The following is a 1,153,433-nucleotide window of genomic DNA, read 5'->3' on the forward strand; positions in this document are numbered from 1 at the left end:
CATCCCTGCAATGTGACTCCCTACCCTGAAATGCGACAGTCGTGTCACTGCACTGTGAATCCCTATTGTGAACTGTGACAGTCCCATCCCTGCAGTGTGTCTCCCTACCCTGTACTGTGACAGTCCCATCCCTGCAGTATGATTCACAACCCTTAACTGAGACAGTCCCATCAGTGCACTGTGACTCACTTCCCTGAACCATTACAGTCGTATTCTCCAGTGCCTCCATTCCCTGAACTGTGGTATACCAAACACTGCCATGTGACTAGCTACCCGGAACTGTTACAGTCCTATCACTGCACTGGGACTCCCTGCCATGAATTTTGACCGGTCCATCCCTGCAGTGACTCCCTACCCTGAACTGTGACTATCGTATCATTGCACTGTGACTCCCCACTCTGAACTGTGACAGTTCTATCCCTGCAGTGACTCCCTACCCTGAACTGTGACAATCCCATCACTGCACTCTTACTCCTTGCCCTGAACAGCATTTGCTTGCATTGGCCTTACCTGTAGTGTGACTCACTCCCCTGAATCATGTCAGTCCTAACCCTGCAGTGTGTCTCCCTACCCAGAACTGTGACAGTCCCATTCCTGCAGTGTGACTACCCACCCTGAACTGTGATGATCCCATCCCTGCAGTGACTCCCTAACCTCAACTGTGACTATCCCATCCCTGCAGTGACTCCCTAACCTCAACGGTGACTATCCTATCCCTGCACTGTGACTCTCTACCATGAACTGCGACAGTCTCATACCTGTAGCGTGACTCCCTAACCTGAATCTCAATAATCCTATCCCTGCAGTGTGACTCCCTACTATGAACTATGGCATTTCCATCCCTGCAGTGTGACTCCCTACCCTGAAATGCAACAGTTGTGTCACTGCACTGTGAATCCCTATTGTGAACTGTGACAGTCCGATACCTGCAGTATATCTCCCTACCCTGAACCCTGACAGTCCCATCCCTGCAGTATCACTTCCTACCCTGACATGTGACAGTCCCATCCGTGCAGTGTGACTACCTACCCTGAACCCTGACAGCCCCATCCCTGCAGTGTCACTTCCTACCCTGACATGTGACTGTGCCATGCCTGCAAAAAATCCCTAGCCTAAACTGTGACTATCCTACCCCTGCACTGTGATTCCCTACCCTGAAATGTGACTGTCATATCCCTGCACTGTGACTCTCTAGCCTGAACTGCGACAGTCCTATCCCTGTGCTGTGACTACCTACCCAAAACTGTGACAGTCGCACCCCTTTAGTGTGACTCTCTAACCTGAATATAAACATCCCTGTAGTGTCACTCCCTACCCTGACATGTGACTCTGCCATGCATGCAGTGACTCCCTACCCTGAACTGTGACTATCTTATCCCTGCACTGTGGCTCCCTACCCTGAACTGCGACTTTCCTAACACTGAACTGTTACTCCCTAGCCTGAACTGCAACAGTCCTACACCCTGCACTGTGACTCTCCAACCAAAACTGTGACAGTCGCATCGCTTTAGTGTGACTCCCTAACCTGAATATCAACAGTCCTATCACTGCACTGTGACTCCCTACTATGAATTTTGATGGTCCCATCCCTGCAGTGACTCCCTACCATGAACCCCTACAGTCCCATCCCTGTGGTGTGACTCCCTACCCTGAACTGAATTAGTCCCAACCCTGCAGTGTGACTCCCTAATCTAAATCTCCACAGTCCCATCCCTGCAGTGTAACTCCCTATCATGAACTGCATCAGTCCCATCCCTGCAGTGTGACTCCCTATGCTGAACTGTGACAGTCCTGTCACTGCCCTGTGAATCCCTACTGTGAACAGTGACAGTCCCATCCCTGCAGTGTGACTCCCTACCATGAACACTGACAGTCCCATCCCTACAGTGTCACTTCCTACCCTGAACTGTAACTATCCCAGCCCTGCAGTGACTCTCTAACCTGAACTGCGGCAGTCCCAACCCTGCAATGTGACTCTCTACCCTGTACTGTGACAGTCCCATCCTTGCAGTATGACTCACAACCCTTAACTGAGACAGTCCCATCAGTGCACTGTGACTCACTTCCCTGAACCACTACAGCTGTATTCTCCAGTGCCTCCATTCCCTGAACTGTGGTATACCAAACACTGCCATGTGACTAGCTACCCGGAACTCTTACAGTCCTATCACTGCACTGGGACTCCCTGCCATGAATTTTGACTGGCCCATCCCTGCAGTGACTCCCTACCCTAAACTGTGACAGTTCTATCCCTGCAGCGACTCCCTACCCTGAACTGTGACAATCCCATCACTGCACTCTTACTCCTTGCCCTGAACAGCCTTTGCCTGCATTGGCCTTTCCCTGTATTGTGACTCACTACCCTGAATAATTTCTGGCCTAACCCTGCAGTGTGTCTCCCCACCCGGAACTGTGACAGTCCCATTCCTGCAGTGTGACTCCCCACCCTGAACTGCGACAGTCCCATCCCTGTAGTGACTCCCTAACCTCAATCTTGACACTCCTATCCCTGCACTTTGACTCTCTACCCAGAACTGTGCCTATCCCATCCCTGCAGTGACTCCCTAACCTGAACTGTGGCTATCCTATCCCTGCACTGTGACTCCCTACCATGAACTGCGTAAGTACCATTGCTGCAGTGTGACTCCCTACCCTGAACTGTGACAGTCCTATCCCTGCAGTGTGACTCCCTACCATGAACTGCGGCAGTGCCATCCCTGCAGTGTGACTCCCTACCCTGTACTGTGACAGTCCCATCCCTGCAGTATGACTCACAACCCTTAACTGAGACAGCCCATCAGTGCACTGCGACTCACTTCCCTGAACCACTACAGTCGTATTCTCCAGTGCCTCCATTCCCTGAACTGTGGTATACCAAACACTGCCATGTGACTAGCTACCCGAAACTGTTACAGTCCTATCACTGCACTGGGACTCCCCGCCATGAATTTTGAACGGACCATCCCTGCAGTGACTCCCTACCCTGAACTGTGACAATCCCATCACTGCACTCTTACTCTTTACCCTAAACTGCCTTTGCCTGCATTGGCTTTTCCCTGTATTTTGACTCACTACCCTGAACCATTTCAGTCCTAACCCTGCAGTGTGTCTCCCTACTCGGAACGGTGATAGTCCCATCCCTGCAGTATGACTCCCTGCCCTAAACCCTGACAGTCCCATTCCTGCAGTGTGACTCCCTACCCTGAACTGTGACTATCCCATCCCTGCCATAACTCCCTAACCTCAACTGTGACTATCCTATCCCTGCACTGTGACTCCCACCATGAACTGCAACAGTCCCATCCCTGAAGTGACTCCCTAACCTCAACTGTGGCTATCCTATCCCTGCACTGTGACTCCCTACCCTGAACGGTGACAGTCCCATCCCTGTAGTGTGACTCCCTAACCTGAATCTCAACAATCCTATCCCTGCAGTGTGACTCCATACCATGAACTGTGGCAGTTCCATCCCTCCAATATGACTCCCTACCCTGAAATGCAACAGTCGTGTCATTGCACTGGGAATCCCTATTATGAACTGTGACAGTCCCATCCATGCAGTGTGTTTCCCTACCCTGAACCCTGACAGTCCCATCCTTGCAGTGTCACTTCCTACCCTGACATGTGACAGTCCCATCCCTGCAGTGTGACTCCCTACCCTGAACCCTGACAGTCCCATCCCTGCAGTGTCACTTCCTACCCTGACATGTGACTATGCCATGCCTACAGAGACCCCCTACCCTGAACTGTGACTATCATATCCCTGCACTGTGACTCCCTACCATGAACTGTGACTGTCATATCCCCGCACTGTGACTCTCTACCATGAACTGCATCAGTCCCACACATGCAGCGTGACTCTGTACCCTGAACTGTGACAGTCCTATCCCTGTATCCCTGCAGTTCGACTCCCTAACCTGAATATCAACATCCCTGTAGTGTCACTCCCACCCTGACATGTGACTCTGCCATGCCTACAGTGAAACCCTACCCTGAACTGTGACTATCCTATCCCTGCACTGTGTCTCCCTACCCTGAACTGCGACTTACCTATCCCTGCACTGTGACTCCCTAGCCAGAACTGCAACAGTCCTATCCCTGCACTGTGAATCACTACCCTGAACTGTAACAATCCCATCCCTGCCGTGTGACTGCCTACACTGAACCCTGACAGTCCCACCCCTGCACTGTGACTCCCTATCCTGAGCTGCCACAGTCCTGTCACTGCAATGTGAAACCCTATTGTGAACTTTGACAGTCCAATCCCTGAAGTGTGACTCCCCTCTCTAAACCCTGACAGTCCAATTCCTGCAATGTGACTCCCTACCCTGAAATGGGATGGTCCCACCATTGCACTATGACTCTCCACCATGAACTGTAACAGTTCTATCCCTGCAGTGACTCCCTATGATGAACTGTGACAATCCCATCATTGCACTCTTACTGCTTACCCTGAACTGCCTTTGCCTGAATTGGCCTTTCCCTGTATTGTGACTCACTACCCTGAACCATGCCAATCCTAACCCTGCAGTGTGTCTCCCTACCCAGAACTGTGACACCCATTCCTGCAGTGTGACTCCCTACCCTGAACTGTAATGATCCCATCCCTGCAGTGACTCCCTAACCTCAACTCTGACTGTCCTATCCCTGCACTGTGACTCCCCACTCTGAACTGCGACAGTCCCATCCCTGTAGTGACTCCCTAACTTCAATCTTCACACTACTATCCCTGCAGTGTGACTCCCTACCCAGACTGTGACTATCCCATCCCTGCAGTGACTTCCTAACCTGAACTGTGACTATCCTATCCCTGCACTTTGACTCCCTACCATGAACTGTGTACGTCCCATTGCAGCAGTGTGACTCCCTATTGTGAACAGTGACAGACCGATCCCTACAGTGTCACTTCCTACCCTGAACTGTAACTTTCCCAGCCCTGCAGTGACTCCCTAACATGAACTGTGACTAGCCTATCCCGGCACTGTGACTCCCCACTCTGAACTGCGACAGTCCCATCCCTGTAGTGACTCCCTAACTTCAATCTTGACACTACTATCCCTGCAGTGTGACTCCCTACCCAGACTGTGACTATCCCATCCCTGCAGTGACTCCCTAACCTGAACTGTGACCATCCTATCCCTGCACTGTGACTCCCTACCATGAACTACTGTGTACGTCCCATTGCTGCAGTGTGACTCCCTACCCTGAACTGTGACAGTCCTATCCCTGCAGTGTTACTCCCTACCATGAACTGCAGCAGTCCCATCCCTGCAGTGTGACTCCCTACCCTGTACTGTGACAGTCCCATCCCTACAGTATGACTCATAACCCTTAACTGAGACAGTCCCATCAGTGCACTGTGACTCACTTCCCTGAACCACTACAGTCGTATTCTCCAGTGCCTCCATTCTCTGAACTGTGGTATACCAAACACTGCCATGTGACTAGCTTTCCGGAACTGTTACAGTCCTATCACTGCACTGCGACTCCCTGCCATGGTCTTTGACCGGCCCATCCCTGCAGTGACTCCCTACCCTGGACTGTGACAGTTCTATCCCTGAAGTGACTCCCTACCCTGAACCGTGACAATCCCATCACTGCACTCTTACTCCTTACCCTGAACTGCCTTTGCCTGCATTGGCTTTTCCCTGTATTGTGACTCACTACTCTGAACCATTTCAGTCCTAACCCTGCAGTGTGTCTCCCTACTCGGAACGGTGACATTCCCATCACTGCAGTGTGACTCCCTGCCCTAAACCCTGACAGTCCAATTCCTGCAGTGTGACTCCCTACCCGAAACTGTGACTATCCCATCCCTGCACTGATTCCCTAACCTCAACTGGGAAACTGTGACTATCCTATCCCTGCACTGTGACTCCCTACCCTGAACTGCAACAGTCCCATCCCTGTAGTGTGACTCCCTAACCTGAATCTCAACAATCCTTTCCCTGCAGTGTGACTCCATACCATGAACTGTGGGAGTTGCATCCCTACAATATGACTCCCTACCCTGAAATGCGACAGTCAAGTCACTGCACTGTGAATCCCTATTATGAACTGTGACAGTCCCATCCATGCAGTGTGTCTCCCTACCCTGACAGTGCCATCCCTGCAGTGTCACTTCCTACCCTGACATGTGACAGTCCCATCCCTGCAGTGTGACTCCCTACCCTGAACCCTGACAGTCCCATCCCAGCAGTGTCACTTCCGACCCTGACATGTGACTGTGCCATGCCTACAGAGACTCCCTACCCTGAACTGTGACTATCCTATTCCTGCACTGTGACTCCCTACCCTGAACTGTCACTGTAATATACCCGCACTGTGACTCTCTGCCATGAACTGTATCAGTCCCATACTTGCAGTGTGACTCTGTACCCTGAACTGTGACAGTCCCATCCCTGCAGTTTGACTCCCTAACCTGAATATCAACATCCCTGTAGTGTCACTCCTACCCTGACATGTGACTCTGCCATGCCTGCAGTGAATCACTACCCTGGACCTTGACTATCTTATCCCTGCACTGTGGCTCCCTACCTTGAACTGTGACTTTCCTATCCCTGCACTGTGACTCCCTAGCCTGAACTGCAACAGTCCTATCCCTGCACTGTGACTCCCCACCCAAAACTGTGACAGTCCCATCCCTTTAGTGTGACTCCCTAACCTGAATATCAACAGTCCTGTTGCTGCACTGTGAATCCCTACCCTGAACTGTAACAGTCCCATCCCTGCAGTGTGACTCCCTACCCTAAACCCTGACACCCCACCCCTGCACTGTGACTCCCTATCCTGAGCTGCCACAGTCCTGTCACTGCAATGTGAAACCCTACCCTGAAATTGGATGGTCCCACCATTGCACTATGACTCTCCACAGTGAACTGTGACAGTTCTATCCCTGCAGTGACTCCCTACGATGAACTGTGACAATCCCATCACTGCACTCTTACTCCTTACCCCGAACTGCCTTTGCCTGAATTGGCCTTTCCCTGTATTGTGACTCACTACCCTGAACCATGCCAGTCCTAACACTGCAGTGTGTCTTCCTACCCAGAACTGTGACACCCATTCCTAAAGTGTGACTTCCCACCCTGAACTGTAATGATCCCATCACTGCAGTAACTTCCCAACCTCAACTGTGACTATCCTATCCCTGCACTGTGACTCCCTACCATGAACTGCATCAGTCCAATCCCTGCAGTGTGACTCCCTATGCTGAACTGTGACAGTCCCATCCCTGCAGTTTCACTCCCTATCCTGAATCACGACAGTCCTGTCACTGCACTGTGAATCCCTATTGTGAACTGTGACAGTCCCATCCCTGCAGTTTCACTCCCTATCCTGAATTGCGACAGTCCTGTCACTGCACTGTGAATCCCTATTGTGAACTGTGACAGTCCCATCCCTGCAGTTTCACTCCCTATCCTGAATTGCGACAGTCCTGTCACTGCACTGTGAATCCCTATTGTGAACAGTGACAGTCCCATCCCTACAGTGTCACTTCCTACCCTGAACTGTAACTATCCCAGCCCTGCAGTGACTCGCTAACCTGAACTGTAACTATCCTATCCCTGCACTGTGACTCCCCACTCTGAACTGCGACAGTCCCATCCCTGTAGTGACTCCCTAACCTCATCCCTGACACTACTATCCCTGCAGTGTGACTCCCTACCCAGAACTGTGACTATCCCATCCCTGCAGTGACTCCCTAACCTGAACTGTGACTATCCTATCCCTGCACTGTGACTCCCTACCATGAACTGCGTACGTCCCATTGCTGCAGTGTGACTCCCTACCCTAAACTGTCACAGTCCTATCCCTGCAGTGTGACTCCCTACCATGAACTGCAGAAGTCCCATCCCTGCAGTGTGACTCCATACCCTGTACTGTGACAGTCCCATCCCTGCAGTATGACTCACAACCCTTAACTGAGACAGTCTCATCAGTGCACTGCGACTCACTTCCCTGAGTCGCAGTGCACTGCAGTTGTATTCTCTGGTGCCTCCATTCCCTGAACTGTGGTATACCAAACACTGCCATGTGACTAGCTACCCGGAACTGTTACAGTCCTATCACTGCACTGGGACTCCCTGCCATGAACTTTGACCGGCCCATCCCTGCAGTGACTCCCTACCCTGAACTGTGAAAGTTCTATCCGTACAGTGACTCCCTACCCTGAACTGTGACAATCTCATCACTGCACTCTTACTCCTTACCCTGAACTGCCTTTGCCTGCATTGGCTTTTCCCTGTATTGGGACTCACTACCCTGAACCTTTTCAGTCCTAACCCTGCAGTGTGTCTCCCTACTCGGAACTGTGACAATCCCATCTCTGCAGTGTGACTCCCTGCCCTAAACCCTGACAGTCCAATTCCTTAATTGTGACTCCCTACCCTGAACTGTGACTATCCCATCCCTGCAGTGACTCCCTAACCTCAACTGTGACTATCCTATCCCTGCACTGTGACTCCCTACCATGAACTGCGACAGTCCCATCCCTGTAGCGTGACTCCCTAACCTGAATCTCAACAATCCTATCCCTGCAATGTGACTCCCTACCATGAACTATGGCAGTTCCATCCCTGCAGTGTGACTCCCTACCCTGAACTGTGACTATCCCATCCCTGCACTGACTCCTTAACCTCAACTGTGACTATCCTATCCCTGCACTGTGAATCTCTACCCTGACATGTGACAGTCCCATCCCTGCAGTGTGACTCCCTACCCTGAACCCTGACAGTCCCATCCCTGCAGTGTCACTTCCTACCCTGACATGTGACTGTGCCATGCCTACAGAGACTCCCTACCCTGAAATGTGACTATCCCATCCCTGCACTGTGACTCCCTACCCTGAACGGTGACTGTCATATCCCCGCACTGTGACTCTCTACCATGAACTGCATCAGTCCCATACTTGCAGCATGACTCTGTACCCTGAACTGTGACAGTCTCATCCCTGCAGTTTGACTCCCTAACCTGAATATCAACATCCCTGTAGTGTCACTCCGACCCTGACATGTGACTCTGCCATGCCTGCAGTGAATCACTACCCTGAACTGTGACTATCTTATCCCTGCACTGTGGCTCCCTACCCTGAACTGCAACTTTCCTATCCCTGCACTGTGACTCCCTAGCCTGAACTGCAACAGTCATATCCCTGCACTGTGACTCCCCACCCAAAACTGTGACAGTCCCATCCCTTTAGTGCGACTCCCTAATCTGAATATCAACAGTCCTGTCACTGCACTGTGAATCCCTACCCTGAACTGTAACAGTCACATCCCTGCAGTGTGACTCCCTACCCTGAACCCTGACAGTCCCACCCCTGCACTGTGACTCCCTATCCTGAGCTGCCACAGTCATGTCACTGCAATGTGAAACCCTATTGTGAACTTTGACAGTCCCATCCCTGCAGTGTGACTCTCCACCCTGAACTGTAATAGTTCTAACCCTGCAGTGACTCCCTACCATGAACTGTGACAATCCCATCACTGCACTCTTACTCCTTACCCTGAACTGTCTTTGCCTGCATTGGCCTTTCCCTGTATTGTGACTCACTACCCTGAACCATTTCAGTCCTAACCCTGCAGTATGTCTCCCTAACCAGAACTGTGACACCCATTCCTTTCCTGCAGTGTGAATCCCTACCCTGAACTGTGACAGTCCTATCCCTGCACTGTGACTCCCTACCATGAACTGCAGCAGTCCCATCCCTGTAGCGTGACTCCCTAACCTGAATCTCAACAATACTATCCCTGCGCTGTGACTTCCTACTATGAATTTTGATGGTCCCATCCCTGCAGTGCTTCCCTACCCTGAACCTGACAGTCCCATCCCTGCAGTGTGACTCCCTACCCTGAACTGCAGCAGTCCCATCCCTGCAGTGTGACTCCCTAACCTACATCTCCACAGTCCCATCCCTGCAGTGTAACTCCCTACCATGAACTGCATCGGTCCCATCCCTGCAGTGTGACCCCCTGTGCTGAACTGTGACATCCTATCCCTGCAGTTTCACTCCCTATCCTGAATTATGACAGTCCTGTCCCTGCACTGTGATTCCCTATTGTGAACAGTGACAGTCCCATCCCTGCAGTGTGACTCCCCTCCTGAACACTGACAGTCATATCCCTACAGTGTCACTTCCTACCCTGAACTGTAACTATCCCAGCCCTGCAGTGACTCTCTAACCTGAACTGCAGCAGTCCCATCCCTGCAATGTGACTCCCTACCCTGTACTGTAACAGTCCCATCCCTGCAGTATGACTCACAACCCTTAACTGAGACAGTCCCATCAGTGCACTGTGACTCACTTCCCTGAACAACTACAGTTGTATTCTCCAGTTCCTCCGTTCCCTGAACTGTGGTATACCAAACACTGCCATGTGACTGGCTACCCGGAACTGTTACAGTCCTATCACTGCACTGGGACTCCCTGCCATGAATTCTGACCGGCCCATCCCTGCAGTGACTCCCTACCTTGAACTATGACTATCCTATTATTGCACTGTGACTCCCCACTCTGAACTGCGACAGTCCCATCCCTGTAGTGACTCCCTAACCTCAATCTTGACACTCCTATCCCTGCAGTGTGACTCCCTAGCCAGAACTGTGACTATCCCATCCCTGCAGTGACTCCCTAACCTGAACTGTGACTATCCTATCCCTGCACTGTGACTCCCTACCATGAACTGTGTACGTCCCATTGCTGCAGTGTCACTCCCTACCCTGAACTATGACAGTCCTATCCTTGCAGTGTTACTCCCTACCATGAACTGCAGCAGTCCCATCCCTGCAGTGTGACTCCCTACCCTGTACTGTGACAGTCCCATCCCTGCAGTATGACTCATTACCCTTAACTGAGACAGTCCCATCAGTGCACTGTGACTCACTTCCCTGAACCACTACAGTCGTATTCTCCAGTGCCTCCATTCTCTGAACTGTGGTATACCAAACACTGCCATGTGACTAGCTACCCGGAACTGTTACAGTCCTATCACTGCACTGCGACTCCCTGCCATGAACTTTGACTGGCCCATCCTTGCAGTGACTCCCTACCCTGAACTGTGACAGTTCTATCCCTGCAGTGACTCCCTACCCTGACCCGTGACAATCCCATCACTGCACTCTTACTCCTTACCCTGAACTGCCTTTGCCTGCATTGGCTTTTCCCTGTATTGTGACTCACTACTCTGACCATTTCAGTCCTAACCCTGCAGTGTGTCTCCCTACTCGGAACGGTGACATTCCCATCCCTGCAGTGTGACTCCCTGCCCTAAACCCTGACAGTCCAATTCCTGCAGTGTGACTCCCTACCCTGAACTGTGACTATCCAATCCCTGCACTGACTCCCTAACCTCAACTCGGAAACTGTGACTATCCTATCCCTGCACTGTGACTCCTGACCCTGAACTGCGACAGTCCCATCCCTGTAGTGTGACTCCCTAACCTGAATCTCAACAATCCTATCCCTGCAGTGTGACTCCATACCATGAACTGTGGGAGTTCCATCCCTACAATATGACTCCCTACCCTGAAATGTGACAGTCATGTCACTGCACTGTGAATCCCTATTATGAACTGTGACAGTCCCATCCATGCAGTGTGTCCCCCTACCCTAAACCCTAACAGTCCCATCCCTGCAGTGTCACTTCCTACCCTGACATGTGACAGTCCCATCCCTGCAGTGTGACTCCCTACCTTGAACCCTGACAGTCCCATCCCTGCAGTGTCACTTCCTACCCTGACATGTGACTGTGCCATGCCTACAGAGACTCCTTACCCTGAACTGTGACTATCCTATTCCTGCACTGTGACTCCCTACCCTGAACTGTCACTGTCATATCCCCGCACTGTGACTCTCTGCCATGAACTGTATCAGTCCCATACTTGCAGTGTGACTCTGTACCCTGAACTGTGACAGTCCCATCCCTGCAGTTTGACTCCCTAACCTGAATATCAACATCCTTGTAGTGTCACTCCTACCCTGACATGTGACTCTGCCATGCCTGCAGTGAATCACTACCCTGAACTTTGACTATCTTATCCCTGCACAGTGGCTCCCTACCTTGAACTGTGACTTTCCTAGCCCTGCACTGTGACTCACTAGCCTGAACTGCAACAGTCCTATCCCTGCACTGTGACTCCCCACCCAAAACCGTGACAGTCCCATCCCTTTAGTGTGACTCCCTAACCTGAATATCAACAGTCCTGTCACTGCACTGTGAATCGCTACCCTGAACTCTAACAGTCCCCTCCCTGCAGTGTGACTCCCTACCCTGAACCCTGACAGTCCCACCCCTGCACTGTGACTCCCTATCCTGAGCTGCCACAGTCCTGTCACTGCAATGTGAAACCCTACTGTGAACTTTGACAGTCCAATCACTGCAATGTGACTCCCTACCCTGAAATTGGATGGTCCCACCATTGCACTATGACTCTCCACAGTGAACTGTGACAGTTCTATCCCTGCAGTGACTCCCTACCATGAACTGTGACAATCCCATCACTGCATTCTTACTCCTTACCCTGAACTTCCTTTGCCTGAATTGGCCTTTCCCTGTATTGTGACTCACTACCCTGAACCATGCCAGTACTAACCCTGCAGTGTGTCTCCCTACCCAGAACTGTGACACCCATTCCTAAAGTGTGACTTCCCACCCTGAACTGTAATGATCCCATCCCTGCAGTGACTCCCTAACCTCAACTGTGACTATCCTATCCCTGCACTGGGACTCCCTACCATGAACTGTGACAGTCCCATCCCTGTAGCGTGACTCCCTAACCTGAATCTCAACAATCCTATCCCTGCACTGTGACTCCCTACCATGAATTTTGATGGTCGCATCCCTGTGGTGCGTCTCCCTACCCTGAACTGCATCAGTCCCATCCTGCAGTGAGACTCCCTAACCTAAATCTCCACAGTCCCATCCCTGCAGTGTAACTCCCTACCATGAACTGCATCAGTCCAATCCCTGCAGTGTGACTCCCCATGCTGAACTGTGACAGTCCCATCCCTGCAATTTCACTCCCTATCCTTAATCACGACAGTCCTGTCACTGCACTGTGAATCCCTATTGTGAACTGTGACAGTCCCATCCCTGCAGTTTCACTCCCTATCCTGAATTGCGACAGTCCTATCACTGCACTGTGAATCCCTATTGTGAACTGTGACAGTCCCATCCCTGCAGTTTCACTCCCTATCCTGAATTGCGACAGTCCTGTCACTGCACTGTGAATCCCTATTGTGAACAGTGACAGTCCCATCCCTACAGTGTCACTTCCTACCCTGAACTGTAACTATCCCAGCCCTGCAGTGACTCGCTAACCTGAACTGTAACTATCCTATCCCTGCACTGTGACTCCCCACTCTGAACTGCGACAGTCCCATCCCTGTAGTGACTCCCTAACCTCATCCTTGACACTACTTTCCCTGCAGTGTGACTCCCTACCCAGAACTGTGACTATCCCATCCCTGCAGTGACTCCCTAACCTGAACTGTGACTATCCTATCCCTGCACTGTGACTCCCTACCATGAGCTGCGTACGCCCCATAGCTGCAGTGTGACTCCCTACCCTGAACTGTCACAGTCCTATCCCTGCAGTGTGACTCCCTACCATGAACTGCAGCAGTCCCATCCCTGCAGTGTGACTCCATACCCTGTACTGTGACAGTCCCATCCCTGCAGTATGATTCACAACCCTTAACTGAGACAGTCCCATCAGTGCACTGTGACTCACTTCCCTGAACCACTACAGTCGTATTCTCCGGTGCCTCCATTCCCTGAACTGTGGTATACCAAACACTGCCATGTGACTAGCTACCCGGAACTGTTACAGTCCTATCACTGCACTGGGACACCCTGCCATGAACTTTGACCGACCCATCCCTGCAGTGACTCCTTACCCTGAACTGTGACAGTTCTATCCCTGCAGTGACTCCCTACCCTGAACTGTGACAATCCCATCACTGCACTCTTACTCCTTATCCTGAACTGCCTTTGCCTGCATTGGCTTTTCCCTGTATTGTGACTCACTACCCTGAACCTTTTCAGTCCTAACCCTGCAGTGTGTCTCCCTACTCGGAACTGTGACATTCCCATCCCTGCAGTGTGACTCCCTGCCCTAAACCCTGACAGTCCAATTCCTGCAGTGTGACTCCCTACCCTGAACTGCGACAATCCCACCCCTGCACTGACTCCCTAACCTCAACTGTGAAACTGTGACTATCCTATCCCTGCACTGTGACTCCCTACCCTGACATGTGACAGTCCCATCCCTGCAGTGTGACTCCCTAACCTGAATCTCAACAATCCTATCCCTGCAGTGTGACTCCCTACCATGAACTATGGCAGTTCCATCCCTGCAATGTGACTCCCTACCCTAAAATGCGACAGTTGTGTCACTGCACTGTGAATCCCTATTGTGAACTGTGACAGTCCCATCCCTGCAGTGTATCTTCCTACCCTGAACCCTGACAGTCCCATCCCTGCAGTGTCACTTCGTACCCTGACATGTGAAAGTCCCATCCCTGCAGTGTGACTCCCTTCCCTGAACCCTGACAGCCCCATCCCTGCAGTGTCACTTCCTACCCTGACATGTGACTGTGCCATGCCTACAGAGACTCTCTACCCTAAACTGTGACTATCCTATCCCTGCACTGTGACTCAATACCCTGAACTGTGACTGTCATATCCCCGCATTGTGACTCTCTAACATGAACTGCATCAGTACCATACTTGCAGCGTGACTCTGTACCCTGAACTGTGACAGTCCCATCCCTGCAGTTTGACTTCCTAACCCGAATATTGACATCCCTGTAGTGTCACTTCCTACCCTGACATGTGACTCTTCCATGCCTGCAGTGACGCCCTACCCTGAACTGTGACTATCTTATCCCTGCACTGTGGCTCCCTACCCTGAACTGCGACTTTCCTATCCCTGCACTGTGACTCCCTAGCCTGAACTGCAACAGTCCTATCCCTGCACTGTGACTCCCCAACCAAAACTGTAACAGTCCCATCCCTTTAGTGTGACTCCCTAACCTGAATATCAACAGTCCTGTCACTGCACTGTGAATCCCTACCCTGAACTATAACAGTCCCATCCCTGCACTGTGACTCCTTACCCTGAACCCTGACAGTCTCACCCGTGCACTGTGATTCCCCATCCTGATCTGCCACAGTCCTGTCACTGCAATTTGAAACCCTATTGTGCACTTTGACAGTCCCATCCCTGCAGTGTGTCTCCCTACTCTAAACCCTGACAGTCCAATTCTTGCAATGTGACTCTCCATCCTGAACTGTGACCGTTCTATCCCTGCAGTGACTCCCTACCATGATCTGTGACAATCCCATCACTGCACTCTTACTCCTTACCCTGAAATGCCTTTGCCTGCATTTGCCTTTCCCTGTATTGTGACTCCCTACCCTGAACCATGTCAGTCCTAACCCTGCAGTGTGTCTCCCTACCCGGAACTGTGATAGTCCCATTCCTGCAGCATGACTCCCCACCCTGAACTGTGACTATCCCATCCCTACAGTGACTTCCTAACCTCAACTGTGACTATCCTATCCCTGCAGTGACTCCCTAACCTCAACTGTGACTATCCTATCCCTGCACTGTGACTCCCTACCATAAACTGCAACAGTCCCATTCCTGTAGCGTGACTCCCTAACCTGAATCTCAACAATCCTTTCCCTGCAGTGTGACTCCCTACCATGAACTATGGCAGTTCCTACCCTGAAATGTGACAGTTGTGTCACTGCACTGTGAATCCCTATTGTGAACTGTGACAGTCCCATCCCTGCAGTGTCACTTTCTACCCTGACATGTGACAGTCCCATCCCTGCAGTGTGACTCCCTACCCTGAACCCTGACAGCCCCAACCCTCCAGTGTCACTTCATACCCTGACATGTGACTGTGACATGCCTGCAAAAAATCCCTAGCCTGAACTGTGACTATCCTATCCCTGCACTGTGATTCCCTACCCTGAAATGTGACTGTCATATCCCTGCACTGTGACTCTCTAGCCTGAACTGCGGCAGTCCTATCCTGTCCTGTGACTACCTACCCAAAATTGTGACAGTCGCCCCCTTTAGTGTGACTCCCTAACCTGAATATCAACATCCCTGTAGTGTCACTCCCTACCCTTACATGTGACTCTGCCATGCCTGCAGTGACTCACTACCCTGAACTGTGACTATCTTATCCCTGCACTGTGGCTCCCTACCTTTGACTGTGACTTTCCTATCCCTGCACTGTGACTCCCTAGCCTGAACTGCAACAGTCCTATCCCTGCACTGTGACTCCCCACCCAAACCTGTGACAGTCCCATCCCTTTAGTGTGACTCCCTAACCTGAATATCAACAGTCCTGTCACTGCACTGTGAATCCCTACCCTGAACTGTAACAGTCCCATCCCTGCAGTGTGACTCCCTACCCTGAACCCTGACAGTCCCACCCCTGCACTGTGACTCCCTATCCTGAGCTGCCACAGTCCTGTCACTGCAATACGAAACCCTATTGTGAACTTTGACAGTCCAATCCCTGCAGTGTGAATCCCTACTCTAAACCCTGACAGTCCAATTCCTGCAATGTGACTCCCTACCCTGAAATGGGATGGTCCCACCATTGCACTATGACTCTCCACAGTGAACTGTGACAGTTCTATCCCTGCAGTGACTCCCTACCATGAACTGTGACAATCCCATCACTGCACTCTTACTCCTTACCCTGAACTGCCTTTGCCTGAATTGGCATTTCCCTGTATTATGACTCACTGCCCTGAACTATGTCAGGCCTATCCCTGCAGTGTGACTCCCTATGCTGAACTGTGACAGTCCCATCCCTGCAGTTTCACTCCCTATCCTGAATTGCGACAGTCCTATCACTGCACTGTGAATCCCTACAGTGTCACTTCCTACCCTGAACTGTAACTATCCCAGCCCTGCAGTGACTCCCTAACCTGAACTGTGACTATCCTATCTCTGCACTGTGACTCCCCACTCTGAACTGCGACAGTCCCATCCCTGTAGTGACTCCCTAACCTCAATCTTGACACTACTATCCCTGCAGTGTGACTCCCTACCCAGACTGTGACTATCCCCTCCCTGCAGTGACTCCCTAACCTGAACTGTGACTATCCTATCCCTGCACTGTGACTCCCTACCATGAACTGTGTACGTCCCATTGCTGCAGTGTGACTCCCTACCCTGAACTGTCACAGTCCTATCCCTGCAGTGTGACTCCCTACCATGAGCTGCAGCAGTCCCATCCCTGCAGTGTGACTCCCTACCCTGTACTGTGACAATCCCATCCCTGCAGTATGACTCACAACCCTTAACTGAGACAGTCCCATCAGTGCACTGTGACTCACTTCCCTGAACCACTACATTCGTATTCTCCAGTGCCTCCATTCTCTGAACTGTGGTATACCAAACACTGCCATGTGACTAGCTACCCCGAACTGTTACAGTCCTATCACTGCACTGCGACTCCCTGCCATGAACTTTGACCGGCCCATCCCTGCAGTGACTCCCTACCCTGAACTGTGACAGTTCTATCCCTGCAGTGACTCCCTACCCTGAACCGTGACAATCCCATCACTGCACTCTTACTCCTTACCCTGAACTGCCTTTGCCTGCATTGGCTTTTCCCTGTATTGTGACTCACTACCCTGAACCATTTCAGTCCTAACCCTGCAGTGTCTCCCTACTCGGAACTGTGACATTCCCATCCCTGCAGTGTGACTCCCTGCCCTAAACCCTGACAGTCCAATTCCTGCAGTGTGACTCCCTACACTGAACTGCGACAATCCCATCCCTGCACTGACTCCCTAACCTCAACTGTGAAACTGTGACTATCCCATCCCTGCAGTGTGACTCCCTACCCTGAACCCTGACAGTCCCATCCCTGCAGTGTCACTTCCTACCCTGACATGTGACTGTGCAATGCCTACAGAGATTCTCCCTAACCTGAAATGTGACTATCCTATCCCTGCACTGTGACTCCCTGCCCTGAACTGTGACTGTCATATCCCCGCACTGTGACTCTCTACCATGAACTGCATCAGTCCCATACTTGCAGCATGATTCTGTACCCTGAACTGTGACAGTCCCATCCCTGCAGTTTGACTCCCTAACCTGAATATCAACATCCCTGTAGTGTCACTTTGACCCTGACATGTGACTCTGCCATGCTTGCAGTGACTCACTACCCTGAGCTTTGACTATCTTATCCCTGCACTGTGGCTCCCTACCCTGAACTGTGACTTTCCTATCCCTGCACTGTGACTCCCTAACCTGAACTGCAATAGTCCTATCCCTGCACTGTGACTCCCCACCCAAACCTGTGACAGTCCCATCCCTTTAGTGTGACTCCCTAACCTGAATATCAACAGTACCATCCCTGCAGTGTGATTCCCTACCCTGGACCCTGACAGTCCCACCCCTGCACTGTGACTCCCTATCCTGAGCTGCCACAGTCCTGTCACTGCAATGTGAAACCCTATTGTGAACTTTGACAGTCCCATCCCTGCATTGTGACTCTCCACCCTGAACTGTGATAGTTCTATCCCTGCAGTGACTCCCTACCATGAACTGTGACAATCCCATCACTGCACTCTTACTCCTTACTCCGAACTGCCTTTGCCTGCATTGGCCTTTCCCTGTATTGTGACTCACTACCCTGAACCATGTCAGTCCTAACCCTGCAGTGTGTCTCCCTACCCGGAATTGTGACACCCATTCCTTTCCTGCAGTGTGACTCCCTACCCTGAACTGTGACGATCCCATCCCTGCAGTGACTCCCTAACCTCAACTGTGACTATCCCATTCCTGAAGTGACTCCCTACCCTCAACTGTGACTATCCTATCCCTGCACTGTGACTCCCTACCATGAACTGCAGCAGTCCCATCTCTGTAGCGTGATTCCCTAACTTGAATCTCAACAATACTACTCCTGCACTGTGACTCCCTACCATGAATTTTGATGGTCCCATACCTGCAGTGCTTCCCTACCCTGAACCCGACAGTCCCAACCCTGCAGTGTGACTCCCTACCCTGAACTGCATCAGTCCCATCCCTGCAGTGTGACTCCCTAACCTAAATCTCCACAGTCCCATCCCTACAGTGTAACTCCCTGCCATGAACTGCATCGGTCCCACCCCTGCAGTGTGACCCCCTATTCTGAACTGTGACATCCCATCCCTGCAGTTTCACTCCCTATCCTGAATTACGACAGTCCTGTCACTGCACTGTGATTCCCTATTGTGAACAGTGACAGTCCCATCCCTGCAGTGTGACTCCCCTCCTGAACACTGACAGTCATATCCCTACAGTGTCACTTCCTACCCTGAACTGTAACTATCCCAGCCCTGCAGTGACTCTCTAACCTGAACTGCGGCAGTCCCATCCCTGCAATGTGACTCCCTACCCTGTACTGTGACATTCCCATCCCTGCAGTATGACTCACAACCCTTAACTGAGACAGTCCCATCAGTGCACTGTGACTCACTTCCCTCAACCACTACAGTCGTATTCTCCAGTGCCTCCATTCCCTGAACTGTGGTATACCAAACACTGCATTGTGACTAGCTACCCGGAACTGTTACTGTCCTATCACTGCACTGGGACTCCCTGCCATGAATTTTGACCGGCCCATCCCTGCAGTGACTCCCTACCCTGAACTGTGACTATCGTATCATTGCACTGTGACTCCCCACTCTGAACTGCGACAGTCCCATCCCTGTAGTGACTCCCTAACCTCAATCTTGACACTCCTATCCCTGCAGTGTGACTCTCTACCCAGAACTGTGACTATCCCATCCCTGCAGTGACTCCCTAACCTGAACTGTGACTATCCTATGTGTGCATTGTGACCCCCTACCAGGAACTGCGTAAGTACCATTGCTGCAGTGTGACTCCCTACCCTGAACTGTGACAGTCCCATACCTGCAGTATGACTCACTACCATGAACTGCGGCAGTGCCTTCCCTGAAGTGTGACTCCCTACCCTGTACTGTGACAGTCCCATACCTGCAGTATGACTCACAACCCTTAACTGAGACAACCCACCAGTGCACTGTGACTCACTTCCCTGAACCAGTATAGTCGTATTCTCCAGTGTCTCCATTTCCTGAACTGTGGTATACCAAACACTGCCATGTGACTAGCTACCCGGAACTGTTACAGTCCTATCACTGCACTGGGGCTCCCCGCCATGAATTTTGACTGGCCCATCCCTGCAGTGACTCCCGACCCTGAACTGTGAAAGTTCTATACCTGCAGTGACTCCCTACCTGAACTGTGACAATCCCATCACTGCACTCCTACTCCTTACCCTGAACTGCCTTTGCCTGCATTGGCTTTTCCCTGTATTGTGACTCACTACCCTGAACCATTTCAGTCCTAATCCTGCAGTGTGTCTCCCTCCCCGGAACCTTGACAGTCCCATCCCTGCAGTGTGACTCCCTGCCCTAAACCCTGACAGTCCCATTCCTGCAGTGTGACTCCCCACCCTGAACTGTGATGATCCCATCCTTGCAGTGACTCCCTAACCTCAACTGTGACAGTTGCACCCCTTTAGTGTGAATCTCTAACCTGAATATCAGCATCCCTGTAGTGTCACTCCCTACCCTGACATGTGACTCTGACATGCCTGCAGTGACTCCCTACCCTGAACGGTGACTATCCTATCATTGCACTGTGACTCCCCACTCTGAACTGTGACAGTCCCATCCCTGTAGTGACTGCCTAACCTCAATCTTGACACTCCTATCCCTGCAGTGTGACTCCCTACACAGAACTGTGATTATCCCATCCCTGCAGTGACTCCCTAACCTGAACTGTGACTATCCTATGCCTGCATTGTGACTCCCTACCAGGAACTGTGCAAGTACCATTGCTGCAGTGTGACTCCCTACCCTGAACTGTGACAGTCCCATACCTGCAGTATGACTCACTACCATGAACTGCGGCAGTGCCATCCCTGAAGTGTGACTCCCTACCTTGAACTGTGACTTTCCTATCCCTGCACTGTGACTCCCTAGCCTGAACTGCAACAGTCCTATCCCTGCACTGTGACTCCCCACCCAAATCTGTGACAGTCCCATCCCTTTAGTGTGACTCCCTAACCTGAATATCAAGAGTCCTGTCACTGCACTGTGAATCCCTACCCTGCACTATAACAGTCCCATCCCTGCACTGTGACTCCCTACCCTAAACCCTGACAGTCCCACCCCTGCACTGTGATTCCCCATCCTGAGCTGCCACAGTCCTGTCACTGCAATTTGAAACCCTATTGTGCACTTTGACAGTCCCATCCCTGCAGTGTGACTCCCTACTCTAAACCCTGACAGTCCAATTCCTGCAATGTGACTCTCCACCCTGAACTGTGACAGTTCTATCCCTGCAGTGACTCCCTACCATGAACTGTGACAATCCCATCACTGCACTCTTACTCCTTACCCTGAACTGCCTTTGCCTGCATTGGCCTTTCCCTGTATTGTGACTCACTACCCTGAACCATGTCAGTCCTAACCCTGCAGTGAGTCTCCCTACCCGGAACTGTGACAGTCCCATTCCTGCAGTGTGACTCCCCACCCTGAACTGTGATGATCCCATCCCTGCAGTGACTCCCTAACCTCAACTGTGACTATCCCATCCCTGCATTGTGACTCCCTACCATGAACTGCAACAGTCCCATCCCTGTAGCGTAACTCCCTAACCTGAATCTCAACAATCCTATCCCTGCAGTGTGACTCCCTACCATGAACTATGGCAGTTCCATCCCTGCAATGTGACTCCCTACCCTGAAATGCGACAGTCGTGTCACTGCACTGTGAATCCCTATTGTGAACTGTGACAGTCCCATCCCTGCCGTGTCACTTCCTACCCTGACATGTGGCAGTCCCATCTCTGCAGTGTGACTCCCTACCCTGAACCCTGACAGTCCCATCCCTGCAGTGTCACTTCCTACCCTGACATGTTACTGTCATATCCCTGCACTGTGACTCTCTAGCCTGAACTGCGACAGTCCTATCCCTGTGCTGTGACTACCTACCCAAAACTGTGACAGTCGCACCCCTTTAGTGTGACTCCCTAACCTGAATATCAACATCCCTGTAGTGTCAATCCCTACCCTGACACGTGTCTCTGCCATGCCTGCAGTGACTCCCTACCCTGAACTGTGACTATCTTATCCCTGCACTGTGGCCCCCTACCCTGAACTGCGACATTCCTAACCCTGCACTGTGACTCCCTAGCCTGAACTGCAAAAGTCCTATCCCTGCACTGTGACTCCCCAACCAAATCTGTGACAGTCACATCCCTTTAGTGTGACTCCCTAACCTGAATATCAACAGTCCTATAACTGCACTATGAATCCCTACCATGAATTTTGATGGTCCCATCCCTGCAGTGACTCCCTAACCTGAACCCCGACAGTCCCATTCCTGTGGTGTGACTCCCTACCCTGAACTGAATCAGCCCCATCCCTGCAGTGTGACTCCCTAACCTAAATCTCCACAGTCCCATCCCTGCAGTGTAACTCCCTATCATGATTTGCGTCAGTCCCATCCCTGCAGTGTGACTCCCTTTGCTGAACTGTGACAGTCCCATCCCTGCAGTTTCACTCCCTATCCTGAATTGCGACAGTCCTGTCACTGCACTGTGAATCCCTACTGTGAACAGTGACAGTCCCATCCCTGCAGTGTCACTTCCTACCCTGAACTGTAACTATCCCAGCCCTATAGTGACTCTCTTACCTGAACTGCGGCAGTACCATCCCTGCAATGTGACTCCCTACCCTGTACTGTGACAGTCCCATCCCTGCAGTATGACTCACAACCCTTAACTGAGACAGCCAGATCAGTGCACTGTGACGTACTTCCAGAACCACTACAGTTGTATTCTCCTGTGCCTCCGTTCCCTGAACTGCGGTATACCAAACACTGCCATGTGATGAGCTATCCGGAACTGTTACAGTCCTATCACTGCACTGGGACTCCCTGCCATGTATTTTGACTGGCCCATCCCTGCAGTGACTCCCTACCCTGAACTGTGACTATCCTATCATTGCACTGTGACTCCCCACTCTGAACTGTGACAGTCCCATCCCTGTAGTGACTCCCTAACCTCAATCTTGACACTCCTATCCCTCAATGTGACTCCCTACCCAGAGCTGTGACTATCCCATCCCTGCAGTGACTCCCTAACCTGAACTGTGACTATCCTATCCCTGCTTTGTGACTCCCTACCGTGAACTGCGTAAGTACCATTGCTGCAGTGTGACTCCCTACCCTGAACTGTGACAGTTCTATCCCTGCAGTGTGACTCCCTACCATGAACTGCAGCAGTGCCATCCCTGCAGTGTGACTCCCTACCCTGTACTGTGACCGTCCCATACCTGCAGTATGACGTACAACCCTTAACTGAGACAACCCATCAGCGCACTGTGACTCACTTCCCTGAACCACTACAGTCGTATTCTCCAGTGCCTCCATTTCCTGAAATGTGGTATACCAAACACTGCCATGTGACTAGCTACCCAGAACTGTTACAGTCCTATCACTGCACTGGGACTCCCTGCCATGAATTTTGACTGGCCCATCCCTGCAGTGACTCCCCACCCTGAACTGTGACAGTTGTATCCCAGCAGTGACTCCCTACCCTGAACTGTAACAATCCCATCACTGCACTCTTACTCCTTATCCTGAACTGCCTTTGCCTGCATTGGCTTTTCCCTGTATTGTGACTCACTACCCTGAACCATTTCAGTCCTAACCCTGCAGTGTGACTCCCTACCCCGAACTGTGACTATCCCATCCCTGCCGTGACTCCTTAACCTCAACTGTGACTATCCCATCCCTGAAGTGACTCCCTAACCTCAACTGTGACTATCCTATCCCTGCACTGTGACTCCCTACCCAGAACAGTGACAGTCCCATCCCTGCAGTGTCACTTCCTACCCTGACATGTGACTGTGCCATGCCTACAGAGACTCCCTACCCTGAACTGTGACTATCCTATCCCTCCACTGTGACTCCCTACCCTGAACTGTCACTGTCATATCCCCGCACTGTGACTCTCTACCATGAACTGCATCAGTCCCATACATGCAGCGTGACTCTTTACCCTGAACTGTGACAGTCCCATCCCTGCAGTTTGACTCCCTAAACTGAATATCAACATCACTGTAGTGTCACTCCTACCCTGACATGTGACTCTGCCATGCCTGCAGTGACTCCCTACCTTGAACTGTGACTATCTTATCCCTGCACTGTGTCTCCTTACCCTAAACTGCGACTTACCTATCCCTGCACTGTGACTCCCTAGCCCGAACTGCAACAGTCCTATCCCTGCACTGTGACTCCCCACCCAAAACTGGGACAGTCCCATCCCTTTAGTGTGACTCCCTAACCTGAATATCAAGTCCTGTCACTGCACTGTGAATCCCTACCCTGAACTGTAACAGTCCCATCCCTGCAGTGTGATTCCCTACCGTGAACCCTGACAGTCCCACCCCTGCACTGTGACTCCCTATACTGAGCTGCCACAGTCCTGTCACTGCAATGTGAAACCCTATTGTGAACTTTGACAGTCCAATCCCTGCAGTGTGACTCCCTACTCTAAACCCTGACAGTCCAATATCTGCAATGTGACTCCCTACCCTGAAATGGGATGGTCCCACCATTTCACTATGACTCTCCACCCTGAACTGTGACAGTTCTATACCTGCAGTGACTCCCTACCATGAACTGTGACAATCCCATCACTGCACTCTTACTCCTTGCCCTGAACTGCCTTTGCCTGAATTGGCCTTTCCCTGTATTGTGACTCACTACCCTGAACCATGCCAGTCCTAACCCTGCAGTGTGTCTCCCTACCCGGAACGGTGACACCCATTCCTGCAGTGTGACTCCCTACCCTGAACTGTGACGATCCCATATCTGCAGTGACTCCCTAACCTCAACTGTGACTATCCCATCCCTGCAGTGACTCTATAAACTAAACTGTGACTATCCTATCCCTGCACTGTGACTCCCTACCATGAATTGCGACAGTCCCATCCCTGTAGCGTGACTCCCTAACCTGAATCTCAACAATCCTATCCCTGCAGTGTGACTCCCTACCATGAACTGTGGCAGTGCCTTCCCTGAAGTGTGACTCCCTACCCTGTACTGTGACAGTCCCATACCTGCAGTATGACTCACAACCCTTAACTGAGACAACCCACCAGTGCACTGTGACTCACTTCCCTGAACCAGTATAGTCGTATTCTCCAGTGTCTCCATTTCCTGAACTGTGGTATACCAAACACTGCCATGTGACTAGCTACCCGGAACTGTTACAGTCCTATCACTGCACTGGGGCTCCCTGCCATTAATTTTGACCGGCCCATCCCTGCAGTGACTCCCTACCCTGAACTGTGACAGTTCTATACCTGCAGTGACTCCCTACCTGAACTGTGACAATCCCATCACTGCACTTGTACTCCTTACCCTGAACTGCCTTTGCCTGCATTGGCTTTTCCCTGTATTGTGACTCACTACCCTGAACCATTTCAGTCCTAATCCTGCAGTGTGTCTCCCTCCCCGGAACCTTGACAGTCCCATCCCTGCAGTGTGACTCCCTGCCCTAAACCCTGACAGTCCCATTCCTGCAGTGTGACTCCCCACCCTGAACTGTGATGATCCCATCCTTGCAGTGACTCCCTAACCTCAACTGTGACAGTTGCACCCCTTTAGTGTGACTCCCTAACCTGAATATCAGCATCCCTGTAGTGTCACTCCCTACCCTGACATGTGACTCTGACATGCCTGCAGTGACTCCCTACCCTGAACTGTGACTATCCTATCATTGCACTGTGACTCCCCACTCTGGACTGCGACAGTCCCATCCCTGTAGTGACTGCCTAACCTCAATCTTGACACTCCTATCCCTGCAGTGTGACTCCCTACCCAGAACTGTGACTATCCCATCCCTGCAGTGACTCCCTAACCTGAACTGTGACTATCCTATGTCTGCATTGTGACTCCCTACCAGGAACTGGGTAAGTACCATTGCTGCAGTGTGACTCCCTACCCTGAACTGTGACAGTCCCATACCTGCAGTATGACTCACTACCATGAACTGCGGCAGTGCCATCCCTGAAGTGTTACTCCCTACCATGTACTGTGACAGTCCCATACCTGCAGTATGACTCACAACCCTTAACTGAGACAACCCACCAGTGCACTGTGACTCACTTCCCTGAACCAGTATAGTCGTATTCTCCAGTGCCTCCATTCCCTGAACTGTGGTATACCAAACACTGCCATGTGACTAGCTACACTGAACTGTGACTATCTTATCCCTGCACTGTGGCTCCCTACCTTGAACTGTGACTTTCCTATCGCTGCACTGTGACTCCCTAGCCTGAACTGCAACAGTCCTATCCCTGCACTGTGACTCCCCACCCAAATCTGTGACAGTCTCATCCTTTTAGTGTGACTCCCTAACCTGAATATCAACAGTCCTGTCACTGCACTGTGAATCCCTACCCTGTACTATAACAGTCCCATCCCTGCACTGTGACTCCCTACCCTAAACCCTGACAGTCGCACCCCTGCACTGTGATTCCCCATCCTGAGCTGCCACGGTCCTGTCACTGCAATTTGAAACCCTATTGTGCACTTTGACAGTCCCATCCCTGCAGTGTGACTCCCTACTCTAAACCCTGACAGTCCAATTCCTGCAATGTGACTCTCCACCCTGAACTGTGACAGTTATATCCCTGCAGTGACTCCCTACCATGAACTGTGACAATCCCATCACTGCACTCTTACTCCTTACCCTGAACTGCCTTTGCCTGCATTGGCCTTTCCCTGTATTGTGACTCACTACCCTGAACCATGTCAGTCCTAACCCTGCAGTGTGTCTCCCTACCCGGAACTGTGACAGTCCCATTCCTGCAGTGTGACTCCCCACCCTGAACTGTGATGATCCCATCCCTGCCGTGACTCCCTAACCTCAACTGTGACTATCCCATCCCTGCACTGTGACTCCCTACCATGAACTGCAACAGTCCCATCCCTGTAGCGTAACTCCCTAACCTGAATCTCAACAATCCTATCCCTGCAGTGTGACTCCCTACCATGAACTATGGCAGTTCCATCCCTGCAATGTGACTCCCTACCCTGAAATGCGACAGTCGTGTCACTGCACTGTGAATCCCTATTGTGAACTGTGACAGTCCCATCCCTGCTGTGTCACTTCCTACCCTGACATGTGGCAGTCCCATCTCTGCAGTGTGACTCCCTACACTGAACCCTGACAGCCCCATCTCTGTAGTGTCACTTCCTACCCAGACATGTGACTGTGCATTGCCTGCAAAAAATCCCTAGCCTGAGCTGTGACTATCCTATCCCTGCACTGTGATTCCCTACTCTGAAATGTGACTGTCATATCCCTGCAGTCTCTAGCCTGAACTGCGACAGTCCTATCCCTGTGCTGTGAATACCTACCCAAAACTGTGACAGTCGCACCCCTTTAGTGTGACTCCCTAACCTGAATATCAACATTCCTGTAGTGTAAATCCCTACCCTGACATGTGACTCTGCCATGCCTGCAGTGACTCCCTACCCTGAACTGTGACTATCTTATCGCTGCACTGTGGCTCTCTACCCTGAACTGCCACATTCCTAATCCTGCACTGTGACTCCCTAGCCTGAACTGCAACAGTCCTATCCCTGCACTGTGACTCTCCAACCAAAACTGTGACAGTCACATCCGTTTAGTGTGACTCCCTAACCTGAATATCAACAGTTCTATCACGGCACTGTGACTCCCTACCATGAATTCTGATGGTCCCATCCCTGCAGTGACTCCCTACCCTGAACCCCGACAGTCCCATTCCTGTGGTGTGACTCCCTACCCTGAACTGAATCAGTCCCATCCCTGCAGTGTGACTCCCTAACCTAAATCTCCACAGTCCCATCCCTGCAGTGTAACTCCCTATCATGATTTGCCTCAGTCCCATCCCTGCATTGTGACTCCCTATGCTGAACTGTGACAGTCCCATCCCTGCAGTTTCACTCCCTATCCTGAATTGCAACAGTCCTGTCACTGCACTGTGAATCCCTACTGTGAACAGTGACAGTCCCATCCCTGCAGTGTCACTTCCTACCCTGAACTGTAACTATCCCAGCCCTGCAGTGACTCTCTTACCTGAACTGCGGCAGTACCATCCCTGCAATGTGACTCCCTACCCTGTACTGTGACAGTCCCATCCCTGCAGTATGACTCACAACCCTTAACTGAGACAGCCCCATCAGTGCACAGTGACTTACTTCCCAGAACCACTACAGTTGTATTCTCCTGTGCCTCCGTTCCCTGAACTGTGGTATACCAAACACTGCCATGTAACGAGCTATCCGGAACTGTTACAGTCCTATCACTGCACTGGGACTCCCTGCCATGAATTTTGACCGGCCCATCCCTGCAGTGACTCCCTACCCTGAACTGTGACTATCCTATCATTGCACTGTGACTCCCCACTCTGAACTGTGACAGTCCCATCCCTGTAGTGACTCCCTAACCTCAATCTTGACACTCCTATCCCTCAATGTGACTCCCTACCCAGAACTGTGACTATCCCATCCCTGCAGTGACTGCCTAACCTGAACTTTGACTATCCTATCCCTGCATTGTGACTCCCTACCGTGAACTGCGTAAGTACCATTGCTGCAGTGTGACTCCCTAACCTGAACTGTGACAGTCCTATCCCTGCAGTGTGACTCCGTACCATTAACTGTGGCAGTGCCATCCCTGCAGTGTGACTCCCTACCCTGTACTGTGACCGTCCCATACCTGCAGTATGACGTACAACCCTTAACTGAGACAACCCATCAGTGCACTGTGACTCACTTCCCTGAACCACTACAGTCGTATTCTCCAGTGCCTCCATTACCTGAAATGTGGTATACCAAACACTGCCATGTGACTAGCTACCCGGAACTGTTACAGTCCTATCACTGCACTGGGACTCCCTGCCATGAATTGTGACCGGCCCATCCCTGCAGTGACTCCCTACCCTGAACTGTGACAGTTGTATCCCTGCAGTGACTCCCTACCCTGAACTGTAACAATCCCATCACTGCACTCTTACTCCTTATCCTGAACTGCCTTTGCCTGCATTGGCTTTTCCCTGTATTGTGACTCACTACCCTGAACCATTTCAGTCCTAACCCTGCAGTGTGACTCCCTACCCCGAACTGTGACTATCCCATCCCTGCCGTGACTCCCTAACCTCAACTGTGACTATCCCATCCCTGAAGTGACTCCCTAACCTCAACTGTGACTATCCTATCCCTGCACTGTGACTCCCTACCCAGAACAGTGACAGTCCCATGCCTGTAGTGTGACTCCCTGAAATGTGACAGTCGTGTCACTGCACTGTGAATCGCTATTATGAACTGTGACAGTCCCATCCATGCAGTGTGTCTCCCTACCCCGAACCCTGACAGTCCCATCCATGCAGTGTCACTTCCTACCCTGACATGTGACTGTGTCATGCCTACAGAGACTCCCTACCCTGAACTGTGACTATCATATCCCTGCACTGTGACTCCCTACCCTGAACTGTGACTGTCATGTCCCCGCACTGTGACTCTCTACCATGAACTGCATCAGTCCCATACATGCAGCGTGACTCTTTACCCTGAACTGTGACAGTCCCATCCCTGCAATTTGACTCCCTAAGCTGAATATCAACATCCCTGTAGTGTCACTCCTACCCTGACATGTGACTCTGCCATGCCTGCAGTGACTCCCTACCTTGAACTGTGACTATCTTATCCCTGCACTGTGTCTCCCTACCCTAAACTGCGACTTACCTATCCCTGCAACTCCCTAGCCCGAACTGCAACAGTCCTATCCCTGCACTGTGACTCCCCACCCAAAACTGGGACCGTCCCATCCCTTTAGTGTGACTCCCAACCTGAATATCAAGTCCTGTCACTGCACTGTGAATCCCTACCCTGAACTCTAACATTCCCATCCCTGCAGTGTGACTCCCTACCCTGAACCCTGACAGTCCCACCCCTGCACTGTGACTCCCTATCCTGAGCTGCCACAGTCCTGTCACTGCAATGTGAAACCCTATTGTGAACTTTGACAGTCCAATCCCTGCAGTGTGACTCCCTACTCTAAACCCTGACAGTCCAATATCTGCAATGTGACTCCCTACCCTGAAATGGGATGGTCCCACCATTTCACTATGACTCTCCACCCTGAACTGTGACAGTTCTATACCTGCAGTGACTCCCTACCATGAACTGTGACAATCCCATCACTGCACTCTTACTCCTTGCCCTGAACTGCCTTTGCCTGAATTGGCCTTTCCCTGTATTGTGACTCACTTCCCTGAACCATTCCAGTCCTAACCCTGCAGTGTGTCTCCCTACCCGGAACTGTGACACCCATTCCTGCAGTGTGACTCCCTACCCTGAACTGTGACGATCCCATCCCTGCAGTGACTCCCTAACCTCAACTGTGACTATCCCATCCCTGCAGTGACTCTATAAACTAAACTGTGACTATCCTATCCCTGCACTGTGACTCCCTATCATGAATTGCGACAGTCCCATCCCTGTAGCGTGACTCCCTAACCTGAATCTCAACAATCCTATCCCTGAAGTGTGACTCCCTACCATGAACTGTGGCAGTTCCATCCCTGCAGTGTGACTCCCTACGCTGAAATGTGACAGTCGTGTCACAGCACTGTGAATCCCTATTGTGAACTGTGACAGTCCCATCCCTGCAGTGTTTCTCCCTACCCTGAACCCTGACAGTCCTATCCCTGCAGTGTCACTTCCTACTCTGACATGTGACAGTCCCATCCCTGCAGTGTGACTCCCTACCCTGAACTGTGACAGTCCCATCCCTGCAGTATGACGACTCACAACCCTTAAGTGAGACAGCCCCATCAGTGCACTGTGACTTACTTCCCAGAACCACTACAGTTGTATTCTCCTGTGCCTCCGTTCCCTGAACTGTGGTATACCAAACACTGCCATGTAACGAGCTATCTGGAACTGTTACAGTCCTATCACTGCACTGGGACTCCCTGCCATGAATTTTGACCGGCCCATCCCTGCAGTGACTCCCTACCCTGAACTGTGACTATCCTATCATTGCACTGTGACTCCCCACTCTGAACTGTGACAGTCCCATCCCTGTAGTGACTCCCTAACCTCAATCTTGACACCCTCAATGTGACTCCCTACCCAGAACTGTGACTATCCCATCCCTGCAGTGACTGCCTAACCTGAACTGTGACTATCCTATCCCTGCATTGTGACTCCCTACCGTGAACTGCGTAAGTACCATTGCTGCAGTGTGACTCCCTACCCTGAACTGTGACAGTCCTATCCCTGCAGTGTGACTCCCTACTATTAACTGTGGCAGTGCCATCCCTGCAGTGTGACTCCCTACCCTGTACTGTGACCGTCCCATACCTGCAGTATGACGTACAACCCTTAACTGAGACAACCCATCAGTGCACTGTGACTCACTTCCCTGAACCACTACAGTCGTATTCTCCAGTGCCTCCATTACCTGAAACGTGGTATACCAAACACTGCCATGTGACTAGCTACCCGGAACTGTTACAGTCCTATCACTGCACTGGGACTCCCTGCCATGAATTGTGACTGGCCCATCCCTGCAGTGACTCCCTACCCTGAACTGTGACAGTTGTATCCCTGCAGTGACTCCCTACCCTGAACTGTAACAATCCCATCACTGCACTCTTACTCCTTATCCTGAACTGCCTTTGCCTGCATTGGCTTTTCCCTGTATTGTGACTCACTACCCTGAACCATTTCAGTCCTAACCCTGCAGTGTGACTCCCTACCCCGAACTGTGACTATCCCATCCCTGCCGTGACTCCCTAACCTCAACTGTGACTATCCCATCCCTGAAGTGACTCCCTGACCTCAACTGTGACTATCCTATCCCTGCACTGTGACTTCCTACCCAGAACAGTGACAGTCCCATGCCTGTAGTGTGACTCCCTGAAATGTGACAGTCGTGTCACTGCACTGTGAATCGCTATTATGAACTGTGACAGTCCCATCCATGCAGTGTGTCTCCCTACCCCGAACCCTGACAGTCCCATCCCTGCAGTGTCACTTCCTACCCTGACATGTGACTGTGTCATGCCTACAGAGACTCCCTACCCTGAACTGTGACTATCATATCCCTGCACTGTGACTCCCTACCCTGAACTGTGACTGTCATGTCCCCGCACTGTGACTCTCTACCTACCAACATCCCTGTAGTGTCACTCCTACCCTGACATGTGACTCTGCCATGCCTGCAGTGACTCCCTACCTTGAACTGTGACTATCTTATCCCTGCACTGTGTCTCCCTACCCTAAACTTCGACTTACCTATCCCTGCGACTCCCTAGCCCGAACTGCAACAGTCCTATCCCTGCACTGTGACTCCCCACCCAAAACTGGGACAGTCCCATCCCTTTAGTGTGACTCCCTAACCTGAATATCAAGTCCTGTCACTGCACTGTGAATCCCTACCCTGAACTATAACATTCCCATCCCTGCAGTGTGACTCCCTACCCTGAACCCTGACAGTCCCACCCCTGCACTGTGACTCCCTATCCTGAGCTGCCACAGTCCTGTCACTGCAATGTGAAACCCTATTGTGAACTTTGACAGTCCAATCCCTGCAGTGTGACTCCCTACTCTAAACCCTGACAGTCCAATATCTGCAATGTGACTCCCTACCCTGAAATGGGATGGTCCCACCATTTCACTATGACTCTCCACCCTGAACTGTGACAGTTCTATACCTGCAGTGACTCCCTACCATGAACTGTGACAATCCCATCACTGCACTCTTACTCCTTGCCCTGAACTGCCTTTGCCTGAATTGGCCTTTCCCTGTATTGTGACTCACTACCCTGAACCATGCCAGTCCTAACCCTGCAGTGTGTCTCCCTACCCGGAACTGTGACACCCATTCCTGCAGTGTGACTCCTTACCCTGAACTATGACGATCCCATCCCTGCAGTGACTCCCTAACCTCAACTGTGACTATCCCATCCCTGCAGTGACTCTATAAACTAAACTGTGACTATCCTATCCCTGCACTGTGACTCCCTACCATGAATTGCGACAGTCCCATCCCTGTAGCGTGACTCCCTAACCTGAATCTCAACAATCCTATCCCTGCAGTGTGACTCCCTACCATGAACTGTGGCAGTTCCATCCCTGCAGTGTGACTCCCTACGCTGAAATGTGACAGTCGTGTCACAGCACTGTGAATCCCTATTGTGAACTGTGACAGTCCCATCCCTGCAGTGTTTCTCCCTACCCTGAACCCTGACAGTCCTATCCCTGCAGTGTCACTTCCTACTCTGACATGTGACAGTCCCATCCCTGCAGTGTGACTCCCTACCCTGAACCCTGACAGCCCCATCCCTGGAGTGTCACTTCCTACCCTGACATGTGACTGTGTCATGTCTGAAAAGACTCCCTAGGCTGAACTGTGACTATCCTATCCTTGCACTGTGACTCGCTACCCTGAACTGTGACTGTCATATCCCTGCACTGTGACTCTCTAGCCTGAACTGCGACAGTCCTATCCCTGTGCTGTGACTCCCTACCCAAAACTGTGACAGTCGCATCCCTTTAGTGTGACTGCCTAACCTGAATATCAACATCCCTGTAGTGTCACTTCCTACCCTGACATGTGACTCTGCCATGCCTGTGGTGACTCCCTACCCTGAATTGTGACTATCTTATCTCTGCATTGTGGCTCCCTACCCTGAACTGCGACTTTCCTATCCCTGCATTGTGACTCCATAGCCTGAACTGTAACAGTCCTATCCCTGCAGTATGACTCCCTACCCTGAACCACAATAGTCCTATCCCTGCAGTGTGACCCCATACCATGACAGTCCTATCCCTGCAGTGTGACTCCCTACCCTGAACTACAACAGTCCTATCCTTGCAATGTAAATCCATACCTTGAACTGTGACACTCCTATCCCCGCAATATGACTCCATACTGTGAACTGAGACAGTCCTATCCCTGCAGTATGACTACACACTGTGAAATGTGACAGTCCTATCCCTGCATTGTGACTCCATACCGTGAACTGTGACAGTCGTATCCCTGTGTGTGAATCCATACCGTGAACTGTGACAGTCCTATCCCTGAACCACAATAGTCCTATCCCTGCAGTGTGACTCCATACCGTGACAGTCCTATTCCTGCAGTGTGACTCCCTACCCTGACCCACAACAGTCCTATCCCTGCAATATGACTCCATACTGTGAACTGTGACAGTCCTATCCCTGCAGTATGACTACATACTGTGAACTGTGACCGTCCTATCCCTGCATTGTGACTTCATACCGTGAACTGTGACAGTCCAATCCCTGCAGTGTGAATGCATACCGTGAACTCTGACAGGCCCATCCCTACCATGTGAATCCATACCTTGAACTGTGACAGTCCCATCCCTGCAGTGTGAATCCATACCGTGAACTCTGACAGGCCCATCCCTACCGTGTGAATCCATACCGTGAACTGTGACAGTGTTAGGCAGAATTATATACAGTACCCGTTGGGAACACCACACACAATTAGGACTACAAGTGACAGTACAAATTCACCTTTGGTACACGACTGTACTACACAGTAATGTGGTAGCGATGGCTGAGCAGCCAGACTTATCTCAAGAGCAAGTGAGCAGTATCAATAGTTACACAAAGCACAGCAATTACTATGATTCAAACAAACACTGACTCAAGGTTTCTGAGTAAAAGAATATACATTTATTTACACATCAGTTGTAAAACATTTCACTAAAGTAAAGCAGTTGAAAAATCACACTCTTAATACACTGCACCACCCCCAATAGCTTCTGGAGAAGTTAGGCTCAAAATGAAGTGTGAGCAAAATGGCACTCCAGCAATTTAAAAGGGAGGGAAAGACAAAGTTATACAAGAATTGAGCAGCACCAACAGGTAAGTAAGCAGGGCAATCTAGAAAAAGGAACTACAGTGAGGAAATCAAATTAAAGGGGCCTGACCCAAAGTCAATGGACCAAAGTCTTTGCTCAAGATCAGACAGTTCAGGGTAGTTTGCGGTTAAGTCTTTGCCAAGAGTTCAGGGCGAAGTTCGTTGGCAGAAAAGTTAGCTTAAAGAATGGAGAAGGACAAGCCCTCGGATTGGCGAAAGGTTTCACACACCTTCACTGCGGCTGGACGAAACGAACATCCGGATTTGAACAGTACCCTAAATGGAGAAGAAGGCTGTAGCTGAGGCGGACGCTCCTGGCAGGTCCTGCAGGCTCACAGTTCCTGAAGCGACTGTCGGACTGACACGAAGTAGGAAGACTGGAGGGTCCTGCACTGGCCAGGGAAGAAACCAGCAGCAGAGCAAAGCAACAAATTAAAGGTGTGCTCCTTAAAACGCAAGCAGGGTCCGTTCCTCCTGGCTATCTGGTTCACTGTAGCTGTGCACAGGCGATTCGACCAGAGGAGGGAGGCCTGGTGAGCATTTTAGTGAACTGGTTGTTCCCACCAGCTCAAGGGGAGAAGATTCCTTGCCGATCTTCCCTGTCGTCGAAGTTTGAAGATTCGGACCTGCAGCAGGGCTTCACCGGGAGGTTCAGTCGTGGTAGGGATCGTCTTCTGTCAGCTCCTCTTCGGTTCTCTCGGTCCAGTGGCGACTCTGCCTTTCCAGACCCAGAGACCTGCTTTTTATGCAGTTTTCCTACATTCACACAGTCTGGCTGTCAATCACACAGCAGGGGGGCTGTCCCGCCCGTACAGTCACCACATTCAATCAGATCAGAGTGCGACATGGGTCTCCAAGGAGACCCTGTGCAGGGAGTCCTAAACTCCTCCCTCACATCCTGTCCCCACCCCAGACATACAGACGCCTAAGGAGGGCTTCTGTGCAGAAGCCTGCAAAAGGACGGCGAACAAAGGAACCAAACCTGGTTTGGCGCACAGAATACAACACGAGAAAGACGTTTACAAAAAGAAATGGCAAATTAACCCAGCTGGAAATGTATAAAAACGTATGTGGTCTAGCGGGTATAAGTTCAAGGCTACCAAGATAGCCTAAAACATTACCAAGGCTATTTAAGATAACCGCGGTAGGAAAAATAGGGTAGTTACCACTGCCACCAGCCAAGTCTTAATGAAAAGGGAGCAACACAATGCTCCAAGAGAAACAGACAAAAAGGTATTATTCGAGCACTCTATTTAAGATAGTTTGTACTGGGTCTGTGAGTTTTAAAAGAGACTAATAAAGTCAATGGCAACTTTGCATGTTCTGTGAGACAGTAGTCAGTCCCAGAAAATGGAGTCTGAATTGGGAAATCTAAAAGACAACCCTGTGTCACTGCACTGAAGGTGCTGTGTAAAACACAGTAAAAAGATGATGCCTGTTTGTAGGTGAGGCTCCACAGTCTATGAACACAAAAATGTTGAACACATACAGTAAAACACATGTAAGAGTGGGAAAAAAGGCTCACACTCTTACCAGGTGAAAAAAATAAATCCTAGAAATTCAGCAAAGCTGCTGAGGGACTCAATAGGTAAGGTAAATTAGCCATTCTGGAGAATTCTCCCTAACAGACAGTCCCATCCCTGCAGTGTGACTCCATACTGTAAACTGTGACAGTCCCATCCCTACAGTGTGACTTCATACCATGAACTGAGTCCCATCCCTGCAGTGTGACTCCATACCGTGAACTCTGTCAGTCCTGTCCCTGCAGTCTGACTTCCTACCCTGAACCGCAACAGTCCTATCCCTGCAATGTGACTCCATTCTGTAAACTGTGACAGTCCCATCCCTGCAGTGTGACTCCCTACCCAGACTGTGACTATCCCATTCCTGCAGTGACTCCCTAACCTGAACTGGGACTATCCTATCCCTGCACTGTGACTCCCTACCATGAACTGTGTAAGTCCCATTGCTGCAGTGTGACTCCCTACCCTGAACTGTGACAGTCCTATCACTGCAGTGTGACTCCCTACCATGAACTGCAGCAGTCCCATCCCTGCAGTGTGACTCCCTACCCTGTACTGTGACAGTCCCATCCCTGCAGTATGACTCACAACCCTTAACTGAGACAGTCCCATCAGTGCACTGTGACTCACTTCCCTGAACCACTACAGACGTATTCTCCAGTGTCTCCATTCCCTGAACTGTGGTATACCAAACACTGCCATGTGACTAGCTACCCGGAACTGTTACAATCCTATCACTGCACTGGGGCTCCTTGCCATGAACTGTGACAGTCCAATGCCTGCAGTGTGAATCCATACCGTGAACTCTGACAGGCCCATCCCTACCGTGTGAATCCATACCTTGAACTGTGACAGGCCCATCCCTACCGTGTGAATCCATACCGTGAACTGTGACAGTGTTAGGCAGAATTATATACAGTACCCGTTGGGGAACACCACACACAATTAGGACTACAAGTGACAGTACAAATTCACCTTTGGTACACGCCTGTACTACACAGTAATGTGGTAGCGATGGCTGAGCGGCCAGACTTATCTCAAGAGTAAAGTGAGCAGCATCAATAGTTACACAAAGGACAGCAATTACTATGATTCAAACAAACACTGACTCAAGGTTTCTGAGTAAAAGAATATACATTTATTTACACATCAGTTGTAAAACATTTCACTAAAGTAAAGCAGTTGAAAAATCACACTCTTAATACACTGCACCACCCCCAATAGCTTCTGGACAAGTTAGGCTCAAAATGAAGTGTGAGCAAAATGGCACTCCAGCAATTTAAAAGGGAGGGAAAGATAAGGTTATACAAGAATTGAGCAGCACCAACAGGTAAGTAAGCAGGGCAATCTAGAAAAAGGAACTACAGTGAGGAAATCAAATTAAAGGGGCCTGACCCAAAGTCAATGGACCAAAGTCTTTGCTCAAGATCAGACAGTTCAGGGTAGTTTGCGGTTAAGTCTTTGCCAAGAGTTCAGGGCGAAGTTGGTTGGCAGAAAAGTTAGCTTAAAGAATGGAGAAGGACAAGCCCTCGGATTGGCGAAAGGTTTCACACACCTTCACTGCGGCTGGACGAAACGAACATCCGGATTTGAACAGTACCCTAAATGGAGAAGAAGGCTGTAGCTGAGGCGGACGTTCCTGGCAGGTCCTGCAGGCTCACAGTTCCTGAAGCGACTGTCGGACTGACACGAAGTAGAAAGACTGGAGGGTCCTGCACTGGCCAGGGAAGAAACCAGCAGCAGAGCAAAGCAACAAATAAAAGGTGTGCTCCTTAAAACGCAAGCAGGGTCCGTTCCTCCTGGCTATCCGGTTCACTGTAGCTGTGCACAGGCGATTCGACCAGGGGAGGGAGGCCTGGTGAGCATTTTAGTGAACGGGTTGTTCCCACCAGCTCAAGAGGAGAAGATTCCTTGCCGATCTTCCCTGTCGTCGAAGTTTGAAGATTCGGACCTGCAGCAGGGCTTCACCTGAAGGTTCAGTCGTGTTAGGGATCGTCTTCTGTCAGCTCCTCTTCGGTTCTCTCGTTCCAGTGGCGACTCTGCCTTTCCAGACCCAGAGACCTGCTTTTTATGCAGTTTTCCCACATTCACACAGTCTGGCTGTCAATCACACAGCAGGGTGGCTGTCCCGCCCGGACAGTCACCACAGTCAATCAGATCAGAGTGCGACATGGGTCTCCAAGGAGACCCTGTGCAGGGAGTCCTAAACTCCTCCATCACATCCTGTCCCCCCCCAGACATACAGGCGCCTAAGGAGGGCTTCTGTGCAGAAGCCTTCAAAAAGACGGTGAACAAAGGAACCAAACCTGGTTTGGCGCACAGAATAAAACACGAGAAAGACGTTTACAAAAAGAAATGGCAAATTAACCCAGTTGGAAATGTATTAAAACGTATATGGTCTAGCGGGTATAAGTTCAAGGCTACCAAGATTGCCTAAAACAATACCAAGGCTATTTAAGATAACCGCGGTAGGAAAAATAGGGTAGTTACCACTGCCACCAGCCAAGTCTTAATGAAAAGGGAGCGAAACAATGCTCCAAGAGAAACAGGCAAAAAGGGATAAGTATTAACCCTTTCCAGCACTCTATTTAAGATAGTTTGTACTGGGTCTGTGCGTTTTAAAAGAGACTAATAAAGTCAATGGCAACTTTACATGTTCTGTGAGACAGTAGTCAGTCCCTGAAAATGGAGTCTGAATTGGGAAATCTAAAAGACAACCCTGTGTCACTGCACTGAAGGTGCTGTGTAAAACACAGTAAAAAGATGATGCCTGTTTGTAGGTGAGGCTCCACAGTCTATTAACACAGAAATGTTGAACACATACAGTAAAACACATGTAAGAGTGGGAAAAAAGGCTCACACTCTTACCAGGTGAAAAAAATAAATCCTAGAAATCCAGCAAAGCTGCTGAGGGACTCAGTAGGTAAGGTAAATTAGCCATTCTGGAGAATTCTCCCTAACAGACAGTCCCATCCCTGCAGTGTGACTCCATACTGTAAACTGTGACAGTCCCATCCCTACAGTGTGACTCCATACCATGAACTGTGAGTCCCATCCCTGCAGTGTGACTCCATACCGTGAACTCTGGCAGTCCTGTCCCTGCAGTATGACTTCATACCCTGAACCGCAACAGTCCTATCCCTGCAGTGTGACTACATTCTGTAAACTGTGACAGTCCCATCCCTGCAGTGTCTCCCTAACCTGAACTTTGACTATCCTATCCCTGCACTGTGACTCCCTGCCATGAACTGCGTAAGTCCCATTGCTGCAGTGTGACTCCCTACCAGGAACTGCGGCAGTCCCATCCCTGCAGTGTGACTCCCTACCCTGAACAGTGACTATCCCATCCCTGTAGTGACTCCCTAACCTCAACTGTGACTATCCTATCCCTGCACTATGACTCCCTACCATGAACTGGGACAGTCCCATCGCTGTAGTGTGACTCCCTAACCTGGATCTCAACAATCCTATCCCTGCAGTGTGACTCCCTACTATGAACCGCAACAGTCCTATCCCTGCAGTGTGACTCCATTCTGTAAACTGTGACAGTCCCATCCCTGCAGTGTCTCCCTAACCTGAACTTTGACTATCCTATCCCTGCACTGTGACTCCCTGCCATGAACTGCGTAAGTCCCATTGCTGCAGTGTGACTCCCTACCCTGAACTGTGACAGTCCTATCACTGCAGTGTGACTCCCTACCAGGAACTGCGGCAGTCCCATCCCTGCAGTGTGACTCCCTACCCTGAACTGTGACTATCCCATCCCTGTAGTGACTCCCTAACCTCAACTGTGACTATCCTATCCCTGCACTATGACTCCTTACCATGAACTGGGACAGTCCCATTGCTGTAGTGTGACTCCCTAACCTGGATCTCAACAATCCTATCCCTGCAGTGTGACTCCCTACCATGAACTGTGGCAGTTCCATCCCTCCAATATGACTCCCTACTCTGAAATGCGACAGTCGTGTCACTGCACTGTGAATCCCTATTATGAACTGTGACAGTCCCATCCCTGCAGTGTGTCTCCCGTCCCTGAACCCTGACAATCCCATCCCTGCAGTGTCACTTCCTACCCTGACATGTGACTGTGCCATGCCTACAGAGACTCCTTACCCTGAACTGTGACTATCCTATCCCTGCACTGTGACTCCCTACCCTGAACTGTGACTGTCATATCTCCGCACTGTGACTCTCTACCATGAACTGCATCAGTCCCATACCTGCAGCGTGACTCTGTACCCTGAACTGTGACAGTCCCATCCCTGCAGTTTGACTCCATAACCTGAATATCAACATCCCTGTAGTGTCACTTCCTACCCTGACATGTGACTCTGCCATGCCTGCAGTTACTCCCTACCCCTAACTGTGACTATCTGATCCCTGCACTGTGGCTCCCTACCCTGAACTGCGACTGTCCTATCCCTGCACAGTGACTCCCTAGCCTGAACTGCAACAGACCTATCCCTGCACTGTGACTCCACACCCAAAACTGTGACAGTCCCATCCCTTTAGTGTGACTCCCTAACCTGAATATCAACAGTCCTGTCACTGCACTGTGAATCACTAGCCTGAACTGTAACAGTCCCATCCCTGCAGTGTGACTCCCTACCCTGAACCATGACAGTCCCATCCCTGCACTGTGACTCCCTATCCTGAGCTGCCACAGTCCTGTCACTGCAATGTGAAATCCTATTGTGAACATTGACATTCCCATCCCTGCAGTGTGACTCCCCACTCTAAACCCTGACAGTCCAATTCCTGCAATGTGACTCCCTACCCTGAACTGGGTTGGTCCCACCATTGCACTATGACTCTCGACCCTGAACTGTGATGGTTCTATCCCTGCAGTGACACCCTACTCTGAACTGTGACAATCCCATCACTGCACTCTTACTCCTTACCCTGAACTGCCTTTGCCTGCATTGGCCTTTCCCTGTATTGTGACTCACTACCCTGAACCATGTCAGTCCTAACCCTGCAGTGTCACTTCCTACCCTGACATGTGACTATGCCATGCCTGCAAAGACTCCCTACCCTGAACTGTGACTATCCTATCCCTGCACTGTGACTCCCTACCCTGAACTGTTACTGCCATATCCCTCCACTGTGACTCTCTAGCGTGAACTGAAACAGTCCTATCCCTGTACTGTGACTCCCTACCCAAAACTGTGACAGTCGCATCCCTTTAGTGTGACTCCCTAACCTGAATATCAACATCCCTGTAGCGTCTCTTCCTACCCTGACATGTGACTCTGCCATGCCTGCAGTGACTACCTATCCTGAACCGTGACTAACCTATCCCTGCACTGTGGCTCCCTACCCTGAACTGCGACTTTCCTATCCCTGCACTGTGACTCCAAACCCAAATGTGTGACAGTCCCATCCCTTTATTGTGACTCCCTAACCTGAATATCAACAGTCCTGTCACTGCACTTTGACTCCCTATCCTGAACTGTGACAGCCCCATCACTGCACTCTGACTCCTTACCCTGTACGCCTGTACTGACCTTTCCCTGTATTATGACTCACTGCCCTGAACTATGTCAGTCCTATCCCTGAAGTGTGACTCCCTACCCAGAACTGTGACAGTCCCATCCATGCAGTATGACTCATTTCCCTTAACTGAGACAGTCCCATCAGTGCACTGTGACACACTACCCTGAACCACAACAGACGTATTCCTGCAGTATCTCCCTGCCCTGAACTGCGGTAGACCCAACACTGCCGTGTGACTTCCTGCCCTGAACTGTGACTGTCTTATCCCTGCACTGTGACTCCCTACCCTGAACTGCAACAGTCCTATCCCTGTACTGTGAATCCCTATCATGAACAGTGACAGTCCCACCCCTGCGGTGTGACTTCCTACCCTGAACCCTGACAGTCCCATTCCTGCAATGTGACCCCCTACCCTGAACTGCAGCTGTCCCACCATTGATTCTCCACCCTGAACTGTGACAGATCTATCCCTGCAATGACTCATTACCCTGAACCGTGTCAGTCCTATTCCTGCAGTGTGACTCCCTACGCGGAACTGTGACAGTCCCATCCATGCAGTATGACTCACTTCCCTTAACTGAGACAGTCCCATCAGTGCACTGTGACTCACTACCCCGAACCACTACAGACGGATTCTTGCAGTGCCTCTCTGGATGAACTGTGGTAGACCCAACACTGCCATGTGACTCCCTACCCTGAAATGTGACAGTCCTATCACTGCACTGTGACTCCCTACCATGAATTATGACCCGCCCATCCCTGCAGTGACTCCCTACCCTGAACCCTGACAGCACAATCCCTGCATTGTGACTCCCTAACCTGAACCCTGACAGTCCCATTCCTGGAATGTGACCCCCTACCCTGAACTGCAGCTGTCCCACCATTGATTCTCCACGTGAACTGTGACAGATCTATCCCTGCAATGACTCACTGCCCTGAACCGTGTCAGTCCTATTCCTGCAGTGTGACTCCCTACGCGGAACTGTGACAGTCCCATCTGTAGAAAAGGAGATAAGTACTCCCACCTCAACCACATCACCCATCTTGCCTATATGTTGGGAACCAGAGTGTGAGGCACGTGCAGTACCAGTGAAAATACTGATACCAAGGAGAATCCTGGAAGCAAGGTTCCCATTGAGAAAACCATAACTGCATATGAGACATTATAATGGCCATTTGAAAGAAATCCCAAAAGAAGCAGAGCACATAAATGGTAAAGAAGAATGGTGACATCATGCAGAGCCGTGCTGATGTACATAGAAGAGATGCAGAGACTAGACGATGCAGATATTCTATAAGGCCTCAAGAAAGTATCAACTATAAGTGACATCTTGGGATCAAGATGAAGAAACTTATGCTACAGAACGGATGAAGATATCAAGTTGTTTTACACGTGTACATATGCAAAGAAACGCAAGCAGACAAAGTATTCTTGAGGCTACCTTTATAGTGAATTGATTGTGGCATGCGCCAACATGTACATATATTTTGGAGTGAGTAAAGAATGGATGTTTCCACTACGTACTATAGCAGAGATGGGCAAAAGAAGGAAGGCTTCTTTTCCAGTGTGTCACAGTTAGAAAACAAGTGAATTTCAAAGTGAATCTCAGAAAGGCGAGGTTGGATGAGCCAAGAAACCAAGGCCGTATCAGGCTGGGGTGAGCAGACATTGGATGCAAATCGTGTGAAACAACGAAGCTCCTATTCAGAAGGCACAAACAAAACAAGGAAGACGTCAGAGGTCTATTAGAAAAATTGTATTTTAAATGCACTAGGGCTTGATTTTGTGGTCTTCAGTCACGTGGTGGGATGAAGTTGGACGAACATTATGGTCACACCTACGCATGAGGGCAGAGCTGCCTTCACTCCCCTGAATTCTCCAGAGTAAAGAACACTCCCAAGGACAAGTTCAAAGCCCTAATTGACAGCAGACCTCTGAGGTGATGATATGCTAATTGGCGGGAAGCTATGGTTGGAGACTAGCTCACCAGCACCCGGAAGCCCAGTCTGCGTGCTGCTATCATAGGTGGAAAAGTACTGACAGAGGTTACAGTTCCAACCAATGGTAGAGGACCGCATGACTACGGGTCCTATAGTTTGTGTAGCCAATGGGATGTTGTGTATTTAGTGACGTTCATAGTGACCTGTTTAAGGGGTGGGCTTAGTTGCCCCACCCGATGTTAAGAAATAAATCACTTTCTTTCACTGTCTCAGACTAGTATGGATCGTATATATAGATATTACCTTAGACCCTATCACAACTGCCACTAGGTTTTTGTAGTTTCCCACCTAGAATGACGTTTGTTATACGTAGGTTGACGTCGCCTATGACGATTTCTTGCTATAAAAGAGTGCTTTTCTTAAAAATGCATTGAGAGATTTGCTTTGTGACGTCCGTTGATGTCCGTTGTACTCCCTGTTTTAGATGATTGATATTAAAACAGTTATCCTTTTGCCAATAACCTGAGTCGTTTCTATTATTAATGTTTGAATAATGTCTGCTTCCCCATCCATCTCAAGGGTATTGCTACCTCATCTTAAAGGGCTGGAAGCCTCCAGTTCACATCCCTGCAGTATGACTCACTACCCTGAACTGAGACAGTCCCATCGGTGCACTGTGACTCCCTACCGTAAATTGTGACAGTCCCATCCCTGCAGTGTGACTCGCTGCCCTGAACCCTCACAGTCCCATTCCTGCAGTGTGACTCCATACCCAGAACTGTGACTGTCCCATCCCTGCAGGGGCTCCCTACCCTAAACTGCATCAGTCCCATCCCTGCATAGTGACTCCCTAACCTAAATCTCCACAGTCCCATCCCTGCAGTATGACTCCCTACCATGAACTGCATCAGTCCCATCCCCGCAGTATGACTCCCCACTCTGTACTGTGACAGTTCCATCCCTGCTGTTTGACTCCCCATCCTGAACTGCGACAGTCCTGTCACTGACCTGTGAATCCCTATTGTGAACTGTGACAGTCCCATCCCTGCAGTGTGACTCCCTACCCTGAACACTGACAGTCCCAGCCCTACAGTGTCACTTCCTACCCTGAATTGTGACTATCCCACCTCTGCAGTGACTCCCTACCCTGAACTGCGACAGTCCCATCCCTGTAGTGTGACTCCCTGACCTGAATCTCGACACTCCAATACCTGCAGTGTGACTCCCTACCATGAACTGCGTAAGTCCCATCCCTGCAGTCTGACTCCCTAACCTGAATCTCAACAATCCTATCCCGGCAGTGTAAATACCTACCATGAACTGTGGCAGTCGCATCCCTGCAGTGTGACTCCCTACCCTGAGATATGACTGCCCATTCCTGCAGCGACTCCCTATCCTGAACTTTGACTATCCTATCCCTGCACTGTGACTCCCTACCCTGAACTGTGACTGTCCTATCGCTGCACTGTGTCTCCCTAGCCTGAACTGTGACAGTCCTTTCCTGCACTATGACTCCTGACCCAAAACTGTGAGAGTCCCACCCTTTAGTGTGACTCCCTAAACTGAATATCAACAGTCCGATACCTGCAGTGTGACTCCCTACCCTGAACTGTGACAGTCCCATCCCTGCAGTTTAACTCCCTATAATGAACTGCGACAGTCCTGTCACTGCACTGTGAAACCCTATTGTGAACTGTGACAGTCCCATCCGTGTAGTGTGACTCCCTACCCTGAACCCTGACACTCCCATCCCTGCAGTGTCACTTCCTACCCTGAACTGTGTCTGTCCCATCCCTGCACTGAGACTCCCTACCCTGAACTGTGACAGTCCCATTCCTGCAGTGTGACACCATAACCTGAATCTCAACAGTCCTATCCCTGCAGTTTGACTCCCTACTGTGAACTGTGACAGTCCCATCCCTGAAGTGTACCTCCCTACCCTGAACTGCGACAGCCCCACCCCTGCAGTGTGACTCCCTACCCTGAACTGTGACTGTCCTATCCCTGCACTGTGAATTCCTACCCTGAACATTGACAGGCCCATTCCTACACTGTGACTCCCTACCCTGAACTGCGACAGTCCCATCCCTGCAGTGTGACTCCCCTACCTGAATCTTGACAGTCCCATCCCTGATGTACGACTCCCTACTGTGGACTGTGACTGACAGTCCCATCCCTGCAGCAGTGTGACTCCCTACCCTGAACCGCAACAGTCCCATCCATGCTGTGTGACTCGCTACCCGGAACCTCTCCAATTCTATCCCTGCAGTGTGAATACCTACCGTGAACTGCAACAGTTCTATCCCTGCAGTTTGAGTCCCTACCCAGAACTGGGACAGTCCTAACCCTGCACTGTGACTCTTTACCCTGAACTGTGACATTTCCATCCCTGCAGTGACTCTCTACCCTGAACTGTGAAAGTCCCTTCCCTGCAGTGTGACTACCTACTCTGAACTGCAACAGTCCTATCCCTGCACTGTGACTCCCTAACCTGAACCTCGACAGTCCTATCCCTGCTATGTAATTCCATACTGTGAACTGTGACAGTCCTATCACTGCACTTTGACTCCCTAACCTGAACCTCGACAGTCCTATCCCTGCTGTGTGATTCCCTACCGTGAAATGTGACAGTCCTATGCCTGCACTGTGACTCCCTAACGTGAACCACGACAGTCTTATCCCTGCTGTGTGATTCATACAGTGTACTGTGACAGTCCTCTCCCGGTATTGTGACTCCCTAACCTGAACCTCGACAGTCCTATCCCTGCTGTGTGATTCCCTACCGTGAAATATAACAATCCTATCCCTGCACTGTGACTCCCTAACCTGAACCTCGACAGTCTTATCCCTGCTGTGTGACTCCATACCATGAACTGTAACAGTCCTATCCCTGCAGTATGACTCCCTACTCTGAACCACAATAGTTCTATCCCTGCAGTGTGACTCCATACGTGACAGTTCTATCCCTGCAGTGTGACTCCCTACCCTGAACCACAACAGTCCTATCCCTGCAGTGTGAATCCATACATTGAACTGTGACAGTCCTATCCCTGCAATATGACTACATACTTGAACTGTGACAGTCCTATCCCTGCATTGTGGCTCCATACCGTGAACTATGACAGTCCCATCCCCTCAGTGTGAATCCATACCATGAACTGTGACAGTCCCAACCCTGCAGTGTGACTCCATACCGTGAACTCTGACAGTCCCATCCCTACCGTGTGAATCCATACCCTGAACTGTGACAGTGTTAGGCAGACTTATATACAGTACCCTTTAGGAACACCTCACACAATTAGGACTACAAGTGACATTACAAATTCACCTTTGGTACAAGCCTGTACTACACAGTAAAGTGGTAGTGATGGCTGAGCAGCCAGACTTATCTCAAGATCAAGTGAGCAGTATCACTAGTTACACAAAGGACAGCAATTACTATGATTCAAAAAGTATGACTACACACTGTGAACTGTGACAGTCCTATCCCTGCATTGTGACTCCATACGGTGAACTGTGACAGTCCTATCCCTGCAATATGACTCCCTACCCTGAACCACAATAGTCCTATCCCTGCAGTGTGACTCCCTACCCTGAACCAGAACAGTCCTATCCCTGCAATATGACTACATACTGTGAACTGTGACAGTCCTATCCCTGCAATATGACTCCCTACCCTGAACCACAATAGTCCTATCCCTGCAGTGTGACTCCATACCGTGACAGTCCTATCCCTGCAGTGTGACTCCCTACCCTGAACCAGAACAGTCCTATCCCCGCAATATGACTACATACTGTGAACTGTGACAGTCCTATCCCTGCATTGTGACTCCATACGGTGATCCGTGACAGTCCTATCCCTGCAATATGACTCCCTACCCTGAACCACAATAGTCCTATCCCTGCAGTGTGACTCCATACCGTGACAGTCCTATCCCTGCAGTGTGACTCCCTACCCTGAACCAGAACAGTCCTATCCCTGCAATATGACTACATACTGTTAACGGTGACAGTCCTATCCCTGCATTGTGACTTCCTACCCTGAACTGTGTCTGTCCCATCCCTGCACTGAGACTCCCTACCCTGAACTGTGACAGTCCCATTCCTGCAGTGTGACACCATAACCTGAATCTCAAAAGTCCTATCCCTGCAGTTTGACTCCCTACTGTGAACTGTGACAGTCCCATCCCTGAAGTGTACCTCCCTACCCTGAACTGCGACAGCCCCACCCCTGCAGTGTGACTCCCTACCCTGAACTGTGACTGTCCTATCCCTGCACTGTGAATCCCTACCCTGAACATTGACAGGCCCATTCCTACACTGTGACTCCCTACCCTGAACTGCAACAGTCCCATCCCTGCAGTGTGACTCCCCTACCTGAATCTCGACAGTCCCATCCCTGATGTACGACTCCCTACTGTGGACTGTGACTGACAGCCCCATCCCTGCAGCAGTGTGACTCCCTACCCTGAACCGCAACAGTCCCATCCATGCTGTGTGACTCGCTACCCGGAACCTCTCCAATTCTATCCCTGCAGTGTGAATACCTACTGTGAACTGCAATAGTTCTATCCCTGCAGTTTGAGTCCCTACCCAGAACTGGGACAGTCCTAACCCTGCACTGTAACTCTTTACCCTGAACTGTGACATTCCCATCCCTGCAGTGACTCTCTACCCTGAACTGTGAAAGTCCCTTCCCTGCAGTGTGACTCCCTACTCTGAACTGCAACAGTCCTATACCTGCACAGTGACTCCTTAACTGAACTGTGACAGTCCCATCCCTGCAGTGTGACTCGCTGCTCTGAACCTATACAGTCCCATCCCTGCACTGTGACTCCCTAACCTGAACCTCGACAGTCCTATCCCTGCTATGTAATTCCATACTGTGAACTGTGACAGTCCTATCACTGCACTTTGACTCCCTAACCTGAACATCGACAGTCCTATCCCTGCTGTGTGATTCCCTACCATGAAATGTGACAGTCCTATGCCTGCACTGTGACTCCCTAACGTGAACCATGACAGTCTTATCCCTGCTGTGTGATTCATACAGTGTACTGTGACAGTCCTCTCCCGGTATTGTGACTCCCTAACCTGAACCTCGACAGTCCTATCCCTGCTGTGTGATTCCCTACCGTGAAATATAACAATCCTATCCCTGCACTGTGACTCCCTAACCTGAACCTCGACAGTCTTATCCCTGCTGTGTGACTCCATACCATGAACTGTAACAGTCCTATCCCTGCAGTATGACTCCCTACTCTGAACCACAATAGTTCTATCCCTGCAGTGTGACTCCATACGTGACAGTTCTATCCCTGCAGTGTGACTCCCTACCCTGAACCACAACAGTCCTATCCCTGCAGTGTGAATCCATACATTGAACTGTGACAGTCCTATCCCTGCAATATGACTACATACTTGAACTGTGACAGTCCTATCCCTGCATTGTGGCTCCATACCGTGAACTATGACAGTCCCATCCCCGCAGTGTGAATCCATACCGTGAACTGTGACAGTCCCAACCCTGCAGTGTGACTCCGTACCGTGAACTCTGACAGTCCCATCCCTGCCGTGTGAATCCATACCCTGAACTGTGACAGTGTTAGGCAGACTTATATACAGTACCCTTTAGGAACACCACACACAATTAGGACTACAAGTGACATTACAAATTCACCTTTGGTACAAGCCTGTACTACACAGTAAAGTGGTAGTGATGGCTGAGCAGCCAGACTTATCTCAAGATCAAGTGAGCAGTATCACTAGTTACACAAAGGACAGCAATTACTATGATTCAAAAAGTATGACTACACACTGTGAACTGTGACAGTCCTATCCCTGCATTGTGACTCCATACGGTGAACTGTGACAGTCCTATCCCTGCAATATGACTCCCTACCCTGAACCACAATAGTCCTATCCCTGCAGTGTGACTCCCTACCCTGAACCAGAACAGTCCTATCCCTGCAATATGACTACATACTGTGAACTGTGACAGTCCTATCCCTGCATTGTGACTTCATACCGTGAACTGTGACAGTCCCATCCCTGCAGTATGCCTCCCTACCCAAAACTACAAGAGTCTCATCCCTGCAGTGTGACTCCATACTGTGAACTGTGATAGTCCCATCCCTGCAGTATTATTCCATACCGTGAACTCTGACAGTCCCATCCCTGCCGTGTGAATCCATACCGTGAACTGTGACAGTGTTGGGCAACATTATATACAGTACCCTTTGGGAACACCACACACAATTAGGACTACAAGTGGCAGTACAAATTTACCTTTGGTACAAACCTGTACTACACAGTAAAGCGGTAGCGATGGCTGAGCAGCCAGACTTATCTCAAGAGCAAGTGAGCAGTATCACTAGTTACACAAAGGACAGCAATTACTATGATTCAAACAAACACTGACTCAGGGTTTCTGGGTAAAAGAATATAAATTTATTTACACATCAGTTGTAAAACATTTCACTAAAGTAAAGCAGTTGAAAAATCACACTCTTAATACGCTGCACCACCCCCAATAGCTTCTGGACAAGTTAGGCTCAAAATGAAGTGTGAGCAAAATGGCACTCCAGCAATTTAAAAGGGAGGGAAAGACAAAGTTATACAAGAATTGAGCAGCACCAACAGGTAAGTAAGAAGGGAAATCTAGAAAAAGGAACTACAGTGAGGAAATTAAATTAAAGGGGCCTGGCCCAAAGTCAATGGGCCAAAGTCTTTGCTCAAGATCACACAGTTCAGGGTAGTTTGCGGTTAAGTCTTTGCCAAGAGTTCAGGGCGAAGTTGGTTGGCAGAAAAGTTAGCTTAAAGAATGGAGAAGGACAAGCCCTCGGATTGGCGAAAGGATTCACACACCTTCACCGCGGCTGGACGAAACGAACAACCGGATTTGAACAGTACCCTAAATGGAGAAGAAGGCTGTAGTTGAGGCCGACGTTCCTGGCAGGCTCACGGTTCCTGAAGCGACTGTCGGACTGACACAAAGTAGGAAGACTGGAGAGTCCTGCACTGCCCAGGGAAGAAACCAGCAGCAGAGCAAAGAAACGAATAAAAGGTGCGCTCCTTAAAACGCAAGCAGGGTCCGTTCCTCCTGGCTATCCGGTTCACTGTAGCTGTGCACAGTAGATTCGACCAGAGGAGGGAGGCCTGGCGAGCATTTTAGTGAACTGGTTGTTCCCACCAGCTCATGGGGAGAAGATTCCTTGCCAATCTTCCCTGTTATCGAAGTTTGTAGATTCGGACCTGCAGCAGGGCTTCACCGGGAGGTTCAGTCGTGGTAGGGGTCGTCTTCTGTCAGCTCCTCTTCGGTTCTCTCGTTCCAGTGGCGACTCTGCCTTTCCAGACCCAAAGACCTGCTTTTTATGCAGTTTTCCCACATTCACACAGTCTGGCTGTCAATCACACAGGAGGATGGTTGTCCCGCCGGGAAAGTCACCACAGCCAATCAGATCAGAGTGCGACATGGGTCTCCAAGGAGACCCTGTGAAGGGAGTCCTAAACTCCTCCCTCACATCCTGTCCCCCCAGACACACAGGCGGCTAAGGAGGGCTTCTGTGCAGAAGCCCGCAAAAGGATGGCGAACAAAGGAACCAAACCTGGTTTGGCGCACAGAGTAAAACACGAGAAAGACGTTTACAAAAAGAAATGCCAAATAAACCCAGCTGGAAACGTATAAAAACATATACAGTCTAGCAGGTTTAAGTTTGAGGCTAACAAAATAGCATAAAACAATACCAAGGCTATTTAAGATAACCGCGGTAGTTAAAATAGGGTAGTTACCACTGCCACCAGCCAAATCTTAATGAAAAGGGAGTGAAACAATGCTCCAAGAGAAACAGACAAAAGGGATAAGTATTAACCCTTTCCAGCACTCTAGTTAAGATAGTTTGTACTGGGTCTGTGAGATTTAAAAGAGACTAATAAAGTCAATGGCAACTTTACATGTTCTGGGAGACAGTAGTCAGTCCCAGAAAATGGAGTCTGAGTTGGGAAGTCTAAAAGACACCCCTGTGTCACTGCACTGAAGGTGCTGTGTAACACACAGTAAAAAGATGATGCCTGCGGAGTAGGTGAGGCTCCACAGTCTATGAACACAAAAATGTTGAACACACCCAGCAAAACACATGTAAGAGTGGGAAAAAAGGCTCACACTCTTACCAGGGGGAAAAAAATAAATCCTCGAAATCCAGCAAAGCTGCTGAGGGACTCAGTAGGTAAGGTAAATTAGCCATTCTGGAGAATTCTCCCTAACAGACAGTCCCATCCCTGCAGTGTGTCTCCATACCGTGAACTCTGACAGTCCTGTCCCTGCAGTATGACTTCCTACCCTGAACCACAACAGTCCTATCCCTGCAGTGTGGCTCCATTCTGTGAACTGTGGCAGTCCTATGCCTGCAGTGTGACTCCATGCCGTGAACTGTGACAGTCCTATCCCTGCAGTGTGACTCCATGCCGTGAACTGTGACAGTCCCATCCCTGCAGTGTGACTCCATACCGTGAACTGTGACAGTCCTGTCCGTGCAGTATGATTTCCTACCCTGAACCACAACAGTACTATCCCTGCAGTGTGACTCCATGCCATGAACTGTAGCAGTCCCACCCCTGCAGTGTGACTCCATACCATGAACTGAGTCAAATCCCTGCAGTGTGACTCCATACCGTGAACTCTGACAGTCCTGTCCCTGCAGTATGATTTCCTACCCTGAACCACAACAGCCCTATCCCTGCAGTGTGACTCCATGCTGTGAACTGTAGCAGTCCCATCCCTGCAGTGTGACTCCATACCGTGAACTCTGACAGTCCTATCCCTGAAGTGTGACTCCATACCGTGAACTCTGGCAGTCCAATCCCTGCAGTGTGACCCCATACTGCGAACTTCGACAGTCCTATCCCTGCAGTGTGACTCCACACCGGGAACTCAGTCCTATCCCTGCAGTGTGAATCCATACCATGAACTTCAACAGTCCTATCCCTGCAGTGTGACTCCATACCGTGAACTCTGGCTGTCCCATCCCTGCAGTGTGACTCCATACTGTGAACTCTGGCAGTCCCATCCCTGCAGTGTGACTCCATACCGTGAACTCTAACAGTCCTATCCCTGCAGTGTGACTCCATACCGTGAACTCTGGCAGTCCCATCCCTGCAGTGTGACTCCATACCGTGAACTCTGACAGTCCTATCCCTGCAGTATGACTTCCTACCCTGAACCACAACAGTCCTATCACTGCAGTGTGACCCCATTCTGTAAACTGTGACAGTCCCATCCCTGCAGTGTGACTCCATACCGTGAACTGTGACAGTCCTATCCCTGTAATATGACTCCATACCGTGAACTGTGACAGTCCTATCCCTGCAGTATGACTCCATACCGTGAACTCTGGCAGTCCTATCCCTGCAGTGTGAATCCATGCTGTGAACTGTAGCAGTCCCATCCCTGCAGTGTGACTCCATACCGTGAACTCTGACAGTCCTATCCCTGCAGTGTGACTCCATACCCTGAACTGTGACAGTCCTATCCCTGTAATATGACTCCATACCGTGAACTGTGACAGTCCTATCCCTGCAGTATGACTCCATACCATGAACTCCGGCAGTCCTATCCCTGCAGTGTGACTCCATGCTGTGAACTGTAGCAGTCCCATCCCTGCAGTGTGACTCCATACCATAAACTGTGACAGTCCCATCCCTGCAGTGTGACTCCATACCATGAGCTGTGAGTCCCATCCCTGCAGTGTGACTCCATACCGTGAACTCTGACAGTCCTGTCCCTGCAGTATGACTTCCTACTCTGAACCACAACATTCCTATCCCTGCAGTGTGACTCCATTCTGCAAACTGTGACAGTCCCATCCCTGCAGTGTGACACACCGTGCACTGTGACAGTCCCATCCCTGCAGTGTGGCTCCATTCTGTGAACTGTGGCAGTCCTATCCCTGCAGTTTGACTCCATGCCGTGAACTGTGACAGTCCTATCCTGCAGTGTGACTCCATGCCGTGAACTGTGACAGTCCCATCCCTGCCGTGTGACTCCATACTGTGAACTGTGACAGTCCCATCCCTGCAGTGTGACTCCATACCGTGAACTCTGGCAGTCCCATCCCTGCAGTGTGACTCCATTTTGTAAACTGTGACAGTCCCATCCCTGCAGTGTGACTCCATACCGTGAACTGTGACAGTCCCATCCCTGCCGTGTGATTCCATTCTGTAAACTGTGACAGTCCCATCCCTGCAGTGTGACTCCATGCCATGAACTCTGGCAGTCCCATCCCTGCAGTGTGACTCCATACTGTAAACTCTGACAGTCATATCCCTGCAGTATGACTTCCTACCCTGAACCACAACAGTCCTATCACTGCAGTGTGACTCCATTCTGTAAACTGTGACAGTCCCATCCCTGCAGTGTGACTCCACACCGTGAACTGACAGTCCTATCCCTGTAATATGACTCCATACCGTGAACTGTGACAGTCCTATCTCTGCAGTATGACTCCATACCGTGAACTCTGGCAGTCCTATCCCTGCAGTGTGACTCCATGCTGTGAACTGTAGCAGTCCCATCCCTGCAATGTGACTCCATACCGTGAACTCTGACAGTCCTATCCCTGCAGTGTGACTCCATACTGTGAACTGTGACAGTCCTATCCCTGTAATATGACTCCATACCGTGAACTGTGACAGTCCTATCCCTGCAGTATGACTCCATACCATGAACTCCGGCAGTCCTATCCCTGCAGTGTGACTCCATGCTGTGAACTGTAGCAGTCCCATCCCTGCAGTGTGACTCCATACCATAAACTGTGACAGTCCCATCCCTGCAGTGTGACTCCATACCATGAACTGTGAGTCCCATCCCTGCAGTGTGACTCCATACCGTGAACTCTGACAGTCCTGTCCCTGCAGTATGACTTCCTACTCTGAACCACAACATTCCTATCCCTGCAGTGTGACTCCATTCTGCAAACTGTGACAGTCCCATCCCTGCAGTGTGACACACCGTGCACTGTGACAGTCCCATCCCTGCAGTGTGGCTCCATTCTGTGAACTGTGGCAGTCCTATCCCTGCAGTTTGACTCCATGCCGTGAACTGTGACAGTCCTATCCTGCAGTGTGACTCCATGCCGTGAACTGTGACAGTCCCATCCCTGCCGTGTGACTCCATACTGTGAACTGTGACAGTCCCATCCCTGCAGTGTGACTCCATACCGTGAACTCTGGCAGTCCCATCCCTGCAGTGTGACTCCATTTTGTAAACTGTGACAGTCCCATCCCTGCAGTGTGACTCCATACCATGAACTGTGACAGTCCCATCCCTGCAGTGTGATTCCATTCTGTAAACTGTGACAGTCCCATCCCTGCAGTGTGACTCCATGCCATGAACTCTGGCAGTCCCATCCCTGCAGTGTGACTCCATACTGTAAACTCTGACAGTCATATCCCTGCAGTATGACTTCCTACCCTGAACCACACCAGTCCTATCACTGCAGTGTGACTCCATTCTGTAAACTGTGACAGTCCCATCCCTGCAGTGTGACTCCACACCGTGAACTGACAGTCCTATCCCTGTAATATGACTCCATACCGTGAACTGTGACAGTCCTATCTCTGCAGTATGACTCCATACCGTGAACTCTGGCAGTCCTATCCCTGCAGTGTGACTCCATGCTGTGAACTGTAGCAGTCCCATCCCTGCAATGTGACTCCATACCGTGAACTCTGACAGTCCTATCCCTGCAGTGTGACTCCATACCGTGAACTGTGACAGTCCTATCCCTGTAATATGACTCCATACCGTGAACTGTGACAGTCCTATCCCTGCAGTATGACTCCATACCATGAACTCCGGCAGTCCTATCCCTGCAGTGTGACTCCATGCTGTGAACTGTAGCAGTCCCATCCCTGCAGTGTGACTCCATACCATAAACTGTGACAGTCCCATCCCTGCAGTGTGACTCCATACCATGAACTGTGAGTCCCATCCCTGCAGTGTGACTCCATATTGTGAACTCTGACAGTCCTGTCCCTGCAGTATGACTTCCTACTCTGAACCACAACATTCCTATCCCTGCAGTGTGACTTCATACCGTGAACTCTGGCAGTCCCATCCCTGCAGTGTGACTCTGGCAGTCCCATCCCTGCAGTGTGACACACCGTGCACTGTGACAGTCCCATCCCTGCAGTGTGGCTCCATTCTGTGAACTGTGGCAGTCCTATCCCTGCAGTTTGACTCCATGCCGTGAACTGTGACAGTCCTATCCTGCAGTGTGACTCCATGCCGTGAACTGTGACAGTCCCATCCCTGCCGTGTGACTCCATACTGTGAACTGTGACAGTCCCATCCCTGCAGTGTGACTCCATACCGTGAACTCTGGCAGTCCCATCCCTGCAGTGTGACTCCATTTTGTAAACTGTGACAGTCCCATCCCTGCAGTGTGACTCCATACCGTGAACTGTGACAGTCCCATCCCTGCAGTGTGATTCCATTCTGTAAACTGTGACAGTCCCATCCCTGCAGTGTGACTCCATACGGTGAACTGTGACAGTCCTATCCCTGCAATATGACTCCCTACCCTGAACCACAATAGTCCTATCCCTGCAGTGTGACTCCCTACCCTGAACCAGAACAGTCCTATCCCTGCAATATGACTACATACTGTGAACTGTGACAGTCCTATCCCTGCATTGTGACTTCATACCGTGAACTGTGACAGTCCCATCCCTGCAGTATGCCTCCCTACCCAAAACTACAAGAGTCTCATCCCTGCAGTGTGACTCCATACTGTGAACTGTGATAGTCCCATCCCTGCAGTATTATTCCATACCGTGAACTCTGACAGTCCCATCCCTGCCGTGTGAATCCATACCGTGAACTGTGACAGTGTTGGGCAACATTATATACAGTACCCTTTGGGAACACCACACACAATTAGGACTACAAGTGGCAGTACAAATTTACCTTTGGTACAAACCTGTACTACACAGTAAAGCGGTAGCGATGGCTGAGCAGCCAGACTTATCTCAAGAGCAAGTGAGCAGTATCACTAGTTACACAAAGGACAGCAATTACTATGATTCAAACAAACACTGACTCAGGGTTTCTGGGTAAAAGAATATAAATTTATTTACACATCAGTTGTAAAACATTTCACTAAAGTAAAGCAGTTGAAAAATCACACTCTTAATACGCTGCACCACCCCCAATAGCTTCTGGACAAGTTAGGCTCAAAATGAAGTGTGAGCAAAATGGCACTCCAGCAATTTAAAAGGGAGGGAAAGACAAAGTTATACAAGAATTGAGCAGCACCAACAGGTAAGTAAGAAGGGAAATCTAGAAAAAGGAACTACAGTGAGGAAATTAAATTAAAGGGGCCTGGCCCAAAGTCAATGGGCCAAAGTCTTTGCTCAAGATCACACAGTTCAGGGTAGTTTGCGGTTAAGTCTTTGCCAAGAGTTCAGGGCGAAGTTGGTTGGCAGAAAAGTTAGCTTAAAGAATGGAGAAGGACAAGCCCTCGGATTGGCGAAAGGATTCACACACCTTCACCGCGGCTGGACGAAACGAACAACCGGATTTGAACAGTACCCTAAATGGAGAAGAAGGCTGTAGTTGAGGCCGACGTTCCTGGCAGGCTCACGGTTCCTGAAGCGACTGTCGGACTGACACAAAGTAGGAAGACTGGAGAGTCCTGCACTGCCCAGGGAAGAAACCAGCAGCAGAGCAAAGAAACGAATAAAAGGTGCGCTCCTTAAAACGCAAGCAGGGTCCGTTCCTCCTGGCTATCCGGTTCACTGTAGCTGTGCACAGTAGATTCGACCAGAGGAGGGAGGCCTGGCGAGCATTTTAGTGAACTGGTTGTTCCCACCAGCTCATGGGGAGAAGATTCCTTGCCAATCTTCCCTGTTATCGAAGTTTGTAGATTCGGACCTGCAGCAGGGCTTCACCGGGAGGTTCAGTCGTGGTAGGGGTCGTCTTCTGTCAGCTCCTCTTCGGTTCTCTCGTTCCAGTGGCGACTCTGCCTTTCCAGACCCAAAGACCTGCTTTTTATGCAGTTTTCCCACATTCACACAGTCTGGCTGTCAATCACACAGGAGGATGGTTGTCCCGCCGGGAAAGTCACCACAGCCAATCAGATCAGAGTGCGACATGGGTCTCCAAGGAGACCCTGTGAAGGGAGTCCTAAACTCCTCCCTCACATCCTGTCCCCCCAGACACACAGGCGGCTAAGGAGGGCTTCTGTGCAGAAGCCCGCAAAAGGATGGCGAACAAAGGAACCAAACCTGGTTTGGCGCACAGAGTAAAACACGAGAAAGACGTTTACAAAAAGAAATGCCAAATAAACCCAGCTGGAAACGTATAAAAACATATACAGTCTAGCAGGTTTAAGTTTGAGGCTAACAAAATAGCATAAAACAATACCAAGGCTATTTAAGATAACCGCGGTAGTTAAAATAGGGTAGTTACCACTGCCACCAGCCAAATCTTAATGAAAAGGGAGTGAAACAATGCTCCAAGAGAAACAGACAAAAGGGATAAGTATTAACCCTTTCCAGCACTCTAGTTAAGATAGTTTGTACTGGGTCTGTGAGATTTAAAAGAGACTAATAAAGTCAATGGCAACTTTACATGTTCTGGGAGACAGTAGTCAGTCCCAGAAAATGGAGTCTGAGTTGGGAAGTCTAAAAGACACCCCTGTGTCACTGCACTGAAGGTGCTGTGTAACACACAGTAAAAAGATGATGCCTGCGGAGTAGGTGAGGCTCCACAGTCTATGAACACAAAAATGTTGAACACACCCAGCAAAACACATGTAAGAGTGGGAAAAAAGGCTCACACTCTTACCAGGGGGAAAAAAATAAATCCTCGAAATCCAGCAAAGCTGCTGAGGGACTCAGTAGGTAAGGTAAATTAGCCATTCTGGAGAATTCTCCCTAACAGACAGTCCCATCCCTGCAGTGTGTCTCCATACCGTGAACTCTGACAGTCCTGTCCCTGCAGTATGACTTCCTACCCTGAACCACAACAGTCCTATCCCTGCAGTGTGGCTCCATTCTGTGAACTGTGGCAGTCCTATGCCTGCAGTGTGACTCCATGCCGTGAACTGTGACAGTCCTATCCCTGCAGTGTGACTCCATGCCGTGAACTGTGACAGTCCCATCCCTGCAGTGTGACTCCATACCGTGAACTGTGACAGTCCTGTCCGTGCAGTATGATTTCCTACCCTGAACCACAACAGTACTATCCCTGCAGTGTGACTCCATGCCATGAACTGTAGCAGTCCCACCCCTGCAGTGTGACTCCATACCATGAACTGAGTCAAATCCCTGCAGTGTGACTCCATACCGTGAACTCTGACAGTCCTGTCCCTGCAGTATGATTTCCTACCCTGAACCACAACAGCCCTATCCCTGCAGTGTGACTCCATGCTGTGAACTGTAGCAGTCCCATCCCTGCAGTGTGACTCCATACCGTGAACTCTGACAGTCCTATCCCTGAAGTGTGACTCCATACCGTGAACTCTGGCAGTCCAATCCCTGCAGTGTGACCCCATACTGCGAACTTCGACAGTCCTATCCCTGCAGTGTGACTCCACACCGTGAACTCAGTCCTATCCCTGCAGTGTGAATCCATACCATGAACTTCAACAGTCCTATCCCTGCAGTGTGACTCCATACCGTGAACTCTGGCTGTCCCATCCCTGCAGTGTGACTCCATACTGTGAACTCTGGCAGTCCCATCCCTGCAGTGTGACTCCATACCGTGAACTCTAACAGTCCTATCCCTGCAGTGTGACTCCATACCGTGAACTCTGGCAGTCCCATCCCTGCAGTGTGACTCCATACCGTGAACTCTGACAGTCCTATCCCTGCAGTATGACTTCCTACCCTGAACCACAACAGTCCTATCACTGCAGTGTGACCCCATTCTGTAAACTGTGACAGTCCCATCCCTGCAGTGTGACTCCATACCGTGAACTGTGACAGTCCTATCCCTGTAATATGACTCCATACCGTGAACTGTGACAGTCCTATCCCTGCAGTATGACTCCATACCGTGAACTCTGGCAGTCCTATCCCTGCAGTGTGAATCCATGCTGTGAACTGTAGCAGTCCCATCCCTGCAGTGTGACTCCATACCGTGAACTCTGACAGTCCTATCCCTGCAGTGTGACTCCATACCCTGAACTGTGACAGTCCTATCCCTGTAATATGACTCCATACCGTGAACTGTGACAGTCCTATCCCTGCAGTATGACTCCATACCATGAACTCCGGCAGTCCTATCCCTGCAGTGTGACTCCATGCTGTGAACTGTAGCAGTCCCATCCCTGCAGTGTGACTCCATACCATAAACTGTGACAGTCCCATCCCTGCAGTGTGACTCCATACCATGAGCTGTGAGTCCCATCCCTGCAGTGTGACTCCATACCGTGAACTCTGACAGTCCTGTCCCTGCAGTATGACTTCCTACTCTGAACCACAACATTCCTATCCCTGCAGTGTGACTCCATTCTGCAAACTGTGACAGTCCCATCCCTGCAGTGTGACACACCGTGCACTGTGACAGTCCCATCCCTGCAGTGTGGCTCCATTCTGTGAACTGTGGCAGTCCTATCCCTGCAGTTTGACTCCATGCCGTGAACTGTGACAGTCCTATCCTGCAGTGTGACTCCATGCCGTGAACTGTGACAGTCCCACCCCTGCCGTGTGACTCCATACTGTGAACTGTGACAGTCCCATCCCTGCAGTGTGACTCCATACCGTGAACTCTGGCAGTCCCATCCCTGCAGTGTGACTCCATTTTGTAAACTGTGACAGTCCCATCCCTGCAGTGTGACTCCATACCGTGAACTGTGACAGTCCCATCCCTGCAGTGTGATTCCATTCTGTAAACTGTGACAGTCCCATCCCTGCAGTGTGACTCCATGCCATGAACTCTGGCAGTCCCATCCCTGCAGTGTGACTCCATACTGTAAACTCTGACAGTCATATCCCTGCAGTATGACTTCCTACCCTGAACCACAACAGTCCTATCACTGCAGTGTGACTCCATTCTGTAAACTGTGACAGTCCCATCCCTGCAGTGTGACTCCACACCGTGAACTGACAGTCCTATCCCTGTAATATGACTCCATACCGTGAACTGTGACAGTCCTATCTCTGCAGTATGACTCCATACCGTGAACTCTGGCAGTCCTATCCCTGCAGTGTGACTCCATGCTGTGAACTGTAGCAGTCCCATCCCTGCAATGTGACTCCATACCGTGAACTCTGACAGTCCTATCCCTGCAGTGTGACTCCATACTGTGAACTGTGACAGTCCTATCCCTGTAATATGACTCCATACCGTGAACTGTGACAGTCCTATCCCTGCAGTATGACTCCATACCATGAACTCCGGCAGTCCTATCCCTGCAGTGTGACTCCATGCTGTGAACTGTAGCAGTCCCATCCCTGCAGTGTGACTCCATACCATAAACTGTGACAGTCCCATCCCTGCAGTGTGACTCCATACCATGAACTGTGAGTCCCATCCCTGCAGTGTGACTCCATATTGTGAACTCTGACAGTCCTGTCCCTGCAGTATGACTTCCTACTCTGAACCACAACATTCCTATCCCTGCAGTGTGACTTCATACCGTGAACTCTGGCAGTCCCATCCCTGCAGTGTGACTCTGGCAGTCCCATCCCTGCAGTGTGACACACCGTGCACTGTGACAGTCCCATCCCTGCAGTGTGGCTCCATTCTGTGAACTGTGGCAGTCCTATCCCTGCAGTTTGACTCCATGCCGTGAACTGTGACAGCCCTATCCTGCAGTGTGACTCCATGCCGTGAACTGTGACAGTCCCATCCCTGCCGTGTGACTCCATACTGTGAACTGTGACAGTCCCATCCCTGCAGTGTGACTCCATACCGTGAACTCTGGCAGTCCCATCCCTGCAGTGTGACTCCATTTTGTAAACTGTGACAGTCCCATCCCTGCAGTGTGACTCCATACCGTGAACTGTGACAGTCCCATCCCTGCAGTGTGATTCCATTCTGTAAACTGTGACAGTCCCATCCCTGCAGTGTGACTCCATGCCATGAACTCTGGCAGTCCCATCCCTGCAGTGTGACTCCATACTGTAAACTCTGACAGTCATATCCCTGCAGTATGACTTCCTACCCTGAACCACAACAGTCCTATCACTGCAGTGTGACTCCATTCTGTAAACTGTGACAGTCCCATCCCTGCAGTGTGACTCCACACCGTGAACTGACAGTCCTATCCCTGTAATATGACTCCATACCGTGAACTGTGACAGTCCTATCTCTGCAGTATGACTCCATACCGTGAACTCTGGCAGTCCTATCCCTGCAGTGTGACTCCATGCTGTGAACTGTAGCAGTCCCATCCCTGCAATGTGACTCCATACCGTGAACTCTGACAGTCCTATCCCTGCAGTGTGACTCCATACCGTGAACTGTGACAGTCCTATCCCTGTAATATGACTCCATACCGTGAACTGTGACAGTCCTATCCCTGCAGTATGACTCCATACCATGAACTCCGGCAGTCCTATCCCTGCAGTGTGACTCCATGCTGTGAACTGTAGCAGTCCCATCCCTGCAGTGTGACTCCATACCATAAACTGTGACAGTCCCATCCCTGCAGTGTGACTCCATACCATGAACTGTGAGTCCCATCCCTGCAGTGTGACTCCATATTGTGAACTCTGACAGTCCTGTCCCTGCAGTATGACTTCCTACTCTGAACCACAACATTCCTATCCCTGCAGTGTGACTCCATACCGTGAACTCTGGCAGTCCCATCCCTGCAGTGTGACTCTGGCAGTCCCATCCCTGCAGTGTGACTCCACACCATGAACTGACAGTCCTATCCCTGTAATATGACTCCATACCGTGAACTGTGACAGTCCTATCTCTGCAGTATGACTCCATACCGTGAACTCTGGCAGTCCTATCCCTGCAGTGTGACTCCATGCTGTGAACTGTAGCAGTCCCATCCCTGCAATGTGACTCCATACCGTGAACTCTGACAGTCCTATCCCTGCAGTGTGACTCCATACCGTGAACTGTGACAGTCCTATCCCTGTAATATGACTCCATACCGTGAACTGTGACAGTCCTATCCCTGCAGTATGACTCCATACCATGAACTCCGGCAGTCCTATCCCTGCAGTGTGACTCCATGCTGTGAACTGTAGCAGTCCCATCCCTGCAGTGTGACTCCATACCATAAACTGTGACAGTCCCATCCCTGCAGTGTGACTCCATACCATGAACTGTGAGTCCCATCCCTGCAGTGTGACTCCATATTGTGAACTCTGACAGTCCTGTCCCTGCAGTATGACTTCCTACTCTGAACCACAACATTCCTATCCCTGCAGTGTGACTCCATACCGTGAACTCTGGCCGTCCCATCCCTGCAGTGTGACTCCATACCGTGAACTCTGGCCGTCCCATCCCTGCAGTGTGACTCCATACCGTGAACTCTGGCCGTCCCATCCCTGCAGTGTGACTCCATACCGTGAACTCTGGCCGTCCCGTCCCTGCAGTGTGACTCTGGCAGTCCCATCCCTGCAGTGTGACTCCATACCGTGAACTCTGGCCGTCCCATCCCTGCAGTGTGACTCTGGCAGTCCCATCCCTGCAGTGTGACTCCACACCGTGAACTGACAGTCCTATCCCTGTAATATGACTCCATACCGTGAACTGTGACAGTCCTATCTCTGCAGTATGACTCCATACCGTGAACTCTGGCAGTCCTATCCCTGCAGTGTGACTCCATGCTGTGAACTGTAGCAGTCCCATCCCTGCAATGTGACTCCATACCGTGAACTCTGACAGTCCTATCCCTGCAGTGTGACTCCATACCGTGAACTGTGACAGTCCTATCCCTGTAATATGACTCCATACCGTGAACTGTGACAGTCCTATCCCTGCAGTATGACTCCATACCATGAACTCCGGCAGTCCTATCCCTGCAGTGTGACTCCATGCTGTGAACTGTAGCAGTCCCATCCCTGCAGTGTGACTCCATACCATAAACTGTGACAGTCCCATCCCTGCAGTGTGACTCCATACCATGAACTGTGAGTCCCATCCCTGCAGTGTGACTCCATATTGTGAACTCTGACAGTCCTGTCCCTGCAGTATGACTTCCTACTCTGAACCACAACATTCCTATCCCTGCAGTGTGACTCCATACCGTGAACTCTGGCCGTCCCATCCCTGCAGTGTGACTCCATACCGTGAACTCTGGCCGTCCCATCCCTGCAGTGTGACTCCATACCGTGAACTCTGGCCGTCCCATCCCTGCAGTGTGACTCCATACCGTGAACTCTGGCCGTCCCGTCCCTGCAGTGTGACTCTGGCAGTCCCATCCCTGCAGTGTGACTCCATACCGTGAACTCTGGCCGTCCCATCCCTGCAGTGTGACTCTGGCAGTCCCATCCCTGCAGTGTGACTCCATACCATGAACTGTGAGTCCCATCCCTGCAGTGTGACTCCATATTGTGAACTCTGACAGTCCTGTCCCTGCAGTATGACTTCCTACTCTGAACCACAACATTCCTATCCCTGCAGTGTGACTCCATTCTGCAAACTCTGGCCGTCCCATCCCTGCAGTGTGACTCCATACCGTGAACTCTGGCCGTCCCGTCCCTGCAGTGTGACTCTGGCAGTCCCATCCCTGCAGTGTGACTCCATACCGTGAACTCTGGCCGTCCCATCCCTGCAGTGTGACTCTGGCAGTCCCATCCCTGCAGTGTGACTCCATACCATGAACTGTGAGTCCCATCCCTGCAGTGTGACTCCATATTGTGAACTCTGACAGTCCTGTCCCTGCAGTATGACTTCCTACTCTGAACCACAACATTCCTATCCCTGCAGTGTGACTCCATTCTGCAAACTCTGGCCGTCCCATCCCTGCAGTGTGACTCCATACCGTGAACTCTGGCCGTCCCGTCCCTGCAGTGTGACTCTGGCAGTCCCATCCCTGCAGTGTGACTCCATACCGTGAACTCTGGCCGTCCCATCCCTGCAGTGTGACTCTGGCAGTCCCATCCCTGCAGTGTGACTCCATACCATGAACTGTGAGTCCCATCCCTGCAGTGTGACTCCATATTGTGAACTCTGACAGTCCTGTCCCTGCAGTATGACTTCCTACTCTGAACCACAACATTCCTATCCCTGCAGTGTGACTCCATTCTGCAAACTCTGGCCGTCCCATCCCTGCAGTGTGACTCCATTCTGCAAACTCTGGCCGTCCCATCCCTGCAGTGTGACTCTGGCCGTCCCATCCCGGCAGTGTGACTCTGGCAGTCCCATCCCTGCAGTGTGACTGTGTCAGCCCCACCCTGCATGGAGGAAGAATGTATCTCCAATCTGCAGAGTCCCCAGAGAAGCGTGAGAGAATCCTCTTTGGGGGTGGGGGGCCAGGGGGTGACGCCTGTCCTCTTGGACACTCCCACTCCTGCAGGCTGCCCTCCCCCAGGGCTGGCACCAGGAAGCAGATGACAGGCTGGTCTGCAGGTTCAGGTGCCAGGGCCGGCCTGAGAGCTGGGCGGTCGGGCGGGCGAGGATCAGTGAGGGGGGTGGGGGTGGGGGTGGGCGGGATGTGGACGTGCATGCAGCGCACGCAGTGCGTGCAAGGTGGCGGGTCGCGGCTTCCGGGTCGGCGGGGGAGGGGCTGGGGGTAGATAGGGCGCAGTGGGGGGGGGCAGAGACGTGGCCTCAGGGCAGAAGTGGGCTTGTGATGTGTGAATAGTTAAGACAACTGAAACTGAGCAAGTGGCCTTTTCAGCTGAGACCCCCCCCCAAGGCCGACCCCTCACGAGTCACTTTAGTCAATAGCCGGGATTTTTACTAGCTTGCTTATTTTTTAAATTCGAAGGTTCTTATCTCGCCATCGGTTTGTGGGCAGGAACACTTATCAGGCAGTTTATGTTATAGTGGGTCGTGCAGTGTGTGTCAGTGCTGGGAGGGTGGTGGTGTAAACAGGGCATGTGTCCGGCATCATATTACGTTGCTTTCTGGGGCGTGTAGTCTTCCATTCAGGAAATATCTTTTCAAGGAATCTCTACATGGCGGAATCCTCATAGTTCCTGAAAGCCAAAACCTAAATATCTGCACCAACTCGAGACCGGAAGTTATGCGGCTCCACATCTCAGGTTCCCTCGTTAGCCAAAGTGTGTGATCCTGGGCAAATGATGTGACATCGCTGTGAATCAGCTCCACTAATCATGTGCCCTAGAATGTCTTCGGTTCAGGCTGCCCCGTAAAAGCCCTACTCCTAGTGTTGCTTCCCATCCTGTGTGAGAGTGATAGTAATAGTGAGTAGTGAAGAATCGCAAGGCCCTCACCAGCTATGGCCGTCTTCTGTGTCCGTTTGTGTCATGGTATTTCACAAGGCTTCTATGCTGTGCTAAACCACCACCACCATAGCGAGGGCCCTCAGAGCTCCCGGCTGGGCTACAGGCTGGCCTGCGGTGCACCGCCAGGCCATACAGAGCCTAGCCTGTGGAGGAGAAGGAGAGCGGGGAAGATGAAAGGATGGCAAAGCGGGTAAAATGCCACAGATGTGGCATGGGGTGATCTAGAAGAGGAAATACATGTTCTGTGATAGCTAGGGTATGTGTACTTACCACTAAGCATGGCGTGCCCTCATGTTCATCTGCTGGAGGCCCCCTAGCCCAGCAGCTAACAAGTGCAAAGAACCTTTTTGACTTTGGAAACATCAAAGCAGTTACATTTGTTTAGTATTCTTTCTCTGACTTGTATGCTTTGTTATACTTTACTATGTGATGTAGCTTAAGTCACGCCATGTCACGTTAGTTACACTGGTTCAGGTGGCCTTTTGCTGTGACTGTCTGAGTGTGGTTTCTCCTACCGACCATCTATGAATGCCGTTGGATTGTTGGTGAGAGTCCATGTCTTAAAGCTCAGGAGCATGTTGATGAGTGAGTGTACGGAATGTGCCAGATGGGGGCCAGAGCTGGAACACAAGAGGGTGGCCCTTGGTGGTCTCTGTGTAACTGTACTTAAGAGTAACCAGAGCCAGCACGTACTGTAAATAAGGTAACCCGAACCTTTCCTCAACGAGGCTTATAGTCAGTGTTTCATTTGTAAGAAAATAAGTGCCGGGGCCCAAATATTTTCTAGCACACCTGTGACACTGCAGGCGGGCAGTTCCCCAACATTGCTGCCACCACCCACAACTGCTCCCCACAGTGTCGGCACATTTGGGGTTAAACTACAGCTCGCACCTGTTCATTGGCGTTGATGAATACTCTGGCGATCATTACTTTATAATCAATTGTACCGATATCTATTGCGGACCACTGTGAACACTGGAACGACCTTCTGCCCCCCAGTTAAAGCGCCACACCAAATAGTGTGATTCCTGTAATATTGAGTTCTCTTACCCCTGTCTGAACCATATATGTTATCCCCAAGGCTTTCTCCCCCTGTGCCACACTAAGCCAAGAACTAGGCCGGGGTATTGAGATAATAGATATTTATTTACACACGTCACCTTCTCTGCGGCCTCCAAATATAACCAAAATAGATGGGACACTTTTCGTTTTGAATTTTGACAGAATACAAATCAGGTTTACTCTTTTTATCTCCTGTCCCACAATCTCAAAGTTATTAAATTACACAATGCGTTGTGATATGACAGTGCAATTGTATATTGAATCTGCAGCTTTGTTCCTTCTTTACCCCAAAGCAGTCTCAGACCTTTCTGCTGTGAGTGTCGCGTGCTCACTCCCAGGAGAGAGTGTATTTCTGTCACTGGAGACTCACCCCTGGCTTCTTTTGACATGCAGGGTTTGGGACCATGGAATGGATAGGGATTTTCATTTTTGGGACAAAGGCACATTCAAATGAGAGGCAAGGTTTTGGAAAATGGATTTAATGGGAACATTGTTTTGGACAAATGAACATCAGGTTTTTAGGATTTTCGTTTAGGGAACCCTAGCACATCCACATGAACAGCCGGGTTACCCAATTACATGAAAGACTAGAGTCATTTACTGTGCACTGGATGATCTTTTTCAATTTCGAATTTTGACAAATCCTCGCCCTGTGAAAAATGACCCTAGGGGAATTAATTAAATTATATTTTTAGTTAATTAAGCTAAGGGTATACACACTTTTACCCCCCCACCAATGGAAGAGTACCCACTACTGGAAAGGAATGGGTTAAGACAGACAGATTCCCCTCACACTACAGTTTAAAATGGATGTGGTGTTTTTAGAGGGGAATACATGTTTTATATTTGTAGTCAAACATGGCTAGAGTCTACACAGTTTTGCCCCCCATACCCACTATGCAGGAGGGAGATTAAGTCTGACTGATTAAACCCACACACTTTTGTTGTCATTTGGATCAATCTATATACATGGGAGAACTCAGTTATTGGGCACTCAGGGAAACACCAGGGCTCATCTTTGGAAAGCCCAGGTCTGGTCAAAGGGATGGGCTTCTATCAAGGGTAGTCACCAGCACCCAGTCCTCATCGGACTCATCAAATGACCGGCCCAGTCAGCTTTTAGGTTCTGCCTCCCATGCAAGGTTTAAGGCCTCTCAACGTAGACCGCTTCCTCCCTCCAAGATGGTTTTTAGTCAGCTTTTCTCCTGGCAAAGTGCTACCTCTATGGTTTTGGCAGCTCCCCTACTTTCCCATAGATAATCTAAGTTGATATAGTACCTGTGACATACTCCAAATAATGAATAAGGGGATGTTCCAAACCATTTTCCCATGGATCAAATTGGATATTCATTTTCTCCCCCTCCTCTCTAGTCCCCCTCTCCCAGTCGATAGGGTGAGGGTCTTAGGAGGTCCAGATTATGGCTAATGAGGGGAGGAGAAAAATGCATATTTTTACAATGATATTTAAAGTTGCATTTTTCTTTCTCAGAAAGTCACATCACAACATTTTTCAATTTACAGATACACACCATAAACTATATATTTTCAGATTCCACGACTCCTGCCAGGCCTATTAACAGTAGTTTGATCTTGGCACAACCTTCCTGGAGCACGCTATCATTTGTTGCCCACTATTCAGCAACCTACATAGTTAGAAATATGACACTTCACAATCTAAACATTAATTTCACATTCTTTTAGTTCGCCAACTTTCAAATTTCTATCACTTAGGGGAAGGCCACAATCCTACTTTTACCTACAACTCAAATTACACACATTGCGTGATATGAATATTTACATAGAACTGACAGGCTTTTTGTGATCTTTAATATGAGTCATGGATGAACCTACTAGGATGCGCCATTCTCTTTTTTTTCCAGGATATGGAGTCCCGTGTTGTTCCATAGCAATACATTAATATAGAATTCTTCAGTTTCACATTTCAGAAAGCCCAGGCAGTTTCATTTTCTCCAAAGTCACATGACCTGGACACCTGCTTATCCATGTTGGCTGTTTATGTCACAATCTTTGAAGTTCCATTGCCATTCTCTGTTTGAAGATGCAAGGCAGTTTATTGGGGCCATGACAGTCTTGAAAGATCTGGCCTGTCTTTCCTTATTTGACCCTTCCACAATTTTGATCTGAAAACTGTGTATTTTTTTTAGCATTTTGCTGAAACAGACCTTCATTCCTGGTAGGCATCAACCAAAAGGTCTCTGGGTTCAGAGATCCAGATCCACGGCCCAGCACTTCAATGGAGGAAACTGCAAAAGCAAGCTACATGTATCATTCTGAAAGAAATGGCGTTTTAAATCAAAAATAGGTGTGTTACATGTAACAGTTTACATGTAATCTGGCCTTTCTGTTCATGTGTAATGTATTTCTTTAGTCTAACAGTTGAAAAGACATGTGTATCCGCTCTGTATTGTCTACACACAGGCCGTTATTTATCATGGGAATCCAATGTCCACTTTAAAACCCCAAGCAGGCCTTTCCATTTACATGTCATTTGTTATGTTGGGAAGTAAGTGTTTCTGTTTGTGTCAAATGAAATGTCTCACTTTGGATCACTTGTAGATATAAGTCACACCTTCACTTAGATTTCTAGATTACAGTCTTGTGTTGCATTAGAAGTCAATGTAACATGTTGCTGCCAATCTTGCTCAGTCAACGTGTGCCTTTACATGAAGTCAGCATCTGGAGCAGCACATGTCTCTTTGGAATCCATTGTACACATGTAGCAATATTACCTTTATAAGGCACACTTTCCTTCAACTCAGTGCCTTTCCATTTTGGTAAAGTTGAAGGAGACCCATTTTTTCGCATTTACTAGGCCTCATCCTGCAAAATAAGCATTTTGGGCTGGCCTGCATCTTCCAATGGATCTCATCCAGCAGTCAGCTTTAATCTCGCAGTAGTGGCCTTGCACGGCCTTGTGGGATGTTCCAACCCACTAGTCTATGCCCTGCAACATCACTGTGTGCCGTGTTAATCAAAACAACAGAACGGCCGCCGAAAAGCCTTAAGTGTGCAGGAAAACCTGAAAAATAGGCCGCCAATCCATTTTGCCTATGTCAGTGGTAGCACAGGAGACCACTGCCAAAACCTTTCATTGGGCTGACCACAGAGTAAAATGAAACTACTTGAAAAAGCAGTGCTGCAGTGCAAGGGAAACCCAGAACTGCTTTAAAAATCCGTTTTTCCTTGGCTGTGGAAAGTGCAAAAATCATGGTGCCCAAACATCACAAAAGATCCAATTTCCTTGTTGGGTGTTAAGCATCACTTTATTTAAAGAACCCCCATAAGCACAAGGTCAGGAGAAACATCTTTCATCATCAAAAAATCCACATTCAAAAGGTGCTTGCATGGGAAAAATATGTCAGAGATAGGCGCAGTACTGCCACTCGCCTGTGTCAGAAACTGTCATTTACTTAAACTGTCATTTAAACTTGTACATTAAAATCAAAGTGTGGAAAAGAAGAGACTTCCTATCAAAAACAATATAGGTTGTACAATTCAATCTCTATGTTTTAGAAAGGCTGGAATTAAGAGATTTGTGGCTATATTTGTTAAAAATGTTAATTGTATTTTAGAAAAAGAGTATTTTAAACTTTGTTTTAAAAGTGAGTTAAAGCCAGCCACACTGAGCTTCAAGGACATTCCGCAACTTCTCCCAAAAAAAGGAATCTTCCCCCCTGCTATCTGCTGAGGAACTGGCAGGGACCTGCTAATGGAAGTGGGAGGGGATGTTGGCCTGTTGCTCTGACCAGAGACAAAAGACTCCCTTGACTGAAAGGAAATGTTAATTTGGGTGTCAACAGAAACCAGCTGCTGGCAGGAAGAGGCTCAGGTGGCCCCTGGCTTAGCCAAACCTTGGAGGTGGGGCTAGACTGAATTGTGTATCTGGAACTGAAAAAAAGTATGTTTTTGAGAAAAAGACTCATAGAAAACTGTGCTAAACTGGTAAAAATCTGGAATTTATAAATTGTTAAAATGAAAATGTTGCTCACAAGTAGAAACTACTCTGGAATGTGTGCGATGTTCAGAGACTGAACCACGAAAATGTTGATATTGTAGCAATTTTGATAATGCTAGGAATATGAAAATTTACAGGAGTATGCCCAGATGTTTTGCGCATGTATGTGGAAACATTTGTACAGATCTGGACAGATACGTGCTTTATTCAATTGGGAATGTAAATATGTATTATTATTATTTTTTTTTTATTTTTTTTATTTGATATGGATGATAAAATCATCCTTCAAATATATAGCCAAAAATACAAAAACATTTAACAATTGTTCAATAAAGTTTAGCAACATTTCATTTAAAAGCAAATGAAATGTATTATTGTATTATTAATAATATGTATTATTAGCAAGTTGGTGATATTGTAGATTTGCTTTTTATGAAAAATCGATTTTCTGTGTAGAAACAAAGGGGAGGTTTTTTCCCTGGACCACAAACACAGGGTCATCAGGACACATCATGACACTCTGGTTGCTTCTCAAATCGGGAGACAGGGAATACTTTGACCAATCAGTTTCCTAGAGGGTGGGTTTATGATAATCAGCCTATCCACCCCCTTGGGAAATACATAAATAGGGACTGTTGAGGACCTAGAGACTCACATTCACCCATCAACTGATCTACTGGCGAAGCGCTCTGCAGGAAGAACCCAGATCCAGACTCCAGAACTCTGAAAGCAGAAGGCCAAAATACAAAGCTGAACCCTTCTCAGCTGGCCTTTAAAATCTTGCAACCTGATTTTAACCCCAAACTTACTGATGCTGGGAAGATTCACTGCAATCACACGGTGAATGAACTGGGGCACAGCAATTAGCAACTCATTTGCACTAATTAGATTCAATGTCAGAAAACATGTATTATATATATTCCTGCTGGGATCATTCAAGTAATTCAAACATGTACAGTAAATTTTCATTTTCTGAATTGATGTGAAAAACATATATGTGTATTTTACACCATACACAAATTCAATTGATTCAACAAAACTCTGTCAAAGATAAAAGATACAAGTTTCTACTTCACCTGACAAATATACATTTGTATTCAACACATCAAACAAATTCATGAAATGAGTCCCAATATTGAAGTTGACATAAATTGTTCGGTGTTAATATGACAATTGTCCCCTCTTTGAGCGATTAATCAGACGTGAAATCAGTCAAAGACTTCATGCAACCACATTGTCACAATACTATAAATCCCAACGTATCCCACGAGGACTCAGAATATACTTGGAACCAACTCTCTGTAAAGAGAATCCTGAATTTGTTAAAAGGTGGAGACTTATTTTAAATAAGTGTTCACTGGATCTTATCATCCTAACTATTGAAGAATTATCCAAATCCCTTACAACCATTGAAGTGGATCTTGAGAATACCAAAAAATCTTTGGGTACCCTGATGACAAAAGATGAGTTTACAGCATTATTAGCAGAAGTTGACAACAAGCTTGAAACCTACAAAAGAGAAATTGAATCGAAATAAATCAGAAAATTTAGAAGGGACACGTTGATTATAAATCAAACATAGTCTATACATGGAAAGCTTATTACCAAGAAAGGGACAATCAAAGGAGCTCAAGATCTGCCTGGCAAAAAAATAAGAAAGCACCAAATTCAGGGTCAGTACCGACATCATCTGACGCCACCAGTGCCGAAACAGATAACATTGAAGTCCCAACGGAAGCCGAACCAGAAGAAGCAAGAGAAGATAGAAGAGAGACGAGGGGGTTCAGCCAGATCCCAAGCACTTCGAAACTTCCCGCAGACATCACACCTGTCACGTATTCTTTTTTAGACAGAATAAGACACAAAGAGGGAAAAAGAAAATATCCACAGAGGAAAGTGAACCATCCAATAAAGAAAACCTAGTGGTGAACATTTAAAAATATAGACTGTCCACTTTTGAATGTCAAACACTACAAAAGTGCATTTCATTTGTCCCTCACTACAATACTACCTTATTGAAAGAAAAAATAGCTTTTTTCAAATTGATGAGAAAAATGAAGCTGAAATTGTTCTTTGATGTCATTGATATTCCGTAAAATATCCAACCATCAAAAAATGTGGAACTGAAACCTAAAAGTACATTTACATCACCTGTACAGACACTTGAGTCTTTTCAAAAAAGGGTGCTTAAAGACCTTAAAAAACTCAAATCTCAGAGCAGAAGGAAAGGGAATTTGACCCATAGAGAAAAACAGGCATTAGAACAACTTTGGCAAAATCCAGACATTATTCTGAAACCTGCTGACAAAGGGGGAGCCCTTGTCATTATGGACACCGAGAAATACAAGATGGAACTGTTACGTCAATTAGAAGATCACGACATGTACCTCAAGATCTTTGAAGACCCAACGGAAAGAGTGAGAACTATAATTAACAGAATTCTGGATGAAGCTATGGAATCAGACATCATTACTGAAAAAACGAAAAGATTCTTGAATAATCTATATCCGATCATGCCGGTGATTTATAAAGAAGAGTGATCCCCTATTCATTCTTAAATTACTAAGCATAGTATTGGAGAATAACTTTTTTTGCTTTGAAAAGAGGTACTTTATTCAAATTTCTGGGACTTCAATGGGTGCAGCGATGGCACCAAGTTATGCAAACATATATATATCATATTTGGAAGAAACTAAGGTTATCAATAATCCAAAATGGAACAACAAGCTGAAATGCTTTACTACGTTTATTGACAACCTATTTGGAATTTGGCAAGGGACTGAAGATGAAATCCAGGAATTTCTTGTTTACATGAATGCATTGGCACCAAGAATTCAGTTTACACATAAGGTCAGCAAGACTGACATTGTCTTTTTGGATGTTAAGATATATTGGAAAATTGACAAATTGGCCACACCAATCTATACTAAAGAACAGACAGGAACAGTTTACTTTTGGCTGCAAGTTTTCATCCAAGGAAAACCATTACCATAATACCCTTGAGTCAATTCTTACGCTATAGGCAGATCATTTCTGAGGAAGAAGATTTTGAGACTAAATCAATGGAGCTAAAAGGCAAATTTATAAAAAGAGGATACAGTGAGCAAGTTTTGTCTGAGCATTACTCAACGGTGAAGGAGACTCCAAGAACAGTGCCTCTTAAGGCCAAAGTAAAATCAAAGGAAGATGAGATGGTGTATGTTACCACTTATTCGCAACAAAGCAGCAAAATTAAAAATATCATTAAAAAAAATTGGGAGATGCTGGCGTTGGATCCAACACTTGAAAAATGATTCCCACCCAACCCCTCCATTATTCGCTTACAGCAAGAGTAGGTCATTGAAAGACCACCTAATTAAATCTGATTTCACACAAAAAACAAAAGCGAAAAAGACATACAGGGGTACACTAACGTGCAATAATTGTAATTGCTGCAATAATGTATTGAAAGGTGATTCCAACTGCCATCCGCACAGTGGCAAAAGAATTCCACTACTGCACACATCAACGTGTGACACAAGAAATGTAATATATGGAATAGAAATGCCCCTGTGGCATATACTATGTGGGACTTACCAGTAGAAAAGCCAAAGTTAGATGGGTGGAACATAAGTCAAATGTAAGGAATTGTTCTACCAAATCACCTGTTGCACAACATTTCACCACAAAAGAACATACCATTGCACAAATGAAATTTGTTATTCTTGAATCGGTGAATCTCCCGAGAAGAGAGGGGAATTTGATGAAACTGTTACAACAGAGGGAGGTCTTTTGGATCGAGAAACTTGATACTATGCATCCTCGTGGAATGAATATTGATTGGGATTTGAATTGTTTTCTGTGAGATTTTAAATAGTGTGGGAATTGATGTGACAGTAACATTTTACTTTAACTGGGTGAATGTGGTTCTAACAACCCGTGATTTAATTGTATATGTAATCTACATTACTGTGCCCTTTGTATGAATTCATCAAGATCAAGAATGTGGGTCCTACACCCTTTAGATTCTGAGCTTAACTGCCGTGCTTAAGATTTTGATTCCTAAAATAAGTTACCCGAGATTCAACACACAGTGTTAATATGTATTTCTTTGTTATATTGATTTACCATATACAATTTCAAATGTAGATGTTTGAGCTTTAAGGTGTCAACAACATGTCAAATTTACCTTTAATTTGAGTACCTTCAGAAGTACCAATATACCAAATATGATAGCGGCACTCATAGAATGAATAGCGCTTTAAACCATTCTAAGATGGTGCCCAAATTCGAGCGGCCATTGAAACAATAGAAGGACATTTAGAAGGGAGCAGTCTCGTGGAATCCGCGTTTCCTTTACCAAGACGGCGGTGGAAAGCTGGCAGAGGAGGCATTCATTGAGGAGGGTATCGATTGGAAGAGCAATACTGAGGTACATAGATGTTAAGGGCTCCATACGTACAATTTATGTTGAAGGTGACACTTAGAGTGTGTATGAACCTGATACTTCACTTTGCTATTGTTAACAGAGAATTGCATATAACACACGCTCTTGTGTGATTTAAGTGAGCGAGCAGAAAAACACACCGGATTAGAACGGGGGCACGCTGACTACAAGACAGGCAGGCTGCATCTCTTACAAACTACTTATATCTGATGTTTATAATAATATGAACAACCCCTGAATTATACATATAATATATGTTACAGGAAGGGAATGGAATAACTACCCAGTACATCGCGAATCTATTGAGCCTTCACTACTGATTTAATCAGACTGATTACTGTCACGTAATTTTAGGTAAGCAACAGATTATATTTTTTGAGTTACTTACTATATTAAAGTGAATCCTGTGTGGCGACTGGGGGACCCGACGCTAGGTTTTGGCGCTTACTCCCCCTGAGCCACACGACCCTTGACTCTTGTCTGACACTGATATACACATATTTTTCAGTGACTTTGTAATCCACCTGAATGGAAACATTCGGACTACACTCCAGGTCCATCACTAAGGTTGGTGCCACTATATACCTTTAAGTCATCCACTACTTATATCCACGTAATTATAATTACCACACTGATTGATTTTTTCTTTATAATTAATTGCAGGAGAGATAGAAATAACGATTACCCAATATTTATAACCTGAAGAAGGGCGTTTGTCGCTCGAAACGCGTAGTTGAGAAGAGGGGACAATTGTCATATTAACACCGAACAATTTATGTCAACTCCAATATTGGGACTCATTTCATGAATTTTGTTACAAATTTGTTTTTTCATTGAGAAAGATGTCTTGAATACAAATGTATATTTGTCAGGTGAAGGAGAAATTTGTATCTTTTATCTTTGACACAGTTTTGTTGAATCAATTGAATTTGTGTATGGTGTAAAATACACATATATGTTTTTCACATAAATTGAGAAAATGAAAATTTACTGTACATTGTTTGAATTACTTGAATGTTCCCAGCGGGAATATATATATTTACTTGAATGATCCCAGCGGGAATATATATAATACATGTTTTCTGACATTGAATCTAATTAGTGCAACTGAGTTGCTAATTGCTGTGCCCCAGTTCATTCACCGTGTGATTGCAGTGAACCTTCCCAGCATCAGTACTTTTCAGTAAAGGTAGCACTTTACTCTCTGGGAGCACCTAAAGTCGGTTTATGAGTAGACTAACTATATTGTGAATTGATCAAAAGGTTGAAAATTATTAATTTCAATAGGTGTGCATCTCTACTTTCCACTCATCTGTTTAACCCCAAACTTCCCAGGGGCACAACAAATTGAACAGCCGGGCTGTGCTGTTTTTCTGCTTCTTGCCAAGAACTCTTGCTAGAACCCAGAGGTCCAAACCAGTAGAGCAGAGCTGTAACCCAGAACCACCCGTCAGATCCAGTCCAAGAAGCCTTGCTGAGTGCAGAACCAAGCGCCTGAATCCTGTCTGGTGGCGAGCAGATTACAGTCCAAAACCCTTTGACCAGATCCTGATGGGCCTATTCCAAAACTATAGTTGTGAGTATTTAGCATAGAATTGTCCATAGCCAATCTCTTATCATTAAGTCATCCCATTCAACCCATTCCAACATATCCAGACTGCATTGTAGAATCTCTTTTGTCTGTCCTGAATCCTTCTCTCATCCATATAGTCCTGTGATAATGGTAGTGATAATCATCTTTGCGCTAATATATATTTGCTGAAGAAAGGCAAGTGTCGCAGTGGGCAAAGATCAGACAGAGGCGCCTCTGGACTGGTGGCTGTACCATTGGTATCTCGCATCTTCATAGCCCCCTAGTGTAAAGCCAATCCTTGTATGTAATCTTCAAAAGCACATCTTTCATTTGAAATCTTGACTCTTTTTGAGAAAAATCGACCTTTACTAAAACCTTCATAACTTCTGAACCGTACGTGCTAGGAACGAAATGTAAGTGTCACATTGAAGCTAACATCCTCAGCTTTCACTGAATGCGCGCAGAAAAGTTTGCCGCGATTCTGCATTTGGCTCAATTTCACCACATGCAAAATAGCTATTTCTTTGCATTCAACCTCTGAATTCAGTTTCCTATCTGCCAGCCATTCAATCATCATTGCTAGTGTCTACCTGGAACTATCCAAAGCGGCTCCCACTAGTTCTGAATCCTATTTAGCGAATTAAAGTCATTTTCAGTGTGTTTCCCATTCATTACAAGCCACATTCAAAAGGATTTGACCTGTTTAAAATCAGTCCTGTTTCTCTCTAAGCTTGCTAGGGGGGGTGAGGGGGGGGTGGAATTGGGATTGAAACTGCATTTGTAGAGTGTTTATTCCTGAAACCTGTTTCTCTCCTTCATCTCTATATTTCATATTAGGGGGGATTGAGTAGTATCAGGGGGAAAGAGTGATTACACTGCATTTGATTGAATTCAGATCAAGTTGTATTTCTGTGCTACATTAATTTCCTATAATTGCATTTCATTGAACCTACACAAAGTTTTATTCTATGCTACAATTTTTCTTCTCATCCATACTCCTATTGATTAAAGAGATTGTTGATTGTAATATCACCCCTTGGTGATCATTGTATAAATATTAATAGTGTGATATATTGTTCAAATTCATAAAAGTGTGATATATCTATTGTTGAATTCACAAAATAAATCTTTGAACTTTGCAAAACAACCTACTTCTTGGTTCAGTGAGACGGGGGGGGCAGGCGGTTCAAAGAGAGGGGCGTGATATAAGGGTACATCATTCCGAAATAAAAGAACTTTAGACATAAAAATATACAATTAAGGGTTCCAGCTGGGCATCACACGCTAGGCATTGACTTAGGTGGTGTGCTGGGTTGAAACCACTTACAGCCTCTCGGTTCATATCATTCTGGGGCTGAATTTACACCCCACACAATCTGAGTCTGAGAAAATACGTGCCAGGGCTCAGAAATAAGGGCCAGGGATAATACCCCCCACAAATTAAGCACTGCTTACAGCTGGTCTCTGTCAGCAGTGTATACATCTTACTTTGAAATTACTGGCCCTTTCATCTGTGTTGGTGATGAGGAGTGGTTAATGCTGTTCCCCACCTAAGCGGTTGCTGGATTGATTTAATGTTCTCTGTCCCGAGGCCCGGCAGTAGTCCGTCTGGGAGGCAAAGGATCTTGGGTCAGCATAAAAGTCAGTTTCCCCTTCTTCATCTCCCTGCTCATCCCTCCCAGTAGTTGGTGTTTCCATGACCATCACCCCTTCTGTTTGGCAGTCACTGGCAGCTGGCTAAGCACCCTACATTCTTCATATGGCAGCATATTGCTTCTGGCGATGGTCCCTGCGAACCCTGTGTGAATTGTGCACCCAGATTTTATGGGTGTGAGTAAACAAGACACCAGCCACCTTCAGCCAGTCACACCTGTTTTCTCAAATGGTCCAAGTTGCTCTCTGGACACCTGCAAGCTCATGTGGGCTTCCCTCAGGTGCACTTGTTTGGAGCAGTCTGATGGAAATGTCCATGGCTTTTAGCTGGAGTAAGGAATATATAGCCCTGTAAAGAAACAGTACCTCTAAAATACCTTGCATAGTAGTTGGCGTTAATCAAACATTGGCCCAGCTGAAGGTGCAGATCGACGTATGTCAAGCGTGTGTCCCTGTGTGTATTGCAACGTGTGTCTGTGTGTTTGTGTGTGTGTATATATACAGGCAATAGTTTGAATGAGTGTGTGTGTGTGTGTGTGTGTGGTGTGTGTGTGTGTGTGTGTGTGTGTGTGTGTGTGTGTGTGTGTGTGTGTGTGTGTGTATGTGTGGGTGTGTGTGTGTGGTGTGTGTGTGTGTGTGTGTGTGTGTGTGTGTGTATAAGTGAATTGTGTGCATGTGTTTGGTTGGTGTGTGTGATTTAGGGTCCGCCACACCTTCAGCAGCATCATTCATGTTATTTACACTAAGCAATGCTGGCATACATTGTGTATGCAACATCATGAAAGTGATTTATCAGTCGAATGGAGGAATGTATTATGGTGCAGCATCACGGGGTGATATACAGTAGCTTTGCTGTCATATACCATGGGTGCAGCATCATAAGATATATTGTGGCAATAGAACTACATAAAGCGAGTGCAGCTTGATGAAAATTATTTACAGTGGCAATTCTAGCATATAATGTGAATGCAAGTGAATTGCAGTATCAATACTGGCCTATATCTTGTGGCCACTGTCATGGAAGTAATTTACTGTGAAAATGCTGGTAAAACAGAACATATGTTGTGGCACAGGACATTAACATGATTTACAGCGGACGCAGCTTCATGAAAGTGATTTACAGTGGAAATGTGGGTGTATAGTGTGGGTGCAACATCGAAGTGGTTTGGAGTATGAATGCTGGCATATATTATGGGTGTAGCTTAATGAAAGTTATTTGCATTGGAAATGCTGGCATATACTGTGAACACAGGCATTGAGAATATGCTGTAAAGTGCTCCTGTGTCCTGTTGTGACCTGGTATCTGTCAGGTGTATTCATGTTATCCCAGTGAGCCGTGTTTATATTGTTGGGTTTTTTACCCAATGTATCGCTGTAAAATGCACTGTTTCAACCCATTGCTTGAAAGTTTTCTTCTGGGTGACCTCTGTGGATTGTTGAGGATCCTCACAGCACTCTCTGCCGCTCCATCTTTTTCAGGGGATATATTACCTCCACCGCTGACTTTTAATCTTTTTGGCGCTGCCTCACGAGCCACCTGCCCCTTCCCCAAAAGCTTCCGCCATCACTACTCGTAACCACACCGCCTACTCTTATAGTCTGGCTTTCTTGCGGGGCGAGAGCATTTTAGCTGAGGAGGGCGTTGAGGGCTGTTTCAGGGTGCTATGTGGCAGAGGGGTCTTCTGACAGTGTGGCATAATGGCGGTGTAGGTGGGTGGGTGATGGTGGCATGGCTTGAATAGAAAGGGACCCAGTTCACGACTAATTTGAAAACAAGAAGCAGGTGTGGGTGAGAAATGGAGCACATTGCACTTTGTGCGTTATGTGGCTAGGCGTGTTAGAATGCATGCAGTGCCAGCATGCACACTTGCTGCAGGTAGGCAGATTTCTGGGCCACGCCCACCCCTCTCTGGATGCCAGAGCGGGCGGGCGCAGAAAGCACATATTAGTAATGGCGGCTTCTCGGATTTCAGAGCAGGCACTGCTCAGCTGAGAGGGAGCAGAGCAGGCAGAGGCGCCCTGGGAGCAGGCACCACAGGAGCGGCCAGAGGAGCCGCGCGGAGGCCAGGCAGCACCAAAGCAGGCACCACAAGAGCAAGCAGGAGCTGGCAGGCTGGGACCTGCAGCAAGAGCCACGCTGGAGACCAGTGGCACCGGAGCAGGCATAGCAGCGACCCTGAGGACGAGCAACACGGGAGCAGGCAGGGGAGCAGGCAGACCCACACCGCAGACAGGCGGATTGCCCCGCAGAAAAGAGAGCGTGTACTGCGAGTTAGCAAGCCCATAGCAAGCAGCGGGGCCATCACTGCGAGCAGGCAGAGGGGCCTGCACTGAGGGCAGGCAGCTGAGCCATCCTTTAGGGTAGGTGGAGGCCCTCTGCAGACGAGCCTGGACTGAGTGCACACAACCCCCAGGGCAACTTGCACCCAGAGCAGGCACATACTCGGGACAGGCTATTCCCGAGCACGGAGTAGCCTGCACAGGCAAAGCACGCGAGCAACCTGCCACCAAGAGCCCTTCAGGGCAGGCATCACCCAGCATCCATAGCAGGCAGTGCCCAGAACAGGCTTAATCCAGCAGCCATTGCAGGTAGTGCCCAGCACAGGCATCACCCAGCAGCAGCAGCAGGCAGTGCCCAGAAGAGGCTTCACCCAGCAGTAATAGCAGGCAGTGCCTAGAAGAGGCATCACGTAGATCAAGGAACAACAGGAAGAGGCACCACCAAGACTCGAGAGTAACTGCCCCAGCACAGGCCTCCCTAACTCTCTAGAGTAAACAGGACTGGTAGCAGCCCCTACCCAGAGCCTCTCCGCCTCTCAGCTTCCAGCGCAGGAGCACCCCGAGCAGACTCATGGCACTGGAGTCACGTGACTACCCCCTGCGGGGCCCATAAAGCAGGATGAGGCCCGCACCCTGGATCCAGAGACATCCTTGAACTTCCAGAGGCATGGTGTGCCAGGAGAGCGGCGCCTTGGGCGCGGAGACCAGGCCCCAGAGACTGGCAGGGTGCCACCAGAACAGGGACCCTGACAATGGGACTCTCCAGACACCGGCGAGGCACTGCCTGAAGATGGGCACCCACACCAGGACTGTCCTTATGCCCGTGGGGTCCTCCTTGAGGCCAGCGCCTCGATGCCCACGCCGCAAGGAGCCCATGATGGGAACCTTTCTGACTCGAGCAAGATGCCAAGAAAGCAGGGACGTCCTGGCATCAGCAGGAGGGCACAGGGACCCCGAGAAGGAGCAGCGTTGGGCCCGTCTCTTTGCCCAACTGGATGCCAACAAGGACGGCCGAGTGGACATTAACGAGCTGCGGGAGGGTCTGGCAATGATGGGCATGCACTCCGTCATCAACGCAGAGGAGGTGAGGGGCGCACCCACAGGTGGGCATGGAGGGGAGCCCGTGGGCGAGAGGGCCACCCTAAGGGGAGTAGGGAGTTCTGGGCAGGCACAGTATGAATGAGGGGAGCAATGGATGGGACTGTAGACCTGGCAGATGAGTGGGGTGCTGGCACCTGTGGGCAAGAGGAGAACCCATGGGTGGAAACCAGAGAATGCCAACAGATTTGAGAGGACCTAGGGAAGCAGAGGGTGCAGGGCTGGTTGGTGAGAGGGATGCTCAGAAGAGAGTAATTGAGATGAGGTGGTCCAACATCAGACCTCATCATTTGGTAACTTGGCCGATCTCAAGGCTTGAACCCAACGGGGTAATAAGTAGGCGAGACCGAGCATAATCTCATCAAGGTCCACTCAAAGGCTAAGGAACATAATGTCCAGGCAGAGGAAATCAAGTGAATGTTTTGGAAATGTTGGGTAACAGTCTTATAATAAAAGTATATTCTTGATGTCTCAAAAAGAGAAGAGGTGGTGGGCATATGTCCCAAAGCGACTGACTGTCTGTAGAAGTCCTTACTAAGTCCATATTCTGGGATGGAGACTGGCTCTGACAAAACCGCTCCGGATAGCAGCAAAGGTTGGGCCTGTGGTGCAGAATTGATTGTCTGCATGGTCCTTGAGCTGGAGAAAAGCTCTTTGAGTTGGTGCCGAGGGCATCCAACCAAGTGCATTTCTTTTCCTATAGTTCCTGGGGTTGCTCATGGTGGCAATGCTTGAAGCATTGATGTTTCTCTGATAGATCCTGGGGTGGTGGCAATGCTTGGAGCATTGATGTTTCTCTGATAGTTCCTGGGGTTGCTCATGGTGGCAATGCTTGGAGCACTGATGTTTCTCTGATAGGTCCTGGGGTTGCTCGTGGTGACAATGCTTGGAGCACTGATGTTTCTCTGATAGTTCCTGGGGTTGCTCTTGGTCGCAATGCTTTGAGCATTGATGTTTCTCTGATAGTTCCTGGAGTTGCTCTTGGTCTCAATGCTTTGAGCATTGATGTTTCTCTGATAGTTCCTGGTGTTGCTCTTGGTGGCAATGCTTGGAGCATTGATGTTTCTCTGATAGTCCCTGGGGTGGTGGCAATGCTTGGAGCATTGATGTTTCTCTGATAGTTCCTGGGGTTGCCCGTGGTGGCAATGCTTTGATCTTTGATGTTTCTCTGATAGTTCCTGGGGTTGCCCGTGGTGGCAGTGCTTGGAGCATTGATGTTTCTCTGATAGATCCTGGGGTGGTGGCAGTGCTTGGAGCATTGATGTTTCTCTGATAGTTCCTGGGGTTGCTCGTGGTGGCAATGCTTGGAGCATTGATGTTTCTCTGATAGTTCCTGGGGTTGTTCGTGGTGGCAATGCTTGGAGCACTGATGTTTCTTTGATAGTTCCTGGGGTTGCGCTTGGTCGCAATGCTTTGAGCATCGATGTTTCTCTTATAGTTCCTGGGGTTGCTCTTGGTCGCAATGCTTTGAGCATTGATGTTTCTCTGATAGTTCCTGGTGTTGCTCTTGGTGGCAATCCTTGGAGCATTGATGTTTCTCTGATAGTTCCTGGGGTGGTGGCAATGCTTGGAGCATTGATGTTTCTCTGATAGTTCCTGGGGTTGCTCATGGTGGCAATGCTTGGAGCATTGATGTTTCTCTGATAGATCCTGGGGTGGTGGCAATGCTTGGAGCATTGATGTTTCTCTGATAGTTCCTGGGGTTGCTCGTGGTGGCAATGCTTGGAGCATTGATGTTTCTCTGATAGTTCCTGGGGCTGCTCGTGGTGGCAATGCTTTGAACTTTGATGTTTCTCATATAGTTCCTGGGGTTGCTCATGGTGGAAATGCTTGGAGCACTGATGTTTCTCTGATAGTTCCTGGGGTTGCTCGTTGTGGCAATGCTTGGAGCATTGATGTTTCTCTGATAGTTCCTGGGGTTGCTCGTAGTGGTAATGCTTGGAGCATTGATGTTTCTCTGATAGTTCCTGCGGTTGCTCTTGGTCGCAATGCTTTGAGCATTGATGTTTCTCTGATAGTTCCTGGGGTTGCTCTTGGTCGGAATGCTTTGAGCATTGATGTTTCTCTGATAGTTCCTGGGGCTGCTCGTGGTGGCAATGCTTTGAACTTTGATGTTTCTCTGATAGTTCCTGGGGTTGCTCATGGTGGCAATGCTTGGAGCACTGATGTTTCTCTGATAGTTCCTGGGGTTGCTCGTGGTCGCAATGCTTGGAGCACTGATGTTTCTTTGATAGTTCCTGGGGTTGCTCTTGGTCGCAATGCTTTGAGCATTGATGTTTCTCTGATAATTCCTGGGGTTGCTCTTGGTCGCAATGCTTTGAGCATTGATGTTTCTCTGATAGTTCCTGGTGTTGCTCTTGGTGGCAATGCTTGGAGCATTGATGTTTCTCTGATAGTTCCTGGGGTGGTGGCAATGCTTGGAGCATTGATGTTTCTCTGATAGTTCCTGGGGTTGCCCGTGGTGGCAATGCTTTGAGCTTTGATGTTTCTCTGATAGTTCCTTGGGTTGCCCGTGGTGGCAGTGCTTGGAGCATTGATGTTTCTCTGATAGTTCCTGGGGTTCCTCTTGGTGGCAATGTTTGGAGCATTGATGTTTCACTGATAGTTCCTCTGGTTGCTCTTGGTGGCAATGATTGGACCATGATGTTTCTCTGATAGTTCCTGGGGTTGCTCGTGGTGCCAATGCTTGGAGCATTGAGGTTTCTCTGATAGTTCCTGGGGGTGCTCGTGGTGGCAATGCTTGGAGCATTGATGTTTGTCTGATAGTTCCTGGGGTTGCTCGTGGTGGCAATGCTTGGAGCATTGATGTTTCTCTGATAGTTCCTGGGGTTCCTCTTGGTGGCAATGTTTGGAGCATTGATGTTTCTCTGATAGTTCCTCTGGTTGCTCTTGGTGGCAATGATTGGACCATGATGTTTCTCTGATAGTTCCTGGGGTTGCTCGTGGTGCCAATGCTTGGAGCATTGAGGTTTCTCTGATAGTTCCTGGAGTTGCTCGTTGTGGCAATGCTTGGAGCATTGATGTTTGTCTGATAGTTCCTGGGGTTGCTCGTGGTGGCAATGCTTGGAGCATTGATGTTTCTCTGATAGGTCCTTGGGTTGCTCGTGGTGGCAATGCTTGGAGAATTGATGTTTCTCTGATAGTTCCTGGGGTTGCTCTTGGTCGCAATGCTTTGAGCATTGATGTTTCTCTGATAATTCCTGGGGTTGCTCTTGGTCGCAATGCTTTGAGCATTGATGTTTCTCTGATAGTTCCTGGTGTTGCTCTTGGTGGCAATGCTTGGAGCATTGATGTTTCTCTGATAGTTCCTGGGGTGGTGGCAATGCTTGGAGCATTGATGTTTCTCTGATAGTTCCTGGGGTTGCCCGTGGTGGCAATGCTTTGAGCTTTGATGTTTCTCTGATAGTTCCTTGGGTTGCCCGTGGTGGCAGTGCTTGGAGCATTGATGTTTCTCTGATAGTTCCTGGGGTTCCTCTTGGTGGCAATGTTTGGAGCATTGATGTTTCACTGATAGTTCCTCTGGTTGCTCTTGGTGGCAATGATTGGACCATGATGTTTCTCTGATAGTTCCTGGGGTTGCTCGTGGTGCCAATGCTTGGAGCATTGAGGTTTCTCTGATAGTTCCTGGGGGTGCTCGTGGTGGCAATGCTTGGAGCATTGATGTTTGTCTGATAGTTCCTGGGGTTGCTCGTGGTGGCAATGCTTGGAGCATTGATGTTTCTCTGATAGTTCCTGGGGTGGTGGCAATGCTTGGAGCATTGATGTTTCTCTGATAGTTCCTGGGGTTGCTCATGGTGGCAATGCTTGGAGCATTGATGTTTCTCTGATAGATCCTGGGGTGGTGGCAATGCTTGGAGCATTGATGTTTCTCTGATAGTTCCTGGGGTTGCTCGTGGTGGCAATGCTTGGAGCATTGATGTTTCTCTGATAGTTCCTGGGGCTGCTCGTGGTGGCAATGCTTTGAACTTTGATGTTTCTCAAATAGTTCCTGGGGTTGCTCATGGTGGAAATGCTTGGAGCACTGATGTTTCTCTGATAGTTCCTGGGGTTGCTCGTTGTGGCAATGCTTGGAGCATTGATGTTTCTCTGATAGTTCCTGGGGTTGCTCGTAGTGGTAATGCTTGGAGCATTGATGTTTCTCTGATAGTTCCTGCGGTTGCTCTTGGTAGCAATGCTTTGAGCATTGATGTTTCTCTGATAGTTCCTGGGGTTGCTCTTGGTCGGAATGCTTTGAGCATTGATGTTTCTCTGATAGTTCCTGGGGCTGCTCGTGGTGGCAATGCTTTGAACTTTGATGTTTCTCTGATAGTTCCTGGGGTTGCTCATGGTGGCAATGCTTGGAGCACTGATGTTTCTCTGATAGTTCCTGGGGTTGCTCGTGGTCGCAATGCTTGGAGCACTGATGTTTCTTTGATAGTTCCTGGGGTTGCTCTTGGTCGCAATGCTTTGAGCATTGATGTTTCTCTGATAATTCCTGGGGTTGCTCTTGGTCGCAATGCTTTGAGCATTGATGTTTCTCTGATAGTTCCTGGTGTTGCTCTTGGTGGCAATGCTTGGAGCATTGATGTTTCTCTGATAGTTCCTGGGGTGGTGGCAATGCTTGGAGCATTGATGTTTCTCTGATAGTTCCTGGGGTTGCCCGTGGTGGCAATGCTTTGAGCTTTGATGTTTCTCTGATAGTTCCTTGGGTTGCCCGTGGTGGCAGTGCTTGGAGCATTGATGTTTCTCTGATAGTTCCTGGGGTTCCTCTTGGTGGCAATGTTTGGAGCATTGATGTTTCACTGATAGTTCCTCTGGTTGCTCTTGGTGGCAATGATTGGACCATGATGTTTCTCTGATAGTACCTGGGGTTGCTCGTGGTGCCAATGCTTGGAGCATTGAGGTTTCTCTGATAGTTCCTGGGGGTGCTCGTGGTGGCAATGCTTGGAGCATTGATGTTTGTCTGATAGTTCCTGGGGTTGCTCGTGGTGGCAATGCTTGGAGCATTGATGTTTCTCTGATAGTTCCTGGGGTTCCTCTTGGTGGCAATGTTTGGAGCATTGATGTTTCTCTGATAGTTCCTCTGGTTGCTCTTGGTGGCAATGATTGGACCATGATGTTTCTCTGATAGTTCCTGGGGTTGCTCGTGGTGCCAATGCTTGGAGCATTGAGGTTTCTCTGATAGTTCCTGGAGTTGCTCGTTGTGGCAATGCTTGGAGCATTGATGTTTGTCTGATAGTTCCTGGGGTTGCTCGTGGTGGCAATGCTTGGAGCATTGATGTTTCTCTGATAGGTCCTTGGGTTGCTCGTGGTGGCAATGCTTGGAGAATTGATGTTTCTCTGATAGTTCCTGGGGTTGCTCTTGGTCGCAATGCTTTGAGCATTGATGTTTCTCTGATAGTTCCTGGGGTTGCTCTTGGTCGCAATGCTTTGAGCATTGATGTTTCTCTGATAGTTCCTGGTGTTGCTCTTGGTGGCAATGCTTGGAGCATTGATGTTTCTCTGATCGTTCCTGGGGTGGTGGCAATGCTTGGAGCATTGATGTTTCTCTGATAGTTCCTGGGGTTGCTCGTGGTGGCAATGCTTGGAGCATTGATGTTTCTCTGATAATTCCTGGGGTTGCTCGTGGTGGCAATGCTTTGAACTTTGATGTTTCTCTGATAGTTCCTGGGGTTGTGGCAATGCTTTGAGCATTGATGTTTCTTTGATAGTTCCTGGGGATGCTCGTGGTGGCAATGCTTGCTCGTGAAGGCAATTCTTGGAGCATTGATGTTTCTCTGATAGTTCCTGTGGTTGCTTGTGGTGCCAGCTCTTGGAGCATTGATGTTTCTCTGATAGTTCCTGGGGTTGATCATTGTAGCAATGCTTGGAGCATTGATGTTTCTCTGATAGTTCCTCGGGTTGCTCGTGGTGGCAATGCTTGGAGCATTGATGTTTCTCTGATAGTTCCCGGGGTTGCTCGTGGTGGCAATGCTTGGAGCATTGATGTTTCTCTGATAGTTCCTGGGGTTGCTCATGGTGGCAGTGCTTGGAGCATTGATGTTTCTCTGATAGTTCCTGGGGTTGCTTGTGGTGGCAGTGCTTGGAGCATTGATGTTTCTCTGATAGTTCCTGGGGTTGCTCGTGGTGGCAGTGCTTGGAGCATTGATGTTTCTCTGATAGTTCCTGGGGTTGCTTGTGGTGGCAATGCTTGGAGCATTGATGTTTCTCTGATAGTTCCTGGGGTTGCTCGTGGTGGAAATGCTTGGAGCATTGATGTTTCTCTGATAGTTCCTGGGGTTTGCTCGTGGTGGCAGTGCTTGGAGCATTGATGTTTCTCTGATAGTTCCCGTGGTTGCTCGTGGTGGCAGTGCTTGGAGCATTGATGTTTCTCTGATAGTTCCTCGGGTTGCTCGTGGTGGCAATGCTTGGAGCATTGATGTTTCTCTGATAGTTCCCGGGGTTGCTCGTGGTGGCAATGCTTGGAGCATTGATGTTTCTCTGATAGTTCCTGGGGTTGCTCATGGTGGCAGTGCTTGGAGCATTGATGTTTCTCTGATAGTTCCTGGGGTTGCTTGTGGTGGCAATGCTTGGAGCATTGATGTTTCTCTGATAGTTCCTGGGGTTGCTCATGGTGGCAGTGCTTGGAGCATTGATGTTTCTCTGATAGTTCCTGGGGTTGCTCGTGGTGGCAGTGCTTGGAGCATTGATGTTTCTCTGATAGTTCCTGGGGTTGCTTGTGGTGGCAATGCTTGGAGCATTGATGTTTCTCTGATAGTTCCTGGGGTTGCTCGTGGTGGCAGTGCTTGGAGCATTGATGTTTCTCTGATAGTTCCTGGGGTTGCTCGTTGTAGCAATGCTTGGAGCATTGATGTTTCTCTGATAGTTACTCGGGTTGCTCGTGGTGGCAATGCTTGGAGCATTGATGTTTCTCTGATAGTTCCCGGGGTTGCTCGTGGTGGCAATGCTTGGAGCATTGATGTTTCTCTGAGTGCGAGTTGGTCCTGAGGGTGTCTGGCCGAGGCATACACACTTTGGGTCATCATGCTGGTAGCTATTCCCTATCCCAGTCCTACCAGTGGGAGTTCCTGTTGATAGAGCATGAGGTAGAAGCTGCACTGTGGCTTGCGTCCGTCGTGGCTCTTGATCCACTTCTGTAGTTAGATGTTGACGCAGGGTTGGGATCTTCCTTCTCAAGTCCGAAGCATGCACGTGCATATATTTCCCCCCAACGTGTAGATACATTGTAAGGAGCCGTGGAGAAGACCCTATGAAAGCAACTTGTGACTCTGGCTTCTACAGTTGTAGGTACACAGGGGCTTATCTCCAAGTACTGACCCTTGGTGGATTCCACTCGATCCACGATCGCCTTAAGCTTGCGGTGGTGGTCCAATCACGCTGACCTGGAGTTGGCGAGTTTGTTTGGGAATCTTCTAGTCCTTCTAAGGAGTGTGGGTACAAGCCAAACTCTAGCCTCATGCTGTGTGGTCGCTGAGTCTGGCACGCTTATTGTAGGGTGTGTCTGTAGGATTGGTTACTGGAGCTCGCCCTACAGATCCCTCGCTGAAATGGACCAGATCATCTTGGGACCAGGTGGGAGACGACCCAATAATGATGGCCAATCCTTGCGTAAGCAGCCTGGGGGTTCTCCCCAATAACAATGGCCAGTTCTGCTGTATACAATGCTTCCATAAGCAGCCCGGGGAGTTCTCCCCAATAATAATGGCCAGTGCCACTGTAGACAATCCTTCCGTAAGCAGCCTGGGGGTTCTCCCCAATAATAATAGCCAGTTCCGCTGTAGACAATCCTTCTGGGATGCCCCCGATAATAATGGCCAGTTCCGCTGTAGAGAATACTTCTGTAAGCAGCCCAGGGGTTCTCCCCAATAATAATGGCCAGTTCCGCTGTAGACAATACTTCTGTAAGCAGCCCAGGGGTTCTCCCCAATAATAATGGCCAGTTCCGCTGTAGACAATCCTTCCGTAAGCAGCCTGGGGGTTCTCCCCAATAATAATGGCCAGTTCCGCTGTAGAAATCCTTCCGTAAGCAGCCCGGGGGTTCTCCCCGATAATAATGGCCAGTTCTGCTGTAGACAATACTTCTGTAAGCAGCCCGGGGGTACTCCCCAATAATAATGGCCAGTTCTGCTGTAGACAATCCTTCCGTAAGCAGCCCGGGGGTTCTCCCCAATAATAATGGCCAGTTCCACTGTAGAAAATCCTTCCGTAAGCAGCCCGGGGGTTCTCCCCAATAATAATGGCCAGTTCCGCTGTAGACAATCCTTCCGTAAGCAGCCCGAGGGTTCTCCACAATAATAATGGCCAGTTCCGCTATAGACAATCCTTCTGTAAGCAGCCCGGGGGTTCTCCCCAATAATAATATCGGCCAGTTCCTCTGTAGACAATCCTTCCGTAAGCAGCCCGGGGGTTCTCCCCAATAATAATATCGGCCAGTTCCTCTGTAGACAATCCTTCCGTAAGCAGCCCGGGGGTTCTCCCCAATAATAATGGCCAGTGCCGCTGCAGACAATCCTTCCGTAAGCAGCCCGGGGGGTTCTCCCCAATAATAATGGCCAGTGCCGCTGTAGACAATCCTTCCGTAAGCAGCCTGGGGGTACCCCCCAATAATAATGGCCAGTTCCGCTGTAGACAATACTTCCGAAAGCAGCCTGGGGGTTCTCCCCAATAATAATGGCCTGTTCCGCTGTAGAAATCCTTCCGTAAGCAGCCTGGGGGTTCTCCCCAATAATAATGGCCTGTTCCGCTGTAGACAATCCTTCCGTAAGCAGCCCGGGGGTTCTCCCCAATAATAATGGCCAGTTCCGCTGTAGACAATCCTTCCGTAAGCAGCCCGGGGGTTCTCCCCAATAATAATGGCCAGTTCCGCTGTAGACAATCATTCTGGGATCCCCCCAATAATAATGGCCAGTTCCGCTGTAGACAATCCTTCCGTAAGCAGCCCGGGGGGTTCTCCCCAATAATAATGGCCAGCGCCGCTGTAGACAATCCTTCTGTAAGCAGCCCGGGGGTACTCCCCAATAATAATGGCCAGTTCCGCTGTAGACAATACTTCCATAAGCAGCCCAGGGGTTCTTCCCAATAATAATGGCCTATTCCGCTGTAGAAATCCTTCCGTAAGCAGCCTGGGGGTTCTCCCCAATAATAATTGCCTGTTCCGCTGTAGACAATCCTTCCGTAAGCAGCCCGGGGGTTCTCCCCGATAATAATGGCCAGTTCCGCTGTAGACAATCCTTCTGTAAGCAGCCCGGGGGATCTCCCCAATAATAATGGCCAGTTCCGCTGTAGACAATCCTTCTGTAAGCAGCCCGGGGGTTCTCCCCAATAATAATATCGGCCAGTTCCTCTGTAGACAATCCTTCCGTAAGCAGCCCGGGGGTTCTCTCCAATAATAATGGCCAGTTCCGCTGTAGACAATCCTTCCGTAAGCAGCCCGGGGGTTCTCTCCAATAACAATGGCCGGTTCCACTGTACACAATCCTTCCGTAAGCAGCCCGGGGGTTCTCCCCAATAATAATGGCCAGTTCCACTGTACACAATCCTTCCGTAAGCAGCCCGGGGGTTCTCCCCAATAATAATGGCTAGTTCCACTGTAGACAATCCTTCCGTAAGCAGCCCGGGGATTCTCCCCGATAATAATGGCCAGTTCCGCTGTAGAGAATACTTCTGTAAGCAGCCCAGGGGTTCTCCCCAATAATAATGGCCAGTTCCGCTGTAGACAATACTTCTGTAAGCAGCCCAGGGGTTCTCCCCAATAATAATGGCCAGTTCCGCTGTAGACAATCCTTCCGTAAGCAGCCTGGGGGTTCTCCCCAATAATAATGGCCAGTTCCGCTGTAGAAATCCTTCCGTAAGCAGCCCGGGGGTTCTCCCCGATAATAATGGCCAGTTCTGCTGTAGACAATACTTCTGTAAGCAGCCCGGGGGTACTCCCCAATAATAATGGCCAGTTCTGCTGTAGACAATCCTTCCGTAAGCAGCCCGGGGGTTCTCCCCAATAATAATGGCCAGTTCCACTGTAGAAAATCCTTCCGTAAGCAGCCCGGGGGTTCTCCCCAATAATAATGGCCAGTTCCGCTGTAGACAATCCTTCCGTAAGCAGCCCGAGGGTTCTCCACAATAATAATGGCCAGTTCCGCTATAGACAATCCTTCTGTAAGCAGCCCGGGGGTTCTCCCCAATAATAATATCGGCCAGTTCCTCTGTAGACAATCCTTCCGTAAGCAGCCCGGGGGTTCTCCCCAATAATAATATCGGCCAGTTCCTCTGTAGACAATCCTTCCGTAAGCAGCCCGGGGGTTCTCCCCAATAATAATGGCCAGTGCCGCTGCAGACAATCCTTCCGTAAGCAGCCCGGGGGGTTCTCCCCAATAATAATGGCCAGTGCCGCTGTAGACAATCCTTCCGTAAGCAGCCTGGGGGTACCCCCCAATAATAATGGCCAGTTCCGCTGTAGACAATACTTCCGAAAGCAGCCTGGGGGTTCTCCCCAATAATAATGGCCTGTTCCGCTGTAGAAATCCTTCCGTAAGCAGCCTGGGGGTTCTCCCCAATAATAATGGCCTGTTCCGCTGTAGACAATCCTTCCGTAAGCAGCCCGGGGGTTCTCCCCAATAATAATGGCCAGTTCCGCTGTAGACAATCCTTCCGTAAGCAGCCCGGGGGTTCTCCCCAATAATAATGGCCAGTTCCGCTGTAGACAATCATTCTGGGATCCCCCCAATAATAATGGCCAGTTCCGCTGTAGACAATCCTTCCGTAAGCAGCCCGGGGGGTTCTCCCCAATAATAATGGCCAGCGCCGCTGTAGACAATCCTTCTGTAAGCAGCCCGGGGGTACTCCCCAATAATAATGGCCAGTTCCGCTGTAGACAATACTTCCATAAGCAGCCCAGGGGTTCTTCCCAATAATAATGGCCTATTCCGCTGTAGAAATCCTTCCGTAAGCAGCCTGGGGGTTCTCCCCAATAATAATTGCCTGTTCCGCTGTAGACAATCCTTCCGTAAGCAGCCCGGGGGTTCTCCCCGATAATAATGGCCAGTTCCGCTGTAGACAATCCTTCTGTAAGCAGCCCGGGGGATCTCCCCAATAATAATGGCCAGTTCCGCTGTAGACAATCCTTCTGTAAGCAGCCCGGGGGTTCTCCCCAATAATAATATCGGCCAGTTCCTCTGTAGACAATCCTTCCGTAAGCAGCCCGGGGGTTCTCTCCAATAATAATGGCCAGTTCCGCTGTAGACAATCCTTCCGTAAGCAGCCCGGGGGTTCTCTCCAATAACAATGGCCGGTTCCACTGTACACAATCCTTCCGTAAGCAGCCCGGGGGTTCTCCCCAATAATAATGGCCAGTTCCACTGTACACAATCCTTCCGTAAGCAGCCCGGGGGTTCTCCCCAATAATAATGGCCAGTTCCACTGTAGACAATGCTTCCGGAAGCAGCCCGGGGGGTTCTCTCCAATAATAATGGCCAGTGCCGCTGTAGACAATCCTTCCGTAAGCAGCCAGGGGGTTCTCCCCAATAATAATGGCCAGTTCCGCTGTAGACAATCCTTCCGTAAGCAGCCCGGCGGTTCTCCCCGATAATAACGGCCAGTTCCGCTGTAGGCAATCCTTCTGTAAGCAGCCAGGGGATTCTCCCCAATAATAATGGCCGGTTCCGCTGTAGACAATCCTTCCGTAAGCAGCCCGGGGATTCTCCCCAATAATAATGGCCGGTTCCGCGGTAGACAATCCTTCCGTAAGCAGCCCGGGGGTTCTCTCCAATAACAATGGCCGGTTCCGCTGTACACAATCCATCTGTAAGCAGCCCGGGGGTTCTCCCCAATAACAATGGCTGGTTCCCCTGTAGACAATCCTTCCGTAAGCAGCCCGGGGGTTCTCTCCAATAACAATTGCCGGTTCCACTGTACACAATCCTTCCGTAAGCAGCCCGGGGGTTCTCCCCAATAATAATGGCCAGTTCCACTGTACACAATCCTTCCGTAAGCAGCCCGGGGGTTCTCCCCAATAATAATGGCCAGTTCCACTGTACACAATCCTTCCGTAAGCAGCCCGGGGGTTCTCCCCAATAATAATGGCCAGTTCCACTGTAGACAATGCTTCCGTAAGCAGCCCGGGGGGTTCTCTCCAATAATAATGGCCAGTTCCGCTGTAGACAATCCTTCTGTAAGCAGCCTGGCGGTTCTCCCCGATAATAATGACCAGTTCCGCTGTAGGCAATCCTTCTGTAAGCAGCCAGGGGATTCTCCCCAATAATAATGGCCAGTTCCGCTGTAGACAATCCTTCCGTAAGCAGCCCGGCGGTTCTCCCCGATAATAATGGCCAGTTCCGCTGTAGACAATCCTTCCGTAAGCAGCCCGGGGGTTCTCCCCAATAATACCGCTGTAGCAGCCTGGGTGTTGGGGTGAGGGGGGGGGGGGTTCTCTCTCCACATAAAAGTAGCTGGCCCAGCATCTCTGACAGCAGATTTACATTTATCTAGAAAAAAATCTTTTAACAAAGGAGACTCACTGTACTTGGAACACTACCCAGGGACCTTACAGTGTAAATAAAGTTTCCATCAAAGTCGTTGGGTAAGAATCATGTACTGCTCTCCTCTCCCTGCAGCAGAGCCTTCGCCAGCGGAAATGCTTGCAACATCCAGTCGGGGGCCGGCTCACCTTTCTAGTCCTAAACCTCTCCATCGGTCAGAATGAATGGGATTAAATAAGGGAACCCTGTTTGGGCTTCCAACTAGTAGTGCTAAAGTTCTTGGTTAAAATGCTGACTTTGCGCAGTAACAGGACGCAGGAACAGGACACGTGCGCCTGACTCCATCCGCATCATAACTGCACGCTATGGAGAAGCCCCCCCCCTCACCGGTCCATGGGTGAAATGAGCAGCCGGTTCCCCGCCCCTCATCTGTGGTATGGCCCTAGTATCTGAGAAATCAGTTGAGGCAACAGAAGCTTCCAGAAGCAAAGCGCAGCCTCTGCTACTTGTGAAATCGGGCCTATCTTCTGGGCGCGGCCTTTTCTAGAAGCCACTGCAGCACTTTGTGCGCTAGAGGTGGGCTTTTGGAACGCGAAAGCTTCTTGACAAACAGGTTTCTCAAATTCTAGGTAAACGGGAACTAATGACCTCCTCTGAAAACAACGCGGGGTGTGGGGTGTTTCTCCTCTCAAAATAGCAAAGCTCTTTCCCCGAGCATGCCTCAGGCGAGCCTCGGAGACCTTTCTACACCGAGTGGCGGACAGTAGGGTGCAGCCGGACAGGTAAGTGGTCCCCACTGCAAGGCAAGATGGAGTGCAGGCAGTGGGCCCAAGTGGACAGGAGTGGGGGGAAAGGGCGCATAATACAGGTGGCAAGAGGGGGTAGGTCAGTGTTAGGGGCAGCCGAGACTCTGTATGGGAGCTACCAGCTGTTGGAGGTTACTGGAGAGCAGACCACAGCTGTCCCAGGGCAGCAGACATCAGAGGCTCCTGGGCAGTGGACATCAGAGGCTCCTGGGTAGCAGACGTCAGATGGCCCTGACTAACAGACATCAGAGGCTCCTGGGCAGTGGACATCAGAGGCTCCTGGGCAGTGGACATCAGAGGCTCCCGGGCAGTAGAAATCAGAGGCTCCTGGGCAGTAGATATCAGAGGCTCCTGGGTAGCAGACATCAGAGGCTCCTGGGCAGTGGACATCAGTGGCTCCTGGGCAGTGGACATCAGAGGCTCCTGGGCAGTGGACATCAGAGGCTCCTGGGTAGCGGACATCAGATGGCCCTGGCTAACAGACATCAGAGGCTCCCGGGCAGTGGACATCAGAGGCTCATGGGCAGTGCACATCAGAGGCTCCTGGGTAGCAGACATCAGAGGCTCCTGGGCAGTGGACATCAGACGCTCCTGGGCAGTGGACATCAGAGGCTCCTGGGTAGCAGACATCAGATGGCCATGACTAACAGACATCAGAGGCTCCTGGCCAGTCGACATCAGAGGCTCCTGGGCAGTGGACATCAGAGGCTCCTGGGTAGTAGGCATCAGAGGCTCCTGGGCAGTGGATATCAGATGCTCCTGGGTAGCAGACAACAGAGGTTCCTGGGTAGTGGACATCAGAAGCTCCTGGGCAGTGGACATCAGAGGCTCCTGGGTAGCAGAAATCAGATGGCCCTGACTAACAGACATCAGAGGCTCATGGGCAGTGGGCATCAGAGGCTCCTGGGCAGTGGACATCAGAGGCTCCTGGGTAGTGGACATCAGATGGCCCTGACTAACAGACATCAGAGGCTCCTGGGCAGTGGACATCAGATGCTCCTGGGTAGCAGACATCAGAGGTTCCTGGGTAGTGGACATCAGAGGCTCCTGGGCAGTGGACATCAGAGGCTCCTGGGTAGCAGACATCAGATGGCCCTGACTAACAGACATCAGAGGCTCCTGGCCAGTGGACATCAGAGGCTCCTGGGCAGTGGACATCAGAGGCTCCTGGGTAGTAGGCATCAGAGGCTCCTGGGCAGTGGACATCAGATTCTCCTGGGTAGCAGACATCAGAGGTTCCTGGGTAGTGGACATCAGAGGCTCCTGGGCAGTGGACATCAGAGGCTCCTGGGTAGCAGAAATCAGATGGCCCTGACTAACAGACATCAGAGGCTCATTGGCAGTGGACATCAGAGGCTCCTGGGCAGTGGGCATCAGAGGCTCCCGGGTAGCAGACATCAGATGGCCCTGACTAACAGACATCAGAGGCTCCTGGGCAGTGGACATCAGAGGCTCCTGGGCAGTGGACATCAGAGGCTCCTGGGCAGTAGATATCAGAGGCTCCTGGGCAGTAGATATCAGAGGCTCCTGGGTAGCAGACATCAGAGGCTCCTGGGCAGTGGACATCAGAGGCTCCTGGGCAGTGGACATCAGAGGCTCCTGGGCAGTGGACATCAGAGGCTCCTGGGTAGCAGACATCAGATGGCCCTGGCTAACAGACATCAGAAGCTCCTGGGCAGTGGACATCAGAGGCTCATGGGCAGTGCACATCAGAGGCTCCTGGGTAGCAGACATCAGAGGCTCCTGGGCAGTGGACGTCAGACGCTCCTGGGCAGTGGACATCAGAGGCTCCTGGGTAGCAGACATCAGATGGCCCTGACTAACAGACATCAGAGGCTCCTGGCCAGTGGACATCAGAGGCTCCTGGGCAGTGGACATCAGAGGCTCCTGGGTAGCAGGCATCAGAGGCTCCTGGGCAGCGGACATCAGATGCTCCTGGGTAGCAGACATCAGAGGTTCCTGGGTAGTGGACATCAGAGGCTCCTGGGCAGTGGACATCAGAGGCTCCTGGGTAGCAGAAATCAGATGGCCCTGACTAACAGACATCAGAGGTTCCTGGGCAGTGGACATCAGAGGTTCCTGGGTAGTGGACATCAGAGGCTCCTGGGCAGTGGACATCAGAGGCTCCTGGGCAGTGGACATCAGAGGCTCCTGGGTAGCAGAAATCAGATGGCCCTGACTAACAGATATCAGAGGCTCATGGGCAGTGGACATCAGAGGCTCCTGGGCAGTGGACATCAGAGACTCCTGGCCAGTGGACATCAGAGGTTCCTGGGTAGCGGACATCAGAGGCTCCTGGGCAGTGGACATCAGAGGCTCCTGGGTAGCAGAAATCAGATGGCCCTGACTAACAGATATCAGAGGCTCATGGGCAGTGGACATCAGAGGCTCCTGGGCAGTGGACATCAGAGGCTCCTGGGTAGTGGACATCAGATGCTTCTGGGTAGCAGACATCAGAGGTTCCTGGGTAGTGGACATCAGAGGCTCCTGGGCAGTGGACATCAGAGGCTCCTGGGTAGCAGACATCAGATGGCCCTGACTAACAGACATCAGAGGCTCCTGGCCAATGGACTTCAGAGGCTCCTGGGCAGTGGGCATCAGAGGCTCCTGGGTAGCAGACATCAGATAGCCCTGACTAACAGACATCAGAGGCTCCTGGGCAGTGGACATTAGACGCTCCTGGGCAGTGGACATCAGAGGCTCCTGGGTAGCGGACATCAGATGGCCCTGACTAACAGACATCAGAGGCTCCTGGCCAGTGGACTTCAGAGGCTCCTGGGCAGTGGACATCATATTCTCATGGGTAGCAGACATCAGAGGTTCCTGGGTAGTGGACATCAGAGGCTCCTGGGCAGAGGACATCAGAGGCTCCTGGGCAGCAGAAATCAGATGGCCCTGACTAACAGATATCAGAGGCTCCTGGGCAGTGGACATCAGAGGCTCCTGGGCAGTGGACATCAGAGGCTCCTGGGTAGTGGACATCAGATGGCCCTGACTAACAGACATCAGAGGCTCCTGGGCAGTGGACATCAGAGGCTCCTGGGTAGCAGACATCAGATGGCCCTGACTAACAGACATCAGAGGATCCTGGGCAGTGGACATCAGAGGCTCCTGGGCAGTGGACATCAGAGGCTCCTGGGTAGCAGACATCAGATGGCCCTGACTAACAGACATCAGAGGCTCCTGGGCTGTGGACATCAGAGGCTCATGGGCAGTGCACATCAGAGGCTCCTGGGTAGCAGACATCAGATAGCCCTGACTAACAGACATCAGAGGCTCCTGGGCAGTGGACATCAGAGGCTCCTGGGCAGTGGACATCAGAGGCTCCTGGGCAGTAGATATCAGAGGCTCCTGGGCAGAAGATATCAGAGGCTCCTGGGTAGCAGACATCAGAGGCTCCTGGGCAGTGGACATCAGAGGCTCCTGGGCAGTGGACATCAGAGGCTCCTGGGCAGTGGACATCAGATGGCCCTGACTAACAGACATCAGAGACTCCTGGCCAGTGGACATCAGAGGCTCCTGGGCAGTGGACATCAGAGGCTCCTGGGTAGTAGGCATCAGAGGCTCCTGGGCAGTGGACATCAGATTCTCCTGGGTAGCAGACATCAGAGGCTCCTGGGCAGTGGACATCAGAGGCTCCTGGGCAGTGGACATCAGAGGCTCCTGGGCAGTGGACATCAGATGGCCCTGACTAACAGACATCAGAGACTCCTGGCCAGTGGACATCAGAGGCTCCTGGGCAGTGGACATCAGAGGCTCCTGGGCAGTGGACATCAGAGGCTCCTGGGTAGCAGAAATCAGATGGCCCTGACTAACAGACATCAGAGGCTCATTGGCAGTGGACATCAGAGGCTCCTGGGCAGTGGGCATCAGAGGCTCCCGGGTAGCAGACATCAGATGGCCCTGACTAACAGACATCAGAGGCTCCTGGGCAGTGGACATCAGAGGCTCCTGGGCAGTGGACATCAGAGGCTCCTGGGCAGTAGATATCAGAGGCTCCTGGGCAGTAGATATCAGAGGCTCCTGGGTAGCAGACATCAGAGGCTCCTGGGCAGTGGACATCAGAGGCTCCTGGGCAGTGGACATCAGAGGCTCCTGGGCAGTGGACATCAGAGGCTCCTGGGTAGCAGACATCAGATGGCCCTGGCTAACAGACATCAGAAGCTCCTGGGCAGTGGACATCAGAGGCTCATGGGCAGTGCACATCAGAGGCTCCTGGGTAGCAGACATCAGAGGCTGCTGGGCAGTGGACGTCAGACGCTCCTGGGCAGTGGACATCAGAGGCTCCTGGGTAGCAGACATCAGATGGCCCTGACTAACAGACATCAGAGGCTCCTGGCCAGTGGACATCAGAGGCTCCTGGGCAGTGGACATCAGAGGCTCCTGGGTAGCAGGCATCAGAGGCTCCTGGGCAGCGGACATCAGATGCTCCTGGGTAGCAGACATCAGAGGTTCCTGAGTAGTGGACATCAGAGGCTCCTGGGCAGTGGACATCAGAGGCTCCTGGGTAGCAGAAATCAGATGGCCCTGACTAACAGATATCAGAGGCTCATGGGCAGTGGACATCAGAGGCTCCTGGGCAGTGGACATCAGAGGCTCCTGGGTAGTGGACATCAGATGCTTCTGGGTAGCAGACATCAGAGGTTCCTGGGTAGTGGACATCAGAGGCTCCTGGGCAGTGGACATCAGAGGCTCCTGGGTAGCAGACATCAGATGGCCCTGACTAACAGACATCAGAGGCTCCTGGCCAATGGACTTCAGAGGCTCCTGGGCAGTGGGCATCAGAGGCTCCTGGGTAGCAGACATCAGATAGCCCTGACTAACAGACATCAGAGGCTCCTGGGCAGTGGACATTAGACGCTCCTGGGCAGTGGACATCAGAGGCTCCTGGGTAGCGGACATCAGATGGCCCTGACTAACAGACATCAGAGGCTCCTGGCCAGTGGACTTCAGAGGCTCCTGGGCAGTGGACATCATATTCTCATGGGTAGCAGACATCAGAGGTTCCTGGGTAGTGGACATCAGAGGCTCCTGGGCAGAGGACATCAGAGGCTCCTGGGCAGCAGAAATCAGATGGCCCTGACTAACAGATATCAGAGGCTCCTGGGCAGTGGACATCAGAGGCTCCTGGGCAGTGGACATCAGAGGCTCCTGGGTAGTGGACATCAGATGGCCCTGACTAACAGACATCAGAGGCTCCTGGGCAGTGGACATCAGAGGCTCCTGGGTAGCAGACATCAGATGGCCCTGACTAACAGACATCAGAGGCTCCTGGGCAGTGGACATCAGAGGCTCCTGGGCAGTGGACATCAGAGGCTCCTGGGTAGCAGACATCAGATGGCCCTGACTAACAGACATCAGAGGCTCCTGGGCTGTGGACATCAGAGGCTCATGGGCAGTGCACATCAGAGGCTCCTGGGTAGCAGACATCAGATAGCCCTGACTAACAGACATCAGAGGCTCCTGGGCAGTGGACATCAGAGGCTCCTGGGCAGTGGACATCAGAGGCTCCTGGGCAGTAGATATCAGAGGCTCCTGGGCAGTAGATATCAGAGGCTCCTGGGTAGCAGACATCAGAGGCTCCTGGGCAGTGGACATCAGAGGCTCCTGGGCAGTGGACATCAGAGGCTCCTGGGCAGTGGACATCAGATGGCCCTGACTAACAGACATCAGAGACTCCTGGCCAGTGGACATCAGAGGCTCCTGGGCAGTGGACATCAGAGGCTCCTGGGTAGTAGGCATCAGAGGCTCCTGGGCAGCGGACATCAGATGCTCCTGGGTAGCAGACATCAGAGGTTCCTGGGTAGTGGACATCAGAGGCTCCTGGGCAGTGGACATCAGAGGCTCCTGGGTAGCATAAATCAGATGGCCCTGACTAACAGATATCAGAGGCTCATGGGCAGTGGACATCAGAGGCTCCTGGGCAGTGGACATCAGAGGCTCCTGGGTAGTGGACATCAGATGCTTCTGGGTAGCAGACATCAGAGGTTCCTGGGTAGTGGACATCAGAGGCTCCTGGGCAGTGGACATCAGAGGCTCCTGGGTAGCAGACATCAGATGGCCCTGACTAACAGACATCAGAGGCTCCTGGTCAATGGACTTCAGAGGCTCCTGGGCAGTGGGCATCAGAGGCTCCTGGGTAGCAGACATCAGATAGCCCTGACTAACAGACATCAGAGGCTCCTGGGCAGTGGACATTAGACGCTCCTGGGCAGTGGACATCAGAGGCTCCTGGGTAGCGAACATCAGATGGCCCTGACTAACAGACATCAGAGGCTCCTGGCCAGTGGACTTCAGAGGCTCCTGGGCAGTGGACATCAGATGCTCATGGGTAGCAGACATCAGAGGTTCCTGGGTAGTGGACATCAGAGGCTCCTGGGCAGAGGACATCAGAGGCTCCTGGGTAGCAGAAATCAGATGGCCCTGACTAACAGATATCAGAGGCTCCTGGGCAGTGGACATCAGAGGCTCCTGGGCAGTGGACATCAGAGGCTCCTGGGTAGTGGACATCAGATGGCCCTGACTAACAGACATCAGAGGCTCCTGGGCAGTGGACATCAGAGGCTCCTGGGTAGCAGACATCAGATGGCCCTGACTAACAGACATCAGAGGCTCCTGGGCAGTGGACATCAGAGGCTCCTGGGCAGTGGACATCAGAGGCTCCTGGGTAGCAGACATCAGATGGCCCTGACTAACAGACATCAGAGGCTCCTGGGCTGTGGACATCAGAGGCTCATGGGCAGTGCACATCAGAGGCTCCTGGGTAGCAGACATCAGATAGCCCTGACTAACAGACATCAGAGGCTCCTGGGCAGTGGACATTAGACGCTCCTGGGCAGTGGACATCAGAGGCTCCTGGGTAGCAGACATCAGATGGCCCTGACTAACAGACATCAGAGGCTCCTGGCCAGTGGACTTCAGAGGCTCCTGGGCAGTGGACATCAGATGCTCATGGGTAGCAGACATCAGATGGCCCTGACTAACAGACATCAGAGGTTCCTGGGCAGTGGACATCAGAGGCTCCTGGGCAGTGGACATCAGAGGCTCCTGGGCAGTGGAAATTAGAGGCTCCTGGGCAGTGGACATTAGAGGCTCCTGGGCAGTGGACATCAGAGGCTCCTGGGTAGCAGACATCAGATGGCCCTGACTAACAGACATCAGAGGCTCCTGGGCAGTGGACATCAGAGGCTCCTGGGCAGTGGACACCAGAGGCCCCTGGGTAGCAGGCATGGGGGTCCCTGGGCAGCAGACATCAGAGGCTCCTGGGTAGCAGACATCAGAGGTTCCTGGGTAGCAGACACCAGAGGCTCCTGTGTAGCAGACATCAGATGGCCCTGACTCACAGACATCAGAGGCTCCTAGGCAGTGTACATCAGAGGCTCCTGGGCAGTAGACATCAGATGCTCCTGGGTAGCAGACATCAGATGGCCCTGGCTAACAGACATCAGAGGTTCCTGGGCAGTGGACATCATAGGCTCCTGGGCAGTGGACATCAGAGGCTCCCTGGCAGTGGACATTAGAGGCTCCTGGGCAGTGGAACTCAGAGGCTCCTGGGTAGCAGACATCAGATGGCCCTGACTAACAGACATAAGAGGCTCCTAGGCAGTGTACATCAGAGGCTCCTGGGCAGTAGACATCAGATGCTCCTGGGTAGCAGACATCAGATGGCCCTGGCTAACAGACATCAGAGGTTCCTGGGCAGTGGACATCATAGGCTCCTGGGCAGTGGACATCAGAGGCTCCTGGGCAGTGGGCATCAGAGGCTCCTGGGCAGTGGACATTAGAGGCTCCTGGGCAGTGGACATCAGAGGCTCCTGGGTAGTGGACATCAGATGGCCCTGACTAACAGACATCAGAGGCTCCTGGGCAGTGGACATCAGATGCTCCTGGGTAGCAGACATCAGAGGTTCCTGGGCAGTGGACATCAGAGGCTCCTCGGTAGCAGACATCAGATGGCCCTGACTAACAGACATCAGAGGCTCCTGGCCAGTGGACTTCAGAATCTCCTGGGCAGTGGACATCAGAGTCTCCTGGGTAGCAGATATCAGATGGCCCTGACTAACAGACATCAGAGGCTCCTGGGCAGTGGACATCGGAAGCTCCTGGGTAGTGTACATCAGATGGCCCTGACTAACAGACATCAGAGGCTCCTGGGCAGTGGGCATCAGAGGCTCCTGGGCAGTGGACATCCGAGGCTCCTGGGTAGCAGACATCAGATGGCCCTGACTAACAGACATCAGAGGCTCCTGGGCAGTGGACATCAGAGGCTCCTGGGCAGTGGACATCAGAGGCTCCTGGGTAGCAGACATCAGATGGCCCTGACTAACAGACATCAGAGGCTCCTGGGCTGTGGACATCAGAGGCTCATGGGTAGTGCACATCAGAGGCCCCTGGGTAGCAGACATCAGATGGCCCTGACTAACAGACATCAGAGGCTCCTGGGCAGTGGACATTAGACGCTCCTGGGCAGTGGACATCAGAGGCTCCTGGGTAGCAGACATCAGATGGCCCTGACTAACTGACATCAGAGGCTCTTGGCCAGTGGACTTCAGAGGCTCCTGGGCAGTGGACATCAGATGCTCATGGGTAGCAGACATCAGATGGCCCTGACTAACAGACATCAGAGGTTCCTGGGCAGTGGACACCAGAGCCCCCTGGGTAGCAGGCATGGGGGTCCCTGGGCAGCAGACATCAGATGGCCCTGACTAACAGACATCAGAGGCTCCTGGGTAGCAGACATCAGAGGTTCCTGGGTAGCAGACACGAGAGGCTCCTGGGTAGCAGACATCAGATGGCCCTGACTAACAGACATCAGAGGCTCCTAGGCAGTGTACATCAGAGGCTCCTGGGCAGTAGACATCAGATGCTCCTGGGTAGCAGACATCAGATGGCCCTGGCTAACAGACATCAGAGGTTCCTGGGCAGTGGACATCATAGGCTCCTGGGCAGTGGACATCAGAGGCTCCTGGGCAGTGGACATTAGAGGCTCCTGGGCAGTGGACATTAGAAGCTCCTGAGCAGTGGAACTCAGAGGCTCCTGGGTAGCAGACATCAGATGGCCCTGACTAACAGATATCAGAGGCTCTTGGCCAGTGGACATCAGAGGCTCCTGGGCAGTGGACACCAGAGGCTCCTGGGCAGTGGACATCAGATGCTCCTGGGTAGAAGACATCCGAGGCTCCTGGGTAGCAGATATCAGATGGCCCTGACTAACAGACATCAGAGGCTCCTGGGCAGTGGATATCAGAGGCTCCTGGGCAGTGGACATCAGAGGCTCCTGGGTAGCAGACATCAGATGGCCCTGACTAACAGACATCAGAGGCTCATGGGCAGTGCACATCAGAGAATCCTGGGTAGCAGACATCAGATGGCCCTGACTAACAGACATCAGAGGCTCCTGGGCAGTGGACATCAGAGGCTCCTGGGCAGTGGACATCAGAGGCTCCTGGGTAGCAGACATCAGAGGCTCCTGGGCAGTGGACATCAGAGGCTCCTGGGTAGCAGACATCAGATGACCCTGACTAACAGACATCAGAGGCTCCTGGGCAGTAGACATCAGATGCTCCTGGGTAGCAGACATCAGATGGCCCTGACTAACAGACATCAGAGGTTCCTGGGCAGTGGACATCATAGGCTCCTGGGCAGTGGACACCAGAGACTCCTGGGCAGTGGACATCAGATGCTCCTGGGTAGAAGACATCAGAGGTTCCTGGGTAGTGGACATCAGAGGCTCCTGGGCAGTGGACATCAGAGGCTCCTGGGCAGTGGACATCAGAGGCTCCTGGGTAGCAGACATCAGATGGCCCTGACTAACAGACATCAGAGGCTCCTGGGCAGTGGACATCAAAGGCTCCTGGGCAGTGGACATCAGACGCTCCTGGGCAGTCGACATCAGAGGCTCCTGAGTAGCAGACATCAGATGGCCCTGACTAACAGACATCAGAGGCTCCTGGGCAGTGGACATCAGAGACTCCTGGGCAGTGGACACCAGAGGTCACTGGGTAGCAGGCGTGGGGGTCCCTAGGCAGCAGACATCAGAGGCTCCTGGGTAGCAGACATTATAGGTTCCTGGGTAGCAGACATCAGATGGCCCTGACTAACAGACATCAGAGGCTCCTAGGCAGTGGACATCAGAGGCTCCTGGGCAGTGGACATCAGATGCTCCTGGGTAGCAGACATCAGAGGTTCCTGGGTAGCAGACATCAGAGATTCCTGGGTAGCAGACATCAGAGGTTCCTGGGTAGCAGACATCAGATTTTCCTGGGTAGCAGACACCAGAGGCTCCTGAGTAGCAGACACCAGAGGCTCCTGTGTAGCAGACACCAGAGGCTCCTGGGTAGCAGGCATGAGGGGTCCCTGGGCAGCAGGTGTCCCAGGTTCCTAGATAGCAGTTGTCAGGGGCCAGTCAGCCGTAGGCGGCAGGCTTTTTGGGTACACACCACACATGAGATGTCCACCAGGCAGCCTCGTGCAGAGGTCGCACGGGTGGTCACCAGGCAGCGGGGAGTGTTGCACTTCTGATGGTCGCCCTTGTCCCTCACAGGAGATTCTGAAGGAAGGCGATAAAGACCAGGATGGCGAGATGGACTTCGAGGAATTTGCCCAGTACCTGCAGGAGCGAGAGGGCAAACTGCTGCTCATGTTCCACAGCCTGGACAAGAACAATGATGGTATGAGACCCCCCCCTCCCAATTCACTATCACACCCTCACCATGTCTCTTGTGGTGGTTGTCTCCTTCTGTACCCCCTTGCTGCATGAGACTCCCCCCATCTTCACCCCCACTGCCTCGCCATGTCTCTCGTGGTGGCTGTCTTCTTCTGCACCCCCCTTGCTGCCTGTCTTTGTGGCTGTCTTCCTCTGCACCCCCCTTGCTGCCTGTCTTTGTGGCTGTCTTCTTCTGCCCCCCACCCCTTGCTGCTTGTCTTTGTGTGGGGCTGTCTTATTCTGAACCCCCCTTGCTGCCTGTCTTTGTGGCTGTCTTCCTCTGCACCCCCCTTGCTGCCTGTCTTTGTGTGGGGCTGTCTTGCTCTGCACCCCCCTTGCTGCCTGACTTTGTGGCTGTCTTCTTCTGCCCCCCACTTGCTGCTTGTCTTTGTGGCTGTCTTCTTCTGCCCCCCGCTTGCTGCTTGTCTTTGTGTGGGGCTGTCTTCTTCTGCACCCCCCTTGCTGCCTTCTTTGTGGCTGTCTTCCTCTGCACCCCACTTGCTGCCTGTCTTTGTGGCTGTCTTCTTCTGCCCCCCCCTTGCTGCTTGTCTTTGTGTGGGGCTGTCTTCTTCTGCACCCCCCCCTTGCTGCCTGTCTTTGTGGCTGTCTTCCTCTGCACCCCCCTTGCTGCCTGTCTTTGTGTGGGGCTGTCTTCCTTTGCACCCCCCTTGCTGCCTGTCTTTGTGGCTGTTTTCTTCTGCACCCCCCTTGCTGCCTGTCTTTGTGGCTGTCTTCTTCTGCCCCCCCTTGCTGCTTGTCTTTGTGTGGGGCTGTCTTCTTCTGCACCCCCCTTGCTGCCTGTCTTTGTGGCTGTCTTCCTCTGCACCCCCCTTGCTGCCTGTCTTTGTGTGGGGCTGTCTTCCTCTGCACCCCCTTGCTGCCTGTCTTTGTGGCTGTTTTCTTCTGCACCCCCCTTACTGCCTGTCTTTGTGGCTGTCTTCTTCTGCCCCCCCCACTTGCTGCTTGTCTTTGTGGCTGTCTTCTTCTGCCCCCCTTGCCGCTTGTCTTTGTGTGGGGCTGTCTTCTTCTGCACCCCCCCTTGCTGCCTGTCTTTGTGGCTGTCTTCCTCTGCACCCCACTTGCTGCCTGTCTTTGTGTGGGGCTGTCTTCCTCTGCACCCCCCTTGCTGCCTGTCTTTGTGGCTGTTTTCTTCTGCACCCCCCTTGCTGCCTGTCTTTGTGGCTGTCTTCTTCTGCCCCCCCCCCACTTGCTGCTTGTCTTTGTGGCTGTCTTCTTCTGCCCACCCCCCTTGCTGCCTGTCTTTGTGGCTGTCTTCTTCTGCCCACCCCCCTTGCTGCCTGTCTTTGTGTGGGGCTGTCTTCTTCTGCACCCCCCCTTGCTGCTTGTCTTTGTGGCTGTCTTCTTCTGTCCCCCCCCACTTGCTGCTTGTCTTTGTGGCTGTCTTGTTCTGCCCACCCCCCTTGCTGCCTGTCTTTGTGGCTGTCTTCTTCTGCCCACCCCCTTGCTGCCTGTCTTTGTGTGGGGCTGTCTTCTTCTGCACCCCCCTTGCTGCCTGTCTTTGTGGCTGTCTTCCTCTGCACCCCCCTTGCTGCCTGTCTTTGTGTGGGGCTGTCTTCCTCTGCACCCCCTTGCTGCCTGTCTTTGTGTGGGGCTGTCTTCTTCTGCACCCCCCTTGCTGCCTGTCTTTGTGGCTGTCTTCTTCTGCCCCCCCCCCACTTGCTGCTTGTCTTTGTGGCTGTCTTCTTCTGCCCACCCCCTTGCTGCCTGTCTTTGTGGCTGTTTTCTTCTGCACCCCCCTTGCTGCCTGTCTTTGTGGCTGTTTTCTTCTACACCCCCCTTGCTGCCTGTCTTTGTGGCTGTCTTCTTCTGCCCCCCCCCCCACTTGCTGCTTGTCTTTGTGGCTGTCTTCTTCTGCCCACCCCCCTTGCTGCCTGTCTTTGTGGCTGTTTTCTTCTGCACCCCCCTTGCTGCTTGTCTTTGTGGCTGTCTTCTTCTGCCCACCCCCTTGCTGCCTGTCTTTGTGGCTGTCTTCCTCTGCACCCCCCTTGCTGCCTGTCTTTGTGTGGGGGCTGTCTTCCTCTGCACCCCCCTTGCTGCCTGTCTTTGTGGCTGTTTTCTTCTGCACCCCCCTTGCTGCCTGTCTTTGTGGCTGTCTTCTTCTGCCCCCCCCTTGCTGCCTGTCTTTGTGGCTGTCTTCTTCTGCCCACCCCCCTTGCTGCCTGTCTTTGTGGCTGTCTTCTTCTGCCCCCCCCTTGCTGCCTGTCTTTGTGGCTGTCTTCTTCTGCCCACCCCCCTTGCTGCCTGTCTTTGTGGCTGTCTTCTTCTGCCCCCCCCCACTTGCTGCCTGTCTTTGTGGCTGTCTTCATCTGCCCCCACCCCCTTGCTGCCTGTCTTTGTGGCTGTTTTCTTCTGCACCCCCCTTGCTGCTTGTCTTTGTGGCTGTCTTCTTCTGCCCACCCCCCTTGCTGCCTGTCTTTGTGGCTGTCTTCCTTGGCACCCCCCTTGCTGCCTGTCTTTGTGTGGGGCTGTCTTCCTCTGCACCCCCCTTGCTGCCTGTCTTTGTGGCTGTTTTCTTCTGCACCCCCCTTGCTGCCTGTCTTTGTGGCTGTCTTCTTCTGCCCCCCCTTGCTGCCTGTCTTTGTGGCTGTCTTCTTCTGCCCCCCCACTTGCTGCCTGTCTTTGTGGCTGTCTTCTTCTGCCCACCCCCTTGCTGCCTGTCTTTGTGGCTGTCTTCTTCTGCCCCCCCCCCCCCACTTGCTGCCTGTCTTTGTGGCTGTCTTCTTCTGCCCCCACCCCCCTTGCTGCCTGTCTTTGTGGCTGTTTTCTTCTGCACCCCCCTTGCTGCCTGTCTTTGTGGCTGTCTTCTTCTGCCCCCCCCACTTGCTGCTTGTCTTTGTGGCTGTCTTCCTCTGCACCCGCACTTGCTGCTTGTCTTTGTGGCTGTCTTCCTCTGCACCACCCTTGCTGCCTGTCTTTGTGTGGGGCTGTCTTCCTCTGCACCCCCTTGCTGCCTGTCTTTGTGGCTGTCTTCTTCTCCCCCCCCCACTTGCTGCCTGTAGAGTGGCTGTCTTCTTCTGCCCACCCCCCTTGCTGCCTGTCTTTGTGTGGGGCTGTCTTCCTCTGCACCACCCTTGCTGCCTGTCTTTGTGGCTGTCTTCTTCTGCCCCCCCACTTGCTGCCTGTCTTTGTGGCTGTCTTCTTCTGCCCACCCCCCTTGCTGCCTGTCTTTGTGGCTGTTTTCTTCTGCACCCCCCTTGCTGCCTGTCTTTGTGGCTGTCTTCTTCTGCCCCCCCCCCACTTGCTGCCTGTCTTTGTGGCTGTCTTCTTCTGCCCCCCCCCACTTGCTGCCTGTCTTTGTCGCTGTCTTCTTCTGCACCCCCTTGCTGCCTGTCTTTGTGGCTGTCTTCTTCTGCCCCCCCCCTTGCTGCCTGTCTTTGTGGCTGTCTTCTTCTGCCCCCCCCCCCCACTTGCTGCCTGTCTTTGTGGCTGTCTTCTTCTGCCCACCCCCCTTGCTGCCTGTCTTTGTGGCTGTCTTCTTCTGCCTCCCCCCCACTTGCTGCCTGTCTTTGTGGCTGTCTTCTTCTGCCCCCCCCCTTGCTGCCTGTCTTTGTGGGGCGTCTCTCCCCTGTGTGTCTCTTCTTTGGCCACCCTTGGGTCTTGTCCCCGTGAATTGAACTCTGCGCCTCGGGAGATGCTTGTGAGCTTCGAGGCAGCCTTGGAGTGTTGGCATGAGTGTCCTGCCTTCCCTGCTTCATATCGTGCCATTCGCAATGAATGCCCCCGCTGGCAAGCCCCAGTGTAGCCACGGATCCCTGGCCCCTAGTTCCTGGGGCCCCTGTTTGCCCGAGGAAGTCTATTTGTGTCCCGTAGACCTCTTCTCCGTGTTCTCTCAAGGCCAAGGGGCCCGTGCCTCCTGTGCCCCCTTCCCGCGAGTCCCGTCGGTGCCTTCATGCGTGGGGTGGCGCTGCCTCTGCCTGTCGCCATAGCATGGCACGCGTCCCCAAGGCTGGCATATCGCGATGGGAGAGTGAAGGTGGCCGTCCAGGGAGAGAGACCCCAGAACACTAGTATAAGCAGGGGTCACGCCGGTAAGTAGAAGGGACGGTGTGCGCCATCCATTTCAACTGACCTTTGACCTCACACAGATGAAGGGAGCAACCGCCCAATCGGGACAAATGTCACTTTACATTTTTTTTTATTGAGGGTAAGAAACTAAAGGCTGGCCAAAACAGCAAAGCAAAAGGGGGCGCCCCCACCTAAAATAATGAAGTCCATACCCTCCTGTGCCAGCCTGGTGGAGGCAAGGGGCTCCCAGAGGAAAGTAAAGTGATGAGCCAGGGACCAGATTCCCAGATTCCTCCATTGCACATTTTCTGGGGTAAATGAACCATCTCTCAGTCTCAGCATTAGCCTAGCCTAGGTTTTTAGGGGGCTTTGCACCCCTTTTCTAAAAATGACCAGGTAGGTAGGTAGGTCTGTGCCCGGCCTGCCGGCACCCTTTGAAGAACCTCTTGTTCTCCCTCAGCTATGTCCCCTTCTTCAGGCCAGTGGTGCCCGGCGCTTGGAAAAGCTCAAGATCTGGTGCTTCTGGGCTCCCTAGGGGCTGAGTCTCCCAGAGCTGGCGCTTCTGGTTTCCCTAGGGGCTGAGTTTCCCAGAGCTGGCGCTTCTGGGCTCCCTAGGGGCTGAGTCTCCCAGAGCTGAAGCTTCTGGGTTCCATAGGGGCTGTGTACTTCTGGGCTCCCTAGGGGCTGCGTCTCCCAGAGCTGGCGCTTCTGGGTTCCCTAGGGGCTGAGTCTCCCAGAGCTTGTGCTTCTGCGCTCCCTAGGGGCTGAGCCTCCCAGAGCTTGCACTTCTGGGCTTCCTAGGGGCTGAGTCTCCCAGACCTGGTTCTTCTAGGCTCCATAGGGGCTGAGTCTCCCAGAGCTGGTGCTTCTGGGTTCCCTAGGGGCTGAGTCTCCCAGACCTGGTGCTTCTAGGCTCCGTAGGGGCTGAGTCTCCCAGAGCTGGTGCTTCTGGGTTCCCTAGGGGCTGAGTCTCCCAGAGCTGGTGCTTCTGGGGTCCCTTGGGGCTGAGTCTCCCAGAGCTGGTGCTTCTGGTTTCCCTAGGGGCTGAGTCTCCCAGAGCTGGTGCTTCTGGGCTCCCTAGGGGCTGAGTCTCCCAGAGCTGGTGCTTCTAGGCTCCCTAGGGGCTGAGTCTCCCAGAGCTGGTGCTTCTGGTTTCCCTAGGGGCTGAGTCTCCCAGAGCTGGCACTTCTGGTTTCCCTAGGGGCTGAGTCTCCCAGAGCTGGCGCTTCCGGGCTCCCTAGGGGCTGAGTCTCCCAGAGCTGGAGCTTCTGGGTTCCATAGGAGCTGTGTGCTTCTGGGCTCTCTAGGGGCTGCGTCTCCCAGAGCTGGTGCTTCTGGGCTCCCTAGGGGCTGAGACTCCCAGAGCTTGTGCTTCTGGGTTCCCTAGGGGCTGAGTCTCCCAGAGCTGGTGCTTCTGGGGTCCCTAGGGGCTGAGTCTCCCAGAGCTGGTGCTTCTGGGCTCCCTGGGGGCTGAGTCTCCCATAGCTGGTGCTTCTGGGCTGCCCGGGGGCTGAGTCTCCCAGAGCTGGTGCTTCTGGGCTCCCCGGGGGCTGAGTCGCCCACAGCTGGTGCTTCTGGGTTCCCCAGGGGCTGAGTCTCACAGAGCTTGTGCTTCTGGGCTCCCCAGGGGCTGAGTCTCCCAGAGCTGGTGCTTCTGGGCTCCCCAGGGGCTGAGTCTCCCAGAGCTGGTGCTTCTGGGTTCCCCAGGGGCTGAGTCTCCCAGAGCTGGAGCTTCTGGGTTCCATAGGAGCTGGTGCTTCTGGGCTCCCTAGGGGCTGAGTCTCCCAATGCTAGTGCTTCTGGGGTCCCTAGGGGCTGAGTCTCCCAGAGCTGGTGCTTCTGGGGTCCCCAGGGGCTGAGTCTCCCAGAGCTGGTGCTTCTGGGTTCCCCAGGGGCTGAGTCTTCCAGAGATGGCGCTTCTGGGCTCCCGTGGGGCTGAGTCTCCCCTGGACCTGCCTATCCCTGCCTACCTGGGTGCTGTCTATGTCCCCTTCTTCTCCTTGCTGAACCCCTGTACGCGCCCTGCCGCATGCTCGTTCCTCCTGCCCAAGACTGATCGGGACTGCCGGAACCTTCTTAGTGTGACTATCTTTCAAGCTCCTCATTTCATCTGCCCCCTCCTGATCCTCTTCAGCCCCCTTCTTATTCTCCTCAGATGCTTAATGATACTCTCAGCGCTCCCCCTTTCTTCCTCCTGCCACTTCTGGGCATTCACCTGCCTTCTCTACCCCATTCCCACGTCTCCGGCTTCTTCTCCAAACTCTTTGCCAATGTCTGAAAACTTCTCCAGCTCCTGATAATATTCGCCGACCCTTCCTGCTTCTCACATACCCCAACCTCCTCCTTATGATCCTTGACAGGGTTAAGCTCCTTCATACTATCACCGGCCTCTTGATTCCCGTCGCACATCTGTTTACTGTGTTCACCAAGCTCTCCATCCAGCCCCTCTCCTGTTTTCCAACCTCTTCTGCACTATTCCCAACCTACGCATTAGAGTTGCCAGCCTCCTTCTCGCTACTTCCCAGCTCCACATCTATTCTCCGATGTTCCAGTCTTCGCCCAGCACCTGTCTCTCCTGCCCTGGCCTCACCCAGCCCGCTGGCTCTCTACACAGATGCGTGCATTCTTGGCCTGGCCTCACCCAGCCCCCTGGCTCTCTACACAGATGCGGGCATTCTTGGTCTGGCCTCACCCAGCCCCCTGGCTCTCTATACAGATGGCCTCACCCAGCCCCCTGGCTCTCTACACAGACGCGTGTATTCTTGGTCTGGCCTCACCCAGCCCCCTGGCTCTCTACACAGATACGTGCATTCTTGGTCTGGCCTCACCCAGCCCCCTGGCTCTCTACACAGATGCGTGCATTCTTGGTCTGGCCTCACCCAGCCCCCTGGCTCTCTATACAGATGGCCTCACCCAGCCCCCTGGCTCTCTACACAGACGCGTGTATTCTTGGTCTGGCCTCACCCAGCCCCCTGGCTCTCTACACAGATGCGTGTATTCTTGGTCTGGCCTCACCCAGCCCCCTGGCTCTCTACACAGATGCGTGCATTCTTGGTCTGGCCTCACCCAGCCCCCTGGCTCTCTACACAGATGCGTGTATTCTTGGTCTGGCCTCACCCAGCCCCCTGGCTCTCTACACAGATGGCCTCACCCAGCCCCCTGGCTCTCTACACAGATGGCCTCACCCAGCCCCCTGGCTCTCTACACAGATGCGTGTATTCTTGGTCTGGCCTCACCCAGCCCCCTGCCTCTCTACACAGATGGCCTCACCCAGCCCCCTGGCTCTCTACACAGATGGCCTCACCCAGCCCCCTGGCTCTCTACACAGATGCGTGCATTCTTGGCCTGGCCTCACCAAGCCCCCTGGCTCTCTACACAGATGCGTGCATTCTTGGTCTGGCCTCACCCAGCCCCCTGGCTCTCTACACAGATGCGTGCATTCTTGGTCTGGCCTCACCCAGCCCCCTGGCTCTCTACACAGATGGCCTCACCCAGCCCCCTGGCTCTCTACACAGATGCGTGCATTCTTGACCTGGCCTCACCCAGCCCCCTGGCTCTCTACACAGATGCGTGTATTCTTGGTCTGGCCTCACCCAGCCCCCTGGCTCTCTACACAGATGGCCTCACCCAGCCCCCTGGCTCTCTACACAGATGGCCTCACCCAGCCCCCTGGCTCTCTACACAGATGCGTGTATTCTTGGTCTGGCCTCACCCAGCCCCCTGCCTCTCTACACAGATGGCCTCACCCAGCCCCCTGGCTCTCTACACAGATGGCCTCACCCAGCCCCCTGGCTCTCTACACAGATGCGTGCATTCTTGGCCTGGCCTCACCAAGCCCCCTGGCTCTCTACACAGATGCGTGCATTCTTGGTCTGGCCTCACCCAGCCCCCTGGCTCTCTACACAGATGCGTGCATTCTTGGTCTGGCCTCACCCAGCCCCCTGGCTCTCTACACAGATGGCCTCACCCAGCCCCCTGGCTCTCTACACAGATGCGTGCATTCTTGGCCTGGCCTCACCAAGCCCCCTGGCTCTCTACACAGATGCGTGCATTCTTGGCCTGGCCTCACCCAGCCCCCTGGCTCTCTACACAGATGCGTGCATTCTTGGCCTGGCCTCACCCAGCCCCCTGGCTCTCTACACAGATGCGTGCATTCTTGGTCTGGCCTCACCCAGCCCCCTGGACCTCTCCTCCAACCTTCTCCTTGTACTGTCCCCATTCACCAATCTGTGCCAGGCTTCTGGCTCTCCTAACTCCAGCCCCTTTCCCAGACTGCTGCAATGTCTCCCCAAACACCTACCCCCACCCAAACTCAGCTTTCTAGTTCTGCCCCCCCTCCCATCCCCCCAGCTGGGTTCTTTGTGAGGGTCTGCACCTGTGTCCTGGAATTGCAGATTGTCTGGCACTAATAGGCTTACTCTGGGCTTTATGGGGCGCAGAACATTTCTTTGTCCTGTCTGCCCCGTCACCCCTCCTGTTCCTGCAGAGGACCGCCTGCAAAGGACACAGTGCGCCTGCTTGTGCGCCTGCTTGAGCACCTGCTCGTGCGCCTGCTCGTGCGCCTGCTCGTGCGCCTGCTTGTGCGCCTGCTCGTGCGCCTGCTTGTGCGCCTGCTCGTGCGCCTGCTTGTGCGCCTGCTCCCCAATCATGTGAAACTGACATTGGCGAACCCTTTAAGTCTGAACATCCTCTCTTAGTGTGAAAGGAATGTCCGTCTTTGGTAACATTGAAACTTTGTATCACTCATGAGTGAAGACTCTGCCGGTAGGCAATAGATTGTAGTATTGTATCTTTTCTACATGGAAAGGTTGCTGGTAAATAGTGACGTAGTAACATTGTATCACTCGCAGGGATTCTAGACTCTGCGAGAATTTTCTGGGCTTTTCAAGTGAGCTCGGTTTTTAAAAATATCTTGTGTGCAAAACGGAGTATGGATGAGCCTGTGGGTTTGTTTTTTCTCTCTGTCACTTTGGTTCTTGTTAGTGGGTCTTTAAGGCTCTTCCACTTGGGGAGAGGACCGTAAGGTCCCATGCGTCTGGGACTGAGGGAGGAGGGCCAGGGAATCCTGCCCATGCAGCCCCCAGGCTCATTGCCCTCCAGCTGGGAGAGGCACCAGGCCAAATGGGCCACCCCACTAGATGCTCTCCGAGCTAGTCAGGGGGCTTCATTAAAGAAGAGGACACTGGTAGACAGCTGGAAATTACAAAAGAACTTAACATGTACACATGCAATCTGGCCTTGCAAATTCTTAAAAATTCCTCAGGACCTTTTAGGGGTGAGTTCCTTAGTTTACATACTCGACCTAAGAGAAATGCACTTGACCCAAGGTTACTGGAGACAAAATATTTACCACAGCTTTTTATAAAAAGGTATATTTGGTGCAATGCTTTCATAGCATGCTCACTGAAACTTGTGTTTGTCATTTACTGCAAACAAAGTGTGTTTGCAGTAAATGAAAAAAAGGTTTCTAAGATCACCGTACCCACCAGCAAGGTCGAGTATCTTGCAAATGGTAATCGCCCTTCATGAGAACTACTAGCCAATGCGAGTGCGCTAGTAAATTTTGCGAACCCTGTATAATGGACAGACATGGAAGCATTGCAGCCTCTGAGAATAAACAAATGCTAAAGTACTAGCCAACACCAATACGTTCCAGAGCCCAGTTGGCGCTTCAGTGAACCCAGAACAGGTGTCCAGCTCAATCTGATCCCACATCACTGGATTCTCCCAGCAGTCTCTGGGGCTGCAGTTAGAGTTAATCACGCCGGCTGGTGGAAGAGAGAGCGGATACAACCCAACAAGCCTAGCATCACCTAGAAGTGCTGTCCAAAGCATCCGGCACTAACCTCCTGCATGGCGGACCTCAGGCAAGCTAGAAAAGGGCATGACTCCACGACCAGTGGAGACCGCGTCTGGGGCAGAAGCAACCACAGCCTAGCCATTAGCAAACAGCTCGGCGAAAGGCTGGCACTATGCCACCCACCCAACAGTGCTGGGGCAGAGGAAGGGAAAGGGGGCTTGGCAAGGGACAGGAGGGTGGTGGGCGGTCCATGCGGAATCGCCCCGCAGCGAGAGCACGAGGAGGCGATGGAACAGTGTGGGTCTGGCCATCATGAAAGGAAAAGAAAAGTTGTGTCACCCCCATGGGACCAATGAAGCTGGATTAGGTATGATATGATATGGCATTTATAGCGCGCCTGTACACAGGGTGGGTATGGCGTGTGGCTTGCCTTTGCGGACACCGTTCCTGGTATAGCCGCTTGCATGCAGCCTGTGGGACCGAGGCGGCATTGCTGCGGTGCTGCCTAACTAGTCATTCCTCCCTTCTGGCTGCTGCACGGTAGGGAGTTAGTGGCCCCTATGGGGAGGTCTTTACGAAGCAAGTGAGGCAGACCATTCCTGCTCTGTGATAGGTTGAGGATCCAGGGCACTGAATGGTCATTTTGATGACCAGAAGAGATTGGGCCCTGGTGGGTGACACAGAAGCCCAGGCTGGAGGTGGCGGTGAAGGTGTTGGCGTGCCCAGCGGCTTGGCACCCGTGTTTACTAAGACACATGTGTGTGTGGCGTGTTAGCTAAGAGCAAACGGTGGATGGACGTCGCCTGGGGAGGCAGCTGGGTCTAGCTGAGTGGGGGGATGACTGCAGCCCTAGAAGTGGCTGCCTGGGGGTGGGAGGGCGGGGCGGGGGGTGCTGGCCAGAAATGCAAGACTCTGCTGAGCACTGGGCCCCGCACATCCAGAGCGAGTGGGCGAGGCGCTGGTGCTGTGAGAGCTGGGCCCCTACTGAGCACTCTGCCCACACCGGTGCAGGCCTGGGGCACACCACGCCCCCCCCCCCGCCCCTCCATCAGCAAGCCAGGGGACATACAGAGTAATCTGCGCCATGTCACTGAAGGTTCTCAGGTCACCCATGGCAGCACTCCAAACTCCAAGTACACACCTCCGGACCCGGAGGAGACTAGTGCGTGACACAGGGGAGAACTTTCTAGTACGCCCCCTGCCTTTGCAAGGTGGGGGGCCGGTGGCTACGCCGGTACCATCCTCTCCACTGCATCGCACAATTCTCGTGGTGTGCTGAGCATGTTGCCAGCCATTAGGAGCCCCTGCTGCCTGCCCTTGTGCCACATGACACCCATTGGTGCCCCCTTCTCCGAGACCCGTAGAGAATGCCGAGTGGCCCTTTAAGCAAGTGTCCCGCGTGCAGGGCATACAGGCAGACTGGCACGCGTGCAATGACCCCTCTTCCAGGGCACAGTGGAGGCTCTTCCCTGCAGGCCTGGCCCAGGCCAGCACAGCCCTCTGCCAGCCTCCCTAACGCACGCTCTGCGGGCACCCAGGCTGGCGCGGGGCACCCCCAGGCCAGCCTCAAGCCGGCGAACCTCGACAGCACCTTTCAGTTCCCAGTTCCCTTCCCGGGACAGAGCCCACGACCCCCATGCTCTGCTGATAGGGGGGTGTAACCCTCCTGAGGTGGGCCCAGCTAGGGGTCTGTCCGTGACACCTGGTCCTCATGCTCCCTCATTTCCTTGCGACCCTTCTTTTCTTCTGTGACCCGCCTGTTCCCTTGTGCCTCTCGCCTCATGACCGTATATTCCCATGTGACCCTGTGACCTTGGCTTGACCCCTGCGTGTATGTTTTCTCCCCCCCTCCCCCCAGGGCATATCGATGTGTCTGAGATACAGGAGACCTTCCACAGCCTGGGCGTGTACATCTCCTTCCAGCAGGCGGAGAAAATCCTGCAGAGGTAAGGGCGGCAAGGGGGCAGGCAGCAAGCGTGGCTGCTTTCATGAACTTGGGGCGTCTCCCTCTCCTGAGCCCCGAAGAGGGCACGAGGGCCGAGGTCTGCCCTGCCAGAGAGTGAATGCAGCCTCTCCATGTACTCTGGACTACAGCTCCCCATGTGGTCCCCCACCATTGGCTCTGCTGGCCAGGGGTAATGGGAGTTGAAGTAGGTCGCCTACTCCTGATCTAGGCTATGGGATATGATCTCAGGGCCACTGGGAGCAAGAGGCCGCGGCGCCTTCCATGCGGCGCGTGGGTGGCGCGAGGGCCCCTGCCCTGCAGACACCTGGGCACTCCACTCTACGCTAGTTCCTTCTGGCAGCTAGAAATCCCCATGGCCGCTGGCAAATACACGAGTTTTCTGCTGAAAGCATAAGAAATCAGCTGGCACCTTTACCAAGGCGGACGATAACCAGTGCGGGTCTCCTCTGCCCAGACAAAGTGTAAAGAAAGTGCATGGAAAATACGCAGCAAGAGATGCATGTCTGCCTTTGCGATGTGCGCCAAAGCTTTGTGGCGCAATCTAATTCTCTTGGCCGGGCGGCACAAAGTGGAAACTAGCGCAATCTGTTGCCTTGCGCCCCGTGCACTCTCTGCCCTGTGTCCCACGCACTCTCTGCCCAGTGCACCGCGCACTCTCTGCCCAGTGCACCGCGCACTCTCTGCCCTGTGTCCCACGCACTCTCTGCCCAGTGCACCGCGCACTCTCTGCCCTGTGTCCCGCGCACTCACTGCCCTGTCTCATGGGCACTCGCTGCCCTGTGTCCCGTGCACTCACTGCCTTGTGCCCCGCGCACTCGCTGCCCTCTGTCTCGTGCACTCTATGCCCTGTGTAGCACACGCTCTCTGCCCAGTGCACCCCGCGTACTCTCTTCCCTGTGTCCCACGCACTCTCTACCTGTGTCCCACGCACTCTCTTCCCTACACCCCGCACACTCTCTTCCCTACACCCCGCACACTCTCCTCCCTACACCCCACGCACTCGCTGCCCTGTGTCCCGTGCACTCACTGCCTTGTGCCCCGCGCACTCGCTGCCCTCTGTCTCGTGCACTCTCTGCCCTTTGTAGCACACACTCTCTTCCCTGCACCCCGCGCACTCTCTTCCCTGTGTCCCACGCACTCTCTACCTGTGTCCCTTGTCCCATCTGTGAAAGGCACAGTGAGTAAAAGCAGTGGCTGCGAACTCTCAAGTGGTTAATAACCACTGAACAGGTTATCATGTCTGTTCTTGCGAGAGAGGGGCACCCGCTACCTTTGTAAAACTCTCTTCCCTACACCCCGCACACTCTCTTCCCTACACCCCGCACACTCTCCTCCCTACACCCCACGCACTCGCTGCCCTGTGTCCTGCGCACTCGCTGCCCTCTGCCCCGTGCACTCTCTGCCCTGTGTCCCACACCCTCTCTGCCCTGTGTCCCACACAATCGCTGCCCTGTGTCCCGGGCACTCCCTGCCATGTGGCCCGCGCACTCTCTGCCCTGTGTCCCGCGCACTCCCTGCCATGTGGCCCGCGCACTCTCTGGCCTGTGTCCCACGCACTCTCTGCCCTGTGCCCTGTCCACTCTCTGCCCTGTGTCCCGTGCACTGGCTGCCCTGTGTCCCGCACACTTGCTGCCCTGTGTCCCGTGCACTTGCTGCCTTGTGCTGCGCTCAGTCTCTGCCCTGTGTCCCACGCACTCACTGCCGTGTGTCCCGCACACTCACTGCCCTGTGTCCCGCGCACTCACTGCCCTGTGTCCAGTGCACTTGCTGCCCTGTCTCCCGTGCACTCGCTGCCCTGTGTCCCGTGCACTTGCTGCCCTGTGCCCCGCGCACTCGCTGCCCTGTGTCCCGTGCACTCTCTGCCCTGTGTCCCACGCACTCTCTTCCCTGCACCCTGCGCACTCTCTTCCCTGTGTCCCGTGCACTCTCTGCCCTGTGTCCCACGCACTCTCTTCCCTACACCCCGCACACTCTCTTCCCTACACCCTGCGCACTCGCTGCCCTCTGTCGCGCGCACTCGCTGCCCTGCGTCACGCGCACTCGCTGCCCTCTGCCCCGTGCACTCTCTGCACTGTGTCCTACGCCCTCTCTGCCCTGTGTCCCGCACACTCACTGCCCTGTCTCATGGGCACTCGCTGCCCTGTGTCCCGTGCACTCACTGCCTTGTGCCCCGTGCACTCGCTGCCCTCTGTCTCATGCACTCTCTGCCCTGTGTACCGCACGCTCTCTTCCCTGCACCCTGTGCACTCTCTCCCTGTGTCCCACGCACTCTCTTCCCTACACCCCGCACACTCTCTTCCCTACACCCCGCACACTCTCTTCCCTACACCCCGTGCACTCGCTGCCCTGTGTCCCGTGTACTCGCTGCCCTGTGCCCCGTACCCCGTGCACTCTCTGCCCTGTGTCCCACACCCTCTCTGCCCTGTGTCCCACACAATCGCTGCCCTGTGTCCCGCGCACTCTCTGCCCTGTGTCCCACGCACTCCCTGCCATGTGGCCCACGCACACTCTGGCCTGTGTCCCACTCACTCTCTGCCCTGTCCACTCTCTGCCCTGTGTCCCGCGCACTTGCTGCCCTGTCTCCGATGCACTCGCTGCCTTTTGTCCCATGCACTCGCTGCCCTGTGTCCCGTGCACTCGCTGCCTTGTGCCCCGCGCACTCGCTGCCCTGTGTCTCGTGCACTCTCTGCCCTGTGTACCGTGCACTCTCTTCCCTGCACCCTGCACACTCTCTTCCCTGTGTCCCGTGCACTCTCTGCCCTGTGTCCCACGCACTCTCTTCCCTACACCCCGCGCACTCTCTTCCCTACACCCCGCGCACTTGCTGCCCTGTGTCCCACGCACTCGCTGCCCTGCGTCCCGTGCACTCGCTGCCCTGTGCCCCGTGCACTCTCTGCACTGTGTCCTACGCCCTCTCTGCCCTGTGTCCCGCACAATCGCTGCCCTGTGTCCCGCGCACACTCTGCCCTGTTTCCTGCGTTCTCTCTGCCCAGTGTCCCGTGCACTCTCTCCCCTGTGTCCTGCGCACTAGCTGCCATGTGTCCTGCGCACTAGCTGCCTTGTGTCTGGCGCACTCACTGCCCTGTGTCCCACGCACTCGCTGCCCTGTGTCCCACGCACTCTCTGCCCTCTGTCCCACGTACTCTCTGCCCTCTGTACCGCGCACTCTCTGCCCTCTGTACCGTGCACTCTCTGCCTTGTGTCCCTCGCACTCTCTGCCCTGTGTCCCAAGCATTCCCTGCCCTGTGTCCCACGCATTCCCTGCCCTGTTCCCACGCATTCCCTGCCCTGTCTCTCACACACTCGCTGCCCTGTGTCCCGCGCACTCCCTGCCCTGTGTCCCATGCACTCTCTGCGCTGTGTCCTCTGCACTTCCTGCCCTGTGTCCCACGCACTCTCAGCCCAGTGCCCCACGCACTCTCTGCCGTGTCTCACGCACTCTCTTCCCTATGTCGCATGCACTCTCTCCCTTTGTCCCACGCACTCTCTGCCCTGTGTCCGGCGCACTCCCTGCCCTGTGTCCCACGCACTCTCTGCCCTTTGTCCGGAGCACTCTCTGCCCTCTGTCCCACGCACTCTCTGCCCTGTATCCCACTCACACTCTGCCCTGTGTCCCACCCACTCTCTGCACTGTGTCCAGTGCACTCTCCGCCCTGTTTCCCTCATACTCGCTGCCCTGTGTCCTTCGCACTCTCTGCACTGTGTCCCGTGCACTCTCTGCCCTGTGTCCCACGCACACCCTGCCCTGTTCCCACGCACTCACTGCCGTGTCCCACACACTCGCTGCCCTGTGTCCCACACACTCGCTGCCCAGGGTCCCGCGCACTCGCTGCCCTGTGGCCTGTGCACTTGCTGCCCTGTGTCCCACACACTCGCTGTCCTGTGCCCATGCACGCTCGGCCCTGCGTCCCATGCAATCGCTGCCCTGTGTCCCGTGCATTTGTTGCCCTGTGTCCCGCCACTCTCTGCCCAGTGTCCCGCGCACTCTCTGCCCTGTGTCCCGTGCACTCTCTGCCCTGTGTCCATCGCACTCGCTGCCCTGTGTCCTGTGCACTCTCTGCCCTGTGTCCTGCACACTCTCTGCCCTGTGTCCGTGCGCTCTCTGCAATCTGTCCCGCGCACCGTCTGCCCTGTTTCCTGCGCACTCCCTGCCCTGTGCCCCACGCACTTCCTGCCCTGTGTCCCACGCACTTCCTGCCCTGTGTCCCACGCACTCTCTGCCCTGTGTCCCACCCACTCTCTGCCCTGTTTCCCTCATACTCGCTGCCGTGTCCTTCTCACTCTCTGCACTGTGTCCCGTGCACTCTCTGCCCTGTGTCCCATGCACACCCTGCCCTGTTCCCACGCACTCACTGCCGTGTCCCACACACTCGCTGCCCTGTGTCCCACACACTCGCTGCCCAGGGTCCCGCGCACTCGCTGCCCTGTGGCCTGTGCACTCGCTGCCCTGTGTCCCGCGCACTCGCTGTCCTGTGCCCATGCATGCTCAGCCCTGCGTCCCATGCAATCGCTGCCCTGTGTCCCGTGCATTTGTTGCCCTGTGTCCCGCGCACTCTCTGCCCTGTGTCCCGCGCACTCTCTGCCCTGTGTCCCGTGCACTCTCTGCCCTGTGTCATGCTCCCTCTCTGCCCTGTTTTCCTCGCACTCTCTGCCCTGTGTCCATCGCACTCGCTGCCCTGTGTCCCGTGCACTCTCTGCCCTGTGTCCCACACACTCTCTGCCCTGTGTCCGTGCGCTCTCTGCAATCTGTCCCGCGCACCATCTGCCCTGTGTCCTGCGCACTCCCTGCCCTGTGCCCCACGCACTCCCTGCCCTGTGCCCCACGCACTCCCTGCCCTGTGCCCCCCACCCACTCCCTGCCCTGTGCCCCCCACGCACTCCCTGCCCTGTGCCCCACGCACTTCCTGCCCTGTGTCCCACGCACTTCCTGCCCTGTGTCCCACACACTTCCAGCCCTGTGTCCCATGCTCTCACTGCCCTGAGCCCTGTGCACTCTCTACCCTGTGCCCCGCGCACTCTGCCCTGTGTCCTGCGCACTCTCTGCCCTGTGTCCTGCGCACTCTCTTCCATGTGTCCCGCGCACTCTCTTCCCTGTGTCCCGCGTACTCTCTTCCCTGTGTCCTGCGCACTCTCTGCCCTGTGTCCCGTGCACTCCCTGCCATGTGTCCCGGCCACTCTCTGCCCACTGTCCCGCGCACTCTCTGCCCTGTGTCCCACGCACTCTGCCTTCTCTCCTGCGCACTCCCTGCCTTGTGTCCTGTGCACTCCCTGCCCTGTGTCCTGCGCACTCCCTGCCCTGTGTCCTGCGCACTCCCTGCCTTGTGTCCTGCGCACTCCCTGCCTTGTGTCCTGCGCACTCCCTGCCTTGTGTCCTGCGCACTCCCTGCCCTGTGTCCTGCGCACTCCCTGCCCTGTGTCCCGCACAGTCTCTGCCCTGTGTCCTGCGTGCTCTCTGCCCTGTGTCCTGCACGCTTCCTGCCCTGTGTCCCGTGCACTTTCTGCCCTGTGCCCCACGCACTCTCTGCCCTATGTCCCACGCACTCTCCTGTATCCCCCGCACTCTCTGCCCTGTGCACTCTCTACCCTGTGTTCTTCGCACTCTTTGCCCTGTGTCCTTCGCATTCTTTGCCCTGTGTCCCACGCACTCCCTGCCCTGTGTCCCGTGCACTCCCTGCCCTGTGTCCCGCGCACTCTTTGCCCTGTGTCCCACGCACTCTCTGCCCTGTGTCCCGCGCACTCTCTGCACTGTTTCCAGTGCACTCTCTGCCCTGTTTCCCACACACTCACTGCCCTGTGTCCCACACAATCTCTGCCCTGTGTCGCATGTACTCTCTACCCTGTGTCCTATGCACTGTCTGCCCTGGATCCTGCGCACTCTCTGCCCTGTGTCCCGCGCACTCTCTGCCCTATGTCCCATGCACTCTCTGCCCTGTGTCCCGCGCACTCTCTGCTATGTGTCCCGTGCACTCTCTGCCCTATGTCCCATGCACTCTCTGCCCTGGATCCTGCGCACTCTCTGCCCTGTGTCCTGTGCACTCTCTGCACTGTGTCCCGCGCACCCTCTGCCCTTTGTCCCGTGTACTCTCTACCCTGTGTCCCACGGACATCCTGCCCTGTGTCCCGTGCAATCGCTGCCCTATGTCCCGCGCACTCCCTGCCTTGTGTCCTGCGCACTCCTTGCCCTGTGTCCTGCGCACTCCCTGCACTGTGTCCCGCGCAGTCTCGGCCCTGTGTCCCGCGCGCTCTCTGCCATGTGTCCTGCACGCTTCCTGCCCTGTGTCCCGTGCACTTTCTGCCCTGTGCCCCACGCACTCTCTGCCCTATGTCCCACACACTCTCCTGTGTCCCCTGCACTCTCTGCCCTGTGCACTCTCTACCCTGTGTCCTTCGCACTCTTTGCCCTGTGTCCTAAGCACTCTTTGCCCTGTGTCCCACGCACTCTCTGCCCTCTGTCCCGTGCACTCTCTGCACTGTTTCCAGTGCACATTCTGACTTGTTTCCCACACTCTCACTGCCCTGTGTCCCACACAATCTCTGCCCTGTGTCGCACGTACTCTCTGTCCTGTGTCCCGAGCACTCTCTACCCTGTGTCCCACGCACATCCTGCCCTGTGTCCCGCGCAATCGCTGCCCCATGTCCCATGCACTCTCTGGCCTGGATCCTGCGCTCTATCTGCTCTGTGTCCCGCGCACTCTCTGCCCTGTGTCCCGCGCACTCTCTGCTCTGTGTCCCGCGCACTCTCTGCCCTGTGTCCCGCACACTCTCTGCCCTGTGTCCCGTGCACTCTCTGCCCTGTGTCCCGTGCACTCTCTGCCCTGTGTCCCGCGCACTCTCTGCCCTGTGTCCTGTGCACTCTATGCCCTGTGTCTTGCGCACTCTCTGCCCTGTGTCCCGCGCACTTTCTTCCCTGTGTCACACGCACTCCCTGCCCTGTGTCCTGCACGCTTTTTGCCCTGTGTCCCACGCACTCCCTGCCTTATGTCCCGTGCACTCTCTGCCCTGTGCCCCACCCACTTCTGACCTGTGTCCCACGCACTCTCAGCCCTGTGCCCCACACACTCTCAGCCCTGTGTCCCACGCACTGTCTGCCCTGTGTCCCACGCACTGTCTGCCGTGTCCCACGCACTGTCTACCCTGTGACCCGCGCACTCTCTGCCTTGTGTCCCACGCACTCTCTGCTCTGTGCCCCGCTCACTCTCTGCTCTGTGTGTTGTACACTCTCTGCCTTGTGTCCCGTGCACTCACTGCCCTGTGTCTGACGCACTCACTACCCTGTGTCCCGTGCACTCTCTGCCCTGTGCACTAGCTGCCCTGTGTCCCGCACACTTGCTTCCCTGTGTCCCGCACACTCGCTGCCCTGTGTCCCGTGCACTCACTGCCCTGTGTCCCGCGCACTCGCTGCCCTGCGTCCCGCGCACTCCCTACCCTGTGTCCCGTGCACTCTCTGCCCTGGATCCTGCGCACTATCTGCTCTGTGTCCCGCGCACTCTCTGCCCTGTGTCCCGCGCACTCTCTGCTCTGTGTCCCGCACACTCTCTGCCCTGTGTCCCGCACACTCTCTGCCCTGTGTCCCGTGCACTCTCTGCCCTGTGTCCCGCGCACTCTCTGCCCTGTGTCCTGTGCACTCTATGCCCTGTGTCTTGCGCACTCTCTGCCCTGTGTCCCGCGCACTTTCTTCCCTGTGTCACACGCACTCCCTGCCCTGTGTCCTGCACGCTTTTTGCCCTGTGTCCCACGCACTCCCTGCCTTATGTCCCGTGCACTCTCTGCCCTGTGCCCCACCCACTTCTGACCTGTGTCCCACGCACTCTCAGCCCTGTGCCCCACACACTCTCAGCCCTGTGTCCCACGCACTGTCTGCCCTGTGACCCGCGCACTCTCTGCCTTGTGTCCCACGCACTCTCTGCTCTGTGCCCCGCTCACTCTCTGCTCTGTGTGTTGCACACTCTCTGCCTTGTGTCCCGTGCACTCACTGCCCTGTGTCTGACGCACTCACTACCCTGTGTCCCGTGCACTCTCTGCCCTGTGCACTAGCTGCCCTGTGTCCCGCACACTTGCTTCCCTGTGTCCCGCACACTTGCTTCCCTGTGTCCCGCACACTCGCTGCCCTGTGTCCCGTGCACTCACTGCCCTGTGTCCCGCGCACTCGCTGCCCTGCGTCCCGCGCACTCTCTACCCTGTGTCCCGTGCACTCTCTGCCCTGTGCACTAGCTGCCCTGTGTCCCGCACACTTGCTCCCTGTGTCCCACGCACTCTCTGTCCTGTGTCCCACGCACTCTGGGTGGGAGGGTGAGGCAGCAGGGATGGCTTCTTGCTGTCGTGTTGCTGGTACAGTGATGTAGGTGGTTCTTTGCTTGCCCTGAGAGATTTTGGGGACACTAGCCGTTGGCCAAGTCAAACCTGGCTCCACTACTTTTCTCAACTGGAGAAGTGAGCCCTGATGGATGGTCTTGGTATCCCCCATCCCGCTTTATGCATCCTCTTGACACCCAGCTGCCAATGACCATCCTCCGTGTTCCTACTGATGCTTGTCATGCTGTAACCATCAGGCCCTTTGTCGTTTCAGCATGGATCAAGATGGCAGCATGACCATCAACTGGTACGAGTGGCGGGACCACTTCCTGCTGAACCCACTGGAGAACATGGAGGAGGTCATTCATTACTGGAAGCATTCCACGGTGAGAGGGGTCCCAGGTCAAGAGTGATGCACTACTGGAAGCATGCCACGGTTAGAGGGGTCTCAGGTCAGGAGTGATGCACTACTGGAAGCATGCCACGGTGAGAGGGGTGGAGGGTCAGGAGTGATGCATTACTGGAAGCGTTACACGGTGAGAGGGTGGAGGGTCAGGAATGATGCACTACTGGAAGCATTACACGGTGAGAGGGTGGAGGGTCAGGAGTGATGCACTACTGGAAGCATTACACGGTGAGAGGGTGGAGGGTCAGGAGTGATGCACTACTGGAAGCATTACACGGTGAGAGGGTGGAGGGTCAGGAATGATGCACTACTGGAAGCATTACACGGTGAGAGGGTGGAGGGTCAGGAGTCATGCACTACTGGAAGCATTCCATGGTAAGAGGGGTCTCAGGTCAGGAGTGATGCACTACTGGAAGCATTCCACGGTGAGAGGGTGGAGGGTCAGGAGTGATGCACTACTGGAAGCATTCCACGGTGAGAGGGGTCGAAGGTCAAGAGTGATGCACTACTTGAAGCATGCCACGGTGAGAGGGGTCTCAGGTCAGGAGTGATGCACTACTGGAAGTATGCCACGGTGAGAGGGGTGGAGGGTCAGGAGTGATGCCCTTCTGGAAGTATGCCACGGTGAGAGGGGTGGAGGGTCAGGAGTGATGCACTACTGGAAGCATTCCACAGTGAGAGGGTGGAGGGTCAGGAATGATGCACTACTGGAAGCATTACACAGTGAGAGGGTGGAGGGTCAGGAGTGATGCACTACTGGAAGCATTCCATGGTGAGAGGGCTCTCAGGTCAGGAGTGATGCACTACTGGAAGCATGCCACGGTGAGAGGGGTGGAGGGTCAGGAGTGATGCACTACTGGAAGCATTCCACGGTGAGAGGGAGGAGGGTCAGGAGTGATGCACTACTGGAAGCATTCCACAGTGAGAGGGGTCGAAGGTCAAGAGTGATGCACTACTGGAAGCATTCCACGGTGAGAGGGTGGGGGGTCAGGAGTGATGCACTACTGGAAGCATGCCACGGTGAGAGGGGTTGATGGTCAGGAGTGATGCACTACTGAAAGTATGCCACGGTGAGAGGGGGTGGAAGCCAGGTCATGAGTGGTGCACTACTGGAAGCATTCTACTGTGAGGGGGATGGGGTCAGGAGCATTCTACGGTGAGGGGGATGGGGGTCAGGAGTAATACACTACTGGGAGCCTTCTACGGTGAGGTGATGGGGTCAGGAGCATTCTACGGTGAGGGGGATGGGGGTCAGGAGTAATACACTACTGGAAGCGTTCTATGGTGAGGGGGATGGGGTCATGAGTAATACACTACTGGGAGCATTCTACGTGCGGGGAAGGGGGCTCAGGAGTAATACACTAGTGGGAGTTATCTACGGTGAGAGGGATGTGGGTCAGGAGTAATACACTACTGCAGTCATTCTACTGTGAAGGGGAGGGGGTCAGGAGTAACACACTACTGGAATGGTTCTACTGTGAGAGGTATGTGGGTCGGGAGTAATACACTACTGAGAGCGTTCTACAGTGAGGGGAAGGGGGGTCAGGAGTAATACACTCCCGGGAGTGTTCTACAGTGAGGGGATGGTGTCAGGAGTAATACACTACTGGAAGCATTCTTTGGTGAGGGGGAAAGGGGTCAGGAATAATACATTACTGTAAGCATTCTACTTTGAGAGGAAGGGGGTCAGGTGTAATACACTACTAGGAGCATTCTACCATGCGGGGAAGAGAGGGTCAGGAGTAATACACTACTGGAAGCATTCTATGGTGAGGGGGAAGGGGGTCAGGAGTAATACACTACTAGAAGCATTCTACTGTGAGATCGATGGGAGTCAGGAGTAATATACTACTGGAAGCGTTCTACTGTGAGAGGGATGTGGGTCAGGAGTAATACACTACTGGAAGCGTTCTACGGTGAGGGGATGGGGTCAGGAGTAACACACTACTGGGAGCGTTCTATGGTTAGGGGAAGAGGGGTCAGGAGTAATGGAGTAATACACCAAGGGGAGCATTCTATGGTGGGGGGGCGGGTGGTCAGGAGTAATACACTACTGGAAACATTCTACTGTGAGAGGGTTGGTGTCAGGAGTAATACACTACTGGAAGTATTGTACGGTGAGGGGGATGGGGTCAGGAGTGATATACTACTGGTTGCGTTCTACGGGTGAGGGGAACGGGGGCCAGGAGTAATAACCTACTGGAAGCGTTGTACTGTGAGAGGGATGTTGGTCAGGGGTAATACACTACTAGGAGTGTTCTACGGTGAGGGGATGGGGTCAGGAGTAATACACTACTGAGAGTGTTCTACAGTGAGGGGAAGTGGTCAGGAGTAATACACTACTGGAAGCGTTCTACTGTGAGAGGGATGTGGGTGAGGAGGAATACACTCCTGGGAGTGTTATACGGTGAGGGAATGGTGTCAGGAGTAATACACTACTGGAAGTGTTCTATGGTGAGGGGGATAGGGGTAGGGGTAATATAGTATAGGAAGCATTCCACAGTGAGGGGGATGAGGGTCAGGAGTAATACACTACTGGAAGCATTCTACAGTGAGAGGGATGGGTGTATGAGTAATACACTACTGGGAGCATTCTATGGTGAGGGGGATGGGGTCAGGTGTAATACACTACTGGGAGCATTCTACCGTGCGGGGAAGGGGGGTCAGGAGTAATACACTGCTGGAAGCATTATATGTTGAGGTGATGGAGTCAGGAGTAATACACTAGTGGGAGTGATCTACGGTGAGAGGGATGTGGGTCAGGAGTAACACACTACTGGAAGCATTCTACTGTGAGAGGGATGTGGGTCAGGAGTAATACACTACTGCAGTCATTCTACTGTGAGGGGGTCAGGAGTAACACACTACTGCAAGGGTTCTACTGTGAGGGTATGTGGGTCGGGAGTAATACACTACTGAGAGCGTTCTACAGTGAGGGGAAGGGGGGTCAGGAGTAATACACAACTGGAAGCATTCTTTGGTGAGGGGTAAAGGGGCCAGGAGTAATACACTACTGGGAGCCTTCTACGGTGAGGGGATGGGGTCAGGAGTAATACACTACTGCAGTCATTCTACTGTGAGGGGGTCAGGAGTAACACACTACTGCAAGGGTTCTACTGTGAGGGTATGTGGGTCGGGAGTAATACACTACTGAGAGCGTTCTACAGTGAGGGGAAGGGGGGTCAGGAGTAATACACTACTGGAAGCATTCTACTGTGAGAGGAAGGGGGTCAGGTGTAATATACTACTAGGAGCATTCTACCATGCGGGGAAGGGGGGGTCAGGAGAAATACACTACTGGAAGCATTTTATGGTGAGGGGGAAGGGGGTCAGGAGTAATACACTACTAGAAGCATTCTACTGTGAGATCGATGGGAGTCAGGAGTAATACACTACTGGGAGCGTTCTAGGGTGAGGGATGGGTGTACGAGTAATACACTACTGGGAGCGTTCTACGGTGAGGGGGAGGCTGGTGAGGAGTAATACTGTACTGGAAGCATTGTACTGTGAGAGGGATGGGGTCAGGAGTAATATACTACTGGAAGCATTCTATGGTGAGGGGAAGGGGGTCAGGAGTAATACACTACTGGAAACATTCTGTGGTGAAAGGGAGGGGGTCAGGAGTAATACACTACTGGAAGCGTTCTACGTGAGAGGGAGGGGGTCAGGAGTAATACACTACTGGAAGCATTCTATGGTGAGGGGAAGGTTGCCAGGAGTAATACACTACTGGAAACATTCTGTGGTGAGAGGGAGGGGGTCAGGAGTAATACACTACTGGAAGGGTTCTACGGTGAGAGGCATGGGAGTCAGGAGTAATACACTACTGGGAGCGTTCTAGGGTGAGGGATGGGTGTACGAGTAATACACTACTGGAAGCATTCTACGGTGAGGGGCATGGGGGTCAGGAGTAATACACTACTGGAAGCGTTCTACGTGAGAGGGAGGGGGTCAGGAGTAATACACTACTGGAAGCATTCTACGTGAGAGGGAGGGGGTCAGGAGTAATACACTACTGGAAGCGTTCTACAGTGAGGGGGAGGAGGGTCAGGAGTAATACACTACTGGAAGAGTTCTACTGTGAGAGGGATGTGGGTCAGGAGTAATACACTACCGAAAGCATTCTACGGTGAGGGGATGGGCTCAGGAGTAATACACTAATGGAAGCATTCTACAGTGTGGGGACGGTGTCAGGAGTAATACTCTACTGGGAGCGTTCTACGGTGAGGGGAAGGGGGGTCAGGAGTAATACACTACTGGGAGCGTTCTACGGTGAGGGGGAGGGTGGTGAGGAGTAATACACTACTGGAAGCATTCTACTGGGAGGGGGATGGGGTCAGGAGTAATATACTACTGGAAGTATTGTACAGTGAGGGGGATGGGGCCAGGAGTAATACACTACTGGAAGTGTTCTATGGTGAGGGGATGGGGGTTAGAATTAATACAGTAAAGGAAGCATTCCACAGTGAGGGGGATGAGGCTTAGGAGTAATACATTACTGGAAGCATTCGACTGTGAGAGGGATGGAGGAAGAAGTAATACACTACTGGAAGCATTCTACTGTGAGAGGAATGGGGATCAGGAATAATTCACTACTGGGAGCCTTCTACAGTGAGGGGATGGGGTCAGGAGCATTCTACGGTGAGAGGGATGGGGGTCAGGAATAATACACTACTGGAAGCGTTCTACTGTGAGGGGATGGGGTCAGAGGTAATACACTACTGGAAGTGTTCTACTGTGAGAGGGATGTGGGTCAGGAGTAATACACTACTGGAAGCGTTCTACTGTGAGGGGATGGAGTCAGGAGTAATACACTACTGGAAGCATTCTACGGTGAGGGGATGGGGTCAGGAGTAACACACTACTGGGAGCGTTCTATGGTAAGGGGAAGGAGGGTCAGGAGTAGTACACCAAGGGGAGCATTCTATGGTGAGGGGAAGGGGGGTCAGGAGTAATACACCAAGGGGAGCATTCTATGGTGGGGGGGCTGGTGTTCAGGAGTAATACACTACTGGAAACATTCTACTGTGAGAGGGATGGTGTCAGGAGTAATACACTACTGGGAGTATTGTACGGTGAGGGGGATGGGGTCAGGAGTGATATACTACTGGTTGCGTTCTACAGTGAGGGGAACGGGGGTGAGGAGTAATAACCTACTGGAAGCGTTGTACTGTGAGAGGGATGTTGGTCAGGGGTAATACACTACTAGGAGTGTTCTACGGTGAGGGGATGGGGTCAGGAGTAATACACTCCTGGGAGTGTTATACGGTGAGGGAATGGTGTCAGGAGTAATACACTACTGGAAGCATTCTACTGTGAGAGGGATGTGGGTCAGGAGTAATACACTACTGCAGTCATTCTACTGTGAGGGGGTCAGGAGTAACACACTACTGCAAGGGTTCTACTGTGAGGGTATGTGGGTCGGGAGTAATACACTACTGAGAGCGTTCTACAGTGAGGGGAAGGGGGGTCAGGAGTAATACACTACTGGAAGCATTCTATGGTGAGGGGGAAGGGGGTCAGGAGTAATACACTACTAGAAGCATTCTACTGTGAGATCGATGGCAGTCAGGAGTAATACACTACTGGGAGCGTTCTAGGGTGAGGGGAAGGGGGGTCATGAGTAATACACTACTGGGAGTGTTCTACGGTGAGGGGGAGGTTGGTGAGGAGTAATACTGTACTGGAAGCATTGTACTGTGAGAGGGATGGGGTCAGGAGTAATACACTACTGGAAGCATTCTATGGTGAGGGGAAGTGGGTCAGGAGTAATACACTACTGGAAGCATTCTGTGGTGAGAGGGAGGGGGTCAGGAGTAATACACTACTGGAAGCGTTCTACGGTGAGGGGATGGGGTCAGGAGTAATACACTACTGGAAGCGTTCTACGGTGAGGGGATGGGGTCAGGAGTAATACACTGCTGGAAGCGTTCTACTGTGAGGGGGATGGGGTCAGGAGTAATACACTACTGGAAGCGTTCTACGGTGAGGGGGATGGGGTCAGGAGTAATACACTACTGGAAGCGTTCTACTGTGAGGGGGATGGGGTCAGGAGTAATACACTACTGGAAGCGTTCTACGGTGAGGGGATGGGGTCAGGAGTAATACACTACTGGAAGCGTTCTACGGTGAGGGGGATGGGGTCAGGAGTAATACACTGCTGGAAGCGTTCTACTGTGAGGGGGATGGGGTCAGGAGTAATTCACTCCTGGAAGCATTCTACTGTGAGGGGGATGGGGTCAGGAGTAATACACTACTAGAAGCATTCTACTGTGAGGGGGATGGGGTCAGGAGTAATACACTACTAGAAGCATTCTACGTGAGAGGGAGGGGGTCAGGAGTAATACACTACTGGAAGGATTCTACGGTGAGGGGATGGGGTCAGGAGTAATACACTACTGGAAGCATTCTACTGTGAGGGGGATGGGGTCAGGAGTAATACACTACTAGAAGCATTTTACGTGAGAGGGAGGGGGTCAGGAGTAATACACTACTGGGAGTGTTCTACGGTGAGGGGGAGGCTGGTGAGGAGTAATACTGTACTGGAAGCATTGTACTGTGAGAGGGATGGGGTCAGGAGTAATACACTACTGGAAGCATTCTATGGTGAGGGGAAGTGGGTCAGGAGTAATACACTACTGGAAGCATTCTGTGGTGAGAGGGAGGGGGTCAGGAGTAATACACTACTGGAAGCGTTCTACGGTGAGGGGATGGGGTCAGGAGTATTACACTACTGGAAGCGTTCTACGGTGAGGGGATGGGGTCAGGAGTAATACACTGCTGGAAGCGTTCTACTGTGAGGGGGATGGGGTCAGGAGTAATACACTACTGGAAGCGTTCTACGGTGAGGGGGATGGGGTCAGGAGTAATACACTACTGGAAGCGTTCTACTGTGAGGGGGATGGGGTCAGGAGTAATACACTACTGGAAGCGTTCTACGGTGAGGGGATGGGGTCAGGAGTAATACACTACTGGAAGCGTTCTACGGTGAGGGGGATGGGGTCAGGAGTAATACACTGCTGGAAGCGTTCTACTGTGAGGGGAATGGGGTCAGGAGTAATTCACTCCTGGAAGCATTCTACGTGAGAGGGAGGGAGTCAGGAGTAATACACTACTGGAAGCATTCTACGTGAGAGGGAGGGGGTCAGGAGTAATACACTACTGGAAGCATTCTACTGTGAGGGGGATGGGGTCAGGAGTAATACACTACTAGAAGCATTCTACTGTGAGGGGGATGGGGTCAGGAGTAATACACTACTAGAAGCATTCTACGTGAGAGGGAGGGGGTCAGGAGTAATACACTACTGGAAGGATTCTACGGTGAGGGGATGGGGTCAGGAGTAATACACTACTGGAAGCATTCTACTGTGAGGGGGATGGGGTCAGGAGTAATACACTACTAGAAGCATTCTACGTGAGAGGGAGGGGGTCAGGAGTAATACACTACTGGAAGGATTCTACGGTGAGGGGATGGGGTCAGGAGTAATACACTACTGGAAGCATTCTACTGTGAGGGGGATGGGGTCAGGAGTAATACACTACTGGAAGTGTTCTATGGTGAGAGGGAGGGGCTCAAGTGGGCTTTCCTACTGGGAGCATTCTATGGTGAGAGGGAGGGGCTCAAGTGGGCTTTACTACTGGGACCATTCTCTAGGGAGGTGGGTGGGGGGCTCATGAGTGGCTCACCTCACCTGCAAGAGCACTCCATTTTGAGCAACACAGAGGTGCAGAGGGGTGATGGACTGTTGGGGACATTCCACATTGTGGGAGGGGAGGGGGTGGCTTGAGGAGCGGTGCCTTATTGTGAAGCCTGGAGATAAGGGTCGTATGCAGGTATGAATAAAGGCAAACATGTTATGTAGCGCGTGCCCTGAAGTATCTCCCTCAAACCCCCTTCATGATCAATAACCAGACCCGAGTCAGGCGCCTAGAGGTGAAAGGCGTGGCTTCGGGTGCAGAGTGTTCCTCATCTCGCGAGACCAGCTACACTCCCATTGCCCATCTGACTGCCCTTGGCTCATTGTGGGACCAGCTCGTGTTTCTCACTGTTCCTCCCTCGCCTGGTCCCATCAGCTGGCACTGCTGGCTGCTCCCCCCCAAGTCTCCATCGCCCCGTGTACCCACCAGAGAGAAGGGTGGCACTGTCTGCCCTCCTCTGCTTGCAGGGATGCTTCTCTGACTTTGCAGGGGCAGGAAGGGTTGGGGGTATTAATTTGAGGGTACAGGTGTGAAGGAAGTTGGGGGTCACAGGACTGACGGGGGACGCTGGCAGCAGCTTGAGCTGCACGCACCAGGCTGCTTCTCTCTCTGTCGGGCTTGCAACCCGTCTCTGGGGCAGGCAGGTGGGCACCGTGCCCAAGATTGGAGCGCTCCCCTCCTGCATGAACTCTTAGCTTGCCAAGGACTGCTCTGAGGACAGAGCTAATCCCCGCCCCCTCCTGCCTTTCAGTGTCGAGCATACAAAGGCGGATTACACGGGCATAACTGGGTCACTGGCACGCGCAGGCATCCCTGGCAGAGGCACCGCGTGGACACGCTGGAACACTGAGCGGCAAGCACTGGCTGAGGTACAGTATGCTGACAGCACAACTCTAGCATCACCGGCACAGACGGAGGTGGCTGACAGTACTGGCACGGAACACTGACGAGCCTAACTAGCCGAGGTACTGACACGGAACACTGGCAGGCCTAACTAGCCGAGGTACTGGCACGGAACACTGACAGGCCTAACTAGCCGAGGTACTGTCAAGGAGCACTGGCAGGCCTAACTAGCCGAGGTACTGGCACGGAACACTGACGAGCCTAACTAGCCGAGGTACTGACACGGAACACTGGCAGGCCTAACTAGCCGAGGTACTGGCACGGAACACTGACAGGCCTAACTAGCCGAGGTACTGTCAAGGAGCACTGGCAGGCCTAACTAGCCGAGGTACTGGCACGGAACACTGACAAGCCTAACTAGCCGAGGTACTGACACGGAACACTGACAGGCCTAACTAGCCGAGGTACTGGCACGGAACACTAACAGGCCTAACTAGCCGAGGTACTGTCAAGGAGCACTGGCAGGCCTAACTAGCCGAGGTACTGGCACGGAACACTGACAAGCCTAACTAGCCGAGGTACTGACACGGAACACTGACAGGCCTAACTAGCCGAGGTACTGGCACGGAACACTGACAAGCCTAACTAGCCGAGGTACTGGCACGGAACACTGACAGGCCTAACTAGCCGAGGTACTGTCAAGGAGCACTGGCAGGCCTAACTAGCCGAGGTACTGGCACGGAACACTGACGAGCCTAACTAGCCGAGGTACTGACACGGAACACTGGCAGGCCTAACTAGCCGAGGTACTGGCACGGAACACTGACAGGCCTAACTAGCCGAGGTACTGTCAAGGAGCACTGGCAGGCCTAACTAGCCGAGGTACTGGCACGGAACACTGACGAGCCTAACTAGCCGAGGTACTGACACGGAACACTGGCAGGCCTAACTAGCCGAGGTACTGGCACGGAACACTGACAGGCCTAACTAGCCGAGGTACTGTCAAGGAGCACTGGCAGGCCTAACTAGCCGAGGTACTGGCACGGAACACTGACAAGCCTAACTAGCCGAGGTACTGACACGGAACACTGACAGGCCTAACTAGCCGAGGTACTGGCACGGAACACTGACAGGCCTAACTAGCCGAGGTGCTGTCAAGGAGCACTGGCAGGCCTAACTAGCCGAGGTACTGGCACGGAACACTGACGAGCCTAACTAGCCGAGGTACTGACACGGAACACTGGCAGGCCTAACTAGCCGAGGTACTGGCACGGAACACTGACAGGCCTAACTAGCCGAGGTACTGTCAAGGAGCACTGGCAGGCCTAACTAGCCGAGGTACTGGCACGGAACACTGACAAGCCTAACTAGCCGAGGTACTGACACGGAACACTGACAGGCCTAACTAGCCGAGGTACTGGCACGGAACACTAACAGGCCTAACTAGCCGAGGTACTGTCAAGGAGCACTGGCAGGCCTAACTAGCCGAGGTACTGACACGGAACACTGACAGGCCTAACTAGCCGAGGTACTGGCACGGAACACTGACAAGCCTAACTAGCCGAGGTACTGGCACGGAACACTGACAGGCCTAACTAGCCGAGGTACTGGCACAGAACACTGACAGGCCTAACTAGCCAAGGTACTGGCAAGGATCACCGACAGGCCTAACTAGCCGAGGTACTGGCAAGGAACACTGACAAGCCTAACTAGCCGAGGTACTGGCACGGAACACTGACAGGCCTAACTAGCCGAGGTACTGGCACAGAACACTGACAGGCCTAACTAGCCAAGGTACTGGCAAGGATCACCGACAGGCCTAACTAGCCGAGGTATTGGCACGTAACACTGACAAGCCTAACTAGCCGAAGTACTGGCAAGGAACACTGGCAGAAATCAGAAGCTGGCTGAGGTGATCTTGTCAGCAGTGACCCTGATGGGCCTCACTAGCTGAGGTAATGGCAAGGATCACTGACACCAACAGGTCTAACTAACCAAGGTACTGGCACGGAACATTGACAAGCCTAACTAGCCGAGGTACTGTCAAGGAGCACTGGCAGGCCTAACTAGCTGAGGTACTGGCACGGAACACTGACAAGCCTAACTAGCCGAGGTACTGGCAAGGAACACTGACAAGCCTAACTAGCCGAGGTACTGGCAAGGAATACTGACAAGCCTAACTAGCTGAGGTACTGGCACGGAACACTGACAAGCCTAACTAGCCGAGGTACTGTCAAGGAATACTGACCTGCCTAACTAGCCGAAGTACTAGCAAGGAACACTGGCAGAATGCAGAAGCTGGCTGAGGTGATCTTGTCAGCAGTGACCCTGATGGGCCTCACTAGCTGAGGTACTGGCACAGAACACTGACACCGACAGGCCTAACTAACCAAGGTACTGGCAAGGAACACTGACAGGCCTCACGAGCTGAGGTACTGGAAAGGAACACTGACAGGCCTCACGTGCTGAAGGACCTCTGACACAGACAGGCTTCACTATCTTTTTAAATTTGGTTTATAACAAATCTTCCATAAAAATCATCACAAAATGTATGACATCAATTCATCTCTACAGCCAAAAGCGTAAAACAACAACACACATTTGGTAACCACCTCCACACGTCCTGGTTTTGCAATGTGGACCCAATCAAACTTTAAAATGATTTAAACAGCATCTTATTCCAATTTTGAAGCTGCTTTCACACATTTCAATACGGCCAGCATCATGGGAGGCTCTTCTCCAATTATGTCCATGTGCCAGAGGTTCTCCCAGGACAGTGATTTCTAGCCCAGCACAACATCCTTCCTATGCATACTTCTTAACTCCGATAACCCAGAACATTCCAATATCAAATGCTAAGCAGACTCAACAATCTCAGGATCACGATACACTCTGCAGAAGCCACCCTTCTTCTCCATTTGCCTTCTTGACGTCAAGACTTGCCGCATAGGTAATAGCCTTAGCCTCATGAAGACTTCCCTGTAAGAAGGCGGTGGGAATTTATTAAGATATCCGGGAGTTGATTACTGGGTGAAGACTTCCCTGAAAGAAGGCGGTGGGAATTTATTAAGATATCCGGGAGTTGATTACTGGGTGAAGACTTCCCTGAAAGAAGGCGGTGGGAATTTATTAAGATATCCGTGAGTTGATTACTGGGTGAAGACTTCCCTGTAAGAAGGCGGTGGGAATTTATTAAGATATCCGGGAGTTGATTACTGGGTGAAGACTTCCCTGAAAGAAGGCGGTGGGAATTTATTAAGATATCCGTGAGTTGATTACTGGGTGAAGACTTCCCTGAAAGAAGGCGGTGGGAATTTATTAAGATATCCGTGAGTTGATTACTGGGTGAAGACTTCCCTGTAAGAAGGCGGTGGTAATTTATTAATATATTCCGGCAGTTGATTACTGGGTGAAGACTTCCCTGTAAGAAGGTGGTGGGAATTTATTAAGATATGCCGGGAGTTGATTACTGGGTCTCTGTTCCCACATCATACTACACAAGAGTTTGCATATCAGCCTTTGCTCCTGTGTGCTGATCCAGTCCTGCTCTTATCAGGGGTTTCTAATAGGGTAGACTTCGCTAGATCAAAGGAATCCAATACTACCTCACAGTTCATTTTCCATGAGTTTAATACTCGGTCGACCTCTTTCCTGCCTTCATTGTTCCTGATCTTGAAAGGGAGAGGAGCATCTGTTTCAATGCTTTTCCAATAAAGCGCTAAGGCTCTCCATCCAATCATCGAGGAGATGGATTGTAGCCCCAGTTCATATCTGATAGCTACCATTGGGAGGGATTTTGGTGGATTCAATACCAGCTTCCAAAATTGGCCCTCTAAAACCTCCCAGAAGTGCACGGGTAAATGTACGGCAGTCTCGGTCCCATATATCAGAAGTGGGACCACCTTCTGCTTGTAGAAGGTGAGAGTTGGAATCAATGGAAATGTCCCCATATCTTCTGTGTATCATAAGAGCCTGGGTTGCCCGTCTTTACATTTCATTCTTACGGTTGTCATCCATTGCATTTCTACAGAGCTCAGATTAATTGGAGTGAGAACCTGCCATACATGTGGGCCCAAAGACCATAAGGAAACCCCTAGACATGTGTAGACATTGTGTCCCAGGTGGGCCCTACATATATGACAAAGCTGGGGGAGTTCCTCGGTAACTACGAAGCGATTAGAAGTGATACATTCTGGAGCTATTGCTTCAGCAATGACCTCGAATCAGTGCATATGGCTTTGTATTCGGTCTGGCAGGTGGTCTCAGGGTGCCTGAATAAAATGAGATAAGTCAATTGGGGACCCCATGAGGGAGCGTTAATAGCGGCACTAATGCAGAAATGTGTTATCATAGACCCCATGATCTGGAGAGAGGACTGGGCAGCACTTCTAATATGGGGGAGACACTCGTGTAGAGATCTGGCAAGAGAACTGAGCAGCACTTCTAATATGGGGGAGACACTCGGGAAGAGATCTGGAGAGAAAACTGGGCAACACTTCTAATCGATCTGGTCTCCTACGTCATCCTATTAATCAGCACTTTAGATAAGGGCTTCTGCTAACAGTCTTTAAAATCTAGAAACTGGGCATATGCTCTTATCGCGGCCACACTCACGATAATTCTTTATATTGCTCGGCCACACTCGAGTCAATTTCTTTCCCCTCATATATATATTACACTTTTATTCTGACGTTATCTTTTATCCACCTCCCTCCGTTATCTTCCCTTACTTGTTTTCTAAGCCATGCATGCTTTGACAAAACATTCAGTCTTTTTTACTCACTGTTCGCATGTCTTTCATCTACGGATGCTCGGGATCCCCGCCTTCGTTACCACCTCTCTGTGCCACTCGTCCGATCCGCTACTCGTAGAAGTGGGAGGGATTTTTGGGGGAAAGCAAGCAACCCGTCCCACCTAACCTGCAGGGTTTTTTAATTTATCTATGGGGAGCTTCTCATTCTATCAGCCGGATGGCAAAGCACGTGTGATATTGCCGAGGACCGAAGTTACTTATGTCGACGGTCGATGGGTATCTTTATCTAATCTAACCATCTAATCTCTGTTACCAAGTGAACTGGATGATCTACAAACAGCCCTTTAAGATGAGTAGCAGCACCCTCGAGATAGATGGGGATGCAGATTCATACTGATGCATCAAATAATTAAGACAACTCAATAGTTTGGCAAAGTGAGTCCGTTTAATGACAAGTTCTTAAAACGTAGAGTACAACGAACATCATCAATCGCTTGATCTTCTAGCTTTCTTTACTTTTAGAAAAACACATTATTTATAGCAAAAACTCATCATTGCTGAAGTACAAGCTGCGCACGTGCAAACAAAATCCTACGTGGCAATCTTAAAAACCTAACATGCAACGTGATTGGTTATAGGAAGGTAACTTAACATAGGTACTATATCTGTATATGGTAACAGGGAGAGGAGATTGGAAAATGGCCACTATCAACATCACTAAAAGTACGACGTCCCATTGGCTCTACTCACTATGGACCTTAGATTACATGGTCCACTATGATGGGGTTGGCATCAAACCAACTCATACTTTTCCACCTACGTCTAGCAGCACGCAGAAAGAACATACAGGTGCAGAGAAGCTCGTCTGCGCCCTAGCTTCCCATCAATTATGCTGCAATCAATCATCACTTCAGTAGTCATGTGTCAATTACTTCTTTGTAGTTTGGCCTTGAGTCTGCTCTGTGTTCTCAGAACTTTCAAGGAGTAAGGGCATAGCGGGGATCCATGCATATGTGTGATAGTTTCACCCTTCCAGCCTGCCTTTGTCACGTGACTGGACACCGTGAAATCAGCTTTTCACCGTCTCTTTTCGTATATTTGATTTAATTCTACCCGTCTGTTGCTTATCTTGACCTTTCTGAACAATATCCTCTGTTCTCTTCTTTCCTTAATTGTATCCAATGTCGGCCCATTCCAGTCAGATAAGACCTTGGCTTCTTGGCATGGTCATCCGTTAGCTGAGTTTTGTTCTGTCTTGATTCTTGATTTTCTTGCTGCGACAGACTCCATCTGAGGCCTTTTGTAACCTTTGTTCAATTCTGCTTATGTGCGTAATGGACTTACATTCATATATAAAGTGCTTCTTGAGGTATATACTTGTAAACGTTGGCGATTGCCGCAATCTATTAACTATAACGCATAAGCATGCTTCACAATGTCTTTGCCTCTTGCAGTTACTTGCGTCTGTACACGTTTAAACTAACGAAATATCTTCATCATGTATGTGGCATAGGTTTCTTCATCTTGACATCAACTTCTTCACCTTAGGCTCAAGATGTCGCTTATCCATGGTATTTTGTTTCTTGTCAGTATTCTCAGGTCATTATATCTTCTATATGTGCATCAGTCCGATTTCTTATGATGTCACCATTCATCTTCCTTCATTATCTTCTTTGCTTCTTCAGGTATTTTTTTCAAACAACTGTCATATTGTTTAGAATGTAGGTATGGCTTCTTTAATGGATACCTTACTGTCCAGGTTTTCTTAGGTGTCGGTATATTAACAGGTGCTGTCATCCTGCCTTTTGCTGATTCAACCGTTCTTCATTCGTCACATACTTTGGTGTGAACTCAATAGGTAATGGGAGGGGGGCAACTGGATGGAGTGGGGACGATACTCGACACTTCCTCTTCACCACATTGGAATAACATTGAAGGTCCAGCTGACAAGTGCAGAACATAACAAGGATAAACGCGATGATGGGCATTAACATCTTCACGATCGCGCTCAGCCATGACGGTGCCCAACTAAATGCCAAAGTAAGCCATTCATTGTCCTATACTCCTCCCTCCTTCTTCATGTGAACACCCAGGCCATGGGCAGCTGAAATGATGTGGGACAATGTTGCGTTCTCCGCATCCTCTGGAGGCGCGAATGTGCAGCAGGAATTGACAAACTTTTTGCAAACCACACCTTCCACATATCTATTTTGCATCATCATAAGTCTTAATGCCTGCAACTCAACCTTGATAACGTGGAACCCATTCTCTGTATCATTTGCGAGCTGGAGCCGTTCCCATCTAACGATCTGCAATCATTTGGCATTTGCTGCGGCCTGCACTCCCTGCAAAAGTAAAGATGCAAAAAAGGATTCTGCTGTGCTGATGAGCCTGTATTCTTCTGGTATTTCAGCAAGCTATGTAGAAGAGTCTTTGGATATGTCATTCGATATGTTCATCCTCCTTGGTTGTTGGAACTGTCCTTTTCCTGGCAGGATGTGTGGGCAACAGGCCCTTATCTTCATTTCCGACTAAGGGGAGACTAGTTGGCCCCTCGGCAGGCACTACTATCCCCTCCAGGTGTTCTTCTGGGATTACTAATAGCGATGAGTGCAATGTGGCCAGCGAACAACAGCCCCTCCATGATTGTGAGGGATGCAAGTAAGCTTGTCAGTCACAGACCCAGGAGTAATCCATCATTGCTGCTGTTCCTTTCATCATATCTGTGATCATGAGAGTCCTACTGCAATGTTAGACTGTACCCTTGCTGCGGAAACAGAGTCTACATTCTTCTTCCTTGTGCACTCACACCGGCTTTTCCACTGTTGCAATCCACGTCAACTTTGTGATATGCTCTATCCAGATGTGTGCACAGAAATTGTCCACTCGTGCTATCCTTTCCATGCTATATGTTACCAGTCCTTCAGCCAAGCAAGGTAGTGTGGTGTCCTGCAGAGGCATTGCTGGGGGAGTGGGGGGGGGGCTGCAGGGGCTATAGCCCTGGGTGTTTTGGTTGTAGCGCTGGATAGCTCAGGGACTACAACCAAAAGGCTATAGCTAGCCCCGAATCCCACCAGTCCCGACATTAGCTTAGCCCCTGATCTTTTCCAGAACCTAGGAACACCCCTGGTGTCCTGCCAGTTATTATTGACATGTTTACGCCCTTTCACCATCAGCTATGACACCTCCACACACTTGATGTTTTTTGGATCATTGTTGATCTTCACAAGATCTGGACCCACCATTTGCAGTTGCACACTATGTGCCTGGAACGTTCCCTTTATTCTGCATAGCCCAGGATGAACTAGGCATTGTGCCTCTATAATTGGGACTGCTTGCCACACTAGCATCTTGGGAGTCCCTGACGCGTGCGGAATGAGTGAACACACATAACAGCTTCCATTCACAGCGTTTCTTCCCACTCCACTCATGTCAGAATACAATGAGTTGGTGAACGGGGGATGATGGATGTCCTCAATCACATCCAAACCCAGCCCTTGATACGTGTCATATTTTCTTCGTACCTCTCTTTTCATTATTTTATGCATGCTTTCAGGGATGGCAGCTTTAATAGTGCTATCGGAAATAACATTATATTGTTTCACAATGGTAAACAGTCTCCTACTTGCTGAAAACAACCTTTTCACTGTTTCCCCCACTGTCGTGTTGTGCTTGTTATATTCATTTCATTATTGTTATTAGTGTTCACATTATTACTAATATAGGTAACTCTGCTAATATTAACATTTATATATATTGGGCCTCATTACGACCCTTGCGGAAATGGAAAAATGATGGCGGAAATGCAATACCGCCATCGAACACCGCTCGTTGCGATCATGACCCGTCACCGTAAAGTACGATGCCATTAGCGACACCGCAGTGAACGGCAACGCTAACTGCACCAAGTACGCGCACGCGCGCCTTGCAAAACCGGAATCACCGCCATGGCGCAACGGTACGCGAATTCTGACCCTAGCGGACATGTACTGAACGCCATCAAGCACGTCGTAAAGTACCATTCCGCCATGGCGAGAAATACGGCAACGCGAACCAACCGTAAATGGCCCACTGAGTGCCTGTACTCCACTCCCTGGCCTCATTGCACAACTCCTGGCAGGCGCAATGTACTCACACTATGCAACCAGTGAAATCCACGATTCACCCATGCATGCCAACGTAGAAAAGCATGCAGGGGCTCAAAGCGCCCCGTGAGTGGGCATCCATGTACGGCATGTCACCATAGCCGTACTGACGCAGCACAGGCATGTGAAGGTACAACACATCAAAATGAAAATCAAGAACACATGACACAAAACAACAGTAGTCCCCCATCGCTTGCCACCAGCGCAAGGCAACATCCACAACAGCATCCTGAGGGGGATTGCACCAGCCCTGTACTCATGCCAGTAAACAAACCAACCATCAGCAGAAGCATGTACCACACAAGTCGGCAGAGTGACTGAGCAGCCAGGCTCATCCCAAGAGGGGCCGATGGGAGCTGCAGGGCACAGATGGCATCAATACAGAAGCTATTCCAATGGACATGACCCCAGTCCCCCTCCAACAAACGCACGCAAACACAGCCACCTGTGACCAGCCACATTCTGAACAACCCATCATTCCACCAATCGACCTGGCTGACAGGCACCAGTCGGCCAAAAGCCAATCCCCCGCCCCTGAACAGCACATCATGTAAACAGACACAATGGCAGCCTCTATCCGTGACCATACTGTGCTACGTAGGCAAACGCGGCCAGTACTGTACCACACAACTCAACTCAGAAGGCGGAACACAAAGCAGATCATCACGCAATACATACCGCCACAAAGCGAAAATTGCCACATCACCTGCAAAGAACAACGCAACACGACAAATATCGGAATACAATTTAAATGCACATCCAAATGACAAAGGCCCCACAGCAATTTGCAAAATCCCACCAAAACAACCATCATCACCGAGGGCTGCATCTGCAATAATTGACCGGCTTCCACTTGTGTGACGCCCTGTACCATCATGGCACACAGGGCTTACATCAACGTTCCAAAAGGCAACATGGAAGCGGCAAGAACCGCAGGTCCGTCCCATGAGGCAGGCACTAGTCGAGCTGAAAGGCCGAAATGTTGCACCTAGCCACCAGTACAGCGTAAGGGCATGTGGCCCATTGGCGATCGTCCCATATGATCGAAATGGTGCTCCACTGATTCACCCGAAGCTGCAGGAGTCGAGAGTAAAAACCATCTGGAGGAGTGGCGTAGAGATGGCATCTGCAATAGGGCAGGAGATACCTGTCACCCAAAAGAAACACAAATCAACCGATTGCAATACGGGTCTCATGATGCATTACAATCTTCATTCAACACACCAAATACACACCCATATGCATGCTAGCCCACTCCAAAGGAATATACACACCCCTAATCCAGTATCGAATCACAACGAAACCAATCGAGCTAAATACACCATTGGCAACGTCGGTTACTGTGCATGCGTCCGTCAAGATAGAACCCATGACATGGGATTAGTAACGTGCCTAGACACAAGTGTATGAAGGCGCGTCGAGACAGGGAGGATCCGACAAGGGCAGAGAGACGTATGTCCCACTATGGCAGCCTTGCATCACATAACGCAGGGCAAGGGGAGTGAACCAAAAAACCCATGTACATGGCAGACCCTAAACGGATTCATCAGTCCATGCATCCACACATCATTCCCTCATCCCGCAATGAAAACGCATGAATATTCACTCACATAATATGTGAAACTTCCATCGCGTCTGTGCGTAATGCAGTCCGCAAAAACCACTGTGCCCCTGGCCGGATCTGTAGTGTTGTGAAGCAAGATGGATTTGGGAACGTCCTGCCTCATCGTCCACTACGCTATTGCGCATCCCCTTCAATTCATATCATTCATTGCCTGCTCGTTATGGGCCATGTCCCAAGGACATTCTACAATAGAACGTTACATTTCCAGCCAGACCTGTGGGCGTATCCTCGCCGCTACTTCAAAACCCAAAATGCTGGCCTTCGAATTCCTCACTTGCAACATTACGTCGAAAAGGCTTCTGTGAACGCTTGCATTCACAATTACATCAATGTAGTGCGGCTGTGTGTCATGATGCTAACTGGCTGCAATCACAAATGGGACGCCACGCCCGTCGGTGAAGTACGTTACTGTGCTGCATGAGGGTCGGCCATCGATCGAGCCCTACATACCACTGACTCTTCACAGGTATGTAAGCGGCTGCAATCATAGCATGTGTAACAATGGGAGCATAGCATGAAAATCAGTCAAAGTACATCACACTGCCATCGGGATTTGATACATGATTCCAATCCCAAGATGCCATGCGGCCAAATGCAGCCTTACGTGCGGGCCGTGCTCGACCAGAAGGGATTGCATCTGCCACAGATTCATTCAATCAGCACAGGTGGAGGCCATACAGGCCGACAGCACATATATTGCAGACCCAAACCCCTCCCACAACCACTCCCACTCCAAAATGCTACCGGCAGGACTAGCGATGTTGGGCCTGGGGTACCAGATAGCACTGCAAGTGCTACAACTACAAGAAGACGACGAACAACAACAGGTACAACAACCGGGCGCACAGGGGAGACGGAGGAGGAGGAGGAGGAGGAGGGCAAGGCAGGGTCAGCAAGGCCCACAAGCACTGCCACTACCACCACGCAGGCGGCCCGCAATCCCACGCCTCCGAGCCGATCCGTTCAACCTCACTGCTGAGCAGATCCACACCCTCTACCGTTTGGACCGGGACACCATAATCGCCATTGTGGACATGACACATGCTGACCTCGTGAGCATGATAGATAGCCCAACCGCCATCCCACCCCTACTGAAGGTGGTGTCTGCACTCCACTTCCTGGCCACAGGCACCTACCAGCACACAGTGGGACAGTTGCATGGCATTTCACAGCCACTGTTCTCACGGACACTCTTCCAAGTGCACGATGCCCTCCTGAAGCACGCCGACGACCACATCACACTACCACGCACGTACCAGGAGATTACCAACGCTAAAGTGGGATTCCATGCACTTGGCGGCATCCCGGGTTGCATTGGTGCCATCGACTGCACCCATGTTGAATTGGTTGTCCCACATGCCATGGAGGTCCAGTACCGCAACCGGAAACAATTTCATTCAATCAATGTGCAAATGGTGTGTGACTCCAACAAGATATTTACGCATTGTTGTGCCAGATTTCCAGGATCTACCCATGATTCTATGGTCCTGAGGAACACAAGAATACCACGCTACATGGAGCGACACGCAGGGCACAGATCCTGGCTACTCGGTGAGTCTCATTCCATGCATGACATCGTGGCCCATTTGATGCGTCAATGACCTTGCAGGGGGGGGGGGCTACTTAGCACTATCATTCCACTGACACCCTTTATTCGTCTCATACAGGTGATGCCGGGTATCCACTGAAGAGATGGCTCCTTACACCAATCCGGAACCCACAGGACGAGCATGAGGAGGACTACAACCATGCCCACTCACGTACCCGTGTGGTCATTGAACAGGCATTCGGCCTACTGAAGGCTCGTTTCCGCAGCCTCAGCAGGTCTGGCGGGGCACTCATATACAGCCATGAGAAGGTTTCTAAGATGGTCATGGCATGTGTCATGCTGCACAACATGTGCATACGTAGGAATGTGCCCATGCCCCCTGACGCTGTACTGCATGCACCTGAAGATGATGATGATGATGAGGGTGGGGATGTGGAGGCACCTCAAGGAGTCCATGAGGCACAGGATGCACGTGCAATCCGACAGAGCATCATAGATGCATGCTTCTAGCAACCACGCATGGTGCCTATTACACGGAAAGGGGACCTGTGGCACTGTGTGTGTGTAGTACAGGCACATTGTGGACTGTACGCCTATGAAGGCCTCGTACGCAAATATCAATGTCCACACATGTCATTGGATGATAATGAGGTGCTGTATTGTTGATGTGATTTGATTTATACACCCTATGGACCCGCCACCCAGTGAAGCCCAACACACCCCCTCCACCCTACTACCTCCCCCCCCAACACCAGTGTCCAAATATGCATGCTGTCCGTGGGTAGACGCTATTGCAAGCCCCCTCTACGGGTATCAGGGGCACCCCTGCCCGTGGAGCGCAGGTTCCTGCCAGATCTGCGTTGGGGGCTGCCCTGGACGGAACTTGCCACGGATGAGGTCTCTGCCTGCTCGCGTCCATGCATGTCTCTGAGGGTTTGTGAGAGCTCCGAGGGCACACGGCGCACAGCAGCAAGTTCAGCACAGACGTCTTTGGACGTCGCATGCAGTTCCCCCCTCAGGCTCTCGGTGCTTTTCTCCATTTGTGCTCTCAGGCTCTCGGTGCTTCTCTCCATTTCTCCCCTGAGGCTCTCACTACTTTTCTCTATTTGTGCCCTGAGTGTCTCGGTGGATGTTTCCATGGCTGCCCTGGAACCCCCGCATTCATTTGCATGGTCCTTGAGTAGCGTGGACGCTTCCTGCTGTTGCTCGATCAGCAGGTCGAGGGACTGTTGCCTCTGCTGGGCCATGGACATTTGCGGTGGTGTGACAGGGGGGCTGCTCAACACATGTTGCCTTGGCACAGGACTTGTGGGGGTTGGCCAGTCGACGTCTTCAGGGTGCCCCTGCGTGGTTTCGTCATGGTGTAGGGGATGGAACATGCAGGGAGATTGGGAAAGGTCATGGATGGTACCTACGTCGCCAGCACTGTTTTCCGTGTCGGAGCATGCTGGCATGACAGCTGTGTCACCTATGGTGCTGCTACCACCAGAGGCAGTGCCATCAGATACGTTCTTTGGGGGGACCTGTGGTGCTGGGGTTGTGGACTTGCTGGCTGCTGGGGTGCCTGTTGCAGTCCCCTCCAGTGTGCTGCCACTTGATTCCTGCTGCTGCCGTGTCTTGATCCTTGCACCTGAGGTGGAGGCTCTTGGGACGTTGGTCCTGGCCCTCTTTGCAGGCGTGCTGGTAGGGGTGTCCTGCAGCTCGTCGTTGGTATCGGACCCTGTGGTGGAGTAAAGAGGGGCGAGCGTTAGTTATGGGTCTGTCGGATTCGGAATGGCAACGTATCAAATGCATTGGGGTGGTACATGAGGCTGATTTGGGACTGGGCCTTGGAGGTGGTCTCATTTTCGTGTGGATTGAGGATGCATTCATTTGGCTGCCTGCAGTTAGGGGGTGCATGCTGCACATGTAGGGGTTGTTTATGGCTTCTTGATTGATTTGTTTGTTCATTCGGACTTTTAGAGGGCGCTGTCAGGGCTAAGTATGTATTGCACTATGGGGTCACATGGTACTGCACATGTTCGTGGTTTGTGGATTTCGCATTGTTTCTCTTGGCCAACCTACCTGATTCTCCGGATGTCGGCACTCCTTTCTCCATCCCTCCGACTCCCTCTATGCTCTCCATTCCTATGGTGGAGGCGCAGATTTCCTCCCAGGGGGTCAACTTGATGGGCGACTCTGAACCCCCCCCGGTAGCTGTGGCGATGTTCCTGTTCGCAGAAAGTATGCTGCGTACGCGGATCCGCAGGTCGTCCCACCGCTTGCGACATTGCTGTGGCGTGCGGGGTGTTGTCCCCACCGCACTTACGCGCTGTGCCACCAGGACCCATATGGCCTTCTTGTTGGCAAGGGCCGTCCTGGTCATTTGACTGGAGAAGACGACGGCGGAATTTTCCTGTAGGGTCTCGGTGAGCACGGTCAGTTCCTCTCGGGAGAAGTGTACCTGCCGCTTGCGGTCACACGCTTTCTTGGCTACCTTTCCCATATTTATTTTTTTAACTGGGGTTGCTAACGGGTTGGGATGTGTGTCAGGGTCGGATTTTTTATGGTTGTGTTGGGATTCGGATTTTATAGTTGTGCGGCGTGCTGTTTCCCGTTCCGGCCACATGCTTTTACTTCCGTTTCCGTATATTTACGGTGGCCGTAATTTGCGGTGCACGCTCGTTACGGTGACCGCTCATTACGGTGACCGCTAAGATGGGTGGCGGTATTGCACCTGGTGCAGCGTACGGCGGCGGTAAGGGCCGTTTTGGGGTCATTTCCGCCATCGCAGCCTTTCGGATTCCGCCATGGCGTAATGCTCGTGCCCGATGGGTCGTGATTGGCCGCACTTTGCTCCTTCGTGCTATGGCGGAAACGCTATTTACGCTGTTGCGGTCCGGTCAGTCAATTTCCGCCAGGGTCGTAATGAGGGCCATTGTCCGGACTTCCCCCTATAACATCCTCCCACCAATTTATTTATTTATTTTATTTATTAGCATTTTTAAAGCGCTCTCACAACCCATAGGCCTCGGGGCGCTGTTACAGGAATTGTTTGGTTTTTATCTTAGCGTATTTATAACACGCTTAAATACCCAGAGGTTTCTAAGCACACACCCAGGGATGGAACCTGTGTTGATTTGTGTCGTCTTGCTTCCAAGGTGAACACGTTGCCGATGAGCCATCCTCCCGGGACAATACAATCCCAATAGTACTATCAATATCACACAGAGACCTATGATAATGGTCAAGCCACAATAATAAACATAGGTCCATATTCTCTCCTTCGTGCATCTACACCTCAGATCCCTATTTAACAAGTTATTTACATTAGTCACGTCCATCTTCTTATTTCGTGTAATGAAAACACAGACACACAAGACAACGAAAAGGAGAAATGTACTAGACATACTTTTTAGACAAAGGAAGAGAAAAAGAGAGGGCGAGAAAGAGAGAAGGAGAAAAATAGAAAGAGAGAGAGCAAAAAGAAAGAAGGAAAATAGCACTCCGGAAAAAAGAAATATACAGAGCTAGCAGCTAAGCTTTGGCCTGCCACTGGAGCGTGCTACTGCCCATGTATCGCCCCTGGACACGCCGGTGAGGTAGACAGGGTACAGGTAGTGCTACCACTTGTTTTAAGATAACTGGTGTACCAGTGTACTCTCTGGAGCTGCCCTACGAACGTCGGAGAGGTAGACCCAATAGCGCAATTCATTAACTTTCACTGCGAGGGGAGTACAAAATACCACCTCGTACGGCCCTTGGAACCGGGGGTTATTCCATCTCTGCACAAAATTGCGGACGTATATGAGGTCACCAGGCAGAAGCGGTTGTGTCGTCATATGCTCGGGTTCTGTCACTGTAGTAGTCTCGACATCCCGTGTCTCTGTCGTCACAATCCTGCGAGATGTAATCTGTCAGAGACATATTTAATGGCCCTAGTTAGTGTGGTCAAATACTCTTTTAACTCATCGCCAACACCGCTGCTGCCCTTGGTCCTAATGAAGCTCTTCTTGCATGCGATATGGGGGTATGCATATGCCGGCCAGTGACCACTTTGTGAGGTGACAAATAGTGGTCTTTGCTTAGCTGCGTGCGTAAACTGAAGAGGGCCAGGGGCAAACAGTGCACCCAATTTTTATTCAACGTGGTACTCAGTTTGGAAAACGTGCTTTTGAGGATCCTGTTTATTCACTCCACAACGCCATTGACCTGTGGGTGGTAAATCGAACACATCCGGTGCTTAATGTCAAGTAGTGCTATAACATGCTGAAATAATGCATTGAAAAAGTGTGTACCGTTATCTGACCTTAAAACCTCGCACCACACACCCCATTGATGGGAAACCTTTTTCACTAAAAATCTAGCAGCACACTTGGCATCCGAATGTGCACACGGCCCTTCTTCCACCCACCTTGAAAAAGGACAAACCACTACAATGAGGTACCTGGAGGCATTACAGCGTTCACCCATATCCGCGTAATCTATGTGTAATTCACGGGACAGCCAAATAAAACGGGGCAAGGTGCCCCGTAATATTCATAGTGTCATCCCTGCATTGAAACTTTGACATGTGGTGCAATGTACGACCATTTCTGTAATGCTTTCCTGTATGTTTGGTATAAGCCAGTCCTCCTATATAGCTGCTGCTATGTGCTGTTTCGAACTGTGAGATGGGTAATGTAACTGTTCAAAGTCTACAGCTAGCAGCTCCTGGGGCAGTGATGTCTTCCCAGAGCTCTCTTGCTTCCATAACAGATCTGTCAGAGATTGCTTACAAGCTCTCCGTGACCACAGCTCTTTCTCCCTTTCAGGTGCCCTTCTTTGTAGCTCAATAATCTGGGAGATGGGCAATGCTGTGTAAGGTGCTGGATGTTCCTTTGCGGGTGGGTATTTCATTTGGCAGACACGCCATCATTTTGGCTGCCGTTTTGGCGGCTGCATTCCCCATCAAGATTTTGTTGGTCCCGTAGGTATGGACGGTGCACTTGACGACCGCCACAACAGATGGCAGGGATACTGGGATAATGCTTCTATCAGTATTACTAGCAGTGCTGCATGCTGCACTGGGGATCCATCCGCCCTCCGAAACCCCTGCCTCCTCCAAAGGGATAGACTGGTGTGTACCGTTCTTGTAATGTACACTGAGTCTGAATATATTGTGACATAGCACCCTTTAGATGCTTCGATGAGCGCTATGAGTTCCGCCGCCTGTGCAGAATAATGCATGGGCAACCTTTTCATGACCACCGTCTTATACTCTCCTTCCTCAAATCGTACTACCGCTGCCCCTGTCCGTCATGACCCATCCTCCTGATCAATTGTGGAAGACCCGTCAACAAAAAGTATCTCACCCTCTGACAATGCACAGTCCCTTGCTTTGGGAATGTCGCCTTCCTCCCCCTCGTATGTGGTACAGTCGTCCTATGTAGTGGGCCTATCTGTTAAAAAGGTAGCCGGGTTCACTGTTTTACACCTAACCACATAGATATGGGGTTTAGAAATGATAATCTCATAGGCTGAAGGTCTTTGCGCAGTCAGAATAGATTTTGACCTTTCTAGAAAGGCAATCAAAGAATGTTCCACATACAATGTAACTGAACACCCCATTACAATTGTAGAACCTTTCTCTATCGCAAAAGCAGCAGCTGCTAAAACCTATTTGCATGCAAACTGCCCTTGCATCACTGCATCCAATTTGCCAATCTAATAGGCCAATGGCTTGTGGTCCATAATGCTCTTCTGAGTCAATACCACTGTCATAAGCTGGCCATCTGAATGTGAAAACAAGTAAAATTCCTCCATGTAATCTGGGGTGGCCAGTAGGGGTGCCGAACTAATGACTTCTTTTAAATCATCAAACTATTTTGATCATATCTGCCGTCCACTGTAACTTATGGTCCTTTGTTTTTTTGTGCTTCTCTGAGGGCCTGCAAAAGTGGCCATGTGTATGCCCTGTAATCTAGAATCCATGCCCTACAGTAGTTGCATATGCCCAGAAACTTGTGCATTTCTTTAACTGAGATGGGTCTGGGGGTGGTGCGTACTGATGCTGCCCTATCTGGTAGTATTCTTTTACCATTCGCTGATATGAGCTGCCCCAGATAGAGCACCTCCTGTTGACAATATTGCAATTTGGCCTTGTCGACCTTGTACCCCTTGCAGGCCAGCAATTGTAGAAGAGCAATAGAGTCCCTTTGGCAGTGCTGTTCAGTGTCACTGCACACTAGCAGATCATCCACGTACTGGATAATCGTGCTAGGCACCTGAATATTCCCTAAATCAACATGCAGTATTCTGTTAAAGTTGCTCAGGCTCTCACAGTACCCCTGAGGTAACCTAGTATGTTCTAACTGCATCTGGCCCTGTGCAAATGCTGTGAGGTACCTCGACTCAGGATGGAATGGAATCGAGAAGAATGCATTTTTCAAGTCGACTACAGTAAAATATGTGTCTTCTTTGGGGATGCTGCATAAAATTGTTGCAGGATTCGGAACGACTTGGAATTCTTTCTGCACCACATCATTGAGGGGGCGCAAATCCTGGATCATTCTCCAATTGCCCCCTGTTGATTTCTTGACAGGGTGTATCGCCATATTACACAGAGACATTGATGGCACAATGATCCCCTGATCCAATAGGGCCTGTATTGTATTCCTGATACCCTCCTCTACCTCCCTTGATAATGGATATTGTCTTACCCTAGGCAGCACCGTACCTGGCTTCATTGTTACATGCACAGGGTCACGTCTTTTAGTAATCCTACATCATGTGGATTTGTAGTCAACAACTGTAAAGGCACGTGTTGGAAATCTTTGTAAAAAAACAGGGGTAGAGTTACTACTGCCATCAGGGGGCACTGCACTCTTCGGTACTGTATCATTATGTCACAGGGGATACAAATCTTCAGTATTATCTCGCCATCTTTGTCGTTATTCTCAAACAATTCATCATCCGTCACTTCCTTTAGCTGTACTGTTAGATCTACACAGAGCACTGTGCGCCACTCACACCCAACCCTGTCAATTTCTAACATAACCCTCTTGTCTGAGACCAACAATCCCTGCAAATCCAGTGACAATATTGTTCCCACCACCACCTCAGGTGACACTGTGGGCACTCGCCAACACTGTTTGGCAATCTGGGCACAGCCTCCATGAGCACAGTAATACCATATGTACATTTCAGGGTTCACAGGAATCCTGCAGACTACCACCTCCCTTGTCATTGTGTGTATTATCAACATCGCTCGTATAACACACATCCCAGGTGTGCAGCAAAGTATACCACGATCTGTAAATTATATCATCATGTTTAATTTGATGAGCAGGTCTCTGCGTAGCAAATTAACAGGGGAACTTTCAGAATATAGTATGGGCACCCGCACTACTTTCCTTCCCACCTTTACGTCCTGCTCCTCAGTGTATGGAACCTTGTAAATAGCCCTAGAGATTCCCTGTGCGTCAAGATATTTTCTTGATAAGGACAAATGTCCCTCCATGATACACAATTTTGTTGCACCTGAGTCCACCATAAATATGAACTGTTTATTTCCTATCTCCGCCCCCACCAAAGGTTACTCTTCATGGTCGATGGTCGTTGACAAGACTGCACACGCAAGTGCTCTCTGTGGGCTGTCCTAATCAGGGTATGTATTCATTCCAGTAAACGAGAAGGGGTTGCCCCGCATCACTGCTGCTCCTCTAAAGGGAGCTGTAGCCCCACTTGGTACCCTGTGCACTGGGACAGCACTGCTCTGCTGCTGCTTTGACGGATGCCGCGCTTGCATGTCGGCTGCTTGTGGCTGCTGATTATATGTTTGGTGTTGCCCCTGTGAATACCCTTGGTTCTGATATCCTAGACCCTGTTGTGATTACCCTAGTACTTGGGGCCCTTGGCTATGTTGCTGCAACCCGTAATTATACCCCACTGCAGACCTGCTCTGCATTCCCTTGCGAAATGCCCCCACCTTAAACAATTCCAAAATTGAGATGATCCAAACCCACCCCCCTGGGCCTAAAACCTCCTCTTCTTGCTCCGCGAAATCCCCCTCTTCCTCTCTGTGGTCCTCCTTGTTGCCACTGTTGGCTGGGGTACTGTTGTCCCCCGTTCCACTGCCCTTGTCCTCCTTCAGCCCAGAGCACAGCAATAGTGGAGCTCACAACTTGTTTATTACTTTCTGTCCCCTCTACCTGTACAGGCGTCGACACAGACACCTGAACGACAACCTTTGCCAATTTCTTTTCTACCAACATTGCTTCTTCCACCTGACGCGTTTACGTTGTTTCCCTCTCCCGCTCCTTGATGCTTTTGTAATGATGCTCTATTATACTCTGTATCTCTGGACACCCCTTTGCTTCAATACCTACAATCTTGTCTAACACTTTCTGCACTTCCTTTGGCAATCCTCTCTTAACAATAAAATAGAAGAACGATATTGAATGGCCCTACTGTCCACCCGTCTCTTGCAATTTAAGAATGAATTTAGCTGGATCCTCATCATCCCCCATTGTACCTGCATCAGGGACTGTAAATCGGGGGGTATCCAGGAAAGCCCTCTGTATCGTGTCCCACACTTTTGCTCTAATTCTGTTAAACGATGCTACATCATGTTCAACGTCCCCCAGGGTTACTCCTGGATACCCAGCTTTAACCCACATATCCTCAAACTTTCAAAATCCCCTTCTGCCAGGAGCACCCCTGCTGTTTGCTTTTGAAATTTGTATATCCACTTGCTCGCCCCTGCTGTCAGCTGTGGGAGGGCCTTAATTAAATAGTTCTTATCCATCTGGGGCCAGGGCACATATGGTGTTCTCACCACCCCCTTATGCATTAGGGGCATCTGCATCTTTTCCCCACTTCTCATGCCTTTCTTCCCACTTCAGCTTTTTCTTACTAGCGCCATCCGGCCGGTCCTATTCCTCAACCTGCCCCTCCCCCACGTGCCTACTGCTGGGGGGTACTCTCAGGTGCCACTACACCCCTTTCTTCTTCTTCTTCGTCACCCTGGTTCTCAGTGAACGAGTCACTATCGTTCTCCCTCTCGACATCTCCCACCACCATATCTGATCTGAAATATGTGCACTTACCCCTGCCTCTTCCTTTTCAATACATACATTTTGTATTCCTTCCTGATTCGTTTCTAAACAACAAATCCCCTGATTTCCATTCTCCTGATCCATCTACCGGTGCCCGTACATCCCTCACCTCTCATGAGGATTCTTGTATCCTCTTCAATTCTGTTAACAATGCCACCAACCTGTTTTCAAACTCTCTTCACCTGACACCTGCGGATGCCGATGCTTCAGGAAGGTTTGTGTATGGGGGTAGAGGAGCTGTAGCCTGTGGTGTTACCAGTGCTGAAGGGGTCCTTACCACAACACAAGGGGTCCCTGTCACAACAGGTGCATAAATTGGATTGGTGTACCATTTTGTGGGACATGCTGTCAAGGGATATAATCCCACGCACTCCACTGGCACCCCGCCCTCTTCTTCTCCCTTCCTGCACTTCCCTTCTTTCTGTCTCTACCCCTCTACTCCGTTACCTTGATCTGCTGTGTCTTTGAACATACGCCATGGATCTAAAATGTCTTTTCTTCCCCTTATACGTAGCTACCAAAAATGTGTACATGTGTTCCAAGATGCTCTTGTTGTGTGAGCCCTGCCCTGGCCATGGGCGGGGCATCCTCCCTCCTCCTGTCTCCGCAATCCACTGCTTATGATATTTCTCCACTCTGTCACAAAACAGGGGCAGAGCCTTGTACATGTGTTATTTTATTTTTTGTATTTTTTTTTACTTGAATTTAATCGAAAAGATTTTTTACGATTTTTACAAGAGCTATTTCTCCTTCTACAGATGCGCCTCAGCGCGTTCATGCTGTGATCGTGGAAAGAAGATTTCTCAGCTAAAAAGAGACTCCTATCCTTATGGATCCAAGTTAAGTCACTTCTTTTCTGTGACTTGATTAGCGGAAGAATGTTTTGCGCTGATCCCATGGTGTATGGCGTTGTCGCGACCCGTTCTCAACCAGGTATGATTGTAGTTTTATTTGCAATCATTTCGAAGGCCAGTTCTATCAGTTTCACCATTACGATGGTCCATCTCGTCCTCTCTCCCGATATTAACCGGTTCCATACTGCCTATTCATCTAGCGTGCTAGCCCCTTGTATACAAGGTAGAAGGAATGTGACTCTGTTTGGCCGTGTCTTTGGGCATGTTAGGACAAGGCATTTCAACGTTTCCACTTCCTCTTTAACTTTGCATAGCCGGCAGCTGTTGTCCGTCTTTGGAGTGCGAATTGCTAGGATTTGCTTGGTCATGAGGAAGTTTAGTCTGGCTTTCAAGAATGTTCCTCGCATCTTTTTATTCGGGAATTGCCTACAGTAGTTTAATGGCATTTTTACCTTGTTATACGTTGGGGGGAGATGGGTAAGTAACTTGTTTGCCCTTGCAGAATCTGATGACCGGATCCAGTCCATAAGTTCAATTTTGGTTTTCACACGTTCAAGGTTTGTTTTCAGCTCTTCCTCTGAGCAGGCTATTTTGTTCAGCGTTTCTTGGATTGTAGCCGCCCATTTGTTGAGTGCTTTACAGGTGCCATCTTTTAGTTCTTCTGCAATCACGTTGTATATAGGTAATGAATCTGCCATTATGATTTTTCTGTAAAGCCTCCTCTTGCTTTGCTCCACTGAGGCAGCGAGTGAAACCAGACCTAGTTCCCTTCTTATTGCTGACATGGAGGTCGACTTGGGCAGGCCCAATACTGATTTCCACACGTGTCCTTCAAGTTTTTGCCATGTGGCTTTAGGGACGTTGAAAAAAGCTTCCATTCCATATGTGATAGATGGCACCACCTTGGCCTTGTAGAATTTTATCGCAGGAATAATGGAAAATTTTCCAAATTTTTTGTCGATCAATCTTGTTTGGGTAGTGAGTATTTTGACTTTAACCCATAGTTGTTCTTGCATCGCTTTTTCTGCTGATGATCCGTCCATGGTCACCCCAAGGTATTTAAACTTGTCGACTACTTCTAGCTTTGAATCTTCCAGACGCCATGTCCGCAGGTTCGACCTCTTCGTTGTCGTTTTCTCCATAATCAACTCTTTGGTTTTAACTGTGTTCATTTCCAAGTTGTTTTTTCTCATGTAGTTTGCCAAATGTGTCAATTTTTCGCTGCAGACCAATTGGTGTCTGGTTGATGATAATGGCGTCATCTGCATAGAGGAGTCGTGAGATGGAGCTTTTGCCAATTTTGGGCGGGAAGGCTCTTATTTTTTCTTCCTCGTGCTGATAGTCCCCCAAGAAAGCTATGAACAAGGCTGGGGCTAGAGGACAGCCTTGTTTGACGCCTCGCTGGACTGTTATCTCTTCTGACAGGGCGCCTTGTTTGCTCAGTTTGACTCTGATCTTCGTGTTTTCGTGTAAAGCTGTTATTGGCTCCATAATTGACGTTGGGCATTTCCAATTCTTTAATTTGGTCCATAGTTTCTCTCTGTCGATTTTATCGAAAGCTTTAGATAAGTCTACGAAGGCCAGATAGACTTGAGGTGCCCCTTCTCTTGCTTTTGCTTTCAGGATTTGTAGCATCAGTATGTTGATAGTTGTGCTTCCGTTTTTCTGGAACCCAGTCTGGAAGATGTCAAAACAGGGTGCCTGATTTGCCCAGGTTCTGAAGTGGACCAATAGCTGTGCTGCGTATATTTTTCCCACGATATCCAACAGAGCTATGGGCCTGTAACTTTCCGGATCTTCTCTTCTGCCTTTTTTGTAGACAGGTACTATTATCACCTTTAGCCAAGTCTCTGGGACCATTTTTGTTTGTGAGCAGTGGGTGAAGATTTTACTTATTATTGCTGCCCAGGCTTTCGGGGACTGCTTCAATTCAACATTAGTCAAGCCGTCTGAGCCTGGGGCCCTCGATGATTTCAAGTTATTGATGGTCCGTTCGATTTCCACGCTGTTTGCTACGTTCACCCAAGGGGTTGTTGATTGGCATTTAACTGGTATTACTCGTGAGTCTGGAAGCTGAAATTGCGTCGTTAAGTAAGTCTTCCATCTTGTTTCGTCGACCGCGTTTACCAATTCTGTTGGTTTAACCGGGTTTGATGCTTTAATTATTGACCAGATATCACTTGATTTCTTTGTGCTGAGACATTTCAACATGCTTTCCGCGTCTTGCTGGTAAAGTTTTAGTCTGTGGTGCTTTAGCCACTGTTTGTATTTTTTAGACTCTATACTCCATTTTTCCCAGATTTCTTGGAGATCACATTTTTTTGCGATTTTTCTCAGTCTCCTGACCACTTTCCTTTTTTCCACCACCAGTCTGTCGTAGACATGAGTGTGGGTTGGTTTGCTTCTCAGCTGACTTCCCACTGGTTTTCTGTACGGGATCAATAGCGGTAAGTAGTTCGGACGGTTCCCAGGAGCTTGAGGCCTTGTTGGATCAGGCAGTTCGTATTTTTCTGTTATCCTTTTGATGTCTTCTTCCTTCAAACAGGTTCTTGATTGTTGGTTATTTATGTCAAGGTTGTACTTGTATACTGGATTCTGTGTTTGTGTTCCTAGCCATTTGCATGTCAAAAGATTATGATCACTGTGCGTAGTTTTCTGAACTTTGAACTCTTGGATCCTTGTTGTCAGCTCGGTGGATACGTATATGTAATCCAGGGTTGTTTTGCAATGCAGATTCTCCCAGGTTAGAATGTTCATTTGTTTCGGAAAAAGTTCTGCAATATTCTGAAGACTTCTTGGTTTGGTCAATGAGCCCCATGCGATCCCTCTGTCTCTAGTTGCTTCGCGGGGTTTCCCTGTTTTTGTTTCTTTGTTCACCTCGCTACAGTCAGCGTTTAGGTCTCTGCACACTATGATGTGTGCGTACTCATATTCTGTGTAGAGCGAGTCTAGTAAATCCTCCATCCTGGTACAGTAGGTTTTGGTTGTCATTTTTTGCGGATTCCAATAGGTGTTTATTATGATAATTTGGTTGCTGCGCCTATTCTTCTGCCCTTCAGATTGGTCATACCAGGAGGTCAACGTGACTAGCGTTTCAATTGATTCGTGGAGCTTTATGGGTGTTGCCAGACCTACTCCCATTTTTGTAGCTGTTAACAAACCTGATGACGGGTGTCCAAAAATACCTCTACTTGCCGCCGATAGTTCTACTACGAAACCGCCATGACACGGTTTCTGTTGTAGCCATGTCTCTTGAAGATATATAATGTCCAGTGACCCTAGCTCAACATCACCAGGTCTAGTTAAGTGGACGTGGCCCCTTGTGTTCCAGGAACCCAAGGTAAAGCACTTCTTGCTGTCCTCTAGGTCCTCGTTACGTTGTTCACTTCTTGTAGGTGGCGCTGATCCCTTTAATTGCTAGTTCTATGTGTTAAAATTCAGTGCTGCTTTTATCCAGGCCAATGGCCCTGTGCCCGATGGGTTGCTCCTTGTTTGTGCCAGAGCTGTCTTTGCTGGTTTCGCGTTTCGATTTAAGGAAGAGGTGCGCGCCGGGCTTGCTTGTCGTGTGGCGTATCAGGTTTCTCCTCTTGTTCGTGACCTGTATTTGTCTAGGTCTGTTTCCTGGTGTTCGTTCCTTCGTTGTCTGTTGTCTTTGTTCTTCTCCTCACTGATCCATTTTTGGTTGTCTTTTTGATTCTCGCTTCGTACGTCTGGTATCTCTCTGCTGTATACCTTTTCTTCTAGGTTTTTGCCTATTCTATTTCCTCGATAGTGCTTTTCTGTGCGTGACTTGTAGCGACTTTTTCTTTCCCCTTGGTGGTTGTAGGGGAAGTCATTCTTTTCTCTTTGCGTTTCTGGTTTTATTTCAGTCAGCTCAAACCCATTTTGCTCCATTTCTCTGGCTACGTTCTTGTCCATGTCTTGCAGGCTTGTTTCTTTCACGTGGATGTAAGCCTTCACGATCTTTCCTCTATGATAGGGTTCCACTAGAGTAATGTCTTCTGTTTTTGTTTTTTTCAGTGAATTCATTGTGCTCATTAGTTTCACGATCGTTCTCCTGTTTAAAATCATTTAGCCTTTTTTCGGATCTAGTTGTTCAACTTTAAATATTCGTCTTTGTTTCTCTGTTTTTGGGGTTCTTGTTTTTTGGTGATCGTCGGAGCCTTTGTAAACTTCGTTACGATGTGTGTGGCTTTGACGTCTTTCTCTTTGCTCTCTTTGGGACTTTTGTGCGCCATCCTTCGTCCTTGTTTGCTCTTCTAGAGCTGGCCTCCTTTGACGTTCGGAGGCTTTTCGGTCTCCCTTGCTTGTTTGAACTTTTGGGGATTCTAGGTTTTAATTTCCTTTTGCTACTTTTTTCTGTTCTGTTTCCTGCTGGTTTGGGGTTATCGCGATCAATGAATTGTTGGAGGCATTTTCCCAATGTTTCATCAGGTTTGTGTCACTCATAAAATCTTCTACTGATCGTGGGGTGCTCCTCTTTTTCTCTCTGTTTGTCGATCTCAGTATGTCTTCTTGTATGTCCTTGGTTTCCTTTTCTTTATTTTCTTTAACCTTCGGTGTGTCTTGCTGCTTCACCTTCTCTCCCGATGCTTGGTTCTGCCGTTTGTCGTTATTTGCTAGTTTCAGTACCACCGGGACCTTTTTCTGAGGGTGATTGAGCAATCCCGACTTGATTGAGTATTGCTGTTGGCATTCAGGGCCTGGTTCATTAGCTTTGCTTGCTTCTCGCTCTTCCTCGCAGATATCTACCGTTTCGCCTTTCTGACTTTCGGACTGGTACCTTGTGGTGTACGGGTCTTCCTGACCCCTCTCCCTTTGTAGAAGCTTGATTTGCTTTTTTAGTTCCTCCACCTCTTTTTCCCAGTCCTTATGGTACGCATTGTTTTTTTCCTCTAGTGCTGTCATGTAGTTATCTATATTTGTGACTTTTGTGGACACAGAAGATAATATTGAGGTGTTGTCTTGTATTCCCTCTTTTATTGCTTTGTATGGCTTGCAGTATGGGGCTAAGGCAATCGTTATAGCTGACATGATGGTCAATAGGTCTGTTTTTTTTTTGCTTGGCGTATCTTTTTGCGTATTCTTTCCGGCCTTCTTTTTGTCGATTAATTTCGTTTGTGTCTCTTGCTTGCTCAGGGGTGCGCAATAGCTGAGTTGAGTTTGGTTGGGCTTTCGACCAGTCTAGCTGGGGGCCGGTGAGGCAGTGATCTTTCCCTTGGTGCCTTAGTTTTTGTATTTCTGTTCCTTCGTCTGCGGCCGTCGATTGTAGACTAGTTGGCGCTTTCATCTGATTCCTCAGGGTCCTTTCTTGTGGGTGCTCCCGGCTGACGTCGTTGTCTATGCTTTTTAATGCACTCTCGTCTCTTACTGTGTTCTTTTCATGTTGTTCTTTCAGCGTAATTAGTCTCTGACTCTCTTCTCTTTCCTCTATTTGGCGCCGAATCGCTATGGCCGCGTTTCTTTTTTCCATCAGGGTCTGAGACAGGCCTCTTTCATGTGTGCCTACTTGTAACACTTCTGGGCCTGTTGACTGTTGTCTGTTTCCTGACGTGTCCTCCGGAGCCACTTCTAAAATTTCGGCATCCGACACCTCGTTTTTTGAGTCGAATTTGCGCTTCTGTTGGTTGAAAAAGAATGCTTTCAGTGTGCCCGACAACGATGGCGGTGGCTGCCCTTTTTGCAGCTCTTCATTTCTTTTTTGTAGTTTTGTGGTTCTATTTTCTCCTATCATTTTCCCTTTAATTAGTTTTTCTTGAGTAGTCTTTGTCGTTTTAATTGTATTGATCTTTTCTTGATTCTTTCTTTGAATTGTTATTTTGTTATTATTTTTTCTTTTTTTCTGTTTTAGTGGATACGATTTTCTCTCTGGCTCCGAGTCGGAGTCTGAGGTGGCAATTTCACTTTCATGCGTGCTTTGCTCTGCGCCACTTTTTGGGTTAAGTCTGGGTGTGTTGTTGTTAATCTGTTCAATGTTACTTGTTTGCTGAGTTATATTTTTTCTTTTGGCACCTGTGCTTTCTATCGTGGCACTTTCCTTGATGCCTGTCTCCTCGACAGTTTCTGCTAGAGTTGGGTCCTTGTGTACTAATGCTCGGACAGACTTTGCCGGGTTGCTCCATTGTGAATGTTCGTTTGCCGCCGTTTCCAGTTCCAATGTCGGGCTGTTTACGTGCTCTGATGTCAGTTTCCTTTCGTCGCGTTCTTCCGGGTTGTCAATCCGCCCTCGATGTTTCTCCTGGTCACGCCCCTCCTTGCACACCGTCTGTGTTGGGCTTCTTCCAGCTCGCCCTGGATCGGGCGCGCCTTGCGGCTCTCCGCCATGGCGCTCCAGAGGCTCTAGTGCGCTCGACCTCTCCCGGTCCTCCACATCGCAGCGCACCCGTTGAGGGTCCGTAGTTGGCAGCCCTTCGACTGCCAGTGCCGGAAACCCGCTCGCCATGCCGGCGGTACACGAGGTGCTGCTAATTTTGAGTCCGGGTAGGTCACTGTTTTCAATGCTCCGTTTTGCTTGTATATCGTGTGGGTCTGGTGTAGCTGGTGTATCTTGGTTGTTTACCGCTTTAGCTTTCCTTGAGGGGGGAGGGGGAGCCGGCTTTCCTGTCTCCTCCCTGTGACCCTTATTCGAAGTCTTCCGACGAGCTTTTGGCACTTGTGGTTCTTTATTCATTTCCTGGGTTCCTTCTGCACGGTTGTCTTTGGTTTCAACTTTTTCACCGGTGTTTTGTCACTTCTTAGCCAGCAGCGACTCTGCTCCGTGTCCGTGTCTATGTCTGCAGGCTCAGCTGCACTTGTAACTGCTTCTTCCGCTTTTTCACTTCTTGCTCCTTGTTCTTGGTCTTGTTGGATCGATGGTCTCGCGGTGTTCACAGCGTTCAGGGTCGAGTCTGTGCTCGAGTCCATGCTCCCACTGCTCCCGGGGACTCCAGCAGACTCAACTCTCATCACCAACTCCGCTCAACCGCTCCGCTCTGGGTAAGGGTTTTTAAGCCCTCCCACACGCTGTGTGAAGTAGTAGACAGGGGAGAGAGACTGCATGCAGCGACTCCAGCAGACCCAACTCTCCTCACCAACTCCGCTCATGTGTTATATTGGTGTTCCACCCCCCATGCTACTGATGTCTAACTGTTACTGACCCCACAAAGCCCCTCTAACGCGCCGTGCATGCTGCTGTTTGCTTGTAACAGGAAACGAAAATCAACTCCACCCTTTTCTGTGCCCCTTCCCTACACACATACACCACTCCACAAAACCATCCAATGCCACACCACACCTCGATGCACACAATTACCGCCCCTTCTAGAGCATGTTCTTTATCCAAAAAAACAGAATATAATGCAATAAAATAACAAGGTAAAATAACAACCACTATTTATTCGGTTCTACGTTATTTAATCGCAGGACTTTTAATCGCAGGGTTTTTTACCGCACATTTTTTTTCGAAAAAAAACCCATCTAATTCTTTTTTTTTTTTAGGGGGGTTACCCCCCACAAACCCCCCGTTCACTTTATTTATTTTATAATTCGCTTACACATTTTTTTTTAATTTTTTAACACCCCCCAAAAAAAAACAAGTTTTTTTTCGAAAATAAATGAAAAGTCCCGCAATGAAAAGTCCCGCGATCAAAGGACGGTATACCATTTATTCCAGGCCTTTATGAGACCACTAGTTTTACTTGTATATTCCTCCTTTAAATAATATACTGTCTTGTGGTACCACCTTCACTCCCCTTCCAAGGAGGGGCTCCCTGCCTTACCTTTGCCTTACCTTAGCCTTACCTTATAATGCCTTACCGAAACACTCTCTTCATAGTACACATTTTAACAACAAATAACCAAGACCTCAACCACGTCACATCAACGACCTCGCTCTCCATGCATTTGTCCCCTGCTTGTTATCGCTTACAAGAGTCTACTCACATGTGTGTGCTCATTCGATCTCCTCCGTCACAGTGTTCCAACACCGGCTTTAACTCTTCTGAGGGCCGCGCCGCGCTTCAAAGAGCAGAGAGGAGTTCTCTTAAAATGGCTCCTGCTAAACCACTCGAAACACGTGTTTTTTCGGCACCGGTCGCTGTATGTGGGCACGGCTCCTTCTGGAGAAGCGACCTGGAAGCCTCCGCAAATACGGGGTGTGTTGGGGTCCCCAATTGAAGGCAAGTCCCTGAACGATCACACCAGAGAGAATACAACCCACTAGGGAAGAAAGGCCCAAGTCGATCTTGTAAGGATAACAAGTTTTAATTTTAATCTCACACGCAGATGAGAGCAACAACAAAGAACTCTGCTGCTAAGAACGTTCTGCCGAAAAGTAGTACAAGCATGATCTTATAAAGAAAAATACTGTCATACATGACGCGATACATACAGGAAAAACCCATGCGGCTGGTTGGTGTGCGCTTATACAGGATCCGCCTGCACCATAAGAGATGCCAGGCCATTGGTTCCAGCCCAATCCGTCCGTCTTCTGTCACGTGGGTGCTGCAGTGATCATCCTCTTCTCACGTTTCAGGTCAAAGAACACATTAATTATACTCCTCCCATACAACTACTTTGTCACTCAGAGTGTGCACTTGGCAGGCCTTAAGACAGGCACAAAGGAGGTTCGGGGCCACTCTAACCTTCACACACACATTTCACTCACTCCCTTCCGCGCCATCTGGCTCCACCCTCGTTAAGAACTATAATTTATCCTTCCCAGCACCTCGCATTACAAATTGTAATTGTAATTGTTTATTTATAAAGCACTTATACACAGGTGAAGTGCATCAAAGCGCTTCAAGGCTGGAAGAGAGCAGCGGAATACTTAAGCCTTGAAGTTTCTGAATGATCTTGCAAACATGACTAGCAACTTGGTCTGATGTCCTTAGTACAAGTGCAAGTGTAAGACAAAAAGCAAGGCGCAAAGGGGAAGGAGACAGAGAAAAGCATACAATCCTTTGCTGCCTTTACCCAGCCAACAGTGTTTCAAATAGTGCAAGTGCGCGACAGATGGTAAGGTGATAATGGGGGAGGGGAGAAGGAAAAGGACATACAGAAACAAAAAACTACTGTACTAAGTCTGGCGGACCAGGCCAAGTACATTCTAGGTATCGTAAGTGTCAGACATGAATGAAAGGTAGGGGGGAGAGAACAAGTGCACCCACTCCAAGGCCCTGGGTTAAGTGCCGAGAGGTTACCATTCTCAAGGAATGAGTACATAAGTGCAGAAGTGGTGAGTGGAGTTCAGAGGCTTTGGGGGAAGTGTCAGGACTGGTGGTGGAGCCTGAGGCCTGTGTGGCTCTGGAGGTGCAGCAGGTGGCCAGTCAGCAAACAGAGCTGAGTTAGGGGGAGGGAGGAGGGCAGTGGGCAAGAATAGAGAGGGGGTTAACCAGGGAGAAGGAGAGAGAAGGGAGAAATCACACGTTTGTCGCTCCAACAGTGTGTCCTGTCTGTCCTCTTTCAACATCTCAGGACTTGTTACTTTGGAGTTAGTGGTCAAAGGGCACCTGGTGTCATGGAAATCGGGGATCATAGGATTTAGTCTGTTATACGGGCCATAAGTCGTGGTGGCCTGGGGATGGGCCGGGCCATGCTTTGGCCAGTGTGAGATAACGTGCACACCAGGCGTCACACCCGGCGTATCGCGGCCTTGTGGGGCACATTCCTCTCGGACATCTTTGCAACAGTTAGAACGATGAATAGGCATTTGTGGTGCTTGGGGGTGTGGGCTGTCCTCATGGGAGCTCGGGCATGGCTGGGGATGTGGGCCTAGTGCATGCAATGCTGCATTCGCCGCACAGGCCTTCTCTTTCACCTATGTTTACTAATATCTACGCAAAATAGCAGTGTTGCTCCCGCCCTGCGCAACACTGTGTGGGTAGATAATATTTGATTATGTTGAAGTGGGGTCCTTTATATTGCGGGTGGTATATTGGCCGTAAGTGAAGTGCTGAGGGTTCTGGGGGCGCGCACATTTGGTTTGGAGAAAGGGCTGCTTGAGAGAGGTTGCCCCTGTCTTTCCTTGCTTTCTGGGTACATGATCATGCGTGCACACGCCCCACCCTCCGCTCACAGCAGACAGGGAGGCGGCAGTGGGTTGTGATGAGGGGCGTGCAGCGGGTCTTGGGAAGGGTTGGCCTTTGGCCAGCAGCTGGCATCTGTGCTCGTTTGGCGGGGTAATTGCTCCCGGAAGCTGCTAGTCGGCTGGGTGGCCCTTTGCCTGTTTCATTATAAGGAAGGCCCCTGGGCCGCTGCTATGGATTTCGCCCTCATTTCCGCCTGTATTAATGTGGCCCATACTATCTGTATTCATCCAGTTTTTCTATACACTGGCCCGACTGGGTAAGGCGCATGTATGGAAGCAACACACGCAGGCAATGTCTGCAGCTGCACGTGCACCAGGCCAGCCAAGGGCCACTCCTGTGGTTACTCCTGGCCCGAGACATGTGCTGCCAGCAATTATAGGAACGTTCACACCGTTCTTCCCGCCACATGCTCACTCTACCCTTCCAGTCTGCGCTGCCATTGGCGGCAGAGGGGGGAGCGACGCAGAAAGACCTGCTTCTGTCCGTTTTGACACACAGAGATAGAACGCAAATTGCTTTCCTTCTGTATTGATGTGTACAAATCAATAACAGCCTTAATTAAGGAGGCGGCCAGCTCGTTAGTCAACACCCTGTTTACCCTCTTGGGTCCAGTTGCCAATATTACCAGTTGGTGAGGGCGGCCCCGCCAAGTCGCTTTTATTAGTGGTTCCGGTTCGTGCCTCCTGCTCACCGTCGCCTGCACCGGAAGTCCTATCCAGTGTCACGGACTGACATCACTGTTCAGCCACCGTTTCATTTTTACTGGTGGGGTATATGTTAGGAAGAAAGTTCCTAGGCCTTGTTTCTGCTGCTGCTGGTTTACAGGGTTTTCTTGAGTTATCTTGACTCGCAAGAGGGTAGCGAGGCTGAGCAGTCAAGGCAGAAGGTGAAGCAGGACTTGAAGACGCAGAAAACCCTCGTAAGAAATACACATTAGTCAAGGAAGGTCCACACAGTATATCTGAAACATATGCAAGCATATATGTGCAAAATACAGGGTAGACGCAAACAGTAGAACTCACAGGCTCATGAAACACTCACTTACGTCCTCATGGTCCAGGTACACTTTTATTGACGCTCACAGGCCCGAGCAGGTATTTAAACCCCCAAACACTGTTCATCTATGGCCACCAGTGGATTTCAATAGCGCAAACCTACTCAATGCAGTTAAGTGGGTGCCTTGTACAAGAGCCCACCCCCAGGACAGGAGCATCCCAATGACCACCTGTGACGAATCAACTTCTGGGGCACCAGTTTCTAAACCATCACTCAGCCCCACAACTCTAGTGCAGCAGAAGGGATGCGAACAGATTGGAAACACAAGTCAATTATAAACCTCCTTGTCCAATTTCGGTAACGTAGACGGAACGGCAGGCTTATCTCCGAAATGTTGTGGATCGTGTTGGTTAGTTGCAACAGAGCGAACATACGATTATTACACAATGATAAAAGTGACTGGCCAGTCAAGGTAGTATACAAATATCTACTTCATTGCTATCACAACAGACAGCTCAAACACATTACGAAATACAACCCACCCTGTAAAGGAATGCAGAAGACATACAGTTTCAAAGAAGGAAAATGGATGCACTCTGGAAAAGGACAGGGGGGTGGTTGGTAAAGTGAATAATTGCAACAATTTAAGGATACTTGGTTTCAACACAAAGGGAGCAATGGGTCATAAAATGTCACTAAGGGCCTTTGGAGAAGGACCGGGGGACAGAACCACAAGGTACATTGTGCTTGTAGAAGTTATTGGTGCTCGGCAGCGTCAAGTCGATTTCAGGGTGCTTTGAAGCTTCTGCAACAGAGTTCTAGACGTGAGACAGCTGCGGGTATCAGGCGGCAGGCAAGCGAGCAAGGCTGGACAAACGGCTGCAGGCTGTCCTACACGGCAACTCTTGGTCAGCAATCGTCTCAGTGCTGGTCGACTGATCTGAAGCACTGGACGAGGCGTCTCAAACGCCGTTAGTGACTGCGGCATAACAACAGTCAGCGGTGCAGTGGGTTGCAGCTCGAGGGGCTCAACTGGATCGAAAATGTCCTTTAAGGCGGACATCAGTAGATGCTTGTCGATGCACTCATCATAGCTTCTTCACTGGGCTTGTGTAGTCCTTGAAGGCAGATGGCCCAAAGCTGAGGAGAGTGTTGCAGCCAGCTGCTTTATCCTTGGTTTTGTTCTCTGTTACTTCCTACCTAGGAAGCTTGCTGCAGAGCCTAGCAGGGTTTGGTACCGGTTCTGGAGCTGCTGTGGGGTCCTCTGGATTCAGTATCACCCTCTGTTTCCTGGAAGATGTTTAGGGGATGGAACTTGCTTCCATCTTGGAAATCCTGGCCTTCCTTCACTGGCAGAAGATGGAAGGCAGATTGTACCTTCAGCCAGGGTCTAATGCTGAGGTCTTCTTCCTACTGTAAACTGTTGTCCCAGACATGACAGTTCACTGCCCTTGATACTGAGAGGTAGGATCTGATTTCAGGTTGTCACAGATGCATATCAAAGGTTGTTTGGGTTTCCTGTCTCCTTTGTTAACCTCTGCAGCCAGGACCCATATGGGTCTGTTTGAAGTATACTCGGTTAGTATGCTAATTATGTTAACCGTTGCCACCAGTCTGCAGGACTCAACAAAATGACAGGGCGGATCCATGGAGCCTTTGATAGTTAATTAGGCTGGCCATGGCAGGAGGAAGGGTTTGCCCTCCCCCTTCTGAGAGGACATGATGTACTCTTGGCCATCATATACCAACTAAATATGACATGGGGGACGGCGCCTGTAGGCCGTGTCCACCCAGAGTACACAGGTCTATGTGTATGTTATGCGGTGAACATAGGAAAATGTGTGCGGATTAGCCCCACACTACGGAGGCTGATCTACCATCATTCAATTTCATATATAAAAAAATTAAAACCAGGCGAGCGCACCTCCACCCTGCGCAGTGCCGAATTCTCCTTACACCTCTAGAGGAACAATTAGACTCAACAGAGAAGTCCAGTCACAAAATGGTTATTATCTCAGCCTAGGATGGGAGACTGCAAAGTTGGGTGTCACGACACCATCCAGATGGGAAGGGTCAGCATGGCAGCCCTTCAGCCATGGAACAATGGAACTGAGGTACAGAGGTGAGTACTGGGACCCCCAGCAGGAGATCCATGTAAAGGGGTCTTCTAGGCACACCACAAGTTCAGAGCCTTCTGAGGGCGCCTGGGGAGCAGCAGCCAGAGAGAGTATGGCTGTGCGCTGGATGGGCTGGGGTCAGCACAGGAGCTCTGCAGCACCAGGAGAACAGAACTCTCTCTTCAGGAAGAGTCCAGAGACCTCTGAGATGAAGATGCATTTTCATGACACTATGCTGCAGTGTGAGAAACCTGCAGAGAGGGGTCATTGTGACAGCAGGAAAGGTCAGCTGGATGGGCAAAGTCAGGCAAGGAAGACCCTCGCCTAGGAGGAATGGAGCAAAGCTCCATGTTCAAGTCAGAGGGCCCTTATGATAAAGAAGTGGCATGGAATCATCAGCTCGGTGTCTTCAGACGGGAGAAAGTGCTATACCTAGCGACGGGTCACTGATCTAGCGAGGGGTCACTGACCTAGCGAGGGGTCACTGACCTAGCGACGGATCACAGACATAGCGAGGGGTCACTGACCTAGCGAGGGGTCACAGACATAGCGAGGGGTCACTGACCTAGCGAGGGGTCACAAACATAGTGCAAGGTCACTGACCTAGCAAGGGGTCACTGATCTAGCGAGGGGTCACTGGCCTTGCAAGGGGTCACAGACCTAGCGAGGGGTCACAGACATAGCGAGGGGTCACTGACCTAGCGAGGGGTAACTGACCTAGCGAGGGGTAACTGACCTAGCGAGGGGTCACAGACTAGCGAGGGGTCACAGACATAGCAAGGGGTCACTGACCTAGCGAGGGGTAACTGACCTACCGAGGGGTCACAGACATAGCGAGGGGCCACTGACCTAGCAAGGGGTAACTGACCTAGCGAGGGGTCACAGACCTAGCAAGGGGTCACAAATCTAGCAAAGGGCCACATACCTAGCGAGGTGCCACAGACCTAGCGAGTCGTCACAGACATAGCTAGGGTCCACAGACCTAGCGAGGGGTCACAGACCTAGCTAGGGGTCACTACCTAGCTCGGGTCCACAGACCTAACGAGGGGTCACAGACCTAGCAAGAGGTCACTGACCTAGCAAGAGGTCACTGACCTAACTAGGGTCCACCGACCTAGCGAGGGGTCACAGACCTAGCAAGCGCTGCATACCTAGCGAGGAGCCACAGACCTAGTGAGGGGTCACTGACCTAGCCAGGGTCCACAGACCTAGCAAGGGGTCACAAACATAGTGAGGGGTCACTGACCTAGCTAGGGTCCACAGACCTAGCAAGGGGTCACAAACATAGTGAGGGGTCACTGACATAGCTAGGGTTCACAGACCCAGCTAGGGTTCACAGACCTAGCGATGGGTCACAAACATAGTGAGGGATCACTGACCTAGCAAAGGGTCACTGAACTAGCTAGGGTCCACAGACCTAGCGAGGGGTCACAAACATAGTGAGGGGTCACTGACCTAGCAAGGGGTCACCGACCTAGCTAGGGTCCACAGACCTAGGGAGGGGTCACAAACATAGCGAGGGGTCACTGACCTAGCTAGGGTCCACAGACCTAGCGAGGGGTCACAAACATAGTGAGGGGTCACTGACCTAGCAAGGGGTCACTGACCTAGCTAGGGTCCACAGATCTAGTGAGGGGTCACAAACATAGTGAGGGGTCACAGACCTAGCTAGGGTCCACAGACCTAGCGAAGTGTCACAGACATAGTGAGGGGTCAAAGGCCTAGCGAGGGTCCACAGACCTAGCTAGGGGTCACCGACCAAGCGAAGGGTCACAGACATAGTGAAGGGTCACAGACATAGCGAGGGGTCACTGACCTAGCGAGGGGTCACTGACCTAGCGAGGGGACACAGACCTAACAAGGGGTAATTGACCTTGCGAGGGGTCACAGACCTAGTGAGGGGTCACAGACCTAGTGAGGGGACACAGACCTAACGAGGGGTAACTGACCTTGAGAGGGGTCACAGACCTAGCGAGGGGTCACTGACCTAGCGAGGGGTCACTGACCTAGCGAGGGGGCACACACCTAACAAGGGGTAATTGACCTTGCAAGGGGTCACTGACCTAGCGAGGGGTCACAGACCTAGTGAGGGGTCACAGACTTAGTGAGGGGACACAGACCTAACGAGGGGTAACTGACCTAGTGAGGGGTAACTGACCTAGCGAAGGGTCACTGATCTAGCTAGAGGTCACATACTGCTGTTGGAACAAAGTGCTGTAGAGCATGCCACTGAATGTCTCTGTCGAGAGGATGGTACCAGGTTCCCGGTACCCTGTTCAGTCATCGGAAATAGACCCAGTGAAGGCAACAACCATGCCAGGATGATAGAAGGATGCAATAATTAGATTCTGGGGTCAAGCAGCAGAAATGAGCTCAAGACGTTGGAGGAGCGATTAAATGTCCTGGGGGGTGGAGGGAGGAACTCGCTGGTTCCAACCGGATAAAGGGAAACAAGTCTTGTACATTGTTCCTCTGGTCGTCGGATAGACCATGCCTCACCTTTGTGTTTATTGGAGTTAGAAAGATGCTGGTGCAGAGCGTCCGTCCTCGTCCTCCAGTCATGCACTCATTTACCATTCAAATATGTAGTGGCCATCCAGGCCATGTATCCCCGTCAGACACTCACAGGCACACCCGCGCAGCCACTTTGTGAGCTCCGGGACAGAACTCATGCCACATAAAGATCCTCCATGGTCGATTCAGGTCTCCACAGAATCACACAAGGGCACCAAAGAACAGTTGCCTGGCTAGTAGGCTTCCAGACAACTAGAGGCTACACTTTGCAAGCCACATGGATGAAAAAGGCCTTGTGTGCCAAAATGACTACATCACATATAGACTACAAACACTAGGAATCAAAAGCACAGCCCTATCAAGGATCTCCTCCTTCGTCTCCATCTGGTCACAAATCATGCACCTCGACCAATTCACTTCCATCTCACGTCCAATTTGCAATGGTGTTCCCCAAGGTGCATCCACGTCACCGCTAATGTTCAATTTCTACATACAACCCATCCCCGCAATCATCCGTTCGTACAACCTTACCTGCTACAACTATGCGGATGATACCCAGATCATCCTCAAAATCCCTAAAACCAAAGGATCCGGCAGCCCGGACCTGTCATCCTGACTCCCTGATATTGATCACTGGATGACGACCAACCACCTCATCCTCAACCCTGGGAAAACGAAATCCTACTCTGCGGGAAAATATCTCTCTTCCCCTAACCAATCCCTTGGGCAGAATCCCTAGGACAAGCACCAGCACCCTCAAACAGGGTTAAAAACCTTGGATGCAAATTCGACTCAGATCTATCCCTCATCCAACACGCCACCAGCGTATCCAAAACCTGCTTCTTTCACCTACGGATTCTCAGGTGCATTTTCCCCTACCTCACCTATCCCCACTGCTTCTCGGCTATCAACTCCATCATCCTCTTCCCGCCTTGACTATGCAAACTGCCTTTATCTAGGAGCCCCCACATCCCAACTACGGAAACTCCAAAGAATTCAAAATGCAGCAGCACGCCTGCTCATTAACCTTCCCACCAGAGAACACATCAGCCCTACCCTGAGAGTCCTCCACTAGCTCCTTGTTGCCCAACGCACGACTTTCAAAGCCATGTGTATCACCCATCGCGCAATCCACAACACTGGCCCCGAATTCCTGCAAGACAAAATTGTCCCTTACCGACCTTCCAGGAATCTCAGATCCTGCAATACGTTTCGCCTAGTGATCCCACCGCATAGCTCCATAAGACTTGGTGGCTTCTCCTTCTCTGTCCAAGCCCCAATCACCTGGGATTCCATCCCCTTACACATTCGCAACATCGAAAACCACCTGAAATTCAGGAAGGCCCTTAATACCTGGCTCTTCCCGATACTCTCCTAAGCCACTGCACCGTGAACACTCCACTAATAAACTCCTCTGCCTTTGATCATAACTCAGGGACCAGCAGCTCTCGCAGCGGTTTTCACCTGACACACCACCACTCTCTGCTCAACAGCATTGCCCGCCGTCTAGACCTTCAGGTAAGAAAACAGCTCTCGTTGTGGCTTTCCTGATCCACCAACTTCCCTCCCACAACAACATTCCAACCCTCCAAGCACCCGAGCGAAGCCAGCAGCCTTTGCTGTGGTTACACTCGCCTCACATTTACAGCAAAACCCTGCCCACGAGTCCACATGAGAGACAATTAACGAGATAAGGACTCTGGCTAGCACACACACATCATTAACTATTCACTACCACTGTTAACTCGCATCACTCGCCCTGGGAAGCTCCAACCACTAGCAACCCCGCTCCACCACCCTATTCCCCAAGCAAGGTCCAACAAGCCCTCAATGACTGTTACATTACGGATACTTACTATACAATCGGCTGTAACCTACGGCCTTTCATGCCTAGGCCCCCCTCCAACTACACGAATCAAGGGGTAGCCACCTCTGTTTTGTTTGTTTTATATGGAGAACCCCGGCACCGTGAAATCGGGGCCTTCTACTGACCATAGAGGATTCTCAATTTAGGCGCAGTCTCTCTTGGCTTACTATATGATGAAACGTACTGCAGGGGGACACCCGGGACACTCTACTCAAGGATTCTCTACTTAGCCCTCTACTCAAATTGCACTGTTAGTGTAGGCTCTACCTTGTTTGGCCTTTGTAATTTCACTGTTAGGTGTAGGCCTCTCTCCCAATATGCAGGACTCTCAAATCTACGGTATGTATATCTCGCACCACTAGTGTGGACACAAGCCGCAGGCATGGCCAAGCATCCATGCATGATAAAATACGTCTAGGGCTAAGCATATCCGGCCTAGTGCACACATAGCCATCCAGACTGAAACACCGGACGTACCTCAACACCTCTATCACTAGCACGCAGCGACCACCACAGAAAGGAACTTGGTATAGCTGACACACGAAAACTCTCTCAACAATAGCATTCTATCTCTAACCCTCCGCAGCACCCACCCATGTGTCTGATTTCTCTCTCGGGCAGCTTAGTCAAGCCTTGCCAGCCACCCAAGTCCTAGAACGGCCACATGCACTTATGCATCTCCTAAACTAACCCCCTAGAACTCCTTTGACATCGACTACGGTCACCAAGGGCGTTCAACTAAGGAGAAAGCACATTGAAGCCACATAAGTGGGGAAAGAGTGCTATATAAATAACAAAATACAATACAATACAATACAATACATGTTACCACTGCTCTAAAGTGCACTGCCACCAAACAGAACAAGGACAACTGTCTACCTGTTGATACTAGAGGTTGGCAACAGTACCCCACACCTTTAGGGTCCATAAGAGTCTGCAAAGGGTCACACAGGTGCATCCCCAGCGAGATCTGGATGTAACTCACAGGTGAAAAATAGAAGCACACAAAATATCAGCAAAAAGTGGAGGAAACGCGAAATGTGGGCAAAGGGGATTTCTACCTAGCATCATGGTCCTTCAGGAGTCCCGTGCCGCTGTTGCGTTGCGCAGCAAGTTAATGCCACAAATGTTTGCAGACTGAGCAGGATGGGTACCTGATTGGGAATGTGCACGACCTGCCTTTGCTTTACTTCCCCGCGATACGAGTGCGCCCTCTGCTTCCATGCTGCGCCCGGGTGGATCCAGGGAATACCTACTAATCCCATACCTCCTGAATTTGCGTCTGTTAGAACTTTTGCTTTGTCAGTATTTGAAGGTTTGGGACAGCTTAGGGATTATGTTAATGCCTGCTTTACATTGTGCACAGTCACTCTTTTTTAAGGATTGTAAGGGTGCAGAAGAGGGAGGCTGCCACAAAGGGGGCACGTTTGGGGCTAAAGACCTTTATTGAATAGGAAAGAAAAAGAACACATAACTATCCCTATTCCTAAAAGGGGTTTTCCCTGCCTCAACTAAAGAGATAAGGTGACTGTCAGAATGTTTGTCAACCACCATCCTGTGTCAAGAAACCCTGACTTCTGTCCCTTACACTAGAAAATGAAGAGTAAGGAAGTACTGTTCTGGTCCCAGGAGAATGACTCCCCTCTCCTGGGTGAGGGTTCCTGCTTCATCCAAACATTTCCCAAATCTTAGAACAGTCTCATGTCTCCACATGTCTCATGTCTCCACATGTGGCCAGGGGGAATGACTCCTTCTGTCCCTTACGCTAGAAACTAAAGGGTAAGGCAGTACTGTGCTGGTCACATGAGAATGACTCCCCTCTCCTAGGTGAGAGTTCCTGCTTCATCCAAACATTTCTCAAGTCTCCCCATGTGGCCAGGGGGAATGACTCCTTCTGTCCCTTACGCTAGAAACTAAAGGGTAAGGCAGTACTGTTCTGGTCACAGGAGAATGACTCCCCTCTCCTAGGTGAGGGTTCCTGCTTCATCCAAACATTTCTCAAGTCTCCCCATGTGGCCAGGGGGAATGACTCCTTCTGTCCCTTACGCTAGAAACTAAAGGGTAAGGCAGTACTGTTCTGGTCACAGGAGAATGACTCCCCTCTCCTAGGTGAGGGTTCCTGCTTCATCCAAACATTTCTCAAGTCTCCCCATGTGGCCAGGGGGAATGACTCCTTCTGTCCCTTACGCTAGAAACTAAAGGGTAAGGCAGTACTGTTCTGGTCACAGTAGAATGACTCCCCTCTCCTAGGTGAGGGTTCCTGCTTCATCCAAACATTTCTCAAGTCTCCCCATGTGGCCAGGGGGAATGACTCCTTCTGTCCCTTACGCTAGAAACTGAAGGGTAAGGCAGTACTGTTCTGGTCACATGAGAATGACTCCCCTCTCCTAGGTGAGGGTTCCTGCTTCATCCAAACATTTCTCAAGTCTCCCCATGTGGCCAGGGGGAATGACTCCTTCTGTCCCTTACGCTAGAAACTAAAGGGTAAGGCAGTACTGTTCTGGTCACAGGAGAGTGACTCCCCTCTCCTAGGCGAGGGTTCCTGCTTCATCCAAACATTTCTCAAGTCTCCCCATGTGGCCAGGGGGAATGACTCCTTCTGTCCCTTACGCTAGAAACTAAAGGGTAAGGCAGTACTGTTCTGGTCACAGGAGAATGACTCCCCTCTCCTAGGTGAGGGTTCCTGCTTCATCCAAACATTTCTCAAGTCTCCACATGTGGCCAGGGGGAATGACTCCCGTCCCCTGATGGTAACGTTCCAAACATGACTCGTATTCTTCTTCTGAATGGACCAGGGAAATGTCTCACTTCTCCTGGCATCTGATCTCAAATAGTCCGGGGAAATTACTCCCTTCCGCCGGCTTTTGGACCTTACTTCAGGTCTGGGTTACCAGGATGATTCCCTTCTCCTGGTAGCTTGTTATCAGTTCCTTACAACTAGGGGGAAAGACTCCCTTCCCCTGGTCTTCTTTTCCTTTAGCTTCACACCTACAACACCCAATTCTAGGTGTTAGGAGGGTCCACGACCCTGTTTTCTCTTCTCTGTTGATGTGGCTCGTTTGGTCCACTACTTTGCCAAGTGCTGTGACGAGGAAGATGACTTGTATCGCTTTCTTACTTGGGTCCAAGACCTCGACTTCTCTTCTTTGATTTGACACTCTTGATTAACTTCCCTGACAAGTACTGCCACGAGGAAGATGACTCATAGTTTGTTTAGGGTCCCTGACCCTCCTTTAGTTGTCAGTGGATTTATCTCTGCCACTGTCGTGACAGACTGTCCCTCTCAAGTTTTCTTTATGGTGCTTGGGGTCTTCAGTCCTTCCCTGGTGGTCAATGGGCTTTGTTTCACCACTGCAATGAGGAGAAGGTTTGTAGGGTTTCTGCCCCTGCCGTGCCACCCAAGCATTATGGTTGCAAAGGGGCCTAGGAATAACTGCATGCACCTTCTTGGTGAGCCGCCCTATATCCCCTCCGGGTCTTCCGTGCCACCCTTTACCTTGTCTGGGTTTTCGGCACGTCACTGGGGCTGCCTGGGATGGTGGGAGCTCAGTTCGGCTTCTCCGGAGTCTTGCTGTCCCTGTTGCGCGATGGCCTTCCCTGCTGCCGTCTGTGTTCCTTCCTCCTCTTGACTATTCTGTGCACAGGTCTGCTCCTGCGGACCTTCTGGTTATCAGACGCAGCTGATTGCCAGCGTACTTGGAGCTCTCTCCCTTTGGATCAGCGACGCAAGTTTGAATCTCCCTTGTTCGGTGCGCAATACACATGCAGTCTTCCGTGGCTGCCCAAGACCAAGTGTTTAGTCCATTGGCAATCTTAATACAATGTTGCCAGCAGTGTCTGGGATCATTGTATAAGTCTTTTGTCTCTTTCATGGGTTTCATCTTCATTGCTCCGCAGGTCCAACTTGTCCCAGTACTTTGATTACCCTGCTTTGTCTGAGTATTTTCAAGAACCTTGAGGCACTCTGCCTTATAACGGTACATAGATTTACTGTCTACAAAGAGGTTAGCAGAGGAAGGAGCGTTTAGAGTATGTGAGGGTGTGATGTTCTCATAAGGGCTGTACCTTAGATGGTCGTCCTTCACTCTAGGGGGAGAGTCCCTCCTCATGAGGTCCTCCTGCATTATACCACCCCCAGGGGGACTTTCGGGTAGAGGCCTCACCTTCCTGGCCTCAAGGGAAAGGGTTCCCTCCCGGGAGATGTGACGACATCTAGTGAATCGTCACAGGATCAATGTATTTTTGGGTTAGTTTCCTATATTTCTTTATGAATTATTGCAGGAAATTGGCAAGTGGCAAAAGGGCAGACGGGGCTCAAATTCCAGCTCCACAACAAGTAAAGTATCCGTTCTTTTTCACAAGCGTCCCAATGCCATTTCAACTCCATGGAGCCAGGAACTACACTCCCTAAGCTTCCCGTGGGTAGACCGAAAGGGGGAGTAGATGGCTAGAGGCCCATGGGTAGAGCGAAGTGGGAGTAGATGGCTAGAGGCCCATGGGTAGACGGAAGGGGGAGTAGATGGCCAGAGACCCATGGGTAGAGCGAAGGGGGAGTAGATGGCTAGATGCTCATGGGTAGACCGAAGGGGGAGTAGATGGCTAGAAGCCCATGGGTAGAGCGAAGTGGGAGTAGATGGCTAGAGGCCCATGGGTAGACGGAAGGGGGAGTAGATGGCCAGAGACCCGTGGGTAGAGCGAAGGGGGAGTAGATGGCTAGATACTCATGGGTAGACCGAAGGGGTAGTAGATGGCTAGATAACCATGGGTAGACCCAAGGGGGAGTAGATGGCTAGAGAGCCATTGGTAGAGTGAAAGGGGAGTAGATGGCTAGAGACCCATGGGTTGAACGAAGGGGGAGGAGATGGCTAGAGACCCATGTGTAGAGCGAAGTGGGCTTTCATGTTTCGAGTATAGGGTCATCCGAGTCGGATGTAAGCTTTATGTGACGCTTGCATGGCTCCCTAACATAGATATGTTTTGGCATCAGTAAGCGATGTCATAGTTACATTCAAGGAATATGCCATGAGTAAGTACGGTCATATGAGCATGAATGATCGCTGTTACTGTTATTATTTAGGAAGCAAGAGTGAGCAATGTATACACTAACCTTCTCAGGTGTGGTTGGCAAAAATATCCAGGAAACCAAACCAACAAATATATAGGTGGTCTCCAGAACAACACGTCCTCCTGATGGCATAGCAGGACTGTGAGGCCCCAGGAGCGTGAGGCCCTGTACATCTGCGCAGGTGGCCCAAGCCTTCTGCTGGCCGCGAGGCTGGTCGTTTCCACCCAGCCTACCATAGCCAGTCTGGCATAGCAGAGCTGCGGGGCCCCAGGAGCGTGAGGCCCTGTGCAGCTGCGCAGGGGGCCCAAGCCTTCTGCTGGCCGTGAGGCTAGTACTTCCCACCCAGCCTGTCATAGCCAGTCTAGCATAGCAGGGCTGCAAGGCCCCAGGAGCGTGAGGCCCCGTGCAGCTGCTCAGGTGGCCCAAGCCTTCTGCTGGCCTGAGGCTGGTGATTCCCGCCCAGCTTATCATAGCCAGTCTGGCATAGCAGGGCTGCGAGGCCCCAGGAGCGTGAGACCCTCTGCAGCTGCGCAGGTGGCCCAAGCCTTCTGGCTCCGAGGCTGGTCATTCCCACCCAGCCTACCATAGCCAGTCTGGCATAGCAGGGCTGCTAGGCCCCAGTAGCTTGAGGCCCTGTGCAGCTGCTCAGGTGGCCCAAGCCTTCTGCTGGCCGTGAGGCTGGTCGTTTCCACCCAGCCTACCATAGCCAGTCTGGCATAGCAGAGCTGCGGGGCCCCAGGAGCGTGAGGCCCTGTGCAGCTGCGCAGGGGGCCCAAGCCTTCTGCTGGCCGTGAGGCTAGTACTTCCCACCCAGCCTGTCATAGCCAGTCTAGCATAGCAGGGCTGCAAGGCCCCAGGAGCGTGAGGCCCCGTGCAGCTGCTCAGGTGGCCCAAGCCTTCTGCTGGCCTGAGGCTGGTGATTCCCGCCCAGCTTATCATAGCCAGTCTGGCATAGCAGGGCTGCGAGGCCCCAGGAGCGTGAGACCCTGTGCAGCTGCGCAGGTGGCCCAAGCCTTCTGGCTCCGAGGCTGGTCATTCCCACCCAGCCTACCATAGCCAGTCTGGCATAGCAGGGCTGCTAGGCCCCAGTAGCTTGAGGCCCTGTGCAGCTGCTCAGGTGGCCCAAGCCTTCTGCTGGCCGTGAGGCTGGTCATTTCCACCCAGCCTATCATAGCCAGTCTGGCATAGCAGAGCTGCGGGGCCCCAGGAGCGTGAGGCCCTGTGCAGCTGCGCAGGGGGCCCAAGCCTTCTGCTGGCCGTGAGGCTGGTCATTCCCACCCAGCCTACCATAGCCAGTCTGGCATAGCAGAGCTGCGAGGCCCCAGGAGCGTGAGGCCCTGTGCAGCTGCTCAGGTGGCCCAAGCCTTCTGCTGGCCTGAGGCTAGTACTTCCCACCCAGCCTGTCATAGCCAGTCTGGCATAGCAGGGCTGCGAGGCCCCAGGAGCGGGAGGCCCTGTGCAGCTGCGCAGGGGGCCCAAGCCTTCTTCTGGCCGTGAGGCTGGTCATTCCCACCCAGCCTACCATAGCCAGTCTGGCATAGCAGGGCTGCGAGGCCCCAGGAGCGTGAGGCCCTGTGCAGCTGCACAGGGGGCCCAAGCCTTCTGCTGGCCCGAGGCTGGACATTCCCACCCAGCCTACCATAGCCAGTCTGGCATAGCAGGGCTGCGAGGCCCCAGGAGCGGGAGGCCCTGTGCAGCTGCGCAGGGGGCCCAAGCCTTCTGCTGGCCTGAGGCTAGTACTTCCCACCCAGCCTGTCATAGCCAGTCTGGCATAGCAGGGCTGCGAGGCCCCAGGAGCGTGAGGCCCTGTGCAGCTGCGCAGGGGGCCCAAGCCTTCTGCTGGCCGTGAGGCTGGTCATTCCCACCCAGCCTACCATAGCCAGTCTGGCATAGCAGAGCTGCGAGGGCCCAGGAGTGTGAGGCCCTGTGCAGCTGCGCAGGGGGCCCAAGCCTTCTGCTGGCCTGAGGCTAGTACTTCCCACCCAGCCTACCATAGCCAGTCTGGCATAGCAGGGCTGCGAGGCCCCAGTAGCGTGAGGCCCTGTGCAGCTGCGCAGGGGGCCCAAGCCTTCTGCTGGCCTGAGGCTAGTACTTCCCTCCCAGCCTGTCATAGCCAGTCTGGCATAGCAGGGCTGCGAGGCCCCACGAGCGTGAGGCCCTGTGCAGCTGAGCAGGTGGCCCAAGCCTTCTGGCTCCGAGGCTGGTCATTTCCACCCAGCCTACCATAGCCAGTCTGGCATAGCAGGGCTGCGAAGCCCCAGGAGCGTGAGGCCCTGTGCAGCTGCGCAGGTGGCCCAAGCCTTCTGGCTCCGAGGCTGGTAATTTCCACCCAGCCTACCATAGCCAGTGTAGCATAGCAGGGCTGCGAGGCCCCAGTAGCTTGAGGCCCTGTGCAGCTGCTCAGGTGGCCCAAGCCTTCCGGCCCCGAGGCTGGTCATTCCCACCCATGGCCTTTGCTGGCCGCGAGTCTGGTCATTCCCACCCAGCCTATCATAGCCAGTCTGGCATAGCAGGGCTGCGAGGCCCCAGGAGCGTGAGGCCCTGTGCAGCTGCGCAGGTGGCCCAAGCCTTCCGGCCCCGAGGCTGGTCATTTCCACCCAGCCTATCATAGCCAGTCTGGCATAGCAGAGCTGCGAGGGCCCAGGAGTGTGAGGCCCTGTGCAGCTGCTCAGGTGGCCCAAGCCTTCTGCTGGCCTGAGGCTAGTACTTCCCACCCAGCCTGTCATAGCCAGTCTAGCATAGCAGGGCTGCAAGGCCCCAGGAGCGTGAGGCCCCGTGCAGCTGCTCAGGTGGCTCAAGCCTTCTGCTGGCCCTGAGGCTGGTGATTCCCACCCAGCTTATCATAGCCAGTCTGGCATAGCAGGGCTGCGAGGCCCCAGGAGCGTGAGACCCTGTGCAGCTGCGCAGGGGGCCCAAGCCTTCTGGCTCCGAGGCTGGTCATTTCCACCCAGCCTACCATAGCCAGTCTGGCATAGCAGGGCTGCGAGGCCCCAGTAGCGTGAGGCCCTGTGCAGCTGCTCAGGTGGCCCAAGCCTTCTGCTGGCCCGAGGCTGGTCATTTCCGCCCAGCCTATCATAGCCAGTCTGGCATATCAGGGCTGCGAGGCCCCAGTAGCGTGAGGCCCTGTGCAGCTGCTCAGGTGGCCCAAGCCTTCTGCTGGCCCTGAGGCTGGTAATTCCCACCCATGGCCTTCTGCTGGCCGCGAGTCTGGTCAGTCCCACCCAGCCTATCATAGCCAGTCTGGCATAGCCGGGCTGCGAAGCCCCAGGAGCGTGAGGCCCTGTGCAGCTGCGCAGGTGGCCCAAGCCTTCTGCTGGCAATGATGCTGGTCATTCCTACCCAGCCTACCATAGCCAGTCATTCCATATAGGCCTTCTCTTCCAGTAGATCAGATTATTTATCCGTCAAGCAGGGGCTGTGTCACCTCAGCATAGCCAGTTATTAAAATGGAGACTAAGGGCACCCAGAATCATTCTCCGCAGACACTGTTCTGCCGTAGTGAGTATCGGAGAGGCACCAAAAGGAGCAGGAGTGTCCAGACTCTGTTCCCTCTCCTGTTGGCTTCTTGTTGTGATGAGCTCTGCCTGCATCTGCTGCAAGAGAGTGGAATGAGCAGGTGGAAGGCAGAGCAGAGAATGTGTACCCATGAGTGAGTGGTTCAGGATTGTCAGTTGTCAACCCTGGAACTCTAACTCAATGGTAAACACTCTCTGCTCTGCCTTCCACCTGCTCATTCCAGTCACTTGCAGCAGAGGCTTCTCTTTCTTGTTGATGATGTCATGTGCAGAACAGCACACACTTGCTTCAGGGCTGGCTGAGTAGGTCTGGTCTCAGCTTAAATGCATGCAATGTATGCTGGCTTCCCTACAGTCAGGATTTTTAAACCAGGTGAAGAGGCTGTGGCTTTGATTTATAGGACCAAAGACCCAGGCCTATGGAGACACTAGGTGTCACCAGTGATGACGCAGCGGGCATATTTCCCAGGGACCTGTAAGGTAGCTATATTGGAAGCAAACCATGTTTGACATCATCTGTGATCTGAAGACCCGTTTCGAGCAGATGCATATTTTAGATAGATCAATCTTTAGAACCTGCTCCACTCCTCACACTCTGGTCTCTTGTTATTTCAGGGCCATGTTGCCAATGCAGGAACAGCTAATGCCAGCTAGCGTGCCATTACATCGCGACACTCTCCCCTCAAAACTATGTGTGTCTCGGACCACACCAGGGTGTTACCAAAACTATCACAAGCATATCATTTGAAAATCGTTCAACGCCTGGTGCAATTGTGGTTCAAATACATACAATAAGGCACTTTAATGAAATGTACTTCATTATTGCATGTTTACAGATACTTTTAATTTGAATTCTATAGATTACAGCTTAGAGATGTATTTTATTTAATTACATTTCAGCTTGATCCATTTAACTTGAGTCCATAATGAAAGTAAAACATGTATCGGTGTTTCTCAGTTGAACGGTCCTTCTTGGAGTAAATGTTGGTGTTTTGGTTCTATGTGATCACATAGACCTCTTTTCTAGGTCTTCAGTTTGGTAGACTTTACTTCATCGACCTTTAGTCAATGCTTTCTTTTGTCTTATGAAGGGTCCGACCATGCTCCCTTCCTATCCCAAGTGCCACCCCCAACCCTCCACTCTGCTATCACCAAACATACAGACATATACGTATATATGTGCGGTTCAGCATGTGGCCCCAACTGCTGACCTTCGAAAAGATGTCCATCTAATCACCGCAGACCCCTTGAACCTGCTGAGCCCATGTTAGGCATGGAATCCTTATTGATCTTTCTCAGTTGGATGGTCTTTCATGGAGTGTCGGGTTTCAAAATACAATAATCTTCTGAGTTTGTGGTTGTTTATGTGCAGGTGACTTTTCCAATTGATATCGACACTTCGATGCTGTACAACATGACTGAAGCGGACGCTTGCGTTGTTCTTGTAATTCCCAAGGTATTGGTTCCATTCGAATGAAAGCAAGCAAGCAAGCAAGCAAGCAAGCAAGCAAGCAAGAATGTGGATTTGAAGTAACAATGTCCAAAGTGCTTTCGTGTATTGTCTGCTTACTTCAATTTGTGGCTTGGCCGTAGTTTCTAGTCAGTAGAATTCCTGGTTAAATCCTATGACTTGTTTTTACTTTGTTTTTATTTTATTTATATCGTGCACCATATAACCCGGAGGCGTGAGGGCGCAGAACAGAGAGTATAGCATAGAAAGACCTATAGAAGTATGAGTTTCAACGTTGGGAAGTATTTATTAACTAAACAAGAAGGTTTTAATTCCTTTTTTAGTCATCAGTGAAGTACAGGCTTTATTACATTTGCAAACTTGAGGAGTTGCCTCCTCGCTTGTGTTTGTCAGTATAAGGGTCTCAGTGATCACATCAGTGTTCCTCCATTGTTGTGTTTATAGATGTGAGATTATCAGATGCATCTCAAGGGTTGCGTCCACACTTGTTTCGTTTAGTGACCTTTTTCAAGACAGCCCTTGGTAGGTTCAGTTTTCTGATACTTAGTGAATAAGTTGCTCTAAGAACGTTTTAGCGATTCTCCATTTTTCAAAGAAGAGTGTGGCCCCAAGTCTATTCTGAAATACACATGATATTGTGTACTATGAAGGGACCCAGACCATGCTATTGATAATTTAAAATTAGTAGCAGCCTAAATTAAACAGAGGTTTAATGAATATCCACACTCTTACCCCAAGTGGTTCACATTGTATTTTTTTTAATTGAAGTACTTATTTTCCAACCACTGCGTTGTTAAAAATTCAATATCATTGACTCGCAATACTTGTGAGCTTCTTGTAATCAGACATTGGCCCTCATTACGAGTGACCCCGTCGGGAAAAAAGTGCCTGTAAGAACCGGCACAATTCCCGGACCAGGACACTCCGAGTCTACTGGGAGGGGCTGTGAACTACGGGCAGGCCTGACCTGCCGGTAGTTCAGGCCCCTACCGAGAGATAATTCACTGAAGCACTGGCACTGTTACTGACGGTCCAGTTGCTTCAGTGTGCCTGAACTTACCGTTCCGCTGCCACCCACAGTGTCTACTACTCGGTGCAGAGCATCATGTTGAGGCACAAGTGCTCATTCAGATAGATAGAGAAAATGGACGACGATTCAAGTCCACCATTGGGAGAGTTGGATTGCACTGACAATCTCACAAGCAAAAGGTCGGACACCTAAGCCTCAGAAAAACACAAAGAGCGGACTTTTGTTTATGCTCCCCTTGTGAAATGTCAAACTGCTATTGTCCCGTTTACCTTCTGTAATGATGAAGAAGAATGTTACGTTCTTTTCATACTTGCTCTAGTTACCGCAGGCTTCATCGTATGCATCAGCTTTTTTATCCTTTCAGAAACATAGAAAGCAGACTACAGTGTGTGTTCCCTGCAAATGGCATGGAAAGGGTTTTCGATTTCAAATGCTTGCCTTTCCTAAGGGCAACCTATTGGCTAACTAGCCCAGAACATCTGGCTGAGACTCTGGGCCGCATTATAAGTGACCCGGTCCAGAAATAAAGGTGCCGGTAACTGCGAGTCTGCCGGGAGTGGCACTGAATTACTGGCAGGTTTTTCACTGAAGCACCAGCACCGTTAATAACGGTGCCGGGACTTCAGGGTTCCCATCCCCATGGGAATGGGAACTTACCGTACCGCTGCTGCCTGTGATATCCCGGTAGCACCGGGATGTCAGGCAGCGGTAACGGTAATCCGGGGTTACCAGCAACCTTGTAATGAGGCCCAAAGCTCTCACAGTGGGTACTAGGATCTAACAACACTAATCTGCTCAATGTCCCTAGGACGATGTAGTCCACAGTAGGGTGAACTGCCTTCTATGCCGCAGCTCCCAGGCGGTCGAACGCTCTATCTGCGGATCTCAGAGGTATTAAATCATTCAAGATATTCAAGCGTAGCCTTAAACACATATTTCTTCCTGATCTGACATAGTTGACGGCGCTCATGGCTTGTTACCTGCCCCCCCCCTCTGGACTGGGAGTATTCAGCTTGTTCCTTGATTGTTCCTATGTCTGTCTGTTTGGTTTGTAGTCCTGGTGGGTTGAGCGCCTTTGCCTTTAGGCCTCTCGGCGCTATTTAAAAAAACTCATATATAACTGATTTGCAGAAAAAGGAAATCTCTGCAGCTCAGTTATATACGTTTTTCTAACTCCTATATATTTTTGCAGTCACACTGCATTTTCTTTTCAAAAGCGAATAAACGCATCATTGGGCCTCATTACGAGTTCGGCATTGTGGTATAAATCAGTGGTAATACAGTGGTAACAGAGGTACTCCTACATTACTGCCGCATTACCACACCACCGTACTATAGGTTTGGAGGTAAGGAAGAGGAAACATCTCCAGCAGGATGCTGGAGATAATTCCTCTGTCTTAACGCCCCAAAACAGTCAAATCGATGGTATTACCGCTGGAGGTAATTCCACTGAAATCCCCATGGAGTCCTATGGACTCCAATTAATGGGGACTAGCTCCACCTGTCACCACTTGTAATCCGGTGGTAATACTGTTGGACCTAGTGGTGGTAATGGTTGTACCGTTTGGTGGTATCTCAGAGGTATTACTGCAGAGATACCACCAAACTAGTAATCAGGCTGATTGTGTTTATTCACTGAGAAATCTCATAAATCTGATCATTTTGAGCCGATCTTTGCAAGGTCTGCACTATTATTGAAGAAGGGCTTTCGTATTGTGTTTAGTGTAACGTGTTGTTGTACTATTCCAGGGAATGTCCGTACAGGAGGATGCCATGTCCCACACTAGTCAAAATGATAGCTCGTGCTGGTTCCTGTGAGAACTGCCACCCCATGCGCTATGCTAAATATCAGTTTATTAAAATAACTCCTTCTAATCTCAAGTAAAGGTGGCACTGACCCAATCATACTGCCTTTTTGTTGTCTGTGTTTAGAGCCATATTGACTGCTTTGCATCAGTGTATGAGGATGGCTTCCTCTTGTCTTATTTGAGGTTCACAATTATCACCCTGTATTTTTCTCGTAATCTGTTTTATGCCACACATGTAATATTTAAAGTTGTTCAGTACTGTGTGCTAGCCCTAGTGTGTTGCTAATGGGTGTGATTCATTGGTTTGTTTGGTTGCTCAGAGATGCTATCTTTGAGTGGTCTGGTATATCGTATTTTTCCTGGACACAATGCTGTATATAATAAATTTACTTTTACAGTTAATGAATTCTGTGATTTGTTGTACATTTTTACAAATGGAATATTGTCCACATTTGAAGAACCTTCAGTGTTTTAGTTGTAGCACTGATGAATGTTTTCTTCTGTCCGATGGTAAAATACTTGGGCAAATAGTATTTTGAATATGAGCACTTTCTTTATGTAACCTTTGGTTTTCGTTGTTAGGTATTCTTTGAGATCAATGTCAAGTAAAAATTAAATGCCATGTTTGATATATAAATGATATAAATTGCAGAACTTGTAATTAATGTGGTGCTCGTTCTCAGGTTGCCCATTGTTTTATTACAGTGTATCTTCTTAAGTAGGATGAGGTCTTTCCTGTCCATTCTTTTTACATTTTCTTGTAGACATATTTAGCTCTACTAACATCAGACCAGAGTCCTGGAGAGATAGTAATACTATCCCCATTCATAAAAAGGAAACAGATGTTTACCTAGTTATTATCTCCTTCTAGCAATGCTAGATATACCTTCCAAAATCTTTGCTAGAGTACTTTTGGAAGAACTTAGTAAATGATCTGAAAAACAAACAATATTATTCCTCAGAGTCAGATTGGATTTGGAAAGGGATTCAGTACCCTACATCATTTAGTGAACTAAGACTAAGCTTCCTGCTCCGACTTGTTTTAATAAAATAATTCACAATGTAGATACCTAAATCTACCAAGAAAAAATTCTTATGAGCTCAGTTAGGTATAATTTGCTTGTATAGTTGCGTAGCTGTTGGTATTAAGTGAACATAATTAAAGAGCTTCTTTGCACTCTTCCATATCCTCAAACTGTTATCAATAATGGGCTTTAAAAAAGTAGATCTTCACTCAAATTGATCAAATTTTCTTCTTCCCAGAATGACATGAACAACTTTGCACATGATGGGACCGAACATTGCCCTCATTGCTGTGCCCTCTTTTTGATGTAGTTATTTACTTTTGTTTCATGTAACTAGATGATTTAGTTTGTAAAAGAAATGTTTGCGGCTCAAATTACGAACTGATTTTTTATGCATCTGTAGAGACTTGCTACATCTAATGTTAACAGTAAATATTGGGGATTCCCAGTTTAAGTGCAATAGTTGTAAGGAAATAAATGTAGAGTAGAGATGCACACCTCTATTGTATTCCAGAAATTAAATAATCAGTCAATTCGTAAATAAGTAATGCTGCTAAAAACCACTTTAGGTGCTCCCAGAAAGTAAAGTGCTACCTTTACTGAAGAATATGTGTACTGGGAAGATTCACTGCACAATCACGGTGAATAAACTGGGGCACAGTAACCAGCAAATGTATTGCAATATCTTATTTCAATGTGAAAGACATTTGCATTCATTCAATAATTCAAACAATATAAACTTTCAGTTTTTCTGTTTAAATAAATCACATCTGTGTGTTGTTCCACATCATACACAAATTAAATTAATTCCACAGATTCAGTCTGTTCTTATGAACAAAAATAATTTATTTTAAGCAAAATGTATGGTCGACATGCACTTTGTGTATATACCACTTTCAATAAGAATACACATTTGTCATAAAATTCATAGATGAGTCCCAATATTTGAGTTGACACAAGTTGTTCACTGTTAGTATAACCGTGGTGCCCTCTTCTTAACTACACGTTTCGGGCATTTAACGCCCTTCTTCAGGTTTTAAATATTGGGTGACTGTTCTTTCTATTTCACCTGCAATTAATTATAAAGAAAGCTAAATAAATATTTAAAAAATCATATCCATAAATTCAAGTACTAAGGAACATTAAGGTACTATATAGCACTGACCTTTGTGCTGGACTTGGAGTGTCGTCCTAATATTTGTTTTCAGAAGGATTTGGTCATCACTGAAAAAATATATATGTATATCAGTGTCAGACAGACGTAATACATGGCGTGGCTCAGGGGGAGCAAGCGCCATACCATAGCGCTGGGTCCCTCTGTCGCCACACAAAATTAAATATATCCTATTCCTAGTTATAGAACATCAACTTCCAGCTTACCCAGAACAAGTGACAGTAGTTAAACTGTACGGGTCAGTAGTGAATAACCAATGGAATCCCGGCTTCTGGGGAAGATATGGCGGTACTGTCCTGTAAGATATATTGAACGTGTAATTAGGGGCTGAAAGAAGAAGATGAGGTAGTATATGTCACTACTTATTCCCAACAGAGTAGCAAAATCAAAAATATCATCAAGAAAAATTGGGAAGTACTAGCATTGGATCCTACATTAGAGAAACTATTCCCAAAGCCTCCACTGTTTGCGTATAGCAAAAGCAGGTCTTTGAAAGATTATTTAATCAAATCTGACTTTACAAGAAAAACACAAGTGAAAAAAACATACAAAGGCACGCTGACATGCAATAACTGTAACTGTTGCAATAATGTATTGAAAGGAGACTCTATCTGCCATCCACACAACGGCAGAAAAATATCACTGATGCATACATCAACCTGTGATACAAAAAATATGATATACGGTATCAAATGCCCTTGTGGCATGTATTATGTGGGCCTTACCAGCAGGAAAGCCAAAGTGAGATGGGGGAACACAAGTCAAATATAAGGAATCGTTCCACGAAATCACCTGTTGCACAACATTTTATTGCAGAAAGACATACCATTGCACAAATGAAATTTGTTATTCTTGAATCTGTTAAACTTCCCAGAAGGGGTGGGAACCTGACAAAACTGTTACAACAGAGAGAGATCTTTTAGATCGAAAAATTGGACACTATGCATCCTCGTGGAATGAACATCGATTGGGTTTTGAATTGCTTTTTATGAATTTTGATTTTGTAAAATATTGTGAGAATGTATATGTTAGTTTGAACTTATCCAGATTGGGAGTTATGTGATTTATATTTCGAAAATTACGATGGTATTATTTGTATATTCTAGAAGGTTTTGTCCGTGTAATTTATCAACATTTATCATGCAGGGGTGACTATCCATGTTATGAATTCAACACGTAGCTGTATATGGTTGAACTCTTAAAACATATCACCAGGATAACAATTTAATGCACTACGTAGGGAGACACAATGTGCATCACGCAGTGTAAAGTGAGGCTCTAATGGATAGCATTACAAAGTATCAAATTAGATATTGTATCCAAGGATCGTAGGAAGTAACTCAGGTAAATTTCCGTTACGGGCTTCACAATAACAAAGTAATTAGTTCCAGGAAGGATCAACACCTGATACTTCATTTTTATTATTGCCACACAGAAAACATGCCGAAAACACGCTTACCAGCGAGTGATTGAGCACACATTGAAACGATCCTGGATACCTAAATGTGGAGTGCTAACGCTGACCACAGTTAGGCAGTTCCACCAAACAATAACGAATCTGTCAGGCAGTTTTTAGCTTTAGTCAGCCCCTAATTACACGTTCAATATATCTTACAGGACAGTACCGCCATATCTTCCCCAGAAGCCGGGATTCCATTGGTTATTCACTACTGACCCGTACAGTTTAACTACTGTCACTTGTTCTGGGTAAGCTGGAAGTTGATGTTCTATAACTAGGAATAGGATATATTTAATTTTGTGTGGCGACAGAGGGACCCAGCGCTATGGTATGGCGCTTGCTCCCCCTGAGCCACGCCATGTATTACGTCTGTCTGACACTGATATACATATATATTTTTTCAGTGATTACCAAATCCTTCTGAAAACAAATATTAGGACGACACTCCAAGTCCAGCACAAAGGTCAGTGCTATATAGTACCTTAATGTTCCTTAGTACTTGAATTTATGGATATGATTTTCTAAATATTCATTTAGCTTTCTTTATAATTAAGTGCAGGTGAAATAGAAAGAACAGTCACCCAATATTTAAAACCTGAAGAAGGGCGTTAAATGCCCGAAACGCGTAGTTAAGAAGAGGGCACCACGGTTATACTAACAGTGAACAACTTGTGTCAACTCAAATATTGGGACTCATCTATGAATTTTATGACAAATGTGTATTCTTATTGAAAGTGGTATATACACAAAGTGCATGTCAACCATACATTTTGCTTAAAAGAAATTATTTTTGTTCATAAGAACAGACTGAATCTGTGGAATTAATTTAATTTGTGTATGATGTGGAACAACACACAGATGTGATTTATTTAAACAGAAAAACTGAAAGTTTCTATTGTTTGAATTATTGAATGAATGCAAATCTCTTTCACATTGAAATAAGATATTGCAATACATTTGCTGGTTGCTGTGCCCCAGTTTATTCACCGTGATTGTGCAGTGAATCTTCCCAGTACAAATAGTTGTAAGGAACCCATGGCGGCAACAGTAAAGGCAGACACAATTGATCACAGTTCAAGGGTGTTTATTAAACTGCATAAATGAGTGAGAAGGATGCCTAATCTAAACTAAATCTAAGATGGGAACAAGCTACGACCATCAAATAATAATAAGGCAGTCCTAGTGGCGTCTTCTCAAAGAAAAAGGGCCTATTTTTAAAAACCTATTGCCAATCCTTACCGCTAAGTTAAAAAATAGTGTGGGATAAGGTTCACTAGAAAAGAAAGCAGTGTTCTCAAAATGATAAGTCTGGATGGTATGTCGGGGGTCTCCCTTCCCCACATTCATTAGCACAGGACAGCGGCAAAAGAGAAAATTCAAATATTCTGAAATTGTTTTCAGTTATGCAGGCAACTTACTTTATAATTGGTCTGCATGGAGGGAATGACGTGTCTTTCTTATGAATGTAGTATCAGAACAATGGGGAGTGTTTAATTTCCTCGTATGTTAGCAGTCCATCTAGATTCCATCTCTCAGCCTTATATAGTATGTCCTACTGAAGGGTTGGAATCGTGTTCATAGTCATTTTCCTGTAACAGGTGTAGTGATTTAGTTGTCGCTCCTCGTCTAATATGTACTTATTACGATTCATTATACCAACATTGCTACATTCATCTGCTGGTTTTATTAATATTAATATTATGGCATTTATTGAGCATGAACCAAGCAAAAGAGCACTTTACAAGTACCATGACGCTTATCACATGAAAGAACAAGCAAGCAGAAAACCCAGTACCATGAGGCTTATCACATGACAGAACAAGCAAGCAGAAAACCCAGTACCATGAGGCTTATCACATGAAAGAACAAGCAAGCAGAAAACCCAGTACCATGAGGCTTATCACATGAAAGAACAAGCAAGCAGAAAACACAGTACATTGGAGCTTATAACAGGAAAAAACAAGCAAGCAGAAAACCCAGTACCATGAAGCTTATCACAGGAAAGAACAAGCAAGCAGAAAACCCAGTACCATGAGGTTTATAACATGAAAGAACAAGCAAGCAGAAAACCCAGTACATTGGAGCTTATAACAGGAAAAAACAAGCAAGCAGAAAACCCAGTACCATGAGGCTTATCACATGAAAGAACAAGCAAGCAGAAAACCCAGTACCATGAGGCTTATCACATGAAAGAACAAGCAAGCAGAAAACCCAGTACCATGAGGCTTATCACATGAAAGAACAAGCAAGCAGAAAACACAGTACATTGGAGCTTATAACAGGAAAAAACAAGCAAGCAGAAAACCCACTACCATGAAGCTTATCACAGGAAAGAACAAGCAAGCAGAAAACCCAGTACCATGAGGCTTATCACATGACAGAACAAGCAAGCAGAAAACCCAGTGCCATGAGGCTTATCACATGAAAGAACAAGCAAGCAGAAAACCCAGTACCATGAGGCTTATCACATGAAAGAACAAGCAAGCAGAAAACACAGTACATTGGAGCTTATAACAGGAAAAAACAAGCAAGCAGAAAACCCAGTACCATGAAGCTTATCACAGGAAAGAACAAGCAAGCAGAAAACCCAGTACCATGAGGTTTATAACATGAAAGAACAAGCAAGCAGAAAACCCAGTACATTGGAGCTTATAACAGGAAAAAACAAGCAAGCAGAAAACCCAGTACCATGAAGCTTATCACATGAAAGAACAAGCAAGCAGAAAACCAAGTACCATGACGCTTATCACATGAAAGAACAAGCAAGCAGAAATCCCAGTACCATGACGCTTATCACATAAAAGAACAAGCAAGCAGAAAACCCAGTACCATGACGCTTATCACATAAAAGAACAAGCAAGCAGAAAACCCAGTACCATGAGGCTTATCACATGAAAGAACAAGCAAGCAGAAATCCCAGTACCATGACGCTTATCACATGAAAGAACAAGCAAGCAGAAAACCCAAAACATTGGAGCTTATAACAGGAAAAAACAAGCAAGCAGAAAACCCAGACCATGAAACTTAGAACAGGAACGAACATGAACACAGAAAACCCAGTACCATGAGGCTTACCACAGGAAAGAACAAGCAGGCACAAAACACAGTACCATGAAACATATCACAGGAAATATAAGCAAGCAGAAAACCCAGTCCCATGAAGCTTAGAACAGGAAAGAACAAGAACACAGAAAACCCAGTACCATCACACGTACCACAGGAAAGAACAAGCAAGCAGAAAACCCAGTACATTGGAGCTTATAACAGGAAAAAACAAGCAAGCAGAAAACCCAGTACCACGAAGCTTATCACATGAAAGAACAAGCAAGCAGAACACCCAGTACCACAACACTTATAGCAGGAAAGACCAAGCAGGCACAAAACACAGTACCATGAAGCATATCACAGGAAAGAACAAACAAGCAGAAAACCCAGTACCATGAAGCTTAAAACAGGAAAGAAGCAAACAGAAAACCCAGTACCATGAGGCTTATCACATGAAAGAACAAGCAAGCAGAAAACCCAGTACATTGGAGCTTATAACAGGAAAAAACAAGCAAGCAGAAAACCCAGTACCATGAAGCTTATCACATGAAAGAACAAGCAAGCAGAACACCCAGTACCACAACACTTATAGCAGGAAAGAACAAGCAGGCACAAAACACAGTACCATGAAGCATATCACAGGAAAGAACAAACAAGCAGAAAACCCAATACCATGAAGCTTAAAACAGGAAAGAAGCAAACAGAAAACCCAGTACCATGATGCTTATCACATGAAAGAACACGCAAGCAGAAACCCCAGTACCATGAAGCTTAAAACAGAAAAGAAGAAGCAAGCAGAAAACCCAGTACCATGAAGCTTATCACAGGAAAGAACAAGCAAGCAGAACATCCAGTACCACAAAGCTTATAACAGGAAAGAACAAGCAGGCACAAAACACAGTGCCATGAAGCATATCACAGAAAATACAGTCAAGCAGAAAACCTAGTCCCACAAAGCTTAGAACAGGAAAGAACAAGAACACAGAAAACCCAGTACCATGAGCCTTACCACAGGAAAGAACAAGCAAGCAGAAAACCCAGTACCATGAAGCTTAAAACAGGAAAGAAGAAGCAAACATAAAACCCAGTACCATAACGCTTATCACATGAAAGAACAAGCAAGCAGAAAACCCAGTCCCATGAAGCTTAGAACAGGAAAGAACAAGAACACAGAAAACCCAGTACCATGAAGCTTAAAACAGGAATGAAGAAGCCAACAGAAAACCCAGTACCATGAAGCTTATCACAGGAAAGAACAAGCAAGCAGAAAACCCAGTACCATGAAGCCTATCACAGGAAATACAAGCAAGCAGAAAACCCAGAACCATGAAGCTAATGACAGGAAAGAACAAGTAGGTAGAAAACCCAGTACCATGAAGCTTAGAACAGGAAAGAACAAGAACACAGAAAACCCAGTAGTATGAGCCTAACCACAGGAAAGAACAATCAAGCAGAAAACCTAGTCCCATGAAGCTTAGAACAGGAAAGAAGAACAACACAGAAAACCCAGTACCATGAGGCTTACCACAGGAAAGAACAAGCAAGCAGAACACTCAGTACCATGAAGCATATCACAGGAAATACAGGCAAGCAGAAAACCCAGTCCCACAAAGCTTAGAACAGGAAAGAACAAGAACACAGAAAACCCATTACCATGATCCTTACCACAGGAAAGAACAAGCAAGCAGAAAACCCAGTACCATGAAGCTTAAAACAGGAAAGAAGAAGCAAACATAAAACCCAGTACCATAACGCTTATCACATGAAAGAGCAAGCAAGCAGAAAACCCAGTCCCAAGAAGCTTAGAACAGGAAAGAACAAGAACACAGAAAACCCAGTACCATGAGCCTTACCACAGGAAAGAACAAGCAAGCAGAAAACCCAGTACCATGAAGCTTAAACCAGGAAAGTAGAAGCAAACAGACAACCCAGTACCATGATGCTTATCACATGAAAGAACAAGCAAGCAGAAAACCCAGTACCATGAAGCTTAAAACAGGAATGAAGAAGCCAACAGAAAACCCAGTACCATGAAGCTTATCACAGGAAAGAACAAACAAGCAGAAAACCCAGTACCATGAAGCCTATCACAGGAAATACAAGCAAGCAGAAAACCCAGAACCATGAAGCTAATAACAGGAAAGAACAAGTAGGTAGAAAACCCAGTACCATGAAGCTTAGAACAGGAAAGAACAAGAACACAGAAAACCCAGTAGCATGAGCCTTACCACAGGACAGAACAAGCAAGCAGAAAACCTAGTCCCATGAAGCTTAGAACAGGAAAGAACAACAACACAGAAAACCAAGTACCATGAGGCTTACCACAGGAAAGAACAAACAAGCAGAAAACCCAGTACCATGAAGCTAATAAAAGGAAAGAACAAGAAGGTAGAAAACCCAGTACCACGAAGCTTATAACAGGAAAGAACGCGTGGGCAGTACACCCAGTACTACAAAGCTTATAACAGGAAAGAACAAGCAGGCACAAACACAGTACCATGAAGCTTATCATAGGAAATAACAAGCAAGCAGAAAACACAGTACTGTGGAGTTAATAACAAGAAAGAACCAGTAGGCATAAACCCTGGTACCATGGAGCTTATAACAGGAAAGAACGAGCAAGCAGAAAACCCAGTAATATGAAGCAAATAACAGGAAAGAATGTGCAGGCAGAAAACCCAGTACCATGAAGCTTATCACAGGAAAGAACACGCAAGCAAAAAACCCAGTACCAGGAGGCGTATAACAGGAAAGAACGAGCAAGCAGAAATCCAGTAGCATGCAGCTTATACAGACAAGGATAGTTTGTTTACTATAGTTTATTAAGGTTTGTAACAAGGTTCTTAGGAAGGTTGTGGTGGGCCTGATTACGCTCTCGTAACCTCCATAGGGGATCCCTCCACCCTAGCCTCAGGTGTTCCTTACCCCAACTATGATCCTGAGAATTATTCCTAGCGCCTGTGAATCCCTAATGTCTACTTCTAGGTTGTCTATCTATCGCATGGCCTCTGGGTGTTTCTACTGGGCTTCTCACATATTATGTGTTTTGTATCCAGATGTTCTCTCTACTCCTCTCTCTCCTTCAGGCTCTCTCTCTCACTTTTCTCCACTCCCTACTCTTGTCCCCCTATTTCTTACTACTGCAATCCCTCTATCTCCACACCCCTCGCTCTGTTCTCGTTCTGGACCCTCCTTCCCGCTACTTCTCCCCTGTATGCCTTACCTCTCACCCTCCATGTCCTCTCTCCAGCTGTCTAATGATCTTCTTACACTAGTTCTGTCTCTCACCACTTGCCTCCTCTCCTCCTCCTCACACTCACCACTTCCATTACCTCGGTTCTTCCACCGCCCTCCTGTCACCCCCTTCTCTCTTGCTCTATCAAACACTGACCCAATGTCTACTGACCTCCTCCAATTAACTTCCCCTTCTACTCTAGGTGACCTACTCCCCGTCACACTCTTTCTCAGTCCACCAGTCCCTAGCACTCACACGCCACACTAGTCTATCAAAGTGCCACCACTTTGCCTCTCACATAATACTTTACCAACACTGACACAGTCTCCTCCACACTCCTCTCCACTGCCTGGTCTCTTGGTCCACTCTACTCTGGACCTAAAACAAAAACCTCTCATCCATTCCTTGTCCTGATGGGTTTTTGTAGTCCAGTCTTCCTAGTCCTATTACTCCTCCCTTGCTCCTCGGTCATGTGCCTGCTGGAGCCAATGTCCTCCTTTACGAGTCACCATAACCACGCCCTCTTTTTGGTCTTCAGTGTGACCTCTGGTTGCAAGGTCAGGTTGCCTTTCCCGCTTCACTGTTGTTCCCCCTGCTGTGACATGACGTGTCACAGAGTGTCAAGCAGTCCACGCTGCCTGTTCGGTCTTGCAGTTTCGTTTCACTTCTATATTGCCGCAACTCGTAGCATCTGGGAGCTTCAGTTCTGTAACCCTGTCCAGACACATCGTAGGTAGAACAGTGGTTGCAATAATTTCCCACCACAGAGAACACAGGAGGGAGTCAGGGACTGGGGTCTCTCTCAATTCTCACCACTTGTCAGGTAGCACAGGCAGTGCAATTCCCTGGTAGGTCGCCTACCCCAGGTGGAGAGGAGTCCCCACCCCCCTCTGACAGGGCATGCGCTTGACCCTGTCACACAGAAAAGAGCAAGAAGGCAGAACAACTAGAAGCTTATGACAGGAAAGAACATGCAGGCAGAAACACCAGTAGCATGGCGTGTAAGCAGGGCGTAATAGTCAGGCAAAAATCCAGAAGCATGCCGTTTATACTACGAAGGAACAAGCAAGCACAACAACCAGCAGCATGAGCAAGCAAGCAGAAGGTCCAGCAGCATGCAGTTTATACTAGGAAAGAACAAGCAAGCACTAAAACCAGAAGCATGAGCAAGCAGGCAGAAAGTCCAGCAGCATGCAGTTTATACTAGGAAAGAACAAGCAAGCACTAAAACCAGAAGCATGAGCAAGCAGGCAGAAAGTCCAGCAGCATGCAGTTTATACTACGAAGGAACAAGCAAGCACTACAACCAGAACCATGAGCAAGCAGGCAGAAAGTCCAGCAGCATGCAGTTTATACTAGGAAAGAACAAGCAAGCACTACAACCAGAAGTATGATCAAGCAGGCAGAAAGTCCAGCTGCATACAGTTTATATCAGGAAAGAACAAGCAAGCACTGCAACCAGAAGCATGAGCAAGCGGGCAGAAGGTCCAGCAGCATACCGTTTATGCTAGGAAAGAACAGGCAAGCACAACAACCAGAATCATGAGCAAGCAGGCAGAAAGTCCAGCAGCATGCAGTTTATACTGGGAAAGAACAGGCAAGCACAACAACTAGCAACATGAGCAAGCAGGCAGAAAGTCCAGCAGCATGCAGTTTATACTGGGAAAGAACAGGCAAGCACAACAACTAGCAACATGAGCAAGCAGGCAGAAGGTGCAGCAGCATGCAGTTTATACTAGGAAAGAACAAGCAAGCACAACAACTAGAGGCATGAGCAAGCAGGCAGAAGGTCCAGCTGCAGGTGGCTGACAGTAAGAAACTAGAAGTTGCCCAAATGTAACCCTGAGAATGAATCTATTGTAGAGGGCTGAGTCCTTCCGGCAAGAGCCTGGGGCGGATGTAGATAAATAGTTAGTGGTTGAAAATGTTGAAAGCATCGACAGACAGTGAATACTTATGTGAACATTAGAATACTGCACATGAACGACCCTTGTTGCCAGGGGATAGTTTTCAATGACCAATGTCTTTCTTCAACATGAAAATGGGAGGGGATCTATCATTAGATGGCCCCCCTCCTATAATCCTTTCTGCAATGTTCTTGATTGGCTCAGCCAATCAAGATCGAGGATTGCAAACTAATTTCGTGCGCTGTTATCTAGTATTCGCTTGCTTGGCTGGGTCAAGCACAAGGCTCCCTGGTGAGGTGCTGGTTGCAAACCCTCGCCTCCCCCACGCTGCTCCTTGCCGCTTCAGCCATCCTAGTGCACCCTTCTGCTGGCTCCTACAGTGCATGGCAACCTGCTGGTGTGGTGCCGCATCTCTATAGCAACGCAGCGCTTCATAACCTTTCTGCTTCATGAGAAAGTGAATGTTACCACAGATCGGACCCCTGCCAAGTCCACAGGTGCTAATAGCCATGGCACCGTGGTCCTCCGGCAAAGCTGGGGTTTAGGAGCCCTCAGCCCTCCTTAATGCCTTTTGCTTCACTCAAGATCATTAACTCTGGCTTTCTGGCACATAATGCCAGCATTTCCCTCGGGCAATATAGATTAATAAATTTACAGCACTGCCAGTACTAAATAAACGTTGTCAAAATTGACTGATTAAATTATATGTGCAGACCATGTCCTTACATTTTTCATTGGACCTTTCTGATCTTTTTCTTTCCTTTTTGGGTACCGCATGATGTACACGCCTGACAAGTACGAAGATTGCTTTGTATTCTCAATATTCCAATTATGGTTTGATCTGAGGAAGAACAAACTATGAAAAAAAGTAAAAACAGGAAAACCACAGAGTCCTTGAATGATAAGAGCACAGAACAAGTTTAGATAGATGCGTGTGGGGAGAGCGCTTTACAGCACAGGTGCTCAAGTGACAGAGAAAGCAGAGAAAACGCAGGGGGCAGGAGTGTGCCAAGAGAGCGGCTCTCAATGAGAACTGCTCAAGGAGTGGTATCATTGATGAGGCGTCCTCCAATGACGTATTCAGCTGGGGAGTATAGGTGATGCTGTGAGAGGTTGACGCGGGGCTTTGTGGGATTCTCTACCCATGCAGTGTGTTGTCACAGATGGCCTCAAGATCACACCAACTCTTGAAGAGCGCTCATGGGTTTTATTAAAGGAATTGAAAAAGGGCTCACTAAGGGCCATCCTTCGCTTTCGTCTACACTGGGCAGTTCCCTCCCTAGCCCAGGCATCCTTCAAGCCCAGGGTCTTCACTAGAGAGCGGTAACCTCTACGCTCTTATCACTGCCTGGCTCGTCATGGTGGCCTAAGGATGAACACCCGTTCTCTTTCTATCCCTGAAACCCTTTCATGCTTCTGTAATCCTCGCCCTGATGTTCTATTCTTCTCCTCCTTTCCTTATTCTCTCTTCCGTTTCCTCCTCCCACTCTCCTTTTCCTCTCCCTCCCTTCTCACGCTTTCCCGCTGTCCCTCCGCTCCAATGTTCTATTTCTACTCTCCTGCTCTCTCTGCCACTACTCTCGACATTCCACAGTACTACTCTCCCCTCTCCACACTACTACGCTCCCCTCTCTACACTATCTACACTATTTTTCTCCTACTCTGCCCAGTAGGACCTCCTTTTTCTCCTTTGACCTCACCCGAACAACCCACACCTTCCTGTTTTCTGTGCCTTTTTTTGTCCTGCAGTTACCCCGCCTTTGATTCTGTCCCTCAGCTGGTTCCTTGGGCCTACCACTGACTTTCTTCCCAGGGGCTGGATCACATATACACCAGTGCGTATGACCGGTGTTAAGCCCACCCTGGTGTTTCTAAATGGTGGCACGCTTTACATATAGTCAATTACAGAGTTTGTGTCATGTTTAGGCTTAGTGTCCAGACTGCTGCTTTGAAGCACGGACCCTGCCACGGTCCCGCTGAAGGTATGAACATGGTTGTATTGCGTGTCAGCTGGAGCATCTAGAGTACCAGTTTGGTAAGCGGGCATTCCACAGTCTTACTGCAGGTAACGTTGAGGTTGCCAACTGGCTCCTGGGATGTGTTACCTGTTAAATGTGAGGGTCGCGCTGTGGCTCTGCAGTTCCTCACTAGCTCTCTCCTGGTTGGGTTTCTCACTCTCTCTCCACCGCCAGGCCTTTTGGGTAATGTAGTCCTAAGGGGCAAACAGAAAGTAACTGGCCAGCATTGTATAATACAGGTATGGTGCAAGAAGATGTGTTTTTTGATTGACATAATGAGGCACAGGTGGAAGGGACAGAGACTGGGGCCTGTGCAACTCCCAGACCCTACCTCTGGGGAAAGACTGGCTCTGGTAAGAGGCCTCTGACCCCCGGTTGAGAGGGTTCCCCATCTCCTCTTGACTGCACCAGATTCCTGGGTCTGTCCCAGTGTGGAGTCCACGCCTGGGGAGAAATATCTAGAAGTTAATGGATTCCCGTCCTCAGAAGAAGTTGAGCATCTACTCCCTGGGGCACCACATCAGGAACGATTGGAAACAACTGGGAACTCTTCCAATGCCACATTCAAAATAGAAACCGCCTGTGCCTTGTCTCAGAAGAGCAACAAACACAGCACCATGAGCACATAGTTGCATCCTAAAAACACACCGGGCCTCATTGCGAGGTAGGCGGCAACTCTGAAACACTGTTACTACTGTCTGACATCCTGGTGCTAGTGGCGGCGGAACGGTTATTTCCCATTCCCACGCAGTCGCATAGGACGCCGTGGGAATGGGAAACCCGAAGCACAGGCACCGTTAGTAACAGTGGCAGTGCTTCAGGGAGCAGCATGCCGGTGGGGGCCTGAACGACGTCCGTGCCCCTACCGGCAAACTTACAGTGTGGCCGTCCAGAAAGGGTGCCGGTACGTTGGAACCGGCAGACCGCCAAAACTTTTAATAAGGCCCACCGTCTTCTAATAATCTCAAAACATACATCCGGTCACACTTTATACTAACACATCAACTTATTCACATATTGGAACCAATCCAAGAAAATAGATAAATTAAGGTTCCACCAATGTTGGTTTAATTGTGGTTTATTCTTTGTTATGTTTAATAATAGGTTGACATTCCCAAAGTATATAGACTTCCACTTTTTATAGTTAGCAACCTTAACCTCTTCATAAAAAGAAAATCCTGACTGATTCTTTATAAGGATTGGTGCAAGAGGGGGATACATCCAGTTATTGTGAAAACTAAGCTGCCAAAAGGACCTGCTAAACCTGTGGATCACCAGAGGGGGTGCAGAGAATGCAAGCAGCGAGCCCCAGCCCGCCGGGCGGCTTAAGGCCACTGGATGGCCTAGCCGGAGTGAAGCAAGGGGAACTACACGCTGTTATGCAGTGCAACTGATTCGGTAGCCAGAATTCATTGCATCTTCGTTGTCCAAGCAGTACGGGTGGTAGCCCAGCCAGTCACGAAAGGTAAGTGGATGTCTTCGGCAGATATCGGTCGTAGTTCCTTGTCAGGGGATGCACAGGAAACCCAAGGTAGGTTTGCAGCTGGCACAATATAAAAGATGATGCCTACGGAGTTTGTCAGACTCCACAACCAAAAGAAGCACAGAGGTAAAAATTCACATTCAAAATACATGAGAGAGTGGGAAAAGGGGTCACACTCTCTCCAGGTTAAAAAAATCAAGTCCTCAAAATCCAACAAAGTTGCTGGGAGTCCCTAAGGTGGAGGGAATTAGCACATTTTTGAGAATTCTCCCTAACAAGAACAATGGAACAGGAAGCCAAGGCAGATCCCAATGGTGAACAAGAAGGGATGGGGACCATGTACTGGATAAATAATGAGGAATCACAGTTGGGGTGTGCACAGGTCACAGAAATAAGGGAAACGCAGAACTCTTGCAGATACTGACAGTGCAAACCCATTGACGGGGGCAGTGAGAGCCTCATACAAGGAGTGTACTCACACGAGGCAAGCCTGTGTGGGTCAAGCCCGCACATACAGGGGATGCCTCTGTGGGAGACGAACGCAACACGCTGTTACATGCCATACACTAAAGACTACAGGTAGGATGAGACCAGGGAAAGGGCAGGAACAGCCTGGGGGGGGGGGTATAGGAGCCAGTCTCTGTGCAAAGGAATGTGCAGAGCTACGAAGGTGGACACTATAGAACACTTAGCAGACACTAGGAGCGCCAGAAGGGAATTCAGAACAGGAGAGCAGGAACTAGGAGTGCAAAACACGGAAGCGTGGCACTGGTACCGGTACAAGACAACTGAACAGGGTACTGGGTCATGATACCTGAGCAGGGTACTGGGACAAGATACCCTTATCTAGGTAACAGAAGCAGGCTGGAAAACTGAACTGGAAACACACAAGCTGTGCAAGGCAAGGTTTTAGAACACAGGAGTAGATCCCACTGGAAAAGGTACAAACTGCAGCAAGACAAACAGGTTCTGGCTAAACAGAGCAACGCTTGACACTACAAAGATCCGAGAGAGCAAGAAAAGGACATAGCAAGGAGCAGAAAAGGAGATTGCATGGAAACAGTGCAAGTGACAGAAGCTGGGAGCTGCAGAGACATAGCACAATAGGCGGGAGACTGGGAGCTGCAGGGAATCAGCACAAGAAACAGGGTTAAATGGCTGCATGGACAGAGCTCAAACGAAAAGTGAAAATTCACTGGCATCAGGCATAGAAGTCAAGGCTGTGGAAATAGGAGCAAAGCAACACAGGGGCAGGAATAGGTAACAGGCAAGGCACAAGCAGAATGGTCAGCAAAGCAGTGAGAGGTTCGAAATGAGTTCCAGCTGCATGAGGCCCAGAGCACAATGCATGAACAGGGAGCTTTAGAGTGTGGCAACTCATAAGAAGGGAGAGTGCAATGGTGTTTTGAATGCTGAAGACCATTGAAATGTGTCTGTCTCCTTCTAGTCACTTACCCAGTGTGCATTGAACTCAGAGTTCTGGAGAGTTTCTGGATTGGGCTGCCGGGTTTTCCAGATGTCTTGCAGGTGCATTATATAGACGGTAGGCCATGTTGCTGATAAGACAGGTCCGTGCAGTGAACGATGAAACGCTGAGTTGGGGTCATCTCTGCCAATGAATGACCATGTCCCGCGACACCGAGATCCAGAGAAGTGACTTTCCTATCTCCAGCCAGTCCTTAGCAAGAGACTCTGGGTTCTAGATGCCAGTTGGGTCACGCAGTGACCAACACATACTACTTGAATGAACCAGGAGCACAGGAGGTGAATGGTTCCGCTGTGCCCGCCGAGTCAAGGGAACAGAGCAGCAGTGCTGTTCTTTGGTCCCATGGGGTGAGGCCTGGAGCAGGCAGGTTCTAGCAATGCTTCTCCATTGGATGTGGCAAAGCTTTCACCTTCCTTGGGTGAGTAGCTTTTCCAGCTGCCTCGGGACTGATCCCAGCATTGGTCAAGGTGTTTTGCAGACACCCGTATTCCTATGCAGGTCTCCAGAGCCGGGTGCACATCCAACTTCCAGTCAGGCGCACGGCACCATTCAAACGCTTGACTGCCACCAAGTCAGGGAGGGTCTCCACATGAAAGACCTTCCAGACAAACACATGCATGCGGTTCCAGGAGTGAATCCAAGGCACCCATTGATACAGGCACCAAGACCTGATCCTACCTAGAGTCACACCTGGGGTCACACCTAGAGTCACAGCAAAGCCATGGCCGTCTTTGGCACACACTGGTCTCGTTGCTTGCCAGCCTCGTCGTGCATTCTCACTTGATTTCTAAATCCCCACTGCTATTTTAATGGGATGCTGCAGTAAGAGAAGAGGCCTATTATTGATTGTGAAGGCTGCAAGCAGCAACAGTCTTCTTGTACTCTGGGGACGAGGAGCTGCCACCAGCCAGTGGGTTACGCATGGAACAGAGCAGGCACCCTGCCCAGGAGAAAGGAACTGCAGGCTCCTGTGGCAAGTCAGAATCAGGAGACCGACAAGGTGGCCTTTTGGGATAAAAGAATCTTTATTAGAACAACCAAAACATATGCGGTCCCCTAGTTTCTTGTCCCCAATTCTAAAGAAAAGAAAGGAGGCTAAAGGGGTGCCCGTCTGGATGTCCTACAATGTAAATGAAGTCCACTGTCCAGAAAACCGATTCTAACCTGGTTGCTTCCTCAGCACTGCGGGGAAAAAAATGAACTTTAACAAAAGTAGAGTAAGGGCCTCTGCCCAAAAGGTAAGAATGCTGGCTGGTTTCCGACCCCAAAATGATGTTTCTTTATCAAAACAAAGGGCTCCTTCCCCGGGGCACAGCTCAAATCAGGGCACTAAATGTTCTTTAAGGCCTCCCCTCCTTGGGGCGCCTGTCAGTCTTAGATTGGACCCTTTAATCTTGGTTTTGTCAGGGACTTTGTCTCAGTCTCTGGTTTTCTTCTATCGGTGGTAACCACCTGGTTATTAATACCATGCCAGATATTCTCATTGGTCTTCCCACCAAGGAACTCTGCAAAGCTCTTTCCAGTGAATTAGAGCCTGGGTTTTACCCCTCCCTGGGGCCTTGTGGCTCACACCCCACCTTGGGGTTTGGCTTATTTCAGCCAGCCTAAGTGTCTGGTTCCTCTCACCCCACCTTAGGGTTTCACTTCTCTTACCCCGCTTTGAGGTCTCGGGTATCTCTCTATGTTGGCCCACCTTAGTGTTTGTTTTTCTTACCCCGCCTTGAGGTCCTGGGCCTCTCCCCGCCTGCCTTGTGATTTTGTTGCTCTCTCACCACCTAGAGGTTTCTAGCCTCTCACCCCGCCTTGGGGAATAGCCGGGCATTTCTACCTTCCTGCCAGTTCCTTGCAGCGGCCGCGTACCCTCTGTCTCCATGCGGTACTCCTCCGGCTGGCCCTCCAGTAGGCCAATTCAAGTTTTCTCTTCCGGTTCCTTCCCAGCGTTCTGCGTCTTACGAAGCCGGTGCTCCTTTCCGGCAGGGCTTCTGCGTCGGTTTCTCATCACACAGCTTGCTTGCTGCTTTGTAACTTCTTTTTTCAACTCCCACCTTTTTAATATTAGAACCATGTATGGTGCTCTGAGACACTCTGGGTAGGGCAAGCGCAAAAGAAATATTCAAATAAATAAATAACCCACAAATCTGTCAGTTTCCGGAGACTATGGGGGTCATTACGACCCTGGCGGTACGGGGTTACCAGGCCTCCTTAACGGGTCCCACGAGCAGACCAGCATACTAACAACGGGCCCGTCATTAACGGGCCCATTGTTAGCATGCTCCCCATTCCCACTGAGCCCTATGGGGGCTCGAATGGGAATGGGGATGGGTTCCTGGAATGGGGAAATACTGGGCCCTCCAAGGTCGGAATGGCCCGGTATTTCCCCATTCCAGGAATCCCGACCCGGTACCCGGAATGGGGGTAGCCATGCCGGAAATAGCGGCATGGCTACCTCCAGGGTCGTAATGACCCCCTATATGTGATAACACATATCCCTATCTAGGGATTGCTTGTCCTCTAAGTGGGCGCCGTCCCCAGTGGGATCTCACTTGCCCTGGCCCCTAGGGGGCGTTAAGCTTAGCGGGCTCACCTCCCTAGTCCCAAAGGGTGTGGATTCCTCTTGGGGAGAGGGGACGATTTCCCTGGATTTGTTAAATTCCAGTTTGTGAGCCCTGCCCTGGGCCCCTATGCACTCCTGGAGGCACCTAGTAGAGGTAAGTGGCCACGGAGGCCCTGATCGGGACTCCAATGGGAGGGCCTAGAGGTCAGTCCAGTGACTCCCTGTGTATCCCACATTACCACTCCCACCATTTTCAGGCCCTCTTGCTTGGCCAGCTTTTCCTTGTCTTGCTTGGTCATCTCCTGCTCCCCTCCTGTTCTGTTCTTCTCCATCTCGTCCTCTGCTGTCCCTCTTCTCCTACTGTTCTGTTTCTTGTTATTGCCCGATCCTTCTGTTTGCATTATTTTTCTGCTCCTTCCCATGTTCCTCTCGCTCTCCCTCTTGCCCCTTCCCTTTCTCTCTGCTGACATTTTTGTTATCGTCCTCCCATTCCTGTTATTGGCCCTTATCTGTTTTCCATTCTTTTATTTGCTCGGCTTGTCCCGGCTTCTCCTCTACTTTGCCTGGCTCCTCCTCTTCCTGTCTTGCTCCTCCTCTTCCTCTGCTGCCTTTCTGGTAGCACTCCCTTTCCTGTGTTGCCGCCTCTCTCTGATTTTCCCTCCTCTACTTCATGTTTGTGTTCCTCTTTTTCTATTGTGCTAGTCTCGTATTTGCTCCTACCTATCTAGTCTCATGTGCTCAAGGGGCACTTCCTCCTGCCATACGAATGTCCAATCCTTTTGCCTCTCCCTACCCCTCTCCCGCTCTCCACTTGCTAAGTTACACCCGGTCTGCTTCTTTAGTGCGCTCTCCATCCTCCTTTTGTAAATATTAACTCATTTTTCTATTTCATTTTTCTGGAGCCCATAAAATCAGTGAAGGGTAAACACACATTCTGTACAATGGCCCAGAGCAAGCAAGAAGCCAGGAATTCACACGATGCTATAAACACAGCAGGCGGCCTGTGTGCACCGAGAATGGGTCCAGACACGGGACCTTGATTGTCCTGACCTGTCTTAACGACGTCGTCCGGGTTCGACGACCTTCAGCATTGTTGCCAGGCCATCCCAAAGTCCATTTGCGGTAATGGCCCAAAATGTCACCCTCACAATTGCGACGGCCGAAATGCCCGACTTTTTCTTGATCTCTGGGACATTTTGCAGTTTATCAATCACACTTAGTATATTCACCTTATTTGCGCCCTGCTCACTTTGCAAGTATTTTATTCTTTTCATTAAAGCGCTTTCCACAACACGCTGTCCAGTATAATGGCAGGCGACACAATAGCCAGAAGAAGGGCATGGTTGACAGTGGTTGTATTATTTTTTTAATGCTTTATGTATTAAGTGCTTGACAATGTGACGTGGCAATAATAGCAGCAGTACTACACAAGGCGGTATGTGCAGCGCAACGGCCCCATGGCCCACTACTGGAGAGCGGACCCTAGCAAGCAGTAGAGCATACACTTCAATAACAAGTACACTATATCGTTCAAGGAGGATCAGGGCGGAGACTTGTGTCTCCTAGTCCATCAGCAGTGATTGTTTGCAGGTAGGCTCGAAAGGGGGGGCCAAATGTCTAGGGGCCTGCAGCAGGCCGGTTGCTGGGCGATCCAGCGTTCCTCCTGGGCTGATGCCCAAATGGCATCCCGGAGCCACTGTTCCACGGTGGGGCGAGCTGGTCTAAGCCATAACAGCAATATACAGTGCACAGCCAGAATCATGCAAAGACTAGCACGCGTACGATGGATACTCTGAAGTGGCGAGAACTTGTGGAACAGACAGTGCGGTCCAGCGTCCCAGATACATCAGGGCGGACCCCGGCCCAATACCCCAAGATTCTGGGGCAAGCCCAGAGCAAGTGAGGATAGCCTGCGTCATCTGAGTGGCATCTAGGGCAGAGGAGTGGTCTCGGGACGTGAGGTGCAGTCTAGCCGGTGTGTAGTGAAATCTGTGCAATACCTTAAATTGAATCAAGCGGAAACTGCCATTATGGGAAACCTCTCGTGTCTGCGTGCACATAGCCCCTGTATCAGTGGTGTCAATGCCCAAATCCCTGCCCCAGGTCTCCTTTAACCTGCCCCAGGTCTCCCGTAACCTGGGTAGTGGTGTGCTTATCCGGTCCTGAGGCAGCTTGTACAGTCTGGGTACTATCCCAATAGTCAAAGCACTGTCCATAATCAGTGCCATAAGTGGTTCATCAGGGTGCGACAAGGGGAATTCCCTCCATGTCTTCTTGGCTGGGCGGCGAAGTCCTGCATACTGCAGCCACCAGGATGTCTGCCCGCCAGGATATTTAGGTAGATCTCGTCATGTGACGAAGGAACCCATATCAAACATATCTCCCAGAGTGGAATATCCATCAGCTGCCCACATATTCACGGCAGTTCTGCTTATTTTAGGGGACCCCGGACAGAGGTTCCAGAGCAGTAGATCTCTATGGAATGGGTGAGGGTTATCGGTAAACTGCCATATTTTATCCCATGCGGACGCTGTCGTGGCTGCTGGACTGGCCATCCCGGGATCTTTCTACAATGAGGGTACTATCAAAGAGCATAGGTCCGGTGGTCCGGTCGCGTGCCGCTCGATCTTTACATGTGGGAGTGAAGGGCCCTCAGTAAACCAATAAGCTGCATATTGAGCCTGGGATGCTAACCAGCTTTTCTCGAAGTCTGGTGCCGCCAGCCCTCCTTGATAGTATGCCCTCGTAAGCGTGGTCCATTTGAGTCTTACCACCCCGGCATGCCACAGAAAGCCGTTTATTGCGACCCTTAGTGCATCGAACAGTGCTGCGCCGGGCCATATCGGGACGTTCAGAAAGCGGTACAGTAGTTGCGGCAATACAATCATCTTGAGGAGTGACACCAATACGAAGTTTAACGAAGAGTTGTTGCAAGTAGGACCCAACATTTCGATCATACAGCAAAGCCTGATGTCTCGTGATTATGATCCCGAGATATTTAATCTCAGTGGGAGGCCAAGCCAACCCTATGAGGTCACTCGGGGCGGCAGTGGCGTCTGTCAAAGGAAATAGTTCGGACTTGGCAGAGTTGACCCGAATTCCGGATAGGAACCTGAAGAGGAGGACATCACGCATGAGCAATGCGTCATCTGCATTCAGCGAAATGGTCTCGAGAGAGTCTGACAGCCTGATCCCTCTATGTGCATGCTTTTGGCACATCAGGTCGGCCAGAGGCTCTATGACTACCGCAAAGAGGAGTGGGGAGAATGGACAGCCCTGTCTGGTCCCCCTTCAAGTATCAAATGGGGCGAGAGCAGGTCGTTGGTACAGACCCCAGCGTAGGCAATGTGTAAAGTAGCCGTCTCCATGCAATGAATCAGGGACCAAAGTTGCACTTTCCGGGTACCGCCCAGAGGAACCGCCAGGATACCGAATCAAAAACCCTCCTGAACGTCCAGCGTAGCAGCCACCGCCCCAATGTCAGATTCAACTCGATGTTAAATAGGTGCCTCAGGTTGAGGGCCGTGGAGCGGCCAGGCACAAAACCAGACTGGTCAGGGTGTATAAGATGCAGCATAAAGGGGGGGAGTCGAAGGGCCAGCACCTTTGTAAATGTTTTAACATTGCTATTGATGACTTAAAGGGGGCGATATGAGCCGCATTGCATAGCAGGGTTGCCAGGTTTTTCGGAGTATGGTTATCACTGCCTCCCTGAGTGTGGGGGTAGCTCCCTTCTCGTACAGGACTCATCCCATAGAACAGACAAATGGGGCACAAGGCTAGATCTATAGCATTTATAAAAGTCCATGGTGAGACCATCCGGGCCGGGGCCCTTACCAGAGGGCAAAGCCACGATGGCTCGCGAGATCTCCTCAACCCCCATCAGACTTTCGAGAGCCTCCCTAGCCTCATCGGAGCGTACCGAGAGCCAGAGTCCGTCTGGGAACCCATCTATGTCCGGGCAGGACGCCACATTGTTATTGGCGTAAAGTGCCACATGGAAGGAACGGAACACCTCGTTTACGTCTGGCACAGTGTGGACCAAGGCCCCGGCCGGGTTCGCAATTAGGGGGATGTGGCGGTTACCCTCCTCCTGTCGCACAACCCTGGCCAGCAGTCTGCCCGGGAGTTCCCCTTCACCATACTACCTCGCTGCCCCTGGGTTATCGTGAAACTTACGTTCCCTGTCAGATTGGCCTCTGAAGCTGTCCAGTGCTTCTTTAATTTCACCTAGAAGGGTGGCAGCCGGGTTCGCTGCATATTGTTTTTCGAGTAGCTTGAGGGAGGCTTCACTGTCTTCAATGCTTCGGTGGATTGCCTTAATAATCCACCATACCCACGTTTATTCTAAAATAGTTGTCAACAAATTCCCCCAGCTCAGCCTCGAATACCGGATCTAATGGTGCTTGAGGCTTAAGCCTCCAGGGCCGTCCTGCGATATGCTTCTCACCCCAAGACAGAGTCCGGGTGACTCGGGGAATGGTCTGAGTATTTGCCCCTACTGTCCAGTTTATGAGTGTACCAGCCACAAGCAACTGGTCAATTCTAGAGTGTGAGTCATGCACTGTTGAATAACATGAAAACCCGCTGCACTGTGGATGCAACATTCTGCAGGCATCCACCACCCCCAGCCTGATCTGTTCTTCAAGTATGGTCCGGGCGGCGCTAGACAGCTGATGGGCTCTGTTCCCAGATCGATCAAGATTAAATCAACAATGGTATTAAAGACCCCGCCGTACAAGACGTGCACAAGAGGGTACATTGCCAGTAGGTCTATCATTTGAGAGTGAAAGTCGGGGTCATCCAAGTTGGGCCCGTATATGTTGAGCATTACCACCTCTAGACCAATTAGTATACCGTGCACCAAAAAATAGCGGCCAAGGGTATCTACGTGAGTGGCCTTCAGTACATATTGCAATGATTTGTGAATGAGGATCATGGCACCGTGGCTTTGGGTGGAGTATTGTGTATAGAAACAGTGTTACTCTTCCTCTGCTGGATAGGACACTAACTAGGACTGGTTGATGTGCTTATGCCGCTGTGGTTCCTACCTGGAGTCTCTGTTACTCTGCTGGATAGGATAGTAACTAGGACTGGTTGATGTGCTTATCCCGCTGTGGTTCCTACCTGGAGTCTCTGTTACTCTGCTGGATAGGATAGTAACTAGGACTGGTTGATGTGGTTGTTCCCCTGTGGTTCCTACCTGGAGTCTCTGTTGCTCTGCTGGATAGGATAGTAACTAGGACTGGTTGATGTGCTTATCCCGCTGTGGTTCCTACCTGGAGTCTCTGTTACTCTGCTGGATAGGATAGTAACTAGGACTGGTTGATGTGCTTATCCCGCTGTGGTTCCTACCTGGAGTCTCTGTTACTCTGCTGGATAGGATAGTAACTAGGACTGGTTGATGAGCTTATGCCGCTGTGGTTCCTACCTGGAGTCTCTGTTACTCTGCTGGATAGGATAGTAACTAGGACTGGTTGATGTGCTTATCCCGGGTTGCCAGTCATTTGGTCGAAATCAATTGGTCGACTGGACAACTGGTCGAATCAATTTGGTCGAAAACCAAATGGTCGAATTTTTTTTTTTTTTTTTTTTTACCCCTTTTTTTTTTTTTTTGGGGGGGGTCCCCCCCCCAACCCCCTTTTTTTTCTTTCTTTTTTTTTTTTTAACACGAAAACCCACAAAACACATATATAAATAAAAAAAAAAAAATTCGACCATTTGGTTTTCGACCAAATGACGTCGACCAAATTGCAGTCGACCAGTTTGTAGTCGACCAAATGACTGGACACCCTTATCCCGCTGTGGTTCCTACCTGGAGTCTCTGTTACTCTGCTGGATAGGATAGTAACTAGGACTGGTTGATGTGGTTGTTCCCCTGTGGTTCCTACCTGGAGTCTCTGTTGCTCTGCTGGATAGGATAGTAACTAGGACTGGTTGATGTGCTTATCCCGCTGTGGTTCCTACCTGGAGTCTCTGTTGCTCTGCTGGATAGGATAGTAACTAGGACTGGTTGATGAGCTTGTTCCCCTGTAGCTCCTACCTGGAGTCTCTGTTACTCTGCTGGATAGGATAGTAACTAGGACTGGTTGATGTGGTTGTTCCCCTGTGGTTCCTACCTGGAGTCTCTGTTACTCTGCTGGATAGGATAGTAACTAGGACTGGTTGATGAGCTTATCCCGCTGTGGTTCCTACCTGGCCTCTCTGTTACTCTGCTGGATAGGATAGTAACTAGGACTGGTTGATGTGCTTATCCCGCTGTGGTTCCCACCTGGAGTCTCTGTTACTCTGCTGGCTAGGATAGTAACTAGGACTGGTTGATGTGCTTATTCCCCTGTGGTTCCTACCTGGAATTTCCGTTGCCCTGCTGGATAGGATAGTAACTAGGACTGGTTGATGTGCTTATCCCGCTGTGGTTCCTACCTGGAGTCTCTGTTACTCTGCTGGATAGGATAGTAGCTAGGACTGGTTGATGAGCTTATCCCGCTGTGGTTCCTACCTGGAGTCTCTGTTACTCTGCTGGATAGGATAGTAACTAGGACTGGTTGATGTGGTTGTTCCCCTGTGGTTCCTACCTGGAGTCTCTGTTACTCTGCTGGATAGGATAGTAACTAGGACTGGTTGATGTGCTTATCCCACTGTGGTTCCTACCTAGAGTCTCTGTTGCTCTGCTGGATAGGATAGTAACTAGGACTGGTTGATGAGCTTGTTCCCCTGTAGCTCCTACCTGGAGTCTCTGTTACTCTGCTGGATAGGATAGTAACTAGGACTGGTTGATGTGCGTGTTCCCCTGTAGCTCCTACCTGGAGTCTCTGTTACTCTGCTGGATAGGATAGTAACTAGGACTGGTTGATGAGCTTATCCCACTGTGGTTCCCACCTGGAGTCTCTGTTACTCTGCTGGATAGGATAGTAACTAGGACTGGTTGATGTGCTTATTCCCCTGTGGTTCCTACCTGGAGTCTCTGTTACTCTGCTGGATAGGATAGTAACTAGGACTGGTTGATGTGGTTGTTCCCTTGTGGTTCCTACCTGGACTCTCTGTTACTCTGCTGGATAGGATAGTAACTAAGACTGGTTGATGTGCTTATCCCGCTGTGGTTCCTACCTGGAGTCTCTGTTGCTCTGCTGGATAGGATAGTAACTAGGACTGGTTGATGAGCTTGTTCTCCTGTAGCTCCTACCTGGAGTCTCTGTTACTCTGCTGGATAGGATAGTAACTAGGACTGGTTGATGTGCGTGTTCCCCTGTAGCTCCTACCTGGAGTCTCTGTTACTCTGCTGGATAGGATAGTAACTAGGACTGGTTGATGAGCTTATCCCACTGTGGTTCCCACCTGGAGTCTCTGTTACTCTGCTGGATAGGATAGTAACTAGGACTGGTTGATGTGCTTATTCCCCTGTGGTTCCTACCTGGAGTCTCTGTTACTCTGCTGGATAGGATAGTAACTAGGACTGGTTGATGTGGTTGTTCCCTTGTGGTTCCTACCTGGACTCTCTGTTACTCTGCTGGATAGGATAGTAACTAAGACTGGTTGATGTGCTTATCCCGCTGTGGTTCCTACCTGGAGTCTCTGTTGCTCTGCTGGATAGGATAGTAACTAGGACTGGTTGATGAGCTTGTTCTCCTGTAGCTCCTACCTGGAGTCTCTGTTACTCTGCTGGATAGGATAGTAACTAGGACTGGTTGATGTGGTTGTTTCCCTGTGGTTCCAACCTGGAGTCTCTGTTACTCTGCTGGATAGGATAGTAACTAAGACTGGTTGATGTGCTTATCCCGCTGTGGTTCCTACCTGGAGTCTCTGTTGCTCTGCTGGATAGGTTAGTAACTAGGACTGGTTGATGAGCTTATCCCACTGTGGTTCCCAGCTGGAGTCTCTGTTACTCTGCTGGATAGGATAGTAACTAGGACTGGTTGATTTGCGTGTTCCCCTGTAGCTCCTACCTGGAGTCTCTGTTACTCTGCTGGATAGGATAGTAACTAGGACTGGTTGATGAGCTTATCCCACTGTGGTTCCCACCTGGAGTCTCTGTTACTCTGCTGGATAGGATAGTAACTAGGACTGGTTGATGAGCTTATCCCACTGTGGTTCCCACCTGGAGTCTCTGTTACTCTGCTGGATAGGATAGTAACTAGGACTGGTTGATGAGCTTATCCCCCTGTGGTTCCTACCTAGAGTCTCTGTTACTCTGCTGGATAGGATAGTAACTAGGACTGGTTGATGAGCTTATCCCCCTGTGGTTCCTACCTAGAGTCTCTGTTACTCTGCTGGATAGGATAGTAACTAGGACTGGTTGATGAGCTTATCCCACTGTGGTTCCCACCTGGAGTCTCTGTTACTCTGCTGGATAGGATAGTAACTAGGACTGGTTGATGTGCTTATCCCGCTGTGGTTCCTACCTGGAGTCTCTGTTGCTCTGCTGGATAGGATAGTAACTAGGACTGGTTGATGAGCTTATCCCGCTGTGGTTCCTACCTGGAGTCTCTGTTACTCTGCTGGATAGGATAGTAACTAGGACTGGTTGATGTGCGTGTTCACCTGTAGCTCCTACCTGGAGTCTCTGTTACTCTGCTGGATAGGATAGTAACTAGGAGTGGTTGATGAGCTTATCCCACTGTGGTTCCCATCTGGAGTCTCTGTTACTCTGCTGGATAGGATAGTAACTAGGACTGGTTGATGTGGTTGTTCCCCTGTGGTTCCTACCTGGAGTCTCTGTTACTCTGCTGGATAGGATAGTAACTAGAACTGGTTGATGTGCTTATCCCACTGTGGTTCCTACCTAGAGTCTCTGTTGCTCTGCTGGATAGGATAGTAACTAGGACTGGTTGATGAGCTTGTTCCCCTGTAGCTCCTACCTGGAGTCTCTGTTACTCTGCTGGATAGGATAGTAACTAGGACTGGTTGATGAGCTTATCCCACTGTGGTTCCCACCTGGAGTCTCTGTTACTCTGCTGGATAGGATAGTAACTAGGACTGGTTGATGTGCTTATTCCCCTGTGGTTCCTACCTGGAGTCTCTGTTACTCTGCTGGATAGGATAGTAGCTAGGACTGGTTAATGTGGTTGTTCCCCTGTGGTTCCTACCTGGAGTCTCTGTTACTCTGCTGGATAGGATAGTAACTAAGACTGGTTGATGTGCTTATCCCGCTGTGGTTCTTACCTGGAGTCTCTGTTGCTCTGCTGGATAGGATGGTAACTAGGACTGGTTGATGAGCTTGTTCTCCTGTAGCTCCTACCTGGATTCTCTGTTACTCTGCTGGATAGGATAGTAACTAGGACTGGTTGATGAGCTTATCCCGCTGTGGTTCCTACCTGGAGTCTCTGTTACTCTGCTGGATAGGATAGTAACTAGGACTGGTTGATGTGCTTATTCCCCTGTGGTTCCTACCTGGAGTCTCTGTTACTCTGCTGGATAGGATAGTAGCTAGGACTGGTTAATGTGGTTGTTCCCCTGTGGTTCCTACCTGGAGTCTCTGTTACTCTGCTGGATAGGATAGTAACTAAGACTGGTTGATGTGCTTATCCCGCTGTGGTTCTTACCTGGAGTCTCTGTTGCTCTGCTGGATAGGATGGTAACTAGGACTGGTTGATGAGCTTGTTCTCCTGTAGCTCCTACCTGGATTCTCTGTTACTCTGCTGGATAGGATAGTAACTAGGACTGGTTGATGTGCGTGTTCCCCTGTAGCTCCTACTTGGAGTCTCTGTTACTCTGCTGGATAGGATAGTAACTAGGATTGGTTGATGTGCTTATCCCGCTGTGGTTCCTACCTGGAGTCTCTGTTACTCTGCTGGATAGGATAGTAACTAGGACTGGTTGATGAGCTTATCCCCCTGTGGTTCCTACCTGGAGTCTCTGTTACTCTGCTGGATAGGATAGTAACTAGGACTGGTTGATGTGGTTGTTCCCCTGTGGTTCCTACCTGGAGTCTCTGTTACTCTGCTGGATAGGATAGTAACTAGGACTGGTTGATGTGCTTATCCCGCTGTGGTTCCTACCAGGAGTCTCTGTTGCTCTGCTGGATAGGTTAGTAACTAGGACTGGTTGATGAGCTTATCCCGCTGTGGTTCCTACCTGGAGTCTCTGTTACTCTGCTGGATAGGTTAGTAACTAGGACTGGTTGATGAGCTTGTTCCCCTGTAGCTCCTACCTGGAGTCTCTGTTACTCTGCTGGATAGGATAGTAACTAGGACTGGTTGATGTGCGTGTTCCCCTGTAGCTCCTACCTGGAGTCTCTGTTACTCTGCTGGATAGGATAGTAACTAGGACTGGTTGATGAGCTTATCCCACTGTGGTTCCCACCTGGAGTCTCTGTTACTCTGCTGGATAGGATAGTAACTAGGACTGGTTGATGTGCTCATCCCGCTGTGGTTCCTACCTGGAGTCTCTGTTACTCTGCTGGATAGGATAGTAGCTAGGACTGGTTGATGAGCTTATCCCGCTGTGGTTCTTACTGGAGTCTCTGTTACTCTGCTGGATAGGATAGTAACTAGGACTGGTTGGTGTGGTTGTTCCCCTGTGGTTCCTACCTGGAGTCTCTGTTACTCTGCTGGATGGGATAGTAGCTAGGACTGGTTGATGAGCTTATCCCGCTGTGGTTCCTACCTGGAGTCTCTGTTACTCTGCTGGATAGGATAGTAACTAGGACTGGTTGATGTGGTTGTTCCCCTGTGGTTCCTACCTGGAGTCTCTGTTACTCTGCTGGATAGGATAGTAACTAGGACTGGTTGATGTGCTTATCCCGCTGTGGTTCCTACCTGGAGTCTCTGTTGCTCTGCTGGATAGGATAGTAACTAGGACTGGCTGATGAGCTTGTTCCCCTGTAGCTCCTACCTGGAGTCTCTGTTTCTCTGCTGGATAGGATAGTAACTAGGACTGGTTGATGTGCGTGTTCCCCTGTAGCTCCTACCTGGAGTCTCTGTTACTCTGCTGGATAGGATAGTAACTAGGACTGGTTGATGTGCTCATCCCGCTGTGGTTCCTACCTAGAGTCTCTGTTACTCTGCTGGATAGGATAGTAGCTAGGACTGGTTGATGAGCTTATCCCGCTGTGGTTCCTACCTGGAGTCTCTGTTACTCTGCTGGATAGGATAGTAACTAGGACTGGTTGGTGTGGTTGTTCCCCTGTGGTTCCTACCTGGAGTCTCTGTTACTCTGCTGGATGGGATAGTAGCTAGGACTGGTTGATGAGCTTATCCCGCTGTGGTTCCTACCTGGAGTCTCTGTTACCCTGCTGGATAGGATAGTAACTAGGATTGGTTGATGTGCTTATCCCGCTGTGGTTCCTACATGGAGTCTCTGTTACCCTGCTGGATAGGATAGTAACTAGGATTGGTTGATGTGCTTATCCCGCTGTGGTTCCTACCTGGAGTCTCTGTTACTCTGCTGGATAGGATAGTAACTAGGACTGGTTGATGAGCTTATCCCACTGTGGTTCCCACCTGGAGTCTCTGTTACTCTGCTGGATAGGGTAGTAACTAGGACTGGTTGATGTGCTTGTTCCCCTGTGGTTCCTACCTGGAATTTCCGTTGCCCTGCTGGATAGGATAGTAACTAGGACTGGTTGATGTGCTTATCCCGCTGTGGTTCCTACCTGGAGTCTCTGTTACTCTGCTGGATAGGATAGTAGCTAGGACTGGTTGATGAGCTTATCCCGCTGTGGTTCCTACCTGGAGTCTCTGTTACTCTGCTGGATAGGATAGTAACTAGGACTGGTTGATGTGGTTGTTCCCCTGTGGTTCCTACCTGGAGTCTCTGTTACTCTGCTGGATAGGATAGTAACTAGGACTGGTTGATGTGCTTATCCCGCTGTGGTTCCTACCTGGAGTCTCTGTTGCTCTGCTGGATAGGTTAGTAACTAGGACTGGTTGATGAGCTTGTTCCCCTGTATCTCCTACCTGGAGTCTCTTCTACTCTGCTGGATAGGATAGTAACTAGGACTGGTTGATGTGCGTGTTCCCCTGTAGCTCCTACCTGGAGTCTCTGTTACTCTGCTGGATAGGATAGTAACTAGGACTGGTTGATGAGCTTATCCCACTGTGGTTCCCACCTGGAGTCTCTGTTACTCTGCTGGATAGGATAGTAACTAAGACTGGTTGATGTGCTTATCCCGCTGTGGTTCCTATCGGGAGTCTCTGTTACTCTGCTGGATAGGATAGTAGCTAGGACTGGTTGATGAGCTTATCCCGCTGTGGTTCCTACCTGGAGTCTCTGTTACTCTGCTGGATAGGATAGTAACTAGGACTGGTTGATGAGCTTATCCCCCTGTGGTTCCTACCTGGAGTTCCTGTTACTCTGCTGGATAGGATAGTAACTAGGACTGGTTGATGTGCTTATCCCGCTGTGGTTCCTACCTGGAGTCTCTGTTGCTCTGCTGGATAGGATAGTAGCTAGGACTGGTTGATGAGCTTATCCCGCTGTGGTTCCTACCTGGAGTCTCTGTTACTCTGCTGGATAGGATAGTAACTAGGACTGGTTGATGTGGTTGTTCCCCTGTGGTTCCTACCTGGAGTCTCTGTTGCTCTGCTGGATAGGATAGCAACTAGGACTGGTTGATGAGCTTGTTCCCCTGTAGCTCCTACCTGGAGTCTCTGTTACTCTGCTGGATAGGATAGTAACTAGGACTGGTTGATGTGCGTGTTCCCCTGTAGCTCCTACCTGGAGTCTCTGTTACTCTGCTGGATAGGATAGTAACTAGGACTGGTTGATGTGCTTATCCCGCAGTGGTTCCTACCTGGAGTCTCTGTTACTCTGCTGGATAGGATAGTAGCTAGGACTGGTTGAAGAGCTTATCCCGCTGTGGTTCCTACCTGGAGTCTCTGTTACTCTGCTGGATAGGATAGTAACTAGGACTGGTTGATGAGCGTATCCCCCTGTGGTTCCTACCTGGAGTCTCTGTTGCTCTGCTGGATAGGATAGTAACTAGGACTGGTTGATGTGCTTATCCCGCTGTGGTTCCTACCTGGAGTCTCTGTTGCTCTGCTGGATAGGATAGTAACTAGGACTGGTTGATGAGCTTATCCCGCTGTGGTTCCTACCTGGCGTCTCTGTTACCCTGCTGGATAGGATAGTAACTAGGACTGGTTGATGTGCGTGTTCCCCTGTGGCTCCTACCTGGAGTCTCTGTTACTCTGCTGGATAGGATAGTAACTAGGACTGGTTGATGAGCTTATCCCGCTGTGGTTCCTACCTGGAGTCTCCGTTACTCTGCTGGATAGGATAGTAACTAGGACTGGTTGATGTGCTTATTCCCCTGTGGTTCCTACCTGGAATTTCCGTTACCCTGCTGGATAGGATAGTAACTAGGACTGGTTGATGTGCTTATCCCCCTGTGGTTCCTACCTGGAGTCTCTGTTACTCTGCTGGATAGTATAGTAGCTAGGACTGGTTGATGAGCATATCCTGTTGTGGCTCCTACCTGGAGTCTCTGTTACTCTGCTGGGTAGGATAGTAACTAGGACTGGTTGATGAGCTTATTCCCCCGTGGTTGCTACCTGGAGTCTCTGTTACTCTACTGGATAGGATAGTAACTAGGACTGGTTGATGTGCTTATTCCCCTGTGGTTGCTACTTGGAGTCTCTGTTACTCTGCTGGATAGGATAGTAACTAGGACTGGTTGATGTGCTTATTCCCCTGTGGTTCCTACATGGAGTCTCTGTTACTCTGCTGGATAGGATAGTAACTAGGACTGATTGATATGCTTATTCTCCTGTGGTTGCTACCTGGAGTCTCTGTTACTCTGCTGGATAGGATAGTAACTAGGACTGGCTGATGAGCTTATCCCGCTGTGGCTCCTACCTGGAGTCTCTGTTACTCTGCTGGATAGGATAGTAACTAGGACTGGTTGATGAGCTTATCCTGCCGTGGCTCCTACCTGGAGTCTCTGTTACTCTGCGGGATAGGATAGTAACTAGGACTGGTTGATGAGCTTATTCCCCTGTGGTTCCTACCTGGAGTCTCTGTTACTCTGCTGGATAGGATAGTAACTAGGACTGGTTGATGAGCTTATTCCATTGTGATTGCTACCTGGAGTCTCTGTTACTCTGCTGGATAGGATAGTAACTAGGACTGGTTGATGAGCTTATCCCCCTGTGGTTCCTACCTGGAATTTCCGTTACCCTGCTGGATAGGATAGTAACTAGGACTGGTTGATGTGCTTATCCCGCTGTGGTTTCTACATGGAGTCTCCGTTACTCTGCTGGATAGGATAGTAACTAGGACTGGTTGATGTGCTTATCCCGCTGTGGTTCCTACCTGGAGTCTCTGTTACTCTGCTGGATAGGATAGTAACTAGGACTGGTTGATGAGCTTATGCCGCGTATGCCGCTGTGGTTCCTATTTGGAATCTCTGTTACTCTGCTGGATAGGATAGTAACTAGGACTGGTTGATATACTTATCCCGCTGTGGTTCCTACCTGGAGTCTCTGTTACTCTGCTGGATAGGATAGTAACTAGGACTGGTTGATGTGCTTATTCCCCTGTGGTTGCTAGCTGGAGTCTCTGTTACTCTGCTGGATAGGATAGTAACTAGGACTGGTTGATGTGCTTATTCCCCTGTGGTTGCTACCTGGCGTTTCTGTTACTCTGCTGGATAGGATAGTAAGTAGGACTGGGTGATGTGCTTATCCCGCTGTGGTTCCTACCTGGAGTCTCTGTTGCTCTGCTGGATAGGATAGTAACTAGGACTGGTTGATGAGCTTATCCCCCTGTGGTTCCTACCTGGAGTCTCTGTTACTCTGCTGGATAGGATAGTAACTAGGACTGGTTGATGTGCTTATCCCGCTGTGGTTCCTACCTGGAGTCTCTGTTGCTCTGCTGGATAGGATAGTAACTAGAACTGGTTGATGATCTTATGCCGCTGTGGTTCCTACCTGGAGTCTCTGTTACCCTGCTGGATAGGATAGTAACTAGGACTGGTTGATGTGCGTGTTCCCCTGTGGCTTCTACCTGGAGTCTCTGTTACTCTGCTGGGTAGGATAGTAACTAGGACTGGTTGATGAGCTTATCCCGCTGTGGTTCCTACCTGGAGTCTCCGTTACTCTGCTGGATAGGATAGTAATTAGGACTGGTTGATATGCTTATTCCCCTGTGGTTGCTACCTGGAGTCTCTGTTACTCTGCTGGATAGGATAGTAAGTAGGACTGGTTGATGTGCTTATCCCGCTGTGGTTTCTACCTGGAGTCTCTGTTGCTCTGCTGGATAGGATAGTAACTAGGACTGGTTGATGAGCTTATCCCCCTGTGGTTCCTACCTGGAGTCTCTGTTACTCTGCTGGATAGGATAGTAACTAGGACTGGTTGATGTGCTTATCCCGCTGTGGTTCCTACCTGGAGTCTCTGTTGCTCTGCTGGATAGGATAGTAACTAGGACTGGTTGATGAGCTTAACCCGCTGTGGTTCCTACCTGGAGTCTCTGTTACCCTGCTGGATAGGATAGTAACTAGGACTGGTTGATGTGCGTGTTCCCCTGTGGTTCCTACTTGGAGTCTCCGTTACTCTGCTGGATAGGATAGTAACTAGGACTGGTTGATGTGCTTATTCCCCTGTGGTTCCTACCTGGAATTTCCGTTACCCTGCTGGATAGGATAGTAACTAGGACTGGTTGATGTGCTTAACCCGCTGTGGTTTCTACATGGAGTCTCTGTTACTCTGCTGGATAGGATAGTAGCTAGGACTGGTTGATGAGCATATCCCGCTGTGGCTCCTACCTGGAGTCTCTGTTACTCTGCTGGATAGGATAGTAACTAGGACTGGTTGATGAGCTTATTCCCCTGTGGTTGCTACCTGGAGTCTCTGTTACTCTGCTGGATAGGATAGTAACTAGGACTGGTTGATGTGCTTATTCCCCTGTGGTTGCTACTTGGAGTCTCTGTTTCTCTGCTGGATAGGATAGTAACTAGGACTGGTTGATGTGCTGATTCCCCTGTGGTTCCTACCTGGAATTTCCGTTACCCTGCTGGATAGGATAGTAACTAGGACTGGTTGATGTGCTTAACCCGCTGTGGTTTCTACATGGAGTCTCTGTTACTCTGCTGGATAGGATAGTAACTAGGACTGGTTGATATGCTTATTCCCCTGTGGTTGCTACCTGGAGTCTCTGTTACTCTGCTGGATAGGATAGTAACTAGGACTGGCTGATGAGCTTATCCCGCTGTGGCTCCTACCTGGAGTCTCTGTTACTCTGCTGGATAGGATAGTAACTATGACTGGTTGATGAGCTTATTCCCCTGTGGTTGCTACCTGGAGTCTCTGTTACTCTGCTGGATAGGATAGTAACTAGGACTGGTTGATGAGCTTATCCTGCCATGGCTCCTAGCTGGAGTCTCTGTTACTCTGCGCGATAGGATAGTAACTAGGACTGGTTGATGAGCATATCCCGCTGTGGTTCCTACCTGGAGTATCTGTTGCTCTGCTGGATAGGATAGTAACTAGGACTGGTTGATGTGCTTATTCCCCTGTGGTTGCTACTTGGAGTCTCTGTTTCTCTGCTGGATAGGATAGTAACTAGGACTGGTTGATGTGCTTATTCCCCTGTGGTTCCTACCTGGAATTTCCGTTACCCTGCTGGATAGGATAGTAACTAGGACTGGTTGATATGCTTATTCCCCTGTGGTTGCTACCTGGAGTCTCTGTTACTCTGCTGGATAGGATAGTAACTAGGACTGGTTGATGTGGTTGTTCCCCTGTGGTTCCTACCTGGAGTCTCTGTTACTCTGCTGGATAGGATAGTAACTAGGACTGGTTGATGTGCTTATCCCGCTGTGGTTCCTACCTGGAGTCTCTGTTGCTCTGCTGGATAGGATAGTAACTAGGACTGGTTGATGATCTTATCCCGCTGTGGTTCCTACCTGGAGTCTCTGTTACCCTGCTGGATAGGATAGTAACTAGGACTGGTTGATGTGCGTGTTCCCCTGTGGCTTCTACCTGGAGTCTCTGTTACTCTGCTGGGTAGGATAGTAACTAGGACTGGTTGATGAGCTTATCCCGCTGTGGTTCCTACCTGGAGTCTCCGTTACTCTGCTGGATAGGATAGTAATTAGGACTGGTTGATATGCTTATTCCCCTGTGGTTGCTACCTGGAGTCTCTGTTACTCTGCTGGATAGGATAGTAAGTAGGACTGGTTGATGTGCTTATCCCGCTGTGGTTTCTACCTGGAGTCTCTGTTGCTCTGCTGGATAGGATAGTAACTAGGACTGGTTGATGAGCTTATCCCCCTGTGGTTCCTACCTGGAGTCTCTGTTACTCTGCTGGATAGGATAGTAACTAGGACTGGTTGATGTGCTTATCCCGCTGTGGTTCCTACCTGGAGTCTCTGTTGCTCTGCTGGATAGGATAGTAACTAGGACTGGTTGATGAGCTTATCCTGCTGTGGTTCCTACCTGGAGTCTCTGTTACCCTGCTGGATAGGATAGTAGCTAGGACTGGTTGATGTGCGTGTTCCCCTGTGGTTCCTACCTGGAGTCTCTGTTACTCTGCTGGATAGGATAGTAACTAGGACTGGTTGATGTGCTTATTCCCCTGTGGTTCCTACCTGGAATTTCCGTTACCCTGCTGGATAGGATAGTAACTAGGACTGGTTGATGTGCTTAACCCGCTGTGGTTTCTACATGGAGTCTCTGTTACTCTGCTGGATAGGATAGTAGCTAGGACTGGTTGATGAGCATATCCCGCTGTGGCTCCTAGCTGGAGTCTCTGTTACTCTGCTGGATAGGATAGTAACTAGGACTGGTTGATGAGCTTATTCCCCTGTGGTTGCTACCTGGAGTCTCTGTTACTCTGCTGGATAGGATAGTAACTAGGACTGGTTGATGTGCTTATTCCCCTGTGGTTGCTACTTGGAGTCTCTGTTTCTCTGCTGGATAGGATAGTAACTAGGACTGGTTGATGTGCTGATTCCCCTGTGGTTCCTACCTGGAATTTCCGTTACCCTGCTGGATAGGATAGTAACTAGGACTGGTTGATGTGCTTAACCCGCTGTGGTTTCTACATGGAGTCTCTGTTACTCTGCTGGATAGGATAGTAACTAGGACTGGTTGATATGCTTATTCCCCTGTGGTTGCTACCTGGAGTCTCTGTTACTCTGCTGGATAGGATAGTAACTAGGACTGGCTGATGAGCTTATCCCGCTGTGGCTCCTACCTGGAGTCTCTGTTACTCTGCTGGATAGGATAGTAATTAGGACTGGTTGATATGCTTATTCCCCTGTGGTTGCTACCTGGAGTCTCTGTTACTCTGCTGGATAGGATAGTAAGTAGGACTGGTTGATGTGCTTATCCCGCTGTGGTTTCTACCTGGAGTCTCTGTTGCTCTGCTGGATAGGATAGTAACTAGGACTGGTTGATGAGCTTATCCCCCTGTGGTTCCTACCTGGAGTCTCTGTTACTCTGCTGGATAGGATAGTAACTAGGACTGGTTGATGTGCTTATCCCGCTGTGGTTCCTACCTGGAGTCTCTGTTGCTCTGCTGGATAGGATAGTAACTAGGACTGGTTGATGAGCTTATCCCGCTGTGGTTCCTACCTGGAGTCTCTGTTACCCTGCTGGATAGGATAGTAGCTAGGACTGGTTGATGTGCGTGTTCCCCTGTGGTTCCTACCTGGAGTCTCTGTTACTCTGCTGGATAGGATAGTAACTAGGACTGGTTGATGTGCTTATTCCCCTGTGGTTCCTACCTGGAATTTCCGTTACCCTGCTGGATAGGATAGTAACTAGGACTGGTTGATGTGCTTAACCCGCTGTGGTTTCTACATGGAGTCTCTGTTACTCTGCTGGATAGGATAGTAGCTAGGACTGGTTGATGAGCATATCCCGCTGTGGCTCCTAGCTGGAGTCTCTGTTACTCTGCTGGATAGGATAGTAACTAGGACTGGTTGATGTGCTTATTCCCCTGTGGTTGCTACTTGGAGTCTCTGTTTCTCTGCTGGATAGGATAGTAACTAGGACTGGTTGATGTGCTGATTCCCCTGTGGTTCCTACCTGGAATTTCCGTTACCCTGCTGGATAGGATAGTAACTAGGACTGGTTGATGTGCTTAACCCGCTGTGGTTTCTACATGGAGTCTCTGTTACTCTGCTGGATAGGATAGTAACTAGGACTGGTTGATATGCTTATTCCCCTGTGGTTGCTACCTGGAGTCTCTGTTACTCTGCTGGATAGGATAGTAACTAGGACTGGCTGATGAGCTTATCCCGCTGTGGCTCCTACCTGGAGTCTCTGTTACTCTGCTGGATAGGATAGTAACTATGACTGGTTGATGAGCTTATTCCCCTGTGGTTGCTACCTGGAGTCTCTGTTACTCTGCTGGATAGGATAGTAACTAGGACTGGTTGATGAGCTTATCCTGCCATGGCTCCTAGCTGGAGTCTCTGTTACTCTGCGCGATAGGATAGTAACTAGGACTGGTTGATGAGCTTATCCCGCTGTGGTTCCTACCTGGAGTCTCTGTTGCTCTGCTGGAAAGGATAGTAACTAGGACTGGTTGATGTGCTTATTCCCCTGTGGTTGCTACTTGGAGTCTCTGTTTCTCTGCTGGATAGGATAGTAACTAGGACTGGTTGATGTGCTTATTCCCCTGTGGTTCCTACCTGGAATTTCCGTTACCCTGCTGGATAGGATAGTAACTAGGACTGGTTGATATGCTTATTCCCCTGTGGTTGCTACCTGGAGTCTCTGTTACTCTGCTGGATAGGATAGTAACTAGGACTGGCTGATGAGCTTACCCCGCTGTGGCTCCTACCTGGAGTCTCTGTTACTCTGCTGGATAGGATAGTAACTATGACTGGTTGATGAGCTTATTCCCCTGTGGTTGCTACCTGGAGTCTCTGTTACTCTGCTGGATAGGATAGTAACTAGGACTGGTTGATGAGCTTATCCTGCCATGGCTCCTAGCTGGAGTCTCTGTTACTCTGCGGGTTAGGATAGTAACTAGGACTGGTTGATGAGCTTATCCCGCTGTGGTTCCTACCTGGATTCTCTGTTGCTCTGCTGGATAGGATAGTAACTAGGACTGGTTGATGTGCTTATTCCCCTGTGATTGCTACCTGGAGTCTCTGTTACTCTGCTGGATAGGATAGTAACTAGGACTGGTGGATGAGCTTATCCCCCTGTGGTTCCTACCTGGAATTTCTGTTACCCTGCTGGATAGGATAGTAACTAGGACTGGTTGATGTGCTTATCCCGCTGTGGTTTCTACATGGAGTCTCCATTACTCTGCTGGATAGGATAGTAACTAGGACTGGTTGATGTGCTTATTCCCCTGTGGTTCCTACCTGGAGTCTCTGTTGCTCTGCTGGACAGGATAGTAACTAGGACTGGTTGATGAGCTTATCCCGCTGTGGTTCCTACCTGGAGTCTCTGTTACCCTGCTGGATAGGATAGTAACTAGGACTGGTTGATGTGCGTGTTCCCCTGTGGCTCCTACCTGGAGTCTCTGTTACTCTGCTGGATAGGATAGTAACTAGGACTGGTTGATGAGCTTATCCCGCTGTGGTTCCTACCTGGAGTCTCCGTTACTCTGCTGGATAGGATAGTAACTAGGACTGGTTGATGAGCTTATTCCCCTGTGGTTGCTACCTGGAGTCTCTGTTACTCTGCTGGATAGGATAGTAACTAGGACTGGTTGATGTGCTTATTCCCCTGTGGTTGCTACTTGGAGTCTCTGTTACTCTGCTGGATAGTATAGTAACTAGGACTGGTTGATGTGCTTATTCCCCTGTGGTTCCTACCTGGAATTTCCGTTACCCTGCTGGATAGGATAGTAACTAGGACTGGTTGATGTGCTTATCCTCCTGTGGTTCCTACCTGCAGTCTCTGTTACTCTGCTGGATAGGATAGTAGCTAAGACTGGTTGATGAGCATATCCCGCTGTGGCTCCTACCTGGAGTCTCTGTTACTCTGCTGGATAGGATAGTAACTAGGACTGGTTGATGAGCTTATTCCCCTGTGGTTGCTACCTGGAGTCTCTGTTACTCTGCTGGATAGGATAGTAACTAGGACTGGTTGATGTGCTTATTCCCCTGTGGTTGCTACTTGGAGTCTCTGTTACTCTGCTGGATAGGATAGTAACTAGGACTGGTTGATGTGCTTATTCCCCTGTGGTTCCTCCCTGGAATTTCCATTACCCTGCTGGAGAGGATAGTAACTAGGACTGGTTGATGTGCTTAACCCGCTGTGGTTTCTATATGGAGTCTCTGTTACTCTGCTGGATAGGATAGTAACTAGGACTGGTTGATATGCTTATTCCCCTGTGGTTGCTACCTGGAGTCTCTGTTACTCTGCTGGATAGGATAGTAACTAGGACTGGTTCATGTGCTTATCCCGCTGTGGTTCCTACCTGGAGTCTCTGTTGCTCTGCTGGATAGGATAGTAACTAGGACTGGTTGATGAGCTTATCCCCCTGTGGTTCCTACCTGGAGTCTCTGTTACTCTGCTGGATAGGATAGTAACTAGGACTGGTTGATGTGCTTATCCCGCTGTGGTTCCTACCTGGAGTCTCTGTTGCTCTGCTGGATAGGATAGTAACTAGGACTGGTTGATGAGCTTATCCCGCTGTGGTTCCTACCTGGAGTCTCTGTTACCCTGCTGGATAGGATAGTAACTAGGACTGGTTGATGTGCGTGTTCCCCTGTGGCTCCTACCTGGAGTCTCTGTTACTCTGCTGGATAGGATAGTAACTAGGACTGGTTGATGAGCTTATCCCGCTGTGGTTCCTACCTGGAGTCTCCGTTACTCTGCTGGATAGGATAGTAACTAGGACTGGTTGATGTGCTTATCCCCCTGTGGTTCCTACCTGGAGTCTCTGTTACTCTGCTGGATAGGATAGTAACTAGGACTGGTTGATTTGCTTATTCCCCTGTGGTTCCTACCTGGAATTTCCGTTACCCTGCTGGATAGGATAGTAACTAGGACTGGTTGATGTGCTTATCCCCCTGTGGTTCCTACCTGGAGTCTCTGTTACTCTGCTGGATAGGATAGTAGCTAGGACTGGTTGATGAGCATATCCCGTTGTGGCTCCTACCTGGAGTCTCTGTTACTCTGCTGGGTAGGATAGTAACTAGGACTGGTTGATGAGCTTATTCCCCTGTGGTTGCTACCTGGAGTCTCTGTTACTCTACTGGATAGAATAGTAACTAGGACTGGTTGATGTGCTTATTCCCCTGTGGTTGCTACTTGGAGTCTCTGTTACTCTGCTGGATAGGATAGTAACTAGGACTGGTTGATGTGCTTATTCCCCTGTGGTTCCTACCTGGAATTTCCGTTACCCTGTTGGATAGGATAGTAACTAGGACTGGTTGATGTGCTTAACCCGCTGTGGTTTCTACATGGAGTCTCTGTTACTCTGCTGGATAGGATAGTAACTAGGACTGATTGATGAGCTTATCCTGCAGTGGCTCCTACCTGGAGTCTCTGTTACTCTGCGGGATAGGATAGTAACTAGGACTGGTTGATGAGCTTATCCTGCAGTGGCTCCTACCTGGAGTCTCTGTTACTCTGCGGGATAGGATAGTAACTAGGACTGGTTGATGAGCTTATCCCGCTGTGCTTCCTACCTGGAGTCTCTGTTGCTCTGCTGGATAGGATAGTAACTAGTACTGGTTGATGTGCTTATTCCATTGTGATTGCTACCTGGAGTCTCTGTTACTCTGCTGGATAGGATAGTAACTAGGACTGGTTGATGAGCTTATCCCCCTGTGGTTCCTACCTGGAATTTCCGTTACCCTGCTGGATAGGATAGTAACTAGGACTGGTTGATGTGCTTATCCCGCTGTGGTTTCTACATGGAGTCTCCGTTACTCTGCTGGATAGGATAGTAACTAGGACTGGTTGATGTGCTTATTCCCCTGTGGTTGCTAGCTGGAGTCTCTGTTACTCTGCTGGATAGGATAGTAACTAGGACTGGTTGATGAGCTTATCCCGCTGTGGTTCCTACCTGGAGTCTCCGTTACTCTGCTGGATAGGATAGTAATTAGGACTGGTTGATATGCTTATTCCCCTGTGGTTGCTACCTGGAGTCTCTGTTACTCTGCTGGATAGGATAGTAAGTAGGACTGGTTGATGTGCTTATCCCGCTGTGGTTCCTACCTGGAGTCTCTGTTGCTCTGCTGGATAGGATAGTAACTAGGACTGGTTGATGAGCTTATCCCCCTGTGGTTCCTACCTGGAGTCTCTGTTACTCTGCTGGATAGGATAGTAACTAGGACTGGTTGATGTGCTTATCCCGCTGTGGTTCCTACCTGGAGTCTCTGTTGCTCTGCTGGATAGGATAGTAACTAGGACTGGTTGATGAGTTTATCCCGCTGTGGTTCCTACCTGGAGTCACTGTTACCCTGCTGGATAGGATAGTAACTAGGACTGGTTGATATGCTTATTCCCCTGTGGTTGCTAGCTGGAGTCTCTGTTACTCTGCTGGATAGGATAGTAAGTAGGACTGGTTGATGTGCTTATCCCGCTGTGGTTCCTACCTGGAGTCTCTGTTGCTCTGCTGGATAGGATAGTAACTAGGACTGGTTGATGTGCTTATTCCCCTGTGGTTCCTACCTGGAATTTCCGTTACCCTGCTGGTTAGGATAGTAACTAGGACTGGTTGATGTGCTTAACCCGCTGTGGTTTCTACATGGAGTCTCTGTTACTCTGCTGGATAGGATAGTAGCTAGGACTGGTTGATGAGCATATCCCGCTGTGGCTCCTACCTGGAGTCTCTGTTACTCTGCTGGATAGGATAGTAACTAGGACTGGTTGATGAGCGTATTCCCCTGTGGTTGCTACCTGGAGTCTCTGTTACTCTGCTGGATAGGATAGTAACTAGGACTGGTTGATGTGCTTATTCCCCTGTGGTTGCTACTTGGAGTCTCTGTTTCTCTGCTGGATAGGATAGTAACTAGGACTGGTTGATGTGCTGATTCCCCTGTGGTTCCTACCTGGAATTTCCGTTACCCTGCTGGATAGGATTGTAACTAGGACTGGTTGATGTGCTTAACCCGCTGTGGTTTCTACATGGAGTCTCTGTTACTCTGCTGGATAGGATAGTAACTAGGACTGGTTGATATGCTTATTCCCCTGTGGTTGCTACCTGGAGTCTCTGTTACTCTGCTGGATAGGATAGTAACTAGGACTGGCTGATGAGCTTATCCCGCTGTGGCTCCTACCTGGAGTCTCTGTTACTCTGCTGGATAGGATAGTAACTATGACTGGTTGATGAGCTTATTCCCCTGTGGTTGCTACCTGGAGTCTCTGTTACTCTGCTGGATAGGATAGTAACTAGGACTGGTTGATGAGCTTATCCTGCCATGGCTCCTAGCTGGAGTCTCTGTTACTCTGCGCGATAGGATAGTAACTAGGACTGGTTGATGAGCTTATCCCGCTGTGGTTCCTACCTGGAGTCTCTGTTGCTCTGCTGGATAGGATAGTAACTAGGACTGGTTGATGTGCTTATTCCCCTGTGGTTGCTACTTGGAGTCTCTGTTTCTCTGCGTGATAGGATAGTAACTAGGACTGGTTGATGTGCTTATTCCCCTGTGGTTCCTACCTGGAATTTCCGTTACCCTGCTGGATAGGATAGTAACTAGGACTGGTTGATATGCTTATTCCCCTGTGGTTGCTACCTGGAGTCTCTGTTACTCTGCTGGATAGGATAGTAACTAGGACTGGCTGATGAGCTTACCCCGCTGTGGCTCCTACCTGGAGTCTCTGTTACTCTGCTGGATAGGATAGTAACTATGACTGGTTGATGAGCTTATTCCCCTGTGGTTGCTACCTGGAGTCTCTGTTACTCTGCTGGATAGGATAGTAACTAGGACTGGTTGATGAGCTTATCCTGCCATGGCTCCTAGCTGGAGTCTCTGTTACTCTGCGGGTTAGGATAGTAACTAGGACTGGTTGATGAGCTTATCCCGCTGTGGTTCCTACCTGGATTCTCTGTTGCTCTGCTGGATAGGATAGTAACTAGGACTGGTTGATGTGCTTATTCCCCTGTGATTGCTACCTGGAGTCTCTGTTACTCTGCTGGATAGGATAGTAACTAGGACTGGTGGATGAGCTTATCCCCCTGTGGTTCCTACCTGGAATTTCTGTTACCCTGCTGGATAGGATAGTAACTAGGACTGGTTGATGTGCTTATCCCGCTGTGGTTTCTACATGGAGTCTCCGTTACTCTGTTGGATAGGATAGTAACTAGGACTGGTTGATGTGCTTATTCCCCTGTGGTTCCTACCTGGAGTCTCTGTTACCCTGCTGGATAGGATAGTAACTAGGACTGGTTGATGTGCGTGTTCCCCTGTGGCTCCTACCTGGAGTCTCTGTTACTCTGCTGGATAGGATAGTAACTAGGACTGGTTGATGAGCTTATCCCGCTGTGGTTCCTACCTGGAGTCTCCGTTACTCTGCTGGATAGGATAGTAACTAGGACTGGTTGATGAGCTTATTCCCCTGTGGTTGCTACCTGTAGTCTCTGTTACTCTGCTGGATAGGATAGTAACTAGGACTGGTTGATGTGCTTATTCCCCTGTGGTTGCTACTTGGAGTCTCTGTTACTCTGCTGGATAGGATAGTAACTAGGACTGGTTGATGTGCTTATTCCCCTGTGGTTCCTACCTGGAATTTCCGTTACCCTGCTGGATAGGATAGTAACTAGGACTGGTTGATGTGCTTATCCTCCTGTGGTTCCTACCTGGAGTCTCTGTTACTCTGCTGGATAGGATAGTAGCTAAGACTGGTTGATGAGCATATCCCGCTGTGGCTCCTACCTGGAGTCTCTGTTACTCTGCTGGATAGGATAGTAACTAGGACTGGTTGATGAGCTTATTCCCCTGTGGTTGCTACCTGGAGTCTCTGTTACTCTGCTGGATAGGATAGTAACTAGGACTGGTTGATGTGCTTATTCCCCTGTGGTTGCTACTTGGAGTCTCTGTTACTGTGCTGGATAGGATAGTAACTAGGACTGGTTGATGTGCTTATTCCCCTGTGGTTCCTACCTGGAATTTCCATTACCCTGCTGGAGAGGATAGTAACTAGGACTGGTTGATGTGCTTAACCCGCTGTGGTTTCTATATGGAGTCTCTGTTACTCTGCTGGATAGGATAGTAACTAGGACTGGTTGATATGCTTATTCCCCTGTGGTTGCTACCTGGAGTCTCTGTTACTCTGCTGGATAGGATAGTAACTAGGACTGGTTGATGTGCTTATCCCGCTGTGGTTCCTACCTGGAGTCTCTGTTGCTCTGCTGGATAGGATAGTAACTAGGACTGGTTGATGAGCTTATCCCCCTGTGGTTCCTACCTGGAGTCTCTGTTACTCTGCTGGATAGGATAGTAACTAGGACTGGTTGATGTGCTTATCCCGCTGTGGTTCCTACCTGGAGTCTCTGTTGCTCTGCTGGATAGGATAGTAACTAGGACTGGTTGATGAGCTTATCCCGCTGTGGTTCCTACCTGGAGTCTCTGTTACCCTGCTGGATAGGATAGTAACTAGGACTGGTTGATGTGCGTGTTCCCCTGTGGCTCCTACCTGGAGTCTCTGTTACTCTGCTGGATAGGATAGTAACTAGGACTGGTTGATGAGCTTATCCCGCTGTGGTTCCTACCTGGAGTCTCCGTTACTCTGCTGGATAGGATAGTAACTAGGACTGGTTGATGTGCTTATTCCCCTGTGGTTCCTACCTGGAATTTCCGTTACCCTGCTGGATAGGATAGTAACTAGGACTGGTTGATGTGCTTATCCCCCTGTGGTTCCTACCTGGAGTCTCTGTTACTCTGCTGGATAGGATAGTAGCTAGGACTGGTTGATGAGCATATCCCGCTGTGGTTCCTACCTGGAGTCTCTGTTGCTCTGCTGGATAGGATAGTAACTAGGACTGGTTGATGAGCTTATCCCCCTGTGGTTCCTACCTGGAGTCTCTGTTACTCTGCTGGATAGGATAGTAACTAGGACTGGTTGATGTGCTTATCCCGCTGTGGTTCCTACCTGGAGTCTCTGTTGCTCTGCTGGATAGGATAGTAACTAGGACTGGTTGATGTGCTTATCCCGCTGTGGTTTCTACATGGAGTCTCTGTTACTCTGCTAGATAGGATAGTAACTAGGACTGGTTGATGTGCTTATTCCCCTGTGGTTCCTACCTGGAATTTCCGTTACCCTGCTGGATAGGATAGTAACTAGGACTGGTTGATGTGCTTATCCTCCTGTGGTTCCTACCTGGAGTCTCTGTTACTCTGCTGGATAGGATAGTAGCTAAGACTGGTTGATGAGCATATCCCGCTGTGGCTCCTACCTGGAGTCTCTGTTACTCTGCTGGATAGGATAGTAACTAGGACTGGTTGATGAGCTTATTCCCCTGTGGTTGCTACCTGGAGTCTCTGTTACTCTGCTGGATAGGATAGTAACTAGGACTGGTTGATGTGCTTATTCCCCTGTGGTTGCTACTTGGAGTCTCTGTTACTCTGCTGGATAGGATAGTAACTAGGACTGGTTGATGTGCTTATTCCCCTGTGGTTCCTACCTGGAATTTCCATTACCCTGCTGGAGAGGATAGTAACTAGGACTGGTTGATGTGCTTAACCCGCTGTGGTTTCTATATGGAGTCTCTGTTACTCTGCTGGATAGGATAGTAACTAGGACTGGTTGATATGCCTATTCCCCTGTGGTTGCTACCTGGAGTCTCTGTTACTCTGCTGGATAGGATAGTAACTAGGACTGGTTGATGTGCTTATCCCGCTGTGGTTCCTACCTGGAGTCTCTGTTGCTCTGCTGGATAGGATAGTAACTAGGACTGGTTGATGAGCTTATCCCCCTGTGGTTCCTACCTGGAGTCTCTGTTACTCTGCTGGATAGGATAGTAACTAGGACTGGTTGATGTGCTTATCCCGCTGTGGTTCCTACCTGGAGTCTCTGTTGCTCTGCTGGATAGGATAGTAACTAGGACTGGTTGATGAGCTTATCCCGCTGTGGTTCCTACCTGGAGTCTCTGTTACCCTGCTGGATAGGATAGTAACTAGGACTGGTTGATGTGCGTGTTCCCCTGTGGCTCCTACCTGGAGTCTCTGTTACTCTGCTGGATAGGATAGTAACTAGGACTGGTTGATGAGCTTATCCCGCTGTGGTTCCTACCTGGAGTCTCCGTTACTCTGCTGGATAGGATAGTAACTAGGACTGGTTGATGTGCTTATTCCCCTGTGGTTCCTACCTGGAATTTCCGTTACCCTGCTGGATAGGATAGTAACTAGGACTGGTTGATGTGCTTATCCCCCTGTGGTTCCTACCTGGAGTCTCTGTTACTCTGCTGGATAGGATAGTAGCTAGGACTGGTTGATGAGCATATCCCGCTGTGGTTCCTACCTGGAGTCTCTGTTGCTCTGCTGGATAGGATAGTAACTAGGACTGGTTGATGAGCTTATCCCCCTGTGGTTCCTACCTGGAGTCTCTGTTACTCTGCTGGATAGGATAGTAACTAGGACTGGTTGATGTGCTTATCCCGCTGTGGTTTCTACATGGAGTCTCTGTTACTCTGCTAGATAGGATAGTAACTAGGACTGGTTGATGTGCTTATTCCCCTGTGGTTGCTACCTGGAGTCTCTGTTACTCTGCTGGATAGGATAGTAACTAGGACTGGTTGATGAGCTTATGCCGCTGTGGTTCCTACCTGGAGTCTCTGTTGCTCTGCTGGATAGGATAGTAACTAGGACTGGTTGATGAGCTTATCCCGCTGTGGTTCCTACCTGGAGTCTCTGTTGCTCTGCTGGATAGGATAGTAACTAGGACTGGTTGATGAGCTTATCACGCTGTGGTTCCTACCTGGAGTCTCTGTTACCCTGCTGGATAGGATAGTAACTAGGACTGGTTGATGTGCTTATTCCCCTGTGGTTCCTACCTGGAATTTCTGTTACCCTGCTGGATAGGATAGTAACTAGGATTGGTTGATGTGCTTTTCCCCCTGTGGTTCCTACCTGGAGTCTCTGTTACTCTGCTGGATAGGATAGTAACTAGGACTGGCTGATGTGCTTATCCCGCTGTGGTTCCTACCTGGAGTCTCTGTTACTCTACGGGATAGGATAGTAACTAGGACTGGTTGATGAGTTTATCCCGCTGTGGTTCCTACCTGGAGTCTCTCTTACTCTGCTGGATAGGATAGTAACTAGGAATGGTTGATGTGCTTATTCCCCTGTGATTGCTACCTGGAATTTCCGTTACTCAGCTGGATAGGATAGTAACTAGGACTGGTTGATGTGCTTATTCCCCTGTGGTTGCTACCTGGAGTCTCTGTTACTCTGCTGGATAGGATAGTAACTAGGACTGGTTGATGTGCTTATTCCATTGTGATTCCTACCTGGAGTCTCTGTTACTCTGCTGGATAGGATAGTAACTAGGACTGGTTGATGTGCTTATTCCTCTGTGGTTGCTACCTGGAGTCTCTGTTACTCTGCTGGATAGGATAGTAACTAGGACTGGTTGATGAGCTTATGCCGCTGTGGTTCCTACCTGGAGTCTCTGTTGCTCTGCTGGATAGGATAGTAACTAGGACTGGTTGATGAGCTTATCCCGCTGTGGTTCCTACCTGGAGTCTCTGTTACCCTGCTGGATAGGATAGTAACTAGGACTGGTTGATGTGCGTGTTCCCCTGTGGCTCCTACCTGGAGTCTCTGTTACTCTGCTGGATAGGATAGTAACTAGGACTGGTTGATGATCTTATCCCGCTGTGGTTCCTACCTGGGGTCTCCGTTACTCTGCTGGATAGGATAGTAACTAGGACTGGTTGATGTGCTTATTCCCCTGTGGTTCCTACCTGGAATTTCCGTTACCCTGCTGGATAGGATAGTAACTAGGACTGGTTGATGTGCTTATCCCCCTGTGGTTCCTACCTGGAGTCTCTGTTACTCTGCTGGATAGGATAGTAGCTAGGACTGGTTGATGAGCATATCCCGCTGTGGTTCCTACCTGGAGTCTCTGTTGCTCTGCTGGATAGGATAGTAACTAGGACTGGTTGATGAGCTTATCCCCCTGTGGTTCCTACCTGGAGTCTCTGTTACTCTGCTGGATAGGATAGTAACTAGGACTGGTTGATGTGCTTATCCCGCTGTGGTTCCTACCTGGAGTCTCTGTTGCTCTGCTGGATAGGATAGTAACTAGGACTGGTTGATGTGCTTATCCCGCTGTGGTTTCTACATGGAGTCTCTGTTACTCTGCTAGATAGGATAGTAACTAGGACTGGTTGATGTGCTTATTCCCCTGTGGTTGCTACCTGGAGTCTCTGTTACTCTGCTGGATAGGATAGTAACTAGGACTGGTTGATGTGCTTATCCCGCTGTGGTTTCTACATGGAGTCTCTGTTACTCTGCTGGATAGGATAGTAACTAGGACTGGTTGATGTGCTTATTCCCCTGTGGTTCCTACCTGGAGTCTCTGTTACTCTGCTGGATAGGATAGTAACTAGGACTGGCTGATGTGCTTATTCCATTGTGATTCCTACCTGGAGTCTCTGTTACTCTGCTGGATAGGATAGTAACTAGGACGGGTTGATGTGCTTATTCCCCTGTGGTTGCTACATGGAGTCTCTGTTACTCTGCTGGATAGGATAGTAACTAGGACTGGTTGATGTGCTTATCCCGCTGTGGTTCCTACCTGGAGTCTCTGTTGCTCTGCTGGATAGGATAGTAACTAGGACTGGTTGATGAGCTTATCACGCTGTGGTTCCTACCTGGAGTCTCTGTTACCCTGCTGGATAGGATAGTAACTAGGACTGGTTGATGTGCTTATTCCCCTGTGGTTCCTACCTGGAATTTCCGTTACCCTGCTGGATAGGATAGTAACTAGGATTGGTTGATGTGCTTATCCCCCTGTGGTTCCTACCTGGAGTCTCTGTTACTCTGCTGCATAGGATAGTAGCTAGGACTGGTTGATGAGCATATCCCGCTGTGGCTTCTACCTGGAGTCTCTGTTACTCTGCTGGATAGGATAGTAACTAGGACTGGTTGATGAGCTTATTCCCCTGTGGTTGCTACCTGGAGTCTCTGTTACTCTGCTGGATATGATAGTAACTAGGACTGGTTGATGAGCTTATCCTGCCGTGGCTCCTACCTGGAGTCTCTGTTACTCTACGGGATAGGATAGTAACTAGGACTGGTTGATGAGTTTATCCCGCTGTGGTTCCTACCTGGAGTCTCTCTTGCTCTGCTGGATAGGATAGTAACTAGGAATGGTTGATGTGCTTATTCCCCTGTGATTGCTACCTGGAGTCTCTGTTACTCTGCTGGATAGGATAGTAACTAGGACTGGTTGATGAGCTTACCCCCCTGTGGTTACTACCTGGAATTTCCGTTACCCTGCTGGATAGGATAGTAACTAGGACTGGTTGATGTGCTTATCCCACTGTGGTTTCTACATGGAGTCTCCGTTACTCTGCTGGATAGGATAGTAGCTAGGACTGGTTGATGTGCTTATTCCCCTGTGGTTGCTACCTGGAGTCTCTGTTACTCTGCTGAATAGGATAGTAACTAGGACTGGCTGATGAGCTTATCCCGCTGTGGCTCCTACCTGGAGTCTCTGTTACTCTGCTGGATAGGATAGTAACTAGGACTGGTTGATGAGCTTATTCCCCTGTGGTTGCTACCTGGAGTCTCTGTTACTCTGCTGGATAGGATAGTAACTAGGACTGGTTGATGAGCTTATCCTGCCGTGGCTCCTACCTGGCGTCTCTGTTACTCTACGGGATAGGATAGTAACTAGGACTGGTTGATGAGCTTATCCCGCTGTGGTTCCTACCGGGAGTCAATGTTACTCTGCTGGATAGGATAGTAACTAGGACTGGTTGATGAGCTTATCCCCCTGTGGTTCCTACCTGGAATTTCCGTTACCCTGCTGGATAGGATAGTAACTAGGACTGGTTGATGTGCTTATCCCACTGTGGTTTCTACATGGAGTATCCGTTACTCAGCTGGATAGGATAGTAACTATGACTGGTTGATGTGCTTATTCCGCTGTGGTTCCTACCTGGAGTCTCTGTTACTCTGCTGGATAGGATAGTAACTATGACTGGTTGATGAGCTTATTCCCCTGTGGTTCCTACCTGGAGTCTCTGTTACTCTGCTGGATAGGATAGTAACTAGGACTGGTTGATGTGCTTAACCCGCTGTGGTTTCTATATGGAGTCTCTGTTACTCTGCTGGATAGGATAGTAACTAGGACTGGTTGATGAGCTTATTCCCCTGTGGTTGCTACCTGGATTCTCTGTTACTCTGCTGGATAGGATAGTAACTAGGACTGGTTGATGAGCTTATGCCGCTGTGGTTCCTATTTGGAATCTCTGTTACTCTGCTGGATAGGATAGTAACTGGGACTGGTTGATATACTTATCCCGCTGTGGTTCCTACCTGGAGTCTCTGTTACTCTGCTGGATAGGATAGTAACTGGGACTGGTTGATGTGCTTATTCCCCTGTGGTTGCTACCTGGAGTCTCTGTTACCCTGCTGGATAGGATAGTAACTAGGAATGGTTGATGTGCTTATTCCCCTGTGGTTGCTACCTGGAGTCTCTGTTACTCTGCTGGATAGGATAGTAACTAGGAATGGTTGATGTGCTTATTCCCCTGTGGTTGCTACCTGGAGTCTCTGTTACTCTGCTGGATAGGATAGTGACTAGGACTGGTTGATGTGCTTATTCCCCTGTGGTTGCTACCTGGAGTCTCTGTTACTCTGCTGGATAGGATAGTGACTAGGACTGGTTGATGTGCTTATTCCCCTGTGGTTCCTACCTGGAGTCTCTGTTACTCTGCTGGATAGGATAGTAACTATGACTTGTTGATGAGCTTATTCCCCTGTGGTTGCTACCTGGAGTCTCTGTTACTCTGCTGGATAGGATAGTAACTAGGACTGGTTGATGTGCTTATTCCCCTGTGGTTGCTAGCTGGAGTCTCTGTTATTCTGCTGGATAGGATAGTAACTAGGACTGGTTGATGCTCTTATGCCGCTGTGGTTCCTATTTGGAGTCTCTGTTACTCTGCTGGATAGGATAGTAACAAGGACTGGTTGATGTGCTTATTCCCCTGTGGTTGCTACCTGGAGTGTCTGTTACTCTGCTGGATAGGATAGTAACTAGGACTGGTTGATGAGCTTATGCCGCTGTGGTTCCTATTTGGAGTCTCTGTTACTCTGCTGGATAGGATAGTAACTAGGACTGGTTGATATACTTATCCCGCTGTGGTTCCTACCTGGAGTCTCTGTTACTCTGCTGGATAGGATAGTAACTAGGACTGGTTGATGAGCTTATGCCGCTGTGGTTCCTATTTGGAGTCTCTGTTACTCTGCTGGATAGGATAATAACTAGGACTGGTTGATATACTTATCCCGCTGTTTTTCCTACCTGGAATCTCTGTTACTCTGCTGGATAGGATAGTAACTAGGACTGGTTGATGTGCCTATTCCCCTGTGGTTGCTACCTGGAGTCTCTGTTACTCTGCTGGATAGGATAGTAACTAGGACTGGTTGATGAGCTTATGCCGCTGTGGTTCCTATTTGGAGTATCTGTTACTCTGCTGGATAGGATAGTATCTAGGACTGGTTGATATACTTGTCCCGCTGTGGTTCCTACCTGGAGTCTCCGTTACTCTGCAGGATAGGATAGTAACTAGGACTGGTTGATGAGCTTAGTCCCCTGTGGTTGCTACCTGGAGTCTCTGTTACTCTGCTGGATAGGATAGTAACTAGGACTGGTTGATGTGCTTATTCCCCTGTGGTTGCTACCTGGAGTCTCTGTTACTCTGCTGGATAGGATAGTAACTAGGACTGGTTGATGAGCTTATGCCGCTGTGGTTCCTATTTGGTGTCTCTGTTACTCTGCTGGATAGGATAGTAACTAGGACTGGTTGATGTGCTTATTCCCCTGTGGTTCCTACCTGGAATTTCCGTTACTCTGCTGGATATGATAGTAACTAGGACTGGTTGATGAGCTTATCCCGCTGTGGTTCCTACCTGGAGTCTCTGTTACTCTGCTGGATAGGATAGTAACTAGAACTGGTTGATGTGCGTGTTCCCCTGTGGCTCCTACCTGGAGTATCTGTTACTCTGCTGGATAGGATAGTAACTAGGACTGGTTGATGAGCTTATTCCACTGTGGTTCCTACCTGGAGTCTCTGTTACTCTGCTAGATAGGATAGTAACTAGAACTGGTTGATGTGCATGTTCCCCTGTGGCTCCTACCTGGAGTCTCTGTTACTCTGCTGGATAGGATAGTAACTAGGACTGGTTGATGAGCTTATCCCGCTGTGGTTCCTACCTGGAGTCTCCGTTACTCTGCTGGATAGGATAGTAACTAGGACTGGTTGATGTGTTATTCCCCTGTGGTTCCTACCTGGAATTTCCGTTACCCTGCTGGATAGGATAGTAACTAGGACTGGTTGATGTGCTTATCCCGCTGTGGTTTCTACATGGAGTCTCCGTTACTCAGCTGGATAGGATAGTAACTAGGACTGGTTGATGAGCTTATCCCGCTGTGGTTCCTACCTGGAGTCTCTGTTGCTCTGCTGGATAGGATAGTAACTAGGACTGGTTGATGAGCTTATCCCGCTGTGGTTCCTACCTGGAGTCTCTGTTGCTCTGCTGGATAGGATAGTAACTAGGACTGGTTGATGTGCTTATTCGCCTGTGGTTGCTACCTGGAGTCTCTGTTACTCTGCTGGATAGGATAGTAACTAGGACTGGTTGATGAGCTTATCCTGCTGTGGCTCCTACCTGGAGTCTCTGTTATTCTGCTGGATATGATAGTAACTAGGACTGGTTGATGAGCTTATCCCGCTGTGGTTCCTACCTGGAGTCTCTGTTGCTCTGCTGGATAGGATAGTAACTAGGACTGGTTGATGTGCTTATTCCCCTGTGGTTGCTACCTGGAGTCTCTGTTACTCTGCTGAATAGGATAGTAACTAGGACTGGTTGATGAGCTTATCCCCCTGTGGTTCCTACCTGGAATCTCCGTTACCCTGCTGGATAGGATCGTAACTAGGACTGGTTGATGTGCTTATCCCGCTGTGGTTTCTACATGGAGTCTCCGTTATTCTGCTGGATAGGATAGTAACTAGGACCGGTTGATGTGCGTATTCCCCTGTGGTTGCTACCTGGAGTCTCTGTTACTCTGCTGGATAGGATAGTAACTAGGACTGGTTGATGTGCTTATCCTGCTGTGGTTCCTACCTGGAGTCTCTGTTACCCTACTGGATAGGAAAGTAACTATGACTGGTTGATGTGCTTATCCTGCTGTGGTTCCTACCTGGAGTCTCTGTTACTCTGCTGGATAGGATAGTAGCTAGGACTGGTTGATGTGCTTATTCCATTGTGATTCCTACCTGGAGTCTCTGTTACTCTGCTGGATAGGATAGTAACTAGGACTGGTTGATGTGCTTATTCCCCTGTGGTTCCTACCTGGAATTTCCGTTACCCTGCTGGATAGGATAGTAACTAGGACTGGTTGATGTGCTTATCCCGCTGTGGTTCTTACCTGGAGTCTCTGTTACTCTGCTGGATAGGATAGTAACTAGGACTGGTTGATGAGCTTATTCCCCTGTGGTTGCTACCTGGAGTCTCTGTTGCTCTGCTGGATAGGATAGTAACTATGACTGGTTGATGAGCTTATTCCCCTGTGGTTGCTACCTGGAGTCTCTGTTACTCTGCTGGATAGGATAGTAACCAGGACTGGTTGATGAGCTTATCCTGCCGTGGCTCCTACCTGGAGTCTCTGTTACTCTACGGGATAGGATAGTAACTAGGACTGGTTGATGAGCTTATCCCCCTGTGGTTCCTACCTGGAGTCTCTGTTGCTCTGCTGGATAGGATAGTAACTAGGACTGGTTGATGTGCTTATTCCTCTGTGGTTGCTACCTGGATTCTCTGTTACTCTGCTGGATAGGATAGTAACTAGGACTGGTTGATGAACTTATGCCGCTGTGGTTCCTATGTGGAATCTCTGTTACTCTGCTGGATAGGATAGTCGCTAGGACTGGTTGATGTGCTTATTCCATTGTGATTCCTACCTGGAGTCTCTGTTACTCTGCTGGATAGGATAGTAACTAGGACTGGTTGATGTGCTTATTCCTCTGTGGTTGCTACCTGGATTCTCTGTTACTCTGCTGGATAGGATAGTAACTAGGACTGGTTGATGAACTTATGCCGCTGTGGTTCCTATGTGGAATCTCTGTTACTCTGCTGGATAGGATAGTAACTAGGACTGGTTGATATACTTATCCCGCTGTGGTTCCTACCTGGAGTCTCTGTTACTCTGCTGGATAGGATAGTAACTGGGACTGGTTGATGTGCTTATTCCCCTGTGGTTGCTACCTGGAGTCTCTGTTACTCTGCTGGATAGGATAGTAACTAGGACTGGTTGATGTGCTTATTCCCCTGTGGTTGCTACCTGGAGTCTCTGTTACTCTGCTGGATAGGATAGTAACTAGGACTGGTTGATGTGCTTATTCCCCTGTGGTTGCTACCTGGAGTCTCTGTTATTCTGCTGGATAGGATAGTAACTAGGACTGGTTGATGCGCTTATGCCGCTGTGGTTCCTATTTGGAGTCTCTGTTACTCTGCTGGATAGGATAGTAACAAGGAATGCTTGATGTGCTTATTCCCCTGTGGCTGCTACCTGGAGTGTCTGTTACTCTGCTGGATAGGATAGTAACTAGGACTGGTTGATGAGCTTATGCCGCTGTGGTTCCTATTTGGAGTCTCTGTTACTCTGCTGGATAGGATAATAACTAGGACTGGTTGATATACTTATCCCGCTGTTTTTCCTACCTGGAATCTCTGTTACTCTGCTGGATAGGATAGTAACTAGGACTGGTTGATGTGCCTATTCCCCTGTGGTTGCTACCTGGAGTCTCTGTTACTCTGCTGGATAGGATAGTAACTAGGACTGGTTGATGAGCTTATGCCGCTGTGGTTCCTATTTGGAGTCTCTGTTACTCTGCTGGATAGGATAGTATCTAGGACTGGTTGATATACTTGTCCCGCTGTGGTTCCTACCTGGAGTCTCCGTTACTCTGCAGGATAGGATAGTAACTAGGACTGGTTGATGAGCTTATTCCCCTGTCGTTGCTACCTGGAGTCTCTGTTACTCTGCTGGATAGGATAGTAACTAGGACTGGTTGATGTGCTTATTCCCCTGTGGTTGCTACCTGGAGTCTCTGTTGCTCTGCTGGATAGGATAGTAACTAGAACTGGTTGATGTGCTTATTCCCCTGTGGTTACTACCTGGAATTTCCGTTACTCTGCTGGATAGGATAGTAACTAGGACTGGTTGATGTGCTTATCCCGCTGTGGTTTCTACATGGAGTCTCCGTTACTCTGCTGGATAGGATAGTAACTAGGACTGGTTGATGAGCTTATCCCGCTGTGGTTCCTACCTGGAGTCTCTGTTGCTCTGCTGGATAGGATAGTAACTAGGACTGGTTGATGTGCTTATTCGCCTGTGGTTGCTACCTGGAGTCTCTGTTACTCTGCTGATTAGGATAGTAACTAGGACTGGTTGATGAGCTTATCCCCCTGTGGTTCCTACCTGGAATCTCCGTTACCCTGCTGGATAGGATGGTAACTAGGACTGGTTGATGTGCTTATCCCGCTGTGGTTGCTACCTGGAGTCTCCGTTACTCTGCTGGATAGGATAGTAGCTAGGACTGGTTGATGTGCTTATTCCATTGTGATTCCTACCTGGAGTCTCTGTTACTCTGCTGGATAGGATAGTAACTAGGACTGGTTGATGTGCTTATTCCCCTGTGGTTCCTACCTGGAATTTCCGTTACCCTGCTGGATAGGATAGTAACTAGGACTGGTTGATGTGCTTATTCCCCTGTGGTTCCTACCTGGAATTTCCGTTACCCTGCTGGATAGGATAGTAACTAGGACTGGTTGATGTGCTTATCCCGCTGTGGTTTCTACATGGAGTCTCCGTTACTCTGCTGGATAGGATAGTAACTAGAACTGGTTGATGAGCTCATTCCCCTGTGGTTGCTACCTGGAGTCTCTGTTACTCTGCTGGATAGGATAGTAACTAGGACTGGTTGATGTGCGTGTTCCCCTGTGGTTCCTACATGGAGTCTCTGTTACTCTGCTGGATAGGATAGTAACTAGGACTGGTTGATGAGCTTATCCCCCTGTGGTTCCTACCTGCAGTCTCTGTTACTCTGCTGGATAGGATAGTAACTAGGACTGGTTGATGAGCTTATCCCCCTGTGGTTCCTACCTGGAGTCTCCGTTACTCTGCTGGATAGGATAGTAGCTAGGACTGGTTGATGTGCTTATTCCATTGTGATTCCTACCTGGAGTCTCTGTTACTCTGCTGGATAGGATAGTAACTAGGACTGGTTGATGTGCTTATTCCCCTGTGGTTCCTACCTGGAATTTCCGTTACCCTGCTGGATAGGATAGTAACTAGGACTGGTTGATGTGCTTATCCCGCTGTGGTTTCTACATGGAGTCTCCGTTACTCTGCTGGATAGGATAGTAACTAGAACTGGTTGATGAGCTCATTCCCCTGTGGTTGCTACCTGGAGTCTCTGTTACTCTGCTGGATAGGATAGTAACTAGGACTGGTTGATGTGCGTGTTCCCCTGTGGTTCCTACATGGAGTCTCTGTTACTCTGCTGGATAGGATAGTAACTAGGACTGGTTGATGAGCTTATCCCCCTGTGGTTCCTACCTGCAGTCTCTGTTACTCTGTTACTCTGCTGGATAGGATAGTAACTAGGACTGCTTGATGAGCTTATCCTGCTGTGGATCCTACCTGGATTCTCTGTTGCTATGCTGATAGGATACTAACTAGGACTGGTAGATATGCTTTTGCTGCTGTGTTTCCTACATGGAGTCTCTGTTACTCTGCTGGATAGGATAGTAACTAGGACTGGCTGATGAGCTTATCCCGCTCTGGCTCCTACCTGGAGTCTCTGTTACTCTGCTGGATAGGATGGTAACTAGGACTGGTTGATGAGCTTATCCCGCTGTGGTTCCTACCTGGAGTCTCTGTTACTCTGCTGGATAGGATAGTAACTAGGACTGGTTGATGTGCTTATTCCCCTGTGGCTGCTACCTGAAGTGTATGTTACTCTGCTGGATAGGATTCTAACTAGGACTGGTTGATGTGCTTATTCTGCTGTGGTTGCTACCTGGAGTGCCTGTTACTCTGCTAGATACGATACTAACTAGGACTGGTTGATGTGCTTGTTCCCCTGTGGTTGCTACCTGAAGTCTCTGTTACTCTGCTGATAGGATACTAATTAGGACTGGTAGATATGCTTATGCTGCTGTGTTTCCTACCTGGAGTCTCTGTTACTCTGGTGGATAGGATACTAACTAGGACTGGTTGATGTGCTTATTCTCCTTTGCTTCCTACCTGGACTCTCTGTTACTCTGCTAGATAGGATACTAACTAGGACTGGTTGATGTGGTTGTTCCCCTGTGGTTCCTACCTGGAGTCTCTGTTACTCTGCTGGATATGATAGTAACTAGGACTGGTTGATGAGCTTATCCTGCTGTGGTTACTACCTGAAGTCTCTTTTGCTCTGCTGGATAGGATAGTAACTAGGACTGGTTGATGTGTGTGTTCCCCTGTGGCTCCTACCTGGAGTCTCTGTTACTCTGCTGGATAGGATAGTAACTAGGACTGGTTGATGTGTGTGTTCCCCTGTGGTTGCTACCTGAAGTCACTGTTACTCTGCTGGATAGAATACTAACTAGGACTTGTTGATGTGCTTGTTCCCCTGTGGTTCCTACCTGGAGTCTCTGTTACTCTGCTGGATAGGATAGTAAATAGGACTGGTTGATGATCTTATCTCACTGTGGTTCCTACCTGGAGTCTCTGTTACTCTGCTGGATAGGATATTAACTAGGACTGGCTGATGTGCTTGTTCCCCTCTGGTTCCTACCTGGAGTCTCTGTTACTCCGCTGGATAGGATAGTAACTAGGACTGGTTGATGAGCTTATCCTGCTGTGGTTACTACCTGAAGTCTCTGTTACTCTGCTGGATAGGATAGTAACTAGAACTGATTGATGAGCTTATCCTGCTGTGGTTACTACCTGGAGTCTCTGTTACTCTGCTGGATAGGATAGTAACTAGGACTGGTTGATGTGTGTGTTCCCCTGTGGCTCCTACCTGGAGTCTCTGTTACTCTGCTGGATAGGATAGTAACTAGGACTGGTTGATGTGTGTGTTCCCCTGTGGTTGCTACCTGAAGTCACTGTTACTCTGCTGGATAGAATACTAACTAGGCCTTGTTGATGTGCTTGTTCCCCTGTGGTTCCTACCTGGAGTCTCTGTTACTCTGCTGGATAGGATAGTAAATAGGACTGGTTGATGATCTTATCTCACTGTGGTTCCTACCTGGAGTCTCTGTTACTCTGCTGGATAGGATACTAACTAGGACTGGCTGATGTGCTTGTTCCCCTCTGGTTCCTACCTGGAGTCTCTGTTACTCCGCTGGATAGGATAGTAACTAGGACTGGTTGATGAGCTTATCCTGCTGTGGTTACTACCTGAAGTCTCTGTTACTCTGCTGGATAGGATCGTAACTAGAACTGATTGATGAGCTTATCCTGCTGTGTTTGCTACCTGGAGTCTCTGTTACTCTGCTGAATAGGATAGTAACTAGGACTGGTTGATGAGCTTATCCCCCTGTGGTTCCTACCTGGAATCTCCGTTACCCTGCTGGATAGGATGGTAACTAGGACTGGTTGATGTGCTTATCCCGCTGTGGTTTCTACATGGAGTCTCCGTTATTCTGCTGGATAGGATAGTAACTAGGACCGGTTGATGTGCGTATTATCCTGTGGTTGCTACCTGGTGTCTCTGTTACTCTGCTGGATAGGATAGTAACTATGACTGGTTGATGTGCATATTCCGCTGTGGTTCCTACCTGGAGTCTCTGTTACCCTACTGGATAGGATAGTAACTATGACTGGTTGATGTGCTTATCCCGCTGTGGTTCCTACCTGGAGTCTCCGTTACTCTGCTGGATAGGATAGTAGCTAGGACTGGTTGATGTGCTTATTCCATTGTGATTCCTACCTGGAGTCTCTGTTACTCTGCTGGATAGGATAGTAACTAGGACTGGTTGATGTGCTTATTCCCCTGTGGTTCCTACCTGGAATTTCCGTTACCCTGCTGGATAGGATAGTAACTAGGACTGGTTGATGTGCTTATTCCCCTGTGGTTCCTACCTGGAATTTCCGTTACCCTGCTGGATAGGATAGTAACTAGGACTGGTTGATGTGCTTATCCCGCTGTGGTTTCTACATGGAGTCTCCGTTACTCTGCTGGATAGGATAGTAACTAGAACTGGTTGATGAGCTCATTCCCCTGTGGTTGCTACCTGGAGTCTCTGTTACTCTGCTGGATAGGATAGTAACTAGGACTGGTTGATGTGCGTGTTCCCCTGTGGTTCCTACATGGAGTCTCTGTTACTCTGCTGGATAGGATAGTAACTAGGACTGGTTGATGAGCTTATCCCCCTGTGGTTCCTACCTGCAGTCTCTGTTACTCTGCTGGATAGGATAGTAACTAGGACTGGTTGATGAGCTTATCCCCCTGTGGTTCCTACCTGGAGTCTCCGTTACTCTGCTGGATAGGATAGTAGCTAGGACTGGTTGATGTGCTTATTCCATTGTGATTCCTACCTGGAGTCTCTGTTACTCTGCTGGATAGGATAGTAACTAGGACTGGTTGATGTGCTTATTCCCCTGTGGTTCCTACCTGGAATTTCCGTTACCCTGCTGGATAGGATAGTAACTAGGACTGGTTGATGTGCTTATCCCGCTGTGGTTTCTACATGGAGTCTCCGTTACTCTGCTGGATAGGATAGTAACTAGAACTGGTTGATGAGCTCATTCCCCTGTGGTTGCTACCTGGAGTCTCTGTTACTCTGCTGGATAGGATAGTAACTAGGACTGGTTGATGTGCGTGTTCCCCTGTGGTTCCTACATGGAGTCTCTGTTACTCTGCTGGATAGGATAGTAACTAGGACTGGTTGATGAGCTTATCCCCCTGTGGTTCCTACCTGCAGTCTCTGTTACTCTGTTACGCTGCTGGATAGGATAGTAACTAGGACTGCTTGATGAGCTTATCCTGCTGTGGATCCTACCTGGATTCTCTGTTGCTCTGCTGATAGGATACTAACTAGGACTGATAGATATGCTTTTGCTGCTGTGTTTCCTACATGGAGTCTCTGTTACTCTGCTGGATAGGATAGTAACTAGGACTGGCTGATGAGCTTATCCCGCTCTGGCTCCTACCTGGAGTCTCTGTTACTCTGCTGGATAGGATGGTAACTAGGACTGGTTGATGAGCTTATCCCGCTGTGGTTCCTACCTGGAGTCTCTGTTACTCTGCTGGATAGGATTCTAACTAGGACTGGTTGATGTGCTTATTCCCCTGTGGCTGCTACCTGAAGTGTATGTTACTCTGCTAGATACGATACTAACTAGGACTGGTTGATGTGCTTGTTCCCCTGTGGTTGCTACCTGAAGTCTCTGTTACTCTGCTGATAGGATACTAATTAGGACTGGTAGATATGCTTATGCTGCTGTGTTTCCTACCTGGAGTCTCTGTTACTCTGGTGGATAGGATACTAACTAGGACTGGTTGATGTGCTTATTCTCCTTTGCTTCCTACCTGGACTCTCTGTTACTCTGCTAGATAGGATACTAACTAGAACTGGTTGATGTGGTTGTTCCCCTGTGGTTCCTACCTGGAGTCTCTGTTACTCTGCTGGATAGGATAGTAACTAGGACTGGTTGATGAGCTTATCCTGCTGTGGTTACTACCTGAAGTCTCTTTTGCTCTGCTGGACAGGATAGTAACTAGGACTGGTTGATGTGTGTGTTCCCCTGTGGCTCCTACCTGGAGTCTCTGTTACTCTGCTGGATAGGATAGTAACTAGGACTGGTTGATGTGTGTGTTCCCCTGTGGTTGCTACCTGAAGTCACTGTTACTCTGCTGGATAGAATACTAACTAGGACTTGTTGATGTGCTTGTTCCCCTGTGGTTCCTACCTGGAGTCTCTGTTACTCTGCTGGATAGGATAGTAAATAGGACTGGTTGATGATCTTATCTCACTGTGGTTCCTACCTGGAGTCTCTGTTACTCTGCTGGATAGGATATTAACTAGGACTGGCTGATGTGCTTGTTCCCCTCTGGTTCCTACCTGGAGTCTCTGTTACTCCGCTGGATAGGATAGTAACTAGGACTGGTTGATGAGCTTATCCTGCTGTGGTTACTACCTGAAGTCTCTGTTACTCTGCTGGATAGGATAGTAACTAGAACTGATTGATGAGCTTATCCTGCTGTGGTTACTACCTGGAGTCTCTGTTACTCTGCTGGATAGGATAGTAACTAGGACTGGTTGATGTGTGTGTTCCCCTGTGGCTCCTACCTGGAGTCTCTGTTACTCTGCTGGATAGAATACTAACTAGGCCTTGTTGATGTGCTTGTTCCCCTGTGGTTCCTACCTGGAGTCTCTGTTACTCTGCTGGATAGGATAGTAAATAGGACTGGTTGATGATCTTATCTCACTGTGGTTCCTACCTGGAGTCTCTGTTACTCTGCTGGATAGGATACTAACTAGGACTGGCTGATGTGCTTGTTCCCCTCTGGTTCCTACCTGGAGTCTCTGTTACTCCGCTGGATAGGATAGTAACTAGGACTGGTTGATGAGCTTATCCTGCTGTGGTTACTACCTGAAGTCTCTGTTACTCTGCTGGATAGGATAGTAACTAGAACTGATTGATGAGCTTATCCTGCTGTGGTTACTACCTGGAGTCTCTGTTACTCTGCTGGATAGGATACTAACTAGGACTGGTTGATGTGCTTATTCCCCTGTGGTTCCTACCTGGAATTTCCGTTACCCTGCTGGATAGGATAGTAACTAGGACTGGTTGATGTGCTTATCCCGCTGTGGTTTCTACATGGAGTCTCCGTTACTCTGCTGGATAGGATAGTAACTAGAACTGGTTGATGAGCTCATTCCCCTGTGGTTGCTACCTGGAGTCTCTGTTACTCTGCTGGATAGGATAGTAACTAGGACTGGTTGATGTGCGTGTTCCCCTGTGGTTCCTACATGGAGTCTCTGTTACTCTGCTGGATAGGATAGTAACTAGGACTGGTTGATGAGCTTATCCCCCTGTGGTTCCTACCTGCAGTCTCTGTTACTCTGTTACGCTGCTGGATAGGATAGTAACTAGGACTGCTTGATGAGCTTATCCTGCTGTGGATCCTACCTGGATTCTCTGTTGCTCTGCTGATAGGATACTAACTAGGACTGGTAGATATGCTTTTGCTGCTGTGTTTCCTACCTGGAGTCTCTGTTACTCTGCTGGATAGGATAGTAACTAGGACTGGCTGATGAGCTTATCCCGCTCTGGCTCCTACCTGGAGTCTCTGTTACTCTGCTGGATAGGATGGTAACTAGGACTGGTTGATGAGCTTATCCCGCTGTGGTTGCTACCTGGAGTCTCTGTTGCTCTGCTGGATAGGATAGTAACTAGGACTGGCTGATGAGCTTATCCCGCTCTGGCTCCTACCTGGAGTCTCTGTTACTCTGCTGGATAGGATGGTAACTAGGACTGGTTGATGAGCTTATCCCGCTGTGGTTCCTACCTGGAGTCTCTGTTACTCTGCTGGATAGGATAGTAACTAGGACTGGTTGATGTGCTTATTCCCCTGTGGCTGCTACCTGAAGTGTATGTTACTCTGCTGGATAGGATTCTAACTAGGACTGGTTGATGTGCTTATTCTGCTGTGGTTGCTACCTGGAGTGCCTGTTACTCTGCTAGATACGATACTAACTAGGACTGGTTGATGTGCTTGTTCCCCTGTGGTTGCTACCTGAAGTCTCTGTTACTCTGCTGATAGGATACTAATTAGGACTGGTAGACATGCTTATGCTGCTGTGTTTCCTACCTGGAGTCTCTGTTACTCTGGTGGATAGGATACTAACTAGGACTGGTTGATGTGCTTATTCTCCTTTGCTTCCTACCTGGACTCTCTGTTACTCTGCTAGATAGGATACTAACTAGAACTGGTTGATGTGGTTGTTCCCCTGTGGTTCCTACCTGGAGTCTCTGTTACTCTGCTGGATATGATAGTAACTAGGACTGGTTGATGAGCTTATCCTGCTGTGGTTACTACCTGAAGTCTCTTTTGCTCTGCTGGACAGGATAGTAACTAGGACTGGTTGATGTGTGTGTTCCCCTGTGGCTCCTACCTGGAGTCTCTGTTACTCTGCTGGATAGGATACTAACTAGGACTGGCTGATGTGCTTATTCCCCTGTGGTTCCTACCTGGAGTCTCTGTTACTCTGCTGGATAGGATAGTAACTAGGACTTGTTGATGAGCTTATCCCGCTGTGGCTCCTACCTGGAGTCTCTGTTACTCTGCTGGATAGGATAGTAACTAGGACTGGTTGATGAGCTTATCCGGCTGTGGTTCCTACCTGGAGTCTCTGTTACTCTGCTGGATAGGATAGTAACTAGGACTGACTGATGTGCTTATTCCCCTGTGGTTCCTACCTGGAGTCTCTGTTACTCTGCTGGATAGGATAGTAACTAGGACTGGTTGATGTGCTTATTCCCCTGTGGTTCCTACCTGGAGTCTCTGTTACTCTGCTGGATAGGATAGTAACTATGACTTGTTGATGAGCTTATCCCGCTGTGGCTCCTACCTGGAGTCTCTGTTACTCTGCTGGATAGGATAGTAACTAGGACTGGTTGATGTGCTTATTCCCCTGTGGTTCCTACCTGGAGTCTCTGTTACTCTGCTGGATAGGATAGTAACTAGGACTGGTTGATGAGATTATCCCGCTGTGGCTCCTACCTGAAGTCTCTGTTACTCTGCTGATAGGATACTAATTAGGACTGGTAGATATGCTTATGCTGCTGTGTTTCCTACCTGGAGTCTCTGTTACTCTGGTGGATAGGATACTAACTAGGACTGGTTGATGTGCTTATTCTCCTTTGCTTCCTACCTGGACTCTCTGTTACTCTGCTAGATAGGATACTAACTAGAACTGGTTGATGTGGTTGTTCCCCTGTGGTTCCTACCTGGAGTCTCTGTTACTCTGCTGGATAGGATAGTAACTAGGACTGGTTGATGAGCTTATCCTGCTGTGGTTACTACCTGAAGTCTCTTTTGCTCTGCTGGACAGGATAGTAACTAGGACTGGTTGATGTGTGTGTTCCCCTGTGGCTCCTACCTGGAGTCTCTGTTACTCTGCTGGATAGGATAGTAACTAGGACTGGTTGATGTGTGTGTTCCCCTGTGGTTGCTACCTGAAGTCACTGTTACTCTGCTGGATAGAATACTAACTAGGACTTGTTGATGTGCTTGTTCCCCTGTGGTTCCTACCTGGAGTCTCTGTTACTCTGCTGGATAGGATAGTAAATAGGACTGGTTGATGATCTTATCTCACTGTGGTTCCTACCTGGAGTCTCTGTTACTCTGCTGGATAGGATATTAACTAGGACTGGCTGATGTGCTCGTTCCCCTCTGGTTCCTACCTGGAGTCTCTGTTACTCCGCTGGATAGGATAGTAACTAGGACTGGTTGATGAGCTTATCCTGCTGTGGTTACTACCTGAAGTCTCTGTTACTCTGCTGGATAGGATAGTAACTAGAACTGATTGATGAGCTTATCCTGCTGTGGTTACTACCTGGAGTCTCTGTTACTCTGCTGGATAGGATAGTAGCTAGGACTGGTTGATGTGTGTGTTCCCCTGTGGCTCCTACCTGGAGTCTCTGTTACTCTGCTGGATAGAATACTAACTAGGCCTTGTTGATGTGCTTGTTCCCCTGTGGTTCCTACCTGGAGTCTCTGTTACTCTGCTGGATAGGATAGTAAATAGGACTGGTTGATGATCTTATCTCACTGTGGTTCCTACCTGGAGTCTCTGTTACTCTGCTGGATAGGATACTAACTAGGACTGGCTGATGTGCTTGTTCCCCTCTGGTTCCTACCTGGAGTCTCTGTTACTCCGCTGGATATGATAGTAACTAGGACTGGTTGATGAGCTTATCCTGCTGTGGTTACTACCTGAAGTCTCTTTTGCTCTGCTGGACAGGATAGTAACTAGGACTGGTTGATGTGTGTGTTCCCCTGTGGCTCCTACCTGGAGTCTCTGTTACTATGCTGGATAGGATAGTAACTAGGACTGGTTGATGTGTCTGTTCCCCTGTGGTTGCTACCTGAAGTAACTGTTACTCTGCTGGATAGAATACTAACTAGGACTTGTTGATGTGCTTGTTCCCCTGTGGTTCCTACCTGGAGTCTCTGTTACTCTGCTGGATAGGATAGTAAATAGGACTGGTTGATGATCTTATCTCACTGTGGTTCCTACCTGGAGTCTCTGTTACTCTGCTGGATAGGATATTAACTAGGACTGGCTGATGTGCTTGTTCCCCTCTGGTTCCTACCTGGAGTCTCTGTTACTCCGCTGGATAGGATAGTAACTAGGACTGGTTGATGAGCTTATCCTGCTGTGGTTACTACCTGAAGTCTCTGTTACTCTGCTGGATAGGATAGTAACTAGAACTGATTGATGAGCTTATCCTGCTGTGGTTACTACCTGGAGTCTCTGTTACTCTGCTGGATAGGATAGTAACTAGGACTGGTTGATGTGTGTGTTCCCCTGTGGCTCCTACCTGGAGTCTCTGTTACTCTGCTGGATAGAATACTAACTAGGCCTTGTTGATGTGCTTGTTCCCCTGTGGTTCCTACCTGGAGTCTCTGTTACTCTGCTGGATAGGATAGTAAATAGGACTGGTTGATGATCTTATCTCACTGTGGTTCCTACCTGGAGTCTCTGTTACTCTGCTGGATAGGATACTAACTAGGACTGGCTGATGTGCTTGTTCCCCTCTGGTTCCTACCTGGAGTCTCTGTTACTCCGCTGGATAGGATAGTAACTAGGACTGGTTGATGAGCTTATCCTGCTGTGGTTACTACCTGAAGTCTCTGTTACTCTGCTGGATAGGATAGTAACTAGAACTGATTGATGAGCTTATCCTGCTGTGGTTACTACCTGGAGTCTCTGTTACTCTGCTGGATAGGATACTAACTAGGACTGGCTGATGTGCTTGTTCCCCTGTGGCTCCTACCTGGAGTCTCTGTTACTCTGCTGGATAGGATAGTAACTATGACTTGTTGATGAGCTTATCCCGCTGTGGCTCCTACCTGGAGTCTCTGTTACTCTGCTGGATAGGATAGTAACTAGGACTGGTTGATGAGCTTATCCCGCTGTGGCTCCTACCTGGAGTCTCTGTTACTCTGCTGGATAGGATAGTAACTAGGACTGACTGATGTGCTTATTCCCCTGTGGTTCCTACCTGGAGTCTCTGTTACTCTGCTGGATAGGATAGTAACTAGGACTGGTTGATGTACTTATTCCCCTGTGGTTCCTACCTGGAGTCTCTGTTACTCTGCTGGATAGGATAGTAACTATGACTTGTTGATGAGCTTATCCCGCTGTGGCTCCTACCTGGAGTCTCTGTTACTCTGCTGGATAGGATAGTAACTAGGACTGGTTGATGTGCTTATTCCCCTGTGGTTCCTACCTGGAGTCTCTGTTACTCTGCTGGATAGGATACTAACTAGGACTGGCTGATGTGCTTATTCCCCTGTGGTTCCTACCTGGAGTCTCTGTTACTCTGCTGGATAGGATAGTAACTATGACTTGTTGATGAGCTTATCCCGCTGTGGCTCCTACCTGGAGTCTCTGTTACTCTGCTGGATAGGATAGTAACTAGGACTGGTTGATGAGCTTATCCGGCTGTGGTTCCTACCTGGAGTCTCTGTTACTCTGCTGGATAGGATAGTAACTAGGACTGACTGATGTGCTTATTCCCCTGTGGTTCCTACCTGGAGTCTCTGTTACTCTGCTGGATAGGATAGTAACTAGGACTGGTTGATGTGCTTATTCCCCTGTGGTTCCTACCTGGAGTCTCTGTTACTCTGCTGGATAGGATAGTAACTATGACTTGTTGATGAGCTTATCCCGCTGTGGCTCCTACCTGGAGTCTCTGTTACTCTGCTGGATAGGATAGTAACTAGGACTGGTTGATGTGCTTATTCCCCTGTGGTTCCTACCTGGAGTCTCTGTTACTCTGCTGGATAGGATAGTAACTAGGACTGGTTGATGAGATTATCCCGCTGTGGCTCCTACCTGAAGTCTCTGTTACTCTGCTGATAGGATACTAATTAGGACTGGTAGATATGCTTATGCTGCTGTGTTTCCTACCTGGAGTCTCTGTTACTCTGGTGGATAGGATACTAACTAGGACTGGTTGATGTGCTTATTCTCCTTTGCTTCCTACCTGGACTCTCTGTTACTCTGCTAGATAGGATACTAACTAGAACTGGTTGATGTGGTTGTTCCCCTGTGGTTCCTACCTGGAGTCTCTGTTACTCTGCTGGATAGGATAGTAACTAGGACTGGTTGATGAGCTTATCCTGCTGTGGTTACTACCTGAAGTCTCTTTTGCTCTGCTGGACAGGATAGTAACTAGGACTGGTTGATGTGTGTGTTCCCCTGTGGCTCCTACCTGGAGTCTCTGTTACTCTGCTGGATAGGATAGTAACTAGGACTGGTTGATGTGTGTGTTCCCCTGTGGTTGCTACCTGAAGTCACTGTTACTCTGCTGGATAGAATACTAACTAGGACTTGTTGATGTGCTTGTTCCCCTGTGGTTCCTACCTGGAGTCTCTGTTACTCTGCTGGATAGGATAGTAAATAGGACTGGTTGATGATCTTATCTCACTGTGGTTCCTACCTGGAGTCTCTGTTACTCTGCTGGATAGGATATTAACTAGGACTGGCTGATGTGCTCGTTCCCCTCTGGTTCCTACCTGGAGTCTCTGTTACTCCGCTGGATAGGATAGTAACTAGGACTGGTTGATGAGCTTATCCTGCTGTGGTTACTACCTGAAGTCTCTGTTACTCTGCTGGATAGGATAGTAACTAGAACTGATTGATGAGCTTATCCTGCTGTGGTTACTACCTGGAGTCTCTGTTACTCTGCTGGATAGGATAGTAGCTAGGACTGGTTGATGTGTGTGTTCCCCTGTGGCTCCTACCTGGAGTCTCTGTTACTCTGCTGGATAGAATACTAACTAGGCCTTGTTGATGTGCTTGTTCCCCTGTGGTTCCTACCTGGAGTCTCTGTTACTCTGCTGGATAGGATAGTAAATAGGACTGGTTGATGATCTTATCTCACTGTGGTTCCTACCTGGAGTCTCTGTTACTCTGCTGGATAGGATACTAACTAGGACTGGCTGATGTGCTTGTTCCCCTCTGGTTCCTACCTGGAGTCTCTGTTACTCCGCTGGATAGGATAGTAACTAGGACTGGTTGATGAGCTTATCCTGCTGTGGTTACTACCTGAAGTCTCTGTTACTCTGCTGGATAGGATAGTAACTAGAACTGATTGATGAGCTTATCCTGCTGTGGTTACTACCTGGAGTCTCTGTTACTCTGCTGGATAGGATACTAACTAGGACTGGTTGATGTGCTTATTCCCCTGTGGTTCCTACCTGGAATTTCCGTTACCCTGCTGGATAGGATAGTAACTAGGACTGGTTGATGTGCTTATCCCGCTGTGGTTTCTACATGGAGTCTCCGTTACTCTGCTGGATAGGATAGTAACTAGAACTGGTTGATGAGCTCATTCCCCTGTGGTTGCTACCTGGAGTCTCTGTTACTCTGCTGGATAGGATAGTAACTAGGACTGGTTGATGTGTGTGTTCCCCTGTGGTTGCTACCTGAAGTCACTGTTACTCTGCTGGATAGAATACTAACTAGGACTTGTTGATGTGCTTGTTCCCCTGTGGTTCCTACCTGGAGTCTCTGTTACTCTGCTGGATAGGATAGTAAATAGGACTGGTTGATGATCTTATCTCACTGTGGTTCCTACCTGGAGTCTCTGTTACTCTGCTGGATAGGATATTAACTAGGACTGGCTGATGTGCTTGTTCCCCTCTGGTTCCTACCTGGAGTCTCTGTTACTCCGCTGGATAGGATAGTAACTAGGACTGGTTGATGAGCTTATCCTGCTGTGGTTACTACCTGAAGTCTCTGTTACTCTGCTGGATAGGATAGTAACTAGAACTGATTGATGAGCTTATCCTGCTGTGGTTACTACCTGGAGTCTCTGTTACTCTGCTGGATAGGATAGTAACTAGGACTGGTTGATGTGTGTGTTCCCCTGTGGCTCCTACCTGGAGTCTCTGTTACTCTGCTGGATAGAATACTAACTAGGCCTTGTTGATGTGCTTGTTCCCCTGTGGTTCCTACCTGGAGTCTCTGTTACTCTGCTGGATAGGATAGTAAATAGGACTGGTTGATGATCTTATCTCACTGTGGTTCCTACCTGGAGTCTCTGTTACTCTGCTGGATAGGATACTAACTAGGACTGGCTGATGTGCTTGTTCCCCTCTGGTTCCTACCTGGAGTCTCTGTTACTCCGCTGGATAGGATAGTAACTAGGACTGGTTGATGAGCTTATCCTGCTGTGGTTACTACCTGAAGTCTCTGTTACTCTGCTGGATAGGATAGTAACTAGAACTGATTGATGAGCTTATCCTGCTGTGGTTACTACCTGGAGTCTCTGTTACTCTGCTGGATAGGATACTAACTAGGACTGGCTGATGTGCTTGTTCCCCTGTGGCTCCTACCTGGAGTCTCTGTTACTCTGCTGGATAGGATAGTAACTATGACTTGTTGATGAGCTTATCCCGCTGTGGCTCCTACCTGGAGTCTCTGTTACTCTGCTGGATAGGATAGTAACTAGGACTGGTTGATGAGCTTATCCCGCTGTGGCTCCTACCTGGAGTCTCTGTTACTCTGCTGGATAGGATAGTAACTATGACTGGTTGATGAGCTTATCCCGCTGTGGCTCCTACCGGGAGTCTCTGTTACTCTGCTGGATAGGATAGTAACTAGGACTGGCTGATGTGCTTATTCCCCTGTGGTTCCTACCTGGAGTCTCTGTTACTCTGCTGGATAGGATAGTAACTATGACTTGTTGATGAGCTTATCCCGCTGTGGCTCCTACCTGGAGTCTCTGTTACTCTGCTGGATAGGATAGTAACTAGGACTGGTTGATGAGCTTATCCCGCTGTGGTTCCTACCTGGAGTCTCTGTTACTCTGCTGGATAGGATAGTAACTAGGACTGACTGATGTGCTTATTCCCCTGTGGTTCCTACCTGGAGTCTCTGTTACTCTGCTGGATAGGATAGTAACTAGGACTGGTTGATGTGCTTATTCCCCTGTGGTTCCTACCTGGAGTCTCTGTTACTCTGCTGGATAGGATAGTAACTATGACTTGTTGATGAGCTTATCCCGCTGTGGCTCCTACCTGGAGTCTCTGTTACTCTGCTGGATAGGATAGTAACTAGGACTGGTTGATGAGATAATCCCGCTGTGGCTCCTACCTGAAGTCTCTGTTACTCTGCTGATAGGATACTAATTAGGACTGGTAGATATGCTTATGCTGCTGTGTTTCCTACCTGGAGTCTCTGTTACTCTGGTGGATAGGATACTAACTAGGGCTGGTTGATGTGCTTATTCTCCTTTGCTTCCTACCTGGACTCTCTGTTACTCTGCTAGATAGGATACTAACTAGAACTGGTTGATGTGGTTGTTCCCCTGTGGTTCCTACCTGGAGTCTCTGTTACTCTGCTGGATAGGATAGTAACTAGGACTGGTTGATGAGCTTATCCTGCTGTGGTTACTACCTGAAGTCTCTTTTGCTCTGCTGGACAGGATAGTAACTAGGACTGGTTGATGTGTGTGTTCCCCTGTGGCTCCTACCTGGAGTCTCTGTTACTCTGCTGGATAGGATAGTAACTAGGACTGGTTGATGTGTGTGTTCCCCTGTGGTTGCTACCTGAAGTCACTGTTACTCTGCTGGATAGAATACTAACTAGGACTTGTTGATGTGCTTGTTCCCCTGTGGTTCCTACCTGGAGTCTCTGTTACTCTGCTGGATAGGATAGTAAATAGGACTGGTTGATGATCTTATCTCACTGTGGTTCCTACCTGGAGTCTCTGTTACTCTGCTGGATAGGATATTAACTAGGACTGGCTGATGTGCTTGTTCCCCTCTGGTTCCTACCTGGAGTCTCTGTTACTCCGCTGGATAGGATAGTAACTAGGACTGGTTGATGAGCTTATCCTGCTGTGGTTACTACCTGAAGTCTCTGTTACTCTGCTGGATAGGATAGTAACTAGAACTGATTGATGAGCTTATCCTGCTGTGGTTACTACCTGGAGTCTCTGTTACTCTGCTGGATAGGATAGTAACTAGGACTGGTTGATGTGTGTGTTCCCCTGTGGCTCGTACCTGGAGTCTCTGTTACTCTGCTGGATAGAATACTAACTAGGCCTTGTTGATGTGCTTGTTCCCCTGTGGTTCCTACCTGGAGTCTCTGTTACTCTGCTGGATAGGATAGTAAATAGGACTGGTTGATGATCTTATCTCACTGTGGTTCCTACCTGGAGTCTCTGTTACTCTGCTGGATAGGATACTAACTAGGACTGGCTGATGTGCTTGTTCCCCTCTGGTTCCTACCTGGAGTCTCTGTTACTCCGCTGGATAGGATAGTAACTAGGACTGGTTGATGAGCTTATCCTGCTGTGGTTACTACCTGAAGTCTCTGTTACTCTGCTGGATAGGATAGTAACTAGAACTGATTGATGAGCTTATCCTGCTGTGGTTACTACCTGGAGTCTCTGTTACTCTGCTGGATAGGATACTAACTAGGACTGGTTGATGTGCTTATTCCCCTGTGGTTCCTACCTGGAATTTCCGTTACCCTGCTGGATAGGATAGTAACTAGGACTGGTTGATGTGCTTATCCCGCTGTGGTTTCTACATGGAGTCTCTGTTACTCTGCTGGATAGGATAGTAACTAGAACTGGTTGATGAGCTCATTCCCCTGTGGTTGCTACCTGGAGTCTCTGTTACTCTGCTGGATAGGATAGTAACTAGGACTGGTTGATGTGCGTGTTCCCCTGTGGTTCCTACATGGAGTCTCTGTTACTCTGCTGGATAGGATAGTAACTAGGACTGGTTGATGTGTGTGTTCCCCTGTGGTTGCTACCTGAAGTCACTGTTACTCTGCTGGATAGAATACTAACTAGGACTTGTTGATGTGCTTGTTCCCCTGTGGTTCCTACCTGGAGTCTCTGTTACTCTGCTGGATAGGATAGTAAATAGGACTGGTTGATGATCTTATCTCACTGTGGTTCCTACCTGGAGTCTCTGTTACTCTGCTGGATAGGATATTAACTAGGACTGGCTGATGTGCTTGTTCCCCTCTGGTTCCTACCTGGAGTCTCTGTTACTCCGCTGGATAGGATAGTAACTAGGACTGGTTGATGAGCTTATCCTGCTGTGGTTACTACCTGAAGTCTCTGTTACTCTGCTGGATAGGATAGTAACTAGAACTGATTGATGAGCTTATCCTGCTGTGGTTACTACCTGGAGTCTCTGTTACTCTGCTGGATAGGATAGTAACTAGGACTGGTTGATGTGTGTGTTCCCCTGTGGCTCCTACCTGGAGTCTCTGTTACTCTGCTGGATAGAATACTAACTAGGCCTTGTTGATGTGCTTGTTCCCCTGTGGTTCCTACCTGGAGTCTCTGTTACTCTGCTGGATAGGATAGTAAATAGGACTGGTTGATGATCTTATCTCACTGTGGTTCCTACCTGGAGTCTCTGTTACTCTGCTGGATAGGATACTAACTAGGACTGGCTGATGTGCTTGTTCCCCTCTGGTTCCTACCTGGAGTCTCTGTTACTCCGCTGGATAGGATAGTAACTAGGACTGGTTGATGAGCTTATCCTGCTGTGGTTACTACCTGAAGTCTCTGTTACTCTGCTGGATAGGATAGTAACTAGAACTGATTGATGAGCTTATCCTGCTGTGGTTACTACCTGGAGTCTCTGTTACTCTGCTGGATAGGATACTAACTAGGACTGGCTGATGTGCTTGTTCCCCTGTGGCTCCTACCTAGAGTCTCTGTTACTCTGCTGGATAGGATAGTAACTATGACTTGTTGATGAGCTTATCCCGCTGTGGCTCCTACCTGGAGTCTCTGTTACTCTGCTGGATAGGATAGTAACTAGGACTGGTTGATGAGCTTATCCCGCTGTGGCTCCTACCTGGAGTCTCTGTTACTCTGCTGGATAGGATAGTAACTATGACTGGTTGATGAGCTTATCCCGCTGTGGCTCCTACCTGGAGTCTCTGTTACTCTGCTGGATAGGATAGTAACTAGGACTGGCTGATGTGCTTATTCCCCTGTGGTTCCTACCTGGAGTCTCTGTTACTCTGCTGGATAGGATAGTAACTATGACTTGTTGATGAGCTTATCCCGCTGTGGCTCCTACCTGGAGTCTCTGTTACTCTGCTGGATAGGATAGTAACTAGGACTGGTTGATGAGCTTATCCCGCTGTGGTTCCTACCTGGAGTCTCTGTTACTCTGCTGGATAGGATAGTAACTAGGACTGACTGATGTGCTTATTCCCCTGTGGTTCCTACCTGGAGTCTCTGTTACTCTGCTGGATAGGATAGTAACTAGGACTGGTTGATGTGCTTATTCCCCTGTGGTTCCTACCTGGAGTCTCTGTTACTCTGCTGGATAGGATAGTAACTATGACTTGTTGATGAGCTTATCCCGCTGTGGCTCCTACCTGGAGTCTCTGTTACTCTGCTGGATAGGATAGTAACTAGGACTGGTTGATGAGATAATCCCGCTGTGGCTCCTACCTGAAGTCTCTGTTACTCTGCTGATAGGATACTAATTAGGACTGGTAGATATGCTTATGCTGCTGTGTTTCCTACCTGGAGTCTCTGTTACTCTGGTGGATAGGATACTAACTAGGACTGGTTGATGTGCTTATTCTCCTTTGCTTCCTACCTGGACTCTCTGTTACTCTGCTAGATAGGATACTAACTAGAACTGGTTGATGTGGTTGTTCCCCTGTGGTTCCTACCTGGAGTCTCTGTTACTCTGCTGGATAGGATAGTAACTAGGACTGGTTGATGAGCTTATCCTGCTGTGGTTACTACCTGAAGTCTCTTTTGCTCTGCTGGACAGGATAGTAACTAGGACTGGTTGATGTGTGTGTTCCCCTGTGGCTCCTACCTGGAGTCTCTGTTACTCTGCTGGATAGGATAGTAACTAGGACTGGTTGATGTGTGTGTTCCCCTGTGGTTGCTACCTGAAGTCACTGTTACTCTGCTGGATAGAATACTAACTAGGACTTGTTGATGTGCTTGTTCCCCTGTGGTTCCTACCTGGAGTCTCTGTTACTCTGCTGGATAGGATAGTAAATAGGACTGGTTGATGATCTTATCTCACTGTGGTTCCTACCTGGAGTCTCTGTTACTCTGCTGGATAGGATATTAACTAGGACTGGCTGATGTGCTTGTTCCCCTCTGGTTCCTACCTGGAGTCTCTGTTACTCCGCTGGATAGGATAGTAACTAGGACTGGTTGATGAGCTTATCCTGCTGTGGTTACTACCTGAAGTCTCTGTTACTCTGCTGGATAGGATAGTAACTAGAACTGATTGATGAGCTTATCCTGCTGTGGTTACTACCTGGAGTCTCTGTTACTCTGCTGGATAGGATAGTAACTAGGACTGGTTGATGTGTGTGTTCCCCTGTGGCTCCTACCTGGAGTCTCTGTTACTCTGCTGGATAGAATACTAACTAGGCCTTGTTGATGTGCTTGTTCCCCTGTGGTTCCTACCTGGAGTCTCTGTTACTCTGCTGGATAGGATAGTAAATAGGACTGGTTGATGATCTGATCTCACTGTGGTTCCTACCTGGAGTCTCTGTTACTCTGCTGGATAGGATACTAACTAGGACTGGCTGATGTGCTTGTTCCCCTCTGGTTCCTACCTGGAGTCTCTGTTACTCCGCTGGATAGGATAGTAACTAGGACTGGTTGATGAGCTTATCCTGCTGTGGTTACTACCTGAAGTCTCTGTTACTCTGCTGGATAGGATAGTAACTAGAACTGATTGATGAGCTTATCCTGCTGTGGTTACTACCTGGAGTCTCTGTTACTCTGCTGGATAGGATACTAACTAGGACTGGCTGATGTGCTTGTTCCCCTGTGGCTCCTACCTGGAGTCTCTGTTACTCTGCTGGATAGGATAGTAACTATGACTTGTTGATGAGCTTATCCCGCTGTGGCTCCTACCTGGAGTCTCTGTTACTCTGCTGGATAGGATAGTAACTATGACTGGTTGATGAGCTTATCCCGCTGTGGCTCCTACCTGGAGTCTCTGTTACTCTGCTGGATAGGATAGTAACTAGGACTGGCTGATGTGCTTATTCCCCTGTGGTTCCTACCTGGAGTCTCTGTTACTCTGCTGGATAGGATAGTAACTAGGACTGGTTGATGAGCTTATCCCGCTGTGGCTCCTACCTGGAGTCTCTGTTACTCTGCTGGATAGGATAGTAACTAGGACTGGTTGATGAGCTTATCCCGCTGTGGCTCCTACCTGGAGTCTCTGTTACTCTGCTGGATAGGATAGTAACTATGACTGGTTGATGTGCGTGTTCCCCTGTGGTTCCCACCTGGAGTCTCTGTTACTCTGCTGGATAGGATAGTAACTAGGACTGGTTGATGAGCTCATCCCGCTGTGGCTCCTACCTGGAGTCTCTGTTACTCTGCTGGATAGGATAGTAACTATGACTGGTTGATGAGCTTAACCCGCTGTGGTTCCTACCTGGAGTCTCTGTTACTCTGCTGGATAGGATAGTAACTATGACTGGTTGATGTGCGTGTTCCCCTGTGGTTCCCACCTGGAGTCTCTGTTACTCTGCTGGATAGGATAGTAACTAGAACTGATTGATGAGCTTATCCTGCTGTGGTTACTACCTGGAGTCTCTGTTACTCTGCTGGATAGGATAGTAACTATGACTGGTTGATGAGCTTATCCTGCTGTGGCTCCTACCTGGAGTCTCTGTTACTCTGCTGGATAGGATAGTAACTAGGACTGGTTGATGAGCTTATTCCCCTGTGGTTCCTACCTGGAGTCTCTGTTACTCTGCTGGATAGGATAGTAACTAGGACTGGTTGATGTGCTTGTTCCCCTGTGGTTCCTACCTGGAGTCTCTGTTACTCTGCTGGATAGGATAGTAACTAGGACTGGTTGATGTGCTTGTTCCCCTGTGGTTCCTACCTGGAGTCTCTGTTACTCTGCTGGATAGGATAGTAACTAGGACTGGTTGATGTGCTTGTTCCCCTGTGGTTCCTACCTGGAGTCTCTGTTACTCTGCTGGATAGGATAGTAACTATGACTGGTTGATGAGCTTATCCCGCTGCGGTTCCTATGCAGACCTGGGCTGTTCGCTGTTAAAATAAGTACTGCTCCCAGGGGGAGCCAGTTCAGAAGGTAAGAAGCAAAGTATTACTGTTACTTAATGTTTTTATTGTGCATTTGGTCTATTATAACACTTTAACACATATTTATAAAACCTAAATGCATACTTAATTCTCTGTGTTGCCTCTTTCCCTTCCTCACAGCCGGGCAGAGAGCACAGTGTCATGCCACCCCACTTTCCACCTAAGTCTATGGTGTAGTGATGCTAATTATTCTCCCACACTGTGAGGCTAGGAGGAAAGTCTTGCTCTCCTGAGGGGATCTCCAGCAGAGCTGTCCAGCCAACACAGACACGTGGCAGTCTCGTACCACCTTCCGTCTGTCCCACCCGTCTTAGGCTAACTCAGTCCCCCTGGTACTTTCTACTCTTGCTGTTTTTGCCACCACCTCCCTGGGGTCCTCATCCCCTTCTTTTATCAGTACCTCACTACCTCCTCCTTATATTACGAACTTCTCCAACTCTTTACTCTTCTACTGGCTTCGTCCCTCCTCACCTCCACCATCCGCCACTCCTCCAAAGTTCATGAGTTGTATTGAAGTGCAAACGTCTCCAATCGCCAGCCATAACCTGATCTAACAACTCACACAGGCAGACTGGGCTCCCAGCCTTTCAAAAGGAGATCTCCCCTCCTGGGTGGGCCTCTGGGTGAGGGTCTGCAATGTTGCATTGCGGCTCCCAGCTGTTGGAAGGCTGGAATTGTGTGCGGCTTCCAGTTGTGCTTGAGGGGAGCAGCCTGGGCCTATATCAACCCTGGCGGCCATCTTGGATTTCACATGGGTGTGTGCAGGCCAAGTAGAGGGGCCTGCAGGACAATCCTAGCACCTGCTTCTGGGAATGTAAGTATGGTTGGGTGGGGCGCGGGCATAGGGCATAACATGATTTCCTTGTTTGCAAAAGTGTGTCGGGTAGTTTGGCATGTTTACGGGTTTGCTGTGTTCGCGAGCATGCCCGTGATCCATGCAGATCTCGTGGGAGGTGTGTTGCAGGTCCACATGCCCATGTAGCGTCTGCTAGGGTTCTCATTTTGAGGGTTTGTAGGGGCCAGGGTTTTGAGGACCCTTCCTGTGTAGAGATGGCAGTCTCCTGCCAAGTTACATGGTCACTCACAGGCGAGGGGGAAGTGACCCAGGGCCCTCTCCATTATTCCAACCACTGCCAGCCCCCATTGGCGCAAGCAGGCACCTGGGCCCACCGTGGCACCCCCTGGCGGCCGGGCCACAGAGCAGGCAGGAGAGTGTGGACCACAACCCTTCTAGCGTCAAGCAACACGGTCCCCCTCTTCCCCGCCACCCCAGAGTAAACCGTGCACAGTCCTCCCTACACAAGCCATCATGCCTGCCATCGATTCGCGTGTAATCATACATACAAGAACACGCATTGTCATCCGAGAGATTACCTAACGCACTCGCTGTGTTCTTACTTTGTGGTTCAGTGAACATGAGGCAAATTAACTTTCTATAAGTTCTTGTGGAGGAGCAGAAACGGGCAGTTTGGGTTAATGATTTCTTACTCCCCCTTCGTGCCCCTAGTCTTGGCTTTGCCATTGTGCCCGGGCTCCCGGGCACGTTAACGCCCTGCGTCTAGTCTCCTTGATAGCATCCAGGTTGCCACGAAGAATCCTGCAGCGCATTGGCAAACCTCCAGCCCCCACTGCCTCCCCACCCCATCAGTGCACAGGCCCACTGTCGCTCCTGCCATCCCAGGGCACAGGCCTCGGCCGGCTGCTGCTGCTGGGTGCCAGGAATGCGACTCCCTGGGGCCCTCAACTCCTTCAGCCGAACCAAGGCCCCCTGCGCGCCATTAACTCCCCGGGAAGGGGCTGTGGCTCTCATTAACTGCCCCAAAGGCTGCTTTATGCCGCAGTAATGTACAAGTTGTACTTTTTGAAGCCAGAGGGGATGTTGGGTATGAGAGAGTGAATGTTCCGAGTCTGTGAAGTTGGATTTCTCAAGACGGCAGCCAAGGCCTGGCTGAGAGCCCAGGCAGCGGGAAACCTGCTAAAAGCTGGCACAAACTGGCATAACACCAGTGTGAGCAACAGCAAAGAAAGAGGGGCAGGGTGGGGGTGAGAGGGAGAGACAGCGCCAGTGTGGGATACAGCAAAGGAGAGAGGCACACACAGGAGAGAGAGAGGGATTTTTATATGCACCAAATGAGGGGTGAGAGAGACTCACACAGCAAAGAAACAGGTAAGTGCAAACTAGAGGCCCACACTGGGTAGATGTAGAGAGAGCGTGACAGAGTAGGAGAGTGTAATATGTACAGGGTGATATGAGGGCTTTAAGTGGGCCTGGGCTAGCCAGGGCTCAGTCCCCGCAGTCTCCAAATATTGTCCTTCTGGTCGGCCTCTGCCAGGGATCCCCAAACTGACTTCCCTGACCAGAATTCTTTCCTGCAGTAATGCAAAGGACAACATAAGTGGCAATACTACTCTTCACTAGTAGATGTCGCGTTCAGCCGCGTTTAGAATCACATTAGTTAAAGAAATGTGGTTGTTTTTAAACACTGGCGGAAATACAGGAGAGTACATGGTTTCATTTTTACAGCATGTATTAAAGATTTGTCATTAGATTTATTTTAAATAGTGGGTAAAACTCATTGATTTCTTTCCAAAGAATTGTGGGATTGCATGGTCCGCTGATATATTTTGATTCGATGTTCTATTTTTGATTTGAATATATTTATTTTGGTCAATATTTTGAAGCCCATTAATTATATTTTGAAACATCGTTTAAAGTAAAAATGTCTCCTTTTTATTGAACATATGAAATCTGGATTGGCTCCTTGAGGTCACTCTTTAATTTACACATGCCCCACTTCTTTTAAAGGTTTATTTGCTACTTGGGATGTTAGACACGCCCCCAAATATTGCATCACAACGTGTCAGAGCCCCCCTCCTTTTCTTATCCCACTTAAAGCACTGAGGAGATGCACAGAAACAGGAGGAGAGAGAAAGATGGACACCCTGGAATAACAGGTGGCGGGGGGAGACTCCCTGCAGCCCCCACTTACCCTCCCCAAACCCCTAGACAACCCACACTAATATTGCCTGACCCCAACCGACCATCCACATATTGGTGATAAAATTCGAGGGGGATAAAAGGAGCACAATAGATTCGAGTCATTTTTGGCCGAGCAATAGTCCCAAGGCCCCCTGGGCTTGGGCGTTTTACAAATGTAAAAATAAATAAATAAGTACCGAAGAAAGTCATTACTCGACCAGCCCACAGAGAAATCCCAAATTATGTTTAAATCCTGGTGTTTTGATTTGTCATCCGAACCCATCATTCCCCGATATTTGGCGCATTATTTTGGCAAATGTGTACATGATATCCATTTTGTGAATTCCGAAGCCTGTTGGCACAGATGAAAGGCGTGTAAGCAGATACGCTCGTTTCTGGCTTTAATTTACTGCTGGAAAGAAGTTGAAAAGTTACTTAAATTAATTCCAGAATTGTATGATTAGGTGTAACACAGGCTCCCGATAGAATTTATAATTTTAGGAATTCTTTCCTTACAGTATTTGCCCTAAGGATTTTGAGCTCTTGTAACAACTCCACTAACTTTTCATTAATTGTCACCATAACTTGTACTTCCACTGTCAGATGTTTTCCTCTAAACCGAGGTGCTAGTTCAAGAGGACGTCTGATGCAGTCAAGACTTGGCTCGGCTCACCTGTGGGTAGCGGTGTCCAAGGGCCTGCTTACAGGAGACCGGGAAACAATACAGAGGAACACTATCAATTATAACTAGTCATATGCCAGCACCTTCTAATGTGCTTTTAAAGCCCGAGTGAATTATAGAAAGATTTAGGTCCACAGGGCAAAACTTTCCTTATGTCATTAATGCCAGAATTGGGGTCACCCTGCCTAGGTTTACTGGGGAATCTCAGGAACATCACTGACCCAATCCCTGATCAGCAACCGCGGTACCACATTTTCATGAACATGCTGGTGGCAGTAATGGGATCTTACCTTTCGCTCCCAGTATAAAGCGGGAGAGCGACACAGGCTCTGTGGTAACGAAACAGGCTGGACTGTCGGGGTGTAGTACATCAGCTACCTAGAGTAGAATGACTGCATTGCACTGGCCACCCCAACAGATTCAACGAATACGCAGTCATGGAATATTGACTCCTCTCTTACCCCTGCACCCTACTTGTTACCTCCTTGGGTGCATTTGTAACTCCCTGGGCGTGTTCCCTTTATTCAACGCTCTGTTGGTTTCCAGCTAGGTCCATGCTTCGTAAATCCCTCAGATGCAATATTGGCGCTCTAGCCTTTTAAGGGGCTGAAAGTCTTAGGGTCATGTTTTTCAGAAGTCTTTCTTGTCTTTGAAAATTCGTAATTGCAGTTTGTTGGGCATGGAAGCCCTTCTTGGCCCTCCTTTTGGTGTTTTGTTTGAATCTTGACTTATTTTTGCTGACAGAGAGACTTTGTTACAAGAGGACCTTCCATTTTGGCCGTTCTGCCTACTTGAGCTCTTTGTAAAGCTCACAAAGTAATCTTGGTTGAAATGAAACTGGCTTAGACTGGATGAGGGTTTTTCGGTCAGCTCAGTTCACATCCTTGAGTGTGTTTGTGTGTGTGTGGGTGGAAGTTGATGGTCAATCCTGATTGGATAGATGCTTTAAACTGGGAAGGATTCTGATTGGAAGGCTGGGCTAACCCTCAGCTCTTTGTGTGTTTATTACTAGGGAGACCCTGAACTGTCCTGGAGATTACCCACCTGGAATCTGCCGAAAGGTGCTAGTTAGATGAGACGTCCCTAAAGCTCCTTGAGTCTGGCTATGCTGCCGGCTCCCGATCCCTCTGAGAGCTGACCTCTGCTTCTCCCTCTGAAGGAATCCTGCTTCAGACTCGTCCTCCTTCCTGACCCGATGAGAACAGATGGATCTACATCCTCGGGCCCTGCATCCTTGTGTGGTCTTCAGAAGCTTCCTGTACCCGTCATCCTCGGCGGACGTGAAGTGGGAAGCCCCGCTGCCTTTCTGGAACCCGACGTGGTGGTGGTGCTACTGCTGAAACCTACCTGCTTCTTCATGGGACATCCTGGTTCGGTCCTCTGGAGCTGCTTCTCCTTGTGGGACCATCTTTCATACTCTGCTGAAACCCTTTGTTGGATCAGTGCCACCTTTGATCCGGAGACAGAGGACTCCAGTGTCCCCATTTGCTTCTTTCTACTACTGCCGTCTTGCCCCCCTGCAGGGGTCCACCCAACATTGCTACCATAGTTTTCTCTAACCCGCCATCTCCAGTGGTTCTGCTAGTAGACCATGCAACAAGAACCAGCACTGCGGTCAAAAATAAATCCAACACAAGGTCCGACCTTAACATTCAAGACTCCTGGGCTTCATCGGGGTCTTCCAGTAGTCTCAGCCAAATCCTGGCAGGATTCTGACTTCCAGTCTGTCATTGGCCCTCTTCTCCAGGGTCTTGGCGATTCATGGTCTCTGATTTCCAGTCTGTCATGGGCCCTCTTCTCCAGGGTCTTGGTGATTCATGGTCTCTGATTTCCAGTCTGTCATGGGCCCTCTTCTCCAGGGTCTTGGCGTTTCATGGTCTCTGACTTCCAGTCTGTCATTGGCCCTCTTCTCCAGGGTCTTGGCGATTCATGGTCCCTCCACCCCATTACTGTGGAGTCCACTGTAGCGTTGCGGGGCTTCTTCTCTGGGCATCAAGCCTGAGTCTGGAACCCCTCTGGTGGGCTCCTCCATCCTTGCCCTGTCAAAGTTGGCCTGTTCTGCATCACTACCGGTGTGATGGTAATATTTATTTATTTACTTATTGTGCATTTGTAAAGCGCTTATACAGCAAGAAATTGTGTTTCAAAGCGTCCACAGGGTAAAGGGGGAAGGGAACATGGGAACAACAGGGAAATAGAAAACTGATGTAGAGGAAAGAGGCGGTCCTAAAAGGCCTTGTGAGCATTCAGAAGGTGCAAGTGCAGAGAGAGAGAAGGGATAAGGGGTAGGTGCTGGGAGAATGCACAGGGGGTGGAGTGCCAGGGAGATCAGCCCATTGCAGGCAATAGGTAAGTGCCTGACAGAGATCACTTGGTAAGGTGTGGTCACCTGCCAATACAGTAAGTGCAAACCAGTGGGGGAGCACAGGCCAGTGGACGCCCAAAGGCATGTGCTGGGAGAGGGTGGGGGATGAAGGTGATTGGGTGGAGGCCAGGACCCAGGGGGCACATAAGGCCCTAGCAGGGAATTGCAGCAACTGGGGTTTAGCACGTGAGGGAGAGGGGGGAGGAGGAGCTGAAGAAGAAAGTCTTGGGAAGCTTCTGGAATTTGAGGGACGAGGGAGGCTGTTCCAGAGGAGGGAACCAGCCGGGGAGAGAGATTGGCCACCAGCTTGCTGCTTAGAAAAGCTCTTGACAGACAGAGAGTTGGTGCCGGAGGAACGTAAGGACCTGGAGGGAGAGTATTTGGTAGAGCAAGTTGGAAATAGCCTGGTCCCCGGCCCCAGACAGCCTTATAGATGATGCAGAGGGATTTGAATTTGATCCTAGCAGCAACCGGGAGCCAGTGGAGAGATTTTAGGGCTGGAGAAATACGGTCCCTGAGCTTGAGGCCAAGGATAATTCACGCAGCCCTATTCTGGCTTTGCTGGGCGGGGAGATGAAGAAGGAGGATTGAGGAAGAGGCTGTTGCAGTAGACCAGCCTGGAGACCTTCCTTTTCAGTATAACTGCTAGCTTCCTATGGACTTTGTTCCGTTAAAGTGAATTGTCAAACATTTAAGGCTATAGAAAGGGTTTGGGGCAATGCTTTTGGGTGCAGCTATATCCTATTTGGGTAAGCAGATGTGGGGGCTTTTAATGAAGATGCGACAAAGTTCTTTTTGTTTATTTGCACATCTATTATATATTTTTCCTTGAGAAATAAAGTTTGTTGGGTATGAGAGCTTTTTCGTTATTCAATTTTTGATGTGAACATGTCTCCAAAGTTTTTTGTTGTTCAAGACACCATTTCAGTAAGATTACAAGCCTCTCTTGTATAAACAAATGTTCTAGTCCCTCAAGACGTGTTTCACCGCAAGATGTCTGCGGTTCTTCAGGAGGAAAACGATCAGTTATAGTCCACTCCAGTGTATCTTTCGTATATGTTATGTTCTTTTTTGGTTTGGGAGCTCTTTCATATGTTGATATTGGCCAAACACAATATCCGGGTGGCATCATAGCGACGGCACCCCCAAATAAGTATTCAGGAAGATTCTTTCGCCGTTAGGTTTGTCATATGCCTGCAACTCTCGTGATTCAAACATTTAAGACTATCTAAACTAACTTAAACTCCCTAATAAATGTACTGACCTGTGAAGTTGTATTGGATACATTTTTAGATAGGGTTTGATATTTTTAGGGACACATTTCTGATTCTTACCTCCTGTTTATGAATGACTTGTTTACATTTTAATACTTTCACGGTCCCATAAAACAGCTCAAGCATTTACGCAGCGATGCAATTGTGTGCTGATGATGTTCTTGTGTGTTGTGTCGTCTTGTAGATAATTCCCTGTTTTTATAATACTTGGAGCTATTGTTCAATGCTTACCTGTACTGTGGTTGTTGTTTCTGGTGCTTTGTTACATGTTCATAGTACTGTCACAGATTGCCTAGAGAACACACTGACTCTCGGAGAAGGTTCAAGGGTGCTAGTGGCTGTCCCTGACTGTCGCGTCTTGAGTAAGCCGAGGTGTACCGACTCCCCTGCTTAGTAGCTAGCACTGTTTACCCCTACTAACTAAATACTACCTAGGTGGTAGTGAGGGCCTAAAGGTGATTGCCTTATCTATCTAAACGCCCTTAGTAACTTTCTATTCTAAACCTACTCCTACGTCCAAGTTAGTTTTAAGGGATTTGTAAAACTGTCCCTTACAGGCACTCATGTTCCACTTGGACCTCTTCCTCTCACGCCCTAGTGTTCCTTTTCCTAAGTCTCTCTACTCTCTTCTTTCTTCCTGCTACACTCCTGCCTCTATCTCCTGCCACCTCCTGTCTCTTCTCGTCCTCTCTTTCCCTCTGATGCCTCTCTACCTCTCCAACCTGTGATATTACCTCTTCCTACTACCAGTCCACCCTACCTTCTTCTCAGTCAGCCTCCTTTCACTCATCATCTTCTACTCACTCCCTACAGTACTTCTGGTGCTCTCACTCACCTGGCACACACACTCACAACACAGTAGCACTTGCTCTCAGCAACCTTTACCTCACCTCTTCTTTTAAACACTGCCACACTCCAGTCCACTGTCCTTCCTCCTGCTGGTCTCGTGGTCTGCTGGTCTGCTGCCTCCTCCTCTCCTCTGACCTCACTTGTATAACCCACACCTTCCTTTTTCCTGACACTCTTCTTAACCAACGCCTCCCTTTTCCACATTGGACCGCTGACCCTCGCCAGCCGGGTTCTGTCTTCCCCTCTTAGGAGGTGTTGCAAGGGTCAGTGATGATGAAATGTCTGTTAAGCCCTTCCCCTTTCCCTGCGTGGGGCTGCCATACTCCAACAATGGTGGCTCGTGTTGGCAAAAATCCCTGTTCGTGTTGGTGGGCCATTTTGTAGCAAAGTCCTAGGTAAATGTTTTGCATTTGGTCTGTGGTCGTAGTTGTGTGAGACCTTTTGAGCTCTGTCCCCGCTGCAGGAGCATGGCGCATTCTGCTGTTGCCTGCCAGTGTGCAGCGTTCCTTGCGGCTGCTCAGAGCCTCTTTTTCTTGGCTTGCCGGTTCGCTCTGTGGCATAGAAATCTCAGTTGACTGAAATGCTGCTTGTGGGGGCTCTGATGGCTTAGGCCCTTACAAGTGGGCCAGCCAGTTTCCTGGTATATGTAGCTGCCTGTAAGAATACAAATAAGACTGGCAAGCATTTGCTTTTCAAGGTATGGGGTGAATCAAAGTGGTAAAAGCCAGATTGCAAACAGACCATTGGTGAGGGGAGAGGGATTGGGGCCCTCTCAAATGTCACTCTCCCCATCTGGGGTATGCTGGCGTCTACCCTGGTAAACCACCCTACCCAGACTGTGGGCGCCTTAGTAATACCACCCTTCCACCTAAGAGTGAAGCCAGACTGCTCAGCCACATCACAGTTGTGGAAGTCAGGGCTCCGTTTGTGGAAACCCTGCACACACAGCTGGTCTTCTCAGCCCTCGTGAGAGAGCTTCTGAAAAAACACAGTTCAACACGTGTTGCACTATCAGAACAGGACAGCTTTCTCAGGGGGGTACTAATGTGCAAATGTCCACAGGATATGTGGGGGCATTTCAAAACAAAGCTCCGGGCAGGCTGCAGGACTCAGCTGCCTTGCCAGTGAGGAAGCAAAGTCTTTAAGTCTTCTATTGGGATGCAGTTTTCTAGTGAGGGGCCAGGTGGCCCTTAAGACACTTGTTTAGATGGCCCTGGTGTGCTCTTGGTTCTCTTTTACAACAATACCCAGTGTGCATTCGGTGGCTTGGATAACAAAGGGAGAGGGACCCTTGGTAAATTTGCCGATCTCCCGTTCCTCGCTGATGACAGAGCACTTTTTGAATACTTTCAGTTTATTGACTGTGTGAGGGCATAAGATATTGCTCGAGCCACATTTGTACAATCCATCTGGTGTTGGACATAGCGTAGCCAGTCATGTGTGCATCGGTAAAAGAGTGGTATTGTGCATATTTATTCTTTTAAAACATTATAGTTGGGCTGCCTCTTGTCCAGAAGTAAACACAGGGACACCATGTGTCACTGCACTGTACAGTGAACCAAGTCACTGGAAAGGAAATGTCTTTCACTGTACAGTGTAGTGCTGTGATGCAGTGTGGCAATGCGTTTACTTTTGGTCCGACTTTGAGGAACCATTCTATTCTTGCTACTTTGTAACAGCTGCTTCAGAGTGATGGGGGTTCCTTCTAAAATGTCTGCCAACAGGAGTTAAATTGGGTGCTCATTTCGGGGCTCACCTACATATTTTCTTATGGTCCGTAAATATCCATCAAGGTGCCACTGATGATTACTTCAATGTTTAAAAGAAAAATTATTCATACCACCTCTTGTTTTCTTGACAAGGTTGTCAGATAGTGAAAACAGATGATACTGTTTTTGATGATGGTTGCTTTCCGATATGTCATGCTGGATTAGTTAATCAGATACTGAGTCAAATCCTTTTCAAATATTCTAATATCATTTCAGAATTCTGGTAAGTACGTGAGATTGCATATTGTATTCACTGATGAAAACACAGTTCACCAGCGTGTATTTGGCGGAGTGCAGCAAAAGGAAGGTTTGGTAGAATCTCTTGGCTCCGAGCCGGGCTTTGTTGATGTATCGTTTTATGTTGCAGCTTTCAGCAAATCCCTTAGAGAGCTCTTGGGGAGTTTTTCAAATTCTTTGGATTCTCTGGGGTTCTTTTCCCCCTTATAAATTATAAATTTGTCATAAGGAACGTTGCAAGTGGTCTGCCGTGTTTAGCATGTGAGATTGAACTGCCAGCAGGTGGCTTTCTCTGTAGCGTAGCTTGTGGGCAGTTCTCTTTTACATATAGTTTTAGTCTAAAACGCAAAACTTCCCTGATGGAAATTCATTGTTGTATGTTCAAATTCTTCATGTTGAGGAAGGATGCAGACTATTTGAGAGAATTAGCATCATGTTTCCTTATTAAAATATCGTCGATGCATCACCTCCGAATGACAGCATTCTTGTTTCCATTGTAAAGTTATTTTGGTCCCAGACATGTTCTAACTTATAATTTCGAATGATGAGGTTTGCAGATGCAGGGGCATATTTGGCCCCTGTGGCTGTTCCCTGTTGCTGCTTGCAACGGGAACCTTCATAGCAGAACACATTTTTGTGTAGACTTAGTTCAGGCATATGCACAAGCCTCTTGAGGTGGTCAATGGATATGTTCCTAACAAGCAAACAATAAATAATAAATAAAATGTATGAGAACTAACTGCTTTAAAAAATAATCTGTGATTTTGATGTTTAATTGATGCTGTGTACTTGTGTAAAGTAATGTAATGTCTACTGTATGTAGAATATAGTCTTGCTGCCAAGCAATATTGTCAAGTTGGTGAAAGACATCATTAATATATTTTATATACAAAGCACGAGTATGTTATGTTAACTGTATTTGTTTAGCGCACATTCGCCCGAGGGCATCATGGCGCTGGGGAGATGCGGAGTGGTTCTGAGTTGCTGTTTCTAAAAAAGCAAGGTCTTCAGTTTCCAACAGAAGTTGAAGTGATCAATTGTCTCCCACAGGGAGAGGGGTAGGTTTTTTTCCACGCTTTTGTGGCAGCAACCGAAAATGCACGTCCTCCCTTATGGGATAGCCTAAAATGGGGCACTGCCATCCTGAGGGTGGCTTGCGATCGAAGGGAGCGAGTAGGCAAATAGTGGATGAACTTGGCTTGCAGAAACTCAGCTCCCACGCCATAGAAGGCTCTGTGCACTATGCACATAGACTTCAACATAATCCGGTGAGCAACGGGGAGCCAGTGCAGTTGCCTCAGCAGAGGAGTCATATAAGCTCCGAACGGGGGACGGGTGATAGATCTTGCCACCGCATCCTGGAGCAGCTGCAGGCGCCCAGTCAGATATCCAGGTTGAGCCAAATAGAGTGAGTTGCAGTAGTCCAGTACACTAAGGACCAAGGCAGCAAACACCGGGGCTTCATTGACTGTGGGAATGAAAGGGAGGACCTTCCAAAGAACCCGAAGTTTAAAATGACCGGATTTACAGACCGCATTGACCTGTTCATCCATGATCAGAGTGGCAGAGATCTGCACTCCGAGGTTCCTAACTGAAGGACTGGGGTAGGGAGGGGGCCAAAAGAAGTGGGCCAGAAATCAGCTGTCCAGAACAGTTGAGGAGTCGAAATCCCTACGACCAGGACCTCGGTTTTACTGACGTTCAGTTTCAACCAGTTCAATGTCATCCAAGTTCCTAGTTCCTCGAGACATTTTCTTAACTGGCTGGCCGTTTCAGATTTTGTCAGGTCTAGGCGGATCAAAATCTGGGAATCGTTAGCGTACGAATAAAAATGAAACCCATGTGACACAATGAGGAGCAGGAGGTATCTTATATAATTGTTAAATAATATAGGAGACAGTGCTGATCCCTGTGGAACTCCACAGGAAAGGGGGGCAGGGGACGAGCGAAAAGTGTGGAGAAAGACTGATTGAGAACAGTCTGCCAGAAAAGCTGTGAACCAGTCCAGGACTTGACCAGAGATCCCGGCCTCATAGAACCAGAAAATCAGGAGAGAGTGGTCGACGGTGTCAAAAGCAGCCAACAGATCTAGTAGCAGGACTGCTCCGACATCGCCCTGATCAACAAGGCACATCAGGTCATCCATCACTGAATTTAAAACAGATTCAGAGCCTCTGGGAGGCTGAAAACCTGATTGAAATGGATTGAGAAACTGGGAGGATTCCAAAAATGTAGACAAGAGAGGGGATACCAGTGCTTCCAGGACTTTCATCAGGAATGGCAGAAGTGAAATAGGGCGATAGTTGGCCAGCACTTCAGAGTCCAGAGAAGGCGTCATGAGCAGAGGAATGACTAAGGAGTGCTTGAGTGAGCACAGGATCATTCCCGTAACAAATGAGGTGTTACCTGCTGAGGTGATGTGATTAATTAGGTCAGCAGACGTCTCCTGTAGGAGAGCCAGGGGTACGGCATCTACAGGAGCTGCAGATTTCAGTTTCTGAATAGCTGACAAGATATCCGAGTTGGAGAAAAGGGGAAATGTGGACCAGGATCCGCCCGTTGGAGGGGATTTTACAGAGGCCATGTCGGCCATAATTGCTGTGGCCTCAGTGTTTATGTTGTTGCAATCTTTGTCAGACAAAAAGTAGAGATGGAGTCACATAGCTCCTGAGAGGGCGGGACTGCATCTTGTCCTGTCTTCGGTGTAGAAAGTGATTAGACTAGATCAAATAGGGCTTTAGGTTTATTAATGGCCCTTTCCACCGTCTAACCAAAGAAGACTCTTTTAGCATTCACTACTTCTGTGTTGTAGGCTGCGAGAGTGCTCTGAAAAAGGGTTTTAAGTTTAGAACAGTAGCAGAGACGCCACTTTCTTTCAGCCTGCCTGCAACAAAGTTTACTTTCCCTAAGTTCCTGTGAGAACCAAGGTTCTGGAGGGCGGCTACGTTGTTTGCACAGCTTATGAGGGGCCAGTGCATCCGCAGTAGTAGTGAAGGCGGCTTCCAATGTGGTCAATGTGGTCAATGTGGTCAAGGAGTTTATAACGAGCTGATCAGCTCAGGCTTGGATACACCAAACCAGCTGCGTTTGCGAATAAGAGGATTTACAACAACGGGCGAAGGAACTTTGAGAGGAATGGAAAAGGGCACCATAGTGCTCTCAAACTTGCCTGTATATTATTATAATTATAATTATAATTATTTTTATGGTATTTCTTGAGAACGGACCTGGCTTTGAGAAGCAACGGAGCTCTTTACAGAGGTATACAACAATACAGATACACACCAGAGCGCTTTACAAAGGTATACACCAATACAGATACACAACGGAGTGCTTTACAGAGGTATACAACAGTACAGCTGAATAACAGAGTGCTTTACAGAGGTATACAACAGTACAGATGCATAACAGAGCACTTTACAGAGGTATACACCAATACAGATACACTACAGAGAGCTTTACAGAGGTATACAACAGTACAGATGCATAACAGAGCACTTTACAGAGGTATACACCAATACAGATACACTACAGAGAGCTTTACAGAGGTATACAACAGTACAGATGCCTAACAGAGCGCTTTACAGAGGTATACAACTGTACAGATACATAACAGAGTGCTTTACAGAGGTATACACCAATACAGATACACTACAGAGAGCTTTACTGAGGTATACAACAGTACAGATGCCTAACAGAGCGCTTTACAGAGGTATACAACTGTACAGATACATAACAGAGTGCTTTACAGAGGTATACACCAATACAGATATACTACAGAGTGCTTTACAGAGGTTACAACAACAGAGATGCATAACGCTGCACTTTACAGAGGTATACAACAGTACCAAAACATAACAGAGCTCTTTACAGGGGTATACAACAATACAGATGCATAGCAGAGCACTTTTCAGTCGTACCAACCAGACAAATATACAGCAGGGGGTGAGGGGGTTGGGAGGTAGCGAGGGGGACGTAGAAGGGCTGCAGCTGCACTGGGTGGCGGTGAAGAGAGGGGTGGGCAGAGTCTAGTGAGTGAGGTGGAGCAATGGGCGGCATGTTGGCCTAGGTATTGAGGAGGAGAGACTCCTTCGGGAGGTCGGTCTTGAGTTCTTTTCTGAATTGAAGGAACGTGGGGGAGAGTCTGATGCCTATTGGGAGGAGGTTCCATAGGCCTGTGGCACAGGCAGAGAAGGCTTGTTTTCTGGCCCTTTCCTTTTTGCAGCAGCGGATTTCAAGTCTGCATGTGTCCTGGCTTGTGGTGGTGTTATGTCTGCCGTAGATGCGAGTATCTCAGTGAGGTAGCTGGGTGACTTGATGGCGACTGCCTTATGATGCAGTAAGACTTTAAGGTGATTCATGTGTGCAGTGGGAGCCGGTGAAGGTCTATGCGTGCACAGGTAATGTGGTTGTATCTGCATAGACCCTTGATGAGGCGTGCAGCCGCATGTAGGACACATCTGAGGGGCACAAGGGAGGATGACAAGGTGCGATAGGACCAGTGCTTGAACGGTGGATCTGAAGCTCTCCGGAGGGAGGAAGGGCTTGACTTTCCGCAGGAGGGAGAGCTGTTACCAAGTTTTCTTAGCTATGTGTGTCTTGACGGTGAGATATATATATATATTTACACGTGTGATTGGTGATAGGGCCTTTTCTCGTGATGATTGATGTGATGATTGATCTACAGAATAGGAAAGTCTGGTTCTTGTTTGTGCCGTTTCGGGCGTAGATAGATTGGGCCCGTTATTGGCAGTTAAATGGCCATATATTGATATTGATCATCATTAATGAGGCCTTTCCCTTTCTATAGAGTCACCTTTTCTTGTGCTCCACAGTCGTGGGAATCCCCCTGCATGCCCAATGGGCATCGGCACATGTTATTCCTACTGATGAAGCTGTCCTGGATGATAGGGAAACATCAGGCGATGAACTGCAGTGAAGAATCTTCAAAAGAAAACCACATATGAGACAAATGATCCTAAAATGTCTCATTCACATCAAACAATAAGTAATCAATATTCTACAACAGCCGTCTGAGCAACAGCACGTCCCTTGGATCTATACCTGTTGACGCAACCGACGTGAAGCAATTGCTCCTCTCTTTGCAGCCGCTGGACCAATCCCAGTTCCACAGCATTACAGGGAAGCTGGGCAGAATCTTTATTGGCTGAGGGTAATATGCTCCTGAGGCTGCTCGAAGACAATGTAGAAATCGGTCTTGTGATCGGAGCCCCTTATACACTCGCACAAGAACTGTCAAGTATATAGAAAGCCAACACTGAAAGGTCCAAGCAGCTTCTCTGCAAAGGATCCCAAATTGTTGAAACATCTCTGCTAGGCATCTTCCAGAGATTCTCACTGGCTTCGTCAGCTGAATGGTTCCTCAGAGAGCAAGAGGTTGCAGGAGCAGTGTTCTTAGAGTGCCAACCCTCAGGTGACAGCTGTGAGTATCTGCAGACGGTCTACATGGCAGAAGGGGCCACGGAGGACCCGGTGCTGGAGCTAGGGTACGGTGCAGACCTGACTGGATTGAGGGAGGTGCTGCTTTGGTGTAAAAAGGGCACAAGAGGACTCTAGTGATGGCACTTCAGGTAAGGAGGCCACTCCGGTGAGGGCAGGCACTTTGAATTCAGTATCATCGTTTTAGGCAGCTGAAGCAGGTGTCTCTCTGTAAAAGGAGGGAAAGATATGGCCCGCTTGGGTAAGGAGACGTGGCCAAACAGCACAGGGGGACCGATATTTAAACAGGAAGCAGCCAGGAAGTGTGGATTGTTGGGTGAGATCAGAGGAGGAGAAGGAGGCAGACCAAGAGACCAGAAGGAAGAAATGGTGGAGCATGGAGGCTGTTGTTGAAATAGGTGAGGTATTGGTTTAGTGAGTGTAAAAGTACTGCTGTGTGACTGAACGTGTATGTGAAGCGAGGGAAGTTTGTTTAGTTGGAATACAGAGTATCTGAAGTGGCTGGGAGAGTGAAAGAAGGGTGTGTTGTAGTGAGCGTGTGGAGTGGTAGAAGTAGTTAGGGAGTGAGGAATAGTAGTTGTATTAGGAGAAGGAGGAGCAGTGATGGTAGCTTGGGAGAATTGACGGTAGCAGCGTGGGAGGGGTCGAAGTGAAAGAAGATTGGACCTCAAAGAGTGGAGGCAGGAGACAAGAGGAGCGAAACATCGGAGGGACATAAGGCAGGTGTGGGAGGAGTTAAGGGAGAATAAGTTAGAGTAGAAAGGTTAAGGTGACAATGGTGACAATGGGCATAGAGTGGACTCACCTAAATCCCACTGAGCAAGTGCAAGACACGACTCCAATCCCTGTCAGAACATTTCATACCTGGAAGGAGTTGGGAGAGTTAAAAGGCTCCAGAGGGAGTCTTAGGGAGACACACCTACGATCAGACACGTGACTAGACAGTTGCGGTTACTGTTTCATAGCACTAACCTGGGGTTACAGATGCCGTGGGTGGAAATCACATAAGAGACAAGAGAGAGGGAGTGGGGGCCCTAGCGCCACTTCCCGTAGTCCCTTTTCCAGCCCGGGGTGATACATTGAAGGGCCTGTATTGTTTTGTTGAACCTTCTGAAAACTCCTTACGAAAAGCTGTTTTAAAAATCGAACAAGAAGATGAAAAGCCTTGGAACTGCGCTGAAGTCTCTGCGAGGTATTAAGTCCATCAGTGTCTTTGCACCTACCGGATGCTGGTGCGGGGCTGCAGTCGATGACCCCGGATCTGCAGGCTCTCTAGATACTTTAAGATCAAATCCCAGCCGTTGGCAAAGCTCCTGTGAAAAGTGTCCGCTTTTATGCCCAAATGTGAGGGTAGAGTGTAACCCTTACCAGCAATCCTATACATATACAGCATGCATATATTTGTCCGACAGCCAATCAGTGCTGGTCACCACACAAGCATTCATTCACCTTCCCTTTCCCCCAGACCACCTTTGAGGATGTGCATTACAGCCATTACCTTTCTATAGTCCCCCTTGAGGTGTGAGTCCTGAGCTTGCCATATCTAGGGACCCAAGCTACACCCCCTTAGGATGCCCAGTGAACCTCGCACATATCTGGGTTTGTTTGCGGTCTCATGCAGAAGGGATGCAACCTAGCAGTTTGGGCTAGACTGCTAATGTTGGAGTGGGACCAGGCTTGATTTCCATATGGTCTCTCACTTTCTGTTATGGTGCGGCAGGGTGGAAAATGATGATCTGGAGGGTTGGCCATGCCCACGCCAGACGTTAGGATTCATTGATATGCTCTCATCTATCACCTTTCTGTTTCGCTAGGATCAAAGCCAGCTCCCCCCTTCCGGCACACCTGGCAGCTCCTGGCCTGAGTTGACGTCAGGGAATGGTTTGTGTGGTGATTCCTGGCCTCCACCCAATCACAGAATGGCAACAAAGTTCATTGACTGGCTCTAGATTTCACAACAATTAGGGACTCTGTGTCTGCCTGGGATGAGTTCCTGATCTATGGCGACTAAGGGGAACCTCTGGGGGCTCTAAGGGTCCCAAAGGTCGACAGACATGTGGAACTCACTGGAAGGAACTCATTGGGGAAAATGGAGGATCACAGAGAACAAGCAAATCATTTAGTGGACTCTAAAAGTGGGCAAAAGGTGGATGTATTTCGTTACAAGCACTTTTGCAACTAAATTATTATCACCAAGTCCACCTTCATGGAGCTTCTTAGTTTCCGTAATATTTCAGCAAATGCAGCAAACGAGTCTGCTCTTCTTAGCAGGAAACAAAATGTATCCTAAATGTATGTTCTAGCACATGTGAAAAATGGGCCTCACCCGGACTGGGGGCTTCTTGCATTCAGGGAAGAGGGCCTGCCTCCCCTCTCCTGAATCTGCCCAAATGAGAAGAAGCATGAGAAGGCCTTGCGCGACCCTCACCCACTTGCAGAGCAGGCTGGCATGAGAGGATGGCACTGCTGGTCCACTCTATGACGGAGACTGGTGAGACGGTGGACTCACCTTGACAGATACTGGAGCCGGAGAACAGAGGAAGAAGTCTGCTTCTAAGAACTGCAGGGCGGGACAGATTTGGCAAGGGGAGGGCGGGCAAGGAGGAGAAAGGAACTGGCGCGTTGCAAAGGCAAGACGACAGGGCTGTAGAATGACAGTGTAGTAGCAAGTAGATTTGTGATGCAAGGACCAGATGGAAGGATCTCTTATAGATATCAGAGCCCAGGAAACACATGTCCAAGGTATTGCTCTAGACATCGCAGCATGCCCCACGATTGAACCAACATCTTGCCATGGTCTGGTGTGATGCCCCTGCCTCAATGGGAACGCCAGTGTCTCCTAAAGGATTAGAGCAGCAAGGGTTGTTCTCGTCCCAGAATACAGTGCTTCCACTGGAACTGCGATCCCACCGCTGACAAGAGGGGGTGACCTAATAAAGCTGGTGTTCCTTGTTTTGATTGTTTGAGAAAATAATTTGACTGCCCCGAGCAATGGCTAAAGACACGCCTCATCCACTGAGCACTGAGAACCCTTCATCTTCATGTGTGTGGCTTGAATTGGACGGTTTGACCACATATCACAAAACCTGCTCAAGTCTTCCCTCGCGGGCAGGCACACATTTCCATTCAGTATAATCCCTTTTCAGAATAGCTTGAGTTTCTATTTTAAAAGAAGTCATTAGGTTGCTTAGATTTCTGATGGTATTCAAGCACTGTAAGTTAGCCCGTGGTCTCTTTCCTGTATTCACTGGGAGGCCGCTTCATTGATGACCGGTGCTGTAGAGCGGTAGCCACACCCATTCCTGGGTAGCAGACTGTGAACCTATACTCTGACGCTATGTACTTTCCCATACTGTAGAAAAGGCACTTTGAGGAATCCTTGATTATCAGAATCCTCTTATTACCCCCACAATATGCTTCTTTTCATCTATATTAAGGCCTGGGTTTTCATTAAGCTGCTTCTACTGAGCTGAACTCCCAGCATTCCATGTGACCTCACTGGATTCCATAAGAGCTCACAGTATTCCCTGTGACCTCACTGCCCTCCATCCTGGGTTGCCGCAGCGACTGTGTCAGGCCTGCCCCATGAAGGGCTCAGATGGCAGGCCCTTGTGTGGTTGTCTATTGATCTCTCGCCACAGTGGGGCAGCACAGTAATGGGGCCCGCTCCTGGAGCCAAGTCCCTGTTCTTCTACATCACTTCCAGCTCTGCCCGTTTTGATGAGGATGACACCTTCTGGATCACAGAGCAGTTTGAGGTAATCCCCATCTACTAGCACTAACTGCCACTCCTGCCATGGCCTGTGGCTGCTGCGGTTGCTTGGGGAGGGTGGGGGCGGGTCTTAGTGTGACTTGTGGGGCAAGTTGTCCTGGAGGCTTCATCTCCCAACTTCATTGATACACACCGATCCTGCCCACCAGTGCCTCTGTCGTTTTGGCACTGTGCTCTGTCATAGAACCTCAATACTGCCATGCAGCACTCCTTGCTAATAAGGCACTCAAGCCATACATGGCTCTGTGGATGATGCGTTTCCGCCCTTATCTGGTAGTTCTTTCGTTTTTTCTCCATTGAAGATGTGTCACTGTTCAGAATCTCTGTGGCGTTCCCCTTCAGGCTCTGTCCTTCAGACAACCTCAACAAACCCCAACTTCCCCACCCTACCACTGTGTTTGGTGGCCCAGTCCAATATCCATGACCTTTTCCTGACTATGTGCAGTTGACCTGTCACAAGCCTGAGGTTGAATATATTGGTGGCTGCCAACGTCTGCTAAACTAAGCTGAATAAGGTCCAGCAGCAATTTCCAGAGTTACTTGGTGCGTGGTGGCCTGGTTGCTATGTCATACCCAAGCCAGCAAGATTTCGGATCGTCCGCCTTCCCCCGATCTTCCTTTACTTTATCTTGTTTAGATATACTGCCCCGTCCTCCAGGCTTCTTCCCATGACTGTACCTAAGTTATATTCCCTATAGCTGGCACCCCTGCACTGCACCTTTCTACCCTAGACCCCAGCAGCTCCTGCTTGTGCCTTAAAGAGCCTGGTTAGCTTGACACCAACAACAGCCAGGAGATACTTTGGCTCCTCAAGCCAACTGATACCTAACAAACATACCTATGTGACATTAACTTTGTGTGTTTGGAATGACCTATACATGCAAATCGAGACACATCTATAAGACATTTGAAGCAATAATGGACACAATTTTAAGTTTGTATCTTATGTACAAGTTAAAGCTGTGCACTAGCTCCTTGTCCACCATTGGTTGCTCCTGCTCACTGGTTAATACTGGATACCCATGAGCTGCTTTTGGCTCCTGCTTGTCCAATCCTAATTTCGATCCCTGCCCCAGAGCTCAAAATGACTGCTTTAGGGTGAACGAGGAGACCAGAACACGCCTTTTACACCAAGGATTTATTTAGCTAGCTCCTCCTATGATATCATTTGGAGGCATGGTCTTCTATTTTAGCATGTAGTTACCTATTGCCTCATGTAATGATAGCCGAGTCACCAACTGATGTGCCCTGCACTGACTACATGGTATGATGGTAGTGCCAGAGGATCACCCTGCCTGGCGATGCTGAAGGCAGCAAGAGAGGACTAAGTGTGCATGGGCGGGGTGTGCTTTCTGGGGCCCATGTCTAAGTACAAGCATTCTCAGTGCTCTATTAGTGACCTTTATCTTTAGCCTCTGTTGGGTCCCAAAAAATTGGGACCCAAATCCATTCTCGTCTATGTACACTATTTGGGGTTCCTTCAAAATGGGGATATAAATATTGTGCTAGCTCTTGTAGCCAACCTATTTCTTTTTCCCACCCCTTTCACTGACTCAAGATAGCTTTACATGTAATTCAGCCCCTATGGCGCTTCTCGCTCTTGCAGGGAGAGTCGTTGAGCTTCAGACACATTCTACGTCCTATCCAGTACATTGCTGCCATAGAGCGTCCCGTGGTAGACCAGAATCAGTAGACGGACTAGGTGGCATTACGGTGCAGCATTTCCTTATTCCAGTTCAAGGAGAAACCTATACTGTTCCTAAGTGTAAGGTTTTTGGCCCTATGCTATAAATGTACAAAAGGGTGCTCGTCAGGATGTCCTTACATCCAAGAAAGACCTCCGTTCAGAATCCTATGCTACCTAGGTTCTGACCCCTCCACTATAAAAGAAACAGATACACCCAAACAAGGTATAGTTGGGGCCCTTGGCCCGACAAAAATGAAAGGTTGTTGGCTTCTGACCCCAAACTGTCTTGGTCAATTCAGTCCAATTACTGCCTCGTCTTCACATGGGGACCTCTGGTTTTGTCCCCCACTCCTCCAACTCTTTTCCTTGTATTCTTTCCCAAGGAAGTTCATGGCGTTCTCTCCTGCTAGGCTGTTCTTGGTCTTTACCCCACCTTGGGTTTTGGTTCCTTCACCTCGCCTTATGGTCTGGGTTCTATCACCCTGCGTCAGGGTATGGTATCTCTCACCCTCCTTGGGGTCTGGTTTCTCTGACCCCGCCTTGGGGTTTGGTTTCTCTTATATCGCCGTGGGGTCTGGCTTCTCCCACCCCGCTTTGGGGTCTGGTGTCCCTCACCCCGTCTTGGGGTCTGGTTTCTCTCACCCCGTCTTGGAGTTTGGTTTTTCTCACCCCACGTTGGTGTCTGGTTTCTCTCACCACACCTTGAGGTTTCTTGTCTCACACCCTGCTTTGCTGCTTGGTTTCTCCCAACCTGCCTTGGGGTCTCTGGTGTGTTACCCCACCTTGGTGTTTGGTTTCTCTCTCCCGCCTTATTGTCTCTGAGCTCTCCCCTGGACTTGGCATTATGTTACTCTTACCGCACCTGGGGTCTCTAGTGTGTTGCTACACCTTGGGGTTTGGTTTCTCCCACCCCACCTTGGGGGTCTGGTTTCTCTCACCCAGCCTTGGTGTCTCAGGTCTGCCACCCCGCTTTGGGGTTTGGTTTCTCTCACTTCGCCTTAGGGTCTCATGTCTCTCACCCTGCCATGGGGTTTTGTTTCTTTTGCCCCCACCTTAGTGTCTTGGGTCTCTAACCCTGCCCTGGGGTTTTGTTTCTTTTACCCCGCCTTGGGGTCTTGGGTCTTTCACCCCACCTTGGGGTCTGGCTTCTCTCACTTCACCTTGGGGTTTGGTTTCTCTCACCCCACCTTGGAGTTTGGTTTCTCTCACCCCACGTTGGGATCTGGTTTCTCTCACCATACCTTGGGGTTTGTTTTGTCTCACGCCGCCTTGGGATCAGGTTTCTCTCACCCTGCCTTGAGGTTTTTTGTCTCACGCCCTGCTTTGATGGTTGGTTTCTCCCAACCCACCTTGGGCTCTCTGGTGTGTTACCCTACCTTGGGGTTTGGTTTCTCTCTCCCGCCTTATTGTCTCTGAGCTCTCCCCTTGACTTGGCATTTTGTTACTCTTGCCCCGCCTGGGGTCTCTAGTGTGTTACTACACCTTGGGGGTTGGTTTCTCCCACCCTGCCTTGGGGGTCTGGTTTCTATCACCCAGCCTTGGTATCTCTGGTCTGCCACCCCGCTTTGGGGTTTGGTTTCTCTCACTTCGCCTTAGGGTCTTGGGTCCCTCACCCTGCCCTTGGGGTTTTGTTTCTTTTACCCCGCCTTGGGGTCTCGGGTCTTTCACCCTGCCTTGGGGTCTGGTTTCTTTCACCCGCCCTGGGGTCTCTGTTGTCTTACTCCGCCTTGGAGTTTGGTTTCTTCTATCTGCATTGGGGTCTATAGTGTATTTCCCCGTCTTGGGGTCTGGTTTCTTCCACCCCAGCTTGGTGTCTCTGGGTTCCCACCTCGCCTTGGCATTTTGTTTCTCTTACCACACCTTGGGGTCTCTAGTGTCTGCCTCCTCCTTGGGGTTTGGTTTCTCTCACCCCGCCCTGCGAGTCTTGGGTCCCTCACCCTGCCCTGGGGGTTTTGTTTCTTTCATCTGCATTGGGGTCTATAGTGTATTTCCCCACCTTGGGGTCGGGATTCTTCCACCCCAGCTTGGTGTCTCTGGGTTCACACCTCGCCTTGGCATTTTGTTTCTCTTACCACACCTTGGGGTCTCTGGTTTCTGATCCCACCTTGGGGTTTGGTTTCTCTCACCCCGCTTCGGGTTCTTTTTGGGCTTCACACCTCTGTTCCCTGAGTGCTACTCCTCAGGAGAGTTGGGGAGTTCAGCAATCGCAGCACCACCACCTCAGCTCGTTTCTAGTGTTGTGGGTTGGGTGGAGCTTGACCTGTCTTCCCATGGGCTTCCTACGGGGCCTGGGTGCCTGAGTCCCGGTATGCTGGTTGTTCTTCTCTCATGTGGCAGGTGCTTGGCTTTGCTTCCCTGGGCTGGGCACTTCCGGCTCCTGCTTCAGCGGGGCTGTGAGCATTCCATGTGCTCAGGCCCGGTCTCCTTTGCCACGCCTGCCGTACGTGCTTCCTCTTCCTGCCACACCTGCCAAGACGCGGTCCCTGTGCTTCTTCGGCTCTGCAGTCTTCCTTTCTCTTTTTCTCCAATGTTGAATGGTTCTTTATGTCTCCATTTGGAAGGAGGTGTGACATTCCAGCGTTCACTCGTCCCAGGCAAATACTGGGCACACAGAAGGTCAAAACCACACTAGCTATTCTTACAGGTTTTAAGTCATCAAGCAGTTTAAGTCCCATATAGCCTACAATGATATTGGTGCCTTGAGAATAGGGAGGGTTACATATATCCCTTTCGGGAAATCTCTTGTCCTTAAGTGGAGGGTCACAGGAATAATTTACATTTCCTTTTCCCTTTTCCCTGGTAATATTTTCCATGCCTTTGTGATATGCGTAGTAAAGGCTGGTGGCAGGGAAGCGTGTTTTACGTTTTCCAGTGCACCAGTATGCACCTTATTGCATAGTGTGATTGAGTACCATGCATTGAGAATAGATTCCCTTATGTGTTGTAAGGCCTGTCTTTTGAGCATCTTGCTTTTTGGCAATCCTCCTGCTTTCTCCGGCTCGAAAGTTCCATAGGGGGCATGCACATTCATGGGGTCTGGCTCCACCAGGCAAGTCCTTTGGTTGACTAATCTTGTTGAAGCAAGGATTGACACTGTCCGATCCCAAGTCACAATTCTCCCAGGTGATGTCTGTTGCATGGCAGATGTGGGGTAAGCGGCTTTATAGGGTTGGATATCCTTTAACTGCTTCAGTGGTGTGGGACCTTCCCAATGGTGGCCTGGGGCAAACTCGCCGCCTTGATTCTGGATAAGATAGGGTCTGGAGCCATTCTTTAGGTCGCCCACTGGAGCCAAGGTTCAGAAGACATGAAGACTGCACTGAAGAACCACAAGACTACCGATGAAGTGAACCAGCATTACCCAAGCCATCTACTGGTAAACCTTTGCTTCCTTTTCCCGTACCAAAGAAGACCATCTGCTGTGCCTTCCTCCCTTGGGCTGGTGGGATCCGCTCAGCCTGCATCAGTGCACTGCCATCGAAGGCCTTCAGAAGTGCCCCAGGACCATCCTGTGGGCTGCCGATCCACTGACCAGTCTTCTCTGCTGGTGAAGCTTGGGAGTCAGCAGCTCCTCAACTTGTCGCCCAGAAATACTGTCACCTGCAACTGCTGCTCTCCATCGTGATGAGGGGCCGAATAAGGAGCCTGTTCGCTGCTGCCGCCACCTCGAGCTCATGCGGCTAATCACTGAGCAGGGTTTCTTTGCTGCTTCACTTCACCTGCAGTATCCTGGTGGTATATCCTCATTGTGGGTGTCAGTGGGGCTTTTTTCTTGGGTATCTGACCCATTTATTTGTTTATTTATTTATATATGTATATAGCAACGGAGCCCGCAGGCATTAGGGCGCAATCAAGAGAAGAGGCCATAGCCAGGACCAGAATATTTTCATTCAAACACGGCAGTGTTCAGTTGTTTCCTAAATTTCAAGGGGTCTTTTGTGGTACGCAGTGCATCGTGCTGCAAGTCTGCTGGGACTGTCTCAGAACTAGAGTTCACAACCGCCTCCTAACCAGACCCAAATCCAATACCTTCCCTGGACCACCACCAATGAGAACAATCCCAGCGATTCTGAGTACCCCAAGGACGGTTGCTTGGAAAATCTGAGATTGGGGTGCCCACCTCACTACATCATTGCTGCATGGACATAAGTCCACTCCCTATGAGTGCCCTTTCCTGGCTGTCGACAGTGAAGCCTTGTGTGATGTTATTGGGATTGTAAACCTAATGTTGTCCTAAAACCTTTTTCTTGAAAAGTATACTTTTTTTTACCATTTAAACTTTATTAAGCCCTTTTCTCTGCACACTAACAAGCAGCTCATTATACATTGATCTTATACAGAAAAGAAGATATCATTCCTCTTCTTGGTGCCAGTGGTACTCATGGTACTCATGGTGAATCTAAGCCGAAAACAAGCATGAGATAAGTGCCTCGCAGTGAAGCTAGAAAAATGTAAAGAAAATAAAAGTAGACAGACAGGTGCAAAAATACTCATCGGTTATGACACATGCAAAAACACATACACAAGTAACTTGCAGAGGCTTCTGGGGACGTCTGCTTGCGGTTTAAGTCGCATTCCACAGCTTATAGCAGTGAAAATGATGCCCTCCCATGGGGCGTGTGATGGATATTGGGGTTATCATGCTCGCTTACATGTGTGATTAATGGGGACCAGTCAGCTAGGAATTGCGGCACCCGCTCTCGCATTGCCCCATCGATTTTGCTCATGGTGGCTACGGACCAAACCTGTGCCCACCATTCCCTAATATCTGGTTCTTCCTGGCTCTTCCAGCGTTTCGCTATCACCAGTCTCGCCACCACCAAGAAGTGAGTGACCCAACGAGAGCTTCTGGCTCCCAGTGTGTAGTGACCCTGGGAGTCTTCGTTGCCCAATAGTAACACCAAGGGGTCAAGTTCAAGTTCGAATCCACAAATCTCCTTAATGTGGGCGACCACTTTCTTCCAGAACCCATGGATTTGGGGGCACACCCACCACAAAGGAATGAAGGAGCCAGGGGGCATCCCACACTGCCAGCATTGGGGGGAGAGCTGTGGATTCTTTTTGTGCAACTGTTTTGGGGTCAAGTACCACTGGCACAGTATTCTAAAACAGTTTTCTTTGAGTTGGACCGCCTGAGATGCCTTACCAGCCCTTGTCCAGATATTGTACCACGTTATCTCATCAATGGGCCTACCCACGTCTTCCTCCCACTTAGGCATGTACCTGTGTGGGGCTTTAAATCTGCTGGAGTTCAACACCTTATATAGGGATGCAAGTTTTGCTGCTGGGGGGTCACCTATGAATAGATCTTCAAAGATGGTTGTGGTTGTTACACGTGATTGGGATACCTAATGTCCAGCTGGATATATCCGTATCTATCTGTGTCATTGACCAGAAAAGCCGGTTTGCATTGGTCAAACGTGAGAAGGAGGTTATCTCGAAACAACTACCCAGTCTGTTCAGTCCACCTTCAGACCACCAAAGGAGTTGCCCCCTACATAATCCGGGGGCGGGGGGACTCTCGATTTCCCCATACCCCTGTCTTAGGAGAGGGGAAGGTAGTCGTAGCATATCGCCGTGCTGCTTTGTCCCAATACTCCAGTGTGGTGTTTGTTGTTGAGAGCCCTCGCCCTTCCATTCTTCTTACTCTTGGGAAGAACCAGCACCGGTGATGTATGGGGATCCCAGAGACTCCTGTTCAATGGCGACCCAGTACTTTGGGTTATTCTCTGTGTCTTGACTCTCTAGGACGGGTGCAATTTGAGTAGCAAAGAGATAACTTTCAATATCGGGTACCGCCAATCCCCCCGCGACCCTCGCTGTCATAAGCGTATGTCTAGCAACTCTGGGGGACTTTGTTGACCACATGAATCGAAAGATATGTGTCTGCAATTCTTTCAGTGCTGCCCCAGGCATCCGTATTGGTAACGCTTGAAATGTGTATAATAATCTTGCCAATAGGGTCATCTTAGTTGCCATTATTCTGCCCAGCCAGGAGATTTTGGTGGCACCCCATCTCACTAAATCTTGCATGGCAAAAAATACTTGTGTACGAGCGCAATACAAATAAAATATCACATCATACTATATCATGGTCCCAGCAAACAGCGGCAAAATATTCACTGCATAAAAATCGGTGTATTTCGTTGTGAGATGAACGCCCAAATATTTCATAGAATGGGAGGCCCACGAGAATGGAAAGTTGGATTTCAGACGCTCCACTGTCTCCCGTGATTCTGTTTTTTTGAGGATCGTTGAATTTGAATAATTAATCTTGAAGCCCAAGACTTCCCGAAATCTGTCTAGCAGAGAAATGATATGAGGTAAAGATATTAGGGAGTCCCGCATGTAGAAAAGGAGGTCTTCAGCATAGAGCGCCAGCTTATGGTGGTAACCCGCCACTTTCGCTCCGATAATATCCCTCAAGGAGCGCACTAAACAGGTCAAGGGCTCCATTGCTAGGGCGAAGAGGAGGGGGGACAACGGACACCCTTGCCGGGTCCCCCTTCGCAGGTTCACCGGGTTCGACAGGACCCCATTTACCTTGATCCGGGTAGAGGGGAGGACAAAATTAGCCAACACAAGTATACTAAAATGCGGACCAAATGCTATAGGTATCTTAGATAAGTATCCCCAATCTACACGATCAAACGCTTTCTCAGTATCGATTGAGAGTAGAGCTAGCGACTGTTTATACTGTCGCGCCCAGGCCGAGATATCCACCGTCCGACGAATGTTGTCAAATCCTCGGTGCCCAGGAACAAAACCTGTCTGGTCTGTCGCCACTACTCCAGGAAGTACCACCGCTAAGCGTGTAGCTAGTACTTTTGAGACTCTGCGGGCATTGTAATTTAAGACTGCTATGGGGCAGTAAGAAGAGCATAATGTGGGGTCTTTCCCAGGTTTTTGGAGCAATGTTAGTGTTGATCCCCCATTGATGGTGTAATAGACCCAGTGTCTATAAAGGAATTGAACACTTCTGCCATATGGGGAGAGAGGACTACAGAGAATTTCTTGTAAAACAGGCCGTGAACCCATCTGGGCCTGCAGCTTTATTTCTGGGGAGGGCACAAATAGCTTATATAACCTCCTCTATTGTTATGGGTGTTTCCAATGTCCGCTTGTGTGCTTCGGATATTTGGGTGATGGGGGATTCCAGCAGAAACTGTTACGTTTCCCATGACACGCCCTGTCCCTGCCAGACAGCCCGCAGGTACACGTATCAACACCTCTACACTTCAAAACAAAGGTATCCCACGCACACATTCCGGCATACGGAGGCTGCGGCCTCTCACCCGTTATGCCAGAACATTGTTTTTTGGATCAGGTGTTTACCAGCCTATGCATCGCTGGCATCTACAATGGAAACATCTGCTGGCCCGCAACGTTCCCTATTGTCCACGAAGATCTACACGTCACGTGATCGGGCCAAACGTCACATGGCGACAACACCTCACGTGACTGCATCACCTGACGCACGTCTTATGACCATTCCAGCATCATGTGACCTTCTCTATTGGCTCAAAAGGCGTCCTGAAATCGATAGCGTTGCTTCACAGCTGTTTACCTTCAGGACTTTACGGCTCTTGTTCGCATGCTTGAATCTCGTTACTACGACCTCGGATTTTGTCTACTGGATTGCCTTGTCTACTGGATTGCTTTGTCTACTTCTTGCTTCTTACACGTTACTAGACCTCGGACTCTGTTTACTGGATTGTTCTGTCAACCCCTGGCATTTATTACCCGACCTTGGTTTTTGGAATTGGACTGTCTTACGGATTTTGTTTGTGGATTCAGTGACTTTGGCCATTGGCCTCCTGCTAGGCGTCTGCCTGACCTACATTACCACAAGCCTCTTGTGTGCCGCTATACAGGGTTTGGATCCCAGACACCCACCTTCCGCACCGAGAAGCTCACCAAACCCTCTGTCCCGGGTTCCACTGCCTTTTCCATCAGCCAGCCCTATCTTTTTTGTGCCCAAAAAGGAAGGCGACCTACGTCCATGCATAGACTATAGGCGGTTGAATGCCATCACTATAAAAAATAGGTACCCTATTCCGCTTATATCCACCCTGCTAGATAGGCTGACGCGTGCTTCCATTTTCACTAAATTAGATTTAAGGGGGGCATATAATCTAATCCAAATGCGCCAAGGAGACGAATGGAAGACGGCGTTCTGCTCCCGACAAGGGTTGTATGAGTATACGGTAATGCCCTTCGGGTTATGTAACGCCCCTGCCACCTTTCAGCGCTTCATTAATGAAGTCTTCTCTGACATCCTTGACATATATGTCGTGGTGTATCTGGATGATATACTAATATTTTCATCCTCCCTGGAAGAACACGTCATGCATGTCAGAGAAGTCCTATCTCGCCTCAAAGACAACGCCTTATTTGCTAAACCAGAGAAGTGTTTGTTTCACTCGAAGGAGGTGGACTTCTTGGGCTTTCATATTACGCCCGGCGGTCTTTCTAAGAATTCATCAAAAGTCCGAGCCGTCGTAGAATGGCCTGCCCCGACCACCATAAAACAACTCCAATCCTTCCTTGGTTTTGCTAATTTTTACCGGCGTTTTATCGCCGGTTTTTCTGCCATTGTTTCCCCACTCACGGCCTTAACCAGCCCTCTTGTTCCGTTTTCTTGGACACCCGACCATCAGAAGGCGTTTGATACCCTCAAGTCTAGGTTTACCACGGTTCCGGTGTTGCAACACCCAGACCCAGAACTCCCGTTTATCCTAGAAGCCGACGCCTCCTCTTTCGCATTAGGGGCAGTCCTTTCACAACCTTGTCCATCCACCGGCCACCTACATCCAGTCTCTTATCATTCCCGGAAGTTCGCGTCAGCCGAATCCCATTATACGGTGACCGAAAAGGAATTGCTAGCCATAAAAGACGCCCTCCAGACATGGCGTCATCACCTTCTCGGGGCAAAACATCAGACAGTGATATATACTGATCATAAGAACCTGCAAGACCTAGCTACATTGAAGTGCGCAAACAGCAGACATGTGCGCTGGCATCTATTTTTTGTGGCTTTCGATTTCATTGTGAAGCATAGGCCTGGCCTCTCCCATGGTAAGGCGGATGAACTTTCCCGTTCCCCTGGGGGGGATTCTTTGCCTCTGTTTCCTGATGCAGTGTTAGAAAAAGGTCACGTCATCTGTGTATGCACGCCATCCCCTCCCATTCTTTCCACTATCAAACACTGGGTCTCCCAACACCCCCATGCCTTAACAGAGTGGGACGTTCTACTTCAGGAGGGGGTGCCATTTATTCAAGGTAAACTTTTTCTCCCCACTAGTGAGGTTCGCAATCAGGCACTCGCTTGGTCTCATGACGCTGCAATCAACGGTCACCCGGGGCAAAAGCGCACCCTAGAATTGCTACAGCGGTGGTGCTGGTGGCCTTCAATGAGGAGAGATGTTAAGTATTACGTCAACACTTGTTCGATCTGCGCTCAATGCAAACCATCTAGAGGGTGACCTCTGGGATTGCTCCAGCCACTACCAGTCCCACCCAAGCCTTGGCACACAATCTCTATGGATCTTATCACTGATCTTCCCCGCAGACGGGGCTACGACACAATCTGGGTTATTGTTGATTCCTATACAAAAATGGCCTGCTTTATACCTTGCACAGGAATACCCTCTGCCCCCACATTGGCCCGTCTATTTTTCCAATCCGTTTTCTGTCTCTTTGGTCTCCCACAGGTCATTGTTTCAGATCGGGGTTCCTAGTTCACGTCCTGTTTCTGGCGTGCCCTTACTGGACTACTGGGTATTGATTCCCGCTTCTCCTCTGCCTATCATCCTGAAACTGACAGGCAAACCGAGAGGGTGAATCAGGCCCTGGAGCAGTATTTACGCTGTCTTACTCTCCAGTACCAGGATTCTTGGCTCGACCTACTCCAACTAGCTGAATTTGCATATAACAACTCATGGCACTCGTCTACTGGTTTTTCCCCCTTTTACTCTTTGTATGGCCAACATCCTCGTACCCTTCCCCTTCCTGATTTACCCTCCACCACTCCTGCTGCCAATGCCTGCGCTCGCGACTTGGTCACAGTCCATGCCCAGACTCTTATCCATCTACGCGAGGCTCAGGTGGTAATGAAAGCTAAAGCGGACAGGAAGCGGGTGGCAGCCCCTGAGTATCGTGTGGGGGACCGGGTTTGGCTCTCGACTTTCCTGGATGTCGCAAGCTGCTGCCGCGTTTTGTCGGCCCCTACAGAATTACTAAGATCCTGAATCCTGTGGCTTTTAGCCTTTCCCTTCCCCCTCCTTGGAGGATCCACCCTGTTTTCCACGCCTCGCTCCTCAAACCCTGTCCTGCCCCTACCCGACTCAATGCCCCTCCTGCCTCTGTTTCTGTCACCTCTCCCGATGAGTATGAGGTCAGTGCCATTTTGGGTTCTTGTTTTTTCAGGGGTCTCTTCAGTATCTTGTGGACTGGGTGGGTTATGGCCCTGAGGATCGCTCTTGGATCCCTTCCCGTGATGTGCACGCTCCGGTTCTGGTTGCCCGTTTTCATAGGGATAACCCTTCCACCCCACGGGGTCGTGGGCCTTTGAGGGGGGACTCTGTTACGTTTCCCACGACACGCCCTGTCCCTGCCAGACAGCCCACAGGTACACTTATTAACACCTCTACACTTCAAAACAAGGGTATCCCACGCACACATTCCGGCATATGGAGGCTGCGGCCTCTCACCCGTTATGCCAGAACATTGTTTTTTGGATCAGGTGTTTACCGGCCTTCGCATCGCTGGCATCTACAATGGAAACATCTGCTGGCCCGCAACGTTCCATATTGTCCATGAAGATCTACACGTCACGTGATCGGGCCAAACGTCACGTGACGACAACACCTCACGTGACTGCATCACCTGACGCACGTCATATGACCATTCCAGCATCATGTGACCTTCTCTATTGGCTCAAAAGGCGTCCTGAAATCGATAGCGTTGCTTCACAGCTGTTTACCTTCAGGACTTTACGGCTCTTGTTCGCATGCTTGAATCTCGTTACTACGACCTCGGATTTTGTCTACTGGATTGCCTTGTCTACTGGATTGCTTTGTCTACTTCTTGCTTCTTACACATTACTAGACCTCGGACTCTGTTTACTGGATTGTTCTGTCAACCCCTGGCATTTATTACCCGACCTTGGTTTTTGGAATTTGACTGTTTTACGGATTTCGTTTTTGGATTCAGTGACTTTGGCCATTGGCCTCCTGCTAGGCGTCTGCCTGACCTACATTACCACAAGCCTCTTGTGTGCCGCTATACAGGGTTTGGATACCAGACACCCACCTTCCGCACCGAGAAGCTCACCAAGCCCTCTGTCCCGGGTTCCACTGCCTTTTCCATCAGGGTGTCACTTCCCGTATTTCTAGGTAAGAGGTGCTTTGTTTCCTTGCTGAGTATACCTTGTAATAATCGCACATTATCTGATAACCACTCATTGCCTTACAGCGCTCAAGGGGTCCTTCTGGCAGTTCCCGGTTCCAGACCTGACGGCTCTCAACAAAAACCTGTGGCCTCAAAGACTGCACAGGCATTATATACAAATTGTCTGTGTGGTACTTGGGGAGGGAGGCATTATTAATCTGCACGACCCTCAAGATCTTAACAGAAACGCGTCCTGCTGTGGGCCATTAGAAGTATATGCTGCAATAGTTCAGTATAATACTGTGTCAATATGTCGATTTTAGCCGGTTCCTCATCGTGTAGCTGGTCGCGGGTGTCCCTCAGCCCCCCAATTGTAGTGCTATTTCTCTGGGCCTGAAGCTTATAAGCTAACAAACGCGATGCCTTGTCCGAGGTACTGTAATAGAAATGTTTCGTCCTAAACAGCTTATGGGAGATGTCATCTGCCCACAACGCTTTTAATTCCGCCCTCTGCAACTGCCTGTACGTTCTCCTCGCTCCGTCCACTTTATATTAAGCTTCCCAATCCTGGACTGTCCCCTCTGCCCGGACCCGTTGGGCTGTAAGGATTTCTTTCCGAGCTGACGCTAAACTGATCAGTTCCCCCCTCAGCGTTGGCTTTAAAGCCTCCCATACCCCAGTTAATGATACCTCTCCCGTAAGGTTCTCTTGGAAATATTGGGTGATTCTCTCTGTGATGGTGGCACATATTGCTTGGTCCGCTAATAAAGAGTCATTTAGCTTCCATTCCATGGACTTCCTACCTGCCAGCCTGTACCCGTCTAGTTGCAAAGTAATGGGAGAGTGGTCGAATACCAGCACTACTTCTATGATGGCGGAAGATATTCCTGGGAGAAAGGGCCTAGATACCAAGAAAAAATCGATACTGGAGGAACTTCGGTGGAAGTATGAGAAATGCGTGTAGTCTTGCTGTAGGCGTCTCAATATATCCACCAGGGGCATGTCCCCTATTGCCTACTTAAGAGTAGCCGCTTTGGACACCTCAGTGGGGGCCAATGGGCCGGTCCTATCAACCATTCCCTCTAAAACCACGTTAAAGTCCCCTCCCACCACAAGTTCTCCCCCTTGAAATTGCGCAATATGCGGGAATAGGTGAGTGTAAAACTGATCTTGGTGTTGATTAGGGCCATATACAGACTCAAAGGTGAAAACCTGGCCCGCTAATCGTGAGGTCAACCCAATATATCTGCCTTGGGGATCCTTTAGGACTTTTTCCTGTTCAAAGTGAAGGGAACTAGCTATAAGGATTGAGACCGCCCCACTTTTTTCTGGGTGGAAGAAGCAAAATACTGGTGGGGGAACCAACAGGATTTTAGCCGCGTCCAGTCTTGCTGTAAAAGGTGGGTCTCCTGAATTAGGGCTATGTCAGCTTTCAGATCTACTAGCTTAGTTAACACGCTTTTCCTTTTCCTCAGTGAATTCAGCCCCTGAACCTTCAGTCATCCCCATCCGTCAATATGTCTGCAGCCCCTAGCCATTGTTCAGAGCCCCTCACTGCCCTTGCTCTCCCTGATTCCGACCTCTTCCCTGAGTGCACTATCAGCTTCCATTCGCCACAGAATGCTATTTGACACCTAGTCTTTTCTCTGTGTTGCCCCCTCTTGAGCTGCACAATAACATAAAAAATTAAAGAAAACAAGAAAAAATAACTCACAACCTTAACAACCCCGTTTGGGGTGAACATCAGGCCACTCGCCTAAAATAGGGTGTACTCTCCTAGTGCCCTTATAGTCGTGTAAGTTCACATTTCAATCGACTAAACACAACCTCTGCACTACTATATCCAGCTTTCCCTCCTAAATCATGAGTTCCTCTCACCTGAGGTGACGCCTCAAGTAGGGGCCTCTGACTTCAAGTTCCTCTCTCGTCTGTCCATTGAGGCCCTGCACCAATCCTTCCTTCTGCATTTCCTCGATTGGGAGACTGGGCCCAGGTAGACATCGAAGGACCTTGGGAGCTGCCGTCTGCATGTCCGCTTCCGGTATCTTAAGAGTCTCCACTGCTGCTCGGAGGTAAGTAATTGATGTTGGACATCACCCAGTTGCAACATGATGCGAAAGGGGTATCTCCATCTGTAGCGAACTCCTTTGTCCCCTAGCTAGTTGGTTAATGCCTCATGAGCCTGCGCCTTTGGATTGTCCCTTGAGAGAGATCCTGAAACAATTGGAGGGAGGCCTCGTTGTACTTGAAGAGAGATGGAGGGGGTTCTGCTATAAGCTAGAAGTACAGGAAAGCGACCCCCTTTGACCACTTTGGGGTTGATTAAATCATCACCAGCAGCAAAACCATGTAAGTCCCAGTGCTTTCTCTCCCTGCGCACCTCACTGCAATGCTGCCTGAAGGGGTCTTGTCGTCTCTCTTATTTACAAAACGAAGTAGACTCTGGACCGGCGGACACCGGGTAGACCCCCGAGGGGGAAGCGCTGTCCAATGTTGGAGTTGGCTTCAAGCGCCAACCCCCGACCTTCACTGCAGGGTTATTTCACGCTCATCAATGCCGTTGACAATAAGACAATAATAAAGGGTGGGCAATCTCACGTCTCGAGTGCAGCCATCCGTCATGTATTCATAGGGTGCTATGCATGCAGGATGGACATAAGCCAAAGTCTGCCTACAAAAGTGGTGATCCACTACATCTGTTGAGCTGGGACCACAGGGTTCCCCCTTCCTGGTCTATGCTTCTTAACACTCCTCTTCATTAATTCTCTGCCACGAGGCCCGGGCCTTCAGGTACATAGGGCTCCACGTTCCACCAAGGAGGGCGACTTACCCCCAGCTTCATCTGCTGCTGCTCCTCCGATCGGGCTACCTGCTGCGGTGGGGGGAGCCGCTCGTCCCTCTGCTACCCCCCTGGAGACGTGAGGCAAGATGTTGCTTCTCCGAGCCCGATCTTATGGTGGCTTTCATCCTGCTTTTGTGGCACGGCTCGTCGCTGCTTCAAGAAGGAAGATCTCCACACCCCCGCCTAGGTAACTCGGCCAGTGGCGCCCTACCTGCTTGGCCCCCGCAGCAGGCGCAGGTCCCCGGTCGTGACTTAGACCGCTGCAGTCAGATATGGCTGAGCTGGATCCTAACCCGCTCTCCCTGTCGCGGCCGCCATTTTGCCGATCTCCAAAGCCACAGTATGGGGCTGTTGGTCTGCATTCACCACTGAGCCCCTACGCTTCTATCTCTCTCAGGATTCTGAGATTTTTAATCCCGTAGAGTTGATAGCGCTCGGTTCATCTCTACTAATCTGTGCACTTTTGAGGCTGATATTGCTGTTTATGCTGTGCAGGGCTGCAGAGCTAACAGGCTCACACCACCATCAGCCTCCAGCCAGGCCACGCCCCCAATGAAAAGTGTACTTTTAAAAGACCTTTCCCTCTACCTGTTGTGCTGGGGAAATATTCAGACTTCCTAGATCCCCTCCCCCTTTTCAGGTACTTACCTATGACTGGAACTCAAGTGACATGACTCCCCTTTTAATTATAATGCAGGGTACATTATATCTTCTTAACCATGTTTTCTCCTCCTGCTGTTTTTATTGAAAAGTCTGGTGCTGTCTCCATTTGGGATTGCCTATATCTATGTGTGTGTGCGGGCGCGTGTGTGTGTGTGTGTGTATGTGTGTGTGTGTTTATAGTATTCTTAAGTTTTACCTGCATTTGCATTGAGGCCTAATAAATAGTACATTTTTATACTTGACTGTGTCTAGGGGTTGTTAAGAGTTTGGTAAGACCAAGTGTGAAAACCCATTGCTCATCACCTAGGTTGGCCTCTCAGAGCCCTCCATGGGCGTAATTGTAGGGGGGGACTGCGGTGTTTGTCCCCCCCAACTTTCATGGTTCATTTGGCTGGGACACCTTTTCTTCAGATGTCATGTCCCCCCCAACATTTTCAGCAAAGTTACTCCACTGGAGCCCTCCCACCTGGCTGGTTCTGGAAATCTCCCCTATGCTTGTTTGGTGTATGAACTTCTGGCACCTTCTGAAACTCACTGCCTCTCAACGCAATGTCCGGAATGTGTCCCATACCATAAAGGTTGACAAGCGAAACCTGTTCTTTCAACGGACGAGACCTGCTTTGAAGAGCCAGTTTGATCAGCACTGCGGGTGGGGATCTGCTTGGTGGACAAGTCGAGATGCAAGGCAGTTATAGGTTGCTTACTAGCATTCTATACTGCCGGGCAGCTGGGTCATGCACCCATTGAGCCCACATGACTTTCCCCTCCATTTTAGAACAGAGAAGGTACCTGTTGTGTGCAGGGTTCCTCAGAGCTCTGCTTTGTCCCTGATCCTCTTTAATGTCTAAGTTCAGCCTTTAGCTAAGCTCATTCACGCCTTTGGTCTCCGTTGTTATATCCATGCGGATGACACACAGATTGTGGTGCCTCTCAATCTTCCCCACACTGAAGCGTCAGCCAATTTTAGAAATTGTCTGATAGCTGTTAGTAACTGGATGAGTCAGAATTGGCTGAAACTGAATGTTGACAAAACAGAGGTCTTGGTGGTTGGTTCTTCCAGAACGGCTTCTTCCTGGACACCAGAGTTTTGACTGCTTGCCTTAAGCCAGTTCCCTAAACCGGTTGCCGTAGTTAGAGATCTTGGTGTTAAGATCTCTGCCACTCTATCTATGGATGCGCAGGTGAGTTTGGTTAGCTAGGGGGATTACTTCAAGCTTACAATCTTGTGTAAGATCCTCCCTCTTCTGCCATCTCACCTTGGAACCCCAGTGGCGGCAGCGCCTATCTTTGGAACCTTAGATTATTGTACTGCCCTCTTTCTGTCTCAACCAGCCTACATTTTCCATCGGCTTCAGGTTTTGCAGAACACTACGGCAAGACCCGTGACTGGTCCTCCGCTCGGGACCATATCGCCCATGTTCTACGTAGCCTGCACTGGCTCCCTTTTTCATCACGCATTGTTTTTAAGACCCTGTGCATCGTTCACAGGACTTTTTATGGCCTTGCTGCAGAGTACCTTAAGAGGAACTTCTGTCATATACCGTCTAAAGCATGTCACTCTGCTTCCGATCTCTTGATTCAGGTCCCTAGGTTCCGTTGGACGAGGACTGATGGGCGTGCCTTCTCGGTTGCAGCTGCAGCATTTTGTAATAAGCTCCTGTGTCACATTTGTGATATTGATAATCATTTACTTTTCCATTGTCATCTCAAAACACATTTATTTTCAACCTGTTATTGTACATTAAACACCCCCGTGAAAACGTGTGTTCGATTGTAGAAGAAATCATCAGGTTCGGCGTTCTGTCTGGACAATGGATCAATGGGTCCAAGTCTGAGGTCCTCCCCCTCACTGCATGTGTAACCCCGGGTGATGTGGGTAATGATTTCGCATGGTGTCCCCAAGGGATCAGTTACTTAGGTATCCGTGTATCCATGTCCCTTAATAAGTTATACGAGGAGAACTACATAACGGCTCTCCAAACGTTGGAGCACAAGGTAGACACCTGGATTCGTCTTCCCATCTTCCAAGCAGCTAGGATATCGCTCTTAAAAATGGTTGTCTTACCTAAACTACTGTATGTCTTAAATAATGTCCTGGTTAGGCTGAAGGTCTTGGTGAACAAGCTGATCTGGGCCGGTAGATGCCCATGAATATCTCTAGAGACGATGTGTCGCCCGAGCTCTCTGGGGGGCCTTGAGATTCCGGACCTGTTTTTGTATTTCCTTGCCGCCCAGGCCCAATATGCTGCTTGGTGGTCGATGCCCACTTCCGACTTACCCCACACGATCCTGGAGAAAGCTCTCAATTGCCCTGACGATCTGAAGGGGTTATTGATGGGAACACGGGAGCGTGGTGACAAGGGTGAGGTACAGGCAGTGGCCGTCACCCTTCGGGCTTGGGATCAGCTGGCTGCCTTGACTGGACATTTATCATGTACGGGGCATACCACTCACTCATGAGACAATATTTATACAACATTTCTCCCTCTTACAGATCACGTCCATGGAAGATATAGCTCCACTGGGTAGATTTGTTTCCTGGGAAGACCTCAAAACGAGGGGCGAATGTAACCCGATAACACTATTCCTATATTAGCGCCTGCGCGAGTGCTACGTGCTAAGTGGCCGGAGTTCCCAAGCGCACCACCTCCCTCACCAATTATGGAATATATTACAACGCCAACGACCAAGGTGAGATTGGTGTCCACTCTGTATGGTATGGCCAGGTCTCTCAGGCCCCCCCGGGCGATTCAGTATAGAGAAAAATGGGAGTGAACCCTAGGTAATTCCTTAACAGGTGGGCAATGGGACTCTATTTGTGCACAGACTAAAACTATATCGGTTAACAACAGATTCCGTTTGATACACTTTAAATTCCTTCACCAGGTATACTTCTCTCCCCTTCGGTTGAATAAGCTTTACCCACATAGGCCTTCACACTGTAAGAGATGCAATCAGATTGATGCTGATTTCCTTCACGTAGCCTGGGGGTGCCCTCTAATTCAACCTCTATGGGTAAGGATAGCTGAAACTGTGGTTAAAATACTGGACATGGCCCTACCAATATCTCCTGAGACCTGGCTGCTCGCACTTGTGGAAGAGGGTACGTAGTGGGAAGCGGTTGGTGGGAATGGCTTCTGCGGTGGCTAGATTGCTTATTGCTCAGACTTGGGATGCCAACAGGCCTCCCACCTTCCAACACTGGCTCAATGTTATGGCAACCTGCGAACAAAGAGAAACACAGTTTGCCTCAACGGTCCCTATGCAGTGTAGGCCTAGGGACTACTGCGCAGCTTTCAGGAGCTTTATGTGCGAGGGGCGATCTCCGAGCCCAGCCGCACAGGATACTACTGGGCCATCACGAAATGTTGCTGCCTCATCCTGAGAGTGCTCTTCCCCTGTTAATAATGAAAGATGACAGACTTATCTGGCTATTCGGCCCCTCCTGGGGGGCACTGAGCTCGGACCTTGCGAGAGGGGTTTGAGGTCGGGATGGAACATTTTGATAAGTCTCCAGAGGCGGGGAGGGCTACTAAGACGGCTCTGAACAATTGTGTTGTGTACCAGAATTTAGGCGACATAGCGGATTCAGGGCTTTGTGGGAAGTTGTGTCAGGGTCCTGGAAGGTGCTGGGGGGGGGGGGGGATTGGGTGGCACAGTGCCCCGGTTGGGTTGGGTTTCTGATTCTTGTTGATTTCTGTATGTTGAATTAAAATAATAAAAACAGGTTTAAAAAAAAAAGAAAAATGATCCAGTTTGCAGGAGAGGAAACCAATTCAGGAAAATAACCATATATCCAGCCACACAACAGAGCCACACACAGCACATTCCTGAACTCTTTACTTTTACTGTAGTCATCCCACCCCTATCTCGTGGTGTTCCCCAGGGCTCTTGTGTATCCCCAACTCTATACAATATCTTCACCAAGCCCCTGTTTGATGATCTGGACCATCTTGGTATCACCTACACTAATTATGCAGATGATACCCAGATCCTCCTCCCGCTTTTTGGGGATCATGCACAGAATTGGTGAACAAGGTATACCTTATCATCCAGGCATGGATGGCCACTCACGGTCTCTGTCTAAACGATGATAAGTCAGAGTTGATTATCCTGGATACCTAAGCCAATATCAAAAAACTAGGACAGGAATTCTCCTCATTCAACATAGATGGGAACATCATCCAAGTATCTAAGGATGTAAAAACCTTGGGATTCTATCTTGATTCTACTCTATCACTTGATAAACAGCTAAAATCCCTTGCCTCCTCTACGGCCTACACGTGCAAACTGATAAGACCCCGTAAAGCATTCCTTTCCAATAAGAGTTGCCTAATCCTGGCCAGAGCCTTAATTCTCTCCAGAATTGATTATTATAATTCTCTATACTCTGGAGCTAATAAAAAATAACCCAAAGACTACAAATATTGCAAAATAATGCCCTGAGAGCAGCACTAGGCATTAATAAAAGCTCCCATATCTCTTCCGCCAGACGCCATTACAACTGGTTGTCCACAGAGAACAAAATAAAACTCAAGATGTTATCCCTGTCCCACAAAGCCCTTAATAACTCTGCCCCTAGTTACCTGACTGACAAAGTCCACAGGAGAACATCTATTAGACCAACTAGAGTGGTCAATTCTAATTGCGTGACAATACCGAACTTTAGACAAACTACTATTGGAGGAAATAGCTTCCCGGTAAAGGCTGCTAAAACTTGGAACTCACTACCACAAGACCTCAGAGCGGACTTGCCCTACCTTTGTTTCAGGAAAAAAGTAATTAAATTCCTTACCTCGACTGACCGTTGTTGACCGGTGTTACCTACCTCCTACTGATATTAATCATTAGACCTTTCACTCTACACAGCTGTAAGGCTGATTGCCCTACTTGAACCTGTATAATTTGTAATTATGTGTGTGACCTCATTGTATTTTCTAATGTACATTTTGCTATGATGTAACCTTATAAGTTTCGCATTTGCTTGCCACTGCGCCCTGCTACCCCTGGGACTGGCGCGCACAAAAAGTTAATAAAACAAACAAACAAACAATAAGTCTTGGATTTCCTGAGGGAACCAACCACCCACCTTATGGATTATTATATACAGCCCCCGTAGGACGTGTGTGAAGCCTGAAAGAGAAACGGGAAACACAGTGCAACCCAACAGGGGTCCTCTCTGCTGGCAGCCTTTTCACAAGATCTCAGGGAGCCACAGTGGTCTGGTCTTAACCATATAGGAGCATTTGGGGCTCAGCTGTAATCCCTCCATCTCAAACTGGCCAAGTGGTCTGATCCCGGGCAAAATACTCCCTCTGCACATGTTCACTTATCAGTGATATTTGGGAACACAAAACAGCTAAACAGAGGTACATAACAGTTTATAAAATGAGGCATAACTCCACACTAGCCGTGGTGTGTGTAATATATATATATATATATTTCTGAGGCTTGTGGAATCTGCTTAGATCACATGCTGTGCATAGGCCGACATCTAGTGGAAGCTGCGGAGTATTACAGTTTGTTTTTCGAAGTCGAAAAATGGGCGTCGACACAGGGCGTGCTAGTAATACTATCCCTAGTGTGACGTCCCCTGTACCCATGATCCCTCACGCGTCTAGGATCCCCAGATTGTTTTTTTCCGCCATTCTGGTCGGAAGCACTTCATCGGAGTTCCCTGGCTTTGCCATATTTTCACTCTAAACTAATTCTAATTTGCCCCGTTTGACCAACCTTTCGTCGATCAACATCTCGACGCCGAACCGGGGAGGAGATCAACGTCGAATACCCGACGGATTGGGCCTTGAGGCTTCCGCCTCGGCTCGGGCCTGGGCCGCTGGCCTCGGCCCTACAAGTAGGGAGAGTGGGGGTGGTACACTTCCACACTCGACACCTTATTACCTACACACACTTGCCCGCTGCCCACAGGCGCGTATGGAGGGTACGCCCTTTCAGTTTTGCCCCAAGTGTAATAAGAAATACCCTTGGGTAGATAAGCATGCTACGTGCAACCTTTGCCTACCCAGAGACCACCCCGAGACGGGTTGCAGGGCCTGTAGTAGGTTTAAGGCCAAAACTCTTAAGGACCGCTCCACCAAGCGTTGGGCCCACCACGCCAAGCTAGCAGCTATGGAGGCGGAGGGTACCTTCAGCGACGGCAGCGACGCCGAACTTTCGGACGGCGAGGGCACCAAGGCGTCGAAAGACAGCCGAACGCACGTCCCCGGCCTCGGAAGGTCGTCCGTCCCGGCGACTATGGGGAAGTCCCCCGGCGACAAAAGCGTTACACATACACACGCTAAACACAAAAAATCCACCCGAGATTCGACGTCGTCGAAACCTCGGAAAGAGGCACAGAAGGAGCGGTCCGAAAGGACGTCCTCTGGGCGGTCCCGGTCGAGGTCGCCGCACGACGTCAGGCAAGCCTCCACACTTGCACAGAGTGCCTCGACCATTAATATCCCGGAAGATCATTCGTCCGGAGACGAACACGACTTCCACCCCCAGCCTGCACCCCAGGAAAAGGGTACATCACTTGGGAGTAAAGAGGGCCCAGTTTCGAAGGCTAGTTCGAAAGACAGGGATTCCACCTCCGATCCTATCGACCTCCTCCACGAATTAGGCTTCTCCATCAACGAGAAAAAGTCAAGTCTGGTGCCAAGCACCTCAAAACAGTTTCTAGGAGCTATCCTAGATACTCAGAAAGGATTAACCTTCCCTTCGGAAGAAAGAATTCGGAACATACTTCTGCAAATTCCGCATTATCAGTCAGGTCAACAGATAACAGTACGCAAAGCTATGCGGTTACTGGGCATGATGGCGTCATGCATTTACCTGGTCCCCCACGCGCGTCTGCGCATGCGTCCCATGCAGGAATGGTTGGCGAAACAGTGGTCTCAGGCAAGTGGTCAGTGGGACGATCTAGTGGTCGTTTCGCCAACACTCGTACAGAACCTACTCTGGTGGACAAGAGAAAATCTCGCAAAGGGGAAACCCTTTTACGATCCCGAAGTACAGGCAGTGGTGACTACAGATGCATGCCTGACGGGGTGGGGAGCTCACCATCTCCACCACACAGCTCAGGGTCTCTGGTCTCACTCAGTAGCCAAGAACCACATCAATCTGCTAGAGCTTCTGGCAGTATTCCGAGCGCTGCAGGCGTTCGAGCCCCATCTACTAAACTTGTCGGTGCAGATCAGGACGGACAGCACGACAGCCATGTTCTATCTGAACAAGCAAGGAGGGACTCGTTCGCCAAATCTGTCCAAGCTTGCCCAGAAAATATGGATATGGGCACTCAGACGGAACATCTTCCTGTCATCGCAACATGTTCCAGGGGAGCTCAATTCCCTAGCGGATGCTCTAAGCAGAGACTCCCTCCCAGAAGAACACGAATGGGTCCTTCACAAAGACGTAGTAGAAGATCTCTTCTCTCAGTGGGGTTTCCCCACTATAGACCTATTCGCCACAAGCGAAAACAAACAATGCCCAGGATTTGCATCCAGGTTCCCACAACCGGACTCCCAGGGGAATGCCCTGTGGATGAACTGGTCAGGGATGTTTGCGTACGCTTTCCCACCAACTCCTCTCATCAGGAAAGTGGTGTACAAGATGAACAAGGAATCGATGACGCTCATCCTAGTTGCTCCCATGTGGGCGAGACAACCATGGTTTCCACACCTACGCAGGATGGCGGTATGCGAGCCCATCAGACTCCCAGCCTGGTACAACCTTCTGTCCCAGCAACAAGGTCAAACAGTGCATCAGGAACCCAACTCTATGAACCTAGCAGCATGACTCCTGAAGTCATAGAGTTTGGACATCTCAAATTACCACAGAGGTGTATGGACATTCTAAAAGAGTCCAGGAAACCAAATACAAGGCACTGTTACTTTGACAAGTGGAAAAGATTCGTTATCTGGTGCCAGAGTAAACAAATCAACCCGGTTGATTGCACTCCTTCCAACGTTGTAACATACATGCTCCACCTGCTGGATGCAGGGTTAGTTTTTAACTCTCTGAAAGTACACCTGGCAGCCCTCTCAGCCTACACCACATCCCATAACAAGGTTTCGTGGTGGAAAGTACCAGTGGTTAAAGCCTTCATGGAAGGAGTAAAGAGACTTCACCCTCCTATATCGAACCCACCGCCAGGATGGGATCTCAACCTGGTGCTATCTAAGCTCATGGGGCCCCGCTTCGAACCCATACATAAAAGTAGTCTCAAACACCTGACTTATAAAACGGCCTTCTTAGTAGCCATTACCTCCATAAGAAGGGTCAGTGAAATTCAGGCTCTGTCAGTGCAAGATCCTTTCTTTACTATCCACAAGGACAAACTGGTTTTACGCACACACCCTAGATTCTCACCAAAATTCATATCCAAGTTCCATGTAAACCAGTCCATCGAGCTTCCGGCTTTCTTCCAAAACCCACAAAGCTCAGCTGAGGTGAAACTACACACCCTAGATGTGCGTAGGGCGGTCTTATACTATGTAAATAAAACCAGACCGCTAAGGAAAACAGATCAACTGTTTGTCTCCGTAGCTACAGGCAGAGAGGGGGATCGCGTCTCTAAGGGCGCTATCTCAAAGTGGATTATCAACTGTATACAGCTGTGTTACTCTCTTTCTGAAAAGACTCTGCCTTTTACGCCAAGGGCCCACTCTACCAGAGGCATTGGGGCCACTCTGGCTTTCATTGCAAACGTTCCCCTTGACACCATTTGCAAAGCAGCTACTTGGAGCTCTATTCACACTTTTACTCAGCATTACTGCATTGACACTCATTCCAAGGCAGATACACAAGTGGGACAAGCGGTTCTAAGACACCTGTTTGCTCATGACCCTTCTCACATCCCACCTCCTTCTTCTGGTACTGCTCGCTAATCTATGCACAGCATGTGATCTAAGCAGATTCCACAAGCCTCAGAAGGGATACATTACTCACCGTAATCGTATTTCTGATGCTTGTATCTGCTTAGATTCACATGCGACCCACCCTTCCTCCCCTCCGAGAGAAGGCGCATGGTTGCTTGTAGTCTTACCTTTCTGTCTATCTGCTTGGACTATCTGTACTCACGCTACTCCTCATGCTACCTCATGTCAGGAAAAACACAATCTGGGGATCCTAGACGCGTGAGGGATCATGGGTACAGGGGACGTCACACTAGGGATAGTATTACTAGCACGCCCTGTGTCGACGCCCATTTTTCGACTTCGAAAAACAAACTGTAATACTCCGCAGCTTCCACTAGATGTCGGCCTATGCACAGCATGTGAATCTAAGCAGATACAAGCATCAGAAATACGATTACGGTGAGTAATGTATCCCATATATATATATGTATATATATATATATATATATATACTACCATACAGCATAAATTACAAGTTTTACTATTACCCAACTCAATAGCATAGACTCCCATCTTCAAGTTTATTAATTAGAGAGCAGTACCATGCTACACAGAGCTTCCTGTCCTTGTGAAAAGAGACTTTAGCCAGTGCAGAACACGTAAGCTTGAACATCAATGCTCCCTGTAGTCTACAACGCTTGTGCCCTGGCCAGGTCAGAGGATTGCTATCAGCACTGATTCAGCGAAGGGCGCCGTCAGTAGGAAGGGGCTCGGAGAACCTAATCTGTACCGCTGAGGAGTGACTTCATGGGACTCAGGCATGGAGCGTCCGGTCTAAAAACAAGGATTTGGGAAAAGGCATTCTGCTGAATTAAGGGGGCCGAGAGTGGATGAAGTAGGACAGGGGAGGGAACATCTGATCTGTAGAAGACCTGGTTCTGGAAAGCGCTAATCTGTGGGCTCTAGGTGGTAAGCACGCCCGTAAGGACTGGGGTTTCAGAAGAGTCCACCACTCTGTGGGCTCTTGGTCAGGGTCTTGCTTGGAGAGGCCCTGAGTCTGGAAAGGTCCACTCTGTGGGTGTGTGACAAGATGTATGCTTTGAGAGAGTGGGGGTGGGGTGAGGGGTCCGCTCTTGGTGAGGACCGCACTCAGAGAGTGTCAGGGTCTTGGAAGGAGCACTCTGTGAATCTTGGTGAGGGGCTTGCTTAGGGGAGGTCTGATTCTCGGAGGTTGCTCCCTGTGGACTCCTGCAGGATGTATGCTTCGAGAGGGTTGGGGGATGGTAAGCACCATTCTATGGGCTCTTGATGAGGTGTGTGCTTAGAATCTTCGGGTGGGGAGTTTCAATCTGAATACTCCTCAGGAGGGCTTTGGTGGTGATCTGGTGTGCTAGGGAATGCCAATCCGTAGACTCTCGGGGGAGCTGAGATTGATTGGAGAGGTCTGGGGACTGGAAACAAAAGACTCAAGTGGAAGGAGTATGAGAGGCACACCTGATTTGTAGTCTGGAAAGGGGAGAGGGGTTGACATTGCATGATCAGAATACCATTAGCTGGATAGTCCACACCATTGACTATTTTACGGGCGTCTCTATTTTCAGCTCTCATGAAATCGGGGCTACTCCTTGCCAAATCTCACCCCTGGTCTTTGTAAACTCTGGGTGTATGGGTCATGTCTGGGTAGGCCAGGTGGCCCATCTGTCCACTTGATCCAATCTCACCTCTGGTCTTTGTAAACTGTGGGTGTAATGGGTCATGTTTGGGTAGGCCAGGTGGCCCATCAGTCCACTTGATCCAATCTCTCCTCTGGTCTTTGTAAACTCTGGGTGTAATGGGTCATGTCTGGGTAGGCCAGGTGGCCCATCAGTCCACTTGATCCAATCTCAACCTGGGTCTTTGTAAGCTCTGGGTGTGATGGGTCATGTTTGGGTAGGCCAGGTGGCCCATCTGTCCACTTGATCCAATCTCACCTCTGGTCTTTGTAAACTCTGGGTGTGATGGGTCATGTTTGGGTAGGCCAGGTGGCCCATCAGTCCACTTGATCCAATCTCACCCTGGGTCTTTGTAAACTCTGGGTGTGATGGGTCATGTTTGGGTAGGCCAAGTGCCCCATCAGTCCACTTGATCCAATCTCTCCTCTGGTCTTTGTAAACTCTGGGTGTAATGGGTCATGTTTGGGTAGGCCAGGTGGCCCATCTGTCCACTTGATCCAATCTCTACCTGGGTCTTTGTAAACTCTGGGTGTGATGGGTCATGTTTGGGTAGGCCAGGTGGCCCATCTGTCCACTTGATCCAATCTCTCCCTGGGTCTTTGTAAACTCTGGGTGTGATGGGTCATGTTTGGGTAGGCCAGGTGGCCCATCGGTCCACTTGATCCAATCTCACATCTGGCCTTTGTAAACTCTGGGTGTAATGGGTCATGTTTGGGTAGGCCAGGTGGCCCATCTGTCCACTTGAACCAATCTCTCCCTGGGTCTTTGTAAACTCTGGGTGTGATGGGTCATGTTTGGGTAGGCCAGGTGGCCCATCTGTCCACTTGATCCAATCTCTCCCTTGGTCTTTGTAAACTCTGGGTGTGATGGGTCATGTTTGGGTAGGCCAGGTGGCCCATCAGTCCACTTGATCCAATCTCGCCCTGGGTCTTTGTAAACTCTGGGTGTGATGGGTCATGTTTGGGTAGGCCAGCTGGCCCATCTGTCTACTTGATCCAATCTCTGACCTTGTGGTGTTTGCCCTCACAGGTCCTGGACATCGGCGAGTACCTGACGGTTCCGGATGAATTCTCGGTGAAGGAGAAGAAGACAGGCATGTGGTGGAAGCAGCTAATGGCTGGCGCAATGGCAGGAGCTGTCTCCAGAACTGGCACAGCCCCGCTCGACCGGCTCAAAGTGTTCATGCAGGTGAGACATGGCTATGTGCCCCGGTAATGCATGGCTATATGGCCAGGTGAGACATGGCTATGTGCCCAAATCATCGCCCCTGTGCCAGGCACAGTTTGTTCGATGGAGGAGCGTATGCCCCTCTTTCTTCCTGAATTCTCCTGACATTTGCAGTTTGGTACTGTGTGCCACATGCGTGTGGCCCCTTCTTGCCATCAACATGTTAAATCCCTGCTACTGCATGGAATGTGCCCTTGCCCCAGACCTTTGCGCTACCTGGGGCATGCTCCTTGGCATTGCGCAATGCGTGGTTTCTTCCTCTGGGGCTCTTAATCTTTCTTGCTGTCATGACCCTTCCACACAGTGCTTATCTAACCCTTCCTTGGCTTTCTCACGTAACCACAGCCTGCTCACATAACAACATTAACATGCCCCTTCAATTGTGTGGGGCAACTAAATGGGCTGATGTCAGAACCCTGATTGCATGGCTCATCCCTTTCCAGTGGACCTCTGCATTTGAGGCTGGGAATATATAGTCCAGTGTGACGATTGACTTGGTGTTGTCACTTCTCCCCGGGGGTGGGGGGGCCTTCTCATGAGGCTAGGGAGGGTAGGCTGCTACCCAATATTCCCCCTGGGGGTGGTATAATGCAGGAGGACCTCATGGGGAGAGACTCCTCTCCTGGGGATAAGGATGACCACCTGGGTAAAGGTTGGCACAACACCCCAGACCTAACCTTCTCAAACCTGTTTCCGACCTTTCCACCAAACCTCTCCCCCTCCCCTCGATAGCACTTCTATTTGCTATTGTACCATTATACCTGTTACTTCTACTGAGACGAAGAAGATTGCTCACAATACAGATAGTTAATTCCAGTACTGGCACAAAAAAGATCACCCAAAGCATGAAGATTGCCAGTACTGAGACGAGGTGGCCATGAAGAATGGCTCAGAGAAGATACAAGAACGGTAGAGACTGCTGTGGGGGTGTCGTCCTAAGAGACACATAAAAACTGACAAAAGACTTTGAGAAAGGGAGCTGCAGACCAGCAACATTGACAGTGCAGCCAGGGAAGTTTGAAGAAGACGTGGAGGATGCGTTGGGAAAGTCGAGAACAGTCCCCTTCCAAAGACATGAGGCTGATGACAGGAGTCCTTTGCCCAGTATAGTTGAGCAGGTCAGGATCGTGTCTGGGGCCTGGCAAACGGTGGCGCAACGTCGGAGAGGTGCACTGTACGGTCCAGTAACGGCACCTACACTGTCGGTGGAGAGACTGGGAAGAGGGTACGCAGAGCAGCAGAAGCAAGAGACGCCCGCAGAGCCCGGCATGAAGACGCAAGCACCCAGAAATAACCAGAGAAGAGTCCTGGAGCCAACAAAGGTAACAGACAAGTCACAGGGACTGGCGGGACTGGTAAGGGCTTCAAGGTGCAGGAGAGAGAAAACTCCATGGGAATAAAGATACTAAATATCTTCCTTGTGGCAGTTCTTGGGAAGAGAGTCAACCAAATGGGCCTATCGAGAAGCGAAGGGAACCAAGGGTCTGAACCCCAAACCAAAATGAAATCTATATGGACACGTAGCATCTATCTTGTGGTAGTACTTGTGAAGAGAGTCAACCAAGTGGGCCCAGGGAAGAGAATCAAGGGTCTGGGACACAAACTGAGGTGAAGCATATGTTAATACATGTCATCCTCCTTGTGGCAGTACTTGGCAGGAGAGTGAACCAAGTGGGCCTGACAAGAAGGGGGAAGCAAACAGGGTCTGGGACCCAACCAAGTGCAAAGTGAATATGGGAGGGAGGAACCCGCCAAACAGTGGTAAAGAAAGATCACTGACAGGCTATGGAGAGCCTGGAACTGTTGTGAAAGTTACCTAAGAAGACGGGGAAAGGGAGTTATTCCCTCTGGACACAATTTGAACTTTGGTAAACCCATTATCCAGGGCAAGGGAGTCATTCCCCCTGGAACCAGCTTGAACATTATCAGAGACGCCAGGGGGAGTCATTCCACCTGGCCACTTCTGGAACTGTGCGTAAATCAAGACCAGGGGAAGGGAGTCATTCACCCTGGAACCAGCTTGAACGTTAATAGAGACGCCAGGGGGAGTCATTCCACCTGGCCACTTCTGGAACTGTGCGTAAATCAAGACCAGGAGAAGGGAGTCATTCACCCTGGAACCAGCTTGAACATTATCAGAGACACCAGGTGGAGTCATTCCACCTGGCCACTTCTGGAACTCTGCGTAAATCAAGACCAGAGAAGGGAGTAATTCCCCCTGGTAGTGATTGGAGTAATGAAGAGACGTTCCTTTAAGACACCATGAGAAGGGAGTCATTCTCCTGGTGAAAGAACTTGATTAAGACCCTTTAGTTGTAGTGTAAGGAACAGATGTAGGGTTTTGACGCTGGCTTTGTCAGTTTACGGACATCTGACAGATCCTTTCGTTTTTTATTTGAGTCAGGGAAACCCCTCTTAGAGTTAGGCATAGTTAGGTTTTTGAATTCAATAAACGTCTTTGCCAACCACCATGAGACCTCCTGGTCAGTTGCCTTCTTCAGCAAAGACACATACACTGCAGATCTACCCCTCCACTCTCTGCCTGGTGAAGCGTCTGACCCTCAGAGAGTTAGAGGTGGCTGATCAAAGGTCTCTAGAAGGAAGATGTTTAGGAAGAGAGTTGGATGTAGTGCGGGACCCGGCCCCAGAAGGCCTTGTGGACGATGCAGAGGGTCTTAACCTTGATCCTTGCAGCCACAGGGAACCGGCTGGAGATATGCGGTCCCTGGGCCTGAGGCCAAGGAAAAGTCTTGCTGTCCTGTTCTGGATTAGTGGCAAAGGGTGGAGAGTTGTCGAAGCTAGATTGAGTTGCTGAGGGAAAGTGAGAAAAGGAAGAATACCTCTGAGGAGGTGAAGCTTATAGTGTGACTTCTTAGAGACTTCAGAGATGTAAGGAGAGAAGGAGAGGGTGGAGTTGAAGATGACACCAAGGTTTTTTTGCTTCGCAGGAAGGTGAAGGAAGAGGGCCGAAGGAGGGCAGCCAGAGTGAGAGAGGGAAAGCAGGAGCAGGGGTCCCAATGAGAAGGATCTCAGTCTTACTGGCATTAAGCAGAGATCGTTGGAGGTGAATCATGGATAGACAGTCAGGAATGAGTGAGAGAGGAGAGGAGGTTGAGGGGAGACAGAAAGAGAGCTGAGTGTCATCCGCATAACATAGAAAGTTAGAGGTAATTTGGTCCAAAGGGGCCAAGTAGACATTGAAGAGCCAGGGTGAGAGGTTAGAGCCCTGGGGAACACCACATGTGCAGAGAGAGGTGGTGGAGAGAAAGGACCTAAGTTGGACCTGAGAGGGTCGTTCCAGGAGGAAGGAGGACAACCACTCCTGATCTGTGATGCCCAGGTTCTCACGGAATCGATTGATCAGGATGGCGTGATTGACTGTGTCAACAGCAGAGGAAAGGTCAAGGAGAATGAGGACAGAAGGAAGCCTTGAATCGAGATTAGTGAGCAGATCTTCACGGGTGTTCAGGAGAGCAGTTTCCATTCCTCTGACTGCTCTGAAGCCAGACTGATGGTCATGGAAACAACCAACAGATTCAGTGCGGAAAGTAAGCTGGGAGATGGGCAGCTTTTCCGGAAAGGAGTGATAGAGATCGGGCGATAGTTTGCCAGAGAGGTGGGATCTGCAGAAGGCTTTTTAAGGAGGGGGTGCACAAGGGAGTGCTTGAGGAGAGAGGGGAAAGTTCCAGTGGCAAAAGAGTGATTGCAAAAATTGGCTAAGGCTGGAGCGAGGGTGTCAATGTTGTCCTTGATGATTCTGTAGGAGCAGGGGAGCACCTGTTTGGGTGACACTTTCATAGATCAGACTTGTTTAGAAACCTTGTCAGGCGTAATCAGAAGGAAAGAGAAGGGAGGAGGAGTGGGAGAGGTGGCCAGAGGGGGTCCGAGAGAGGGAGAGGGAGAGGAAGAGGAGAGGACAGGATGTCCTGAGTTTAGGTGGTGAAGTGAGAAGCCAGAGCCATACAGGGGCCCTGGGAGGGAACAGGAGAGGTTGAGACTGCCAGCTCCTTGCAGATTTTAAAGAGTTTGGCTGTGTTGTTATAGGCCGCAGAGATGCAGGCTTGGATGTGGGCTCTCTTCTTACACCACAATGAAAAAACGATAGCGAACGCTCATTTTTATAAGACAGTTTTAGGGCCTGATCACGAGTCTGGCGGTATCCCAGTGGTAATACTGCTGGGAAACCACCTGTGCAAATAGCGCTACCGCTACCCGTTCCAGCACTATTTGCACCGGATCACGAGTAGCGGATGGGCAGTTATTGCCCATCCACCATTGGATCTATTAGCTTGTTAGTATTTTCAATCATTGTTTCATTAGGCAAAAGCATCACCAACAAGGTAATTTCTCTGCATTGAATTTGAGACATCAGGAGACAATATAGACAAAGTAAGGAGTGAACATTTAGTAAGGACTTGCCTAAGAAGTGGAAAGGTTTTATGGAAGACAAGCAAGACATGACTTGATTTCTGGAGGGTGACACCTTAAACCCAGCTCCTCCTGGTTTCTGGGACCTGACACCTCAGGTGTGCAGGCAACTGGAAGGAAAGTCAGAGAGAGACTGTTGAACAATGCTATGAACTACCACTGAGAAGGAGAGACAAGGAAACTGGCAATGGATGGAAACGAGTGGTACCTGGCCAACCCACCGGAATGGGCAACACTAATGACAAGGAGTTCCAGGGGAAGGAGCCGGTGGTCAGCCCAGCAAGACGCGCCAAATGCAGAACCTGGAGTGAAAGTTCCCAGCGCCAATTGAGAAAGTGTGTTCTGTGAAAAGCATTGAATCCTGGAAGTTGGGGGGAAAGTTTCATGTGGCAGATTATAAAGAAATAAAAAAAAGTGCTGAATCGTGAATCTTCCAATTTAAGGTTCCTAGCGACACACTGTGCTACACATTTCTGAATCCTGAAATTTGATTCCAGTGATCCACAAGTGAAAGGCTGGTCTCATAAACATGGATCTATCAGACGAAATCTATTCATTGTGCAGGGATCGAAATTATGATTGAATAAGCAGGAGCTAAAAGCAGCCCCTGGGTATCCAGCATTAACCAGTGACCAGGAGCTACCACTGAGGAACCAGGAGCTAGAACATAGTGTTTAGCAAATCTAACTTACACAGAAGATGCAAACATATCACTTTGTCCATTATTTATGATCCCTTATGCTTTAAATGCATAGAGATGTGTCCTAATGCTTATTTATAGACTGTCACAAACACACAACCAAATAGGGCTGTTTGTTCAGCATCAGTTGGCCTGGGGGAGATAAACGTACCTCCTGTTAGCTGTTGGTGTCAAGCTAACCAGGCTCTTCTAGGCACAAGCAGAAGCTAAATAGCTCCTGCTCCCCTCAATTTCGAACTCTGTCGACGTGAAATTTGTGATCCAAGCCCTGGTTGATCAGTGAGAGTAATATCTGAAACCGCCCAATTTGTGATCAGGCCCTTAGTATTTGGATTTTCACTGCGATACCTGTGCTGCCTTCTCGTTGCCATGCAAAGATGATGTGCTAATGTTCACTGCGCACCCTGCGCTGACTAGTCGTTGACATTGTGTAGTCTGGGTAATGGCTGTCGCACTCCTTCTACGCTACTGGGTTCTTTTCTTTACTCCACTAGAGTTCACAGCATGCCGCGATCACTTGCTGACACTGTCATGCAAGGATCGTTTCAACAAGCAACTTCTCCAGCATGGGGTCTGGCATGGATTCACATGCTCATGAATATTCCCCGTCGTCAGGCTGGGAATCCTCGGTAAAGAAAGAAATCAGTTTCAGTTTCGTTTCTGAACTGTCTTTCTACTAATAACCAATCACTAATCTCTGGGTCATACTTCCCCCAGCCAATGACTGCCCTCTACCTAAGCCCCTCCTCTGGCAGCCATCTTCAGATTTTTATCGCACGTTCAAGTGTTGGGAGTCCTAGTGCTGTAGCTCTCGAGCTTTTACTGCGTATTGCATTTTTCAAAGAGTTTACTCTTATTTTTTCGGTCTATTCGAGCCTCAAGCTCCACCGATTGTTCTACCGATTAACTGGTACCCGTTTCTGAATTTTCTACACCCCTCAAGGGCGGATTTTCGTTGAATTACACTTCTTGGAGGATTCTGGAAGACCTTTGAGGCCTACCCCGATTCGGACATGGCCCAGGACATAGGAGATTCGAGACCTACTGGATTCAAACTGTTCAGGAGCTGCCCAGGATGTGTACTATAGAATGTCTTCAAGGAAGATGAGCACTCCCGGTGCTTCTACTGCCTTCACGCCGACAAGTCGCACGTGGAGGAGGACTGTACATTCTGTAGGAACATGTCTGACCGGACAATGAAGGACCGTCGTATTCGGCTCACCACCTAGCTGGAGGTGAGAAGAAGAAGTCAGAGCAATGTTCTAAGACCTTTGAGGGCGCTCCGGCGATGGGTGCCCAACAAAAGTCAAAACACTGCGAGTCCGCCGGCACCAGGAGCGCCGTTGCGTTGGGCTCCTCAGATGCCAGGCAGGGCGTGATGTCACCGACGCCATGATCCACGAGCCAACACTCTGGTTCGGGGAAAAGGAAGTCGGAGAACTCGGGTAAGCTTCGGGAGATGCCCCGGTTGATCCCCTCGCAGAAAGCCAATGGGGGGCGAGGCGGTGACCCTCCCCCTAAGGTGAAGGCCTCAGACACGCCCAAGGTCGTGAAGGCCCTGATTTACCCAGCGAAAGCCTCGATCGAAGGAGTCGTGGCGGCCCTGACGAAGCCTGTGGAGGCTACCCCAGTGGAGACGGCTTCCGGGCCTAGAGTTTCCCTGCCACCCCGGAGGGAATCATCTTTCCAGCCTATCGAGAAGACCCCTCTGAAACCCTGGGATGAGAAAGGGGGGGCATGGTAGCCATAACAGACATAGATACCACCTCTGAGGATGAGCTGGCTAGCGACAAAAAGATCCTGGACAAGAAGTTCGAGGAAGTCAGGTCCTATGGGAGGGATCCCGACGAGGCGGACGTGGAGAGCAACGGTGGAGCCTACAAGGAGCCGCGGCCCGTGGAGCGAACGAAGGAACCTGCTTCCCAGCCATCACTCCCATCGCAACTGATGCCTACGCCACAGGACAATTCAGGTGCAATCTTGATGGCTTTGCAGACCCTGTGTACGGAGATAAGGACAAGGTTGCCCTTACCCCCAGCGGATGATCCAGCGCCGCCTGGAACGTCCGGGAGCCCACCAAACAAGCGGAGGCGAATCCATCCTCCCCCTCCCTTCCATCCTTCACCCCCATCGCCTCCACCAAGGGATGAGACGGGAACGGAGACGGCGACGATGGGGACGGATGACGACGGTGGATCGACTGGATGGATCTCACATCAACCCCTGCCCGGGCCTCCCCTTCCGACAAAATTGGCTCCTTTCACGCCATGATTGCCAGGGCATCGGAGCTTTTCCAGCTTTGCCCCGAAGAGCAGAAGAAGGAAGGTTTCCTCTACCCACGACGGGAGGCCAAGAGGAAGACCGTCCTCTCAGTCCTGTTACTGGACAACATCTGGGACAAAGGACTGGCACAGCTGAAGAACCCGTCCATGGCTCCTGCGAAGAGGGACCGGTACGAGAAGAAATACCGGGTCCCAGACTCCACCCCTATGTGCCTCAGAGCACAGCCGTCCCCAGATTCGGTGGTCTCCGCGGCAGCCAAGAAGAAATCGGCTGGGGCAACGGCATCAACTTCCACTTCCCCTCCGGATGGCGAGGGGAAGAAGCTGGACGCCATGGGACGACGGGTCATCTCGTCGGCAGCGACGACCATCAAAGCGGCCAACGCCCTCGCGATCGTGTCACGCTACAACAGGAACCTGTGGTTTAAGATCGCTCCCCTTCTGTACTTCCTTCCAGACGACAAGAGGGCCGAAGCCCTTGAAATCCTGCAGGAAGGCGAGGTGGCTTCGGACCACGCCGTCACGGTGGCCACAGACATCGCCAACACCGGTTTTCACCAGATGGGCAACCTTGTTTGCCTTCGCCGGCGCGATTGGCTTAAGGCCACCGATTTCCATCAGGACGTGCAGACCAGGGTACTGGACATGCCCTTCGACAGGAACAACCTGTTCGGCAAGGCAGTGGATGAGTCACTACAGGCCATCAAGGTGGACGCCGAGATGGCCTGGGCCTTGGGTTCTCTCCATCAACGACGGTTGTCCTTTCGGACCTCCAGAGGCAAATCTCAAGGTGCCTCCAAAGGATTTGGCGGCAGTTCCGCGTCGTACCGCCAGGCGGCCCGCTCCTCATCGCAGGAAGCCTACAGAGACCGCAGTAAGGCCAGAGGACACCGTCATCATCGCCAAGGAGGCAAAGGTGGCAAGGCCTCGGCGAAGCAAGACTGAACCGGCCATGATGTCGGGCCCCCACCCGAGCACCCCGGTGGGAGGCCGGCTGGTGAATTTCGTCAGAGTGTGGGAGTCCATCTCCACCGACTATTGGGTGCTAGATGTCCTGGCCCATGAGCACACTCTGGAGTTCCAAAGAAAGTGCCCCCGCCTACCACGCATGGCCAGGAAGGAAAACCACGTGCCAAAGCTGTTTCTGGAGGTATGAGCAATGCTAAAAAAGGGCGCGATAGAACTCGTCCCGAAGAAGCTCCGGAGTATACTCGCGGTACTTCCTCGTCCGAGTGAAGACCGGCGGCTGGCGGCCCATCCTAGACCTTCGCCACCTCAACAAATACATAAAGTCCCAGGAATTACGGATGGTCACCCTTCAGCATATGCTGGGACAGCTGGAGGGGGGTGACTTCCTGTCATTGCTGGATTTGGAGGATGCCTACTTCTACATCCCCATACACAAAGGACAACAAAAGTTCCTACGATTCGTTGTTCATGGGCGACACTACCAGTTCAAGGCCTTGCCCTTCGGGTTGAAGTGGATGCCGATGGTCTTCACCAAGTGCCTTGCCCCGGTAGCGGCACGGCTGCGCTTGCAGGGGATACACGTATACCCCTACCGGGATGATTGGCTCATTCGAGCAAAGTCATGAGAACTCGCCGTCGATCACACAGCGAAGACCGTCCACCTGCTCACCGATCTGGGATTCCCGATCAACTTCGCGAAATCCCACTTGTTACCATCGCAAGATGCCCTGTTCCTGGCAGCCAGACTCGACACTGTGACGCAGTTGGCTTCACCGTCAGAGGAAAGGACGAAGGCCATCCTGGGCAAGGTACAATGGCTGTTGGCCAGGGTGAGGTCCATCAAGTCCCTGCTCGGCATTATGTCATTGTGCATCTACCTTGTGCGTCTATGCAGGTTGCGGATGCGGCCACTTCAGGAGTTCCTCGACGCCCATTGGATGCAAGCGGCGAGCAGCTTCGAAGACAAGATCTCCCTCAACGAGATGTTCCGTCAAGCGATCCGGTGGTGGGGCTCCCGCGCGCACCTCGCTGCTGGCATGGACTTCGCACATCAGGTGATAGCATAGCTCTCAACCATGTGTCTCGCAAAGGCGGGTGAAATCACCCGATTTTGTTTCTGGCGGGTGAGACGCCCATTGGAATGAATGGGCGTGCATGAGGCTTGGCGGGTGAATCAGCCCTTTGCAAGGCGGGTGACACCCGCCAAAAGCGGGTGAGTTGAGAGCTATGGGTGATAGTGATGACGGACGCCTCCCTGGAGGGATGGGGAGCGCACACCGGAGATCTCCACGTAAGAGGCCTTTGGCTCCCGGAAGAGAGGTCCCTGCACATCAACGTCCTGGAGCTCCGAGCTGTGTTCTGGGCCCTCAGGTCTTTCCTTCCATCCCTCAAGGGCAAAGTGGTACGGATCTTCACCGACAACACCACCGCGATGTTCTACATCCAGAAGCAGGGGGGCACCAGATCCCCAGCCCTATCCAAGGAAGCGCAGGATCTGTGGCACTGGGCCGTCGCCCAGGGGATGTTCCTGGTACCTTTTCATCTGGCAGGAGTGAAAAACACTGTTGCCGACTCACTCAGCAGGGAGCTGCACTCTTGCCACAAGTTGGAGCTTCGGCAGGATCAAGTGGACCTTCTATTCCGACAATGGGGCAGTCCCCAGATCGACCTGTTTGCGACGGCGGTGAACACCAAGTGCCAGAGGTTCAACAGCATGTTTCCCCAGCCGGGGAGCATGGGCGATGCATTCTCCTTCCCCTGGGACGGCCTGTTCCTGTACGCGTTCCCACCGTTGCCGCTGCTTCTGCGGCTCATCAATCAACTCAGACGGTCCCGGTGCAGGATGATCCTCGTCACACTGGCATGGCCGAGGCAAATATGGTTCCCGGACCTTCTGGACTTATCAGCGTCCCCCCCAGTCAAACTGCTGACAGACGCAGATCTTCTTGATAGGGAAGGAGGCGCCATCCTACACCACGACCCGGGATCGCTGAACCTGCAGGCCTGGCTCCTGCAGCACTAGAGTTCGGAGGCTACGATACCCTGGCGGACTGCAAGGAGATACTTGCAAAGGCCAGGGCCTCCTCGACTCTTAAGTGCTATGGACATAAGTGAAAGAGGTTCGCTGTTTGGTGCCGTGCACAGAAGATCAATCCTCTATGGATTACGGCCCCTCAAGTGCTGCTGTACTTGCTGTTGCTGGCCAAGGCGGGGCTGGCACATGCCTCCATCAAGATCCACCTGGCGGCTATCTCCCGCTACACCAGAATTCCGGGGCAGTCGTCGCTGTGGTCTCACTGCCTGGTGAAGGAGTTCATGAAAGGACTGTTCCGCCTATTCCCACCGGTGAAGGCTCCGGCATCGGCGTGGGAGCTCAACGTGGTTCTGATCAGGCTCATGGGTCCCCCATTCGAGCCCTTGCACTCGGCACTGCTGAAGTTCCTATTGTGGAAGACAGCGTTTCTTGTGGCCATCACCTCCGCACGATGAGTGGGAGGGATCCAGGCCCTCTCCTGTAAACCTCCATACCTGACATTCCATGAGATGAGGGTAGTGCTAAGGACGCACCCCTCCTTCATGCCCAAGGTGCCGTCGGACTTCCATCTCAACGAGCCCTTGGTGTTACTTGTCTTCTTCCCGTCGCCTTCGTCGCCGGCTGAGAGGACTTTGCACTCGCTGGATGTGGCTAGAGCGCTGAAGTTCTACGTGGACCGCACAAAGAGTCTTCGGAAGACATCACAGCTGTTTGTGAACTTTGGACCTGTGAACCAAGGAAAGGCCCTCTCGAAGGCCTCCATTTCCAGATGGCTCTCCGGCTGCATCATGCACTGTCACCGGTTGGCAAAGACCGTTAGAGAGCCCATTCAACCAGAGCGATCACTGCTACTACGGCGTTCAAAGACCGTTAGAGAGCCCATTCAACCAGAGCGATCACTGCTACTACGGCGTTCCTGTCTGGTGTGCCCCTGCTGGACATCTGCAGGGCTGCTATGTGGAGGTCGACGCACACCTTCACGAGATTCTACTGCGTCGACTGGGATTCCAGGGAGGAGTCCAGAGTCGGCGAGGCCGTGCTGCGCAACCTGTTCGCTTGAAGGTGAGCCTGGTGAGGAGGTAAGAGATGCTTAATGTTGAGTTGTTGAAATGCTTAATGTTGAGCCTTGCCACCTGCCGTGGTTGTGCATGTGTGTACTGCTATGTATTCTTGTATTCATGAGCATGTGAATCCATGCCAGACCCCATGCTGGAGAAGCAACAAGTTACTTTCCTGTAACTGTTGTTCTCCGGCATGGGTCTGGCATGGATTCACATGCAAACTCTCCCTCCTACCCCTCTGCGGCTCTTCTCTTGGTCCTACTGCCACTTTACGTGCTACCAAATCTGAAGATGGCTGCCAGAGGAGGGGCCTAGGTAGAGGGCAGTCATTGGCTGGAGGCAGTATGACCCAGAGACCAGTGATTGGTTAATAGTAGAAAGACAGTTCAGAAACGAAACTGAAACTGATTTTTTTCTTTACAGAGGATTCCCAGCCTGACAACAGGGAATATTCATGAGCATGTGAATCCATGCCAGACCCATGCTGGAGAACAACAGTTACAGGTAAGTAACTTGTTCCTTCTCCAACGTTGGCCTGACCGGCTCTAAATCCCGGCTAGGCAATACGATCCTGCTGTCAGCGCTACATTCCGGTGGGTGGTCATAATTTCGAAAGAAAATGTCGACAGACAAAAATGTCGACAAAAAAATGTCGAAAAAAAAAATGTCGACTTTCGTTTTTTTAATTATATATTTATTTTAGGGGTTCGGGAGTTAAAAAAAAGGGAAAAATTAAAAAAAAAATTAAAAAAGGGGGCTTGGGGGGGGAACCCCCCCATTTAAAAATAAAATGCATTGAAAAAAAAAGTCGACATTTTTTTTTTCAACATTTTTTTTCGATATTTTGACTTTCGACATTTTTGTTGTCGAAATTATCACTATAAACCCGACATTGCATGCACTCTTTTGTTGTATTTATGTGCTTTGCAGTTTTTATCTTAACAATTACTCCCCTTTAACATTAGAAAAACTGTGCCTGAGATTAATTTGTGATGGACTGGGCTTGTAGTGCATTTTCAGTTACAGGTTGCCCAGGTGGGGGGATCCTCATTCAGAATTGTGCCTAGTGGTAGGGGCCAGTAGTCTGCCAATTGTCTAACCAACTTGTCTTCCTCCTAAATCTATGTTTGATATCGTTTGCTGTATTGATTCGTATGCTATTGGAACTGAGTACAGGTGATGCGTTTTAATGAAATAAGAGTAATCGTGGTACCACCTAGAACTGCATATATTTACCATTTTAGAATTGTTGGAGCACCAAGTGTATTATCGTCATTGTGTATATAACCTTGAACCTTATTTATACAGAGACTGTGTTTTAACTAATACCGTGTGTGGACATTCCTTTGTGGGGGTTTGGGGACTACACTTTACTTAGGAATCAGCCTGCATCACCTCCTGAGAAACTAGGCCTTGATTGCTCGTCCATTGCTACCGTAATAGAGAATCTTAGCTGGGGTCCTCTGTGCCTCTCCTCTACCATATATAGAGCAGGAGTACAGACACCCCCGCCGGTCCTTTACACTGGTGGCAGCAGTGTGAGGCGTATGGTTTGAAGAATCAGTGTGTAACCTTGCCACTTACAAAATATCTGCATTTTGTTAAATTGAGGTTTAGTTGTGTACAGGATAACTACATTACAAGCAATGGAATCTTTTGCAAATGGTAGATTTACTTGTATGAGCTTAGAGGCTCTCCAGAGTGCTTGTGAAGCCAGGGAATTAGACTTTGAGGCTAAGTCTAGGGCTGAGCTGATAGCTGCCCTGGTGGACTACCAGATTGATTGATGAAGGGGGGATGTAACCAATGAGGGCCCTACCCCTCGGGGTGTTGTTGAATCTGATTCGGGGAACGCTACCATTCCTGCTACCTCTGTTCCGACCTCCAGCAATGTTTTTTCAGGGGATACTGTGGAACTTGAATTATTAAGGAGGAAATTGGCCTTGAAGTTGGAAATAGAAGCTTAGCTTAAGAAGAGGAGTTGGCACAGCAAGTGATCCTTAAAACCAGGGAACTGGAACTAAAGGATAGGGACCTTGAACTTAAAAACAAGGACACTGAATGTCAGAAAATCCAGCTCAAGAAAGCTAGATTGGAGACTACAGCGAAACCAGTTGAGAGTGTCAAGTCCCCAGCCACCAAGTTTATGAAAGATTTGGTTTTTGTGTATCTGGAGGGTTCTGTCAATATGCTGCTGACCAGAACATTGTAGATCCCTTTAAGCTGGCCAGGCTGGCTGACATGTGGGTCTCCCACCAGGTGTCCCCTACGGACTCCAGTGGAAAGGACCAGGACAAAGAAAAGGGGGCCTCTCAGAAAGCTGTGGAGTCCCAGAAACAATCACAGGCGAATAAACCAAAACCTTCCTCTCCTAAGACCCAAACATCTAGTGGGGATATGTCCTTTGTGGGTGGGAGTAAAAGTAGTGGTCCTCCTGCTGTGAAGCAGGCTCCCAGTGGTTCCAGTACCATACCCTGCATTCCTGGCACCTGTTGGGACTGTGGGGCTCTGGACCACAAGAAGGGTGACCCCAAGTGTAAAGGTAAGGCACTTGGAGTCCAGGCTGTCAGCCTGACCTACCCTTACCCCATGCCTGAGGTGGAGGCCACTGCCCTCCCCGCCTCTACAGGGATCACATTCGGTGCTCCTGTAGAGATGTCCCTAGTGTCCCTTGGGGCCTGGGCCAGTACGCAGAAGTACTGGCGATAATCCCACAGAACACCCGCAGGTTTTTGAGAAGTGTCCTCTTGAATGGCCAGCCTTCTACTGGCTTGAGAGACACTGGGGCAAGCATGACAGTGGTGGACAGGACCTTGCTCAAGCCAAAGGACTATGTAGGTGCTCTTCTGAGAACCACCGGGTTAGCTGGTGGGCCTCCCAAATTATTGCCTGTAGCCTTAGTCAACATTATGACTGGAGACAAGACAGCAAAGATTCCTGTCCTGGTTCAGGACAACGTGCCTGCTAACATTTTGTTAGGAAATGATTTGACGGAAATGGGGATGATCACAGATGGTCTACCCATGGCTGCTGCGGCGGTCACCTGATCACATGTCACACCGGGTCCGGCTGCGAGTCCAGTACCCTCGCCGATGGGGAAACCCAAAGCACGGCAAAGAAGGAAGGGCAAGAAGGCTGCCTCTTCGAAAGGGACCCCTTCTCTTCCTGCTGCTTCTGCAGCATCCGCTGGAATTCATGCTCCGGACGGGCTGGATCCAGTGGTAAACCCAAACTTAACTCCTGAGGAGAAGAGGCAGAAGACCCTCCTGCGGGAGAGGTGCTCAACCCAGAGGCCTGTTGGCTGAAGGGGGAACCTTCCGGGTGGAATTCTGTAAGGGTCAGAGAGAGTGCCACTCTCTCGAGGGTCTGAGGAAACAGGCCCTGTCCCAGGCACAAGGAGAAGTGCCTAGGACCTTCCAGATTTATTGGGAGGGTGAGCTCTTTGTTAGTGAGCCCACTAAGCCTGAACCTGGTGCCCTCCAGAGGTTGGTAGTACCCCAGGTTTACATGGCCTTCCTACTGCAGTTGGCGCATGAGGAGCCCCTGGCTGGTCATCTTGGTACCAAGAAGACTAAGCAGAGGCTCTCTGGCCATCTCTACTGGCCTCGGATGGGAGTACAAGTGGACCTGCCCAACTTGTTAGTTGTCTGGCAAGACTGGAGGCAGTGTCATTGCCCCACTGCAGCCGTTGCCAGTGGTTGGCACGCCATTTGAGAGGGTGGGCATCAGGTGGACATTAGTTCATCCTGGTCTTGGTAGATCATGCCACCAGGTACCCTGAGGCTATACCCCTTAGGACTGTAACTGCCAAGGTGGTTGCCAGGGCTCTCCTGGGCATTTTCACCCGTGTTGGATTCCCTAAGGAGGTTGTCTCTGACAGAGGATACAACTTCATGTCGAGTTACATGAAAACCATGTGGAAACAGTGCAGAGTTACCTACAAGTTCTCCACCTCTTACCATCCCCAGACCAATGGTCTGGTTAAGAGATTTAATAAAACTCTCAAGGACATGCTAGGCACTTTGGAAGAGCCCCTAAGGAGGAAATGGGATCTCCTCCTGCCATGCCTGCTGTTTGCTTACAGAGAGGTAACTCAAGAGGGTGTTGGTTTCAGCCCCTTTGAGTTACTCTTTGGACATCCCGTGAGGGGGCCCGTTGCCTTGAGCCTTGATCAGAGAAGGTTTGGAAGCCACCCCTCGAGGTCCTGCCAATCAAGTGGGGGACTATATGTTAGGCCTCAGACAGAGGATGACACAGATGATGGGTCAGGCAACAGCGAATCTCAAGGCCAGCCAGGAATTGAACAAATACTGGCATGACCTTAAAGCCTTGCAAGTCGATTGGACGCCAGAGCAGGAGATCCTTGCGATGGAGCCTACCAAGCCTCGAGCTGAGGCAGATAAGTGGACTGGACCCTTCAGGATAATCTCCAAGATGGGCGAGTTCAACTATCTGGTTGACATGGGAGTCCCTAGGGTAGCCCCTCAGGTATTCCATGTTAACAGGCTCAGGCCTTTCCACAGGCAAGCAGAAGTCTCATATCTCTTGCTGGCTTCAGAGCAAGAAGAGGACGAGGGTGAGCCCCTTCCTGATTTGCTGCACAGCAACCCTCAGGATGGCTCAGTGGAGGGAGTGCATCTCTCTCTTCCGATCTGATGACAGAGCAGCAAATGGCATGCAAGGCTTTGCTCTGGCAGTATGCCTCTCTGTTCTCACTGACACCAGGCCTTACACTGTAGTGTAGGCACGAAATTGACACTGGTGACAGTGTGCCAGTCAAAAGCAGGTGATACCGTATGCCAGACACATTTAAGAACCACATCCAGGCTGAGGTCGCTAAGATGTTGAATCTGGGTGTTAATGAACCCTCAACCAGTCCCTGGTCCAGTCCAGTGGTCCTTGTCCCTAAGGCAAGTTCGCAGGCAGGTACCAAGGATTGGCAGTTCTGTGTGGACTACAGAGGGGTAATGCCGTCACCAAAACTGATGCGCATACATTGCCCAGGGCTGATGAGCTTGTGGACACCATAGGTGCTGCCAAATTTGTGAGCACCTTCGACCTTACCTCAGGCTATTGGCAAATAGCTCTGACGGACCATGCCAAGGAAAAGACTGCATTCCCAACACCTGAGGGGCTCTACCAGTTTTGAGTAATGTTTTGGGTTGAAAAATCAGAGCACCAAGTGTTTTATCGTGATTGTGTATATAACCGTGAACCTTATTTATATAAAGACAGTGCTTTAACTAATACAGTGTGTGGACATTCTTTTGTGGGTGCTCGGGGACTACACTGTACTTAAGAACCAGCATGCATCACCTCCTAAGAATCTAGGCCTTGATTGCTTGTCCATTTCTACTGTAAGAGAAAATCTCGGCTGGGGTCCTCTGTGCCTCTACTCTCCCGTATAGATAGCAGGAGTACAGACACCCCCCTCCGGTCCTTTACACCCGTCAGCACCCGGACGGTGGTCCTTTCCGTGTGTTTCACAGCAACTTCCCTTGACTTGGCATGAACAACGAAGCACAACGAAGCGCAGGAACTTCCTATGCTTCTCGTGAATGGGGACATGGAAGTAAGTCTCCTTCCTCCAGTTGGCCGAACACGTGCTGCAACGTGACCATCCTGAATTTTTGGGACTAGAGGTACTTGTTGAGATGCTGCAGGTTGAGATTAGGCCTCCAGCTCCCATTTTTTTTTTTACCAAGAAGTATCTGGAGCAGATCCAGAGCCCCGGAGTCACTTTGGAACCAGCTCTATCGGCACTTTTCTTAAGATGGCCCATACTTCCAGCAGGAGATGTGGGAAATGCTGCTCCTGCCAGGCCACCGGTAGTATCTGTGGACACTTCTACTGGAATTCTAGAGTGTGTCCATGGGCGAGAGCATCAAGCACCCATCGGTCGGTGGAGATCTTTTCCCACGCACTGACTAAGCGCGCCAGCCCGCCTCCTGCCAGGGAGCATGGGTGGAGGCCCGATGTGCTGGCCGGTTCAATCTTGCTTCAGGGCCTGCGTGCAGCTTTGGGAGCAACGACGACAGCGGCCACCCCCGAAAACCTTGTAACGACCTCTGTAGGCCTGCTGGGCCATGTAACATAAGGGCTGGTGGTACGAGGATGATACCCCGCCAAAACCCTCCAACGAACTGCCGGAATTTCCTCCTGAGGCACGAAAGGAAGGACGATGTTGCTGAAGCATGCCGAGGGCACGGGCTGTCTCCGTGCTGGTCTTGTTGGCTTGCAACGATTCATCAACGGCCCTCCCAAAGAGATTTTCACTGTTGAAAGGCATGTCCAGGACACTCGTCTGAACTTCCTGCCGAAAGTTGGTGGCTTTCAACCAGCCACGCCGACAGAGGCAGACACCGTTCCCCATCTGTCAGAACGTGTGTCTGCGATGTCCAGGGCCACGGTGATGGCATGGTACGATGCCACTTCGCCCTCCAGGAGGATCTCTAGCGCCTCGAGCCGTTTGTCTTCGGTGAAGAATTCCAGCAGTGGGGCTATTTTATACCACAGCTCCCTGTCGTATCTGGCCACGATCGTAAGCGCATTCGCTGCCTTGACCATCGTTGCCACCAAGTAGATCACCTTTCTACCCACGGCGTCCAACGTCTTCCCCTTGCTGTCCGGGAGAATGCAGACTGAAGATGAGGGATTTGAGGATTTCTTCCTCGCAGCCGCTGAGTCCGGCGAGGGCTGTGACCGCAGGCACTTGGCACCGTTCACACGTCCACCGGGACTGTGTGAACGGACAATAGGTCCTCTTCGTCCGAAGAAGAAATATCTGTGCCCTAGAGCACGGCCGAGTCCTTCACTTCCCCCTGACCCCCATTTGTGTCCCGAGGGATCGGTCTTGGGCTCAGGGATGGCATCCTCTTGGGAGGGAGGGCCACTCTGGGCACCGTTGGGGACACCTGGACCGGGTCAGCCCCTTTCACCTTCGAGAGGGCGGCTGTTAGGGTCCGGCTTGACTGAATTCCACAGTAGCTGATGCTGGCCCCACAGACCCTCACCAGGAGTTCACCTCTCAACCCTAAAGTAAAAGCTGAGCTGAGAACCCCAAGAAAGGGAAAGGGGAATTTGGAAAAAAATAACAACGGAGACACTGCAGCCCTGCAACCTTGCAACCTTCTGGTAGGCTCTGGTATCTAGTAAACAAATACACTTGGTTACTTATACATTAGTGTAAAGTTCCTTTCTTAAATTATTTTTAAAAATACTCTAACTTCTTTACCTCTTAAACCCCTGTTTAAGACTTAGAGGTTAATTATCTGTATGGAATATCTTGTAAACTATGGTGATGCTTTAGTGCATATTGTCATTAGCCATTCAAGTCTCTTTAGTATCCTAAAATATCCTAAAGTAAATGACTCTTGCAAGCACCTTACAGACTTAGATATTCTTCTTTGCTTTAAAAGTTCATTTAACTCTATAAAGTTTGAGTTTTAAATGCTTTTAAATGCTCTAAACTAACAGTCACAAGTAACTTGATCTCGAAAGCGCCGGAATTCAATTTCCGTTGCGCTGAGATCATTACCCATGACCGTTGTGCCCGCTAAGTGTTGGCCTGACACGTTGTGGTCGCCGGAGTTCGATCGCGTTGTGACCGCACGCCCTCAGCAGATATTCTCCACCATTAACTAAGTGCGCTGCGCATCACAGAACTAGTTCCAACCGCGCGTGCGCTTCAGTAACCTATCAATTAAACATTTGTCGTTACAGTATTACGAATCATAATAAAGAAGCAAAACTGTGTACTTAACTCGCTGCCCGAGCAGCAAAGAAAGAGGATATGGTCAGAAAGATGGCAGTGTGTATGATGTGTGCCCTTAATGCTGGCATCATGCACCACACGCCTTCTTGCTCCCCTATGTATATTTATGCATATGGTTTATTTATTTTTTAAATGTATGTAATTGTTATAAAGCGCCAACTTTGCCCATTGGCTACAGTGTAACAAACAATGATAAATAAAACATAAAAGCAAAACAGACAAGAAAAAAGACAGAATTTAACAAATCAATCAAATTACAAGTCTGAGACTCGTATTAGGTAAGGGTGTTCCCAGCTTAATACAAATATTCAGGAAAGAAGGAAGGTTACTCTGGCCCCAACCAATGAGAATGCATACTGGGCCAGTAATTGTGGCCCACTCCTTGATTTTGTCCGTAGTTCTAGAATAACTTTTGCCAATAGTGGATCGTAACCAGGTGGGACTTCTCTCAGCTCTGGTTGATCCACTTTGTGAACAGTCACCATGACCATATTTCTTTGGTCGGCTGTCGGACCATTCAGGAATGGGTCAGTAATCTCTGGCATAGATGACCTACAAATACGTAGGAACCTAGTGGATGAGGAGTACGACAGGTGGTTCATGAGCTTCCTGGATTTCAAAAAATTAGATGAGTCTGCGGACACCTCGAAGGTTGGGATGATGGAGCCATCCAATGTAGCCATCTTAGGCACTGAACCCTGGGTTTCTTCCTTAGACAAAGGTAGGTTGGTAACATACTTCAAGTTAGTTTGGCAGCCCACTTCTGCCTTTTTGGTAACTGTCTGTGTTGCAGTAATGTCTGTTTGGCATTCTCTTTCCATTTTAACTAACGTGAAATGTTTTTCTCAAAGGAGTCAACCCAAACCTCAAAATCCTGGACACTCTCAAATTTGATCAAATCAGAAATAAGGATCTCTTTAACGATTTGCCAATTGTTTTTGGCGTTTGTTCCCTTTGCAAAGAGTTTGGGGTCGGAATACACTTCCGCAAGGACATCTTCCATACTTTTGGAGGGGGAGTGCATTGCATCTAATATCGCAGACGTTAACATGGAGGGCATTTGAATTTCTGGAGACTGCTCAGATCGAGCGTCTCCAGGGGTCCAGTGTATTCACTTTGTTCAAATTGAGTAGTCTCAGAAGGGCCATTATTATCCCTTTGTTGTCCCACGGCGGCAGGGACTCTTTTAGCACAACCTTACTGATAGACGATAAACTGGGGCTTGGCTGCAAGCATCAATCAGCGGAACGGAGGATTGACCAAGGTCGTCAAGTTGTAAATCCCTTTTCTCTTTTTGTAAGCGATGCCTTCTTAAGGAACGTCTGGCTTGAATATCAAGCATGCGGTGTGTGCCTGGCGTTGAAGGTACAGCCAGCTCATCCGATAACAACAGGGAAGGAGAGCCCGCTTCATCACTAGCATATTTAGGGACCTCCAAAGTCACCGGGTGATCGGGAATATGGGGGTTAGAAGACACATCAACAGGGCTCGATGCTATTCTGTATGTAGTTGATCTAGTAACAGGCATTTTGATATAAAGGAGGGAGAGTAGAGCAATAGTACAGGACCCCCCCCTTTGTGCCCACAAAAAGGAGATTAGCTAATAAAGGTGGGCCCAACGAACCAGCTACACCAATTGCAAGGACTTAGCCATTAAATGCACCCAGATGCCAGAATGCACCGAAGCACACAAGCAACAGTGAGCAGTAAGCATAGAACGCCAGCCACGCCGCCAACAGAGCTCACCAAGGCTGACATGATACAAAAGTGAGTCTGGAATAAACCTTTCTTTAGTAGAGAAACATACTTTTGCTGTAGTTGATTTGCAGTCATAATAATAATAGGCCATATTTGGGTTCCTCCACACACAAACGTAAGGGGAAATTTCTTGCGTCTCCTGTTTGAGGTTCACCCTCTGGCCCGGTGCAAAATATAGTTAGGGGTCTTCACCAAATTATTTGCCCTGGGACTGACCACAGCCCTGGGTGGGTCCAATTCTTGGGAACACTGATTCTTCTTCTTTTCTGGATGCTTGGGTCTGTGTAGGTCCGGGGTTCAAGTCCCTGAGTGACCAGATCCTGTAAACTCATTTGTAAAGAGCAAGAGCTGTACTCACTGGACTGTTTTGCTTTTCATGAACCTTCTTTTTGAAAATCACAATCGTGCATTCTTGTTTCTGGGCCCTGTGTTGGTATCCTTAGGGGTTCCCGTGGTTAAAGGTCTCTGCAGGTCCCCTCCTCACATTCACTTGCCTTGTCCCAAATCCTGCTGTGGTGCATCTCTTCCCAGGGCTGCAGGGTCTTGCTCCCAGGCCTGTACCTCACCTCTGGGGTAGAACTGGAACTCCCTTTTCCTCATAGCTGGTGCAGTACCTACTCACTTTGTACCATTTATTCCTATGGAGAACTGTAGAATTTACCTGGAACTCTCCCAATGTGATGTTGGCGTTACCTGCCTCTAGACATTTTTCCTGGCACTCCCTTGGGTCCCTGGGGTTTTAGGCCAAAGACTGGAATTTTAGTGGGTAACAATGATTTGATATGCATTATTAAAACCTTTCATTCCATTCCTGTCAATGTGAAATGCCTGATTGCGTTGTATCACAGTAAGCGCTTGCTGTGTCGATTTTTCTAGGAGTGCAATGGGTTTGCGCTTTGCGTCTACGTGGGTTCTATCTCTTGGGTGGCTTCCGGCTTTGTGTACTGAAGTGCGCTCCCCCTTTTCTCCCTCTAGGTCCTACGTTTACTTTACGGTTTGCGTTTGTATTATTTCTAATACTGTGTCGGAGAGGTTTAGGAATACTCTTTGTTTTCAGTGTTGGCAGACGAGGCTCTGAATATGACTACTTGGAAGTGTTATTGTACTGTGTCAAGGATCCCTTTGTTTTCCCACCCCTCCGCCTTTATGTTTTGTGTCTGTCTCTATATAGTGGACTTGCATTGTAGTGTTAGGAGAGGATTGCGTCTTACCTGATTGTCCAATGTTTTATAAACGTACTTTGTGTTTACTACGTGTTGTACCTCTACTTATAGTATTTTCTTTTACCTGATAGAAATTGCATGTTTAATTCTTAGTACAGTGTATATATATTTCAGTATTCCAGCTTAGTATGTATTCCTTGGTTAACTGTGTGGACGAACTGCACTTCAGTGCCAGTCTTTCTCCCTTCCTTGAGTTACGTCTGAGTGCTCTGCGATAGCTAGCAGAGTCCCTGGCCTTGCCTTTAGGTTCGAAATACTGTCCCACCTGTAGGTTAGAGGGCTACACAGGCCTGACAAGAGAACTGTGCTGCAATCTCCCTAACACCCCAGTACTCAAATGTGGCCTTTTCTCGCACTTACACAGGTCCACGCCTCCAAGAAGAACAGCATGAACGTGGTCAGCGGGCTTCGGGACATGATCAGGGAAGGAGGCTTTCGCTCCCTCTGGCGGGGCAATGGAATCAACGTACTGAAGATTGCGCCAGAGACAGCCATCAAATTCATGGCATATGAACAGGTGAGCGCCTGATTGGCAACCACCTCTAAACTGAAGTATATAAACATTTTCAAATGTACAATGATATATGCTTGTCAATAATGGCATGGTGTCTGGCTTTCGAAAGCAAAGTCACACTATACTTGCGTTCAAATAGGATGCGGCCCATTGTGAGAAGCAGTTACGTAGACAGGGCTTCTTACATGAGCTCTAGTCCTAGGCTGCTGCTAGTTATGCCCCATAACTTTGTGCTGCTGCGCACTGTATGTTCTATTTATTTGTCAGATTCACGTTGCAGCGCTCAATATATTTCCCTCCTTGTTTCTTCAATCTCTATACGCTGTCAAGTCCTTTTGTGGTTCACTCCCTAAGCACATCAACGCATGTATGAGCCGCGCACCGCCATGCCCCGGGGCTCTCTTTCCCACTAGGCTTTTCTCAAGCAGGAACCATTATTCAGGGAACGCGCTCTACCTTTTCCTTATACGCGTGCACCTTTGTTGTAACGCTCGCACCTTTCTTTACACAAGCAGTGTCTTTCTGCAGTGCACTTTGCTACTATCCTCACCTCGTTGGTGGGATACCAGCTAGGCCGCATACGTCAACACGCTCTCATGCTCAGCAGGGTTCTCTACTCTAACCCACGGCCTGATAACTCGTGCTTTCTGTAACGCAGCGTAATTAAGCAGATATTGATCCTGCGCCTCTGATCTTCTGGCTATTCCCCAAACGATTGCTTTGCCAAGTTACACTTTTACTTTTTAAATGAACTGCTAACTTATTGAACCATGGTAAATTCACAATTTAAATTACTCAAACTGAATCCTCTTTGACTTTTATGTTGAATCAATTGACTTCATAAATTCTCTTAGCTTTTAGTTCTTCTTCTGAAGCTTCCTGTTAGAGATTAATCTGAAATTTGCCCTATGTTATCCTGAACTCATGACTGCTGTGACCTGCTCCATTCGTGTCTTGAATGAAAGGCAGTTTAGAATCCTTTTCAAGCTGCCTTTCTTGCCTCCAGTCAATCAACTTCTAGCGCATCTTCTCCATCTTGGAAAGGGACAATCCCAGTCTCCAGTAAGACTTCCGTTAAGGAAACATTGTTTGCTTCAAAAGTACACACACTCACTTCCAAAAACATTAGTAATGGATTGCTAATGGATAAAACATACCACAAAAGTATGCACTACCTTCCCCGTCCTGGAGTGTCTTCCCGCGGTGCCCTGACAGTAACCCCCTCCATAAGAACCTGTCCCAGGGCCAGGCCTACCCGAATTTCATTGATGGAAACTCTTCACTTGTCTACGAGTTTGTACATCCTCAACCAATACCCACAAACTTTCTTCCAGGCCAAATCCCTTCCAATCCACCAAGTACTGCAATTTCTCACAACACCTTCGCAAATCCAAGATTGCCTGCACCTCATACTCATTCCCAGAACCTTCGGTCAAAACAGGCACAGGGTTTTCTTGTAACCTAGTTGTCTTTAATCAAGGATTTAACAGGCTAACGTGAAATGTTGGATGAATCTTTAACCTAGGTGGTAAATTTAACTTCACTGTCACTGGAGAATAAACTTTTCCCACCTTAAACGGCTCAATATAACATGGGCTAAACCTATTCTTCCCTTTCAATGCTATGTTTTTGGTAGATAGCCAGAACGAATCACCCACCTAATATCATGGGGCTGGCCTACTCTTAGAATATCTTGTTACTCAGTTGACTTTTCTGTAAGGCTTCCACCGCTATTCTTAAGTTCTCTCCCATTAACTTCAGTCTGCCCTCCACCACTGGGAACCTAAATTTCCTTCATGATTGTCTCTCTAAGAAATCGTGGGTGAAAACCTTGGTTTACAAAAAACGGTTACAGTAGAATCTTCAGCAGTATTATAATAACAAAATTCAGCATGCCACACCAACTCCACCCAACACGCTCCAGACTTCAAATAGCAATGTAAATACTTCTCTAGCTCCTGATGTATCCTTTCAGTCTGCCCATTGGCTTCAGGATGATAACTTGTAGTTAGTTTGAGATTAATTCCCAGTTCCTTACAAAATGCTTGGCAATATTTTCAAACAAACTGTGACCCTCTGTCAGAAATTACTTCACTAGGCAACCATGAAGCCTCACTATGTTCTGCAAAAAGGCCTCTGCCAAAGAAGAAGCCATAGCTGCGCCCTTTATTGGAATGAAGTGTCCCGCCTTTGTCAGCAAATCTACCACCACTAAAATAGTAGAAGTATATAATCCATGAAAACTGTGTGCCATGGGCGAGGGGGAATCGGTATGGATTTAAAAGACCTGCACGCTTCCTATTGTCAGTCTTGGCTCGAGCACACACTTCACAGGATCTTACATAATTCAAGACATCTTATCTCCTTCATTCCCACCAAAATTCTCGACGTAGCAACTCGAGTGTCTTTCTGTATCTGGGATGCCCTGCTAACACTGAATCATGATATTGGGCCTCATCACGAGTCTGGTGGTAACCCTTAAATGCGGTGGTAGCGCTTTTACTGCCGCATTTAAGGGTCTGCCAGATCATGGCCTTGGCGGATTTCCCTCCAGCTCTGAGCTGGGGGGAAATCCGCAGCAAATTTGCCGATTTACGGCGCTATTACCACTGGCGGGAAACCCTCCGGCGGTAATAGTGCAGATTTTCCCCATTGGGCCCCATGGGGAATGAGGAATTCCCGAATGGGCCCAATGGGGAATGGGCACTAACCGTTCCGCCAAACCTGTTATCCGGCACTAATAGCGCCGGGGGGTTTGGCGGTAGGGCTAATAGCGCCGGCGGTAATAGTGACGGCGTTACCTCCCAACTCGTGATGAGGCCCATTGTTTCAACACCTCCTCCCGTAAACTCTCAAATGGTAGGTATTAGAATCCGAATAGGGAAGACCTTCCTTGACCTGTTTTACAGGATCCTTCCTGGCCCAGTCTTCAGTTGTTCCGTAGTCATCTGGCAAAAAATTTGGTCTGCCAAATCTGTGATCTTTTAAACGTCTCCAACAATTACGTTTTTCTCTGCTAGCAGCGGAAGTGGAACCGTAGCATCCCCCTTTTCACTACCAGGCTGATATCTGAACAAAGCATCTGCTTTACCATTGCTGTGAAAACAAAATCAAAATATCGAGGCTGAGTACCCCAAAAGGAAATACACCGAACACGGGTTACAAAGGAACATACAAAGAACTTTATTTTATACTGAACAGTTTTCCAAGAAAAGTAACAGATAGCTATTGGCCCTCAGTACAACACAACGAACTCCAGCGTGGTTCAGTGTGTTCAGTGAGAGACGCTGTACATTAGAATTCGTCGCTCTTTTATACTATTTGCGAACAAGATGTCCAACCCTACTTCCTGTTAATATTCCTCTAATACATTACTGATCTAGGGTTCATGCCGAGTTTGCATATCCACATGCAACTAGTTTCCCTTTAATACATATGTCAACAAGCCTACACGGCAACTGTGTATTTTAGGATCTCATACAGGTCTTCTCAAACATTAATACAATGTAGTTAAACAAGTGTTCTCAGTTCAGTATTTGAATACATTGTTCTTAACATATGCTCGTGGATTAGTTTCATTGCACGAGTAATCCTTTACACACAGGTCAGCGAAGGACAAGGTCTCAGTTCACAACCTCAACAAGTGGCCTGCTGGCAAGTTACATATTAATTACACACAGATGTCAAGACCGCCATGTTGTATTTCAGAATGACATCGTCCACCATTTTAACTCACAGGGCGACTTTACAGCGAGAACCTAAAATGGCGGATTGACCTAAAATGGCGGCTTACATTAATTCTATGGTCAGGACCTTGCAACATGGATTTCTTCGCAAGTGGCTTACAAGCAGCTCGGCGTAGGCCAATATAAATATTTTCGTTGCAATAGGAGGTACGATATAATTTCCCGTCGGACATTCTGACACTCAGGTTTGAACGTAATGACATTATATTCAGCGAAAAACAAAAACCAATGGAGTTGCTGTGGCGTTAACATCTTAGCTGAAAGTTAGATTTCTGTGATCTGTGAGAACTGACACCTTGTGTCGGGCTCCCAGAAGGTGTCTCCATTCTTCTAATGTTGCTTTGATCGCCAATAATTCCCGATCTGAGATAATATAATTCCTCTCTGCAGGTGAACATTTCTTGGAGAAAAAGGCCACTGGATGGAGCTAACCTGTGTCTAAATGTCACTGTGACAGCACACCTCCCATAGCAAGATCTGACGCATCAGCTGAAAAAAGTTTGCTCAGTGTCTGGGTGTAACAAAATGGGTCCAGAAGTAAACTTCTCCTTTAGGTTCTGGAATGCCTCCTGTGCTTTCATGCTCCAATCAAAATTCACACCTTTCTTCAACAATCTAGTAAGGGGTGACTAGCGAGAAGTCTCTGATGAACCTGCGATAGAAAATGGGTGTTAGCCAATTCAACCCTGCCTGAATCTTAGTCTTATCCATCTCAAGGCCCTCTGGCGAAATTACAAAACCCAAAAACTCCACCCTTTCTGTGTGAAATTGACTTTTCTTTAATTTTGCAAACAGATGGTTTTCCCTTAACTTCTCTACTACCTTCCATACAAGATTCACGTGCTGAATTCAATCTTTAGAGAAAATCAAAATGTCATCTATGTAGACTACAACGAAGATGTCTAGAAATTCTATGAGCACTTCATTAATAAAGAACTGGAAAGCAGCCGGGTTATTGCTTAAGCCAAATGGCATCACCTGGTATTTGAAGAGGCCAAACCTAGTTCTAAAAGCCTTCTTCCATTTTTCTCCTTCCCAAACTATTATTAAATGATAAGCTCTGTTGAGATCCAACTTCGTAAAATTCCTTGCCCCCTGAATCCTATTTTACATCACTGAGATCAAAGGAAGAGGGTAACGATCCTTTATCATGATCATGTTTAAGGCTCTGTAATCTATACATGTTCCCAAGGTTTCTAGGCACAAAGAACAATGGCGAAGCTGCTGGGGACTGAGTGTCAAATGAACCATTTTGCAAGATTTTCCTCCACGTATTATGTTAGATGTTCATTCTCCTTCTCTGTTAATGCATACATTCTGCTGCATGGTATAGGAGCTCCATCTCCCAAATCAATTTTGCAATCATAGGAACAATGTGGGGGCAATTCACCTGCTTTCTGCTCATTAAAACCTCCTCAAAGTCCTCAGAACAATCTGGAAGAACTCCTACAGTCGGCCCTATGACATGCTCATCTACAGCACCTCCTGCCAAACAAGCTCCTACCTCCATTTCCGCAACCTTCCTTTCTCCTTGGGCCCTTCCTAACAGCCATCGTTCCAAACAGTACTGCTAGTCCAACTCCACTGTTCTTCTTCCCCAATCTATTTTAGGATTGTGTAACGTCAGCCATTGCATGCCCAATATTATCTGCCGTTTTGGAGAATCGATGAGCTCAAACGCCATCTCCTCCCAATCCCCACTTACCAGTTTAACTCTCAATAATTCTGTCTCACGAGTAATGAGCTCAGACCATAGTTGAGTTCCATATACTGCTCTGACCTGCGCTGCAGCTTCCTTTACCACTATTGGGATCCTAAGACTTCTAGCCAGGTTCTTGTCCATGAAATTCCCTGTGGCACCCAAATCAATCACTCAAAGACCCCCACACCTCAACTTGCCTTCCCAAAATAAGGATACATTTAGCATAATATGTGGCACTGACGTCTGGATAGTATTTGCCACCAGCTGTTCCTTCGTCAAAAAAGATGAAGGGGGATCCACCAGGGGGCGCAGAGATGGACTGACGCATCTCGGCTCGCCTCCCCAGCAGGGCACTGTTCGAGGGACCTGAGCCCCCCCCCCGACACCCCCAGAGTGAAGAGCCGACACCACCCACGCCAGTACGAAGGTGCCGGGCACCCCCGGTTCGAATTTGAGCCTCGAACGAGGTGCGGAGCCGGAGATTGGAACCCTCGAGTCTCGAAGGACTGAAGTCCCTCCCCCCTGCGGCCCCGCGGCTCCGCGGCGATCTAAGGCGAGCCCGGGCCCGAACGAGGCCTGTAGAAGGCCCTCGCGACTCCTGGCCGGCAGCTCCCGCCCCGGCCCTGAACCACCTGGCGGCGGCGGGACGACCCTGGGGGCAGACGCGGCAGGCCCGGGTTCGGGAGGTGGCCGCACCGGAAAAGCGGAGGACCCCGCTTTAAAAAAAAAAATAAATAAAAAAAAAAATAAATAAAGGAAAAAAATAAAAGAAAGGAGAAAGGAGCGAGCGGATTCAGGCGGCGGTGCAGGAGACAGGCGGTGCCCCTCGCAGGTCAGAACGTACCACATGCAAACCCCCACGGGGAGGTAAGGAGGTCCGGACTGGGGCTAGGCAACCTCCGGGAGAGTGAGACTACCCAAGGGGGAAGCAGGAGAAAGGCGGGGGTGAGCCCCCGGCATGCAGGCGAACCCCGAAGGGGCCTGGGGCAACGAGGCTTCTCCCGTGCAGCGCACTCCCCAGCCGCGCGTTTGAGGCCCGGCTGAAAGAAAGCACCCCCAGCGGGCCTCGCGAAAGGACAGGCTACGGGCCCTGAGATCTCTCCTTCACGTGAACGCCCCCGGGGGCAACAAATACCGACACGGCTTCGAAGGGAGGGAAGTCGAACCATTTGAGGATCGAGAGGTGTGGGGGGATCCCTGGGGGGACGAATCTCCCGGGGCTGCGTCCCTGCCCTTTTGCCCCAAGGCAGAGAGGGCCCCCCCCACCCCCAAGAGGGAGATAAGCAGGCCGCATCGCCCACAAACACCGGGGGGTAGCCCCCGGAGAACAGAGGAACACGGGGAGAGCCTATGACCTGGAGAGAAACCTTGCAAAAGTTCCGCCGCCCGCCTCCCGAGCCCCTGACAGCCCCTGAAATGGAGGCCCAAACGCAACGGGAATCCGCGGATGCAAGCACGGTCACCAGGGGTATGGCGGCCCTATTGGAGGAAATCAGAGGCTTCAGGGCAGATATTACCCTAAGACTGGACACCCTAGACAAAAAGGTGGACAATATCGATGACAGGGTCCAGGCATTGGAGAACACTACAGCCTCGAGCGACATCTTCGAGACACAATTTGACATGCGTTTGTCCGAGCTCGAGAGAAGAGAAGAGAAATGTTCCTTAAAAATTGACGACTTGGAGAATAGGGAACGCCGCTGTAATTTGCGCTTCCTAGGCTTCCCGGAGCATGACGGTGAAACGCAAACGGACATTATCAAGGCCATTAACGAGGTAATAAGAGTGCTGTTTGAGGGGGCCAACACCAACGAACCTACCATCGACAGGGCCCACAGAGCGGGGGCATCCTCCAGAGGCCCCAGATCTGTCTTGGTCCGCTTTCACTACTTCTCTGAAAAAAGCAGGATCCTCGAACTGGCCCGCAAAAAGGGCCCAGTGGAATGGGAAGGGGCCCAGATCTCGGTGTATCAAGACCTGTCGGCCTTCACCTTTGCAAGACGTCGCCTTTGCTCCCCGCTGACAAAAATGCTCCAAGCCAAGGGAATCCGATACAGGTGGGGGTACCCATTTTCACTCTCTTTCGAGTTCGAGGGCTATAAATACGCCTTGATCACTGAAGGCGATATTCAGAGAGTATCTGGCGAACTACTAGACAATGCAAACACGGAGCTGGGAGACCGGGACCAGGAGCGTGGCCCGACGGGCCCAAAAGGGAAGAAAGCTCCAAAAGAAAGGCACAGAGTCCGAGGCCAGAGGAAATTCAGGAGGGTGGCCCCAATGTCGCCAGACCAGCAAGGTAGCTGAAGAGCGCTAATGGAGCCCGACGAATAACTCCGCAATTGACACTGTGAAGGGTGGGTGATGTTACAATTCATAAATCGCATTGATCCTGGGGGTGGGGGGGGGGCTCGAGTTGTTGTTTATGCAGAGTTAATGAGCCCGGAGGGGGGAGACATTGGTGGCCTGGTCGGGGTTTCTGGACAATGCCACGACACAACCAGGCGATTAGGGGGAAGGGGGGAGGGGGGGCGGAGGAGGGGGAGTTGGGTTGTTGGGGGTACAGTTATGGTGCGCCAAGTTTTAGGGATTCTCTTGCACCCCAGGGGCTGTCTCGAGACGGCTATGGGTTGCTAAAGCATCGGGGGAGTAATAATGCTTGCTGTGTTGAAAATGGAGGTATGAGCTTCGATCCGCATTCTAATGGATGATTCACTCCAATCCTTGACAGTGGGGACACTGAATGTCCGTGGACTAAACTCGCCCACGAAAAGGTCGCTACTTATAAGGGAATTTGTGAGGATGAGGCTACACTTCCTCTTCGTGCAGGAGACTCATTGGGTTTGAGGGACGGAGCCTAAGCTCAAGGCCAAAACAATAGATCAGGTGTATATGGCTTCTACCCAGGCAAAGAAAAGAGGAGTAGCTCTACTGGTGTCCCCCGGGGCCCATTTTGGGTTTAAAGCCTCAAAGACAGACCCTGAGGGGCGGTATCTCATGGTAAAGGGAGATGTACGTGGCCGTTTGTTCACCTTGGTTTGCATATACGCCCCAAACGAAGCGCAGGACACCTTCTGGGAAAGTATGAAAGGGAAAATAATGGCATTCGCTGAGGGTACCCTTCTGGTGGGGGGGGATTTCAATATGGTGCTTTGCCCCGAGAGGGATAGGAAATCCGTGAATCCTTGCCCTAACATCTGTCACTACAAAAAGATGGCGCTGACCTTTCTGGAAGTGAATGGGGAGCTGGGTTTAAGTGATACTTGTACACCTAAGACGGGTCGGCACCCTGGCTACACATTCTATTCAAAACCACATGCTGCTTTTTCACGTATAGACTACATCCTGGTAGATTCCTCGCTGCAGGGAGAGGTCTCGAGCTCAGGAGTAGAGACCGTCCCATGGACGGACCATGATATGGTAAAGATTAGGATTGGCCTTCCCCCTCCCCCGATAGCCGGATCCAGGTGGAGCTGTAACGACCTTCTCCTACAGGACAGGGAGATACGCCAAACCCTCCTAACAGCCATAGAAGACTACTTTACCCTTAACGACAACGGGGAGGTTGGCACCATGGGAGTATGGGAGGCATTTAAGGCAACTATTAGAGGCACCCTTATAGGTATAGGGGCGGGGAGAAAGAGGGAGAGGGACCGCGAAGAGAAGGTGCTTAAGGGCAAGATAGAGGCTATTCAACCGGGAGGGAAGTTGAAAACGCAGATGTTTCCTGGGCAGTGGGAGGAATTGCAGGGGCTGCGAGACAGGTTGGCCGACCTTCAGGTGGGTCAAGTGGAAAGGAAGCTCTCATTTTTAAAACAAAAGTACATGGAAAAGGGGGAAAAGGCCGATAGGATATTGGCCTGGAGACTCCGTGAACTTAGGAAAAGCAGGAGGGTGAATTCAATCCACACCCCGGAAGGGGACTCAACCACGAGGGACTCCAAAATAGCAGAACAATTCAGGCTATACTATGAAAAACTATATTGCACAGAATATTCGGGGGATGGGAGGGACATTGACAGATTCTTGGATTCTCTCCCGGTCCCGGGCCTCCTCCCCGACAAAGCTGAGGCGCTAGAAATACCCATTTCCCCCAAAGAAGTAGTAGATACTATAACCTCTTTAAAGAGCGGCACTGCCCCGGGAGATGATGGCTTCACAGTCAAGTTTTACAAGACCTATAGGTCTACACTTGCCCCATTCTTGGCTAAAATGTTCAATGCTGCACTGGTCCAAGGTACTCTCCCACCCACGATGATGTCAGCATTAATTGTAGTCCTACCTAAAGAGGGCAAGGATCCCGCTTATTGCCAATCGTATCGCCCCATATCACTCCTTAATACCGACGTTAAAATACTGGCCAAGCTCCTGGCGAATAGATTGGCAAAGCACCTCCCAACCCTAGTTCATGGGGATCAAGTGGGCTTCATCCCGGGGCGCCAGGGGTCAGACAATATAAGGAAAACCCTCGACCTTATGCACGAGGCAACTAGACAGGGAGTGGAGGGGTACCTCCTCTCGCTAGACTCAGAAAAGGCCTTCGACCGTGTCGAGTGGCCTTACATGGGCAAGGTTCTCCGGAAGATGGGTCTGCGAGAAAACTTTTGTGGGTGGGTCGCAACACTATACAACTCGCCTTCGGCGAGAGTGTTGGTTAACGGGGGTCCCTCAGAGCCCTTTTCCCTTTCCAGAGGCACCCGGCAAGGCTGCCCCTTGTCGCCTCTATTGTATGCCCTGGCAATGGAGCCCCTGGCCATAGCGGTCAGGAACGACTCGGAAATCACGGGAATACAGTGTGGGGAGTGTGACTTTAAACTCTCCCTATTTGCAGACGACATACTGAGTTATTTAACCAATATTCCAAAATCCCTACCGCGGTTGTTCGATCTCATACATCATTTTGGCTCCTTCTCTGGGCTGAAAATAAACACATCTAAATCAAGTATCATGCCTATGGGTGCGGGGGACCAAGACATCGGGAGCAAAGTGGAGATTCTGGGGGTCAAAATTGAACGAAAATCCACTAGATACCTGGGCACCACCATCCCCAGAGATTTAACACAACTATACCAGTGCAACTTCCCGGAGATCCTCGCCCAGGTCAGTAGCGATCTTAAGAGATGGGCACCCCTCACGCTTACCTGGCTGGGGCGCATGGTCACGGTGAAGATGAATATCCTGCCACGCCTACTCTATCTTTTCACAGCCCTTCCCGCTGTGATACCCGAGACCTTTTTCGAGGTGCTCCAATCCCGTATCCTCCACTTTATTTGGAACGGAAAAAGGCCAAGGGTTAAAACATCCACCCTGACCCTCCCAAAGACTCATGGTGGCTTTGGACTCCCCGACTTCAGGATATATTACAAAGCAGCGCAGCTCAGGGTGATGTTGGAGCATATGCGGGACGACATGCAAACGTATTGGACATATGTCGAAGGCATTCACGCTCACCCGAGAAAGGTTAGGGATTTTTTTTGGACCGCTCCTAGGGCTATCCCCTTACAGCTCAGAAGGCATCCTACCCTATCAGCCCTGTGGGCGCTATGGAAACCCAGTAAAGCTAATAAACTACTGACTACTTGGCCTTCGCCGCTTTCTTCGCTCTGGGGGCCTCCCATTGACCTTGGCACAAAGGGTTTCCGCGACACTCAGGCCTGGTCTGATATGGGGTTGGAAAGAGTCTCCCAACTCACACGTGAAGAGGGCTTCATAGAGTATGACAACCTGGCCGAGGCTCTGGTGGATAGGCCCCCCACGGTCTTCGAATACCTGCGGTTGAAAGGGATTTTGTCCCAACCCCGGTGGACCGAACAACTTAGTCGCCCCCTCACCCCATTTGAACTCATATTGGCTAAAAGTACATCTCGAAAGGGCTCGCTATCCAAGCTTTATAGTGTACTGATAACATCAGATCTAGAGGGTAGACAACCCTTCAAACGCATATGGGAGGAGAGATTGGGGATGACACTGGATGATCACACTTGGAGGGCGGTTTTTAAATGCATCTTTACGGGATCCCTGTACACGGCTGCCATGGAACACAGTTTTAAAATCCTCCATTCTTGGCATCGCCCCCCGGCCCTGTTGTCCAGGATGTTTCGGGAAGTGTCCCCCTTCTGCCCTAGGGGATGTCACCAAAGGGGAACCTGGTTTCATATGTGGTGGAGCTTCCCGGTTATACAGGTTTACTGGACGGAATTACTTAGCTGGATCAAGGATATTGAGGGGTATGGTCCGTCCCTGCACCCACTGGAAAGCCTATTGGGCATCCCCATGCCGGAGTCGGAAGTAAATGTTTACCCCAAGGTCATCGGTGCCATGCTGCGAGCAGGGAGGTTGGCGCTAGCCCAAAAATGGAAGAGTGTCTCGGCCCCCTCCAAAGAGGAATGGCTCTGCAAACTCAGGGTGATTTTTACATATGAAAAACTCACAGCAATAGCAAATGATACCTTGTCTGATTTTGCACAAGAATGGACAGCAGTTCTACTGCATGATGATTGTATTTCCATGCGCCTGTAAATGAGAGATTGAACGAGAGAGAGCATGGCACCTTCCCTCCTAGCCCTCAAAGTCCCGGTCTGGCCCCTACCTAATGGTTTCCCGGTTATACCCCACTGTTTCAAGGAATGCTCTTAGCAACCATGTGGTACGCAAGCGTCCCCACCTATGTTATAACTACTAGCAACACTTCTAAACTTGGCATGTTGATCGTTTGGGGGGGAGGGGCTGGAGGGGGGAAATGGGGAGGGGAGTTAAGGTAATGAAAAAGAAAATGTTACTGACAATGTGGTTCATTTTGCTGTTTTTGCCGGTTGGGTCGACCGTTAGGCCCAACCTAAATTGTAAATTGTCAATAAAGATAAATTTAAAAAAAAAAAAAAGATGAAGGGGGAAATCTTCGGGTGTTCAGGACATTTACCCACAAAATGACCACTATCTCCACAACTCAAACAGAGATTCATGGTTATACGTCTATCCTTTTCCTCGTTGGTCAATTTGAGTCTCAGCTGACTCACTCGCACTGGGCCTCCCTTAATCTCTCTCAATGGGAACCCCCCTTAGGTCTCTCACTTCATACCCAAGTTCTGCTTTCAGGAACACTTCTCCTTCTCTCCAACCGTCTCTCATTTATTCTAGCTTCCAGCTACATTACCATACTTATTATTTTCTCATAGGACGTGGGTCTCTCCACTGCAACTGGTCGGGCATCTTTGAACGCTTCACGAAACCCCCTGTAAAACAAGGAAGACCACTTATCCGGCCAACCACTTTCCAAAACTAACGCCCGAAACTGAGTAATATAGGTGACTAGATCTCTACTCCCTTGAAACTCACCATCCACCCACTGTGACTGAGTTCACCTATCAAATATTTTACAAAACTCTGCTTTAAATCAATTCCAGTCCCGTTATTCTGCTGCTCGTTTTCCCACTAAGGGTGCTGAGCAAGCTGTTGCTTCCCCCGATAGATATGAAATTAAAAAGGCCACTCTAGTTGCTTCTGTGGGAAACGATTCTGGTTGACATAGAAAGTGCAATTCACACTGCATTATGAATGTCTTAAACGCTCTCTGTTCTCCACTAAAGTTTTCTGGTGGACCTAAGGGCGTAGCTAAAAATTGTCCCCCAATCCGAGAGCTAACTTCCTGTTTGCTGGTCCCAAACTGCTCTAACGACCCGACTACTACCCCTGGAAACAACTCTGGAGGTTCTCTTTCTGTATTCTCCCCTAAAACAGACGGCCTGGCTAATTCTAGTGCCCATCCTACTCAGAAACTCAACTCCTCAATTTTTGCATTTAAAACTTGAGTCTCCCTCCTGGATTATTTTAACTCCTCTCTCATCTCAGCCAACATCTTTCCCAAAGAACCCAGGTTTTGTTCTACACTGGGTTCCATCTTCACCTGGGTAGGAAAATCAATGTGGACCTTTCAATCTGTCAGGTCCCAGCTTCTGATCACATAGAGGCTGAAGAGGAACCCCAATAAACCCTACAAGGCTTTGGAATCCACAAGATTTAGTGACTACTGCTGAGCCCACAACCTCAGGGCGAAAGAGGAAGTGGATAAAATAAAAAATGACAAGTCTTCTTTTATGGGGCTCTTCCTTGGAACTCCAATTGAACTCTGAACCAAAAGCATGAGGTTTATATTGTGTTATTCCTTACCTCCTGCTCTCTCTACTCCTCCGAAAGGACCTTTTCTGTCTACTTACCCATCTGCCTCCTCTTAGAACTAGTTGGCACCTCTAAATCATCTACTATCTTCTCTGTGCTGTATTTCGTTCTCTGATGAAGATTTGCTAGAGGATTCCCTGATTACTTATTTTTTTTTTCGGGCATTATTTCTAGTCTGTCACTTGTCTCTTGTAATTACTCTGCCTACAGGTCACTACTTCTCTAGTCTGCTGCTAGTTATGCCCCATAACGTTGTGCTGCTGCATACTGTATGTTCTATTTATTTGTCAGATTCACATTGCAGCGCAGAATATGTTTCCCTCCTTGTGTTGACTGACGAGTTCAGACGAGATCCAACAGTACCTGAAATCAAAGAGGTTGAGGAAATGTCACTACTTGGTGCATTCAAAACAGATGTAATCAAAACCAGAAGTACCAACAGTTTTTACTATTCCCACATAGGCATATAATGTTCTCTGGACCGAGAGTTCCTTATCAGAATGGGTGTCTTTGTCCCCCAGAGGGGAGTCACTCCCAGTGAGGCCCCACTTCTCTAGATCCGTAGGGAGGGTCTTGCTTCACGTGTCACCTCCCTAGCCTCAAAGTGGTGACTCCCCCCTGGGGAGAAAGGACAAAACCCTTGATTCATCACAACCTGTTACTTTGGAAATGTTCTTCTCCCCTTTCAATCTATTTTTCATTTTTTAGTCGGATTCTATTTATTTAGAATTTTCATTTGCATATTTCACCCTTTTTGGCTTGTTTATGTATATATTTATATTTGCTGCCTATTCCATTCAGATGTGAGGTTTTTTCTTTGTATCGTTTTTAAAGGAATTCACTGTCTTCCTCCTATTCACGTAGTGTTAGAAGCCTGAAGGTATCCTCTCTCCTTTCCCTACCTCCACCTATGTGGCCAGAGAAAGGCCGAAGCTACTGGATCCTGACCCTGGCGTGGGTATGTGAGGGTGGACTACCTGGTGGGAGGTAACCTAGGGAGAGAAGGTGAGGTGCCCTTAGGTGAGACACTGTATCCCCCTCTTCCCTTTCGTAATGAGTCTTCCCTTCCCAACCCTTTGTAAGCTAATGTCATTCCCTTCCCCATTGTTTAAATGAATCACCTCTTAACACCCACCAGTTAAATACTGGGACGAGGAAGAGGCGACTGACATCAATGCAACCTTTTTCCATTGATTTACACAGTTACTTACACCAGTTAGGTACAGGGACGAATAGGAAGCAAGCAAGAACAATATTTGTATTTGTATTTATTATGTTTATATAGCGCTTAACGCCAAAGCGCTTTACATTATAACAACACGAATGCATAGAAGATGATAACAATAGAAGCAAATTACAAAACATGAATCAAACTAGTATAACAGTATGTAGAACAATTTACCTATGATGATAAACGAGAAAAAGAGGAGGTGAATTAAGGGGAGAGATGAGGGGGACAGGATGGGGAATAGAATGAAGATGCAAGTGAAGGGGAGGAAGCGTAAGAGGAAAAGAAGCAGGTAGGGAGAGGTACGTAGGGGAAGACATGAGAGGAGTGAGAGAGAGGTGAAAGGAGGGGATAAGGGATGTCAGGGTGGGGAATGGAGAAGGAGAGATTTCAAGGAAGCACGGAAGGAGGAATAGGTGGAGATGGAGCAGATAGAAAGAGGTAGAGAGTTCCAGTGTAGGCGGGAAAGGAGCTGAAAGGAGCAGAAACGAGTAGAGGCACATGGGGACGTGAGAACAGTGAGTAGGAAGAGATTGGCAGATCAGAGTGAGCGGGAGGGAGTGTAGAATGAAAGGAGAGAGGAATGATAGGGGGGCGCAAGATCGTGAAGAGATTTAAAGACAAGGCAGAGGAAGTGAAATTTAAGTTGGGAGTGAAAGGGAAGCCAACCAAGGTAAGAAAGCGAAGAGGAAATGGAGTTGTGAGGAGCGATAAGACAAAGGGTACGGATGGCAGAGTGGTAGAGGGATTTGAGGGGGGCAAGATGAGAAGCAGGGAGTCCAAAGAGGAGAGTAGAACAGTAGAAAAGACGAGAGAAGATGAGGGAGGAGATTAAATGTTTAGTGGCATGGAAGGTGAGAGAGGAACGGACTTTACGAATATTGAAGAGGTGGTAGCGAGAGGTAAGAGAAATGTGGTGGGTAAAGGAGAGGGAGGAGTCAAAGTGAAGGCCTAAATTGCGAGCATGGGCAGAGATGGCAAGATTAGAGGAGGGAAAGTGAATAAAAGGAGGGGGGATGGGTGGGTGAAGCGTGTTGGAGCTCGAGAAGGAAGATATTTAGGAGGGAAGAGTTGAAGGTGTTGAGGCCCCAGAAGGCCTTGTGGACAATGCTGAGGGTTTTTAACTTAATCCTCGCAGCCACTGGGAGTCAGTGCAGAGATTTCAGTCCTGGAGAGATACGATCCCTGGGCTTGAGGCCAAGGACAAGTCTTGCAGTCCTGTTCTGGATGAGTTGCAGAGGGCGGAGAGTAGAAGCAGGCAGATTTAGAAAGAGGCTGTTGCAATAGTCCAGCCTAGAGGGAACCAGAGCTCTGGAGACAGTGAGCTTCTGGGGGAAGGAGAGGAAAGGAAGAAAACCTCTGAGGAGGAGCAGCTGGTAGTGTGACTTCTTAGAGACATCAGAGATGTGAGGAGAGAAGGAGAGTGTGGAATCGAAGATGACCCCGAGGTTTTTAGCCTCACAGGTGGGAGCAGGGAGAGGGCCAAGAGAGGCTGGGCAGAGAGTGACAGGAAAGGAGGGTGTGGGTGTGCCGATGAGGAGAATCTCGGTCTTGCTGGTATTAAGGCAGAGATCATTGGCGACACACCACTCCTGGATGGTGGACAGACAGTCAGAGATGAGAGAGGGAGAAGAGATGGCTGAGGGTAGCCTGAAAATGAGCTGAGTGTCATCCGCATAGCACTGGAAGTTGGGGCGGAGCGCAGCAATGCAGTGGGCAAGAAATGCCAGGTATTGGTTGAACAGCCAGGGAGAGAGGTTAGACCCCAGGGGAACACCACAGGTAGAGATAGAGATGGAGGAGAGGAAGGTCCCGAGTTGAACCTGGGAGGCTTGATCGGAGAGAAAACAAGTCAGAAGTCAGCCACGCCAGGGCCTGACCGGTGACCGCCAGTTTATCACGGAGACGGTTGAGCAGGATGGCATGGTTGACCGTGTTGAAGGCAAAAGAGAGATCAAGTAAGATGAGGACACGGTTGTTGGAATCAAGGATGGAGAGCAGGTCTTCACGGATGTTCAGGAGAGCAGTTTCCGTGCTTCTGGCAGCTCTGAAGCCAGACTGATGGTCATGGAGACAACCAACAGATTCAGTGTGAAGTTTAAGCTGGGAGATGGCCAGCTTTTTCAGGAGTTTGCCCAGGAAAGGATTGATGGAAATTGGGCGATAGTTAGACGGGCAGGAAGGGTCGGGAGAGGATTTCTTAAGAAGAGGGTGCACAAGGGAGTGCTTCAGGGGGAGGGGAAGACTCCAGTGGCGAAGGAGTGGTTGCAGAAATCAGCCAGGGCAGGAGCCATGGAGTCAATGTGGTCCTTGATGGTTTTGGAGGAACAGGGGTGAACCTATTTTGACGAGACTTTCATAGATGGGACTTGTCTAGAAACCTCATCTGGGGAGAACAGGGGAAAGGCAGAGAAGGAGGGAGGAGAGGTGGTCGAAGAAGGGCGAGAGGAAGAGCAGGGAGTGGGGGGAGAGGGAATAGGAGGAGAGAGAGGACAGGATGTCCTGAGTTTTAGCGATGAAATGAGAAACCAGTGCCCTGCAGAGGGCCTGGGAAGGGACAGGAGACGTAGAGACTGCGGCAGGATTGGCCAGTTCCTTGCAGATTTTAAAGAGTTCAGCCAAGTTGTTGGATGCCGCAGAGACGCAGGCTTGGATGCAAGCTCTCTTCTTAGTGCGAACAGAGGGCCGGCATTGCCTTTGGAGCAGGTGGCAGGCCAGTTTGTAATTCTGGAAATTGATGAATTAAACATACAATTTTTGATTGGTTTAATGGTGTGTCAAAACTGCCATTATAAAATGTATTGTTAAATTCCAAACTCTAGGAAAAGTTTCCCTGGAAATGATGCAGCCCTCTGGTTAGCGGGTACACCTCCTAAGACCTCCGCTTTTGCTATAAATGTATTTGCCTGTTTTTTGGGCAATAAAGACCCTCATCTTAAAATTAGATGTTTTCAGGGACATTTACACTTTTGTCTGTCTCCTTTCTATCTGGACTAGACCCCAGTGCCCAGAACTTTCTTAAATCCTGACTCTGAACCAGGCCTTTCTCCAGTTTGCTTGATAGGTTCTATGGTCCATTCCTCGATCTTTGTCTCACTCCAGAGATCTTTTTCTATGCCTGAGACTTTTTTGCCTTTATCTGATATGAAATGATATGATGAGGCATTTATAACGCGCCTGTACACAATTGTTTCTAGGTGCGACAAAACAAGGGAGGGAAGACGGGGAGGGCAAGACAAATGATCTTACTAGGCCTTGTGTCATTCAGATCGTGCAAGTGAGACAACGCAAAATGTGGGGGGAGGGAGAGGAGGAAGTGCAGGGAGATGGAAGGGGGAAGTGCAATTAGGGCGGCCATGCTCTGAGTAGAAAGGCAACCTCAGGAGGACAAAAAAACACATCTACTGGCAAAGGTATCCCCAAAGTAGCCCAATATGAAATCACTGCACAGCTGAGAACGGGAAAGCCATGCACCTGACTTGCTTCTTACAAAGCTGCTGATTGGAGCAAATACTGTTAGGGAACTTCTCATTGGGTAGTACGGTGGAGGACTGTCATGCCTGTGCCATGGGCGCATACATTGGCGATCAATATGGACAAATTGTTATTCATTTATCTACAGAAAACTCTTGGATCAACCGCTATTCACTATTTGGACTTTATTTCCCATTTGCAAGACTTTGGTGCTTTTTTATTTTTTCCAGAAAACTACACTTACCATAATGCACTTGGCTATAACCATCTATTCCTGGCTATTCCTATTTTTCTTCATCGGAACTACAATCCCCAGAAGCCCTAGGGATTTGCTATGCTTCCACCAGCTCAGGAACAGAGAGGGAGGTGGCCGATTGTCTGCAGGTGTGCTGAGCCAGGTGCAATCAATTAGCCTGCCTTTGTGCTGGGCTGGGCAGTATAAAGGTTGCTGCCTGCGAGAGCTCAGTCTCTTGCATTGAGAGTCCTTCCGGCACCTTATTGCTTCGAGCTACAAACTTTGTATGCGGTTTCCTGATTTCACCTGCTCTTTGTTCCAGTGCCCTGGTGGGCTCCTGCCTTGCAGTCTGCTACACCCTGCTGCCTACAGCCCTAGCCTTTTGGGCTCCCTGCCTCAGCCCTGCTCCTCTGGGCGTCCTGCCTTGCAGCCTGCTACACCCTGCTGCCTACAGCCCTAGCCTTTTGGGCTCCCTGCCTCAGCCCTGCTCTTCCAGGCTCCTGCCTTGCAGCTGATCACGCTCTGCTGCCTTCCAGCCTCTGCCCTTGCCCTGCTGGGCTCTCCACATTGCAGCCGATCACGCTCTGCTGCCTTCCAGCCTCCGCCCTTGCCCTGCCGGGCTCTCCACATTGCAGCCGATCACGCTCTTCTGCCTTCCAGCCTCCGCCCTTGCCCTTCCGGGCTCTCCACATTGCAGCCGATCACGCTCTGCTGCCTTCCAGCCTCCGCCCTTGCCCTGCCGGGCTCTCCACATTGCAGCCGATCACGCTCTGCTGCCTTCCAGCCTCCGCCCTTGCCCTGCCGGGCTCTCTACATTGCAGCTGATCACGCTCTGCTGCTTTCCAGCCTCGGCCCTTGTCCTCTGGGCTCCCTGCTCTGCAGCCTGCCTCACTCCGGCTGCCTTCAGCCCTTGTCCTCTGGGCTCCCTGCTCTGCAGCCTGCCTCACTCCGGCTGCCTTCAGCCCTTGTCCTCTGGGCTCCCTGCTCTGCAGCCTGCCTCACTCCAGCTGCCTTCAGCCCTTGTCCTCTGGGCTCCCTGCTCTGCAGCCTGCCTCACTCCGGCTGCCTTCAGCCCTTGTCCTCTGGGCTCCCTGCTCTGCAGCCTGCCTCACTCCGGCTGCCTTCAGCCCTTGTCCTCTGGGCTCCCTGCTCTGCAGCCTGCCTCACTCCGGCTGCCTACAGCCCTTGTCCTCTAGGCTCCCTGCTCTGCAGCCTGCCTCACTCCGGCTGCCTATAGCCCTTGTCCGCTGGGCTTCCTACTTTGCAGCTAATCACGCTCCGCTGCCTACTACCTACCTGTTCCGCTGGGTTCTCGGCCTAGCAGCCCTCTACAGTCCTCTGCAACCTTCTACGGTCAGCGGCCCTGCCCCTCAGGGCCCACTCCTTGCTGCCCGGCCCTTCTGGGTTCCTTGCCGTGTAGCCTGCTTTACTCTGCTGCCCTAAGCCCTTTTCCTCTGGGCTCTCTACCTTACAGCCCTGCTCCTGTGGGCTTGCTCATTGCTTTCCTGCTCCTCTGAGCTCTCAACCTTGTTCCTTACTGTCCTCTGCTATCCTATCCTGTTACACGACTTTCCCTTCATTTCCTTCTGCTAGGTTGCTATCAACCCCCTTTTCCTGGATTTGTCTGTAAGTATCTTCTCTTGTACTGTTTGTAGACCCTTTTGTACAGAGCTTGTCTGTTGGTTCCCATCAGTCAACCTCTGCCCCTTCCCTCGTCTCGTTTCTACATTACAGACACCCATAGCTGCTGTTCCAAGCCATGAGCAAACAGCGTGGGCCTCTGTTATAGCAAACTGTGCAGAAGGCTAGAGTTTTTTCCTAAAGTTTGTGGAATACTCTTTTCCTATATCTGCATACACCCCAAGAGGGAATTCATTCTGTACCTTTTTCCTTGCTACTCTTGCCTACTCTTCGTTCTCTTTCCTTTCAGCTGTGTGTGTACTTATCTGTCCACTTTATTTTGGCACAACCACCCAAACCCTTTCTGGGTGTCCTGTGCCACTCTTAATAGAGTGCCATCCCTGACAAGGACTTTGGAAAAAGAGATTTTAGTGTTTTGGCCGTTTCATGCCGTGGCATTGCACATTGCCATGCCAACCACATATTGGGCCTCATTACGAGTATGCCGGTAAAACCGTGTTCATTACCGGCATGCCGGAATGAGCGGGTCCGTGCACGTTTGAACCCGCTAATAGCGGGTCATTACGAGTGCGCGAGCACGCGCGTTCCCCCATGCCAGTAGTGGCAACACCACCATGCCGGTAAAAGGCCTCCAAGCCCCCTATACCGGCATCGCGGGGCCCGCCCATTGCGCTACCGCCTCACACTAACCCGTAAATACCGGCACGGTAATACCACCATGGTATTACCGTGTTCGCAAAAAACAGACCCGGAAATTACGTCATCGCGCAGGAACGGGAAATGGGCCGGCGGCCATCTTTAAAAATCCATTGCCATCCTCAATTACTACCACTACACCCGTGTTGTTGAGTGCCAAAACAGAACCAGGATGTCAAAGGCCACCGGAAAAAGCAAACAAAGCAAACAAAGGAAGAGGAAGCAGCGCTTCTCAGATGCAGAATTGACAATGCTAGCGGACACCCTACAACAGCATGCTGACATTATCCGAAGCACGGACCTGAAGCATGCGGCCCAAACGCATAAAAAACAGGTGTGGCAGGAGGTTGCGCAGAGGGTAACAGCAGTGGGGGTTACCCCAAGGAGTCTCCGGGATTGCAGAAAGCGCTGGGACGACCTCCGCCTCCGTGTGCGGAAGATCCTTGCGGAGAACCGGAGGGCCGCAATGGCGACAGGCGATGGCACACACTCCCCTGTTAAGCTCACCACATGGGAGGAGATTGCAAGTGGATTCATCGATCCAGAATCCATCGAGGGGATTGGAGAGCAGGAGTATGGGGCAGCTACTACAACAGAGGAAGGTGCGTGAACCATCACATCCACCTATAACAAAACATGATGTGACACAAGTGAGGTGGGAGTCAGAATAGGCAAGGCAATTCCCATACCCAAGGCAACATCAACTCACCAACAGAATATTGATTGCCACCCCCTGCACCACACGCATGCTGCGTGAAATCTGTAAACCCATCCATGCCCATGTCCCCCCCACACCTAGACAATCCATTGCCACCAGCCATGCAATCATTGCCAACATGTCCCCTCAGTACACCAAATGCCACACAACCGAAATGAAATCATGCCTGAATGTATCAAGATATAACACTGCCACAAATCACAGCTGCCATTTGGCAATCTCACTGATGACCTGCATCTCTTCTATCCCCCAGGCACCGATGAGGAACGTGGAACCCAGGACAGGGGTTCAGGCACATCCAGTGCAAGCAAGGGGACCAGGGACACCGCAACCCCCTCCTCCAAAAAATTTCCTGAGACCACTCCCAGTGTGCCACGCAAGGCATCATCTCTGCAGGGGGCACCTGCTGCGACAGTGCCAGCTGTACCGCCGGCCACAACGGACGTCCTGTCCACAGAGGTGGTTGAAGAGGCCGAAGAATTTTCGGGATCGCCCAGCCCAACACCCATTGGCCCCCCCTCACCCCTTGCGGAGACAGAGAGCCTGGATGACCCATGTCTCCATGACTCCGACCTAGGGGACTCGGACATCGGCATATTTGAGGACGACAGTGCCCAGGACGAGGGCCCCACGCAGGTGCCTGCCACCACCCAGCCCTCCGCCACCCAGCCCTCCGCCACCCAGCCCTCCGCCACCCAGCCCTCCGCCACCCAGCCCTCCACCACCCAGCCCTCCACCACCCAGCCCTCCACCACCCAGCCCTCCACCGGTACGCCTGCGACAGAAACCCCCTTTGAGGTCCGTCTGGCAAGGGTGGAGGCCCGTCAAGACGAGATGCTGCAGATAATGCGGGAACAGGTCGTTGCCGGTAATGAGGCCATGAAGACCATAGCCATGGCCATTGCCGCAAATACAGCAGCCGTGGAGGCGTCCACGTCTGCATTCAGGCAGTGCATGGGGTCACTGACCGAGGCCCTACTAGCCAACATCAGGCAAGTGCAGCAGCCACACCATGGGTCTGACAGAGGATTGACAATTGACACCTCGACCACGTCAACACCTTCCACCTCTGTCCAATCAAGCCCCGTGCGCTTAACGCGCAGGAGTGCACGGTGCATGGCCATGGCACCCCCAGACCTGAAAGTCGCCAAAAAGTGACTTTTTGAAAAATGGAAGAAATGTGAGGAGTAGGATTGTTGAAGGCAACACTGTTTGTTGCACACATGGGGACATCTGGGATCTGTGGGGTGGGTGAGGGAGTTTGTTGGGCTGTTCACTGGGGTCTGTGGGGTGGGTGAGGGAGTTTGTTGGGCTGTTCACTGGGGTCTGTGCGGTGGGTGAGGGAGTTTGTTGGGGGATCGTGGGAGGGGGGAGTGGGCACAGTTTTGCACTTTCATATAATACACAAGTTTTCTGGAGAACAATCCATGGCTGGACATTGTCATTTTTGGTGTGCATCCATGTAATGTGTTACGGTGTTCAGTCTCAAAATTACAACATTCCCTTTGTGCATTTTCACATTTGCCCAGTGTCTGACTGCCAAAAGTCATTCATGGTCCCTGTGTCTTAAAAGTATTCGTCAATTAGTGCTTGGCGTACAGCATGGCCGTCGCGTGCATCACGTACTGGCAGGGGGGCTCCGTCGCCTCCGTCTCCATCCCCTTCATCCTCACCCGGGCCATGCATGTCAATGTCAGGTGGCAGTGGTACATTCCTTCGGACGCACATGTTGTGCAGCATGACACAGGCCATGGTGATCTTTGCCACCTTCTCAGGCCTATATAGGAGTGCCCCACCAGACCTGCTTAGGCAGCGGAACCACGCCTTCAACAGGCCAAAGGTCTGCTCAATCACGACACGGGTACGAGTGTGCACACGATTGTACTCCTCTTCATGGCTGTTCTGCGGGTTCCGCACAGGGGTAAGTAGCCACGGCCTCAAGGGATATCCTCCATCACCTGCAAGCAGATACAAATAGGTGTGTGTCACTCTGAACTGACACCTTCAGGGAGCACGGTCATGGCAGCAGCTATTAGGTGTGAGCATGCACATGTCCCTGTACGTGTACCAAATAGTCACCTATATGGGATGTATACTGTAAAGAGGTGTGGAACACTGGATGGGGTTGAATAGATGATGCAGGGTGTAAGCATGCATGCTGAGGCAGATGTGCTGTGGCAGTGAAACAATGTTTAGCCTCCAATTCATGCTGTATACTCTTTACTATGCATGGTCACACTGGCCGCATTGGCACAGTTGCCATCCTATTCAGTCATGCATTGCTTGCCATCACCATGGTGCCCCGGTTGTGCCTCTTACTTGTTGTCATCCATTTGCATTATTTGTGATATGTGGCCCAGTGATGTGTCATTTTCCGTTTGGCTGTGTCAGGTGAGCAGTGTTTAGCTCTGCATGCATTCTCCACTCACTGGCTATTGCCACCCAGGTGCACTATTAACCCCCCCTTTCCCACCCTGGTGAAGTATCCCCCCCTTTCCCACCCTGGTAAACTACCCCCCCTTTCCCACCCTGGTAAACTATCCCCCCCCTTTCCCACCCAGGTGTACTATCCCCCCCTTCTGCATCCGCACACATGAGTACCCCACAGCATGGCCATGGGCCTGTTGTGCAACTCACCGAGCAGCCAGGCACGTGGTCCAGCATGTCGCTCCTTGTGACGGGGTAGCGTGGAGTTGCGCAGTACCATGGCATCATGTGTGGATCCAGGAAATCTGGCACAGCAATGGGTGATGATTTTGCTGGAGTCACATACCATTTGCACATTGATGGAGTGGTATTGCTTGCGATTGCGGTACACCGCCTCTATGGCATGCGGGACTACCAATTCCACATGGGTGCAGTCGATGGCACCAACACAATTGGGCATGCCGGCCAGTGCATGGAAGCCTACTTTGGTTTCGGCTATCTCCTGGCCAGTCCGTGGTAGGGATATGTGGGTGCTTGCGTGCTTCAGGAGGGCATCCAGCACTTGGTTCAGCATGCGTGAGAATAGTGGTTGTGAAATGCCATGCAGCTGCCCCACTGTGTGTTGGCAGGTGCCTGTGGCCAGGAAGTGTAGCACAGACACCACCTTCAGTAGTGGGGGGATGGCTGTGCGTATTTGTATGTGGCTGGCAATGTCGTTGTGTATCATGTCCACTATGGTGGTGATGGTGTCACGGTCCAACCGGTACAGGGTGTGGATCTGCTCAGGGGTTAGGTTGAATGGGCTGGGTCTGGTGCGAGGGATTGGTGGCTGCCTACGAGGCGCTGGTGGCTGCGCTGGTGGTAATTGCTGGGCCTGTCTCACCCTCCTTCTCCTCCTGCGTCTCCTCTGTGCTGCCTGTTCTTGCTGCTGTAGTTCTTGTTGTTATTGCTGTTGTTGCTGTAGTTGTAGCAGTATAGGCATGTCCTCCTGCGCCATGATTGCAAATGCTAGTGGTAGCATTTTGGTGTAGGAAGGGGTGTGGTGTGTAGGTGTGCTCCTTTTGTACTGGGCCACTCTGCATTGCCTACACCTGTGGGGGGGTTGTGGTGTGTGGGTGTGCTCAGTTCATACTGGCACAGCCTCCTTTGACTCCACATGTGGGGATTGTGTGCACCTGTGGCAGCTGCCTTGTATCTTGGTTGCTGTTTGCGGGTGGTCCGCGATGCCTGTTTTTCCGGCATCATGCAGCCCGTTATTACCGTGTTTGTGATGCCGGTATTTGCATGTTTGCGTGGGTTGTGATTGCCCCCTATTACCGGCATGCCGGTATTTATTACCTGAGGAGGCGCGTACACGCGCCTATGCTGCTATTAGCGGCACCGTAAATAACGGTGCCGTTAATACCGGGTTTGTGGGTCAGAATGCTACGGAACGTTAAATGATGCCAGTATTTACATACCGGCATCATTTTTCCCTTACCGGCATAACTCGTAATGAGGCCCATTCTCATTTCAGAACCCCCATTCCCTCTCTCTCTCCCTCTCTCTCTCCCTCTCTCTTTACCAAAACCAAAAATGGGTTCTAAACAACATTGCCAGACATTTTGAGTACCCAAAAAGTGTAAAATAAAGGTACTGCTGCCGCCAGCCTGTCTGGGTGCTGTGAGGATCCGCAGAGCGTCCTCACTTCTTTTCCCCCTGGCACCCCCTCTCAGGTGGCCAGGGAAAGGCCATCGCTATTGGATCCCGACCCCGGGGGTGGATATGCGAGAGAGGATCACCTGGGTGGTGGGATCTTGGAGAGTGGGGAGAGGACGTCCCTAGATGCGACACACTATCCCACATTCCCTTTCCTGAATGACCCTGTATCCCTCAAGCCTTTGTAGGCTACTGTCAGCCCTTTCCCTTTGCTTCCCCCCAAAAGTGTCTCCCAAAAACACTACCTCAACACTGGGACGAGGAAGAGACCATCAAGGAGGACACCTTCGGTGAGATAAACACTTATCAGCCGTATATTGTTAATGCAGACACATATCAACCAAATACCAAGACAACACAGAGTTATGCACACTTCGTTTAATTCCATTTTATTTATTTATTTATTTATTTCTCCAGCATGGGGTCTGGCATGGACTCACATGCTCATGAATATTCCCCGTCGTCAGGCTGGGAATCCTCGGTAAAGAAAAAATGAGTTTCAGTTTCATTTCTGAACTGTCTTTTTCCTAACAACCAATCACTGGTCTCTGGGTCATACTGCCCCCAGCCAATGATATGATATATGATATGATATGATATGATATGGCATTAATAACGCGTCTATACACAAGTGTTTCAAGGTGCGACAATGACTGCCCTTTACCTAAGCCCCTCCCCTGGCAGCCATCTTCAGATTTTTACCCCAAGTTCAAGTGTTGGGAGTCAACCTTCTGATTAACGGGGACCCGTTTTCGGATTCTTCAGCGCCCCTCAAGGGCGGATTTCGTCGAGTTTCTTCGTGGAGGCTTCCAGAAGATTCGCAGGCCTACACCGCATGGACCATGTTGGAGGAAAAGGATTCAACTCCTCTGTTCAGGATTTGCTCCAGCTGCGGCTTGCGGAATGTCTTTTCGGACGACACACAGCATTCCGAGTGCCTCTACTGCCTGTACCCGACACACAAGGATGAGGCCAAGCAGGACCGTGAAGGCCCAGGTGCACCCACCGAAGGCCCAGCATTCCATCGAGGGGGTGGCGGCATCTATGGTGAAGGCCGCCGAGACAGCCCCGCAAGACGCGACCCCCAAGGCCAGGGTGTCCCTTCCTCCCAGGAGGGAGGCTGCGTTCCGGCACATAGAGAAGACCCCAGAGAAGAAGATGCCTGTCATCTCCCGAGACCTTCACCGCTGGAAACAAAGAAGGGGGGATGCAGTGGCCCTCCAGGGTACAGATATCTCCTCTGAGGAGGAGCTCACCGGTCTGCAAACCATCCAGGAGGAGGGAAACGTAGGAAGCACGCCCTCCGATGAGCGCGCCGACTAAGGCGACAACGAAGGTGACGACGGCGAGGCCACCGTTGAAGAGCAGCAAGGCGACAATGGCCTGGGCTCCCAGACGGTGCCCAAGCAGCCTATTCCACCTGCACCTCAGCTGCCACCCCCACCTCAGGTACCTCCTAGATACCTCTCAGTGGACATCCTTTCTGCACTGCATACGCTGGTATCGGAGATCCAGACGAGGATGCGTATTGCGCCGGCGGCCCTGTCCGCAACACCAGCGATGGCCGACACCACCACGGGGGGAAGCACCAACCAAGAAGAAGAGGGTGCACCCTCCACCCTTCGCCGCCGTCACCCCCTTCTGCCCCGAGGGATGAGACGGATCTGGACAGAGCGACGACGGACACGGACGATAGCGGTTTAAGGGACCTCCTGTCACTGCAGCCCAAATATTCACCACCGGACGAGATTGGCTCGTTCCACTCGATGATCTGCAGAGCATCAGAACTTTTTTAGCTCGCTCCGGAGGAGAAGAAAAAGGAGGGCTTCTTATATCAGCACAGAGAGGCGAAGAGGAAGACCATCCTCTCGGTCCCACTCCTGGATGACATTTGAGATGAGGGTTTGGCACTCATGAAGAACCCTTCCACGGCTCCGGCGAAGAGGGATCGCCTCGAGAAGAAATACAGGGTGCTGGACTCTGCGCCCAAGTGCTTACGGGCCCAGCCTTCCCCGGATTCTGTAGTGTCCATGGCGGCCAGGAAGAAGTCCTCGGGTGGTTCGGCCTCAGCAGGTGCCACCCCATGGGACAGCGAGGGCAAGAAGTTAGATGCTATGAGACGACGGGTCATCTATTCGGCAGCGACTACCATCAAGGCCACCAACGCCCTCGCCATCGTGGCTCGTTACGACCGGGAGTTGTGAAAAGATCGCTGAAAACGTCTGTTTTTAAAAAAGCACGCTCCTCAGAGTGTTCCTCTAAAGGAGTCTGAGAAAAGTGGCAACCCATCAGTGTCTATCAAAACTGGTAGGGAGACTCGTGTATCCCCTTGTTGCGCGCCTCAAAGCACAGAAAGAGAGCTATCTCGACATAAGTCGAAGGAATCTTCCACGACGCACAAGAAGAAGCCTCTGTATGTTACCTCGAAACATTCACTAACGACATGGAAGTCTTCTTTGAAGGTATCGAAACATTTATGTTCGTCGCCTGACCCTTCAAGGCATGTAATACATATAGAGCCTTAGAATAAACCCAAATTGTCGACGCATTCTTTGCTCTCGAAGGCTGTAAAGTCTATAGCTGATGATCCTAAATTCGTCCAACCCACTCCTAGACCTGATTTCTTTAGGAAAATTGGTTCAATCTTTGAAGAAGTTGAGGAAGAAGAAGATCAGCCCCCTTTTGGGTATGAATATGGAACACCAAATGTTTCAGAGGAATTAATTTCAGATGAATCCAAGATGCAGAATCTTGTGGGGACATTAAAGGAAACAAGTAGCTGGGAAACATCAGCAGAGACAGAGTTTGGTAATCCTGAAATATCTGGTTATACTGATCCCTCGTACAGGGCGGGAATTGGTAAGGTAGCTGCATATCTGGGATGGTCCAGACCTGCAGCTGCTGTGGAGACTGATGACCTCACTGATATCCTAGACGGTGGGCCAGTTAGAGAAGCTGTATTGCCATTTCATGCAGCCTTGAGAGTAAGAGTAATGTAGAACTGGCTAAAACCAGATTCTGTTCCATCTGTTAATAAAGTATTAACAAAATAATACAAGACTGCTTCCATAGACCCTCCATTTTTGAACAGACACCCAACGCCAGAAAGCTTAGTGGTTCAAGCAGCAACAGATTCTTAGAAAGCTGCAGCCTATCCTTCTGCTCCAGCAGATAAAGAAGATTGGAGGATTGACTCTTTGGGTAAAAGAGTATTTATTGCAGGAAGTATGGCACTAAAATCTGCCAATGCTACCAGTACATTAGCTAAATACACACATACTATTTGGGGTGTGGCTGCTCTGGCAGCAGATCATATACTGGAGGGAGAAGAGGGAGAAGGTTTTTTAAGACTGATACAAGATGGCAGAGATGCCATGATGCAATTGTCATGATGCCTACCGCCGGGGACCCAGACTAAGTCCAGCATCCCCAGAAGCAGGCATCAAGTTATTCTAAGCAAGCCCAACAACCTCTGCTAGGTGCTATTTGGGTGCAGTCCTGGCACCTATGGCGCCAGGCTCATATAGAGAGTCAGTCCTGGCGCCATAGGCGCCCGGCTCATAGATTAAAACTTACCTGATGCAGACCATGCTGCAAACTTACCTGATGCAGACCATGCTGCAAGAGATCCAAGCCAAAAGAGGCTTGGAAGGGACTACTTTACCTAGGGACTATTTTTTACTCGGGTGGGGCTGGGGAGGAATACTTACCTGGGACTACTTTGGAGGCTATTTAAACCACGCCCGAAGAGCAGCACACGCTTCGCGTTATTCTGCATCCAGCATCGTAACGCTCACCGTGCCTGCAAGTCTGCATCCAGTCTTCTGCCACGCCCGCCTCGAGCCTGGAGCTCCTAGAAAAAGGGAGAAAGAAGGAGAAAAGGTTAGAACAAGAGCAATACCTTTGATCCTTACCTGAATTCCTGATCCATCGCGCCTTCAAGCTGGAAGAAAAAAGTTATTTTATGTGCGTCGCCTCGCCTGCTGCAGCGCAGCGCCGAACTCACCGGCCTTCGCAGCATCTTCACATTCCACCGCATCCTTCTGCATGTTCCCGTTGCACTCCGGCACCTAAGGGGAAGACAAGAACAGCAAGGTGAGCCAAGGGAATACACAGAGGCAATAGTAGTTACCCCCCCATAGACTTACCTGATTTTACCACCGGGGGTACTATTCCTCTTCACGGGTCGGTGCAGCTTCCACTGCATCCTCGCCGAACCCCGGCCCATAAGGGGAAATAAAAGGACAGCAAGGTGAAACAAAGGGGACAAACAAGGGGAAACCTCCTCACCACAATAGACTTACCTGATTTTACCGCCGGAGGCATTATTCCCCAAGACTTCATACTTTCTCTCAGCGCCTGAATATGGGAGAAAGCAACAGGTTACATATTAACATTATTTTATCGAACTGTGTTGGATAATACAAATCCTTACCAGAACATTACCGGTTGCCACAAGGAACTCTTCAGTAGGGTCAAGATGCAACCTGCAAGGAATCGGAGAAGAGTGAAAGTCAGACATTTGAACTCTTACGAACTACATACTTACGGCTTCTTGCCGGGAATCTCAGAGTCAATATTGTTCTGGAACTCACCAATTCCTTCAAGCCAGTGAAGCAACTGGTTATCTACGCGCCCCTGCACTCAATGCAGGATGGAGAGCTCATCTTTCCAAACCATCAGGTGAGACTATAAGAGGGCACATCAAAGGTGATCAGTGGGGAGAAAAGCGGGAGTGGGGGGGGGGTTAACGCTCAACTCCACGGGTGGTTAATTCCCGTTCTCCATTTGCAGAAGAATATTCCTACGGGCCAAGCAAACGAAGCTAGGTGGGACAGTCCAGTCCGTCATCTCAGCACTACGCGTCATATTGGTGGAGACCGCAGCTGTCCAGTTCAGATCGACGCCCCTGTGGGAGCCAGGTGAGCGTAACAGCAATCCCTACAATCTAGTCTGGATACAGTGGACTCGGTCAGTAGAGCCATAGCTGCCAGCACAGTACTGCATGTCTTGGCTAAGAAAATCTGGCTTTTCGGTGGATGTCCAGGCACGTCTGCTAGACATGCCGTTTGACCGTACGTCTCTGTTTGGTGAGAAGGCCGATAGCAGTCTGGAAAAACTGCAAGCTGCTAGGGCTGCAGCAAAATCATTAGGGGTGGCAATAAGACAACCTCAGTTTACTAGTCAAGGATGGAGAGGCCGTTCTTTTCGTTTCTATTTCTCCGTAACTAGAGGACGAGGTCAGTTTTCACAAAGAGGTCAAAGAAGACCCTTTTGTGGAAGAGGTAGAGGAGGAAGGACTCCCTGTTCAACACCCGCAGAGTAACCCTCAGCTGCAGGTGGAACAACCAAATTACTCCTTCACCCACAAACCTGTGGAAGGAGGCAGATTGTCTTACCATGTCTGGAGTTGGCGAAGTATAACTTTGGATGCATGGGTGCTACAAACAGTAGCAGACAGTTACTGTTCACATTCGTAAAAAGACCTCCTGATTGCCCACCAAATGCACGATCAACCTTGGTTTCAGATCCACTCCTCCAACATTAGATTCTCACCCCATTGTAGAAAGGTACGATAGAATTGGTACCTGTAACAGAGAGAAACCAAGGTTGGTTCTCTCCTTAGTTTCTAATACCCAAGGAGGACAGAGGAGTGCGACCCATCTTGGACTTTAGATGCTTCAACAAGCTCCGCAGTAAGGACAAGTTCAAGATGGTAACTCTTTCACAGACCCTTCAGGCTCTTCGTCTCCAGGATTGGTGGGTATCATTGGACCTTCAGGATACTTATTTTCATGTGCCGATACATCAGAAGCACAGAAGGTCAGCGAGGTTCACAGTTGGCAGTTCTCAATATCAGTTTCGAGTTCTACCAATCAGGCTCACATCAGCCCCAATGGTTTTCACCAAGCTCATGGAAGTGGTGGTAGCAAGTGTAAGGAGGGAGGGGATTCACATTTATCCCTACCTGGATGACTGGTTGAGAAAGATTTCAGAGTACCCAACGTCTTCCAGCCTACGACTTCCTGCCGTTCCTCGACCTCATGGCATCCTGCATTTTTCTGGTGCCAGAAGCCTGTCTGAGAATGAAATCCCTTCAGTGGGCTCTCAGATCCCAGTGGTCTCAATTCTCTGGCCGAATGACAGACCTTCTGCAGGTCGTGACAAAGGTCACATAGGATCTCCTCTGGTGGGCCAGCCAGGAGAATGTGATGAGAGGAGAACATTTTTGGCAACCATGGCAGGAAGAGACAGTTGTGACAGACGCCTCCCCCACAGGATGGGGAGCACACATGAGAGATCTTTCAGTAAGCGGACAATGGTCTCAGTCGGAGTCCAGACTACACATCAACCTTTTGGAGCTGAGGGCAATCAGACTAGCGCTGATGGCCTTACTGCCCTCAATACGGGGTAAAAGTGATCTGCTAATGACGGACAACACAGTGGCCATGCATTCCGTCAACAAGAGAGGAGGTGTAGGGTCACTACCACTGTGCAGAGACGCAATGCAGCTCTGGTTTTGGCCAATTCAAGAAGGAATCCCCCTATCAGCAGTTCACCTAACCGGCGAAAATAACACTGCGGCGGACACTCTGAGCAGGCACAGCACGATCTCCCATGAGTGGGAACTGGCTCAGGAAGTCCTTCAAGAGATCTTCGCTCTTTGGGGAACCCCTCAAGTGGATCTGTTTGTGACCATTATCAACGGAAGTGCAAGCTGTTCTGCTCCAGGGAATTTCCCCAAAGAGGAGCTCTAGGGGATGCGTTCGTAGTGGACTGGGAATTTCCATCTCCTGTATGCGTTTCTGCCAATCTCTGTCATTCGTGGTACCTGCTAGAGATGGCCACCTGCCCTCCAATTCGTCTTCCCCAAAGAGAGGGCCTACTCTCATAAGAGGAAGGTCATATTCTTCACCCAGAGATCTGGACTCTCCACCTTCACACCTGCTGTCTGAGAGGGTGAGATATAAAGATTGGGACCTTCTGGAAGACGTATGGAAGTGTTGCTTTCGGCGAGAGGACCAGCAACTAAATCCCTGTACCGCTGGAATAGATTTAGCAGCTGGTGCAGGGGAAAGAAACTAGATCCTTTCTCATGTAAACCTACCCAGGTTTTGGCTTTCCTACTTCACTTGACCCATTCTGGGTTGCAAGTGGCCACGGTGAAGGGCTATTTAGCAGCCCTTTCAATTTTCAAAAGATCTCCAGATGAGGGATCATACTTCAGAGTACCAATTGTGATAGAATTTCTGAAAGGCTTAACAAATTTGTTTCTTTCATCTCCCTTCATCGTGCCATCATGGGATCTAAACCTTGTACTAAGATGTTTCATGGGAGGTCCTTTTGAGCCTTTACATTCGTACCCTTTAAGATGCTCACCATAAAAACTGCCTTTTTAGTGGCCATCACATCTTCCCGTAGGGTAAGTTAGCTACAGGCCTCATCTTGGAAAACAACCTTTCACGTCCTTCTCCAAGGATAAGGTAGTTATCTTTCCTGCCAAAGGTTGTGTCAGAATTTCATTTGGCACAACATATTGTACTGCCACCTTTTAATCCTCCACCTCATCCATCAAAGGAGGAAGAGAGACTACATCGCCTAAACCCGAAAAGGATACTAAGTTTCTATATTACAAGAAGTGCAAGTATATGCCAAGATGATCAGCTTTTCATTGGTTGCACTGGTCAAAGATTAGGCTTAGCAGTCACAAAACAAACCATCTCTAGATGCATTGTTATGTGTATAACTGAGTGTTACTCGCTGGCAGGCAAGAATTCACCTGCGGGTCTGAGGGCGCCTTCCACTAGAGGGGTGGCTGCTTCCTCGGCTCTAGAAAGCGGTGTACTAGTGAGGGACATTTTCAGAGCTGCAACATGAATGTCCCTGCATACATTTAGTAAATTCTACTGTGTAGATTCTTTTTCAGGAGAGGAAGCCATTTTTGGCACGGCTGTTCTCCATAATATTAACAAATAAGTACATTCTTGGCACCCTCCGCCTAACTCAAACACCAGCATGGGGCGCAGAAGCTCGGCTGCCTGATCCTCTCATCAGGATGAATCTTTTATAAAATAAGACATCAAAAACAGCAATATGCTACTTACCTTCTTTTTGTTGCTGCTTCTCGTCTCCTGAGGCCACTCCGACAGAGATTTCACCAGGAATCGGAGCCGCCTTCAGTCGTATCTGGATCAGTCCCTCAGTGAGGTCTCCTCCTGCTCCGATGCAAACAAAGCCTCCCTGGTCCTGTGCCTTCCCGCCTCTGCGTCCTGCCACCCTGCCCCGGCCCTCATGACATCAGCCGGCCCGCCTCACCTACCTGGGACCTACCGCCGGTGCCTCTACGCTGATCCTGGCACCTCTGGGCCTGCTCAAACTCAGATACACCTACCCAGCATCGTGGCACCCACCTGCCCACCTCAATTACCTGGGCCTTTCCAACGGTGCCTCCATCCACAAATTGGTGCCTGCTTATTATTAAGTGCAGCCACCAAGAACCACCTTTTCTGCCATCCAGCCTTTTACCGCCTGTGGTCTCCTCCTGGGTGGCCTGCCGGGACGGGTGCTGCTGTATGTGTCTCTTCCTGGCCCCGATCATCCACCTGAAACCGCTGGTCCTGAGTCTTCCATCTGTAGCAGCAGCTGCTTGCTGTCAGGTACGTCCACCCCGGCCCGGCACCCCACTCCTCCTCTCCTGTTGGGGACTGCATGCCTGAGCCAGAACCTCCAACTGTAGCGACGTCCTACCAGCAGTGTTTTCAGCCCACCTCTACCACCCTGAACTGCCATCTTGTCCTGGGAGACCCTGCTTCATCACCCCGGGCGGGACGTGTCTGCTGTAGGCTCCCACCTGACTGCGGCTGGAGCCTCCTCATTCTACACTTGGACTGACCTCGCCTCCTTCACTGTCCACTGTCTTCAGCCTCTCCACTGCCCATGCCAGCACAACTCTGGGCCCCACGTCTATTTCCTGCCTCCCTACCTGGTGTGTTTGCCCCGGACTCCCTTCTCACAGCGGCTGGAGCCACTACATTCTGCCCTCCACTCTCTCCATAGTCTCCTGACTACTTCGGACACGCATCTACCCTCCAGCCATGCATGTGACTTCTACTTGCCCTCCTCCTTGCTGTCACTCACCTGCCACATGCCTTACAGTCCCTCCTACCTGACCCCTTCCCCCCTTCAACTCAGACCCAGCAAGTATCGCACTTGCCTACCCTTGCTATTTACCCCTACTGCTAATTCTCCTCCCCATCCTCATCTAAGTCCCCAGCCCAATCCCACTTAGTTTCACACTTGCCTACCTCCTACTGCTCAGCCCCTGCTGCTAATCCTCCTCCCCTCCCTCACCCAGCGTGTCCATAGAGCGTTGGCTCTACTCGAACCTTCTACACTGGTCTCTGTTCTCACCAACACCAGTCGCATCAGCAGCGAGCCTCATAGCTCCACGTATCTCCGAATACTCTGTTATGCAATCTACCAAGCCTCCTTTTCACCACCCTCTCTTCCCCTCCTTTCCCCTCTCCCTCTCTTCCTACCTTCTCCTTTCCCTCCTACTCTCCTTTTCCCTCCTCATGCCCAGTCCCCTCTTCTATCCCCTCCGACACTCCTCCCATCACAATCCCACCCTCTCTCACCGCCCTAATCTTATTTACCCCCCCACTGCCCATCACTCCAGCCAAATGAACATGGCGCTCTGGAACGCCAGATCCATCTGCAACACAACTGCAGCAGTTCTTGACATTTTCTTTTGTCTCACCCTTCATTTCCTATGTTTAACTGAAACTTGGATCCCCCCCATAACACTTCTGTTCCCGCTTCCCTAACCACCTCCTCGTCCTCCTTCTCTCATATCTCTCGCACAACTGGTAGTGGCGGAGGCATTGGCCTCCTCTACCACCCCAAATACCTCTCCTCCACCTCCTCACTATCTCTTCCTTCTTTCCCTACCTTTGAATTCCTTTACAAATCTTTCTCCACTCCTCACCCTATTTCCTTTCTAATCATCTATCGTCCCCCTGGCCCTCTTTCTTCCTTTTATGAAGATCTTGACCACCTTCTCTCACTTATCTCTCCCTCCCCCGCTCCTCTAACTGTTCTTGGCAATTTTAATCTTCACCTTCCTTCTCCCCCTCAACCCTCTCCCCTCTTCTCTATCCTCAACTCCTACCTCCTTTCCTCCCTACCTTCTTCCCCCACTCATTCCTTGGCCTCCACCCTAGACCTCATCTTCAATTCTTCTTACCCTTCTTCCCCAGTCTCCACTCTTCCTGTCTATCTCTCCGACCATGCCTTACTCTCCTTTTCCCTTTCTCCCCTCCCACACTCCTCTGCTACTAGCCCCTCTCCTCCAATCTTCTCACGGCGTGACCTTCGCAACTTTGATCCTTCCCTCTTCATTGACACTTGCTCTTCTTCTCTCCCCTCTCTCCAAGACTTCTCTTTAATGTCAGCAAACGATGCTCTATCCTCTCTTTCCTCTTCTATTTTCTCCTCCCTTGATCAACTTTACCCCCTTTCCTCTCTTCCGCCCATCCCGGAAACCCTCTCAACCTTGGCTCACTCCTCAACTCCTCTCTATGAGGCGCCTTCTCCGACGTCTAGAGAGACTCTGGCTCAAAACCCCCTCGCTTTCCAACCAAACCTCCTACTTCTCTTACCACGCTCTCTTCGACTCTTGTCTTGCCTCGGCTAAACGCTCCTACTACTCAAACCTTCTCCACTCTCAAGCCTCCCACCCTCGCCGTATCTTCCAAACTCTCTCTCGAATACTCTCCCCTCCCACTCCTGATCCCTCCTCCACCTCTACACTTTCCTTGGATTTTCCCTCTACACCCCCCCTCCATCATCCTGCATATCCTACTTCTCACCTATCTCCCCTTCTGAAGTCTCCACCCTCCTCTCCAAAGCACACCCCACGTCCGCCCCAACAGACCCTCTCCCATCTCTTCTTATCCCTAAGATCTATCCTCTTCTTATCCTCTACCTTACCTCCTTCTTCAACATATGTCTTTCCTCAGCTACCTTTCCCTCTGCTTTCAAACATGCCACGATCATCCTTATTCTGAAGAAACCTTCTGCTGATCCCCTTCTCACTTCTAACCTCCGACCCATCTCTCTTCTTCCATTCCTCTCCAAGCTTCTTGAGCATCTCGCCTACTCTCAGCTCTCATCCTTTATCGCCAATCTCTCTCTCCTACCCCCTCCCAATCTGGCTTCTGTCCTAACCACTCCCCTGAAACTGCTCTCACCTATATCCTTAACTCCCTCCTCTCTGCTCGATATTCTAAGCAATCCTCTATCCTTATTCTCCTCGATCTCTCCGCTGCCTTCGACACTGTCGATCATCCCTTCTTCTCCAGACTCTTTCTTCCTTTGGGTTCAAAGACTCCATTCTCAACTGGTTATCCTCTTATCTCTCTTCCCGCTCTTTTTCCGTTTCCTGGGGCGGCCGGTCCTCTCCAACCCAACCTTTAGAATACGGCGTACCTCAAGGTTCGGTGCTTGGACCCTTCCTCTTCTCTCTCTACACCTCCCTCCTAGCCCCTGTTCTCTCCTCGTTTGGCATCTCCCATCGCTTCTATGCTGACGACACTCATCTCTTCGTTTCTTTCTCCTCTCTCTCATCTGACCTTCACCTAAAACTATCTTCCTGCATTACTGCCATAAAAAACTGGATGTCTTCCCGCTTTCTCTCCCTCACCACTGACAAGACTGAAGTCATATTCTTCCCTTCTAACTCTCTCCCCCCTCCCTCTCCTCTGCCTTTCATTCACTTTCCTCCCTCTAATCTCCCTACCTCTCTCCATGCTCGTAATTTAGGCATTCACTTTGACTCCTCTCTATCCTTCTCCCACCATATCTCTCTCACTTCTCGCACCTGTCGCTATCACCTCTTCAATATATCAATATTCGTAAAATCCATCCCTCCCTCACCTTCCATGCTACCAAACTCTTAATCTCCTCCCTTATCTTCTCCCGCCTCTTCTACTGCTCTTCCTTATTGTTTGGACTACCTACTTCTCATCTCGCCCCCCTCAAATCTATCGACCATTCTGCTGATCGTACCCTCTGTCTCCTTACCCCCCACAACTCCATCTCTGCCTCCTTCTCCTCCCTTGCCTGGCTTCCATTTTACTCCCAACTTAAATTTCTGCCTCGTCTTCAAATCTCTCCATGGTCTTGCTACCCATTATCTCTTCTACTCTCCCTCTCGTTCCCCTCGGTCTGCGGACCATTTCCTTCTCACTGTTCCCCCGGCTCCTTGTGCTCCCTCCCGTTTCCGCTCCTTCCAACTCCTAGCCCCCCTGCACTGGAACTCCCTTCCTCTTGCAATCCGCTCGACCACCACCTTTTCCTCATTCCGCACCTCCCTTAAATCTCTCCTTCTTCATTCTCCCCTTTGAAACCCCTTCCCTGTCCTGCCTCCCCTCCCTCCTTTTCCTTCCCTCCTTGACCATCTCACTCCCCTCCCTTACCTCCCACCCTCACCTTACCCTTCCCTCCTCCTATTTCCCCTTCACCCCTGCCTCCCCCACCCCGCCCTATTCCACTACTCTCCCTATTCCCTTCAGTTAATTGCTCTTCTTGCTGTTTTGTTGATTGATTCATATTGTTATTCGCTTCCACCGTTACTATTTATGTTTATGTATTAAGTTGTTCACTTGTACAGCGCTTTGGTGTAAAACGCTTTATAAACCAATAAATACAAAATACAAATACAAACTGTGTTGGGAGTCTATCAAAGATGAGGAATACGTGGGAGGACACAATCCATTCGAAGAACAAGTTACATTCCCATGTTAACATTCTTTCGACTGGATGTTCCTCCCACGTAATCCTCATCGGCCTCCCATCCATCCCCTCTTGCCTAGAATTTCTGTGTCTTACACCTTCCTTTCTCACAACGTCAAGACTATCTCTTCCTATGACACAGCATACAAATTAAATCAGAGGAAAAAACGAAGAACTGAGGTAACAGTCAGCACGCGTGCTCCATATACCAGCATCGACGTCACGAGGGACGCTACAGAGATAGTCGAGGACCAAAATTCAGCGCTGCATGACACTCAACCCTATGAAAAGAATTTCCGAAGCAAGTTGCAAGCAGACTTAAATATATCAAAGATGAGGAATACGTGGGAGGAACATCCAGTCGAAATAACGTTACTACGGGTAAGTAACTTGCTCTTTAGCTTGTATTCTCACCAAAGCCTTGAAAAGGAGCCATGTTGGGTTGAAACACGAGTCGGCTTAAGTGTGTTAATAAATCACCACAAACATGAAGTCATGAGATTTCTCATTTACTCTTAAGAGTTCAATCTAAATTACACAATCCACAATAAGATCCCTGTGCCAGCACCAGATGACTCGGTTCTTACCCAAACCCACCCTAAACATCGCCAAGACGCAAGACCACCATCTTTTAAGAACCCCTCACTGGCAGCAGGATCTACTAACTTATTACAATGATCAGCACATTCTAGTGCTCTACCCACCTCAGAGGTAATAGAGCCATGGGGGTAAGAGTGCAGAGTACCAGTATGGATGAATGAAAGATGAAACAAAGATGAGCTAGATGAGATGCTGGAAGACCACCAAGAAGAGAAGAACAGTAGAATAGTCTTGAGAAAACTAGAAGAAATAAGGAGTTTGGTAGAAGAGGATGTAAGAAGTCAGCGACCTTTACGAGTATTAAACAGTTGATAGCTTGAAAAACGTGTGATAGAAGAGACGTGAGTAGAAAAGGAAAGTGAAGAATCAAAAATAACACCACAATTACGGCCGACGTACAAGTAGACCGAATAGAATGGAAAAACAAGACTAAGAGGGAAGTAATAGAGGGGGAATAGTAAGAGCAGGGAAGAATAGAACTTCTGTTTTTGATGGATTAGGTGGAGATAGTGAGAAGAAATCTATGACTGAATAGCACGAAGACAGACAGTAAATGAAGAGTAAATAGAGTCAATGAAGGAATTGAAAGAAAGAATTATTTATGAATCATCTGCAAAGAGGTGATAAGAAAAGACAAAAAAAGGAGATGATAGAGTCGAGAGGACAGGTATAGAGGGAAAAAAGGAGGGGGCCAAGGACTGAGCCTTGAGGAACTTCATGTGAGAGAGGCAGAATAACAGAAGAGTGGCTAGTCCCAGAGACAGAGAAAGTGCGTCCTGAGAGGTAAGAATAAAACCAGTTGAGAGTAGTCTCCGAAGCCCATTTCAGAAGACATGATAGTGTGATGTATTGTGTCAAATGCAGAAGTACCAAGAGAGAGGAAAGCATAGAATGGCGAGAGGTGAGTAGTGAATTAGTGACAGACAAGAGAGCAGTTTCAGTTGAGTGGCGGAGCCTAAAGCCAGATTGGAAAGGAGGTAAGGGAGAGTGCATATTGATATAAGTGGAGACTTGACAATAAACTAAACGCTCGAGAAGCTTTGAAAGAAAAGGGAGAGGAGAAATAGGACGGTAATTAGAAGGCAAGGAGTGATCACGTGTAGGTTTTCTCAAGATAGGGAGGATTGATGCATGCTTGAAGTACAAGACGAGAGAGAGGCACGATTAGAAGGGAAGGAAGAGGCTCATCAGGAGAGATAGGATGAGCCCTAGCTTAGGCAGAGGAGATATCCGCGTCAGTGAGAGGGTGAAATACGGACATCACGAGGCTGAGGATGTACGACAGGTAGGGGGGAAAATAAGGCGAAGAGGGATTGCGGGGAATAGAAGACCATAGAAGAGAGATTTTGGAAGTAAAGTAGTTAGCAAAATCAGGTGCAGAAAGAGGAAGAAGAAGCAGGATCAGGAGAAGGAGGGGAAAGAATACGGTTTAGGTTCTGACAAAGATGCCAAGGATGACAGGCAAGTGAGGTGAAAAGAGAGTGGAAGTATTGTTGCTTGGCAGAGAGTCATAAGTAGAGTGGAGAGAAGATAAAAGGGACAGGTCAGTTTGTGTCACAGACTTGCACCAACGCCGTTCAGCCTTTTGCAGTGAGCGGCGAGTTGACCGGAGAGTAGCTGACATCCAAGGCTAAGAAGGTCTATATGATGGGGTAAAAGCAACAGAGGGATACAGCCGGTCTAGAGCATCAGTCAGGGTGTCAGGGAGTAGAGAAGAGGGAGAATCAGTCGAGAGAGGGGAAACGATAGAGAGGGGAGAGACAGTAGCAGAAGAAAAAGAAGAGCTATCAAAGAGTCGAAGGTCCAAGCGATGGAAAGTAGAAGGGTAATTGATGGGAAGGAGGGAGAGAAAGGGAGAATGAAAGAAGGGAGTGATCAGAACGGCAGATTTGGAGAGCAGAAACAGAAGCAGAAACAAGGATGATGGAAAAGATATGGTCAAGTTAAGATCCTGATGTATGAGACGGTGGTGTGGGAGCCTGTGGTAGTGAGTAAGAATCAAGAATAGAGAGGAGCAGTAAAGTTGCATGGGTAGACGATATGATATGATATGTACAAGAGATGGTGATTAAAGTCACTCAGGAGAAAGAGAGAGGTAGTGGAGGGTAGGAGGGTCGAGAGAAGAAGGTCAAGATTGTCACAAAAGGTGGACATAGAACCAGGGGGGCGATGTATTACAATGAAAGACAGAGAGGGAGAAGAGAAGGGGGATGTGAGGGGTCAGTAATCCGAAGCGGACAACTGCTTGTATGGTTCTCAAGGTTAAACATTTTATTAACGAAAAATAATGCAAACAAATCCTCGCTAAACCTACTCTATCAGGGAGTTCCCTACCTAGTCTAAGAACTAAGGGAATCACTCCTAACAGAAACAAGCTGCCCTTCACACTAAACAACAAAACATGTAAAGCAAAAGACCAACAACGTAAGTGAGCAAATGATAAACAACTAGTAATTGGGATGACCTTCACCTGTCCCAGGTAAATCCCTTCCCCAGGATTGCTCAAAATCAATTTCACGAAATGTTCAAACAATAAAATAAAGTCTTGAGCCAGTTCTTGTAAGTATCAAATGAAAATAAAAGTTCACCAAGCAAAAATCCACTGGTACAGTTCTTCAGCTTCCAGATGAAAAGATACCTTTCCAATTGTAGACAAGGAAATAGCACCAATGGTAATCCTGGATGTCTTCCTTTCAATTCTACAAGTGTTCGTGACCTCTGTACTACCTCTGGTATAGTTGTCAGATGCTCTTCATAGGTGGTTGTTCATCTCTCAACATCCACCCTTCAACTACTGTCACTGGAGAAGCCTGCTTCTTGGCTACTACTCCAACCACTAATGTAACACCAACTGACGGCCTTATACAAAACCACAGTTCTGATGACTTCTACTGCAACTGTGAGTAAGGTTAGGAAAAGACAAGACACTTGGACTGTAGTCTAAAGTTAGGCAAGGCACTCTTCTTTTCCCTGCTTCAAGGGCTGTCAGCCCTCCTCTGGCCACCTGGGAGGAGACTTTAGGCAGGGTTTCAGCGAGGAAGCCACAGGATCCTTCACAGGCAGCGTTCTCCAAAAGATGAGAAACACAGGCATCCGTAGAAAGAGTAGGAGAAGCCGTAGAAACCGAGAATAGAATACCAACAGCACCACCACATCCAGAAGGGTGGGTGGGGTGGGGGGGGGGAAAGGACTGGGCAGATGAAAGCGCAGCGGGAATAGCGGTGCTGGAAGGAGACAGTCAAGTTTCTGTGTGGCAGAGAAAGTGAAGATTAAGATGAGAGAACAAGTCTAGGACAGAATGGGCCCGTCATTAAGGGAACAAGAGTTTCCAAGTACCACATTAAACGTCTATGACAGGTCAGTCAGAGGAGGATAGGTAAGGTTAGTATAGTTGCGAGAAGCAGGACGGTTGATCTGGGAACAGGGCTGAAAAGCAGGCATAACAGAACGAGATAGGCAGGTTAAACAAAAATAAACCGCAAGAGAGTGGTTATAAATGTGCCAGTAATTGTACCAGCCCGAGGGTCCCTGGTGACGATCAGGGGTGGGCGTATGAAGGGGTGGAGGTCCAGCATGAAAGACAGCACAGTCTGTGAAGTCAAAGAAAAAGATGAAGACCAAAGTAGCAGGAATATAGAAGACAGCATGGCAGGAGCTAAGTTAGGCTGCTACCAGCAGTGCAGCGACTTGGCCAGACTTCGCTGGCCTTTGCCCAGTTAGCTGGTCTTGTAGCTTCCAATTCTGAGGTCGGGGGAGGGGCCTAGCAGGGTTATGACACAGCACAGCTCCCAGCAGAGCAGGGGTAATTGGAGCCGAGCAAGATCCCAGGCTCACCAGCTGGAACGACCACTGAGCAAACACAGAGTGGTAGGGAACAGCTCATGAGGCCAGCCTTCTGTTGTGCTTCTGCCCGATCTCTGCAGGTTTTATTCCCTCCAGGCTCCTCCCAAATCCCACCGGGATCTGTCTGGTTTCTCCATGTAGTGTAGCCGGGTGGATATGCAGATTTCTGGTACCAAGTTGATGCTACCATAGGGTACCATGCTGCTTCTGTGGTGATGCCAGTTTCCTACAATACTCTATGCATGCACACAGTGTCCTGATAATGCCAGCCCCCTGGATTTTCCCAGGAGGGAAAGCATGTCACTCAGGGATTCCACGAACTTTGGGGTCTCTCCAGCATCCCAAATTACCACCTCCAGGATACCGACCGCCCGGGATACCAAGACCCCTCTAGATCTGGTGACAAAGGGAGTGATCCATCGTCATTACACTGTGTGCATTGGCTTCTCCTTTACTCTGACCATTGTGCGAGCTAAACAAGAGTGCTATAGAGAAAAAACCTTTTCATAACACCTTTTAGGCCATGTGATTAACTAGGAATCAGCACATGGAGTAAGTTTGTCTAAAAACATTTTTGCCAAGAATTTACCACTGATGTCCAGAAAAGCAAGCCATCTAAATTAAACAGGGTTCCTCACCAACCTTTTCGAAAAGTGGTATTGATGTACTCGTAGCAAATTTGACGTGATCCGTTGTTTTACGACATCAGAATCTGGTGCATACACATGGCGACCAAGTGGTTGAGGACTTTAATACGGCTCCTGAGCCGCCAACGGTAGCCAGGGAATGGGAGGCCTCTAATGTAGTTGCAGCATTTAGTCTTGCAATGGTAAGAGCCTGCATGGGGTTCTGGTTTCTGACCTGTGCCAGCTTTGTTTGCATAGATGGAGTAGGCAGACGATGTGGGATTTGACTGACCCAGATAGTGCTAGAGTCCGAGGGTGTCTTTCTCAGCTGCCATAGCGACCAAAGAGCAAAATGCACAGCATTGTTTGTTGTGAATTGTGTCATGCGTTTTGGTCCAGGCCATTAGAGCTCTTTGGCAGTCAATCCATCATAATGTAGTCTCGCACCTTTGTTTCAAGTCCTTCATTTCAGTGATGAGCCACTTGGTCATATGTTTTGTAAACGGAGTGTGCAGCTGTCACCTGAATGCTCTTTTTGCTGACTTGACCTATTTCACAACCACGCCACATACACCAGGATTACCTGTGCTACTGCCCTGTGGAACATTTCCATAATGGCTCATGATTAACTGCTTTGCATATTGTTGAAAGACCGCGTTTTGTGAGATTTCCATGTTGCCTATTATGTCAATGAACTCCTTTATTTTGTCGTGGGCAAAGGCAACTGCGCGTTCGTGCAATGATACCATCAGGGCAGACGTCTTCTTCATGTTGAGAGTGGGCCTTAGATTCATCACAAGATGCCAATAAGCTCTGACGAATCTAGGGAATTTGCCTCTTCTTCCCAAGAGGGAGACATCCCTTTTGAGATTAGGGAGGTCAGCCTGCCATGCAAAATCCTGCCTAGGTGACAGGGCAAGTGGGATCCCAAAGGGGGTGACCCACGCTCCCACCTTTAGGGAACAAGGACTCCCCAATGCACCCGTTTACAACATCTCCCATAACACCAATGTCCGAGGTGATTACCACATATAAGAGAGCTGAAGGACATGTTAATATAAGGGGGCCTATAAGCAAGGATCAAGTAAACAAAAGAAAACTACTTACTAGTAAACTTGTACTGGAACCCTAAAGAATGTGCAACGGAGCACTTCTTATCAAACATCGAAAACATTTTGAAAGATGCTCTATCAAACAACTCAATCGACAGTATAATCATCTGTGGTGATTTAAATGTCAAGATCATGTAAAAAAGAGTCGAAAATTCACAAATAAAAGCCAACATCTTCACATTGCCAGAAAACTCCCTACAAAGAGGAAAGAAATGGGCGAACTTGATGGACACTTTCGATCTTCACAACGCCCACTTCTTGGGCAAAGCATCCCACCCGGTCCTCCCAACCTGGGAGTTATCAGGAAGACAGGCTACCCTAGACTATGTCTACCTCTCCAGAAACCTTCTGACGCAGGTCACAGGCTTTGAGGTTATCAGAACACGCAACAGCGACCACAACCTTTTGAAAATGACGTGGACAGCTTCCCGTCTACACATCCATGAGAGCTTGTGTGTCCTGAGATCGACCAACATTGAGACCCACGCCAACTCCACACGTCTGAGGTTGAAAGGCTCAGCCATTACGACACTAACCACAAATGATTGTCAAGCAAAAGCACTGGACATTTTAAGAGAGGCAGGTAGCCTCACGGACTACTGTCCCCTACTACAGCCATACCAGATTTAAAAAACTGGTAGCTGAAGCAAAGTGAAGACCCACCACTATAACAATTTGATACTTAGAGAAAAAAGGCTGATAAATAGACGAGCCACAAGAAAGGCTAGACGTTTTCCTTCTACGATTGATAGAAAAGCAGCTCGGACCGCTTCCAATGTTTATAAGAACTGGTTAAAAGGCTTCAAACTCCAGCTTTATCAAGACGATTCCGAGCAAATGCTGCAAGTACTTAGTGGCAAGCAAACAAAGGCTTTCTGGTCATTGATTACTTCAAAAAGCTCATCAAGTGAGGACGCTTTATCATCCAGCGTCCCAGAAGAAGCCTGGACTGTCCACTTTTCAGCTCTATTCGGCCTACCCGAGAAGAGGATAGAATCTTTGAAACATCGAAGTACCCATTGGGACATCGAACTTGACCCAACTTGCATTGAATCTAAAATTAAGAAACTACAATCATCACTAGCACCCGGCCCTGACGGTCTGTCAAACATGGACTTAAAATCCAACCCGGCAAGCTGGTCTATCCTGATAGCGGAAATCTTTGAATCGTGCATGGCAACTAGATCTATTCCGACGTCCTGGAAGACAGCAAACGTTGTGTCTATTTACAAATCAGGAGACAGAGGCAACCCGAACAACTATTGCGCCATCGCACTCCTCGACTGCATCGGAAAACTCTTCAGATCCTTCCTACTTGATAGCTTCAAGATCTGGGTGTCTTCTTCAGAAGGGTGGGACAATTTCCAAACTGGCTTTAGGAAAAACCTAAGCACCATGGCAAACATATTTACTATCAACATTCTCAAGGCCAGAGTCCAGGAAGGGCCACCCCCCCTGTGCCTAGCTTTTATCGACTTGTCTAAAGCATTCGACAAAGTAAACAGAGAGAAGCTATGGACAAAACTTACCAACTGGAACTGTCCCCCCGCCTTGTTGGATCCTATACAAGAACTTTACTCCGAAACATCTATGAGAGTCCGACTCAATGGTACAGGTCTACTCTCCTCATGTAAGAACCACCCACGCAAAACTTGGTAATACCAGGATTCAGTTGAGCGCGTAGTGTAGCCGTAGAAACCTTCCAGACAATGCAACTCCCAATAGTACAAAGGGACTATATTGGAAGGGGAATTGCCCAGAAGTTTATATGATTCGGAACACACACAGCTACCTAGACAAAGAACACAATGTCAGGAGTTGGATTCATGAAATAAGACATAAACAAGGCAAATGAATGTAGATCAAACAACGTACTCACGTAGGGAACACCTCTGGGCAAGGATAGTAACTCAGGCAGGACAGAGGGCCAGGATAACCAGGATATCAGATTTGGTGCTTGACAGTGTAATATTCTTTGTCGTGGAAAGGAAGATGAAAGGAAGTTCATCCGATGATACCAGCTCCGGAAACAGGGACAATCCAACCTATACCTACACCCGCCGGCACGCGGACGCCTAATGAAAAAATGTACGTGAATAATCCGAGTTTCTTGTGATAAGTTCCAAAAGAAATGTGGAAGGTCCAAAGAACAATGTTCCGAGTGACAGTATTTCGTAAGTAAGAGAGTTCCGTGATAAGTGCAAGAAAAGGTCTGAGACGCCAAATACAGAAAATGCCAGGCAAAAGAATGGTCGTTCGTTCCGAGGTTGAGTAAACAGGTAGAATCCAATACAAGGTTTAAGGGTAGTTCAAGATCAATCCCTGAGACAAAAAACAGGGTCCAAGAATAACAGGCCAGACAAGAACACAATAGGGAGCTCCAAAAATCGAAAATTCAGAAGCAGCGTTCTGAATGCCGGGCGGAGATTTAAACTAATCACGTGACCCTGCGGTGAACGTTGCCATGACGTACTCGTGCACGAACGTGCTCAGGCAACCAACGTTTCCACGGCAACCCCCAGCGTTGTCTGATACTCTGGAAACGCTTCGGCTCTGTGTGTTTTGGAATTGTGGAACGTGTAGTTTTGACAGAACGCTGGATGGAGCGGGGAGCAGACGCTGATTTCTTGACACCTCACCAATTGGTACAAACTGCGGGGTAAAGCAAGGATGTCCCTTGGCACCGGCACTTTACAACACCTACACTGGCGACTACCAACATGCCGAAAGAAATGTAAAAGCTTTTCCCCCTTCCCTGGGCTCTGAAAAGATCAGCAGGCTGCTTTACGCAGATGATATCATTCTAATTGACCAAACGAAGATAGGGCTCCAGCGAAAACTGGACATTTTGAATGAATATCTGAAAACCAACGATCTGGAAAGCAACGCCCTGAAAACTAAAGTGATGCGCCTGATAAAAGCGGCCAAACGAAAAGCATCAGAGGCATGGTTCTTCAACAACGTCCGCCTCGAGGAGGTGGAATCTTTCAGATACCTGGGCACCATGTTCAGCAATAAGATGAATGAGCAACCAATGCTAGACCTCTTCATCCATAAAAACAAAACCTTGACTAATCAACTGATCATCATGGACAAAAAATGTGGTCGCTCCTCAGTCAAGGCGACAATCAACTTTTACAGGATGAAAGTGGTCCCAGCGCTTACCTACGGTGTGGCAGCCATGCCAAGTATTCCAGACTCAATTTGGCCCAAACTGGAAGGCTTCCTCTGGAAGAAAGTCCTCCGACTGCCTATCTCTACGTCAATAACTCTTATAAGAAGAGAACTCGGCCTTATCTCACTCGAAGGCACAGTATCCCTTAACAGCCTGATGTTCTACAGGGAAGTGAGATCATCTAAGGAGAACATCTACACACTAATCCAAGAAGAAATCAAGAAAGGCTCAACAAAATGCTAACAACCTGGATACATAAAAACCAAACTCTCCTAAAAACAATAGGAAGTTCAGAGGACGAGCTTTTGGTTAATCCAACAAAGACGGCAAAAGAACTGAAAGAATTTGACTGGTGCGACACAGCTGAAAGCTCTGAATTCCAAATCTGCGACCCACCTGCCGCTTTTTTCCCAAAAAATAAATGAGCCTATCAGCTATTTACTGAAGTTCCCGAACAAGATCTTTCGTTCGACTTTCTTGAAAGCAAGACTGAACATTTTAAAAACAAACGAGGTCTTGAGAACTCGAGGCAAATCTGTGACTGACTCTTGCCGTTTTTGTCTGAATCAGGACTCAAAGGAGAGCCTAAAACACGTGATTCACCATTGCCCGGGTACCACTGGCAACTGGGAAACCACCTAGGTCACCTCTATTCTGAATTTTCAAGACTGGACGTGGACTATTGGTGGTCTTTCTTGATGAATGGGCTAAGTCAAAGACCAGTCATCGCTGTTGTAAACTTTCTGCATAGTTTGAACTTGGACGCTATCTGTCAATGACCAGTAAAACCTTAAAGGACTTAGCCCTTCGATAAGCAACTGGACAAGCAATTTGAAGAAACAAAATGTGAAAACATACAAATGTTTTTGAGGAAATAGGATTTTCTTTTGTAAAAACTGTTAATTCAGTTAACACAATAACAATAAAAATAAAAAAAAAGGGGGCCTTTAAATATCCTTGGCTGTGCTGCTGACTCCTCCTGAAGGCCTGAACCACCTGGCCAATGGTGTTTTGTTTCTCGGGGCTAGGAGGGGGTGGAGCAGCTGCAAAGTAATGCTACGGCTGGTAGAGAGTTAGCCCAAGCAACGCTTCACACAGTCTGAGCCCAGGCATAGCGCTGAGCCAGTAGAACCTGGAGGCCAGACTACGTCCCATATGTGGTGGGCAAAGATCCCACGGAATGCCACCGACCCCAGGAGGGCTGAGCATCTGAAACCTTGATGTCTCCGCTGGAAGGAGACCAACCCACTGCAGACACAGCCTCCCACTGTGTCTGAGTATGAAACCCGACCGGAGAAGACACTGAAATGAACCGACAGACTGTGACCCGCCGAACCAACATGATCCGAACTGCCACTTCCCCAATGAAGAACACCATGGGTACGCAGTTCACGTTGAGGAGCGTGAGGAGTGCGAGAGAGAGAGAGAGAGGGTGATTCAGTAGACAACAGTTTGTGAAGGTACACCGGCAATTAGAGAGTAAGCAAAAACCCAAGAAGTGATGAACCTGAGTGGAAGGACCAGCTAAGTCACATTGCAGACTTAAGCAAAGAACTATTTGTTTTGCTGAAGGCTTTGTTAGAAGGGGTCAGGAGTCCCCTTTTCCATAAGAAGTCAAGGAACTTTGATTTTTGACATGCACGAGTAGGGCATGGCCTGAAACTCCGACAAGAAACCCAGAGACTTTTAGACTTTGAGCCTCATTATGGGTTGGGCAGTATTCCGGCAGTAAATCTGCTGAAATACCGCCAAAAGAAATTACGGTTACCGCTGCTTGGTCCGGCAGATTTGCAGCCTGATTACAAGTGGTGGTGGCAACGTTAGTCCCGATTAATTTGGAGTCCATAGGTCTCCATTGGGGATTTCAGTGGAATTACTGCTGCGGTAATTCGACCGATTTTGCCAGAAAGTGGGAGGATTTACCTCCAGCATGATGCTTGAGGTAAATCCCCCACTCCAGGGCTGAACTCGTAGTATGGCGGAGCGGGAAAATTGACGGTAATTTTCTCCTCACCGCCATACTCGTAATGAGGCCCTTTGCCCTTTGTCTTGAACTGAACAAGCAGGCAAAAGTCTGAGAGGGGCAGAGTTTTGGGGAGGGGGAAAAGCAGCAACCAGCACAAGCCAAGAAAGGGGAGTAGGGACACTTCTCTGGGCTAAGTTTTATTTTGCTTTCTTAGAGGTAGCCGCAGTTGGCATGATAGCATAGAGGTGAGCGAGGACGAGATTTATTTTTGAAAGACATTCTGACAAGCACACTTTTGCTATTTTTTAGAATAGGTAACATCTCTTGTGTCTGGCCCACCACAAAGCTCTTAAAGGGACGCAGTCACTACAGTGGCTAGTTCCAGCCTCGAAGTAGGTGCAGGCTCGCACAGTGTCCAGGTTTACTGCATAAGAGGCCAGGTTTACTGCATAAGAGGCCAGGCCCGGGTAGAATAACATGTTGGTTTGGCCCTCCTGTAGCCTGCCATACCGGTGGCAGGGGTCCCCTTTTCATCAGAGCATTTGGGACGTGGAACACAGAATCTAGCACTAGGTTCTTCTCATCACACTCGTTAGGTTAATAATGTGCATTGAAATCACCCCCCATGTTTATTACAATGAGGAGAACCCTCTACTGTCCCTCGTCAATAGCTTGCAAGCATTTCCCTGCCTCGAAAGCAACTCATTCGGGATGCAGGAGGCCTTGATCAAGACTATCTCAGATTGATAACTACCAAGGATTGCTTCATTGCAGTTCTAATAATACATGCACACCTGGCACAGAACCGATGGCCCCTGTCAAATGATATCCTTATGCTGATGGCTTCACTCCCTGCAGAGACTGTTTCAGGGAAATTATACACACTCCTGACCATAGATGAGACAAGACTATCATGTTCCAGTAAATGGAACTCCACGGAAGCTGCTGGCCCCACAAGTCCCAATAAGCAACACGCGTGCAACATCCCTGGTGCCTACTGGAGTCTCAGCACCCCAGGGGAAAGGAGATTGGGATAAAATAACTAATCACTCATCCGATGGCCAAAGAGCTGCAAAGGAAAAAGCTTTCCATTTCTCTTGCACTCCCCAGCATCTCCCCCTCCCACCCAGCACCACTTTCTCCTGTGTTCCTGCATACATCCGCTCCATGCCTGGAGACTGTTGAGCGTTGCGCATGACTTGAATGATGCGTTGTTTTTTAGGTCCTCCAAGAGGGATACTTCGGAAGTGACATTAAGACTTGTTGCTGGGGTTGATTAATGCTCAACTAACCATCACTGGGCAAGCTAAATATAACTGTGTACTCCATAAACTGCCCAGAGCTTCCTTTCTCTTCACACACTCATGCTCAGACTTCACTGCACTGTTCCTTGTTTCAGTTCTCTTTTATGCTTGCCAGAAGAAGGTCTTGTTTAGGAAGTGCCTAGTGGGCCATCGCCTGGGATCCAAGGTTCACCTGAGAATGTTCTTTTCCGTTAATAATGGGCCCAGTTTTTTCTTCCACAAAAGGTGTTACACTGACTCTAATCCTCAACCCCTGTTGCGGGAGCTTTCACTTGTACTTCTGGTAAGTAGCCACAGGAACCCACTGACGTGAGACGCTACTCCTGGACAGAGAGCAGCTCCACGTTTGCTGATCTCACAGGTGAAGTGTGTGGAGACGGGGCAGGGGCTGTGCTCACCACCCGTAGTTTGAATTCCAGGTGTGAGGCCTACATGAGACACTCAGTGGGTCCACCAGTTTATGGTTTAGCTTCATACTAGCTCCCAGAAGCGAACAACTTTTTCCAAGAAGATTGGAGACAGAGCATAGGAGGAGGAGCCCAATAACTTTACTCTGACCGCTTAAAGTTTAGTTTGAAGTCAATCCATTTTGATGGGGAAATGTAGCTCCAGTAGCCTCTGCTTCATGTGCATCCCAGGCTGCAGAAGGGTCAGCCTTAGGGATGGGCCGCCCAGGCGACCGCCCGGGGTGCCATTAGACCCCACCACGCAAGCTCGGGGGAGTCTTTCAAGGGCTCCCCTGAGCTGGCGTAGTTGGCAGAAGACACAGCAGGTGCCCTATTGTTAATAAATGCGCCCACAGCAGGTGCCAGAGCGGGGAGTTAACAAAGACATTGGCGCTCATGCCCTCTCCCCCACTTCTTTTACCAGGAGCGCGGGGTGGGTGTCACATTTTTCTTAAACCACCCAGGGCGCTGCCGCTGCTAAGGCCGGGTTGGGCTGCAGTTCACAAGCCCTTTTTTCACAGTTAGGCCAACACTGATGGAGGACTGGGACTCGTTCCCAGGACAAGGATTGATTGCAGGCAAACTCCATCTTGAGTTGGGAGAGGCCTCAAAATCTACTTAAGGAAACGTCATCCACACACATAGGCTGTAACACTACTTCATGTCAGGTAGCCTCCTTCCTGTTAGCCTTAAGACCCTGGAAGAGGTGACGCAGACACTGGGCCGCACCAGGAAATGGCTGCATTTCAAAGCAAAGAATACTCGCCACAGGTGGAGAACCTTACAAAACTCGTTGTCAGGTAGTTTCAACCACCCTTGAGCTTTACAAACTTGAATCAATCAAACAAACGGGGTGATTGCTATGTAAATCTGTTGCATGTGGACCTTAACATTTCAGCAAATATTTGGGGAAATTCTTGCTGTTTCCTTGCTGTTTCCTTGCTGGATCACCTGTTGGAAGCTCCAATGCTTTTAGAGACCTGAAAAGTTGTGCTGAAATGTGTTTCACGCCTGGGTGCCTCCTTGAGGCAATAGCTGGGGTTTATACTTCATCTTTCTTATGAAAGTGCTTCATCTGTTAGTTTTAATGCTTCCATTGGGTGGCAGACAAAAAAGTGCCTGACATCCATAAGCTTAGCTGAAAGGTTTCCAATTTCTCTGAGCTATTTGCAGGCTGTGATGCCAACTCTCAATAGTGGTGTGACAATGGGAGCTTCTTTATTCGGTATGGTATGGTATTGTTTATTTATATAGCGCCTATATACAGGCAAGTGTTTCAAAGCGCTTAAGGAGGGTGGGAACACTGGCAAAAAACAACAGTCACTCATAGTCCTTCAAATCTGAGACGATAATAGTCTGCGCAGGCAGAGTAAGTACATAAAATACATTTAACAGTATGGGATATAGCAAATAGGCCTGACGGCGATTCTGCAATTTTAACAGTACAATTAGGGGTGAAGACAGGGGAGAAACAGATAGACGATCATCAGGCATGGTGCGTACGGATCATGCAAGTGCACAGAGGGTCACAGGGAGGGGAGGATCAAGTGCACCCGGTCCGTTGAGACTGAGGTAAGTGCAGAGAGATACAATCTCTTGGGTACATTTCTCAGTGCATTGAGTGTGGGTGGGGTGTAGGGCCCTGAGGCAAGTGCGAGAGAGGACTTTCGGGGATGTCTGGGACCAGTGAGATTCTGAGGTCTACCAGGCGGCCAGTCAGCATGCTGTAAGGAATAGGAGGGAGAGAAGGAAAGGACAGAGAACTAGGTTAGCAGGGTAGCAGGAGGGAGAAGGAAGAGAAGAAGATCTTGAGGAGTTTCCGGAGTTTCAGGAGATCTGGCTCAAGAGGAGGCATGCTGTAGTTTGCCCCAAATATTAGTCCTTGCCACCTGCAATGAAGAAGGAGCTTAATGGGTCAATTAGCCCGACCCTTAATTACACTCCTGACTGTGCGTGCCCCTAGAAGCGCACCACTTGTTCTTGAATAAGGTATTGACAACAGTATTGGTCTATGATGCGGCAAGTCCCTATGGAAATGTGGCAGTTATACAGTAAACGGAAGAGACGTGAGATGGACGAGCTGGATCCATATCAGTCGCCACACCATAGACGAGACATGATTGAAAATATTAAGGTGTGTACCACGTGTTTGGAATTTTACAAGGTGCCCAAGTCCAAGTACGCCAACCTAAGTCACGCCTTCACTCGCCTCACTTTCTTTCATGAAGTGTGGATTGGCCTCTCCCAGATTCTGAACCACATGTCACTTACTATGCGAGGCTGAGTACATGTGAGGGTGACACGGAGGCCAGCCAAGAAACTAGATTCTGGAAAACCCCGGACTGCGAAATCATATATAGAAAGGGCCCGGCTTCGCGGTGCAACGCTCAGCTCTTGCACAGTTTTGTGGACCCTGTCTCAGCTATTTCGAGTTGGGCTCATTCAATCCCCAAATAATTGGTATGATCTCCCTGAAGATGGATCACATTTGATTCCCTGGGTCACGTGATCCTTTCTTGTTCAAAGATGAGTCTCAGTAGGTCCCAGGTCAAGGCATGAAGATTTACCTTACTGGGAAAATTACCGTACTTACCTTGCCTTTCTGGTGAAATGATTTTACCTTCTTGAGAAAATGACCTTACTTTACTGGGAAAATTACCATACTTTTCTTACCTTACTGAGAAAATGGCCATACCTTACCTTACTTTACTGGGGAAATTACCTTACTTACTTTAACTTCCTGAGAAATAGACCATACCTTGCCTTAGATTACTGGAAAAAATAACCTTAATTACCTTACCTTACTGGGAGAATTACCATGCCATACCTTATCTTACTGGGAAAATTACCTTACCTTAGCTTACTGGGAAAATGACCATACCATATCTTACCTTACCTTCCTGGGAAAATGACCATACCTTATCTTAGCTTACTGGGAGAATAGCCCTACTTACCTTACCTTACCATACCTTACTTACCTTAGCTTACTGAGAAAATTACATTACTTACCTTCCTAGAAAATGACCATGCGTTACCTTACTGGGAAAATTCCCTTATGGCTGAGATTATTTATGTCTCAACCTGGAATTTAAAACAAATACAAGTGGGCGGATGCAATCTTTGTATAATTACAGTACTGGTGGACACCGGTGGTTTCCTTCAGCAGGATTATCAACATTTACTGCTACGTGTTTCCGCTTATTGGTGGGCGATGACTCTTTATGAGACTCTGTCTTGCATTTCATACTGTCGTAGACCTTCTGATCTTGGGTTTCCCTAACGACCTCCAAAGCAGTATTTGACAACGAGATCAGGGCAGGCATGGATGTCCCGTAAGTCTAAAAATACTTACATATGCTATTCAGTTTCTTTGCCTTCTTCTCCCTCCGTAACCATTTTTCTGGAGCTTGTGGATCTGCTTAGATCACAGGCTCTGCATAGTCTGACATCTAGTGGTAGTCGCAGAGTATTACAAGATTTGTTTTTGAAACTCGAAAACACACGTGGACAGGGCGTGTTAGTAATACTATCCCTAGTGTGACATGTACTGTACCCATGGTCCTTCACGCGTCGAGGTCCCTCAGATTGTTTTTTTCCGCCATCGAATCGGTGGCAAATGCAGAGTTCTCTTCCAGGCTGATGCCTTTAATTAGTTGAAGTTTACTTGTAGACTCTCTTTCTTTCCTTATTGTTCGCTTTGCTGCACAGCCAACAGACTGCTCGGCGGCTTAGACCATCATTATCGTCGACAACTGACCGGCAACCAGACGCGGTCTACACAGACCTCTTTGGGCTTCGGCCCTTACAGTAGGGAGAGAAGGGGGAGGTTCTTCATACTGACCTCTTTAGAGAATGCATAGTGTGTCATCCCCTTTCCCTTTTTTTCGCCAATCTGCTCTTGTAATAAATAATGGACAAAACTCCTGTTAAATTATGCCGTACCTGCCACCAAAAATTCCCGTGGAACGGCACGCACCGAGTGTGTAATTACTGTCTCCCGAGGGATCACCCCAAAAATGTTTGCAAATTTTGTACACTCACCGCTGGGCCGCTCACGCAACACAGGCCAAGGCCTCCATCGACGTGACGGAAGACTCGACTGAGGGCAGTATCGGGGTCATGAGTGACACTGAATGCAAGCAGGATTTGTCGTAACCCCATGTGCGGGCCCCCGACTCCAATAAGCAGGCCGCAGCTATGTGATGGAGAAGACACCCGGCGGCCAGAGCTCACATAAGCCCAAGAACACTAAACACATACCCCATGGACGAATTTCAACTGTACCGTCGAGTGTCGAAGCCCACGCAGTGTCCACAGAGAAAGCCTCAGGTACTTCACTGTCCTCTGGGCCATCGCGTATGCTTTCGCCTCATGACAGGCCTCCAATACCAGACCCCAAGGTCGGTTCAGACACTGCACACAAAAAGGCCCTCCTTTCGCGTGCCGTAAAACAGGCACCGAAAGGGGTTTCGGAGTCCCCCAAGAAAACACAGAAAATGCAGCAAATAATCAAAAGAAATGTCAGTGCTTCCCTGCTTGGAGTGAGGTTACCGAAAAGGTCACACATTTCGACGCCTTTGTTCTCGAAAAGCACACAGGCTATAGCTCTCCCCCCACCTCTCTCGGGGGCTATGCACCACAAAGATCAAACTCCCTCACAGGCCATGCCTATCATGTCAGGCTTCCCTTCATGTGACTATACACCTGAACAGTTTAATAAAATCTTAAGGATGATGTCAAGTTGTGTGGACTTTATGGACAGACACCCAGATCAACTGTCCTCCCTTAGAGATGGTTCACAGCCAGGGGCCCCAGCACAGCCGTGCCATGCCAAAAAGCCTTGTCTTGAGCCACAGCCTAGCACCTCTGCTCTAGGCACCCTGGCCTCGACCTACCAAGACTCCTCCCAGGACAAGTACTATGATGACCCCTCAGGGTCACAAGACCCGGGGTCTCATGGAGACTTTTATAGGCTGGGCCAATTCTATGACGACGATGATGATGATATCTACGTAATCCAGTCGCCAGACCACCAAGACCAGCCGGTAGCAGATTCTCCCATTGATGACCAGCTCCAGTACAATGAACTGCTACTAAAGGTGGCACAACACTTTAACATCGACACTCAGGAAGCACAGTTCGACAAAGACTTTGTGAAAGACATTCTGGGGGACAAAAGGTCTGCCACCCAGTTTATTCCGCTCCTGCAGTCTGTACAAAGACATATCCAGCCATCCCTGCCTAGTCTCACAAGGGCGGTGAACCCCAGAATAGAAAAACTATTCAGACCGGCGCCTACTGACCCCCTGTATATTAGGGGTCATCTTAAATCTGATTTGTTGGAGGTCACCACTACCAGAAAGAAGGCAGGCACTCCCCTGGCGTCGGCAGAGGCACCGCCAGACAAGGAGAGTAAAAAGATAGATACTTTCGGGAGAAATGTTGCCTCCTCTGTAGCATACAAAACCAGAATCGCCAACAACACTACGCCTCTAGCTAGTTACGGTGCCACAGATGGGATGACCTGGAACGCCAAATCGAAGCCGTCCCGGAACCCATAAAGGCTCAATTGTTAAATACTATTCCAGTAGACAAGCAGATATCAAACTGCATCCTGAAAAATAGCCTCGATGCGGCAGATAATGCATGACGTATCATAGCAGAGGGTACGTTCACCAAGCGCCACGCCTGGTTCAGACAACCAGGGTTTAAGTTAAAAACTCAGGCCACCCTCCTAAACATGCCGGTGGAGCCTAATGTATTATTCATGAAGACCGTTGAAGATTCCCTTAAGAGTGCCAAGGAAAAATACGGCACTCTCAAATCCCTTGGCCAGTTAACAAATAAGCCCTATGTTCAACGGGGCTCCTCAAACTCTAGAAGGTGAAGGCAAGCGTCCCCAGCCAGCACGATCCTCCCCGTAATGAGAGACAATGAAGGACTCTCCCAAGTCGGGAATAAGGCCAAGACAGAGTGCGGGTGAGCGTAAATGAGAGTTTATCAATCAGAATAGGGCATGCAAAGGACTCTGCAAACTCCGAGAGCGCTCTGCCTGACAATCGCAAAGACACGCGTATATATTTACAAAAAACGTCATAAGAACCTACATACTATAGGGGGCACAAGTTCAATGGGATTGGGTGGCGATGACTAACTATAGGTGCTGCTGCGATGTGGTTGGCCGTGGCTGGAGAACGTCACTGGTCAGCCTCGTGGGTTGGGCTGGGCCTGGCAGGTTGGCAGAGTTCATCCGGGCGGTGTTGTTGTGCCATCGCGGCCGGTGTCAGAGATGAATGTCTTTTCCTGACTTATTTGCCCTAGGACATGCACACCGCAGTCATTCAGTCATTGCAATATTATCTTCTTTAGTAAATCTTCCAATAGGTTATTCTACAGGTTAATGCAACACAGGAGGAATGCACCTTGTGAGGGGTTTAATGGTCATTCGTCAGGGCATGGTTACCAGTGTCCTGTTGACCGGAGCCATAGGTTGAGGGGCTAAGCTTCAGGGCATGGGACGGGCGGTACAAGCCTCCCTGTCTTGTTAGATGTGGTTATAAATGTGCCGCTGTGTGTTGCCACAGTGTTGGGTGTCCTGATTGCACAGGGCCATAAGTCTAAGATGATCTGGTGGGTTGTGGGGTTTACGAGGGGGCGCCTTTGGAAGTGTGGGTTCAGGCAGAGGTTTACTGCTGTGCTGTAAATAATGCAGGTGGCGGCCCGTGGCCTTGGGTGCTGCAGAGGGGGCTACACATCTTTGAAGCGGCTCCAGTCTAGTTGGGGGAGGTGGGGCAGCGCGGCGCGGGCCTCTGCTCTCCTTTTTGGCAGTCTTCGCAGGGTGGGAGGGGAAATGGCCTTGCACATATTTGCAAAGGTATCTTCCTCGCGTGTTGCCGGTTTTTGGAGGCGTAAACATCACAATCATTAGAACACTTTATAATATTTGTTTGATTTACTTGAAAACATACATTTCATTTCGCTGGAGGCGTTTCAATTATATCCAGTCTGAGCACCTTATTCGTACACTATGTTTCAACAATTACAGTATTTAGCTATATGCATATACATTTGCAGTAAGTGAGGTAGCATTGAGGTTGGTGGAGTACATAGAAAATGACCAGCCACCGTATGTGACGGTGGTGGCATGCAAGGGGCTTAGACATACACGCGTGACGAGTGCATTCTCGCACACCCTTCACATGTGCCCCCTGTATGGTTACATTCGTTTTCTTGTGTACTCTAGCAGCATTAGTTCAGTTATGGCGCAGGACCGCGGGGTGTACGGTTTTCAATGATACATATAAGGAACACTCCCCCGGAATGCGTTTATCATTTGCACACCCCTGCAGGAGTGTGGGTCCTTCATGGCTGGTGTCATACACAATTTTACAGGTTTCTTTAGTAAAAGTGGTTGTATGGAAAGTATATACGTGTTAGAAGTGGTTTTTGACATTCATATTTGGGTACCTTTTTGCTTTCATTGGATGACCATTCTACAGATCTTCCCATCACCCAGGCCTTGCTGACCGGGTCACTCTGGGAGCAGTTATACACTGCGGACGGTGAAATGTTACAGTGTTAGTATCTTACACTAGCTCATGTCCGTCCTGTTCGTGGGAACGTGCTCACAGCGGATCTGCCAGGGTGCTGCGGCAACAGGGATAATTGAAACTCTCCGAGGGTGGGGGCCGCGCTACAGTGCCCTACGCTCACACCATCTTTATTAGACAAAATGGTTTCTGAGGCCTAGCTAAATTCAATACGTGTGGGCAATGTCTTCAGCAGGTGAGCCATCCACCACCTGGGCCCGGGTGGTAAGGAGGGGACGCCCGATGAGCCATGGCCCTCACCTGGGGTGGAGATGCAGGCCAGGGGGGTCTTTTGGACCGCTCCTCCCCTACAAAGGTTTTGGGGTCAGGGTGCTCAATGTTCCTCAGGCTATACTCAGGGTGGACAGTCCTCATTTTGGGGCCAATCGCAAGGTCAAAGTTCCTCTTCCAATTTTCAAAGAGGACTGGATCTTCTCTTAGTCGTTGAAGGGTAGATAGCTCAGGACTGCAGCAGGGCTTTACCGGGACGGGGTAGTTGCAGCAGCCGTCGTTGTAGTTCCAGAGGCGACTCTGACTTCTAGCCCAAGAGACCTGCCTGTTATGCGCAAAACCCCCATTCACACAGCCTGGCTGTCAATCATGCAGCAGGGAGGTTGTCCAGCCGGGACAACCACCTCAGCCAATCATGGCAAAGTGCGACTTGGGTTTCCTAGGATACCCTGTGCAGGGGGTGACTACACCCCTTCCCCACATTCAGTCTACCTAGACACTCAGGCGCCAAGAGGAGGGCTTCTCTGCAGAAGCCCGCCAAAAGACAGTGAACAAAGAAGGTGAACCTAGTTTGCCACGCAAAGTAAAACACAAGAAGGACTTTAACAAAAAGAAATGGTGAATTAACCCAACCGGAGCCAAAAGAAAGACGATTTGGTCAAGCGGGTTTATGTTCGAGGCTAATATAATAGCCAAGAACAGTACCACGTTTGTCTAATATAATCGCAGTAGAAAAGTTAGGGTAGATACCACTGCCACCAGCCAAGTCTAAATGTTAAAAGAGAAAAACAATTCTCAGGGAGGTGCAGACAGAAAAGGGGTACAGATTAGCCCTTTCCAGTACTCCATGTAAGATGGGGTGTACTGGGTCTGTGGTAAAAATGACTATGTATAGGAAATGGTAACTTTACCTTTCTCTGGGGCACAGTAGTCAGCCCCAGCGAAATGGAGTCAGAGGGAAGTCTAAAAGACAACCCTGGGTTACTGCACTAAAGGTGCTGTGTAACCCATACAGGAACAGGGGCACCTGGAGTGGTGTGCTCCAGTGCCCAAGATCACACAATGAGTAAAAACACATAGGACAAAACACATGTAAGTGTGGAAAAAGGATGTACACTCTTACCAGGTGGAAAAAATAAACTCCAGAAATCCAGCAAAGCTACTGGGGGACTCACTAGGTGAGGGAAATTAGCCCTAGAAGGAGAATTCTCCCTAACATCCCCCGGGTTGGGATCTCAATGTTGTGCTCTCCAAGCTCATGGGACCACCCTTTGAGCCAATGCACAAGGACAGCCTAAAGCATCTTACCTATAAAATTGAATTCCTGGTAGCTACCATCTGCATAAGACGAGTCAGTGAGCTACAGGTTTATCCGTACCAGACCCCTTTTTCATTATACACAAGGACAAGGTTGCCCTCTGAAATGAACTTAGGTGAGAATCTAGGATGTGTTGAAAGTTCCATGTAAACCAATCCATAGAACTTCCCACCTTCTTTTAAAATCCATCAAACTCAGCAGAAAGAAGCCTCCATACACTTGATGTATGAAGGGCGGTCGTGTACTATGTGACCAAAACTAAACCCCTAAGGAAAACAGACCAACTCTTTCTTTCCATAGCACCTGGTAGAGAGGGTGATCCCATATCAAAGAACACCATCTCCAGATGGATAGTCCAGTGCATGCAGCTCTGCTATTCCCTATCCAAGAAATTCTTATCTTTCACCGCTAGGGCACACTCTACCAGAGGTACAGGCGCTACCTTAGCTTTCATTTCAAACGTCCCTCTAGGCGCCATCTTCAAGGCTGCTACATGGAGTTCCATCCATACGTGCACATAGCATTACTGCATTGACACACACTTTAAAGCAGATGGGACAAGCGGTCCTAAAACATCTCTTTGCCGCGGTACCTTCTAAATTCTCACCTCCTTCTCCACATACTGCTCGCAAATCTATGCACAGCATGTGATCTAAGCAGATCCACAAGCTCCAGAGGGGATACATTACTCACTGTAATCGTATTTCTGGTTCTTGTATCTGCTTAGATTCACATGCGCCCACTCTTCCTCCCCTTCTGGATTAGAAGGCGCATAGATGTTTCTGGGTTATCACTGTTTCTGCTTTATCACATTTGTACTCACGCTACACTTCATGCAACCTCATGTCTGAAACAAATAATCTGAAGGACCTTGGCCCGTGAAAGTCCATGGGTACAGTACACGTCACCATAGGGACAGTATTACAAACACGCCCTGTCAACGTCCGTTTTCGAGTTTCGAAAAAAAATCTTGTAATACTCTGTGACTACCACTAGATGTCGGACTATGCAGAGCATTTGAATCTAAGCAGATACAAGCACCAGAAATACGATTACGGTGAGTAATGTATCCCATTTGCCACTGTGCTCATCTATAGGAGTGTGTTATGCGTGCCTTTCTCTTCTGATCCGCAGGGTGTGCAATATATTCCCATTTAATGAGTTACGTTTAATATTATGCAATGATGGGCTATCCTTCAGCTTCTCTCCCTGTTGTCATGTTGATGTATCCGCGGTTGTTAACCTAATGACCGCCACCCCCACCTCATATGTTACCCTCAACGACATGTGCAGCGCTCCGGTGCTTGCTATATAAAACCCAAATACAAAAATAAATAATGATATGAAGAAGCACTTGTGGACAGGTGCATTGTAAGTAACTTACATCATAATATAGCATAAGCTCTTATTATTTTTCTCGCGCCTCCTTTTTGTGTATTACGTGTATTCTCCGTGTCTTGATTACGTCTCCTCCCTTCTGCACTTAAGTACTTAAATTGTAGCTTCTTTTCTACGCCTGCGGCCTGAAGCTAATGTATTGGGCCCACGGCAATGACATTAACACCCGTAAATACCCACACAGCGCTGCTGAGTGGACATTTACAGATTTAGGGTGGGCCTTGCCCGTCCATGCTTCTGCTGCTCTTCCCTAGTGCTACCGATAAAGCCAGAACTATTGGCAGACAAATATAGATAGAAAGGAGACGGGATGTGGGGAGGGGCACATAGTGGCTGTTTGACATTTTACCCACTGATTGATCGCCCATTGCCACCACCCACTACCCACCCAAAACACTCTTCGAGAATCTCTGTAAACTAGCTCTCTCACGCTCTCTCACACTGCAACATCATACTATGGGCTATTGTGGTAGCACCATTGTTATTTCAAAGTAGTTTTTTGTAAGGTAATGGCTTAATTGCAGCTGTAAATCAGCCTCTCGTGTAATAAAAACGACTTAACCAAGTGTGCTTTCAGACAGTTGATCTATAAGCAACACCTGTTGTTTCTGTTCCTTGCACTCAAGTCCTGTTAAAAACAAGCAATGGCAAAGCCAGCCGACTTGGCTCTTTTATAAGCGTTAGATAGACATTTGCCAGGCACTTCCATTAATGCCCAGACACTCACAGCATACGCAAGGGTGGCAGGGACTGGTATTGAGCTGTTTGTGAGTGACGTCTGCTCTTCAGGCCTGACGCCTTCCTCGTCTCAGGGTAAGCCTGGGGGAGCTCTCGGGAACCCCACTCCTCAAGGAGGTCTCACTGCCCCGTGCCTGGAGCATCGAAATATAATAACTGCCATCGCTGACCTATGTTCAAGGAAGCCACGCGCTGGGTTCAAATATTTGGAAATTGCCAAAGAGATTGGACCCCAGTGTTCCCGCCATTTGCTTCAGCTGCGCCTGATTGGCCCCTGCAAGGCCTTGTCTTTGTAATGTCTATAACATCAGTACTTACCATTGGGCGACGGCCCAGCTTCAGTGCTCTGCTCAGCCAATCAGAATCCTGACCGTCGTGCCCATCATTTCCCAGGTCCTATGCCACCTCCATGGCACCCTATGAGAAACTCGTTATTCTAAGACTCTGGTTGACCTTTGACTTGACCCTACCTTACAGGGCAAAGGCCTAATAACGCGCCCCTTTAAGACCTTAACTTCCATTCAGAGAATAATGTTTGGCAGAAGCAACTGCTGTGGCGTTTGTGTAGACAAGGAATAGGCGTTTTCCAGCCATTGTTATAATAGTAGTGCCCGGCCATGAGGTGGCAACAGCTGGAAATGCTGTTAGTACCTGGGCACACGATGGCAGTGCCTGGAGAATGCCGAGCTAGTGCCTATAAAAGAGCAGAAGTCTTGGCTGGAAAATGCTTCAGTGCAAGGAGCAGATGCAACTGCACACATATTGCTTATAAGGCAAGTGGTTCAAGACACTTGGGTGGGACATTTGTATTTACAGTGGTAATTATGCCTTTAATTCCCAGAAGACGACTTAGAAATAACACTGGCAGAGATTACACAGCACAAAGCGTGATGCTACTGTGTGATAGAGCCAGTGGAAAAGAGATCTGAGCAGGGTGTGTGTTTGGCAGGGAGGGGCAGGGACTGGGTGGGAGTGGCCATACGGATTAGCATGGCCATGGGCAGTCAATGGGTGGTAAAATAGCCAAACGAAACCCACAAGATGTGTGCCCCTCCTCACATCCTCTCTCCCGCCCAGCTGCAGTTCAAAGCAATATTCAGTCACAACTCAAAACTGTTGCCGTGTCAACGCTATAAGTGGTTGAGAAAGTAGCCATCTCACCATCCCTTTTAAAGGAAATGGTTTGATTATGTATGCATTTATAGAAAGGTCAAGTAGCGGCATAAGCCCCTACTGTAGAGGATCCACTCCCCCAAGCAATAGGCTGACAATACAGCAAGTGGTATTTCTGCAATACCGCCTCTGGTATTCCCGGGGTACCAGTGTGCCTGTGGTAAGTGTGTAATTGGGCAGATTTTTGAAACTACCTCCTGCTTTGGTGGTATTTACCTCTGGAGGTATTTCACCCAAGAAGTCCGCGCAGACTGTAATGAGGAGCTTACCTGATATTTTGATGCTACATACCTGCGTGGCAATAGCAGGGCCCTCTGCTGAGGGTCTCCAGGATTGCCTGAACCCCGGCCGTGCCCACCACAGTGCGCCGGCACTCGAAGGCATCTGCGGAGAGGCCTCTCTTATGCTGGAGCCTGATTATACTCACCCCCCCAGGCCTTGCACCAGGGCCCTCTGCTTTCAGCAGGTGTCCTGTTGCCACAGACTCTCGCCAGCCTCAGACACACACCCTCCCTGTCACGACACCAGCAGACACCGGTCTGCAAGGGAATAATCCTGTATCTGGACTAGGACATCCCTGCCTATCCGGATCCTGAGGACATGTGAATTGCAAATGGAGGGAAGTGGATTCTCCAATAATACCCTCATTACGGGTCGGGCGGTAAACCCGCCGCCACTGTTAATTCCGGACCGCCCGATCTCGAGTCCTGCTGGCGGGAGGTGGCGTTCCCGCCAGGTCTGACCTGGCGGGTTTAACACAGCCCGCCTGCAGGCGGACATGGAAACGCCATCACGAGATGGTGCCGGTGTTTCCCTATGGGACTCAATGGGAATGGGGATTTACCGAATTCCGCCTCCGGTAATTCCGGGAGTCACAGAGGTGGAATGGTAATACGAGTCCGGCGGTAACCGAGCCGGAAAAAATGGCTGGTTGCCGCCTGTTAGGGAGAATTGTCATTTCATGGCTAATTTCCCTTACCTAGTGAGTCCCTCTCTGGAGTTGTTTCCTTTCCACCTCTATTACCTGTATTTTGCTACGTGTTTTTACCTGTTTTTGGGATTGTGGGCTCTGGAGTAACTCACTTCAGTAGCCCCCTTCTTTGTGTGTCACACCGCACTTTCTGTCCAGTGGCACAGGGTTGTCATTTAGACTTCACACCGACTCCATTTCTGAGGTGACTACTGTCCCCCCAGAAAAAGGTAAAGTTACCATTAACTTTACTTAGTCAAAACTAACCACAGATCCAGTACACCCCATCTTACATGGAGTGCTGGAAGGGTTGACTCTTAACTCTTTTTATCTGTACCTCCCAGAGAATTGTTTCGCTCGTTTAACATTTAGACATGGCTAGTGGCAGTGGTATCTACCCTAACTTTCTACTGCGGTTATCTTATATAACCGTGGTAATATTGTAGGCTATTGTGTTAGCCTCAAACTTAAACCTGCCTGACCAAATCCTTTTTCGTATGGCTCCGGTGAGGTTTATTCGCCATTTCTTTTTGTTAAACTCCTTCTTGTGTTTTATTTTGCGCGGCAAACTAAGTTCGGCTTCTTTGTTCACTGTCTTTTGGCGGGCGTCTGCCCAGAAGCCCTCCTCAAGGCGCCTGGGTGTCTAGGTGGGCTGAATGTGAGGGAGGGGTATAGTCACCCCCTGCACAGGATATCCTAGTTAACCCAAGTCGCACTTTGTCATGATTGGCCAGGGTAGTTGTCCGGGCTGGACAACCCGCCTGCTGGGTGATTGACAGCCAGGCTGCGTGAATGGGGGTTTTTCGCATAAAAGGCATGTCCCTTGGGCTAGAAGTCAGAGAGTCGCCACTGGAACTACAAGGAACAGAAGAGAAGCGGAGAGAACGACGGCTGCTGCAACTACCCCGTCCCGGTGAAGCCCTGCTTCAGTCCTGAGCTATCTGCCCTTCCACGACTAAGAGGAGATCCAGTCCGGAGTCTTCATCCCTTGAGCTTGGTGGGGATAACCAGCTCGTCTTCCACAGCCAGAAGATCCTCTTCCTTGGTCGAAATCGCTGCACACTGCTGTAGTGGTCCGGATAGCCACCTGCTGAGCTCTTCTGTTTCTAAGGAGCACACCTTTGCGTTGTCGCTGCTGCCAGCTTCATACCTGTGTGGTGCAGACCCCCTTCAGACGTCCTCCTTCACAACGAAGCTCCAGGAATCGTGGGTCTGCGGAAACCAACAGGAACAAATGCCAGGGCACCAGCTGCACCATTGGAATAAGGTACTGTGTTCTACTCGAGGAAACTGGGTGAATCCCTTTTCTTCATCCTCAAGGCTTGTCCTTGTCTTCACTCCTTCTTATAACTTTTGCTTCCGAACATTGACAATATCAAAGTACTCTTGGCTACACTGAATCTTGAACTGTCTAACGGTGTGATCTTCGGCAACAGGTCTCTGGTGTCACTTAACCCTGGCTCCGACCCTTTGACTTTTGAACTCCTGTTTCTGAGTGTTTCTCGATACTGTCTGCCTTACCTAAATATTGCCTGTGATTTTTGCCTCCAACTCCCTCTGGGTATCTCAGGTGCTAAGTGTGTTTTTGCCCCGGTAGCATTTCATGTCACGGATACGCATTTAGTTAGTAGACCGAACTGTCAAAAACTGATCGCAATCGTATCCGCGGTAACGTAACACTGGTTCATTCAAACACAGGGTACTTACCTTGAGACATACTGTACAAAGTGAATTGGTTAGTTGTAGTATATTTAACATGTGGTTTTTGTTTTAGTTTAATAGAAGTGTTGTGTTCATAACGAATGGTTTAAAAATAAATGTACTTATATTGAGTCAGTGTTTGCTTGAGTCACAGTAATTGTGGTCCCTTTGTGTAATCTCTGCTACTGCTCATATACTCTTGAGATTAGCCTGGCTGCTCCGCCACTGCTACCACTCTGACATAGTAGTACATGCTTGTACCAAAGGTAAAACTTGTATTGCCACCTGTAGTCTTAATTGTATGTAGTGGTCCTAAGGCAGCTGGGGAGCAGATGTAAGTGGATCTAGGTCACCTGGCCTAAGCCCCGCCCACCTGGTGCTTTCCTGGGTGCCGCTCCTTTTCACCACATAGCAAGCCCCGCCCACCTGGTGCCTTCCTGCTTGCTGCTCTTTTTCACCACTTAGCAAGCCTCGCCCACCTGGTGCCTTCCTGCTTGACGCTCTTTTCCCTACTTAAGGAGCCCTCCAGCCTCTTTTCCTTTGCAGCTGGGGATCAGGTGTAAGTGGATCTAGGTCACCTGGCCTAAGCTCCGCCCACCTTCTTAGCCCTGCCTCTTCCTTCCTGCTCTTAACTCTTAGATGAAGGGCGTCTCTCGCCCGGGCGTCCAAAGTGAAGGGCAGTCAAAGAAAACGGCTATTGCTGTTTGGACCTGTTCGCACCAGGAGGATCCAGGGTCCGACCCCCTTCTAAGACAGCAGGTAAGCATGCACCAACATGTGTTACCCCTTCTTCCCCACATATCATCCCCACCCTCTCTGGTCCCTCGTGTTGTTCCCTTGTGCACCCCTACCTTCCTGCACACAGGAGTCTGTCCTGATACATTCTGGTTTCACCATCACTGACTTGTGGCCAATGCTGGATTTTACTTTTATGGACTTCATTGATTCACCGGCGTCACCCTTTCTCAACTCTCATGCTGGACTTTCTTTGCATCTTGTACTCATGATGGCCCTGATTCATGCTGTTCCCAACTTCTTCTTGTATCCTGGCTTGCAACATTATGTGTTACTACTGACTTCTGCGATTGTATTCGCTCTCCTCTCTTGCTTCTCCACTCTTTTTGACTGCTTACTCTCTGTTCTCACCTCCCCACCCCTCTCCCTTTTCCCATCTCCTCCCCTCCGCCCCTTACTTTCTTCTATGCACTTACTCTATCAGAATTGTCCCTGGACCTACTATGATAGCAACCTCGTCTGTCGCTCCCCTATCCCCTATCCCCTATCCCCCCTCCCTCCGGCACTATCTGAAACGTTGTCAGGCCTAGTACGATAGTCACTTGTTTTGTTCCTACCCTCCCTTTCTGCACCCCTCTCCTTCACCTTTTGTTTTCCTCTGCCTCTACCAGAAATGTCGTCAGGCCTAGTACTCTATACTACTGAGAACCATTCTCCACATCACCAATTCCGCATGCCTGCCCAGCTCACCCCTTAACTTGACCAGCCTAGGCACCGCATCACCCACCCTCACAGAGCCCAGCACCACAATCATGCTTACCCTACTCGCTCCCCCATGCCTTTCGGACAGGCTGACCAGATTACGATCCAGACTTCCCAAAATACACGAGCCTAGAGCCAGGGACTCCACACAATCCATACTCACACACCGAACATCCATTAGCTCCTGCGCTAACCTTACGCTAAAAAAACCCGAACCTAAACCCGTCAACTCCACTACAACCAACAATAGAGCGCTCAGCACAGCTACCACCCCCACCCCTGCCAAAGCCAAAACCCTACCTATAAAAGGTGCCCTCATCAACGCACGCTCCATGATTGCCCATGCCACGGACATCGCTGAGCTCATTTTAGCTGAAGATCTAGACTTCCTAGCCAAAACAGAGTCCTGGCTTCATGCAGCCGCAGGCCCAGCCCTTTCGCTAGCCATCCCCACTGACTACACCATCATCCGAGCGGACAGAACTGAAGCTAAAGGCAGTGGTTTGGCCATCATTGCCAAGACCCACCTTAACATCAGACTCAACTCCGCCACACACCTCCCATCATGTGAATCACTTACAGCCAAACTACCCATCGCTAACTCCCAAACAATATCCATTCACTTACTATACAGACCGCCCGGACCCCCGGGATCTTTCGAGGAAGACCTCAATGCCATCCTTACCGACAACCTAAAAAACTCCTCACAATGCCTTCTCTTAGGAGACTTCAATTTAGGCTACAAAGACCCCAAAGACAATCAAGCCACTCTCATCAGTAACACCCTGTCTGAACTAGGCTTCACACAAAAAGTAACCAGCCCCACCCATAACAAAGGGAGAACCCTTGATTGGATAGCAGACTATAACTGTGCCGTATCGATCACTAACAACACTCCCCAATCCTGGACCGACCACCACCTCCTCTCCTTCTCACTTGAGGCCTCAAGCCCTACAACCAACATGGCACTAGCCCCAGCCATCCACACGAGAAGCAAAAAAAATATTACAGTAGAAAAACTGATCCCACTCATTCTTCCTACACTAAGCCAACTCCAAGACTCTAATCCCTATGACCTCGTAGAAGGCTATAACAACACCATGCGCATAGCCTTAGACGCCATCGCACCATTGAAACTTAGAAAATCCAAACCAAAAAAGCACCTCAACCAATGGTTCTCCAGCCACCTCAAAACCCTTAGATTGGAAAAGAGTAAACTGGAACAAGTCTGGAGACAGTCTTCGACAGACCATAACAAACTACTGCTCAACAAAATAACGGCCAACTATAAAAAAGAAATCATAGCGGCCAAACAAGAATCCTATAACCAGAGAATCTCCCAATCCAACTCCAGCTCCAGAGAATTATTTACTATCCTGAAAGAATTGGAAACCCCGGTAACAATCCCAGATACTTGTGTTAAAAACAAACAATGGTGCACCAGTGTCCAAAATGCACTAAACAACAAAGTCACTGGCCTTCAAACAAAAATTAAAAACAAGGACTCCCTCACCAAACTCTCCAATCCCATCAACGCCCACTCAAGCCCTCCACCCTCACACCACACACCCAACACTGCTCGCTTCAGCTTTTCCAAAGTCTCTTCTCTCGAAGTAGAAAAAATAATTCTTGGCCTTAAACCCTCCAACTGCAAAGGTGACCTCTGCCCCCCACTAATCATTAAAGACGCGGCACGAGACCTCTCGCCATTCATCACCAGACTCATCAATGCCTCTTTTTCCTCAGGAACAGTCCCCAGTAACCTTAAAGAGTCCTGGGTCCTCCCTCTCCTCAAAAAACCCTCCCTTGACCCGTCCATCCCAACCAACTACAGACAGATTACCACCGTCCCATTCCTGCTCAAGATACTAGACAAGACAGCATACCAACAAATTCAAAAGTATCTTGAAACAAACCACCTTCTAGGAATAAGACAATCAGGCTTCAGACCCCAACATGGAACTGAAACAGCCCTGATAGATCTGAAAGCCCAAATAGACGTCCTTAGAGATAACGGGAAAACTGCATTACTACTCCTGCTAGACCTCTCTGCGGCGTTTGACCTAGTTGACCATAAAATCCTATGTAATCATTTAGACTCAGCTGCCCACTTCTCACAAGAAGCCATCAGTTGGATTGAGTCATTCCTCAACAACAGATCCATGCGAGTCTTCTCCTCCTCTGCCGCCGCCAAACCCATCCCCATTACATGTGGAGTCCCACAGGGCTCGTGCGTCTCCCCCACTCTGTACAACGTGTTCACAAAGCCCCTGTTTGATGATCTAGATGGCCTGGGTATCACCTACACTAACTACGCCGATGATACACAGATCCTCATCCCGTTGACGGGAGATTACAACCAGGATTTGGCCTTGGTGAACAGGGTGTTTCTCATCATCCAGGCATGGATGGCTTCGCACAGTATATGCCTGAATGATGACAAAACTGAACTCATCATCCTTGGTTCTACGTCCAACCTAACCAAACTCGACCACAATTATGCCAACTTCATCATAGATGGGAACCTAATCAAGGTTTCGAAAGAAGTAAAAACCCTAGGAATATACCTCGACTCCTCCCTAACCTTCCACAAACAGGTTAGCTCGATGGCATCCTCTACGGCCTACACATGTAAGCTCATAAGAGCAGCCAAACCCTTCCTCTCCACCCACAGCTGCACTACACTAGCCAGAGCATTGGTATTATCCAAACTGGACTATTGTAACGCCCTCTACATAGGAGCCACCAAACAAATCACCAACAAAATTCAGACGCTACAAAACAATGCCCTTAGGGCAGCACTCAATATTCCCAGGAGGGAACACATTTCCAATATCAGGAAATCCCATAACTGGCTCAGCACAACAGACAAAATCCTGCTTAAAGTAGCATCGCTCACCCACAAATGCCTGAATAATGCTGCCCCACGCTATCTGGCAGACAGAATATGCAAACACACCCCCATCAGACCCACCAGAACCTCCAATGCTAATCTGCTCACCGTCCCCAGGTTTAAACGCACTAAAATGGGTGGCAACAGCTTCCAGGTGAAAGCACCTCAACTCTGGAACTCCTTACCACCATCACTCAGAACTCCCCAACCTTACTCACTTTTTAGACGCAACTACATCCATTGGTTAAAGAACACGAACCACTAACACCTCTAACACCACACGGCTGCTCTCCGCGTTGCATGCTTTAAGAGAATCTGTAAATTTGTAATACTAAACTTGTATATATTTGTAATTCTTTAAATACATCTACTGCATTCTCTCCTGCCAAACTGTACACATGTTCCTTCTTCGTCACACTGTAATTATGTAATGTAAAGTATAATTATGTAATGTAAAGTATAAGCATCCTGTAACCAAGCTTTGAATAACCTTGCTGCTCATGCGCCCTCATACCCTCGGGTCTGGTGCGCAATACAAATGAATAAACTAAACTAAACTAAACTACGGTAGTCGCCTGTATGTTTCCATTTCCTTCCCACTCTCCCCCTCCCTTCCTTATCTATGTCTTAGCTCTTGCACTATCTGAAATGTCGTCAGGCCGAGTATGATAGTAAATTTCACATCCTTACTGTTCATGGCCTGTAAGAATGTTGTCGTATTTTCCCTTGTTCCCTTCCTTGCCTTGAAGCGCTTTGAAACACATTGTGCATAGGCGCTATATAAATAAACTATCATATCATATCATATCAAGGGCACTGCACAGGATTCTGCCTAACACCGCCGGACTCGTAATGAGGCCCACTATCTCTACTATACATAAGGAACTGTATCTGAATGTTTGCATTGGCCTGGACAAAGCCCCTTTAGGGCGAACCTTGTGGCTGCGTAGTGTACATTTTGGCAAACAGGTTTCCAACATTTACTTGAGTGTGATGCTCTCTATACCCGGCCTCTGGATGTTAGCAGAGGAGGCTGTTACAGAGCCCCTGTCTCTTTAAGACAGAGACAGGGCCTCTTGAGACAAGCCACACGGTTCGTGAGGTGGAGTGAGGGAGGGGAAAGCAAAGGTTCACTTTCGTTTATGCTGTTTAATAAAGAAGACGTTACTTCTGCTCGCTGGTGTGCGTCCTTGTGTTACTAGGCCTGAAGCGGCTAACAGAGCCCAGGGTTAATTAAGCATGTGCCGTGCCCGCGTTATCAAGCGCGCTCAATGAATACGTCTACGCACGTTGTGACCGTTTCCGGTCAGCAACGCCGTATTTCCGCCACCCCTCGTCACGTGAGGCGGGCTCCCCCTCGTCACGTGACTCTGCCGGCATACGCCCCTTTGAGGACCACCTTGCTTTAATATGAATATGTCACTGTACTAACACACAAATATGTTTTGCTCAATATTATGTGGGACGTACAATCTGACGTAGGACGAGTGAATCTGAAGAATGAACACCGTTTTGAAACTATAATATTATAATACGTGGTACTTCATTTAGGAATGAGAGCGCCTGCACTGGGGTTGCCCCTCGGCTCTGTGTATAACAATGTGGCCCTCATTACAACACCGGCGGTAACCAATGGCGCTATTAGCACCATGGTTGCTGCCGGTATTGTAACGAGCCCGCCAATGGTAAATGGGAAATACCGCCCCATTCCAAGGTTGGCGGGGTGGTAATTCCCTATTTACCATAGGCCCTTGCCCATTCCCATTTTTGCCCCATAGGGCTCAATGGGACTGGGGAAGGCGGTAATTACGGTACCGCAAATTGCGGTACCGTAATTACCTCGGAAGTCCCTTTGCGGGTCCCTACTTTAACGGCTGGTCCAGACCAGCCGTTAAGGTCGGGAGCCGCAAAGGGACCTCGTAATCAGGCGTTAAGGGTTTAACAGCGCCAACACCTTTTACGGCGCCGTTAAACCCTTAACGCCAGGGTCATAATGACCCCCTGTATGTATATTCATGCAAAAGCCAAATGGAATGCACTTCCGGCATACCGCTGAAGGCAGGTGAAACATGCGTCCGGTACACGCTACTTACTCTATTCAAAAGCAAAACAACTATGTGGCTATTCCATTACCTCCACGTCCAATCTTCCTCGTACCAGTACTTACCTCATGAGGCCCCTGCCTCCAACACAGAACCTTCTTTTGTTTCTTTAAATCCCTATAAATCCTCCCCCACATCCACGTCATTCAGTTTAATTTTTCCTGCCTCCGGCAGGTTGGACTTTTTTCCAGGTGCGGGGTGCCGGGGAAAGACGATTGCTGGCCCCCTGGTGGGGCTGTGTGGCGGGGCCTTCGACTCAGGTGCGGCGTTGCTCCCGGACTCCCTGTGGGGCTCAGGGTCCCGGTTGAGCGGGATTGCCTCGTCCGATTTTCTGCGGGGCTATGGGCCGGCGCAAGGACATCACAGCCCGGGTCCTACAGGGCCCCGGGATGTGGTAAGGAGTTGGGGTATTTGAGAATGTTTGTGCCCTGATTCTCCTGCCGATGGGGCTGTGCGTTCTACGACATGCCAGCTCCTTTTTGATGGTATTATCCTGACATTGCTCGGGAGGCGGATGGGCTCTGCCTCCGGTGGGGGAAGGTGCAGCATTGCCAAGGGCATTGTTTGTTTGGTTTCCCTCTTGGTTGATGCCTTCTGGCCTGTCTTTATGTGTATGGGCGGCGAGTGAGTTGGTGTTCTGTTTGTGTCTGTGCTGCCATGGGTATACATTCTGCTACACTCAGGCACCTTGTCCTGTCCTCTTCCTCGTCTTCCTCTGAGCTGCGCGGGGGACGGAAGAAGGAGGCTAATATGATTTTCCTTGTCCAGAAAGGGATTGAGGATCCTGCTAAAGCCTCATGGAGGGAGTCACGGCCATGCGAGGGGATCCCGGTAGCTCGAGATTTAGAGCATGGGGCCACCAGCAACAACATGTAGCATTCAAGCCACATCTCAGACGTGTGAAAGTAAAATGGCAGATTGAGGGTCAAGTCAATGCTTTAAGGGTTCTCTGAGCCCCTGGTGCCAGTGGAGGGGGCTGACCCTTCTATTCACCGGTATAGGCATACCCCAAGGATGGGGTTGCCGTGTGGTGTCTGATATCCGGGAAAGATTGCAATGACCCGCTTTGTGACCAAACCTTTTTACTATCAGATCCTGTTGAGGTTGATGGTCTCGCCAGCCTGGTGGGTCGCTCCTCTATGTCGGCTGAGGAGGCCATGGCCATGGGGGTTGGTGTGTCTGCCCGGAGGCGTGTACATTTGCAGGTTTGGGAGGCAGACGGGCTGTCCTGAAACCTCCTTTTTGGGTCCAAACTTTTTGGGGATTACCTTGAGGATGATGTGCATGGAGGGTTTGGTGCTGACAAATGTGCTGATGAATTGCGGGGCAAGCCTGCCTCAATGTCCATGGAATATTCCTCTGGCAGGTGCAGTGACTGGCAGGTGTTTCCCTGGCTGCTCGTCTCAATATTTTCGGCGATATGGGGCGGGGCGGAGTCCTCCACGCTCCTCTTGTCCTGGGAAGTCCTCATGGTTTGGACAAGCCAGTGGCGGGTAGAGCCGGCTGTTTTTCCGGTATGGGACCAGTGGTTTTCGGCTTCCTGGTTGCTGGGCTCCATTCCGAGGGGTTATCAAGTGTTGTTCCTGTCTCTACCTGTCCAGGTTTGCATGGTTAGGACTTTGGTACCCAGCTCACGGACCAAGAGGTTGGCCATGAAAACCGTTTGCTCCAAATTATTGTTGTGGTTATCCATCAACCATCTCCCTGTTTGAGGTTGGATTTTCTACTCACAGATGTACCTGGTCCCCATACCTTCAAGGACGTATCGCCTGATTATGGGTCTCGAGGCCCTGAACTGCTTCGTCCGGACGGAACTCTTCAACATGGAGGCTTTGCATGTTGTACATGGGGGGCTTGGGTGACTTCTCTGGAGAATGCGACCATGTGGCTCTGCGAGCCTGGCACATATGGGTTTTCTGTTTTGCAGTGGGATCCTGGCAATTTCAGTTCTGAGTGCTCCCGTCCGGGTTGCGATCGGCTCCCAGAGTGTTCTCCAAACTAGTGGCTCCCCTGGTGACACGTTTGCTCCTGAGGGGAGGTTGGATGTTTCCCTACCTGGACGATTGGTTGACCAAGGTGTCCCTCCGGCAGACACTCATGGCTGATCTCCAATTGGTTTGCCAGTCTTTGCAGGACTGGGGGTTCCTGGAGAACAGGCAGATGTCTATGCTGGCGCCTTCTCAGGATCTAGTTTTCGTAAGGGTTTGGATTTGCACCAGGTTGGAGGGTGTTCCTGTCCCAGGAACAGGCCCATCGCTTGCTGACTGTTCTGAACAGGATTGTCTGGAGCCAGTATGTCTCGGCTCGCTTTTTGCTGGAGTAGCTGGGGCACATGGTGTTCTTGCGTGATTCTGGTTCCTTGGACCCGTCTTTGCTTACGTCCTCTGGTGTCTTATCTTCTCTCCCACTGGCTCCCGACATCTCAACCTTACGGGTGCTTTTTGTCCCCAGTGGTGTGGGGCTCCCTGCTATGGTGGTTGGGGGTGCCGAATCTCCAGGCAGGGGTGTCCCTGATCCTTCCTCCTGTGTCCACTCATGCTTCCGACGCCAGTGGAAGAGGTTGGGGGACACTGGGGGCCTCTCTGCTCAGGAGTTGTGGGATCCGGAGGCGAACCATGGATCATCCATTTGGAGGGTTTTGTGTACCGTTCTCTGGGATCTGGTATATGAGGTGTTTCTGGAAGGCTAGGTGGTTTTGGTCCCGACAGACAATACGACGGCCTTGGCATATGTCAACCCCCCGGGGGGTTCCAGCCACTCCTTGAATTCCCTGGCTGCTCAGATTGGTTCTTGGGGGGTGGATGCCCTCTCAGTGCAGTGGCCGCGGGGTCCCCCTTGTGCTTTCCGCCTCTTCCCCTTCTGCCCTAGGTGGTTTGGCGCATCAGAGTGTCCAGGGCGACTGTGTTGTTGTTAGCTCCATTTTGGATCCGCCGGAGTTGGTTCCCCTCTTTGTTGGCGCTTCAGTCCTGCGGCCCTTGGCTGGTTCCGAAGTGGCTGTGTCCCATTCAAGGGGGGGGGGGGGCTGAGGTTGGGAGTCCGGATTCTATTGGCGTTATGGCTGTTGCTCGGTCTAGGTTGATGTCTCAGGGGTTTTCAGGTCCTGTGGTCGAGTCTATTGTGAATGCTCGTTGCCCTTCTACTCTGAAGGTGTATGGCAGGCATTGGTTCCTTTTCTGGGACCGGTGTTGGTGGTCTGGGATCCCTCACCTGTGTTCTGGTCTCCCCGCTATTCTCCAGTTCCTCCGGGAAGGTTTTGGCAAAGGCCTGACGGTCTCCACGCTTCGTTCTCTGTGGGCTTCCATTGGATTCCTCTTGGGGGGGACTCTGATGGTCGCCTGGATGGGGAGGTTTTGGTGGGGTAGTTGTTACGGGGTTTTCTTCTTCCCATCCCTGTGCTTATAGAGGGCTTCCCCCTCGTGTCTTAAGATAGCTTGAAGGGTACCTTTGACCGCGTTTCTGAGTGTAACATCAGATGTCTTACGCAGTAAACTACCTTTCTTGGTCCTGTCACTTCTGCCCGTAGGCTGGGGGACGTTGGGGCTCTATATTTCCCTCCCCTTTTCCTGAGTGTGCTGCTGTACTCGGTGGTGTTGAGGTGTGATCCAGAGTTCCTTCCTAATGTTGTGTCTCGGTTTCACACCTCTCAGGATTTGGTTCTCCCTTCCTTTTCAGGATCCACGAGCACCATCGGAGGTGGCTCGGCATGCCATTGATGTTCGGCGGTCGGTATATTTGGCGAGGACTGCCTTTTTTCACCTCTCGTGTGGTCTACTGGTTGTTTTGGTCCTACTGGTGCAGGTCGCAAGGCATCTGTGGTCTCCTTTGGCTGCTGGATCCAGGTTGTTGTCTCCATGGCCTATGTGGTGGCGGGGCTGCATGTTCTCGTGCATATTGAGGAGCGGTCGGGTCCACCTGGGGTTTGGGAGGTTCCTGGGCTGCTGCAAGGGGGGTTTCTCTACAGGAGATTTGTAGGGCTGCCACCTGAGTCGTTCAAAGCTTTTTCATCAACCACTATTGGTTGAATGTCTCCAACTCGGGGGCTGGTTCATTCGGGGTTGGGGTTTTTCTCTGTGGGGATGTGAGTTATTAATTATATGTGTTTTTTGCACTGTTTTTGGCTATGGGTCTCATTGTGACCCTTTTCCCCCGTTGCTGCTTTGGTATGCATCATGAGGTAAGTACTGGGACGAGGAAGAGTGGATGTGGAGGTAATGCTCTGATTACTTGGAGGTAATGCTCTGATTACATACCGGTAATCTTTTTTACTCCTAGTTCTACTCTTCCTCATCACAGTACTGACGACGCTCCTCTCCCTCCCTGTGGGAAGGTCGCATGCTCCGGCTTGGTAATATGAAACAGAGTGATGTGGATGTGGGAGAGGAGTTATAGGGATTTAAAGAAATAAAAGAAGGTCCTGTGTCGGAGGCAGGGGCCTCATGCATACTTTCCAACGCTACCGATTTAGGCGGTAGGATACCACTTTTTAAACTGTCCTACCGCCTACCGATTTATTGGCATCAAATACTGATTTTTTTTGTTTGCCCACGCCAGCTCGGAGGAGTCTTTCAAGGGCTCCCCCGAGCTGGCGTAGCGGGAGAAGGCGCGGCAATCAGGCTTTTGATGTCAAAGGCACCCACAGCGGTGGGCTAAATGCGCCCCTCCGCTGTGGGTGCCTTTGACAAAAGACGCCATTAGCCCCCCACCACGTCAGCTCGGGAGAGTCCTCCAAGGGTTTCCTCGAGCTGGCGTAGCGGGAGAAGGCGCAGCATGCAGGCTTTTGATGTAAAAGGCGCCCACTGCGGTGGGGTTAGGGCGCCCCTCCGCCGCGGGTGCCTTTCACAAAAGGCGCCATTAGCCCTCCACCACGCCAACTCAGGGGAGTCTTTCAAGGGCTCCCCCGAGCTGGCGTGGTGGCAGAAGGCGTGGCAGGCGCCTCATTGTCATTCAATGCACCCGCGGCGGCGGGCTCATTCAATAACGATGGGCTGCTGATGCGCCCTATTCCTATCATTACCTCCTCGCCTGACTATTGTTGAAACTTTAAGATTCCTACAGATTTTTGGTCACAGAATGTTGGCATGTATGCCTCGTGAGGTAAGTACTGCTACGAGGAAGAGTAGGACTAGGAGTAATGAAGATTCCCGGTAAGTAATCAGAGCATCTGCTAGCACTAGAGGGCGGGTGCGCGCGAGACGTGCACGCGCAGCATGCAGTCGCAGTGCATGATGGGCGGCGCCCTCTTACTCATGAATGCTCTGCGTGCTCAGGTGGAGCTTCGAGTTCCCGGGGGCCAGAGGGGGCTTGAAACCCCTCCCCCACCCAGGCCGCTCCCTCTCTTTTCTTCTCTACCCCACTGTTTCTCTCTCTGCCCCCCCTCCCCTCCACACCCTCAGGGGGTTTCGCGCGTGGCAGCGCCTTCAATGTGGCCTCCGGCGCATGCGCTTTCAGACAGTCTCATTTGCGCCCCGTCAGCTTGTTTGGTAACATTAGTGGTGGAAGAAGGCATTTTAACACATACATTACAAAAAAATCAATACAACTGTACAACCATTCCAGGTGGTGGAAGTCACCTGCCCCGGCCCATTGGGGCAAACCTTCTGCATATCACGTGTTCATGCCACAGAGGGCACTGCACAGCAGAGGGCACTGCACAGCAGAGGGCACTGCACAGCAGAGGGCACTGCACAGCAGAGGGCACTGCACAGCAGAGGGCACTGCACAGCAGAGGGCACTGCACGGGGCAGCATAAGAAATGACAGACACCCCGGGTCACGCGGCGCATAACTGGTGTGAAACGCATGGCCAGCGTTATTGTTATGCGTGAAGCCACTCAAAGTCCATAATCTGTGAAGTGCGTGCTTACAGGATTTGCCCAGGATCACACGTTGGTTAAATGCTGAAACCGAGATCTGGACAATGTAAGCAACTAAGCACAAATCTCCCCAGTTTTAGGGATGTGAATATCTATTAAGGTTTGCTTTTGGATTTCATGTGCTTAAATATAACATTTTTTTTAAGCAACGCCTTGAAATGAACCCACATTATATAAGGAACTAGCCTTGCATAATAAACTAACTTTACACTTTAGAATTTGGCATAGAAAAATATGTTGACTAATAATAATATCGCTTTATTTTTATTCTCTCCATCCTACATTGAAGGTCACAATAGCATCGTGCAAATTAATGTGAACCTAACAAATCCCCCTTGGGTTTTTAACCCATACTAATTATGTCATTAGCTTGCAGCGTTATGCACCCTTCCCACCCCCCTTCACCTTTCTTAAGGGACAAAGGTCCCTGCTAATAGTCCCCCTCCCTGGCATCAGTGTGTAATGGCTCCCATTGTAATGCTCTGTTCACACAGAGCTGGGTGTCAGGCCCCTGGGAGAGCCACATGGACAGGGCGGGCCCCGGGGCACGCACTACCTTTCTTTTATCTCTTCATTAGGCCTCCATTCCGCTCCAGGCTCTTTTTGGCTTACTGCACAAAAACCCAGACTCATTTAAAAGTGGAAAAGGTCGCTTTAATGTGACAGGCCAAAGCTTACAATCAAAACGCTTAACTGGCTCCATGGCCTAACAAACTAAAGAGATATTTGAACAATCAATTAAATAACTTAAACATTTTCATTTTCCCCCAACAATTAAATAATTAAATAACCAATTTCCTCCCTACTGATCCCTTGGATCCTACCGTCTCCTTGCCCCTTTTCCAGGCGTCCCGCTTTCTCCCAGGGGCCATGCCCCTCCAGGCTCAATACCTGTTCCCCCGGGGTGACCTGCTTGTGCAAACAGCGCCACCCCCTCCTTTCCCGTGTCATTCCCCCATTGTGCTTCCCTCCCTCCACATCAAAAGGGACCATGCCCCCGGCACCAGAAAAACCCTCCCCCGAGGAGTTCTTTCTGCCCCAACCCCCACCCCCCAAATTTTTCTACCTCAAACTGTTTACCCAGTCTCCCAGCCAAGAACCCAAGTCCGCCAGGTAATGATTATTCCCATACACGGACAAATGTACCCCATCCTCTCTAAAGATAAGGAAACCCTCATATGTTATTTCCTTATGGTCCATGACCTGCACCGCCACCGAGGCACAAAATTTTACCATTTCCCTGTTTATCCCCTTCCTGGCCCGCTCTATCGCTCCCTCACTTCTTGCTCCCCTCCAAACTCTTCGCGGCAACAACTTAGTCCACACCACCACCGCTTGAGGCCACATATCCCGAACCCACACTAAGTCCCTCTTCATTTTCTTTAGCAGAGCCACCCCCGTATCTCTCACCAGGTCATTCTCCCCAGCATGCAGCATCACCACCCTTGGAACCCCATAGCGTTCCCTCATCCCTGCCAATATGGCCAGCAGTTGATCCCACCGCAGGCCCCCCAAACCGTGCCATCTCACCACCACTTCCTTGTAACTGCACCCCAACTGCCTTCCAAACACCCTTTTCTCCGCCTCTTTCCCAGCCCACTTCACAATTGAATGACCAACAATCCAAAATTGCACCAACTCCCCCTTCTTTTGCGCAGCATCTGAAACAGAAATTACAAAAATTACTGACAAGTCAAAAATATTACAACAACAACATCTTGCCCACAAAGTCCTCCTCCACCTTTCTTCAACATTCCCCTTTTCCAAAATCCCTGACATACCCCTTGTATTTCCCCGACCTCCAACGCCCCAATCTTTTCACCTTGTCCTCCGAAAAACCCAGTCTGGTACCCTCAGATGCTGCGCCCATCCTAAAAGAATCAGTCCCGAACTCCTCAGCCTTTTCTCCCACCGTCACCAGCACCTTCCGCAATACCCCTAGCACCTGTGCCGCTGAAACCGGCGATCCATCCCGATGCTGAAAAACCAAGCCTGACTTACCCCCACAGCGCTCCTTCCACACCTTGCCTACCTGAACTGGGCATAAAACCTCGCTCCCTCGACCCAGCAGAACCCAAGAGCCCCTTCCCTTCTGATCCGTCTTGGACCTTTTAATCTTGATGTCTAAACCTTCTTCTGTAATTTGAACATCTTCCCATTGCAGTCCCCCTACCCCCCTTTTCCCCCGACCAACTCAGAAACCATGAAGGCCCCAAAAAATAACCATGTAAAACAAGCCGCAAACAGTTCCCCTTCCCATACCGACCAGCAAACTCCCCCCACCACCTCAATCAACCTCTGCAGCAGTTCCGCCGATATCGGCCTCCTCTTATCCTTGTCCCTCTTACTCTCCCTTGCCCATCCTTCCAACATCCTACTCACCATCTCCCCCCCACTTGGTTGAAAACCCCAAAACCATTTCCCGTAAAAGGCAATCCCTGCTAGCTTTCCTGCTATCGTTGCCCTTGACCAGCCCCTGTCCATGCACCTCAGAAGGAAATTCGTGACATCATCCCTCCTCCGCTCTTCCGCATCCCATCTACCCTTCCAGCTACAAACTCCTCCTCTAATAAAATCCTTCCAGGCCCTCTTGTATGACTTCTTAGATGCCGCGGCCAATGAACCCTCCACCAGAGCAAGCGCTCTCAGCTTCCTATCTTCCCCAGCTCCTCCGGAATCTGCTGCCCCTCCTGATCTGCATCTGGAGCCAATCCACGGAATCTCTGCCATTGAAAACAAGATAATGCATCAGCGATGCCATTATCCTTCCCTGGCACATGTGTTGCCTTAAACACCACATTCCATTCCATGCAACGCAGGACAAATTCTCTCATCAGCCTTGCCACCCTCTGATCCCTAGCTGACTGTCTGTTCACCACATGGACCTCGCATTCGTTGTCAACATTGAAGTTCACCTTCTTCTTTTGCAACTCCTTCCCCCACAACTCCAATGCCACTAGTAATGGAAAAAAATTCAAGAAATGCTATACTCCTCCCTTCCTTCAGCCACCTCTCTGGCCACTTTTCCGCACACCACCCCCCCCCAAAACACTCCAAAACCACCGGCCCCCGCTGCATCCGAGAGTATCTGAACTTCCCATGTCACCGGGTCTCCCTGCAACCACATTGACACTCCATTGAAACTCTCCAAGAAGCGCAGCCAAATTCTGCAATCCTCCCTCACTGCCCCCGATACTCTTATCTGATGATGTGGGCACTTTGCTCCCGCCATGGCGCTTGCCATGTTCCTGCAAAACGTCCGCCCTGGGGCCACCACCTTACATGCAAAATTCAGATGCCCAACCAATCTCTGCATCTCCACCAGCATAATTTTCTTGGCCCCCACCGCTTTCTCCAACAGTACCACCAATTTGCTCACCTTGTCGTGCGGCAAGCGTGAGGTCATGGCCACTGAATCCAGTTCAATTCCTTGAAATGTTAACACCACTGCCGGCCCTTCCGTTTTGTCTTCGGCTAATGGTACACCCAGCTCCTCCATCAATTCCTGAAACAACTTTAGCATTTCTCTGCAATCCTCCTCTCTTTTTGCCCCGCTAATGAACAGAAAATCATCCAGATAGTGCAGCACACTCTCCCACCCCGAGCTGAATGAGAAAACCCACTGTAGAAAAGAGCTGAACCGTTCAAACAAAGCACTGGAAATTGCGCACCCCATTGGCAATGCTTTGTCTATGTATATGCGGTCCTCAAACTGCAAACCCAACAACCAAAAATCCTCTGGGTGCACCAGCAATAACCTAAAAGCCGCCTTGATATCGCACTTGGCCATGAAGGCCCCTCGCCCTTCCTTCCTTATCAGCTCCACCGCCTGGTCAACACTTGCATACACAACCCCACATTCTTCCAGGGCAATGAAATCATTAACTGACATACCCTCCGGCCATGACAAATGATGAATCAGTCTGAAATCCCCCCGAGCTTTCTTGGGCACCACCCCCAATGGGGATATCACTAAGTCACCCGGCACGTCATCAAATGGGCCCACTATCCTTCCTGCCGCTATTTCCTTGCTCAATTTTTGTCTTACCACCTCAACATTCTCTCTTGCCGACTTCAAATTATCCCACCGACGCACCCTTGGACCCTGGTAACCTAATCTGAACCCCCGACAAAACCCCTCACTCAAAATCTTAGCCCCTTCCCTATCCGGATAAAATTGCAACCATTTTTCCAACACACCCACTTTAATTGGAGTAAAAGCTTTTCCCCCCAACCCCTTTTCCTGCACCTCTCCCCCTCCCCCTGTCTCCTTGTTGGAAACACTGCGTGAGAGGGTGTTTTCCACCACACTTGCTACACTCGTGCCTGAACCTACACAGGGTCCTTGCGCAGCTATCCTTATTGTGCCCCCAGCACGCTGCTGAGGACTGACCCCTGCCTCCTCCCTCTGCCCCCTCATGGGCGGGGCGACCAAGAAAGGGCAGGAAAGGCACAGGCAGCCCACTTGCTGTGTGTAATGTCGGGGCAGGCCTCGTTGGGGCCATCCATTGCAGCCAGAGATCCATATCTATCTCCCCCCAGACCGCCTGACTGTCCTCTGCCATTCTCGCTCTAAATTCCTCATCATACCTTACCCAGGCAAAGCCCCCAAAGCTTGTGAAAACCTTCCTTATTACATCCATATATTTAAGCAGGGCCACCCAAGCCCTGGGAATTTTTCGCAATACACACTGGCATAAATGATAAACGCCGACGTCCAATTCTCAATGGTCACCGGGACCCTCGGGCGTGAAGCCAGTTCCCTCTCTTCCTCCTTAGACCCCTCCTTCGCTCTCACTTCCCTATGGAGCAATTTGAAGACATCCACAAATTCCCCCGCCTGAATCTTCTCCCTGGTCGCTGCCATCAAGTGCGCCCCAATGGTTTTGTTATCCCCATGTATGGCCATTTCTTCTCCTTTCCTTTCACTTCCACCTCCTTATCTTTACTAGCTTGCACTTCGAGCCCCAATGGCTCCACCACTTTGTCCGTTTGGACCTCCACTGAGCAAATGCTCTTTTCAACCCCCTCGGCTCCAATGGCCTGCACACCAACTTCTTTCCTTACACCTTGAAGACCAGCCCGTTCATCCCCTGTCCACCTATTTGTAACCCCTCTATGCCATGCAGATGACCATTCCCTTTCCCGCTCACCTCTTTCCACACCTGCCATGCCACCTGCGGTCTGGCGTCCACACCGATGCTCCTCCTGTCCATTCTTAGAGGGCTCCTACTGCGGGGACAAAACATGTCAGCACACTCACCCAGCCAATAGTTCCCTTGACCCCTTTCACCCCGTCCACCCTGCACATCCCTTTCCCTATCCCACCTTGAACTTCTTCTCTCCTCCCCCCTTTCCCTTTCCGCCCTGTAATCTTCCACTTCCCATTGCCCCACATATTCCTCCCAACCAACTTCATCACCCCTTGAATACCATTGCGGATGCGAGCTCATGCCCGAGATGAGTTGATGATCTTCTTGCGAGCCCGGGGCGTCCGCCCCGCCACTCCTTTGACGTCTTCTCGGTGGGGTTGTGGAAACCCCTGCCTGGTCCTCTTCTCTCGGGCGAGGCGTTCCGACCTCCACCCTGGAATCCTCATCGCTAGGGGCTGTGCTGCGCCCTCTAGGCTCTCCTTGCGTTGACCGAGGAGGGGCCGTACTGAAACCCTCAACCTCCACCTGACCAGCGGGGGCTGCGCAGCGCCCTCCGCCCTCACTCCTCCTACCCGGGGGGGCCGTTCCGCGCCCCACTCTACCCTCCTCAATTGATGGGGACCTCTCCCTCCTTCTCCCACCTGCACTCTTCTGCAGGTATTTACCCCCTCCTCCCCCCTGCCCCTACTGTTGTTCCCTCGAGCCCCTCCCTTTTGAACATACCCAGCTTCCCTGGGGCTATCAATCCCTTCCTCCCTCCCTGGCTGCCCACCCGACATCATTTCTCCCTCGCCCGCCCTCCTGTCTATCTCCCTCCTCATTTTCCTGCCCCTGGATTCCCAAACCTCCCCTCTCCCCGCCGTAGGGGTGCAAGCCACCACCGCCGCAAGAGCTCCATCTGCCGCAGCTCTATGCTGCGGCCTGCCCCCACTTCCCTCCTCTTCTCCCGTGACTTCCCCTACCGCCCCTTCCAATTGGGCCTTAGTTGCCCTGCTAATGATTTCCAGGGCCTTCCTCAGAGCCCCAGCATCCACCAGCCCCTTCTTGCTTGCTCCCCGGCCTGCCATTGTGCACAATAGTCCGAGTGTGCACTAAAAATATGCCCCTTGAAGCTAGACTAGGTACTCTAAGCCCCCGAGCCGATACCTACCCGTGGACCAGTACCCCTGGCACTGTGCAACCTGAACAAGAAAATAAACTAATCCCCAAAAATATGCTTACCTATTTATTACTAGTATTATCGCTATTATTATTTTATTTATATTATTTTGTAAAAATATATATATATTTTTTTTTAAACCCTATTCCAATATTCTACCCTTGTAAGCACCCCCTCCCCTCTACCTAGGAAATCCCCGAAGCAAAGGGAGCCCCAAACCACCAGAAACGAGCACAAAATAGTGCTGGGTAACTGCCGTGCACACTGCCACCTAGCGGTGCACAAGCAGCACCGCACCACTCCCTCAATAAACAAACACGGTCCCTTTAATGGCGCTGCAATCACCAAGTCCTAACCGTCGCCTGCCTCCCGAACCTTCCCTGAGCCCTTAAGTACCCCCCAGGGAGGCGCTCTGCACCCCCACGGCCACTCGCTGGCCGTGTGCAGCACCAAAAAACTCCCCGGGGGGAAACGCTTCGCGTTCCCCCCGGGGCACCCCTGCTCCACCCACAGCTGTCTCCACCTCGCACTAAGTCCTCTAGTTTATTGCATCCAGAGGTCGAAGGGGCGGGAACCAAAGGGTACGACCTTCCCTTCCTTTCCAGGGAAGTCCACCGTCGTGGCCTTACTTTATGTCTCCGTCCAGGACGGCAATGAGGTCACCTTATTTTTTTTTTGCTCTTGGCCCCTGCTGGGGATTCGAACCTGGGCCCTCCTGCTGCTGGTAACAGTCAGAGTGAGCCATTTCAAGCGCTGGTTCGGCCTGTGCTTATTTGCATAGACTACCTCCTTGGTAAACACAGTCCACAGGCAGGGGGTGGGGCGCAGCTGTCTGTACAGATAATGGGAGTGACTCTACTCCTGGGCACGTCCCTTCGGTGCAGATGTTGGGGGATTGTCCAGGAGAGACTGCGTGCTGTGGGGGCAATCCCGGAAACTAATGGTGCTCGTCCGAAGGCATTTTCTGTCACTGTTTTCTTCAGTCTTGACAGTAGTACTCTTGAAAAACATTGGGTTGTGGGGTGGCGTAGAGGGAAGGCAGGGCCCAGGTGCAAGGTTTGAATTGGTGCGGGCGGGGGTAAGTCTGGCTCTGATTTGGATGTCATGGTGTCGACACTCACTGCCTTGGCCCTTTCCATGATGCTGGCCGCTGTCGCCCATGACACTCTTCCCATGGGCCGCACAGAAGGATGGACTCTCCGGCTGCGCGCTAGAGATGGTTCCACACTTTTTGGCATGTCCCAGGTGGTCCATATGGCCCAGATCTGTGTATTCACCCACTCTCCAGCCTCATCCGCTTGTTCGCCCTCCTCTGATACCCCATGGGAACGGACAAAGGTAAAACTGTGGCTGGGAGGTAGGGGAGTTCCTACCTAAAATTAAACCCAGATCAGCATGAGATGTTGATGGTTAGTGGCAGCATGGCATGGGGCTCTGCTACCCTCCTTCTGGACCTCATTTAGGGGACCATGTGCCAGCCCTGGCTGTCTCCTTGGTCAGCTTGGCTTTCACCTCTCTCCTCTGCCACACATCTATTCACTGAGAAACCGTGGGTCCTATCGCCTCACCCTGGGACCAGAATGCCCTGACCACCATGATGATGGCTGCCAAGTTGGACCTACTTGGGATCTCCTGCCCTCCTGATTACCAGCCTTTCTGCCCCTGTTGGGTGTCCCTGGGGCTCTGTGTCTCCTTCTCTGGCTCTCTGTGTGCCTGCGTAGACTCTTAAGACTGTGTGTGTAACCCCTCCTGCTGTTCCTGGACATGGCCCCCCCGTTCCCTATTACAATCCCGCTCAGTTGCTCCACTACTCCTTGCTCAGGCCGCTTGCATGTTTGTGGAAGGATGGACTCAGGAGATTTGTATTGGCCTCCCTCTGTGACGCCCACCTTACTGTGGACCATCTTCATTCTGGAGAAGAGTCTTTCTCAGCCTATTTCCTTGAACTGTGGGCTTCCGCAAGGCTCCATCCACTCCCCCTGCATGGTACCCCTCCCTGACCCAATCCCCCCTTCTCTTGCTCATTTCAGTCATATCTTGTTGACCCCCAGATTGCTTCCAGATTTCATGGCCGCCCACCCTCTGGCCCGAGTCAGATTGCAACCTGTCTCTCAGGCATCCAGGCATGGCTGGTCCACCAGTCTTCCTCAATGCTGTCAAGATGGCGCGCATCTACATGGGCACTTCTTCTCCTCCATCTTTATCTTTCCCTCTCCCGCCTCCTTGGCCTGGAAGCTGATTGATTTATCTCCCTTTCACCTCAAATCCTTGTAATATCTAAAGAGTCACACTTCAAACTGCACAACCTTGAGTGTACCCCGCTTTGTCACCAGAGTCTCTCCAGGCTAGACTCCTGTGACAGCCTTTATTGTACCCCGCTTTGTCACCAGAGTCTCTCCAGGCTAGACTCCTGCGACAGAATTTAGTGTACCCCACTTTGTCACCAGACTCCTGCGACAGCCTTTAGTGTACCCTGCTTTGTCACCAGAGTCTGTGCAGGCTAGACTCCTGCGACAGCCTTTAGTGTACCCTGCTTTGTCACCAGAGTCTGTGCAGGCTAGACTCCTGCGACAGCCTTTAGTGTACCCCGCTTTGTCACCAGAGTCTCTGCAGGCTAGACTCCTTTGACAGCCTTTACTCTACCCCGCTTTGTCACCAGAGTCTCTGCAGGCTAGACCCCTGCGACAGCCTTTAGTGTACCCCGCTTTGTCACCGGAGTCTGTGCAGCCTAGACTCCTGCGACAGCTTTTAGTGTACCCCACTTTGTCACCAGAGTCTCTCCAGGCTAGACTCCTGCGACAGCCTTTAGTGTACCCCGCGTTGTCACCAGAGTCTCTCCAGGCTAGACTCCTGCGACAGTCTTTAGTGTACCCCGCTTTGTCACCAGAGTCTCTCCAGGCTAGACTCCTGCGACAGCCTTTAGTGTACTGTGCGTTGTCACAAGAGTCTCTCCAAGGTAGACTCCTGCGACAGCCTTTATTGTACCCAGCTTTGCCACCAGAGTCTCTCCAGGCTAGACTCCTGCTACAGCCTTTAGTGTACCCCGCGCTGTCACTAGAGTCTCTCCAGGATAGACTCCTGCGACAACCTTTAGTGTACCCCGCTGTGTCACCAGAGTCTCTGCAGGTTAGACTCCTGCGACAGCCTTTAGTGTACCGCGCTGTGTCACCAGAGACTGTGCAGGCTAGACTCCTGCGACAGCTTTTAGTGTATCCCGCTTTGCCACCAGAGTCTCTGCAGGCTAGACTCCTGTGACACTCTGCAGGCTAGACTCCTGCAACAGCCTTTAGTGTACCCCGCTTTGTCACCAGAGTCTCTCCAGGCTAGACTCCTGCGACAGCCTTTAGTGTACCCCGCGTTGTCACCAGAGTCTCTCCAGGATAGACTCCTGCGACAGCCTTTTGTGTACCCAGCTTTGTCACCAGAGTCTCTCCAGGCTAGACTCCTGCGACAGTCTTTAGTGTACCCCGCTTTGTCACCAGAGTCTCTCCAGGCTAGACTCCTGCGACAGCCTTTAGTGTACCGCGCTGTGTCACCAGAGACTGTGCAGTCTAGACTCCTGCGACAGCTTTTAGTGTATCCCGCTTTGCCACCAGAGTCTCTGCAGGCTAGACTCCTGTGACACTCTGCAGGCTAGACTCCTGCAACAGCCTTTAGTGTACCCCGCTTTGTCACCAGAGTCTCTCCAGGCTAGACTCCTGCGACAGCCTTTAGTGTACCCCGCGTTGTCACCAGAGTCTCTCCAGGATAGACTCCTGCGACAGCCTTTAGTGTACCCAGCTTTGTCACCAGAGTCTCTCCAGGCTAGACTCCTGCGACAGTCTTTAGTGTACCCCGCTTTGTCACCAGAGTCTCTCCAGGCTAGACTCCTGCGACAGCCTTTAGTGTACCGCGCTGTGTCACCAGAGACTGTGCAGGCTAGACTCCTGCGACAGTTTTTAGTGTATCCCGCTTTGCCACCAGAGTCTCTGCAGGGTAGACTCCTGTGACACTCTGCAGGCTAGACTCCTGCAACAGCCTTTAGTGTACCCCGCTTTGTCACCAGATTCTCTCCAGGCTAGACTCCTGCGACAGCCTTTCGTGTACCCCGCGTTGTCACCGGAGTCTCTCCAGGATAGACTCCTGCGACAGCCTTTAGTGTACCCAGCTTTGTCACCAGAGTCTCTCCAGGCTAGACTCCTGCGACAGTCTTTAGTGTACCCCACTTTGTCACCAGAGTCTCTCCAGGCTAGACTCCTGCGACAGCTTTTAGTGTACCGTGCGTTGTCACAAGAGTCTCTCCAGGCTAGACTCCTGCGACAGCCTTTATTGTACCTAGCTTTGTCACCAGAGTCTCTCCAGGCTAGACTCCTGCGACAGCCTTTAGTGTACCCCGCTTTGTCACCAGAGTCTGTGCAGGCTAGACTCCTGCGACAGCCTTTAGTGTAACCCGCTTTGTCACCAGAGTCTCTCCAGGCTAGACTCCTGCGACAGTCTTTAGTGTAACCCGCTTTGTCACCAGAGTCTCTGCAGGTTAGACTCCTGCGACAGCCTTTAGTGTACCGCGCTGTGTCACCAGAGACTGTGCAGGCTAGACTCCTGCGACAGCTTTTAGTGTATCCCGCTTTGCCACCAGAGTCTCTGCAGGCTAGACTCCTGTGACACTCTGCAGGCTAGACTCCTGCAACAGCCTTTAGTGTACCCCGCTTTGTCACCAGATTCTCTCCAGGCTAGACTCCTGCGCCAGCCTTTAGTGTACCCCGCGTTGTCACCAGAGTCTCTCCAGGATAGACTCCTGCGACAGCCTTTAGTGTACCCAGCTTTGTCACCAGAGTCTCTCCAGGCTAGACTCCTGCGACAGTCTTTAGTGTACCCCGCTTTGTCACCAGAGTCTCTCCAGGCTAGACTCCTGCGACAGCCTTTAGTGTACCGTGCGTTGTCACAAGAGTCTCTCCAGGCTAGACTCCTGCGACAGCCTTTATTGTACCTAGCTTTGTCACCAGAGTCTCTCCAGGCTAGACTCCTGCGACAGTCTTTAGTGTACCCCGCTTTGTCACCAGAGTCTGTGCAGGCTAGACTCCTGCGACAGCCTTTAGTGTAACCCGCTTTGTCACCAGAGTCTCTGCAGGCTAGACTCCTGTGACAGCCTTTATTGTATCCCACGTTGTCACTAGAGTCTCTCCAGGATAGACTCCTGTGACAACCTTTAGTGTACCCCGCTGTGTCACCAGAGTCGTTGCAGGTTAGACTCCTGCGACAGCCTTTAGTGTACCGCGCTGTGTCACCAGAGACTGTGCAGGCTAGACTCCTGCGACAGCTTTTAGTGTATCCCGCTTTGCCACCAGAGTCACTGCAGGCTAGACTCCTGTGACACTCTGCAGGCTAGACTCCTGCAACAGCCTTTAGTGTACCCCGCTTTGTCACCAGAGTCTCTCCAGGCTAGACTCCTGCGACAGCCTTTAGTGTACCCCGCTTTGCCACCAGAGTCTCTGCAGGCTAGGCGCCTGCAACAGCCTTTAGTGAACCCCGCTTTGTCACCAGAGTCTGTGCAGGCTAGACTCCTGTGACAGCCTTTAGTGTACCCCGCTTTGTCACCAGAGTCTCTGCAGGCTAGACTCCTGCAACAGCCTTTAGTGTACCCCACCTTGCCACCAGAGTCTCTGCAGGCTAGACGCCTGTGATAGCCTTTAGTGTACCTCGCTTTGTCACCAGAGTCTCTGCAGGCTAGACTCCTGCGACACTGTGCAGGCTAGACTCCTGTGACAGCCTTTAGTGTACCCCGCTTTGTCACCAGAGTCTCTGCAGGCTAGACTCCTGTGACAGCCTTTAGTGTACCCCGCTTTGCCACCAGAGTCTCCGCAGGCTAGACTCCTGCGACAGCCTTTAGTGTTGCCCCACTTTGTCACCAGAGTCTCTGCAGGCTAGTCTCCTGCGACAGCCTTTAGCGTACCCCACTTTGTCACCAGAGTCTGTGCAGGCTAGACTCCTGCAACAGCCTTTAGTGTACCCGCTTTGTCAACAGAGCCTCTCCAGGCTAGACTCCTGCGACAGCCTTTAGTGTACCCCGCTTTGTCACCAGAGTCTCTGCAGGCTAGACTCCTGCGACAGCCTTTAGTGTTCCCCCGCGTTGTCACCAGAGTCTCTCCAGGCTAGACTCCTGCGACAGCCTCTAGTGTACCCAGCTTTGTCACCAGAGTCTCTCCAGGCTAGACTCCTGCGACAGTCTTTAGTGTACCCCGCTTTGTCACCAGAGTCTCTCCAGGCAAGACTCCTGCGACAGCCTTTAGTGTACTGTGCGTTGTCACAAGAGTCTCTCCAGGCTAGACTCCTGCAACAGCCTTTAGTGTACCCAGCTTTGTCACCAGAGTCTCTCCAGGCTAGACTCCTGCGACAGCCTTTAGTGTACCCCGCTTTGTCACAAGAGTCTCTGCAGGCTAGACTCCTGTGACAGCCTTTAGTGTACCCCGCTTTGTCACCAGAGTCTGTGCAGTCTAGACTCCTGCGACAGCCTTTAGTGTAACCCGCTTTGTCACCAGAGTCTCTAGAGGCTAGACTCCTGCGACAGCCTTTAGTGTACCCCGTGTTGTCACTAGAGTCTCTCCAGGATAGACTCCTGCGACAACCTTTAGTGTACACCGCTGTGTCACCAGAGTCTCTGCAGGTTAGACTCCTACGATAGCCTTTAGTGTATCCCGCTTTGCCACCAGAGTCTCTGCAGGGTAGACGCCTGAGATAGCCTTTAGTGTACCCCGCTTTGTCACCAGAGTCTCTGCAGGCTAGACTCCTGCGACAATCTGCATGCTAGACTCCTGCGACAGCCTTTAGTGTACCCCGCTTTGTCACCAGAGTCTCTGCAGGCTATTAGTGTACCCCGCTTTGCCACCAGAGTCTCCGCAGGCTAGACTCCTGCGACAGCCTTTAGTGTTCCCCCGCTTTGTCACCAGTCTCCGCAGGCTAGACTCCTGCGACAGCCTTTAGCGTACCCCGCTTTGTCACCAGAGTCTGTGTAGGCTAGACTCCTGCGACAACCTTTAGTGTACCCCGCGTTGTCACTAGAGTCTCTCCAGGATAGACTCCTGCGACAACCTTTAGTGTACCCCGCTGTGTCACCAGAGTCTCTGCAGGTTAGACTCCTGCGACAGCCTTTAGTGTACCGTGCTGTGTCACCAGAGACTGTGCAGGCTAGACTCCTGCGACAGCCTTTAGTGTATCCCGCTTTGCCACCAGAGTCTCTGCAGGCTAGACTCCTGCAACACTCTGCAGGCTAGACTCCTGCGACAGCCTTTAGTGTACCCCGCTTTGTCACCAGATTCTCTCCAGGCTAGACTCCTGCGACAGCCCTTATTGTACCCCGCTTTGCCACCAGAGTCTCTGCAGGCTAGACGCCTACAACAGCCTTTAGTGTACCCCGCTTTGTCACCAGAGTCTGTGCAGGCTAGACTCCTGCGACAGCCTTTAGTGTACCCCGCTTTGTCACCAGAGTCTGTGCAGGCTAGACTCCTGCAACAGCCTTTAGTGTACCCCGCCTTGCCACCAGAGTCTCTGCAGGCTAGACGCCTGCGATAGCCTTTAGTGTACCCCGCTTTGTCACCACCAGATACTCTGCAGGCTAGACTCCTGCGACACTCTGCAGGCTAGACTCCTGCGACAGCCTTTAGTGTACCCCGCTTTGTCACCAGAGTCTCTGCAGGCTAGACTCCTGCGACAGCCTTTAGTGTACCCCGCTTTGCCACCAGAGTCTCCGCAGGCTAGACTCCTGCGACAGCCTTTAGCGTACCCCGCTTTGTCACCAGAGTCGGTGTAGGCTAGACTCCTGCGACAGCCTTTAGTGTACCCCGCTTTGTCACCAGAGTCTCTCCAGGCTAGACTCCTATGACAGCCTTTAGTGTACCCCGCTTTGTCACCAGAGTCTCTGCAGGCTAGACTCCTGCGACAGCCTTTAGTGTACCCCGCTTTGCCACCAGAGTCTCCGCAGGCTAGACTCCTGTGACAGCCTTTAGTGTTCCCCTGCTTTGTCACCAGAGTCTCTCCAGGCTAGACTCCTGCGACAGCCTTTAGCGTACCCCGCTTTGTCACCAGAGTCTGTGCAGGCTAGACTCCTGCGACAGCCTTTAGTGTACCCCGCTTTGCCACCAGAGTCTCTGCAGGCTAGACTCCTGCGACAGCCTTTAGTTTACCCCGCTTTGCCACCAGAGTCTGTGCAGGCTAGACGCCTGCGACAGCCTTTAGTGTTCCCCGCTTTGTCACCAGAGTCTCTGCAGGCTAGACTCCTGCGACAGCCTTTAGTGTACCCCGCTTTGTCACCAGAGTCTCTGCAGGCTTGACTCCTGCGACAGCCTTTAGATTACCCCGCTTTGTCACCAGAGTCTCTCGAGGCTAGACTCCTGCGACAGCCTTTAGTGTATCCCACTTTGTTTCACCAGAGTCTCTCGAGGCTAGACTCCTGCGACAGCCTTTAGTGTACCCCACTTTGTTTCACCAGAGTCTCTCGAGGCTAGACTCCTGCGACAGCCGTTAGTGTACCCCACTTTGTTTCACCAGAGTCTCTCCAGGATAGACTCCTGCGACAGCCTTTACTCTACCCCGCTTTGTCACCAGAGTCTCTCGAGGCTAGACTCCTGCGGCAGCCTTTAGTGTACCCCACTTTGTTTCACCAGAGTCTCTCGAGGCTAGACTCCTGCGACAGCCGTTAGTGTACCCCACTTTGTTTCACCAGAGTCTCTCCAGGATAGACTCCTGCGACAGCCTTTACTCTACCCCGCTTTGTCACCAGAGTCTCTCGAGGCTAGACTCCTGCGGCAGCCTTTAGTGTACCCCACTTTGTTTCACCAGAGTCTCTCGAGGCTAGACTCCTGCGACAGCCGTTAGTGTACCCCACTTTGTTTCACCAGAGTCTCTCCAGGATAGACTCCTGCGACAGCCTTTACTCTACCCCGCTTTGTCACCAGAGTCTCTCGAGGCTAGACTCCTGCGACAGCCTTTAGTGTACCCCGCTTTGTCACCAGAGTCTCTCGAGGCTAGACTCCTGCGACAGCCTTTAGTGTACCCCGCTTTGCCACCAGAGTCTGTGCAGGCTAGACGCCTGCGACAGCCTTTAGTGTTCCCCGCTTTGTCACCAGAGTCTCTGCAGGCTAGACTCCTGCGACAGCCTTTAGTGTACCCCGCTTTGTCACCAGAGTCTCTGCAGGCTTGACTCCTGCGACAGCCTTTACTCTACCCCGCTTTGTCACCAGAGTCTCTCGAGGCTAGACTCCTGCGACAGCCTTTAGTGTACCCCGCTTTGTCACCAGAGTCTGTGTAGGCTAGACTCCTGCGACAACCTTTAGTGTACCCCGCGTTGTCACTAGAGTCTCTCCAGGATAGACTCCTGCGACAACCTTTAGTGTACCCCGCTGTGTCACCAGAGTCTCTGCAGGTTAGACTCCTGCGACAGCCTTTAGTGTACCGTGCTGTGTCACCAGAGACTGTGCAGGCTAGACTCCTGCGACAGCCTTTAGTGTATCCCGCTTTGCCACCAGAGTCTCTGCAGGCTAGACTCCTGCAACACTCTGCAGGCTAGACTCCTGCGACAGCCTTTAGTGTACCCCGCTTTGTCACCAGATTCTCTCCAGGCTAGACTCCTGCGACAGCCCTTATTGTACCCCGCTTTGCCACCAGAGTCTCTCGAGGCTAGACTCCTGCGACAGCCTTTACTCTACCCCGCTTTGTCACCAGAGTCTCTCCAGGCTAGACTCCTGCGACAGCCTTTAGTGTATCCCGCTTTGCCACCAGAGTCTCTGCAGGCTAGACTCCTGCAACACTCTGCAGGCTAGACTCCTGCGACAGCCTTTAGTGTACCCCGCTTTGTCACCAGATTCTCTCCAGGCTAGACTCCTGCGACAGCCCTTATTGTACCCCGCTTTGCCACCAGAGTCTCTCGAGGCTAGACTCCTGCGACAGCCTTTACTCTACCCCGCTTTGTCACCAGAGTCTCTCCAGGCTAGACTCCTGCGGCAGCCTTTACTCTACCCCGCTTTGTCACCAGAGTCTCTCGAGGCTAGACTCCTGCGGCAGCCTTTAGTGTACCCCGCTTTGTCACCAGAGTCTCTCGAGGCTAGACTCCTGCGGCAGCCTTTACTCTACCCCGCTTTGTCACCAGAGTCTCTCGAGGCTAGACTCCTGCGGCAGCCTTTAGTGTACCCCACTTTGTTTCACCAGAGTCTCTCGAGGCTAGACTCCTGCGACAGCCTTTAGTGTACCCCACTTTGTTTCACCAGAGTCTCTCGAGGCTAGACTCCTGCGACAGCCGTTAGTGTACCCCACTTTGTTTCACCAGAGTCTCTCCAGGATAGACTCCTGCGACAGCCTTTACTCTACCCCGCTTTGTCACCAGAGTCTCTCGAGGCTAGACTCCTGCGGCAGCCTTTAGTGTACCCCACTTTGTTTCACCAGAGTCTCTCGAGGCTAGACTCCTGCGACAGCCGTTAGTGTACCCCACTTTGTTTCACCAGAGTCTCTCCAGGATAGACTCCTGCGACAGCCTTTACTCTACCCCGCTTTGTCACCAGAGTCTCTCGAGGCTAGACTCCTGCGGCAGCCTTTAGTGTACCCCACTTTGTTTCACCAGAGTCTCTCGAGGCTAGACTCCTGCGACAGCCGTTAGTGTACCCCACTTTGTTTCACCAGAGTCTCTCCAGGATAGACTCCTGCGACAGCCTTTACTCTACCCCGCTTTGTCACCAGAGTCTCTCGAGGCTAGACTCCTGCGACAGCCTTTAGTGTACCCCGCTTTGTCACCAGAGTCTCTCGAGGCTAGACTCCTGCGACAGCCTTTAGTGTACCCCGCTTTGCCACCAGAGTCTGTGCAGGCTAGACGCCTGCGACAGCCTTTAGTGTTCCCCGCTTTGTCACCAGAGTCTCTGCAGGCTAGACACCTGCGACAGCCTTTAGTGTACCCCGCTTTGTCACCAGAGTCTCTGCAGGCTTGACTCCTGCGACAGCCTTTACTCTACCCCGCTTTGTCACCAGAGTCTCTCGAGGCTAGACTCCTGCGACAGCCTTTAGTGTACCCCGCTTTGTCACCAGAGTCTGTGTAGGCTAGACTCCTGCGACAACCTTTAGTGTACCCCGCGTTGTCACTAGAGTCTCTCCAGGATAGACTCCTGCGACAACCTTTAGTGTACCCCGCTGTGTCACCAGAGTCTCTGCAGGTTAGACTCCTGCGACAGCCTTTAGTGTACCGTGCTGTGTCACCAGAGACTGTGCAGGCTAGACTCCTGCGACAGCCTTTAGTGTATCCCGCTTTGCCACCAGAGTCTCTGCAGGCTAGACTCCTGCAACACTCTGCAGGCTAGACTCCTGCGACAGCCTTTAGTGTACCCCGCTTTGTCACCAGATTCTCTCCAGGCTAGACTCCTGCGACAGCCCTTATTGTACCCCGCTTTGCCACCAGAGTCTCTCGAGGCTAGACTCCTGCGACAGCCTTTACTCTACCCCGCTTTGTCACCAGAGTCTCTCCAGGCTAGACTCCTGCGACAGCCTTTAGTGTATCCCGCTTTGCCACCAGAGTCTCTGCAGGCTAGACTCCTGCAACACTCTGCAGGCTAGACTCCTGCGACAGCCTTTAGTGTACCCCGCTTTGTCACCAGATTCTCTCCAGGCTAGACTCCTGCGACAGCCCTTATTGTACCCCGCTTTGCCACCAGAGTCTCTCGAGGCTAGACTCCTGCGACAGCCTTTACTCTACCCCGCTTTGTCACCAGAGTCTCTCCAGGCTAGACTCCTGCGGCAGCCTTTACTCTACCCCGCTTTGTCACCAGAGTCTCTCGAGGCTAGACTCCTGCGGCAGCCTTTAGTGTACCCCGCTTTGTCACCAGAGTCTCTCGAGGCTAGACTCCTGCGGCAGCCTTTACTCTACCCCGCTTTGTCACCAGAGTCTCTCGAGGCTAGACTCCTGCGGCAGCCTTTAGTGTACCCCGCTTTGTCACCAGAGTCTCTGCAGGCTAGACTCCTGCGACAGCCTTTAGTGTTCCCCGCTTTGTCACCAGAGTCTCTGCAGGCTTGACTCCTGCGACAGCCTTTAGTGTACCCCGCTTTGTCACCAGAGTCTCTCGAGGCTAGACTCCTGCGGCAGCCTTTACTCTACCCCGCTTTGTCACCAGAGTCTCTCGAGGCTAGACTCCTGCGACAGCCTTTAGTGTACCCCGCTTTGTCACCAGAGTCTCTCGAGGCTAGACTCCTGCGGCAGCCTTTAGTGTACCCCGCTTTGTCACCAGAGTCTCTCGAGGCTAGACTCCTGCGACAGCCTTTACTCTACCCCGCTTTGTCACCAGAGTCTCTCGAGGCTAGACTCCTGCGGCAGCCTTTACTCTACCCCGCTTTGTCACCAGAGTCTCTCGAGGCTAGACTCCTGCGACAGCCTTTAGTGTACCCCGCTTTTTCACCAGAGTCTCTCGAGGCTAGACTCCTGCGGCAGCCTTTAGTGTACCCCGCTTTGTCACCAGAGTCTCTCGAGGCTAGACTCCTGCGACAGCCTTTACTCTACCCCGCTTTGTCACCAGAGTCTCTGCAGGCTTGACTCCTGCGACAGCCTTTAGTGTACCCCGCTTTGTCACCAGAGTCTCTCGAGGCTAGACTCCTGCGGCAGCCTTTACTCTACCCCGCTTTGTCACCAGAGTCTCTCGAGGCTAGACTCCTGCGACAGCCGTTAGTGTACCCCACTTTGTTTCACCAGAGTCTCTCCAGGATAGACTCCTGCGACAGCCTTTACTCTACCCCGCTTTGTCACCAGAGTCTCTCGAGGCTAGACTCCTGCGACAGCCTTTAGTGTACCCCGCTTTGTCACCAGAGTCTCTCGAGGCTAGACTCCTGCGACAGCCTTTACTCTACCCCGCTTTGTCACCAGAGTCTCTCGAGGCTAGACTCCTGCGGCAGCCTTTAGTGTACCCCGCTTTGTCACCAGAGTCTCTCGAGGCTAGACTCCTGCGACAGCCTTTACTCTACCCCGCTTTGTCACCAGAGTCTCTGCAGGCTAGACTCCTGCGACAGCCTTTAGTGTACCCCACTTTGTTTCACCAGAGTCTCTCGAGGCTAGACTCCTGCGACAGCCGTTAGTGTACCCCACTTTGTTTCACCAGAGTCTCTCCAGGATAGACTCCTGCGACAGCCTTTACTCTACCCCGCTTTGTCACCAGAGTCTCTCGAGGCTAGACTCCTGCGGCAGCCTTTACTCTACCCCGCTTTGTCACCAGAGTCTCTCGAGGCTAGACTCCTGCGACAGCCTTTACTCTACCCCGCTTTGTTTCACCAGAGTCTCTCGAGGCTAGACTCCTGCGACAGCCTTTAGATTACCCCGCTTTGTCACCAGAGTCTCTCGAGGCTAGACTCCTGCGACAGCCTTTAGATTACCCCGCTTTGTCACCAGAGTCTCTCGAGGCTAGACTCCTGCGGCAGCCTTTACTCTACCCCGCTTTGTCACCAGAGTCTCTCGAGGCTAGACTCCTGCGGCAGCCTTTAGCGTACCCCGCTTTGTCACCAGAGTCTCTCGAGGCTAGACTCCTGCGGCAGCCTTTAGCGTACCCCGCTTTGTCACCAGAGTCTCTCGAGGCTAGACTCCTGCGACAGCCTTTAGTCTACCCCGCTTTGTCACCAGAGTCTCTCGAGGCTAGACTCCTGCGACAGCCTTTAGTCTACCCCGCTTTGTCACCAGAGTCTCTCGAGGCTAGACTCCTGCGACAGCCTTTACTCTACCCCGCTTTGTCACCAGAGTCTCTCGAGGCTAGACTCCTGCGACAGCCTTTAGTCTACCCCGCTTTGTCACCAGAGTCTCTGCAGGCTAGACTCCTGCGGCAGCCTTTACTCTACCCCGCTTTGTCACCAGAGTCTCTGGAGGCTAGACTCCTGCGACAGCCTTTACTCTACCCCGCTTTGTCACCAGAGTCTCTCGAGGCTAGACTCCTGCGGCAGCCTTTACTCTACCCCGCTTTGTCACCAGAGTCTCTCGAGGCTAGACTCCTGCGACAGCCTTTACTCTACCCCGCTTTGTCACCAGAGTCTCTCGAGGCTAGACTCCTGCGACAGCCTTTACTCTACCCCGCTTTGTCACCAGAGTCTCTCGAGGCTAGACTCCTGCGACAGCCTTTACTCTACCCCGCTTTGTCACCAGAGTCTCTCGAGGCTAGACTCCTGCGACAGCCTTTACTCTACCCCGCTTTGTCACCAGAGTCTCTCGAGGCTAGACTCCTGCGGCAGCCTTTACTCTACCCCGCTTTGTCACCAGAGTCTCTCGAGGCTAGACTCCTGCGACAGCCTTTACTCTACCCCGCTTTGTCACCAGAGTCTCTCGAGGCTAGACTCCTGCGGCAGCCTTTACTCTACCCCGCTTTGTCACCAGAGTCTCTCGAGGCTAGACTCCTGCGACAGCCTTTACTCTACCCCGCTTTGTCACCAGAGTCTCTCGAGGCTAGACTCCTGCGGCAGCCTTTACTCTACCCCGCTTTGTCACCAGAGTCTCTCGAGGCTAGACTCCTGCGACAGCCTTTACTCTACCCCGCTTTGTCACCAGAGTCTCTCGAGGCTAGACTCCTGCGGCAGCCTTTACTCTACCCCGCTTTGTCACCAGAGTCTCTCGAGGCTAGACTCCTGCGACAGCCTTTACTCTACCCCGCTTTGTCACCAGAGTCTCTCGAGGCTAGACTCCTGCGGCAGCCTTTACTCTACCCCGCTTTGTCACCAGAGTCTCTCGAGGCTAGACTCCTGCGACAGCCTTTAGTGTACCCCGCTTTGTCACCAGAGTCTCTCGAGGCTAGACTCCTGCGACAGCCTTTAGTGTACCCCGCTTTGTCACCAGAGTCTCTCGAGGCTAGACTCCTGCGACAGCCTTTACTCTACCCCGCTTTGTCACCAGAGTCTCTCGAGGCTAGACTCCTGCGGCAGCCTTTACTCTACCCCGCTTTGTCACCAGAGTCTCTCGAGGCTAGACTCCTGCGACAGCCTTTACTCTACCCCGCTTTGTCACCAGAGTCTCTCGAGGCTAGACTCCTGCGACAGCCTTTACTCTACCCCGCTTTGTCACCAGAGTCTCTCGAGGCTAGACTCCTGCGGCAGCCTTTACTCTACCCCGCTTTGTCACCAGAGTCTCTCGAGGCTAGACTCCTGCGACAGTCTTTACTCTACCCCGCTTTGTCACCAGAGTCTCTCGAGGCTAGACTCCTGCGACAGCCTTTACTCTACCCCGCTTTGTCACCAGAGTCTCTCGAGGCTAGACTCCTGCGACAGCCTTTACTCTACCCCGCTTTGTCACCAGAGTCTCTCGAGGCTAGACTCCTGCGGCAGCCTTTACTCTACCCCGCTTTGTCACCAGAGTCTCTCGAGGCTAGACTCCTGCGACAGCCTTTACTCTACCCCGCTTTGTCACCAGAGTCTCTCGAGGCTAGACTCCTGCGGCAGCCTTTACTCTACCCCGCTTTGTCACCAGAGTCTCTCGAGGCTAGACTCCTGCGACAGCCTTTACTCTACCCCGCTTTGTCACCAGAGTCTCTCGAGGCTAGACTCCTGCGACAGCCTTTACTCTACCCCGCTTTGTCACCAGAGTCTCTCGAGGCTAGACTCCTGCGGCAGCCTTTACTCTACCCCGCTTTGTCACCAGAGTCTCTCGAGGCTAGACTCCTGCGACAGCCTTTAGTGTACCCCGCTTTGTCACCAGAGTCTCTCGAGGCTAGACTCCTGCGACAGCCTTTAGTGTACCCCGCTTTGTCACCAGAGTCTCTCGAGGCTAGACTCCTGCGACAGCCTTTAGTGTACCCCGCTTTGTCACCAGAGTCTCTCGAGGCTAGACTCCTGCGGCAGCCTTTACTCTACCCCGCTTTGTCACCAGAGTCTCTCGAGGCTAGACTCCTGCGACAGCCTTTACTCTACCCCGCTTTGTCACCAGAGTCTCTCGAGGCTAGACTCCTGCGACAGCCTTTACTCTACCCCGCTTTGTCACCAGAGTCTCTCGAGGCTAGACTCCTGCGGCAGCCTTTACTCTACCCCGCTTTGTCACCAGAGTCTCTCGAGGCTAGACTCCTGCGACAGCCTTTAGTGTACCCCGCTTTGTCACCAGAGTCTCTCGAGGCTAGACTCCTGCGACAGCCTTTAGTGTACCCCGCTTTGTCACCAGAGTCTCTCGAGGCTAGACTCCTGCGACAGCCTTTAGTGTACCCCGCTTTGTCACCAGAGTCTCTCGAGGCTAGACTCCTGCGGCAGCCTTTAGCTGGCCCTCCCTAAGCGCTTACTGCACCTCGTTGAGGTCATCCAAAATAAGGCCTCTTCATAATGGGACGTTAAACCAGCCACTGAGAGGGAAATGTGGCAGGCTGGAACTCATTATTTGGTTACAAGGGATCTTCCGCTGCACTGCCGCAGTTCACTATTATTATTTTAATATTATTACTTATTATTTGTAATAAGCATAAAAAGCCCATAAGCCTCAGTGCGCCAACAGAGAACAAGCAAAACAGAAAGAGAGAAAACAAGGAGGACCAGAGAGACAAGCAAGCAAGAGATCAGCTACCGGAAATAGAACTAAAACAGATAGGACTTAGGATTCTTTTTAAAAGAGAGAATAGACGTCACACTCGCGAATACGGAGAGGCAGGCTGTTCCACAGAGACGGTGCCACATTGACGAACAATGTACGACTTGTTAGTGGAAGTTTTGAACGACCCACTTCTAAGTGTAAAGGGTCCTGAGAGGGAAGGACTCTTCTAGATTCTTGAAACTTAATCGTAGCAGTGAGATAGACAGGTGCCGAATCCTGTAAGGATATATAGATACGTGATTAGTGAGCAAATCTTGTTTTTTATATGATCTTGGACAGGGAGCCAGTGAAGCAAACGCCAAGAGGAGGTGATATGTTCCCATCATTTTGAATGACCTGTAATTTGTTAATGTTGGCTCGAGAGGTTCCTAGAAAAAGTCCATTACAATAGTCAAGCTTGGAACAGTTGATGGCACGCGCCAAAGTGCCACTGTTTTGCTCAGACAAATAAGGTCTGATGTGTCTGAGAAGCTTGAGATGGTATGACCAGGATGATCTAAGGTAATTAGTGAGGGTGTTCATGGATATACCAGAATCCAAGTTAATCCCCAGCGTCTTAAACTTTCCGGACCACCGGGATGGTACAATCAGATGGTTAAAAAAGCATAATGCAAGTCAAGGTTTTTAAGTCCTTGCCTAGAACCCAGAATGAGCAGTTCAGTTTTTGTGTCATTGAGGGCTAGAGAGTTATCTGCCATCCAGCCATGGATGGCAGAATAAATCTGGTTCCCTTTCATGGTGTCTACGTCGTGGTTCCTGGTAAATTGGAAGAGAACCTGTGTATCGTCTATTTCTATAACAGACACCCAGCTGATCCAAAATGTCGAATAGTGGTCGGGTATATATTTTATAAAAGGTGCAAGACACAGACCCTGAGATACCCAAGGGAGTGCAGTGCGGGAGGCTACAGAATCATCCCTGATGACTTTGGCGGTCCTATTACAAAGAAAGGAGTTAACCCATTCAGCCGCGTCACAAGAAAAGTTAGCGACATTAGAAAGTCTTTCTACTACAAAGGGATGATAGACCAAGTGAAATTCTGCGAAGAAATGAAGCGACCGGAGTAGGACAGCATGTCCCTTCTCTAGAATGCTCGTAATATTGGATTTGAGGTCAAAGAGCAAGCTTTTAGTACCATGACCTTCTCGAAAACCTGACTGACCAACGCCTAGAATATTATTGGTTTCCAGATAATGTTGGACCTGAATATATGCCACCGTATAAATGATCTTCAAAAGGAATGGAACACAGGTAATGGGCCTGTAGTTATTGGCCACTGGGGGGGTCCAGGGTTTCCTTTTTTATGAGAGGTGTATTCCATGCAGTTCCTAAACAATCAGGAACAACAGAAGCATCGAAGGAAGAGTAAATGATGTTTGTAATGACAGGAATCACTGCATCAGGGCCTTTCTTTGTAATCGAGGCGGGCCGTGAATCACCACTGCCTGTGATAGGTTCGATTGAACTTAAAATCTCTCTGATACGATCTTCAGAAACATAGTGAAAGGGGAAAGGAAGGACCATGGAATCATTAATGGGACATGGCTTGTTCGACTGACAGGGCGGTAGCTTGGTAACATACCATGCAAGGTTTTTTGCAATGTGTTTACGATGCAGATGAAGTTTTGCTATCATGGAATCTTGAACTGCTTGGCACCAAGTCGTATCCATAGTGATATCAGCATGAGTGACTGCCTTATTTCTATCAAGCGCTTTAAGGATTGTGAACAGCTCCTTGGCATCAGATTTAGCAGAGATAGTACGACTTTCACAATGTCGCTTTTAACGCTGATGATGGCTTTCTTATAGTTGTCAGCTGCAGTGCTATAAATGGCTTTCTTCTCAATAGTAGGGTCTTTCCTCCAAGATCTTTCTGCAGATCTCTCGACTTTACGTAGTTTAACAAGATCGTCAGGGAAATGCTGATTTCTTACTGTCACCTGTTTCAGGGTCTTCTTTTTGACAGGTGCTAAAACGTCAACAGTTGTGGTAACGGCAGTATTGCATAAATTAACCAGATCGAATACATCACTCAAACCTGGTAATTGATGCAGGAATGGTTGAATAGTAGAGTTAAAGGAGGACCTCATGATGTTCTTAATATTACGACTGGAAACAACTTATATCGTTTTTTGTGGGCGGGAAGCATCTAAAACGAATAAATATGTCAGATATAATGGAAAGATGGAGGAACCAAGGACAAGGATCAGAGACAGGAGTAGAGAGGAGAACATTCGGAGTGAGAACCCAGTAAGGGATGTTGCCTTCATTATGAGTACTGTTAAGGGATCCGGACCTAGACCCGGACACAGTGGCATATTAACTGATGCCTATAGACATTTACTATTGTGTACAGATGGTACAATAGCACACCAACAAATAATAGAAAACTAGATGTCACTAAAGAAAATGTTTATAAAGACTTGGATGCAGAGGAGGTAAACCAACCTTTACACTCTCTTCATATTGTATAATGGAGCACCGATTGCACCTGATGAAGGGAGTGATTCCCGAAACGCATTGTGCATCGTATATATATGGATATAAAGGGAAAATTTAAAAATCTAAGTTTCTCAGAACATCATTTTCTACACCATTACCAATAATTTTAACCCATAACTCATGTCTAAATGTACTTTACATGTATTTGAAATGCTCTGGGCTAATTTGTTCAGCAGAAAAGGTGGGCAGGGGACGGGAGTGCCCGTCACTACGGACACCATTTGTTTTCCTATAGACATTTACTTCCAGAAAATAGGAAGAAGGGTTGGGGGAAATCCTACCTACCCGTAAAACTAAGAGGGATTCCCTGCCTCTATAAACCTCAGGACCGTCTGTGGTAGGATGTTAAATAAAAGAGCGTCCTTTGTCCTGTGTCCAAAAACCCTGATCTGGCCCTCACACTCTAAACTCCATATAATGGGCCTCATTACGAGTTTGGCGGTAACCCTGCCGGTGCTACCGGCGGGTTGCCGCCGGACTGGGTATATTTTAACGGTGCCTGACTTCCCGATGCCACCGGGAGATTACAACTCTGGGGGCTCGAGAAGTCAGGCGCCGGTAAAATGTAAGTCCCCATTCCCATAGGGACCCATAGGACTCTATGGGAGTGGGGACACGGAAGCTCTGGCACCGTTGCTAACGATGCCGGTGTATCCGTGACCGGTCTGCCAACCATGGCGGCTGCGCCCGGCAAGGTCAGACCTGTTGGGCACAGCGGCCACGGCAGGCAGTCACATAGTTTGCCGGTCCAGAAACAAGGGTGCCAGTGAGCTTACCGGCACCCTTGTTTCTGGACCGGCAAACTCATAATGAGGCCCAATGTGTATAGGGATGTTCTGGTAAGCTATATACTTGCAGCTTGTTTCGAAAGCTCTTACCATAAAGGTTTAAGGAGCAGAATATTAAAGTAATAAAGGCTTCTGCCAGGAAATGGATCTCCCTTCTCCAAGAATCCTTCTGGACGTTCAAAAGTGGCTCTTTCTCACAATGTAACTGTGTTCCAAAGGGCATGAAACTTCCTTTGAGTTTCCTTCAAGCATGCAGTTTCTTAACAATGTTCAATTTCTCACGCTTTGTCCACCGTCTACCCCTGGTGTACTCTCCCGCCAGGGTATTTGTGACTTTCTTTTCAATCCTCGAAAGGGGTATGACTCTTCCCTGTTGTATCCATATAAAAGCTGCGACTTAATAGAATTAAATGGAAAAGACGAATGTGGTGCAATTCCCTGACATGGTCCAATGGTCAAATCACTGCGCTGATGAGGAACCATGAAAAAGCTTTCAGTGACGTCAGGAACTACGACAATGATATAACCCTGAGTAACCTGGCCCTCATCAACTCACGCAAAGAGCAGATGGAGGATATGAAGAAGAAAGAGGACTGCATGGAAAAGGAAACCCGCTGCAGAAGGCCCGGGAGGCCCGGGAGGAGTCGTGTGAGCTTCAGAAGCAAATGTCCAACTACGGCCGGGATGAAGCATCCTTAGCTAGTACAAAAGCACGCTTGAAGGTTACAGATAAGGAACTGAAGGACCTGCAATGGGAACATGAAGTACCGGAGCAAAGATTCAGTAAAGGGCAATCTGAGAGGGACGAACTCTAAATGAAATGTACTAAATGACACGATTACTCATCTAGGCTTCACCCAACACATTAATCAACCTACACACACAAAAGGAAGATCCTTGGATTGGCTTGCAGATGCCAATTGCAACCTTTCACTGACTGACATCACTCCCTGTGCTTGGACTGACCATCATCTCATTACCTTCTCTTTACCCAGATCCCTACCATCTACCACACGACTCACAAAGTTACCTCAAATAATCTCCAGAAACAACCGCAACATCACTATAGAGAACCTCAAACCTCTTCTCGCGCCTATCAGTGCAGCTAATCTACCCACGCAAAAAAACAACCCAGCAGCCATAATAGACCTATATAACAATACGTTAGAACTAGCCCTCAATCAGATAGCTCCTTTCAAACAACGAAAAGCCTAACCTATTGCCCATTCCAACAAATGGTTCTCAGCAGAATTAAAAGCTCTCCGCAATATTAAAAGAACTGCAGAAACCAGCTGGAGAAAAGCTCGTTCTCTCTCCACTAAAGACAAATTTGCTTCAGCTGCCTCCACCTACAAATCTGCCATCTTAAATGCTAAGAAAGAGACCTATAATTTGAGAATACAAAATGCCAAATCTGGCACCAAAGAACTATTCTCTATACTAAGAGAACTTGAATCATGATTGCCCCCTACAGAGGACTGCATCAAAGACAAGGCCTGGTGTAACAATATCCAGCTTGCCCTCGCTAACAAAATTGCCCTCCTACAAACCAAGATAGAAGCAAAAAAAGCTAGCCTTGCCTCTAAGCAGAACCCCAGCAGCAGAATTAACCACACTACCCCTATCTGCCCATCTTTCCACTTCTCACCAGTCACAGAAGAGGAAGTAATCAAGATAATCGCCAGCCTCAAACCATCCAACTGCAAAGGTGACATTTGCCCAGCATTCGTCATCAAAGATGGTGCTAATGAGTTAGCCCCTCTCATCACCTCTCTGTTAGAATTCTTCCTCTTGGACTTGGCCCTGTAGTGTAGAAGAAGAATTCTTCCTGCTAATATATCACTTTGAATGTGCAAATAAACATACAAAGCAATCTATTGACTGGAAGATTGGATTCCCATCGAGACCTCGTGGCTGTAGAAAATAAACAAGATTGATATGATTAGAACAACTGAAAATGGGTACAGAAATGATTTCTCTAGAGTTACTCCAAACTAACCTGACTAATGTTTAGAGACTTCACAATGGATAAAAGGAAACCCAATAGATGTTCTGAAAGAAGGAAAAAACAATGTGAGCCTATAACCCTGGGATCAAATGAAGAGTGACAATAAGCAACAAGAACCGTATCTTGCTTATAATAATGGAGAAAGTTTACCAGGTGAGACCTTCTTCCTAGGCAGAGCGGAGGCTGTTCCGCGGTACTGCAGCGGCTCTCCCACGGTGCAGCGACGGCTCTCCCACGGTGCAGCGGCGGCTGTCCCACGGTGCAGCGGAGGCTGTCCCACGGTGCAGCGGCGGCTGTCCCACGGTGCAGCGGCGGCTGTCCCACGGTGCAGCGGCGGCTGTCCCACGGAGTCCAATGGTTAAGTTAGTCTCTAAAACGTGGAGGTGAGATAATGTCTTTACCAAGTGCAAACAACAGACGGAAAACCAGAGTGTTGCCAAGTACAAACCGGGTCGTAAATCCAAGCGGACAAGAACAGGAACAGAAGGAAAAGGCCAGACGTAATCAAGGGACAAAAGCAAGAGTTCGTTACCAAGAAGACCAAAGTGTTCAAAGCAGGCAAGGATGATCCAAAAGAGTAGTCGAGTCAGAAAGCCGGGTCAGGAACGTATATTAAACCAGAACAAGAAAACAGGCCAAAAACCGAACGCCAAAGAAAGCTCGATCAGAAGCACTGAACAACGTGGAGGCGTGGTTTAAATAGTCCAGGTCACCTGATCAATGCCGTGATCCCAAACGAACGTTGCGCTTCCTTAGCAACGTATCACGTAGTTTCCATGGCAATCTCCATTCACTGTGGCGAGTAGTGCTTCGATTTGAATGTTCTCTTACTGCGTTAGCGGGACCAAAGTTGCGTGGACCGCTGCGCGTTGGTTCACGCATGACAGTACCCTTCCCTAAAGAACGACCCCGTTTCCTTGAGGCCCAAAAATCGGAGATCAAACGGGGAGCATGAATGTTCTGGACAGGCTCCCAGGTCCTCTCTTCCGGACCATAACCCTCCCAATCCACATAATACATCCTGACCCCTTTGGAAACCTTGGTATCCAAAATCCTAAGCACCACGTACTCCTCTTCCCCTTGTACCATGATTGGAGGAGGACGAGAAGGAAGGGCAGTATCCGGTAGAAAAGGTTTGACAAGGGAAACATGAAACACCGGATGCACTTTCCACTTTGCAGGTAAAGACAAACGCACTACCACAGGATTAATCACAGCCGTAACAACATAAGGTCCTATAAAACGTGGAAGAAACTTCCTCCCTCCAGGTATCCGCAGATTCTTGGTGGACAACCATACCTTATTGCCTACTATGTAAGCGGGAGCCGGAGAACGATGAGCATCTGCGAACCTCTTAGTGTTAATCTGCGCCGTCTCCAGATGTTCTTTCACCCGTCGATGCACTAAACACATGTGTTGAATGCAGGACGATGCCGCCGGATGGCGTGTGGGCAGGACAGGAGAAGCAGGTAACGATCTAGGATGCCTGCCGAACATAGCAAAAAATGGTGAGGAATGCGTCGATGTATGCAAAGAGTTGTTATAGGCGAATTCCGCCATAGGGAGTAATGACAACCAATTGTCTTGATACTGGTGCGTAAGGCAACGGAGATATTGTTCCATGGTGGAGTTGAGACGTTCCGTCTGTCCGTCTGTTTGAGGATGGTAAGCAGTGGAATATCTATCATTGATGCCAAAAGAGGCAGTGAGCGATTTCCAGAAATGAGAAGTGAATTGGGAACCTCTATCCGTGATGATAACAGACGGTAGCCCAAAACGACGAAAGACTTTCCTGAGAAATAGATCAGCCAACTGTGGGGCAGAAGGAACACCTCGAGAAGGTACAAACAGAGCCATCTTGGTGAAATAGTCGATGACCACCCATATGGTGTCATAACCACAGACCGGGGGCAATTCGACCACAAAATCCATTGAAATCATGTACCAAGGATAATCTGGAATCGGCATGGTCTGTAGAAGTCCAACAGGTTTGGAACTGGAGGTCTTGCACTGGGCGCATATATAACAATGAGCTATATGAACGGCCACATCCTTTAACATAGAGGGCCACCAGCACCAACGTTGTAGAAGATCAACGGTCTTCTTGTTACCCGGGTGAGCAGCCAACTTGGCATCATGACACCATTGGATAGCTTTCTTCCTGCTACCCTCATCCGGAAGGAACAATAAACCGTTGATATGGGGTAAACCCTCTACAATGTTGAGGTTAAGTTCCGTAACGTCTGTGGGATGGGTCTTTACCCATTCACGTAAGTTAGTACAGAGAGAAGACTGGAGCGTACACCCACAAATCACCTGATGTGGTAAAAGAAGTGGACCGTCTGATCTAGGGGGAGATGAATCCCCATGTAAACGTGAGAGTGCATCTGCTTTAGTGTGCAAGGAACCGGGTCGATATGTAATGGTGAAATCAAACATGGAAAAGAACTCATGCCACCTAGCATGTCGGGCTGTGGAGCACTTTACGGATTGTAAGGCTACCAGATTTTTATGATCAGTGAATACCTGAATTGGAAAGGCTGACCCCAGTAAATGATGTCGCCAAGTCAAAAACGAGTCACGTACTGCTATCAACTCCCTTTCTGTGATAGTATAATTCCTTTCATAAGGGGTGAGTTTTCTTGAATGGAAGGCCACTGGATGCAACCCTCCGGTTTCCGGACATACTTGAGACAGAATGGCACCAAGAGCAATGTTAGATGCATCAGCTTCTACCACAAATGGTAATTCAGGATTTGGGTGTTGTAGTACCGGTGCACTGGTAAACGCCGATTTAAGACTTTGAAAAGCTCGATCACAAACTCTATCCCAAAGGAATGCTACTTTGCTGCTAGTCAACGCGGTCAATGGAGCAACCAATGATGAGAAATCTTTGATGAATCTCCTGTAAAAATTAGCAAAGCCTAAAAATGACTGTAATGCCTTCAACGTCGTGGGTACTGGCCAGTCTAAAACTACCTTGACCTTAGAGGTACTCATTTGTACACCTTTACCGGATATCTCATACCCCAAGAACTCGACTTCTGTAGCATGAAAGATACATTTCTCTAATTTTGCATACAAACAGTTATCACGTAGCCTCTGAAGAACACGAGCAACATGAACCACGTGGAGATCATAAGATGCAGAATAGATTAAGATATCATCCAGATAAATCACTACAAATTGGTCCATCATGTCATGGAAGACGTCGTTAATGAAGTATTGAAAAGTAGCGGGTGCATTAGAGAGCCCAAATGGCATGACTCTATATTCAAATAAGCCGTACTTGGTTTTGAAGGCTGTTTTCCATTCGTCTCCGCTACGGATTCTTACTAAATTGTAAGCCCCACGGAGATCCAATTTTGTAAAGATTACGGATGATCCCAACTGATCCAAGAGTACAGAAATAAGTGGTATGGGATACTGGTTACGCACCGTGATGGCGTTAAGGGCCCTATAGTCTATACATGGGCGGAGGTCTCCCTCCTTCTTGGGTACAAAAAATAATGGGGAGGCTGCAGGTGAACGTGAAGGACAAATGAAACCTGATTTAAGAGCCTGATCAATATATTCTTTAAGAATGACATCTTCCTTGTGGGTTAGGGAGTAGATCCTTCCTGATGGGATCTTAGCCCCAGGAACCAAATCAATGGGGCAATCATATGGTCTGTGAGGGGGTAAAACAGTACCACCCCCTTCATCGAACACATCCTGAAAGCCGGAATATTCCATGGGCAATTCCCCTGATACTATGGCTCCGATAGTAGTGGCTGTATCCATCAATGGAAGGCAAGGATTGTTTATAAGAGTCTTCCTATCATGACACTTGGTCTCACAGTATTCTGATAAGAACTCAATAGCGCCTGCGTGCCAGTCAATGGATGGATTATGCAGTCGAAGCCATGGTATTCCTAGAATAAGCCTGAACTGCGGAGCAGTGATTAGATCAAAATATATGTGTTCGGAATGTCCTTGAATAGTTTCCATTATCAGATCTTCGGTTTGCTGAACCACCATACCCGATATCAAGGTAGAACCATCAACCGCATTGACCATTACAGGGTTCTCTTTCTTAAGAACGGATAACCCCAAGCTTTCCGCATAAGAGGTATCTATATAGTTTCCGGTAGCACCAGAATCCAGAATGGCGGTGGCATGAACGATCTGCCCTTGAGGTAACCGGAATATCACTGGAGCGGCTACTGGTTGATTGATTGTGGAGTCCTTAGAAACATGAATGCTCGGCAATCGGACTCCTCTCATTGCCGAGCTCTCAAGTTTCCCTGTTTCTTGGTAGGTTTCTTGGTACATGCTTTTAGTAAGTGTTCTGGAGAACCACAATAAAAACACAAGTTGTTTTTCTTTCTATGTTCTATCTCTTCTTGAGTAAGAGGACCTCGTGTAGCTGCTCCTATCTGCATTGGTTCAGGCGCAGTCGTAACTGGGGTAGGAACAGGTTGAAGATTAGAAGCAATACCCCTCTTCTCCCCTTTTCTAGCAGCTTTACGAGCATCAATCTGCAGAACTAGCTCAAGTAGTTCAGGAAAGGTTACTGGAACCACGGGTACCATAGCCAGTATGTCTTTCAAAGAATCCGATAATCCCTTGTAGAAGAGTGATGCCTTTTTATCATCAGGCCACCCTGTCTCAGCAGCCAATTGATTAAATTTGGCTAAATAGGCCAGAAGCGTCAAATCACCTTGTTGTAGATTCAATAATTCTAATTCCACAACTTGAGTTTTGTATCGGGTGTCAAACACCTTACCCATGGCTTCCATCAATGCATCGCAATCAAACAATAAAGGACTGCCTGCCTCCAAAAGAGGATTAGCCCACGCTGCGGCAGTACCACCAAGGTGTGACAACAAAAATGCAGCTTTAGTGGCAGAATCAGGAAATGAACCCGGTCGACATAAATAATGGAGGCGACACTGATTCAAGAAGGTCCTAAATTGTCTTGGATCTCCATGAAATCTTTCTGGCGGGGCCAGAGGGAATTGGGATGTAATATACACCGGGCCGGCTTCTGCCTGTGCGGATTCGATGACTGGAGCATTAGGCATAACTGGTGCTACTTGGGGTACAGGTTGTATGGCGGTTTGTAGTTCTAAGATCTGTTGTTGAGTGGTGGCATGCGCAGTAGCCATGTCGGTTCTGAGATCTGCCACTAATTGAAGAAGATTAGCCAGGGTCTCGTTGGGATTCATTTAATAAGGCTTCTGATTATGTTAGAATTCTTCCTCTTGGACTTGGCCCTGTAGTGTAGAAGAAGAATTCTTCCTGCTAATATATCACTTTGAATGTGCAAATAAACATACAAAGCAATCTATTGACTGGAAGATTGGATTCCCATCGAGACCTCGTGGCTGTAGAAAATAAACAAGATTGATATGATTAGAACAACTGAAAATGGGTACAGAAATGATTTCTCTAGAGTTACTCCAAACTAACCTGACTAATGTTTAGAGACTTCACAATGGATAAAAGGAAACCCAATAGATGTTCTGAAAGAAGGAAAAAACAATGTGAGCCTATAACCCTGGGATCAAATGAAGAGTGACAATAAGCAACAAGAACCGTATCTTGCTTATAATAATGGAGAAAGTTTACCAGGTGAGACCTTCTTCCTAGTCAGAGCGGAGGCTGTTCCGCGGTACTGCAGCGGCTCTCCCACGGTGCAGCGACGGCTCTCTCACGGTGCAGCGGCGGCTGTCCCACGGTGCAGCGGAGGCTGTCCCACGGTGCAGCGGCGGCTGTCCCACGGTGCAGCGGCGGCTGTCCCACGGTGCAGCGGCGGCTGTCCCACGGAGTCCAATGGTTAAGTTAGTCTCTAAAACGTGGAGGTGAGATAATGTCTTTACCAAGTGCAAACAACAGACGGAAAACCAGAGTGTTGCCAAGTACAAACCGGTTCGTAAATCCAAGCGGACAAGAACAGGAACAGAAGGAAAAGGCCAGACGTAATCAAGGGACAAAAGCAAGAGTTCGTTACCAAGAAGACCAAAGTGTTCAAAGCAGGCAAGGATGATCCAAAAGAGTAGTCGAGTCAGAAAGCCGGGTCAGGAACGTATATTAAACCAGAACAAGAAAACAGGCCAAAAACCGAACGCCAAAGAAAGCTCGATCAGAAGCACTGAACAACGTGGAGGCGTGGTTTAAATAGTCCAGGTCACCTGATCAATGCCGTGATCCCAAACGAACGTTGCGCTTCCTTAGCAACGTATCCCGTAGTTTCCATGGCAATCTCCATTCACTGTGGCGAGTAGTGCTTCGATTTGAATGTTCTCTTACTGCGTTAGCGGGACCAAAGTTGCGTGGACCGCTGCGCGTTGGTTCACGCATGACACTCTCTGATCAACTCCTCCTTCAAAAACTCAGTGGTCCCCAACAACCTTAAAGAAGCGTGGGTCCTACCCCTGCTCAAAAAACCTAACCTAGATCCCAACACCCCCACAAATTACAGGCCCATCACCACTGTCCCATTTCTTCTCAAAATCTTGGACAGGGTAGCCTATCTCCAAATACAACAACATTTGGAAGAAAACAACCTCCTAGGCCTGCGACAATCCGGCTTCAGACCAAGGCACGGGACTGAAACTGCCCTCTTGGATCTAAAAATCCAAATGGATGACGCCAAAGACAAGGGCAAACTGGCCATCTTGCTCTTGTTGGATCTCTCCGCTGCCTTTGACCTGGTTGACCACCAGGTCCTCACTCAACACCTCTCCTCGGCTGCTGCATTCTCTCAGAATGCCACTAAGTGGATCCAGTCATTTCTGTCTGACAGGTCAACTAGAGTCTTTGCCCCCCACTGCGGCTGCGGACACCATCCCAATCACATGTGGAGTGCCCCAAGGCTCTTGCATTTCTCCCACACTTTACAACATCTTCACAAAGCTCCTGTTTGACCGTCTTGACGATCTGGGTGTCAGCTACATTAATTATGCCGACGACACCCAGGTCCTCATCCCGCTCACTGGAAGCTATGAAGAAGATGTTGCAAAGCTTAATGATATCTATTTAGAAATCCAAGCCTGGATGGCCACACACAGTCTTTGCCTTAACGACGATAAGACAGAATTGCTTATCGTAGGCTCCCAGGCTCGCCTCAACAAACTGGACCATTCCTTTACCATTGATGGTAACATCATAAAAGTCTCCAAAGAGGTTAAAACACTAGGTGTATACCTCGACTCTACCCTATCACTAAAGAAACATATAAACTCTACCATCTCAGCTACCTCATACACCAATAAATTGATCAATGCCTGTAGGCCTTTTCTCTCCACCTCTAGCTGCCTCACCCTATCTAGAGCGCTGATATTGTCTAAATTAGCCTATTGCAACACACTCTACTTAGGCACCACCACTAAAAACTTGAACAGACTCCAGATTCTGCAAAATAATGCACTAAGATGTGCCCTCAACCTCCCGCGCAAGGCGCACATGTCCACAGTTAGAAAAGAAGTCCACTGGCTCCCGATCCGTGACAGAATCAAGCTATGAACACTGGTGTTCACCCACAAGTGCCTATCACACACTGCCCCACCGTACCTTTCTGACAAATTCTCTAGACACTGCCCCATTAGACCCACCAGAACACCTTACCTACACCAACTAAAGATCCCTAATTATAACCTAAAAACAGCAGGGGGCTCCAGTTTTCCAGTGCTCGCAGCACAATGTTGGAACATCCTCCCCACTACAATTAGATAGGAAGCCGCATTCTGGCCATTCAGAACCATGGTAAAATCATGGCTTCTAGCAGCCTGAACATCCAGACTCTCACCGTCATGACCTGTTAGCTGCCGCTCCCCACCTGTAGTAATGTTCACTCTACCTACAGCATAGTCAGGACCAACCTGTAACCCGGTCCGCATTAGCCACTGTAACTTGTTTTTTCTCTTTGCATATTCTCTGTACATACTGTTCTCGGTATATTTTACTCCTGTATGTAAATATTCAGAGCTTGGACCAATGTACGCTCTGTCTGTTGTACTATGATGTGCGTGGAACGATATGTAACCCTGCTGTACACATGATTATGCGCCCATTTACCTGAGGGTTCGGATGCGCTTTATAAATAAACAAACTAAACTAAACTAAAGCCATTTAGGACATGCAGCAAAAGACTGCCTTAAAAAATCTTCTGGAGGCCACCAGGGGGCGCACAGGCAATGGCAGCCTGAGCGTGCAGCTCCCACTGAGGCCGGGCTGATTTGGAGGATTGAGCCCCCCGACCCCCCCAGGCGAACTTAACGGGGCGACTCGGCGTTGTGAACCCCCCGAGCGCCCCAGGCTCGAAAGAGCGATCTTCGGGAGCCTCGTGGTGCCTGAGTACGGGCCCCAACACACGCGAGCGGAAAAGGAAGACGAGGCCTGGGCATCCGCGGCTCCAGAGGAGCGGAGACGTTTCACCGAGGCCGCGAGGAGACACCGGGCGCGCCGCCCCCGCTCCTCGACCGGCCCCCTGCACCCGCGGGAGGAGCGGCCCCCGGCGGACCGAGAGCACAAACCCGGAGCGCAAGGCGAGCCCCCGCCCCCCCTCCCCCGCCCAGGCTGGAACACACTGCCCAGAGGCCATAGGGGAGTAGGGGATAGGGGGACTGGAGCAGTGGAGCCCCCATTTATTGGGACGGGTCGTTCCTAGGCCCTGAACATTCCTGAAAAAGTCAAGGCGGGCGGCACCACAGAGGGCCCAGCACCCCGGCACAGGATCCCAGCGGAAGAATAGGAGTGGGAGGCGCGAACAGGCCGCCCTCGGGAGTGGAGGGATCTGCCAGTACTGGGTGAAGACGGGGAAGCGGAGTGACCGGACCCTCTGACCAGGGGGAGACCCGGCCACATCAGTCCATTCCCTCCCCCACGGGAGACATTGAGGAAGGCAGCCCCCCTGGGCCAGGCCGGACGGATCCAGTGACCTGCTCCGTCGGGAAACCCAGCTGCCACAGTGAGACTGGAAGGGGTGCAAGGCCCCCGCCCGGCGACGGCGGGGCGTGTGCCCGCCCAACACCGTTACCCCCTCGCAGCTGCAGAGTCACATTAGGGGCAGGTGGGGGAGGCCCGCCCCGGTCCCCCCCTTACCCGCTTCTCTTCTTCACTGCCCCCCCTGTGGGAAGACTACCGGCTGTCCACAGAGGGGCCTACGGACCGCGGTGGTCCCGACGGAGGGGGACTCGGGGTGACCAGATGAACTGGCGGCAAACACTACAGGAATTTCGCTTTCAGGAGGCCGCGAGTAACAGCAAAGTCACGACTTTTAGGAGCGAGATGGCCCAGCCAGAGGGCCTGGCGCCCTCCACAGCAGCAATGGAAAAGGGTTTCACGTCGATCCTGCAGGAGATCAGGGACATGCGTTCAGATATTGCTCAGAAACTCGAAAAAATTGACCAGAGGGTGGACAAGGTCGAGGACAGATTACTATAGGTGGAGACCAACCAATCCTCGGCCGTGTCCCACAAACTACAAACAGACATGCGGCTAGCAGCCCTGGAGAAGAGAGACGAGGAGCGGCCCAGGCAGATGGACGACTTTGAAAATAGGGAACGGAGGAACAACCTCAGGATCTTTGGGGTCCCGGAATCGGACGGTGAAACGGAGAGAGACATCACCCGCACAGTGAGAGACATCATCACCCTCCGGTTTGCGGAAGAGATGACGACGGAACTCACATTTGACAGAATGCACAGGGCAGGGGGCAGAGCAGGGGGGCCCCGGTCGTTCCTGGTCCGGTTCCACTACTACTCCGAGAAAACAAAAGTGCTGGAGGAGGCCAGAAAAGCCCGGCAGATCACTTACAATAATGCCCAGATCTCAATTTACCAGGATCTCTCGGCCTACACGTTGGCCAAACGCAGAATGGGCCACCCCCTAACGCAACTGCTTAAAGAGAAAGGGGTGCGATACAGATGGGGCTACCCCTTCTCCCTGACCTTTGAATATATGGGCCAGAGGTCGACTCTGATTACGGAAGACGACATAAGAGTAGCCATCCAAGACTACATAGCGGACTCGAACCCCCGGAGGGGCCCATCGGGTCCGGAGACGGGCAGACCAAGTGGCCCCGGCCCATCGGGAGACAGGAGAAGGAAAACGAGCGCAGGGAAATTCAGGAAATTGAATACACTGTCGCCAGCAAAAGATGGGGAGCGGAACAACTCTGAGGGCTGAGGACGGGGGCGACCTGTCAGGATCTGGAATGGTGTAGTGATGTCTCGGAAGTTCTACCACTCACAGCGTCCCCATGAACAGCAAGTATAAGGAGGCCAGGGGGGGGACAATGCGACAAGGGGGAAGGGCGGGCTCAAGGCGATGAGCTTTACACAGATGGCCTGGCCGAGGTGGGCAGGCTGGTGGTTCGGCCATAGCCAGCGAGGGCAGAACTAATTGGCTGGACGCCGGGGAGGGGGGAGGGGGACACACGAATGTTGGGGTTGTTCAGTTTTGGACAGGGATTGGGGGGCAGTTGGGGAATAGTTTCAGGCCCACCCAGGGGGGCGGGGAGGGAGGAGGGGGGGAGCACCAGTTACAACCACAGAGCACGCAGAAAAGGGTAGTGAAGGTATGTCGACAAGGAGAGAAGTGATTCTAGAAAATGGCTGAAAGTCTGCTGGCCCTGGGAGTGGGCTCTCTCAATGTACAGGGCCTAAACACCCCCACAAAGAGGTCCCTGGTCTGTAGGGAATTCAGGAGGGCCAGCCTTGACCTCCTTTTCTTACAAGAGACTCACTGGGCACGAGGGAAAGAAATCCTCCTGGCGAGGAATGTTGGCTTCGATAAAGCCGAAATACTGAAATACCCTGAAGGCCGGTACTTGTTGGTACAAGGGACCCTGCAGGGAGCCCCACTCACCCTGGCAGTGATATACGGTCCAAATGAGGGCCAAGCCCAGTTCTATGAGGAGGTGGGGGAGAAACACAAGCTCTTTGTCCGGGGTGGGTTGGTGGTGGGGGGAGATTTCAACATGGTCATGGACCCAACCCAGGACAGGAAACGCGTTGGCCCTCAGTTATCCAGGTCAACGGATGAGATCATGGCCCGGATATTCCAAAGGGTTAACTCAGAGCTGGGCCTGGTGGACACGATCCCGACCCCTAGGACGGGAGCCGCCTCCTTCACATATTATTCTACCATCCACTCTTCTTTCTCCAGAATAGATTACATCTTAGTGGACGAGACCCTGCACCCATTCGTTACCGGTCACAGGGTCGACCCCGTCCCCTGGTCAGACCACGATTTGGTCATAACCACCATTGCAAGGGGCTGGCTAAGCGACAGCAGAGGTAGATGGAAATGCAACAACTCCCTGTTGAAGGACGAGGTCCGCGCTCAGGAGGTGCTAGAGGCCATAACGGAATTTTTCAAATTTAATGACAATTGGGAGTTAGGTCCGCACTCCCTATGGGATGCCTTCAAGGCAACTCTAAGGGGCCTCCTTATCAAAATGGGTGCCCAAAATAAAAGAGTAAGGAATGCCCAGGAGAAATCCCTGAGGGAGAAAATAGCTCAACTCCAGCCGGGGGGCCCTCCAGCAGGTCCCTTGGTTCAAGATCAGCTCACCACTCTGACCGATTATAGGCTCCAGTTAAAAGATCTTCCCCTGTACAAAACAGAACGAAGTCTCCAACTGGTTAAGCAAAGATACTACGAAAAGGGGGATAAAGCAGATAGGATCCTGGCCTGGAAACTGAGGGAGGTACAGAGAGATAGAATGGTAAAGGCAGTGAGGAAAGAGGAGGGGACCATGGGCCACGACATTACCCACATAGGAGAGGCCTTCCGCAGATATTACGAAAAACTTTACTCATCAGAATACAATGGGTGGGACGAGGAGATTCCTGAACTCAATACAAATACCGGCCCTGACCGGGGAGATGGCGGCAGGGTTAGAGGGCCCAGTGACCGAGGACGAGGTGGAACATGCAATTAGCGGCATGAAGGCGGGCACTTCCCCGGGAGAGGATGGCTTCACAGTCTATTTTTATAAAAGGTTTGCTCAACCCTAGCCCCACACTTAGTGAAGGTCTCCAACGCGGTACTAGAGGGGGGGACCCTTCCGGACTCCATGATGGAGGCCATAATTGTTGTGCTGCCCAAGGAAGGTAAGGACCCCACGTAGTGCTCCTCCTACCGCCCGATATCCCTGCTAAACATCAATGTTAAGGTTCTTGCCAAGGTAATTGGGAGGCGGATGGAGAAGATACTACCGAAACTGATCCACGGGGACCAGGTAGGGTTTATAAGGGGTAGGCAGGGCTCAGATAACATCCGTAAAACCATAGATTTGATCCACCACGCCCAGGAGTCAGACCTTGCAGCGAGTGTCCTCTCCCTGGACTCGGAAAAGGCGTTCGATAGGGTCGAATGGAGATATATGGAACTCCTCCTCCAGAAAATGGGTTTTGGTGTACATATAAGGGGATGGGTGGCTGCACTATATAGAGCTCCGAAAGCAAGAGTTGTCGGATCCCTTCCCCCTTTCACGGGGCACAAGAAAGGGATGCCCACTGCCCCCCTTGATATATGTCCTTACAATGGAACCCCTGGCCATAGCAGTTAGATCACACCCGAATATCAAAGGGGTTAAGATGGGCGAAGTGGAATTTAAGCTTTCCCTGTTCGCCGATGACATCTTGGCTTACCTGGTGGACCCCGGCTCCTCCCTCCCCCCCTTTCTGTCCCTAGTGGACACATTCGGGCACTTCTCAGGGCTGAAGATTAATGCATCCAAATCTGTTCTACTCCCCATGAGAACAAGGGACCCGGGCCTAGACCCCATGGGTACACTTCATGGGATAACAGTGGGAAAGGTCTCTATCCGTTACCTGGGCGTCCTCCTCACTAGGGATCTATCCAAACTAGCTCCAACCAACTATGACCCCATTTTGGCAGGAATTACCGCGGACCTCAGGAGGTGGGGCTCAATGATTTTGTCCTGGTATGGCCGCATGACGGCAGTGAAGATGAACGTGCTGCCGCGTCTGCTGTATCTCTTCACCTCTCTCCCAACCAACATCCCCGACCACACTTTTAGGACTCTACAGAATGCGGTCCGCGAGTTTATTTGGCAGGGCAGGACCCCGAGGACCGCAAAGGCGGTCCTGACCCTACCAAGAGAAGAGGGTGGGTTTGGCTTGCCTGACTTCCAACTTTATTTCTGCGCCGCCCAACTGCGCGTCCTCCTGGAGCACATGAGGGAGGGGATGGGCACTTATTGGTCCTACTTGGAGGATATGGATGCTCACCCTCTCAAAGTTCGAGACCTCCTGTGGGCCCCACGCAGGTTTATCCCGAATAGACTCAAAACCCACCCCACCCTGGGAGTTCTCTGGGCAATCTGGAAGGAGGGCCCCCAGACAGCGCACCTAACATCGTGGCCATCTCCGATGTCCTCACTCTGGGGACACCCCCTCAGATTGGGTAACAGGGGGTTCACCAAGGAACAGGCCTGGTCCGACTCGGGTCTGGAATGGGTGGGGCAGTTGTTCCAGGAGGGGGAATTCATACCATATGAGGATCTGAGGGATGCCATCTGGCAGGGGTCCCGATCCATATTCGAATATCTCCGCTTAAAGGGCATCCTTTGCGACCAGTCATAGGGCGAGAACCTGAAGAGGCAGCTAACCCCCTTTGAGAAATTACATGACACAGCAACCGCTAGGAAGGGAGCAGTCTCCGGGATGTACAAAATCCTTAACACTGCAAATTTAGTGGAAAGGCGGGGTTTCCGCATATTCTGGAATGATCTGGCAGGTGAGGTGATCTCGGAGGACGCCTGGTCGCGGATATTGAAGGCATGCGTCCCCAGCCAGCACGATCCTCCCCACAATGAGAGACAATGAAGGACTCTCCCAAATCGGGAATAAGGCCAAGACAGAGTGCGGGTGAGCTTAAATGGGAGTTTATCAATGAGAATACGGCATGCAAAGAACTCTGCAAACTCCGAGAGCGCTCTGTCTGACAATAGCAAAGACAGGCGTATATATTTACAAAAAAGTCATAAAAACCTACACACTATAGGGGGCACAAGTTCAATGGGATTGGGTGGCGACGACTAACTATAGGTGCTGCTACAATGTGGTTGGCCGTGGCTGGAGAACGTCACTGGGCAGCCTCGTGGGTTGGGCAGGGCCTGGCAGGTTGGCAGAGTTCATCCGGGCGGTGTTGTTGTGCCATCGCGGCCAGTGTCAGAGATGAATGTCCTTTCCTGACTTATTTGCCCTAGGCCATGCACACCGCAGTCATTCAGTCATTTCAGTATTATCTTCTTTAGTAAATCTTCCAATAGGTTATTCTACAGGTTAACGCAACACAGGAGGAATGTACCTTGTGAGGGGTCTGGCGGTAATACGTCAGGACGTGGTTACCAGAGTCCTGTTGACCGGGGCCATAGGTCAAGGTGCTAAGCTTCAGGGCCTGGGACGGGCGGTACAGGTCTTTCTGTCTTGTTAGAAGTTGTTATGGATGTGCCGCTGTGTGTTGTCAAAGTGTTGGGTGTCCTGATTGCACAGGGCCATAGGTCTAAGATGATCCGGTGGGTTATGGGGTTTACGAGGGGGGCGCCTTTGGAAGTGGGTGTTCAGGCAGAGGTTTACTGCTGTGCTGTAAATAATGCAGGTGGCGGGCCGTGGCCTTGGGTGCTGCAGAGGGGGCTACAAATCTTTGAAGCGGCTCCAGTCTGGTTGGGGGAGGCGGAGTAGCGCAGCGCGGGCCTCTGCTCTCATGTCTTTGGCAGCCTTTGCAGGGTGGGAGGGGGAATGGCCTTGCATGCATTTCACAAAGGTATCTCCCTCGTGTGTTGCCGATTTTAGGTAAAAACATCACAAACATTTGAACACATTTGAGTGCATTCTTGCACACTCTTCACATGTGCCCGTGGTATGGTTACATTCGTTTTCTTGTGTACCCTAGCAGCATCAGTTCAGTTGTGGCGCGGGACCGCGGGGTGTAGGGCTTTCGATGATACTTATGAAGAATAATCCCCCGGAAATGCTTTTATCATTTGCACACCACTGCAGGGGTGTGGGTCCTTCACGGCTGGTGTCATGTACGATAATTACACAATTTCACAGGTTTCTTTTAGTAAGAGTGGTTGTATGGAGAGGATGCATGTGTTAAAAGTGGTTTCTTACATTCATATTCGGGTACCTGTCTGCTTTCAGCAGATGCCCATTCTACAGATCTTCCCATCGCCCAGGCCTTGCTGACCGGGTCATTGTGGGAGCAGCGATACACTGCGGAAGGTGAACTGTTACAATGTTAATGTATTACGCTAGATCATGCCCGTCTTGTTCGTGGGAACGGGCTTGCAGCGGATCTGCCATGGTGCTGCGGAGACAAGGAGGACTGAAACTTTCTGAAGGTGGGGCCGCGCGACAGCGCGCTGAGCTCACACCATCTCTAGCAGACAAAAAATGGTTTCTGAGGCCTAGCTAAATTTAATACGTGCGGGCAATGTCTTCAGCAGGTGAGCCATCCACCACCTGGGCCCTGGTGGTAAGGAGGGGACGCCCGATGAGCCATGGCCCTCACCTGGGGTGGAGATGCAGGTCAGGGGGGGGTCCCTTGGACCACCCCTCCCCTACAATATTCAGAATAGCTTTTCACGGGAACTTATTCACAGCAGACATGGAACACAACTTCACATTTTGCAGGGGTGGCACAGAGACCCTGTGAAATTATCAAAAATGTTTACGGGAGTGTCCCCTATGTGTCCGAGGGGGTGTGGTCAGACTGGCTCGAGGGGCCACATGTGGTGGCATTGCCCAAAAGTGCAGGCGTACTGGGAAAAGGTCAGGGGCTGGATGGCTTATGTCACCGAGGAATTGCTCCCCCAGAACCCTCTGACGGTGTTGTTGGGTCTCCCGCCGGAGGCCTCGGATGTTTACAGGTACCCCAGAATGTGGGAAACAATGCTGAGTGCGGGAAGGGTGGCACTGGCGCAGAAATGGAAGAGCCCGGAGACCCCCTCAAAGGAGGACTGGCTAAAGAAGTTAAAAAATATGTTCATAATGGACAAGCTAACGGCAATGGTGAACAATGACTCTGGCTCATTCCTTGAAAACTGGTATGGGGTGCAGCAGTCCTGGGGATGGGACGTGCACTGATGCCCAGTGGAGGCCCAGGCGGGGCCCAGTGGGACAAGACTGGGAAGTACCAAAGACATAATGGGCGCCCACGGCCCGGGGGTAGGCGATCGAATCACAGCCATAAAAGATTGTCGACGTTCACATTCATTACCAAGCACTGGACACAAAAGAAAAGTCCAAGTCTCCCAACATTACGGTTCAGGTTTGATTAAGCGGTTAGGGGTGTGGGGGTGCATTGGGGTGGGGGGAGGGAGGGAGGGGTGGGGTTTGTTGGGCCGGTCATATGTACAGCTCTTGAACATGTATGGAGCCCGTTTGTTATATTTACAAAAATGCTAATAAAACCAAAGTTAAAAAAAAAAATTTTCTTGCGCGTAAACTGCTGGCCCTCTATGACACATTGAAAAATAAGGAGGCACAGCTCAGTGAAGCCCTGTCGGCTTCCAACTTGGATCCCAACGCACTCAGCACCGTCACACGCAAGCTCGAGGATGTTCTAGATTCAAAGAGCAATGCCATTAAGGATCTGTAGTATGAGCTAGGTCGGGTGTTCAAGGCTCATAACGATCTGCTCCTGATGTGCAAGGGAAAGCTGCAAGCATTTACGATTCCTGTGGAAGAACTGGTATCCAAACCTCTGGAAAGCATGTGGCAGGTCAAGCCTTTGGCCAGAGCACTGCTGGACTGGTTTCTGGCCCACGCAGTTAAAACAGTATCCTACTCATGCACTTTAATGCTGTTTGAGAGAAGATACCACACGAAAAAAAGAGGGAAAATTCACATCTTTGCTTTATTGGTTGATAAATGATTAATTCTGAAGTACATTTACCTTATTAAAATATATTTTGGAGGGAAAAAAAGATATATATATATTTTGATTGTGAAAAATAAAGTAGTGAAACATTGTTGTACAAGGATACCTGGCAGGAGAGTACACCACGCGATCTAAGTGAGCCAAAAGAAAGATATTCCTGGCAGGAGAGTAAACTAGGATATACAGAGTTTTCAGTTTATGAGTTTCCTGGCAGAGAGTGTACCGGGAGACTCACTTTGAATTGGTATGTTGAAAAGAGACTTGGTTATATTAAGTTCTTGTTTTCTTTGAACATTTTGTTAACCAGAAACTTTCAAAAGACTTGCCTTTTGCCATAATTGAATCTCTATTCTGGAAAATACATTTATTTTCCCATCATGAAAAGTAGTAAAGACTTTCTATTACCTTATCCAAACCAACACTGTAGAAATTATACTTTGTTTCATCATTCTGAGAGACTGGAAGAAATGTTCTCATTTCCAATTCAATCTCATGGAAGGAACATTTCTTTTGTCATCTGGAAGAGAGTATTAGGTAAAAGAGACTTTTGTAATGCCCGCAAGAGACTGGTTTTGACACAGAATATTGTGAATAATTTGCCTGAAATAATCCAGGGGAAGGGAGCTAGCCCTTGAGTACAGGAAGTGTTTTTTTGTTGAAGTTATGTGTTTGAGTTAGTGCGCTTTTCTGTTGAGTTAAACTTTAAAAGATTTACCTTGCACATTTTGTTTGCATGTTTGCTGACCCCTCACACAGGGTATCACTTCACTTCTTATCTCCTCCTCAGTATGGGTCTCATACTCCTTGTTTGCAGGATGCACTGACCTGCCAGGGCTTTATCCTTCTTTATTCACTCTTTCTTTCATCCACGTCACAACAGCTTTCCAACGTTGGATCAATGACCTCTTTATGATAAAGTTTGTATTTGCTTTGCTTCCAATTTTCAAGGTTTGGGTCGCTGACCCCTTTTCAACACTGTCTGTATGTATAACAGTTCCTCTTTTTAAGTTTTCTGCTTTCGTCTCACTTTTAACTATGTTCACATACACATTATTCCTTCTTTTGGAATACTGGGTCTCGACCCTTCTTTCACAATATTCTCATTTGCATCAAGTCCTTTGTTGTTTTCAATGGCTTTCTCTCGTGTCTTCAGCACAACACAGCATTCGCTCTCAGGCACCCCGGTAACCCATTCTGTCTCCCTGGGCTTACCTGGCGACTCTGGTCGTCCTTGCAATTCCTCTTTGGCTTCTCGCTCGGTCCGCTGACTAGGCATACGTCCTCTCAGTCGGTCTGTCTTCGCTTTGGTTTCTCTTGCTCCTGGCGGTTTCTGATGCTCCCGGTTAGCAGACTGCTTTTGGCACGGTCCTTCCTCACACCGTCCTTTTTAGTCTCTATGGTGCGGCTCACAATACTCTGGTGTCTGGCGTCTTTGTCGGTGTTCACACAGGTTGCTGACAGCCTTAGTCTCTTCCACTCTCCTCCATTGCTATCAGCTGTAGCCGTTTTAAACTACCCGACATAAGTCAAAAGTTTCTAAATACTAGAACGCACCATTGGCTTACCGCCGCTAGTCATCTTCATTACTCCATCCCTCTTCCTCGTCTTAGTACTTAAATGGGAGGGGGGCGAAACAGGGTATTTGGTTGGAAAAACCTGGGATTTCTTCCTCTATGTTGCAATAAGCCATACAGGTATGTTGTACAGGTGTATGGGTGTCATGTGAAACTAGGATCGCCTAGCAGATTCATCACCGCAGGTGTGTGCACTTGTTGCGGGTATCTTAGCGAGGAGAACATGTGAAGTAGAGAGGCAGCATTTGAATCGCGGCGGTCAGGTGCCTCATAGTTGAATCCTCTGAGAATGATAGTAGAAGTGGTGGAGGATTTAAGAAAATTGTTCAGCAGACATGGAAATTGATTCTCAAAAAGCTGCATTGGTTCTGGAGGTGGATAAACCAGGAGTAAATAGGTAGTATGGTGATGTATGCGCAGTTTAATATGCAGACATTCACAGCCATCAATTGGGTGGCAATGGACTTTGTGTATATCAAGGGTGTCTTTAAAGATTACAGCAACACCGACCCCCTTGTGCGTAATACGAGCAGCGTGGAGGATATCGAAGCCAGCTGGAGTAGTCAGAGTGGCAGCATGAAAGGCAGCAGAATGTTGCCAAGTTTCAGTAATAGCCATAACACATATATTATTTCAGACTATGAAGTTGGCGACCGCAGTAGAATGTTTAACGAATGACCAGGCGTGGCTCAAATAGGAGGGTATACAGGGTGAGCAAGTTTACTAAGTGAGGTTTTTCCTGGCGTAAAAGACAAAAGGCCAGCTATCTGAGTGGCATTAGGTGTAACTGGTAGTAAGGCATTATAAGTGATAAGACGGCACAGACCAAATTAGCGTAACTGTTGGTCTCTGAAGTGAAAGTGATACTTGAGGTACAGATGTAAAAACGTTCAACATATTACATTGGACAGCCACGGCAGATGACACAGCAGCAATAGTTGCAGAGACTTCAGAGTCAATAGACATAGCAGAAACAGGCACAAGCAAATAGCTGTTGGGGGGACCAGGGTCTATAATATGCAGATGGCCGGGTGCCGACTCGGAAATAGTCACAATATGACACCGTTTTGTCTTGTGCATTTGGGAGAGATGTCTTAAATAGTAATTGTGATTTATCAGTGGATTGCTTAATACTAACAATGTTAGTCATCACATTGTGAGATAAGTAACTGGCAATGCTACAGTGCTGCCGGTGCTTCTAGAAGTGAGGCGAGGACTTGATGCTTAAGATGCAAAGTTATGCTCAAGTTTCTTCATCGTGCTGTCAACAAGGCCAATAGGATTAGCCTTGGCAGGGGAAGGCTTGATAAAGGATTTATAGAACAGCCAAAAAAAGTACCTGAAAAAACAGACAGACAGCAACCTGCACCAGACGCCTGCTTTCGACTAATACGTCACAGGGCGCAATGATTTGTGGGAGTTATAGTTCCCACACCAAGTAATACACTATATCGCAGGAGTCCGGAAAGTGGTGCCGAAAGCAATCACAACACAGACACGGTGGCGAACCTGAGGATGTCAACCCTTCTCCCCTTGGGGGGGAGGGGGACCTTTCCCATGGGGCCAGGGCGGCACGTCCACAGTACAATAGTCCCCCGGGGGGTGGTGCACCAGGGGAGGATCACATGGGGATGGAAACCCCCTATGGGATTGGGCACAACTATTCTCAGGGAAGGCAGTATGCCCCTGCCTAAATTCATCCAACCCTCTTCTCAAATACCAAATCCTCCTCCCCATCTCTAGCGCAAACATGCTCTGTTGCTGGACTAGTCACTTTAATATACTTGACAAATCTTAAATACAAGAGAATACTAAGTATCCTGCATCTGAGTTGAAAGTGAGTACTGTGAAGAAAAAGATGACGGAGAGTCTGATGATCACTCGGGAGAAACAGAGTGATGGTCTAGTTTCTCATGAGATGTAATTTGCCTGATCGAATACAACAAACCAGTTCAGAAGTTCAAAAGCAGCTCAGCTGGGAGACAGAGTGCGAACGAGCCTCCGAGGAGGTACTGCAGGAGCCGTGCACTGGGCGGGCAGAGAGAAGCTATAAGGGGAGCCGTGAACCAAGGGGTAGGAGAGCTGGAAGGATTATTTGTGCTGCTGCTGAGACGTACCGCTGAGCATCCTAGGCTCCAGCGAAACACCTGTGAGGAAGGACACGCCGGGCAGAGAGTAAATGCCTGCAGAACTGCTGCAAGCCCCACCATTTACCTGAACGCTACCGGAGCCTCAAGGAACAATGCAGCTTCCAGGGAAATGCTGGTATCTACTGAGAAGAAGCAAACAGGTATGCGGGATCCCTAGTGGGCGTTGGAGATCTGGGGAAGTAAGGGGGTAAATTGAGATATTGGGACCCTGAAGGGACCTTGCGAGACTTGGACCGGCGCCCATATGGAAATGAAAGTATAAGAGGTTCGGGACCCCGGGAACCACCAAGAGAATAGAATCGTATGCTTGGCAGGAGAGTGAACTGAACGGATATGATAACGAAATCCAAGCGTGGGGCACGCACCCATCTGAAAGGCAAGCTCATAAGTTAAGGAAGCATGCAAGGATCTGGGCACCCTGTGAAAGAGAGACAGCCCCTGAGAGGACATTAGGCTGGCAGGAGAGTGAACCAAGCTCTATTGGGAGCCTGGGTGCCGCACCCATGTGAGATGTTGAGTGGGTTAAGGACCCCGCAACTCATAAAAGGAATCCTACACTCGATAGCACACTTTATCAGGTTGGCATGATAAGGACCTGTGAATTCAAAACACGCATCCCTGGGAATTGTCCTGTGGCGTTTGCCTAAGAGGATAAAGGGGTTCAGAAACTAAGGAAGAGAGAGAAGGAGAAGTCTAGGGGAGAGGAAGCCAACCCTGGAGCTTTGAAGTCCTACATGTGTGTACATAGTTTCATCATCCTTGGATTACCCGAGAGACTGGCAACCTTTCTATTCGTTGGAACTACCAAGAACACTTTATTCTGTGAAGAGATCATCCTCGCTGTCAGGCCGGGGACTGGCCTGGGACTGCGGGTGCGTCGCAGGTGCACGCGCGTCTCGCGGCAATAATACGCGGGAGCCGGGGTGCTAGAGAACCTTCCTTTATTAACATGAGGCGGCAACTGCCGAACTTCCCCCCCGCCCCTCCCCTTCACCCGACGTCACGTCCTGGACGTCCTTTACGTAGCGGCCGCAACGGCGGCCGGCCCACGCATAACGATGCGGGTGGACTGACATCTCCCCCCTTTTTAACATGAGGGGTGCTCCTGTCTCCTTACCCCATTTCTTCTATCAGGCGGAGCGGCTTGATGCGACTCCTCTGAGGGCGCCTCACCCCGCACGGTGTCGAGCAGTCTCTGGCCGGGGTTGCACCGTCCTTTTCTGTTTCTGACTCCTCGGCGTCTCCTTGGTATGGTTCCTCTGAACGGCCATTTCCGTCACTGTCTCTGTCCCATTCCCACCGCTCTACATGGTGGGGCTTTACCCGCTTGAACTGTGAGCTGTTTCGGGTTATCGACGTGCAGTCGCTTCTTTGTGCTGTGACCATTGTTCCTTTCTTATGAGTGATGATGAGGGGGTCGGGTGCGAATGTCGCTTCTTCCTTCCTGTGCTTGGGTTGTCTGACCCATACCTCATCGCCTGTCTGCATAGGATTTTCTCTCGCCCTTCTCTTTCTGTCCGTTGCTTCCTTCATTTGCGCCTTATTCCTCTCGTCGTTGACTCTTGCTTCTCGTTCAAGGCTTGTCATACCCTTGGGTCTTGGGTCCTCTGGTAGCCTTGTGGTGATTGGCCTCCGGAATAGCAGGTCTGCCGGGCATATGCCGGTGGTGCTGTGTGGTGTGTGACGATACTCCCTGAGCAGTTGATTGAGAGCCTGCTCGAACGGTTTGTTTTGGATGTGGGCAATCTGTAGTGTTCTCTTGATGTTGGTCATGAATCTTTCGACCATGCCATTTGCCTGAGGCCATCGGGGAGTTATCTTTTGGTGTTGGAATCCCATGTATCGTGCAAACTTTTGAAACTCGTGACTTATGAAAGTGGGGCCGTTGTCTGACTTTATCACTTTGGGAATCCCGTACGCTGACAGCATCCGGTCGAGGGCAAGGATAACACTCGATGTTGCGCTGCTGTCCACGATCTGGGCGTCGGGGTATCTCGAATGTGCATCCATGAGTACCACGACGTGCGTGCCGTCATTCAATGGTCCGAACAGGTCCACTGCCAGTTCCTCCCACACTTTAGTGGGAAGCGGTGACATTTGTAGCGGATTTGGGTGTGGCGGCGGAGCTACCTGTGCACAGATGTGGCATCCTCCTATGATTGTTTCTACTAGGCTGTCAAGCTGCGGGAACCACACCTTCTGCCGGAGAAGCCGTTTCGTGGCCACTATCCCACGATGTCCTTCATGGGCCAAGTGTATCGTCCTTTCCCGGAGTGCCCTCGGAATGACGACCTTGCACCCTTTTAGCAGTACCATGCCTTCCACCACTGTCAATTCGTCCCGGACTAGATGTAGTCCCTTAACTTCTTCCTTGACTTCGTCCGCTTCTGCCTTTGCTTGCTGCCTCATGAGGGCCCTTTTGTCTGTTAGAAGGCAATGTCTGATGATGCGTAGTGCGGGATCAGATTCCGACTGAGCAGTTATCTCTGCCCATCCTATGGGTAGCGGCTGTAGGTGGTGAATGACGTAGTTAATGTTCGCATCCGCGATGGAGGGTTGAGACACCGTGGATGCCGTGGGGTGCCGAGAGAGATAGTCGGCTGGATTGTCCTCCTTTCCGGGCTGGTGCTTAACCGTGAATTGGCAGTCTTGTAGTCTCAAACCCCATCTGGCTATCCTTGGTGGCATGACGGCTTTGGGATTTCCGTAGATAGTCAGGAGGGCCTGGTGATCCGTGACTATTGTGAATCTCTTGCCGAAGAGGAACAGGTGAAAGTATTCGCAGGCCCATACTACCGCCAGGCTTTCCTTTTCCGCCTGGGAGTATGCCTGTTCAGTGGTTGTCAGGCTCCTGCTGGCGTACGCAACTATGTGGATGTTTCGCGAGTCCTCCGGATCTTTTTGTGTCAGGATGGCACCAAGGCCTACCGGGCTGGCGTCCACAATCACCTCGGTGTCACGCCGGGCGTCGTAATACGCCATGTCTTCTGCCTGTGAAATGGCGCTTCTGATGGCTTCGAATGCCTCTTGACACTCTTTTGACCATACGAACGGCGTGTCCTTTCGCGTGAGCAGTCGAAGGGGGTTGCTGACCGTGGCATAGTCCTTTAGATATCTAGAGCAATAGCTGGCTAGGCCCAGGAATGAGCGCAGGTCCGTTGTGTTTATGGGTGGGGTGGCAGAGTTGAGCGCTTCTACCTTTTCCGGGTCCGGCCTCATGCCTTTCTCCGAGAAGATGTGGCCAAAGAACCTCAGCGACCCCTTGGAGAATTCGCACTTCGCCTTCTTTAGCGTGAGGCCAGCCTCTTCCATCGCCTGACATACTTTGTGGAGCACCCTGTCGTGTTCTTCCTGCGTTTTACCGTATACCAGGACGTCATCCGAATAATTCAGGCAGTTTGGTATGTGTCGAATTACTTTGTGAATCTCTTCTTGGAAGATCTCGGCCGCCGACGAGATTCCGAAACTGAGTCTTTTGTACTGAAATCACCCAAGGTGGGTGACAAACGTGGTGATGTATCTGGATTCGGCTGCAATTTCGATCTGGTGATATCCTTTGGTTAGGTCCAGTTTTGAAAAAACTCTTGATCCGTATAGAAGGTGGATCATATCTGTGATCCTGGGCGCCTGGTGTCTCTCTCTCTCGATGGCGGTGTTGGCTCGGCGCATGTCGACGCACAAGTGGATGGACCCGTCCGGTGACTTTTTGGGGACTGGGACGATGGGTGAGACCCAGGGGGTGGGCCCCGAGACTGGTTCAATAACGCCCATCTTGATCAGTTTATCCAGTTCTTCTTCCACTTGTCTTTGAATGTTGAATGGAATGCCGCGGTAGTGTTGGGCTACTGGTTTGACGAGTGGGTCTATGTGCAGGTGTACTTTCCGGTGTTTTAGTTTTCCTAGGCCGTGGAATAATTTAGGGAAGGTCTGTTCAATTATTTCCGGCTTGGCAAAGTACTTGTGGGCCATCAGCTGATAGAGGATGTGTACCAGGCCCATCTCCACAGCTGTCCTGAAGCTTAGGATGCAGCCACTGTCTGCTTCCGTTCTGAGGATGTGTAGTGGGATTCTCGCGGAGTGCTGTTTGTGAGAGCACCACGCTGTTATGGTGCCTTTGCACGGTAGAGGTGTCGTGGATCCATACGGGTAAATGTCTATTTCAGCCTTCTTGATTTTGGGAGGTGGAGTCAGTGCTTCATAGGTTTGTTCATTTATGATGTTCACCGTGGCCCCGGTGTCTATGAGAAATTTCACCGGCGTGTTGTTTACATTCAATGTGAGTATGGGACTGTGCTGTGTGGCTGACGTGTTAGTCTTGACGGCCCATACGTAGCCCTTTTTTCTCAGGTCATCCCCTGAAGATGGGGTGTCGCTGCTGGTGGGGGATTGCGTTTCTATGTAGCGGACATATCGTCTTCTGTGAGAGCGACGCGTGTCCTCTGACGAGCGTCTGTCGTCCCGGGAGTAGTGGCTGGATCTGCTGCTGTCCTCTCTTTTTGTCGGCTTCCTGTCGCTCTCTCCTCTGGGTTTGGGCGGGCTTTGCCGGCTGTATCGGCGTCTATCTTGAGTTCGGGGTCTACCCTGTGCAGTCATGGGGGCGTTCTTGCACGTGGCCCTGAAGTGGTCCATGCCTCCGCATGCGGCGCATTGTTGTCCCAGGGCCGGGCAGTCCCCAACGTGTGGATATTCGTACCCGCACTTGTAACAGGTGGCCTCTGTGCGTTTCCCGCCCTGGCCGGGGCTTGCGTATAGTTTGTTGACGGATTCTGCGGGTTCTCCTGGCTGTTGGATGGAGACTTTCCCCAGGTTGTCCAGTTGTGAGTCCACGGCGGCCTCCATGCGAGCCAGTGCTAGGATCTCTTCAAGTGACCTTTGTTTTTGCAGGAGCTGTTTACGAAAAGGTTGCGAGAGGCAGCCTGCGATCACCTGTGATCTGAGAGCTTCTTCGTTTGAATATCTGTGAAATTCGCAGTGTTTTAGTTTTATGCGCAGGCGGATCACGAAATTGTCGATGGATTCGCCCTTTTCCTGCCTGGTCGTATGAAATACGTGACGTTCATAGTCGACGTTTGTGTGTGGAGCGAAGTATTCAGATAGTTTAGTGTGGAGTTGACCATAAGTTACTGTGTCGACGTCGAGTAGCTCTCCGGCTATGTCTCTCACTGCTGGCCCGACCGCCATGAACAGTGTGTTCTTCAGTCTTGCGTCATCAGTAAGTCCTATCGCCCCCGTGTAAAATTTGAAGTCCCTGAGCCATATCGTCCAACGGGGCCCCAAGTTTGAAGTGTCTCTAATTTCAAAGGGGTTTGGCATGTGCATCACCTGCGCTGCTCCTCCTTCTGTGTGAGGGGGCGGATTGACGCCTTGAGTGCCGTCGCCACCTCCTGGCGAGGCTGCTGCGGTGCTTGCTCCTCCTGTGGATGAGGCAGGAGTGCTTGCGGTATCCGACATCTTAACCCACTTACCGCCGACCGGTGTGCCTTTAACGGTGGGGTGCGCCTGCCCTCCTTTTGTGGCTGTGGGGTTGTGCCTGCTGGTCCTGCACCCTTATGTAGCTGTGGGGCTGTGCCAGCTGTTCCTGCACCTCTGCTGTGACTGTGGGGCAGCGTCTGCTCGTGTGGTCCGACACCGCCGTCGGCTGTTGGCAGCTCCCTGCTGTCAAACGTCGTGGAGGTGCGCCGACGCGCCGAGCCGCACGATTGCGGTCCTCCCCTCGGCACTCGTGGGCCGTATCACCCTCGTCGCCATTTGTCAGGCCGGGGACTGGCCTGGGACTGCGGGTGCGTCGCAGGTGCACGCGCGTCTCGCGGCAATAATACGCGGGAGCCGGGGTGCTAGAGAACCTTCCTTTATTAACATAAGGCGGCCGAACTTCCCCCCCGCCCCTCCCCTTCCCCCGACGTCACGTCCTGGACGTCCTTTATGTAGCGGCCGCAACGGCGGCCGGCCCACGCATAACGATGCGGGTGGACTGACACTCGCACTGTTAATAGTGTCAGGGTAGAAAGTTGGCTTCTGGGACATGGCAGTGACCAGGCCTTTTAGTTTTGGACTTTCTGACAATTTCACCAGTGTTCTTTGAGGCCGGGAAACCCCTCTTAGCTTTAGGAGTGGGGAGGCATTTTCCAACGTTTTCTTAATTAATAAATGTTGCTACCCAAAAATATGCCACCATGGTCACAGCGCCTTACTTCTGCCCCCTTACAACGGTTAAAAATAAAATGCACTGAGGCAGCAGGGGTAGGGAGCACAAAACTCCCGTTACAGCCGCTGCGCTGCGTCGGTCTGCAGGTTGACACCGTATAAATGTCGAATTAAGTAAAGTTGTCAACAGCACATCTGCGCAGGACCCGGATCGCATCAAAAACCAACAAAGATGCACAGGTGCAGTGCAATAAAAATAGAAACAACAGGGAGAAATTAACTTTACCAGTTCAATTCAGGCGCAAAAAACAGCACCACATTTCGCGCATAGCCCCACGCCAGCCGTGGAAATGCCCCCACGGGCCATGGCATCTCTGAACTGTGGCAACTGTGCCCCACAGTTCATGTAGCAGGAGCCCTCCACCGTAGGAACCCACCGCCATCTAGTGGTTGGTTAAGAGTATTACAAGTTGTTTACTGGAAAGGAAAATAGAGGCCTCGTGAGCAGGGCCACTATTTCACATATGCTGAGCTGTAGTACTCACCACCTCGGTACTAAAGACAGAATCATTTTCCATCCACTCCACTTAGCGCTCCTTTTCCTGTCCACCCTCTACAAAATACAGAATAAAAAAACAGCAGAAAGGTAACTCAGGCGAGTGTAATCTGTTCAGGTAAAAAAAAGATCCATCCCTTGGAGTCGGGGAGTGGATGTAGGCAAAGCTCTGGCTTGGGTCGCAGGGGCTGGCATTAAAGCTGGTCTTTGCTCTCACGAGACAGCCAGCTAGCTCGGGAAGGGCCAGGGAGGCCCGTACAGATGAACGAACTGCAGACTCCCAAGTCCCCACAAAGCCACAAAAAGCTTCCTTGCCCGGAAACAACATGTCACCTTGTGTACCGCTGCCAGCCAGGATGCCACTTTAGTCACTACATGGGAAGGGTTCCACTTCCTCCCAGGCTCATGCCTGAGGGCACTGGCTGATGAGAGAATGGAGGGCTCTGACATAGTCAAATTCCTGCCATCATTGGTCCAAAAATCAACTATCGGGACCGCCTGCTTATGGGTATCGCACAAAAACACGCGGCGAAACTGCAAGTCCTGCAGAATAGCGCAGTCCGTATCGTTCCCAATATCCGTCCAAGAGCGCAAGGGCCCTTCGCTGGCTACCGGTGAGAGGACGTCTGAATATCCCTTTTTATCTATCACACATACATGCATCTGTGCTAAAGGTCCTACCTATTGAAAGAGAGGATTCGGGCGGAACGTCATACTCCGTCATCACGTCGTGGCAGGCCGGAGAGGGCAGGCAGTTTGGTCCTTTGACTTTCCTGCACCTTCCTCTGGAACAAGTTGCCAATCTCTCGGAGATGCCAAACCTCTCTCCTGTCTTCTAAGAGAGCATTGAAGCCTTGCTTTTTTACGGGATTGTATTGCTTTCATGCCCGACCCTCTCCTGCTGATGTCTTGCTTCTCATTCTTTCCTTCTGATCTCATTGTTGGTCTGTGTGTTATTCTCTTATTCTCTGTTTTTATCTTTTAGACTGCTTTCACTTTCTGCTGCTGTGTCCTAGTGCTTGTACTCGGCCGTTCTCGTTTACTGTGTGTTTCCTCTTGTTTGTAGCTCGTTTTTAATCTTTATTGTCGCTGCCTTCATGTTTGTTTGTGCTCATGTTTTTCGTGTGCCCGTTTGGCTTTGGGTCTGAGGCGCTATACAGATGACTAAACTAAACAGGTAGGTTGTCATCAGTTAGGTGTACATTTGCATTTCTATGTTTCACTGGTGGAGATGAAGGCACTTTCATAGGACATCCATGCCAGGTTTTGTGTGGACTCAGGCCGGTCCTCCAGTTGGTGGTGGTCCTTATGCTGAAGAGTACCAAGAAAACTACCTGCGGACACTTCAGGCCAGTTTCCTGACAGATTTTAGACAGCTTATTTTTAGCACCCCCTTTCGCCTCTCCACTGCCCTTGCCTATTGGGCATGGTGTAGGAAGTTGAGATTATGTTGGACGTTGAGGGCATTAAAAAGTTCCTTTACTACTTTGGCGACAAAATGCTTTCCTCTGCATCTGTTTATACAAAGGGGTAAACACAGAATTTAGCACAAAGTCTTCGATTGAAATAACATCTTAACTCCAGAATGCATATGCCCCGATCCAGCTGGCGAATATAGGGCCACTAGAATATATTGCAGATTATTCCGACAAGGTAACAGAACTAAGTCCATCTGATCTCTATCATGCTCCTGCCAGTGAATATATCCTGGAGCACAAGGATATAGTGCAGATTATTCCGACATGGTAACAGAACAAAGTTCATCTGATCTCTATCATGCTCCTGCCAGTGAATATATCCTGGAGCACAAGGATATAGTGCAGATTATTCCGACGAGGTAACAGAACTAAATCCATCTGATCTCTATCATGCTCCGGCCAGTGAATGTATCCTGGAGCACAAGGATATAGTGCAGATTATTCCGACATGGTAACAGAACTAAGTCCATCTGATCTCTATCATGCTCCTGCCAGTGAATGTATCCTGGAGCACAAGGATATAGTGCAGATTATTCTGACGAGGTAACAGAACTAAGTCCATCTGATCTCTATCATGCTCCTGCCAGTGAATGTATCCTGGAGCACAAGGATATAGTGCAGATTATTCCGACGAGGTAACAGAACTAAGTCCATCTGATCTCTATCATGCTCCTGCCAGTGAATATATCCTGGAGCACAAGGATATAGTGCAGATTATTCCAACGAGGTAACAGAACTAAATCCATCTGATCTCTATCATGCTCCGGCCAGTGAATGTATCCTGGAGCACAAGGATATAGTGCAGATTATTCCAACGAGGTAACAGAACTAAATCCATCTGATCTCTATCATGCTCCGGCCAGTGAATATATCCTGGAGCACAAGGATATAGTGCAGATTATTCCAACGAGGTAACAGAACTAAATCCATCTGATCTCTATCATGCTCCTGCCAGTGAATATATCCTGGAGCACAAGGATATAGTGCAGATTATTCCGACGAGGTAACAGAACTAAGTCCATCTGATCTCTATCATGCTCCTGCCAGTGAATGTATCCTGGAGCACAAGGATATAGTGCAGATTATTCCGACGAGGTAACAGAACTAAGTCCATCTGATCTCTATCATGCTCCTGCCAGTGAATGTATCCTGGAGCACAAGGATATAGTGCAGATTATTCCGACGAGGTAACAGAACTAAGTCCATCTGATCTCTATCATGCTCCTGCCAGTGAATGTATCCTGGAGCACAAGGATATAGTGCAGATTATTCTGACGAGGTAACAGAACTAAGTCCATCTGATCTCTATCATGCTCCTGCCAGTGAATATATCCTGGAGCACAAGGATATAGTGCAGATTATTCCGACGAGGTAACAGAACTAAGTCCATCTGATCTCTATCATGCTCCTGCCAGTGAATGTATCCTGGAGCACAAGGATATAGTGCAGATTATTCTGACGAGGTAACAGAACTAAGTCCATCTGATCTCTATCATGCTCCTGCCAGTGAATATATCCTGGAGCACAAGGATATAGTGCAGATTATTCCGACGAGGTAACAGACCAAAGTCCACCTGGATAAACAGTCCATAAGGTGATTCCTAAGGAAGTGCTCACGTTGCCTCAATGGCATGTTCTAATATTGCATAATTATGTTAGAGGGGTCCTGTTGCCCTAACCGTATTCGACTTATCGAGGGCGATGCACATGGAATCCCATGGATTCAATTCATGGGATATACTCAAGCACCTATTCAGCTCAACAAGGCATGAGGCAGTTGTGCCTTTTTTAATTAGCAATTGGAACACAGGACTTCTGCACCGACTGGTCTAGTAATGTGTACAATCACTATTATAGGAGAGTCATTCAATCAACGAGCCTTGAAAAAGACCTGTGTGGGCTGAAACACTTGGTGGCAGTCGCATATGAACTTGTGTGTAGACACGGAATATTATAAAAATATAAATACAGAGAATGTTTCTGTTCATGGTAATTGAGTTCACACACTGGTGTGTGTTGTAAGTAATAGTGTACCAATTAGGGATTGACTTAAGCGCTTTCTTGTCACATGACCCATTCCTCCAAAGTACTAATATGGTAGCCGTGGGGTTACTAATATTCTCTTTTAAGTCCTACTCCTGGCCATTTTTTGTTAGTTCAATCCTTTTGGCTGTGCACAAACATGGGCTCACACGGAGCCCAGCCCTGCACCCCCTAGAGTAGTTTAAACTGGCCTAGACTGGTTTTCTGGCATTGTGGGTGTAACTGTGTGTGTGGAGATTTCTTAGGTCACCCTGATTATATGGCCAGTAAAAACCTTTGTGTGTCTGCTTGGTGTGTGATTGAAGCACTGGCTTGGACACGCCCATGTGTGAACATGCAGATCAAGGCCCATGTGTGTGAACGTGCAGATCAAGGCCCATGTGTGTGAACGTGCAGATCTAGGCCCATGTGTGTGAACGTGCAGATCTAGGCCCATGTGTGTGAACGTGCAGATCTAGGCCCATGTGTGTGAACGTGCAGATCTAGGCCCATGTGTGTGAACGTGCAGATCTAGGCCCATGTGCAAACTTGCAGGTTTGTTTTATTTTATTTTTTTATTTTATTGGTTTAAATACAAACTTTTAAAGTATTACAAATCGTCATCACATTTCATCATAACTTATTTAGGCCTCCAAATACCTATCAGTCCATACTCAAACCTAATCCCTTTATTGATAGTTCATTCAGGTCTGTGATGTCTCTAGTTTTAACATGCTTTCAATCACTGCTAACAGAGACGTCAATGGAATTATTAGTTTCATGTCAATGCCGTTAAACATTCTCTGCCACCAATCGTCTGCACACAAGGATGGGTGTTTTTCACTCCAAGGACCCAAGTATATCGATCACACATTTCCCAGTTTGCGACAGAACAGCACCAGTTGTTTGAGAGACTCCACGTCACGCCTGCAGAATCGACAGCATGCATCTAGGGCTGCATTACGTGGCCATGTACAGAGCCGCTCTTTACTTTTAAAGGCATTTAGACGAACCAACATGAAAAGTCTCCTTGCAATAGGGTTGGGAAACAACTGTACATATTTTTGAAGCATGTTAAATCCCCTTGCTTCACTTGGCGAGTTGACCATCAAACGGTTGTCAGATCTCTCGGAACAGGTCACCTCCCAGTCCGCACGCCAGATTTTTAGTTTTGTTGCGTTGGGGTTATCATGCAATGTTTCCAGGTTGATATCGAACTCCACTAGCAGACTTTCACAGCGATTGACCCACATTGAAACAATATCGTGTCTGTCCAGGGATGCACCGTGAAGAATTTGGAATTGCGGAATTTTCTCACGCGCTCTTGTTTTGCGGTATAAGGCCAACAGATTCCAGTTAATTCTGGTGTGTGGAGAAATTAGGGCTAACTCATACCTTATTCAAGCCATTGACGCGCCTTTTAGTAAGCCTAATGCTTTTGACCAAAACGTGTTCTCTCTTTTTTTTTTTTTACATCTTTTTATTGACATTTTAAGCCAAAATAACAGTAGATTCCAAAGGATTTTTGTTTGTACAAAAAATATACAGTAAAGATCATAGTGTACGTTCGCAGGTCGGGTTTGAATGTGTCCATCGTTCGTTGAATATTGTCTTCTTAAAGACCCCCCCAGCAAACTTTCCGTATACACCCTAGATAAGATCAATTGTGAACATTACATTTCCCAATATAGAGTGTTAATTCCCCAAAAAAACTTGTCCCCCTCTCCCCCCTAACTGAGTTACATAACAAGCACAATAACGTTGACAAGCATTACTCGTGCAAATAAGTCTTCCTCATTAAGCTACACAGCGTCTTTGTGCATGGCACTTAAAAATGACATTAAGAGTTGTACAGTCAGCCTTAACGGGCAGGCTATTGGAGAGCTCAGGAGCTGGTCTCGTCTTCACTGTCTCGAGTGGTTGATAGGTATTCACGTAGTGGGGCCAAATGTCCTTAGGTCTGCACGCCGCCGACACGGATCGAACATATTGTTCTTCAATCTCTTGGACGTACAATAAGTCCTTCAGCCAGGTCTTATGATTTGGGGTTGTTTTAGCTTTCCAGACCTGCAAAATGTTCCTCTTGGCCACCATACCTGCAATAGCTACAAAGCGACGGATCTTGACTGATGTCTTGCCAATGTCTCCCAGCAAGTACTTTAGCGGTGTTGCCGGTATAGAAAGCCCAACAATGTCACTAACTGTCTCAGCAACTTCTTCCCAGAATGCTCTGACCGGGGGACAGTTCCAGTACATATGAATAGAGTTCGCCACGTTGGAGTTACATTTGGGGCAGTTTGCTTGCCGAGCTGGATTACATTTGGAGGCTTTGTGCGGTGTAATGTGCAGGTGATTCAGGATCTTAAATTGTATTAATCGGAAGTTGGCATTTAGCGAGATGTATTTAGTCTACTGACAATATTTGATCCCTTTTAGTGTCATCTATGGCGATTCCCAGGTCCCGCTCCCAGTTTTGTTTCATACAGTTTTTAGAAGGGGTATATGCCTGTGGTGCCCTGTAAAGGCTAGATATAGTGCCTGTAAACCCGTCTTGTGACACGGTAGCTGAAATGAATTGGTGAGGTTCTGGGGCATCTGGAAATGTAAGCCACTTTTTCTTGCATGCTGCTTTTAGCCGGTAGTATTGTAGTGTAATGATAAGACCGGTGCCCAGTTTGTCACGCACTAACTGTAGTATGGCAAACTTTCCCCCAGGGTACAGATCTCCTAGCCTCATCTCTTTATCAGGGTCCCATCATTTTTGAATTGCGGTGTCGAACGAGGGTTCTAACCCAGGGTAGTGTCACAAGGAAAGAAACGGCCAGAAAGGGGTTTCGCATCCCACTCTAGTGAATAGGGACGACCAGGCTCGGACCGTAGAGGCCACCGGATCTATATCTGTGATGTTCCCCTTGACCGTAGAGAACGGCATCGCCTGAATATTGGAAGTGGCCGCTGCAAACCTTTCGGCACGTACATGGGCATGTGGTTCGGCTGTGGTAGCCCAATATTGAGCATAGTGTGCCTGTGCCGCGTGATAGAATAATAAATAGTCAGGGGCCGTCAAACCGCCAGTTTCATATCTTTCACACATCTTCAGCCAGTTGAGCCTGACCCCCCACCACACACAAAAGTGGTGGAAAGTTTTTGCAATTTTTGTAAAAATTCCCTTCTCGGCCAGACGGGGACACCACAAACCAAGTAAAGGAGTTTAGGGACCACAACCATTTTAAGTAGGGTGACTCGGCCGTATATAGACATTGGTAAAGCCCCCCACATTTTGAGTTTATGTTCCAGGGTATGCAAATATGCTTCGTGATTATTTGTAAGGAGTGTTTGTCTGTCTGTGGACATTATTATCCCTAGATAACGTACGGTAGTGGGGGACCGTTTAAACCCAGTTAACGCTGGTGACTGTTTGGTGGCTGGAGTCAGCGGGATAACCTCAGACTTTGCTTGGTTTATTTTATAGCCCGAGTAAATGGAAAAAGTGGAAATCGCATTCATGATAGGGGGTAGGTGTGTCTCAGGGTACCTCACATAAATCATTGCATTGTCAGCGTATAATGAAAGGAGCTGTGGGGAACCTCTGATACGGAGGCCCCTCCATGTGTGTTCATGTCTGATCTTGGCAGCCATACCTTTAATAGTGAGGGCAAAAATAAAAGGGGAGAGAGGGCAACCTTGGCGAGTGCCTCCTTCCAGTGTGAAGGGAGATGATATAGTATTGTTTGTTCTTACTCTTGCAGTCGGCTGCTTGTATAGCACTCGTATATACCCTAAAAATGCTGGATCAAATCCCAATTTGGCTAGGACCAAAACGTGTTCTCTAACGTTGCCCAAAGCGTATGAGAGCAACCAGAGCGCGTTTTCTGCTCCATAAGATAGAATCAGAGACACTTTTTGTTGGTAAACATTCTGCACTGCTATTAAACAAACCTTTCCAAATCTTTTGTGCAAAAGAAGTGCCTGACTAGCCAATGGTCGACACTTTCTCAATAGTCCACAGGCCATCTTAAATACTTGTGCTTATCAGCATGCCTAGATATTTTACGCTGCTTGATATGCGCAAGTGTTCTTGTCCCAACTTCCAGGTGGTCTTTTTGTCTAGCCTGTTGCGTGCCGTTCTTAGGTTTTTGAGCAGCAGGATTTCACATTTTGTCGTATTCATTTTCAATTGGTTCAGGGTCACATATTTTTGCACTGCGTCAAGCTTTCTCTGAAGCCCAATTGGTGTTACATCCAGTATGATCAGATTGTTCGCGTATAACAACCAACTAACGTGCGACGTGTGTAATTTAGGTGGAAACGATCGCACAGAGTTTATGGCAGCGCCGATGTCTGATATAAAGAGACTGGAAATTGCTGCAGCCAAGGGACATCCTTCCTTCACTCCCTTGTGGGTCTTAATCTCAACGGACATGGTGCCCAATTGGTCTAGACGGATTCTAATTGAGGTTCCGGTATGTAGGTCTTTAATTGCATCTAGCAAACCGGACGGACAACCCCAAGATCGCAGCTTTTGCCAGAGAATTTCATGATTGATTGTGTCGAAAGCGTAAGAGAAATCAATAAATGCGAGGTCGACTTTAGTATTTGTACGTAGGGCATCCATCTTCAACAGATTAAAAATTAGAAGACTTAAAGAGCATCCAACGTTTTTAACAAAACCATCTTGTCTTTCATCTACACGTTTCGCTTTTATTGACCATTCAATCAGTTTTTTCTGTAGTACTGTTGCATAGATTGTACCCAGAACGTCCAACAGTGCGACTGGGCGGTCATTTTTAGGGCAAGATCTGTTACCTTTTTTGAAAATAGGTACAATTATTGTGGATATCCATGATGTGGGTGTCTGACGTTGTGAATTTATTCTTTCGAATAATTCCAGACACATTTCGGCCCAACGGTCTGGATGCTGTTTGGTAGTAAAGTTCGTAAGACCATCGGGTCCTGGGGCCCTAGAGCTTTTTGCTTTTGTTATTATCTCTATAATGCCATCCTTTGAAAAAGTTAAAGCCCACGAAGCAATGGGTCTTTTTGAAGGACAAGTGTCTGAGCCCTGTGTTTTTGGGTTTGAATTGAGTTAACAATGATGAATATTCAATAGTCGAACTTTTCAACCGAAATTGGTTAGACAAATGGGCAACCTCGGTTGCATCCAGCATCAGTCTTGTTCTATTGCCTTCTACATGCATCTCCGTTAACCATTTTGAACCTGGCTGAGGGTCGGCCATTAAGAGCTCCATCTTTAATATTTCATGATCGCTATTGCACATTTTGAAGACCTTCAAAGATTTCACACGTGGATGGAGAGCGTCTGATATGAAGATGTAGTCAATGGTATATGATTGATCACCACGCTGCCAGGTTAAGCCCAGAGTTATATCGCCTCGTGTGCACCCATTTAGCATCAATAAGTCTCTTGCATTTAGTTCCTCCAGCCATTCTTTTGCTGGTCTGACCTTTTCAGATTTTAGAGGCTTAAAGTAATCTATATTTATGTCTCCACAGACAATTATACTTACTCCTCGTGTGGATTCTATCAAGCTGTCGATAATTGTCGAAACTTGATCTATAAAAGAGTAGGATCCTGCCCTGTCATGATTCCAGTACAGGTGTACTACTTTCATAAGATCCACCCCGTTCTTTGAAGAATCAAGAATCGATCTTACCTATATCAGAAACTTGGATGTAAGATGAGCAATTTATAGATTTTATTAAGCGGTAGCCCGAAAATCGCTTAATCAGCGTGAAAAAAGGCCAGCCATTGGGCGCCCTGTCTCAGATTTAAAGGCACGGTTAAGGGCGCACTCAAACTCTGAAATGACTGGTAGTTGACTCATCCAAGTTTCTTGTAGGCAAGCGAAGTGAATGTCTTGCAGCCAGTTAGGAGTTGAATAAATGTGAAAAGCCTCTCGTGTTCCACGACGCAAATGTACACACATGCACAGATTCCATTGTTGGGCATTAACTCCGAGATTTACTGTTCAATGATTTTGCAAGCCATTTTCAGTCTCCTTTTTGCTCTTTAAGGACAGGGCTGCTTGAGAATGCCATTCCGGAAGTGTCAACACCATTGAATCCATTTATGGTAATACTAATTTTGTCCATGGAGCGAGTCGTTGCCTCTGGTTGAATATCAACAAATCAAACTTTAAGGGGTCCAGACTTTGGAGATCCATTTAGTTTCTGAGAGTCAATTAACGGTGTTGTTACTGCCGTCGCTAAGTGGGCCAAATAGTTAGAGTGGATCTTCAAAGATGGGAGAGGTTGAGTGCTGTTAAACATTTGAACTGAAGTGCAAGGTGTCGTGAGCTCATTCGCTCTTTTAGAGGCGACTTCCCTTATTTTGTATGTTGCATGTTTAGGCCCACATGTGAATGTGCAGATCTAGGCCCATGTGTGAATGTGCAGATCTATGCCCTTGTGTGAACGTGCAGATCTATGCCCATGTGTGAACGTCTAGGCCCAAATGAGAATGTGCAGATTCAGGACCACGTGTGAACGTGCAAATCTGGGACCATGTGTGAATGTGCAGATATAGGGCCATGTGTGGACATGCAGATATAGTCCCATGTGTGAATGTGCAGCTCGAGCCCACGTGTGAATGTGCAGATCTAGGCCCATGTGTGAACATGCAGATCATCTAGGCCCGTGTGTGAACGTTCAGATCTAGGCCAGTGCAGATCTAGGCTCACATGTGAACATGCAGATCTTTGCCCATGTGTGAACGTGTAAATCTAGGCCCATGTGTGACTGTCCAGATCTAGGCCATGTGTGAATGTGCAGATCTAGGCCCACATGTGAATGTGCAGATCTAGGCCAGCGTGTGAACCTGCAGATCTAGGCCCAGGTCTGAATGTGCAGATCTAGGCCCATGTGTGAATGTGCAGATCTAGGCCCATATATGAATGTGCAGATCTGTGTGAATGCGCACATCTAGGCCCATGTGTGAATGTGCAGATCTAGACCCATGTGTGAATGTGCAGATCTAGGCCGCCCATGTGTGAATGTGCAGATATAGGGCCACATGTAAATGTGTAGATGTAGCCCATGTGTAAATGTGCCGATCTAGGCCCACATGTGAACATATAGATCTAGGCCCTTGTGTGAATGTACAGATCTAGGCCCATGTGTGAACATCTAGCCCCCCAATGAGATCGAGGCCAAGGTCTGAATGTGCAGATCTAGGCTCATGGTGAACATGCAGATCTGGGACCATGTGTTAATGTGCAGATCTAGTCCCATGGTGAACGTGCAGATCTGGGACCATGTGTTAATGTGCAGGTCTAGTCCCATGGTGAACGTGCGGATCTTGGACCATGTGTTAATGTGCAGATCTAGGCCCAGGTGTGAATGTGCAGATCTAAGTCCACGTGTGAACGTGCAGATTTAGGCTCATATGTGAATGTGCAAGTCTAGACCCATGTGTGAATGGGCAGATCTAGGCCCATGTGTGAATGTGCAGATCTAGGCCCACGTGTGAATGTGAAGATGTAGGCCCACGTGTGAATGTGCAGATGTAGGCCCACGTGTGAATGTGAAGATGTAGGCCCACGTGTGAATGTGCAGATGTAGGCCCACGTGTGAATGTGCTGATCTAGGCCCATGTGTGACTGTGCAGATCTAGGCCAATGTGTGAATGTGCAGATCTAGGCCCATGTGTGAATGTGCAGATGTAGGCCCACGTGTGAATGTGCTGATCTAGGCCCATGTGTGACTGTGCAGATCTATACCCATGTGTGAATGAGCAGATCTAGGCCCACGTGTGATTGTGTAATTCTAGGCCCATGTGTGATCATCTAGGCCTGTATGAGAACATGCAGATCTAGGCGCAAGTATGAATGTGCAGATCTAGGCCCATGTATGAAGGTGCAAGTCTAGGCCCATGTGTGAATGTGCAGATCTAGACCTATGTGTGAATGTGCAGATCTAGGCACACGTGTGAATGTGCAGATCTAGACCTATGTGTGAATGTGCAGATCTAGGCCCACGTGTGAATGTGCAGATATAGGCCCACGTGTGAATGTTCAGATCTAGGCCCACGTGTGAATGTGCAGATATAGGCCCACTTGTGAATGTGCAGATCTAGGCCCATTTGTGAAGGTGCAGATCTAGGCCCACGTGTGAATGTGCAGATCTAGGCCCATGTGGGAATGTGCAGGTCTAGGCCCATGTGTGAATGTGCAGATCTAGACCCATGTGTGAATGTGCAAGTCTAGGCCCATGTGTGAATGTGCAGATCTAGGCCCACATGTGAATGTGCAGATCTAGGCCCATGTGTGACTGTGCAGATCTAGGCCCATGTGTAAATGTGCAGATCTAGGCCCACGTTTGAAAGTGCAATTCAAGGCCCATGTGTGTTTGTCTAGGCCCACATGGGAACATTCAAATCAAGGCCCAGGTGTGAATTTTCAGATCTAGGCACACGTTTGAACGTTTAGGCCCACATGCGAACTTGCAGATCTAGGCCCACGTGTGAACGTACATATCTAGGCCCAGGTCTGATGGTGATGGTCTAGGCCAATGTGTGAATGTGCAAGTTTAGACCCATGTGTGAATGTGCAGATCTAGGCCCATATGTGAACGTGCAGATCTAGGCCCATGTGGGAATGTGCTGATCTAGACCCATGTGTGAACGTGCAGCTGTAAGCTCATGTGTGAACGTGGAGATCTAGGCCCAGGTGTGAATGTGCAGATCTAGGCCAACGTGTGAACGTGCAGGTCTAGGCTCATGTGTGAATGTGCAGCCTAGACCTATGTGTGAATGTGCAGAGCTAGTTTCATGTTCGAATGTGCAGGTGTAAGCCCATGTGTGAATGTGCAGATCTAGGCCCATATGTCAACATGCAGATATAGACCTATGTGTGAATGTGCAGATCTAGGTTCAAATGTTTACGTTCAGATCTAGGCCCATGTGTGAACATCTAGGCCCGCATGAGAACGTGCAGATCTGGGCCCAGGTGTGAATGTGCACATCTGGGCCCACGTGTGAACGTGCAGATCTGGGCCCATGTGTGAACATGCAGATCTAGGCCCACGTGTGAATGTGCATATCTATGCCCAGGTGTAATCTGCAGATCTAGGCCCATGGATTAACGTGCAAATCTAGGCTTGTGTGTGATCATCTAGGCCCACATGGTAACATGCAGATCTAGGCCCAGGTGTGAATGTGCAGATCTAGACCTATGTGTGACTGTGCAGAATTAGGCTCATATGTGAATGTGCAAGTCTAGACCCATGTGTGAATGTGCAGATCAAGGCCCACATGTGAACATGCACATCTAGGCCCATGTGTGAATGTGCATATCTAGGCCCAGGTGTGAATGTGCAGATCTAAGTCCACGTGTGAACGTGCAGATCTAGGCCCATGTGTGAATGTGCAGGTCTAGACCTATGTGTGACTGTGCAGATTTAGGCTCATATGTGAATGTGCAGATCTAGGCCCACATGTGAATGTGCAGATCTAGGCCTAGGTGTTAACGTGCAGATCTAGTCCCACATATAAACATGCAGATCTGTGTGAATGCGCAGATCTAGCCCCGGGTGTGACTATGCAGATCTAGGCTCAGGTCTGAATGTGCAGATCTAGGCCCATGTGTGACTATGCAGATCTAGGCCCATTTGTGAATGTGCAGATCTAGGCCCACGTGTGATCGTGCAAATATAGGCCCATGAGTGATCATCTAGGCCTGTATGAGAACATGCAGATCTAGGCCCAAGTATGAATGTGCAGATTTAGGCCCATGTATGAAGGTGCAAGTCTAGGCCCATGTGTGAACGTCTAGGCCCACATGAGAATGTGCAGATCTAGGACCACGTGTTAATGTGCAGATCTAGGCCCAGATAGGAACATGCAGATCTAGGTCCCGGCGTGAATGTGCAGATCTAGGCCCATGTGTGACTTTGCAGATCCAGGCCCATGTGTGGAACATGCATATCTAGGCCCATGTGTGACTGTGCAGATCTAGGACCATATGTGAACATGCAGATCTAGGCCCATGTGTGACTTTGCAGATCCAGGCCCATGTGTGGAACATGCATATCTAGGCCCATGTGTGACTATGCAGATCTAGGCCCAGGTCTGAAGGTGCAGATCTAGGCCCATGTGTGAATGTGCAGATCAAGGCCCACATGTGAATGAGCAGTTCTAGGCCCACGTGAGAATGTGCAGATCTAGGCCCATGTGGGAATGTGCAGATCTAGGCCTATGTGTGAATGTGCAGATCTAGGCCCACGTGTGAATGTGCAGGTCTAGGCCCATGTTTGAACGTGCAATTCAAGGCCCATGTGTGTTTGTCTAGGCCCACATGAGAACATTCAGATCAAGGCCTAGGTGTGAATTTTCAGATCTAGGCGCACGTGTGAATGTCTAGGCCCATATGCGAATGTGCAGATCTAGGCCCACGTGTGAACGTACAGGTCTAGGCCAATGTGTGAATGTGCAGATCTAGGCCCACTTGTGAATGTGCAGATCTAGGCCCACGTGTGAATGTGCAGATCTAGGCCCATGTGTGAATGTGCAGATCTAGGCCCACTTGTGAATGTGCAGATCTAGGCCCACGTGTGAACGTGCAGGTCTAGGCTCATGTGTGAATGTGCAGCTCTAGGCCCACGTGTGAACATGCAGATCTAGGCCCAGGTGTGAACGTCCAGATAAAGGCCCATGTGTTAATGTGCAGATATAGGCCCACATGTTAATGTGCAGATTTAGGCCCAGGTCTGAATGTGGAGATCTAGGCCCATGTGTGAATGTGCTGATCTAGTCCCATGTGTGAATGTGCAGATCTAGGCCCATGTGTGAATATGCAGTTCTAGGCCCATGTGTGAATGTGCAGATCTAGGCCCATGTGTGAATATGCAGTTCTAGGCCCATGTGTGAATGTGCAGATCTAGTCCCATGTGGGAATGTGCAGATCTAGGCCCATGTGTGAATGTGCTGATCTAGTCCCATGTGGGAATGTGCAGATCTAGGCCCATGTGTGAATGTGCAGGTCTAGGCCCATGTGTGAATGTGCAGTTCTAGGCCCATGTGTGAATGTGGAGATCTAGGCCCATGTGTGAATGTGCAGATCTAGGCCCATGTGTGAATATGCAGTTCTAGGCCCATGTGTGAATGTGCAGATCTAGTCCCATGTGGGAATGTGCAGATCTAGGCCCATGTGTGAATGTGCTGATCTAGTCCCATGTGGGAATGTGCAGATCTAGGCCCATGTGTGAATGTGCAGGTCTAGGCCCATGTGTGAATGTGCAGATCTAGGCCCATGTGTGAATGTGCAGTTCTAGGCCCAAGTGTGACCATGCAAATCTAGGCTTGTGTGTGATCATCTAGGCCCACATGGGAACATGCAGATTGAGGCCCAGGTGTGAATGTGCAGATCTAATCCCACGTGTGAACGTGCAGATCTAGGCGCATGTGTGAACTTCTAGGCCCACATGAGAACATGCAGAGCTAGGCCCACATGTGAATGTACAGATCTAGGCCCAAGTCTGAATGTGCAGGTCTAGACCTATGTGTGAATGTGCAGAGCTAGTCTCATGTGTGAATGTGCAGATCTAGGCCCATGTGTGAATGTGCAGCTCTAGGCCCACGTGTGAACATGCAGATCTAGGCCCAGGTGTGAACGTTCAGATAAAGGCCCATGTGTGAATGTGCAGATATAGGCCCACATGTTAATGTGCAGATCTAGGCCCACGTGTGGACATGCAGTTCTGGGCCGAGGTGTGAACATGCAGATCTAGGCCCATGTGTGACTGTGCGGCTCTAGGCCCACATGTGACTGTGCAGGTGTAGGCCCACATGTGAATGGGCAGGTCTAGGCTCATGTGGGAATCTGCAGATCTAGGCCCATGTATGAACGTGCAGGTCTAGGCCCATGTTCGAATGTGCAGGTCTAGGCCCATGTGTGATTGTGCAGATCTAGGCCCATGTGTGAATGTGCAAGTCTAGGCCCATGTGTGAATGTGCAGATCTAGGCCCACGTATGAATGTGCAGATCTAGGCCCATGTGTGAATGTGCAGTTCCAGGCCCATGTGTGAATGTGCAGATCTAGGCCCATGTGTGAATGTGCAGATCTAGGCCCACGTATGAATGTGCAGATCTAGGCCCATGTGTGAATGTGCAGTTCCAGGCCCATGTGTGAATGTGGAGATCTAGGCCCACGTATGAATGTGCAGATCTAGGCCCATGTGTGAATGTGCAGGTCTAGGCCCATGTTCGAATGTGCAGGTCTAGGCCCATGTGTGAATGTGCAGATCTAGGCCCATGTGTGAATGTACAGATCTAGGCCCACGTGTGAACGTGCAGATCTAGGCTCATGTGTGAATGTGCAGGTCCAGGCCCATGTTCGAATGTGCAGGTCTAGGCCCATGTGTGAATGTGCAGATCTAGGCCCACGTATGAATGTGCAGATCTAGGCCCATGTGTGAATGTGCAGGGCTAGGCCCATGTTCGAATGTGCAGGTCTAGGCCCATGTGTGAATGTGCAGATCTAGGCCCATGTGTGAATGTACAGATCTAGGCCCACGTGTGAACGTGCAGATCTAGGCTCATGTGTGAATGTGCAGGTCCAGGCCCATGTTCGAATGTGCAGGTCTAGGCCCATGTGTAAATGTGCAGATCTAGGCCCATGTGTGAATGTGCAGGTCTAGGCCCATGTGTAAATGTGCAGATCTAGGCCCATGTGTGAATGTGCAGGTCTAGGCCCATGTTCGAATGTGCAGGTCTAGGCCCATGTGTGATTGTGCAGATCTAGGCCCATGTGTGAATGTGCAAGTCTAGGCCCATGTGTGAATGTGAAGATCTAGGCCCACGTATGAATGTGCAGATCTAGGCCCATGTGTGAATGTGCAGGTCTAGGCCCATGTTCGAATGTGCAGGTCTAGGCCCATGTGTGAATGTGCAGATCTAGGCCTATGTTTGAATGTGCAAGTCGAGGCCCATGTCTGAATGTGCAGATCTAGGCCCACGTGTGAACGTACAGATCTAGGCCCATGTGTAAATGTGCAGATCTAGGCCCATGTGTGAATGTGCAGGTCTAGGCCCATGTTCGAATGTGCAGGTCCAGGCCCATGTGTGAATGTGCAGATCTAGGCCCATGTGTGAATGTGCAGATCTAGGCCCACGTATGAATGTGCAGATCTAGGCCCATGTGTGAATGTGCAGTTCCAGGCCCATGTGTGAATGTGGAGATCTAGGCCCACGTGTGAATGTGCAGATCTAGGCCCATGTGTGAATGTGCAGTTCCAGGCCCATGTGTGAATGTGCAGATCTAGGCCCATGTGTGAATGTGCAGATCTAGGCCCACGTATGAATGTGCAGATCTAGGCCCATGTGTGAATGTGCAGTTCCAGGCCCATGTGTGAATGTGGAGATCTAGGCCCATGTTTGAATGTGCAGATCTAGGCCCATGTGTGAATGTGCAGATCAAGGCCCACATGTGAATGAGCAGTTCTAGGCCCACGTGAGAATGTGCAGATCTAGGCCCATGTGGGAATGTGCAGATCTAGGCCTATGTGTGAATGTGCAGATCTAGGCCCACGTGTGAATGTGCAGGTCTAGGCCCATGTTTGAACGTGCAATTCAAGGCCCATGTGTGTTTGTCTAGGCCCACATGAGAACATTCAGATCAAGGCCTAGGTGTGAATTTTCAGATCTAGGCGCACGTGTGAATGTCTAGGCCCATATGCGAATGTGCAGATCTAGGCCCACGTGTGAACGTACAGGTCTAGGCCAATGTGTGAATGTGCAGATCTAGGCCCACTTGTGAATGTGCAGATCTAGGCCCACGTGTGAATGTGCAGATCTAGGCCCATGTGTGAATGTGCAGATCTAGGCCCACTTGTGAATGTGCAGATCTAGGCCCACGTGTGAACGTGCAGGTCTAGGCTCATGTGTGAATGTGCAGCTCTAGGCCCACGTGTGAACATGCAGATCTAGGCCCAGGTGTGAACGTCCAGATAAAGGCCCATGTGTTAATGTGCAGATATAGGCCCACATGTTAATGTGCAGATTTAGGCCCAGGTCTGAATGTGGAGATCTAGGCCCATGTGTGAATGTGCTGATCTAGTCCCATGTGTGAATGTGCAGATCTAGGCCCATGTGTGAATATGCAGTTCTAGGCCCATGTGTGAATGTGCAGATCTAGGCCCATGTGTGAATATGCAGTTCTAGGCCCATGTGTGAATGTGCAGATCTAGTCCCATGTGGGAATGTGCAGATCTAGGCCCATGTGTGAATGTGCTGATCTAGTCCCATGTGGGAATGTGCAGATCTAGGCCCATGTGTGAATGTGCAGGTCTAGGCCCATGTGTGAATGTGCAGTTCTAGGCCCATGTGTGAATGTGGAGATCTAGGCCCATGTGTGAATGTGCAGATCTAGGCCCATGTGTGAATATGCAGTTCTAGGCCCATGTGTGAATGTGCAGATCTAGTCCCATGTGGGAATGTGCAGATCTAGGCCCATGTGTGAATGTGCTGATCTAGTCCCATGTGGGAATGTGCAGATCTAGGCCCATGTGTGAATGTGCAGGTCTAGGCCCATGTGTGAATGTGCAGATCTAGGCCCATGTGTGAATGTGCAGTTCTAGGCCCAAGTGTGACCATGCAAATCTAGGCTTGTGTGTGATCATCTAGGCCCACATGGGAACATGCAGATTGAGGCCCAGGTGTGAATGTGCAGATCTAATCCCACGTGTGAACGTGCAGATCTAGGCGCATGTGTGAACTTCTAGGCCCACATGAGAACATGCAGAGCTAGGCCCACATGTGAATGTACAGATCTAGGCCCAAGTCTGAATGTGCAGGTCTAGACCTATGTGTGAATGTGCAGAGCTAGTCTCATGTGTGAATGTGCAGATCTAGGCCCATGTGTGAATGTGCAGCTCTAGGCCCACGTGTGAACATGCAGATCTAGGCCCAGGTGTGAACGTTCAGATAAAGGCCCATGTGTGAATGTGCAGATATAGGCCCACATGTTAATGTGCAGATCTAGGCCCACGTGTGGACATGCAGTTCTGGGCCGAGGTGTGAACATGCAGATCTAGGCCCATGTGTGACTGTGCGGCTCTAGGCCCACATGTGACTGTGCAGGTGTAGGCCCACATGTGAATGGGCAGGTCTAGGCTCATGTGGGAATCTGCAGATCTAGGCCCATGTATGAACGTGCAGGTCTAGGCCCATGTTCGAATGTGCAGGTCTAGGCCCATGTGTGATTGTGCAGATCTAGGCCCATGTGTGAATGTGCAAGTCTAGGCCCATGTGTGAATGTGCAGATCTAGGCCCACGTATGAATGTGCAGATCTAGGCCCATGTGTGAATGTGCAGTTCCAGGCCCATGTGTGAATGTGCAGATCTAGGCCCATGTGTGAATGTGCAGATCTAGGCCCACGTATGAATGTGCAGATCTAGGCCCATGTGTGAATGTGCAGTTCCAGGCCCATGTGTGAATGTGGAGATCTAGGCCCACGTATGAATGTGCAGATCTAGGCCCATGTGTGAATGTGCAGGTCTAGGCCCATGTTCGAATGTGCAGGTCTAGGCCCATGTGTGAATGTGCAGATCTAGGCCCATGTGTGAATGTACAGATCTAGGCCCACGTGTGAACGTGCAGATCTAGGCTCATGTGTGAATGTGCAGGTCCAGGCCCATGTTCGAATGTGCAGGTCTAGGCCCATGTGTGAATGTGCAGATCTAGGCCCACGTATGAATGTGCAGATCTAGGCCCATGTGTGAATGTGCAGGTCTAGGCCCATGTTCGAATGTGCAGGTCTAGGCCCATGTGTGAATGTGCAGATCTAGGCCCATGTGTGAATGTACAGATCTAGGCCCACGTGTGAACGTGCAGATCTAGGCTCATGTGTGAATGTGCAGGTCCAGGCCCATGTTCGAATGTGCAGGTCTAGGCCCATGTGTAAATGTGCAGATCTAGGCCCATGTGTGAATGTGCAGGTCTAGGCCCATGTGTAAATGTGCAGATCTAGGCCCATGTGTGAATGTGCAGGTCTAGGCCCATGTTCGAATGTGCAGGTCTAGGCCCATGTGTGATTGTGCAGATCTAGGCCCATGTGTGAATGTGCAAGTCTAGGCCCATGTGTGAATGTGAAGATCTAGGCCCACGTATGAATGTGCAGATCTAGGCCCATGTGTGAATGTGCAGGTCTAGGCCCATGTTCGAATGTGCAGGTCTAGGCCCATGTGTGAATGTGCAGATCTAGGCCTATGTTTGAATGTGCAAGTCGAGGCCCATGTGTGAATGTGCAGATCTAGGCCCACGTGTGAACGTACAGATCTAGGCCCATGTGTAAATGTGCAGATCTAGGCCCATGTGTGAATGTGCAGGTCTAGGCCCATGTTCGAATGTGCAGGTCCAGGCCCATGTGTGAATGTGCAGATCTAGGCCCATGTGTGAATGTGCAGATCTAAGCCCACGTATGAATGTGCAGATCTAGGCCCATGTGTGAATGTGCAGTTCCAGGCCCATGTGTGAATGTGGAGATCTAGGCCCACGTGTGAATGTGCAGATCTAGGCCCATGTGTGAATGTGCAGTTCCAGGCCCATGTGTGAATGTGCAGATCTAGGCCCATGTGTGAATGTGCAGATCTAGGCCCACGTATGAATGTGCAGATCTAGGCCCATGTGTGAATGTGCAGTTCCAGGCCCATGTGTGAATGTGGAGATCTAGGCCCATGTTTGAATGTGCAGATCTAGGCCCATGTGTGAATGTGCAGTTCCAGGCCCATGTGTGAATGTGCAGATCTAGGCCCATGTGTGAATGTGCAGTGCTAGGCCCATGTGTGAATGTGCAGATCTAGTCTCATGTGTGAATGTGCAGGTCTAAGCCCATGTGTGATCGTGCAGGTCTAGGCCCATGTGTGAATGTGCAGCTCTAGGCCCACGTGTGAACATGCAGATCTAGGCCCAGATGTGAACGTCCAGATAAAGGCCGATGTGTGAATGTGCAGATATAGGCCCACATGTTAATGTGCAGATCTAGGCCCACGTGTGGACATGCAGTTCTGGGCCTAGGTGTGAACATGCAGATCTAGGCCCATGTGTGACTGTGCGGCTCTAGGCCCACATGTGACTGTGCAGGTGTAGGCCCACATGTGAATGGGCAGGTCTAGGCTCATGTGGGAATGTGCAGATCTAGGCCCATGTATGAACGTGCAGGTCTAGGCCCATGTTCGAATGTGCAGGTCTAGGCCCATGTGTGATTGTGCAGATCTAGGCCCATGTGTGAATGTGCAAGTCTAGGCCCATGTGTGAATGTGCAGATCTAGGCCCACGTATGAATGTGCAGATCTAGGCCCATGTGTGAATGTGCAGGTCTAGGCCCATGTTCGAATGTGCAGGTCTAGGCCCATGTGTGAATGTGCAGATCTAGGCCCATGTGTGAATGTACAGATCTAGGCCCACGTGTGAACATGCAGATCTAGGCTCATGTGTGAATGTGCAGGTCCAGGCCCATGTTCGAATGTGCAGGTCTAGGCCCATGTGTAAATGTGCAGATCTAGGCCCATGTGTGAATGTGCAGGTCTAGGCCCATGTGTAAATGTGCAGATCTAGGCCCATGTGTGAATGTGCAGGTCTAGGCCCATGTTCGAATGTGCAGGTCTAGGCCCATGTGTGACTGTGCAGATCTAGGCCCATGTGTGAATGTGCAAGTCTAGGCCCATGTGTGAATGTGAAGATCTAGGCCCACGTATGAATGTGCAGATCTAGGCCCATGTGTGAATGTGCAGGTCTAGGCCCATGTTCGAATGTGCAGGTCTAGGCCCATGTGTGAATGTGCAGATCTAGGCCTATGTTTGAATGTGCAAGTCGAGGCCCATGTGTGAATGTGCAGATCTAGGCCCACGTGTGAACGTACAGATCTAGGCCCATGTGTAAATGTGCAGATCTAGGCCCATGTGTGAATGTGCAGGTCTAGGCCCATGTTCGAATATGCAGGTCTAGGCCCATGTGTAAATGTGCAGATCTAGGCCCATGTGTGAATGTGCAGGTCTAGGCCCATGTTCGAATGTGCAGGTCTAGGCCCATGTGTGATTGTGCAGATCTAGGCCCATGTGTGAATGTGCAAGTCTAGGCCCATGTGTGAATGTGCAGATCTAGGCCCATGTGTGAATGTGCAGATCTAGGCCCATGTGTGAATGTGCAGATCTATGCCCTTGTGTGATCGTGCAGATCTAGGCCCAGGTGTGACTGTGCAATTCTAGGCCCATGTTCGAATGTGCAGGTCTAGGCCCATGTGTGATCATGCAGATCTAGGACCAGGTGTGACTGTGCAATTCTAGGCCCATATTCGAATGTGCAGGTCTAGGCCCATGTGTGAATGTGCAGATCTAGGCCCATGTGTGAATGTGCGTATCTATGCCCTTGTGTGATCGTGCAGATCTAGGCCCAGGTGTGAATGTGCAATTCTAGGCTTGTGTGTGATCATCTAGGCCCACATGGGAACATGCAGATCTAGGCCCACGTGTGAATGTGCAGATCTAGGCTCACATGTTAACTTGCAGATCTAGGCCCATGTGTGAATGTCTAGGCCCACATGAGAACGTGCAGATCTAGGCCCAGGTGTGAACATGCAGATCTAGGCTCTGGTGTGAACATACAGATCTAGGCCCACATGAGAACGTGCAGCTATAGGCCCAGGTGTGAACATGCAGATCTAGGCCCATGTGGGAATGTGCATATCTAGGCACACGTGTGAATGTGCAGACCTAGGCCCACGTGCGAATGCACATATCTAGGCCCATGTATGAACGTGCAGGTCTAGGCCCATGTTCGAATGTGCAGGTCTAGGCCCATGTGTGATTGTGCAGATCTATGCCCATGTGTGAATGTGCAGGTCTAGGCCCATGTGTGATTGTGCAGATCTAGGCCCATGTGTGAATGTGCAGATCTAGGCCCACGTATGAATATGCAGATCTAGGCCCATGTGTGAATGTGCAGGTCTAGGCCCATGTTCGAATGTGCAGGTCTAGGCCCATGTATGAATGTGCAGATCTAGGCCCACGTGTGAACGTACAGATCTAGGCTCATGTGTGAATGTGCAGGTCTAGGCCCATGTTCGAATGTGCAGGTCTAGGCCCATGTGTAAATGTGCAGATCTAGGCCCATGTGTGAATGTGCAGGTCTAGGCCCATGTTCGAATGTGCAGGTCTAGGCCCATGTGTAAATGTGCAGATCTAGGCCCATGTGTGAATGTGCAGGTCTAGGCCCATGTTCGAATGTGCAGGTCTAGGCCCATGTGTGATTGTTTAGATTAAGGCCCATGTGTGAATATGCAAGTCTAGGCCCATGTGTGAATGTGCAGATCTAGGCCCATGTGTGAATGTGCAGATCTAGGCCCAGGTGTGACTGTGCAATTCTAGGCCCATGTTCGAATGTGCAGGTCTAGGCCCATGTGTGAATGTGCAGATCTAGGCCCTTGTGTGATCGTGCAGATCTAGGCCCAGGTGTGACTGTGCAATTCTAGGCCCATGTTCGAATGTGCAGGTCTAGGCCCATGTGTGAATGTGCAGATCTAGGCCCATGTGTGAATGTGCATATCTGTGCCCTTGTGTGATCGTGCAGATCTAGGCCCACGTATGAATGTGCAGATCTAGGCCCATGTGTGAATGTGCAGGTCTAGGCCCATGTTCGAATGTGCAGGTCTAGGCCCATGTGTGAATGTGCAGATCTAGGCCTATGTGTAAATGTGCAGGTCTAGGCCCATGTGTGAATGTGCAGATCTAGGCCCATGTGTGAATGTGCATATCTGTGCCCTTGTGTGATCATGCAGATCTAGGCCCACGTATGAATGTGCAGATCTAGGCCCATGTGTGAATGTGCAGGTCTAGGCCCATGTTCGAATGTGCAGGTCTAGGCCCATGTGTGAATGTGCAGATCTAGGCCTATGTGTGAATGTGCAGGTCTAGGCCCATGTGTGAATGTGCAGATCTAGGCCCATGTGTGAATGTGCATATCTATGCCCTTGTGTGATCGTGCAGATCTAGGCCCAGGTGTGACTGTGCAATTCTAGGCTTGTGTGTGATCATCTAGGCCCACATGGGAACATGCAGATCTAGGCCCACGTGTGAATGTGCAGATCTAGGCCCACGTGTGAATGTGCAGATGTAGGCCCACATGGGAACATGCAGATCTAGGCCCACGTGTGAATGTGCAGATCTAGGCCCATATGTGAACATGCAGATATAGGCCCATGTGTGAATGTGCAGATCTAGGCTCACATGTTAACTTGCAGATCTATGCCCATGTGTGAATGTCTAGGCCCACATGAGAACGTGCAGATCTAGGCCCAGGTGTGAACATGCTGATCTAGGCTCAGGTGTGAACATGCAGATCTAGGCCCATGTGGGAATGTGCATATCTAGGCACACGTGTGAATGTGCAGACCTAGGCCCACGTGCGAACGCACATATCTAGGCCCATGTATGAACGTGCAGGTCTAGGCCCATGTTCGAATGTGCAGGTCTAGGCCCATGTGTGAATGTGCAGGTCTAGGCCCATGTGTGAATGTGCAGGTCTAGGCCCATGTTCGAATGTGCAGGTCTAGGCCCATGTGTGATTGTTTAGATTAAGGCCCATGTGTGAATGTACAAGTCTAGGCCCATGTGTGAATGTGTAGATCTAGGCTCATGTGTGAATGTGCAGATCTAGGCCCAGGTGTGACTGTGCAATTCTAGGCCCATGTTCGAATGTGCAGGTCTAGGCCCATGTGTGAATGTGCAGATCTAGGCCTATGTGTGAATGTGCAAGTCTAGGCCCATGTTTGAATGTGCAGATCTAGGCCCACGTGTGAACGTACAGATCTAGGCTCATGTGTGAACGTGCAGGTCTAGGCCCATGTTCGAATGTGTAGATCTAGGCCCATGTGTGAATGTGCAGGTCTAGGCCCATGTCTGATTGTGCAGATCTAGGCCCACGTGTGAATGTGCAGATCTAGGCCCAGGTGTGACTGTGCAATTCTAGGCCCATGTTCGAATGTGCAGGTCTAGGCCCATGTGTGAATGTGCAGATCTAGGCCTATGTGTGAATGTGCAAGTCTAGGCCCATGTGTGAATGTGCAGATCTAGGCCCACGTGTGAACGTACAGATCTAGGCTCATGTGTGAACGTGCAGGTCTAGGCCCATGTTCGAATGTGCAGGTCCAGGCCCATGTGTAAATGTGCAGATCTAGGTCCATGTGTGAATGTGCAGGTCTAGGCCCACGTTCGAATGTGCAGGTCTAGGCCCATGTGTAAATGTGCAGATCTAGGCCCATGTGTGAATGTGCAGATCTAGGCCCATGTGTGAATGTGCAGATCTAGGCCCAGGTGTTACTGTGCAATTCTAGGCCCATGTTCGAATGTGCAGGTCTATGCCCATGTGTGAATGTGCAGATCTAGGCCCTTGTGTGATCGTGCAGATCTAGGCCCAGGTGTGACTGTGCAATTCTAGGCTTGTGTGTGATCATCTAGACCCACATGGGAACATGCAAATTTAGGCCCACGTATGAATGTGCAGATCTAGGCCCATGTATGAAGGTGCAAGTCTAGGCCCATGTGTGAATTTGCAGATCTAGGCTCACATGTTAACTTGCAGATCTAGGCCCATGTGTGAATGTCTAGGCCCACATGAGAACGTGCATATCTAGGCCCAGGTGTGAACATGCAGATCTAGGCTCAGGTGTGAACATACAGATCTAGGCCCACATGAGAACGTGCAGATATAGGCCCAGGTGTGAACATGCAGATTTAGGCCCAGGTGTGAATGTGCAGATCTAGGCCCATGTGGGAATGTGCATATCTAGGCACACGTGTGAATGTGCAGACCTAGGCCCACGTGCAAACGCACATATCTAGGCCCAGGTCTGAAGGTGCAGGTCTAGGCCCATGTGTGAATGTGCAGATCTAGGCCCACGTATGAACGTGCAGATCTGTGTGAATGTGCAGATCTAGGCCCATATGTAAATGCGCAGATCTAGGCTCACATGTTAACATGGAGATCTAGGCCCACATGTGTACGTTTAGGCCCTGGATGCACAACAGACGGCCCGCAGGCCAGTTGCGGCCCGCCATGCCGTTGTGTCTGGCCTGCCAGCAACAAAGACTTTCCTAATCGAGGGCGGCCCGCAAGCAGCATCGGCCGCCCTCCATTAGGAAAGTCTTTGATTAATTCCGGGCCGGACAAAACACTGGCCCTCATTAGTTCAGTGCACCACGAACCACGCAGCTCCTACGAGCCACGTAGTTCGTGTGTGCTGCACCAATGGAGTGCCAGCATGAAGGCTGGCGTGGCCAGTAAGGCGTGATGCCGAAAGGCATTTCAGCCTTGTCACGCCCATGCCAGCCGTAGTGCCAGAAGCCTCACCAGCGTTCCAGCACGTCTGGGTAAGTACATGGTGGGGGGGCTGTATGTTTGTGTGTGTCTGTCTCGGGTCCGTCCTGATTGTGTTTTTTGTTTTTGTATGTATGTTGAGATGGGGAGGTGGGGGAGTGTGTCGGGTGTGTATGAGTGTGTTTATATTTGTATGTCTGCAGTGTATGTTGAGATGCGGGGGTGGGGTGTGTCGGGTCTGCTTGAATGTGTTTGTGTGCAAGTGCAGTGTGTGTTGAGATGCTGGGGTGGAGTGTGTGTTGGGTCTGCCTGAATGTGTTTGTGTGCAAGTTCAGTGTATGTTGAGATGCGGGGTGGGGTGTGTGTTGGGTCTGCCTGAATGTGTTTGTGTGCAAGTTCAGTGTGTTGAGATGCGGAGGGGGGGGGTGTCGGGTCTGCCTGAATGTGTTTGTGTGCAAGTGCAGTGTGTGTTGAGATGCGGAGGGGGTGTGTGTGTCGGGACTGCTGGAATGTGTTTGTGTGCAAGTGCAGTGTGTTTTGAGATGCGGAGAGGGTGTGTGTGTCGGGTCTGCCTGAATGTGTTTGTGTGCAAGTTCAGTGTATGTTGAGATGCAGGGGTGGGGTGTGTGTCGGGTCTGCCTGAATGTGTTTGTGTGAAAGTTCAGTGTGTGTTGAGATGCGGGGGTGGGGTGTGTGTCAGGTCTACCTGAATGTGTTTGTGTGCAAGTGGATTGTTTGTTGAGATGCGGAGGGGGTGTGTGTGTCGGGTCTGCCTGAATGTGTTTGTGTGCAAGTTCAGTGTATGTTGAGATGCGGGGGTGGGGTGTGTGTCGGGTCTGCATGAATGTGTTTGTGTGCAAATTCAGTGTGTGTTGAGATGCGGAGGGGGGTGTGTCGGGTCTGCCTGAATGTGTTTGTGTGCAAGTGCAGTGTGTGTTGAGATGCGAAGGGGGTGTGTGTGTCGGGTCTGTCTGAATGTGTTTGTGTGCAAGTGCAGTGTGTGTTGAGATGCGGAGAGGGTGTGTGTGTCGGGTCTGCCTGAATGTGTTTGTGTGCAAGTTCAGTGTATGTTGAGATGCGGGGGTGGGGTGTGTGTCGGGTCTGCCTGAATGTGTTTGTGTGAAAGTTCAGTGTGTGTTGAGATGCGGGGGTGGGGTGTGTGTCAGGGCTACCTGAATGTGTTTGTGAGCAAGTGGATTGTTTGTTGAGATGCGGAGAGGGGGGGTGTCAGGTCTGCCTGAATGTGTTTGTGTACAAGTGCAGTGTGTGTTGAGATGCGGAGGGGGTGTGTGTGTGTCGGGTCTGCCTGAATGTGTTTGTGTGCAAGTGCAGTGTGCGTTGAGATTCTGAGAGGGTGTGTGTGTCGGGTCTGCCTGAATGTGTTTGTGTGCAAGTGCAGTGTGTCTTGAGATGTGGAGGGGGGGTGTGTGTCAGGTCTGCTTGAATGTGTTTGTGTGCAAGTGCAGTGTGTGTTGAGATGCGGTGGGGGGTGTGTGTCAGGTCTGTCTGAATGTGTTTTTGTGCAAGTGCAGTGTGTGTTGAGATGCGGAGGGGGTGTGTGTATTGGGTCTGCCTGAATGTGCTTGTGTGCAAGTTCAGTGTATGTTGAGATGCGGGGGTGGGGTGTGTGTCGGGTCTGCCTGAATGTGTTTGTGTGCAAGTGCAGTATATGTTGAGATGCTGGGGGGGGGAGGAGGGTGTCGGGTCTGCCTGAATGTTTGTTGTTGTGTGAAAGTGCATGTTGAGATGCGGGTGTGGGGTGTGTGTCGGGTCTGCCTGAATGTTTGTTTTTGTGTGCAAGTGCAGTGTGTGTTGAGATGTGCAGGGGGTGTGTGTGTGTCGGGTCTGTCGGGTCTGCCTGAATGTGTTTGTGTGCAAGTGCAGTGTATGTTGAGATGCTGGGGGGGGGGTCGGGTCTGTATGTGTGCATGGTGTATGCTTGTGGGTTTGTGTGCTGAGTTGGGGGTGGGAGGTTCAGGTCTGTATGGGTGCGTGGTGTATGCTTGTGAGTTTGTGTGCTGAGTTGGGGGTGGGGGTTTGGGTCTGTATGGGTGCATGGTGTATGCTTGTGAGTTTGTGTGCTGAGTTGGGGGTGGGGGTTTGGGTCTGTATGGGTGCATGGTGTATACTTGTTAGTTTGTATGCAGGGGTGGGGGGTTGGAGCCTGTATGAGTATGTATGCATGGTACATGCTTGGTGGCATGGGGCATAGTTTTAGCATGAGGGGTTGGTGTCGTGGGTCATAGTGTTTCCATGAGGGGTGGGTGTCTTGGGGCATAGTGTTTGCTTGAGGGGTGGGTGTTGTGGGGCATAGTGTTTGCGTGAGGGGTGGGTGTCTTGGGGCATAGTGTTTGGTCAGGGAGTGGGGGCTATGGGGCAGAGTGTTTGCATGAGGGGTGGGTGTCTTGGGCATAGTGTTTGCATGAGGTGTGGGTGTCATGGGGCATAGTGTTTGCTTGAGGGGTGGGTGTCTTAGGGCATAGTGTTTGCTTGAGGGGTGGGTGTCTTGGGGCATAGTGTTTGCATGAGGGGTGGGTGGCATGGGGCATAGAGTTTGCTTGAGGGGTGGGTGTCTTGGGGCATAGTGTTTGCTTGAGGGGTGGGTGTCTTTGGGCATAGTGTTTGCATGAGGGGTGGGTGTCATGGGGCATAGTGTTTGTATGAGGGGTGGGTGTCATGGGGCATAGTGTTTGGTTGAGGGATGGGTGTCTTCAGGCATAGTGTTTGCTTGAGCGGTGGGTGTCTTGGGGCATAGTGTTTGCATGAGTGGTGGAAGTCTTGGGGCATAGTGTTTGCATGAGGGGTGGGTGTCCTGGGGCATAGTGTTTGGTCGGGGAGTGGGGGCTATGGGCCATAGTGTTTGCATGAGGGGTGGGTGTCTTGGGGCATATTGGTTGCATGAGGGGTGGGTGTCATGGGGCATAGTGTTTGCTTGAGGGGTGGGTGTCTTGGGGCATAGTGTTTGCTTGAGGGGTGGGTGTCTTGGGGCATAGTGTTTGCTTGAGGGGTGGGTGTCTTGGGGCATAGTGTTTGCATGAGGGGTGGGTGTCTTGGGGCATAGTGTTTGCATGAGGGGTGGGTGTCTTGGGGCATAGTGTTTGGTTTAGGGGTGGGGGCATGGGGCATAGTGTTTGCTTGAGAGGTGGGTGTCTTGGGGCCTAGTGTTTGCATGAGTGGTGGGAGTCTTGGGGCATAGTGTTTGCATGAGGGGTGGGTGTCATGGGGCATAGTGTTTGGTCGGGGAGTGGGGTCTATGGGGCATAGTGTTTGCATGAGGGGTGGGTGTCTTGGGGCGTAGTGTTTGCATGAGGGTTGGGTGTCTTGGGGCGTAGTGTTTGGTTTAGGGGTGGGGGCCATGGGGCATAGTGTTTGCTTGAGGGGTGGGTGCCTTGGGGCATAGTGTTTGCATGAGGGGTGGGTGTCATGGGGCATAGTGTTTGCTTGAGGGTGGGGGGCTATGGGGCATAGTGTTTAATAAAAATTGGGGTTGAAAAAGGCTCCTGCCATGCCATGGCCACCGCGCCTTCCGCCCCACCCACATTTACTTTTCGGCCCACTATAGCCATCATGTAAGGTACTTTCGGCCCTCTGTCAAAATCAGTTGTGCACCCCTGGTCTAGGCCCACATAAGAATGTCCAGATCTAGGCACAGGTGTGAACATGCAGATCTAGGCCCACGTGTGAACGTCTAGGCCCATATGAGAACGTGCAGATCTGGCCCCACGTATGAATGTCCAGATATGAGCCCACGTGTGAACGTGCAGATCTAGGCCCAGCTGTGAATGTTCAGATCTAGGCCCAGGTGTGAAGGTGCAGATCTAGGCCCATGTGTAAATGTGCAGATCTATGCCCAGGTGTGAATTTGCAGATCTAGGTCCACGTGTGAACGTGCAAATCTAGGCCCACATGTGAACGTGCAGATCTAGGCCCACGTGTGAACCTCTAGGCCCACATGAGAACATGCAGATCTAGGCCCACGTGTGAACGTACAGATCTAGGCCCAGGTCTGAATGTACAGATCAAGGACCATGTGTGACCGTGCATGTCTAGGCCCATGTGCAACTGTGCAGATCTAGGCTCATGTGTGAATGTACAAGTCTAGACGCATGTGTGAACGTGCACATCTGGGCCCATTTGTGAATGCGCAGTTCTAGGACCACGTGTGAACGTGCAGATCTAGGCCCAGGTGTGAACATGCAGATCTAGTCCCATGTGTGAATGTGCAGGTCTAAGCACACGTGTGAACATGCAGATCTAGGCCCACATGTCAACATGCAGATCTAGGCTCATATGGGAATGTGCAGATCGACGCCCATGTATATCTAAATATCCTATTGAGTAGGAGGGGGTAAAGGTGTTACAAGGAGGGGGATACTGCGTCTCGCCAACAGGTGTCCCACTCCCACTCCCCAAAGACCCCTCACCCTGGTGATTCTCCCGCACTGGCCCATCCTTTGTGTCTGGATCCAAAGGCGATGGGCATGCCCTGGCCACCTGAGAGAGAGGCCCCAGGACTAGCGGGTGAGACACCCTCTGGTTTCTCACATACCCTTCCTTTATGGGATATAGCCGCATCTGTTTCACAGGGAAACCGAGAAAGGAAATTGTTAAGACTTGCAAGTCGCGAGGATTAGAGATACCTCCGTCCCCAAATACCGAACAGAGAGATACACACAACTCTCTGTGCAGTCTTTGAGGCCACAGGTGGCAGGTACAGGAACGCCAGTAATCCCAAACAGCTGCTGCAAGGTAAACAAACAATTACATAAGACATTCAGTAATGCAGAGCTAGGCAACAAAAGGAAGGGAGCGTGACAAGAGGGAACCTTACCAGAGTGTTGGGGAGGGATGGTCCAAAGAAGCCTGGCCAAATAAACCAAGGGTCAGCTTCCCAGTATGACGTACCCCATACCGTAGTGAAAGAAGAGTGGCAGCAAGAGGAGTCAGCGGCAGCCGCCTCTGGTGGATGGCAGCAGTCACTGGATGCCCTGAGATGATGGACAGGTGTAGGCAAGCACCTTTCAAGGAAACCGTACTTGGAGTCCAGTACGTAAAGCTGGGTCCAGAATCCGGGTAACAAGAACGTAGTAGCCAAAATCAGAATCCGAAACAGTCAGTGAAACAAAAGCCGTGATTGAATGATTCCAATGATGTTCGCTGAGAGGTAGACAAAGCCAAAGGATGAGGCAAATACAATCCAATAAACGTAATCCGTGGTCCATGACATCAAAGATGTGGTTTGTAGTACAAGACGCCAAACAGTGCTGGAAAAACAGCTGTGAAGCGCAGTAGTGGCGCGAACCAAGTCAATTTAAGAGGTTGCTATGGGAACCTTGTCATGTGACCATTATTTCTGTGTCACGTGACAAGCCGAAGTGCGTGGAACCATAGTAACGCAACACCTCGCCTGGCACGGCGTCAAGCGCCAAGTTGCCAGTGTAGGAAAGAGCGAAATCTCCGGAAGCAATGCCGGTCCTGTTGGGTCATCCGAGTTGTCCAGGAGCACAACCCCACCTGTGACGGAGCCGAGTTGGCATTCCCCTGCTACCGTGATAAAGGGTAAGGAGAGGAACAGAAAGGCGTGATTGAGTGCAAGGCAGGGGCATTCTGGGGCTTAGAGTGCTTGGACCCGGAGTGCATGACAGAAATCAACGTTCCCCTGGTCTTTACCTTTTCATTGTTCCACAGTGAAACAGTAGGGTTGCAGATTTAAGAACCATCGCATGACTCAAGGGTCCAAGTCCTTTCGTTGACTTATCCATACTAAGGGTGAGTGGTCTATGACCAGTGCGAACTTCCTTCCTAGAAGATAGTATCTTAAATGGGTGATTACCCATTTGATAGCAAGAACCTCTAATTCCAACACAGACTAGTTCTTCTCCCGTGGGAAGAGCTTTCGACTAGTGAATAGGATGGGGTGTTCTAATCCATCACTAATTTGCGATACAAATGCTCCTAACCCTGTGAGAGAGACATCAGTTTGTAGCACAAATTCATTTGAAAAATCTACTACCTTTAGGATTGGGTTGTGAGACAAAGTTTGTTTTAGGTTGTAACAGGCATTGTCCTCATCAGTCCAATTAACCTTTTGGGGTTCAGCGTGCTTTAATTTATCCATCAACCTAGCTGTTCTATCTGAGAAATTTGGGATAAACCTACGGTAATAACCAATCAATCCCAGGAATGTCCTAAGGTCTCTCTTGGTCGTAGGTATGGGGGTATCTAGGACGGCTTTCACTTTTTCTCATTGGGGCTGGACACTGCCGTCCCGTAGGTATTTCATGGCTGTCTGAGCCAGCTTACATTTGGATGGATTTGCAGTTAAGCTGGCTTTTTTGAGGGTTCTTATAATAGTAAACAGATGGTCTTCCGAAGTCTTACTATAAATTACTATGTCATCAACATGGGCCCCACAGAAATCAGGGTAGAGCTGTAATAACCGGTCCATAAGCTGTTGGAAAGTGGCTGGGGCCCCACGTAGGCCAAAAGGAAGGACTTTGAACTGGAATAGTCCCAGGGGCGTCGAGAAAGTTGTATTTTCCTTATTAGGTCCATGTACAGGGACCTGCCGATATCCCTTAATTAAGTCTAGTATGGATAGGTTTGTGACACTTACGAGTTTATCTATTAACTCATCAATGCGTGGCATAGGATAAGTATCGAAGGCGCAGATGGTGTTCACCTGCCTGAAGTCTATGCAAAACCTCCACGCATAATCAGGTTTAGTTACCAACTCAATGGGGGAGGACGAAGGGCTTGAAGAGGGCTCGATAATGTTTGCCTTCAGCATTTTTTCCACTTCCTCAATCACTTTCTGTTTTCGGGCTTCTGGGAGTCTATAGGGTTTTAAATGGACCACTTTTCCTGTTGGAGTTCTGAAATAATGATAAGTCCCATGTACTCGCCCTGGTTTCTCGTAGAATACATCAGGGAATGCCATAACCAGTTTGTTTTAATCTCCTTGCTTCTGTCTGGATACTTCTAGGGGAATAAGCTCAGAATTGTTTATCTCCTGTGGTACCAAACAAGACAATATCAAGGCGGAGGCAGCGGAAGGATTTTCTTTCCACTCCTATGAGAGATGTACATGGTAAAGGTAGGTATTTTGTTTCTTGTCAGGTTGGGCTATTATATAGGTACAGGTCCCTGTTTGCTCGAGTACCTCATATGGCCCACGCCACTTTGAGACAAGTTTATTTTCAGAGGTAAGTAAGAGGACTAATACCTTTTGTCCTACTGAAAAGGATCTTAAATGTACCTTTTTGTCATAGGTGGACTTCTGTTGGGCTTGAGCTTTTTCCATGTGAGTGTAGACTAGATTTCAAACAAGTTTCATATGCTATCGCAATCGGGTAGCTGTTTGTGAGCGCGGAATAGATGCCGATTCGTTATCTTCCCAGGTCTCCCAGAGTATGGGCCTCATCACGAGTCTGGCGTTAACCCTTAAATGCGGTGGTAGTGCTATTACTGCCGCATTTAAGGGTCCGCCAGATCATGGTCTTGGCGGATTTCCCCCCAGCTCTGAGCTGGGGAAAATCTGCAGCAAATTTGCCGATTTTCGGCGCTATTACGGCCGGCCAGAAATCCGTGGCAGTAATAGCGCAAATTTTCCCCATTAGGCCCAATGGGGAATGAGGAATTCCTGAATGGGGCCAGTGGGGGAATGGGCACTAACCGTTCCGCCAAACCCATGATTGGGCGCTAATAGCGCCGGGGGGTTTGGCGGTCGGGTTAATTGCGCCGGCGGTAATAGCGACGGCGTTACCACCCAAACCGTGATGAAGCCCTATGTCTAAGACATCTTCAAGGAGTTCGAAAGGAGAGATACAGGTGGATGCTTGAGGAGTCTTTCTTACTGCAAATAGGCCCCAGGGGATGATGCTACCCCAGTACTTTCCATCCATATCTACCATTTTTCTCAAAATCATCTTAGGGGTTTGTGATGAATCCATTCGGAACGGCACAGATCAACTGTCAGGCACCGGCTCTGGTGATACCAGCAGGAGTAGGCTAAGCAGTGCAACAAGGGGTTAAGGATTCATGTCAACCAGGGTGAATAGATTGACAGTATGTGTGACCAATCACAGCCGAAGTTCAAGTGTTGACTATTTTCTTTTTCTCTCTGTCGTTGCTAGGAGTCAGGGGAAGGGGAGCTGGAAAGTGACAGTTATGAATGGGCGTATTGAAAAGCCCGGCTGAGGCGGAACACAAACAAGATTATTTTTCTTTTGTTTTGAAGTTGAATGAAGCGAAGCGCTGTTGCGCTTTCTTATCGTTTATGGTGGCGGACTTGAAGACAGCCGACCGCAGCTGTGAGTGAGAGAAATCGGAGTCGGTGAATGGAGCGGAGCGTAAAGGAGCTGTCATCCCGGGGAGAACGAGGGCAGACGGCCCGACTTTGAAGAAGAAATCACCACCCCTATGAAGGTATGGCGGTAGCTGAAGAGGCTACTTAGATTCTTGATTCCGGGGATTGCACGGCGGGAAGCCACAACATGAAACTGACTCGGAGTCGCCGGGTCGGAGGAGCCAACTGAGGAGGGGGCGGAGAAACCAGAGAGCCACAGAAAGGAGGTGGAGAAAGAGGGTTCCAACGACGACATCGAATTACAGTAAACAGCTATTTAGAGGGACGAAAAGGCTTTCATACGGAAGGGAGGCAGGAGGGGAGAACTGTACGACGGCAAAAAGCACTGAACGTGATGGGCTCTCTCAGGCTGGGTAGCTGGGGGAAAAGAGCTGAGAATACACAAAGACAGTAAAGAGAGGAAGTCCGAAAAGAGACAGACCCAGAGGAGTCCAAATAGGAAGTCCTAAGATAGTTTGGACTGTGATAAAAAGAAATTTAGCGTTAAAGAGAGGAACAGCTGAAAGACTTACCTGAAGAACCTCACCAAATCGCCTGAAGTTACTTCTTGGCAAGGCGGCCAAGAGAATTCAAGATGTATCCTTTACCTATAAAAAAAAGAAAGTTAAAGTTAATAAAAGTGGTTTTACATGAATTAGAATACCCTACTTACAGTCTCCGAGTAATCCTTTCATAAGACAGAGAACACAGGTTTACAAAAAGGAGAGATACAGGTGGATGCTTGAGAAGTCTTTCTTACTGCAAATAGGCCCCAGGGGATGATGCTACCCCCGTACTTTCCATCCATATCTACCATTTTTCTCAAAATCATCTTAGGGGTTTTTCCGATTTTACTTGGAATCATAACATCCCTTTAACAACGTTTTTTCACTGAATTTCATAGTTTTTTATTAGTGCAACTTAACCATAACTTAAACATAACATCCATGATCTATATATATATGTACATTCTGTAAAAAAAACTTTATCAAAGGGACGTTATGGTTAAGTTGCGCTACTAAAAACCTATGAAATTCACTAAAAATAACTTTGTTAACGGGATGTTATGGTTCCAAGGAAAACCGAAAAACCCTTGAAATTCGCCAGTTATGGTAAGCTAAGCAACCATACCTCGCACCACCACCGTGCACTGCTAAAACTAAACACCCAGGACATCAAAGATGACATAACAAATGTCATTGATGACATCACTGATGACATCACATGTCTGTCTCACTCTTTTTTCCTTTGCTGATATATCTAGGCCAGTAACAGTCAGGAAATAAAAATTCACTATACTAGTTTTTTGTACTGAATTTCATAGGTTTTTAGTAGCGTAACTTAACCATAACGTCCCTTTAACAAAGTTTTTTTACTGAAGGTCATAGGTTTCTAGTAGTGGCACGTAACCATAATGTAAACGAACATCTGACTTCATTGCACACCTTTGGAGAATGCCACATGACCATATGCTGGCGCACAGCACGGTGACATGTCCGAGAATCTGTACACACTTAACAATAACATCTATGCCTCGTGGACAGTGTGGAACTACATTTTTTACTGATGTAGGAACTTGCAACTTCAACATTTCCCCTGCACAGCTCCAACACCTATTCGTACTCAGCCATTTAGCAAAAGTACTATTTATCTGAAAACGACATGAGCTAAGGCCATCCCTCCTCCCCAAGAAACAGCACCCCTGCTGTAATGAAGTAGCATGAAAAACACTGCCCCTACCTTACAAATAACACACGCACAACATTTTCCCCCATCCACCTACCCCCCCCCTCCTTTTTGCTCATTTCCATCTGCAACTTTCCTTCTTAGCTGTCCTTCAAAAAAAAAAAAAGCCATCCGTAAACAAAATAAATGTTCCTTTAAGAACCACCTTTCACAGTTAAAAAATATAAATAAAAAAAATCACATAGACTCCATCTACTTTATATTTCTCAGTAAAGTACATAGACGCAATATGATTTTCCAACATTTCCATTTGCAGTTTGTGTTATGCTAATGGGAATATTGTAGCGTTCGTCCTCCGTTCCAGGGACTGGAACGGTGAATAAAGGGCCAGCAGCCCAAGTTATCAGCCCAATCGAAGCGAGAGTGCATAACGCGATCTCTGGATCATTACCCCCCCCTTTCACCCCTAAAATGGGGGATGAATGCCATTAACAATCTAGATTTCCAAAGCAGTAACCCGTGCTACTAAAAAAGAGGATTTTCCGTCCTAAACCCGGACGCCTGTAGTGTCCCGGGTTAGGAAACAAAATCCTTTTCCAAGAAGGCCACCATAGAAAGGGAAGGCGGGTGTTCCATACAGGACCCTTTTTCGGTTTCCATGGCAGTCTGTAAAAAGCAAAAAGGAAACCCTGTTAACATATTACCACGAGCACTTCTTTCTTCCCTTTCAAATGTATCCTAATGTCGAACAACTTTACCACAAATCCAGTCCCAGGTGGACATGGCCACTTTAATCCTATCTTTTCTCCCTTCTGGTCATGGCCAGTAGCCACATTGTGCGGATCATGACCTTATACCATGACCCGACATTCTGCCCACTCCCCATGGCTACAGCCTACCCCTCAGTCAGAAAAGGTATTCCGCTATTTTATTTATTTATTTATTTATTTTTTATTTGATTTAATTGTATAGAACAATTTTTACAAAATTGAAGAGGTGTGAAAAGAAGAAAAGAGAAGTTTCCACGTTAACTGTTCCAGGTTCCCCACCGTCATTCTTTGTCCTGCGCCCCAAACATCTCGCCCGCGAGGCTCCGTCAGATCAATTCTTTTTCAATTCGAGTTCAGGTTCGGAGTCAGGGTCAAATTCAGCTTCCCCCCAGGAGGAGATGAAATAGGGGCGCCTGGCTGGCAAACCAGCCCCCTCTTAACTGACATCAGGTGAGCAGTTTTAACTCTCGGAAGAAGCCCACCACCGCAATCACCCAAGTAGTCTTTTCCCCACTTAGAAGCCGACACCACCATTCATCTTCATCATAGATATATAGATTTTTGAACAAGTGTCCCAGATGTCTCTGGCGGGGGCCCGTGACTCCTAAGCAGTTTAGCAGTAGGTGTTTTATGGTTTCTGCCATCTCTAACTTTCTACAGAATCTGCAGGTTTCGTCCGAAGCCAGTTTTCTTCGGAATAGAACTTCTCTTGTGTGAAGAATGTTCAGGCGGATTCTTAAGAAGTTCGCCCTAAGATTCGGATCTGGCACTTTCACCAAGTAAGACTTAAGTTCGTTCACTTTAGTCAGTTGTAGAGGGAGATCAGTGAACAAATTCGAAGCGGCTGCTTTTTCCAATGTATCAATCCAATTTTGGTGTAGTAGACGCAGTTTGACCTTAGAAGGGTTGTAAATTAATTTGTCTTTAGAACTTCCTACACCCTTCAGAATTGCATCGATCTTTGCCGCCCATTTTGTTAGCATTTTGCATGATCCCGACTGAATTTCTTGATGGATTTCTTGCATAATCAAAGGAGGGCTTGGCAGTAAAGACTTTCGGAATAGCATGGCTTCGTTACGGGTCTCAATGGAGGTCAGCGATTGTAGAGAAAGTTCCCTTCTTATTAACACCATTGGTAGCGAGTCAGGGAGATTAAGGACCTTTCTCCAATAGAATCCTTCCAGTTTTAACCAAAAGGATGGTGGAAGGTTTGGTAGAGCTTCTGCCCCGTAGGTGAGTGTTGGGATCACTTTAGACTTATAGAACGTCACCACTGGCGCCATCGTGAATTTTCCATATTTTTTCAATACTGCTCGGGATTGTGAAATGAGTAGTCTCGCTTTGGACATGATGCTCTCCTGCATCATTGTTTCCTTACTGTTCTTGTTGATAACGCCCAGGTATTTGAAGCTATCCACCAGTTCAAGTTTGGTGTTATTTACCGCCCATGTGAATTTCTCCAACTTCCTTTCGTTTCCGCCCAGAGTCATGATCTTTGTCTTTTCCAAGTTCATCAAGAGGTTGTTTTCCTTCAGATAGGAGTCGAGGTTGTTTATCTGCCTCTGGAGGCCGATCGGAGTAACATCGAAGAGGATTATATCGTCCGCATATAATAGGCGTGAGATCTTGCTGGATCCCAGTGTTGGAGGGAACATCCGGACTCTTGTTTCGTGCTCTTTAAAATCGGCCGTGTATGCGTTGTACAGGGCGGGGGCTAAGGGACATCCCTGCTTTACCCCTCTTTCCGTCTTCATCCAGGAAGATAGCAGGCCTTGGTTGTTTAACCGAACACATATTGTTGTTTCCGTGTACAAGGCCATTATGGGCTCCAGTATCCTTGGGGGACAGGCGTGAAGTTGTAATTTTGCCCAGAGACGTTGCCTGTCTACCCGATCAAAGGCCTGCACCAGATCAATGAATGCCATGTAGATCTTCGGGCTGCCCTCGAACACTTTAGCTTTAAGTGTGCTCACCGCCAAGATGTTAACCGTAGTTCCGACATTTTTCACGAAACCCGCCTGGAAAGGGTCCGACAGGCCAATCACGGAGATCCAATTACTAAAATTATCCAGGATTAGGGCACCAAAGAGCTTTCCTATGGAATCAAGTAGAGCGATAGGGCGGTAATGTGAAGGGTTATCTTTAGCTCCCTTTTTAAAGATGGGGACCAGAATCGCTTTTTTCCATGACGATGGAATGGTCGAGAGTCTGACGCAATTTGAGAAGACCTCCTTGATGAAGAGTGCCCAGAATTCCAATTTGTTTTTTATATCAAAATTGGTTATTCCGTCGGGGCCTGCCGCTCTGGATCCATTGAGATGTATTATTTTCCCTTTGATTGTATTCAGGTCCAGAGGGATTTCCCACCGGTCCCCAGAGCTGGGGGCCTTGCTCTCTTTTTTTTTCTCTTTGACTCCATACAGTTTTTCAAAGTGGGATAGCCATGTTTTTTCACCAATTGAATTTTGCAGTGCCTGGTTCACTACTTTAGAATTACCCTTAATCAGTGACCAGAAGTCGCGTGCCTTATGGCCACTGATAGCGCGCAGCATATTCTCCGCGTCAGCTTGGAACCTATTTGCTTTTGTTAACTTCAACCAGGTTTTATAGGTTTTTGCTGCCTTAATAGCTTCAACCTTCTTACTTAAGGATGTTGTTTTTGCGGCCTCCCGTTGCAATTTTCTGACCCCCTTTCTTCGTGCAACTAGCTGTTCATTGTAAGTATGGAGTGGGACCTTGTTTTCTTGCTTCAACGCTCCTTTTTTCCGATGGTACACTGTCAGAAGGGGCGAGTATTCGATCCGTCTTTCCGGGCATAAATGGGCAACCAGCGATCGTGCCTTATATTGGGTGGTTATGTTGGCAATGGCTACTTCTGACAGTCTCAGCCTTATCCCGCTCTGATTTACTTCCAGGTTCTGAGCGTCGTAAACCGCCTCTCTTCTCCGTGAATACCACGAGAAGGTGAGCAAGTTATGGTCGCTATGTTGCGTCCTGGTAATTGTAAAGGTTGTGAGCAATGGCAATAGGCTTCTCGAAACCTGTATGTAGTCTATAATTGCCGCTTGATCCTCTCTCTCCCAAGTTGGGATGGCTTTAAGCTTCTTCGCATCCTTTTGCTTGAGGATGTACATCTCTCTTGCATTTAGAAGGTTGTGCCACATGTTATTTCTACTTTCGGGCACTTTGGAGTGGAAGGTTAGATCAGTATTCAGGTCTCCGGTGATGATCACGTCGCTGGAAGTAGATGTTATCAGAAAGTCGTCTATTAGAGTCTCGATTTGAGCGAGGAAATAGTCGTTGGTCACTCGCTTTGGGTTCCAGTAGATGTTGATCAAAAGAATCTCTGCACTTTGATTCGGCTCCGAAGAACCTTCCTTCTTTTCCCACTCCAAGAGCGTCGCCAGAATGAATTCTGAGGCCAAAAGTATCTTTGACAATGATAAGCCAGAGCCCACTCTTATGGCAGTAATAAGGCCAGATCTCGGTCTGCCCCTCTCGCTTCTTTGAGCCGGTGAATGTGCCATTTGGAAACCGTCTAAAGTGGGTGGCTCAATTAGCCATGTTTCCTGCAGACATAAGGCGTCGAAACTCCCAAAGTTAACGTCTGATGTGATAGTTAAGTGAGCAAAGCCTCTGGTATTCCACGATCCTAGTTTCAACGATGCTTCTGGGAGTTCCATAGAAGCCCGTGCCTTCCTGAAGGAATCGCCGGAAGGCCCCTCTGGTGGCTACTGCCTTCTGATTTGGGATTTCTGGGAGTGCCTGCTATAAATTGTTCCCTCTGCAACTGGGTCAATTTTTCCCGATAAGCTTCTGCCGTGCTTCGTTGTCCCATCTGTTTTATCAATGCGTTGGAAAATTCTATGAGTTACATTACATGTCGGGTGTGATGCCGGTGAGAGATCCCTCTCCGAACTCACTCTCCTATTCGCATCCCGTCGAGTGTTCAGAATATTAGATTTGCGCCGGATCCGGTTTTCGACATATTTACTGGGAGCTTGTTCCCCGGTAGGAATCTTGTGCAGCAGAGAGCCTCGATCAGGTTCCTGCTGTCTAGATCGATGATAAGACCACTCCTGCGGGGGCGCAGACGGTGTTTTGCCCTCCCTCGCATTTGACAGATCGAAGCCAAGATTGTACAATTTGTCTCTTGCTTTCCAGATTTGTTCTTGAATATGATTCGATCCTATGTGTAGGAACGAACTATCTTTTCTTCCGTTAGGATTCGGTTCCAGGATTTTTATGTCTTTTGTAACATCGATATGTGACAACCGGCTCTCCTGAAACAGTTTGAATAGAGCTTTGCGGTTCAGTGTCCAACTATCCTGTCTATCATGTATTCTTTGCAAATTAAAAGTTCTTGTCGTCGTATTCCTTTGTCTAGGCGGAGGAGAGTGGTTAGAACGGGTGGCTACGTCAACCCGCCGGCCTGGTGATCCCGACGGAGCATGAGCCCTGGTTCTGTACTGGCGTTTGGGTTTGTCAATTGATGGGCTCCTATCCTTTTTTCTGTCATGTTGGACCCAAGGGTTCTTCTCCCCTGGAGAGCGCGATCTTAGGTGAGGGTCTCGGGGGTGGACTTCGCCTTGATTTCTCCCCTGAAGCCCCTTACCCCGCAATTGTCCCAAATTCCTACTTGCTCTTTTTTGTGGCAAAGTAGTTTTTTCCAACGCTCGCGGCAAGGTCGAGGGAGAATCAAGAAGCAGAGCCTTTGATTTCGGTTCCTCTGCTTCTCTGTTTTCGCGACTTTCCGGTTTTTTTCTTTTTTGATTCAGCGCTTGCGGAATTTCTGATTCTGAGTCCTCGACCGTGTAGGTACTCATGTTCATTAGGTCAAGTGAATTCCAAGAATCATCTTGCGACCTCTCTGGACTCCGTAAGGCCTTCTGCGTCTTATCCGAGGGTTTTAGTTTGAAGACTTGGCGATTTTGTATTGGTGGGGTAGGTTTCTCTTGGATACTTTGACCTCTGCTCTCTGTTTTGTCTTTTTGTGCGGGCTGTTGAGGGGGCTTATATTTCGAAGCCTTCTTGCCCTTACAGACCGGTTCACTTTGGCCTTTGTGTTGGAATATTTCAAAGGTAGACGGGATTTTCATTTTGGAGAAGTCTATTGGTTTCGCGACTGATTGGATCGCTGCACTTTCTGGGAGGGCAAATGCAACTGATCCATTTTTCCTTCCTGGTTTACCAGTCGATTCATTCAAAGACTGACCCCCCTTTGAGCGGAGTTCCGTCTGTGTTGCACTTTTCGCCAAAGGTAGTGGTCTGTCAGTGGGCCAAGTGCCCACCTCTATCTCCCGGCCGGACTCGAGACCTTGATTCGTCTCGGGGGATTCTCTCGAGCAAGGCCGATCGATCAGTTGTGTCCCCTGCGCGTTTTCTGTCCTGTTTCCAGAGCACGAGTGGTCGGCTGGTAGCTGGTCCACTACCAGGGATTTGCTCCCCCCACTCGAACTTTCCGTGTCGTCGCCTTTGTGCTGTTGAAAGGCTGTAATGAACCCCTCTAGGAAATTCAGTTTGGTGTGCATATGTGCGATCAGAGTGGTTTGATCTTTTAAAGTATCGCTGATGGCTTCATATAATTTCCCAAATGGTGCCAGCGCGATAGCGACTGTGGCTAGAATAGACATAAGATCCTCTTTTTGCGAGGGAGTTTCCGACACTTGGCTAGGAGGAGGTTCGCCTTGACAACTGAGGGGCGTCGGAGAGCCCCGTTCTTTGGGGTGGCTCGGATTTACCTCGTACGGAGGGCCCACCCCTCTAATGTGCGGTTCCAAGCTGCACTCCAAAGATCGGGGAAAAAAGGGGACGGACCTTTTGGGCAGCGCAGGGGGGCCATTAACCGGAGCCAAGGGTGGGTGTGGCTCTCCCAGTAGGGTTCCTGACAGCCCCAATCCCTCTGCTTGTTTGTTAATGGAGCGCTGGGTGCCAGTAACCAAAGTGGCACTTCCCAAGGTCCCCCTTCCGGCGTCTAACTCGGTATGCGGCTGAGTTGAAACAGTCGTCTTGTCCAACAGGTCACAAGTCCCAGCACCATTAACCGGTTGTGGTATGTCCCTCCCCGTTACAGCTTCTGATCCCGTGTGTATTAAATTTGGACTCCGACTCGCTTGATCGGTTAAGTGTGAAGCACTATTAGCCGCTTTCTCTAAGGATGTGGTCATCTTAACAGGGAAGTTCAGGGTTGAGGGGAGTATGGCTCTATCTTCAACTATGGCCAAAAGCTCTGCATCTGATACATCTTGGTATCCTTCACCCTCCGTTCGTATCTTTTTCCCAAAAAACTCTTTCAGCGTTGACATGCAGTGAGGGATAAGATGTTTTTTACCCCTCCCCTGTCCTCTTTTATACGGGGGTTTGGCCCTCACCGTTCTACGAGAGGACATCTTTTGAGAGCCTCCCGAAAGTTTCGGCAAGTTGCCCGGAATCTCATTGGCATTTGCTGTTGCATCAACCACACCGAGTAAGGGTGGGGGGGATGTACTGGGTAGAAATGGATGTTTTTTCGCTGGGCAGGAGCTGGGCTTCGGAATTCCCGACTGAGAGCGGGGAGCAGGGGGTTGGGTACCCCCCTCTTCCAGGGCAGTCCCCACAATCTCCAACCCCCGATGTTCGTCCCTTCCCTCCTCACCAGCAAGTTCAAACAGCAGTTGGGGGGAGGAAGATGGGGCGACTAGTCCCGTAGGTGTTCTTAAATCCTCCACTGCCGCCGCTCCCTCTGTGTTGTGTATCATAATCACTACTGACTCCCCCGGGAGTGAGGGCGGGATTGGGTCTGTCCGGGATATTTTCCTGCCGCCCTTGTGCGTTGCTTTCTCCGTGAGGGAGTCCAAAAAGCAGGACGGAGACTGGCTCCCCCCCCCTCCACGTTCCGTATAGGGGTCGTGGGCTGCTCGGGCGTAGCCTCTTGCGCTCCCTCCCCAAACAGTGGGAACAACTCCGGGTTTGACGGGCTTCCCCTCCCTGTTTCTGGACCTTGGGCCTCCGTGTTGGGTAAAGGGGGGGGGGAGTGTGTAGGTAGACGCGGGGCTCGTCGTTATTAAGATGGCCTCTTGAGGGATAGTTTGATCGTGTTCTGTAGTCGGCACTATCAGAGATGGTGTGCCCTCCAAGCCCAAGGATTCAATCGGGGGAAACATGACTGACTTACTTCATTAAGCTCCGCTGGGCGATTTGTATTTGCCTGAATCATTTTGCTCGCGTGTTTAATGCGGGAAATCCGTTGAAGCCTCTGAGTGGCCAACTGCTCCACGCTTTCCGGCGAGGTTACATGGTCCTTGTTATGGGTCGGCGGCTGGCGAGGTTTGCCGTTTCTTAGCAAGCGCTTGTCCAGGTCTTCCAACCCAGATTTCCGTTTTACGGAATCGTCCAGAGCAGCCATTCGCTGGGCCTGAGGAGCAGTGGCTCTTTATCAAAGAAGTCTCAGAGTTGGATCAAAGTTGGATCAGCACGCGGTCACGCGGGCCCGCGGACTGCTGACTGCCCTTGTCAGTCCCCTCGCGGTCCGCCCCGCGGAAGACCGTGGGCATGCAGAATGGAGGGCTCGGGACACGCCTCTGAGCACACGCCTCCACCGATGAAGCTGGAAAAAACACTCGAACTCCAGCACAGCGTGCTGGCACCGCTGACCGCCCCCGTCAGTCCCCTCACGGTCCGCCTCGCGGAAGACTGCGGGCATGCAGAATGGAGGGCTCGGGACACGCCTCTGAGCACACGCCTCCACCGATGAAGCTGGAAAAAACACTCGAACTCCAGCACAGAGCACTGGCACTGCTGACTGCTATTTTTTTAACTATATTACAACACTTGTCAAATATGAAAACCTTCCCACATCTCGTCACATAACCAACCTTAATGATATTCTACAACTTTTTGGGATGACGTTCCTCTCCAGCGTAACCAAAATCACTCATAAACACCTACGTACCGTGACGCAGAACCTGAAACTGAACACACAGCGACGTACAACGTAACACGTCACATTTTGAAGTAATAAACTGGTTTTTAAAAGAAAACATTAACTCTTTACAATTTGTAAAGTACTTTTATTTAACAATAAACTGTCCGAGACCATCGGACTATTCCCATTTTCATTCAAATAGTAACTTTGTTTCTTTGGTCGTCATCGAAAATGTTAATCGTGAGGCACACGTTGTTGTTTTCCCATACAAAAAGTATTTGTTTTCGATAAAGGAACCGCTTCTGTCGCACAGTGAATTCCAAGACGTCGGCATGAACTTGGGCCTAGACCACCATAAAAGATGTTATATTACTCCTAATGGCCACTGCAACGAATGGACAAATGGGGCCTACGCGATCGTCCCACAAAACAGTCACGGTTAGACAGCCGGTGATGAGTACGTACATCTGACGTGGGAAAAATCCATCACTTAGCATCTGGAATCCATGGCAATCGCAGTAAGGCAGGATGTAGCTATTAGGAAAACATAACTGAAAATACGTATCAATACCCAACCTTTAGCAAACAATTTAAAAAAAGAGAAAATGAACGTGGAAACTGATACACAAATCGATGTGGTCATACATGACATTTTAAGGAAATATTGCGTTGAACATGGGTGAAACTAGTGATAGCCTACAAACGCCGAGAATTTGCACTCTCCATAACTAAAAAAAAATGACAACTACACAGAAAGATAGTACTTCAGTTACATTGCCAAAATTAATGTTTAGGTAATAAAAAATTAAATCTCATGATTTCAAAAAAGACAAAAAGAACGTGGAAACTGATACACATATCGATGACATTTTAAAGAAATATTAGGGTTGAACATGGGTGAATCTAGTGATAGCCAGCAAACGCGAGAATCTGCACTCTCCATAACTAAAAAGAAATGACAAGTACACAGAAAGATAGTACTTCAGTTGCATTGCCAAAATTAATGCTCAGATAATAAAAAGGTAAATCTCGTTCCGGTGTAAAGTCGTCAAAAGCAAACTTTATTTATATATTTAGCATCTCCATTTTCTTCGTGAAACTCAGACAGCAATGTGCTTGCACCAAAGATTCTTCTTGAACTGATATTGCATGTGCCTTACAAACGTTTTGAATGCATAACCTTATCAAATTATATTTTTTGCAAACTTTCACTCCCTGCATTCCTACTGAATTTTGCCTTTCGCTCAAGGTCAAAAAACAATTGACCCTTATGAATTCAGTCGGATGCGTGGGCCTACTGAGCTCGCAACCATAAAAGCAAAGCAAGTGACCTTTACTCAGAATGCAAATACATTCTGACTTTGCAACAACATGTCTCAACGTATTCATTAAAACTGGTACTCTCATACACTTGCACACCCGCTGTTTCCATCAAACAGTGCAGGTGGCTGCCTCAGATTTCAAACTCTCGGGCGCAAGTCTGACTGCAATATTATTTTAAATACATTGTAACACAGACACAGTAATTCTTTGCCTATACTTTACGGACACTATATTGAGCAACAATTTCCAATTTACCGTATGACTGTGGTGACAGAAAAACACCACTTTTTGACTTCCTGCTGCCACATCCCATCCCAGCCTCATTAACCGTCACCTTCCGAGACAGTATTTCATAAGTTTAACAAGTGCAATGTTGTGTTCTTTTATATGTTTTAGCGGTGATGGCTGCGTACACCAAAACACGAATGAAAGATGGCGGGCGCATCGATACAATCTGACGCACTTCGCGCTCTTAAACATCCAATCAGTGAACACGTCACATGTCCGCAGACATGACGCTACTGATTAGCCAATCGGTATCTTGTCCGCAGAGCGAACAGGGAAGTATGACCGCGGAGCAGACATGGATATCACACATTTTTTGAGATATACTTTTTGGTCGTTTGAAAGAAAAGTACTGGGCGGATTGGCACCAAATTTACAAAGCTCCTGCCGCAAATTTGGTGAAAATCCATCCAGCGGTTTGGGCTGTAGGCGTGCGCAAAGTTTTTCCCCCATTCAGCCTATGGGAAAAAAATACTATTTTGCGACCCCCTGCTATAACTCCCCCGCCCTCCCCGGACCAAACATCACCAAACTTTGCAAAAAAATTCAGAGTGGCCCATATACTTTTTTTGACCTGTTTGGTGAGGATTCGTCCAGGGGGAGCGAAGTTATAAGTCACCCAAAAAGTGCTCTTCCTATGGAAACAACATCTTAACCATAACTACACAGCCACTACCATGGCTGTGTAATATTGCTGACTCTTGTGAATCTGCTTAGATTCACATGCTTTGCATAGGCCACCATTTAGTGGTTGGCTTGAAGTATTACATCTTGTTTTTGAGCATTTGAAAAAGGGACATCAACAGAGCATTCCTGTCACACTATCCTTATCCTACACAGTGCTGGGCTGGCATACAGGGAACTCTTGAAATGTCCTGGTGGCCCTCCAATCCATGACTCTTTTGTGAAGAATTTGTTATAACGCATCCAGTATTATGTTCCAAATACTTAACAATGCTATTTTCCATCTTTTGTTGGGTTTATCTGCCTTTTAATCCCTATATAAGAACAAATGTGTTTTAGAAATAACTATTTGGACCCATTCACTGTTTGGAACCCCCAAATCCTACTTACAGGGTTCTGTTTTTCACTCATGTGAAATGGGGCTTCTTTGAAAAACATCTCTAGGGCCATTTGTTGTTCCAAGTGTACCCCTGATCATACGTGTACCGAGACCCATGGTCCTTCATACATCGACATCCTCATATACACTCCTCTAGTGTATTGAAACTCAGATACATATTTAGTGTATTCTCTTGGTCTGTCTATTTGCTACTGATTGTACCTGTCTACCAGCCTTCCTTACTACCTTGAGTGAAGCCGGACTACTCTGCCACAGCTCCAAATAAAGAGAGTATTGGTTGGATCCCTGTGTTTCCTTTAGATAGGTGGTTTCACGCACCTAAGCAGAGGGCTGTGGAAAAATCTCCCTAACGGGCACATGTGGATATCGGCCCCTTTTGCTCATTTAGTAGGGTGATGCCCTTCTGAAACAACTGGCGGAGTCAAGTGTACAAGTATCACTGGTTTCATGTTCTTTTGTGCTTTGACGGCCACAGGCTTTAGCGCACAATGAATAAATAAACACATGCGTATCTAATGGTTGTCTATAATGCACACACAATGCTCCTGGTATGATGTATAGTGTCCCCGACTCTTGAGTCAAAGCTTCTTTCTCATCCATTCCGTTTCATCCCACCCTGATTCTGGCGATGCCATTTCTTGAAAGGGACAGACATTTCCTGATCGGACGTTCACCTCTTTTCCATTTGCTGCTGGATTTTTGTCTTACAGTGGCACTGCTTTGTCTTTGCAATGAGTATCAGGGGATCTTAGATTTACCCGTGCAACATTTTTTATAACAGAGATTCCCTCCACTCCCATCTCCAGCCACAAACTAAAGATTCTTTTTATATCAAGGTGAAATATTCGCCATCTTAGATCTCACTTCACAATTGCACTTCTCCAGCATGGGGTCTGGCATGGATTCACAAGCTCATGAATATTCCCCGTCGTCAGGCTGCGAATCCTCGGTAAAGAAAAAATCTGTTTCAGTTTCGTTTCTGAACTGTCTTTCTACTAATAACCAATCACTGGTCTCTGGGTCATACTGCCCCCAGCCAATGACTGCCCTCTACCTAAGCCTCTCCTCTGGCAGCCATCTTCAGATTTTTACCGCAAGTTCAAGTGTTGGGAGTCCTTGTGCTATAGCTCTCAAGCTTTTACTGTGTTTTGCCTTTTTCCTAAGAGTTTTCTCTTATTTTTCAGTCAATTCGAGCCTCAAGCTCCACCGATTCTTCTTCCGGTCAACGGGGACCCGTTTTGGAATTTTTCTATGCCCCTCAAGGGTGAATTTTCGTCGAGTTTCTCTTCTTGGAGGATTCCAGAAGATCTTTGAGGCCTACCCCGCGTGGACATGGCCCAGGACAAAGGAGACACCACGCCTACTGGATCCAAGCTGTTTAGGAACTGCCCTGGATGTGGATTGCAGAATGTCTTTAAGGAGGATGAGCACTCCCGGTGCCATTACTGCCTTCACGCCGTGGAGGAGGACTATGCGTTGTGCAAGAACATGTCCACTCGGACCATGAAGGACCGTCGTAAACGACTCGCTGACTGGCTGCAGCAGCAGGTGAGAAGAAGAATTCTGAGCGGTCTTCTAAGACCTTTGTGGGCGCTCCGGCGACAGGGCCCAACATAAGGCAAAGCACCGCAAGTCCGCGGGCACCGGGAGCCCTGTTGATTTGGGGTCCTCGGCTGCCAGGCAGGGCGCGATGTCCCCGACACCATCAACCACGAGCCAACGATCTGGCTTGGGGAAAAGGAAGTTGGAGAACCCGGGTAAGCTTCAGGAGAAGCCCCAGTCGATCCCGACGGAGAAAGCCAAGGGGGGGGCGAGGCGTTGACCCTCCCCCTAAGGTGAAGGCCCCAGCCGCGGGTAAGGTCGTGAGGGCCCTGATTCACCCGGCGGAGGCCTCGATTGAAGGAGTCGTGGAGGCAGTGACGAGGCCTGTGGAGGTTATCCCAGTGGAACCGACTCCTAGGCCTAGAGTTTCCCTGCCACCCTGGAGGGAATCATCTTTTCAACCTATCGAGAAGACTCCCATGAAACCCTGGGATGAGAAAGAGGGGGTCGTCATAACGGACAGAGATACCACCTCCGAAGATGAGCTGGTTGGCGTCACAAAGATCCTGGACAAGAAGTTCGAGGAAGTCCGGGCCTACGGGAGGGATCCCGACGAGGCGAGCATAGAGAGCAACGGTGGAACCGATGAGGAACCGCGGGCCGTGGAGGAGAGGGAGGATCCCACGCCCCAGCCGTCGCTCCCGTCGCAACCGATGCCTATGCCACAGGACAACACAGGAGCGATCTTGATGGCTATCCAGACCTTGTGTACGGAGATAAGGACGAGATTGCCCTCACCCGCAGCGGATGATCGAGCAGCAACTGGACCGTCGGGAAGCCCACCGAACAAGCGGAGGCGAATCCATCCACCCCCTCCTCTCCAGCCTTCTCCTCCTTCCCTTCTGCAGAGGGATGAGACAGGAACGGAGACGGCGACGACGGTGGTGACTGCCATCTCCCATCATCCCCTGCCTGGTCCTCCCCTCCCGATGAAATTGGCTCCTTTCACGCCATGATCACCAGGGTATTGGAGCTTTTCCAGCTTTGTCCCGAAGAGCAGAAGAAGGAGGGTTTCCTCTACCAACGACGGGAGTCCAGGAGGAAGACTGTCCTCTCAGTCCCATTACTAGACGACATCTGGGACGAGGGGCTATCGCTGCTCAAGAACCCGTCCACGGCTCCTGCGAAGAGGGACCGGTATGAGAAGAAGTACCAGTTCCCAGATTCCGCCCTGATGTACCTCGGAACTCAGCCGTCCCCGGATTCGGTGATCTCCGCAGCGGCCAAGAAGAAATCAGCAGGGGTGATGACACCAACTTCCACTTCCCCACCGGACGGCGAGGGGAAGAAGCTGGACACCATGGGACGACGAGTCATCTCGTCGGCGGCGACGAACATCAAGGAGGCCAACACCCTCACGATCGTGGCACGCTAGCTACGACAGGGAGCAGTGGTTCAAGATCGTTCCCCTCCTGGATTTCCTGCCAGACGACAAGAGGGCAGAGGCCCTTGAAATCCTACAGGAAGGCGAGGTGGCGTCGGACCACGCCATCACGGTGTCCACGGACATCGCCGGCGCGGGTGGCTCAAGGTCACCGACTTCCGTCAGGACGTTCAGACTAGGGTACTGGACATGCCCTTCGACGGGAACAACCTGTTCGGCAAGGCTGTAGACGAGTCACTGCAGGCCATCAAGGCGGACACCGAGACGGCCCGGGCCTTGGGTTCTCTCCATCAATGGCGGCCGTCCTTTCGGACCCCCAGAGGCAGGTCTGAAGGTGCCTGCAAAGGATTTGGTGGCGGTTCCGCATCGTACTGCCAAGCGGCCCGCTGGTCGTTGCAGGAGGCCTACAGAGGCCGCAGCAATGCTGGTGAACATCGCCTCAGCGAAGCAAGATTGAACTGGCCGTGACGTCGGGCCCCCACCCAAGCACCCCGGTGGGAGGCCAGCTGGCGAGTTTCGTCAGCGTGTGGGAATCCATCTCCACCGACCGTTGGGTGCTGGATGCTCTGGCCAACGGGCACACTCTGGAATTCCAAAGAAAGTGTCCCGTCAACCGCCCATGGCCAGGAAAGAAAACCATGTGCCACAGCTACTTCTGGAGGTACGAGCTATGCTAACAAAATGGCGCAATAGAACTCGTCCCGAAGAGGCACCGGGGCTCCGGAGTATACTCGGGTACTTCGTCGTCTGAAAGAAGACCGGCGGTTGGCGAACCATCCTGGACCTTCGCCGCCTCAACAAATACATCAGGTCCCAGAAGTTCTGGATGGTCACCCTTCAACACGTGCTGGGACAGCTGGAGGAAGGCGACTTCCTGTCGTCGCTGGACTTGGAGGATGCTTACTTCAACATCCCCATACGCAAAGGACATCGAATGTTCCTAAGGTTTGTGGTCCAAGGGCGGCACTACCAGTTCAAGGCCCTGACCTTTGGGTTGACGTTGGTGCCAAGAGTCTTCACCAAGTGCCTGGCACCAGTGGCGGCACGGCTGCGCTTGCAAGGGATCCACGTATATCCCTATCTGGATGATTGGCTCATCCGAGCAAAGTCAAGAGAACTCGCTGTCGATCACACAGCAAAGACCGTCCGCCTGCTCACGGAACTGGGATTTTTCTATCAACTTCGCGAAGTCCCGCTTGGTACCGTCGCAGGACGATCTGTTCCTGAGAGCCAGACTCGACACAGTGGCACAGTTGGCTTCACCGTCGGAGGAGAGGACAAAGGCCATCCTGGGCCAGGTACAATGGCTGTTGACCATGGAAGTGGCCAGGGTAAGGTCCATCACGTCCCTGCTCGGCATGATGTCATCGTGCATCTACCTCGTGTATCTGTTGCCCAACGGATGCGGCCACTACAGGTATTCCTCGACGCCCGTTGGATGCAAGCGGCAGGCAGCTTCAAAGACAAGATCTCCCTCAACAAGACTTTCCGCCAAGCGATCCAGTGGTGGGGCAACCGCGCGCATCTAGCGTTGGGCATGGACTTCCAGACCCTGGAACATCAGGAAACGGTGATGACGGAGACTCCCTGGAGGGATGGGGCGCGCACACCGGAGATCTCCACGCAAGAGGCCTTTGGCTCCCGGAGGAGAGGTCACTACACATCAACGTCCTGGAGCTCCGAGCCGTGTTCTGGGCCCTCAGGTCTTTCCTCACGTCTCTCAAGGGCAAGGTGGTGAGGATCATCACCGACAACACCACCACAATGTTCTACATCTGGAAGCAGGGGGCCCCAGATCCCCAGCCCTATCCAAGGAAGCGCAGGATCTGTGGCACTCAGCCGCGGCCCTGGGGATGTTCCTGATACCCTTGCATTTGGCAGGAATAAAGAACACCATCGCCAACTCGCTCAGCAGAGAGCTGCGCCCTTGCCACAAGTGGGAACTTCGGCAGGATCAAGTGGATTTCCTATTCCGACGATGGGGCAATCCCCAGATCGATCTATTTGTGACGGCGATGAACACCAAGTGCCGGAGGTTCGCCAGCAGGTTTCCCCAGCCGGGAAGCATGGGCGACACATTCTCATTCCCCTGGGACGGCCTGTTCTTGTATGTGTTCCCACCGCTGCCGTTGCTGCTGCGACTCATCAGTCAACTCAGACAGTCCCGGTGCAGGATGATCCTCGTCGCACCAGTGTGGCCGAGGCAGATCTGGTTCCATGACCTTCTGGACATGTCAGCGTCCCCCCAGTCAAACTGCCGACAGACGCAGATCTGCTCGCCAGGGAAGGATGCACTATCCTACATCACGACCCGGGATCGCTGAACCTGCAGGTCTGGCTCCTGCAGCACTAGAGTTCGGAGGGTACGATATCCCGGCGGACAGCAAGGAAATGCTTGCAAAGGCCAGGGCGTCCTTGACTCTTAAGTGCTATGGACACAAATGGAAGAGGTTCCCTGTCTGGTACCGTGCACAGAAGATCAACCCTCGGTGGATTACGGCCACTTAAGTGCTGCCGTACTTGCTGTCACTGGCCAAGGTGTGGCTGGCTCACACCTCCATCAAAATCCATCTGGCGGCTATCTCCCGCTACACCAGAACTCCGGGGCGGTCGTTGCTGTGGTCTCATGGCCTGGTGAAGGAGTTCATGAAAGGACTGTTTCGCTCGTTCCCTCCGGTGAAGGCTCCGGCTCCAGCCCCGGCGTGGGAGCTCAACGTGGTGCGGACCAGGCTCATGGGTCTCCCATTCGAGCCCTTGCATTCGGCTCCGCTGAAGTTCCTGTCATGGAAGTCAGCGTTTCTGGTGGCCATCACCTCCGCACGACGAGTGGGAGAGATCCATGCCCTCTCCTCCTCTCCTATAAACCTCCATACCTGACATTCCACGAGACGAGGGTAGTGCTGAGGATGCACCCCTCCTTCATGCCCAAGGTGCCGTCGGATTTCCATCTCAACGAGCCCTTGGTGTTGCCTGTTTTCTTCCCGTCGCCTTCATCACTGGCTGAGAGGACTTTGCACTCGCTGGATGTGGCTAGAGCGCTAAAGTTCTACGTAGACCGCACAAAGAGTTTTCGAAGGACTTCACAGCTGTTTGTGAACTTTGGATCTGTGAACCAAGGGAAGGCCCTCTCGAAGGCGTCCATTTCCAGATGGCTCTCCGGCTGCATCATGCACTGTCACCGGTTGGCAAACCGACCGTTGCCCAGCCGTCCAAGAGCCCATTCAACCAGAGCGATCGCTGCTACCACAGCGTTCCTGTCTGGTGTGCCCCTGCAGGACATCTGCAGGGCTGCTACGTGGAAGTCGATGCACACCTTCACGAGATTCTGCTGTGTCGACCGGGATTCCAGGGAGGAGTCCAGAGTCGGCCAAGCAGTGCTGCACAACCTGTTCGCTTGAAAGTGAGCCTGGTGAGGAGGTAAGAGATGCTTGATGTTGAGTTGTTGAAATGCTTAATGTTGAGCCTTGCCACCTCCCGTGGTTGTGCATGTGTGTGCTGCTATGTATTCTTGTATTCATGAGCATGTGAATCCATGCCAGACCCCATGCTGGAGAAGGAACAAGTTACTTGCCTGTAACTTTTGTTCTCCAGCATGGGTCTGGCATGGATTCACATGCGAACCCTCCCTCCAACCCCTCTGCGGCTCTTTACTTGGTCATACTGCCACTTCACGTGCTACCAAATCTGAAGATGGCTGTCAGAGGAGGGGCTTAGGTAGAGGGCAGTCATTGGCTGGGGGCAGAATGACCCAGAGACCAGTAATTGGTTATTAGTAGAAAGACAGTTCAGAAACTAAACTGAAACTGATTTTTTCTTTACCGAGGATTCCCAGCCTGACGACGGGGAATATTCATGAGCATGTGAATCCATGCCAGACCCATGCTGGAGAACAACAGTTACAGGAAAGTAACTTGTTCCTTTTCATGTTCCCGAGTCCTTTTATCCATGTTACACATGTGGATCAATCATTGCATCGGCCACAGGATACATGTCTGATATGAAAAAACATTCTGTCCAGCAACAATATTTCTTTCGAAAGCAATTGCAAAAGAAGGCTTCCTTGATTCTAGTGTGTGTAAGGGTGTAGAGGTAAGGACACAATGGTGGCATATTTCTGGGTATAAACTTGTATTTAATAATTTGCCTCTCTGTCCCTAAAACTAAGGTTTCAACCTCCCCACCCCCGCCCCTCAAAGAAAACTAGTGAAATTGCCATGAAGTCCAAAACCAAAAAGTCTGTCATTGTTGTATCTTAAAACTACCTCTGTCCCTAACGCTAAAAATCTAAGGTAACTGTGCAAGCATGATCTCTTCTCAAAGTAAACAGCATTCTTTGTTCCCAGTCTCTCTGGTAGCAAAAAGTGATGCACAATAAAGTTCCCAAAAGGCCAGATTCCAAAGCTAGGGTTGTGCTCCTTTCCCCTAGACTTCGTCTTATTGTGTGCTTATTCTTTTAGGGTTCCTGAGCCACCGTTTCTCTTATATAAAATGTCACTGAGTAATTCTGAGTAATTCTGAGGTAAAGCGTCTTGTTTCTTTATCCTATCACTTGCGTCAGTTTGCTATCAAGCGTAAGATTCCATTCCCATGTGGTTGCGAGTCCCAGACTTGCAATACTTTGCATGGCTTGGTTCACCCTCCTGCCAAGCCAGTGTTTCTCTTGTAGTGTCTCTGTTTCTTCTCGCAGGGTCACAGACCCTCTTCCTCTCATATGGGTGCAGGCCCCAGACTCACACTGTGGTATTATATCCACTTGGTTCACTCTCCTGCCAAGTACACAGCCCGTTCAGGGCCCCAGACCCTCTTCTTCCAGCTTTCCCGGACCTCCTGACCCTCCGGATACCCCACGTACCTGTTACCTTCCTTCTTACAGGTATCTGTGGTTCCCGGGCAGCTGCATCTCTCTGTGAGGCTCCAGCTAGCAGCGGGTTCTGCAGTGGCTGGCAATCTCCCAACATTCCTCTGCTGCGCCTTCACCTTCTCGCGCACTTCTCCGAGACCTGGGATGCCTAGAGGATTTTCTTGACAGCAACCTGAGTAGTCCTCTCCTGGCAGACCACTGTTGGGTTCTCCCTTTCCTCTTGCATCAGATTGTTGTACTTCTTTGGAACAATCGCTTGTGGTAAGAAGCTACACTGCGTACTCTGCTTCTATGGAGTGATCAACGGACTCTAGGTCGTCTTTACAGTACCAGTTTCCAACTTATATGTAAAATACTTTGTACTTTTTGGTTTCTCAGTCCTGTCATGTGTATTGGTGTAACTGATTTCACAACAAAACACATTAACTCTGTCTAGATAGGGGGAAGGAGGATTTAGGGTTGAATAAGGGGTAAAAGGTAATGAAGCGGGTCATACCGTGTTCTCCAATGATGATCGTCTCCAATCCCATAGAGGGATTCCTTCCCTATGTGAGCCTCCCTCAGTGGCCCCCCTAACCTCCCCAAGGGGGACTATTGTACTGTGGATGCACCGCCCTGGCCCCATGAGAACGGTCTCCTCCAAGGGGAGAAGAGTCAACATCCTCAGGTACGATGTTAAGACGTAGAGCGGGTTTTATACATGGGGTGCAGTTGAGTGTGTTTCACAATGCCAGCCTGTGAGCTGAAGACCATGACTCATGAGCCTCAGTTTTCCTCACACATATGCTGTCACCGGGCATGGCCTAGGCCGTGAACACATATTCTGGGGAGAGATGAGATCGAGCCATGGTGTGCTCAGGCAGCTGCAATGACAGGGTTGCCTGGTTCCAACATGGTGGCCCACTATTTGCAACATCAGTCCGCAGAGCTGCTGACGGCCCACCGAATATCATCACCAAAATAGTGAAACCAGGTGTGGGGACGTGGCCAAGTTCACCAGACCAATTCCCAAACCTAAGAAATGAGCCTGCACAGGTGTCACCGCTCAGATCATCACTATCACAATTACACGGCAACCCAGTGTATAAAAGATGACCAGCGGTTGGGGAGGCTGAGGGAGTTTGGAGATGAGGTGACAGAGCAGAATGGGAGAAGGAGTACGAGGGAAGGAGTCAGGGGAGAGCAAGATCAGGCAGAGGGAGGAAGGCGAGTAGAGAAAAGGAGGAATTGGAGAAGCGGACGAGAACCAAAAACATCAGTGCCAAAGAAAAAAGGAATGCAGAAAAAAGAGCTGTATACAGTAAGTCCAGAGAGAAATCCCAAAGATGGACAGAGAGTTGAAGGGGTTTTAAGAGGTGGAACGCAGAACCAGTGGAGCCTGAGATTGGACAAAGCCAGGGTAACAGGCCTAGGAAACTGGAAAAGCCTGTGGTCCCTGGGGCAGAGACCAGTTTATGTATTTTATTGAATTTCAATAGCGTTTTGCACCAAAGCACTTAACAAGCATAGACAGTAAAAGTAAAATGTAAAATCAAAGTATATGACAGGACACTAAGTAGAGAGTAGAAAGGTCTTAAGGAGAGTGCAAAACAAAGGAAAGGAGATCAGATATCAAGAGGTAGAGTATTCCAGAACATGAGGGTTAGAAGTGAAAAAAAATGAAATCGAGATTGGGCACAAGGAGGTTGAGGGATAGTAAGAAGAAAATGAGAATGGAAGCGTATAGAGCAGGCAGGTACTGTGATGAATTGCAGGAATTCTTCCTTTCTCCCCAAGGGAGAGCCTCCCCTGTTGAGGCTCGGGAGGTGAGCCTGCTCTGCAAGACCCTCCCTAGGGGTCGGGGCAAGTGAGAGAGGGTCGGGGCAAGTGGGACCTCACTGGCAAAGACTCCTTACGGCATACATGCGATCATCTGAGATGCCTAAAGAGTGGGCCCAAGGCAAACATACCGTGTACCATTAGTATCAGAAAAAAGAAGCAATCTCTTTAAGGACAAACCTCGACTTCACTGGGACGAGACTATTTAAAGAAGAGGACACGCTGAGATCAGAGAGAGAATCATACGGCAGCCTGGGAGGATCTGGGCTGCGTAACACAGGCAGGAGGCGGAGCAAACGGGAACCACGGAGCACGCGAAATTCAGAACGGCCATGAACTAGAATACCAGATGCTGGGAAGACAGCGTATGGAATCAGTGAGAAACCGAGGGTGTGAAGAGCCGATACCCCTTGGTGACATGACTGTGAATAGGTTGTGGTTGGTAGGCGGCCCAAGCAACTATGCTGACACCAACCGACAGAGGCCTCTGCAGCAACAACCGGTTGCCAGGAGGAACACGAGACCATCGCACAAAGGAAAGGCGAGGAAACGCTGCCAGATAAACCAAGCAGGAAGGAAGGTCCCATGCGACTGCAGATTCCAGAGACGTTCCCCTTTAAGAAGAGAGGAAATGGGGAGATCGGGCGGACTGTGAGGCCAAAATGGAATTATTACACGAGGGAAGAAACTCGTAATTGTTGAACTTCGAACAAAGTTGATTAATCTGAACTGGAACAATATATGAGGAAACATGCTTGTTAAACCTGAGAAAGACACTATTGATAAGCAGATAAGAACCCCCTGTGAAGATGGGAGAATATTGCAACATTTAAGGGATACAAAAGGGAGCCTAGTAAATAGAGAGTATTACAGAATTAAGTCGCCTCTTCACAAAGAGAGTGAGACAAACATGAACATAAAGTTGGGGAATTCAGACAATCAGAGGAGAAAAAGAAGGTTATGAGAAACCCAGAGAACGAGTTCACTCCAGGTTGACTAAAAGTATCGCGAAAGAGCAGAAGCTACAATTGGAGTCGATTAGAGAGAGAATACTATGGTATACAAACAAAGGAACTGAAGCAGACACCAAATAACCAGGACAAGAGAAGACTAAAAAGGGGGAACAGTGATAATCAAGAAGAGATATCCCAATCCAGAGAAGTTATCACCCAATGTCATACCTGGAAAAAGTGTGTGGATCCAAGGATCAAACAAACTTCACGATTGAACCCTTGAAAGGTAATCCCACAATAAGAAGGAAGACCCAAAGACCTTATCCAAGAATTGCAAGCCCTGTTACAGAAGTGGCTAAAGACTATTTTTCTAATTAGTTTAAAGTGCAATTTGGTTGATTAAAACCTTATACACTACAGAAAAAATATCAACAGAAACAATTACATTTCAATCCTTAAATCAGTTATTTCCAATATAAAAACATATCATAAAAGGAGGGAAGAAGCCCATAGTAAAAGGACAATTACAAATATTTCACTAACAGATATGAAAGGCAGCCCGAACAAAAACCTGTATCTCTCCGTCATAAATAACTGACCAGAATTGGTCAGATTCAATCATTTGAAGATCCCCAACTATATTTACATACCCTTTGTAATACCATTCCTTTAATTTAGGACACATGGTCAGAATATGTCTTACAGTCTCCACCTCTATTTTACAGTGCCTACACAGTCTTTCTGCTTGTGGGATATTTGTCCATGCCCCGGTTACTTAATTACAAGGGAAGGTATTCAGGCGTAATTGCAAGATGAATCTTCTTAGAGCCCTGTTACCTGTTTTTAACAAATATTCTCTCGGGGTGGCAGGTTTAAGACCTTGGAGAGCGTAAGCAGCGTATCATGATTTAGTATAGAGGTATGATTGGTTTTCACACAAATCCCAGATACATGCTTTTTTCTTAAGACTTTTCAAAATGCAAACAGCGTTGTCTTTCTCCATAGGATCCTTGTAACCTAAAGCTTCTAGGAAGGGTAATACTGTATTTTGTAAACTTACAATATAAGTATTATTGAACCTGCCTTCACTTTTATTTTTTTCCTATAAGATTAAGCAGATTTCCTTCCTCCCCTTCCACCGATATTATTCTGAAATAAAGTTTACAGCATCCTATTTTCCACAGAGTCAAGAATGAAATGAGCCCCAACTCACATCTTATTACTTGTATTGGCACAGCATTAGGTAATCCAAGAACAGGTCTCCAAAGCTTCCTTCGAGTTGATCTAATTTACTCAGATATTTACTCTCCACTGTTTCCAGAGCGTACATGATACTGGGAATAATACAACTCTTATATACCTCAAGAAAGCCTTCGATGGAGCGGCCTCGTTTACTATCCATGTATTTCCATATGACATTCCACTTCCTTAGTATTTTTATGTCTACCACCTCTTGGAAAAAATGTATGCTCGGTTCGTTCAGAATGGGCATCCCCAGATATGGGTAGGCCTCGACAGCTTCCAATTTAATAGAATTAACGTGCCATCTAGAGGTACGTTTTTTCTTCTCTTGCTTTGTTGCCCCAAATACCATGATCTTGGTCTTATTGATATTTATATTTAGGTTATTTGCCTCAGAATAAGAGAATAGGCCATTCAACATTCTTTGCAATCCTACCAGGGTTTTATCCATGAGGATAGTATCGTCTGCGTACATAAGTCCACATATTGTTTCCCCCCCACACAATGGGTGGGAAGTTATTTATAGCAGTAAAACTCTCCCACATGTCTGAAACATACACATTATAAAGTATAGACGATGTAACACATCCCTGCTTGAGGCCAGTATTAGTGCTAATCTCAGGTGATAAAATCCCTCCTTAACCCAGACAGATGGACACCGTGGTCATCCTATACATTTCTTCCAAAAAATGGAGAATTCTTGGACAGATCTTTTTTCCCCTCAGTTTTTCCCACAGTCGGACCCTATTGACACAGTCAAAAGCTTTCGAATAATCTATGAAGCACACATATAATTTTTCCCCCTTATCCTTAGAGCCAGCTATAATATATTGCAGCATAGTCAGATTGTCCAGGGTGCTGTATCCTTTTCTGAAACCTGTTTGTTTGGCAGAAAGGAGACCCTTCTTCTTTATCCAGTTGTTCAATCTGTCTACTAACAGGGAGCAAAAAAATCTTACAGCTGCTGCCAGCCATTGCTAATAATCTGTAGTTGTCAGGCAATTTTCTATCCCCTTCTTTATAAATAGGAATAACTATTGCTTTCCTCCAACTATCTGGTATAATACCTGTTTCCCATATACCAGTAAATAGATGGAGGAAGAGCACTGCCCATTTCTGAGGATTTTGTTTTTATAACAATATTAGCCAGCCCGTCTAGGCCAGGGGCTCGCGAAGATTTCATTTTAGAAATAACTTTGAGGATATCCAGGTATACCAAAGGGGAACTTGTCAGTACCATATGAGTTTTTACAGATAGAAATAACGGAGATGTGACTTGTCTTGAAGAAGAGGTCAGTAATATACTGCTTCCAAACATCCTGTCCCACGTCATTGTTTTCCCTATTATCTTCGTCCATCAGGAATTGGCGATATAGGTACCAGAATTTCATTTAATCATGGGTTTTGCATAACTTATATATATGCACTTCGAACTAGTATTATTGATATTATATTTAGAATCTTTTAGCCAATTTTTGTAGTGTGTCTTAATGTTACTAGATCTCTAACTTCTCTCTTTATCGTCTAAGTTCAAGTTCCCGAAAAACACACTTCATTTCTTTTTTCCTATCCTGTATCACTTGGTCAAATTTGTGAGTATGATTTTTACATTTATGTTTTTCAAAATAATATTACTATTCAATCTCCGTATTAAGCCCAGCAGATTTGTAATTGAATTTAGGCTGTTGAGGGCAATGTCCTGACAATCAATGGTGATGTGATCAACAAACCATTGAATGAGGTTTTTATCAGACCAAGTGATCCTGTTTCCCCTTGCTGAAAATGGAATATTCATCACCTTACCTACTTCCCATCTCTGTAATTTTGGGCCATTAGTAAATGTACCCCTAAGGGGTGTATGGTCACTCAAAGGGGTGTCTGCATGTTCAAAAGAGATAATAGAGTGACTTAGGTTTTTGCTCACAAACATATAGTCTATCCTGTACCCGACCTTCCCATTAGTCCATGTTTCCCTAATACCTGACCCTATATTAGGTTCCAAATAATTTGGCCCCAGCAAGACAACAAATTCAGCCATCGGAATCCCTGCAAGATTTGGGGATTCTTCCCCCCAACCAAGCAGTAATCCTGTGTTTCCATTGATACAGTAATGAGTGTTTCATCCCACAGTTCTTTATACCTATCCATCTCCCTTTTGGCGGTGTTGCAATAGGCATTGAAATCCCCTACTATACAAATTTCAGAGTCAGGGCATTCCAATATCCAGTCTTCAATGGTTAGTTTTAGAATTTCCCCAATATTATCCCCCCCGCCCCTGAATGGGGGTAAATGTTAATGAGAAGGAGTTTCCCTGATAGGCTTCCCCTATCTATAACTGCACACATAACATAAGGAGAGTTCCCATACCTCTCATATGGTCTATAAGAAAAGCGATTTTTCACCCCAATGCATAAACCTCCAATCGGTCGGCCCTTTTCACCTTTAGTGGCAACTTTATTCCATATATTATATCCATCCAGTAGCATTTCCCCAGTGACCCAAGTTTCAAGGAGGGCAAATATATAACTGTCCAACAACAGTTGATGCCATCCTTACGGAGTAGAGAATTAAAACCCCTACTATTCCAAGAGAGGAGAGTAAATTCATTATTACATGCCTCATCTCATTTTGGGATAGGTGAGTTTTCCTCCAAAGATCTTGCTTCAATTAACTTACTTCCTGATTCAATGTTAGTCGGAGAAATCCCCCCCGAATCCCTGTTTTTATCGTTCAGATCTTGATAAATTTAGGCGTGGCATATCACAATTTCATAATTATTACCCCATACTCCATTAGAGTACTCCCGTATGAGGTCAACAAAAACCGCAGATCTAAATTGAACAATTACCCAATTTTCCCAACTTCCAATTTCAAGCAAAATTATGGAATCAATGTCCCCTGTGTTAATATTGGTGGTATGTGTGACAATTTGTTCAATATCCAAGCCCGATTTAAAAAAGGGCTTTCATCAGTGGTGGATTTTTCAAAGATCTTAATACTTTACCGGACTATAAACTGGGTTTCTTCTTTCATTCCAACAGAGTTAGTCATTCTAATTTTAGAATGACTATGCATGGCCAGTCGTTCCATCTCCTTAATATATATCTCCCTCTCCTTTTTTGTAAGTGACATATCATTGTTGTTAGAGGGGATAGTAACATCTTTAAAGTTATTTCCCATAGGCACTACGTCCTCCGGTTCTATTTCGTCTGTCATATGTTCATTGCCCTTTAACCAATTATCTAAACCCTTTTTTTTGATTACCACTTTTTTACCTTCGTCCAAATTCCGCTGGTATTCAATAATTTCATAGTGGTTCCCCACTTTTACACATTCAGAGTCTAAAGGCGCAGTGGTGGCGGTGTTGGCGAGAGCCAAAGTATTCTTTTTGACATTCTTTTTGGTTTTGACCTTGGCCATCGCCATCGCCACCCTATCGCCACCCTATCGCCACCCTATTTCGAGTGGGTCTCTTATTTTTTCTTTTACATCTAGTGCGTCTCTTTAAACCTTGGGATACAATTATTTCATCAGCGCTATCACTTGAATTTATTACTTCAGCCAAATTTCCCCTTGAAACGGATGGCTCACTAAGGTGTATTTTATGACTGAGCGTAATCTTTCTCATCTTCTTTTTCGGCGGCCAAAACCAACTCGCTCAGATCTCATAAAGCGTCATTTGCCTCCTTGAAGTACTTTTTTTCCCTATGCAGTTAATTTCGCCAATATTCCTCTACCATAATCCCGAGGGATCTGGTATTATCAATAGTCTGCTGTACCAATGATTTGGTGTCACTCTGATCCTTAAGCAGCTTAGTGCAAATGGTCAGAAGGACATTCATCGTGGTAGTCAGAGCATCAAATTTCTCTCCAACTTTGAGTGACTTTACGCTTACACCACTCCTTTCTCTATTAGGTGTGTTTTCAAAGGAGTTTCCAGTAGAATTCCAGGACACATCCCCCTCATTAGGTTCAACTTCTCTTTGTGCAAATTTATCCAAATCTGGAGTCGTGGACAGATTTGTTCCAATAACATTATTCATATCAGTTTCGTCTACCGCAGAAATATCCAAATCTATTCCCGTTCCCATAGATTGACGCCTGAAACTGTGTACTAATTTCAGCAGATAGTTGTTGTCAATCATCGAGCTATTGGAAGGGGGAGGTTGGAGTTGTACAGTTTCAGATTCATTCCCTTTTTCCTTTATAGTGACATATATATAGCTCTAATACACCTTTAATCCCGCAAGTTTGCTCTTTCTTCCCTCCTTTCTTAGCATTTTTGCCTTTACCCAACTTCAGGGTTACCGATTTTAAAATTGGTGTGGGTGTACTTTTTTTCCCCTTCTCAGACCTAAGGTTGTGTGAGGATGGGCTCGGATCCATGATACTATGAAGGGGAGGATAAACAAGCTGCTTAGAAATAAGGAAGTAGAATGCGAAAGTCTTACAAACCCCTGAGGAGAGGAACCACCCTGCAGCCTACAGGGATAAAGGATCCAAAAAGATCCAAAAAGATCCAAAAAGACACACCGTTACTAAAACCAATAATAGCTACCCACCTAACCAAGGTGGTGTATAGCTAAAGTGCAAGAGTGATTGTGCAAAAAATGCGCCTATGACCTTCAAAAATTAGCATTCATAAAACACACCATTTACTAAGAGTAATAGCGGAGAAGAGATCTTCGCAGCCCCGAAAATAAGATAAAATAAAATCAGGGGATCTTCTAACAGTATCACCATAAAAGGAGCTATCTATAAAAAAGAGGGGCACACATTTTAAAAATTAAAAACAGTAAAAATCCATTACTATCAAAAATTAAAAGTGAACAGAGTCACTATTTCAAAAGTCACACTCGTAACAGAATTGAATTTGACCAGTAATTAGAAACATTAATTACATGAAACTGAAATGATCAGTTAGTTAATTTAAAATGTCACCAATAATGTCCAAAGAAGCAATTCCAAATATCCACCTGGTATGGGAACGCCCGACAACTTAAGGAGCGGCCATAGTCCGACTCTCCCCCCTAACCAGGATGCCCTTTATGTGATGAAAAAACAGATGGCTTGCTTACTTCTGGACCAATCCGCTTACATAGTGATTCTCCATTCACAGATTGCTGGGCACTGTGGCAAGCACTAAAAGATTATAGCACGCCACAACAGGCCCAACAGCCTAACAGCAGTGCGCCCTTGTCTCCACTGCGTGCTTAACGCCACAAGGGTTCCGGCCGAATGTTTTAGTAGCCCACACTTCCGGTGTGGGCGTGGCCTGGCAGCAAGGTCCGCAGCCAAAGATTCAGGGCACAATTTACACAAATGAAAGCAGCGTTTGTGTTTATCGCCACATCAGGATCCAGCAAAATGCACCCAAAGTGTGCCGGCGTTCGTATTAGTAGCCTGCACTTCCGGTGTGGGCATGGCCTGGCGGCAAAGGTCCACAACCAAACATTCAGGGCACAATTTACACAAATTAAAGCAGCATTTGTGTTTAGCGCCGCATCTGGATCCAGCAAAATGCATCCAAAGTGTGCCGGCGTTCATATTAGTAGCCCACACTTCCGGTGTGGGCGTGGCCTTGCGGCAAGGTCCACAACCAATGATTCAGGGCACAATTTACACAAATCAAAGCAGCGTTTGTGTTTAGCGCCGCATCAGGATCCAGCAAAATGCACCCAAAGTGTTTCCCGGCGTTCGTATTAGTAGCCTGCGCTTCCGGTGTGGGCGTGGCCTGGCAGCAAGGTCCACAACCAAAGATTCAGGGCACAATTTACACAAATTAAAGCAGCATTTGTGTTTAGCACCGCATCAGGATCCAGCAAGCAAAATGCAACCAAAGTGTGCCAGCGTTAGTATTAGTAGCCCGCACTTCCGGTGTGGGCGTGGCCTGGCGGCAAGGTCCGCAACCAAAGATACAGGGCACAATTTACACAAATTAAAGCAGCATTTGTGTTTAGCGCCGCATCAGGATCCAGCGAAAAGCACCCAAAGTGTGCCGGCGTTCGTATTAGTAGGCTGCACTTCCGGTGTGGGCGTGGCCTGGCGGCAAGGTCCGCAACCAAAGATTCAGGGCACAATTTACACAAATTAAGACAGCGTTTGTGTTTAGCGTCGCATCAGGATCTAGCAAAATGCCTATTGACTATTTGAAAATAAGATAATATTGGAACTGTAAAGCAAAGCAGAACCCTGCTTCACTAGGAGAAGGGATTCATTCTCCTGATCATAGTTTGTTTTGAATAGTGGTAGGATCACGTAGGATTCGTTTTTGGACAACATATTTTGTTTTGATTTGGACATTTACGTGTGACTGGTGAGCACCTTAGTTTTTATATAGGTAGCGAACACCCATAGCTATAGGGAGAGATATGCCTTATTATTATTTAATAAATCTTGTTGGAAATGTCTTCAGAGTGTCCACGTTCTTCTTGAGAACCATCACATATGGTGTCAGTTGTGGGATACTAAAGCCCTGCGATAGAGACAACCCCCACTGTCCTAAGAATATATGGCAACACCTTTAGATAACCTCCTGCTAATTGGTCATTTAGGTGTGAAACCCTCCCTAGGGGCCAACTCCCACATTCCCTTAGTTTAGCCCATAAGACCTACCACAGTTAGCTCAAAATTCCCAGCCGATTCTGACCAGGAAGAGGGAGTCACAGATAAACTTGGGGATGGTCAAAATTCCCAGAGTTACAAAGAGGTGCTAAGGTGAGAATCATGGGAGAGTTGCGTACCTGAATTCCTGGTTGATCTCGACGGGGCAGCCAGACTGACGAGAAGACCATGTGACACAAGCAACCAGCCTCTCCACCACCCAGAATGGATACTGGGTAGAAGATGGGCCGATTCCCAACGCCACAAGCTGGTTTCAGTGACGTCTGAGCTGTGCAAGCACAGACCGGAGAAGTTGAAGGAGATAATCCTTTATGAGGCGAGGCTCCGGAGTTCAAAGATGTGAGAGCAGAACTCCAGAAGCTGGCACTGGATGTTAGAGAAGTTGAGAGTCCCAAAGAGTGGGAGCCGTACTCCCGTAGCTGGCAATGGATGTTCTGGTGACGAGAGTCCCAAAGAGTGGGAGCCGTACTCCCGTAGCTGGCAATGGATACTGTGGTGACGAGAGTCCGAAGATGTGGGAGCCTACTCCCCTAACTCACACTGATGCGGTGGTGATGAGAGTCCAAAGGTGTGGGAGCTGTACTCCCGTAGCTGACACTGGAGGCTGTGGTGATTAGAGACCAAAGGCGTGGAATCCGTACTTCTCTAGCTGGTACCAGAGGCCGTGAAGATGAGAGTCCAAAGGTGTGGGAGCCGTACTCCCGTGGCTGACACTGGAGGCTGTAGTGATGAGAGACCAAAGGTGTGGAAACAGTCCCAAGGGAGACACTGGAGGGAACCACTGAGAAGGGGCCTGGCCAGGGAGGAGAGGAAGGAGAAGGCAGGCAGGTGAACTAAGGCTGGCAAGGGAGAGGAACCAGGAAAAGAAGGGAAAACTGGCTAGGACCTGGGGAGAAGACCTGGAAGGGGACCAGAACTGGTCCTAGGGAAAACCAAAATGGCAGCAGGCAGGAGGAGAAGGAGAGCTGAAGCAGATGTCTGGGCTGGGCCGCGCTGAGCGAAGCAAAGGAGAGCGAGTACACGATCCGGAACAGAACGCGTTGAGACGCGATCTGCTCCCGACCGCGCCTCCCCCTTTATGGGCCGCCGGTGCCCGCGAGGCCCGGAGCGCAGGCCTGATCGTTGCTAGGCGCCGGCGGACCCAGAACGAGGCTTGAGCAGCAAGCTGCTCCAAACCTGGGCAACCGCCCCACGGCGCATGCGCGGGACCGTGACCGCGGTCTCCGGCGCACACGCCGAGGAGCTGCAGCCCATGTCCCCGGAACTCACCTCCCGGCGCCTCCCCAAGCACGAAAGCGCGAATAGAGGCGCCAGGGAGGAAGAGGGCGAGCAGCGAACCCCGGTCTCCCGGTAAGCGTGACAAGAGGAATACTAGAACAACACCAACCCTCCCTATATACGGGTATCCAGGTAGCCCAAGCTCACTCGGAAGCAGACAAATATCTAAAGCACCTTGGGAAACCAATTGAAATAAAACCAATTGAAATAAAACAAAATCTGATGTTTTACCCTAAGGTTATAGTATCCAAGAAAGGTCCTATCCGAAAAAGTCTAGAGAAAGAGAATTCCTTAGAAAAACCTGTGCCATCCCTTTTCCAAAGCCTGGATACTCCCACTAGAAGAAGCATAGAAAATAAGACCAACCTTCCCCACTCCACCCCTCTGTTTCCCATGTGGCCATATCGCCCAATTCTGTCCCAAGAATGCTATAGAGAAACTGTCAAGAATCTTCCCAATTCCTGGAAATAACGGAGACTAAAACCCATACACACCCAAGATGTCCACCAGCATTGGACACAGTCCGGAAGGAAGAATGCAGTTTAGGCCATCAAGATACTTCCCTACTTAATCCAGGAGAAACCAGCTGCACGCTGTGTTGCTACTTCCTTGTGATATTAGTTGCAAGCAGCCACTATTGTGGTCCGGGTTTCCTGCGAATCCTGAGACCAACCTTCAGCTATGATCCCGACCCCAGTAACACTTTGCTTTTCCCGCTGTGCCTTCTAACCTCGGGCCCTCCACTCCTCAGCTCACTGTCTCTCGCGCACCGCGCACCCATTTTCCTTACCTGCCCGACCTTGCTTTCTCCCTCCTTTTCAGTGCTTTTCCGGGTGCGTGATTCCTGAGCGTGTTGCTCCGGTCCTCCTTGCGGCTTCTCCGCTGCACTACTCCTCTCTCTCTGCATTGATCCTTATTTTCTCTGCCTTCCAGTAGCAAGACTTATCTGGACCACAGCCCCTTGCCATGGAGATCTGTGGATGGTATTACCCAAATTGACCTTTTACAAGTGACCTTTTGTCCTAATTGACCTAATAATAGTAGTCCTAATTGACCTTCTGCACAATTCATCTTTACCTTTATTTTACTGTGTGTGGTGGGTTTGGGGTAATAAATAATCTAATGGGATTGTGTAGGGAGCAGCGGGGGGGTTTTGGATTGAATGGGGGGTTGCAGGGCTTTCCCCCCGCATATATGTCCTAATTGACCTTCATTTCACGATCATTTGTGAAAATGTCAATTCTCCCGCGATCAATTGTGAAAAGGTCAATTCATATTCATCCCTTTGGACATTCTGTCTGCAGCGACCTATTTTGCTCTTTCTGTTTTCTGCTTACCCTCTTGAAATCCCTGCAAACAGACATCTCTGGAAATCCTGCCTCTATTAGGATAGCCTTCGATTCACTCTACTCCTCTCTTCTCATCTAGCCTGGAAACCAACACCATTCCCCAGACAGAAGAGTGGACTAACTACTGTGTTTTTTCCTCTTTAAGGGTTTTTCCCCAATTCTGCAAGGCCCCCTGATTTTCTCTAATCAGGGGTCTGACAGAATCGTGGATTCTCCTACATCCTCACAAACCCGAAGACATCTGCAGGTCAGTGTGTTTCTTAAACAAACTGTGACAGAAACCCATAGAAATAGGGTGGCTAGGGGCGGAAATCTGGGAAAAAGAAATCTACTACTGGAGATGCCAACCATTCCAAACACATGGGAAACACAATTGAAACAGAATTTTCTTGATGTATAAGCGCCTTACAGATGCCTAATAAAATCAAATAAATTAATAAATACAGGTTAATGGGAAATGGGCAAATGCCCTCATCGACTCAGGGAGCCGACAGGCGGCTGTTAGGGCAGACCTCCTCTACCCCAAGGATATACAGGGCATTCTAGCAGTAAAATGAAGCTGTGTACATGGCGATGTCGAGACTTATCCTAACATTCCTCTGTCCTTGAAAATTAGGAATAGTCCAACAACAATAAAGACGGCCATAGTATCTGGTGTACCCGAAGAGGCGATCAACAGAACAGACTTCCCCACTTTCAGAGAACTTTTAACACCTCCCAGGAGAAAAAACCCTTGTACTCTCCTCTGCATTCCTAGGAACCCTCTATCAACCCATCTAATACGTCCATATGGAACTGGGGACAGAATGAGTCTCCTAATCCTGTAGCAACACAAATACAGTCTCAGAGATCAAGGACAGACCGTTGCCTTGTTAAAAAAGATGGCGACGCCATGAAGATAAGGGGAAGGGCATGTATCAAAATGGATGGAATTTATCCCTTCTCTCCAAGTGGGAGAGCCTTCCCCTTTGAGGCTAGGAAGGTGAGCCCGCTCTGCAAGACCCTCCATTGGGGTCAGGCCAAGTGGGACCTCACTGGGAGAGACTCCACCTTAGGGGGCAAGGACTCCTGTTTCTCTAAGAAACTCCCTGACCCTTTCCCCATGACGGAATACATGGGATTGTCTGAGATGCCTTACAGCAATAAACACCAAGACTGGGCCAAAACAACCTTGCCGTGAGTATTAGAGAAGAGAAGCTGTCTCTTTAAGGACAAGCCTCAACTTCACTGGGATGAGGATGTTAAAAGAAGAGGACACGCTGATATCAGAGAGAGAGAATCATGGCAGCAGGGGAGTCTCTCGGGGTGCCGCGCAGCCTGCAATGTTCAGAACTGATCTGAACTAGAGTACCAGATGCTGGGGAGACAGCGTATCAAATCGGTGAGAAACCAAGAGTGTGAGAAACCGAGAACCATTGGTGGCGTGACCACAAATAGGTTGTAATGGGCAAGCGGCCCAAACAACTATGCCAACACCAACCTGCCGAGGCATCTGCAGCGACACTGGTTGCCAGGAGGAACACCAGATCGTCTCACAAGGGGAAAGTGAGAAGACAGTGAGCAGACACCAACAGAGATACCAAGCGAGAAAGAGAAACTAAGCGAGAAGGAAGGCACTGAGCGACCGCAAGCCCTGGAGATGTTCCCCTATGAGAAGAGAGGTAACGGGGAGAACGGGCAGACCGGAAGACCAAAAGGGAATCGTTCCATGAGTGAAGGAACCCATCCCAGTGGAATTATTGAAATCCAAACTGCAAAGTTGATTTATCTGGGCTGTAAGAATTTAAGAGGGAACATGCTAGTTAAACCAGAGAAAACATCTAAGAGACCACTACATAGGAGAATAATCACAGTAAGGAGACAATAATAGTGTGGAACACCTGGGAGCAAAATCACAGTGGGGAGTAAAATCATGGTTAGAGACGCATATGGGCAAAATCACAGTTTGCAGTTAGATCGAAATGACAGGCACCATGTAGCAAAATCACAGTAAGATGCAAAGTCGCAGTGGTGAACGACTAGGAGGACAACTGCAGTGGTTGACATCTAGAAATTAATTTGTAGTCGAAACACCTAGTGGTAAAAGTGGGGAATACCTAGGGCCAAAACCTGTGGGGAGATGTATCTTACCTTATCGATGAGCAGTCTGATGTCAGGCCTAGATGGGTGTGGCAGGGCAGGTAGGTTGTGGCTGTCACTGCAAGCTGCAAAATAGGTGCCTTCTTTAGCTGTTTGCCATCTGCCGGGGAAGGCTTCCCTGAGGACCTCTCTTTTGTTTGGAAGATTCTTAGTGTGAATTGACTTTAACAGATGTGGCATACATCTGTACATGTGGCCACGTTCCTAATGATTTCAGTGAGCTTGATGTGAGCCACTAGCTCTGATCAGGCTTGCTATGAAATCACTCCTTAGGCAATGAATGAGCTTGGCGTGAACCACTAGCGCTGATCAGGCTTGCTATGAAATCACACCTTAGGCAATGCATGAGCTTGGAGTGAGCCACTAGCGCTGATCAGGCTTGCTATGAAATCACTCCTTAGGCAATGAATGAGCTTGGCGTGAACCACTAGCGCTGATCAGGCTTGCTATGAAATCACACCTTAGGCAATGCATGAGCTTGGTGTGAACCACTAGCGCTGATCAGGCATGCTATGAAATCACTCCTTATGCAATGAATGAGCTTGATGTGAGCCACTAGCGCTGATCAGGCCTGCTATGAAATCACTCCTTAGGCAATGAATGAGCTTGATGTAAGCCACTAGCGCTGATCAGGCTTGCTATGAAATCACTCCTTATGCGATGAATGAGCTTGACGTGAGCCACTAGCGCTGATCAGGCCTGCTATGAAATCACTCCTTATGCAATGAATGAGCTTGATGTGAGCCACTAGCGCTGATCAGGCTTGCTATGAAATCACTCCTTAGGCAATGAATGAGCTTGATGTGAACCACTAGCTCTGATCAGGCTTGCTATGAAATCACTCTTTGGGCAATGAATGAGCTTGGCGTGAACCACTAGCGCTGATCAGGCTTGCTATGAAATCACACCTTAGGCAATGCATGAGCTTGGAGTGAGCCACTAGCGCTGATCAGGCTTGCTATGAAATCACACCTTAGGCAATGCATGAGCTTGGCGTGAACCACTAGCGCTGATCAGGCATGCTATGAAATCACTCCTTATGCAATGAATGAGCTTGATGTGAGCCACTAGCGCTGATCAGGCCTGATATGAAATCACTCCTTAGGCAATGAATGAGCTTGATGTGAGCCACTAGCGCTGATCAGGCTTGCTATGAAATCACTCCTTGGGCAATGAATGAGCTTGGCGTGAACCACTAGCGCTGATCAGGCTTGCTATGAAATCACTCCTTAGGCAATGAATGAGCTTGGCGTGAACCACTAGCGCTGATCAGGCTTGCTATGAAATCACTCCTTGGGCAATGAATGAGCTTGGCGTGAACCACTAGCGCTGATCAGGCTTGCTATGAAATCACACCTTAGGCAATGAATGAGCTTGGCGTGAACCACTAGCGCTGATCAGGCTTGCTATGAAATCACTCCTTATGCAATGCATGAGCTTGATGTGAACCACTAGCGCTGATCAGGCCTGCTATGAAATCACTCCTTGGGCAATGAATGAGCTTGGCGTGAACCACTAGCGCTGATCAGGCTTGCTATGAAATCACACCTTAGGCAATGAATGAGCTTGGCGTGAACCACTAGCGCTGATCAGGCTTGCTATGAAATCACACCTTAGGCAATGAATGAGCTTGGCGTGAACCACTAGCGCTGATCAGGCTTGCTATGAAATCACTCCTTAGGCAATGCATGAGCTTGGCGTGAACCACTAGCGCTGATCAGTCCTGCTATGAAATCACTCCTTATGCAATGAATGAGCTTGATGTGAGCCACTAGCGCTGATCAAGCCTGCTATGAAATCACTCCTTATGCAATGAATGAGCTTGATGTGAGCCACTAGCGCTGATCAGGCTTGCTATGAAATCACTCCTTAGGCAATGAATGAGCTTGGCGTGAACCACTAGCGCTGATCAGGCTTGCTATGAAATCACTACTTAGGCAATGAATGAGCTTGGCGTGAACCACTAGCGCTGATCAGGCAGCTTGCTATGAAATCACTCCTTAGGCAATGCATGAGCTTGGTGTGAACCACTAGCGCTGATCAGGCTTGCTATGAAATCACTCCTTAGGCAATGAATGAGCTTGATGTGAGCCACTAGCGCTGATAAGGCTTGCTATGAAATCAATCCTTAGGCAATGAATGAGCTTGGCGTGAACCACTAGCGCTGATAAGGCTTGCTATGAAATCACTCCTTACACAATGCATGAGCTTGGTGTGAACCACTAGCGCTGATCAGGCATGCTATGAAATCACTCCTTAGACAATGAATGAGCTTGGTGTGAGCCACTAGCACTGATCGAGTTTGCTATGAAATCACTCCTTATGCAATGAATGAGCTTGATGTGAGCCACTAGCGCTGATCAGGCTTGCTATGAAATCACTCCTTAGGCAATGAATGAGCTTGGCATGAACCACTAGCGCTGATCAGGCTTGCTATGAAATCACTCCTTAGACAATGAATGAGCTTGGTGTGAGCCACTAGCACTGATCGAGTTTGCTATGAAATCACTTCTTAGGCAATGAATGAGCTTGGTGTGAGCCACTAGCGCTGATCAGGCTTGTTATGAAATCACTCCTTAGGCAATGAATGAGCTTGGCATGAACCACTAGCGCTGATCAGGCTTGCTATGAAATCACTCCTTACACAATGCATGAGCTCGGTGTGAACCACTAGCGCTGATCAGGCATGCTATGAAATCACTCCTTAGACAATGAATGAGCTTGGTGTGAGCCACTAGCACTGATCGAGTTTGCTATGAAATCACTTCTTAGGCAATGAATGAGCTTGGTGTGAGCCACTAGCGCTGATCAGGCTTGCTATGAAATCACTCCTTAGGCAATGAATGAGCTTGGCGTGAACCACTAGCGCTGACCTGGCTTAGTATGAGGAGTCATACTGCGGAAATGGATCAGCACACCAGACCAAGCATGATATCTGTTGAAGGCAAACAACTCAGTGTCTCAGGCAGAACTCCAACCTAACCGCCCCACCCCTTGCAGACTTCTTAGGCAAATTCCTCTACCTTCTTTCAAAAAAGATCATTCAAAAATAAACAACTATTCTAAGATGGGATGCCTCTCTATCTCTCTCTCTCTCTTGCTCCAGAATCATGTTTTCTCATCAAAGTTCTGATTCTAAAAGAAAAGAGTCAAGGATGTCAGGGTATCTCCCTTTATGAAGTCTCTTCTTTCAAAATGTCTTCTGTCTTAGCTCAGATTGCTTGTGAAATACAACAACCCCGCTCTGGTGACAGTTCTTGTAGACATACCTGTACCTTTCTCACCATTTGCATAAACAGGAGGAATTCCTTGTTGACTTTATCATATCGCAATCTGTGATTTGGAAGAGTCCCACTCCCTCTCTTCCCATGGGACTTCACTTCTACTCTCTGTAGCCCCTATCCACTCATGTTATGGTCCTGGCCCTCTTCAATGCCATGCTGAATGCTCATTCCGCCATCTGCCCTGGATTGGGGCCCTTCAGGTCAGGGTATCACCCCATCATTCTCACTGCTTAGGCATAACATTTCTTCCTGCTCTAGCTAGCTAAGACTTTGCGACCCGGGTCTGTCATTGTTAGGCTTTTTGGATTTCAGTACTTTTAGTTGTACTTGTCTTAGGTACTGCAAAATTACTTTGAGCTCTTCTTTTACCCCCGATCAGGCAACTGATTCTTTGTAATTTTGTGAGCTGTAGATTTCCGTTTAGATCATAAATTCAGAACTACAGGTCCAAGAACACAATGAGGTCACCAGGGATGCAGCCGCAAGGATTTGTGTTTTTCTTTGTTTCAAAACAACAATGCACAATATGCATGTAGCAATACAAGGTGTGTCTTTGTTAACATAGGAAAAACACATTTGTCTGTGATTCTTTTTGAGGGAAACAATGGGTAAGCACTGATAAACACAGATTGTGAAAACAAATTAAAACCCTGGAAAAACACTGGTGGAATTGGAAAAACTTGAAAACAGGAACACCTTATCATTGTGTTGCCCACCTCGTAGCATCATCTGACCTAGTTCTCCACCCCATTCTGATGTCCTTCCTCAACACCTCCTGGTATCTCTTTTCTACCACCTCCTGTCATTCTTCTCTAATTGGTTCTTGCTTTCCTGTCCCATCCACCTCCTGGTGTTTTTCTCTGAGCACCTCCTGAAATGTATTTCTTACTCCATCTTGTTGTCTTTCTCCAACCACTTCCTAATATCTTGTTCCAACCACTTAATGATGTTTTTTCTCCCCTCTTGTCTCCAGTCTCCACCTTTCTCTTCCCTCTCTCACACTTTCTTCTGTCTGCTTCCTGCGTCACTGACTCGCTCAGAACTCTTGCCAGCATCTCTTCCTCTGAACCCCCATGCCTACTCTCAAGGGACATTCCTTTTATATGATAGTGGGGCTTCCACTGGGGCTAGTCTTAGGTTTAGGGTCAGCATATGTGCTTGTGCTGGCCCTATGTATAGTCACATGATTGATTATCGTTATTTCTATGTGCAAGTCAATCAATGGCAGGTTCGTAGCTTTGGGATGACTGGCCGCCATCTTAGATTTCCTGTCTGAATACCTCAGTGCATGTATTTGGCAGTTCATTCAGCATTGAGGAGCTGCATCGTTAATCGGACTTGTGGTGAGTACTGTCAGAGCCTCCACATTGTTGGGAAAACTTCGGGTGATATTGGGGCTTGTGTTTGGTGGGACATGGGCTGTGATCATTGTGATGAATCTGATGATGTCATCACTCCTTTCCCAGAGATAGCCTTTCCTCATGTGGCCAGGGGGCGGCAGCTGCTACCTGATCCTGACCCTGGAATGTGACTATGTGAGTGAGGACAACATGGGGGGAGGTGACCCTTGGGAGATGGCATGACATCATCAGGTGAGACATAGTACTCCCCTTTTCCTTTACAGAGGATCCTTCCACTCCCCATGCCCTAATGGCATACTGGCATTATTCCCCTCGACATCTTGATAACCCTACTGACAATACGCCTCAATGTCAGACAAGTAAAGGAAACACTGGGACGAGGACGTTGAAGGGAGCAATGAGGATCGGTGAAGCCAAGAAGCACAGCGCGCGCTCTATTGGGTGCGAGTGTTTGATAGGTGCCGGGACATTTAAAAACCCCAACCAGGATGGAGGAGATAGATGCCCTCTGGAGAAGCTTCATCCTGTTGGTGCTGACCGAGGGACTGCCGACCCGCAGAGAAGACTGTGGAGCCTGGAGGCACAGGGAGAGGGTGGAAGGAGAAGGACTTCTGGAGTGGGTTCATCGTGCTGGGCCCCTAACAGGAAGAGAGGAGAAAAATGCCTGTCAGCCGCATGAACCAAGAGGCAGTACCAGTGCCGCCCAAGCACGGAGAAGTGCTTAGCAGCATAGTGCGAGCCGCGAAGGACGTGGAAGCCGCTAAGCGAAACCAGTGAACCCGTGAATTGGAGATGGAACACCAGAGCGCTGCTTCACGTTTACCACGAGAGGACCGGAGAGTGCCATAAAAAGCCGGTGAGTCCTGAGAAGGGAAGTTGGGACACTGGAGCGCTTCGGCAGCGCCATCAAGGGCAGATAAGAGCCAGTGAAGTGAATGTCAAAAGGAATGATAAGAGAAGCCAAGTTTGCAAGCTTATAAAGTGAACTGTGTGAGAAAGTCCTGGCAGGAGAGTTTGCAATGTGTGTAAAGGGAACTGTACAAGAAAGTCCTGGCAGTAGAGTATACCAGGCAAAGTCAAGTTTGTAAGTGTGTAAAGTAACCACATGAAAGGCCTGTCAAGAAAGTACACCAGGCAAAGACAAGCTTGTGACACAAATTGCATTGGAAATGGAGAAGAACCTTGCAGGGGAATATACCAGGTATCCACGCTGTTTTGGACCTAAGTGGTTTTGTTGAACAAAGAAGCCCAAGGAAGACCCATGCCCATAGGATTTTGAATTGGTTGAATAGACCTGGGGTAGGGAAACATTTCGCTAGAAGTGGAGTGCAATGCCATGAGAAAGTGATCCTCTTAAGCTATTGATGACTTTGACTGTTTTTATTGACCTGTTGTATTGCTGAAGAAGTAACCTGGGGAAAAGAGCCATTCCCTGGAATTGTGACTACTATCCAATGAGAACCTTTGTGTTTGACTGCCACCTTTCTTTTGAACTTGAACATTTGTGCACTTTCAAGGCCAAAGACATTACCCTTAGCACCTTGGAGTTCATTTTAGAGTGTGAGGGCTGGGATACGACTATGGACACATGACCTTTTTACTTTGGGCATCTTGACAAAAGGACAGGCCTTTCGTTTTTGGTTGAGGTAGGGAAATACCTCTTAGTTCAGGTATAGGCCGGCATTTATCAACCTCTTATTATTTACATAAACGTTTATAACCAAAAACATGAGTCCTTTGTGTCCGCGTCTCATTCCTGTTTCATCACAGCATGTGGTCTGCCTTGCGTGGAGCCACATATCTCTTGAGCAAACACTTAAAGGGTCAGCAACACTTTTTCCAGATATGTAGCTGATCCCTGCCACATGGCAGGGACTATGTGAGGGCAGCCAGGGGATCCTGGAAATCCTGCACATACCACCCCCAGGGCCATCATTCACTAGGGTTGGGATTTCCCATGATCCCTTGGCAGTCCAACCAGAAGTGGACTTTACCATTGATGTCACTTTCAATAGCCTGTGTATGTGGTCCCTTGTAATAGGCTGTGCATGAGCTTGGTCCATTATCTGGCACAGCACTGGCTGTGTATGTGATCCCTGTGCACAAGCTTGATATTGATATTTTATTTCTATCGTGCTCATACACAAGTGTTTCAGAGCGCGACAAGGCAAGGGAAGGGGAACAGAGGAGAAACAAAAACCAATTTTACTAGACCCAGTGACATTGAGAATGTGCAAGTGCATGGGAGAGGTGCATGGAAGGGGGAACAAAAGGAGAGTGCGGAGCAAGGATGAAAAAAAACCATAAATAATAATAAATAAATTAATAAATAAAAAGGCAGCAAACAGAGGGAGTGCAGCCAGCAAGTGGCAGTGCTGGGTTTAAGGCAGCAGGCTGGGTAGATCTGATAAGTGCAGGAAGAACAAAACAAAGGGGTGGGGGCTGTATGGGTACAGATACAGACTCCAGTACAATGGGTGGCCCGGAGGCAATGCATGCGGGTGGCAAGAGGAGCAGATACCTGGGCCAGGAGGAAAGAGGGTGGCCAGGTGCATGGTGCCGGGGGAGAGTAGAATCAGCAGGGGGGAGGGGTGGCAAAGGCAGAAGCAAAGAGGAAGGTCTTGAGGTGCTTCCGGGAACCGGAGATGCTTCTCCTCAAGTTTTAGAGTGGCAGGGAGGCTGTTCCGGAGGGAGGCCCCAGCCGAAGACAGAGATCTACCCCCAGCTCGTTTCTTTGAGAAACAACTGACCCTGAGGGAGTTAGAGGTAGAGGAGTGGAGTGCTCGAGATGGGAGGTATTTGCAGAGGGATAGCTAAAAGTATGTGGGACCCAGGCCCCAGAAAGCCTTTTGGACAATGCAGAGGGTTTTAAATTTAATCCTTGCAACCACTGGGAGCCAATGGAGAGATTTCAGAGCTGGAGAGATACGATCCCAGGGCTTGAGGCCAAGGGCAAGTCTTGCAGTCCTGTTCTGGATTAGTTGAAAAGGGCAGAGAGTATAGGCAGGTAGATTAAGAAAGAGGCTGTTGCAATAGTCCAACTTAGAGAGAACCAGAGCTTGGGATACCATGAGCTTCTGGGGGAAGGAGAGGAAAGGAAGAGTACCTCTGAGGAGTTGCAGTAGGAAGTTTGACTTTTTTGATACATCAGCAATGTGGGCGGAGAAGGAGAGTGTGAGAGTGGTCCATTATCTGGCACAGCACTGGCTGTGTATGTGGTCCTATGTGTTAGACTGTGCATGACCTTGTCCATGCTGCAGCACAGAACTGGCTGTGTATGTGGTCCCTTGTAATAGGCTGTCCTTGAGCTTGGGTCATTTTGCGGCACAGAACTGGATGTGTATGTGATCCCTTGTATTAGGCTGTGAATGAACTTGGTCCATGCTGCAGCACAGAACTGGCTGTGTATGTGATCCCTTGTATTAAGCTATCCTTGAACTTGGCATTTTGTGGCACAGAACGTGCTGTGTATGTGGTCCCTTGTATTAGACTGTGCATGAGCTTGGTCCATGTTGCGGCACAGAACTGCCTGTGTATGTGGTCACTTGTAATAAGCTGTGCAGGAGATTGGTCCATGTTGCGGCACAGAACTAGCTGTTTATGTGGTCCCTGTGCATGAACTTTGTCCATGTCGCGGCACAGAACTGGCTGTGTTTGTGGTCCCTTGTATAAGGCTGTGCAGGAACTTGGTCCATGTTGTGGCATTGCCCTGGCTGTGTATGTAGCCTCTTGTGATAGGCTGTGTATGAGCTTGACCTGCGCTGTCGAGACTGATCTGACAATGTGTAGTTTGACTAATTATGCATTGTATGAGCTTTGTCTATGTGCTCAGCCCTGATCCCATTATGCGTTAGACTTTATATGAACTTGCTGTGTGCCACACACACTGAACTGGCAACACCCAGTGCATCATTCCTACAATTATCTATGAACAATTCAGTTTACATTACAGAAATGAGAGAACGGTAACATCAGGACTCTGGTTATTAGATGCTGAATATCCGTGCAGCTACTTCTTCACATTCTTCTTTTCCTCCTTTCAGATTAAAAAGCTGATCCTGGGACAGCAAGAGACCCTGCGAGTGCAAGAGCGATTTGTGGCTGGATCCCTGGCAGGGGCCACAGCACAAACCATCATTTACCCCATGGAGGTAAGCTGTGTTTTGCAAGAGTCTCTGGGAGGCCACCTACTACCATAGAGGCTGAGGATGACTGCTCCCTTTGGCAGCCAGCAGTCAATCCCAGTCCCTGCTCCTTATAGAAGTCAGCAGACCCTGTGGCTGGCAGCAGTCTACCCCAGAGACTGAAAGTGACCGCTCACTAGCAGCAGGGGAGGGAGGGGGACAGCTGACTTCCATAGAGAACAGAGAGAGACTGCTGGACACCATAGAGACTAAACACTGTGGCTGGCAGCGGACTACGCCAGAGACTGAAAGTGACTGCTCACTACCATTCAGATCAGAAACCTGTGGGGGACGGGGTGGGTAGCTGAATACCATAGAGAACAGAGAGAGACTGCTGGACACCATAGAGACTAAACACTGTGCTGTGGGTGACAACTGACTACCCCAGAGACTGAAAGTGACCGCTCACTACCAGCAGGGGCGGGGGGACGGAGTGGGGGGCATAGCTGAATACCATAGAGTCCAGAGATGCAGGGTGACCGCCGCATGTAACAGAGACCAGTGGCTGTTTACTACCATGAAGACCAGAGACAGGAAGTGATCGCTGATTACCATAAAGCCTAGAGACTGAGGGTGATTGCTGACTTCCATAGAGAACAGAGAGAGACTGCTGGACACCATATAGACTAAACACTGTGGCTGGCAGCGGACTACGCCAGAGACTGAAAGTGACTGCTCACTACCATTCAGATCAGAAACCTGTGGGGGACGGGGTGGGTAGCTGAATACCATAGAGAACAGAGAGAGACTGCTGGACACCATAGAGACTAAACACTGTGCTGTGGGTGACAACTGACTACCCAAGAGACTGAAATTGACGGGTCAGTACCAGAAGGGGAGGGTGGGGGGGATAGCTGAATTCCATAGAGACCAGAGACAGAGGGTTACCACTCACTACCATTCAGACCAGAGACCGGCGGTGGGGGGGGTAGCTGAATACTATAGAGAACAGAGTGAGAGACTGCTGGACACCATAGAGACTAAACACTGTGCTGTGGGTGACAACTGACTACCCAAGAGACTGAAAGTGACCTCTCACTACCAGCAGGGGAGTGTGGAGGGCATAGCTGAATACCATAGAGACCAGACACAGAGGGTGACCACTCACTACCATTCAGACCAGAGACCAGCGGAGGCGCGGGGAGGCTGGGGATAGCTGAATACTATAGAGAACAGAGAGAGAGAGACTGCTGGACACCATAGAGACTAAACACTGTGCTGTGGTTGACAACTGACTACCTCAGAGACTGAAAGTGACCACTGACTGCCGTAGAGACTAGAGAGTGGGGGTGTATGCTGACTACTTATTCACCATCTGCTGCATCTCGTAACTATGCACTGCATCTGCCTGCACGCGTCACTTTGCTCAGTCTGGGAAACTCGGATCTAGGTGAACCCACCTCTGCTGTACTTTGTCACTTTGCACTGCATCTGCCTACACCACCATGTATTTTGAATCTAGATGAACTCTACTCCTGCATTTGACACCTACCTACCTGCACCTCGCACACTAACATCACTGTGCACTTGAACCCAGCTACCCTTAGTCACAGCTTGGGCTCATCCTCCAACCAGCGATACCATTTCAGCCTCCACCACCACGCACCTTTGTTGCCAGACCATGATCCCCTGGCTCACCCTTATTATGTTCCCTTTCTGCATCACGATGGGCAACGTACCCTGCACCGGGAACAGCTACATCTCCCACCAGGACGGTCTGGCCAAACTTGGATGCCCAAGACATCACCCCATCCCCTGCCCCACCCCCTACCTGCCCTCCGCGTCCCCCTTCCCAACCACTCACCAACACCCTCATACTTCCCCCATCAACCTGGGCCTCTCAGCCAACATAATACACAGCCACCCTAGACCAAACACCAAACCCCACCACACAAGACTCAACATCAAACACCCTGCCCTATCCAAGCCTCCTGGCCCGACCCCCTCCACCTTCACGCCTAACCTCACAGCCCGCAATGACAGACTAGGCACCAGGCTCCCCACTACAGTTACTGGACCCAATGCCAAACCCAACACCAAAACCAACATAAAAAACAATACGCTCAATAAGCCTAAACCACCCCCACTAAAGGGAGCCCTACTCAACGTTAGATCCTTGGCTGCCCACCCCACAGAAATAGCAGACATCATTCTTACCAACAACCTTGACTTCCTAGCCCTAACAGAAACCTGGCTTCACGAAGCGTCCGGACCACACTTATCACTAGCCATCCCAGGCAATCACTCCATCCTCAGAGCCGACAGACCTAATGCTAGAGGAGGTGGCATAGCGATCATCTTCAAATCCTCCTTAGACTTCAGATCAGCCCCATCAGTATCACTTACTTCGTGCAAGATACTCACTGCTAAATTGCAAACCTCCCACACAAGCACAATCACCTTCCACCTCATATACAGACCCCCAGGTCCTCCAGGGGTCTTTGAAGAAGACATCACATCCCTCATTGCTGAAAATTCCAAACCATCAGCACAAATCGTGATCCTGGGGGACTTCAACCTCGGATACCAGGACCCGAACGATACACATGCGGCATCCCTAGCCAACGTCCTAACAGAACATGATCTCACAGAACTCAATGTACTCCCCACTCATCAAAAGGGCAGAATCCTTGACTGGGTAGCAACTTATAACTGCAATACAATGTGTAAGGACCCCCAACCTCTGGCATGGACAGATCACCACCTGATCCCTTTTGAGGTCGACATCAACCACGCACCACCCAATAAACACCCCCTGGCACCTGCTTTCCCCACCAGAAACAAACGTAACATTACGGCCAAAGCCCTACTACCTCTGGTCCTACCCACCCTCGACTCTCTCCCAGCCAACGCTGACTTAAACCTATTGATTGACACCTCCAATGAGTCCATGGCCAAGGCGATGGACACCATTGCCCCTTTGAAACTACGTAAAGATAAACCAAAAGCTCATCTTAACTCGAGCTCCCCCAGACTTAAATTACTCAGGAAAGAGAAAGCTAAGGCACATCTCAAATGGAAGACTAACCCCTCTGTGGAAAACAAATCTACCCTCACGAACGTATCCTCTCTATACAAAAGTGAGATAATTTGCACCAAAAAAGATATATACAACACCAGGATTGTTCAGGCAGGGTCCTCCACTAAAGAATTATTCAAAATTCTAAAAGAACTTGAAAACCCCATCTCACTTCCAGACACCTGTCTGAAAGACAAACCCTGGTGCACCAGCATCCAAAACGCCCTCAACAACAAAATTACAAAACTCCAAACTAAAATTGAGGACAAACGCCTACAACTCTCCAATAATATGGTCACTAACCCCAGTCCACCACCTACACCCAACAAAGGCTTCACCTTTAAGAAAGTTACCACAGTTGAACTTCAAAAAATCATCACCTCATTAAAACCATCGAACTGCAAAGGAGACAGCTGCCCGGCACAGATCATAAAAGACGCAGCTAGAGAGCTCTCCCCCTTTCATCACCAAACTTATTAACCAATCCTTCATCAACAACTCAGTCCCCAGTAACCTAAAACAATCATGGGTTCTCCCACTCCTGAAAAAACAATCCCTAGATCCAGCCATGCCCACCAACTACAGACCCATCACCACAGTCCCATTCCTTCTAAAAATCCTGGACAGAGTTGCCTACATCCAAATTCAGGAATACCTGGAATCCAACCATCTGTTAGGAATACATCAATCTGGTTTCAGACCTCAACACGGAACAGAAACCACCCTTGTTGATCTCAAAAACTAGATTCATGAAATTAAAGACAAAGGCAATTCCGCGATCCTACTCCTCCTAGACCTCTCAGCGGCCTTTGATTTGGTCAGCCACAAAATCCTCTATAATCACCTAGCCACCGCAGCTGACTTCTCCTCCTCGGCCATCACCTGGATACAATCCTTCCTGGCTAACAGAATATGCGGGTCTTCTCAACAACTGCTGCTGCAGACCCCAACCCCATCTCATGTGGTGTCCCACAGGGCTCCTGCGTCTCCCCCACTTTGTACAACATATTTACAAAGTCTTTATTTGACCAACTGGACGTCTGGGTGTCACCTACACGAATTACGCAGATGACACCCAGATACTCCTCACCATCACAGGCAATTACCAAGCAGACGTCACTCGGATCAACAAAATATTCTCCATCATTCAGGCACGGATGGCCTCTCACGGCCTCTGCCTGAATGATGAGAAAACTGAACTCCTCATTGTCGGCTCACCGAGCAGCCTGACCAAACTTGATCCCAGCTACAATAACATCACGATCGATGGTCACACCATCCCTATTGCCAAAAGCGTGAAAACCCTCGGCTTCTACCTGGATGCCAACACTAACCTCTCAAACAAACTAATATCATCGCCTCAGCCTCGGCCTATACCGGCAAGCTTATCAGGGCCAGCAGACCTTTCCTATCACCCAATAGCTGCCTTACGCTCGCCAGAGCCCTCATACAATCTAAACTGGACTACTGCAACAGCCTGTACCTAGGGGCCAACCAATCCGTAATCAACAAACTACAGGTACTACAAAATAACGCCATGCGCGCAGCCCTCAACATTCCCAGGCGAGAGCATATCTCCACTGCTAGGAAATCCTGCAAGTGGCTCTCCATACGCCAGAAAATTTACTTGAAAACCATCTGCCTTACATACAAGTCCCTTAATCACCTTGCACCACCCTATCTAGCCAATAAATTCACCATGAAATCTGCCACCAGATCTACCAGATCCGCCAACACTCTATGCCTGATAGTGCCCAGATTCCACTTAAAAAGAGCCAGAGGGACCAGTTTCACAGTACTCGCCTCCCAACTCTGGAACACCCTACCGTTCAATATCAAATCTATCGAGTTCTTCCAGATCTTTAGGAAGCAGGTCATTAGCTGGCTCCTGAACAAAGAATAGCACCACTGACCTACTCCTGACCCACTCCTCCGCTGGGTAAACTGCTACATGCATTGTAAATTACTGTATATAGAAATTGCATATTGCCAATCTGCATGTTGTTAAAAATCTAACTGTAAACTGCATTTCTCTTACAATATATGTATGTAACTTTAGCTTGGTTTTATGTATTAAGTATGTAACACAGAGATTCTCCACATCTATGTAACGTCTTCTTAAGCAACCTTCTACCTCTGGGTTTGGAGCACTAAACAAATAAAAAAAGAAAAAAAAAATCCATGACCGTCTCCACACGCAACAGTCCTTCACCCCCCTGCCCCCAGACAGTCCACCGCCCCACCGTTCCAACTCATCACTACAACCTCATCTAGCCCCAACTTTTTGACACTTCCAACATCATTTACCTTGCCTTATGGAGCGCAAAGTCTCTATGCAATAAGACCGCTCGCTGCTGTTTTGGACCTATTCCTACATCTAAATCTTCACTTCCTCTGTGTTACTGAAACATGTATCCCTCCCCACAATACTACAGTACCTGCATCACTTACTTCGTCCTTGTCTTCATTCGCCCATGTTCCCCGCACCACTGGACGTGGCAGCGGCATTGGACTACTATATCACCCAAATTACCTATCTGTTCCCTGTCCAGTACCTCTACCAGACTTTCCCTCCTTCGAATACATGTACAAAATCTTCACCTCACCACACGCTATATCCTTTCTCATTATCTACTGCCCACCTGGCCCGCTTGGGTCTTTCTATGAAGACATTGACCACCTCCTAGGTCCCATCTCACCTAGTCCCACACCACTGATCATGCTTGGTGACTTTCACCTCCATCTCTCCACCACTCACCTAACTTCCCCCTTCCTCTCAATACTTGACTCCTACCTACTTACCCCTCTTCCTACCCCATACACTCACACTTCCGGCTCCACTCTTGATCTAATCTTTGTTTTTTCTTTCACGGCTTCCTCTGTATCTGACTTCCCTAGCTATTTCTCGGACCATTCTTTATTCTCTGTCTCTCTTACCCCCCCTTTCCCCTTCCAATTCCCCCCTCCACCTCCTTCTCCTGACGCGACCTGCGCTACTTTAATTCTTCACTTTTCTACAACACCTGCACCAACTCTCTCGCCCCTTTCACTCATTTTCCACCCTCTCTGCGAATTAAGCTACTTCCACTCTTTCCTCACCCCTCACCTCCAGTCTTGACCAACTCTACCCTCTCACGTCCTTCCGCCCCCACCCGCAAACCCGCCCAACCCTGGCTCTCTCCTCATCTCTCATCTGGCGCCGCCTCCATCGCCGCCTTGAAAGGCGCTGGCACAAGCACCGCTCTCCAGCCAACCAGGCTACTTACTTCTCATACCACACTCTCTATGACAACTGCATTAAATCTGCCAAACAAACTTACTTTTCAGACCTTCTCCACACTCAATCTACTCACCCTCGTCGTATCTCTCAGACCCTTCTATTGCTTCACCTCTATCAGCCACTGATCTTGCTAACTTCTCCTCTAAGGTACAAACTCTACGTTTATTCTACAATCCCCCTAATATATTTCCCCCTCCATCTTTCCCAACCCCCTCCACCACCGTTCTTAACTTCGCTCATGTCTCAGACTCTGGTGTCTCCCTTCTCCTGTCTAGAACTCACCCTACCGCTGCCCCTGGTGATCCTCTTCCCACCTCTTTCATTCCTAAAGTCTACCCGCTCCCGGTACCTTACTTTACCTCCTTTTTCAACATCTGTCTTGCTACCTCTACCTTTCCATCTGCATTCAAGCATGCAATCATCCCTCCCCTCCTGAAAGAACCCTCAGCAAACCCCCTCCTGGTATCAAACTTCCGCCCCATTTCCATCTTACCCTTCCTATCCAAGCTCCTTGAACGCCTTGTTTACTTCCAACTCTCAGCACACATCTCTAATCTCTCCCTCCTCCCACCCACTCAATCAGGGTTCCGCACCCGTCACTCTACTGAAACTGCTCTTTCCTCCGTCCTTAACTACCTCCTCACAGCCCGCTACTCCAAACACTCTTCTGTCCTCATTCTTCTAGACCTATCAGCCGCCATTGACACAGCAGATCACTCTTTACTTTGTAACTCGCTGTCCGCCTTTGGCTTCAGTGGTTCTGTCCTTGCCTGGTTCTCATCCTATCTAACTGCACCTTTGCCGTTTCTTGGGGCGGCTGCACCTCCCCTCCTTTCCCCTCTCGCTCATGCCATCCCCCAAGGCTCTGTACTTGGCCCTTTTCTCTTCTCTTTGTACAACTCCCTTCTTGCTCCTATCATCTCTTCATTTGGAATATCTCACCACTTCTATGCCAACGACACTCAGCTTTTTCTCTCTTTCTCATCCTTCACTCCCGACATTCATCACAAACTCTCATCCTGCCTCACCGCCATCAAATTTTGGATGACCTCTGAAGGCAAGCGTCCCCAACCAGCACGATCCTCCCCGCAATGAGAGACAATGAAGGACTCTCCCAGAATGGGAATAAGGCCAAGACAGAGTGCGGGTGAGCGTAAATGGGAGTTTATCAATCAGAATAGGGCATGCAAACAATTCTGCAAACTCCGAGAGCGCTCTGTCTGACAATAGCAAAGACAGGCGTATATATTTACAAAAAACGTCATCAAAACCTACACACTATAGGGGACACAAGTTCAATGGGATTGGGTGGCGATGACTAGCTCTAGGTGCTGCTGTGATGTGGTTGGCCTTGGCTGGAGGACGTCACTGGTCAGCCTCGTGGGTTGGGCTGGGCCTGGCAGGTCTGCTGGGTTCATCCGGGCGGTGTTGTTGTGCCATTGTGGCCAGTGTCAGAGATGAATGTCTTTTCCTGACTTCTTTGCCCTATGCCATGCACACCGCAGTCATTCAGTCATTGCAATATCATCTTCTTTAGTAAATCTTCCAATAGGTTATTCTACAGGTTAATGCAACATAGGAGGAATGCACCTTGTGAGGGGTTTGATGGCGATTCATCAGTACATGGTTACCAGTGTCCTGTTGACCGGGTATCATAGGTCGTGGGGCTAAGTCTCAGGGCATGGGACGGGCGGTACATGTCTTTCTGTCTTGTTAGAAGTCGTTATGAATGTGCTGCTGCATGTTGCCATAGTATTGGGTATCCTAATTTTACAGGGGCCATAAACCTAAGGTTATCCGGTGGGTTGTGGGGTTTAAGAGAGGGCGCCTTTGGATTTGTGTATTCAGGCGGAGGTTTACTACTGGGCTGTAAATAATGCAGGTGGCGGGCCATGGCCTTGGGTGCTGCAGAGGGGACTACAAATCTTTGAAGCGGCTCCAGCCTAGTTGGGGGAGGTGCAGCAGCGCCTGTTTATACATTTTACAGGTTTCCTTAATAGAAGTAGAAGTTTTGTGGAGAAAATGCACGCATTGCAAGTAGTTTTGGTATTAATATTTGGGAACTTTTGCTTTTATCTGAGGACCATTTTACAGTTCTCTTTTTCACCCAGGCTTCGTTGGCTGGGTCATGCTGGGAGCAGTGACACACTGCGGAAGGTGAAATGTTACAGTGTTGGTATCTTACACTAGCTCATGTCCGTCTTGTTCGTGGGAACAGGCTCACAGCGGATCTGCCAGGGATCTGCGGCCACAGGGATAATTGAAACTCTCCGAAGGTGGGGGCCGCGCTACAGTGCGCCGAGCTCGCACCAACTTTATTAGACAAAATGGTTTCTGAGGCCTAGCTAAATTCAATACGTTTGGGCAATGTCTTCAGCAGGTGAGCCATCCACCACCTGGGCCCTGGTGGTAAGGAGGGGACGCCCAATGAGCCTTGGCCCTCACCTGGGGAAGGGATGTAGGCAAGGGGGGTCTTTTGGACCAATCCTCCCCTACATTTCCCCCCTTTCGTTACTTAAGTAACGAATTCTTTAAATCTTCCAATATCCTACACTCCTCTTCATCAATGATTGCGTCATCCCATGCAGGTGTGCCTTTTATGGACATCCATGCTCTGCACACCCCCCTTAAGCTCTCACCTCTCCTAGCATATTCATCTGGGGTACAAGTCAGGTATATACATCCGCTCTCTCCTTCCAAGTCTACCCACACCTCCTGGTACCATTCTAGTACACGGGGCTCTCTGATGGTGGTATGCCACAATTTATCTACTATATCCTTGTTGTGATACCTAGGCACTAGCTGATATCTTGGTGTATAATCTGTTCCTGTTTGTACCTGCACTTCCTGCATAGTTTGTATTGTACCACGGGTGTTGCCCATTGTCACCATCATCATTGCACCATTAGGTACTGCGTTAGCACAACATCGAAGACCCACCTGGCACAGGCAAAAAATAAAGAGGAGGAACACCACAGCCGGCATCAAAAATTTCACAGTCATTCCCAGCCATGACGGAACCCAAGAGAAGATATTGTCGAACCACGTGCTTTCTTCTGCTCCGCCTTCCATTTTCATTCTTTCTCCTAGGTTATGTACTGCTTCGATCACATGGGACAGGGAGCCGTTGTCTGCGTCTTCAGAAGGTACGAAATTGCAGCAGGCACTTCCGATTTTTCGGCAAACACCTCCATCCATCGCCGTCAGCAGGTCCAAGACATACCTGTTTTGCATGGTCATCAGCCGTAAAGCTCTTAGTTCCACTTTTATTCCGTTGAACCCTTCTTCAGTGTCATTTGCCAGCTGGATCAGCTCCCAACGTGTTATCTGGAGCCATTTTGCGTTTGCTCTGGCCTGGATACTTGGGATGAGTGAGGCAAAGAATGTTTCTGCTGAGCTGAATAATCGGTATCTGTCTGGGATCTGTGCCAGCAACTCTGACGATGCTTTTGATATGTAGTTTGATGCTCGTCTGTTTCGGGTCAGCACCTCTTCCTTGCTCCCGGAAGACAGGACATACATTTGTGACTCTGCAGTGGGCTGGACTGCGCTCTGTTGGATGTTTTCTGGCGTCCTCTTGCTCCCGTCAATGTGGCTTTCTGGAATTACCATTAGTGCTGAGTGCAGAGTGGCCATTGAGCAGCTGCCACTCCATGATTGGGGGAGGTGCAGGTATGCCTGGTTGCCACATACCCAATACGTGTCCATCAGGGCCGCTGTCCCCTTTCTTAAGTCTGGGATGGTGAGGGTGTTGTTACAGTTCTTGTTTGTCCCCATGGAGGCTTTTCCCTCCCCTTTAAAACACAGTTCATAGTCTATTTCCTTCTGCAGCTTGAAGGGTTTTTCAATGGCTGTTAACCAAGTTAGTTTTGAAATGTGTTCCTTCCATACTGGTGTGCACGTTTCTTCTATCCATTGCAATTTCTCTGGTGCCACACCCCTCAGCGCTTCAGCCTTACACATTACTTCTTCGTCCTTCCACTTGTTGTCTGAAAAAAGTGTCCCTTGTATTACAAAAAATGTTTCTTCTAGACATATCACTCCTACCGTCTTTGGGTAGCAAGTTTTCTCGTTCTGCAGCATTCTGAAAGTAACTCCATGTGCCTGGAAGGTGTTCTTATTCCTGCACAACGTGAGATGAAGGAGACATTGGGCATCTATAATTGGCAACTCTTTGGGTAGCAATACTTTGGGTGTGCCTGAAGCATGGGGAATGAGGGAGCAGACATAACAGCTCTCATTTGTTGTTTGTTTAGCTGATGCACTCATATCCGCGTACCATTTATTTGTCTGGTGGGGGTGTCTGTGGGTCTTCCATTTTATCTAGCCCTAACCCATAGTACTCATCATACTTCCTCCTCTCCGCTTCCCTTTTTCGTCTGTTATTTCTTTTCTTAATGTACTTCCCGGCTTCATGGGCGATAGACAAAGTGGGCCCCCCTTTCTCCTTCCCGCCCCCCTTTACCCAATCATCATATAATATTTCATGTGTTGCTGTCATTCTTTCCTTTTCTTCCTTTCTGTTATCTGACAATGTGTTCTTGGCTACGGGGGCAGGCTGGCTGGTGGGGGTGTTATACAACCAGGATATGGCCGAGGGGTTTCGGTCATTTAAACTACGGGCATTGTAATTAGATATTTTTGGCGGAGGCACTGTGTTATTTTGCATTTCACCCTGTAGCCCTTCATTTTTTGAGATGACAGCATTGGATGATGTGGTATAATAACCCCATACAAGTTTAGTTCCGTCCCATACCAAAAAATAACCTTCCTTGGTATTTACACTTGCAGTTGCATTAGTCACAGTAGTACTGTTAATCCCTCCCCCCTCGTTCATCTCGATAGAGATGAACGCTATGAACCAATATGTAACCAGGCCAAACATTATTGTAAAAAACAATGTAACGCACACAGATAATCCACATTCATACGAATATCTGCATCTCTCAGTTAACAACTCTCTAAATCTAATAAATCTATCCGTTGCAGGCTGCCCGTTAGATGCCATGGTAGCTCCTGTCTGAGATATAAAAGTGCATTAAGTGCATGAATGTAAACATTTTGTTGGCACTACCAGTGCCGGTATATATTGAAAGGGAATGGGAATGGGTAGGGCTGTAGTGTTGGGGATGCACAGACAAGGGAGTAGACACTGCATATTTATATCACATCGTTAATTATATATATATATATATAAGTTCCACAAAAGAAAAAACACATTTTTTTTTATACCCTTAGATGCAAGTAACCATGTCAGCCACTTTCTCATTCAGGTGCATTTCTGCCACACACACAAGTTCATAATCAGACATTCTCCTCGTTTGCATTGTTTGCTGTTGTCTGTGCCCCCTCATCCACCTCTTCCTGCACATTATTATATGCCTTTCGTACATCTGTCAAATGTATCCAATACTTCAGGCCCTTCACTTTTACAGCTGTGGGCGTGGAAAACACTACTTCGTATGGGCCATGAAACCGTGGTGCGTTCCACCGGCGCACAAAACTCCTGACATAAATGAATTCACCCGGCATCAGCTGTAGCTGTGTTTCAGGCTCCGTGACAGACCCTGTTGTGTTTCCCTCCTCTCTCGTGAAAGATGGAGAGAGTTGCTTTGATATTGCGCGCGCTGCCCTCGTTAATTTCTTCAAATAATCTGTGAACTCATCTCCCAATATCGCAGCGCTTCTGTGTGCATCTGAGTGTTCGCGCAGTGGGGAGTGTGCTGTGTGCATTCGTCTCCCAGTCACGATCTCGTGCGGGGATAAATGGTGGTCCTTGCTTGGCTGATTTCTCAGCTCAAACAGTGCAAGGGGCAAACAGTAAATCCTGTTCTTTTGTAATGAAAAGCATAGTTTCGACAACCTTCCTTTTAACAGTCCGTTCATCTTTTCCACTACGCCATTACTTTGAGGATGATAAATCGAGCACAATTTATGCTTTATTCCCAACAATGTAGTTACTTCCTTGAAGAGCTCATTTACAAAGTGAGTGCCGTTGTCCGAGCGAATCACGTCACAAATTCCCCAGCGCGGAAACACTTCCCTCACTAGGAACTTTGCAGCGCTTTTAGCATCAGGTCGTGCACATGGGCCTGCTTCTACCCACCTTGAAAATGGGCATACAACCACAATCATGTAACGTGCCCCATTACACCTTTCTCCCATGTCCGCGTAATCGATATGTAGCTCTCTGAATGGCCCAATTGGTTTTGGAATTGTTCCCTGGAGCGTACGTAATGTCATTCCTGAATTGTATATCTGACATGTTGTGCATTCCAGCGTTAATCGAGATATGTGCTCTTGGAGACAGGGCACGAACCACTCCTCCTGTATCTCTGCTGCAATGTGTTGTTTCGTATTGTGTGCTGGGAAGTGTAGTTGTTGGAACGCAATTTCCAATAATTTTACTGGCATTACCACTTTTCCTGAGTTATTTTGTCGCCCCAGTAAGTCTGTCGCCGATTGGCTGCACCCTCCTTTTACCCACATCAATTTTTCATCTGCACTTGCTCCTTCCTGTAATTCTAGTATTTGTGATATAGGCATCATATTGTACCCTTCTGGGAGCTCCTCGTTTATCTTGTGCTGCAGCATGTACTCACCTGCTTCATATTTCTGAAAGTAGGAAGCTTCCTTGGCGACAGCGTCTGCTGCCGCGTTTCCCAAAGACACAACATCTGTGTTGGATGTATGTGCTTGGCACTTCACTATTGCTACCGCTGTGGGATCTTGTAGGGCTTCAATCAACTCCTTCAGCAATTCTGCATGCTGCACTGGAGTCCCATCTGCTCGTCGAAACCCCCTCCGCCCCCATCTTGCTAGACCCCCATGTACTGTTGTCGTCATGTAAGCTGAGTCTGTGTAGATTCTCACTGCACAACCTTTAGCTGCATGTAGTGCTTCTATGAGGGCAATCAGTTCTGCTGCTTGTGCGGAGTAATGTGATGGGAGGCGGTACTGCACTAGTGTCTCATACTCACCATCTTCTAATCTCACCACTGCCATACTGTCATGATCTCTGCTTCCAAAAGGTCAGGGTTTTCCCAACTCCCTTGGAAGCAGATCCATAACCCAGGTTCCCAGTGCCAACCAGTCCCAATTGGGACCTTTTGGACCCAGTCCTGGCGCCAGTGGCACCAGGCTCATAAATATGCCCAGTCCAAGCGCTGGAAGCGCCGGGCTCATAATGCTTGGGTGGACTTACCTGCAGCAGACCATGCTGCTTACTTGCCTGCCAGTTGAGCCTCTGATCCTCTTCTGTTTGGAAATACTTTTCCTGTTGGGTGGGGCAGGAGCCACTCCCTAGATTCAGAACACTGGAACTCTTCTGGAAAGCAGGAACTCTTTTCTTACCTAGGCGTGGCTGTGGAAGGAGACACCTAAGCACTACAGGAGGCTATTTAAACCACACCCGATGGATGAATCTTGCTTTGCGTTATTCTGCATCCTCTGCAGCAGAACGCTCATCGTGTCTTCTGCATCTGATCCTGGGCCTAAGGAAAAAGGCTTACCATCCTGAATCCAGTCTTCAGCAACACCTATAAAGACAAGAAAGAACAGGTTAGCATTACGGGCTTCAGTGACAGCTCTTCACTTACCTGGTCCATCGGCTGTCACCAACACCTCGCGCTGCATTCCGGCATCTGAAAGACAAAGGCTTACCTACTCTTCGTGCGCTCAGGGGGTCTTCACACTGCATTCCGGCATCTGAAAGACAAAAGCTTACCAACTCTTCGCACGCTCCGGAGGCCTTCGGCGCTGCATCCCGCATCTGAAAGACAAAACAAGGTGCGTTTAAAGACATTGGGGAACTTTAATACTCACGTGCCATTACTCCTTTCCACATCTAACCCAGTGGGTATTCCGGCACCCTGCAGCCGCTCCGAACTTGTACCTGCAAAATAAAAAGATAGTTAGAGCGCATCGTGAAGCAGGCAACAAGCGCTTACTTACGTGCTTCCAGGCGCTTCTATTCATCACACGGGCTCCATCTTCAACTCACTTCAGCCCGTCATCCGCCATCGCCGGAATCCTGCAAAACAAGAAACATCATTACTAAAGACTTTAAAGACATTAGAATTACTCGAAACTTACCGTTCGTGCAGTAAACGACGGACAGCAGTTCTCTGAAGTCAAGAGGCCTGCTCCCCTTATCCAGTGAAGAAACTGGTTACAGCACCCTGCCCCGAGGCAGATGGAGAGCACGGCATTCACTTACCTAAGGTGAGAGCGTTAACCTTTGGGGTTCTACAGGAGAAGAGAAAGGGAAGAAGAGAGAGACATTCAATAACCCAGTTCCTTAATCCCATATTTTCTATCTGCAGACATCTTACCCTTCAAGTCAGACATACAGTGCACAGAGGTCCAGCCCAAAGAGCCAGCCGTGTGTTACAAATCACCTTTGAAGATACGGTATACGCCCAGTCAAGACCGGCGCCTCTACGGGAATCAGGTGAGCGTTACAGAACGCAAAGCCTACCACAAAACTCCCGTCCAGGCGCTATGGAAACCTCGGATACCGACCAGCTAGCCCAGTTACTTGGGGAACTAAGGGCAGAAGTGCATGCAGCCCGTCAGGAAACGAACGCTCTAAGAAGGGAACTGATTATTTCCAAGGAGCGAACAGATGATCTCGCTAGACAATTGCTACAGTCACAAGCCGGACAGACCCCGTTACCCGCATCTGGGGGAAATCTTCCTTCTACATCATCTATGAATCCAGTGCAGATTAACCTACCTGGGAATGTACCTCTGGCTCCGCCCGAATGATTTTCTGGTGACCCAAAGAGGTTTGCAGTATTTATCAATCAGTGCCGGTTGCATTTCTTATGCCGGCCAGCAGCCTTTCCAACTGATCAAGCTAAAGTAGCTTTCATGCTTTCGTACCTTAGTGGCAATGCGGCAGACTGGTCAATCCCTCTAGTAAATCAAGATGATCCGGTCCTCCATGATTTTCAAGCTTTTCAGATCAGTATGGAAAAACTGTTCGCAAGACATTCACAGGGGCAGGCCTTGGACAATGAGCTTCTTTCGTTGCGACAAGGTAATCAAGACCTTTTGGCTTATATTGCATCTTTCAACAGACTGATAGTGGAAACTCAATGGCCTGAGGACAAAAGGATTACGCTGTTTTATAGAGGTCTACGTGGAGAGCTCAAAGATGTGTTAGCCCAAGTAGTGAATCCCCCACAAGATTGTTCGGACTATATAGACTTAGTCGTTCAAATAGATCACAGACTGCAGAACAGGAAGGCCGATCGTTCCAAGTTTGATGCTCGAGTATTTTCCAAACCGCCAACTCCTTCCAAAGGAGTAGACTCCGGGGAACCCATGCAAATAGGGGGTCTGAAAGGTCCTCTAACACAAAAGGAGTGGGAAAGGAGAAAACAGTTGCAATTATGCCTCTATTGCGGAAACTCAGGGCACTTTCTTCGAGACTGTCCGGTGAAACCTGCCAAGAAGGCAGTAGGAGCTGCAGTTACCAAAGTTACAAACTCTGAGCAGGGAAACGACCTCGCCCGACAAGAATAGAGGTCCTCTTGCCGAGCGTGAAAACCAGTTCCGTGACCTCGCATTTCGTGATACCTATGGTCCTCATTAGCCCTGATAATCCGGATTGATTACATGCAATTGAAGCTTACGTCGACAGCGGTGCCATCGGCAATTATGTGGATCATGAAATGGTTTTGAGGATGAATCTAACTCTTTGTCCCAAGGCTGTAAAGGACGTCATTACTACGGTGGATGGTACGGAGATAGCCTCCGGGCCAGTAACGCATACCACTCAAGAGGTGACGCTAGTAAGTCAAGATGGACACCATGAGAAGATCGTGTTCGATGTGATCAAGGCCCCTCAGTTTCAGATTATTCTAGGAATACCTTGGTTAGAGAAACACAATCCTCTGATCGATTGGCGAGCAAGAACGGTCCAGTTTCCAGAATGTGTCTCTACTTGTCACCCTCCACCTGGTGTTGCACTGGCAGCAATTTCTTCAGAGACTCCCCAGTTACCTCCCGAATACCTAGAATACCAAGATGTTTTCCGGAAGGATCAGGCTAACTCTCTACCTCCTCATAGGTCTTATGACTGCCAGATAGACCTGATACCTGGATCTACTCCTCCTTGTAGTAGAATTTATGCCCTCACCGAGCCTGAGAACCTTCACCTTCGACAATACCTGGATCAATACCTGGCAAATGGGTTTATTCGTCCTTCCAAGTCCTCTGCTTCTTCAGCTTTGTTCTTCATTCCAAAAAAGGAAGGAGACCTTAGAACTTGTATAGATTATCGCTCCCTGAACCAGATCACCGTTAAGAATAGATATCCGTTACCTTTGATCCCTGAACTCCTGGACCAAGTCAGAAAAGCATGCATATATACAAGGCTGGATCTTAGAGGAGCTTACCACTTGGTACGAGTAAAAGAGGGCGATGAATGGAAGACGGCCTTCCGCACCAAGTATGGGCTATTTGAATATCAGGTCATGCCCTTCGGACTTTGCAATGCCCCGGCCGCCTTTCGATATTTTATGAACGATGTCCTCAGAGAGCTCATAGATGTGTGTGTTGTTGTTTACATTGACGACATCCTCGTTTATTCTTCATCGGAATCTGAACATCGGAAACACGTGAAAATGGTCCTCGAAAGATTGCGTCAACACAAACTTTTCGCTAAGTTGGAAAAATGTGTTTTCAACGTGACTGAAGTTGAATTCTTGGGATTCATATTATCACCTGGCGGAGTGCGTATGGATTCAAAGAAGGTCGATGCAGTTCTCAAATGGCCATCACCATCCTCCGTAAAAGGTGTGCAAAGCATGCTAGGCTTCGCTAACTTTTACCGCAGGTTTATCCCCGAATTCTCTCGAATAGTCCAGCCCATCACTGCCTTGTTAAAGAAAAACAAACTTTTTGAATGGTCTACCGAGGCGGAACAAGCTTTCCAGGATTTGAAGACTAAATTTATCTCTGCACCAATCTTAAAACACCCTCGCCCCGAACTCCCCTACATCGTGGAAACTGATGCTTCAAGCCTTGCCATGGGGGCAGTTCTATCACAAAAGGACCCAGTTCTCGCCTCCTGAAATCAATTACACGATTACTGACAAGGAACTTCTGGCAATCAAGTCTGCCTTTAAGGCTTGGCGGCATTATCTGCTGGGGGCCCGACACACCGTTACTGTGATTACGGATCACCGAAACCTGCAATATTTGAAAACCGCAAAAGCCCAATCCTCTAGACAACTCCGTTGGGCATTATTCTTTGCCGAGTTTGACTTCATAATTACCTATCGACCTGGTACAAAGAACGGTAAAGCTGATGCCCTTTCTCGGATGGGAGTGGAAGAACACTTGATCAACCCTAAACCTGTACCAATCATTCCCGAACAAAGAATTCTGGGTGTAATCGCCACAGAATCCATAGAGGAAGTTAAGGATAAAGCCAGGCAACTTGTAACTCCAGCAGACATACAGAGTTGGCATCTGCAGGGAAAGGACTTTGCAGTAAAGGACAACTTATTGTATTTCCAAGAACGATTATACCTACCCAGCACAGATTTACAGAAAAAAGTAATCTCATGTTATCACGATTCTTTAATGGAAGGACATCCCGGTATGGCCAAGACCTCAGAAAAGATCAAGCGCTACTTCTGGTGGCCGTCTTGGAAAAAAGATATCAGAGACTTTATAATGTCCTGTGGAGTATGCGCCCAAAACAAGAGTCAAAAGGAAAGACCAGCAGGCCTCTTACTGTCAATAATGTCTGTTATGTTTTCTTCTTCTGATGAAAAGTCGAGTTCTCCCCCTTCCCCCAACTCCTCACCTTCCTCTTTCTGCTTGACCTTTCCGTCCTTATGTCGTGGAGGCTTCTCTTTTTTCTTGTGAAGATAAGGACGCCCTCGATAGGATGCCACCGTGCCACTAAATAGGGGCAACGGTGGTTATCCTACCGAGAACGCCTCACAGGGGGAAAAAAGCCTGAAGGCACAAAAAACCCCTAGATGTAGTATTTCAGGTGGATGATCACAGGAGATGAGTTCGCTGATGGGAGAGCAATCCGAAAAGCAGGCACAGAATCTGGTAAGCAGAGATACCAATAATGGAACCAAGGATTGAACCAAAGGCAGTCCGGTAAACAGGCACAGGTCTGGCAGGAGGTAGATCCAAAATAGGCACAAGGGATAATACACAGGCAGTCCGATAGGCAGGCACAGGTCTGGCAGGAGGTAGATCCAATTGAGAGAAAAAAAGGAAGAAAAAGAAGGAAGAAGGGAAACAGGGAAGGGAAGAGGCAGGGGTAAGCTGAAGCAAAAAGAAAAGGAACTAAGGAGAGGAGATGGCTAGGCAAGGACGAGGCAATGCACAAGGCTGAGAACAAGGGTGGAACACAGCTGAGTGGAACCAGCGAAAATGAAAGGCAGAAAGGCAGGAATATCACCAGGTACGGGAGCGGCAGCAACTCAGGAGGGAATCCGGAAACGTTGCAACGCGTATGCAACCCGGAAGTGAAGTGATTTATACTTCCGGGTCACGAACGCGTACAATGACTAGAGCGGTAAGCAGAAGACGAGAAGGGGAAAGCTACGGCGGACAGAACCGCCAGCGGTTCCACTTCCGCCATCCCCGCCGCGGCATGACAGTATGCCCCCTCCTAGGGGGGCCTCCACCCGGTTTACCCGGATGAGAGTGAAAAAACCTTCGGACCAAGAGTGGGGCATGCACATGAGAGGCTGGTTCCCAGGAGTTTTCTGACCAGTGATACCCCTTCCACCGTATTAGGAATTCCAGCCTTCCCCGGCGGTACCGGGAGTCACAGATCTGGGCTACTTCAAATTCCTCCTGGGTCGAAGTAGCAGGCAAGGGAGTCTTCTTCTCTTTACGGGACCAAGTATCTGCATGAAATGGTTTAAGTTGTGAAGCATGAAACACCGGGTGGACCCTCTGAAGGCTTTTGGGTAGTTTTAGACGAAAGGCCACCGGGTTTATGACTTGGGTGACTTCGTATGGACCCAGAAATTTAGGGGAGAGTTTGGAAGGGTGTGCCCATCTCGGTAGGTACCTGGTGGACAACATGACCTGAGATCCTACCCCCCAATCAGGTACAGTTTTCCGAAGTTTGTCGGCCTGGTCCTTATATCTAATTTGAGCCTCGCTAAGGTTGTGTTTAGCCTGCAGGTGAACGTCTTTCAGCAAGGCGAGAGTGGAATCAACTGTGGGTACAGAGGTGGAGATATTAGAGACCGGTAGTATAGACCGGGGATGGTAGCCATAGCTGCAGAAAAAAGGAGTGAAACCAAGAGTAGTCTGAAAAGAGTTATTGTAGGAGAACTCCGCCAGGGGAAGTAGAGTAACCCAGTTGTCCTGTTGAAAGTTCACATAACACCGTAGGTACTGTTCTAAAGTGGCATTTAGACGTTCCGTCTGTCCGTTGGACTGAGGGTGGAAACCGGACGTTAGAGCTCTTTCTATACCCAAACGGCTGCAGAGATTTTTCCAGAAACGAGAGGTGTATTGGCTACCTCGATCTGAGATGATCTTCTTTGGTATCCCGTGGAGACGAAAGACATCCTTGATGAATGTTTCAGCCATGGCTACAGCAGTCGGTACCCTTGTTAATGGGGAAAAGTGAGCCATTTTAGTGAAAAAATCGATCACCACCATGATGCATGTGCACCCTTCAGAAGGAGGCAAGTCCACGATGAAATCGGTCGAAATTACTTCCCAAGGACCGTCGGGAACAGGATTAGGTTTCAAAAGTCCCAAAGGTCTAAGACGAGAACTCTTGCTGCGAAGACAGGTCACGCAGGATTGTACGTAACCGGTCACATCTTGTCGCATCTGCGGCCAATAAAAGTGCCTCTGTAGATAATCCAACGTGCCCTTGATACCTCAATGACCTGCCAACTTGGAGTCGTGACACCACTTCAACGCCAATCTCCGAAATTCAGGAGTAGGTAGATATAATTTGCCTTCCACAAAGTAGAGTCCTTCCTTGACGTCGTAGACAAGGTTTTGTGGGTGTCTCTCAGATTCAAAACCCCCTTTTGAAGCTTCTATCACTTGTCTCAAGAAAGTGGACATAACTCCTATTCGCCTTGTCAAGGGGAACATAAGATCCGGTGTCCTGTCGGATTCGGTCACATAGTCTCCTCTGCGAGACAGAGCGTCCGCGACTAAATTCTGTTGCCCTGGGATGTAGGTAATGTCGAAATCGAACTGCGCAAAGAAGTGAGCCCAGCGGGCTTGTCGTGTGTTGTAGCACTCGTACTGTCGCAGGACTTGTAGATTTCTGTGATCGGTTCTGATGGAGAAGGGGTGTTTACCTCCTTGCAGGAGGTGACGCCACTCCAAACAGGCTGACTTCATGGCCAATAATTCACGCTCTATAACTGAGTAGTTCCTTTGGCTGTTGTTGAGTGTCTTGGAGAAATAGGAGACTGGATGTTCCACTCCTTGATGTTCCTGCAAAAGAACTGCCCCCATAGCTGATGAAGAAGCATCTGTCTCGACAATGAAAGGCCGGTCTTGATCAGGCTGCTGAAGGATGGGGGCGATACAGAAGGCTTCCTTGAGATTGTGGAAGCTATCCTCAGCTTCTCTGGACCAGAAAAATGGTTTGGAGCTTTTCTTAAGTAGAGTGGTAATAGGTCCAGTCCGGTGGGAAAAGTTGGATATAAATTTCCGGTAAAAGTTTGCCAGACCTAAGAATCGTTGTACCTCCTTGATGGATTTAGGTGATGGCCAATCCAATATGGCAGATACTTTGCGGGGATCCATGGCGACACCCTGACTGGATAATATGAAACCCAAACATGGGATGGAGGTTGCAGAAAAGACACACTTGTCTAATTTGACTGAGAGGTGATTTTCTCTTAGCCTCTGGAAGACCTCTTTAACATGGACCACATGTTCCTCCGGAGTCTTTGAATACACCAGTATGTCATTGAGATAGACAATCGTGGTCTGACACAGCAGGTCTGAAAAAAGCCGGTCCATAAAACGCTGGAACACTGATGGGGCATTGACGAGCCCAAAGGGCATCACTTGATATTCGTACAACCCATAGGGGGTCCTAAAAGCTGTCTTCCATTCATCCCCTTGGTGGATCCGGAGGAGATGGTAGGCATTCCGGAGATCCAATTTTGTAAAAATAGTGGCGCCATGAACAGCTTGAACGATCTCGGTGATAAGAGGCATGGGATACCTGTCCTTTATGGTCACCTTGTTTATACCCCTGTAGTCGATACAGGGTCTCAGTTCTTTTGTGTCCTTTTTAGGGATGAAAAACAGTGAAGCTCCAGCCGGTGACTTTGAAGGTCTTATAAGCCCGTTGGCCAGATTGTTATCCAGATATTCCCGGAGGAAGTGTCTTTCTCTGAGGGATAAAGGGAACATCCTACCGAACGGGACCAGTGCACCAGGAACAAGATCCAGACAGCAGTCTTCTGGTCGGTGGGGAGGAAGATCGCTAGGCGTCTTTTCTGTCACTACCTCTGCGTATTCTTGCAGATGATGTGGAAGACAATGTATGAGTCTGGAGTCGTAAACACTGGTAGTTAATACTGTCTCATATTTTGGTTCAGGCAGACATTCGGATCTACAAAAGGTGGACCGAAAACTGAGTACGTTCTTTGCCCAGTCGATGTGAGGGTTGTGCTTTCGTAGCCAGCTTATCCCTAGTATGATAGGGAAATGGGCTGCTCGGATGATGTCAAACGAGATCTTTTCGGTATGTTGCTGGATACTTAGGTGTAGTTCTTCTGTGGTGTGTGTAATCATGCCGGAAATCAAAGGTTCACCATCCACTCCTTCGACTTTCTGATCCTCCGGTTTGGCCAGGCGTGTTATTCCTTTTTGTTTAGCCCACAAGGTATCTATGAAGTTGCCTGCTGCACCACAGTCGAGTAAAGCCTGAGTTGGGACCATGGTCCTACCCACAGTAAGAGTGACAGACAGCACCATCAACCTAGAATCCTCTAGTATACCAGAAGATGCTACCGACAAAGTTGCGTAAGGACTAGAAATGGCCCCTCTGGAGTGCGTCCCAATGCTCACCGAGGGCGCTCGTTTCCCGAACGCCTCGGAGGGACGTCAGGACAGTTCCGTAACAAATGGTTAGAGGCTCCACAATACATACACAGGTTGCCATTCCTTCGTCTCTTACGTTCTTCCGCGGTGAGTGGTGCACGAGCAGTACCGATCTGCATCGGTTCCTCTTTGCTTTGACGTGAAGGTGGTAGAGAAGAAGGCAACTGGGCTTCTAATGGAGAGAGACTGTAGAGTTTGTTCTTCTTTCTTTCTGACCGTCGTTCCGAGAGCCGGAAATCAATCCGAAGAGCGGCCGTGATGAGATCCGAAAAGGAGGACAGACGGTCGATACGTGCAAGTTCGTCCTTGAGATCCTCTCTCAACCCTCGACGGAAGATGGTATATTGGGCCTGTTCCTGCCAGCCAGCTTCGGCGGCTATCTGTTTGAATTTAGTGATATAGGAGAGAAGATCTGTATTTCCCTGGCAGATGTCTAAGAGGTCCTCCGAGGCCAAAAAAGTACTTTCTGTGCGTAAAAATGTTTGCTGCAGCAAGGTCTTGAAATCATTATAGTTCTGCAGCACAGGATCTGGTTGGTTAACCAAAGGGGTGGCCCACGCCAGGGCATTACCCGTCATATGGGTAATCATGAATCCTACTTTGGCATGATCCGATGTGAAGGTCTGCGGACGGAAGGAAAAGTGGAGATTACAAGCATCTAAGAACTCCTTGACTCGTTTCGGCGATCCATCAAATTTGCCGGAGACCAAAGGGAATGACGGTAGGTCTGCAGAGGGTCGCTCCCGTTCGTTCATTCTTAATTGCAATGCTGCGTTGGTTGCCTTAAGGTTCTGAACCTCCAAATTAAGGTTTTGGACGGCGGCTATAAGTTCCTGAACTTGCTGGGGGGTTGCCATCTCAGTTTCTTGTGGGCGTTGCAAACTGTCAATAATGTCTGTTATGTTTTCTTCTTCTGATGAAAAGTCGAGTTCTCCCCCTTCCCCCAACTCCTCACCTTCCTCTTTCTGCTTGACCTTTCCGTCCTTATGTCGTGGAGGCTTCTCTTTTTTCTTGTGAAGATAAGGACGCCCTCGATAGGATGCCACCGTGCCACTAAATAGGGGCAACGGGGGTTATCCTACCGAGAACGCCTCACAGGGGGAAAAAAGCCTGAAGGCACAAAAAAACCCTAGATGTAGTATTTCAGGTGGATGATCACAGGAGATGAGTTCGCTGATGGGAGAGCAATCCGAAAAGCAGGCACAGAATCTGGTAAGCAGAGATACCAATAATGGAACCAAGGATTGAACCAAAGGCAGTCCGGTAAACAGGCACAGGTCTGGCAGGAGGTAGATCCAAAATAGGCACAAGGGATAATACACAGGCAGTCCGATAGGCAGGCACAGGTCTGGCAGGAGGTACATCCAATTGAGAGAAAAAAAGGAAGAAAAAGAAGGAAGAAGGGAAACAGGGAAGGGAAGAGGCAGGGGTAAGCTGAAGCAAAAAGAAAAGGAACTAAGGAGAGGAGATGGCTAGGCAAGGACGAGGCAATGCACAAGGCTGAGAACAAGGGTGGAACACAGCTGAGTGGAACCAGCGAAAATGAAAGGCAGAAAGGCAGGAATATCACCAGGTACGGGAGCGGCAGCAACTCAGGAGGGAATCCGGAAACGTTGCAACGCGTATGCAACCCGGAAGTGAAGTGATTTATACTTCCGGGTCACGAACGCGTACAATGACTAGAGCGGTAAGCAGAAGACGAGAAGGGGAAAGCTACGGCGGACAGAACCGCCAGTGGTTCCACTTCCGCCATCCCCGCCGCGACATGACACTTACACCCTATTGACATCCCACCTCGCCCTTGGCATACGCTTTCTATGGACTTCATCACCGATCTACCTCCATGCTCCGGATACAATACGATTCTAGTAATCGTGGACTTATTCTCCAAGATGGCGCATTTCATTCCGCTCAAAGGCTTGCCAACAGCAGCAACTCTGGCCCGAGAATTTCTAGAAAACATCGTCCGACTGCAAGGTTTTCCTTCGGTTCTAATTTCGGATCGAGGTAGTCAATTTATTTCTCATTTTTGGCGAAGTTGCTGTCGGTCGGCTCAAATTGATGTGAGACTATCGACCAGTCACCACCCTCAGACCGACGGACAAACCGAGAGGACCAATCAAACTCTGGAACAGTATTTACGCTGCATGCTGCAACAAACTGAAAAAACTTGGAAAGACATCCTTTGGATAGCCGAATATGCCTACAATAACTCTGTCCATTCGGGAACTGGGAAAACCCCATTTTTTCTTTTGTACGGCAGTCACCCTCGAACCTCGGAGTTATATTCACCCAAGCCTTTAAGGAAGCTGTTTCTCACCTTCAAAGGGCTAAAGAACAATACAAGAAAGGAGCAGATCAACATCGGAAGGAAGCCCCTCAATATCAAGTAGGGGATCAAGTCTGGTTATCCACCAAATATCTACCTCTAAAAGGGCCACGCACATTCAAACCAAGATACCTTGGTCCCTATTCCATCACTACCATAGTAAACCCAGTAGCGGTCAAGTTGGACTTGCCCCAGCACATGAAGATACATCCGGTCTTCCACGTCTCTCTATTAAAACCCGTGCAACCTCAAACCCGACTAACTAAATCTCCAAAACCTATCCTAGTTGATGGAGAACTCGAGTTTGAAGTCAAAAGCATTCTGGACTCCAAGATCTCCAAATCTAAACTATTTTACCTAGTTGACTGGAAAGGCTACGGCCCCCAAGAGAGATCCTGGGAACCTGCTGAATATGTCCACGCTCCTCGCCTAATCAAAAGATTTCACCGAACATTTCCTGACAAGCCAAAACACCCGGAGAAGCCCGGTTTGGGAGGGGCCTTGAGGGGGTGGTACTGTCATGATCTCTGCTTCCAAAAGGTCAGGGTTTTCCCAACTCCCTTGGAAGCAGATCCATAACCCAGGTTCCGAGTGCCAACCAGTCCCAATTGGGACCTTTTGGACCCAGTCCTGGCGCCAGTGGCACCAGGCTCATAAATATGCCCAGTCCAAGCGCTGGAAGGCCGGGCTCATAATGCTTGGGTGGACTTACCTGCAGCAGACCATGCTGCTTACTTGCCTGCCAGTTGAGCCTCTGATCCTCTTCTGTTTGGAACTACTTTTCCTGTTGGGTGGGGCAGAAGCCACTCCCTAGATTCAGAAAACTGGAACTCTTCTGGAAAGCAGGAACTCTTTTCTTACCTAGGCGTGGCTGTGGAAGGAGACACCTAAGCACTACAGGAGGCTATTTAAACCACACCCGATGGATGAATCTTGCTTTGCGTTATTCTGCATCCTCTGCAGCAGAACGCTCATCGTGTCTTCTGCATCTGATCCTGGGCCTAAGGAAAAAGGCTTACCATCCTGAATCCAGTCTTCAGCAACACCTATAAAGACAAGAAAGAACAGGTTAGCATTACGGGCTTCAGTGACAGCTCTTCACTTACCTGGTCCATCGGCTGTCACCAACGCCTCGCGCTGCATTCCGGCATCTGAAAGACAAAGGCTTACCTACTCTTCGTGCGCTCCGGAGGTCTTCACACTGCATTCCGGCATCTGAAAGACAAAAGCTTACCAACTCTTCGCACGCTCCGGAGGCCTTCGGCGCTGCATCCCGCATCTGAAAGACAAAACAAGGTGCGTTTAAAGACATTGGGGAACTTTAATACTCACGTGCCATTACTCCTTTCCACATCTAACCCAGTGGGTATTCCGGCACCCTGCAGCCGCTCCGAACTTGTACCTGCAAAATAAAAAGACAGTTACAGCGCATCGTGAAGCAGGCAACAAGCGCTTACTTACGTGCTTCCAGGCGCTTCTATTCATCACACGGGCTCCATCTTCAACTCACTTCAGCCCGTCATCCGCCATCGCCGGAATCCTGCAAAACAAGAAACATCATTACTAAAGACTTTAAAGACATTAGAATTACTCGAAACTTACCGTTCGTGCAGTAAACGACGGACAGCAGTCCTCTGAAGTCAAGAGGCCTGCTCCCCTTATCCAGTGAAGAAACTGGTTACAGCACCCTGCCCCGAGGCAGATGGAGAGCACGGCATTCACTTACCTAAGGTGAGAGCGTTAACCTTTGGGGTTCAACAGGAGAAGAGAAAGGGAAGAAGAGAGAGACATTCAATAACCCAGTTCATTAATCCCATATTTTCTATCTGCAGACATCTTACCCTTCAAGTCAGACATACAGTGCAGAGAGGTCCAGCCCAAAGAGCCAGCCGTGTGTTACACATCACCTTTGAAGATACGGTATACGCCCAGTCAAGACCGGCGCCTCTATGGGAATCAGGTAAGCGTTACACATACCCACATGTTTCTCTCCTGTGTCCACGTCAATTGATGCTGACCCGTCTACGAAGTACACTTCCCCCTCGCTCAGAGCATTCTCACACACCACTGTGTCCTCCCCTCTTTCTCCTGTGTAAATCGCACAATCATGTTCCTGCATGTCCTCTAGTGTGCACGCTTCTGTAATGAATGTTGCTGGATTCACTGTCCTGCATCGCACCACATGGATGTTGGCGCTGGACAATATTATTTCACAGGCGGTTGCCCGCTGTGTTGTCAGTGTGCTTTTTGACCTCTCAAGTATCGCAAATAATGAATGTTCCACAAACAATGTCACAGGGCATCCCATTACTATTGTGGCACTTTTCTCGATTGCGAACGCGACTGCAGCGAGTGATTGCTCGCACGCGAAATGTCCTTGCATCACAGCATCCAAAGCTCCACTATAGTAAGCCAAAGGTTTGTGTCCTAGTGACGTCTTCTGTGTCAATACAGCTGTCATGAGTGTTCCCTTGCAGTGTGAGAACAGGTAAAACTCGCGCCCATAATCAGGATCTGCAAGCACTGGAGCGCTTGAAATCAACTCTTTTAATGATTTGAAGGAGGCGCTCATTTCTTCCGACCATTCTATTTTCTTGTTCTCCTGTTGTGCCTCCTTGAGCGCTTGTAGGAGGGGCCTCGTGTATGCTGCATAATCTAATATCCATGCTCGGCAATAGTTGCACATTCCCAGGAATTTCTGCATCTCCTTCACTGTTGTGGGTTCTCCTACTGATCTTATTGCTTCTACCCTGTCGGGGATTATTCTTTTTCCATCTTTTGATATTAGCTGTCCCAGGTATAGAACTTCTGTCAGGCAGTACTGTAGCTTTCCCTTGTCTACTTTGTACCCCTTATTGGCCAATAGGGTCAGGAGTGTTATTGAATCCTTTCTGCATGTTTCTTCGTCCTGTGCACAGACGAGTAAATCGTCTACGTACTGAATGATTGTACTCTCAACTGATAGGTTTCCTAAGTCTTCATGTAGTATGCGGTTGAATATGCTCGGGCTCTCACAGTATAACTGCGGTAATCTGCAATGTTCATATCTCTTCCCCCCTAGTGTAAATGCTGTCAGGTATCTGCTCTCTTCAGCCAGGGGATGGAGAAAAATGCGTTTTTCAAGTCGTCCACTGTGAAATGTGATGCCGTTTTTGGGATGCTGCATAATATTGATGCAGGGTTCGGGAACAAAGGGAACTCTTTATGAATTACATCATTTAGGGGGTGTAAATCCTGTATCATCCTCCAAGACCCTCCCTTCGCTTTTTTGATTGGGTAAATACATGTGTTACATGGGGAGTTTGAAGGCACTATTATCCCTTGTGCTAGTAGTGCATTTATTGTCTCTTTTATCCCTTCTTCAGCTTCACGGGACAATGGATACTGTTTCACTCGGGGTAGAATTGCTCCTTGTTTTAGTTTTATTATCACAGGTTGTACTCCATGCAACAACCCTACATCATGGGGGCCTGTTTTCCACAAATTATTTGGTACAAGCCTCATGTCATCATCAAAGAATGACGGTGGTGCTCCCACCACTGCCATCAGATGAACAGGGATTTCCCTAGCTTGAATCAAAATGTCACAGGGCATTGCTATTTCCATTACTATTTCACCATCTCCCTCTGAATCTGAGAAGAGATCCTCATCAGTTAAGTCTCTTAGGGCAATATTGGCATTCGTACACAGTACTGTACGCCACTCACATCCTTCTATATCTATTCCAATCACAGAAATCCTTTTCACAGATACCTGTACAGCGTGCAAATCTAATGATACCACTGATCCTGGTGCTGTGTCAGGGCACACTATTGGGCGGAAGAGGAACTCCGCTGGAATCCTCCAATCCATTCTTCTTAGCTCAGGAATTATGAGGGACAGTGTCTTTAGTCCTTCAATAAACATTTCCTCGTTTACTGGAAAACCTCGTATTTCTGGTGTGGTTGTGTGAGCCTGTACTACCAGCATTACACGTAATGGGCATATTCCGGGTGTTGAACACACTATACCTCTCTCAGTGAATGATATCGTCATGTTGAGTTTGCTAAGAAGATCCCTCCCTAGTAAATTTATTGGCGAATGTTCATAATACAGTAAGGGTGTTTTCACAGTTTTACCTCCTACCGTCACATCCAATGCTTCTGTGTAAGGAACTTCAATTACAGCCCCAGAGAACCCCTGCGTCTCTAACTTCCGGTTAGATAACGGGAACCGGCCCTCCCTAATACATGATTTCTCCGCTCCCGAATCCACCATGAATATGAACTGCTTGTCTCCTATCTGCGCCCCTACCAATGGTTCCTCTGATGCATCGTAGGTGGTAGATAGAACTGGACACGCAAGCGTTCTCTGTGGGCTGTCCTATGTGGGGTGTTTCATTGCCCCCCCCTTGGTTGAACACACTCCCTTAGACCACCGACACGCCCCTATAGGGGGCTGGTGCTGGTGCTCCATTTGAAGTTATTGCAAAAGGGTTGCCTGGCGTGTAATGCATAGTGTCATTGTTTTGTGGGTGATTCTGTGTTCTGTATTGATGCCCCTGTTGTTGTTCATTATACCCCTGGCCTGCGTTTCTTTGTTGTTGTCCCATTGGGAGACCATATGGGCTCCCCGGATGGGGATGGCCATAATGTTCTGCCTCTTGAAATCCGTTGTTGGGTCTACTTCTGCACTCCCTAGAATAATGTCCCCATCTCCCGTAGTTTCAACAGCTCCCTTGCACTCCTCTGGGACCCTGCCATCCATTTCCTCCCATTCCCCCATACCCATGTCCACCTCCTCTTCGGCCCCTGTACCCACCTCGTCCCCCTCGAGGGGCCCACTCTTGCCACTGCGGACCTCCGCCCTGCTCCTGCTCGTTCCACTGCCGCTGTCCTGCTCCTGCCCAATTAGTTGCCATCCTTCCTTGTATTGCTACCAGCCCCTTCTCTTCCTCATCTCCCTCACTGCTGTGTGGGAGTGCGGCTACTGCTGCTGCGACCTTCACCAACTTTGTCTGCACTAGTTTCGCTTCGTCTGCCAATCTTTTCTGCGCCACCTCCTTCTCCCTTTCTTTTATTCGCTTACAGTGGTGCACTATTATGCTTTGAATCTCAGGCCATCCTTTCGCTTCAATACCTGCTATCTTGTCGAGCGCCTTTTGCATCTCTTTTGGGAACCCCCTCTTTATAATGAAGTAAAATAACAATGTCGATTGATACCAGGGCGTGCCCGTTTCTGCTCTCCACATCTCTTGTACCCGAAAAATGTAATCCATAGCATCTTCCCCGTCATTCATTGTACACTGCATTACTGACTGTAAGTCTGGGGTGTCTGGGAACGTTTCCCGCAAGGCATCCCACACCCTTGCACGCACTGTGTTAAAGGAGGCCCCATCATGGCGTCGCAGTCTAATGTTACTCCTGGGAAACCGGCCTTGACCCATACTCTATCAGCCTGATCCCCCACTGCTGATACAAGAAAGCTCTTCACATCTCCTATTGCTAGGGGTACTCCGGCAGTGTGTTTCTCAAAGGCTCCACTTGCTCGCCCCTCCCGATAACGGGGGCAATAACTTTTGTAAGTTGGCCTTGTCCATCTGAGCCCAGGGTATATAATTCGGCCTCCCTCCTCCCCTATGTATTAGCGGGAGCTGAAACTTCCCTTTCATTGTGGTATCTGCCCCCGTCTTTGTTCCTGATGTTCCCAATGATGCCATCTTCCCCACCCTGTTTCTTAATCGCCCCGTCCACTCATCATCCAGTGTTCTCATTGAACATGCACCATCCAACCCTTCGCTTCCCCCTCCCATTGCCATGCTCAACCTGTCGCTTTCCTCCAAATCGTCCCTTATATCACATAGTAGCTCCTCCCTGTCCCCTATAGGCCTTTCTTCATTGTCAGTACATCCCTCTCTTGTCTCTAGTTCAATTATTCGGGTTGGTTCTTCTTGGATTCTGAACAGTATCTCACCTTTTTTCCACCATTCTTCAAGTGTTCTACCCTCGCTTTGTGGTCTAGACGCATGCTCTGATCTCGCTGCATTAAGTGCTGTTCGCTCACATATGCTTTTTATCCTCGAGAGCTCATCTTTGGCTATCGAGAGTCTTGACTCTAGATCGTCTGTTAGCTTTTCTATGTCCACCCTTGGTGTGCTCACCTGGGCTCGCTCCCTCGTACTCTCGTATGGCGGGGGTGCCGTTGGGTTGTGGTAGTTGTCGGGGGAGGCACATAAGTGGGGTCACTGTACCCCTCTGCGGGCACTGGCTTGTTTAGTATTGGGTATAAACTTATTATCTCTATTGGTGGCTCTTCGTCTGGCAATGCTTTATCATCCTTGGGTATCATTAGTGGATTGTCAGTGGTAGATGGTAGATCAGGATTTAATTCTTGTGCCTTAGGCGGCGGTATCTCTTCAAACAACCTCCAGAGATCTAATATTTCTCTCCTATTATGCAACTGCTTCCCCTTGTATTTCAAGCAAATGCATGTAGCTACCATATCTAGGACGCTTTTGTCAAATTAACCCCCTTCGGGCCATATCTGGGGCAACCCCTCTCCCTTCAACTCCGTGATCCATTGGTCATGATATTTCTTAATCCGCTCCGCATAACCGGGTAGGTTCTTACAAGTATGTGATAAGGGTGTTTCTGCCCCCATAGTTTGTGCCCTCCTGGTACTTATGTGTCTCTATGTATCTCAATATCACAATGTAAACGTAACACCATGTGAGTCCTCGTATTTTATGCCTTACTCAATAGTGGGGGCCTTTGTGTTCTTTCTCTTGCCTGCACACCATAAGAATGGCTGTACACAGCCTCTATTCTATCTTCTTTGGGGGGCACGTACAAGAGCAAACCATCAGTAATCTCGACAATGTTAACCCAGAAATCAAAAAGATGCACACTCACTTCACCTTATTCCACTTGTCTTTATAAAGCTTTGTCTGGCCACACTTACCATGACCACTCAATGGCTATACATTTATGACCATTCTTACATGCCCATCACACCAAATTATCTCCTGACGGAGACGATGCGCACACACCCCTCTGTAACACTCTATTCACAGTTCAATTTACCCTCCCTTTCCTCCCTGGCCGGCTGTCCCTGTCCGTCTTATTCAAATATATGTATATATATATGTATAGGTTTGATCTTCACTCTTACAGTAAAACTCTCTGTTTTTCACGTTATCTCTATCGTTTTGTACTAATCTCACTTTTATTTTTCCCACAACCCTAAAGAAAAGAATAGAAAGAATAGCAGTCACTAATATATTCTCCGTGTCTCCCTTTGCTAGACACTTTTATCTTATTTTCTACTTCTTCATATATTCCCAGTACTAGTCAAGATAGCACTATGCGGCGCCGCCTTCCACCCCCTCTCGGAGCTAGGTTCCCGTCACTTTTATCTCTTATTCACCTCTTAATCCTAATGGCCATATGCAAAGAAAAAGTAAAGAAAGTTTAAGATGGTCCTTAGTAGACCTACGTGCCCCCCTTTTTTTTTTTTTACCCCGCCTCGTTCCCTGTCCTAAATTCCCTCCTCTCCTCCCTTTATGATCGCTCGCACTCAATACTCACATGCCCGTCTTAAACCGATAGTCTCCGAAACTGGGTTCGTCCAGGCAGTGCTGCCGTCCGCTCAACAGTCAGCCCCGGCTCCGGCGAGCGGTACTCAAAGGGGATTTTTCAACCAGGATCCCGTACCCTCTCTCTGTTGAGTGCGCACTTCTGAGCGTACCGGTCGCCGTTGGCGGGCAGCCTCCCGGAGCCGGCGCACCGTGCGTATCCCTTTTCGACCGGAGATTTTCGTGCCAAAAGGGGACGGTAGTGATAGGTTGGGAAAAAATAATAATAATCACGCTTTCGGGGTCACCACTGAAGACAAGCGTCCCCAACCAGCACGATCCTCCCCGCAATGAGAGACAATGAAGGACTCTCCCAGAATGGGAATAAGGCCAAGACAGAGTGCGGGTGAGCGTAAATGGGAGTTTATCAATCAGAATAGGGCATGCAAACAACTCTGCAAACTCCGAGAGCGCTTTGTCTGACAATAGCAAAGACAGGCGTATATATTTACAAAACACTTCATCAGAACCTACATACTATAAGGGGCACAAGTTCAATGGGATTGGGTGGCGATGACTAGCTATAGGTGCTGCTGTGATGTGGTTGGCCTTGGCTGGAGGACGTCACTGGTCAGCCTCGTGGGTTGGGCTGGGCCTGGCGGGTCAGCTGTTTTCTTCCGGGCGGTGTCGTTGTGCCACTGTGGCCAGTGTCAGAGATGAATGTCTTTTCCTGACTTCTTTGCCCTAGGCCATGCACACCGCAGTCATTCAGTTATTGCAATATTATCTTCTTTAGTAAATCTTTCAATAGGTTATTCTACAGGTTAATGCAACACAGGAGGAATGCACCTTGAGAGGGGTTTGATGCCGATTCATCAGTACATGGTTACCAGTGTCCTGTTGACCGGGTACCAAAGGTCATGGGGCTGGGTCTCAGGGCATGGGACAGGCGGTACATGTCCTCCTGTCTTGTTAGAAGTCATTATGAATGTGTTGCTGTAATGTTGCCATAGTATTGGGGGTCCTAATTGTACAGGGGCCATAAGTCTAAGGTGATCCGGTGGGTTGTGGGGTTTAAGAGAGGGCGCCTTTGGATTTGTGTATTCAGGCGGAGGTTTACTGCTGGGCTGTAAATAATGCAGGTGGCGGGCCGTGGCCTTGGGTGCTCCAGAGGGGTCTACAAATCTTTGAAGCGGCTCTAGCCTAGTTGGGGGAGGTGGAGCAGCGCGGCGCGGGCCTCTGCTCTCTTGTTTGGCAGTCTTCGCAGGGTGGGAGGGGGAATGGCCTTGCACATATTCACAAAGGTATCTTCCTCGTGTGTTGCCGACTTTAGGTGAAAACATCATAAACATTCGTACCCTATACAATTCTCATTTGGATCATTTGAAAACATACATTTTAACTTTGCTAAATGTCTCTCAAATATGGCCAGTCTGAGCACATTATTTGTACACTATGTTTTAACAACTACAACATTTAGTTATATGCATATACATTTGCAGTAAGTGAGGTAGTAGTGGGGTTGGTAGAGCACATAGAAAATGACTCGCCACCGTACGTGACGGTAGTGGAACATAAGGGGCTTAGACATACACACATGACAGGTGCATTCTCGCGCGTCCTTCACATGAGCCCTCTGTATGGTTACATTTGTCTTTCCTTGCACTCTAGCAGCATTAGTTCGGTTATGGCGCGGGACCGTGGGGTGTAAGCTTTTCAATGATACACATAACGAATAGTCCCCCGGAACGCTTTTTATTATTTGCACACAACTGCAGTGGTGTGGGTTCTTCATTGCTAATGTCATGTAAACATGCATTCTACCATGTTTATACATTTTACAGGTTTCCTTAATAGTAGAAGTTTTGTGGAGAAAATGCACGCATTGCAAGTAGTTTTGGTATTAATATTTGGGAACTTTTTGCTTTTATCTGAGGACCATTTTACAGTTCTCTTTTTCACCCAGGCTTCGCTGGCTGGGTCATGCTGGGAGCAGTGATACACTGCGGAAGGTGAAATGTTATAGTGTTGGTATCTTACACTAGCTCATGTCCGTCTTGTTCATGGGAACGGGCTCACAGCGGATCTGCCAGGGAGCTGCGGCCACAGGGATAATTGAAACTCTCCAAAGGTGGGGGCCGCGCTACAGTGCGCCGAGCTCACACCAACTTTATTAGACAAAATGGTTTCTGAGGCCTAGCTAAATTCAATACGTTTGGGCAATGTCTTCAGCAGGTGAGCCATCCAGCACCTGGGCCCTGGTGGTAAGGAGGGGACGCCCGATGAGCCATGGCCCTCACCTGGGGAAGGGATGTAGGCAAGGGGGGTCTTTTGGACCAATCCTCCCCTACACCTCCCACTTTCTTATCCCAAACGCTGGGAAAACTGAAGTTCTATTTTTTCCCACTAATGTCCTCCTCCCTCCCTCTCCTCCTTCCATTCTCTTTCTTCCCTCTCATCTCCCTATCTCCCCCTCTGCCCGCAATCTTGGTCTCCACTTTGACTCCAATCTCTCCCTCGCTCACCACATCTCTCTTACTTCCCGGGCCTGTCGCTTCCATCTATACAACATACGCAAAATTCGTCCCTTTCTTACTTTCCACACCACTAAACTTCTAATATCTTCCTTAATCTTCTCTCAACTTTTCTATTGTTCCGTTCTGTTCTTTGGCCTTCCTACCTCACGTCTGGCCCCTCTTAAATCAATCTACCATTCGGCCATCTGTTCTCTCTGTCTTCTTTCCCATCAGGACTTTATCTCTTCATCCCTTACCTCACTGGGATGGCTCTCCTTTCACTCAAGTACAACTTCCTCTGTCTTGTCTTCAAATTTCTCTACGGACTTGCCCCCTCTTCTCGCATCCCTCCTCACATTCTATTCTCCCTCACGTTCTTTCCGCTCTGCTGATCACTTCTGACCTACTGCACCGCACGCCCCTTGTGCACAATCCCATTTCCGATCCTTCCAACTTCTTGCGCCTCTTCACTGGAACCTTCTCCCTCTCTCTGCTCCATTACTTCCTACTCCTCCTTCTGCTTTTCTTTAAAAATGCACCTCCTTCAGTCACCTGCCTGACTGTTAACAGCTGATTCTGAACACCATCCCATGCTGCGCATGTTTGTATCACTGACTGTTTCTTTGTAAATGTCTTTGCATATTGTTCTTTGCTACATGATTCTAAAATGGTCTCACATTGCTTATGTTATGTAATGCATATTGTTCTCTGTAAAGCGCTTTGGTTAAAAGCGCTATATAAAATTCAATAAATACAAATACTATAGAGGCCAGAGGCTAAGGATGACTGCTCAGTAACATTTGAGGCCAGTGGCATACAACATTCACGCCCTCCCCTTTGATACCAGTTCCAATGGGTGTCTTCTGACTGTCCATTGAGACCAGTGACAAAGGGTCCCTTATGCCTGTTCATAGAGATGCATGCTGTGGGTGGCCTTTGAGGTGCTGGGAGATTGGTCTTGGTGACTCAGTGTCTCTGCAGTGGCTTTAGAGAAAGTGACTTATGGTTTTGCACAGAGTTTGTGCCAGACTGCCCAGAGATCATTCCAGTTGCCTTGTGTCCATGTCACTGCATCAAAGGGCACGCTGCGGATTGATCTGCTGTTTCATGGCTAGGCATGGGACATTCTGCTCTTGGGTCTGTCTGGTGTGGCAGAATGTCAGCCTGCGGGTGTTGTGCCTTTGTATTCCTGCTAACCACTCTCTCCCCCTTCACAGGTGCTGAAGACCCGACTAGCACTACGCAAGACTGGTCAATATGCAGGGATGGCAGACTGTGCCAAGCAGATCCTGAGGAAGGAAGGCTTGCGTGCCTTCTCGAAGGGCTACCTGCCCAACATGCTGGGCATCATCCCATATGCCGGCATTGACCTGGCGGTGTATGAGGTGAGTGCGTCTGCCGTGATAGCCGCTCTGGCTTTGGATGGGTTCAGTGTAGAGCTGCAAGCGGTGACTGCTCTTGGACTAGTGCTGTCCTGTGTATGGGATCACTGTATCAGACACCGCTCTGGCTTTGGTTGGGTTCACTGTAGAGCTGCAAGCGGTGAATGCTCTTGGACTAGTGCTGTCCTGTGTATGGGATCACTGTATCAGACACCGCTCTGGCTTTGGATGGGTTCACTGTAGAGCTGCAAGCGGTGACTGCTCTTGGACTAGTGCTGTCCTGTGTATGGGATCACTGTATCAGACACCGCTCTGGCTTTGGATGGGTTCAATGTAGAGCTGCAAGCGGTGACTGCTCTTGGACTAGTGCTGTCCTGGGTATGGGATCACTGTATCAGACACTGCTCTGGCTTTGGATGGGTTCATTGTAGAGCTGCAAGTGGTGACTGCTCTTGGACTAGTGCTGTCCTCTGTATGCGATCACTGTGTTAGACACCGCCCTGCCTATCTATGGTGCTGTCCTGTGTATGGGATCACTGTGTCAGACACCGCCCTGCTTATCTATGTTGCTGTCCTGTGTATGGGATCACTGTGTCAGACACCGCCCTGCCTATCTATGGTGCTGTCCTGTGTATGGGATCACTGTGTCAGACACCACCCTGCCTATCTATGGTGCTGTCCTCTGTATGCTATCACTGTGTTAGACACCGCCCTGCCTATCTATGGTGCTGTCCTGTGTATGGGATCACTGTGTCAGACACCGCCCTGCTTATCTATGTTGCTGTCCTGTGTATGGGATCACTGTGTCAGACACCGCTCTGCCTATCTATGGTGCTGTCCTCTGTATGGTATCACTGTGTCAGACACCGCCCTGCCTATCTATAGTGCTGTCCTCTGTATGGGATCACTGTGTCAGACACCGCCCTGCTTATCTATGTTGCTGTCCTGTGTATGGGATCATGTGTCAGACACCGCCCTGCCTATCTATGGTGCTGTCCTCTGTATGCTATCACTGTGTTAGACACCGCCCTGCCTATCTAAGGTGCTGTCCTGTGTATGGGATCACTGTGTCAGACACCGCCCTGTGTATCTATGGGGTTAGTGTATCTATTGTGGCTGTGTATAGGGACTCTGCATCTGACATGGACTCTCATTATGCTGTGTAAGTTGCCTGCACTATCACTGACCTGGCAGTGAATGAGGTAGTGCCTTTGTCATGAGTGCTGTCCTTGTGTCTGCAAGTGGGCACTGAACTAATGCAGAGTTATCACATGTTGTTGGTAGGTCACCGTAGTACAAATTGCTTTCTAGATTTTGAAGTAGGCATTGACATGGATGTTAATGTTAATGTTAATGTTAAAGGACATTTGTACCGTGCACTATCGCCACCGGAGTGGTCCCCTGGCGCACTGGTGGCTTTGAAAGAGGAAGGGAGAGGAGTTAGTGGGAGGAAGCAGGAAAAGTGCAAGAGAGCAGTGATGTGCTGTTGGCGGCTTCAGCCCGGTGGGTTTGTTGGCTGGGTCTGGGGTGTTTGCGGCCGGTAGTCGTTGTGTACTGTTGTGCGAGTCTATGTGTGTTTTTGTTTTGTTGTTGCAATGTAGTGAAGTTTGTGTGGTTTGTTGTGCTGTAGGTTTGTGGTTGTGTTTGGTTTGGAGTTTGAGAGATATATGCGGAGGGGGGAAATTGTTAGTGCAAATTGATTAGTTGGCATTTCTATTCTCACTTCAGGCGGTGGGCTTCGGCTTCTGTAGTCTCCTCATATGGGTTTCGGGAGCACCCCAGCGCCTCTGTCCTGATCTGGGTCCATTGGGCCTTGAAGGTCCCTTTCACATCTTGCCCCTTCCTCCCTCGCAGCCCTATCTGTCTTTCCTTCCCACTCATACGGCCAGTGCACCTGCCAATGTCCATAGCTCAGTTATTGTGATGTTTGATAATATCCCGACAGTTTCACAACACTGTGGTACCTGGTGGGAACTAAGGGGGGAGTGCGGGTGTTGGGTGGGGTTGTTGACTCCGTCTCCATGGGTGTCGCCTGAGTTCCACTCTATACTTGGTGTCACTCGTCCGGGTGCCATGGGAGCTACCCGGTCGGATCTGGGAGTTGTCCGTGTCCACTCTAGTTTAGTCATCCCTTTTCCTTTCTGTTTCGGTTTTCAGTTTGAGACTGTGGTGTTGAAGAGCCAGGTTTTTAGTAATTTCCTGAATTTTAGGTGATCTTTGGTGTTTCTTATTTCTTTTGGGTGAATAATTAGATTTCTGTATGAAGTGCCTGCTTCCCCCATCGGGTTCAGTCATGGAGCACAGAGGAGAAAGATTTGGCTCAGAATGTCTCAAGAACCAACTATATTCAACCTCATTGTTCACACAGTAGGTCACGTGGAAACCGCTGTGTGCTGGACTTTGAAAACTACACAGGCAGCACAAGTCCGAAGCTTTGTATCCCCAGGGCAGGTCGAATGTGATAATGTTTGTAAATATTGCTGAGAATTATATATTTCACCACTCTTAAGTGTTTTGGCAATACAAACACAACACTGTTTAATATTTGCCTGAGGTGTAATCAGCCCTGCAGATATGGTGTGCAGAAGCTACTTTTACTCCCAAACAATAGGCAAATACTCCCCAAAAAATGAAAATAGAGAGTAAAAATAATCGGCATGAAGAAGCTACTAATATTACTGCCTTATTGAAAGAAGTAAACATGTATCTTTTCATGTGCATAAATAACTAGGTGCAAATGAACTATTAATACAAAACGTTTCCGTTTTCCAGTTAAACCATTTTTAATCGCTTATAAAATACTCCCATTGGGAAATTCATTTACTTTTTTTGTCCCTAAAAAATCTTTTTACTTCCAACTTTAAAAAACAGCAAGTAAAATACTCCCAACTTCAAAATCTTATCTGGAGCCCTGGGTTTAATCGCTGCTTGCTACAACACAAACTCGGACCTGTGGGCCTACCGCAGTACCACAAGGGCATAACATGCACGACTTACAGAAGGGTTAAGCCCAAAACCCTTAAGTCAGGGGAGAACAAAATGGGGGTCCGGCTTGCAGTCATACATTTGAAAAAAAGAATGTGAACTGAACTCTAGGACGAGTAAAGGTGTGGGCAAAGTGTCAAAGAAATGAGAAATGTTGCCTGTTTTTCAGGGAGTCGTGCATTTCTGTCATACACCCGTGGGATCTGCTTCCAGGAGTTCAGCGTATTATTTGTCAGTCGAGGATTCGACAGAAGCCATGGATGAAGAGCCAGAGACTAAGCAGACCGATACTGGGTATAGGGAACTTGAGACTTCGAGGACTCGTAAAAAAGGAGGTGGAGACCATAATGGAACCACCTTCAGTCTAGCTACTTCACCTAGGCACCTGAGAGTGCACCATTGTCTGCAAAACCACCACTTAGAAAGTGATTGACGCAGCGGGACAGCATCAGTGAAAGTCTCGAAGCACAGAAAGTCAATTTCTTATTACTATAAGACACCAAGGTTGGAGAATACCAAAAAGGAGGAAAGAGGACGTAGCTATGCAAGGGTATAGGAGGGACACAAAACAAGTTATAGCTTCGAACAACTCCTAATCTAAATAGGACCTAATGTCCTGAGTCCAGGTTTTCCTATGCGAATATGGGGTGCTTGCATTCCTAACCACATGGCAGTAAAAGTGGGGGTAATTCCATTACCACCACTTTTCCCGCACCACCAAACTACAAGTTTGCCGGTGGGGTTTGACTGATTTACCTCCAGCCAGGAGCTGGAGGTAAATCAGGCCTCCGTCGGCAAAGAACAAGCAGTATTACCAGAAATTCCCCATTCCATGGAGTCCTATCGGACTGCATGGAATGGGGAATTACCGCAGTTGCCAGCACCTGTAAATTCCCAGTCATACTGAGATATCAGTCATCGGTAACGGTAACTCTGTTTGCCGGTATTCCTTTGGGATACCGGAAAACCTGTAATGACCCCGTGAGGATAATTAGATAAAGAGTTTGGTTCAACTTAACAAACATAAGAGATTGACAAGCAATATGTTGTCTACACAAGTACACATTCATTACTTATCAACACAGATACATTAAGTTAAAGCACTAAAAAGTAAACCAGCCGATGTATACACAGATACACGCACAGTTTGGTGTCCAAAATGGGACACAAATCTCACTTTAGAACTTAAATAATTTCAAAGGTAAAACTCTTATTGTGTGGGGGGGATTTTAGAGAAGATTATCATGGGCCTTTTAAAAGTAACTGATCTTAGTGAGTTCTGGTATGTCAGAAGAAGGAGGCGACAAAGAGGTGTCATTTCTACCTGTGATTTTATTCAAATAATAAACAAAAAAAGGCCTATCTAGCCCTACCAAAAAGGGTTTTTCCCTACCTAACTGAAATCTAGCTAGGGTGTTCATCGTCAGTGAGGTAGTCCAAATCAAAATAGTCTGCCCTCCATCCAAAATCTACCCTACGCTGAAGCTACCGCTAAAGATTGTAACAGCAAAACAAAAAGAGGTTCCAGGAGAATGAATCCCTTCTCCTGGAAAGGCCTTCTCAGCCGTAATAAAGATAGTTCCTGAGACGAGTATGATGAGTCTCTCGGGATTCTTGTTTCTACTGTTATCGTTACTTGGACGAGTATGATGAGTCTCTCGGGATTCTTGTTTCTACTGTTATTGTTACTGGGACGAGTATGATGAGTCTCTCGGGATTCTTGTTTCTACTGTTATCGTTACTTGGACGAGTATGATGAGTCTCTCGGGATTCTTGTTTCTACTGTTATCGTTACTTGGACGAGTATGATGAGTCTCTCGGGATTCTTGTTTCTACTGTTATCGTTACTTGGACGAGTATGATGAGTCTCTCGGGATTCTTGTTTCTACTGTTATTGTTACTGGGACGAGTATGATGAGTCTCTCGGGATTCTTGTTTCTACTGTTATCGTTACTTGGACGAGTATGATGAGTCTCTCGGGATTCTTGTTTCTACTGTTATCGTTACTTGGACGAGTATGATGAGTCTCTCGGGATTCTTGTTTCTACTGTTATCGTTACTGGGACGAGTATGATGAGTCTCTCGGGATTCTTGTTTCTACTGTTATCGTTACTTGGACGAGTATGATGATTCTCTCGGGATTCTTGTTTCTACTGTTATCTTTACTTGGACGAGTATGATGAGTCTCTCGGGATTCTTGTTTCTACTGTTATCGTTACTGGGACGAGTATGATGAGTCTCTCGGGATTCTTGTTTCTACTGTTATCGTTACTGGGACTAGTATGATGAGTCTCTCGGGATTTTTGTTTCTACTGTTATCGTTACTGGCACGAGTATGATGAGTCTCTCGGGATTCTTGTTTCTACTGTTATCGTTACTTGGACGAGTATGATGAGTCTCTCTGGATTCTTCTTTCTACTGTTATCGTTACTGGGACGAGTATGATGAGTCTCTCGGGATTCTTGTTTCTACTGTTATCGTTACTTGGACGAGTATGATGAGTCTCTCGGGATTCTTGTTTCTACAGTTATCGTTACTGGGACGAGTATGATGATTCTCTCGGGATTCTTGTTTCTACTGTTATCGTTACTGGGACGAGTATGATGAGTCTCTCGGGATTCTTGTTTCTACTGTTATCGTTACTTGGACGAGTATGATGAGTCTTTCGGGATTCTTGTTTCTACTGTTATCGTTACTTGGACGAGTATGATGAGTCTCTCGGGATTCTTGTTTCTACTGTTATCGTTACTGGGACGAGTATGATGAGTCTCTCGGGATTCTTGTTTCTACTGTTATCATTATTGGGACGAGTATGATGAGTCTGTCAGGATTCTTGTTTCTACTGTTATCGTTACTGGGGCGAGTATGATGAATCTCTCTGTATTTGTGTGTAAGGTTTTGCCAACCTCACACCAACCCTCCAACTTCCCACCACCTACCAGGTTGATTGTGGCAGCCGTGGTGGACCCAGAGGTACAGACTCAGGTAGGGTGCCCATTATGTTTTTACCACTCAGTAATGGCGTCAATTCTATTTCTGGTCACTTACGGAGTCACAGGCAGTGCATCAGTGATCCGCTACTTCAAGCAGCGGCATTCGGCTGAACATGTCTTCTATTCCGGCTGCAGCGGGTAACCCTTGTCCCTTCAAGGCATCTATGATTCCTTTTCAGAAAGGATCAAGGGCCTCGTTCCAGGACGATGCATCCACGCTTCGTAAGCGGAAGGATTCCAGCATCTCATTTATGGGCAACTCATTAGGTAATTAGCACTCGCATTATTCAACTTCCCTCCTCCTAACACCCAGCAAGTGTGGAACGCTCACAAAGAACGTTGCGCTGAGCCTAGTGTGTTCCCTCAAGACACTTTGCTTCCAGAACTACCTCCTCCTTATGAATACACCGAACCCTTGGATTCTGATCTAATAGTAGTGCTCCATTATGTTTGAGAATTTATGTTAAACCCAGAGCATTTCCTTATGGATTGGATTGTCGCCACTATAGCAGACTGGCCCACCTTTTTCAGGAAAACACCAAATCAAGGGGAGCCAAGAGGGAGGGCACAGTAATATTCAGCCTCTAATATTCTCCTCTGTCTCACCCTGTGTGCAGTTGTACAAGCTCCAAGACCAAAACACTCCTGCACTACTGCAGCATTCTAACAGTACCAAGGAGGGGAGTAGCAAAGGGGATTTTGGTTATATAACCATACCCCCTTTTCTTTTCCAGCCTTGGTACCCTGTCATTTTGGTTATATAACCATACCCCCTTTTCTTTTCCAGCCTTGGTACCCTGTCTGCATGACTTCCGAAGGCCCACGTCTGTATCAATTCCCGACAGAATACAAGACCATTAATGACCTTCCCGAACCATGGGGACCCTGTTAAAAGAATCGGCAGAGTCCATGTTTAATCTACAGTCAGAAGTGAGCACTACTCGACAAGAAAATGCAGTCCTATTTCAAACAATAACTGTATTTCAGAACAAGGTTGACTCTATGATAAGTAAGAGTCCCATATTTGGTCCTTTGGTAACCACATCCCAGCCTAGCTGACAAAAGACTCCAAGCACCTCTAAGGCAATATTGACCCCAGCCACTCTTGCCGCTCCTGGTAAAAGCCCAGGCCCTAATATCCCTACCCCTCCTATGCCCAGTAAATACAGGGGAGACCCTAAAGAATTCAGAACCTTCATTACCTAGTGTAAAAAACACTTCCTGAATCGCCCTGCTCTCTATGCCTCGGACTTAGCCAAGGCGTCTTTTATCCTGTGTAATCTCGAATAGACAGCCTTATCTTGGGCTACACCGTTTATATATGCAAATGACCCCATCATTAACAGGTACAATGACTTTGTTGAGGCTTTACAGACCATGTTCGGCAGAAAGTATGTTGCCCAGTCAGAAAAAAGTTAATTGAGCGAATAAGGACCTACTATGGTGTATCACGCAGTTTCAGAATCTCGCCTGATGATGTTCAACTTACCCTCTTCTTAAAAGGGTTGAGATAGTGAAATACTCACACAGAGTCAAATAGTCACACTACCAGCCACCCTAAACGTATATGTTACCCTAGTAATCAGATTGGATCAGCGATGGTAGGATCGCAAGGGGCAACGCAAATGCTTGGAATGGAGAAGAACACCTGTTCCATTGGAGAGAGAGAAACCTCCTTCAGGGTCAGAGTGGGAACCCATGCAACTCAGTAGTAAACGAGGACCAGTTACCCCCGAAGAATGAGAAAGGTGAAGAAAAGGAAACTTGCGCCTTTATTGTGGTAGCCATGACCACCCAGTTCAAATCTGCCAGAAAAGACCTCTACCAAAGGGGGAAAACGGCAATGCTCGTCCATAGATGGAGGGACAAAGGCGAGCAATAAACCGGTCCCTCCACAAGTGAAAGCATCGACCGACTCTGTCACCCCTTCAAGGAGCTACTCGAGACCTAACAGACGTGATGGCGATGATTGACAGTGGAACCACAGACAGCTTCATTGATGTCACATTCGCATCCATCATATCAGTAGACAGATCCGATCTTATTTCAGGACCCATCATGCAACAAACCATACCACTAACCATGGTTTGCTCCCAACCCCATCATGAGGTCATCCGATTTGATACCATAGCAGCCCCTTACTGGCTGCAGTCTCATAACCCCTGGATCGATTGGAAGCACCATAAACTCACGGGTAAAGGAACAGGTTGTTCCCCTCTCTATCATGTCCCACACCAAGGGGAGAATGTTCCTTCTACATTACCAACTTGTGTAGCATTAACTCACATCCTGGGTCTAGCCCTTGTATTTAAGGACTTTGCCAATCTTTCCGATCTGATTGAAGCCAATAAATTACCAACACATCAGCAATACGACTGTGAGATTAAACTGTTCCTAGGAGCCCAAGCACCCTTTGGAAGGATTTATGCCCTCACCAAAAAAGCTAATGTAGTGTTAAAACAATACATGAAAGAAAACCTTGAGAAAGGATTCATCCGGCACACCACCTCCCCTGCTGGCGCACCCATATTCTTCATACCCAAGAAGGACGACACTGGACTTTGGCCATGTATTGATTACAGGCAGTTGAACGATATCATTATCAAGAATCGATGTCCTCTACCCTTCATTCAAGTTCTCCTGGATCAAGCACGACATAGCAGTATTTCCACTAAACTGGATTTACCGGGAGCTTATAACTTGATACGAGTAGCAGCAGGAGATGAGTGGAAGACCGCATTTCATAATAGATATGGGCACTATGAATATCTATTCATGCCCTGGGGGCTATGTAACGCCCCAGCGGCATTACAACATTTCCTGAACAATATATTCTGGGATATACTGGATGTTCCTGTAAATTCTATACTAGGTTGTTCTTACACCGTCCAAATTAAAAAAACACTGGGATAAAGTTGCAGTTCAGGATCCTTTTGAATGACTTAAATGATGCACTCTGTTACAGGAATTGTTACAGTTCAAGAGCTCTACAATGACTTTGAATAATGCACTCTGTGACGAGGAAAATAGCAGTTCAAGAGCCTTTACAATGTTTTAACTCCATGACGAGCAAGGTTTCAGTTTTAGCACTCCACTCTCATGCAGAGTCCTTATTCCCTTTCACTGAGTGTGGAAATCTTGAAGTTGTTGTGCACCACAACTGTTGAGGAGTTAACTACTTTCCTCTTAACGCGCATATGCGCTGATGCTGCTTATGTTTGCTTTGTTCGCAGAGAAGCTGTAAACTTGCTTCAGGGTAACGAACGGTTGCGAGCACTTGCCGCTTGAGCTCGCCTCCTGTGCCCCACATGCCTTCTAACCTCAAGCATTTTTGGAGCGAAACACAGCGTGGCACTAAAGGGACTTGCTCTGGTATTTTCGGAGGCTTCTGTTGCTCTTCTGAGCATGTGCACGTCCTGCGCATTGACTTTATAGAAGTCAGCGAAGCGCCGCTGTTCACACAAGTCTTTCAGCATACAAAATAAAGTGTTCTCACACTGCTGCTGCCGATCGGCAAGTAACTAAGTACAATATTTACAATTACTTCAAACAACACCGCAGTTGGCTAATTTGCTTTTTGTGGATTACTATGGCAATTACTCAATCTGTCTCTTTGAACTGGTACGCTCCCACCTTAGGACCTCTGATCTCCCGAAAATCTGCTAACACCAAAGTCTTCTTGCTTCTGTAGAAATTCTTCAGATCTCTAATTAGGCCTTAGTTAAGGAGCGTCAGAAAACATGACCAGTAACTGACATTCTTGTGTTGAAAGGCAGGTAGACAATCCAAAACACATTCTAAAGCATTGTTTGTTGAGCCAATCAAATTAGTTCACTGCCCTCCTTCTCCAGCATGGGGTCTGGCATGGACTCACAGGCTCATGAATATTCCCTGTCATCAAGCTGGGAATCCTGGGTAAAGCTGCAGGCGGAGGAGAAGGCCGAACTGTCCAAGAAGGCCCAGGCGGCACAGGATAAGTCTTAGTAGACGATAGAGCTAGTGGCAGCTGCTCTCTCGAAAGCTAAGGGAGCTGACCCTGAGACGGTTGCCCCCACAGCACAGAAGGTATCCCTCCCTCCAAGGCGCGAAGCCGCCGCTGTGACTTTGACTAGGTCTGCTGGCTCTCCCATCAGGGTGGAAAAAGGGATGGGGGGGCAAGGAGGCCCCAGATTAGTCTCAGGCTGACGAGGACCTGTAGTCCTTACACACGGTCCACGAGGATGTGGAAGAGGATGGCAGCGAAGACAAGCGATGAGGGTGCGGTCCTAGTGTTTCGATCACGCCAACTCTGCCGACGGATGTGTTTCTGGACATCCTATCAACCCTCCACACCTTGGTGTCGGAGATCCAGAAGAGAATGCCACGCGGGCTGGTTCCAATGGTCCCCCAGGCACCCGATTAGCCACCAGCGAAGAAGAGGAAGTGTCATCCAACGCCCCCATTTCAGCCTCCACATCCGTGTCTGCTCCCTGACCCCCAGCAGACCCAGGCACGGGTATGGGGACAGATACAGCCACGACGGACGACAACAATGATATTGTTGCAGTGGAGGGGCAGGTCCCGCCAACCTAGGGCATCCCCACTGGACGAGGTGGGGTTGTTTCATTCCATGATCGCCAGAGCCTCAGATTTGTTCCAGCTTGTGCCAGAGGAAACCAGGAAGGAGGGTTTCTTGTACCATTGACGCATGGCGTAGAGGAAGACAATCATGGCGGTACCCCTCCTGGATGACGTGTGGGAGGAGGGCCTGGCCCGCTTGAAGAACCTTTGCACGGCTCCAGCCAAATGGGATGGGTTGGAGAAGATGTACTGGGTGCCCAAATCTGCATCCAAGTGCCTGAGATCGCAACCATCGCCGTATACAGTGAAACGGTCAGCTACCCGTCATCATCATCTTCAGTCCCTCCGGACAGTGAGGGTAAGAAAACGGACGCCACGGGAAGGAAGGTGATTTACATTGCAGTGTCCACCCTCAAGGCGGGCAATGCACTGGCGATCCTAGCCAGGTATGACAGGGGGCTGTGGTACAAGATGGGTCCAATTCTGGAGTTCCTCCCAGATGACAAGAGGACGGAGGCAATTGCTCTCTTTCAGGAGGGGGAGGTAGCGTTTGAATCACGCCATCACAGTGGCACTGGACGTTGCCGACACAGGGTTCCGGCAGATGGGTAACGGTGTCTGCCTTTGTCGCCAAGGCTGGATGAAGGCTTTGAATTTCCTCCAGGAGGTCCAAGCAAAGGTACTAGACATGCCTTTTGACGGAGATAACCATTTCGGGAAGGTCATCAACGAGTGTAACGCTCACCTGATTCCCGTAGAGGCGCCGGTCTTGACTGGGCGTATACCGTATCTTCAAAGGTGATGTGTAACACACGGCTGGCTCTTTGGGCTGGACCTCTGTGCACTGTATGTCTGACTTGAAGGGTAAGATGTCTGCAGATAGAAAATATGGGATTAAGGAACTGGGTTATTGAATGTCTCTCTCTTCTTCCCTTTCTCTTCTCCTGTAGAACCCCAAAGGTTAACGCTCTCACCTTAGGTAAGTGAACGCCGTGCTCTCCATCTGCCTCGGGGCAGGGTGCTGTAACCAGTTTCTTCACTGGATAAGGGGAGCAGGCCTCTTGACTTCAGAGGACTGCTGTCCGTCGTTTACTGCACGAACGGTAAGTTTCGAGTAATTCTAATGTCTTTAAAGTCTTTAGTATTGATGTTTCTTGTTTTGCAGGGTTCCGGCGATGGCGGATGACGGGCTGAAGTGAGTTGAAGATGGAGCCCGTGTGATGAATAGAAGCGCCTGGAAGCACGTAAGTAAGCGCTTGTTGCCTGCTTCACGATGCGCTCTAACTGTCTTTTTATTTTGCAGGTACAAGTTCGGAGCGGCTGCAGGGTGCCGGAATACCCACTGGGTTAGATGTGGAAAGGAGTAATGGCACGTGAGTATTAAAGTTCCCCAATGTCTTTAAACGCACCTTGTTTTGTCTTTCAGATGCGGGATGCAGCGCCGAAGGCCTCCGGAGCGTGCGAAGAGTTGGTAAGCTTTTGTCTTTCAGATGCCGGAATGCAGTGTGAAGACCTCCGAAGCGCACGAAGAGTAGGTAAGCCTTTGTCTTTCAGATGCCGGAATGCAGCGCGAGGCGTTGCTGACAGCCGATGGACCAGGTAAGTGAAGAGCTGTCACTGAAGACCGTAATGCTAACCTGTTCTTTCTTGTCTTTATAGGTGTTGCTGAAGACTGGATTCAGGATGGTAAGCAATTTTCCTTAGGCCCAGGATCAGATGCAGAAGACACGATGAGCGTTCTGCTGCAGAGGATGCAGAATAACGCAAAGCAAGATTCATCCATCGGGTGTGGTTTAAATAGCCTCCTGTAGTGCTTAGGTGTCTCTTTCCACAGCCACGCCTAGGTAAGAAAAGAGTTCCTGCTTTCCAGAAGAGTTCCAGTGTTCTGAATCTAGGGAGTGGCTCCTGCCCCACCCAACAGGAAAAGTAGTTCCAAACAGAAGAGGATCAGAGGCTCAACTGGCAGGCAAGTAAGCAGCATGGTCTGCTGCAGGTAAATCCACCCAAGCATTATGAGCCCGGCGCTTCCAGCGCTGGGACTGGGCATATTTATGAGCCTGGTGCCACTGGCGCCAGGACTGGGTCCAAAAGGTCCCAATTGGGACTGGTTGGCACTCGGAACCTGGGTTATGGATCTGCTTCCAAGGGAGTTGGGAAAACCCTGACCTTTTGGAAGCAGAGATCATGACAACGAGTCCCTGCAGGCCAACAAGGTGGATATAGAGACCTCCTGTTCCCTTGGCACCCTCCAGGAAAACGACTCTTCTTTTCACTCCTCCAGAAAAAAGTCGGGCAGGTCTTGAAAAGGTTTCTCCTCATTGTACTGCTAGTTTTCCAGATCCACAACTCAGGAAGCCTACAGAGGCCGTTCGCAGCCCTACAGTGGCAGAGGACAGCATAGCCGTCGCCCGCAGGGCAGGGTACCGAAGCAAGCCTGAACCGACCAGGACGTCGGGGCCCCACCCGTGCCCCCACGTGGGAGGCCAGCTGATGAGGTTCATCAGTGAGTGGGAAAAGATCACCACCGACCGATGGGTGCTGGACGCTCTTGCCCTAGGACATACCCTGAATTTTCAGCACTGGATGTCCACGGATCCCTCCTATGGCCTGTCAGGAGCAGCACATCCCTCAGCTCTTAGAGGAGGTATGGGCCATGCTATGAAAAGGGGTGATAGAGCTGGTTTCACAGTGACTCCAAGGCTCTGGAGTCTATTCCAGATACTTTTTGGTCAGAAAAAAGACACATCCTAGACCTACGACATCTGAACAAGAACCTCAAGTCTCTGAAATTCAGGATGGTCACGTTGCAACACATGCTCGGGCCACTGTAAAGAGGGGATTTCTTGACGTCGCTGGACTTAGAGGATGCCTACTTCCACGTCCCCATTCACAGAAAACACTGAAAGTTTCTACGCTTCATAGTGCAGGGACAGCACTGCCCATTCAAGACCCTACCCTTGGGCTTGAAGTCGGCCCCCAGGGTGTTCACAAAGTGCCTGGCACCAGTGGCGGTCCATCTGCGTCTATGGGGGATGCACGTATACCCATACCTCGACGACTGGCTCATCTGAGCCCGCTCATGAGTGTTGGCTGTCGAACACACAGAGGCGGCCGTCAAGCTGCTGACAGATCTAGGATTCTCCATCAATTATCCAAAGTCCTGCTTGACACCATCGCAGAACGGCCAGTTCCTGGGAGCCAGACTCAATACAGTGTCCTACCTGGAGCAGAGGGTAGCAGCCATTTAGGGGAAGGTGCAGCAGCTGTTGTCGATGAAGGCGGACCCGGTGCGGACCATCAAGACGCTGGTCGGCATGATGTTGTCCTGCATCTACCTCATCTGGCTCAGCAGGTTACAGATACAACCTCTTCAGGAGTTCCTGGACACTCGCTGGATACAAGTGTCCAGACGCTTCCCTGGAAGGCTGGGGAGCCCACACCAGGCATCTGCACACCGGAAGCCTGTGGCTGCCAGAGGAGAAGGATCTCCATATCAACATTCGGAGCTACGGCAAGTGTTCTGGGCCCTCAAGTCATTCCTCCCGTCTCTCAAGGGCAAGGTGGTGAGGATCTTCACGGACAACACTACAACAGTGTTCTACATCAGGAAACGGGGGCACTCGATCCCCGGCGCTCTCCAGGGAAGCGCAGGACTTGGGTCGCTGGGCTGTTGGACAAGAAATGTTCCTCATCCCTCTTCACCTAGTGGGAGTCAAGAACACTATTGCGGACTCTCTCAGTAGGGAAGTATGCCACGAGTCGGAACTTCGGCAGGACCAGGTGGACCACATCTTCGCCAAGTGGGGTAGGACCCAGATCAATCTGTTTGCGACAGCGATGAACTCCAAATCTCAGAGGTTTGCCAGCAGATTTCACCATCCGAGGAGCCTGGGAGACCCGTTCTCCTTCCCTTGGGAAGGGATGTTTCTGTATGATTTTCCTCCGTTGCCTCCCCTGATACAAGTCATCACCACACTCAGATAGTGTCAGTGCAAGGTGATACTCAATGCCCCGGAGTGGCCGAGGCAGATTTAGGATCTGGACCTTCTCAGCCTGTCAGCGGCGCCTCCTGTTAAGCAATCAGCGGTCCCGGATCTTCTCAGCAGAGAAGGAGGTGCAATCATGCATCACAACCAAGGATCACTTGGCTCCTGCAGCCCTAGAGTTTGGAGGATATGAATTGTCTGTGGACTGCAGGGATGTCCTCGCCAATGCCAGGGTGTCGTCGACTTTGAAGTGCTACAGTCAAAAGTGGAAGCGTTTCGCTACATGGTGCCAGTCGCAGAAGATTACCCCTCTGGGGGTCACGGCCCCGCAGATTCTTCCTTACTTGCTATCCTTGGCCATGGCTCTCCTGGCACACGCCTCGATCAAGGTACATCTGGTGGCTATCTCCTGCTACACTACGTTTTCAGGAACGTCTTCACTTTGGTCTCATCAACTCGTCAAGGAGTTCCTCAATGGACTTTTTTCTCAATCTTTCCCGCCAGTGAAGGCTCCTGCCCCTCCATAGGAACTCAACATGGTTCTGACGAAGCTCATGGAGGCCCCTTCGAGCCCATGCATCAGGTCCCTCTAAAGTTCCTCTCGTGGAAAACGGCTTTCCTTGTGGCAATCACCTACACCGAGAGGGTGGGTGAGATACAGGCCCTATCCTGCAAACAGCCATACCTGACTTTCTATGAATCGAGGGTGGTGCTGTGGACGCACCCCTCTTTCATGCCGAAGGTTCAGTCGGAATTCCACCTCAACGAACATTTGATGTTACCTGTTTTTTCCCTGAAACCTTTGTCACCGGCTGAAAGGGCCTTGCACTCGCCGGACGTTGCTTGTGCACTGAATTTCTACGTTTCACACACAAAGAGTTTTCAAAAGACTTCACAGCTGTTCATGAACTTTGGTCCTGTGAACCATGGGAAGGCCTTGTTGCTTCCATCTCAAGTTAGCTCTCTGGCTGCATCATGCACTGTCATCGGTTGGTGAACCGAATGCTGCCCGGCCGTCCGAGAGCCCACTCCACCAGAGCGATTGCTGGAGTGACGGCGTTCCTAGCTGGTGTGCCCCTGGACATCTGCAGGGCTGCTACGTGGAGGTCCACGCACACCTTCACGAAGTTCTACTGCATCGACAGGGATTCCAGGGAGGAGTCCAGAGTCGGCCATGCAGTGTTACACAACCTGTTCTCTTGAGGTGAGTTTGTTCCAGAGGTAAGAGTTAATTGCTTCTGTTGAGGCTTGCCACCTCCCGTGCATTCGTTATTCATGAGCATGGGAATCCATGCCAGACCCCATGCTGGAGAAGGAACAAGAACCATCCTTCCTCTCATTCAAACATGGAATAAAAAACTGGCTAATTAACAAACCTCTCCAATAAGGCCCCACCCATCTACCGTGCTGCCACACGTGTGTCTCCACTCGTTGTTACCTATTCCCTTGCACTTATCTGTAAATGCAATTTCTTGTCTGCATACCATCTGTAACCGCTGGTCACACAATTTGCCCTGTTTGATTCTGTATCCCTATGCATGTAACGTTTAAGCCTTGTCCAGCGCCCAGCTACCTCATGGTTCGGTGCGCTTTATAAATCATAAACAAATACAAATACTTACCTGTAACTATTGTTCTCCAGCATGGGTCTGGCATGGATTCACATGCGAACTCCCCCTCCGTCCCCTCTGCAGCTCTTCCTGGTCATACTGTCACTTTACGTGCTACCAAATCTGAAGATGGCTGCCAGAGGAGGGGCTTAGGGAGAGGACTGTCATTGGATGGGGGCAGTATGACCCAGAGGACAGTGATTGATTTAGAGGAGGAATACAGTTTGTAAGTGAAAGTGAAACTGTTTTTCTTTTTACTGAGTATTCCCAGCCTGACGACGGGGAATATTCATCAGCATGTGAACCCATGCCAGAACCATGCTGGAGAACAATAGTTCCAGGTAAGTAACTTGTTCCATATTGACTTGGGATTCTACACTAGCCTTAATTAAGAGGCCTAACTGCAAATGCCCAAACTCTATCTTTAAATGCCACATCTGACATGAAGCCCTTCCAAAACACCTTCCAATCCTACGAATAACTACTGGCCACCTGCAGGGCCTGACACCCACTAAAACCATCAGGTAGGTGCCGGGTGTATACGGAGCAGGCCCAGACACCGGAGTGGCCCTGGGACAGAGGGCGATCAAAGCCAGCACCCCTGCTAAAACCACTAGGCGGGTGTCTGGGAAAATACCGAGGTGGCCTGCGGCTGATTGGAGTCCGAGCTCAGAGCACTAGCGGGAGCTTGCTTGAAGGCACTCGGGACCAACAACACCAAGTCAGCGCATGAGCTCTCCCATCATAGGGGGGAGCCATAAGACTAGGAAAGTATGGAGTACTGACACCGGGGGACTAGAGTTGGCGAGCAGCCCCTACAAATCTCACACAGGGGCATCATAGCAGCGGGAGTGACTGGCTGTCAAAGAGGGGATGGTGCAGGGGGTTTGTAGGTATGTGGACCTGGCATCAAGTGGAGGAGAGGCCACAAGCAGCAGGAGAGACCCCTTGTGAGGAAGGAGGGGCTGGATATGACAGCAAAGCCTAAGTGAGCCATGGGGAGCCCCGGATTGCTTAATCAGACCACGGGAGAGGATGGGGAGGGCCCTTGAATAAGAACATTAGAGCCACAGTGGACATGAGTCAAGGTGGACGCTTCACACTCTAAGGGGAATGAGCTGGGACTGGAGGAGACGGTGTAGTTGGAAGGGGCAGAGTGGATGGAAGATGTTTGGATGAAATAGAAGGAAGTGTGCCAGAGCATCGCTGGGGTAGGAGGTATAATCGTAAAGTGTGCTGGGATCTGCCATCGAGAGACAGGAGGAAACGATGGGACCCACGGTCAGAGAGCTGAGAGCGTGCCCTGAAACGAGAGTCAGGGTAAAGGCCTGCAATACCGTCCTTAAGAGCACCCCTGAGCCCTATCTGAATGTGCAGAATGTAATGGGACCACAAAGGAGAGGACAGGTGGAGAAGAGCAAAGCGCACGGCGTGAGGAAAAAGAAGTGCACCACCACACAAACCCAGATACGATTCGAGGGGGACCGAGGTTATGCTGCTAACGAAGGAAGACTTGGGCTCAGCACTGGCTAAATTTAAAAGTGACATCACAGAGACAGTCATGTCAGAGGCTGTGCATATTAAGGAGGATCTGTCTTAAGCAATAGCGGGGAACATGAAAGACATCGCGGGATTGGGAGACAGAATAATGGCTGTGATGGGGCAACTCATGGAAATGGTCAAGAAAGTCCCAGACTTGTCACAAAGCGAGCGCAGAGGAGAAAATACTGATGTTAGAAGAACAATGCGAGGACTGGGAAAACAGGTCGAGGAGGGAGAACATCAGAATCACAGATTTGAACGAGGGCATGGAAGGAATGGATTCAGAAGAATGCATTATTGGACTGTTTGAGGGAGTGGTGGATGATGGACAGAAGCAGAAAATGGAAATAGAAAAGGTGCACTGGGTGGGTAGAAGGAGGAATGGTCCAGGGGCAATCCCGCAAGACATTCTGGTGAAGCTGCACATATTTAAGGACAAGCAGAGGGTAATGAACACTGTAAAGCAACGAGGGAAAGTGCACATCAGAGGAAGCGAGGTCCAACTATTTGATGACCTGGCACAAGTGACATCAGCCAAATGGAGAGCGTTCAAGACTGTTATGAAAGCGCTCATAAGAAGGAGCCTAAAGTACAGTTGTCTCTTCCCGAAAAAGCTGAAGGGAAATGAAGAAAAGATTATTGGCAGAGTGTAGGAATGGATGAAGCTCTTGGGGATGATGTGACAGGAGGAAGAAAAGCCGACTGGAGAGACACAGAAGCGAGAAAAAGCCCAGAAGCAGCAATCATCCTGTGCAGGTGGAGGGGGACTGCAAATGCTTTAGGCTCACAGTGGCAGTATAGATGGGGAACACAATGAGAATTGGTGTCAGCATCAATAACAGTAATGGAAAGATTGCTTGGGGGATTCTAGGTGGCTTGGTCTTATCTTGAGTGGCTGCAGGGACTAAATGAGGCCACAGATGGAATGTTCTGCCAGTCCCCATTCAGATGATTCTGGGTGGCTTGGCAACCATCGCCATCTCTTCTCAGCTGCCTTCTGCGTGGTTGTGTTTAATCAGTAACATGCTTTATAGTTTGGAGTGGTCTGTGATGAGGGTTAGTTCTGTGTAGTGGTGCCATGTGCCAGCCCATGCAGGGGCACTATGTGCTTGTGGGTTTCCAGCCCTGAAGTTCGCCAGTGGCAGTGCTGGACGTTGGTTGTGTATGATGGTTCTGGATGTAGTTTGTAGACCCAAGGTGGGGCAGGTAGCGCTCCAGCGTGGCCGGCTGGAGACCAGCTGGTGGCAGTGGGTGGTGGAATGTGTTGTGTGATGTCTTGGTGGTTGTGGTTCGTTGCAATGTTAGTGTGGGACCGCTGCCTGAATTTTAGTTAAGCCTGGTTGGACAACCACTGACCCTGCTGGTTGAGCAGATGTGCATGTATGTGTGTGATTGTGGTGTGTGTGGCGTGCAGTCCCGTTGTATAAGTGCATCTTGCGTGGTGGAACCAGCCATACAGATAAGGGGTGTATCGGCCACTTTTACTCCCCAAAAATAGGCAAACAATCCTCAAAAATGAAAATAGGGAATAAAAATACTCCCAACAAATATTAAGAAACAGACACTTAGTACGTTGTACCCCTGCAATCACCCAAACAGTTCCATGGATAGGGTTGGACCAGTAGTGCACGTTTAACTTGAGAAGGAAACTACTATTATTGCTGCATGATTGAAAGGAGTAAACATGCATATTTTAATGAGCAAAATAACTAGGCACAAATAAATAATTATTAAACATCTTTTCCAGTTAAAACATTTTTACCCACTTATATACTCCCATTGGGAAATGGCCTTACATTTGTACTCCCCAAAAAATCATTTTAATCCCAATTAAAATAAATAGGGAGTACACTACTCCCACTTAAATGTTATCTGGAGCACTGGGTGGAACGGAAGGAGGTGTGCTATGATTGGGTTCCTTGCTTGGCCCTGCTCCCTGAATGCATGGTGTGATGTATGTCATGAATGGAATGTTCTGAGAGTGACTGGAATGTTTGTGGTTGAATGTAATTCCACCCAGGGCAGTTGAAAGATGTTGCCTTGATTGTGGGAGCCAATGGGCTCTCCTCTGTGCTTCTTATCTCCTGGTGTACCTGTATATCCTGTGAAGAAGGAGAGGTCCCACTGCCCGCCCAGGAGTCATTCCACCACCCAGGGCAAGGAAAGCCTGCGAGTGCCTGTGTGCCTGTCTCCCGTGTTGTGTTCTCAGCGTAAGGAGAGTTGCCCAAGGTTAGCATGGCGCCTCCAAGATGGGGGCCAGAAGTGAAAAAGAAAATGGAACTGCACTCCTGACTATATGGAGGGAAGCTAAGGTTCTACGGCGGAATAGATTGTCATATGGAGCTCCTGTGTTGGAGTTTGATGAAGGTGCAGCTGATGCCTCGGAGTGCCATGTGTGAACTTCGCACCTGTCCCATGGAGTGGATGGCACCTTAGCTTCGGTGCCGTGGGGGGCATCCGCACCGGCAGCCGTTGCAGCGTTTGTAGGGGGCGAAGATCCTTTCCCCCTTGAGGCATGTCTGCAAGTGGTGACGTCACTGGGCTGGTGAGTGTGTTGATGATCTTCCCCAGTGTTCGGAGAGCTGATGGAGGTGACGTGGGAATCCCAGCATTACAGAAGGGCACGCTCGTCGCAGCAATGAAGTACTTGCTTCAGTTTATGTGCGGCATCTTGACGGCCACGGGACAGCTGGAATATGAGGATTGGAGTGCCAGCTGCAGTTTGCCGCCAGAGGTGCTGTGGTATGGGGAAGTACTGTTCCTTCTCAATCCGAAGGACGAACATAAGCATGTTTTTGTTTTGCTGTGATGTTCAGCGCGGGTTAGTGCACTGCAACATTTGTTGCTCGCAAGATGACATGTGAGTCGGGGCGCTCTGCTTGGCGGTAGGCTGGGCTGCCTTTACCAGTGGGGTGCCCTTGAACGCAACAAGTTTGAGGATTTGTAGGTTGACTGATGCTGCCTGGCACAGCATGGACTTATGGACTGGACATTTAAGGATATGAGTTCTGTCAAATATCTAGTTGTAGGTCTTTTCAGCAAGGACTGTTATCATTAAGTTAATTCCAATGGAAAGTAATTTTCACTATTGAATTTGTGGGTGCGTTTATTGTTCACTTACTGAATGAATTGTATATTCATTTGTGCACTTTATTGCGCTGCACTGTGTGTAGATGCTGTAGTTGGAGTATGGCATGAGTATGGCATGACTTATTTAATGAAATGCATGTTTTGTGTGTGTGTCTTAGTGCTGTGGCATGTGTTTTGGTGATGATGCCACGCACTTTGGCAGGAATGTTAGGTGACATGCAACAATTGGTGTGCATGTACGTTTACGTACGTTTATGTGAGTGATGAGTTCTGGAGCTGTTGTCTTGCATTTTGCACATGAGTTTAGGATATGCAACACTTGGTTTGTGCATGTGTAGTTTTGCTGATGTGGTATGGGATGCCTTGTTCGGTCGAGTTGTTCGATGCTGCAGAGACACAGGCTTGGATGTGGGCTCTCTTCTTAGTGCGGACAGAGCGCCAGTATTGCTTTTGGAGCAGGCGGCAGGACAGTTTGTCAGAGGATACGCAAGAAGCTAGCCATTTCCTCTCAGCCACCCTGCACTTGCGTTTGAGAGTGACGAGGTCAGAGTCATACCATACGTCACACTTGGCTTTGGGCTTCAAGCGGATCTTCTCATGACAAGGGCAAGAACATCAAGAGTATCAGAGATAGAAGAGTGGAGCATGGAAAGGGCTGTGTCAGGATGTGAGTTAGCCAGAAGAGGAGGAGGGGGAGAGAAAGTGGTGGCCAAAGCCTCACCTGACACACACTTCATGGGTCGGATGACCGAGAAGGTAGGTGACAGTGCTGGAGTTGGCTTGGCCTGAGGGGTAGAGAGGGAGAGATGGGAGGAAAGGAGAAAGTGATCACTCCAGGAGAGAGGAGTGGTGAAGGGGATAGAGAGGAGGAGGTCTGAGGAGATCAGAAACCCAGGGTGTGCCCTTCAGAGTGAGTTGGGCCAGAGAGGAGAATAGAGAGTGAGAGAGAGTCGATGTGGTCGCAAAAGAGTCCAGAGGAGGGACAGGAAGCATCCAGGTGGATATTAAAGTCTCCAAGAAGGAGGAGTTGAGTGGTCGAGGCCAGGAGGGAGGAGGAGAGGTCCACCCACTCAGAGAGGAAGGAGGCGATCTGACTAGGTGGTCGAAGGATACTAGCCAAGGTAAGAGAGTCACCAGGAGAGAGATAGCCTGCAGACAAGGCATTTGAAAGAGGAGTATGCCTGCATAGGAATGACAGAGGCAGGAATCCACTCCGGGAAGATCAAGGCTACACCCCCTCCTGAACAGTTGGATCTGGGCGCGGAAAGGGTCCGGTAGGCATCAGGAAGGAGAGTGTCAAAGCTTGTGACAAAGCTGCCCGTGAACCATGTCTCGGTGAGTCCAGGAGGCGGCAGATGTCAGCGGAGTGTTTGACAGCTGAGCAAGAATTGAGAGTGGCAATATAAAGAAGGTTGCCAACCTTGAAAGACTTCCGGGGAGGGGTACAAATCAGAGGTACGCCCTGCAGAGGTGTAGAAGGAGCCTGAGGGGGGGCAGAAGAGGAAGGAGAAGAGGGCAAGGTAGCCAAGGAGGAGGCAGAGGGGGGGGCAAGGAACCCAAAGAAGGGAGAGATGGGACAGCAGGAGAAGAAAGGAAATTGATGAGGTGCTGGGAACGTCTATGAAAGAGGAGAAGGTTGGCCTGGGGGCCTTGGACCAAGACGGTGCCATTCAGGTAAACATTAATGATGACCTTAGAGGATAGGAAGGGGGCCAGGAGGGCCTCCCAACGAGTGCAAACATTAATGGGAGACTAAGAGAAAGGAGAGAGCACAGAGACCATATGAAGAGTCCATAGGTCTGGCGAGGGAACAACAAAGAGGCTGTCAATGAGGGTCTGTCTGGAGGAAGCACTGGTATATGTGTCAGCGATAGGAAGGCCTGGGTTGGAGACCAGGATATCCTTTTTGAACTTCTTCCTACCAGACTTAGTGAGGAGAGCAGGATAGTTGCTAGAGAGGCAGTTTGAAAAGATAAGAGAAACAGAGAGCACCATAGAGTAGGTGGGGGAAGAGGAGAGAGGAAGAGGGGTGGAGGGAAAAGGTGGAGGAGACACTAGGGGAGAACACAAGTAGGGGTTGCAAGCAGACGAGACAAAAAGGGACAAGACAATAGTGGTCGATTGACTAAGTAGACAAGAGCTCAGATGGTAGAGCAGGCAGAAAACAAGGTAGTCCAGTAAGCAAATCAGGTTACCAGGGCATCAGCAACAGAGCCGTCATTAAAAAGAGAACCTAGAGGTGGGTAGAGCACAGCAGAACACAGAACAATATACAAAATAACAAAGCAGTCAACAAATGTAAACCTAGAAAAAGGAAGAATGCAGCAGAACACAAAGCAATACAATGCAAAACAGGGCAGTCAATGAGTAAGAGCAAAAGGGGGGGGGGGTGCGAAGTGTACCATTGCACTTAGATTATTTTCTTTGTGCATTTCCTCTTTCATTCCTGGTCTTTCTCCTGAACCTTGCTCACTTTGACTTCCTATTCTTCCCTGGATATTTCTGATGCTGTTCTTGTCCCCGCAAGTGCTTGTGTAATTCCTTTGTTCAGAGTTTGGCTGCTGGGTTTCCAGCAGGCAATCTCTGCCCCTTTCCTTTGTCGCGTTTCTGTATTGTACTATTTGTCATTGTTAACGGTGTGCTGATTCCTGCTTCAGAAGGCAGTGCTGGACCCGTACAGGCTTCAGTCTTGTGAGTACTGTTTCCTTGTTTGTGCCTTAGGGTCCGGACACAGACACCCAACTCCTGCTGCTCTTTTCCATGAGCATTCAGAGTGGGGGAGAGTAACCAGCTCAGACGGCTAGAGTTTCACCAGACCCTGTGCGAAACTCTTCCCCCATTCACCTCCAGTGGGAACCTAACGTGTTTGTCTTGCTTGTAGTCCCTGAACCTTCCTGTTCACGGCCTTTGTTGCCTGTCGGTAGTACTTGCTTATCCTTTCTTGTCTGCAGGACTCCTTACACTCCCGTTTCTTGTGCACTTTTCTCCCCTCTGCGCTGTGGGCACGTATCTGCCCTCAAGCCCCTGACAGGATGCAAGAGCCTTATTATTCCCCTTTCCCACTAAGGGTAGATACATATAAGCCTAGGGTATCTTTAAACTAGAAAAAGAAACCCATGCATAAGACTGCTGGTTCACTCACCAATGACAAGAGAACTGCTCGTCTTAGAGAAACATGGATTTGAGAGAATTGCTTTTTGCGTGTTGCTTATTATACCCAGTGGCTCAGTGATCCAACAATGTTAGATTACAAAGACCAACATGGGTATGACCCTCAAATACTATCTATAGATGAACTGCAAGATGAGAACCACTTTTTGTAAACATTACTAGCACAGCCCATAGACACCCCCACATCTTTAGTGCTGCCAATAACATGCACATCAATTCAGTTAGCCTCTCTTGGCTTTAAACAATGTTTGTACAACACTCTAGCCTTTGGCAGTACTTGTACCTATCTTGGCTTGAGCAATGCTTGTTTCACTCTTGGCTTGGGCAATGCTTGTTTCCTAGAACTCACATTTATCAATGTTCAGTCATTTAACTTCAGTGCTACATTATTTCCAACTGCTTCACAATTGACTCTTCGATTAATCTTTAGCTCAGAATCACTTTTAAGCACGTCACCAGTCTTTCATCTGTTTTCCCGCAGTATTTGTATTCAATTAACATAGTTTTACTCTTAAGCAAATGCTATTAAAGAAGTTCATTCATAGCCGAGTGCTGCTTTTGTGGCATTCCATTGACCGACAATCAACAGTCGGTTTAATACTGCTTTCGCTCACACGTGAGTGATTCTACTTGGCTACAGTTGCCTGCCTTTGTTTTGCTCAAGGGAGCAGAATCACTGGCTTCTGGCTGGCTCTCTTCGCGTGCTGCAGGAATTTAACTGGTTCTGACTCCATTTGAAAATACACACTTCTCCAGTGAAGGTGTCTTTGTTCCTGCCATGCAGTTAAGGAGCTCGTCTCCCTCCTAAGACCCTCGGCTGCACACCAACTTTCAGCCACGGTCTCTGGCACGCTTCTTTCTGCGCAATCTGTGCAATCACGTTCACATGGGGAAAAGCAATCTTCCTTCATGCCTTCTACTGCGCAACCTCTGCACCTCCAATTTAGGGGGAACAAGACCCTCTCAGGACAACCTTTTAAGCCTCTCTGCTTCTCTCAGGTGTGGGGCATTATGCCTAACAAGCTGACTATCCCTGTGACGTTGCTCTAGGGCCCTCTTCCTCGCCCAGCAATTAGGGGGTTATAGGACGTGTAGTCCCCAATAACAAAATTAGGTTTTCTTGATAGCTGTCTATTTTCAAATGCAGATTTACTTCTCTTAAATACATTTAAGGAAAGATCACAAGGGTTTGCTTGAAAAGGGGAATGTAGTTTGTTCAAGCCATTATTTATAGGTTTCCTCTCACTGTACCTCTGGGAGTAAGGGAGATTTGTAACCTGTGAAGTCTCAAACGGTCTTTCCTTTCTTAGGAAGTTCACACCAGCTTTACCCACATCAAAAGGCTTAATGTGTGGTTCAGACACATCATAACGACAATAAGCCATTACGTGTCTTCGTACCTGAAAAACGTTCTTCCCTTTTAAAAACAAATACTGTGTCTCATCCCACTCCATCTCCTCACTGCCCTGTGCCTTGTCTCCTCCCAGGTGATCCTCCCGCAGAGCACCACCCCCAAGCTCAGGATCAGGAAGCGTCTGCCTTTCCCTGGCCACCTGGGAGGAGACTTTAGGAAGTGGTTTAGTGAGGGATCTGCAGGATTCTTTACACTGATGTCATTTGAGCCCCATTACAATTTTGTGTATCGATACTTAGTCTACTAACCTTCTATTTGATTCGATTGTATGCACATTATTGTTATTATCGACACATCATGGACCTTGCTAAAAAAGCCTGCTTTCAGCTGCACCTCCCTGGATGCATTCTCGCTTTCTTCACCTTCCCTCAGAAACTTAATGTCTCCAGAGCTATGGTCCCCTCAAGGCTGGACCACTGAAACCCCTCCCTTTGCCCCCTTCAACTAATTCAGAACAGGACTGTGAGACTTATCCTTGGGCCTCAAGCCCAGGGATCGCATCTCTCCAGCCCTAAAATCTCTCTACTGGCTCCCGGTGGCTGCCAGCATCAAATTCAAGACCCTCTGTATCTTTCACAAGGCTTTCTAGGGCTGATGCCCGCACTCCATTCAACTATCTCTCCCTAAATACCTCCCTGCTAGAGCCCTTCGGTTTTATAGTTCCAACTCTCTGCATAGCAGATGCTTTTCCAAGCAGAGAGTGGGGGCGAGGGGTAGATCTCTACCCTCCGCAGGTGTCTCCCTCTGGAATGGCCTCACTGCCCCTCTCAGACTTGAGCTGGATCTCCTTAAATTCAGGAAGCTTCTCAAGACCCTCCTTTTTTCTTCTGCCTTCCCTCTCCCCTCCCCTGCTAATGTCCCCCTCTGCCTCTTGACTGGCTGCCTGGTTCCTTCAGATTCTTACAGGGCACCAGGACCTCCTCGACCAGTCTACCTTTGCACTTGATCTCCCCTGACCCTCCCACCCTTCCTGCACTTGCCCCTTCGGGTCTCCTCCCCCGGCACTAGCTTGGCTGCACCCCCTGAGCCCTCCAGCCCGCTTCTCGAACTTGCTTGTGGCCCCCTTTTCCCTGCACTCTCTGCTTTCCCTGGCTCTGGCCTCCCCCGGCACTTAACCCATGACCCTTTCTCCCTGACCAACACTCCCCCGCACTTCTCATTACTGCACTTGCACAATCCGAATGTCACAAGGTCCAGTAGGATTGTTTTTTTGTCTTGTCATCCCTGTTCCCCTGCCCCCCCTGCCTTGTTGCACCTTGGAACACATTGTGTATAGGCGCATTTCAAATATCCAATAAATCCATTAAATACATGAATTGTACAGAGCGTATATATCACCAGGATTCTTATCTTGATGGGAGGAGCTGAGCTCATATGGTCCAGGGCTTCTACTGTTAGGCCCCAGGCTGGTGGATCTGGGGCCTGAGCTGGTGATGCACTGGGGAATGTGGGGGTTTCCTCTGTATGCCCCATATGGACGTGATATGACCGAGCATCGGTTACTCCAAGGTTTACTGCAGTCCCATTACTCAGCCAAATCCATTGGACTCCTTCCTAGTAACATGTGCTCTCTTGCTGTTTTCCCAGGGCAGATGCCTTGGAGAGTCGCCCATTGTTCCATGTTCATTCAGACTTTATTCTCCTTGTCGTAGACACTGAAGAACACCTGGCTTCAAAAGTACAGCAAGGACACAGCCGACCCAGGTGTCCTGGTGTTGCTGGGGTGTGGGACCATCTCCAGCACCTGCGGACAGATTGCCAGCTACCCCCTGGCCCTGGTGCGCACTCGGATGCAGGCTCAAGGTGAGTGGTCCTTCAAGGCGATGCCATGCCAAGGATGCAATGGAGCAATTAAAGGGTTTGCTACATGGCGGATGGCCAGCATCAGGAAGTAAGCGGGTGTCGGCATATTGGTTCTTATGGACTTCAGAGTGCATGGAGATGTGTTAAGGGCACCTCTGGGAGGCCGGTAAATAGGGTACTTTGTATCGGCAGGCACCCCATTAACTCCTCTTCTCTCATTCTTCTCAACAGCTTCAATTGAGGGGGCTACTCAGTTCTCCATGCTTGGTCTCTTCAAAAACATCTTGACCCAAGAAGGGGTGTTTGGACTGTACCGGGGCATTGCTCCTAACTTCATGAAGGTCATCCCTGCAGTCAGCATCAGCTACGTGGTGTACGAGAACATGAAGTTTGCTCTGGGTGTTACATCAAGATGAAATCCCTAGTGGTCCAGTAACCTGATCTCCACCCACCAATCAACTAACAGTGTGAGGGTATAGGCATACTGGTGAGTCACATTAACAGCCCTGGCAGGGCCCCTAAGATCTGATTTGTATCACCCGACCAGCTCCAATGAAAATCTATGATTTAGTCTATCCAATAGTGATTTGTAAAAAATCCCTCAATCACCCAATCAGTACCAGGCAGCCATCACTTAATGATCACCCAACCCACATTCTGCAGAGATAAATCCACGTCAGACCAAAGCACAATGTACTGATGTGCCACCAAACAGCTATGGTCTCGATCCAAGAACCGGTGACCCAACAATAAGCAAAGATTGTACAAAAGGAGCCGGGCAATGATTATAAAACCTATGTACCACCTAACCAGTAGTGAATAGCTGATCATCCAACTGGAGCCAGGCAAAGATTCCAAAACCTGTGTACCACCTAACTAGCAGTGAACAGCCGATCATCCAACTGGAGCCAGGCAAAGATTCCAAAACCTGTGTACCACCTAACCAGTAGTGAATAACTGATCATCCAACTGGAGTCGGGCAAAGATTCCAAAACCTGTATACCACCTAACCAGTAGTGAATAGCCGATTGTCCAACTGGAACCGGGCAAATATGCCAAAACCTGTGTGCCACCTAACCAGTAGTGAATTACTGATTATCGAACTGGAGCCGGGCAAAGATTCCAAAACCTGTATACCACCTAACCAGTAGTGAATAGCCAATCGTCCAACTGGAACCGGGCAAATATGCCAAAACCTGTGTGCCACCTAACCAGTAGTGAATAACTGATCATCGAACTGGAGCCGGCCAAAGCAGCAGTGAACACCGATTATCCAACTGGAGCCTGGCAAAGATTCCAAAACCTATGTACAACCTAACCAGTTGTGAACAACCGATCATCCAACTGGAGCCATGCAAAGATTCCAAAACCTTTGTACCGCCTAACCAGTAGTGAATAGCCGATCATCCACATGGAGGCGGGCAAAGATTCCAAAACCTGTGTACCGCCTAACCAGTAGTGAATAACTGATCATCCAACTGTAGCCGGGCAAAGATTTCAACACCTGTGTACCAGCTGAACAGCAGTGAACAGCCAATCATCCAGCAGCGAACACAGATAATAACAAATGCAACTAATTTGCGCTGCCAAATAATTAGGAACGAGCAGCACCCACTCATCGAGACTCAGACTAGGCTCATTCAACCAATGCATCAATGCAGCTAGATGTTCCATAGAATTCAAAGGCCCATTCACCAACCAGCTGTGAATATTGACAACACAATCGGAGCAGGGCAAAGTTAAGCACATGTATTAGTTTCCGGTCCTGCTGTAGCCTGTGACCAATAACTCATCCATCATTTATCTCATTCTGAATTCTAAAATAGGAAGTGGTCCATAACCTACCCAACTCTTGCCTCTGACAAAAGAACTGTTTCATCACTGGGCAAGCTTCAACTTCTGGTACGCAAACTGATTCATCACTCCTCCAGCTCTTCACTCTGACAAAGGAACCGATTCATGACTGAGAAAGCTTCAGCTTCTGGCACAGAAACTGGTCCTTCACCCAGCCAACTCTTCACTCTGACATCGGGACTGGTTCATCACTGGTCAGGCTTCAACTTCTGACACACGAACTGGCCCATCACCCAGCCAGCTCTTCACTCTGACGAAACAACTGGTTCATCAGTTGTCAGGCTTCAACTTCTGGCACACAAACTGGTTCAATGCTCAGCCAACTCTCCCTCTGACATCGGAACTAGTTCATCACTGCACAAGCTTCAAACTTTGACACAGAAACTGGTCCATCACCCAGCCAGCTCTTCACTCTGACATCGGGACTGGTTCATCACTGGTCAGGCTTCAACTTCTGGCACACAAACTGGCCCATCAACCAGCCAGCTCTTCACTCTGACAAAACGACTGGTTCATCAGTGGTCAGGCTTCAACTTCTGGCACAAAAACTGGTTCAACGCTCAGCCAACTCTCCCTCTGACATCGGAACTAGTTCATCACTGCACAAGCTTCAAACTCTGACACAGAAACTGGTCCATCACCCAGCCAGCTCTTCACTCTGACATCGGGACTGGTTCATCACTGGTCAGGCTTCAACTTCTCGCACAAAAACTGGTCCATCGTCCAGCCAGCTCTTCACTCTGACAAAATGACTGGTTCATCAGTGGTCAGGCTTCAACTTCTGGCACACAAACTGGTTCATCACTAAGCCAACTCTTCCCTCTGACATCAGGACTGGTTCATCACTGGTCAGGCTTCAACCTCTGGCACAAACTGGTTCATCACCCAGCCAGCTCTTCACTCTGACACAGAGACTGGTTCATCACTGGTCAGGCTTCAAATTCTGCCACAAACCGGTTCATCCCCCAGCCAGCTCTTCACTCTGACAAAGAGACTGGTTCATCATTGGTCAGGCTTCAACTTCTGGCACACAAACTGGATCAGCCTTAGCCAACTCTTCCCTCATCTGACATCGGAACTAGTTAATCGCTGGGCAAGCTTCATCTTCTGACACAGAAACTGGTTCAACACTAAGCCAACTCTTCCCTCTGACATCAGGACTGGTTCATCACTGGTCAGGCTTCAACCTCTGGCACAAACTGGTTCATCACTCAGCCAGCTCTTCACTCTGACAAAGGGTCTTGTTCATCACTGGACATGCTTCAACCTCTGGCACAAACTGGTTCATCACCCAGCCAGCTCTTCACTCTGACAAAGAGACTGGTCCATCACTGGGCATGCTTCAACTTCTGGCACAAACTGGTTGATCACCTAGCCAGCTCTTCACTCTTACAAATGGACTGGTTCATCACTCGGCAGGCTTCAACGTCTGCCACACAAACAAGTTCAACACCCAGCCAAGTCCTCCCTCTGGCATCTGAAATAGTTCATCACTAAGGAGGCTTCAACTTCTGACACAGAAACTGGTTCATAACCCAGTCAGCTCTTCACTCTGACATCAGAACTGGTTCATCACTGAACAAGCTTCAACTTCTGACAGACAAAGAGGTCCATCGCCCAGCCAGCTCTTCACTCTGTTAAAAGAACTGCTTCATCACTGAGAAAGGTTAAATTTCTGCCGCCACACGCTGGCTCATCAGACAGATAACTGCAGCCTCTGATTCAGGAACTGGTTCTGAGTGCTAATCAAGCACGTAAGCAGCTGTGACAAAGTACTGATAGAGAATGCCTAGTCCAGCCTACGTCTAGGAAGCAAACCCGCATCTACGGTACTGGACCAGTGGCAAGCAGTGCTTCTGGTCCATGTCCCCATTTTTTCTGCAGTTTCCACCAGAGGAGACCGATAAGATTGTAGATGTTATATGTTAATGAGTGGAAAAAGACTCTGAATTTTACAGACAGCAGCCAAGAGCCTGCATACCTTTGAAAGCACACAGTGAGCCGCCATCACACGCACTGAGGAGTGATGGTAGTTACTACACTAGGGCAGCGTCTTTGACCCTGTCATTCGTAGATGGGTCCCGGCTGCTCACCTTTCTTAAGTATCGAAGGCAAAAGCAAAAGAAGTGATGATATTGATGCCTGAATTGCTGCCATTTTACGCCAGAGCCTACCCCCCGGCTGACCTTTCACCTTGTACCATGCTTTACACCCAGGCAGGGGGCATTGATGTGTTTCCTACCTCTCCGCCTGTCCTGCTCCAGCCGTGCATCCCACCCCGTGCCAGAATATGAATGTCTAGAGGGAATTCCAAACTAGATCCCATCCCCGCCCACCACCACCAGTGCCTGATGGGAAGATGCAGTTGCACTTGCCATGGGAAGGGGGAGCAGGGGAAGTGTGGGCCACACACCCTTTTGCTCAGCAGAGTTCAGGAGTGGCAGGCCAATCATGTGCACATGTTGCATACGGGTACCATAGGGATGGTTTATCTGCAAAGCTGGCGTGCTCCTTCCTGGTATTATGGGCCATTTTTGAGCCATGCCACCATCTTATTCTGGAACTTTGGTAGCTTGTCAAGGGTCAGAGAGGCCAATTTAAAGTGTATTCCTACGCTTATCATTGGACCCTGGCGCTGGCTTAGTCTGAGTTTCTTTCAGACCATTTTTTCTTGGGTGTTGAAGGCTAAATGACTTGAGTGTGTCTTTGGTTCCTGCTTTTCTCTGGTCTTACCTCGGATTGTTGGTACACTGGATCTTGGGTGCAGTCTCATCTTTTTTATTTTTATGTTTCTTCGGTGTCACCCATTCTGTAATCCTTATTGGCAGCTACCATTGATGTTTGACACCCACTTGCCTTGAGTCTTGGATTGCTTTTTTCATGAATCTTTGCTGCAGGGGGTGTCGTGCTGTAGATCTTCCGGGCTGCGCTGCCTGGGGTCTATGGATAGGAGCTGGACTATCACCCATTCAGCTGTTGTAAGGTCTCCCTTGGGTCTCTGGGATGGACTTGTTAGGGGTCCCTTTGACGGCTTCATCTTTGGCTTCAAAGCTATTTTATCTTTGCAGAATGCATATTGTAAAATTTGAGGACTGACTTATCCATGGGATCTGAGTAGGGGTTGGCATATATTATGCCCTTGTGTCTGCTGCTTGCCGGCTGTGCGGTCCTAGAGCTGGCATGTAATGGCTGGTTGCATGCGTAGGATAGGGTGATAGGGTAAGTGTGCATTAGGATCTGAGGAGGGTTGATATATGACCTCTTGGTTTTAGAGGGTTTGTAAGGAGAAGGGGTCATGGGCTTCGGCTCTGATAGCAGGGCGCGTATGGTGTTTTAAAGGTGGCGTGCAGATGTTGTAAGGCGGTAGGAGCTGAAGGATTCCTGGAAGGTGGATTTGTATGGAGATACGCGCGTTCCAGCTTTTAAACATATAGCGGGGTCCTGGGCGGGTCCTGTGCTTCCGCTCTGGTGAACAGAGCTCTAAGGTGATAGAGGCCGTAAGCTTCAGCTTCTGTTAGATTTGGCTCTAGGCAGATGGCTGTGAGAGCCTTGTGTGTTTTCTGCTTTTCCACTAGAAAGCCTCCTGGCTGCTCTTGCTACTTAGCCCCTTCAATCTTATGTCTCCTCTTGGCGCCACCGCCTCCATTGAGATATTGAAACTGGAGCAGGACAGACACTCTTTAAACAAGGATTCGTGCCCCCTCGCCCAGCACTGCCCGCATCTTTGTACTTGGCACACAGTGAGCATTACATGTGTTTGCACTGACCTATCCTCATTAGCCCTGGCCCTGACCAGTCCTAATCATTCGCTCATCTGAGGGCTCAGACCACTTGATAGAGACTCTGAATGTATGCACGCATCACATTTCTGAATGTTTTAACTTTATGCTCTGCTGAAAAAGCTAAAGTCTGTGCAACCCCTGGACTCTGGACACATGATAATCTCTTGAGGTAACTTGGGGATGCCCCCGGGCCACAGAACCCCCACAGAGCTCGGGCAGTGGCCTTAGCTCTTAAGAAGCCACGTAGGACTCTGCTGATGCCACTTGACTCCAAAGAAGCCACCCTAGACTTGAGGGGAGCTGCTGGACAATTGACGGGCCTTTACATGCGACACAAGAGAAGCATCCAGCTCTCTGCAGAGTGTTGGATGCACAGCGCACAGCTCCTCAGAATTCCCGAGCTCTGCGGCGCGTGACTGAGAACCACTGGATATGTTCCCAAGAGATGATCTGTTGGTGGCATGGGGATGGGTGGGGTTAGAAACTGTTTATTTACTAATTATTTTTGTGAATGTATTTAAAGAAAGAGAATGTAACATCCACGTGCCTTTCCAGGTGTCATCTGTAAATGATGAATGAAGAGTACTGGCTGGAGAGTGTAAGTCCTCAAGTCCTCAAGTCCTCAAGACAAGGGGCCTCATTCCGAGTTTGGAGGTAGCCATGGTGCCCGCATACCGGGTACGGTTTCCCTGAATGGGGAATTACCGGGCCATTCAACCTTGGAGGACCCGGTATTTCCCCATTCAGGGAAGCCATCCCCATTCCCATTCAAGCCCCCATAGGACTCAATGGGAATGGGGAGGGAGCTAATAACGTTAATAGCTCCCTGGTCCTTTAGCGGGGCCCGCTAAGGGCGGCTGCTTTTACCAGCCGCCCTTAGCGGGACCCGCTAAAGGACCTCGGAATGCGGTGGTAAGGGGTTAACGGCACCGGCATCCTTACCTGCACCGTTAACCCCTTACTGCCGCACTCGGAATGAGGCCCACGGTGTTTTAATTGAGGCAGATTGTTCGACATGAGAGTGGGTCCATAAGCAAGGGGTCAGATATTCTGTTGAGTAGATCTGAATAACGGGTGTAAAGGTGGAAGCTGGTGGGACAGGGCATGCCATTGTGTACCTAGGAGGAGACATGTCATGGAACATTCCAGTCACCTTGTTTCACTTAGGGATATAATATCCTGCATACCAATGTGAGGTGACGACACCTGCTCAGGCTGTGAGTATGTTGGGAGCGGCTGCAGGCCACTATCGCCAGGCATTGGGACTTCACAATGACTAAGCAGGTTTAGGGCAGGTTAGCTCACCTTTGTATGCGGCCCAATGAGTTCATACTGCTACCCCACCAGTGCTTGGATGATCTAACGTAGTGTGTATTGTGATATTGCCATCGATAGGGAAGGATGCAAAAGCTGGGTCCCGGCCTTTAAGCCGATGTGCGGATCCTACAATGAGGAGCTCTGTTTTGTCATCGTTCAGGAGGAGATGGTTTTCAGCCATCCAACGAATTGCGTATTTTATTATTTTCAAACCTAATCAACAAAGAATATTGTCATAACTATAACCATGCATGACATCATTTATTTATTTATTTATTGCATTTAGGTTAGCGGAGTCTAGTGTGTAGTTCCCAGTGAGCTTCAGCAAGAATTGGTGTGATGATGTGGTCCTCCATGTTCAGCACCGTGAGGCAAACACATCAGGTCATAATTTATTGAGTATATTACACGCATCACCACTGCACATCATCACTCGTACACACTCTCACACCAATAAAGCCGGTCAGGGAAGCCTCAGAGCTGCACAGTCATTCTAGAAAAGGCAACACTTCCCCCAAGCCAATCTCCAGGACATTGGGTTGGGTGTATTCTAGCATGTTGCCCTTGGTCATTATAGCAAATAAGCGTATTCATCCACGTCGCCGCAATCAATATATTGGCGACCGGGCAGGCCAGCCCCATCAAGCGCCTGTCTCTCTTGCATGCATGCCCAATGCACCCCAGAAGGCAGATTTCTGGTGTCATTTTCTAAAGGTTTGGCAATTATTTCCCAGACCTCAAATTGCCAGTATTGGGGGCTGCTGCCAGGCCACATCCAAGACGTTAGGAGATGGTGAATAGCACCCAGATCAGTTTCCCCTCGTAGTCCGTCAGCTCGACAGGTGTATAGTATTATTGATGCAAGCATTTAAACTGCATGCCTTCATGCACCACTGCTTATCAGATCATCACTGACCCACTAACCCAGGTCTGAGACCTAACTCTGCCTGTCCAACATCACTTACCACGATGCAATGTCATTGACAGGAGTTGTACACTAGAGAGTTGAACATGGAAAACAAATAACTGTAGAATATTGTGCACTTGACTTCTGAGACTTGTCCAATAGCACCAGGCAGAGTTCAGAAAGACACTGCAAATTCTGGGATTCTGAAATGCCAACAAATGCAGGCAAATGTCCACGGACGAGCAGAAGACACCCCTGGCTGGAATATCCTGCTCAGGCGTGCTAAGGACCAGACATTCAAAGGGGTACTTGGTGTAACCTAACATACATCAATACGCACACAATCATATGTAAGTGGCAAAGACACACACAATACATGTGACACTCCAGGAAGCTGCTATGAACCTACACAGCCTCAATGGAACAAAAGTAGGTGGACAGTCACCATCAGACAAAAAAGCCTCAGAGCTGGACCGGACTAATGATACCTCCAGAAATAACGAATAATGCAATTCAAGAGGAATTCACTGGGAAGGGAGGACCAGCTTAGCAAAGCAAGGGGTCCACAAGGCATTGGCTCCTGCGCGTATACCTTTAGATATGCCTTTGGCAGGAAGGCCATCAGGTTCTCACTCACTATCTTTTGGTCTCGCCCTTGTGCAGCGAGCGTGTCACAGTCCTGCTGATGCGCCTGAACTATCAGTACTTAACTACAAGTTAGCAGACATTTTGCGACTAAAATACTGTTCCGTGAAAATCAATGCCCACTATGCAGTTTGCCTCCATGCATGCTTGTGCACCGGCCATGCATGCTTGTGCACCGGCCATGCATGCCTGTGCACCGCCCATGCATGCCTGTGCACCGCCCATGCATGCTTGTGCACCGGCCATGCATGCCTGTGCACCGCCCATGCATGCTCGTGCACCGCCCATGCATGCCTGTGCACCGCCCATGCATGCTTGTGCACCGGCCATGCATGCCTGTGCACCGCCCATGCATGCTTGTGCACCGGCCATGCATGCCTGTGCACCGCCCATGCATGCTTGTGCACCGGCCATGCATGCCTGTGCACCGCCCATGCATGCTCGTGCACCGCCCATGCATGCCTGTGCACCGGCCATGCATGCTTGTGCACCGGCCATGCATGCCTGTGCACCGCCCATGCATGCTCGTGCACCGCCCATGCATGCTTGTGCACCGGCCATGAATGCCTGTGCACCGCCCATGCATGCCTGTGCACCGCTCTTCCTTGTGTTCTTTGCTGTTCATCCTTTATCCGACTCTGCGCTGCAGGAGCTTCCCAGCAGATGAGTTTGAATCCTCCACCCAGTCCCAGACCTTAAGCCACAGTAATTGATCATTACATATATGGGCCTCTTTCTGGCTATACTCTCCACCGTCTCTCGCCGGAGGACAGCAGACTGTCTGGACCCATTGTTGTAAATCCTCAGTTCAACCACCGAAGTCTTGATAAAGGCCAGATATATCCCTTGTATTGACAGCACAGGATAGACACACAAGCAACTCACAGAAAGAGGCAATAGGAAAAGTATACAGCGCATGGTTGGGTTTCAGGTTACCAAAGACACAACATCAAACCATTGTGGGGACAATATTCCTGATCTGTACCCCTGGCAAGAAACCCTGAACCTGTTTCTTTTTACTAACCTATTTCTCGGATGAGTATTAATCCAAGGGCTTATTGTTGAGTCAAAATCCAAATGGTGGTGGTTTTGGTGTGAGCCCTGTGAGAAACCTGACTAGTCCCAGGTGATCTGTCATCCAGGTGGCCAGGACATGGCCATGGCTGTTGGATCCAGTTCCTGGGGGTGGACCAGTGAGGGAGGATCACCTGGATGGGGGGTTCCTCAGGAAGTGGAAGTGGGACACCGACGGGTGAGACGCAGTATCCCGTTCTTATAACACCTTTTCTCCATCCTACTACATAGAATACTCAAACACTCTATCCCCCTTTTCCGATACAAACATTTTGCTACACCACGAAACACAACAGACTAACACTAGAGCTGTTTACCTGACATGTCCCAACAGAAGGGTCAGGCAGAGTCAGGCAATTGTCCAGAACCACACACACCTGACGGCCCTTTCCCTTCCCCACAGGGATAAAAGGAAGAGCACAAGAGCACACTATGAGCAGGGCAGATCGCACGACGAGACAGCTATCCAGGCACGGCAGTTCAAGAGGAGGAGAAAGGCAGCGAGAACTGGAAGGGTGACAAGGATAGAAGCAACCTTGCCCTTTCCGAACCAGGCCCGCGAAAGATCTGTGGAAGGAATCGTAAGACCGTGAACAATAGCAGACGTGTGTTGCAGTAGATGTCAATGGTACACAGAGCCCTCCTCTGCTGACAACCAAGCCAGGGAGAGACACTTGCTACCGTGGTTCCGTCCCTTACTCCAGAGACAAGAAAAGCCAAGCTGTTCATCACAGCCGGTGAGTCAAGGGGAGAACTGATAAGAAACCGAACTGTGATGAATACAAGTTGCAAATGGCAAAATAAGGGAAGTTCAAAGAACTGTTAACAGTAAGGAAAAAACAGATTCAGGGGGGTCCGGCACCACATGGGTGCTCATCCAAGAGACTCTGGTTGATACATGTTTGTTGAAACTACCAATACCCGAAGGCCCTAGGCGAGCTGCAAGGAAAAGGTCAAAGTGGTCATACAGGAGTCTAGCACAATCCCCGGTAGAGTCGAAAGTCTTTGACCAAAGTAAAGTTGGCAAGAGTGAACCTGACGGAGGGATGCCGATGTAAAAAGGTGAAGCCTAAAGTCCCAATAAACAGTGTGTTGACAAAAGTGAACCTGACAGAGGGATGTCCACAGTGAACTGTTTAAAAAGACATTAAGATTTGTGAAAGCCATAAGTGAAATTAATTTGGAAAGCCGTAGTGAACCCGATGTAGGCAGGCTAGCATTCGAGAAGGGTCTGAACCTGGAAGAGGGGGATCAACGTACAAGCAGAAAGGAACTTTTGTTTATTATTTTGAACACAATTTTTTGAACACTGTCCATCTCTTTTCCTCCATCTATTCTTTCTATCCCTCCTTCTGCATGTAATCTTGGTCTTTATCGCAATTCTAATCTCTCGTTTACTCACTACATTTCTCTCACGTCCCGCTCCTGTCGGTTTCATCTCTATAATATTCGTAAAGTTTGTGCTTCTCTTAATTTTCATGCTACTAAGCTTCTCATTTCTTCTCTTATTTTTTCTCAGCGTTTTTCCTGTTCTGTTATGCTATTTGGCCTCTCAACTTCTCGCCTTGCGCCTCTAAAATCTATCTATCATTCTTCAGTACGTGTCTTCTCCCCTATCGTAATTCTATTAGAGCATATATTGTTTCACTTGGCTGGCTACGCTTTCATTCGCAACTTAAATTTCATTTCCTATGTCTAGTCTTTAAATCTCTCTATGGTCTAGCCCCTGACTATCTTGCTGCACTTGTATCTTTCTATACTCCCTCTCGATCTCTTCGTTCTTCCTCCCTTTTCCGGGTGAACGTTCCCCCCCTCCTTGTGCCCAATCCCGTTTTTGTTCTTTTCAGCTCTTTGCTCCTTTTCACTGGAAAGCTCTACAGCGTACTCTTCGGTCTATCTCTGTCTACTCTCTCTTTCATGTCTCTTTGAAAAAACATCTCTCCATTGTTCCTAATTGTTAGCTACCAGAATTGATGTTCGACCAATTTAACTGATCATTATTGTTGTCTTGCTTAATTTTAACTCTGTGCAGAGCTTTGGACAAAGGCGTTTTATAAAATACAATAAAAATACAAATACACATCAGGTCCTCGGAGGCAAGAGACTTTTTGTAGAAAAGAGACAACCACCGACGGTCTTGATATCTGAGGACAGAACTGTAGTCTTTTGCTGGGAAAGCTTGAGTGTGTGCTGTGCTCAGGAGTCCCGCCTTGTCCCGTGCTCAAAATGTGGGGAAGGGAGACCCCCGGCTAGCGCATTCTGACTTATCATTTGTGAACACGTCTTTCTTTCTTTTTTTTTCTAAACGAGTTTATTACATTTTCAACAATACAAATAGATATCAGAATACTATTCAGTTAATACAGCCTATCTTTAACAAAAACTATATATTAAAGAAAAAATGGCAAAATTCCCTCTTCCTTTAATATGATCTGAAACATAGAAGGTTAAATTAAGGAGTGTGGACAAGAGGATGAAAAGAAAAATAAACCTGAACACCCCACAACAAGAAGGAAAAATCTATCTACAAATGTCATCAGATACATATTTCAGTCTATGAATATTAGCTCAGGTTCATAAAAATAGACTTATATTAATATACAGATTTCCTCAGATCGCCAACTCTTCTCTATCTTTGACAGTTAATCCAATTCCAAACTCAGAAAACCACCCCATACTTTATGGAATAGCCTCTCCCTCTTCTGCAGGGACATTACAACTCTCTCAATATTTCATATTGAGTACATTTCCTCCATCCATGATTCTGATGTTGGGAATACCGATGATTTGCAATTACGCAGAATTATCCTTTTCGCAGCCAAAGAACCTTTCAAGATCCATGTAACTTGGTGACACTGTATGTCCTCTAGACCAGTGTCTTCACCCAGAATCAAAGTTTCACAGTTAAACTCCCTCTCTTCACTCAAAACTTTATTCATCACATCGGTAATCCCTTTTAAAAATGCTCTCACTCTGTAGCAGTCCCAAAGCATACGTTCAAGAGAGCCTCCCGAAAGTCCACATCCCCAGCATGCATTTGTTGAGCTCAAACCTTGCTTGTGCATGCGCTCCGGAGTCCAAAATACTTTATTCAGTAATACTTTATTCAGTAATTTCACTTGTCGCGCTCTTTCACAATATTTAAGCACATTCTTTTCTTGAAACACAGTGCCTCCCAACGCTGCTGTGTCATTTCGTCTTGTAGGCAATGCCACCAGAAGGTCAAGAGCTTGTCATTTCCTCCTGAATTTCTGCTCAAAAGATTATACATCTTTGATGCCATATGGTCCTGTCCGCCTATGTTCTTAAAAGTAACCATAAAATCTGATGACGCAAATGCTGACAAATTCACTGCACCTTAGTTTTCGATATACCCCATAAGTGCATTCATCAAGACCACATTTTTACCTCAGATCTCGAAAAGATAGCCATTTTCCTCCTTCAAGTAGGTCATCAATCTCCCTTACCCTTGCCAGAAACCAATCAGACCAAAAAACAGTTTTGTTCTCAATTTTGACTGCGGGATTCAGCCATATTGAGGAAAACTCATTAGGCCCGGGACCATATCTAAGGTTGTGGCCATCACTCTCCAGGTTGATCTCAGAAACTCAGTCAATGCAGATCTCTCACCCCAATCTTTGTTTGTGGTTGATAGGACTGCTGCAGGATTCAGCGGACCCACCATGCTTGCTTCAGCAATGGCCCAGTCCTCCAAATTCTCCGATATGAATGGTAGGAAGTGTCTTGTTGAGAAAGCCTGATGATATTTTTCGAAACTTTGGATATTTAATCCTCCTTTTTCATTTTGGATATGTAATTGTCATAACTTCAATCTAGGTTTTTACTTCTTCCATCATTTCACTGATGTCTCTTGTAAGCCATATTCCTAGATACTTCATCTTTTCAGGGCACCACTTGAAGCCTAGGTTTTGTAACATCAAACCATTACTCAAATGTCTGCAAGGCACCGCTTCAGACTTAGACCAGTTGATTTTATCATTTGAAATGGAGCCGAATGCTTCAATGAAACCCATCAATGCAGGGATCGACGATGTTAAATCCTGTACAAAAAGATGATCATCTGCATAAAGCCAAAGCTTCTGTGAAACTACACAAAAGTGAATACCGGCAATTCTGTTATTAGATCTGATTGCCACCACCAATGCTTCTATTGAGAGTACAAAAAGCATTGGCGACAGCGGACAACCTGGCGAGTCCTGCGATGCAATTTGAACTTAGATAACATTTTGCCACTAGTAATCACTTCTGCCGTAGGGTTTTTATAAAGCAATTTTATGCAGCTCAAGAATTCAGGACCAAAATTCATTCTCTCCATTGTTCTGGATTGAAACTCCCATCGAACACGATCAAAGGCCTTCTTTTCAGAAAAATAACATCTCCCAGCATCCCTTGCAAGAGAATGAGCCTTCACCAGCTGAACAGACGTTTCCCAGAATGACCGGGAGCCGGTAAACGGCAACCGGCAATGTTGGAAAGAGAAATCGCTCCATTGCCTGATTAACTGCAACCAGCAGCATTGTGAAGAGGAGCCGCTCCATGAACCAGAGACAGTGGAGGGCTGCAGGCACACAAAGCACTTCACAGACACCTGGATAGCTGTGGAATGGCTCCCCAGTCAATAGCACGGACTGCCAGGCCTACAAGGCCCTCACACAAACTAGGGCTTGAGAGCCATAACTCACCACCGCGTGCTGCCATTACAGAACACCGGTGGACCCCCCGCGAGCTAGTGTCAGGTCACACAGGCACTTTAAGGTGTTTCACCAGGTTGGGGAGGTTTTTTCTGAGATATAGGAGACACACCCTGTTCAGTAGTTATAGAAGCTGAGTATTAAGAGTACAGGCTGTGTGGCAGTGTTGTTTTAGATGAAAAATCCCCCTCTAGATCAGATGTCCTTAGCAAGGGTTTGTCGCATTGCCAGGTGACACCTATCTGTTTTATTCTTTTTTTTAAGACTAAGTGTCTTCCCTAAGGCATTGGCTTCCTGACTGCCTAGGGTCTTTTAACTCGCCCTCTCCTATACCCAATTAGTGTTCTTACGGAATTAGTGATGGTGCCTCCTTCCGCCCTGCGTCACACTTTCTCTCTCTCACACGTACAGTCTCTTCTTGCCCCACCACTCTGTTAACCCCTACATCTCACATTCTGCCTTCCTATCTCCACCCTTAGATGTTACCCTCCACCTGCTACTCAATTCCTTCACTCTCTCCTGTCGCTCCTTCCAACTACCTTCGATATTGTGCTCTCCTACCTCTGAACAGAAAGGGGATTTTAGAATTATGGAGGATTTGGCGCATGTTCCCCCTGACACAATAAAAACAATGAGTGGGACACAGTTAACATATGACCCATGTCGACCTACGCCCATTGTCCCAAAAGCCCAGGGATGTTCGCCCCGATGACCAGAGCACCCACAGCGCAGCAACCCCACGAAGCAACAAGCAACAAGTTACAGAAATCTCTCGTATGTCCCACTGCCTACCTCTGCTCCACCTGCATTTTCCACGCCTGCACAGATTGAGAATATCCCAAACCCAATAGCATCTGCAGCCGCTCGAGCTCAAGTGCGTAAGAATAAGAGCGGAGACCACACAGGGATTTAGAGGAGGCCTTAAACAAGACAGAACAAGAGTTAGCTGGACTGAAGTTGGACACAGGGGATGGGCAGAGAGCCCCCTTTGGAACTGATGAATGGCGAGCAGGAGACATTCTGTTCATAATCAACAGTACGGCTATTAGAGTCGTGCATGTAGAGACAGAAGGTAAGGGATAGCCCTGTTATGTTATTTTATGTTATTCAAATGTGTAGCACGCACTATCACTTCAAGACATCTTGGCGCGAGAATTCCAAGGACACAACTTACCCACAAGCTACTAAATCAAGAAGGTTTTCAATACACGCCTAAATTGAAGATGTGTTGAAAGTGCTTCTGCGATCCAGATGCAGACCATTCCACAGCTTGCCAGCCGCATAGGAAAAGGCCCATCCACCCACACGGGAGAGACAAAGCTTCTGGATTACCACCAAATTGGCATTACCCGAGCAAAGACGCCATCCGGGTATATAGGGGCAGAATTATTCCAAAAGCTACTCAGAACTCGTTTCAGTAGTAGTCCGGTGAACCAGGCACATAGATTTGAACTTAATCCTATGGGCAACTGGAAGCCAGTGGAGCGCACAAACACAGGACTTAAGTGAGCTCCATAGGGAGAATTGGTGGCCACCCTAGTTGCTAGATTTTGCAGCAGTTGCAGGCGGTGCACTCTAGCTGTGGTCCATAATGGCACAGACTATGGAAGGTGTGGAGGACCCGAGCACAGTATATATTGCAGACACAAGAGATGTGGAGGGCAGAAACAGGGGAACCGTGGGACAGGTGCATAGCATTCTTCTATTACAGGGTAAAGAAAGGCCTCCCCAAAGAAGTGTAAAAGGTACTAAATACAGTGGTAGGCATTGAAGCAAAAGGGTGGGCAGAGTTACAGTCCATAATTGTACACCATTGTAAGAGGGTAAGGGAGAAGGTAAAGAAACAGCAGAACGAAGGAAAAAGAGAAAGCAAAACTAGTACAGAAGAACTTTTAATTCTGGTGGGTTGGTTTTTTCGAACGAACGAACGAAGTGATTAACATGCAGCCAAACAAGCAGGAGGGATTATCCCAATAATAAAAAGGCGAACGAAAAGAGAATAAAATAGAAGGAAGCATGCTTTGAAACCTAGCCCGGATTTCAAAAAGGCTTATAAGCCGAAACATGTTTAAACCATGAGGGTTTGACTCATAAGTGCTGAAACATTGTTTGAAGCAATATAGGCAGATACATCCAATAAGGCTTGGTGCGTCTTTCAAGGTGGGTTTCCTTGAGGAAGGGGGAGGTGGGTAACAGGATTTAGGAGAGGCAGGGGAGGATTTGGACGAATGGGCCAGAGAGCCAAATATGGGGCAGTGTTGGACCTGTGGGAGGATGGGCCACTCTTTGCGGGAGTGCAGACAAGCGGCTCCATTTGATCCATGCATACCTCACTACGCACAAGGAGGAGAAGTTCCCTACCCACAGCCACCTGCCACAGCGCCTCTGATTGCCCTATATGAGGTGCCGCCCTCAGCCCTCCCCTACCTGTTGCCCAGACACTGTATCCACAACTGCGCCCACCAGCATCCAATGTGAAGTCCATGTATGCTGTACATCCAGCACTTCCACAGGCCCCTCAAGTACCTAATAATATCGCGGTACCCCACAGGACGGTCGCTAATAAACAGGGGGCCAGTGTGCTGAGGGGAACACATTCGCATTCCAAGGTACGAGCACCTATCCAGATTTGGACAGCCCACAGAGAGCTTTAGTGTGCCCAGTCCTGTCAGTCTCTGCCAACCCAGAAGAGGAACCATTGGTGGGCATGGTGATAGGAAATAAATCATGTGTTTTCATGGTAGACACCGGAGCAACAAAGTCATGTATCAGGGAGGAGCATTTCCCCTTATCAGTTGAAGTAATGGACATACAAGGGTTTTCTGGGGCAATAAAATCAGTTCATTTACAGATAAATTACCCATTAAGGTAGGTGGCAGAGAGGTAAGAGCACCCCTGTTGTTCTCAGCAGTGTGCCCTGTGAATTTGCTGGGGAGAGATGTGCTAAGTAAATTGAACATGACAATATCATTACAGAGGAAGGTGTTGTTTCTTCGACCCCTGGCATATGCTGTATAAGAGCGACGGTTATTGTGCATGCATTTGGAAATGAGGGAGCAACCCGGGGAGCACCGAAGCACCTAGACTTGTTTATATATGGGGTCACAGTTTTGCTCATTGCCGCGCCAGGCATGGCCGGAAGGCCATGGAGGGTACCATCAGAATTTTTGTTCCGGCCAGCCTTGCCCCAAGACCACAAAACAGGGACAACCATTACACTAGACCTGGAAGGGGTAGTGGTTGCAGGAGACAGAGTTCTGCTGATAGTGGCCGATGCAGAAGGGGGAGAGTGGCACACGGTCCTATGTATTGACATCCCAACCATTGAGGGAGGTATCAGATAGCCAACTGTTTGAGGACGCTGCTAATGATGGGTAAATTATATTAGAAGTGTGTGTCCATGTGAGATAATGATTCAATATCGCAGTGTACCATGTCCCATCATGCTAGCTGGCATTCTTGCATCATTTACCCAGGACGACTTGGCACAAGTATTAGACTACTTGTGGACGAGTAATCCCCATGACGTAGGGCTGTAAAAGAGTGTGGCAGTGGTAAAGCCAGGAGTTATGCTACCCAGGGTAAAGCAGTACCAGCTATAAACGTAGGCAGATAAGGGAATATTCGACACCACCACAGCTCTATTACACCAGGTTAATATAGTGCCCTCAGAGTCCCCATGCAACAAGGCCATATACCTGCTCAAGAAATCCAAGTGGCCCAGTTGGAGGATGATTCAAGATTTACGCCCCTGAATTTCAGGTTGCCCCAGATACCACAACTATACTCGGTAACATATCTACCACCGCAACCCACTTCACTGTCATTGACTTAAAGAATGCATTATCTCCATCCCATTGCTGCCCGATTCTCAATACCTCACTGTGTTTACCTATCACAGGAAAAGATTCCACCACACTAGGCTCCCACAGGGGTACTGTAAATCCCCCAGCATTTTCAACTGAGTACTCCACGCTGATTTAGGGAATATGCAGGTGCTCAGTGTCATACTACAATACGTTGATGACTTATTGGTATGCAGTGTGAATGAACAACAATACAGAGAGGACTATGTTAGGAATATGTTAACAGACAAAGGGTACAAGGTGGACATGTCCAAACTGCAATATTGTCAACAGGAAGTTTTACATTTAGGTCAACTTATTCCCGTTGATGGTAAATGAGTCATGCCTGAGCACGCAGCTGCAGCACACATCACACCACACCCAGTAAAAGTTAAAGACATGCAGAAGTTTCTAGGGTGCATTTATTGCAGGACATAGATTTTTTACTACACCCCATACACAAGGCTATTGCTACAAAGACTGAAGGACGCCCAAAAAGCGAAAGGCCTCATTACATCAACAGAAGAAATAATGACATGTTTTGAAGAGCTTAAAGATGTGATCAGTAATGCCCTGTCCTAGAAAACCCAGAGTACACACGTGAATTTTGTTTTCCCATTCAGATGGGCAGATGATGACAGCAGTATTGACACAGAAAAGCACTATGGGTCACAAGTCTCTGGCTTACTAGAGTGGAATGTTAGATTTGGTGATGCAGGGTCAGTTCCCATGAGAATAAGCATTGGAAGCCACTGCCTTTGCCATCGAAAAATATGCAACAATTACCATGGGATGCTCAGTAACATTGTATGTGGAACACGCTGTGTCTGCAATCCTTGAGCGGTCTAGATCCACATTGACTAAAAAGAGGGCATCCGGCTACGAGGTGATTTTATCAAAGCCATCCTTTCACATTGTGAGGTGTAAGACAGTAAACCCAGCCACATTTCTCACAGAGCCAATCGTCGAGGGTGATGAAGTAAATTACTTTGTTACATATGAGGGCCCAGAGGATGACATGCCCAAGGCTAAAGACTGCGCTCTTGAGGAGGGGGAAGTATTTGTTGTGGATGGTTGAGCAACCATAGAGCAGGAGACTGGTAAGAGGCACACAGGGGTGGCAGTGGGCCGGTTAGTTGATGGACAGTATGAGGTATTGGTCCAGAAAAGATTGCCCATACATTATTCAGCACAAGCTGCAAATCTCATTCCCCTGACTGAAGCACTCAAAGCATCCCAAGGGTGCCAAGATACAATAGATTCTGATTCAGCATATGTTACTACCACTGTGCATTCTGGATTATCCCGATGGAAGGGAGAGGGTTTAGGAGAGCTGATGGCTCCCCATTACAACATGCAGCTCTACTAGACATGCTCATTTATGCTCCCTGGTGACCCAGACCTGTCACGGTCGTCAAATGTGCCATACATACTAACAACACAGACCCAATTTCCCTTGGCAACGAGGCAGCCAATATAGCAGCATATATTCCAGTACCAGATATTACTGTCTACCCAGAAGTAGCCAGCTTGCAGATACAATTAGAAGTCTTGTATACTGCAGTACCAATCACACAGCTCATAGAGATACAGGGTCAGGCACCCCACTAAGAGAAAGAGTTGTGGGGAAAAAAGGGACTGTATGCAATCACCCAATGATCGTATTTAGAGACAGGCATGGTATCAACAGTTAGACACAGACACAAGATATCCAGTTGGAAATCCTTTATTCAAAACTTCAGGATTGGAGTAACATCTAACTTGCCCTAACTCTAAGAGGGGACTTCCCTCAACTGTTGTATCTAAGGCCAGTCTGTGTCCAAAAGTCCAAAGTAAAATGCTGTCTGTGTCACAACGTATACTTGCCCTTACTCCTAATACTTACTATGTGTTGGAATGTTCATACTAAATAAGTGTTCCAAAATCATATGACAGTGTCTTTCAGGAGCTTCTCACACAGCTCCCTTCCCCAGGTTCCAGACACTCAGGGAGTAAAGTTCCACAAGGTTTCAGGCTTTACTTCATGTAAATGTCACAGTACCTTAAGAACACACAGTGACGTGTGTTAACAGCTCACAGTTCTTGTTATTCTCCACTTTACAATCCTCCTGTTTGGTTTTCTCAAATGCACAAACAACAAATATCCTGCTAGTTTCTTAGCCTTCTCTTGCCTGAGCTCAGAAACCAGCATTTTGTCTTTTCCCTTAATGTCCACAGTACCGTTTAGACTCAGGGTTTCCTTCCCCAAGTCTCAGCTATTAGGTGTAACTGTTATAGTTATTCACAAACACTTCTCGGTTCTGTTCCCCACCTCTGTGTTTCACTTTCAGACTCCCCTTGGTCTGGCGCAGTTGACGGAGTAGATGATCCAGCCATAACAGGTTGTGCAACCCGGGGCCTGAGGCTTCAAGCTCTGACCCCTCCTTGTCAGTTTACTTAGTTTACTAGGATTGCCTGGGCTTTATTTGTTCTGGCCCTTTAAAAGTATTCCTCTCTCATGTACAGCCTTCTGCCGTGTTTCTCAATTGCCAGTGCCACTTTGCTCGCACTTCGTACCCCACACAGCTCCCCTCGGGAGGTCAATTTTCTTTTTTCAATCCACCAAGACTTTCGTAAATGTAATGTTCCTTACGCGACCACTCCAAAACTTTGTATCACACAAGGTTCGATTTGTTCGTCTTGCCTACTTTCACTCTGAAGGCTGTGACAATGGGTTTTTCCGTCCTGCGCCTTCATTCAGATACTCTGTGTTTCCTCTTACCCAGTCCGCATTTTCCAATGCCTCAAAATCGTGGAGAACTTTAATAATGGATTTCCTTTTATTCCGCTTACTCTAGCTACATAGTATTTAGCCGCGCGCATCGCATTGTGAGTCTCCCTGTACTTCAGACTCACCGGCAGTGATTTTGGTAGCACTTCCAGAGAACACTGCAGCTGAGGCCAGGGTCTCACCACCTGCCTCTCAGACACTACTGACCATGACAGGAGAACGTGCACGCCCGGCTTACATTAGGGAAGGCCAGCCTTATCCACGGCCTTCCTTTTTTAACCACACTGGCTTCCCGGAGACATGGATCCCTCGCATCTTCACTCCGGAGCCTCTGCTCTGCCAGAGGGTAGCATGCTGACTCGTCAGTCTCCTCCAGCTGGTTTTATTTCCATCTCCTTGCTGCTGTCCTCCAGAATGCCATTTATTTGCAAGTCAGGGATCTTCTGCTGAACTCAGCCATGCAATCTCCCTGTTTCTGTGTCTCCAAAGGCTGCTCCCTGCACTGCTGAGTGTTCCACCTTTTATACACCTGAGCCCTATCAAAGGGTTTCAGGTGTGAGTCTTGACCTCCCTTGCCTGACTTTCATTAGGCCAATTATTAGGACATGCCTGACCCTTAGGTTTCCTTTTCTGTTCGTCAGTACTGGGGTGGTGTTCAATAGAGTGCAAGTGTGTAGAATTGCTGTCAAGTGCCTGACTCTACCTGACCTTATTAAAGGGACAGTCTAGTGGTGTAGTGTAGTAGGCAGCTCCAGTCATCTTCCTCCTCTGAGTCTATAGGCACTGCGCCCATAAGTAATCTGCATTACTCTCATGTGTCTCTTCCTCGTCTCAGGTTGTGTTAGAAATGGGGAGGGGAGACCGGGATAAGATTGACAATGGCCTCTACAGACTGAGGGATAGTAGGGTGATTGATAATAAGAAAGGGGGGATACTGAATGTTAGGGAGAATTCTAATTTATGGCTAATTTCCCTCACCTAGTGAGTCCCTCAGCAGCTTTGCTGGATTTCTGGGGTATATTTGTTTCCACCTGGTAAGAGTGGGAGTTTTTTTCCCACTCTTACATGTGTTTTGCCATGTGTATTTCTACTTTTTGTGTGATTTTGGGCTCTGGAGCCACACCACTCCATGAGCCCTACTTTTTGTGTGTGTTACACAGCACCTTCAGTGCAGTGATACCAGCTTATCTTCGACACTTCCCCCTGACTCCATTTTTCTGGGGCTGACTACTGTCCCCCAGAAACATGTAAAGTTGCCATTAACTTTATGTACTCTCTTTAAACTACAGACCCAGTACACCCCATCTTACATGGAGTATTGGAAAGGGTTAGTTCCTACCCCTTTTTGTCTGTGCCTCCTGGAGCTTTGTTTTGCTCCCTTAACATTAAGACTTTACTGGTGGCAGTGGTCTCTACCCTAACTTTTCTACCGTGATCATAGTAAATAAACGTGGTACTGTTTTAGGCTATTGTATTAGCCTCGAACATAAACCGGCTTGACCAAATACATTTTATTTTGGCTCTGGTCAGGTTTAGTCACCATTTATTTTTGTTAAAGTCCTTCGTGTGTTTTACTTTTCGCGCCAAACCAGGTATGCCTTCTTTGTTCGCCGTCCTTTGGCGGGCTTCTGCCCAGAAGCCCTCCTTTGGCGTCTAAGGGTCTAGGAGGGCTGAATGTGTGGGATGAGTATAGTAACCCCCTGCACAGGGTCTCCTTGGAGACCCAGGTCACACTTTGTGTCAATTGGCTGAGGTGGTTGTGCGGGCCAGACAACCCCCTGCTGGGTGATTGACAGCCAGGCTGTGTGAATGGGGGATTTTGGCATAAAAGGCAGGACTCTTGGGCTGGAAGTCAGAGTCGCCACTGGAACTGCAAGAACCAAAAAGAAGCGGAGAAGAAGACGGCTGCTGCAACTCCCGAATCCCGGTGAAGCCCTACTGCAGTCCTGGGCTATCTACCCTTCAACGACAGAGAAGATCCAGTCCGGAGTCTTCTTTCCTTGAGCCTGGTGGGATCAACCAGCTCACCTTCAACAGCCAGAGAATCCTCTTCTGGGTCGAAATCGCTGCACACAGCTGTAGTGGTCCGGATAGCCATCAGAAGAGCCCTCTCTTGTTTTAAAGGAGCGCACCTTTTATTCACTGTTGCTTCGCTGCTGCTGGCTTCATCTCTGGGTAGTGCAGATCGCTCCAGGTGTCCTCCTTCTTGTCCCCATGACTGAAGCTTCAGGAATGTGAGTCTGCAGGAATTCCCAGGAACAACTGCCGTAGCACCAGCTTTCTTCATACGAATAAGGTACTGTGTCCGCTTGGTCATTCTCTCCGTCCGACCTTGAGGAATCGGGGTGAACCCTTTTCCTTTCCGAAGGCTTGTCCTTTCTTCCTTTCCTCTTATAACTTTTGCTTCCCTTTGACAATATCCAAGTACTCCTGGCAATCGTTAATCGTGAACTGTTCTAATCGTGTGATCCTCGACAACAGGATTTCTGTTCCATTTGACACTGGCGCAAGTCTATTGACTTTTATCTACCTTTTAGAAAGTGTCCTCTGTTTCTCTTTGCCTTGACAAAAGTATTGCCTATGATTTATATTCCCTATTCCCTTGTTTTAATTCTTTGCGCTAAGTGTGTTGGACTTCAGGTGTATTTCTTCCCGCCGGTACGCTTTATTTTTCGTAGGACTGAACTGTCATTACTGTCAAAAAGTGATCGCGTATTAACCCCACGTAACGTCTTTCTTTCGAAACACCGGTCTGTCAAAGTCTAATGTACTTACCTTAAATTGATCTAAACAAGAGGAACTGGTTGTGTGTAGCATATTTTAAGTTTGGTTTTATTTAATAGAGGTGAAATGTGTTGTGAACAGATGGTTTAAAAATAAATGTACCTATATTTTTTTTAACCAGAAACCTTGAGTCAGTGTTTGTTTGAGTCACAGTAATTGTAGTCCTTTGTGTAATCTCTACTACTGCTCATTTGCTCTTGAGATAAGTCTGGCTGCTCAGCCATTGCTACCACTTTACTGTGTAAAACAGGCTTGTACCAAAGGTGAAATTGTACTACCACTTGTAGTCTTAATTGTGTGCAGTGGTCCCTAAGGGCACTGCATATGATTCTGCCTAACACTGGTGTACAGCGGTGGGATTTTTAAGTATAGTGACCACACTTAGAGTGCTGCTATTACCTTGGGTCAAATAACCACAAGGCTAAACACCACTAAAGTCTATTAAGGAAAAATCATGTCAAACATGGAAAACTACAGTGAGGAGAGCCTCTTAAACTACAATGCTGAGGTTTTGAGAAGTATGTTTAGGGATCAGAGCCTCTCTGGTAAAGGAAAGAAATCTGAACTGGTTGCTAAATTATTGGGAACACAAAGTCTGGAGAGTGGGTCAGAAGGGCCTACCCCCCCCCACCCCTCCAGCAAATGTGGATACTGATGTTTCTGATTCTGAGAGTGTTGGACTAGAAGGAGTAGATGAGTCTATGTCAGAAGGCCCTACAACTCCTCTCCCTGCCCAGAAACCACAACCTCTGTCCACAGGGACCCCATCAGGTCCTACACTCACTCCTGAATTTATTGCACTTGAGAAAATGAGACTTGAGTTGGAAGTGAAACGTATTGAGGCACAAACTGCCATGAAACATCAAGAGTTAAGGCTCAGGGAAAGGAGATGGCCCTTGCTTTAGAGATTAAGAAAGTGTCTTTGGAAGATGCTTCTCTCCCAGAATCTTCTAGGTCTTCCAGCCCTAAGAGACCCCATATGCCAAAGGAAATTATTGGTATGTATGAGACTAAACTTGATGTTTTGGATTGGTTAGCAATGTTTGAGTACAATCATGGGATTCAAGGTATCTCAGGGAATCAGCTGATTCCTTGGCTTTTCTCTAGGCTTCCCCCTGTTGCAAGTGATGCTGTAATGGAGTTGGGGGAGGAGGATAAGCAGGATTATGAGTGTGTGAAGCTAGCTTTGATAGCTAGATTTGGGAAGACCCCTTCCCAGTACCTTAAGAGGTTTAGGACTCTAAAAAAGCTTGATGGTACCCCTTGGGCTACCCGGGTGTGTGAATTTTTGAAAAACTTAGATGGTTGGGTTAAGGGTTACAAAGTGAACACTTATGAAGGTTTGAGGAATCTTGTGATGTTGGAGTCTATTTTTGATGTCTGCTCTCCTGAGCTTAGACAGCACTTGGCTGATTCAAAGGAGATAAATCCTAAGAAGTTAGCTAAGGCTGCTGACTTGTGGGCTGCCAACAGGGCTACTCACAAGGATTCTGGGGCAACCCAGAAGAAGGATGAGGGAAAGCAACCAAAGAAAGATAACAAGGAAAATTCCAATACCTCCCATCCAGAAGAGGTCCCCAAACATAACCAGGGTAAGCCACAAGGGAATCCAAATAGGGCTAGTGTACCTCCTGGTGCTAAACCAGAGGTAGGTCAGGACAGACCCCCATTCCAGAGAACATTTGGTAAATGCTTTAGTTGTGGGTCGACTGATCATGTGAGAGGAGATCCCAGATGCAAGGGCAACCCTGCAGGGGTCAGCACTACCTCCTTACCCTTCTCTCCAGAGGGAGAAGTACAGATGGCTAATGCTCACTTTCACTTGTTTGCTGAAGAACCTTTGGCTCTTCAAGCAACGGTATCCTTAAAGTCCAAGGGTCTGGGTAAGAAACCACATAGTGATGTGTATGACCCCATTCCTGAAAACTCTAAGGAGTATTATGTGGACAGTGTTCTTGTCAATGGCCAGGACACCCCTGCCATGAGAGACACTGGGGCCAGCAGAACAGTTGTGGACGAAAGTTCTTCAGGCCTGAGGATGTTGCTAAGGCACCCAAAGGCCCCACCAAACTTGCTGGAGGCCCTGTCCAAATGGTTCCTATTCTACCAGCTCTCATTCAGTATAATATATAATATATTCTTCAGACCAATCTCGCTTCTCCCCTTCCTCTCAAAGCTCCTCGAACGCTTATCATACTCTCAACTCTCTGATTTCGTCTCCGCTCAATCCCTTCTCCCCTCCTCTCAATCTGGCGTCCACCCTAAGCACTCCACTGAAACTGCTCTCACATATGTACTCAACTCTCTCCTCACCGCCCGACACGCTAAGCAATTCTCTATCCTCATCCTCCTTGACCTCTCTGCAGCCTTTAACACTGTCGATCACCCCTTACTTCTTAGCACTCTGTCCTCACTTGGCTTCAAAGGCTCTGTCCTCTCCTGGCTCTTCTCTTACCTCTCCAACCGATCCTTCACTGTCTCCTGGGGTGGCAGCACCTCCTCCAATTTCCCCATGCATTATGGCGTTCCCCAGGGATCTGTACTCGGACCTTTCCTCTTCTCTCTCTATACCTCCCTTCTTGCCCCCGTCATCTCTTCTTTCGACATCTCCCACCAATTCTACGCAGACGATACTCAACTCTTTTTTTCCTTCTCCTTCACCTCTGACCTCCACCACACTCTCTCTTCCTGCCTCACGGCCATAAAAAACTGGATGTCATCCCACTTTCTTTCCCTCAATACTGACAAGACTGTAGTGCTTTTCTTCCCTCCTAACACTCTCTCACCCTCCCCTCCTCCTTTCATCCACTTCCCCCCTTCCAATCTCCCCATCTCTACCCATGCCCGCAACCTTGGCCTCCACATCGACTCCTCTCTCTCCTTCTCCAGCCACATCTCTCTAACCTCACGTACCTGTTGGCACCACCTCTTCAACATCCCCAAGATCCGCTCCTCCCTCACCTTTCATGCGTCTAAACTCCTAATCCTCTCCCTTATTTTCTCCCGTCTTTTCTACTGCTCCTCTCTTCTCTTTGGCCACCCTACTACTCACCTGACTCCCCTAAAATCCATCAACCTCTCCTCCATCCACACTCTTTGTCTTCTCGGCCCTCGTGACTCTATCTCTACCTCTCTCTACCAACGCGGCTGGCTCCCATTCCTCTCACAACTGAAATTTCAATTCCTCTGCCTTGTCTATAAATCTCTCCATGACCTAGCCCCCCCTTATCTCTCCTCCCTTCTCTCCTTCTACTCTCCCTCCCGCTCTCTCTGCTCAGCTGACCTACATCTTCTCAACGTACCCCCTGCCCCTTGTGCCTCCTCACGTTTCCGCTCCTTCCAACTCTTGGCCCCCCTCCACTGGAACTCCCTACCCCTCTCTATCCGCTCCTCTCCCTCCTACCCATCTTTCTGCTCCTCCATGAAAGCCCTTCTTCTACACTACCCCCCTGACTCTCCTTCCCTCCCGCCCCCCATCCCTACCCATCACTTCCCCTCCTTCCTTCCCCTACATCCCTATGACCTCTTATCAAACGATGAATGCAAGCCCTTCCTCATCAATCCCCCCTGACTCCTTCCCTACCCTCCCCACCTATCCTCTACCCATCCCTTCCTCTCCCACCTTCCTTCTCATCCCGATGACCTCATACTGGAAGCTGTAACCACCTAAGGGTTTTATACTCTCCCGTGAACTCCCATCTACCCCCTTCCCCCCTTTCCCCACCTCCTACTGAATGAATTGTTCCATATACTGTATCACTGGTTTGTTTCAATTTTGTAAATGTGCTTCTTCTCATGTATTGTTGTTATTCTGTAAAGCGCTTTGGCGTAAAGCGCTATATAAAATCAATAAACATAAACATAACAAAATGACAGTGAGGATCCCTGTCAGTATTCAGAGTGAGGTGCCTGGGAGAGTCCTTTTGGGGAATGATCTAAAAACTCTAAGAGTAGTGTCCAGTATCAAATGGTGTGTAGGTCATATAGTTTACAAAGGAAAACCTTTGATTTTACCATTGAACTCCAAAATGCTGATGGTCTCTCTAGGATGTTTATTACCGACTAGAGGTATGAGATCAATTCAGGAGTGGATTAGATCCTCCTGTCCCTTAGTCGGGGGGGGGGGGCGAGTGTTAGCGAGAATTCTCATTTATGGCTAATTTCCCTCACTTAGTGAGTCCCTCAGAAGCTTTGCTGGATTTCTGGGGTTTATTTTTTTCCACCTGGTAAGAGTGTGAGCTTTCGTTCCCACTCTTAAATGTGTTTTGCCATGTGTATTTCTACTTTTTGTGTGATCTTGGGCCCTGGAGCCACACCACTCCATGAGCCCCACCTTTTGTGTGTGTTACACAGCACCTTCACTGCAGTGACACCGGGTTGTCTTTGAGACTTCCCCCTGACTCAATTTTTCTGGGGCTGACTACTGTCCCCCAGAAACATGTAAAGTTGCCATTAACTTTATGTAGTCTCCTAAAACTACAGACCCAGTACACCCCATGGTACATGCAGTAGTAGAAATGGTTACTTCCTACCCCTTTTGTCTGTGCCTCCTGGAGCATTGTTTCGCTCCCTTAACATTAAGACTTGGCTGGTGGCAGTGGTCACTACCCTAACTTTTCCACTGCGATTATAGTATATAAACGTGTTACTGTTTTAGGCTATTTTATTAGCCTCGAACATAAACCCGCTTGACCAGTTTAGTTTAGTTTAGTCACCATTCCTTTTTGTTAAAGTCCTTCTTGTGTTTTACTTTTCGCGCCAAACCAGGTTTGCCTTCTTTGTTCTCTGACCTTTGGCGGGCTTCTGCCCAGTAGCCCTCCTTTGGCGTCTGGGTGTCTAGGTGGGCTGAATGTGAGGGAGGAGTTTAGTAACCCCCTGCACAGGGTCTCCTTGGAGACCCAGGTCGCATTTTGTGTCAATTGGCTGAGGTGGTTGTCCGGGCCGGACAACCCCCCTGCTGGGTGATTGACAGCCAGGCTGTGTGAATGGGGGATTTTGGCATAAAAGGCCGGACTCTTGGGCTGGAAGTCAGAGTCGCCACTGGAACTGCAAGAACCGAAGAGAAGCGGGGAAGAAGACGACTGCTGCAACTCCCGAATCCCAGTGAAGCCCTGCTGCAGTCCTGGGCTATCTACCCTTCAACGACAGAGAAGATTCAGTCCGGAGTCTTCTTTCCTTGAGCCTGGTGGGATCAACCAGCTCACCTTCAACAGCCAGAGAATCCTCTTCTGGGTCGAAATCGCTGCACACAGCTGTAGCGGTCCGGATACCCATCAGAAGAGCCCTCTCCTGTTTTAAAGGAGCGCACCTTTTATTCACTGTTGCTTCGCTGCTGCTGGCTTCATCCCTGGGTAGTTCAGATCGCTCCAGATGTCCTTCTTGTCCCCACGACTGAAGCTTCAGGAACCGAGAGTCTGCAGGAACTACCAGGAACAACTGCCGTAGCACCAGTTTTCTTCATACGAATAAGGTACTGTGTCCGCTTGGTCGTTCTCTCCGTCCGACCTTGAGGAATCGGGGTGAACCCTTTTCCTTTCCGAAGGCTTGTCCTTTCTTGCTACCCTCTTATAACTTTTGCTTCCGTTTGACAATATCCACGTACTTCTGGCAATCGTTAATCGTGAACTGTTCTAACCGTGTGATCCTCGACAACAAGATTTCTGTTCCATTTGACATTGGCGCAGGCCTATTGACTTTTATCTACCTTTTAGAAAGTGTCCTCTGTTTCTATTTGCCTTGACAAAAGTATTACCTATGATTTCCATTCCCTATTCCCTTGTTTTAATTCTTTGTGCTAAGTGTGTTGGACTTCGGGTGTATTTCTTCCCGCGGTACGCTTTATTTTCGTAAGACTGAACTGTCATTACTGTCAAAAAGTGATCGAGTATTAACCCCCGGTAACGTCTTTCTTTCCAAACACTGGTCTGTCAAAGTCTAATGTGCTTACCTTGAATTGAATTGATCTAAACAAGAGGAATTGGTTGTGTGTAGCATATTTTAAGTGTGTTTTTATTTGATAGAAATGAAGTGTTTTGTGAACAGATGGTTTAAAAATAAATGTACCTATATTTTTTTTAACCAGAAACCTTGAGTCAGTGTTGGTTTGAGTCACAGTAATTGTATTCCTTTGTGTAATCTCTACTACTGCTCATTTGCTCTTGAGATAAGTCTGGCTGTTCAGCCATTGCTACCACTTTACTGTGTAGTACGGGCTTGTACCAAAGGTGAAATTGTACTTGTAGTCTTAATTGTGTGCAGTGGTCCCTAATGGCACTGCATATGATTCTGCCTAACACTGCATCTCACCCTCAGGTATCCTCTTACCACTCCCCAAGGAGCCCCTGCTCAGGTGATCCTCTCGCACTTGTCCGCCCCATGGGTTGGGATCCAAAAGCAATGGCCCTTCCCAGGCCACCTGAGCAAAGGATTGGAGGGGAGAACATGTGAGGACACCCTCAGGTTTCTCACATACCCTTCCCCTATAACTCTGGCTTCCCGCAGAAGAGCTACCCTGTTGGTCAACTGGAATTTCCCTTAGGAGAACAGGGTCTCCTTTCAACATGGTATCCGACTCATACCTGGGATGTTTTGGTTTTCTTAGGCAATGAAATTCAGCACTAGAGGTTCTCATCTTTATCTTCGCCACTTGTGAAACCCATTGAGCAAATTATGGCACACTGTTTCCTATAATTAGTTGGGTCGGGAGGTCGGGAACCACGGTTACCACAAGAAGTCATTCTTATCTCAAGATGGAAATGGGAATCAGCACTTGTAGATGTTTCTCCAGATGGCCACGGACTTAGCCTATCTTTCCCAACTCTGTTCCAATATTAAGGAAGTAAGTCTGCTCTTAGAGAACACCTTTCACTCCCGGTGTCTAATTGTGCCCAGATATTTCTCCCTTCTAGAATCACAGGTACTTGATAGGTGGTTTTATCCCAAGTATATAACAAGGTGTGGGATCTTTCCTCATTTATCTTTTCCCTGGGTGGAAAAGGGACATCCGCCTTCTGGTTTAAAGGCCAATACCTTGTAAGGTGACCCACTTTTCTACAGGAATAGTATTGGCAGTTGGAGGAAAAAACATTTGCCCCTTTTTAGTTTCCCAGGGAGGTGTTACTGTCATTGTGTGGGTAAACATAATGCAGCTACACTCTGATTCTGCCTCTTTGGGGTGTTCTAAGATCTGTGACTCATAAGGAGGTCTTAATAGAGATGGAGTTTCTTTCTTCTTGGGACTCTTGTTTTACATCCTTGATCATCTACTGATTCTCCAATGGAAGATACTAACTCAATTGAAGGAAGAAGGTGACTGAACTCTTCCCATGAGGATTTTAACTCTGGAAAGGGAATACTTAAGTCCTTGGAGGGATTCACTTCGGCCTCTCCTTTTCCTATGAGACCAGTCTCCTCCGGACCTATACTGAGAGGTATTTCAAAAGTTAACAAATTTTCTCCCTCCTGATCTGAAAGAAATGATCCCAAAGAGGGTTCTAACCCTTCCCCTAAAGAGTCAAGTTCGATGTCAGTAGGAGACAACGACCTAGAAGAGGGTGTCTCTGGGATTCGAGACTCACAAGGAGATCTCCATATGATATGATATATGTCATTTATAACGTGCCTGTACACAAGTGTTTCTAGGTGCGTCAAGACAAGTGAGGGAAGACTGAGGGAAGACAAGACAAACAATCTTACTAGGCCTTGTGTCATTCAGATCGTGCAAGTACGACTATGCAAAGTGCAGGGGGGGAGTGGAAGAAGGAGGGGAAAGTGCAATCAGGGCAGCATTGCTCTATGTTCAGAAAAGGCAGCGCAGCTCTGGGTAAGTGCAAGGAGGTAGGGGACTGTAGCGATTACAGTTACATGTCATGACCTCTCAGAAACACCCATTGTGGTCTAGTGGTCCTGGGTGCAGCCCAGGGCTATATAAGCCCCGCCCTGGGCCATACCCAGCACTTAGCATTTTCTCCGGCTGCAAAGGACAAGCAGCGTAACGCTTGCCCTGCATTCAAAGTCTCCAGGTGTTACAAGGCGATATCCCTGCTTACCTGATCAGATCCGGCTTTGCAAATACCTACGTGTTGGGACGCTTTCACAACCGCTTTCCCCCATCACTCCCTGTGGCTCCTGCAAGGCAAGAATTCACACGTTAGTAGTTCAAACTGCTTCTACATGCGCAGCAGCATCCCTCAGCAGCGTTCTAGATGTTCTCTGCATGCCTCTTCATCCCTTATTTTCACCCGCTTACCTCCGAGTCACTTCCTCCTGCTTTTTCATGTCAGAGGCCGCTTCTACAATCAGCTGGCTGGAACGCGGCAGGAATCCTGTAAAGGAGGAAAGATAGAAAGCGTTATAAGGACCACTCTACCAGCTAGTACTCATTCATCAGCAGCGCGCCATCACCCAGCAGCATACAGAGATTATGCACAGTGCAGCATTCTAAGGACATCCATAAGGACATAGTAGTAACTTGCCAAACAGGAACTCACACCAACCACAGCATGTGTGCCGCAGCATGTCCGGGCTCCTTCTCTTCTAGTGAAGGAACTGGAAGAAGCCATCTCTTCCAGTGAAGCAACTGCAAGACCGCAATCGCTCCAGTGAATCCTGCTTAAGATTACAAGGTGAGCCTATGCCCAGCTTGCCTGCCAGCCAGTCCAACTATGGGAAGTGGGGGCTGGGTGGGTGGTACAAGGAGACACAAGGCCCTGCATCTCACCCTTGCATGGTTTCATCACCTGTAGGTCCACCCGGAGGGGCGCACCAAGATCATCATCCCGAGAGCCTCCAAATCACTCCCAACCTACCATGTGCTGGGCTGTTTTGCTTTTCAGCTGGTCAGTGGGGAGGGAGTGGTTTGGGATCAGCAGCCAGTAGCTAGCCCAGCTTCACCAAGACCCGCACATTCAGCGATCCGGACCAGGAATTCCTGCAGGGCATCAGAAGTAAGCGTTACATAACGTGTCATGGCTTCAGAGATCGACCAGTTATCCGCACTGTTGGGCGAACTACGGGCAGAGGTCGGAAACGAACGCCATGAGGAAGGAATTAGTCGTTAACAGGGAAAGAACAAAATAGCTAGCCAAGCATCTGACTAGGACGCAAGCCAGACAGACCCCCTTACCCAGCCCACCTGATGGTGCTGCAGCAGCTCTCCCTTTGATACAAGCCACCACCCCGGCCACCAGGCCTTTGGCCGCACCCAAGAGATACACGGGGGACCAGCACAAATACGCTGTCCTCATGAACCAGTGTCGGCTCCATTTCCTGCGCCGTCCAGGGGCGTGCCCGACCGACCAAACCAAGTTGGCCTTTGTCCTGTCGTATCTTGGGGGGCATGCCGCCAGTTGGTCAGTGCCGCTGGTCAACCAGGATGACCCAGTTCTGTATAATTTTGCTGGTTTTCAGCAGGAAATGGACAAGCTCTTTGCTCGTCGAACCCAGGGACACGCTTTGGATGGGGAGTTGCTGGCCCTTCGACAGAGGTCCCAGGACCTTTTAGCATACATCACTACGTTTAATCAGCTGGTGGCCGAGACCAATTGACCCGAAGACAAGAGAACTATCTTGTTTTACTGAAGTCTCCGGAGCGAGTTAAAGGATGTATTGGCACAGGTTGTGAACCCACCTGAACGATGCGCAGAATATATTGATCTGGTGGTACAGCTGGATTACCGGCTACAGGAAAGGCGGTCTGACTGCTCCTGTTTTGAAGCCCGACCTCTGTACGTACATCCTCGGGAAGTTCCCCGAACAACCGAAAACACGCCTGAGTCCATGCAGTGGGAGCCCCGGAAGCAAGCATTGCAGAACCCAAGGAGCCGTCGGAAAACTCTATGGCTCGACAAGAGTAGAGATCGGCTTGTCGGGAGAGGAGAGGACGTCAACGGTCTCGTACCTTACAACACCAGTAATCCTACTATGCCCCAAACAGCCTCAACGGATGCATGCACTAGAAGCATACATTGACTTTGGAGCGGTAGGAAACTACATGGACATCACTGTGGCTCTACGAATTGGTGTGCCCATCCAAAGACGAGAAAAACGGATTACATTGTGTCTGTGGATGGAACTCAACTGTCCTCCAGACCAGTAACCCAATGTACAGGGGAGGTTGTATTGCTATGCAATGACGGCCACTGGGAGCACATAGTCTTTAATCTGATTAATGCACCCCAGTTCCAGTTGATACTAGGTATGCCCTGGTTGGAGTGCCATAACCCGGCTATAGACTGGCGAACCCATTCAGTAACATTCTCGGCCGAGTGTGCTCGGACATGTTATCCAGCTGCTGCATCTGTTGTTGTTGACAAACTGAAAGTCCAAGAGCTAGGAGCCAACAAGGAGTCCAGGGTGGTGATCAGTATCATGGGACAACTACCACCAGAATATGAAGTCTTTCAAAAGGATCAAGCCAACATTTTGCCGCCCCACAAGCCTTATGATTGCCAAATCGACCTGGTGCCGGGAGCTCAAGTACCGTGCTATTGTATATACATGCTTACGGAGAAAGAGAATCAGCATCTGCGCAGCTACTTTGACCAGTATATAGCCAATGTGTTCATTCGACCATCTAAGTCACCCGCCTCATCAGCCTTTTTCTTTGTCCCAAAGAAAGAAGGAGACCTCAGAACATGGGGCTGAACAAAATCACCGTAAAAAAAACGGTATCCTTTACCATTGATTCCAGTACTGTTGGACCAAGTAAAGGGGGGGCGAGGATCTACACAAAACTGGACTTTAGAGGAGCCTACCATCTGGTTCGCATGAAGGCCGGGGACGAGTGGAAGACACTTTCTGCACAAAGTTCGGATTATTTGAGTACACTGTCATGCCCTTTGGGCTTTGCAATGCACCGGAGGCATTCCAGTTTTTCATGAATGACGTTCGGAGAGAATTACTGGATGTTTGTGCTATTGTGTATATCGACGACATCTTAATCTACTCAACCATATTGGAAGAGCACATACACCATGTCAGGGTGGTTTTGGAAAAGTTATGCCAGAACTATATGTCTGTGAAGCTTGAGAAGTGCGCTTTTCATGTGACCAAAGTGGAGTTCCTTGGATTCATTCTGACTCCCCATGGTATCCAGATGGACAATCGCAAGATGGAAGCAATTCTACAGTGCCCTTAACCTACCTCTGTCAAAGCAGTCCAAAGCTTCTTAGGATTTGCTAATTTTTACAGGCGATTCATTGCAGATTTCTCAGTCATAGTTCATCCCATTACCACCTTACTTCGAAAAAACTGCACGTTTCAATGGACTACAGAAGCTGAGCAGGCCTTTATACAACTGAAACACCGGTTCACCACTGCCCCAGTGCTCAAGCACCCGAACCCTGAACTCCCGTATCTGGTCGAACTGATGCTTCCAATGTGGCTATGGGAGCAGTTTTGTCCCAAAGGGATCCTGAAACCCACCAGTTACATCCAGTAGCGTTTTGGTCCAGGAGATTTAACCCAGCAGAGTTAAACTACGCCATGACTGGTAAGGAACTACTTGACATGAAAGCCGCCTTTAAAGAGTGGCGTCATCATCTCCTTGGAGTACATCATACAGTCATAGTGCTTACAGACCATCGCAACTTCCAATTTCTGCAGACAGCCAGGGCACAATCTCCACGCCACCTATGATGGGCCCAGTTCATCTCAGAGTACAATTTCATGGTGACCTACCACCCTGGTGTGAAGAACGGGAAGGCGGATGAGTTACCTCTGATTGGTTGGGATACTGATAGTGAAGATGAATATGCAAGTCCTGCGCCCATACCAATCATACCAGAAGAAAACTGTTGGGAATCACGAAGGTCAGTTCGCCCTCATTAGACGAGCTACATTACACGGTCAGAAAACATATGGTACCTGAGCAAGTGCAACCCTGGGTCTCTCAGGGAAATCAACAGACGGATGGCCTTTCGTATTATCAGAATCGCTTATACCTACCACATCCTGGGATGCATAACCAAGTCATTGAAACATACCACGATGCACTCACAGCAGGGCATCCAGATATAGAAAAGACAGTGACAAAGGTCTGGCAGCCCCACCTGCATGCATGAGCTTCGCATTAGTCTGCTTTCTGCAACGTAACGCTTACCGCTGCCTGAAGCGCTCTACCTGTTTCCAGCTTTCATCTCTGCACGCATCTCTTCAGGTTCCAGAACATCTTCTTCAGCGCGCACCTTCCTGAATCCAACCACATCATCGCTCGATGAGCAGCTCACCTGACTCCAGCAACTCCATCGCCGGACGTGCAATTTACCTGTCTCTGCAATCCCATCGCCTGCAGCGCATAGAGCTTACCTGATTCCCATTGTCATGGGAGTCGGCCGCATACTCACCTGTTCCAGGCGTCTAACTACGCGGGAGTCTTCTTCTCGCCCAGCATCCTCACAGATCCTTCCATCCAGCGTTCGCCGGTAGGTCTCCGGATAAGCTGCTCTCCATCTAACGCCACCAGGCCATCCCTGCAAGAGGAAAGGAACACACAAGGTTAGAGACCTTGTTCAAGGTTCAAGGTTGTACGCAAGGCTCATGTGTTGCGCTTGGTCGCGCAACACATGAGCCTTGCGTACAACCTTGAACTTCCACTTACCTGCTAAGTGGGAACCTCGCAATCCCCTCTGGCACCATTAGGACTCGCCTACAACACCGCAACTCCACGTGGCCATCTTAACACCTATTGGGGAGAGAAAAGACTTTACAACGATTACGGACAATAATCATTGGCAAAAGACATTGCAAAGGATACAGACAATAATCATTGTTACAAACACTTACCTTCAAAGAGGTTCGGTCACAGCCGGTCTGGGCCGCCACACACAAAGACCAGTGAAGCAACTAGGTCCATCAATGGTGCCCCTGCTGATGAGAAGCAGGATGCAGAGCTCATCCTTACAAGAAAACAGGTGAGACTTTATGGGTAACCGCATGCTCACCTCGTTCTGGAACGAAGGGTTCGAGGGGAATCACGATCCAACCACAGCATTCTCACTGCCTCTCGTATTCTCTCAGGGGCAGTGCCAGCAACCAGAGCATCCACACTACGGCAGCTGGGGAAAAAGGCTGATCCAGGGGAGCCAAGTCCAGGGAGGGCTCCAACCGTGCCCCAACGCCCCGCAGAGACCAGGTGAGCGTAACAGAATGCAAAGCCTCTCTGAAACTCTGTCTGGGCGTTATGGACATGTCGGAAACTGACCAGTTGGACCAATTGCTGGGGGAACTGCGGGCTGAAGTACATGCCTCTAGACAAGAGACTAATGCCATGAGAAGAGACCTTATTGTCGCCCGAGAACGAATGGGCGATCTGGCGAGACAGATGCTTCAGACTCATGCAGGGCAGGTTCCATTGGCCAGAATCGCACCAAACCCCTTGTCGCAGCCATCACCACCAGTCCAAGTGGTGCTCCCGGGGGCTGTGCCATTGGCCCCGCCAGAACATTTCACCGGTGATCCTAACAAATATACCATATTCATGAACCAGTGTCAGCTTCACTTCTTATGTCGTCCTGGGGCCTTCCCTAATGATAGTGCAAGAGTTTCCTTTGTACTTTCCTACTTGGGAGGCAGCACAGCGGATTGGTCCATACCATTAGTAAATCAGGATGATCCACTACTTCGACATTTTGGGTGAGAATTCCAACGGGAATTGGAAAAGTTGTTTGCTAGGCACACCCAAGGACAAGCCCTAGATAAAAAAAACTATTGTCCCTCAGACATGGAAACCATGATCTGCTGACTTATATTGCCACTTTTAATCGTCTCGTAGCACAAACCAATTGGCCCGAAGAAAAAACGACCACACTGTTTTATCGAGGATTGCATGGGGAACTAAAGGATGTGCTAGCCCAGGTGCTCAACCCCCCCGAGTGTTGTGCGGAGTACATCAATTTGACGGTACAATTGGGCCATAGGTTCCAGGACCGAAAAATGGACCACACAAGAACTGAAGGGAGGTCGGTTTATATGCGACCCCGGGATAACCAAGTTAAAACTCATGAGCCAACAGAACCCATGCAGATTGGTGGATTATGGGCTCCTATCTCCAAGGCCGAGAGGGAAAAAAGGAGACAACAACAACTTTGTTTATACTGCGGCAAAGCAGGACATTTCCTCCGGGATTGCCCAATAAAATCTCCCAAGAAAATAGTAGGGGCAACGGACAATGGCAACGATGAGAAAGAACAAATCCCGGAAAACTCCAACGCCCGACAAGTGTAGGGGTCCACTTGTCGAGCGAAATGAAGAAAGCTGTACAGACCTCACACCTGGTCATTCCGGTACTCCTGGTCCACCACCAACAACCATCAAAGGTACATGCCTTGGAAGTGTATATTGATAGCGGAGCGGTGGGAAATTATATCGATCAGGACCTGGTTGCACGGATAGGCCTTCCCCTCCAGCAGAAACTACAATCGGAAAACGTCACCGCAGTAGATGGCTCTCAGTTGTCATCCGGCCCAGTGACGCAACATGCCGAAAAAGTTATGCTGATGTGTCAAGACGGTCATCGGGAAGACATTTCTTTCGATCTTATTGGATCCCTCCACTTCCAGATGATTCTAGGAATGCCGTGGCTAGAAACCCATAACCCCAAGATTGACTGGCAAACGTGAGTGCTGACCTTTCCTCAAGAATGCACCAAAAGTTGTTACCACAAAGGCGTGAAGAGCCTGAAACTCAGGACGAAACCTATCCTGGGACTCTCTGGTGCCCTAACCCCGGATCATTTGGACTATCAGGAAGTGTTCCAAAAGGAGCAAGCAAACACCCTGCCTCCACATAGACCTTACGACTGCCAAATAGATCTGGTCCCTGGAGCACAAATTCCTTGCAGTCAAATTTACACTCTAACTGAGCAAGAAAATCAACACCTGAGGACTTACCTAGATCAGTACCTAACTAACGGATTCATCCGCCCGTCTAAGTCTCCTGCCTCCTTGGCTCTCCTCTTCGTACCCAAGAAGGAGGGCGACCTCAGAACATGTATAGATTATAGGGCGCTGAATCAAATCACAGTTATAAACAGATATCCTCTGCCACTCATCCCTGAGTTGCTTGATCAGGTGAAGAATGTGCGAATCTACACGAAACTAGACCTACGAGGAGCCTATCACCTTGTGAGAGTTAAAATGGGCGACAAGTGGAAGACAGCATTCCGAACCAAATATGGGCTTTTCGAGTGTCAAGTTATGGCCTTTGGATTATGCAATGCACCAGCGGCGTTCCAGTTCTTCATGAACAATGTGCTTCGCAAATTGTTGGCCATCTGCGTCCTTGTTTACATCGACGACATTCTTATTTACTCAACGTCCAAGGAAGACCATGTTGGCCATGTAAGAGCAGTTCTGGAGCAGCTTCATCAGCATCGGCTGTTTGCCAAATTGGAAAAATGCTTCTTCCATGTCACGGAAGTTGAATTTTTGGGCTTCATGCTTACTCCACCAGGAGTTCACATGGACACACGCAAGGTAGATGCTATTCTTCAGTGGCCATCCCCAACAATGATCAAAGGAGTGCAAAGTGTGCTCGGATTCACCAATTCCTACAGGGGCAGTATTATCACGAAAGTACCCCGAGACGGGGCAGCTACATCCCATAGCATTTTGGTCCCGTAAATTTTTTGCACCAGAGATGAACTATGCAATCACAGACAAGGAACTACTAGCCATTAAAGGAGCCCTCAAAACCAACCTGGAGACACTACATTCTAGGGGTGAGACACACAGTTACAGTTATCACAGATCACCGTAATCTGCAATACTTGAAAACTGCTAAGGCCCAATCTTCGTGTCAACTTCACTGTGCTCTTTTCTTTGCCGAATACGATTTCATTATTATTTACAGACCAGGAGTGCGTAACGGAAAAGCAGACGCCCTTTCACGCATGGGAGAAGACAAATATGCCTTCACACCATCTGGACCGGTGGCCATTATTCCCGAAGAACAGATTCAAAACCAGATCACTGCCACCACCTGCTGGCAAGACTTGAAGACCAAACTCCAATGTGAAATGGATCAGGCAGCCCAACAGGAATGGTTGACTAAAGGAGACCAGTACTCCATCAAGGATAACTTACCCTATTTTCAGGGAAGACTATATATACGGGACAAAGAAGTACAAAACAAAATAATAGCCAATTATCACGAGTCGTTAGTGGAAGGACATCCTGGAATTGCTAAGACTTGAGCCAAAATTCAAAAGAATTATTGGTGGCCTACTTGGTGAAAAGACGTTGCGCAGTTTATTGCAACTTGCTGTGTTTGCGAGCAACACAAATCCCAGAAGTCAAGCCCTGCAGTCTTGTTACGTCCATTAGCGGTACCACCAGCACCATGGCATACGCTGTCTATAGGCTTTATTACCAATCTACTACCCTGCAATGGGTTTAATACAATCCTGGTCATAGTAGACCTATTCTCCAAGATGGCACATTTTATTCCGCTAAAGGAGCTTCCCACTGCTGCTGCTCTGGTGACAGTATTTTTGGAGAAAATCGTCAAATTACACGGTTTCCCGTCTGTATTGATTTCTGACTGTGGAACTCAATTCGTCTCAGCTCTCTGGAGGAGGTGTTGTAAGATAGCCCAAATTGACCTTCGTTTGTCCACGAGTCACCATCCCCAAACCGATGGTCAAACGGAAAGGACCAGTCAGACTCTGGAGCAATACTTGAGGTGTATGTTACAGCAGACAGAAGGGTCCTGGAAAGGCATTCTGTGGTTAACCGAATTTGCCTACAATAATTCTATTCACACTAGCACTGGACATAACCCATTCTACACAATGAACGGTCGGCATCCTCGGACATCCTCCTTTGATACGCTTGACGAATTGGAAATGCCAGCAATTACCTTCTTACATAAGACCATTACTCAATCCCTTAAAGAACCTACCGAGAACTTGATCAAAGCCAAGGAACAACAGAAAAAGTTTGCAGACAGACATAGAAGAGAGGCCCAGCATTACCAAGTCGGAGATAAAGTATGGTTGACATCCAAGAAAATCCCATTGAAGGGACCTCAGGCCTTCCGTCCAAGATACTTCGGACCCTATCCCATCAAAGCCATCATTAACCCTGCGGCCATGAAATTGGATTTACCAGCCAATATGCAAATCCATCCGGTGTTCCATGTTTCCCTCACAAGATCTGACGAGCTTCACTTACAGAAACACTAAGTGGAAGCACACCAGATTGCCACAAGGGTATTGTGAATCACCTTCAATTTTCAATAGAGTGATACAGATGGATTTGGGTAACATTGAAGTAGAAAGCACAGTGTTGCAGTATGTGGATGACATAATAATTTGCAGTAAAAACGAAAAAACATGCAGAGAGGACTCCTTAAAGATGTTGACAATATTGGCTGACAAAGGTTACAAGGTAGACATGGAAAAGATACAGTACTGTCAAGAACAGGTACTTTACATTGGTCAGCTTATATCCCAACATGGAAGAAAGATCGCACCACAAAGAGCACAAGCTATTTCGACCACTCCAATGCCACAAACTGTAAGGGAACTGCAGCAGTTCCTGGGGCTCTGCAACTACTGTAGAGCTTGGGTATTTGATTACAGTTCGTACATAGGACCCCTGCTTGAGGCGTTACGGGAAGCTAATAAAGGGGAGAAAAAACTGGGGTGGACGATGGAAATGAAAGAAGCTTTTGATGAATTAAAAGATGCGATATCAACTGCTCCGGTACTGGCATCCCCAGACTATGAGCGGCAATTTTTTATATTTTCACATTGCGACTCAGCAGTAATGAAAGCAATGTTGGCTCAAAAAACAAGCATGGGCTACAAACCCGTAGCATTTTACAGTGGCCACTTAGATCCTGTAATGTTAGGCCACTTCCCCTGCGAACAAGGTCTCGCCGCAGCTGCTTTTGCGGTGGAAAAAGCATCAGCAATCACCATGGGGTGCCCGACTAGACTATTTGTAGAACATGCACTTTTTGCAATATTTTGCAAAGTGTGGCTTGCTACACGTCATATCCAATTGAAAGGGCCCAGGAAGTTTCATCCACGGTATGTAGGTCCATATCCCATAGAGTCCATCATTAATCCAAAAGCAGTTAGGCTGATGCTGCCATCCACGCTTCGCATACACCCAGTGTCACTACTGAAGCCCATGCACACGGGTACTCAAAGATCCCTGAGACAACACCTGCCAGTAGAAGTACAGGGAGAGGAAGCAGAATATGAGGTCAAAGAAATCCTAGACTCCAAGATAGTGGGATGTAAACTTTATTACCTAGTAGATTGGCAAGGTTAAGGCATACTGGACAGAGCCTGGGAACCAGTAGAAAACATCCACGCCCCATGCCTACTGGCACAGTTTCATTGCAAACACCCGGAGCGGCCAGGGGCGAGTATAGCTCTCCTGGGGGGCCTTGGGGAAGAGTGCTGTCATGACCTCTGCCAGACCCATATGTTAAATAAACCTAAATCCACCCTAACCACGCAAAGAGCATCAGGTTATGAGATCATTCTATCCAGAGCCGAACTATCAATTGTTAGATGTAGCACGGTCAACCCTGCCTTGGGGAAGAGTGCTGTCATGACCTCTGCCAGACCCATATGTTAAATAAACCTAAATCCACCCTAACCACGCAAAGAGCATCAGGTTATGAGATCATTCTATCCAGAGCCGAACTATCAATTGTTAGATGTAGCACGGTCAACCCTGCGAGGTTCCTAGCAGAAGTAATTGAGGAGGGAGATTATGCCCATGACTGTACACAAATAACTGAAATGTACTCATGTACTAGAAAAGTTGAGGAAAACGCACTAGAGGGGGGTGAGCTCTTATTTATTGATGGGTCATCAACTATCGATCAGAGGGATGGTGTGAGGAGAACTGGGGCTGCAGTGGTAAAAATGATGGAGGTACCGGTGTGTGTGGCAATGAAATGTGTACAATTACCACAGCATTACTCCGCTCAAGCAGCTGAACTGGTCGCACTGATCTTGGCGTTGAAGGAAAGCTTTGACAAACGGGTGACCATATATTCCACGGGTGACCATATATTCCGACAGCGCATATGTTACATCCACTGTCCACTCAGGGCTGTCGAAATGGAGAAGAAGAGGGTTTAGGAGAGCTGATGGCACTCCAGTGCAACATGCCCTCTTATTGGCTGAACTAATTGAAGTAATTAATGACCCCCAAGAATTAGCTTTAGTGAAATGCACCACACACACCAATGGTGAGGACCACGTCTCGAAGGGAAACGCAGCAGCGGACGCACATGCGAAGTATGCTGCATACTTTGTTGAGATATGGAACCCCCCAGAGTCACAGAGAGGGAGAGGGAGGGGAATGGCTAAGGAGATGTTGATAAGAGAAGGGTACACCCATCTCCCAGCCACACAGATTATGGAGTTACAAGCGGCTGCACCAATGGCCGAAAAAGAAATATGGGTAAAAAGAGGATGTACAATGTCCCCAACCGACGCACTATGGCGCCAGGGTGGCACTGGAAAGGTTGTAATACCATTGGCACTTTTGAACACCGCCCTGAACCAACTACATCATCCAGCCCACACAGGCAAAGAAGTAATTGCAGCACGAATTAGGGAAGACTGGTTCTGCACCGAGTTAAATTTGCATGTGTCAAATTTTATCAGTAATTGTCTCACATGTCAACAGTTTACGGCCGGCCACACTCTAAAGGTGATAAGAGGTACTATACCCCGGCCAGAGGGACCTTTCCGGCATCTCCATATTGACTATGTTGATATGATCAATATATGTCAAGGAAATAGGTATATGATTGTAGTAGTATGCCCATTTTCTAGGTGGATTGAGGCAGGGCCCTGTTCACGCCCAGATGCATTTAGAGCAGCTAAGTTCCTAGTGAGGGAGGTCTTCCCCAGGTGGGGAGTGTGCGAGGTGTTAAGGTCAGACAATGGCCCACATTTCGCAAACGAGATGTTTCAGCACATTACATCACTGCTGAACATTAAACATAAATTTGCATGTGCATACCACCCACAGGCCAACGGTGTATGTGAACGCCTGAATGGCCTCTTAAAGGAGGCAATTGCAAAGATACAGCAAACAACAAAGAGGAGTTGGTTATATTGTCTTCCATTAGCCTTATTTGAGCTAAGGAATAGGCCAGGGTCCGACCACCACCTCACTCCCCATGAGGTGGTTACCGGACGTCAAATGCGCCTTCCCCTAACGCCAACGTCAAGAGCATTTACCGACCACGAAAGCACTGCAAGTGTTCTTGGTGATGAAATGTACCAATATGTGTCTTCTTTGATTACTAGTGTAGTGTTTGTGTCTCAACAGCTCGAGCGCACACGGGGCGGGTCTAATAGAAGCCAACAAGAAGACGCGGATAAAGAACTGGAAAAGGAAGGACTGTGTAAGATTGCTAAAGGTGACCACGTACTACTTCGCAACTTCAATAGGAAGTGGAACAGCCCACGCTTTACTGGTCCCCATCTGGTAGAGGAGGTATCAACAAGAGCAGTAAAGCTACAGGACAAGCGTTCCTGGAACCACCTACACGACGTAAAGAACAACAGACCCGCCCCAGCACCACCGACAGGTCCATTGAGAGAACAGCAACAACATCGACAACGGAAGAAGAAAGTTCTACCACAGCCAGCGTCCCAAGTATTCCCATACCTTGTCACTCCCCAGACTCCCCAGAGACAATAACCGAAGAAGAAAGGGGTGATCCCCATACAGCCCACCCCATGATCACACGCTCAAAGAGTAAAAGCCACGCCCACCAGTTGAACCCAAAAACCCCCTGCCCACCATCCACTGACCCCTGTCCCCATTACAGTAGTAACTGAACTAAAGGACATTGCCTTGCACAAATGCACATGTAAACACGTGAATGCTCTCTTTTCTTTTCTCTCGCACATGCAGGAATCGCGTATTATTGTATTGCTAAGAAAGTAGATAACTAACAAATTCACTGCCCAGGAGTAGATGGTACCCTCAGACGATAACTACCCAGAAGAATTGTCACACCAATTTGTATATGAAAGAAAAAGGCCAACGTACCTGAAAAGGAAAAGGGTACGTGTCTACTACACAGCGTTCCTTTTGGCCATAGAATACTCGATGCCCCACCTCCACCCATACTTGCCTGCCCTAAGAGATAGATCGCTTAGAGTAGCGTGGGAACAGCTCTTCGCCTGGGCACTGAATGACTATTTGATAGGGAGAGCTTAAAAAACAACAACTAACATTTAATAACCAGCATATTAAGAATTTTCAAGAGGGCAACTCTAACGTCGCAAGAATACACTGCCGGACTGCAGCAAGGTAAGAGCAAAATGCCGGTGAAATTAGCATATGTAATAAAAGTGATAGGGATTTTGATAATCACCGGGTTCGTAGCTGCCTCTGTATGGCAGTACAGCTGTACTATCAATATTGTTGCTGTACCCAAACCTAACACACCCCCATCCCCAGCTGCAACAGGTGTTACGTCAGGTGATATTAGTAAAATTGCGCACAAGCAAAATAGAGTGCAACGCAGCACATACTCAGATAATAAAGGTATTGACAATTATATACAAGATTCAGCACACGTCTCAAACAACATATGGTATCAACACATGACCCGCATTGGTAAGCAGACAACAGAAGACAGCTGCTACGTTTGCTCATTAATACCATACGCCATGAGCGCTTCTCGAACATTTGTTGCCACAGAAATAGACGAAAAAACAGCACGATGCATAATATACTTGCCACTGTTACAAACGAAAGGAAGATTTTAAGGGACAGTGGTGCATATGACGTGGAAAACACGAGACTCATACCCATACGAAAACAACTTCCTCAAGACTTATTTGAGTTACCACAAGAGCAGTTTACATGCTGAAGCATTCAGATACATAACAAGTGGTCCTGCAAAAGGAGAAACGAAGAAAGTAACACTGCAGTATTTATCATGTGATTGGTACGCCACTGAAGTTCCTGGTAAACTAGGATGCTGGGAGAGGCCACTGGTGACGATAACGGGGAAAGTGTACTTGGACAACAAATGGGAGATAGGAGTGGTTGGCAGCAACATGGTAACAAAAGAAACTATTTCAACTATCGATGCACACAACCACAGATGTTGGACGACTTGGATCAAATACGTGCCTATGCTCACATGGATAGAAACGGATGAAGACCCGATAACAATACTGCCGCTGACTGCGCCTAAAGTATGCTACCAACATAAAGGAGAGGTGGACGTAGGATACAACACCAATTGTGGAAGCGTGATGGAGTTACCTGAGGGGGGAGCAGGAACAGCAGTGATAATGGACCATTACTGGGCCTGTGGAGAATGGCATATCACACACTGCCTCCTCTGTGGAATGGTGTATGCACGATGGTGCACGTCAATGTACCATCACTAGTGGTACCCCAGAAGCATGTGAATGTGGCAAACTTTCCCAAAATGGATGAAGGGGACAAGAGAAATAAGAGATCTGTACCACCTCAGGAGGAGCCAGGGAACAGGACCAGCGGCAATGATACTGTCCTAAATAGACGGAAAAGACAAGGAGAACCTCTGACAGGAAATTACCTATGGGGAAGGTCGGAAACGGCACTCACTTCAATCCCGCCAGAACACAGACTATTCAGCAGAGCAGCAATGTTCTTCTCCTCAATAATCCATCCGGGACTACAGGCTTACGCAAACGCAAAATGGCTCCAGATAACTAGATGGGAACTTATGATGACCATCAATTCGACAGTAAACGGATTCAACGCAATAAAAGAGGAGCTGCGAGCAATAAGGATGGTAGCACTGCAGAACAGATATGTATTGGACCTCCTCACTGCCATGGAAGGAGGAGTTTGCGCAAAGATAGGACAATCATGCTGCACATTCATTCCTGCCAACGATGCTGACAACGGTACACTGACAGAAGCAGTTTCACAATTGGCCCAGTTGCACTCCAAAATGGTGGATGAAAGTAAAGGTGTGAAAAAGGATGAGAGCTGGTTTTCGCTATTATGGTCATGGATGCCATCTTGGCTGTCAGATGGACTGAAAATTATAGTTGGTTGTATTATTTTGGCTGGAGCTACACTGATCATAATAAGATTTTGGAAAGCCCGGAAGGCACGCACCACTGACGAGTTGCTTGAAATGGTCGGTATGCACCCACTGATGCCAGCAGATGACGGCCAACACACAGGCATAATAATACAAGAGAGAGAGAAATTGCGCAACCAGATCATCACCAACCACCTGGACCCACCATCGGTGAAGGTCGAGAACCCAAGAAACCCCAGGAGTTACATAGGGAAATGGGTATACTGTACTCCTGGAGGAACCTGTGAATATATGTATTGGTCGTTTGAAGATCATGTTAACCATTATGGACATTTAGGAGGAATAACTAAAATATGGAGAGTAAGAGGAGATAACGAAAAGGATATGTTTGTGGTCGACAAGTCGACCAGAGGGGGGACTGAAGTGGGAAAATGGAAAAACAGGCTCCCATCTTCCCCCTCTCGCGCCTGGCCTAAAGGTTCACAGCCCAAGCACCCGCCACGAGAAGAGTTTGCCCATCTACCAGACGACCAGATACCCTTGTACAGGAACATAAGGATGTGTCCATCTAACTGCCCAACAGTTCGCCCTGCCCATGCCGATGCCTGCGGCATGGATCAACTAGACTAAAAACTATACGTCATTAGAGATGCCATGACGACCTAGCCAACGGATAGCACACCTGTGCCAACATACACACTGGACACTCCCGCACCAATCTACACAAAGCATATACTCAGTGCTATGACGTAGGCAACAGACATACTCACGGACGTGCATCTTTATTATTTTCCACATAGGCTCTCAAAATGCAGAAACGCAAGACGCACCATGAACTCATCTAAAGAGCTTGCTTACGCTTCTTCTAAACCTAGGTGCCATAATGAGAATTATAACGAAGACACGATACTGGTCATAAGACAATATGAGACTATAACCTAAAGCGCCTGTGCACCAAACGGTTCCACCTATACACCAGGCCTAAGTAGGCCGCAAGCAAGAGCTCCCGTGGACGTTAACAGAACAAGAGTCAGGTTGCTGATCCTGCAGAATGAGCCTGGCGAAAGCAGACAGCCAAGGTCGTAATGTTGCAAACCCACATTCCAAAAGCAGACCATCAAGGGCACGATGTTGCAACCTCGCACGCCGTGCACCAACATCAAAGTCGCACCTGCAAATTAAACCAAGCACACAGTGGAAAAACAATATTAATTGTGCAGAATTCTGCCTCAAACACGGTCCCACCTCACGTGACCAAGCCGAACCTGACGAGATGCCAAGCCCAGGAGGAAAGAGGCGTCTGGATCCCTCGTTACAAGACACAGGCAGATACACTTGAAAGGATCAATGGACATCTGCGACAGTGGGAGTAGTCGGCCGTCCAGCTCATGAATAAGTCTTCACATTGTCTGCATGTACCCATAGTGAAACATTGTTGCAAATTGCAGGTACACCGAGAGCTGGGAACAGCGATGGTCCCAGGCTGGGAAGCTCACGGGCGCACCAATCAGAACATGGGGCTCTTATCACTGACGCCATTAACATTAACCAATCATTAGGAGTCTTCATGTAACAATTCCCATGTATCTAATTGTAGGGACAACCCAGATATATCACCTGACTAACCCTCGTCCACTCATATTATTCTCTATACGTATGCTATACTAACCCTACCACTCGAGCAACCAATTAAGAGTGGCGATAGGTTTTTTGTTAACTTTCTAAAGTGACGCAAGTAGCGCGTCATACTACAGTAAAAAGGGCCTGCGAGCCCCACGATTGTGTGTGTGTCAGGTCAGACGCATATGATCCTTGACCCATCCCTGCCGTTTGTGTTTAATAAACAGCAGAGTCACCTTGCTTCTTGTGTGTGTCTCATACTCTATCTCTTTTGGGATATACGGGAGGAGTTGGGGCCTCCCTGCCCGGAGGTCTGCGGACGGCCCGGCCGACCCCGGCAGAATTTCCCCCCGACAAGTCATCACCCACAGACAGACGGCCAGACCGAAAGAACGAATCAAACTCTTGAGCAATACCTACGATGTATGCTTAGTCAAGTAGACTCAAGTTGGGTGGAGTTACTATGGGCCAATGAATACGCATATAACAACACCGACAAGTTCCACAGGATTCTCACCATTTTTCTTCCTACATGGGAAGGGCCAAGGCACCACAGCCCTTGACCCTCCAGTACCCCTAGAAATGCCTGCTGGTAGCACCCTAGACACAAGCATTAAGGAAACTCTGAAAAAGGCCACTCAGGCCCTCCTGGAATCAAAGACAGCTCACAAGCACTTTGCAGATAGAAAGAGGATTAAGGAACCCAAGTACCAAGTGGGAGACAAAGTGTGGCTTGCTACACGTCGTATCCAATTGAAAGGGCCCAGGAAGTTTCATCCACGGTATGTAGGTCCATATCCCATAGAGTCCATCATTAATCCAAAGGCAGTTAGGCTGATGCTGCCATCCACGCTTCGCATACACCCAGTGTCACATCTGAAGCCCATGCACACGGGTACTCAAAGATCCCTGAGACAACACCTGCCAGTAGAAGTACAGGGAGAGGAAGCAGAATATGAGGTCAAAGAAATCCTAGACTCCAAGATAGTGGGATGTAAACTTTATTACCTAGTAGATTGGCAAGGTTAAGGCATACTGGACAGAGCCTGGGAACCAGTAGAAAACATCCATGCCCCATGCCTACTGGCACAGTTTCATTGCAATCACCCGGAGCGGCCAGGGGCGAGTATAGCTCTCCTGGGGGGCCTTGGGGAAGAGTGCTGTCATGACCTCTGCCAGACCCACAGTGTAGGAAGGATCTGGGCTTCTAGGTATGGCTGGTTGGCGCAGGTTGCGGCTTGCAGCTGGTAGTGCCACCTCCAAAATGGCAAAATGGCCACCGGCTTTGGACACTAAGTGAGAGCCAAGATGGCCCCTGGCAAAGCCATTCAGAAACATCCATGGTGGTCTAGTGCAGCCCAGGGTTATATATGCCTCGCTCTGGGCCACACCCAGTGCTTAGCGTTTTCTCTGTCTGCAGAGGACAAGTAGCGTAATGCTTGCCCTGCATTCACAGTCTCCAGGTGTTACAAGGCGATATCCCTGCTTACCTGATCAGATCCGGCTTTGCAAATACCTATGTGTTGGGACGCTTTCACCGCAGCTGAAGTGTTCTTTCCACCGTCACTCCCGCGGATCCTGCAAGGCAAGAATTCACACGTTAGTAGTTCAAACTGCTCTTGCGTGCGCAGCAGCACCGTCAGCAGCGTTCTGGCTGCACTCCGCGTGCCTCTTCATCCCTCATTTTCACCCGCTTACCTCCGAGTCACTTCCACCTGCTTTTTCACATCAGAGGCCGCTTCTACAATCGGCTGGCTCGAACGCGGCAGGAATCCTGTAAAGGAGGAAAGACAGAATATGTTGTAAGGACCACTCTACCAGCTAAAGGACTCATTCATCAGCAAGCACCATCACCCAGTAGCATACAGACATTATGCACAGTGCATCATTCTAAGGACATCCATAAGGACATAGTAGTAACTTGCCAAGCACGAACTGAAAGACAGATAACCACCATTCCAGTAAACTAACTGGAAGACCGCAATCGCTCCAGTGAATCCTGCTTAAGATTACAAGGTGTGCCTATGCCGAGCTTGCCTGCCAGCCAGTCCATCTACGGAAGTGGGAGCTGGGTGGGTGATACAAGGAGACACAAGACCCTGCATCTCACCCTTACATTGTTTCATCACCTGTAGGTCTACCCCGAGGGTCGCACCAAGATCATCATCCCGAGAGCCTCCAAATCAATCCCAGCCTACCGTGTGTTGGGCTGTTTTATCTTTCAGCTGAACAGTGGGTAGGGAGTGGTTTGGGACCAGCAGCCAGCAGCTAGCCCAGCTTCACCAAGACCTGCACATTTGGCGATCCGGACCAGACACTCCTGCTGGGCACCAGAGGTAAGCGTTTCATTACAGCCCCTAAGTGCACGGTAGGCTCGGAGACAGTGCAGGGGAGACTGATCATGAGGATCCTGGTACCCAGTGAGACTCTGGGGGTACCAGGCAACCAGTTGGCGCAGCAGGCAGGTAGGTCAGCAGGGGAGAGAGGGAGAGAAAGCAGAAGAGAAAAGGAAAGTCTTGAGCTGCTTCCGGAACTTCAGGTCATCCGGCTCAGGTTTGAGAGGGCCGGGAGGCCATTCCAGAGGGAGTCACCTGCAGAGGAGAGAGATCTACACCCCACTCTCTGTCTGGAGAAGCGCATGACCCTAAGAGAGTTGGAGGTAGTTGAGCGAAGAGCTCCTGAAGGAAGATATTCTGGAAAAGAGAGTTGGATGTAGTGCAGGCTCCGGGCCCCAGAAAGCCTTGTGGATGATTCAGAGGGTCTTGAACTTGATCTTTGCAGCCAGTGAGAGCCAGTGGAGAGGGCTGGAGAAATACTTTCCCTGGGCTTGAGGCCAAGGGTACGTCTCACAGTCCTGTTCTGGATTATTTGCAGAGGGCAGAGAGTAGAGGAAGGCAGATTGAGAAAGAGGCTGTTGCAGTAGTCCAGCCTAGAGAGAAACAGGGCTCTGGAGACAGTAAGATTCTGGGGGAAAGTGAGGACGGGAATAGTACCTTTGAGGAGGTGCAGCTGGTAGTGGGCCTTCTTGGCAAGGTCTGTGATGTGAGGAGAGAAGGAGAGAGTGGAGTCGAAGATGTCACCAAGGATTTTTGCCTCACAGGAAGGCGAAGGAAGAGGGCACAAGAAGGGCGGCCAGAGTGAGAGAGGGAAAGCGGGAGCATGATTCCCAATGAGAAGGATCTCCGTTTTACTGGCATTAAGGCAGAGATCATTGTAGGCGCACCAATCCTGAATCATGGATAGACAGTCGGGAATGAGTGAGAGAGGAGAGGAGAGGAGAGGAGAGGAGGATGAGCGGAGCCTGAAAGAGAGCTAAGTGTCATCCCCATAACACTGAAAGTTAGAGGAGAAGGAAGAGATTAGGTGGGCCAAAGGGGCCAAGTAGACATTGAAGAGCCAGAATGAGAGGATATAGCCCTGGGGAACACCACGTGTGGAGAGAGAGGTGGTGGAGAGAAAGACCCAAGTTGGACCTGGGAGGGTCAGTCCAGGCAGGAGGAGGTCAACCACTGCAGGGCCTGATCCATGATGCCCAGGTTCTCCAGGAGTTGATTGATCAGGATGGCGTGAATGACCTTGTTAAAAGCAGAGGAAAAGTCACGGAGGATAAAGACAGAAGGAAGGCTGGAGTCAAGATTAGAGAGCAGATCTTAATGGGTGTTCAGCAGAGCAGTTTCTGCTCCTCTGGCTGCTCTGAAGCCAGACTGATGGTCATGGAGACAACCAACAGATTCAGTGGGGAGAGTAAGCTGGGAGATGGCCAGCTTTTCCAGGAGTTTGCCCAGGAAAGGAGTGATAAAAACCCTTGTGTACAGCCATGTTATAAATGCCACATCATATATCAGATCATAGTGATCGGGCGATAGTTTGCCGGACAGGTAGGATCGGTAGAAGGCTTTTTAAGGAGGGGGTGCACACGGGAGTGTTTGAGGGGAGAGGGGAAATATCCAGTGGCGAAAGAGGGATTGCAGAAATCGGCCAAGGCTGGAGTGAGGTGTCAATGTGGTCCTTAATGATTCAGGCGAGCAGGGGAGCACCTGACGACACTTTCATAGATTGGACTTGTCTAGAAACATCATCAGGTTTTGTCAGAGAGAAAGAAGAGAAAGTAGGAGGAGTGGGAGGAGAGGGAGAGGCGGCCAGAGGGGGGCCGAGAGAGGTAGAGGGAGAAAAAGAGGAGAGCGTGGACAGGATGCCCTGAGTTTTAGTGGTCAAGTGAGAAGCCAGAGCTGTACAGAGAGCCTGGGAGGGAACGGGAGAGGCAGAGACTGCAGAAGGATTGCCCATCTCCTTGCAGATGTTAAAGAATGTAGCCGTGTTGTTAGAGGCCACAGAAACGCGGGCTTAGATGCAGACTCTTTTCTTGGACAATACAGAGTCTGTATTGCCTTTGGAGCAGGCGGCATGCCAGTTTGTCCCTCTCAGCCACCCTGCACTTGTGTTTCAGGGCGGTGAGGTTGGAGTCATACCAAAAGTTGCACTTGGAGGTAGGCTTCAGATGGATTCACATGACAGGGACAAGGATGTCCAGAGTGTTGGAGATTGAAAGATGCAGGGTAGGGAGGGCTGTGTTAGAGTGTGAGTCAGCTACAGGAGTAGGAGGAGCAGAGAAAGTAGAGGCAACCACATCCACTGACACACGCTTCATGGGCCGAATCTAGAAACATCATTAGGTGTTGTCAGAGAGAAAGAAGAGAAAGGAGGGGAATAGGGAGAGGCAGCCAGAGGGGGGCCGAGAGAGGCAGAGGTCTATTCTGCCTCCTTTGCTTGTGCCTTCATTAGTTCATCTTCTGCATCTTAGGGACAGAACTCCACACTATGGTCCCAATCCCCACCAAAATAACTACATACCATGCAGGAGGATTCTAATTCCTCTGATAACTCAGTAGATAACACAGAAAGTGATTTTCTCCTCTTCTATTGTCCTAGAGAATCAATTGTTGGGTTGTCTTGCATAATCTTTTGCTCTATTTGTGTTGTCATGGAAGTGGGTTCTAGTGAGAGGAGCAATAACTTAGATGGTACTTTATTTGACCCTCCAGAGGAGGTTTCCCTATGACTGGTATTTCTTCCTTTCCTTTCAGGTGGCAATATAAATGTTCCAGGACATTGTCATCCCCTATTTCTCCCTTGTTCTTCCCAGTAGAAAGTTCCCATGGCACCTCCTTTTCTAGGCTTAAGAATTTCTCCCCCCTGTTGGCAGTAGCGATGTTTGGTATTGGTTTACTATCCTCACACCTAACTTCCATTCTAGATGGGTCATTGACAGATGTTTCTGAGAAAGATGACTTTTGTTCCCTATGCTCAGGAGGATCTTCTATAGGGAGTCTCAATTCTTGCCATGAGGGATCCGGGCCTTCTAAGGAAATGAGCGGATAGTCAGGTGGCGACTTTTTATCTGACAAGGGTGTTAGTTTCAAAGACCTATCCCTCTCAGGGTAAGAACTTTCTTCCCCTGCTCCTTCAAACCGGTCAGGATGATCCTTCAAATATATTTGGGGTATCAGGGGTCTTCTTGGATAGGGTGCAAAACATGCTCTCATACACAAGGTATCCCACCACCTCACCCATATTGGTTTCTATGGGAGCGAAAGAAAAGTTGAGCAGAACAAAATCTCAGCTCAACACTGCAAGAAAGAAGAGGTAGTATTTTTAATTTCTCTCTTTCTGCAGAGTATCACATACACGACTGAACAGACAGATCAACTTATTTGTAAATCCAGAGAGATTAAGATCTTGTCTCTCCCTGTTACCAGATAATCTTAGAGACACAGAAGGTGATAGATATTACCTTCCACCACTTTCCTTTCAGGAGGAATAGCCTGTGGGACCAAAGGATGAAAGGTAACCCCCATTCTATAGGTGGAGTCTCCGCGGCGCTGGTTAATTTCTTTCTCATGGGAGAATAACTTGTTAGTGGAAAGGAAGATTGTGTCTCTTTCCTTGTGGCTTCATTTTGTCAGGGGGTTAGTTTTTAAAGGCTATTGTCCTTCACACGTGTGGTGTCCCTAACCTATATCAGTTGAGCTGTATCCCATTCCTTACACCATATGTGAGGCAGACAGGCACAGACACAAGAGATCCAGTTGAAAAACCTTTATTTAAAACTTAAGGATGGTTGTAACGCCTAACTTGCCCTAACACTAAGAGGGGGCTTCCCGCAACTGATGTATTTAAGGCCAGTCTTTATCTAAAAGCCCAAAGGAAAATTATGTCTGTGTCACAACCTATACTTTCCCTCGCTTCTAATACTAACAATGTGTTGCAATGTTCAAACTAAATAAGTGTTCCAAAATCATATGACAGTGTCTTTCAGTTGCTTCTCACACAGCTCCCTTCCCCAAGTTCCAGACACTCAGGGAGTAAAGTTCCACAAGGTTTCAGGATTCACTTCAAGTGAATGTCACAGTACCTTAACAGCTCACAGTGACGTGTGTTAACAGCTCACAGATCTTGTTATTCTCAGCTTCACCATCCTCCTGTTTGGTTTTCTCAGATGCACAAAAAAACAAATGTCCCGCTAGTTTCTTAGCCTTCTTTTGCCTGTACTCAGAAAGCAGCACTTTGTCTTTTCCATTTATGTCCACAGTAACGTTTAGACTTTTAGAAGGGTTCCCTTCCCCAAAGTCTCGGCTCTTAGGTGTAGCTGTTGTAGTTATTCACAAACACTTCTGGGGTCCCCTTCCCCACCTCTGTGTTCTACTTACAGGCTCACCCTGGTCTGGGTGCAGTTGTCATACTGCACGGCCCACCCATTACAGGTTGTGCAACCCGTGGCCTGGGTTTTCTAGCTCTGCCCCCTCCTTGCCACTTAGTTTACTAGGCTTGGCTGAGCATTTTCTGTTCTGACCCTTTAAAAGTGTTCCTCTCTCATGTACAGTCTCGTTACGCTCACCTGGTCTCTGCAGGCTGCTGGTCCTTTTCGGGTGGCGGGCGATCTTCCCTTGGTCCACTGGTTGTAATAGCTCAGAACAAGCTCTGTGGGGGTTACTCCTATGTAGACAGGGAGATGGTGATGAGTTGAGGGCAACCCTGGGTTGTGCTACATCCCCTCCCGTCCCTTCCAGTTCGTACCCCTTGTGAGTGCCTATGCTGGGTGGCACACCTGGTAATTTGGAATGCTGGACTCTCCGTCCTGCTGTTCTTGCAGGGGTGCAGTTCTTTTTTGGGCCAGTTACTTCACTGATCGCTGATGGGGACTAACCCAGGCCTGCTGTGGTGTAGTCCTGTCAGTTGCTGCTCTTTCCCCTTTCCGCTTGTTAATTGTCTCTGTCCTTTCAATGCTCTCCTTATCTTTCTCCTTATTGTTTATTCTGTATGATCCGTGTTGTTCGTTCTTTATGTTCCGTGTTGTTTGTCTCATTCTGTGTTGTTTGTTCTGTGCGATCCGTTTTGTTGTCCGTGTTGTTCGTTCTGTGTGATCTGTGTTGTTCGTTCTGTAGGATCCATGTCGTTTGTCCTTTATTCTGTGTTGTTCATTCCCATATTCATGGTCCTTGTCTAACGTTGTTTTTTTCTCTCCCCAGGTGTTGATGCGGCTCTGGATTCGAGGGAAGGCAAGCAGGAGTGGCCGCGGTAGTATAGGCGGAGCCGCAAGTTCCAGTAGTGAAGCCCCGGTGCACAGGATGAAGCCGCGGTATGCAGAGTGGATCAAGACACAGGTATGTAGAGGTAAACACGCCCGCAGCGCTTGATTTCAAGTTGCTAACCTTACTCCCTTCTTCTCTTACAGCGATCACGGTGAGGCGTTGGATTTGAGGGGTCAGTTCTGCGACTTTCTTGGTTTCACCACTGCTGCTGGCTGAGTCAGCTGCAGGTCTGTGGAGGTGAGTGTTGCTGGAGACAGGATCGCGGTGAGCATCACGTTGCCGCAGCAAAGTAACGTGAAGCACGGATAAGGGCAGGGCTTATATAGCCCTCGGCTGTTTAGCCACGCCTTCAAGCAGTCTGGCTGGGCATGCCCTGCCACACCTAGTGCCAGATGCACGTGCAGAGTGGGCCTGGAACGTTCTCCATAGTTTAGTCTTTCTCATGAGCCTGGCGCCCCAGAGGCGCCAGGACAACACCTATCTGGCTCCATGTTGTATCCCACAAGGGATTCGGGAGTGCCCCAATGAACCCCCCATACGGAGGCAGATGGGCAATTGTGCCCCTGACTGAGTGGCCATGACAGCACTCCCTCTCAAGGCCCCTCTCAAGGGCGGTCCTTCTTCTGGTCCGGGTTTGGTTGGATGGTCGCAGTGGAACCGTTTGATCAGCCGTGGAGCGTGGATGTGGTTGCTAGGTTCCCAGGTTCTGTCTTGAGGCCCATACCCTTTCCAGTCCACAAGGTAAAATAATTTGGTCCGGACACGTTTGGAATCCAAGATGTTTTTGACCTCGAATTCTGGTTCATCATTTACGACCACTAGACTTGGTGGTGTATCGATCTGTATGCCGGGTTGTACAGGTTTCAAAAAGGAAACGTGGAACACTGGGTGGATCTGCATGTTGGATGGCAGGTCCAATTTCATGGCTACAGGGTTGTCCACAGTCTTAATGGTGTATTGGCCTAGATACCTTGGGCAGAGTGTCGGGATCCGTTCATAGGGACATATTTGGATGCCAACCATACCGCGTCCCCCAACTTATACGTAGGTGCCTCCTTTCGGTGTTGGTCCACACATTTCTTTTGCCTGTCTTTGGCTTTGCCCAGGTGCTCCGTGGCTTCTTTGAGAATCCGCGTGATGGTAGTGTGAAGAATAGCTACTGCTGGCATCTCTAATGCCTCTAGTGGGTCAAAGACTAATGTGCGAGGGTGTCGTCCGTACACCACGTAGAAGGGACTCTGTCTGGTACTGGTATGTATGGAGTTGTTATATGCATATTCAGCTAACCATAACACGTCTTTCCAGGTGTCTTCGGTTTGGTGTAGCATGCATCTCAAGTATTGCTCCAGTGTTTGATTTGTTCGTTCCGTTTGCCCGTCAGTTTGGGGATGGTGGCTTGTGGATAGTCGTAGGTCGATTTTAACGAGTTCACAACTTCTTCTCCAAAATTTGCAGATAAACTGGCTCCTTCGATCTGATACCTGGGCTGATGGGAATCCGTGTAATCGGATGATTTGTTCCAGAAATACCTTAGCCAGGGTGGAGGCATTCGGAAGCACCTTCAGTAGGATAAAATGAGCCATCTTTGAGAACAGGTCTACTACCACTAGACTGGTATTTTAGCTCCAACAAGGGGAAAGATCTGTATTAAAGTCCAATGATAGTGTGTGCCAAGGTGTAGTTGGCACCCCTAAAGGATGTAAGAGACCCTTAGGTTTTTGTTTTTTGGATTTGTTCTGTGCACAAACTCCACAGGTTGTGATAAACCGGATGACATCTTTTCGCCAAGTTGGCCACCAATATCCCTTTTTAATCTTTGCTTGGGTCTTAGATATGCCCGGATGTCCTTCCACAAGGGAGTCGTGGTAACTGGTGATTATCTGGATCTGCAGATCCTTGTTTGGGATGTAGAGGCGCTGTTGGTAATATGGTAGTCCATCAGTAATGGTGTAAAGCTTTCCTTTTGCTACCCATTCTTGTTGTGCCTTCTTGCTCATACAACCTTGAAGTTTGGTTTTTAGGTCGTCCAAGGCTGCGGGCACTGTAAGAGTACCTAAAATCTTTTCCTCTGGGATGATTGCCACTGGATCCTTTGTAGCGTATGCAGCGTCTCCCTCTCCCATGTGAGGCAGGGCGTCGGCCTTGCTGTTGTGCACTCCCGGCCTGTACGTGTGCACATAATTGTACTCGGCAAAGAAGAGCGCCCACCTGAGTTGACGGGAGGATTGCGCTTTGGCCCTTTTCAAGTACTGTAGGTTGCGATGATCCGTTATCACGGTGACTGTATGTCGGGCTCCTAGGAGGTAGTGCCTCCAGGCTTTGAATGCTGCTTTGATCGCCAACAGTTCTTTATCCGTGATTGCGTAATTCATTTCAGGTGGGGTGAACTTGCGCGACCAGTATGTTATTGGGTGCAATTGTCCCGTGTCGGGTTCGGTTGAGAAAGGACTGCTCCCATTGCAACGTTGGAAGCATCGGTTTCAACCACATATGGGAGGTCTGGCCGAGGGTGTTCCAGAATTGGTGTCATGGTGAATTGCTTTATTAGCTTCTGAAAGGCTTCTTCCGCTTCTGCGGACCAGCTGAATGGCTTGTTTTTTCATAATAATGAGGTGATTGGATGGACAATTTGGGAGAACCCTGGGAATAAACAACAGTAGAAGTTAGCGAATCCAAGCATGCTCTGGACCCCTTTTGTGGATGTTGGTGAGGGCCAGTTGAGGATGGCGTCTATCTTGCGAACTCCATGTGGGGTGAGAATAAAGCCTAAGAACTCGACCTCTGTTACATGGAAAAAACATTTTTCCAGTTTGGCGTACAACCTCTGCTGCCGAAGTTTTACCAAAATGGCACGAACATGGGTAACATGGTCCTTTTCAAGTATATCAAGATATCGTCAATATATACCAGGGTGCAGACGTCCAGTAGTTCCCAAAGCACGTTGTTCATAAAGAACTGAAATGCTGCTGGGTCATTACAAAGCCCAAAGGGCATGACCTGGTATTGAAAGAGGCCATACTTCATACAAAAGGCGGTCTTCGATTCGTCCCTTTTTTAAACTCTTACTAAGTGGTAAGCCCGCCTCAGGTCCAGTTTTGTGTAAATCTTCGCATCCTTAACCTGGTCTAGGAGTTCCGGGATGAGTGGTAAAGGGTATCAATTTTTTACAGTTATCTGGTTGAATGAGCGATAGTTGATGCAAGTCCTCAGAACCCCCTCCTTCTTGGGTATGAAGAAGAGGGGTGAGGCCGCAGGTGACTTGGATGGACTGCTAGGCCATAAAGACCACATATGGAAACTAAGGCACAATAACCATATATCCAAGTGACATGTCAGACACAAGGTTCGTTTTGCAAAGAAGTCTGGTTTATTTCAGTATTCTCAGTCGGCCGACTGGTTCTCAATGCCTCATGACATGTGTTCCCAGACCTCGTGAGATGCGAGAGAGCGAGCAACACTCAAGCAGCAATATATATACATTACATATAATCTTTACGAAGGCAATTCGATCTGCCCACAAACGTGTCATTCAGGCTAGGGTTCGGTGATTGACAATCATGACAATTATGACACGTTATGACAAGTCTTCATTCAGTCTAAAAATAGTTATTCTAGCAAAGGCAGCAGAGACAACTTTCTGTTATGGGGAACATGGAGCTTCTGGTTGAGAAAGGATATTGTGTTCTCAGCAGGGAAAACATTCCTTATTACGTTATCTGTATGACTTGTGTCATGAGCTAACAGGTCAGATAGTTCTGAAGCAAAATACCACTCTCCGCGAAGGAGCACCACTAAAAGAATATATTTCATGTTTTAACTGCCTTTTACTACAGCGTTTCCAAGACAGGCCGGCACCTGGACTACTGATTAGATGCGGCTTCTGCTTGGTTTCAAGGACTTAGTGAGAGAGAAAAACAATGTATTTCTGCATAGTTTGACATTCCTGTCTGTGTTAGTATTTCAGCATTCAGGCTGTGGCCTCGCACTGTGTGCGAGTTCGAAGCATAGACTACATTTGCAAAGTGTTTTGACAGAAAGGGAAAAAGCAAATGGTCGACATTTCACAAAATGGATGCCCTCTGGTTACATTGACGATTCTCTCACTGTGATGTTTGTCACATGATGCGATTGGTTTTAGGCCAACATACTATACATACTATAGGGTTGTTTCTGGTCTAACAAACCCTCCTTTTGGCCGTAAGCCAAGAGCATCATCCATACATTGCGTCTTCAGCGGACCCCATGTCCAATTCCGAACTACCCATACTGCTGTAATCGTCATCAGAAATATTAATTGCCATAAATTCTTTAATTATTTAATTTTCGTGTTGTGCACCTTCACTTAGCATGCGAGAAGCTTTCATTTTGATCGCATGTACACACTCATTTGTAATATGGGAGCAAAGGACTGTCAGGAATTGTATGCAGCAACAGCAGAACATGAGGATTCCAAATATCATAGACAACATTGCAATTAGTTTCCATCCCCATGATCGCAGCAGTTCCCAAACCCATGAACCTATATTCAGATTCCAATCACCTGTGGGAACATGTAGCTCAGAACTTAGGACATGCAATGTTTTTATTGCTTCAAATATCATGGGGGAGGAGTCACTTATGAATACACAGCACGCTGACCCCACCAATTTGCATACCCCTCCACGATCAGCCAAAATTATATCAAGGACCATTCTATTTTGAAGTGCAATTAATCTGATTGCTTTTTGTTCCAATGTCATATTATAGAGTATATCTGTAGTGCCATTTATCGTTTTTTCTAACACCCTGGACAGTTTCCTTATATTCCACGAATGTATTGCTTGCCCCCAAAATGCTATAAATGATTTCGTTATATCCCCTACTATTTGCCCTGCGGTATCATCTCGACGTGGACGAGATCTAGATAGTTTTGCTATCTCAGAAGTTTTGGAAAGAAATACACCAGGCAGAAGTATACCTAAATAACAGGTCCCTTGGTCCCTTCCCAAGTTCTAGGTAACAATGGGTAGGCCTGATCTCCACATATAAAATAGACAGAACCTCCTATATATATATAATGTTTTTTCTTCTTGCTCAAGCACAGCAATGTTCATGCATCTAGTGAATGTTCCCACTGGGTGGGAACCCTTTTTCCGTAAGCAGAATGGGACAGAACGGGACAGAACGTGGACTATGATTAATAGTATAGGAGGGAGGCACAGCATTGTTATTGCCTACAGGAGCCATTTTAAAACCGATTAAGGACTTGTAAGGCCTAGACAGCCTATCTACTGGACTTGTTCTTACCGTGTTTATTTTGCTTCTACTTGTAAAACCGGAACAACCTAACGGTTCTAACACCAATCTCTCAAATTCATTTATATTTGTTCCATCAAACTGACCAGTGATGCTATCATTCCATTTTCCGGAAAATAGCGCTCTCAATGACGCATAGCAGGCGGTATTAAGTGGCAAAGTATGTACATACCAACCCATTCATCTTTCCCCGTGCTGGGGTAGATGGGAACAGATCCAACAATTGGACCTATTCAAAATAGCATGAATCATATTCATAATCAATAGCAATGTATTCTTATCATACCCTTTTCTATGTTTCACTTCTTCTGAGGGGAGAGTATAAGAGAGCACATGTACTGGGCTGCTCGTCGTAGGAGCATCGTTAGCAGTCAAAAGAGAGTTCAAAGGATGTACAGTTTCTAGATACCAAAATATTGGGATCAGTGTAATCAAAATGCAAAGCGGTATCATAATCATTAGCATATTATTCTTTCCGAACCAAGTCTTTCTAGGAACTGGCTTAGTCTCTATTTCTATATCATCAACAGCATTGGTGCAGGAGGGAGCAGGAGCGAATATAGGCATTGTCTGTAATGTTTTTCTCAGGCAAAGTTTTCAGTATCTGTCGGGGAAAGTTCTCCACAGCAACACACGTTAGCAGCAAAGTGTTCAGGCCAGTTCAGGCTAGCCTGCTTAGCAGATGGCAGCAAGCTGATGTGAATTTGCACAGAGCTCCAAAAAGGCAGGAGCAAGTATCAATTCGATAGTGTTGGTACCAATTGCCTCCGCTTGTTCGTGCTAGGTTGCAATGGTCCTTCACTTTTCAATGGTAGCACCAGGAAACCGCATGTCAGAGCTTTCAATTTGATCCAACTTGATACAGCTCATACGCTCCTTTTCCCTAGGCCTCCTTTCCCTCTTCATCCATGCTGGGAACAAAGGCAAAACAGAAACGCTGATCACTTCCGATTTTGTGAATGTAGATTGTACCTCATAGCTCCAGGTACAGTATGATCGATGAACAATGCACTCTCATTTCCAGATGCAAGATCAGTGCCAGCTTGCGATGCAATGAGTGACGATGAGGCAGAAGTCGAACAAAGTTGAGGCACCTTTGGCCTTTCGATCTTTGTTGCAATATCCCCAGGCCCTTTCGTGGGTTTAGGAAGCACTTCTGGCAGAGAGCTGGCGATGATATCTTTGTGATCAAGTGCAGCTGCCTTTCTTTCGATGTTTGGATCATCAAGCTCTTTCTCATGTGGCAAAGAAAACAGAACTCTTTTTGTGTGTGTTGCGAGGATCCAATGCTTGCGTCCATTCACTCGGACTGCAGTCTGCGTAGCCAGCAGCACCTGGAAGGGTCCCACCCATTGCGGTGCAAGTCTTTCAAAATTCATGATCACGTCCAGTCCCCAGGCTGCAGACAATGTCCTGGGCCGGTGTATCTGATAGGAAGAGCCTCCTGCACCTGCTGATGAATCAAATGCAAGTTTTGAGTCAACTGTCTACAGTAATCAATGAGCAATGGGTAATTTATATCCCTCAGCCGTTTCGGCCAAGGGGCATTCCAGACATTCGCTGGTCTCCCCATCACGTTTTCGTAAGGGGAGAGACCAGTCCTCGCCTGTACAGTTGTGCGCATGCACAATAAAGCTAGCAGTAATGCATCCGGCCATTTCAAATTGCTCCCCGTACACACTTTGCTTATTTTATTTTCCAAGATACCGTTCTGGCGTTCCACCAAACCGGTACTCATCGGGTGTCTGGCCGAATGGAATTGTTTACCAATTTGGAGACCAGCACAAATTTGCAATATCACGGCCGCAATGAAGTGTGGGCCGTTGTCTGTCCATATGACACGGGGCAGGCCGAAACGGGGAAAGTATTCCTTTAGAATGGCTTTAGCTGTGGACACAGCTGTACAATCTTTCAGGGGATAGGCCTCTACCCATTTGCTAAATGTGCAAACCACCACGAGAACATACTTATAGTTTTGACACCTTTCCATTTCTATGAAATCAAAATGGATGACTTCAATTCTTCCTTTTGTCTCTTGTTCAGTAACCATTAAGCAATCATGGGGGAATTGTTTTTCACCCCCTTTGTCATTTGGGGGGGCATTAACTCGGCTGGATTTAAAGCGGAACACCTCATCATTTGGATATGTGGTGCAAATAGAACTATTTCATACCTTGTTAATCTGGCTGATGTAAGGTGTTGCGTCTGCGTTCTATTTAAAAGAACGTCCACTGAGTGGGGCACCATGACGGTTAAAGCATGACACAAAACCATCCCCTCTGTTTGTTTTTCTGACGCAGCGGCTGCAGCAACAGCTCGCAAGCAGCGTGGCAAAGCACATGCAACATGATCAAACGTGGAAGAGAAGTAGCTGCATGGTCTATTTCTCCCTCCTTGTTCCTGAGTCAAAACAGCCAAAGCACAACCATTGTTTTCATGCACAAATAACTTAAAACTCTTGTCGTAATTTGCCGTGCCCAAAACCGAGACAAACATAATGCAGTTTTGAGCAGGTCAAATGCTTCCTGACATTCCATGTTCCATGGCAAAGGTAAGGTAACATCTTTCCTTGTCAATGCCACTATTGGTTTCATGATCATAGAAAAACTAGAGATCCACTGCCTACAATATGAAGCCATGGCAATTAAAGCCCTGGCTTCTTTCTGCGTATTTGGAATAGGCATATCAGAGATACTTTCTATTCTTTCTGGTGTCAATCTCCTTCCTCCTTCGAAAGGAGGTAGCCCAAGTAGGCCACTTCCTTTCGACAATATTGGAATTTCTTTAGCAAAGCTTTGTGTCCATGTACTGCTAAATGTGTCAATAATGCAACTGTACTTTCTTTACAAATTTCTTCTCTGTCTGCTGCTATTAATAAATCGTCAATGTACTGTAATAAAACACAACTTGTCGGTAGTTCTAGCATATCTAATTGTTCTTTTAATGCTCTACTGTAAATACTTGGACTTTCAGTGTAGCCCTGCGGAATTCGTGTGAATGTAAATGAATGTCCTCCTAAAGTAAAAGCAAACAAATATCTTCTATCTGGATGTACTGGAATACTAAAAAAAGCATTCTTCAGGTCAATAACACTAAAATACGAAGCAGAAGCTGGAATCATAGTCAAAATTGTAGTCACATCCGTGACTAATGGAAATTGCGGATCAACCACTTTATTTACTCCGCGTAAATAAATCAATTATAAAAGGGTAAGATGACTCATTACCTCCTTTCTTGTAAACCGGAAGAATCGGACTATTGCAAGTACTACCAGAAGTTTCTTCAATTACGTTTCTTTTAACCAAATTGGATACAATGCATTTCAACGCTTTTTCTCCCTCAGCTGAAATTTTATATTGCGGAATACGTGGCAATGTAATACCTTCTTTCAAAATAATGTTCACTGGCTCTACTTTCAAACAACCAACATCATTATCGTTCACTACCCATATACAAGCTGGTACTTTACTCAATTCAGTCGGTAATGGCTTAGATAAAAATTTGCGATACAGGAGTCTTTTGTGGCGATATTGTCAAATACACTCCATCAGGAGAACAATAAATGACCGCATTCAATTTCTTCAATAAATTTAATTCCAACAAATTTTCGCCGCAGTTTTTTCATCAATAGAAATGGGCAAGACTCTGTGAATGGACCTAGTGTTATCGGCACTGGTTGTGACACTGGCCTAATTACTGGTGTGCCTGAGAACCGTACTGAGACATTTTTATGCCCTGACAGTGGTATATCTGGAACCCGCTGATGGTCAATCGAACATTGTTGTGCACCTGTGTCCACTAAAAAAATGAGCTCCCTATTCCCAACCTTCATTTCTACGTAGGGCCTTTTCTGGTCTACAGGAATAGATACTGGTTCCAACCCCTGTCTCGGGCTGTCCTACTAAAACAATACATCGTCAGATGTAAAGTCACCAGAGTAATATGCATGTAACGCTCACCTGATTCCCACGGAGGCGCTGATCTTGGCAGGAAGGTGTCTGTGACTCGAAAGGTGATGTGCAGAACCCGATGGGCTTCTGGGGTCGAACCTCTTCGCACTGTGTGTCGAACTCGTAGGGTGAGGTTTCTGCAGGTGAAAGAATATGGGGGTTAATGGTCTGGGTTGTTCAATGTCCCTCTTCCTCTCTCTCCCTCTCCATAGAGCCCCCAGGTCAACATGCTCACCTTAGATAGGTGAATGCTGGGCTCTCCATCTGCGTCTGGTGCAGGGCGCTGTTGCCAGTTCCTTCACTGGTGAAACATAGGCCTCTTGGACTCAGAAGACCGTTACCGTCGTTAACTGCACGAGCGGTGAGTTTCCAGACACCTTTTTGGTCTTTATAGTCTTAGGTGCAAGGCACGTTAACATTGAACAGGACTTCGTATAATGATTTTCTCCCTTTTGTCTTGCAGGACTCTTGAGGAAGATGGAGTGAAGCGCCTGGAAATGCGTGAGTAAATGCAAGCGCTCTAACTGTCTTTTCCTTGCAGCGTAGTTCGTGCTGAAGAGCAGGCGTTCTATTGCGAAGAGCGTGATGGGCGTAAGTAAATACCTGTCTAATGTCTCTTCTTTTGTCTTTCAGAAGTTGGTTTGCAGCGCCGGAGTCCGCGGAATGTCCGTAAGTAGATACAATGCTTTTATCTCCGCAGGCGGCGATGCAGTGTGAAGAAATCCAGAATTCACGGAGTGCCGGTAAGTAGTGACAATGCTTTTGTCTTCGCAGGCGGAGGTGCAGCGTGCCGAAAATGACCGCAGCCGATGGATCAGGTGAGTAGCACTGCGAGTTAAGGCTGCCTTGCTAACCTGCTGTTTCTTGTCTCTGCAGGTGCTGCTGTCGACTGGATGCAGGAATGGTGAGTATGCTTCTTGCAGATTCAGGATGCAGGAATGGAGAGTATGATTCTTGCAGATTCGGGATCGTAAGAAGAAAGGCTGGAACAGACTCGGTGAGCGTTCTGCTGCAGATGCAGAATAACGCGAAGCACGTTTCGTCTATCGGGTGTGGTTTAAATAGCCTTGGAGTGATGAGGCGTCTTCCTCCACGGCCCCGCCTAGGTAAGAAAAGAGTTCCAGTTCCAGAAGCTTTCCAGTGCTGAATCCAGGGAGTGGAGCTTGCCCCACCCAGGTAAGAAAGTAGTTCCTGTTCACAGAGGACTTCTAAGAGGCTGGTAAGTAAGCAGCATGGTCTGCTGCAGGTAGGTCCACCCAAGCATCTGCACACATATTATGAGCCCGGCGCTTCCAGTGCCGGGACCGATGATTCTGATGAGCCTGGTGCCACTGGCGCCAGGACAAGGTCCAAAAGGTCCCCGTGGGGACCGGCTGGTGCCTAGGTTTAGGGTTAGGGGCCTGCTTCCAAGGACGTTGGGCTGGTCCTGGCTCCTTGGAAGCAGTGATCATGACAATGCATTGACTGATTGTCAAAAATATTCCCATCACTTGTACTGTTTTGCTGTTGGTTCTGATTCTGGTTCTGATTACCCTGGTTATTCTGAAATTGTGGCGCTCTTTGGTTTCTATTCTGTCCTTGTCTCCCCGGACGACCTCTATTCTGTCTTCTTGGTAAGGTCCCATTTCTATTCTGTATATGCAGGCACTGTGCTCGCCAATGACCTTCTTGTCTACAATAGGCACATTGATTAATCCCTATTGGACCTCCTGGCATATTGGACGTTAATGCAAATTGGACTCTGGACAGTGCATTCCCACCACCTCTATTATTGTTTGCTACTTGCTGTAACAATACTCTTGTCTTCAAATTCCCTTTTTCCCTTAGTTCCTTATCCTTTTCTGAATTTACTCTGTTCTCATAATACTGGGCCATATGTAATACTTCACTTTGTGTTTTTGCTTGCCAAGCACTTTCGGATGTCATTATTAAACTTTGAATTTTCGGTAGCAACCCAAGGACAAACTTATCAACAAACAATCTCTTCCCGGGTTCAGTGCTTAGATCTTGACCACTTAAATCTGCAAATACTTCTTCAAATCGATTAATATAATCTGTCGCTCCTTCCTCTTTGCCCTGCAAACAAGCAGTCAATATGTCCTAAACTATTCTTTTCTCATGCACTAAAGTTTTCAATTTCTCTACTATTCGTGATGGCAAAGCCAACATTACCTGTGGTGGCTTCTCTCCAGCCTTTCTCTCACTATCAATTCTAGTCAAATTCTCCCATGTGTCGCCTAACATCGGCGCATCACTTATGTTTCTAACCTGTTTCCATATGTCTACAGGAAGCAATAAATTAATGTCACTTAATGTAAAAACAGATGAATTCAAAACAGATTCAAATTCCTTATAGAATCCTGACGGGTTCTTCCTAATATCAGGGATCGTCTGCTTTATAGTATTTACCTCTTGCTGTTATGACTTGATGGTCGTGAAGATTATGGGGCCTCTATCCACAAGTTCCACTCAGAAAGATACAAATAACTTCCTGAGCGATCCTTGAGGCCACAGGTTTTTTGAGTGCCGAAGAACGCCAGGAACCCGTAACACCGGTGACCCCTTGACCGCTGTAAAGCAAGCAATGGGTCAGTACAATTGCAAACAATACACTGAATAGCGAGGTAACAAATATCAAGGGGTTTACCAAGGGTCTGGGGACAGGAAGAGCACAGATGAGAATGGAGGTGTTCCGTGTGGCTGCAGAGTGTAGCAAGCGGCAGCGGGTAGGCATAGATAGTTGTAGAAATAGGCACTGCAAGACCTGTATGGAAAGGATACTCCAAAAGGTAACAGAAGAGGAAATCCGAAAACAGTCCGTTAAGAGTTCCAAGGTCAAAAGCCAGCCAAGTTCGTTGAAACCAGGGGTAATCCAGGGGGGTAATCCAAAGGAATCCAAAAACACAGTTCAAAGGTCCTGAAACAGCAGAGCAAAGCAGCATCCAAGAGCTTGACAGAGGAATCCAAGAAGAACAGTCCGTAGTCCAGAATCAAGATGTGGAGACAGGAAGACGCCGAACAGTGCCGGATTGGGTCAGCTGTGAAGCACTGAATGAGCGTTCCTTCTACGGTTTTAAAGGGGCCTAGGAGTGTCACATGACCCCATCACGTGACTGATGATGTAGCACGTTTCCTTGTCACATGACCCAAGTTTTCAAAAACGCTGCCGGGTCTTCCTGGCGGCGTGTGAAGGTGACCAGTGGATGGTGTAACACTTGCCTCGAAAAAGGGACATGTACAAACTGTGCAATATAATGGGCTTCTATTGTTCGCGCTGGAGTTCCTCCAGAAGAAGCAACTTCTACATTTGGGACAAACGTGGGAGGCACCTCCCTCATGGGTAATTGCAAACTAGGCGATTCTACATTCATTCATCTATTAAGCAACAAAGCTAAATCAAGAGAAAAAACAGCCGTTCCAGTTTCAGGTGAAAATGCTTTTATATATTGTCATTAAATCAGCGGGACAACATATCTTATTCTTCATACATTCATCTTGTAGGTACTCTACCATAACTTGCAGTACTTTTCTCTGCATTTGTGGTGTATACTGACTAAACGTATCATGCACTTCAATTGGGGAAATGGCGGCATCCGTAATCCATCTAAGCGCATCTCGCGTACAAATTCGCCTCTCTTCACTAACAGATTTCAACGGCGGTAAAAACCATTGCTGAACATATGACATATGCAGTTTATCTTTTTTCAATAGCTCTTTATGCAATCGATCAAGTTCTCGCTTAAAGACAAATATTCGGCTTACGTGATCTCGTACTTTCATCGCATCATCTCGCAAATTCGACAGAACAACCAAATCGCGCAACTCTTGCGGTACCACTGTATCAGTCAAATCACCCCATATTTTCACAAGATAATTCCCCATGCATTCTAACAATACCTGTTGTTCACCAAGGCCTCTATGATCAGATATGGAACTTTGCACAGCCACTTCATTGTCATCATTCAGATACGTTTCGGCCCACTATTTCAGTTCTTCTTTCCTTTGCTAATCGTACTACGAGTCTGTCTAATGCTTCCTTGCGCAGGCCACATCTCTGTAGAACTGCCTGCTAACGGGCAAACTCATGCTCTGGCGGCAGTGGAGGAAATTATGTCACAGGCACAGAGGGAGAGGAACGGCTTACTGCAGATGGAATAACGGGAATGGGAGGTACATAAGGAGGAGGTGCAACTGGGTCAGTACTTTGATGTTCATTTCTTCGCTCATTTAATATTTTATTTATTAATTCATCTGATGTATGCAAATCTTGCTGAGGATATATTTTCTGTACATCTAATTGAAAAGCCCTGTCCATGTTCCTAATGGCTTCTGTCTGCTGATGTTGGTCATGTTCTAGAGCTTTCTCTACATTTGTTTTATGTCTACGCGCATGTTTCTCCCTACTTCTTAATCAGAGATTAGCTTCCTTCGTCCAGTCTCTTACAACGTTGAACGCTGCAGGTCGGGCTTTTTTTCGTAGCAATACTGATTCTAGGTGTTCTATACGTGCTAATTCAAAGCTCCCATTATTAGGACACTGAAGGTCTGATACGCGTCTGGTCTGCCTATGCCAAATGGCATTAAACACTATTTATGTACATTTCATGTGCTGGCGACCCTTTGGGTGGCTCGACCTGGCCAGTTTCCAAAGATTGTCTACCGCAGTGAAAAAACCTCACTAGACAGGAAGACAGTTTCCCAGGCATGGTTAATTCTTACCCCTTTTCTCACCCTGGGCGTTTGATCTTGCAAGAGCAACTCTCAACCAATATCAGGACGTTTAAGAATTGGGGCATGACTCACCTGATAAACCAATTTGTCACTCAGGACGCAATTCGCCCGTATACAGACGCAACCAAGAATCGCTGTGACTGCGTGTCTTGCTCAATCTGCCTCGTCCCAGGACCCTCGCCTTGATGCTCTCTGGGCGCTGCTCGTTGATCAGGGATTGGCTGTGGTCAGATCTGCGGAGGAGTCTCTCATCACTTCCACAGGGGCGCCCCGAACAACTTCCGATCCCAGCTCGAAGGCTTCGTCCTCGAATCGTTTTTGCCTTCTTCAACTTCAACATATACGATGGAGCATTAGTGGGAGGGACCCTGTTCGGGCGCCATATTTGCTAGGCCATAAAGACCACACATGGAAACTAAGGTACAATAACCATATATCCAAGTGACAAGTCAGACACGAGGTTCGTTTTCCAAACAAGTCTAGTTTATTTCAAAGTATTCTCAGTCGGCCGACTGGTTCTCAACGCCTCACGACGTGTGTTCCCAGACCTCGTGAGATGCGAGAGAGCGAGCAACGCTCAAGCAGCAATATGTATACATTACATATAATCTTTATGAAGGCAATTCAATCCGCCCACAAACGTGTCATTCAGGCTAGGGTTCGGTGATTGACAATCATGAAAATTATGGCACATTATGATAAGTCTTCATTCAGTCTAAACATAGCTATTCTAGCAAAGGCAGCAGAGACAACTTTCTGTTAGAGGGAACATGGAGCTTCTGGTTCAGCAAGGATATTGTGTTCTCAGCAGGGAAAACATTTCTTATTACGTTATCTGTATGACTTGGGTCATGAGCTAAAATGTCAGATAGTTCTGAAGCAGAATACCACTCTTTGTGAAGGAGCACCGCTAAAAGAATATAATTAATGTTTTAACTGCCTTTTACTACAGCGTTTGCAAGACAGGCTGGCACCTGGACTACTGATTAGATGCGGCTTCTGCTCGGTTTCAAGGACTTAGTGAGAGAGAAAAACGATGTATTTCTGCATAGTTTGACGTTCCTGTCTGTGTTAGTATTTCAGCATTCAGGCCGTGGCCTCGCACTGTGCGCGGGTTCGAAGCAGAGAATACATTTGCAAAATGTTTTGACAGAAAGGGAAAAAGCAAATGGCCGACATTTTACAAAATGGACGCCCTCTAGTTACATTTACGATTCTCTGACCGCGATGTTTGTCACATGATGCGATTGGTTTCAGGCCAACATACTATACATACTATACGGTCGTTTCTGGTCTAACAGGACAAATAAAGCCATTTGCCAGGTACTGGTCAAGGTATGTCCGCAATGGAGGTTCTCTTGCTCGGTCAGGGCATAAATCCAACTTCCGGCGATCTGGGCTCTGGGTATGAGGTCTATTTGGCAGTTTTAGGGCCTATGTGGTGGCAGAGTATTAGCCTGTTCCTTCTGGAAGACGTCTAGGTAGTCCATGTATTCTGACGGCAGTGAACCTGTTAGACCCAACATGGTCCCATCCTTCAGTGTTGTTTTTCTCTGTTCCCCAGAGAAGGATCCCACATTGTAGCAGGTTTCAGCAGTCCTTGGAGAATGCCAGAACTCTAGTACGCCAGTCAATTTGAGGATTGTGGGCCTCTAGCCAGGGCGTCCCCAAGGTCATCTGGAACTGTGGGGCCCCGATGAGATCAAAGGTAATGTGTTCCCGGTTGCCACCCTGACACAGAAGCGTGACCTTTTTGGTGTAATGTGTTACTGGACCAGAAGATAGCTGTGAGCCATCAACTGCCATGGCGTTTTCCGATGCCAGTGTAACGCTCACCTGGTTCCCACGGAGGCGCGGCGTCGAAGGCGCAGAACTCTGAAGATGGACAGGAAGGGCCACTCTATTCTGGCTTCCCTGGCTCGTTGGATACCCTCCTGTGCGTGAAAAGGGAGTATTACCAACTGTGGAACAATGCTCAAGCCTCCCACTCCCTTCCAACCCTCCACGATACCTCCTCCACGATTCCCCGTGAAGCCTCACCTTAGGGTTTGGAAGGATGAGCTCTCCATCCTGCTTCTGATGCAGGGGCGCGTTGAAACCCAGTTACTTCACTGGATTGAGGATTGATGGGAGTTCAGGTAAGCTTGACTGTTCAGGTAAGGCGCTGTAAAAGTTCTGTTCAAAAGTTCAAGCTTAATAATAATGTTCGTTGTCTAATTACAGCAAGCGCTAATGCTTATGTCTTTTTCCCCTTAGGGGCCGGGGTTCGGAGTGCCGGAGATATGGCGCCGACCCGAAGTGAAACAGTTCTGGATGAGCGCTCAGGTAATGTCTTTGCATTCGCTCATTCAATGTCTTTGTCTTTTTTCCCCATAGGGGCCGGGGTCCGGAGATGCCAGGAAGCGGCAGGACCCGAAATGCAGTGGGAATAATCCAACAGGTAAGACTTAAAAGGAAACTGAGCTTTCCTTATTCCTTTTCTCCCTCTCACCTTTGTTCTTGTCTTTTTTCCTCTAGGCGCCGGGGCGTAGCTGAATCCGGAAGATCGCTGCTGAAGATGGAAGCGCCTTGCAAAGGTGAGTAAAATGCAGCGCTGCAGCGATCGAAAAAAAATGCCTTTAAAATGATGTCTTCCTTTTCAGGGCCGTTGGAGAAATGACTCCGGGATGCAGATTTAGCAGGTAAGGGCTTTTCTTCTCCTATTCTCTTCCTTTCTCCCCTTGCAGGTGTTCCAGGGTGCTGGCAGGCGTGGCTGAAGTCAGGATGCAGGAGCTGACACAGTGAGCGTCCAGCTGCTAGGTGCAGAACAACGCGAAGCACCTGTGGCTGTTCGGGTGGGGTTTAAATAGCCTTGGAAGAAGTTCCTGGTATGTATCCTTCCACCAATCAGGTATGTATCCTTCCCCGACCACACCCGGGTGGTGAAGTAGTCCTACAGGTAAAGTAGTCCCATTCAGGCCTCAAGAGGGCCTGGATGAAGCAGCAAGGTCTGCATCAGGTAAGTGTGCACCCAAGCACTTAAACACATATCCTCTTCTATGAGCCTGGCGCCTAAGACGCCAGGACTGGGGTCCGCTATGAGCCTGGCGCCTAAAGCGCCAGGACTGAGTCCAAAGGGCCCCGACTTGGGCCCGCTGAGACTTCCCTGGGGAAAATGATGTCTGCCTCTGGGGTTGCTGGGCCCGGCCTGGCTCCTTGGAGGTAGGCATCATGACAGTACCCCCCCTCAAGGCCCCTCCCAAGGTCTTTTCCTGCAGGGGTTTTGGTTTGTGCGGGAATCTTCGATGGAATCGTTGAATTAATCGTGGTGCGTGAACATAGTTACTGGGTTCCCAAGATCTTTCCTGAGGTCCATATCCTTTCCTATCAACAAGATAGAAGAGTTTCGACTTAACTATCTTGGAATCTAAAATGTCTTTCACTTCGAATTCTAATTCTCCATCAATGTGGACAGGGCCTGGGGGCTCAGACAGTCTGGTTCCAGGTTGTACTGGTTTTAGAAGAGATGCGTGAAAAACGGGATGAATCCGCATGTTGGATGGTAAATCGAGTTTAAAGGCCACTGGGTTGATAATAGCTTTGATGGGGTAAGGCCCAATGAATCTGGGATTAAAAGTTCGCTGACCCTTGAGGGGTAGATGTTTAGTTGCTAGCCATACCTGATCTCCTACTTGGTAAGGAGGAGTTTTACTTCGGTGCAAATCAGCGTTTTCTTTATACTTTTTCTTGGCTTGCTGTAAGTGGGTTGTAGCTTCTTTGAAGGCTTGGGTTATTGTGGAATGTAGGTGATTTACCGCAGGCATCTCCAGGGTCAGAGGTGGATCTAGGTCAGAGGTCCGAGGATGGTGACCATACAGGGTATAAAAAGGAGTCTGTCCGGTTCCAGAATGCACTGAATTGTTGTATGCATATTCTGCAATCCAAAGGATGTCTTTCCAATTTAACTCGGATTGGTGTAACATGCACCGCAGATATTGCTCGAGAGTCTGATTGGTTCTCTCGGTTTGTCCGTCGGTCTGGGGGTGGTGGCTGGTGGATAACCGCACGTCTATTTGTGCTAGTTGGCAACATTTCTTCCAAAAGTGGGAGATAAATTGACTTCCACGGTCTGAGACTAATATGGAAGGGAAACCATGTAACCGCACTATATTTTCCATAAATTCCTTGGCCAAGGTGGAAGCTGACGGCAATCCTTTTAAAGGGATAAAATGGGCCATTTTGGAGAATAGATCCACTATTACGAGAATCGTGTTGTAACCACCACAAGGTGGCAGGTCAGTTATAAAGTCCATTGACAAGGTGTGCCAAGGTGCTGGTGGAATGTCCAAAGGTTGAAGTAGGCTGGCTGGCCTTTTCTTTTGACTCTTATTTTGGGCACAGATTCCGCAAGACAACACAAATGACTTTATGTCTTTTCTCCAAGAAGGCCACCAGAAGTGGCGTTTGATCTTTTCTTCTGTTTTCGCGATACCGGGGTGTCCTTCCATTAATGATTCATGATGACGGGTAATGACAAGTTCCTGCAATTCTTTACTTGGCAGAAATAACCGCTCTTGGAAGTAGGGTAAATCATCCTTAACTTTGTAGTGAGGACCCTTTTGACTCCATTCCAGTAAGGCAGAAGAGTCAAAAAGCTGTTTTACTTGAGCTTGGATGTCCTCAATGGTTTGCAATGAAGTCAAGCCCAGAATTCTTTGTTCCGGTATGATTGGCACAGGTTCTAAACTCGAATTGGGTTCTTCCATGCCTATCCGGGATAAGGCATCTGCCTTACCATTCTTGCAGCCAGGGCGATAGGTAATTACAAAATCAAATTCCGCAAAGAATAAAGCCCATCGGAGTTGTCGCGAAGATTGAGCTTTGGCCGTCTTTAAATACTGCACATTTCTGTGGTCCGTTATTACGGTGATGGTGTGTCTTGCACCGAGAAGATAGTGACGCCAAGCCTTGAAAGCTGATTTAATAGCCAGTAGTTCTTTGTCGGTAATTGCGTAATTGAGTTCAGGTGGAGAGAATTTTCTGGACCAAAAGGCTACAGGGTGTAGTTGGTTAGTTTCTGGGTCTCTTTGCGACAGGACAGCTCCCAAGGCCGAACTGGATGCATCGGTTTCCACGATGTAAGGGAGATCTGGGCGCGGGTGCTTCAATACAGGCGCAGAGGTGAATTTGGTTTTCAGGTCCTGAAAGGCTTGTTCAGCCTCAAGAGTCCATTCAAAGCGTTTATTTTTCTTTAGGAGAGCTGTGATGGGTTGAACAGTTCGAGAAAATTCCATGATGAACCTTCGATAGAAATTGGCAAAGCCAAGCATGCTTTGCACTCCCTTCACAGAGCTAGGAGATGGCCATTTGAGAATGGCGTCCACTTTCCGCGAGTCCATTCAGATTCCTTGAGGTGTCAGGATGAATCCGAGAAACTCCACTTCTGGGGTATGAAAAACGCATTTTTCGAGCTTAGCAAATAATTTGTGCTGGCGCAATTTCTCAAGAACTGCCCTAACATGGTTTCTGTGATCAGATTCTGAGGAGGAATACGCCAGGATGTCGTCAATATAAACGATGACACAAACATCGATAAGTTCCTGAAGAACATCATTCATGAAGTACTGAAAGGCGGCAGGTGCGTTGCACAAACCGAAGGGCATTACTTGATATTCGAAGAGCCCAAATTTGGTGCGGAATGCAGTCTTCCACTCGTCGCCCTCTTTTATACGTACCAGGTGGTAAGCTCCTCGGAGATCTAGCTTGGTGTACACACGAGCATCTTTTACTTGGTCGATAAGCTCAGGTATCAGGGGCAAAGGGTAACGATTCTTAATCGTTATCTGATTTAGGGCGCGGTAGTCAATACAGGCCCTAAGGTCTCCTTCCTTTTTAGGTACGAAGAACAAAGCGGAAGAGACTGGTGACTTTGATTGGCGAATGAGGCCATTGGCCAGGTATTGATCCAAATACTGGCGCAAATGCAGGTTCTCAGGTTCAGTAAGAGCATAAATCCTACTACAAGGTAGTTGTGCATTGGGTACCAAGTCGATTTGGCAATCGTAAGATCGATGGGGAGGTAAGGTGTTAGCCTGCTCTTTCTGAAAAACGTCTTGAATTCTTGGTATTCAGATGGTAGCTGTACAGGGGTGGAAGTTACAGAGGCTAGACCCATAGCTGGATTCCTTGGGTAACAGGTTGGTTCACAATCAGGAAAAGTTATCTTCTTTGCTCGCCAGTCTATTCTCGGATTATGTGTTTCTAACCAAGGGATACCAAGAAGTACTTGAAATTGTGGGGCCTTGATCACATCAAACACGATTGCTTCCCGATGTCCGTCCTGACCCACCAGAGTGATTTCAACTGTGGAATGCGTTACAGGCCCTGAGGCTATTTCGGTTCCATCAACTGTAGTAATTACATCTTGGGTTACTTTCGGGCGGAGAGGAAGCTTAATCCTGGAAGCCAATTCACGGTCTATGTAATTTCCAATAGCTCCACTGTCTATGTATGCTTTTATAGCATGCAACTGCTGAGGCTGTTTTGGGTTCACAAGCACCATTGGCATGACAAAATGCGAGGTCAAAGAGTTTGTTTTCAAGCTCGGCAAGCGGACCCCTACGCTTGTCGGGCTAGGTCATTTCCCGAACCAGGTGTCAATAACTCGTTATCAGTGGCTCCAACCACCTTCTTGGGTGGTTTAACTGGACAACTTTGAAGAAAGTGACCGGAAGTTCCTCAATACAGACAAAGTTGCATTTGTCGCCTTCTCTCTCGTTCCTTCTGCGTTAATGGTCCTTTAACACTGCCTTTTTGCATAGGTTTGGAAACGTCAGTACTGTTGGAGTTAACGTGGGTCTTGATAGGTACTCTGGTTTCATACTTGAGCTGATCTGCTTTTCTATTTTGAAGTCTGTGATCAAGTTGAACCACTAAGTCTATGTAGTCTGCGCAGGCCTGGGGTGGATCTACTATCTGAGCTATAACATCTTTAAGCTCTCCGCGCAGGCCTCGATGAAACAATGTGATCCTTTTATTTTCAGGCCATTCGGTTTCCACAACTAGTCTATTAAAGGTGGCGATATAGGACAAAAGATCCTGATTACCTTGTCGTAAGGATAGCAGTTCGTTGTCAAGGGCCTGTCCCTGCGAGTGTCGAGCGAACAATCTTTCCATGCTGGCCTGGAAGCCCTGGAAATCCCGGAGAATGGGATCATCCTGATTTACCAATGGAATAGACCAATCGGCAGCACAGCCACTGAGGTAAGATAGTACAAAGGCTACTTTGGTCTGGTCGTTGGGGAAGGCCCCGGGCCTGCATAAAAAGTGTAAACGGCATTGGTTCATAAAAACGGCATATTTCTTGGGATCCCCCGCAAAACGTTCCGGCGGGGCCAAAGGCATGTGTCCAGGTAGATTGATTTGTACCGGGTTATTCGAACCCATTGTTGTAGAAATATCTCCGGAAACAGGTAAAGGAGTGTGCTCTGCCTGGCCCTGCAATAACCTTTTGGCCAGATCATCAGTTCTTTCCTTGGATAGGATTAGTTCCCTTCTGAGAGCATTAGTCTCCTGGCGGGCTGAGTGCACTTCTGCCCGTAATTCCCCTAAAAGATGGGCCAGCTGATCTGTCTCGGAAGTCTCCATAGCGCCCAGGTGGGAAATTGTGGTAAGGCTTTGCGTTCTGTAACGCTCACCTGGTTCCCACAGAGGCGCGGCGTCGAAGGCGCAGAACTCTGAAGATGGACAGGAAGGGCCCCTCTATTCTGGCTTCCCTGGCTCGTTGGATACCCTCCTGTGCGTGAAAAGGGAGTATTACCAACTGTGGAACAATGCTCAAGCCTCCCACTCCCTTCCAACCCTCCACGATACCTCCTCCACGATTCCCCGTGAAGCCTCACCTTAGGGTTTGGAAGGATGAGCTCTCCATCCTGCTTCTGATGCAGGGGCGCGTTGAAACCCAGTTACTTCACTGGATTGAGGATTGATGGGAGTTCAGGTAAGCTTGACTGTTCAGGTAAGGCGCTGTAAAAGTTCTGTTCAAAAGTTCAAGCTTAATAATAATGTTCGTTGTCTAATTGCAGCAAGCGCTAATGCTTATGTCTTTTTCCCCTTAGGGGCCGGGGTTCGGAGTGCCGGAGATATGGCGCCGACCCGAAGTGAAACAGTTCTGGATGAGCGCTCAGGTAATGTCTTTGCATTTGCTCATTCAATGTCTTTGTCTTTTTTCCCCATAGGGGCCGGGGTCCGGAGATGCCAGGAAGCGGCAGGACCCGAAATGCAGTGGGAATAATCCAACAGGTAAGACTTAAAAGGAAACTGAGCTTTCCTTATTCCTTTTCTCCCTCTCACCTTTGTTCTTGTCTTTTTTCCTCTAGGCGCCGGGGCGTAGCTGAATCCGGAAGATTGCTGCTGAAGATGGAAGCGCCTTGCAAAGGTGAGTAAAATGCAGCGCTGCAGCGATCGAAACAAAATGCCTTTAAAATGATGTCTTCCTTTTCAGGGCCGTTGGAGAAATGACTCCGGGATGCAGATTTAGCAGGTAAGGGCTTTTCTTCTCCTATTCTCTTCCTTTCTCCCCTTGCAGGTGTTCCAGGGTGCTGGCAGGCGTGGCTGAAGTCAGGATGCAGGAGCTGACACGGTGAGCGTCCAGCTGCTAGGTGCAGAACAACGCGAAGCACGTGTGGCTGTTCGGGTGGGGTTTAAATAGCCTTGGAAGAAGTTCCTGGTATGTATCCTTCCACCAATCAGGTATGTATCCTTCCCCGACCACACCCGGGTGGTGAAGTAGTCCTACAGGTAAAGTAGTCCCATTCAGGCCTCAAGAGGGCCTGGATGAAGCAGCAAGGTCTGCATCAGGTAAGTGTGCACCCAAGCACTTAAACACATATCCTCTTCTATGAGCCTGGCGCCTAAGGCGCCAGGACTGGGGTCCGCTATGAGCCTGGCGCCTAAGGCGCCAGGACTGAGTCCAAAGGGCCCCAACTTGGGCCCGCTGAGACTTCCGTGGGGAAAATGATGTCTGACTCTGAGGTTGCTGGGCCCGGCCTGGCTCCTTAGAGGTAGGCATCATGACAGCCATCTTATGACGGAAGGGAAGGCCAATCCGGCTTGCCAGGTCTTGATCGATGTAATTACCAACAGCTCCACTGTCTATGTATGCTTCCAGGGCATGCAGTTTAGACGGTTGTTTGTGATTGATCAAGATCACTGGAATGACGTGGCTGCAGGAGAGAAGGATGGAGGGGGTTTGCGTCCCATTAGGGGGATATTCTAAGGCCCAGGAGGGACACCGTAGCGAAGCCACGCCCCCTTCTTGACTTCCTCTCCCGCCACAGCCTGTCAGGTTGAGCCCACGGGGGAGAAGGGCGCTGGTGTTTGCGTCTCGAAAGGGGGATATTCCAAGGCCCGGGAGGGCCACCGTAGTGAAGCCACGCCCCCTTCTTGACTTCCTCTCCCCGCCACAGCCTGTCGGGTGAAGCCCGCGGGGGAGTGTCAGTAAAGAAAAAGTAGACACCCCTCAATCATAAGGCAATGTACTTTGTTGGCAGAAGACCACTGCCTCATGTGTTTAGTATTAGAAATATATAGCCATAAGCTTGACTAAAGTGCGGCCATTTTAAGGTGACTGAAATTGTCATTTTGTTTTCTCTAATGTTTGCTTTTTGCCTTCTGTTAAAACTGCTTTGCTGAAATATTATTCTGCTTCACTAGTGCATAACGCAAGGCCGCTAGAGACATGTTGAAACATAACGCAGCAACCCAGACAGAAATGCCTGGTCTCCTCCCTCACATATCCTTGGAAGTAAGCAGCAAGGCATTCTAATCAGTACACAGGTGCCAGCTAGTCTCGGAAACACAGTCGAAATACTAGAAGCGAACATTAAATGACTTGAATTATGCTCTTCTTTGCGGCCCCCCTTTCCTGAGCCCTGTAGAGCCCTGGAGAGCAAGCTGACCCCCAGTACACGAATAGAAACTAGGAGATAGCAAGGCCTGGAATGTGACCCTCCCCTGCACGCAGCTTGCTTGCAAAAACAGAAGCATTGTGTTCTTGAAAACAAAGACTTGTGTCTGTGACATGTGGTGCATGATGTTGCAGTCCACAACTCATTGTCCACAGTCCTTTAAACAAGAAAGGCAAGACATGTCAATTAAGTTATTTCCAGCAACTGAATCATTTGAATGTGCAGCATCAAATATTTGATAACTAGCCAAGTCTGCATCGTGCCAGTTCAGCAAAAGTTATTAATCTGTTGGACACCTTTCGCAGGTTGCAGAACAAATGTCCTCATACGTCATGCATGTTAGCAGCATTGAGTGCGGTGCAGGACACGTTCAATGTTCGCATATTTCATCACGCAGTGACTCGCTTTCTCTGAGAATGCGTCTGCTTGACTGATCAGTGTCACCCGCAAATTGCACACATCTACTTCAATAATGGCACGCAACTGTCTTGCTTTTTTGCCTAGGCAAAATACAAACAGAAATGTTAGGATTTCATCAAAAGTACAATGTCAGCGTTATCCACCCCTTCCCTTAACACCACCCCCATCTTCAGAAGTCTCATCAGGTAACTACACACTTTATCATTGCTACTGCAATTATTTGTCACCCTTCTGCATGTTTCTGGGGGCTTATTTACACTCAACCATACGGGGTGTAACTGCCTAATCACAAACTCATTTGTGCAATGCGATCATAGTTGGTCAATGGTACTTCAGACTGATCCGTGCTTTTACAAAAGCCATATAATAAGTACCCAGGTCGCACTATGCTTTTCTTTTTCACCAAAGCGATCACGAATGCCAGGCGCCAACTTGCTTCCAGTGTCTCATGATCTTGATTTAGGTTGCCCTGCTGGCATCACTCCATATTTCAAAGGTAAAGTCTTTCAGTCCCATATCGCCTGCAGTTGCATAAGCAGCTTTGTTTATTTTTTCTCCATACAGCTAGTGTCTTTCAAGCCTCTGGTTTTTTCACTTATTATTTTTTTTTTCAAAGGGTGTTTGCTGATTTCTTGGACCACCCCTTTGAGCGCGATAGTCTAAGTCAGTTTCTTTTGTTGCTTCAACAAATCATTCATTCTTGCACTAAGCCGTGAGGCTTCTGGATCATGGCTAATGTGCAGTGTTCATGTTGTACTCCAAAGCCCCGCTCTGCATGTTGTCTCTTGCAAAACGGCTAAGCGCTTTTGTCAGTTTTGCTTCCATCTGGAATGCCATAATGTCTTTGTCAGTTACTCCAGCCCTGGTAATGTAGCTTGCATTTTTAAACAGCTGTGTATTTTCACTTCTCAAAGCACCTAGAGGTTTCTTCTCCCGTGCACAGCGCTTTACTTCAGTTCACATCACATGGAGCACTGGAATGCAGCTTGCACAGCAATGTCTCTTGAAATGGGCAGCTGTCTTTTCTTAGCCCATTCACAGATGCACAGGTTCCCCAAATGTTCAGATGTGATGTGGCCATCTGCCATTCTGCGTGCAGTGTTTGTTTTCCTTCCAGTGTTGATACTGGGCAAATTCTTTACTTCTGCAAGCTCTGTTATTGCATGCTGTTAGAAAGCATGCGTACATCAGCATGTATACGGTAGATTGTGTTCTTTTTATTTTCTCACTCACAGCAATTATTGCCTTCAGTTCTGTTTCAGCATTTCTGTCTTTGCACCCCCCCCCCTCCTCAGTTTTTTGCTCACACTGACGGTGTCTCTCACAGGGGATGGAATGCAGGAATGTCATTGTTTATCTTTCCTGTGCACATGGCAGCGCCATACCACGCAGCAAGCTTATCTCTTTGCCTATAACACTTAAACTGTGGCGGCTTCAATGGAAGGCACTCGTTTCAGACAGTTCATCCAGATTAACTCTTTCATGCACTGCTCCAGCAACTCAGAAAAGCTCCCATATCTGAAACACCATTTCACTAAACAGGAGCGCAGTATTCTGCTTTTGTCTGCCTTCCTCCAACAGTTTTTTTTTCTTTGCGCACCTCGCCCAAGACAGTGCAAGTTATCTTCAAGGCACAAGCTCTGCACACACAGCAAGACTCTTTTTTTCAAAAGAGGCACTTTTTCTTGTCATCAGATTCTACTCCATGTAATTTTGCAAAATGTCAAAGCGTCTTTTAGCCTGTTTTGAACTGATTAATGTCCCATTTAAAAGCATACGATTTTTTTCTCTTCTTCCTCGTAACCTTGTAGTTTGGCTTCACAAGCTCACTCCAATGCAATGTGCGATCTTTCAAAAGAACCCGCAACCCACTAAATCTTTGTGCTATCTTATCACACACAGATTTTTCATTCTGTTGTACCATTGCCAGAATATAACCACTTATTTCAGTGCATTTAAAAAATGCCATGTGTAGTGCAGCTCCATGCACATTTTATTTCTTTCTCTGCAAGAGCAACCCACACTCTATATTGCTTGTGGGCTGTTAAATGTGTCAACAACATTTTTCACCATGTATCACAGTCAACAGGTCACTATTTCCAAAAACATACATCACTTATAAGGCAACAGTACAAATCCATGTCATAGCGTGGGAACAGTCAAAAATACTCCAGAGGCAATTTAGAGGCAATTTAGAAAAATATAAATTGTTTTTCCCCCAAGCCATTGCAAACTGATTCTGCAATTTCAAATCAATACACAAAAATCGAAAATCCAAATAACATTCACTCACTTTCTTTTTTAAGTGAGTCTCTCACCCATTATAAACATGGCACAACTAAAATGCAATATAACCATTTTAGTGTGTTTCCTTTAAACAGAATTCGCCACCAGCACATGGAATTTACAGTTGCCAAAAGAAAAACAAACCCTTTAGGCTCTCAGCACAGATGTTACTCTTTCTCCTAAGCACGGCTCATTCCCCACGTTATCTTCAGGAATGTCAACACTTCAAAAGCATACATTAAAAAAAAGCGAACCTTCGCCTCCGTACATTACAGCCCCCCACTCGCTAGCACACTGGGGCTGAGTCAATGGTTAGATTACTATTCACAATTTGCATGTCAAATCCTTGCAACTATTTTCCCTGCCCTCATGACAGAATAGAGTTGAGAACTTCGTCTCACTTTGCATTTCAAATTACAACTTTAAACTGGGGAAACCGCATGATAAAATTCTTTCCTAATTGAACATACATCTTTCTTGACCATTCATCGGAGCACTTTAAACAAAGCCATTTCCCGCTTGTTAATCGCCTTGTACTCCCTGGCTCCATTCCCAAGCAATAAGTCAGTCACGACTGATTTACTGAAGGGAGTCTTAACCACACAAGCTATCGGCCACGGCAAGCCGACACAACGCTGCTGTCTTTTGAAGTCTCAGAGCTGCAGTGAGACCACCAAGGAAATGTGACAGCCTGCTCCTCACTCTGCACTGTGTTCTCTCACACAATTTGTCATTTCACAGCAAGGCACTGCTCTTCACAAATCCCCAAGCTGCCACCAAATGTCTTGATATGGGCAAAATCTTCCTCGGGGCCAGCCCTTTGAGAGCAAAAAATACCCAATTCAGCCCAAAATACAGGTTCTATTGTGCTGAGCAGTGAACTCATGCTAGTGACAAATGACACCTTCAATAAGTTTTAGTATTTATTCTAAACAGTGAATTTCATATACATTTTGGGATTCAAGTTAGAGAAGATTACAAAGCACAAAACTTAGAGAAATGCAAAAATATAGAACTTAGAAAAACATAGAGAAACATAGAGAAACATAGAGAAACACAGTCTTACGCCCCTTCAATCAGCACTGGGAGACCCTGGCCCTCATAAGCTAGCTGTAACAAGCCCCGCTCAGAGGACAGCACTGCTGGGTGCCGTCAGAGCTCCAATTCCGGGCACTTGATCTTGCTCGAACCAAGTCCACAGGACGATCTCCCACCTGAGTCATGTGAGCATGCATATTTTATAATCTCGTGCTGTCTGTCCATGACGCACAGTTCCAGAACTTTCCCTGTGCAAAATATAGGCTGGCTCATGGAAAAACCCAGCTCTGTAAATTTCCACTGTGCTCCTTCTTCTGAGCCCCTCCCTGGAGCCCATCTGCGCGAAAGCTCAGGAATGTCTTATCAGTGCCTTCCCAGAGAAAGGGAGATTAGTTTACAGGGCTACCGTTAGAGAGGCAGAATATTCTAAGGGAAGCCGAGATGTATTAACCCTATTAGAGCAAGCTCTAAAAGGCATGCACTCATAGTTTAGTGTTCATAGCGCTTAAGACTGGCTATCTAAGCGCTATATAGGTGCCATAATGTTCCAAACACTCCAATATTGCCTATTAGCTACAGAGCTTGGGGCCCTCGCCATGCCTGCATAATGTGACCTATCACTCCTACTAGGCCTGCATATTCCTTGTAGCTCACTACTGCATAATGGAAGTGCTACAACAGACTACTGTCAGCATTTTTGGCACATACTTTGAATACACTATTGGCTTTCAGCGGCTAATGCTGTCATCTAAAGCCCTGATTGGCAAGGTTGCAATTTTGTGTATCACTACACACCCCCATACGGGAAAGGGCATCGGCCTTCCCATTTTTCACCCCTGGTCGAAATGTAATCACCTAGTCATATTCAGCAAAAAAAAGAGCCCAGCGTAGTTGTCGTGAGGATTGGCCTTTGCCGTTTTTAGGTATTGGAGGTTCCGGTGGTCAGTTATTACGGTGATTGTGTGTCTGGCGCCCAAGAGGTAGTGCCGCCATGCCTTAAAGGCTGACTTAATGGCCAGGAGTTCTTTGTCTGTGTAGCGTAATTCAGTTCAGGGGTGTGAATTTACACGACCAGAAGGCAACAGGGTGTAACTGGCCCGTTTCGGGGTCCTTTTGTGAGAGGACGGCTCCCATAGCCATGCTTGAGGCATCCGTTTCCACCAGGTATGGGCGATCAGGGCAAGGGTGGCGTAAGATTGGGGCAGATATGAATCTTGCTTTGAGTTCCTGGAAAGCTTCCTCGGCTTCTGTTGTCCACTGGAACTTTTTTTTGCTTTTCCTTAGCAATGACGTGATGGGATGCACGATTTGCGAAAATCCTGGTATGAACCGGCGGTAGAAGTTTGCAAAACCCAGCATACTTTGAACCCCCTTGAATGAATTTGGGGATGGCCAGTTCAGGATAGCATCTACCTTGTGTACATCCATTCGGATTCCATTCGGGCTGAGAATAAAGCCCAGGAATTCCACCTCAGAGACGTGGAATGAGCACTTTTCGAGCTTGGCGTAGAGCTGGTGTTGACAGAGTTTCTCCAATACGGATCTGACGTGTTTAACGTGGTCCTGCTTTCATGCGGAATATACTAGAATATCGTCGAGGTACACTAGAGCACAGACATCGATCAATTGCCGTAGGACATCGTTCATGAAGTATTGAAATGCAGCAGGCGCGTTGCAAAGGCCAAAGGCCATTACTTGATATTCGTACAAGCCGTATTTGGTGCGAAAAGCGGTTTTCCATTCGTTCCCCTGTTTTACGCGAACAAGGTGATATGCCCCCCTCAGGTCTAGTTTTGTGTAGATTTGGGCATCTTTGACTTGATCAAGCAATTCAGGGATCAGTGGCAGGGGGTAGCGTTTTTTTACGGTAATCTGGTTCAGTGCACGATAGTCGATGCACGTTCTCAAGTCCCCCTCCTTTTTCGGTACGAAGAATAGAGGACTGGCTGCTGGAGACTTCGAGGGACGGATGAACCCGTTGGCCAGGTATTGGTCAAGATGGGCCTTCAGGTGCTAGTTTTCTGTTTCCGTGAGTGTGTAAATTCGCCCAAAAGGGATTTGTGCGCCGGGTATCAGGTCGATTTGGCAATCGAATGGTCTATGCGGTGGCAGGGTATTAGCCTGTTCTTTCTGAAAGACATCTTGAAAGTCCTGGTATTCACTTGGTAGGGTGCCGATTGCCACAGTCGCAAGCGTGGAGGTTCTGGTGTCTGTTGGTTGTTTCTCTTGGCGATAACATGTGTGGGCGCAAGTCTCGGGAAAGGCCAATTCTTTTGCTCGCCAATCGATTCGAAGATTGTGAGCTACCAACCATAGCATTCCAAAAATCAACCGGAACTGTGGTGCCTTTATGAGGTCGAAAACGATAGATTCTTGGTGTCCATCCTGGCACAGAAGGGCTAAAGCTGCAGTGCATTGGGATACTGGACCAGAAGCTATTTCTGTGCCATCGACAGTGGTAACAGTGTCAGTGGTTGATTTAGGGCATAACGGAAGCCCCATCTTTGCCGCAAGATCCTGGTCGATGTAATTCCCAACGGCTCCACTGTTAATGTACGCTCTTACTGCGTGCATCCGAGATTGTTGGTGATTGATCAAGACCACAGATAGTGCAAAATGGGAGGTCTGTAGTTCACTTTCTTCGCTCGACAAGTGGACCCCTACACTTGCCGGGCTGGGGATTCCGATTCGTTGATGGTATCTTCCTTGTCCGTGGCCCCTACTGCCCTCCTCGGTGGCTTCACAGGGCACTCTTTAAGGAAATGACCTGACCTTCCACAATACAGACATAACTGCTGCTGTCTCCTTTTATCCCTTTCCGCTTTAGTCAAGGGGCATCTGACCCTCCCGATTTGCATTTGTTCTCCTGAACCTTCCGTTATGCGGGCAGTATTGTCCTTTGAACGCACATGCACAGGGCGAGGGTCCGGTCTGGTTCGATCTGCTCTTCGGTCCTGCAACCTACGATCCAGTTGAACAACAAGGGAATGAATTTTGAGCAGTCTTTCGGGGGGTTCACTACTTGTGCGAGAACATCCTTGAGCTCCCCCCGCAACCCCTGATGAAATAACATGGTTCTCTTCTCCACTGGCCATTCTGCTTCAACTACGGGTCTATTGAACGTGGCTATGTATGTTAATAGGTCTTGATTCCCTTGGCGTATGGACAGACGTTCGTTGTCTAATGCCTGCCCATGAGTACGATGGGCGAACAGCTTTTCCATCTCCTGCTGAAAGCCCCTGAAGTCATGCAGCAAAGGATCGTCTTGGGCCACAAAGGGTACAGACCAGTCCGCGGCGCTACCACTCAGGTAGGATAGCACAAAAGCGACCCGTGATTGGTCATTCGGAAAGGCCCCTGGTCTTCAAAGGAAGTACAGGCCGCACTGGTTCATGAACGTTGCAAACCTCTTGGTATCCCCTGTAAATCGTTCGGGCGGGGCCAAAGGAACTGCCCCAGGAAGGGTTATCTGACTGGGATTGGCTGATGGTGCTGGCATCGATGGCATGCGTCCCGGCAATGGTGCATGTCCTGCTTGTGACTGGAGAAGTTGCCGGCTTAAATCATCAGTGCGTTCTTTGGCTACTATCAGCTCTCTCCTCAGGGTGTTGGTCTCCTGCCTGGCTGCATGTACTTCGGAACGTAGCTGCCCCAACATGTGGGCTAACTGGTCGGTTTCTGACATTTCCATGACGCCCAGGTGGATTTTGATGTGAGGCTTTGTGTTCTGTAACGCTCACCTGGTATCCACGGGGACGTCACTCAGCCTGTTCTGACCTCTTACAACCTCGAACCTTTCCCTGGAGTCTACTCAACTGGAGACTGAGCCTGAAACACAGGATTGGTAGAGTTTATCTCCCTATTGTTTCTGTGTGCTTGAACCCCTTCTTCCCTGGGGTCCAACCCTTCCCTTTGATCCACAGCTCACCTTGTTTTCTTGGAAAGTGTGCTCCCCGTCCTGCTTTCAGCGCAGGGGCGCTTTGATTGATGCGGGCTCGTTGCTGCCTAAGCCCCTGAAGTCATGCAGCAAAGGATCGTCTTGGGCCACAAAGGGTACAGACCAGTCCGCGGCGCTACCACTCAGGTAGGATAGCACAAAAGCAACCCGTGATTGGTCATTCGGAAAGGCCCCTGGTCTACAAAGGAAATACAGGCGGCACTGGTTCATGAACGTTGCAAACCTCTTGGTATCCCCTGTAAATCGTTCGGGCGGGGCCAAGGGAACTGCCCCAGGAAGGGTTATCTGACCGGGATTGGCTGATGGTGCTGGCATCGATGGCATGCGTCCCGGCAATGGTGCATGTCCTGCTTGTGACTGGAGAAGTTGCCGGCTTAAATCATCAGTGCGTTCTTTGGCTACTATCAGCTCTCTCCTCAGGGTGTTGGTCTCCTGCCTGGCTGCATGTACTTCGGAACGTAGCTGCCCCAACATGTGGGCTAACTGGTCGGTTTCTGACGTTTCCATGACGCCCAGGTGGATTTTGATGTGAGGCTTTGTGTTCTGTAACGCTCACCTGGTATCCACGGGGACGTCACTCAGCCTGTTCTGACCTCTTACAACCTCGAACCCTTCCCTGGAGTCTACTCAACTGGAGACTGAGCCTGAAACACAGGATTGGTAGAGTTTATCTCCCTATTGTTTCTGTGTGCTTGAACCCCTTCTTCCCCGGGGTCCAACCCTTCCCTTTGATCCACAGCTCACCTTGTTTTCTTGGAAAGTGTGCTCCCCGTCCTGCTTTCAGCGCAGGGGCGCTTTGATTGATGCGGGCTCGTTGCTGCCTAGTTACTTCACTGGAAAGAGTCTGAAAGGTAAGTATAATGATATAAGTATAATGATTCTATTGAACAGTTCTCTAACTTCGTTCCTTTCCTTCCTTAGATGATGGCCGGTGTCCGGGGATGGCGAGGTGCTGCTGAGATGAGTAGCGCTGAAGGTGAGTGAGAGCGTGATGCGCAATGCGACCCTTTCGTATTTGTATTGAACTGAGTTCTTTTTCTGTGTCTTTTAGGTGCTGCGACATTTTCAGTGAGGATGCCAGTTATGAAGAAGAAATGCCTTTGCTCGGTGTTGATCAGCAAACTTCTTTTGGCGATTCTTAGCTTGAAGTAGGTGTTCAGCTGCCCTTTTAAAGGTTTGATAAATGGTTGTGTGCAAGGTGTTGCTGCTGGTATTTCCAGGGTTGTAGGAACGTCCAACTCAGAAGTACGTGGGTGCCTGCCATACATGGTATAAAAGGGTGTCTGCCCAGTGCTGGTATGTAGGGAATTATTATAAGCATATTCAGCTATCCATAATAGGTCGAACCAGCTTCCTTCAGCTTGGTGTAACATGCAACGCAGATACTGCTCGAGCGTCTGATTTGTCCTCTCAGTTTGACCATCCGTTTGGGGATGGTGACTGGTGGATAGCTGGATGTCGATCTGAGCCCTAGAGCAGCATTTTCTTCAGAAGTTAGATACGAATTGAGTACCTCGATCTGAGACTAAAACTGAAGGAAACCCATGGAGCCTTACCGATGCCTTCAAGAAATACCTTTGCCAGAGTGGAAGTATTTGGGAGCCCCTTAAGAGGAATGAAATGTGCCATTTTTGAAAATAGGTCCACGACCACAAGAATAGTGTTAAACCCTTGACTGGGTGGTAAGTCAGTAATAAAATCGAGGGCCAACGTGTGCCAGGGTGCTGGTGGGATTTCCAATGGTTGTAATAGCCCAGCCGGTTTCTGCTTGGATGACTTGTTTGGAGCACTCACTCCACAAGATAGGTTGAATTGGATAATGTCTTTACGCCACGTGGGCCACCAATAATTTTGTTTTACCTTGGCTAGGGTTTTAGCGACCACACAGTCCTCATTATAGAACTAACCTTCGTGGGGAAGCCCAAGACAAACTTAAAACAACTCCCAATGAAGTCTGCTGGGGACGTAATCGAATCAGAATAAAGGAAAGGAATCTAGTCGACCTAATCAAGGGTTATAAGAGGCAAGCTTCAGATAATCCAGAAGAAGTTGATTACGGATGGCTCTTGAAGGAATTCCAAATGAAACAAACTCAAAGAAGAGTGATGAAATAAAAAGCAATCACACTTACAACAGTAATAAGAAAATGGAAACAGACCTATATAAATTGGCTCAAGATGAGAAGAGCAAAATAGAGTACAACTAGATGGGCAACAAATGCTTGCTGCCATCAATTCTTGTAACCCAAGATACCTTTGGGATGTTATTAATAACCGAAAAGAATTTCAATCAGCAGTTGGGACAAATCAAGTCTCAGAAGACAGTTGGTTGGGCACTATACTCCCTTTTTGCAAAGACAGAGAGCCCGGCTCACCTAATAAAGCATTCAACCAATCAATCTTGGTCGATAAAGTTCGACCACATAGAAATACATTAGATGATTGGAAAGCTAAGTTCATCTAGGGCAGCTGGACTAGACGGTATCTCCAATCAAGCTCTCAAAGAAAGCAAAGACAAATGAGCTTATTTTATCAATCTACTACTTGAACAAATGTTAAAAACCAAAACTATTCCATCGGCATGGAAAGAAGCCATTGTGGTCCCCATTTTTTAAAAAGGGAGACCACAGTGACCCGAGGAGTTATAGGCCCATAGCCCTTCTGAACTCCATAGGGAAGCTCTTTGCCTCAATATTATTACGTGACTTGAAGAAATGGGCTTTCCAAGAAAATATCTTTGATAAGAGACAATCTGCCTTTGTGAGTGGAGTGGGCACCACCTTAAACTTATTCATTTTGAACTTGTTGAAAGCAAAGGCACTCGAAAACAAAGAGCATATTTGGGGTTCATTGACCTTGAACAGGCTTTTGACTGTATAAATCGAGAACGTATTTGGGAGAAATTGGAGTAATGGGGGTGCCCGGTAGACATTCTGGAATCAATTCAAGCCTTGTACTCAGAGACATCTATACAAATCCAACTGACGAGAGATGGCACTCTTACTAAGAAACTAAGAACTTTTCGGGGAATCAAGCAAGGATGTGCCCTTGCGCCCTTCGTGTTCGTGTTTTACCTGACAGACATGATTGGCACACAGAATCAAATTAGAGCCTTTCCTCCAACAGTAGAAGATGATATAGTACCATGGATATTATATGCAGACGATATAGTCTTCGTCGATTTACCACCAATCGGACTGCAACGAAGGTTGAACGTATTCAAAACATTCCTGGATACGAATGACATGAAAATCAACGTCAACAAGTCTAAGATAATGATCATGCAATCAGCCCACGGGACCAACAAAAAAAGAGGGGCAGCCTTTACATGGAAAATAGATAATCGTATACTGGAATCAGTAGACTACATTCTCTATCTAGGCATTTGTATCAATCAAAACAATAATGAATCTGGTCATTATTCATTAATTAGGGAAAAACTTGCAAAACTGACAAATCAAGGACAAGCACTCTACCATCGATTTGGTACCTATTCCCTGAAACCAATTGCCATCTTTTTTAAGGAAAAAGTAACGCCTGTGATTACCTATGGAGTGGAAGCACTCCTAACTGTCTTGGAAAACTTGGGAAATCTGTGAGGCCTTCTTCTGGAGGAAAATACTAAAATTACCGAATGCTGTCTCTGCAGCGGTAATACGATAAGAGTTAAGACTGCAATCCTTAACGTGAATCGTACTCTGGAAGACTGTATCAATGTTTCGGAAATTTATCATTGATAATCCTCCTGGCCCGTACGAGTCATGAAAAGGGAAGACAGCAAATAAAAATAAAAATCTGGAAAGATCTTTGCAAAGAGCACTTGGTAAACTTGGGAACTGACTGTGATACGCTAAAGAATAATCCTAATAAGGTCAAAAAGGCTATCTTGATACGAGATTGGAAAGAAACTATTGAACTAAAACGACAGAGTAAGATGAGTCTGAATATCATCTGGGAACGACATAAGTTTAACAAACTGCCTGGTTACCTGATAAACTTTCCATCACCATACTATAGAGATTTGTTGTTGAGGTGCAGGTTAAACATCTTACCATCAAAGGAACTACTTCTCGCGATAAAGCAGATAACGGCCAATGAAGCAGTGTGTCGCTTTTGCACAGACCCAGAGTCGATTGAAACAACTAAACATCTGTTGCTGCTGTGTCCAAAATTAATTGAGGAGAGAAGCATGGCTCTACAGTTCCTACAGTCTGATCTCGATTGATATGGAGAAGATCTGATTTAGGAGCGAATTTTGACGGTCACGTAAATTTGGCAAACAATTGACGCTTTGAAACTTCTTGAGAAACTATTGAAAGTTGATAATGTTTTTCAGTAAATAAGGAACTAAAAGTCAGTTCAGTTTTGATAATTCTCATCTGTGAACTCATGTTTAAAGGTTGAAATTATACAACCATTAAAAAAGAAAATAATAATAATACGTTTTCGGACAACTTAAGTTTCGTCTTGCCTAACCCGAGGATTCATGTGCCTAAGCCTTCCTCAGGGCGTATCTTTATTTCTGTATTTCTCAGAGATATGTTCTATTCATAGGTCGAGCTAAGATAAAACAAACAACAAGTTGGATGTTTTAAATGCAACTATACCTGAGTTGAACAATTTATCATTGTAAAATGTTAAGAAGGTTAGAAGTCACACACACAGTCTTGAAATAAAGCTGTCAGCACAGTGCTAAGGTCTTGTTTAATTCCATTTGTGTTTCTGTTCTATTGCTTTTGTATTTTTTCAACTCTTAGAGACCCCTGCAAGATATACAGAGTCGAGGCATGGCAAGCCCAAGAAGAAGGCCTTATAGTGCTTGAGCTAGTAACTGTGTTTGTAGGCCGAATTTAAGTAACAAGTGCTGCCCCTTACCATCATGGAATCACAGGATTTACGCCAAAAAGGCCCCCATGTATGGCCTTTTGGCTACTAATGCAGCAAAAAGACTACAGTATGGTGTTAAAAAAAATAGCTGCCACCAACCCACTTACCAACTGTAAAGACTGGAGGGGGGTATCTGTACTCCTGCTCTCTATATGGCAGAGTGGAAGCACAGAGCACCCCAGCCAAGATTCTCTATAGGGTAGCTATGAATGAGCAATCATGGCTTAAGCACTCAGGAGGTGATGCAGGCTGGTTCGTAAGTGCGGTGTAGTCCCCAAGCACCCACAAAGGAATGTCCACACTCTTTGTTAGTAAAGACACAGTTCTTTTTATAAATAAGGTTTTGATTATGTACACATACAATAACCCACTTTGTGCTCAGGCAACTCTAAAATATTAAATATATACAGTCTCTATGTGGTACCACACTTACTTCTTAGATTCCATTAAAATGCATAAACTGTAGACAGTTCAAATGACATACAAATCAATTAATAAAGTGAACCAACAATAGACTTAGGAGGAAAACAAGTTGGTTAAACAGTTGGCAGAATACTGAGCCCCTACCACTAGGCACAGTTCTGTATGAGGATCCCCTGTCCTGGGAAACCTGTAAAATAAAGTATATTGACAAGCCCAGTCCATATATTGTCTATTAGAGTCTTATTTCCTTCTATACAAGTTCTACTGCCCCCAATGTACCTGGTTTAGCAGAGCTAGACGTCAGGTCGTCGACGGATCCTTCTTGAGTGACTTGAGTGACTTGAGCCAGCCACGGATCATCGAAATTCCTCGAAAAAAAGGTGAACAAGGCAACGAGGAAGCAGCTTCGGTCCTGGCAGTGTTCATCGACGATTGGTCGTGGACATCCTGCGAAGATGAGGCACGCGGTGCACCTCGACAACGATAGTTTGTTGCCGCAAAGAGTCACTGAAGAACTTTTGCTGTCGGGTTGTCAGTGTCTTTGTGGTCTTCGGGTGGCGGGAAACCCACCGGCGGATTCTTCTCGGTTCATCGGCGGCCTTGACTTTCTCTGGTGGGACAAAGCAGTCGTCGTTGATGAGCGAGGGAGTCCTTGTTTCAAAGTGTTTTTAGGCAATGGAGCATTGCGGCTTCGGTCGTAGGTGGCACAGCGTCAAGCTGTCCCCGCTTCTGGGCAACACGACTTCGACAGGTCTCCAGTGGTTACAGCGATCCTCCAAACCCTGGTCAACGGTGGCGGACGGATGTCCGGGTGCTTCTCTTCGGATTCGTCGATGATCCCCGTCTCTGGTCGACAGTCTTTCAACGGCTGACTTCCAGGGCGCTTTGGCGAAGGTTAGCTGGTGCACGTTGGTCCCTCGTAGCTTGGGGAGAGGTCTCCTAGCCAGGTCCTCTCTTGGATCGGGTTCTTGAAGGCACAGCAGCTTTCAGATTACGTGGAAGGGAACAGCGGTTCACCTTCATCTTCCGGCTCGGCTTCGAGAGTATATTTAAAGTATTTTATTGGCATTTATATAAGTACATAACAACCATCAAACGGTAACATAACAAACAAACTACAACTAATTAACTACCACAGTCTTCGTAGCTCAATATGTTGTTCATAATTGTAGTGGGGGGGAGAGGGGTCGATAGTCGGCGTACCCAAGGTCACGGGGGATGGGTTTTCGGGTTTTCCGTTCTTGGGAGTAAGCCTCAGGCAAGTCCCTAGGGTGAGAGCTCAGGGGGGTTTGTGGTCCGAGGCATATTGGATGTCGCGCACCAGGGCCTTCCATGATTCTAGGGTGTCATTGGAGTCATCATCGTTTGAGTGGATTCCATCCTGCCAGGCTCTGGTCTCTGCCTCCGTCCACTTCTCCAGGTCCTTAAGCCAACGTCCGTGCCTCGGGCCCCCTGGTGATTTCCATGCCATAGCTATGGACCTTTTTGCGAGGATGCAGGCTAGGTCCATTAGTTTGACCAGGTGTTTGTATTTGCTGAGTCTGGGATGGGCTCCCAGTAAGCATTCCTTTGGGTTCCACTCATATCTCGTGAGTCCCGCTTTGGTGCAGGTGCTTTCCACCATGGACCAGAATTTCGCCGTTTTGGTGCAGGTCCAGAACATGTGGATCATGTCCGCTTTATCATTTCCGCACCAGGGGCAGTTCGGCGGTGCTTGTTTGTTAAAGGTAGCAACTCTTAATGGGGTCATGTAAATTCTGTATAGCACATTCAATTGAACTTCTTTGAATCTAATGTTCCTCGACACCTCTTTGGGGTATAGTAGTATTTGCTCCCATTCACTGTCAGTTAGTGTGGACCCTAATTCAGTTTCCCATTTTTGTCTCAGGGACGCGCTTTTTGGATTGGGTCTATCATTTAGTTTGGTATATAAGCAGGAGACCGGCTTCCAACCGTCTGCTAAATCGTACATCTCCTGAAGGAGGGGGTCCGGTGGGGGTTCCTCTGGCCAGACAGGCCACTGTGCCCTGGCTGTCCGCTTGAGGCGGTGGTACCACAGGAATTGGGTGTTCGAGATGCCTTCATTAGCTTGTAGCGATTCAAGTTCTCTGAACATGGCGTCTTCAAAGAGGTCTCCCCATGTGTAGATTCCGGCTCTCTCCCATTTCCTGGCTGTCGCTAAGTCTGCCTGAATTTTGCATACATCCGCCAGGATGGGGGTATTGGGATTGTAGGGATGTTTCAGTTGTCGAAGGAAGCCAATTCTGGCCCATATCTGCCTGCCCAGGGTAACAATCATGGGAACTTCAGAAGTTTGTTTCGTCAGGTTCCAAAGCATTTCTTTAGGGAATAGCTTGGAGGTCGGATGTCGCAGGAGCCCCACTTCAGCTGACAGGTCATCGGAGAGCCATTTCATCGCGTGGCTGAGCTGCGCAGCTAGGTAGTACCTTTGCAGATCGGGTAGTTGTATCCCTCCTTCTTTGTACGGGAGCGTGAGTGTAGGCAAAGAGAGCTTGTGTCTGGACGACCCCCATATGAAGTCCTTGATTAGAGAGTCTAGTTTTTTGAAGACGGGAGGTCTGATGTAGAAACATACGTTCGTGAAGTGATATAAGAAACGGGGGAGAACTATCATCTTGACTATTGCCGCTCTGCCCATTACTGCCAGTGGTAGCTTTGACCAAAAGTTCATAGATTTGCGGAGGGCTCTTACTGCTTTTTCTGTGTTGTGTTCGTGCGTGAGCGCAGGGGTATGACACACTTCGATTCCCAGGTACTTAAACTGCTCTGGTTGCCATTGTATCCGGACGTCTGGAAGGTCGGACTTATCCAGACCCCTGAGTCTGGCCAGTGGGAACGCACACGACTTTAGTTTGCTAAATTTTATCCCAGAGTATCGGGCATAGTTGTCGAGGATGTCCAACGCGACTTGTGCATTGAGCTGAGGGTTATTCAAATACAGAAGGACGTCATCTGCATACATGGATGTTATGGCGTGATCACTGCCCAGCCCAATGCCCGCGTCGAAGTTTTGTTTCCTGAAATAGGCAGCCACTGGCTCCAGGCCCAATATGTATAGCATCGGGGACAACAGGCATCATTGCCGCGTGCCCCGTTGTATCGGCCAGGCTTCGGACACCGTCCCTCCAGTCTTCACTCTCGCTGTCGGTGTATTATACAATACCTCGACCCACTTTTCAAAGCTCTCACCAAAGCCGAATTCCCTTAGCACTTCGATCAGCCACTTCCAGTAGATGGAATCGAAGGCTTTTATAGCGTTCAGGGATAGCACTGCTAGGTCCTCGTCTCGATCATAGGTCTCTGCCATGATGTGTTGGAGCCTCCTCAGGTTCGCGGTGGTGTTGCGTCCTGGTACAAAACCATTCTGGTCCTTGTGAATCATGGTTCCTATCACCCTCGCCAGCCTCTTAGCCAGGATTGTGGTCAGGATCTTGCAGTCATAGTTTAGCATAGCGATTGGGTGGTATGATTCACAGTTGTCGACAGGTTTGTTGGGTTTAAGTATAGGGATGATAATTGTTTCTTTCATGGAGTTGGGTAGGTTTCGGTTTTCGTATGCACCTTGTGGAGTGTTGGGGCAAGGGTCGCTCCATACGCTTTGTAGAATTCTGGTGGAAGCCCGTCACTCCCGGGGGTCTTGCAGGTGGTTAGCGATTTAATCGCCTCCGTCACGTCCTCTGGAGTGATTTACCTGTCCAGTAGCTCTCTTTGGGCCTCCGTCAGTCTTGGGAGCTCAATCTCAGCCAGTGTGGCCATTATGTCCTCCACTGGTATTTTGGTGTCGTGGGTGTACAATCTGGAGTAGAAGGCCGCAAATGCTGAGTTAATGTCTTGTTGCGTCCTGTGGGTTATCCCCCTTTCATCAGTTATTTCAGTTGGGAGGTGTCTTGGGAACTCGCGTTTGCATAGCCAGGCCAACATTCTACCAGGTTTATCTGCTTCTTTGTGTGCCCTGGCTATGTAGGTCGTGTAGTCGAATTTAGACAGTTTATTCCAGGCCAAAAGGCACTCCTCCCGGGTGCCCTTCAGTTCTGTTTCAGCATCCGGCATGATGTCGATTTCGGATTCCAGGTGCGTGATCTTGTTCTCCAGTTCCTCCAGTTCCAGCTTCAGGTGCTTACGGATGCCACCTGCACCTGATATAACTTCTCCCCGTGTTACAGCCTTCATGGCCTCCCATAGTGTGCTCCAGCTTGACACTGAGCCTGTGTTAATGTCTAGGTATTCCTCAAGTTTGGTACCAAGTTCCTCCTTAAATGCGTGGTCTGTGAGTGCTGCGGGTGGCATTCTCCATAGCGGGATTAGCGGTCTGGGTCCCCTAGGAGCCCATTGCATGGTCAGCGGTGAGTGATCGGCTATGGTTCTGCCTAGATACAACGTGCCGTCTACTTGTTGAGCCAGCTCACGATCTATGAACAGATAGTCTATTCTCGTGTGGACCTTGTACGGGGCCGAGTAATAAGAATAGCACCTCTCGGTGCAATGTTGTTCCCTCCAGATGTCTACTAGGTCGAGCTGTTCTATTGCGGTGTTTAGTGCGTTAGATGCAGGGTTATTTGAATGACGGGGTGGTCTGATCTGTCCACAGCTCCGTTCCTGATGCAGTTGAAGTCGCCACCCCATATGAAGGCACTCTCTCTGCGAAGAATCATTTTAGCACTGAGCATTTCGAGGTGTGAGGGTATTCCGTGTTGCGAAAAGTATGAGTTCACCAGGCAGACTGGCGTGGATTCAATGGTACCCCATAATATTAGGTATCTGCCCTCTTTGTCGGCTTCCTAGCCCAGTAGCTGGAAGGGCACAGTCGGGCTCACCCATGTAAACACTCCTCTGGCGAATTTGGAGTATGGCGCCCCTTTCCCGATCCCTCCCCATCTTTCGGATAATTTGGCCATGGTTTCTTCCGTGAGGTGAGTTTCTTGAAGCATCGCTACCGACACCTTTATCCTGCGCAGGTAAGAGTGGATCCGATTCCTTCTCAGGTACGTGCCCATGCCCCTCACATTCCACGTCATCACCTTAAGTTGGAGTGCCATTGGGTTTGTGTCTTGGTTTCATCTTTCCGGTCGCCCCCGTTTTCACGGGGCGGTCCTTCTCCAGGTGGCGAGGCTCACCCTCTGGGTTCTGGTGTTTTCTCTTCCTCGGCCCCCAAGGGCCTCCGGTCCCATGTTTCCGCTCCGCTAATATTTCGAGGACTGTGGTGTGAACAAAACAATTAACAAAACTGGAACTGGTGCGCCCAGCAACGACAAGTTCCTGCTGGTGCTCAGGGGCTCTCGTACCATCAGGACCCATCCGGGTGTCGGGCATGAGGGAGGTCGGTCAGGCAACTGGCCTGTCCTGTACTGTTCGTGGGGGTAGGGCTCTGTGCTTGGCGTGGGCCGAGCGAGGGCCGCATCTTCGTTGCTAACTGTTGAGTGATTTTACTTTCTCTTAGGTCCTTTGCCTTGCGTCCGAGTTGGCTTTATGAGTCATGGCTTCGTCCATGCCTCAGGCGCAGGGGATTCTTCAGTTTTCCGTGGGTTGAGGGTCCTTATCTGTGGCTAGATTGTTGTCTTCCAGCCACATGTTTGCAGCTGCCGGGGATTCCAAGAAGATCGCCCTCCCCTTGTGAATCACTTTCGGCTTCGAGAGTAAGAATCAAGTTTCGACTTCAGCTTCTGAACAATTTCCATCAGTGAGAGGTTCCCAGATATACTGTTTGGTCTCTCATTCACATACAGTTACTGGGAAGGCTCCAGCCAGTCTGGCCTGGACTTCCCCACGATACCATATATGGAACTTCCACCCAACAGCCAGTCAGGGTAAGGGACAAGGTCAGGGCTTCCCAGGACTTTGGGAAAACAAGGTAACAGGCAATAGAAAGCTGAGGCTGAATCAGCTGTTCGTCTTCGTTTTGGATGCAAGGATTCAAATATTTAATTTGCTGCGTTTTCCAAGGCAAATAAGATGGCCGCCTCCGAGGCCAGCACCATAGCAACCAATGCCGCCCTGAAGCCCGGGAACATCACCGCTGCAGGCCCGAGTGCCTATTCGCTCCTCCGACTTGCCTGCCCCTCCCCTCCTGCTTTAAATGGATGGGGAGAGGGCCGTGAGGCGAAGCCGGGAGAAGAAGGTCACAGAAAAAGGCCAGCGCTCCTCTTAGCAGCTCTTCGCTGCCTGCTGTCTGCCACCTGCCACGAAATGCTGCCCGTTTCCCAAGGTAAGAAGATCCCAACTCCTTACCTCTGCAGCCCCATTCGATCACTTCTCAACACGAACGTCTACGATTACGCACGCACACGGCCTCACCTAAGGCACTACCACCGTCGACGAGCACACGTAATCCTCGCCTACAATCTAGATCGATTGCTGCATCTCCCATCGCCTGCCCAGTTGCCTCAAACCCACAAACGAGAAACTGCGCGACGATTGCTACCGCTCACCACCTAACTACCTCTCAAGGCTCTCGCCCCGTGCCCAGCCTAGTCACCAACAAAGCTACCATAGCATCTAACAATCTGCTTACCACCCTGGACATGTGTCCGTCCCAGGGAGGAACGTACTGACTACCAAACCACTGTATCTATGCCTGTGACTCCTGAAAATGGGAGCCCCACTATTGCCAATTCTTCTACCTTAACCATGCAATGTATTGGTGCACATGCCACTGTAGCTATGCCTGTGACCCCAGAAAATGGGAGCCCCACTATTGCCAATTCTTCTACCTGAACGATGCAATGTATTGATGCACATGCCACTTTATCTTTGCCTGTGACCCCTGGAAATGGGAGCCCCACTATTGCCAATTCTTCTACCTTAACCATACAATGTATTGGTGCACATGCCACTGTATCTATACCTGTGACCTCTGTAAATGCTGCCTCCATGATACAAACCACTACTCCTACTACGCCCACCCCCACCTCAAATGGGTCTTGATCAACACCAGGTCTATTAACGCCCATGCCCTAGACATTCATGACCTTATCGCCACCAACGACCTAGACCTCCTCCTGGTCACTGAAACGTGGCTACATGAAGCCTAAGACCCCACACTCTCCCTTGCACTCCCACCTGGCTATGCTGTCACCAGACAAGACCGCCCTACCAAAGGTGGCGGAGCTGCTCTAATAGCCAAAGACTCCACCATCATCAGAAAGATTGACAAAACTACTAACGACAACAGTGATTATCTCCAACTCAAACTCACCATCTCTCACCACTGCACCATCACGCTTCATCTTATCTATCGCCCACCAGGCCCTCTAGGTGTGAGTCTTCCCTCACCCACCTTTTGGCAGACAATCTAAAGAAATCAACAAAAGCCACCCTCCTCGGTGACATCAACCTAGGCCTTAATGACACCAAAGATCCTGCCTCCAAATCACTCAATACATCCCTTGAAACCCTAGGCTTTATAAACACTGTCACAGACCCCACCCACTCCTTAGGCAGAACACTTGGCTGGATCGCCCAGCACAACTGCCCTCTCACAATCACAGGTAATACTCTTACCGCTTGGTCTGACCACCACATCATAACCTTTAATATCCATACCACCAGTTCCCCACCCCACCTCCCTCAACCCCTGCCACCGGTCCTCACAAGAAGTGCCCGCCTACTCACCAAAGAGAGACTCCTACCATTCCTACAGGGACCTGCCTTCAGAACTCCCTTTTCCAACGAACCAGAAACCCTTGGGCAGAACTATAACACTGCCATCTCTGCAGCAATCAACTCCCCTCTCAAACCTCAGAAATCTAAACCTAAAAGCCACACTAATACCTGGTTCCCCAGACCTCCTCAAACTCTGTACGGAAAAACGCTCTGCTCTAGCACGCTGGCAGTCTTCCCATGATGACAAAGACAAACAGGACTTCAAATCACGTTCCAAAGAATATTAAAGGCCATCATCCAAGCCAAAGCCAAATCATTTGAATCCAGAATCACTGAAGCAAAATCCAACACTAAGGAAATGTTTACCATATTTAGAGAGCTTGAGACCCCAACACCCACACCCCAAAACTTTACCAAAGATAAGGCCTGGTGTGATGGCATTCAAACAGCCATGCGTAACAAACTGAACCTGCTTCAAGCTAGAAGTATGACCAACCTACTCTCGCTACCCCCCCTTGGATGCCTACAGGCCCATTACCACCGTCCCCTTCCTTCTTGAAATTCTGGACAATACCTGCAAGTTCAGCACTTCCTCCAGGAGAATAAACTCCTAGGACTGAGACAATCCGGTTTTCGCCCCAAACACGGGACTGAGACCGCCCTACTCGACCTTAAAAACCAGATGGACGACGCAAGAGACCAAGGCAAACCGGTCCTGCTTCTTTTCCTCGATCTCTCTGCCGCATTCGACCTCGTAGATCACAACGTCCTATGCCATCACCTCACATCCACAGCCAACTTCTCCACAGAAGCCAGAACATGGATTACCTCATTCCTGCAAGGAAGAACCATGCAGGTCTTCTCTGACCTAGCCACTGCCTCATCCACCATCATGTTATGTGGTGTACCGCAAAGTTCTTGCCTCTCTCTCACCCTCTACAACATCTTCACTCGCCCCCTTTTCCTCATCCTTGACGCCATGTGGATCTCCTACACCAACTGCGCTGATGACACGCAGATCCTTCTCACACTTACAGGGAACTATGAGGCTGACTCCACGACTCTCAACAACATCTACAACACCATCCAAACATGGATGGCTGCCAACAGTCTCTGCCTCAACTCAGACAAAACTGAACTCCTACTTGTAGGTTCCCCTAACACCCTCAAAAACTTGACGCATAGTTTTGCCATTTCACCAGTTTCTGATTCAGTAAAAACCATAGGCGTCTACTTGGACTCTAATCTATCCATGACTAGGCAACTAAATGCTATTGCCTCCTTGCTGCCTAACATGCAAAACCTCTCAATGCAGTCAGGCCCTCCTCTCCAATGACACCTGCACAAACATAGCTAGAGCCATCACTAGATCCTGGCTGGATTACTGCAATTATTCTCTTCCTAGGAACCTCCACAAAAAACCTTGAGAAACTGCAAGTAATTCAAAACAGCGCCCTACGTGCAGCACAAGGCATCTCCAAAAGAGAGCACATCACTGCCGCCAGAAGAGCATCCAACTGGCTCCCCATAAAGGAGAGGATCATCTTCAAAGCCCTGACCCTCACCCACAAATGCATCCACCTCTCCGCACCAGCCTGTCTGTCTCAAAGAACCCACCCTACCTCCTCCACAAGACCGACTAGGACCTCCTATGCCAACATGCTCAGCATACCTAGGGTCAAAAGAGCTAGGGCAGGTGGCGCCAGCTTCCCCTTCCTGGCCTCCCTACACTGGAACGCCCTCCCCACTTCCCTGGGAGCCGAACCATCACTCACTGCCTTCTGTAAGGCCACGAAAACCACCTTGAACGCCTGATCACCCCTACCTTCTGATGTGACTTCCATCCCTCCCCCAGGGATACTGCGTATTGTGTACGCCTTCTATGTATAATATGTATAACATCCATGGGATGGAAGACGTGTCACAAGCCACGGGTGGAGGTGTGGTGGAGGGAGTTGCAGAAATGGGCGGAGGCTGAGACGATGGTATGGCAAGAGGCGAGCAGCATAAGGGGGGAGGAAGAAGCGGGTACCCTGATGGCATGGAAATTATTAATAGCAGAACTGTTTGGAGCAATATCAGATCCAACAGAATCTGCGGGAAGCGAGACACTGCCACGTGAAGCAGATACAGAATGCGAGGGACAAATAAGCTCATAAAGGGGGGTTGGATAGGGGGAGCAGTGATGAAGATTAATCGGTGAATAATTAAACTGTTGTAAATTGCACTGCCTGTTTGGTTTGTATTGTTGTTTGGTTTGAATAAAATTAATAAAAACTTTAAAAAAAAATATATGTATAACATCCATGCTCTCTAATGCCTTGAACATGTACTTGCTGTAACTAAGTCTCCTACAAGTAACAGCGTCACAATATCCCTGGGCTGTCTGTGCGCTATATAAATGTAATAAATAAATAAATAAATAAATAAATAAATAAGAGCCCACAAGGGCCATCTTGTCTCCTATCAGGAATCAACTGATTCCAATGGTAGGGCCTGGGTATCCCAAAATGGAGGATACTCACAGCACCTGTCAAATTCAACATGAAGCTGCCACCAGCCCATACCCTGCTCTGTGGGTCACACGCAGGTGCCAAAAAACATACACTAGGTATACAGGGTTGTACCCCCACCCATGGGCGCCATAAGGGTATCCCAAGGGTTTCCCAAGGGTCTGTACACCAAACCAAAAAGAGGAAGAGCTGCACTGCCAGAAGTCCCACATGGTCTCCTGTGCAGAAGATAACACAGAACACACATGATAATAGGCCAATCATCTGTGTCATCCTCTGTCTGAGGCCTAACCCATAGTCACCCACTTACTTGGCAGGACTTGGAGGGGTAGCTTCCAAACCTTCTCTGATGAAGGCAAGGGGCCCCCTCACTGGTTGTCCAAAGAGTAATTCAAAGGGGCTTAAACCAACATCCTCTTGAGGTACCTCTCTGCAAACGAACAGCAGGCATGGTAGGAGGAGATCCCATTTCCTCCTTAGGGGCTCTTCCAAAGCCCCCCGCATGCCCTTGAAAGTTTTATTAAATCTCTCGACCAGACCATTGGTCTGGGGATGGTAGGAGGTGGAGAACTTGTAGGTTACTCTGCACTCTTTCCACATCATTTTCATGTAACTCAACATGAAGTTGGATCCTCTGTTAGAGACAATCTCCTTAGGGAATCCAACGCTGGTATAAATGCCCAGGAGAGCCCTGGCAACCACCTTGGCAGTAATAGTCAGAAGGGGTATAGGCTCAGGGTACCTGATGGCATGATCTACCAAGACCAGGATGAACCGATGTCCACCTGAGTGGGACCGACAATGTTGATGCCTACCCTCTCAAATGTTGTGCCAACCAATGGGAATGGCTGCAGTGGGGCATTGACACTGCCTCCAGTGTTGCCAGACAAATGAAACGTTAGGCAGGTCCTGCAGTGGGACTCCACTTCTACTCCTATTCGGGGCCAGTAGAAATGGGCAGAGAGCCTTTGCTTGGTCTTCTTGGTCCCAGGATGACAAGCTAAAACCACCTCATGGGCCAACTGCAGTAGGAAGGGCCTATATACCTGGGGTACCACTAACCTCTTCAGGGCACCAGGTTCACGCTTAGTGGGCTCACTACAAAGGAGCTCACCCTCCCAATAAATCCGGAAAGAGCTAGGCACTTCACCTTGTGCCTGGGCCTGGGCCTGTTTCCTCAGACCCTCAAGAGAGTGGCACTCTCTCTGCCCCTTAAAGAAGTCTCCCCTAGAGTGCCCCCCTTCTGCCAGCAGGCATTGAAGGTTTGTTTGTTTGTTTGTTTGTTTTATTATTTATAATGTGCGAGCGTACCCGAGGGTATCAGGGCGCAGCCTTTACAGGAATTTGCAAAGCTTGGTTACAGTAGTCATAGAATATACAAAGAGACAATAAGGTACACTGATATTATATACATATCAACAATGTGGTACATAGATATTATATACATATGAACAAATGAGCGCACATGGTTACAGTGTGTGCGGGTAGCATGAAAAGGGGACAGCCTGGCACTTGAGTATCTTTGCCGGCCTACGTTTTCAGCCATGAAACTACCTTGGATCAGAAGTTCTGGTAGGGCAGGTCCACTCTGAGATTTGGCGTTAAGGAGTTCCACAGTTTGGCTACTTTAACTGGGAAGCTGTTGCCCCCTATGGTGGCACGTTTAAAGTTAGGGATAGAGAGGCAGTCTTTGGAAGCGGTTCTGGTAGGTCTCAGGGAGAGCTGTCTGTGGAATCTATTTATCAGGTAAGTAGGGGCAGCATTATTGAGGGATTTGTGAGTGAGCGATGCGGTTTTTAAGAGAATTTTGTCGTTGATGGAGAGCCAGTTGTTCTGTTCACTAAATCCTGAGATGTGCTCTCTTCTGGAGATGCCCAAAGCCTCTCTGAGGGCATTATTCTGAAGAGTTTGTAGTTTGCTAGTGGTAGCCTTGGATGTCCCAGATAGAGGGCGTTACAATAGTCTAGGCGGGACCGTATAAGGGCTCTAGTGAGGGTAAGGCAGCTAGTGTCAGACAGAAATGGTTTAGCTGTGCGGATTAATTTACACGTAGATGCCGTGGAGGAAGCCAAGGAGCTCACCTGTCTTCTGAAGGAGAAATTAGAGTCCAGGTAAAAGCCCAAAGTTTTGACCTCTTGTCCAACCTTGATGTTGTTACCATCGATCATGAAAGAGTTGTAGGCAGGGCCAAGTTTCCTTAAACTGGATGTGGTGCCTAAGATGATGAGTTCAGTTTTATCATCATTCAGGCATAGTCCATGTATGGCCATCCATGCCTGGATGATGATGTACACCCTATTTGGCAAGGCCAAATCCTTTCCATAATCTCCAGAAAGCAGAAGGATGATCTGGGTATCATCTGCATAGTTGGTGTAGGTGATACCGAGATGATCCACATCATCGAAAAGGGGCTTGGTAAATATGTTGTACAATGTGGGGGAGACACAGGAGCCCTGTGGGACGCCACAAGTGATGGGTATGGGGTCTGCCGCCGCAGTAGGTGAGAAGACCCTCATGGTTCTACCGCTGAGAAAAGAGGTAATCCAGGTGATGGCCTCGGCCGAGAAGTGAGCTGATGTGTGGAGGTGTGTGCATAGGACAGAGTGATCGACCAGGTCGAAAGCTGCAGACAGAACGAGGAGGAGGAGTAGGGCAACTTGGCCGTTGTCTCTGAGTGTATCGACCTGAGCTTTCAAGTCAATGAGAGCGGTTTCAGTCCCATGTTGAGGGCGGAACCCTGATTGTCATGAGCCTAATAGATGGTGTTCTTCCAAATACTTCTGTATTTGTACATAGGCGACCTTGTCCTGGATTTTTAGTAGGAAGGGAACGGTCGTTATGGGTCTGTAATTTGTGGGCGTGGCTGGGTCGAGTGTGGTTTTTTTTAATAGTGAAAGTACCCAAGATTGTTTCAGATTGGTGGGGATGGAGCCAGTGGCGAAGGAGGCATTAATCAGTTTTGTGATGAAGGGGGAGAGGTCACGGACGGCATCTTTAATGAGCTGTGCCGGGCACAGGTCTCCCTGACAGTTGGAAGGTTTCAGAGACAGGATGATTTTTTCTACTTCGAGAATCGTGACTTTAGAGAAGTTGAAGCGTGGGAGATCTGTGAGCGTGAGCTTATCTGTTGTTTTTGAGGGAAGAGTGTCATTGAGGGACACTTTTTTACGGGAGATTTTACTTTGGAGGGTCGCAATTTTGTTTGCTAGGGCGCTTTGGATTTCTGAACACCAGTTTTTGTCTTTAGTCCAGCTGTCAGGAGGTACTATGGGGGTTTCTACTTCTTTGAGGATGGAGAATAGTTCCTTCATGTTTGATTTCGCTTGGGCTATGCGAGAGTCAAAGGAGGTTTGTTTAGCCAGGTAGATTTCTTTTTTGTAGAGTGTGGCTAGTTTGGAAAGTTTGAGTTTATTCGCGGCTGAGGGGGACTTTTCCAAGTGGCCTCACAGTTCCTTTTTTGCTGCCTTTTGCTGCCTGGTTGGGGTGATCCTATGGATTGAGCACCTCTCCTGCAGGAGGGTCTTCTGGCTCTTCTCCCTCAGGAGTAGAGTCTGGGTTTGTCACTGGACCCAGTCCGTCCGGAGCATGAATCCCAGTGGGTACTGCTGAAGCAGCAGGAAGAGAAGGAGCCCCCTTCACAGAGGTGGCACTCTTACTCTTTCTTCTTCTTGCCTTGGGTTTCCCCTTCGGCTTGGGTACCTGACTGGCAGTCAGACCCGGTGCGACCTGTGACCAAGTGACTGCAGCAGCAGTCAGGGGGAGACCATCAGAGATCAACCTGAACTCCACTAGATCATTGCCTAACAAAATATTAGCAGGTGCTTTGTCCTGAACCAGGACAGGAAGCTTTGCTGTCTTGTCTCCAATTGTAATGTTGACTAAGGCTACAGGTGATCATTTCTGAGGCCCACCAGCTAACCTGGTAGTTCTCAAAGGAGCAAATACATAGTCCTCTGTCATGAGCAGGGTCCTGTCCACCACTGTCATGCTTGCCCTAGTGTCTCTCAACCCAGTAGAAGGCTGGCCATTCAGGAGGACACTTCTCAAAAACCTCCGGGTGTTCTGTGGGATTGTAGCCAGTACTTCTGCCTACTGATCCCAGGCCCCAAGGAACACTAGGGAAATCTCTACAGGAGCACCAAATGTGATTCCTGTAGAGGAGGGGAGGACGGTGGCCTCCACCTCAGACATGGGGTAAGGGTAGGTCAGGCTGACAGTCTGGACTCCAAGTGCCTAACTTTTACACTTGGGTCACCCTTCTTGTGGTCCAGAGCCCCACAGTCTCAACAGGTGCCAGGAATGCAGAGTTCGGTACTGGAACCACCGGGACCCTGCTTTGCAGCAGGTGGACCACTACTCTTATTCACACCCACAGATGACTTATCCCCACTAGATGTTTGGGTCTTAGGAGAGGAAGGTTTTTGTTTACCCGACTGTGACTGCTTTTGGGACTCCTCAGCTTTCTGAGAGGCCCCCTTCTCTTTGTCCTTGTCCTTCCCACTGGAGTCCTTAGGGGACACCCAGTGGGAGACCCACTTGTCAGCCAACCTAGCCAGCTTAAAGGGGTCCAAAATGTTCTGGTCTGCAACATACTGACGCAGCTCTGGTGATCAGGCTTCAGAAAAATGCTCAAAAAGCAAAAGGTGGGAAAGTTCAACACAAGGTTTCACCTTGTAACCCTCAATCCACCCCATCATGTTCATATGTGCAGCACTCACCCAGTCAACCCAAGACACATTCTCTCTTTTCTTATATTCCCTGAACCTTTTAAGGTATTGGGTAGGTGGCTTGCCAAACTTGGCAATCAAAGCAGACTTCATGCCCTCATACTGACCCCTTTCTTCCACACTCAGTTTCAGAATACAGTCATATCCAGTCTGAGGCACTCTGCTTAACAAGCCCTTAGCCCAATCTCTTTTATCACCATAATGGATTGCACAAGCCATTTCAAACGCTTCAATCCATTGGAGGATATCAGAACTCTACAAAACACACCAACCAAATCTTTCATAAACTTGGTGGCAGGGGACCTGACACGCTCAGCTGGTTTGGCTGAAGTCTCCACACTAGCTTTCTCTAGCTGGATTCTCCGACATTCAGTGTCCTTGTTTTTAAGTTCAAGATCCCTATCTTTGAGTATCACTTCCTGTGCTAACTTCTCCTTCTTAAGTACAGCTTCTGTTTCCAACTTTTTATATTCAAAGGCCAATTTCATCCTTAATATTTCAAGTTCCAAGGGATACCCTGAAGAAACATTGCTCGGGTTTGGAATAGAGGCAGCAGGAGTGGTGGCACTCAAAGCAACAGATTCAGTAGCAACCCCAGGGGCAGGGGCCCCAGTGTTTGCCTCCTCCCCATTCATCAAGAGTTTCACCATCGGTCTGGTAGTCCACATGGGCAGCTATCAGCTCAGCCCTAGACTTATCCTCAATGTCTAACTCTCTGGCTTCACAAGCACTCTGGAGAGCCTCTAAGCTCATCCTAGTCAATTTATCATTTGCAATAGACTCCATTGCTTGTAATGTAGTTATCTAGTACACAACTAAACCTCAATTTAACAAAATGTAGATATTTTGTAAGTGGCAAGGTTCCACACTGATTTTTAAAACCATTAGCGTTGCACTGCTGCCACCAGTGTAAAGACTGGAGGGGGGTGTCTGTACTCCTGCTCTCTATATGGCAGAGTGAAAGCACAGAGCACCCCAGCCAAAATTCTCTATAGGGTAGCTGCGGACGAGCAATCAAGGCTTAAGCTCTCAGGAGTTGATGCAGGGTTCTTAAGTACATTGTAGTCCCCAAGCACCCACAACGGAATGTTCACACAATATGTTAGTGAAAACACAGTTCTTTATATAAATAAGGTTTTGATTATGTACACATACAAACATACAATAACCCACTTTGTGCTCAGGCAATTCTAAAATGATAAATATGTACAGTCTCTATGTGGTACCACACTTACTTCTTAGATTCCATTAAAATGCATCAACTGTAGACAGTTCAAATGACATACAAATCAATTAATAAAGTGAACCAACAATAATAGACTTAGGAGGAAAACAAGTTGATTAAACAATTGGCTGAATATTGGGCTCATACCAATAGGCACAGTTCTGTATGAGGATCCCCCCACATAGGCAACCTGTAAAATAAAGTATATTGACAAGCCAGTCCAATTAATTGTCTATTACAGTCTTATTTCCTTCTATAAAAGTTCTACTACCCCAATGTACCTGGTTTAGCAGAGTTCGACGTTGGGTCATCGACAGATCATTCTTGAGTGACTCTCTTTAAGGCAAGAGCCACGGATCGTCAAGATCCCTCGAAGAAAACGTGAACAAAGGCATTGAGGCAGCAGCTTCGGTCTTGGCGGTACTCATCGATGATCGGTCGTGGACGTCCTGCAAAGATGAGGCGTGCGGTGCACCTCGTTGACGATAGTTAGTTTGGCCCAGCAAGGGCATTAGGTTGTCGGCGTCTTTGTGGTCTTCGGGTGGCGGGAAACCCACTGGCGGATTCTCCTCGGTTCGCCGGCAGCCTTGACTTTCTCCAGCGGGACAAAGCGGTCGCCGGTGATGAGCTTCTGGGCAACACGACTTTGATGGGCCTCCAGTGGTTACGGCGATCCTGCGAACCCTGGTCGATGGTTGCGGACGGATGTCTGGGCGCTTCTCCTCGGATTCCTCAGCGGTCCCCATCTCCGGTCGACAGTCTTTCGAAGGCTGACTTCCAGGGCGTTTCGGCAAAGATTAGCTGGTGCAAGATGGTCCCTCGTAGCTCAGGAAGAGGTCTCCTATCCAGGTCCTCTCTTGGATCAGGTTCTTGAAGGCACAGCAGCTTTCAGATTGCGTTGAGGGGAACAGCGGTTCACCTTCTTCTTATGGCTCAGTTTCGAGAATAAGCATCAGGTTTTGACTTCAGCTTCTGAACAATTTCCATCAGTGAGAGGTCCCCAGATATACTGTTGATCTCCTATTCATTCTGCTGGGTCACACTCAGGCAACAATTGGTCAGAAGGGCATTCAGGCAGGCAGGCAGCCAATCAGGCTCACAGTACATTCAGTCCATTCTTCTCCATCCAGAAACTCACAACAAGGAATGTGGATTGGGACAAGCACCCAGCCATTCAGCACTCCACACTGCATTCATACCAGTTTCGGGCTGGGCTGTCTCAGTCTTTGTGTCATATACCAGAAATAAGCCACCCATATCATGAAGTGCATATTGGTCACACACTCCATTCACCCAGGTCCCACCCCAAGGGTGTACCCACAACATACAGTCATTGGGAAGGCTCCAGCCACTCTGGCCTGGACTTCCCCACAATACCATATATGGAGCTTCCACCCAACAGCCAGTCAGGGGAAGGGACAGAGTCAGGGCTTCCTAGAAAGCAAGAAGCCACAGGGGCCATCTTGTCTCCTATCAGGAATCCACTGATTCCCATGGCAGGGCCTGGTATCCTAAAATGGAGGATACTCAGAGCACCCGTCAAATTCAGCATGGAGCTGCCACCAGCCCATATCCTGCTCTGTGGACCACACATGGGTGCCCAAAAACATACACTAGGGGTACAGCGTTGTACACCCACCCATGGATGCCATGAGGGTATCCCAAGGGTCTGTACATGAAACCAAAAAGAGGAAGAGCTGCACCGCCAGGAGTCCCACATGGACTCCTGTGTAGAACATAACACAGAACACACATGATAAAAGGACTACAGGACAAGGACATGGATGCCTTGTCTCTCCAATGCATTTCCAACCCACTTTCGTGGTCAGAGAACTCACCTACGGGACAAAATGTTGTCTGTCCTGGTAGTCATCTGGGCTACCAAGAGCAGTACATCCTAAGGGAATCTGCAGCTGCAGGGGACCACAATAGAAACATACATTCTAATAACCAAGAAAGCCAGCAGCTTGTTTAATAGACTCACATGGCAGGCAAAAGGAACCCCAAAATGGAATTCTGACCTGCCATTCCCCAAAACCCTACAGTAGGCAGTCCAAAAAGACCCAGCCAAAAGAAGCCCTCCCCCTTTTCAGCCCCAGATGATGGGTCTTATGTGAGAGGCCATAGGATCCTATTATGGGGACATCATGGGGATACCTCTAGCACTGCCTTTGCCTCGTCCAATCCTGGGTGTCAAGTGCCTACCTGAAGCTCAACCCGGCAAACACCAAACGGAGCTATACAAGTTACTATGAGAGGTGAGTGAGACTCTAGGAGCTGGGTTGGGCAAGCACCTGCCCCCAGAGGGTGGTGTGAGTGGGAACCCACAGGCTCGCAACACCCACCCTTATTGCACTATTAAGGGTGCTCAAGAATGCTCAGTCAGGGTCTTCCAGTGCTCTATCATCACGGTTACCCGTTAACCCTCCGGGGTCCCCTAGTAACAGACAGCCAAAACCAATCCTCATAGGCCTCTGTGCCCGCCCCATCAGAAGTGTCCAGCTTCCTTACATTACACACATGCACCAGGAAACCTCTGATTCAAACACCGAAAAAAGAAAAAGCAGAATAACAACCACTGCCATATCGAGGGGGCATAATACAGGTCAGCAGAATCACATATGGAGGGTATCAAGAGAAAGAGGGGAAGCAGAAGGGGCTTCACACCAACGCACTACAATGCATAAGTTGTGCTTCCAAAGGGAACACATTAACAATACCAGCACTCCCATCAAGGGTTCCCATCTTCTGACCCACCCGGCTGCCTCACCGCCCCGCCCTTCCCAAGGACACCAGCCCTAGGCTGTCCACACAGCAGCCAGATGTATTGATCGTACAACTTGCATAGCCGCCTTGACCTCTCCATTCCACGGCGGTTGACCAGAGCCTGCCTCTCATCCCTAGAGAGACCCGAAATAAACCCTTCCCAAACATTCAGAAGATTTTCACTTAATAAGAATAGCCTTTCTGGACGCAAGCAGCATTGTGTGCAGAAGCAGGATAACATTATTGTCGTCATGCCAATCCTTCACCCCGAAGAGCATGGCAGCAGGTTCCAGTGCAGCCACCATCCACCGGATTCCAACCATGGCATCCCGTATTAAGCCCCAGAACCTCTGACTCCCCGGTCAACCCAGAAGAGGCGGTCCAGCGTCCCTCACTGCCCTCCAGCCCCTCGCCGCTAGTTTCAATGGCGTAAAATGGTATCTTCGCGTGATCTTATTCTGGATTTCTCTGTTCCCCATGCTAAATGAGACCTCCGAGACCCAGGAGAAGAAGGTGTTACTTCCCCACAGTCTAGCTGGACGTCCATTTCAGCGGGCCACTGCTGCGCCGGAATCGTGTTCTTCCCCACATTGTTTGGGATACCAAGCTGGAAAAGGTCTTTAGCCCAGGGAGTCCAATTTCTCAGCCTCAAGCTCCAGTTTGCAGGATGAGGGGCCGCGCGAGCCCCCGGCTGTTGTCATAGGATAGGTGATAGTGTAGCAGTTAGAGAAGATGAGAGAGATGGTGACCGCCATCTCAGTGAGAGACGATAGATGAGAGAAGGGAAGAAGGGGGGCTGCAACAACAGTTGCTGAACCAACTTCTTGGCAGACAGCATGCCATTTAAAGACAGGACATACACTGCGCACGTCGTCTTTAGGAATTACGCATGACATTAAGGTAAGAATGGTGTCCAGCACAATAACAGTGAACTGACAGCACGCAAGGGTTCAGAAAATCAAAAAAACGCACGTTTTAATTCCATAGTGCCATGATATGATATGATATGATATGATATGATATGGCATTTATAACGCGCCCATACACAAGTGTTTCAAGGCGCGACGAGGCAAGGGAGGGGGAAAAAGGGAGGACAGACAACAATCCTACTAGGCCAAGTGTAACTCAGATCGCGCAAGTGCGTGGGATGGGGAAGGGACAGTGCAGTACATGGGAATAGATAATACCAATAAGTAACGGCCAGCATGTGGCAAGTGCATGGTTAAGTGCAGACAACAGGTGGCAAGGGCTGGTAGGGGGACTGTAGCAATACAGAAACAGTCCCCAAGTGCGGGTGTTGCCAGGCGGGCAGTGCAGGTGTGTGACGCTGGTAGGGGAGGAACCCGGGCCCAAGATCAGAGAGGGTCCAGGTAACCAGTGCAGTTCCGGTTACAGCCAAGAGGTCAGCAGGGGAGAGGAGGAGAAAAAGCAGAAGCAAAGAGAAAGGTTTTGATGTGCTACGCAAAGTGGTCCGTGTATGATACTGAGGACAGCATGAAGGTAACAGTAGTACCAATCTCGTTGATGCAAGTAGATTAGAGAAATGCATGATGAATTTGCTGACTAAATATCTGTTGGTAATTTGTTTTTTTCCCCATATTTTATTTTGTTTTGCTGGCAACATTACGACACATGGATATAATGGTATGTGCTTAGTATTTCTTTTCCTTGAAATGCATTTTGTTTGAATACCATGTATGTACATTCATGAAATAACCATTTGTGAACATCAAGGTTCACCCTGAAGACGGAGAATGTTCTCCCAAATGCATTGGCAGATGAACCTATGATATATGAACATAGGACACGCTGGCCCCTGTTCAAATAAGAAGTTATCATTCAACACGATTGAATACACTTTTTTGACCACTTGAATGACTTTTGATTTGTTTATTCTACATGAACTTAAACATACTGAGACCGTTTGAGAGCCACTGACTAGCTAGGTATTGTGCCCTAGCTTCTTGCATCACTGTATTACGAGCCCAGGTGTCTCTGGACTTTTTTCAGTTTGTTCCTAAGAAAATCTGAACAAATACGTTTTAGTGCTATTAAAAAATAACAACAACAGATTAACAAAAGTGTGGTGCCCACCTATCCGCAGAGCCATCAAACAGTAAGACAGACACAAGGGACCGCAGTTCAAGGGTGTGTAAGGAAGGCCTGGTATCAAACAGTAAGACAGACGCAAGCGATCACAGTTCAAGGTTGTGTAAGGAAGGCCTGGTATCAAACAGTAAGACAGACACAAGTGACCGCAGTTCAAGGGTGTGTAAGGAAGGCCTGGTATCAAACAGTAAGACAGACACAAGGGACCGCAGTTCAAGGGTGTGTAAGGAAGGCCTGGTATCAAACAGTAAGACAGACACAAGGGACCGCAGTTCAAGGGTGTGTAAGGAAGGCCTGGTATCAAACAGTAAGACAGACAAAAGGGACCGCAGTTCAAGGTTGTGTAAGGAAGGCCTGGTATCAAACAGTAAGACAGACACAAGTGACCGCAGTTCAAGGGTGAGTAAGGAAGGCCTGGTATCAAACAGTAAGACAGACACAAGTGACCGCAGTTCAAGGGTGTGTAAGGAAGGCCTGGTATCAAACAGTAAGACAGACGCAAGCGATCACAGTTCAAGGGTGTGTAAGGAAGGCCTGGTATCAAACAGTAAGACAGATACAAGTAACCGCAGTTCAAGGGTGTGTAAGGAAGGCCTGGTATCAAACAGTAAGACAGACACAAGGGACCGCAGTTCAAGGTGTGTAAGGAAGGCCTGGTATCAAACAGTAAGACAGACACAAGTGACCGCAGTTCAAGGGTGTGTAAGGAAGGCCTAGTATCTAACAGTGAAGACAGACTCAAGTGACCGCAGTTCAAGGGTGTGTAAGGAAGGCCTGGTATCAAACAGTAAGACAGATACAAGTGACCGCAGTTCAAGGGTGTATAACAAAGGCCTAGTATCTAACAGTGAAGACAGACTCAAGTGACCGAAGTTCAAGGGTGTGTAAGGAAGGCCTGGTATCAAACAGTAAAACAGACTCAAGCGATCACAGTTCAAGGGTGTGTAAGGAAGGTCTGGAATCAAACAGTAAGACAGACACAAGTGACCGCAGTTCAAGGGTGTGTAAGGAAGGCCTGGTATCAAACAGTAAGACAGATACAACTAACCGCAGTTCAAGGGTGTGTAAGGAAGGCCTGGTATCAAACAGTAAGACAGACACAAGGGACCGCAGTTCAAGGTGTGTAAGGAAGGCCTGGTATCAAACAGTAAGACAGACACAAGTGACCGCAGTTCAAGGGTGTGTAAGGAAGGCCTAGTATCTAACAGTGAAGACAGACTCAAGTGACCGCAGTTCAAGGGTGTGTAAGGGAGACCTGGTATCAAACAGTAAAACAGACACAAGTGTTCACAGTTTAAGGGTGTGTAAGGAAGGCCTGGTATTAAACAGTAAGACAGACACAAGGGCCAGCTGTTCAAGGGTGTGTAAGGGAGACCTGGTATCAAACAGTAAGACAGACACAAGGGACCGCAGTTCAAGGGTGTGTAAGGAAGGCCTGGTATCAAACAGTAAGACAGACACAAGGGTTCACAGTTCAAGGGTGTGTAAGGAAGGCCTGGTATCAAACAGTAAGACAGATGCAAGCAATCACAGTTCAAGGGTGTGTAAGGAAGGTCTGGTATCAAACAGTAAGACAGACACAAGTAACCGCAGATCCAGTGTGTGTAAGGAAGGCCTGGTATCAAACAGTAAGACAGACACAAGTGACTGCAGTTCAAGGGTGTGTAAGGAAGGCCTGGTATCAAACAGTAAGACAGATACAAGTGACCGCAGTTCAATGGTGTGTAAGGAAGGCCTGGTATCAAACAGTAAGACAGATACAAGTGACCGCAGATCCAGTGGGTGTAAGGAAGGCCTGGTATCAAACAGTAAGACAGACGCAAGCGATCACAGTTCAAGGGTGTGTAAGGAAGGTCTGGTATCAAACAGTAAGACAGACACAAGTAACCGCAGATCCAGTGTGTGTAAGGAAGGCCTGGTATCAAACAGTAAGACAGACACAAGTGACTGCAGTTCAAGGGTGTGTAAGGAAGGCCTGGTATCAAACAGTAAGACAGATACAAGTAACCGCAGTTCAAGGGTGTGTAAGGAAGACCTGGTATCAAAGAGGAAGACACATACAAGGGACCGCAGATCCAGTGTGTGTAAGGAAGGCCTGGTATCAAACAGTAAGACAGACGCAAGCGATCACAGTTCAAGGGTGTGTAAGGAAGGTCTGGTATCTAACAGTAAGACAGACACAAGGGACCGCAGTTCAAGGGTGTGTAAGGGAGGCCTGGTATCAAACAGTAAAACAGACACAAGTGACCGCAGTTCAAGGGTGTGTAAGGAAGGCCTGGTATCAAACAGTAAGACAGACACAAGTGACCGCAGTTCAAGGGTGAGTAAGGAAGGCCTGGTATCAAACAGTAAGACAGACACAAGTGACCGCAGTTCAAGGGTGTGTAAGGAAGGCCTGGTATCAAACAGTAAGACAGACGCAAGCGATCACAGTTCAAGGGTGTGTAAGGAAGGCCTGGTATCAAACAGTAAGACAGATACAAGTAACCGCAGTTCAAGGGTGTGTAAGGAAGGCCTGGTATCAAACAGTAAGACAGACACAAGGGACCGCAGTTCAAGGTGTGTAAGGAAGGCCTGGTATCAAACAGTAAGACAGACACAAGTGACCGCAGTTCAAGGGTGTGTAAGGAAGGCCTAGTATCTAACAGTGAAGACAGACTCAAGTGACCGCAGTTCAAGGGTGTGTAAGGAAGGCCTGGTATCAAACAGTAAGACAGATACAAGTGACCGCAGTTCAAGGGTGTGTAACAAAGGCCTAGTATCTAACAGTGAAGACAGACTCAAGTGACCGAAGTTCAAGGGTGTGTAAGGAAGGCCTGGTATCAAACAGTAAAACAGACTCAAGCGATCACAGTTCAAGGGTGTGTAAGGAAGGTCTGGAATCAAACAGTAAGACAGACACAAGTGACCGCAGTTCAAGGGTGTGTAAGGAAGGCCTGGTATCAAACAGTAAGACAGATACAACTAACCGCAGTTCAAGGGTGTGTAAGGAAGGCCTGGTATCAAACAGTAAGACAGACACAAGGGACCGCAGTTCAAGGTGTGTAAGGAAGGCCTGGTATCAAACAGTAAGACAGACACAAGTGACCGCAGTTCAAGGGTGTGTAAGGAAGGCCTAGTATCTAACAGTGAAGACAGACTCAAGTGACCGCAGTTCAAGGGTGTGTAAGGGAGACCTGGTATCAAACAGTAAAACAGACACAAGTGTTCACAGTTTAAGGGTGTGTAAGGAAGGCCTGGTATTAAACAGTAAGACAGACACAAGGGCCAGCTGTTCAAGGGTGTGTAAGGGAGACCTGGTATCAAACAGTAAGACAGACACAAGGGACCGCAGTTCAAGGGTGTGTAAGGAAGGCCTGGTATCAAACAGTAAGACAGACACAAGGGTTCACAGTTCAAGGGTGTGTAAGGAAGGCCTGGTATCAAACAGTAAGACAGATGCAAGCAATCACAGTTCAAGGGTGTGTAAGGAAGGTCTGGTATCAAACAGTAAGACAGACACAAGTAACCGCAGATCCAGTGTGTGTAAGGAAGGCCTGGTATCAAACAGTAAGACAGACACAAGTGACTGCAGTTCAAGGGGGTGTAAGGAAGGCCTGGTATCAAACAGTAAGACAGATACAAGTGACCGCAGTTCAATGGTGTGTAAGGAAGGCCTGGTATCAAACAGTAAGACAGATACAAGTGACCGCAGATCCAGTGGGTGTAAGGAAGGCCTGGTATCAAACAGTAAGACAGACGCAAGCGATCACAGTTCAAGGGTGTGTAAGGAAGGTCTGGTATCAAACAGTAAGACAGACACAAGTAACCGCAGATCCAGTGTGTGTAAGGAAGGCCTGGTATCAAACAGTAAGACAGACACAAGTGACTGCAGTTCAAGGGTGTGTAAGGAAGGCCTGGTATCAAACAGTAAGACAGATACAAGTAACCGCAGTTCAAGGGTGTGTAAGGAAGACCTGGTATCAAAGAGGAAGACACATACAAGGGACCGCAGATCCAGTGTGTGTAAGGAAGGCCTGGTATCAAACAGTAAGACAGACGCAAGCAATCACAGTTCAAGGGTGTGTAAGGAAGGTCTGGTATCTAACAGTAAGACAGACACAAGGGACCGCAGTTCAAGGGTGTGTAAGGGAGGCCTGGTATCAAACAGTAAAACAGACACAAGTGACCGCAGTTCAAGGGTGTGTAAGGAAGGCCTGGTATCAAACAGTAAGACAGACACAAGTAACCGCAGTTCAAGGGTGTGTAAGGAAGGCCTGGTATCAAAAAGTAAGACAGATACAAGTAACCGCAGTTCAAGGGTGTGTAAGGAAGGCCTGGTATCAAACAGTAAGACAGATACAAGTAACCGCAGTTCAAGGGTGTGTAAGGAAGGCCTGGTATCAAACAGTAAAACAGATACAAGTAACCGCAGTTCAAGGGTGTGTAAGGAAGACCTGGTATCAAAGAGGAAGACACATACAAGGGACCGCAGATCCAGTGTGTGTAAGGAAGGCCTGGTATCAAACAGTAAGACAGACGCAAGCGATCACAGTTCAAGGGTGTGTAAGGAAGGTCTGGAATCAAACAGTAAGACAGATACAAGTAACCGCAGTTCAAGTGTGTGTAACAAAGGCCTAGTATCTAACAGTGAAGACAGACTCAAGTGACCGCAGTTCAAGGGTGTGTAAGGGAGGCCTGGTATCAAACAGTAAAACAGACACAAGTGACCGCAGTTCAAGGGTGTGTAAGGAAGGCCTGGTATCAAACAGTAAGACAGATACAAGTAACCGCAGTTCAAGGCTGTGTAAGGAAGGCCTGGTATCAAACAGTAAGACAGATACAAGTAACCGCAGTTCAAGGGTGTGTAAGGGAGGCCTGGTATCAAACAGTAAGACAGATACAAGTAACCGCAGTTCAAGTGTGTGTAACAAAGGCCTAGTATCTAACAGTGAAGACAGACTCAAGTGACCGCAGTTCAAGGGTGTGTAAGGGAGGCCTGGTATCAAACAGTAAAACAGACACAAGTGACCGCAGTTCAAGGGTGTGTAAGGAAGGCCTGGTATCAAACAGTAAGACAGATACAAGTAACCGCAGTTCAAGGGTGTGTAAGGAAGGCCTGGTATCAAACAGTAAGACAGATACAAGTAACCGCAGTTCAAGGGTGTGTAAGGGAGGCCTGGTATCAAACAGTAAGACAGATACAAGTAACCGCAGTTCAAGTGTGTGTAACAAAGGCCTAGTATCTAACAGTGAAGACAGACTCAAGTGACCGCAGTTCAAGGGTGTGTAAGGGAGGCCTGGTATCAAACAGTAAAACAGACACAAGTGACCGCAGTTCAAGGGTGTGTAAGGAAGGCCTGGTATCAAACAGTAAGACAGACACAAGTGACCGCAGTTCAAGGGTGTGTAAGGAAGGCCTGGTATCAAACAGTAAGACAGATACAAGGGACCGCAGTTCAAGGGTGTGTAAGGAAGGCCTGGTATCAAACAGTAAGACAGACACAAGTGACCGCAGTTCAAGGGTGTGTAAGGAAGGCCTGGTATCAAACAGTAAGACAGACACAAGTGACCCCAGTTCAAGGGTGTGTAAGGAAGACCTGGTATCAAAGAGAAAGACACATACAAGTGACCACAGATCCAGTGTGTGTAAGGAAGGCCTGGTATCAAACAGTAAGACAGACGCAAGCGATCACAGTTCAAGGGTGTGTAAGGAAGGTCTGGAATCAAACAGTAAGACAGATACAAGTAACCGCAGTTCAAGTGTGTGTAACAAATGCCTAGTATCTAACAGTGAAGACAGACTCAAGTGACTGCAGTTCAAGGGTGTGTAAGGGAGGCCTGGTATCAAACAGTAAAACAGACACAAGTGACCGCAGTTCAAGGGTGTGTAAGGAAGGCCTGGTATCAAACAGTAAGACAGATACAAGTAACCGCAGTTCAAGGGTGTGTAAGGAAGGCCTGGTATCAAACAGTAAGACAGATACAAGTAACCGCAGTTCAAGGGTGTGTAAGGAAGACCTGGTATCGAAGAGGAAGACACATACAAGTGACCGCAGATCCAGTGTGTGTAAGGAAGGCCTGGTATCAAACAGTAAGACAGACGCAAGCGATCACAGTTCAAGGGTGTGTAAGGAAGGTCTGGAATCAAACAGTAAGACAGATACAAGTAACCGCAGTTCAAGTGTGTGTAACAAAGGCCTAGTATCTAACAGTGAAGACAGACTCAAGTGACCGCAGTTCAAGGGTGTGTAAGGGAGGCCTGGTATCAAACAGTAAAACAGACACAAGTGACCGCAGTTCAAGGGTGTGTAAGGAAGGCCTGGTATCAAACAGTAAGACAGATACAAGTAACCGCAGTTCAAGGGTGTGTAAGGAAGGCCTGGTATCAAACAGTAAGACAGACACAAGGGACCGCAGTTCAAGGGTGTGTAAGGAAGGCCTGGTATCAAACAGTAATACAGACACAAGTGACCGCAGTTCAAGGGTGTGTAAGGAAGGCCTGGTATCAAACAGTAAGACAGACACAAGTGACCGCAGTTCAAGGGTGTGTAAGGAAGACCTGGTATCAAAGAGGAAGACACATACAGGTGACCGCAGATCCAGTGTGTGTAAGGAAGGCCTGGTATCAAACAGTAAGACAGACGCAAGCGATCACAGTTCAAGGGTGTGTAAGGAAGGTCTGGAATCAAACAGTAAGACAGATACAAGTAACCGCAGTTCAAGTGTGTGTAACAAAGGCCTAGTATCTAACAGTGAAGACAGACTCAAGTGACCGCAGTTCAAGGGTGTGTAAGGGAGGCCTGGTATCAAACAGTAAAACAGACACAAGTGGCCGCAGTTCAAGGGTGTGTAAGGAAGGCCTGGTATCAAACAGTAAGGCAGACACAAGTGACCGCAGTTCAAGGGTGTGTAAGGAAGGCCTGGTATCAAACAGTAAGACAGACACAAGGGACCGCAGTTCAAGGGTGTGTAAGGAAGGCCTGGTATCAAACAGTAATACAGACACAAGTGACCGCAGTTCAAGGGTGTGTAAGGAAGGCCTGGTATCAAACAGTAAGACAGACACAAGTGACCGCAGTTCAAGGGTGAGTAAGGAAGGCCTGGTATCCAACAGTAAGACAGACACAAGGGACCGCAGTTCAAGGGTGTGTAAGGAAGGCCTGGTATCAAACAGTAAGACAGACACAAGTGTTCACAGTTCAAGGGTGTGTAAGGAAGGCCTGGTATCAAACAGTAAGACAGACACAAGTGACCGCAGTTCAAGGGCGTGTAAGGAAGGCCTGGTATCAAAGAGTAAGACAGACACAAGTGACCGCAGTTCAAGGGTGAGTAAGGAAGGCCTGGTATCAAACAGTAAAACAGACACAAGTGACCGCAGTTCAAGGGTTTGTAAGGAAGGCCTGGTATCAAACAGTAAGACAGACGCAAGCGATCACAGTTCAAGGGTGTGTAAGGAAGGTCTGGAATCAAACAGTAAGACAGATACAAGTAACCGCAGTTCAAGTGTGTGTAACAAAGGCCTAGTATCTAACAGTGAAGACAGACTCAAGTGACCGCAGTTCAAGGGTGTTTAAGGGAGGCCTGGTATCAAACAGTAAAACAGACACAAGTGACCGCAGTTCAAGGGTGTGTAAGGAAGGCCTGGTATCAAACAGTAAGACAGATACAAGTAACCACAGTTCAAGGGTGTGTAAGGAAGGCCTGGTATCAAACAGTAAGACAGATACAAGTAACCGCAGTTCAAGGGTGTGTAAGGAAGACCTGGTATCAAAGAGGAAGACACATACAAGTGACCGCAGATCCAGTGTGTGTAAGGAAGGCCTAGTATCTAACAGTGAAGACAGACTCAAGTGACCGCAGTACAAGGGTGTGTAAGGGAGGCCTGGTATCAAACAGTAAATCAGACACAAGTGACCGCAGTTCAAGGGTGTGTAAGGAAGGCCTGGTATCAAACAATAAGACAGATACAAGTAACCGCAGTTCAAGGGTGTGTAAGGAAGGCCTGGTATCAAACAGTAAGACAGATACAAGTAACCGCAGTTCAAGGGTGTGTAAGGAAGACCTGGTATCAAAGAGGAAGACACATACAGGTGACCGCAGATCCAGTGTGTGTAAGGAAGGCCTGGTATCAAACAGTAAGACAGACGCAAGCGATCACAGTTCAAGGGTGTGTAAGGAAGGTCTGGAATCAAACAGTAAGACAGATACAAGTAACCGCAGTTCAAGTGTGTGTAACAAAGGCCTAGTATCTAACAGTGAAGACAGACTCAAGTGACCGCAGTTCAAGGGTGTGTAAGGGAGGCCTGGTATCAAACAGTAAAACAGACACAAGTGACCGCAGTTCAAGGGTGTGTAAGGAAGGCCTGGTATCAAACAGTAAGGCAGACACAAGTGACCGCAGTTCAAGGGTGTGTAAGGAAGGCCTGGTATCAAACAGTAAGACAGACACAAGGGACCGCAGTTCAAGGGTGTGTAAGGAAGGCCTGGTATCAAACAGTAATACAGACACAAGTGACCGCAGTTCAAGGGTGTGTAAGGAAGGCCTGGTATCAAACAGTAAGCCAGACACAAGTGACCACAGTTCAAGGGTGAGTAAGGAAGGCCTGGTATCCAACAGTAAGACAGACACAAGGGACCGCAGTTCAAGGGTGTGTAAGGAAGGCCTGGTATCAAACAGTAAGACAGACACAAGTGTTCACAGTTCAAGGGTGTGTAAGGAAGGCCTGGTATCAAACAGTAAGACAGACAAAGGGACCGCAGTTCAAGGGTGTGTAAGGAAGGCCTGGTATCAAACAGTAAGACAGACACAAGTGACCGCAGTTCAAGGGTGAGTAAGGAAGGCCTAGGATCAAACAGTAAGACAGACACAATGGACCGCAGTTCAAGGGTGTGTAAGGAAGGCCTGGTATCAAACAGTAAGACAGACACAAGTGACCGCAGTTCAAGGGTGTGTAAGGAAGGCCTGGTATCAAACAGTAAGACAGACACAATGGACCGCAGTTCAAGGGTGTGTAAGGAAGGCCTGGTATCAAACAGTAAGACAGACACAAGTGACCGCAGTACAAGGGTGTGTAAGGAAGGCCTGGTATCAAACAGTAAGACAGACACACGTGTTCACAGTTCAAGGGTGTGTAAGGAAGGCCTGGTATCAAACAGTAAGACAGACACACGTGACCGCAGTTCAAGGTGTGTAAGGAAGGCCTAGTATCTAACGGTGAAGACAGACAGAAGCGACCGCAGTTCAAGGGTGTCTAAGGAAGGCATGGTTTCAAACAGTAAGACAGATGCAAGTAACCGCAGTTCAAGGGTGTGTAAGGAAGGCTTGGTATACAGTAAGACAGACACAAGTGGCTGCAGTTCAAGGGTGTGTAAGGAAGGCCTGGTATCAAAGAGTAAGACAGGTACAAGTGACGCAGTTCAAGGTGTGTAAGGAAGGACTAGTATCTAACAGTGAAGACAGACACAAGTGGCCACAGTGCAAGGGTGTGTAAGGAAGGCCTGGCATCAAACAGTAAGACAGATACAAGTGACGCAGTTCAAGGTGTGTAAGGAAGGCCTAGTATCTAACAGTGAAGACCGACAGAAGCGACCACAGTTCAAGGGTGTGTAAGGAAGGCCTGGTATCAAACAGTAAGACAGACACAAGTGACTGTAATTCAAGGGTGTGTAAGGAGGGTCTAGTATCTAACAGTGAAGACAGACACAAGTGGCCGCAGTTCAAGGGTTGTAAGGAACGCCTGGTATCAAACAGTAAGACAGATACAAGTGACCGCAGTTCAATCGTGTTTACTGAACTTCAATTGAGTTTGCAAAATGCCTATCTAATCCTAAATTTAAAGATGGGAGTAAGCTATGACCATCAAATAATAATAACGCAGTCCTAGTGGTGTCTTGTCAAAATAAAAGGCCTATACTAATAAACGTATTGCCAATCCTTACTTCTAATTACAAATAGTGTGTGAAACAATGTTATGCAAAAGAAAAGTGTTCAAGAAATGATATGTCAGGATATTCAAGCCGTTGGCTTCCCTTCCCCACGTTTTCAGCACGGGACAAGGCGGCACACTCGAGCTTAGCACACTCTCTGGCTTCTCTAGCTCAAGGATGGAGTTCAAAACCTCAACATCAGGAACTTCTGTGACGATGTCTCTTTACCATTCAAAGGGCTTCATCACGACTTCGGCGGTAACCCTTAAAATCGGCGGTAATGCTATTAGCGCCTTTTTTAAGGGTCCGTCGGATCACGAGTCAAAATACCGCCGGCGCAAGTACAGCCGGCGCAAGTACAGCCAGCTGAACAAGCGTCGGCCATAACAGTACCAGGAACCATTCGCGCTAAAACATCAGCAATCACGAGTCCGGCGTAGGCGCTATTAGCGCCAGAAAAGCGGCGGATAATCCGCCGAAAATACCTCCAGCAAAAAGCTGAAGGTAACAGAACACAGGCCACAGCAATAAGGGCCCAGGTGAAACCAATGCAAATCAGAGGCCTACAAAGGAGCCACCCATGCACAACACACCCTCCCCAACACCATTATACCAGCAGGGAGGAGACAGCAATAAGGGCCCAGGTGGAACCAATGCAAATCAGAGGCCTACAAAGGAGCCACCCATGCACAACACACCCTCCCCAACACCATTACATCAGCAGGAGAAGGGAGGAGACAGCAATGAGGGCCCAGGTGGAACCAATGCAAATCAGAGGCCTACAAAGGAGCCACCCATGCACAACACACCCTCCCCAACACCATTACATCAGCAGGAGAAGGGAGGAGACAGCAATGAGGGCCCAGGTGGAACCAATGCAAATCAGAGGCCTGCAAAGGAGCCACCCATGCACAACACACCCTCCCCAACCCCATTACACTAGCAGGAGCAGGGAGGAGACAGCAATGAGGGCCCAGGTGGAAGCAATGCAAATCAGAGGCCTGCAAAGGACCCACCCATGCACAACACACCCTCCCCAACCCCATTACACCAGCAGGAGCAGGGAGGAGACAGCAATCAGGGCCCAGGTGGAACCAATGCAAATCAGAGGCCTACAAAGGAGCCACCCATGCACAACACACCCTCCCCAACACCATGCTGCCATTTGGAGCCAGGAGCCTTGATGTTGACTTCTACCTGCTGCGCCTGGAGCTACAGAGGCCAGCCAACCAGGCCAGGGCCCTGGGAGTGCAGGGGGCAGTGGGGATGAGGAGAAGGAGGAGGAGAGCAGCACCAGCAAGGCGGCCAGCCATCCCCAGGGTCAGGCCAGCACCCTGGGCCCTGACTGATGGTCAGTTGGTGACAGGATATCGGCTGAACAGGGCAACCATCACCCAGTTGCTGGACACAATCCAGGGTGACATTGGCAGCCGCATAGGCACCAGCACGGCAGTACCTCCCCTAGTGAAGCTCATGTCTGTGCTACAATTACTTGGGACTGGCAGCTACCAACATACCGTTGCCATGATGCATGGAATGGCCCAGTCCACATTCAGTGCCATGCTGGGACAGGTGCTCGATGCACTGTTGAATCATGTGAACGAACACATTGCATTGCCAGCCACACAGGCACAGGTGCACCAGCTGAAGGGTCAATTCTATGCCATTTCCCAAGTCCCGAATGTAATAGCAGCCCTGGACTGCACACATGTGGCAATCGTACCACCCCAGGCACATGAGGCTGCCAACAGAAACCGGAAACAGTACCATTCCCTCAACGTGCAGATGACATGTGGACCTGACCTCACCTTCAGCCACTGCTGTGCCCGCTACCCAGGATCCACCCACGACTCCATGGTCCTGTGCAACAGTACCCTGCCGGCGTACATGGAAAGGCACCGAGGCCAAAACACATGGCTACTGGGTGAGTACAAATGTATACCACAAAGCATGTCAATCCACAACTGATGGTGCCTGTCACAGAATCCATCATTCCCAATAGGCAGCAGCATCACTGCAGCATACACATCCAAGCAGCAAGCAGCTTGCACGATGAACCTTGGACATGTCCAACACAGCAGAACACACCCATGCAGGATATAAGACATGTGGCGGCACAGTGACATATGGAAGCCCCACCACAATAAAGCCTCCTGTGTGAGTAGCACCATGGCTCCCAACACTGACACAGTACAGAAATCCCACCCTGGCCATCCGACAGTAATGAAATTCCAAACCATAAGCTGGCACATCCACAAATGCACCACATATAAGTAGGCCGAGTAATGACAATGTGCATCCCACGAACACTGTCCCCAAAATGGCCAGGGAAATGCATGGAGAACAGTACAGAATAGTGACGACCAGCAAATGTAACTGTAGCCAAATGGATTTGCAATGACACATGAGGCAGCCACTTCTGTCATGCAGAAGTAGATGGAAGGGCCCCCTTATCCTGCGACAAGTGAATGAGTACTGTTACATACAGAAAAATAGGCGTCCCAAATGGCATTGATTCAATCGTGCCCGTAGGACAGCACACTCCACAATGTCATAGGCCAAATGACAAATATGGCAAAATCACATTGATGACAGAGCTCTGTGCACCCACTGGACTTACCTTGTCCCCATACCGGCTTTCTCTCCCCTGCAGGTGATTCTGGATATCCCCAGTACACGTGGCTCATGACCCCTGTGCGTCACCCACACACGGCGGCGGAGCGGGCATACAACCTTGGCCATGCCCGTACACAGATCTGCGTGGAGAGGACATTTGGACTGCTGAAGGCACGCTTCTGGTGCCTCGACCGCATGGGAGGGGCAATGATGTATGCACCAGAAAAAGTTGGCAAAATTGTACTGACATGTGCCATGCTGCACAACATCTACTGTCGCAGAAATGTGCCACTGCCCCCTGATGCTCATGTGCAGCCACCTGAGGATGGTAGTGAGGGCGATAAAGTGCCAGAAGGTGTTGAACATGCACAAAGGATTGGGCTGAGGGAGGGGAGGTTGGCAAGACAGGGATTGATAGATGGATTCTTTTAGAAATGGCTAATGGGTAAATTGGAAATATGTCACTTCAACATTAAATTGCATTAGTAACAATCACTACTGTCCATGCATTGTGATTCTTCTAACGCGATTTATTTTCCGTCCAACAAACCCCCCTAGCCCCAGTAAACACCCAGCACACAATCCCCCCTCCCCCCAGTGAACTACCCCCAAATGTGCAGATAGGCACATGTGTCTTATCAGGGCACCAACAATGACCCCATGCACCACTAGGATGGTCGTGGTCGCTTTCCTTTTCCGGGCCCCTCTGGTGTGTGTGCCCTTAGGTGGCGCATGAACCGGCGCCTAGGAGATGGCTGAAGGGATCCCTTTGTGGGTGTGGTCGATGTCGAAGGGACTGAAGGGGCAGCCATCATGTGCTGTCGCATGAGGTTGTTTCCCTCCCTTGTTTGCTCAGCAGGTGCTGAGACTGCCTCCGTCAACTCCCTCACTCGTTGCCCGAAGCCTGTCAGGGCAGCTGTACATTGTTCAACGACTCTGCGTGTGCGCGCATTGTCCCGCGCATTGTATTTGCACCCATGCCGTATAGATACACTGACAGCCTTGATGTGCCGGCTCTGCACCTTGGCCATTGATTCCACCCTGGCCTGTTTTGCCTCAATAATGTCGAGTCGGCCCATCACTGCTGCCCAATTGACGAAGGGCACCTCTGGTGTGTCTTGTGTTGGCCTGCGACTTGTGTGCCTTCGAGGGGGGTGGGGCTGCACGGCAACATGGCGCCGGTTTGGACTGGGCTGTCTGGCTCAGAGTGCCGGTCTTCTGGGCTGCCATATGATGGCGTGTCCACTTCCGGCTGTGGTGTGCAGACACGATGCACAGGCACATGTCCACTTAGTGCATGGTGTGTGCCTGGGCTTGGGCTTCCCTGGGGTGTGAACATCCCTTCGGCCTCACTGCTTCCGGGAGAGTGCTGTCCTCATGATGGCCACATGGAGGTGTTGCTCCCACGTCGGACTCAGATCCAGACCTCTGTCCCTCAGTATCGGGACTGTGACTGGTGGCTTAGGGCGAGCTGCCGGTGGCCTACCTGCGGCCATGTGGCTGCTGCTGCTGTCTGGTGGGGCTGCGTTGGGGTGAAGTGGGTGTTGGCCTGGGTCATCTCCCTTCCGTACGGCCTCTTTTTGGGGTGGTGGTGCTGGTGGAGGCACGCTGCCGTGGGCGCTGTGTTTGTGTGGCCTCCTCCCCATCATCTTCGTCCCGTTGGGATTGACGTGTGCCTGTGGGGTACATAGGGTGTGGCTTAAGTTCAATGCAACATATATTTGTGCGATGCAGTTCATGCCAACAAGTGTGATTGAGGACAGTATCAATCACGCATTCAACTTGCATTCTGCTCAGTCGCCATGTGGTGCTTGTTGTGAGTGTGTATGGAGGTACATTGCATGGGAATGTTGGAGTGACAAGATTGCATGCGTGGTTGGGGTGTACTGCGCTCTGGGGTTTGTGGGTGTATTCATGCACACTCAAACGCTACGTAGCTGTCCTATGGCTATGGATGTCTATCCCCTGCCCCTGTCATTCATGCACTGCACGTGCAGGGTCGTCTAGGCAGCACTACGGTTCAATGGATGTAGGCCTCACTTATGGGTGTATGCTGTACCTCACACACATTTCTTCGCATTCATTCACTCAGGGTCTGCATGTGTGGTACTTTTAGCTGCATGCATTCGGGGGTGGGACTCACCTGCAGTTGGGTCGATGCCAGTGCCTGCCTCCGCTCCGCCAATGCCCACGATGGTGCCACCATCTATCAGGGCTGTCATTTTCTCCTCCCAAGGTGCGAGTTCGGGTGGGGGTGGGCCTCCTCCAGTGGCCCTACTTGCACTCCGGTGCTGTGACAGGAAGTCACGGACTCGCATGCGCAGGTTGTTCAGGCGCTTGCAGCAATCCTCCCCATCCCGGGGCACGCGCCCCACAGCACTGACCCTTTGGATGATTGATCGCCAAATTTGTGCTCTACGCTGGCCACTTGTTTTGCACTGCTGCAGCTCCTCGTGGTGTATCTCGGCCTCCTCGACCAGTACAGTTAGCTCCTGGTCACTGAATTTGGGCTTTCGCACCCTGTCCAGGGCGGTCTTGCCCCTAGTGCACTCCTGAGACATGTTTTGGGGTTGGATGGCGTGGATGGCTTCCAGGGGCTGTGATATCCGACGGATTGTGATTTCCAAGATGGCTGCCGCTTTATTTCCCCTTCCGGCGGTGACACGTTTCCCACGTGCTATGAGTGTGCGCTATGAGCGGTAGCGCACGGTGCGCCGGATTTGAATGTTTGCGCTATTCGTGATACCGCCATGGACCGGGGCGTGTGCACGATAACTCGTGATCTGGCGGATTATCCGCCGGGGGCCTTGGCGTTAGTGCTATTTACGTCCGGCGGATAATCCGCTGCATTACCGCCGAAGTCGTGATGAGGCCCAAAGTCTCTTATTTCCTAGGGCCAGATGCAATATGATACACATTAAAATTTCTTTCTTCTCAGGATTTCACATACACAACTTCTCGGGTGGGCTCAGACCCACTTTAACACAAAGGGCCTCATTACGACTCAGGCGGTAAGGGTTTTACGACGGCGTTAACAGCGCCGACCCTTACCGCCTGAGTACGAGGTCCCTTAGCGCCATGGCGGATTTAACACCTGCTGGTGTTAAAATCCATGGCGCTAAGGGACCATGGAGTTAATTACGCCACCGTAATTTACGGTGGCGTAATTAACGCCTTCCCCACTCCCATTATGCCCTATGGGGCAAAAATGGGAATGGGGAAGGGTAAATGGGGATTGGGGACTTACCGCCCCGCCAAGGTCGGAATGGGGCGGTAAGTCCGCCAACCACCATGGCGTAAACATAGTTTACGCCATGGTGGTAAAGTCACGGCCCAGGCGGTAACTTACCGCCTGGGTCGTAATGAGGCCTAAAACCTTCGAGGGTGATTTATTGTTCATCGGAGGTCACCCTCTGCCGGGTTCAGACCCACTTTAATACAACGCTTTCAACTGATCTCCCTCTGCCGGGCTCGGACCAACTTTATCTACTTTTCCAAGCTTTCTTTACTTCAAAAATCGAAGACTTTCGACTGTACGCAGGATTTTGCTCAACCCGTCGCAGGACCACTTTGATTTACAATTACTCGTTTTCTTCTTGATATAACCTTTTTCTCACTTTCACTTTTGCCACATCTCAGCTGGATACCTTACAGATACCTTCGATTGAACACTCATGCGGTGCCGGTCCACTCTGTCAAAGGTATTATATCTTGCTTTGAAAGTTCAATCACTCATCAGCAGTTCAACTTTACTTGCGTCTTTTATCACACACGTTTTAACAATGTTTGTGCCAGCACTCGCCATACAATGTTGCTGCTTGCAACCTTGGCTTCAACACAGACATTCTCATATCGGTCTCCCCAACTCACCGCTGTAATTAATTCACTGATGCTGCTTTGTTCTTGGAGCTAAGGTCGGTACCACGGCAGCCTGTGCTTCTCCCCGCCTTCATTATTGATACGGGAGGGCCACAGGTATCTCTGACGTACAATGCAGGATTCTTCAGCGTGGTTTGCTGGTCTTACGCTTTCTGTTCACAAGGTTTCTGGAAAGTAATGGTTTGTGTCGAAACGGTTAAGGGAACTTCCCTCCTTGCGATCCCCTTCTGTTTTGGCGTCTTTCTTCTCTCGTTCAGCTGCCGTTTTGAAACTGCTGTTTCCTCGTGTGCTTTGCCTCGCTCAGAGGGTGCTCTCGTGCTTGCCTTTTATCTGTGTGGGGAAGCTTAATGGAAGTCAGGTGTTGTCTTGATCTGGGCAAAATCTTCCTCGGGGCCAGCCCTTTGAGAGCAAAAAATACCCAATTCAGCCCAAAATACAGGTTCTATTGTGCTGAGCAGTGAACTCATGCTAGTGACAAATGACACCTTCAATAAGTTTTAGTATTTATTCTAAACAGTGAATTTCATATACATTTTGGGATTCAAGTTAGAGAAGATTACAAAGCACAAAACTTAGAGAAATGCAAAATATAAACATAGAGAAACATAGAGAAACATAGAAACATAGAGAAACACAGTCTTACGCCCCTTCAATCAGCACTGGGAGACCCTGGCCCTCATAAGCTAGCTGTAACAAGCCCCGCTCAGAGGAAAGCGCTGCTGGGTGCCGTCAGAGCTCCAATTCCGGGCACTTGATCTTGCTCGAACCAAGTCCACAGGACGATCTCCCACCTGAGTCATGTGAGCATGCATATTTTATAATCTCGTGCTGCCCATCCATGACGCACAGTTCCAGAACTTTCCCTGTGCAAAATATAGGCTGGCTCATGGAAAAAACCCAGCTCTGTAAATTTCCACTGTACTCCTTCTTCTGAGCCCCCCCTGGAGCCCATCTGCGCGAAAGCTCAGGAATGTCTTATCAGTGCCTTCCCAGAGAAAAGGAAAATTAGCTTGGGGCCATGCAGGGCTACCGTTAGCGAGGCAGAGCAAGCTCTAAAAGACATGCACTCATAGCTTAGTGTTCATAGCGCTTAAGACTGGCTATCTAAGCGCTATATAGGTGCCATAATGTTCCAAACACTCCAATATTGTCTATTATCTTACAGAGCTGGGGCCTTCGCCCTGCCTGTCTATCAACAATGCATAATGTGACCTATCACTCATACTAGGCCTGCATATTCCTTGTAGCTCACTACTGCATAATGGAAGTGCTACAACAGACTACTGTCAGCATTTTTGGCACATACTTTGAATACACTATTGGCTTTCAGCGGCTAATGCTGTCATCTAAAGCCCTGATTGGCAAGGTTGCAATTTTGTGTATCACTACAGGTGTGTGTGACGGTCAGTATTTGCCTGACCTCACCTGACCATTGTATTGGGCAGCCCCGTTTCTTGGCACTGGCTGAGTGGGCGACGGCCCGTGGCGCAGAGTAAAATAGCTCAGGAGGGGGCCACCCAGAAAGCTGCTTCTGCGATTGCCGGACAACAGATTAAGCAGCCTGCTGTGCCGGTAAGTACTCCTCTGCCATGTGCGGCTGGCTGATCTCTGCCGACTGCGATGTGTTTGGAATATGCAAACAAAGGATAGCATATTCCAAACACAGCATGTGAGAGTCTCTGGAGACACACACCCTGTGCCCCTCATTCTTTGTGCTGTGAGGAACGCATGGTAAAACAGACACAAGAGATCACAGTTCAAGGGTGTTTATTCAACTGTATTCAGGATGTTAAACTGCCTAATCTAAACCTATATCTAAGATGGGAACACGCGTTGACCATCAAATGAAAAATAAGGCAGTCCTTGTGGCGTTGTGTCAAATAATAATGGCCTGTACTAAGAAACCTATTGCCAAACCTCAAAACTAATACAAAAAGGGTGTGGGATCATTTTTAAGAAAATAAAGACGTGTTTGTAAATAATACGTCAGGGTGCACTAGCTTGGAACTCCCTTCCCGACGTTTGAAGCGCGGGTAAGAAAGGAGCTTGGAGCACAGCACATACTCAAGCTTTTCCAACACGAGTTAACGGTTCCAATGGCAGCAGTCAGGACCGTCGATGGCCAAGTCTTGTTTCTTCTCGAAAGTCTCTTGCCTTCGAGGGCCTGAGGTATTCACAAAAACAAAACAAAAAGTTCTCTTTGCAGTTCACGTCGGCTGATGATTTCACCCTCGGTCCCCCTCTTCTGGGGCTCACCCTTCAAAACTGTTCCTCTTCTTAATGTGTTTTGGGTGATGACTTCACCCCTGGATCTCCCTCGTTTGGACTCAGACCTGTCTCGACTGTTGGCCTCCCCACGCCAAGTTCCTTATGGCTTTCAACAAGTCTACCTGCCAGTGTTCTCACAAAAAAAAGTCTGTTCAACAGTTCGCTGTGAACCTCTCTTACTCGGGTTCAAGTGATTGCTTTACATATTTTTAGGGTGTTAGCCTTCCACCCCTGGATTTCCCTCTGCCGGGCTCAGACCCTCTATGACAAGAGGGACAATGTACTTCTCCTGTCCTATGGTGCCTCTTGGTTTCCACTCTCGGTCAGGCTCGGATTCCAAACAACCAGTGGAACAGTGTACTTCTCTTGTCCCCTCCTCGGCGACTCAATGTCTTTTGAAACAGTTCATACTGGACATTCCTTGCCTTTGTCAACACACTGTTTCTCGGGACTGTAGACTTTGCCCCTCCTCATTAGCATCCCTCTTCTGGTTTACTCTCACCAACTTCACATTCACTCTCACTTGTAATGTTCACGGGATTCACTTTCCCGTTTTTTACTTTCACCATGCGGGATTCACTTCCCTATTACTTTCACAAGTTTGTAGATCAAAGTCTTTCTATTGTACAAGGATTTTACTAGACCTCCAGTATGACCACTTTGACCTCTTCTGGTGGCTCTCCTACGGCCTTCTGGTTTCTTTAGTTTCACTCAAAGCAGCGGGGATGCAGCAGAGTCTCTGGGAGTGACACCCACGTGTTGTCTGGTCCCTCTGCAGCTGGTCTCCCCTCAACACTTTCATTGAAGCCACTTTGTGTTCCTCATTCAACACAGCCCGGCTCTTATCGATTCTCCCCTCGACTCACCAGCTGTCATGAACCGCTTGGCTTTCTGCTTTACTGGAGTCAAGGATGGTACCACGGTAGCAGGAGTTTCCCTCGCTCCCGCTTATCAGCTCAACACACTCTGTGTAACGTTCACATCTTCTGCAAGACAGTTGTGGTATTGTTTTCAGTCTTAGGCTCTCCTTCACGAAAGTTCAGCAGGTCTGGGACGAAAAGGGCAAGGTCACTTATCTCCTCGTCACCCTCTCGCATCCCGTCACCTTTCTCCTTCTTTTGAACTGCTGTGCCTGCTTAGTCGTCTTGTCGTACTGTCTGCCGTGCTCGTAGTGTGCTCTCTTGCTCCACCTTTTATCCCTGTGGGGAAAGGAAAGGGCTGTCAGGTGAGTGTGGTTATCACCAGTAATTACCTGACTCTGCCTGACCATTAGATTGGGACATGTCAGGTAAACAGTTTCATCATTAGTCCGTTTTCTATCACAGTAACAAAAAGTATTCGTATTGGAAAAAGAGGGTGTTAGAGGTTTCGAGTGTCCTACGGGGTAGGATGGCGAAGGTTTGTGAAATAGACCTGAATGACCGGGATGCAGAACAGAACATGGGGGATCGTGGAACCGGCAGTATTCTGTCATAGTAGATTGGGGTTCCAAAAGATGACAATCAGAGGGACGGGATTGGCAGGGTTTGCTGGGTACGTGGAAATAGTGGGGGTCGTGACATGAACAAAGGGGATTGTGGGAATCGTAGTGTTTTGTCCGATCAGGTTGGAAATGCAGAAAAGGATAATCAGAGGGACGGGAAGAAGAAGGATGGGGAGTATTCAAATGGAGACCGGTGAAACAATGATTCTGCTTTTTGGGTGTAACTGGGTTTGGGACTTTACAGGATTGAATACATACAGAGGGGATGTTGGATCGGGGCAGGAGAGTTCTAAGGGCAGGCAGGGAGGCAGATGCAATACAGCCCATGAATGCCTCAGATATCTCACCCTCCTCTCCTTCTCTGGCAAGATACTGCGTCTACCTTTGGCATTCTCCTGAGCATAACCCTGGGCTCCCCTACCCAGGTGATCTTTTCTCGCTCGTCTGCCTTTTGGGTTGGGATAAAAGAAGGTCCTCCCTTTCTTGCCCACCTGAATAAGGTGCTAGGTGAGATACCCTCAGGTATTTCAGTGCTGTCAGCCTTTCAAGTGGGCCAATTTATAAGTGATGGCTCATTTAACAAGTCATTGTTTTTATACAGTATGTGCTTAACGTTTCAGTATTAAGAACTGAACATGGGTCATTTTTATTCACCAGACCAGCACAAGTATCAGTTAGCTGATCAAAACTGTTTATTCTACAAAGAGAATGAACGTGCCACACATAAAAGTTTAAAACTACTTTCTTTATTTTCATGTCTCTTTATTTGACACATCAAAAGTTTTTTTTTTTGGTATATGCCTTTGTAGTTACATATAGCACATCCCTGGGAAAGTTAACTGTCATTTTATTGCTTAGGTATTCTATTGGCTGCTATGGGACATGGGCTAAATGTTATGGTATGTTACTTGGCATTGATATAGCGCTCTATATATTATTGGTATGACCTCAAAGCACTGTTAGGTTGAACGCCCCCGAGAACCGTAGTTCTGGTCAGTAGAGAGAGATGGTGTCATAGGGTGCATGGGTGCACCAGTTATGTGTGCAGCTGCTGTAATTGCCGGATGGTAGCTGCACTCTAGCGTTAGGTGTGGTGCTGAAGATATCAGTTGGATGTGTGCAGTCTGGTGGGTGGACACCCAGACGGGACTCTGGCTGCGTTAGGCCTGAAGGACGCATATGTGAGCAAGTAGGCCGGAATGTGCTCGGCTAGCTGCGTTTTATCGGGGTGATGAGGTGTTCATGGGGTCGTATTCGTATGTGAACAGTTAGGCCGAATTAATCATGCGTATAGCTGTGTTTTAGTTGTATGATGGTGTATAGTAGAGAATAACTGTAGTGATGTGATATGATGGTTATTTTAAAACGCCCGAGACCAGGCAGGTGAACAGGATGGCAGGGAACACAGCAACACACTGACACATAGAGACAGGGGGCTGGGTTTACGGCGACAGGATATATAGCAACAGCATGGGGAACAGGAAAGCAGGGTACAGAGTGATGCACATGTGGGGCGTGATAACATTTACATTTGCATTTCTATCTAGATGTGATTTAGGATAATGTTCACAACTCAAGCAATGTGTGGGACATGCTAACATTGGCACTTCCATCAAGAACCGACTCAGGCTATGATGGGCATTTCTATCTAGAAGCGAGTCAGGCTGGTTGCGATTTCATCTAGGTGTTGCACATGCTGATATTCACAATTCCATCCAATTGTGGGACATGCCGACATTCACAGTTCCGTTTTCAGTATTGATCTTGACGACATAATGTGGAATCAGAAAAAATACAATATTACGGCTGTTACACCGAGCAAAGGAAAATACACTGACACAGGCTTAAAGATTCCCAGAATCTTTATTACAAAAACATAACAGTATTCAAAGTACACAAATAGCTATGTGGCCGTCAATACATCACAGAGACCACCAGCAGGGTTGAATATGAGCAGTGACAGAATTTCCTAGCTGGACATCGACGCATTTATACAATTTGTAAAATGATGTCCAGCCCTCTTACAGGTTAATCATACACTGGGCTAGGGTCGCGCCAGGTTCACTTTCCTAATTTACATATCTCGTGCAAGCGGTTTACTTTTGAACACATTTACTAACACACTCCATCATTATTTAATTTAACATTTACACTCTTTACATGCTGTTTTAATACAGACCAAACAAATGTTTCACATATTATATTTGGATAGCATTACTGTCCTTGTATACTTGTAGTTTAACTTTGCTAATTCAAGTAATACCCTGCTCCCGAGGTCAACAAAGGACAAGGTCTACATGACCCTAACATATAGCCTGAAGGCAGGTTGGACATTAACTCCCCTACAGAGGTTGGAGAGGTTAAGGCAAGAACAAGGACACACGAGACGGCCATTTTAGATTACAGGGTGACTTTGTATAAAACCCCAAAATGGCGGTTTCTAACCTAAAATGGAGGCTTGATTCAAGATGGCGGCTTACATCAATTTCTAAGGTCAAGACCTTGCCGCAGAGAGTTATTTGCGTACAATTTTAAGCAACTTGGCGTAGGCCAATATGCATACAAATAGTTTTGTAATAAGAGGCATAATTTAATATCTGGTTTGACAAACCCTCCTTTTGGCCTATGCCAAGTACTAATAATACTTCTGATTTGCTTGCAAGTAACTCCATGCGGCATCGTCCATACACCCCGAATCATTGTCGGACATATCTATTGCCATTAGGTCTGATACCAGAGTTTCTTTCAACACATACTCTTTGGAGAGCTCCGTTGGGCCGTATATTTTATTCCCTAATACACTTGTTGCTTGCGTGCAACATCCCCCTAATACTGAGCATATACCAGGGAGACACTGTATACAACAACAAAGAAACAGAAAACTTCCCAAGATAATCAGCAGGGCCGAGAACAACTTCCATCCCCATGACCGCAGGAGGTCCCAAAACCATGTACCAAGTTCCCAATTTCCCTCAGGAACATGTACTTCTGAACTAAGAACATGTAGATTTTGGATCGCCCTAAAGATCGTTGGAAAGGAGTCTGGCACGTAAACGCAGCAAGCGGACCCCACTAATTTACATACTCCTCCTTGCTCTGCCAGGATGACATCTAATGCCATCCAGTTCTGAAGAGCCACTAATCTTATCGCTCTCTGCTCTAATGTCATATTATAGAGTATGTCAGTGGTACGATTGATGGTTCTCTCCAATACTCTCGCTAGTCCCCTAATATCTTCTGAATTTGTAATTTGCCCAAAAAATGGCACAAAGGATTTCATAATGTCTCCTAGAGTTTGCGCTGGAGTATCCCCTCTTACACCTCGTCGTGGACGACTCTTTGAAATTTCTGTGGTACTGGCAATAAATACCCCAGGTAATAGAATCCTTAAATAACAAGTTCCTTGCCAATCCCTGGGCAACCACGGAAATTCCACATTACCGCAAACAAAATAGACAGGTTCGCCTACATACAGAGGTCTGTTTTCACTCGTCAAATTCGCAACGTTGGCGCACTTTCTAAAATTACCCATTGACCGTGTTCCATTCCTCTGTATGCAGAAGGATACTGAATCGGGGCTATGGTTAACAGAATAAGATGGAGGCGTGGCATCCTTATTGCCTATAGGAGCCATTTTGAAACAGATTAAAGACTGAAAAGGACGAGACAATCTATCAGAAGGCCTAACAGAAGCAACGTTTGGCTTACTTCTATTTGCAAAAAGCAAGCATCCCAGGGGCATCAAATCATTCTTTTCAAAACTATTTAAATTTGTACCATCAAAGTTCCCTGAGATGCTGTCATTCCATCGACCAAAACATAGTGCTCTAAGAGAAGCGTAACAGGCAGTTTTCAGAGGCAAAGGGTAAATATACCAACCTAGCCCCTTATCCCCATGTTGCGGTAGATGCGTACAGATCGAGCAATTGGTCTTATTAAAAATTGCATGAGTGGCATTCATTATTAACAAAAGGGTATTATTCTGATAATTCCGTCTATGCAAAGAATCTCTAGGCGACAAAGTATGCAATTGCACAGAAGCAGTGGGAATCACAGATACATTTTCAATAGGTAAAAAGTCCTCTAACCGATATGCTTCTTCCGGATACCATAACCCAAACCCAAAAGTCATTACAAATCCAGTAATTAGTACGAGAAGGCAACAATACACTTTGGGGGTCCCTTTACATACTTGATCATTGTCTCTGCTAGTCACATTTTCATCTAAAAGTTCAGTACGAGCGGTAGCGGGTGCAGGCATCGTAGTCTTCAATCGAAAAACACCAATTGTTCATTTGCTGGCAACTCCAGTCGCGGGTCTTCTTAATGTCTTTCCCACAACCCTTAGCCAACAGAATCTTTCTGTACAATCGGGCCAAAAAGACAAGCCCTCAAATGATTTTCTCAGTCGCACAGTCAGACCATGCTGTACAATTACTTCCTTGGGTGCAAATTATATTTTGCAGTTTCTGGTGGGAACAAAGTGTCGTCACTTCCTCCTGGAAGTGGCGAACAGACGGAAATGGGATCAAGAAAGAATTGATCCGGAAGTTCCACTGTTGGGGAGTGCGGAGACAAGATGGCCGTTTTGTCCGGCCTTGCGGATTCTGAAGCGGTCTCCGATTCTCCCTTGTTGGTTGTTGCTGTTTTAGGCACGCTAGTTACAGCAGTGGGAAGAGATTCTGTGTCTTCTATATCGTGAGGCACGGGATGTGGGATACGCTTGGTGTGCGTCGCATGGATCCAGTGTTTACGACCCGCTACCCGCACGGCAGTCTGAGTGACCAGCAGGACTTGGTAGGGACCCCTCCACCGAGGTGTAAGGCAAGATGACCTCTCAAAAACCTTTGTGAGGATCCAGTCCCCCGGTCGTAGACTGTGACCGGGGCCCTCGTAGTGCACAGGTAATGCCTCTCGCACCTGGCGATAAATTGAAAACAGATTTTTTTTCAACTGGTTACAGTAGTCTGAAAGAAGCACATTTTCTATATCCCGTAATGAGCGACTTTTTGGCATACCCCAAATATTAGCAGGTCTCCCCATTACCACCTCAAAGGGAGAGAGCCCAGTCTTAGTTTGAGGGGTCGTTCTCATCGATAGTAACACGATCGCTAAGGCGTCCGGCCATTTTAGGTTGGTGCCAGCACACGTTTTAGCAAGTTTGTTCTTTATAATGCTGTTGTGCCTTTCCACTAATCCGGCACTCTGGGCATGTCTAGCTGAATGGAACCGCTTGTCAATCTGTAATCCTTTGCAAATTTGCAGGATTACAGTGGCAATAAAGTGTGGACCATTATCAGACCAAATGACTCTCGGCAGCCCGAACCTAGGAAAAAACTCTTTCAACAGAGTTTTTGCCGTGGTTATGGCCGTTGCATCTCTAACCGGGAAGGCCTCAACCCACTTACTAAAGGCGCAAATAACAACCAATACATATTATTACACCATTCCATTTCAATAAAATCAAAGTGAATAACCTCAAACGGGACAGAAGGTGGAGCGAAACTTCCTCTAGGAGTCGAGGTATCTTTTCCTACATTGTGCTTTAAAGCAAATCATGCAGTTCTGGACAAAATGCTCCGCAGTTTTGAAAATCTTATCATTGGCCCATACACTGTGTAGCATTTTTGGTACTTTCCGCGCACACACATGTGTCGGACCATGAGCCATAATAACCATCATTGTAATGTAGGCGTCAGGGAGTAACCATTTCCCTTCAACATTGTCTACCCAACACCCATCATCATCCAATCTCCCTGCACCCTCGATCCATCTCTTAATTTCCTCTATGGTAGCATCTGCTTGAATATCTTTTACGGCATCAATACTTTCTCCCAAAGTGCAAACATTTACAATTTCTTTTACAGCGTACATTTCTGAACTAAAATCAGCGGAAGTCTGTTTAGCTATCTGATCGGCAAAGGCCTTCCCTTTTCCTACATCATCTGTAACTTTTTGATGTGCTGAACATTTTATGATAGCTAACTGAACAGGGAGTGCAAGTGCTGAAAGCAATCGCACTATTAAAGTGCCGTGCTGGATTTTCGTTCCGTGCGAGGTTAAGAAAACTCGTTCTTTCCAAAGTCTACCGAAATTGTGGGCCACCCCAAAGGCATACTGACTGTCAGTATATATATTCACTGTACGCCCTTCAGATAGCTCACAAGCTCGAGTTAACGCTATCATTTCTGTGGCCTGCGCAGAGTTATGCATAATTCTTTTAGTTTCCACAACCGTGCTTAAATTAGTGACAGCATAAGCAGCCGTGGATGTACCGTCTGGAAGTTTAAAACAAGAGCCATCACAAAATAGCTCTCCTTGAGGGCTATTCAAAGGCGTGTCTTTCAAATCGATTCTGCCTTTAGTCTCTTGTTCTGTCATATAAAGGCAATCATGTGACGTATCGTCATCATCAACAGTATTTTGTGAGACAGGTAAAAGTTCAGCCAGATTTAATACACAACACCTCCGAATTTGAATGTGAGGGGAAAACAAGATTAGTTCATATCTTGTCCATCGTGCAGAAGTGAGGTGTTGCGTTTGAGTTCTATTCAATAGAATATCTACATAGTGAGGTACCATTAGGGTTAACGCATGACCCAGGACCATTCCCTCACTCTGTTTTACAGACGCAGCAGCAGCAGCAACAGCACACAAACATCTTGGCAAAGCGCATGCTACAGGATCAAGGGCAGAGGAATAGTAGCCGCACGGCCTATTCTTCCCTCCATGTTCCTGCGTTAACACAGCCAAAGCACATCCATCACGTTCATGCACAAACAATACAAAGGCCTTATCATAATTCGGAGTTCCTAAAACTGGCGCCGAACACAGCGCGGATTTGAGCAAATCGAATGCTGTCTGGTGTTCCAAGGTCCATGGCAATGGCAAAGAAATGCCCTTCTTTGTCAAAGCCAGCATTGGTTTAATCGTTAACGAAAAATTTGGGGTCCACAATCTACAATAAGAAGCCATACCTATCAAGGCTCTAACTTCCTTTTGCGTATTTGGGGCAGACATACCAGAAATGGTCTTTATTCGTTCAGGTGTTAACCGTCTTCCCTCCTTTGACAGGAGATAGCCTAAATAGGCGAACTCCTGGCAACAATATTGGAATTTCTTAAGTGAAGCTTTGTGGCCATGTTTTGCTAGAGGACAAAGCAACAACACAGTGCCTTCTTTACAGGCACTCTCAGAATCAGCAGCCAAGAGGAGGTCATCTACGTACTGCAGTAACGTGCAAGTAGTAGGCAACTCAAGGGTATCAAGCTGCTCTTTCAATGCCCTTCTATAAATACTTGGACTCTCAGTGTACCCTTGTGGTGCACGAGTAAATGTAAAGGAGCGTCCACCTAGGGTAAACGCAAACAAATACCTGCTATCCTTGTGTATGGGAATACTGAAAAACGCATTTTTAAGATCAGCAACGCTAAAATGAGTGGCAGAAGCCGGAATCATGGTTAATATCGTTGTAACATCAGGTACAATAGGAAATTGAGGAGCCACAATTTTGTTAATAGTGCGTAAATCAATTATAAAACGAAAGGGAATCGCATTATCACCTTTTTTGTATACTGGCAAAATGGGGCTGTTACATATGCTACCCGTAATCTCCTCAATTACTCCACGATGTACAAAATCAGAAACTATACATTTCAAAGCCTGTTCGCCTTCAACTGAGATCTTATATTGCGGGATGCGAGGCAATTTTACTCCATGTTTCAAAATAATTTTAACAGGTTCAATTTGGAGAATGCCCACATCATCATCATCAATTGCCCATAAGCGTTCTGGAACATTACTAAATTCTGGCGGTAAAGGTCGAGTCAAAAACTGGGAGGAGAGTGATTGCTGAGGTGAGATTGTTAGCCGAATTCCATCCGGAGAACAATGAATTACTGCATGTAATGCCTTCAACAAATTTAGCCCCAGCAAGTTCTCCCCACAGTTTGTGGTAAGTAGAAATGGACACTGTTCCGTGAAGGGACCCAGTGTTATCGGTACCGGCAAAGAGACCGGACAAACTACAGGTGTGCCTGAAAACCCTACGGAAACGTTGGATTGCCCTGACAGGGGAATATTTGGAACCCGCGAATGATCAATGGAACATTTCTGTGCTCCCGTATCTACTAAAAATAGATGCTTCCTATTTCCCACCGCCATCTCAACGTAGAGGCCTTTCTGATGAACGGGAATAGGCGTAGGTTCCAAATCCTGCTTCGGGCAATCCTAGCGGAACAAAATATTATCAAAAGGAAGCTCCTCACAGAGGTACGCGGCAGAAGGGTGATCAAAAATGTTTCTATTATCCACATTTGAAACTTGCTTATCTTGTGAAGGAGGTTGCTGTGATTCTGGTGCAAACTGACCTCTGCCAGGGCCCCCTGCACCTGGGCGACCTCTGGATCGTCTACTCATGTTCCCAAATGACCTTTGCTGTAAGGTCGGACATTGTGCGCGCCAGTGGCCTTCCTGCCGGCAATAGGCACACTGGTTAATGGTTACCGGAGCCAAGGGCGCACTTCCCTGTGGAATGTACTGACCTCTAAATTGATTACCCCCTCTAGGTTTTCTAACAATCTGCTGCAATAAAACTTTAGTTTTCAAGTCACCCTTTTTTTTCTCAAGTTTCTCTTTTTCAGTATTTACACGATTTTCATAATACTGAGCCATATGCAATACTTCTGATTGGGACTTCGCCTGCCAAGCGCTTTCAGAGGACATAATCTGTAACTGGATGTCAGGCAGCAATCCACGTGCAAATTTGTCGACAAACAACCTTTTCCCTGACTCTGTGCCCAAATCTTGTCCACTGAAATCCGAGAATACCTGCTCGAACCGATTGAAAAAATCGGTAGCACCGTCAGACTTTCCTTGGACACATGCCGTAAACTTGTCCCAAATGATTCTTTTTTCTGGAACCATAGTTTTCAATTTTACAATAATTCTATCAGGCAAGGTTAATATCACTTGAGGTGGTCGTTCGCCAGCTGGTCTTTCTCTGTCCAGCCTAGTCATGTTATCCCATGTATCTCCCAACCCAGGTATGTCGTCTATAGTCCTAATCTGCTTCCACAAATCAACTGGCAGGAGTATGGGAAATAATAGGTCAATATCACTTAAAGTGAATACCGACGACTGTAAGACCGACTCTATTTCTTTATAGAATCCGGTCGGATTTTTTCTTATATCAGGAATAGATTGCTTTATGGTGTTCACTTCCTGTCTTGAAAACGGGACACGAACAAACTGTGAAATGTAATGTGCAGGAATTTCTCCGGCTACTATACCTCGTGTAGCATCAGCCGCAATCTCAACTTTCGGGACAAATGTCGGAGGGACCTCTCTCATAGTCAACTGAGAAGTAGGCAGCTCCGAACGCTTACTAAGCAACAGAGCCAAGTCAAGCGCTAAGGCAGTCGAAGAAATATCAATCAAAAAAGCTCTCTTATAAACACTCAACAATTCTGCGGGACAACAAATCTTTCTTCTCACACACTCATTCTGCAGGTGCTCTACCATCACCTGTATCACTTTCTTTTGCATTTCTAACGTATACTGACTATATGTGTCATATACTTCATCTGGAGTTATCGGCATATCCGAAATCCATCTTATCGCGTCCCTTGTACAAATTCGTGCTTCCTCACCTTTTAATTCTCGAGGAGGAGAAAAATGTTTCTGTAAGTACATAATACCTAAACTATCACCATCTACTTCCTCGTTCTGTAACTCTTCCAACTCCTTCCTATACTCAAAAATCCTCTCGACATGCTCATATACCTTCTCCGCAGTATCTCTGGACAACGCTAAGGCGTTCAAATCCCGTAACCCTTGTGGGAAATCTACATCATTTAGTCTATTACACATTATACTTAAATGAGTCCCTAATCCTTCAATAAAAACATTTTTCTCAGGCATATCTTTTACATTTTCGAGTGTGGAAAAAACCATCAGCTTGTTGACACTTCTCCATACAATGTTTAGCGCAAGCAGTCAATTCACTCCTCTTGTCTGGGGACACAGTATTACGAGTCACAACCCTTGGTCTTGTTCCCTGGTCTACTACAAGCGATGCAGGATCACTTGGAAGAGGAAGAGTAGGCACATTCTGAATAACAACAGGTGAAGGCAAGGAGACAGGCAAAGGGGCGACGGCTGGAAAAACAACAGGATGAACAACAGGGAGGATCGGAGGAACTATAGGAGGGTGAACTACAACAGGAAGGGGCAAAGCGCCAGGAGGAGGGACATATGGAGGTGGCGCAGAGGCATTGGGCCTTCGTTCATTAATCAATTCGCCTGACGTATGAAAATCTTTTGAAGGGTAGATTTTCTGAATGCCTAATTGAAATGCCCTGTCCGTGTTCCTAACTGACTCCAATTGTTTATTTTGATCATATAACCGTGCCTTTTCGACACTCGTCATATGTCGACGCATATGTTTCTCTCTACTCTTTTGTTGCTGCAAAGCTTCTGTTTTCCAACTGTGCAACGCGTCAAATGCTGCAGGTCTAGCCTTTTTCTTTACTAATACAGACTATAAATATTCTATACGAGGGATTTCAAAACTACCATTGGTTGGCCACCGGAGATTAGAATTATGTCTGGTTTGTCTGTGCCAAATGTCATTAGCTATACTACCAAAGCCTTTCTTACAGTACATAGTACATGCCGGCGACCCCTCCTGTGGTGCGGGACGGCTATCTTCCAAAGATTGTCTGTCGCTGCGGAAAAATGCCCTAAAGCAGGCAGACAATTTCCCAGGCATATCAAAGTTCTGGTGTTACCTGGTTAAATAATTGTGCTCGCGAGTACAATGCTCCAAATTCAAATTTGTCAGGGTTAGATTAAGAATCGGGGCACGATTCACCTGACCAAAGGACTGGGAGGCCCGATCGGGTTACTAAGGACAATGCAAAGGACCCACGTGTCTGGTGATTTTCGGCAAATTTACCCACCTCAAATATATGGACCCTCGTCAAGATGTCGTCTCGGGCTACAGCTCACCATCCAGGGATCGGATCGTGCAGTTTCGTCGAGGAATTCACTTCTCGTCTTAGAGTGGCCGGTTCTGTTGGCACCCTCCGATCCCGGTCCGATAGCCGAGCCAACCTTCAACGAGACAAAGTCAATCTTGAGGGTCAGTTTTCGGGCACCATCTGTGGAATCAGAAAAAATACAATATTACGGCTGTTACACTGAGCAAAGGAAAATACACCGACACAGGCTTATAAAGATTCCCAGAATCTTTATTACAAAAACTGAACAATATTCAACAAAGTACACAAATAGCTATTTGGCCATCAATACATCACAGAGACCACCAGCAGGGTTCAATGTGAGCAGTGACAGAATTTCCTAGCTGGACATCGACGCATTTATACAATTTGTAAAATGATGTCCAGCCCTCTTACAGGTTAATCATACACTGGGCTAGGGTCACGCCAGGTTCACTTTCCTAATTTACATATCTCGTGCAAGCGGTTTACTTTTGAACACATTTACTAACACACTCCATTATTCTTTAATTTAACATTTACACTCTTTACATGCTGTTTTAATACAGACCAAACAAATGTTTCACATATTATATTTGGATAGCATTACTGTTCTTGTATACTTGTAGTTTAACTTTGCTAATTCAAATAATCCCCTGCTCCCGAGGTCAACAAAGTACAAGGTCTACATGACCCTAACATATAGCCTGAAGGCAGGTTGGACATTAACTCCCCTACAGAGGTTGGAGAGGTTAAGGCAAGAACAAGGAAACACGAGACGGCCATTTTAGATTACAGGGTGACTTTGTATAAAACCCCAAAATGGCGGTTTCTAACCTAAAATGGAGGCTTGATTCAAGATGGCAGCTTACATCAATTTCTAAGGTCAAGACCTTGCCGCAGAGAGTTATTCGCGTACAATTTTAAGCAACTTGGCGTAGGACAATATGCATACAAATAGTTTTGTAATAAGAGGCATAATTTAATATTCCGTTTGACAATAATATATAATGAATGTTCACAATTTCATCTCCAAGTCTGGCACATGCTACCATTCACAACTCCATCTAGGTGTGTGCACATGCTACCATTCACAATTCCATCTAAGTGTGTGCACATGCTACCATTCACAATTAGGTGTGGTACATGCTACCATTCACAATTCCATCTAAGTGTGGCACATGCTACTAATCACAATTCCATCTAAGTGTGTGGACATGCTACCATTCACAATTCCATCTAAGTGTGTGCACATGCTACCATTCACAATTCCATCTAAGTGTGTGCACATGCTACCATTCACAATTCCATCTAAGTGTGGCACATGCTACCATTAACAATTTCATCTAAGTGTGGGACATGCTAATATTCACAATTCCACCTAAGTGTGGGACATGCTACCATTTACAATTCCATCTAAGTGTGGCACATGTTACCATACACAATTCCATCTAAGTGTGGGACATGCTACCATTCACAATTCCATCTAAGTTTGGCCCATGCTACCATTCACAATTCCATCTAAGTGTGTGCACATGCTACTATTCACAATTCCATCTAAGTGTGGGACATGCTACCATTCACAATTCCAACAAAGTGTGGTGCATGCTACCATTCACCATTCAAAGTGTGGGACATGCAACCATTCACAATTCCATCGAGGCGTGGGATGTAACGTGAATTTTTGTGAAAAAAAACCCTAAATTGTGAGTGCGCAATCCTTGTCAGTGTTAAGTTTGAGAACTGTCAGCTTTAGTGGGCTACAGCCGTGGGGAGAGTTAGGTGATTTTCCACTATCACATACAAAAAACTGAGTTTACTAGGCAAGTATATCCTCACTGACTGCGCTCAACTCCTACTAGAAATATGAGCCACACGTTGTTAAAACAATATAGCACTAGGTAAGTGCTTAATTTATTCAATGGTTGGTGTCATGTCAAAGAACAAATGAAAAACACATTGGAGGTAGAACATGTATCAATGTGAATATTGAAAGGTGTCAAACCAATCGTTTGTAACTCATTAGATTAGAACGAACAATTGGAAACACATTGGAGAACATGTATGAATATAAGTATTTGAAGATGTCAAACCATTAGTTTGTATCTCATTACGTTAGAACATATATCAGTGTGAATATTGCAAACACCCTTATTCATCACTATTTTAAGTCATAGACAGTTTATAGTATAATAGGTAGGTATAATTAGTTTTTAGCCACGCCAACACGTGTTTCGACCTTCCAAGGTCATCGTCAGGGCGTACAAAAATCTTTTTAGCTGGTGTGGCATTCGTGTGTTAGCTGCTTCTTAGCGGTAGACGATGGTGTGGTGTTTGAGAGATCAAGAGTATGTGTTTGCTCTGGCAGGTATTATCCAGAACGATCCTAGCTGCGTTTGGCCTGAGGAGAACGCCTAGGCTGGGGGTACGTATCCAGCAGTGTTTAGTTAGAGTGATGGGGAGTATGAGGCAGATGATGGTATGAGAACAGCTATACCGAATGGTGTCATAGTATCACTGTGTTCTAGTTGAGTGGTGGTGTAAGAAGAGAGTAAGCGTGGAGATGCGACATGGTGGTTTACCTTAGGTGTTTGAGATCGGGCCCACTCCAATAGTTCTATGTACTCATCCGTTCCATGTACTCTGACTGTTCCATGCATTACAACGGTTTCAAGCACTCAGAGCCGTTCTTTTCCATGCTCTTTTACACGTACCATGCATTCCAGACCGTTCCATGCACTCCAATCCGTTCCATGCACTCCAATCCATTCCATGCACTCCAATCCGTTCCAAGCACCCTAGATCTGCTCCACTCTATTATCCACTCATACACCTACATCTGAACCACAACCTACATCCGCACCACACTTTTATCTGTTCCGTGCTCTCATTCGTTCCGTGCCCTTATTCATTTTGCGCTCTCATCCGTTCTACGCACTCATCCGTTCTACACAATCATCCGCTCGACATATTCATCTGCTCCATACACTCATCCGCTCCACGCACTCATCCGCTCCACGCACTCGTCCTCTCCACGCGCTTGCCTGGTCTACTCACTCGCCCGGTCTACACACTCGCTCGCTCTATTCTTACATCGCTCTACGCACTCATCTGCTCCACGCATTCATCCGCTCCACGCACTCATCCGCTCCACGCACTCGTCCGCTCCACGCACTCACCCGGCCTCCGCACTGATCCGGTCTATACACTCATCCGCTCTGCGCACCCACCCGCTCTGTGTGCATTCATCTAATTCATCCGCTATTACGCACTCATCCGGTCTACGCACTCATCCGCTCTATAGCAATTATTCATTCATATTGAGGAGGGGTTTTGTCGCACAACAGAGGTGTAGTTTGGGAGTGACGTGAGCCAGTCGAGGGAGAGGGGGGGCGCATTCTGATGTTTCGATCCGGGCACCAAGTTGGCTAGAAACTGCCCTGGCATTGGGACACGTCAGGTATACGGCTCGGCTGTTAGTCTGTTTTCTCTCATAGTGGGCTGTCCATGTGAAAGTGTTTGTGTTGTAAAAGGGGGAGGGGCAGAGTTCCTAAATATCCTACCTGGTAGGATGGGGTAAGGGTGTTACAGGGATGGTGCTACTGCGTCTCACCATCTGGTGATCCACTCCCACTCCACAAAGACCCCTACCCAGGTGATTCTCCAGCACTGGTCCACCCCCAGCAACTGGATCCAAACATGATGGTCGTGTCCTGGCCACCTGGATGACAGATCCCCGGGGACTAGCTGGTGAGACACCTTATGGTTTCTCACATGCCCTTCCCCTATGCGAGGTGGATATACTTTGTGCTTTCGCAAATTCTTCAATTTGAAGATCCTGGATAGAACAAGAGGGAAATATATCCAAGGACTCCTGCATAGTTCACACGTTTCTTTTCCTCCGTTCTGGTAGAGTTGAGGTGTTCCTATTTGTCTTCCCAATGTACTCCATAGACTGGCATCAAGGGGTTGACTCTGGAATTATGTGGTCTCCACATTTCGTGGAAGGCTTTTGGTAAATGGTAGGCTCAAGGGACTCTGTCTTCGTCCTTTCCCACACTGGAGAGGTTTGGGAGTAACAGCTGGAATTCCAGTGGTCTTGGGTTATAAATTCCCTATGGGGAGTTCGAGGTTCTTGCAAGAGAGTGGAGAACGCAGGAAAGTCTCTTCCTACAATGACTTCTTCGGGGAGCCCTGGAATAATGGCTGATGATACTAGATATGACTCCCCCCTGATGTTAATGTAGATGGTTATTTGGGGGTTGTCAGGTTTCAGGTTTCCTATATTTTGGTCATGTATTTTGGTAATTAATTTTAAGTTCCTTAACCTTCCTTGTTACAGGGGGATAGTGTCCCAATTCATCATGGTGGCAAAGAAGCAGGGGTTTGATTGGTCATTAGCAAGCTGTGAGATGATTGGAAGACAATAGTTGCAGCAGGATTCTAAACTGCCTTTCATTGTCACACCTGAAGCAGGAAGGTCCTGTTTCTTATGAATTCTGAGTTTAGGCCCTATACAAGTTATCTGATGATAAATTACCTTGAGTTTGATTCAACTTTCAAGTTAAATCGCCATGGGACAAGATAAGCGGACAATTTGGTGGGAGCGCTGCCTAAGGAAAAGAGACTATTGTCAAAACTATATCTATGAAGTAATTTCAAGAGGAAGTTAAAACTGAACATTTTAAGAACTTGTGGTTAAATATAGTTTAGGTATTTAGTGAGGTTAGTGGAAATCAAATTATCTGAGGCTGATGTTTATTTATAATATCGGCATATTCAGAGCCTGGATGGTTTTCCTGTAACACGCTTTGGACTATTGTATCAGCTGTTTACCAAGTGTAACTGTTACAGTGATTAGAGTTGACAAAGTACTGGCTTTCTTTCGACGTAATGTTTGACAATGGAATGAAATGCTGTTGTGGCGTGAAATCCTTACTTTATTATTGGTCAGATGTTCAGGCGCGAGACGGCTCCGTTTCATTTCCCGTCTATGCGCACTTACAATTGTATAAAGTTAATGCGCATGCGCGTATTACGGAGTAGTTGTTTCAAGTTGCTCCGTCTGTATTTGAAGCCAGTATTTCCTTTTCGCGCACGCGCGCTAGTGAGAGATAGTGTTCCTTCACTAATCTCGGTGTGCCTAGCATTTAGAAAGAGTCAAACGTGATAGGTGCACACGCGCGTAGTGGTGTCAGTGATTAGAGTTTCATCACTGCTCTTTCTGCACATGTGTTACAAGAACTTTTCAAATTAGATTTAGTGCATACGTGTTGGAGTGTCACTGTATCTTTGTTTCAAGATGCTAATGTGCAGACAGAGAAAACATTGTACAATGGGTTCGTGTTTGACAACATTTTGTAATGCAATGTGAAATGTTATGATTTAATGTTTTGCACAATTCTATGTGAAAAGAATATGGAATATAGTGTAATATAACATTAGTCATAGAAAGGAAGGTTATTTTTCAATGAACTCTGAACTAATTCCATGCCAGTAATTTAAGAACACTTTTTGTAGAAGGGTTAAATACAAGATTCATTTTTTTTTTAAATTATTTGAAATACAAACTACTCTGCTAATTCATCTCAAAGGCAGAAAAGGACATACATCTTTTTTTGATAAGAACCTTTTGGTGTCAGTCAGTTTGAACTTACAATTTGCTACCCATTCGTTCACATTTAAAGGAGTTGTTTGTGGAACATTTTAGTCTGGAAGAAATCTTCTAATAAAGTGTCAACAACAGCCAGCTCAAAAGACAATGGGCCTCATTACATGGTAGGCGGTGGACCAAGGTGCTATTAGCACCTTGGTCATGCCGGTAAAATACCGGCACCGCCTTGGAGGAAAGGGGAATTACCGCCCTATTCCAAGGTTGGCGGGGCGGTAATTCCCCCTTCCCCCATTGCCCTTCCCCATTCCCATTTTTGCCCCATAGGGCTCTATGGGAATGGGGAAGGCGCTAATTACGGTGCCGCAAATTGCGGTACCGTAATTAGCACCCTGGTCCCTTTGCGGGTTGGTTTTTAACGCCTGCTAAAAAGCAGCCGTTAAAGTACCAACCCGCAAAGGGACCTCGTAGTAAGGCGGTAAGGGTGTACCGGTACCGGTGCCCTTACCGGTACTGGTAAACCCTTACCGCACTACGTGTAATGAGGCCCAATGTATAATTAGAATAAGCAACAGTCGCTGAATTGGAGTAAAATAAGTTTATCATTTCATCTAAGAGTTCTGGAAAATAATACAAGAAACTTCTTAAATTTACGCCTTTCAGATTTAAGGAAGGCTAAACAGATATTCCTCTCTTCAAGGGGTTTTTGGTGGGAAAGAGGTATTTTGAGAGAAAGTAATTTATTATTATTTTCTCATCCTCTGCAGGTGCTCAGCTGTTTCGAGAGAGAGAGAGCGCGACCTGTGTTCTGTTTTTTATTTTATCCACTTTCCCCTTTTCCCTCAGAGGTGTGGAGATTCCTGCTGTATAATTCAGTAGTTGACTGCACATCTAAGGGGGACCTGTGGGGCCAGCAGCTTCCGTGGATCCAGATTCAGGACATGACAGAATGAAAGGCCATTGATATATCCTCCTGAGCTGCTGAACCCATTAGGTGATCATGGCAGAGTTAGAGAATTTGATTAAGGAACTTAGGGATGATTTATGTATTTCTCATCAAGAGAATGCTAACCTTAGTAGAAGAGTTGAAGAATTGGGGGAAGTTGTATCTCAGATTCAGGGATCTCTTGGACAGCAGGGTTTGGAGGCAGGAGATCTTAGGGGACAGCAACCTCCAGTTTTGTTTAGAGAGGATGCAGGAAGTGGTCAAGGTGCTATAGGTGGAATGAAGATTTTGGGGGTCCCAACTCCTTTGGCTCCACCAGAGCGTTTCAGCGGAGATACAAAAAGATTTCAAATCTTTGTAACACAATGTGAACTTCATTTTCTCTGCAGACCAGGAAGTTTCCCTACAGCTGGATCTAGAGTAGTGTTTATGTTATCTTATTTTACAGGGGAGGCAGCAGCATGGTCTATTTTGCTTGTTAGTCAAAAAAGTCCAGCTTTAAAAGATTTTGATCAGTTTCTGGAAGAATTCAAAAAAATATTTGGAAAAAGACAACTCTCTATTGAGGTTGAGGGAGAATTGTTAGAGTTAAGACAAGGTAATAAAGACTTAACAAGTTATATCACACAGTTTAAATCTTTGGTAATGGAATGTAGTTGGCCTGAGTGTTACACATTGTGGGAGGTGGTCTCTGTGGGCTCAAAACCGGTTGTGTGGTACTCTTCACTACACGACTCCCGAGAATCCTACTCAAGATGGCTTCCGTGCTGAAGGTAGCGGTCTAGTCTTTTCACGTCTCTCTGAGATGCTCTTGCCTCACGTGATCCTTTATCAAACACGGGAGCCGACAACTCCTCGCGTCGCTTCTGTTTCAACAGACGTTCCGTGAGTTCGCTTCTAGGGATTCCAATATTTCTGCCTCTCCTATATGACTTGTCCGACTAACTCTGTAACCTTTTGTTTCTCAGCTCTCGTCTCCGGCCTCCCCTTCTATTCCGGTCTTCCAATCTCTCGGTATTTCTCGCCGAGCCCTGAAATCCATCGGCGTCACAAATACTCCAGCCCTGATTTCATCTCTTCTTAGATACCCGCTAGCCGTAAGTGCCCTTCTACCAGAATTCCCTTCATTTCCTCCCGATTCTGATCTTATTATTATTTCTTGTAGAGCTCTTGTCTCCCATTCACCTCTCCCTCGAGACCCTAGATCAATCATCCTATTCTTCACTCCTGCCTCTGCTGGTGAGATATCTTTACTGTATCATTTAATTACCACTCCCATTCCCTCCTTTACGAGTTTACTCTGAACATTTTCCTTTGTGCATCCAGACGAAGCCTTCCTGCCTGCCTTCCACTGCCACTAATAGAAGACATTCATCAGCCATCCGGATCCACGACACCTCCAGATTCTACCAGGGTTTTCTTCCCTATCGAGGGTTTCCCTGGCGACCATGTTCTTTCCCCTGGTTACTCCCACTCCGGGTCGGAGAGGACAGGGCCATCCTATGGGAGCTTTCACTGCTGCATTTGGTTGTTCTCTGGCAGTCTACTCGATCTGTCAAGGTGAGATTATTCACACTTTCTTAATTATTGCGGGAAGCAGTAATTGAAAAAACACTGAGGATAAAAGAGAGACACTTTTTTATCGAGGTCTTCGAGAGGATTTAAAGGATGCTTTGGCTAACATAGTTGATAGGCCCAATTCTTGTGAAGCTCTAATTGATTTGGTCATGCAAGTGGATTTTAGGCTTAATGAAAGACGTAGTGAGAGGAAGAGGGGTTTGGGTGAGGTCAGATTTGTTCAGCGAAATGAAAAGTTTAAGGAATCGACTAGTAAAGAAGAAAGGAGTAAGGTGGTAGAGTCAGGTGGAAAGAAAAGAGGTCCGTTGACTAAAGAAGAGAAGGACAGACATAGGTCGAATAATTTATGTTTATATTGTGGAAGGAGTGGTCATTTCCTTAGTAATTGTCCTCATACCCCAAAAAGACACCAGACTTTTGGAGCCAGAACACAGGTTGCTGCTAACACTGTTCAGGCTGCTGTACCACACATTACCATGAATGTATCCTTGATTTATGAAGGTATTTTGAAGGGGTCAGATCCAGCTATGACTGATTCAGGAGCAACGGGAAATTTTATTGATAAGAAACTTGCGGAATCTTTACAAATCCCTTTGGTGCGAAAGGTAGTTAGCGAGCAAGTCAGAGCTGTGGATGGTTCTTATTTGACATCAGGTCCAATTACACATGAAACTGTTCCTTTGCATCTGTTTATCGGGATGATCATGGGGAGTACATTTCTTTTGAGTTAATAGATGCCCCACAGTTAAAGATAATTTTAGGGATGCCCTGGTTAACTTCACACAATCCTGCAATTGATTGGGGGAGGAGAGTTGTGAAGTTTAGTTCAGAATTTTGTAAAGAGTATTGTTTTAATTTCAGAAATTCAGTTGTAATGGAAGGAGAGGACACACAGTTTTTGGCCAGTAATGGGGGAGTAAGTCATTTTATTGGAGCAGCTATTGGAATATTGCCTGACTGTTATTCTGATTTTGGAGATGTTTTTGATGAGATAGAAGCTGGGGAGTTACCTCCACATAGGTCCTACGATTGTAAGATTGATTTGGAGGATGGTGCGTTGTTGCCTAATAGTCGGGTTTACGCATTAACCGAGAAGGAGAATGAATATTTAAAAGAATATTTGGAGGAAAATCTAGCTAAGGGTTCCATCAGACACTCTCAATCCCCTGCCGCTTCCCCCTTCTTTTTTGTCCTAAAGAAAGATGGAAAGTTACGAACTTGTATTGATTATCGTTCCTTGAATAAGATAAATGTTAAAAACAAGTAACTTTTACCTTTAATATCTGAAATGTTAGATCCTATTCAAGGAGCTGAAATTTTTTCTAAACTAGATCTTAGAGGGGCTTACCATCTAGCCAGAGTAAGACAGGGAGATGAATGGAAAACCTGAATTGGAGTAAAAGAAGTTTATCATTTCATCTAAGAGTTCTAGAAAAGAATAAAAGAAACTTCTTAAATTTACGCCTTTCAGATTTAAGGAAGGCTAAACAGGTATTCCTCTCTTCAAGGTGTTTTTGCTGGGTGAGAGGTATTTTGAGAGAAAGTACCTTATTATTATTTTCTCATCCTCTGCAGGTGCTCAGCTGTTTCGAGAGAGAGAGAGAGCGACCGACCTGTGTTCTGTTTTTTATTTTATCCACTTTCCACTTTTCCCTCAGAGTTGTGGAGATTCCTGCTGTATAATTCAGTAGTTGACTGCACATCAAAGGGGGACCTGTGGGACCAGCAGCTTCCGTGGATCCAGATTCAGGACCTGACAGGGGTATATTTAGTTATCTCTGTGTACACATATAAATCTAGGTAGGGTTGCATTCTCGAGGTCTGTTGTTGTACTCAAATTGGCCTCCTCATCGACCTTATGATTGCGTAATTGAGTTGGAACCTGAGGCTAAATTGCCCTGCAGTAGGATTTATGTCCTCACAGAAACTGAAAACCGACATCTCAGGGAATAGCTGGATGACATGCTGAAAAAGGGATTCATTAGACATTCTACCTCTCCTGTTTCCTCGCCATCATTTTTTGTCCCTAAGAAGGAGGGAACATTAAGAACATGTATTGATTCCTGGCGGTTAAACTAGGTGACAGTGAAAAATAGGTTCCCTTTGCCATTGATTTCAGTTTTACTAGACAAAGTGAGATCAGCAAAGATATAAACAAAGTTGGACTTAAGAGGAGCATATCATTTGATAAGAGTTAAAGAGGGGGATGAGTGGAAGACTGCATTTAGGACTAAGTTTGGCCTCTTTGAGTAGCTTGTCATGCCTTTTGTGTTGTGCAATGCTCCAGCGGCATTTCAGTTTTTTATGCAGGAGGTACTGAGAGAGTTCATTGATGTTTTTGTCATTGTATATATTGATGACATTTTGATTTTTTCCCTTCTCTAGAACCACATGTGAAACATGTAAGGGCATTGTTGCAGCGCCTACAGGATTATCAATTGTGTGTGAAATTAGAGAAATGTGCATTTCATACGACTCAAGTAGAATTTCTGGGGTTCATATTAACACCGGCTGGTATTATTATGGACAAGAAGAAAGTGCAGGTAGTTACAGATTAGCCTTCTCCTCAGTGTGTAAAGGACATACAATCCTTTTTGGGCTTTGACAATTTCTATCGGAGATTCATCAGTAATGTTTCTATGATAACACCTATTACTCAGCTACTAAGGAAGGCAGCTCGATTTACTTGGAGTGAGGAAGCAGAAAGGGCTTTTCAGGAATTGAAGGTAGCTTTTACAATGGCTCCAGTGTTGAAACATCCAGGCGCGGATAAACCATTTCAGGTAGAAACTGACGCCAGCAATGAAGTGTTAGGGGGGCCATATTATCACAGAAAGATGAGGAAGCAATCTGGCATCAGTGGCATTTTATTCTCGGAAGCTTTCTAGTTGTGAGCGGAAGTCCTCTATAACTGACGAGGGGTTGTTGGCTATTCGGTCTGCTTTTCTTGAATGGAGGCATTATTTGATGGGAGCCAGGCATCAGGTGATGGTGGTAACTGATCACAAAAATCTTCAATACTTCAAGACGGCTCTAACTCTTAGTCCTAGGCAACTTCGCTGGTCTCCGTACTTTAATGAATTTGATTTTGTAGTTACTTTCAGGACAGGAACAAAGAATGGAAAAGCAGATGAATTAACAAGACAAAAGAATTTAGACAATGTGGTGAATGAAGTAAAGGCGATTATTTCCCCAAAGAAGGTCATTGGTGCTATTACAGAGGATTTATTAGGACAAGTGAAAAAAGGGCAGAGGCCACAGGAATTACAGAAATGGAGGACCAGTCATCCATCAAGAATGGTGCGGGAAGGGTTGCCTTATCATGCAGGACGGTTATTTTTGCCTACTAAAGAGCTACAAGACAAGGCTTTGTATTGGTGCTACAACTCTCCCTTAGCGGGGCATTCTGGTAAAAGAAAGACACCGGTGATGTTGGAGAAGTACTTTTAGTGGCCCAAATTAAGAAAGGATGTGGTGGCTTACCTTTTGAAATGTGAAAATTGTGTGCATAACAAGGCTGACCATGTTAAAAAGAGGGGCTTGATACAACCTTTACCGACCCTGGAGAAGACATGGACCCACATCTCCATGGACTTCATTACGGACCTTCCACCAGACAATCAGCATGACACTATTTGGGTGGTGGTGGATTACTTGTCCAAACAAGCTCATTTCATTCCATGGATTGGTATTCCGTGGGCTGGCAAATTGGCACAGTTGTTTCTACAACATATTGTGAGGTTGCATGGTCTCCTTAGGAGTATTGTCTCAGATAGGGGTCTCCAATTTACTTCAAGGTTTTGGCGTGCTTTCTGTCGGATGTTGGGATTCAACTGTGCTCTATTGTCAGGGTTCCGTTGAATGCCTCGTTGCATAAACATAGACGGAGCTCGCGCCTTAACAAACTACCTATTAACCCCAGAGAGCAAACATTTTTGGTTCCAAATCGAGGTGGCCTGCTAAGCCTCAGAACTGTGCTGCATCGTTTCTGGCGCGTCCTTTTACAGAACGCTATGGGTTGCCATGGAAACGTTGGCGGCCATGGTATTCGCGTAGGTATTCAGGCCTACAGCGCCGGCCTGTGCATACGGTCAGGTTGTCAAACGGGAAATTATATCGTACCTCCTATTGCAACGAATATATGTATATTGGCCTACGCCAAGCTGCTTGTAAGCCACCTGCGTGTTGCAAGTTCCTGACCTTAGAATCAATGTAAACCGCCATTTTAGGTCAATCCGCCATTTTAGGTTCTCTCTGTAAAGTCACCCTGTGAGTTAAAATGGTGGACGATGTCATTCCGAAATACAACATGGCCATCTTGACCTCTGTGTGTAATTGATATGTAACTTGCCTGCAGGCCACTTGTTGGAGTCGTGAACTGAGTCCTTGTCCTTCGCTAACGTGTGTAAAGGATTACTCGTGCAATGAAACGAATCCACAAGCATATGTTAAGAACAATGTATCCAAATACTGAACTAAGAACACTTGTTTAACTACATTGTATTAATGTTTGAGAAGACCTTTATGAGAAATCCTAAAATACACTGTTACCATGTAGGCTTGTTGGCGAATGTATTAAAGGCAATCCTTATGCACATAGTGGTATGAACCCGGCATGAACCCTAGATCAGTAATGTATTAGAGGAATATTAGCCCGAAGTAGGGTTGGACATCATGTTCGCAGATGGTATAAAAGAGCAACAAATTCTAATGTACAGCGTCTCTCACTAAGCACACTGAACCACGCTGGAGTTTGTTGCGTTGTAGTGAGGGCCGATAGCTTTCTGTTACTTTTCTTGGGAAACTGTTCAGTATAAAATAAAAATCTTTATATGTTCCTTTGTAACCCGTGTTCGGTGTATTTCCTTTTGGGGTACTCAGCCTCGATATTTCAATTTTATTTTCACAAGGTGACCAGTACTTAAGCCGCACCCTCGCGCACAGCGGTGCTTGTGACTTTGTCTGTTTTCAAAGCTACGTACCTTGTACCTTGTCTTCTTGGCACCTTGAATCCCCGGCCCGCCTTGTGACCTTCCTTGCTTCCTTCTTGTCATTGCTCTCAAGTCTTACCTGTTCAAACCCGGCCCGGAACATCCATGGACTGCACTTGTCTAATCCCTCAAGTCTTACCTGCTCATACCAGACCCGGAACATCCACGGACTGCATTAGTCTAAACCCTCAAGTCTTACCTGCTCATACCAGACCCGGAACGTCCACGGACTGCATTTGCCTAATCCTTCAAGCCTCACCTGCTCATACCAGACCCGGAACGGCCACGGACTGCATTAGTCTAATCCCTCAAGTCTTACCTGCTCATACCAGACCCAGAACGGCCATGGACTGCATTTGTCTAATCCCTCAAGTCTTACCTGCTCATACCCGTCCCGGAACGGCTGCGGACTGCATTCGTCTAATCTCTCAAGTCTTACCTTCTCATACCAGATCTGGCACATCCACGAACTGCAGTTATCTCATTTCACAAGTCTTACCTGCTCGTCGTTACAACCGGAAAACCCACGGACTGCATACATCTCATCTCTTGAGTCTTACCTGTGTCATATCTTTTTTTTGGAACTGTCAAAGACACTTTTGGAACTGTCAAAGACACTTTTGAACATTCAGGACTGTCGCACATCGGCGCAAAGACCAAAGGACATTGGCGCATCAGCGCAAGGATCAAAGAACACCAGCGCATCGGCGCCCGGATCAATTAACTCTTTAGGTGTCCTCGTGCCGGCGGGTATAGGAAAACAAAACATTGTGTTTCCCGGACTGCCACTCCATTTCCAACTCTCCTGCAACACCTAACCAGGTCACTCATTTGGTAAGCACAAGTCCATTTGTTTCTTACTTTCTTGCTATTTTCTGTACTACTGGTAACAGTTACTGTCCTTGCTTTCAGGGTACTCACCAATCTAACTTGGAACTATTCAGTCCCAGTCTGATTTTCTTGTTTGTGAGTATCAGTTCATTATCTTGCTTTGGAGAGTCCATTGACTTAACCCACATGTTACTATCTGGTTAATTTTTCTCGCAGCCAGCTGTTGGAGTACCAGGGTGTACCATATTTTCGGGCAATACTCACCTCAATCTGTCCTTTTGTACTCTTGAGGGGTATATTGTCAGAAAGCCTAAATTGCATCACGACGTGTCAAGCCACCACTACTATACAGAGCCCTTGTGTCATAACATCTATCCACTTGCTATCACCCTCAAACCAATGACTGAAAGAGTTAATCAGACTCTCGAGCAATACCTGAGATGTTATTTAGGAGATGGCATGGAATCTTGGGCTCAGGCATTATGGCTGGCAGAATGTACCTACAATAACACAGAGCATGCTTACTTGGGTATGGCATCCAATGAATGTTTATATGGTCATGAGCAGAACATGATACTGTAAAAACTACCGGAGGTGGAACAGATTCCCGTTTTACAGCAGCGTAAACAGATGCTTCTTGAGATCAGACAGAAGGCACGCTCAAACGTGGAACAAGCTAAGATGGTGTATAAGACACAAGCTGACAAGAAGCAACAGGAGGCCCCAGAGTATCAAGTAGGGGATAGGGTATGGTTGGCTACTCGGAATGTATCTTTGGTGGGGTCCCGTAAGTTTGCACCTCGATTTATTGGGCCACATGAGATAATAAAGTGTGTGTCTTCTACGGCAATGAGATTACGTTTACCAAAGTCTTTACAGGTACATCCAGTGTTCCATGTGTCTGCTTAAACCCGCAGCTCCAGGGATGACCACACAACGACCACCAGCTATTCTTAAAGAAGGCCAAGTGGAATACAAAGTGAAACGCATACTGGACTGCAAAAGAAGACACCAACAGTTATGGTATCTTATTCAATGGCCAGGTTATGGTCCTGAGGATTGCTCATGGGAACCTGATGGTGCTGTGCATGCTCCTAGGTTGGTGAGACAATTTCATTTGCGACACCCGAAGAAACCAGGTCCTGGGAAGAGCCCTGGGAGAGGAGGTACTGTCAGAAATAAGAGCTGAGGCAGACGTGTGGTATTGCAGTTTACCCGGTAATAGAGTTTTGCAGCGTTAACAGGCTATCTAGATAGGAAAACAGCCTGTGAACTTCAATTCCCAGCATCCCCTGGGACAAATGGTAGTTTTACTGTTTGTGCGCGTAACCAGCTGACAGTGATTGTTGTCAGCTTATTAGCAGGCAACGGCACAGCCCATGTGCGGATTATTTTCATTTGGCACGGGCGTTTTCAGGCACAGGAAGGAGGATCCCCTGCACGTTTCCTTGCATGCCGAAGGACTTCAAGAGAAGGGAAGGAGGACCGTGGGCCATGCAGTGCTGAATCCACCAGGGTCCTGGACTACGCGCTACTTCTTCAATCTGGGTCGTCCCGCGGGGCTCCCGGACCAAAAGCTCAGTACTTGGGGGTAAGCTTAAAAATGCTCTGATTACTACGGTCGGCGTTCCGACTGCAGTGACAATGCTTTCCCGGCACGCCACAAGTTCAGTCTCATGTAAACCTTATGTCTCCATTGTTACGCTGGAAAAGAGTGCAATAAGTGTTTTGGCACCAGACCTTTTGAGTAGCATATGATTTTACCCATAGCCATGGTTATAAGAAGCGGGTGGGGAAAACTCAGTTAAGTTTTGGTCATGTGTGATTAGATAACACATGTACTTTCTAATCAGCCAGTTCGGTGCAATATGATTCATGCTGGAAAGTGATGTTATGTACATTTGCTTCTGCCTGCCCCCAGGGCCATGTGTTTGTTTATGTTTATTATTTGTAGTGCGCGCCTAACCCAAGGGTAGCAGGGCGCAAAAGCAACAAGAGGATTGTAAAGCTTAGGTTACAGGGAGCACAATAGATGGAGTCCAACTGAGGTTACATTGCTGGACAACATCAAGAACAATGAAAGCCGATATGTCAAATTATAATTACAGGAAATATACAATATTTACAGGTTATATGATATGTCTAAACATAGAGGATCAGTAGATGTACTTAGTTAAACACAATTTACAGTAGTTAAGTATAGCGCGGCAAGGAAGAGCGTTAGGTGTCATGTTCCTTGAGCCAGAGGATGGTATTAGATCTGAATTGAGGGTAATGAAGGTCTTCCCTGATGGATGGTGGTAGGAAGTTCCAGAATTGTGCTGCTTTGACAGGAAAGCTGTTCCCTCCCGACATAGTGCGTTTGAATCTTGGCACCAGAAGGAGGTTAGAGTTGACCTTTCTGGAAGGGCGGCAGGATGCTGGTCTAGTGAATCTCGTTATCAAGTATTGAGGGCCAGCTCGGTGGAGGCATTTGTGAGTCAGAGAAACAGATGTAAGGAATATTTTGTCTTTCGTTGAGAGCCAGTTGACAGATCTTCTAGTCTCTGAGATGTGGGCTTTCTTCGGGAGGCTTAGTACAGCTCTTAAAGCATTATTTTGTAAAATTTGAATTTTGTTTGTGATGTATTTGTTGCAGCCTACATATAGAGCATTACATTACAGTTCATCTGGGGAGCTCCCCCTTGTTTGTTTCATTCAGCTTGCTGCTACATGTCCTCATGCCTTCATGCTTATATGTTCCATGTGACATGTTGGGTTTTGACTAAATTATGAAGGAGGAACTCCATATGGTACAGGAATCTCAAGAATTCATTAGACAGGCAGGGATTGGAGAACATGAATATGGCTAGTTATGTTTGTGTATGCTAGGTTTTTTCCCGTTGCTCCCCCCCATGTCTATCCCAACCAGGTTTTTTCCTCTACCTCTTTCCGGTTTTCCTAACTACCCCACTCCACCCACAACCTCTCCTTAATCCCTCTTCCCCCCATTGGCTGCCACGTGGTTACCTGAGTTATAAAATAATGTGCCTGTGCCAACCACGGTGGGAGGGTCGAGACCATTCGGCTTCTGTGGTTCGGGGGAGAGTTTAGAAAACGCTTCCCTTGCACGTGTTGTTGACAATATGTAAGGAAGGCATGGTATCAAACAGACACAAGTAATCACAGTTCAAGGGTGTTTATTGAACTTCAATTGGGTTTGAAAAATGCCTAGCTAATCCTAAATCTAAAGTCGAGAGCAAGCTAGACCATCAAATAAAAATAACGCAGTCCTAGTCGAGTCTGTCAAAATAAATGGGCATATACTAATAACATACATGCCAACATTCAGATGCACATGGGAGTGAGATTTTCACAGGGAAATCGGGAGACGCATATTTCCCTATAGGAATGCATTGAGGCTACAGTTATTTTAGGCGGGAGACCGTAAAAAATAGCAATATTTTTCACCCAAGAATCGGGAGTCTCCCGCCTAAATCGGGAGGGTTGGCATGTATGTAATAAACCTATTGCCAATCCTTACTTCTAATTACAAATAGTGTGGGAAACAATGTTATGCAAAAGAAAAGTGTTCAAGAAGTGACATGTCAGGATATACATACAAGCCATTGGCTTCTGTTTCCAACATTTTCAGCACGGGACAAGGCAGCACACTCGAGCTTAGCACACTCTCTGGCTTCTCAGGGCACGAGGATGCAGTTCAAAACCTCAACATCAGGGTCTTCTGTGCCAAAGTCTCTTTGCCATTCAAAGTCTCTAATTTCAGAGGGCCAGATGCAATATGATACACGTTAAAGTTCCTTTCTTCTCAGGATTTCACATACACAACTTCTCAGGTGATTTTCGGTTCACCCAGGGACCCCTTCTGCTGGGCTCATACCTACTTTAGCACAAAACCTTCTTGGATGATTTACTGCTCTGCCCGGGTATACCTTCTGCCAGGCCCAGACCCACTTTAACACAAAACTTTCAAATGATCTCCCTCTGCTGGGCTTGGACCAACTTTATCTACTTTTCCAAGCTTTCTTTACTTCAAAAATCGAAGACTTTCTGCTGTGCGCAGGATTTTGCTCAACCAATCGCAGGACCACTTCCATTTACACTTTTCTTGATGTAACCTCTTTCTAATTTCCCTTTTGCCATGTCTTAGCTGGATACCTTACAGAGACCTTCGATTGAGCACTCACGCGGTGCCGGACCTTTTATCTGCTTGCCTTCCTGTCGGGTCACGCGTAACTCCTGTAGTTTGCACAGCTTCTTCCCAGAGCTCCTGTGGTCCTCCTGTACACTGAGGCGCTGCTCGTCGGGCTGGGATCACGTCTCGCTCTCTGTCAGGCTTCTTTGGCAAGCCATGCTTCCTGCTGTGCTTACTCTGCCACGCCACCGGCCTTCATATCTCGCATCAGCAAGCGTTCTTCCTTCTTCTACGTTCAACCCACCATTCTGGTCTGCCTCTACCTCTGAGTCAGGTCATCATCCTGACACCTGCAACTCATTCCTGAGTTTAAATGTCCCGCTCAAGTGTTGTGGTCTACAACTAGACTGCACATTATGGTTAACGACATTGTTGATCCTTACTAACCCTGGGCAACACATTGTTGATCCTTACTAACCTTGGACCCCTCTTCTTCGTCCCAGTAACTAGGCCATTATGGGGTTTTAATGTTCAATTATTTTGAATTGCTTTGGGAAATAAACATTGGGAAGTGAAGGAATTTTTTATAAAAGGTATTTTTTTTACATTGGATTTTAAACTCTATTTAAGACTGGTCATGACCAATTGGGAAGTCACATTTAATTCCTGATTAGATTACTTTGCACAACATGTTCTTTGGATATTTTCATATGCTATTAAATATTTGCTCAGCATAGGCCGGCGGCCTCTCGATTACTCTAGGAAGAGGCTGTGTACAGTCTCCAGGCCCGGAAGGGGTCCTGGCTTGGGGATACTATGACACACGGGGTTTCCCCGAGTGCAGTAGGCAGCGTGCGTTTTTGGCCTGAGCTCACAGGAACAATAGTATTACACAATTTCCCGCTCCTGTTGGCCGTTTGCGCTGTCAATCATCACCATGACGTATGGACGTTTACGGCGCCGGTTGCTCACGTCCTTTCGCACCAACGTGCGTCCGTCAATGAAAAAACGCCTCTCTCCGTTGGCTTACAACCCCGTCAATCAGAAATTGTTCATTTTAGGTCTTCCCCTCTACGCTCGAGGCTGGGTATACCAGCTCCACGTTCGGCTGCCAGTCAGAGATTGCTGGCACGTTGATTGGACTTGGTTGCCGCGCATTAACGTTACGTTTGACGGAGGCGGGACCGGAAGCCTCCTGCCCGGTGATTGGTGGTGCGCATCTGCGTCCCTTGCAGCCCGGTGCCGTTCCCAGAGTGCAGCGCGCGCCGAGAGGCCTTGTTCCCGCGTTCGCCGTAGAGTCCCCCTCGGCTGCCTCCGCCCGCCATGTCCGACTACAGCAGCAACGCCGCCGCCTCTGCAGCCAGCGGGGGCCCCGGCGCACCCAACTCCGGAGCCGCCCCCGGCGGACAAGGGGGTGCCGGCGCTCAGTCCAACGCGCCCGGCATCCGCAAGGACGCGTTCGCCGACGCCGTGCAGCGGGCCCGGCAGGTGAGGCCTGGCGCGTTCAGGGGAGGCCTAGGGTCTAGCGGGGGCTGCGGGTGGGCAGCGCGGCGCCTCCTATGGGGGAGGCCGCGGTTCGGTGGGGCTCGCGGGCGTCTAGGGGGCGGGGGTCCACGCACGGCGGAGAGCAGCGGCGCGGGGCCTTGTGCGGGAGCCGCGTGGCCGCCCGAGCCCCGTGGGGTTCACCCCTCTCGGCTTGGGGGGGGGGGGCGGGCGCGTCCTGGGCTCTTGGATCCAGCGGTGCCCCTGTGCACGGGGCCGCCTGGAGGCGGGCGGGCGGGCAGCACCCCCGGCTAGCCGCTGGCCGAGTCCCTGGGCCTCCTGTGCTGGAAGGCGGCGCACGTGTGTCCTGCGCTGGTCGCCGTGGCCTGGAGCCCCCCCCCCCGGACGCGCTGTACTGGGGCTCTCTAGCGCCGCTGAGCTAGGAAGCGACGCAGCGCTGTACATTGGGGGGGGGGGGGGGCTGGAGTAGTGCTAGTGGTTCGCTCTTAAAGGCCAGTGAGAGTATGTGGTGAGTAGCCCCCCATCATTTGAGCCCAGTGAGGGGGTGGCGTCCCACTCGGTGCCGGGCTTGGAGCGCGCCGTGCTCCGTGGCCATCTTGCGGGAGGCCGGCCAAGGCTTTGGGGCCCCTGCTGGGTCTGCCCCCCTGGGAATAGTGGTGGGGGTCGGCTCCCTCTCCTCGGCATCAGGAAAGCAATGCTACCTGCACTGGTTCCGTCCCGGGGGGTGCGGGGGGCTCCTTGCAGACACCAACTGCTCCCAGGCGCTGCATTCCGCTCCCCAGGCCAAGTGGCCTCGCGCAGACATGGCTGTGTTTGGGCACCTTGGGTCATTCATACATGGGGGGGGGGTGTGCACACACGTGTAGTGTCCCAGCGTGAGCGGAGCTCCTGCCTACCGGGGTTGCCCGGTCCCCGGAACTGGTCCGATCCAGCTCCCGCTTAACAAACCTCGGTTTGGCCCCCTCCCGGCCCCGCACACTTTCCTGATGTTGTATTTTGTTTACAGATAGCAGCAAAGATTGGCGGAGATGCAGCCCCTCCACCGGTGAACAACACCACTCCGGAGTTTAACTTTGGAGGGCAAAAGAGGCAGCTGGAGGATGGAGGTAAGGCTTGGGATTGCCAGACTGGGTATTAGTCCCCCGCCTGGAAAGAGTTCTTTCGGTGGGCTCTGATGGCCGGCCTGTGCATGCTCCAGTCTCCGCATAGAATTGCCCCCGCTCACCGCCTTTTCATGGTTCCGGTGTCCATTTTATGGTAGTGCTTGGCTTCGCCGTTGGCATTTTTACTGGGGCCATGTACTACTTGCCCCCTCACATTTGCATGTGGATTTTGACTGGTGAGTATGATTAGCATGGTGCTGCTATGTTGGAAACTTCAATTTATTAGCTTTAAATGGCAATGCAAGAGCGGATCCCTTCAAGTAGATTTTTATGCCAGCATATTTTCATTGCCCGTGTCAAATGCTATGGTTAAGGCATTTTTTCTGCGTCACTGTTTTCCTTTTGTGTGTAACCTTTTTGAAGTTCGCTCCATGGCACCCTGTCTTCTGTAAATGGGACCGTGCAAGGTTGCTGGGCACTTCTCACCCACTACATGCACACCATGTTGGTTCGAACGTATGGAAGTAATTCTCTTCTCTCTTCTGCAGACCAGCCTGAGAGCAAGAAGCAGGCTCCCCAGGTTGATTGTAAGTACCCTGTCATTTGGCATAAATAGATCAGTGATGCAATTGGTACTGGCGATGTTAACTTTACGCGGTTAATTCATGGCGTTAATGGAAGCTTGTTTTATGGTCGATGCCTTAATGACGTTCTGGTGGAGCCCACTGTGAAAGATGCCACTGTTTTGTGGCAGTATTTGGCATTCGTCTTTTGTGGTATTGAGGCTCAGACATCCATTTTTATTAACATAGAAACTTGAGCAACGGCGGGAGTCTTTAGTCATTGAATCGGGCCATTGCAACTAGAACAAACGTATTAGAGAAGCACCATGATGCTCTTCAGGCTTCAGTTATAGAAAATGTACACGTGAAAGAAACCCCGTGCTGTTACCTACCACTGGTTATTAACGCCTTAAGCCTTTCTAGCATGAAAAGTATTAAACAGTCTTCCACGGTGGGAATCCACAGGGTCTGTACCCCCTTGCTGCAGTTTCTACCTCAGGTGGGGAATACAACCCATTCTTTTATATTGTAAATCGTGTTATGCAAGCATGACAAGTAAATCCTACTTGGCTTTCTATATTCCCTGGCTCCCTGCACTCTGAACCCTCACTGACCGCCTTTCGGAAAACCCTGAAAACGACCCTGTTCATCTAACAATTACATGGCCTGGCCCTCATTGTATTGTATGATGTATTATGTGGTATATCTGATCACAGGTCACTGCCTCACTGTAACCCAAGGCACAACCTGCACACATTGTAACTAAGTCAAATCTGTGCACTTTACCTGATGAACAGCTTTCCCATAGGTCATAGCTTTATTGGCATATTTTACCACTTAAGATGAACGGCCATAATTCACCCAACCCTTTTCATGTGTATTTAACGAGGCTCTAGATGCAACAAAACAGTTCTTTTGGTTATGCTTTTGCAAAATTGCACCCATATTACATCACCTCCAGTTGATAGCAATTCAAAGTCTGACCTATCAAATAGGTGAAAGCAAGCTACTCAAAGTCTGCATGGGGAAAAGGTGTATGGGCACACTAAGACATGTTTGCAGCTAAAACAATTGATGCTGGATAGCATCAATATCACAAAGGACTATGGGAGAAAGGTGACGTGTAATTTTGCGTGTTTGGCTGACTATGGATTGACTGGTTGGTGTGGCTGTGCCCTGGCAGTTTACAAATGCTATTTACCTGTATAGGGTACATTTCAGTGCACTTGTTAATAAAACAGTTTCTACTTCTGTGCGTTTATTTGCGCTTAGTCCATGTGAACAGTTAGCTTTGAGTGTAAAGCATCATTTGAGATTTTGTTTTCCCCCCATGTTTATTCCAGCGATGGGATCCCAGCTTGGACAGCAGAGCCATCCACCCAGGTATGCTCTAAATGTTATTGGGGCTAATCCTCCCTCTCCCCCTCGGTTCATCTTTCTCTGGGGTTCATCCTTTCGTCTCTGTCCACACTCTCTCCCTGGGGTTCACCTCCCAGCTTTCAGCGGCTGACTCTCCATTTCCATTCGGCAGGTCTAACATGACGGAGGAGTACCGGGTGCCGGACGGCATGGTGGGACTGAGTGAGTATCGGACAGGTGGCAGCCCCTTCAGTGGCGCTTGTCGGACGCCCTGGGCCTGCCTTTATTTTATTATATGGAGACTTAGACCCACAGTTTAGCATGCTCGCCACTCTCCTGAGTCTACCCAGTTGTGGGTCAACTGGCAAAAGGAGCTGCTCTACTTTCTTCTGCTCGGTTGTCCCTGCAGAAGCTGGTATGATTTCAGGTAATTGAGGCGGTAAGGAGGTAGATGTTTGGCCTCTGTGCTCAGATGGCGGTCCAGGTTTGCATGCTGTTCCACACTTTGGTGTGGGGCCTCCTGGAGTAGTGCTAGTGGAGCAGTGGTGGTTGCTTTTTAGATTTTTGTTTGGAGGTAGTCCTGGTAGATATTGGTGAGCTGCTAGCTCGATTTTAATTTTTCTTTTTACCCAAATTGGTTTGATTTAACCCTAATCTCTTGACTTCTCAAGCTCTGCTGTGGCAGTGCTCTGTTTTATGTCGGTAGGAGTTCCTTAGATGGTCTCCCTGTTTTGTTTTCCAGTCATAGGCAGAGGAGGTGAACAAATCAACAAAATCCAGCAGGACTCAGGCTGCAAAGTACAGATCTCACCAGGTATGCGCTGTCGCCCGGGGATGCCCTGTGGTGGTCTGGCGACTTAAACATCTACCTCACTCCCTCGACGGAGATCTTCTACCCCCACAGCCTACCAACGATAAACCCAGTGGCAGGTTTCTTCCGGCCCCTGGTGCACAGGTCTGTGCCTGGGAGGTTGTTCTCCACCCCCACCGATAAAATCACAAAACATGATGGTCCAATCGTTATGCCCAGCTCTTGTGTGGCGCGGGGAGTGGAGTTGCCCACTGACGGTAGCACCTGGGCAAACAACTTTCGGCTGATATGGGTTGCCCTCTGAGTGGGTCAATTATATTCTGTACTCTGGATCTCTGGCCCCTAACATTTCTTGTTTGCTGCCCTTCTTTCCCTTACCGATTCCTCCCATGCTTATACTCTAATGCACCAATGTTTGGGGTTGTCAATTGGGGGTTGTGGGAGGCTGTCTGTAAAATAAAACACCCACTGTAATGCTAATGTTTAAAATATGTTCATATTCTCTACACTACACCTGTTGAGTTCGATTGCTTTACCTGTTACCCGTACCTTTTCTCTCTACTGATGCAGATAGCGGTGGCTTGCCTGAAAGAGTCGTGTCGCTGACTGGATCGCAGGATTCCGTTCAGTGAGTTTCACTTTGCTTGCCTGTTTGATGACTGACGCGTGGGCTGTTTCAGTTCTGTGGCATTCGTGGGGCTATGATATACTTTGGGGTTACAGGCCACTGATCTTTTGGTGGACTACCTGCTTTATGGCTGGGGCGGAGGTATTCAGAAATGTGGCTATATATTCTGGGTCATGGTCATCTGTGTACGTGTTGGTGTTTATAGTACGTTTTATATGATATTGTGTACAGGGGAATATTGGCAGCGCCATGTTTTTACCAAAGTAAGCTATACATTCATTTTTATAAAATGGGGAGATATAGTGCTTGAGTGCCAAAAGCAATGTTTGTGGAGAACCATGACGGAAAAACTGGACTTTTGATCTGGGCACAGGCAGCACAATGTGAGCCAGACTACAAAGCTAGTTATAGCAATAGTGTAGTGATGGGCGAGATTCATAGGGCAGCCATTGATTAGAAGACCAGGCAGGGTGACTGAACAAGCAGAAGGTGTCCATGACGGTGAAGGTGAAGAGCTGGGGGCACATGCGAGGGAGGATAGAGGAATTATGCGAGCGTTAACACATTGCCGGCAATTTCGTGAAATCCACACGGCTATATTTTATTGCACTATTTATGCAAGTCATGTGACCTGCTCTTAAGGAGCATACTTGGCATGTGGGGAAACCTTTGTCTTGGTTTCAAGTTTATAATATGTACTTGTAAAAGTAATGTGCTTTGCCAGCATGGCTGTATATGTATCCATGGTTGCATTTTCCAAACGTATGGATTTATACATGAAATTGTATTGGCAAAAAGAGGGTGATTGGTTTATTGTACTTGCTGAAACTTTTCTTGTCCCAGTGGATGGGCCATGTTACCGTTTCCACAATGTTGCGTAGCCCATCCAGGCTGTAAAGCCAGACTACATTCGTCTCGGCACCCCGAATGCCACTAGTCATTTACCTGCTGCCTGTGCAGCTAAGTGGGATCGGCCTCGGTTGCTTTATGGATAAGAGTGCTTGGATATGTCACTTGTAATGTATTCTCCCCTGTGCCATTTCTAGCTTACAGGTTTATGCCCGATACACAGGATCTGCTTTTTATCTAACTTCGATTCCCCCATCTGATGTGCAACCAGCTTTTTTGAGCCCTGCTGTGCGCCAAAACACCAGTGGTTGTCTGAGCACGGAGACTTCTGTGGAATTTGGCTTTGTGCTGATTCTGGGGTATCGGGTCGATGGGGAGAGGAAAGGGCTTAAGCAGTAGGGAATGTGGCTAGAGATATGGTGGTTCAAACAGTGGTGCAGCAAGTTGAAAGCAATGGGGGTGGTTTGATAGCTTGGACACAGTATATCCAGCCTAAGTAGGCTTGGATAAATTGCGGCATAGTTAAACTTTGTTGGGAGAATGTGTTTTCTGTGTATTACTAAATTAGTGTGTGGCTGTGTGCTCCAGGGTACCCTTGAAGTTGCTGCTTTCTTGGCCTACTGTTCTCTGGTCCCCAAGTGTGGTTTGAGAAACTACATGCTTAACTAAATGAGGGTGGGCTTTAAGCTGCGGCTGGCTCCTCCAAGCCCGCGTCTGCGGCATCCAACAATTCAGCTTAATTCTTTAAAATCTGCAAGGAGCTGGCCGATCCTGCTGCATCTCCACCCCCTTGTTCCCTCCCAGGCCCTCTGGACGACCCTGGCTTATTTCATCTCTAAAACTCAGGACATCCTGCCCTTCCTCCTCACTCTACTTCCTACTTTTCCTCTGGCCCTTCTGTGGCCACCCTGCTCCTTCATTCTATGCCTTGCCCAGAAACCTCATCTGGGGAGTACATGGTAAGTCCGATCTATGAAACTCGTCAAAACAGGTACTCCCCTGTTCTCCTAAAACCAAGGACCACATTGATTCCCTGGCTCTTGCTTTGGCTGACTTCTGCAACCATTATTTGCCACTGGAGTGTTCCCTTCCCTGAAGCACTCCCTTGTGATATGACATTTATAATGCGCCTATACACAAGTCTTAAGATGCCCCTCTAACTCTCAGCTGACCCCCCACCCCCTGCGAACTATCACCCAATCTCCATCACTCCTTCCTGGAAAAACTGGCCATCTCCCAGGTTATTACCAACCACACTGAATTGGTTGGTTGTTTCCATGACCACCAGTCTGACTTCAGAGCTGCCAGAAGCATCGAAACTGAAGACCTGCTCTCAAATCTTGATTCCCAACACTCCTTGATTCCTCATTTTACTGATCTCTTCTGCCTTTGATACAGCCATCCTGCTTAGCGCATGACCTCTTTCCTTTGGTCCTTCCTCTATCTCTACCTGTGGTGTTCACCAGGGTCTAACCTCTCCCTGGCTGTTCAACCAATACCTGCCAATTCTTGCCCACCATGTTGCCACTCTCTGCCCCAACTTTGTTATGCGGACGACACTCAGCTAATTTTCAGGCTCCCTTCCGCCACTTCCTCTCCTTTTCTCACCTGCCTGCTATCCAGGAGTGGTTAGCCGCCAATGATCTCTGCCTTAATGCCAGTACGACTTATCTTTTCTTCGGCACACTGCTCCCTCCTTTCCTATTGCTCTGGCTGGCCTACCATGGCCCTCTTCCTTCCACCTGTGAGGCTGAAAACCGTGGTAATCTTCGACTCACTCTCCTTCTCTCCTCACGTCTCTAAGTCTCACTACCAGCTGCACCTCTATTCCTTCCCCCAGAAGCTCACTGTCCAGGGCTCTGGTTTTCTCTAGGCTAGACTACCAGCATTTCTGAATCTGCCTGCTTCTACTCTCAGCCCTCTGCAACTAATCCAGAACAGTACTGCGAGACTTGTCTTTGGCCTCAAACCCAGGAATCGTGTCTCTCAGGACTAATCTTTGCACTAGCTCCCAATGGCTGCGAGGATTAAGTTCAAAACCTTCTGCATTGTCCACAAGGCCTCCTGGGTCCTCGATACCCAACTCTCTCCCCAAATATCTCTTCTTTCACAAGCTCTTCGCTCATCCAACTCTCTCGGTCAGTCTCTTCGAGTTGGTGGTAGATATTTCTTCGGCTGTAGCCTCCCTCTGGAACAGCTGCCCTGCCTCCCTGTAATTTGAGAATGTATGGTTCCAGAAACACCCCCAGACCTTCTTTGCTTCTGCTTTCTCTCCTCCGGTCACCTGGCTACCCTTTGATATCGGGCATAGGACCCCCTTCCCTGCAATCTGCACACCTGCACTGCCTAACAGGCAAACCCTGCACTTGGACTCCTTTTCTGTATCCCTACAGTCCCACCCACTCATGACATTTGATGTCTGCATTCACCCCTGCACTTTCCACAAGCTGGCCGCACTTTTACCGATTTTTGTTTTTTTTTGTTTTCACTGTTGATACAATGACTGCACTGCCCCCTTCCCCGTCTCTTCCCCCCCCCCGCACTTGTGCGATCTCAATGTCACCTGACCTAGTAAGATCGTTGTCTGGCATCCCTCTGTTCCCTTGCCTTGAAACACGTGTATAGGCACGTTATAAATACCATATATAGGAGCAGTGGTCTTATTTACCCATGTGCGTACTTTGTGTCAACGTTTTTATATGGGGATGGTTGTAGAAATTAGAATGTGGGAGGCTGTATTCGTATTGCTCGATCCAGCCTGATCTATTTAAGCTGGACTGCAGTTGCCATGTCGGTGTTTTTGTTCGCCATGGCTGTAGTCTTACCAGCTTTGCAGGTCTACTGTGGGGATTGTGGTTTATGACCTAGTGACTATCTTTGCCAAATCCTTCTCCTATACTGCACGTAGGTGCCACGCTTTTGCCCCATCTACAGAGCTCTTGTAAACCTTGTCGAATGTCTTCCTGAATAGCTGGAATAACGGTGCAAGCTGAGGTCACTGCTGTTTTTTTTTTTATTTGATTAGGGGTCCATGTAATGCAAGTGTTGCATGTTTCATACCAAATGCTTGTTTGGGCATATTTTGCTCACCTGGCCTTCTGGTTAATGAAGGGCATAACAAGGTGGTTTGTAAATTGATCAGTTCTGACGGGTTCTGCAATAGGCTGTCAAATGTGGAAGCATTTCCCCAGTCTATGTAAGTGGAGTGAGTTTGTAGTCTCAAAGGCATGTGATGTGATCATGGTGCTACTATGACTCGCTTGTTTGTGACCAGGACGAAATGGTTTTCATGCGGATTGTCTCTGTGACCAGGACGAAATGGTTTTCATGTGGATTGTCTCTGTAGCCAGGGCATCAGGCTGACCGCAGTGTCCATGGTTCGAAGTGCCGTGTCTATGGTGGTGCATGTACAATGGTTGGTTAGGCCATGGTGGCAAGGAGGACTTTTTAAACTAAGGTTGTGGTTGTAGATTTGAGAAGTAGGGCGTTCATCTTGTGTGGTGTTGGGTTCTTGCATCACTTTGCTGGATCGCACTGCTAATATTTTCTCTTAACTCTTACAGAAAGGCGAAGATGATGCTTGATGAGATTGTGTCTCGAGGCCGTGGAGGGGGCCCGTCTGGCCAGTTCCACGATAACTCCAACGGTCAAAATGGTGCAGTGGAAGAAATAATGATTCCCGCAGGGAAAGCCGGGCTCATAATAGGAAAAGGCGGCGAGACTATCAAGCAGCTGCAGGTAAATGGTCATCCCTTCTCTAGGATTATGTGGTGGGGTCTAGTCTGAGGGAATCAACCCTGAGCATCTTTATTTCCTAGGAACGTGCTGGAGTGAAAATGATTTTAATACAAGACGGTTCCCAGGGCCAGAACGTGGATAAGCCCCTCCGGATTGTGGGAGATCCTTATAAAGTCCAGGTACTGTAAGCCGTGCTCCCTTTTTGTGCCATCGTTTCTGGGGTCAGATGTGTTCTGTGCAGCCCGGTATCTGCTTCATGGCAAACTGTTGCATATCTAACATTACCTGCCTGCAGGGATGCATTACTGGCTGGAATGCGTATGTGCAGGGAGTAGGATAAACGGGTTAGTTACGACAAGGTTGGGGTGGCAGTGGTAAAGCAGCAGATTGGAGTTAAGTTAATGGAGTGCCCGGTTTTGATATTTTATTTCTGTCGCGTTCATACAAAAGTGTTTCAGAGCGTGACAAGAGGGGAACAGGGAGAACAAAATGGCGTGTTCTAAATGTCACTGGGCCTAGTAAGATCTCAAGTGCATGGGAGAGGGGAAAAGTGCATGGAAGTGGAAAGTTCGAAGCAGAGGAGAAACGGATAAAGAATAAAGGCAACAAACTGGTAGTGCAGCCAGCAATTTCCAAGTGCTAGGTTTAAGGCAGCAGACGGGCTAGGCCTAATAAGTACAGGAAGAAAAAGTGGGGGGTTGTAGGGGTACAGATGGAGACCCCAGTGCAAGGGGTGGCCTGGAGGCAGTGTGAGGGTGGCAAGGTGCAGAGTGCCAAGAGAACAGATCAGCGGGGTAGAGGGGGAGCGAGGGAAGGTGTTTAGGTGCTTCCAGAACCAGTGCTGGTTTTGAAGTGGCAGGGAGGCTCTTCAGAGGGAGGCCGAAGACGGATCTACCCCCAGCTCGTTTCTTTGAAAAACGACTGACCCTGGGGAGTGGAGGTAGAGGAGCGAAGAGCTCGAGAGGGGAGGTATTTGTGGAGGGATAGGTGAAGATATTTTGGACCCAGGCCCCAGAAAGCCTTGTGGACAATGCAGGGTTTTGAATTCGATCCTTGCATCCACTGGGAGGCAAAGGAGAGATTCCAGAGCTGGAGAGATACGATCCCAGGGCTTGAGGCCAAATCTCGCAGTCCTGTTCTGGATTGGTTGCAGAGGGCGGAGAGTAGAGTAAGGCAGTGAGTTGGAACTCTTGACTCTGTAGCTTACGACTGCGCTTTGCTTCCATTCTGTTGCAGCAAGCCTGTGAGATGGTGATGGAAATGTTGCGGGAGCGTGACCAGGGTGGCTTCGGTGACAGAAACGAGTACGGTTCCAGAGGTGGTGGAGGTGGCGGAGGCGGTGGTGGAATAGATGTAAGTTGGAAACTAATTTGAAATGCAACCTCGCATTGACTTGTTTGTGCAGAGTGCCATTGACAAACCGGTCGCCTGCTTGTGTGCTTAAAAAAAAAATATGTAATGTAATTTCACCAAGGACAATGAACCATTGCTAGCTCTGTCCTATCTTTAGGAATCGCACCTGGCTCATCACCGGGTGATGCCAGATACCCAACCGCTGGGGTTTTGCTCCGGTTCATAATCCTTATTTCGATGCATCTATGGAGGTGTAAACTGGGCTTTGGGATTGTGTTCTGAGCACAACTATGGAGCCAGCTAAATGGGTAGTGTCCCATGGTAGCACTGATTGCGATTAGTCTGACATGCGATGGGTCTTGTGTTGCTCTGCTTGTTTCAGGTTCCCATGGTCGTCATGGGGCTGGCTTAAACCATGATTTTTGGCCACTGACTCCTGCAATTGCTGGAACTTGAATTGCGTTCACACTGTTGAGGTTTAACTGCATCCGTACTACAGTGACTGATACTATGGTATCCTGAGTCTACTCCAACCATGTGCTGCGGGCTCAATTAGTGGCAGAAGTGACCCAATAACAAAACCTTGCATGGTGTAAGCTCTACAAGAGGGCTGTGGAGTTATGCAAATCTGTACCAGTGGTGCAGGTAATCTGTACAGAGGACTGAATGCATCTGTTGGGAGCGGTCATGGATTGAAGCTTCAGGGGGTGGATTTGTGTGTATATACGTAGATGTAACAGATCATCCATGCCGCTTCAGTCTGAATCCCTTAATTTCACCTGACCACTCTAGGGTAACGACCCCTTACAAGTTGGCGCAGTGATCTGGATGAGTGTTGTGGGTTTTGTGGTATTGTCAAAGGTTTGGCTCATAATCAGCATTTGATCTTTCACAAATCAGAATGTCAGAGGATCACGTCAAGTGCCATATTATACCTCATCAAACAATACAAATTCTCTCTTGCTAAAGTTAAAATCTAAAGAATATTTAAAACCCATAGCCAAAATGTTGCTACATGGTCTCTGCTCTTATGGAAACATTAACTCCAGCTGCTCTCTATGCCCCACATTAATTTTTTTAGGGAAGGGCATTTAGTCAGAAGATGGTGTGCTGATTCCATCGTAACACTCCACACCGGCAGTAGTATCGCTGTGACCATGGTATAGACAACCATGCTCCGACTCAAGTATTTTCTGCACAATTGAATTTCAAATTGTTCCACACCAAGCTATTGGTGCTTCCTCCGACAGGCACTCACTGACCTATGGATGCCACACATGGTCTGTGCTCCACACATGGTCTGTGCTCCCTCCTTACTTCCCGTTAATGGTGGGACTCGGTGGGAGACCCTCCCAGCTTCCTCTCCTCTAAGGTCATCGATGCTTACCCCTGGCACTGTCCTGGTCCAATGCCCTCAGGCCAACCTCCTTTAATCAACACTTCCACACCTTCTCTACCTTCAGAGCCCCTGCCTCCTCCCCTCTGCAACTACTGTGGTGCATTCTTCCTCAGCTCCCTTGCCCTCCTACTTCCTCTGCCCTCCCATGGGCTCCTACACCACTGCAGGGGGTGCCTCTGATTTGTACCCCCTCCAGTCTTTCAAGAATGGCAACCACCTCCACCTCGCCATTCTTTACACTCGCTCAGCTGTCTCCTAGAAGAACTCGACCATGCTGTCCATGGTCTCACTGAGACATGGTTCATGGCCAGCTCTGTCGCAAGCTTTGACACACTTCTTCCTGATGGCTACAAGATCCTCTCCACACCCAAACGTTAGTAGGGGTGTAGCCCTGATCTTCCAAGAGTGGATCTCTGCTGCATCACTACACAGGCCTACTCCTTTGAAAGCCGGCACTCTCTCAGTGGCTATCTACCAGTCACCTGGTCTGATCACCTACCTCCTCTCCGAGTGGGTGGACCTCTCTTCCCCTCCTGGCCTCAACCACTCAACTCTTCCTTCTTAGACTTCCAACATCCACCTGGATGCTTCCCATCCAGCAACTCTTGGGTGACCTAACTCTCCTTCCCTTCGGCCTGAGTCTCTGCAGGGCACATTCTTGATGCTCTGATCTCCTAGCTTGTACACCCTCTGACAAACTGGCCTGGCGCCGGCTCCTAAGGTGATCTCTTCACTAAGAATGCCTGCGTTTCTGCAGCATCTAACAATTCGGCCGAACTCCTTGAAATCTGCAAGAGCTGGCCAATCCTGCCGCAGTCTCTACCTCTCCTGTCCCTTCTCAGGCCCTCTGTATGGCCCTGGCCTAATCTCCAAAACCCAGCACATACTGTCCTCCCTATCGGTCGCTATCCCCCTCTGGCCCCCTTCTCTGCCTTTCCGCTCTTCTCCCCATATGAGGTCTCTAGACAAAGTCCGATCTATGAACCTCTTCTAAACAGTTCTTCAAAACCATCAAGGACCACATTGACACCCTTGCTGATTTCTGCAACCACTTCTGCAGTACATCCCCTCCCCCTGAGATTCTCTGGCGCACCCTCTTCTCAAGAAGCCATCAGCCGACCCCTCCCTTTTGCCTAATTATTGCCCAATCTCTCCTTTCATTGGGTAAAAAGCTGACCATCTCCCAGCTTAAATTTTCACACTTAATCTGTTTGCTTTCTCTATGACCATCAGTCTGGTTTCAGAACAGCCAGAAGCACGGAAACTGCACTCCTGAACATCAGTGAAGACCTGGTCTCTAACGTTGATCCTAATATTCCAATCCGTTCTCTGCGTATCACTGGTCAGGCTCTGGCCTGGTTTAACCTTTCCTCTAACCATCCCAGGTCCAACTTCCTATCTCTCTACCTGTGGTGTTCCCCAGGGATCTAACCTTTGTGCCTGGTTGTTTAGTTCATACTTGGCACTACTCGCCCACTGCATTGCTGCATCCTACTCCCTTCCAGATGGCACCCAGCTCACTTTTAGGCTCCCCGCTGCCACCCTCTTTCTCGCATCCCTCACCACGTCCATCCAAGTGGTGCGCCGCCAACGATCACTGCCTGAATGCCACCAAGACTGGAGATCCTACTCATTGGCACCCCTCACTCTCTGGCTGTCCTCCCTTGGCCCTCCTCCCACCTGCGAGGCTATAACACCACTCTTCTCTCCTCACATCTGTCTCCAAGGTCGCTGCCAACTGCACCTCAGAGGTACTCTCCCTTTCCTGCCCCTGAAGCGTACACTCGAACCCTGGTTCTCTCTAGGCTCGACTACTGTAACCTCTTAAATCTGCCTGCCTCTACTCGTCCTCTGCAACTCCAGAACAGGACTGCAAGACTTGTCCTTGGTGTCAAGCCAGGGACCATGCATCTCAAGCACTGAAATCCCTCAATTGGCTCCAAGTGGCTGCTAGGATCAAATCCGAGACCACTGCCTTCTGGGACCCGGGAACAATATCGCCAGCTCTCCAATTTCAATTTTAAAAAAATTAAATATGTACTCCGCCATCACTGGCTTGACATAAGTTCACATACAATTTCATAAATGATTTTGAACAATAACAAATTATCTAAAACAGATTATACATCACCTTAAGTTAAAATACCAGCTAACAATTCTCATTACCATCAAGGAGATTCTGCCATATCTCAATTTTCTATCTTGCTGTATCGCTTCAGATAGTTGATTCTGAACTGGCTAAGGCTTTCAGTTACTCTCTTCTGAAGTATCTTCCTACTCAAACCTTTCGCCCCTCGGGTGCAAGCTGGGGGCAGGTCTTTCCTCAGTGGGTGTCTCTCTGGAACAGCCTCTCTGAAAATTGAGCAGAACCATATACAGTTCAGGAAGCGGCTCAAGACTTTACTCGTTGCTTCTGCCTTCTCTCTCCCCTGCTGGTCTCTTGTCTGTTACTGCACTGGTTACCTGGTCACCCTCTGAACCACGGGCTCAGGTCCCTGCCCCATCCCAGTTGCACACCTGCACTGCCTCCGGGCAGCCATGTACTGAGTTTGTATCTGTAACTCTACAGTCCTAATTGCTCCACCATGGGGTCTGGCATGGATTCACATGCTCATGCATATTCTGTCGTCAGGCTGGTAATCCTCAGTAAAGAATCAGTTTCACTTCTGATCTGTCTTTCTCCTAACAACCAATGACTGGTCTCTGGGGTCACTGCCCTCTACCTAAGCCCCTCTGCAGCTATCTTCAGATTTTTACCGCACGTTAAGTGTTGGGAGTCCTTGTGCTTTGCTCTGACTTTTACTGCGTTTTGCACTTTTTCTTTTTACTCTTTCGGTCAACCAAGCTCCATCTTTCGATTAACGGGGACCTGTATTTCGGATTATTCAGCTCCCATCAAGGGCGAATTTCTTCAAGTTTACTTCTTGGAGGCCTACGCCGCGTGGACATGGCAGATAAGAGGCCTCGGCGCCCCTGTTCAAGATTTGCCGAGGCTGCAGCCTGTGGAACATTTCAGACGACCGACTTTCCCTGTGCATCTACTGCCTGCAGTCGGACCCGACTCATATAGAGGATGACTGTTTTGTCAGGACATGGTGCCCCACATGCTGAGCGATAGGCGCAGGTGTCTTCAGTGGCTGCAGGTGTCTCAGTGGTTGCAGGCCAAGACCCCTGCTCTGGGTGAGTCCCGGTAGCATGCACACCCGGCCCAGAAAAAAGTTGAGCTGTCTAAGACCTTTGCGGGCACTCCTCCCACGGGGACGCAACATAAGGCCGAGGGATGAGGCTGATCCTTACACAGCAACAGACGGCAGGTTGTGGGGTAGAAGAGGGTTGCTCATACCAGCGCTGCGAGGCAAAGAGGAAAACTGTACTTTCAATCTTGTTCTTGGATGACATTTGGGACGGGGGTTTCCCTCATGAAGAACCCTTCCTCTGCCCCGGTGAAGAGGGACCGTTGTGAGGAGAAATACGGGGTGCTGGACTCTGCGCCCAAGTGCTTGCGTCCCAACTGTCTCCAGACTCTGGTTTTGGCGTTAGCCAAGAAGTCTTCAGGCCTCTTAGGCGCCATGTCAAACCTGGATGACATCAAGGCCCCCAAGGCGGCGCTTTGACAACAAAACAGGATTGAACCAGCTGTGATGTTGGGCGTGCACCCGTGTGAGTCCGTCTGAACTTGATCAGTGTGTGCATCTCCACCGACCATTGGGTGCTGGATGCTCTCGCCCACAGGCACACACTGGGGTTTCAGCAGATGTCACCATATACCATCAGTGGCCCGGCAGGACAACCACGTCCCCAGCTTCTGCTGGAGGTGCGGGCTATGCTAAAAGTGAGTGATCTAGCTTGTCCCAAAGAGGCTCTGGGGCTCCTTCCTGCCATCCCTCAAGGGCAAGATGAGGGGGGGTGGGTCCCCACCCCTTTCAGTCAAGTTTCCAGCAGTCGCAGATCTTCTCGCCAGGGCAAGAGGCACGATTCTGCACCAGGATCGCTGAACCGGAAGGCCTGGCTCCATCATTAGAGAGGCTACGTTCTCCCAGCAGATTGTGGAGGTGCTTGCCAAAGCCGGAGCTTCATCTACTCTCAAATGCTACAGGCACAAGTCGTTTGGTGCCGTACTTGGATTCCTCGGAGTCAGTGCTCCACAGGTGCTTCTGTAGTTGTCATTGGCCATGGCTGGACTGGCCCATGCTTCCATGGGATAGGAGTTCCGTCAAAGGACTATTTTGCTTGAGGTGAAAGCCCCGGCGTGGTAACTCAATGTGGGTGCTGGGTCCTCCGTTCAAGCCTATGCATTTAGCGCCACTGAGTCGTGGAAAACAGTATTTCTTGAGGCCATCACCTCCGCACGACGAGTGGGAGAGATCAGGCCCTCTTGTACACCACTGTATTAGACATTCCACAAGACAAGGGTAGTGCTACGACGCACCTCTCCTTCATGCCCAAGGTGCCATCGGACTCATCTAAACGAGCCCTTGGTGTTGCCTGTATTCTTCCCGACGTCTTCGTTGCCAGCTGAGGCCTTTGCAATTGATGGATGTGGCTAGAACGCTGCAGGTGGCCTGCACAGTTGCAGGAAGACCACTTTAGCCCTGTGAACCATGTGAAGGCCCTCTCCAAGGCTTCCATTTCCAGGTGGCTCGCCGGCTGTTGGCAAACAGCCGCCCAAGAGCCCATTTTGACCAGACCGATCGCAACTACAGCATTCTGTCTGGTGTACCCCTGCTTGACATCTGCAGGACTGCTACGTGGAGGTCAACACCTTCATGAAGTTCTACTGCGTCGGCAGGGAATCTAGGGAGGAATCCAGTCGGCCAAGCAGTGCTGCGCAACATGTTCGCTTGAAGATGAGCCTGGTGAGGTTAATGTTGAGCCTTGCCACCTGGTTGTGCATGTGTACTGCTATGTATTCATTAGCCTGTGAGTCCATGCCAGGCCCATGCCTGAGAATAACTTGTTCGTTCTGCACTATCCTTGCTTTTATGCACTTAACTGTGCGCTGCTGGCTGCACTTGTTTACTACTTGTCCTGCACTTGCTCCTCCCCTTGGCACTTTCCCCTTCCTCTTGGTCACTGGGCGATCGTTGTTTTTTTTTTTCCCCCTCCCCTACCTCGTTGTGCTTTTGAAACATTAGTGTGGGTGTGCTGTACATAAAATCATATCCCGTTTGAGGGTAGTTCTTCTCCCCCGCCCCCACGTGTCATGAAATGAACAATGCGCTTGTCGGCGTTTACTTTGTCAAATGAAGTCTGCTGTTAACATTCATTGCCATCACTATGCCCTGCATATTTTTTTTTGTAGGGTGAAAGATTGCGATAAAGCGGCCATATGTGTTCTCTGCCATTTATTCCCCACCCGCTTAATCCGGGGGGGGTACACGTCTCCATGAATTGTTTTGCAAGATAATAACAAAACGTCTTAAGGCCATGCTTTCATAATTCACAAGATATCAAATGCCAGGTGACTCATTCCAATCTTGGAGTAGGTGGGCAGTCTCGGAAGTCTCGCGTTAGTTAATTCCCTTAGGCTGCTAGCCCATAATTCAGAAGCATACATAAATAGGCAGGATTTTCACACACAATCTGTTAAAACAAACCGAGTAACCTCTCCCTTCTGTGAGAACTAATGGCACCCAAAAGCTGTGTGGGTTTAGTTTGGTCCACCCTTTTGCCAAGATGACTTACTGGACACCAGACTCCACTTTCAAGGAATTGTCGGTCGAGTAAGATTGTTGCCAAAGCAGGCTGTAGGCCACCTAGTGTCAAACCCATAATCGGAGGTACAGATTAAACATGGGTGCTAATATGCAACCTTGATTGACACCCTTCTCAGTTTGAATCAGCCTGCCATTGCACTATTGCCGTCTAACCGCACTCCACATTGTTTGCTAGTTAGCCACCCCAGCATTTTGAGCTACTAGAAGGGATTCCCTACTTGTCAGTCTGCCTGTGTCAACCGTGTCAAAGGCAGCACTGTAGTCAACTGGCATTTTGCATATGTCCCGGATGGATGGTAACTAATCGCTGTGCTGCATCCTTTTCTGCATCCAGTCTGGTTGGGAATGTTTCAACTCCTCGTATGACCCGTGCAAAGATCTTTGCTGAAGCGTCCAACATCGCCAGCAGGCGATACTTTTGTGGGCCTGCCTGGGAACACTTCAGTACTGGGGTGAGTATGCTGTTATGCTGGGTGCAAGGAACAGTCTGAATAACTGGTGCAATGCCCCTGGCCAGAGAGGAGTCGCAAACCTTTAACAAATTGCACATGCCGTTCAGGTCAGGGCCCGGGAGGATTTACTTTTGCTTATTTTAAAAATCTCATTTTTCTGTGCCATGTTTTATTGCGCACCAGACCCATGGGTATCGGGGCGCATAGCATATGACTTACAGCTTGGTCACTAATCAGTGTAGGCACATAAAAAAAAATACAGCCCAATTACATGACCGACAGATCACTATTTACAGGGTTATTCCATATAGTGGCGGTATATAATCGAAGGATACAGATATATGATGTATGTGGTCTAAAAGCTGGCAGGATTACTTGTCAGTCTTGGAACCCAGTTCTGACGGAATTGTGGGGAAGATTGATCTACTCGGAGAAGATAATTAATTCCAAAGTTGAGCTGCCTTGATCAGGAAGCTGCATTCCCCCAACTATGGGGAGTTTAAATCTTGGGACTGAAAGGCAATTGGTGTTCGATAGTCTTGTGGGTTTTTTCTAATAAGTCTCTCCAGGGTGCCAGGTTATTTATAAATTTGTGAGATGCCACAATCAACTGGATTTTATCGAATTGTTGAGAGCCAATTGTTTCAGTTTCTAAATTATTCTGGAGGAATTGGATTTTCTTAGTTTCCTTGTTGGCCCCAATGTAAAGAGTTACAGTAGTCCAACTTTGACAGAATAAGTGCTCTGGCCAAGGTAATGCAACTATTGTATAGGAAGGGTTTACCTGCTCTGATCAATTTACAGGTATATGCTGTGGCAGATGCCATTGCATTATTGAAGGAGAGCGTGGAGTCCAGGTAGATCCCAAGGTTTTGACCTAGTTAGCGACCGTGTTGTATACTAGCTCTGTAGTCTTCACCCTGCTTTAAAGCACTGTAGGGGGTGTTATGACCCAGCTTAATGGTAATTGATCAGCATCTGATGGTCAATTGCTTAGTTGTAATATCAAGATTCCCTGACCAGCATGTTTAAAATATCAAAAGCTTTATTTGGGACAAACTGGGCAAACGTATTACAACGTGATGTGTTAAGTTTACAGCCAACACGTGTTTCGACCTACTCTATAGTCTTTTTCAAGGCTAACACGTAACAAGTCGCATTGCTGATGAGTCAAAGAATTAATGCTGCCACTAGGTGGCCTCGTAGCCTAGCATTTACATCCACATGTATTCATCAGCTTTCCAATATAAGATTGGGTGCTAGTGAATTGCATTTGGGAAGACTCATGCGTCCGTTGTGTGGCTGTAAAGAATGCTTGACTTATGTTAATGGTACTTGTACCACGCACTGTCAAGTGGTCCCCAGGCAGCTCTAAAGGAGGGTGCGGGGGAAAAAGGTGTGGGTGGGAATAGTGAGTTATGGTGGGATTAGTGAGTTGTGTCCTGAGCGTCAGTTTGGTTTGCACCATTTGCTGAGCTTAAGTGCTGTTTTTGGGTCCGCAAATTCCCATATGCTGTTGTGCCGGATTATGTTGCGGTGTGAAGTACGTGTGGATGGCTAAGCATAGGAAGTTGTTTCTGTATGAAAAGTGCATGCATAAAATGTAGTTGGGTAAGCAGGTTTGTTTTAGCTTTTATTTCTGCGCTGAAAATCTAGGATTATCCTGTGTCTGTTATTTGGCTGCCTAGCTGGTAGGCACATTGGGAGTGGCTTGTTTCCTCTGTAGTACTCTAGCAGTTTGTGTACCTGGTTGATGAGGTTTGTCCCCCCAGCTCCCTCCTGGGGTTGAAGATTAGGTTAGTCTTATGTAATCTCTCAGCGCATCCAGTGGGAGTGGTCCCTTATTGTTGCCTCTGGACTAGCAGGTATATGTGGACCTGTGCAGTGGGGGCGTATGTCACCCCCCTGCCCACACTTTTCCCCCCGGTTAGGTAAGATTAATCGCACCTAGATTTGAGATTCCAAATGTGAAATGGCACACAATGAGAAGACTCCTAGATTTGCATTCAATATTGCAGGATGGTGGTGGTTTGGGATTGGGGTAAGTGTTGGCTATTTCAACCAGTATTCCCTACCTTGTCTGCTGCTGATTGACTTCTGTCTGGTTCTCTTTGCAACTTGTGATCTAATTCGAAATATGACTTATTTTTGTCCAATTTAGCCTTGAAAAGACATGAGCAGGTTGAAACACGTGTTGGCTGTCATGTTTACGCATCACTGCATACATTTTCTAAACACGCCTGGTTTTTGTCCCAAATGGCGTGTTGGTCAGGGCATCCACTTGCTGTTAGGATCTGTGATGTTGGGCATCGCCACAGGTGTCAAGACCTGTGCTGCCCCTGATGCGCAAGTGTTTCACTTGGGTGGAGATGCTTGAGCCTGTGGAGCCAGTCCACATCCTTTTCAATTGCTTAGTTGAACTTTTCCTGGATGCAAGCCCCTTGTCTGAGGTGAGAGTTCATGAGCTAGCCATCCGGCACTTGCTTTAGTTTTCTCCAGCATGGGGTCTGGCATGGATTCACATGCTCATGAATATTCTGTCAGGCCGGCAATTCTCAGTATCGGAATTTTCACTTTCTCCTCTAAACCAATCACTGGGATTTGAGTCATACTGCCCCAGCCAATGACTGCTCTCTCCCCACATCTTCCATCTTCAGATTTTTACTGCACTTTTTTGTAGTGTTGGGACAGTGTTTCAATCTTTGCACTTTTTGCCTTTTCTCGCACTATCAAGCCTGTGTGCTCCATCCAATTAACATGGACCTGTTTTTCGGCCTCCTTCGTTGCCCCACAGGGGCATACATTTAGTTATTCTTGGAAATTTCCAGATATCCATCATGCCCACCCAGCACCAGATCATTTCTGAGAAGGACGGTGCTTCCCTCTTCAAGCTCTTCACCAGCTGCAGCCTGCATAATGTTTTCACGGACAAGCATTACTAGTGCCTGTATTGTCTACACCCAATGTGGGCCAGGGCACCATGCGGTCCACAGGGGCATGCCTCATCCAGATCTAGCCAACCAGAGCAGGCTCCTGAGGGTGCTCCACCCATTGGGGCCCAAGACGAGGCCAAGCGCTGCGTGGCTTGTGACGGTCAGGACGTGTTCATCGCCTCAATCTCCAGCTCTTTGTCGAAGATTTGCTACCCCGGGGAAGTTGCAGGAGAAGGCCAAGCAGGACATGGTGTCCTGCCAAAAGGGCCAGGTTATACATGCCAAGGTGTTTTATTAAGGTGGTTGCCGCCCTCTCGAAGGCTAAGGGGACTGACCGGTCGAGGGTACCCTGGTGGCAGCCAGGGTGGCGCTCCCTCCCAGGTGGGAGATTTCGGGCAGACGAGTGGAGAAGACTCTGGAGAAGAGGATGACGGACCTCAGCCCAAGGCCAACCCCCCCTGCCCCCCCCCCCCCCCCCCCCCCCTTAGGGCCCAGTCTTTGGCGGGCCATCTACGACTGCAGGGATTCATGTGTACCCTTACCTTGACTGGCTCATCCGGGCCAAGTCTAAGGACATTGCAATCGACACACCGTTCTTGCGGTCCATGCTTAACACAATGTCCTGTCTAGCAGCTCTGGCCATTTTGGGGAAAGTTGCACAGATGTTGGCACTAAGATCGTCAGTGAGGGCCATCAAGTCTCTGATTGGCATGATGTTAATCTACCCGGTCCGGCTCTGTAGGTTGCGTATGCAACCACTCCAGGGGTTCCTGGATGCCCGTTGGATCAACATATCCGGAGGTTTCAAAGACTTTTCTAGCAAGGTGTGCACTCCAACATCACTGTGGGCCCAGACTTCCAGAGCCCCCTGTACCAGGAGACTGTCACGACCCACCCTTCCTTAGAAAGATGGGAGTGCACACCGGATGTCTCACACCAGAGGCCTGTGGCTGCTGGAGAAGGCGCTACAAAACATACTGCAACTGCATGCTGTTTTGTGCCCTCAAGTCAATTCAGTCCCTCAAGGGCGAAGTGGTGTCTTCATGGACATCTGGGGGGACACCAGATCCCGGCGCTCTCACAGGCGCAGGAGTTGTGGCACTGGGCCGTCGCCCAGAGGATGTTCCTCATTCCTTTCCACTTGGTGGTAATAAACACTGTTGCCGACTCCCTCAGCAGGGAGCTGCGTTCTTTCCACAAGTGGGAGGTTCAGCAGGATCAAGTGGACAACCTTTAGTGGGGCATTCCCCAATCGATCTGTTGTGGCGATATACAAAGTGCCAGAAGCTTCCCCCGCCGGGGAGCAGGGGTGACGCATTCTCCTTCCCTTGGCCGCCTCCTATATGCGTTCCCTCTGTTACTACAAGTATTCAGAACCGACTGCTGGCTGTCTGAGGGCCCATTCCACCAAGCAATTGCTGCAACATCGTTCTTGTCTGGTGTGCCCCTGCTGGACATCTGCAGGGCTACTATGTGGAGGTCACGATTCTACTGCGTCAATAGGGATTCCAGGGAGGAGTTACAACTGTTGGCTCCTCACCAGGCTCAACTTCAAGGGAAGAGTAATTGCTTCTGTTGGGCCTTGCTACCTCCCGTGGTTGTGTACTGTACCACTATGTATTCATGACCATGTGAATCCATGCCAGACCCAATGCTGGAGAAGGGACACATTTATGTACCTGTAATTTGTTCTGCAGTATGGGTCTAGCATGGATTCACATGCAAATCCTCCCTCCTGCCACTCTTGTTCATACTGCCACTTTACGTTCTACCGAATCTGAAGAGGGCTGCCAGAGGGGCTTAGGGAGAGGGCAGTCATTGGCTGGAGGCATTATGACTACTTTTTACTGACAACTGATGGAGAAGCTGCATTTGGAGCTCTGCACCTACATCAATTAAGTTTGCTCTGTGCAGTTTAATAACCCAAATTGTTTGGAGCTATTTCGTCCCTAATTGTGGTCCAGTAAAGCCTGGCCTGCTACCTGGAGCCACTCCCTAAGCCAGCTTGTGCTTTACCAATGGGTCATTGGCTCAGCAGGGCCACTATATATATATCTAAATCAACTGCTTTAGTGGTGACAAGCAGAGCTACTGCAGCGGACAAAACTCCATCTGGTCCTTGTATGGTAGATGATGATTGGGGGGGGGGGGGGGATTATCCCTCTTCCTGCTTGCATAACATTGGTATGAGGATTTGATATGCCCTGGTTTTAGAATGGCATGGGGCCTGTCTTGGTTCTCTCTGCTTAATAGTTGTGAAACGTTGCTGGGTAATTTTCTTTGTGCTCTAAATAGTTTTAAATATTCATTTATTGGAATGACTTGTTTAAATCTGCCTACAATGAATGGGCATTGAAGATTGCTGCTCCATAAACATTAGATTAGAATGACCCTGGCCATCTGGATTTTCTGCAAGCAAAGGGTCTATTGGGTGAATGTTTGGATTTGCCTGAAAGGTCATGGTATCTGCTCATGGATGGAGCACCAGTTGCACAGATGTATTCAACAAGCAGGTTCCAGAACTAGGCTTGCCATCAAAAATGTGGTGTTATACAACTGTGTTCACTTGTTCATTTTCCCAACAAAATGAAATAGTTGACAGACACAAACTTGCTATAAAGCATGCAGGCAATGCAGTATTTTACATTAGCAATACTGTGATCATGCATTCAATTTTTAGCAGTGGAGTTGCATGACTTAAGTTTGCCCGCAAGATGATCAGAAGCATCATTCTTATCGCTATGGTTTGCAGTTATTTGCAAAAGAAAATCTTGCCTAGCACTTAACACGTCTTTATCACTCGCGACTGGGGAGGATTACTGCTGCCCTCTTGTCTCCATTTGCTGTTTAGAGCTTGAGTAAAAAGTGAAGACACCCCTGAAGCCAAGATTTTAATGCAGGGCAAGCTGTGACTTCATTAAACTGCTAGCTTTGCTACACAAATGGCAATTTAATTTGTGACCAGGGTGCATTTCCCACCACTCATCTGCAGTGATGGCCTCTGCGCTGCTGAAGCAGAGCAGCAGTTTGGAGACACATGCTCCAATATCCCAGTCATGGGGTGCTGTGAACACCATGATGCCGATTTGCTGGGGAAGCAGACCTGCGGGGGGGGAAGGGGCGGCGGCTTGGGAGAGTTGCCAGAGAAAAGATTGGGGTTACTGGTCTAGTATTGTCTCGTCTGAACACCACTTGGGGATGTTTGAGGTGGGGGATTGAGATGGGCAGCTTAGAGTGAAAGGGGCCGATTTCACAAATATCCCAGTAGGCCTGAGGAACTTAACCATCACCCAGGCCACTTATTTTAATATAGACCCATCGACTTTTCGGTCAGGGCGGGAATACTTACAAACTGACTCTCTGAACCAATCACTGAGCTCTGGGTCATACTGCCCCAGCCAATGACTGCCCTCTCCCTAAGCCCCTCTGGCAGCCATCTTTAATTTTACTGCACATAAGTGTGTCCTCATGTGTTGCTCTTACAGCGTTTTTTGCTAGGAAATTCCTATTTTTGTTAGCTAGAGCCAGTGTCCTTTTTGTCTCGTCATCCAGCAAACAGGGATGTGTTTGGCATCTTTCAACGCCCCTCAAGGGCAGGATCGTCAAGTTTTTCTCCAATTCCAGAAGGCCATCGGGCCTACACCGCACCGTCGGGGGATGGGGGGGTTGTCCCCCTCAAAGCTCTGCACCAGCTGCGGTTAGAGGAATGTTTGTGGAGGACCAGCATTCCCAGTGCCTCTGTTGCCACATGGCAGACGAGGAAGATTTCGAGATCTGTTGTGGCTTTATCAAGCATGCTATCAAGGATCAGCACAGCAGATGCGTGGCTCAACGCCAAGGCCTCTACCATGTGGTTCACAGCGGTATGCCTCACCAAGATCTGGCAAGTGAGAGCAGGCTACTAAGTCCTTTAAGACCATGCGAAGCACCACCCTCGTATCGTGGAAAGTCGGGTACAAGCTTCCGGACTGCGGGGAAGGTCCTTGCCAGGGCCAAGCATCTACTCAAGGGCTATGAAGTAGAAGCACTGACATGGTGCCGGACACAGAATATCAACTCTCTTGAGGGTGACTGCCCGGCAGATTATTCTGTTTGTTGTCCTTGGCCAAGGCAGGACTAGCCCATGCCTCCATTGTGCATCTGGCTGATATCTGTTACACCAGGTCTCCGGGCCGGTCTTCTCTTACCGTCTGGTGTTCCTTAAAGGACTGTCGCTCCTGCCGGTGAAGGCGCCCGCCCCAGTGTGGGAACCCAACATGGTTCTGACAAGGCTCATTGGGGGTGTGGGGCGGGGGAGGTTTCTTTCGAGCCTATGCTTCAAACTCCTCCTTTACCTTTTGTGGAAGACTGCTTTCCTCGTGGCGATAACCTCTGCCAGGAGAGAGGTGCTATCCAGGCCCTGTCCTGCAAGCAGCCTTATCTGACTTTCCATGATACAATGGATGTGCTCTGGAGCACCCCCTCTTTCATGGCGAAGGTTATGTCGGAATTCCATCTCAAACTGGTGCCTGGTTTTTTTTTCTGCTGCCTTTGACAGCTGAAAGGACTCCCGCTGATCTGTGCATGTGTGCGCTATGTGGCTTGCACATGGTTTCAGAAGACTTCTCAACTTTGCTCCTGTGAACCATGAATGCCTTGTCCAAGGCTTCCGTCTCCAGGTGGCTCTCCGGCTGCATCTCTAATTCCACTGCCACATGAGTGCCCATTCTACCGAAGCAGGCGCTGCAACGACGGCGTTCCTGTCTGGTGCCCCTGCTGGACATCTGCAGGGCTGCTACATGGAGGTTTACTCACACCTTCACGAGATTTTACTGCGTCAACATGGATTCCAGAGAGTCCAGGGACGGCCAAGCAGTGTTGTTCTGCAGCATGGGTCTAGCATGGATTCACATGTGAATCCTGCCACTCTGCGGATCTTCTTGGTCATACTGCCACTTTACTTGCTACCAAATCTTAAGATGGCTGCCAGAGGGGTGTAGGGAGAGGGCAGTCATTGGCTGGGGGCAGTATGACCCAGAGTTCAGTGATTGGTTTATAAGAGAAAGGCAGTTTGTAAGTGAAAGTGAACTTTTTTTTCTTTTACAGAGGTTTTCCGGCCCGACGACTGGGAATGAGCATGTGAATCCATGGCATCTCCATGCTGGAGAAAAACAGTTACAGGTAAGTAACTTGTTCCTTCCTTGTTTTTGCCCCTGGTGTTATCGTTTTAATTAATACTGGCACACATTACAAAGCTTATATAGTAGAGCACAACATTCTAGTTCCTAAAGCAACCATAATTTCTGCCATGTGCTGCTCATGTCACATGTGACCTCACACATGTATGCAGTATTCCTGCAGGACCTGACATAAGGATTGAGAAAACCATGAGCCAGGTTTCCATGTTGCCTAACGGAGTTGTACCGTTGATCCCATGTACAGCACTGTCCCTCTCCTTTCGCCTGGCACTTCCCCTCCCCTTGTGCGATCTCAATGTCACTTGGCCTAGTAAGATCGTTGTCTCTGTCCTTCTGTTCCCCGTCCTTGCCTCGTTGCACCTTGAAACACTTGTGTATAGGTGTTGCCATATCGTGATGGCTGGGTATGGTTGCTTTAGGACCGCAACCAATTTGTGCTGCAACCCTAATGTCACTTTCAGGTTGATCGCAGTTTGAGGGCCCCAACTGTTGTAGGGGACTAACATTAAAGCCCATGTCCTTCCACCTACTGTAGAATCCCTTGGTGGGGATGGTAAGCCAAGACTGGCTGTACTTGTATCCAGTTTAAGGCACGAAGAGTGCTTGTCCTGGATTGTATGGAGGTGCTGTGCTTGCCAATGAGTGGTTTGTTAAGTTTTGCAAAACCCTTTTCTAAAACAAATTTTAACTTTTCCCTTTTCTGCAGGTCCCAGTGCCCAGGCATTCAGTTGGTGTGGTCATTGGTCGCAGTGGAGAAATGATCAAGAAAATACAGAACGATGCAGGTGTACGGATACAGTTCAAACAAGGTTGGTTTTCCTAACCATGTCAAATTATTGTGCAGAAGGGCTGGGTAGGTGCAGTGCTAAAAGTAGCTGGTTTTGTACTGTGCATGCTACTGCAATGCACTTGGTTATATTCTCATGCTCGTTTTCTTTTACAGATGATGGGACTGGTCCTGAGAAGATTGCCCACATCATGGGCCCACCCGATAGGTGTGACCATGCTGCCCGTATCATTAATGAGCTGCTCCAGAGTCTTCGGGTATGTACAATGAATGTTGCTATGGAGGCATAGCATGGGACTGGTTTGGTACCACACAGCACAAGGACTTCTTAACTATCTTTGGGATCTTGATTGGGGGGAGGGGTATTCTGAGCTGTAAGACTCAGAATGGTTGAAGTCTCCTTTTGGGAGAGACTGCACTCTTTTAATTAGTAGTTTTGGCGATGAGTCGCAGGCAGCTGTTATCTTAACATTGTGTTAAACCACAGTACTCGTGTCCGAGCAGGACAAAGGAGACTTGTACATCAGGGTGCAAAATGTGCACACTCCGCTAGCTATCTTGGTAGGAAATGGTGTGCTGTGTATGTATAGAATTGAAGTGGCGCGTGAACATCCATTTGGAAATTAGAAATACAATGTCTCATGCTAAATATTTCATATCGTTTGTTTACATTTAAAATTAAAATCCATGGTTAGCTAGATTGAACAGCCGGACACTTCAGTTAAACTAGATTGGTTAACGAACGTACAAACTCCAAGCACTAATGCTGTAAACGAGCATGTTTTTATGATCCATAAAATACACATCCATTACAACATAACCTTGATATTCCCTTCCCATAAAAATCAATGTTTCATGTTCCAAGATTACTGCCTTGCTGTTAGTGCCTGACCTTGTCTGAAGAGTGGCACACAGTGACCTACCAGGTTGTCAGTTGTTGGTCTGGGTATCTCAATCCTGTCCGCCCTGGGCGATTTTCAATTTCCATAACGAACAATCGATGCTAGATTCTAGTGTATGGAAATGTTACTTAGTCGCTAGAAGTCCCCACCCCTACACATTGGCATTTAGATCGCTGCACTCGTGAGCCTGGTTCATCAGAATACTTGCTAGGATTTTAGAAGACTGGGTTGCTGTCTCCCAAGAGTATGTGGTAGTCTGTAGGTCAGTAAGGAAGTTTTTCTTTTTGGGGTACTGTTTAAACGGGTCTCTTATTTTGGCTATATTAGGATTCAAAGTCTTTGGTTTTAATGCAGTTTCCTTTTATTACAGACATAGTTGTAATGCTAGTTGTACCACCCAGCGTTGGAATGAGCCTGTAGCCGACGTGGGTGTATTGTGCCCTAACTTCCTGTTTTTGGAAAATCAAGATCGCCCGATCACCAATACTGATGAAACAGGGCCACTCCCCACCCCCTGTGCAGAGCGAATGGGTGGGGTATGTCAAATTTCACCATTGCCAGTACACCGACCTCTGGTCAAAATTTCAGCCCCCTAACGGTTATTGGGCTGGAGCCAACCCTGAACATACACATGTTTACAAATGTATGATGTAGTTTACTACCCTACAGTCCTGACAGTTGCATTTCTTCTATCCAAGCCACTGTTTTGTACTTTGCATGTTAAAGTTTTTAAATTATTTTACAGAACCATGGCAACTTGCAGACTTAAGCATTTGCAAAAAACATTTCCCATCCAAATGTGTCCGTCTACTTCTGCTCCCACGGCCTACATCGCACCCGATCAGTCGATCTTCTCTCTCCTTTATTTGCCGACTTCCATTCTGACCTCATCTTTAGGAGTCCTCCAGGACTTTAGCGCCCTGTTTAGAGATGGCCAAATCTGCTCTCAATTGTCTCCCAAGCTTCCACCCCTTCCCTTGTTCCATGTTCCTGCCTCTCGCTTCCTGCCACACCATCTGTTTGCCCATTTTAATAGGTCTCTCCACCACATCTGCACTGCTGGCCTCGTATGTTCTTTCCATTCCATTGCTATTCTATGTTTTGCCAGTATATATGCCAAGTCCTTAAGCTTAGTCACGTGTCTGGGCCTTGTAAAGCTCCATATCAGACAAGCTTTGGGGATCCAATATCCAGGGTGGCATCTAATTTTACTAATGCTTGGGCTACCTCTCCCCAGAATCTACTAATCTTTTTAAATGCCCAGAACATATGCACCAGAACTGCGTCTCTCCACACTTCGGGCATGAATTGCTGCCTGGCTAATGTGTCACATATAATTGTATCTGTTGTAGTTCTGCAACTAGACACCTTTTTGTGATACACCATGACTCTGCTCCACATAGTCTGACATTGGCTGTTTGTTGTAAATCTACCCAATTCTGCATGTCTGCCCTAATTCTCTTCCTATCTTGGACATCAACTCATATCCTTGACTGTCCTGACACATCCTAAAATGTCTCGTTTAATTGTAAGGGTGCCTCAGTCTCTGGCTATCTGCATCTAACACTCAAGAGACAGGAATACACTAGGTGTTGCCCCCGATTTACATGTTTTTTGTTGGTTCCTCAAAATCCTTGGGCTACCCTTCTAGCACATCTCCCACCTCCACTCTTAGGTTCCCAGTAATTCCTCACATTAGACCTCAATTTGTCTACGCCTTCCAAGTCGAGTGGATCTGCAGGGAATAGTTTTTTCTTCCAGTTGGCAGGCCCTGCTCCACATTACACATTCCGGCACAAGGGCGAGAGCTGCCTGTGGATTGTTTAGCCATATCACTTCGTTCAAAAAACAGTACTTTCAGCTCGTAATAACCTGGATTTGGGCATTTGTCCATCTGACGGCTGTTTGGCCACGAATTGCAACTGGCTGGCTACAAAACATACCTCAATTGAGCAATTCTACTCACCCCGCCGCCCCCCCCCCCCCCCTTGTTCATACGGACTCTGGAGTTTCCACAGTGCCACTTTGCACCATGAATTGTGCCATAAGAAGCTCCTGCATCTACTGTGCAGTTTCCTGAAACTTTTTTGTGGTATCACAAATGAGACATTTGCATAATAGTGTGGTATCTAAAGCACCACCATCTTTAGTAATGCTGCTTGCCCCATCATGGACAATGGCAATCTAGTCCAGAAAGACTTTCTCAATTTTGTTAACCGCATTCTGTATGTGTTCTATCTTGGGGTCCTGATGGATGTACCAAAATGTATCTGTTTCCAACTTGGTAACACCAGTCGTTAGTGCATGGGCTTGCGTACCCTCCCAAAGGGAACAAACTCTACTGTGGGCTAATAGTCTCACATCAAGGATATATTGCAAGTTTGTCTCTGGGTGTTGCAAGTACAGGAGCATGTCGAACATGTCATATAATTGCCTCCCTCCCCGGAGTGACGATCCCCGCGTCTCCATATTCCTCCCACAAGCAGACGGCTAGTTGCTACAAAGCCAAGGTGAAGAGCATCAGGGACCATGGACATCCCTACCTCGTGCACACAGAACTGTCACTGTTCTGATAGTCCCCATGTCTGTTCATTGTACAGCAACCACACCCATTCAATGTATGTGCGCCCTATGCCAAACCTTGTCAGCCAAGACCATCTGAGAAACTCCTTTACTGCATCCAGTGACACCACTGCAACTTACTGTTTCTCCTTGAGTGCAGTCTATCATGTGGTGCGATATTCTCAGGTTATTGGTAGTATTCCTGTGTGGGACATATCCTGTCTGATCTGGATGTAGAAGCTTGGCTATGACCGGTTTAAGTCTGGGCCATGACCTCCGTGGGAATCTTCCCGTCTTGGTTCAGTAGTGACAGGGGCCTGTATGAGCTAAAGTCGATATCCTGATTGTTTGGTTTAAGAAGGGGGGGGGCAGTAATTGACTCTCGCAGGGACCCGGGCAATCTGCCCGAGACAGTGCCTAGTTTAGCATTGCTGGCAATGGAGCGAGGAGTTCTGTCCTGGAATATTTATAGGATTCCACCAGAAGTCCATCCGCGCCTGTCGGTAGTTTTTTATTAAATTATCGTGATGGGTATCTCTGGGCAGTCTCCTCCATATTTAGTTGGGGAGACAAATCTCGGACAATGCATCTTGTATCTTGTATATCGATCGCTGACACAGCTGTTTCCTCATGGGCATAAAAACACTTGTTCACCTCATCTTGGGTCTCACACAACTCAATCAGTTCCATAACTGCCCTAATTGTCTCCCGTTTACTCACTCTTGTATAGCCAGGCTAGCAATTGCCCCGGTTTGTCCCTTCTGCATGTTCTGTCCAAATTGTGTGTAATCGTAGAGTTGTTTATACCTAGATCTGGTGTTTAAGATGGCAGTTTCCCTTGCAGCCTGTTTTATCCTTGGTTGTCTTTAGGTCTTATCAACACTCGTTGTTGGCGTCTGGTGGTTGTCCGTTTCATCATTCAGAAGTTCGGTTGGGTCCTGATGTGTTGTATGTCCAGTGTAGGTGTAGTTTCCCATTTTACTTGTATGACTTTCACTTTGGACTGCTGATATCCTGCTAATGTTTCTGATTGCTATTCTGGTGAGTGATCAGACGTAAGGCGTTATAGTAATTTTGTTTTAGCGGTGGCCTTTTTTTTTTTCTGTCTGGCGCGCATTCCATTGTGGAATGTATTGGCATGGTAGCCTGATGTGATGCCATTTTCTTGTCGCATATCGTTCACCTGTGGCCTGGCATACTGTGCTTCGGTCTTCTAGTGGTTTTTCGTTTTGAATACCTGGGTGTGTTGGGAGTGTTCCTGTGAATCTGCGGTTTGATATTGTGTTCTTTGGGTTTGTGCATATGGTGGTACTTACGTTCTCCGTGTTGTGCCTTTGGTTTTCCTGTTGTGGTTTACAATTGCTTTGATGTTTTCTAGTTTGCAGGGTCTTCTGGCTTTGTTTCATGAGTGGTGTTGGGTCTATGGTTTCCTTATGTTTTGGTTTCCTTTTTGGGTCTTTTATTAGAGGTGTTGGCCTTTGTGTGATGTTGGGTGGATTTTGTCGACATGGTTTGTATTGATGTATTTGTAGTGCGCACCAGGCATCCTGGCGCGAAAAGGCAAAGTTACAGAACTGAACATATACAACAGTGTAAATTACAGTATAGTACAAGAAATTGTGTATATATAAGGTAGATTATAATGGGACATAATTACAGAGGTAAGTAAAACCATAGTGTTACATAGACAATCCTAGTGGCCAGTTTATCATAGGAACATAAATTAAGCGGTGGAGGCAGATATAAGTGAATGCTATAGGCAGAAGGCTGAATCGCGAGAAGCCATGATTTCGTTTTCAAGGGATTGAATGAGGGCTCAGATCTGATGGTGGATGGGAGTGTTCCAAAGCTTAGTGGCGAGAACAGGGAAGCTCACGCCCCTGGCTTTTTGGAGTTTAAACTTCCTCCGTGTTGTGGGTTCCTGTATGTTTATAATGTCTAGTTAGTTTTGGCACATAGTGAGTGCTTTCAAAGGGATACACTGGCTGGTATCAAGGAGAGCATATGCCTATACTGCGTGTGGATGGGTTCCTAGTTCGGCAGGGGACGGCTACGGCAGTGGCTACCCCAGAGTGCAGCGGGAGTGAGATACCAGTGGCTGTACTAGTAAAATTTATCAGGCTGTTTGTTCCAATTATGTTTAATGTACTACCCATGAGAGCAGTTGGAAGTAGTCGGGCAGACCAACTAGGGCACCAGCTGATCTCAACGCTGCAGTGAGATGAGTCTCACACTAAGCCACCCAAGCCTATCCAGAGCATGGTATGGGGTACATTGAATACTTATACAGTTTGTGCCAGACACTATGCATGGGCCATTTGCAAGATGTGGGGCACCTTAACTAATTATGCTGGGTACAAACTGGCCATCTGTGAACTGTTGCAACTTGATAGCCACAACTGCAATTAGCATATCTCGCATTAGGTTTGTTGGCAGTACTTGTATAGCGCACCATCACCAACGGAATTGGTCCCAGGCGCTCTGGCGGATCTGTAAACAAGAAGGGTGGGGGGAGGGTTAGTCGGGAGAAGTGGTGTGCTGTTGGCAGCTTCAGCTCGGTATTCACCGAGTGCTGGGCTTTTGTGCTAGGATAGGATGAAGGCCTTGAGTGCTGTGGGTGAAGTTTGTGTTGATGCGGTGTTGTAAAGTGTTTGCGGATTGCTGGGAGAGATGGTTGTGTAGGTTTAAGTATGCAGAAGATTGAGGGTTGGGTTAGTGGGGTCTGTATCCTGGTTCAGGTACTTATGATTCCGTGAGTTGTATACATGTGGGTTCGGATGTTGCTGGTTCCTCGTGGGCCGACTCAATTTGGTAGTGTTGCGTGGATCCACCTGTATCCTATTGGGTATAGTTTGGATTGGTGGGTGCGTCTGAACCTAATCTTCAGGTGTAGGACTGGGTGGGTGATATGTATTCTCAGGTGATCTAGTGTGACCCTGGTCGGTTAAGGCTTTAGTGGTTCGGGGTTGAGTTGAAGTGTTGCCCTAGTGGATCCGCCTTGGTGAGTGTGTATTCAGACGTTTGTATCCTTCTGTCCTGACTGGTTCTTTGATTCGCGTGGGGTGAACATCCTTGGGACTGTTTAGTTGTAGTTTTGTGTGGTAAGGCATTGTGCTTCCTGCTTTGTATTGGTGGGCCATGTGTAGTGATGCACCCATTGCATTGGGCCCGTGATGCAGTGCTTGCTTTCCCTGTTCTAAGGGCTGTTGGGGAGGTCATAGTTGGGTTAATGCAGAATATGGGTACCTTATACAATGTAGGATCAATGTATGTTATACAATAATGGGTAATAAGAGTGGTGGGGTTTTACTAGAGTACATTAATTACTGTACTCCCCGCCCAGACCACACTTGCCATGTCGGTTGTCTGTGTCCCATTCCAACACAGGCAAACTGATTTACTGGTGCTTCCCTTCACCAGGGAATATCACAGAAGCAAATTCTGCACAGTATGTCCTTCAATCGGATGCACCCTGGCTCCAGTCCCACATTAGCCTCTTTGTATTCAACATTTTCAAGTGTTCATATCCCATAGCCCATCAGGTTGCCAATTGATCTTTGCAAATGTTTAATGGTAAATCTCTGAAAATTGTTAGAATGGGACACATGGCATTATGCAGTGCATTAAATGGCATACTAAAAAAAGAATCCTGTGTTTTGGTGGGGGGAGGGGGTGGCTGGACTTTGCTCCCTGCTGTAAATTCGACTGGTCATCTGGTCACACCCCTAAATGTAATCCCGGTTTGAGTGCCCATGTGGATAACTTGTGTTGTGTCAAATGTTCCATATTTCTAACCTAGGTTGTGTGACTTGTTTGGGTTTTTAGACTGGCCCTCCGGGTCCACAAGGTCCTGGAATGGCCCCTGGTGGCCGTGGCAGAGGACGAGGTCAGGGAAGCTGGGGACCTCCTGGAGGAGAAATGACCTTCTCTATTCCCACTCACAAGTGTGGTCTGGTCATCGGCAGAGGTGAGGGCATGGCTCTTGATGGTTCACACCCTTCCATGGTTGGGGTTCTGTCTGTTCCTATAATCTAATAGACCTCTGGTTTTCCAGGTGGCGAGAATGTGAAAGCCATAAATCAGCAGACTGGGGCGTTTGTTGAGATTTCACGTCAGCCTCCTCCCAACGGAGACCCCAACTTCAAGCTCTTCATCATCCGAGGGGCACCCCAGCAAATTGACCACGCAAAGCAACTTATTGAGGAGAAGATAGAGGTAGGTTTGCTTTGAGGGTGGAGGTTGCATTCGCTTGTTGCTAGATGCGTCATTTTTCGGTGTTTTGTAGCGATGCAGAAGGTTGACCTGTAAAACAGACTATCAAGGCCTATGGCGGTGCACGGATTAAGACCTGAAGTGTTCAGTGGGCGGGGCACAGGAGTAAATGTGGCTACCGGACAAGGATGCTGGCTTGAGGTGGATGGTTCTGAAGGTTGCATGATGTATTTGAGGACCGTGCATGTTTCACTTTGGCGTGCTGATCTGCTGCCACTTATTGGTGAAGGCTGAAGGAACAGCAGGGTGGACGGTTTACTATCCAGGGAAGCTACTAGCCAGCCATACAGTTACTCGCCACTTCAATTCTATACATGGAGCACAACATTCATTACTTGTCGCGAGCCGATCCTCACTAGCCAATGACTAGTGGGGTGCATATTTTGATCCCTGCAGGATGATTGTATGCACTGAGTTAACTTTGCCACTGCATTTTCTGCTGCAGAGGTGCTGTATTGGGGGTGGGTGCCTCGCTTTTCTGACTAATTTCGTAGATTTGAAGCCCACCTTGTGCCGGCGAGGTGGTTCCTTTTTGTATGCTTTCAGAATGGTTACATTCTGACATCCACAGCCAACTATATGAATCGTTCACAAACCTTTCCCACTGAGTACAGTGCTGCTTTACTGCATGTTTGCTGCAGAAGTTCTCAGCAGTGGTATTTGTTTGCTAAAGCTGTAGATCAAATACAAAGCGCCCTGTAATGGTGTTTAAAGAGACTAGAACTGGGCAACTGGTTGCTTGGGTTTTGGGTTGCTGTGGAACAGTGGATGTCATTTAAATGATTTTGCTTATGTGGAGGACTGACCCATTAGCAATTGAGGTGAGGGTGTTTGTAAGGCACTGCACCACCACTTTGCTCTCCTTGTCAGGACGCAGGTTTTATTGCATGTTAATATGCCTGTCGGAATTGCCTGTATATGGTAAGGACAACAGGCCATCTCGATCAGTTGAAGCCTATTCTTAGTATGTTTGAGTGCTTGTCTTGGTTGCACTGACTCCAGCGATGCCTACATCATACTTGATTCTCTTTTCATACAGGCTCCCCTCTGCCCTCTTGGGCCTGGTCCTGGTGGTCCTGGTGGTCCAGGACCTGCTGGTCCTATGGGTCCCTTCAACCCTGGCCCCTACAATCCTGGCCCTCCTGGCGCACCTCAGTAAGTGGAAGCAGCAGCATTTACATGTAGGATTATTGCACGGCTAGTGTGGGATGGATTGTGGTGGCATGTGCAGCTTGTACATAGTTGGGCGTGGGGTTTGTGCTCCACTCGTGGTATGGGAGCAGTCTGCCCTGAAGGTGAGTATGTGGTTATTGGCTATTAGGTGCTGGTCGGACAGTAATTAATGCTCCTGGTAGGAATGTGGGCTGCAGGTGGGTCCTAGGAGGATGACCTGGGAGAGTATGCTAGTACATCGGGTGGAGGAGGGTGAGATGCAGTGTGGACTGTTGTACAAAGGTGCTGATTTTATTTGATTTGTTTTTGGTGATTTGTAGGGCCTCGCATGCTGCTGTAAGGCCGCCTCAGGGCGCAGCAATTGTTTACAAGTAAGCAGACAGCAAGACTATTGTATTGTTCCAGTGGAGGATGTGGGTTGGGCGGGAGGGTTGACCTGCGTGTTTGGCACAATGATTTCATCTTTCTGTTCTGGGGAAGTTGGGGGGCGGAGGGGGGAGGAGAGAGGATACCGGTCACTGATCAGCTGGAGTACTTTGTATTTTGTGCCTTACACGGAAGGCTTTCTTTATGCGTGGCTCAGTGGGTTCTTTTATGGGGCAGGTGAATATTCGAGGCGTGTGCATTGCAGCTCCATAGTAGGTCAGATGTGGTGTTGGATTTTAATTTCCAGTAAGTGGTGCGTGCTTAAGATCTCAAAGGACCAAATAACTGGCAGGAGGAGCGTGGGTGGCTGCAAATGGGAGGGGGGGGGGTTCTGATGTGCTGAGCCATCGTTGGCGTCGAAGAGCCGTCTTTCCCTAACGTCCTCAGATTTTAGCTACGTACTGTCAGAATATCTGTAGTTGACTTGGTATCAAAACTGGTAGCCTAGAGTAGATGTGGGCCATTTGTGTTTTAGTTGCAGTACTTCCGATATCAGTTTGTCGTGGTTGAGGGATTTCTTCCAGTGTTTTTGGGGGGGGGGGGGGGGCTGAACCGGCTTGGTTTGAGTCGAATGCCTTGCTCTGGTTTTGCTCACAGCCCGAGTTGGCATCCTCAACCCAGTTAAATTTGAAGGCCACTTCTACCCAGAAGGTTAAACTGCCTGTAATCTACTTGCACGCTGTACTTGCCAGAATTGCGTGCAGTAGGAGCAAAACCAACCAGGAAGGCTTCCAGAATTCACCGAGGTATGCATTCCTGGGCGAATACTTTTACGGGGACTTTTAGTTTGCCTACCACAATTGGATCACTAGAAGGTAAATCTGAATTACAGAGCCGCACTTAATGCCAAAGATATTGATAATGTATAGTCGTCACAGGCTGAAGTTGAGGTGGATCAATATTGGCGTTGGGTGGGCAGAAGATTGCCTAGGAGTTTTACTTGACTGTAGAATTGGCCTTCCCTCCCACCCCCACGTTGATGGGCAGTGGCTCATGGCGTCTCCCATAGTAATTGTCAAGTCAGTTGGAGGTGGCACTGCCTTTGGGCAAAGTGGGTGCTTGCCTAGAGCACAGCACTTTCTTTAGTTATGTAGGGCGCTACCTGTTCGCCCTTGGGGTTTAAGCCTGCTTTAAGCTGTAGACCATGGCCAGTTCTTGTGCGAAACGAGGACAAGTTTGTGCCTACAAATGGGTTACAAAAGAGGTTCGTTTGACAGACAAGTCTGCATTTTGGTGAGTTTGGGGCATTGCACCACCCTGAATGGCATTTATAATGCTTCTTGCACAGCATTTGTTTTTTTTAACTTGTCAACTTGTTGGCTCCAACACCATCTGCTATGAACGAGTTGTGGTCCAGTGCCTGAAGTCCAGACTGGGGTCAATCCCATTTTACAGAAAGTGCGACCCTAAACAAATTACTTGATTTATGATGCCACTTCCAAAAATGATATGGCTGTTTTACGTTTCCTGTCATGAGGAATGGGCTTGTTGTGGGGTCAGGAAGGAGGAATAGGGTATTGGGTGTTGTTGTGGGGCGGCAGGGTATTTGGCGGATCCATGATTTAGACTCCTACCTCGCTTTTGCAGGTGTACACCAAGCTGATGTTTCATGAGGCATGGGGTTCATGGATTCTTGGTCTTATTTTCTGAAATTATTTATGTGGTTTAGAGTAAAGTTGTTTTGGCGAGCGGTAATCTGGCCTAAATTCTCACTGGGCTTTAAATTGGGTTGGTGGGACCCTTAATCTGCCCATGGTAGGTGCCTTATCTTCTGGTGGTGCCTGCTAGGGTTTGAGGGGGGCGGTTCGGTTTTGTTAGATAGCACAAGGTCTCCTTTTGTAGGTTGTGTGGTTTGACCATCTTGAAGTGCCTCGTTCTCTGCCTGTCTAAAGAGATGGTAACATGCCGTTAAGTGGCACATGCGAGTGCTACAGTAGGTTTGATTGCGACGTGTTTGAAAGGCTGGGGAGCAGCTGCTTTGCATGGAATGTTATCGGTCTTCTGATCAATCTACGCAGATTTGCTTTTCGTGGTGCCTTGATGCAGTGTCTTAACATTTGCCTCTCCTCCAATTTTGCAGCCCTGGCCCACACCAATACACACCCCAAGGCTGGGGAAACGCGTACCCGCAATGGGGACAGCCGGCTCCTCATGACCCAGGTAATGGGGTGGGATTGTATATTGCAAACGAGTGGGATTTTGGGGTGCGCGTGCTTTGGGTGGGGCAGGCAATCCTTTGTCCTTAATCATAGTATCCTGTACTTTGGAGCATTGGCTCCATTAGGGGTGCCAGGCCCTCGACATGTGTTGCACAGCCTTATGTTCTCCTGTGATCACTAGTTACTGCCGAGCCTGTTCTGGAACCTATTCCTTTGTTTCCTCTCAGGCAAGCCTCCTGCACCCACTGACCCAAATGCAGCTTGGGCTGCATACTACACCCATTACTACCCTCAGCCCACAGCCCCACTGCCAGGCCAGCCTCCTGCTGTAGTGGCAGCACCTCCAGCTCAGGGAGAACCACAACAGCAGATGCCTACTGGACAATCCGATTATACCAAAGCCTGGGAAGAATATTACAAGAAAATAGGTAAGTCATGATATTTTATATTTGCATTTTTAAAGCGATCACAGCACGCATTGTCTTAGTTGCATATTTATAACGCGTTTAAATACCCGGAGGTATCTAAGCGCGGACCCGGGGATCGAACCTGCGTTGCTTCGCATCGTCTTGCTTCCAAGACGAGCACGTTGCCGCTGAGCTATCCTCCTGGGACTTTCTAGCTTGGGGGCATGTGTCGTTATGTTGGAAGTGCAGGAACTAGAAATCACTCATTTGTGTGCTGGATAAATCTACTCCAACTTAGAATGTACGTATTTAAGCATGATCTTGCCTGCCAATTGGAACTAGCCTTCAGTCTCCCTGTGCTCGTCCATGAGCTGTGGATGGTTTTCCATTGACCTTTGTGTGGGTGGTGCTTTTAGTCTTGGCTAAATGGTTTGGCTTTGCTCATCCTTGAGTGGCTGTTGGGACCAAGGCTTAAATTGTATTTTTCTTTCAGGTCAGCAGCAAGGGCAGCCAGCACCGCAGCCTGCAGGACAGCAAGACTACACAAAAGCTTGGGAGGAGTACTATAAAAAACAAGGTACATCCAGGCCAGCAGTACTTCTTGCCCTCCCCAATCACGGGACTTGTACTGGGCCCTTCTAACCAGGTCAGGACAACCCCAGGGCTAGAGTAGCACCCTCAGCTTTGGAGGACAAGATGTGTCCCTTATACGAGCTCAGCAGAAACTGCTCCAGCCTCAAATTCCATGGTCCAAATGGGTTTGTCATGGAATTTACAGGCCACTCTGAGCCTAAATCTGAAATCTGTACGTTGTTCATGCTATAAGGACGACATATGCATGTAAAATGTTTTACTAATGTGCCCAAAATGCGCTTTGATTTTAGGTACTGCTCTGGGCTTCGCCACTCAGCCCCACCCAAATAGCCGTACGCACCTACACAAAGGGGGGTGTCTGTGTTGCAATTCCAGCACTGTTAGTAACTGTTCCATTTGGTTTTCTTGTCTTTCCAGCGGCGGCTCAGGCGGCTGCAGTGGTGGCCCCGGCACCTGCACCAGTTGCTCCGGCCCCTGCCCCAGCGCCACCAGGTGCCCAGCCTGACTACAGTGCGGCCTGGGCAGAATACTACAGACAACAAGCGGCCTACTACGGACAAACACCAGGAGCCCCTGTTGCACAGCCCCCTCCCACACAACCGGGACAGCAGGTGAGGGAGATGAGAGTCCTTCCCCAGCCCCCAGAGATGCGCTAATCTACACCCCAGTGTGGGTCCTGGGAATTCGTGACGAGCAGTAATAGCCCCATCCCCCCCTTTTCGGATCTCCATTTGGACCAAGGGACCTCGGAGGAATGCACATACAAGGTGTTGTGGCATTGTCCCAATACTGGTCATGTGAGACGCTGGGAATTTTAAAGTGCGCAAAAGGTCTGAACACCATCGAAGAAGCAACATGGGAGGGGAGAAGTGCACGACTGGACCAAACTCAAAGGAACTGCCCCCTTACATTAGGTGTTATAGCCCCCTCGTCCCTACGCCCCCTTAATCTTCATGACTGGAGGTGGGAGGCGTGTCTGCCCAACACTGATCTTTCTTCATTCTCTCCTGCAGGCTCAGTGACTTGAATGGGACTCCTCATCTGTGACAGTCTTGAGTTTTGGAGAGCACGCTCGCTGCTGTAGAGAAGCCCTGGGGTGGGAAGGGAGCAGTCCGAGAAGGTGATCGCTAGTTTTTTTTTCTCCATTTTAGGACCCCTGGTTGCTCCTTTGACCGTCTAAAACCCGGAGCCCCTTCACGTTAAGCAGTTGTAGAAGATAGGAAGACCTTAAACACCACATTACCCCCTTGCTGAAACTTGGACCGTTTCACGCTAACCAATTTTTTTTGTTTTTAAAATAAACTTTACAAAACACTCTGCTTTTAGTTGGAACATTCCTTGGACAAGGTGTTGTGTCTGGAAAGAACAAACCCTTCCTCGATTTTCCCTCCTTCCCAAAACTCATTTTCAACCGCTGGGACTGGTCTGGTCTGTCTTGTTTAAACGTCTGTTCAAGAGGAGATTAAAAAACAGAAAAAAAATGTACGCTCAAGTTTTTACTTTTTACCGCTCGTTTTTAACTTCACAATAAATGATAAAATCTTTCCCGGTGGTGTTTTCCTGGCTGGTGTCGTCTGTCCTGGTGCTCCAGTGGGGGGAGAGGCCATTGCTGGCCGGCGTCCTTCTGTCCCTGGTGCTCTGGAGAGGTCGTTGCCAGCGTCTTTGGCGCTTCAAAGGGCCATTGTAAATGGTAATGTCGTGGAGGCCCTTTGCAGCACAGATGAAATTCTCCAGCTTGTTTTTTTTTTTAATAGTTGTCGGTAAAAGGCATTGTGTTTTCTTTGTTAAAATAAATGCTGCTTTTGTTTTAAATTATTGCGAAGTGTGTGTTTCCAAAGTCTTCTGCTGGGAATAGGTTTTTAATGGCACTTGTGCTCAAGTACTGGGCGACCTGTGGACGCGGGAGGGAGTGGATTTTGGTTTGGTGGTCTGGTGCCACAGAAGGCTTGCGTGTGCTTGACGTGTACTGCTGTGATGCTGGTCTGCACACGCCTGCTCGCTGCCCAAGTGTGCACCATATGCTCATGGGTATCGTCACGATTGAGTTCCAATCCGAGCACAGCTATGAGGCAACACCACCTCACAGGAGTTCGATCAAGTGCATGATTGCCAAGCAGCATGGCTAGCATTAGGTTAATGACTGATCACCCTTGCTATGCTGAATCCACTTGTATGCTTTAAAATCTGGTCTGGTTAGTTGCCCACTAATCTCGTGTAAAGGCTTTTTATTTTACTCCTAGAAAAGAATTGACACTTAGGAAAACTACTGTGGCATAAGAACATTTTAGATCGTTTTTGGTCTTGCAGGCAGCTGGGGTTGTCTGCAATATTTCTAAACGTTAGCACTGGTCCTTTTTAATGTTTGTTTTATTTGAAATTGTACCCGATAGTGGCATTTGCTTTACTTGCATTGAAAACTGTGCCTGATATCACAATTTGGTAAGTGGTGGGAATGGTAATTGTAGACTATGGCATTTCACCAAATCCCTAGTGGTCCATTTTCCCCCTCTTAAAAAGGGGCATCAGATCGTTTTCTTTAGGCCACAGCCAGCGTATGTAACGGTTCACTGAGTGCAGACTGACACCACCCACCATGGTTCACCATGCTGCAAAGGCATACCGACGTGAAACCAAGCTGTTGACTTTTTCTGCATTGGCTTTCAGTGTGCATAGCAGGAGCTAGACCTAAAACCACTAATTGGCGGCTTCGAGAGTACACATGCCTAGCTACCCCTGTCCCATCTCCCACTGAGTGCAGCTATCCCGAAGCGTATGACCGTAATCCAGGAACAGTGGGCTGGCAAGAATAGACCATCCATTCCAGACACTCCTCTCCTACGCAATAGAGCGCAGCTACACCCCATTCAATTTCTACCTAGCTGCTCCCGTACGAACACCTCAACATCCTGCTAGAAGGCAGCTACACCACGAAAAATGGGCCTTGCTGCACACCTACATCCTGCACAGGTCCAGAAAGCAGTCTTGGAGACCAATCAATAGACTGCACACAATCAACTGATCTCTCAATACCAACACACCAAAGGTTAGGGTGCAGCTAGTCCTATATGGAGAGCACCCTATAAAACCCAACTGAGGGCGTTCAACCCACAAGTGCTTTGAGGTCATACCAATGATCTATATGGGCGCTATAAAAATGCCAAATATCATTGCATAGTGCTGTGTAGCAAGGGGTGCAGTTAGGACATGGCGAGAGGCTAACAGCTCTATAGCGCTGCACGACTTATTTTGCTATGCAGGTTATCGATTACCCTTCAATCCCCAGATGCCGCCAAAGGTAGTGGTTAATCAGCCCTCCCACTTTACTGTCCCCCCTTAGTCGTGGGTTGCAAGGCTACCCGGTGACTGCTAAAGAAGTCTACCGCAATACTACTCTTCCTAAATTCAATGTCATGGATCTCTGCATTAGGACTATGTAGTTTCTTGCTTTCTAAGATGCCATGTTTTGTAGACTGGGAGAAATGGGTTTGCATGGGCTAGGATTTCAGATGAGGAATTTGGGGAAGAACCAGTCTTCAACTTCCTGTCTTGAAGCTGCTCGTACTACTAATATCTTTTCCAGCGTTGTACTCAAGCTCAGGTTTTTCAAGCGCTCGTTTGAGTCCATGTAACTATTGTGATGTCCCCAATATGGTGCCATTTTGGTGAACTACAAAAGGGGGTTGCAATCTTTATGCTTAGTCTGAAGTAGCAGCTAAACCACATGCTTAAACTAGTCGCAGTGATGGCATGCCCTCCACCTTATTAACTGACCACTGAGATGGTGTCTCTTGAAAGTGGTTCTGATAATCAGTTGCTAGTGTGACAATTTCAAAATGTGATCTTGCTGTCCTTGTGCAACATGGGAAGAAACTGAGTATAACCCAGAGTAGATTGTATCTGCCATGATATTGTGAAATGCTTTGTGCCATTTGACAATTTGGCGTCAAACTATTCAGATCAGGAATTGGCTTTGCAGGAGGACTTGCCTGGTCACTGCTTGTATGGCTCCAGTTATTAGCCCATCTATGCTGGCTCAGCAGACAATTGTCCTAGGAGTTTAGGGTGGAGATCTTCATGCCATGTTCCTGTGTAAGGATATTTGGTCTGGACTGCAGTGATCAAAAGCTAACAATCTGGCGGTTTGAGTGTTGCATGTACAACTTGCGCCAGCTTGTAATGTACATCTTACGCACCTGGTTAGAATTGTGAACCTTAGCCTGTGCTAAACCTAGACAGGATTGGGAACTTTTGCAATGCCACACTTTTAGAATCGGGAACATTGGCCTGCCCCAGACCCATACTAGATTGTGAATGTTGGCATTGCTGGACTTAGTTAGAATTTGGCCTGTGCCAGACCCTAACAGGATTGTGAACGTTAGCATGAATCGCTTCTGGATGGAAGTGCAGGTGTTGGCATGTCCCGCACTTGGGTGGAGCTGTGAACATTGACCTGAGTCGTATCTGGATAGAAATTCAAATGTTAACATGCCCCACACGTGTTTCTGTGTACCCGGCTTTCCTTTTCCCCATGCTGTTGCTATATCTGTATCCCTCTCCTGGCGCTGTAAACCCTGCACCATTTCCGTGTCCTGTGTCGCCATGTTCCCTGCCACCCTGTTCACCTGACTGGTCTCGGCGCTTTAAAGACAACAATCATATTACACTACACTTACTCTCTACTATACATCATCATTAAACTAGAACGCAGCTATACCCCAGATTAATTTGGCCTATCTGTTACATACAAATGCGACCCCATGAGCCTCCTCGCCCTAATAAAACACAGCTAGCCGAGCGCATTCTGGCCTAGTTGCTCACATATGCGTGCGTCCAGTCTGGGAGTCCACCCACCAGACTGCACACATCCAACTGATATCTTCAGCACCACACCTAAGGCTAGGATGCAGCTACCATCCTGCAATTACATTATCTGCACACATCTGGTGCACCCACGCAGCCTATGACGCACACTACTGACTAGAACTACGGTTCCCGGGGGGCGTTCAACCTACCTGTGCTTTGAGGTCCTACCAATGATGTATAAAGCGCTATATAAATGCCAAGTAGCATAGCATTGGCAAGGGATCAAGGGGTTTGTAGGCCAAATCTGTATAGGTAAAGGTTGCAGAGCCCTGCAAATTAAAGGACCAGATGAACCGCTGCACCAGTGCATATAAACGAGATGTGAATTGCTGTTGACTCAGTAACTTTGATTTTTATATAACGTGCATTGTCGCAAAATGAGCACCATTAATGTGATTTGCTTGTTGGTTTACTTACCCTGGCGTGTCCTAAGAACAGATGATGGGTGCAGTATAGCAGCTGTACACCAAAAGAGCAGTTCATAATTGTTTGCAGTGCAAAAAAGGCTAACGGCACTCGATAGAAAGTAATCTTGTGAATGACGAGCACATAGCAATGCTTGCCTCATAGCTAAACCGGGGCAATCAAGCGACACTTCTACCGAATTGCTCTGCACCTGGCTGTCGAATGTGCAGAGTAAGAACCACTCTGCTTAGTTTGGTTCTTTGGTCAATGTTGCCGGTAGGTGGAATTGATTGCAGCCAAATGACTGCTTCCAATACCATTTCTTAGCTATTTTGTAAGCATAGTTTCAAGTTACATATCCTTGACGTGGACTGCCACCGTGAGGTAGGCGTTCTGAATAATTTGCTTGGATGTGATTTTTGGGTTTGACATTTAGTTTCAACTGATCATTTGAGGCTTCCATCTTGTGCATACAACTCATTTCCATCAAATGCAATACTATCTATAGATTTGTAGTATCTAGTTGGTTATTTTAACAGGTAAATGGGCAGGTAGCAGTAGTCGTGTGTGAATTTTGATTAGGTTCTGGAGCACATGGCAGTTGGTGTGGGAGCTTGTGCTGGGTGCCTGCTGCGCTCTCTGCCTGTAGTTATACATGTTGTCCTGCGTGTGTTGGTGTCACACCACCCTTATCACTCCATATTTCAACTGGAAAGCTGTCTCTGGCAGCAGTGCATCCTATGACTTAACAGTTGGGCAGGATGGGGTGCCTGCTGTTTGGGAGGGAGTGCTTGGTAGCACTAATTAGCTCGAACTTGAGCAGTTTCATGTGCAAAATCCCAGTTCTGTGTAGCCATGTTTGTGTAGGAATGTGGGGAAAAAACTCATTTTAAATGTGGATACATTGAATGCAAAGAGCGACAACTGCCACACTCACACTGAGCATGTAGTCTGTAGAGGGGTGGGTGTACAGTGCCTGATCCATTATGTAATTTTTATCCTAGAAGCTATTTTTCTTGACCGGATTTCAGAGATTCAGGGCTTGCAGGGGTGTGCCAGTGCAACTGCGGTCTGCGTGTGCAACTGCGGTCTGCGTGCTTGAGGTTTTCTATACACCAAAACAAGCTGCACAGCAGGCTCTTCACTGGGCAGTCAAATGGGGAGGCCATTTGTCATGTGTCAAATGTGTAACCATGGTTTTAATTTTTTGGAGATTTGTTAAGTGAACCTTGTTTATACCTTTGGTAGCTCTTGGATTGTACCCCCTGTTTGGGAGTTGCTCTAATAACCTGGTTAGTAAATGCATATGGGATTTGGGTCCAAGTAGTGCAGATTGAAAGGGCACCTGCAGATGGCAGCTGGTTTAATGTATGTTTTATTCATCCCAAAATGTGCCTTTTTTCAATACTTCATCTGCTTGTCCGTAATTCTCTTCAGACCACTTGGCTTTCCACATTTGCACAATCGGAGGATCTGGCCTTTATGGTTTAGTTTGAAACTGGGTGCTTGCTAAAATAACAGCTTAAAACTGCTTCTAAAAATCACCTTAATTGCATCACCTGTTCATGTTTGTAACCTTAATGGAAATGTGAACTTGTGTGCAAAGATGGGATGCACAGTTCCATTTCTGACTGCTTGAAATCCTCACTTTCACTTCAATTGTATTTCTCAGAGCTCTGGTCGTGCTGCCCCCAGCCAGTGACTGCCTTCTCCCCAAGCCCCTCTGGCAGCCATCTTCAGATTTTTACTGCACGGTCAAGTGTTGGGAGTCTGTGTCTTGCTCTGTGAGCTGATCTGTTTTTGTCAAACGGACCCCATGTGCTGTCTTTACATCACAGGCAAGTGGGGACCTGTTTGTCGGTGAATTTCAAAAGTCCCAACGGCAAGAATAGAAGATTCTAAAAGGTATCCGGCCTACTCCGGACCATGTAGGAGGGAAGCTTAGTTTTCAAGCTCGGCTCCAACTGCAAATTGTGTTTGTAGAGGGCAAACACCTCCAGTGCCTGTTTCCATCCGGATCACAGGGAAGCTGATTGTGAAATCAGCCTTGGGTTCTCCAAACAAACCGTGAAGGATTGTCGCAGTAGGCTGGCGGAGTGGCTCAGTGCCAAGGCCTCTTCCCCAGGCATGAAGTAGGGGCATGCCTCGCTCTGGACCAGCCGGTCCAAAGAGCAGACTTCTAAGTCCTTTGAGGGTCTGTGGGGTCCCAAGACCAGATCTAAGTGCCCCTTTGGTTTCCGTCAGGCAGGGTGTGCTCATCTTCACCATTTGACTCAGCCATCGCTCTAGCTCCTTGAAGAGAATCGGCTAACCCGGCAAAGCTGCAGGAAAAGCAGACTACCGACCTACCCCCAGAAGGCCCAGGTGAAGTCGCCAATAGAGTTGGTGGCAGCTGCCCTCTCGAAGGCCAAGGGGACTGACCCCTGGCAAGGTAGCATGGCAGTGCTCCCTAAAAGGGTTATCTTCTAAACCTTGGCTCTTACGCACAAATGCTTACACAACACAGCCCCCTTGTAACTTAAAATCTCGAATCTCAAACACTGCCAAACCCAACAGCACCCCTTACACCAACTATCACAGTACCTAAGGTCTTGAAAATGCGCTGGAGGCTCCAGCTTCCCCATCATTGCTGCCTCCCACTGGAACTCGCTACCTTTACCTTCATTAATAACCTCCCATCTAGCTGGCCGCAAAGCAACCAAGACTGCTTTTCGAATGAATCTGCCATCCTCTACAGGGTGCTCCCTGTCCACTCACTGTATCCATAAATAAGTATTGGACAGTCTGCTGTTAACTGCTATGCCTATTGTAACCTAGAAATATTTGTACCATGGAACTGACATTTCCTTGGACCAGCGCCTCGATGCCGGGCTGCTACTGCGCTTTATAAAATTAAAAAGTGCCCTGCCTTGAGACGGAAGGCATTGGCCAAGTCAGTGGAGAGGACACCAGAGACTAGGATGCCACCCCTGAGCCTGAACCAGAATTCCTGCGATGCAAAAAAATTGGCAGGGGCGACTAAGAGGCCTGAACCATACCCAGACAAGTAGGACCAAGCATCCGTCCACCTGATCAGGAGGACGTGGGAGACAAACTCAGATGGGGGCGGCAGAAGTGATCGGTGGACCTGCTGATGGGCAGGATCTAGTCAGCCTACCGCCCGACCCATCTTGAGGGATGTCTAGCTGGACATATTTTCGACCCTGCACACTCTGGTGTTGGAGATTCAGAAACAGACTCAAAAAAATTTGCAAGGATAAGTTTTAATTGCACAAAAATAAGGGTGCAAGAAAAGAACTAAAAATTGGTGCGAGCAGTAGATTGTAAGGCGGCAGTACATCATCTCGTAGTGAAAAACCCACGTGGCTGATTGGTGAGACCCTATACAGGGGCTTTCCATAGGGGATGCCAGGTTGCGATTGGTACCAGCCCTGTCAGTCTTCCATCACGTGGGGTCAGCTGTGCTCATTGCTCAGCCTTCAGGGATTGAAGCTAGAGTTCCTAATGAGTTACTATTGCAAGACAATGCTACTGTCATGCACCAGGGGAAACTCTGACTGGTACCGAGTGGATCATGATCACATAAGGTGAAAAGGCAGTTTTCTATGACCACTGGTTATGCCCCGTCACCTTTCCGCCATACTGTATGGTTGTCCCTTGCTAGGGACTGAGACAGACTTACTTCGTTAGGCCCAAGGTAGGGCCACTTTTTTCAATTGAACCACGCAAGGGCAACTCCTTCCCATGTAAATGTCAGTGACCAGGTTCTCGCACCAGCACAGGTACTGAGGCTGCTTCAGCTACCGGCCACCAGCCCAGAGGGCTAGATCCTTCCAGAGACCGTGCGGAGGGACTGCAAGGTTCTTTTACCAGGTGTCCAACCAAGGGGCTACACTCCTGGTACCAGACAAACGTCTGAGGGGGCGCCTGTATACAGCACTTCCGGCAGCAAAGGCACTATGCCTTCCAGGCCTCACCCTGAGGTGCAGGGTTAGACCTCGAGCTCCACTGCCCAGAGTTCTGGAGGAGGCCGGGCCCAGCAAGGCAAGCACAACTCTGGCATGTGGCATGCAGCCTGACACAATGCCTGCCTTAGCCAGACAAAATGGCAGCTCGTCCAACACCACACCTGTTCGGTGAGCAGGTAGTTGGAGTCCCCTACAGCTTATCCTTCAGCTTCGCAGGGCAGATGTAGCCTGCAACCAAGAAGGCAGAGTACACACTGCCCCCAGCAGCCACAGGCTACCCAGTCAATACCAGCCTGCGAGGACAAGTTCTTTGAGAAATTCCTCACGCTCTGCAGGAGCTGCCGTATTTGCTGTTCATCTGGTAGCTATCTCCTGCTACTCCAGAACTCTGGACGGTCGTCGTTATGGTCGCACTGCCTGGTCAAGGATTTCATCAAAGGACTTTTCCGTTCTTTCCCGCCAGTGAAGGCTCTGGCGTGGGAGCTTAATGTGGTGCTAGGCTCATGGGCCCACTGTTCAAGCCTATGCATTCGATGCCACTGAAATTCTTGTCTTGGAATACAGTTTCTTGTGACCATCACCTGCGTACGATAAGTGGGAGATCCAGGCCCTCTTGTAAACCACCTTATTTGACATGCCACAAGACTAGGGTGGTGCTACAGACTCGCCCCTCCTTCATGCCCAAGGTGCCATCAGACTCATCTAAACGGGCCCTTGGTGTTAACTGTATACTTCCTGACGCCTTCGTCGCCAGCTCCGAGGACTTTGCACTTGTTGGGTGTGGCTAGAGTGCTGAAAAAACCTTCTTCCCCCTCTATAAATTTCGAGGGGTGCAGCCAAGGGAGCATGCTGCCACACCTCGGTCCCCTTTTCCGCGTCAACTGGAATTAGACAAATTAACCAGCGCTCCTGTGTTTGGCTTTGGCCATGTAGTTCCACGCCTGGATACTTTTTCAGGTACTCTGTCCTCAGGCATCACGCCCCTCCCCGGCACATGTTGACTTCTGCAGGGTTTAGCAGGTGTCTCCTGCAACAGGCTCTTCACAGCTTCAGACCCCCACGCCCTCTGCCTATGTTGCCTTGGCCCAAACCACGGTTGGCAAGCTTGTACAGCGTGTGGCTCGCTGTCATCGAAAGCGCTGAAGAACAGACTAGCCAGGTGGAGGGAGCTCTTCCAGAAATTGCCTCAAGAACTTCGTGAAACACAGCCAGGCCTAAATTAGGGCTTCTATTTTCCATCGCACTTCGCAAAGGACTCCTTCCCAAAGACACTCCCCCGTGCGGGACGGACCGTCTGGTCCTTGCACGAGCACGTGATTCGAGGCTGCTGCAGCTACCGGCATTCGGGCTAAGGGATCCTTGGATCCTCCCGGTGGCAGTGTTGAGGGACCGCAAGGTTCTTGTATTCTGTCATCTGAGGTGCTCCGGCAATATTGCAGAGGGGCTATGCCCTAGTACCAGCAATGTGTCCGAGGGTGTCTAAACGCAGCACTATCGACCCCCGGGTCGAGGGTGTAACACCTGCCGGGCCTAGGTCCGAGGAGCAGGATAGGCCTTGTGATCCACACACGAGTCTTGGAGGAGGCAGGGCCCAGCGAGCCGAGCAACACATTGGAGGCAGCTTGACAAGATGGCCACTGCGCCAGACAGAGGCACATGTCCGACACATCCCAGGCGAAGAACAAGTGTCACGGTGGGACTGGCCTCAACCAGGTACGTGGCCTACAACCTATCCTTATGCGCAGGGCAGCTTCCCACTGTCCATACGGGCAAGGTATGCAGTGGCTCCTGGCTACCCTATCGGTACCCTTACTACCTCTCCAGCCAGTGAAGAGCGGTACTTTGAGAGGTTCCTTGGGCTCATGAGGTCACCTCAGATGAGGGTTATCCTCAAGGATGCCATCAGGGAAGTCCTCCTGTCTATGCTAGCGGCACCACAAGTGCCTCCATTGGTGCCCTGGCGCAACTGCTGGCTCCCCAACCGATTCCTCCAGCTACTCCACCTCCGCAGGATCCTTGTGATCCGCAGGATACAGATGAGGATCTGGACACGCTATCTCAGCCAGGGCATTCCTCAAACCTCTTGCTGGGCTGGCCGAGTATCTGGGACTACCTCAACCTGAGGTTGAGCAGCCGGCAGAGGGGGTGCTGGCTGAAGTACTCTACTCCCCTCTGCCAAAACAGGGATTCCACTGCAAAACGTTGTAGTCTCCCTGGCCAAGAACTTAAGCCCCACTCGGTCCAGCTGGTCAATTGACGCCTGGATGCCAAATACAGGCAGATGGGGATACGCTCTTGCTCTCGGCCCATCCTCGGCCACACTCCTCAGCGATCGCTGCGGCATCACTGTACTCCAAAGTCTCTGTGGTGCTGCTAGGCAAGGAGAATATCGGAGACGTACAGGAAGAAACTATTCCAACACATTCTTGCATCTTCGTCAGACCAATGCCGATTCCATGCTGGCTGCCGCTAAACAAAGGTTATAGTGAGAAATTGCAGACTGCGTCCTGGAACTCCCTACACCGAGCCAATCACATATTAAGGCATGGCTGGCTGAGGCCAAGCTGGCGGCACAGGACCTCATGGAATCCACATGGCCCATATTGACACCTCTGGCTGTGCCATCTGTATCGCCACAGACCTGAGGGCAGCCTGGCTCTAGGCGACGAAATTCAACCCAGACGTCCAGGAACGCATATTAGATCTACCCTTCGAGGGGGAACTCTTCCACTCCACCACAAAGAGCTGGATAAGAAACTGCTCCCAAACGGCCAAATCTTTATCCATCTTGACAAAGACCACGCCCAAGTAGTACACCCAGTTACAGCAGCACTCCAACAGGTGGTGTACATACAGAGGGTTCTGCGGCTTCCAGGAACAGGGATCAGGCAGCCCGACCGCTCATCTCAGAACCGGTGCAAGCAAAAAGGGGAGTAAGGGCTTTTTCCGTCTCACTCCTCTGCGACGGCCTCAGAGGGAAAGCAGGCATGACTCGCCCCTTTCGGGTCCACGAGTCTCCTTTGGGGGGGGCAGGCTTGCTTCATGCACATTTCTTGCGCCAGAATTTCACGACCACTGCATCCTTTCCATAGTATCCATGGGGTACTGCCTGCCCCTCCCAGCCTCTCCCCTTTGCTCCCTCAGGTTGGGACAGCAACTCTTCTGGCGGAGATCCGGTTGCTCGTAGAGAGCCAGGCAGTGACCGAGTCCCAGCCTCATCAAGGCTTGGACTTTTACTCCAGGATTTTCACCATTCAGAAGAAAAACCAGGCGGGCCTGAGTTGTGCTGGACCTTTCCACCCTCCACCTCTCCTTATCCCTGCAAAAATTCAAGATGGTTATGCCAGCTTTTATTGCAAAGACATGGTCTTTACCAGACTCATGAATACAGTGCCTTGCCTCAGAGCGCTGGGCCTTCACAACCACCCATACCTCAACAACTTGCTTGTCAGGGCTACCACTCCTCCCGTTCCCTTATGAACACTCGGCATGATCTGGGCTTCTCGCTCAATCTCAAGTTGCAGCTGCAGCCCACGCAGACTGACATTCTTGGGCCTCATCTGGGACACGTGCTTCAAGAAGGTATTTCTGTTGGAGGAGAGGTGACCTCGGCTTGGTGGTATCATTTCCTAGATCCCTTGTCGGTGGTCCTATTAGCCGTCCCACACGAGACTGAGTGAGAATTCAGCTGCACATCACAGCCTCATGGAACCAGATGCAGGGCTATCGGAGGATCAACGTTTCTCCAACCCCCCCATCCCTCCACCTGGACCTAACCTGGTGGTCCAGGGACTGCAACCTATGGACGGGCAAGCCCTTTCGGCCGCCCTCTTCGCAGGCCACATTACCATTCTCCTCGCTGGAGGGCTGGGGAGCCACCCTGAACGATCTCTCGGTCCACGGCACCTGGAATTGACAGGAGCAGGAATACCACATCAATTGGTTAGAGCTGAACGCCATCTGGCTTGTGCTCAGGGCATTGCTACCACTTCTCAGCGGCAAGGTTGTCCTCGTCCAGACAACTCGACCAGCATGTACTATGTCAACCAGCAGGGAATCACCAGAACCCCCACCCCCTCTGTGCCGACTGGCAATCCGCATGTGGGAGTGGGCCCTGGAAAATGACGTTTACCTCACAGCAGTCTTCCACCTGGGGGAAGCCAACCTGGAGGCAGACAGGCTCAGAAGGTTGGGAGCGGACAATTTCGAGTGGTGGCTAAACAACCTAGTCATTCAGATCTTCAGGTGGGGTCACCTCAGATGAGGGGGGTTGGTGGGGGAGGCAGGGACATCACCACAGAAACTGGCCCTCAAGAGTACATTATAACTTACTCACTGTAGTGACTAAGGCTTAGTCCCCTTTCCTCCATATGTCCCACCATCCTCCGAATACTGGTGTCATTAGGCAATGTTAAATCTATTTTCGAATGTATCAATGGGGACTGAGGTGTGGCGGGAGGAGTCAGGGCAGCGCATGCTCCCTGGGTTGTACCCAGAGTGGTTCTAAATTTAAAGGGGATGGTTTTTTTAGTGAAAGGTCCCGGCTCCCATCCCTTGGAAGGGACGCCCATGCAGTATGGAGGAAAGGGGACTAAGGACTCTCCAGCATGGGGTCTGGCATGGATTTACATGCTCATTCCCCATCAGGCTGGGAATCCTCAACAGAAAAATCAATTTCAGTTTCTGAACTGTTTATCCTAACCAATCACCGAGCTCTGGGTCATACTGCCACAGCCAATGACCATCTACCTAAGCACCTCATCTGACAGCCGTCTTCAGACTGAAGACGTTGTGTGAGTCCTCGTGCTTCGCTTTTGAGCTTTTACTGCGTTTTTTAGCTTTTTGTATGTTTTTGGTCAATCGAGCCCCTGTGGTCCATCGATCAACCTTCCGACTAATGGGGATCTATTTTTCGGATTCTACAGCGCCCCTCCAGGGCGAGTTTTTGAGTTTCTTCGTGGAGGCTTCCAGTAGATTATTCAAGGCCTACACTGCGTGTATCATGGCGGAAGAGGATTCACCCTCTTGTCAAGATCTGTTCAGACTGCAGTCTGCAGAATGTTTATGTGGACGATAAGCATTCTTTACTGCATGTACCCGGCGAGGAAGATTGTGCTTTTTTGCCACAAGCTCAAGGCTCGCACGCTCGAGTGGCTACAGACCAAGGCCTCTGCACTGGGTGGGTCCCAGGAGCATACCTCTCCTGGATCAAAGAAAGCTGAGTGGGCTTTTAAGTCCTTTGAGGGTGCCCCTCCCGCGGGCATCCAACTAAAGGCTAAGCACAGTCCATTGCAACAAGGAGCGCTCTTGCGGTGGGCTCAGCGGCCAGGCACGCCCAACGTCTCCAGCGACTTAATCAACGTTTAGGATTCTCATCCAAGAGAAAGTCGGACCATCTGGGCAAACTCAAGGTGGTATCTGAGATGGCCAAGGAGAAGTACAAATTCAGCCTGCCCTTGCCCGAGAAGGCGAAAGGGACCTGCTTTACCCGCCCCTTAAGGAAAAGACCAAGCGGGACAAGGGACCGGTCCTGACCGTGAAGGCCGAGGTACACCCAACAAAGGCCCTGCCTTCCTTTGAGGTGGCCGCGGCGGCTATCACAAAGGCAAGAGTATCCCTCCCTCCCTGCCGGGAGGGAGGTGGCGTTCCAACCCATTCAGAAGACCCCAGAGAAGATGCTGGTCATTTCCCCGAGACCATCCCCTCTGGACGGGAAGGGGGGGGGGGGGCGCACGGGTCCTCCAGGGTACAGATCTCCTCAGAGGAGCTTGCCTACCTTCATCCAGGAAGGGGATGGCGACGAGGGAAACATCGAGGTTGTGCCCTACGACGAGGGTGACAACGAAGGCAAGGATACTGTCAAAGGCGACACAGCCTCAGGGCGATGGGCATGCTCAGCGTGTCATGCATCAATCTAAGCCGCCTACATGCCCCTTAGAAACCCTTCTGTGGACATTATATCTACTCTACATACCCTGGTATACAGAATCTGTTTTTTTTTTTCCCTACCCTCCTTATGGCTTCACCCACTGTTCTGGTGCTGGCTGACCTGCTAGGGACCGGGGAACCGCAAAGAGGAAGATGCATCCTCTGCCTCCTCGTCACCCTTTACCACCCCTCCAAGCGATGAGACGGAGCCTGACATGGCAACTATGGGCACAGACTATGACGGTGGGCTGGGGGATTTTCTGTTGCCTCTGCCCAGCTCGTCTTCCCACTAGACTAGATTGGATCTTTCCATGCTATGATCTGGAGGAGGAGGAGGAGGAGGAGGAGGAGGAGGAGGAGGAGGAGGAGGAGGCTCATACCGACGTGAAGCGCAACACCATCCTTTCAGTCACCTTCTAGGAAAGTTGTGACTAAGGACTGGCACTCATGAAGAACCCTTCTATGGTTCCAGCAAAGCGTGATGGCCTGGAGAAAAAGTACAGGGTGCCGGACTCTGCAACCAGTGCTTGCGGGCCCAACCGTCGTCTAACTCTGATCTCTGCAGCGGCCAGGAAGAAGTTTTCTGGCTCTGCGTCCACCCCTTCTGACAACAAGGGGAAGAAGTTGGATGTGATGGGAAGGCGAGTGATCTACTCTGCTGTGATGACCATCCAGGCCGCCAACACCATTGCTATTGTGATTCAAGCTCGCCTCTGCTGGATTTTCTTCCTGACGATAAGGGGTCAGGCGTTGGAGATTCTACAAGAAGGTGAGGTGGCGTCGGACCATGCCATGACGGTGGCCTCGGACATCACGGATACGGGATTCCGCCAGATGGGCAACCGCATTTGGCTTGGCACCTGTGGTTGGCTCAAGGCAACCAACTTTCGTCAGGTCGAGACCAGGGTTTTAGACATGCCGTTTAACGGTGACAACCTCTTCAGAAAGGCTGTGGATGAGTCCGTACAGGCCATCAAATCGGTCACGGAGCCTGCACATGCCCTAGACATGCTACAGCAACGACGGCCGTCCTTTTCGGTCTTCAAGAGGCAAGGCTACCTGCTCCTCAAAGATTCTGCAGAGGATCCTCTGCTTCTCCAGCATGGGGTCTGGCATGAATTCACATGCTCATGAATATTCCCCGTCAGGCCGGGAATCCTCGGTATAGAAAAAAATCAGTATCATTTTTTTCTGATCTCTTTCTTAGTAACCAATCACTGGTCTCTGGGTCATACTGCCCCCAGCCAATGACTGGCCTCCCTAAGCCCCGCCTCTGGCAGCCATCCTCAGATTTTTACCGCACGTTCAAGTGTTGGGAGTGCTTGTGCTGTAGCTCGAGTTTTTGCTGCGTTTTTGCGCTTTTTCAGAAGATTTTTCTAATTTTTCGGTTAAATAGAGCCTCAATCTCCACTGTTTCTACATCTGATCAAGGGGATCCGTTTCAGAGTTTTCTACGCCCCTCAAGGGTGAAGATTTCCGAGGCCTGCCCAGGAGAAAGGAAGCTCGACGCCCGGGAAGCTGTTCAGGACCTGTCCTGGATGCCAGCTTCAGAATGTTTAAGGACGAGCATTTGTTATGCCTCTACTGTCTCCATGAGGACAAGACGCACAAGGAGAAGGACTGTGCGTTTTGTGGGAACATGTCAGAGCGGACCATGAAGGATCGCCACCTCCGTCTCGCCAACTGGCTGGAAGGGAAGAGCACGTCGGGCGAGAAGAAAGTCAGAGCGGTCTTCTAAGTCCTGTGAGGGTGCCCCGGCGACAGGGGCCCCAACAAAAGGCTAAGCACCACGAGTCTGCGGGCACCAGGAGCGCCGAACGGTCGGGCTCCTTGGCTGCCAGGCAGGGCGCATCCTCCCCGGTGCCATCAACCACGAGCCAACGCTCTGGCTTGGGTAAGAGGAAGTCCGAGAACCCGGCGAAGCTTCTGGAGAGGCCCCGGTCGATCTCAAAGATTCCGGCAGAGGGGGCGCGAGGCTTGGACCCTTACCCCCCCCCCCCCAAGGTGAAGGCCCCAGGCATCCAGAAGGTGACGATGGCCTTAATTCACCCTGCTAAGACCTCGATTGAGGATATCGCTGCGTCCCTGGCTCAGCCTGTGGAGGCTACACCAGTGGAGGCACCCTCAGGACCCAGTCTCCCTGCCACCGCGGAGGGAGTAGTCTTTCAAGCCCATGGAGAAGACCCCCCCCACGAAGTCCTCGTTGGAAAAGGTGGGGGAGGGGCTGGTGGCCATCGTGGATACGGACACGATCTCTGAAGAAGAGCTCATCGAAGTCGTGGAAGAGGCCCAGCCCATCGGGAGGGATCCCGACGACGAGAGCGACAATGTCGCCGACAAGGCTCCTCAAGAGCCCTCGCACCTGTCGTTTCCAGCGCCGCAGGACACCTCAGTGGCCATTTTGTCAGCGATTCAGTCCTTATGCTCTGAGATAAGGACAAGGTTGCCCCTTCCCCCGACGGAGGTACCTGAGCCAGACCCGACGGGGGAACCGGAGCCAGGACCTTCGGAGAGTCCACCGCATAAGAGGACGCATCCTACGCCACCTCTCCCACCTCTGCGGCCTGCTCTGCCTTCCCCGCGGTCTACTACCCACGGGGATGATACAGACACGGCTACGACAGGTACAGATGACGGAGGCGACGACGGGATGTTTCCCCGTCGCCCCCTGCTCGGGTGTCCCCGCCCGACGAGATTGGATCCTTTCATGCCATGATTTCCAGGGCATCCAAGCTTTTCCAGCTCTGCCCAGAAGAAAAGGGTTCCTATACCAACAGCGCGAGGCTAAAAGGAAGACGGTCCTCGCCGTACCGCTTCTTGATGACATCTGGGATGAGGGGCTCGCCCTCCTCAAGAACCCTGCCACGGCGCCGGCAAAGAGGGACTGGTACGAGAAGTACCGGGTCCCCGATGCTGCCCCCTTGTGCCTTCGGACACAACCTACCCTGGATTCGGTTGTCTCGGCGGCGGCGGCAAAGAAGAAAGCTGGGGGGGGGCATCGGCCTCGACAACTTCCCCGCCGGACGGCGAGGGCAGGAAGTTCGACACGATGGGACGACGGATCATCTCATCCGCAGCGACGACTAACAAGGCGGCCAACGCCCTGGCTATCGTAGCCCGCTACGACGGAGTTCGCCCCTCTGTTAAACTTCCTTCCGGATGCCAAAAGGGCTGAGGCCCTTGAAATCCTACAGGAGGAGGAGATTGCTTCGGAAATTGGCGACACCGATTTCAGTTGGGCAACAGTGTTTGCTTGAGGCGACAAGGATGGCTCAAGGCCACGGATTTCCACCAGGACGTACAAACCAAGGTTTTGGACATGCCCTTTGACGGGAACACCCTGTTTGGGAAGGCAGTTGATGAGTCCCTTCAGGCCTTCAAGACAGACTGACTGCCCGGGCACTGGGAGTGCTCCAACGACGATGGCTGTCCTTTCGGAGCTCCGGAGGCAGACAAGGTGCCTCCAAGGGATCCGGCAGTTGCTCCTCCACTTACCGCCAAGCGGCAAGATCTTCGTCCCAGGAAGCCTACAGGGGACGCGGCAAGTCAGGTGGTGCCCATCGTCAAGGAGGCAAGGGGGCCTCCAAACAAGATAAGCACCCCGGTGGGAGGCCGGCTGGCGAAGTTCGTCAACATGTGGGAGTCCATCTCCACCGACTGTTGGGTGCTGGACGCCCTGGCCCAAGGGCACGCCCTCGAATTTCAGAAGTGCCCTCGCGTTCCACCCGTGGCCAGGAAGGAAAATCACGTCCCTCAACTACTGTTGGAAGTAAGGGCGATGCTCAAGAAGGGTGCCATCGAGCTCGTCCCAAAGAGGCTTCGGGGCTCCGGAGTTTACTCAAGGTACTTCCTTGTAAAAAAGAAGACAGGAGGATGGCGCCCCATCCTGGACCTACGACGACTGAACAAGTACATCAAGGCACAGAAGTTCTGTAAGGTCACCCTCCAGCATGTGCTGGGACAGCTGGAGGAGGGCGATTTCCTGTCGTCGGACTTGGAGGATGCGTACTTCCACATCCCCATTCTAAAAAGACACAGAGTTCCTCAGGTTCGTGGTCCAAGGGCAGCACTACCAGTTCAAGGCCCTCCCGTTCGGATTGAAGTCGGCACCCAGGGTGTTCACCAAGTGCCTCGCACCGGTGGCGGCACGGCTGCGCCTAAAGGGATCCACGTCTACCCCTACCTGGACGACTGGCTCATCTGGACAAGGGAGCTCGCCGTGGAGCACACTGCGAAGACAGTCCAGCTGCTCACAGACCTGGGATTCTCCATCAACTTTCCGAAATCCCACCTGGTTCTGTCGCAAGTTGCCCTGTTTCTGGGAGCCAAGCTTGACACAGTGGCGCGACTGGCCTCGCTGTCGGAGGAAAGCACCAGGACCATTCTGGGCAAAGTGCAGCATCTGCTGGCCACTGATGAGATCTATCGAGTCCCTCCTCGGGATGATGTCCTCCTGCAATTTATCTGGTGCGCCTTTGCAGGCTTCGGATGAGACCCTAACAGGAGTTCCTCGACGCCCGCTGGATCCAGTCGACGGGCAGCTTCGTGGACCGGTCCCTCAATGAGACGTTCCGTCAGGTGATCCGGTGGTGGAGTACCCGCGCCCATCTGTCGGTAGGCACGGACTTTCAGACCCCAGCTCACCAGGTGACGACGGACGCCTCCCTGGAAGGTTGGGGGCGCACACTCCGGAGATCTTCACGCGAAAGGCCTTTTGCTCCCGGAGAAGTCTCTCCACATCAACATCTTGGAGCTCTGCATGGTGTTCTGGGCCATCGGGTCCTTTCTTCCGTCCCTCAAGGGCAAGGTGGTGAGGATCTTCACCGACACCACCACCACGATGTTCTACATCCGGAAGCAGGGTGGAACCAGGTCCCCGGCCCTATCCAAGGAAGCCCAGGATCTGTGGCATTGGGCCGTCGCCCAAGGGATGTTTCTGGTGCCTCTTCATCTGGCAGGAATAAAAAACACAATCGCCGACTCACTCAGATGGGAGCTGCGCTCGTGCCACGAGTGGGAACTACACCAGGATCAAGTGGATCGACTCTTTTGACGATGGGGCGAACACCAAATCGATCTCTTCGCGACGGCGAATTCCAAGTGCCGGAGGTTCGCCAGCAGGTTCCCCCAGCCGAGGAGCATGGGCGATGCTTTCTCGTTCCCCTGGGACGGCCTATTTCTTTATGCGTTCCCTTTGCTGCTCCGGCTCATCAACCAGCTCAAGAGGTCCCTGTGCAGGATGATCCTCGTCGCCCCGGCATGGCCGAGGCAGATCTGGTTCCCGGACCTGCTGGACTTGTCAACGTCCCCACCAGTCAAGCTGCCGACGGACGCAGACCTTATCTCCAGAGGAGGCGCCATTTTTCACCACAACCCGGAGTCGCTGAACTTGCAGGCCTGGCTCCTGCAGCACTAGAGTTTGGAGGGTACGACATCCCGGCCGACTGCAGAGGTTCTTGCAAAGGCCAGGGCGTCCTCAAGTGCTACGGACATAAATGGAAGAGGTTCTCTGGTGCTGTCAACAGAAGATTAACCCTCTGCGGATTACGGCCCCTCAAGTACTGCCGTACCTACTGTCGCTGGCCAAAGCTGGACTGGCTCACGCCTCCATCATACATCTGGCTGCAATCTCCCGATATACCAGGACGACGGGATGGTCGTCCTTGTGGTCTCATCGCCTGGTGAAAGAATTCATGAAGGGACTATTCCGATCATTCCCGCCGGTGAAGGCTCCTGCCCTGGCATGGGAGCTTAATGTGGTGCTGACCAAGCTCATGGGGGCCCCATTCGAGCCTATGCATTCGGCACCTTTGAAGTTCCTGTCGTGGAAGACAGCTTTCCTCGTGGCCATCACCTCCGCACGACGAGTGGGAGGGATCCAGGCCCTATCTTGCAAGCCTCCATACTTGACTTTTCATGACACGAGGGTGGTGCTGAGGACACACCCATCCTTTATGCCCAAGGTGCCGTCGGACTTCCACCTCAACAAGCCCTTGGTGTTGCCAGTTTTCTTCCCGTCGCCTTAGTCGCCGGCTGAGAGGACTGTGCACTCGCTGGATGTAGCTAGAGCGCTGTTCTACGTGGACCGCACAAAGAGTTTTCGGAAGACGTCACAACTGTTTGTTAACTTTGGGACTGTGAATCAAGGGAAGGCTCTCTCAAAGACTTCAATTTCCAGATGGCTCTCCGGCTGCATCATGCACTGTCACCGGTTGGCAAACCGACAGCTGCCCGGCCGTCCGAAAGCCCATTCCACCAGAGTGATCGCTGCTACCACGGCGTTCCTGTCTGGTGTGCCCCTGCTGGACATCTGCAGGGCTGCGACGTGGAGGTCGACGCGCACCTTCACAAGATTCTACTGCGTCGATCGGGACTCCAGGGAGGAGTCCAGGGTCGGCCAAGCAGTGCTGCGCAACCTGTTCGCCTAAGGTGAGCCTGGTGAGGAGGTAAGAGTTGCTTAATGTTGAGTTGTTGTATTGCTTAATGTTGAGCCTGTTGCCACCTCCTGTGGTTGTGCATGTGTGAACTGCTATGTATTCTCTTATTCATGAGCATGTGAATGCATGCCAGACCCCATGCTGGAGAAGGAACAAGTTACTTACCTGTAACTGTTGTTCTCCAGCATGGGCCTGGCATGGTTTCACATGCGAACCCTCCCGCCTACCCCTCTGCGGCTCTTCACTTGGTCATACTGCCACTTTACGTGCTACCAAATCTGAGGATGGCTGACGGATGCGGGGCTTAGGGAGAGGGCAGTCATTGGCTGGGGGCAGTATGACCCAGAGACCAGTGATTGTGGTTACTACTAAGAAAGATAGATCAGAAACTAAACTGATTTTTTTCTATACCGAGGATTCCCAGCCTGACGGGTAATATTCATGAGCATGTGAATCCATGCCAGACCTATGCTGGAGAACAGTTATAGGTAAGTAACTTGTTCCTTACCATCAACCTTCCCGTTCCTTGGCCCAGGAGAACATGGGCCACTCCAAGAGCTTAGGAGGTGGACGCGATTGTCGGGGACGGCAAGGCGGTCTGTCTACCTCCAAGCAGGAATGAACCAGCTGCGATGTCGGGCCCACACCTGTGCACCCCAGTGGAAGCCCGGCTGGCGAACTTCATCAGCGCATGGAACTCCATCTCCACTGACCAATGGGGGGTGGGTGCTGGATGCTCTGGCCCACGGACTCTAAAATTCCATCTGAAGTGTCTGTGAATACCACTGGTGGCCCGGCAAGAAAACCACGTAACTCAGCTGTTGCTGGAGGTCCGGGCCATGTTAAAGAAAGGGCCGATGGAGGTGGACTCCAGGTACTTTCTCATACGAAAGAAGACCGGGAGGCCCATTCTCGATCTGCAACGACTAAACAAGTACATAAAGTGCATGGTCACTCTTCAGCACATGCTCGGACAACTGGGAGAGGGAGACTTTTGTCGTCGCTGGACCTGGAGGATGCGTACTTCCACATCCCCATTCACATGTGTCACCGCAAGTTCCTGCACGTCATCGTTCAAGGGGTACATTACCAATTCATGGCCCTGCCCTTTGGGCTGAAGTCTGCACCCAGAGGCTTCACGAAGTGCCTGGCGCTGGTGGTGGCCTACCTATGGCTGCAAGGGATTCATGTCTACCCTTGCCTCACTCATCTGGGAGATCAAGGGAAGTTGCTGTTGGCCACACTGCGAGGACCGTTGGATTTCTAACGGATCTGTGGTTCTCAGTGAACCAAGTCCTGCTTGACTCCATCGCAGGATGCGCTGTTCCTAGGATCCTGACTCTACACTGTCGTACCTGGCTTCACCGTCGGAGGAAAGGTTAGTGGCCATCTTGGGACAAGGTGCAATGATTGTTGGCACCAAAGATTGCCATGGTGAGGACCATCAAGTCTCTGCTTGGCATGTCATGCATCAATCTCATACGACTACAGGCTACGGATGCGTCCACTACCGGAGTTTTGTCCGTTGGATACAAATGTCGGGAAGCTTCCAGGTCAAGATCATGCTTGAGAGCCTCCATCAGGCGATAAGGATGTGGAGGGTGCACTCATCTGTCTGGAGGCGTGGAGTTCCAGACCCCACCACACACTCACGACGATGCCTCCCTGGAAGGATGGGGAGCTCACACCCGAAGTCTTCACGCCAGAGGCCTGTGGTGGGCGAGTAGATGTTGCACATCAACGTGCTAGAGTTTCGGCTGTGTTTTGGGCCGTCAAGTTCTTCCGTGCCTCAAGGGCAAGGTGGTGTGGGTCTTCAGATAAAATACCAACAATGTTTTACATCAGGAATAGAGGGGCACCAGATCCCCCAGTTCTCTCCAAAGAGGGGCACGACCTATGGCACTGGGCCATCGCCCAGGGATGTTCCTCATTCCATTTCATCTGGCAGGGGTAAAGAACAGTCGTCAACTCTCAGCAGGGAGCTACGCTCTTGCCACGAGTGGGAGCTTCGGCAGGACCAAGTAAACCACCTGTTCACAGATGGGGCAATCCCCAAATGATCTGTTTGCGACGAACACCAAGTGCCGGAGGTTCGACAGCTGGTTTCCCCAGCCAGGGAGCATGGGGGGACTCATTCTTATTCCCTGGGGTGGCCTGTTTCTGTATGTGTTCCCTACGGTGCTGCTTCGACTCATCAATAGGCAGTCCTGGTACGGGATGATCGTCTTCGTCGCACCAGCGTGGCCGAGGCAGATCTGGTACCCGGACCTTCTCTGCATCCCCTCCAGTCAAGCATCCAGTGGTCACAGAACTGAGTGCAATTCTGCACCATGGCCCAGTATCGCTGAACCTGAAGGCCTGGCTCCTGCAACGTTTGAGTTTGCCGGTTACTATCTCCCAGTGGACTGCAAGGAGGTGCTTGCCAAGGCCAGGGCATCGTCAACTCTAAAATGCTACGGACATAAATGGAAGAGATTCGCTGTTTGCACAGATCAACCCTCTACGAGTCATGGCTCTGCAGGTGCTACCACATTTGCTGTCATTGGCCAAAGCGGGACTGGCCCAGGCCTCCATTGTTAATCTGGTGCCCATCTCACCCTACACCAGATCTCTGGGACGGTTGGTGTTATGGTCACACCGCCTGGTTAAGCAATTTGTCCAAGGACTGTTGGGTTAGTTCCCGGTGTGGGAACTCAATGTTGTACTGACTAGGCTCATGGGCCTTCCATTCGAACCCATGCAGACAGTCCACTGAAGTACTTGTTATATAAGACACCTCTACACGACTGGTGAGTGAGATTCAGACCCTTTCCTATAAGGCACTTTACTACTTTTACGACACAAGGGTGGTACGCACCCCCTCCTTCATGCCCAATGTGCTGTTGGACTTTCATCTAAACGAACCCTTGGTTTTACCTGTTTTTTCAGACTCCTTCCATGCAGGCTGAAGTACTATGCACTCGCTGGATGGCTAGAGCGCTGAATTTCTATGTGGACCACACAGAGGTTCCGGAAGACATCATTTTTTGTGTGAACTTCGGCCCTGTAAACCATGGGAAGACCCTGTCCAAGGCTTCCATTTCCAGGTGGCTCTCCGGCTGCATCAATCATCGTCACCGGCTGGCAAACCGACCGTTGCCTGGCCGTCCGAGAGCCCATTTGACTAGAGCGATTGCTGCTACGGCATTCCTGTCTCGTGTGCCCTTGCTTGACATATGCAGGGCTGCTACATGGAGGTTGGCGCACACCTTCACGAGATTGTACTGCGTCAACTGAGTCCAGAGTCAGTCAAGCTGTGCTGCGCAACCTGTTAGTTTGAAGGTGAGCCTGGTGAGGAGGTAAGAGATGTTTAATGTTGAACCTTGCCACCTCCCGTGGTTGTCAATGTGTGTATTGCTATGTATTCATGAGCATGTGAATCCATGCTGGAGAAGGAAAGTTACTTACCTGTAACTGTTCTCCAGCATAGATCTGGCATGGATTCACATGCAAACCCTCCCGCCTGCCCCTTTGCGGCTCTTCTCTTGGGTCCTACTGCCACTTTACGTGCTACTAAATCTGAAGATGGCTGTGCCAGAGGAGGGGCTTAGGTAGAGACAGTCATTGGCTGGGGGCAGTTTGACCCACAGGTCAGTGATTGGTTGTTAGGAGAAAGACAGTTCAGAACTGAAACTGATTTCTATCTGTTACCGAGGATTCCCAGCCTGACGGGGAATATTCATGAGCATGTGAATCCATGCCAGACCCCCATGCTGGAGAAACAAACTGACCACAAATGTGATGGGTGGAAGGTTTCGAATGAATCTAAACCACTGGCAATTGCTCTGGGCAACCTTCCACACCACCGTTTTTTAGCCCGTCTGCGCCATTGCAAAAGGGGACCAGCCATGTGCAGCCCAGCCCGAACTGCTAGGCCAGGTCCCCTCTGCACAGAAAACCAAGCAACACCAGACATGTTTCGACCATGCTGGAGAACAAAAGTTACAGGTAAGTAACTTGTTCCTTTCCTATTTTGCACCATCTTTACAGCTTTTTCTGCACTTGCTGTACTCTGCTTGCGTTCTGGGCACTTCTCCCGAATTCGAAGGTGCACCCACACCTTAAACATCTTAATCTTTCCTGCACATCCTTTGCCACTCAGTTGCCTCCTTTTGTTCCCTTTCTTCAAGCCCTTTGTTGCCTTGTGGTCCTCCAGGCAGCAGGTGTTTTTGTTTGGCCACGACTACATTTTTCACACCCTTAGCTTCTAGTGCTCACTACATCTGCTCAAATTTATTTTCATTGTCCAAGACCTCGAACAGACTGGATCACGCTTACTCCATATTTCTGCTTTTATTTTATGTACTCTACATCCCGACCCCTCCATACTGCATGGGCGTCCCTTTCCAGGGTACAGGAGTTGGAACCTTTTGCCCCTGGATGTGGGCCTGGGAGCATGTGCTGCCCTGACTCCGCCATCCGGTGCAACACGTCAGTCCCCTTTTCCGTGTTGACTGGAACGTGCTGAATTTACCAGCGCTCCTGGGTTTGACTTCAGCCATGTAATTCCATGCCCGGATACTTCTCGTCTGTCTTTTTATCATTCAGGTACTCTGTCCTCTGGTGTCACGCTCCTCCCCGGTGCATGTCCACTTCTGCAGGGTTCAGCAGGTGTCCATCCTGCGACTGGCTCTTCCCGACTAAAGACCCCCACGCCCTCTGCCAACGGTGCCTTGGCCCAGACCGCGTGCAACACGCTTTCCTCAAGATCTCTGAAGAACAGACTAGCCAGGTGGAAGGAGCTCTTCCAGAGGTCGCCTCTGAAAGAACCTAAAGTACTTAATCAATCATCGATCCAAGCCCAAGGTAGGGCTGCTCTTTTCCAGCGCACCCCGCAAGGGAGACTCTTTCCCAAGGACTTGCCTGCGTGGGAGGGACCCCCTCAGGCCCTTGTACCACCACAAGTACTGAGGCTGAATCAGCTACAGGCTGGGGGGGGGGGGGGGGGAAGATGGAGAGGGGGGGGTGGGGTCAGTGGATCCTCCCAGTGACGGTGTTGAGGGACCGATAGGTTCTTTTACCGGGTCTTCACCCGAGGGGCTATGCCCTAGTACCGGCAACATGGCTGAGGGGGCGCCTATACACAGTCCTACTGGCAGATCTGCAGAGGGTGAAACGCCAACCGGCCTCGGCCCGAGGAACGGGGTAGGCCCCCATGATCCAGAGTCCTGGACAGGGCCCAGTGAGCCGACGCAGGCACGTGGAAGGAAGCTTGGCAAAATCTAGACATCCAGCCGACGCTGCACCAAGGAAGGTGGCAGATGGAGGAACGTGTGTCAAGGTGGGACTGGTGTCAACCAGGTATGTGGCCTACAGCTTACCCTTAATTCGCAAGGCAGATTCCTGCTATGTCCATACGGGCAGTGCATGCAATGGTTCCTGCAGCCGCTCGCTACCCTGTCAATATCGCCTACCACCAACCCGGCCTGCGAGGCCTGGTTCTTTGAATGGTTCCTCGGACTCATGACATTTCCTCAAATGGGGGTCACCCTCTGGGATGTGATCCGGCTCTGCAGGCTCTGGTACAGGTGCCTCCCGGCCTTGTTTAGCCTCAACAGCCTGCTCTGGGCCCCCAACTGATTGCACAGGTGGTTCCGCTCCAGCCTCTGGCTCTGGTTTCCACACCTCTGCTCCCAACACCCCTCCAACCGGACCGTCAGGTGGACAGATGAGGACCCAGACAGAACATCTTCCAAGGCCTTCCACAGACATCTTGCAGGGCTGGCAGAGTACTTGGGCCTCTCTCAAACTGAGGTCGAGCAACCAGCAGAGGGGGTCCTTGCACACCGGCGATCTTGATGCAGAAGAACATAGTTGCCTTGGCCAAGAAAGGTTTGCTCAAGCCTCACTCGGTCCAGCCGGTGAATAAACGCCTGGACGCCAAGTACAGGCAGATGGAGGGGGATACTCTTGCTATCGGCCCACCCTCTGCCACACTCCTCAGTGATGGCTGTGACATTACTATACTCAAAGCCTCGTCGTCCGCCTCCTGCAGCGCTGCTAGGAATGGAGAAGATCTTGGCGGCGTACAGGAAGAAGCTGTATTCCAACGTGTCCTTGCACCTTTATCAAGCCAACACGGAAGCCATGCTGGAAGCAGTTAACCAGGGGCTCTGGCAAGAAATTGCGTATTTCCTCCCAGAGCTTTCTGCACAGCCAATCGTGATACAAGGCGGGATTGGCAGAGGCCAAGATTGTGGCGCAGGACATCATGGCGTCCACGGTGGCCCACATTGACACCTCTGGCCATGCAATCAGCCGTGCTATGAAAATCAACCCAGATGTCCAGGAACGGATCTTAGATCTTGCGTTCGAAGGGGGTGACCTCTTCACTCCACAACGGACGAGGAGCTTGACAAAAAGAATAACGGCTCACAAACGGCTAACATCCTTACAAAGACCATGCCCAAAACGTACACCCAGTCACAGCAGTGATGAGGTAAGGAGCATACGTATGGAGGGATCTGTGGCTTCCAGGAGCGGAGGTCCAGGGAACATGACCGTTCACTGACCCAGCATCAGCACAAACCACAAAAGGGGGGGGGGGCGGGGCGAGTAAGGGCTTTATCCAGTCCCCCTCCTCCAACAGCCTCAGAGGGAAAGAAGGCATGACACCCCTCCGGGTCCACGTGTCTCCAGTGGGGGGCAGGCTTGCTCTCCATGCACATTTCTGGCGCCAGAACTTTGCGGACCCTTGGATCCTCTCAGTATCTACGGGGTACTGCCTACCTAGCCCATCCTCTCCTCCCTCTTCCCCTCCACTCCCACAGGTTGGGACAGCAACTCTTTGGCAAAGATCTGGTTGCTTGTCGGGAGTTAGGCAGTGGAGGAAGTCCCAGCCTCCTAGCGAGGCTTGGGCTTTTAACCCAGGATTTTCGCCTTTCAGAAAAAGAACCAGGCAGGCCTGAGCGTTGTGCTGGACCTTTCCGGCGTAGTCAGGCCAGCGCATGCTCCCAGAGCCGCACCCCCACATGCCTCTAAATTTATAGGGGAAGGTTTTTCTGTCTCCTGTCCCTTGGAAGGGATGCCCATGCAGTATGTAGGAAATGGGACTAGTTACTCCCTACCTCTACAAAAATTCAAGATGGTTACGCCAGCTTTGATAGCGGAGATATTGTGCAAGGGAGACTGGATGTGCTCCCTGGAGCTGAAAGACTCGTACCTACATGTCCCGATATGGCAGCCTCATCGTTCTTTTCTACGACTCGGGATCAAGGGCTACCATTTCCAATACAAAGTGCTTCCTTTCGCCCTCCACTCAGCCCCCAGGGTCTTCATCAGGCTGATTAGTACAGTGGCGGCCCTCAGGGCTAGCACATCTACTCGTACCTCAACTGGCTTGTCAGGGCGGCATCTCCAGAAGCAGTGCAACACACTTCCCACGCTCTCATGAACACACTGCACAAGCTGGGTTTTTCACTCAACCTTAAGAAGTCGCAGCTGCAGCCTACACAGACAGACTTTCTTGGGCCTCATTTGGGACACGTGCTCGGAGAAGGTTTTTCCTTCGGAGGACAAGATCACAGCCATCAAGAGGGCCACGGCACACTTCCTTAGAAGTGACCTCGGCCTGGTGGTACCAACACCTACTGGGTCTCATGGCGGCAGTCCTCTTGGCCGTCCCCCATACCAGACTCAGGATACAGCTGCACTTTGCAGCATCTTGGAACCAGGGACATCAAGTCAGAGATGATCAATGTTCCTCCGTTGCTTCACCCAGACCTTGCATGTTGGTCCAGGGACTGCATCCTGTGGACAGGCATGCCTTTCGAGCAACCTACCCCACAGGTCACCATCACCACGGACTCCTCTCTCGAGGGTTGGGGGGGGCACCCTGAACAACCACTGCGTCCTTCGCACCCAGACCCAGCAGGAACAAGAGTACCACATCAATTGGCTGAAACTGAAGGCCATCTAGCTGGTGCTCAGCCTTCCATCAGGTTATTGAGGGCAAGGTTGTCCTCATTCAGACCACTCAACCAGCATGTTCTGTCAACAAGCAGGGAGGTACCAGATTTCCCCCCCCCCCACACTGTGCAGGCTGGCAGTCAGCATGTGGGAATGAGCCCTGGAGAACATCTGCCTCATGGCCGTCCACCTGCCTGGGGAATCAACCTGGAGGCAGACGGTCTCAGCAGACTAGGGGCGGACAACTACGAGTGGCAGTTGAACAACCTAGTACTGCATGAGATCTACATATAGGGACACCCTCGGGTGGACCTCTTTCCCTCCTGGGGCAACAGGAAGTGCCAACTGTTCGCCTCCTGGCAGGGTCAGGGCCCAGGCTCCCTGGGCGATGCATTCCAGATTGGGTGGGACGGAATGACAGCATATGTTTCTGTCTACACCGCTGATACACAGGGTGATGAGCAAGATCAAGGAGTCTCGCACCTCAGCATCATTCTAATAGCACCATGGTGGCCAGCTAGGCTATGGTTCTCAGAGCTGCTCAGCCTCTCGTAGAGGCCTCCCATTCCTCTTCTGACGGACCCAGCACATCATCTTGTGCAGCAGGGGGGGCAGGGTCATCCACCCCGTCCCCCCGAAACTAGCCCTCACAGCGTGGTTCCTGAGCAGGTCACGCTAGGTCACCTCAGCCTTTCCCAGACTAATCTGGAGATCGTACAGGGCGCCGAGAGCAAGTCTACCAGGGCCCAGTATAAGAGTAAATGGACCAGGTTCTGCCAATGGGCAGACTCTAATGGTATCAACCCCCTTGCATTTACCCTCGACATGCTTTATTTCTCTGCGTGCAAGTGGACGCTTGCAGCGCCACCTGGCAGCCATTGGGGCTTACAGAAACTGAGGAGGAGATCTTTCCTCTTCCAACATTTGACGGCACTCGCCAGGCTCTACCCGCTCATCAAGAGGCCACACCCCATGTGGTACCTCAACATAGTTTTGGTTGCCCTGGCGCGCACACCATTTGCACCAATGGTGTTTGCGGACATCAAGCTGGTCACCATTAAGATGGCCTTTTTAGTCAGCCTCGGCTCGCAGAATCAGCGAAATCCAGGCACTGCTTGTTTCAGAGCCATATACTATGTTTTACAGGGACAAGGTAGGCCTACGGACACGCCCAACGTTCCTACCTGTGCCTTCCACATTCGATCTGAAAGGAACTGGCGCTGCCTATGTTTTTGCTGAGCCCAAAGACGAGGCACAGAGTTCTGCACTGCCTTGTAAGGCGTGCCCTAAATTCGATTTAGACAGGACCAATGACTTCCACAAGTCGGATGCAATTTTTGTCACCATTGGCGGATCAAGACTAGGGTATCGGGCCTCTAAGGCCTCCATAGCCCATTAGATGGTCTCTGCCATCAAAGAAGCGTACGAGGGACCGCATAAACCACTGCCGGCCAACATGCACACCCACACGGTCAGAGCCAAGTCAACGGCCATCGCTTTCCAGCTGCATGTCACCTGGCAGGTCATGGGCCACTGCCACTGCTTCGGCTTTCTGCAAGCACTATTGTTAGGACGCCGGCTCTAGATCAGACGCAGCATTCGGACAGGCGGTTCTTAGGAACCTATTTGCTTAAGGAGGGTCTCCTCTCCACCCTGGGGCTACATTCAGCACATGCAGTATGGAAGAAAGGGGACGGGACATAAGAGTAATTATAAATTACTCAGTTACTCATAGTAGCGAGTAACATACTTAGTCCTTAGTTACCTTTCCTCCATACGTCCCACCATTCCCCCCCACCCCTAATAAAACTGGTGTCATTGACCAATGTTTATCTGTTGTCAACACATCTATGGGGACTGAGGTGTGGCGCCGGAGGGCGTAGTCAGGCCAGCGCATGCTCCCAGAGCCGCACCCCCACATGCCTCTAAATTTATAGGGGAAGGTTTTTCTGTCTCCTGTCCCTTGGAAGGGATGCCCATGCAGTATGTAGGAAATGGGACTAGTTACTATGGTGATTACCTTATAATTTTCCTCACATGTAACATACATTGGTCTCATATGTCATAGGTGTCAAATTGAGCAACTGGACAATTCTTAGCCCAGTGGCTGAATCCTAAACGGATTACCTTCACCCTGCTCACACATGCCAGTAACTTGTTAATAATGGGCAAGACCTCAAAGTATGAGTTTTGTGCTGGATCATCTTAGGGAAATACTTCACCCGTGGCAGCTGCCTCTTGGGCTACCACTCTGCTCCATCGCTTCAGGTGGGCTTTTTTTTTGACTTTCGAAGCCCAAACTCCATGAGCAGTCTCCTTGCAAAACACACATGTAGCTTGGACCATGAATGGCTAGCACAATTCTGAAAATCCTTTCTCCAGCATGGGGTCTGGCATGGAATTCACATGCTCATGAATATTCCCTAATCAGGCTGGGAGTACTTTCTCCTCTAAACCAATCACTTTCCTCTGGGTCATACTGCTCCATTGTTAGGGAGAATTCTCATTCTATGGCTAATTTCCCTTACCTAGTGACCACCCCCCCAAGCAGCTTTGATGGATTTCTGGAGTTTTTTTTTCTCCACTTGGTAAGAGTGTGAGCTTTTCCCCCCACTCTTACTTGTGTTTTGCCTTGTGTATTTGTTTTTGTGATTGTGGACTCTGGAGTACACCACTTCAGTAGCCCCACTCGGTTGTGTTACACAGCACCTTCAGTCCCCCAGAAAAGGGTAAAGTTGCCATTAACATTTAACCACAGATCCAGTACACCCCATCTTACATGGAGTATAGGAAGGGGTTCATTCTTAGCCCTTTTTATCTGTACCACTTGGAGCATCGTTTCGCTCCCTTAATGTTAAGACTTGGCTGTTGGCAGTGGTATCTACCCTAATTTTTCCTACCGCGATTATATTACATTACGTGGTATTATTTTAGTAGCCTCAAACTTTAAACCCGCTAGCCCAAATACTTTTTATTTCAGCTCCAGTTGGGTTTAATCGGCATTTCTTTTTGTTAACATCCTTCTTGGGTCTTTCTTTGCATGGCAAACCAGGTCTGCCTCCTTTATTTGCCAACCTTTGGCGTGCTTCTGACCAGAAGCCGCCCTCTGGCGTCTAGGTGGGCTGAATGTGAGGAACCGAAGAGAAGCGGAGAAGAATACGGCTGCTGCAACCCTGAGTCCCGGTGAAGCCCTGCTGCAGTCCTAAGCTATCTACCCTTCAACGGCAAGAGAAGATCCAGTCCAGAGTCTTATTCCCTTGAGCCTGGTGGGATCAACCAGCTTGTCTTTTCTTCAGTCAGAATCATCTCCTGGGTTGAAATCCGCTGTAGTCCGGGTAGCCATCAGAAGAGCCCTCTCCTGATTTAAAAAGTGCACCTTTTATTCATTGTTGTCTTTTTCGCTGCTCCTGGCCACATCCCTGGGTAGTGCAGATCGCTCCAGACGTCCTCCATCTTGTCCCCACGACTGAAGCCGCAGGAACAGTGAGTCTGCAGGAACTACCAGGAACAACTGCCGTGGCACCAGCTTTTCTCCAACGGAATAAGGTACTGTGCACACTTGGTCGTTCTCTCCATCTGACCTTAAGGAATTGGGGTGAATCCTTTTCCTCCACAAAGATTTGTTCTTTCTTCCCTCCTTCTTATAACATTTCCTTCCATTTGACAATCTTTATGAACTCTTGCCATCTTGAATCTCGAACTGTTCAATGTGTGATCCTCGGCAACTGAGAATCTGCTCCATTGCCGCTGGCGCAGGCCGTTTGACTTTAATCTGTATCTTTGAACAAGTCCTTGAGTCTCCTTGCCTTGAAAAAGTATTGCCTTTGATTTTTTTATTCACTTTTCCCTTGTTTGAAATTAAGTACAAAGTTTTTACTTCGTGAGCATTTCTATCAGCGGGTACGCGTTAGTATCGCAACACCGTCTGTCAAATCCTAATGTACTTGCCTTGAATTTACTGGCACAAGTGGAATTGGTTGTTTAGTGTATTTTACGTGTGGTTTCAAATTTATAGAAGTGAAGTGTTTTATAACAGATGGTTTAAAAATAAATATTTTTTTTTACCTGAAACCTTGAGTCACAGTAATTGAGGTCCTTTGTGTAATCTTTGCTACTGCTCATTTACTCTCGAGATAAGTCTGGCTGCTTCGCTACTGCTACCACTCTAACAGTGTAGTAAAGGCTTGTACCAAAGGTGAACTTGTATTACCACCTGTGGTCTTAATTGTGTGTAGTGGTCCCTAAGTGCACTGTACAGTATTCTGCCTAACAGCCATTTAATGACCAAGAGGACCATCTTCAGATTTTTACTGCACGCTTCAGTGTTTGGGTCCTCAAGTTGCTCTCTGGGCTAATTTAGTGCAAATAGTTAGAATGTAACTTCTGTTTGGTATTTTTGTTGTTGCTTTTATTCAACTGACCAGCAGCAGGGCTGTTCTCCAGCATGGCGTCTGGCATGGATTCACATTCTCATGAATATTCCTAGTCTTTTTGGGAATCCTCAGTAAAAGAAGAAAAATCAGTTTCAGTTCTGAACTGTTTCTCCTAACAACCAATCACTGAGCTCTGGGTCGTACTGCCCTCTACCTAAACCCCTCCTCCGGCAGCCATCTTCAGATTTTTACTGCACGTTCAAGTGTTGGGAGTCCTTTTTGGAAGAGTTTTATTCTATTTTTTGGTCAATCGAGCCTTGTGTTCCATCGATCATCCTGTATAACAGGGACCTGTTTTTGTATTCTTCAGCACCGTGTTAGGGAGAATTCTCATTCTATGGCTAATTTCCCTTACCTATAGAGTCTCCCAGCAGCTTTGCTGGATTAGAAGGGTTTGTTTCTTTTTCCTGCTAAGAGTGAGACTTTTCCCCACTCTTATGCATTTTTGCTTTGTGTGTTCTAGGCTATTTTTTTGTCTATTGGATTTTCTCAACCCCATAGGAACCATCTTTATTCACATGTGTTACACAGCACCCTCCGTGCAGTGACACAGGGGTGTTGTAGTGACCCCCCAAACATAGACTCCATACCCTGGAACTGACTACTGTCTCCCAGTGCATGTAAAGTCTCAACTGACTTTACTAGTCAAATCCTATGAACTAAACCAGTACAACCCATCTTACTATGGAGGTACTGGAAAGGGTTAATAGTTTTTCCCTTAGGTTCATTTTCGAAAGGGTACCGTACAGTCCCTCTCTCAAAGGTTTCTGCCTGGTGGCAGTGGTTACTACCGTAAATATTCAACCGTGAATATTTCCAATGGGATTTTCCCATTGTTCGAGGCTACCACTTTTTCTCTGGCAGCCTCTAACATACCGCCGGTGCATTTTAATATTAACTTGGCTCCGGTAGGTTTTATTTGCCAGAACTTTAATAAACTTCTTTCTTGTGTCTTCCTCTAAACTCCTAACCTAGGTCGGGGATCCTTTGTTCGTCCTTTTGGCGGGCTTCTACCGAGAAGCCCTCCTTTCGGCACCACTGAGTGGGGTGGGTCCATTGTGTGGGAGGGGGAGAAGGACCCGTGGACAGGGTTGCCTCAATAACCCATGTTGCCCTCTATCCTGATAGGCTGGAGGGTCTCCCGCCAAGATGACCACTCCACTGTGACAGCTAGGCTGTATGAATGGGGATCTTTTTGCATAAAAGCAGGGTCCTGACTACTCTAAGAACAAGACGTCGCCACTGGAACTAAGCCGAAGAGGAGCGAAGCCAAAGACATCTGCAACGACTGAACCACCGGTGAAGCCCTGCTGCGGCGTCTCACCACTTTTCTCCACATGACGAGAAAAGATCTTCTGCAAGAGCCTTCTTCCCTTGAGCTGGTAGGGCCAACCAGTTTGCCAAGCGCCTTCCCGGCCCTGCCTTGGTCGAATCTCCCGTACCCTGTACTCGGAGGCCGGATAGGCGGCACCAGTCCACCCGGACCGCGATTTAAAAGAGCGTACCTTTTATTCGTCGGGCAGCACCGTGGCTGGTTTCATCCCTAGGTAGTGCAGTAACTCGAACCTTCCTCCACGACGAGAGCCCCTCTTCCTCTGCTGGATCACCCGAACTGCAGGAACAACCACCACCGCAGGAGCCACTTCTTCATTTAAAGGTACATTGTTCCGCCAGGCCGCCCTTTCTTCGCAATAGCACTAAAGGTGTTTAAAATCCTTTACCTACCTGTTGGGTTGGCCGCCTTCTTAAGATTGTCTCAACTTCTGCATCCACCTTTTCAAAATTGTTAGCTAAAGACTTGACTGCAGCTACAAGAACATTTTGCTCCTGGGCCCTTGCCCTGTACCACTGACTCTGGCACAGTCCTACTGACTCTGGCTACATTTGTTAGAGCTACCTGTCTTTAGATTGATTTTCAACTAGAACTGTGTTGCTGCACCTACTTATAACTACCCTTTTCTTCCCCCTTCTAAACCTTGTGAAATGCCATTTTGCTCAGTTTTCATTGCTTAAACTGGTTCACAAACTTATGGGAAGTGTTGCTAGGGTGTGTAAGAAGGTATTGCTGAATAACTTGTGTTTTCCCCTCCCTTGTGAGAAATTAATAGAGCATCCCTTGTGTGTGGTTTTCACTGCCGTTTTGCTCAGTTTCACTCTGGTTCACTTGGTCTACAATTTAACTAGGGAGTGTGTATATTTTCCCTTTGACTTAATTTAACTTGCTTGATGACTGTGATACAAGTGTTTTATTAGAAGTGTATAAAATAAATCTAGATCTACTTTTTAATACAAAGCTTTGGTCGGTGTTTCCTTGTGCCATAGTACTGTAGGCCTATTGTGTAAACCCTGAATACTGCTCATCTCCCTCTTGAGATCAGGCTGACTGCTCAGCCACGGCTACTAACAATCTTTGTGGTATAGACTGATACCAAAGGGGATTTATTGCTCTCACCTGTGGTCTTAATCTTCTGTAGTGCTCCTTAAGGGAACTGCATAGTATTATGCCTAACACACCCCTCAAAGGCGAATTTCATAGTGTTTCTTCATGGAGGCATCCAGAAGATTCTTCCGGCCTACACTGCATGGCTCATGTCGGACGAGAAGGATTCCCCTTCCCTTTTCAAGCTGTGCTCCGACTGCAGTGTGCAGCAAGTTTACATGGACGACAAACGTTCCCAGTGCCTGTACCCAACGCATAAGCAGTATTGTGCATTTTGCCGTGAACTCTCGAAGCGCACGTTGATGGATCGGCGTTGGCTGCGGGCCAAGACCTCGGCGCTGGTTAGTTCCCAGAAGCATGCCTCTCGTGGATCCGGTAAAGCTGAGCGGGCTTGTAAGTCCTTTGAGGGTGCCCCTCCCGCGTGGGTCTAACAAAAAGCCAAGCACCACGAGTCCACTACCGTTGAGCGCCTTTGTGGCATGCTCCTCGGCGGCCAGGGCACGTTTGACATCCCCAGATGCATTGGTCTCCAGTCAATGCTCTGGATCTTCATCCAAGAGGAAGTCTGATTACCCGGGCAAGCTAAAGGTGACATCAGAACCAACCAAGGAGAAGCCCAAACAGGGTATGTGTCGGCCTACCCTCGGCAGAAGGCCAAAGGGGACTGCGCCTCTAACTCGACCCCTAGGAGAAGGCCAAGCAGGACAAGATGTCCGGGGAGACCATGAAGGCCAAGCAGGCCAAGGGGCCTGACAGTGAAGGCTCAAGTGCACCAGACGAAAGCGGCGCCTTCCATTGGGGTGGTGGTAGCGTCCCTTTCGAAGGCCATGGGTGTGGACCCGCAGGGCGCCCTTCCGAAGGCAAGAGTGTCCCTCCCAGGAGGGAGACTGTGTTCAAGCCCATTGAAAAGACCCCTGAGAAGAGGATGCCAATCATCTCCCCGAGTCATCCCCTCTGGACGCGAAGAAAGGTAGGGGGGCATTTAGGTCCTCCAGGGCATATATTTCCTCTGCTGAGGAGTAGGAACTTGTCTACCTCCAGACCATCGAGGAAGACGGTGGTGATGGGGGGGGGGGAGGGGGGGGAAACGTCAGTCGCGCCCTTCGATGAGGGCGCCGACGAGTGAGATGATACAGTTGAGGAAGGAGACGGAGGGTCTCAGGACGAGGGGGACCTTGACCTTGCTCCTATGCCTCAGCTGCCACCTAGATAACTGTTAATTGACATTCTATCCACTTTTCATACTCTGGTATCCGAGATACAGAAGAGGATGCTGGCGATGCCGCTGCCCGCGGCGCTGGTACTGACCACCCTGCTGACAGGGGAACTGCTGTCCAAGAAGCGGAAGAGGCACCCGCTGCTGCCTTGCCACCATCCCCACAGGTGAGACTTGATTCGGACACGGACGACGGCGGGATGGGGGGGGGGGGACCTCCTGTTGCATCTGCCCAGATCCTGCCTGCCGGACGAAATGGGATTCTTCCATGCGATCTCCAGTGCATCAGAGCTCTTCCAGCTCGTGCCGGAGGAGCAGGGCTTATACCAGTCCCGCAAGGTGAAGAGGAAGACTATCCTTTCAGTCCCACTCTTGGATGACATTTGTGATGAAGGACTGGTGCTCATGAAGAACCCATTTACGGCCCCAGTGAAGAGGGACCGCTTAGACAAGTAGTACAGGGTGCCGTACTCTGCACCAAATGCTTGCAGGCCCAACCGTCGGTGTCTGCAGCGGCCAAGAAGTAGTAATTGGGCTCTACGTCTTCGGCAGCATCAACCCTTGCGGACAACGAGGGGAAGAAATTGGATGCGATGGGGAGGCGAGTTGTCTACTCTACAGCAACGACCATCAAGGCCTCCAGCGCCCTCACTATTGTAGCGTGCTGTGACTGGGAGCTGTGGTTCAAGCACGCACCTCTGGACTACCTCCCTGATAAGCGGGCAGAGGCGTTGAGATTCTACAAGGGGGGGAGGTTGTGTCCGACCATGCCATCACGGTGGCCACGGACATCGCAGATGTGGGTTTCCACCAGATGGGCAATGGCGTTTGCCTTTGCTGCCATGGCTGGCTATAGGCCACCAGCTTTTGTCGGGAGGTCCAGACAAGGGTTTTGGCCGTGCCCTTTCACGGTGACATTTCGGATAGGCTGTGGATGCGCCCCTGCAAGGCATCAATGCAGGCACCGAAGACGGCACATGCCATAGGCACGCTACAGCAGCGATGACCATCCTTTGGTCCTTAGGAGGCAAGTCTCCCTTATCTTCAAAGGGTTATGGCGGGGGCTCCTATTCTTACTGCCAACCCTCCCACTCCTTGGCCCAAGAAACCAAGGGCCACTCCAAGGAGTACGCTTTCGTTGCCAGGGACCCCAAGGTGGCCATTCAACCTCCAGAAGAATGAACCAGCCAGAATGTCGTGCACCCCAGTGGGAGGCCGGCTGGTGAACCTTGTTAGCATGTGGAAGTCATTCTCCACCGACAGTTGTGTCCTAGACGCTCTCGCCCATGGACACTTTAGAGTTCCAATGAAGTGTCCCCATATACCAGTGGTGGCCCGGCCGGAAAACCACGTCCCTCAGCTGCTTCTAGAGGTTCGAGCCATGATAAGTGGCAACCGGGCTCTGGAGTTTATTCAAGGTACTTCCTTCTGCGAAACAATACCGGCGGCTGGAGGCCCGTTCGCGATCTGCGACGACTAAACAAATAAGTCCCAGAAGTTCCGAATGGTGGCTCTTTAACACATGCTCGGACAGCTGGAAGAGGGAGACTTTGTCATTGTTGGATCTGGAGGATGTGTACTTCCACATGTCAAGAGACCTCACTGTCGACAACACAGCGAGGACCGTCCATCTACTGACAGATTTGGGGTTCTCAGTCAATTATGCAAAGTCCAGCTTGACTCCATGGCAGGACGCACTGATCCTGGGGTCCTGGCTCAACATGCTGTCATGCCTGGCCTCACTAATGGAGGAGAGGGTAGCAGCCATCCTGGGCATAGTGCAATGGCTGCTAGCTCTGCAGAGTGCCACAGTGAGGGCCATCAAGTCTCTGCTCGGCATGATGTCATGCATTTAACTAATCCGCCTCTGCAGGTTACGGATGCGCCCATAGCAAGAGTTCCTCGACACCCGTTGCATTCAGGTGTCTGGAAGCTTTCAAGACAGGATCTCGCTAGACGAGGTGTTCCGTTTTGCGGAAAGGTGTTGGGGTGTGCGCTTGTATCTGACTGAGGTGCGTATTTCCAGGCCCCACCGCACCAAGAGACAGTCATGACGGATGCTTCCCTGGAAGTATGGGGAGCCCACACCAGAAGTCTTCACGCCAGAGGCCTGTGGCTGCCGGAGAAGACATTGCACATTAACGTTCCGGAGCTACGTCCAGTGTTTTGGGCCCTCAAATCGTTCCTGCTGTCCCTCAAGGGTAAGGTGGTGCGAGTCTTCACAGACAATACCACCACAATGTTTTACATCTGGAATCAGGGGGCACCAGATCCCCAGCGCTTTCCAGAAACGCAGGACTTGTGGCACTGGGCTGTCACCCAGGGGATGTTCCTCATTCCGTTTAATCTGGCGGGAGTAAAGAACACGGTCACTGACTCGGAGCAGAGAACTTTGCTCTTGCCACGAGTGTGATCTTCAGCAGGACCTAGTGGAGAACCTTTTCCTCGGATGGGGCAATCCCCAAATCGACTTGTTTAAGAGGGACTTGCAATGGCAACGAACACCAAGTGCCAGAGGATTGCCAGCAGGGGATCATGGAGGACACTTTCTCATTTCTTTGGGAAGGCTTCTTTCTGTATGCGTTTCCTCCATTGCCGTTATTATGTTATCAGTCAACTCAGACAGTGTCAGTGCCGGATGATCCTCGTTGAAACTGAAGGCCTGGCTCCTGCAGCGCTAGAATTCGGTGGTTACAATCTCCCGGCGGACTGCAAGGAAGTTCTCGCCAAGGCTAGAGCATAGTCTACGTACAGCCCCAACAAAACAAAATATTGGAAATTACAGGGTACCCGACTTGTGACCAGGTGCCTAAAATCTGTCCTTTTGATTTGGTGGTTTCGGCTGCAGATGGGAAATGCTGGGCCAACCAGTCATTGGCAGCAATGGTAACTCCGGACCAGGAGGCAAAGAAACCATGTGAGAATAATTTACACAGCAGCCTCTACCATCAAGGCAGCAAATGCCCTAGCCATTTTTCTGTTATGACTGGGAACTCTGGTACAAGCTGGGCCGTATCCTGCACTTCCTATCCAAAGATGAGGACCAATCACTGGAACTCTTTTAGAAAGGTGCCTTGGATCACACATCAGTGGTGGTAGACATCGCAGGCATGGGTTTTGCCAGATGGGAAAAGAGGTGTCTGCGCTGTCAATGCTGGTTGAAGGCTACAAACATCCGCCAGGTTAAGCTAAAGATACTGGATATGCTGTTCGGGGAAATCCTTAGTCGATGAGTCTTTCCAGGTAATGGACAGAGATGGAACGTTCCTTGGGAACTTTGCAGCAGCGATGATCCTCATACTTTCTTTCTTCCAGAGGGAAGCCGGAAGATCTTCAATGGGTTATAGTACCCCTTACAGTCAGCCCTTGCGCTATTCCACTAAAGTGTACCGGGGGGTGCTCTCAAGGCAGCGGCACCATCTGCAAGGCAGAACTCCCCCAAGCAGGCCTGAACCAGTTGTGGCTCCGGGCCCCCACTTACACACCCCAGTGGGAGGCCGGCTGGCGAAGATCTGCTCCACCATGGACGGATGAGTGCTGAACACTTTGACAGGGGCACACTTCCAAAGTAGGTGTCCTCGTGTCCCTCAGATTCGGCGGCAAGAACTACATGGACCGCAGCTTCTAGAGCCCATCGCCCAGCGACTCTGGGGCTCGAGTATATTCCAGATACTTTCTAGTTGGAAAGAAGACGGTGGTTGGAGGCAGATTCTGGATCTAAGACGTCAAAGTCTCAAGTTCCAGATGGTCCTGTTGCAGCGCCTGCTTGGCCAGCTTGAGCAGGGAGATTTTCTGACGTTGTTGGACCTGGAGGGAACCTACTTCCTCATAGTCATGAATACAAAACACAGCAAGATCCTCCAGTTCATAGATCTGGGTCAGCACTACCAGTTCAAGGCTCTGCCTTTCGGCCGAAGTTGCTCCGAGGGTGTTGACTAGTGCCTGGCGCTGCTGGCAGCCCATTTGTCTGTTGGGCATCCACATATACTCCTACTTGGACTGTCAAGCGTGCAGCATATGTCTAGTGACTGAGCTGGCATTCTCCATAAACTATCCATATTCATGCTTGAAGCCATCTCTGGAAGCCCTATTCCTAGGTGCACAACTCAATGCAGTGACATGCTTGGGGTCTCCTTCAGAGGAGAAGGTGAAAACCATACAAGGCAAGCTGCAGCGCTTTCGCTGTCCTGCATGAACCTTGTTCGCCTCTAGAAAAATCTCATGCGCAGTCTACAGGAGTTTCTGGATGCAAGTATCTGGGAACTTTATCAACAAGTTCTCTAGCAGGAATTCCGTGGGGCGATACGGCGGTTGGGTGTTCGGCAGTATCTCGTCCAGGGAGCTCAGTTTCCTCTCCAGGAGAGGTGCACCACGAATGCTGCTCTAGAGGGATCGATAGCCCACACTGGACAGTTGCATGCCAGAGGCCTCTGGAGGAAAAGGACCTACACATCAATGTCCTGGAACTTCATGGGTATTCTGTTCTGGGCCCTAAAGTCTTATCTGCTGTCATTGAAATACTAGGTGGTGAGGATCTCCACGACCATGTTCTATAGCTGGAAACGGGGGAGAGAGGTGGCACCCGGTCTCTACCACTCTGAGGCTCAGGACTTGTGGCAGTAGGCCAGTCATAAAGGCATGTTCCGTTTTACATGGCTGGAGTCGAGAAAACCATTGCGGACTTGCTCAGCAGGGAACTGCGTTCTTGCTATAAGTGGGAGCTTCGCCAGGACCAGGTGGATCTGCTGTTTGACAAATGGGGGCGAACCCAGATTGATCTCTTAGCAATGGCAGTGAACAGTTTTGCCAGCAGGTTCCCTCAACTGAGGAGCTTGGGAGATGTGTTCTTGTTCCTGTGGGAGGGACAGTTCCTAAATTCCCCTGTTTTCTGCTCCTACATCTGATCAACACACTCACAGTGCCACTGCAGGATGATACTCGGTCTGCTTGGCTGAGGCAGATCTGGTATCTGGACTTAATACAGCACTCAGTAGCGCTGTCCCCGGATCTTCTTGCCAGAGAAGAAGGGTGATTCTGCATCACGACCCAGTGTCTCTGAACCGGAATGCATGGCTCCTGCAGCCCTAGAGTTTGGAGGTTATGCTTTACCTGCAGAATGCAAGGACATCCTGACCAGGACCAGTGCCTCGCCAATGTTTAAGTGCTAGGGACAGAAATGGAAACCTCTGTGGTGCCAGACTCGGATTAAACCTCTGCATGTCATAGCTCCACCTTCTGCCTTACTTGCTTTCTTTGGCCAAAGCGGGACTGGCTCACGCCTCTAAGGTGCATCTCGCCACCATATCCAGGTACACCAGGTCACCTAGCAGTGTTGTCGCACAGGGTCATCAAGGAGTTCCTTGGACTCTTCAAGAATTTCCTGCCGGTGAAGGCTCCTTCCCTGGCTTGTGAGCTCAATGTTGTGCTAAGCTCATGGAAGCGCCCTTCGAACCCATGCGTCAGGCTCTGCTCCAGTTTCTCTCATGGAAGACTGCTTTTCTTGAGGCTATCGCATCGGCCAGGCGAGGTGGGGATATTTGGGCCCTGTTTTGCAAGCAGCATGCTTTAAGGGTGGGACTGCATGCACTGCACACCCCACCTTTATGCCAAAGGTACTGAGAATTCCAGCTAACAAACCTTTGGTGTTGCCAGTCTTCTTTCTGAATCGGTCTCCGGCAGAGAGGGCCTTGCATTTGCTGGACTTTGCTCGTGCCTTGAAATTCTATGTGGCACATACAAATGATTTTTGGAAATTTTCAGTTCGTCAACTTTGGACCTGTAAATCAAGGAAAGGCATTTTCGAAGGCATCCATATCCAGTGGGCTCTCGACTGCATCATGCACAGTCATTGACTGGCTAGCAGGCTGCTGCTAGGCTGTCTGAGAGCCCACTCCACCAGAGCCATTGCAGCTACGACTGAGTTTCTCTCTTGTACCCCTGCTTGACATCGGCAGGGCGGCTATGTCAAGACTGTCATGATCCCAATCAGAAAACCTAGTCTTCAAATAGACACTCAGGCTAGGCAGAACACATTACAGTAATCGGCAGGTCAAAGGTTGGTGTTGGCCTGGTACATGACATTTACAGCATCCAATCCCATAGACTTCCATGGGTTTCAAGTCATTCTATACTCCTAAAATGGCCTTCTGGAGGATCCATTGACAAGCGGCACAGGACTATTCATTTGTCATTGGGGCCTCTGCTGGAACATGCGCTTTGCCTCTGTTTTGCTGACAGCAGTGTAACGCTACTAGTGGTTTTCCTCATAGAACCTAAAGAAATGAAAGATAAAAGAAATATCAGTTCTTGTGACAATTGCAGGGCATCACAGACTTCAGATAAGACCTGACAGAAATTTTCCTCCGCCGCTGTTATTATTGTTGAAGAATATTTGTCAGTTTGCAGCATTTCCTCAGAAGTTTTACTCTCAGCCGCAGCATCTACCGTCAGAGGTTTTCACTCGCTGCTGCAGCATCTTCTGAAGGTCTTCCCTCAGCATTCTGAAATCCTGCAGAAAACACAAGGCATTTAATGATAAAAAACAAACTTTACAGACTAAGAAGACGTTTTTAATGTGCTTATGTACCTGAAGTTTCCTCAAGTTATCACCTCACAGTTGTTACTGCACTCCACTGTTGAAGATTGCAGTTACTCTAAATTGGCGAACTTACTTTTTTGTTTTCTCATCCTGAGTAACGCCGCAGCCATCCTGCATTCATAGTTTATTCTTCATAAAGAAATTCATCTTTCAAAGCATGCATTATTTGTAGTCCACGCTCCAAATCCCTAGAACCTGCAAAAAGAGGAAAAGAAATTAGCATGCAAGATCTCAAACATTGGAACCATTTAAAACTCTTGCCTATGGTGTCTTCATCTGCTTACCTCCCTAAAGACTCATTCCTTCAAAGAATTACTGAGTTCTTCAGTATACCAAGTTTAGCAATTGTTTCGCCATCTCAACACACCCCTGTTGAAAGCAGGATGGAGAGCTCCACAATTACAAAACACAGGTGAGAAGGGAATTTAGCAGGGGGTCATTTGTAGATGTTTATACACACCATCACAGTTAATAGTTTTTACAGCATGTCTATTGTTATCTGTCTTAAAAGGAATCCTAAAGGCTTCCAGGTCTACAGGCTGAAGGGGTATTACGCTCCCGAGGAGTCCAGGTAAGCGTTACAGAACGCAATGCCAATACTTAAAATACTCCACCTGAGCCTCATGGAAAACACAGAAATAGACGATTTGTCCCAGACTTTAGGGAGATAAGGGCAGACGTCCATGCAGAAAGGTCAGAAACCAATTTTCTTAGGAGAGTTGGTGGTTAATGGGAACGCACTGATGAATTGGGTCACTAATTACTACAGTCTCAAGCAGGACAAGCACCACTTCCTGGTGGTCTTTCACAGTCGGGTTTCTGCTCCCAGTCGTTGTCTGCAGGTGGTTTTACCAGGGAACATTCCATTAGCAGCCCCAGAAAGGTTTATGGGAGATCCAAAGTGTTTTGTAATTTTCATGAATCAATGTAATTTACATTTCTTGTGTTGACCCGGGGTCTTTCCTTCAGATCAGGCTAAGGTGGCATTTGTGTTATCATATTTGGGTGGACATGCTGCTGATTAGTCCATTCCCTTAGTCAATCGAGATGATCCATTATTAAAAAACGTCTCTGGTTTTCGGCAGGAATTGGAGAACTCTTTGCCCATCATACACAGGGACAGGCCTTGGATAATGAGCTGCTCTCTTTACGATAAAGTAATCAAGAATTGTTGGCTTACATAGCTTATTTTAATTGATTAGTAGCAGAGACTAATTGGCCCGAGGAGAAGAGAACACTCTTATTGAGGAATACAAGGAGAACTTGGACATATTGGCCCAGGTAGTGAACCCTCCTACGGGTTGTGCCGAATTCATGGACCTTACTATGCAATTGGATCACCGGTTGCAAGATCAACAAACTGATCATGCCAAATCGGAAAGTAGATCCGTCTGTTCGTTCAAAAGACAGTGGAACTCGTCAAGTGACTGAAGTCATTCAGAACCAATGCAGTTGGGAGGTGTTTGAGGTCCAATTTCAAAAGAAGAGAAAAAAGACAGCAGAATTTGTACCTCTATTGTGGTTCAGCTGGTCATCCTCTACATAATTTCCCAATGAAACCTCCATGGGGAGCCATTGACAAAGCTGACAGGAATATAACAAAAGATGAACTGTCAGAAAACTCAACGCCCGGCAAGTGTAGAGATCGACTTGTCGAGCCAGATGAAGGAAATACAGATCCCCTCATTTCGTTCCAGCTATCCGAAGTAGCGATCTTCAACCTTCCAAGGTTTATGCTCTTGAAGCATATGTGGATAATGGTGCGATTGGAAACTACATGGATTACGAGCTAGCGGGAAAGATGGGTATTGGTATGCATCCAAAGTCTGTGGTAGAGAATGTCACAGCAGTAATGGTGCTCGGCTAATACCCGGACCAGTTATGAAGTGTACTGAAGTATGTACCTTGCTTTGCCAGGATGGACAATGAAAAAAGATCTTTTTGACCTAATTAGTGCTCCAGTTTAAAGTGATTTTAGGAATTCCATGGCTAAAGAAACATAACGCACAGATTGATTGGTGTGCCAAAACTGTAGTTTTCACAGAGGAATGCAGGACTTCCTGCAATGTTCAAGGCGGAACCCTGAAGAGTTACCAGAGATTTCATGTAAAAAACCCACCTTAGGGTTGATGGGAACCCTTCTGTTGGATTATCGAGATTTTAAAGAAGTATTCGAAGAACAACAAGCTAACATGCTGCCACCTCATCGGCCATGAGATTGCCAAATCGATTTGATCCCTGGCTCAAAAACCCCATGCAGCAGAATTTACACCCTAACTGAACAAGAAAATATTAATTTAAAGACCTATTTAGATAATTACCTGGCCAATGGGTTCATTCGGCCTTCTGTCTTGAAATGGGGAACATCTTCCTCGGGACCAGCCCTTGAGAGCAAAAATTACCCAATTCAGCCCAAAATACAGGGTCTATTGTGCCGAGCAGTGAACTCATGCTAGTGACAAATGACTCCGTCAAAAAGTTTTAGCATTTATTCTAAACAGTGAATTTCAGCAACATCTTGGGATTAAAGTTAGAGAAGATTACAAAACACAAAACATAGAGGAATACAAAATATAGAGAAACATAGAACTTAGAGAAACATAGAGAAACGCAGTCTTATGCCCCTTCAATCAGCACTGGGAGACCCTGGCCCTCATAAGCTAGCTGTAGCAAGCCCCGCTCAGAGGACAGCGCTGCAGGGTCCCGACACAGCAGCAGGTTCCGGACACTCGATTTTGCTTGAACCAAGTCCACAGATCGATCTTCCACCTGAGTCATATGGGCTTGCATTTTTTATAATCTTGTGCTGTCAGTCCATGACGCACAGTTCCAGAACTTTCCCTGTGCAAAATATAGGCTTGCTCATGGAAAAACCCAATTCTGTGATGCTCCCTGCTCGCTCCTACCCCACCCTTGGATCCCTTTCTGCGAAAGCACTGGAATGTCCTTATCAGCGTGTGGGCAAGGCCGTACCAGGCCTTCTCAGGGAAACAGGATTTGTTTACGAAGCCATGCAGGGCTACAGTTAGAAAGGCAGAATATTCTAAGCAAAGCCGAGATGAATTAACCCCATGTGAGCAAGCTCTAAAAGGCATGCACTCATAGCTTAGTGTTCATAGCGCTTAAGATTGACTATCTAAGCGCTATATAGGTGCCATAATGTTCCAAACACTCCAATAATGTCTATTAGCTACAGAACTGGGGCCTTCGCCCTGCCTGTCTATCTACAATGCATAATCTGACCTACCACTCCTCCTAGGCCTGCATATTCCTTGTAGCTCACTACTTGGTAATGGAAGTGCTACAACAGACTTTGAATAAACTATTGGCTTTCAGCGGCTAATGCTGTCATCTAAAGCCCTGATTGGCAAATTTGCAATTTTGTGTATCCCTCCATGGCACCTCCTCTATTTTTTGTGCCCAAGAAAGAAGGGGGCCTTTGCACATGCATAGACTAGTGTGCCCTCAACCAGATCACAGTCAAGAAATTGTACCCCTTCCACTCATTCCAGTGTTAATGGATCAAGTTAAGGATGCCAAGATTTTTACTAAACTAGACCTAGTGAGAATCAGAGGAGGAGATGTATGGAAGACTGCTTTCTGCACAAAGTACGGTTTGTACGAATATCAAGTCATGCCTATGTAACGCCCCAGTGCCCCTTCCAGAACCGATGTCCACCTGAAGTGGGAGGGTCAAGGGGGACCTACAATGTCTATGCCCACCCTCTCAAATGGTGTGCCAACCACTGGCAATGGCTGCAGTGGGGGCAATGACACTGCCTTCAGTCTTGCCAGACAACTGACAAGTTGGGAAGGTCCTGCAGTGGGCCTACCACCAACCTCTTGAGGGAACCAGGTTCAGGCTCAGTGGGCACACTAACAAGGAGCTCACCCTCCCAATAAATCCAGAATGTCCTAGGCACTTCTCCCTGGGCCTGGGACAGGGCCTGTTTCCTCAGACCCTCGAGAGAGTGGCACTCTGACGCCTACAGAAGTCTGCCCGGGAGGGTCCCCCTTCAGCTGACAGGCATTGAAGGTCTGTGTGGTCCTCTGGGTTGAGCACCTCTTCTGCCTCGTCTCCCTCAGGAGTTTAGTTTGGGTTTACCACTGGACCGGGCCGTCCGGAGCATGAATCCCAGTGGGTGCTGCTGAAGCAACAGGAAGAGAAAGGGTCCCTTTCGCAGAGGCGGCCTTCTTGCTCTTCCTTCGTGCCTTGGGTTTCCCCATCTGTGAGGGTACCAGACGGACCCGGTGTGACCTGTGATCGGATGACTGATGCAGCACCCATGGGTAGACATCTGAGCTCAACCTAATTTCCACCAAATAATTCCGAAACAAAATGTTAGCAGGCACCTTGTCCTGAACCAGGACAGGAAGCTTCGCTGGCTTGTGTCTAATTGTATTGTTGACTAAGGCTACAGGTGAGAATTTGGGAGGCCCACGAACTAACCTGGTAGTTCTCAGAGGAGCACCTACATAGTCCTCTGGCTTGAGCGGAGTCCTGTCCACCACTGTCATGCTTGCCCCAGTGCGTCTGAAGCCAGTAGAAGGCTGGACATTCAAGAGGACACTTCTCCAAAATCTACAGGTGGTCTGTGGGATTGTTGGCAGTACTTCTGCATACTGGCCCCAAGGGACACTAGGGAAATCTCTACAGGAGCACCGAATGTGTTTCCCATAGAGGGGAGGACAGTGGCCTCCACCTCAGGCATGGGGTAAGGGTAGGTTAGGCTGGCAGCCTGGACAACAAGTGCCTTACCTTTATACTTGGGGTCACCCTTCTTGTGATCCAGAGCCCCAAAACCCCAACAAGTGCCAGGAATGCGGGGTACCACACTGGAACCACTGGGAGCCTGCTTTGCAGCAGTTGGACCACTACTCTTTCCCACATCAGACTTATCCCCACTATATTTTCGCGTCTTAGGAGATGAAGGTTGTGGTTTACTCGACTGTGACTGCTTTTGGGATGACTCCAGCTTTCTGAGAGGTCCCCTTTTTTTTGTCCTTGTCCTTCCCACTAGAGTCCTTTTATAGGAAACCCGGTGGGAGACCCACTTGCCAGCCTGGCTAGCTTTAAGGGATCTAAAATGTTCTTGTCAGCAACATACTGATGCAGATCCGGTGAAGAGTTTCTGAAAAATGCTCAAAAACAAAAGGTGAGACAATTCAACAAAGGTTTTCACCTTTTATCCATCAATCCACCCCATGTTCATATGTGCAGCACTCACCAAGTCAATCCAAGACACATTCTCTCTCCTTTCATTTCCTGAACCTTTTAAGGTATTGGGTAGGTGTCTTGGCAAACTTGGAAATCAAAGCAGATTTCATGTACTCGTACTGACCCCTTTCTTCCACACTCAGTTTCAGAATAGTCATATCCAGTCTTGTTAATGATATCAATCAGGCGATGCACACCTTAGTCTCGGCCTAGTATGCAGCGCACAATTGAAATGCTATGTTTTTGTTAGATTCAATATTGAGATGATACACCACCACTCATATCACACCCCCTTTTCAAATACCCCGGTCACAATGGACCATAAACCAGGCTGGTTGATAAAATGTAATTTTTTTTATTCAAAAGAAATCATACAATTTTTTAATATGGGGCAACAATCACCAATGGGGCGATAATAACAATATTAATGTAATCAGTGCACTTAGTTAGCCTTCTATAGACACATCTACAAAACACCAGGGAATAGGAGCACTTTTTGAGTTTAGGTAAGATATAGAATTTCCCCCAGCAATGTTCCCTCAACCCACAAATAGTCAATTCTAAATGGATAAACAGAAGCAGCAGGTAATCAGGAATGACAAATGGAAAAAAGAATTGAAATCTGACCTTCCCTCCCCAAACAAGAGAAAAACTGATTTTAAACCATGGCAGTGCTAAAAATGACACTCAGAAATGGATGGATGAATGAATTAATGTGTGCAAAAACCTTGAAACAAATACGGTTCTTCACTAAAGCAACAATGTAAAGGTGCAAACAATCACAAGCAATCGATCAGCAAGAGCATACAGTTTGAAAATGAGTGGCAGGTTTTTACAACATGTTGCAGCAAATAACACGTTGGGAATTTGGCAAACTTTGCAAATCCCGACTGAAATTACCAAAACCCGTTTGAATAAAAACTGGTGAAATAGTGTATAGATCATAGGTACAATATGGAAGTGAAATTAGGTCTCTAGCTGGTAAATTGAGTGAGTTATGCCAGAGTGAGGTGCGTTTTGAGTAAAATTGATCGGTGAAAAAGGAAAGTAAATCCAGTTTTGACAAGAACAGTTTTACTCTACACTAGAGCGTTCAGGCTAGCATACCAAAGAGGGACACCGTAAGCTCCAGGGTTGATTCGCAAATTCAACCCTAGTTCCCCAGTGCCCGCCCTGGCAGAACTAGTCTGATCGCTCTAAATAGGGGTAATAGCTTAGGATTTGCACAAGGCACAATTACTACAGAGATGGTGCTAGCACAAGAAATCAAAGGCAGGATTTCAAGAATAATTGTGACAATATTACAAGTTATCAGGATAAGGATAGGATGACTTTGAGAGGGGAACTAAGGACAAGGCAAGGTATACTATTGTTTTCTATGGTTCCTATTGATACTCAAAGTCCACTTTTTAGTTTTTGCATTTTGGACAGTCAGCAGTTCTGGTCACCACACGGATCTGGTCTAACAAAGGACAGCTGGACAAAATCAGCGGGACAGGATCATCTGGGCATGGACTGGTTACCAGGTAGCACTTCTGGACTGGCAATTCTGGTCACTGGATAATATAGGTCATCAGGGTAGCAGGATAGGAGCTGCATGCAGTGAGTGGCGGCAAGCCAAGCTGGATCAGGATGCCAAAAGTACCACCATTTTTCCCTTTGGTTATCTGGGAATTTTAGTGGTTTTCAGAATTTGAGACCTTTTTGGAGCAGGATCAGCAATGCTTGGCCTTGTAGTTGGGATCTGGAGTCTGGATAGATGATGGGTACAGGAACGCAGCGCAGGAAATCAGGAAGAGTGTCTGTCTAGGGTCTTGTCGGGGACCTTTATTTATAATGTCTAGTGACATCATCCAAGTATATGACTGGGGCAGGCTTAACTACACACACCCCTCACAAAAGGATTGGACAAGGGTGTTAGTCTCTGCCTCGCTCTCAGTTGGTTGGATTTCTAAGGGAATGACGCTGGGTTTATGTGGAGTTTTACAATGTCCAGAAACTCCCACATTTACTTTACTGAAAATCTGATTTTGCCAAAAACATACATTTCTTCAATTGCAATGTCTTGGCAAATTAGACACACAGGTTACATATTATGTGCAGCACAGACCAGTCCAATCCTCGGGTCTGTGCGACCTTGTTTTGCCTTTCTGATGCATTTTGGTAATTTTAAATATGAAAGATTTGGCCTAAAATTCCACAACTGTATACACAGATGTGAATTACCCCCAGGGATGTATGTACAAAATTTTATGTTTGCAACATTAGTACTTTCCTTGGAATCTGTCATATTTTGTAACTTCTGTTCCCCATGTGGCAATGAGTTCTACCAAGTTTTAAAAGATAGCCCATAAATTAGATTTGAAACTGAATTTTTTACATTTTTACTAATTCTTGCTACAGAGATAAAACATCTTTAAAGTTTCTTTATAAAATAGTCTTTGTAACCAAAAGGCAGTCCCTTTGTTACTAGATCCTGTTTTTTTTTTCTTCCTCCATCTGCAGGCAACTGTCATTTCCTTCAAGCCAAGGGGGCGGGGCGGGGCGGGGCGGGGGCGGGGTTTGAAGGTTTTATTGACCCTTACACTTGACAGGTTAGTGTCCCAGGACTTCTATTGTCCCAGCCTGGAGCACAGACCAAGGTCTGACGAGCGTGTGAACTTGCTTTGTCCTGGCCCATACAAAGTATTTCAAGCTGTCTGTCTATTTCTACCTCTTCTCCCTGATTTATTACCCGTATCCTGATCTGTCCTTCGGTCCGTTTTTTGCTGCCTTACCTATTGCCGCCAAACCGTAACGGAAGAGCCTACAACACCCATAAACCATCAGAACCTGCTACCAAGACTTCTATTCATCTTTTGTTGGGAGCTGCAAACCATCTACCGCTGCTGCAACTCTTCTTGGTTTTTTTTCAGCCTTTTGCCAGTTTGTTTCGGTGGAGGGACCTCTGGGCTACAGCACACTGGTGGCCACTGTGGCTTCCCACCGAGACAGATCACCCCAACGGAAGGAAGAAGAAAGACACTGGTACCAACAAAAACGGGATGTTTACAGATCGGACTCCAGCAGTACAGGTGAGGAGATGGAGGGCAGTGGAATGGAGGAATCGGAACAGGTGTAGGACAGAGCGGACAAATTTCAAATCTGAACATGTGGCAGTTTCAGATCAGCCACTGGTACCGTTGTATAGACAATGTCATTTTCATCTGGACTGGCACTCTAACCCAACTAACAGCATTCTGGACCTGGCTGAATACCTGTAATCCCAATATCCAGTTTACTATGGAACACAGCAACTCTGAAATTAAATTCTTGGATTTGTCCATACGACCAAAAAATGGCAAATTAGAATGTGATCTGTACCGAAAACCAACAGCTAGAAACACCTTACTACACTATGCCAGCAATCACCCTGCCCACACCAAAGATAATCTACTGTACGGACAATATCTTCAAATACGTAGGCACTGTACCTCGACTGAGGACTACAAGCGACACTCTGAAAGTCTATCCACCTGACTACCAGGAAGAGGCTACCTCAAGAGACAATTAGAACAGGCCAAAAAAAGAGCTCGGAATAGCAATGGACATCCTCCTCCAACTGCAACGAGAAAATACAGATCCTAAAGATCGCCTGACTTGTGTTGTCACCTTTGGGACTCACACTTCACAAATAAAGAAAATCATTAACAAGCATTGGCACATAGTATGCCTGAATCTACCGGGTGAACCAATCCCAAGATTCTCCTACAAACGGGCCAAGAACATCAGAGAACACCTGGTACACTCTCTATTCCAACCAACTAAAAATGTCACCCATACTCTACAAGGCCACTATCCATGTGGCAACTGCGTCGCTTGCCAGTTCACAAAAAAGATGAGAACTTTTCAAATTGGAAGACGAAAATGGACACTCTGGGATCTCACCAATTGCAAGAGCCAGAATGTAATATACTGTATTGAATGCCCATGTGGCCTCCACTACATCGGCCAAACCACACGAGCTGTCAACATCAGAATTTCCGAACACAGGTCGAAAATCCGATGTAAAAACCTAACGGCGCCTCTAGTGGAACACTTCATAACGGCTAACCATACTCTGAATGACATCCTCTGGTGGGTAGTTGAGAAAATTAAAGGAGGCCCTTACATTCAACACAACCTCCTCAGAAAAGAAACCAGATGGATCCACAGGCTTGACACTTATCACCATGGCCTGAATGAGACCTTCCAGCCCGTGATATAAACCGTGCATCTAGGATCTCCCCCATGCCCCCCACCGTACCAATGGTACCTCCCTGCAGTACTCATTCAACATCTATGACATATGCTTTGAGTTTGAGCCATGCTTGCAGACCTAGATGTTCAACCCTGTGTTGCAGAGACTTCAGTTACCATTCATGGAACCTAGCCAGGCTTGATTGCACAGTCCATTTCCATCGAGTGCAGCCACAAAGCATTAGCCACACCCACTAACATAACACTGACCAAATATCACCAGGGTACACATTACCCAGGGTCCTGTGCTCCATTCAGCATCGTAGTCTGACTGTTATCCCGCTGGGTCAGTCCCCACGTTACAGGACTTAATGCATTACCATGATTTTCATTTGCACCCATTGGGGTCCTCGGCCACGCAACCCAACATCCACCAGATGGCTCTAGCCCTATACTCTTGACAATCCTTGTGCCTTACACATAATCAAGGTGTACACATCCTAGACCAATTGGCACTTGAATGCAGGGAACAACACCGTGATTGCCTGTATAGTCAGACATGCCGGGACTGCACCTTTATTTACAATAACTTACATTACCACCAGTCCATGGCACCCCGCCGCTCGATGGACCTTTGAATGCGGTTCGCACTGGCGGGAGCTGTCACTGATGTAGATGCTATTGCACAGACGCGCCCCGCCCCCGCCCCCTGCCTTCCACCCATGCATGATCTCTAAGGCAATGCGCTAAATACCCTGTGTATGCCGCGCATGCACACTTTCCATTCCGGCTGCACGGGCCAGACAGCACGCCCCCCTCACCTTTGCACGGGTCCAGCTGACTATCGCGGCTGCAGCATACAAAACGTTGAGCAAGAGGTAAGCCTTGGCGTTTCTTTGACACAGTAACAAACCTTCAGGCTACCTTTTACCTCTCATGCTGAGACCGCGCTCCTAACCACTCTGCTTGCTCACTGAGACTTAATGATTGCAGATTACTCTCCCAGCACACCGTTTTTAAAATTTCAAAATTAAACATAAAAAAACTAAGATACAGAGTTTTCCTTTTCTTTTAAAATAATAAATGCAGCACATATAGCCATCCAACTGCGGCACAGTACAACCATACTGTCCTAAATGAGGTTCTGGTACCTTGCCTTTGCCCCCTATTTAGGAGTCAACTTCAAGGACTTAAACCAACATTGGCTACCGCCCAATACCTGACGCCTACGGCCTGAGCACATTAAAACAATGACACTGCATCCAGACCCATACAGGTACAAGATACCTTGTTAATTGCTTTTTCAATCAATGTGCCCATGGCTGCATAGTTAAGTGCAGAGTTACACTTACCTTTGTACAATACTATGAGATACCGGTATTCATCTCATGTAGCCTTTTGAATCCATATAGCAACACCTTTATGTGAACCTGACTGAGAATCTTCACATTCTGCTGTTATCTACATGACTGGCCATGTTGTCTGACACCAATCCTGTGTGGGGTGAACCTGAGCACTTGGGATCTGAAGCACCCGCAGGTAAGACACTTGACTGGCGCTGAGAGAATAGATTCACACTAGCAGTGCCCTATTACCACGGGCACCCGCAGTATAATTCCACTCACTAGATATCTATATACACCCTACAGGGTCCTCGATTAGGAGCCCTGATGAAGGCGGACTTGCCACAGCACACCACCGCCGAAACGTGAAGAACACAGGGAACATTTGAACACCTGTATCTCTGTCCTCAGATTCTTTTGTCCAACAAACATCTGTCACGTTGGCATGGATAAGATATCTTGTATTTAATGACCCTGTAGCATTTATTGTTTCTCGAAAATAATTTTACTCTTTTAGGGACAACTAAGCACCCATCTTGGGTTCAATAATGCAATGGACTTATTAAACTTTCAACATGCATTTGAATCCCTCCCCAAGAAAACTGCTTTTGATAGTGATTTAACTAACAAGCGTTGCTCTTTTGTTTTTGCTATGTGTATTGTAAAAATTTTTTTTTTGCATTTTTGAACATCATTGTAAACTGCACTCAATCATGCGTACATCTTTTGTTATGCTAATTGTTGAAAATACATGATTGCACTTTTTCACAACTGTCTGTTGATCTTTTGTTTTCTGTTCAGACACTCACCTGTTATCTTCAGTAACAACATAATAAATATATATTTTAGAAGCACCCAGTACATTCATTTAGTGGGTGGTGATCTACATGCAGCGGCTGATTCACTCATAGGATTTCCAGAATAAGGAAACCTAATCTTTTCTTTGCAAATATACTAGTGGACAGCTTTAAAAGTCTAGTATTTGCCACCCAAAATCTTTGTGGTTCTAAACAGTATCAGTAAGGGTACATTCTTTTGTTTAGATGTGTGACAGAACGGAACAGATGTGTGACAGATTGCAATGCCTAAAAGTTATGGCCACGCCCGAGCAAGTACAGGAATTGCAGGAATTGCTGGGGGAAGTTCAGAGTCTTTCACCGGAGGTGCAGACCCTAAAAAATGAAAACATTACATTAAAACGCATGGTCACCATGCGGGAACCCCTTCCCACTCCAGAACTACCCCCAAAGTTCGATGGTACCTCAAGGAAAGTTAAAGAATGTCTGGATGCCTGTGCAGTCCACTTCACTTTTTGACGTTTGCGTCTAATCAGGCTAAGTGGGGTATCTCATTTCCAACATGACTGGAAACGCCCTGGCCTGGGCTACTCCTCTAGTTACCAGAACAAATCAGATGATGCAAGCTTATGAGGGTTTTAAGACGCTCCTAAAGCAGACTTTTGAACGGCCAGAAATTACGTATATCGCTTGTGAAGATCTCCTAGACGCTCATCAGGGAACCATGGATGTCCTCTCCTACATCTGTGTTCAAAACCCTATCCAAACAAGCAGGTTGGCCAGAGCAAGCCCAGTATGCCATATTCAGATGTGGGCTCAAAGAAGAGATAAAGGACGAGCTAGCAAGGACACCTAGACCCCCCTACGTTTGCGGACCTCCTTTCATCGGTGCTCCAAATAGAGTACCAGATTCTGAAAAGAAAGAAAGAAAGCACAAACTAACATAGAAGACACTGAGACCAGTCCTCTTTCAGGGGAGCACCGTCTTTTGCAGCCACACCGCCCCTGTCCGTCCCTCGAGAAGAACCAATGCAGATCAGTTCTGCACGTGGCCCTATTACTGCTGAGGAATGAAGGTGTCGCCGAGAAAATGGACTGCACCAATTGTGGATCAGGAAAACACTCTATACGAGAGTGCACTGAGATACCCTTCCATAAACAGGGAAACTAATGCCCTCGAGCCTAACCGGGACGAGCGTCCGAGGGTTTTGTTCTGCATCGAGTCCCTATGTTTCTTTATCCGTATCTGCAACAACCCATACTGAAGATTCACGACTCATGGTGCTCACCGTGCAAGTTAGATCTGGCACACAATTGATAGAAGCCTTGGCACTCCTGTACTGTGGGGTAGCCGGTAATTTCGTGGACACAATTTGGGCTGAAAAAATAGGAATCATCAGATTAGAAAGAACAGAGGATCACAAGGTCGAAGAGGTAGATGGCACCCCCTTGTCATCTGGTCCGATCACGCATACCACCGAGGAACTCTTGGTTCGGATCTTCCAACACACTGAGTTGATCACATTTGACATAATAGGAGCAGCCCACTTCCCGATCATTCTGGGAATTACTTGGCTCAGGAAACACAACCCGGTAATCAACTGGACAAAAAACCAGTGAGTTTTGAGTCCGGTTACTGCAAGCAACACTGTTTTTCTCAGCCTGCGTACAGTCAAGTACAAGCCTTAACCTCAGAACACGAATGGGCTATTGGAGTTCACGCATTACCACCAGAATATGCCCTGTACCAACAGGTATTTGCTGAACAAACGCACATGGAACTCCCTCCGCATAGACCGGAGGACTGTGCGATCGAATTGAACCCCAACACATTGGTGCCTTTCGGTCGCATGTTTTCGTTGTCACATACAGAAAAGAAGGTGCTCAGGGAGTACCTGGACAACAATATACAGAATGGTCTCATCCAACCTCGATGTCTCCTGCAGGGGCCCCACTGTTTTTTGTTCCCAAACGGGATTCCTCAGAATTAAGACCCTGCATTGACTTTAGAGGCCTTAATAAAGTTACTGTACGGAATCGGTACCATATGCCTCTTATCTTGGAAGCAGTACAGGGCGCAAGGATCTTTACTAAACTGGATCTTTGCAGTGCTTACCACCTTCTCAGGATCCGTAGAGGAGATGAATGGAAGACCGCCTTTCGAACACCTTTTGGGTTATACGAATACAAGGTTCTGCCTTTCGGCTTAGTGAATGCCCCAGCGGTCTTCCAACATTTCATGGACAGAATGTTCTCAGATCTCATGTTTCTGTCAGTCATCATCTACCTTGATGACATCTTGGTTTTCTCCTCGGATCCCTCACAACACCACCTACGTGTTTCGGAAGTCCTCAAACGCCTTCGCCAAAACAATCTGCTGGCATAACTTGAAAAATGTGTTTGGAGTCACTTCTATTCCATACCTGGGTTACATCCTTTCCGAAAAAGCAATAGCTATGGACAAAGGAAAGGTCTCTGCTATCCTTGACTGGCCAACCCCAACTTCGGTCAAGGAGATACAGAGGTTTTTGGGTTTAGCAACTTTTTTTGCAGGTTTATACTTAACTTTTCAGAAGTAGTATTGGCCATTACTACACTTCTAAAAAAAAAAAAAAAAGCACCAAGCAATTTAAGTGGAATGATACTGCAGAGAAAAGCTTCCAACATCTCAGGGAGCTATTTTGTTCTGCTCCTATTGTCAAACAACCTGATCAGACTAAACCCTTTCAGGTTGAGACCAACGCTACTGCAGCCGCTATTGGGGCAGTGTTAACTACAGGAAGAAGATAGCATTGAACATCCCATTGCTTACCTCTCTCGAACCTTCAGTTCTAGTCAACGTAACTATTCAGTCCTTGAAGGAACTGCTAGCAATGAAGCTGGCCTGCGAGGAATGGAGACACCTACTGCAGGGCAGTGCTCAACCGTTGACTATTGTCAAAGGGGTCAGTAATATCCTCTCCTTCACAAGAAGACTCCGTCTCACCACCCTCCACAAGCTCCTCACATTTGTCCTTCTTCTTGGTTTTCCTCTTCTAGTCGCTTTTGGGTCTCTCCTTTTTTTTTTTATGTAGATAGGGACGTCCACGGAAGGATGCCACTGTGCCACCGTAACGGGTGTGACGGGGGCTAAACCTCCGGGAACGTCCAGATAGGGGAAAAAGCCAACGGCACAAAAAACCCCTTGAGAGACTTCCACGCAGTGGTCATGAACAGGCTTGGGTGAATCAGCAGATAAGTGGAACTTACGGTAGGATGAAGGCGGCACAGGCAATCCGAAAAGGCAGGCAGAGGTCTGGTACACGGGCTGGCTGAAGAGTACAAGGTACGTGGCAGAGGCAATCCGAAAAGGCAGGCAGAGGTCTGGTAAAAGGGCTGGCTGTAGAGAGTACAACGGTACGTGGCAAAAAAGGGAAGAAGCAGAACGATAGAGAGAGTGAGAAAGAAGGAGCAAGTAACAAAACACAGCGAGAGGTAAAACCCGCCAGAGGAAGAACGTAATGGAACTAGCTATTGCAGACCATAGCGCCAGCGGTTCCAAATCCGCCACCCTCGCCGAGACATGACAACTATACGCACTGATCATCGCAACCTAAAAGTCCTGGAAACCATGGAGTGTATCGACTCCCGCCAAGCAAGGTGGGCTCACTTCTTTGCTCAATACGATTTCCGGATAACCTACCTACCTGGCTGTTTAAACACATTAGCAGATGCCCTTTCCAGGAAAAAACACTCAGAGTATCAACCCATCTTATCACCAGAAAGAATGTTCCCAAGGAACCGGTTAGTGGCCCTGGTTAAATCATTCCTTCAACGGGTCACACAGGCACTGTCACGGAACAACACTTAGGTGTTGCCTTACCACCAGGCATAAGGAAGGAAGACAGCTTTTGGTTCAAGGGGAACAGTCTTTTCCATACCCACAGAATCTTTGAGACAAAAGATACTCAACTGTTGTCACGATAACCAGACTGCGGGACATCGAGGTCAAACCGGAAACATTTGACCTGGTCAGACGCTCTTACTATTGGCCTAATCTCAAACAAGAAGTGGCAGAGTATATCAAAAGGTTCCCCGTCTGTGCCAAAAGCAAACATCAGCCTGGTAAACCCATTGGGCTTCTGGAACAAACCCCATTACCTACACGTCCCTGGGAAATTATCTCTACTGACTTTATCGTAGACCTTCCAAAATCCCATGGGTGCACCTGTATTATGGTGACTATCGACTCTTATACACAAATGGGTCATTTCTCTCCCCCCACCCAGGGTGCCGACTGCAGAAGAAATGGTGATAGTGTTTGTTAAGGACGTCTTTGGCCTCCACGGTTTACCCGACAAGATAATTTCCAATAGCCTTCCAAACCTACAAACAGGCAGATCTTCACCGACAAAGAGGTCTGGATTGGAACGTGAATTCTAAAGTCTGGCTTTCCACCAAATTTCTACCCCGTTGGGCTCACCCATCTAAACTGTCTCCTCATTTTCTGGGTCCTTTTTCCATTCTGGCCAAAATCAATCCAGTCGCTTACAAACTCAATCTACCCTCTAACCTAAAGTGCATTAATCCAGTTTTTCATTCTTCACTACTGAAAGCTTTTGTTCCGGGTTCTTAGTCCCAATCTACATCCAACTACAGACACCTCCAGGGAGGCACCGACACAGAGTATGAGGTATCCCACGTTTTTGACTCCAGATACTACAGGGGGCGTCTAGAATACCTACTGGGCTGGAAGGGCTACCCACGGTCTGAAGACACATGTGAGCCTGCTTCCAATGTTCACGCCCCCTCCTGGACAAGTTCCATCGCGCTCATCCAGGGAAGCCCGGTTGCCTCAGACCTAAAAGAGGGCATACTGCCATGCGTCTGGGTACCTGGAGGCTCTGGAATAGGTATAGATGGGGCAGCCATTAATAGTTCCATCACGTTCTGCTAAACGACCTGGTGACAGTCCAGTCTTTCTATTTCACAATGGTGGCTGCGAGGTTCTTATTCCGCTTCCTCCCAGTGTTCTTTGCATTGCAACCACTCCACAGCTTTCGCTCTGTTGCCTCCTGGTTCACTAATGCTCTGAGTGATCATATTCCTTTTTGGGTTACTCTATCTACTTTTCCTCCCTCGTGAACTCCGCTTGCTTCTTCTTCCCTCTCTGCTAATCTTTCTCTTCCGACATTCTCCCCGCTTCGTGGCTGTCCTGCTCTCTCTGAACCGCTGCTTTCTTTGCGGCACCCGCTGTGGCCGCGCCCCCTTTCCCGGTGTCATGATTCCTGCCCCTCATGTCCCCAGCCCTCCAAAATGTCAGGCTGGAGCCAGGCCACGATCACCTACATGGCCCTCAAGGGCGCCTCAATCCCTCCAAAGACCCACTTGGAGTCAGACTTGCCGCTTGTGGCACCAGACTCACTCACTCCCATAGGATAACATTGGGGATTGGACTTGTAGTGCATTGATGGGGACCGGATTGATGCCCCCACATATTTTGGTTCCCTGAACTACACGTGCAGTCTAGTCTTTTGGGTGTGGTTTAGCCCAGAGACACCTGGGATACCCAGAGACTATTTAAGCCACGCCCAGGCTGAGAAACATGCTTTGTGTTTTCTGCACCTGCAGCGTGACACTCACCGTGTTCAGATCGGTCTCCAGTAGGCCTGCATCTTTCTTCTGCGCTCAGCTCCTGCAAGAACAAGAACACTGTTAGGAACAGCCTTACCTTGCGGCGCTTCTGCCCATCATTCATCGCTCCTTCTGTTCTGCGGGCATCTTCGGCGGTGTCATTCCCATCCCGGCACGCCGCTTCCTAAGGAAAAGGGAAAAGAACAGAAAAAAGGCATTAGTAAGCATTCAGCAAATCTTCACTTATTTTTAAAGACTGTGCGAGCTTCAAACGCTTACCTGAATCCCTGGCGTACTGGGGGAACTCTGTCTCCGGAACTTCTCATCCATCCTCAAGAGGGAAAAGACACTCCAGGTTAGCGTGGAAACATCTAGAGGCGCCGCATTTCTTCTTCACAACCGGCATCCACGCAGAAAGTTTCGCGGAACCTAAAAGACACAGAAAAATAACTCAGTTCAATACAAATACGAAAGGGTTGCATCGCGCTCTCACTCACCTTCAGCGCTATTCATCTCAGCAGCACGTCGCCATCCCTGGACGCCGGCCATCATCTAAGGGAGGAAAGGAACGAAGTTAGAGAACTGTTCAAAAGACTCATTATACTTACCTGTCGGACTCTTGCCAGTGAAGTAACTAGGCATCAACGAGCCCACATCAATCAACGCGTCCCTGCGCTGAAAGCAGGACGGAGAGCACACTTTCCAAGAAAACAAGGTGAGCTCTGGATCAAAGGGAAGGGTTGGACCCCGGGGAAGAAGAGGTTCAAGCACACAGAGACAATAGGGAGTTAAACTCTACCAATCCTGTGTTTCAGGCCCAGTCTCCAGTCGAGTAGACTCCAGGGAAGGGTTCGAGGTCATAAGAGGTCAGAACAGGCTGAGTGACGTCCCCGTGGATACCAGGTGAGCGTTACAGAACACAAAGCCTCACATCAAAATCCACCTGGGCGTCATGGAAACATCAGAAACCAACCAGTTAGCCCACATGTTGGGGCAGCTACGTTCCGAAGTACATGCAGCCAGGCAGGAGACCCAACACCCTGAGGAGAGAGCTGATAGTAGCCAAAGAACACACTGATGATTTAAGCCGGCAACTTCTCCAGTCACAAGCAGGGCATGCACCATTCCCGGGAAGCGTGCCCTCGATGCCAGCACCATCAGCCAATCCCGTTCAGATAACCCTTCCTGGGGCAGTTCCCTTGGCCCCGCCCGAACGATTTACGGGGGATCCCAAGAGGTTTGCAATGTTCGTGAACCAGTGTCCGCCTGCACTTCCTTTGTAGACCAGAGGCCTTTCCAAATGACCAATCACGGGTCGCTTTTGTGCTATCCTACCTGAGCGGTAGCGCTGTGGACTGGTCTGTACCCTTTGTGGCCCAAGACGATCCTTTGCTGCATGACTTCAGGGGCTTTCAGCAAGAGATGGAAAAGCTGTTCGCCCGTCGTACTCATGGGCAGGCATTAGTCAACGAACTCCTGTCCCTACTCCAAGGGAATCAAGACCTATTAACATACATAGCCACATTCAATAGACTCGTAGTTGAAGCAGAATGGCCAGTGGAGAAGAGAACCACGTTATTTCATCGGGGGCAGCTCAAGGATGTTCTCGCTCAAGTAGTGAACCCCCCCAAAGACTGCTCAGAGTTCATTGACCTTGTTGTTCAACTGGATCATAGGTTGCAGGACCGAAGAGCAGATCGAACCAGACCGGACCCTCGGCCTTTGTATGTGCGTTCAAAGGACAATATTGCCCGCACAACGGAAGGTTCAGGAGAACAAATGCAAATCGGGGGGTCAGATCCCCCTTGACTAAAGCGGAAAGGGATAAAAGGAGACAGCAGCAGTTGTCTGTATTGTGGAAGGTCAGGTCATTTCCTTAAAGAGTGCCCAGTGAAGCCACCGTGGAGGACGGTAGGGGCCACGGACAAGGAAGATAGCATCAAGGAATCGGAAAACTCCCCAGCCCGGCATGTGTAGGGTCCACTTGTCGAGTGAAGAAAGTGAACTACAGACCTCCCATTTTGCACTATCTGTGGTCCTGATCAATCACCAACAACCATCTCGGATGCATGCAGTAAGAGCGTACATTGACAGTGGAGCCGTTGGGAATTACATCGACCAGGATCTTGCAGCAAAGATGGGGCTTCCGTTACACCCTAAATCAACCAGCGACACTGTTACCACTGTCGAAGGCACGGAAATAGCTTCTGGTCCAGTATCCCAATGCACTGCAGCTTTAACCCTTCTGTGCCAGGGTGGACACCAATAATCTATCGTTTTCGACCTCATTAAGGCACCACAATTCCGGTTGATTTTGGGAATGCCAGGACTTTCAATAGACTCGTCTTTTCTTTCAGAAAGAACAGGCTAATACCCTGCCACCGCATAGACCATACGATTGCCAAATCAACCTGATACCTGGCGCACAAATCCCTTGTAGGTGAATTTACGCACTCACGGAACCAGAAAACCAGCACCTGAAGGCCTATCTTGACCAATACCTGGCCAACGTGTTCATCCGTCCCTTGAAGTCTCCAGCAGCCAGTCCTCTATTCTTTGTACTGAAAAAGGAGGGGGACTTGAGAACATGCATCGACTATCGCGCACTGAACCAGATTACCGTAAAAAATGCTACCCCCTGCCACTGATCCCTGAATTGCCTGATCAAGTCAAAGATGCCCAAATCTACACAAAACTAGACCTGAGGGGGGCATATCACCTTGTTCGCATAAAACAGGGGGATGAATGGAAAATCGCTTTTCGCACCAAATACGGCTTGTACGAATATCAAGTAATGCCCTCTGGCCTTTGCAACGCGCCTGCAGCATCTCAATACTTCATGAACGATTTCCTACGGGAATTGATTGATGTCTGTACTCTAGTGTACATCGACGATCTTCTAGTATATTCTGCATCAAAGCAGGGCCACGTTAAACATGTCCCGGTCCGTATTGGAGAAACTCTGTCAACACAGCTCTACACCAAGCTCGAAAAGTGCTCATTCCACGTCTCCAAGGTGAAATTCCTGGGCTTTATTCTCAGCCCTAATGGAATCCGAATGGATGTACACAAGGTAGATGCTATCCTGAACTGGCCATCCCCAAATTCATTCAAGGGGATTCAAAGTATGCTGGGTTTTGCAAACTTCTACCGCCGGTTCATCCCAAAATTTTCGTAAATCGTGCATCCTATCACGTCATTGCTGAGGAAAAGCAACAAAAAGTTCCAGTAGACCACAGAAGCCGAGGAAGCTTTCCAGGAACTCCAAGCAAGATTCACATCTGCCCCAATCTTACGCCACCCTCGCCCTGATCTCACATGCCTGGTGGAAACGGATGCCTCAAGCATGGCTATGGGAGCCGTCCTCTCACAAAAGGACCCCGGATCGGGCAAGTAACACCCTGTTGCCTTCAGGTCGCGTAAATTCACACCCCCTGAACTCAATTACGCTATCACAGACAAAGAACTCCTGGCCATTAAGTCAGCCTTTAAGGCATGGCGGCACTACCTCTTGGGCGCCAGACACACAATCACCGTAATAACTGACCACCGGAACCTCCAGTACCTAAAAACGGCAAAGGCCCAATCCTCACGACAACTACGTTGGGCTCTTTTTTTTGCTGAATATGACTACGTGATTACATTTCGACCAGGGGTGAAAAACGGGAAAGCCGATGCCCTTTTCCGTATGGGGGTGGAAGAGCAAGGGTATCAGACCCCTGACCCAATAGCAATCATCCCGAGTGACAAGCTCCTAGGAATCACAGCAACCATAACTCAGAAAGAATTACATGAAGAAATCCAAAACCTGATGAGTCCGGAGAAATTACAAGCGTGGAGTGCACAAGGAGAACATTACATGATAAAAGATCGGTTGCCCTACTTCAGGAATCGTTTATTCTTACCAAACCAAGAACTACGAGAACAAGTCATGTCCGGTTATCATGATTCCTTGATCGAGGGCCACCCCGGAATCGCTAAAACCCTAGCCAAGGTAAAACGAAATTATTGGTGGCCCACGTGGCATAAAGACGTTATCCAATTCATCCTATCTTGTGGAGTGTGTGCTCAAAACAAGTCATCCAAGCAGAAACCGTCTGGGCTGTTACAACCATTGGAAATCCCACCAGCACCCTGGCACACGTTGTCCCTCGATTTTATTACTGACTTACCACCCAGTCAAGGGTTTAACACTATTCTTGTGGTTGTGGACCTATTTTCAAAAATGGCACATTTCATTTCTCTTAAGGGGCTCCCAAATGCTTCCATTCTGGCAAAGGTATTTCTTGAAGGTATCGTACGGCTCCATGGGTTTCCTTCAGTTTTAGTCTCAGACCGAGGTACTCAATTCGTATCTAACTTCTGGAGAAAATGCTGCTCTATGGCCCAGATCGACATGTGGCTATCCACCAATCACCATCCTCAAACGGATGGTCAAACTGAGAGGACAAATCAGACGCTCGAGCAGCATCTGCGTTGCATGTTACACCAAGCTGAAGGAAGCTGGTTCGACCTATTATGGATAGCTGAATATGCTTATTATAATTCCCTACACACCAGCACTGGGCAGACACCCTTTTATACCATGTATGGCAGGCACCCACATACTTCTGAGTTGGACATTCCTACAACCCTGGAAATGCCAGCAGTCAAAACCTTGCACACGACCATTTCTCAAACCTTTAAAAGGGCAGCTGAACACCTACTTCAAGCTAAGAATCGCCAAAAGAAGTTTGCTGATCAACACCGAACAACGGCCCCCAATTACCAAGTGGGGGACAAAGTCTGGCTGGCGTCTAAACACGTGTCCATTAAAGGAACCCAAACTTTCCATCCAAGATACCTGGGTCCATTCACCGTCACCTCCGTGATAAATCCTGTGGCGGTCAGACTAGCTTTGCCGTCAAACATGCAGATTCATCCTGTGTTCCACGTGTCTCTCCTTAAACCTGTTCAACCTGGGACCCGGGTAGCAATGCCACCACAGCCAGTAGTAGTCGCCGGGAAGCCAGAATTCGAAGTCAAGGACATCCTGGATTCAAAGTACGTCAGATCCAAATTATACTACTTAGTAGACTGGAAGGAGTATGGTCCACATGACAGACATGGGAGCCTTGTGAGTACATCCATGCACCTCGCTTGCTTAGACAATTTCATCAAAACCATCCAAACAAACCAGACAGAAGAGCCACCTTGAGAGGGGCCTTAGGGGGAGTGGGGGGGGAGTGCTGTCATGATTCCTGCCCCTCATGTCCCCAGCCCTCCAAGATGTCAGGCTGGAGCCAGGCCACGATAGCCTACATGGCCCTCAAGGGCCTCTCCATCCCTCCAAAGACCCACTTGGAGTCAGACTTGCCGCTTGTGCATCAGACTCACTCACTCCCATAGGATAACATTGGGGATTGGACTTGTAGTGCATTGATGGGGACAAGATGGATGCCCCCACATATTTCGGTTCCCTGAGCTGCATGTGCAGTCTAGTCTTTTGGGTGTTGGGTTCAGCCCCGAGACACCTGGGAGTCCCAGAGTCTATTTAAGCCACGCCCAGGCTGAGAAACATGCTTTGTGTTTTCTGCACCTGCAGCGTGACACTCACCGTGTTTGAATCGGTCTCCAGTAGGCCTGCATATTTCTTCTGCGCTCACCTCCTGCAAGAACAAGAACACTGTTAGGAACAGCCTTACCTTGCAGCGCTTCTGCCCATCATTCATCGCTCCTTCTGTTCTGCGGGCATCTTTGGCAGTGTCATTCCCATCCCGGCACGCCGCTTCCTAGGGAAAAGAACAGAAAAAAGGCATTAGTAAGCATTCAGCAAATCTTCACTTATTTTTAAACACTGTACGAGCTTCAAACACTTACCCGAATCCCAGCCGCACTGGGGGAACTCTGTCTCCGGAACTTCTCATCCATCCTCAAGAGGGAAAAGACACTCCAGGTTAGCGTGGACACATCTAGAGGCGCCGCATTTCTTCTTCACAACCGGCATCCACGCTGAAAGTTTCGCGGCACCTAAAAGACACAGAAAAATAACTCAGTTCAATACAAATACGAAAGGGTTGCATCGCGCTCTCAATCACCTTCAGCGCTACTCATCTCAGCCGCACGTCGCCATCCCCAGACGCCGGCCTTCATGTAAGGAAGGAAGGGAACGAAGCTAGAGAACTCTTCAAAAGACTCATTATACTTACCTGTCGGACTCATGCCAGTGAAGTAACTAGGCAGCAACGAGCCCGCATCAATCAACGCGCCCCTCCGCTGAAAGCAGGATGGAGAGCACACTTTCCAAGAAAACAAGGTGAGCTGTGGATCAAAGGGAAGGGTTGGACCCCGGGGAAGAAGGGGTTCAAGCACACAGAGACAATAGGGAGTTAAACTCTACCAATCCTGTGTTTCAGGCCCAGTCTCCAGTCGAGTAGACTCCAGGGAATGGTTTGAGGTAAGAGGTCAGAACAGGCTGAGTGACGTCCCTGTGGATACCAGGTGAGCGTTACACCCGGTTGCTGCGGCGCATCCCCGTGACAGATCTGCTTCAGCTCCACAGCAGTCTGTTTATTTCAACCTTTTCTCCCTGATTTATTACCCGGATCCTGATCTTTCCTTCAGTCCGTTTTTTGCTGCCTTACCTATTGCCGCCAAACAGTAACGTAAGAGCCTACAACACCAATAAATCATTGGAACCTGCTACCACAACTTCTATTCATCTTTTATTGGGAGCCGCAAACCATCTACCGCTGCTGCAACTCTTCTTGGGGTTTTTTCAGCATTTGGGCTTTTTCCACATTGCGGTTTGTTTCGGTGGAGGGGTCACAGGGCTACAGCACACCGGTGGCCACTGTGGCTTCCCACGAGACAGATCACCTCAACGGAAGGAAGAAGAAAGACACTGGTACTGACAAAAATGGGACGTTTACAGATCGGACTCCAGCAGTACAGGTGAGGAGACGGAGGGCAGTGGAACGGAGGAATCAGAACAGGTGTGTGACAGGTAGCACTGGGGCTGACCGGAAGGCTTTCTTTAGGAGTGTCAGGACCCTGAGACTTACTCTCCAGCTGGGACCGGGCTTGGCAATAACTGGGATCCAAATTAATCTCGAGTTGGTAGAGGATGTGACTGCCCATATAAAAGGCGAAAGGTACCCCTCGCACGACCCAACAATTGTGTTCTATGCTTTTGTCACCTCTAGAAATCTTTATCATACAACTGCTAAGCAGAAGATGTTTGGAACACGGAATTTCCAGGCCCCATACCCATTGATAAACTGACACAACAGCGGGCAGGGTCTGGTCTTTTGGGAGTTTCTTGAATAATACTTCGTTGATGAAGCTTTCTTTGCTATTCAAGTCAACTCGGGTGAGGACAGACTGCTTTCCGTCATGTAACTGAATGGGAAAGAAGAGCTGTTCCCCTTTCTTTGTAATGCTAGCTACACTTTGTACTGGTTCACTATCAATTTTGGCTATAGAATTGGGAATTGCAGTTTGTGAATTGGTTATGAATTCAAAAGTATTTCCTTCCAGTGTGGAATGCCACTTGAGACTGGAAGGAAGATTGAGTTTCAGGAAAGCTGAGGAGTTCCCATCACCAGTTTGTTGTCCCACAGCAATTATTGTGATGTTGGGTATTTTGTTATTTTGAAGATGAAATTTGATCTGGTTTTTGTTCAACCTTGTGGCATGTGCCATTTAGACTGTTTTAATTTGATTGGCCTGTGAGTCTGGGTCCAGAGTACGTTATTTACATAGTCTATCAGGGGAGACAACCTACAAAGGATGTCATTCCCTAATAGACAGGGGGTTCCTTATGGAGCCACGACTATAACCGGGTGCTTCATCTTGTGTCAACCTATTTTGATTTCCGGCTCTGCAGTCCCCTCGACAGGAATTTCATTCCCGTTGAAGTTCTGGAGCTGTCCAGGAAGAGGGATGAGAGGGATCTGGTAGCTCTCCCCCCTTCCTGAATTTAGCTGCTCAAAGGCCCTTTTTGACAGAAGAGTGGCTTGGGATCCAGTGGTCACCAGTGCTGGAATTGCACATTGCCCCTGCACTTGGACGGAGGCAGAGAATCTACCTTTTCTCCTCCAATGGGCAAAGGTAATGGGCATTCTAGGCAAGCCGGGTGGCCAATTTCCTTATTTTTGACTCCGACACAGGTATAGTTTGGGCATAATTCTGGGTTGGAGTTAGGGATCTGAAAGAATCTTTACTCTATTTGGGAAGTTTCGGGCTCCCCTTTTTCTGATACTGGGCTGCCCCCCCCCCTTTTGGAGGCAGTCAACAGAATGGGTTGGTGAGGTTTGGGGTTCCTCTTGTGCTTGTTCTGGGCTGCCCACCTTCTAGGAGGCAGTCCCCAGAATTGAGTTGGGTAGTTTGGGAATCTGAAAGGAAAATTTTGCACTCGGGGGGATTCGAGGAGTCTTGGGCTCCTCCTTTTCTGATTCTGGGGTGCTTGGGAATCCCCTTTTAATATTATGTCTTCTTGATGCTCGTTCTGGGATGGGCGATTCAGAATTAGTCCCTACTCCCACCCAGTCTTCATTTAAATCCCTTGGGACCCACTTTTCTTTGGGAGGAGTCCCCCCCCCTTCCCTGAGGGAGATTTCTTTTCCCAGCATCCACGAGGATTCCTCTCCTTCAAATTGGAGGACACAAAATTACTCAAAAAAATGGGTCTATTTGGGTTCTTTATTTCTCCTACCCACCCTCTGTTCCTTGGGTGGCAGGTTTTTGGGGCAGGAGATTTTGGTTCTGGTTCCCTGGGTATCCAGGGGCTTTTCACGAGAGAGGAAGGAAGCTTTCTCTAGGGATTTACACATCCTTCCCCACCATGCCGCCTCCACTGGAACCGGTGAGTTGTCCGGGTTCTCGCCCCGTCATTGTTCTGGGTGCCAGATCCTTGGTTTATGGGGTTCTGAGCCACCGTGTTTGGCTGAGGGTTCTGTTGAGCCCTCAACATGCGACCTAGATCCTGTTAGGTTTTGGACCTGGCGCTCCAGTTGGGACATACGTTGCGGCTGGTACGGGGGTCTCTGGTCAACCCTAGGTGGATCGCGGGAGGGCTAATTATCCCTTCTCCCATAGTACCCTGGATATGGCGAATTCTGGTGACCCTCCACCCTTGGCCTCCCCTCTCCCGGATTGGGTTGTCTGGGTTCCTGAAAGCGGGTAATGAAAGGAGGGTTGTCCTGCAGGTAAGGGTTTTGTGGGTATCGGGGAAAGAAGCTTAACCCAGCATTTGGGGAATTCCTGCCCTCCTGAGGGAAGTTAGGAGGGCTGTTTCCCGGGGCAACACTTACCTGGTTAGACCCCCCCACCTCCTTGGGCCGGGGTGTCAGGCATACCCCACGATTGGTCTGTAGCCCTTGTATCAGGGGCCAATATAATCCGCCGAATTAGGTATCCCATTAGTGGGATTACCTCCCTGACTACCACCTGTTCGTAACTGGCCTTCTGGGTCTGGAATTCTGCTGACTTTGTGCGGGTGTATATTTTGGCTCCCCATCTCTAATTCTAACATGGGGGCAAACTTCACCTCCGCCACCTTAGCAGCAGCAGGGGTGTTGGCTGTTCTGGGGTTTTTATTCGGATTTTTGTTTTCTCCAGGTTTTTGGACCTCATAAATGCAGGTCGCCTGCTCTATGACCCAGTCCAGCTTTCTTTTCTCGTGGTAGTCCCTCACCAGCTGGGTCATAATATACTTTGGGAGGGCATGAAAGAAAGTAGTTACAAACTCCCTGCTCTCTGTGCGCACCCTCCTAGTTGTCTGTGCAAAGGCGCGTTTGAGCTCCTGTACAAACTCTTGTGGGGCCTGATCTTCCCCGCAATGCAGATTGTAGGCCGCTTTGCAAGCCTCCTGGGGGTTCCTGTGGGCGGTGAAGTGTTTCAAGATGGCCACCCTATAGGTGGACCATATTGAATGGTTCTGGTCCTCCAGTCCCGCAAAGAAACTGGAGTATTCAGGGGTGAATGTCCACTTTACATATTCAATACAATTTTGGTTGTCTTTCATATGAAAAGTGTCCATCTGCTTATAGCTCCAGGTGTTCCCAAACAGAATATTTCACATTTCTATGGTAGGGCGTTATGACACTCCTAAGGGCCTTAATCTGCCTAATGGGATCTTTAGCCATAACTCGCTTGAGTTTGTTTGCCTTCTTTGGCTTAGTCACCCGAGTCCACTCGATGTTACTCAGAGACTCAATTAGCTGAGGTCCCCTCATGATAATCTAGGCCCTCCCGGATTCTGTGAGCTTGAGAGGGGCTCGCAGAATGGCAGGGCCCCATTTCTCCGCTCCTGTGGGAAACAGGAGAGTAGTCTTCTGACTCCTCCCTACTCCCAGGGTTGGCAGAGGATTCCCCCCATTGCCCTAATTGGGTAGAGGTCTTCAGGATACTTCTTTTGGGCCTCATCTCATTGGGTTTTTCATGAAATTGGACCAACTGGTCCCTTGGAAAATAACATTTCGGTAGATCTAATTCCCTGACCCTCCCCTCATAGGAGACCTCCTTGTCAGAGACATCAGGCTGAATGTGTGGGTATCTATACAGGGACGCCCTTCCATCAATTTCTGTGGGGTGCTGACCTGTCAGTTCCATCATGCTGGGTCTATTGAATTCTGCCGGCCTCATGGTTTCTGGCTCATGTGAACCGGTAGACTTGAAGCTGGCAGTGTTCACAGTATTAAATGGGTTGGCGTCCCTTAGCCTAGAGGTCCTTATACTATGATCCGGGGTTACCTGGTCCCTCTCTTCCTGTTCGGGATCTCTCCAGTTAAGATTAAATCTAGAACCCTCTTGCTCCAACCTTGCTAGTTTCTCCTTTTCAGCCCCTGCTTCTAGATGAGAAGCAAAGATATGCGCTTTTTGTTCAGCTATCAAGGCTTAACTGGCCTCTATGACCCGCTCTTGCGCTGCCATTTGTTTGTTGAGCCCATCATTCTTTTCACAGAGAGCCTTATTGTCTCTCTGCGCTTCCTGTATGGTCTGGGAATACTGAGAAATGTTCTGCTGCAGAAGATTCACCTCTGGAGTTTTAGCATCTTTGGCCTGGGTGTTCTCTTCTAGAGCACTGTCTACCCATCTGGTGTGCTCCAGTAGCTTCCCATACTCTGTTTTCAGTTCCTTCATTTCCTTTAGTTCCTGGAGGGATAACGCTCTTCCCTCCAACTCAGTTTTTAACTTGCTTATTTCCTGGCCTAGGGTGTCTTTCTCTTGATTTATGGTGCCCCTCTGTTCACTACTTACAAGGAGAGGAAACCCGGTATACAACTGTCTAATCAGAATTAGCAGTGTATACTTTGTCTACATCCGGGGGGATAATGGTCAATGTATAGAAAGACAAAGCTATCAGGCAGGTACCAGAGGTGTCTAACATTAACACTCTTGAGTAAATCCAAAGGTGGGACCAGACAAGGTTTAAAATAACAGTTTCAATTTTTAATAACGAAAAAATCGTAAAATTTAAAACATCCAATAAAATAAATTGGTCCACAGTACAACAATTGTCACATCTAATATATAAAACAACAAAAAGGAATACGTAGCAGGCTAAGATGGCCAGTTTAAAAAGGTGTTACAGAAAAAACAGACACTGCGGGTACGTATCAACCAAATATTATAGTACCCAACCAGGTTTGGATAGATGTGTCATCGATTTTCATCTCGATTACGATTTTTTCGTTATTAAAAATTGAAACTGTTATTTTAAACCTTGTCTGGTCCCACCTTTGGATTTACTCAGAGTGTTAATGTTAGACACCTCTGGTACCTGCCTGATAGCTTTGTCTTTCTATACATTGGCCCCTCTGTTCAGCCAGGTCATCCATTTGTTTTTTGATGATATGGAATTTCTGGCGCTCTTCATCAAATTCTGTTTGAGGGTGGAGGTCTCTCAAGATTAACTTATTATTTTCCTCTCTCACTTCATCTATCTGATTTTGCAACATGGTTTAATTGTCCTGGAAGACCCTGTTATAGTGAGTCTGCTTCTGTTGACTCTCTTCTAGAGAGTCAACCTTCTCCTGACACTCTATTTCTGCTGCTTCTAGTTGGGCCTCTTGATCTGCATTATTTTGCTGTTGGTGAGCCAAATCCTCTTTTAATTTTATGACATATTTTGCAGATTCTACCTCTAACTCTTGGCTCTTTTGTAATGTTTGTTCCAACAAACTTAAATCAATCTGGATTTTATTTAACAGTTCAGATTGATTCTGCGCTAACATTACATTTTCCTCCTGCTTTTCCTGCATCACCCCGTGTGGAGATACAGGTAGGCTGTGATTCTGGCAATTTTGCTTTGCTCCTCGTTAATTTTGGGGTCATATATAGCTCGCTCCGAGCTTGGTGTAATAGGTCACCGTCCTGCCATGTATCCAGGCCCATGGCAGTGACCTGTTGGGTTATGTCTTCTAGCCAGACTTTCTCATTCTGTTCAGGCCACTCACCTCTGACAAATACCTTGTGCAGGAGGTGCTCTTTAGCCATATTGATCTATACTGTTGCAGCCATTTTGGAATGTTCTTTCTTTATTAATTTTGAGGTTGATTTAATTTTACTTTTATAGACAGCCCTGGTGCTTGGAGTATTTGTTTTGAATATGTAAAGGTACAGTGTAATGCAGTATTCACACCACACAAAGTATTAGTACCTTGCAGGTTAGTCTGCTGTGTTAGACTGTCACGGGTGGCAACCAAACTCAATCCCGGACGAGCCCCCAAATGTGTTAAGGATTTCAATCAGGCGACACACACCTTAGTCTCGGCCTAGTATGCAGAGCACAATTGAAATACTTGTTTTTATGTTGGATTCAATATTGAGATGATACACCACTCATATCACACACCCTTTTCAAATACCCCGGGTCACAATGGACCATGAACGAGGTTGGTTGATAGAATGTAATATTTATTTATTTATTTTAAAATTCAAAAGAAATCAAACAATTTTTAATATGGGGCAGCAATCACCAATGGGGTGATAATACCAATAGGAATGTAAGCAATGCACTTAGTTAACCTACTATTGACACATCCACAAAACATCAGGGAATAGCAGCACTATTTGAGTTTAGGTAAGATAGCACTTGAGTTAGAATTTCCCCCTGCAATGATCCCTCAACCCACAAATAATCAAGAAGCAGAAGGTAATCGGGAATGACCAATGGAAAACAGAATTGAAATTCGACCTTCCCTCCCCAAACAAGAGAAAAACGTATTTTAAACCCTGGCAATGCTAAAATGACACCCGGAAATGGATGAATGAATTAATGAATGTGTGCAAAAACCTAGAAACAAATACGGGTCTTCACTAAAGCAACAATGTAAAGGTGCAAACAATCACAAGCAATGGATCAGCAAGAGCATACAGTTCGGAAATGAGTGGCAGGTTTTTAAAACACGTTGTAGCAAATAACACATTGGGAATTTGTCAAACTTTGCAAATCACACCTGAAATTACCAAACATTTATTTAATAGAAACGGGTGAAATAGTGTAAATCACAATGCGGTTTCTGTGTTGGGGTGTAGCTATAGATCATAGGTACAATATGGAAGTGAAATTAGGTCTCTAACTGGTGAATTGAGCGAGTTATGCCAGATAGCCTGAAGTGCGTTTTGAGTAAAATGGAGCGGTGAAAAAGGAAAGCAAATCAATTTTGACAAGAACAGTTTTACTCTACACTACAGCATTCAGGCTAGGATACCAAAGAGGGACACATTAAGCTCCAGGGTTGATTCACACATTCAAACCTAGTTCCCCAGTGCCTGCCCTGGCAGAACTAGTTCGATCACTCGAACTAGGATTAATATTTTAGGATTTACACAAGGCAGAATTACTACAGAGAAATGGCGCTAGAACAAAAAATCAAAGGCAGGGTTTCAAGAATAATTGTGAAAATATTACAAGTTATCAGGATAAGGATAGGATGACTTGGATAGGGGAACTAAGGAGAAGCAAGGTATACTATGGTTTTCTATGGTTCCTATTGATACTCACAGTCCACTTTTTAGTTTTTGGATTTTGGACAGTCAGCGGTTCTGGTCATCACACGGATCTGGTCTAACAAAGGACAGCCAGACAAAATCGGCGGGACAGGATCAGCTGAGCATGGACTGGTTACCAGGTAGCACTTCTGGACTGGCAATTCTGGTCACTGGATAATATAGGTCATCAGGGTAGCAGGAAGGCAGCAGCATGCAGTGAGTGGCGGCAAGCCAAGCTGGATCAGGATGCCAAAGGTACCACAGTTTTCCCCTTTGGTTATCTGGGAATTTTCATGGTTTTCAGAATTTGAGACCTTGCTTGAGCAGGATCAGCAATGCTTGGCCTTGTAGTTGGGATCTGCAGTCTGGATAGATGATGGGTACAGGAACGCAGCGCAGGAAATCAGGAAGAGTGTCTGTCTAGGGTCTTGTCAGGGATCTTTATTTATAATGTCTAGTGACATCATCCAAGTATATGACTGGGGCAGGCTTAACTACACACACCCCTAACAAAAGGATTGGACAAGGGTGCTAGTCTCTGCCTCGCTCTCAGTTGGTTGGATTTCTAAGGGAATGACGCTGGGTTTATGAGGAGTTTTACAATGTCCAGAAACTCCCACATTTACTTTACTGAAAATCCGATTTTGCCAAAAACATACATTTCTTCAATTGCAATGTCTTGGCAAATTAGACACACAGGTTACATATTATGTGCAACACAGACCAGTCCAATCCTCTGGTCTGTGCGACCTTGTTTTGCCTTTCTGATGCATTTTGGTAATTTTAAATATGAAAGATTTGGCCTAAAATTCCACAACTGTATACACAGATGTGAATTACCCCCAGGGATGTATGTACAAAATTTTATGTTTGCAACATTAGTACTTTCCTTGGAATCTGTCATATTTTGTAACTTCTGTTCCCCATGTGGCAATGAGTTCTACCAAGTTTTAAAAGATAGCCCATAAATTAGATTTGAAACTGAACTTTTTACATTTTTACTAATTCTTGCTACAGAGATAAAAAGTCTTTAACGTTTCTTTATAAAATAGTCTTTGTAACCAAAAGGCAGTCGCTTTGTTACTAAATCCTGTTTTTTTTCTTCCTCCATCTGCAGGTAACTGTCATTTCCTTCAAGCCAAGGGGGCGGGGGGTTCCCCATCTTAATTGAAGGTTTTATTGACCCTTACACTTGACAGGTTAGTGTCCCAGGACTTCTATTGTCCCAGCCTGGAGCACAGACCAAGGTCTGACGAGCGTGTGAACTTGCTTTGTCCTGGCCCATACAAAGTATTTCAAGCTGTCTGTCTATTTCTACCTCTTCTCCCTGATTTATTACCCGTATCCTGATCTGTCCGTCGGTCCGTTTTTTGCTGCCTTACCTATTGCCGCCAAACAGTAACGGAAGAGCCTACAACACCCATAAACCATCGGAACCTGCTACCAAGACTTCTATTCATCTTTTGTTGGGAGATGCAAACCATCTACCGCTGCTGCAACTCTTTTTGGGGTTTTTTCAGCCTTTTGCCAGTTTGTTTCGGTGGAGGGACCTCTGGGCTACAGCACACTGGTGGCCACTGTGGCTTCCCACCGAGACAGATCACCCCAACAGAAGGAAGAAGAAAGACACTGGTACCAACAAAAACGGGATGTTTACAGATCGGACTCCAGCAGTACAGTTGAGGAGATGGAGGAGGGGTGTGGAATGGAGGAATCGGAACAGGTGTAGGACAGAGCGGACAAATTTCAAATCTCAACATGTGGCAGTTTCAGATCAGCGACTGGTACCGTTATATAGACGATGTCATTTTCATCTGGACTGGCACTCTAACCCAACTAACAGCATTCTGGACCTGGCTGAATACCTGTAATCCCAATATCCAGTTTACTATGGACCACAGCAACTCTGAAATTAAATTCTTGGATTTGTCCATACGACCAAAAAATGGCAAATTAGAATGTGATCTGTACCGAAAACCAACAGCTAGAAACACCTTACTACACTATGCCAGCAATCACCCTGCCCACACCAAAGATAATCTACTGTACGGACAATATCTTCGAATACGTAGGCACTGTACCTCGACTGAGGACTACAAGCGACACTCTGAAAGTCTATCCACCTGACTACCAGCAAGAGGCTACCTCAAGAGACAATTAGAACAGGCCAAAAAAAGAGCTCGGAATAGCAATGGACATCCTCCTCCAACTGCAACGAGAAAATACAGATCCTAAAGATCGCCTGACTTGTGTTGTCACCTTTGGGACTCACACTTCACAAATAAAGAAAATCATTAACAAGCATTGGCACATAGTATGCCTGAATCTACCGGGTGAACCAATCCCAAGATTCTCCTACAAACGGGCCAAGAACATCAGAGAACACCTGGTACACTCTCTATTCCAACCAACTAAAAATGTCACCCATACTCTACAAGGCCACTATCCATGTGGCAACTGCGTTGCTTGCCAGTTCACAAAAAAGATGAGAACTTTTCAAATTGGAAGACGAAAATGGACACTCTGGGATCTCACCAATTGCAAGAGCCAGAATGTAATATACTGTATTGAATGCCCATGTGGCCTCCACTACATCGGCCAAACCACACGAGCTGTCAACATCAGAATTTCCGAACACAGGTCGAAAATCCGATGTAAAAACCTAACGGCGCCTCTAGTGGAACACTTCATAACGGCTAACCATACTCTGAATGACATCCTCTGGTGGGTAGTTGAGAAAATTAAAGGAGGCCCTTACATTCAACACAACCCCCTCAGAAAAGAAACCAGATGGATCCACAGGCTTGACACTTATCACCATGGCCTGAATGAGACCTTCCAGCCCGTGATATAAACCGTGCATCTAGGATCTCCCCCATGCCCCCCACCGTACCAATGGTACCTCCCTGCAGTACTCATTCAACATCTATGACATATGCTTTGAGTTTGAGCCATGCTTGCAGACCTAGATGTTCAACCCTGTGTTGCAGAGACTTCAGTTACCATTCATGGAACCTAGCCAGGCTTGATTGCACAGTCCATTTCCATCGAGTGCAGCCACAAAGCATTAGCCACACCCACTAACATAACACTGACCAAATATCACCAGGGTACACATTACCCAGGGTTCTGTGCTCCATTCAGCATCGTAGTCTGACTGTTATCCCGCTGGGTCAGTCCCCACGTTACAGGACTTAATGCATTACCATGATTTTTATTTGCATCATGACTTTCATTTGCACCCATTGGGGTCCTCGGCCACGCAACCCAACATCCACCAGATGGCTCTAGCCCTATACTCTTGACAATCCTTGTGCCTTACACATAATCAAGGTGTACACATCCTAGACCAATTGGCACTCGAATGCAGGGAACAACACCGTGATTGCCTGTATAATCAGACATGCCGGGACTGCACCTTTATTTACAATAACTTACATTACCACCAGTCCATGGCACCCCGCCGCTCGATGGACCTTTGAATGCGGTTCGCACTGGCGGGAGCTGTCACTGATGTAGATGCTATTGCACAGACGCGCCCCGCCCCCGCCCCCTGCCTTCCACCCATGCATGATCTCTAAGGCAATGCGCTAAATACCCTGTGTATGCCGCGCATGCACACTTTCCATTCCGGCTGCACGGGCCAGACAGCACGCCCCCCTCACCTTTGCACGGGTCCAGCTGACTATCGCGGCTGCAGCATACAAAACGTTAAGCAAGAGGTAAGCCTTGGCGTTTCTTTGACACAGTAACAAACCTTCAGGCTACCTTTTACCTCATGCTGAGACCGCGCTCCTAACCACTCTGCTTGCTCACTGAGACTTAATGATTGCAGATTACTCTCCCAGCACACCGTTTTTAAAATTTCAAAATTAAACATAAAAGGGGGGCGCTGTTGTGCCCAGCGAAGATGGCCGCCTGATTCTCGGCTCCGTACTGCGAGGCACCTTCTTATCGTGATTCTCCTGTCTGCCCCGGTGCCACGATCATCCGACACTCCAGGGAGACTGCTGGGGAGTCCGGACACCCGCGGTCCAACTGCCGCCCCCGGAGCCGCTCCTGCGGCGGAGATACGACTCGTCGCGGGCTGAGCGGGAGAGAGAGCTTTCCCGTCCCCGCACACGGATCCATGGGATCACAGCTGAGTCCCGCTGCTTGAGGCCTCCTGAGGGGGAGGGGCGCTTCACTCGGTTACGCACTCGCCCTCCCCCACTTGCTACAAGAGCGGCTGGCCTCTTTCTCCCTAATCCTGTGGACGTCGGATCTGGACTCCAGAGCGTTTCGCTCCGCTGCCCCATCCTGGGCGGCGTGCTGCCGGGCGGGTGCGCCCCCGACCCCCACGCTTGACTCCGCGAGGCCGCGCCCCCCACCGGCTACTGGCACGGCAAACCTCATCCTCTTCACCAGGGAGCCCCCCCACTACGGACATCGGAGCGCTCCGCTCCGCTTCCCCATCCTGGGGGGCGGGCTGCACACCACACCACTGGACTCTGGGATTCCGGCTGCGGGCGGTGAGTTCCCCCCTTCCTCCGGGCCCCGATCCCCGGCCCCACGACTCTTATATCCCGGGGGCCGCGGGTGTCTCCGGGTGCGGGGTGAGGCGAGGTGTGTGCGCCCCGGTTCTGCCTCATTCTAACCTTCCCGGACATGTGGCCCGTCGACATGGCAATTCAGCTCTAAGGCGCTCTGAGGAGCCTGCCCCTTCGGCTGCTCTCCCTCCCGCACCGGAGTGCGCTGGGACCACCAACCACCAACATTCCAGGTGTCACTGCTTCTGGGCCCCAATTGCCCTTGGATCCCTCCTTTCACTACCAGCTTTACGGCTTCTATCGGGGGCGCTCCTCTCCAGTGGTCTCTCCCCCGGCCAGCAGCCCCCTCCTCGGGCCCTTAGGAGGTGATAACCCGCACAGAAATATCATCAAAGGTTTCTCACCGAACCCCCCGTCTGGGGGACCTAACCTCCAAGGATGCTCCGGGGCCCATCCACTCGCCTTCAGTGATCAGCACTGTATACCACCCACCTCACTGCACTGTACGGTCGGGGTCTTCAACACCACATCAGCACCTGCGACTCTGGCTACTGCTGCCTCTACTACGGGTCACCACCACTCGGCCCCTGACCACCCCTACAGACTCTCCGGCGAGGTGCTCAGGTCCGCCTGAAGTTTATCGACCCCCTCGTGCTCCGGCGGGACCCCCCATCGGAGACACCATATCCCTTCACTCCTGGTGCTCTGCCTGGGCCTCCCGCCCACACGTCTCCCTAACGATCCTGGTGTCTCCCCTGGTGGCCCTACCCCATCTCTTTTGCATTCAGGGTTCCCCCCCTTTTTTCGGCAACATGTCAACACGAACCGGCAAGAAACAATCCTCCATCAATATCTTCACGAAACCCTCGGGGACCCCTGGAGCTGAGGCGTCATCACTGGAACCTTCCCCCTCACTGTCACTGGAACCATCCGACTCCCAGAAAATGATGGAGTTTATCCGAGAGGGGTTCACCACACTTCATAGTAAACTCGATGACATGAACGGCACGATCTCATCTATCAAGGCACACATGGAGAGGACTGATGGTCGGGTTACGGAGATCGAGACACGGGTGAGCGCCGCCGAGGACGGTCTGGGTTCCCTTCGTGCGGAGGTCTCCACGTTATCTGCCCGCGTTACGGAGGTTGAGAAGAAGAACGAAGACCTCGAATCCCGTTCGAGGCGCAACAACCTCCGTATAATCGGGGTGCCAGAGGATAATATACACGAACCCATGGAAGACTACGTGGAGGGCATGCTACTCCAACTACTCGACTCCCCTAAACTCTCCCCGCAGTTTGCGATCGAGAGGGCCCACCGCTCACTTATGGCAAAACCCAAACCTGGAGCACCCCCACGCCCGATCATAGCCAGGGTCCTGAACTTTCGCGACCGTGATGCACTCCTCAGGGCGGCGAGGGCCAAGGGGGACCTTCTCCTGGGTGCAGCCAGGATCCATCTATATCCAGACTTTTCTGTGGCAGTTCAACGTGAGCGAAAAACCTTCCTGGCAGTGAAGAAGAGGCTGCGTGACCTCCATGTTAAATATGCAATGTTATACCCCGCCAAACTGCGTATCGAACACACAAACCGGGTATACTTTTTCACTCTCCCCGAGGAGGCATCCAGGTTCATTGATGAACACTTTCCTGGCTGAAATGCCCCCTCGGCGGCCACTGACACTTGCTCGCAACAGATCGCCCCAACTGCTGAACTGTCACCGTCTAATCCTGCTTGTCTGAATTTCTGTAATCCCGCTATTACCTGATTAGTCTATTGAATAGCGCCTCATTCACACTTTTGACAAAATGTTGGTTTCACTGTTGTGGTTTCTCACTGTGATTGTTACCCCCAGATTCATTGGCCCTTCACAACATGTCCGGGTCGCCGGGCAGTCTCCTACTCGGTCCACCCCCTTCCCTGATGGGCTTTGGTGGGCCGCCAAATGCTTTTCTCCCCCTGGTTCACCTCTCCTTAGGATTCTCTCTCACAGTTGAGCTAATACGCTCCTTGGTCCAGTGGATCGGTTATACACATTTTTTTTTCTTCAATCCAGTTCTCTTGTTCCACCACCTGCTGCCCATCTCTCCTACCGTCACCCATGGAACCCCCCCTGGGTGGGTACGGGTAATACTAGTGGGCACTATGTTTATCCTTAAATTGCCTTAAAGTTCGGAGCTTCGCCGCCAGGCCGGTACACAGGCCCCCCAGGCGTTGATGCCATCGTGTTTGTTTTGGTTGCTTGGGTGTGGGTTGTTCATCCCTTCGTTTGGGGGGGGGATGTGGGTGGGGGAGGGGGGATCGGGGTTAAATGTTAAAAGCAGCTTGGTATTCTCAGAAAGAGCAGAGCCCGAAGCATCATGGCCCCATCGGCGTTTTCGATTGATCCACAGTAAGCACCGCCCATGGGGAGCACATTTCCACCCGCCCGTATTTCTCTATGGCTATCCCTAGAGGGTCGAGTGGGGAAACCCTGACATTCATGAGTTGGAACGTGCGGGGATTGGGTAATCATAAGAAAATGAGATTACTACAACTTCAAGCCGAGAGACATGGGACTAAAATCCTCTTCCTTCAGGAGACACATGCCTGCACAGAATACTGCGAAAAATTTGCTAAAACATGGGGCCCCCAAAGATACTTCACCACCTATTCCACTCAGAGCCGCGGGGTTATGACCCTTATTCACAGAAGCCTCAGGTACAACCCCATAGCCACGATTATCGACCCCCTGGGCAGGTACGTTTTACTCCACGGTATCCTACAGAATAAGGAAGTAGTCCTGTTGAATATATACGGTCCCAACATTGATGATCCCGGATTTTACTCTGATCTTATAACTCTCTTGGATGGCTTCCCTCTGGTACCGATTCTCTGGGGAGGCGATTTCAACACGATATTTGACGTGGACTTGGACAGATCTGGCTCCAGACCCCGTCAACTCTCCAGAGCGGCCTACACTACACTCTCCTCTCTTCCCCGTTTATCCTTATTTGACGCATGGAGGCTTCTCTAAGCTGATTCCCGCTCTTATTTCTTCTACTCTACGGTCCACGATTCCTTCTCTCGGATCGACAGATGGCTGTTGTCTGATGGGCTGATAAGGAGTGTATCGGGCATGACAATCCTCCCCAGGACCCTATCCGATCACTCCCCTGTAACCGTTACACTATGCTGGGGCCCAGATCGGGATCGATCCAGACACTGGAGAATGAAGCCGCATTCTTTACTCGATTCGGTGTTTAGCTCTGAGATGGAATCGGCGATCGAGGAGTTTTTCGAGATCAATACCAACTCCGTGTCCTCACAGGCTACCCTCTGGGAATCCTTTAAGGTCTACATCAGAGGCATAGCCCTCTCCAAGGAAAATGGCATCCTCAAAACTATTCGCAGGGAGATCGCCGAGAGCGAGGCCACGTTATCCTCGCTTGAAGCGCGGTATTCCCTAGATCCAACCCCTGTAACCCTCGCCTTAATCGGCACTGAATTGGACACCTTCCGCGCTCTCGCGGACCGCGAGCTGAAGTTTCTTGATAATCCCGGGCGAGCGAGGAGGTACGGTGAGGGCGAACGCCCTGGCCGTCTCCTAGCCAGACTCCTCCGCCATGAGTTCGGCTCCCCGCCCATTCCCGGAATTCAGAGACCCGATGGTTCCATGGCCACCTCCCCTGGAGATATCAATGTGGAATTCCTTTCCTTCTACCAATCTCTATATGCACACTCTGACAGTGCCACCGATGCAGAGATCGATGCTTATCTAAATGGTCTCCCACTCTCGGTTCTCTCTCCCGACACCATCAGATCCCTCGAGAATCCATTCACCCCTGAGGAGTTCTCAGATGCTATAGACTCTCTATCCTCGGGTAAGGCCCCAGGCTCAGACGGTATCCCCGTCGAGTTTTATAAACAGTTCAAATCCATCCTGCTCCCCCACCTGGTGGCTCTATGGGAGGAATCGTTGGAGGCAGGCCAGTTTCCCCCTTCACTCCGCGAAGCCACCATAACAGTCCTACTAAAACCTAACAAACCCCCGACTCAATGCGGCTCTTACCGCCCGCTTTCACTGATCAATTGCGATGTTAAAATTTTCGCAAAATTACTCGCCCTACGACTGGTCCCCTACATGCCACACATCATCCACCCTGACCAAGCGGGGTTCATCCCGGGCCGCTCCACTTCCTTAAATCTGAGACGTCTTTTCAATATTATGAGTAGAGTGAACCCTGGCGTACACGCGGTGGCCGCGACCCTAGACATGCAAAAAGCTTTTGATTCTGTCTCGTGGAGCTACCTTTGGCGGGTGCTCGATAAATGCAAATTTGGTCCCACCTTTGTATCCTGGGTCAAGCTACTTTACTCCAACCCCGTCGCTAGAGTTCGCACTGAGGACCGCTGCTCCCCCCTATTCCAAATAGCTAGGGGCACCAGACAAGGCTGCCCCTTCTCGCCCTTAATCTTCGCTGTGGCAATGGAGCCGTTTGCGGACATGCTTCGCCAGAACCATGCACATAGAGGTCTACGTACGGCCGGCTCCTCAGATATAGTCTCTCTATATGCCGATGATGCTCTTCTCTATATCCGCTCCCCCGAAACTAACCTTGCCCCAATACTTGCAGACATTACTCTCTTCGGGCGGATCTCCGGTCTCACAGTGAACTGCTCTAAATCAACCCTTTTTCCTCTCTCACCCAGCACGCTCCCCCCTCCCGATACCTTGGGATTCGCATGGGCCCAATCTAGATTCACTTACCTGGGCGTAGTGGTGTCACGGCATACTGAACGAGTCTTGGACGATAATTTTCAGTCATACCTCACGAACCTTATGATAAAAATACAGGCCTGGAACAAACTCCCGATCTCACTGGCAGGCAGGATAGGGGTACTGAAGATGGTGGTACTCCCCCAACTCCTGTACAGGTTTACTAATATTCCGCTGTGGCCAGGAGCTGAATTCTTTCAGACATTGACATGCTCTCTTAACTCCTTCCTCTGGCATTCCGGTGCGGTCCGCCTTAAGCTTAAGACCCTCTCTGCCCCAATGGAGGCGGGTGGCTTTGGGGCACCAGACTTCCTCAAGTACTGGCTGGCGGCTCAACTCCAGCATACTGCACACTGGTTCAACATATCAGACCCCCCACCCCATGTTAGACTGGAAAGGCTGTCAGTCAGCGACCGTGACATCCGATCTCTGGTGTTCATACCAACCCCGGCGATGCCAGACTCACTGGACCCAGCGACATGCACATCCTTGGCCTTGTCCAAAGCCTGGCAAATGTTGGGCATCACCCATCCCTTTCACGGTAACTTCCCAATTTGGAATTTCCTCCCCGGAGTCCCACGAGTTCCTCCCTCCGTGGTTCGCACATGGGCCGAGGCGGGTTATGAGCTGCTGCGCGATATATTCGAACAAGGTAATTTTATAGAATGGCCCGACCTCCCGGCCCCCCTTAGACTGAAACCCTCCGTCTGGCTTCAGTACTCATCCCTACGTAGAGTCCTCAAGCACAAGTACACAGGCTTCCCAACATTGCCTCCAGACGAGCCTGCAATCACCGAGCTTTCCTCACCTGAACCAATGAGGGGCAAAATCTCCAGATTGTACACCTTACTCCAAACCAGATCACCCCCCACATTCCCCAAACTACGGCGCTCCTGGGAGACAGATCTCGGCCTCGAGATAACCGATGAACGCTGGTCCCACATGTGTGCACGGATCCATGGTGTGTCCTTCAACTCCCGGTTCAAACTGATCCAATTTAAGGTGACCCACAGGTACCACTACACCCCGACCAGGCTACACCACATCTCTAGCGACTCCTCCCCCAGGTGCCCTAGATGCGGCTACGAGGAGGCCGATTACATCCACATGATCTGGGCATGTCCTCGACTCACCCAATTCTGGACCTCAGTGTGCTCCACTACATCGACCATCCTCGAATCTCCCATCCTTCCATCTCCAATGAAATGCCTATTTCATGATTTCCCTGAACTCCACCGCGACTCCAGGAAACTGGCCGGCCTTTGCATGCTACTAGCGGTGCGTACAATCCTACTCTGCTGGTTACGGCCTACCCCCCCCACCCACGCGCAGTGGCTCCAAGCAGCCACATGGGCCTCCGACACTGAAGAATCCTGGGCGGTCCAACAACCCGCCTGCTCCAGGCCTAGAGACATATGGCAGAAGTTCCGCTCGTTCATGTCCTCCACCAACACCGACTCAGATTCTGTATCCCCAGCTCCCTCTCCTAACTCAGCCTTAGGGGGCCCCTGAGCTGTCTTTCATTTACCTGTTATTTCGACCCTCGATGGACCCCCAGGTGCATATGTCGTTACCTTTTCCTTTATGTATCCCATTGATATGTATTGCATGTAACATGCCGATTACCCTGTTTTGCTTCCAAGGCTCTATTGTAATTCACCTGTTTCTGTGTTGCCAAGCTGAATGAATAAACAAAAGTTTAAAAAAAAAAAAAAATTAAACATAAAAAACCTAAGATACAGAGTTTTCCTTTTCTTTTAAAATAATAAATGCAGCACATATAGCCATCCAACTGCCGCACAGTACAACCATACTGTCCTAAATGAGGTTCTGGTACCTTGCCTTTGCCCCCTATTTAGGAGTCAACTTCAAGGACTTAAACCAACATTGGCTACCGCCCAATACCTGACGCCTACGGCCTGAGCACATTAAAACGATGACACTGCATCCAGACCCATACAGGTACAAGATACCTTGTTAATTGCTTTTTCAATCAATGTGCCCATGGCTGCATAGTTAAGTGCAGAGTTACACTTATCTTTGTACAATACTATGAGATACCGGTATTCATCTCATGTAGCCTTTTGAATCCATATAGAAACACCTTTATGTGAACCTGACTGAGAATCTTCACATTCTGCTGTTATCTACATGACTGGCCATGTTGTCTGACACCAATCCTGTGTGGGGTGAACCTGAGCACTTGGGATCTGAAGCACCCGCAGGTAAGACACTTGACTGGCGCTGAGAGAATAGATTCACACTAGCAGTGCCCTATTACCACGGGCACCCGCATTATAATTCCACTCACTAGATATCTATGTACACCCTACAGGGTCCTCGATTAGGAGCCCTGATGAAGGCGGACTTGCCACAGCACACCACCGCCGAAACGTGAAGAACACAGGGAACATTTGAACACCTGTATCTCTGTCCTCAGATTCTTTTGTCCAACAAACATCTGTCACGTTGGCATGGATAAGATATCTTGTATTTAATGACCCTGTAGCATTTATTGTTTCTCGAAAATAATTTTACTCCTTTAGGGACAACTAAGCACCCATCTTGGGTTCAATAATGCAATGGACTTATTAAACTTTCAACATGCATTTGAATCCCTCCCCAAGAAAACTGCTTTTGATAGTGATTTAACTAACAAGCATTGCTCTTTTGTTTTTGCTATGTGTATTGTAAAAAAATTTTTTTTGCATTTTTGAACATCATTGTAAACTGCACTCAATCATGCGTACATCTTTTGTTATGCTAATTGTTGAAAATACATGATTGCACTTTTTCACAACTGTCTGTTGATCTTTTGTTTTCTGTTCAGACACTCACCTGTTATCTTCAGTAACAACATAATAAATATATATTTTAGAAGCACCCAGTACATTCATTTAGTGGGTGGTGATCTACATGCAGCGGCTGATTCACTCATAGGATTTCCAGAATAAGGAAACCTAATCTTTTCTTTGCAAATATACTAGTGGACAGCTTTAAAAGTCTAGTATCTGCCACCCAAAATCTTTGTGGTTCTAAACAGTATCAGTAAGGGTACATTCTTTTGTTTAGATGTGTGACAGAACGGAACAGATGTGTGACAGATTGCAATGCCTAAAAGTTATGGCCACGCCCGAGCAAGTACAGGAATTGCAGGAATTGCTGGGGGAAGTTCAGAGTCTTTCACCGGAGGTGCAGACCCTAAAAAATGAAAACATTACATTAAAACGCATGGTCACCATGCGGGAACCCCTTCCCACTCCAGAACTACCCCCAAAGTTCGATGGTACCTCAAGGAAAGTTAAAGAATGTCTGGATGCCTGTGCAGTCCACTTCACTTTTTGACGTTTGCGTCTAATCAGGCTAAGTGGGGTATCTCATTTCCAACATGACTGGAAACGCCCTGGCCTGGGCTACTCCTCTAGTTACCAGAACAAATCAGATGATGCAAGCTTATGAGGGTTTTAAGACGCTCCTAAAGCAGACTTTTGAACGGCCAGAAATTACGTATATCGCTTGTGAAGATCTCCTAGACGCTCATCAGGGAACCATGGATGTCCTCTCCTACATCTGTGTTCAAAACCCTATCCAAACAAGCAGGTTGGCCAGAGCAAGCCCAGTATGCCATATTCAGATGTGGGCTCAAAGAAGAGATAAAGGACGAGCTAGCAAGGACACCTAGACCCCCCTACGTTTGCGGACCTCCTTTCATCGGTGCTCCAAATAGAGTACCAGATTCTGAAAAGAAAGAAAGAAAGCACAAACTAACATAGAAGACACTGAGACCAGTCCTCTTTCAGGGGAGCACCGTCTTTTGCAGCCACACCGCCCCTGTCCGTCCCTCGAGAAGAACCAATGCAGATCAGTTCTGCACGTGGCCCTCTTACTGCTGAGGAATGAAGGTGTCGCCGAGAAAATGGACTGCACCAATTGTGGATCAGGAAAACACTCTATACGAGAGTGCACTGAGATACCCTTCCATAAACAGGGAAACTAATGCCCTCGAGCCTAACCGGGACGAGCGTCCGAGGGTTTTGTTCTGCATCGAGTCCCTATGTTTCTTTATCCGTATCTGCAACAACCCATACTGAAGATTCACGACTCATGGTGCTCACCGTGCAAGTTAGATCTGGCACACAATTGATAGAAGCCTTGGCACTCCTGTACTGTGGGGTAGCCGGTAATTTCGTGGACACAATTTGGGCTGAAAAAATAGGAATCATCAGATTAGAAAGAACAGAGGATCACAAGGTCGAAGAGGTAGATGGCACCCCCTTGTCATCTGGTCCGATCACGCATACCACCGAGGAACTCTTGGTTCGGATCTTCCAACACACTGAGTTGATCACATTTGACATAATAGGAGCAGCCCACTTCCCGATCATTCTGGGAATTACTTGGCTCAGGAAACACAACCCGGTAATCAACTGGACAAAAAACCAGTGAGTTTTGAGTCCGGTTACTGCAAGCAACACTGTTTTTCTCAGCCTGCGTACAGTCAAGTACAAGCCTTAACCTCAGAACACGAATGGGCTATTGGAGTTCACGCATTACCACCAGAATATGCCCTGTACCAACAGGTATTTGCTGAACAAACGCACATGGAACTCCCTCCGCATAGACCGGAGGACTGTGCGATCGAATTGAACCCCAACACATTGGTGCCTTTCGGTCGCATGTTTTCGTTGTCACATACAGAAAAGAAGGTGCTCAGGGAGTACCTGGACAACAATATACAGAATGGTCTCATCCAACCTCGATGTCTCCTGCAGGGGCCCCACTGTTTTTTGTTCCCAAACGGGATTCCTCAGAATTAAGACCCTGCATTGACTTTAGAGGCCTTAATAAAGTTACTGTACGGAATCGGTACCATATGCCTCTTATCTTGGAAGCAGTACAGGGCGCAAGGATCTTTACTAAACTGGATCTTTGCAGTGCTTACCACCTTCTCAGGATCCGTAGAGGAGATGAATGGAAGACCGCCTTTCGAACACCTTTTGGGTTATACGAATACAAGGTTCTGCCTTTCGGCTTAGTGAATGCCCCAGCGGTCTTCCAACATTTCATGGACAGAATGTTCTCAGATCTCATGTTTCTGTCAGTCATCATCTACCTTGATGACATCTTGGTTTTCTCCTCGGATCCCTCACAACACCACCTACGTGTTTCGGAAGTCCTCAAACGCCTTCGCCAAAACAATCTGCTGGCATAACTTGAAAAATGTGTTTGGAGTCACTTCTATTCCATACCTGGGTTACATCCTTTCCGAAAAAGCAATAGCTATGGACAAAGGAAAGGTCTCTGCTATCCTTGACTGGCCAACCCCAACTTCGGTCAAGGAGATACAGAGGTTTTTGGGTTTAGCAACTTTTTTTGCAGGTTTATACTTAACTTTTCAGAAGTAGTATTGGCCATTACTACACTTCTAAAAAAAAAAAAAAAGCACCAAGCAATTTAAGTGGAATGATACTGCAGAGAAAAGCTTCCAACATCTCAGGGAGCTATTTTGTTCTGCTCCTATTGTCAAACAACCTGATCAGACTAAACCCTTTCAGGTTGAGACCAACGCTACTGCAGCCGCTATTGGGGCAGTGTTAACTACAGGAAGAAGATAGCATTGAACATCCCATTGCTTACCTCTCTCGAACCTTCAGTTCTAGTCAACGTAACTATTCAGTCCTTGAAGGAACTGCTAGCAATGAAGCTGGCCTGCGAGGAATGGAGACACCTACTGCAGGGCAGTGCTCAACCGTTGACTATTGTCAAAGGGGTCAGTAATATCCTCTCCTTCACAAGAAGACTCCGTCTCACCACCCTCCACAAGCTCCTCACATTTGTCCTTCTTCTTGGTTTTCCCCTTCTAGTCGCTTTTGGGTCTCTCCTTTTTTTTTTTATGTAGATAGGGACGTCCACGGAAGGATGCCACTGTGCCACCGTAACGGGTGTGACGGGGGCTAAACCTCCGGGAACGTCCAGATAGGGGAAAAAGCCAACGGCACAAAAAACCCCTTGAGAGACTTCCACGCAGTGGTCATGAACAGGCTTGGGTGAATCAGCAGATAAGTGGAACTTACGGTAGGATGAAGGCGGCACAGGCAATCCGAAAAGGCAGGCAGAGGTCTGGTACACGGGCTGGCTGAAGAGTACAAGGTACGTGGCAGAGGCAATCCGAAAAGGCAGGCAGAGGTCTGGTAAAAGGGCTGGCTGTAGAGAGTACAACGGTACGTGGCAAAAAAGGGAAGAAGCGGAACGATGGAGAGAGTGAGAAAGAAGGAGCAAGTAACAAAACACAGCGAGAGGTAAAACCCGCCAGAGGAAGAACGTAATGGAACTAGCTATTGCAGACCATAGCGCCAGCGGTTCCAAATCCGCCACCCTCGCCGAGACATGACAACTATACGCACTGATCATCGCAACCTAAAAGTCCTGGAAACCATGGAGTGTATCGACTCCCGCCAAGCAAGGTGGGCTCACTTCTTTGCTCAATACGATTTCCGGATAACCTACCTACCTGGCTGTTTAAACACATTAGCAGATGCCCTTTCCAGGAAAAAACACTCAGAGTATCAACCCATCTTATCACCAGAAAGAATGTTCCCAAGGAACCGGTTAGTGGCCCTGGTTAAATCATTCCTTCAACGGGTCACACAGGCACTGTCACGGAACAACACTTAGGTGTTGCCTTACCACCAGGCATAAGGAAGGAAGACAGCTTTTGGTTCAAGGGGAACAGTCTTTTCCATACCCACAGAATCTTTGAGACAAAAGATACTCAACTGTTGTCACGATAACCAGACTGCGGGACATCGAGGTCAAACCGGAAACATTTGACCTGGTCAGACGCTCTTACTATTGGCCTAATCTCAAACAAGAAGTGGCAGAGTATATCAAAAGGTTCCCCGTCTGTGCCAAAAGCAAACATCAGCCTGGTAAACCCATTGGGCTTCTGGAACAAACCCCATTACCTACACGTCCCTGGGAAATTATCTCTACTGACTTTATCGTAGACCTTCCAAAATCCCATGGGTGCACCTGTATTATGGTGACTATCGACTCTTATACACAAATGGGTCATTTCTCTCCCCCCACCCAGGGTGCCGACTGCAGAAGAAATGGTGATAGTGTTTGTTAAGGACGTCTTTGGCCTCCATGGTTTACCCGACAAGATAATTTCCAATAGCCTTCCAAAACCGTGATGTATATTGTGTTCCTCTGTGTCAGCTCCTGGGAATAGAAAGAGCATTGTCATAGGGTATCACCCCCCAAACTAATGGACAAACTGAAAGAGCCAACGCCACATTAGAACAATACCTTCGCTGTTATTGTAATCAACAGGATGACTGGGTGGCACTGCCCTCTACTGCGGAATATTCCTATAATAATGCCAAACACACAGCTTTAAACATGTTACCTTTTTACTGCAGCTATGGGTTCCATCCACGAGGCATCAATCCCATAGCAAGAAGACAAACTAACGTGCCAGCAGTTGAGGCATCCCTGGACAAAATCATAGAGGTGCAATCATCAGCAACAGCCAGTCTCGAAAAAGCCTCCCAAACCTACAAACAGGCAGATCTTCACCGACAAAGAGGTCTGGATTGGAACGTGAATTCTAAAGTCTGGCTTTCCACCAAATTTCTACCCCGTTGGGCTCACCCATCTAAACTGTCTCCTCATTTTCTGGGTCCTTTTTCCATTCTGGCCAAAATCAATCCAGTCGCTTACAAACTCAATCTACCCTCTAACCTAAAGTGCATTAATCCAGTTTTTCATTCTTCACTACTGAAAGCTTTTGTTCCGGGTTCTTAGTCCCAATCTACATCCAACTACAGACACCTCCAGGGAGGCACCGACACAGAGTATGAGGTATCCCACGTTTTTGACTCCAGATACTACAGGGGGCGTCTAGAATACCTACTGGGCTGGAAGGGCTACCCACGGTCTGAAGACACATGCGAGCCTGCTTCCAATGTTCACGCCCCCTCCTGGACAAGTTCCATCGCGCTCATCCAGGGAAGCCCGGTTGCCTCAGACCTAAAAGAGGGCATACTGCCATGCGTCTGGGTACCTGGAGGCTCTGGAATAGGTATAGATGGGGCAGCCATTAATAGTTCCATCACGTTCTGCTAAACGACCTGGTGACAGTCCAGTCTTTCTATTTCACAATGGTGGCTGCGAGGTTCTTATTCCGCTTCCTCCCAGTGTTCTTTGCATTGCAACCACTCCACAGCTTTCGCTCTGTTGCCTCCTGGTTCACTAATGCTCTGAGTGATCATATTCCTTTTTGGGTTACTCTATCTACTTTTCCTCCCTCGTGAACTCCGCTTGCTTCTTCTTCCCTCTCTGCTAATCTTTCTCTTCCGACATTCTCCCCGCTTCGTGGCTGTCCTGCTCTCTCTGAACCGCTGCTTTCTTTGCGGCACCCGCTGTGGCCGCGCCCCCTTTCCCGGTGTCATGATTCCTGCCCCTTCATGTCCCCAGCCCTCCAAAATGTCAGGCTGGAGCCAGGCCACGATCACCTACATGGCCCTCAAGGGCGCCTCCATCCCTCCAAAGACCCACTTGGAGTCAGACTTGCCGCTTGTGGCACCAGACTCACTCCCATAGGATAACATTGGGGATTGGACTTGTAGTGCATTGATGGGGACAGGATGGATGCCCCCACATATTTCGGTTCCCTGAACTACACGTGCAGTCTAGTCTTTTGGGTGTGGTTTAGCCCAGAGACACCTGGGACACCCAGAGACAATTTAAGCCACGCCCAGGCTGAGAAACATGCTTTGTGTTTTCTGCACCTGCAGCGTGACACTCACCGTGTTTGAATCGGTCTCCAGTAGGCCTGCATATTTCTTCTGCGCTCAGCTCCTGCAAGAACAAGAACACTGTTAGGAACATCCTTACCTTGCAGCGCTTCTGCCCATCATTCATCGCTCCTTCTGTTCTGCGGGCATCTTCGGCAGTGTCATTCCCATCCCGGCACGCCGCTTCCTAAGGAAAAGGGAAAAGAACAGAAAAAAGGCATTAGTAAGCATTCAGCAAATCTTCACTTATTTTGAAGACTGTACGAGCTTCAAACGCTTACCTGAATCCCAGCCGCACTGGGGGAACTCTGTCTCCAGAACTTCTCATCCATCCTCAAGAGGGAAAAGACACTCCAGGTTAGCGTGGACACATCTAGAGGCGCCGCATTTCTTCTTCACAACCGGCATCCACGCTGAAAGTTTTGCGGCACCTAAAAGACACAGAAAAATAACTCAGTTCAATACAAATACAAAAGGGTTGCATTGCACTCTCACTCACCTTCAGCGCTACTCATCTCAGCAGCACGTTGCCATCCCCGGACGCTGGCCATCATCTAAGGAAGGAAGGGAACGAAGTTAGAGAACTCTTCAAAAGACTCATTATACTTACCTGTCGGACTCATGCCAGTGAAGTAACTAGGCAGCAACGAGCCCGCATCAATCAACGCGCCCCTGCGCTGAAAGCAGGACGGAGAGCACACTTTCCAAGAAAACAAGGTGAGCTGTGGATCAAAGGGAAGGGTTGGACCCCGCGGAAGAAGGGGTTCAAGCACACAGAGACAATAGGGAGTTAAACTCTACCAATCCTGTGTTTCAGGCCCAGTCTTTAGTCGAGTAGACTCCAGGGAATGGTTTGAGGTAAGAGGTCAGAACAGGCTGAGTGACGTCCCTGTGGATACCAGGTGAGCGTTACACCCGGTTGCTGCGGCGCATCCCCGTGACAGATCTGCTTCAGCTCCACAGCAGTCTGTTTATTTTCGACCTTTTCTCCCTGATTTATTACCCGGATCCTGATCTTTCCTTCAGTCCGTTTTTTGCTGCCTTACCTATTGCCGCCAAACAGTAACGTAAGAGCCTACAACACCAATAAACCATTGGAACCTGCTACCACGACTTCTATTCATCTTTTATTGGGAGCCGCAAACCATCTACCGCTGCTGCAACTCTTCTTGGTTTTTTTTCAGCATTTGGGCTTTTTCCACATTGCGGTTTGTTTCGGTGGAGGGGTCACAGGGCTACAGCACACCGGTGGCCACTGTGGCTTCCCATGAGACAGATCACCTCAACGGAAGGAAGAAGAAAGACACTGGTACTGATAGTACGTTTACAGATCGGACTCCAGCAGTACAGGTGAGGAGACGGAGGGCAGTGGAACGGAGGAATCAGAACAGGTGTGTGACAGGTAGCACTGGGGCTGACCGGAAGGCTTTCTTTAGGAGTGTCAGGACCCTGAGACTTACTCTCCAGCTGGGACGGGGCTTGGCAATAACTGGGATCCAAATTAATCTCGCGTTGGTTGAGGATGTGACTGCCCATATAAAAGGCGAAAGGTACCCCTCGCACGACCCAACAATTGTGTTCTATGCTTTTGTCACCTCTAGAAATCTTTATCATATAACTGCTAAGCAGAAGATGTTTGGAACACGGAATTTCCAGGCCCCATACCCATTGATAAACTGACACAACAGCGGGCAGGGTCTGGTCTTTTGGGAGTTTCTTGAATAATACTTCGTTGATGAAGCTTTCTTTGCTATTCAAGTCAACTCAGGTGAGGACAGACTGCTTTCCGTCATGTAACTGAATGGGAAAATTTCTTTGTAATGCCAGCTACACTTTGTACTGGTTCACTATCAATTTTGGCTATAGAATTGGGATTTTCAGTTTGTGAATTGGTATAGAATTTCAAAGTATTTCCTTCCAGTGTGGAATGCCACTTGAGACTGGAAGGAAGATTGAGTTTCAGGAAAGCTGAGGAGTTCCCATCACCAGTTTGTTGTCCCACAGCAATTATTGTGATGTTGGGTATTTTGTTATTTTGAAGATGAAATTTGATCTGGTTTTTGTTCAACCTTGTGGCATGTGCCATTTAGACTGTTTTAATTTGATTGGCCTGTGAGTCTGGGACCAGAGTACGTTATTTACACAGTCTATCAGGGGAGACAACCTACAAAGGATGTCATTCCCTAATAGACAGGGGGTTCCTTATGGAGCCACGACTATAACCGGGTGCTTCATCTTGTGTCAACCTATTTTGATTTCCAGCTATGCAGTCCACTCGACAGGAATTTCATTCCCGTTGAAGTTCTGGAGCTGTCCAGGAAGAGGGATGAGAGGGATCTGGTAGCTCTCCCCCCTTCCTGAATTTAGCTGCTCAAAGGCCCTTTTTGACAGAAGACTGGCTTGGGATCCAGTGGTCACCAGTGCTGGAATTGCACATTGCCCCTGCACTTGGACGGAGGCAGAGAATCTACCCTTTCTCCTCCAATGGGCAAAGGTAATGGGCATTCTAGGCAAGCCGGGTGGCCAATTTCCTTATTTTTGACTCCGACACAGGTATAGTTAGGGCATAATCCTGGGTTGGAGTTAGGGATCTGAAAGAATCTTTACTCTATTTGGGAAGTTTCGGGCTCCCCTTTTTCTGATACTGGGCTGCCCCCCCCCTTTTGGAGGCAGTCAACAGAAAGGGTGGGTGAGGTTTGGGGTTCCTCTTGTGCTTGTTCTGGGCTGCCCACCTTCTAGGAGGCAGTCCCCAGAAATGAGTTGAGTAGTTTGGGAATCTGAAAGGAAAATTTTGCACTCGGGGGGATTCGAGGAATCTTGGGCTCCTCCTTTTCTGATTCTGGGGCGCTTGGGAATCCCCTTTTAATATTATGTCTTCTTGATGCTCGTTCTGGGATGGGCGATTCAGAATTAGTCCCTACTCCCACCCAGTCTTCATTTAAGTCCCTTGGGACCCACTTTTCTTTGGGAGGAGCCCCCCCCCCTTCCCTGAGGGAGATTTCTTTTCCCAGCATCCTCCGAGGATTCCTCTCCTTCAAATTGGAGGACACAAAATTCCTCCAAAAAATGCGTCTATTTGGGTTCTTTATTTTCCTACCCACCCTCTGTTCCTTGGGTGGCAGGTTTTTGGGGCAGGAGATTTTGGTTCTGGTTCCCTGGGTATCCAGGGGCTTTTCACGAGAGAGGAAGGAAGCTTTCTCTAGGGATTTACACTTCCTTCCCCACCATGCCGCCTCCACTTGAACCGGTGTGTTGTCCGGATTCTCGCCCCGTCATTGTTCTGGGTGCCAGATCCTTGGTTTGTGGGGTTCTGAGCCACCGTGTTTGTCTGAGGGTTCTGTTGAGCCCTCAACATGCGACCTAGATCCTATTAGGTTTTGGACCTGGCGCTCCAGTTGGGACATCCGTTGCGGCTGGTACGGGGGTCTCTGGTCAACCCTAGGTGGATCGCGGGAGGGGTAATTATCCCTTCTCCCATAGTACCCTGGATATGGCGAATTCTGGTGACCCTCCACCCTTGGCCTCCCCTCTCCCGGATTGGGTTGTCTGGGTTCCTGAAAGCGGGTAATGAAAGGGGGGTTGTCCTGCAGGTAAGGGTTTTGTGGGTATCGGGGAAAGAAGCTTAACCCAGCATTTGGGGAATTCCTGCCCTCCTGAGGGAAGTTAGGAGGGCTGTTTCCCGGGGCAACACTTACCTGGTTCGACCCCCCCCTTGGGCCGGGGGAGTCAGGCATACCCCAGGATTGGTCTGTAGCCCTTGTATCAGGGGTCAATATAATCCGCCGAATTAGGTATCCCATTAGTGGGATTACCTCCCTGACTACCACCTGTTCGTGACTGGCCTTCTGGGTCTGGAATTCTGCTGACTTTGTGCGGGTGTATATTTTGGCTCCCCATCTCTAATTCTAACATGGGGGCAAACTTCACCTCTGCCACCTTAGCACCAGCAGGGGTGTTGGCTGGTCTGGGGTTTTTATTCAGATTTTTGTTTTCTCCAGGTTTTTGGACCTCATAAATGCGGGTCTCCTGCTCTATGACCCAGTCCAGCTTTCTTTTCTCGTGGTAGTCCCTCACCAGCTGGGTCATAATATACTTCGGGAGGGCATGAAAGAAAGTAGTTACAAACTCCCTGCTCTCTGTGCGCACCCTCCTAGTTGTCTGTGCAAAGGCGCGTTTGAGCTCCTGTACAAACTCTTGTGGGGCCTGATCTTCTCCGCAATGCAGATTGTAGGCCGCTTTGCAAGCCTCCTGGGGGTTCCTGTGGGCGGTGAAGTGTTTCAAGATGGCCACCCTATAGGTGGACCATATTGAATGGTTCTGGTCCTCCAGTCCCGCAAAGAAACTGGAGTATTCAGGGGCGAATGTCCACTTTACATATTCAATACAATTTTGGTTGTCTTTCATATGAAAAGTGTCCATCTGCTTATAGCTCCAGGTGTTCCCAAACAGAATATTTCACATTTCTATGGTAGGGCGTTATGACACTCCTAAGGGCCTTAATCTGCCAAATGGGATCTTTAGCCATAACTCGCTTGAGTTTGTTTGCCTTCTTTGGCTTAGTCACCCGAGTCCACTCGATGTGACTCGGAGACTCAATTAGCTGAGGTCCCCTCATGATAATCTAGGCCCTCCCGGATTCTGTGAGCTTGAGAGGGGCTCGCAGAATGGCAGGGCCCAGTTTCTCCGCTCCTGTGGGAAACAGGAGAGTAGTCTTCTGACTCCTCCCTACTCCCAGGGTTGGCAGAGGATTCCCCCCATTGCCCTAATTGGGTAGAGGTCTTCAGGATACTCTTTTTGGGCCTCATCACATTGGGTTTTTCATGAAATTGGACCAACTGGTCCCTTGGAAAATAACATTTCGGTAGATCTAATTCCCTGACCCTCCCCTCATAGGAGACCTCCTTGTCAGAGACATCAGGCTGAATGTGTGGGTATCTATACAGGGACGCCCTTCCATCAATTTCTGTGGGGCGCTGACCTGTCAGTTCCATCATGCTGGGTCTATTGAATTCTGCCGGCCTCATGGTTTCTAGCTCATGTGAACCGGTAGACTTGAAGCTGGCAGTGTTCACAGTATTAAATGGGTTGGCGTCCCTTAGCCTAGAGGTCCTTATACTATGATCCGGGGTTACCCTGTCCCTCTCTTCCTGTTCGGGATCTCTCCAGTTAAGATTAAATCTAGAACCCTCTTGCTCCAACCTTGCTAGTTTCTCCTTTTCAGCCCCTGCTTCTAGATGAGAAGCAAAGATATGCGCTTTTTGTTCAGCTATCAAGGCTTTACTGGCCTCTATGACCCGCTCTTGCGCTGCCATTTGTTTGTTGAGCCCATCATTCTTTTCACAGAGAGCCTTATTGTCTCTCTGCGCTTCCTGTATGGTCTGGGAATACTGAGAAATGTTCTGCTGCAGAAGATTCACCTCTGGAGTTTTAGCATCTTTGGCCTGGGTGTTCTCTTCTAGAGCACTGTCTACCCATCTGGTGTGCTCCAGTAGCTTCCCATACTCTGTTTTCAGTTCCTTCAGTTCCTTTAGTTCCTGGAGGGATAACGCTCTTCCCTCTAACTCGGTTTTTAACTTGCTTATTTCCTGGCCTAGGGCGTCTTTCTCTTGATTTATGGTGCCCCTCTGTTCACTACTTACAAGGAGAGGAAACCCGGTATACAACTGTCTAATCAGAATTAGCAGTGTATACTTTGTCTATATCCGGGGGGATAATAGTCAATGTATAGAAAGACAAAGCTATCAGGCAGGTACCAGAGGTGTCGAACATTAACACTCTTCAGTAAATCCAAAGGTGGGACCAGACAAGGTTTAAAATAACAGTTTCAATTTTTAATAACGAAAAAAACGTAAAATTTAAAACATCCAATAAAATAAATTGGTCCACAGTACAACAATTGTCACATCTAATATATAAAACAACAAAAAGGAATACGTAGCAGGCTAAGATGGCCAGTTTAAAAAGGTTTTACAGAAAAAACAGACACTGCGGGTACTTATCAACCAAATATTATAGTACCCAACCAGGTTTGGATAGATGTGTCATCGATTTTAATCTCGATTACGATTTTTTCGTTATTAAAAATTGAAACTGTTATTTTAAACCTTGTCTGGTCCCACCTTTGGATTTACTCAGAGTGTTAATGTTAGACACCTCTGGTACCTGCCTGATAGCTTTGTATTTCTATACATTGGCCCCTCTGTTCAGCCAGGTCATCCATTTGTTTTTTGATGATATGGAATTTCTGGCGCTCTTCATCAAATTCTGTTTGAGGGTGGAGGTCTCTCAAGATTAACTTATTATTTTCCTCTTTCACTTCATCTATCTGATTTTGAAACATGGTTTAATTGTCCTGGCAGACCCTGTTATAGTGAGTCTGCTTCTGTTGACTCTCTTCTAGAGAGGTGCTCTCTTCTAGAGAGTCAACCTTCTCCTGACACTCTATTTCTGCTGCTTCTCGTTGGGCCTCTTGATCTGTATTATTTTGCTGTTGGTGAGCCAAATCCTCTTTTAATTTTATGACATATTTTGCAGATTCTACCTCTAACTCTTGGCTCTTTTGTAATGTTTGTTCCACCAAACTTAAATCAATCTGGATTTTATTTAACAGTTCAGATTGATTCTGCGCTAACATTACATTTTCCTCCTGCTTTTCCTGCATCACCCCGTGTGGAGATACAGGTAGGCTGTGATTCTGGCAATTTTGCTTTGCTCCTCGTTAATTTTTGGGTCATATATAGCTCGCTCCGAGCTTGGTGTAATAGGTCACCGTCCTGCCATGTATCCAGGCCCATGGCAGTGACCTGTTGGGTTATGTCTTCTAGCCAAACTTTCTCATTCTGTTCAGGCCACTCACCTCTGACAAATACCTTGTGCAGGAGGTGCTCTTTAGCCATATTGATCTCTACTGTTACAGCCATTTTGGAATATTCTTTCTTTATTAATTTCGGGGTTGATTTAATTTTACTTTTATAGACAGCCCTGGTGCTTGGAGTATTTGTTTTGAATATGTAAAGGTACAGTGTAATGCAGTATTCACACCACACAAAGTATTAGTACCTTGCAGGTTAGCCTGCTCTGTTAGACTGTCAAAAGTGGCAACCAAACTCAATCCCGGACGAGCCCCCAAATGTGTTAAGGATTTCAATCAGGCGACACACACCTTAGTCTCGGCCTAGTATGCAGAGCACAATTGAAATACTTGTTTTTATGTTGGATTCAATATTGAGATGATACACCACTCATATCACACACCCTTTTCAAATACCCCGGGTCACAATGGACCATGAACGAGGTTGGTTGATAGAATGTAATATTTATTTATTTATTTATTTTAAAATTCAAAAGAAATCAAACAATTTTTAATATGGGACAGCAATCACCAATGGGGTGATAATAACAATAGGAATGTAAGCAATGCACTTAGTTAACCTACTATTGACACATCCACAAAACATCAGGGAATAGCAGCACTATTTGAGTTTAGGTAAGATAGCACTTGAGTTAGAATTTCCCCCTGCAATGATCCCTCAAACCACAAATAATCAAGAAGCAGCAGGTAATCGGGAATGACCAATGGAAAACAGAATTGAAATTCGACCTTCCCTCCCCAAACAAGAGAAAAACGGATTTTAAACCCTGGCAATGCTAAAATGACACCCGGAAATGGATGAATGAATTAATGAATGTGTGCAAAAACCTAGAAACAAATACGGGTCTTCACTAAAGCAACAATGTAAAGGTGCAAACAATCACAAGCAATGGATCAGCAAGAGCATACAGTTCGGAAATGAGTGGCAGGTTTTTAAAACACGTTGTAGCAAATAACACATTGGGAATTTGTCAAACTTTGCAAATCCCACCTGAAATTACCAAACGTTTTTTTAATAGAAACGGGTGAAATAGTATAAATCGCAATGCGGTTTCTGTTTTGGGGTGTAGCTATAGATCATAGGTACAATATGGAAGTGAAATTAGGTCTCTAACTGGTGAATTGAGCGAGTTATGCCAGGTAGCGTGAAGTGCGTTTTGAGTAAAATGGAGCGGTGAAAAAGGAAAGCAAATCAGTTTTGACAAGAACAGTTTTACTCTACACTACAGCATTCAGGCTAGGATACCAAAGAGGGACACAGTAAGCTCCAGGGTTGATTCACACATTCAAACCTAGTTCCCCAGTGCCTGCCCTGGCAGAACTAGTTTGATCACTCGAACTAGGATTAATATTTTAGGATTTACACAAGGCAGAATTACTACAGAGATGGCGCTAGAACAAGAAATCAAAGGCAGGGTTTCAAGAATAATTGTGACAATATTACAAGTTATCAGGATAAGGATAGGATGACTTGGATAGGGGAACTAAGGAGAAGCAAGGTATACTATGGTTTTCTATGGTTCCTATTGATACTCACAGTCCACTTTTTAGTTTTTGGATTTTGGACAGTCAGCGGTTCTGGTCATCACACGGATCTGGTCTAACAAAGGACAGCCAGACAAAATCGGCGGGACAGGATCAGCTGAGCATGGACTGGTTACCAGGTAGCACTTCTGGACTGGCAATTCTGGTCACTGGATAATATAGGTCATCAGGGTAGCAGGAAGGCAGCAGCATGCAGTGAGTGGCGGCAAGCCAAGCTGGATCAGGATGCCAAAGGTACCACAGTTTTCCCCTTTGGTTATCTGGGAATTTTCATGGTTTTCAGAATTTGAGACCTTGCTTGAGCAGGATCAGCAATGCTTGGCCTTGTAGTTGGGATCTGCAGTCTGGATAGATGATGGGTACAGGAACGCAGCGCAGGAAATCAGGAAGAGTGTCTGTCTAGGGTCTTGTCAGGGATCTTTATTTATAATTTCTAGTGACATCATCCAAGTATATGACTGGGGCAGGCTTAACTACGCACAACCCTAGAAAAAGGATTGGACAAGGGTACTAGTCTCTGCCTCGCTCTCAGTTGGTTGGATTTCTAAGGGAATGACGCTGGATTTATGAGGAGTTTTACAATGTCCAGAAACTCCCACATTTACTTTACTGAAAATCCGATTTTGCCAAAAACATACATTTCTTCAATTGCAATGTCTTGGCAAATTAGACACACAGGTTACATATTATGTGCAGCACAGACCAGTCCAATCCTCTGGTCTGTGCGACCTTGTTTTGCCTTTCTGATGCATTTTGGTAATTTTAAATATGAAAGATTTGGCCTAAAATTCCACAACTGTATACACAGATGTGAATTACCCCCAGGGATGTATGTACAAAATTTTATGTTTGCAACATTAGTACTTTCCTTGGAATCTGTCATATTTTGTAACTTCTGTTCCCCATGTGGCAATGAGTTCTACCAAGTTTTAAAAGATAGCCCATAAATTAGATTTGAAACTGAACTTTTTACATTTTTACTAATTCTTGCTACAGAGATTAAAAAGTCTTTAAAGTTTCTTTATAAAATAGTCTTTGTAACCAAAAGGCAGTCCCTTTGTTACTAGATCCTGTTTTTTTTTTCTTCCTCCATCTGCAGGCAACTGTCATTTCCTTCAAGCCAAGGGGGCGGGGGGTTCCCCATCTTAATTGAAGGTTTTATTGACCCTTACACTTGACAGGTCTATTGTCCCAGCCTGGAGCACAGACCAAGGTCTGACGAGCGTGTGAACTTGCTTTGTCCTGGCCCATACAAAGTATTTCAAGCTGTCTGTCTATTTCTACCTCTTCTCCCTGATTTATTACCCGTATCCTGATCTGTCCTTCGGTCCGTTTTTTGCTGCCTTACCTATTGCCGCCAAACAGTAACGGAAGAGCCTACAACACCCATAAACCATCGGAACCTGCTACCAAGACTTCTATTCATCTTTTGTTGGGAGCTCCAAACCATCTACCGCTGCTGCAACTCTTCTTGGGGTTTTTACAGCCTTTTGCTAGTTTGTTTCGGTGGAGGGACCTCTGGGCTACAGCACACTGGTGGCCACTGTGGCTTCCCACCGAGACAGATCACCCCAACGGAAGGAAGAAGAAAGACACTGGTACCAACAAAAACGGGATGTTTACAGATCGGACTCCAGCAGTACAGGTGAGGAGATGGAGGAGGGCAGTGGAATGGAGGAATCGGAACAGGTGTAGGACAGAGCGGACAAATTTCAAATCTCAACATGTGGCAGTTTCAGATCAGCCACTGGTACCGTTATATAGACGATGTCATTTTTATCTGGACTGGCCCTCTAACCCAACTAACGGCATTCTGGACCTGGCTGAATACCTGTAATCCCAATATCCAGTTTACTATGGACCACAGCAACTCTGAAATTAAATTCTTGGATTTGTCCATACGACCAAAAAATGGCAAATTAGAATGTGATCTGTACCAAAAACCAACAGCTAGAAACACCTTACTACACTATGCCAGCAATCACCCTGCCCACACCAAAGATAATCTACTGTACGGACAATATCTTCGAATACGAAGGCACTGTACCTCGACTGAGGACTACAAGCGACACTCTGAAAGTCTATCCACCTGACTACCAGCAAGAGGCTACCTCAAGAGACAATTAGAACAGGCCAAAAAAAGAGCTCGGAATAGCAATAGACATCCTCCTCCAACTGCAATGAGAAAATACAGATCCTAAAGATCGCCTGACTTGTGTTGTCACCTTTGGGACTCACACTTCACAAATAAAGAAAATCATTAACAAGCATAGGCACATAGTATGCCTGAATCTACCGGGTGAACCAATCCCAAGATTCTCCTACAAACGGGCCAAGAACATCAGAGAACACCTGGTACACTCTCTATTCCAACCAACTAAAAATGTCACCCATACTCTACAAGGCCACTATCCATGTGGGAACTGCGTTGCTTGCCAGTTCACAAAAAAGATGAGAACTTTTCAAATTGGAAGACGAAAATGGACACTCTGGGATCTCACCAATTGCAAGAGCCAGAATGTAATATACTGTATTGAATGCCCATGTGGCCTCCACTACATCGGCCAAACCACACGAGCTGTCAACATCAGAATTTCCGAACACAGGTCAAAAATCAGGTGTAAAAACCTAACAGCGCCTCTAGTGGAACACTTCATAACGGCTAACCATACTCTGAATGACATCCTCTGGTGGGTAGTTGAGAAAATTAAAGGAGGCCCTTACATTCAACACAACCTCCTCAGAAAAGAAACCAGATGGATCCACAGGCTTGACACTTATCACCATGGCCTGAATGAGACCTTCCAGCCCGTGATATAAACCGTGCATCTAGGATCTCCCCCATGCCCCCCACCGTACCAATGGTACCTCCCTGCAGTACTCATTCAACATCTATGACATATGCTTTGAGTTTGAGCCATGCTTGCAGACCTAGATGTTCAACCCTGTGTTGCAGAGACTTCAGTTACCATTCATGGAACCTAGCCAGGCTTGATTGCACAGTCCATTTCCATCGAGTGCAGCCACAAAGCATTAGCCACACCCACTAACATAACACTGACCAAATATCACCAGGGTACACATTACCCAGGGTCCTGTGCTCCATTCAGCATCGTAGTCTGACTGTTATCCCGCTGGGTCAGTCCCCACGTTACAGGACTTAATGCATTACCATGATTTTCATTTGCACCCATTGGGGTCCTCGGCCACGCAACCCAACATCCACCAGATGGCTCTAGCCCTATACTCTTGACAATCCTTGTGCCTTACACATAATCAAGGTGTACACATCCTAGACCAATTGGCACTTGAATGCAGGGAACAACACCGTGATTGCCTGTATAGTCAGACATGCCGGGACTGCACCTTTATTTACAATAACTTACATTACCACCAGTCCATGGCACCCCGCCGCTCGATGGACCTTTGAATGCGGTTCGCACTGGCGGGAGCTGTCACTGATGTAGATGCTATTGCACAGACGCGCCCCGCCCCCGCCCCCTGCCTTCCACCCATGCATGATCTCTAAGGCAATGCGCTAAATACCCTGTGTATGCCGCGCATGCACACTTTCCATTCCGGCTGCACGGGCCAGACAGCACGCCCCCCTCACCTTTGCACGGGTCCAGCTGACTATCGCGGCTGCAGCATACAAAACGTTGAGCAAGAGGTAAGCCTTGGCGTTTCTTTGACACAGTAACAAACCTTCAGGCTACCTTTTACCTCTCATGCTGAGACCGCGCTCCTAACCACTCTGCTTGCTCACTGAGACTTAATGATTGCAGATTACTCTCCCAGCACACCGTTTTTAAAATTTCAAAATTAAACATAAAAAACCTAAGATACAGAGTTTTCCTTTTCTTTTAAAATAATAAATGCAGCACATATAGCCATCCAACTGCGGCACAGTACAACCATACTGTCCTAAATGAGGTTCTGGTACCTTGCCTTTGCCCCCTATTTAGGAGTCAACTTCAAGGACTTAAACCAACATTGGCTACCGCCCAATACCTGACGCCTACGGCCTGAGCACATTAAAACAATGACACTGCATCCAGACCCATACAGGTACAAGATACCTTGTTAATTGCTTTTTCAATCAATGTGCCCATGGCTGCATAGTTAAGTGCAGAGTTACACTTACCTTTGTACAATACTATGAGATACCGGTATTCATCTCATGTAGCCTTTTGAATCCATATAGAAACACCTTTATGTGACCTGACTGAGAATCTGCACATTCTGCTGTTATCTACATGACTGGCCATGTTGTCTGACACCAATCCTGTGTGGGGTGAACCTGAGCACTTGGGATCTGAAGCACCCGCAGGTAAGACACTTGACTGGCGCTGAGAGAATAGATTCACACTAGCAGTGCCATATTACCACGGGCACCCGCAGTATAATTCCACTCACTAGATATCTATGTACACCCTACAGGGTCCTCGATTAGGAGCCCTGATGAAGGCGGACTTGCCACAGCACACCACCGCCGAAACGTGAAGAACACAGGGAACATTTGAACACCTGTATCTCTGTCCTCAGATTCTTTTGTCCAACAAACATCTGTCACGTTGGCATGGATAAGATATCTTGTATTTAATGACCCTGTAGCATTTATTGTTTCTCGAAAATAATTTTACTCTTTTAGGGACAACTAAGCACCCCTCTTGGGTTCAATAATGCAATGGACTTATTAAACTTTCAACATGCATTTGAATCCCTCCCCAAGAAAACTGCTTTTGATAGTGATTTAACTAACAAGCATTGCTCTTTTGTTTTTGCTATGTGTATTGTAAATTTTGTTTTTTTGCATTTTTGAACATCATTGTAAACTGCACTCAATCATGCGTACATCTTTTGTTATGCTAATTGTTGAAAATACATGATTGCACTTTTTCACAACTGTCTGTTGATCTTTTGTTTTCTGTTCAGACACTCACCTGTTATCTTCAGTAACAACATAATAAATATATATTTTAGAAGCACCCAGTACATTCATTTAGTGGGTGGTGATCTACATGCAGCGGCTGATTCACTCATAGGATTTCCAGAATAAGGAAACCTAATCTTTTCTTTGCAAATATACTAGTGGACAGCTTTAAAAAGTCTAGTATCTGCCACCCAAAATCTTTGTGGTTCCAAACAGTATCAGTAAGGGTACATTCTTTTGTTTAGATGTGTGACAGAACGGAACAGATGTGTGACAGATTGCAATGCCTAAAAGTTATGGCCACTCCCGAGCAAGTACAGGAATTACAGGAATTGCTGGGGGAAGTTCAGAGTCTTTCACCGGAGGTGCAGACCCTAAAAAATGAAAACATTACATTAAAACGCATGGTCACCATGCGGGAACCCCTTCCCACTCCAGAACTACCCCCAAAGTTCGATGGTACCTCAAGGAAAGTTAAAGAATTTCTGGATGCCTATGCAGTCCACTTCACTTTATGACGTTTGCGTCTAATCAGGCTAAGTGGGGTATCTCATTTCCAACATGACTGGAAACGCCCTGGCCTGGGCTACTCCTCTAGTTACCAGAACAAATCAGATGATGCAAGCTTATGAGGGTTTTAAGACGCTCCTAAAGCAGACTTTTGAACGGCCAGAAATTACATATATCGCTTGTGAAGATCTCCTAGACGCTCATCAGGGAACCATGGATGTCCTCTCCTACATCTGTGTTCAAAACCCTATCCAAACAAGCAGGTTGGCCAGAGCAAGCCCAGTATGCCATATTCAGATGTGGGCTCAAAGAAGAGATAAAGGACGAGCTAGCAAGGACACCTAGACCCCCCTACGTTTGCGGACCTCCTTTCATCGGTGCTCCAAATGGAGTACCAGATTCTGAAAAGAAAGAAAGAAAGCACAAACTAACATAGAAGACACTGAGACCAGTCCTCTTTCAGGGGAGCACCGTCTTTTGCAGCCACACCGCCCCTGTCCGTCCCTCGAGAAGAACCAATGCAGATCAGTTCTGCACGTGGCCCTCTTACTGCTGAGGAATGAAGGTGTCGCCGAGAAAATGGACTGCACCAATTGTGGATCAGGAAAACACTCTATACGAGAGTGCACTGAGATACCCTTCCATAAACAGGGAAACTAATGCCCTCGAGCCTAACCGGGACGAGCGTCCGAGGGTTTGGTTCTGCATCGAGTCCCTATGTTTCTTTATCCGTATCTGCAACAACCCATACTGAAGATTCACGACTCATGGTGCTCACCGTGCAAGTTAGATCTGGCACACAATTGATAGAAGCCTTGGCACTCCTGTACTGTGGGGCAGCCGGTAATTTCGTGGACACAATGTGGGCTGAAAAAATAGGAATCATCAGATTAGAAAGAACAGAGGATCACAAGGTCGAAGAGGTAGATGGCACCCCCTTGTCATCTGGTCCGATCACGCATACCACCGAGGAACTCTTGGTTCGGATCTTCCAACACACTGAGTTGATCACATTTGACATAATAGGAGCAGCCCACTTCCCGATCATTCTGGGAATTACTTGGCTCAGGAAACACAACCCGGTAATCAACTGGACAAAAAAACCAGTGAGTTTTGAGTCCGGTTACTGCAAGCAACACTGTTTTTCTCAGCCTGCGTACAGTCAAGTACAAGCCTTAACCTCAGAACACGAATGGGCTATTGGAGTTCACGCATTACCACCAGAATATGCCCTGTACCAACAGGTATTTGCTGAACCAACGCACATGGAACTCCCTCCGCATAGACCGGAGGACTGTGCGATCGAATTGAACCCCAACGCATTGGTGCCTTTCGGTCGCATGTTTTCGTTGTCACATACAGAAAAGAAGGTGCTCAGGGAGTACCTGGACAACAATATACAGAATGGTCTCATCCAACCTAGATTTCTCCTGCAGGGGCCCCACTGTTTTTTGTTCCCAAACGGGATTCCTCAGAATTAAGACCCTGCATTGACTTTAGAGGCCTTAAAAAAGTTACTGTACGGAATCGGTACCCTATGCCTCTTATCTTGGAAGCAGTACAAGGCGCAAGGATCTTTACTAAACTGGATCTTTGCAGTGCTTACCACCTTCTCAGGATCCGTAGAGTAGATGAATGGAAGACCGCCTTTCGAACACCTTTTGGGTTATACGAATACAAGGTTCTGCCTTTCGGCTTAGTGAATGCCCTAGCGGTCTTCCAACATTTCATGGACAGAATGTTCTCAGATCTCATGTTTCTGTCAGTCATCATCTACCTTGATGACATCTTGGTTTTCTCCTCGGATCCCTCACAACACCACCTACGTGTTTCGGAAGTCCTCAAACGCCTTCGCCAAAACAATCTGCTGGCATAACTTGAAAAATGTGTTTGGAGTCACTTCTATTCCATACCTGGGTTACATCCTTTCCAAAAAAGCAGTAGCTATGGACAAAGGAAAGGTCTCTGCTATCCTTGACTGGCCAACCCCAACTTCGGTCAAGGAGATACAGAGGTTTTTGTGCTTAGCAACTTTTTTTGCAGGTTTATACTTAACTTTTCAGAAGTAGTATTGGCCATTACTACACTTCTAAAAAAACAAAAAAAGCACCAAGCCATTTAAGTGGAATGATACTGCAGAGAAAAGCTTCCAACGTCTCAGGGAGCTGTTTTGTTCTGCTCCTATTGTCAAACAACCTGATCAGACTAAACCCTTTCAGGTTGAGACCAACGCTACTGCAGCCGCTATTGGGGCAGTGTTAACTACAGGAAGAAGATAGCATTGAACATCCCATTGCTTACCTCTCTCGAACCTTCAGTTCTAGTCAACGTAACTATTCAGTCCTCGAAGGAACTGCTAGCAATGAAGCTGGCCTGCGAGGAATGGAGACACCTACTGCAGGGCAGTGCTCAACCGTTGACTATTGTCAAAGGGGTCAGTAATATCCTCTCCTTCTCAAGAAGACTCCGTCTCACCACCCTCCCCAAGCTCCTCACATTTGTCCTTCTTCTTGGTTTTCCTCTTCTAGTCGCTTTTGGGTCTCTCCTTTTTTTTTAATGTAGATAGGGACGTCCACGGAAGGATGCCACTGTGCCACCGTAACGGGTGTGACGGGGGCTAAACCTCCGGGAACGTCCAGATAGGGGAAAAAGCCAACGGCACAAAAAACCCCTTGAGAGACTTCCACACAGTGGTCATGAACAGGCTTGGGTGAATCAGCAGATAAGTGGAACTTACGGTAGGATGAAGGCGGCACAGGCAATCTGAAAAGGCAGGCAGAGGTCTGGTACACGGGCTGGCTGTAGAGAGTACAACGGTACGTGGCAAAAAAGGGAAGAAGCGGAACGATAGAGAGAGTGAGAAAGAAGGAGCGAGTAACAAAACACAGCAAGAGGTAAAACCCGCCAGAGGAAGAACGTAATGGAACTAGCTATTGCGGACCATAGCGCCAGCGGTTCCAAATCCGCCACCCTCGCCGAGACATGACAACTATACGCACTGATCATCGCAACCTAAAAGTCCTGGAAACCATGGAGTGTATCCACTCCCGCCAAGCAAGGTGGGCTCACTTCTTTGCTCAATACGATTTCCGGATAACCTACCTGGCTGTTTAAACACATTAGCAGATGCCCTTTCCAGGAAAAAACACTCAGAGTATCAACCCATCTTATCACCAGAAAGAATGTTCCCAAGGAACCGGTTAGTGGCCCTGGTTAAATCATTCCTTCAACGGGCCACACAGGCCACTGTCACGGAACAACACTTAGGTGTTGCCTTACCACCAGGCATAAGGAAGGAAGACCGCTTTTGGTTCAAGTTCATACCCACAGAATCTTTGAGACGAAAGATACTCAACTGTTGTCACGATAACCAGACTGCGGGACATCGAGATCAAACCGGAAACATTTGACCTGGTCAGACGCTCTTACTATTGGCCTAATCTCAAACAAGAAGTGGCAGAGTATATCAAAAGGTTCCCCGTCTGTGCCAAAAGCAAACATCACCCTGGTAAACCCATTGGGCTTCTGGAACAAACCCCATTACCTACACGTCCCTGGGAAATTATCTCTACTGACTTTATCGTAGACCTTCCAAAATCCCATGGGTGCACCTGTATTATGGTGACTATCGACTCTTATACACAAATGGGTCATTTCTCTCCCCCACCCAGGGTGCCGACTGCAGAAGAAATGGTGAGAGTGTTTGTTAAGGACGTCCTTCGTCTCCACGGTTTACCCGACAAGATAATTTCCGATAGCCTTCCAAAACCGTGATGTATATTGTGTTCCTCTGTGTCAGCTCCTGGGAATCGAAAGAGCATTGTCATAGGGTATCACCCCCCAAACTAATGGACAAACTGAAAGAGCCAACGCCACATTAGAACAATACCTTCGCTGTTATTGTAATCAACAGGATGACTGGGTGGCACTGCCCTCTACTGTGGAATATTCCTATAATAATGCCAAACACACAGCTTTAAACATGTTACCTTTTTACTGCAGCTATGGGTTCCATCCATGAGGCATCAATCCCATAGCAAGAAGACAAACTAACGTGCCAGCAGTTGAGGCATCCCTGGACAAAATCATAGAGGTGCAATCATCAGCAAGAGCCAGTCTCGAAACAGCCTCCCAAACCTACAAACAGGCAGATCTTCACCGACAAAGAGGTCTGGATTGGAACGTGGATTCTAAAGTCGGGCTTTCCACCAAATTTCTACCCCGTTGGGCTCACCCATCTAAACTGTCTCCTCATTTTCTGGGTCCTTTTTCCATTCTGGCCAAAATCAATCCAGTCGCTTACAATCTCAATCTACCCTCTAACCTAAAGTGCATTAATCCAGTTTTTCATTCTTCACTACTCAAAGCTTTTGTTCCGGGTTCTTAGTCCCAATCTACATCCAACTACAGACACCTCCAGGGAGGCACCGACACAGAGTATGAGGTATCCCACGTTTTTGACTCCAGATACCACAGGGGGCGTCTAGAATACCTACTGAGCTGGAAGGGCTACCCACAGTCTGAAGACACATGAGAGCCTGCTTCCAATGTTCACGCCCCCTCCTTATTGGACAAGTTCCATCGCGCTCATCCAGGGAAGCCCGGTTGCCTCAGACCTAAAAGAGGGCATACTGCCATGCGTCTGGGTACCTGGAGGCTCTGGAATAGGTATAGATGGGGCAGCCATTAATAGTTCCATCACGTTCTGCTAAACGACCTGGTGACAGTCCAGTCTTTCTATTTCACAATGGTGGCATTAGTAAGCATTCAGCAAATCTTCACTTATTTTTAAAGACTGTGCGAGCTTCAAACGCTTACCTGAATCCCTGCTGCACTGGGGGAACTCTGTCTCCGGAACTTCTCATCCATCCTCAAGAGGGAAAAGACACTCCAGGTTAGCATGGAAACATCTAAAGGCGCCGCATTTCTTCTTCACAACCGGCATCCACGCAGAAAATTTCGCGGCACCTAAAAGACACAGAAAAATAACTCAGTTCAATACAAATACGAAAGGGTTGCATCGCGCTCTCACTCACCTTCAGCGCTATTCATCTCAGCAGCACGTCGCCATACCCGGACACCGGCCATCATCTAAGGGAGGAAAGAAATGAAGTTAGAGAACTGTTCAAAAGACTCATTATACTTACCTGTCGGACTCTTGCCAGTGAAGTAACTAGGCATCAACGAGCCCACATCAACCAACGCGCCCCGGCGCTGAAAGCAGGACGGAGAGCACACTTTCCAAGAAAACAAGGTGAGCTGTGGATCAAAGGGAAGGGTTGGACCCCGGGGAAGAAGGGGTTCAAGCACACAGAGACAATAGGGAGTTAAACTCTACCAATCCTGTGTTTCAGGCTCAGTCTCCAGTCGAGTAGACTCCAGGGAAGGGTTCGAGGTCATAAGAGATCAGAACAGGCTGAGTGACGTCCCCGTGGATACCAAGTGAGCGTTACAGAACACAAAGCCTCACATCAAAATCCACCTGGGCGTCATGGAAACATCAGAAACCAACCAGTTAGCCCACATGTTGGGGCAGCTACGTTCCGAAGTACATGCAGCCAAGCAGGAGACCCAACACCCTGAGGAGAGAGCTGATAGTAGCCAAAGAACACACTGATGATTTAAGCTGGCAACTTCTCCAGTCACAAGCAGGGCATGCACCATTCCCGGGAAGCGTGCCCTCGATGCCAGCACCATCACCCGTTCAGATAACCCTTCCTGGGGCAGTTCCCTTGGCCCCGCCCAAACGATTTACGGGGGATCCCAAGAGGTTTGCAATGTTCGTGAACCAGTGCCGCCTGCACTTCCTTTGTAGACCAGAGGCCTTTCCAAATGACCAATCACGGGTCGCTTTTGTGCTATCCTACCTGAGTGGTAGCGCTGTGGACTGGTCTGTACCCTTTGTGGCCCAAGACGATCCTTTGCTGCATGACTTCAGGGGCTTTCAGCAAGAGATGGAAAAGCTGTTCGCCCGTCGTACTCATGGGCAGGCATTAGACAACAAACTTCTGTCCCTACTCCAAGGGAATCAAGACCTATTAACATACATAGCCACATTCAATAGACTCGTAGTTGAAGCAGAATGGCCAGTGGAGAAGAGAACCACGTTATTTCATCGGGGGCAGCTCAAGGATGTTCTCGCTCAAGTAGTGAACCCCCCGAAAGACTGCTCAGAGTTCATTGACCTTGTTGTTCAACTGGATCATAGGTTGCAGGACCGAAGAGCAGATCAAACCAGACCGGACCCTCGGCCTTTGTATGTGCGTTCAAAGGACAATATTGCCCGCACAACGGAAGGTTCAGGAGAACCAATGCAAATCGGGGGGTCAGATCCCCCTTGACTAAAGCGGAAAGGGATAAAAGGAGACAGCAGCAGTTGTCTGTATTTTGGAAGGTCAGGTCATTTCCTTAAAGAGTGCCCAGTGAAGCCACCGTGGAGGACGGTAGGGGCCACGGACAAGGAAGATAGCATCAAGGAATCGGAAAACTCCCCAGCCCGGCAAGTGTAGGGGTCCACTTGTCGAGCGAAGAAAGTGAACTACAGACCTCCCATTTTGCACTATCTGTGGTCTTGATCAATCACCAAAAACCATCTCGGATGCATGCAGTAAGAGCGTACATTGACAGTGGAGCCGTTGGGAATTACATCGACCAGGATCTTGCAGCAAAGATGGGGCTTCCGTTACACCCTAAATCAACCACCGACACTGTTACCACTGTCGACGGCACGGAAATAGCTTCTGGTCCAGTATCCCAATGCACTGCAGCTTTAACCCTTCTGTGCCAGGATGGACACCAATAATCTATCGTTTTCGACCTCATTAAGGCACCACAATTCCGGTTGATTTTGGGAATGCCAGGACTTTCAAGATGTCTTTCAGAAAGAACAGGCTAATACCCTGCCACCGCATAGACCATACGATTGCCAAATCAACCTGATACCTGGCGCACAAATCCCTTGTGGATGAATTTACGCACTCACGGAACCAGAAAACCAGCACCTGAAGGCCTATCTTGACCAATACCTGGCCAACGTGTTCATCCGTCCCTCGAAGTCTCCAGCAGCCAGTCCTCTATTCTTTGTACTGAAAAAGGTGGGGGACTTGAGAACATGCATCGACTATCGCGCACTGAACCAGATTACCGTAAAAAATGCTACCCCCTGCCACTGATCCCTGAATTGCCTGATCAAGTCAAAGATGCCCAAATCTACACAAAACTAGACCTGAGGGGGGCATATCACCTTGTTCGCATAAAACAAGGGGACGAATGGAAAATCGCTTTTCGCACCAAATACGGCTTGTACGAATATCAAGTAATGCTCTCTGGCCTTTGCAACGCACCTGCAGCATTTCAATACTTCATGAACGATTTCCTACGGGAATTGATTGATGTCTGTGCTCTAGTGTACATCGACGATATTCTAGTATATTCTGCATCAAAGCAGGGCCACTTTAAACATGTCCCGGTCCGTATTGGAGAAACTCTGTCAACACCAGCTCTACACCAAGGTCGAAAAGTGCTCATTCCACGTCTCCAAGGTGGAATTCCTGGGCTTTATTCTCAGCCCTAATGGAATCCGAATGGATGTACACAAGGTAGATGCTATCCTGAACTGGCCATCCCCAAATTCATTCAAGGGGATTCAAAGTATGCTGGGTTTTGCAAACTTCTACTGTCGGTTCATCCCAGGATTTTCGCAAATCGTGCATCCTATCACGTCATTGCTGAGGAAAAGCAACAAAAGGTTCCAGTGGACCACAGAAGCCGAGGAAGCTTTCCAGGAACTCCAAGCAAGATTCACATCTGCCCCAATCTTACGCCACCCTCGCCCTGATCTCACATGCCTGGTGGAAACGGATGCCTCAAGCATGGCTATGGGAGCCGTCCTCTCACAAAAGGACCCCGGATCGGGCCAGTTACATCCTGTTGCCTTCAGGTTGCGTAAATTCACACCCCCTGAACTCAATTACGCTATCACAGACAAAGAACTCCTGGCCATTAAGTCAGCCTTTAAGGCATGGCGGCACTACCTCTTGGGCGCCAGACACACAATCACCGTAATAACTGACCACCGGAACCTCCAGTACCTAAAAACGGCAAAGGCCCAATCCTCACGACAACTACGTTGGGCTCTTTTTTTTGCTGAATATGACTACGTGATTACATTTCGACCAGGGGTGAAAAACGGGAAGGCCGATGCCCTTTCCCGTATGGGGGTGGAAGGGCAAGGGTATCGGACCCCTGACCCAATAGCAATCATCCCGAGTGACAAGCTCCTAGGAATCACAGCAACCATAACTCAGAAAGAATTACATGAAGAAATCCAAAACCGGATGAGTCCGGAGAAATTACAAGCATGGAGTGCACAAGGAGAACATTACATGATAAACGATTGGTTGCCCTACTTCAGGAATCGTTTATTCTTACCAAACCAAGAACTACGAGAACAAGTCATGTCCGGTTATCATGATTCCTTGATCGAGGGCCACCCCAGAATCGCTAAAACCCTAGCCAAGCTAAAACGAAATTATTGGTGGCCCACGTGGCCTTAAAGACGTTATCCAATTCATCCTATTTTGTGGAGTGTGTGCTCAAAACAAGTCATCCAAGCAGAAACCGTCTGGGCTGTTACAACCATTGGAAATCCCACCAGCACCCTGGCACATGTTGTCCCTCGATTTTATTACTGATTTACCACCCAGTCAAGGGTTTAACACTATTCTTGTGGTTGTGGACCTATTTTCAAAAATGGCACATTTCATTCCTCTTAAGGGGCTCCCAAATGCTTCCATTCTGGCAAAGGTATTTCTTGAAGGCATCGTACGGCTCCATGGGTTTCCTTCAGTTTTAGTCTCAGACCGAGGTACTCAATTCGTATCTAACTTCTGGAGAAAATGCTGCTCTATGGCCCAGATCGACATCTGGCTATCCACCAGTCACCATCCTCCAACGGATGGTCAAACTGAGAGGACAAATCAGACGCTCAAGCAGTATCTGCGTTGCATGTTACACCAAGCTGAAGGAAGCTGGTTCGACCTATTATGGATAGCTGAATATGCTTATTATAATTCCCTACACACCAGCACTGGGCAGACACCCTTTTATACCATGTATGGCAGGCACCCACATACTTCTGAGTTGGACATTCCTACAACCCTGGAAATGCCAGCAGTCAAAACCTTGCACACGACCATTTCTCAAACCTTTAAAAGGGCAGCTGAACACCTACTTCAAGCTAAGAATCGCCAAAAGAAGTTTGCTGATCAACACCGAGCAACGGCCCCCAACTACCAAGTGAGGGACAAAGTCTGGCTGGCGTCTAAACACGTGTCCATTAAAGGAACCCAAACTTTCCATCCAAGATACCTGGGTCCATTCACCGTCACCTCCGTGATAAATCCTGTGGCGGTCAGACTAGCTTTGCCGTCAAACATGCAGATTCAGCCTGTGTTCCACGTGTCTCTCCTTAAACGTGTTCAACCTGGGACCCGGGTAGCAATGCCACCGCAGCCAGTAGTAGTCGCCGGGAAGCCAGAATTCGAAGTCAAGGACATCCTGGATTCAAAGTATGTCAGATCCAAATTATACTACTTAGTAGACTGGAAGGGGTATGGTCCACATGACAAACATGGGAGCCTTGTGAGTACATCCATGCACCTCGCTTGCTTAGACGATTTCATCAAAACCATCCAAACAAACAGGACCAGACAGAAGAGCCACCTTGAGAGGGGCCTTGGGGGAGGGGAGGGAGTGCTGTCATGATTCCTGCCCCTCATGTCCCCAGCCCTCCAAGATGTCAGGCTGGAGCCAGGCCACAATCAAATACATGGCCCTCAAGGGCCTCTCCATCCCTCCAAAGACCCACTTGGAGTCAGACTTGCCGCTTGTGCATCAGACTCACTCACTCCCATAGGATAACATTGGGGATTGGACTTGTGGTGCATTGATGGGGACAAGATGGATGCCCCCACATATTTCGGTTCCCTGAGCTGCATGTGCAGTCTAGTCTTTTGGGTGTGGTTCAGCCCAGAGCCACCTGGGAGACCCAGAGTCTATTTAAGCCACACCCAGGCTGAGAAACATGCTTTGTGTTTTCTGCACCTGCAGCGTGACACTCACCGTGTTTGAATCGGTCTCCAGTAGGCCTGCATATTTCTTCTGCGCTCAGCTCCTGCAAGAACAAGAACACTGTTAGGAACAGCCTTACCTTGCAGCGCTTCTGCCCATCATTCATCGCTCCTTCTGTTCTGCGGGCATCTTCGGCAGTGTCATTCCCATCCCGGCACGCCGCTTCCTGAGGAAAAGGGAAAAGAACAGAAAAAAGGCATTAGTAAGCAATCAGCAAATCTTCACTTATTTTTAAAGACTGTACGAGCTTCAAACGCTTACCTGAATCCCAGCCGCACTGGGAGAACTCTGTCTCCGGAACTTCTCATCCATCCTCAAGAGGGAAAAGACACTCCAGGTTAGCGTGGACACATCTAGAGGCGCCGCATTTCTTCTTCACAACCGGCATCCACGCTGAAAGTTTTGCGGCACCTAAAAGACACAGAAAAATAACTCAGTTCAATACAAATACGAAAGGGTTGCATCGCACTCTCATTCACCTTCAGCGCTACTCATCTCAGCAGCACGTCGCCATCCCCGGACACCGGCCATCATCTAAGGAAGGAAGGGAACGAAGCTAGAGAACTCTTCAAAAGACTCATTATACTTACCTGTCGGACTCATGCCAGTGAAGTAACTAGGCAGCAACGAGCCCGCATCAATCAACGCGCCCCTGCGCTGAAAGCAGGACGGAGAGCACACTTTCCAAGAAAACAAGGTGAGCTGTGGATCAAAGGGAAGGGTTGGACCCCGGGGAAGAAGGGGTTCAAGCACACAGAGACAATAGGGAGTTAAACTCTACCAATCCTGTGTTTCAGGCCCAGTCTTTAGTCGAGTAGACTCCAGGGAAAGGTTTGAGGTAAGAGTCAGAACAGGCTGAGTGACGTCCCTGTGGATACCAGGTGAGCGTTACACCCGGTTGCTGCGGCGCATCCCCGTGACAGATCTGCTTCAGCTCCACAGCAGTCTGTTTATTTTCGACCTTTTCTCCCTGATTTATTACCCGGATCCTGATCTTTCCTTCAGTCCGTTTTTTGCTGCCTTACCTATTGCCGCCAAACAGTAACGGAAGAGCCTACAACACCAATAAACCATTGGAACCTGCTACCACGACTTCTATTCATCTTTTATTGGGAGCCGCAAACCATCTACCGCTGCTGCAACTCTTCTTGGTTTTTTTTCAGCATTTGGGCTTTTTCCACATTGCGGTTTGTTTCGGTGGAGGGGTCACAGGGCTACAGCACACCGGTGGCCACTGTGGCTTCCCACGAGACAGATCACCTCAACGGAAGGAAGAAGAAAGACACTGGTACTGATAAAAACGGGACGTTTACAGATCGGACTCCAGCAGTACAGGTGAGGAGACGGAGGGCAGTGGAACGGAGGAATCAGAACAGGTGTGTGACAGGTAGCACTGGGGCTGACCGGAAGGCTTTCTTTAGGAGTGTCAGGACCCTGAGACTTACACTCCAGCTGGGACGGGGCTTGGCAATAACTGGGATCCAAATTAATCTCGCGTTGGTTGAGGATGTGACTGCCCATATAAAAGGCGAAAGGTACCCCTCGCACGACCCAACAATTGTGTTCTATGCTTTTGTCACTCTAGAAATCTTTATCATATAACTGCTAAGCAGAAGATGTTTGGAACACGGAATTTCCAGGCCCCATACCCATTGATAAACTGACACAACAGCGGGCAGGGTCTGGTCTTTTGGGAGTTTCTTGAATAATACTTCGTTGATGAAGCTTTCTTTGCTATTCAAGTCAACTCGGGTGAGGACAGACTGCTTTCCGTCATGTAACTGAATGGGAAAGAAGAGCTGTTCCCCTTTCTTTGTAATGCTAGCTACACTTTGTACTGGTTCACTATCAATTTTGGCTATAGAATTGGGATTTTCAGTTTGTGAATTGGTATAGAATTTCAAAGTATTTCCTTCCAGTGTGGAATGCCACTTGAGACTGGAAGGAAGATTGAGTTTCAGGAAAGCTGAGGAGTTCCCATCACCAGTTTGTTGTCCCACAGCAATTATTGTGATGTTGGGTATTTTGTTATTTTGAAGATGAAATTTGATCTGGTTTTTGTTCAACCTTGTGGCATGTGCCATTTAGACTGTTTTAATTTGATTGGCCTGTGAGTCTGGGACCAGAGTACGTTATTTACACAGTCTATCAGGGGAGACAACCTACAAAGGATGTCATTCCCTAATAGACAGGGGGTTCCTTATGGAGCCACGACTATAACCGGGTGCTTCATCTTGTGTCAACCTATTTTGATTTCCAGCTCTGCAGTCCCCTCGACAGGAATTTCATTCCCGTTGAAGTTCTGGAGCTGTCCAGGAAGAGGGATGAGAGGGATCTGGTAGCTCTCCCCCCTTCCTGAATTTAGCTGCTCAAAGGCCCTTTTTGACAGAAGACTGGCTTGGGATCCAGTGGTCACCAGTGCTGGAATTGCACATTACCCCTGCACTTGGACGGAGGCAGAGAATCTACCCTTTCTCCTCCAATGGGCAAAGGTAATGGGCATTCTAGGCAAGCCGGGTGGCCAATTTCCTTATTTTTTACTCCGACACAGGTATAGTTAGGGCATAATCCTGGGTTGGAGTTAGGGATCTGAAAGAATCTTTACTCTATTTGGGAAGTTTCGGGCTCCCCTTTTTCTGATACTGGGCTGCCCCCCCCCCTTTTGGAGGCAGTCAACAGAAAGGGTGGGTGAGGTTTGGGGTTCCTCTTGTGCTTGTTCTGGGCTGCCCACCTTCTAGGAGGCAGACCCCAGAAATGAGTTGAGTAGTTTGGGAATCTGAAAGGAAAATTTTGCACTCGGGGGGATTCGAGGAATCTTGGGCTCCTCCTTTTCTGATTCTGGGGCGCTTGGGAATCCCCTTTTAATATTATGTCTTCTTGATGCTCGTTCTGGGATGGGCGATTCAGAATTAGTCCCTACTCCCACCCAGTCTTCATTTAAATCCCTTGGGACCCACTTTTCTTTGGGAGGAGCCCCCCCCTTCCCTGAGGGAGATTTCTTTTCCCAGCATCCTCCGAGGATTCCTCTCCTTCAAATTGGAGGACACAAAATTCCTCCAAAAAATGGGTCTATTTGGGTTCTTTATTTTCCTACCCACCCTCTGTTCCTTGGGTGGCAGGTTTTTGGGGCAGGAGATTTTGGTTCTGGTTCCCTGGGTATCCAGGGGCTTTTCACGAGAGAGGAAGGAAGCTTTCTCTAGGGATTTACACCTCCTTCCCCACCATGCCGCCTCCACTTGAACCGGTGAGTTGTCCGGGTTCTCGCCCCGTCATTGTTCTGGGTGCCAGATCCTTGGTTTGTGGGGTTCTGAGCCACCGTGTTTGTCTGAGGGTTCTGTTGAGCCCTCAACATGCGACCTAGATCCTGTTAGGTTTTGGACCTGGCGCTCCAGTTGGGACATCCGTTGCGGCTGGTACGGGGGTCTCTGGTCAACCCTAGGTGGATCGCGGGAGGGGTAATTATCCCTTCTCCCATAGTACCCTGGATATGGCGAATTCTGGTGACCCTCCACCCTTGGCCTCCCCTCTCCCGGATTGGGTTGTCTGGGTTCCTGAAAGCGGGTAATGAAAGGGGGGTTGTCCTGCAGGTAAGGGTTTTGTGGGTATCGGGGAAAGAAGCTTAACCCAGCATTTGGCGAATTCCTGCCCTCCTGAGGGAAGTTAGGAGGGCTGTTTCCCGGGGCAACACTTACCTGGTTCGACCCCCCCCCTTGGGCCGGGGGAGTCAGGCATACCCCAGGATTGGTCTGTAGCCCTTGTATCAGGGGTCAATATAATCCGCCGAATTAGGTATCCCATTAGTGGGATTACCTCCCTGACTACCACCTGTTCGTGACTGGCCTTCTGGGTCTGGAATTCTGCTGACTTTGGGCAGGTGTATATTTTGGCTCCCCATCTCTAATTCTAACATGGGGACAAACTTCACCTCCGCCACCTTAGCAGCAGCAGGGGTGTTGGCTGGTCTGGGGTTTTTATTCAGATTTTTGTTTTCTCCAGGTTTTTGGACCTCCATAAATGCGGGTCGCCTGCTCTATGACCCAGTCCAGCTTTCTTTTCTCGTGGTAGTCCCTCACCAGCTGGGTCATAATATACTTCGGGAGGGCATGAAAGAAAGTAGTTACAAACTCCCTGCTCTCTGTGCGCACCCTCCTAGTTGTCTGTGCAGAGGCGCGTTTGAGCTCCTGTACAAACTCTTGTGGGGCCTGATCTTCTCCGCAATGCAGATTGTAGGCCGCTTTGCAAGCCTCCTGGGGGTTCCTGTGGGCGGTGAAGTGTTTCAAGATGGCCACCCTATAGGTGGACCAAATTGAATGGTTCTGGTCCTCCAGTCCCGCAAAGAAACTGGAGTATTCAGGGGCGAATGTCCACTTTACATATTCAATACAATTTTGGTTGTCTTTCATATGAAAAGTGTCCATCTGCTTATAGCTCCAGGTGTTCCCAAACAGAATATTAAACATTTCTATGGTAGGGCGTTATGACACTCCTAAGGGCCTTAATCTGCCTAATGGGATCTTTAGCCATAACTCGCTTGAGTTTGTTTGCCTTCTTTGGCTTAGTCACCCGAGTCCACTCGATGTGACTCAGAGACTCAATTAGCTTAGGTCCCCTAATGATAATCTAGGCCCTCCCGGATTCTGTGAGCTTGAGAGGGGCTCGCAGAATGGCAGGGCCCAGTTTCTCCGCTCCTGTGGGAAACAGGAGAGTAGTCTTCTGACTCCTCCCTACTCCCAGGGTTGGCAGAGGATTCCCCCCATTGCCCTAATTGGGTAGAGGTCTTCAGGATACTCTTTTTGGGCCTCATCTCATTGGGTTTTTCATGAAATTGGACCAACTGGTCCCTTGGAAAATAACATTTCGGTAGATCTAATTCCCTGACCCTCCCCTCATAGGAGACCTCCTTGTCAGAGATATCGGGCTGAATGTGTGGGTATCTATACAGGGACGCCCTTCCATCAATTTCTGTGGGGCGCTGACCTGTCAGTTCCATCATGCTGGGTCTATTGAATTCTGCCGGCCTCATGGTTTCTAGCTCATGTGAACCGGTAGACTTGAAGCTGGCAGTGTTCACAGTATTAAATGGGTTGGCGTCCCTTAGCCTAGAGGTCCTTATACTATGATCCGGGGTTACCCTGTCCCTCTCTTCCTGTTCGGGATCTCTCCAGTTAAGATTAAATCTAGAACCCTCTTGCTCCAACCTTGCTAGTTTCTCCTTTTCAGCCCCTGCTTCTAGATGAGAAGCAAAGATATGCGCTTTTTGTTCAGCTATCAAGGCTTTACTGGCCTCTATGACCCGCTCTTGCACTGCCATTTGTTTGTTGAGCCCATCATTCTTTTCACAGAGAGCCTTATTGTCTCTCTGCGCTTCCTGTATGGTCTGGGAATACTGAGAAATGTTCTGCTGCAGAAGATTCACCTCTGGAGTTTTAGCATCTTTGGCCTGGGTGTTCTCTTCTAGAGCACTGTCTACCCATCTGGTGTGCTCCAGTAGCTTCCCATACTCTGTTTTCAGTTCCTTCAGTTCCTTTAGTTCCTGGAGGGATAACGCTCTTCCCTCTAACTCGCTTTTTAACTTGCTTATTTCCTGGCCTAGGGCGTCTTTCTCTTGATTTATGGTGCCCCTCTGTTCACTACTTACAAGGAGAGGAAACCCGGCATACAACTGTCTAATCAGAATTAGCAGTGTATACTTTGTCTATATCCGGGGGGATAATAGTCAATGTATAGAAAGACAAAGCTATCAGGCAGGTACCAGAGGTGTCTAACATTAACACTCTTCAGTAAATCCAAAGGTGGGACCAGACAAGGTTTAAAATAACAGTTTCAATTTTTAATAACGAAAAAAACGTAAAATTTAAAACATCCAATAAAATAAATTGGTCCACAGTACAACAATTGTCACATCTAATATATAAAACAACAAAAAGGATTATGTAGCAGGCTAAGATGGCCAGTTTAAAAAGGTGTTACAGAAAAAACAGACACTGCGGGTACTTATCAACCAAATATTATAGTACCCAACCAGGTTTGGATAGATGTGTCATCGATTTTAATCTCGATAACGATTTTTTCGTTATTAAAAATTAAAACTGTTATTTTAAACCTTGTCTGGTCCCACCTTTGGATTTACTCAGAGTGTTAATGTTAGACACCTCTGGTACCTGCCTGATAGCTTTGTCTTTCTATACATTGGCCCCTCTGTTCAGCCAGGTCATCCATTTGTTTTTTGATGAAATGGAATTTCTGGCGCTCTTCATCAAATTCTGTTTGAGGGTGGAGGTCTCTCAAGATTAACTTATTATTTTCCTCTTTCACTTCATCTATCTGATTTTGCAACATGGTTTAATTGTCCTGGCAGATCCTGTTATAGTGAGTCTGCTTCTGTTGACTCTCTTCTAGAGAGTCAACCTTCTCCTGACACTCTATTTCTGCTGCTTCTAGTTGGGCCTCTTGATCTGCATTATTTTGCTGTTGGTGAGCCAAATCCTCTTTTAATTTTATGACATATTTTGCAGATTCTACCTCTAACTCTTGGCTCTTTTGTAATGTTTGTTCCACCAAACTTAAATCAATCTGGATTTTATTTAACAGTTCAGATTGATTCTGCGCTAACATTACATTTTCCTCCTGCTTTTCCTGCATCACCCCGTGTGGAGATACAGGTAGGCTGTGATTCTGGCAATTTTGCTTTGCTCCTCGTTAATTTTGGGGTCATATATAGCTCGCTCCGAGCTTGGTGTAATAGGTCACCATCCTGCCATGTATCCAGGCCCATGGCAGTGACCTGTTGGGTTATGTCTTCTAGCCAGACTTTCTCATTCTGTTCAGGCCACTCACCTCTGACAAATACCTTGTGCAGGAGGTGCTCTTTAGCCATATTGATCTCTACTGTTACAGCCATTTTGGAATGTTCTTTCTTTATTAATTTCGCGGTTGATTTAATTTTACTTTTATAGACAGCCCTGGTGCTTGGAGTATTTGTTTTGAATATGTAAAGGTACAGTGTAATGCAGTATTCACACCACACAAAGTATTAGTACCTTGCAGGTTAGTCTGCTGTGTTAGACTGTCACGGGTGGCAACCAAACTCAATCCTGGACGAGCCCCCAAATGTGTTAAGGATTTCAATCAGGCGACACACACCTTAGTCTCGGCCTAGTATGCAGAGCACAATTGAAATACTTGTTTTTATGTTGGATTCAATATTGAGATGATACACCACTCATATCACACACCCTTTTCAAATACCCCGGGTCACAATGGACCATGAACGAGGTTGGTTGATAGAATGTAATATTTATTTATTTATTTTAAAATTCAAAAGAAATCAAACAATTTTTAATATGGGGCAGCAATCACCAATGGGGTGATAATAACAATAGGAATGTAAGCAATGCACTTAGTTAACCTACTATTGACACATCCACAAAACATCAGGGAATAGCAGCACTATTTGAGTTTAGGTAAGATAGCACTTGAGTTAGAATTTCCCCCCTGCAATGATCCCTCAACCCACAAATAATCAAGAAGCAGCAGGTAATCGGGAATGACCAATGGAAAACAGAATTGAAATTCGACCTTCCCTCCCCAAACAAGAGAAAAACGGATTTTAAACCCTGGCAATGCTAAAATGACACCCGGAAATGGATGAATGAATTAATGAATGTGTGCAAAAACCTAGAAACAAATACGGGTCTTCAGTAAAGCAACAATGTAAAGGTGCAAACAATCACAAGCAATGGATCAGCAAGAGCATACAGTTCGGAAATGAGTGGCAGGTTTTTAAAACACGTTGTAGCAAATAACACATTGGGAATTTGTCAAACTTTGCAAATCCCACCTGAAATTACCAAACGTTTTTTTAATAGAAACGGGTGAAATAGTGTAAATCGCAATGCGGTTTCTGTGTTGGGGTGTAGCTATAGATCATAGGTACAATATGGAAGTGAAATTAGGTCTCTAACTGGTGAATTGAGCGAGTTATGCCAGATAGAGTGAAGTGCGTTTTGAGTAAAATGGAGCGGTGAAAAAGGAAAGCAAATCAGTTTTGACAAGAACAGTTTTACTCTACACTACAGCATTCAGGCTAGGATACCAAAGAGGGACACAGTAAGCTCCAGGGTTGATTCACACATTCAAACCTAGTTCCCCAGTGCCTGCCCTGGCAGAACTAGTTCAATCACTCGAACTAGGATTAATATTTTAGGATTTACATAAGGCAGAATTACTGCAGAGATGGCGCTAGAACAAGAAATCAAAGGCAGGGTTTCAAGAATAATTGTGACAATATTACAAGTTATCAGGATAAGGATAGGATGACTTGGATAGGGGAACTAAGGAGAAGCAAGGTATACTATGGTTTTCTTTGGTTCCTGTTGATACTCACAGTCCACTTTTTAGTTTTTGGATTTTGGACAGTCAGCGGTTCTGGTCATCACAAGGATCTGTCTAACAAAGGACAGCCAGACAAAATCGGCGGGACAGGATCAGCTGGGCATGGACTGGTTACCAGGTAGCACTTCTGGACTGGCAATTCTGGTCACTGGATAATATAGGTCATCAGGGCAGCAGGAAGGCAGCAGCATGCAGTGAGTGGCGGCAAGCCAAGCTGGATCAGGATGCCAAAGGTACCACAATTTTCCCCTTTGGTTATCTGGGAATTTTCATGGTTTTCAGAATTTGAGACCTTGCTTGAGCAGGATCAGCAATGCTTGGCCTTGTAGTTGGGATCTAGAGTCTGGATAGATGATGGGTATAGGAACGCAGCGCAGGAAATCAGGAAGAGTGTCTGTCTAGGGTCTTGTCAGGGACCCATATTTATAATGCCTAGTGACATCATCCAAGTATATGACTGGGGCAGGCTTAACTACACACACCCCTAACAAAAGGAGTGGACAAAGGTGCTAGTCTCCGCCTCACTCTCAGTTGGTTGGATTTCTAAGGGAACGATGTCTAGTTTATGAGGTGAGTTTTGCAATGTCCAGAAACTCCCACAATTACTTTACTGAAAATCCGATTTTGCTAAAAACATACATTTCTTCAATTGCATTCTGTTGGCAAATTAGACACACAGGTTAAATATTATGTGCAGCACAGACCAGTCCAATCCTCAGGTCTGTGCAACATTGTTTCGCCTTTCTGATACATTTTGGTAATTGTAAACATAAAAGATTCGGCCTAAAATTCCCCAATTTTATACACAGATGCGAATTATCCCCAGGAATGTATGTACAAAATGTTATGTTTGCAACATTAATACTTTCCGTGGAATCTGTCATATTTTGTAATTTATGTACCCCATGCAGCAATGAGTTCTACCAAGTTTTAAAAGATAGCCCATAAAATTAGATTTGAAACTGCGAACCTTTTACATTTTTACTAATTCTTTCCACCGAGATAAAAAGTCTTTAAAGTTTCTTTATAAAATAGTCTTTGAAACCAAAAGCAGTCCCTTTGTTACCGTATCCTGTTTTTTTTCCCCTCCAACTGCAGGCAACTGTAATTTCCTTCAAGGCAAAGGGGGTTTCCCATCTTAATTGAAGGTTTTATTGCCCCTTACACTTCACAGGTTAGTGTCCCAGGACTTTTATTGTCCCAGCCTGGAGCACAGACGAATGTCTGACGAGCGTGTGAATATGCTTTGTCCTCGCCCATACAATGTTTTTTAAGCTGGCAATTTTCACTTGCGTGTCCTGGATTTATGGTGTGTCTCACTTCCTTGGGGAAGTTCCATGGCTGGCAACTGGAATGACTGGTTTTTCTGAGAGCTTGCAAATCCAGCCCATGTATTTTAAACTCTTGAATTTCTTATTTTGGGTCCTGAATTAAAACAACCGGTGAAGGAAGATAGCCTATGTGTGTATTATCATCACTAACCTAAACCCTTTACATTGCTAAGTAAGCAGGTGTCCATTAATCATTTATTTTTAAACAGGGCAATTTATTTCTTCAGTCAGCAAAGCCCATTTTTCCACATGTGTTAAACTGCTAGCATTTCTTTCTTTAAATTCGGTTTGGTAGCTCCCTCAGATTTCCCACACTGTCTTTGCAGCTGTAGTCATTTCCTTGAATGAAGGAGTTTCATCTAAAGCATAGATGCATTTGACGTGACCTGGATTAGAGAGTTAACGTCTCTTTGAACTGCTACGCCTGGATACATTTGGAAAGAAATAAACACATGTTCCCGTGCGAGTGAAAGTAAAGTTGCTTATTGATTTCTTTCGGAAGTTGGTTTGACTGGGCCTGTTACTCGGGAATTATGCCTGGTTTTGGTGAAGCACAGTGAACTATCCTGAGCATGACGGGTCCTTTTTACTCACAGTGGCTTCAGAATGAACAAATGGAATTAGCGTAAAAACAGCATTTTGAAAGGGTGAAAATGTTTCATTTTTAAGTGTTTTTTTGTGGCTTTTGCAGCTAAGCAGTGCTGCCTGTTCACTTGATTCTATATATAGGTTTCAGAACACACTGGCATACTTTTTCAGTTTGCTTGTTCCATTTTGCCTGAAGTGTGCTAGGCAGGATGGTGCAGCCATTTTTTTTGTTGCTGCTAAAACACAGTTTTGAGGTCCTGGTGCGCACAGGAGCCAGAGCAGCCAGGTTACTGTTTCTTGCGTAAATGCAGCTTAGTGATGTTGGGGCAATGCCGCTGAGTGGATCAATATATCCCACAGTCTGAGGCACTCTGCTTAACAAACACTTAGCCTAATCTCTCTTATCAACATCATGGATTCCACAAGCTATCTCAAATGCTTCAATCCATTGGAGGATATCAGAACCCTCTGCATACACACCAACCAAATCTTTCATAAACTTGGTGGCTGGGGACCTGACACACTCAACTGGTTTTGCTCAAGTCTCCCCTCTAGCTGGACTTTCTGACATTCAGTGTCCTTGTTTTTAAGTTCAAGGTCCTTATCCTTTAGTTCCAGATCACTGGCTTTAAGGATCAATTGCTGAGCCAACTCCTCTTTCTTAAGATCAGCTTCTATTTCCAACTTTTTGTGGTCAAAGGCTAACATCATCCTTAATAACTCAAATTCCAAGGTATTCCCTGATGAAACATCGATGGAGGTCGGAACAGAGGCAGCAGGAATGGTGGCGTTCCCAGATTCAGATTTAACACCACCAGGGGTAGGGCCCTCATTGGTTACACCCCTCCTTCAAGAGCTTCACAATCAGCCTGGTAGTCCACCAGGTCCGCTATCCGCTCACCCCTTGACTTATCCTCAAAGTCTAACTCCCTGGCTTCACAAGCACTCTGGATATTTTCTAAACTCATCTGAGTCAATTTACCATTCACAATAGATTTGATTGCTTGTAATGTAGTTATCTAATAATCTACTGTGAAGGTACAGTGAGCAAAAAGCAATGGCTGCGAACTCTCAATGTGGTTAATAACCACTGAACAGGTTATCATGCCTTGTTCTTTCGAGAGAGGGGCGCCTGCTACCTTTTTTGTATTTTTGAAAGGAACTTGGGGTTGGTCACCCTAGGTTACCTGGGGGCAACCAGACGTGGACTCCCTGCTCACTGTGCTTAGAGAGGCTCAGCTTCACCTCACTGATGATGCCCAACAAGGCTGAAACACGTGTATGGGGTTGCTGATGGTACTCTTGTTCAGAGAGGAATTGCCATAGCATTTCGGTGCTGGACTGCCCTCGTGGGTGGGACAAAGACTGATATGCAAATGGATATTTCCCATCTGTGAAGGTACAGCGAGCAAAAAGCAATGGCTGCGAACTCTCAATGTGGTTAATAACCACTGAACAGGTTATCGTACCTTGTTCTTTCGAGAGAGGGGCGCCTGCTACCTTTTTTGTATTCTCAATTTAACAAAGTGTAGATATTTGGTAAGTGGCAAGGTTAGACACTAATTCTTAAAAACATTAGCATCTCACTGCTGCCACCAGTGTAAAGACTGGAGGGGGGTGTCTGTACTCCTGCTCTCTATATGGCAGAGGGGAGGGACAGAGCACCCCAGCCAAGATTCTCTATTATTTGTATCGTGGTCAAGCAACCAAGGCTTAGCTCTCAGGAAGTGATGCGGGCTGGTTCTTAAGTACAGTGTAGTCCCCAAGCACTCACAAAGGAATGTCCACACACTATATTAGTTAAAACAGTCTTTATATAAATAAGGTTCAGGTCTATATGCACAATCACGATAACACACTTTGTGCTCCGACAATTCTAAAATTGTAAATATGTACAGTCCTAGGTGGTACCACGATTACTCTGATTCCATTAAATGGATCAACTGTACTCTGTCAAATAGCATAGGAATCAACACAGAAAAATGATATCAACCATAGACTTAGGAGGAAAACAAGTTGGTTAGACAATTGGCAGAATACTGAGCCCCTACCATCAGGCACAGTTCCGTCTGAGGATCCCCCACCTGGGAAACCTGTAAATAAAGATGCACTACAAGCCCAATCCATGTATTGTCTATTAGTCTTATCGCCTTCTAAAAAAGTTCTACTGCCCGAAAGTACCTGGTTTCGTTCTTCGGTGAAGAAAGATGCGAATGTTGTTTTAGAGGGAGCAGCTTCAATCTTCGCAATGCTCGTTGAGGCATTAGGAGAACTGACCACCAGAGAGGGTGGCTTTGCCTTCCAGATCCTGACTTCTTACGAGCACTGACCACCAGAGAGGGTGGCTTTGCCTTCAAGATTCTGATTTCTTAGGATGTACTGACTACCAGAGATGGTGGCTTTGCCTTCCAGATCCTGACGTCTTGGGATGCACTGACCACCAAAGAGGGTGGCTTTGCATTTCAGATCCTGACTTCTTATGATGCATTGACCACCAAAGGTGGTGGCCTATCCTTCCAGATCCTGACTTCTTAGAATGCACAGACCACCAGAGATGGTGGCTTTGGATTCCAGATCCTGACCTCTTATTATGCACTGACCACCAGAGAGAATGGCTTAGCCTTCCACAGTCTGACATCTTAGGATGCACTGACCACCAGAAAGGGTGGCTTAGCCTTCCAAATCCTGACTTCTTAGGAGAACTGACCACCAGAGAGGGTGGCTTTGCCTTCCAGATCCTGACTTCCTAGGAGCACTGACCACCAGAGAGGGTGGCTTTGCCTTCCAGATCCTGACTTCTTAGGAGCACTGACCACCAGAGAGGGTGGCTTTGCCTTTCAGATCCTGACTTATTAGGAGCACAGACCACCAGAGAGGGTGGCTTTGTCTTCCAGATCCTGACTTCTTAGGAGCACTGACCACCAGAGAGGGTGGCTTTGCCTTCCAGATCCTGACTTATTAGGAGCACGGACCACCAGAGATGGCGGCTATGCCTTCAAGATTCTGATTTCTTAGGATGCACAAATCACAAGAGATGGTGGTTTTGCCTTCCAGATCCTGACTTCTTAGGATGCACTGACCACCAGGAATGGGGGCTTTGCCTTCCAGATACAGACTTCTTGGGACGCACTGACCACCAGGGATGGTGGCTTTGCCTTCCAGATACTGACTTCTTAGGACGCATTAACCACCAGAGATGGTGGCTTTGCCTTCCAGATCCTGACTTCTTAGAATGCACAGACCACCAGAGATGGTGCTTGTATTCCAGATCCTGGCCTCTTAGTATGCACTGACCACCAGAGAAGGTGACTTTGCCTTCCAGATCCTGACTTCTTAGGAGCACTGACCACCAGAGAGGGTGGCTTTGCATTCCAGATCCTGACTTCTTAGGAGCACTGACCACCAGAGAGAGTGGCCTTGCCTTCCAGATCCTGACTTCTTAGGACGCATTGACCACCAGAGATGGTGGCTTTGCCTTCCAGATCCTGACTTCTTAGAATGCACTGACCACCAGAGATGGTGCTTTGCATTCCAGATCTTTGCCTATTAGTATGCACTGACCACCAGAGATGGTGGCTTAGCCTTCCAGATCCTGTCATTTTATGACGCACTGACCACCAGAGAGAATGGCTTACCCTTCCAGAGTCTGATGTCTTAGGATACACTGACCACCAGAGATGGTGGCTTTGTGTCCAGATTCTGACTTCTTAGGTTGCACTGACTACCAGAGATGGTGGTTTTGCCTTCATGATTTTTACGTCTTAGGATGCACTGACCACTAGAGATGGTGGTTTTGCCTTCCAGATCCTGGGTTCTTAGGATGCACTGACCACCAGAGATGGCGGCTTTGCCTTCAAGATTCTGATTTCTTAGGATGTACTGACTACCAGAGATGGTGGCTTTGCCTTCCAGATCCTGACGTCTTGGGATGCACTGACCACCAGAGAGGGTGGCTTTGCCTTCCAAATCCTACCTTCCTAGGATCACTGACCACCAAAGAGGGTGGCTTTGCATTTCAGATCCTGACTTCTTATGATGCATTGACCACCAAAGGTGGTGGCCTATCCTTCCAGATCCTGACTTCTTAGAATGCACAGACCACCAGAGATGGTGGCTTTGGATTCCAGATCCTAACCTCTTATTATGCACTGACCACCAGAGAGGGTGGCTTAGCCTTCCAAATCCTGACTTCTTAGGAGAACTGACCACCAGAGAGGGTGGCTTTGCCTTCCAGATCCTGACTTCCTAGGAGCACTGACCACCAGAGAGGGTGGCTTTGCCTTCCAAATCCTACCTTCCTAGGATCACTGACCACCAAAGAGGGTGGCTTTGCATTTCAGATCCTGACTTCTTATGATGCATTGACCACCAAAGGTGGTGGCCTATCCTTCCAGATCCTGACTTCTTAGAATGCACAGACCACCAGAGATGGTGGCTTTGGATTCCAGGTCTTAACCTCTTATTATGCACTGACCACCAGAGAGGGTGGCTTAGCCTTCCAAATCCTGACTTCTTAGGAGAACTGACCACCAGAGTGGGTGGCTTTGCCTTGCAGATCCTGACTTCTTAGGAGCACTGACCACCAGAGAGGGTGGCTTTGCCTTGCAGATCCTGACTTATTAGGAGCACTGACCACCAGAGAGGGTGGCTTTGCCTTCCAGATCCTGACTTCTCAGGAGCACTGACCACCAGAGAGGGTGGCTTTGCCTTCCAGATCCTGACTTATTAGGAGCACGGACCACCAGAGATGGCGGCTATGCCTTCAAGATTCTGATTTCTTAGGGTGCACAAATCACAAGAGATGGTGGTTTTGCCTTCCAGATCCTGACTTCTTAGGATGCACTGACCACCAGGAATGGGGGCTTTGCCTTCCAGATACAGACTTCTTGGGACACACTGACCACCAGGGATGGTGGCTTTGCCTTCCAGATACTGACTTCTTGGGATGCACTGACCACCAAAGAGGGTGACTTTGCCTTCCAGATCCTGACTTCTTAGGACGCATTGACCACCAGAGATGGTGGCTTTGCCTTCCAGATCCTGACTTCTTAGAATGCACTGACCACCATAGATGGTGCTTTGTATTCCAGATCCTGGCCTCTTAGTATGCACTGACCACCAGAGAAGGCGACTTTACCTTCCAGATTCTGACTTCTTAGGGGCACTGATCACCAGAGAGGGTGGCTTTGCCTTCCAGATCCTGACGTTTTAGGAGCACTGACCACCAGAGAGGGTGGCTTTGCCTTCCAGATCCTGACTTCCTAGGACGCATTAGCCACCAGAGATGGTGGCTTTGCCTTCCAGATCCTGACTTCTTAGGACGCATTGACCACCAGAGATGGTGGCTTTGCCTTCCAGATCCTGACTTCTTAGAATGCACTGACCACCAGAGATGGTGCTTTGCATTCCAGATCTTGGCCTCTTAGTATGCACTGACCACCAGAGATGGTGGCTTAGCCTTCCAGATCCTGTCATCTTATGATGCACTGACCACCAGAGAGAATGGCAAAGCCTTCCAGAGTCTGATATCTTAGGATACACTGACCACCAGAGATGGTGGCTTTGTGTCCAGGATCTGACTTCTTAGGATGCACTGACTACCAGAGATGGTGGTTTGGCCTTCATGATTTTGACTTCTTAGGATGCACTGACCACTAGAGATGGTGGTTTTGCCTTCCAGATCCTGGGTTCTTAGGATGCACTGACCACCAGAGATGGCGGCTTTGCCTTCAAGATTCTGATTTCTTAGGATGTACTGACTACCAGAGATGGTGGCTTTGCCTTCCAGATCCTGACGTCTTGGGATGCACTGACCACCAAAGAGGGTGGCTTTGCCTTCCAGATACTACCTTCCTAGGATCACTGGCCACCAACGAGGGTGGCTTTGCATTTCAGATCCTGACTTCTTATGATGCATTGACTACCAAAGGTGGTGGCCTAGCCTTCCAGATCCTGACTTCTTAGAATGCACAGACCACCAGAGATGGTGGCTTTGCATTCCAGATCCTGACCTCTTATTATGCACTGACCACCAGAGACAATGGCTTAGCCTTCCACAGTCTGACATCTTAGGATGCACTGACCACCAGAGATGGTGGCCTTGTGTCCAGAGTCTGATATTTTAGGATACACTGACCACCAGAGATGGTGGGTTTGCCTTCATGATTTTGACTTCTTAGGATGCACTGACCACTAGAGATGGTGGTTTTGCCTTCCAGATTCTGGCTTCTTAGGATGCACTGACCACTAGAGATGGTGGCTTTACCTTCCAGATCCTGACTTCTTAGGATGCACTGACCACCAGAGAAGGTGGCTTTGCCTTCCAGGTCTTGACTTCTTAGGATACACTGACCACCAGAGATGGTGGCTTTGCCTTCCAGATCGTGGCTTCTTAGGACACACTGACCACCAAAGAGGGTGGCTTAGCCTACCAGAGTGTGACATGTTAGGTTGCACTGACCACCATAGATGGTGGCTTTGCCTTCCAGATCCTGACCGTTTAGGACAGACTGACCACCAGAGATGGTGTTTTTGCCTTCCATATCCTGACATCTTAGGATGCACTTACCACCGTAGATGATGGCTTTGCCTTCCAGATACTGACATTTTAGGACGGACTGACCACCATAGATGGTGGTTTTGCCTTCCAGATCTTGACGTCTTAGGATGCACTGACCACCAGAGATGGTGGCTTTGTGTCCAGATCCTGACTTCCTAGGATGCACTGACCACCAGAGATGGTGGTTTTGCCTTCAAGATTCTGACTTCTTAGGATGCATGGTGGCTTTTCTTCCAGATCATTACTTCTTAGAATGCACTGCCACCAGAGATGGTTGCTTTGCCTTCCAGATCCCGGCTTCTTAGGATGCACTGACCACCAGAGATGGTGGCTTTGCCTTCCAGATCCTGACAACTTAGGATGCACTGACCACCAGAGATGGTGGCTTTGCCTTCCATATCCTGGCTTCATGGGAAGCACTGATCACCAAAGAGGGTGTCACAAGTCTCTCCCCTTCTCACCTGTCTTTCCTGTTTGCTTGCAACCTTCTTTTGTCACTTCTTCCGTACGGTCCGGGATTCATATAAGTCTGCGCTTTACCATCTATGGTGGTCAGTCCGTCCTAAAATGTCCGTATCTGGAAGGCAAAGCCATCATCTACGGTGGTAAGTGCATCCTAAGATGTCAGGATCTGGAAGGCAAAACCACCATCTCTGGTGGTCAGTCTGTCCTAAAAGGTCAGGATCTGGAAGGCTAAGCCACCCTCTTTGGTGGTCAGTGTGTCCTAAGAAGCCAGGATCTGGAAGGCAAAGCCACCATCTCTGGTGGTCAGTGTATCCTAAGAAGTCAGGACGTGGAAGGCAAAGCCACCTTTTCTGGTGGTCAGTGCAGCCTAAGAAGTCAGGATCTGGAAGGTAAAGCCACCATCTCTAGTGGTCAGTGCATCCTAAGAGGCCAGGATCTGGAAGGCAAAACCACCATCTCTAGTGGTCAGTGCATCCTAAGAAGTCAAAATCATGAAGGCAAACCCACCATCTCTGGTGGTCAGTGTATCCTAAGATATCAGACTCTGGACACAAGGCCACCATCTCTGCTGGTCGGTGCATCCTAAGATGTCAGACTGTGGAAGGCTAAGCCATTCTCTCTGGTGGTCAGTGCATAATAAGAGGTCAGGATCTGGAATGCAAAGCCACCATCTCTGGTGGTCTGTGCATTCTAAGAAGTCAGGATCTCTAAGATGTCTAAGAGTGGGAGAAAAAGAGTCTCACTCTTAGCAGGAGAAAAAAAAAATCCAGCCAAGCTGCTGGGGGACTCACTAGGTTTGGGAAATTAGCCTTCACAGAGAATTCTCCCTAACATCCTACTCCTGGCATTTTGGTGAAAGGACGCCCCTGAGGGGCTGGAGGCCCATTCTAGACCTGCAGCGTCAACAAATACCTTGAGTCCCAAAAATTCAGGATGGTCACATTGCAGCACATGCTCGGCCAACTGGAGGAAGGAGACTTCTTGACGTCACTGGATCTGGAGGATGCATACTTCCACGTCCCCCTTCACGAGAAGCTTGGGAAGTTCCTGCGCTTCGTGGTACAGGGAATACACTACCAATTCAAGGCCCTTCCCTTCGTACTGAAGTCAGCGCTCGGGGTGTTTACGAAGTGCCTGGGACCAGTGGCGGCACATCTATGCCTCAAAGGTATAGACGAGTGCCCGTACACCTGATGACTGGCTTCTCTGGGTACAGTTACGGGAGACGGCCGTGCGGCTGCTGACAGATCTGAGGTTCTCCGCCAACTATCCAAAGTCCTGCTTGATACCACTGTAGAACACACTGTTTCTGGGAGGCCAGGCTCAACACGGTCTCCTGACTGACGACTCCCTCGGAAGAGAGGATAGCAGCCCTGCTGGGCAAGATGCAACAGCTGCTGACAATGAAGACCACTGCAGTGCGGACAATCCAGTCGTTGGTTGGCATGATGTCGTGCATCTACCTGATCCGGCTCTGCAGGTTGCAGATGCGACCCCTTCAGGAGTTCCTGGACGCTCGCTGGATCCGTGTCCAGAAGCTTTGCAGACAAGATTGCACTCTATGAGTTCTGTTGAGTGATACGTTGGTGGGGCGTACGCTCGAACATTAACAGGGGCCCAGGTTTTCAGAGCCCCCGTACCAGTAGACTGTCACCACAGACGCTTCCCTGGAGGGCTGGGGAGCTCACCCCGAAAGTCTCCACGCCAGAGGCTTGTGGCTGCTGGAGGAGAGGGATCTCCACATCAATATCCTGGAGCTGCGGGCAGTGTTCTGGGCCCTCAAGTTGTTCCTTCGTCCCTTAAGGGCAAAGTGGGGAGGCTCTTCATTGGGAACACCACAATGTTTTACATCAGGAAGCAATGGGGGCACCCGATACCCAGCTAGCTCCAGAGGCGCATGACTTGTACCACTGGGCTGTCACCCATGAGATGTTACTCATCCCCTTTCACCTCTTCACCTGGCGGGAGTCAAACACATCGCCGGCTCCCTCAGCAGGGAACTGCGCTCCTGCCATGAGTGGAAACTTTGACAGGATCTGTTGGGACCGCATGGGGCAGCCCCAGATCAATCTCTTTGCGATGATGACTAACAAATGCCAGAAATTCGCCAGCAGGTGTCACCGGCCGAGGAGCATGGGAGACGTGTTCTCCTTCCCGTTAAAGGCCTGTTCCTATATGCATTCCCTCTGTTGCCTCTCCTGTGTGTCATCAATCAACTCTGTGCTGATGCAGGATGATACCCGTCGCCCCGGCGTGGTTGAGGCACATTTGGTACCCGGACCTTCTCGGCCTGTCTGCGTCTCCTCTGGTCAAGCTGCCAGTCGTTGCTGATCTACTCATCAGAGGAGTGAAAGTGAACCCCATCTTACAGGGGCATCCCCTAATTATATTGGGGGTACCCCTGATCATGCTCTCACACTAGAGCAAATGCAGCCCTTTAGGGAATTAAGGCCATGAGTCTTCATCTTGCAAGGACAACACATTTAATCTGTACAAAAATGAGGATAGGGGAGAAGAGCAGAGGACTCTGCCCTTCCGACCAGCATTCTGTCTTCCTTGGCTGGCTCCTGCAGACTAATGGCAAGCAGGCGCCTTTACCTTTATATACTCTTGAACTTGGTCACTGGATACTGGCATGGCTCATGCAAAACACTTCTTCTTGCCATACAAGGGAGTCTGCAATCTTCCTTCTTGCCTGGCCAGGCTTACATTTAGGCCAACCTTACTTTAACATACGGCTGCCTCTGCAGGAATACATTGTAGCTTCTATTTATCATCATTTTCTATATTATAAACATTCATACATGAACACACCTTCCCGCCATACTCTCAACACTTCACTCAATATAAGTATATTTTATCTGGACCAGTAATTCTCCTAAAAACTGTTTTAACATAATTCAGCATTTTATGTATGAGCCCCCAGCCTGCATGTGTGTTTTAATAGACAGAGAGCAGCTGCTCAGTTACCTCGTGCGCTCTGCTAGAGCTAGCCGGGCCCCACACAATGCCTGTAGCCTGCTTTTAGCACATGCTGCATTCCTTCTGGCAGAGAGCCTGCTTTGAGATTTGATTTTAAAACTACACGGAATAACATTTACACACGTTTTCAACTAATGGTTATTTGCACCTAATATTTAATACTATTTTCATTTAGTGGCCACCCATGTCTGTATGTGATTATATTTGCATAATAAAGCTTTCTCAGTGCTATAGTTCTTAGAAGTCTTGCCTAATTGTAAAGTGCTTGAGTGGTGCAGGAAAGCGCTAGCTCCTCCCCAACATTCCCCCCTTTTGTTAACTTCTATAGTAACAAACTCATCCCCACCTGACATATCAATAACCCCAGAAATATTAGTTTGAGTTATGCTGTTTATTGTATGACAAATTGTTTTAGATCCCCCCCCCAATTGATACCATCATCTTTGCACTATTAGGGACTATGTGAACACATCATTGGAGACCCAATTGGCACGTGCACAAGAGAACCAAGAAGAACACGATCACATGCACAAGTAATTACTGCTGTCCCCAGCCATGACGAGACCCAATCAAAGGCTTGCGATAGCCAATCTGTGTTCTGAACTCCACCTTCTTTCTTCATTTGAACACCTCAATTGTGCACTGCCTTGATGACGTGGGATTGTGACCCATTATTCGCATCCTCTGGCGGTATAAAAGTGCAGCAGCTGCTTGTACCCCAGGAGCAAAGAAGAAGAAAAAGAAAGTATCTTTTGGGCTAAAACGTCGATACTCAAGTTTTCCTCTGAACAGGGCGGAACAGTCTTTTGAGACAGTTTGATCTCTTCTTTCTTCCCCTCCGTTGAAATCGGCCTTTTTCTGGCAACATACCAAATTCTTGTGATCTGCAAGCTTGTTTTTGCTTCTTTAGGTGCTAGAGTGGCTGTTGGCACCTAGACAGGCATTTCTCCTCCCTTCAGGTGTTCTACCAGGATTACTAGTAGCACTAAGTGCAGGGCGGCCAGTGAATGCTCACCCCTCCAAGATTGTAGGAGGTGCAGGTAGGCTCGGTGGCCACAAACCCAGTAGTAATCCATCACTGCTGCCGTACCTTTCGTCATATCGGGGATCACACGAGTGTGGTTGTACTGTGTTTGCGCCACCAGGAACTGTTCCTTCATTGAGTCTATGGCTCCATGTACTTGCACTGGCTACTTCATTGTTGCAATACGTGTCAGCCTTGTGATGTGTTGGGACCATATTTGCGCATACGTAGTCTCTATTTGGGATATTGCCTTGTAGACAATGGCGGTATTGCTTCTCAACTGCACCCTATGTGCCTGGAATGTGCCCTTTATCCCTTATAGGGCAAGATGTACCAAGCATTGTGCCTCTAATTGGGACTGGATCTAGAACTAAAAACCTTAGGTGCCCCTAATGCGTGCAGGATAAGTGCATACATGCAATGCGCACATCAGAGTACCAGCTATTCAATGTTACTACATTCTAGATGTCAGAAATGGCATCAAAGCCCAACCCCTTATATGAATCATATGTCATTCATACTTCCTGTTTCATTAGCCTCAGAAAACTTGTAGGGGGGCGGCAAAAAGTGAGACATTTTGTGATTGTCTTTTTTGTTTCATAGATATATTTATACTAGCATTATTTCCCAACTGTCCATTTTGGTGCTGCCATCTCGGGTAGCACCATGGGTCGGGAAATATAATCTGTAGGTACTCGCCAACACTTTGTCCCAATTTGAGGTACTGCTTTTACTAATACCATAAAAAATATATATATATATCTAGGACCACAGGAACCCCATGTTCTACTGACTCCCTTGCTATTGCATTGATCTGTGACTAATACATTTCTGAGCAGATCCCTACCCAACACGTTCACATGGCAACTCTCTGAATATAACAAGGGCTCACACTACCTGCCCTCCCACTTTTATATCCAGGTCCTCAGTCTATGGAACTGTAGAAATAGCCCCGAGAATCCCTGCGTGTAAAGAGTTTTACCTGATAATGGAAAGTTCCCCCTCCATGATGCATGATTTGGTTGCACCTGAATCTACCTTAAATATAAATTGCCTGTTTCCTATTTCCACCTCCACCACCTCTACCAAGGGCTCCTCTTCAGGGCGTGCAGTTATCAATAGGATTGGACATGCGAGTGCTCTCAGTGGGCTGTCCTAATCAGAATATGTATTTGTCCCGGGCAATGAAAAAGGGCTGCCCCCGTCATTGTAACTCCTTGGAATGGGGTGCCTGTTCCCCCGCCATCCTGTTAAACTGTGTTCCCTCACCATGCTGTAGTTGTTGCCCTTGCCTGTCAGGCCCATAAGGGAACAGATTTTGACCCCCTTGTCAACTTGCTGATGTCTCCCTCCTTGACGTGATGGCCCATAATTAAATCTCATCCCAGGCCTGTTCTGCACTCCCTTGTGAAATGCCCGTATTTCCCGCAATTAACAAGGGGGGTCCTGGGAGACTCTCTACCAGACATGAGTCCTGGTTACAAGAGCCTTACACAGAGTCTTTAGCTCACTATCTTTCTCAGAGGAGAAATATCCTAAACATATCATTATTTGTCCTGCCCTGGGGAAGTCCAGCACCGAAATGCTAGGCAATTCGCCTCTGAACAAGAGTACCAACAGCAACCCCAGGCACGTGTTTGGGTCTGGTTGAACCTCATCAGTAGGGTGTAGCTGTGCCTCTCTAAGAATAGTGAGCAAGGGGTCCACGTCTATTGAGGCCATGGCACACACTGTGCGATCCCTACACCTTTATGTACTAGAGGCATCTGCATGTCTATTTTGTTTTCTACTCCTTTAGTATTCTTCTGATCGTGAACTACCATGATTAAATCTGGTCTTTTTCTTGGTATGTCCCTCCTCAGTGCCTCTTGTGGCAGGGACGGGTTTCTCACTGCCTCCTATCCTTGATCTCCTCCTTGCCCTGCCTCTTGTTTATTTATACCACCTTGATCTTCCCCTCCATTATCCCTTGTTTGTTCTACCTCTTGTCCCAGGACCGTCCATACCCTCTGCCCATCATATTTTTCAACACAAACATTTCTTATTGCCCCAGGGTTGAATCTAAACAAAAAACCTCCTGTCTTCCAATCCCCTATTTTCTGTACCGGTACCCTTATTTCTGATGATACTACTTCAGGTTTTTGTAACCTGACCAACCTTGTTGTCTATGTATACCCCTATGTATGACCCCCTGGCACTGGGGTCTGTATCTGTACCCATACAGCCCCCCTTTTTCTTCCTGCACTTATCAGACCTACCCTGTCTGCTGCCTTAGACCTAGCACTTGCAAATTGCTGGCTGCACTACCACTCTTTGTTGCCTTTATTATTTATTTATCATTATTTATCTGTTTCTCCTCTGCTTCGCACTTTCCACTTCTCCCCCCTTACATGCAGTTTTCCCCTCCCCCTGTCCCTCTCCCATGCACTTGCGCATTCTCAATGTCACTGGGCCTAGTAAGATCGCTGTTTTGTTCTCCCCTGTTCCCCTCCCTTGCCTTGTCGCGCTCTGAAACACTTGTGTACGAGCGCGCTAGAAATAAAATATCAACGTCTACTGTCTACAAGAGTTTCAGAGCTCGGCAAGGGAGGGGAACAGGGGAGAACAAAACAGCGATCTTACTAGGCCCAGTGACATTGAGAATGCGGAAGGGGGAGGGGAGCAGTGCATGGAAGGGGGGAGAAGTGCATGGAAGGTGGGTAGAAGTGCATGGAAGGGGGGAGAAGTGGAAAGTGCAAAGCAGAGGGGACAGATAAATAATAATATAAGCCCAGTGACATTGAGAACACGCAAAGGGGGAGGGGACAAGTGCATGGAAGGGGGGAGAAGTGGAAAGTGCGAAGCAGAGGAGGCACGGATAAATAATAATAACACAGACCCCAGTGCAAGTGGTGGGCAGGTGGGTGCGGGAGGGTGGCAGGGTGAGCAGGTACCTGGGCCCGGAGGACAGATGGTGGCCAGGTGCGTGGCGCCAAGAGAAAACTGATCAGCACGGCAGAGGGGACGCGAAGGCAAAAGAAAAGAGGAAGGTCTTGAGGTGCTTCCGGAACCGGAGATGGTTCTCCTCAAGTTCTAGAGTGGCAGGGAGGCTGTTCCAGAGGGATGCCCCGGCCGAAGACAGATCTACGCCCAGCTTGTTTCTTTGAAAAACGACTGATCCTGAGGGAGTTTGAGGTAGAGGAGCGAAGAGCTTGAGAGGGGAAGTATTTGAGGAGGGAATGCTGAAGGTATTTTCGACTCAGGCCCCAGAAAGCCTTGTGGACAATACAGAGGGTTTTGAATTTAATCCTTGCATCCACTGGGAGCCAATGGAGAGATTTCAGAGCTGAAGAGATACTATCCCAAGGCTTGAGGCCAAGGACAAGCCTCACAGTCCTGTTCTGGATTAGTTGTAGATGGCGGAGAGTAGAGGCAGGTAGATTTAGAAAGAGGCTGTTGCAATAGTCCAACCTAGAGAGAACCAGAGCTTGGGATACCATGAGCTTCTGGGGGAAGGAGAGGAAAGGCAGAGTACCTCTGAGGAGGTGCAGTAGGAAGTTTTTCTTTTTAGAGACCTCAGAGATGTGGGCGGAGAAGGAAAGGGATGAGTCAAAGATGACCGTGAGGTTCTTAGCCTCGCAGGTGTGGGTAGGAGGAGGGCCAAGGGAAGCCGACCAGAGAGTAAGGGGAAAGGATGGGGAAGGTGTGCCGATGAGGAGGATCTCCGTCTTGCTGGCATTCAGACAATGATCATTGGCGGCACACCAATCTTGATTGGCAGTTAGGCAATCTGAGATGAGAGAGGGAGAGGAGGTGGCCGATGGCAGCCTGAAAATGAGTTGGGCATCATCAGCATAGCACCGGAAATTTGAGCAGAAAATGGCAATGCAGTGGGCGAGAGTTGCCAGGTATTGGTTGAAAAGCCAGGGCGAGAGGTTAGACCCCTGGGGAATACCACAGGTAGAGAGAAAGATAGATGATAGGAAGGACCTAAGTTGGACCTGGGTGGGTTGATCAGAGAGGAAATAGGTCAGCAAGGCCAGAGCCTGATCAGTGATACCCAGGTTTTCACGGAGACGGTTGAGCAGGATGGTATGGTTGACCGTGTCGAAGGCAGAAGAGAGATCGAGGAGGATGAAGACAGAGGGAATGTTAGTCAAGGTTGGAGAGCAGATCTTCACGGATGTTCAGGAGAGCAGTTTCCATGCCATAATCTTCCTTCTTGCATGGCCAGGTTTACATTTAGACCAACCTACTTTAACATACTGCTGCCTCTGCAGGAATACATTGTAGCTCCTATTTAGCATAATTTTCTATATAATAAAACATTCATACATGAACACACCTTCCCGCCATACTCAACACTTCACTCAATATAATTATATTTTATCTGGATCAGTAATTCTCCTTAAAACTCTGTTTTAACATAATTCAGCATTGTATATATGAGCCCCAGCCTGCTTTTGTGTTTTGATGGACAGAGCAGCTGCTCAGTTACCTCGTGCGCTCTGCTAGAGCTAGCCGGGCCCCACACAATGCCTGTAGCCTGCTTTTAGCACAGGCTGCATTCCTTCTGGCAGAGAGCCCGCTTTGAGATTTTAAAACTACACAGAATACCACTTACACGTGTTTTCAACTAATGGTTATTTGCACCTAATATTTAATACTATTTTCGTTTAGTGGCCACCCATGTCTCTATGTGATTATATTTGCATGAAGAAAGCTTTCTCTGTGCTATAGTGCTTAGAAGTCTTTCCTAATTGTAAAGCGTTTGAGGGGTGCAGGAAGGCACTAGCTCCTCCCCAACAGGAGGTGCAATCCTGCATCACGACCCAGGATCACTGAACCTGAGGGCTTGGCTCCTGCAGCCCTAGTGTTTGGAGGTTAGGAGTTGCCAGCTGACTGCAGGGAGGGCCTTGCCAGGGCGTCATCGACTCTTAAGTGCTACGGGCACTAGTGGAAGCGTTTGCTGTGTGCTGCCGGTAGCAGAAGATGAACCCTCTTGAGGGTCACGGCCCCGCTGATTCTTCCATATGTTTTGTTCTTGGCCAAGGTGGGGCTGGCGCACGCCTCTGTCAAGTTGCATCTGGTGACGATCTCCTGCTACACCATGTCTCCAGGATGGTCTTCTCTTTGGTCCCACCGTCTCGTCAAGGAGTTCCTCAAAGGACTGTTTCGATCATCCCCGCCGGTGAAGGCTCCTGCCCTGGTGTGGGAACTCAACGTGGTGCTGAGGTGGCTCATGGAGTGTGGGGGAGCCCTTAGAGCCTATGCATCAGGCCCCCCAAGTTCCCCTCGTGGCCCTCACCTCTGCCTGGAGGGTATTTTGTTTTTATTATTTATTACCTTGGGTATCATGGTGTAGGTTACAGTGGCTTCAGATCTGGTTGCCTATAAGTAAGATGTACATCAACCTGAAGTCACTGATTCAGCTTCTACAGAGCAGGGTGAGCAAAACATAGTCCGGAATTACATTTTATAGGCAATTGAAAGTCAAAGTTCCATTTCTTGGCGTTAATATTTATTGAAAAGCCACACTTTTAATGTCTTTTTGAATTTCTGCTGGGATGGCTCAATCCTAGTAGTATGGGGGAGGGTGTTCCAGATTTTGGGTGCCATTACAGGGAAATTAGTCCCGCCAGCCCTTGTGAATTTGAAACGTGGGATGAAGAGTTGGGAGCTGTTATTGGTAGCTCATTTTCAGGCTACCCGCGGCCTCCTCCTCTCCTTCATCTCTGACTGTCTGCCATCCAGGAATGGTGTGCCACCAATGACCTCTGCCTTAATGCCAGTAAGACTGAGATTCTACTCATCGGCACACCCACTCCCTCCTTCCCTGCAGCTCTCTGGCCGGCCTCTCTTGGCCCTCTTCCTGCTCCTACCTGCAAGGCAAAAAACCTCGGGGTCATCTTCGACTCCACACTCTCCTTCTCTCCTCACATATCTGACGTCTCTAAGAAGTTGCACCTCCTCAGAGGTATTCTTCCTTTCCTCTCCTTCCCCCAGAAGCTCACTGTCTCCCGAGCCCTGGTTCTCTCAAAGCTGGACTACTGTAACAGCCTCTATCTAAATCTGCCTGCCTCTACTCTCTGCCCTCTGCAACTCATCCAGAACAGGACTGCGAGACTTGTCCTTGGCCTCAAACCCAGGGACCGTATCTCTCCAGGACTGAAATCGCTACACTGGCTCCCAGTGGCTGCGAGGATTAAGTTCAAAACCCTCTGCATTATCCACAAGGTTTTCTGGGGTCTAGGGCCTCAATACCTGCAACTCTCTCTTCCTAAATATCTTCCTTCTCAAGCTCTTCGCTCATCCATCTCCAACTCCCTCAGGGTCAGCCGCTTCTCCAAGCAACGAGTTGGGGGTAGATCTCTCTCTGTGGCAGGGGCCTCCCTCTGGAACAGCCTTCCCACCTCCGTGGAACTTGAGGAGAACCATATCCGGTTCCGGAAGCACCTCAAAACCTTCGTCTTTGCTTCTGCTTTCTCTCCCCCTCTCCCCTGCTAAATTCCTGCCTTTATGGGTGATGCTGAGTATTTTAAAAATAGTTCTGGCTTTCATGGGTAGCCAGTGAGGTTCAATCCTGGTCTTAGAGATATGATCACATTTTTTGGTATTCGAGGATCCTAGCAAGAGTACGTTACAGTAGTCCAACTTGGACATTATAAGTGCACGTGCAAGCATTGTGCAGTTTTGTGGGGTCAGGAGTTGGCAGCTCAGTTCAATGAGTTTAGATGTATATGTAGTTTACGCTAGTGTATTAGCATGTTTATTTCTTGTAAGATTAGTGTCTAAATAGACGCCCCGCGTTTTGACCTTATTGAGTATTTTGATGGGCGTGCCATCTATGGTGATGGAGGTGTAGTCTGCAAGTAGTGATTTTATTTTGGCTGGGGAGCCCACAATAAGAATCTGTCTTTTCATCGTTAAGCCATAGACTATTGCTGGCCATCCAATTTTGGATTATGGCGTAGGTTTGTTTACATTAATCGTGTCTTGTTCGTGGTTACCAGTGATGGGGATATGCCGGTAAGATAGCTCAGTGGGTTGAGCGCTCGCTGCTGCAATCTAAGTGATCTGCAGGTCGCAGCTTTGAATCCCGGCAAGGCCAACTCAGCCTTTCATCTGTCCGAGGTCGATAAATGAGTACCAACTTTGGTTGGGATGATACATGTATGTAAATATGTTCTCTGTAAAGCGCTTTGGCTTAAGGCGCTACATAAATAACACATCATTATTATCTGTGTCATCCACAAAGTTTGTGTAGATGACACCCATAGCCTCCAAAGTGGCACATAACTTTGTATAGGCATTTTCAAGATGGGCTCTGCAGCTTCCTTACCTATGGCAACTCGAGGTCTGTTCCGAGAAGAAGGATTTGACCCAGCAAGTGGCTTCATGGCAGAATTTAAAATAATCGGCTAGAGTATTGCATGGTTTGTCATGGTCTACCAAATCAAACGCAGCCGATAGGTCTAGTGATAGTAGGATGCACATGATACCAGAGTCTCGTATTGAGTCCATTTGGATTTTAAGGTCTAGTAACGTTGTTCGGGACTATGACTAGGCCTGAAGCCAGATTGTCTGGCACCTAGGAGTTCATTTTGTTCAAAATGGTTTTGTATTTGGGTGTAAGCAATTTTGTCAATTATTTTCAGTAAGAATGGAACTGTCATTATGGGTCTGTAATTGGTGGGTACAGTGGTTTCCAGTGAGGGTTTTTAGAGAAGAGGGGTGACCCAAGCTTCTTTGATGTTGGCTGGGACATTATTGGTGCGAAATGAAGTGTTGACAAAGTCTGTGATGCTAGGAGTTAGTTGGTGCTCAGAGTTTGATAAGGTGGGCGTGGAAGCAGTCTCCTTTGCAATTGGGTAGGTGAGATCCAGCCCCTTTACTGTAAACCGCCATCTGACTTTTCACAAATCTAGGGTGGTGTTGCGGACGCACCCCTCCTTTATGCCAAAGGTTCCATCGGAATTCCACCTCAACAAGCCTTAGGTGTTACCTGTGTTCTTTCTGAGCCCTTTGTCGCAGGCTGAAAGGGCTTTGCTCTCGCTGGACGTTGCTTGTGCTCTGAAGTTCTACATGGCACGCGCAGAGTTTTCGGAAGACGTCTCAAATGTTTGTGAACTTTGGTCCTGTGAACCGTGAGAAGGCCTCGTCCAAGGCTTTCCATTTCAAGGTGGCTCTACGGCTGCATCATGCACAGTCACCGGTTGGAGAACCGACTGCTGCCCGGCCGTCTGAGAGCCCATTCCACCAGAGCGATCGATGCAACGACGGCGTTCCTGTCTGGTGTGTGCCTGCTGGGCATCTGCAGGGCTGCTACGTGGAAGTCTACGCACACCTTCGCGAGACAGTACTGCATCAACAGGGATTCCAGGGAGCAGTCCAGGGTTGGCCAAGCAGTGATAACCTGTTTGCTTGAAGGGGAGCCTGTTCCGCAGGTAGAGTATTTGCTTCTGTTGAGCCTTGCCACCGCCTGTGGTTGTGTAATGTTGTACTGCTATGTATTCTTTATTCCTGAGCATGTAAATCCATGCCAGACCCCATGCTGGATAAAGAACAAGTTACTTGCCTGTAACTATTGTTCTCCAGCATCGGTCTGGCATGAATTCACAAGCAAACCCTCCCCCCGCTCTTCTTGGTTTAAACTGCCACTTTGCGTGCTTACCAAATCTGAAGATGGCCACTAGGGGTGGAGCTTATGGAGAGGACTGTCATTGGATGGGACAGTATGACCTGGAGGACAGTGATTGGTTTAGGGGAGGAATACAGTTTTAAAGTGAAACTGTTTTTCTTTTACTGGGGATTCCCAGCCTGACTGGGAATATTCAGGATCGTGTGAATCCATGCCAGACCCATGCTGGAGAGCAATACTTACAGGTTAGTAATTTAACCCTTCCAAACATGCCTCCATCAGTGGTTCCCCTGACACTGGAATTAACAGTGGGGATGGGTTTTGCGCTCTCCTAATGTAGAAAAATAAAGGGCTCCTGGCTTGGCCCTGATCGACACTATATAAAGAAAATGATCAGGGTGACTGAACTGATGTGCACTCATAAACTCTATCCTACAAGAAGAGGAAAAACATTACTCTAGATTGAAGTATCAACAATTGGCTTTTTGCCCAATTATTTTAATGCATAAAACCTTATTTTCAAAGTTGTTTTTTAGAGCAGGACACGAATCAATAACAATACAATGGCCCTCATTCCGAGTTTGGAGCCCCATGGCTGCCTCCAAAATCGGTCCGACTCCGGTCTGGTGAAGGGAGTAATTACCGGTCCAGTCCGAGGTCGGCGGGACAGGTAATTCCCCATTCACCAGAGCCATTCCCCATTCCCATTTGAGCCCCCATAGGGCTCAATGGGAAGGAGGAAGGCGGCAATAACGGTACCGCAAATTGCGGTACCGTTATTGACCCCGGTATCCCTTTGCGGGTCCCGTCCATAACGCCTGGTAAAACCAGGCGTTAAGGGAGGACCCGCAAAGGGACCTCGGAATAGGGCGCAAAGGGATTACCAGCACCAGTGTTATTACCGGTGCCGGTATCCCTTTGCGCCCAGACTGTAATGACCCCCAATATCTGTAATCAATACATTGTTGGTCTGTCCAGTTGACTTAGCTGGACTGAAGTGCAAAAAAACATAATTCTATGCATATTTGGTGAACAATTAGCATGTGAACATAGTACAAAAACAGTACAAAATTACAGTGTAGACACTACAGACTGGGGAAATGGGAGTAGACACTGTTTCGGCCATTCATCGGCTGATCCGTAAAGCTGGCAAGTGGTTGGCCTTCACCAGGACGGGCGACAAGTTGAACTGGAGGTATCCTACTGCTCTTGTGTTGTATAATAGCCACGGCATGATCGATAATAGTCAAAACATTTTCTGATTGAATCTAGGAAGAGTCTTGCCACAGTTCTGGTGTTCCTTATATACCTAAATCCCCTGTGTGGAAATCATGTGGGGTGCAGATCTCAAAGTCCATTCACTGGAAGTTTTGATTCATGTTCAAGGTGTGTTATTTCCACTGGAATCTATCCCATTGCAATATTTGACCTCGTAATCGGTATGAATAGATTCCCCTGAGGAGCCGCCTGTAGTATCCGTATGTTGTTACTGCTGTCTTCTGTAAGTGTGTGGAATGCCATGCTCTCCTAATGTAGTAATGTAGTACACAATTTTATTTCAGTATTATACAATCAAACAAGACTTAATATTCTCTTTTATTAACTGTGTATAGGGCAAACGCTTGGGAGTAGCTGTCCATCTCCCAACTAATTCAGCAGTGATTCTGGTGGCTGGCTTCACAACCATCAGTCTGGCTTCAGAGCAGCCAGAAGCACGAATACTACTCTCCTGAACACCAGTGATGACCTGCTCTCAAACCTTATTCCAACTTTCCCTCTGTTCTTATCCTCCTAGATCTGTCATCTGCCTTCGACACAGTCAATCATTCCACCCTCATAAATTGGCTTAGTGAAACCTTGGGCATCACTAACCGGGCGCTGGATTGGTTGACCACCTTCCTCTTAAATAGGCTCTCTCATTCAAATAGGCCAGTTCTTTTCCATCTCACTCGCCACCTCGGCGTCCCTCAGAGCTCGATCCTCTCGCTGTGGCTTTTCAACATTTACCTTGCCCGCTCGTCCACCTGATCACCTACATGCCTATGCGGACGACACTCTGCTCTCCTTTAAGCTCCTGTTCCCCCACCCCCACTCCTGGCTGATTGCTATTCAGGCATGGTGTGCTTCAAATGATCTGCCTTAATGCCAGTACGCCTGAGATCCTTCTTGCTGGGACTCCTACCTCCTCTACTCTCTGGATCCACTCCTTGTGGGCCTATCATTGACTCTTCTTTTGCTCACCTCACTTCGCTGGACTTGTCGAGAAATCACTTTCAGCTTCACCTCCTCAGAGGCATTATCCCTTTCTTTATCTTCCCTGAAAAACTCAAATGTCTCCAGAGCTCTGGTTCTCCCTCGGCTTGACTACTGCAACAGCCTCCTCCTTGATCTGCCTCTTTCCTCCCTCCCGCCCTCTTCAACTAATCCAGAATAGAACTGCAAGAATTATTCCTGGCCCAGGGACTGCATCTCTCCAGCCCTAAAGGCTCACACTTGCTCCCTGTAGCTGCAAGGATCAAATTCAAGACCCTCTGCATCATCCACAAGGCTTTCTGGGACCTGGGTCCACTCAATAGCAAATTCTCTCTCCCTAAATACCTCCCTGCTAGATGTCTTTGGTCTTCTATCTCTACCTCTCTGCCAGTCAGATGCTTCTCTAAGCAGAGTGGGGGGACGTATGAGGGGGGACAGATCTTTCTTCGGCATTAGGCTCCCTCAGGAATGGCTTTCCTGCCCCTCTCTGTCTTGAGCCGGATCTCCCTAAATTCTGGAAGCTTCTCAAGACCTTCCTTTTCAATTCCTCCTTCTTTGCTAGTCCCACCTGCCTTTGTAAGGTGGCCTGTTCCCTCATGAACCTTACTGGGGCAGGCCCTCCTTCGACCAGTCTCCCCTTACCAGCACTTGGCCTTGTGCACCCTTCACCGACTAGCCTACTGAGTTTGGTCCACCTCCCCTCCCTCGCACTAGTTGACCCTATCCCCTTGCCCAAGAACTTTCCCCTCATTGACCTCCCTCGGCACTTGACCACCCCTTTGGCCCTTTCCTTGCACTTCCTGTTTATTGCACTTGCAGGATCCTAATGTCACAAGGCCTAGTAGGACCATTGCTATTTGATATGATAGGTTATTTGTAACGCGCTTAATACCCAGAGATTTCTAAGCGCAGACCCGGGGATCGAACCTGTTACTGTGTCATCTTGTTTCCAAGGCGAGCACATTGCCCCCGAGCTATCCTCCCGAGCATTTGTTCACTTCCCCTGTATCCCACTTGTCTTCTGGCGCATGGAAACACTTTGATGTATAGGCGCATTAAAAATGCTAAAAAAAAAAGATCCCTACATTACTAAAAAATAATATCACTCCATTCGATTAATGACTAATCACAAGATTTTATAATCCATTATTTTTTGTTGCTTTAGCCGATCAGGCATGATGTTAAATAGACAATTTCTACATTCACTAAAATTCCAGTACTTTAAAAATATCCACTATTCGAAACCAGAGTGTTGTGAGTGGATGGATCCAAACAATAGTTCCATTCATGTATATATCCCAAATATCTCCTTTGTGAGCACCTTCGTGCGTTAGATCCCATTGCAAAGACATGCTATGTTAAAGGACATTTACCACCTGAGTGGTCCCCTGGCGCTCTGGCTGATCTGAAAAACAAGTGAGTAAGGGAAGTTAGTAGTACTGAGCGGCGGGAGGCAAGAACACAAGAGCTGTGACATGCTGGTGGCAGCTTCAGGTTGGTTTACACTGTTCGCTGAGCGCAGGTGTGAATTTTCGGTCAGTAGACATGTGCTGTGAGGCTGTGGTTTGTTTCATTGCAGTGATGTAAGTGCGTGCGGGATATATAGGTATGGTTGTGCTTCTTCTAGAGTTTGAGAGGTGTAAGCAGAGGGATGTGTTTTATTGTTGGTTAGTAGTGGTGGTGCTTTATTGTGCCCCCTCAGTTTTGGGCCCCCTGTGGAACATGTCCTTTGGTTTCCCTTTGGTCACCACTCTTACCCCTTCAATTCTAATGCCCTCTGTAGTTCAACTTGGGACATTCCGATCTTTCCTAGGTTTCCGGTAAGGCCCTCAATGGAAACTGGTGCATCTGGATCTCCCGCCCATTCGTATGTCTTTCTACTGCCCTGCACTTTGTTGTGGTCTGGTCTAGTCCACCACTTTGCCATTTGTTTTCATTCCATGGGATTTCAGGGTTGCTCATTCGCTTTTGACTGATTTTGAGTTGGAAGAGCCACGTTTTTAGGGGTTTTCTGAATTTTAGATGGTTCTTCATGTTTTGTATTTCTCTCGGCAGGGAGAGGCACCTTTTTGCAGCTATGCAAGAGAATGCTGATCCACAGTGTTTCCTTGTGTATGGTTTAGGTTCCAGGCGGATGTTGTTGCTGGATCTGAGCGTTTGGGCGGCTGGTAAATGGTGATTTTCTTTTGTAAGAATTCTGCTCCTTGCCAATGGATTGCTCTGTGAGTTATGCACATTGTTTGAATGTGATTTGTTTTTTGACATGCAGCCAATGGAGCATCTTTAGCGCTGCCGTGGTGGGATCCCTTTAAGCGCGAAGTCTAGCCCTTGCGGTCTGTATACGTTTCAGTTTCTTCAGTAGATAATCCAGCATTCCGAGGTATAGGCTGTTGGCGTATTCTATCCTGGACATGAGGGAGATGATGGCCAGTGTTTTGTGCGTCAACGAGAGGAATGGTAGAATCTTTGTTCGTGTGGAGGTGGAAGAACAATTTCTTGATTATTGCATTTACTTGTGGTTCTGGGGTAAGCTTGTTTGTTGTCCATTAGGATTTTGACTATTTTGGATGGTGTGGGCGCCGTTCCTAGTTCTGTGGGCCATGGGATTCATTGGGTGCTTCCTTGGTTTTTGGATATAATCTTCTGTCTTGCCTGGGTTTGTGTTCATAGATTTGTAGAGTTTGAGACAGCGTAGTGTTCTCCTCTTGGACATCTTCGATTTTGTAGATTTGGGTGTCATCTGCAGAGTTGTAGCAGGTGAAGCCATGCCGTTTGAGATTGGTGGAGTTATGTAGATGTTGGAGTGGGGATTGTGAGGATCCTTGTGGTACTCCAGTGGCCCACAGCACGGATTTGAATGGTTTTATCCATAGTGTTTGTTCTTTCGGGAGGAAAATCTTAATCCAGAGCAGTGTCATGTTCATGATTTATTGCACTCTCTTGATGAGGATGTTGTGGCTGACTGTCAAATGCTGTCGAGAGGTGTTGGTGCAGAGTTTGCGTTGGTATCTGGGTTGGTATTTAGGTCATCCTAGTGCCTTCTCTCATAGGTCTGAAACAGACTTGTGCCTGGTCCAATAGTTGGTGGTGTTCTGCGTGTTTGTTCATAGACCTGGGTCTCTAGCAGTTTTGCTGTTGCCGGATAGGGAATGTAGATATTGGTCTGTAGTTGGAGAGGTCTTTCACATCGCCTGTTGTATCCATTAGGAGTGGTTTGATTTATGCAGAGTTGAAAGCCTGCGGTACTCTCCCCGTGGGCAGTGGTCGATGGGGAGCCTGCTTTGTTGCTGTGTTTCACCAGCTTCAGGAATTTCTCCTGATATTTGAGTGGAGCTTTGCAGCTTGTTCTATGGTTCCAGGGTAGGTGGGGCATGGTGCACGGTCTGGGCGATTGGTCTTATATGCCAGTCATTTTATTTTTTAAGTGGTCTGTGAGATTAAAGTACCAGTGTGGTGGTGCATTTCTCATCTCATTTATGATGTTGAATAGTTCTTTCTGGGTGTTGATGGCGTTTGTGATTCGGTTGTGTATCTTTTTGGCTTAGAGAATGTCCTTTTTGTTTGTGTTTTTTTTTATTTTAATTTTTTTGGCCTCTTCGTAGTTTTTCTCCATTCTAAGTTCCTGGTGTTTTTTACATTCTTTTGAGGTGGGGTGTAAACCATCATTCCACTGCTTTTTTTTTTTTTTTTAGATGGGATGGAAGTTTTTTCCAGGGAGATGCTGTCTATTTTGGCGATCCATTTCTGGATTAGGTCTGCTTTTTCATCCAGGTCTGTTCCGTTCAGATTTTCGGTCGGGAGGTTTGTTTTTGTGTTTGCTGTCAGGTGAAGGACGAGGGATTGGCAGTTTTGCTGTTCAGCGGGTCATCTTTTTATTTTCAGGTGTTCTTTGTAGGCTATTGCAAATCCTCTTTTTCTGTTTACCTGGGTACATTTGAAGTTGTCAGACAGCTGTGTGGTGTGACTTTATAGTTGTCATCTAACCAAGTTTCTGTGATAAATGTCTATTCCACTGCCATAGAGTAGATTGTAGATCTTTGTAGCATGTTTGGACATTGATTAGATTGCAGTGTACTTTTAAGTGCTCTTTGTTCTTGGTTTCGTCTTATAGTGGTCTATTTGGCGGGTTTCCAGGATGTGTTTTCAGTAGGGTCTGTTTTGTCATGGAGTAGATCGGCTAGGTTTTGTATTGGGTTCATCACTCCTGGTTCCTCTTCTGTATCAAATTGCCATTGCTGTTGGTGATCAGAGGGTATTGCTTTCCCTCGTGTTCCTTCAGGATGTTTCTGGTCTTTTCCTGTGCAGTCCTGGTATCTTGACCGAGTGTCTAGCATCATTGGTGGGTGGCCCGTCGCAAGGTATGGTGTTAGGATTTTCCCTCCTTTTCGTTCTATTTTCTGTCATGCTTATGGGAGTGCTCTGTTGTCGTGTCCCCATGGTGTTCCATTTGATTTAGTTTTCTTTTGCATAGTCCTGTTCAGTGTCGTGGCTTATTGTGGTCCTTTTGAGTCTTCTAGTTTAATGCGCTTGCGTTCTTGTGTATGGGTTACTGGGGCCTATGAACACCAGCAACACTACGTTTTGTTTGGGTTGTAGTTGTCGTCTGTCTCAATTCCTTTCAGCACATGGCATTCAAACACCAGTTTGTTGCTTTCAATACATCTGCACATTAGGCAAGTTGCATCGTGCCCCCATAACTTCTAGTGTAGTTGTCACATTAAATGTAACACTTGTTTAGCTTTCAATCATATGATTTCTTAAGTAGGCCTATACGTTGGAGTAAACGTGTGTATAATGTGAATGGTATGCTTTTATTTTCGTAGCAAGATCAATTAAAGCCTGTTTTGTTTATATGTTCACAACAGCCCAGTGTCCTTTTAACCCACAGTCCTTTTCTTTATTTACCATGTCTAACCCATTTGGCATGCAATGTATACATATGTCAAAAATTACTCTTTCATGTGTGTCTGTTGGCTGAAGCAAGTTTCCCTAAGAAAGCGGAATGTGCATATTTCAGCAACTTTCAGGCATCAAATACTAATAAAAACTGACCTGGAATTCTAACAACCTGTTCAAAAGGTGTGTGTTTTTTGGCAATCACAAGAGTTTTCAAGCATGATTGCTGTATTACACCAATCTTATGAAAGTGTTTGGGAACCACATTTCAGCACCATGGGTGATGGTCACAACCTTGGCACTGTAGATACTAATGATGGCTTTAATGGCAATACCACTGTATGTCAGCAAATTCAGATTGCTCCAGTAAATTGAGCAACACTCTGCTGTATGTTCAAGATTGCTTTGTCATGTCAATTTCTCATCCATGATAATGCCTAGGTATTTGTATGTATGGACCACTTCAACATTTTCATTATTTTTATTTCCATTCAAAATCTTCTTTATTGGAATAAACAAGCGGAGCAGTTTTGCAAGCATATGCATCTACTGTTAATAAGTGTAAAATAAAGGGGATAATTCATAGTATTCAGCGCACAAGTGGTGCACGCGGCTGGGGCACAGTGTGCGCGTGCGACAGTCTGCGCCAGCCGCGTGTGCCAAAATCCATTTCCGCACACAGCGTATTCATGGATTTTAACATCCATTACCAGCCATGGCGCAGAGGGGCGCAGCGACCCTGCAGCAGTGCCAGTTACGCCCCAAACCCTCCCCGTGCGCCATGTACAGTGCACAAATCCCGTACATGGCGCACAGGCCAGTGGACCAGCATACAGGCCCCAACCACAAAAATGCCTGTAAAACTCCCTGCACACCCCTCCGAATACATGTACCCCGTTGCGCGGGGAGAATCACATGCAATTGGCCCTGTGCGAGCGGGGTACTGTATTACTGGGGTTCGCAGGGAGTTTCACACGTGATTGGCCCTGTGCGAGCGGCGTATGTGTATTTTGAGGGTGCGCGGGAAGTTTCACACGCGATTGGCCCTGTGCGAGCGGGGTACGTGTATTTCGGGGGTGTGCGGGAAGTTTCACATGCGATTGGCCCTGCACGAGCGGGGTACGTGTATTACTGGAGTTCATGGGGAGTTTCACACGCGATAGGCCCAGTGCGGGTCCTCCCAGGTGTGCCCTCTACCCCCTCCACAGCCCCTGCAGGCAGCCCATACCACAGGGGACTATCCAGCACCCCTGGTCATGTCTCGCACGCAGCTCATCCACCATGGGCATGCCCCCCAGCCAGCCCACATGTCACCTTGCACTAGTGATCACCAACTTATGTCCCCCAGTACCCCCACCCACCCAGCAGTGAGGGGCACCTGCCAGCAGGCCCCGACTCATGTCCCCCAGCACCCCCACCCACCCAGCAGTGAGCCTCAGGCCCCGACTCATGTCCCCCAGCACCTCCACCCACCCAGCAGTGAGCCTCAGGCCCCGACTCATGTCCCCAGCACCCCCACCCACCCAGCAGTGAGCCTCAGGCCCTGACTCATGTCCCCCACACCCTCACCCCCCCAGCAGTGAGGGGCACCTGCCAGCAGGCCCCAACTCATGTCCCCCAGCACCCCACCCCCCAGCAGTGAGGGGCACCTGCCAGCAGGCCCTGATTCATGTCCCCCAGAACCCCCACCCACCCAGCAGTGAGGGGCACCTGCCAGCAGGCCCCGACTCATGTCCCCCAGCACCCCCACCCACCCAGCAGTGAGCCTCAGGCCCGACTCATGTCCCCCAGCACCCCCACCCCCCAGCAGTGAGGGGCACATGCCAGCAGGCCCTGACTCATGTCCCCCAGCACCCCCACCCCCCAGCAGTGAGCCTCAGGCCCTGACTCATGTCCCCCAGCGCCCCCACCCACCTAGCAGTGAGCCTCAGGCCCCGACTCATGTCCCCCAGCACCCCCACCCACCCAGAAGTGAGCCTCAGGCCCTGATGCATGTCCCCCAGCACCCCCACCCACATACCCAGCAGTGAGGGGCACCTGCCAGCAGACCCCGACTCATGTCCCCCAGCACCCCCAGCCCCCAGCAGTGAGGGGCACCTGCCAGCAGGCCCCGACTCATGTCCCCCAGCACCCCCACCCCCCAGTAGTGAGGGGCACACGCCAGCAGGCCCCGACTCATGTCCCCCAGCACCCCCACCCACCCAGCACTGAGCCTCAGGCCCTGACTCATGTCCCCCAGCACCCCCACCCCCAGCAGTGAGGGGCGCCTGCCAGCAGGCCCCACTCATGTCCCCCTGCACTCCCACCCCCCAGCAGTGAGTGGCACCTGCCAGCAGGCCCCGACTCATGTCCCCCAGCACCCCCACCCCCCAGCAGTGAGGGGCACCTGCCAGCAGGCCCTGAATAATGTCCCCCCCACATGACATAAAGATGCACAATCATGGCCCACATATCCACCAAAATACCACATCACGCCACCCCAGTCTTGAGACGCAATGATTTCCCAATCCACCCCACACTGACATGCCTATCTCAAGACACAAACCAAAAGTCAACTATGTACATCAACACATGTCCGTCACACACACACATTGGTTGGCATTGATTGTGTAAACCCACATTTTCACATGCATGAACTCAAAGAGCGAATTACACATATGGAAGTAAAATATTAAAATGTATTATGGACAAACATAAAGCAATGAAATGAAAGCATAAAAAAATTGCAAACATGAAATGAAAAGCATGTCCAAAAGATGAGTACATGAAAAGTCTAACCAATCCAAAGAAATCCAAAAGAAAAATAGTCCAAACTCTCCCTCCACCAAAGCAAATCCAAAGGAAACGTAAAAAGTAAAATCCATTAATCCATGGTGAAATCCAAAGAAAAAGTTCCAATAAATCCATTGTACAACTATGTACAATCAATTGTCAAGGGTCCATGAGCCCAACGAAAGAACAGAAACCTATGAAAAAAATGATCTAATAAAAAACTATATACAAATGTGTGGGGCAAAGTCCAAACTCCCCAAAATAAAGGAAAACGAAAATTAAACCTAACACTAAACTATATACAATGGCGGCGGGCTAGTCCGACGGCTCACTTTCCGATTTCCCGGGCCAGGGCATCATCGAACTCCTGCTCAATGTCCTGGAGGCGGTCCTCTTCCATGGCCCAAGGGTTTGCAGGGACAATGCCATGTTGGACTCCAACTCCCTGCGAATAGCCTCGAGGCACTCGGCCCGCCTCAGTGCCTTCCGCATGGAGTTCTCTGCCCTGACCATTGTGAGCTGTGCCTCTTCTGCCCGCCGCCGCTCCGCATCTATACGCTGGCCCAACCGCAGCCACACAGAAGACACACCAATTCCAGGGTCCTCCTGCCCTCTGGCCGATGCCTGCCCCTCTGATGTCGATGGCCCCGAGCCATCATTGCTCCCACCTAGAGCCTGCTGCTGCTGTCCATGTGCCCTGTCCAATGATGCCTGCACATCCTCCATCAGCTGGTCTCCAGTTGTTGTGGTGTCCACCCCTGCTGGACCGCCGACTCCCGACTGTGGCAGGGATGGGATCTCCACCAAGCTAGCTGTGTTGGTCAGGCCAGGTCCACAGGGGGCCCTGGTGGAATCTGGGCCAGAAGACGGCAGGGAGAACGACTGGCGCATCGTCTCCACAGAGGAGGAGAGGTCTGCCAGAGTGCGCGACACATGTAGGAACCCACCGACCTGGGCCCCTCCCAACAGTGCCACGTCGCGACGCTGGTGTTGGTTATGGCGTGCGTGCTCCACCCAGGAAGCACGCACGTCATCACAAATGTCACGCGTGCGCAACGCCAATCAGGACGGAGCCCATACGGTCATGGGACCCCTTGTCTGCAGGTAGTGGAGAGGCAGATGACGTGGCACTCCCCCCTACCTGCGGACGGGCCTGGGATGGGGCATCTCTGCTGGTGCATGGTGGTGCAGTCACATGGTCAAGGACAGCGACATGCACAGGCTCCTCCGCGGTGACCTGTGCTGCCTCCTGACCCTGGCCTTGGACTGCACCACTTGCACCAGTAGTGGTACTACCCCCACCAGGCCCCATGTGCGGCTCAGTAGCGGGCTCCTCCTCCTCTGTGGAGACCACCAACCTGGAGGTCTGCACACCGTCGTCCGCCATTGCAAGCCCCTGTGGGGGCACACCCGGCCCTTCCGCTACAGCCGTAGTGGCAGACGAAGCACCAGTCCCCTTGCTCCCGGATGATGGCAATTCCTGGGAGGGTGGCTGGGCCTTGCGTCGCCACCCGGTGGAGGCATCCCCACTGCTTGGATCCACAGCGCCGTCTCCGCCCTCTTCTTCACTTGACGCTGCGTAGAGGGAGACATAGAACACAAGCATCAGGGTACAGTACAATATTCCCCTAGACAGGAAGCAATAACACATGAGTGGCACTGTCAAATGCCACTTCCATCCTGTCCCTCCACAATATATGGGTGAATGCACGCAACACACATGCAGAAACAGGCACGGCACCTGCAATCAACATCAGCATCCATGTACAAGAGCCTCTTTTAACCAAAATGTTGCCTTCAAACTCACATGCATCATGGCTCACACTGATCCCATGCACACACATCACCGGAGGGTCATGCATCATGGCTTGTACACCACAGACACAGTGGATAGACACAGTGGATACAACGGTGACTGCACTGCATGAGTGAATCTACACATCATCATGGACATGTGTCATGTATCCATGGCGTTTCTAAGTCACACACACACTTCTCAGACACACACACATGTGTACCATACATGTACATAAGAGCAGAACCCATCCCTCACCCCCCACTCCATGTCCAAGAATAGAGACTGCCATGCATTCATGTGTGCATTCCGCATACAGCTCCCCATGTTGCATTGGAACACATGCACCATCCATGTGGTTCACACATTACTGGTCTCGCATGCATGATCTGCTTCTGCTTTTGAAGCTTTTATTATTTGGAGCAAAGCCGGGCCAACGTGCTTTCTCAATAGCACAAAATCGTCTGAATTTGCGCTCCCGCACTGGAATCGCCATTAGAGTACACAAGGTACTCGAAATTCAAAAATGGTCGACGCCTTTCACAACGCCTGATCAGCCTGCCCAGGACACTTCCCCAAGCTACACTGATAGGCTGCCCTGACTATTTCATCCCCCATTGGCTTCCGGCAGGCGAAGCCGGCCCACATCATCAAGGCCCACTACTACAAGGCCAGCACCTGTTTGGTTCCTGTTTGTGCCTGTGTCTGTCATCTGTCAGACCCCCCATCTGTCACTTGCAAGGTAACACAAATGCAACCATGACTTTGCCTTATCTAGCAGAATCACAAATGCATCTAGATTATTGATTTTGCCTTTTGACCACTCTAACTATTGCTTTTACTAGTGGATAAATTGACATTAGAATGCCTCTTAGCTACTGCATCCAAACTGCCTCAACCAGCATGCCCACTGCCTCTTTACGGCATATCTATCACCACATTTGCCCTGATTGCTAAAAATCGAATTCAGGTGACCCATTGCCTGGGCACCCTGCTAGCTACCTATGCTTTTTGCCCTGATTGCTAAAAATTGAATTTAGGTGACCCATTGCCTGTACACCCTGCTAGCTACCCGTGTTGATGTTATGACTGCATTAGTGTTTTACCTGCCTGTGCTGGATTATTGCTGGATTATTGTACCTAGCCCATGATTGCATTTAGCCTGCCCATGATTGTTGCATCTAGCCTGCCTATGATGATTGCATTTAGCCCGCCCATGATAGGTGCATCTAGCCTGCCTTTAAAAGCTGCATTTTGAAAATTGCATTTAGCCCGCCCAAAATACTTGTATCTAGTCTGCCTATGATAGTTACATTTAGCCTGCCCTTGAAAGCTGTACTCTGAAAATTGCATTTAGCCTGCTTATGACAATTGCATTTTGCCTGCCCATGATAGCTGCCTTTATTTTTAGTCAATTGCTACTATCTCAAATTTAGGTGTTCCATCTAAGTCAATTGCCCCATTGCTTCGAGCCACATTGTACCTATGCGCTGCCTACTGCTTTTGAGTCAAATGTACTGCCCATCGTATTTTAGTCAACTGCCATCTCCTCAAACCTAGGTGCCGTCTACTATACCTGAGTTACCTGTCTTATTCGCACATGCTCTAACCTTGATTAGGCTGGATTACACAGCTTTACTTTAGCTCAAACTGCCTACCCCTCCACGGTGACGTCACAAGATGCAAACATTACAAGCCACATTCGCCCTCCTCACATTAACAACACTCCTAGTCTACACACTTAGACTCGCTCCCACCATTGAACACACTACCCTTCAACGTTTAGCCCACTCCCCTGCCATGACGCAGACTCAACCCCAACAATTGATGAATCGTAATGACCAAACCGAAGAACCTCAACAATATAGGACCTTCGAATCTAAACCATGCAACACCAGATCCAGAAACGCTAGACTCCAAGCCAGACTCGCAAAAACTATATAAACCCCGCGCCAGAACGCTGACCGCATCTAACCGTAGCAAACCCACTCCTAATAGGGGTATAGAAAGACCACATAGCCTAAACCTGAAGACACAGAATCCATGTATGCACACCTCTGTCACAACCCAAGAAAAGATATGCACATCTCCATCCACCATCCCACACCTAAAAGGTGCACTAATCAATGCTAGGTCCTTGATTACTCATGCCATTGAGATTGCTGATCTCATCCAGACCGAAAACCTTGACTTCCTGGCCATCACGGAATCCTGGATTCATGCTGCCGCAGGACCAACCATCATGTTAGCAATCGCCAACGGCTACACCATCCTAAGACCAGACAGAAGTGAAGCCCGGGGAGGTGGCATAGCCCTCATTGTCAAATCCAACTTATCCACCAGGCTTGCTCCCTCGAATGACACTAAATCTTGCGAAATCCTAACAGCCAAATTTGCTATTAACAATTCCCAAACCCTCACCATCCATCTTATTTATAGACCTCCAGGCCCTATTGGAACCTTCGAGGAGGATATCTCCACCATTCTATCGCATAACCTAAAACAATCATCACAAGTCATCATGCTTGGGGATCTTAACCTAGGCTTTAATGACCAAAACGACCCACAGGCAAGCAGAGTGACTAACTTACTCTCTGAATTAGGCTTCTCATAAAAAGTACTTCACCCAACCCATAACAAGGGCAGAATACTTGATTGAGTGGCAGACCACAACTGTAATGCCTCCATCCTATCAATCTCCCCACTAATCTGGACAGACCACCACCTTATAACATTTGCTCTAGAAACGGTCAGACCTACATCCACCGCAGTCCAACCAGCACCATCCATCCCGACCAGGAACAAGAAAAACATCACCCCGGATAACCTACTCCCGCTCATCCTACCCACACTTAATTCACTACCAGACAACCTGGACCCTGAAACTCTAGTGAATGAGTACAACAAAATTATGTCCTCTGCCTTGGATATAATTGCACCATTCAAAATAAGACGCAGCAAACCCAAAGCCCACCTCAACTCCTGGCACACCCCCCATCTAAAAACTCTTCGTACCAAAAAAAGACAATGTGAGGTCGCATGGAAACTACAACCATCGGAAGAAAATAAGAGCACTCTGAGAGACATATCTACCCTCTACAAAAAGGAAATACTGTCGGCTAAACGGGAAACCTACAACACTAGAATAGCCCAAGCCAACCCCAGCATGAAGGAACTCTTCATTATCCTAAAGGAAATAGAATCCCCCATCCCAGTGCCTGACAACTGTGTCAAAGACAAAATATGGTGCACTAACATTCAGCAAGCCCTAGCTAACAAAGTGACAACTCTCCAATCTAAAATTGCCACAAAAAAATCCTCGCTCAGTCTAGATACTAAGCCCAAAACAGCTATCACCCCTCCCAAAAATAACATCAGCAACCCTCGCTTCAAGTTCACTAAAGTATCTATTATTGAGACAGAAAAAATCATACTGTCACACAAACCATCTAACTGCCAGGGGGATCAATGTCCAGCCCAACTGATAAAGGACGCAGCTAGAGACCAGGCTCCCTTTATCTCAAAACTCACTAACGCCTCATTCGCAACAGGTTCCATACCTAGTAACCTAAAAGAATCTTGGGTACTCCCATTGCTTGAAAAACAGACGCTAGACCCTGCCATACCCACGAACTACCGCCCGATCACTACTGTGCCATTCCTCTTAAAAATCATAGACAAAGTGGCGTACTCACAAATACAGAACCACCTTGAATCCAACAATTTACTAGGAGTACGGCAGTCTGGCTTCCGTCCCCAGCATGGGACCGAAACTGCCCTCTTAGACCTACAGGCGCAAATTGATGAGCTAAGGGATCAAGGCAAACCAGCCTTACTCCTCCTCCTGGACTTATCAGCTGCATTTGACCTTGTTGACCACAAGGTCCTTTGTAGGCACTTGGATATAGCTGCGCACTTCTCAGAAGAAGCCACAAATTGGATCCAATCCTTCCTCAATAATAGGACTGTGAGAGTTTTCTCCACTACTGCGTCAGCAGACTCCATCCCCATCACATGTGGTGTGCCCCAGGGATCCTGTGTTTCTCCTACACTCTACAACATCTTCACTAAGCCCCTTTTCGATGATCTGGACCTTCTTGGTATCACCTACACTAACTATGCAGATGATACCCAGATTCTCCTACCACTTACCGGTGATTACGACAAGGATTTGGCCTTGGTGAACAGAGTGTATCTCATCATCCAGTTATGGATGGCCACTCACGGACTATGCCTGAATGATGACAAAACTGAATCATCATCAAGGGCACACCCCCCACCCTCAAAAAACTGGTCCCCAACTACTCCTCTTTTAACATTCACAACAACCAAATTACAACCGCCCACGCGGTAAAAACCCTGGGCTTCTACCTAGACTCCACCCTCTCTTTCAGCAAGCAGGTCAATGCAATGGCTTCCGCAACCGTCTATACCTGTAAATTGATAAGAGCAGGCAAACCCTTCCTATCGAACAACAGCTGCATCATTCTCGCGAGAGCGCTCGTGTTATCAAAGCTGGACTACTGCAACCCGCTCTATATTGAGGCTAATAAGGAAGTTATGAAAAGAATTCAAATTTTGCAGAACAATGCGCTTAGAGCAGCACTTAGTATTCCCAGGAGAGCCCACATCACCGAATTTAGACGAGCCAATAACTGGCTTTCTACTCAGGAGAAAATCCAACTAAAAGTCGCCTCTTTGGTCCACAAATGCCTAAACAACGCCGCACTGCAGTACCTCTCTGCGTGATTCACAAGATTAAAACCTACAAGACTCACCAGATCCGCTAACTCCAACAACATATCTATACCTAGAGTTAAATTGACTAAAGTTGGTGGCTGCAGCTTTCAGGTGAAAGCAGCTCAACTCTGGAACTCCCTACCACCCTCCCTGAAGACGGATCAACCCTTCCTCACTTTCCGACACAACCTCATAACGTGGATCAAAAATGCAGACACACAATAGATCATCCACTGCCTAGACTTATTTAATCCCTAGGAGCTTCTGATTAGGACTGTAAATACATGCATCCTCATTTTCGCCTGTTGTATATTCCTGTATATTCTGTATATTATTACTCTATATGTTTCCTGTTTGCTTTATTTGCCATGTGATCTTGTAACCAAGCTTTGAGTTGTCTTATAAAATACGCCCGTTACCCCTGGGTCTGGTGCGCAATATAAGTAATAAAAACAAACAAACAAACAAACAAGACCATGATGTCCCTGCACACACACATCCATACATGGCCTATGTCACACATACAGGCAAGTATCAGACTACCAGCACACTGCAACATGCCCTGTCTCACACATCAATGCTTGGCCACTTACCGCTCAACTCCAGACGGGTCTGCCTCCGAAGGATCTGGGCGTGGAGCGCTGGGCCTACACGTTTCAGGACCCTCATCTGGATGTTGCTCATGCTGACCCAGCACCCCTCTGCATCCTCTGCCTTTGCGAGGCGCCGGGCCTTGTAGAGGGTCCTGGACCTGAAGTCCTCCCAGCGCTTCCGGACGTGCTTGATGTCGTGGGTTGCCACCCCCTCCGCGTTGATGGCAACCACTGCGTCCTCCCAGATCCTCTCCCGCCCTTCCTTGTTGGCACGAGATGTTCCGAAGAGGGCATCATAATGCCCCAGGACATGCTCCACCAGGACACCAACTTCCTTCTCACTGAAGCTGGTGGCCCTCTGCCTCTCTGGCTAGGGATCGCCAGTGGTCTCAGATGGTGTTTGCCCCGACATGGCGACCCCCGAGGCAGGCGTGGGTGGGCAACTGGGTCCTGGGGCTGGGCTGTGGAGCGATGGTATCCCAGTCGGGAGTCTTCTGTTCCAGCAGGGGTGGACACAGCAACTGGACCCCTGCAGATGGCTGACGTGCAGGCACCAACTAGCAGGGCACGTGGGCAGCAGGCAGAGGCAGATGGCTGGTGGGAGCATGCTCAGGGCTCTTGGGGGCAGGAAAATGGCCTTTTGGGCAGGAGCGTGGTCTTCCATGTGTTTTCGCGTGGCCAGCTTGATTTGGCATGTGAAAAAAGTGCACGTCAGCGTAAAATCTGAGGAAAGGCCTTTAGCGCGTAAGCGACGTTACGCGCGCGGGTGTTCCCCACAACGCGGGTGCATTGTGAATCAGCACGTGAAATCCAAGGAAAGGGCCTTAGCGCATAAGCGCGTAAGTGACGTTGCACGTGTGGGCTGGTTTAAAAGGTACGAGTATCACGCTATTTTCTTGTACGTGCTTTTTGTGGAGAGTGAGCGGGTGTTTCTTGTACTTCTTGTCGGTTCACACGCGATTACTTCACAACGTTTCCAGTTCGTACTCCATGTTTCCTCAGACTGCGTTCTTTTCTTCTTTTGGCGGGGCGCGTCTTTTTCACTTTTTTTTTTCAAGGCAGTCAGTGAGTCGCGCACGTCTTTTCCAACTGTGGTTGCCCCCGTGTGTCACGTACCCCTTCAGAGGTCATTGTAGGCTGCGTGTAACACACGTACGCTTATTTTTGTGTTTCTGGGTGCCACAGCGTAGCGCGGGTTCATTTTTCCACGCACGTGGTCTACCAGGGGTTGCGTGCACATGTACTTTTGTTTTTGGGGTGCCTGTGCATTGCGTGGCCCATCATCTTCCCCAGGGGTCACATATAGCCTTGCTAGAGCACTAGGGTACGAATACCATCTAGTACCCTACCCCTTTCACCAAATTGCCCAGGACAACTGTTTACTGCAACTCCCATACGCACAACAACATCAGTGTCATGGTTGGGAGGCGACCAAGCAGTAAGGGAGGCAAAGGTGGCCGACCTCCAAAAGGTGGGCGTGGTGGGCGTGGTAGGGGACGTGGCCAGGATTTGCAGGGTGCCCCTAGAGCCCAGTGTGTGGAGGACCAATCAGGGCCACCTATGCCCCCCCCCCAATGGTTGTGGGAAACGTAGTTGACACCATCCCAGCTCAGCCCTTGTTGGACCGGCCCATTTTGTCACCTGAACCGGCACAGGATGACTCCCAGGCTGACTTCCAGGTCAGCAAGTCTAATCCATGTGTGGTGGTGAAAGTTGCTGTCACCAGGCCACGTGGATCTGGGGCAGCAATGTCATCTGCTGCCCCAAGTAGCCAGGGTGGGGAGGCTGCAGGGGCAGCTGCAGCTCAATCCACCCCAGCTCCGAGTCTCCCAGCCGGGTCAGTGTCGGTCCAGGTCCATCACATCGACGTTGGCCCTGCCAACATCACCCTGCAGCCAATGCCTGCACCAAGACCTATGGTCATTGTGCCTTTACAGTACCCAGTCCATCTGCGCTTCTGCCCCTACTGACCAGAGCGGCGTAATCCACTCAGGATCCACACCACCTTCCAAGAAGAAGGGTGCTCTTGCACTACAGGCTGACACCCAAGACACGGCTACACACACCGGCACGTAAAGGAAGCCTAGCTTCAATGATGCCGAACCTGATGCACTTGTGGCCTATGTGTCGGCACATAGCCGCGAAATGTTGGTGACTGCAGGCTGTAAGACTACGACTGCTCAACGTAGGGCCCACTGGCAGACCATCGTGGACCACATTAGTGCCCTTGGATTTGTGAGGCGCACAGCTGATGATTGCTACAAGCGGTGGAATGACCTTAAATGTAGAGCAAAGAACAAGCTGGCTTCCAATCATGCCTCTACTCTGGTGACTGGCCGTGGGTCTCCACCAGAGGATGACCAACTCACTGAACATGAGTCTGTTGCTGGAACCTTCGTCACAGAGGAACAGATCCAAGGCGTGGGAGACCTACCAGATTATGAGGCATTGTCCGGTGAGTGCCCATGCAAGTGTGTGTAATCCATGTGTATGTTTCTTGGGTGATGTGTAATGATTGAGTGCCAGGTGAAGGTGTGTACTCCTGAGTGGTATGGGTCACCCATGTGCTTCCTCCAAACCATTAACCGGCCTTGGGTTTGGGTATGACAGTATCCCTGCTGACCACAGTAGCCAATTAGCGCCACATTACTGCAGTTGCCCTTGAACAACATTGTTGCAACAACATTGTTCTGATTTTCCAGTGTTCATTCAGTCTGATTGTTTCAATCCTCCCATTTTTGCAACACATTTTACTTCCCTAATGCCACATATGTGACATGCTTCTGCCATAGATTACACCCCACAATGGCCCACATTTATTACCTTGTTATGGGAATGATTTGATCATTCAGGCTGATTGAGTAAGGGCCTGCTCACATTAATTTTTGGGGCCTGTTTGAATGTGGAACGTGATTGTTGTTTCCTGTCATGTTGAAGTGACCAACCATTGATGTATCCATCTGCCTGCCATCACTGTATTATTGCACACTGGATGTGTTGCAGTGTGTGGCACATGCATATTTTGTTACACTATTTTGCATTTTTCATCTCATCATGTCCTCCATCTCACATGGATGGGTGACAGTACTCATTCACTGACATATGGCTGTACTTGTCAAATGTACCATGGCTATGCTACGTGCTATCTGTGTGCTGGCATGTGTCATGTATGTGTATTGGACATGCCACTCACAGGCTAATATGTGATGACAGTGCTATCCAGCATGCAGCACATGTGTTGATTTTCCATCTTGGAGTCCTCAGTGTCTGCTTTATTCCTCCCCTTCCAACTCATTGACAGTGCATGCATGCCAGGGTTATAGTCGTGTGGGACATGTGTTATTCATGTACTGGATCTCTGCCTTGTCAGGCCTATGTGTGTGCTATGGTGCTCATGCCTGTTTCCATTTGTTGTCTTTCATGTTTTTGCAGGTGATGACGCACTTGATGCTGTTGAGGTGGAGGAGATGGTGCAGACCCAGGAGGAATCTCAGCCACGACCGGGCACCAGTGGAGGACGTGGTGTGGTGGTGGGTGATAACCCTATCATCCTGCTGACCATACTGTCCATGGGTGTCTCTGGGTGCACCTCCCCAGACCTCTATGATTCAGGTGCTGAATCGGACAGTGGGACTTATGTGCTGTCACAGGTGAGTGTTTCTGGCAGGGATGCTGTTCTGTCCAACCCACCTGCACCGGGGGTAGGCCCCTCTATGGGGATGTCAGTGTTGTTAATTCTGCCTTTGGCGGTTACGGATGCAGGGTCACACTCAACAATATCTGATCCTGTTCCTGGGCCAGCAGATCAGAGGGGGAATGCAGTCCTGCAGCCTCAGGCAGTGCCAGCACAGCAAGGTGCAGATCGCCTTGCCCCAAACAGGAGTGGTGCCCGCCGACGCGGTGGCCGTACGCCACCAGGCAATACGCCACCAGGCAATACTGTATGGGAAAACTCCATGTACAGTATAGCAGCACAACAGGGAGCATCGGTTGAAATGATGGCTCAGGCAATGGAGAGGGTGGCCACTTCCATTCTCCCCCCTGAAAGGCAGATGGACCAACAACAGCAGGCAACAGACTCCATTTGCCAATCACATAGGGAATACATGTTGGCGTCCAACAGGGACCGACGGGTGGCACTGGAGACTCTGCGCGAAGACATATCTGTAGAGTCACAGGGCCACAGGGAAGCCTTGAGGTTAGAACTCCATTTCCTCAGGGAGACTCTGGGTGAACTTGAGGCTTCCCAAAATTTTAGGTCAGAACAGCAGCTGGAGCAGCTCACATGTTCGCTCTCAGCTGAGCTGCAGGCAACTCGTGAGGAGATCCAGGCATCATGCGAGGCCATGCATGCAAAAATGCAGGCAACCCGTGAGGTGCTGCATGGGGATCTCCGTACTATCATCCTTCAGAACCAGACCTTCAACACCCGCATGCTTGCTGCCATGGAGGACCATACCAGGGCTTTGCGTGGGCTGACTCCCATAGCACCGCCACCTCCTGATGCAGCAGCAGAGGGTGAAGAGGCCGACAGCAGTTCTCCCACAATGGCATAGCCATGCAGGCCATGAGCCCCTGGAGGTATTTTATTTCCCAATATCCACGCAGGTGGGTGTTGGCGTGCACCCTGTCCTCGAACCTCCTGGGTGGCCTCCCCCCACATGGCCATTTTTTTTTTTTTACAGTGTGTTGCCTTGTGTGGCTCCCGTGGGCTTCCACTCTGTATTCCATCTGGGCACATGCAGGCTTGTCCTGTCTTTGGGTTAGATGCTTGAGTTCATGACACACACACACCCCTCCTGCTTCCCCTTTCCATGGGCTTGCAAAGGGTGTGACCAAGTGACAGTGACTTACACAGTGACATTGGGCTCCCATGAGCTGTGTGGGCAGTCTGTAGTTTAAACTGTGTGGACATCCCTAGTGGGGATTGTTGTTGTATTGAACACTGCATGGTGTATTGATATGTGCTTGTGCATCCATGTCTTCCTCCTTATTCAGAAGTACCTTCTTCATGTCTTCACAAGGCCGTCTCCTTTGCAGATGCAGATCATGTTGTATGCAGTACACTGACACATTTGCCTGACACCAACACTCTGCATTTGGAAGGGGTCGATGTGCTGGCTTATTCAGGTTGTAAGACTTGCACAACTTTGATTTTGTACTGTCATATCTTGCCACTGTTTCATCCTGTGTTGCTGTATTGTGTTGCTGGTAAGTATTTGTTCATGTGTGCTGTTTGTTATTGATTACTGGGAGCATATTGTCTGTGGCCTGTTTCCATTTGAGACAGTGTACTTTGTGACACTTGTGTCATGTGTTGTGCATTCATTTGGTTGCTTTCACATTGCATGACATGCCATGGTGTGTTGGGTAGCTGAGATGGGGAGGGGTTTGGTGACATGGCACTATTTTCATGTTGTATTTTGCAAGGGTGTAGTCCTTCATGCAGCATAAATGTGTGTCTTTTTGTGACACAGCATTGGTTGTCTTTCAGTAGGTAGTGATGCACACAATGTAACACTTCCAGGTGACCACTCTCAGGCTGGTATGGTTGTGACAGTTGACTGTCCCTTATGTCATCATCATTGATTGTTAGCTGGTATGTGCCAGGGCTGTGTGCACTCCACAGGGGTGTGATTTTAGGTGAAGTAATTAGCCACCAGCTGCGTACGGGCTGCCTCACCACGTGCCCTTTCCCCTCCCTTGCGCAGCGGGCGTGCATGTGGTTGGGGATATGGGGGCACCACCATGTCCACCGGCAGGCCCCGGCAGGTTGCAACGTTGTGCAGGACACATGCTGCCACTATGATCCTGCACACTACTGGGGGCTCGTATAGCAGCATCCCACCAGAGCGGTTAAGGGATCGAAAGCGTGACTTGAGCACTCCGAATGTGCGCTCTACTATGCCCCGCGTTGCAATATGGGCTGTGTTGTATCTTACCTCGGGTGGTGTGGTGGGGTTCCGAATTGGCGTCATCATGTGGGTGTTCGGAGGGTAGGCACTGTCCCTGGGGAGGTGATGATGGGTAACATTAGTGGGGTTGTGACATTACTCAGTATCTGACATGCATGCATGTGCAGAGGCATTTATACTCACCAAGCAGCCATGTATTGCCATGCCACCCAGCTTCTAGGTCCCGGTTTAGGGGTGGCATTCTGAAAATGAAACTGTCGTGGGTGGACCCTGGATAGTTGGCATATACTGAGGTGATGATTCCCTTGGCATCACATACTACCTGCACGTTGATGGAATGCCAGTGCTTGCGATTTCTATAGATGTGCTCAGTTGCCCTGGGAGGACATAGAGCCACATGGGTGCAATCAATGGCACCTAGCACTTTGGGGAAGTGTGCCACCCGGTAAAATTCCTGGACAGCAGCCTGCCTTTTTGCAGGTGTTCTGGGCAGGTATATGTGCCTGCGTACTGAAGAGCGTGCAGTCATGATGGCTAACACCTGGTGTAGGCAGCGTGACTGTGTGGCCTGTGACACCCCCCGCCCCCCCGCTATGGCACTTGGCCTCTGAAATGAACCAGTGGGGCCAAGACGTGCAGTACATTGAGCACCTTTTCCAAGGGACTCAGTGCTTGGGAGCACAGGGTGGGTGATGTGAGGTCATCCTCCCACTCACTCACCAGGTCGAGTATTATGTGTGGTGGGAACCTGTACCTCCCATACACCTGGTCATCAGGCATCCCAAAAATGCTGGTCCTGGGTGTAAAAATTCTGGGCCTGGCTATCCTCTTCCTGCGGTGTCCCACGACCACTGCTGCGAGGAATGGTTTATTCATCGTAGCGTCTGAGCTTGTTTGTTGTTTGCGTGCACTTTTATGCTGCGCAGGGCCGCGTACGCCTGCTTCCTGCTGGCGTACGTGTTTCCGGATTAGCGCGTCTTTTTCGGCGCACGCGTTTCCCCTGTTCGATTCCATGAATACATGTTGTAGGCACGCGTGTGGGCGTTCCATGCATTTACCTCCTGTACTTCCCCCGTAACGCCCACATTTTCACACGTTGTTCCCCATTCCGCATGTTACGCCCCGTGTTCTGCCCATTTTTGTTGCGTGCGCCACGCTATGTGTGTTTTCGCTGTGCGCATAGCGCACGCCGTTTGTTGACGTGTGTGCCCGCATGCGCCACGCACGGTTTTAGCGCACATCCCAGGATTTCCACACGCACGCACTTCCATGAATCAATGTGCGTGGCTTTCGCACGCTTACGCTGCGATTTTCGCGCTTACGCTGCGATTCGCACACTTGCGCACGCTTGCGCAGTGATTTTGGCGCACATTAATTCCATGAATCAGCCTGAAAATCTCCCTCATTGTCCGAATATCTGCCTGCAGTGTAGGCTTTCTTGACCCTACTACTCTAGGACCAAACAGTATCAACTTGGTATCAATCCTCGTCTTAATATAGGCACACAAAAAAGTCATGTAAAGGAAAAAGCACATAGAGGGTGGATATTTTGGGGGGTCCTGTACATAACCACTGGTTAATACAACAATGAGGTCATCGCATGGGGTTGGTCATATTCCAGAACCATCATGCTCGTTCACATAAGTAACCAAAGGGGCCCATTCTTGGAGGTATCGTGCCGACTCCCCACTGATTGCAGCATCGATTTTGTGCATTGCTGCTAAATAACAGATTCTGGACCAGCTTTCTTTGATGTTTGGGGGAAGAGGGCACTTCCAATTTCTAGCTATGACCATTTTAGCTGCCACTATAAAGTGGGTTATTAGTTTAGATCCTTTCACCTGCGGTTTGTACTGACCTTGTGGATCTCCATCCCCCCCCCGATAGTAACACCAGGGGGTCTTCCGGTAAGTCCAGATTGCTCTGGGCTAGCACCTTTTTCCAAAACATCTGGGTGATCGTGTATGTCCACCACGTGAAAAAAGTGCCGGTTGCGTTGGAACATCTCCAGCACGTGGGGGCGAGGGGGATATGTGGGGGGCATTTTGTGCAGACGCTCAGGGGTTAGATACCATCCGAGTAGCAGCTTAACACCATTCTCCTTGAGATGAACTGATTCACAATACATCGCCGTCCTAGTCCATTTATTGTGTCAGGCCAGCTCATCTGTGGGCCTCCCCTAGATCTTCCTCCCATTTGACCATGCATGTGTGGAGTGACTTGAACCTTTTGCGGTTAGTATTTTGTAGATGGAGGACACTAGGCCTTTCGGTGGGGCTTCGCTGATAAATCAATCTTCAAATTGAGTAGTGTCCCTCTTAACCCGAGTGCTAGTTTTGTGCCAGCGAGCCAATGGTTGAGTTATATAAATCTGCATCTATCCGTATCTGTCACCAAAGTTTGTTTGCATTGTTGAATCATTTGCAAATATTTGGGCCTCTCTGATTAGCCCCCTCCCATCCACCAGGTAAATCTTCTAGTGTCTTATCCAGGGGGGAATTCCCAACTTGTCCAAATTCGTGTGTGGGGGAGGGCAAATTGACTGTCCCATACCTCTGGGCCGCCCCATCCCAATATCTAAATGTTGTTGTAGTGGTTGGATGTCTGGTCCCATTCATGTAGTGGTCCACCCAAGACAGATTGTTCTAGAAGTGCCCAATGTTTAATGTCACTTGGCTTTCCAGAATCAGGGCAATTTGCGCCGCATATAGGTAACTTTCCACGTCTGAAACTGCCAGACCGCCCTGCTCCTTTGCTGCCATTAGTTTTCCTAGCGACCCTAGGGACCTGTGTCTCCACACAAAGTTAAATGTGTCTGAAGCTCTTTAAGGACTAATCAGGGTTCCAGATGGGTAGCGCCTGGAAGATATATAGAATAGCCTTGCCAGCAATGTAATTTTGACTGCTGTCATTCTACCTAGCCAGGAAATCTTAATCTTCCCCCATTTTGACAGTTCTTGTTTGGCTGATGCGAAGAGCTCCATTATTTTAGCCTTGTATAGTTGGTCATACCGGGCTATCAAGACCCCCAGATATTTCAGGGAATCTGTCGCCCATGCGGAATCGAAAGCGCCCTTCAACATTTGTACATGTATATCCGTTTCGGAAATGTAGAGTATGGTGGATTTCGTATCGTTAATCTTGAACTCGGAAACTTTCTGAAATTGCGTTAGGAAGGTAACTACATTAGGATGGGTTTTTACTGTATCTACCATATAGAAAAGCAGGTCATTTGCATATAGTGCCCTCTTGTGTGGATACCCAGCCTGTTCTAGCCCTTGTATACTTGCTGTGGAGCGAACTAACTTTGCATGAGGTTCCATGGAAAGGGCAAATAGGAGGGGTTGTGGGGGCGGCAGTGGGCATCCCTGACGCGTTACTCTCCTCAGTGTCACTGGTTCAGATAAAATGCAGTTTATTTTAATGCGGGTAGATGGAAATGTCAAATTTGCTAGAACCCGCGCCATCAAGTTGGGACCAAAACCAGTCAACACCTTGCATAAATATGCCCAGTCCACCCGATAAAAAGCTTTCTTTGCGTCAATTGATAGTACTGCCATCGTTTTCTTGTACTTTCTGGCCAGATTTATTACATCTATCGTTCTGCGGATGTTATGTGTATGCTGACCCGGCACAAAACCGGTCTGCCCCTATCACCCCTTGGAGCACTGAAGCGCACCGGGTGGCCTAGATCTTAGAGTAGAAGCGTGCATCATAATTAAGAACGGCGATTGGCCTGTGTGAAGAGCATTGAGTAGGGTTTTTGTCTGGCTTACCTATTAAAGTGGAGTGATTTTCCCATAGTGGAGGTGATGGTGCCTGTGTCCACAAATGAGTTGAAGAGTGCTATCTGGGGTGCGAGTATAGCAATTAACTTTTTTATAGAATAGGGCTGTATAGCCGCCGGGGCCTAGGCCTGGGGCTTTGTTGGGAGGGCTCGATCTCTTCAATCGTGACTGGAAGCACAAGCTTTGTTAACTCAGCCTCCGGTATCCTCGGGAGTTGGGCATCTCTAAAGTTCTCTTGACCAGTGTTACCTAATGTTTAATTGTGAATAGGGTTATGTAATGTGATATGATACCCAATTTCGCGGGTTCTCCTAATGTTATGTTACTTTGCATTTATATAGCGCCTTATGTACCATTGGTATGGTCTGAAGGCGCTGGTAGGTTGAACGCCCTTGGGAACCGAAGTTCATGTCAATAGAGAGAGTAGAGAGAGTCAAAGGTGCGTGTGAGCACTGGATATGTGTGCAGCTGGTGTGGGTTTCGTGTGGTAGCTGCTTCTTAGAGGTAGGTGTGGTGGTTGAGAGATCAACAGTATGTGTTCGTTCTGCCAGGATTTATCCAGACCGATTGTGGCTGCGTTAGGCCTGAGGAGAATGCCTGGCTTGGGCGTGTGTAACCAGCAGTGTTTAGTTAGAGTGATGGGGAGTGTGCAGCGGATGTTGGTATGAGAACAGCTATACCGAATGTTGTCATAGTATCTCTGTGTTCTAGTTGAATGGTGGTGTAAAGAAGAGAGTAAGCGTGGTGATGTGATATGGTGGGTTACATGCTTTTTCAAACGTTCTATGCATTCCAAACCATTCCATGTAAGTTGCGCAATTATATGCTCCAGTCCGCTCCGCGCACTCCAGTCCGCTCCACCCACTCCAATCCGTTGCACGCACTTGAATCTGTTCCATGTACTTCAATCCGTTCTGTGAATTTCTAAGTTGTTTTATGCCCTCGATCCTCGTGTTTCATCCGTCCCATCCACATACTTCCCCGTACATTTCACATTTTACACCAGTACCTTCCACATATTTCACTCGTTCCATCCACATACATCACCCGTTCCATCTACATACGTCACCGTTCCTTCCACATACTTCTCCTGGTCCATCTACATACGTCATCCGTTCCATCCTCATACATCACTCTTTCTATCCACATACTTCACATGTTCCTTCTGCTCTTTGCACTCAACGGCTCTTTGCACTCAACGGCTCTTTGCACTCAACGGCTCTTTGCACTCATCCGCCCATCGTACTCATCCGCCCATCGCACTCATCCGCCCATCACACTCATCCGCCCATCGCACTCATCCGCCCTACGCACTCATCTGCCCTACGCACTGATCCGCCCCACGCACTTGTCTGTTTTATGCGCTCATCCGCTCAAGGCACTCGTCCGCTTTATGCACTCTCAACGCTCTATGCACTCATCCGCTCTATGCATTCACCCGCTCTATGCATTCACCCGCTCTATGCACTCACCCACTTTCCCACACCCCTCCGCTCTCACGCACCCCTCCGCTCTCACGCACCCCTCCGCTCTCACGCACTCATTTGCTCCCACACACCCCTCCGCTCTTACGCGCTCATCTGCTTCATACACTCGTCCACTCTACCCATTAGTCTGTTCTACGCATTCATCCACACTACACACTCCTCTGTTCTTACACACTCCTCTGTTCTTACACACTCCTCTGTTCTTGCACACTCCTCTGTTCTTGCACACTCCTCCGTTCTTACACACTCTGTCGCTCTGCGCCCTCTTCCGCTCTGCGCCCTCATCTGTTTTATGCGCTCGTCCACTCAAGGCACTCGTCTGCTTTATGCCCTCTCAATGCTCTACGCACTCACCCGCTCTACGCACTCACCTGCTCTACGCACTCACCCGCTCTACATACTCACCTGCTCTCTCACACCCCTCCGCTCTCACGCACCCCTCCGCTCTCACGCACCCCTCTGCTCTTACGCACTGATTCGCTCTCACGCACCCCTCCGCTCTTACGCACTCATTCGGTCTTACGCGCACATCTGCTTCATAAACTCGTCCGCTCTACCCATTAGCCTGTTCTACGCATTCATCCACACTACACACTCCTCCGTTCTTACACACTCCTCCGCTCTGCGCCCTCTTCCGCTCTGAGCCCTCTTCCGCTCTGCGCCCTCTTCCGCTCTGCGCACCTATCACGCTCTGTGCACTCCACCGCTCTGCGCACTCATCCGATCCTGGCACTCATCCGCTCTATGCACTCGTTCTTTCCACGTACACATCTGCTATATGCACTCAACTGCTTTACCAAGTCGTTCGCTCATATGCACTCATCCGCTCTAAACACTCATCCGCTCTAAACACTCATCCGCTCTATACACTCATGCGCTCTATACACTCATGCGCTCTATACGCTCATGCGCTCTATACGGTCATCTGCTCTATACGCTCATCTGCTCTATACGCTCATCTGCTCTATACGCTCATCCGCTCTAGACACTCCTGCGTTCTACACATTCCTCCGCACTTACGCACTCATCCACTCTACACATTCATCTGCTCTACAATCCATCCACTCAACATACTCTTCCGCACAACATACTCATGCGTTCTATACACTCATCCGATCTACACACTCAACTGCTCAACGCATTCATCCGCTCAGCGCACTCATCCGTTCAACGCACTTCATCCATTCCAACGATTTCATCCGCTCCATTCACTTCGTCCATTCATCGTGCATTATCGATTTCAGGTCATGTCACTTGTCATACGCACTGGATCCGTTCCGTGCTCCCTGTCTGTTTCATGCACTACACTCGTCTCATGTACTTGAAACGTCTTTTATATTTTCCATTTATGCCATGCACTCATACAGTCGGTGTCATCTGTCTGTGTATTCATTAGTCTCTTGTATTCATCTTTTCATCCTCTTCTCTTTATTCCTTTCGCCCTTTTTGTTCATTTTGTCCATTGCACTCATTACTTCCATTCAATTAATTTAACCCTCATTACTGTTTTCGTACGATTTATTCTTTTTATCCACTTCACTGCTTTGATCTACTTTACTCGTTCTATTCTGTTTGTCCTTTTACTTTACATTAGCGTTTATTAGTTGTTGCTTTCTCGCATGGATCTTGATGTTGTATTGTTATTTGTCTTATTGTTATTCAAGATCTAGTAGTCTGTTGGGTTGGTGTCATTGAGATGATGTTATTCAGTTTGGGTTAGTTTGCGTACGGGTTGGTTTTAGGGGAAGAGCCAAGTTTTCAGTAGTTTGCGGAAAGACATTAGATCTTCAGTTAGGCGGATGTGGGGTGGGAGTGCGTTCCACAGCGTGGGGGCCAAGGCTGAGAATGATGATCCGCCTAACCTGACTGAGTTTGTTTTAGGTATGACTTGGAGGAAGGCTGAGCTTGATCTTAGAGTATGTGGAGGGTAATAGGGTTTTAGCTTGTCTTGGATATATTGGGGTCCGGTTTTCTGCAATGCTCGATGAGAAATGCATAAGGTTTTGAAAGTCACCCTTCGGGCCACTGGAAGCCAGTGCAGAGTTTTAAGGGCTGGGGAGATGTGGTCTCTCGGGCCGAGCGCAAGTAGCAGTTTGGCTGCAGCGTTTTATGCTCTTTGAAGTTTATTCCGTTGGTAAGAGTGGACTCCGAGGTAGAGGGGTTTAGCGTAGTCCAGTCTTGATATAACAATTGATTGGACCGCGGTGAGTCTGTTGGGAAAGGAGAGATATGGAAAGATGCGCCTAAGGGTTTTAAGGTGGTAGTGGCAGGACTTTGAGATGTTGTTGACTTGGCGCGAGAGTGTTAGGTCAGAGTCGAGGGTGCATCCAAGGTTTTTTACTGAGTTAGAGGGAGTCGGTGAGTTGCCCATGGCAGATGGCCAGGGTAGTGGGTGTGGAAGAAGTTCAGAGTTGCCACATACCATGATTTCAGTTTTGGAGGGGTTTAACAAGAGGTGGTATTGGGTCATCCAGAGCTCTTTGTCGAGGAGGCATGAGGCGAGGTCAGGTCGGCGGTTGGGTTTTGAGTTCAAGAGTTTTAGAATTAGTTGAGTGTCATCAGCTTAGTTGTAACACAGGATGTTGTGTGAACGAATTATTGGTGAGAGGGTGATGAAGTAGAGATTGAACAGGAGGGCAGATAGGCATTCTCCTTGTGGTACTTCTGTGTCGACTGGTCGGACTTGGGAGGAATAGGTGGAGAGTGTCGTTATTTGGTACCTATCTTTGAGGAATGAAGCTATCCATTTGACAGCGGTTCCACAAATTCCTAGGGAGTGGAGCCGGTCAAGGAGGATTGAGTGATTGATTGTGTCGAAGGCGGCGGATAGGTAGAGAAGGATTAATGCGGCGCATCCTGCCATGATTTTAAGGTCATCCCAGATTGAGGTTAGGGTGGTTTCAGTTCCGTGTCAGGCTCTGAAACCTGATTGTGCGGGGTCTAGGAGATTGTTGGCTTCGACAAAGGCATTTAGTTGGGTGTAGGCGGTTCGGTCAATGAGTTTGGCAAGGAACCTGGTGTTTGAGATGGGGCGGTAGTTTTTGGGCTTGAGAGGGTCGAGGAAAGGTTTTTTTTTAAGAGGTTTGACATGAACCGTTTTGAATGCATCGGGAAAAATACCAGAGGAAAGGGAGTCATTTATGATGGATCTTGCGTGTTCTCCTGCGCAGGTAGAAGCGAAAATTTCTTTGAGGGTTGTGGCTGGGCAAGGGTCTAGCGGAGAGCCGGATGGTTTGCGGGCAGAGAGAAGTTTGAGAAATTGGTCGGGTGATATTGGACTAAAGGAGTCGAACGTTGGTTGTGCAGTGGTCGCAGGCGGTGGGTTGGCCGGTATGGGGGAGATTTGCCTGGTGGATGTAAGAGAGCCAGTTTGGTGGTTAGCGCATTTGTTCTTTCGAGAGCCGTGGCATAAAAGTGGAGAGAGAGTGAGTCGCACAGTGATTGTGAGGGGGTCTGGACGGTGGTAATGCATGCCGGTGTGGTGAATTCGTTGATGATTTTGTGAAGTTCTTTGCTGGGGTTTTTGCAGTTTAGGATTCGTGATTTGTGGGCTTTTTTTGCTTTCCGGATTTCGGCCTTGTACTGATGAAGTTGTCGGGCCAAGGTGGCTCTGCTCTCTTGGGTTTTGTCTTTCTGCCATTTGCATTCTAAGTATTTATATAGTTGTTTAGTGGTCTTCAAATCAGGTGTGAACCATCTAGGGAACAAGCCACGGCGGGCTGATGGTTTGCAAGAGGGTGTGAGCCGCATTAGTGAGGTGTTGAACCATGAGTCAAAGGCGTTGGGGGTTATTTGTTTATTGAGTTGTCTGGTAGGTGGTGGAGACTGGAGGTGTGCGTCGGCTAAGTCAAGAACGATTATCAGTTTTTGATGATTGAGGCGTGGAAGTGAGACTTGAAGATGAATGCTACTCCCCCTCCTCTAGAGAGTTGATTCAGTGGGATGAGGGAGTAGTCAGGGGGGAAGGCTTCATTGGCGATTGGGGCAAAGTCGTCAGAGAGCCAAGTTTCGGTGATGAAAACCAGGTCTGGTTTGTCAGAGGCGAGGAGGTCAAAGATGCTGTGTCTGTTTTTTGCTACGGATCGGGCATTAAATAGGATGCAATTCACTTCGGTAGGAGAGGTGGGTGTTGGAGCTGCAGCGGATGGGGGGTTGGAGGAGAGAGGGTGGAAACTGGAGAGGGAGAGGGGCGGGGTGGTTGATGAATGATGGGAGAAGTGGGCGATCAGAAAAGTTGGCAGGTTTCGGGTGAGAGTGGATGGATGTGTGTGTTAGGGTGATTGGGTTTGGCATGGGGGATTGGAAGGTGGGGTGTGGGTGGTTAGGAGTTTCAGTTGCAGTTGGTGAGAAAACGAGGGAGAGGGGTTTCAGGAAGGGTGAAGCAAGGGGGGATGGTGGTGATTGGGGGAATGAAGTGGTGGGTCGAGACAGGGGAGGCGATGAGTGCTGAGAGATTGAGGGGGACCAGGTACGTTTCCTCTTTAGTGTCTTTGTTGCGATTGGTGTGTGCGAGAGGGTCAGGGGGTCAGATGGGAGAGGGATGAGGCTTCTGTTTTTGCTAGGGCTAGGCATGCGGTTTTCAGGGAGGGGAAATGCTGTGGTCGGCGGCGGATGATGGTGGGGGTTAGTGGGAAAAGCGGGGGGTGCATGATTGCAGGGCAGGGGGTGCCCAGTATGACCAACGTAGGCTAGTCGGTGGTGAGGTTCGGGGGAGCAGTGGTCTTAGGGTGGTTGGCTCGCCATCGTGCCCCTCTGGCTTGGTGTTTGGAAAGGGGCTGGGTAGGGGATGTGAAGGAGGGTGGGATGATTTGGGAAGGGGGGGATGGGAGGCAAGGTTGACCGGAGAGTGGAGGCGGTCCACAGTGGTCGTTTCCAGCCAACCTTGGTGGATTGGGCCCACTCATGGTTAGTATGTGCTATTAGGTGAAGTTTCAGGTGCAACTTACACTTTATGCTGGACTGTATAGGTTCAGGTATGTCACTGGGTGAGATTAGTCTTGGTTTCTGGGTTCCACTAAGCAGGGTGATATTATTTACTTTTTCTAGGTTTTAGTGTACTAATTGTACTAGGACTTCAAGATTTGCAGAGAGGCTATTAGGCACACTTCTAAATTCAGCTTCGCACAGAGAGGATACTGGGGATAAATCTGAAGACAACTGAGAATTCCTGCTTCATAAATGCTACTATGCCACAGACATGCTGTAAATGCGTACTTCTAGACGTAAGGTTACCACAGTAGGGAGATATTAACAATGGTTTAGGTTCTAAGGTTGAGTGGTAGGGTGGAATGGCGTGAAGTAGTTGCTTCAGTCCCCGCCCTTGCCACATTGACTTATTGTTGGCTTCTGGCTTCTCCTGCTGATACCTGCAGATACCATCTGGATCCGCCACTTGTGGGAGACGCTCTTTGTCTTGGGCTCTTAGTCGCAGGGCTGCACGGGCAGAGGGCTGCTCTGGGACGTGGAGTAATGGCCTAGGAAGCACAGTCAATGGGCCAATCAGGGCACAGTGGGCGGGATGGGAGGCGGGTGGGAGAAGGAAACCAGGAAGGGGAGTGGAGGGAGGCAAAATCGAATCACAGGGCAATTTGGGACGCTAAATTACACACAATGGAGGTCGGATGGCGGCAATGGGCCTGCACACTCACCTTTCTTCATGAAGTGAAAGAGGGGACCGGAGCCTGCACAAGTTGCTAGACTCGGGAATCACTCATGAAAACAGCAAATCAGGGCACAGTGGGTGGGATGGGAGGCGGGAGGGAGAAGGAAACCAGGAAGGGGAGCAGAAGGAGGCAAAATCGAATCACAGGGCAATTTGGGACGCTAAATTACACACAATGGAGGTCGGATGGCGGCAATGGGCCTGCACACTCACCTTTCTTCACGAAGTTTGCCCATCCCTTCCCTTAAACCCTTGATTGTGTTTTCTTGAGCTTGAAGTTTATATATGAGAACGGGTGAGGCCTTGTCAGAAGTGTTAAAGTAGAAGTGTTTTGTTTTAAGCATTTTATGGGAGATGTCATCTGCCCATAAGGCTTTCACCTCTGCTCTAGCCACCTGCAGCTTCCTGTAAACACCCTTCGAGTGCCCTCACCCTTATATTTAGTTTCTCATTCTTGTACCTTCTTTTTCACCTAACGCCTTTGGGCTAATGTAGGCTTACGCACTGAATCTAGGCTAATCATTTCCCCTCTTAGTGTAGGTTTCAGAGCATCCCATATGGTCGCTATAGGAACTGTTTACGTTTTCTTGGAAATTATGTGATTCTTAAACGGCACAGTGGGTTTGTTAGCAATGAGTCCAAAGGGTGGTCTTTTTGACCCCTGAGGCTAGAGGTTCCAGTTGTAAAGTGATAGGGGAGTGGTCCGAGACCAGCGCGAGTGCTATACTGGCAAAGTTAACTGTAGTAAGGGCTGGGCGATCAACAGATCTATACTAGAATAGCTCTGGTGCACATGAGGTGTCTGTAATCGCGGGAGTGTGGATGTAAACAGTGCCATATGTCCAGTAACTGTAGATTGTTCATGGCTTGCACGAGTGAAAATACTTTCCAATCATCTGAGCCAGATGTTGGGCCCAATCTATCGTTTGATGAATCTAGAACCGCGATGAAGTCCCCCCTCACCCTCAACCACTAGATCCCTTCTGACAATGCGCTATTTGTGGGAAAACCTGAACATAAAAGTACTCCAGTATGGGGTCTGGCATGGATTCACATGCTCATGAATATTCCCAGTCAGGCCGGGGATCAGTAAACAGTTTTCCTTTCACTTACAAACTGTCTTTCTCCTATAAACCAATCACTGAGCTCTGGGTCATACTGCCCCCAGCCAATGACTGCCCTCTCCCTAAGCACCCTCTGGCAGCCATCTTCAGATTTTTACCGCACAGTCAAGTGTTGAGTCCTTGTGTTTTGCTCCCAGAGCTTTTCTAAGTTTTCGTGCTTTTTTGTAAACAAAGTTTCAATTTTTGTCTAAGAGCCTGTGTGCTCTTTCGTTTCCTTGACCGACAAGTGGGGATCTGTTTGTTGGCATCTTCCAACGCCCCTCAAGGGCAGAATCGTCGGGAGGTTCATCCAAGATTCTAGAAGGCCATCAGGCCTACACCGCATGCCGGACCATGTCGGAGGAAAAGGACTGAGGTTCCCTCTTCAAGCTCTGCTTCAGCTGTGGATTGAGGAATGTTCTACTGTCTTCATCCGGATCACAAGGAAGCAGATTGTGAGATCTGCCTTTGTTTCTCCAAGCGCACCCTTAAGGATCGTCACAGTAGATTGGCGGTGTGGCTCAATGCCAAGGCCTCTACCCCGTGTGGCAAACGGGCATCCCTCACCCAAGACAGGCCGGTGCAAGGAACAGTCCTTTGAGAGCGCTCCATCCGTGAGAGCCCAAGACAAACACTGCAAGTCTGTTTCTGTTGGGATCACTGCACAAGCGGGTCCTGCAACGAGCAGGGCGCACTAATCTTCACTGTCTGCCTCCATCGCAAGTGCTCACTCCAGCTCCTCCTCGAAGAGGAAATCAGCTAACCCGGGGAAGCTGCCGGAAAAGCCGGAGAAGACCAAGACGCAGGGGAAGGTGTCCTCGATGATCCAGCTGATGGCCGCCCTTTCGAAGGCGAAAGGAGCTGACATGGTCCAGGAGACTCCGACAGGTGGGGAGGCTTCGGCCAAACCAGTGGAGAAAACACCGAATAGGATGCCATCCCTGAGACCAACCCCTCGGGACACAAAAAAGGGGGTTCGGAGAGTGGGGGCCTCGACCGTGCTCCAGTGCACGGATATTTCTTCTTTGGATGAGAGTACCTGTTGTCTGTTCACTCTGACCCAGAGGGCATGGGGAACGCCGACTAAAGCAGAAACGCCGAGGAGGATGCCCCAAACGGTGAGGACAACGGAGGGAATGCTAAGGTGGACGGCAACGGCGGGAATGCCAAAGACGTGGGTGCTGAACCCAACCAGCAAGCCTACCCCCCCTGGATTCCTCCCTGGGACGTACCGATGGACATCCTTTCAACTCTCCCCTGTGGCCCCCAGACCCTTGCTGGCAAAGAGAAAGCGGTACACTACGCCGCCTCAACCGCCGCACAAGCTCCCCCCCCCCCGAAAGGAATACAGGGATGGACACGACGGTGGTGCTTCCCCGCCACCGAGGTCTTCTCCCCCGGACGAAGTGGGGTTGTTCCACGGCATGGTCACCCATGGATCTAAGCTCTTCCAGCTGACGCCAGAAGAGACCAAGAAGTAAGGTTTCCTTTATCAATGCCTTGAGACCAAGAGGAGAAGACCATTCCATTCTGGCAGTGACTCTCTTGGACAACGTTTGGGATAAGAGCCTGGTGCTGAAGAGAAACCGTGCCTCAGTGAAAAGAGACAGGCTGGAAAAGTACCGGGTGCCGGAGTCTGCACCCACAGCCCTTGCTGAACTCTGTTCCCCAGGACAGCGAGGGGAAGAAGTTGGACGCTGTGGGTAGAAAGGTGATCTACTCGGCAGCAACGACAGTCAAGGCAGTGAATGCACTTGCTATCCAGGGACATGTTTTCCTTCCCATGGGAAGGCCTGTTTCTGTATGGTTTAAGATGGCCCTGCTGCTGGAATTCCTCCCAGTCGAAAAACTCGTCGAGGCTCTGGAGATCCTCCAAGAGGGCGAGGTGGCATCGGACCATGCCATCACCATAGCCCTGGAAATCGTGGACACAGGGTTCCGCCAGATGGGGAGCAGTGTCTGCCTCTGTCGTCATGTCTGGTTGAAAGCCACCAACTTTCGGCAGGAAGTTCAGATGAGGGTCCTGGACGTGCCTTTCGGCGGGGACAATCTCTTTGGGAAGGCTGTCCAGGAATCGTTGCAAGCTATCAAGACTGACACAGCCCGTGCCTTCGGCACGCTTCAGCAACACCGTCCTTCCTTTCGTGCCTCGGGAGGTAAATCCGGCAGGTCATCCAAATGTTTTGACGGGGGGATCCATGTTGTACCGCCAGCCCTCCCATTCCATGCTCCAGGAGGCCTACAGGGGTCGTTCAAAAGCTTTCAGAGGTGGCGCCCGTTGTCTCTGCGAAGGCCGCATGCAGGCCCGGAAGCAAGATTGAACCGGCCAGGACGCTGGGCCCCCACCCATGCACTCCGGTGGGAGGCCGGCTGGCGGGCTTCATCAGTGAGTGGGAAAAGAGCTCCACCGACCGATGGGTGCTGGACGCTCTCGCCCACGGACACACTCTAGAATTCCAGCGGAAATGTCCGCGGATGCAGCTGGTGGCCTGGCAGGAGCAGCACATCCCTCAGCTTCTGCAGGAAGTACAGGCCATGTTAAGGAAAGGGGCGATAGAGCTGGTTCCAAAGCAGCTCCGGAGTCTACTCCAGTTACTTCTTAGTCAAAAAGACTTGGGGTTGGTGGCCCATTTTCGACCTGTGGCGTCTCAACAACTTCAAGTCCCAAAAAATCAGGATGGTCACGTTGCAGCATATGCTCGGCCAACTGGAGGATGGGACTTCCTGATGTAGCTGGACCTGGGAGGACACTTACTGCCAGGTCCCCATTCCATTCACGAGAAGCATCAGAAGTTCCTGCGCTTCATCGTACAGGAAAAGCACTACCAGGTCAAGGCCTTTCCCTTCGGACTGAAGTTGGTGCCCAGGGTGTTTACGAAGTGCCTGGCACCAGTGGCGACCCTCTGCGTCTACAAGGGATACATGTGTACCCATAATAGGAAGAGTAAGAGGATCCAGATTGGGAGCCCTCACGTACCCTGCACACTATGTAATGTTGTCAAGAAGACATTCAAATGTTCAAAATAGAATTGCTCATTAAAGCACATTCAATTATAACTAATGACAGTCTCAATTTTGAAAAAAGTAGAAGCATTTAATAAAGGAAGAACAAAACAAAAATGTTTTCCTTATTACAGTAGATTGTAAGTATTTCGGCATTAAATGCAAAGAAAGGAAAAGCTTCCGTCAATTCAATGTTCTTGGCTGACGCGTTTCGCGGTAATTTCCTCCTCTTCTTGAGCCTAATTGCACTAGGACTCATTTAAGACAAATATGGCAAAAAAAAGAAATACAGGGAGAGAAAAGAAAGGGGTAGAACCCATGAGTAAGTTTTAAATGGTTATGTAAAATAAACATTATAGAGCAGATAATGGGGGATAATACCCAGTGGTGATGGTTAAATACAAACAGTACAGAATATTTGGGTAGTTGTTAGGTGAGCTGCTATACATGTTATGGGCGGTAATACCAGTGTTCAGTATCCCGCTATTTTTAGACACTAAAGTGTCTTACGGGAGCCCGGTGAGCACCATGTGTCGAGCATGAGTTCACTAATATGTTAAAATTAGGACAACAGTATTCCATTGTATGTAGGAATGGACCGTGCTCAATTTGAGTAAAAACTCACTCGTGTGGTTATCAGGCAGTTGCACAATTTGTAGAGAAACTCATAGCTGAAAGTGCCTTGTACAGCGTATCTGAACACTTATATATTTTCATGATGATAAGACGCTGCGAGCGAATTCTAAAAAATGGGAAAGCAAATATACACTATATAATGTAGATCTGGCAAAAGATGGTATTAATATAAATAATCTGACTAAGTGTAAAGTACCTGGTACAGGTCAATGTATACTCCAAAAGCGCATCGGCCCAGAGCGTGTTGGTTGTTATGGAGATAGTCTAGGGAGGCGTCAGTCAAAAGTTGAAATACAGGTCGCCGGCGTTCATACGAGGATCTTGTTAATGTTCATTGACTCTTGGTCAGTGTCTGTGCTGGTAAATGTTAGGGAGAATTCTCCTTCTAGGGCTAATTTTCCTCACCTAGTGAGTCCCCCAGCAGCTTTGCTGGATTTCTGGAGTTTATTTTTTCCACCTGGTAAGAGTGTACGTCCTTTTTCCACTCTTACATGTGTTTTGGCCTATGTGTTATTACTCATTGTGTGATCTTGGGCACTGGAGTACACCACTCCAGGTGCCCCTGTTCTTGTATGGGTTACACAGCACCTTTAGTGCAGTAACCCAGGGTGGTCTTTAAGACTTCCCTCTGACTCCATTTCACTGGGGCTGACTAGAGTCCCCCAGAGAAAGGTAAAGTTGCCATTTACTTTACATAGTCATTTTTAACACAGGCCCAGTACACCCCATCTTACATGGAGTACTGGAAAGGGCTAATCTGTACCCCTTTTCTGTCTGTACCTCCCTGAGTATTGTTTCGCTCTTTTAACATATAGACTTGGCTGGTGGCAGTGGTATCTACCCTAACTTTTCTACCGCGATTATATTAGATGAACGTGGTACTGTTCTTGGCTATATTAGCCTCAAACATAAACCCGCTTGACCAAATTGTCTTTCTTTTGGCTCTGGTTGGGTTTATTCGCCATTTCTTTTTGTTAAAGTCCTTCTTGTGTTTTACTTTGCGCGGCAAACTAGGTTCGCCTTCTTTGTTCACCGTCTTTTGGCGGGCTTCTGCAGGGAAGCCCTCCTCTTGGCAGCTGGGTGTCTAGGTGTGCTGAATGTGAGGGAGGGGTGTGGTCACCCCCTGCACAGGGTATCCTAGGAAACACAAGTCGCACTTTGCCATGATTGGCTGAGGTGGTTTTCCCGGCTGGACAACCCCCCTGCTGCGTAATTGACAGCCAGGCTGTGTGAATGGGGGTTTTGCGCATAAAAGGCAGGTCTCTTGGGCTAGAAGTCAGATGCCTCTGGAACTACAAGTAACTGAAGAGAAGTGGAGAGAACGATGGCTGCTGCAACTACCCCGTCCCGGTGAAACCCTGCTGCAGTCCTGAGCTATCTACCCTTCGACGAGGAGATCCAGCCCGGAGTCTTCTTCCCTTGAGCCTGGTGGGGATAACCATCTCATCTTCTTCAGCCAGAGATCTCCGCCGTGGTCGAAATCGCTGCACACTGCTGTAGTGGTCCGGATAGCCACCTGCTGAGACTCTCCTGTTTTTAAGGAGCGCTCCTTTTATTCGTTGTCGCTGCTGCCGGCTTCATTCCTGTGTGGTGCAGACCCCCTTCAGACGTCCTCCTTCACAACGAAGCTCCAGGAATCGTGGGTCTGCGGGAAACCAACAGGAACAACTGCCAGGGCACCAGCTACACCATTGGAATAAGGTACTATGTTCTACTTGAGGAAACTGGGTGAATCCCTTTTTCTTCATCTTCCAGGCTCACCCTTGTCTTCCCTCCTTCTTATAACTTTTGCTTCCGAACATTGAGAATATCAAAGTACTCTTGGCTACACTGAAGCGTGAACTGTCTAACGGTGTGATCTTCGGCAACAAGTCTCCGGTGTCACTTAACCCTGGCACCGACCCTTTGACCTTTGAACTCCTGTTTCTGAGTGTTTCTCGATGCTGTCTGCCTAACCTAAATATTGCCTGTGATTTTTGCCTCCAACTCCCTCTGGGTATCTCGGGTGCTAAGTGTTTTTTTGCCCCGGTAGCATTTCATGTCACGGATACGCGTTTATTGAGTAGACCGAACTGTCAAAAAGTGATCGCAACCGTACCCGCGGTATCTTGTTTTGTTTATAACACCGGTTCATTCAAACACAGGGTACTTACCTTGAGACTAACTGTACAAAGTGAATTGCTTAGTCGTAGTATATTTAACGTGTGGTTTTGTTTAAAGTTTAATAGAGGTGTTGTGTGTATAACTGATGGTTTAAAAATAAATGTACTTATATTTTTTACCTGAAACCTTGAGTCAGTGTTTGCTTGAGCCACAGTAATTGTGGTCCCTTTGCGTAATCTCTGCTACTGCTCATATACTCTTAAGGTAAGCCTGGCTGCTCTGCTACTGCTACCACTATAACTTAGTAGTACAGGCTTGTACCAAAGGTAAAACTTGTATTGCCACCTGTAGTCTTAATTGTGTGTAGTGGTCGCTAAGGGCAGCACACGGGATTCTGCCTAACAGTAAAAGAGATGGCATTCAATACTACAAGATCCGCAGTGCTGAGTCTCTCTAAACAATGTGTGTTAGATAAATGAATACCTGTCTGCAAGCAGCGGGTGCTGTGTCTTGTGGAGCTGTTTTTCTGGAAAGCGTGGCGGTTGCCACGGTAATGGAAGTCAATGGACCTCGTGTTGGTGGCCGCCATGTTGGACCAGTAAAATAAGTGACTAGGAAAGTCATGGAGACAGAAAATGGACTAAACGCTATGTGTGTCCATAATGGATTCCATGTTGGAGTGGATATTCAGACAAGGCTGTGAGTGCAGAAACTGAAAGGTTCAGACTTGTGCTCACGATTGGTGTGGAGCGGATGCCCTTTTACATTTATTAATTTTTACATACCATAAATTCTGTATACACATGTGATATCACGCAGAAATAATGTAACAGTGGGAATAAATGCTGATTCAAGTTTCAAACAGTTAATGGGTACAAAAAATATTTTTTTTTCTTTTCTATATAGATTCAAGGTTCCCAACTGTGTAAGTACAACAGTGACAGAAGACCATGTTATCATACATATTCACGGACATAAAATGTGCATATTCACAATCTGTTACAAGTCTATCTCGCCATACATGACGATGGTCTGTGATGCTCATAATGTGGCTGGCCCGCTAGGTAATGTCATGATCTGCATGGGGAGTGCTCTACTATTTGAAGATCAAAATAAACGACCTGAAGAAGGAGAATTAATAAAAAGGTGGGATATTTATGGGAGAAAAACATGTTCATAAGAATTGTAATATTCCTCAGGTCAGCATGCGGCGTACGTGGGGAATTAAGTAGAATAACCATATGACTCAGATGAAACATTTTAATGAAAATTCTTCATTCAGGCCTCTTGGATCTAATGTGTCCAAGCAGTGGATCCAGTACTTCTCACGTCTTGTTAGGATTGATGTGTACCCATACCTAGACTGGCTCATCCAGGCCAAGTCAAGTCGCTGTTGATCACATGGAAAGGACCGTCCGTCTGCTGACAGATCTGGGGTTCTCTGTGAACTATCCAAAGTCCTGCTTAATTCCATTGCAAAACGCGCTGTTACTGGAGTCCAGTCTCAACACGGTCTCCTGCCTGGCGGCCCCCTCGGAAGAGAATAGCATCCATACTGGGTAAGGTGCAATGGCTATTAGCACTAAAGACCGCCACGGTGCGGACTATCAAGTCGCTGCTCGGCATGATGTGTATTTATCTGATCAGACTCTGCAGGTTGCGGATGCGACCCCTTCAAGAATTCATGGATGCTTGGTGGATCTGGGTTTTTGGAAGCTTTGCAGACCAGATTATTCTCGATAAGGAGTTCCATTGAGCGATAAGGTGGTGGGATGTCCGCGCCATCTCCTACAGGGGCATGGATTTCCAGAGCTCCCCATACCAGGGGATGGTCACCATGGACAATTCCCTGGAGGGCTGGAACCCACACCAGACATCTCCACAGCAGAGGCCTGTGGCTGCCGCAGGAGAGTGATCTCCACATCAGAGTCCTGGAACTGCAGCCAGTGTTCTGGGCCCTCAAGTTGTTCCTTCCATCCCTCAATGGCAAGGTGTTGAGGGTCTTCACGGACAATACGCTATGATTTTCTACATCAGGAAGCAGGGGGGCACCAGATCCCCAGCGCTCTCCAGAGAGGCTCAGGACTTGGGGCACTGGGCCATCACTCAGGGAATGTTCCTCATTCCCTTTCACCTCAGCAGGGAGCTGCGCTCTTGCCACGAGTGGGAGCTTCGACAGGATCAAGTAGACCGTCTCTTCCTCAAGTGGGGCAGGCCCTAGATGGATCTGTTTGCGACGGTAGCAAACTCCAAATGCCAGAGATTCACCAGCAGTTTCCACCAGCTGAAGAAATACGGGACACGTTTTCCTTCCCATGGGTAGGCCTGTTCCTGTATGCATTCCCCATTGCCTCTACTGCTGCAAGTGATCTGTCAACTCAAACGGTGCTGATGCAGGATTATCCTCGTCGCCCCTGGCGTGGCCGAGGCAGATTTGGTACCCAGACCTTCTCAGCCTGTCGACGTCACATCCAGTCAAGCTGCCGCTGGCCACGTATCTGCTCACCAGAGAAGGAGGCGCAATCCTACATCATGACCCATGATCGCTGATCCTGAAGGCCTGGTTCCTACATCCTTAGAGTTCAGTTGGTACGAGCTGCTGGCGGACTGCAGGGAGGTTCTTGCCAGAGCATCGACTCAAGTGCTACAGGCACAAGTGGAAGCGCTTCGCAACGTGGTGTTGGCCACAGAAGATAAACCCTCTGAGGGTCACGGCCCTGCAGATCATTCTGTACTTGTTGTCCTCGGCCAAGGTGGGGCTGGCACAAGGTGCATCTGGCAGCTATCTCTCGCTTTGCCAGGTCTCCGGGACGGTCTTCTCTGTGGTCACACCATCTAGTCAAGGAGATCCTGATGGGACTGTTTCATTCCCACCAGTGAAGGCGCCTGCCCCGGCGTGGGAGCAGAACGTGATACTGACAAGGGATCAAGGGGGGGCCCTTCGAGCCTATGTATCAAGCCCCTCTCGTTCCTTTCGTGGAAAACAGCTTTTCTCATGGCCATCACCTCTGCCAGGAGGGTAGGTGAGATCCAGGCCCTGTCCTGCAAGCGGCCATATCTGACTTTCCACAATACAAGGGTGGTGCTGCGGATGCACCCCTCCTTCATGCCAAAGATTCCGTTGGAATTCCACCTCACCAAACCTTTGGTTTTGCCAGTGTTTTTTCCAGCGCCCTCGCCGCCGGCTGAAGGGATTTTACACTTGTTGGATGTGGCGCATGCTTTTAAGTTACATGTGGCACAAATTCCGGACGACACCCCAACTATTCATGAACTTTGGTCCTGTGAACCATGGGAAAGCTTTGTCCAAGGCTTCTATTTCCAGGTGGCTCTCAGGCTGTATCACGTACTGTCACCGGTTGGCAAACCGACCGCTGCCTGTCTGTCAGAGCCCATTCCACCAGAGCGGTCGCTGTGTCGTCTGCCTTGTCTGGTGTGCCCCTGCTGGACATCTGCAGGGCTGTACATGGAGGACTATGCACACCTTCACGAGATTCTACTGCGTGGACAGGGATTCCAGAGGAGTCCAGGGTCAGCCAGGCAGTGCTACGCAACCTGTTCGCTTGAAGGCGAGCCTGTTCCAGAGGTAAGAGTTCATTGCTTGTGTTTGCCTTGCCACCTCCCGTGGTTGTGTAATGTTGTACTGCTATGTATTCTTTATTCATGAGCATGTGAAACCCTGCTGGAGAAGCTAGAAGTTACTTACCTGTAACTGTTGTTCTCCAGCATGGATTCACATGTGAACCATCCCTGCCCCTCTGCGGCTCTTCTTGGTCATAGTGCCACTTTAAGTGCTACCAAATCTGAAGATGGCTGCCAGAGGCGGGGCTTAGGGAGAGGGCAGTCATTGGCTGGAGGCAGTATGACCCAGAGCTCAGTTATTCGTTTATGGGAGAAAGACAGTTTGTAAGAAAGTGAAACTGGTTTTTCTTTTACCAAGGATTCTTGACCTGATGAGGAATATTCATGAGCATGTGAATAAATGCCAGACCTCATGCTAGAGAAGTTACAGGTAAGTAACCTGTTCCTTATCGTGGTGTTGATTTGGGCTGTAAATTGAGACTAGGGTCAGGTGCTTGTATCCATCCTAATATGTAGCCCCACATAGCGACCTTGAGGATCTCTTAATACATTATTATTTATTAATTCATGTTTTCAAAGCCCAATAGAGCCTGATATTAGAATTGCCACACTTGCCCTCCTCTCTGGGGGGAACGAAGCAAATAATTGGTGCAGGAAACATTTGCATCTTGGCCTCGGCCAGTAAGTGGGTCTCTTGCAATAATACGGTATCTGCTTTTAATTCCACCAGTTTGGACAATACCCCTTTACTTTTTGTTGGGGCTTTAAGCCCCTGAACATTCATGGAACATTGGTGTTGCTTTCGATGAACATAATCGATCCACATTGATAACCCTATTTGGGGCCAGCGCTGCGTAATATCAACGCATCATACAGTCCCACCATTTGTGCAATATCTAAATTTGTGAACATACAAAATTAATACTAACAAATCATAAAAATGTGTGTACACTGTCTGGGGAGAGGGAAGGCGCTCCCAATATCCCCTATACACAGTTAAACCTATGAGGTGCTGCCACTAATGCCTGTGCCGCATCATGTGCAGTTAAAAGGACATCTTTCGGGTTTGGTTCTCTGATCGGAATGGACCAGATTGGTAATGGGAAGTCTCTCGCGTCTGGTCAGGTGGGTCTCTGCTTTTCTCCCTTCTGTCCATGGAGGGGCGTCTACGATCAGTTTGTTTGTTCATGCGGGAGCGCGAAGCAGACCATAATTCTGGGGGAGCTCCTGCTCCTTCCTCGTTCAGGAGCTGTTTGTCTTCAGGCCAGATCTTCATGGTGTCTACCGCCGCACTGAGTAGTATATTGAGGATGGTGGCCATCCATTTGAAAGGTGATGTGGAACAGGTATCCTAATCCATATTTTGGACCTTTTTAGTTGTTAGTGGTCGCATCACCATATTTTTGAATGATCGCCTGGGACAGGTCTTGGAATAGATGAGGAGCACTACCACTGAAGTGTATCCATTCTTGGGTTGTAGCTTGTTGGAAAATAAGTTCTTCAATTTAAAAAAATGGACCCTTGTCAGCATGTCCAGTAGGAGGTTTTGGTGCTGCTGGAAGTTCAAGTGTGGGATTCACCTCTGCTTCTCCTAGTATTTCCAGAAACAATGCCCGGACGTAGCTGTGTGTTTTGGACTTCTGTGGGGATACCTCTTATGCAAATGTTATTCCATCGAGCGGTTTTCAGTCTCTTCCTGTCTCATCTACAGAAATCATATGGGCTTCCAATGCTCCCACACTTCTTTCCAGCCGGTCATACGAGTTTGCCTGATCGCAGAAGGTGGATTCCAAGTCCCCCAATCTGGCGTCAGTTTGTTGGACACTTTACGCTAATTCCTGAAACGACCCCTTCATCTCTTGGAGGGTGGAGGCCATCCCCTGGATTGACTGGAGCAGACGCGTTGCATCGCTCTTTCTGGTTGGGTGTCCAAATCATCAACAGGGGGGTAAGTCCGGAGTGGTAGGGCCGCTGGCGTGGGCCTTTGATTGCTGCTGCATTTCTTTAATTGAGGTTGTCCCCTTCTCTGGTTTTCCTGGACTTTTAGATCAGCTAATCCTCTTTTGGCCACTACGCAGGAAGAGGAGGCGCTTAATGTTGGATCCCCCCAAAAGGATCCTTAAGGAACCGTACTGGCCCTAGACGGGGGCCCTCACCTGTAGAGATGGGGGAGCAGTCTGGTTTACTCTAATGCCTCACATTCTGTGATTGCCTAGTTGCCAGGCCTCTCTGCTGGGGCTTGTGTTGGCTTGCTAGCTCCCTCAGCTGTTAATCCCCCTGTGGTTTCTGGTGCTTCCTCCAGGGGGCTTCAGGGTGCATTTCCCTGGTCGGCACGACTAGGCAGAGACTCCTCGTGCTGGTTAGCGGTCAGATCCCACTTACCGGTTCTTAATGGCCCATAGAGGGGGGAGGGGCGTCTGTCCTGGTCCGGAACACCAGGTCTGGGCTGCACTACACGGACCCTCAATCTGGTGCCACTCATAGGATGTAAAGAAGACATGCGTGATCAGGTCCTGCTTACCGCTTCTTGGGGGGCTTGTAGAGCGGGGGGGAGCCTGCCCCAGTCAGGATCTCCAGTTCCAGGCCACACTACTGCCTGTCGTCCCTCAAGCCGGTGTCCCTTGTCTTGTTTGTTTGTTTATTTCTTTATTTGTAGTTATATAGGCATCAAGGTACAAATAAATGCGAATACAGTAAGTAGTACAGGTGCATTACAAAAATGGAGTCAGTACAGCATTCAGGTAATACAGGTGAGGAGTAGTCACAATGGGAGGTGAGGGTCCAGTAGGTTGCTAGGTCAAATAACTAGTGCAGTTGGGCTATAGGTCTTGCATCCAGCTTTGCTTTAGCCGCATTGGGTACGTGGGCTCGCCATCCGATCAGCAGCCAATGTACTGGATCAAGTGTTGGTGGGGCGTTCTCAGATCGGTGTTCCGTCAGGAGGAGGCATTTACGGGCATTCCGGTGGTCATGTTGCTCCTGTGTTGCCCAGGACGGGCAGGCTCGTACTTGGGGACAGCCTTCTTGTGGATGGACGCATTGGTAATCCTGTAGAGTCAGTTCCTCTGATTCCCGAAAGATTCTGGTCTAGAATCTACCATGTTGAGTTCATTAGCTCTAGCAGTGGCATCATCTTGGGGTTTTAACGATTACGGGCTGTCGAGCTCACAGGGCGAGGCCGCCTTCAATCTGTGGCGAAACCATGCCCCAAGCTTTTCATTGTTAATGTGCCAGTTCAAACATTCCAACACTGTGCCCCTTGGGTCTAGAAATCATCATTTTAGTGTTATCAGCACGGTCAAGTGGTACATTTGCTTAACAGGGAAAGATGTGTTAGTGTTTTTTTTTTTAATAGACCCTTATTTATTTGTGTATAGACCCTTAGGAGTGCTGTGGAAGATGGCAATATCAGCGTAGCTGAGCCGTGGTAGGCTATGATCTCCTCCTATTTTAGTCGGAATAATAAAGGGATCAACATGGACCTCACCCAAATCAGATATTAATAAATTAAATAAGGTAGGGTCCAAAATGCAGCTGTGCTTTGATCTACTGTTGGTGGGAATCCAGTCGTTGCAACCGCGGTCATCCATTCTGACTTTCCCTTTGGTGGTAGTATGTAGTGCAACTATCATGTTCCGCAGTCCCTGGGGACTATTCCACATAATTGACTTTTTGTTGGCTTAATCGGTCTCTATTGATGGTGTTGAAAGCAGCACTAAAGTCTAGGTAGGCCGCCTAGGTGGTTTGGTGCTATATAGCCCAGGCTTGTACAATAGTGGTGCCTTTATGGTTTCCATGGTGCTTGTGCCCCTGCAAAACACCATTTGGTTGATGGGTAGAGTTCCGTTGATCAATCCAGGTTTGCAGCTGTAACAATGTATGGGCAAAAATATTCGCAGGAGCGTCCAGCATGGCCTGCATACGGTAGTTGCCAGGTTCAATTATGCTCTCATGGCGGAATTTAGGAAGGATGTTAGTTCTATTTACGCTGCCAAATACTTGCAATAAGGTAGCCCATTTAAGTGGATTTATCTTGAGCTAAGAACTGCATAGTCCATCCGGCGCTGGTCAAGGAGTTAATGGACTTGATATTTAGTATGTCTTGTCGGAAATGGACGAAAAGATGGAATCTAAAATGCCATATGCACGTTTAGTGTGCATTCGGCATAGTAGATGAGATCGAAGCTCTTAATACTTAACAGCGGAGCAGGGGTGTCCCCCGCTACCACAGTTCGGTATTATGGGCTTTGCGGGTTGCAGGGCTGTCCCCCGCATAGATTAAAGGCAGTGCAGAGGACAAACATGCAAAATCCCAAAAGATCGAATTACAAAATGCGGGCAAGTGGGCTTCGTAATTTTGTTATTCAATCTTTTGGGATATGTTCGTATATCCGTCTTGCCTACTATATGCATAGCACCAACTGCATAGAGCCGGCTCATGCTTGCATCAATTGTTTCCACCACCATCTCCTTTCCACTCTCTGACCTTTCCTCACCACCTTTGCCTGTTACTAAAAGATATGCAAACCTTATGCCGTCCCCCTTCTCTCCAACCTACAGTTCTGACTTTCCTCCTTCACACCCTATGCCAACACTGCCTTCTCCAGCTTCCAATCCCAACTATGATCATTCTCCTCATTGCTTACTTTCACCCCAAGTCTCAGCATCCTCGGCCATGGGACACCCCATTCATATGCTCTCTGCACAGACATTTGTTGGCTGCTGGGGAAATGGTGGCCTACCCAATCGCATGAGGACCTTGAACTCTACCTCTCTGCCCTGAACTCTCATCAACTCTTGATGAAGCGAAAATGGAATTTGACTTCACACTCGTGACTCGCAATCTGCCATCCTTGCTGGCTACAGGGCACCCTAAACTCACAAGTCTCAACTCAACTCTCACAGCTAATAACTTAGCTGAACACGTTGCTGCAAATGTTCTATATTTAGGACTCCTGACCTTCCTCCCCTCCCTCCTCCTACATTTTACACTCAGCCTACTCTACCATCTGCCTCCCACTTTAGTCACTAATAATTAGGATGGAGGCTCACCCCTCTTGTGCCCCATCAGACCCTCTTGCTATTCAGCCAATCAAGACTATTTAGTGGCCTCTCACCTCGCTGAACTCTTGAACCTGTCCTTTGACTCTGCTTGCCTTCCCTCTGAACCTGTCCTTTGACTCTGCTTGCCTTCCCTCTGAACCTGTCCTTTGACTCTGCTTGCTTTCCCTCTGAACCTGTCCTTTGATTCTGCTTGCTGAACTCTTGAACCTGTCCTTTGATTCTGCTTACTGAACTCTTGAACCTGACTTTGATTCTGCTTGCTGAACTCTTGAACCTGACTTTGACTCTGCTTGCTGAACTCTTGAACCTGTCCTTTGATTCTGCCTACTGAACTCTTGAACCTGTCCTTTGATTCTGCTTGCTTTCCCTCTGTTTTCAAAACAGCCACGGTCGTCCTTCTAAAAAGGAAAAGCAAGGGGCTGACCCGAACCTACAGTTTATGTTGCCCTGTCTCTCCTTCCACACTACTCTAAGTGCTCGGAAGGGTTGTTCAACTCTCTTACCAGTTTCTTAGACATCCACAGCCTTCGAGACCCCCTAAAAGCAGCCTTTGGATTCTGTCACTCCATAGAAACGGCTCTCATGAATGTGGCCAACTTCGCTTTCAAGAGCTCCAACCTATTCTCTGTCCTAATTCTCATTGACCTGTCTGCTGCCTTTGACACTGTAGATCACTCTGATCTCCTTAAAACTCTTCCTTTTTGGGATTTGCAATAGAGGCCTTGCCTGGATTGAATCCTACCTTGCACCTCGTCAATTGTCACCTGGAGCAACAGCACTTCGCAACTCAGTTCTCCAGCTGTCGGTGTTCTGCAAACCTGTGTCTTTGGTCTGTTCCTCTTTATAATCTACACACCTCTGCTCTTGGGACACTAATCTCTCTTGGTTTCTCATATCAATTCTTCATGGATGATGCCAAATCTTTTCCTGAACTCTATTAATTTCTGACGGTCTCTTGCCATTAAATATGCACTCTGATATTCTACCAAAACACAGGTGCTCTTCCTGGCCAAAAGCTTGCTGCCTATCCAGGTCCCACCAGACACTCCCCATTACTATTCATCTAGAAACCTGTCATCTATGACTTGTCTCACACCTCATCTACTATCTCCAAAACTGGAACCTCAGCTAGCCTCAACCTCTTAGCAAAATCGGGCACCTCCTTCCTTTCTATACTGCCAAGCCTCTCTTACCCACTCTTGTCTACATTTAACTGGTCTACTGTGCCAGCATCCTCTTTTGTCTCCCCACCTATGCTTTCTGTCCTCTCGACAAGATTATTAACTTTGCTACAAGGACTCTCTTTGAACTCCTTCACTACACACCTACTTCCTAGGTACCTTCACCAGGTTGGATGGCTGATGCAAAACAGGGCCAGATTTAAATGTCTTCTCCTGTTTCACAAATCTGTCCATGGTAAGACACCACTGTAGCCTCTATCCAACTCTACATGCCTTCTCGCCTACCCATGTGACTCCTCACCCTCCCTGTGCTTCCTCTCACTTCTGCTCCTGTCTCCACTTACATGGAATTATCTCCCCCCTGGACATCCAAGAGACGGTTCATACGGGTTTGTTCTAAACCAGACTAAAAGACTAGCTCCTGGCCTCAGTTACCCTGTTAACATACCTGTTAGCTAAAACAAATTCCCTCACCTCTAACCTTCCTCTGTTCCTCTTCATCTGCTTCCTCTTCACCCATCATGGCCACATCCTGAATGCAGCTGGCCGTACTGCCTACCAGCACTTAAAGATGGCCAATGTTTATTGTAATAGTCATTTATATCGTGCCTTCTCCTGTTTGTATGGCCTGAAAGTGCTTTCTGGTATGAACGCCCTCGGGGACCGAAGTCCAGGTATGGGGAAAGTTTTCAGTGAATTATGCATTTAACCAAGATTCGGACTTGTGGGGCTGGCTAGGCTCAGGCTCAGTAAGCAACCTGAGAGGATAGGCATGTGGATGGGCCTTGAGGGAGGTCACGACCGTGCTAGTGCAAGCGACTCCGTGCCCAGCTAGACTGACTTTTCTCGTAGGTTGTTGCTGTATTCTAATGGCCGAGGTGTTGAGGCAAGTCTGTAGTTCCTGTGTGAACAGGTTGTGACCCGCTAGACCGAATTCGTCAATCATAGATGCATCCTAAAGTGAATGGATGAATAGCCGCGCCTGTGGCAGATGTCCACCGAAGTGGTGTTTATACATGCCTTGAGCTCTGTGAGGAAGCAAAGCCAGCTGCCTTAGATTATTCTGTAGGCAGGCTATCCATGGCTCAAACCAAGTGCAATCAACTCCTCTAGGTGGCAGACAGGCTACCAAACTAGGATAATGGGTTTCTCTAAGCCTTGGAGACTGGTTACCTTTAAAGACTTGCTACATTACTTCGAGGTTCTCCATATGTTAACCAAAGGGTATACTAAGAGCGAATTCTAGGACACTGGTCTATACCTGCTGTGCATTACAAGGGTAACCTAAGTGGTTAAAAGTGCAATGGAGGGCTACCAGCCTATATGTTAGAGCTTCAAGGCGGGCTAAACATAAGGTGTGACTTATCTAAAGCTGATGTTGGATTGTGTGTAAAGCGTGGACTATGGTTGAGTTGGCAGGGTGGGCCACCGTGATAACTGCTGGCATTCGCCCGGGTTTTATGTATGAGATTTTAAGTGATGTGTCCTTAATCTACGGATGTCCAATGATGTATTGTCCCTGGTGACTGTCCCATTTATTCCCCTCCACAACTGTTGGGAAGGAGGGGACGATCGTCCCAGGCCCACAAGCGGTTTTGGATGCAGCAGAGGCCTGAATAGGTACGGTAGGGGCCCTGGGAAGGTGCAGTAGGGAGGGGGTTGGCGACAGGGGCTATTATGCGGGGAGAGCAGTGCATGCCATGGGCGCACTGGGAATAAATGCCATCTTAGATAATAGCCATATTGAAATTGAGGCTGAATGCTGCGCTGCAGCTGGAAATGCAGGCCCGGCCCACAAACCTAAGTGTATGCATGTGAAAATGACCTATTTTAACATGCATACCCTTGTGAGAGAGGCCACATGGACACTTGTGAGAGAGGCCAGAGTTGTAGAGATTCATAGACCTTTTATTGTCTCATGTTGCCAGCATTTTGTATGCCAGGAGGATTAATGCCATAGCGGGGTTGAGAGCTCCCTGCGAAAAGCGATCCCATGAGGAGGGCACAAGCCACTGACCTTCCAGCATCCCAGCTCTAAGTAATGGCGCCCAGATGACCGCTGCCCCAAGACCCCAGCATTCCAAGGCACCATTAAGTACCAGGCCACCAACCATAAAGCTGTTCGACCACCCCCAATCGGTCAGAAAAAATCAGAAAGCAAGGACAGGCTGCCTTCACCAAGGGTCATGTAACTTGTGCTGCGAGATGCCGGCAGGGGCAAAACAACTAACCTAAAACAAGTGTGGAAAGCTTTAGCAGGGTGCCGATGTGTCTGGAAACAGAGTTGGGAATTGTTAGTTACAATGACCTCGAAGTATCCTCTAGGCCCTTGTCTGCAGTACCAGGTGCACATTAGGTTAGAGGTAAAGAATGTATTGGTTTTCTTTCTATAATGAGAAATTAATTGTAGTTTCTCATCTGACGTGTGAGGAGGAGCCCACGTGGAAGATGGACAGAAGGGGTTTGGACCAATGGGTTGGCATCCCCTATGGAGTAGGTAGCCTCTGCATACAGTCGGTGCAACCAGCCATTTGGATTTGTAACTTGCGTCACTGATGCTGTGCCTTTTTAATGTGTTTGTACTCATTTTGCCAGAACGTTTCGTGGCAGCAGTGCTTTGCTGGCGGATCTCTAATTTTGTGGAAATAAACCTTGTTCTCCTTGCAAGAATTGTGCCTGGCCTTTTTACCTAGTGGGTTGTATTTATTTTCTGGTGTGAGCGTTGAGGGGCTGCTCTACACGTTCTGGTTAGTCTCCCTCAATTCGACCCATTTTAAGAAGCTTGCTGCTTCCCGTCAAATCTAATTTCTCATCTATTGTACCTTCTTTTGTGATCAAGGGCATTGTTCTTCCTGTATAAAGGTTCAACCCTGTTCTCCAGAGTCTTACTAATATGCAGTTCCCAGTCCTTTTGATAAACTTCACCAATCACTAATTTGAGGTTGGGAACAGTAACCACATTCAAAATAACCCATTATCCTTGTTAAGTGAGCAGAGTACTAAGATTCTATTTTCCCGCTCTCTGATGTTGGTACATTCTACGCCATAATTTTATTTTTGTTCATTCGGCGCAAATGTTTTTCACTGCTTTTACATTTAGATGTGGCCAGGGCTCTCTAGCGGATCGATGTGGCCGGGGCTCTTTAGCGGATCGATGTGGCCGGGGCTCTCTAGCGGATCGATGTGGCCGGGGCTCTCTAGCGGATCGATGTGGCTGGGGGCTCTCTAGCGGATAGATGTGGCCGGAGGCTCTCTAGCGGATAGATGTGACCAGTCGCTCTCTAGCGGATAGATGTGGCCGGGGGCTCTCTAGCGGATAGATGTGGCCGGGGGTTCTCTAGCAGATAGATGTGACCGGGGGCTCTCTAGCGGATAGATGTGGCCGGGGGCTCTCTAGCAGATAGATGTGGCCGGGGGATCTAGCGGATAGATGTGGCCGGGGGCTCTCTAGCGGATAGATGTGCCCGGGGCTCTCTAGCAGTCACCCCTATTATCAGCAGAGAACACTTGGGCCTATCAAAGACTCTCCGCCAGAAGAACTGAAGACTTGCCCATGGGGCAAAGTACTATCTTTTAGCAAACAAAATGACTGGGAACACCCTGGAAAAACAAGTATCCTCCGGAGCTCTAGTCTTCTAAGCATGTCACCTGGTTTTATCCCAGTGTGTTGTCACAAGTTCAGGTTCTATCCCAGAAACTCATCCGACATTTACATTGGCCATTTTGGGTGAGCTACATATAGGAGCTATAAGGGTTAGTGCTACCATTGGATAGCCATATCTAGTGACTCCTCCTACGACCACCTCTACTAGTGTCAATCTACAATGTTGCAGGGTCGCAGAGAGAACAAGGCCCTTGCAACAAATTATAGCTCCATTTGAAAGGTGAATCTGGATTGTGCATATGCGCTCCCATTCCTGGTTACCAGACTGAGTGTACCTTTTCAAGGCAATGAACATGGAGGTCTTCTTTAAGTTTGCCATCTCTGATCACCTAGGCCTGTGAGTTAGAAGTTTGCGCCAACACTTGTAACATTGCCTCTGGTGTGATGGGAACAGTCCTCTTTGTATAGCTCGGTTGAATGGGCATTGTCCTGTTTGGCTGGGTCACGTGTGTTGAGACCATGAAATTAAGCTGTCCTGTTTGTAATTATGAGGATTTAGCCAGATTTTCTGCAGGTGGCTCATTAACTAGAACTTTCCTGTCTCCACTTTGGCTGTGTGCCTTGTTTCTGCACGCCTTTGGCTGTGGTGATCATGTCCATCTTTGCATGTGTTCAAAGCTTGTTTCTCCTTTGTCATTCATTTCAGTGACCTATAGCTTCCATATTGTTCCTTATGGCTTCTCCATGTTAGCAGACAAGCATGTGCAAGCTAGATATATGAATACTTTCCATCTTGCGGTGTCAGCTTTGGTGAAAGATGTGAATATAGAGATGTCTGTCCTCTACCTACGTGCACACAAGCATGTGCTTCGTGCCTATGTGCAAACCACTAGTGCATGTTCATGTAACTTCATGAATGGGTGAATATGTACTTAATGTTTAAGTGTGGCTATGTCGTGATGTCAGCGATTGTCATTTTTCTGGCTTTGCAGTCAGTTGACTTGCTTGATCAATGTAATTTCCATATCGTCCAAATCCTCGATTGGGTATGTTTGAACGGCTGTCTGAGAGTAACTGTTCTCACCTACAATTCATCAATGACTGATGTGATGGGCCTAAGGGAAGCACATCTGTTTATCTGCCTTTGTGTTGAGAGTTGAGGGCCATGAGTCATATTTGGCCCTGTTCAGAAATCTCCCCAATCACCTCTGGTCGACTTGTCGATCACACTACCCACACCACTCTGTTCATCTGGAATTTTGGGAGACAAACCTTTGTTATGCCTCCGATGTCCGTAGTATATTGCTTGATCATCCATTCTCCATGTCAAGTAACTGCAGTCTCCACCAGTGTTGCACCAAACCCATTTTCCCCAATAGTCACTGGTGTTGTAGGGGTATTTGAGCACTGTTCCTGTCGGGAACAGAGGATACTGCGTCAGTTGTGATGTCAATGCACTCCATGTCTGCTTCCTCATCTTCAGTCTATCACCCACTTTTACACTTTCTCCACTTTGATTTCACACATACACCGCGACTCAACCACCTTCCTTCCTTTTTTACCACAAAAGACAGCAAGAGAAAATATAAAAAAATGTACTACTATCCAGCCCATTCCTTATATACCGAGCCACTATGTAATACCACTTATTGCTTTTATCGTCATAAGAAGAATACTGGCCCTCATTACAACCCTGGCGGAAAGTAACTGACATGACCGCCATAGCGTAAATAGCGTTTCCGCCATTGCACGATGGAGCAAAGTGCGGCTAATTCCGACCCATCGGGCATGAGCATCACGCCATGGCGGAAGTGCAAAGTCCGCAATGGCGGAAATGACCCCAAAACGGCCCATACCGCCGTCGTACGCCGCCCTAGGTGCAATTCCTCCACCCATCTTAGCGGTCACCGTAATGAGCGGCCAGCGCAAATTACGGTCACCATAAATATACGGAAACGGAAGTGAAAACATGGGGCCGGAACGGGAAACAGCACGCCGTACACCTATAAAATCAGAATCCCAACACAACCATTAAAAATCCGACCCTGAGACACATCCCAACCCGTTAGCCACCCCATCATAAAAAAATAAATATGGGAAAAGTTGCTAAAAAAGCGTGCGATCGCAAGCGGCAGGTCCACTTCTCCCATGAGGAACTCACCGTGCTCACAGAGACCCTCCAGGAGAACGCTGCCGTCGTCTTCTCGACGCAAATGACCAGGACGGCACTTGCGAACAAGAAGGACATATGGGCCCTGGTGGCACAGCGGGTAAGTGCGGTGGGGACCGCACCCCGAAACCCACAGCAATGCAGAAAGCGATGGGACGACTTGCGGATCTTCGTCCGGAGCATACTTTCTGCCAACCGAAACATTGCCACAGCTACCGGGGGAGGATCGGAATCACCCATCAAGTTGACCCCCTGGGAAGAAATCTGTGCCTCCACCATTGGAATGGAGAGCATAGAGGGAGTCGGAGGGATGGAGAAAGGAGTACAGACATCCGAAGAATCAGGTAGGTGGCCCAAATAAAACAATGCTAAATCCACAATGTCCAATCATGTGAAGTACCATGTGTCCCCATAGTGCAATAGAGACACATGTCCAGGAGAACGTCCACATACATTGCCATGATAGCGCCCTTTAAAAGTCAGATTAAATACATAAATAAGTAAAAATCCTTAAAACACCCTCTACATGTGCAGCATGCACACCCTAACTGCAGGCTGCAAAATAACTGCACCCTCAATCCACACGAAAATGAGACCTCCTCCAAGGCCCTGACCCAAATCACCCTCAGGTACCACCCCAATGCATGTGATACATTGCCATTCCAATTACCACAGACCCATAAATAACGCTCGCCTTCCTTTACTCCACCACAGGGTCCGATTCAAACGACGAGCTTTAGGACACCCCTACCAGCACACCTGCAAAGAGGGCCAAGACCAACGGCCAAAGACCCTCCACCTCAGCTGCACGGATCAAGACACGTCAGCAGCACAAATCAAGTGGCAGCACACTGGAGGGGACATCAACAGGCACCCCAGCAGCCAGCATGTCCACAACAGCAGCACCACAGGTCCCCCCAATGGATGCCACAGAAGGCACGGCTTCTGGTGGCAGCAGCACCATAGGTGACACTGCTTTCATGCCAGCATGCTCCGACACAGAAAACGGTGCTGCCGATGTAGGAACCATCCATGACCTGTCTCAATCCCCCTGTATGTTTCATCCCGTACACCATGAGGAAACCACGCAGGGGCACCCACAAGACGACGACTGGCCAACCCCCACAAGCCTGTGGCAAGGCAACATGAGGTGATCAGCCCCTCTGTGACACCACCGCAAATGGGCATGGCCCAGCAGAGGCAACAGTCCCTCGAGCAGATGATAGTGCAACAGCAGCAACTGGCCACGCTCCTCAAGGAGCATGCTGCTGAATGTGGGGGTTCTAAGGCAGCCATTGAAACATCTACTGAGACACTCAGGGCAGAAATGGAGCGAAGTACAGAGACACTAAGGGCACAAATGGAGGGAAGCACCGAGAGCCTGAGGGGACAAATGGAGAGAAGCACCGAGAGCCTGAGGGGGGAACTGCATGCGACGTCCAAAGACGTATGTGGTGAACTTGCCGCTGTGCGCCGTGTGCTCACTGAGCTCTCACAAACCCTTAGGGACATGCATGGACGTGAGCAGGCAGAGATATCATCCGTTGCAAGTTCCGTCCAGGGCAGCCCCCAACGTAGATCTGGGAGGAACCTGCGCTCCACAGGCAGGGGTGCCCCTGATACTCGGAGAGGGGGCTTGCAATAGCGTCTGCCCAATGACAATGAGCATCTCTGGACACTGGTGTTCGGGGGGGAGGTAGGAGGGTGGAGGGGGTGTGTTGTGTTCTTTCGGGTGGCGGGTCGATTGGGTGTGTAATACCATTTCACATTTGCTATACATATATTCACATTAATCCAATGAGATGTGTGGACATTGATCTTTGTGTACGAGGCCTTTCTTGGCGTACAGGCCACATTGTGCATGTTCCAGACACACACAGTGCCACAAGTCCCGTGTCCATGTAACAGCCACCAGGCGTGAGTGCTAGAAGCATGCATCTATGATATTCTGACGATTCTCACGGGCCTCCTGTGCCTCGCGGACTCCTTGAGGTGCTGCCACATCCCCACCCTCATCATGACCATCTTCAGGTGCTTGCAGTTCTGCGTCAGGGGGCATGGCCACATTTCTACGTACGCACATGTTGTGTAGCATGACACATGCCATGACCATCTTTGCAACCTTCTCATGGCGGTACAGGAGTGCCCCGCCAGACCTGCTGAGGCAGCGGAAACGAGCCTTCAGTAGGCCGAATGCCTGTTCAATGACTACACGGGTACGTGAGTGGGCATGGTTGTAGGTCCTCCTCATGCTGGTTCTGTGGGTTCCGGATTGGTGTAAGGAGCCATCTCTTCAGTGGATACCCGGCATCACCTGTATGTGGACAATGAAGGATGTTTGTGTAATGACATTGCTACGTACGCACCCCCCCCTTCCTGCCACGTCATTGACGCATCACCCACCCCACATTCTCATGCATCAAATGAGACTAACCGAGTAGCCAGGATCGGTGCCCTGCGTGTCGCTCCATGTAGCGTGGTACTGTAGAGTTCCTCAAGACCATAGAGTCATGGGTTGATCCTGGACATCGGGCACAACAATGTGTAAAGATCCTGTTGGAGTCACACACCATTTGTACATTGATAGAATGATATTGTTTCCGGTTGCGGTACTGGACCTCCATGGCATGTGGGACAACCAATTCCACATGGGTGCAGTCGATGGCACCAATGCAACCCGGTATGCCGCCAAGTGCATGGAATCCCACTTTTGTGTTTGTAAGCTCCTGCTCCGAGCGTGGTAAAGAGATGTAGTCGTCTGCGTGCTTCAGGAGGGCATCAAGCACTTGGAATAGTGTCCGTGACAATAGTGGCTGTGAAATGCCATGCAACTGTCCGACTGTGTGCTGGTAGGTGCCTGTGGCCAGGAAGTGGAGTACAGACACCACCTTCAGTAGGGGTGGGATGGCGGTTGGGCTATCTATCATGCTGACAAGGTCAGCGTGTGTCATGTTGACAATGGCGGTTATGGTGTCCCGGTCCAAACGGTAGAGGGTGTGGATCTGCTCAGCAGTGAGGTTGAACGGATTGGCTCGGAGGCGTGGGATTGCGGGCTGCCTGCGTGGTGGTAGTGGCTGTGCTGGTGGGCCTTGCTGCCCCTGCCTTGCCCTCCTCCTCCTCCTCCTCCTGCGTCTCCTCTGTGCGGCCGGTTGTTGTAGTCGTTGGTGTTCGTCTTCTTCTTGAAGTTGGAGTACTTGCAGTGCTATCAGGTCCCCCAGGCCCAACATCGCTAGTCCTGTCGGTAGCATGTGGGTGTGGGTGTGGTTGTGGGAGGGGGTTGGGTGTGCAATTTATGTGTTTTCAGGCTGTATAGCCTCCACCTGTGGTGATTCATTCCACCTGTGCCAACTGCAATTACTTTTGGCCGAGCACGTCCCGCACACAACGCTGCAATTTGACGCATGGCATCTTGCAATTACAATCATGTATATGATCCCGATGGCAGTGAAATATTGGTTTATATGTTCATTCTGCTATGGTCCCATTGTTTCACATACTATTTTTGCAGTCGCGAACAAACTTGTGAAGGGTCAGTGGAATGTAGTACTCGATCAACCATGGACCCTCATGCAGAACTGTACCGACGTTCACCGACGGGCGGGGAGTCCCATTAGTGATTGAAGGCAGTTACCATTTTCACACACAGCCGCACTACATAGATGTATTTGTGAATTCAAGCGTCCACAGATGCCTTTTCGACGTGATGTTGCAAATGAGGAATTCGAAGGACAGCGCTTTTGGTTTTCAACTAGCGGCGAGGAGACGCCCACAGGTCTGACTGGAAATGTAACGTTCTATTGTTTAATGTCCTTGGGACAGGGGCCATGACGAGAATGCAATGTTTGATATGAATTGAATGGGATGCGCAATAGCGTAGTGGACGATAAGGCAGGACGTCCCCAAATACATGTCACTTCACTACACTAGTAATCCGGGCAGGAGCACAGTGGATTTTGCAGACTGCATTACGCACAGACTCAATGGAAATTTCTAATGTAATGTGAGTAAATATTCAGGCGTTTTTATACCGGGATGAGGGAATGATGAATGGATGCATGGACGGATGATTTAATTGAGAGTTTGTCATGTACATGGCTTTTTGGAATCTATCCCCTTCCACTGCGCTATGTGATGCAAAGCTGCCATAGTGGGTCCATCATCTATCTGCCCTTGTTGAACCCTCCCTGTCTCGACGCGCCTTCAAACACTTGTGTCTGTGCACGTTACTAATCCCATCTAATGGATTCTGTTTTAACAGACGCATGCACACAAACACTTGTTAGCAATAGTGTATTAACCTCGATTTATATCGTTATGATTCGCAAGTGATTTTTGGGTGAAATTAATCCTTTTGAGTGGGCTAGCATGCATATGGTTGTAGATTTAGTGTGTTGAATGAACTGAGTAATACATATGAAGTTCGGATGCCCATACTATTATTTTTTTTTCATTTGGGTGACAGGTATCTCCTCCCCTTTTGCCGCTGCCATCTGTACGCCACTCCTGCAGATGGCTTTTTCACTCGACACCTGCAGCTTCGAGTTAATCAGTGGAGCACCATTACGATATTATGGGACGATCGCCAATGGGCCACATGCCCTTACGCAGTACTAGTGGCTAGGAGCAACATATGTACCTTTCAGCTGGACTAGTGCCTACTTCATGGGACGGCCCTGCGGTTCTAGGCGCTTCCATGTTGCCTTTTTGAACGTAAATGTAGCCCCTGTGTACCATGAAGGAACAGGGCGTCACACAAGAAGAAGCTGGTCATTTATTGCGGATGCAGCCCACAGTAATGAAAATTATTTGGGAGTTTATGAGCAAATAGCTGTATGGGCTTGGTGATTTTGATGTGCATTAAATTTATATTCAGATATTGACCGTGTAGGCTTATTCTTTGCTAGTGATGTAGCATATTCCAATTTGTGGCGCGATGTATTGTGAGATGATCTGCATTGGGTTCCGGCTTCTGAGTAGAGTTGTGTGGTACTGTACTGGCCGCGTTTGCCTACGAAGCCCAGTGAGGTCAGGGATAGGGGCTGCCATTATGACTGTTTTTATGATGTCATGCTCAGGGGCGGGGGATTAGCTTTTGTGCAACAGATGCCGGTCAGCCAGGTGGATTGGTGGAATGATGGGATTATCAGAAAATGGCTGGTCACAGGTGCCTGTGTTTGCGTGCGTTTCTTGGAGGGAGACTGAGGTCAGGTCCATTGGAATTGCTTCTGTATTCGTGCCATCTGTGCCCTACAGCTCCCATTGGCCCCTCTTGAGATGAGCCTGGCTGCTCAGTCACTCTGCCGACTTGTGTGGTACATGCTTATGCTGATGGTTGGTTTGTCTACTGGCAAGAGTACAGGGCTGGTGCAGTCTCCCTCAGGATACTGCTTTGAATGTTGATTTACACTGGTGGCAAGCGATGGGGGACTATTGTTGTTTTGTCTCATGGAATATTTCAGTTCATTTTGGTGTACTTGAACCTTCACATGCCTGTGCTGCATCAGTACGGCAATGGTGTCATGACAAATATGGATGGCCACTCACAAGGCACTTGGAGCCCCTGCATGCATTTGTTCGTTGGCATGCATGGGTGACTTGTACATTTCACTGGTTGCATGGTGTGACTGCATTGCGCCTACGAGGAGTTGTGCAATGTGGGCAGGGAGTGGAGTACAGGCACTCAGTATGGCCATGTACGGTTGGTTCGCGATGCCGTAATTCTCACCATGGCGGAATGGTACTTTCCGCCATGCTTGATGGCGTTGAGTAAATGTCCGCTAGGGTCAGAATTCGCGTACCGTTGCGCCATGGCGGAAATTACGGTTTTGCAAGGCGCGCGTGCGCGTACTTGGTGCAGTTAGCGTTGGCGTTCACTACGGTGTCGCTAATGGCATCGTACTTTACGGTGACGGGTCATGATCGCAACGAGCGGTATTCGATGGCGGTATTACGTTTCCGCCTTCATTTTTGGAATTCCGCCAGGGTCGTAATGAGGGCCACTGTGTGGTACTACCTCCCAGTCCTTATAAACTGGGGATCCTTTTCCATTATAAAAAGTAGAAAAACAGAAATACGTGACAATTTCCATACATGACCCACTTTTTATCCAATCTACTCAACACATCACCTGAAATCTATTCTATACTATCCAATCTTATGTCTTATCACCAAAAGTGCTATTTTATACTTCATCACCAATACTTTACCGAAAGTCCTATGCCATAATACATCACCAAGTCCTTATTCCATTGACCTCGTACATCACCATACCAGCGAGGCATCTGTGGTAACCGTGACTTGATATGCTGGTAGGTGAAAGGGGGCCCCCTGAGTGAGGTTGAGACCATGACTACAGGTGAAGTTTTCTTTCCAAGATCCTTATATGTGCTGCCCACGGTCATCCAGGAACTCCTGAAGTGGTCTAATTCGGAGTCTGCAGTGTGAAATTAATGGGATGCAGGAGGCCATCCCCAGGAGGGACTTGAGAGATCAGATGGAAGAAATCGTCCGGCGTGACAGCTGCTGGACCTTTTTCATGATGGTATTCACCTTTTCACCTTCAGCTATCCCTCCGCAAATACCTCCCGTCTCAAGCTCTTTGCTCCTCTACCTCCAACTCCCTCAGGGTCAGTCATTTTTCAAAGAAACGAGCTGGGGGTAGATCTCTGTCTTCGGCTGGGGCCTCCCTCTGGAATAGCCTCCCTGCCACCTCAAGACCTTCCTCTTTTCCTCTTCCTTCTCTCCCCTGCTGATCTGTTCTCTCTTGGCACTGTGCTCCTGGCCACCCTCTGTCCTCCGGGCCCAGGTACCTGCTCACCCTGCCACCCTCCCGCACTGCCTCCGGGCCACCCCTTGCACTTGGGTCTGTATATGTACCCATACAGCCCCCCCCCCCTCCCTTTTTCTCCCTGCACTTATCAGACCTACCATGTCTGCTGCCTTAAACCTAGCACTTGCAAATTGCTGGCTGCACTAAAACTGTTTGTTGCCTTTATTATTTATTTATGGTTATTTATCTGTTTCTCCTCTGCTTTGCACTTTCCACTTCTCCAACTTCCATGCACTTTTCCCCTCCCCCTCTCCCATGCACTTGCACATTCTCAATGTCACTGGGCCTAGTAAGATCGCTGTTTTGTTCTCCCCTGTTCCCCTCCCTTGCCTTTTCGCGCTCTGAAACAGAAATAAAATATCATATTATATCATGAGGCGTGGCAACACAGGAGAGAGTGTTGAGGGTGAGCCTCATGAACAGCGAGTTCTGAGCAGGACTTAAGCAAGACTTTGCAAAGTTCACTGAGAACCCCAGTGAGGCGAGAGAGGAGATCGTATCCTTGGCATATTGTGTCGCTAATGGAAGCGATGGGGCGTGCACCAACCAGTCATGCAGATATGGGTAAATGTGAATAGAGATGGCATGGTTGATGCTGCTTCTCCTTCATGCAACAGTAGAAGTGGCTCGTCCTGTTTATTGTCGGAAGATATCAAGGATTGGCCGCCATTTGAGCCAGAGCTCCAGGTCTTAGCAGGATGAGTTTGCCGCTTTGGTGGCTGTAGCGGGCGTAGAGAAAAGCGTCCAGTTATTTGCCTTCCTTGTCTGGAGGTACCATTAAAGGGGATGAAGAAATGGCAGGGCGCTTACGGGCGGATGCAGAGACGACAGTCTGGGTCAGGGCAGGGTTGAGTGTGTAGGAATTTGGGCGCTGAATCTATTATTTTATACTTCTTATCAAAGCAATCTTTCTTGGGCTGCGTTGTGAACGAATTCCTCATGGCTAGAAGGTTGTCTTTATTGGCGTACCTGGGGCCTCGGCAACCCCCTTGGGTGTCATGCATAGAGGGGTGACCCCAAACAAACTTAAGGGCGGAGCTCGGCTTGGCTGCTAGAAAAGAAAAAAAAAAGGTTTGATTTGGGCTGAACTCCCACAGGCACACATTTTATTTTTTTAAGCAGCGTGGAACTTGCGGCTTTCTTAATGGCAGCGTCATATGCTCTATTGGTTGCTAGGCAACAGAGAGCCCACCCTCACGCCAGCCTACAGGATAAGCAGAGGGGCACATGCCCCAGACTGAAGACCAGAAACAGCAGCATCATCATGCGAGATGAACTTCACTGCCAAGGTAAATTTAATAAGGTCGACTTAAGAGTTCTTGGGTGAAATCCTGCCTGAAAATGATGTGTTTTTGCGTGTCTCGCGTCGGTTGCTATGGCTTACTGCAAGCAACCACGCATTGCATGGGCGTAGGACATGGGGGGGGGACAGGGGGGGACAAATCCCCCCCACAATTGTAAGTGGGGGGGATGTACTGTCATTTATCCCACCCAGAATAAGTTTGGTGTGTCGTACAGGGATCTGTTTTTGAAGTGGGGGGAGGGGCTGCTTACTATGTAAGCGGCCCTCTCCCCCCAACCCCCAAAGCATGGGGGCAATACCCTGGGGGCAGATGGGTGATCCGCCCCCAGGGAAGGGGGCAAACAAAAAAAATATATATTTTTTAACGTCGTTTTGGGTGGGGTTGAGTGCGGATGGGGCCACTAGCCACCAGGGATTTTTGCAAGGTGGTGGCCCTCTCCCCCCCACCCTAAGTGGATGGGGGCACCTTAGGGGTGGGGGGAGAGGCCACTGTAAATATTGGCAGAACCCCCAACCAAGATTGGGGCAGTACGTTTTGACCCCCCCCCCCGAAACCCCCAGGGAAAGATGGCCACACACATGTGCCCATTTTCCCCTAGGAAAGGGACAAAACAAAAATAAAACAAATTATAACTTGTTTTGGGTGGGTGTGGGGGCCACTGAACCTCCATGGATGTTTTTAGTGGAAAGGGGTGGCCCTATCCCCCCCACCCCAAATGGATGGGGGGCATCTCATGTAGCCCTCCCTGGGGCCAGATTGCTAGATTGGGGTCATCAGTGGGTTAGCTTTTTCCCTTTGCGCCCAGGTAGGTGCACCCACACATATGAGGTACTGTTTTCGTCGGGACACCTGTGGGAACGCGGGAAGGTAGGACATCTGTTGTTGGCAATGTGCGTTCCCACAGGTGTCCCAACGAAAAGAGTACCTCACATGTGTGGGTGCACCTACCTGGACGCAACAGGAAAAGGCTAACCCACTGGTAACCCCAAGCCTTTCGGCAGAGCAGATTTTGCACCTGTGGACAACATACAGATTTGGGCCTATGGTGTCGAAGCCACCAAGGAAAACAGGGAACCTCATGCATTTCCGAACAGAGGACACCGGTGGGAATCCACAGAGGTCTGACTTGCGCAAATCGCCCCAGAATTTATTACCCACAATCCCTGGCAAAGTCCAAAACGTTACGACCGCCTACATTTGGGGAAAAAAGGGGCCAAATCTGGCTGAGATAACTTATGTAACAAAAAAATGACAAGGAATTGAATGGCGACATACCGAGATCACCAAAAAAGGCCTTGGGAGACATGCCCATGGCAGTTAAGGGGTTAAGACGGTAAAGCCCCAGAAGAGATATAATTTGTAAGACAGCTCAGTGAGTTAATGCTCCAAATGCAGATTATGCACAGGAATATGTAACACCTGTGTTCAGCACCTGGCTTAATCTTCCGGTGGGATCATAGGCAGAGTGAATGCATTCATTTTCCGATACAACATAGCATTTTCCAGGTCAAATGGTTCAGAAAAAGTGGTGGAAAACACTATTACTGTCACTTTTTCTAATTGGCTGGATTTCCGTGCATTTTCTGGGTGGAGCTCGGGAGCCGAGTGGACACACCTTGACCCCCTGTATTTCCCGCTCCACCAGACAAATGCGGCCTTAATGCCAGCATGGATTCTCGTGCTGGAAATAAGGAAAGGGATTCCTCTGGGATCTCCTTGGAAATTAAACCTGGTAAAAGCGGGCAGAGTCCAGAGGAAGCCATTGTCAATTCCGCCAGCAATCGCTAATTGCGCAAGATATTTACACTCTTCCAGAGTGACAAAGCAATGTGATTTCACCTGCCTTTTACGCTAAAATCTCCATTTTGTGGTGGAAAAGTAAAAACTTGGGCCAATGGAAGTGGTCCACTCATACAGTTTAATTTGCGCCTTGATGCTTGGGGGTTTTGCGTGATGCTACACATATAATAAATAAATACATTTAACATGAGCCCAGATAACTGGCAATTTGTGATCAGAATGAGTGAGCATGGCATGTCGCTGGTAAGAGGGTGTCCTGTGCTTCTTGAGTGCGTTGGCAATTGCCCTTAATTTCCATCTCACATTAAACAGATGCTTAAACCCATCAGTGTGGATTGTACACTAATAAGTCGACAGAGGTATTTCAAATGGCCAATTTCGCTCTTTGGGTGACATTGTCAAAGTGGGAGAATGTTGCCCAGAATGTGCCACTTTCTCTGCTGAGTGAATTGTGCCCACCCTGAGGAATAAGTGTGAAAAACCCACAAGAGCACCGTGCCCTGCTCTTTCTGTGTGTGTCTTCCCCACAGGGCGACAGATGGCGACTCAGACATGGGTACGTTTCAGGTGGCAAGACTGTACCCTAGTTGATGTGGCAAAGGATTCCAGACTTCTGAGGCTGATAACATTAGTAGCATTGAGTTACATGCCACCTGACAGGTATGTGTGATAAAGTAGCAAAGCAGAGCTGTTAGTGGGCTAAAGCAGGAGGCAATGTGCACACCCTCAAAGGGTACGTACAACCAAAAGTAAAAGGCCCCTCCCCCCACCATGGCTGTAGGGGCCAGGCTCCAAACCAGGGCAAGAATGCCCTCCAATCATCCATGCCCACGAGTAGGGTACCCCTCGTGCTCCAGGAACCCCGTTGAGCAACCTCTGTGCTTTCCAGGTTATACTAACGTTATTTAAAGCCAGAAGTCTAAAAGGTAATCGCTTAATTGAGCTGGAAATTAGCTCCTGGCGTGATCAAAATGTCTTAACCAAGTGTGACATCATCCCCTTCATTTATAAGCAATATGTGTGTTGTCGCGGTTCTTCATCCGCTGAATTACTGTTAGAAACAAAGGCAAGAGTTGTGTCTCTTGTGTAGGCATTAGGAAGGCAGTTGCCAGCCTCTGGCATAATATGCCCATGTTCTTCCAATATTGGCTAGGTGTTGCCCTCTTATGTCCAGGTAGAACCATTATGGCAGTGACTGGCAAATGCCTTTCCCCGGCAGACAGTAAAGCGGAAATAAGAGGCCAATTCAAGACACGGAACAAATAGAAGTTAAGACAGACTGCAGCTGCCTTTGCTGTGTTAGGGAGAATATGTTGTGTGTTCAAGCAAGGAGGTATGTATTAAGCAAGCAAGAAGTGAGACAAGGGAGAGGCAAAGAAAGGCCAGAGGGGCTCTTTGAATTATGTAACTCTGCCATCCTAGTAACATATGATAGAATCAAATAGATCAGGCTTTGCAGCACATGTTAAACGAGAAAGGAGCAGAGTCCAGCTCTGCATTCAGAATATCAAAGGCAAAGAAAGACTCGGCTCTGAAGCCAGCATGAGATGGAATAAGAGGGACCAGACTCATCGTGAGAGGCTGGCCCAGACCTCGAAGGGGCGCTAGAGAGGCAGCCCACATAGCGGGCTGCCCCTCTGGCCACCCCCCTGGGTCCACATACTCCCCACCTACTAGCCATCCCGGGTTTGACACATCTGGCCGCGGACCTGGGGAGTGCTTATAAGAGGGTGGGCTTGCGATCACTCATCCTCCTTGTTTGCTGTACCACCCACCCCTGTAGGACAGTCAAAGCAGCAACATCACACACCTGGTCCCTCTACTCCCATAACAGGGCTTACTCAGAGGTACAAGCAAGATTTCCTCTTTCTTTGAAACCCCCATCATTCCATTCCAAGAGAGACACACGTCTCCTTGCCCCACACAAACAAGTAGCAACTTGCAGTTGGTAGAAAAAGCTGCAACTCCTTTATTTGGCAGGAGTCCACTTACAGGTGATCTGCCTCTTAACGAGCTGGCGTCCTATCTGTGGCCCACTGGAAGTAAATGTTATTTCCTCTCTCTTACCATGAGCTCATAGCCAGATGACAAATCCAGAAATGCAACATATAAAGACATGTTCTTTGCTGCTGCATCCTTTAATTTTCTGCTGTTTTCTTTTGTTTTATTCAGTGATGATATTTGTAATTTAATATGTACTGCTATTTTAATTTTAATGTTGTGAAAAGTTGAGTTCTTTGACTAAAACACAATAAATACATTTTAAAAAGCAAAGTCCCCAAGGTGTCCTCTGTCCCCCCCAGATTTTATTTGTTTCCTACGCCCCTGACGCATTGTGAACAATTTTTGAAACAAATAACGGTTACACTATATGCTATTTTCCTTTTTGATGAGTTAATAAACAGATTTGCCCTGATTTGAAAAAGACACAGAGATGTGTTGAAACACGTGCAATCAGAAAGGGCCATTATTAAACCATTGTTGAATCACTGCAATTGATGAGTGTCAGAAAATGTCTTATGGCACAGTAAGTGGTGTGTAAGAAACACATTCAAGTCGGTTCGATTCAACGGAGTGGTGGAACTCTGTCTCCGTTGTTTCCCAAACCAATGTGACATTTTTATTCTTAAATTCATTGGTAGCAGAGGTTTTAACGTTGATATCCGCAAAAAAAGTTCCTCATATAAAGACCTATGTTTAATAAAGTGGTTCTATGTTGTACGAGTGTGTTTCTGACGGTATGGATGTAAATATAGAGAGGGGATTTAGTATTGATATGATATGTCATTAATAACGTGCCTGTACACAACTGTTTCTAGGCCCGAGAAGACAAAGGCGGGAAGACGAAGGGAGGACAAGACAACTGTTCTTACTAGGCCTTCTGTCATTCAGATCGTGCAAGTGCGGTAACGCAAAGTGCAGGGGAAAGGGAGAAGGGGAAAGCGGCAGGGAGAGGGAAGTGGGAAGTGCAATCAGGGCAGCATTGCTCTGAGTAAATCCAGGCACGGGGCGCAGCTCTGGGTAAGTGCCAGGAGGCAGGGGACTGTAGGGTTACAGTTACAGCCCCTAATTGCGCAGTAGGCCCGTAGGCAGTGCAGGGGTTCGTGCGTGGGTGATGGACAGAGAGTTGGGCACGCCCGCGATCTACATTGTGGTTACCAGGGGTTCTAGTTTTAAATTGGTCCCTCTGTCCTGAGAGATTTAAAAAATCCTTTATAACCCCTTTCCTGCTTTTGGGAGGGCCGATTCAACATAATGGCCCTCATTACAACACCAGTGGTAACCAATGCTGTATTAGCACCATGGTTGCTGCCGGTATTGTAACAAGTCCGCCATGGTGCAATGGGGAATTACCACCCCATTCCAAGGTTGGCGGAGCGGTAATTCCCCATGCACCATTGGCCCTTCCCCATTCCCATTTTTGCCCCATAGAGCTCAATGGGAATGGGGAAGGCGGTAATTTGCGGTACCGTAATTACCTTCAAGATCCCTTTGCGGGTCCCTACTTTAACGGCTGGTCCAGACCAGCCGTTAAGGTCGGGAGCCGCAAAGGGACCTCGTAATTAGGCGCTAAGGGCCGCGCTGCAGCCTTTTACGGCGCCGTTAACCCCTTAGCGCCAGGGTCGTAATGAGGCCCAATGTGTACATTGTAAGAGTCTGGTGCCATGAACTGCTTGTGCCGCAGAGCCTGCTAGGAGAAGTATGATCTAGAAGGGCAATGCAAGTAAAGGAACCTTTGCTTTCTGCAGGACCAGCCTCACACGGTTTCAATCCAGGAGCAGTGGTGGGAATGGACATTATTTAGTGGGGATACCGTGGGTTCGGGGGGGTGGTCATAGGGTTTGTGTAATCCTATTTTTGTTTGTGGCCGGTCCCAGCTTTTTAGTTTGAAAATCCGGTCAATCTATTTAAACAAAGCAAAACGTGCAGTACATCTGTAATACCAGTGCCTTGCTGTTTGTTTACCTTTCAATGTGTGTTTTAAATGTAGGGACGGGATTTAGCATTCGCTCCTAATGCAGCATGCCATCTTGCTTCTGCCGTCAATTAGCAGCTAAATCCACACCAGCAATACAACATGTCTCTGCAGGAGAGGGAGAGGGAGAGGGAGAGGGAGAGGGAGAGAGAGAGAGAGGGAGAGAATATGCTGTGATGCCACCAAACTGTATTACTGTTACTGCCACTTGCTCTGGCGGTATTACTGCCAGATTACCGGTGGCAGTGTTAGTCACCATTTTTTTTAATTTGTTTTTAATTGTATATGTTTTACAAAAGAAACCTTTACAAAGAAGTTAAGAAGAGGAAAACATTCATTACAACTAAATTTCAGATATACATACAGTGTTTTTTCTTTAAGGTATAACATTAAAAACATAGATCCAATTTCCAAATAGTAAGGAACACATTTTAAAAGAATCAGTGCAATTACAATTCGACATAGTAGTTTGAAATATAAAATACCCAATATATCTTCAAATAACTAAAAAACAGCTTATACCAAAGAGATAGCAGAAATTGAAAATTTCAAATAGACAGGCATAATCATAAAAGGGGGGTGTTCAAATCTAAAGCTTTAATAAAACCTGCCACAGCAAGCCCATCTTTAATGTTAGTAATAGCAAGACACTGTGACCAGATAAGATTGTCAGCCCCCAATTTACCCATCGTATTAAATCTAGCTAAATATTTGTCCCTTAGAGTTATCAAAGCAGTACATTCTAGAAAAAGATGCCGAGAGGACTCAATCACCCCCAAAGTTTTACAGAAGCGACAAGTAGGGTCTAAATCAGAAAACTCCTTCCTTTTATGAAGAACTTCCCTGGTGGGAAGGAGATTCCATCTAAGTTTGAGGAGAAGTGAACGGTAATATCGATTAGGGAATTGAGTCTGAATAAAAGACAACAAACCTCTTTTCTTATGATCATATTTAAGGTCACTGAGAGAGGATTAGGAATGCAGTGTTTCAATTGTATTGCTCCAGTCATGACTAAATAAACACTACTTAACCTTACTGGGATTCGTTAACAAAGTGTCCCTATCAGTGGAAATATCTGACAGGGTCTTGTCACAGAGATCACTGAATGCGTTAAGATATAGATTACGATCCAAAGGTCCCTGGGAGAGAATCGTATGACCCATGTCAACATAGAGGGTATCAGGTTTAGGAGGGAGCAGGGCTGAAAAAAGAGTAAGGACTCTCCAAAGAATCCTGGCTCGCAGTGAAACTAGCCCTAGTTCATATCTTATGGCCACTATTGGAATAGTATTCGGCAGTTTCAAAATTTTCCTCCAATAGATACCCTCGAGAGAGTCCCAAAAAGTCAAAAGTGCCGAATAGTGAAGTTCCATTCCATAAAGTAGCTTTGGGGTGACCTTACCCTTGTAGAAATCTACTACAGGTTTGAAAGAGAACATGCAATATTTATTGTCTAATCTTATGGATTGGGAGATGAGCGGGAGCAGTTTGTGTCTAAGAAATCATCTAAGTTCAATCGCCGATCGTTGGGCCAGAATAAGAAATCCCAGATAGACGATTTTGTGTGCTCTGATGATATTTTCACCACCTATTTTACATACTTTGTTATTCCCTTTTCTCCCCTTTGAGAGGACCATGGTTCGGGTTTTGCTCGGGTTAATCTTCAGCCCATTAAGAATGGCGTATTCTTCAAATTTACAGATGAGCCTCTGCAAGCCAACTTTGGTGTGATTAAAGATAACAAAATCATCGGCATATGCCAACCATGAGAGCCTGAGATCCCCCAATTTAGCGCTCACCATGCCTGTGTTTCCCAGAAAATCACCCACATCTGCCATATAAAGGATAAAAAGACAGGGAGCTAAAGAGCAACCCTGTCTCACCCCAATACGGGTCCTTATCCTTCTGGAAAGAGTTCCTGCCAAATCGATCCTAATATGGACCCCCGAGTTCCCCTACATTGCCATGATAAGAGTTAGAAGACCAGCCGGAATACCCCATTTGGTTAACTTTTCCCAGAGTCTTGACCTAATTACCAAATCGAAGCATTTGACAGATCGATTGAAGCAACATAAAGAGAACCGTCATATTTACCCCAGGTAGAACTTTGTAGGGCAGTAATGATGAGGCTGTTAAGATTAGTTGAATGGCCCACCCTGAAACCTGTTTGTTGTTTCGGGAGAATATGATTTTCTTTGATCCAGACGTTAAGGTGGGAAAGAAGCATAGAAGCAAAAAGCTTGCAGTCCGCATCGATAAGAGAAATAGGTCTATAATTTTTGACCAAAGTATGTAAACCTCTTTTAAAAATGAGAACAATGTGAGCGGTCTGCCAGCTAATGGGTACATTCCCAGAATTAACAACGTCATGGAAAAGTAAGGAGAGGAGGTTGGCCCAAAGTTCTGGTTCAGCTTTGAATGTGTTGTTAGTTAGGCCATTCGGCCCCGGTGCTCTAGATTTCTTAGCTTTAGAAATAAGTCCAAATACTGTCTCAGAATCAATTACAGGCTTCCAGGAATCCTTTGACACATTCTTCCCCAAAGGACCTAATTCTAATCCCTCTTCCCCTGTATCAATCAATTCAGTGTACTGCTCTACCCATTGAACCTCTGGGATAGCATTCAACTGATCGGCCTCCGCCACATCATCTAGTCTGGCCAAAGTAACCCAGAATGCCCTCAGGTCTCATTTTATTAGTACTACAAGCATATGCTCCGCGTCGTTTTGTAGCATAGTGGCTTTTCTTGACTTACAGTAATTTTTATATTTTTGGCGGATGGCTTTAATTTTTATTTTTTTTATCAACCCACTCAGTATCTAGAGCTTGTACACCTCTAATAAGTTTCTGAGTGAGGGCCTTTTCATTAGCCAGCTCTTGATCGAATCTATGAGGATGAGATTTTTTGAAGACGCCCTTCCTAAGCAGGCCGTGAATACTGCTGTGAAGAGCATTAAGAAAACTGTCAAAGTGAACTGTATTGAAGACTGCTAATTTCCAAGAGAAAGAGGTATGATTAAAGGAAGAGATCAGTTTACGGTTAAGTAAACTGATATTTGTAGGTGTCCAACGTACCCCTGTCCCTTGTCCCACAGTTTGGAGATGGCATGGTCCCCCAACGGGCAGAAACTTCATGGGAAAAGGACAGAGAAATGAAACCCGCAGGATACCATGGTCACTAGAAAAAGACCTCGACTTCAGACGAAAGAGGAGTCAGGGAATGATCTACATAGACAGTCTAAAGTAGATGTTGACCACGATCTGTGCCATGTAGGGCAAGGTGAGTTAGTGGCATCATAATAGCCATTAAGACAAATTAGACCAACTGAATCCAAAGCGGAATTCCAAAGACGACCCCGTACAAATTTCAGGCCTAGGCGAGAGTAATCCTCCATAGCCAATCCCAAGTCATCATATTTGGATTCAGAAGAGATAGAGCAATCAGAGTTAAGATCACCAGCCAGAATCAATTTCCCCCCAGGGTGCAGAGATCTCCAAGAAAGAAGCGTATCCGTAAGCCTTTGCAGAAGCGGCTCAAGTGCAGAGATGCCCTTGTGCCAATATACATTAATCAGAAGGAGACTAACCATTAGATCAAGAGAAGTCACCTCCAGGGCCAAGATGCCAAAGGGCATATCCGGAAGAACCTTATTCCTAAAGCCAAAGGAGGTTCTAATTCCTATAAGAAGACCCCCAGAGGCCCTCCCTCCCAGACTAGAACGGGAATTGAAAGCATCCAGGTTGTCTGCAGAACAAAACAGTGTGAAGCCCTAATCATAGTTACAGTGTCCAAATTCGTAAAGAGATGGGAATTACCTCTGGAGTTCCAGGAAAGAAACACAAAGCTGTTCAAAGGGAGAATCTTAGTAGGAAGTTCCGATAGAATCGGATGATACTCATTTCCACAGACCTGCTGTAACCTGAACCCAGTTTCGAGAGTTTCCATTAAATCTTGGCGTAAATTGCCTCCGTTGGGGCTGAGGAGCTCTTTCCGGATGATATACCATAGTAAGGTTTCCCCTATACTCTGGAACCCCTCCATTATTACTGGAAAACTGAATCAAAAGTCTAGTAGGTTTGCTTCAAAACCAAGCTGCATTAACCCTTCCCTGTGCCCCAGAATCAGTTCCAGTAATACTCTTGATTTAAGAACGGTATTACTCACATCTGCCCGACCCTGAATAGGAAAAATAGTACTATCCATATCATAGCTAGAGATGAGTGAGAGCGAGGGTAATTGATGAACATTTTTTAAAAATATTACCACGTTTAAGACAAATTGGCATGTCTTGACCCCAGAGACTGGTAAGCTGCAAAATATCAAGAAGATCTTTCGCCTCTGCTGGTTGAGGTAGAGAATCAGTGATCTTTTTAGTGAACTGAGTTAAGGAGTCAACCTCCAAAATCAGTGCCCCTTGCACCCCTTAATATAGTCCTATTTTGGATTACGTTTGGACCCACAGGGAATCTTTCACATGATTTGAAAGACTTGCTATAATGGGCGAAATCAGGCCCAGGACGATCACCTTCACTGCCCGTAGGAGGGCCAACACTTGACATGCTTGAATGAACTAAATTAGGAGAGTTAGATGCAAATGAACCCCCCGCTGATCGAACTCCCATACCAGTCCCTCATAGTAGGCTCGGTATTGGCAGGATGACCATCAGAAACGGAAGAAAGAAGGGGGTCCAAAGATAAAGAAGGAATAGATGGAGCCCCATCCTGAGGAGGGATTATAATTGGATTAGGCACTACCCCACTAGCAAGATTAGGAACAAGTAGCACCTGGAATAGATGTTTAACCATATCAATATTAACCAAGTTTGCCGCAATCGGAGAGAAAGTGGTCTCTGGATGGAGCGGATCTACCCCAGATATAGAGTTACAAGGGATAGTTAGGGTTTCTGCAGCTGAGGAGGAATCCTGCGGCTTGATAATAGTATTGGTGGTTGATTCAACTGAAGCGTTGGTAGAAATCGGCTCTAGTGAAGTTGAAACTATTATCGGAGGGCTGGAGACCGAAATGTCTACAACCCCCTCAATATTAGGCCCCACTACTGGAGGGACAGTATTAATGGTGATAGAACCATCTACCAAAGGGTCAGGAGAGATAGATAGAACTGGTATAATGGGAAGTGAATTGACTATGGCCGGAATGGCCACCATATTAGGAATAGAGGTCACAGAAACCACTGATTCAAGGGGGTTCCCAGTCCCCTTGGAAATGAGAGAAGAGGTTGTAGGAGCTGAAGTATTTGCCAAAAATAAATTTAAAAAAAATTGATTAGTATATGAAGTAATATTTTTCAAATTCTTCTGATTTTTAGTTTTCTTTATTTGCTGATTAGTTTTTTTTTCTTTCCTATGCAAAGAAAGCCTTTTTGATGTATCATTTCTTTAGTAAGGACGATAGGATCAGATGGATTCTCTGAAGTCGGAATGGATATAGAATCCACAGAAGAGGCGACGTGGAATTCCTTAAGTGGATCGGCCAGTTCTAGAGTCCTCCCCACAGGGGGGAAGACCCTGAGGAATAGAACTGAGAGGATGGCCGAAGGACTCCTCTTGGACTTTCTCCTCCATTAATTCCGTAATGACTTTTGTGTGAGTGATGGGGAGTTTTACCTCCATGCCAAAAACCTCTCGCACACCCTCAGAAGTCATTGAAGGAATCATAGATGGATGATCACAAATATTCTGATCCGAGCATCGGGGGACAGTGGTACCCGAACCCATATCTAGAACTACCCCTTGTGTACTGGACGTTTTCCCAATGAGCACTTTATTAACGAGATGGGCATCATCAGTTGACTGGTTAGAGAGGATGGGATCAGAGCCATGTGTAGGCATTACAGGGTGGTCTTCCTTAATAATTTTAACTAACTCTTCGAATCTATCAACACCCTCTAACCTGGAATAGATTTCATAGAGAAGAAGAGAATGTGATCTAACCTCTGACCATATGTTATCATACAGGCTCACAAAGGAACTCAAAACCATGTTCAGTGCAGAGAGAGTAGGTTGAGAAAGTGTTATTCCATCATCCGCCTCTTTAAGAGTATGATGCAGGATAGACTCGCTGCCATGATCCTTTTTTAAGTCTGGGAGTAGACCCCTTTCTCTCAACCAATTTTGTTTTTCTGTATACTCATCAATAAAATTGATGAGATCAGAGGGAGAGCCCACATAGGAATCATCACAAATTTGCTGGGTGACATTATTTGTATTATTAGAGTTGAGACCCAGATGGCTATCAGCGATTGCCTTATCTGCACATTCTATTATGCTAATGTCATCAATATCCTGAGCTTGAGGGTCTTCAATCTCTAGTTTCTTAACTACATCAACTAGATGAGTATGATCCAATGTGGCCACTATTGGAAGTGAATGTAGAGATTTAACAAGGGTGCTAGTTGCAGTCCTCTTCCCAAAAAAATGTGAGATTTTTTACTCCCTTGGATAGGTTTACCTTGGGTACCCAAATTAGATTTTGTTTTAGGGGTGAGATTAGAAGATTTATTAAGTGGAGTTTTAAACACAATGGATTTCACTGTAGGAGTATTGGGAGTTCCAGTGAGGTTGGCAGAAAGATTGACATGAATAGAGGAGGTATGGTTTACACCCCTGACAGAGGAATAAACATCCGGCGTAAATTTAATGGGGGGAATAACACCGTTCCTATTAACCACAGGGGGGGAGAAGCGATCAACAACCTCTTTAGTAACCACTGATGATTCTGTAGCATTGGCTGCAGAGTCATCCACCATAATAGGCAGTATAGGCGTCCTAGGAAGTGATTGAGCAGGGGTTGAAAGCACAGTGTTAACCATATTGTTGTTAGCGTGATCCATATAACCCCTAACCCCTGGTAAACTACCACCTTCCTCAAGATTAGAGGCTATAGTAGCTGCTAGACGCTCTTCCTGTGTGTCTATGGAAATGTCTTGTTTTCCATTAAAGATGCAACTATTGTAGGCTGGTGTACGTGGGATAATACCCATAGCATTCAGTACCTCAGACCTATTTCTGGCATGAATTTGGGCCTGGCCCAGAGATTTTAGGAGAGAGGAGTCATGGGAAACATCTACTGATATGTGAAGTGGATTACCCGGGGCAGCAGGAATGGAATCCCCTGGTAAAGTAGTCACTGGCGAAGCAGAGGGGAGAATTCCTGTAACAGAAGGAGTAAAAACAAGAGAAGCCTCCATAGCTGCCTGGCTTCGAAGTCCCTTACGTGTCATTCAGACAGAACAAAAACCCAAAGAGGGGCTAGGGGGACTAGAGGGATAAAAGTAAGCAAACTAAACGCAAAGACTAAGTTTCAATACGTAGCAATTTAAAAAAGAAATACCATATAAACAGTCTTTGAGATAGTAAACACTAATATCTAAAATATTGCACTGTAAACAAGAAGCAGCATCAAGCAAATTTAAAACTGCCCCAAAAGCACTAATAAATAGAAAATGTAGGTGGAAATGGATCTATGCCCGACAAATAGGAGATTGAGAATACAAATATGACATAAAATATACTTGTGTTAAGAATGTCCTTTATACCAACAAGGTCAAGTGAAATGATTTAGAAGTAACTTCAATCATCAGTGAAACCCGGTGGTGCACTCAGTCTCAGGGTAGGGAACGCCCGACAGCTTATGGAGCTGCCAGAGTCCGACTCTCCACCCCTAACCCTGAGAACTGGAGATGATAGAGCAAAGAAGTTTTCAGCTCTGGACCCCGGACCAATTTATTCACAGGTCACAGCCAAACAGCGGCTCCAGCCCTTACTGCCTCCAGGGCTCAACACCGCAAGGGTGGTTGGCCTGGCACTAAATGCGGGCTGTGAGTCACGTCATTCGTCACGTGACCGCGACGAAGTCCGCCTCCTACGGGAAGCTGAACCGTTGTCCAGCAAGGGCCCCGCTCACAGTGCGGGAGGGGCGAGAAGTGCAGCAGGCAAGGTAAGTATGGAGTCCGCATGTCACTCCTTGCAAAGAAAATGACACACGCCGCTCGAGCGGTTGGGCCGGCACTAAATGCGGGCTGTGAGTCACGTGATTCGTCACGTGACCGCGATGAAGTCCGCCTCCTCCGGGAAGCCGAACCGTTGTCCAGCAAGAGCTCCGCCCGCAGTGCTGGAGGGGCGAGAAGTGCAGCAGGCAATGTAAGTATGGAGTCCGCAGGGCACTCCTTGCAAAGAAAATAACACACCATTTCTTTTGAGGCCATAGGACTCTATGGGTTAAGTCGGCGGTACTTTTGATGAAATTGGGTGGAAAGTTGGCAGATTTACCTCCATCTCAAAAGTGGCGGTGAATCCTCCAAGTTTCTGTCCAGCTATGAGTTAGGCGGTGCGGTAATGTGGCAGTATACAGTAATACTGCTGAATTTAACCCGCATTCACCTGTCTTAAAAAGGACCCTCTGCTGTACAGGAAGCCAGTGTAGGCTCCTGCGAATCTGGGAGATGGGGGTGGGCCTAGGGGGGTAAAAAGAAGCCTAATCGCTGCATTCTGGGCATCTTGAAGGCGATGCATCTGATTCACTGGAATGCACATAAGAAGGGCATTATAATAGTCTAATTTAGAGTTGAACAGAGCCCCGGTGACACCGGGCGATCTTTTTCAGAAATCAGAGGCAGAAGAAGCTTCAAAAGTTTACGTTGAAATTAAATGGATTTAATGGTCTTGCTGACATGTAAATTGCAACACATGTGCGCCTGCCAGACACAGCCAAGGTGGAGAAAACATTCAGGACTTCAAAGAGGGACGGACAGGGGACACAGAGGTGCATGTCAGCGAGTTGCTTTTTTAGATCCTAAAACGATGTTCTGGGTTTTGGAGGGGATTAATTGGAGCTTATTTTCGAGCTTCCAGCTTTTTATCTTACATGCACACACTAACTCTCGCTCTATTGCTTTCAGAGTCTTGTTTAGCCTAACATAGACCTGCGTGTCGTCGGTGTAAGAATGGTGGCTCAGGTTAAACTGAGAGAAAATATTCACTAAGGGTCGACAATAAATATTAAAAAGTAGAAGAGAAAGGGAGGGTCCCTGAGGCACATCACACCTAACTGGGAGAGGGTCAGAGTAGTGAGGTCCCATTTTGGCTTGTTGAGTGCGATTTATACAATAATGATGTGAACCATTACAAAGAGTCCTCAGAGACCAGTGGTGGGGATGCGCGTACAGCGTCCCAAGCAAGGCGAAAAAGTTCAGGCTGAGAAAAACCTATTTGTGCGTATCTATAACCTCTGCAAACACAACATTAATATATGTGTCAAAACTAACTACATGTGATACAAGCACCTTCTGCGGTGCTAAACACGCTCTGGTCCCTCACCCTCTAGGCAGGCAACAAATCTAGGGGTCCTCTTCGACTCCACTCTCTCCTTCTCCTCTCACATCTCAGACGTCTCTAAAAACAAATCCCACTACCAGCTGCTTCTCCTCAGGTATTCTACCTTTTCTTACTTTTCCCCCAGAGGCTTACCGTCTCCAGAGCCCTGGTTCTTTCAAGACAACTACTGTAGCAGTCTCTTTCTCAATCTTCCTACTTCCACTCTCCGACCTCTACAACTCATCCAGAACAGAACCGCAAGACTGATCCTTCACCTCAAGCCCAGGGACCGCATCTCTCCGGCACTGAAATCCCTCCACTGGCTCACCGTGGCTGCAAAGATCAAGTTTAAGACCCTCTGCATAGTCCACAATGCTTTCTGGAGCCGTGCCCCGCACTATCTACCACTCTCTCTCCCTAAATACTCTCCTTCTAAAGCCGATTTTCAAAAAAGAGATTTGGTGGTAGATCTTTATCCTCTGCAGGTGCCTCCCTCTGGAACAACCTCGCTGCCTCTCTCCGTCTTGAGCCTGATCTCCTCAAGTTGCGGAAACTCCTCAAGACCTTCCTTTTCTCTTCCTCTTTCTCTCTCCCTTTTTAACCCCCTCTCTATTCTTGCCCACTGCCCTCCTCCCTCCCCCTAACTCAGCTCTGTTTGCTGACTGGCCGCCTGCTGCACCTCCAGAACCACACAGGTCTCATGCTCCCCTGGCAGTCCTCGCACTTGCCCCCAGGCCTCTGCACTCCACTCAACACTTCTGCACTTCTGGAATTCATTCCATGAGAACGGTAAACTCTCTGCCCTTAACCCAGGGCCCTGCTGGACTGGGCGCACTTGTTCTCTTCCCACTCCCCCCTCCTTTTCTCTTCCTGTCTGCGCACTTACATGACCTAGAATGTACTAGGACTGGTTTGCCAGGCTTAGTACGGTAGTTAATTGTTTCTGTATGTCCTCCACACCCCCCCCCCTTATCACCACACTCTCTGTCAGGCACTTGCACTATCTGAAACATTGTTGGCCTAGCACGGTAGCTTAAGGATTGTATGGTCTTCTCCTTCTCTTCCCCCCTTCTCACCTCCCTTCTCGCTCTGCACTTGTAGTAAGGCCGTCAGGCCTAGTTTGCTAGTCTTTTTTGCTAGATCATTCGGAAATTTCAAGGACTAAGAATGACTCTGTATTCCCTTGTTCCCTTCGCGCCTTGAAGCTCTTTGAAGCACTTCACATGTGTATACACGCTTTACAAATAAACAATTACTGGTGTGAATGCACCCTTTGAATGACACATTCATGAGAACACAGCTTGGGGTTTTGTGATGCCAATAGGCTGGGCAAAGATTGTATTGTTTATTTGTAATGCGCACTGCACAGCAAAAATATGTTTCAAGGCGGGGGAGAATCGGGGGTAAAAAAACAGTTCTTAAAAGGTCTTGACACATTTGCAATGTGTAAGTGCTAAAGAATGGGAGCCGGAGAGCGGGAGGAGTAGTGCAGGAAGGGGAAGGGATGAAGACAAAACAAAGCGTTCTGACAAGGTCGTAAGACGATTTGGAACGTGCAAGTGCTGAACTTAAAGAGGGTGGGGAGGAGAGAGGAACAGAAGCAAACAAAACACACAACAATAAGTGCAAGGCAAATCTGCAAGTTGCAGTGAGGATAGCACCAGGCATGCAAAGGTGTAAGTCAGGACAGAGTGGCTGCAGCCTGGGGAAGCCTCGCCTCATGGGCTGAGGGGCTACATCAGGCAAACAGACTGGTAGTAAATGCATAAATTGTGCAAGTGTTGTGCATGCAGGCAGACGGAGGGGGGGAAGCAGGGGAATAAGAAAGGCAGGGAACTAAAAACAACAAAAGCAAGGTTGTGCTAGAGGAAGGGTGTACAGTAGGTAAGGCCTCAAAACAGGAGGGGCTCGGAGGATAAGGCAAAATGAATGAAAACAACACCAATATCCCAACCCCATGCAGCAATTAAGGGACATTGGACAGCCAATGGGCTGCACACAGGCATGATGCATCAACCATAAAGTACACTGAACAGCCAATGGGCTGCACACAGGCAAGAAGGTTCAGGTATAAAGTACACTGAACAGCCAATGGGCTGCACACAGGCAAGATACATCAGCCATAAAGTACACTGAACAGCCAATGGGCTGCACACAGGCAAGATACATCAGCCATAAAGTACACTGAACAGCCAATGGGCTGCACACAGGCAAGATGGATCAGCCATAAGGTACATCGGACAGCCAATGGGCTGCACACAGGCAAGACGGATCAGCCATAAAGTCCACTGAACAGCCAATGGGCTTCACACAAGCAAGGCAAGAAGGTTCAGGTATAAAGTACACTGAACAGCCAATGGGCTGCACACAGGCAAGATACATCAGCCATAAAGTACACTGAACAGCCAATGGGCTGCACACAGGCAAGATGGATCAGCCATAAAGTACACTGAACAGCCAATGGGCTGCACACAGGCAAGATACATCAGCCATAAAGTACACTGAACAGCCAATGGGCTTCACACAAGCAAGGCAAGATGGATCAGCCATAAGGTACATTGGACAGCCAATGGGCTGCACACAGGCAAGATGGATCAGCCATAAAGTACACTGAACAGCCAATGGGCTGCACACAGGCAAGATGCATCAGCCATAAAGTACAATAAACAGCCAATGGGCTTCACACAAGCAAGGCAAGATGGATCAGCCATAAGGTACACTGAACAGCCAATGGGCTTCACACAAGCAAGGCAAGATGGATCAGCCATAAGGTACACTGAACAGCCAATGGGCTGCACACAGGCAAGATGGATCAGCCATAAGGTACATTGGACAGCCAATGGGCTGCACACAGGCAAGATGGATCAGCCATAAAGTACACTGAACAGCCAATGGGCTGCACACAGGCAAGATGCATCAGCCATAAAGTACAATAAACAGCCAATGGGCTTCACACAAGCAAGGCAAGATGGATCAGCCATAAGGTACACTGAACAGCCAATGGGCTTCACACAAGCAAGGCAAGATGGATCAGCCATAAGGTACACTGAACAGCCAATGGGCTGCACACAGGCAAGATGGATCAGCCATGAAGTGCACGGAACAGCCAATGGGCTGCACACAGGCAAGACGGATCAGCCATAAAGTACACTGAACAGCCAATGGGCTGCACACAGGCAAGATGCATCAGCCATAAAGTACACTGAACAGCCAATGGGCTGCACACAGGCAAGATGGATCAGCCATAAAGTACATTGGACAGACAGTGGGCTGCACACAGGCAAGGCAAGAAGGTTCAGGCATAAAGTACACTGAACAGACAGTGGGCTGCACACAGGCAAGATGGATCAGCCATAAAGTACACTGAACAGCCAATGGGCTGCACACAGGCAAGATGCATCAGCCATAAAGTACACTGAACAGCCAATGGGCTTCACACAAGCAAGGCAAGATGGATCTGCCATAAAGTACACTGAACAGCCAATGGGCTTCACACAAGCAAGGCAAGAAGGTTCAGGCATAAAGTACACTGAACAGCCAATGGGCTGCACACAGGCAAGATGGATCAGCCATAAGGTACACTGAACAGCCAATGGGCTGCACACAGGCAAGATGGATCAGCCATAAAGTACACTGGACAGACAGTGGGCTGCACACAGGCAAGGCAAGAAGGTTCAGGCATAAAGTACACTGAACAGACAGTGGGCTGCACACAGGCAAGGCAAGAAGGTTCAGGCATAATGTACACTGAACAGCCAATGGGCTGCACACAGGCAAGATGGATCATCCATAAAGTACACTGAACAGCCAATGGGCTGCACACAGGCAAGATACATCAGCCATAAAGTACACTGAACAGCCAATGGGCTTCACACAAGCAAGGCAAGAAGGTTCAGGCATAAAGTACAATGAACAGCCAATGGGCTGCACACAGGCAAGATGGATCAGCCATAAGGTACACTGAACAGCCAATGGGCTTCACACAAGCAAGGCAAGATGGATCAGCCATAAGGTACACTGAACAGCCAATAGGCTGCACAAAGGCAAGATGGATCAGCCATAAGGTACACTGAACAGCCAAAGGGCTGCACACAGGCAAGATGCATCAGCCATAAAGTACACTGAACAGCCAATGGGCTGCACACAGACAAGATGCATCAGCCATAAAGTACACTGAACAACCAATAGGCTTCACACAAGCAAGGCAAGATGGATCAGCCATAAGGTACACTGAACAGCCAATGGGCTGCACACAGGCAAGATGTATCAGCCATAAGGTACACTGAACAGCCAATGGGCTGCACACAGGCAAGATGCATCAGCCATAAAGTACACTGAACAGCCAATGGGCTGCACACAGACAAGATGCATCAGCCATAAAGTACACTGAACAGCCAATGGGCTGCACACAGGCAAGATGTATCAGCCATAAAGTACACTGGACAGACAGTGGGCTGCACACAGGCAAGATGCATCAGCCATAAAGTACACTGAACAACCAATAGGCTTCACACAAGCAAGGCAAGATGGATCAGCCATAAGGTACACTGAACAGCCAATGGGCTGCACACAGGCAAGATGGATCAGCCATAAGGTACACTGAACAGCCAATGGGCTGCACACAGGCAAGATGCATCAGCCATAAAGTACACTGAACAGCCAATGGGCTGCACACAGGCAAGGCAAGATGGATCAGCCATAAGGTACACTGAACAGACAGTGGGCTGCACACAGGCAAGGCAAGAAGGTTCAGGCATAAAGTACACTGAACAGACAGTGGGCTGCACACAGGCAAGGCAAGAAGGTTCAGGCATAAAGTACACTGAACAGACAGTGGGCTGCACACAGGCAAGGCAAGAAGGTTCAGACATAAAGTCCACTGAACAGACAGTGGGCTGCACACAGGCAAGGCAAGAAGGTTCAGGCATAAAGTACACTGAACAGACAGTGGGCTGCACACAGGCAAGGCGAGGTGGATCAGCCATGAAGTACATTGAACAGCCAATGGGCTGCACACAGGCAAGGCAAGAAGGTTCAGGCATAAAGTACGTTTAACAGCCAGCGGGCTTTCAAACAGGCATGGCAGAATGGATCAGCCATGAAGTACACTGAACAGCCAATGGGCTGCACACAGACAAGATGCATCAGCCATAAAGTACACTGAACAGCCAATGGGCTGCACACAGGCAAGATGTATCAGCCATAAAGTACACTGGACAGACAGTGGGCTGCACACAGGCAAGATGCATCAGCCATAAAGTACACTGAACAACCAATAGGCTTCACACAAGCAAGGCAAGATGGATCAGCCATAAGGTACACTGAACAGCCAATGGGCTGCACACAGGCAAGATGGATCAGCCATAAGGTACACTGAACAGCCAATGGGCTGCACACAGGCAAGATGCATCAGCCATAAAGTACACTGAACAGCCAATGGGCTGCACACAGGCAAGGCAAGATGGATCAGCCATAGGGTACACTGAACAGACAGTGGGCTGCACACAGGCAAGGCAAGAAGGTTCAGGCATAAAGTACACTGAACAGACAGTGGGCTGCACACAGGCAAGGCAAGAAGGTTCAGGCATAAAGTACACTGAACAGACAGTGGGCTGCACACAGGCAAGGCAAGATGGATCAGCCATAAGGTACACTGAACAGCCAATGGGCTGCACACAGGCAAGATGTATCAGCCATAAGGTACACTGAACAGCCAATGGGCTGCACACAGGCAAGATGCATCAGCCATAAAGTACACTGAACAGCCAATGGGCTGCACACAGACAAGATGCATCAGCCATAAAGTACACTGAACAGCCAATGGGCTGCACACAGGCAAGATGTATCAGCCATAAAGTACACTGGACAGACAGTGGGCTGCACACAGGCAAGATGCATCAGCCATAAAGTACACTGAACAACCAATAGGCTTCACACAAGCAAGGCAAGATGGATCAGCCATAAGGTACACTGAACAGCCAATGGGCTGCACACAGGCAAGATGGATCAGCCATAAGGTACACTGAACAGCCAATGGGCTGCACACAGGCAAGATGCATCAGCCATAAAGTACACTGAACAGCCAATGGGCTGCACACAGGCAAGGCAAGATGGATCAGCCATAAGGTACACTGAACAGACAGTGGGCTGCACACAGGCAAGGCAAGAAGGTTCAGGCATAAAGTACACTGAACAGACAGTGGGCTGCACACAGGCAAGGCAAGAAGGTTCAGGCATAAAGTACACTGAACAGACAGTGGGCTGCACACAGGCAAGGCAAGAAGGTTCAGACATAAAGTCCACTGAACAGACAGTGGGCTGCACACAGGCAAGGCAAGAAGGTTCAGGCATAAAGTACACTGAACAGACAGTGGGCTGCACACAGGCAAGGCGAGGTGGATCAGCCATGAAGTACATTGAACAGCCAATGGGCTGCACACAGGCAAGGCAAGAAGGTTCAGGCATAAAGTACGTTTAACAGCCAGCGGGCTTTCAAACAGGCATGGCAGAATGGATCAGCCATGAAGTACATTGAACAGCCGGTGGCCTGCACACAGGCAAGGAGGTTCAGGCATAAAGTATGTTGAACATCCAGGGAGATTCAAAACAGGCAAGGCGGATGGATCAGCCATAAAGAGATTGAGCACCTATTGGTCTGCAAGGCTGCAGAGAACAACAAGGTGGGACAGGTGCGTATGAATCGATGCACAGTACGGACTGTGGAAGATCAGCCTGTTCAGAGGAAGACAGTAGTAGGAGAGAGCGCAGGGTAAACAAAATTAAGCTGCAGTTGAAAAGGAGGTTCCAGAAGAGAGAGAGGGCAAGTGGCAGGAAGGTGGGCGGGAGAAAGGCGCACAGGGAAGATCGTGAGAGACAAGAGAGGGAAAGTAGGGAAGAGAGAGACAAGGAAAGAAAAGAGAGGCAGAGGGAGAAAGGGGAATTGAGGGAGGGGTAGGGGAGAGATCAGGAGAAACAAGAATGGGATAATAGGAGGGTAAGAAACGAGAGGAGGGAAGGTGGGGAACATAGAGTGGGGTGAAAGACTGAGTAGCCAACAGGGCCAAAGGTGACAAAGCAAGTAAGGTGGGGGGAGAAGAAGGACCATGGGGAACAACGTGGGGACCCAGGTTAAACTCAGGCCACACGAGGGAGGATGAACTGGCCATTGCCGATAGGGGCAACAGGGCAGAAACACGAAGATGGGAAAAGAGGGGCAGAGTGGGTGCAAGGAAGAGGCATTACAGGCAGAGAGTGTGGTGAGGGAGGAGAAAGACGATGGAAATAGGAGGGGAGCCTCCTTTCCTTGAGCAATCTGCATCAGGAGCAGTGATGGATGTCAGGCACTGCAGCACCATCCAAAGCCGGACAAGGCCAGACAAGAGAAAAAGCCTTAAATGTGGGCCTTGATGGTGGGCCGGCTCGGGGCAAGTCACAATTGTAGAAGGACCCAACTAATGGATTGCGGGAAGGCTGCAATAGAGCAGTTATCACGAAGCAGAGTTTTGTGGGCTCCAGGAAGTCTGCCTCGATGGTCTGAGGTCATTTAGAGCACTACTGCCCTCACCCCTGGGGCAGTCATCCCATGTGAATTACAAAGACACGCATAAACAAAAGCAAATAAATCCCTGAAATTCAGGCTCCAGAGTGTCTCCCTGGTCACATCATTACTGGGCACCTGGGGTTTGAAGGAGATAAGGGGGAGTGTCTGAAACATTCTGTGATTTGGGATAGATAGGAGGAGCAGAGGTGATGCCAATATGTTTAGTACAAAGTCCGGAGTACAGCTTGTGTGCATAGCAGCATCTGGTATAATGAGATGGCCTGTTATCTTATCAAAGCAGAGTTGGCCTTGCCAGTTTACTCTGAACGTGTCTGGATCAGAGGGGTGCACATTACGTGATGGTCACAATGTATTAGTGTGTCAATATGTTCAATGGCCAATCTGTACCAGTCAATTTATTAGTGATGTAGTGGGCCACGTGTCTCGGGGAATGGGTTTAGATAAGGGGCCTCATCACGAGTTTGGCGGTAACCCTTAAATGCGGCGGTAGCGCTATTACCGCCGCATTTAAGGGTCTGCCAAATCACAGGTTTGGCAGATTTCCCCCCAGCTCTGAGCTGAGGGGAAATCCGCCGAAATTTCGCGCTATTACCACCGGCGGGAAATCCGCCGGCGGTAAGAGCGTGAAAATTCCCCATTGAGCCCAATGAGGATTGGGGAATTCCCGAATGGGCATTACTTGTTCCGCCAAACCCATGATCCCGCTCTATTAGTGCCGGGGGTTTGGCGGTAGGGCTATTAACGCTGGCGCTAATAGCGCTGGCGTTACCGACCAACTCATGATGAGGCCCAAGGTGTGGCCAATCGTTCCAGGGACTATAGGGGGCGAGTAACATGTTCTATAGGTGGAAGCCAATGAGGGTGGTGGGATAACTTTGTAACCTATATATCCAGATTCACGATTATCCACTATTTAACCTGTAACTTTTTGTTGAGTGACGAGCTCCGTGTCAGGTCGTTCTACCGGATCATCTGAGACCTTTTTGCATATAATAACCATTGTTTTCCCTTGCATAGAGGCGCAGTGATTATTTGGTCTTTGGATTGTTTTTTATCGTTCAGGTTTTAGGTTACTAGTCTCTTTATGAATTGGTGACCTCAATGTGATCCCAGACTCTTTGTGAAGTCGGGGGTGTCCCAGCCATGCACCCTGGGGCGCGATGCCCATCTGCAGTGACCAGTCCCTGTGCACGATCTGATGAGATTTGCAGGTGCTGTGTTACCAGAAGGCCTGCATGCTCCTTGGAGCGGGTGCTGCTCCCAGATTGTGCAGGATGTTGATGGGACTCCGTATCAGATGCACTTAGGAGAAAGCATAGATAGGGAAAAAACAACAAGATGAGAGTGGGTGTGGATTGTAAAAGACCACGTGGCATTATATAGTGGTGTGCATGAGTGTATACATGGGTGTTAGTTTTAGCAGTGCACAGTGGTGGCGCAAGTTATGGTTGCTTAGCTTACCATAAATGGCGAATTTCTGGGGGTTTTCGGTTTTACTTGTAACCATAGTATGGATAGGTTGTTGTTAGTGCAAAGTAACTGTAACGTCCCTGTAGCAAAGTCTTTTGCACTGAAATTGCTAGATTGTTCTTAGGGCAACTGTAGCATAACATCCCTTTACCAATGTTTCTTCACTGAATTTGATCGGTTTTTATTAGGGCACTGTAACCAGAACCTTCCTTTAGCATCGTTATTTCAGTAAAGGGGATAGGTTTTTAGTAGCGCAACTTAACCATAATGTCCCTTTAACAATGTTTTTGTTAGTGAATCAAAGGTTTTTAGTAGGGCACTGTAACCAGAACGTTGCTTTAGCATAGTGTTTTCTGTAACAGTGATAGGTTTTTGGTACCGCAACTGAACCATAACATCCCGGTAACACCGTTTTGTCACTGATTCCTCGACTGCCCTCATGACGAACTTGTGGAAAGCCCACATTCCCCTGTGTATGAATCCATTTCTGCTACCCCGTCCCTTTCCTAATAGTGTCGGTGTATCTTAGAAATGAAAGGTGTACATGTTAAGTGTTGTTGAGTGTGTGAGTGGTTTTTCTTTTTGTGTTAACACTGCATGGTGAATCTGTGCTGCACATTACTGTCTGAGATTACTGCAGGTAAGCAATATCGAGGTTTCCTAGGGAGACTGCACCTGGCTGGCATATGTGCAATCACAATGCAGGTATCCGTAGGACTCCAGTACTGGCCGCATGGCCTTATCTTCTAATGCATTTTTAATTAGTTGTGGGAGCGCCCGTCTATACGTTGTACATCTATGCACATGCGTAGGGCATCCTCTGTGTGCTGGTAACACTGCCCCTGTCGCCAGCCCTATGGATTCATGCGGTAGGCTACCGCATTTCAAGTAGTCCTGGCGACTACGTGGGTTGCTGTGCAAACCTACCAATTTATGGCTGCAGTATGCCTCGCTGTATGAGGCCCTGCTGGAAAACAAGGAATAGCAACCTCCAGTGTACAGTGGGTGTGTTAAATGTCACGTTCATTTGATTGATGTGCTGCTTGCCTTTCCATGACCCGTGAAACTGACACAATATCTCTGCACTGAGCACTGTGACGGAAATTGTCAAGGGTTCGCCTGTGGGTCGTACAGTTGGAGAAAACATTTAACTGCAGGTGTGACAGTTTGTAGTGAGTCTGCAAAATGGCAAAGCTGGTGCGGCTTGATCACTCACATACTAGTGCATGTAAAGAGAAGTAAGCAAAAAGCAGATTCTTCGGAGCATAAAGAATATCAGTGGTAGTTAGAAAAGTACTGTAGCCGCATGGGTCTCGCTTAATAATTATCTTCCTGCTCCACGTAATGAAACTGCGTTTCCCGATGTTGTAAGCATTCTTGTATTTCAGAATGTATTCATCCCTGTGAATGCTAGTCCTACGGCTAATGCCATACCATGAAGTGTCTGTACTGCATGTGACGAGAACTGAAATCGAAGCACAAGGGACCAGTGGGCAGGGTACTGCCCTTCCAACAATGCAGTAGGGTAATTTCATGTACAGCATTCTCCACATCTGCTGCGGCCAACAACAGGGACACTCCTGTAGGGCAGCAGAGCTTTAAAACATCCTTGCAGACCATATGCTGCGCTACAGACCCTTACCTGGCAAAGGCCATTGTATTGTGCTACTCTACGGAGGGAAGCTACTTGTAAGTGCTTGGGAAGGGTCTGTACGGGAGCATGACAATGACTGCCGCCTTTTTAAGTGGGGGCCACCCAACATTTCCCTCTCTCTGCACTTCCCTATGATATCCCTGTAGGTGCTGCCACTTCCGTACCAGTCTTGCCTTCAGTTCTTTTTGTGGTGTGTGTTACAACACCAAAATAAATAGAAATCAACTGGAAAAAGAAAAAAGTTAAATAAAGAAAGCGCCTTTCAGAGTTGAACAATGGAATTGCCAATGAACGGATGCAGGGTGCCGCGCACCGTATACGCTCCACAGAATGTGTGCTAAATAAAGGGAGGCGTGGCACTGTGGAAAACACTGTAGTGGAATGGGGTAGCAAGGATTCGCTGTAAAAAGAGGTTTTTTTACATGTTGCAGTGCGTTTTGAAGATTTTAAGTGCGCAACACTGCCTACAAAAATTCTTCCTGTACTTCCAAGAAGGGCAGCAAGGCATTTTGGATAGGGCGTACAGAAATCGGAATGGCAGGAATAGTAAGATGAGCGCTATTTGTGAGAAAAACTCTTCGTGCTGTGAAACGTCATATTCCCATTTTTGAAATACGGCATTGGCACATGTCGTAAAAAGGCACAAATAGACTTCTTCACAATGTACCGCGCTTTTTCCATTTCCGGACCAAATGAAAAATAACGCAGCCAGTTCGGTGTCTGCGTAATGCGATAACAAATTATGCATTAGATCGGAAACAGACGCATAACCTGGGCAAGTGCCTCCTTCATCGCAAACGGCAACGAAACTCGTGTAACCTGTGAACTTTTTGCTCCACAATGAAAAACAATAATGTCGACATGATCGCGCGTCACCAAAGTCTCACTAAGACAAACTAAAATCAGTCACTTCATTGTAGGTACTCTATAGCAGTACAAATCCACATGATAGAATCCAAAATGAGCAGCCACTGCACAGTGTTTTCCATTCACTTTCAATCGATGTATTTAGAACTCCCCCAAAAACTGTACACTGTGGCTCGTGAAACACACAGCCATAACCGAATCCTCTGCATTTCTGTTGACAAATACACCATATACCAGTCTGTGCGTACAAACCACACCCAGAAACCTTATTGACCAATCCCGTAGCCTCCACAAGCCCATTTCTATGGCCGCCATCTGCAAAAGGGGCGTATGTGACACGTGCAACCCTGCAACTAAGCAATGTCCGCTGACTTTTCGTGTTGTGACACGTGCGGGAGTGGGGGAATACATTTCAACCAGGGTAGGGGACTTTGTTACTAGTGGCGGCTCTGAAAAGAGCCTTTTTTTTTTTAAAGGTGCTTCCATAGAAACACCTTTTGTTGAATTTTCTATAAGTATTTTTGTGTTTTGTAGTTCAGCTTACAATAGGATCTTCAGTGCAGCCTGTAGATTGTAAAACAAATTATCATTGCCACTGGTCGACAAAGAAATGCCATTTGCCTTGAAAAGGTGTATATATCGAGAACCAATGTTGTCATTCTCACAGGAGAACATCCCAGCAGCACTCAAGAATTCATACATGCTTCTGTTGATGAGGCCCCTTCCGACCTCTGGCTGGCGACAACAATCATTGGAATAGTCCCATACTATTCTTGGTGGTATACATGAGAAAAGCACCTTGGCAGTGGGAAAAATGCGCTTTGCTGCTTTCATAAACTTCTTCAGTTGATGGTACACACGGGAACAAGCCATGGAACCCAAATTCAACGCTCCATAGTGCACGGCCACACCATGTACAGTTGCGAAAGTGGCCACTCGTCGACATTCTGCAAGCAGAACGCCGAAACTGCACACATCGCCACGGCACCACAAAGCCTCCACTCCCTCCACATCGAAATTGCCATAAAAGCCTTTTTCAACAGCATACTGGAACAGATCTTCCACAAAGGCATCATCGACTATCAAAACAGTGTGTCTCTCCATCTCTGCCTGCCACCCTCACTACACAGAGTAATGAAAAATAATATTGCCGCCCTTTCCTGTGACGCACACCCTGAGCACCTGATTGGATAATCCCCCCCACACAGTCCCATTTCCATTGGCCAGCATGGTGAGAAGCGCAGAATGCAGCACATGTGCTTCCCCAAATACCGCGAGGGCTGCGCCGCAGTAAAGCAGAAGCAGCCCTCCTTCCCTTTCCGCTTTGGATTAAGGCGCTATATAAATAACACATCATTATCCACTATTTTTTGTCCATCACTGCCTCATTGGGTACTGTTACATAGTCACAGACACATCCACCAATGGCATCCAAGACGTTCGCATCTAACACTGTCACTTCTGTACAACACTTTATATGTACCATTGCATATTGAGCCTCCAAGTGTCGTGTCATTGAAGAGCACATCCAGTAGAAAGTTCAGTAAAAGAATGCAAGATTTGTGCATCAACATTCATCCACATGAGCACCCATAACCACAAAGTGCAGGTATAAAACATTTTCTGCAGTATGTTTACAACTCCGTTATAAGTGCCTGTGCACACGGTATCTGCCAGTGAGCGTCCATTACGTTCTTAAAAGGGTTACTGTTTTTTTCTCCCATCCACTATCGTCAATTGTCGCTTCAATTGTATATGCTTGCAACGTTTCCATTTACCTGTATCAACCATCGTAATATCAAAACAGGAACTCTCTTCTTTTCATCCGACAATACTACGACTTTATATCCCCACTAACGCATGTCCTTCATAAATCGTAAAAATATGGCACCAGAACCAGCACTGAATGTATGTTACCAACCTAAAACAACGTCCGAAAAGCTCGCTGTCACCATAGCTGTGGATCTGTGGACTATTACAATAGCCTCGTACTAAATCTGCCTGCTTGTACTCTCTGCCCTCTTCAATTCATCCAAAAGAAGACTGCACACCTTGTGTTTGGCCTCAAGCCCAGGGATTGCATCTCTCTGGGACTGAAATGTCGAATGGCTGCATTGGCTCACAGTAGCTGCGAAGAATAAGGTCAACACCCTCTGCATTATGCACAAGGCCTTCTCGGCCCTGGGGCCTCAATACCTGTAACTCCCACTTCCTAAATATCTCTGTGCTTGAGCTCTTCCCACATCTGCCTCCAACTTCCTCAGGGTCACTCGCTTTAGCAAGCAACCAGTTGGTTGTAGATCTCTTTCTTCCGCTGGGTCCTCCCTCTGCAACAGCCTCCCTGAAACTTGAGGAGAACCATTGCTGGTTCCGGAAGCACCTCAAAACCTTTCTCTTGGCCTCTGCTTTTTCTCCTCCTATCCCCTGCTGACTTCCTGGCTGAAACTGAATCTGCCCTGGTTACCTGACCACCCTCTGATCTCGGGCCCAGGCAACCTCCCCCCGCCTGTCGCACCCCTGCACTGCCTTTCTGGCAAACCCTGCACTTGGGGTCTGTTTTCTGTATCCCTAACAGTTCCACCACCACCTGATGTCTGCACTTATCCTTGCACTTGACACCATTGGGCTGTATTTTTACTTATTGTCATTGTTTCTTCTTCCCATGTACTGCACTTTCTCCTCCCCGTCCCCATGCACTTGGGTGATCTGAGTGACACCTGGCCTAGTAGGTTCTTTGTCTCTATCTCCCCTCTGTTGCCCCTCCCTTGCCTCACTGTGCCTTCAAAAAGATGTGTATATGCGCAGTATAAAATGTTAAGATGCTCAAGGCCAAAGATAAGATGGAGCAGAAAAGAATGAGTAGAAAAGAGAGAAGGAAAGAGGAGAAGACACAAGGGGAAGGAAGCAATGAATCAATCTGGGGAAGAGGATTGGCAGGGGGTTGTGAGCAGAAGGTACCTGGAAAGTGGTTTAGGAAAGAATGATGGGTAGAAATAGGAAAGTATGCTGCACACCCCAACAGTCGCTTCTCTTACTTGCAAGTCTCTCTTTGGCCCCTAATGTGCTTATCTGCCCTATTACCTTGATCCTGGCTTCAGTACAGTTTCAGGTATAGGGCGTCCTCGGGTATACTCCTTATTCCTCAGGCCATACACAACCCAGAGATTTCTTGCCATTCTCATCAGTCCATGCCGTTGAATATGAGCCTCTGTGGCACTTTTTTTGTATGAAATAAAAACAACTACGAGGCACTATAGGAGAAAAGAGCACTTGCCTGCTTGGTATGCAATGTCTGTGCAAACACAATTTCACCAGCAGGTCCTCCTTATCGCCTAAAATACAGGGGAGAAACCAGACATTTGCTTTCACGTGTCGAGAAGTTTTTGTTTCCTCAAGCGACATTATGATATGATAGGTTACTTATAACGCGCTTAATACCCAGAGGTTTCTAAGCGCCGACCCGGGAATTAAACCTGTGGTGCTTCCTGTCGTCTTGCTTCCAAGGCGAGCACGTTGCCCCTGAGCTATAACCTGAAACACTCCCGAGACTAAACATTGGGTTGGATTAAAACCCCTCACATACACACACAAGCAGGAAAAACACACCTCTCCACTCGGGAGAAGAAGAACAGGCTGGCCACGGGGAGGAGCACCACTCCAAAGTGCAGCCGCTGGGCTCCGTCCTTCACCACAGTGTTGGCATGTTCTGGAAGATTGATCTTTATACAGTCTCCTGTGTATTGTTCCACAGATTCTTCATTCGTGCCCAAATAACGTAGCGCTTTGCAGTGTAACTCCCTCCTGCAGGTTTCCTCGACTGACGCAGCACAACAGTGAGTCAAGGTGTTTGTTGACGGGAAGCCGGCAGCAGTGTGTACATAAAATGTGCAGAGGCGGCACACTGCACACAGAGAGAGCGTGTGGAGTCCTTCCAGGAGAGAGCAGAGCGCCCGGGGCAAGCCGTGGATGCACGCGACGCCGCCGGAACTGCAGGCGGAAGTGAGCGGGAAGCCAAGAGACATGCGCAGAAGCAAGGCGGGGCGCGAGCCCACGCAGAAGATGGCGGGAAGATTGCAAGGGAGCCCGCAGCCGCCTAGAAGTGTGCCTAGCACAGGCCGAGGTAGTGCACTAGAGCAAGCACTAGCAAGAATGACAGCTGCACATACTATGGACAGACAGCTGAAGGAGACAAGAGAAATGAAAGAAGAAAAACATTTCCAGTTTGGTGGATTTACAAGCTGGTAAGAGATAGCTCAGCAGGTTGAGCACTCACTCCTGCGATCTGTGTTTCATCTGCAAGTTCGAATCGCAGGCAAGCCCAACTCAGCCTTTCATCCTTTGATGGTCATACAAAAGAAGCAACTTTATTTGGGTAGTAATAACTGCATGTAAATGTTACAGGTACATCGCTTTGGCGAAAGCGCTATGTAAATAACAAATTATTGATTTTATTAAGATGGTCAAGAGTGAAAGCCTGTCCAGACTTCGACCTCAGAGGGAGTGGGGGTAGCCAATACTGAGAAATGTGGCAGTTCCACAGCGCATGTGCCCTTATGCTGACATGTCTGAGCAGGCCGGAAAAGATGGATTAGGACTGGCACATCTCTGAATACCTGACGTTTCTCAGCAGCGCTGTTATTGTTACATGCATTCATTACAACAATGCATATTTCTTAAATAAAATAACATTAGGCCGCCGAAATTCAATGATAAAGCAACCAATATTAACACCCTAATTGCACCATAATATTTTACAAAAATATGAAACCATTTGTACCATTATTTCAAAAAGAGTGTAACTGCATACCCCGCTGCGGGTTCCGTAGTGGATTTTATTAACGCACACACTTGCTACGGGTTTCATAGTGGATTTTATTAACGCATACACTTGCACTGCTTAGGAAGAGTATAACTGCATACCCTGCTGCAGGATCCGTAGTGGATTTTATTCACACACCCCCACTTGCACTGCTTCAGAAAAGTATAACTGCCTGCCCCGCTGCAGGATCCGTAGTGGATTTTATTAATGCACGCACTTGCACTGCTTCAGAAGAGTATAACTGCATGCCCCGCTGCGGGTTCCGTAGTGGATTTTATTCACACACCCACTTGCACTGCTTAAGAAGAGTATAACTGCATGCCCCGCTGCAGGATCCGTATTGGATTTTATGAATGCATGCACTTGCACTGCTTCAGAAGAGTATAACTGCCTGCCCCGCTGCGGGTTCCGTAGTGGATTTTATTCACACACCCACTTGCACTGCTTAAGAAGAGTATAACTGCATGCCCTGCTACGGGATCCGTAGTGGATTTTATTAATGCATGCACTTGCACTGCTTAAGAAGAGTATAACTGCCTGCCCCGCTGCAGGATCCGTAGTGGATTTTATTAATGCATGCACTTGCACTGCTTCAGAAGAGTATAACTGCCTGCCCCGCTGCGGGTACCGTAGAGGATTTGATTAACGCATGCACTTGCACTGCTTAAGAAGAATATAACTGCATAGCCCGCTGTGGGTTCCGTAGTGGATTCTATTAATGCATACACTTGAATTGCTTAAGAAGAGTATAACTGCATGCCCTGCACTGCTTAAGAAGAGTATAACTGCATGCCCCGCTGCGGGTTTCGAAGTGGATTTTATTAATGCATGCACTTGCACTGCTTCAGAAGAGTATAACTGCATGCCCTGCTTCGGGTTCCGTAGTGGTTTTTATTAACGCACACACTTGCACTGCTTAAGAAGAGTATAACTGCATGCCCCGCTGCGGGTTCCGTAGTGGATTTTAGTCACACACCCACTTGCACTGCTTAAGAAGAGTATAACTGCCTGCCCCGCTGCAGGATCCGTAGTGGATTTTATTAATGCATGCCCTGCACTGCTTAAGAAGAGTATAACTGCATGCCCTGCTGCGGGTTTCGAAGTGGATTTTATTAATGCATGCACTTGCACTGCTTCAGAAGAGTATAACTGCATACCCCGCTGCGGGTTCCGTAGTGGATTTAATTAACGCATGCACTTGCACTGCTTAAGAAGAGTATAACTGCCTGCCCCGCTGCAGGATCCGTAGTGGATTTTATTAATGCATGCACTTGCACTGCTTCAGAAGAGTATAACTGCATGCCCCGCTGCAGGATCCGTAGTGGATATTATGAATGCACTTACACTGCTTAAGAAGAGTATAACTGCATGCCCCGCTGCAGGATCCGTAGTGGATATTATGAATGCACTTACACTGCTTCAGAAGAGTATAACTGCATGCCCCGCTGCAGGATCCGTAGTGGATATTATGAATGCACTTACACTGCTTCAGAAGAGTATAACTGCAGGCCCCGCTGCGGGTTCCGTAGTGGATTTTATGAATGCACGCACTTGCACTGCTTAAGAAGAGTATAACTGCATGCCCTGCTGCAGGATCCGTAGTGGATTTTATTAATGCACGCACTTGCACTGCTTCAGAAGAGTATAACTGCATGCCCCGCTGCGGGTTCCGTAGTGGATTTTATTCACACACCCACTTGCACTGCTTCAGAAGAGTATAACTGCCTGCCCCGCTGCAGGATCCGTAGTGGATTTTATTAATGCATGCACTTGCACTGCTTAAGAAGAGTATAACTGCCTGCCCCGCTTCGTGATCCGTAGTGGATTTTATTAACACATGCACTTGCACTGCTTAAGAAGAGTATAACTGCATGCCCTGCTTTGGGTTCCGTAGTGGATTTTTATTAGCGCACGCACTTGCACTGCTTAAGAAGAGTATAACTGCATGCCCTGCACTGCTTAAGAAGAGTATAACTGCATGCCCCGCTGCGGGTTTCGAAGGGGATTTTATTAATGCATTCACTTGCACTGCTTCAGAAGTGTATAACTGCATGCCCTGCTGCAGGTTCCGTAGTGGATTTTATTAACGCATGCACTTGCACTGCTTAAGAAGAGTATAACTGCATGCCCCGCTGCAGGTTCCGTAGTGGATTTTATTAACGCACACACTTGCACTGCTTAAGAAGAGTATAACTGCATGCCCTGCACTGCTTAAGAAGAGTATAACTGCATGCCTCGCTGCAGGTTTCGAAGTGGATTTTATGAACGCATGATCTTGCACTGCTTAAGAAGAGTATAACTGCATGCCCTGCACTGCTTAAGAAGAGTATAACTGCATGCCCCGCTGCGGGTTCCGTAGTGGATTTTATTAACGCACGCACTTGCACTGCTTAAGAAGAGTATAACTGCATGCCATGCTTCGGGTTCCGTAGTGGATTTTATTAACGCACGCACTTGCACTGCTTAAGAAGAGTATAACTGCATGCCCTGCACTGCTTAAGAAGAGTATAACTGCATGCCCCGCTGCGGGTTTCGAAGGGGATTTTATTAATGCATGCACTTGCACTGCTTCAGAAGAGTATAACTGCATACCCCGCTGCAGGTTCCGTAGTGGATTTTATTAATGCACGCACTTGCACTGCTTAAGAAGAGTATAACTGCATGCCCTGCACTGCTTAAGAAGAGTATAACTGCATGCCTTACTGCGGGTTTCGAAGTGGATTTTATTAATGCATGCACTTGCACTGCTTCAAAAGAGTATAACTGCATACCCCGCTGCGGGTTCCGTAGTGGATTTGATTAACGCATGCACTTGCACTGCTTAAGAACAGTATAACTGCATACCCCGCTGCGGTTCCGTAGTGGATTCTATTAACGCATACACTTGCACTGCTTAAGAAGAGTATAACTGCATGCCCCGCTGCGGGTTCCGTAGTGGATTTTATTCACACACCCACTTGCACTGCTTAAGAAGAGTACAACCGCATGGCCCACTGCAGGATCCGTAGTGGATTTTATTAATGCATGCACTTACACTGCTTCAGAAGAGTATAACTGCCTGCCCCGCTGCGGGTTCCATAGAGGATTTGATTAACGCATGCACTTACACTGCTTAAGAAGAATATAACTGCATACCCCGCTGCTGGTTCCGTAGTGGATTTTATTCACACACCCACTTGCACTGTTTAAGAAGAGTATAACTGCATGCCCCGCTGCAGGATCTGTAGTGGATTTTATTCACACACACCCACTTGCACTGCTTCAGAAAAGTATAACTGCCTGCCCCGCTGCAGGATCCATAGTGGATTTTATTAATGCACGCACTTTCACTGCTTCAGAAGAGTATAACTGCATGCCCCGCTGCAGGATCCGTAGTGGATTTTATGAATGCACGCACTTGCACTGCTTCAGAAGAGTATAACTGCCTGCCCCGCTGCGGGATCCGTAGTGGATTTTATTCACACACCCACTTGCACTGCTTAAGAAGAGTATAACTGCATGCCCCGCTGCAGGATCCGTAGTGGATTTTATGAATGCACGCACTTGCACTGCTTCAGAAGAGTATAACTGCCTGCCCCGCTGCAGGATCCGTAGTGGATTTTATTCACACACCCACTTGCACTGCTTCAGAAAAGTATAACTGCCTGCCCCGCTGCAGCATCCGTAGTGGATTTTATGAATGCACGCACTTGCACTGCTTTAGAAGAGTATAACTGCCTGCCCCGCTGCAGGATCCGTAGTGGATTTTATTAATGCATGCACTTGCACTGCTTCAGAAGAGTATAACTGCCTGCCCCGCTGCGAGTACCGTAGAGGATTTGATTAACGCATGCACTTGCACTACTTAAGAATAATATAACTGCATACCCCGCTGTGGGTTCCGTAGTGGATTTTATTAATGCATACACTTGAATTGCTTAAGAAGAGTATAACTGCATGCCCCGCTGCGGGTTCCGTAGTGGATTTTATTCACACACACCCACTTGCACTGCTTCAGAAAAGTATAACTGCCTGCCCCGCTGCAGGATCCGTAGTGGATTTTATTAATGCACGCACTTGCACTGCTTCAGAAGAGTATAACTGCATGCCTCGCTGCTGTTCCGTAGTGGATTTTATTAATGCATGCACTTGCACTGCTTCAGAAGAGTATAACTGCCTGCCCCGCTGCAGGATCCCTAGTGGATTTTATTAATGCATGCACTTGCACTGCTTCAGAAGAGTATAACTGCATACCCCGCTGCGGGTTCCGTAGTGGATTTAATTAACGCATGCACTTGCACTGCTTAAGAAGAGTATAACTGCCTGCCCCGCTGCAGGATCCGTAGTGGATTTTATTAATGCATGCACTTGCACTGCTTCAGAAGAGTATAACTGCATGCCCCGCTGCAGGATCCGTAGTGGATATTATGAATGCACTTACACTGCTTAAGAAGAGTATAACTGCATGCCCCGCTGCAGGATCCGTAGTGGATATTATGAATGCACTTACACTGCTTCAGAAGAGTATAACTGCATGCCCCGCTGCAGGATCCGTAGTGGATATTATGAATGCACTTACACTGCTTCAGAAGAGTATAACTGCAGGCCCCGCTGCGGGTTCCGTAGTGGATTTTATGAATGCACGCACTTGCACTGCTTAAGAAGAGTATAACTGCATGCCCTGCTGCAGGATCCGTAGTGGATTTTATTAATGCACGCACTTGCACTGCTTCAGAAGAGTATAACTGCATGCCCCGCTGCGGGTTCCGTAGTGGATTTTATTCACACACCCACTTGCACTGCTTCAGAAGAGTATAACTGCCTGCCCCGCTGCAGGATCCGTAGTGGATTTTATTAATGCATGCACTTGCACTGCTTAAGAAGAGTATAACTGCCTGCCCCGCTTCGTGATCCGTAGTGGATTTTATTAACACATGCACTTGCACTGCTTAAGAAGAGTATAACTGCATGCCCTGCTTTGGGTTCCGTAGTGGATTTTTATTAGCGCACGCACTTGCACTGCTTAAGAAGAGTATAACTGCATGCCCTGCACTGCTTAAGAAGAGTATAACTGCATGCCCCGCTGCGGGTTTCGAAGGGGATTTTATTAATGCATGCACTTGCACTGCTTCAGAAGTGTATAACTGCATGCCCTGCTGCAGGTTCCGTAGTGGATTTTATTAACGCATGCACTTGCACTGCTTAAGAAGAGTATAACTGCATGCCCCGCTGCAGGTTCCGTAGTGGATTTTATTAACGCACACACTTGCACTGCTTAAGAAGAGTATAACTGCATGCCCTGCACTGCTTAAGAAGAGTATAACTGCATGCCTCGCTGCAGGTTTCGAAGTGGATTTTATGAACGCATGATCTTGCACTGCTTAAGAAGAGTATAACTGCATGCCCTGCACTGCTTAAGAAGAGTATAACTGCATGCCCCGCTGCGGGTTCCGTAGTGGATTTTATTAACGCACGCACTTGCACTGCTTAAGAAGAGTATAACTGCATGCCATGCTTCGGGTTCCGTAGTGGATTTTATTAACGCACGCACTTGCACTGCTTAAGAAGAGTATAACTGCATGCCCTGCACTGCTTAAGAAGAGTATAACTGCATGCCCCGCTGCGGGTTTCGAAGGGGATTTTATTAATGCATGCACTTGCACTGCTTCAGAAGAGTATAACTGCATACCCCGCTGCAGGTTCCGTAGTGGATTTTATTAATGCACGCACTTGCACTGCTTAAGAAGAGTATAACTGCATGCCCTGCACTGCTTAAGAAGAGTATAACTGCATGCCTTACTGCGGGTTTCGAAGTGGATTTTATTAATGCATGCACTTGCACTGCTTCAAAAGAGTATAACTGCATACCCCGCTGCGGGTTCCGTAGTGGATTTGATTAACGCATGCACTTGCACTGCTTAAGAACAGTATAACTGCATACCCCGCTGCGGTTCCGTAGTGGATTCTATTAACGCATACACTTGCACTGCTTAAGAAGAGTATAACTGCATGCCCCGCTGCGGGTTCCGTAGTGGATTTTATTCACACACCCACTTGCACTGCTTAAGAAGAGTACAACCGCATGGCCCACTGCAGGATCCGTAGTGGATTTTATTAATGCATGCACTTACACTGCTTCAGAAGAGTATAACTGCCTGCCCCGCTGCGGGTTCCATAGAGGATTTGATTAACGCATGCACTTACACTGCTTAAGAAGAATATAACTGCATACCCCGCTGCGGGTTCCGTAGTGGATTTTATTCACACACCCACTTGCACTGTTTAAGAAGAGTATAACTGCATGCCCCGCTGCAGGATCTGTAGTGGATTTTATTCACACACACCCACTTGCACTGCTTCAGAAAAGTATAACTGCCTGCCCCGCTGCAGGATCCATAGTGGATTTTATTAATGCACGCACTTTCACTGCTTCAGAAGAGTATAACTGCATGCCCCGCTGCAGGATCCGTAGTGGATTTTATGAATGCACGCACTTGCACTGCTTCAGAAGAGTATAACTGCCTGCCCCGCTGCGGGATCCGTAGTGGATTTTATTCACACACCCACTTGCACTGCTTAAGAAGAGTATAACTGCATGCCCCGCTGCAGGATCCGTAGTGGATTTTATGAATGCACGCACTTGCACTGCTTCAGAAGAGTATAACTGCCTGCCCCGCTGCAGGATCCGTAGTGGATTTTATTCACACACCCACTTGCACTGCTTCAGAAAAGTATAACTGCCTGCCCCGCTGCAGCATCCGTAGTGGATTTTATGAATGCACGCACTTGCACTGCTTTAGAAGAGTATAACTGCCTGCCCCGCTGCAGGATCCGTAGTGGATTTTATTAATGCATGCACTTGCACTGCTTCAGAAGAGTATAACTGCCTGCCCCGCTGCGAGTACCGTAGAGGATTTGATTAACGCATGCACTTGCACTACTTAAGAATAATATAACTGCATACCCCGCTGTGGGTTCCGTAGTGGATTTTATTAATGCATACACTTGAATTGCTTAAGAAGAGTATAACTGCATGCCCCGCTGCGGGTTCCGTAGTGGATTTTATTCACACACACCCACTTGCACTGCTTCAGAAAAGTATAACTGCCTGCCCCGCTGCAGGATCCGTAGTGGATTTTATTAATGCACGCACTTGCACTGCTTCAGAAGAGTATAACTGCATGCCTCGCTGCTGTTCCGTAGTGGATTTTATTAATGCATGCACTTGCACTGCTTCAGAAGAGTATAACTGCCTGCCCCGCTGCAGGATCCCTAGTGGATTTTATTAATGCACACACTTGCACTGCTTCAGAAAAGTATAACTGCCTGCCCTGCTGCAGGATCCGTAGTGGATTTTATTCACACACCCACTTGCACTGCTTAAGAAGAGTATAACTGCATGCCCTGCTACGGGATCCGTAGTGGATTTTATTAATGCATGCACTTGCACTGCTTAAGAAGAGTATAACTGCCTGCCCCGCTGCAGGATCCGTAGTGGATTTTATTAATGCATGCACTTGCACTGCTTAAGAAGAGTATAACTGCCTGCCCCGCTGCAGGATCCGTAGTGGATTTTATTAATGCATGCACTTGCACTGCTTCAGAAGAGTATAACTGCCTGCCCCGCTGCGGGTACCGTAGAGGATTTGATTAACGCATGCACTTGCACTGCTTAAGAAGAATATAACTGCATACCCCACTGTGGGTTCCGTAGTGGATTCTATTAATGCATACACTTGAATTGCTTAAGAAGAGTATAACTGCATGCCCTGCACTGCTTAAGAAGAGTATAACTGCATGCCCCGCTGCGGGTTTCGAAGTGGATTTTATTAATGCATGCACTTGCACTGCTTCAGAAGAGTATAACTGCATGCCCTGCTTCGGGTTCCGTAGTGGTTTTTATTAACGCACACACTTGCACTGCTTAAGAAGAGTATAACTGCATGCCCCGCTGCGGGTTCCGTAGTGGATTTTAGTCACACACCCACTTGCACTGCTTAAGAAGAGTATAACTGCCTGCCCCGCTGCAGGATCCGTAGTGGATTTTATTAATGCATGCCCTGCACTGCTTAAGAAGTGTATAACTGCATGCCCTGCTGCGGGTTTCGAAGTGGATTTTATTAATGCATGCACTTGCACTGCTTCAGAAGAGTATAACTGCATACCCCGCTGCGGGTTCCGTAGTGGATTTAATTAACGCATGCACTTGCACTGCTTAAGAAGAGTATAACTGCCTGCCCCGCTGCAGGATCCGTAGTGGATTTTATTAATGCATGCACTTGCACTGCTTAAGAAGAGTATAACTGCATGCCCCGCTGCAGGATCCGTAGTGGATATTATGAATGCACTTACACTGCTTAAGAAGAGTATAACTGCATGCCCCGCTGCAGGATCCGTAGTGGATATTATGAATGCACTTACACTGCTTCAGAAGAGTATAACTGCATGCCCCGTTGCAGGATCCGTAGTGGATATTATGAATGCACTTACACTGCTTCAGAAGAGTATAACTGCAGGCCCCGCTGCGGGTTCCGTAGTGGATTTTATGAATGCACGCACTTGCACTGCTTAAGAAGAGTATAACTGCATGCCCTGCTGCAGGATCCGTAGTGGATTTTATTAATGCACGCACTTGCACTGCTTCAGAAGAGTATAACTGCATGCCCCGCTGCGGGTTCCGTAGTGGATTTTATTCACACACCCACTTGCACTGCTTCAGAAGAGTATAACTGCCTGCCCCGCTGCAGGATCCGTAGTGGATTTTATTAACACATGCACTTGCACTGCTTAAGAAGAGTATAACTGCATGCCCTGCTTTGGGTTCCGTAGTGGATTTTTATTAGCGCACGCACTTGCACTGCTTAAGAAGAGTATAACTGCATGCCCTGCACTGCTTAAGAAGAGTATAACTGCATGCCCCGCTGCGGGTTTCGAAGGGGATTTTATTAATGCATGCACTTGCACTGCTTCAGAAGTGTATAACTGCATGCCCTGCTGCGGGTTCCGTAGTGGATTTTATTCACACACCCACTTGCACTGCTTCAGAAGAGTATAACTGCCTGCCCCGCTGCAGGATCCGTAGTGGATTTTATTAATGCATGCACTTGCACTGCTTAAGAAGAGTATAACTGCCTGCCCCGCTTCGTGATCCGTAGTGGATTTTATTAACACATGCACTTGCACTGCTTAAGAAGAGTATAACTGCATGCCCTGCTTTGGGTTCCGTAGTGGATTTTTATTAGCGCACGCACTTGCACTGCTTAAGAAGAGTATAACTGCATGCCCTGCACTGCTTAACAAGAGTATAACTGCATGCCCCGCTGCGGGTTTCGAAGGGGATTTTATTAATGCATGCACTTGCACTGCTTCAGAAGTGTATAACTGCATGCCCTGCTGCAGGTTCCGTAGTGGATTTTATTAACGCATGCACTTGCACTGCTTAAGAAGAGTATAACTGCATGCCCCGCTGCAGGTTCCGTAGTGGATTTTATTAACGCACACACTTGCACTGCTTAAGAAGAGTATAACTGCATGCCCTGCACTGCTTAAGAAGAGTATAACTGCATGCCTCGCTGCAGGTTTCGAAGTGGATTTTATGAACGCATGATCTTGCACTGCTTAAGAAGAGTATAACTGCATGCCCTGCACTGCTTAAGAAGAGTATAACTGCATGCCCCGCTGCGGGTTCCGTAGTGGATTTTATTAACGCACGCACTTGCACTGCTTAAGAAGAGTATAACTGCATGCCATGCTTCGGGTTCCGTAGTGGATTTTATTAACGCACGCACTTGCACTGCTTAAGAAGAGTATAACTGCATGCCCTGCACTGCTTAAGAAGAGTATAACTGCATGCCCCGCTGCGGGTTTCGAAGGGGATTTTATTAATGCATGCACTTGCACTGCTTCAGAAGAGTATAACTGCATACCCCGCTGCAGGTTCCGTAGTGGATTTTATTAATGCACGCACTTGCACTGCTTAAGAAGAGTATAACTGCATGCCCTGCACTGCTTAAGAAGAGTATAACTGCATGCCTTACTGCGGGTTTCGAAGTGGATTTTATTAATGCATGCACTTGCACTGCTTCAAAAGAGTATAACTGCATACCCCGCTGCGGGTTCCGTAGTGGATTTGATTAACGCATGCACTTGCACTGCTTAAGAACAGTATAACTGCATACCCCGCTGCGGTTCCGTAGTGGATTCTATTAACGCATACACTTGCACTGCTTAAGAAGAGTATAACTGCATGCCCCGCTGCGGGTTCCGTAGTGGATTTTATTCACACACCCACTTGCACTGCTTAAGAAGAGTACAACCGCATGGCCCACTGCAGGATCCGTAGTGGATTTTATTAATGCATGCACTTACACTGCTTCAGAAGAGTATAACTGCCTGCCCCGCTGCGGGTTCCATAGAGGATTTGATTAACGCATGCACTTACACTGCTTAAGAAGAATATAACTGCATACCCCGCTGCGGGTTCCGTAGTGGATTTTATTCACACACCCACTTGCACTGTTTAAGAAGAGTATAACTGCATGCCCCGCTGCAGGATCTGTAGTGGATTTTATTCACACACACCCACTTGCACTGCTTCAGAAAAGTATAACTGCCTGCCCCGCTGCAGGATCCATAGTGGATTTTATTAATGCACGCACTTTCACTGCTTCAGAAGAGTATAACTGCATGCCCCGCTGCAGGATCCGTAGTGGATTTTATGAATGCACGCACTTGCACTGCTTCAGAAGAGTATAACTGCCTGCCCCGCTGCGGGATCCGTAGTGGATTTTATTCACACACCCACTTGCACTGCTTAAGAAGAGTATAACTGCATGCCCCGCTGCAGGATCCGTAGTGGATTTTATGAATGCACGCACTTGCACTGCTTCAGAAGAGTATAACTGCCTGCCCCGCTGCAGGATCCGTAGTGGATTTTATTCACACACCCACTTGCACTGCTTCAGAAAAGTATAACTGCCTGCCCCGCTGCAGCATCCGTAGTGGATTTTATGAATGCACGCACTTGCACTGCTTTAGAAGAGTATAACTGCCTGCCCCGCTGCAGGATCCGTAGTGGATTTTATTAATGCATGCACTTGCACTGCTTCAGAAGAGTATAACTGCCTGCCCCGCTGCGAGTACCGTAGAGGATTTGATTAACGCATGCACTTGCACTACTTAAGAATAATATAACTGCATACCCCGCTGTGGGTTCCGTAGTGGATTTTATTAATGCATACACTTGAATTGCTTAAGAAGAGTATAACTGCATGCCCCGCTGCGGGTTCCGTAGTGGATTTTATTCACACACACCCACTTGCACTGCTTCAGAAAAGTATAACTGCCTGCCCCGCTGCAGGATCCGTAGTGGATTTTATTAATGCACGCACTTGCACTGCTTCAGAAGAGTATAACTGCATGCCTCGCTGCTGTTCCGTAGTGGATTTTATTAATGCATGCACTTGCACTGCTTCAGAAGAGTATAACTGCCTGCCCCGCTGCAGGATCCCTAGTGGATTTTATTAATGCACACACTTGCACTGCTTCAGAAAAGTATAACTGCCTGCCCCGCTGCAGGATCCGTAGTGGATTTTATTCACACACCCACTTGCACTGCTTAAGAAGAGTATAACTGCATGCCCTGCTACGGGATCCGTAGTGGATTTTATTAATGCATGCACTTGCACTGCTTAAGAAGAGTATAACTGCCTGCCCCGCTGCAGGATCCGTAGTGGATTTTATTAATGCATGCACTTGCACTGCTTAAGAAGAGTATAACTGCCTGCCCCGCTGCAGGATCCGTAGTGGATTTTATTAATGCATGCACTTGCACTGCTTCAGAAGAGTATAACTGCCTGCCCCGCTGCGGGTACCGTAGAGGATTTGATTAACGCATGCACTTGCACTGCTTAAGAAGAATATAACTGCATACCCCACTGTGGGTTCCGTAGTGGATTCTATTAATGCATACACTTGAATTGCTTAAGAAGAGTATAACTGCATGCCCTGCACTGCTTAAGAAGAGTATAACTGCATGCCCCGCTGCGGGTTTCGAAGTGGATTTTATTAATGCATGCACTTGCACTGCTTCAGAAGAGTATAACTGCATGCCCTGCTTCGGGTTCCGTAGTGGTTTTTATTAACGCACACACTTGCACTGCTTAAGAAGAGTATAACTGCATGCCCCGCTGCGGGTTCCGTAGTGGATTTTAGTCACACACCCACTTGCACTGCTTAAGAAGAGTATAACTGCCTGCCCCGCTGCAGGATCCGTAGTGGATTTTATTAATGCATGCCCTGCACTGCTTAAGAAGTGTATAACTGCATGCCCTGCTGCGGGTTTCGAAGTGGATTTTATTAATGCATGCACTTGCACTGCTTCAGAAGAGTATAACTGCATACCCCGCTGCGGGTTCCGTAGTGGATTTAATTAACGCATGCACTTGCACTGCTTAAGAAGAGTATAACTGCCTGCCCCGCTGCAGGATCCGTAGTGGATTTTATTAATGCATGCACTTGCACTGCTTAAGAAGAGTATAACTGCATGCCCCGCTGCAGGATCCGTAGTGGATATTATGAATGCACTTACACTGCTTAAGAAGAGTATAACTGCATGCCCCGCTGCAGGATCCGTAGTGGATATTATGAATGCACTTACACTGCTTCAGAAGAGTATAACTGCATGCCCCGTTGCAGGATCCGTAGTGGATATTATGAATGCACTTACACTGCTTCAGAAGAGTATAACTGCAGGCCCCGCTGCGGGTTCCGTAGTGGATTTTATGAATGCACGCACTTGCACTGCTTAAGAAGAGTATAACTGCATGCCCTGCTGCAGGATCCGTAGTGGATTTTATTAATGCACGCACTTGCACTGCTTCAGAAGAGTATAACTGCATGCCCCGCTGCGGGTTCCGTAGTGGATTTTATTCACACACCCACTTGCACTGCTTCAGAAGAGTATAACTGCCTGCCCCGCTGCAGGATCCGTAGTGGATTTTATTAACACATGCACTTGCACTGCTTAAGAAGAGTATAACTGCATGCCCTGCTTTGGGTTCCGTAGTGTATTTTTATTAGCGCACGCACTTGCACTGCTTAAGAAGAGTATAACTGCATGCCCTGCACTGCTTAAGAAGAGTATAACTGCATGCCCCGCTGCGGGTTTCGAAGGGGATTTTATTAATGCATGCACTTGCACTGCTTCAGAAGTGTATAACTGCATGCCCTGCTGCAGGTTCCGTAGTGGATTTTATTAACGCATGCACTTGCACTGCTTAAGAAGAGTATAACTGCATGCCCCGCTGCAGGTTCCGTAGTGGATTTTATTAACGCACACACTTGCACTGCTTAAGAAGAGTATAACTGCATGCCCTGCACTGCTTAAGAAGAGTATAACTGCATGCCTCGCTGCAGGTTTCGAAGTGGATTTTATGAACGCATGATCTTGCACTGCTTAAGAAGAGTATAACTGCATGCCCTGCACTGCTTAAGAAGAGTATAACTGCATGCCCCGCTGCGGGTTCCGTAGTGGATTTTATTAACGCACGCACTTGCACTGCTTAAGAAGAGTATAACTGCATGCCCTGCTTCGGGTTCCGTAGTGGATTTTATTAACGCACGCACTTGCACTGCTTAAGAAGAGTATAACTGCATGCCCTGCACTGCTTAAGAAGAGTATAACTGCATGCCCCGCTGCGGGTTTCGAAGGGGATTTTATTAATGCATGCACTTGCACTGCTTCAGAAGAGTATAACTGCATACCCCGCTGCAGGTTCCGTAGTGGATTTTATTAATGCACGCACTTGCACTGCTTAAGAAGAGTATAACTGCATGCCCTGCACTGCTTAAGAAGAGTATAACTGCATGCCCTACTGCGGGTTTCGAAGTGGATTTTATTAATGCATGCACTTGCACTGCTTCAAAAGAGTATAACTGCATACCCCGCTGCGGGTTCCGTAGTGGATTTGATTAACGCATGCACTTGCACTGCTTAAGAACAGTATAACTGCATACCCCGCTGCGGTTCCGTAGTGGATTTTATTAACGCATACACTTGCACTGCTTAAGAAGAGTATAACTGCATGCCCCGCTGCGGGTTCCGTAGTGGATTTTATTCACACACCCACTTGCACTGCTTAAGAAGAGTACAATCGCATGGCCCACTGCAGGATCCGTAGTGGATTTTATTAATGCATGCACTTACACTGCTTCAGAAGAGTATAACTGCCTGCCCCGCTGCGGGTTCCATAGAGGATTTGATTAACGCATGCACTTACACTGCTTAAGAAGAATATAACTGCATACCCCGCTGCGGGTTCCGTAGTGGATTTTATTCACACACCCACTTGCACTGCTTAAGAAGAGTATAACTGCATGCCCCGCTGCAGGATCTGTAGTGGATTTTATTCACACACACCCACTTGCACTGCTTCAGAAAAGTATAACTGCCTGCCCCGCTGCAGGATCCATAGTGGATTTTATTAATGCACGCACTTTCACTGCTTCAGAAGAGTATAACTGCATGCCCCGCTGCAGGATCCGCAGTGGATTTTATGAATGCACGCACTTGCACTGCTTCAGAAGAGTATAACTGCCTGCCCCGCTGCGGGATCCGTAGTGGATTTTATTCACACACCCACTTGCACTGCTTAAGAAGAGTATAACTGCATGCCCCGCTGCAGGATCCGTAGTGGATTTTATGAATGCACGCACTTGCACTGCTTCAGAAGAGTATAACTGCCTGCCCCGCTGCAGGATCCGTAGTGGATTTTATTCACACACCCACTTGCACTGCTTCAGAAAAGTATAACTGCCTGCCCCGCTGCAGCATCCGTAGTGGATTTTATGAATGCACGCACTTGCACTGCTTAAGAAGAGTATAACTGCATGCCCTGCACTGCTTAAGAAGAGTATAACTGCATGCCCTACTGCGGGTTTCGAAGTGGATTTTATTAATGCATGCACTTGCACTGCTTCAAAAGAGTATAACTGCATACCCCGCTGCGGGTTCCGTAGTGGATTTGATTAACGCATGCACTTGCACTGCTTAAGAACAGTATAACTGCATACCCCGCTGCGGTTCCGTAGTGGATTTTATTAACGCATACACTTGCACTGCTTAAGAAGAGTATAACTGCATGCCCCGCTGCGGGTTCCGTAGTGGATTTTATTCACACACCCACTTGCACTGCTTAAGAAGAGTACAATCGCATGGCCCACTGCAGGATCCGTAGTGGATTTTATTAATGCATGCACTTACACTGCTTCAGAAGAGTATAACTGCCTGCCCCGCTGCGGGTTCCATAGAGGATTTGATTAACGCATGCACTTACACTGCTTAAGAAGAATATAACTGCATACCCCGCTGCGGGTTCCGTAGTGGATTTTATTCACACACCCACTTGCACTGCTTAAGAAGAGTATAACTGCATGCCCCGCTGCAGGATCTGTAGTGGATTTTATTCACACACACCCACTTGCACTGCTTCAGAAAAGTATAACTGCCTGCCCCGCTGCAGGATCCATAGTGGATTTTATTAATGCACGCACTTTCACTGCTTCAGAAGAGTATAACTGCATGCCCCGCTGCAGGATCCGCAGTGGATTTTATGAATGCACGCACTTGCACTGCTTCAGAAGAGTATAACTGCCTGCCCCGCTGCGGGATCCGTAGTGGATTTTATTCACACACCCACTTGCACTGCTTAAGAAGAGTATAACTGCCTGCCCCGCTGCAGGATCCGTAGTGGATTTTATTCACACACTCACTTGCACTGCTTCAGAAGAGTATAACTGCCTGCCCCGCTACAGGATCCGTAGTGGATTTTATTAATGCATGCACTTGCACTGCTTAAGAAGAGTATAACTGCCTGCCCCGCTGCAGGATCCGTAGTGGATTTTATTAATGCATGCACTTGCACTGCTTCAGAAGAGTATAACTGCCTGCCCCGCTGCGAGTACCGTAGAGGATTTGATTAACGCATGCACTTGCACTGCTTAAGAATAATATAACTGCATACCCCGCTGTGGGTTCCGTAGTGGATTTTATTCACACACACCCACTTGCACTGCTTCAGAAAAGTATAACTGCCTGTCCCGCTGCAGGATCCGTAGTGGATTTTATTAATGCACGCACTTGCACTGCTTCAGAAGAGTATAACTGCATGCCTCGCTGCTGTTCCGTAGTGGATTTTATTAATGCATGCACTTGCACTGCTTCAGAAGAGTATAACTGCCTGCCCCGCTGCAGGATCCCTAGTGGATTTTATTAATGCACACACTTGCACTGCTTCAGAAAAGTATAACTGCCTGCCCCGCTGCAGGATCCGTAGTGGATTTTATTCACACACCCACTTGCACTGCTTCAGAAGAGTATAACTGCCTGCCCCGCTACGGGATCCATAGTGGATTTTATTAATGCATGCACTTGCACTGCTTAAGAAGAGTATAACTGCCTGCCCTGCTGCAGGATCCGTAGTGGATTTTATTAATGCATGCACTTGCACTGCTTAAGAAGAGTATAACTGCATGCCCCGCTGCGGGATCCGTAGTGGATTTTATTACTGCACGCACTTGCACTGCTTCAGAAGAGTATAACTGCCTGCCCCGCTGCGGGATCCGTAGTGGATTTTTATTAATGCATGCACTTGCACTGCTTCAGAAGAGTATAACTGCATGCCCCGCTGCGGGTTCCGTAGTGGATTATATTAATGCACACACTTGCACTGCTTCAGAAGAGTATAACTGCCTGCCCCGCTGCGCGATCCGTAGTGGATTTTATTAATGCACGCACTTGCACTGCTTCAGAAGAGTATAACTGCATGCCCAGCTGCAGGTTCCGTAGTGGATTTTATTAATGCACGCACTTGCACTGCTTCAGAAGAGTATAACTGCCTGCCCCGCTGCAGAATCCGTAGTGGATTTTATTAATGCACGCACTTGCACTGCTTAAGAAGACTATAACTGCATGCCCTGCTTCTGGTTCCATAGTGGATTTTATTAACGCACGCACTTGCACTGCTTAAGAAGAGTATAACTGCATGCCCTGCACTGCTTAAGAAGAGTATAACTGCATGCCCCGCTGCGGGTTTTGAAGTGGATTTTATTAATGCATGCACTTGCACTGCTTCAGAAGAGTATAACTGCATACCCCGCTGCAGGTTCCGTAGTGGATTTTATTAACACATACACTTGCACTGCTTAAGAAGAGTATAACTGCATGCCCTGCTTCGGGTTCCGTAGTGGATTTTATTAACGCACACACTTGCACTGCTTAAGAAGAGTATAACTGCATGCCCTGCACTGCTTAAGAAGAGTATAACTGTATGCCCCACTGCGGGTTTCGAAGTGGATTTTATTAATGCATGCACTTGCACTGCTTCAGAAGAGTATAACTGCATACCCCGCTGCGGGTTCCGTAGTGGATTTTATTAACGCATGCACTTGCACTGCTTCAGAAGAGTATAACTGCCTGCCCGGCTGCGGGATCCGTAGTGCATTTTATTAATGCACGCACTTGCACTGCTTAAGAAGAGTATAACTGCATGCCCCGCTGCAGGTTCCGTAGTGGATTTTATTAACACATACACTTGCACTGCTTAAGAAGAGTATAACTGCATGCCCTGCTTCGGGTTCCGTAGTGGATTTTATTAACGCACACACTTGCACTGCTTAAGAAGAGTATAACTGCATGCCCTGCACTGCTTAAGAAGAGTATAACTGTATGCCCCACTGCGGGTTTCGAAGTGGATTTTATTAATGCATGCACTTGCACTGCTTCAGAAGAGTATAACTGCATACCCCGCTGCGGGCTTCCGTAGTGGATTTTATTAACGCATGCACTTGCACTGCTTAAGAAGAGTATAACTGCATGCCCCGCTGCAGGATCCGTAGTGGATTTTATTAATGCATGCACTTGCACTGCTTCACAAGAGTATAACTGCATGCCCCGCTGCAGGATCCGTAGTGGATTTTATTAACGCATGCACTTGCACTGCTTAAGAAGAGTATAACTGCCTGCCCCGCTGCAGGATCCGTAGTGGATTTTATTCACACACCCACTTGCACTGCTTAAGAAGAATATAACTGCCTGCCCTGCTGCAGGATCCGTAGTGGATTTTATTAATGCAGGCACTTGCACTGCTTCAGAAGAGTATAACTGCATGCCCCCCTGCGGGTTCCGTAGTGGATTTTATTCACACACCCACTTGCACTGCTTCAGAAGAATATAACTGCCTGCCCCGCTGCAGGATCCGTAGTGGATTTTATTAATGCATGCACGTGCACTGCTTAAGAAGAGTATAACTGCCTGCCCCGCTGCAGGATCCGTAGTGGATTTTATTAATGCATGCACTTGCACTGCTTCAGAAGAGTATAACTGCCTGCCCCGCTGCGAGTACCGTAGAGGATTTGATTAACGCATGCACTTGCACTGCTTAAGAATAATATAACTGCATACCCCGCTGTGGGTTCCGTAGTGGATTTTATTAATGCATACACTTGAATTGCTTAAGAAGAGTATAACTGCATGCCCCGCTGCGGGTTCCGTAGTGGATTTTATTCACACACACCCACTTGCACTGCTTCAGAAAAGTATAACTGCCTGCCCCGCTGCAGGATCCGTAGTGGATTTTATTAATGCACGCACTTGCACTGCTTCAGAAGAGTATAACTGCATGCCTTGCTGCTGTTCCGTAGTGGATTTTATTAATGCATGCACTTGCACTGCTTCAGAAGAGTATAACTGCCTGCCCCGCTGCAGGATCCCTAGTGGATTTTATTAATGCACACACTTGCACTGCTTCAGAAAAGTATAACTGCCTGCCCCGCTGCAGGATCCGTAGTGGATTTTATTCACACACCCACTTGCACTGCTTCAGAAGAGTATAACTGCCTGCCCCGCTACGGGATCCGTAGTGGATTTTATTAATGCATGCACTTGCACTGCTTAAGAAGAGTATAACTGCCTGCCCCGCTGCAGGATCCGTAGTGGATTTTATTAATGCATGCACTTGCACTGCTTAAGAAGAGTATAACTGCATGCCCCGCTGCTGGATCCGTAGTGGATTTTATTACTGCACGCACTTGCACTGCTTCAGAAGAGTATAACTGCCTGCCCCGCTGCGGGATCCGTAGTGGATTTTTATTAATGCATGCACTTGCACTGCTTCAGAAGAGTATAACTGCATGCCCCGCTGCGGGTTCCGTAGTGGATTATATTAATGCACGCACTTGCACTGCTTCAGAAGAGTATAACTGCCTGCCCCGCTGCGCGATCCGTAGTGGATTTTATTAATGCACGCACTTGCACTGCTTCAGAAGAGTATAACTACATGCCCCGCTGCAGGTTCCGTAGTGGATTTTATTAATGCACGCACTTGCACTGCTTTAGAAGAGTATAACTGCCTGCCCCGCTGCAGAATCCGTAGTGGATTTTATTAATGCACGCACTTGCACTGCTTAAGAAGACTATAACTGCATGCCCTGCTTCTGGTTCCGTAGTGGATTTTATTAACGCACGCACTTGCACTGCTTAAGAAGAGTATAACTGCATGCCCTGCACTGCTTAAGAAGAGTATAACTGCATGCCCCGCTGCGGGTTTTGAAGCGGATTTTATTAATGCATGCACTTGCACTGCTTCAGAAGAGTATAACTGCATACCCCGCTGCAGGTTCCGTAGTGGATTTTATTAACACATACACTTGCACTGCTTAAGAAGAGTATAACTGCATGCCCTGCTTCGGGTTCCGTAGTGGATTTTATTAACGCACACACTTGCACTGCTTAAGAAGAGTATAACTGCATGCCCTGCACTGCTTAAGAAGAGTATAACTGTATGCCCCACTGCGGGTTTCGAAGTGGATTTTATTAATGCATGCACTTGCACTGCTTCAGAAGAGTATAACTGCATACCCCGCTGCGGGTTCCGTAGTGGATTTTATTAATGCACGCACTTGCACTGCTTAAGAAGACTATAACTGCATGCCCTGCTTCTGGTTCCGTAGTGGATTTTATTAACGCACGCACTTGCACTGCTTAAGAAGAGTATAACTGCATGCCCTGCACTGCTTAAGAAGAGTATAACTGCATGCCCCGCTGCGGGTTTTGAAGTGGATTTTATTAATGCATGCACTTGCACTGCTTCAGAAGAGTATAACTGCATACCCCGCTGCAGGTTCCGTAGTGGATTTTATTAACACATACACTTGCACTGCTTAAGAAGAGTATAACTGCATGCCCTGCTTCGGGTTCCGTAGTGGATTTTATTAACGCACACACTTGCACTGCTTAAGAAGAGTATAACTGCATGCCCTGCACTGCTTAAGAAGAGTATAACTGTATGCCCCACTGCGGGTTTCGAAGTGGATTTTATTAATGCATGCCCTTGCACTGCTTAAGAATAATATAACTGCATACCCCGCTGTGGGTTCCGTAGTGGATTTTATTAATGCATACACTTGAATTGCTTAAGAAGAGTATAACTGCATGCCCCGCTGCGGGTTCCGTAGTGGATTTTATTCACACACACCCACTTGCACTGCTTCAGAAAAGTATAACTGCCTGCCCCGCTGCAGGATCCGTAGTGGATTTTATTAATGTACGCACTTGCACTGCTTCAGAAGAGTATAACTGCATGCCTCGCTGCTGTTCCGTAGTGGATTTTATTAATGCATGCACTTGCACTGCTTCAGAAGAGTATAACTGCCTGCCCCGCTGCAGGATCCCTAGTGGATTTTATTAATGCACACACTTGCACTGCTTCAGAAAAGTATAACTGCCTGCCCCGCTGCAGGATCCGTAGTGGATTTTATTCACACACCCACTTGCACTGCTTCAGAAGAGTATAACTGCCTGCCCCGCTACGGGATCCGTAGTGGATTTTATTAATGCATGCACTTGCACTGCTTAAGAAGAGTATAACTGCCTGCCCCGCTGCAGGATCCGTAGTGGATTTTATTAATGCATGCACTTGCACTGCTTAAGAAGAGTATAACTGCATGCCCCGCTGCTGGATCCGTAGTGGATTTTATTACTGCACGCACTTGCACTGCTTCAGAAGAGTATAACTGCCTGCCCCGCTGCGGGATCCGTAGTGAATTTTTATTAATGCATGCACTTGCACTGCTTCAGAAGAGTATAACTGCATGCCCCGCTGCGGGTTCCGTAGTGGATTATATTAATGCACGCACTTGCACTGCTTCAGAAGAGTATAACTGCCTGCCCCGCTGCGCGATCCGTAGTGGATTTTATTAATGCACGCACTTGCACTGCTTCAGAAGAGTATAACTGCATGCCCCGCTGCAGGTTCCGTAGTGGATTTTATTAATGCACGCACTTGCACTGCTTCAGAAGAGTATAACTGCCTGCCCCGCTGCAGAATCCGTAGTGGATTTTATTAATGCACGCACTTGCACTGCTTAAGAAGACTATAACTGCATGCCCTGCTTCTGGTTCCGTAGTGGATTTTATTAACGCACGCACTTGCACTGCTTAAGAAGAGTATAACTGCATGCCCTGCACTGCTTAAGAAGAGTATAACTGCATGCCCCGCTGCGGGTTTTGAAGTGGATTTTATTAATGCATGCACTTGCACTGCTTCAGAAGAGTATAACTGCATACGCCGCTGCGGGTTCCGTAGTGGATTTAATTAACGCATGCACTTGCACTGCTTAAGAAGAGTATAACTGCCTGCCCCGCTGCAGGATCCGTAGTGGATTTTATTAATGCATGCACTTGCACTGCTTCAGAAGAGTATAACTGCATGCCCCGCTGCAGGATCCGTAGTGGATATTATGAATGCACTTACACTGCTTAAGAAGAGTATAACTGCATGCCCTGCTGCAGGATCCGTAGTGGATATTATGAATGCACTTACACTGCTTCAGAAGAGTATAACTGCATGCCCCGCTGCAGGATCCGTAGTGGATATTATGAATGCACTTACACTGCTTCAGAAGAGTATAACTGCAGGCCCCGCTGCGGGTTCCGTAGTGGATTTTATGAATGCACGCACTTGCACTGCTTAAGAAGAGTATAACTGCATGCCCTGCTGCAGGATCCGTAGTGGATTTTATTAATGCACGCACTTGCACTGCTTCAGAAGAGTATAACTGCATGCCCCGCTGCGGGTTCCGTAGTGGATTTTATTCACACACCCACTTGCACTGCTTCAGACGAGTATAACTGCCTGCCCCGCTGCAGGATCCGTAGTGGATTTTATTAATGCATGCACTTGCACTGCTTAAGAAGAGTATAACTGCCTGCCCCGCTTCGTGATCCGTAGTGGATTTTATTAACACATGCACTTGCACTGCTTAAGAAGAGTATAACTGCATGCCCTGCTTTGGGTTCCGTAGTGGATTTTTATTAGCGCACGCACTTGCACTGCTTAAGAAGAGTATAACTGCATGCCCTGCACTGCTTAAGAAGAGTATAACTGCATGCCCCGCTGCGGGTTTCGAAGGGGATTTTATTAATGCATGCACTTGCACTGCTTCAGAAGTGTATAACTGCATGCCCTGCTGCAGGTTCCGTAGTGGATTTTATTAACGCATGCACTTGCACTGCTTAAGAAGAGTATAACTGCATGCCCCGCTGCAGGTTCCGTAGTGGATTTTATTAACGCACACACTTGCACTGCTTAAGAAGAGTATAACTGCATGCCCTGCACTGCTTAAGAAGAGTATAACTGCATGCCTCGCTGCAGGTTTCGAAGTGGATTTTATGAACGCATGATCTTGCACTGCTTAAGAAGAGTATAACTGCATGCCCTGCACTGCTTAAGAAGAGTATAACTGCATGCCCCGCTGCGGGTTCCGTAGTGGATTTTATTAACGCACGCACTTGCACTGCTTAAGAAGAGTATAACTGCATGCCCTGCTTCGGGTTCCGTAGTGGATTTTATTAACGCCCGCACTTGCACTGCTTAAGAAGAGTATAACTGCATGCCCTGCACTGCTTAAGAAGAGTATAACTGCATGCCCCGCTGCGGGTTTCGAAGGGGATTTTATTAATGCATGCACTTGCACTGCTTCAGAAGAGTATAACTGCATACCCCGCTGCAGGTTCCGTAGTGGATTTTATTAATGCACGCACTTGCACTGCTTAAGAAGAGTATAACTGCATGCCCTGCACTGCTTAAGAAGAGTATAACTGCATGCCTTACTGCGGGTTTCGAAGTGGATTTTGTTAATGCATGCACTTGCACTGCTTCAAAAGAGTATAACTGCATACCCCGCTGCGGGTTCCGTAGTGGATTTGATTAACGCATGCACTTGCACTGCTTAAGAACAGTATAACTGCATACCCCGCTGCGGTTCCGTAGTGGATTCTATTAACGCATACACTTGCACTGCTTAAGAAGAGTATAACTGCATGCCCCGCTGCGGGTTCCGTAGTGGATTTTATTCACACACCCACTTGCACTGCTTAAGAAGAGTACAACCGCATGGCCCACTGCAGGATCCGTAGTGGATTTTATTAATGCATGCACTTACACTGCTTCAGAAGAGTATAACTGCCTGCCCCGCTGCGGGTTCCATAGAGGATTTGATTAACGCATGCACTTACACTGCTTAAGAAGAATATAACTGCATACCCCGCTGCGGGTTCCGTAGTGGATTTTATTCACACACCCACTTGCACTGCTTAAGAAGAGTATAACTGCATGCCCCGCTGCAGGATCTGTAGTGGATTTTATTCACACACACCCACTTGCACTGCTTCAGAAAAGTATAACTGCCTGCCCCGCTGCAGGATCCATAGTGGATTTTATTAATGCACGCACTTTCACTGCTTCAGAAGAGTATAACTGCATGCCCCGCTGCAGGATCCGTAGTGGATTTTATGAATGCACGCACTTGCACTGCTTCAGAAGAGTATAACTGCCTGCCCCGCTGCGGGATCCGTAGTGGATTTTATTCACACACCCACTTGCACTGCTTAAGAAGAGTATAACTGCATGCCCCGCTGCAGGATCCGTAGTGGATTTTATGAATGCACGCACTTGCACTGCTTCAGAAGAGTATAACTGCCTGCCCCGCTGCAGGATCCGTAGTGGATTTTATTCACACACCCACTTGCACTGCTTCAGAAAAGTATAACTGCCTGCCCCGCTGCAGCATCCGTAGTGGATTTTATGAATGCACGCACTTGCACTGCTTTAGAAGAGTATAACTGCCTGCCCCGCTGCAGGATCCATAGTGGATTTTATTAATGCATGCACTTGCACTGCTTCAGAAGAGTATAACTGCCTGCCCCGCTGCGAGTACCGTAGAGGATTTGATTAACGCATGCACTTGCACTGCTTAAGAATAATATAACTGCATACCCCGCTGTGGGTTCCGTAGTGGATTTTATTAATGCATACACTTGAATTGCTTAAGAAGAGTATAACTGCATGCCCCGCTGCGGGTTCCGTAGTGGATTTTATTCACACACACCCACTTGCACTGCTTCAGAAAAGTATAACTGCCTGCCCCGCTGCAGGATCCGTAGTGGATTTTATTAATGCACGCACTTGCACTGCTTCAGAAGAGTATAACTGCATGCCTCGCTGCTGTTCCGTAGTGGATTTTATTAATGCATGCACTTGCACTGCTTCAGAAGAGTATAACTGCCTGCCCCGCTGCAGGATCCCTAGTGGATTTTATTAATGCACACACTTGCACTGCTTCAGAAAAGTATAACTGCCTGCCCCGCTGCAGGATCCGTAGTGGATTTTATTCACACACCCACTTGCACTGCTTAAGAAGAGTATAACTGCATGCCCTGCTACGGGATCCGTAGTGGATTTTATTAATGCATGCACTTGCACTGCTTAAGAAGAGTATAACTGCCTGCCCCGCTGCAGGATCCGTAGTGGATTTTATTAATGCATGCACTTGCACTGCTTCAGAAGAGTATAACTGCCTGCCCCGCTGCGGGTACCGTAGAGGATTTGATTAACGCATGCACTTGCACTGCTTAAGAAGAATATAACTGCATACCCCGCTGTGGGTTCCGTAGTGGATTCTATTAATGCATACACTTGAATTGCTTAAGAAGAGTATAACTGCATGCCCTGCTCTACTTAAGAAGAGTATAACTGCATGCCCCGCTGCGGGTTTCGAAGTGGATTTTATTAATGCATGCACTTGCACTGCTTCAGAAGAGTATAACTGCATGCCCTGCTTCGGGTTCCGTAGTGGTTTTTATTAACGCACACACTTGCACTGCTTAAGAAGAGTATAACTGCATGCCCCGCTGCGGGTTCCGTAGTGGATTTTAGTCACACACCCACTTGCACTGCTTAAGAAGAGTATAACTGCCTGCCCCGCTGCAGGATCCGTAGTGGATTTTATTAATGCATGCCCTGCACTGCTTAAGAAGAGTATAACTGCATGCCCTGCTGCGGGTTTCGAAGTGGATTTTATTAATGCATGCACTTGCACTGCTTCAGAAGAGTATAACTGCATACCCCGCTGCGGGTTCCGTAGTGGATTTAATTAACGCATGCACTTGCACTGCTTAAGAAGAGTATAACTGCCTGCCCCGCTGCAGGATCCGTAGTGGATTTTATTAATGCATGCACTTGCACTGCTTCAGAAGAGTATAACTGCATGCCCCGCTGCAGGATCCGTAGTGGATATTATGAATGCACTTACACTGCTTAAGAAGAGTATAACTGCATGCTCCGCTGCAGGATCCGTAGTGGATATTATGAATGCACTTACACTGCTTCAGAAGAGTATAACTGCATGCCCCGTTGCAGGATCCGTAGTGGATATTATGAATGCACTTACACTGCTTCAGAAGAGTATAACTGCAGGCCCCGCTGCGGGTTCTGTAGTGGATTTTATGAATGCACGCACTTGCACTGCTTAAGAAGAGTATAACTGCATGCCCTGCTGCAGGATCCGTAGTGGATTTTATTAATGCACGCACTTGCACTGCTTCAGAAGAGTATAACTGCATGCCCCGCTGCGGGTTCCGTAGTGGATTTTATTCACACACCCACTTGCACTGCTTCAGAAGAGTATAACTGCCTGCCCCGCTGCAGGATCCGTAGTGGATTTTATTAACACATGCACTTGCACTGCTTAAGAAGAGTATAACTGCATGCCCTGCTTTGGGTTCCGTAGTGGATTTTTATTAGCGCACGCACTTGCACTGCTTAAGAAGAGTATAACTGCATGCCCTGCACTGCTTAAGAAGAGTATAACTGCATGCCCCGCTGCGGGTTTCGAAGGGGATTTTATTAATGCATGCACTTGCACTGCTTCAGAAGTGTATAACTGCATGCCCTGCTGCAGGTTCCGTAGTGGATTTTATTAACGCATGCACTTGCACTGCTTAAGAAGAGTATAACTGCATGCCCCGCTGCAGGTTCCGTAGTGGATTTTATTAACGCACACACTTGCACTGCTTAAGAAGAGTATAACTGCATGCCCTGCACTGCTTAAGAAGAGTATAACTGCATGCCTCGCTGCAGGTTTCGAAGTGGATTTTATGAACGCATGATCTTGCACTGCTTAAGAAGAGTATAACTGCATGCCCTGCACTGCTTAAGAAGAGTATAACTGCATGCCCCGCTGCGGGTTCCGTAGTGGATTTTATTAACGCACGCACTTGCACTGCTTAAGAAGAGTATAACTGCATGCCCTGCTTCGGGTTCCGTAGTGGATTTTATTAACGCACGCACTTGCACTGCTTAAGAAGAGTATAACTGCATGCCCTGCACTGCTTAAGAAGAGTATAACTGCATGCCCCGCTGCGGGTTTCGAAGGGGATTTTATTAATGCATGCACTTGCACTGCTTCAGAAGAGTATAACTGCATACCCCGCTGCAGGTTCCGTAGTGGATTTTATTAATGCACGCACTTGCACTGCTTAAGAAGAGTATAACTGCATGCCCTGCACTGCTTAAGAAGAGTATAACTGCATGCCCTACTGCGGGTTTCGAAGTGGATTTTATTAATGCATGCACTTGCACTGCTTCAAAAGAGTATAACTGCATACCCCGCTGCGGGTTCCGTAGTGGATTTGATTAACGCATGCACTTGCACTGCTTAAGAACAGTATAACTGCATACCCCGCTGCGGTTCCGTAGTGGATTTTATTAACGCATACACTTGCACTGCTTAAGAAGAGTATAACTGCATGCCCCGCTGCGGGTTCCGTAGTGGATTTTATTCACACACCCACTTGCACTGCTTAAGAAGAGTACAATCGCATGGCCCACTGCAGGATCCGTAGTGGATTTTATTAATGCATGCACTTACACTGCTTCAGAAGAGTATAACTGCCTGCCCCGCTGCGGGTTCCATAGAGGATTTGATTAACGCATGCACTTACACTGCTTAAGAAGAATATAACTGCATACCCCGCTCCGGGTTCCGTAGTGGATTTTATTCACACACCCACTTGCACTGCTTAAGAAGAGTATAACTGCATTCCCCGCTGCAGGATCTGTAGTGGATTTTATTCACACACACCCACTTGCACTGCTTCAGAAAAGTATAACTGCCTGCCCCGCTGCAGGATCCATAGTGGATTTTATTAATGCACGCACTTTCACTGCTTCAGAAGAGTATAACTGCATGCCCGCTGCAGGATCCGCAGTGGATTTTATGAATGCACGCACTTGCACTGCTTCAGAAGAGTATAACTGCCTGCCCCGCTGCGGGATCCGTAGTGGATTTTATTCACACACCCACTTGCACTGCTTAAGAAGAGTATAACTGCATGCCCCGCTGCAGGATCCGTAGTGGATTTTATGAATGCACGCACTTGCACTGCTTCAGAAGAGTATAACTGCCTGCCCCGCTGCAGGATCCGTAGTGGATTTTATTCACACACCCACTTGCACTGCTTCAGAAAAGTATAACTGCCTGCCCCGCTGCAGCATCCGTAGTGGATTTTATGAATGCACGCACTTGCACTGCTTTAGAAGAGTATAACTGCCTGCCCCGCTGCAGGATCCGTAGTGGATTTTATTCACACACTCACTTGCACTGCTTCAGAAGAGTATAACTGCCTGCCCCGCTACAGGATCCGTAGTGGATTTTATTAATGCATGCACTTGCACTGCTTAAGAAGAGTATAACTGCCTGCCCCGCTGCAGGATCCGTAGTGGATTTTATTAATGCATGCACTTGCACTGCTTCAGAAGAGTATAACTGCCTGCCCCGCTGCGAGTACCGTAGAGGATTTGATTAACGCATGCACTTGCACTGCTTAAGAATAATATAACTGCATACCCCGCTGTGGGTTCCGTAGTGGATTTTATTAATGCATACACTTGAATTGCTTAAGAAGAGTATAACTGCATGCCCCGCTGCGGGTTCCGTAGTGGATTTTATTCACACACACCCACTTGCACTGCTTCAGAAAAGTATAACTGCCTGTCCCGCTGCAGGATCCGTAGTGGATTTTATTAATGCACGCACTTGCACTGCTTCAGAAGAGTATAACTGCATGCCTCGCTACGGGATCCGTAGTGGATTTTATTAATGCATGCACTTGCACTGCTTAAGAAGAGTATAACTGCCTGCCCTGCTGCAGGATCCGTAGTGGATTTTATTAATGCATGCACTTGCACTGCTTAAGAAGAGTATAACTGCATGCCCCGCTGCGGGATCCGTAGTGGATTTTATTAATGCACACACTTGCACTGCTTCAGAAAAGTATAACTGCCTGCCCCGCTGCAGGATCCGTAGTGGATTTTATTCACACACCCACTTGCACTGCTTCAGAAGAGTATAACTGCCTGCCCCGCTACGGGATCCGTAGTGGATTTTATTAATGCATGCACTTGCACTGCTTAAGAAGAGTATAACTGCCTGCCCTGCTGCAGGATCCGTAGTGGATTTTATTAATGCATGCACTTGCACTGCTTAAGAAGAGTATAACTGCATGCCCCGCTGCGGGATCCGTAGTGGATTTTATTACTGCACGCACTTGCACTGCTTCAGAAGAGTATAACTGCCTGCCCCGCTGCGGGATCCGTAGTGGATTTTTATTAATGCATGCACTTGCACTGCTTCAGAAGAGTATAACTGCATGCCCCGCTGCGGGTTCCGTAGTGGATTATATTAATGCACACACTTGCACTGCTTCAGAAGAGTATAACTGCCTGCCCCGCTGCGCGATCCGTAGTGGATTTTATTAATGCACGCACTTGCACTGCTTCAGAAGAGTATAACTGCATGCCCCGCTGCAGGTTCCGTAGTGGATTTTATTAATGCACGCACTTGCACTGCTTCAGAAGAGTATAACTGCCTGCCCCGCTGCAGAATCCGTAGTGGATTTTATTAATGCACGCACTTGCACTGCTTAAGAAGACTATAACTGCATGCCCTGCTTCTGGTTCCATAGTGGATTTTATTAACGCACGCACTTGCACTGCTTAAGAAGAGTATAACTGCATGCCCTGCACTGCTTAAGAAGAGTATAACTGCATGCCCCGCTGCGGGTTTTGAAGTGGATTTTATTAATGCATGCACTTGCACTGCTTCAGAAGAGTATAACTGCATACCCCGCTGCAGGTTCCGTAGTGGATTTTATTAACACATACACTTGCACTGCTTAAGAAGAGTATAACTGCATGCCCTGCTTCGGGTTCCGTAGTGGATTTTATTAACGCACACACTTGCACTGCTTAAGAAGAGTATAACTGCATGCCCTGCACTGCTTAAGAAGAGTATAACTGTATGCCCCACTGCGGGTTTCGAAGTGGATTTTATTAATGCATGCACTTGCACTGCTTCAGAAGAGTATAACTGTATACCCCGCTGCGGGTTCCGTAGTGGATTTTATTAACGCATGCACTTGCACTGCTTCAGAAGAGTATAACTGCCTGCCCGGCTGCGGGATCCGTAGTGCATTTTATTAATGCACGCACTTGCACTGCTTAAGAAGAGTATAACTGCATGCCCCGCTGCAGGTTCCGTAGTGGATTTTATTAACACATACACTTGCACTGCTTAAGAAGAGTATAACTGCATGCCCTGCTTCGGGTTCCGTAGTGGATTTTATTAACGCACACACTTGCACTGCTTAAGAAGAGTATAACTGCATGCCCTGCACTGCTTAAGAAGAGTATAACTGTATGCCCCACTGCGGGTTTCGAAGTGGATTTTATTAATGCATGCACTTGCACTGCTTCAGAAGAGTATAACTGCATACCCCGCTGCGGGCTTCCGTAGTGGATTTTATTAACGCATGCACTTGCACTGCTTAAGAAGAGTATAACTGCATGCCCCGCTGCAGGATCCGTAGTGGATTTTATTAATGCATGCACTTGCACTGCTTCACAAGAGTATAACTGCATGCCCCGCTGCAGGATCCGTAGTGGATTTTATTAACGCATGCACTTGCACTGCTTAAGAAGAGTATAACTGCCTGCCCCGCTGCAGGATCCGTAGTGGATTTTATTCACACACCCACTTGCACTGCTTAAGAAGAATATAACTGCCTGCCCTGCTGCAGGATCCGTAGTGGATTTTATTAATGCAGGCACTTGCACTGCTTCAGAAGAGTATAACTGCATGCCCCCCTGCGGGTTCCGTAGTGGATTTTATTCACACACCCACTTGCACTGCTTCAGAAGAATATAACTGTCTGCCCCGCTGCAGGATCCGTAGTGGATTTTATTAATGCATGCATGTGCACTGCTTAAGAAGAGTATAACTGCCTGCCCCGCTGCAGGATCCGTAGTGGATTTTATTAATGCATGCACTTGCACTGCTTCAGAAGAGTATAACTGCCTGCCCCGCTGCGAGTACCGTAGAGGATTTGATTAACGCATGCACTTGCACTGCTTAAGAATAATATAACTGCATACCCCGCTGTGGGTTCCGTAGTGGATTTTATTAATGCATACACTTGAATTGCTTAAGAAGAGTATAACTGCATGCCCCGCTGCGGGTTCCGTAGTGGATTTTATTCACACACACCCACTTGCACTGCTTCAGAAAAGTATAACTGCCTGCCCCGCTGCAGGATCCGTAGTGGATTTTATTAATGCACGCACTTGCACTGCTTCAGAAGAGTATAACTGCATGCCTTGCTGCTGTTCCGTAGTGGATTTTATTAATGCATGCACTTGCACTGCTTCAGAAGAGTATAACTGCCTGCCCCGCTGCAGGATCCCTAGTGGATTTTATTAATGCACACACTTGCACTGCTTCAGAAAAGTATAACTGCCTGCCCCGCTGCAGGATCCGTAGTGGATTTTATTCACACACCCACTTGCACTGCTTAAGAAGAGTATAACTGCCTGTCCCGCTGCGGGATCCGTAGTGGGTTTTATTAATGCACGCACGTGCACTGCTTCAGAAGACGCATGGATACTACCTCTACTAAAAAGAGTTAACCTGGACCCCAACGTCCCAACAAACTATGGGCCAATAACAACTGTCCCGTTCCTCCTTAAAATCTTAGATAAAGCCGCGTATCTTCAAATCCAAGATTATCTGGAGAGCAACAATCTACTAGGGTCAAGACAATCAGGATTTAGGCCTAGACATGGAACCGAAACGGCTCTCCTTGATCTTAAAAACCAGCTAGACGAGCGTAAAGACAGAGGAGATGTGTCTATTCTCCTACTCCTAGACCTATCAGCTGCCTTCGACCTGGTAGATCACAAGGTACTGTGCAATCACCTCAAATCGGCAGCCAACTTCTCGACAAAAGCCACGGCATGGATAAATTCATTCCTGGACCAGAGAACCATGAGAGTCTTCTCTCCTTCATCTGCAGCGGATCCAGTCCCCATCATCTGCGGAGTCCCTCAAGGGTCATGTGTTTCCCCCACGCTATACAATATTTTTACAAAGCCTCTCTTTGATATATTGGACAAGCTAGGGGTCTCATATACCAATTACGCCGATGATACCCAGATCCGTATCCCCATCAAAGGTGATTATGAAAAAGACACCAGACTCATAAACAAAATCTACCAAATCATCCAAACTTGGATGGCCACTCAGGGCCTTTGTCTTAACGACGATAACACCAAGCTCTTAATCATTGGTTCTACCAATAAACTGAACAAACTACCCAAGCTTTACAATTCCATCACGATCGATGACATCAAAATCAAGGTAGCTAAGGAAGTTAAAACCTTAGGCTTCTACCTAGACTCAGCTCTCACCCTCGATAAGCAAGTAAATGCTACAGCCTCAGCAACCAGCTACACCTGGAAACTCATCCACGCCTTCAAACCATACCTTTCCACAGATAGCTGCACCACCATTGCGCGAGCCCTCATCCTCTCTAAATTAGACTACTGCAATGCACTGTACCTAGACACCAGTAAACACAACATTAACAATCTCCAAACCCTGCAGAAAAATGCCCTCAGAACAGCCCTAGGTATCCCCAAAGGACAACACATATCTGCCCATAGAAGAGCTGTCAACTGGTTGGCCATCAATGACCGTATCAAATTCAAAACTCTGAACATTACACACAATTGTCTGAACAACAAAGCTCCCGTATACCTGACAGAAAAATTCACAAAGCACACCTCTGAACGCTCCATCAGAAAGGCCCTTTCAAACAGCATCAAAGTCCCCAACTTTAAACTGAAAAGAACTGGTGGGTCCAGCTTCCCGGTCCCAGCAGCGCAGCTCTGGAACTCCATCCCAGATGCACTCAGAGCCACCCCTTCCTTCCATGTGTTCAAAGCCAACGCTAAACTCTAGCTTAACACCAACGACCGCTAAATGCCCCAACTGCACCAAATAATATGTATATTCACTGCAAACACTGCAACTGTAACGTATCTGTACTGTAAGTCATCCGACAGTGCTACACAAAAAGATTCTGATATATGTAACATATCTCTCTTGTAAGTAAAAAAAATGCTTATGAGCCTGTAATATAACCTGTAACCTAAGAAATGTTATGTAACTGTAATATATGATCCTGTAACCTAAGAAATGTAACGTATTCATGTACCTGTAACCCAAGATTTATTTTTTTGCAAGCGCCCAGTTGCTTAACGGCCAGGCGCGCTCTATAAATAAATAAACAATAGAATACAACAATACAAGAGTATAACTGCCTGCCCCGCTGCGGGTTCAGTAGTGGATTTTATTAATGCATGCACTTGCACTGCTTCAAAAGAGTATAACTGCCTGCCCCGCTGCAGGATCCGTAGTGGATTTCATTAATGCATGCACTTGCACTGCTTCAGAAGAGTATAATTGCATGCCCCGCTGCGTGATCCGTAGTGGATTTTATTAACGAATGCACTTACACTGCTTCAGAAGAGTATAACTGCCTGCCCCGCTGCAGGTTCCGTAGTGGATTTTATTAACGCATACATTTGCACTGCTTCAGAAGAGTATAACTGCATGCCCCGCTGTGGGTTCCTTAGTGGATTTATTCACGCATGCACTTGCACTGCTTCAGAAGGAGTATAACTGCATGCCCTGCTGCCGGTTTCGTAGTGGATTTTATTAACGCATGCACTTGCACTGCTTCAGAAGAGTATAACTGCATGCCCCGCTGCGGGTTTCGTAGTGGATTTTATTAACGCATGCACTTGCACTGCTTCAGAAGAGTATAACTGCCTGCCCCGCTGCAGGATCCGTAGTGGATTTTATTAACGCACGCACTTGCACTGCTTCAGAAGAGTATAACTGCCTGCCCCGCTGCAGGATCCGTAGTGGATTTTATTAACGCATGCACTTGCACTACTTAAGAAGAGTATAACTGCCTGCCCCGCTGCAGCATCCGTAGTGCATTTTATGAATGCACGCACTTGCACTGCTTTAGAAGAGTATAACTGCCTGCCCCGCTGCAGGATCCGTAGTGGATTTTATTAATGCATGCACTTGCACTGCTTCAGAAGAGTATAACTGCCTGCCCCGCTGCGAGTACCGTAGAGGATTTGATTAACGCATGCACTTGCACTGCTTAAGAATAATATAACTGCATACCCCGCTGTGGGTTCCGTAGTGGATTTTATTAATGCATACACTTGAATTGCTTAAGAAGAGTATAACTGCATGCCCCGCTGCGGGTTCCGTAGTGGATTTTATTCACACACACCCACTTGCACTGCTTCAGAAAAGTATAACTGCCTGCCCCGCTGCAGGATCCGTAGTGGATTTTATTAATGCACGCACTTGCACTGCTTCAGAAGAGTATAACTGCATGCCTCGCTGCTGTTCCGTAGTGGATTTTATTAATGCATGCACTTGCACTGCTTCAGAAGAGTATAACTGCCTGCCCCGCTGCAGGATCCCTAGTGGATTTTATTAATGCACACACTTGCACTGCTTCAGAAAAGTATAACTGCCTGCCCCGCTGCAGGATCCGTAGTGGATTTTATTCACACACCCACTTGCACTGCTTAAGAAGAGTATAACTGCATGCCCTGCTACGGGATCCGTAGTGGATTTTATTAATGCATGCACTTGCACTGCTTAAGAAGAGTATAACTGCCTGCCCCGCTGCAGGATCCGTAGTGGATTTTATTAATGCATGCACTTGCACTGCTTAAGAAGAGTATAACTGCCTGCCCCGCTGCAGGATCCGTAGTGGATTTTATTAATGCATGCACTTGCACTGCTTCAGAAGAGTATAACTGCCTGCCCCGCTGCGGGTACCGTAGAGGATTTGATTAACGCATGCACTTGCACTGCTTAAGAAGAATATAACTGCATACCCCGCTGTGGGTTCCGTAGTGGATTCTATTAATGCATACACTTGAATTGCTTAAGAAGAGTATAACTGCATGCCCTGCACTGCTTAAGAAGAGTATAACTGCATGCCCCGCTGCGGGTTTCGAAGTGGATTTTATTAATGCATGCACTTGCACTGCTTCAGAAGAGTATAACTGCATGCCCTGCTTCGGGTTCCGTAGTGGTTTTTATTAACGCACACACTTGCACTGCTTAAGAAGAGTATAACTGCATGCCCCGCTGCGGGTTCCGTAGTGGATTTTAGTCACACACCCACTTGCACTGCTTAAGAAGAGTATAACTGCCTGCCCCGCTGCAGGATCCGTAGTGGATTTTATTAATGCATGCCCTGCACTGCTTAAGAAGAGTATAACTGCATGCCCTGCTGCGGGTTTCGAAGTGGATTTTATTAATGCATGCACTTGCACTGCTTCAGAAGAGTATAACTGCATACCCCGCTGCGGGTTCCGTAGTGGATTTAATTAACGCATGCACTTGCACTGCTTAAGAAGAGTATAACTGCCTGCCCCGCTGCAGGATCCGTAGTGGATTTTATTAATGCATGCACTTGCACTGCTTCAGAAGAGTATAACTGCATGCCCCGCTGCAGGATCCGTAGTGGATATTATGAATGCACTTACACTGCTTAAGAAGAGTATAACTGCATGCCCCGCTGCAGGATCCGTAGTGGATATTATGAATGCACTTACACTGCTTCAGAAGAGTATAACTGCATGCCCCGTTGCAGGATCCGTAGTGGATATTATGAATGCACTTACACTGCTTCAGAAGAGTATAACTGCAGGCCCCGCTGCGGGTTCCGTAGTGGATTTTATGAATGCACGCACTTGCACTGCTTAAGAAGAGTATAACTGCATGCCCTGCTGCAGGATCCGTAGTGGATTTTATTAATGCACGCACTTGCACTGCTTCAGAAGAGTATAACTGCATGCCCCGCTGCGGGTTCCGTAGTGGATTTTATTCACACACCCACTTGCACTGCTTCAGAAGAGTATAACTGCCTGCCCCGCTGCAGGATCCGTAGTGGATTTTATTAACACATGCACTTGCACTGCTTAAGAAGAGTATAACTGCATGCCCTGCTTTGGGTTCCGTAGTGGATTTTTATTAGCGCACGCACTTGCACTGCTTAAGAAGAGTATAACTGCATGCCCTGCACTGCTTAAGAAGAGTATAACTGCATGCCCCGCTGCGGGTTTCGAAGGGGATTTTATTAATGCATGCACTTGCACTGCTTCAGAAGTGTATAACTGCATGCCCTGCTGCAGGTTCTGTAGTGGATTTTATTAACGCATGCACTTGCACTGCTTAAGAAGAGTATAACTGCATGCCCCGCTGCAGGTTCCATAGTGGATTTTATTAACGCACACACTTGCACTGCTTAAGAAGAGTATAACTGCATGCCCTGCACTGCTTAAGAAGAGTATAACTGCATGCCTCGCTGCAGGTTTCGAAGTGGATTTTATGAACGCATGATCTTGCACTGCTTAAGAAGAGTATAACTGCATGCCCTGCACTGCTTAAGAAGAGTATAACTGCATGCCCCGCTGCGGGTTCCGTAGTGGATTTTATTAACGCACGCACTTGCACTGCTTAAGAAGAGTATAACTGCATGCCCTGCTTCGGGTTCCGTAGTGGATTTTATTAACGCACGCACTTGCACTGCTTAAGAAGAGTATAACTGCATGCCCTGCACTGCTTAAGAAGAGTATAACTGCATGCCCCGCTGCGGGTTTCGAAGGGGATTTTATTAATGCATGCACTTGCACTGCTTCAGAAGAGTATAACTGCATACCCCGCTGCAGGTTCCGTAGTGGATTTTATTAATGCACGCACTTGCACTGCTTAAGAAGAGTATAACTGCATGCCCTGCACTGCTTAAGAAGAGTATAAGTGCATGCCCTACTGCGGGTTTCGAAGTGGATTTTATTAATGCATGCACTTGCACTGCTTCAAAAGAGTATAACTGCATACCCCGCTGCGGGTTCCGTAGTGGATTTGATTAACGCATGCACTTGCACTGCTTAAGAACAGTATAACTGCATACCCCGCTGCGGTTCCGTAGTGGATTTTATTAACGCATACACTTGCACTGCTTAAGAAGAGTATAACTGCATGCCCCGCTGCGGGTTCCGTAGTGGATTTTATTCACACACCCACTTGCACTGCTTAAGAAGAGTACAATCGCATGGCCCACTGCAGGATCCGTAGTGGATTTTATTAATGCATGCACTTACACTGCTTCAGAAGAGTATAACTGCCTGCCCCGCTGCGGGTTCCATAGAGGATTTGATTAACGCATGCACTTACACTGCTTAAGAAGAATATAACTGCATACCCCGCTGCGGGTTCCGTAGTGGATTTTATTCACACACCCACTTGCACTGCTTAAGAAGAGTATAACTGCATGCCCCGCTGCAGGATCTGTAGTGGATTTTATTCACACACACCCACTTGCACTGCTTCAGAAAAGTATAACTGCCTGCCCCGCTGCAGGATCCATAGTGGATTTTATTAATGCACGCACTTTCACTGCTTCAGAAGAGTATAACTGCATGCCCCGCTGCAGGATCCGCAGTGGATTTTATGAATGCACGCACTTGCACTGCTTCAGAAGAGTATAACTGCCTGCCCCGCTGCGGGATCCGTAGTGGATTTTATTCACACACCCACTTGCACTGCTTAAGAAGAGTATAACTGCATGCCCCGCTGCAGGATCCGTAGTGGATTTTATGAATGCACGCACTTGCACTGCTTCAGAAGAGTATAACTGCCTGCCCCGCTGCAGGATCCGTAGTGGATTTTATTCACACACCCACTTGCACTGCTTCAGAAAAGTATAACTGCCTGCCCCGCTGCAGCATCCGTAGTGGATTTTATGAATGCACGCACTTGCACTGCTTTAGAAGAGTATAACTGCCTGCCCCGCTGCAGGATCCGTAGTGGATTTTATTCACACACTCACTTGCACTGCTTCAGAAGAGTATAACTGCCTGCCCCGCTACAGGATCCGTAGTGGATTTTATTAATGCATGCACTTGCACTGCTTAAGAAGAGTATAACTGCCTGCCCCGCTGCAGGATCCGTAGTGGATTTTATTAATGCATGCACTTGCACTGCTTCAGAAGAGTATAACTGCCTGCCCCGCTGCGAGTACCGTAGAGGATTTGATTAACGCATGCACTTGCACTGCTTAAGAATAATATAACTGCATACCCCGCTGTGGGTTCCGTAGTGGATTTTATTAATGCATACACTTGAATTGCTTAAGAAGAGTATAACTGCATGCCCCGCTGCGGGTTCCGTAGTGGATTTTATTCACACACACCCACTTGCACTGCTTCAGAAAAGTATAACTGCCTGTCCCGCTGCAGGATCCGTAGTGGATTTTATTAATGCACGCACTTGCACTGCTTCAGAAGAGTATAACTGCATGCCTCGCTGCTGTTCCGTAGTGGATTTTATTAATGCATGCACTTGCACTGCTTCAGAAGAGTATAACTGCCTGCCCCGCTGCAGGATCCCTAGTGGATTTTATTAATGCACACACTTGCACTGCTTCAGAAAAGTATAACTGCCTGCCCCGCTGCAGGATCCGTAGTGGATTTTATTCACACACCCACTTGCACTGCTTCAGAAGAGTATAACTGCCTGCCCCGCTACGGGATCCGTAGTGGATTTTATTAATGCATGCACTTGCACTGCTTAAGAAGAGTATAACTGCCTGCCCTGCTGCAGGATCCGTAGTGGATTTTATTAATGCATGCACTTGCACTGCTTAAGAAGAGTATAACTGCATGCCCCGCTGCGGGATCCGTAGTGGATTTTATTACTGCACGCACTTGCACTGCTTCAGAAGAGTATAACTGCCTGCCCCGCTGCGGGATCCGTAGTGGATTTTTATTAATGCATGCACTTGCACTGCTTCAGAAGAGTATAACTGCATGCCCCGCTGCGGGTTCCGTAGTGGATTATATTAATGCACACACTTGCACTGCTTCAGAAGAGTATAACTGCCTGCCCCGCTGCGCGATCCGTAGTGGATTTTATTAATGCACGCACTTGCACTGCTTCAGAAGAGTATAACTGCATGCCCCGCTGCAGGTTCCGTAGTGGATTTTATTAATGCACGCACTTGCACTGCTTCAGAAGAGTATAACTGCCTGCCCCGCTGCAGAATCCGTAGTGGATTTTATTAATGCACGCACTTGCACTGCTTAAGAAGACTATAACTGCATGCCCTGCTTCTGGTTCCATAGTGGATTTTATTAACGCACGCACTTGCACTGCTTAAGAAGAGTATAACTGCATGCCCTGCACTGCTTAAGAAGAGTATAACTGCATGCCCCGCTGCGGGTTTTGAAGTGGATTTTATTAATGCATGCACTTGCACTGCTTCAGAAGAGTATAACTGCATACCCCGCTGCAGGTTCCGTAGTGGATTTTATTAACACATACACTTGCACTGCTTAAGAAGAGTATAACTGCATGCCCTGCTTCGGGTTCCGTAGTGGATTTTATTAACGCACACACTTGCACTGCTTAAGAAGAGTATAACTGCATGCCCTGCACTGCTTAAGAAGAGTATAACTATATGCCCCACTGCGGGTTTCGAAGAGGATTTTATTAATGCATGCACTTGCACTGCTTCAGAAGAGTATAACTGCATACCCCGCTGCGGGTTCCGTAGTGGATTTTATTAACGCATGCACTTGCACTGCTTCAGAAGAGTATAACTGCCTGCCCGGCTGCGGGATCCGTAGTGCATTTTATTAATGCACGCACTTGCACTGCTTAAGAAGAGTATAACTGCATGCCCCGCTGCAGGTTCCGTAGTGGATTTTATTAACACATACACTTGCACTGCTTAAGAAGAGTATAAATGCATGCCCTGCTTCGGGTTCCGTAGTGGATTTTATTAACGCACACACTTGCACTGCTTAAGAAGAGTATAACTGCATGCCCTGCACTGCTTAAGAAGAGTATAACTGTATGCCCCGCTGCGGGCTTCCGTAGTGGATTTTATTAACGCATGCACTTGCACTGCTTAAGAAGAGTATAACTGCATGCCCCGCTGCAGGATCCGTAGTGGATTTTATTAATGCATGCACTTGCACTGCTTCACAAGAGTATAACTGCATGCCCCGCTGAAGGATCCGTAGTGGATTTTATTAACGCATGCACTTGCACTGCTTAAGAAGAGTATAACTGCCTGCCCCGCTGCAGGATCCGTAGTGGATTTTATTCACACACCCACTTGCACTGCTTAAGAAGAATATAACTGCCTGCCCTGCTGCAGGATCCGTAGTGGATTTTATTAATGCAGGCACTTGCACTGCTTCAGAAGAGTATAACTGCATGCCCCCCTGCGGGTTCCGTAGTGGATTTTATTCACACACCCACTTGCACTGCTTCAGAAGAATATAACTGCCTGCCCCGCTGCAGGATCCGTAGTGGATTTTATTAATGCATGCACGTGCACTGCTTAAGAAGAGTATAACTGCCTGCCCCGCTGCAGGATCCGTAGTGGATTTTATTAATGCATGCACTTGCACTGCTTCAGAAGAGTATAACTGCCTGCCCCGCTGCGAGTACCGTAGAGGATTTGATTAACACATGCACTTGCACTGCTTAAGAATAATATAACTGCATACCCCGCTGTGGGTTCCGTAGTGGATTTTATTAATGCATACACTTGAATTGCTTAAGAAGAGTATAACTGCATGCCCCGCTGCGGGTTCCGTAGTGGATTTTATTCACACACACCCACTTGCACTGCTTCAGAAAAGTATAACTGCCTGCCCCGCTGCAGGATCCGTAGTGGATTTTATTAATGCACGCACTTGCACTGCTTCAGAAGAGTATAACTGCATGCCTTGCTGCTGTTCCATAGTGGATTTTATTAATGCATGCACTTGCACTGCTTCAGAAGAGTATAACTGCCTGCCCCGCTGCAGGATCCCTAGTGGATTTTATTAATGCACACACTTGCACTGCTTCAGAAAAGTATAACTGCCTGCCCCGCTGCAGGATCCGTAGTGGATTTTATTCACACACCCACTTGCACTGCTTCAGAAGAGTATAACTGCCTGCCCCGCTACGGGATCCGTAGTGGATTTTATTAATGCATGCACTTGCACTACTTAAGAGTATAACTGCCTGCCCCGCTGCAGGATCCGTAGTGGATTTTATTAATGCATGCACTTGCACTGCTTAAGAAGAGTATAACTGCATGCCCCGCTGCTGGATCCGTAGTGGATTTTATTACTGCACGCACTTGCACTGCTTAAGAAGAGTATAACTGCCTGCCCCGCTGCAGGATCCGTAGTGGATTTTATTAATGCATGCACTTGCACTGCTTCAGAAGAGTATAACTGCCTGCCCCGCTGCGAGTACCGTAGAGGATTTGATTAACGCATGCACTTGCACTGCTTAAGAATAATATAACTGCATACCCCGCTGTGGGTTCCGTAGTGGATTTTATTAATGCATACACTTGAATTGCTTAAGAAGAGTATAACTGCATGCCCCGCTGCGGGTTCCGTAGTGGATTTTATTCACACACACCCACTTGCACTGCTTCAGAAAAGTATAACTGCCTGTCCCGCTGCAGGATCCGTAGTGGATTTTATTAATGCACGCACTTGCACTGCTTCAGAAGAGTATAACTGCATGCCTCGCTGCTGTTCCGTAGTGGATTTTATTAATGCATGCACTTGCACTGCTTCAGAAGAGTATAACTGCCTGCCCCGCTGCAGGATCCCTAGTGGATTTTATTAATGCACACACTTGCACTGCTTCAGAAAAGTATAACTGCCTGCCCCGCTGCAGGATCCGTAGTGGATTTTATTCACACACCCACTTGCACTGCTTCAGAAGAGTATAACTGCCTGCCCCGCTACGGGATCCGTAGTGGATTTTATTAATGCATGCACTTGCACTGCTTAAGAAGAGTATAACTGCCTGCCCTGCTGCAGGATCCGTAGTGGATTTTATTAATGCATGCACTTGCACTGCTTAAGAAGAGTATAACTGCATGCCCCGCTGCGGGATCCGTAGTGGATTTTATTACTGCACGCACTTGCACTGCTTCAGAAGAGTATAACTGCCTGCCCCGCTGCGGGATCCGTAGTGGATTTTTATTAATGCATGCACTTGCACTGCTTCAGAAGAGTATAACTGCATGCCCCGCTGCGGGTTCCGTAGTGGATTATATTAATGCACACACTTGCACTGCTTCAGAAGAGTATAACTGCCTGCCCCGCTGCGCGATCCGTAGTGGATTTTATTAATGCACGCACTTGCACTGCTTCAGAAGAGTATAACTGCATGCCCCGCTGCAGGTTCCGTAGTGGATTTTATTAATGCACGCACTTGCACTGCTTCAGAAGAGTATAACTGCCTGCCCCGCTGCAGAATCCGTAGTGGATTTTATTAATGCACGCACTTGCACTGCTTAAGAAGACTATAACTGCATGCCCTGCTTCTGGTTCCATAGTGGATTTTATTAACGCACGCACTTGCACTGCTTAAGAAGAGTATAACTGCATGCCCTGCACTGCTTAAGAAGAGTATAACTGCATGCCCCGCTGCGGGTTTTGAAGTGGATTTTATTAATGCATGCACTTGCACTGCTTCAGAAGAGTATAACTGCATACCCCGCTGCAGGTTCCGTAGTGGATTTTATTAACACATACACTTGCACTGCTTAAGAAGAGTATAACTGCATGCCCTGCTTCGGGTTCCGTAGTGGATTTTATTAACGCACACACTTGCACTGCTTAAGAAGAGTATAACTGCATGCCCTGCACTGCTTAAGAAGAGTATAACTGTATGCCCCACTGCGGGTTTCGAAGTGGATTTTATTAATGCATGCACTTGCACTGCTTCAGAAGAGTATAACTGCATACCCCGCTGCGGGTTCCGTAGTGGATTTTATTAACGCATGCACTTGCACTGCTTCAGAAGAGTATAACTGCCTGCCCGGCTGCGGGATCCGTAGTGCATTTTATTAATGCACGCACTTGCACTGCTTAAGAAGAGTATAACTGCATGCCCCGCTGCAGGTTCCGTAGTGGATTTTATTAACACATACACTTGCACTGCTTAAGAAGAGTATAAATGCATGCCCTGCTTCGGGTTCCGTAGTGGATTTTATTAACGCACACACTTGCACTGCTTAAGAAGAGTATAACTGCATGCCCTGCACTGCTTAAGAAGAGTATAACTGTATGCCCCGCTGCGGGCTTCCGTAGTGGATTTTATTAACGCATGCACTTGCACTGCTTAAGAAGAGTATAACTGCATGCCCCGCTGCAGGATCCGTAGTGGATTTTATTAATGCATGCACTTGCACTGCTTCACAAGAGTATAACTGCATGCCCCGCTGAAGGATCCGTAGTGGATTTTATTAACGCATGCACTTGCACTGCTTAAGAAGAGTATAACTGCCTGCCCCGCTGCAGGATCCGTAGTGGATTTTATTCACACACCCACTTGCACTGCTTAAGAAGAATATAACTGCCTGCCCTGCTGCAGGATCCGTAGTGGATTTTATTAATGCAGGCACTTGCACTGCTTCAGAAGAGTATAACTGCATGCCCCCCTGCGGGTTCCGTAGTGGATTTTATTCACACACCCACTTGCACTGCTTCAGAAGAATATAACTGCCTGCCCCGCTGCAGGATCCGTAGTGGATTTTATTAATGCATGCACGTGCACTGCTTAAGAAGAGTATAACTGCCTGCCCCGCTGCAGGATCCGTAGTGGATTTTATTAATGCATGCACTTGCACTGCTTCAGAAGAGTATAACTGCCTGCCCCGCTGCGAGTACCGTAGAGGATTTGATTAACGCATGCACTTGCACTGCTTAAGAATAATATAACTGCATACCCCGCTGTGGGTTCCGTAGTGGATTTTATTAATGCATACACTTGAATTGCTTAAGAAGAGTATAACTGCATGCCCCGCTGCGGGTTCCGTAGTGGATTTTATTCACACACACCCACTTGCACTGCTTCAGAAAAGTATAACTGCCTGCCCCGCTGCAGGATCCGTAGTGGATTTTATTAATGCACGCACTTGCACTGCTTCAGAAGAGTATAACTGCATGCCTTGCTGCTGTTCCATAGTGGATTTTATTAATGCATGCACTTGCACTGCTTCAGAAGAGTATAACTGCCTGCCCCGCTGCAGGATCCCTAGTGGATTTTATTAATGCACACACTTGCACTGCTTCAGAAAAGTATAACTGCCTGCCCCGCTGCAGGATCCGTAGTGGATTTTATTCACACACCCACTTGCACTGCTTCAGAAGAGTATAACTGCCTGCCCCGCTACGGGATCCGTAGTGGATTTTATTAATGCATGCACTTGCACTACTTAAGAGTATAACTGCCTGCCCCGCTGCAGGATCCGTAGTGGATTTTATTAATGCATGCACTTGCACTGCTTAAGAAGAGTATAACTGCATGCCCCGCTGCTGGATCCGTAGTGGATTTTATTACTGCACGCACTTGCACTGCTTCAGAAGAGTATAACTGCCTGCCCCGCTGCGGGATCCGTAGTGGATTTTTATTAATGCATGCACTTGCACTGCTTCAGAAGAGTATAACTGCATGCCCCGCTGCGGGTTCCGTAGTGGATTATATTAATGCACGCACTTGCACTGCTTCAGAAGAGTATAACTGCCTGCCCCGCTGCGCGATCCGTAGTGGATTTTATTAATGCACGCACTTGCACTGCTTCAGAAGAGTATAACTACATGCCCCGCTGCAGGTTCCGTAGTGGATTTTATTAATGCACGCACTTGCACTGCTTCAGAATAGTATAACTGCCTGCCCCGCTGCAGAATCCGTAGTGGATTTTATTAATGCACGCACTTGCACTGCTTAAGAAGACTATAACTGCATGCCCTGCTTCTGGTTCCGTAGTGGATTTTATTAACGCACGCACTTGCACTGCTTAAGAAGAGTATAACTGCATGCCCTGCACTGCTTAAGAAGAGTATAACTGCATGCCCCGCTGCGGGTTTTGAAGTGGATTTTATTAATGCATGCACTTGCACTGCTTCAGAAGAGTATAACTGCATACCCCGCTGCAGGTTCCGTAGTGGATTTTATTAACACATACACTTGCACTGCTTAAGAAGAGTATAACTGCATGCCCTGCTTCGGGTTCCGTAGTGGATTTTATTAACGCACACACTTGCACTGCTTAAGAAGAGTATAACTGCATGCCCTGCACTGCTTAAGAAGTGTATAACTGTATGCCCCACTGCGGGTTTCGAAGTGGATTTTATTAATGCATGCACTTGCACTGCTTCAGAAGAGTATAACTGCATACCCCGCTGCGGGTTCCGTAGTGGATTTTATTAATGCACGCACTTGCACTGCTTAAGAAGACTATAACTGCATGCCCTGCTTCTGGTTCCGTAGTGGATTTTATTAACGCACGCACTTGCACTGCTTAAGAAGAGTATAACTGCATGCCCTGCACTGCTTAAGAAGAGTATAACTGCATGCCCCGCTGCGGGTTTTGAAGTGGATTTTATTAATGCATGCACTTGCACTGCTTCAGAAGAGTATAACTGCATACCCCGCTGCAGGTTCCGTAGTGGATTTTATTAACACATACACTTGCACTGCTTAAGAAGAGTATAACTGCATGCCCTGCTTCGGGTTCCGTAGTGGATTTTATTAACGCACACACTTGCACTGCTTAAGAAGAGTATAACTGCATGCCCTGCACTGCTTAAGAAGAGTATAACTGTATGCCCCACTGCGGGTTTCGAAGTGGATTTTATTAATGCATGCCCTTGCACTGCTTAAGAATAATATAACTGCATACCCCGCTGTGGGTTCCGTAGTGGATTTTATTAATGCATACACTTGAATTGCTTAAGGAGAGTATAACTGCATGCCCCGCTGCGGGTTCCGTAGTGGATTTTATTCACACACACCCACTTGCACTGCTTCAGAAAAGTATAACTGCCTGCCCCGCTGCAGGATCCGTAGTGGATTTTATTAATGTACGCACTTGCACTGCTTCAGAAGAGTATAACTGCATGCCTCGCTGCTGTTCCGTAGTGGATTTTATTAATGCATGCACTTGCACTGCTTCAGAAGAGTATAACTGCCTGCCCCGCTGCAGGATCCCTAGTGGATTTTATTAATGCACACACTTGCACTGCTTCAGAAAAGTATAACTGCCTGCCCCGCTGCAGGATCCGTAGTGGATTTTATTCACACACCCACTTGCACTGCTTCAGAAGAGTATAACTGCCTGCCCCGCTACGGGATCCGTAGTGGATTTTATTAATGCATGCACTTGCACTGCTTAAGAAGAGTATAACTGCCTGCCCCGCTGCAGGATCCGTAGTGGATTTTATTAATGCATGCACTTGCACTGCTTAAGAAGAGTATAACTGCATGCCCCGCTGCTGGATCCGTAGTGGATTTTATTACTGCACGCACTTGCACTGCTTCAGAAGAGTATAACTGCCTGCCCCGCTGCGGGATCCGTAGTGGATTTTTATTAATGCATGCACTTGCACTGCTTCAGAAGAGTATAACTGCATGCCCCGCTGCGGGTTCCGTAGTGGATTATATTAATGCACGCACTTGCACTGCTTCAGAAGAGTATAACTGCCTGCCCCGCTGCGCGATCCGTAGTGGATTTTATTAATGCACGCACTTGCACTGCTTCAGAAGAGTATAACTGCATGCCCCGCTGCAGGTTCCGTAGTGGATTTTATTAATGCACGCACTTGCACTGCTTCAGAAGAGTATAACTGCCTGCCCCGCTGCAGAATCCGTAGTGGATTTTATTAATGCACGCACTTGCACTGCTTAAGAAGACTATAACTGCATGCCCTGCTTCTGGTTCCGTAGTGGATTTTATTAACGCACGCACTTGCACTGCTTAAGAAGAGTATAACTGCATGCCCTGCACTGCTTAAGAAGAGTATAACTGCATGCCCCGCTGCGGGTTTTGAAGTGGATTTTATTAATGCATGCACTTGCACTGCTTCAGAAGAGTATAACTGCATACCCCGCTGCAGGTTCCGTAGTGGATTTTATTAACACATACACTTGCACTGCTTAAGAAGAGTATAACTGCATGCCCTGCTTCGGGTTCCGTAGTGGATTTTATTAACGCACACACTTGCACTGCTTAAGAAGAGTATAACTGCATGCCCTGCACTGCTTAAGAAGAGTATAACTGTATGCCCCACTGCGGGTTTCGAAGTGGATTTTATTAATGCATGCACTTGCACTGCTTCAGAAGAGTATAACTGCATACCCCGCTGCGGGTTCCGTAGTGGATTTTATTAACGCATGCACTTGCACTGCTTCAGAAGAGTATAACTGCCTGCCCGGCTGCGGGATCCGTAGTGCATTTTATTAATGCACGCACTTGCACTGCTTAAGAAGAGTATAACTGCATGCCCCGCTGCAGGATCCGTAGTGAATATTATTAATGCACGCACTTGCACTGCTTAAGAAGAGTATAACTGCATGCCCTGCACTGCTTAAGAAGAGTATAACTGCATGCCCCGCTGCGGGTTTCAAAGTGGATTTTTATTAATGCATGCACTTGCACTGCTTCAGAAGAGTATAACTGCATACCCCGCTGCAGGCTTCCGTAGTGGATTTTATTAACGCATGCACTTGCACTGCTTAAGAAGAGTATAACTGCCTGCCCCGCTGCAGGATCCGTAGTGGATTTTATTCACACACCCACTTGCACTGCTTAAGAAGAATATAACTGCCTGCCCTGCTGCAGGATCCGTAGTGGATTTTATTAATGCAGGCACTTGCACTGCTTCAGAAGAGTATAACTGCATGCCCCCCTGCGGGTTCCGTAGTGGATTTTATTCACACACCCACTTGCACTGCTTCAGAAGAGTATAACTGCCTGCCCCGCTGCAGGATCCGTAGTGGATTTTATTAATGCATGCACTTGCACTGCTTAAGAAGAGTATAACTGCCTGTCCCGCTGCGGGATCCGTAGTGGGTTTTATTAATGCACGCACGTGCACTGCTTCAGAAGACGCATGGATACTACCTCTACTAAAAAGAGTTAACCTGGACCCCAACGTCCCAACAAACTATGGGCCAATAACAACTGTCCCGTTCCTCCTTAAAATCTTAGATAAAGCCGCGTATCTTCAAATCCAAGATTATCCCGGAGAGCAACAATCTACTAGGGTCAAGACAATCAGGATTTAGGCCTAGACATGGAACCGAAACGGCTCTCCTTGATCTTAAAAACCAGCTAGACGAGCGTAAAGACAGAGGAGATGTGTCTATTCTCCTACTCCTAGACCTATCAGCTGCCTTCGACCTGGTAGATCACAAGGTACTGTGCAATCACCTCAAATCGGCAGCCAACTTCTCGACAAAAGCCACGGCATGGATAAATTCATTCCTGGACCAGAGAACCATGAGAGTCTTCTCTCCTTCATCTGCAGCGGATCCAGTCCCCATCATCTGCGGAGTCCCTCAAGGGTCATGTGTTTCCCCCACGCTATACAATATTTTTACAAAGCCTCTCTTTGATATATTGGACAAGCTAGGGGTCTCATATACCAATTACGCCGATGATACCCAGATCCGTATCCCCATCAAAGGTGATTATGAAAAAGACACCAGACTCATAAACAAAATCTACCAAATCATCCAAACTTGGATGGCCACTCAGGGCCTTTGTCTTAACGACGATAACACCAAGCTCTTAATCATTGGTTCTACCAATAAACTGAACAAACTACCCAAGCTTTACAATTCCATCACGATCGATGACATCAAAATCAAGGTAGCTAAGGAAGTTAAAACCTTAGGCTTCTACCTAGACTCAGCTCTCACCCTCGATAAGCAAGTAAATGCTACAGCCTCAGCAACCAGCTACACCTGGAAACTCATCCACGCCTTCAAACCATACCTTTCCACAGATAGCTGCACCACCATTGCGCGAGCCCTCATCCTCTCTAAATTAGACTACTGCAATGCACTGTACCTAGACACCAGTAAACACAACATTAACAATCTCCAAACCCTGCAGAAAAATGCCCTCAGAACAGCCCTAGGTATCCCCAAAGGACAACACATATCTGCCCATAGAAGAGCTGTCAACTGGTTGGCCATCAATGACCGTATCAAATTCAAAACTCTGAACATTACACACAATTGTCTGAACAACAAAGCTCCCGTATACCTGACAGAAAAATTCACAAAGCACACCTCTGAACGCTCCATCAGAAAGGCCCTTTCAAACAGCATCAAAGTCCCCAACTTTAAACTGAAAAGAACTGGTGGGTCCAGCTTCCCGGTCCCAGCAGCGCAGCTCTGGAACTCCATCCCAGATGCACTCAGAGCCACCCCTTCCTTCCATGTGTTCAAAGCCAACGCTAAACTCTAGCTTAACACCAACGACCGCTAAATGCCCCAACTGCACCAAATAATATGTATATTCACTGCAAACACTGCAACTGTAACGTATCTGTACTGTAAGTCATCCGACAGTGCTACACAAAAAGATTCTGATATATGTAACATATCTCTCTTGTAAGTAAAAAAAATGCTTATGAGCCTGTAATATAACCTGTAACCTAAGAAATGTTATGTAACTGTAATATATGATCCTGTAACCTAAGAAATGTAACGTATTCATGTACCTGTAACCCAAGATTTATTTTTTTGCAAGCGCCCAGTTGCTTAACGGCCAGGCGCGCTCTATAAATAAATAAACAATAGAATACAACAATACAAGAGTATAACTGCCTGCCCCGCTGCGGGTTCAGTAGTGGATTTTATTAATGCATGCACTTGCACTGCTTCAAAAGAGTATAACTGCCTGCCCCGCTGCAGGATCCGTAGTGGATTTCATTAATGCATGCACTTGCACTGCTTCAGAAGAGTATAATTGCATGCCCCGCTGCGTGATCCGTAGTGGATTTTATTAACGAATGCACTTACACTGCTTCAGAAGAGTATAACTGCCTGCCCCGCTGCAGGTTCCGTAGTGGATTTTATTAACGCATACATTTGCACTGCTTCAGAAGAGTATAACTGCATGCCCCGCTGTGGGTTCCTTAGTGGATTTATTAACGCATGCACTTGCACTGCTTCAGAAGGAGTATAACTGCATGCCCTGCTGCCGGTTTCGTAGTGGATTTTATTAACGCATGCACTTGCACTGCTTCAGAAGAGTATAACTGCATGCCCCGCTGCGGGTTTCGTAGTGGATTTTATTAACGCATGCACTTGCACTGCTTCAGAAGAGTATAACTGCCTGCCCCGCTGCAGGATCCGTAGTGGATTTTATTAACGCACGCACTTGCACTGCTTCAGAAGAGTATAACTGCCTGCCCCGCTGCAGGATCCGTAGTGGATTTTATTAACGCATGCACTTGCACTACTTAAGAAGAGTATAACTGCCTGCCCCGCTGCAGGATCCGTAGTGGATTTTATTAATGCACGCACTTGCACTGCTTAAGAAGAGTATAACTGCCTGCCCCGCTGCAGGATCCGTAATGGATTTTATTAATGCACGCACTTGATGCAAAGGCAAAGGGTGCCCATTTCGAACAGGGGCACAGACAATGTCTTCTTAGCCATGAATAAAGCGGGCAAGGGCGGAAACCCCTAAATCCGCTCTCCCACCTACCTCAGCCTGCACGCAGGCACACCCTCTGCAGCCCGCTTCATTCCCAGTGGGCCGGCAAGTTGTTTAAAAATTGCACACCGCGATCTGGTTCTTCTGTTGTGAAGTGCTAAGAAAGAGTGTCGCAGGCCTCAAAGAAGGTGTTGCAGATCGTAGCGCAGGTAGTGGCGACCCTTCATCAAGGGCACCAAGGGGCCTTTACTTCAAGGCAGGGGCTATCAACTAGTGTCAAGGACATGACCTAATAAGAGTGGAAAAAGTGTCAATAGTACCCTGAAAATCCTCTGCGAAAGACGCAGATCTATGTGGCAATAGATGACATCATAAAAACGTAGCCAGGCGCCAAATGGCCAAAATCCAACTGCAGAAAACCGAGCCAAGAGCAATAACAGGTGCAGAAGTCAGGACCTAAAATGGGAGACGAGAGAAAAAACGAGCAAAGCGGTAGAGGAACACGACAGTTAACAAGGAATCGAGATGCAGAGTTTGCCTTTTTATGGGGATAAAAGAAGCCCAGACCCTTCACCCTGAACTAGAAGTAAGCCACCTGCATCCTTGATTTGACAGGGACACATAGTGAGCCACCTTCCCCCCCCCGTGGTTCATGGACTCCACACCCTGTGAGCTAGGACCTTGTGCTCCCAGGCCCAGGCTGACTCATAGTACACTCCGATACCACCAACACATCTTCCACACCCAGGATACAAGTACTGACTCTAGAAACCCATAGGTACAAGGCACTACACGTACGCCGAGAGACAGTATAGCACTGCGACACCCGGAGGCACCCCAACAAGAAGACCTACCGCTACAGGAGGAGTAACCGGGCATATGTAAGAACCAGGTCCTGTAGATCTGGGACCTGACAACTAATAGCCTGAGGTTACCCCATCATTCCTCCAAGTTTGCCAGTCGCACCGATTGACAGGGTAATTCATAGAATTCAGCGCACAAGTGACGCACGCGGCTGTCGCACACTGTGCGCGTACGACTTTCTGCGCCAGCCGCGTGCGCTAAAATCCATTTCCGTGCACAGCGTATTCATGGATTTTAGGCTCCAAAACCAGCCGTGGCGCAGCGACCCTGCAGCAGCGCCAGTTACGCCCCCAAGCCGCCCCGTGCGCCATGCACAGCGCACAAATCCCGTACATGGCGCACAGGCTCCGAACCACAAAAACGCCAGTTTCCCACGCGATTGGCCCTGTGCGAGCGGGGTACGTGTGTTACTGGGGTGCGCGGGTACTTTCACACGGGATTGGCCATGTGCGAGCGGGGTACGTGTGTTACTGGGGTGCGCGGGTACTTTCACACAGGATTGGCCCTGTGCGAGCTGGGAACGTGTGTTACTGGGGAGCGCGGGAACTTTCACACACGATTGGCCCTGTGTGAGCGGGGTACGTGTGCTACTGGGGTGCGTGGGAAATTTCACACGCGAATTTGCTGCCAGAGCGGGTTACGTGTATCCAGTGTGGTGCGCGGGGAGTCCTACACATGAACTGGCAATGTGGGTCCTCGCAGGTGTCCCCTCTACCCCCTCCACGGCCCCTGCAGGCAGGCCACACCACAGGGGACTACCCTGCACCCTTGGACATGTCCCGCAGGCAGCTCGTCCACCATGGCCATGCCCTCCAGCCAGGCCACGTGTCACGTTGCACTAGTGATCACCAACTCATGTCCCCCAGCACCCCCACCCTCCAGCAGTGAGGGGCACCTGCCAGCAGGCCCCCACTCATGTACCCCTGCACCCCCACCCCCCAGCAGTGAGGGGCACCTGCCAGCAGGCCCCCACTCATGTCCCCCAGCACTCCCATCCCCCAGCAGTGAGGGGCACCTGCCAGCAGGCTCCCACTCATGTCCCCCTGCACCCCCATCCCCCAGGAGTGAGGGGCACCTGCCAGCAGGCACCCACTCATGTCCCCCTGCACCCCCATCCCCCAGCAGTGAGGGGCACCTGCCAGCAGGCCCCCACTCATGTCCCCCAGCACTCCTACCCCCCAGCAGTGAGGGGCACCTGCCAGCAGGCTCCCACTCATGTCCCCCTGCACCCCCATCCCCCAGCAGTGAGGGGCACCTGCCAGCAGGCACCCACTCATGTCGCCTCCCGATTTGTCAACATGATCCACAATCATGTCCACCAAAATCCCACGGCACGCCACCCCTGCCCAAATAACCGACCAAGCATAACATACATCCCACATTGAAATGCACATTACATGAAACAACCCAAATGGCATGTATGTACATCAACACATGTCCGTCACACACACACAATGGGTGCCAGTGAATATGAAATCCCACATCGTGACATGCATGAAACCAATGAGAGAATACCACACATTGAAGTACGGAACAAATGTATTGAACAAAAAATGTGGTGAAAGAAAATCAAATACCAAACAATGGACATAAGGAAAACAATGCAGAATGTCACATAATGATAAAAAAAGGAAATCAGAATCCAAAATATATGAAATCAAAAATGTCTCCAAAGTCTCCTTCCAACAAAGCAAATCCAAAACGAAATAAAAAAGTAAAATCCATTGCTCCATCGAAAAAGCCAAAAAGAAAATGCCGACAAATCCACACTCCAACTATTTACAAGGATGAAATCCTGGGTCCATGAGCCCAAGTGTCCAAATGAAACCTACAAAAATACACTAACTAATGAAGAACTATATACAAAAATGTGGGGTATTGTCCAAGCGCCCCAAAAAAAAATTGAAAACCAAAATGAAAGCTAACACTAACTAACGAACTATTTACAATGGCAGCGGGCTAGTCCGACGGCTCACTTTTGGATGTCCCGGGCCAGGGCATCATCGAAATCCCACTCAATGTCCTGGAGGCGGTCCTCTTCCATGGCCCCAAGGGTTTGCAGGGACGATGACATGTTGGCGTCCAACTCCCTGCGAATTGCCTCGAGGCACTCGGCCCGCCTCAGTGCCCTCCGCATGGAGTTCTCCGCCCTGACCATTGTGAGCCATGCCTCTTCCGCCCGCTCCGCATCTATGGCCTGGCCCAACCTCTGCCACACGGAAGACACTTGCAATCCTGGGTCCTCCTGCCCTCTGGCCGATGCCTGCCCCTCCGATGTTTAAGGCCCCGAGCCATCATTGCTCCCACCATGTTGCTGCTGCTGCTGTGCCTGCGCCCTGGCTCTTGCTGCCTGCACGTCCTCCTCTGGCTGGGGTGCAGTTGTCGTGGTGGCCACCCCTGCTGGACGTCCAACTCACGACTGTGGCAGGGATGTGTCCTCCACCAGCCTGGCCGCTGGGTCAGAGGCAGCTCCACAGGGTACCCAGGTGATACATGGGTGGGAAGATGGCATGGAGGATGAGTGGCGCGTAGGGGGTTCAGGTGAGGAGGGGGTCGCAAGAAGGTCCAGCACACGGAGGAATCCAGCACTGGTGACACGTCACAGTAGGTCAACGCGGTCAAAGAGGCATCCGAGATGATGTGCAGTATCTTCACGAAAACACTGCAGGTCAACTCGCATGCCCCGTTGACGCAACGCTATCCCAGCCAGGACAGGCTCAACACGGTCCCGGATAGCCACGTCCGCAAGGAAGAGGAAGACCAGTTGTTGTGCGCCCATCCCCTACCTGAAAACGGGTCTGGACGTAGGCATCCCTGCTGGTGCCGGATGATCCAGTCACAGGATCAGGGACAGGATTACACACAGGCACCTCCGCGGCAGCCTGTGCTGCCTCCTGTCCCTGCACTGCACCACTGGCACCAGTGGAATCCCCACCTTCAGACCCCGTGTGTGTTCCTTCCATGGCCTCCTCCTCCTCCAAACCCCCCACCAACCTGGATGACTCCATGCCATCTTCCTCCGTCGGACCCTGTGGGGTCTCAGCTGCCCCTTCTGCTGCCGAGTAGTCCATCTCCAACCTCTGCCTCTTGGACCTACCCTCAGCAGCAGCGGCCTGGGACGCGGCACATGACTCCTCACTCTCCGACGAGATGACAATCTGGGAGGGGAGCCGGGCCTTGCGTCTCTGGCTGTTGGTGGTGCGATCCCTGCCGCTTTGCTCCACAGCACCCTCTCCGCCCTTTTAATCAGTTGACGCTGCAGACACGGAGAGATAGAACACAGGCATCAGGGCACTGTACAATGGACTGATACACACATGACAGTTGTACATGAGTGGCAGTGTCAAACTTCAGACATGGCATCACACTCCCTAACACACATGTCATTTCTACTCACACACATGAGCAATTCCACAGCAATATTGCACCAGGCAGCACCATCCATACACATACAACAGCATCAGCATCCGAAGGTGAGCCTGACGTCACATTAAACACGGGGAGTACACAACACATGCACACACACCAACACACTTACATGCATGTGTGCATGTCCACCAACTGTCAGAGTGATGAGATCGCCATCCATGTCACATCTGGCATTCAGCCTTCTACATGTCAGTGCCACATGAATCCATGTTGCATCACAGTTGCACACTTGTCAAATACACACACATGCACATGTACACAGTGCAGATATATGCAGCTGGAACCAACATCCATGTGTGACACCACAACCATGCCAACGTACATACACAGTAATTCAAACATGTGTGCTCCCACATCTGCATTTGGCCTGCATGCTTACCCACACATACACCATCCATGTGTCTCACAAATGAGAGGACGCGCATGTGTCAGCCTCACGCCTCTGTACATACACATCCATACATGGCCCTACAAAAACACATGTGCAACCTGCTGTTAGGGAGAATTCTCTCTTTAGGCTGAATTTCTTAACCTATTGAGTCCCCCAGCAGCTTTGCTGGATTTCTGGAGTTTGTTTCTTTCCTCCTGCCAAGAGTGAGACTCTTTTCCTCCCACTCTTGGACATGATTTATGGTATTCCTTTGATTGGTAATGTGTTTTATGGGCTACGGGGTACTTTACTCCATAGGGTCTCATGTGTTTTTCCTATGTGTGTTACACAGCACCCTCCGTGCAGTAACACACGGGTGTCATAGTGACACCCCGCCATAGACTCCATACCCTGGCACTGACTACTGTCTCCCAGGGCATGTAAAGTCACCATGGGCTTTACTAGTCCCAAATTATTAACAGAAGCCGGTACAAACCATCATATTGTGGACGTACTGGTCGGAGCAATTCGATTGCCCCGGGGTCTGTTAGTCGAGGGGGCACGTCTCCGTCCCCCCTGATCGAGTTTTGGCTGGTGGCAGTGGAAACTACTTTTTATATTCGACCGCGAATATTTCCCTATGGGATTTTCCCATTGTTCGAGGCTACCAACTTTAATTATTTCATTCTTATAGCCTTGAACATACCGCCGGTTTATTTAATTAATAACTCCCCACTGAATTCTGCACTAAACCTGCATCTGAGCCACTCTCAGCGACCTCGGTCCAGGTCCCAGCCACTCTCCACTTGCACTGCCTCCCTGGCTCCCCCTGCACTGTGGGACTGTCACTGCATCCCTACAGCCCCCTTCCCAGCACTTGCTCTGCACTTACCTCGCACTTTGCCACCAGCTGGCCCTTTTATTTATTATTTATTATTTATTTATTTTTACGCTACTTACCTTGTACCGCACTTCCCCCCCACCTCCTCCCCCTGCACTTTCTCCTTTTCCCCTTACCTCTGCACTTGCGCGATCTGAATGACACCTGGCCTAGTAGGATCGTTTGTCTGTCTTCCCCTTGTTTCCCTCCCTCCCTGCCTCGTCGCGCCTTGAAACACTTGTGTATAGGCGCGTTACAAATATCATATCATATCATATCATATCAATATTAATTCTCCGGTTGGTATTTTTTGCCAAGACTCGATTCTAAAATGGCGTTTCTGTTCTCTTCTGTGACTCCAACCCAAGTCGAGCCCTTTGTTCCACTTTTTGGCGGGCTTCTCCACAGAAGCCTCCAAAAGTGGTACCACTCTGTCTGGGTACCACAGGGCGTGTGGGAGGGGGTTTAGGCACCCTGGACTGAGCTACCGTGGTAACTCAAGTCGCATCCTTGTGTGATTGGCCCAAGTGGTGAGCTGGCCGGCTCACCACTTAGCATGTTTGAGTGACAGCTAGGCTGAGTGAATGGGGGTATGCTGCATAAAAGCAGGGCTTTGGGGACTGGAACTTCAGAAGTTGCCACAGGACCTGAGAATCTGACGAGGGAGAAGCTGAGCCGACCTACCATGACGACACCACCGGTGGAGCCCTGCGGAACCGACTCACCACTTCCCGACGACAGAGAAGATCTCCCGGCTGGAGAGGCTTCTTCCCCTGACTGGTGGGCACAGCCAGTTTACCTCTCTTTCTTCGAACCCCAGCCCGGTTGGTGTTCGAACTGCCTGTGCCAAGCACCCCGGCAGCCGGATAGCCACTCACCACTGAACCGCGAATCACCGGACCGCTCCTTGTACCTGAGAAACTCCGCGGCTGGTTTCTTCTCTGGCAGTGCAACAGACTCCTGTCTTCCTCCACGACGAGATCCTCTCTTCCCCCGGACGAAGCACCGACTTGCATCCGCTGCCAGGAACAACTGCCCCCGCTGGAGCGTTCTCACCACTTTAATGTACCGTGTCCGCCAGGCCTCCCTTTCTAAAGATTGCAACAAGGTAATAATAACTCCTTAACCTTCTGGACTGGGCTGGCCGCCTTGACGCTCTAACGGGTCCCTTTCTTTGGTCCAACTCCTTTTCGAATCATTACAAGACTTTTTTGCACTGCAACCGTGTGACCTTGGACACATTTCGTTTCGATCCCCTTAAAGTGAATCCACTCTACTGACTCTGAATTCACGGTTTTACTTTGCCTTCCTCTCTTGTTATGTTCTTGTAAAAGTGTTGGGATCTGTTTCTCTGCTTTTCTCTCCCTTTTTAAAACAAACTATTAGAGTGCCATCTATGTTAAGCGCTCACCGCTGTCTGCAAATAAGTGGAGCTTTACTTAAGACTTGTCTAATATTCTTTTAAGGGAGTGTATATCTTTTAGTGACCGTGTTTTTGAATTGCTTACTATTAGTGCCTGTGTGTTTTTCTAGATGTGGTTTTAAATAAATAATTATATCTCTTTTACACCAAGCCCTGGTCAGTGTTTACTTGTTCTATTGTGTGCTCTTGACCTATTGTGAATACTCTGTATACTGCCTAACTCTTCTTGAGGGAAGTCTGACTGCTCAGCCACAGCTACCAAGTGAATCTGTGTGGTGCAGACTGCTACCAAGTGGGTTTACTGCCAACCACCTGTAGTCCTAAACCTTTTGCAGTGGTCCCAGAGGGAACTGCACAGGTGTATCCCTAACACTGGTGGACAGTGGTGGGATTTGTATTGAGTATACACTTTAGAGTGCTTGTTGAACACTTTTGGACAACTAACCACAGAGCTTAGCACTAAAAAACTGATTTTCTAACTATGTCTGCTATGGAGAGTTATACCCTAGAATCATTGTCTGCCAAAACTGCTGATTGCTTAAAAGTATTGTGTAGACATAAGAATCTCTCTAAGAAGGGCAAGAAAATGGAACTGATAGAAAGATTGTTAGAAAACCAAAGTCTGGGTGGTACAGAGGAATCTACTCCCCTAGCAAATGTAGAAAACAGTGATGGTATTGATCTGAATCAAAGTATTGATAATGAGTCAGAAGAGGAAAGTGAACCTAATGAAGTTAGCCACTCTGAGCCTCTGACTGCCTTACCTACTGTACCTACTGGGCCTACAACAGGACCCACATGTAACCCTGCTTATTTTGAACTTGAAAAAATGAAGCTTGAATTAGAGTACAAACGCTTTTTAGCTCAATCTGAAAGAAACCAAGAGCTACAGTTCAGACAAATTAATGCCCAGGCTGAGCAGAAGCAAGCTGAGTTAAGACTCAGAGAAATAGAGCTTAATCATGAATTAGAAATGAAAAAGTTGTCTGTGGAAAATGTTTCTCTCTCCTCTGGTTCTTCTAGGAATTCCAGTCCCAAAAGACCCCGGATGCCTAAAGAATTAGTGGGTATGTATGAACCTAGATTGGATGTGTTGGATTGGTTGAAAATGTTTGAGTATAATCATGGGCTCCAGGACATCACAGGGAATGAGTTACTTCCCTGGTTGTTCTCTAGGCTTCCCCCTGTTGCAACTGATGTGGTAATGGAGTTGGGTGAGGTGGATAAGAAGGATTATGAATGTGTGAAGCTAGCTTTGATAGCTAGATTTGGGAAGACCCCTTGCCAGTACCTTAAGAGCTTTAGGACCCTCAAAAAGCATGATGGTACCCCTTGGGCTACCTGGGTGAGTGAAAGTTTGAAAAACTTAGAGGGATGGATTAAGGGTTACAGAGTTAACAATTATGAAGGAATGAAGAATCTTGTAATGTTGGAGTCAATTTATGATGCCTGCTCTCCTGAGCTCAGACAGCACTTGGCTGATTCAAAGGAATTAGATTCCAGGAAGTTAGCTAAGGCTGCTGACTTGTGGGTTGCCAACAGGGCCACTCACAAGGATTCTGGGGCTACTCAGAAAAACGATGAGGGGAAAACAGCTAAAAAAGGACTCCAAAGAGAATTCTAATAATTCCAATTCCAAAGAGGGCCCCAAACAGAACCAGAAGGGTAAGCCACCAGGGAAACCAAATCAGGCTAGTGTACCTCCTGGTGCCAAACCAGAAGGAGGTCAGAACAAGCCACCATTCCAGAAAGCATTAGGTAAATGCTTTGTTTGTGGCTGTACAGACCATGTGAAAGGAGATCCCAGATGTAAGGGTAAACCTTCAGTGGTCCAGCTTGTCTCCTTAGCCTTCGCTCCAGAGGTGGAAGTCCAAATGGCAAGTGGAAACTTTCTATTACTGGCTGATGAACCCATTGGAGTCTCAGCTAGTGTTTCTTTAGTGTCTCTGGGTCTGTGGGAACAACATAACTTAGATGTCTATAATTCTATCCCAGATAATACTAAAGAGTATTATAAGGACAGTGTCCAGGTGAATGGTCAGGAGACTCCTGCCATTAGGTACACTGGGGCCAGCATAACTGTGGTGGACAAATCGTTTTTTCAGGCTGAGGATGTTGCTAAGGCACCCAAACGCCTCACCAAGTTAGCTGGAGGGCCTGTGCAGATGCTTCCCCAATTACCAGTTCTCATCCAGTGTAACGACATGACTGTGAAGATACCTGTCAGCATACAAAGTGAGGTGCCAGGAAGGGTTCTGCTGGGTAATGACTTGAAAACTCTTGGAGTAGTGTCACATACCCCCAGACCTCCTAGTAAAAGGTTACAGGAGCTCACCAGACCTGCAAGGAGAGAACCATGAGAGGCACTCCCAAGGAGATGATGAAGAAAGAGATCGCTCCTACTCCACTGGAGCTGTCAACTGCTGTCTCTAAGAAAATAGAAGAAAAAGGGAAACCTAAAACTTCTAAAAAGAACCTCACAGCCAGCACTCCAGTGCAGCCAACAAGGACTTCCCCTCGGTTGTCCAAAGTTACACCCGTAACTCCCCCTCCAGCTGAGGCTGAGAGGGGGGTACAACCCTGTGTGTTTGAACTAGACTCTGAAGAAGAGCTAGTGGAAGGCCAGGAACTCATTGGAGATCTGGATCCTGTTGACCATCCTGAGCTGCAGTCTTTACTGGCAGAAGGTGCACCCAATAGGGCAGACATCAGTAAGGGACAGAGAGAATGTCCAACTCTGGAAGGTGTTCGCCACCAGGCAGATGCTCAGGCTGAAAGGCAAGAGCCTGGGAAATATAGGTTACACTGGGAAGATGGCCTCTTCTACAGTGAACCAACCAAGTCTGCACCTGGGGACAACAAACGAATTGTAGTACCCCAAGAGAACCGACCACAGTTCTTGCAGTTAGCCCATGAGATTCCTTTGGCTGGTCACTTGAGTTTCAAGAAGACTAAGGAAAGGCTCTCACTCTACTTTTATTGGCCAAAGATGGGGGCCGAAGTAGATAAATACTGCAGGAGCTGCCACGCCTGCCAGACTTCTGGTAAGGTTGGCTCCAAGAATGTGGCACCTTTATTGCCTCTCCCAGTTGTGGGAGTCCCATTTGAGAGAGTAGGGATCAACATTGTTGCTCCCCTGGATCCTCCAACTTCCTCAGGCAACAGGTTTATACTTGTTGTAGTAGACCATGCTACTAGATACCCTGAGGCAATTCCTATGAGGACTGTTACAGCTCCGGCTGTGGCTAAGGCCCTCCTTGGTATTGTTACCAGGGTTGGGTTTCCTAAGGAAGTAATCTCTGACAGGGGGTCGAATTTTATGTCCCACTACATGAAAGCATGTGGAAAACCTGCAGAGTTACTTACAAGTTCTCAACCGCATACCACCCTCAGACAAATGGACTGGTTGAAAGGTTCAACAGAACCATGAACAGCATGATAGGTGCTTTAGAGGACCCCCTTAAAAGAAAGTGGGACCTTCTACTGCCATGCCTTCTCTTTGCTTATAGAGAAGTCCCTCAGGAGGGAGTAGGTTATTCTCCCTTTGAAATTCTTTATGGTCATCCGGTCAGAGGTCCATTGGCCCTGATCAAGGAGGGGTTGGAGAGTGCTCCTTCCCCCAAGCCAGTCAGAGCGACTGACTATGTGATAGGTCTCCGTAGGAGAATGTCACAAATCATGGCAGAAGCAAGTGATAGCTTGAAAGCTGGACACGCGTTGGTCAAGCACTGGCATGACCAAAAGGCTAACATGGTTGAGTTTACTCAAGACCAGCTAGTTCTCGTTATGATTCCAACAAGGCAGAGGGCCTTGCAAGACAAATGGATGGGACCCTTCAAAGTTGTGGGAAAACTTGGAGAGGTTAACTATCTGGTGGACTTGGGCAACCCCAAGGAGGCTCCAACAGTCTTCCACACCAACAGACTAAAAGCGTATGTCTCCAGACCTGATGTAGGAGATTTGCTTCTCGCATCATCAGAGGAAGAAGAAGAGAGTGAAGCTCTTCCTGATCTCCTCAGAGATTTACCTTTAGACAAAAAAATTGAAGGAGTAAATCTCTCTTCAAATCTGATACCTGAGCAACAGGAAGAGTGCAAATCTATGTTGAATCAGTTTGCCTCCCAGTTCTCACTTTCACCAGGCTTGACCCCTTGGGGACAGCATGACATACTCACTGGTGGCTGTCTGCCAGTCAAAAGCAGAGGATATCGAATGTCAGAAAATGTCAGAACCCACATCAAAGGTGAGGTCAACAAGATGCTTCATCTCGGGGTAATAGAGCCCTCTACTAGTCCATGGTCTAGCCCAGTTGTATTAGTACCGAAGGCAGGATCCAAAGAACTTAGATTCTGTGTGGATTACAGAGCTCTTAATGCAGTCACTAAGACTGATACCCACCCTTTGCCAAGGACAGATGAGTTGGTGGATAGACTTGGTGCAGCCAAGTTCCTCAGCACATTTGACTTGATGTCAGGCTATTGGCAAATAGCCCTGACAGACCATGCCAAGGAGAAAACTGCATTTTCTACCCCGGTTGGTTTATACCAGTTTAAGGTTATGCCTTTTGGATTGAAAAATGCACCTGCTATGTTTCAAAGGATGGTAAACCAAGTTCTGAATGGGATGGAGGACTTCTGCATGGCATACTTGGATGACATAGAAGTGTTCAGCAATTCCTGGGAGGAACATGTGGACCACCTGAGATATGTTTTGCAGGCTCTTGGAAAGGCCAATCTGACCATAAAGGCAAGTAAATGCCAGATTGGACAGAGTAAAGTGGTCTACCTAGGACATGAGGTAGGAGGTGGAGAAATAAGGCCTTTGCCCAGTAAGATTGAAGCCTTGCAAAATTGGACAACACCTACTACTCAGACCCAGATGAGAGCCTTCTTAGGCTTAGGTCTCACTGGGTATTACAGGAATTTAATTGAGAACTATAGGTCCATAGCTAGCTTCTCCACTGAATGTCATTTCCTCTCCTAAATTCCCTAAAAAGGTTAGGTGGAATGAGGAATGCAATCAGGCCTTTGAAACCCTGAAAAAGGCTCTTTGCCAAGCCCCAGTACTCAGAGCTCCTGACTATCACCAAACTTTCATTGTGCAAACAGATGCTTCCAATGTAGGAATAGGTGCAGTCCTCAGTCAACTGGATGGGAAAGGTAGGGAGCACCCAATTTGCTTCATCAGTAGAAAACTGAAGGATCCTGAAACAAGGTGGGCAACCATTGAACAAGAGTGTTTTGCTATTGTGCGGTCTCTGAAGAAGTTTAGGCCATACTTGTATGGTTCTACTTTTGTCATTCAGACTGACCACCAACCCTTGAGATGGTTAATGCAAATGAAAGGGGAAAACCCAAAATTATTGAGATGGTCAATCTGCCTGCAAGGGTTTGATTTCACCATTGAGCACAGGTCAGGGTGTCACCATCAAAATGCTGATGGACTCTCTAGGATGTATGTCATCGACTAGAGGTATGAGGTTCATCCAGGAGTGGATTAAATCCTCCTGTCCCTTAGTCTGGGGGGACAGGGGGAGGGGTTAGGGAGAATTCCCTCTTTAGGCTGAATTTCCTAACCTAGTGAGTCCCCCAGCAGCTTTGCTGGATTTCTGGAGTTTTCCACCTGCCAAGAGTGAGACTCTTTTTCTCCCACTCTTGGACATGATTTATGGTATTCTTTTGATTGGTAATGTGTTTTATGGGCTATGGGGTCCTTTACTCCATAGGGTCTCACATGTTTTTCCTATGTGTGTTACACAGCACCCTCCGTGCAGTAACACAGGGGTGTCATAGTGACACCCCACCATAGACTCCATACCCTGGGACTGACTACTGTCTCCCAGGGCATGTAAAGTCACCATTGGCTTTACTACTCCCAAATTATTAACAGAAGCCAGTATAGACCATCATATTGTGGACGTACTGGTCGGGGCAATTCGATTGCCCCGGGGTCTGTTAGTCGAGGGGGCACGTCTCCGTCCCCCCTGATCGAGTTTTTGGCAGTGGAAACTACTTTTTATATTCAACCGCAAATATTTCCCTATGGGATTTTCCCATTGTTCGAGGCTACCAACTTTAATTATTTAATTCTTATAGCCTCGAACATACCGCCGGTTTATTTAATTAATATTAATTCTCTGGTTGGTATTTTTTGCCAATAATCGATTCTAAAATGGCGTTTGTGTTCTCTTCTATGACTCCAACCCAAGTCGAGCCCTTTGTTCCACTTTTTGGCGGGCTTCTCCACAGAAGTCTCCAAAAGTGGTGCCACTCTGTCTGGGTACCTGTTACGCTCACCTGACTCCCACGGAGGCGCTGGCCTGGTTCGTGCTGCTGTGACCTCTTCTAAGGTGATGCGCAGGGTTCGGAAGACGGACTGGATCGGGCCCCCAAATCTGGCTTATCTGGCTCGCAGAAGTATCCTTCTGTAGGCGAAAATAGGGGATTAACTGTCTGCGGGGTAATGCAATTGGCCTCCCACTTTCCCCTCTCACCCTCCTTGAAACCCTTCTGTGATTTCTCGTAGCGTCTCACCTTAGGGTCTGGAAGGACGAGCTCTCCATCCTGCTTCTGATGCAGGGGCGCGTTGGTATCCAGTTACTTCACTGGATTTTCGGATTGGTGAGAACCAAACTTGCTTGGCTTCCAGGTAAGTTTTTTGATAAGAGGTTCCCATTGTGTCCATGCATTAATGTACTAATGCTAGTGTCTTTTTCCCCATAGGGGCCGGGGTACGGAATGCCGGGGAACAGGCACCGACCCGAGATGAGCGGTGAAATCCTTGTAGAAATCAGGTAAGTCTTTAATGAGCGTTTTTTGGTAATGTCTTTTCATTCGCTCATTAACGCTGATGTCTCTTTTTCCCCTTACGGGCCGGGGTCTGGAAATGCCAGGATGCGGCGCGGACCCGAAATGAAGAGGGAATGAATCAACAAGTAAGTCTTAACATGGAGATTTAGCTTTCCTTATTCCCTTCTCTCTCTCACCTTTTGTTCTGGTGTTTTTCTCCCTAGGCGCTGGGGCGTGACTGCGAATCCGGATGATCGCTGCTGAACATGGAGGCGCCCTGTAAAGGTGAGTGGAATGCGGCGCTGCAGCGATCGACGCGATGAGCTTTTAAATTAAAGTCTCCCTTTTCAGGATTGTCGGCGAGATGTCTCCGGGATGCGGATTTAGCAGGTAAGGACTTTTCCTTATTCTGTTCTCTTCTTCTCTTCCTTTGCAGGTGATCCAGGATGCTGGCAGGCGTGGCAGAAGTCAGGATGGAGGAGCAGACACAGTGAGCGTCCAGCTGCTAGATGCAGAACAACGCGAAGCACGTGTGGCTGTTCGGGTGGGGTTTAAATAGCCTTGGAAGAAGTTCCAGGTATGTATCCTTCCCCGACCACGCCCGGATGGTAAATTAGTCCCACAGGTAAAGTAGTTCCTTTCAGGCCTCAAGGAGGCTGGGATCCTGCAGCATGGTCTGCATCAGGTAAGTACACCCAAGCATTCCCATAATGAGCCTGGCGCCTATGGCGCCAGGACTGATGCTTTTTATGAGCCTGGTGCCGTAGGCGCCAGGACACTGTCCAAAGGGCCCCTATATGGGGTTGCTGGGTCCTTCCTTGGGGACTGGATGTCTGCTTTCGGGGACGCCGGGCTTGAACCGGCTCCCCGGGAGCGGGCATCATGACAGCACTCCCCCCCCAAGGCCCCGCCCAAGGTTGTTCCCTCTGGGGGTTTTGGTTTGTCTGGGAAGAGTCGGTGGAATTTCCAGACTAATCGAGGTGCATGCACATGGTCGCTGGGTTTCCACGACCTCTCCTGAGGTCCGTACCCCTTCCAATCAATTAGGTAGAACAGTTTTGACCTAAACATTTTTGAGTCTAAAATGTTCTTCACTTCGAATTCGGGCTCCCCATCTATTAGAATATGTTCTGGAGGTTTGAGTAGTCGGGTTCCGGGTACCACTGGTTTCAGAAGTGACACATGAAAAACAGGGTGAATTTGCATACTAGCTGGTAAATCAAGTTTAACAGCCACTGTGTTAATTATTGCCGTAATAGAATAAGGTCCCTGATATTTTGGGTTAAAAGTTCGAGGCCCTTTGAGTGGTAAATGTCTGGTAGCTAACCACACTTGATCCCCAATCTGATACGGAGGTGCTTCACTCCGATGTAGATCAGCAATCTCCTTGTATTTTCTCTTGGCTTGTTGTAAATGCGTAGTTGCCTCTTTGAAGGCTTGGGTAATTGTAGAATGCAGATGTTCTACTGCAGGCATTCCGAGGTTCTGAGGTGAGTCAAGGTTTGAGGTTCGAGGGTGATGCCCAAAAAAAGTAAAAAAAGGACTGTGGCCAGTTCCAGAGTGTACCGAATTATTATATGCGTATTCGGCTATCCAAAGAATGTCTTTCCAGTTGCTTTCAGATTGCTGTAACATACACCGTAAGTACTGTTCAAGGGTCTGATTTGTCCTCTCGGTCTGACCATCGGTCTGAGGGTGGTGACTGGTCGATAATCTTACGTCGATCTGCGCTATTTGACAACATTTGCACCAGAAGTGGGAAATGAATTGGCTTCCCCGGTCAGAGATTAGTATAGATGGGAATCCATGTAGCCGAACAATATTTTCGAGGAATTCTTTGGCTAGGACAGAAGCTGAAGGTAAACCTTTCAAAGGAATAAAGTGGGCCATTTTGGAAAACAAATCCACAATTACCAGAATAGTATTGTACCCCGAACAAGGAGGCAGGTCCGTAATAAAATCCATTGATAGGGTGTGCCAGGGTGATGGTGGTATGTCTAGAGGTTGAAGGAGACCGGCTGGTCTTTTCTTTTGACTTTTATTTTGGGCGCAAACACCACAGGACATCACAAAAGATTTAACATCTTTTCGCCAAGAGGGCCACCAAAATTGTCGTTTCACCTTTTCCTCTGTCTTGGCAATACCGGGGTGTCCCTCTATTAATGTATCATGATAACCGGAAATAACTAGTTTGTGTAATTCCTTATGTGGCAGAAATAAGCGTCCTTGGAAATAAGGTAAACCATTATCTATGGCAAAGTCTGATCCCTTTTGTATCCATTCCTGTAAGGTTGTAGGATCCAGGAGTTGTTTCACTCTGGCTTGAATGTTTTCAAGCGTCTGTAACGAAGTCATGCCTAGAATCCTCTGTTCGGGAATTATTGGTACTGGTTCTGAGTTTGTATCAGATTCTCCCATTCCAATTCGGGATAAGGCGTCTGCTTTGCCATTCTTGCAGCCAGGTCGATAGGTAATCACAAAATCAAATTCAGCGAAAAACAAAGCCCATCGGAGCTGCCATGATGACTGAGCCTTGGCGGTTTTCAAATACTGTAAATTCCGGTGATCAGTGATCACTGTGATGGTATGTCGAGCGCCAAGCAGATAATGCTGCCAGGCTTTAAAAGCGGACTTAATGGCTAACAGTTCTTTGTCCGGGATTGCATAATTAATCTCGGGTGCCGAGAATTTTCTGGACCAAAATGCTACGGGATGCAGTTGGTTGGTTTCGGGATCTCTTTGGGACAGGACAGCTCCCATGGCTAGGCTGGATGCGTCAGTCTCGACGACATAAGGGAGATCTGGACGCGGGTGTTTCAATATAGGTGCGGAGGTAAACTTAGCTTTTAAATCCTGAAAGGCCTGCTCGGCTTCTTCAGACCATTCAAAACGTTTATTTTTCCTCAAGAGTGCAGTAATGGGTTGTACCACGCGTGAAAATTCCGGGATAAACCTGCGATAGAAATTGGCAAAGCCGAGCATGCTTTGAACCCCTTTTACAGAGCTAGGTGATGGCCATTTGAGGATGGCATCCACTTTTCTTGAGTCCATTCGGACTCCTTTGGGTGTCAGGATGAAACCTAGAAACTCGACTTCTGTGGTATGGAAAACACATTTCTCCAATTTAGCAAATAGTTTGTGTTGGCGCAGTTTTTCAAGTACTGCCCTGACGTGTTTTCTGTGATCAGATTCCAAAGAGGAGTACCCCAGAATGTCATCGATATATACGACAACACAAACATCGATGAGTTCCCGAAGGACATCATTCATGAAGTATTGGAAAGCAGCTGGCGCGTTACACAATCCGAAAGGCATCACCTGGTACTCGAATAATCCGTATTTAGTACGGAAGGCAGTTTTCCATTCGTCGCCTTCTTTAACTCGTACCAGATGCTAAGCCCCCCGGAGATCTAACTTGGTGTATATGCAAGCGTCCTTCACCTGGTCAAGGAGTTCAGGGATCAGAGGCAGAGGATAACGGTTTTTAACTGTTATCTGGTTCAATGCGTGGTAATCGATACAAGTTCTAAGGTCGCCTTCTTTTTTGGGCACGAAGAACAAAGCCGAGGATGCCGTGGACTTTGACGGGAGAATAAAACCATTAGCTAGGTATTGATCCAAATATTGTCTCAAATGCAGATTCTCAGGTTCGGTAAGGGCATAAATCCTGCTACAAGGGGGTTGTGCACCGGGCACCAGATCGATTTGGCAATCGTACGATCTGTGAGGAGGTAACGTGTTGGCCTGTTCCTTTTGGAAGACGTCCTGAAAGTCTTGGTATTCCAGAGGTAGTTGCATGGAGGCAGAGGTTACAGATGCTAGATTAATCTTCAGGTTTTCTGGGTAGCAGGTTTGTGTACAATCCGGGAAGGTTATTCTCTTAGCTCGCCAATCAATTCGAGGATTATGTGTCTCTAACCAAGGGATTCCAAGAATAACCTGAAACTGTGGAGCCTTGATTACATCAAACACAACACCCTCCCGATGGCCGTCGGGACCAATAAGAGTCACCTCAGTAGTGGAATGTGTTACCGGTCCAGAGGCAATTTCTGTTCCATCGACTGTGGTGATGACATCTTTGCTGGTTTTAGGATGGAGAGGGAGGTTAATCCTAGAGACCAATTCACGATCCACATAGTTTCCAATAGCCCCACTATCGATGTATGCCTTTATTGCATGCAACCGCTTAGGCTGTTCTGGATCTACGAGAACCATTGGCACAATGAAATGCGAGGTCTGAGAGTTAGTTTTCAAGCTCGGCAAGCGGACCCCTACACTTGTCGGGCGGAGTCGTTTCCCGAAACAGAGTCTTCATGGTTTTTATCAGCGGCTCCTACCGCCTTTCGGGGCGGTTTTGCCGGGCAATCTCGTAGAAAGTGTCCAGAATTCCCACAATAAAGACATAATTTTAACTGCCGCCTCCTTTCACGTTCCTTTTGAGTTAAGGGTCCTTTAACCCCTCCAATTTGCATAGGCTCAGAGATATCAACTCCCTTGGGATTAGCATGGGTCTTGACCAACACCCGGGTCTCAAACCTGGACCGATCTGCTTTTCTGTTTTGAAGTCTGTGATCCAATTGGACCACTAAGTCTATAAACTCTGTGCATTCTTGGGGCGGATTTACAACTTGGGCCAAGACATCTTTAAGTTCTCCGCAAAGGCCTCGATAAAACAACGTGACTCTTTTATCCTCTGGCCATCCCGTTTCCACAATTAGTCTATTAAAGGTTGCAATATAGGATAGGAGGTCCTGATTGCCCTGTCGCAGGGATAGAAGTTCGTCATCCAGAGCCTGCCCCTGTGAGTGTCGAGCAAATAACTTTTCCATGCTTGCTTGAAACCTTTGAAATCACGGAGAATCAGGTCATCTTGAGTAACCAGTGGAACTGACCAATCGGCAGCGCAGCCGCTGAGATATGACAATACAAAGGCTACCTTAGTCTGATGATTAGGGAAGGCCCCAGGTCTGCATAGGAAGTGCAAACGACACTGATTCATGAATACGGCGAATCGTTTGGGGTCCCCAGCAAAGCGTTCGGGTGGGGCCAGCGGCATGTTTCCAGGTAGATTAATCTGCACATGGTTACTGGAAACCACAGGAGCGGGGTTCCCTCCGGAACCGGGTAGAGGAGTTTGCCCAGCTGGACCTTGCAAAAGCTGTCTGGCCAGGTCATCAGTTCTTTCCTTTGATATTATTAATTCCCTCCTGAGGGCATTAGTCTCTTGACGAGCGGCATGTACTTCGGCCCGTAATTCCCCCAGTAATTGGGCCAACTGATCAGTCTCAGAACTTTCCATAGCGCTTGGGTGGGAATTTGTAGGAAGGGCTTCACGTTCTGTTACGCTCACCTGACTCCCACGGAGGCGCTGGCCTGGTTCGCGCTGCTGTGACCTCTTCTAAGGTGATGCGCAGGGTTCGGAAGACGGACTGGACTGGGCCCCCAAATCTGGCTTATCTGGCTCGCAGAAGTATCCTTCTGTAGGCGAAAATAGGGGATTAACTGTCTGCGGGGTAATGCAATTGGCCTCCCACTTTCCCCTCTCACCCTCCTTGAAACCCTTCTGTGATTTCTCGTAGCGTCTCACCTTAGGGTCTGGAAGGACGAGCTCTCCATCCTGCTTCTGATGCAGGGGCGCGTTGGTATCCAGTTACTTCACTGGATTTTCGGATTGGTGAGAACCAAACTTGCTTGGCTTCCAGGTAAGTTTTTTGATAAGAGGTTCCCCTTGTGTCCATGCATTAATGTACTAATGCTAGTGTCTTTTTCCCCATAGGGGCCGGGGTAAGGAATGCCGGGGAACAGGCACCGACCCGAGATGAGCGGTGAAATCCTTGTAGAAATCAGGTAAGTCTTTAATGAGAGTTTTTTGGTAATGTCTTTTCATTCGCTCATTAACGCTGATGTCTCTTTTTCCCCTTAGGGGCCGGGGTCTGGAAATGCCAGGATGTGGCGCGGACCAGAAATGAAGAGGGAATGAATCAACAAGTAAGTCTTAACATGGAGATTTAGCTTTCCTTATTCCCTTCTCTCTCTCACCTTTTGTTCTGGTGTTTTTCTCCCTAGGCGCTGGGGCGTGACTGCGAATCCGGATGATCGCTGCTGAACATGGAGGCGCCCTGTAAAGGTGAGTGGAATGCGGCGCTGCAGCGATCGACGCGATGAGCTTTTAAATTAAAGTCTCCCTTTTCAGGATTGTCGGTGAGATGTCTCCGGGATGCGGATTTAGCAGGTAAGGACTTTTCCTTATTCTGTTCTCTTCTTCTCTTCCTTTGCAGGTGATCCAGGATGCTGGCAGGCGTGGCAGAAGTCATGATGCAGGAGCAGATACGGTGAGCGTCCAGCTGCTAGATGCAGAACAACGCGAAGCACGTGTGGCTGTTCGGGTGGGGTTTAAATAGCCTTGGAAGAAGTTCCAGGTATGTATCCTTCCTCCAATCAGGTATGTATCCTTCCCCGACCACGCCCGGATGGTAAATTAGTCCCACAGGTAAAGTAGTTCCTTTCAGGCCTCAATGAGGCCGGGATCCTGCAGCATGGTCTGCATCAGGTAAGTGCACCCAAGCATTCCCATAATGAGCCTGGCGCCTATGGCGCCAGGACTGATGTCTTTTATGAGCCTGGCGCCATAGGCGCCAGGACACTGTCCAAAGGGCCCCTATATGGGGTTGCTGGGTCCTTCCTTGGGGACTGGATGTCCGCTTTCGGGGACGCCGGGCTTGAACCGGCTCCCCGGGAGCGGGCATCATGACAGCACCCCCCCCAAGGCCCCGCCCAAGGTTGTTCCCTCCGGGGGTTTTGTTTTGTCTGGGAAGAGTCGGTGGAATTTCCTGACTAATCGAGGTGCATGCACATGGTCGCTGGGTTCTCACGACCTCTCCTGAAGTCCGTACCCCTTCCAATCAATTAGGTAGAACAGTTTCGACCTAAACATTTTTGAGTCTAAAATGTTCTTCACTTCGAATTCGGGCTCCCCATCTATTAGAATGGGTTCTGGAGGTTTGAGTAGTCGGGTTCCGGGTACCACTGGTTTCAGAAGTGACACATGAAAAACAGGGTGAATTTGCATACTAGCTGGTAAATCAAGTTTAACAGCCACTGTGTTAATTATTGCCGTAATAGAATAAGGTCCCTGATATTTAGGGTTAAAAGTTTGAGGCCCTTTGAGTGGTAAATGTCTGGTAGCTAACCACACTTGATCCCCAATCTGATACGGAGGTGCTTCACTCCAATGTAGATCAGCAATCTCCTTGTATTTTCTCTGGGCTTGTTGTAAATGCGTAGTTGCCTCTTTGAAGGCTTGGGTAATTGTAGAATGCAGATGTTCTACTGCAGGCATTCCGAGGTTCTGAGGTGAGTCAAGGTTTGAGGTTCGAGGGTGATGCCCAAACAAAGTATAAAAAGGACTGTGGCCAGTTCCAGAGTGTACTGAATTATTATATGCGTATTCGGCTATCCAAAGAATGTCTTTCCAGTTGCTTTCAGATTGCTGTAACATACACCGTAAGTACTGTTCAAGGGTCTGATTTGTCCTCTCGGTCTGACCATCGGTCTGAGGGTGGTGACTGGTCGATAATCTTACGTCGATCTGCGCTATTTGACAACATTTGCGCCAGAAGTGGGAAATGAATTGGCTTCCCCGGTCAGAGATTAGTATAGATGGGAATCCATGTAGCCGAACAATATTTTCGAGGAATTCTTTGGCTAGGACAGAAGCTGAAGGTAAACCTTTCAAAGGAATAAAGTGGGCCATTTTGGAAAACAAATCCACAATTACCAGAATAGTATTGTACCCCGAACAAGGAGGCAGGTCCGTAATAAAATCCATTGATAGGGTGTGCCAGGGTGCTGGTGGTATGTCTAGAGGTTGAAGGAGACCGGCTGGTCTTTTCTTTTGACTTTTATTTTGGGCGCAAACACCACAGGACATCACAAAAGATTTAACATCTTTTCGCCAAGAGGGCCACCAATATTGTCGTTTCACCTTTTCCTCTGTCTTGGCAATACCGGGGTGTCCCTCTATTAATGTATCATGATAACCGGAAATAACTAGTTCGTGTAATTCCTTATGTGGCAGGAATAAGCGTCCTTGGAAATAAGGTAAACCATTATCTATGGCAAAGTCTGATCCCTTTTGTATCCATTCCTGTAAGGTTGTAGGGTCCAGGAGTTGTTTCACTCTGGCTTGAATGTTTTCAAGCGTCTGTAACGAAGTCATGCCTAGAATCCTCTGTTCGGGAATTATTGGTACTGGTTCTGAGTTTGTACAGGTTCTCCCATTCCAATTCAGGATAAGGCGTCTGCTTTGCCATTCTTGCAGCCAGGTCGATAGGTAATCACGAAATCAAATTCAGCGAAAAACAAAGCCCATCGGAGCTGCCGTGACGACTGAGCCTTGGCGGTTTTCAAATACTGTAAATTCCGGTGATCAGTGATCACTGTGATGGTATGTCGAGCGCCAAGCAGATAATGCCGCCAGGCTTTAAAAGCGTACTTAATGGCTAACAGTTCTTTGTCCGTGATTGCATAATTAATCTCGGGTGCCGAGAATTTTCTGGACCAAAATGCTACGGGATGCAATTGGTTGGTTTCGGGATCTCTTTGGGACAGGACAGCTCCCATGGCTAGGCTGGATGCGTCAGTCTCGACGACATAAGGGAGATCTGGACGCGGGTGTTTCAATATAGGTGCGGAGGTAAACTTAGCTTTTAAATCCTGAAAGGCCTGCTCGGCTTCTTCAGACCATTCAAAACGTTTATTTTTCCTCAAGAGTGCAGTAATGGGTTGTACCACGCGTGAAAATTCCAGGATAAACCTGCAATAGAAATTGGCAAAGCCGAGCATGCTTTGAACCCCTTTTACAGAGCTAGGTGATGGCCATTTGAGGATGGCATCCACTTTTCTTGAGTCCATTCGGACTCCTTTGGGTGTCAGGATGAAACCTAGAAACTCGACTTCTGTGGTATGGAAAACACATTTCTCCAATTTAGCAAATAGTTTGTGTTGGCGCAGTTTTTCAAGTACTGCCCTGACGTGTTTTCTGTGATCAGATTCCGAAGAGGAGTACACCAGAATGTCATCGATATATACAACACAAACATCGATGAGTTCCCGAAGGACATCATTCATGAAGTATTGGAAGGCAGCCGGCGCGTTACACAATCCGAAAGGCATCACCTGGTACTCGAATAATCCGTATTTAGTACGGAAGGCAGTTTTCCATTCGTCGCCTTCTTTAACTCGTACCAGATGATAAGCCCCCCGGAGATCTAACTTGGTGTATATGCAAGCGTCCTTCACCTGGTCAAGGAGTTCAGGGATCAGAGGCAGAGGATAACGGTTTTTAACCGTTATCTGGTTCAATGCGTGGTAATCGATACAAGTTCTAAGGTCGCCTTCTTTTTTGGGCACGAAGAACAAAGCCGAGGATGCCGGGGACTTTGACGGGCGAATAAAACCATTAGCTAGCTATTGATCCAAATATTGTCTCAAATGCAGATTCTCAGGTTCGGTAAGGGCATAAATCCTGCTACAAGGGGGTTGTGCACCAGACACCAGATCGATTTGGCAATCGTACGATCTGTGAGGAGGTAACGTGTTGGCCTGTTCCTTTTGGAAGACGTCCTGAAAGTCTTGGTATTCCAGAGATAGTTGCATGGAGGCAGAGGTTACAGATGCTAGATTAATCTTCAGGTTTTCTGGGTAGCAGGTTTGTGTACAATCCGGGAAGGTTATTCTCTTAGCTCGCCAATCAATTTGAGGATTATGTGTCTCTAACCAAGGGATTCCAAGAATAACCTGAAACTGTGGAGCCTTGATTACATCAAACACAACACCCTCCCGATGGCCGTCGGCACCAATAAGAGTCACCTCAGTAGTGGAATGTGTTACCGGTCCAGAGGCAATTTCTGTTCCATCGACTGTGGTGATGACATCTTTGCTGGTTTTAGGACGGAGAGGGAGGTTAATCCTAGAGACCAATTCACGATCCACATAGTTTCCAATAGCCCCACTATCGATGTATGCCTTTATTGCATGCAACCGCTTAGGCTGTTCTGGATCTACGAGAACCATTGGCACAATGAAATCCGAGGTCTGAGAGTTAGTTTTCAAGCTCGGCAAGCGGACCCCTACACTTGTCGGGCGGAGTCGTTTCCCGAAACAGAGTCTTCATGGTTTTTATCAGCGGCTCCTACCGCCTTTCGGGGCGGTTTTGCCGGGCAATCTCGTAGAAAGTGTCCAGAATTCCCACAATAAAGACATAATTTTAACTGCCGCCTGCTTTCACGTTCCTTTTGAGTTAAGGGTCCTTTAACCCCTCCAATTTGCATAGGCTCAGAGACATCAACTCCCTTGGGATTAGCATGGGTCTTGACCAACACCCGGGTCTCAAACCTGGACCGATCTGCTTTTCTGTTTTGAAGTCTGTGATCCAATTGGACCACTAAGTCTATATACTCTGTGCATTCTTGGGGCGGATTTACAACTTGGGCCAAGACATCTTTAAGTTCTCCGCAAAGGCCTCGATAAAACAACGTGACTCTTTTATCCTCTGGCCATCCCGTTTCCACAATTAGTCTATTAAAGGTTGCAATATAGGATAGGAGGTCCTGATTGCCCTGTCGCAGGGATAGAAGTTCGTCATCCAGAGCCTGCCCCTGTGAGTGTCGAGCAAATAACCTTTCCATGCTTGCTTGAAACCTTTGAAAATCACGGAGAATCAGGTCATCTTGAGTAACCAGTGGAACTGACCAATCGGCAGCGCAGCCGCTGAGATATGACAATACAAAGGCTACCTTAGTCTGATGATTAGGGAAGGCCCCAGGTCTGCATAGGAAGTGCAAACGACACTGATTCATGAATACGGCGAATCGTTTGGGGTCCCCAGCAAAGCGTTCGTGTGGGGCCAGTGGCATGTTTCCAGGTAGATTAATCTGCACATGGTTACTGGAAACCACAGGAGCGGGGTTCCCTCCGGAACCGGGTAGAGGAGTTTGCCCAGCTGGACCTTGCAAAAGCTGTCTGGCCAGGTCATCAGTTCTTTCCTTTGATATTATTAATTCCCTCCTGAGGGCATTAGTCTCTTGACGAGCAGCATGTACTTCGGCCCGTAATTCCCCCAGTAATTGGGCCAACTGATCAGTCTCAGAACTTTCCATAGCGCTTGGGTGGGAATTTCTAGGAAGGGCTTCGCGTTCTGTTACGCTCACCTGACTCCCACGGAGGTGCTGGCCTGGTTCGCGCTGCTGTGACCTCTTCTAAGGTGATGCGCAGGGTTCGGAAGACGGACTGGACCGGGCCCCCAAATCTGGCTTATCTGGCTCGCAGAAGTATCCTTCTGTAGGCGAAAATAGGGGATTAACTGTCTGCGGGGTAATGCAATTGGCCTCCCACTTTCCCCTCTCACCCTCCTTGAAACCCTTCTGTGATTTCTCGTAGCGTCTCACCTTAGGGTCTGGAAGGACGAGCACTCCATCCTGCTTCTGATGCAGGGGCGCGTTGGTATCCAGTTACTTCACTGGATTTTCGGATTGGTGAGAACCAAACTTGCTTGGCTTTCAGGTAAGTTTTTTGATAAGAGGTTCCCCTTGTGTCCATGCATTAATGTACTAATGCTAGTGTCTTTTTCCCCATAGGGGCCGGGGTACGGAATGCCGGGGAACAGGCACCGACCCGAGATGAGCGGTGAAATCCTTGTAGAAATCAGGTAAGTCTTTAATGAGCGTTTTTTGGTAATGTCTTTTCATTCGCTCATTAACGCTGATGTCTCTTTTTCCCCTTGGGGGCCGGGGTCTGGAAATGACAGGATGCGGCGCGGACCCGAAATGAAGAGGGAATGAATCAACAAGTAAGTCTTAACATGGAGATTTAGCTTTCCTTATTCCCTTCTCTCTCTCACCTTTTGTTCTGGTGTTTTTCTCCCTAGGCGCTGGGGCGTGACTGCGAATCCGGATGATCGCTGCTGAACATGGAGGCGCCCTGTAAAGGTGAGTGGAATGCGGCGCTGCAGCGATCGACGCGATGAGCTTTTAAATTAAAGTCTCCCTTTTCAGGATTGTCGACGAGATGTCTCCGGGATGCGGATTTAGCAGGTAAGGACTTTTCCTTATTCTGTTCTCTTCTTCTCTTCCTTTGCAGGTGATCCAGGATGCTGGCAGGCGTGGCAGAAGTCACGATGCAGGAGCAGACACGGTGAGCGTCCAGCTGGTAGATGCAGAACAACGCGAAGCACGTGTGGCTGTTCGGGTGGGGTTTAAATAGCCTTGGAAGAAGTTCCAGGTATGTATCCTTCCTCCAATCAGGTATGTATCCTTCCCCGACCACGCCTGGATGGTAAATTAGTCCCACAGGTAAAGTAGTTCCTTTCAGGCCTCAAGGAGGCCGGGATCCTACAGCATGGTCTGCATCAGGTAAGTGCACCCAAGCATTCCCATAATGAGCCTGGCGCCTATGGCGCCAGGACTGATGTGTTTTATGAGCCTGGCGCCATAGGCGCCAGGACACTGTCCAAAGGGCCCCTATATGGGGTTGCTGGGTCCTTCCTTGGGGACTGGATGTCCGCTTTCAGGGACGCCGGGCTTGAACCGGCTCCCCGGGAACGGGCATCATGACAGCACTCCCCCCCGCCAAGGCCCCGCCCAAGGTTGTTCCCTCTGGGGGTTTTGGTTTGTCTGGGAAGAGTCGGTGGAATTTCCTGACTAATCGAGGTGCATGCACATGGTCGCTGGGTTCCCACGACCTCTCCTGAGGTCCGTACCCCTTCCAATCAATTAGGTAGAACAGTTTTGACCTAAACATTTTTGCGTCTAAAATGTTCTTCACTTCGAATTCGGGCTCCCCATCTATTAGAATAGGTTCTGGAGGTTTGAGTAGTCGGGTTCCGGGTACCACTGGTTTCAGAAGTGACACATGAAAAACAGGGTGAATTTGCATACTAGCTGGTAAATCAAGTTTAACAGCCACTGTGTTAATTATTGCCGTAATAGAATAAGGTCCCTGATATTTTGAGTTAAAAGTTCGAGGCCCTTTGAGTGGTAAATGTCTGTTAGCTAACCACACTTGATCCCCAATCTGATACGGAGGTGCTTCACTCCGATGTAGATCAGCAATCTCCTTGTATTTTCTCTTGGCTTGTTGTAAATGCGTAGTTGCCTCTTTGAAGGCTTGGGTAATTGTAGAATGCAGATGTTCTACTGCAGGCATTCCGAGGTTCTGAGGTGAATCAAGGTTTGAGGTTCGAGGGCGATGCCCAAACAAAGTATAAAAAGGACTGTGGCCAGTTCCAGAGTGTACCGAATTATTATATGCGTATTCGGCTATCCAAAGAATGTCTTTCCAGTTGCTTTCAGATTGCTGTAACATACACTGTAAGTACTGTTCAAGGGTCTGATTTGTCCTCTCGGTCTGACCATCGGTCTGAGGGTGGTGACTGGTCGATAATCTTACGTCGATCTGCGCTATTTGACAACATTTGCGCCAGAAGTGGGAAATGAATTGGCTTCCCCGGTCAGAGATTAGTATAGATGGGAATCCATGTAGCCGAACAATATTTTCGAGGAATTCTTTGGCTAGGACAGAAGCTGAAGGTAAACCTTTCAAAGGAATAAAGTGGGCCATTTTGGAAAACAAATCCACAATTACCAGAATAGTATTGTACCCCGAACAAGGAGGCAGGTCCGTAATAAAATCCATTGATAGGGTGTGCCAGGGTGCTGGTGGTATGTCTAGAGGTTGAAGGAGACCGGCTGGTCTTTTCTTTTGACTTTTATTTTGGGCGCAAACACCACAGGACATCACAAAAGATTTAACATCTTTTCGCCAAGAGGGCCACCAAAATTGTCGTTTCACCTTTTCCTCTGTCTTGGCAATACCGGGGTGTCCCTCTATTAATGTATCATGATAACCGGAAATAACTAGTTCGTGTAATTCCTTATGTGGCAGGAATAAGCGTCCTTGGAAATAAGGTAAACCATTATCTATGGCAAAGTCTGATCCCTTTTGTATCCATTCCTGTAAGGTTGTAGGGTCCAGGAGTTGTTTCACTCTGGCTTGAATGTTTTCAAGCGTCTGTAACAAAGTCATGCCTAGAATCCTCTGTTCGGGAATTATTGGTACTGGTTCTGAGTTTGTATCAGATTCTCCCATTCCAATTCGGGATAAGGCGTCTGCTTTGCCATTCTTGCAGCCAGGTCGATAGGTAATCACGAAATCAAATTCAGCGAAAAACAAAGCCCATCGGAGCTGCCGTGATGACTGAGCCTTGGCGGTTTTCAAATACTGTAAATTCCGGTGATCAGTGATCACTGTGATGGTATGTCGAGCGCCAAGCAGATAATGCCGCCAGGCTTTAAAAGCGGAATTAATGGCTAACAGTTCTTTGTCCGTGATTGCATAATTAATCTCGGGTGCCGAGAATTTTCTGGACCAAAATGCTACGGGATGCAGTTGGTTGGTTTCGGGATCTCTTTGGGACAGGACAGCTCCCATGGCTAGGCTGGATGCGTCAGTCTCGACGACATAAGGGAGATCTGGACGCGGGTGTTTCAATATAGGTGCGGAGGTAAACTTAGCTTTTAAATCCTGAAAGGCCTGCTCGGCTTCTTCAGACCATTCAAAACGTTTATTTTTCCTCAAGAGTGCAGTAATGGGTTGTACCACGCGTGAAAATTCCAGGATAAACCTGCAATAGAAATTGGCAAAGCCGAGCATGCTTTGAACCCCTTTTACAGAGCTAGGTGATGGCCATTTGAGGATGGCATCCACTTTTCTTGAGTCCATTCGGACTCCTTTGGGTGTCAGGATGAAACCTAGAAACTCGACTTCTGTGGTATGGAAAACACATTTCTCCAATTTAGCAAATAGTTTGTGTTGGCGCAGTTTTTCAAGTACTGCCCTGACGTGTTTTCTGTGATCAGATTCCGAAGAGGAGTACACCAGAATGTCATCGATATATACGACAACACAAACATCGATGAGTTCCCGAAGGACATCATTCATGAAGTATTGGAAGGCAGCCGGCGCGTTACACAATCCGAAAGGCATCACCTGGTACTCGAATAATCCGTATTTAGTACGGAAGGCAGTTTTCCATTCGTCGCCTTCTTTAACTCGTACCAGATGATAAGCCCCCCGGAGATCTAACTTGGTGTATATGCAAGCGTCCTTCACCTGGTCAAGGAGTTCAGGGATCAGAGGTAGAGGATAACGGTTTTTAACCGTTATCTGGTTCAATGCGTGGTAATCGATACAAGTTCTAAGGTCGCCTTCTTTTTTGGGCACAAAGAACAAAGCCGAGGATGCCGGGGACTTTGACGGGCGAATAAAACCATTAGCTAGCTATTGATCCAAATATTGTCTCAAATGCAGATTCTCAGGTTCGGTAAGGGCATAAATCCTGCTACAAGGGGGTTGTGCACCGGACACCAGATCGATTTGGCAATCGTACGATCTGTGAGGAGGTAACGTGTTGGCCTGTTCCTTTTGGAAGACGTCCTGAAAGTCTTGGTATTCCAGAGGTAGTTGCATGGAGGCAGAGGTTACAGATACTAGATTAATCTTCAGGTTTTCTGGGTAGCAGGTTTGTGTACAATCCGGGAAGGTTATTCTCTTAGCTCGCCAATCAATTCGAGGATTATGTGTCTCTAACCAAGGGATTCCAAGAATAACCTGAAACTGTGGAGCCTTGATTACATCAAACACAACACCCTCCCGATGGCCGTCGGGACCAATAAGAGTCACCTCAGTAGTGGAATGTGTTACCGGTCCAGAGGCAATTTCTGTTCCATCGACTGTGGTGATGACATCTTTGCTGGTTTTAGGACGGAGAGGGAGGTTAATCCTAGAGACCAATTCACGATCCACATAGTTTCCAATAGCCCCACTATCGATGTATGCCTTTATTGCATGCAACCGCTTAGGCTGTTCTGGATCTACGAGAACCATTGGCACAATGAAATGCGAGGTCTGAGAGTTAGTTTTCAAGCTCGGCAAGCGGACCCCTACACTTGTCGGGCGGTGTCGTTTCCCGAAACAGAGGCTTCATGGTTTTTATCAGCGGCTCCTACCGCCTTTCGGGGCGGTTTTGCCGGGCAATCTCGTAGAAAGTGTCCAGAATTCCCACAATAAAGACATAATTTTAACTGCCGCCTGCTTTCACGTTCCTTTTGAGTTAAGGGTCCTTTAACCCCTCCAATTTGCATAGGCTCAGAGACATCAACTCCCTTGGGATTAGCATGGGTCTTGACCAACACCCGGGTCTCAAACCTGGACCGATCTGCTTTTCTGTTTTGAAGTCTGTGATCCAATTGGACCACTAAGTCTATATACTCTGTGCATTCTTGGGGCGGATTTACAACTTGGGCCAAGACATCTTTAAGTTCTCCGCAAAGGCCTCGATAAAACAACGTGACTCTTTTATCCTCTGGCCATCCCGTTTCCACAATTAGTCTATTAAAGGTTGCAATATAGGATAGGAGGTCCTGATTGCCCTGTCGCAGGGATAGAAGTTCGTCATCCAGAGCCTGCCCCTGTGAGTGTCGAGCAAATAACCTTTCCATGCTTGCTTGAAACCTTTGAAAATCACGGAGAATCAGGTCATCTTGAGTAACCAGTGGAACTGACCAATCGGCAGCGCAGCCGCTGAGATATGACAATACAAAGGCTACCTTAGTCTGATGATTAGGGAAGGCCCCAGGTCTGCATAGGAAGTGCAAACGACACTGATTCATGAATACGGCGAATCGTTTGGGGTCCCCAGCAAAGCGTTCGGGTGGGGCCAGCGGCATGTTTCCAGGTAGATTAATCTGCACATGGTTACTGGAAACCACAGGAGCGGGGTTCCCTCCGGAACCGGGTAGAGGAGTTTGCCCAGCTGGACCTTGCAAAAGCTGTCTGGCCAGGTCATCAGTTCTTTCCTTTGATATTATTAATTCCCTCCTGAGGGCATTAGTCTCTTGACGAGCGGCATGTACTTCGGCCCGTAATTCCCCCAGTAATTGGGCCAACTGATCAGTCTCAGAACTTTCCATAGCGCTTGGGTGGGAATTTGTAGGAAGGGCTTCACGTTCTGTTACGCTCACCTGACTCCCACGGAGGCGCTGGCCTGGTTTGCGCTGCTGTGACCTCTTCTAAGGTGATGAGCAGGGTTCGCAAGACGGACTGGACTGGGCCCCCAAATCTGGCTTATCTGGCTTGCAGAAGTATCCTTCTGTAGGCGAAAATAGGGGATTAACTGTCTGCGGGGTAATGCAATTGGCCTCCCACTTTCCCCTCTCACCCTCCTTGAAACCCTTCTGTGATTTCTCGTAGCGTCTCACCTTAGGGTCTGAAAGGACGAGCTCTCCATCCTGCTTCTGATGCAGGGGGGCGTTGGTATCCAGTTACTTCACTGGATTTTCGGATTGGTGAGAACCAAACTTGCTTGGCTTCCAGGTAAGTTTTTTGATAAGAGGTTCCCCTTGTGTCCATGCATTAATGTACTAATGCTAGTGTCTTTTTCCCCATAGGGGCCGGGGTAAGGAATGCCGGGGAACAGGCACCGACCCGAGATGAGCGGTGAAATCCTTGTAGAAATCAGGTAAGTCTTTAATGAGAGTTTTTTGGTAATGTCTTTTCATTCGCTCATTAACGCTGATGTCTCTTTTTCCCCTTAGGGGCCGGGGTCTGGAAATGCCAGGATGTGGCGCGGACCAGAAATGAAGAGGGAATGAATCAACAAGTAAGTCTTAACATGGAGATTTAGCTTTCCTTATTCCCTTCTCTCTCTCACCTTTTGTTCTGGTGTTTTTCTCCCTAGGCGCTGGGGCGTGACTGCGAATCCGGATGATCGCTGCTGAACATGGAGGCGCCCTGTAAAGGTGAGTGGAATGCGGCGCTGCAGCGATCGACGCGATGAGCTTTTAAATTAAAGTCTCCCTTTTCAGGATTGTCGGTGAGATGTCTCCGGGATGCGGATTTAGCAGGTAAGGACTTTTCCTTATTCTGTTCTCTTCTTCTCTTCCTTTGCAGGTGATCCAGGATGCTGGCAGGCGTGGCAGAAGTCATGATGCAGGAGCAGATACGGTGAGCGTCCAGCTGCTAGATGCAGAACAACGCGAAGCACGTGTGGCTGTTCGGGTGGGGTTTAAATAGCCTTGGAAGAAGTTCCAGGTATGTATCCTTCCTCCAATCAGGTATGTATCCTTCCCCGACCACGCCCGGATGGTAAATTAGTCCCACAGGTAAAGTAGTTCCTTTCAGGCCTCAATGAGGCCGGGATCCTGCAGCATGGTCTGCATCAGGTAAGTGCACCCAAGCATTCCCATAATGAGCCTGGCGCCTATGGCGCCAGGACTGATGTCTTTTATGAGCCTGGCGCCATAGGCGCCAGGACACTGTCCAAAGGGCCCCTATATGGGGTTGCTGGGTCCTTCCTTGGGGACTGGATGTCCGCTTTCGGGGACGCCGGGCTTGAACCGGCTCCCCGGGAGCGGGCATCATGACAGCACCCCCCCCAAGGCCCCGCCCAAGGTTGTTCCCTCCGGGGGTTTTGTTTTGTCTGGGAAGAGTCGGTGGAATTTCCTGACTAATCGAGGTGCATGCACATGGTCGCTGGGTTCTCACGACCTCTCCTGAAGTCCGTACCCCTTCCAATCAATTAGGTAGAACAGTTTCGACCTAAACATTTTTGAGTCTAAAATGTTCTTCACTTCGAATTCGGGCTCCCCATCTATTAGAATGGGTTCTGGAGGTTTGAGTAGTCGGGTTCCGGGTACCACTGGTTTCAGAAGTGACACATGAAAAACAGGGTGAATTTGCATACTAGCTGGTAAATCAAGTTTAACAGCCACTGTGTTAATTATTGCCGTAATAGAATAAGGTCCCTGATATTTAGGGTTAAAAGTTTGAGGCCCTTTGAGTGGTAAATGTCTGGTAGCTAACCACACTTGATCCCCAATCTGATACGGAGGTGCTTCACTCCAATGTAGATCAGCAATCTCCTTGTATTTTCTCTGGGCTTGTTGTAAATGCGTAGTTGCCTCTTTGAAGGCTTGGGTAATTGTAGAATGCAGATGTTCTACTGCAGGCATTCCGAGGTTCTGAGGTGAGTCAAGGTTTGAGGTTCGAGGGTGATGCCCAAACAAAGTATAAAAAGGACTGTGGCCAGTTCCAGAGTGTACTGAATTATTATATGCGTATTCGGCTATCCAAAGAATGTCTTTCCAGTTGCTTTCAGATTGCTGTAACATACACCGTAAGTACTGTTCAAGGGTCTGATTTGTCCTCTCGGTCTGACCATCGGTCTGAGGGTGGTGACTGGTCGATAATCTTACGTCGATCTGCGCTATTTGACAACATTTGCGCCAGAAGTGGGAAATGAATTGGCTTCCCCGGTCAGAGATTAGTATAGATGGGAATCCATGTAGCCGAACAATATTTTCGAGGAATTCTTTGGCTAGGACAGAAGCTGAAGGTAAACCTTTCAAAGGAATAAAGTGGGCCATTTTGGAAAACAAATCCACAATTACCAGAATAGTATTGTACCCCGAACAAGGAGGCAGGTCCGTAATAAAATCCATTGATAGGGTGTGCCAGGGTGCTGGTGGTATGTCTAGAGGTTGAAGGAGACCGGCTGGTCTTTTCTTTTGACTTTTATTTTGGGCGCAAACACCACAGGACATCACAAAAGATTTAACATCTTTTCGCCAAGAGGGCCACCAATATTGTCGTTTCACCTTTTCCTCTGTCTTGGCAATACCGGGGTGTCCCTCTATTAATGTATCATGATAACCGGAAATAACTAGTTCGTGTAATTCCTTATGTGGCAGGAATAAGCGTCCTTGGAAATAAGGTAAACCATTATCTATGGCAAAGTCTGATCCCTTTTGTATCCATTCCTGTAAGGTTGTAGGGTCCAGGAGTTGTTTCACTCTGGCTTGAATGTTTTCAAGCGTCTGTAACGAAGTCATGCCTAGAATCCTCTGTTCGGGAATTATTGGTACTGGTTCTGAGTTTGTACAGGTTCTCCCATTCCAATTCGGGATAAGGCGTCTGCTTTGCCATTCTTGCAGCCAGGTCGATAGGTAATCACGAAATCAAATTCAGCGAAAAACAAAGCCCATCGGAGCTGCCGTGACGACTGAGCCTTGGCGGTTTTCAAATACTGTAAATTCCGGTGATCAGTGATCACTGTGATGGTATGTCGAGCGCCAAGCAGATAATGCCGCCAGGCTTTAAAAGCGTACTTAATGGCTAACAGTTCTTTGTCCGTGATTGCATAATTAATCTCGGGTGCCGAGAATTTTCTGGACCAAAATGCTACGGGATGCAATTGGTTGGTTTCGGGATCTCTTTGGGACAGGACAGCTCCCATGGCTAGGCTGGATGCATCAGTCTCGACGACATAAGGGAGATCTGGACGCGGGTGTTTCAATATAGGTGCGGAGGTAAACTTAGCTTTTAAATCCTGAAAGGCCTGCTCGGCTTCTTCAGACCATTCAAAACGTTTATTTTTCCTCAAGAGTGCAGTAATGGGTTGTACCACGCGTGAAAATTCCAGGATAAACCTGCAATAGAAATTGGCAAAGCCGAGCATGCTTTGAACCCCTTTTACAGAGCTAGGTGATGGCCATTTGAGGATGGCATCCACTTTTCTTGAGTCCATTCGGACTCCTTTGGGTGTCAGGATGAAACCTAGAAACTCAACTTCTGTGGTATGGAAAACACATTTCTCCAATTTAGCAAATAGTTTGTGTTGGCGCAGTTTTTCAAGTACTGCCCTGACGTGTTTTCTGTGATCAGATTCCGAAGAGGAGTACACCAGAATGTCATCGATATATACAACACAAACATCGATGAGTTCCCGAAGGACATCATTCATGAAGTATTGGAAGGCAGCCGGCGCGTTACACAATCCGAAAGGCATCACCTGGTACTCGAATAATCCGTATTTAGTACGGAAGGCAGTTTTCCATTCGTCGCCTTCTTTAACTCGTACCAGATGATAAGCCCCCCGGAGATCTAACTTGGTGTATATGCAAGCGTCCTTCACCTGGTCAAGGAGTTCAGGGATCAGAGGCAGAGGATAACGGTTTTTAACCGTTATCTGGTTCAATGCGTGGTAATCGATACAAGTTCTAAGGTCGCCTTCTTTTTTGGGCACGAAGAACAAAGCCGAGGATGCCGGGGACTTTGACGGGCGAATAAAACCATTAGCTAGCTATTGATCCAAATATTGTCTCAAATGCAGATTCTCAGGTTCGGTAAGGGCATAAATCCTGCTACAAGGGGGTTGTGCACCAGACACCAGATCGATTTGGCAATCGTACGATCTGTGAGGAGGTAACGTGTTGGCCTGTTCCTTTTGGAAGACGTCCTGAAAGTCTTGGTATTCCAGAGGTAGTTGCATGGAGGCAGAGGTTACAGATGCTAGATTAATCTTCAGGTTTTCTGGGTAGCAGGTTTGTGTACAATCCGGGAAGGTTATTCTCTTAGCTCGCCAATCAATTTGAGGATTATGTGTCTCTAACCAAGGGATTCCAAGAATAACCTGAAACTGTGGAGCCTTGATTACATCAAACACAACACCCTCCCGATGGCCGTCGGCACCAATAAGAGTCACCTCAGTAGTGGAATGTGTTACCGGTCCAGAGGCAATTTCTGTTCCATCGACTGTGGTGATGACATCTTTGCTGGTTTTAGGACGGAGAGGGAGGTTAATCCTAGAGACCAATTCACGATCCACATAGTTTCCAATAGCCCCACTATCGATGTATGCCTTTATTGCATGCAACCGCTTAGGCTGTTCTGGATCTACGAGAACCATTGGCACAATGAAATCCGAGGTCTGAGAGTTAGTTTTCAAGCTCGGCAAGCGGACCCCTACACTTGTCGGGCGGAGTCGTTTCCCGAAACAGAGTCTTCATGGTTTTTATCAGCGGCTCCTACCGCCTTTCGGGGCGGTTTTGCCGGGCAATCTCGTAGAAAGTGTCCAGAATTCCCACAATAAAGACATAATTTTAACTGCCGCCTGCTTTCACGTTCCTTTTGAGTTAAGGGTCCTTTAACCCCTCCAATTTGCATAGGCTCAGAGACATCAACTCCCTTGGGATTAGCATGGGTCTTGACCAACACCCGGGTCTCAAACCTGGACCGATCTGCTTTTCTGTTTTGAAGTCTGTGATCCAATTGGACCACTAAGTCTATATACTCTGTGCATTCTTGGGGCGGATTTACAACTTGGGCCAAGACATCTTTAAGTTCTCCGCAAAGGCCTCGATAAAACAACGTGACTCTTTTATCCTCTGGCCATCCCGTTTCCACAATTAGTCTATTAAAGGTTGCAATATAGGATAGGAGGTCCTGATTGCCCTGTCGCAGGGATAGAAGTTCGTCATCCAGAGCCTGCCCCTGTGAGTGTCGAGCAAATAACCTTTCCATGCTTGCTTGAAACCTTTGAAAATCACGGAGAATCAGGTCATCTTGAGTAACCAGTGGAACTGACCAATCGGCAGCGCAGCCGCTGAGATATGACAATACAAAGGCTACCTTAGTCTGATGATTAGGGAAGGCCCCAGGTCTGCATAGGAAGTGCAAACGACACTGATTCATGAATACGGCGAATCGTTTGGGGTCCCCAGCAAAGCGTTCGTGTGGGGCCAGTGGCATGTTTCCAGGTAGATTAATCTGCACATGGTTACTGGAAACCACAGGAGCGGGGTTCCCTCCGGAACCGGGTAGAGGAGTTTGCCCAGCTGGACCTTGCAAAAGCTGTCTGGCCAGGTCATCAGTTCTTTCCTTTGATATTATTAATTCCCTCCTGAGGGCATTAGTCTCTTGACGAGCAGCATGTACTTCGGCCCGTAATTCCCCCAGTAATTGGGCCAACTGATCAGTCTCAGAACTTTCCATAGCGCTTGGGTGGGAATTTCTAGGAAGGGCTTCGCGTTCTGTTACGCTCACCTGACTCCCACGGAGGTGCTGGCCTGGTTCGCGCTGCTGTGACCTCTTCTAAGGTGATGCGCAGGGTTCGGAAGACGGACTGGACCGGGCCCCCAAATCTGGCTTATCTGGCTCGCAGAAGTATCCTTCTGTAGGCGAAAATAGGGGATTAACTGTCTGCGGGGTAATGCAATTGGCCTCCCACTTTCCCCTCTCACCCTCCTTGAAACCCTTCTGTGATTTCTCGTAGCGTCTCACCTTAGGGTCTGGAAGGACGAGCACTCCATCCTGCTTCTGATGCAGGGGCGCGTTGGTATCCAGTTACTTCACTGGATTTTCGGATTGGTGAGAACCAAACTTGCTTGGCTTTCAGGTAAGTTTTTTGATAAGAGGTTCCCCTTGTGTCCATGCATTAATGTACTAATGCTAGTGTCTTTTTCCCCATAGGGGCCGGGGTACGGAATGCCGGGGAACAGGCACCGACCCGAGATGAGCGGTGAAATCCTTGTAGAAATCAGGTAAGTCTTTAATGAGCGTTTTTTGGTAATGTCTTTTCATTCGCTCATTAACGCTGATGTCTCTTTTTCCCCTTGGGGGCCGGGGTCTGGAAATGACAGGATGCGGCGCGGACCCGAAATGAAGAGGGAATGAATCAACAAGTAAGTCTTAACATGGAGATTTAGCTTTCCTTATTCCCTTCTCTCTCTCACCTTTTGTTCTGGTGTTTTTCTCCCTAGGCGCTGGGGCGTGACTGCGAATCCGGATGATCGCTGCTGAACATGGAGGCGCCCTGTAAAGGTGAGTGGAATGCGGCGCTGCAGCGATCGACGCGATGAGCTTTTAAATTAAAGTCTCCCTTTTCAGGATTGTCGACGAGATGTCTCCGGGATGCGGATTTAGCAGGTAAGGACTTTTCCTTATTCTGTTCTCTTCTTCTCTTCCTTTGCAGGTGATCCAGGATGCTGGCAGGCGTGGCAGAAGTCACGATGCAGGAGCAGACACGGTGAGCGTCCAGCTGCTAGATGCAGAACAACGCGAAGCACGTGTGGCTGTTCGGGTGGGGTTTAAATAGCCTTGGAAGAAGTTCCAGGTATGTATCCTTCCTCCAATCAGGTATGTATCCTTCCCCGACCACGCCTGGATGGTAAATTAGTCCCACAGGTAAAGTAGTTCCTTTCAGGCCTCAAGGAGGCCGGGATCCTGCAGCATGGTCTGCATCAGGTAAGTGCACCCAAGCATTCCCATAATGAGCCTGGCGCCTATGGCGCCAGGACTGATGTCTTTTATGAGCCTGGCGCCATAGGCGCCAGGACACTGTCCAAAGGGCCCCTATATGGGGTTGCTGGGTCCTTCCTTGGGGACTGGATGTCCGCTTTCAGGGACGCCGGGCTTGAACCGGCTCCCCGGGAACGGGCATCATGACAGCACTCCCCCCCGCCAAGGCCCCGCCCAAGGTTGTTCCCTCTGGGGGTTTTGGTTTGTCTGGGAAGAGTCGGTGGAATTTCCTGACTAATCGAGGTGCATGCACATGGTCGCTGGGTTCCCACGACCTCTCCTGAGGTCCGTACCCCTTCCAATCAATTAGGTAGAACAGTTTTGACCTAAACATTTTTGCGTCTAAAATGTTCTTCACTTCGAATTCGGGCTCCCCATCTATTAGAATAGGTTCTGGAGGTTTGAGTAGTCGGGTTCCGGGTACCACTGGTTTCAGAAGTGACACATGAAAAACAGGGTGAATTTGCATACTAGCTGGTAAATCAAGTTTAACAGCCACTGTGTTAATTATTGCCGTAATAGAATAAGGTCCCTGATATTTAGGGTTAAAAGTTTGAGGCCCTTTGAGTGGTAAATGTCTGTTAGCTAACCACACTTGATCCCCAATCTGATACGGAGGTGCTTCACTCCGATGTAGATCAGCAATCTCCTTGTATTTTCTCTTGGCTTGTTGTAAATGCGTAGTTGCCTCTTTGAAGGCTTGGGTAATTGTAGAATGCAGATGTTCTACTGCAGGCATTCCGAGGTTCTGAGGTGAGTCAAGGTTTGAGGTTCGAGGGCGATGCCCAAACAAAGTATAAAAAGGACTGTGGCCAGTTCCAGAGTGTACCGAATTATTATATGCGTATTCGGCTATCCAAAGAATGTCTTTCCAGTTGCTTTCAGATTGCTGTAACATACACTGTAAGTACTGTTCAAGGGTCTGATTTGTCCTCTCGGTCTGACCATCGGTCTGAGGGTGGTGACTGGTCGATAATCTTACGTCGATCTGCGCTATTTGACAACATTTGCGCCAGAAGTGGGAAATGAATTGGCTTCCCCGGTCAGAGATTAGTATAGATGGGAATCCATGTAGCCGAACAATATTTTCGAGGAATTCTTTGGCTAGGACAGAAGCTGAAGGTAAACCTTTCAAAGGAATAAAGTGGGCCATTTTGGAAAACAAATCCACAATTACCAGAATAGTATTGTACCCCGAACAAGGAGGCAGGTCCGTAATAAAATCCATTGATAGGGTGTGCCAGGGTGCTGGTGGTATGTCTAGAGGTTGAAGGAGACCGGCTGGTCTTTTCTTTTGACTTTTATTTTGGGCGCAAACACCACAGGACATCACAAAAGATTTAACATCTTTTCGCCAAGAGGGCCACCAAAATTGTCGTTTCACCTTTTCCTCTGTCTTGGCAATACCGGGGTGTCCCTCTATTAATGTATCATGATAACCGGAAATAACTAGTTCGTGTAATTCCTTATGTGGCAGGAATAAGCGTCCTTGGAAATAAGGTAAACCATTATCTATGGCAAAGTCTGATCCCTTTTGTATCCATTCCTGTAAGGTTGTAGGGTCCAGGAGTTGTTTCACTCTGGCTTGAATGTTTTCAAGCGTCTGTAACGAAGTCATGCCTAGAATCCTCTGTTCGGGAATTATTGGTACTGGTTCTGAGTTTGTACAGGTTCTCCCATTCCAATTCGGGATAAGGCGTCTGCTTTGCCATTCTTGCAGCCAGGTCGATAGGTAATCACGAAATCAAATTCAGCGAAAAACAAAGCCCATCGGAGCTGCCGTGACGACTGAGCCTTGGCGGTTTTCAAATACTGTAAATTCCGGTGATCAGTGATCACTGTGATGGTATGTCGAGCGCCAAGCAGATAATGCCGCCAGGCTTTAAAAGCGGACTTAATGGCTAACAGTTCTTTGTCCGTGATTGCATAATTAATCTCGGGTGCCGAGAATTTTCTGGACCAAAATGCTACGGGATGCAATTGGTTGGTTTCGGGATCTCTTTGGGACAGGACAGCTCCCATGGCTAGGCTGGATGCGTCAGTCTCGACGACATAAGGGAGATCTGGACGCGGGTGTTTCAATATAGGTGCGGAGGTAAACTTAGCTTTTAAATCCTGAAAGGCCTGCTCGGCTTCTTCAGACCATTCAAAACGTTTATTTTTCCTCAAGAGTGCAGTAATGGGTTGTACCACGCGTGAAAATTCCAGGATAAACCTGCAATAGAAATTGGCAAAGCCGAGCATGCTTTGAACCCCTTTTACAGAGCTAGGTGATGGCCATTTGAGGATGGCATCCACTTTTCTTGAGTCCATTCGGACTCCTTTGGGTGTCAGGATGAAACCTAGAAACTCGACTTCTGTGGTATGGAAAACACATTTCTCCAATTTAGCAAATAGTTTGTGTTGGCGCAGTTTTTCAAGTACTGCCCTGACGTGTTTTCTGTGATTAGATTCCGAAGAGGAGTACACCAGAATGTCATCGATATATACGACAACACAAACATCGATGAGTTCCCGAAGGACATCATTCATGAAGTATTTATTGGAAGGCAGCCGGCGCGTTACACAATCCGAAAGGCATCACCTGGTACTCGAATAATCCGTATTTAGTACGGAAGGCAGTTTTCCATTCGTCGCCTTCTTTAACTCGTACCAGATGATAAGCCCCCCGGAGATCTAACTTGGTGTATATGCAAGCGTCCTTCACCTGGTCAAGGAGTTCAGGGATCAGAGGCAGAGGATAACGGGTTTTAACCGTTATCTGGTTCAATGCGTGGTAATCGATACAAGTTCTAAGGTCGCCTTCTTTTTTGGGCACGAAGAACAAAGCCGAGGATGCCGGGGACTTTGACGGGCGAATAAAACCATTAGCTAGCTATTGATCCAAATATTGTCTCAAATGCAGATTCTCAGGTTCGGTAAGGGCATAAATCCTGCTACAAGGGGGTTGTGCACCGGACACCAAATCGATTTGGCAATCGTACGATCTGTGAGGAGGTAACGTGTTGGCCTGTTCCTTTTGAAAGACGTCCTGAAAGTCTTGGTATTCCAGAGGTAGTTGCATGGAGGCAGAGGTTACAGATACTAGATTAATCTTCAGGTTTTCTGGGTAGCAGGTTTGTGTACAATCCGGGAAGGTTATTCTCTTAGCTCGCCAATCAATTCGAGGATTATGTGTCCCTAACCAAGGGATTCCAAGAATAACCTGAAACTGTGGAGCCTTGATTACATCAAACACAACACCCTCCCGATGGCCGTCGGGACCAATAAGAGTCACCTCAGTAGTGGAATGTGTTACCGGTCCAGAGGCAATTTCTGTTCCATCGACTGTGGTGATGACATCTTTGCTGGTTTTAGGACGGAGAGGGAGGTTAATCCTAGAGACCAATTCACGATCCACATAGTTTCCAATAGCCCCACTATCGATGTATGCCTTTATTGCATGCAACCGCTTAGGCTGTTCTGGATCTACGAGAACCATTGGCACAATGAAATGCGAGGTCTGAGAGTTAGTTTTCAAGCTCGGCAAGCGGACCCCTACACTTGTCGGGCGGAGTCGTTTCCCGAAACAGAGTCTTCATGGTTTTTATCAGCGGCTCCTACCGCCTTTCGGGGCGGTTTTGCCGGGCAATCTCGTAGAAAGTGTCCAGAATTCCCACAATAAAGACATAATTTTAACTGCCGCCTCCTTTCACGTTCCTTTTGAGTTAAGGGTCCTTTAACCCCTCCAATTTGCATAGGCTCAGAGACATCAACTCCCTTGGGATTAGCATGGGTCTTGACCAACACCCGGGTCTCAAACCTGGACCGATCTGCTTTTCTGTTTTGAAGTCTGTGATCCAATTGGACCACTAAGTCTATATACTCTGTGCATTCTTGGGGCAGATTTACAACTTGGGCCAAGACATCTTTAAGTTCTCCGCAAAGGCCTCGATAAAACAACGTGACTCTTTTATCCTCTGGCCATCCCGTTTCCACAATTAGTCTATTTAAGGTTGCAATATAGGATAGGAGGTCCTGATTGCCCTGTCGCAGGGATAGAAGTTCGTCATCCAGAGCCTGCCCCTGTGAGTGTCGAGCAAATAACCTTTCCATGCTTGCTTGAAACCTTTGAAAATCACGGAGAATCAGGTCATCTTGAGTAACCAGTGGAACTGACCAATCGGCAGCGCAGCTGCTGAGATATGACAATACAAAGGCTACCTTAGTCTGATCATTAGGGAAGGCCCCAGGTCTGCATAGGAAGTGCAAACGACACTGATTCATGAATATGGCGAATCGTTTGGGGTCCCCAGCAAAGCGTTCGGGTGGGGCCAGCAGCATGTTTCCAGGAAGATTAATCTGCACATGGTTACTGGAAACCACAGGAGCGGGGTTCCCTCCGAAACCGGGTAGAGGAGTTTGCCCAGCTGGACCTTGCAAAAGCTGTCTGGCCAAG

The 1,153,433-nt window shown here is 48.7% G+C and overlaps 2 protein-coding genes and 1 pseudogene across 13 annotated transcripts; all 3 read left to right on the forward strand.

Annotated features, from left to right (window-relative positions):
• The first annotated feature begins 80,997 nt into the window (after nt 1–80,997).
• LOC138447881 (mitochondrial adenyl nucleotide antiporter SLC25A23-like) lies at nt 80,998–619,574 on the forward strand. Its single transcript, XM_069604353.1, has 10 exons — nt 80,998–82,428; nt 106,241–106,367; nt 118,087–118,174; nt 126,761–126,872; nt 313,266–313,424; nt 336,058–336,210; nt 549,935–550,042; nt 586,078–586,245; nt 613,246–613,396; nt 613,628–619,574. The coding sequence occupies exons 1-10, from the start codon at nt 82,012–82,014 to the stop codon at nt 613,810–613,812; spliced, it is 1,668 nt and encodes a 555-aa protein (XP_069460454.1). The 5' UTR covers nt 80,998–82,011; the 3' UTR covers nt 613,813–619,574.
• On the forward strand, nt 441,859–460,242 carry LOC138582714 (dynein regulatory complex subunit 4-like; annotated as a pseudogene).
• Nucleotides 619,575–777,677: 158,103 nt separating the features above from the next.
• Nucleotides 777,678–819,158, forward strand: KHSRP (KH-type splicing regulatory protein). Of its 12 annotated transcripts, XM_069604357.1 has the most exons (22): nt 777,680–777,967; nt 778,989–779,088; nt 779,634–779,672; nt 780,992–781,031; nt 781,180–781,229; nt 781,750–781,820; nt 782,382–782,446; nt 786,859–787,033; nt 787,114–787,212; nt 788,270–788,386; nt 803,973–804,047; nt 804,771–804,873; nt 805,008–805,108; nt 812,141–812,282; nt 812,370–812,530; nt 813,627–813,742; nt 814,081–814,131; nt 816,267–816,346; nt 816,573–816,773; nt 817,246–817,329; nt 817,764–817,957; nt 818,360–818,502. In XM_069604357.1, the coding sequence occupies exons 1-22, from the start codon at nt 777,803–777,805 to the stop codon at nt 818,366–818,368; spliced, it is 2,238 nt and encodes a 745-aa protein (XP_069460458.1). In that variant the 5' UTR covers nt 777,680–777,802; the 3' UTR covers nt 818,369–818,502. The 12 variants fall into 12 exon arrangements, with proteins under 12 accessions (XP_069460467.1, XP_069460465.1, XP_069460466.1 ...); XM_069604356.1 differs by having other exon boundaries at nt 777,681–777,967; nt 781,750–781,821; nt 782,389–782,446; nt 817,764–818,891; XM_069604361.1 differs by lacking the exon at nt 803,973–804,047 and having other exon boundaries at nt 777,681–777,967; nt 781,750–781,821; nt 782,389–782,446; nt 818,360–818,891.
• The last annotated feature ends 334,275 nt before the right edge of the window (nt 819,159–1,153,433 follow it).

Source organism: Ambystoma mexicanum, chromosome 3q (assembly GCF_040938575.1).
Source record: "Ambystoma mexicanum isolate Mex_15411 chromosome 3q, UKY_AmexF1_1, whole genome shotgun sequence".
NCBI lineage: Eukaryota > Metazoa > Chordata > Amphibia > Caudata > Ambystomatidae > Ambystoma > Ambystoma mexicanum.

Coding starts and splice junctions, on each gene's coding strand:
- LOC138447881 (XM_069604353.1), top strand. CDS start 82,012: ATGGTGTGCCAGGAGAGCGGCGCCTTGGGCGCGGAGACCAGGCCCCAG. Junction 106,368..118,086: donor CCTGGACAAGAACAATGATG/GTATGAGACCCC, acceptor CCCTCCCCCCAG/GGCATATCGATGTGTCTGAG. Junction 336,211..549,934: donor AATTCATGGCATATGAACAG/GTGAGCGCCTGA, acceptor TCCTCCTTTCAG/ATTAAAAAGCTGATCCTGGG.
- KHSRP (XM_069604355.1), top strand. CDS start 777,803: ATGTCCGACTACAGCAGCAACGCCGCCGCCTCTGCAGCCAGCGGGGGC. Junction 777,968..778,988: donor CCGTGCAGCGGGCCCGGCAG/GTGAGGCCTGGC, acceptor TTTTGTTTACAG/ATAGCAGCAAAGATTGGCGG. Junction 817,330..817,763: donor GGAGTACTATAAAAAACAAG/GTACATCCAGGC, acceptor TTGTCTTTCCAG/CGGCGGCTCAGGCGGCTGCA.